Source organism: Equus asinus, chromosome 2 (genome assembly GCF_041296235.1).
Source record: "Equus asinus isolate D_3611 breed Donkey chromosome 2, EquAss-T2T_v2, whole genome shotgun sequence".
In the NCBI taxonomy this organism is placed as follows: Eukaryota; Metazoa; Chordata; class Mammalia; order Perissodactyla; family Equidae; genus Equus; species Equus asinus.
In genome coordinates this window covers 50,007,590-51,161,022 of record NC_091791.1, presented here as the reverse complement: position 1 = coordinate 51,161,022, position 1,153,433 = coordinate 50,007,590, and the positions used below count along the sequence as shown (strand labels likewise).

The 1,153,433-nt window shown below is 39.3% G+C and overlaps 5 protein-coding genes and 2 long non-coding RNA genes across 79 annotated transcripts; 4 read left to right on the top strand and 3 right to left on the bottom strand.

Moving 5' to 3' along the window:
- Window positions 1-39,956: 39,956 nt before the first annotated feature.
- On the top strand, window positions 39,957-157,347 carry RHOBTB1 (Rho related BTB domain containing 1). Of its 41 annotated transcripts, none has more exons than XM_070488306.1 (15): window positions 39,957-40,160; window positions 54,274-54,371; window positions 96,294-96,344; window positions 104,384-104,609; window positions 119,876-120,077; window positions 120,431-120,534; window positions 131,773-131,829; window positions 136,774-136,959; window positions 139,823-140,802; window positions 142,474-142,592; window positions 148,540-148,690; window positions 150,152-150,220; window positions 151,739-151,827; window positions 154,510-154,615; window positions 155,161-157,347. In XM_070488306.1, the coding sequence occupies exons 5-15, from the start codon at window positions 119,886-119,888 to the stop codon at window positions 155,328-155,330; spliced, it is 2,223 nt and encodes a 740-aa protein (XP_070344407.1). In that variant the 5' UTR covers window positions 39,957-40,160; window positions 54,274-54,371; window positions 96,294-96,344; window positions 104,384-104,609; window positions 119,876-119,885; the 3' UTR covers window positions 155,331-157,347. The 41 variants fall into 41 exon arrangements, with proteins under 41 accessions (XP_070344407.1, XP_070344426.1, XP_070344459.1 ...); XM_070488331.1 differs by lacking the exon at window positions 39,957-40,160 and adding an exon at window positions 40,541-40,637; XM_070488314.1 differs by lacking the exon at window positions 39,957-40,160 and adding an exon at window positions 51,216-51,429.
- Window positions 157,348-176,674: 19,327 nt separating this feature from the next.
- LOC123279769 (uncharacterized) lies at window positions 176,675-197,905 on the bottom strand. Of its 3 annotated transcripts, XR_006518029.2 has the most exons (6): window positions 197,794-197,905; window positions 193,276-193,366; window positions 185,802-185,943; window positions 184,830-184,953; window positions 177,105-177,163; window positions 176,675-176,809 (listed from the first exon to the last, which is right to left on the bottom strand). It is a non-coding gene; the product is annotated as an uncharacterized lncRNA (long non-coding RNA). The 3 variants fall into 3 exon arrangements; XR_011495193.1 differs by lacking the exon at window positions 185,802-185,943; XR_011495194.1 differs by lacking the exon at window positions 185,802-185,943 and having other exon boundaries at window positions 197,390-197,851.
- Window positions 197,906-222,606: 24,701 nt separating this feature from the next.
- Window positions 222,607-239,036, bottom strand: CDK1 (cyclin dependent kinase 1). 3 transcript variants are annotated; one of them, XM_044755424.2, is made up of 8 exons: window positions 238,879-239,036; window positions 236,711-236,776; window positions 231,213-231,369; window positions 230,263-230,386; window positions 227,108-227,278; window positions 225,729-225,892; window positions 225,466-225,607; window positions 222,607-222,956 (listed from the first exon to the last, which is right to left on the bottom strand). In XM_044755424.2, the coding sequence occupies exons 2-8, from the start codon at window positions 236,745-236,747 to the stop codon at window positions 222,858-222,860; spliced, it is 894 nt and encodes a 297-aa protein (XP_044611359.1). In that variant the 5' UTR covers window positions 236,748-236,776; window positions 238,879-239,036; the 3' UTR covers window positions 222,607-222,857. The 3 variants fall into 3 exon arrangements, with proteins under 3 accessions (XP_044611359.1, XP_044611366.1, XP_070344378.1); XM_044755431.2 differs by having other exon boundaries at window positions 238,859-238,969; XM_070488277.1 differs by lacking the exon at window positions 238,879-239,036 and adding an exon at window positions 238,166-238,486.
- Window positions 239,037-243,563: 4,527 nt separating this feature from the next.
- On the bottom strand, window positions 243,564-285,405 carry LOC106826164 (uncharacterized). The gene is made up of 4 exons (XR_011495184.1): window positions 285,287-285,405; window positions 283,718-283,805; window positions 249,384-249,485; window positions 243,564-243,639 (listed from the first exon to the last, which is right to left on the bottom strand). It is a non-coding gene; the product is annotated as an uncharacterized lncRNA (long non-coding RNA).
- On the top strand, window positions 284,388-909,289 carry ANK3 (ankyrin 3). Of its 28 annotated transcripts, none has more exons than XM_070488217.1 (46): window positions 575,479-576,471; window positions 682,822-682,923; window positions 683,317-683,415; window positions 683,633-683,731; window positions 697,101-697,199; window positions 702,472-702,657; window positions 704,529-704,627; window positions 730,522-730,620; window positions 747,760-747,858; window positions 753,999-754,196; window positions 756,313-756,411; window positions 758,963-759,061; window positions 760,911-761,009; window positions 764,049-764,246; window positions 766,043-766,141; window positions 766,421-766,519; window positions 771,634-771,831; window positions 777,064-777,162; window positions 784,529-784,627; window positions 784,717-784,815; window positions 785,352-785,447; window positions 790,102-790,174; window positions 790,339-790,401; window positions 801,711-801,764; window positions 808,729-808,852; window positions 813,822-813,924; window positions 830,118-830,224; window positions 835,104-835,328; window positions 838,109-838,263; window positions 855,313-855,524; window positions 856,334-856,541; window positions 857,588-857,684; window positions 858,321-858,549; window positions 859,187-859,312; window positions 860,079-860,201; window positions 861,730-861,811; window positions 865,947-872,432; window positions 874,402-874,476; window positions 877,931-878,062; window positions 878,972-879,115; window positions 881,822-882,130; window positions 882,410-882,500; window positions 884,753-885,131; window positions 886,907-886,957; window positions 897,017-897,094; window positions 907,871-909,289. In XM_070488217.1, the coding sequence occupies exons 1-45, from the start codon at window positions 576,358-576,360 to the stop codon at window positions 897,083-897,085; spliced, it is 12,195 nt and encodes a 4,064-aa protein (XP_070344318.1). In that variant the 5' UTR covers window positions 575,479-576,357; the 3' UTR covers window positions 897,086-897,094; window positions 907,871-909,289. The 28 variants fall into 28 exon arrangements, with proteins under 28 accessions (XP_070344271.1, XP_070344309.1, XP_070344365.1 ...); XM_070488222.1 differs by having other exon boundaries at window positions 897,017-897,104; XM_070488233.1 differs by lacking the exon at window positions 881,822-882,130.
- An 89,776-nt stretch (window positions 909,290-999,065) lies between these two features.
- On the top strand, window positions 999,066-1,107,064 carry CCDC6 (coiled-coil domain containing 6). Its single transcript, XM_014833383.3, has 9 exons — window positions 999,066-1,000,022; window positions 1,055,620-1,055,769; window positions 1,072,139-1,072,267; window positions 1,086,198-1,086,301; window positions 1,088,160-1,088,320; window positions 1,092,946-1,093,102; window positions 1,095,928-1,096,028; window positions 1,101,592-1,101,716; window positions 1,102,765-1,107,064. The coding sequence occupies exons 1-9, from the start codon at window positions 999,714-999,716 to the stop codon at window positions 1,102,957-1,102,959; spliced, it is 1,431 nt and encodes a 476-aa protein (XP_014688869.1). The 5' UTR covers window positions 999,066-999,713; the 3' UTR covers window positions 1,102,960-1,107,064.
- A 23,418-nt stretch (window positions 1,107,065-1,130,482) lies between these two features.
- On the top strand, window positions 1,130,483-1,141,410 carry MRLN (myoregulin). Of its 2 annotated transcripts, XM_070488142.1 has the most exons (5): window positions 1,130,483-1,130,620; window positions 1,131,975-1,132,069; window positions 1,135,582-1,135,635; window positions 1,139,745-1,139,856; window positions 1,141,182-1,141,410. In XM_070488142.1, the coding sequence occupies exon 5, from the start codon at window positions 1,141,202-1,141,204 to the stop codon at window positions 1,141,340-1,141,342; it is 141 nt and encodes a 46-aa protein (XP_070344243.1). In that variant the 5' UTR covers window positions 1,130,483-1,130,620; window positions 1,131,975-1,132,069; window positions 1,135,582-1,135,635; window positions 1,139,745-1,139,856; window positions 1,141,182-1,141,201; the 3' UTR covers window positions 1,141,343-1,141,410. The 2 variants fall into 2 exon arrangements, with proteins under 2 accessions (XP_070344243.1, XP_014688903.1); XM_014833417.3 differs by lacking the exon at window positions 1,135,582-1,135,635.
- The last annotated feature ends 12,023 nt before the right edge of the window (window positions 1,141,411-1,153,433 follow it).

The window sequence follows — 1,153,433 nt, the reverse complement described above, 5'->3', positions numbered from 1 at the left end:
CACAACCACTTAAGATAGGGTCAAGGTGATCCCAATTTTACAAATGAAGGAACTGAACTCAAAGAGAGTAAGTCTCTTGCCGACCATCACACAGCTAGCAAGAGGTGGGGCCCCTGTCCACCAGACTCCACGTCCTACAGCCTTAACTCCACCCTGAGCAGCCTCTGAATGAGCACACTCTCAATTGCCAAGTGTCCAAAGCTGATTCCTCTTCAGTTACATGTCTCAGCCATCTTCAGCCCCTATTGCCAGTCTCACTGAGACCAGAGGGCTCCTTTCAAATAAAGAATCAATGAATGATGAGCAATTAACAATTTTCAAATGTAAAAGCAAACCTTGGAATCTAAAGCAACTAACTGAAATACCCATCTCAAAATCAAGGTATTTTTAGTTAAGTTATAACATCTAAGATTTTAATCCACTTCCACCATTTTTAAGAGATATCTTGTGTTCTGGTTTGCTGGAGCTATTAAAATGAAGGCTGTAAAACGAAAAATAATGATTTTTCTCTAAGCCAAAAAAATCGGGTTCCCAGGATCCACATGCAATCGGATCCTTCCTGTAACACATTTTGGTTGGTGCCTCGGAGATGCGTGCAGCGGCTGTGGAAGTCTCTCTTTAGTCTCATTCCCCACACACTGCGCAGGGAAGATGGCAGCGATGCCATGTTCTCCGGGGCTCTAGAGATGCAAATAGAGACCCAAAGAGAATTAAATCAGCAAGCACACTGCAGCACAGGGACTCCGTATTATTTCCCCCTGGAGGTTCAAAAGTGGAAGATTGACAAAGGATGCACTGTGTCTCAGTTGGCAGAAGCGACAACTCATTATCTTAGAACACAATCTCTAATGTTCATGACTTAAAAATAAAAGGAAAGGGGCAATAATTTTTCATCTATAATGGGTTTGATAGATCACAGCTCTGATTTCCCCTCCCCACTGGATTATTAAGTAGAAAGTCAATATGAATATGCAACAGAGTTGTGTCCTGCTTTCTTTTTTTGGCAAACTGGTCTTTGCTCCTAATTCCCAGCAGTATCAATTAACAATGCATAATTTTAATAGAGTGCTTGAAAGTACAGGACTGGCGCTGTAAAAATTAATTGTCTTGAGCTGATTTCCTGTAGACACCGTTAATCAATATTATGCCATCTCACAAGCAGCTGCTTGCCTTCTTCCTGGTGATTCAAGAGAGGAAGGAATGTGAATAAGGTGGCCACGTGCTCTGCAGGTGTGCGGGTGACATTTGAACTTTTAACATCTTGGAATGTAAAATCCTAGAAAGAAAACGAATAGGTTTGTTTTTTAAGCTAACGCTGAAGTTCTTAAGTAGTTTTCAGGGTGATTTAGATTAAATGATTTAATTAAACAAGGTATGAATGAAAACTTCTCATAACAATGGTACCTAAAATTTGATCACTTTTTGATGCCAAACTCTACAAATTACACCCATTTATGTCAAGGAGTATTGCATACAATCGCTTGGTGTGTTCAGAAATAAAATGATGCAGTTTCTATCACAGAGAGTGTTTTTTAAATCTCTAGATCAGCATGAATATTTAAAAAGAGCATTCGCTTTAGAATAAGAGATCATAAGTTCCAGACCTGGTTCTGCCACCCTCTTGTAAGCATGAGTAAGACAATGTAGAAACTAACATTTCCCTTCCCGGGGTCAAAGTTCCCTCATGTATAATGTGAGGGAGTGGGTAAGTGATCTCTAACGTTCTAGTTTTGAAGTTTCTTGATTTAAAAACAAAGGGCCTGGAGCAAGTCACACAAAGATGGGAAACCACACATGTTCTTCAGTAAATGTTGAAAACCTGGGCAGGGTGGTTCTCTAGGCCTGTCCTATCCAAACCTGCAGCCACGAGGCACAGGGAACTCCTGAGCACTTGAAATGTGCTGTAAGTGTCAAATGCACATGAGATTACAAAGACGTAGGAAGAAAAAGACAATGCAAAATATCTCAATAATTTATATTGATTACGTGTGGCTATGATAATATTTGGAATGTATTGGGTTAAATAAAATACATTATCAAAATCAACTTTACTTGCCTGTTTTTACTGTTTTTAACATGGCTCTGAGAAAACTTTAGGTTGCATATGTGGCTTGCATTCTGTAGTCATTGGACTGGTCTAGGTCCTGGTTGCTTAGCTCTAAGCAAAACAGACAAGTTCCAAGTCTTAAGGAACTTGCACTCTATAGGAGGCAGGAAAGAATAAACAAGCAAGTAAATAATTAATTTTAGATAGCAGTGCTATGAAGAAAACAAAATAGGAAACTGTGCCAGAACAATTTTCTTCGGATACAGCGGTCAGGATCTCTAAACCAAAGTAACATTTCAGCTGAGACCTGATTGATGAGATATGGCAACTTGACGCAGATCTGAGAGAAGAATGGCCCAAGAGGAGGGAAGAGCAAGCCCAAAAAACCTAAAGCCAGAGCAGGCTTAAGATGTTTGTTTTCAGTGGACATTGAAATACTTACATTTATAACAACATTTACCAGAAGTATTATTTAGGCTCCATAATGGATTTATCAGGCACCAACCGTTGTTTTTGGAACTATCACATACATCATCCCATTTAGTCTTCCCAATAACTCACTATAGAAAATGGTGACATAGTGTCCATGATAGAGATGAAGAAACTAAAGCTCAGAGAGTTTGAGGGACCTGCCCAAGGATGTCCAACGTGTAAGAGAGCATGGGGACCGAAGCCCCCATCTTCACACCTCAGATCCAGGGCTCCTTCCCTATGGAGTCCTCTGTCATCCTCACCCAAAGCACGCAAGGTAAGCAAAAAAGATTTCCCAGCAGATGTGTGATGTCTCTGCCACTCTTCTGGGCTGCTCTTTATTGCTCAGTGGCTTACAAAAGGAGGAGTGACTTTGGAGAAATGCAATCACTACCATGATGTATTTGACGCTTTGGGGACAGAAGTTTGCCTTCAGGCAGCACAGTTACTAGACAATTGTTCATTTTTAGAAAGGAAGGAAGAAATTCTTAATCCATTTCCCCTTCCTCTCTTCCTCTTAATTACTCAACATTCGTCTTGTTCACTACATTTGTTAGATGCTTAGCAAGCACTTTTGTTTGCGGTTCAAATGACCTTAGAGAGACAGCTGAACAATGCAGATCTGGGAGGCAAAGAGACCTGGGTTTGAATTCTCTCAGCGTCACCACTTACGGTCCGTATGATCTTGAACTATACAACCTTGATGCTCTCTAAGTCTCAGTTTCTTCATATGAAAAAAGTGCATAAAAGTTCCCGCTCTTATGGTTGTTGTGAGGGTTAAATTAGAGGATCTGGAGCCATACCCATCCCAGAAGCTCATGGCAGCCCCTCAATCGATGAACGCTATACACTTCTGAGTCTGACCACACTTTAGAAGAGGCTACCTTGCACTCTTGTCCTGAAAAAGCTGAGGCATGGGAAGTTTGAGCCTACTAAGATCCTTGGGCATCCATGGGTTAAATGCAAATGATAATTGATCCCTTATTCTGCAGTGTAACTGATATGTTTCTATAAATAGAATCTTCTCACCTTGGGTCCCAACCAAATCTATTACCCACCAGAAATCAGATATCATTGGGGCAATGGCAAAATTGAGAATCATTCTTGAGTCACTGGGCCCTTTTCTTGTGCCTAAAGAATAGCTTTTATGAATTGAAAAATTCCCAAGTATAATCATGAACTGAAGTAGCGTCTGAAGGCAGAACAACTGGTTTATTTGAGATTCCAAAGAGAATGTCCTAATACCTTCAAATAGCAGTGGCTTCAGCCTTTGGACTGCAGCTTTTTTTCCGAAAACAGAGCACACAGCTTGATGGTCTCCAGTGACATCTCCTTCAGGCTGTGATGCAAACTGCTAAGCCCAGCTCCCAGGAAAGGGCTCGCTGCTTTGCAAGAATCTCAACCTGAGCAATTAGAGCAGAGGTTTTTGAACCAGGAAATTATTGGGAGTGTGGGTGGGTAGAGAAGAGCATGAAGATATAACCTCAAATGTTTTATTCCTGTATACTGATGAAACACAAGCAATACTCCTTCCTTAGTACCGATTCTGTTTCTGAGAACGTGGACAGGCTATAACAAGATGCAACAAAATCCGCATGGGTTCAGGGTAAGAGATGGGATGTTTTCTCTCTTATCTACTTGTGTGAGTTGTTCCAATGAGAAGATTTTTCTGTTAGAGAAGTGTGTGAACTTGTTCAGGCCCCAAGACACCCACTCCATCCAAAATGCCTGACACAACCTTCTGTTCATCTACCAAACCACTCTTCTTATTTCTTTTCAATTCTAAATCACAGTCTATCAATCACCCACAGGTGGCTTTCCATGACTATTCCAACTATTTCAAACTTTTCTGCAAGCGCTGAATTGGGGTTGGGGTTTGGGAGAGCGTTAAGAGGTATTTTATGTATTCTCAGTGGATTAGGAGGAGAGGGGTAGCCGAGAAGTCCTTTAAAATGAACATCAAGAGCAATAGTAGCAGGTTCTGTAGAAAGGGGCCCTGCCTTCCCCCCACTCCCATGCCTTTGTCTTGTCATTATGGGGTTGAATTGGGTAGCCTGTATATAAGCCTTTAGGGAGCCCTGGTGCCTCCTCCCCAGAGCTACTGCCCTGTCTCCTTTTATTCATATCTCAGAATGGAGGTGAGAGGGCAAATGTACCAATTCCCCCTTTCTGGAGCTTGGCAAATTTTCCTTTAGAAAACCCTTAAGCATTATCTTAGCTCCTGTGCGTAGATCTAGAAACCATACTTGCCAAGTACATCAAAGATCTAGTACTGCATCCTGTTATGGACCAATATGTCCTTGGTATAAACTCCTCTCATGGAGTGACAGAGGTCACAGGGAGTGTGTTGGAAGACCCAATTGCTTTCCAGTAGAGGTCTGTTTAGCTCTCAGGATCACATACAAACCCCAGTTCCCTTAGTATTTAGATCTTACACTCTAAGTGGAATATCTAACCTGAATTTGCAGTTTTCAACTCATGATATCAAGGGACACGGACCTTCCATCTCTTCTGAAGGCAGTTGCGCTTCTGGTTTTTACGTCCACCTTCTTTGATTCCCTTTCTTTCTAATTCCTTAACACGATTGGCCCCTGAACTAAGGGGTATGATTGAGAAGTCATTTAGCTAAAACCTCCTGTCAGAGTTGTCCCCCAAAAGGTGGAGATCTGAGACTCCTCAGAGGTACCAATAGACTGGCTTAGACCATTAACCCTGCCAGTTTGGCTGCCAGCCAGCTATAGGTTTCCCATCACCCTCCAACTTTATATCTAGGTATATCTTTATACCTTTAAATGATTTTCAAGGAGTTCCAAAAGGGTGCAGGAGGCAGTGAAGAGAGATAGGATGTAATTAAGAACTAGACAGAATCTTAAGAGTTCCTCTAGTCCAACCTCATCATTTTACTGTGAAGGAAATGAGGCACAGGCCAATGACTCCTTGTCCAATGATGCTATGCTTAGAAGGGCAGAGCTTAGGAACACACCCCAAGTCTCATGACTTCCAAGCTAATGTTCTTTTCCACTATCCAATTTACCAACCCCAAGAATAGCTCTGACTCTTATCCTAAGACTATCCTCCAGCTGTCATGATAAAAATTTGGAAGACTCAGCTTTGTGAACTGAAAGGACCACTGCCTTTAATGTCAGACCCGGGGTCAAGTCTAGCTGTGTACAACTTCCCAGGAAGTTACCAGCAACCTCTGTGGGCTCCTGTTTTCTTATTGGTCAAGTGGGGCAGTTCAGACTGCCTTTGGTGCCCTTCTGAATTGTTGTGAAAATCAAAGGATATAGGGAATGTGAAATTGCTGTGAAAAGTGTTAAGTGTAATGATTCTCAAACTCCACTGACCTAACAGGCAGAGCGCTGGATGCCTGCAGGGAAGAGATCCAACACCAGATAAAAATTCCCACGTCCTTACAGATATGGAACTAAGGCAAATGCACTTCCCAGCAGCCCTGGGATGGGAGGAAAACCTGGAGGGTAAAGGAAAAGGGGGGAAAAAATCCTATAAAACCATGGTGTTATTAGGGTGACCAACAGTCCTGATTGTCCCGATTTATAGTACTAAAAGTCCCATATCCTGAGGAACCCTGAGTCCCAGGCAAACAGGAATAGTTGGTCACTCTAAAATACAATACTTTTTAAAAATCTAAAATGTGAATCACTAGGACATTGTATTCACTTACAGGAAATTAAAAATGTTTCAGTTAAGAATTGTTCAGGAGCCAGCTGTGAACTTTACATTACCCCTCTTCTGAGGACAGGAATGTGAGGTAAATCTAGGTAAAGTCTTTTAAGACACATTTTTCTGCCTCTGATGGCCATTAATTTATTTCCCACCTCATAGAACTCAGTACACAGCAGGAGAACAACAGCAGGATAAAATGGGTGAGTAAAGAGGCGGGATAGGAGATGAGAAAACATCAAAGAACACAATTTTATAGCCCTTCTGCTCTACCCAGCCAACTCGTGCCTTGCAGTCTGGCTGTCTGGGTACAAAGGTTAAGAAGCTTGTCAAACCTCAGTATCCAACATGTTATTTAATCTTACATTTTGCTCCCATTTTCCTAAAAACTGCTGAGAAATGCAGTCACTGATTCCTGACAACATGGAATATCTCTAACATCTATTGTTTTCAACGTGCACTTTCAAACTGCGAGATGGTAAAAGGCATTGTTTCAACTCTATTTATTCCACTTGGCTCTTCTGGTCAAGGCCCTTAGAGCATGAGTTCTCTTAGCCAAGACTGGAAAGAGTGTCACATTCAATCTTCTCTCCTATTCATCCCAAGTCCTGATTTAGGACCGGGCAGTCTGCCTGAATATACACCAATTCTGAATTCTACTCAGAAGAGGTAATTTTGCAATAGGAAGACTAACTTCTTTAGGACTGATGCAGAAAGCGTACCAAGAAAAATGAAAGGCTTTGGAAAACTTCTGGTGTGCAACCACATTTGGCAGTTTCACCAAAATATTTATTCTGGTTCCTCCATCTCTCTAGAGCAGATTTGTTAACATATGGCTTGGGGACATTTTCTGTATCTTTCTGTCTCCCTCAACATCTTGTATTCCAGTTTTGTAACTAGAGACATATATGAAAACGATGTGTGGTTTTTTCCTTCAAATACGGGGGAAATTAGAAAGTAAAAATACTAACAATTGGCACTCTTAAAGGACTTGGATAAAACTGTATTGGCATACAAGGCACAGTGAGCCCCTGAGATTTCGTCCAGCATTCTTCTTTCCACGATCGTTTTAGATCACGTACAATGATGCTGACATGGAGCTAAAAATAGTTTTAAATTCTGATGAGGTATAAAAGCAGGGTAAAATGACAGGCATGGTACACTTACTAAAATAATCAATAGTACCTCATACTTCCGTACTTTCAAATTTCCTTGAGAAAAATGATGCATATATACTAGAGTGGATTACTGGCTGAGGGGAGGATAAAAGATGGCCCTATTTGCCCGTGATGAATTCAGAAAACCATAAGAAGACATCATTTATCTTTAAAAATAAGTCCAGGAACTTGTACACTACACATTTCATCATCAGGCATAAATTTATGACGTGCCTTGAAAAAAGTTCTATTCTGTTTTATTTTTTTAAACGTCTTAGTTGTGGCTTATTTCTCTGTATGAAATCCTATGCATGTTCTGGTCCTGTGTGTGTCTCTCTCTCTGCACAAACTCATGCTGCCAGCACTTATGAGAGTACTTACTATGTGCAAAGTCCTAAGGAGTTTACAAATATAAACTTAATAATCTTAATTAATATTAAGAATAGTAGATACTATCCTTATCCTCGTTATAGAGAGAAGGAAACTGAGCACAGAGAAGTTAAGGGACTTTCCCAAGATCACAGAGGGGCCAGAACCAGGATTCAAACTCAGACAGTTTGGCCATGGCCTTGACCACAGCCTATCCAGGCCATACCTTTTGCTGCCTACACTGGAGACACCAGTTGTTTTGCAGTTCCTCAGTCTCTCAAAGGTTCTTGCCAGCCTCAGTGCCTTTGCACATGTTCTCTTTACCTGCAGAACTCTTCCCTGCTGGAACCTTCTCATCATTTCCCTCTGAGCCTAAGTGCCACATCCTCAGGAGGTCTTCCTCACACCTCCTCTAAAGTTGTGTCTCTTCTCTGTCAGTCTCTCTCTCTGTTCCTTGCTTATATCTTTTATAGCATCCATCACAATTTGTAATTATTTGATTTCTTTCTTGTTTCTATCAGACTCTCCCACTGGAACATTCTCTCCATGAAAACATTGCCTGTCTTTATCACTGCAGTATCCCTGGCACTAAGTACGGTATGTGCCTCATAGTAGAAGTCAATAAATATTTGCTGAATAGATAAATGAACGTTAAAGAACTCTCTACACAGTCTGGACAAATCATCTAATTAAGACAACTTTTGGGCTAACCTGAAGCTATGTCCAGGTGTAGTTCAGGAAAAGATTTTCTGGATCAGGATTATTTCGAGAACATGCCTCTAGCATATTCCATGCATGTGAGTCTAATCTCAAGACCTTTTAGACTTCCATCTTTCTGCAAATGGTGAGAGTCATGTTACAGGACTCTGAGTCAACTGCCAAATGTCGCCTGGATACGCACCAAGCAACTGGTAAATTCAAATCTGGAAGAAGCTGTGCTGGAGGAGAGCCAGTCTTGCAGTCCCCTCCCTCCTGTGCTGCCCACAGACGTGTTTCTGCCTTACATTCTAACTTTTACATAAAGACTATATAAAAAATTGGTGCTATAAAGGCAGTTAGGTCCCCAATTATTTCTGTCAATCTCAGAATAATAGTAAGACTAGAAAGTCTTACTTTTCAAAGCATTATCACATAATTATTTTATCTAAACTTCTGAATTCAATAACCATTAGTCAAGAGTTACGCTCCCAATTACCAGTGTTACAGGTCTTGCCTGAGATCAGAGGTCCCTTCACTTGGTTTCCATTCCAGCACTCTGAAGCAGAGAAGTTTTAACTGCAGAATCTGTTTGCTTGCACAGCATCCTGCAAAGCCATGCCATCACTTTGCCTGGGCAAAATCCAGTCTAGCCCCAAAATGGCATTCGTCAACCAGTGACTATCTCAGTCAAGGTCATGGCAGAAAACAGATGGGACACTCAAACTGGGTAATTTGAAGAGAATTTAATATAGGAATTATTTATAAAACTGTAGGCAGCGTCTGAGGAAACAAAAACAGAGACAGTACAGTATTCCAGGACTAGCAATAGTGGAGTGCTGTAACCTCCCTAGACATGAAAGGGCAAGAGGAGCCAGTGGTTCTGGGATCCCAGAACCAGATTCCAGAACAATTAGCTATAAGGAGTAGGTGTATGGAGTAGGCCATCTGACGAGGAGTTGTGGCCTTCAGAGGAGGGACGCAGACAGCCTGTGGCAACCCAGGCAAGGGGGAAGCAGGGGAATAAACGCAATACCCCAAGCTCTTCCTGCTCATACCCCTCATTGATCCAACCCAACTGGGATCCAAAGTTTCTGAGAAGTCATGTGACCCAACGATGTGACCACAAATCTTTTCCCCCGTAAGTTACACCATGACAGCATCACATAGAAGTAGTACTCCACAGAACAGCTTTGCAAAATGCCGGAGAAGATGACTTCTGTTTTCTCTTCAAGCTCTAGCATTCTATGAGTCTGACCAGTAATGAGTGGGAAGGCATAGGACACATGTGGCTAAAAGTCAAGTAATGACATTGTCATCTTGTGTTAACTGACATTACTTACAGAAGTACAGCAAGACCCACGATTCAGGATGGACTCCTTGGCCACTGGAGTAACCATCATGGAGAGCTAAAAAAAAAATTAATTAATTTGGATAAAATAGCTGAAATTCATCCAAATTTCTTTTTTAAATGAGGCTGGAGGTTACTGAGAATTCACAAGAACCTATTAATTGCCTTCCCAGAATCATGATTGTGACAAGGGGTTCATACGAGATGCTCCTACATATAATGAGACTAATTTGTAAATGTTCCCATAATGCACTAATTCTGAAGGAGCTCGCTGTCAGGGGAAAGTTTCTCCTGACCTCAGTTAATGACCTCCTTACATCGTGAAGCATGAAGATTGATAGATCTTGTAATTTTATCCCTGTTAATTTAACTGCATATGCTATTCTTGGGCAACTTGGTGATCACAAGATTTGAAATATTGATAAGAGTCTATAGGACAGCAGTAAAGAAATAGCGGTTTTTAACAGACTGTGAAGGAACTTACAGCTTGTTAAAGAAAACTGGCTGCAACTCAAAAATGCAAGGGAAACTGACAGAGTGGGAAGCATTTAAGATAGAGTCAAGGAAGTAAACCATAAAATTTATATTTATGAAGCTGGTAAAGCCAAATGAGCAACAGGAACCACTGTGGCTGAGCATGGAAGGGAAGACATACACAGCAGCAGGGAAGCAAGGCATATTAGAAAAATAAAAATCCACACGTATACTGCAATATTTCACCACCTCAACGTTTGCAGCTAAAAATTGTTGAGAACATTTCCAACTTGGACGCAGCTCTGCCTGGCAGGGTGATGAACTGCCCAGTACCCAAGCCAGCCCAGCCCCAGGCAGTTCCTCAGTGGATATTTACCGGTGATCCCGTCACATCCACTGGACCCTTCTCCCCTCATTCTGCCACCATGCTGGCCCCTGGACATCTGTATATTGGAACACCCAGTTGTCACATCAGCAAATTCAACTGCACAGCCTACAGAGCTGTGAAAGATAACAGCTTTTGTGAGAAGAAGGCCTCAGAATGTAGGGAAATGCATTTTGTACAGAATACATTTCTTTCAGGCATTGTAGGTGATGTTGTTTTGTTCAAGCTGTAACCCACCCCTAATACACAGGGGAATTATAATGCCCAGCCAAGAAAAAAAAATTGTTGACAATTATCAGTTAAATTCCTTGTCATTCTACTGAGATATCCGGTATTATCTCTATCTCAGAGATGAAGAAATCAAAACAAATAGAGTTTCAGCAAGGAGACCAGCCAGCTGAGTTGTGGAGAGTCACTGTTGTAGCCAAGAGGGAGAGAAACTGTACGTTTTCATTACTTCTGAAATCTTTACCCCTAGAACTTGAGAAGGAGAATAAAGAGACTAAAAATGGTAGCTTGAGGGGCCAGCCCAGAGGCCAACTGGTTAGTGTTCCACACACTCTGCTTCAGCAGCCGGAATTCGCAGCTTCAGATCCCTGGTATGCACATACACCACTCACCAGCCATGCTATGGAGGTATCCCACAAAGTATAGGAAAATTGGCACAGATGTTAGCTCAGGGCGAATCTTCCTCACAAAAAGGGGGGGGAAACATGGTAGCTTTAACCTTTCTTCCATCTCACTTTACTCATTTCTGTTGACTATCCTGGGAAAGAAAGACGAGGAAAGAAAAGAGGAAGTGGAGTTATAAAATAAATATGGAGGAGAGGGAGAAGAGAGAGTTGGCATAAAAGTCAAATGGTCAAACTGGAATTTACAGAGCCCCACATCTGAGCTGTAGAGAATCCTATGGCTGGAGCTCTTTGGGGAAGTGGTTTGGATCTGCGCAGAAGTGAAGAAGTAGAATGACATCTCCTGAAGTTAGGCACCATAACACAAAGGCCACAATATTGGACTGAATGTCCAGTGGACCTGAATTCTAATCCAGTCCTGCTACTCTCAAGGTCTATGTGACCATGAGCAAATTGCTGAAGTGCCTTCTGGATCTGAGGTTGTTTGCCAAAGAATGGAAGTTCCCTCCCACTTCTGTCTCCGACCCCTCAAGCTCTGTTCCTAACCAAAATATATTTAAACCAATGACCAAGCAGAATTGAGCTTTTAGAGAGAGCCTCCCTTCAGACAGCTGACAAACTACCTTCCTAGGGTTTCTGTTAGCCAGAAGCTTTACTCAGCAGTATAAGCCTCCTGGATGGCAACCAATATTTTTCATTTTAGAACTTAGAGTTCTCCAAGATAATTGAGCTCCTGTCTGTCACACCTTTCGGGCCACAAGTTGCCTGAAAAGGGCCAAGGATGAAAGTGCTCACACTTCCTGAAAAATCGAGACCTAGATGCTGTGACATCAAAGAATTCTCTGAAATGCAAAACCCTCCACTGCTATAATGGAGTCCAAATATCTACTCCAAGTACCAGAATTCACAAGAAATACAGTGGAGAGACTATTTTTGTCAATCTGTTTTCTTTAAGTTCTGAATGTCTTGGATTCAATATTAGAGGTTTCCTTTGTTCCCTTTTAGAAGACATTGTCTGACAAGCACAGAGAAAAGTACAGTGACATGTTTTTATAGAACTTATCAGCAAAGCTTATTATGAAGCTTGAAGCATTAGGTTTTTGAATATATATTTTAAATAAATAGAAAACTAATGATGGGCTCCCAACAATTGTAAAATTAGAGGTTCCAACATGATTCTAACAGATGGCATCCTGCTTTGTGTTATCGTGTTCGAGTTAGCAACAGTCTTCATTATACAGAGATATTCTTCATTGTGTGATCTTCATAATAGGGATTAAGGAAAGGATATAAATGCAGCAATTTAGCAGATCTTATTGTTGGAAAGTGCTCATTTACTTCTAACTTGCAGCATGACTCTGTTGCTTAAAAAATGTTTTCCTGCTGTTTGTGAGCAGCAGGGAGAATACAATACATTGTTGTTAAGGTTGTTGATTCTAACTAGCTTTCATTAGGTATAAAAACCCATAAAGAATCAATAAATACTTTGTTTTTCTAAAGAGCGTTCAAAGGCGGGTACTGTTAATGTATTCATTGTGTCCAAATAGTATTAGCCCAAGAGAAATAATAGGAAAAACATGAATAAGAAATGGAAAATACTCTCTGTTAGTAATGCTTTCCATGCAATAAAGCATTTCAAGTCAATAACTTGATTACTACTTAAAGACTGGCACGATGTTAAAAAAAATTCCCGTACATAACTGGCCATCTATGTTTAATGGGATTTTCTGCACAAATATTACATAGTCCCTGATGGAGACATTAGTTGTTCGTGGCAACTGACCATCTTGATCCTATTCCTTTAAGCTAGGCTTATCCATCCCCATATCACAAGGCTAGTAGCCAATTAAAAAAAAAAAATGCTATGGCTTCTTCAGCTCTATCTCGGCATTGCCCATTGACCCTCAAGGCCTATTACAATGCAATAAACATGTTAGGTGTTCAATAAATGCTTCGTGTACAGAAGTGAATGCTCTCTAATAACTGTAGTTTGTTTTCTCAAAATTGCTTGCTTGTAGTAAAGCTAGATTCATAGGAATACTACACATGGAAACTGGACTAAGATAATAAACTCATTGTTTATTATTCTAATCACTTTTAAGATCACAGATCCTTTTGAGAAATTGATGAAAGTAATGAACTCTCTCCTCAGAAAAATTCACATGTGCACATACACATTTGATTTTACATACAATTTTACGTGGTTCCATAAACCTTTTTTTTTTAAAGATTTTATTTTTTACTTTTTCACCCCAAAGCCCTCCGGTACGTAGTTGTATATTCTTTGTTGTGGGTCCTTCTAGTTGTGGCATGTGGGACGCTGCCTCAGCGTGGTTTGATGAGCAGTGCCATGTCCACACCCAGGATTCGAACCAACGAAATACTGGGCCGCCTGCAGTGGAGCGCGTGAACTTAACCACTCGGCCACGGGGCCAGCCCCTCCATAAACCTTTTAAAGCATGATGGATTCCAGGTGAAGAATCCCTGACCTCCCAAGACAACGAAATGGTCATGGAAATGCTGGTGATACACATGACATCAATCTTATTGATATATATTGGACCAGATTTGAGCAAACAATGATAAAATTCTTCATAGTGTTATATAATCAATTTTTAAGAACATCCAAGTATGCATATAACAGGGCATTCACATTCAGGGGCTGATTATTTACTTCTCAAAAGAATTCTTCAATCTACAAAGACAGTAAGCATCTTGAAGCCAGCGGGCCGGTCCATGTCTTTGAATCTATAGTCCCTACTACATAGTTGGCCTTTGTTAAGTGTTTGTGGTGTGTGCTGGATGAATATATGGTTCTCTTGCAGTTTCTGTAAATAGCTATGCTTCATTTAAGTGCTTTCATTTAGGTCATTAAATGCTTGCATGGATGTGCAAAAAGCCTCTGTCAACTGAAGACTACTCAGAAAAGAAGATAAAGCGTATCTCAAATCGTAATGTGAGTCAATGGGAAAAGTGATTTACTTTACAAAAATGAAATTTACACAAAACTAGTGCATAAATCAAGATCTCCTCTCTCTCATGAATAATTTGAGTCACCTAGTATAATTTATAGCCTTTGTCATGAAACCAATTTAAAACCCTATTCCAATTTTAGTATATCTTCTGTTGAAGCTAGCACAAATCCTGATGCAGAAAACTTGTCTGAATTGCATAGATTTTTTTCTAGACTAAGGGATGTGAGCTCTTCAAACACTGGACATTTTTGTTTTGTTTCATTTTGTTTTGCTTTTTAGCTCTTTGCTGAGATAAATTTTGAAGTTTGCTAGATCATTGTCACAAAGAATTCTCTTTATGTGAAGGTTATACATAGCTAGCGGCTCTAAGTAAAGAAGCAAATACCATATTGAGGGGGATTACCTCACTCCTCTTCTGGAAATAGTAGAAATGTCCCACCTCTTGATTGGGGGGAAATATTCATGAGGAAAGTTTTTCTAACTCCAAGCAGGAGCACCTTATGGCTTTACCAATAAGCCCCTCAGTGGAGAGGTGCCAAACTGCTTATCCAGGAATTTAGCTTCTTCCATGGATTAACTAGTTTGCAAAGGCTGCTGTAACGAAATGCCACAAGGTGGCTTACACAACAGAAATTTATTTTTTCATAGTTCTGGAGGCTACAAGTCCAAGATCAAGGTGTTGGCAGATTTGGTTTCTCCTGGGGCCTCTCTCTTTGGCTTGCAGATGGCCACCCTCTTGCTGCCCCTTCACATGGTTGTCCCTGTGCACACACTCCGAGTGCCTCCCCCTCTTCTTAGAAGGACAGCAATCCTATAGGATTAAGGCCTCACCCTACAGGCCTCTTTTTAACTCAGTCACCTCTTCAGAGACCACATCTCCAAATACAGTTACGGTCTGGGGATCTAGGGGTTGGGACTTCAACATAAAAATTTGGGGGGAGACACACTTCATCTCATAACACTCCAGAATCCAGGAATCTGACAGCTTGCCCTCTCACATCCCTGTCCTCATTGACCACCTCCAGATAAGCTTATCCTCCTAGGATCAGGCTTAGAATCCCGTAACTTCTTTCTGATCCCAGGGCCCATGGTGTCTCTGAGGCTATTGCGTAGTTACTCCAGCTTACTTTTCTACTGCTGCCAAAGTAACTAGGGGCCAGGAAGAGAGTTCTATGTAGAATTCTGAGTGACTTGCTCATTCTATTTGATTGTCTGTGTGTGTGTATGTGTACTCTTCTTGATTTGAAAACAAACCTCCAGTCCTCTGTTTGAATTTAAGCAGCAATAAACCAATGACAATAATTCCACTCACATTTGTCTAGAACTCTCCATTAAGAGGAGGACTGTGGAAGAAAGTCCAACAAAAGGGACTGAAAAGGGACAATCAGACTGAAGGTGAGAGAACTGTGCGAGAACAATGTTAAAGGAAGAAAAAAGAAAATTTGGATGCTGCAGAGACACCTGTAGAGAAGTTGACCAACAAAAGATCACAGAGTTTGAAAATTAAGAAATCATCAATAATCTTAAGAATAGTAGAGTTGAGTGGAATTTTGGAAGCCAAATACAATTGGTTGAGAATTTGATAAGAAATAGTTAAAGCAGACCATCAGCATGGCTGAAAGGAAAGCTACGTAGGCCTCTCCTGGGGTTGGTGACACCAGACAATTTCAGTAGTTCCCAGTCAATGCCCATCTGAGATGATACACGACATGTTTCATATGGCAACTGGGAAAAGGAGGCCTTTTGGGAACTGGGTTCATCTTCAAAAATCATTTTGCTGAAAAATCAATTAAGTGAAGAGTGGATTCACCAAATTTATTAGTGTATTGAAAATTTTTTTCTCTTCATTATTTATAAGTTTATAGTAATTAGTGCTAGATGAGATTTAACAGATTTTTGAAGATTTGGGGGAAGTTTTGGTTGACTGATTTTCATTTTGTTCTTTATGCCACCATTTTAAGGAATATTTAATCCCTCAAAAGTAAAGTATCATGGAGTGCTTTAACCTAATTATATATCTGTAATATCCAGAATGTATATTTAAATACTAGTAACCAAAATTTCAGTGTTTTCTATGGGGTTTCAGGTTATACTGATCCTAATATATTGTACTCGTTTTTTGCCTTGCCTGCACTTTGCCCTGGTTAAGACCCTTTTGCCAATATATCAAGTAGAATAGCCCATTTATGTTGTTATTACAGCAATTAATAACCAAAATTTAATATGCTGTATAGTTGTTCTTATTGCTTCATAGTTAATTTCCCCCCAAAATGTGCCATATCCCCAAGATGCAAGGAGTTGATGAACCTGTCAGCAATTGAATAAAACTTATCACAGAGAATCGTCCCTTGTATTGACGCATCCAATTCCATCTCTAAAAGCTCTGCTGTAGCCTACGAAAGCTAGAATTTTTTTAAGTATCTGTCCATCGCTTAGTGCATAGCTGTGGTGCCTGAGCTCTTTATGACTGCTGGATGAGGCCAGTTCAGGATTTGCTGCATGGGTCCTGAGGACGTAGGGCAGCATCAGCCACAGCGTCACTGGCGGACCTGTGATTCCAACGCCAGGCTGTGTCGTCAGCTCCATAGAAAACTGAGATCCTAGCTCCTTGGAGCCCAGAGAAGACCTGAGCAGGAGTGACCACCTGGGGTCACATCTAACTAACCTATTATTTGATCTCTCCACCAAAATTTTGTATTTAGATTTAATGTAGTTCAGGTTTGGAGTCCTAATCACATGGTCCTTCATAATAATCCCATCTAAGCAGCTTCATTTTCTTTCCTGTTTTTGAATGTTCCAACCTTCCCTTTTTCTGCAACTGTCATCAAGTCTATGCCTTTGGATGCTTTACATAGTGGCATAAACATTCATCTCCTAAAAGACTGATATGGACGATACGAGCGCCAAGACAAATTTTATTTGGGCCAAAAATATACTTCTTACTAATGAGAGAATAAAAATTGGATTATATATAAACATATTTACAGAATCCTTCAGGGATAGAAGAGGGTAGCTCTTGACCCATCCATTTTAATCGTTGGCCTCATAAGGAATCTGGTGCATGGCTCAGAGTCAGACTGCTGGGCTCACTCATGAAGTCAGCTGCAAAGTATGTAAAAAGGGCAGCTCTCCATAGCAGTTAAAAACTGGAGTCAGGCTTCCTAAGTTTTAGCTCTGGTCAGTAATAAATTCAGATCACCTATTACTTAATATTTGATAAGTTATTTAATCTCTCTCTGCCTTTGTTTTATCTTTCATGAAATTAGGTGAGAACTGGATGAGTTCGTGTGTGTGTGTGTATTATACATATATATATATATATATACATGTGTGGCACATAATATACACTCACTAAACGTTAGTCATTTTGTACACACTGAAAAAGTCTGTAGGTCACAGCTTAGGAACACACACTTTACTTTGTAAGTTCTTCCCCTCTTGCTTTTCACAAAGCAAGCCTAAAAAGTCGAACTTAAATTAAATGCTATTTTTTCTCTGATATAGAATTTATTGATTTAAGAAATATTTATTGAGTGCATACCATACGTCATGCTTCGTGCTGAACACGTAATAAAAAACAAAACCGGCGCAGTCTCTACCCTCGAGGAGTTTACAGTCTAGCAGAGAGGCCCTCCAACTATACATAAAGCGCAATTAGAATGCATGTGATGAATGACAGGAAGGAAAAGAACAGGTGTAAAATTCAAAGCTTCCATCTGTTTAAACCTGCGCTTATGATAGGTGGAAACCAGAAGTGCTGCCAGGCAAGAAGAGAGGTATTTTACTCTCCTCTGCACTAAAGGATATCCTTGTAGAAATTAATCACGTCCAAGGTGAGTCTCCTTTAATACACTTGTATCTGTCTCTATTGAGACAGTTATAGCAGGATTCGCCTCTCTCCCTGGAGAGTCATCTGTTAACCAGTGAAACTTTCCCTAAAAGAAAAATACAAATGGAGAAAGAAGTGGGTAATATGTCATGAAAGAGGGAGAGAGGAGAATTAGGAGAGGGTAGAAAATACTCCCCTGTCTCCTCAGCATGCTCAGTCTTCTCTGCCCTGAAGCCACGTTTCTGTGCTGTCTACAACCTCTTAGGTAGCTAGGTGGGCTGGAAAGTGCACTCTGAAGAGTCTTGGCCTCCTCCACACTATTGACGCCCTTCAGTACGGGCTTCACAGGACTAACATGTCAGGGAGGCATCGATCCCTTGGACGTAGTTGCGACAGGCCCAAGGAGACACAGATTTGCACTAGCAGTACTGGTGACCCACTGATTTGGCTTGCCTGGGACTGAGGGGTGTCCCAGGTTATGAGACTTTCAGTGCTAAAGCTGGGACATCCCTGAGCTAACCAGGACAGTTGGCCATCCTAACAGCAGGGAAATCTCACAAAGGCAGACACCTGCCTTACCCTCTGGTGTATCTCCAGTGTAGGCCTCTAGTAATGGAGTGTGGTGGTTAAATATGGCCGGCGGTGGGGGGGGCGGGGGGGGGAGGCTCTAGGGTCACACAAGGTGTGTTCAAATCCACCTTCCATTTATAAGCTGTGTAACCTCAAGCATTTACCCTTCCTCTCTGAGTCCCAATTTCCTCACTTGCAAAATGGTGATATACTTCACAGGTTATTGTACAGATTAGATAAAATAATAGATGCAAAGCTTTCCACAAACTGCCTGGCACATTGTCAGCACACTATATGTGTTAGCCATTAATTTTACTATGTTAGCAGACCCTCAACAAATACTTGTTGAAGGACAGATAATTGCATATGCTTTTGACGATTTTATCCTGTTTCCAACAGCTAAAAATGGTTTTTTCTCTGGAATTGGGTAGAGTGGAGTAATGAATGACACTCCCCATTGCCCCCGATCTCTCTCCCAGATCACCCCCACATCAGAGCTCTCCTTACACCTTACACCAGAGTGTACTCTTCTGGATGCAGTCATATTCTTTTACAGTCTCTATATCCCCCCAAGGAATCTCTTGAGCAGAAAGACACTTTTTCGTCCTAGCAATGGACAGAGTTACATTCTCACCATCCCTCCCTCACCCTCAGCCCACCTCCTCAGGATGACTGGGCTACCTTGTAATCATTACTATTATTAGCATGGGAAATATTTGGTTGATTTAGCCAGGATTAAAGGAGTGAGCAGAAAAGGAAGAAGAAAGGAGAGGACCACGTTGTGCTCTTTCAAGGGTATGGGGAAATGTACAGCCAGGGGCCAGGTCGCATCTAATCTGTCAGGAGAGAGAGCTTGGGTTTCATCGGGCAGCAGGTTGTCTTTGAACCAAACCAAAAATGACACATATGGCAAAGGGTTCATTGTACAAATGAAGCAGCCAACATGTATTGTATAAAGAGTAAGTCTAATGAGGAAGCATTTTCGCTTCCAAAGTAAAAGATTTCTGGACTCCTAGGGAAAGATGTAGGAGGTACAGAAGAAAAGATTTAGAAAGGTACAGAAAATACATTAATACTCACCACCATTTTCAAAGAGTTGGAGACTTCTTGGAGCATATTAAAACTATACTCAGGAGCCCCACCAAAATTTGAATACATCTCCTTTGGAATCTCATCACCACACACACACACACACACACACACACAGACATATACACATCCCATGATGTGTCCCATGAAAATCACTGGTGTTGTGATCCATGGTTATCCATAGAAGTGTGTCTCATACATCAGGAGTGATGCCAGTGGGAAAGCAAGACTGAGAATCCATGTCTGGTGGATAGAGCCCTGGGCTAGGAGACCAGAAATCTTCATCTCAACCCAATCCATTTGTGACGTGGCAAATCATCCACTTCTTTGTTCTTTAGCTGCTCCAGCTGCAACAGGACCACAGCCACTTCTGTCCACTTCTCCTGTATAGGGTACTCATCAAGAGGAATAAGATCATATGCATAGAAACACTCTTCAGAAGAGGAGAACGTGTGCATACCTTATATCACAAATAGTGAGAATTGGATTCAAAAATTCTGCCAAGAAACCTTTGTCAAAGGCCAGGAAAGTATAATTCCTCTGTAATGATACCAGTCCTTTGTACTACCAAGGCTTTGGAAATATGAAGATGTTTCTAAGCAACAGGAGGTAAATATATAATTACTCTCTACTAAATATTTTCAAGAGCCTTGTTCAAGCTAGTTTTAACTTTATTTAAATAACAAGTCATAGCTCCAAAATAGATATTAATTAAAGAAATCCCTTTCTATAGTAGATATTATATAAGCTTCTTCTTCCTTTATAAAGCATTTAGTTCACACTGAAGAAACAAGTGGTTCCTGATTACAAAGCATATTGAAAAATACAACCATGATTAGATAACGTGTGTTGGATAAATAACACTCGTTCATGTGAGTCAGCTAACTACGGTGGATATAAATATGTTTTTTGAGTCATGCTGGCTATTAATCAGTGGTAACACCAATGAACAGAATGAAAAATTTTATCTCAAGCTGGCTGTTGAAGTGTTACCCATAATATTGCCCATTCATTCTCCATAAAATTAATCACATTGCTAGCTTTGATAAGATGTCTTGGTTTCCTCTATCTTTGCTGGTTTCTTGCATACTGAACAGTGTTATATGAAGGAAGCAGAACAGCATCTCCTTTCAATTCTGCTTGTGATTTGAAACTTTGCTTACACGAAAGCCACACCTGGAATAATAGGTGGAGCCATCTCTGAGTCTTTCCTGAGCATATCAGGCCAGTTATATCAAGTAAACATTGTCATCAGTAAAAAGTACACACTGTTTTCTGCATCACTCTGCCTGATGGCATTCTTCTAGAAAAGCGTCAGCAGCATGGGGTCAATATCTTGACCTTACAGAACAAGAGCCCAACTTACCATCTCACATTGTGCTCCTTAAACCTACTACCTATTCATGTCCAGGTTCCAGAATGGTTCCCTCCCTTGAGTGTTAGAGCCCCAAAAGAATCAGTAAGCAATCAATAATTATTAACAAATGCCCTTTTCACAAATTGGGCACTGACTTAATCTGTCTATGTGGATTTTTATTTGGCTTCTCTCTAAGACAAAATATTCATTCTACACTTGAGGAGATTACAATCTAGTGCGGAGGTCAAAACATATACTTAGAAAATTAAATAACCATGCAAAATATAATAATGTGGCCGAAGTGTAAGAAAGGTCAAAAAAAAGTAATGGATTGAATGCTAAATGAATGATATTGAGACCAGTGATTCGCAAACTGTGCTCCAGGCAACCCCAGGTGTTCAGGTGCTCACAGGGCGAGTTCTCAAGGCCGCAGCAGAAAAGAAGAGAAACACCAAATAAGTGGAGCTTCAGCCAAGCCCCTATCCTGGCTTCCACCTCCACCAGAGGAACTCTTGGGTTTTTGTTTTCTGTTTTTGTTTTTTACTTTCTATAGCAGATCTTCACATACAATTTCATATCAAGGAAAAGCTTCAAGTTTATTTTTTTAGAAACTAATAATATATTTTTAAATGCTATCAATTTCAAAATCACATGGTGTAATCACTCTTACAGTTGAGGTGTCAGAAAGTTTCTTGGTGGAAGAGGAGTGAAGACTTGCCCCATGTAGGTGATTTGGATAGTTACAAAGCTCCCAGTTTAATGGTTTTTATACATATACGAAGATGCCTGAACAAGAGGCAGTCCAAGGTGCTGGACCGTGGTTAGGGTGTGGTATCCTGTAGTCTAGACTAGGCAAAGGAGATAGTGCCACTGGATGATTTAAGAGGCATCATCTTGCTGAGCAGCCATATCAATATCTACACAGACAGCCATCATTTCCTAGAAAGAATCCACGTATACAGATGCAAGACGGAAAACTCAAGGGAGAAGAAGTTTCCCAGTAAATGCGCAGAGCTTGACTGGCCTGAAATGGAGTCAGTGTGGGTGGGGTTCCTGGCCTAGCTTAGGCAAACATCAGAGCTAGATAGATCAGTTTCAGAATCTAAGAATAAGAGTCCTGGCTTGCTAAGAAACACTGGAATGGCAAAACATGAGGATTGGGTCCTCCTCTCCCAAAGATCCTTTACTCTTGAATTAGGTAGGCACTCTCTATACAAAGAGATGGGCAGAGAAAGCTCTAGAAGATGTCCTGAGGCCATTTCTTTTTTCAGCTGACCTTTGGACCTAGGAACCAGAGGGATATCAATTCTGCTCTTATTGCCTGAAGAGACAGAGTTGTAAGAGGTCAAACACAGCCCTTATAGCATTTGCACTTAATAACAACAGAATTGGTGTGTATTATCTGAGCATAGATGATATTTTTCTAGATTACACAAATAGAGCAAAATAATATACAAACAGATAAACATTCTTGGGCTGCAAGCACAAAAAAATAGATAATTTAAGCATTAAAAAATTATTAGGAGAATGCAAGAGTTTCTTGTAGAATTAAAGATGACAAACAACCAACTCTAGAAAGGACAAGAGCAGGGCTGAGATTTGCGGAATCTCAGCTGCAGAAGCCTGAGGATCCCCTCTCTAGGGCCGCCATTAAGGGTTCAATATGCTTCCATATCTGTATGATTCCAATCACATTTTTTCAAATTCTCAGGAAAGAAAGTACGACTGACTATTACCAAGGAGTTTCAATCCTTGACACAATCATCTATGGCAAGGAGAAAGGATGAGCGGAACAAGGAGAACTCTGTGAGTGGGGAACCTTCCACAGTATGTGACTATTGCGTCTACCATTGTTCACTGCTCTAAGAGTGATGGAAGAGACATCTAAGATGTACTGGAATATGATGAACTAGGTCAGCCAAATATAGTTGTCTTGATGACAGTGCTTTTGAAAAATAGAAACAAAGCAAGTTTCTCTGCTGTAGACTATATCATAGAATGCAATAAAGAGATGAGTGCTCCTCCAAGGTGTTCTTATAACATGACCGTGCTGATCTCATTATTGTACATACTATTATAATTGCCTATTTATCCTTTTTTTTTTTTTTTTTTTTTTGTCCCTAGACTGGAGGCATCTCAAAGAGAGGGACTGTTTCTGGCCTGGCCCGGTGGTGCAGCAGTTAAGTTCGTGTGCTCTGCTTTGGTGTCCCAGGATTCACAGGTTCAGATTCCAGGCACAGACCTACAAACCACTTATCAAGCCATGCTGTAGCGGCATCCCACATATAAAATAGAGGAAGGTGGGCACCGATGTTAGCTCAGGGCCAGTCTTCCTCAGCAAAAAGAGGAAGATTTGTGTCTGATGTTAGCTCAGGGCTAATCTTCTTAAAAAAAAAAAAGATAAGGACTGTTTCTTTTCACTTTTGCATCTTTAATTACTGTACCACAGTTAGATTATCAATAAACATTTCTTAAATGTCAAATGAAAATCATGCCAATCAGACTCAGAATGGATGTAGCTATTGGTCAGACTAAAGAAAGGTATGTGTTCTCCAGGCAAGGGATTTGAGCAAAATAATAGGAGAATACAGGAAGATGGGACCCTTAATCCAGGACTCAGGCTATGAATGTAGTTGGGAGGTAAATTAGAAATCAGTCACACAGTAAGCTCTGGGAAGCAGAGCTCCACAACACAGGCTGAAGCAAATGAGCCCTTGGAGGTTGACCCCGTCTCTGCCCATCTCAGTCCCTAAGGCAAAGCCTGACTGATCTTGTTAAAGATCGGGGCTGTTATCTCGGGATAGGTTCTGCAACACCATTTGCTGGGCCTCCTCCGTGTATACTTCCTCTTCTAAATATGTGTCCTAAAATGGAAGAAGTAAATGGGCATGGGGTGCGGGTGGGGGAATGCAGTGTGGTTCCCTTTGAGCCTCATTCCTCACCCAAAGAGAAATAGTTAACATTTTACTTACTGTATAATGCATCTGTAAACTGCTTACGTAAAATCCAATTTCCAGGCAATTTAATTACATCTTCTACTTCCCAGGAGGGTTTCTTCCACTCTAGAAGTGAGGAGCTTTCCTTTGTTAAATCAGGAGTCAAGTTAATCAGAGCCCTCCCACTCCCCATGGAATTCAATGATAGCAAAACCATCTCTAGTCCAACTACCACTGAGGCGCACTAGAAACCACTGTTTCTTTGAAGAATGTTGCCAATATCCTTGACCCTTCCCCAAATACTAGAAAAAGTTCAGGTCATCAGTGATCATCTTTAGAATTAATTGATGATGTCTTCTCCTGAATCATACTCATCTACTCAGAATTTTTTTAAGGTGAAGGAACACGGGTTACAACAGAATGACTATGAGTTCTTTGTGTAACTTCTTAACAATATCGCTCATGCTAATTAATTGCCAGATCTTTGGAATATGATCAAAGCCAAGTCCCTTAGTGGCCAGGATGAAGGTCCACAGCTGGTGCGGAAAACAGGGACTAGAGCCCAGGAGAAGAAATTTCATCTGTCCTGGTAGGGAAACACAAAGACAGAATCTGGGTCAGGAGGCAGGCAGTTTCTACAGTAACATTAGCATCAAAGAAAAGGATGAGAATATTATTAAATATAGAATAAATACATAAAATGTAACATATTTGAAACCAAATAGCAACTCTGTCCTTTAAAAAAGCATTATATTGCCTTCTTGGGAAGCATAGATCTAAAATTATAATAATTCAGATTGCTTTAGGTTCCACTCAGAAACATTTTGTTAAAAGATTGCCTTACATCATATTTGAGCATATAAGCAGACTTTTACCAAATATAGACACAAGGATCATAAACTGAAAATAGAAACCAGAAGACAGACTCAGGGGAAACCAAGGGAATATTGACATTGTATTACGCTTGGAAGTGAAGAAATAGAAACGTATAGTGATTTACTACCTTTACATAAGAGTAAAGAATTAGGTGAAAAAATATTCAAACTATCAGAAATAGTTAAGACATTTTTTGGTAATAAGTAAGGAAGAAGATTTATTTAACTTTGGAGAGCGCTGGCAGAAAGAGACTAAAATGAGAAACAATAATGTCACGTATTAACTTTGTTCTTAAACATCCACATTTAATGTATCAACTTTGGCTGTTGTTATATGCCCTGGCAATTCAATAAAGTTACTGAAATGGAAAATTGAAAATTTTTATTGTGATATTTCCAATTTCTCCACTAGTAGAATAGTTTAATATTAAGCCATTGCATATGCTTTCAGCATGCTCATTAAAATGAGTGAGCTATCATTTTTCTTTCTATTCCTAGTTATCAGCAACTTTATTTACCAGTGCAGATTAAGCAGAACACAAAGTTCAGCTAACCATTTGTAGGTGTACTTTCTAAACAGGCAAGTATTATCTATTGTAACAGCATCAAGTTTTAAAGCTGGAAAGAATCCTAAGTGGTTTTCATATTCCATATTTCATAGTATCAGTGAGGAAACTGAGGCTCAGAAAGGTTAAGTAACTTTTCCTAAATCAATAGCTAGTCAATGGTAGAGTAGATGTCATGCTTCTAGAATGTTCTATTACAGCAGACTACCCTAGAGTCCAAATGTTATTTCAGTAGTAGCTGTTGAACATTGGCCTATACATTCCTGTTTGGAAAAAAAAAAAAAGGCCATAGAGGAGCCTTAATTTATTGAAACCCTACTTCAGCCTTATCACAAGGAATTCAAGATTGGAACGGATATTTTCCTTTTGACTTTTATAAGCTTTTTCGTGTTTAATGTTCTATAAAATGTCTCTTTGCATTCATATCAGAGTCGTGGAATATCGACAACTCCCTAATTTGTAAGGTGATATCTTCATAAAGCTGCATTAATTTCTTTGTTGGTCCTTGCAGAGTAAATCTACTTCTAATCTGGTACCTGCCATTAAGCTGCCCATATCACTAATTTATTTCCCTTTTAATCAGCAATTTGGGCATGTTTTCTTTGGCTCAGGCACTACACAAAACATTTCTATTAACTATTCACCCTCCTGAGGCAGTGGGCTTGATGGGAAAAGGAACAGAGTAAAGCTGAAAGAACCAGGGGTGGATCAACTCTCAGTTCAGTTGCCAGTAAGCCGTGTGACCTTGAGCAAATCATTTATCTTCTCTGAACCTTTATCCATGTGTAAAATGGAAGAGGTCAATTTCATGATCCTTAAGATCTAAAATTCTGCATTTCTAAATTGGTAATTTTTAAGCCAAACTTAACAATAATTATTAGGCAAATACCCTAAACTTTTATCCCATTGACCTCAATATACCTGGTACGTATTTCAATCCTAGCACTGAGACAAGTAAATAAACTACAGCAAGATAGGGTATCTCCCTTACTAATGTGAACTCCATAAAAGGTTAATTCATTTTTACAGGCTCAGTGCCTGGCAGAGTTGACATTCTATAAGTGTTTGATATATGGATGGGTGGATGGGTGATTGCCACAGCATAACAGTAAGAAGAGCTTAAGTGTGTGAGTTTACATTATCTCTGTAAATAGCCCAGAGATCATTAACCTGAACCTTGTCAGAGGAGCTAGCACTTAGACGTAATTTTGTCTGTTTACAGCATAATGGACTTCACACTACGTCTCTTATAGCCTGATCTCTTCCTGCCTAATCTTAGACTCTTAACCTTCCTTCTTGACCATAAGCTTTTGGAGAGCAAGATCTGTGTTTGATTCATCCCATCATTCGGTACCTATTCATTGCACTTAGGAGGTCTCCCATCAATTTTCACTAATTAATTGAATTTAAAAGGTTAGTTTCAATGTAATAGTGGCCAAACAAAATAAATGACACATTTTGTAACAAAGTAAAATTTTTTCAGGGAAAACGGTTTAGAACAAGTTATTTGTGATGATAAAATTCAGACTTTCTGCCCTTTCAACCTTTATTAAATTCAAAATTTCATCCCTATAAAAGTCACTCATTCCCTGTGACTTTATTTTCCTTCATATATGATCAGTTCATAATTAGTGTAATATAATTAGATATAATCATAATTGTAATGTAATCTAACAGGATCTCACAGAGGAGAGGAAGCATGAAGAGTACTTCAGTCACAGTTCCAAAACAAAGGTCACAGTAGAGTTGTATTTTGTGGTTTCAGTTTATATAAAACCCAGTGGCATAACAACAGTGTTCCCTGTGCCTTGCATGCTAATTATCTCTATGTTGCTTCAATAGATTCTTTGTCAAATGTTAATAGTCCACTACTCTGAGTGATATGGAATACCACCAGACTAATGACTCCTAGTGGGATGTCCTGCCCTCTTTTGACTTATTATCACGTGATTCCAAGGTATTTACTTTAGGAAGACATCGTTTTGTTCTCAGCCATGTCCATTTCTCTGGTCGAGGGATTCTTTCCCTACATGCTGTTCTCTTTTTCAGGCTACATAAGTTTCTTGATTGCTATCTCATAATTTTCACACATTCACAATTCCATATTGGCATAAACAATCTATATTAACACACACATAATGTTATTATTTTCTAACTCACTTTTTAAATAGTCATCACAACTCTAATTATGCTATTAATCCACTACAATTATACTCATTATTACAAATATGATTTGTTCATGGGAATCTTCATTATTATAAGCAGTACTTTACGTTACTGTTATAAAGGCCACCAATAAGCCATAATTGTTAGAAACATCCTGAATGTATTTACTCCTTCTTCATCAGGTTCCACACAATCAACATGGACATATTTATGTCTGTGTAAACTTCAGAGCAACCAGATAATCCCTTACTCCTAAAAAATTACTGTCATGTTGATTAAAAAAATAGCTAAGATTTATTGAGTACTCACCATGTGCCAGTCACTGTGCTAGCACTAAATGCATTAGCATAAATTATCTCATTAATGTGCCCAAGGATCCTATGAGGCGGAAGCTTTAATTAATCCCATTTTACGTAAGAAAACTGAGGCCCAGGGAGGCTGGGTAATTACTCAATTGTTTCCAGCTAATAAATGAAGGTGCTAGGACTGGAACCCAGACGATTTCACTCCATCTTAATCTATTTTGGGGGAGAGAGTGAACCATACTTTTTGTATTTATATAATTATTTCTCCAAACTCAAGTTTGAACATCATTTTAAAATTCTGCCTTAAAACCAAAAGTATATAGATACTGCAAATTGAAATATTTGCAATAGGAATTATAGGCTATCAAAAATATAATGAATCATTATTTCTGCAAAATTAGCAAATAGAGTAAATCAAAGCAGGAACATAATAGAAGTATCATATAATTATCAGCAGAGTTTTCTAAGTGTGAATTTGCTAGTGTTGATTGATTAATTTTATAGTTAATAAGCTTATTAACTCTGTACCTTAGCAGCTTTTTCTTTTTAGTGTGCAAGGTTTAAAGTTTAATTTCTTTTCACGAAGATTAATGGTAGATTTTCCAGCTGCCAAAAGATAATAAAGCAAAAATGATTAAAAGTAAATTTAACCACAAAGGCTTTGATAGTACCACATTACATCCCATCCATTTATGAATTGATTTTTGTAAAAAAGCAAATATGTAAAATCTGATATTCATTGTCTCCTTTATTATTTTCCATTTGCTGTAGTCCAATTACTATCACATTCATAAGGATTATGTGCATAAAATAGGTATGAAATCACTCTCTCTGAAAGTTTAAGGAATCTACGAGCCTTTTCGAAAATATGCTGAACATATTATCTTAACAAAGATAGCTTACAAATCAGAAATATTTCCCGGTTTTATGATCTGAAGCCAAAACTATATGAAACTTAAGAGCCAAACACTGTTTGCTTTTAAATCAGGGAAACCTAAAAAGTTAAATATTTACACTGGGAAGCAAATTATTACTTTGAGACTATGAGAATTCACCCAAACAGCCTTTAGAACAAAACAATGCGTTGTGATCCATTTCATAACCACTGTTCTATTTACACATCAAAAACTTATTGAGGATTTGTCATATTCAAGACCCTGTGAGGCACACTCTCTGGAATATGCCCTCAAAGAGATTATCTTTTGGACTGTTTTATTTTGTTTTTAATTATGAAAATAATAAAACAGTCACTTGTTTCACAACACCTAGCTTTAAGAAAAGTTAAATATTCCTAGTCTATTTTTATTACATGAAAATCCAGGTGGACATATGGAACCAATAACTCAGTTTTTCACTTAGAATTCCTTCTATTTGGATGTTCTGAAGCTTCCAGTACTATTCTGTTTTGGTTTGCAAAACAAGTCTACTAAAATGTCCCTTCAATTGAAATAGAAATGATATTTGGGTACAAGTGATTTGACATGAGTACATTTTTAAGAGCCATATTGCTTTTACAAAGGAGCTGAAGACGGGGCCAGCCCAGTGGCATAAGTTTGTGCACTCTGCTTTGGCAGCGGGGATTCGCTAGTTTGGATCCCGGGCGCAGACCTACATACCACTTATCAGTCCATGCTGTGGCAGGTGTCCCACATATGGGAAGATGGGCACAGAATGTTCACTCAGGGCCAATCTTCTTCAGCAAAAAGAAGAGGGTTGCTGGCAGATGTTAGCTCAGGCCTAATCTTCCTTAAAAAAGAAAGAAACTGAAGGCAAAGAGGAGCAGGGCTAACATGGAAGTGGTATGAACTAGGAGTCTGTAAGATGCACAGCTGGATTCCAATACTGATTTCACTACCCACCAGATACACAGACTTGAGCAAGTTATTTAATTTCATTAAACCTCAGTTTTCCTTATCCATAAAATAGACATAATTATGTTATTTCCCTAATAGAGTAGCTGTGAGGATTAGGTGATATAAGCAAAACACTGAGCATGATGTTGGGAACAATGCTCATATTCAATAAATGGTAGTTATCCCCATAATTAGAAGAGGTAAACTGGGGAGGAAAAGGTTAATACCTCACTTTTCAGGGATGTTGCAACAACAACAACAAAAATAACAAAAAGAATTTAGATGATAGCTTACGCTTCCCTGGTGTATTATTGGAAAACAACTAAGTTTGGACTAAAGAATGAAATGCAAGTACCTTTCATTGCCATAGGCCACGCAGTTAAGGGATGTTCTTGACCTAAGGAAGAGCCACATGCTCTGAGGAAATTGTGGATAATTAACTTGTTAAATAATTCACTAAAATTAACCACATGTCATGTTGTGAACCACTTGGTCATGGTTGAAGAGGTTGTGTAAAACAATGATGCCTACAATTCAAAATTCCAGATACAAAATTGCTTACTTGAAATGAGCTCACAGATCCTATTAAAAGGCCTAAATTAGGGTTACAGCGAGGCAAGTAGGTAAAATAAGGGAAATGTCAACATCCTAGTTATTTTTTATACCTAATATCAACTATAAGGATGAACCATATAAAACAGCTACTTTTGTGTCTTTAAAAAAAAGGTTAAATATCAAGAATTGGCTAAGGTCCAGCCTAAATGTCCGGGGTTTTTCATGACCTGTCCTGAGTTCAGGGTAGCATTACCACAGCAGACTGTGGAACAGCCTAAATCTCTCACTCTCTTCGGGTCATTGCCAAAGTGGGGAGGTCAGACAAAACAGCAAATACAAAACCAATTTCTGAAGGAAGCTAAGAACATAAGTAAAATGACATTATGAAAGTACACTTGGCTATGTCACATCTGCCTTAAAAATGTATTTTCTTAGTGCAATCCTTGAGTAATCCTTAAGCTGCCAATTATGCTTGAGTGGCCAATAGTCCAATTTTACCAGTTATAAATTTACACGAGCGTCAAGGCTCACTTTTGAATAATTTTGAGCTCTGAGCTAAATCCTTCGCATAGAAAAAAAAAATTCAATTTCCAGGAACGATAGACATGGTTAGTCCACGCTAATATCAAGTTCTTCACTCCTTCCAGGGGACATGGAAAACTTCATTTCCACAGGCACTTAGGTGGGACCATGTGAATAGTTCTAGCCAATGAAATGTGAGCAGGAATAATGAGAACGACTTCGCTGCTAAAGAACGAAAAAGGCCATATGGTTTCCCTTTCTGCAACAATTAAGGAGGTCTTGAATTGAGACGGTAGAGCCACAAGATCAAAAGAGCCTGGAGTGCCAAGTCACCTCATGGAGGACAACTCTTGTGAAGTCATCCAAACCCCCGGGTCTTTGCATGAAAAGAAATGAACTTTCTAAACAATTTTTGTTTATTTATTTTGGGGTAGAGGATGAAGACAATTGGCTCTGAGCCAACATCAGTTGCCAATCTTCCTCTTTTTGCTGGAGAAAGATTGTCACTGAGCTAATAAGTGTATAATCTTCCTCTATTTTATGTGGGATGCCACCACAGTGTGGTTTGATGAGCGGTGCTAGGTCCACACCCAGGATCTGAGCCTGTGAACCTCAAGCTGCCAAATGGAGCTAGCGAACTTAACCATTATGCCACCAGGCCGGCCCCAAGAAATAAACTTTTATTCGGTTAAGGCATTGAGAGTTTGGGGTTGTTAGCACAGAATAACATAATCTATCCTAACTACTATTATCTTCAAAAACCAAAACAACTGATTTTCCCTCAGATCCACTGTTTAACAGAGTACTGCTAGGCTTTTAAAAAAAATTCACAGAAAAAAATGTTGAATGAAAATATTCTAAAATGACATCAGGAATTAGAATATGCTTTTTTCCCCCAAATCTCCAAATTTTCTACTTTGGAGATTTTTTACAAAAATTGAAAACTCATAACATTCCCCTCGACACACTCCACCCCCACATTCTTTCCAGAAAAGATTTGGTTATGCATTTTTTTGGTTTGGTTTGGTTTGGTTTCAAGGAAAATTTATTTAGGGTTTGAAGCTGAAAATTTAGAACCGGGACCTGAGATTTGAGATCTAAGATCCTCAATCCTGTTTTCTAAAATGTGTCTAGAGAGGACTGGATTCAAACATTTGGAGGCCCAAGTTTTAGAGATTATTTTGTTTGGCCCTGACCCCCACACCCATATGTAATTCAATATGGCAAGGAAAACTCATAAATATTGTAAGGAATTCTAACAAGGTTTAGATTTTTTTTTCCCCCATAACCACTACACTGTCCCTTCTTTTCCTTCTTCATTTTTTAACCCTCAAAGATTAAATTGTTTTCAACAGGACTTTGTTTGCTCACCATTTGCTAGTTCCCTAAGCACTGTGCCTAAATTAACTTAGAACCAACTACCATCAAATGATCAACTAAAGTTTATCTGGCCTTCAAGTTTCATGATGAAATTGGAAGGATAATACACATAAAAGAGGACACTTTACAGAATAATCAAACTGGGCTCTTCCTAATTATTTAGAACAAGATACATATAATATCCAAAATAGTTTCAAATATTAACCAACATAGTAATATAAGTTTCAGCTACAATGACATCCATTTCCAGCCTTGCTCCTGGGGTGTTAGGCCAAATAGGGTTATCCATGTGCAACCCTGCGAATAAAAACAGGCTCAGGGCACTCAGATCCTGTTGGCAGCAATTGTCTTAAGCTCCTACCTTTGCTTCTTGCTCTCACCTGCTCTACCCAAATTCTGAACTTTGGATGTTTGTGCTTTTGAACTTGAAATATTTGCTTCCCGGCTTCTGACCCCTGGCATACCCCAGGGTTCAGAATGTACTTGGCCTCCAGCCCATCCTGTTCCTTTCCCATCTTGAGGAAAAACTATTATGGCTAGTATTTAGTGAGCAATTGTCACATGTTAGGCACATGCCAGGCACTTTGTATACGTCACCTCAACTGATACCCACATAGACCTCATTGAAAAGTATTTTTATCACCTTATTATGATTGAAGCAATCAAGGAACTTTGAGAAAGGTTATATGGCAGGAGGCCAGGGTTTAATTACAGATCTCAATCCTATGCTTTTAACTACTTCTTATACTATTGCTGTATCCATATTTTCATTGAAAATAAATATTTACTGAGTACCTACCCCCTTTCAGGTTCTGTGCTATATAATGTTTATAGAGGTGTGAACAATGCAGACAGGGGCTTAATTTCACGGCGATTGCATTCTACAGGAGATCATGTCATAAACATGTAAGCAAATAAATAATATCTCTGAAAGTGCTAAGTGCTACGAAGAAAAAATAAGAGTGATGGAGAAGCACTGGAGGGGTGGGTGGCAATGTTAGATGGCTGATGAGGAAAGGAATATTGAGAAGGAGCTAGTTCTTTGAAAATCTGGGCTAGGAACATTCCAGACTGAAGGAATTACAAGTTCACAGGTGCAGGGTCAGCAGCAAGAATGCTGCCTTCAAGAATCAGAAAGTCATCTCATGTCACTGAGTTTAGTGAGCAGGGGAAGGTTTGCAGAAGAGATGAAAGAGGTAGGCAGAGCCATGTCCTACAGGGTCTAGGTGTCTGTGCTAAGAGTTAGAGTTTAATTCTAGGTGCAACGGGAGCCACATTTTGAGGAGGAATGTGACATGATTACAAAATAATTTTTTAAAGCACAGATAATGCATCATTTTTAACAATTAGAGAGAGACTGTAAAGATAGGAATGCATAAGTTACCCCAAAAGACCAAGGCACAACAACTATAAAAGCAAATGGATTTTCTCCATCCTCAGCAATCAATTCCATCCCAGGAAATAATGGAGATCGTGGGAGATGAAGGAACAGATTTTAATTTACTATTATTTAATGATATCTATGGGTGTCATGGCTTGAGGCTGGGGATATCCCCCAAAAGGAAATATCCTCCCTCCTATTGGCATTCTCCAATTATGGTGTCAGAATTCAATAAATTCCTTCTCTACAGTTTCTACTCACAAAGTATGTTATAGGTTGAAAATGAGCACATTACAACCATAAAATAATTTTATTAAGCAGTGCATATTGAGAAAGAGAAACAGACAGAATCCTTATAACCAAGGACTTGTCTTCTTTCATGGAAGGAAAACGTATGGGGCCACTTGTAGAAAATCTATCTGGATAGATGTTATAGAGATGTCATTTTACCATTCAATGTTTTCTTTTGCAAGAAAATCCAAAAGGTACAATACTGTAAAAATATGAACTTTAAAAATTCTGAGACTTTGTTAATAAGAAAATTAAATGGAACCTTTGCACAATCCATGGGGATTTGGCTACAGAATTTACAAGCCACATTTATAGGAACTACAGATACATTTCCAAGTTCCCTTCAGAAGAATTCTATCCTATTGCAGCTTCCAAAGTTTGGGGTAGGGGGCGTATCAAAGGTAGAGAGAGAAGATTATAACCAAACCTTAGCAATTTTTTCCTTTGATCCATGCCATAAAATCTAATATTAACTAGCTTATCAGGAATATCCTGAGAAATACAACTAATAAGTGTAAAATCTGGAGTCTAGAGCCAGAAATTCAAAAGGAAGGGGAAAACACAGGAACTAAGGTGAGTTCCAGAATAAATATGAGTGTCCTAGAAGTAACAAAGAGAAAATATTCAGCATATTTTAACAACTAAACTGCAGGGTAACTTCATGCCAATAAAAAAAGAAAATCTTTATTTTGTCATAAAAGAATAAAGAACACACATTTCGAGAACAATAAATGCTGTAACTAAGGAAAGGCCATCTGGGCAACTAGATTATCTCTACAATACACTCTTCGCTATTTTATTTGGTCCTATTTTATGTACCTCAGGAAATTAGGTTTCCATCACTCTCCTTGAGGAATTTCTCCAAACTATTAGATACTATTGCTAAGTAGTAACTAATAATCCCCACCAACCAGTTGAAAGTACTCTGCCAGCCTGTGTCTTACTGATATCTTTATTACTATTTTTTCAGTAGGACTGTATTACCGAAATAATATTTTTTGTGTGAAGGTTAAAGTTCTAATTGGGAAAACCATAGCCAGCAGTGGCTTAGTGGTGAGTTAAATTCTGAGACCCGAAGAAGAAAAATAAAGTAAGCTATCAAGTCTCTTCTCACCCTTTGTTAACTGCAAAACAAAGAAATCTCTAGGACAGAACCATCCCTTTTCTTCATGGGCACCCTTTAGGGTAGGGAGGTCTTTGGGGAATTCAAACATCGTGGGCTGCCTGACACACATGTGTATGGGTACAGTGAGGCACATTCCAAGGGGTCCTTCTTGCTCTAACTCATACTTAGAAAGAAAAACAATATTCTCACCAGGCTCACTTTGAGGTAGCATGCCACGGTAGAAAGTACTCAGAACGAGAAGTCCACAGGTTTGGAGTCTGGTCTCAGCTCTGCGAGGATCCAGAAGTCTGACAGCAGGAAATCCCTGTAGGATTCTGAACCTCCGCTCTTTCAATCAGACAATGAACCATAGTCACATCTCCCTTCACCCTCCAAATGTTATGACATGATCGTACCTAACAAAACAGAAGTAAACAGACAGTCCTTCTACTCAAGATACACTGATATCAATTGTTACACAATGTTTGTTGTTGAATAATAGAAAATTTATCAATTCATCCTGCAGATAAACATGGTAAGTTTTAGAGTGGGAGGAGGAAGTTTTTTGAGAGCTGGAAAAAAAATAGGGCAAACTTTTCTTATGTGTATGACAAGAGCTTGACCGTGTTTTAATATTACTTCAAATCTTAGGCTCTATGGGTACATTCTATCCTAAGAGAAAAATCAACTAATTTAAAGAAGATGGGTGAATATAAAGTCATACTATTATGATCTGCAGTAATTCAAAACTAGAAGATCAGGGTACCCAACACCCCTAAGGAGACCCCAAACTCCTTTTATTTGGCAAGTTTAACCTCCTTTGCCAACTATCACGGTAAATTAACAAGGTTTCTTCTCCACTTATTTCCCTTGAAATTGTGGAATGGTCAAAAGAACAGAGAAGAAAGACATAAAAAGGTGCTATATAATCCATACCCTGAATAAGTATTCTCTGAAATATCTATTATAAATACCTATTAAAAAGTTGGTTATGTTTGTTCTTTTCTTTCAGGACAAGGATTTTGGGTGGGTTCTAACCCTTGGTTATGTAAATCAGTTCTTCCAAACTTTTCTGATAGGAGACTCCATCAGTTAAAAATGTTCCATATATATTCCCCAATATTTATTCATTTATTCCTTTATTAATCAGATCGCTTAGTTATTATATATAGCATTATACATTATAAAACAAACACAAATAAAATTGTTAAAAATCACTTCATGAAGAACTAGATGATATTCGTGATTTTCTTTCTAGCCACAATGCTTCGTATTATCATTAGCCTTTATCTCAAAGTACAATATATACTTAAGCCAAGGCTCACTATTAATGAAAGCAGATAAAAATCCATATTTCATATGGCTTCTTGATTATTTCAGTGGGAGGGAGAAGTTGACTTCTTGTAAGAGTGAATTAAATGGCTCATCAGCATTGTTAACCTCCCATATGGCTAAGAATTCTAACAGTAGGAAAAGCTTCCATTCCACCCATTTCCTGTTGTTTGCTGATGCTTGTATTATTAGCATTATTTTCTTTGCAGAAATTCTTTTAAGCCACTTTTCCATTTTGTGACTGCTTGTTTGGTTAAAACTGGATAATGGAATCCTTAATTCCTTAAGTGAATACACACAAAATCAATAAGACACAACACAACGGAAATGAAAGAAGTATAGGGACCACACTTAGCCCCTCCACACTGTGGATCCCTCAGTATTTCCTCCAGACACCTCTGTGAGATCTCTGTGGACAGGAAACCAACTGACCTATGGAAAAGTGAGCGTGCCAGTATCAATCTGTATACATGTGCAAGAGCTTAGGTTTTCCTAAAATAAAAAACATAAGTGGAAGTTCTAATATTTATTCCCCACAGCCCACTTTGGAGAGCAAGGGTATAAACAGGTGTGATAGGTAGCCAAAGCTGTTATCTGAAGCATCTGATAATTTTCTGGAATATCAATGGACCTGGTTATGTTCTAGGCAAGAGCAGCACATGAATCCTTCAGTTTGACCAGAAGGGAATTTTCATGGAGTTTTGAGGCCGAGCCCTCTTGAAACAGCACTGTTTGCCACGGTGACTGGATCATTCTTTGTCCTCTGACCTTTAATCATTTGTGACCTCAGAAACAAACAACAAAAAAAAAGTTGTAAAAGACATTTGTTTATCTTGAACACTTATTCTATTCTCAGGTCCAGATAGAGTAATCTTCAAGGCTCAATCATTCTGGGAGGTGCTGGAAAGTTTCTTCTTTGGTTCCAGGTCAGAACATCACACTATTCACGCATTAGTGATCTTGAAATGATTGGCCATACTGTATGAGAACAGATTTTATCTAAACTACTTCTTTTACATTCTTTGTCATTTGTCTTAGATTGCTCAGGCTGCCATGACAAAATACTAGAGATAGGATGGCTTAAACAACAAAAATTTATTTCTCACAGTTCTACAAGTTGGGAAGTCCAAGGTCAAGGTGCCTACAGATTTGGTTCCTGGTGGCAGTTCTCTCCTTGGCCTGCAGACAGCTGCCTTCTCATGGCCTTTCCTCAGAACTGGAATGAATCTCTGGTGTCTCTTATAATGACACTAATCCAATGGGATCAGGGACCTGTGCTTATGATCTGTTTTGGTTTTAATTACTCCCATAAAGACACATCTCCAAACACAGTCACATAGAGGTTAGAGATTCAACATATGAATTTGGAGGAGATGTGAACATTCAGGCCATAGCATAATTTATATGCTTTCTTTCAACAAATATTTATTGAGTGCCTTCTATGTGCCTGGAACTATAACCAAGTTGCTGTTCTTATTCTAGGGGGAAGACAGCAGACAATTAATGTGCGCATGTGTATATGTGTGCACATTCATATTAAAGGGAAAACTTAAGTGGATTAAAGAGAGAGTGAGAGGGTTGAGGGAGGGGGCTATTTTAGAATAGGTGGTCAGGGACTGCCTCTCTGATAAGACGACAAGGGAGTAAATATCTGACTTAACTGAGGAGCAAGCCTCTAAATATTTACAGGAAGAGATTCCAGGCTCAAAGACCAAGAGGCAGCAGCATGAGTGTTAAAAGAAGAGCAGAAAGCCCAGAAACGTGATGACAGGGTGTGGGAGGGGAGAGCGGTGGCGAAGAGGTAAGAGATGTGAGGTGGCAGGCAGGTAAGGCCTTGGTGGCTAGGGTCAAGTTTGTGTTGTCCCAATGGGAAGCCATTCGGTGGTTTCTGAGTGGAGGATTGACACGAGCTAACACATGTACTCTCAAAGGGTCACCCTAAATTCTACAGGGCTAATACACCATAGGGGCAAGATTGAGAGCAGGAAGATAAGTTTAGAGGCTTTTTCACAAATCCCAGTGGGCAATGCTGGTTTAGAAGAGCAGCAGAGAGGGAGGTTAGATCTGGAAGACCTGCTGACGATGGAACTATGAGGGTTTCCGGATGGATTGGAGATGAGATATGAAAGCAAAAAGAAATCTTTGCAGCATTGAAATAATTCTAGGGTTCAAAACAAAAGAGGAATCTAAAAGTCAGACTACTTGGAGGGTGTCTTCTCCTAGCACTCCATACGTTCGCATACAACCATTCACAGGGGCAATTCATTATGTCTGCGCTCTCTATTTAGCAGCTGTCTCTCCTCCATTAGCATGTGAGCCTTGTATCCATCTGTCTAGTTCACCTTCCATCACCTGCACCAAGCTCAATGCCAGGCACTTTTTGAGGCCTCATTAAATACTTTAAAGGATGAGCGATGTCCAAAGCTTTGAGCGATCTTGAAATTATATCTTACTAGAAACGGTTGAAGTAAATAGGGATGCCGAAAAGGAAATATTTTCATTAGATGGCAGATAGGTCTATAAAGATTCTATAATATTTCTAAGCTTATCCTTTCATACTGTTTAAACTCTAAGAAAAAACCCGTTTTACTACTCCAAAAAGATGTTGTGCCTCCTATGTTATTAGCTGATTAACACTTTCTTCTGTAGTAGAGCCTTACCAGGATCTGACACCATAACGATATTATACATTTAATCTATTTAATAATTCTTAGGAAAGTATTACTTCTGCTAAAAATAATAGATACCATGAGGCCTCCATTATTCAAACTCAAGCAAAACCATAAAACTGCAGAGTGAGGTCTACAGATAATTTTCAAATCTTATTTTCAATGATTGCAGACTGCCTCTCCCATAAACTTTTATACCAGCTGTTAAAAGCTCTTCAAATTGATTTTGCTGTGTTTCATTCTCACCGCTCCTTCATATCGTGGGGGAGACGAAAAAGAAGAGCAAAGAGGCCTAAAGGTCTGGACATGTGAAGGTGCAAGGTAGTGACCCCTAGGTAATCCTGGCGCTGGAAAGTCTGAACTATTCAGAGGTGACCATCCTTAGATCCTGGGGCAGAGCTGACATGTAATGCACTGGTTTCTAGCACTAATTTAGTCAAGTTCCTTTCACCTGCTGGGGCTTTGAAAGGCGAACGTGCAGAAGGCTGCAGTAATGATGGAGAGTCTTTGTACAAACTACACAAGATGACACGGAGTGATGTGTGGTTTGTGATGTCAGCAGAACCCGCGGACAAAATCGCTGGAGTTTCCATCTCTTGGCTAGAGAACGTCCCTACAAGAAAAAACTGACCCTTGACACCGCCAGAAACTTTCCCCAGACTTGGCCTTCATTTGTAGGAGTCGCCCCTCTGAGGACGCCCCCCGCGAGTCCCAGAGGTGGGTCGTGGGGACGCCGACACTGGGGCGCGGTCCCTCCGGCCAGGCGCGCAGAAGGGCGGGGTCATAGGCACTGGGGCCACAAAGGCTGGGGAGCCCTGGAGGGAGGCCGACGCGAGTAGGGCGACAGCTCCGCGGGAGGGGCCGGGGGAGGCGGCCCAGGGCTCCGGGGACCGGCTTTGGCTCCAGGGCCCCGCCCAGATGACTCCCGAGCAGGCCGCGAGGCTGGGGAGGGAGGCGGCCGGCCGGGGCGGTGGCGGGCGGTGGGGAACGCCCGGGTGGGAGAGGGCGGGCTCGGCGCGGGGGCTCGGCGGCTCTCCCCCCGCTCCCCAGCCCCCGCCCCCCGGCTGGACAAAACCCGCTCGCCGGCCCGTCGCCCGGCTGGACCAGGAGCCGCTGCCCGTGCCTCCGGCGTCCCCAGGTAGACTCTGCGCGGCGCCGGGCGGGGCGGGACGGGGCGGGCTCGGCCGGGGCAGGGGGAGACGGGGACGCGCCAGGATGGGCGGGACTATGGGGGTTCTCTCTGCGCACCCCCTATATCCGCAGGCTCATGGGACTCTAGGGCTTGGAGCATCCCTTTGAGCCCCTGAAGGGTGGTGACCTGGTTCTCTTACACTGACCTCCTGACAGCTGCCCAGCTGCACTGAGAAAGCACAGGGCCCCAGAGGGGGCTTGCTTCCAAAATACCTTGGGTGTTTTCTGTACCCTCCCACCTACCTGTCCCCCAACACACACACACACACACACACACTTAGCAGGCGGAGGCGGGGCCTGAGGGATTAGAGGGATAGAGTGACTGTCAATAAGAAGAGATTAGAATCCGGGCAGGACGTGTGCACACTGGGGTCTTCAGATAGTACACTCAACATCTGCGGCTCCTCCTCGGTCCGGCCCTCAGGTGACGCGTGATTGATTTTTCTTGGTTTGTTAGTTCTGAAAGCCCCCGGCTGTAAAAAGGTTTGGGTCAAGGATGAGACTTTGATCCACAGAGGCTTTCTTTGCCCTGCTCTCCAACACCTTTCTGAAAGAGGGTTAGATTGCAGGATCCTAAAAAGTTTGGACAGGGTGTTCAAGGGAGCTTAGTTTTTAAAACTTGTGAGTTTTTGGAAAACAAAAACAAATTCTCTTAGTTTGAATTCGGTTTTCTTTTTCAATATACGTGTATGCATGTTAAGAGAATTAGTAACAAGTGATGTCATTAGATAGTGAGTCCAGTGGGTGTGGCATCGTTAGAATTGAAAACTAACTTTACTGTGTAGTTTTTAAAAATTTGCTTCCTTATGTGCCTTTTTATGTGCTATATGATTGGGATGTGTCTTTGTTGGCAATCCTGTCACATCACCTTGGCATCTTCGAGGTTTCTCCTGGTGTTGGCCACTTGATCCGGCACACCGACCAGTAGATGACCTTTTTATTTCTAGTGTTTCAGGTGGGTGCAACCCCACTTCCCAGGCCTCTAGTTTTGGTCTCTGGTGAGAGGAAAAAGGTACCAGAAATGTGCTCTTGGCAAATTTGGGAGCACGGAGGAATGCCGTAGATTTTCCTCCCCATTAAAGTTTTCACGTATTGGCAATTTAAAACCCAAGGCATTGTTTACCACCTGTCAGACTCACTCAGAAGTGTAAGGATTAACTAATAAAAGATTTGTAAAATGCTTCCCAAATATAAAATTCCATAAATATGCTAAACAGTAATAATCCACCCATTGTTAAATTTATGTAGCTGCTTCTGCCATGCATACAAGATGATTTAGAATGCATGTTTCCTGTCAATTAAACAATGAGTTTGGAGTAAAATAATGAGTTCAATTCTCATCCTATGAAACTTTGAAATAAAATTTCTCCCATAAGGCACCACCGGCAGAGAATCATAAAGTAAGCAGCGTTTCAAAAAGCTATATATGGAATGGCATTTACCTTATGGTTGGGGGAAAAGGGACCCAGTGAACTTCTGAAACTAAGAAATATTCAGCCCTGGTTCAAGTGTGCCTGAACCATAACTATTCCCTTACGTTTTGGGTAAGTCTACCGGGAGGGCAAACAGGTTTTGTGGGATGGCCTTATAGCTGTCCGCTTTAATCCATGAAATACACCTCTTGGTATTTTAAGGCTGAAGTTCACTCTGTGGTTTTGTTCACAGACGATGAAGAAAATCTTCATAGTTATTTGGATAAATTATTCATTCTTCCAATATCATGGGCTTGGTTTTTAAGCATCCTTGACACCGGCAATCATGTTAATATCCTGCAGATAATTGAATTAGTTAGTTCTCAGTGGATTGAGTGGCATGTTAACATTTTTCTCTTTGCATGTATTTAATAATAAAATGTATCATTTTTCTGTTTGCTGGTCTTCTAGAGTAAAACCTGTGTCTTGAATGCTAATTTCAAGTATAAATATTGCTATGGATGGTCTTTTCTGTTTTATGAAGACGATTCTAGATTCAGAACTAGCAGATTAAGCAGTAAGCAAAGCCATGACCATGACGTTGGGGATGTTTTCCCTTGACCCCTTCCCACTTTCAAAAGCCGTGTCTTCTCATTTCCTCCACTCACTTCTCTCAGGTGGTAGCTGCTAAATAGGCCCCAGCCCAGTATTCTAGAACCTGTCTCTGCCACCACTCCATTTATCCAAGTAGCTTAACTGCCACCCTACTTCTTTCCCAGCAGCTTGGTATGGGTGAAAGTGCGCCAGGGGAAAAATCAAAAGAGTTTGTATTTATTGGGCAGCTATGATATGCCAGGCACTGTGCCACATTCTCTCGTAAATCCCTGTCACAATCTGATGGGCTGGATGGCATCTGTGTTTCTCAGAAGAGGACTCGGAGTCTCAAAGAAGCCCTGGTGTGCAAGGACGAGGCGTTTATGAGTCAGAGAGCCAGGACTTAAACCAAGGCATTCGGGCACTGCCTGCTGTGTTGTGGTCCCTAAGAAGGGTTCCCATTCTGGGCTGAAGCAGGGGAGAGCTTTCCCATTAACTAACTGGCCAATTGATCTCAGATAAGTCCCTTAAACGTACTGGGCCTCTGATTTCCTTTCTCTGCTGTAGATTAAATTATCTCTCTGAGGTGAAAGAGACTGTTCCAGGATTTGGGTTGCCAAGCATATAAACCGCTCCTCCCATGAGATTCCAGAATGTTCTGTCCCCTGCCCTGCCCTTTCCTCCAACCCCCTCCCTTATCTTTTCTTTTCCTTTAGCTCCAAGTAAATATCACCTCCTCCACAAGGCTTTCCCTGAACATTGTTCACACTGCTATTCTCTGTCTCAGCCCTTAGTGACCCCTCATAACACTGATTACAAACTGCAGTTATGTTATTTCTATGTCAGTTTACGTGTGGTGGTGGTTTTTATCTTCTCCCCCAACACTGCCCCATCAGATTTTAAGCTGCATGACGCCAGAGCTCTTTTTGTCTAACTTTTTCATTATTGTCTCCCCAGGGCCTAGCATGGTGACACAGAGCACATAGTTGGTGATCAATATGTATACGTTGAATGAATAATTCTCTCTTATAAGGACATGTGCTAATGGCCAAGATATCCTCCCTTCCTTGGGATAACCTAAACAAAGTCTCATTATCTTACACTCTTAGAGAGAGTGAGCCTGAATTGTGAATGGGATCCAAGTATAGTAACAGAGACAGTGGGCCTGCCCCAGGACACACAGGACAAATGGAGACACTGTACATAGTCCAACCCCAATATTTTACAGCAGAGAAAATTTATCCTCAGAATGATAATAGAAACTTGGGTTTCGAAGATACTTGAGAGACCAGTTAATGGTCCAAGTCCTCGTTTCATTGATGAGGACACTGAAGCTTGGAAAAAGTTTCAGCTCTAAACCTAAAGTATGGAACCTGTGCCACCTGACTCCTGTACTCTTTTTACCAAGAGGTCAAAAGTCTTGGGGACCAGCTAGTCAACAGGGGTAGGAAGCTTTGGGCAATGATGCTTTTTTTCAGAAATTCCAAAGAGGCTTACGTTTCCCAGACAAATCCTCGGTAGCAGCATTAGTACACAGCAGAACATCCTACTTCAGATAATCTTATTTTGAAATTTTGTATGGCCTCTATAAATTTCAGTGACTCATTTACTATTTTAATGATCCATCAGGCAGCCTTTTAATACCTATCATTAGTTTCCCAATTCTGTTTAAATGCTTGGGAGCTCCAAATGGAAAATCTACAGTGCTGAGCATTTTAACATTAGTGTGATAGATTCAAGATACAATGAAAAGATGATTGGTATTTTGAACTCCAAATGATGATGGCTTGTTTTTAAAGAACTAAAATAACTTTTCTTCTCTAACTTAGAGAGCAATCCTTGCTAGAGTATTACATCCCATAAAAAAGCAGTTCTTAAACTTTAGAGAGCATAAAAATCATCTGGAAGACTTTTTAAAAACTCAAGATTGCTTGGAGCCATTCTGCACAGTTCTGAATTAATAGGGCTGAGATTGGACCCAGACAACTGCATTTTTTAACAAATACCTTCAGTGATTTCTCGATCAAATTATCTGAAGATGTCCCTGTGAAGTTTAAGAATAATTTTGGTATATTTTGAATTTTTCCAGATTCCTTCTAAGAGAATTTTTTTAAACAAAGATATTTGGGGAGTTGCGTTTCGACATGTTTGAATCTAGCAAATAGCAGAGATGATCAAAATTGGTTTACTAGGTATGATGGGCATCTGTTTCCTTCTAGCAAAAGCCACATCTGTATAATCATAATATAGCTACTGAGTTTTATATTGGCCCCAAATCAAGAATGTTCCATAATGTTTCTGTTGGACCACAAAAATAAATCAGTATTTAGCAATAAAAGTTGAGTGCTAAGTTCTGTGGAGAAGTAATGAAGCCCTTTGCCCTCCAGATGATTACATTCAGCGTAGCAGAGAAATAAGATTCATATTCACAAAAAATTCAAGGACAGGGTTGCAGATCAAGTACAGGATGTCCAGTTAAATTTGAATTTCAAAGATACAACAGATCATGCTTTAGTAGGCAGGTCCCATATAATATTTTCATTTGCTAAATCTGGCAGGCTTGCTCCAAGGAACATTAGCATTTAATGTCATTAGTTTCCAGAACTGAAGGCAGGGTGGTGGTTGAGTGGTTTTTAAGCTTGCTCTGGACATGCTCCTGAGAAAAAATGCCCAATGGCACTTTCCAACACAACTCTCATGCCATTCCGTGGATTCCAGGCTGCCAAAGCTCTTGGGGACACCAGGGTCATCTGCAGTGGTAGGAAGCAGAGGCCAGCTCTTCAAGCTACTGACTGTGGGCTGGGGAGGTCTAGACGGTGTCTTGGAAAAGTGGGATTTGACCTGGGCCTTTAAGAGCAGTAGAATTTACCTGGAGTGTGGGTTTAGGGGACTTCTGGGTCTTTGAGAGCTGGCAGGTTCCCTTAGGCTTTGAGGGTGTTTAGGGCAGAGTCCTGAGAAATTAGCTTGGACAGGTTAAAAAAAAATCCAGATTATGGACAGCCTTACCTTCCAAAGGGTTTAGACTGCCTGTGTTGGGAAAGAGTGTCTTCATTGATGTGTCAATTAGGGGAGAGAATGTGATCAAACAAAGGGAGATAGGATGGGGAAATTGTAGGGAGCCTGAGCTCCAAGGTCAACAGGGCTGGTCTAAGCTCCTCCATTGACAAGCTAGGAAGACTTTGCTGTGTGTGCAACTTCTATGAGCCCACATTTCCAGAGCTGGGAATTGGGAATAATCATAGAGGCAACTACTAGGCTTGTTGGAGGATAAAATAAAGTGGCACAGTGCTTGGCACAGTGGGTGATGCTGCGTAAATGTTCCATGCATGGTACCTAGTATTCTGATACACTACTGCTGCTGCCCTTGTGATTATGTAAGGGGCGTTAGGCTCCTAGCAGCCTGCAGGAATGGTTTTGGGGAAGTGAAAGAAGAAAAAAACGATTGTTTGATCTAGATTTGGAGAAAGCTTGAAACTTTCACTTTTCCAAGTTGAAATTTCATTATCAAAAGCAGGGAGGGCAGAAACAAGATACTAAAATAATGCTTGTATTTTTAACTGAGGATTTTAAAATAAATACATTCAACTCTTCATGATTTCTCCTAGGAATATTATGGATAATCCAAATAATTTACTCTGATCTATAGTCAAGTAAACCTTTTTTTTAAATTCTTTGTGTTACTCTTAACTGCAGATTTGCCATCTGACTTGTTTTGTTTGGGCTAGTATTTAAATTAATTTGCACATGATAAGCTCAGACTAATCATTTAGATGTTGTTCCCCAAAGCCTTTTAAACAGCAAGGCAGAGGAGTTTATGAGATAATTCACAAAGCAACTTCCCTTCACTGAGGTGACTGATAACACTGGAGATGGTATCCCGGGGCTCTGGAGTCAAACTGCTGGCTCCTCCAACTAGCTTTGTCACCAGGCGGGTCACTTTGCTTGTCTAAACCTCAGTTTCTCCCTATCTGTAAAACAGAACTAATAATAGCCCTTATGTCCAAGGGCCTGAGCATAATGTTCTCACATGATTCCTGGTACGCAGTAAGCGTTGCATAGAATTCTGTGACCTCAGTGTTGTCTTCATCTTATCAGTATATTATTTCTTTAATATGTTCATAAATAATTCAATTCAGGAAAACATCTAATAATGTAGGAGATCTTTGTGACCTTTAGTCACATCTTAATTTATTGATTTACATGCCAGGGCTGTTTAGAACATTTTCCAAGCCATAGGGTGCAGTCTTCTTATTTCAAAGAATTTTTAATCCCAGTTGTATGTGTTCCTTTCTCTTGCTCATCCATCTTCAACTTTTATAAGGTGATTGGTACCTTGCTAAAGAGCTTTGGGTTTCAAACTGTACAGGAAAGCATCTGGGCCCTGGAATTTACGTGGCTTGTAAATCTACGTTACAGAACAATACAGAATTGCTTTAAGGTACATTATGGTTACATATATGACAGTTATATTTTATTTGGTCTATGCTGAGCCCCTTGAGGGCATCTCCCACAGTGCCTTAAAGATGGTAGATTCAAATACTTATTGAATGAATTTAATGTATAATAAAATACATCACATTCTTTTTCTGAGGACAGCTTTCCCACACATTAGGAAATCTAACTTAAAAAAAAAAAACCAAAGATGAAAACAAGAGAAAGATATGTAAGCTTCATGCAGAAGATCATTAGTCTGATATTTCTAACCTGAAGTATTGAAGATGAATTTGAAAAGTGAATTTGGAGATCTACCATGCTTATTTTCCAGAAGAGCTATGGATAATAACAAGCCTGTATCTCTACTACAGTCTTTGATTAGCTGGCCCCTCTCTCTAGAATGCTCTTCCCTCCAATCTTGCTTGGCCCAGCTAAGATGACACCTCCTCAGAGAGGTCTTCCCTGGCCACCCAATCTTGTTCACTTTCTATTACACTATTTTGTTTTATTTATTATAGTACATTACCATCTACTTATTTCACATTTGTTTTTCATCGTCTGCCCTCGTCCCCACTGGACTAGAAGCACCCTGAGGTCAGAGGTCAAGTCTAAATGTTTACTGCTGTTTTCTGAGTATCTAATACAGTGCCAGGCATTTAGTAGGTAGTCAGTAAATATTTTGTCAACTTTGAATGTCAAAAGACCAAGATCTTGTCTTCTGGGGTTATTCTACTGCAAAGCAGTAATTTTTAATCTTTTGGGTCAAATTCACCTTTCAGAATTGGATTAAAATCATGGAACTCTTCCTTAATAAACTATGCACAAAATTTTGCATAGAATTTGAGAGAGTTCATGGACCTCAAGCTAAGAATTACAGCTCTAAAAGTGTATGTATAAATATAAAAAAAACTAACTGAAATATTGAGCTAAATGTCACCAAAAAATTTAATTACTATGAACATCAGTGTTTTAATGTTCATACATTTATGGTAATAAATTATATGTTGCCTTGGGAAAATTTTGCAACCCTACAAAGGAAAAGAAAGTCTATCTATAAATGTATACTTTATTTATACGCTGGAAAGGATTTAAGGCTTACAGAGAAAGGCTAATAAAAATACATACTGTACAGCAATATAAAATATATTTCAAATAGGTGAGAAAAAAAATGAGTCAAAGGAAAAAAATAAAGCTAAGAATGTAAGATGGGGCCAGGAGAGAGATTCATACTCAAAATTTATGCCATGAAATTCAACACTCTTGCTAGAAGATAGTAACAAATTTTGCTCTCCATTTTTTAGCATCCAAGGCGAAGGGGAAAAAAAATCAGTTATGCCTTGCAGAGGGTCATATTTTATATATACTTATATATGAATATATGTATATGTATTTGATAGCAAACTGCTTCTTAAAAGAAGGAAGCTCGGGTGTATGTAGTAATAAGGAATGGAGATTTTATTTCCAGTGTTTGCTTTTGGTAAGTGCCCTTTTACCTGAGCCTGAAATAACCCATAACAAAATGTTCAAAAATAACTAGCATTTTGGATGTTTATAATTAAGATTTTATGGCGCGCTGTAATTTTTGTTAGCAGTATGCCCTCAGAAAGAGGCCTCGTTAGGTCAGTAAGACCCTCCTAGAACTTCCTAGAACCTCCTAGAACCTCGGGGGAGGAGGGCTGAGGGAAGGACAAGGAAGACAAAGTTTTCCTCTGTTTTCTTACACCCCCTCAGTCCCTGCAGCACCCCACCCTTTCCGCTGTTGCACTCTGTTTAAATAAAACCCTGAAGCTCTCATTCTCCCCTTTAAGGGGTATGCACCTAAGATGTTGACAAACGCAAGTTATTCCAGCTAACCATCGATTCCTTGGATAGCCGTCCATCGGGGACTTCTACGCTTTCTCTCTTCTAGAGAGCAAATACAATAACTAGCTTCTCGGAACGTGATGTGGATTTGTGGCATTCTCTGAGGGGCTATAAATGTATCACATTGACAGCTTTATTTGTCATTCTTAAATGGAATGTGTTTCTCCCCCTTTGTGTTAAATCGAAATCAGATGGCATTTCCTATTTCCGTGTGGAATGTTTTTACTCCCATAATTGCAGAAGTACATTCATAACTGGTACTATTCTAATTTACAAAATTTGTGTTCCATTATTTGGGAGAGGGGTCCGTCTTTGGAACGCAACTGAGGGAAAACAACTTATGCAACATTTTCGTTTTGCCTATTTATTGAGATCCTGATACAGTTGCTAGAATTCTGTCACCATATGGAAGCAGAGACAATTATATTACATGGAACGACATGGATTTTAAAAGCAAGGATATAAAAAGTCACACCCAGCAGAATATCCACAATCCAGAGACTTAAATGTTTTTGAGATCTCTTCTCTCCTTTCCCTCCCCAGCATGCCTCTGATCCTAATCCTCTTTACCTCTCCTTGCAGTGGCTCTTGTTTCAATATATGCTGTGGCAAAATGGCAAGAATAGGGTTGAAAAGTTCACATCTTAGCATATTTCTTATAGGTGAAATTTTTCATTAAAAAATCCCTATCATTACCATCCACCCACTACAGAATCTGGGTAAGAAAGGAAGCCCTCCTACTTTAATTTCTTAAAACCATCAAAAACTCTCAACGCTCTTGTCACTGATCTCAATATTGTGCTTACTTTTACAATTTTTTTTTTAAAGACTTTATTTTTTTCCTTTTTCTCCCCAAAGCCCCCCGGTACATAGTTGTATATTCTTCTTTGTGGGTCCTTCTAGTTGTGGCATGTGGGATGCTGCCTCAGCGTGGCCCGATGAGCACTGTCATGTCCGCGCCCAGGATTCGAACCAACGAAACACTGGGCCGCCTGCAGCAGAGCGCGCGAACTTAACCACTCGGCCACGGGGCCAGCCCCTTACCTTTAGAATTTTTAACCACTAGGCTACGGGTACATTTTTTCTGCCTGAATTTATATCTGTGTTTGTTTTCATACTCATTTCATAACTCATGTTTTCAATAAAGTCGTTTTTGTTGAGTACCTACTATGTGCCAGACACTGGTAGGATGCAATAAATTGCATCATTTGGCCCTCATTTGGCCTGCAGCCTGATGAGGAAGATAGACAGTAAAAGAATGACACAAATAGGTATGAAACTAAAACTGTTGTAAATGCTACAAAGGAGAGAGACAAAATTCTGGAAAATGAGATCTCAAAGATGTGTAGGAGTCAACTAGGCAAGGAGTATAGGCAGAAGGCACAATGTATAGGAAAGCCCTCTAGCAGGAGAGAGCAGAAGTAACGTGAGAGAATGAAGGAAGGCCAAGTGGCTGGAGTACAGAGGGCAGGGCGAACAGCTTGAGTCTAGAGATGTCGTCAGGGGCCATCACCATAAAAGACTTTTTAGCCATATCAAAGAATATGCCTTTATCCTAGGACCAATGAGAAGGTTGAGGCTTTGGGGGAGGGGGGTGGCTAGGATTCTAGTTAATGATATTATCTATTTTATATTTCAATAAATATTTCTGGCTACAGTGCAGAGTATAGGTTGGCAAGGGGAAAGTTATGTAGACCAGTTGAACTTTTTCAGTAGAGAGATACTGATGGCTTGGCCAAGGGAAGGAAGAATGAGATGTTGGTGATTTCTAAAAAGTCAGTGAATTCAAGAGCTATATACAAGATAAAATTGACAGGTTGTCTTCTGTGATATTTTTATGGAGCCCATGAGGAAGTCAGGGAACACTGGAGGAGGAACGAGTTTGCGAAGACAGATGCTAAGTTTAGTGCTCGATATGTTGAGTTTGAGATGTCTTGGACAGGGCAGAGCTAGCTGACGTTGGACTATGGGTGTGGAGCTTGTCAGAGAGGTCTGGGGTTTAGACAGAAACTTGTGACTCATCTTTACACAGGTCTGGAGATGGATATGATTGCCTGGAGAAAGATTATAAAGTGATTGGTAGAAGAGAAGACTAGGACCAAAGTCTTGAGGAATTCAAACCCATAATGGCCAAGTAGTGAGGGATGAGCTTGCAAAGGATGAAAGAAGTACTAAGAGAAATAGAAGAAAATCCAGGAAATTGCTGCATAATGAGAGGCAAGGGAGCAAGGATTTCATTTCAGGATGATGGGAATGGTCAGTTGGCTTGAACGTGGAAGACTGAAAAGTGTTTATTTTATTTAGCAAAAAGTGGAGAACACTGATCAGAAGAGAATTGTTTTGAAATAAAGAAATCACTAAGTGATACATATGGGAAATAAAGCTGTAACTTGTTCTATCTGTGGTCATGCCTGTTTGAGAATATTTCAGATGTTTGTATTTTGCATGTGTCTTAAGAAGATACTTAGGGAGGAGGCATGATGGAGAGGAAAGTCATTTGGCGTGTTGGTGACCACTAGAAAGACTATTCTTGAGCATAGAACAGTCTGAGGTTCTGGGGTCTGAACTGCAGAGAAAAGTTGAACCTGACACCAGGGAACTTTATGAGCACAGCGCTGCCTGTTTCTCCACCCAGTGGTGCTCTTGTGACGTCCATGGAGTGGTGTTGACTTGCCTCACCCATTTCCTGGCATCGCTGTGTGGGAGAAGGCAGCTGTCGGCTGAAAAGTCACAGAGCACATTCTCGGTGACTTCTGTGAGGTGAGCTGCGGCCTCAATTTCCCCCCCTACACCTGCTACAACACAGAAGTTGAGCCCACCCAGAGGGAGCAGAGTAGAAGTCAGCATCTCAGCACAGCGAGCCATGTGATAAGGCAGAAGTCAGACGGAAATGGTGAGAGCTGCCAGTGGGAGGTAAGAAAAGACAGACGAGCATCAGTAATTATTTGCAGTAGTCTAGCTATAAAGGGAGGGAGATAAGTGGATGAGCGAGCACCTATTCATTCAACAAATATTAAACTATATGTGCCAGGCACTAGGATAGATACCACAAAGACATTTTCCACCCCTAATGGAAGATGTGCCGTAAGATATATCATTTGACAATCTCAAATGCATAATGACTCAGTATTTTGTGAACTGATTCATTAAAAAATGTGACATTTGGAGCCAGCCCAGTGGCATAGCAGTTAAGTTCACACACTCTGCTTTGGTGGCCTGGCATTCACCGGTTCAGATCCTGGGCACAGAGCTACGCACCACTTGTCAAGCCATGCTGTGGCAGTTCCCACATGTAAAGTAGAGGAAAATGGGCCGATGTTGGTTCAGGGCCAGGCTTTCTTAAAAAATAAACAACATTTTTCCTCAAATATGAACTTACTTGATTTTTATAAAATGATGAAACAAATTTGTGTTAAAATAAAAAAGAGAAAAATATTTTCTCATCCTCTCTCTTTTCATTCCTTTTGTGTTCCGAATTTGCACAGTCTTACTATTGTCACTTATTCAGAAAATATTTTCTCGAACCCTATGTTCAAAGCCTCTCATAGTGCTATTTAACTTTTAAAAATCATCTAATCGCCTGTAATTTATAGAGCACCCACGTGTTCAAGCATTGAATATTACCCCATAGAAGTTAGAAACGTGAATAAAGCAGAGTTTTCCTAGCTAGATTGTAAGCTTTCTGAGAGCTCTTGGCATTGCTGTATTTAGAGCTATCAAATAAAGCCAGAGTACTATAAATGTGATTTTTGTAGTAAGGATACAGTTCAGGATCATTGGGTTTGTAGAGGAAGGTACAATGAATTCTTACTCAAGAATTCAGGACAATCCCTAAAAGAGGTGTTATTTGAACTGAGTGTTAAAAGATGAGCATTTCAGACAGCAGAAAGCTGGTAATCCAAGTCATGGAGGCAGGAAACAGCTTTTAGGGGGAACGGGGCACAATGAAATGGTTTAGTCTGACCAGAGAGGTTATGTGGAAAGTGGTAAGTGTACGGATCGCAGATCTTGGAAAGCTGGGCTGAGAAGTTTTAGACGTGATCCTATAGGGATTGGAGAGTTGTTAGAAGTTTTCAAACAAGTGGAGAAGCACCAAGTTGAGGAAGAAAACTGGGATCATCAGGAAAGCTGGGAAATGTTGGAGACTGGAAGCAGGGAGTACATGAGATGGGAGGCCATTGCCTGGATGGGAACTGGTGGACACTGGATGAGTTTCTGATATGACAGTGGCCTTGGACATGTCAAAGGGAAGTAGAGCTTTTTCTGTGCAAAGTGGCCATAATCAGTTGGAGTGTGTGTGTTGCAGGGAGGTGCAGTGATGGGGGAGAGCATGAAAATGACGCTGAGTGTTCAAGCCAGAGTGACAATGCCACTGATTTTAGGTAGAGAGAAAAGCAAATTCAGGAGAGCATAGGGATGAGGATCTAGCCAGGAGAAGCATCAAAAAAGACAATTTAAGTCATGGGTGCAAATGAAATTGCTGCCAAGCAGAGAATGTTGAGGAAGGCCCACATTTAAGGGGAGGCAGAAGAAAAAGAACCAGAAGAGGAAAATTGAGAGCAGTTTCCTGCAAGATTGGAAGGGAGGTTTCAAGGAGGATGAGAAAAATATGTGGATTGCAAGGAAGGGGCCTCCTACTATGATTTGTTTCATTTATATAATCATTTGGTTGTATCTTCTCCCTTTCTCTTCCTCTCCCTTTTGCAATGGCCCTGTGAAACGGGCTGTGCAGCTGTCAGTACTGTAGCACATCTGGGCTTACACTTCATCTTTGCAGCTCTATCCCTATTTATTAGTGAGCGGTGACTAAACTCACTGGCAATCATTGGCTTCCTTCAGAAACTCCTCCTCGCTATTGAGAACATGACTCAAGGAAAGAAGCTCCTTGTGTGTTTGTCAGGAAGCTGCAGCAAGGGAGGAGAGCTGGGGGATTTGCTTATTGGGAGTTAGTGGGATTTTCATAGCAACAATAACTACCTCCACACAAAAGTATTGTTTTGCCCTTCAGTGTTCATGGTAGATAGTCCTACTCTTATTAAATAGAATAGTCCACTTTATCTCAATGTCCCTATATCATGTTTTACATGAAAAATTTTTCTATGAATTTCATATCAGGAAGATAAAATACTTGGTTTCTTTAGGGGAAGTGATGTATTTTCTCCTTTCTAATAATAGGAGTTATAGAAGAAATTAGGTTTTCCTTTTACCTAAATTACTAAGAAATTCAAATCCAAATGATAACTTCAGTCATTTCAACTGTTGACCAATATAAGTAGCATAAATACTTCCTCCTTTTCTACTCTCAACACTATTTTCTTATTTTTATTCATATTACATTATTTTTCTTTTTGGAAGCCACCTCAAATTCTTAAGATAAAGAGTCAGGACATAAATTAAATACGTCTACTATTAACTAAATATCTTTCCGCACATCATCTCATTTGACCATCAGAACAGCTGGTATTATTACTCCCACCTGAGAGAGGAGGGCACTGCACCTCCATGAATTAAGGACTTAACGTTCACTCAGACAGATACCGAATAGGATCCGACCCCAGACCTTCTTTCTCTGATGGCTGTAGTCATTTCCGCCTTTCTTGCTCAAACTTTTGTGGACAGCTAGTTGATTTGTAACTGGCATATGGTGGATTGGGATAGCTCTCGTTCAGATGAGAAATAATCACTAACATAAGAAACTAGTATTGTCTGAGCAGTTTTCCTCTTGATGAAATATTCCATGCTGGTATCTCTCCCCAGGTTTTGTAACACTCAAGAAGTACATGAAAGAGGCCTCTTTCATCAAGTATTCTTAAGTTATGAAAATGGAATTGAAGCATATTTTCCCCCTTTGTATGGTAAGTAACTACTAATTCGAGTAATAGAATTCACTTTGCCCTCCTTCTAATTTTCTCATGATATTTACAAAAGAAATGGAAATGCTTCTTGTGTGAATATGGCATGACTTATGAATAATATCTAGGTTTGTCTTCAGAATGTTTCATAAAAAAAGAGAATATTCTGTTTTTTGGTTCACTTGTGGTTTTTATAAATTCTAGTTTAATATCTTTTACCTGGTTTAGAATTTGAGTCATTTTTACCTACATATGAGTTTTGATCATTAAAATAACATAACTCTTCTGACTACTTTATACACACTTTTAAAATGCTTTACTTAGTAGCATCTTGTGCAGAAAATTGACATGTGGACTCTGAAAAGTCATGGCCACATAGAAGAAGATTTAGAAATGCCAGATTGCTGTGCAGTGGCATTTCTCTTCATCCCAGATGCCCTAGTTTGCAGCATCCACCCCTTTTGGCCTGGGCATGGACTGTCTTTAATTGGAAAAACTTATTATCACTTTGCAAGTGATTAGAACTGAGTCCTCCCAGGTGAGTGAAGTCAGCCTTTAAAGAAAGGGCCACATTATTGAGTGCTTTCATCAAGGTATTGTGCCTAAAGGACTTAACATGATTTGCGACAGTTCACTGTCCTTTGTCCACCCACAAAATCATTTGTTATTTTCACTCTTCATTGTATTTTATTTTTCTTTATATGTTCTAATGCATATTTAAAAGAAAAATTCACTCTATATGTGTAGCTATGAATATTATAAGATTTCATTTATTCTCTTTTTAAAGATGGCACCTGAGCTAACATCTGTTGCCAATCTTCTGGGGTTTTTTTTTTTCTTCTTCTTCTTCTTCCCAATGCCCCCCAGTGCATAGTTGTATATTCTAGTTGTAGATCCTTCTAGTTGTGCTATATAGGACACTGCCTCAGCATGACCTGATGAGCGGTGCCATGTCCACAACCAGGATCCAAACCGGTGAAACCCTGGGCTGCCAAAGCGGAGCACGTGAACTTAACCACTCAGCCCTGGGGCCAGCCCCAGATTTCATTTATTCTAATGAATTAAGGAGGTGGACATATCTGAATTTGTAGGAAGGCTGAATTATAGATAACTTTTAAAGAAATGTGGCTTTTATTACTTTAAACTACATATAGTAACTTCAACAAAACATTACAAAGTAGAAATCCTTACGGAGACCTGTTACAATAAATCATATGAACATTTTGTTATTAGCATATAGATTGGATATATGTAGGAGCTTGTAAAGTGCCTGAGGTTCATTGAAAATAGTTTATTCTGTGTCTAAAATGTGTACATAAGATTGAAAATAAATGTTTAAAACATCATACATTATCTACCTATAAATAAAGTGTTTGCCAAGCAAAGGTAAACGTCAGCCAAGCTCATGAACAAATTATCAAAAGATTTTAAATTTATTGAAGCCCTAAATTAATGAGATATTACCATGTGTGCATAATAACTTAAAGAATAAAATTTGCTGATCCTTCTCTCGTATGGGTATTTGTGCTAATGAATCAGGATGCTATTTACACTATTAGTCCCCAAAGTAATTGCTTATTTGAAGAAGTTCTGTCTTAGGGGTTTTCAGTTAATTAAATCCATTTGCATTTTATGCACACATTTTAAATTCTCAAGTCTTATTTTTCATAAGCCAGATTCAAATATGTTCATGCAATAATACCTCTCATTAAGGCATTAGTCTTTCATTTTTAAAGGAACTTTCAGAGTAGCCATATGCATAAAATGCTTATTAATGAAATCCAATCAATATTTTAGAAAAGTCAACCCATTAAATATTTTTTTCATTTAAATTTTCCTATTTGTAATGGTGATTACTATGCTAACATACCTCCAATTTCTAATTTTTCGGTTAGCTTAATTTATTCAATGATTTTTTTTTGCTTTGATTTTGCATGGCAGTTTTTAACTTCTAACATGCCTTTAGAATTACAAGCAACCTTTTCCCAGAGAGTAGCTTTTTCAAGGTATGTGCATATTAACTGATTGATCTTGCCAACTCAATTGGGAGATAACTAAAATATGGAGCAAAACTTTTCCAATTCTAAAACTGGTGAACAGAGTATAATAATTCACAAAGTTAGGGATGTTTTTAAAGGTATGGTTTTCTCATAGTTTTCCAATATTTGAGAAGCTTGGAATTAAAGTACATAAGTGATAAAAATTGTAAATGCCTTGATTAGATCCAAACCATGGAAATCTTTCAGTGCTACCCTAGCTTCGAAGCTTGAAAAAGCTACTGAAGTTAAGACAGCAGAAGAAGCAGAGGGACAGGCGGGATGGAGGCAGGGGCCGGAAGAGCCACAGGAGCCATGCGGTGGGCTCAGGGTCTCAAATCAAAGAGCGTGGCAAAGCCAGAGGCTGGGAAAGACACACAGGGGCACCATCTGCAAAGGAGATCTGCAATCCAGTTTTGAAATCATGCCTAACCGAACTATTCTGGGTGGTTAGTAGATGTTTATCTAGTTTACAATTTATCTAGGTTTATTAGTTCCTCTTTGCAAAGAAAACATAAAATACAGAATCTGGATACATTCGGGTTCAAATTCCAGCCTAAGATGACATCTGAATCAAAAAAAGGTAGAGTGGGGCCAGCCTGGTGGCGTAGTGGTTAAGTTCGTGTGCTCTGCTTCCACAGCTCCGGGTTCATCAAGCCACTCTGTGGCAGCCTCTCACATGAAATAGAGGAAACTTGGCACAGATGTTATCTCAGCAACAATATTCCTCCAGCAAAAACAGAAAGATTGGCAACAGAGCTTAGCTCAGGGCCAGTCTTCCTCACGAAAAAAAAAAAAAAGGTCAAGTATCCAAGTGGAAGAGAGAGAGAAAAAGGAAGAAGTGATATCCTAAAATCATGATAAATATGACAGTTATTTTGTCCTTTTTAGCAGTATTGGACAATAACATACTTTTGTTGTCATCTTAACGTGAGATATAGGTATAAAATGGAAAACAATTTTTGATGTGCTGAAAAACTCATACACTTTATAATAAAATAAAATTTCATTCAATTAACTCATTGATTCATTTAAGCAATGATCTATGTAAAGCGTAATACCAATAGTCTCCTAAGAACATATTTTCTTTGTAGCTGGAATTGCCCTAAGGAAGCATTTCTTCTCATTTAGAGAAAGTAGAATAAAGCACTTGTATTACCATTTGTATAAATTTTTAATACTGAATAAAATATTAGTATTTAGTGTAATATTGATTCTCAACATAATACTCCTCCATAATGGCATGCTAATTGGTTAGAATTAAATCAGACAGATTCAAAAACCATGAGAATAGACCATCTAACATTTGTAATTTTTTTTCATTAGTTTCCAGAATTCCAATTAAAATGGAATTAATCTGTCAAATAAAATAGTATGGTACAATAAAAGTTCTGTGCACTGTGTCACGTGCACTCCTCTTCCTTCCCACTGCTCCACCCCCTGGATGACATACAGGAGTGAAGAGGATGGGAAGGAGGGCAGATCTTCACTTGTGAATGTCAACCATAGAGTAACAGCTTCAAGAGGCAGCAATCTATGAGCATTCCCGCCCTGTTATTTACTAACTGTGAGACCATAGGCATTTTCCTTAAACCTCTTGGAACCACAGTTTCCTCATTAGTAAGATGATTAGCCTAATAGTACCAACCTCCTACAGTTGTCGAGGAAATAGAGGTTCTCAACGGAGGGTGATTTTGCCCACTTGGAGACATTTGGGAATGTCTGGAGATAGTGTGGGCTATCCCAATGATGGGGGTGGGTGAGCTACTGGCATCTGGGGAATAGGGGCCCAGGATGTTGCTAATCTAACATGCGCAGGACAGCCTCCACAACAGATTCATCTGGCCCAAAAGGTCAATAGTACCGAGATTGAGAAACTCTGAAGTGAAGTAATGTATGTCATGAGTAGTGTCTGATACCCAGTAGGTCCTCAAAAAATTAGTATAATTAGGGGCTGGCCCAGTGGCACAGCGATTAAGTTCGCACATTCCCCTTTAGCGGCCCAGGGTTCACCGGTTCGGATCCTGAGTACAGACATGGCACCGCTCATCAAGCCATGCTGTGGCAGGCATCCCACATATAAAGTAGAGGAAGATGGGCACAGATGTTAGCTCAGGGCCAGTCTTCCTCAGCAAAAAGAGGAGGATTAGCAGCAGATGCTAGCTCAGGGCTGATGTTCCTCAAAAAAAAAATTTTTTTTTTAATTAGTATAGTTACACTGTTATTGTTGTCATTATTTATTTGAGACAGAATTCCAAATCACCCACATGGTATCAGGACTGAGTCTTATCAGCAATTCACTAAGTCCATCCCAGCCTAGTCAGTCATGCCTATCTGCTAAGTCATCCACTTGGGATGGGCAATTTTGAAGTGCCTTCAGGAATGGACTGCCCCACTTAATACCTGACTAGTCTAGCAGGCGCATAGATAGATTGGACCAAAGTTCATGGGCTATCGTTTAATTTGTACCCTCTTAGAAATTAGAAGAAAATAAGAAAAGACAAATAAAAAGTAACTTATAGTGCCAGGTGACTATCACTTTTTAACTTCTGCAGTTAATAATGGGTCAAGGGTCTCCTCATGATCATTTCCTTTATAAAATGAACTGCTGTTTAGACAAATGGCTAAGAAATATAGTATGGTTAATATAAGAGTCTGATTAACTGTTTATATGGTACAAGAATATTAGCAATTCACAATCAGTTGAACGCAACAATGTAGTTTTAGCTTAATGTTAAAACATTTTAAGGACAGAAAACTCTTGCTTAATGCAAGATTTTCAAGGCCAAACAGACCTGAATTTGAATTTCAACTTTATAACCTTCAAGCTGTGTGACCTTGAATAATTTGCCTGACTTCTCTGAGCTCAGTTTCCTTATCTGTTTAATAGGCATAAAATTACCTCATAGGGTTGTTGAAAGAATTAAAGGAGACATACAGCATTTGACGTATATTAGCAGTGAATAAATGGTAGCAGTTATTATTTTCATTATTATTATTATTTCTTCTGGGGAACTTGAATTGCCTTGGGATCATTATCATGGCCATGGATTCTCATTGCAAAGAATAACTATGGTGTGTAGGTAATTTTTATTAACAGAGGAAGCTCAAATTACATCCATTACCTCAATAAACAAAAGATCTTAGACTCGCTTCAATAAAATTGACTTAAGAAGAAAAAAGAAAACATACATATTATACATGGAATTTCCCAGTGAGAATTTTTTTTAAGGAAAAGGTGGATTTCCTAAATTAAAGAATGAATGATGTGCACATCTTTCTGGCATATTTAATATAGTTGATAATCCACTTTTTAATTAGCCACCTAATTATAATTCAATAGAAATTTCCCCGGGTGAATACAGTAACCTACTTCAGAGAGAGAAACAGCGCTGTGAGGGGGCGCTCCTACTGTGAATTTTGACACTTTTTCAGGTCCAATTTGTTCTAAACCTAAACGGCCCAGGAGAGATGGGGAGAGCTGTTTCACAGCCTAATAATTCTGACTGCCAGGAAGTTTGACTCTAAGGCTAAATTCACCTTTTATCAGTATTTTTATTTTTCCATTTTCTTTGTTCTCTGGAAAAGACTCAGTTTTTTTTTTTTTTTATCTTCCCATCAATCATATGTTTAAAATTTGAAAATAAAAACTCGATTAATCCAAACTATGGCTCCTTTTATTTTTCTTGACGGTTTGCTTTCTTCTTAACTCTTCAAGTTTCCCCAACTTCTAACTGATGGTTTCCTGGACTTTTTTTGTTTGTTTCTGGGATGGAAAGTTACCTGAGGAGACCATCTCAACATCATCATAGACTCTTGTTCAATTCCACAACCCACACCATGTCAAGGAGGGAGATTTTTCATCTCTTCCTTAGCAAGAGATGTTCAAAGTTCCCAAAGCTTAATAGTTATTTTTTTTGTCATTGGTTGTTCATGGCCTCAGTTTAAAATGTTTTCAGACTTACCATCTGGTGCTGTGGAAATGAAACGGATGGCGATATTAAATTCTCTCTTCCAACCGGTTTTAGTTTTGCGTAGTTACAATTTCACTGTGTTTGCATATAATTTTGAACTATTGTCTCTCATTAATTTCCAGCTCATATGCATTAAATTTATGCAGAGAGGAGAGATGAACTTTTCATTTTAATTAATTTAATTTATCTCCTTGCTTCCACCCTTGCCCGCTGCAGTCTGTTTTCAATAAAGCATAAGTCAGATCATTTTGCTCCTTGACTCAAAACTGCAGTCTTTCCTTGTTTCAATTAGAGGAAAAGCTAGAGCCTAATAGTGGTCCTCAAGGCCATATATGTTTCAGCCCACCTGACCACCATCTCCTTCTGCGCCCCCACCCACATTCACTCCACTCCAGTCACTCTGGCTTCCTGACAGTTCTGCCGGCACACCGGGCATGTTCCTGCCTCTGGGCCTTTGCACTTGCTATTTCCTGTCTGGGACCTTCTTCCCCAGGAATCCACATGACTTGTTTTCTCTTCTCCTTCAAGTCTTTGCTCAAACATCAACTTCTCAATAAGACCTTCACTGACCACCCTTCTAAAAATGTCACCCATTCCCACAACTCCTATTTTCCTTCCCTGATTTATTTCTCTCTGTGATACTTGCCACCTTCTGATAAATTATATAATTTACTCATTTATTTATCGTCTGTCTCCCTCCATGAGAATGTAAGCTCCACGCGGGCAGCAATTTTTGTTAGTTTTGACTGGTGTACACCAAGCACCTACCCCAGTGCCTGGTATCCAGAAGGCACTTGATAGATATTAGCTGAATTGAATTGAAGTAGAATTACACTCTGATTGACCTTATTTCATTTCCCTCTAAGCCTTAATTTGCCTTCCATTAGTTTTATCTTTCAGTGTTCTAATCTTATTATAGTCCTTTAGGGAAACTTTGATCCCCCCACCCTCAGTTGAATTTAGGAGATGGAAGAAACAGGTTCACTGTGTTTCCTTTTGATCTCTGATAAGCTTTAACTGGGATAAATTTGCCTTTTAGTCATATTCCTTTCCCTATTACTTTTCCTATTCCTCAAGGACACTGTTATCACCAAAACGGTGAATTGACTGGGATAAATTAGATTTCCTGATCAGAACACTCCTGGGTGAATCCTGAGGCAAACAGGAGATAGAGATGGAAATGGCTAGCTCTAGAAATAGTTAAATGAAAGAAAATGTGAGGATTATTTTCCTTTGGACCTCGGTACACTTTTTCTGGCACACATGTTCCTAGCATAAACATTAGAGCCTTAAACCTGATTCGAGAAATTACCTACCTCCTGATGACAAGAAAGCCATAAATATAGTTCATGACCAAAGATTAGTCACTGTTTATGATTGCTGGCGACACGTGATACATCAGGGAGATCTGGCGATATTTCAGATATCTCCAGTCAGCCGTTTATCATTTTCATAGTGGAAGATGAGGAGGGATTTCTCTCGTAACAGCCCCTATAAAGGGAAGTGAGTGGGGAAATGTCAGATGTGTTTTATCATTGAGAGTCAAAGGGACGTTGACAATGTTAAAAATGTGCTGAGTGGAGTACAGGTTTTGTACAGGTTGGTCTTCTAAATAATAAGACCCCGTTTAAAAAAGAAGAAGAAGAAAAAGTAGAAAATAAAGGAAATACGTTCTGTGTTGCTTAGTTCTCCCTCGTGCCCTTGAACCATGTTTCTGGACTCCCGCTGAGAAACTGAAGCTTGATTTATCTCTAGAGGCTGTAACATTTTGAGCAGCGCGATGGCCTTGAGACCCTGCCACACTGCCGTCCCAGCACATGACGTTTACGCTGCAGATCAGTTTGATGCAATATGCGGACACCCAATGCATGCGCTACCCCCTCCTCCCGCCCCCCCCCCCCCCGCGAATTTAACATTACTCCCTATTTCAATGCATAATTTAGGATCTGCCAAAGCACAGAGCATGTTAATAACTTCCACCTGATTGAAAACTTCGAACCCATGTTCCCTTTGTGACTACTACATCTATCCAAGTGAAAGACATAAGGCCCTCTGGGAGACGATTTTAAAAACGGGGTTGGGGATGTGAACAGCCAAGAACTTTGTCTTAGAAATGGTGAGAACGAGCCACTGAAAAGTTTTTAACATAACCAATAACTTGTGCGATGCTTTGCAGAATTCCGAAGACGCCATTAAAAATTAAATAAAAAGCCTCAGCTTGGTTTTGTATATGCTTCAATAAGCAAAGAGATATATTTAATGCAGAGGGTGTTGAATCTGAATTAGTACAAATATTATTAATTTAATGTTCATACTGTATTTTATGGTTTATAAACTGCTTAGCAGTAATTTTATATATTTTCCCTCACAGCACCGCTGTAAAAGATGTCAGCGCTTTATTTTTCCCATTTTATAGATGAGGCAACCTTTAATAAGTGATCTATTTCTTTCCTGTGCATATTGGTTAACTGGTAAATGATTAATTTATGTCTACATGAACTTCATCATGCAGAGTATTTATTTTAGTGTGAGTTGGTATTTATTTTACCCGCAAAGCATTACAGTATCCAATTATATATGCATGTTTTAAAGGCAGTAAAGCAGCCATCAGTAGTTAATGCAACATTAAGTCAGAGATTTTTAAATCCACATTAAATTCGGAGTTAGGGTATTTAAATCAACCGTCCCTCTTCCTCCTCTCTCTGGTCCGTGTGGGTGAGAAATGATCCTTTTATAAAGTGACCCCATGGCACCTATCCAATGACACAGAAAAGATGTGTTGAGATTTTCAGAGTTTAAAAATCTGAACTGTAAAATAAAGAACGAAGAGGTCTATAATTATGTTTGGCAAGAGTGGAAGAGTAAACAAATCTGATCATTTGTATCTGCCTGTGGAATACCTCGCCGACTGTGGGGCTTCCATCTTGCTCGCTTCCTTCTTCCTTCTTTTCTGCTTTCATTTCTTCCTTTTATTTTCTTATCAATTTTTGCATCAGTAAGATGGTTGTTGTGGCTACTTGCATGGAGAAGTATAACAAACCACACGTACGTGATATATTAAGGTTTAATAGAAATGGCAGGGTCCCCTGCAACACCATCGTTTGCATTATGTCTCCATGTTGTACTCTGTCGTGCTGTAAGGAAAATCGCTTCTCTCAGGGTGTCGCACTTCAAGTTCAACATTCTCAAAATGCTGCTTAAGCACCAGCTCAGCTAATACCCCTCTAATATCACTTCACTACTTTAATCCTATAATTTAGAGGACAAAGCACCAAAAAGTTCAGTCGTTTTATCCTAAGTCAAATTTTTTAATTAATTAGAAATGTGCTTTCTTTTCATGATAATTTATTAGATATAATTCTCCTTCATTTATTGATCTCAAGACTCTTAAATTAAGCCAGTAAAACTAAGAGTTTTAAAAATTCATTGCAGAGAGTCCCTGCCCTAATTTCACATGCAAAAGTGTCTGATAAAGTCTAAATATTGGCATGTTAACTGTCAAAGGCAGATGATTTAAAACACATTGTGTGTGCTGGGTGTTTAAAGTCTTCCAGAATCCAGAAATTGTCTCTTTCAAAACTAAAATGTATTTTTGAAACCAGGAAAGGATTTAAAGATCCAGGAAGTGCTATGATATGAATTTTATGAAAATAATTTTATTGTTAAAAATTTTTTACCTACTGAAATATACAGTACATTACATCAGACCTACCAATAAGACAATATATAATGAAGTAATATTTTTAATTGGTGTCGTTTGTTACAGGATCTATTGTACAGTATCTACTTAATCAGGGCATAGAAGTTTTAAAGATGAATTTTTTCAAATAAGGAGCATTACTGCAGAGGAATGTCATTGAAGTATTCTCCTCTCTTGTTTAGAGCTCAATTATAAAAGGAATCAGTACTTCAGTGAGCAGTTTTCTAACTTAGAGTTAGATATACTTGACCTTTAAATGGGCGCTGTGGGTTATTTTCATATACTGAAGATTTTGTGTGAAGATATGGAAATTTTAGCCATCTTACTCTTTGTTATAAATGTAAAAAAAAATACACATATAGTCAAAAGAAACATTTCAAATATTAGAGTATAAATTCAATATGTGAAGTATAGAAATTTCATCCTTTTAAAAATCCTTCCAACCAATAAAATACGCAAATGAAATGCTATTATAGCTTTCCTTTTATACTACAGTTCCAGTATCTAATAACCCAGGCTTTTCCCAGTCCAAGACTTTTTCAATGGCATTTATTATTCCCATTTATGTTTATTTGACCCATATTGCGGCTTCTAAATTGGATATATCATTTTCTCCTGAGAACTCCATGTCCTCACATTGCCTTACAGGAGAACTGTGAATTTGTATCACTTTCTGGTGCAACAATGAACTAAATGGGCAGAGACCCAGATAAGACTCCCTTACGCTCTCCCTTACACCTCTCATAGAACACGAGATCCTAGTGAGCATCCATTATTATAAATGTTGAGCTGGGCTTGATTCCCAGGTTCTCACTCTTATAATCCCAGACTCCATTATAATGGTATTTCTGTTTTCATTGATTGCCATCTTTTTATATAATTCTGTTAGCTTTTGCCAAAAAGAAATGTTTTGAGAAGGGATTCTTATATGGGAAAACTGAAAAGTAATGTTCATGCTAAGTAAAAACACTATATTCCTTTTCAGAGAGAGAACTTACGTGAAATCAAGTATTCGCGATTTTTCAGAACTGCATATGGAGAAGTTGCTGAAATTCAATCTTGCTTCCAGATAAAGTCAGCACAGCATTACCCAGTTATTACGTAGCATTTCCATGCAAACTAATAAATAGTATTTCAACTTAAAATTTCGGTTTTTAATCTAGATGTAACTTAAAAACTCTTACAAGTAAAAACTCTTAGAAGTAAGCATTCTTGTCCATCAGAAGTTTGTACAGAAAAAGCAAATTCAAAGGGACAAATATGGGCAGTGCCTTCCAGCACTGACAGGGGGAAAAGATCCTGGCTCAAGAACACAGGTCTCTAGGCAATGAAGCAAGTGTATCCCTCAAGAGAGAAGAATGCATTAAGTTGTCATGGCTTTGAAACATCAGCCATTTACACCTCCCAACTTATTCCCCTGGTTCTGAACCCAGATTCACTTGGTAACCATTCCATTGCTTATAATTCTTCTTTGCATATACTTGTATCTGTATCTACATCTATACCTACAGGGACAAAATACAGCAGTCAATATAACTCATTAGCTTGATGGATGTATTTCTTATTGTAAATTAATATATTGGCATTCTGAGATAAAAAAGCTTTTTTATTTATGTGAATATTGTCAGTGAGATCATTTTAAAGTCACATAACTCTCAGCCACACATACGGAGGTAAAAGTTCCATTTCTGGAACATGAGACTAGAAATTGTCATTTGTCATCCATATTTGCTTATAAAATACAGCCACTCCCATACCTGCTACCACAATGCCTTCCCCACCCCATGGGAAAGGGAAGTAACACTTGTAAGAAATGACAAGAGGTCTAACGTTGTCAGAGAAATAAAGCTACTTGGGAAGGTTCACCCAGCCAGTAAGTAATAGAGGTGAGAGTAACACTCAGGTCTGACAGATGTCCTTTCAACTAAACTTGTGTCTTTACTTAGATTCTACTGCTGGCAACATGGGCCCTGACTAGGGGAAGCGAATAAAAGTTCCCTGGTTGCTAGAGAATACACATGCGTCCTTTTGTCTATTTCTTCTAAGCAAGTCTAAACCTATATGTTGCCCAAGAAATGGGTATTCTGTAACTGGCACTCCTACCTCTGGTGGTCATGTGAAGAAACCTTGTTTGATCATTTAGCTATATGTGTATTTTGGAGTCCGATTTTAAAATGACTAGCAACACAAAGACATCTGTTCATAGTGAACTTAAGAATTCATTGTATGCTCCTTATCAGGCAATTGGAAAAGCAAAGAGAAACGATAGTTATTTTACCAAGCAGATTCATGGTTGTCTTTCATTGTCTATTCAGATCTCTTTATTCAATCCGGCTATATAATGAGTTATGAGCCCAGTTCCCATGACCACGTTTTCTTAACTGAAATATAGTTTTAATTGTTTCCAAGTATACATTTATATTATTTACCTAAAACTACTCTGAAAAAGGCCTTAAATCTATTTAATAGAAGCTGGTAGGGATAGAAATGAGGGTACGCTTCACTAATTATAAGCTTAGTGATGCACAGATGAAAAATATTTTGGATTTTGACCATGCATATTAGGTATTAGGAGTATTATGTTTCATGTTAAGGAGATGGATAGAAAATTCTGGAGATTATTTTTTCATCTTAAAGCATAACAGCTTTCAAATGTCATTTATTAAGTCATTTTGATTTAATTTAATGAGGTCATCCCTCCATCCTCTTGTAAACTATTTTGCCTAAACTAGTTCAAACATTAGAATCTTTTCTTTAAGAAAAGATTATCACTGAAGACTCAACTTGTATAACCTAAATGGGAACTCATGTCAGTCGTTAGCATACCTCCTCATTTTGAATAAATTCTTCCTAATATCTAACTCAAGTCTCTCCCAAAATGTCCCTTATCTTCTCCTCTGTGAGTACTGTAACTAAATCATTTTCCTTATTCTGGATTTTTTATCCTTTTAATGCTTGGTATAAATCGATATTCTTTTCTTATTCTCTCAGGCCTCCAGGTTTCTTCTAGGTCAGTATTTCTATTAAGAAATTAGTGCCCTCTGTGTTATTGACAGCATCATTTCAGTTGTCAGTGTTGTTTCTTTCAGGTAAAAGACTCAAAGGGTGTTGCCCTCCTCATTGTAGCTCCGATATTGCTATGATATAACCCCAAAATAATTTTTTCAAAATTCGATCAAAAATGAAGTATTCATTAAAAAGAAAAAAGAGGACTGTCTTAGATAAGGCTCAAATGTCGTTTATGCTGAAATTTTTCAAAAAGAGGGTGAGGAGTTTTCTCTCTTGGATGCTAGCTTTGAATGGAGACAGGAAGATGAACTAAATGACCTCTTGAGGATCCCCCAGTCGCATGATTTTGTGATAATCTTAGCTTCCAGCATCTCATTTTCTCCAAACACTAAAATCTAATCTGCCCTAAGATATGAGAGTGTTTAACACATGAAAACCTTTTAATGGAGGAAAGATTCTGCTTGTTTTCTTGGAAGTAATTTCCTTAACAATTGCTTACATTTATATTCACGGCAGCCCATATTGAATTATTAAATCCGAAGAAAAAGATAAAAGAAAAATTTGCAGACATACTACATAATGATATCCAATTTATTCTTTGACTTTTGCCTTTGTTACTCTGCATTAGAAACATTTACTCCTATAGGCGTGGTTAAAACATTCATGAACTCTACTTTCTGAAACCTGAAATCTTTCTTGCTCTCTACACCGCGATTGTTCCTATTTCAACAGGAGAACTTTGTTAGCATCAGTGGACATTTTACTTCCAAATGAGGTTACCTTCTGCGCAGGGTTGCCGTAAAGCAAATTACATCTGACAAGGCTGTTTGATGAAGATTAGCAGTCGTTAGATTAAGCGGTCTTTGAGCTTGCCATTTAATCCACCACTGCTGGTTTTGTGTACTAAGCCAATGATCATACTTGGAGGCATGACAACTAGGTTATTAGTTTTCATTACTTTTTAATCAGCTATTTTCGAACCAGTGGAAAGCTTTAGGTATACAGTGAAAAAGAGACTTCTCATTTATCAAATGATGATCTGCTTGACTCTAGATTCAGGTGCTAATATTATTATTGTTAATTACATTTTTACTAATACTAATGATGATTATAAGAGTCTTCCATAAAAACTAGTTACTGTGAGCTAATCTTTGGCCGAGCTTGACATATATTATTTACATTGAATCATCACAACAGTTCTCTGAAGTTTTACCAAAACAAAAAAGGTGAGTTACGCATATATTCTGGCACATTTTTTTCTGACATTGACTTTGAGTGTCCATGAATGTTTTTATAATGTGTTCAGCATTCAGTTGATTATTTTTTGTTGTTGTTTGGTCCAACTGCAGTTTGGATGATATAGAATGAACATAGAAAAACCGTAGCATTAATCTTGGACTGTAAAAGCCCTATTTATATTGAGATGCAAATATAAATGTAAAGCAGGCAGAAAAAAAATGCTACGTAAGCTCTTTTCTGAGCTTAGTATTGTTAGAAAATATTTAACTCTTACGTTGTTTGGTAGCTTTTTTATTGTGTGTACTTAAGTGCAAAAAGAATTATGCTAGAGTCAAAAATGATTCTGAACTTTAATAGTGAACTATTTTTTTTAATGTTATTTTTTTTTAGATTTTAGTTTTTTCCTTTTTCTCCCCAAAGCCCCCTGGTACATAGTTGTATATTCTTCGTTGTGGGTCCTTCTAGTTGTGGCATGTGGGACGCTGCCTCAGTGTGGTCTGATGAGCAGTGCCATGTCCGCGCCCAGGATTCGAACCGTCGAAACACTGGGCCGCCTGCAGCGGAGCACGCGAACTTAACCACTCGGCCACGGGGCCAGCCCCTAATAGTGAACTATTTTTATCAAAAGTTTATTAGTTCCTCACGTAAATGTGCAGCATTGAACTTAATACAATTACCACGAGCCATGAAATATAGAATTAATATTCAATACAGATCTGAATTATATTGATCAGCAACTATTGATATAAGGTGCTAAAATGGAAAAAAAATATGTTATCATTACTATTACTTGACTCTTGAATGTCTTATGGTTGAAATAGTGGATTTATACAAACTAAAGTGGGCAGCGTTCAGTTGTGCCAAATAGAAGCTGTGACTATTACTCATATCACCTAAACCCCACTGTACTCAAAACTAGGAAGCATTTTTTATTCATTGAGCATGATTGGAATAGAACTGTCAACAATAACAACCCATTTTTTTTATTATAGCACTGAGAGAAAAGTTAATATTGACTATTACAGGCAAATGATCACTGATCATAATGACATTCTGCTAAATGACAGATAGCAAGCTTCACCTGTAACACTGAATGATCCCTCTACCAGATAGAATTGGAGACAACACTGGAAACGCAGTTTCTGGATGATGGTTTTACCCACTTGGCCTTGTGTGTATCCATTAAGCAGTTGCCTCGGTTTGCCAATTCTTTCCTTGCTGACCTGAGAACTGAGATGGGTAAATCTGTCTGAAGTGCTGTAGTCTGCTCTCTAGTGCTTTCACTTTGGGATGCGGGGAGGGATTATAAGGTTTCTATTACTCCATTTCCACAACTCCTAAAAGCACAGCCTAAAAGTGACCAAAAATGCTAAGTCAATGTCATTGTACAATAAATGGTTAGTAAAGAACTCTAGAACTAAAGACTCTCAAGGTCGGAAGAGACCTTAAAGGTCATGAATGATGATCCTATACTCTTCTGATGACAGAAGCGATGATGAAAACCCCTAATGAGAGGAATTTCTTGGCCTCTCAATATCAGACTGTTCTAGTTGATACAAAGTCCTTAAATTGAACTATAATGTGTCTTTCTGTAAATTCCACTTATTGGTCCTAGATGTAACCTTTCCGACTAATGAAATGTTTACTTCCTCTTTGATACTAATAAGTTCCTTTCCAATACTTCCTCATTCTCTCTGGTTTCCTGCCTTCAGTGCTCTAGTCTCTTTCCTCTGACCACACTCCAATTTTTTAACATTCTGCAAACTCAGAGTACAACGTGACCTGTACTGGATAAAACACAATTTAGCAATAGCCTTATTCCAAGCACTGACTTTCTCTTAACACTGAATTTGCTTTTGTGGCAACTATATCAAAGGACACTTGAAATTCCTAAGTGCTTCTCAAATATCTAAACCAAGTCACATTCACCCCATCCTCTACCTGTTTGGTTGAGTTTTTATCCTATTGTTTTGGACCCTCCTAGACTTCACATTTATTTCCATTAATGTTAGCTTATCAAATGTTTTCCATTCCACCAATTTCAATTTTTTTTCATTTGGAATGGAAAGTGTATTCTAATTCTGTCATGTCACTCATTCACTAAGTGAAATTTTAACTTGTGTCATCAGTAAATCTGACTAGCATACTTTCTATTTCTTCTAATACCTGATTTTAAAAAACATATTGGCAATAACAGGACAGGGGTATCACCATTAGAAATGTCCTTCCAGACAGCCATTGGTCATTCATTGCTATTCTCTGGATATGACCATTCAACAAGTTGCCAACACCCTTGATTTCTAGCTCATAGTTCTTCATCTCAGCCACTAGGATGCTGTGTGATGCCTTGGCAAATATCCTGTAGAAGTCCAGATATGTTAATTACCCGTTGGTTAGCCCAGTAACCCTTTCAGAGAATGAAGTGATATTCAACTACATGATCTCTTCCTTGGTGAATCATTTGGAGCCTGGTTGTGTGCCTTACAATGGTTGACTTGAGGCTCACTGATATATAGGTTTTGAGAAACCACCTCTATCCCATTTTGAAAGTCAAATCCACATCTTCCAATCCTTTGTCTGTCTACGTCTCTCCTGCTTTCTGCAGTTCCTCCCAGATGTTCAGCATTAGTTCTGCAGGTTTCATTTGCAGTAGGGACCTCAGCTTACCCATTGTCCCTAGAACCTAGCACAGTGTCAAGAGCATAAGAGGTATCTTGCTATTTTTTAAGAATCAAAACACTAAAAATTTGGTGTTTTGGTGCTTATGTTCATGTTTTAAAACTCTATAATAGGAATCATATATGTCTGGAGACAAAATTCACTTATACACCACATTAGAATTTTGAATTGGACAAAGGGACAGTCCCACATGTCACCACGTGCCACACCTATTTAACACCCTTCCGAGTTACCTTCCTGTGGTTGTAAATGACATTCCCCAGGTTTCCAGAAAGATTATTCACATTTCACCTAGAGACAGTTTGGGCACTGGTTTTCCTGCTGAGGCTCAGACGGCGCCATATTTGAGGCGTTTGGTTTAGGCAGGAAGGAGAGAAAAGTGTAGGGGCATTAAAGAACATAAGAGGAATGTCAAGTCGTGGTGTGGAGGAATAGAAAGGGAGAAGGTTTCCAGTTCAGTCCCGAGGCCTCATCCCTCTGTGCCTCTAGCACTGGAGTCCCTCTGCTCCCTCTTCTTTCCTCCAGGACCAAATTCTCTTAGGACCTAGCCTCTCTTCCACTAACTTAGTATAACCTGCACCTTTCTTTCACCAGCCACCTTAGAAAAATTTAAGACAGAAGGACAGGAGAATTTCAGGTGGAATAGCTTTTAAAGACAACAAGTAGAAGATGCTGATGGCCAAATCTCATGTTTCAATAAATCCTGATAATTAATTGAGATTACTCAAAAGAACTAGAAACACACCAACGTTGTCTCTTTGCTCCAGGGTTGCAATCATTTCTAAGAGGTGAAAAAAATGGATACTCAGGGACACAGCTTGCACCAACCAGAATCCTTGAAGGCATTTAAAATGTAGGTATCCTCTTACATTCTCTTTTATTCATCTTCTCTTCCCTCTTAGCAATAATAGTCTGTTGTTTCCATTCAAAAGATCACTCTCCTTGACATAGACAAAGAAAATAGAAATCTTACAATTCTGTCCTCCTTCTCATCCATCAGTGTGACCATCATTTTTAAGCTATAAGTCCATTTTTTATTGGAACATTGTGCTCCTTGAACTTAAAAAGCAGACAAACAAAAACGTGTATCCCGAGATTTTTTTTCAATTGGTCTCGGATCATTTGGGCGTTTTCCTTTGTATTTGCTATTTCCTTGCCCGAACAACTCTTCACCTCAATTCTCCCAAGGCCAATTCATAGCATTCAAGCCTCTGAGCTGCTGCCTTCTCAAAGAGGACTTCTCTGACCGCCTGTCTGAAGCAAGCATGCCGCCATCGCTCCCTCTCCCCTAGACTGCCTTATTTTTCTTAAAAGCACCATTGCTGCCTGGAATAAAAGACACGTTGTGTTTATTTAAAGTCTTTCTCCCCTACTAGACTATAAGCCCTCTGGGAACAAGGACTTTGTCTTGTTCACATTGGTGTCCCCAGTGCCTGGAACCATGCTGCTATGTGGAAGTTTCTCAACAAACATAAGCTCAATGAATGAAGTGATAAATGGAACATTTAAAGCAGAGATGCACAGAAACTGGAAAGAAGGTCACATAAAAACCACCACTGTGATTTCTTCTTTATAGTTTCCAACTTTCTTTCACTTCAGAATTATGTGCAACTAAATTCCACATGGTAGAAACTGCTTGTTTTAAACTAAACTTTGTTTTACTTTTTAAATTATAATTTAATCAGAATTGTTTTGCTCATCGGATAACCACTTTATAGACAGGTTAAAAATATAGAGAAGTAAAATTTAAATTACTCATAATCCTAAAACCAGAGAAAACTGATATTAAGAGTTTTGGGGTATGTTTAGAATTTTTGAAAACTTCTCAGTATTTTCAAGGCATTTTCCTTTTCAAATTCTTATGCTATAGAATTCTTCTAATCTGTTCCCTGAAATTTTAAAAATTTGTTCTCATAAATTTGCCATGTTTGTCTAATATTTTTCAGACCTTCTATCCCCATCACAGTTTTTAAAACTGTATTTTTATTGTTCTGTAAGATTCCTGTTACTTCCACATGGCCAATCACTTCCCCCTAATGAGTTAGAATTTGATTTTGTCTCTTAATTTCAGTTCCTCCATTCATTTCCTCAAATTTTTGGACAATGAAATTGCCAAGAAGGCAGGTCAATGACCTACCAGATGAGTTTAGCTGAAAATGAATTCCAGGATAGTTGGTTAGAGACAACCATCAATACTACACCTCATAAAATACTTGTCTTATTTAGTCTTAAGACTTTATTTTGCCATGATGTATATATTGTAAGAAATAAATTAGTAGAAAAATACTCAAAAGAGACTTCCCAAGAAATCTGCATTCATTCATTCATTCAACAATTAATTATTCATGACCTTTTACGTACCAAATACTGTTTGAGGCACTTGACACACCAAAATGAAAGCAAAGAACACACCACTTAGGAAAAGCATGCCAATTACTTCTGTTATAAATACTGATTGAACACCTACCATGTGCCAGGCACTACGCTAGGCACATCCACAGGGAGAAATCGTAATGTCAAGGATAGAAACACACTGCGTTTAAATCTCTACACATGCTAGCTTAAAAACTGCTGAAAAATTTACTTCCTCTATAAATTGAGAAAAATAACTCACACTTAAAGGACTATTACTAGGCTTGTGAAGTTAAATCATCCAAGATCTGGTGATACAAAGATGAGCAAAATAAATTCCCTATTCTCAAGATACTTGAAGTCTAGGAAATAATGGACATAAAAACTAAGCATTTCAATAATACTTGTTGAATAAAATTAAATATAATACAGAGCAATATGTGATACTATAATATGAATTATCTTTTCTCTTGAATGGTAAGTTTCTTTGTACACTTAGGACCCCTAATATAGCATCTTATGAGTAATGGATACTTAACAAATGTTAAATGGATAGATGTTTTACAAGTAATTCTTCCACAATACCACCCTAAATCAAGGAATTCTCTCTAAAGGCAAAATATTTACTTCCAGAAAATTCATTTTAATATTAATCATTTAAATTCTCCTTTAATATTTTAGAAATGAAAGAGCAAATTAATTTCTGCCTATAAAGTAGGATTACAATAGATATTACCCTTAATTTTTCAACTTTTATATAAAGAAGGTTGAATGACCTGAGGGAATTTTAAATTGGATCTGCCATGTAAAATCACAAGTTGATCTTTGTTCTCCACTTTGAATTAGTGAAGCTTCTTTGTCCAGAAATAAGCAATAATTTGGCAACTTTGGAAATGTTTGCATATTTTTCTCTTTCCAAAGTGACTTTATAAAGAAAGACTGAAGGAGCTGGGGTTTCTGATTTCTGGAGCATTGGAAAGCTAAAAGCTGGAAGTGTAAACAGTGACTAACACGTTAGTCATAGTAAGTAGCTGTTCCTTAACAGGACAAGAAATAACATGTTTTGAAAGCTGCAGAGAAATTAGGATAGACAAAATAAAGAGCTTTCTATCTGCTGAGAGTGACTTTAAATTAGGTGACCCTGGAAAAGAATTCACTGCAAAGACTTTTTAGGATTATATAGCTATCCTTGAAGTAGTTTGACTTAATTTTTAATTAAGGCTTCTTTAATAAAAGTTGGATAGACGAGATGATTTTCCAAGATCTCCAATTTCTAGCAGAAGCCTGAGACTTTGCTTATTTTCCACGTGTCCCCTAGAGGGCAGCGGTGGCCCAAAACACAGGAAAGGATTTTCAGTCATCTCTTATTCTGTCTGGCGTCAACCTTCAGTCCAGTCCCTCTATCATTTCACACAGATCTGTCTTCTGTAAACAAGCTGGCAGTGGTATGTTTATTTCTAAGTACCTAACTAGCAAAATAATTAAATATTAGAAAAGTGCACTGTATGAGGTATATTTTTACAAAGAGTGAAAGAACATTAAGTGAAGATTCTATTTTTATGTTTGTGCATATCATTTAACACACACACACACGCACCCTAGTTGGTCCTTTTCATGCATTTTTCACGCATTTTGGAGCAGAGAATGGTGTGAGACAGTTGGGAAAAAATAATGTGTCAAGGCAAAGAAATCAAAATTTCTTCCTTTAGTTGGGTTGAAACAACCCATAGAATTACTGAATGCCTTTTCATTCATTCATTTATTCACTCGAGAGTTACCTAATGTGTAAGAACCATTATATTAGATGCTACATTTGGTAATGGGCAGAACAAAGAAACTACCGCAGGCAGCTTACAATTTAAGAAGCGATGCTCAGTGTCAGGACACAGGGAAGGATGACACTGGAATGGACCCGATTCGTTGTGAACTTTGGTAACAATGTAACATAAAACTCCTTGCCCCTTTTACAAACATTCTGGGTTTCTTTTGGAGGCCCACAGGTCTGAAATCCTTGTCCTGTTCCAACAAGACACACAACTTTATATTTAAAAGGTGATGACGAACCACAGGAAGCTTCCTAAATAGGAAAGAGGAGCCTGAGTATGGTCTTTTCTAATGCTGAGGTTTTCTTTTTTAATTAATGTTGCTGTTTAAATATTTTATTCTGTTCAGAGACATTTTTATGCAAAGGGTGCAACTTTCAAAAGAGGCTCTTTGCAAAGTTGCCCTAAAAGCCTCTTGTAATACCTGTGAATTTATCTTCTGGGGTCTCTTTTATTGTATTTGGATTATTTGCTGATTAAACTTCTTTATTCACTTTCATCTTGTGAAACTGGGAGCAAGATGCAAACCTCAAGTATGTGAAGGAAAAGATTAATGATGTCAGAATTAGAATTCAGTCAATATTTGCTGAGCCATTTGGGTTTTCTGTATGGAGCAGAAGGTAATGAAAACTGTCTACCTGTGTAGCAATGAGTGGTTCTGAGAACATTCCGGCCATAACTTTTGGTCAAACCAAATGGTGTGGTTTATGTGATTGCTTGTTTATGCAAATCGCTTTAGCTGGAAATATATATAATTTGCAATACTTCCTGGGAGAATTCTGGCATCACATCTTAGCCATGGTCTGCATTACAAACAAGACTTTATTGAGATATCAGAAAATGGACTTTCAGTCCTAACAATCCTGCTGGTAATCATTTATGATGGTCTAACCCCAGATGAGGAGTGACACATCATTCGTTTAAGGATATTGAAACTAGTGAGTAGTTTAAGTGACACTGCTTTGAAAAGTTAAAGTAGCAAAATCATAGTATTGTCAGTGTACAGGTTATGTTTATGAAGCCAGGACTAACCCAGGAAGGGGACAAAATTGTTACAATTGGACCAGGAACTATAGCATTTTTTCAAACTATATCTATTTGCCAAGAATTGACTAAGCCAACTGTTAATTCCAGGACTGCATTAAATCATCTTAAGATTTTATCAAAGGACAGATAAGCATCTAAGCACTTGTCAAGTGGAAAACTTCTTTAGAAGAAAACAGAAAATTATGACTTTGAAAAAGACCTAGACATTTACACTAGACATTTTATAAGGGGGAGAGAAAACACAGTATAATTCACTTCTTCCTGAGGATGTGGAAATGTCCCCTAAAAGGCGAAAAAAAAAAAAATGCTTGTAGAAAAAGTACATACAAGAACCAATTTGGACTCTTGACTTTGTTTTGCATTTGTAGCTTGAGATGAGCCTATAAAATGGCTACTGTTAAACATTAATCATTCTTCTCTCCTCTGCCATTTCTGTGTGCTTATATTCAAAAGGAAAATAATCTTTGTGTATATTTTGATATATTATCTGTTGTAGGAAAGTGTCTCTTTTTCTGCTGGAAGGCTTATATTGGAGGGCAGAGATAACCAGATGCTTTTAATGTTAGTTCCAACAAGAACTACGGACCACTCAGTTCATCTAATTAGCAGACCGTTTCTACCACGTGGCTCATTTTGAAAGTTTCTACTCACGAAAGTCCTACCATGGGATCTCAGGTGCAGAAAAATGGCCAATTCCTTTAAAAAGTTATAAACAATCATTAATAGCATTGCAATAAGATAGTAATAGAGTAATAACCTATCTTGCTTAGACTTTACAGCTTGTAAAAGCACTTCCACACACACTAATGCATTTGAACTATATGCTGATCCTAGGTGGGTGTAGTTAAGTCCATTCCAGACATTTCTAAGAATTAGAGAGCTTGGGGGGAGTTTCCCAAGGTCACATAGCTAGCAAATTGCTGAGCTTTTTCTCAGGCAAGGTCTCCTCACTCTCTGACTCTAGATCAACCGGACATTCCTAGTGAGGCTGTATTGACCACATTGGGGCATTCATTTTATTATATAAGGCAACCTACTTTATATGCTGATATAACATACGCACAATGGTGCTATATTATGTGCAAGGCAACGAACTCAGTGCACAGGTCTCCTTTTCAAAGAGGAGGAAGCAGAGCCCCAGCAAGGCTGAATAGTGCACCCAGAATCACACAGCTAGTGCGTGGTGCAGCCAGGGTTCTGATCCAGGTGCATCCAGCTCCAAAACCACACTGCCTGCCAGGAAGAGCACTTTCTTTCCAGTGACACTGTTATTCTAGGCAGGGCTTTCACTCCCCTAATCTTCTTTAAAACTCTGTCAGGCAGTTCCATGCTGACTTTTGCCTCACTGTTGTATATATTTTTATTGAATATAAGGTTTTCTACATTCTCCAGATGATGTTGGTGTGGGCTCTCCATTTTGAGTGTGATTTGTATGGCATGGCACAGTGCCTCTTGAACATCAACAGAGGACCAACTGAAGTAATTGGGAAGTCTCGGGGCTTTCTGAGAGTGACAGCTGCCCCTAGAAGAAAGCCCCTAGAGAGCCTTCTAGACAGCCTGTAGAAGAAACAGAGGGCCTGAAGAAAGCACGCTTGCCTCTGAGTATAGGACAGAGTCAGTGACTTCCCTATCCACAAACCCAACCCCCAAGCCAATAAAAAGATAAGCAAGACCTATAGACAGAAGTTTGAAAAAGATTCCACAATCCTGCTCTCAGCCCTGTGGACATGATGGTGACAGAGTATCTTCCTGAAGTGGTAATAACGAGTTCGTGGGTATTAGAGGTGGTAAGCAATGGAGTAGCAGCCAAGGGCACTGAAGGGTACAGGCCAGTGAGGGGAGCCAAGCTTCCAGGACTGCTCAAAAGACCACAGAAAATGCAATCCAACTGTAGTCATTACAAGTTCTGCATGACTTGGGCTATGATTGTCTGTAAATAAGAAAGTGTCAGATGTATGGTGGGGGCATGATCCAAAAATAATATTATTTAAACCTCTTTCATGAATATTTCCAGTTTGAATATTGGGTCCAACCAATAGTTCAAACTCTCAGATACATACTATGAATACAACTTTCGGAAAAAGCAGTCATTTATCTGTACAATATTTTTTATGTTGCAAATGCAGACGATTAAATTTCCACTTCTCTCAGGGGGTATTTTGTTCGTGTGAGCAGCTTATTTACTACTGGCAAAAACCACATGTCTGACTGTGGACGTCAGAGGCTGTTTGGATTACTTAGATAAACATGCTATTTGATTAAATTCACCAGAGTAATCAATAGGGGGTTCTGGTTGTCATATTAATTACATTCTATGGAAATTCTATAGACGCATCCTTTAATTAGATTTTTCACTTAGTACTTATCAGAGTATAAGAAATGTCTTCATAGTTTTTTTTGCACATGGTAATGAAATCATTGGTACAGTACCAAGATTAAATCATGAAAGAATATCTACCCTTCTGTTTTCCTTCCTGCTAAAATTATCAGGCTTCTTACAGTACCACCTGTGACGATAGGCAGGTTATACAGAATTTCAAAGCTTTCCACACTACCACCTGTGACGATAGGCAGGTTATACAGAATTTCAAAGCTTTCCACAACACCTATCAATCTCCATGTCAGAACAAATTAGTATTTCCAGTCTACTGTTTATCATTATGGCATTTTAGAGCCTAATAGCTAATTCTTAAAAACATTAATGACATCTACCTTTATTGAGTATTCAACATGTGCAGTGAATATGTTAAATGCTCCATTTACCTGATTTTAGTTAATCTTCAGAGAAACACTTTGAGGTTTCTTTCCATAATACAGATGTAGAAACTGAGGCACAGGACACATTGATGGTAAAGGATAGAGCCAGGATTGAAACCCAGATCCAACTGATTCCAGGGCCTATCTAGTCTAACCCACTTATTTCATAGATGCAAAAACAGGCCAGAGGGGTAACCTGTCTTTCCAAAGGGCACATAGCGGATAATGGCAGAAAAACTAGGACTCAGGTTTCCACCTGTTATGTCTATTGCCATGAACCATCACGATAGGCTTGAGCTATTAAGCTTTTTATTTTGTTTCTTTTCTGTTTCAGCATAGAGCAGCCAGGCTCAGAGACATGTAAGCAATATCCACTAGCACTGCTGCCTGGGATGTGTAGAGCAATCATATTTTTAATGGACTCTGTCTGAGTTCCTGCTCGTCTGCATAGCTCTTAAAGAGGTCTGAAGGAAATCTATTGCTCATTTGGCAGTCAGATCTGGCATAGCTCCTCAAATGGTAGAGTTGGATGTCTGTGGATTTTGCTTTCTCCCATTTCTCTGGAAACTTTTCCCAGAGAATGTCATACTGTAGCTCTCTATTCCAAGACAAACAACTGTGACTGCTTCATAAAGAGCCTTCTACTCTAAGGAGCACTGATGGGGCCATGCCTTTCCTTTGCTTTAAATACTCAAATAAAAGTTTTTGATGGGGCCGGCCCAGTGGTGCGGCAGTTAAGTGTGCACATTCCACATCGGTGGCCCAGGGTTTGCCAGTTCAGATCCCCGGTGCAGACATAGCACCACTTGGCAAGCCATGCTGTGACAGGCGTCCCACATATAAAGTAGAGGAAGATGGGCACGAATGTTAGCTCAGAGCCAGTCTTCCTCAGCAAAAAGAGGAGGATTGGCAGCAGATGTTAGCTCAGGGCTAATCTTTCTCCAAAAAAAGAAGTTTTTGTCATAAATGGGTGTTGGATTTTATCAATTGTTTTATCTATATCTATTGAGATAATCATATGATTTTCTATTCTACTAATGTGGTGATTTACATTATAGATTTCTTTTAATGTTAAACCAACCTTGCATTCCTGACCACTTGGTCTGAACATATTATCTTTTGTTAAATTGCTGGATTTGCTAATATTATGTTCAGGATATATAGGTCTATGCGTATGATGTCCTTGTCAGGTTTTGTCATGGGTGTTATGCTAGCCTCATCTTCATCTGGGTGGTAGTCACACAGGTATTTACATATATTAAAAGACATTGAACTTAGGATGTTAAATATTTTACTGTATGTAAATTACACTTCATTTAAGTACAATTTTTAAAAAATCATTCAAATGGCTTCACCTGGCCCTCAAGCCAAATTCATTAGAATGGCATTCAAGGCTTCCCTCTGCTTGGACAGCTGGGCAATCTTTGTTACTTTGTGTTGCACCACAGCCACACGAGACTACCTTTAGTTACTCAAAACTATCATATTCTTTCATACTGTCAGAACTTTGCTAATGCTCTTCCTTCAGCACAGAATGACCCTCCTCCCTACCTCTCTCTATCTAGGAGAATTCCTTTCATCCTTCAAGGCAAATGATGCTCCTTCTAGGACATTTCCTTGAAGGTTCTGAACCCCTCCCTAGCCACTGGCAGAATGAGTTGATCCTTCTCTGTGCTGCCATTGCACTGAGTGCACAATGCTCTAGCACACAGAACAGATCCCGTGTGTGAGTGTTTGTCTCCTCTCTTAGGCTGAGAGGTCTTCTGAGTCTATTTGGGTCTTTGGGGATCTAGCGCCAAACAGCCCCCAAGAGGGGTACTTGGCAAACATTTACTGAAAGAATGAATGCTTTCTCCAATGCAAAGTTGAGGGAAGGGGAAGATTATAACATGGCAAAGTTGTTACCATTTTATAAAACCAATAAATGAATGAATGAATGCCTCCTCCAAAATAAATTTTGAGGGACGGAAAAATTCTGGTATAATTATGTTTATGTATTGCTACAGAACAAATTAGTTCAAAACTTGGAGACTTGACACAATAATCATTTCATTTATTTGTACCCAGTTCTGCAACTTAGGCTCTGTGAGGACAGCTCATCTGCTCCTCGCAGCATCAACCTGGGGTGGTTCTGTTGGGGCTGGAGAATCTACTTCCAAGATGGCTTCACCCACCTGGCTGGCAAGTTGGTGCTGGCTGTCAGCTGGGAGCTCGGCTGAGGCTGTTTCCTGGGGCTTGGCTTCTTATCCACAGGGCCTCTCCATGCGGCTAGGGTAGGCTTCTTAAGAATGGCAGTCGCAGCGTGGTCCAACTTCTGACAGAGTGGATGGCTTCCTCTGGAGTGCAAACGCAGAAGCTGCCAGGCCTTCTTAAGTCTTGGGCTCAGAACTGGTGCAGCTTCTCTTCAACCACATTCTATTGGCTAAACCAGTGACAGGGCCAGCCTCTCCCAAGAGGGACTCCCCATGGGGCAGGAATACTGGGAGGCGTGGTTCATTGGGGGCCCCCAAAATAACATTCTACCACAGTCAGAATGTTATGTATTCACTGTAAAAATGAAGTCATTTTTATTTTAAACTCCTACTCTTTCCTCTCGTTGATGGTTAATATTTTGTGAGATTTTTTCTGAAACAAAAATATTTGGAAATTCGTATCTACACAATGTTTTAATTCCAAGTTTTGCCTTAGAGATCCAGTTATGCTTACTCATCAAATAAAAAGACAAATTTAGCTCCTCTGACCTGTACAATATCAAGGTCCCAATCCCTTTTAAAACTCAAATCTATTGAGTTTCTTTTGCAGGAGGGCCAGCAGAGAAACTTTGGTTTCTAAAAGAAATGAGAGTTTAATGTTTTTTATACCGGACAAATTTTCAGAAAACTTAGGATGGCCTTAGCATTCTTGATAACACACTGTGATCAAAACTAAATGTTTTCTGGCTTCAACCTTATACATATAAAAATGGAATCAAGTCAAGTTCCCTGTGAATTCTTCCTTTAGAGGTGCTTGACTTTTCCACCTTCTTTAGTTTGGCATTAGCCTGTTTGTTCCTTGTACTGAGTCTTTAATCACGTGCTCTGAGGACCCAATTACTGGCTTTTTAATCCGATTAAAGTGGGGTCTGTGTCTGTTCTGGCAAAGCATAGAAAATACACTCACAAGTGGTGTCTCCTCATAGTAAGTCCTTCCACTTTGCAGCAGTATTGTATAGAGGTTATGAATTTGGGGTTGAATTTAGACTTAGAATTTTAATCCTTGAACTCCTCTTTCTAGGGATGTGATCTTGCACAAATGACTTAACCTCTCTATACCTCAACTTTCCCATCTGTACAATGGAGAGGATAATAGTCCCTCACAGGATTGATGAAGATGACATGAGATAAACTATGCAATCATTGAACAGAGTTGCAACCATGGAGTAAGGATTCTGTAAATATTGTTGTTGTTATTACCATTGGACAAATTATTAAGAATACTCTTTCAGTTCTTTAGAAGTTGATTACTAAATTTGCAATTATCCAAAGACCTTGTTTTTTCCCCCACTACTTACGTACCCACTTACGCCTGCCTTTTATCATTCTTATTATCAATCAGCATTTGATGCAGGTTGGTTTTGAGGATGGGAGAAGGAAGGGATCCGAGTTGACTCCTAAGGCTTAGTGGCAGTTACACTATTTCGTGGCAGCAAATTTGGGGGAACAGTTGAAATCAATCCGAAGAGTTTTACCAGCCTATTAACAAATGAGGCCCAACTGTAAAACTTTTGTAGAATCCAACGTGATAGTAGTTCAATGTGTTCAGTGATAAAATTAGTGGCTAAAAATTGTGATGAATTTAGTAACGTGTTTAAATGAAAAATACCACATCAACTATGATAGCACGTACTTAATTTTTAAAATAGTGACGTTCTTTTTCAAACAACAAATTTAGATTAAGAGAATGCCGTCTAATACTGAGTCAGCTTCTACTCTGCCACCCTAGCTAATTACAGTGCTTTATAATTAGCATTGCTGGTATATACTGCACTGGCAGTTTAAATGAATATATTTGTGCTGTGTAATGATAGCTGACAATTATCTGTGTTTTGGGGTAACCCAGGATGGCTACTCCTTGAATAATTGACCACAGTGACCCACATGTCTGACTAATAAGAAGGAAGCGTCCGTGTTAAGTTCTTTGGGATGATTGATCCATGCAGTACACTGTTTTTTGTATTATTTACACGGGGTCACGAAGTGTGTTCAGTGGAACACTGTGGATCGTTGATAGGTATTCTAAGATCACAAAGTAGGGCTCCCTGGTCAAATAAGTATGGGCAGTTCAACATAGACTATTTCCTCTTATAAATGCATAATTTGCTTTCACATATAAATGCCCTGAGAAGTCTGGCAATAAGAAATATAGCTTTCTCTAAGAAGAGGATAAAATATAAAGTATTTCCCAAACTTACGTTACCATTTATAAATAAATGAAGGACTATTCCCCTTTTATTAACAGAGTTCACTTAGTGCTGGTCCGACAGAATATACTTTGGGAAATGCTACTTGACTAATTTATTTTATCTCCTATTTATTAGTAAATTCACTATTGGATAATTCCAATAATACTTCTGTCTACTTTCCTTCCACTCAATTTTTCTCCCCTCTCCTTGCTCCTTCGGACCCATTAGGTTGCCAGATTTAGCAAATAAAAATACAGGATACTCAGTTACATTAGAATTTCAGACAATTAATCATTTTTTAATATAAGTATGTCCCAAATATTGCATGGGACATTTGAATGTAATTGAGTGTCCTTTAGTTTATGGGCAATGCTAACCCCAAGCCAAATGAGAGCCATCCGTAAGTAATTAATGAAACTGTCGGCTTAATTTGGTAATAAGTACATGGAAGGAATTCATTCAATGCTTGCTGAATATGTTTTTTGAATCTTTAATAATAACAAAAGTGTGAAGCACCTTTTGGGATGACTATATTTTTGGTCTTTTTATAGTAATTTCAACATGAATAGTGTAGTCACTCTGGAACTCTAGACTGCCGTAAACTCTTTTACTCCAGACTGAGCACTTTGATTTTACAGGTGAGGAAACTGAGCCCCGAGAGAAGTAACCTGACTTGCCCAAGGAAATTCTCCCACAAGGTGTTGATAACAGTCTGGAGTTCTTGTGACCTAACTCTCAAGCCAATGGTCTAGACTCACAACCAGGCTATCTATCTTTACTGTTGTTCACTATATTTGGTAGGGCCAAAAAAGTCTGATTCAAAAAAAAAAAAGTAATGAACTGGTTAATCAAATGTTCTGAATAATAGAGTTAGCCAAGTTTACCATTTTAATTGATAAAATCACCATAAAATGGAATACATTAAAATAAACTGAAAGTTTAAATTATACGGGACATGTTTCTTTTATCATTCAGAAGGCACTTAAGTATCTCCCAGATACTCAAGTACAAATTTGCAAGAGTACAAATTTAAAGAGAATTCCAGAGTGTCTTTTGTGTGACTATGTGTTTCTATTTATAAACTATTGTTCAGGATATATATGCTTTTTTCCCATCCGTTAGCCACCTCAAATATGTTACTGAGAAGAAACATCAAGCCCAGCAATAATAAGTACAAATGGTAATACTTATACAAACAACAGTTGTGATGGGTTCCTTTCTTTAGAAAGCGGAAGAACTATTTATATTCACGGTAGATGGTATATCACCTTTTCTATTAAAAAAAGGTATTGTTTGGATTGAGAAATTGAAAACTGCCAAGAAAAAAGTCACTTAGGTACTGCTTTTTGTTTCCTGTGAGTGTCACCTTTAGTCCCCATCCCACACAAATGCCATTGTCCCTTCAGGTGCCATGTAACTTAGAGAAAGGAGTGAGAGACCCAGGGTCTTCAACAAGGATTCCGGATTGGCCAGGAATTAGAAAGAAAGAAGCATCCCTTTCAAACTAATGTGTTCTTATGTGTATAGCTTATTCTCCCACTAGACAGGGGTGGATATTTAAACATCAAGGAATATTCTTTACTGGAATAATTGAGAATGATACACTCACTAGGAGCTTAAGTCCCTGCCTTACCCATATTTCCCATATATTTACATCAAACTTCATAATCACATCGTCTGTTAAAATGGGCTGTGTTTTTTCTGCATGACCTTCTACTCTTATCTCACCAACCTGACATTGCTGGCGCAAGGTGAAACCAATATAGTACCTACTTGTTTCATTAGGAAGTGGAGCAATAATTAAATGTCTTCAGGAAATATCAAGGAATGAACTAGAGATTGCATTATTGCATATTTTTCCACAGATTATGTGTTTTCTGTGACATGTTGGTGGTGAGATCCTATTACTCATAGACACGTGACCCACAGGTGTTGGCCAGCTTGTCAAGAACCCCGTGAGTCCTGAAGTTGTCATCTGATAAAGATGAGCTCTCTTCAGCTCTACTCAATCTTTAACCTACCTGAGGTTCCTAAAATACAAAGTATGAAGGTAGTTTACCTGAGTTTAATATCAGATTTTAAGCGGAGCTGTAGCCCATTAGACTTCCAGTTACACAGTGTGATGTCATGCATTGTAATCAGCATTACTTTGACTGAATGAATAAGGAACGATAAATACGAAGTGCTAATTACATATAAGTAGACTCCTTCTCTATGAGTTCCTATTTAAGATGACTAATACTTAGCTAGGTATTTGACCTCTGATAAGTGACTGGAAGTTTTTGGTCTTCAGTTTCCTCATCTATAAAATGGGGATGATAGTGGTACCTCCCTAATAAAGTCATTGTGAGGAGTTAATGAGAGTGAATGTAAAAGCATTTAGCATCATGCCCAACACATAGTGGGTGCTTACTAAATATTAACTAGTATAATTACAGATTAAAAAGTCAGGTGGTGATCTTGGTGTTTATTACTCTTATGCATGCACACTAGTACCCAACCTGTTTATTACACTTCAATCTTTGCAAAACATTTTCAAGATCTCAAAGTGCGTGCTCATGGATGATCAATGTAATGTTGGCAGTGATTACAATGGAACAAATGAAGCCATCATGAAGGATGGTTTCCCTTAAAATTGCAGCTTTGTCATAAGTCACGTAGATGGCCTGTATATATGAGTAATTAGAAGAAATTATAACTAAGGTATCTTGTAAAAGTTTTATCATTTACCATTATTTAAAAAACCATTTACTATGGGTTTCCTTACCCATACTGCTGTTCGAGGCACCTTGGGGATGGAGACACAGCAACATTTCCATGCTTTTCACCAAAACTTCAGGCTCCTCTAAGACTGATGCTGTGATGGGAAGTGAGATTTTGTCCCTGACTGCAGGAGTCATGGGCTTATGTTTACAAGCTAAGGGACTACGCTCCTTCAGTGTCGATCCTGATGTGTTTAACCACTTATCTCACTCACATGAGACTCAGTTAACTACTTGTCCATAAAGGAGAGTTTACCAAGTGGTAAATTATAGGTCATGTGAAATGTTAAGGTAAACATAAATATTTACAGAGCTAAGGAGATACTCTGTAATTGTGTGCATGGAGATGGATATTCGTGACTCCAGTGCAAGGAGTCCGGGCCTCTGTGCTGTTAGATAAGGAACCATTATGAAAGGAGTGATGCCAGTTAAGGAAAAGCCTCACAATTCAGCTTTTTCTGGGAACTGACTGGTAGGTTTCCTTGCAGGTCGTTGGTGTTTCTAAAAAAAATTATATTCCTTTTAAAGTGGTATCTATACATAAGTTAGCGTACTATGCTCTAAATTACTTCAGAGTATTTATTTTCACAAGTTCAGAGGATCAGGGTTAGAATTCTGGGTTAGATAGAATTCTGATTCTCCCTCTGCTAACAGTGCAAGTCATTTATACTCTAGGAAACTTCTAATTCTCAAGGATTTCATGAAGATTAAGTGCCCTGTATATTAGAGATGCTTAATAAGCAATATAAACATAGGTGGAATTATTTTTCTGAAACGGGCTGTGTGTGTGTGTAGTCCATTTATTCTTCTAGTTTCTGCATATAGTTTAGCTCACTTCCATAGACGGGGCAAAAACACGGCAATTGCAAGTTGCTGGCAGAACAAAAACCTCAAATCTCAAATACTAAACTTTCCACCTTACAGAGAGAAATTGGTGGAGGCTAATATATATAAGGCTTCCAGTCAGCATGTGTGGGGATGAGTTGTGGGAATGATATAGCTCCTATATGATTGATCTTTGGTACTTCTAAATCAAATGAGACCCTGTGCGGTTTTTTTAAATGGCCTCATAATGAGTCCATTTTCACACTCACCAGTGTGTAGAGAGCTTCACATTTTACAAGACATTTTCCACAAACATTATTTCATTTAGTCCTCTTAACAACATTTTGCAAAGTTATTATCCATGTCCTCATTTTATATATGGAATTTTGAGATGCAATGGATTAAAGGACTAGCACAGAATTACATAGTTAGTGGTATGGCCAAAATACAATTCCATTTTCCTACTCTTCCCATTACCCTATGCTCCCTTTAATGTGTTTTGGGTTTTGGGGGGTTTTTTTTCCTTGTTTTAGAAGAGAAATACAGTTTTGTATTTTTTGTATGAAACATTTGGTCAGGCAAGATAGGCTTTAAACATGCTATGACATAAATCTTCTCATTTATTTTCAATTAGGTAAAGTTGAAGTCTAGCATTAACACCTTTTGTAATGTGAGGGACATCATTTATTCCTGAAACAAATGTCCCTTTCACATGCAGACTTTTTTTCCCAGTACAGAATATTTTTACTCTAAAAAACAAAAATCAAAGATACACATTGTACACTAGCCTATTATGTTTGTCTTCTTTCTGGAGGTGTGACATACATGTTTTACGTTTCGTAATGCCAACAAAACAAAGCCAGACAGATGACCATAAAAGCTGTTTGCTACCTCCCCTCCACATGCTGAGCAGGCCAGTCGAACACCATCTTGGTAAGAGATTTTGAGGGGAAGACAAACGTAGTTAGAATTGTAGAGCTTGCAAAATCACATTTCTACCAAACTTGCCCCACCCTAACAGGAAACCTAATGAATGGATTCATACATCAAGAATTTTGGCAAACCTGCACAAATACATTTAACACGCTATGAGAAAAGGATACCTTTTTGTCTACTTCCAGCACATAACCTATATCCATGGGTGCCCAGTAAAAGCATTTTCACCTTCACGGAACTAACAACTGAAAAACACACAGTATTTAATGCTTCTATCTTTAAATAGATAATCATAGAAATTCCAAGATTGGATCTACTGGATTAGCCTGAGTATTCATCTATAAAAATATATTTTAAAAAAATCATGCTTTACAAAAAAAAACCTTCTGGGACTGGCCCAGTGGTGTAGTGGTTAAGCTCGCAGGCTTCACTTCGGCAGCCTGGGTTCACTGGTTCAAATCCTGGGTGTGGACCTGCACACCACTCATCAGGCCATGCTGTGGCAGGCGTCCCACAGGTAAAATGGAGGACTATGGGCACAGATGTTACCTGAGGGCCAATCTTCCTCAGGAAAAAGAGGAGGATTGGCAACAGATGTTAGCTCAGGGGCAATCTTCCCCACAAAAAAAAAAAAGAAAGAAAGAAAACATTAATTTTTTTTTTTAAAGATTTTATTTTTTCCTTTTTCTCCCCAAAGCCCCCCGGTACACAGTTGTATATTCTTCACCGTGGGTCCTTCTAGTTGTGGCATGTGGGGCATGGTTTGATAAGCAGTGCCATGTCCACGCCCAGGATTTGAACCAACGAAACAATGGGCTGCCTGCAGCAGAGCACGCAAACTTAACCACTCGGCCACAGGGCCAGCCCCAGAGAACATTAACTTTTTAGAAAAAGAAAAAAGCTTCTCCTAGAAACTACATCAGGACCAACAGTGATGACTAGACTGCAAACCCAAGACTAGGAGTTCATTTCTACTTGTAGCGTAAAGGTGAAGGATATCTCTTTCAGTTGATTCCCACAGCCAAGACTAGCCTGGATTTCCCCCAGAACACTGGACAGAAAATAGGAGCTTCAGAGACCTTAAGAACTAGTTTGAGTAACACCTAAGATAAATTCCCAAGTAGTCAAAACCCCTCACAGCTGGGCCACTTGAGCTGAAGTGTTGCCACTCTTATCCAGGTGAAAGAGCTATGAACACAGAGATTCATGCAAAGCCTGCCTGTGGTATTTGGGACAGAAAGGGATAATGATAGTAGGTTATTCCATGTTGTTGATATATCAACTACACAAAGCTGGGGAAAGGGCCCACCAGATGGAATACTGGACATCATCTCGCCCCACAGTAGTCTAACATCTGAGAGAAGCATCTACTCTCGCAGAAGTAACTGAATTCCTGAATCCAAGAAAGTGTTTCCAGAGGGTCAGGTCGTTTTCTTTGTGATGCTTCAATACTTAGCATTAATGAAGAGTCCCAGAACAGGGTCAGTCTTTCCTTTCTGTCATCATTAGCTGGAGCGCACCCGGCCTTTTGGGCCCGCGTGGTCCAAACCGACCCCATTGCCTGGAGGTGGGAGCTGGAGCCCCAGTTCTTCTGGGAAGCTGCCACGCAAGATGATTTGTACAAGGAAGTCGCCCCCAAGCCACTGCTTAAGTCCAGTGCCCACTGGCCTTATTCTGTTCTGTGGTCCAGAACTGTTTCTTTAAAAGCCAGAAAACCTGAACATGTGAGCCAGCATGTCGACCATGTCAAGAGCCACCTCATCTTTAGAGTATTGCAAAGTTGTTGGCTGTTATGAAAGCTGCCATGTTAACTCCAGGAATCCGCTCCAACAGCTGTTTTTCAATATCTTTCTACCAAACACATCTATTCTTAAAAATTAGCGCATGGGTCAGCTTATTCTCTTCCATGCCTTCAAATCCTGGTAGTACTTGTCCATGAAACCTGGAACTCGCCACCCAGGATACTATCCTTTAAACAGCCAACGACTGCGTGAAGTTCTGCGTCCCAGTAGGAAGAGAGAGCGCGAAACTGTCGTCCTTTCAGGCGACTTTTGCAGCGGTCGGGGCAGCCCGCCGGCCGCTGGAGGAGGTGTCTGCGCCTGCGCAGAGGCGTGGCCCTGGCTCCTTGGGCCGCAGCCACGTGTCGGCCTGGCTCAGGATGTCCGTTACCGACCGCTCAAATGCAGGCTTATGAAATAATCCTGAAAAAACCCTCTCCATAGGAGTTCTATGTAAGTATTTGGGAATACTTTATATTCTCTCTCAAACTGATGGCAATAGAAATGTTGAACAATAGTGATTGAATTCAAAGTAGAGTTAACTTGAGGTAGTATTTAATTTGCAATTTGAAAATTCTATGATCCCAGAATATATTTTTGAAAACACTGTCAAAACGCAATAGTAAAAAGCCAGACAATCCAATTATAAAATCCAAGAAAAAAATCCAAGTATAAAATCCAATTATAAAGACATGAACAAATATATCAGCAAAGAAGAAATAAGGATGACATGTGAAAAGATGTGCCAACATCATTAGGCATTATACATATGCAAGTTAAAACCACAATGAGTTGTCCCTACAAAACTAGTGAACAACTGAAATTTTTTAAAAAAAAATAGTGATAATACCAAATGCTGGTGAGAATGTGGAGGAACTAGATTTCTCATACATTACTGGGGGACTGTAAAATGATACAGCCACTCTGGAACACAGTTGGACAGTTTCTTAGCATATGACCCAGCAATTGCATTCTTGGGCATTCATCCCAAAGAAATACAAACTTATGTTCACACAAATACCTATGTGCAAATGTTTACAGAAGTGTTATTTGTAATAGCAAAATCCTGGAAACTACTCAGATGCCCTTTAGTGAGTAAATGGAATAACAAACTCTGGTATACCCATACATACTCAGCAATAAAAAAGAAGGAACTGTTGATACGTGCAGCCCCCTTTATGAACCTCAAGGGCGTTACGCTTAGTTAAAAAAAATTCAATCTCAAAACATTACATGCTTTATATTCCCATTAATATAAGTACCGAAATGGCAAAACTCTAGAGATGGAGAACAGATTAATGCTTGGGGGGGGGGGGGGGCGGGGGATGCAAATACAAAGAGGTAGCGTGAGGAAGTTCTTTTGTGATAACAGAACAGTTCTGTATCTTGATTGTGGGAATTTTTTAATCCTATGACTTTGGTTAAATATTTACCATAAAAGCTAGTCAAAAGTTTTTACACCACTTCTGTACAGTACAACCCTGAAAGTCTTTAAATAAATGGTGTTGGTTTATTTAAGCTTAAGTACCAATTTTTATATTTATTAAAAGCGAATCGTATTGATTTTATTTGCAAGCATCAGTTGTAGTATATAAATGCGGATTACTTTGTGGTAGTAACAAGGACAGGAATTGGCGGTGATTCAGAGGATTATTTGCTATTGCTCCTTTTCTCTCCTTCCCTGTTGGCAAAATATAGTCTGTACTCCTTGCTGCATTTTCTCCAACTTTTCCAGAATTGGGTGTTTCATGTGTACAATTTTGGGGCTACATAGCACCTTTGTGGCAACCTCTTCCTCAGGTCCCTGCCCTTGTTTGGAAGGACTTCCTAGAACAGTGACTTTTCCTCTGCCATATCTGAATTACTGTTCACATCAATTTTCCCAAAAGTTCTTCCGGTCAGTTTTCCTCAGATTTAGGCAGCCATGATGACTGTTTGTTCTTTACCCCCTATGGAAGAAGAATCCTTTGGAAGGCCTACCTGAGCCTTGGTACCCTCTGGGGATGGAGGGCAACATCTGAATGGTAGCCTGCCAACTGGGGTCTTTGTATAGGTGTCTTGCTGGTCCTAGCACCTGCCTGCTGCTTAAGCATGCCATTTACCTCTTTATAATTTATAACTGAAGAAATGAAAGAAACTGAGGAAAGGCAGGATGTCAAAAAGCAGCTTGGTGATAAAATAAGACCTTGGCACATGCTGACCCACGTCAAAATGCTACTGTCAAAACCTCAGAAAACTACGTACTTCTGCGTGCCTCAGTTTCCTCATCTATGAAATGGTTATGATAATAATAGCATCTACTTCATCCGTTGTTCTTAGGATTAATTGAGAAAATGTGTTTTAAACCTCCTTGCCTATTGCCTCCCACATATGAAGGCTGCAATACAGGTTGATTCCCATTTCTTCTGAGTTCCTACCCTGTGGCTTAGCCCCCAGGGCAGTTTGAAGAGCAATGGCTTGCAATAAAGACGACTGATGGCTGGGGGTGAGCAGGGTTAATTAACTTTTCCCAAGAAATCTGTTCCTGAAAAGAATGTATATTGATTAAACCTTTCAAAATGGAGTCACTTTTAAATAGACTGAGGGAAGTTGGTGTTGTGCCAAGTAAATGATCACTCCCCCATGTGTCTGTCTTGAAGTTCTTTGAGCAGACCCCTGTATGTGACTTTTCACTATGCTCTTTTCTGGGTATCAAAGATTAGGGACTGCTAACTCCATTTCCAAAGACAGTTCAGTAAGGATGGTTTAAACAAAGCACATTGCCTTGAACACCTTTCCTTGTAAAAACACTGAATTTCACTATGTTTTGGGGTCTCTGGGGGCTTCTGAGAGCACCAGGCAAGCTTTTGTCACCAAGGCAAATAAATACTAGTGGGGAAGATCAGGAATACCCAATGGACTAAAACTCATCGGCGGATCCTGGGAAGGGAGAGTAAGTATTCCATCTGGGAAAATGAAGGTGGCTTCCTGAAAGAAACTGAGGGACAAACGGGTTTGTTTGCATTAGAATTTTTTCTGTTCTGTTTCTTGGGGGATAACACAAAGAAATGGCCCTTGCAATAAAAAATGGCTCCCTTTTCCCCAGCCCTTCAAAACCTCAGGAAGACAGTTACCTGAGAACTCCTTGAGTCCTAAGGACACATTGTTGCCATCTTTGTATCCCCAGTCCTTGGTAGACAGCGTCCTCAATGAAGGTAATTTTAACAGCCTGACCGAAAGCTCCTTGAGGGCCCGGACCAGGTTGGTTGTGCTCATTGTCACCTTTTTAGAGCTTAACAGGGTGCCTAACATACTGTAGGCACTCAATAAGTATTTGTTATGTGAATGAATGAAAACTACCCCTGGTCCGGTCCTAGGAGCTCACGGTCAGCCTGCGCAGGGAGACGCGTTCAGGAGGGATGGACTGTCTTAGGCTTCCAAGAATTCCGACAATCCGTGAGCGACTAGAAGTCAACTTCACTTCCTCACTCAGTCATTTGTAGGAGATTGTAAATCACCTCCTTATCCGGGTCGGGAGCAGGGGTGCGTCCTGATGCCGTCCACACCCCACCCCACCCCACCCCCCCCCCATCACCCCAGGAGCCAAGTCACAGAGGAAGGTAACCCAGGGGGGGAGCCCGCCAGCACGTGCAGCCGCCCAGGGGAGGAGGCTGAGCTAACGCAGCCCTTAGTCAGCAGCTGGGCTTGGTTTGGAAACAAAAGCCAATGTCCTCCCTCGGAGTCCGCGGCCGGTCAGCTCCCAGGGGGAAGAAGGCCATGCTGCCCAGCCGGTTAGTGGCCCAACTTACTTTTCCAGAGCCTGGGACAAAGGGCCAGCAGTTGGACGGGAATGGGTGGGATGTTGGCACAGAGGACGGGAGCACAGATCGCCCCGACCCTCCCCTCCCGGCCGCTTGGGAGAACGGCCGGGGTCTCCCGTGCTCCGCGCATGTTTGTCCCGGGCCATGCGCCTCCCAGCCCGGGCCCCCCGGGTCTGCGTGAAGCGGAGGCACCTTTGCAACCAGCGCCCCGGCGCACAGACACAGCAGGCCCTGGTTTCATGAATGAAATCCAATCGTGTGGATATAAATAGCCGCGAAGGCTGCTAACGTCACAGAGAGAGCGGCGGCCGCCACGGCGGCGGAGCTCGGTGCCTAGCGCTCGGCTCCGCCCGGCCGGCCCGCCTGAGAGGGGGTGGGGGCACGAGAAGGGGAGGGCTGGGGGTGGAAAAGGGCGAGCCCCTCTCGCCCCGGACGGGGCAGAGCGGCGGCGGCGCCGGCGAGCCCGCAGGCGAGGCAGTGCCATGCTGCCTTTGTGCAAAGTTGGGCGGCGGGCGGCACGCCGCGCGCAGGGACCCCGCACACCCGCGACCGCGCGCAGCCGTGGCTGCTGCTGAGTAGCGGGGGCCCCCCCGCTCCCCCCAGCCCTTGAAGGCGGAGAGAGCTCGCGTCTCGCTCGGCTTCAGGGTAGGTTCTGTGTCGTGAGTGCGCTACGGTACGAAACTTCTCGGAGCAGCCGCCCGGGAGCCCCCACCGCCCCGGCCCCAGCGGGTGGCGTGGAGGGGGGAGGCCCGGGCCGCGCCACGCGGCCGGCAGCGTCCCAAGAGAGAGTTACGGGACCGAGCTGTTCTGGGAGCCGCCCTCGCCTCTCTGCGAGGCCGGGCACCCTCACATCAGAGGCGAGCCGAAGAGATTTCTAGGAGCGCCCGCACAGCCGCACCCCTAACTTGGAACTGAGAAAATGTACAACAGGCACCCTTAGCAGGCTGGCCTCGCCTGGGAGGGGTTGGTGCCGCGCCGCAAAGAGGGCTCTTTTTCTTCGAAGGACAGTGGTGGGGAGCCGGAGGACCTGAAAAAGGGGATATGCTGGCCCCTTGGGCGCTTGTCGCCCCAGGAGAGTTGACTGGTCAGCCCACAGTTTGACGCTCCCCGCCCCCAACCCCGTGTCTATGGAGTCTGTTGTGAGTTGCTGTGACAACAGTAGGAGCTGCCCTGAGGGGCTTGCAAAACACCTTACCTTGTCTCTGTGTGCTCAGCTTTCTGGGAGAACAATAGGGTGGGGGGTGGGCGGTGGGCGGTGGGGGGTGGGCGGGAGATGTGCAGACAAGGGAATCCAACCGCCTCCCCGCAAAAAGAAGTGGAAAGAAGGCACAACTATGTCAAAATATATCATTAGATCCTACTGTTAGCTGCGCCCTTTCTATCCTCAGCAGTATCAAACATCTCAACTGCGGAGCAATGTCAATATTTAGACTTGGACAAGCCAGAAAGTTAGAAGGGAACGCCGAGCGCAGGGTTTTGACTTGGCTTTGCACGTCAGCACACAAGCTGTGCCTTTCGAGCTGACTGTACACATTTGCTGGGGGGGAAATGCATGAAGGTTGATATATACACAAAGGCATCCCGACCTAGGAAAGTCTGGGAAGTTAAGACCAGAAGAGTCGCCTTGACTTTGAACTTCCCCCAACCTGGGCTGTTCACGCGACTCTGTTGGACCCCAGCCAGATGCTCAGCTTGAGGTTTCGGCAGTTTGGGGCTCCCCCGCCCCCAACCGGGGCTGTGCTGCGTATTCTTCTCTGTACTGTGTATCCTCTCTAAACTGCAAAAACAGTTAGGTTATCAGTAGTTTTCATCTTTGTATAACAGTCCTCTCACTATCAGCAGATATAAATAGCCAAAAGGCTCTGTTTGTTTGATCTTGGCAAGCTCGCGGCTTTTGTAAACATACACTGTTAAGTTTGTTTACAAACACTCTTTAGAAATTTGGAATTAGAGTTCGTTTCCAATAACTTTGTAGATGCCTGAGAGTCACTGGTTGCTAGAAAATAAACACAAGACTTTTAAGTATAAATAATGTCTGCATACTGCTCCGCAGGTGGAGTGGGCAGTAAATTATTATTAAACAAGGTTTCCTCTCAGATTCCTGGATCCTATTTGGACATATTAGTGGGAAGGGATTTAACTAGTTCATCCCAGTGTGGAAGACTTTGAAAAACCCATTAGGAAGCAATATAATCATGGTCAGTGTTTTTCTAAACTTGCCCATTGATTGTTATTTTCCAAAATTTTGAAGGTAGTGTAAATTTAAATACATATGTGTGATCATAGAGGTGGAAATAGAAACACAGGTACTTCGATGTCGTTGGCTCAACAACATAACATTAACTATATAACTATAATTTAATAGGAAAACCCAGAATCATTTGGACTTTTACTTATGATAATATTGTCTAAAAATGCAATTTTGGAGGAATAGCATGTCCACTTCTATGATGTCTGTATTGTAAAATGCCTATAAGGTTTTCCGTGTTCCCGTTCATGGATTTGTGGCCAAGTGCTTTTTTTGTGTCATCCCCAAATGCTCAGAAATATATTTTCAGAAATGCTACAGAATGTTAGTCTAGCTATTTCAGGATGTATTTGACCCAAAGAAATGCCATTTTAACACTGACACTTAGCAAAAAAATAAAGCAGATTCTGCCCTTTTGGGGGAAAAGAAAGACAACAATGTATGTTGAAAGTTTTAGTGGCTCCCCGTGTGCTCCTGGCAAGCAGTAGCATTTATAAAATATTTCTCTCTTTTGTGTAGGTAAGTCCAGCTGTGAGCAGGGTGTTCTGTTCTTCACTTCCAGCAAGCCAGGTCAGTGTCTGTGCAAACCTATGGCCATAGATTGATGACATCCTGTGTCTATTCTGACTATGCATTTCAGAACAGGTTTCTTAGTCATTTGTCTTAAAGCAGTTTGTCTTTGTCATTTTTTTATGGACTCAATTATGAATTATAGTTATTGTATTGATATTTCAAGTTCAATGATTGTTAAAATTATTCTATTTACTCTGAGTAAACAGAATAGAATAGAATTTACTGAGTAAATGGGCCTTGAATCAGTTTGTCCTTTATAAGACTTTTTCTTTACTTTGGGGATCCAAGTGGTGCCAATCAGATGAGGACTCTGGGGACTTGGGGGCTTGATGATTAAGACTTTACTTCTATCCTAATCTTGGAACTCTAGAGCTGGAAGAAACTTGATATAATCATAGTTGACATTTTTGAGCATGAACCAAAGTTCAGGTAATGTGCTGCATTCTTTACATTTATGTTCTCATCCTGCATCAAAAAATCCCTGTGAGCTGAAACCACTCTCTTGATCCACAAACAAGAGGTGAGGAATTGGAAGTTCAGAGAGGTTAGATAATAGGTTGAACTCCTACTTGTGGTAAATAGAAGAAATAGGAGTATAACCAAAAAGAAAGTTCTGTCTTACTCTAAAGCTTAAACTCTATAGTTGAAAAAATCTTCTCCAGTAGGGAAGCTGGGGCCAAGAAAGGTTAAGTGACTTGCCTAAGATAACTTGGTAATTGCAGCTCATATAATAACATTCAATGGCCCAGCTGTTGCAAAAGAATAAATTCCATTCTCGTAAGTAAAACAGTGAAATAAATATTCACGTGTACTTTTTGGCATGGCACTGTCAAAGATTTAAGAAAATTTTTATCATAGGGTCTCTGGTCTTAAGGATCTTACAAACAGATTTAAAAGGCAAAATATTAAACATTCATGTAGGAAAAATTAGAGAATAAATCAAGATCATGCTGAATTGGGGGTCAATAGTAAATTTATGAGAAGTTCAGCGTTTTCCGTTCTGTGGGATTACTTGGCAATTCCACGTATGCTTGGAAAAAAATTTCCAAACCCATTTTTTATCTGTATAGATGATAAATGGATGATAGTTTGGGGAGAAACAGAATTTGAATTTCAACCCAACAGGGAGAGATTTTGCAATCATCTAGAACAGCTAAATTAAGTCTCTCAAACTCAAAGGCGTTATTGCTTCAAAAGCTTTGTAACAGAATCGTGAGCTTCTTGAATCTGCACAGCGTCTTTGAGAAAGCATTACAATTTGGCACAATGCTTAAAAGCACTGGATTCCTTCTGGAACCTCAGTTTGTCTGAAATGTGCCATGTAGATAGGTTTGGAGACATAATAGATAAATCCCAACCAAAGTCCTGAAAATGGCCAGTATTTCAAAATTAAGCAAGATGTTTTCTGGTTTTGCCTAGGTTGACAGCCTTCTCTTCCCCCTCTCCCGTATTTCCCACCTACTTTTTGTAGAATAATTTGTAACAGTTGTTAATCGTTCCTAGGGAGTATTATATAAAGGGGTAATAAAAAATGAAATGGGGGACAAATTACTAAAGAAAACCTTAATATGTCATCTTTTTTTAATGTACTGATACCCCTGATTCAAGCTAATAACCCTAAAAGCTTAATTAGTTGAGATACTTTTCAGCATTTAAGGGGTTTTTATAAGCTGTCCTATGACAGCTTTTGTCCTATAAAAGTTGTTATATAGTGTGTCATTACATAATCGATCATAAGAGCAACAATACTGGGAAGATCCCATGAGAGGTTAAGACCTCGCCATCAGCTGGTATTTGGTTAGCTGTGACAATGGTATGTCATAAAAATATCAGTATAGCAACTATAAACCTATAATTACTTAAAGGGTAAAATTATACTCTGAATCATATAATTTTAATGCCAAAAGAGACCTTAGAATTAGCGTGGTATCTCTAACAATAATTTAATTAGCAACCATTTGTTTTTTTGAACTTCAGAAGGGTTTGGTTAATATTCTTGACTTGTCTCAAAACATGGCTGGAAACATTTTTAATTTTCCTATGTTTTTTGCTCAGGAAATATACCTGTAGAAAACAGAGGAAGTTTTTATTGAAATCTTTCTCTTGGTCTTCCTTTTAGAGAACAGGCAGTTCAATCGCATTATTTGAAGACCTCGGTCGGCTTCACATAACAGGGTTCAAAGAGTACAGATGATTTGAATCTGCTTCTTGTGTTCATCATCTTTTCTCCACCCAGGCTTCTCACAGCCTCACAACACCAAAACAAAACTTGGAGCAGGAAGGAAAAATGTCACAAAAAGTGGTGTGTGTAGAAAGGGGCAGGCGGTGGGGGGGTGTGGAGGAGGTGTGAGTGGTGGGAAAGAGGAGGGGGAAAGGGAAAGCTTTGGTGGGGAGGGCAAGAGGCACTCACTCAATGGATGGCAGGTGTATAGATTATTTATTTAGGTTATTTATGTGTCAGCATCAGCATTGTTTGGTTTTTTAGTTTACAGACAAAGTGAAGTCACTCCTCCTCTTCCTGGAATCTTTTGTTCCTTGTGCTCATAGGGCAGAAATTAGGAAATGGGCAAATAAAGACACTGAAATGAAATGTAGGTATGACGTTTCTAGACATCTTTCTCGATGTCCCAGGACACTCCTGTCTTCAAAGACTCCCTCTAGCTATCCCATCAAGTACATCAGCATGTCTCTGATATGGTTTTATCCACTAAGAGGTGAATTAGAAAGTTTTACAAAGAAAGCAATGCCAGCAGGTCCAGAAGAAGCAATTACATTTCTCCACTCTGCACCTGAGTTTATTTGTTGCATAGACAGAGATCAATGGCAAGTTCCCAGTGAAGTTACCATCTCAGGCTCCATCCCTCAGTGGAGAAATTCCCTTTGAATTGTTACTCAACCATAGTCCAAACCCCTAATGACCAGTGGAATAACAATAACTGCACTTATTATGCTCCTACTAGATGCCAGACACTTTACTGCGTTACAGTTCATATTCATTATCGATTCCAATTTTACAGAAGCAAAACATGGAACTCAGATATGTTAACTCAAAGAGCCAGGAGGAGGTAGAGCTTGGATTTGCACCAAGATCTGTCTAAGAACTTGAATATATATTCTTTTTAAACGAACTCCTGGGAAAAAACAAAAAACACTTGAAAGCAATTCATTTCGGGTTACTCTTGCAGATGGAGTATAGGAGTTTAATAATTATTCCGGCAGGGCTTTTTCTTTGTTTGTTTGATGTATCTTGAACCACATAGCCGTCTTGCCTGGACACATTTGTTAACTCTCAGGTCATCTCTAATATATTTTGATGGAAGTCACGATCTTAAACAGATGAGTCAGGAAGGGTTGAATCATGGGCCCAGAAAGGCACTTAAGGACACTTAATCCAGCCTCACAGAGGTGGAAAAGCTTGCCCCCCAGAGAAGTGATGTAACTCCCGCTCTCATAGAGACGCAACTGGAACTGAACTCAGGTTTTCAAGTTCCAGCCAGGGCTCAGTTCTATTACATAACGCTGCCTGAAATGTGCTTGTCTTCTAAACCCTCCCACTTAGCAAAATTACCACTGTCAAGTATGAAAAACCTCTGAAGCCTAAGATACATCCAGAAATGAGTGAGCAGAGGGTTCCAGCAGTGTAAAGATATGGTGGGTACTAGGAGAAACCTCACTTCCCTTCCTTGACACCAATACAGAATAGTCCTTTCCTCTTACTCAGAACATAACAGCCTCATACTTTGACCCCTTCCAAGCTGTCCTTGTTGACTGATCTGTTTTAATCAAGTATGGAGCCTTTTAATTTTGTCTGTGCTCTGGCTTTTTTATTACCTATGTGATGTGGGCGAAATACTTCTTTGGACCTCATTTTGCTCATCTATAAAGTGGAGAGAGTATCACTTCCGTCAGAGGATTATGAGGATGTTAGGAAGTCACGCATGTAAAGCACATCACAGTCCACAGTGAGGGCTAGTTCTCTTCTTAGCCTCCCTAGAGTATCTCAAGGGAAGATGTTAAAACACATTAGGACAGTCCTATTATTTTGCCACCAAATGTACTGGAGTCATTTGAGTTCTGATATTGCAAGGGATGGACATAGTAACCCTTTTTCTTGGGTAAAAACAGGCTCAGGGGTCTCTCTGGGTACCAGTGGCTTGGTCACGATTACATTTGTTTTCTTCACACTCTAGTGTTGCCAAGTTTTACTCGAATTATTTTATTGCTTCAGTTTCTGCCGCAAACTAATACCAAGCTCCCCTTGGAGATTTGTGGCTCTCATTTCCTTCCAGACACTGTGTAAGTATCTAACGTGTGTTCCACATAGACCTCTGCATCTCAAAGCAACTACTATATTTTCAGCCAAATAGCTAAGAAATATTTCCAGAGAGTATTATTGCCAGTAGAGTGTTTTTGCTTTCCATTTTGGAACCCGTGAGACTTTCCTACCATCATTTCAATTAACTCTGGTATCGAGTATTTTCTGTGTGCCTCCCTGTCTTCTTTTTGTCCTGTGTGGCTGACTGATATATCGACAGGAAAGGCATAAGCACTACAATTTCCCCTTTCACCCTCAGCACTTGATAGCTACCCTGGCCTAAATTACATCTCCGGGAAGTGTTTCATCACCCTCCTCTCCCCAGCTGCCACACTTCATCATGTGGCACTTGCTGCCCTGCTTTGGATTTTTGAAACCAAGTCTTGGGCAACAGAGCCTATTCATCACATACATGGAGGAAAGGTACTGTTGTGATTTTCTTCTTTCTTGTACCTTTTCCCCCTTTTTAAATTAATAATCCAAGTCGCCTAGAATAGCCTTTATTTTCCTAGTGGCGCAGTTTTGACAAACGTACATTTGTAATTAAGTACTAACGTGTGTTCCACATAGACCTCTGCATCTCAAAGCAACTACTATATTTTCAGCCAAATAACTAATATTTCCAGAGAAGTTTGTACACGTAAGGTACGTTTGTAATATACATTCGTAATGTACATTTGTCCTTTTCTTCAGATTTAAGGGAAGCAATTATGTGTTTCCCCAGTGCTATGAAGTGGCTAAACCAGTGCTAGATGCTTAAAGATCACCAATTGCTAGATTATTCCTAACCTTATTACTAACCTCAAATTGGTTATATAAGTTTCAGTTCATACCAAGAAGTTTATTTTTAAAGCAGTGCTTCTCAAACTTTGATAGGCATACAAATGACCTGGGCATCTTTATAAAATGCAGATTCTGATTCAGGAGTTCTAGGGTGGGAACTGAGATTACATATTTCTCACAAGCTCCCCTGTGATGTTGATGCTGCTGGTCTGAGGACCACATTTTGAGTATGTGAGGCTCTAAGCTATAGTTGTTACTATATTTTCTGCTTAAACTCATGCCTTAGAAGCCATAAGACTCCAGCCTTGTTTTGTTTGCTTGTTTCTTAAATCGTAATAGAAAGTCATATAATCTTAAACATGGAAGGCATGTAGACAGAGGCGTGCTGGTAAATCAACCAGCTCTCTGGGAAAAAAAGAATGCATTTATGTGCATACATAAGCTGATTATAAATTTTACTAACATAAAGAATGTGTATAGCACACAATTTACAAATAATAATAAAATATACAAGACTCCTCATTGTAAATTCCATATAGTCAGTTGGGTTTCACAGAATGCCTGCTTGTTGGTTTTTGCTGAACTCTTCTCTCCATAGTTTACCTAAGGACAGTTGATGAAGGGATGTAGCTAACATATAAATGTTGGCTGATATTTTCCTTTATGTTAATGAGTAGGACAAAAGTGAAACAAAAAAGTCATATGTCAGAACTGTACTCATTCATCAAAGATACGAATGACTCCTTTGCTGAACCAGCTAATAGCTTAACTGTATGTTTCCTTAAATGAACTATTCACAATGTAACAGCTATACATATAACACACTTTTAAGTTTAATCTGCGTTAACATTTTTTAATCATTTTCTTAAGTCAAGACAATCAACAGAGCAATAAAGCAAGCCCTGATGTGTAGTGATTGCCATAAATACTCCCACCCTGCCAGTTTCAAGCTACCGTTGTGACTGAGAATAGAGATGGGAAGAAATGACATCGTAACACGCCATTATATAGTATTTCCACTGTACAGATAAAATTGGCATAAGTAACCTCAAAAATATAGATAATAGTAAAATCAGAAAGTGATGAGTTTTGAGTATTTAGTACCTTTGTTTTTAGTATAATTTATTTAATCAAAACTTTATATAATTTAGTTTTAATACTGACACTATTTTAATAGGCTTGGAAAAATCTTGAAAATTGAACAACTGGTTCTCATGGGCTAATAGGGGCTGGTTCCAGCACACCACTAGATGTAGGTTTTCTGATCCAGCGATTCTCAACCTTGGCCCTGCATTAAAATACCCTGGAGGGGCCGGCCCCGTGGCCAAGTGGTTAGGTTCATGCGCTCCGCTACAGGCGGCCCAGTGTTTCGTCAGTTTGAATCCTGGGCACGGACGTGGCACTGCTCATCAAGCCATGCTGAGGCGGCGTCCCACATGCCACAACTAGAAGGACCCACAACTAAGAATATACAACTGTGTACCGGGGGGCTTTGGGAAGAAAAAGGAAAAATTTTTTAAAAATTAGTTAATTAATTAATTAAATACAAAATAAAAAAATACCCTGGAAAATCTATAACCTACAGTCTTAGTACATCCATGTTAGGGCTCAGGAATCTGAATTTAAAACATTTTTATTGTAGTGTATCTTATTTAAAGAATAATACACAAATCACAGGTATCTAACTTAATTTTCACGAACTGAATACACCCCCATAACCAGCACCTAAATGCAGACAGAGAACATCACGAACGCCCAGAAGCTCTTCTTAAGCCTCTATCCAGTCATTACCCAACCGAGGTAACCACTGCCTTGACTTCTAATATTATAGATTAGTTTTACCTGAGTTTGAACTTCTTTTTTCTTCAAGATTGGCACCTGTGCTAACATCTGTTGCCAGTCTTTTTTTTCCCTTCTTCTTCTCCCCAAAGCCCCCCACTACATTGTTGTATATTCTAGTTGCAGGTCCTTCTAGCTGTGCTATGTGTTATGCGGCCTCAGCATGGCTTGATGAGCAGTGCTAGGTCTGCGCCCAGGATCTGAACCAGCAAAACCCTGGGCTGCCGAGATGGAGTGCACCAACTTAACCACTCGGCCACAGCACCGGCCCCTGAACTTTTATATAAATTGAAATCCCTTTTGTGTCTGGCTTCTTCTCCTCAATATTATGTTTGTAAGATTTATCCATGATGTATGTGGCAGTAGTTCATTACTGCTGTGTAATATTCCATTGTGTGAATAGACCTCAATTTATTATTTATTTATCCATTCCACTGTTGACGCGTTGTTTCCAGTTGTTAGCTATTATGAATAGTGCTGCCAAGAACATTCTTATACAGACAGCAGTATTTCAAACAAATTCCCCCAGTGATTCTAATGAGCAGCCAATCTCTTGACTGCCTTCTCTACAGCTCCCCCTCCTCTCTTTTATTTCTCATATACTATGACGAAGACTATTGATTCTTTTGTGTGAATGTACTTTTAGTACCATAACCCGTGAAGCTGTGTGCTTCCGTCCATTACAGTATGTTCTCCTGGCTCTTTTCAATATAGATTCACCAACTCCCCCTTTTATAAAGACATCTGGTCTTGTGCATTCTAAATAGGGATGAGATTTGGCGTCACATCAATACCATGGAGGAATAATAGGCATGGTGGAGATGGAGCCAAGGCTAAATCTGGCAGCTGATCATTAAGGCTCCTGGAAAGAGGCTTCAAGGAATGAAATTGTTTCCCCTTGTGTGTATCAAACAAAAATCAACAGTGAACCCTTAGAATATTTCAGATTCCAATTTTTTTTCAATCTATTTATTTGAATTAGACCAGGAACTCTCTTCTGAAAGACAACTGAAATCTCTCAAAGTCTGATAACTTGATCTGGAAAGATTAGAGAAGGAGATCTTCCCATTGGCTTATTTCTATACTTGGTCTTCTGCAGGTGGATCCGTGCTGCAGAATCACAGGCTGAGAGGCTGTGTAGTTTTTGCATTTGGGCCTATTGAGACATTAGTTCCTTTGCTATAAGTCAAGGGAGCTGAATGACCGGGAGCTCCAAGATGATATTGTTGATGAGTGGGATGACTGCTCAGAATTGAAAGAAAGGTTCCAGAAACAGCAAGCTGGGTTCCTAACATATGAAAGATACTTCACATAAAGCTCTAAAGGTATGCAAAGAGAAGGTAAAGAGTAGATGTTAATTCCACATAAGGAAATATTCTTACACACGTAAAAATTCTATTCCTTGGTTTTCCTACTTTCCATCCTCACTTTTGTCTAAAATTTCTTTGTAATAACATGCATTCATTATTGAAAAGATAGAATATATAGATAAGAAAAAAAGAAAAATGAAATTGATTATAATCTTACCCCCTAAAAGATATTGGCATTAATATTTTAATACATTTCTATCCCCAATTTTTCTGTGTATATTTAGGTAGGTCATTTTTAAGGAATGGTGTTACTCTGTAAATTTTTTGTAATCTTTTTCATTTAAAGATTTATCATGAACATCTAACTATAACCATAAATGTACTCCCACAACACATTTTTCATGACCACACACACTCCCAGTAGATGGATATAAGACTTCTTTAGCCAATCCCTTGTGGTTGGATTTCTAAAATTATTCCCAATATTTTGTTTCCACAAATAGGGATATAATGAATATTCCTTTAATGTAATCTTTTTGTATACCCTAATTATTTTTGCTAGGAATAGTCTTATACTTGGATGAAAGTTTTGGACATTTTGAAGTCTTTTGAATGCCGAGTGCACTCCAGATGTTATCATTTCCCATTCCCGCAAAGAATGCCTCATCCTGCTGTTTAAAAAATGTAAAATCTTTCATATAATAATTTCCACCTAGAGTTGGAAGGTACAGGAACATGTCCTGAAAATACTAGCTAGGATCTACACATTGCTGTCAGCCAGTAACCTCGAATAAAATAGGAGATTTTAAGGAGTCTGATTTTTGTCTGCCAGCACTTTTCCATTTATGGTCTAACTTTGCTAAGAAATTCGGGGGGGGGAAAGCAGTTTTCTTCATTTTCCTGAATCAAAGCACAGCCTAATCCTAACTGACATATTATAGTCTCATAAATGATTAAATGCAATTGTTTGTCATCATATCGGAAAGTTTCACAGCAAGTGGTCTCCCTGGTGCTACTGAAGCTAGCCCAGTGACATCTTTAAAGAATGCTTTTAATGAACAACTTACGATAGAGTGCTATAGAGACTACTTCATGAGGATGGATTTTTAAGCACATTTAGTCTACAGACTTGATATTAGCTTTCTCAAACAAGCACTTACATCTTCGACATCTCTTTAAAGACTTGACCAATATTTTCGTTATGAATTCCTGACAAAGCTTGAGGTTCCAGCCTTTAGCAAAGGCTCACCCACATGAGGCCCTCCAAAATCAATGTGTTGGGTTTTTTGTTGCTTTATTTTTTTTTAACTTTAAAAAATTTTTTTAACTTTAAAAAATTCATTGAGGTATAACATAGATAGAGAAATGTGTATAGATCACAAGTGGACAACTTGATGACCTTTTGCAAACTGAACACGCCTATGTAACCAGCACCTTAGATCAAGAACCAGACACTACCAGCACCTCACTTCTGGTCACCACCCCACTGCACCCTCAGTGTATTTGAAATGCTCCAAGTTTTACGTCCTGGGCAAGTCATTCGTTTACAGAATTTTGCTTTTCACTGAATCCTTACTTTCTGTGAGCTAGCTGCAATCAGTGTTGATTGAGCTATCTCCCTTGCAACTGACAATGTGTAGAATCTGCCTTTCCAGGGAAAGATTATCACATTAAATTCATGCACTCACTGTGCTTCAATATTTATTTTGCAGGTACGCAAATACACACACAGCATGCATACGGACGAATTTGGAACTTCTTTCTTCTTGATGAATGTAAAGCTGAATTATACTATATTGACCCAAGCTTAAAATATCTTAACTACAGTTGATTACCACAGAATATTTCGTGTGCCATGTTTCCAAACAATTTCTTAAAATTGCTTGCTTCAGTTACTATAAGGATTCTCTTTGAACACTCAAAATTTAAAAGCCAGGAGTTTTTCATCTTCTGTTTGAAATATTATTTTATATATATGAAATATTATGCTATATATATGTGTCCTGGGTGTCCACAGCTCACTCTTTATATGGTTCAGTTTGTGTGTCTGATATTCAGCAAGTATCATTTAAATTCCTATGGTTTTTTTAGTTGAGAGCTTGAGTCAGAAAAAAGCAGGTTTAACAGGCTTGCTAAGCTTTATAAATACATGGTTTTGAAAACAATTTATGCATCATCAAAAATCATTTATTATTGTTGGATTGTATCTGCGTACTCAGTAGAATTCACAATCAAGGATTATACTTATGTACTCATTACATTTTTTAAAAAGCTAAAATATTTTTCCCATTAGAGAATACGTTTAAGAATATTATTCATCCTTAAAAAGTAATGAAGTACTAATACATGGTACAACATGGATGAAGTTGAAAACATTATGCTAAGCAGAAGACAGACAGACACGAAAGGCCACATATTGTATAAGTCCATTTATAAGAAATGTCCAGAATAGGCAAATCCATAGAAAGAGAAAGTAAATTAGTAGTTTCCAGAGCTGGAGGGTTGTCGGGGAGGATGGGGAATGACTGCTAATGGGCACAAGGTTTCTTTTTAGGATGATGAAAACGTTCTAGAACTAAATAGTGGGAATGATTGTACAACTTTGTGAATATAATAAAAACGCTTGAATTGTATACTTTAAAAGGGTGAGTTTCATGGCATGGGAATTTTATCTCAATTTACAAAAAAAAAAGTAATATATTTTCATTGTAGAAAATTTGGAAACTAAAGGAAAGTAGAAAAAATGGCAACAAGTTATAGCCCCCTTATCCAGCAACAATCACTAGTAGCTGTTTAGTGTGCTTCCTGCCAGTTTATTTTCCATGTATTGTTCTTGCAGAAGGAAGAGGTGGATGTTGCTTCTCTTTCAATGACAGAGACGCAATTATTGAATTTAAAATATTCACGTATTAATACCCACCCATACCGGCCCCCCTCAAAAAAGGGGGGCGTCCCAAGGAAGGTTCATTTAATTGGTGGAGGGGAATCATGAATGGAAATGCAAATAGGAGAAGCAGAGAGCAATGGCTAGCTCTGTAAGAGGGGATGAAGAAGCCCCTGAAGGGACAAGATCTGAGGCCCTGAGAGGCAGAAAGAGCTGAGCAGTTGCCATGAGAAGTGGAACTCTAGAGGGAAACATTCCAAAGAACCTTTTTAGGAGCTTTGCTGCAAGATGCCTGAAATATTATGTAAACCACACCTCTCTATTCTCAAATACCCATTTTATTTTCACAGCTTTCTAAAAGTCACATTTGTGTTTCTTTTAGATGTGTCACTGTGCTAACATGGTACTTAAAGTGAGAGAATGAGGAGGCCCAATTTTGTTCGAGTTACACGTTTGTTTATTTTATGTAGTTTTTATTACTACATTTCAGATTTCTATCCTGCACTTTCCCCTTGATAGAGTAATATTAGCGTTTCTCTATATTATTCCAAACTCAACCTAAACATAATTTTCAATAATGACAGTCTTAACGGATAAGACTTATTGAGTGTTCTCCTGATGGCGGGCATAGTGATTAAAATATTTTACCGTTATCTAATTTAATCTTCACAAGAATCCATTGAGGGAGTTAATTGTCCCCAGTTTACAGATAAGGAAATAAAGGTTTAGCGAGATTAAGTAATCTGCCCGAGATCACACAGCAAGTACCTTGATTAATTTTGCCCCCACTTGTCATGGATTTAAGTGGTTTTCATTTTTTTCTTATTCTTAATAAAGATGTGATAAATATATTTGCTTTTAAAACATTTTCCACTTATAAAGTTATTTCCTCAGATGGATATATCAGAAAGAATTTTTAAAATTTCCAAGTGGTTGAGTTTGTTTGCTGCTGTCAACCTTTCCTTTTAATTTTTTCATTTATTTCTTTGTGGCTGGAGAATTTGGTTGCTAACACCTTATGCTTTGGGGGATTTTTGTCCTTATGGTCCATATATGGTCAACTTTTATAAATGTGCCGAGAACACTTGAAAAGAAAGTACTCTGTCTTATTATAGATTTTTTTAAAATGTAGAATATCTGTTCATTTAACCCCACGTTTTATGCTATTCAGGTCCTCCTTGTTTGCTTTTCATTTTTGCTCTCTTAATCTGACATTGATTCTGATTTTTCATCTCATATGTGTCACTTATTTTCATTAATTTCTCCTTATACTCACAGAATTTTTCTTCATTTTTATTATATGCCTTTTGGTCTCTGAAGGTTCACTATGGCTGTTATGCTTTTACTATGATTGCCCTTTTTTGCCTTCTAGATTATTTTTTACAGATATCTATACAATTTTGCAACCAAAATCAAAATAACTAGATAGGCTGGTCTTATATTTTCAGTTGATTTTAGTTTCCATAGTTCTTTAAAACTGAAATGCCCATTTTTGAGTTTTTAATTTGAATTATCTCTGTGTGTTTTGGCAAGTATCTTTGAGCAATTTAATTCCTTAAAGAAATCTGAGCTTTTGCCCCTTGAGTCTTTGATATCTAAAATAGCTTTATGTGACCTTCACATAAATATCAATTTGACCCCATTCAGAAATTTATTTTGTCCTTTTTCTTTAGGGCTCTGCATGTGTTTTTCTGTTGTCTTAAAATAGTATATTGGGGAAGTTATGATCATCCATATTATTATTTCTTTGTAGAAAGAAATGTTTTTGGCCATTAGTTTTAAGAGATGTTTTGCTAAGATACTTAAAGGATTATTATGCAATTATTTTTTGCATTGGCAACAGTTTACTGAAAAATACATTGATGTGGAGTCTTCTTTTCTTTTTCTCCTCCTTCTTTTCCCCACCTCCTCCTCCTTTTTGTCTTGGGGAATTTTTGTTCTAGTCAATCACACTTTACTCCCTTGGTTCAAGAACCCAGTCTCCATGGGATTGCTTTTCATCAGTCGCTTTGTCAATTATCTTACGTTATGTCATTTTCAGATGGCCTTCCTTCTATATTTAGAGAGAGTTTCTCATGTTTGGCCTGTACGTCACTAATCCATTTTACTGCATTTTTGAGGTCACTGTTTACTGCTGCCCGTATGGTTTTTAATTTGTTTACTTTGTATTTCATTTATATATAGCCTTTAATTATCTTGTCCTATTACCTACTTATTACCTCATCTGCTGTTAGTTTATATACCTGAATTATCTTCTTTTACATAATCAAGTACATGGATCAGATATTTTTAAAAAAATTTTTCTTCTGCTGTTTCTTATAGCATATCTACTTCAGTAGAAGACTTTTCCTCTATGTCTTTAGGTAATTGCTTGTCCTTTTCAGTAGTTTTTAATAGACCATATGTTGATTGGTCTCTGTTTACTAAATTCATAAAAAAAAAAGGATTCATGGGGCCTGCCCGGTGGCATGCGGTTAAGTTTGCACGCTCTGCTTCGACGGCCTGGGGTTCACCAGTTCAGATCCCAGGCGGGGACCTGTGCACCACTTACCAAGCCATGCTATGGCAGGTGTCCCACATATAAAATGCAGGAAGATGGGCCCAAATGTTAGCTCAGGGCCAATCATCCCCAGCAAAAAGGAAGATTAGTGGCAAGTGTTAGCTCAAGGCTGATCTTCCTCAAAAGGAAAAAATAAAAAAAGGATTCATGCTGGCCAAGGATTGAAGTATATTCCAAATGCTCAGATAACATTAGGCTCTGTCAGAGAGCAAGGTGGGGCTCCACAGTGACCCAGGAACCCACCCAGTTCCAGAGGGGACAAGCAAAGCTACTCAATATAATATGAGTTGAGAGAACTTCAGAGGGTGAGATAGGACAATGGTGAGGAAAGTCAACGTTGAAAATATACGAATGTTCAGGTCTTAGGGATTGTATCCTCTCACCCCACTCCCTCTTGCATTAACCTCACAAAATCAATCACTTCTGTTGCAGTGTCAAAACTGAAACCATACGGCTGGACTGGAGGAAGCAAAACCAAGGCAAAAAGAGTTTTTTCCATGCTCAGTGGCTGTCTACCTGGTCTGTCCTCAGCAAGGGGCAATCACTGGAACTACTCCTTGCTGATGGCAGCATGCCGGTTTCCTAAGGGCTTTCCAGTGGCTCTACAACCTACTCTTTCCACCCAATTCCAAGTCACTCCAGCTCTCATTACTCCAGATCACAGGCATCTGTGGTGAAGAGCTTTCTGCTTTCCTCCCAGGCCAACTCTTTTCCCTGTGGAAACGGTCAGTCTGCTGGTCTTTGCTGACTTTTTCATTTGACTCCAGGGAGGTGAATTTGGCAGAGATCCTTCCAATTTCTGATATACTGTTAATCCCTGTCCTTAGCTTCTGGGACTGGTGTGGAGTCCACTGTCTGTATAGAGCAAGGTTTTTAGTGAGACTTGGTCAGAGGGAAATCCAAGGCATTGGTTCTTCCATCGCTGTCTTGCCTTGAAGTCCAGCTAATCGCCTTTTGTGACGTGCCTCTTTCAGGCATAGATTGAACTCCTTTATTCAAGACTCACTTTCCTATCAATGATAAAGTGTTCTCCATATGTAGTGGGTCCATGTACCTCCCTTTCCCTCTTCTTTTCCAGCCGAGTAGTGACTCCCCAAAAAGGGTTGGGAATCTCTTGAATTAGGATGTTAAAAGTCTAGATGTGGATTAGAACTTTATGAGACTCTTATATGCAAATATTATTAAGATTCATAAATTGGCTATAGGCACTAGATCACAAATGAGAATGAAAGAGCACATTCCTTTATATTTTGAAATCAAATCTGGCCCTAAGCCACTCCTGCCTGCCTATACTGGGGCTCTTCCTTGGCCCCCGCCTTCCCATTTGGTGGAGGGGCCTGGTCCTTGGTCTCTGATGGTTCCCATGGTTACGGATGCTGTTCCTGCTGGGGAGCCATAGCTGGTGCAATGCCATCTGTCAGATACTGCTCTCATGATGGGCCACACAGATGTCCCTCAAGGTGTTCCTCTCGCCGATTGCAGGCTTAGCCACATGCTGCTGCTTTCGAGGCCACAGGCTTAATGATCAGTCACCAGAGATAGCCGAGTGCACGTTCTCTGCCAGCCCCAGGTGGAACGTTTCCTAAGGAAGGTGGAGTAGCTGTACTTTTATATTCAATTGAACAAATGTTTATTGAAAGCCACATCTGGCCAAGGGACTGTGAAAGGATTTAAGGAGATAAAGATGAATAACATCTCTGTTATCAAAAATGTATAATCTTGGTCGGGTGGAAGCAAGATGCATATAAGCATAATTGTCAATATTACACATCAGAATTTGATAAATACCTAGAAGATAGTATAAAGGAAGAATGATTTAAGTGCATCTTCTTCCAAAATGAACTTGAGTCTGTCTACTTTGCTCCATCTCTGCCAGTTCCACCCTGGTCTAAACCACTCTCCTGTCTCTCCTGGAGAACGTAGGGGCTTCCTAGCTGGGCCTCCTGCCATAGCTCACATTCCCCACCGCATGTTCTGCACGTAGCATCCTCGGTGATGTCAGTGATACTTTTAAAAAGCAAATCAGGACCTGTTACTCCTCTGCCTAAAACACTTCACGGGCTTCTCACTGTGTTGAGAATCAAATCCAAACTCCTGACTGTGGCCTAACAGGCCGTGTGTGATCCGGCCCTGCTGCCCTTCTAACCTTCCTTCTCACCCCTCTCACTCTAGCTTTTCTTGCCTGCTTCCTTTCCCATCTCGTGACTGGGCGCTTCTCATTCTTCAGAGAGCTGGAAAATGGGGCCTCCTCAGAGAGGCCTCCCTGCCTTTCTCGCAGGCCTCCCACCCATTGTTTTCTCTCATCGTTCTCTTCAAGGAACTTATCAAATGTACAATTACGTCTACCTGTGTAGTTGTCTCTCTCCACCCGACTATGAGGCCCATGATAGCGAGAACCACACCTGGCTTGTTTACTCCTATATACCTATAGGCCTGGCCCTCACTCAATGCTCAGCCTATATTTCTTTAGCTAATTCAGACAGCCTGAGTCCTAAAGGTGGAGAACAATTTCAGCGGGTGGATCAGAGGTGTGAGGGCATTTGAGCAGAAGTAACGGCAAAAGCAAAGTCACCAAAGGAGAGATTCTGTGGCATATTTGTAGACGAAAGTAGACCAGTGTGTCTGGAACATACTACACAGTTTACTTATGATGGTTTTGAAATCTACCCTGAAATTTTTATGCATCTTTTAAGCCGTTTTTGATCTGTTCTTCATTTTTCAGTTGGGACAGTGTTTATTAAGGGCAGTAGATTGATGGAAGAGAAAGTTTGTTTCTAATCCTGGCTCACCTTCCCCGTTGACATTGAGTTTTTAAAAACTGCAGAGCATGATCTTGTGTAGGTTTCCATTATCACAGGGCTCTGTGGAGGATAATGAGTGGATGTTTAAAAAAGTGGCTCTGTATTATTTGTATTCCTGGACCTCTATGCAGTGTCCCTTCTGTTATTTAATCTCTCTCTTTTCTGTTTTAATCAAAACTTGCAATTGAGAAAATACTATTGGTTTGAATGATGAAAGGCAATTTTGTCCTGGAGATGTATTTCTGTGAAGTTTTTATTTGAGGAAGCCCAGCCCAGCCTGGCTGTCTCTTTCCCAGCTCTGGACCCATTCTCCGTTCCAGCTGAGATGTTTATATTCTGCAGAAAGCAGCTCCTGCCTGCCTAGGCCTGGTGATTAAGAGCTCAGGATAATGAAATCTGCACAGTTGAAACTTGGCTGTTGGCTATAGTTATTATGCAACTCTTAACATTTCCCTTTTGTTTCTGTCAATAATATAAAATTCTCAGTGTTTCTTTCAGAGCTAACTCTTCAAATACACTAAAATTCATTCCACTAATATTTTTTACTGGCCAAGTTAAATTATTTCTTAAAGTTCAGATTATATGCTCTTCTAAAGGACAAGAATATTTAGTGGTTGTGCAATAGCATTGTTCAAACTGTCTATGAACAGCTGAATGGAGCTAAAAGTACAAAGGCCCCTCTATGGACCTTAGGTTTTTGTCTTTAAGCAGACTGATGATCATGCCTTGATTGAAATAGCAAATAAAACAAGAGACACAGCAAAAGTGATGGTAAAAGGCAGCATATTCCAATGGTGGGATGGTTCAGAGCAGTTAGGAGACGCCTAATGGAGTGTGTCAGACAAATGATAAGCCTTTCCCTGCCCACTCTCCTAATATCTGAATTTCTAATGTTGGAAGACCCTTAGACCCTCACCTGAAGTCAAATAGTGGCCTTATGCTAAAGTGCACCTGTTGGAGCAAGCAGGCATATCTTTAGTTTCATCAACCACAGTGCCCCTGAATTATTGAATTATGGGGATGGGACTCTAATGGTCATCTAGCCATCGTGTGATTGAGAGAGTGCCTGTGCCTGATGCTTCCTGAGAGCCTGTTTCTTAAGAAGAGGGTCAGGACACCATGAAGGCCATCATTTCAGGGACTGAGGTGGGGACAGGGTACCAACACAGGAAGGGAAATGATTTGAACAGAAGACCAGGGCAGCTAAGGTCACATTGGTTATGTCACTGTTTTGCCCATAGTTGATCCTAGGAGAGAGTTGCAATAAATTGGGGGACGTATGGACCACAATGAGTAGTCGGAGGAAGCTTTACAGAAGAGGGGCACTGTATTCCCATACATTCCAAGCACTTCAGCACATAGTAGTACCCCAGAAACACTTGATGACTCATTACGTGCACAAGATGGGCACTTTGAAGGTATAGAGAATTTGAGGATTGTGATTGGTTGGCCCAACCCAAAAGAATATGGTGGAGGTGATGCGAGGTGAGCTCCAGAGTCAAGTTCACAAACCACCGTTCCATAAGTTGCTAATGTAGGGAAAAAATGAGTGTGTTTGTATTTGTGTTTGTGATTGCTTCTCCCAGACCCATTTATTGTACAGAGGAGAAAGGAAATTAGTCTGTGGGTAGAAGGGGAAGTTAAGAAAACTTTTTAGAGGAAGTAATATCTGAATAAGGTTTTAGGAATGAATAGAATTTGCCAGGCAGACAAGGAGTGAAGGGGGCTCGGCAGAGGGAATGGTATGCATAAGGCATTGAGGTAGCAAACAACATTTAGAATTTAGGAAGCCATTTTGTGGAGCAAAAGCATGCTGTGTTAGTTTCCTATTGCTGCTGTAACAAATTACCAAAAATTTAGCGGCTTAAAACAAGACAAATTCATTGTAGTTCTGGAGGTCAAGAGTCAGAAATGGGTCTCCTTGGGCTAAAATCAGTGTGGCAGGCTGCATTCCTTCTGGAGACTCTAGGGGAAAATCTGTTTCCTTACTTTGTCCAGCTGCTAGAAGTCACTTGCATTGCTTGACTTGTGGCCCTCTTCCCTCATCTTCAAATCCAGCAGCGTAGCATCTTCATATTTCTCTCTGACTCTGAACTTCTGCCTCCTTCTTCCACATTTAAAGGACCCTCATGATCACAGATAATCAGGATAGTCTTATAGTAAGGTCAGCTGATTAGCAACCTTAATTCCATCTGCTATCCTTTTTCCCCCCTTGCCATGTAACAAAACAAATTCACAGGTCCCAGAGTTTAGGACATGGACATCTTTGAGGGACCATTATTCTGCCTACCACATATGCAGTATAAGACGTTGAGAGTGATGGTGAAGAGAAAGGTTGGCATGATCCATCAACCCCAGGTGGAGAAGATCATTCACCCAAAAGGAGCCTATAATCTGATATTAAAAAAAAATAGAGGAGTCAAGTTCTGGAGATTTTCCTAAGGTATAATGGGTGTGTTTCAGTTAACTATTGTTGCATAACAAACCACCCCAAAACTTGGTGGCTTAAAACAATGATTTATTATTTCTCATGATTCTGTAGATTGGCTAGGTGATTCCTCACATGGTTTCACCTGGGCTCACTCATCACGTTACATTCAGCTGGAGGGTTGGCTGGGCTAGAAAATACAAGATGGCCTCATGTATGTGGCATTTGGTGAGACCATCGGCAGGGCTGCCTCCGTTATTCTCACTGAATTCTCCTTTTCTGCTAAGCTGGGCCAGCTTTCTTAAATGATGGCCTCAGGACAACATTCCAACAGCATGAAAGTGGAGCTGCAGGGCCTCTGAATGCCTTGACTCTGGAACTCACCCTGCATCCCCTCCATCACATGCTTTTGGGTTGGGCCAAGCAATCATTATCCTCAAATTCAAGAGGAAGGGAAGTAGATGCCTTTTCCTGATGGGAGTTGCTGCAGTGGCCATATTTCATCTAGCACAGGCTGGAAAGATAGGAGTTTTTGCTCTGAGAGTAGGATTTTGAAATTTGAGATTTCAGAGATAAAATGATTCTGGATGACAGCAATATCCAGCACCTGGCCAAAAGTTGTGACCAGCTCAAGCAGGGTGTGGAGAAGATCACTGGCATTGAAGAAGTGAAGAAACTGTGAGGCTAGGGTGTGGGATGCAACATTCTTTGGACACAACAAGAAGGCTGGGGGTTGGTGGTGGTGAATGCAGAGGAGTGACCTAAAGTCGGGTAGATGACAGTAATAATGGTGGAGGCAGATACGGGGTAATCAAGGTGGATGGACTAATTTGGTAGCCAGAAGATGATGGCCACAGTATTCTAAGTCAGCCTTGTGGATGGTGGTCGCTGGCACCCAGAGTGGCATCCACCCTGCACCACTTCACCAAATCCTTCACTTCCCAACCTCCACGTTGTCTTGTTCACTGGCCAATTTTTAGATAAACTTACCGCTTCTGACTTCCAGAGTGTGCAGGTAGATTCTTCAGGTAGCATTTTAACTATCAGGATCCGTGTCCTGATGATTCACTGAAAGTATGAAATGAAGTTCAAGTAGGTTTCGAGTAAGATTACAAAGCTGCCAAAATAACAGGTTACCAGTGTCAGTTCCTTCTGGCTTTCAGTTTTCCTTTGATACCTTCCTTGTCTCCTCAGATAGGTATCAAAGGCAAAAGGGTATCCGCATAGATCAGTAAGATTTATGGTGGTGAAATTTATTAACAGAGTTAATTGAAAAATATTTATTACTCTCATTCTGGGTAAATAAAAATCATAAACCAGGTAGTCATTATCCAGATGGTCCTAAGAGCTCATTCAACCATAAGAGTGCTGGATATGAATAAATTAGAGCCCATAACAAGAAGGATAAAATTGCATATTTTTATAATTACGACCATAATTTAATGTTTATTTGTTTATGTGTAACAGATGAACAATGGGTCTGCAGCAGTACGAGTGTAGCATGACTTTACATCCTTGGCTATGGCTTCATACTCTTAAAATGCTTTTTAGATTACCACAAAATAGATTTCTATCCCAAAGGAAAAATTTTCAGTATTTTGGAAATCCAGCAAACCCTTCCTGGAAATTCCATGTCTAAAGTGGGTGATCTGGGATGTGCGTATTTAATTCGGCTCTGTCTCTTATTTCCCTTACATGTTGTCCCCTTTGCACAAGGTTCAGCACCTCTGGCAGTCACTTCAGCTTTGAGCAGATTACTAGAGATTAGAGGACCCACGGATGTTATTCTCACCTTTGACACAGAAATTCTTTTTAGGACTGTACGTGAGATGCGTCTATAAATAAGTAATGATATTTTTTATAATCATACCCTTAGTATAAAACTCCCCTCACAGTCATCTTCTGTAAAAGCTACACAGCTATTTCACCAATGCTGCCATGAGTCAAACTATTTGGGGGGTTCCTCTTTGGGGGGCTGCTATCAGAGCTAGTTTACAAGCCAACAAGAAAGCCAAATCTATATTTTTTATGTTGTATCTCAATTTTGACTAAATCCAAATATTCCTCCAAATTTTAGAGATTGGCTTTCTCTGATTTTTATCTATCTAAAGAAAATAAAATAAAATTCACTCTCCAAAGAGTAAGGTTTTCCACACTTAGAACATTCAGAATAATATACCTCAGGTGACAGAGTTGTGAGGCTCCAAATGGAGCCTGTTTTTCTAACACAGGCTACCTCACGGTCATATCACCAGAAACTTTCAAAGACTGTTAAGAAGAATTATCGTTTTTATCCTAGAATGTAGAAATGCCCCGTAAAAATATTTTTAACCTATCTTTCCAACTTTAGTTAACTATGACCTCCTCTCCTCCCCCCTCCCCACCCACAACTTGTTTTGCCTTCTTTGCATAACGTCAGCCAGGCTCAATCTTGTGTTTATGTTCTTCATTTTTCAATGAATTACTCGTTAATTGCTCTACTAAAATTTAGCCTTTTTATAGATCTTTGTGATTATTAGGTTTATGATTTTGCATCTAATTCTGGTCTTCCACCTGACTCAATTTTGTTGTCATCTAAAGGTATTTATCTTCAGCATGATGATTATAATTTTGAAGCCAGCAGCGTGTCAGGTACTGCACTGGGGACAGACAACATCAGTCCACCCAGTCCTCGAGACAGCCTTAGGAGATGGGTACTAGCGTTCCCACTTAACGCCTCAGGAAGTGCGGATAACTTGCTAAAAGTCAGAAGACTGACTGAAAAGTGGAGAGATCATGAGTCAAACTCACATCTATCTTAAGGCAGGGTTTCTCAACCTCACACTGTGACATTTGGGGATGGATAATTCTTTGTTGTGGGGGCTGTCCTGTGCATTGTAGGATATTTAGCAGTATCTGTGGCCTCTGCCAACTAGAAGCCAATAGCACTCCCCCTACCCCATTGTGACAACCAAAAATGTCTCCAGACATTGCCAAATATACTCTGGCTGGTATTTAAGAACCACTGATCCAATGCCAAAGTCAGGCTTGAGCCACATTATACCATCAAATAAGGAAGTGATAAAACCATAGAATTTTAAGGCTCAATTTTAAAGAGATTGATTTTAGGAGTCACCACCCTGGCTCATCATCAAAATTGGAGATTTTTGAAGACTCTATTTCCCCGCCCAAGACCTTCGGCATCAGCATTTGCCAGGTGAGGGACAGCTACCCATTTGTTTTAAACCTCTCCACGGTGTGTGAACCACAGATGCGATCCTCACCCCACTACACGTCTGTTCCTTGAATCACTCCACTCCATTCCTGCCAAATAGCTCTCCAGCCTTGGGTTTAACACCTTCCTGTGATGGTGTCACAGGAGACAAGTCCATGGTCAGATGGTCCTAACTGAAAAGGCGTTCTTAGCATTCTTCCTTCCATCTCTCCCTTTATGCCCTTAATCTCATATTATCTGAATTATCATTTTTCTCAAATCAGTTGAATTAAACAGACACTTACTGAGTCCCAATTAGGTATTAGGCCTCCCCCTACCCCCACCCCCCCCCAGCAGTTTTTTTTTTTTTTTTACCATGGCCATTAAGACCATTATTGACTCTCTTTAAAGAGATGACCATCTAAGCAGTTTTCTTAGGTTAACAATAGACTTCCTCAAAGGGCAGCTACAATACATTGAAACCTTAAACTCTTACATGGTTTGTCACCCATCCAGCTGCTACCAGGAAGCAGCCTGCTCTGAAGCTGGTGGAGGTTCCTATCCCCGGGAAGCAGAGCTCTCCCTCTTCCTCTAGACCCTTCACTCAGCAACCCTCTTTTTGATGGTTCCGGAAGATTCTAAAGTAGCTCCCCATCCTGGTAAAATCATTCTTTACCATATGTTTTGGATTTCTTGATGAAAGCACAGAGAAGAAGAGAATTTTTTTTTAAATCTTGCTTTATGGTGCTCCTCTTGAGAATGTCATTTTTTATGAATGTGATAATTATAAATGAATGAATGAATAAATAGAAATCTAAGTTAATTCTATTAACATATCAAAATTCAGACTTATAGTTTACTCTTCTTTAAAATCAGGTAGTCCTTTCTGTTTGCGCTTTCATTCTCCTCTAAGTCACCATGATAGTTTAGAACTTGTAGAAAACTGCTTCTCAGTGAAAGATATTGGATCATTGAAAGATTGTGATGGTGTGGACACTAGTATTGCTGAGGCAGCTTATGCCCCAGTGTCTAAGGTTAAACCTGCAGGTGACCAGTCTCTTTGACGTGTCAACATGAGTAGCTAGTGAGCTATAAATGTGTGCCAGCAGTCCTGGCTCGCCTGGATGGATCTCCAGTAGGCAGGTTGTGTTTAGAGAAAACCAAGGAGAAAATAACATGTTAACCAGAATAAACTGTTTGGGGTCAAAATAACAATCCGGTGTTTTTGTACTTGTGTGAGATATAAAAAGAAAGCTTGAGTTTCACTTGGGCTTAGTACGAACTTGCAAACTTGTTGCTTCTGCTTGGGCACCTCCAAAGAAGTGCCTGGACAAAGGGAACACTGGCTGAACCCCTCACATCTTTGATTGCTCTGGAAAGCCAGGGGTCTTTAACGAGTATCCATTCACTTCCAGAGTTTTATAAATGGACACTGACATGGACTACGAAAGACCCAACGTTGAAACCATCAAGTGTGTGGTCGTGGGAGACAATGCCGTGGGGAAGACACGCTTGATCTGTGCCAGAGCATGTAACACGACGTTAACACAGTATCAGCTGCTGGCCACCCATGTACCAACCGTGTGGGCGATTGACCAGTACCGGGTCTGCCAGGAGGTAAGATGTACGGAGTTTTTTTAGAATCTTAAGGGCATGTCACTGCTATTGCCACTCTGAGTTTTAAAAGTGGGGGAGGGGTTAACTTGTCCATTCAAAACAAAACTAATCTTTTTAGTGCCACGAGAGTAAACAAAAGCAAAATGCAAACTTGGGAGTATGGCTGTGGTATCGTGAATGAGGAGGGTTTGAGTCATGTGAGTCAAGGAAAAGAATTAGGACTTACCTTAAGTCTGTTAGACAGAATGAGAAAACTAAAGGCAAATGGGCCTCGAGGGGCGCTGACCTGGTTATCCTTCTCCCGGGAGCCTCTGACTGATGCTGAGCATGGATGCTCTCTCTCTCTCCTGCAGGTCTTGGAGCGTTCCCGGGATGTTGTTGATGAAGTGAGCGTTTCTCTCAGGCTTTGGGATACTTTTGGCGATCATCACAAAGACAGGCGTTTTGCATATGGCAGGTAAACCAAGACTAGTGCAGTTCAGTTCAGCTTGAGTATAATTTCCTTTCCAAAACCCGCAGCTGCTTCATAAATCAACAAAAACCACATCACATGGCCTTGAAATGTGTTGGGTTCTGCACTGTGTCTAAGAAAAGAAAAGAAAAATAAAACCAGAACAACATTGTTTCCTGATGTCAAGAAAAGCTGTCTGCCTTGCCACTTGGTTCCTCTCAGGAAGTACTTTATTTAAAACAACCGCTGTTGGTTAAACTGGGACGTTGGCTAGAGGAGGATTTGTTGTGCCCTCCTGCCTTGGGCTGCTTTGATTGCTGTTTTCCTGAATGATACTTTACTTGCCTTCTGTTAGAATGTTTTAAGTTATTTTAGCACTTGGCCACCCCACTTCAGGAGGTCTCTTTGGTCTTTTCATGACCATATTAGCAGAGTTTGATGTTATTTGCTTTGGGCCTTTTTATCTGAAAAGTCTATTATTTTTATTTGAAGGTCATTTTCAAAAAGAAAGAAAAATATCTCTGCAGTCCTTCACAAGGCACATTTCCAAAATGAACTGAAGCACAAGTGTCTATTTTTCATTAAAAGAAAAAAAAACTAAGAAGGAAAAATTCAGTAAAGGGACGATTAATCTAGAAGGACATTAATATGAGTAGGAACGTGGTCAAAGTGCCTTAAAATATTTAGCAACTTCTCCTTGTCACCATAACTTAGAAGTCCCTCTCAGTGAATGCGTTACAGCTATCAAAATCCAGATAAGGAGATGTTCTTACCACTTAATTCTAAATTAACACCGTTCATTTGACGTCTAGAATTTAGGTCTCATGAATCCGTCGTCCCTTGCTAACACCAGACATCGCCTTCCCTCACAGATTGGGCTAGAGTCCGAGCACAGGGGTGACTCCTTGGTATTGAGAGAAGCCTTTCTGAAAGTACCTCTGTTTCTTCAAGTCAGTAGTTCTCTTAAGCCTCTGAATAGACTCCTGTTAGGATTGACCCAGGTGGTCTAAAATATTGGATAAACTGCTGAAAGAGTTTGCCCTCTACCTGAGAAGTGGTTCACTCACTGAAAGAATCTGCGATTTAGACCAGTTTGTTCAAGGGGATTCAGAAAGAGACAGATGGAAGTAAGTAAAACTTTGATTTTAATGTCCCCTTGGTAACAAGCACTTGTGAATATCCAACATCGTAGATACTTTTCTTCTCCTTGAATTTCCTTTTTTTTTTTTCTTTCCACAATGTTCTTGATTCTTAGTTGCCATTTTGGTTTTTTCTTTTGTCCAATATTCCACTCATAAAAAATAAGAAGAAACGAACCTGCTTGTAAGTACTATGCAGTCAGATTTGTAATGCTGGTGCTTTTAAGGAAGCATGTTAAAAGGATGACTTTAAGCCAAGTAAGGATAGACACAGCAGATTTCAAAGGGCTGTTTGTACCCTCACTGCTAAAAAGGTATGGAAAGGATGGGCCTAACGAGGAGCTTCCTGAGATGTTTGGGTTTAGTTGTTATAGACTATATCAACAGCTCAGTGGTTTGTTGCCACTTGAAATCCATGCTTTTGAAATAATGAATTTTAACTTGGCCCCACAACGTAAAACTTACATTGTGGTAATTTAAGGGCTGTTTCATTATCACGTGCTTACCATGGACTTAATGGAGCAATGGCCTTCATAGATCTAGTATTGACTGTTATCTACACTGGGCCTCATCCAGCTCCCTGATGTATCTGGAATCATTTTAGGACGTGTCATGCCTGTGCTTGTTCACTCCCAACAAAAATAAGCTGCTCTTTCATGTGATTCCATCAGTTCAAAGTGCATTGTTCTGCTCCCTTGTCTGTAATGTTTGGTTCTGTCAACTGTAACCTGTTCCCCCTTTGATGGAAACAGGATGTGCTTTCCAAGCCAAGTTTGATTCTCCAAGCAACACAGAGGGGTTTCAGGAAGCATCCCGTGTTTCTGGCCGAGTTCTCCGTGGGCCTCACTTTATGTGCATGTTTGTACCTTGTATTTCCTCTGTCTTTTTCTATCCTCCGCAGCCTCCAGGCGTCCTGCCACAGCCCCCACCACTGGTGAGGAACAAAAACCAGAGCTGTTCTGCCTCGGCCTCCAGCATCTTTCTGTAAACACTAGATATGTAATACCACATTGATGCAGCACCAAAAAATTACATTTTGTGGAAAAGTCTGATAGTAGTAGGAGTTTCTTTTATTCAGCATCAGGCTCTGACCACTGCATTTCATTGTTGTGCAAAAGCTGTTTGGTTTCTTTGTGACTTCCATTTTTAGCTTTATATCATTCATAAAGGAGAAAAATCTTAATTACAGTTTCTGACAATCCACTTGGTTTGAAACCCTGTTTTTGACTGATGTTTTTCACTATACTTGGTGTGAATTACAGGTCAGTGGGATGGGATATAGTCCTTACACTTGGAAATGTATTTGGAACCTTTTTAAAATAATTCATTTGATTCTTGTGATGACAGTGAAAGAAACCAGATTCATACCGAGATGCCTTAGACCTCGCCTTCAGTTTCTTCTGCTTCTTAGCGCTAAGGTAGTTAATAAGTTGCCCTCTCAACCATTCTTTGGCATGGACAAGCTCTGGTTTGCAAAGTAAATCCTGTGGGTCAAGGTGGTGTCACTCCACTAACTTGAATTTGCAATTTTCTTATTGTGTTATAACTGTAACCAGAATGTCATTGCTCCCTTCATGATTTAAAGGCAACTATTCAACTCATTTTTTAGCCAACTAGAATAATATCTCCAATTTATCAGAGATCTACAACGTGCCAGTCAAAATATTAGCCGCTTTGCCAACATTAGTTTAGGTTATCCTTTCAAGGACCGTAGAAGGCAGAGATGATCTCCAAGCTACAGTTGAGTAGAGACCTGAGTTCTTTTACTACCATACCTTGTCCAGTAATGAGTTTCAGAGACAGACTCAAACCCAGCTCTGCCTGACTCCTGGCTCCCACTCTTTCCACTGTGCCAAGCCACCTCAACCTGATTTTAAATGAGACACAACTGAAAACCACCCCACATTCATAAGCTGGGTGTCTATTTGCTCTTCCATCTTTGTGCAGAGGGTTAGAACTAGAAGATATCCCAAAAGATCAACTGATTGACCCTATTTCCTCAAGAAGGGAAAGCATCTATCCAAGAAAAATATTGATAGGAGGACTTTGATGAGGATGAAGGTGACAGAGTAGCAGCGTCAAAACACCTTAACACATGTGAAATCTGTCAAACCCTCTCTGGTCTGGAGTGAAGGACTCCAGCTCCCTTGTATGCTTTCTTCCCACCACCGACTTTCTATCCACTTTTGGATGAACTTTTGAAGCTCTTATCTGGATCTTTTAAAATGTCAAGGAGAAAACTGTACATAGTAACCATGACTGTGATCAGCTGCTCTTTTTTGGCAAGAAAAGAGCCTCTTTTTAAAGGGATTTCACTCAACTCAAGAGTTTTTCCCTGTAAGTATTATAAGAATTAAATGTTCACACTTAGGTACCTGGCACTGAAATGTAGACGAATAGGATGGGCTCTGCCTTCCACAGGACATCTGGGCCCCTCTGCCCCTCTGCTATAGTCACACCATTGTTGTTTCCTTTTCTTGAAAACCTCCATCGTTGATGTGTCTCAGGGTTAGATAACCTTCAAACCTTAACAAAGCCTGTGGCGCTGGAGGTGGTGATAACAGAGCTATGGTTTAATCAGGGCTCCCCATGAGCCAGGACTGTGCTAGGTTCTCTGTGTATCTTGTCCCACTTCATTCCTGTGGTGACCCTGCAAAGTAGGCTCATTTCACGGTTGAGCAAACAGGCACAGAAAGGGGCCAAGGTCAGACAGCTAGGAAAGAACTGAACTTTCCCCGTTAGTTCTACCTAACTCCAAAGCTTGTATCTTCCCTTTCCACTATGCTGTTGTAGCTGATGATGATGATGGATGCAAACTTACTTTAAAGTTATTCCTAGTCCAAGTCTAATTACTGAACACCAGCGTTCACTGTGTATCATCGGCTCTAATATTCCAGTGTTCCTCTTATGTGCCTTAGTGCATGGTAATCACTTGATTCTTTATATGCATCCGTGAGTAGTTATGTATGAGTCCTTTCACTTTCAGTAAAAATCGTAGATCCAAGCAAACTTTTTGAGGGTGAGTGGGTATCTTGGGCACTTTTGATGGCATACTTTCTTTCCAAAATTTGACTTAAGCATGCAGAACCACTGTATTTGCCCTTACACCCAACCATTTCTGGTCATGTTTTCAGTCCAGTTGGAACCCATTTACTATATAGATATTCTTACATGGTGATTTTTCGCAAATGTTCTTAGCTCCTATGAGAAGTACAGTACATGTTTTAAATAACATTAATCAGAGCCATGGTTTCCATGTGTCTATATCGATAAGATAGGTCTAGTTTCATAGTGAAGGCAACATGTAATTAGATACAACATGAATACATCCCATTTTGATTGCTCAGTTGAGACCTTTTAAAAAATTCAGGGCTATGGGTGACTGGTGTTTGTGTCTTTGTCTGGAGTTGGCTGGACTTGTGGTTAATGGTAAGGGAAAAAGCAAGAAACAACGAATGCATCTAGATGGAGTGTTTTGAATTAGCTCATATTGTCCGTGGCACATTCGAAATGCTGCCAGAAGTAACATTCTAATGATGCTTTCAGGACGAAACAGCCTGTTGTTGAGTGCAACATATCAGGTGGAGGTGGACCAGGGTGATGTGAGTCAGGCACATACCTTGGGTGTACAAATGTGAATGATAATACTTTTTAGAAGACAGGATCACTATTACTGAAATTTCCTTCTACCTGAGGTTCAGTATGTCACTATTACTGGTCCTGACTTTATTTAAAATTTTGATATTTTGTTCATCATGGAGTTCTTTTGACTTAAGTCGATTTTTAAAAAAAACATTTGTTCATCTGGATGACTGACTTTTTTGGTGCCTCTTTAAATTTGGCTCCTAAGCAAGTGCTTCACTCTTTACCCAAGTCCTGGCCCTGATGGTGGACTTTATAAAGGGAAGAGCAAAATAGCAAAGAGAGGAAAGTGAGCAATGCAGGTAGTTTCTGGAAAAGTAATCCAAACCACACTTCTCAATGTGTGGTACAAAGGGATCCAGGAAAACTATTGCAACTCATGTCCTGAAGGTATTTAGTCCTGTGTACTGCTGTGACATAAAGGACTAAGACTAGCCTGGGTTATAGAAAACAGTAGAAAGACATAAGAAACACAGCTAATTGGACAGGAATAATTCTTCCCTAAATGGTTGGACTAAAACTTCTAGTTCTTTTACTTGAGTATGCCTAAGCATACTGGTTATTCTGATGTCAGCATTGTAGGGAGAGGTGAATTAGCAAATTTTAGCCAGAACCTGGATGGCTGTAAAGCACGTGGGTCTCGGGCCATGCTTTGGTAAACACTACCATGGAATTATCATGATAGTCTTTACCAAACCTCAGCCAAAGGGAGGGATCTCTTGAAGATTAGAGAGAGAGCTTTTGAGTGAAGGAAACCAGGAAAAAGAGAGCACATACTGTGTGATTCCATTTCTGTAAACTTCTAGAAAATGCGGTCTAATCTATAGTGACAGAAAGTAGATCACAGGTTGCCTGGGGAAGAGGATAGGGGGAGGGAGGGATTACACAGGGACACAAGGAAACTTTGGTGGCGATGGAAATGTTTATCTTGATTTGGATGATAGTATCAGGGGTACATATGCATGTCAAAACTAATCAAAGGGGCTGGCCTGGTGGCGCAGCGCTTAAGTGCGCCCCCTCCGCTTCTGCATCTCAGGTTCGTCAGTTGGGAACCCGGGTGCGGACATGGCATCGCTTGGCGAGCCATGCTGTGGTAGGCATCCCATGTATAGAGTAGAGGAAGATGGGCACAGGTGTTAGCTCAGGGCCAGTCTTCCTCAGCAAGAAGGAGGAGGATTGGCAGCAGATGTTAGCTCAGAGCTAATCTTCCTCAAAAAAAAAAAAAACTAATCAAATTGAACACTTTATGCAAAGTTCAGTGTATTTCAATTTTATCTCAATAATTTTTTTTTAAAAAAGTAGAAGTATATTTATGGATAAAGTAGTCTATGATATGTGAGGAAATTTACATAGTAGGCAATATATGTTTTAATTATGTATAGAACTTAAAGTCAGTTCTCATTGGAAGCATAAATCATTTGTGTGAACTTAGGGGGAAAAAATGGGGCCAGATCCTTAATAGCTGGTCATGGGAAATGGAATGGTTCTAGAATCTCAAAGCTAATGATGGGACACTATCAAATTGTCCCCAAATCATGCTGGTTCCCTTTTCCCAGAGATAGAGCCCTCAGCTGTGTGGATCACAGTCAATACCTTGTAGCCTATGTTTTTGGCTGTGGTTATGTTTGTATCTTATTCTAAGAGGATACATTTAACCAGGTGCTCTGTGATAGCCGAATTTTCTGTTTCTCTATCAAGTAGTAACTTTTATCTTTTGTAGTTGGCTTGCTGTGGAACTGGAGAATGCAGTGGTAACTGCAGGGAGTATAAATGACCTTCTCCATTTTGTCCTCAGTCACCCTGGCTGGGAATTGGGTGCTGAGCTGAGCCATCAGGAGTCTCCTCTCACTGCGGTTGGTAGCTATATAGCAAGTGTGAGGCTCCCCTCTTGTTTGTTTCTCTGGATTGAGTCCCAGCCTGCCTTCCCAGCCTCATCTCTTGCTCTAGACATAACAAAATATTTGTAGTTCTGTGTCCTCTGTAGCCTCTAGGCCCACAAACATGCGTTACATCCACATAGAAATTACGCTCCCACCCCACCTATACTTTACCTAGTTAATTACCACTAATATTCTAAGAATTTAGAACAAGGGTCACAAACTCCCAGAAGTCTTCTCTGTACTCTTCACACTCTCCCTGTCACCTTCAGAATCCAGGTGCAGTGTCTCTCCTTTATGGAATACCTTTGCGAATCTCTATTGTAACCGTGATCACATTGTTTGAAAATTACCCCTCCTGTTCCCCTTATCCTATTATTCCTAGCATCTTTAGAACAGGAATTTTGTCTTTCTACTGTAAGTCCCCAATGCCTGGGCCTGGTATATAGTAGGAGCTTAAGAAATCTTAGGTGAATGTGTGCATGGATCTATCAATTGATCTTATCTACTAAGGATCTACTAAGACATTTACAAGGAAATATCATTATAACAAACTCCTAATTATTTCACTAGTTTGAATTTTATATTTGCACTTTTAAAGGAAGAATAACAAATCATGTACCAACCTGAAGGTGATGAAGGTGGAAAATCTTGGCATCTAGTCTCTCTTTATTGAATTTTCAAATGAAATGAGCTATGAGGCCGGAGAAGAAGGAGGGAAACACAGCCACACCCCCAAAAGCACTCTCTCTCTTTTTTTTAATTTTTGGATTTGTAAGTTTTTTTGGAATGCCTTGTTTGAATGCGTTTTCTTAAACAGAGAATTACTTGTATTAATACTAAAGTTTTTCCAACTATAAGTTGTTTCTCCTCTGGCTATCATTTCCAAGATCTTTATAAGAATCATTTAAAAAATAATTACATGTATCTTTTTAGTCTGTTTGCCCAAAGATGAGGGCATTAAGTAGAAAAATTGAAGATGGATTATTACCGCTTTGTGCTCATCTAAAACAAACAAAAACACATTAGACTAAATGCATATAAATAATTCAAAAAATTGTGTGATAGAAATTGATGGATTATATCCTAAAGCATTCAAGCATAGGACTGCAGTGACATCACGTCATCTGGCACACGGAAAATATGTCTGTGCCATGCTCTGTGCCACCCTTGCCACCCCTGGCTTGCTGTTGATACTCTCGTTCCTGCTCTGAACTGGTGCATCTTGTACTGTAACCGGATGATGGCATGTCAGAAGAGCTGGGATTCCTGTGCCCAACTCGGTCCTGTCCCCAGGATGAAATTGTCCTTGGGAAGCAGCAGTGCCAAATGAGATAGCAGCAGGGCTTCATTGATGACTGGGTCACTCGTGTTCCAACCAATGTTGGCTGCTGCCCAAACACTGGTCACATGGTTGAGAAGGATGGTGCTATATGGTTCAACCCAGAAAAGCACTGATGGACCCAAAAGATGCCACAGAAATATGAATAATGAGGCCACTGAGATAGGAAAAGAGAATAAGGATCATGTGCATCGTTCAGCACATTAACATCTTGTGTTCTGCCTTCTTTTTACCTTTTTCCTATTAACACTTAATCATTACAAGTGTGACAAGTTGGGTCAAATATAATTGAATGTGTTGACTTTTCATCTGTTGTGTTGTTTCTATACTGAGGTCTTCAGATGAAGAAATATATTTCAGCCCATATAGTTTTCCCTTTAAATTAGGTGGTAAGAAGAAAGAAACTGTTGAGTAATTCTGCAGTGTCTTCAGAGGATAATTCTATTACTGTCTTTCCACCATTCCGTATCAATAAAGGACACGAGCTGGTAAGCCAAAAGGAAAAGATCTCTTGGTGGGAATGTTCTGCCATTCTTATTAGCTGCAATATACAAGATACATCCTTGATGACTTTTGAACCCATAATCATATTTGTCTGGCAATAACTGGTACTTTACAGTTTAGAGAAAACTTTCGCATATATTTTTCTTAGTGAATTTTAACAATCCTATCAGTAATTTTTAATATCAGCCATTCATTAGGTTTCCAAAATTATTCCACTACTTTATTCTCTCCCCAGAACACCTCTGCCCCCAGTCTAGAGAGTATAGTCAGAAGGAGAACCGTAAAGGAAATTAGCAAACTCTCTTTTAAACTTACCCCTTGGCTATATTTCTATTTTAGTGATTTTGTTTTTTGTTTTTGGTATGTTTTTTAAAAAACAAGATGATCTGTGAAATAGAGGGTGTTCCTTTCCACGTTAATTCTGTGTAACTAACCCTGAATTAATCCTGAAACTCACATGCTCATTTCTTTACATTTCCTTTGATTCTGGAGATAATCTAATTCCCGGAAGAGATCATTAATCCATTATTACTCTGGTGTTATGAAAGTATCCAGTTAGATGGGTAAATGGATTTTTTAAATAAATTCAGATAATTAAAAATATATATTAACTGGTTAATCTCTCCTATGTGCCAGAGATATTATAAGGCTGTCTTTCAGCAATAATTGTCTGAAGAAATATAACAGCTCACATACTATTTTCATTCTTTATTAAAATTGTAACATATTCCCTAACTGATTTATTTTAGGCCTAAATTTATTTCTTTTAGGCTTTGAGTCTGCAGACGTATTTGCATCTACATTTTTTGTCCTGAAATATCTATAAGGCCTTTTTATTTGATAAACAGTAATTGAGGGCCTCTTTTGTTACAAACACTGTTTTGTGCACAATGGGAGAGAAACTAATAGGAACAGAACAAAATTGCTGAAGATGAAATTCACAATATAGTGGGCAAGACAGCAACATAAATAATTTCAACTCAGTGTTAGAAAAACTGAATTCATGATGCCAGTACCAGGAACAGGGAAGAAAGAACTGCTCAGAGCAGAAACTCTAGCATCATTCTTGACTCCTCTTGGTCATATCCCACACCTGGTCCATGAGCAAACACTGTTGGCCCTACCTTCCATGTGTGTGTAGAATGCGGCCACTTCTTACCACTCGCACTGCTCCCAGGCCAAAGCCACCATCGTCTCTCTCTCGATTATCTTTTAACTGGTCCCCTCTCTCTCCCTTATCCCTCCGGACAACTCCTACCACCTCTACTACCACACCACCATGTAGTCAGTTCTCATTATAGCAGTGGGGCGATCCTGTTAAAACATAAATTATATCATGTCTTTCTGGTCAAAAACCCCTAGTGGTCTACCAGTTCACTCTATGTAAGAGCCAGGCACTCGTGAGGCCCTCCCTACCTCAGCCCAGCAGTGCCTCTCTGAGCTCAGCTCCTGCTATTTTTCTCCCTTGCCCTCAGGAAAACACCCCAGGCACGTTCCTCCCTCAGGGCCTTTCCACAAGCTGTTTCGTCTTCCACAGTATTCTCCCCTGAGATGTGAGCATCTTAGCTCCCTCATTTCCTTCAGGTCTTTACGGAAATGTCACCTGCTCAGTGAGGCCCTTCCTGGCCACCTCATTTCAACAGCTCCCCAATATTTCTGTCCCCCTCCCCTGCTTTATTTCCTGTTTAGCACTTCTCATTACCTAGCATACTACCTATTTTTCTTGCTTATTGTCTCTGTTCTCCACTAGAAAGTAAGCATGACGAGGATAAGCATAAGGACAGCAATTTGTGTCTTTAATTGCCATATCCCCAATGTCTAGAAGAGTGCCTGGTACTCAGTTAATATTTCTGGAAGAAATTATTGAATGATTGCTTATTGATATTGGATGAGTAGCTTGACAAGTCCTTGTACCTTTATCGATTCAAAGAGGATTGCTGAGAGGCCTGCGTAAACTCCCTTTCTTATTGCGGTAGAACAATCTTGCCAGTTTACACAGTTTCGTCTCAGAAGAGTCAGGGAGGTTAATCCCAGAGACCTCCCAGCTGACATTGTAGCTGACACGGAGCCTGCCTTATATCTACAGCTAGTCTTGCTCTCAGAAGAAAACATTAACAGTGTAGGAAGGAAGTTCCTCTGTCATTTAGCTTCAGGAAAAGCCAAAGAGAAATGAGAATGGGAGATGGAGTAGGGAGAAAATTTATTACCACAATTTCACCTTCTCCTGTTAAGCAAGCCTTCTTTATGTCAGTGCTTCCTGCTTTCATTGATCAGGAGTTAAATGAGATTGCTCAAGCTAGTTCTTTTAATAAATTACTTGTGTTTCACCCAGTTTCACGTGCATTCAAATTTTTCGGATGGTTGTGTGAGGTGTAAGAATATGCCAAAGGGAACATAGATTGCTAAGTATAGAAAATGGAACATCAAGTGAAAAACAGCCAGTTTCCATTGGATGAAACCCACAACCCTCTATCTATGGTAGGGCCATTGCCCCTGTGATATTTGTACTATGATGGTCAAACCAACCATTTTTAAGACTCAGGTATTATCTTAGGAATTGGTGGCATTGGTGGGATGTTGAAATGGCTTTCCTGCACTTAAGAGCGTACATCGCTTTGGCTCCATTTTTGGAGGGTGGGGAAGACTGGTTTAAAATCTTGCTTCCTACTAAACATGTAGTTATGGACTTGGAAGAAATAGTTGCACCTGCTAATCACTCCCAAATCTGGATATATTTCAGGGTGTTTTCACAGTTTCCCCACATAACATCTGTACTTAAGAAGCCTCACTGCTATTGGTAAAGTATTAACTTGATTTCTCGGTTCACATCCAGGGCGCTGCATGGTACTGCCCTGCTCTCCCCAGATTCCCTGCCAGGCACTCCCCTATAGGCCTCTCCATCTTCCATGAGTATGAGCTTACACAGCCATTCATCTCCAGGTGGTTATGTTCACCATCACTGACAACTCCCTCCACATCTCATATACACCAGGCTGCTCCCCTACTAAAATTTTCCAAAGCCACGTGTTACACATTTCTTTTCTCTGCCATGCTCTCAGCTGTTTTGTGCTGTTTTGATCTCTCTGTTTGCATAGCGCTGTCAGACTATATGCATGAAAGGTGTGTTGTTGACATGAATGGTTTTGAAAATGTTTCTGTAAAGAGCCTACCTCGGTTATCAGGGCAGAGAAGGAAGCTTGAAGCCCTGTAGGTGGGGGTCAGGGACTCCTACTTGAATATTTGCCAGAATGGGACTTGTGCACATTGACAAAGAAAAGAAGCCCATTAAAATGTGATCATGATCTCTACCAATATAAAGGATATGGGAGTCTCTGCTGAAAAAAAGAAATAATAATAGGCAATAGCGACATATAAAGAGGTGAGATCCTACCGTAGAACAAAGGGCTTAAAATTGTATGTTAAAAAAGAGATACTTCCAAGCAACACTCAGATAAATAGAATTATTAGCTTACTCTTGGTCACCAAGTGTTAATCATCAAGAGACCCAACCAGAACTGGCACATTGGAGAAGGGCATTTGGCTGTCCCACTCACAGCTATCTGGAGTGGATGGAATCCACTGTCCTTCACATTGCCCCTCAAGTTGGCCTGATCTTAGGCTCTTAGTTAAAGGATAATTTAGGACTTAAGATAAGAAAACCCAAGGCCCACAGCTCGTTGGCTGAATGGTGGTGAAGTAGATGGGACCAGAAAAGGGAAGACAAACTAAAAAGACAGAAAGCACTTCCATGATAGGAAAGAACTTAGAAAATTCATTCCTACCAACAAATTTTTGATATTGATTATGTACCCTTTTTCAATCACTTCTTCAAAGTATGAACTTGGTATTTCCAATTGGAAAGGCAGTTTAGCTTCTCGCTGCTTCTCTATCTTTTCCCACCAAGTTTGCTATATTTGACGGTAGATATTATAAAGACAGGCCTTGAGAACACATGTGGCATTTGCTCTTTAAAGTCTAGCTTGGGCCAAAATATGTGGGTAAGATGCACTTTTTAGATTCCTTTCTTTATTCCTCCAACAAAGATTGGTCCCCACTTTGCATGCATTCCTTATGTTATCCAAGTATCTTTGCCAATCTTTCACATGCTATCTTTGGCCAGTGTTCTCCTTGAAAAATAGCTGAAAAAATATGCTTTTTTGCTTGTTTAATATCTGAAGAAAAGCTGATACAACTGAAGTTAGCTTTATCAGCTCAAGCATTTTTGGGTGACCACCCCTCCATGAAACTGGAGATTCTCAATTGTTTCAACATAGAGATTTACTTTGGATTGTTTTTTACTTAACTAATCAAAACGTTATTTCATGGGCATTATTTGATGTGTCAGTACCCTAGTGAAACTTTTATACTGATATTTTCCCTTTAGGAACAGGAAATCACATTTTTCTCCAAAAAATAAACATTCGTAGGCAAGCAGCTGAGACCATACACTCACAAGTCCTTTGTAATCCTGGCTTACTTTAAGAAAGCCACTTAGCCCAGTCCAAAAAATCCAAACCTCTTCCTACCCCTTCTCAGTATTCAAGTCCTGGAGTTTAGAGTTTGGCTGCCCTGCGCTTTGCCTCTGCATTCTCAAATTTGTGTGCATTCTACTCCAAATAGCTGTAAGACTCCATTTAAATTCTCGCAGATTCTTTTTACAGCTGAAATAGGAACCCTGAGGTCATTTCTAGGCTAACGCTGCTGCCTAATACGTGAGAATGTCCTCATCACACCTCCCCTTCCCAATTATTTTTAAACTCAACTCTTCAAAGTGAGAAAATGTAACAGAGCCACAGACGTAGAAGTGCTAGAACTTGCCTTTTTCTCTTTATCCTTCATAGGAATGGCATTTTTAAACACGAGCTTGTGTCAGACATTGAACAGTCTCCACTCGGGAATGAATGTTTTGATTAAAAGTTATTTAATATCTCTAGTTCCTTGGAATTCTGCCTAAAGCTGGAGATATTCTTAGCTGCAGGTCTTGTGCCTTCTTTGACTAGACAGAAAAATGGCTCAAAATCTGGAGGATATAAATGGCATTCTCAAAATAGTTACTTGATTGCATAGGTGTTTATATCAGAGGATACTGATGTGTTGAGAATTAGGAATCGGTAAAGAATATTGGCATAAGGAAGAATATGCCAAAGCAGCATCTTTCTATAGCCCTCTCACTATGTCCATTGATTCTCAGCCTTCTGGTTAAAATCAGGTTTAGGGTGCTTCATTCATACAGCAGGCCAAAAGAATAGCGTTCTGTATAATGTACACATGATGTTTTCTTAACTTGCACTTATATTTAGGTCAACAAGGGTTAAAACAGAGACATTTAAGCAAATATATTTTTTAACTGCTTTCAATGTAAAATAATGGGGACAAATTCTCATAGCACTTATATGTGCATTAAAAAAGGAAGCAAAGAATAGCTTATTCCAAGGATACAAATAGAATTTCGACTCAGTAAGTTATTTTAGCTTCAGAGTTAGAGTTGCTCTGACTACAGCCTCCTCTCTTTAACTGTCATCTTTTTGAGGCAAAATATTTACAGAGCATTGAATTATTTTTCTAGCTTCCCAACAACATTTCATGCATTGAGATATTGATGCGACATAGTTAGAAGTTGGGCCCTCCGGATCTGTATTGTGAAATGGCATTGTGCTACTATCATCAGGAGATTCTATTTTTTTCCAACCCCCAAGGTACTGTCTGTACTTGTTTACAGGTCATCTGGATAGTAACTAGTATGTGTTCAGTGGCATGAGTTTTATCACGGTAACCTTGGCAACCAAGCTAGCTCTGATTTCAAAACCTCAATGCTGTATCATAAAATTAGATAACGGTATTGACATTTAGCTACATATCTGTCATATAAATTAAGCTCTGAGAATGATTTCTTTTATAGCGATGGAATATGGAAATAGAAGGCACCAACTAGAACAATTTTATGCATATACATACCATTCCACATTTAGATGATGGATACATTTCCTCAGTTCTTTCTCTACAATATTGAACCTCAAATTATTGCCATATTATTCTCACTGTGCCAAAATTTATGGTGGCTTTATTTTATGATCAGGATGAAGCTTATAGCAGAGCTGCATCAGATATCCTGTATAAATAGGACTATGAATAATAGAAAACTCAGTTTCTAAAAAATGTAAAATTCAAACCATTCTTAGCTTTGTTGGGTATTGTTATTTATGCTGATTAGAAGTAAGCCTGTGCACAGAATATTCCACTAACTAAATCAGGATCCCAAAGATAAGACATGTTTCCCTTTCATTTATATATTTATGCATACTTTTACACATATTATATTTTCCAATGTCCAAGAGTCTTTGATAGTATCTTTATTTCGAGGACATTCTAAACGTGCAGATTAATATATTCATCTACTTTGAGTCCTAGGTCCTCTTTTATAATTTGTAAATATTTTAATCTTAGGATTTTTCCTCTATTTGCTGTGGTCTAGTGCAGTTTTTCTTGGGAATAAATTTAAAGATTCAACTTGTGAATTACATTTAATGTAAGCACCGTGCAGTTTTCTGCATTGCAAATGATTATTTTTAGAAATTTTATGGTTGCCTGGATATATTTGTTTGTCTTCATTGATATGTAGGAGGAAAAGCTCATTAATGATTTAAAAAGAAGGTGTTTTGATTCATTGACTTGATTCTTCTTGTTACATAAACAATAAAGGCAATAAATTAACATCTCATAAAATTGTAGGAGTTTATTTCTGAATTTAGCTGCAAGCTAATCTTGAATCCTTGGCATAACTTTTCCTATTCTTTGTATTTTTCTGCCTCAGTGTTTTCAAAGTCATCATTCAGCGTATTTTAACCTAGAATGATGGTTTATAATTCTTATTAAAGATACCTTTTAGCAGCTATCTGTCAAACACCATAATGAACAAGTGTTTTGTAAAACAGTTCTTTGGCTTCTAGAATTGTAAATTATTATAGAAAAATAGAAGATCCTTATGTCAAAATTAAGTACAAAGCAATTTTTCTTTTCCTCATATAGCTGCTATGTGTCATATATAACATTTGAGACATCTCCTTCCAACATTTTCTCATTTTATTAGCCATCCTTCTATTAGCGTCCTTGCTAGTTTTATGTTAAATACTACCTTCTTGCCTGGTAGAGTCAAAATTCCTGCAAATTCAGGATTTTTTCTTTTCAGAAACAGATCGGTGGTTGTGCTCTCTACATGTGTGCTTAAGTGGGAAGAAGGGCAAAAATCCTTCTGTGTATTTGCCAGCCCTGCACAGCAAATACCTGTCACATTTTCAGTAATGTTAAAACTGGTTGCTTTGTCTCATCGGGTTGAGTCATCATCACCTTTTTGTTTAGACTGGTAAACGGTAGTTTTTATTATTTTCTTTTATCTTGAAACTATTTCTTGTGATGAACAGAAATAGTTCAGCATGCTGTGGTTTCAGGACTGAGTCAAGTTTGGGTAACCATCTCTACTATAAAATAACTTCACTGGAAACTTTTCAACTCGTACGCATTCTGCAGTGTGATATGGAAATGAACTCAGGCTGTGTTGGTGCTGGAATGTAGGGGCTTATCAGGCTGTTTGCATGACTCCAAGATATATTTTAATATCTAGTCTTTTTTTTTTTAATTGTGACATGATAATTGGCATTAAATGGATGGGGGCAGGGAGGAACCCTAATGATAAAAGAAAAAAAATTTGAAAGGTAATATGGCTTGTTTTGTGATTTCCTTTTAGGTCTGATGTTGTGGTCCTCTGTTTTTCCATCGCTAATCCCAATTCCCTAAATCATGTGAAAACCATGTGGTATCAAGAAATCAAGCACTTTTGCCCTCGCACACCTGTTGTCCTAGTTGGCTGCCAGCTAGATCTCCGCTATGCTGATCTTGAAGCTGTTAATCGAGCCAGACGCCCTTTAGCGAGGTAAGCCAAGGGACTCCATGTTTCGCTGTGCTGGCCAAATTATAATTTAGAGGCAGCAAATGACTCTGTAGCCTAGGGTTCTGTTCTTCAGTGGTTCTGGGACCCCACCAATCAGCCACACACTTTAAGTTAGCTTGTTAATCATGGGGGGGGGGGGGGTGTATCCTGACCCTTCTCATGCTCCACGGCTCCCCTTGGGTAGGAACCCAGTGTTGTAAAACCGTTGGCCAGTGCTTGAAGTGAATTCTCTAAGTGTGACATGGTATGTATGAAAGCCCTTCAGAGTTTGTACAGTATTAATCGAAATGTTAGCTACTCATAATAATGTCATTCTTGAAAGTATGATTATTAGAATAAAGTCAGCCAACATTCAGGGTGATCAGCCGCAATTCTTGGCCCCAGGAATATCAATTTCATACAAACATGCATATCTAAGTGTTTTTAATCTTCTCGTTTTCCTCAATTCAACCTCTAAGAGTGTTTCACTCCCAAGATGACAGTGTCTAGCTTTTAAAAATCATATGGACCCATAGTTGCAAAACCACAGCACTGGCTTTTAAATGTCTCTAGTGGTTATATTTTTTAAAGTGTCACAATTTTAAAAATCAGTTTGAAGAAGGATTTATTTCACACTCTATAAAATGTAGATACCAATTTGGGGGGGAAATAAGAGTCTTTAAAAGCCTGTACTCCCTTAATATTCCCTTTATAAAAAATATTTTTATATATGTTTTATGTTTAACTACATTTTTTGCTGGGGAACATCTAGCTTTTCCAAAAATGTTGATATTAATACCTTCTTTTGATATTTACCTAATAGGACTTGATACAAAATTTTATATGGACACAACTTATGCTCTCGCAGTAGAAGCAAATGGTACTTTGCTTAAACAATTTTTGATGTTCTAGGTACAATTTGGATAAATTTTCTGAAAACTCTTCATGTTCAGTTTTCACAATTCTTTTATTCTTAAATACATGGACTGGGAATTGAATATTTGAAGCCATGTAGAAGGAAAGAGGACTTACGGTAAAAGACAGACTACCCCTGACATCTAGAATTTTCTGTATAAAAGAATAGGTTAAGGTAATCGGACCTCAGAATCATGGACATGTGGAGGACTAGAAAAGAGTTCTAGAGCTCTAGAGGACAGTGGAGGGGATGGTCCCTTCTATAGAGCAGTTCTGGTGGTATTTGAGCTAAGCCTTGAGGAGTTTCATCAGTTAATGATTTTCAAGTCAGTCCCAGGAACAAGGAGCATGAATTGCCCACAGGAGCAACCCCTGAAATTAAACTTTCTTCCTCGCACTTCCCTTCCACCTTTGCAACACCCTACAATTTTTCTTCTTTTCAATCCAGGTCCTCAAATCCAAATTCTACCCAGTATTATCTTATTTCTCCTAAGACTGGCACCTGTCACACACATTACCTTTGGTCAGATATTTACTTAGGAGGATCAGTTCCTAAGAGTGGGTCTCAGAATCAAGTATGTGTTTGTGAAGAGTGTAGGCACAAATCATGTCTTGCCTATATTCTGGAAACTGTGTCTCTACCATGGTTATGCAATAATCACAGCATTATTTATTCTTACACTGCTTCCAAAGGTTTGGCCTCCCTGGGTTTTATTAGACTGTAAATGGGCCTTGTGTGTCAGCCTAAACGGTGTAGACTTTATTCCATGGGCTTTGTGAAACCACAGGAAATTTTTTAAAAGAATTACGGCTAAGTCATACTTGTGTTATGTAAGGATTTTTCTTGCAGCAATGAGAACTATGGGCTAAAATGTGGCAGAGTCTGAAGAAAGACTAGTTAAGAGGCTAATGCACCAGTCCAAGCAAAAGATGATGAGGGCCTGACTGAAGAGAGTACAAGAAAAGAGAAGGGGAAAATATGAAAGCAGATTCACAAATCTAATAGCGGGGACTTAACGAGCTGTTGGATGTGGACTGTTTAACTAGGAGTGGGAGGTTCTAGACTAATTACTTAGGAGAGGGCTCTCAGCAACTTACAAATGTGACCTTAGGCAAATCCTTTAAACTCTCTGCCTCAGTTTCTTCAGAATGAACAATGAAAATAATACCCACAGGGTTATTATGAGGTTCAAATGAGAAAATGCATATGGATTCATTTTAAAGTGATAAAGCAAAATTTAAGCATAAGGTGATGATGATGAAGATGAAGATGATGATGGTGGCAATAATGATGATAACAGCTAACATTTATCAAGCACATCCCTTGGACCACATACTATGCTAAGCATATTGTCTCGTTTAAACCTCTTAATAGTCCTTTAAGATGTAGATACTCACTATTATTATTCCTATTTTTTTTTTTAAGATTTTATTATTTGCTTTTTCTCCCCAAAGCACCCTGGTACATAGTTGTATATTCTTCATTGTGGGTTCTTCTAGTTGTGGTATGTGGGACGCTGCCTCAGCGTGGTCCGATGAGCAGTGCCATGTCCGCACCCAGGATTCGAACCAATGAAACACTGGGCCGCCTGCAGCGGAGTGCGCGAACTTAACCACTCGGCCACGGGGCCAGCCCCTATTATTATTCCTATTTTACAGGTGGGAAAACTGAGGCTTATAGAGGTTAGGTAACTTGCCCAGGATCCAATAGCTTGTAAATGGCTAATACTTCAGTTACTGTGGTTACTACTGAAAGCATTTTTTCTTTTGCAGTCATAAGTCCTTTATACTTGAAACACTTGAAGTTGGTAGTAGCTTTTTCAAGAGCCTCATAAAAAGCCTGAATAGGATTTTAAATGTATAATTCAGTGAGATGCTTAGATAGGCCCTGGTTACTATTTTTTTTTCCTAAAATAAGGCTGATTATAATTCTTTAAATATTGTATTTCAGGCCCATAAAGAGAGGGGATATCCTGCCCCCAGAGAAAGGCCGAGAGGTGGCAAAGGAACTTGGTATACCGTACTATGAAACGAGCGTGTTTGACCAGTTTGGGATCAAGGATGTGTTTGACAATGCAATCCGAGCCGCGCTCATTGCCCGCCGGCACCTGCAGTTCTGGAAATCCCACTTAAAGAAAGTTCAGAAACCTTTACTGCAGGCACCATTCCTACCTCCAAAAGCCCCTCCACCGGTCATCAGAGTTCCAGAATGTCCATCCACGGGGACGAACGAAGCTGCCTGTTTACTGGACAGTCCTCTGTGTGCCGACGTCCTGTTCATCCTTCAGGACCAGGAGCACATCTTTGCACACCGAATTTACCTCGCTACCTCCTCTTCCAAGTTTTATGATCTTTTTTTAATGGAATGTGAAGAAACACCAAATGGGAGCAAAGGAGCTTGTGAGAAAGAGAAGCAGAGCAGGGATTTTGAGGGGCAGGCATTGAGTGTTGACCCAGATGAGGAGAAGGAGGAGGGCACCCCAAGGACACCTCAGGCCAATCAGTGGAAGTCCTCGAGCCAGAACCTGTTCCAACAGGAGACTCTGGGGCTGGAAGCCGAGGGCTCGATCCCAGAGACGCAGACTTTGTCAGGCTGGAGTAAAGGGTTTGTTGGAATGCACAAGGAAATGCAAGTCAATCCCATTTCAAAGCGGGTGGGCCCCATGACTGTGGTCAGGATGGACTCGTCAGTTCAGCCAGGCCCTTTCCGGACCCTGCTCCAGTTTCTATATACGGGGCAACTGGATGAAAAGGAAAAGGATTTGGTGGGCCTGGCTCAGATTGCAGAGGTCCTGGAGATGTTTGATTTGAGGATGATGGTGGAAAACATCATGAACAAGGAAGCCTTCATGAACCAGGAGATCACGAAAGCGTTTCACGTCAGGAAGGCCAATCGGATAAAAGAGTGTCTCAGCAAGGGGACATTTTCAGGTGAGCAGGTCCTGTGGCTTTTGTTGCGTTTTATCAAACATTAGCCAAAGATGAGCAGGGGAAAGGATAGCCGTCACTAGCATGGATAAGTGCTGATGTTTTCCCATGTACCTAAGTTACATGTTTTCACTTATTTAATTCCCATCAGACTTAAGGGTTAAATCTTATCATCTCCATTTTGCAGCTGGGGAAACTGAGGGACAGAGAGGTTAGATAACTTGCCCATGGTTACACAGGCAATAAATGGTAGAGCCAGGATTTGAACTCAAGCTGCCCTCTAAACTGCCATGGTATCATGATGCTTCTCAGGGGTGGGTCAAGTTACCCCTGAGTGTGAGCCATGTGGGTTGGTACTTACAATTCCCCAACAGGATCCCTTCCCTGATCAAATCTATTTTCCACTGACACTTTGGCAGTTACCCAAAAATCAGTGACCTCTGGTCCTGAGGCCACTGAAATCCTTGAGACAATTTTGGTGACCTTCTGCATTCCCATCAGGGGTGCTTCTTTCTATCCCTTTGCCTTTTCTGTTCTCACACTCCTTTACCCTGATCTATATTTTTCTGGTTCCTTCTTTGTCTTTAATAACTATGCCATATGCCTCCCACAGCATCCTTACATAATTGCTTAAGCACAATGATGGCCTGTATCCAAGATAGGTTACTGGCCTATGCTTGTACTGTCTTCCACGCTTGTACTGTCTTTGTTCTATAATTGTCCTCTGTGTGTGAGTGTTGTGTACATGAGTTTCATTGTAAAAATTTTACTTCCTGATTTCTATTTATATGGATACTTCTATTTTTGTTTTTCTCTTTCATGATGCCTGTCATGGTAATGTACATTTAATAAGTGGTGACTGAATTGTTCATTAACTTTAAAGCTTATGAGTAATATTTACTCCAGACATTGACCACTGTGGTACAGAAGCGGTCTTGAAAGTTAATGAAAAGAAATGTTATAAACCTGCAGTAAATTAAACAGTGGCCCTTAAGTGAAGTTGATGAACTCGCCCCCTCCTTACTGCAGAGGCATGACGACCAAATACGATGTGGGAGTCTCATTCGAATGCTCTTAAAAAGAAAAAAAGTTACAAAATACAATTTAGGGGTAATTGGAAAAATTTGAATCTGAACCACATAATGAATGGTATTAGGGAATTATTGCTAATTTTCTTAGGAGAAGTAGTGGTATGGTTATCTGGGAGAATGTTCCTGTTTTTAGAAAACTCTTGATAACATAGGAGTGAAGTATCTTGCTAGCTGTTAAAAAAAATTCCTACACACATATAAAAAATATTTGTAAATATACATATAACTAAATCAAACATGACAAAATGTTAACAATGTGATAAATAAGTTGTCACTGTAAAATTCTTTCCACTGTGTTCTGTATGTTTGAAATTTTTCATAATAAGGAGGAAAAAGTTTTCCTCTCCTTTGTGTTACTTTATGGTTCAGAGAATTTGTGTTGTGACCTTATGTGTAATTTTAAATGCTTACTCCTTAATCCCTGGAGAACATCAAGGGAATTGGGTATGTCAAAGGTGGGGGTTGACACAAAATCAGTAAGTACAGATCTGGAAGAGAGAGTACGAGAGACGCAGGTTGGTACATATGGGTGGAACTCTCGGCGAGGCTGGCTCACGCTTGTGCTTCCTCAATGCTTGGACAGATGTGACATTTAAGTTGGATGATGGAGCCATCAGTGCCCACAAACCGCTGCTGATCTGTAGCTGCAAGTGGATGGCTGCCATGTTCGGGGGGTCATTTGTGGAAAGCGCCAACAGCGAGGTATGTCCCTTCTGAAAAGCCTAAGTGGTATCTTTATGAATGTGCATGTGTATTTATATAAAGTGTTTAATTCACCAGCTGCCTTTGCTTCTTTTACTGCTTCCATGGAATAGTTCCTTAGGCCGTGCTTGGGTGTCAGGTCACCCTCTTCTTAATCCTGCAGTTACGAGGAGCGGTTGTCTACTGTTGACTGGCTACACGCGTGAACTCCTAAGTGCTTTACATGTAGTGTATCCTTTCATTCTCACAGCTCTCCTTATCCCTGAAAACACGATCAGCTTTTCTTTTTAACAAATGTCACCAGGCAAGATACCATCAAAGTCACATACGAGAGGGGCAGAGCTTATCCTCTAGAGGTTCAAGACAGTGAAAAGTTTCTTTAGTCGCTTACGTTGTGGGCTCAGCCGAGCCCCTAACCAGATGAGGGATCATAAGAAGCCACCTTCTTGTGCCTCAGTTTCCTCATCTGCAAAATGAAAGATGCACTAGGTTGCCCTTGAGGTGTCCTTGAGCTACAACACTCCCTGAGGCTCTGCGCTGACTTACCTTCGCTGAGAGTTCGTTAATGGTAGGGAAACAGTAATGGAGCACATAAACACACCTCTCTAAGTGCTTAGGTCTGGGGAGGTGGCTGGGTTACTTGTCAGATGCTGGGCCTATCTCCAGGAGAAGGATATTCTTAGAGCAGAGCTAGCACTATCTCGGAGACCCTATATCTTCATCTTTTTACAAACTCTGTTGGAAAAGAAAGAAAAATTTCATTCAATCACTTCTCACTTTAGCCTAGAGGTGTGCAAGTATTTTTGTTGAGTTGTGCAAGTGTTTTTTAACCATTTTTTAAAAAAAACATGGGGACACCCCATCAAGTTTATTGTCCTAAGAGGCTTGTTTTGCTTATGTCAGCATCTCTCCAAACTTTTAAAAGAAATACAGAAAACAATGGCTAACTTTTCGAAAGGGGCACTCACACCAGAAATCTGAGCACTCCCGTTGGACTCAGGAGCCTGTATTTGCATCCCTAAGTAGGGAAACAGAATCCTAGAATCACAAGCCGGGATGGCTGGAGCTGAGGAGGTCACTAGTCCACCCTCCTGCTTCCAGAACAAACTGCAGCTGCTCTTAAACCCACCCCCAGCAAAAGGCCATCTCCTGTTTGGGGAAACGATGTCAGAATTATCCTGATGACCTCTTCTGGAGTCTACCAGCCTTTATAAATCAGGAGGTCCTCACCTATAACTAAATATGTTTCAGAGCATTGTTACTGAGGTATTGAGGCTACTGCAACTAGTGGAGGCCACCCAGTGAAGGGCTGTGGGGCTCTAATCCCAGCCCCTCTGCGTACAAGCCATGTGGCCTTGGGAAAGTGACCACCTTTCTGAGCTCCAGTCTCCCCATCTTGAAAACACCATAGTAACTCATAGTATGGTTGTGAGGTATGAGAATCAATACTTGCAAAGCACCTCCTAAGCATTAAATAAATGGTAGCTGCCATTAGTCTTATTTTGATGTCAGTAGTGTTGGTGATATTCTTTCCCTCTTACTTCCAAGAAAATTTGGGGAAGCCACCTGTTAATAAAACTTCATCCAAATGGCATTTCACCAACTTCACTAATCTCCGGAGATAAAAGAGCCCGCAGGCTTGCTTCCCTTATTTTTCCGGCTCACTGAAGTGTGTGCTCATTGTGCTGCAGGGTGCCTGCTATTAACCCAGCAGAGAGAAGTTGATCAAGTGATCAAGGCCAGGAACCCAGGCACAAAGGGACACTGTCAGAGCTGACCTCACAAATGCTAATCCCCTTTATCCCTTCCCAGAATGGACTGTAATCATCTCCAGATTAAAATGTGCAGGAGAGGTGACCAAAACAAAAACTTGGCAGCAAATGTGAAAGCACACATACATGGTTGTTTTATAGCCTGTCCTGGAGGTGGCTGCCTGGTAGCACTCCCCTCTAGAAAGACAAGGTCACTTGCCATTTAGAACTACAGCTGAGGCTAATAGGTATGTATAGATTCAACCCAGCTCAAACGCCAAAGACCATGGAACCAAGCAACCAAAGGTCTGTGCCAAGATTCCTTTAGCCAATATATGAAGAATGCCATGAGCTGTTGACATTTCTGCCCTTTCCTGCCCCTTCTCTTTATTTCCAGTATATTCCAGTATATTCCAGGCTATAATAGTTATGTAGTCATGATCTCTAGCCTCAGCTTGACCTTGGGCAAGCAGCTGACCCTCTCTAAACCTGTGTCTTCTTCTATAAAATGGGAATAACAAGAGAACTTTCTTCAAAGGACAGGTAAGGCATGAGAGTATATGTGTAAAGCTGTGAATTTGGTACCTGGAGCATACAAATGGTCAAGAATTGTTAGTGACTGTGATCCTGGAGAATTCCTGCTCAGTTCTTTCCGTGAGGAGTTAAAGATCTTTGTTCTCCAAATGCCCTAAGTTGAAAACCCCCAGTTCCCTTCCTAAACTAGCAAAGTGTGGTAGACGTGGTCCTGGGGGAGGGAAGAGCACTCGGTGAGCCTCAACAGATGCTCCATGATTGATTTAGGCCCATATTCACACTTGGGATTTGTCCTTTCAAGGGCACCTTTTAATTCTTTATGGTCTTGTGAAAACCTGACTTCCCCCACAGAATTCAGCTGATTTTTTTTGCATTAATAGAATTCACATGCATGTCCAGAAAGGAATAAAACATGCCCACTGATGTTACTTTAACTTTTTTTGTCATGTAATATTTAAGAAGACACTGTATTTTACTGATATTTTTCTCATTACTTTTAATGTACCAGTAAGCATAATTCTCGCCCCAGAGGTACTCAGCAAGTGGTTCATTAAAAATGCATGCCCGGGTTGTAGTAAGCAATGCTCTAGATCTGGAATACTTTCTCATTCTCTATGAGACCGTCTCTAATTATAAGCCTAATAGTCTGAGCTGATCTTCGCAATTAAAATTTTAAACCAACTAAACTAGAATATGGGACGCTGTTTAGGTGAGCGCTGCATTCTCTGTCATTACCCTTTTTTTTCCCTCAAGCTACATTCGGCAAGTAGGATACAATACTTGTAATTTTATTTCTTATGTAGCTTTATGTATATTATTTTTTTAAAGTTCTATAAAATGGTTTCTCCATTATTATATAGTTAATTATAAATGTTGAAGTCACAGAAATAGGCTTTAGAACAAAATCAACCCTGGGGAAAAAAATGCATATTCTGAAAGCGTTCTTAGTTTATTCTCATTTGCTGCTTACTTCTAAGGGTCTCTAACGTTATTTGCCAGAAAAAGCCATTGCTTCAGAAAAATGTTAGCATCATATCAATGAAGAAGGAAACAGCAGGTCACAGATGACTATGAATGTCAGAACACTCCAAAGATATTGGAAATATCGAGGCAGGGCTACTCACTGGAATCTGTCATCTCCTGCTGCCAGAAATAATTTCTTTTTATTTATGATGTCCGTTTTGCCATGACTTAGAACACATTCTTACCAAAATTGCTAAGGTAATCTGAATATCTTCAAAATCCAGAATCTCAGTGAAGAAGAAAAAGCTTTAGATATCATCTATTCCAAATTCCCCCCACATAACAGGTGAGGAAACCGAGGGCGAGAGAGGGTGAATGATTTGTCAAAGATCACACAGCATTTTAGTGACGTATGCCTGGGCCTGCCCCAGCCTCTTGCTCTGTCCTCCAAGCCATTATTTTCAGAAACAGCCGACGTTCCCATCCCTGAGCGAGCAGCTGTTCACAGGAAGCTCTGGGACTTTTCATACCTCCAATCACTAACACTTTATAGCACTTGGCTCTTTGTAAAATGTATATACTTTCACTATCAAAATGGTGCAAATTTTAAAGTTTCACAACCTAATTAACCTTCAATTATCTAGAAAATTGTGCTAATCCAAACACCATTCTGGAGAAATAAAATTTTGCCATGTGTTCATACACACAGAAACAAGTTTATCTGGTTACCACAAATAAATTGACATCTGCATAGGATAAGTACATGTGTACATAAACACATATAGGTGTAAGCATGCACAAGTATAACTGGTGTTAGACTTACTGGAGTAGCAATTAATTACAACAGCTTCTTTATTTAAAAATAATATAGGTAATCGTTTCTACTTGCCAAGTTCTATCTGTTGTAGAGGTTGAGCTAGAAACTTGAAATGATCGCGCTTGTCAAATCATTGATGTCATAACCCATGCAGCTTGTTTACGGAAGCATAATTGTTTTCATTGACTATGTCTTAAAAGGCAGATAATTTTCTTAATATTTCCAGGAATTTTTCTGGGCCTTCCCTTTGGTACCTTAAGGGAAAGCTCTAACTGTCTGAAAGGATATTCCATCTCTGAGGTGGCTGGTAGCTGTGCAGAAGAATGATATGGAAGGTTGCTATAGTTTCAACAATTCTGGGGCCACACCATTAGAATGCATTGGCCATGAACCCTGTGTAGATTGTGGAGGTAATGTAGAGAGAGAGTGAGAGATTAGATATATAATATAGATGTAATCACATGTAACATATATATATAATATAGATGTAATCATATATAATACAGATGTAATCATACATAATATATAGATGTAATCACATATGGTATATAGATATATATCTTTATATGCTGTATAGAGGTTTATTAAGTACCAGCATTAACAAGTTTATAACTGTTCATCCTTTGAACTTAGAACTCTAATTCTTAAAAACTACAAGTAAAATATGGTGCTTTGTTGTGCTGTAACCCAAACCTTTGTTTCTTTGCCGTGAAGGGTTTCTAGTACTGCACAGCGGTTCTGAACAAAAACTTTAGAATGATACTCCCTCGGTTCAAATCCTGGTCACTACTTCCTAGTTCTGTGACCTTGGACACAGGACTTAACCTCCCTGAACCTTGATTTCCTCATCTGTAAAATGGCAAAAATAATAGTCTCTTCCTCCTAGAGCAGATATAAGGATCAAAACAGATAATGCATGTGGAAATACAGTGCCTTGTGCATAGGAGGCCTTCACTTAAGGTTAATTCTTTTTGTCATCATCATCATTCCAATAATAAGCACCAGTGGCACTGTTCTGTACTACACCAGGCCACATCTCATGGAGTTAGTTAGAGACTTAAAATGAAGAGTAGCTGCTATACCGCGTACATCTCCATTGATCTATGCCCAGCCATCCAGAACTCCACTTCTCAGGCAGTCCCGGGCTCTCTAGCAAACTCTAGCATGTATTTATATGGGCAGCAACTAGACAGGTACTCAGGAGAGAGGTACGGGGAATCCTACAGGGGAGAGTTCACCATAACCAACCAGCTATTCCCCCAGATGTCCCAGGCAAGGATTTCTCTGGATTCTCTGAATCTACTGATACCTGGTAATGTTCCAGTAGTTCTGAATCTATGTGGGTGCCATAGGAAAAATAACAAAGTATGCATATCATGCTAGTATACGTTTATTGATGGGCCATTGGAATCAAGCCAGTCATGGTGGCAACCAGGGTGGTTGCTCATCCTCTGTTTCGCCATCCTAGAAGGCTGGGCTGTGTCGTGTGTCAGCAACAGTGTGGTGTGCAGCTCCCCCCAACACCTGTCATGTTGCTGGGAGATTTCTTTCCCCACAATAGCGTATTATAAGGTACTTGGCAAGGAGGGCCCATAATATCATCATACATTTACAGCCCATTTGTCTGATTTATAAATCCAAATAGCCATTTAAAAATTCCAAATCAGGCTTTGTCAGGCAGCCGGACTCTTTTGTCATCTACAAATCAAACTGTTATGTTTAAAGCCATAAATACCAAATGACTTCTATGCACAGCCTCAAAGCAGGTGTTCCAGGCTCGCCAATATCAAATCACACAGTTGGGATATTTATAAGCAGTATAGGCTGAAAATGTGCCCACTGCTTTCTTCAGCAGAACTTAGCTTTTCAAATAACATTTCAGGTATATCTGCCGAACATAAACAAGATATCAATGCAGGCGGTGTTGGATTATCTCTATACCAAGCAGTTGTCACCTAACTTGGACCTGGACCCACTGGAATTAATTGCCTTGGCAAACAGATTTTGCCTGCCACACTTGGTTGCACTTGCAGGTAAGGCTGATGACTCAAGCCACGCAATGTCTCACTGTCATATTTATCAAAATCACATTTAAACAAAAAAAGAGATTTCCAGGGAATCGAAATTAGTTTTTTATTACCCAAAATAGGACTGTTTGTGCAGGGTGATATGAACTGATCAAATGTATCAGACGCGCCCAATTCAATTTAATAAATATTTCTTAAGCCTCCATTTTGTGGTAGGCCTGTGGGGTGGTACAGATATAAAGATGAGAAATGCCTGGCCCCTGCCCTCAAAGTCCATGCTCTGTGCGCTCTGCCTCATTTATGGACCATGGAATTTGAAAAAAACTATTGTATCTATCTTATCCCCGTAATGTTTACTGAGCCTGTAAGAAAGAGGCAGTAGGAGGCAGTGGTTAAGAACACATAGCCAGATTGCTCGAGTTCAAATCCTGGCTCTGCCATTTACTGGCTGGATGACGTCATAATTGAATTAACTGCTCTGTGTCCCAGCTTCCACTCTATTTTATTTATTTATTTTGAGGAAGATCAGCCCTGAGCTAACATCTGCCGCCAATCCTCCTCTTTTTGCTGAGGAAGACTGGCCTTGAGCTAACATCCGTGCCCATCTTCCTCTACTTTATATGTGGGACGCCTGCCACAGCATGGCTTGACAAGCAGTGCATAGGTCCGCACCTGGGATCTGAACTGGTGAACCTCAGGCCTCCGGGCCAGCCGCCCTCTCTTTAAAATCAGGATAATATTATTCTACCATAGAGACGTTATGAAGATTAAATGAGTTAAGATATATAAAGTCCTTAGAACAGTGTCTGGCACTTAGTAAGCATTATGTAAGTGGTTTTCTTAAAGCTATTTTAGAAAATGTTCTGACACTGTCAAGATCATTTTGAGAGAAAGAAAAAAAAGAGACTTGGCTTAACTTCACAAAATCTTATGTATCATTCTAGATTTGTTCAGTTGGTAGGCCGAAGCAGGTCTAAATAGGATATGCACATTCAGATACCTTTTTCTTAAATTTAAACCTTTAGCTCCATTCTCCAGAGATGTTAGTTAGTAATCTGGGTGTTTCTCCCTATGTTTAGTCAACTCCTATTGACCGTGAAAGTAGAGATAGTGCTGTTTTGTTCACTGGCCGATCCCCTGCATGCAGAAAAGTGCCTGAGCGTGTTAGGTTCTCAGTAAATATTTGTTGAGTCATTAAATGAATGTATGAACAAATCAACCAGTCAAATCCACGCTTGACTTTCTGGCAATGTCTTTAGAAAAAAGATTTATTTCTCTATCCTCCAGGTTTCTGCTGTGCTCACCCACCTGGAGAGCAAAGTGCTCCTCTTGCCTTACTTCTCCCTGAGTTAGATAGAAAGAGATAGTTGAAGCATTGCTATTCAGTTGTTTAAAAAACTACTTTTAACCAATACACCTGAAGTCATAGATCCAAATGAGTGACTGCTTTTTCAATACTAACTCTAGGAGGCTGCAGTAGTTCTCCTTTTCAGAAGTATGAGTTCCAGTCCAATCGACCATCCACACTTATCCCAGGTATTTGTCCTTCAAGGATAAATTTGATTTTTTTGGAAGTAGTCAACAGTAATTTGGAGCCAAACCTGTTGAACAAGGTTTGTGATCAATGTCGAAGTACTACCGTTTTTGCTTAAATATTAAGTATGGTGATGAAAACATGGGACTGATTTCTCCATGAAAGAAACTGACCCAAAGAAAACTTCTTGTGTGAACTATAGATTTCTGTGTGTGTTTACTTTTGTCATTAAATGCTGTTATTACTGTTATGATTATTTAATATACACCTCCCTAAGATGATTCCTTTAATCATTTATAGTGTTTAGAGTATACTATTTAGTGTAAGGATAGAATGTTTAGAACATAGTGTTTAAAAATCAGTTTCTGGAGTGAAAATGCTTTGCAATCCAGACGGTTAAGTAAATATCAAGAAATGTTGCAGTTAAAAACCCCATATGACTTCTCAGGGAAATTTAGTTCCAAATAGTTCTTTGTTTGTCAATCCAGCTGAGGAAGGTTGTGCCAAAGAAACCATTCAAATCTGGATACCATATTAACCAGTTAGGGACATATTGCCTGCCAAGTACGTAGAGCCAGAGCAGAAAGCAGGCAGGATTTGGATGCTCTAATGGATTAGAAGAACAGGCGCACTGCTAGAGATGAAAAAATAATACATCCTTCAAGGAACTAGAAATGCAGGGCCTACACTGTACCCACACATGTCAATTCTAGAGGCAAGTGACAGCCCAGATGCAGGCAAGAGACAGCTCAGTCTAAGAACCACAATTTAAATTCAGCTTAGAAGCCTCGGACACAGCTCCTGCACAGAAATGCCTCTCCCAACTGGATTTTTGTTCCTTCTGGCTGAAGATCTCCTGGTCTGTAAAATCTAAGAAGTTGACTAGTGCGTCACCCTTCTGGAGCTGTTGAGGCAGACATGCGCGTTCACATTTTTAATTCCTCACATGGACACATTCTTCTGTTATTCAGTCTCTCTAGTGTCAGAGATTACTGAGAACTAGAGTGATGTGAGGAGGAAAACTGTCAAACAGGAAGACACTAGGGAGTCTAGAAGATGCTAGGAAAGTGCTAGACTGTCTGGAGTGGCACCGTCCAAGATAACTTTCCGCAGTGATGGGAACATTCTGCATCCGCATTGTCCAGTACGCATGTGATTATTAAGCACTTAAATGTGGCCAGTGTGGCTGAGGACCTGAATTTTTAATTTTAGCTAATTTAAGTTTAAATAGTCTCATGTGGCTGGCAGTTACCATACTGGACAGTGAAGGCCTGGAGAGCTCGGGCTATTTCAGAAGGGCTGACGGGTATCCCCAGAGTCATCGGTGCAATGGCTGAGGCCAGAACTTCGGTACTGAAAGGCCACACGTCAGAATGGGCCCTGGATTTAATTCGGATGGCTGCCCAGAGCGGTGTCCCATACCTCCTCGCCTCTTAGGTGGTCCCAGATCAGACCTTCCAGGCAAGATGTCTGACTTACAGGATACGGTTTAACTTTCTCCTGCTTCCTCTCTTCCTCAGAGCAGCACGCCGTTCAAGAGCTGACCAAGTCCGCAATGAATGGCGTGGGCATTGATGGGGAAGTACTCTCTTATTTGGAATTGGCCCAGGTTTGTAACAATGTGCTTTTCACCTTTTCAGTGTGTTCAACCAGTTTGTTTAATGCTGATAAAACATTCCACTGTTGCATCTGTCTAAATAAAGATGTCACCACTGAGTCACAGAGGCCCCCTGTGTACACTGGGAAGATCTGAGAGTTTGACGTTTCGTGCACCATTCACCCTGCTGGGCTTCATTTGAAAAAACAACAAGGACCCCTCCCCCACGCCAGCCCCATTATCCCCCGAGGCACCAGCTTCCCAAGTGGGAGAACAACTTGGGGCACGATAGGGGAAGGTTCTGTTTCTTCTTTTCTGAATTCTTGGACATGTATTGGCCAAATCAGACAGTTTCTAGAATTCCGTGAAGCCCCGTAACGCCCCAAATCTCACTGCAGCTCCCCAGGAGTTTTCTAAAATCAGTATTTGTTAATGTTGACACTGTGATTCCATAATCCCAGTACACACTCGCGCGCCTCTTCTAGAGAGAGTCCGAGATCTAGCTTCAGCTCTGTCACTGAATAACGTACTCAAGGCACAAAGCTAAATTCTGCCTCAGTTTCCTCATTTGTAAGAAATGGGGATGGTAATTCACACCCTATCAACCTTACAAATTATTTTGAGAATCAAGTGGGAGAGAATGTTCAGGAAAGAACACTGAAGAGTAGAAGCCCTCTCATAAGGCAAGGCTCATGCATGGGCTTATCTAGTCCCTGGCATAGACTTAGTGATAAAGAATTTACACTCTGAAGGAACTGAGAATAAATTCTTCAGTCTTTTCTTCAGCCTAACGGGTTTGGCTTTCTTTGTTCCCTCTCTTGGTTAGGGCGCTGGTTTACTAAGTCTTAGGCCAGGCAGTTTAAATCGATATTTCTCAATCAAGGGAGAGGAGGTGGTTCAGGGAGATGGGAGGCCTATGGCAGGTGTTACTCAGGCTGTTGGAAGCATGGCCAGAGGAAACGGCTCAGATTCAAAAGGAGAAAAGCTGGAGTAGGACTTTACAGCAATCTGTTTGTTCTAACTTAACAGTCAACAAATATGTATTATTTTCTCCCCGCATGCCAGGCATCACCCTAGATAAGAAGACAGGTAGATACAAATGGTAGATTCTCCACCCTTGGGGCAATCAAAGGCCGGTGAGAGATAGAGACACTAGCATGAATTATTAAAATCCGATGTGGAAAACAACCTAACAGGGGTTACAATGAAAACTGAGAACAGGCACCATTTGCTTTCGGATCAGCAAGCCCCCGTCAAAATTGGTGAGATTTTGCAGTCTTTTGAAAGAGGCCTGGGGACAGTTTATGACTTGAGCTCTCTCCAGTAGGTGTTCCTCCTAGAGAAAAATGAAATGAGCCAGAGTTTCATTAGGGGCCAGTTCACTTGAGGTAATGATTTGCAGTTGTGTCTGGTTTGCTGTGTGTCCCTGCCCTGTCCCCTCCCCCGACCCTGCCCACGCATACACCCTGCAAGGAAATAATATGATTACTGCTAAGCCCTGACGAGCCTTGGCAGGAAGAGTGTGGGATGGAGTCTCCCATACCTTAGTTCATTCATTAAACCCTAACCCAGTGCTGTGCTGGTAAGTATGTAACAGTCAGCTTGGGGGCAGGTGGGTCCCTGGTCTGTTGCATTTTCCAGTTTCCATGGTGTAAATACTCCCATCCAGCCAATTTTAACAACTTGATATCACAGAACTCAGAGTAGCGAAGAAATGCTCACAAGTGACCCTCTTGAGCAGGTACAAGCCAACTCTAGTACACGACTGCCCTAATCTTACTGTCAGAAAGAGATCTAATATCAAAAGAAGTTGAAAGCACCAGCTAAAATTGTCCATGATGTTGGGGTTGCGATTTTCAGTGAGTTAATTGAATTAGTTTCTGAGAACTTTGGCTTTTCTATTGGCCTTTGTTCATGGCAGAGATGTGAGCCCTAGAGGAAGCACGCTGTAGGTTCCAGAGTTTCACCTGATCAAAGAAACTTAAAGAGCAACAAACAACAGAATGGATGTCTGAGAAGGGCATGGACAGAGAGAGTGAGGGGTGGGGGAAATACTGCCAAATTTGGGGAGGGAATGGGGAGCTGACTCAATAGTTGAGCATCAGGTCTTTTTCGGTCACAGCTACCTCAGGGGCCACCTCCCTGAGCATCTGCTCAGAAACGAGGTGTGGAGTGTTCGGATCCCTCCCGCCCTGCCCCACCCCGCCTGTTCTTATGTAACCAAAGGACAGGTATAGGACAGTCACACAGTCCGCAGTCTCCTCTTTCAGATCTTTGGCCCCAGCAAGCTGAGCTCTGACATGTGACACGGGATATTCTGTTGCTTAGGCTTCCTTAAACAGAAACAACATCGCTGCTTTCTGCTGTTGGCTGGTGTCTTCCAGAGGCCACGGTCACTAGAGGGCCAGGTGGTGGGGGAGGGTGGGAGGGCAAGACATACTTTAAACTTCTGATCTGATACAGGGAGTATTTTTGGTGCACCTATCACAGAGGGTCAAGGAGGGGTGTGCCACACGCTATACTTGGCTGGCATTGGAACCATGGCCAAAGTCAAAACACTGCCGTCAAAACAAGAGGTTTACTGAATTAGTATATGGGCCCTTTATTTGTTTAACCTCGACAATGGCTTCCTATTTCTTTGTAGCCCCACTTTAGAAAATAAAGTCTAATCCCTTTTTGGTCACTTCCTTGCAGTTTCACAATGCCCACCAGTTGGCCGCCTGGTGTTTGCACCACATCTGCACCAACTACAACAGTGTTTGTTCCAAGTTCCGCAAGGAAATCAAATCAAAATCTGCAGGTGAGACTGCGGGGTCCCCATTTGTCCAGAGCTCATCCCCTCTGACAGAAGTGTTACCCTCCGTGCCCTTGAGAAGGAACATGAGCGCAGGCAGTTCATGGAGAATTCCTTGTGACTTGCCTGGTGGTCGCATGTTCATGTGACATGACCTAAGGAATTGTAGGTGGGGAATTCTCTTTGGAGAACCTCATGCTCGGAGGATTTGGGTGGAGGGGGGTTCAGGCTGCCCTGCTGCAGAGCATGCAAGGTCGTTGGCTCAGCCTTGCCTGGGGAGGCATGCTTAGGAGCAAGCAAGCTTACACTCTGAAATCAAGTGGTCCTGGGTTCAGGTTCTCTGTGTCCAGCTGCATGACTTTAGGCAAGTATTCCATCTCTCAAAACTTTAGTGTCACAATCCGCAGACGGTCCTCATCATAATCCCTGCACATCAGGTTGTTGAGTGGATGTATAAGATAATCATATACGCGAAGCTTTAAGCACAGAACTGAGCACACAGAAGCGATCAGTGACCAGCAAGTGTCATCCTCCACACTTTCCTTCCGCAGACAACCAGGAATACTTTGAGCGGCACCGCTGGCCCCCTGTGTGGTACCTGAAGGAAGAAGACCACTACCAGCGTGTGAAAAGGGAAAGAGAGAAGGAAGATATTGCACTAAATAAACATCACTCAAGAAGAAAGTGGTGCTTCTGGAATTCATCTCCAGCAGTTGCCTGAGGAGGAAAAACATAAAAGATCGATCATGTGACCCACCACTTTTCAAAGCACTACTGTAAAATTAGTCTTCCTGTTAGAGATAAGCTGTAGTTCAGGTTTCAGGCACTGATCTTCCTCCACTGTCGTGCATTTATCTTTGTGGGGATCAAAGCACAAGCTCACCATCAACGAGCCTGGACAAGAAGGGAAGTTGACGCTCACTGCATTCCTTACACTTACGTGTGTATTTTTTGTTAGAAGGCTTAATAAACTCTAGCCTGTTTTTTCGTTTCTTTTTATACAAAGGAAAAAAAAAATTCAGCTTTCATGTTTCAAATTCCAAATTGGAAAATATTTTTATATGGTCTCTTGTATTTTGTTGAAATGAAAATACTATGTATTACTTTATTTTACAGGCCACAAATTAACCATGAAGTCGCCCTGTGCTTCTCTTTGCCCGTGACCACGAAGCATTATGACATAATTAGAGGGTTATCCTGTTGTTGTGAAGTAAAGGGTTGGAAGGAAATTCCCCGAAGTGCAAGCTAGAGAGGGTTTAATCTTTGTTCTGCCAAATAACATCGGTATAATTACCAAGTCAACTCCAAGAATGTGTATTTACGATATTTGCTGTGTAAGTGCTAGTAATTATATGGTTATATGTGCCATGTAAAATATAGTGATATCAAATCTTCTGTTGTTTAGAATATCTAGATTCAAGAGGATAATCTTTATAATCATTAGAAGGGCTTATTAAACCCCAGCATTATCCAGGGCAAACCCACTGGTGGACCTGAATACAAAAAATGCCGTTCAAGCATTAGCGTTTGGATTGCTGTGTTAGAGTTTATGTCTCAGTGTTCCTTGATCTTGCCATGCTTCTGCATGCAGATTCTCCACGGACTTGAATCGAGATGGGCAAGGGAAAGGGTCCCCAGACTCTGTCCCGTTGTCTGCAGGCTTGTCACATCTCACCACCAGAAACAGGCTTCCTCAGGTCTCTCACCTGCGGCCATCTTCACTTTGTAAGACACGTATTTTTAACTCTTCCCAGGGAAAATTCACGTCGCTGCAGAAGTAGGCTAAGGCAGACACCCCCCCTTGCTGAAACTCAGCGGGGCCTGTGAAAGCACAAAGCTGGAGGCTGGGTCGTCTAGGGTCCCTGAATTCTCCAACGCAGACAGGAATCTCATTCCAAGAGTCTAAGAAATGGTGCTATTGTAAGTTACTTCTGACCTTTGTCCTTGAGTTTTCAGTGTTAAAATAGAAAGTACTGAGCAGGGGAGCTTTCAAGCGGCAGTCAATCATTGCTTCTCTGTAAATTAAAATGTTACAGCACTCGTATAGAGCATTTGAAGGCCATAGCTCCTTACCTGCCGTGGAATGTTGTGTGGCGGGCGCTAGGGCTTTTCCTATTGAGAGGTCAACTTGCTGCTGCTAAAGGCTGTTGGGTTTTTTTTCTAGCTTTCAGAAGTTGGAAAAGTGACAGTTGAGTGCAAACCCCAATGTTGACAGCCATATGCATTTGAAAATCTATCCAGATTACAGATGGGCATTTATTACTGACAGTGGATACATACCAGATATGAGTTAGGAGAGGCCCCTATAGGTATCACCCTCTCGTGCAAAGGAAGAGTAGGGATAGATGATTATGAATGCATCTATGTTAATTTTTGGTCAATGAGGTTGTAAATCATTAATGGAAGGAGAAAAGAGATAGAATGAGAGGGTAAATGTCAAGACTCAGGAAGAATCGGCGTATATCCCATCATGAAATGGTAGAAGTTGAGTTTTCAGTGAGTAGTCAGGGTTGAATTTACACAACCAAAGCTCCCATTTGATTGTAATCTTTGCCAAACGTAATGGACATATAAATTAACCTGGGGTATAAGCAATAATATCCACTAGTGTTTGTTATCAGCTACTGTAACCAAGTGGCTGGCTCATTTGGTTGATGCTGATTATGGCCTTTAACCATGGTGGTTTGTTTTGTGTTTTTTATTTCACAGAAAGCCAATAAAATTGTTTAGCTATAAAATGCCTTGAGTTTTTTTTTTAAGGACTACCATCATATCGTGTGTGATTTTAATAGCTTTTTAAAAAACTATCAAAACTTTAAAGATGCCAGGTCATGGGGGCTTGTGTATGCTCCAGTAACAAGGCTGCTTGAATGACTGTCATCTTTGTTTTCAGTATTGCCAGCAGAGATTCCAGCGCCATGATGTAAATGAGGAGTCTGGCTCTCTGCTCTTAGCTAATACGGTTGTGTCACTAGACATGGTACAGCCTTGGAAATAACAGAAATGATCTCTCTATCCTAATGGACCTATTGTAATCTGGGTTTGGGCAATTTTGTGAAATTAAGTGGGAGGTTATATTGGTGGGCTCATGAAGATAAGTCTTTTCTTCAGAAGCAGATCTGAGAAAGTCTTTGGGAAAATCTGTAAACAGTTTCTGGACTTCCAAGCTCAGAGGGACGGAGGCTCTCCAATGAGATCTCACAGGGGGACTTTTCTGAGTGGCAAATTCCCTGTAACTCCATGGATAGAAGTTGACAAATAGAAAAAATAACTACAGAAAGAAGACAGATTTTCAACACATTCCCACACCAGTTAAATGGGTGATCCAGATCATGGCATCTTTTACATGATGCATGCCAGGGGAGTCTTACCTATAGGAAGTCTTGGTCTAAGTTTCTCCTAGGGCAGTGCCTGGCAAATCATCAAGGATTTCAACAACCCAAATTGGCATTGTAGGAACCACAAATCCCACTGGTTTGGAGGTAACTCAAGTATTTTCATTATGGACATTCAAAAGTAAGACTGCAAAGTTCGTAAGATTATTTTTCACACCTGCTCCCATTGTATGGTATACCAGTTGTCAAAATTCAGTTTTGCATCACTGTGGCATTGGCTAAGTAGAATGAATTCTACTAATCAGAGGAAAAAACAAAATGAATCCTGAATTTGGAAACTTATGAGTGCAGCGTTTCTGAAGTGAATGCTCTTCTACAAACTGAAGATTTACCAGGTTTTGTCTTGAATTGGGTATGTGTTTTGTGTGTATATAGTATAATTTGTATTATTTATATATATCATAAATATATAATGACTAACTATATAGTGACTATTGCATAAAAGATGTAGCATTAAAAGTTAGCCAGAGAGAATGTGTTTGTGTTGTGTGTGCATGTGCATGTGTGTCAATAATCAAGAAGCAGCCTATCGAAGCAAAAAAAAAAAAAATGCTAAGGGTAATTAAAAAAGAAAAGAGAAAAAGAAGGAGAAGGGCCACAGCCCAAAGCCAGGGAAGTTGAATTAAGCACTCTGAGCCACAGATGTACTCTTTTTCTCCCAAAATGTGAATTTATGCCATTACTTCATATCTCATGACTTAATTGATTTTCAGATGAAGACTTTGCTCTCTAGAATTTCCAGTTAGGTGGCAGGTGATACATGCAACATGAAAAAACGGCGCTGCTGTGGCAACACTGGTGACCGCCTGTAAAAGCAGTGCTTCTGGAGAAGCAATGCTGTTCCCTTTGCCTTCATTTGAAAATCCCACCCTGTGTTGATGGTGCCTCTAAACTGGGTATTTTTACTTAGGCCATTTAGATGCATGTTTTTCCGCTGGGTTCATGTGCAGGTGCCTCATCAGCTAGATATTTACAGACTATAGTCTACAAAATATGGAAATAATTGAGGAGCAGATAACTCTCGGGTGGAAACCTATCAATCATACAGTTGCACATCCATACACATGGAAGTGCTAGAAACAGCAGTAGGGGACATGAAGTGGCTTGCCAGCAATCACTCCTGTTGCTCATCACTTCTCTAGGAAGAAACTATCTTAGTGACATGGATTTCCAGTAGAATGTAGATGAAATGAGTGATACCCAAATGTGGCCCCATAGAAGGAGTATTTCAATTCTTTGAGTCTGAATACACGCTCAATCACAAAGACAAGAATGGTTAGATTTTGCAGGCAATCAATGAGGAAAGAACTTGATTCATTTCTCTCTGCTTGGATGCCAACCAAAGTTTGGGATTTTTTTAATTCCCTCCCAGTATGATAAAAGAAACATCCTTTTGATTTGATGATTCATGGTAGTCCCAAATGGAGTGATAATACCCACAGAATGTTAAGATTAACTGTTATGTGAAAAGATACACAATCTCTCTAAGCTTTAGTCATCTAAAACGTGTGAGCGGCTTTCACTGAATTTTGGTGCAGATTAAATGAGATGATTTAGGTAAAGCACTTGGCACAGCGCCTGGCATGTAGTAAGCACTCAGTAAATGAACCTGCATACTAAGCATGTTGACTACCAAGATGTGAAATCCAAGAGAGAGGACAACACTGTTTATTACAAGATAGAACATGGTCCTTTCCCGCATTCTCTTAAACCGAGCACCTACCTTGCTACTTAGTGCTTCGCGGCAGTGATTAAAGAATTAGGAAATAGAAGCTGTGGAAAAGTAAAAGAAAAAGAATAGGCTGGAGAGAAAAGGCAGGGGGTGAGACGATGGAAAAGAGTATGGCACTTTCCTAGAGGACTTTCCCCCTCCCTGGGCCTCCATTCTCTGTGGAATGCGCTGGACCACCCCGAGGCCAAGCTTGGCTGAGCTTCTGATTCACTTGAAGCACCTTCTTTTTTATTGCTTCTAGTCATCTTTTTTTCTTATTTTTCTTGAAGATTGGATGCAAAGAGTCTAGTTAACCAGAATCTTCAATGCTCCTCCGTACTTAGCTTTGTCATCTTCAGTCAGTACAATGCTTTCTCTTTTTTCATTTTTTCTTTCTTCCATAATATCCACTCCCATAACATTTTCAATATATGTCTTTAAATGTGTGGATATCCTTATATACAGTGTTGTTTCATGTGTGTGATTGTTACACAAATGATGTTACATCTGCTTTTCGGACTCCATGCTGTTTTGAAAATCTAGCCATGAAACAATAGAGCATCCAGTCCTTTGATTCGTGTGGCTGCACAGTGTTCTGTATATAGCATCCACCACATTTCACTCTCCCATTCCACTGGCACTAGAACCATGAGGCAATTCCCACTCCCAGGCACTACAGTGAAACTCCTTGTACATGCCCTGGGATCAGGATCTAAAAACAGATGCCGGGTCCGGCTCAAGACACAGAATCAAAGCCTCCTGAGCTGAAGGACATGTGTGGGAACACTGGACTCGGTGATGAAAATCCTTCCTTGCTCCCAGCACTAAGTTAACATGATTCTACAGAATTCAAGAGTCACAAAGAATATGAAAGGCTCCAGCCCAGCCCAAAGACTGGCTGTCCCCTGACAGAGAAACGAGGCTTAACTCCCTGCCACCTGAGAAGCTGAAAGAGGCTTTCCTGATGGTGAACATTGTCAGATATTGGAATAAGTTAGTCCATCCCATCTGGCCTTGGCATTTTGCATCATCTGACCCTCATGAAAGGTGAGAGGACAAGATGACCTCTCAAAACCCCCTTAAATATTAAGATTTATGATTTTCTGCCTTCAAAAAATCCCTAGTTGGGCCAGCCCTGTGGCCTAGTGCCTAAGTTTGGCACACTCTGCTTCAGCAGCCTGGGTTCGGTTCCCCGGCATGGACCTACACCACTCATACACGACTTGGGCCACGCTGTGGCAGTGCCCCACATACAAAATAGAGGGAGATTAGCTCAGATGTTAGCTCAAGGAGAATCTTCCTCAGCAAAAAAAGAAAGAAAGAAAAATCCCCAGTGAGCTTGTACACATGCCTTAAAGGTCTCCTTCTAATTTTATTACTTCACATGTGAAGTCTAAAGGAAAAGTAACAAATTCTATAGATTGTTTAAACTGTCTCAGAGCTTTTCAGATTCTTTATGACTCTTGAATTCTGTAGAATCATATCAATGTGAATATAAAACTTCCCTTTCTCCTGGTTTCCCACTCTGGGTGATAAACCTCAGAACAATACCATCTAATTCATTAGATGGAGGGTGCTCAGGTCACTGTGATTTCCCTCCTGGCCCCACCCCACTGAGATGCATTGGATCTCATTGCCACCACCAACAACATAGCCTTTCACTTTACATATAGAGAGATTTCTTTAAAAATAAGTAGTCGCAGTAAATGGCCAAACATCTAAAATTTCCAACTTTTAGAGAAATGGGCTTACCAATCTTTTAAAAATAATATTAATAAGGCATACTCTCTCCCCAGCAAATTCTGTACTGCTGGCTCCCCTTGTTCTCGTTTTGCTTACATTTGCACAGATAACCAGGGTGGTGCGGCCTTGGTATGTAAAGATGCACTGTCACATGCTCTTTCAGTCTTATTCAAGTGTTTCTTCACCAGATTGACATCCAAAGTCTTGGCACTAATCTTCCAGAGTCAAAAAAACTGACGTGAGAACCTTGATAATAATATTTAACATTTTTGAGTATACATTGTGGCCAAACACTATGATAAAAGCTTTATATGCATTTACCTCACTCAGTTCTCATGACCTTACTTTATGGGGAAGGTAATGGGTTGCGCAGAAGCAGACCTGCAGATGAAGACTCACGGCCAGTGATTCATTTAGAAAGTGCCCTTACTTGAGACCACCAGGGGAAGGGGAAGGAAGCAGGAAGGTGAGAAGCCAAGCGGGAGCACGGTCAGACAGTCCCACTCTCAGCCTGGTCCCAGGCAGGCTCCGGAGCATAAGCGACACCTCAGAGCTGGTTTCACATTCCTGCACCAGTGGTCAAAGGCGAAGTGTTCCCGGCAGGGGAGATGGAGGGATAAGTGTACGCTCCGGGCATTTTAGGCTCTCTGGCTTTGGTGAGTTGGCAGAAGTGGCTCCAGTAGCAGGCAGGAAATCCTCCAAGGCGAGTCCCAGGCGTGGGCTGTTAAAGGTAAGTAGAAGAATATAGAAGTAAAGAGGACCCCAAGGCATCCGGGAGGAGCACAGATTGATCTGCCCACTAACCTCTATTTTGAAATTCTGAAAAACAGCCTGGACTATTTGATGGGGCACACTGGCGGAAGTTTTGTGCGCTGATGAGTAAATATGGATGGAAAACGTTGCCTCCTCTTTTGCTTCTAAGTCAAAAAGCTTCTGAAATCAGTTTGAAGAACATCAAAAGATAAGTTCGTCTTGATTGAGTTTCAAAATTACAGGATCTCCAACATAATCATCCTCCCCCAAAATGTACACAAGACCATATTTGAAAGGGCATTACTGAATTTTCCCTAGATGGTCCAAAACAAATTAGAGAATGATTTACTTGAACCTAAACAAATGTCTACCACACAGCATTTTATAGATTCAAGTAATTTCTGAAAAGGGCCCAAGATGACAAGTCTGATTCTCCCTCGATAGCCCTACCATCTTCCTACACGCACACAGAATCAGTCCAGGAGAGATGATCAAACACTAAAGATTAGGCAAACTTCTTAAATTTTTTATTTCAGTACCAACTGCCAACTTCCACAGTGTTCACTGCCTGATTTTTTTGTAAACACTTTATTTTTTTATTTACTCTTTGTTGTTGTTGTTGAGAAAGATTGGCCCTGAGTTAACATTTGTTGCCAATCTTCCTCTTTTTGCTTGAGAAAGATTCACCCTGAGCTAAAATCTGTGCCAATCTTCCTCTATTTTGTATGTGGGTCACCGCCACAGCGTGGCTGATGATTGGTGTAGGTTCACACCCAATCCAACCCATGAACCTGGGCCACCAAAAGTGCCAAACTTAACCACTATGCTACTGGGCTGGCCCACATTGCCTGATGTTTATTGAGCCTGCTACAGGACCTAAAGTCAAATTGTTGCTCAGAGCCTAAGCACTGGAATCTAAGCCTGATTCCTAGCTTTAATAAATTAACAGAGCATTCCTCCAACTGCCCAGATGCTGAGCAACCCTGCCAGCTGCAGCCATAGGGCAGTGTCTCCCCTTGGATCATTGTTCTGGTTTTATTCAGACAATTCCGTGGAGAAGAGAGTGGATTTATTGATAGATATATCCTCTCGTGACTTGCTGAGGGAGGGCGGAGGGAGTAAACATCTGAGCTCATCCCGGTGGGGTATCTTTTTGTTTTCTTTTCATAGTTTGGGTTGTCTCTGAGGGGTGGATATATTGGTAATAGGGGTGAATGATGTCTCTATGTGTGATGGTAATCTTTGTTGAAACTAGCTCTTTCCAAAAATGACATTCGTCACTCAGTTTCAGTGAGATTGCCCTTCTTGACTATCCATATCCTAAAGCAGAAATGATTGCATTCATAAACAATTAGGGTATATCTCTCCCCTCTTAAAAACACTGGTTAGGAGCGAGGGCCTCAGATGACAGACATGAAAACATGCTTCTATCGAGAGTGTCCTGACCCCAAAAGTCAGGGCCTTCCAGGTTAAATTCCAGATCTCATTTCTCCAAAAACAGGCCACCCATTCCCAGCAAAATCTGATAACAGGATCCCTTTGCTCTTCAAATCTGGAGAGATGCATTCCAGCTGTCGCCTTCCTATCCCACCCTCTCCCTCACCCCAAGCTTGACCCTGCTTCTAGGCCTGGCCCTGAAGAAATTCCATTTGACCACCATCATACCATATGCAAGCTGATGATGCAAATCAAGGTCTGCAATACTTTGTGGTAGGAAAGGTGAAAAAGGCCCACTTTTCAAATCGCACAGAGGTTTGAACATATTGAACACCTTGTAACCCCAAATCTCTGGGATCAGAATTGACTTTCTCATCTAGTATTTTTTGCCAGGAAGTAGCTTCATTTCATTTAGTCTTGGGAATTTCTTCTACTAGCGCGATGCAAATTATTCACCTCTTATCTTGGGAAGCCTCATGATCATAGGTTGATCTAGTCCTTCCACCTTGCCAAAGAGTTGATCTGAAGATTTTCACAAATCATTTCAACACAGCTAGGACTTTTTGAACTTCTACTACTTGCCAGTTACAGTGTGAGACTCAGCCTGTAGCCCCAGAGAGCCTCTGGTATCCGGTTGGACACACCCAAATAGTAATCACAACAAGACAATAAATGAACACGCCAAAGTTAATGCTATAGACCAGGTATGGAAAACAGGTTTCATTTCATCTGCTAACTCAGATCAGTAATGCATGATTGTGTTGTGAGTTATTCTGAGGCATAATCCAGGCTCCAGGGCAAAGAGGGCTGGGTTGCTTAATGGTGTCTGACATGACTCTGGGAGAATGAACTAATAGCATAATTGTCAAGTTTTATTCACTCCACAAGTATTTATTGCACAGATACCTGTCTAATATGTGTAGGCACTTTTCTAAGTACCAATGTCCTATCATTATGGAGTTTACATTCCGTTGTGGGAGGCATGCAATGAAAACCAACAAACCAACAAATATTTTTATCAGATAAGTGCTATGAAGGAAAAAAGGGAGAGGATAGAACATAATCAATACCACTTTAGAGCAAAATGAGTGAAGGTGGTCAAAAGGTACAGACCTCCAGTTATACAATAAATAAGTCCTAGGGTGTAATGTACACCATGGTGACCATAGTTAATAATACTGTGTTGTATGTTTGAAGTTGCTCAGAAAGTAGATCTTAAAAGTTCTCACCATAAGAAAAAAAAAATTGTAACTGTGTGTGGTGACAGAAGTTAACTAGACTTAATGTGGTGATCATTTAGCAATATATACAAATACCAAATCATGTTGTACACCTGAAATGAATATAATGTTATATGTCTATTACATCTCAGCAAAAAAATATCATTTTAGACAAAGGTGGTCAGGGAAGTCCTCTCCAAGGAGGTATTATTTGAGTAGCGACCTGAATTAAGTGAGTCAGAAATTTGGAGCAGACAGAGCAAGGCCAGCTTGTCTCTACTTCACAATGTTTGGGGCCTCAAATAAGACTTGGAGGCCAGGAGTGACTAAATGGCTAGCAGCTGGAATCAACTGGATGTGTCTACACTCACATATCCGGTGGTTAATCCTGGCTCTTGGCTGAGACTTCAGCAAGGCTGTTGACTGGAACACCTACATATAGTTTCTCCATGGGATCTCTCTGACTAGGCTTATGTGAGCTTTCTTACAAAACGGCAACTGGGTTCCAAGCATGAGTGTCTCCAAATAAGAAGTTAGAAGCACATGGCATATTTTTGACTTAGCCTCAGAGTCACGTGCTGTCATTTCCATCACACTCAATAGAGTTTGAGGCAGTCAAAAAGGTCCACCCATGTTCAAGAGGAGAGGACACAGTCACCACCACTCAGTGGGGGGAGAGTCGAAGTTAACGTGTAAGAAGAACGTGTGGAATGGGAGATAGTGTTGCTGCCATCTGCCACAACACCTTAGAGTGAAAGAGTTTGATGGTTTCCCCGAGCTAGCTTTTGATTGGAGGAGGGAGAAAAAGGAAATGGAGAGGCAATCAAGGATACTCTATGCCCAAAGGGAAAAAGATGGAGTCAGGACTCAGAGCAAGGAAGAAAAGCTTTGCCACCACTTACTTTATTATTTGACACCTTTTTCATATTCAAAGCTACTGCCAATTTCACACATCTCTGACCTTTCTCGCCTAATCCCTGCATTAGCCCGTGTTCACTTAACAGACAGGAACTCTTTGTGCCTCAGCCAAGATTTTGCTCACGAAGATGGTTTCCCTCTCCAAGATGGGCAGCCGCCATGTTTCAGCAGCTTCAGATGTCTGAAGATTATTGACCCCAAGGAGGCCCAGCTGTTTTCCTATTGGATCTCCCAGGAGAGAACAACCTCTTTAAAGGCCGTATCCTCTCATTATCCCCACACAGACTCTCCAGAGAGGGTCTTAACTTCTTGAGCTAATGGGATTTGGTTGAGCAAAAGTTCAAAAACCAAATATTTCTTCACAACAATAGCAGTAGCAACAATATTATTTTCAGTGAAGCAACCAGAAAGCCTCAAAGTCAATACAAAATACCAAGGGCAGGGGTGCTGGGATGTCTGTGTTTTTAAAACATACTGAATGATTCTAATGAATGGAGGTTGAGAACCACTGCCCTCCCAGGTCTTCTTGACAAGCCTGTAATAAGCTGTGTTCTCTTGTCCTGTGGTCTTTGCACATACTGTTCCCTCAGCCATCAGATGCTCTTTCCCCAGTTTTCTGCTTGACTCACTCCTCAATTAAAGGACCTGCACCAGGACCATAAAGCTTCAAGATGTAACTCTCTTTCTCCTTGGATGTCCCACTTCATAGGCCTCTTTGAGATTATATTCTTTTGTATAACCATCTTCAAGGAGGCCTAAAGTGCTCAGGCAATAACTAGAAGCAGCCATCTCAGCTTAGAGTGGGAAAAGAATTCAAACCTTCAAGTTCTGTAATTACACACATCACTAATCTCTTATCTATTTTACCATCAGGGCAAAGAAGCAGTAACTCAGCCTCCTACACGGCTCCTTTGAAAACAGTCCCTTGATGTTTTCTAGGTAAACTCATTGTTCCATCTTCAAACTGGCCCCCTGGACTGGCTGCAACCCCAGCTATTCGCTGGCTTCTGCTTCTCTCTGATTCTAAGGAGGCCGTGTGCATGTGCAAAAGGAGTGGAGTGGGAAGAAATGGCCAGCAGCAATATCAGTGTGGAAGCCCCCATGCAGTGGTGAGGGCCAGAAGAGGAGAGTGTCGGAGAGGAAAAAAGTCCATCTTCCCCCGGGGATAAGCATTCCAAAAACAGGCATCCTGTTCCTTTTTATCAAAATCACTAACTTATTATGTATTCTTGGGCATCTGGCACTATAAAGTTCCAGATGTTCTGCTCTTGACTTTCACAACCTTCAACAGGAACGGATATTCAGATCATTCGAGGTGAGTGGAAACATGGCAGATTATTTCTGACAGATATCAGAAAGGGCATTCCTCCAATAGGTTTCCTGGAGCCATCCAATCGCCAGACTTGCAAATCAAGCCCAAGCGGTTCACAATAGTATAATTGTCATTTTCATCACCACAGGCACAGCCATTTTAGGAGGGAACCCTCAGCCCCCTGTCCATGTTTCAGCAGTTTTCACACCCCTCTCCACAATGGCAGAGTCTTGGAGCAACATTTCCAGAGCCTCTCTCTATCTCCTATTGGCTCCTCCCCTACAGAGCACTGGCCGACCTGATTGGTGGAGTGGAATTAGGAGATGGGGCATTTGGCAGGCGATTAGATCATGCAGGTAGAGCCTTCGTGAATGGGAGTAGTGCCCTTATAAAAGAGACCCCAGAGAGTTCCCTCGCTCCTTCTGCCATGTAAGGACACAGAGAAAAGACAGCCATCTATGAACCAGGAAGCGCGCCCTCACCAGACGCAGAATCTGGTGTGCCTTGATCGTAGACTTCCCAGCCTACAGAACTGTGAGAAATAAATTTCTGTTGTTTATGTCACCCAGTCTATGGTATTTTTGTTGTAGCAGCCCAAACGGACTAAAACATCATGAAAGTCCTAAAAACAAGAGGCAAAAATAGAAGATGGATAGCCCTCTTGGATATTAAAGCATCTAGGGAAACTTGACAATTAACACAATTAATACCAGCACAAGAATAGACAGAAATATGGAATAGAATAGAAAGTATAAAAAGAAACATATACAGAGAACATTTGTCCTATGATTAAAGTTGTACTTCACATGACTGGGGGAGATACAGAATTTTTAATAAAGGATGTTGGGACAACTGGATAGCCATTTGAAAAGAAAAAATAAAATGCATCCATAATTCCATGTCATTTTTAACTTTATAGATCTCAGTGTAAAATAAAACAAATATAACCACAGAAGTAATACAAATCTGTGGGTGAATTTCTTGAGAGTGGGACATTTATGACTCTGATTTAAATAAAAAATAAAAGAAACTGATAGTCTCAACAATATAAAATCAAAAATTTATTTATGAGGATCCTGAGGTCTGGAGAATGTGACTTATCCCAGGCCACCGAGTTAGTGTAAGCTGCTAACTCTCAGGCCAGTGTCTTTGACCTCACTCTCAGGTGTTTCTGTATTCTGTCCACCATAACTCCCTCTTACTGCTGATAACCCTCCTGTTCTCTACTTGAGTCCCTCTGCAAACTGTCTCTCAGATCTCCCAAGCCCTCTTGACACTATGTGCCCAGAGCCAAGCTGTTAGGTTCCAGGATCCTTTGAATGAAACGTGCATCTCATGTCCACTTTACCAGTTGCTTAAAGTTTAACCTGGGATGGGCTTCTGCAGTCATCCAAAGTTCACCAGTGTAATCTGCAGGGATAGGTAACAGATGAGCCCTGAGGCTGGCAGACGTGGGCTCTGTGTCTGTGTCTTTGTTCTCTGGAGAGGCAGGAGGCCAGCTGGATGCAGTTTTTCTCCAGTAAACCCCGTATTTCTCCAGTAACCCCTGTTGAGAGGACACCTCACTGGGAGAGATAACAATGACATAGAAAACCTATTCCCCCCCACTCCAAGGTCTTGGCAGCAAATTTAGAAATTAGAAGGATGGAAGAGACCTTAGAGGTCATGTAAACCATGCATTAGTCTTTCAGGAGGCATCAGTGTGAACCCAGTAGGAGATCCCAGGTAATCAATGCCAGTGTATACGGCACAGAACATGCTGGAATTCAGAGAAGGGCGGGATCAGAGGCAGAACGACTGAGGCTCCACGTTGCTGAGACAGATGGCTAGTGAGTCTTATCCAGGTTCCATTCATGATTTATCCCCACTCCCAGCCCTAAGCCTTCTTCCTGTAGGCAGTACTTCCTGTGCACAGTAATATACCGTGCTGTTCTAACTCTCCTTGCTCACGGCAGCCCCTGTTGTCACTTTGGGTGAAGTCTCTGAAACAATTCAGACTCCCCCCTCGCCCCAGTCCAGGCAAACATGCCCTCAGGCACTGTGATATTTGGGGAGTCCGAGAGCATCATGTTTGGCATCCTGATTCTTGCATGATGAATTAAAACTGGAAGTGGAGATCCAGTCATTCAGTCAATTTCCTCAGGGCCCAGGGCAGAAATAGAGCCCACAGATCACAGCAATGAGGGTTTTGTTGTGAGTCCTCAGGCTACTACGTCAGAGGGCAATTGGTACAGTTGTCCCAAGTCTCATTTCTCCCGGCTCTGGGGACAAGGAGGGTTCACAGCCACCAGGAAGGAGCACAGAAGCACCTGGGACTCCCCAAGCTGAGAAGCCCACCCTCATTGTCCACTCTACATTTTTACTTCCCAGAGAGAGAAGACAGTGAGGTTGGTTTGATACCACCAGCTACAGAGCACCTCTGTTGAGCAGAACCAAATTCCTTCACCCCAGGCCATCTGCCTTTTAGTTCATGACAGTCCCCAGCTCCAGCTACGATGGCCAGGACAACAACTGATTTCATTTCCATTACAAAGCATCCTATATGAATTATGGTAACCAAGGCAGGAAAACAAACAAAATGAATGTGTCCCCTTTTATCGAAAGTAGACTATATATGTCAGTGATGTTTCATGGACCCTCCTTCTCTCTTCCCACTACAGCCACCTTGGTTCTTTTGCCCTTTCTATCTTCTTTTGCCTGTCTCTGAGTTTGTTCTTTTAGGTCAGGCTGAGCAGAAATTCCCTCTGCCCTCTGGAGAAACCCAGTACACAAGGCCCGACTCTGAGCAGCAAGCTTTGCAGCAGGGATCCAAGGTGTAGAGGAGAATTCAGGAGAAAGCATGAAAGAGAAGGGCAGGCTTAGCAAAACTCCAGAATAGTCCAGCCACAGCCCAATGGCACTGGGTGATTGGGTGATGGTTATAATGAACACATGGTTCAGAGCTACTTAACTTAGGCAGTTGTCACTCTCCTGCTTAGCCGCTTTCTTGGGATTGTGGTATGTGCACCACTGGCTTTCTAAACCCGCTCTGCTGCAGGCAGAAAGAAGGTACAGTCACATCCCTCGGATTCACTGCTTCCCTCCTTAGGACATCACCCCCACCGGGAAGCAAATTTCATGGCTCTGACTCTTCTGGAAGGGTTATTAAAAGTTATGCTCTCTCCCAGGCACCCCTATGTTCATTGCAGCATTATTCACAATAGCAAGACGTGGAAGCAACCTAAGTGCCCATCAATTGATGATTGGATAAAGAAGATATGGTATACATATACAATGGAATACTACTCAGCCATAAAAAAGGATAAAATCGTCCCATTCACAACAACATGGATGGACCTTGAGTGTATTATGTTAAGCAAAATAAGCCAAATAGAGAAAGACAATCTCTGTATGACTCCACTCACACGTGGAAGATAAACACCAGGGGAAAGCTGGGGGGGGGGGCACAAAGGGTGAAGTGGTGCACCTACAAAATGACTGACAAATAATAATGCACAACTGAAATTTCACAAGGTTGTAAGCTATCATAACTTCAATAAAAAATAAAACAAAAAAAAAGTTATGCTCTCTAACTAACCTCCTTCTCAAAGCAGTGAAGCACGGTGACCGTCAAACATGCCTCATTGTTAGAATAACCCAGGGAAATTTTGAAAATTACAGATTTCCAGGCCCGACACCTTATCTACCAAATCAGAATCTCAGGAGGAAGGGGCAGCCTGGGATTCTGTGTATTTTTAAGGCTCTCCATGAAATTCTGATGATCAACCACTTTGAGGAATCAGCTAAACTTAAACTGAAATTGGAGTAGAATCTGGAGATTCTACAAGATACCTATTTGAACAAGTGATGTGCATGTGTGAAGGTTCCTCCTGAAAAGGTGAGTTAGCATTCGGATGCCTAGATTCAGGAAAACATTGTGCTGTGGGGTGAAGGAAGAAGTTAAGAGAGCACACAATCCCCCAGCCTGCCCTAAGAACTTTGGTCTGGTCCCCTATGGATAAGAGTACCACGAGCGGAAGCTAAGTGGCTGCTTTCAGAATGCATTCTGGTCACAAGCAGCAGGGACCCTGAATGACAACTAGAGATGGAAGACTTCTGCCCGTGGTATGCTGGAGCCGATGGGCACCAGTTTAGGAGAATCAATTGTCAAAATTTCAGGAATTTTGCAAATCAGTTGACTATAAGTTGCTGGCTGGCAATCAGGCATGGTGGGAGTATTTACACCAAGGAACTTGGAAAACACTACAAATCAGAGCCTTTCTTTTTATCTGGAGAGCCAGCTATTAACTATTTACCCACACACTACTGCCTTCTTCCCATTCTTTGAGAATACAGTGCGTCTGGTACAGAGACATTTGGCAATCAGCGGTATCATCATGGTGTGCACCAGAGCAGTGATGGGCATGAGGTGCCTTCCTCAAGCCGCTGGTAGGCAGGTGATATCAACAAGCAGAGTGATTCAAAAGAACATGGAAGGGCTGATCTGAGTATGTGTGAAACACCTGGGGACTCCCAGCAATAACTGGGAGACTTCTACGGGTAAAACAAGCCAATCAAATGCGAGCTTAGAGGCTAATGAGGCCTTCCTCGCACCCACAAGTGAGGGACTTCAAGGTTGCAGCAGACGATCCTCTAGGCTTGCTAGCAGCTTTCTATGGGACCTCTCCTTAAATAATTCTGAAGACAGGAAGCTCACTGCTCTTGATGTTGGCCCATTCCATTCTTGGGCAGCTCTAGTTACCGGAAAGCTCTTTCTCAGATTAAAGAGATGTTTGCTTCTCTGTCATTTCTGCCAGCCATTTGCTCACTGGAATCTCCCAGAGCTGCTTCCAGCAGAAGCCATACAGGGATGTTCCACGGTTCCTATGGAGCAAGCACTGCCTCCTGCCAGTACAAGAGCAGCTTCATCACAGTCACCCCTGGAACTTGTCGCCTTGCCCATGACCCCATCCAGGAGGGTCTTTACCCAAGTTTGTTTGTCCTTTTGAATGTTCCACTTCCAAGGGCTGTGATAACAAAAGAGCACTTTCACCAAACCATGTTTCTCTCTCCCTGGCCATTTAGTGTGATCTCCATTATTCATGAACTGTTCCAATACTCTTCATACCAAAAGCTCTCTGGCCAGAGGCATAGAATTGATTTTGTGGAGTGGTTTGCATGCTATAAGATGCTCTCATTTATTTAGCTGAAAGCCTCCTACCCTGGGCTGGGCGTCAAGCTGGGCCAGGCAGTGCAGGCATAGGGTTTCTGGGTCTTGGAAATCATGGAACTCTGAGATGAGGCCAAGGGGGGGCCCAGAGCAAACAGAGGCTTCCTCCCTAAGGGGCTCCTGATGCCCTTTCCTGCACTGGGTAATGAAACTCCAAAGGCTATTGCCAAATTCTCTTCTGGCCAGTTCCCAGCTGTAGAAATATTCAAGCGATATTTGTAGAAATGGATTCCATTGAAGACGTTAAGCCTTCTGAATGGGCACGCCTCACTGGGCTCAATTTACTCTGAATAAAATGCCCGATGTGGTGGGAAAAGGATGGACCTTCCAATCAGACGCATTTGAGTTCAAACACCAGTCCTGCTGCTAAAGAAATGACCCCATCTCTCCCAACTTCTGTTTCCTCACTTATAAAATGGGCTAGTATGCAAATTAAGTGGTAAAAACCATGGGAGCACCCACAGCAGGGCTTGGCACAGATGAATGCCCCCAATAATGGTAGTGCCCTCTGATTACCAAGAGCTTCTTATCAACCCCTTGTGAGCACTAACAAGGGCTTTCTTCATTTACTCAGCAAAGTAAACTGCTGCTGAATCTCTTTGGCCCTTGTGTTAGGCAAAATAATGTCCCTCTGCCAAATATATCCACGTCTTAATTTCCTAAACTTATGAACGTTACTTTACATGGCAAAAGAAATTTTGCAGATATGATTAAGAATTGTAAAATGAGGAACCAGCCCTGGGGCCGAGTGGTTAAGTTCACACACCCCACTTCGGTGGCCCAGGGTTTCGCCGGTTCTAATCCTGGGCACGGACATGGCACCACTCATCAAGCCATGCTGCGGCGGCGTCCCACATGCCACAACTTGAAGGACCCACAACTAAAAATACACAACTATGTACCGGGGGTCTTTGGGAGAAAAAGGAAAAATAAAATCTTAAAAAAAAATTATAAAATGAGGAGGAGGTTAGTTTGGATTATCCAGGTGATCCCACTGTAATAACCAGGGTCTTTATAGGTGAAAGACAGAGGCAGGGAAGTGAGAGTCAGAGAGGAGAGATTATGACTGAAGCAGAGGTCCAAGTGCTGCAAGATAGATGGGCAGATGCTAGGCTGCTGGCCTTGAAGCTTGAGGAAGGGCTCATGAACCGAGGAATACAGGCAGCCTCTACAAAATGGAAAAGACAATGAAATGAATTCTCCCCTAGAGCCTCCAGAAGGAACTCAGCCCTGCTGACACCTCAATTTTAGCCAAATGACGCCCACTGCAGACTTCTGACCTCCAGAATTGTAACGTAGGGAATTCATGTTGTTTGAAACCACAAAACTGTGGTACTTTGTTAGGCAGCAATAGGAAACTAATACAGCCTTTACTCCCTCTCGCCCCTAGAAGACCTGCCAATCCCCTCCTCAAGTTTTGGGCCATTCCTGGAATCCCCCAGCTTGGTTCTGCCCCTATTGAATAGAAGAGCCACCCAGCCCTGTCTGGAAGAAGGAGAAGGGGAAGTTGAGTATGACTTGGGACAGAACCACCACAAAGTGTATTAATTCATTCTATTCTCACCATATATCTGTATATAGGTACTTTATGTCCCCCTTTTACAGATGGGACACCGAGGCACAGAGATGTTAAGCAATTTATCCAAGGTCCATACCACTAGCAATGGGCAGGACACAGCAGACTTGATCCAAGGAAGTCTTTCTCCAGAGTCCAAGCTTTAAACCACCAATCGACACAGCAAAAAGTCCCACACCCTGAGAGTGAGGTGCTGGAAAGGCCCCATCCAGTCCTCCCCTCCGGAGACTCACCCTTTAGGCATGATCTGAGCTTGGAAACAGCAACTTTTTCCCTCCCCGTGGAGGTTGGAGAGAAGATGGAAGCTAATCTATTAACCCCATTTCTGGAATGCAATTAGAGCCCAGAAAGCTTTCCAAAATACTTACAAAGGACTATTCCAGATAGTGTGCTCCCTCGCGTGCAAATCTTTCCCCTCCCACACTAGGCTCTGGTTTTTGCTGAGTCCCAGAAAGAGGCTCCAGTCAACTCCCAACTGGCCAGACCACTGTAGGGACTCCATGTGACAGGGTGCCTGCCACCTTCTTAGACATTGCAGGGTGGCCCTGACACAGGCAACAGGCAAGAGGAGAATGTAATAATGTGATTGACAGGTTATTAGAAGAGTTAATATTGGAAATGTGCTCAGAACGTTGCCCTGCCCATAGGAAGGCTGTGTAAGTATTCATTTAATTCGTTGAGTTCCTTTCCCTGGATTGAAGTGTGCCAGCAGAAGAGTTTTGTATGGCAGTGCTTCTCAAATTTAAGTGTGCACACACATCACTGGTGATCTTGTGAAAATGAGGACTCGGATTCAGGTCTGAGATGGAGTCAAAGATTCTGTGTTTCTAACAAGGTGATGCAGATACCACTGGTCCATGGAGGATGTAAGGCACGGATAACATAGGCCAGGAAGTAGACCTCATTACGGAAGGGGCCCTGAGGGTTGAGTGTGTACCCTGACCACAGCTAGACGTCTGGCCTTTCCAACCCTTCTCTTTCTGGGCAAGTGGTTCTGGGCAGGAGTCATCCCTCAGCCTGGCCAGGATGGTGGCAATGGGCCATTTCCACTGATGGCCTGGCCATATCTCAAGCACGAACGAGGCTCTTAGCCAGGTCAAGGAAGTTGTTGACCAGTAGAAGCTTAAACCCTCCAAAGCCTCCCCATCCCCTACAAGATAAACAGCAAGCTCCTTGGGATTCACACCCATGTTGACAAGACTCAAAATCCTGATCTTCTGTCCACCACACCACATGGCTTCCCACGTACTACTGGCTGTAAGCAGATAGCCTCCCACTTGATCAAACAATTTCTCCCATCACTAGAGAATCCCAGCCGGCCTTGCATGCCCAGGCAATGAGGTAAACCACATTCCTCTCACCCACTCCCAGCTTTTTTGTCTCCTCCATCTCTGAAGCCATCACTTCTCAAGGTGTGGTCTGTGGCCCAGCAGCATCAGTATCACCTGGGAACTTGTTAGCAATGCAGACTCTCAGGACTCCCCCCAGACAGACTGAATCAGAAGCTGTGTTTTAATGAGACCCCCAGCAATTTGTGTGCACGTTAAAATCCGAGAAGCACTGTCCCGAGCCACGTCCAGTTCTGCGTTTGCCTCACCGTCCACACTAAGCCCCTGGCTCCCAGCAAGTCAGCATGACCTAGATACCAGGTATAAATTGAGCCTCCTTTCCCGCTCTCCTTGCCTACCTCTCCTTTCAGATGCCTCTGCCCATTCCTCATCTTCCTCTATCACAGCCAATTCTGCAACCCCACCCCCTCCTAAAGTTAGCCCCAGAATGTGCCAATAGCCTCACTAAGAATCTTTGCAATATTATTTTTCTTTCTAAATAAGAAATCATTTGCCCGAAGGTTTTAGACTGTGACTAGACAAGCTGCTCCACACAGGCACCTGGGTGTGTTATGTTTCCCTCTCTGGCTGCTGCCATTGCCTTTCCACCCAGAGAAGGAGCCTGCCATGGCGAAACAAGGGTGGAGGCCATCACTTGGGGACAGCTCTGTGTAGAGTTCTTGTCCTTGCGGCACCTTGGATTGTAATAGGGGAAACACAGCAAAATTAAAGCATCTGCTATTCCTTAGGAGGCACCAGCCAAGCTGACCCAGGTCATCGCGGGGTGGGTGGGGTTCTTTCAAGGAGCCACTTTTAGAAAGGAGCCTGCAGAGGGTTCCTTTAAGGCCTGAGGTCCTGAGGATAAATTTCTAACTTCACCTTGCAGTAATAAATGATCCCATCCTCCTTTTTACTCCCCACGAGAACAGCGTTTGCAACTCTTGATGAGGACTTCTGAGTTTGTATTTTATTTTTTAATCCACTCTATCACTTTCTCTCAGAACATGAAAATACATGCAGAAAATTTGTAAAATAAATATAGATGTTTCTATAAAAGAAAATAAAAACTAGTTCACCAAGGAGAGATGATCACAGATCATATGTGGGTCTGTTTCCTTCCTGCCTTGGTTCTGTACGTCTAATATATACACGCAATTACATTTTATGCCCTCATGTATATATGCGCTGAGATATAGAACATCCTTTATAAAATAGGGATTACACCATAGAGTTTTAAATACTGCTTTTCAACTTAACATGAGTACTACTTCATATCATTAACAGTCTTTGAAAACATAATTATTTACATCATAAAATTCTGTCATATGGTTCTGGTCATAACTTATTTGGGCACTCCCCTTATTTGACTATTTCTTTAGTTTCCATCTTTCTTATTATTTTTAATGTTTGATACCTTCATCATGTGGTTTAATAAAAAAGTTACTTAAGTCTTTCATTTATTTAGCAAACATTTATTGAGCACCTACTGAATGCCAGGTACTCTGTCAAGTGGTCAGGATGTAAAGACGAATCAGTGAGGGCCTCACAGTCTTGCAAAGAAACAGGCAGATAATCAAATGCATAGAGTGTAGTAAGACCTGCAATAAAGAGATTTACAGGGCATGAATTGAGAATACTCAGTCAAGAACAGCAGGTTTCCCCAGAGAGTCCTAGCGTGGATAACAACTTCAGAAAGTACTGAATAACGTATCCCCTCTAAGATAAAAATTATTGTCACTTACATATATGTCTTGTCTTATGCCACCTCTGTGTTTATGGTGCCAATGTATTTTCATGACATTTCCCATATCTATCACATTTTCAATAGCAAAACACAGCTTCCCAAATCTCTTGAGGCACCAACAATACCCTGCAGTTCCCCACACCACTTACCACATTTTTCCAACAGGTTCGGAACCAGTGCCAGCATGACGAGGATAGGATCTGTCACCCTGGAAAGCAAGATCCATGAGGGCTGGGTGGGTGGCATGAATTACAGCCATGAGGGCAGGGTTCAGGGTAGGACTCCAGATCCAGCTTGAGACTGGAACATAGCTCAAGAACCAGCAGCCCAATGCCATTAACTGGACAAACAGGGGACAAGTAAGAGGGAAGAGGCTACCGCTTGCCCAGGTGTCTCCAGGGTCTCACTGCAGGTCTGCACAGCGAACCAGGACTCCATCACCGGAGCTACGAGGAACCTCCACAACTGTACCTCCTATGCCGATTATAGACTCACGACCTCCTATATTCTGATATGGTTTTCTTGTCACTACTTTAGGGTAATTCCACACATTCCCAGATAGGGAGTATAGAGATGGTTTAACTTGTCCTGTGGCAAGGGCTGGTCTTTGACTCAAATGTGTCATTCCTGTTGTCAGTCTCCCAGAAAGTAGTAGCTCCTCAGACAGGAAACTGGAATTTAGACATTGAATCTTAGAAGGGAAGGAAAATATTCATGATAGTACTAGCAAAACTGATTGAGAGATCGCTATGTACCAAGCACTATCATAAGTACTTTATACATAGGAACTCATTTAAAGTTCACAAATTTATGAGGTAGCTCTCACTACTTTTATAGATGAAGAAACTGAGACCCAGAGAGGATAAGCCCAAGGTCACCCAGCCTAGCCAGTGGCAGAATCCATTGTACAGGATCTAAACTATTACACCACACTGTCACCCTGCGGATTCTCAGCTCTTTCTACAACTTGGAGTCCAGAATCTAGACTTCTAGAAGTCTCAGCATGCATGAACCTACCCCCAAATAGAGTAGGGCAGATGGCTTCTGTTATGGGAAGAACGAAATGGGAAGGAGAAGATAAGCAAGCTGTAACTCCTAAATTACTGGTTTCTGAACCATGTATTTCTAATGCCCAGTCCCAGGCACTCTGAATCAGAATTTCCATGGGTGGAGCCTGGGAATCAGTATTTTCATTCCCTTTGGTGATTCTGTTGCAGCCAACCCAGGCAGCAGCATTTAAGAACCATATTATCAGACTACATGCTATTTTGTGTATATGTTTTCCCTTTTTTTGAGCATGTTGTAAAGTCTCAGAACGTCTGGGGACAACTTAGAGGCCAGGGTAAAGGAAGCAGAAGCAATTAGTCTGCATTCCTCCAAGGGGTAGATAAATCTCAAGGAATAAGATCTAAGGCTATGAGAACTAGTTGTCTGGACCTAGAAAAGGTTGCAGTAGTCTGCACCAACAGCATCAGATGGGAAATGTGCCTCCCCACAATGATCAGACTCCATTCTCCATGAATGTTATTACATAGGAGGCGTGAGCTCAGCCACTGCTCAGCCATTTGTCTTACTACAAGTACCAAACAGATAGAATGCCAACATATTGCGTAATCTTAATTGGAATCACATCAACACCCAATCTTTATCTAAGTAGATTAGAATTATATATTTAACAAAATGATCCCTTTAAAGAAGACAGGTTAATTAAAACTAACATACAAAATATTGTAGTATAAAATCATCATGGTGGCATTTGTCAAGCCATCCTTCCATCTGCCAGGACATTCTAACCATCTGTTATGAGTTGAATTGTGTCCCTCCACAAGATGTTAAAGTCCTAACCCCAGTACCTACAAATGTGATCTTATTGGGAAATAGGGTGTTTGCAGATGATCAAGTTAATGTAAGGTCATTAGGGTAGATCTTAATCCAATATGACTGATGTCCTTATAAAAAGGGGAAATTTTGACACAGAGACAGACATATACAGAGAGAATGCCGTGTGAAGACAAACACGGAGATCGGGATGATGCATCTACAAGCCAAGGAATGACAAAGATTGCCAGCAAACCACCAGAAGCTAGGAGAGCAGGATGGTACAGATCCTTTCTCAGAGCCTTCCAAAGAAACCAAATCTGCCAACACCTTCGCGGACGTCTAGCCTCCAGAACTGGAAGACGATAAATTTCTGTTGTTTAAGCCACTCCAGGTTTGGTACTTGGTTACAGCAGCTCTAGCAAACCAGCACACCATCACATGACCCCAAGTTGATATCAATCAATTGGACAATTCATATAACGATGAACCTCTTAGCTAGACAAATTCTAAAGTACACTGTTTTGAGAATCACAGATATTAGAATCAAGCATATCATGCATCGTATCTTTAATAAGGAAAGATACAGAAAGAAAGAGATGAGCAGGAAATAGTAGTCCCAAATTCTTAACAGGTCATTGGCTGCCACCACAATTTGGAAATGGACATATACAGAGCGGATACTCCAGGTAAAAAGTATGCTCCAAATCTCAATGTTCTTGTCTGATGAGCTATATCCATTACACATAAGGTACCAGAATGTCTTTTGTCCCTCTGGCCTGAGTCCTAAAACCTCCATGAAGGTAGGGACCCTTGTTTATTACAATGTCTTCAGTGCCTAGTAGGTTTGACCTTCTGTATTTGCTCCAGAAGTATTTTTTTGAATGAATGAATGAACACCCTCTTTAACAATTTCCTTATAAGCTCAAAACTTATTCCTAGCCATTTAGATCACTGATACACAAACTTGAGCATGTAGCCCTAACACATGTTCATTTATCACAAACACACACTACTTTATGAAACACATGTAGAAATACAAATATCCAAAAGATGAAAAATAAACATAATTAGAGGTTCTATTATGTTCTTCTAAAGCACCTGTGATGTTCTAATGCACTCTCGAGCATCCTCAACCATTACCAGCACTATAGACAGATACGGCACTTAATAACAAGAAGGGTAAGAATACCTGGACCCAAGGCAATGAAGGTTTCTGCCTAAGACGGAGACAGGCAACCCCTGCTCCCACACCCCCTTTGCTACTCATTTGGCTTTGGTAGAAAGGGGCAGAGTCAAAGGAGGAAAAACGCCTCTTTTCAAAGGGAAGAAGGTCCTAGGTACCTCTCTTGATCACACCATTAAAAATGTAAATAGTATGACCAAGTGACTATTAAACAGATTTCTTTAGCACAGGACCTCACAGGTCTAATGTGAGCTTGTTAATATGCTAATATGCTTTGTGAAGCCCAGGAGGAGGCTGGAGTCAGTTCCCTTGAAACAGAGATTGGGATCCTACCAAGTGGGAATATGGAATTAAACAATTCAATTCATCTAGGCTCTTTTAGCACTGATCATAGGAAGGGTTCTTTTCGCCCATCATCCTGCTGTCTCCCCCAATTTATTTGATCACGGAACTTTTTTCAGTGAATCCTTATTAACATTTTGAGGGAAATTAGTTTGAGATTGAGGTAACCAGAGAAAATAGTTATCTAAAACTATTAAATAACCTTCACTAGAAACATTCCATTTCTAATTTAAATATAACTAAAAGTTTTGTTCACTTAAATTGGGAGTATAATTACTTTCTTCTAACAAATTTTCAGAAACTTTTAATGAATTTGTCATCAATTGAATTTAGTTTCACATGAGAGGAGTTAATCTTTAAGTACTAAATACATAATGGACATAAAAAATACACATTAGCAAAAATATTTAGCTCAGCTCACAATTAAAGAAACCTAAATTAAAAGACAGCTATTATTAAATTAGACAAAAAGAAAAGAGAGAGAAAGACAAATTGCTAGTGAGTACAAAGGATGTGCCAGTCTGAAATATTGTAGCATTTTATTTCATTGGAACAACTCTTTTGTAAAATAATTTAACCATATATATTCAGGGCCAAGAAAATGTCCTATACCCTTTTACCCATTAATCCCACTTCTTGGAAATAATTGGAAGTCTGGAACCAAAACAAGAGATGAAGGAGGGGCACTTTGCACACGGTGCATTGATTGCATTTTTATTTTTAATGGCAAAAATTGGGAAAAAGCTAAACATTTTATCTTACAGACAATAGTTAAGTAAATTTTTGGCACATCTCCTAGAAATAATACGATGCAATCATTAAAATTTTAAATTAAAATGTGGGATAGGTAGCAACATAAGAAAAAACACTTTATAATCCAGGAAAAAAGAGCATGATACAAAATTGCATAACAATATGAAAACCATATGCCACAAAGGTTTATAAAAAGATGAGTTCTTGTACAAAAAAGGAATTCTGGTAAGATGCTAGATAATTTTTTTTCTGTTTTTTGAAAACTCTATAGTTATTATATTACTTTTACCTTTTAAAAATATTTTTAAGAACATAAAAACAGTTTGCTACCAATATACTAGTATACCACTCTAGAAGAATCCGTATACATTTTTAAACCCCAGTGAATTCCTGACAGGTACAGAGCACATTTTTCGAACATCCTCCCACTCATCTGTAGACGTATTAAAATTCTACTAAATTTTCAATGATGCAAATTATCTTTTAACTTGAAAGGTGTGCCAAGGCCCTTAGATAAATATAACCATTTCTGGTGCCCAACATGATTATTTTAAGTAATTTTTACAAAACTCATTCGGCTCTTGCTGCACCTGGTAATTAAGTTCAAACATCCTGAAGAAGGCCGAATCATCTCCCTGAGGCCCAGAAAGCATTTCAATTGCCATTTAAAGCTTCCAATTAGTTCACAACATAAAATTACAATTTACTTTTGATATTTTTTCCTCTGGGCCTAATTTTTTTTTTACCACTCTTCTAACCTACATTGTTATTATGCCTGCTCGATCTGATGCAAAACATCCCCTCTTTTCATGCCAGGCTTACTAAAATACAACTGGCTAGTTAGTCATTGTCCTATTAAACGGCACCTGTTCCTGGAGAGAGACTGTCACCCCGTGCTTCTGGGAAAGTCTCTCTGACTGAAGACCTTGTGATTGTGGCCCACACTCCGACCCCTTGTCATGTGGCCCTCGAAGCTGTATCACTCCCAAGTGGTGAGATTTGTAGGTTTTATCTGTAATATGTTTCCATTTTTCTAACCTGATTTCCAGAATAACCCCCATTGTAATTCAGGGGCTGAAAGCAACAACTGAATTTTACCTTCTCACCACTTGAGAAGCAAGTAGCCATGCCACTGTGGCAGGATAATTTATCAAGATATTAATTCCTGTTTGTTTTTTCTGCAATCTTCTCTCTTCCTATTGCAAACAGATAGCCACACCATTCACAATTCCTTGCCTCAGGGATTGTCTCCTCACCACTCCCAACCCGGAAATCCGAAGCTAGCTGCAGTCAGTCTTTTTAAATACTTAAGTCATTACAGAGATTATACAGATAGTCCTTGAGAGAGATAGAAAATAGCTTTTGAGAGTAGTGAGACTGAGGGCAAAAATCACGTCCTGTCACTCACAGCTCTCTCCACCCCCACTTCTCCAACCCTGGAGAGGAAAAGCATACCCAGGAGACTAAGGTAGCAAGAGTGTACCCAGGAATTCTGGGGAGCAACAGAATGGTCATCCCATAGCGGTTCTTTCTTCCCAGAGACATGAGGCGTCCCTGGCCTGGGCCTCATGGTTTGGAGGATTCCACTTGTCACAAACATACACATAACTCTATCTATAGTCATTTAAAAATATCCCAATGCAGGGGCCAGCCCCGTGGCCGAGTGGTTGAGTTCATGCTTTGCTTTGGCGGCCCAGGGTTTCGCCGGTTCGGATCCTGGGCACGGACATGGCACTGCTCATCAGGCCGTGCTGGGGCGGTGTCCCACATGCCACAGCTAGAAGGACCCACAACTAGAAATGCACAACTATGTACCGGGGGTCTTTGGGGGAAGGAAAAAAAAAATATCCTAATGAAAACTGGTTCAGCCACTATGGAAAATAGTATGAAGATTTCTCAAAAAATTAAAAATAGAAATATCATATGACCCATCTATCCCACTACTGGGTATTTATCCAAAGAACTTGAAATCAACAATTCAAAGAGACTTATACACCCCTATGTTCATTGCAGCATCATTCACAATAGCCAAGACGTGGAAGCAACCCAAGTGCCTACAACTGATGAATGGATAAAGAAGATGTGGTGTGTATATATATATATATATATATATATATATACAATGGAATACCACTCAGCCATAAAAAAAGACAAAATTGTCTCATTTGCAACAACATGGATGGACCTTGGGGGTATTATGTTAAGCGAAATAAGCCAGACAGAGAAAGACAGACACTGTAGGATGTCACTCATACGTAGAAGATAAACAAACACATGGACAAAGAGAACAAATTAGTAGTTACCAGGGGGAAGGGGGTTAGGGGGGTGAGCACAAGGGGTAAAGGGGCACACTTATATGGTGACTGACAAATAGTAATGTACAACTGAAATTTCACAATGTTATAAACTATTCCGACCTCAATAAAAAAAAAAAAATCCTAAACATCCACTTTTGTGCATAACACAAGAGGCTCCAGTAAAATAAACTTCTCCCCACTTCTTGCTCCATTTCCTCAAATTAACCGCACCTGAATGTTATGAAATTTTGTAGTGTCCTACTGACAGTGCTTGGAAGTGTAGGGAGGATTTGAAAGGAGGAAGAGCTTAGGTAAGAGAAAAGACCAATTAATTCATTTGTCAAATCTTTTCTTTCAACCGATATGAATGCAATAAATCTTGCAAATGAAATATTAATTCCCAGCAGTGCCAAGGGTTCTTTTTCTTCCATTTCTTCATGTCCCAGTTTATCGCTACAGAGCAAGCCAATGTTAGAGAGATTTTTGCAATATTTGCACATGGTAGCTGAGAAACATTTTACAATATTAAAGAATTCATATTCAAATTTTTTACACAAGTTTAGATTGTTACATGCACAAATGTGATTCTGATTTAATACAACGGCAACTAGATGAACACTGGACACTAAAATTATGAATAATTTTTTTAATTGAATAAGATTAAATTAAAATTTCAAAAGTAATATAAAATTTAAGCTATATTTCTATATCTTTGATTTATAATCTTTGATATTAATTAACTATAATACGTACTTTTTATTTTAATAAATAATCTTTAAAATCTTAAAAGAAAAATAACTTTTTGAAAACAAACATCATTAATTTTTAAAAATTTACATTTACCTTATTCTACATTTTTTGAGGAAAATATATTCAAATTTTATTTTTCTAATTCATTTGATCATTACTGTCAATAAAATATAAATTATGAGAAAACTTTGATAATAAAATAGTGATTTTTGCTGACATAAATAAAAGGAAAATAATGTTTATGGAATAAATATATAATAACTTATGGTATATATCTCTGTGTTTACTTTATTACTCATCTAATCATCACAAGGACACTAACAGAATGCCCAATGATGCTCAATAAAAATTCAATTCATTTGTCTTCGGGTATTTGACAATTTTCAGTCATATAAAAATCATAGCTTTACACATGTTTTGATTTTGTCCTTATGAAGGTATATTTGTCATGGTAGAAGGACAGAATATATCCTATTAACCAGCTTGGTACCTTGATTTATAACTTCATCATTTTTAGACATATAGTATGACTCCTCCCTCTGTGCCCCTGCCACAGCAGCCCTGCTCATGTTAGGCGAGGACCTGCTTCCCAACGCACCGGCTTCCAGAAACAAGCCTGAGGATGGAATCTCTTTGGCTCTGATTGGGTCATGTGACCCTGAACCCCTGAACCATTCTCTCCCACCAGTTGAATGCAATGCAACATTGGCCAGCCTGGAAAGACTTACCCTTCCGGAGTCTGGGATGCAGTCAGCACCACCTGAATGTCACAAAGTGAGTGTGATGAGAAGGGTTGTTTCCAAAGGCAGATCAAGTTTTGTTGAGTTCTAATACTTTTTCAGTTTGGGGTCCCTGTTTAAGAAAAAGAAGACAAAATTACAAATTCAATTCTAGATATTGAAAGAAAATATTTCAAACAAGAAAAGAAATAACAAATAACAAATCCCAAAAACAAAGAAATATCACAATCACCACAAAACCCTTCCTGGAATGTCTCTTTTATTGGTTTTTTTCCCTACAAGTTTCGGCTGAACACTCCTTAATCACTTCTTCACACGACAATGACTTCAAAATATCATTTTTTAAGGAGAATAGAGAGATAATTCAGTCCTTCTACTATAGTTGATCAATATTTGTTTTTTATACAACTGTCAGCTTTAAAACATTCTTTCAACTTCACAACATGTTGTTAGTAATTTTCTGTATATTTTTATGCCAAGTTATTATTAACATATTATTACTGCCAAATTTGGGACTTCTCTCAAATTTCTTCTGCATATGAGCTAGATGATTTCAAGATATTTCAAGTTTTCTTGTCCAAACTTGACTCATCTTAAATACTCTTCGAATTGATGATGCTCATTAACCAGTTTGCTGTCCGCATCCTCTTGCCATATCAGATCGGTCACCACCGTGGGCAGTAGGAGTGTTCCTGGACGTCAGGAATCACATCGCGAAGCCAGCAAATGCTGAACTATAACCCAGTGACTATGAACCACATAAATATATCCACTGAAACACAAACTAAATGTATTCCCAACTCAACTTTCCCTGGATTGGATTTAAAAATATGCCTACAGCCCTTCTAATACTTGGAACACAAGGGGAGATGTGAATGAGGAACCTCAGAATGGAAAGATACAGCAGTACAAACAAGAGGCTCGGAGGCGGGCGCTTCCATAGCTTCACAGTATACTCACCCGAGGAAAATTCTGATGCTGTTTCCTGAAGAATGGGGGATGGATCCTGGCAGGCCAAAACAGCAACTGTCCACTGCAATCATTTTGGCTTTTATCCTTTCCAACAGTAAGTCCATTTTTTTCCCCATGAATAAATATATTTCTACAAAAGATTTTTGCTGCCCTCAATTATAATGATACTTTGGGGTTTTTTTGCTTTGACTCCTCTCTGCCTAGAATATTCTGTACTCCATCTTTATTTGACTAAGTCACTCCCATCTTACAAGGCTCAGCCTAAATGCTGGCTTTTTAACCTCTGATCTTCCTATCCCAGGGTTATCAAAATCTGTTCCTTAGACCACTAGCTCCTTGAGATGCTCTATTTAAAACAAAGAAACAAAAAGTGCTGTGTGGTCAAACAGGTTTGGGAGAAGTCACGTGATTTCTCTCTCTCTCTCTTTTTGATACAGAACACATGTTAGTACTTTGGGTTCTGAGAAGTCCTGCGCTACCAGAATAATCATTCCTGAGAGCTCACTCTACACCAGGCTGCTCTAAACACTGTACACGTCTTGTCTCATTTAATCCCCACTATCAGTTCTATGGAATACATTGATTTTACAGATGAGGAAACTCTAGGGTTAAATAATTTGACCAAAATCACACAACAGGTAAGTGAAAGCTGCAGGTTTTGGACCCAGACACATCCATTGTACTATAATGCCCATTTAATTTTGTTTAAACTGGTACTTTCTAACATATTCAACCACAGGCCCCTTTCTGCACAACCCTTATTAAATCACCCATAAAAATCAGCTATAGGGGCCGGCCTGGTGGCATAGTGGTTAAGTTCAGCACACTCTGCTTTGGTGGCCCTGGGCAGCCCAGGCAGCCCAGGTTCACAGGTTCAGATCCTGGGCATGGACCTACACCACTCATCAAGCCATGCTGTGGCGAAGACCCACATAGAAAATAGAGGAAGATGGGCACAGATGTTAGCTCAGGGCCACTCTTCCTCACCAAAAAAAAAATCGGCTACACCCCATGCACTTCAGTTGTGCCACTCCTGGGCCCTATCCAGTTCTATCTCCCAGCACAGCCATTTGTGTATGTTTCTCATCTCCTCCAGTAGGTCATAAACACCTCTAAAGGGACCTTTATCTTAGTGATCTTATCCCCCAAACCACCCATAGTGTCTGACATACAGTGGGTATTCAATAAGTATTTGTGGACTGAACATATATTGATAGCATTTTAAACTTTCCCAACCTGTATTTAATTTCAAAAAGGAGAAAACAAATTCAATAAATTAAACACTAGAAAATGGAAACTAGAAGGCTTTATACACCTTTTCCAAACCCTTTCATATTGCTCCACTTCTGCTGTTTACCAAGTAAATACGGAAATTAAAAAGCAGCTACAAGCTGTTTTGATAGTCAGTCTTAAATTCAATTTGGAATTAGCATAGAGAAATATTATTTTTGAAGGCCCTTAAATGAAAACGACTGGAAAACATATTAAATAAAACTCAGAAGAGAATCAATCATAGCCTGATATTTGCAGCTTTGAAAGACGCAATACACAACAGCATTTTTAATAGTGTCTAATAATTCCCATAGCATAAGGGCACAAACATATTCATTCTGAATAACAACATCTCAATTCAGGTTCTTGTCCTTCAACCTGGAATAAACAAGGAGCACCCTCTGAATGTCCCTTTGTTAAGAGCTACCAATGCAGAAGGAATTTTAATTCCAGAAGATTCACATTCAAGTCATGAGTCATCTTCTCCATTTCAATCACAATTCTGGTATACTTTTTATGGGCCAAAATGAATATTTCTTGCTGCAGGGGGAAAAAAAAGAATCTAAGCAAACTGGCACATTCACTTTCAAAAACCTAATCCAAACACATTTTGGCACCAACATAAATAAGCCTTGCCCCATGTTGCAATGTCTTCTAAGACAACAATATCGCTTATCTTAAAACTTCCTTAACTGTATTATAAATATATCACATATCACGGATCCATATTACAGTATTTTGGTTGCGAGAAGCCAGTCCAAATATTTAACGTGGATATCTCTGAAGAGCAAAATTCTCTGCAGGTAGTAAGATGTTGACCAGAGCTGCCTGCCAGGTAGGGTCCCAGCTTTGAAACCAAATCCATCCTCCATGTGGCCTCTGGAGTGATCTTGCTCCTGCCTTGCTTTCAGCCTTTCAGTGGCTCTAGTACCTTCAGAAGAAAGTATAGACCAACAAGCCCACCATGGCCTGACCTCTTCTTCTTTAGCCCTATTTCTCATCCCTTTTTCCATATACAGCCACTTCAAGCTTCCTGCATATGCTTTTTTCTTTTACACCTCCATGGTTTTGCTCAAAATGCAAAATATCCTCCCAATTCTCGCCCATCCTCTCTCTCTCCCCTGATTCGCCCTGCCTCTTCAACCTAAAAGCTCTATTTATCATTCACAGCAATGCTTAGCCGAGCAATTCTGCTTCTAGGTGTAGCCCCAAGAGAAAGGAAAGCACGTCTACACAGAAACTTGTATACGAACGTTCATAACAGCTTTATTCACAATAGCCAAAAATAGAAATAACCCAGTTGTCCAGCAACTGTTAAATAGATAAATTAAATGTGGCAAATCCATGCAGTGGAATATTATTTGGCACTAAAAGAGAATGAAGTACTGATACATGCTACAACATGGATGAATCTTGAAAACATCATGCTAAGTAAAAGAAGCCAGTCACAAAGCACCACGTATCGTAAGATTCCATTTACATTAAATGGCCAGAATAGGCAAACCTATAGAAATAGAAGGTGTACATATTAGTGGTTGCCTAGGGCTGGAAGAGTTGGGGGAAATGGGAAGTTACTGCTAATGGGTACAAAGCTACTTTCTGGGGATAATAAAAATGTTCTAAAATTGAGTATGGTGATGGTTGCACAATTCTATGAATATACTAAAAGCCATTGAATTGTATATTTTACGTGAGTGAATTGTATGGTCTATGAATTATCTCTCAATAAAGCTGTTACAAAAAACAGTGCTCAGGCATCACCACCTCTGGGAAAGTCTCCGGTACCTCTCCCTGCACAGTCTGTGCCATCCTCTCATTACGTCTACCCTTGGCACATGAATTTTATCACCAATTTATGACAACGGCTGTCAATGTGACAAGTACTTTACACCCAATACCACATTAAATATTTTCAATAAACCTGTGAAGTGTTATTATCATATCACTCTGCAATCACAAACATCTGTAAGTGCTTTGCCATTCAACAGGACGGTTCCTCAAAGACAAAAATTGGCCACAGGTCTAATGTGACCCAGTGGAATTTTTTTGTTTCATCCGAAGTCACAGTGTTTTTCAAAACTGTAAATTAGTTGAGAACTTTTTTTAAATCAGGAGATTTTATGAAAAAGTCCATTTTGCTAATCTGTCTCGAAATTCAGAGGGCCAAATGATACGATTAGACCAAAGCCTCTAAATCTGGGAAGCCCTTTCCACCTTGCCACAGTCCCTACTCCTACCTATTGTCTCATATTCAGCTTACTTCCCTAATGGATGCCACCTCCTAAGACAGCATAATGGAGTTTGTAAATAGCCGCTGCCCCGGGCAAGGATCGTGCTGTTCATCTTTGCCGCCCTACAGTAACTGGACAGCACCTGAGAGGTAGCACGAGTACAATAAATAACCCTGAACTGTTACCTCTCTGACGTTATAAGTGAGCTGGGTTCTGAAGCGGGTTCCTGAGCCCCCGCTGTTTTTTTTTTTTTTTCCTCACTTTACCAGCTAATAAATCCCCAGAGTACAGCCTTGCACTGAACCCTTGGTTAAAATCTGTTCAACCAAGATCAAACCTTGACCTTCCAACGAAACAGGGGGAAGTAAGATATCACTCACAAAACCATTAGCAAATGGTCCAAATATGATTAACAAAATGTAAGTGAGGTGTGTAGATCCCAGAGTTGGATGTCTGTCACTACCCCAAGAAAAGATTCAAGTTTAGTAAGCTTTAGACAAAGTACATGTGTAGGAACAATAAAACCTTACCAATTTTGAATATCCAATCTGAGCTGGTCTCGTCCACTCTGAAACTGGCCTATGAGTTTTCTATGAGGGTATATTTTGCCAAGCAAAGTAACAGCATAAATGGAATTTGTAGGAGTTTGTTTAACCTACTTATCAGGAAAGAAAACATTAAGAGTTTTATTGAATCTATTATTGTTTATGTGAAAATTACACTAATTAAAATGAATCTTCAATTATTTAAAATACTTCCAATAAGACCCATTGGAGTATTTTATTGGTACCTGTTACTGATGTCAGTGACCATACACTGAACCCTAAGTCAACCTTTCACGAGTTCACTGGTGGTGCAGGAAAAAAGCCCGGTTTTACACACAGAGTTTTACTAATTACGTACATAGACTGAAATACAATTAATCATGTACATACTGTGTATACATGTAAGTTAAATCCTTAATCTACTAACAATGCTTTTAGGTAAGTATACCTTTTTAATTTTAAAAAATTCATACTCATTATAGAAAAGAAAGAAAAAATATTAAATGTCTCACAATCCCAACCATCCAAAGACTAACATTTAACGTTTTAGTATCTTTCCTTATAGTCTTCTTTCTATGCATATTTTTGCATAATTTTAATCATAAAGTAAATCACTTTTGCACATTGCTTCCCATTTAAAATTATAACTTAAATTTTTTAACGGCTGCAAAATATTGCATTCTGTGTATGTATCCTAATTCATATAACTAGTTCCCTATTATTGGACATTTAAGTTATGTCTTATTTTTCAGATTTATTAATAATGCAGCAATTATCCTTCGGTAAACAACTTTGTTCATATTTCAAGTTATGTCCTCAGGGTAAATTCCCAGGAATAGAATTACATTGTTAGAATCTTCATCTGTAATAACAAACTACCATACAGGCTGGATTGATTTCTACACCCAGCAAGTGGGGGTTCACCAACCCACAGGCAATCAAGATCTTCTCTCTGGATTCTTTTCAATGGTGATGTATAGGGCTGGCTGTAGACACTCTGGAGAAGTCAGAGAAGTACATCCTTTGCTTTTCGCTCCTGTACACACAGCCACTCTAAACACCTCTATCCTGTCTCCCGGTGCCCTCTTCCCGTTCAGGTCTAAGCATCCCTGCCTTCTCCACCCAATCCTGCCTGGACCTGCACACTCCAGAACGAGCGAGGAATAGCTGAAAGGGGAGGGGTGCTCATCTTACAGATGAGTTGCATCTGCAGTATTCCCAGAGCTACAAGGCTGACGGAAGGCCTTGGGGTTAGCCAGGAACTTCCTGGGACCCTTGACTCTCACCACGTAGGAGGCTGCTGGCCTGTTTTGAAAGAATTGTTTTGGAGGAAAAGAAAGAAAGGAAGGAAAGATGGGAGGGAAGGGGGGAGGGAGGAAGGAAGGAAGAAAGAAAAAGAAAGAAAGAATTGTTTTGTTTTAATGAGCTTTATTTATTTTTCTTGATTGTAAAAGTAATATATGCTCCTTATTAAAAATCTGGAAAACATTAGCTCTAAAAGAATTTAGAAAAAACAAAATCGCCCAGGACCGCATGCCGCAGCTCAGTGCATTTACTTGGAAGATCTGAACACCCTGTATGCTCATCTTGAGCTCCTGGGGGTCCGCAGCCCACAACAGAAGCTGGGTTCTGCCTGTTCCTTTTTGATCAGCTCCCAGCAATTTGTACTCAACCAGGTCACCAGAATGAACCAGAAAAGGTGATGTTATCCCACATAAGCTCAGAGGGCTTTTAGTAGCCCAGACCAGCAGTTCTCCCCCTTGTCACTTAGATGATAGCAGACTTCCTGCCAGTGTTCAGAATCCAGCGGCATTTCCTAGAATTCAACTACCTTCCTCTCTCCACAGAGGAAGGGGACCGTTTAGAAACTCAGGCTATCCAGAATGGAAACTCAATTATTGGCATAAATGTCTTTAAACTGTTTCCCTGGAGTATAATTATCAAGTACCTTCCATTTTGCTGCTCATTTGTCAAACTTCTGGCCAGATATTTGACTCAGGTCAAGTTTCTGACCTTTTCTTACGCAGTTTAGTTTTCCCTGGACACTTCCAGCTTTGAAACTAATTTGTCCATAGGAGACATCATGGTGCAGTGGTTAAGGGTGCGGCCTTATAAAAGCATACTGCGTGAGTGCGGCCATGGGGAAACAGGCCCTTTGGTCCATGGCTGGTGGGGATGGTAAAGGGTACACAGTCCCTTGGAAGGCGTTTTGGCACTATCTGTCAAAATCACAAATGCATATGGCCTTCGATTCAGTATTCTCACTTCTGAGAATTTATCCCACAGATAGACCTGCACACGTAGGAAATGAACATGTGCTTGATATTTATTGTAGCATTTATATTATTTTATTGTAATCACATATTAATTATAATTATATATTATATTATAATTGTATATTATATAAGTATAGATTATTATAGTCTATATTTTATTATTATTATAGCAAAAGATGTGGAAATAACCAAAATATCCATTAGTAGGAGACTAGCTAAATAAATTACAGTTATCAGCTTAATGGAATACTATACAGATGTTTAAAAAGTGAGAAAGCCCTCTCTGTACTGAAATAGTAGATATTTAACACTGCATACAGAAAATATAGAATTCATATTATATAAAAGAGAATAGATGTTCTATAATATGTGATCTATATTATATATTCATGGTGTGTCTTCCCCTTTTATAATATGAGAAAGGCAGCTTAGAGCAGAGGTTGCAGCCAGACCACCTAAGTGGGAAGCCTGGCTCCACCTCTTCCTAGCTATGTGATTTGAGCAAGTGACAACCTTTCTGTGTCAATATAATCAACTATAAAATGAAGATAATAATAGCAGATAAGAATACCTAATTATCTAATAATAATAATAATAGATATTACCTCATAGGGTTGATGAGAGCATTAAATGAGTTAATATGCATCAAATGCTTAGAACTGGGTCTGGCACACAGCAGAGAAGTACCACGTATGTGTTAGTTACTTTTACATTCCATTAAATGAGAAGAGTATAGTTTGGGAGTGTATAATATGCCACCTTTTGTGTAAGAAATGGGAGAAAATAAGAACTCGCCTTTGTATTTGCTTTTGTTTGCCTAGAGCTGGACCGGAAAGACATATGAGATTCTGATGAGAGTGGGACATGCAGGAGGAGGGAGTGGTACTGGATGCAGATAGAAGCTAACGTTTTAATTGCCTATCTTTGAAGGTCCTTTTGACTTATTGAACCACATGGATTTAATGCCTATTCAAAAAAAAATTGTTGTTAGTTTTTTTAAAAAGCGGTATGGACCTCAGATTCAGGAGAGTCTGAACTCTGGCTCTGCTACTCACTAACTCCAAGCCCTCTCACCAAATTACAAAGTTGACTTCTCCAAGTCTGAGATTCGTTTCTCCATAAAAATCACTGGGACTACCTGCTTCACTTTCACTTTCTTCCAAGTGCCCCCAACGATACTGATTCTCCTCCTCCAGCTGCTGGTCTTCCAGAATCATAGACCAGATTACCTGTGGATGGAAGAGAAGGTCAGACTCCAGGGTGAAATCAGAGCAGGGTTCAAATCCCAGCTAGGTCCATTATTACTAACAGCGTGGACTTGGGCAAGTGGCCTCAGTTTCCTCATTTGTAAAATGGAGACGATGACAATATTAATAACCATCATCTTGTAGAATTGTTGTAAAGATGTGGAATGACGTTTGTGAAGTGCCCAGCACAGAGGAGGCACTGAGTCATGGAAGTTATTGTGAGGCACAGGACAGGAGGGGCTGGGAGAGATGTGGATCGGCTCTCACGATCAGCTCCTGCTCTTCCAGTGATGCAGATGGCTTAACTACTGAAGGCCAGTTACTAAGCCTTGTCGTCTTAGCCTCCTGGGGGAAAGAGAGCATCTGGGTTAAGTGGACACATTATCATTCTCAACGATGCCCAACAGAACAATTTCTGGGTAGGTGGCCAGTCAAGAAAGACACAGCAGGGTCAGCTAAACAACAAGTACAACAGCAACCCGATTTTTTGAGCACCCCCTGTGTGCCAGATATTGTCCTCGGCTCTAAGGCTACAGGCACACAAAAGGCAGATGAGGCCCCAGTTCTCGCAGCATCTACACTCCAGGGGACCGTAAACAAATAAGTAGAGAATGAGGACCATGTTTGTGGGGTGCTGTCTGAATGAGATGATTATGAAGGTAAATTGGGGAGCTCAGATATTGGTTTAGGATTTGAATATACTATTTGCACACTGAAGACGTGCTAGTCTTCAGTTTTTTGAAAGATTGAAGACTTCAGACACACTTTTCACGTAAGGAAGAGGCGTCCAACCACCAGTTTAAATTGATGCTCTACTATTTACCCGGGCCTGTTCTCTTGGTTGATGTGGTAGCAACTAAGCTGGGAGATGGCTAATAATGAAGGTCCTGACACTCTGGGATCCCACTGCTGGATTCAGCATTAACTCTAATATCGATGTGATGTCATGGCAGAATTAACCATAATATCATTTTTATGTCTTTGCAGACTTTTATTTCTTACTTTCCCTCTTGATGAGAGCCATGTGCAGCTCTGTGCATTATGGAGTCAGGTTTTTACTATCCTGGAGATGAAAGGTCACATTTTTGGCAAGATGTGGATAAGCAAAATGCCATGTGTGTCTATAAAACTAAATAGCATATCTCTTAGTATGAGTCCGGGATGTTTCCCAGATTTTAAAATATATAATTTTAAATTCATGATTCTTTTGAGAAATGTAGGAAAGTAAAATAAATCTTCTCTTTTATATACAAGTGCCTCAGGGAAAACAGAATTTTATGTAAATAGCTGCAGGTGGTGATGTAACAGTATTACAATAGCCCCTATAAATTTTGGAGTTCTCCAAGTGGGCTCTGAGCAAAGCCGCTGAGTCTTTGCAAATTCTGTTCCTTCTCCCTGGTGTATCCTTTTACTTCAGCCCTACTTGCACCTAATTCACCTGAAAAATTTCTCATTTTCCTTTAGTTCCAACCGAGACATGTTTTTCTCTGCGAAGTGATCTTTCTGTGATCTCCCCAAGACTAGGTTAGTTGCCCTCCTCTGTTCTCTCTTAGCAACCTGAGTCTTTATCAAGTGATTTAGATAATCTTTACCATACTGTTTAAATAAAGGGGGTTTTTTTTGCCCTTGACTTGATATGCACAGAATCGTTTGAAAACTAATCCTTGGTTTGTAATGCATTATTATCATTGGTCTATGCTGGTCCTTGTTTTATAATCAGAGTTTTATCTGTGTGTTTACTTATAACAGTAATGCCCAGTAGAAATATAACGGAAGCCACATATGTAGCTTTAAATTTTCTAGGGGCCCTATTTTACAAAGTATAAAGTAACAGATGAAATTAATTTTAATAATATATTTTATTTAACCCAATATATCCAAAAGATTATAATTTCAACATATAATCAATATTAAAATCATTAATGAGATATTTATGTTCAATTTTCTCCATATGAAGCCTTCAAAATCTGGTATGTATTTTACATTTAGAGCATCTCTTAATTAGTTCTAGTCACATTTCAGGCGATCAGTAGTCATACGTGGCCAGTGGCTGCCATATTGGACAGTACAGATTTATAATATAACCAACCTCTATGCACTCATGACCAAAAACAAGAACTAAAATATAACCAGTAACTTCTAAGACTCTTCCCTCATCCTGCCTCTTGTCAGCTGGTCTGCTGGGTCAACTGGCTGTTAAGTTCACGGGGGACAGAATATGCATATTATATAAATGCTTGTGTTTCATTGTCTTCACCTTTGTGAAGGTCCCCAGACCCTGGAAGTCCCTGAGACACTTTCAGGTCAGAGTATTTCTACAATAACATTAAGATGTTATTTGCCTTTTTCACTATGTTGACATTTGCACAAATGACAAAGGCAATGGTGTGTAAAACTGCTAGCACCTTAACACAAATCAAGGTCATAGCCCCACACCATACCAGCAGTCCTTCTCATCTTCAATGCTGTGTGCTTTTGGTTTAAAAAAAAAAAAACCAAAAATGCAAGTTTTACTTTAAAATGTCCTTGAATAAGCAGTAAAATTTATTAATTTTATTAAATCTTGACTCGAATACTCATCTTTTTAATATTCTGTGTGATAAATGGGGAGCATGCTTTCAAGTGAAAACTCAAATTTTGGAAAATTTGCCTCGACTATTGTGAATTTCACAGCTTCTCAATAGCTAAACACTTTTCCGACGAGGTCAGCAGTAACATTAACAAATCTGATTTTTTTTTTTTTTTTGGTTATTATGTAAAGAAATGGCAACACTTGTAAGATATGTATAACTCAGGGAGCCAACATTTTCCAAAGACTAGTGTATGATGTTAACAAAATCATGAACGGGTAAAAGATCCACTCAAAGTGCGCGATAAACCAGTGGATTTTAAGGTAACACAGAACAAAATGTTCACTGATATGGTTTCAGATTTTACATTGCAACTAGCCTCTAAGAAACTATTACTTATTGAGTTTTGGTGTAGTATCAAAGATTATCCACAATCATCTGAAAAGGCTACTAAATAAAATACCCCTTCCTCTTCCAATTACATATGAACTTTTTCCTTCACATATTTCAACTAAAAAATATATTGCAACAGATTGAATCCAGAAGCAGATACGAGAATCCAGCTGCTCTCTATCAAGCCAGACATTAACGAGGTTTGCAAAAATGTAAAACAATGACATTCTATTCACTAATTTTTTTGCTTGGGAAAACACAGTTATTTTTCATAAAACATTCCTGTTACTATGTAACAGGTATACTGTTACTTTTAAATAAATTAATAAGTCAATATTTTTTAATTTGTAATATAGTAAATATTGATAGATATAACTAAAATAAAAAGCTCTTTGAAGCTAGCAATAATTTTTAAGAGTGTAAAGTATTCCCAAGCCCAGAAGTTTAAGAATCACTGGCCTAGTACATTTCTTATTATACATTACATTATATTTAGCTTATATATTATAATGTTAATATATTAATATTATATATTATATTTAAATATACAGTATAGCTTTCATAATATATTTACTACCACCTTAACAAGAGACCAAAGTTAACATCACCAGCGGTGGAGCAATCAACATCACATGCTTCCCCAGGATGTACTGGGAAAGACACATCATTTCTACGGTATTCTTAACAAAACGCACATCCTGCGTCTAATCATGAAGTAACGTCAGACAAACCCAAACACTGTCATTTTACCAAAGATTTTGCTTGTACTTTTAAAAAATGTCAATATCATGAAAGACAAAGTAAAACCAAGAAAAGGTTTTGGTTTAAAGGAAACTAAAGAGACACGACAACTGAATACCACATATCATTCGAGAGCTTCTTTTACTGTAAAAAAAAAAAAATTAATGGTAATTGGAAAAACCTGAATAAAGTCTGTAGCTTAGAAAATGATATTGTCTAAATGTTAAAGGAAAAAGGAAAGTTAAAAGGAAAAAGGTTTACTAAATGAACACATAAGTGAATCTTTTTCTAGATACTCCACCTTCTTCAGCTTCTGGATTTAGACGTTAGAAGGATTAAACGGAGGAAAAAGAAAAGTCTCTTAATGGTTATTATTATATCCTTATATTGCATTAACAACGTATGCAAAAATGCCTCCAAAATGTATCGCCTCTTGTAGTTTTTCATAAAAGGCCCTTTAGACCACTAAAATTGAGGTTTTCATTACATAAACTCCCAATTATTTGGTTTCTACTTTGATGTGGAGGAGAGAGGATCGTTTGCCAGACTCTAACATCGAACGTGAAGTGAAAAGAGTAATTATAAAATTATTCTCGGAAGAATTTAGAAAGGCACTTGCATCAAATCCTGGCTTTAGCCATCAAGAGTTAGGAGAATTTGCAGGGAACGTTATCATTAGCTGCATCTCAGTTCGAGGAGACTCACGCCAGGGGAAGGCGGTGAGACGACGCATCAGTGATTCTTCGTTCCACTTCTCTGGTCTGAAAGCGCATCGCTTGTGGCTGGACTGCTTTGAGGGTGAAAAAGGAGCCTGAGCCATCTAGGATTGGCTGAAATGTGTGTGGTTAAGAGTCTAGCCCTATGTATAATTAGAAGCAGATCACGGGAATGAGCGAAGGAGTTTTTTAAAAACAACACGCCCTCCGTCTTTGCTTAACATTTCAGTTCTGCAAAGGTCGCCTCGCCCGCCTCCCTCTAGTGGTCCCGAGTGGGATCGCCGTGGCCGAGGGGCCGTTGTGTTTCCGACGGTGGCTTCCCCGGGCAGGAAGGGATTGTGAGCGTTGAGTTTTTGTTTTAAGAGCGAGAACCTTATAAATTAATCTAAACTGGGTTAAGGACGTGAAAATCTAGAGAGGTTAAAGAAATCTCCCGAGGGCAGAGCAAATGAAGGGCTAAGCCAGGATAGCGACATCAATCAATGGACCCCAGTCCAGAACCCCTCCTAGGACAAGTTGAAGAGGAACCCACTGGCTTCCGAAACATACTGAAAATTCCCAGAGGCATATTTGGAAGAAAATACAAGGCCCTTACCCCTTTACCGTGTACCTTCTGCAGAGCCATGCATACCCCACCCAACCCATCCCTACCATTCTCCCAGGCTCCATGAGCGGCCACCACCCTGCTTTATTTTTAGTATAGAGAGAGCATGACTATCTGACATTAGGTTGTGCATCTATGTAAGCTGTTCATTGCCTGTCTTCCACGTTAGAATATAAGCTCCACGAAGGCTGTGTTTTCTTCATGGCTATCTGCCCAACATCTATCACATGGTAAGTGTCTTAGATTCCCACAGCCACTCGAAGAAATTCTCACAGATTTGGTGCCTTAAAACAACAGAAATTTATTCTTTTACATTTCTGGAGGTCAGAAGTCTGCAGTCAGTTTCACTGAGCCAAAACCAAGGTGTTGGCAGGGCCGCCCTCCCTCGGTGGCCTCTAGGAGAGAACCAGTTCTTTGCCTCTTGCAGTTTCTGGTGGCCGCCTGCATTCCTTAGCTTGTGGCTGTATCACTCCAGTCTTCAAGGCCAGCATCTTGAAATCTCTCTGTTGTCTTCACATCACCTTCTTCTCTGTGTGTGGGCATCGAATCTCCTTCTGCCTCCCTCTTATGAGGATACTTGTGATGGCATTCAGGGCCACCCAGATCATCCAGGTTAATCTCCTTGCAAATCGGGAAATTGAGGTTTCTAAAGATTACGTGACTGCCCATGGTCAGACAGGTGGGAGACATAGCTGCAGAATTTGAACCCAGGTAGGCTGACTCCAAGGCCCTTCCACCACCCTGTAGAGGAGCTTGATGGGCACTTGTGCTTTTCTGGTTCATCGTACAGATGAGCCCAATTAACCATCCTTTGCTGAGTCCTGCTCTAGGCACTGTAGGAATACAAGGAGATCAAGGACCCATCCTGGCCCTTCAGGATATATCCATTTCCTTTGGAAAGAGAAGGCATACAGTCAGATAGTGGTTACCCTCGTGTGGGGAAGTGACTAGAAGAGACCACAAAGGGGCTTCTGGGAGCTTGTAATGTCGTTTCTTGATCTGGTGCTGATTACAGTAGTGTGTGAAACAGTGTGTAAAGCTTCATTGCTGTACACTTGTGATTTATGCACTCTTCTTTGTGCATGTTACATTTTGAAAAAGGCATAAAATGAAGGCATGAAGTCAGGACTCTAGGAAACATAAGGGCTGCAAGATAGGCCATAAAGCAGTCTCCTCCCGCATCGCTGGATGTCTGGGCCATTCCCTAGCCATCTGACTAATTGCCTGACTAATTAAGTGCTGTGAGGTAGGAGGGTGAGGGATCAAGATTTTTCCAGGGCCTTTCCTGTCCAAATTGCCAAGGTAAGCCCACCTCAAACTCAGTTTGGCTGTAAAGCAGAGTTTAAACAAACATTTTAAGTAACATTCTAAAATGTTGCCAATAAGGATTAACACCCCCTTCAAAAAAAATCTCTTATTACATAAATGTGGGAAATCCTGGGCTAAATAAATTTAGATCCTTTTCTTTACTGCAGGACTTGTCAGAGCCTTTACTGTATTAACACAAACTATAACTCTCCGAGAGAGAGTACTTTGCATTTCTTCACATTATTTTACTATGGAATACTTTGTTTTCTTAACACTTTCAGAATTAACGTTCTAAGAAACATATTTTTGGAAATGCTGCTTACAGATCCTAATTTACAGATCCAGTTCACCCAAAGATCCTGGAGACTGAAAGTCATCTTTCAAAGCACTCCTTGAGGACTTTCTAGGTTACTCCCACTGTCTCTCAAGCCAGGAGAGTTGGTTCAAAAGACCAAGTAAAATGTCTCATAACCTAAATGTCTGGTTAAATGATGGAAGGCAGAGGATGATTGGGGAGCAGAGGAAAGTTAGGATGCAAAGAGGAAAAATTCTAAGGACTTGACTCCAGATTATGCTGAAAGTCATAAATTAAGACTCTTTTGGCTGGAATGAATTGTAACCACCAGGGTGGTTTGGTTGAACAAAATGATTATTTCCTATGAGGATAGAGGGCTTTCTCTCAGAACCAAACAATGCATGACTCCAGGCCTCAAGGACAAGTTGGAACTGGACACCTGGACGCCATCAAGGCTCCCGCTCCATCAGAGTCCTCAGTGCCTTCTTCATTCTTGTCTCTTCCTATAGGTCTATATTTTTGCTTCTTGGTTGGCGAGATGGAAAACATGGTGACCAACAGTTAGAGTTTGCATGTCGCTGTTTGGTCATATGGAGAGAGACTCCACTGACTTAATCCCAAATTCCTGAGGAAGGGAATTTGGTCAGGCTACCATCCACTGTTGAGGACACTGGGTGGGTCACATCGTGTGCCAGTCACAATATGACATGAGGATGGAGGGATGCATTATGGACACTTGCATATGGTGGGGAGCTGGGCAGACCATCCAACAGACTGCTGTTCAAATTCAAGGATTCATTGTGTGTACAGCGGCTTTTTTTTTTTTTTTTTGAGGAAGATTAGCCCTGAGCTAACTATTGCCAATCCTCCTCTTTTTGCTGAGGAAGACTGGCCATGAGCTAACATCCATGCCCATCTTCCTCTACTTTATACATGGGACGCCTGCCACAGCATGGCGTGCCAAGCAGTGCCATGTCCACACCCAGGATCTGAACCGGCGAACCCTGGACTGCCAAGAAGCGGAACGTGCAAACTTAACCGCTGCGCCACTGAGCCGACCCCTACGGCTGCTTTTTTAAAGCACTTTCTTGCCTTCTATGTAAGTTAAAAAATATACTTTTTTGATGACTCAGGAACTTTCATTTCTTTGGAATCATGATCCAGAACACCAGCTGTTCCCTACCAACCGGTAGATGTGTCATACGGAGGGGAGGGGACAATGCAGACTGTGCTAGCCATATCTGAAAGTCATTTTACCCAAGTACCATGAGAGGAGCTTGCATTTTTAAAAATGATTTGTTTCTTTCGCCTAAAATTTGAGTCCAGGAAGGAAATTTGGTTAATTAACAATATTTGTTTTTGGAAACTGGTTATTTGAAGCTTCACTGGGCAGGATTTCAGTTGTTTTCAGCTATTACATCCTCCATATTTAATGCCATCATTTTAAAAATGGATTGACTTCAGAAGTATTTTTCTCTTGCTTTGGAGATTTTGCACATTGGCCCAAATGGGTTTTTATTTTCCATTTTAATTTATACAGTATAAATACAACGTTGGACTTCTTTGGAGTTAACAGTTTCACTGTGCAGATGTTTCTTGAAAGCCTTTTCAATTCATAGTGTTGGTTTTAAAAAAAAAAATTTTTATTAGCCTGGCTGCCTGCCAGGAAAAAAAAAAAAAAACTATTCCGTTTTTGCATGGAACGGTAAGATTTTCTCTTTCCCTGTTCTTTCCCCACCCCCAGCCAGCTACTCGATTATTAGAAATAAAGATGCCATAGTGACATCTTGTGGTCAATCACCAGAGACACAGCAAGAAGTGGTCATTATGGGATGACAGAAGTGATCTAGTTCATTCTCCCACAAGTATTTCTTGATTTACTTTATTTTCTTTTTATTTACCATTTGGCTCAAATTGATCTAAATTTCCAGGTTGTTTTGCTTTATGGAAAATATTCAACTTTACCCCCATAGAAAGGATAAACACTCTGTGCTCTGGAAAGGAAAGGAAGGACATAACTCTTGCTTTTGGCTTTTTGTTGGACCCCTCATAAAAACAGTGTTGCAAAAGTTACTCAGTAATAACTCTGAAAAATATTCAAATCTTTTCCCTAAGAAAGGGACAGGAAACAATGATTCCGAATGGGCTTTCATTTGTTATTCTAATTATAAGCTTTCTGAGTCTGATTGATGATTTGTTTACTTCACTTGTTTAGTATTTAAATGAGAATGTATAAGTAATAATTTCCTCTCCCTAACTAGTGTCAATGGAGATAAATCTGATTGCATCATTCTTGTTTTAAAAGAAAAATGTACCAAATATTATGAAGCAATAAAAAGTTAGGCTTACCAGAAATATTGTGAAACATAGAAGATATGCTGTAATATTAAAAGAGCAAGACATCAAATTATATATAAGGTATGATCCTATATGAATATCAAGTGTGAATATTTATGTGGGTGTAGATGTCTACACAAGTGTGGGTGTAAATATCAATATCAAGGTCCACGTGGAGGAGGGTGTAGACACAGAAACAAGCCCAGAAGGAAATATGTATACTAATTCACATTTTCTGTTTCATGGCATTATAACTAATATTTATTTTCCTATGTTTTTCTCCATTTTCTATTTTTCTTAATGAGCATATATTAAAACCATAATCAGGAAAAATATGCAGTACTTTTTTCTTAAAGATCAAAGTTCTATTTTTTTATATGTAAAATATCTCCATTTTAGGCAGACATGGAAACATGAAAAAATTCCCGCAAAGTGAGATGCCTGGCAATGCATTGAGATGAGGGAACCTGAGTGAATCACAGACCAAGAGCAAAGTCACTCAGGAAGAGCTGAAATGCTTGGCATTCCAGAAACACAAAGGCCCGTCTTGTCTCTTAGGTGCCTTCTCTGTGGAGCCGAGGACATGGGGTCTCTCTGGCGTGAGGGGCCTCTCTCTGCAGGAGAGGCTCGCCAAGGCCTTCGGAGAAGCTTCAAAGTCTTTCAAGTTTGTCCTTGGTGCAAAATGTGCTTCTAAGTATTTGCTCAGTACCTGAGGTCTGCCAGCTGCCACGCTAGCATCTTGACATAGATTAATTCCAATGCTGACACTTCCACAAGGTATTTATAAAGGTGAGAAAAGTGAGAGTTGGAGAAATTAAGTGCCCCAAAGTCACACAGCTGGCAGGGCCGGGATTTCAACTCAGTCCCAGTGGGCTCTAGAGCCCATGCTCTTTACGTGACGCCATCTGTCACTGCCCTTTGCAGCAGATGAGCACTGCACATGCTCCTTTAGCATCCCTGATCTCCAGAACCATAAGACCAAATTCCTTTAAGAACCATTGAAATATATCCTGAGAGGAATCCCTGGCAGGTGCACCGCAAATTCCACTGTTATAGTGAACACCTTTATCCACCTGCTCCTCATGTTTCCCTGGAAGGAGAAGTTTTCTGCTCTACTCCCCAGGAAAGAGTGGTAAATACTTCTCTTGCCTCTCTTCCCCATCACTCACTCGACTTCTTAGGCAGAGCTGTCTGATTCGTGATGTCTGTGAGAGTCTGACATCCATTGGATCACACTAACCAAGGGGCAGGACCACTGTACTGTGAAGGGAACACACAGAGAGCTGTCAGTCCCCTCTACGTTAATCAGTGTGTTATACAAAACCAGTAAAATGTTAACTTTTTTTTTTTTTTGCTGAGGAAAGTCAGCCCTGAGCTAACATCTGTGCCAATCTTCCTCCACTTTATATGTGGGTCGCCGCCAAAGCATGGCTGATGAGTGGTGTGGGGCTGCGCCCAGGATGTGAACCCAGGCCACCAAAGCGGAGCATGCCAAACTTAACCACTACACCTCAGAGCTGGCCCCAAAATATTAACTGTTTAAACTAAATAAGTTGATTCTAAAGTTTAGATGGAAAAATAAACAAGTAAACATGGCCAAAAAAATTCTGAAACAGAATAATTACCAGACTTTGTCCAAACCAGAAATTAAAGCATAGTATAAAGCTACAGTGATTAAAAATATGTAGTGCTGATACATGAATAGACAGAGAGATCAATGAAAGAGAATGCAAAGTCCAGAAATAGACCGAGGGGCATATGGAAATTTAGTATGTGATAAGTTTAATATACTTTAAAGAATCATGCCTCAAATCAGTGGAGAAAGGAGAGAGTGTTCAATTAAAGGCTTTAGGACAACTGGACAGCCATCTTAAAATGAGTAAAATTGATTCCCATACCTCACACCTTACATCAGGAAAAATTCCAAGTGGTACAAAAACTTAAATGTAAAAAAATAATAGTATATTACAAGTGATATAAGGAACCACAGGAGGATTATGTAATAATCTCAGAGTGCAGAATATCTTTGTATTTATGACATGACATAAAACAGAGGTCACAAAAAATCAAAGACAGACGACAGAACTGGAAGGAAAAACATTTGCAATAGACACCATGCTAATTTTCCTAAATATATAAAGAATTCCTAAAAAAAGGAACAAACCAATGACCCAATTGAAAAGTAGGTGAATGATATGAACCAACTCTTCCTAGCAAATAAAACCTACAGAGTCTTAAAACATATGAAAAGGAGTTCAATATCACTCACAATCAGAGAGATGCACTTTGCAACTATCAGGAAGTAGCATTTTGCACCTAACACATTGGCCGAAGTCAAACTCTGGTGGGAGACTGTATTGGTGAGGGTGTGGGAGACAGGCATTTTCCTACATTGCTGGTGGAACTGGGAATTAGAACAACTTTTGTGAAGGGCAATCTGTAAGTGCATCCATCCTTCGACCCAGCTATTCCACTTCTAGGAATTTATAGAACAAAATGTGTTCCCACACGCAAAAGGACTCATGTACATGGTCATTCATTGCAGCAATGTTTAAACAGCAAAAGGCTGAAAACATCAACAGAATACTGGTTAAATAAATTATAACACATCCACATAAAAGAATACTGTGCAGCTATAAAAAAAACAAAAGGATGAAGCTCTTTATGGCTTGCTATAGATAATCTCCAAGATATATTGTTAAGATAAAAATCAGGGCTTAAACCAGTGTGTAGAATGTGCTACCATTTGTGTTACAAATCAAAAAAGGAATATATTGAATATATATGTCTGCTTCTGTGTGCATAGTCTATCACTGGAAAAAGTGCTAACAGTGGTTAAATATCCAGAAAGAATGGCCTCTGCCTTTCCCAGCTCAGAATGGTGAGACCTTCGTGATGCTCAAGGCCTGCTCTGTACCCAAAGGCCAGGGGACCCTAACAGCAGAGATGTGTGAATGGTACCCTCAGGGAGGCCTGAGCACTCCCCTCCCCTCAAAAAGGGTCTTTTCAAAACAGGTAAATTTTCATTTTTACCTTAATTAATTGATACAAATTTGGCATTCTAGTCAACAACATATTTACATTAGTTTTAAGAGAAAAATAAGTATTTCTTTTTCCTGAAGGAAGAAGCATCATATGGAGCCGAGGCCTCAGATACTCACAGATACGTGGTGGCCCTCTCCCAGTTTTGGAAGCAAGAGAGAATCACTGAGAATCCATCCTCACTTGTTTAACTCTCCACCTTTTTATGCTCCATCTTTCCTCCTGAGTTCCCAATAATAACAAAAATCACTGAGATTTGTTGCACACCAGGCACTTGGATTAAATGCTCACAGCACCCCTAGGATGTGAAGATTCTTTTTATCCTCATTTTTAAAATAAGGAAGCAGAGGCTCACAGTGTTTAAATGCTTATCCAGCATCACACAAACTGAAAAGCAGAAAGGCTGAAATTCTACTGCAGATGCCAAAGTTCTTTCTCTCGCTCTGTATCGAGCAACTTCCAGCTCCCTCTGCACTGTTCTTCAGCACCCACGTAGGATTCCCTCTTTATCTGCCTCTCTTTCTAGTCCTCCTCCTTGACATATTAAACCTTATACATTCCTCTGGCCTCAGTGCCTACAAATTCTACTGGTTCTCAATCCCAGTAGCACACTGGACTGTCTTGGGAAGATTTTTAGACATACCTATGACCAGAACTCACCCCGAGATGCTTTATTTTAATTGGTCCAGGATGGGCTCTAGGAATCAGTATTTTTAACCCCTGACCTCCACTCCAGGCATGTTTTACTCAACTTTGTATCCCCAGTGCCTCATAGGCACTCATTAAGTATTTGCTGAATAAACAAAAGAAAGGAAGAGAGAGAGAATGAATGAACAAATCTTAGGGTAAAGTAGAAGCCAAAATTATTTTTGACAATAAAATAAGCGCAGTTTTTTTTTTATTTTTTTTATTGAGTTATTGATAGGTTACAATCTTGTGAAATTTCAATTGTACATTAATGTTTGTCAGTCATGTTGTAGGTGCACCACTTCACCCTTTGTGCCCACCCCCCACCCCACCTTTCCCCTGGTATCCACTAAACTGTTCTTGGTCCATAGTTTTAAATTCCTCATATGAGTGGAGTCATACGCAGATTATCTTTCTCTTGCTGGCTTAAAATAAGCGCAGTTTTGAAAGACCTAGGCTAAGTGGGAGCTCGAGATAAAGGCAGTCATTTTGCTCTCCTCCTGGGACACTGGAGAAGGAGGCTGCATCCCTTAACCCAGTCCAGAGCCCCACACAATGGACAACTATAAATAGCAGCCCTGGATCACATGAGGGTTATGTAATATAAGGTCCACAGAACACGGCTGCCTTTATCACTCAGGCTTAAGTTGCGCTGAAATGGAAACTCAGCTGATGCCCTATGTATTACTTTCCCCAAACAATGAAAGCCTCCGGCATTTGCCCTGACCATCTATGGACCAAGTTTGAGGCAGGTTGCTGGGGCCTTTCTTGCTAAGGAATCCCTGCCATCTTTCCAGATAACAAGTAGGCAATTTCAGCAGAAGAATTATTTTTATTTGCGAAGATAAGACCAGAATTTCCCCTGATCAAGGGAAAAGGCAGCGCATATCAGCTTTTCAGACCCTCGGGAACACTGGATCACAGGCTGCCGGAAGGAGATAGCTGCACTTGTGTGTCCAGTTCCGGAGAGGTTACTCCTGCTTGTTCCTCCAGTAGAGATTTGCTGATCATCTGAAATCCTTTTGCAAAACACCCAAATCCACTCTGTGCCATTTAATTCTACTAGAAGAGGTTCAGCATCCCCTATAAAATGATAGGGTGCGCACCTTACCTGGGAAAGGATCCCAGAGCTACCTCTGAGTACACAGTTGATTCTCACGGGTTGGTAAAGGGGGACTTTGGAATAAATTTTCCATGAGCCAAAGGGTAAGTATGCAGTGGCAGAGACTGGTACTCATATTCTCCTTTTCTTCTTTAATGCACAGCTAGCCCTCATTTTCCAGCCTTGCTTGCAGTTAGGTGTGGCCATAGGACTGTGTTCTAGCCAATGGAAGGTGAGCAAAAGTGATGTGTGCCACCTCCAGATCTGGCCATGCACATTTCTCCAGGTTTTTATCTGCCTTTTGGATGGCTAGAATGGAGATGCCTCCTAGGGCAATTCTGGAAGCCATGGGTTGAAGATGCTAGAGCATCACCGCTCTGGGTCCCTCAATGATTGCTTGCAGGAGAGCCATCCTCCATCCTTTTCATGACCCAGTGCTATCATCAGAGCAAGAAATAAACTATTTTTGAGCCATTACACATTTTAGGGTCTGTCTCTTACAGCAGCTCACCTTCCCTATCTAAGTTATTACACTTTAGCATCAAGGACAGGAATCTCTCCTTTGCTTTGGAAGAAAAGATTCCCCAGAATGGCCTACCCCAACGCTATTTTGCCAGCCTGCCTTTGCCCCTGGAGGCCCTGGAAATTGGTAAGTTCGGAATTCTTATCTGAAGCCAGGTGTGGATGTTCATAAGGACCATCTGGTTTATCACTAAGGTAGATGAGCAATTTTTCCAAATTCCATATCAAAACACAGTCACTCCATGCAAGGACTTTAGTAAAGGCCCGAACTGGAGGAAAGGGAAACTTCAAGTAAAGTTCACCTTACATTACAGGTGGATTTCTGGAGCTGTTGAACTAAACCGAAATTTCTATCACATCGATCATACATCAATAAGACAAAAAAGAATCTGTCTTTAAAGATCTTTTTGCAATTTAAATAATCACAATCTACCTTCTCTACCTAAATACTTTCTAAATTATCAAAGACCAGTAATTCTTTTAGGGAAATACAACCTATATTTTGCAGAAGCTATCAGTGATTTCAATGATATCACTGAGGTGCAAGCAGAGGCGGAACAGAGGAAGAAGAAAACAGAACATTTAGATGAAAGTGAAAAATAATCTTCAGTCCAGAAATCCACTAGGGTATAGCAGAAAGGATTCCTGGGCAAGAAAGTAGGCAAAGAGTGATCGATGCACAGACACTGGGTTAATGAGAAGAACTTACATTTGTGAGTTAAGTTGGTAGGATGCTCTTGAACTGGCAAACAGGGGACCCTGCTGGACATCTATTGACAAATGGAAATGTCTAGCAATAGAAGAGATGGGAACTCAGGACCCCAGCTGATGCTGTTCTGACTCCAGCTAGACAAGGAGCAAGAGTGCAGGAGGTGGATAAAGTAAGGCACTTATTTGGGAAAATAGGTGAAAAGTAACTCTGGAGAAGAGCTCCAACAGCAAATAAACACAGAAAATGGATTCTCCAAGTACGAGGAGGGAAAGTAAGCTCTTAAAACTCAAGATCCTGACGGGAAAGAAGGGCTTATTCAGCTAAGAACTCTATCCTTCCTCTGTCTGTGTTAGATTTGGCACAGTCTGTAAGACCTTACTTGAACTTTACTACTCCAGAGACCTTGGATAATTCTCTCCTCAGCCATCAGGCCAAATCCGAACCCAATGACTTTGGAAGGCTTCCCACATGAGAGTTTTATATGCGTTGAGAAAGGAGAAGCAGTGTAGCTGTGGCTCTAGGGCAGTGAACCCTGAATTCTTGATCACCCACCCCATCAATAAAATACTATTGAGCACATAATATATGTGTATTTGTTGATTCATAAAGTAAATATGTGCACTACTATGTGTAATACTAACATGTTATACGCATATAAAACATATTCCCGAGGCCAGCCCAATGGCATAGCAGTTAAGTTCGCACACTCTGCTTCGGCGGCCTGGGGTTCACAGGTTTGGATCCCAGGTACAGACCTACACACTGTTTATCAAGCCATGCTCTGGTAGGCATCCCACATATAAAATAGAGGAAGACGGGCACAGATGTTAGCTCAGGGCCAATCTTCCTCAGCAAAAAGAGGAGGATTGGCAGTAGATGTTAGCTCTGGGTAACCTTCCTCAAAAAAAAGTTCCCAATAAAAGAAATGCTATAAGGGTATATCAAAACATTTCCTTCCTGCACTCCATATGGGTCATCTTGTACACCCCATGTTGGACACCTCTACCTTCAATCCTGGTCCTAGAACAGAGATCTTATCTTCAGAAGAGTGATTGTACTATGAAAAAAAGAGGAAAAACTCTTAACCTGTGCTTTTGCTACGTGATACCAGTACAGAGCTTTCCCCCAGTTGTGTCTAGGTTGAAAGTGTGTATTGCGTGTTATCTAATAATGCTGCACTGAAGTCTGTTACCCGAGTAACCAGAAGAATCATGTGGAAATGGAGCTCCTTAAGGGGATAACTCGTGGTTTATTTATCTTGTCCTCCTCTAGGGTTAGCAGGGTGCCCTAGGACACTGAAGACATACTGGGTCCTCAGTGACGCCTGTTGAATTCAAACATAAATGAGTAAACGATTGAACAATCAAATGCATATGTGAAAAACATTTTAAAGCCACAGGAAAAATACAATTAAGGTGTGATTTTCACTACTTAGTAAAAAATCTCCATGGCTGGAAGAACGTCCATCTTCTGACTTGCCTACAATCAGGAACTCCCAGGACCAGAACTCGGTTAAAGTTCTTTCTAGTTTCTCATCAGGAGCTCTTTTTCAAAGGCCTTCGAGGTCTAGGCAGGTACCACAGTTGCGTGAAGACCCAGGAAAGCAACGGGGAGAGGCGGTAGAAACTGGCTAAACGGAGCATGCATAGGGTCTGATGCGGGTGACTGTTTTTACCTCTGGTAGGCTAAGTGCTTTCTCATCTGTGTGTCTAATGGTTTTTTGATATGTCTCATCAACTACATTGTAAAGCTAAGGAGGCCTGGGAATGTAGCGTGCTTCTTCTTTCTTCTGTCGCCACCACGGTCCGGTGGAAGGAGAACTAGACTTGGAGTCCAAACCTTCTCCCTAACTAGATAACTGGCCTGACACAAAGCACTTAACCTCTCTGATCTCAGTTTTTGATCCAGCCAATGAGAATAGTACTACTTCCCTCAAAGGGATGCTCAGAAGAGCAAGCAAGACTTTTGCAAACTCCGGTACTGCATACAAATGTAATGAATTATTATGGTAATTCAAGCAGAGAATAAATCATTCTTGACATGTGTTGAACTGAATAGAGAGGTGATGTCATTCTTTACATTAGGCACAGAATCAATATGTGCCTCTATTTAAGACTCTTTAAAAATAACATATATAGAGAGACTACATAGAAAAAATTAAAAATAGGGAGAGAGAGAACAAGTTAAGACATTCATCAACACATCACATTGTCATCACAATGAGCTTGGAAATTTTGAACATTTGTGATTTTTTGGTAAATAAACAAGTACTGATTAATACTTTTCCTCTTTAGAGTTTATATATGAATTGTATCTGTGTTTTATTGGGACATATACTACATTGGATCTTAAACACTACAATGGTTATCACTGGAATATTTCTGGGTAGTAGAATTACTCAAATTTTATTTTCTTCTGTGTGATTTTCTCTATTCTCTAAATTTTCTTCAATAAACACATCATAGAACCTTTTTTCTGATTCTGAAATATTAAAACAGAAAAAAAAATCACCCTGTTTACACCCTTCTGTCTTGGACTAGTGGATGACTTCTGTAAGAAAACTTTTAAATTGTGGTAAGAAATAAGGTAAGGAAAAATTATCAAAATGATGCAATCAATTCATAGGAAATATCTAATTAAATTAAAACCTGATGTAAAAATTATTGATCAAACATCTCCTAGATCTGTAGTTTAAAAAAAAATCTGTATAATATGCTATTTTGTGTGAAAATAGGAAAGAATAACAACATACCTTCATATTTGCCTGAATTTGCATAAAGAAAATGTTAGGGGAGGGGAGTGGAGAGGACAGTGAGGGATAGGAACCCAGATGATGCCAAGAAAGAAGCAAGATTTTGTGTACCTTTTGTTATAGTGTTGCAATTTTTAAAGTATGATATGCAAGTAATAACTATTTAAGATACACGTGTAATCAGAGCTGCCGGCCTTTGTTTTGGGGAGTCAGTCCTCACAGTGGGTTTGTTTTAGAGGCTGCCATTGCCCGCAGAGAGATGAATGTGCAGGCCTGTGCGCCCAGGGAAGTGCCAGGCTGGTCCCCAGCTCATTTTCCTTAGCCTGCTGAGTATCGTGCTTGGATTTATCTGCTTCCTGGGGCAGCACAAGGCCCGGGCGGCACACTGCCTGTGCGTTCTGCTCCAACCCACCAGGGCTCTTCGTTGCCAGTTGGCCACACTGAACATAGTTGGTTACATTTCAGGGACTTGCCCTCTCCAAGAACCTTTCCAACTCAGGCTCAGGATAAACTGAAAGAGCTGCATTCCCCTAATAGGCTTGCGTTTGACTGAGTCTGCGTATAGCTGGGCTGGAAGAGCCTGCGAGGTACCTGCAGTGAAGCCATGCCCCCTCCCTGCTCCCTGCTTGGATCTGCAGCAAAGAGAGCCTCAGAAGTCCTCTCTCGACTCTACCCATCTATCCCAACGGGAAAATGCTGGCACAGGGCTCCTTGACCAGCCAGCTGCGAGCCGCTTCTCTGCATACGCCTGACCAGGGTATCAGGTTGCCGAAGTCTGTCAATACAGGTAGTCTGGTCATACAACTTAGCTCTCTATTGCTGCATCTTGTCTTATCAGCAATGTTCTTTGCAGGTCAGGGAAACATTAAGACTTTGTAAGAACTTTGCAAAACTTTGTAAGAATATTAAAATTAGGAACTTCTGTCCATGAAAAGACACTACTGAAAAAACTGCAAGACAAGACAAAGAATGAGAGAAGATATTTGCCACACATACAACCTAAAAAGGATTACCATGTAGAACATAAGCAACTCCTGTAAATCAATAAGAACCAATCAAAAATTAGGCAAACAAGCAATTCATCCAAAGGAAAACTTGAGTGGTCAATAATATATAGAAAGGATCTCGTCTCAGGAAAAGGAAACTAAAACTTCAGTGAAATATTGTTTCAGACCAATTAGATTAGCAAAATTTAAAAAGCCTGACAATACTTCCTACTGGTTAAGATTATAACAATGGGAACACATACACTGTTGGTAGAAGTATAAACTGGTGCGCCCACCTTGGAGAGCAATTTGGAGTTGAAGATATGCACAATCTATATATTAGGATGTAATAGGAAAACAAAAGTCATTCCAAGTATTGAAACGGAAGGAATTTAATCTAAGGAGTTGGTTACCTGGGGATTGAAAGGGTTGAGAAGTCAAAAAGCAGACAGTGAGGCAACAGGGGGCTAGCCGTTTCAGGAACCCACTCCCATCCAGCCTATAGAGACAAAGAGGAGGGCTACAGAAGACCAGGAGTTAGCTCGGGTCTCTGGGCAGGAGCTAGAACCAGCAAGGACTTATGCAATGGGAACTGGAGGTGCAGAAGTGACACTATCTGAGTGAGAGAGAAAGAAGCACTCTGACTTCTCTCTTCTCTCTCCCTGCTCTCCAGCCAGTGCCTCTCATGGGCTAAGGCTAGAAGCAAGGCACGTCACACAGGAATCTGGGAAATGCAACCTATGTGGGTGGAGTCCCCGAGATACAGAGCAGAGCAGGGGACAGGGAATGGATGAGCCAGAGAAAAAAACAAGAACCTTGAACATGAGCAAATGGAGACATGTAATAAATTATATATGCGTTATAGCAGCATTGTTCACAAAAGCAAAACGTGAGAAACAAGTGTCTATAATAGAAGAGATGAACAAATTGCAGTAGTGTCATACAATGGAAAACTCTACAGCAGTGAAAGCAAATGAAATATAGCTACATTTGTTGACATGGATGAATCTCACAAAGCCAAACAAAATAAATTTCAGAATCTTTGATATTTACATAAAGCATAAAAGCATGCAATATGATGATAAGGATGATGATGATTAAGATAGATATGTCGTGAAAGTATAAAGAAACACATCTTTTGGGGGGAAAACGGAGGTAACAGGAAGAGATACACTGAGGGTTTCAAATGTAATAACAACAACAACAGGGGATGATGGATACATGGGGGCAATGTTTATATAAAAAATATTCCATAATACATTAAACACAGGAGCTTGGAGGAGTATGAGTGATATGGGCCTGACTATTGTAAATGGCAGGAAGAGATTCCATTATCTTTGTTTTGGAGGCAGGGCTTGATGCCATTTGGCAAGTGCAGTCTGGCCCGAGACCCCCTTCCAGCTCTCTCTCCCCCCTGCACCCAATGCAATTAGGCAAACAATCAACCTTTGCCCCAACAAGCTCTAGACGCACGAGTGTCTAGAGGCCCCTCACGGTGGCATTCCCCTGACAGTGATGTAGATTCCGTGGGTAGGAGTGAGGCTCCTGATCACAGTCGGCTTTCGTTCTCTCAGGCCTCGAGCAGGCACTGGTTCCATGTCTCACTATGGCATGAAACTCATTTCAGAGCTCTTCGAGGGGTCCCCTTGAACCACTCCCCCATTAGACTCGGGTTAGATGGTAGGTAGCATTCCCAAGGTGTGGCACAGCTCTCCGATCACCATCCCAAAAACCTCTCCTCTCCACTCTATTACTTTTTTTCCTTTGGCTAAAGGATCTAAGCAGGGCCAGCTTCATGGGCATGTGACCTGTGCAGTCACACAGGACCCTGTACTTCGAAAGGCCCTGTGGCTTGGTTTAATGCTCTGCTATTGCTGTCTGGAATTTCTGAATAATTTGGAACAAGAGGCCCTGCATTTTCATCTTGCACTGGGCCCTGGAAATGTGTAGCTTATCCTGGGCCTAAGAGCAGTGGAACAGTTTCTTAGAGCCCTCTCCTTGTAAATCTGTGTATCAGATATGGCATTCTGGTAACTACTCTGAAAACTGCTAACTGTCTTGTTGGCCTTAGTCAAATCAGGCAGGAAGAGCCCCATTCTAAGATCCCTTTACATTTATTTACCCGCTTATAATCTGCCTTCCCTCCGCCAAGGCACGAACTATTACACTATTTAGTTGAACACTGTCTCCTTGAGTCCTGGCACAAGTGGGCTCACAATGTGTGTTGAATACTCGTTGAATGAACCAACATTTATAAAATCATTAAACGTGTGCTTGTCCCAGAATTGTTTTCTAATAACTGTTTACATGAAACTGTTTACAGATTTATAGAGAGGACATATTCTTGAAGAACTTGCATAACTCAATACAGATTTTTCTACAGGAATAAATGTAAAGAAGGGAGAAGCTTCCTCAAAATCTACAACTCTTGTATATTTTTGCTTTAATGCTGCTTTTTATTTTCTCAAAATTATCACTGACATTTTATGGAGTGCTCACTCTAAAATGTACCATGGGAGTTGTGTGGCCTTCTTCATGACACTGAAATACATCTAAAGTTCATTCTGAAATGCCTAACTTTCAGCACTAGCACTGTCGTGCCCACTTGATGAGCGCTCAGATGAGACGGCTTCAGAATGTAAAAATCTTTCAAATTATAAAAGAGAGAATGTTAGGGGCCGGCCCGTGGCCGAGTGGTTAAGTTCGCGTGCTCTGCTTTGGCGGCCCAGGGTTTCGCCGGTTCGGATCCTGGGCGTGGACATGGCACCTCTCATCAGGCCATGCTAAGGTGGCGTCCCACAAGCCACAACTAGAAGGACCCACAACTAAAAATACACAACTGTGCGCCGGGGGGATTTGGGGAGATAAAAAAAAAGAGAGAGAGAATGTTAAAGTAAGCACAGCGTCATCACCACAGGCACTTGCAGGAGTTTGATTCAGGGAACCCACAGCCTGGCTCACGTAGCGCTGACAAACAGTGCAGGTATTTCTGTTCTACCAGCCAAAGGGCCATGAGGCAATAGCGTGAACCAGTCTGATAGCTCACTCAGCTTGCCAACCTTAAAACGAATTTTCAAAAATTGGGAGTCTTTGCATTATTTCAAATTCTACACGAGACATTACTTAGAAACTTTATATTATTTGACTTTTGCATAATTAAACTCACACAAACGCAACCACACCGCATGTCACCAGGTTACCTGGGTTTAAAAGTGCCCATAGACACACTACTTTAAACTGAATACAATAGGTAGTGGATGATAAATTGCTAAGCAGCAACAGCTTTGGGCGGCACCAGATGACCTGAAGCGGTTTGGGCAGCAAAATCGAACGCAAGGAATAATTCTTTAAATCCATTTGCTCCACATGGCAAACAATGGAGGAAGTGAAATATCTAATACTTAATATTTAAATCCTAGACAAAACATTTCAGTGTTAATAGGGAAGTGCTTTATTTACTCTGATCCAAGTCAAAGGTAGCTGGATAATTAGTTTTCTTTAAACATTCAGCTTTGCTGACATCTCATTTTCCAAAAGCAGCTGTTAGCCAAATATAGTATTGTTTATTCACTCCCCGGAAGGCTGCTTTTAAAAAGCGCTGCTTCTGGTAAAAATGTTGCATCACATAATTGGAGATAACAGGAAAAGTAGGAGTTGCTGTTTGTATTTAAATAAACATCTGCTCAAAAGCCCAGTTTTCTATTTGTGAATAATTCTTTTATTCTTTGCCATTAGGCACACTGAATTATTGTTTATTCCCTGCTTTTTGGTCATACTAGGAAATATTCCAAAGATGGTAACACATGAGATATTTCTCTTGAAAAAGGATAAAAGAGAGGAATTTGAGCTCTTTGCCTTTTTCCTTTTATTATACATGTTAGCTATTCCGGTGCCAGACACCTTATGAATATGTAATGTTAACTATCACTATGTTTACTATCTGATACTTAATTAAATTGCAGGTGGATACAGTTTGTTTCCTGTTTCCTTTAGAGTGTGGCTATTTAAAAATACCTGTAGCATTTGAGTTAAATCCCAGATAACCCTCTGAAGAGAAGTAGATAATGAAAATCGCTGCTGTTCTCATGGATATACTCCATATCTCTCATTTACCATGTGCATGGCTTGCATGTGCTACTTGCATTGTTGGCTATTTCAATTTAATTCCTAGGAACTGAAAATGTATGCAACTTTCTCTGATCTGACTTCTTTTCTCCTCACTGATGCCTTGAGTTCTCGCCTGCCTGAATATTTTATCCTTAAAGTACGTAATTTCTTTCTTGACTACACTATTGATGCTTAACTTCACTATCAGAGCCAATCTGAAACAGAGCAGCAATCTCTTTAACCTGGAAGTCAGAAAACCTAGGTTCTATTTCTCACTCTTGCTGAAATCTGCAGGCTCCTCCTTGGGAAAATAAGGATTGAATTGAATGATGTCTAAGATCCCATTCAATTCTAAAACTTTATAATTTCACTAACTAGGAAATGAGATTTATTGCCAAAGGTGGGTAAGTCACAGAGCGAACGCCGAAATCCAGGGTGGGGGTGCGATGCTTGCTCTTTAGGGTTATTCCAGCTGCTATGACCTGGTAGTGAGGGTAATTAAGAGATCCCGATGTATAAATAACATTCCATTGTTCATCCAGTTCATGGGGCTTCAGACTCATATTAACCAAATATTTTTTGTGCTTACCAGGAAAACTGCAATCTTACGTTCTGAGCCATCTTCCATTAGTGATTGTGCCTGAGAAATATTTCAAACAAGAAGCCAAAGAGCATTTCTAAAACTATGGTCAAATCCTAGCAGGAAGATTTAAGATGCAGCAAATGCTCTGCTTCCCATTTGGATCCTTGAAGCAGTAACACACTTCATGAAGAAGACATTTCTATTTTCTTGCACATAAATATGTGTGTCGTGATATCGGAACCACTGAGACAAATGGCTTTGTTCAGTTGGGAAATGCATCTTTCCTCTCTGTATTATAAAGAATGTGTTATGGTATAATTATTCTTTTGGTTTCATAGTTCAGGGCATTTTTATAGTATAGGAAGCTTCTATCTATTCAAATAGCATGTGCCACTTAATTACTATAAAGCTCTTTACAAGTGTAAAGAACTACTAATACTCGTTAGGAAATAAATTCTCCAAATACATTCTGCTTTTGTTATTGCATTATTTCCTTAACAGAGCAGTATAGCATGGTTTTGAAGTTCTGTCTGACAGGAAGGAATGACTGCCTGTAGAAAAGTATATTTTACAGATTTCTACTCCTGACTGGTAAAGAGTAGGTACCCACATATAAACATTCCTCACAATTCTGTAGGTTCTTTGCAAATCAGTCAACAGGCATACATTTATATCACTACCATTCTACACAACCAACACTAGAAACTGCAGTGAAAACAATGATTATGAGCAATAAAGAGCTTTTAAAGAGGGAAGATGCTTAATTATACAAGAATTTATAACTGCAAGGGTGCTTAAATTGAGTTCCTTTAAAATTATTTATCCAATTGTTATCTTGGTATTGACAGCTCTATTAGTCAGGACTTCAACCCAAACTAGATTAAGCAAAACAACACAGCTCCTACGCTTACAAAGGGTACTGGGGAAGCTCACCAATTTTAAGGCAGCACTGCAGGAACCAGGGCCTCAGGACCGGAAAACCGGAACAAGGGACATCAAGTACCCAGGGATCTTTAGTCATCACTTCCTTAGCTCAGCTAAGAGTGGGAAAGATGCCTCAGGCTTCCAGTCATGTCATCACAGTTTAGCAATATTAGCAGAAAGAAGACTTCATTCTCTCAAGGTTTCCATAGCAAAAAAGATCCTAATGGGTCTCCTTTAGGTCATCTGCATACCCCTTGGACCTCTTATGCTGCTGGGTTGTGGTATATTGTGACTCAACTAATCTGGGTCATCCTTATGAACAAGGAGTGGAGAGCCAGAATTAAGAACCCCAATAGGACCACATGCAGTAGTGGAGTTCCCCAAACAAAAGGGGCTATTGCTAGCTAAAATGGGATAGGAAAATGGACTGGACTGAAAACCGTATGTTACTTTGATGACCTTGGTCCTTTCCACCTCGAGGTAGAGGTTTCCGCCAATGTGTCAGGAGCTTCAGTGCTGAGGGGCCTGCAGGTCTGTGGTGTTGGTTTTGACAAGCCTGAAGCTTGGTGCTCCTTGGCATTGGGCTGTGTCGGCTTCAGCGTCTGCCTGTCTGCTTCAGTTCTTTCCTCTTAAGCTTTTGAAACTAAATCTATGTTTTCTTTATAAATTTCTCTTGAGAACCAACACAATGCCATGGAAAGAGAACAGTTTGAAGTCAAAAAGCTCAGGTCCTTGCTCTGGCAATTATGCTTGCGACCTTCGGCAAGTTACTTAAACTCTCTGAATTTTAGTTTCATCATCTGTAAGACGAAGATGCCCCTTCCCTTACACGGTTACTTAAAACAGAGGAAATGTATGTAAAGCATAGTGGCTGCTCACAGTAGAGTCATGTATTACTGAATTACCTTTGGGCAACCTTAAAGGACTGGAATAGTGTCTTATGCTCAAGGTACCAGACCAAGGGCTGTGAGGAAAGAAGAACAAGACATGGCCCCTGCCCCCATTGGACTTACAATTTAATAAGGGAGAAAATGAAAGTGCGATAAGAGATAAGATCAGGAAAAAGTGCTGAGAGTTCAAAGAACAAAATTACCATGTGTCAGGAACTTGGCCTACATCCTCCATCTAGTGCTGCCATTTACTGGATTTAAACACTAATTACTGTGGCAGGAAAATAGTTCTAACTGCCCAAGTTTTGTAATGTATTGAAAAAAGGACATTTAGGGTATCCTGGCAGATAGGACATGTCCTATATATATGCAGGACGCCTGGCAACCCTATCTCCATCCCTCACAACAATCCTACAATGCTATTTATATATTATTTACATAAATAATAAATCCTATTTATTATCTCCATCATACAACTGAGGAAACAGAGATGCTAAGCGTCTTGTTCAAGGCTATAGACAAAAATGACAGAACTCTAATCTCTCAAACCCTATTCTCTCTGCCTCTAAAGCCTAGAATATCTTCACATTGTACCATGCACTCTTCCCAGCAATGACAATGGCAGACTTAGGTTGGAATTCCAGTTCAACCTCTAACTGTACACCTGACTTTAGGTCAACTTCTCCTTCTGCACCTCTGTGCTTCCTCTGCAAACCCAACAAGTAGACAAAATAACCGAGCTTCTGTTCAGTTCTCTAGAATTCCGACGACTACTAGTGTAGTGATTCTCAGAGGGTGGTCCCTGGACCACCAGCACCATCACCTGGGAACTTGTAAAGAAAGCACATTCATGGCCACACAGAACCTACTGCTGTTGTGATACCTGTTTTCTTCCTCAACAACCAAGTCTGTGACTCTCAATGCAGGTCTTTTGAAGCTTTGAAGGTGTCTCAGAAACTTGATTATTTATACTATGGCATGGCACTGAAAATGTCTACACTTACTTCCAAATACTTCATTAAACTTCACTCCTTCCTCCAAACTGACTAAAGTAACAATCTGTCAATACCATCGCTATCCCACCTTTGCCTTCTCCTAGCTGCCACTTTGAAGTCAGAAATACCTCCCACTCTCCAGGGTCTTTCACGTTCTATCTCTCCATCCTTCACTTTCCCTTTAGTCACTCAATACTCTATCCATCTTGTCCCCCACCTAAACAATGGCCACTACTCTTCACTCCACAGTCCACAACATCACTAATTATCTCTGCTCTGTCCACAACGCAAAGTGATCCTATGGTCCCGAGGAACCTCACTGACTTCCATTTGAATATGACAACTATTTAAACAGGGATGGGACTTAAGTGAACTTATTATGAACTACAGTTTGCTCAAGGCACTAATGGAAAAAAGTTTGTTCCATCCAATACAGCTTTCAACGTTTCTACACTTCAAAAACTATTTTACTAATTAAAAATTACATTAGTCTGTGAATCCAAGTCCCCAAACGACCTTTTATTGGGCTATTTTATTAACTCAACTCTAAAATACTATCATTTTTTAAAACATTTAATTCATATATGCCATATCTACATACAAATTAGTAAGATTGTATTGTACATTACGTATTAACTTCTCTGCATCACTACTTCTTATGTATTTAAACTTGAAAAAATAAAGAAACCCTCCTCTAAAGACTAGGGGCAGTGTTAATAAAAAGCAATTGTCACAGTCCTATGCTCAAGAATAAGAATGCCTTATATTGGTGATGAAATACACAGCCCTCTCCCCTCACTACAGTGCAGATTGGAACAGAAATGGAACAAGTTAAAGGTATTGCATGATGCCATCAAGTTTTAAGACAACTAAAACTAAATATAGGTCCAAAAGTTATTAAACACATCACCAACAGGTGATAAGTGGCTGCATCAGAATCAGCCTGGGAGGGCTGGCCCCGTGGCCGAGTGGTTGAGTTCGCGCGCTCTGCTGCGGGTGGCCCAGTGTTTCGTTGGTTCGAATCCTGGGCACGGACGTGGCACTGCTCGTCGGACCACGCTGAGGCAGCGTCCCACATGCCACAACTAGAAGAACCCACAACGAAGAATACACAACTATGTACCAGGGGGCTTTGGGGAGAAAAAGGAAAAAATAAAATCTTTAAAAAAAAAAAAAAAAAGAATCAGCCTGGGAAACTTGTGAAAAAGTCATTTCCTGGGATACATCTCCCAATTTTCAATTTCAGAATTTTCAGGGTAAGACCAGAGTTAGTCTGAGGTATTTCAAGCACACAGCAGATTTAAGAACTGCTGGCCCAGAGACAAGATCCATTTTAAAGTCAACCAGAAGCACATAGCACAAGCCAATTTAAAAATGTGCCTGAGACGAGGACTCAGTCCGGTAGCTTTCACCCAGTCACTGAAGCTGACATAAACACTTTACATAGGACCACACAAACACGTGGAGCGGGACGAAAAATAGAGCGACTGATGACTGTTCTACCAGCTCGTTTCCCTAGTCCACCAAGTAGGTTCTAAATTGATGAATTATTGATTTTCCAAACAATTAGTCTCCATGGAGCCATAGCAGTGAAGCGGTATACTGCTTCTACCAAGTCCACAATGCCCCAAACATTTGTAACACACAAGTATCTATATATTATCGAAACAAAAGTACCAAGAAGTAATTATACAAGATACACTGAGTTTCCATTCTACATGGGGAAGGGGGTGAGGGGGTTGGTGACTAATGCTGATCCTGAACCACTAAAGGGCTGCAACCCACAATTTGAAAAGGGATCCAATTCAACCCTTCAGAGGTAATAAAACACAAGTCTGTAGACGTGCCATTTCACCATCTCAATTAAATCTTTCATGTGACCTTTCATTTACCAAATTCCCACAATGAAACCTTAATAACTTTCCACAATATGACCCCACATGACTTCCATCTCCAGGCTCTCCATTATCTTGCTGAAGGCAGGCGTCGAACAAAGGACCTAGAAAAAGGCCACCAAATCTCTCATCTTACAAGTCCTATTGCCACAGACAGTGACCTATACTTTCTCCTATAGACTGCAAAAATTCCAAGACAACATAGATTAGGTAGATCACCCATTATATATCCAATCAATTGGGTATAGGGATCAATAACACAGGAATGCCCATTCTAGTCATAGGTAATCAGGAGGAAAAATAGAGGGTCAAACAACGGATAAAGGTACATTAAAAATGATAAAAATATTTTATAGACATTTCTCTTGACCATAACGAATAATTTAAATTAGGCTGCTTATAAGTAAGAATCATAATGAGCAGCATTAATTAAACAATTCCCGAAGCTAGTGATTTTAGCTAAATACTTAGACATTAAAATCGTCTAAGAAGGCTGCTAATAAACACTATGTCAAAATTTGCAAGTAGATTATTTAAGTCAGGCTTGAAAGCCAACATAAGCAACTCCTTTGCCTCTATCCAAGGCATAAGAATTCACTTAGAGAAATAGTTTTTGTAATCTACCTAAAAAATAGGATAGTTCATAAATTTTCTAAACTGTTCTCCCCTGCTGTGGACAGCCCTTGATCTTTGACTGTAAAACTTAGCAAACTTTGGCACACTCTAATGTTAGTTTTATAAGTTACTGAAAATCTCTATAAATTTAGTATCATTTCCCAAATGTAGAGAGTTTCCTCATTCTGAATGCTTAAACATTTAGGTCACAAATTGAAACGCCAATAGAAAAATAATACTTAGGCAGGCTGTATAGTTACCATACGGCAAGAAACTGACAAGAAAATTGAAACATTTAGAGCATAAAAATACTTCAAAGTATGATGAACTATGAACATAGCACAATTTCCCAAATTTTAGTAGTTCCAATACAGGAAAACTGGACTGCAGAAAGGTGTGAGATAACTTAAGCTAACTCAAATTTTTTGCAATTCCTGACATCAATACTAGATTTATAGTTTTATTATAGTAACAAATAGTTGTTACAGTGAGATCTACAAACATATACAGAATTATTATATTTAAATTCATATAGAACAATATTTACATTTTTAAGTTACACTTTTGAAAACAGAAGATGAAGTACAGCTTAAGCTTTACAACAAAGAAAAGAAAAACACAAGACAAAAATGAACAGCGTTAACAGTAAAAATATAACTATCTGTTCTTGATACAACATGTGGAAACTGTTAGAAGCCTACATCTTCTTAATCTGATTGTCCAAATCATTAAAATATGGATGATTCAGTGCCATTTTGCCAGAAATTCGTTTGGCAGGATCATAGACTAACATTTTCTGTAGAGGGAAAAAAGATAGAAAGAAAAGTTTTTACTTATTTAAGAAACGAACCATTAAAAATAATATGCAAAAAGCCTTAAAACTTTTCTACCAATACGCCATAGGTAATTTTTATTTATTTATTTATTGCTGAGGAAGATCCACCCTGAGCTAACATCTGTGCCAATCTTGTATTTTGTATGTAGTCACCGTCACAGCATGGCTGCTGCTGAGTGGTGTGGGCCACACCCACGAATCTAACCCAGACCGCCAAAGTGGGGCACACTGAACTGAACACTAGGCCATGGGGCAGGCCCCCATAAGGTAATAATTTTAATGAAAAACTACTAAATGAACATTTCCATTAGTCCAATACCAAACCACATCAATGTCTCACCTTCCACACTTCACGCTCTAGCTCCAGAATAACCTGTTCCTTCAATCACAGATACCTTGATAACCTCTTTCTGCTATAAATTATGGCTTAAGATACAAGTATTCAGAGATAGCTTTAAAAACCAAGACATAAATTTAAGAAAGATATCTGGTTAACTATATTTACTTCGAAACTTAAATGGCCATCTGAGTTATTTACATTCTTGAAATGGTGGCAATTAACTACGGTGGTTTCTAATGTAGCTTCCAGCAAGTTCCAAATAAAAACAAAACTGGAGCATAACGTGTTATAAACATAGTTAAAATAAGTCACTATATGCACTATGGTCAGACAATCTAGTATTAAAGCTAACTTACACGTCACCAGAAAAAGCTGAATAAAGTTTAACATTGACCTTAATGTTAATTAAAATTAATATTTAATATTAATCTTAAAACCAAATCAATAAGCAGACTAGAGATACTTCATTACCTAGTTACCATCCAAACACTTATCACGTATCCAGCACCATATTCAGTGCTTTGCGTATTATCATGCTACTTCGTCCTCACAACAAAAGGTCGGCATTAGTCCCACTTTACGAAAGAGGATGTTGACCCTCAAAGAGGTTAAGTAACTTGCCCGAGTTCATAGAGCTAAGGAGTGACAAAGCTGAAATTTGAAACCAAGTCTGATTTATGATTTATAGCAGTTGTTCTCAACTGGGTGAGACTTTGCCCCTCAGGGGACATTTGGCAACATCTGGAGACATTTTGGGTTGCCACAACCGGGAGGGTTGTGCTCCTGGCATCTGTAGGGCAGAGCAGTGGGATGCTGTTAAATACCTTACAAGGTACAGGACAGCCCCCAGCAACAAAGAACGATCTAGTCCAGGAAGTATCCAACACTGGCTGGACTAAGGCACCATGATTTACATACAGTATTAGAGATTTTTGTTTTGTTAACTGAAGAGAAATTCTTTGTGTTCAAGAATTACAAGTTAAAAAGACAGACTGGGCTCAGAATACAGAAGGCCTTTCCTTTAAGCCAAATCAACAATATTGATGTATAAAATATCTTAATGGCCGGTAAAGGACTTTGGACTCCCCAGTAAGCAATTGGGAAATCTGAACTGAATTTGGTGGCATGTTTTATAAATTGCGAAAAAGGCCTAAAGATCAATTAGAGATGTATATGATGATATAGCAGATTTTTTTTGTTTAGTTATCTGTAAAAATGTTATTTTTTTCTTAATCACACTACCTGAGATTCATAAAAATTAGTGCCTTCTGAAAGCTCCATATTTAAATACTATTTTAAAGCAAGTTTCCCGAAGCAGGCCTAGAAATTTAATTTTTATCATGACAAATATTTTTGGCTTGTTTTTAAAGAAAACAATTGTTAGCTGGAGATGGCACCGTAATACAGAGGGAAAATGTTTTAAACCTATGTTAGTCCTCCTCCTAACTTCTGACGAGGAAGCAAAGCAGGAAGTGAGAAATGGGAGTTCACACAGTGAAAGGATTTTAACTAACACTATCAAGCAATAAGGAAATCACCTAGGTTTAGGATAAAGTAAGAAGTAGTAAATACCAAGACAAAAAAGCTGGAAAGGAAGGCTACTAGAAATCAGCCAAGTAAAAACAATAAAGGTGGGGTCCGGCCCTCTGGCCAGTGGTTAAGTTCGCGTGCTCTGCTCCGGCGGCCCAGGGTTTCACCAGTTGGGATCCTGGGCGCAGACATGGCACCACTCATCAGGCCATGCTGAGGTGGCGTACCACATGCCACAACTAAAAGGACCCACAACTATATACAACTGTGTAGTGGGGGGGCTTTGGGGAGAAAAAGGAAAAGTCAAATCTTTAAAAAAAAACAAAGCTGTATTAACCCTGGCCTCTCCTTCAGAGTATCTACAGCTACCAATCAGATTGAAAAACAAACAAAAAACCAACTAATGCTAACTCTTCTACTCAAAACCACTAGTGTTTCTTGGTATCTAAAATAGAGCTAGTAACACGATAAACATAGAAGACATGATAATTATGTGCCGAACTCAGTATGCTGGTTTTCTTCCTATTTCCCAGGTAAAAGAAAGGATTGAGTACATTAAGAATTATCAATGTTAAAGTCAATATAAACAGCACTCCTTACCGAGAGCAGATCCAAACCATTTTCATCCAAGTTTTTGACATGGGATGCGAGGCTTCCTGGTTTCCACTTGGGAAACGTATTCTTATAGTCCTGTAAAGATTCCACTTCTGGCCACACTTCATTATTGGGGGTGCCCAAAGCTCTAAAAAGTCACAGCAAAACAAAAATTATTAAAGCATAAATACAATCTTGTTAAATACATGTTGCCTTTATTATTATTTAGCTTAAAAGTTCTTAATAGCTTAAGCATAAAATAAAAATACCTGAAAATTCTGAAGAGTTGATCGATTTCTGAGTCTCCATGGAAAAGTGGTTTCTTAGTTGCTAATTCTGCAAATATGGTACCTATACTCCAAATGTCAACCGGAGTCGAGTAGCGAGCCGACCCCAGCAATACTTCTGGAGATCTATACCAGAGTGTTACTACCTGTTACAAAGCAAATTTTTACACTGAATAAATGTGGTGCATTAAATTACCTAAAAGTAAACATTTATATTTCACTAGGACTGTCTGTTAGAAGGCTGCATGATTGCCTCTGATAATGTTGTTTAAAAGTCAATTAACTATACATGAAATACTATATGGAAGATAAATATTTCACTTCTAAGTTCAATTCATTGGAGTGGGGGACCAGATATGCAAAAGCATACCAAGCCTTTCCTTGCTTTTCAAATAATTAAAGTGCAAGGATCAAAATAGTAAAGATAGTCTTCACTTTTCCAAAAGAAAAAAAAAGCCCATTCATAATGGATTTTGGGGTGACACTGTACAAAGTACACGGACTGCTTCCATGCTAAAAACATGAATGATCAACACTTTATTAGTGGTCAAGAACTAATCTATTTTAATACATATAATTTACCACAATGGCAAAAATATCACCTCTAACTTGTTAATGAGGTCAATAGTGTTTAAGCCAATAGGAACCAAATAATCTTTATTTACACAGCCATGGGGAAAATGATAAAAAGCCAAGACATCTAACCAGATGAGACCTGTTATAAGTTTTGATCTGGAGATGGTCTTTGGGCTCAAGGGTAGACAACTCCACAGAAGACACTGTTTTCCAATAATCCTTTACTATACAATTCAACATTCTCTTTCCCTCTAGAAATAAGAAATGAAATGCCAAGTCATCGATGTAACAGACAAAACTTGATTATATTTAGTAGCTTCTAAATATATCTGAAACAGTCCCCACTAAGAAACAGAACTTGTCTTATAGCCAATTTGATTGTGTATCAGAGAATCCAATCAGGAGACAGAAACCATATAGTGATGTGAAGGGGGAAAGTCTACTATAAAGGATTTTAAACTGTAACAGGAGACTGGAAAAATGAGAGACTGACTAGTAAGAAATAACTAGATACTATACCAAGAAAAATCCCTTCCTCCTGCAATGCCTCCCCAGCACCCTCTACTGACAAAGCTTAACATCACACCAGCTGACAAAGGAAAAATATTTAAAGATTCCAGTTACATTTTCACACAGCATGCAATGAAGGGTGAGTTTGAAGGTGAGAGGCACAAAGTATAGATCTTTTTTATTAAGTATTTGTTTCTAGACTTAAGGAACAAATATAGAAAACAATCCAGCAATCTCACATACTTAAAAGCACCAAAAAACACTATTCTACATACCTCATGTGTATATACTCTAATAGGTATTCCAAAAGCTCTGGCAAGGCCAAAATCAGCCAGTTTAATTGTTCCTTTGTCATCAATCAATAGATTCTGAGGTTTTAAGTCTCTGTGTAGAACTCTTCTAGAGTGACAAAACACAATCCCTTGTAGGATTTGGTACAAATAACTCTGGGAGAAAGAAATATAAGTTAGAAAGTTAACCATACCAAATAATAATTTTTAAGTACTCTTCGTGGGTTTGCTCCAAAGATGTAAGTAATTATAATGCAGGAAAATAATTTAACTACCAAAAAAGCTTTCAGGCTATTTGAGAATAACAAGAAGCATTTGGAGGTAGAAAGCCCATTAATATACAATAACATGTTTGTATACCTAAGACAAAGATCTTATGAACACATCTATATCCATATGAACTCATTTTAGTCTTCTTTTACTTATTTTTGGTCCCTAATTCTTAAGTCATAAGTTAGTTTTCTGTATAGAAACTTTCTTAAACTTTTGTTCAATATACTTATAGCAACTCTAACAGATTTCAAAAGAAATGACAAAGAGGATATTATGATTATATATTTAGATAGATACAATTATCATAAAGTGTTGTTCAGTAGTTCAGAGAAAAGTGTCTCACATTTGTTGCCAAGACATGTAACCGACATTTGAAGCAACATGGATATTACAGAAATATAAAGCATATATAGTAACAGTATTGATTTATAAAGTTCAATATTATAAAATAATACATAAAATCAACTGGTTGGGGGCTGGCTCCATGGCCGAGTGGTTAAGTTCGCGGGCTCCGCTGCGGCGGCCCAGGGTTCGGATCCTGGGCGTGGACATGGCACCGCTCGTCAGGCCACATTGAGGCGGCGTCCCACAACAACCCACAACTAGAAGGACCTGCAACTAAGACATACAACTGTGTACGGGGGGGGGGGGGGGGGGGTGGGTTGGGGAGATAAAGCAGAAAAAAAAAAAAGGAAGATTGGCAACAGTTGTTAGCCCATGTGCCAATCTTTAAAAAAAAAAAAAAAAAATCAACTGGTTGGAAATGACTAGCCATCTGGAAAAAAATTAAGAACCCCAGTTCTTACACCAAAACAAACCTTTGCTCCATGCAGAATTTAAGACAAACAACGCGGGGGGGGGGGGGGGGGGGGCGGAGAGGGCGCCAGCGGACAGTAAACTACTAGAAAAATATTGTCGTGTGTTGTTCTAATATATATATATGATCTTTGAAGACATAAGAAGACACAAATAAGACATAAAAGCTAAAAGTGTAAAAATCATATACAAGATTGTTAAATACATTATAAAAATCATTCATGGTATACACCATCAACAAGTCAAAAGAGAAAGAATAATGAATATTATCAATAAGTTACCAGTAAGAGAATATTAGAAATCAGTGGGAAAAAAGAGAACATTCTAACAGAAATATCAGTGAAGAATATGTTTAGGCTGTTTAGAAATGGCTAAAAATGAAAACATGTTCAATAAAATGCAAAATGATAATAATGCGTCTTTTCCACCTCCATGTTAAATTATGTTAATTAAATCATTATTGTATTAAATTATGTTAATATTAAGGACTGATAAAACCAAGTTTTGGCAGTGATGTACTAAAATTAACTGCTGCATACCACAATGTTTAAGAGTAAATTGCTACAATTTTTCAGAGCGCAACTGGCACTATCTATCAATATTGTAAACGTAAATCAACATCTTTAACCTATCAATTCCAGCTGTAAGAATTTATCCTATAAGGGACCTTGAGGGTATTATGCTAAGCAAAATAAGTTTAGGGAGAAAGTCAAATACCATATGGTCTCACTCACAAATGGGAGATAAAAACAACAAACACATCGAGACAGAGATTGGATTAGTGGTTACCAGAGGGGAAGGGAGAAGGGAGGAGGGTGAAAGGGGTGATTAGGCTCACATGTGTGGTGATGGATGGTAGTCTTTGGGTGGTGAACATAATGTAATCCATACAGAAATCTAAATATAATGATGTATACCCAAAATTTCAATGTTATAAACCAACGTTACCACAATAAAATAAATAAATTGAAATGAAATGAAATAAAAACTTATCCTATAAAGTTGCATATGAAGATAAATACATATAAGGATAGTCACTGCAGCATTGTTCATAAGAGCATGAATCACCAAGCTGAAAAACAACTTCAATGTCCATCAGTATGAAACTGGTTTAAACAATTACATCAAAAATTTAGAGGGGCTGGCCCTGTGGCCTAATGGGTAAGTTTGGTGCACTCTGCCTTGGCGGCCTGGGTTTGGTTCCCAGGTGCAGACCTACACTTGTCCACAGCCATGCTGTGGCAGCAACCCACATACAAAACAGAGGAAGACTGGCACAGATGTTAGGTCAGGGACAATCTTCCTCATTCCTCACAGCAAAAAAGAAGAAAAAAATTTAGAGACAAGCAGACCCATATGTCAAATAATGTTTTACCCAAAAAAGGGAAAAATAACACACATATATATTATATATGTCATATTATGTACATAAATAATCCCATTTTTGTAAAGCAGTCTATGTGTATACACATACAACATTGACATATAAGTATAAGCATCTCTGAGATTACTAATGAAACTAACAACAGCTACCTCTGAGGAGTGGTTTGGTAGAGTTGGTGTAAGGATAAGACACTTTTACTTTATATACTTCAGTACTTTTTAAAAAATTATACATTTATAATTTAACTGAGGTATAACAAACGCCTACAATAAATTAACTAAAATAGATTCAAAACCAGAATAAAATAAAACCACTTGCTACTACCACCCTGCCCCAGGCTTTCGTTACTGTTTCACACATCTGCCTGCCAATAAAGACCAGAATACCCTACTTTCCAACAATATTAATGCATACTAACTACTTTCACGTTATCTCAGGCACAACTCTTCACTTTACAACTAGAAGTGTTATCTAGCCATAAAATGGGTAACTGTTAACAATCTCATCGATAGACTATGTGAGAGGAAAATGAAACATTCTTTTCTTCCTCATTCTACTTTCTAATACTTTTTCCAAGCATATTCCCAGAAAAGAAAGGGACTTCTATAGAGTAGACCCTTTACATTCACAGTGGATAAATACTAATAAAGTTACGTAAGTGTCTTACCTTAACAAGTGAAGAATCCATGAACTGCCCAGGAGGAATAGAATCCAGGTATTTCTTGAGATCCATGGAAAGGAACTCAAAGATGAGATATAACCTGGAATCCTGCATAAGCACATCTTGAAGACTGAAGAATAAAAGAATTATATGAAAAAGGAAAATCTAACAAACGCTTTTGACCTCTCACAAATAAAACTACTCCCATAAATTTCACAGTGGCTATCACAGTGGGGCTGTAAGAAATTTTCTGATAACAAATACATACTGTTTTGGGAAAAAACAGATGATAGCTTCCCTAGTAGTGAAAATCCTAGTACTAAACTAGAATTTGAGAAAGGAATCTCAGGGCAGCAAATGAAAATTAAGTCATATTATACAGAAGGTGCTAACTGTCAAACCACTTGTATTCCAAAAGAGCATTTCTAAATTGACTGCTTGTTGCACAGATCTTGTCTTGCCATGGAGGTAAATTATAGAAATAAATTTTAAAGTAGTATCTGATCTTAACAGTTGCTCACTATCTCCAGCCTCAGAAAAATACAATTAAATCCTAACTTGAAATGTTAGGAAAATAACCCCCCCAAAACATCAGTCCAAACACTTAAAAAGAAAGACAAGACTTTTTCATCTACCCTAGCTACCTGTCTTAGGACTGATTAAGGAGTCTTTAAGGACCAGAGCTCCCAGAGTCGGTGGTGACAAAGCTCTGTGAAAAGGTCCTCCTTTTCTCCCTTGGCCAGTTTGCCTTGATTTTCCAGCCCCTAATCATAATCACCAAGATCCTCTACCTGTTCCTGCTTTAACAGCCTACTTTTCCTATGCCCAGCATTATCAATTAACAAAAACAGTAGAACTGTATTCGGCTCAGGAAAGTTAGACCAGAAATTAACCAAATGTAAAAATTTCCACATTGAAATTCACATGTGAAATAGTATGAGGAAAAATGGTCATACCTGACTATATTTGGATGACGCAGTTCTTTTAATAAAGAAATTTCCCGAATTGCAGTACTAGGAACCCCTTCCTCTTCACTTTCTAGTCTGATTTTCTTCATGGCTACCACTTGACCTGTAGTTTTGTGTCTACCCTTATACACAACTCCATAGGTACCTGAAACAGACAAAGCAAATGTCTGCCATGTGACACCCTCCACAAACTAAAACAAGATTTAAAAAAATGACTGAATCCCATAAAGTGTCACATGATAGAAACGTCTGCTGTGGCTAGATAGGAAGTATCTCACTTGTATTTACTACATCATCACTTCCACAAAGACATTGAGCGTAGCTACAACCTATTGAGTCTGTAGTTTAGAAATAAAATTTATGTAGTCATCACAGGTTTCCCCAACACTTAAATTACCAGTAATTTCCCAGCACATTTTTTAAAGACAATGGATCCTTTGGAAATTGGAATTTATCTCCTCTCAAATATCCTACCCAATAATAAGGCAGGCATAAAATACAGTGAAAAGATTTGGGCTCAGGAAACATTACTAAAAGGTGTCACTGTGACACCTTCAGAAAATTTTTTATAAGAATGTTTTATGGCATTTCAAATACACAGTCAACAATCCTCATCCAGAAAATGGAGATAAAATATTTTATTAGACATATATTAAATCTATTAAAGTTCTGGGCCAGCACCAGTGGCCTAGTGGTTAAGTTCGGCATGCTCCACTTTGGCAGCCAGGGTTCACTTCCAGGGTGTGGACCTACACCGTTCATCAGTGCCCATGCTGTGGTGGCGGCTCACATACAAAGTAGCGGAAGATTAGGCAACAGATGTTAACTCAGGGCAAATCTTCCTCAGCAAAAAAATGAAATCTATTAAAGTTCACATTATCTACTCTATAGTAGGAAAGCCTCACACCTATTCAGAAATTGATGAGAACACTGATTCTGAGATACAGGCTTCAGAGAACAAGCAACAGGGTCAATATAGGAGATCTTGAAGGGGTGGATACAGGGAATGGAAATGACAATAATAAGGGAGATGGCCTAGTTAGCTAAAACAAGTTCATATACATGATACACTCAATCCCCTAGATAAATGCTTTTTAAACTGGGATTAGACAATTTGGGGAGGTCTTGAACTCCTTAACCAAACGTAAAATTTTGCTGAATAGCTTTGATATCTTTCTATGACATCAGTATGACTTCAAAAGTGATGAGTGCGCATTTTTCTAGAGAGAAGTTTCATAGATTTTATCAGTTTCTCTAAAGGTAGCAATACTTCAAAAAAAAGGCTAAGAACCAGTAACAGATCATCTACTGGCTTAATTAGATTAAGGGCGGTTTGGTTAGTGGCAAACTGATGTTATATAAACTTTGTTCTAATTTTTTTTTTAAAGAGAAATTCTATACAACAGTCTATGTCTTCCTAAATACTAGTGTCATTTTAAAGACATAATTTGACATAAAATCCATTTTATATTGATTAAATTTGGATTAGCTGTGACTTTTGGATAACCAAAATTATTCCAGATTAAAGGAGAACCGATTTTATTTAATCTTCACAACCATCCTTAAAAGTAGGTGATCTTCTGTACACCTAAAATCTGTACACTTTTCAGATGTAAACTATACTTGTGTTAAACACAAAATAGGTAAGTCAGTAGCACAGTCATCTGGCACACGATTAAAGCAGACTCAGGAAGATTAGTTATTTGCATGATATAATCAAATAAGCAGTTAATAGTAAATTTAGAATTTGTGTGTTTGTGTGTGAGGAAGATTCACCCTGAGCTAACATCTCTGCCAATCTTCCTCTACTTTGTATGTGGGATGCCTCCACAGCATGGCTGATGAGCCAAGTAGCTCCATGCCCAGGATGTGAACCAGCAAACCCAGGCTGCTGATACAGAGCGCGTGAAACTTTAATCACTGGGTCACAGGGCAGCCTCATTCAGAGCTAATTTTTTTTTTCTGGTATCTTACCTCTCCAAGTGTGCAACCTCATCTGGTCCTAAAATTTGCTCAAACAATTGATTAACACTTAGCCAGCACTCAATATTTATTGAACTGAATTTTAGACATCACAAGTGCTCTATGGCTCTCCTCTCTGACTCTTTGAACCATTACCATTTCTGATTGAACTCCTGGGACAGAGCTCTAGTTAAACAGAGCACAACGATTCCACTGGTTAAGCCTCAAAAATTCTTTATGAGATGCATAGTATTTGCTCTGAAATGGACTAAACATTATAAAATGAAAATGTTAGATATGGTCAGGTTACAGAAATTAAATGGTAAGCAGAAAACCTTTAATCAACAAATGTTTATAGAATGCCTACTAAATGCCAATTCAAGTTCCACATCATGGATATAGCTACTCTCTATGGTCCAAAGACATTTTCTTAAAATAAGAAGGAATTCAAACACTAATGTGACAACACTCAGATTTTTGTAATTCAGGACAAAGCAGAGAACAATTCTGTAATAACTGAAATAAGAAAAGTCTAGATGTATTTAAGAAATGAATTGGGCTGTCCAAAAATTCAATGTCAAGGGGGAAAAAGTCAGGGGGACTATTCTAAACTAGAAAGGATTAAGGAGAAATTAACCATTGAATGAAATGCATGACCTTGGCTAGATCTTCAGAAGACAGTATAGACTGAAGTATTCAGAAGCACATCTCCACAACTTACTTTAAATGGGCGAAAAGAAAAACAAAATGCTAATACACACACACTCAGATAATAAAGTAAGTGTAACAAAACACTAACATCTCGGTAAAGGTATTACAAATTCATTGTATAAATCTTTCGACTTCTTTGAAGCTTTGGAAATGTTCAAATTGAAAGTTGAGGGAGGGGCTGGCCCCGTGGCCGAGTGGTTAAGTTCATGTGCTCCACTTCGGCGGCCCAGGGTTTCACCAGTTCGAATCCTGGGCGCAGACATGGCACTGCTCATCAGGCCCTGCTGAAGCGGCATCCCAAGTACCACAACTAGAAGGACCCACAACTAACATATATACAACTATGTACTGGGGGGCTTTGGGGAGAAAAAGGGAAAAGAAATAAAGAAATAAATAAAGTTGAGGGAATATCTATAACTTTTAAAATCAGTATTTTAATGTTAGAATGTGACCAGGTACCTGGCAGAAGCTAAAGAAAATAGTGTGTAGAAGATATCCTCTAGGCCTTAAATTATTTCTACAAATTATTTTTTTCAAAAACAATGTCCAGCACATAATCCAAAACAGCAAGGCACCAGAATAGACAACACACGGCAGAAAAAGAAGAAACAACAGATTTCATGAAAACACACATAAAACAGATAATGCTGTCATTAAAAATTTGGGTATCTTTTATGTGCTGGACATTATTACCAAACACTGGTCACACAGTTGTGAACAAGACAAAATCCCACCGTCATGGAGCTTACAGTGCAGCAAAGAAAAAGGATATCAAGGATAATGAAAAGGGAACTACAAAATGCCCTTGGACTACAGCAAGGAGATGAGAAGTGGAGCCAATGGAGGGTGGCTTCCAGGGTGAGAGAACAGCCACTGCCAAAGACCCAGAGGTCACAGAACAGGGCATACGCGAGGACATCAAAGAAATCCAAATTAGAGAGTCCAGTGGAATTCGATGAGGCTCGCAAGGGGGCTACAATGTTGATAGTCGTGGAAACAGTGGTCATAGTACTAACAACACATAGTTAACATTTGATGGTTTTCTGAGTTAAAGCACTCAAGGAAACGCTTTCCATACATTATCTCATTGTATAATAAAACCTTTTAGTAAGGACAATTATGCCCGTTTACAGAAACAGAAACTGAGATCCAGGGAAGTTCAAAGATTTATGGCTGTCCCATTGGTAGAAACGGAGAAGAATGGGGATCATCTCACTCCACTCTGTATGTAATACACTACATTTGAAATTATACTTTTAACTGCTTCCATTTGCAGTAGCAGCCAGTCCTAGTGGCCAAGATTCTGCACTGTCACCGAGACAGCCGGGGTTCGTTTTGAAGTCAGGGAACCATACCACTGTCTGTGGATTGTCATACTGTGGTGGCTGCGTGTTGCTGAAAGCTATGCCACCAGTATTTCAAATACCAGTAGGGTCAACCATGGTGGAGAGGGTTCAGCAGAGCTTCCAAACCAAGACCAGACTAGGAAGAAGGACCTGGCCACCTACTTCTGAAAAAAGTGACCAGGAAGACCCTATAAATAGCAGCAGAGCAGTGTCTAATGTAGCACCATAAGGTGAGAAGATGGCGCATAAAGGCGGGCAGGGTTCCGCTCGTTGTACACAGGGTTACTAGGAGTCGGAATCGATTTGATGACACTAACAAATTTATAGTAGCAATTAAAGTACTTTTCTCAAAAGTCCAATCTGTAGCCTCCTGTATACATTTGGAGTTCCAGCGTTTTAAAGAAAAATACATTTACACTTTAAGAATGCCTCTTCTCGTTCCAAACTCAAATCAATACATTAAATTCTCTGAGCATTTAAGAAAAACTTCAAAGCAGAAGACATTAGACATGCAAATCAAATGTATTTTTAAATTAGTAGCAAAATTAGGTTAGTTGACTGGGTGTAATAAAGTAAATTTATTTTTCAAAAAATGAAATATTTGTAAGTCAAAAAAAATATATCCCCACCCAACCACCAGCCAAACTTGTCATTACTATGTTACTAAATTCCTTCCAGAATTCCTCCCCTAGCTTTTTAGTAGTATTTCTTGTTAAGCAGGGTTTTTGGAGTACACTTGGCCTCTAACAGCAAATTATTCTGTATAAGTTGTATCATTTGTTCCTGGAGAATTTAGAATGTTAATATCAAGACTTCTATATAGAAACTTAGATATTCTGTTGGAAAAAAAAAAAACAGGCAAAGGGATATTTTTACCCTTCATTTATGCCATATAAACATTCTTTAAAAACTTAAAGTACTACAGAAAGGGAATGAATGATTATATATAAGAGTTATTGGTTTTAGAATAGCTTAAACTTGTACACAAGACAGGTCATTTAAACACTGGTAACTAAATAAAAAATTTATTTAAATTAGTTTAATAGTCATTGTAACCAATTTAGAAAGTTTAGGTAAAAGTATTTATCATCTTAAAATAATTGTAGGCGACTAAAAGTATATTATGAAACTTAACATAATTCTACCACCCAACCTCTCCCCGACAACACATACACAAGAGATCAATAGTGTTTTCAAAATACAAACATTGTTTTGAGTATTTAGTATTAGAAGAATGTAAGATTATTGGGGGGGAAGTTGTCAGGGAGTCATATCAGAACAATTTCAACTCTCTTGAAATGTGAACATTTTTGTGTTTAAGTTATTATGTAAGAACATATATACAAATGCACATTAGTACTGTAAGATAACTTAAAGGTTGGATTTTAATAAATACATGTTTTCATGTCACAGACATTATAGCATCAAGTCATTCTTTAAAACTTTTATATTATTACAATCACTCACCTTCTCCAATTTTCTCTATTTTGATATAATCTTCCATAGTAATTCGATCAATAGGTATGACAGATCCTAAAATGAGAGGAAAAACTGATTTGACCACAAGTCACTAACTCAAAGGGTAGGTTTAAGTTATTAATGAGATACTATATGGAAAGCATTTCCACAGTGCCGAGGGCAGTATTAATTCTCCCTAAATATTAGTTACTATATTAAAACATTATTTACAAGGGAAAGGACTCCTGCAGTAAGACTTTCTCAGCTTTCTTAGCTCTTAAAACATTGGAAATATCTGTATATTCACCAATGTAAATATTTAGCTTCTTCCAATCAAATTAATCCTCAGATTCAGAGGTCAACTTATCTACTCTTCCGAACAAAACCCAGAAGTATGTTCTCTTTATGTAACACTTCTAAGGAGCACCAGTGTGTGCCAGAGTTATACCCAACTATTTCAACAAACATGTTATTTGACTGAATTTGTAATGCTTTATGATATGTTTATGAAGATAATTCAAAGAAAATTTTTTAAGACATGAGCTAAAATGTGGTCACACAACACATCCATTAGAAAGATTGTTTAAAGCAGCAAGCCTGTGTTTAAACCTGCTCAAGTGACAGTTTTAATCTTTCTCCTGTTTTTAGCAGTCGCATACACTAACATGATCAAGACTATCAAGGTACTTTTTGCAAGAGCAGGATATATCACTAAGCACCCTAGAAGAAAAGGTGCAATTCTACAGACAAAATTCCAATTATACCCTACACAATGTCAAGAATAAGGTAAAAAACCATATACTTGAATCAAAAAGAATGGAAAAAAGAGCTGAAATGCTGACCAGACACTCAAGACTTCCTCAGCCGGATGTTTGCCACTGAAACATTAACTTCAGAAGCCCAGAGCATAATTACCTTGATTTCGTAACTCACCCATCACTGGTAAGATCATATATAAAGGTCACTCTGAGTAATGAACCCTTAAGTTCTATCTCTCACATTCATCTTCAAAATCATTCCAGAAATAAGTAGATAAATCTTCTTAAATGAACAAAATTGCACTACATTGGCCATAAGTGCCAATCTTAAAATTTTTAAATTTTACAAAATGGCAATGACGATTGGGATAATTATTTCTACTTCAATATCCAGATTTAATACGCCTAAAGCACAATAAAATGTTGACCTCATTTTGAACAAAGAGCTAAAAGCTTAGTCAATTTCAAAGAGGAGTTCAATTACCCTCCCTCCATTTTTCTGTCGTAACAATTTTAAATAAAGGATGCAGCTGCAGAATGCCTTTGGAATGCCTCCTAGGGTTCTGTACTACTAGCTTCAGGATATAAAACACCAACGGCTTAATCTCCTGCCCCCAGAGACCTCCAGGTCTTGAGAGGAAGCAAAACGTGCACGTTAGTAACTTTAGTATTAAATAACAATTGATTAAAGGATATTAACACATACATATGCATCTATCACTCGGTGTGTCTTAGCTTTCCACCGTTTGCCAAACCACCAAGCATAAACTAAAAAGGAAAAACTCCTAAGTTCCCCCTGGCTCTAGCCTTGGCTAAGCGTTCTTAAAGGCTCTGAGCGGGCGAGGGCCGTGGGCGCAGAGGCAAGCCCGCAGAGGTCCACGACTTAGTTCTTGGGATCGGTTTTCCGGGACGGGCCGGGTTCGGGACAGGCGTAGGTGCCTGGCCCCGGTGCGCCCTTGCTTCCCACCCCCGGGGGCGAGGGCAGAGCGCACACGGGGCGGGCGGGAGCCGCAGAGCCCAGGACAGAGCGTGGCACCGCGCAGGCGCTCAGCGTCCTAGAACCAAAGGTCGGACTCCGCTTCATGCATGACCCGAACGCCTCCTCGGCCAGGACGGCAGCCTCTTCCTGAGAACACCCACCGCGACCCCAGACTGCAGCTCCGAGACCAGGGCAGCCCCAGCCCTACCCGGAGTAAGCCGGCAGGTCTGGCTCCCATGCCTCCTTCTAGAGCCAGGCCCCGGCGTCGCTCATCCGCCCAGACCCTCCCTGGGCCCCGGGTGCAGGCCCGGCCCGGCCTGGCCCCACGCAGATCCCTGCCGCCTCCTAAATATCCCCGGCTTCCTCAAGACCCCCCCCTCCGAGCCAGCCCCTGCCGAGTGGACGCTCCTTAATCATGACCTCGACACCAGCAACTCTACCGGCTTATTATCCCGCGGCGGCTACCACGGCAGCGTCGCTCCAGCCGGAGCTTCCCAGAGCCAGCTTTCAAGCGAAGGACGAGCAGTTTCAAACTCAGCGCGCTAAAGGGGCCCGAATCCACCAGTCAGGCAGCCCGTAGACTTTCAAAGGAGCCAATGAGAGCCCAGCCCCGCTTGGGCGGGGCTTCCCGGCTGGCTGGAGCGCGAAAGAACGGGGAAACGGCGGCTGCAGAAAAAGCAGGAGGGCGGGCGCCCACTGAGTCTGAGCGCAAGCGCAGTCTTTGATTCTAGGAGAGTGTCGTCCTACTGTTTCTAGTCATCAGGAATCTACTGTCCGCTCTAGGTTGGTTTTTTTTCCTTCCTATTATGGGCGCAATTGAAATTTCTTGTGCTTAAATACTTCATCACAAAGTGATACTACACTCATAACCATATTCCATTACTTTCACTTTTAATACTTAAAGCTATATATATATATATATCTCCATGCTTTATTTTTGCCTCACTTTTTAAATTTTTTATTTATTTAAAATTGTATTTATTTAAAAATTAAAAACAAAATTTTAAATTTTAAAACATTCCTGCACTTGAACATCATTTTACTCCTTTAAGAAAATAATAGAGTAAAATAGAGCTGGGGATAACAACAGTCCCCTAGGAAGGATTTCTCTTTGCACTGGTCCTTAATGGGACGTAGAACAAAGATTGATTGCCATGACCTCTACAAGTATGTATCAGAAGACTCAGACTAGGATAAGGAATGGAACTGGTATATGAGAAGCATTTAAGTATTTAATACCTTTTTACACAGTAAGCAGCATCTGTCATCTGGCCCTATATGGGGCACAAACATTCAGCCTTGACAATTTTCTGTTCCTAGGGAAGAGAAGCAGAGCATTTGGGATTGGTAGTGGAGATAGGAGGTTGCAAAATCTCCCACTAAATCTAATAACTTTTAGAACTTTCTTTTAAAATGCCAAATTCACATTTTAAATGAAAATGGACTACCCCAGAGAAGTGCTCAAGAGAAGAAGACTATTCTGTGCTAATTCACGGTACTGATTTTAATGAAGGGTTATATATATATATACATATATCTTGGAGACCTAAGCAAGGAATTCAATTTATATCATCTAAAAACAGCTCATATTCATTATATCCACTTTACATTCAACATAAAGAAGACCACAAGCTTCCACAGCTGTGATGCTAGATTTTTCGATTTAAAAATACCATAAAAATCACAAAATCCTTAAAAAATTATATTTTTATTAATTGCCTGACATCTTTATAATGTTTTTTGTCCTAAATTTGTTGGGGGCTACAATTTTTGGAATCTATATTTGTCCACCCAGCTGATGAGCTCTTTATCTCTTAATATGACATAATTTTGTAATATTTTCTATCAAGAGAAAAAAGATAATTGTCTTTCCTTTAACTTCTTTTAATTTGATCCAAATTGGCTTTTTATGATGGATCATTTCAGAAAAGTTTTTGTGCCTTTTTACCTCACTTTTTATTATGTCATATATAACAGGATTTCTGTCAAATTTGAGAAAAGATTTATCAAGTTTCTTTCACATCTGAGCTGTTTATACTAGTGTTCTAAATTTATGCCCTATGAACACAGGAATTATGGAAAATTTTAATTTACATGATTCTAGATATTCCACATTCCAAAAATTGTCTGATGCATTTATAGTTGTTCATGGTGTAACAAGTGTATTCCTGACACAACAGAAGTTCAGTAGATGAGGTAATGACATAATTTCGTGCATCTGATAATTGAAAGAATTTTCCAGAGATTAGCCTCTCCTCTATTACCCACTACCCACTTATTTCCATTTCAGATAAGATCTCTAACCCGTTTATTTCCAGAAGCAGGAGAGTCGGCAGAATGTGTAGAGGGAGTATTCTCAAAAGCTATTCCTATATTAGGACAGCTCGCAATAACTTGGAAGTGCTGTGGATAAATAACTAGATACCACTAATCCTGAACTAAATGTACCCTCACCTTAACTTCTCCTGAGCTGAATCCCAACAATGGTTATGGTCCTGCCAATGCCACTGGACAGGTGGGGAAGTGTGGCAGATGGGGAGCTGAAGTCGAAAGAAACAGCAGCCTTAACAAACTGGGGTTAAAATATCTTACTTTATCTATTTTACGAAAACATGACCCTGTGAACTCCCCTCTCAGAGCCCTGGAAGGGTCCTGTGCAAAGGAAGAACTCAGACACTTAAGCTTCATTAGATTCATGGTGAATCTAACTCTGAAATTGCAGGCAATTTTATACATATTTGGAGCCGGGAGAAATGATCAAGGCTGTTGTTTTAGTTGCATCTCTGAGATATTTTTTATGGATTCCTGTTGCCTCTTAAATTTTATCACAATACTGCATATGCCTAAGTTAGGCTATTCTGCCAGAACTCAAAATATATATTGAGAAGTAATTCCTCAAACCTTTATCTTTGTAAAGTCAGCCCAGTGAAGGAGAGCAATGAATTATGAACAGATCTCTAATCAGTAAGTTAAGGAATTAGCATAAAAGTTCATTTTCTAATGGTGTTAAACAGATAAAGTTCTAATTTAACTCAATAAACTGTTCTCTGGAATGATACAGGCCTGGGGTTTCATATTATGAAATATTCTGCTTCATTTTAAGTGTTTACTGTAATTGACAAATTTCAGAGAGCTAAGCTACAATAACATCTTCTTATGGCTAAAATGATACAGAACATTATTTACTGTTTCCTCAAAAATGAGACAGGCACTTCAGAGTCTTGTACCGCCGAAGGGCCTCCTTGTGAACATCAGTTATCTGGCCCTTGGCTGTGCATCATTTTATACCAGTGATATGAAACTGAAGTACCACAGAAAATTACACTCTGTCGGTTCCACTCACCAAATATTTGAGCATCTTCTATTTGCCTGGCATTATTTGGGGGCTACTAAAGATTCAAAGATGAATTAGACTATCTGTCCTCTTTAAGCTTAGGAGTCGGGGGCGGGGCAGAGATAAGAAAAATACAACAAATGATTATATCTTTTATGCTAATTAATTAAATACCTTCCATCAGCTGGTGTTTTGAATCAAGAACTATGGGAATACAAAGTAAAGTGATGTCACATCCAGATAAGACAAAAAGGGAAAGATAGCTGCTATTTCAACAACATTTGATAACTTTATGAAGCTCTTATTACGTCCCAAGCACTAGCTTAAATAATGGGCATACAAACAAGAATCTGAATGCAAGCCTGTCCTCCAAAACTTCAGAGTCCAGGTGGGGAAACATATAAAAAGAAAAAAATTTCAAAGAGGAAAGTAGACCTTTTCATTCAACAAGACAAAACAAAACCTTCTTCCTACTCCAGGAATCATGTTTGATTCTTTCCAAATATGAAATCCCAAACCACAGACTCAAAATGAAAGGAGGAGGAAAGACATCAACTGGTGCTGTCCTGACCAAGAGCCCTTCTGGAAGGAATGTGCCATCAGGGTAGATAAAAGGGTCGGGTCCAAAGATCGCCTGGCCTCAAATCCTTTTAAATCCTGGCTCCTGCCCTTAAATTATCTGTGGCTTTGGGCAAGTCACCTCATTTCTCTGTGCTTCGTTTACTCAAATGACAATGATGATAGTACCCAGTTGTGTCATTTTGAGCATAAAATGAGGTAATCCATGTAACATTTACTTAGATCAATTCCTAGCCCGCTGGAAGCACTTCACACATATGATTTCTTCTTCCTAATCATATTGATCACTATCTATCTCTCACAAAAACACCTCTGATGGTGAGTACTGGAACAGAGACTTAAATGAATTGCTATGGCGTCACAAAAGAGAGGGGAAAAACTCTGGAGGAGGCCGATAAGGCTTCATTAATGATGTGATCCTTGGGCTGGGAAAGAAAGCTGATGTTGTCAGTTTAAAAAGGAATTGAAGGAGAGGAGCAGGGTAGAACACCCAGGCAAAGGGAACAGACATATGGGACAGACAGCACGGTGTCAGAGGTCCTGGCTTGTGAGGGATTGACCAAGGGAGCTTCAAAAGCTAACATAGGGTGCATTTGAAATAATTCTTGAAATACAAGCACAACTTTGGTAAATAGAAATGGAAGAAGGAAGGTGGTGGGGTGGAGATGACTAGGGGGGTGGCATTCTAGGCAGAAAAAGGAAAAACATGGTATAGGTTTGGAGAACATCCAAGTGAGATTCGGCTGGAGGGGAGAGTGCGTGTAGGCAGTAAAGGGAGAGGAGAGTGGAAAGGGGAGTTGGATTCAGATGGTGAAGAGTTTTGGAAGTCACTGTGGGAAGTTTACCAGCAGCACTTCAAATAGCCCAATGGCAACAACTGAAGGTTTTTTCCTCTGATTGAGCAGGGGGGTGCTCAAAAGTGATGGGATCTCATTGTCCTTTTAAACAGATTAATCTGGCAGTACTTTACAGAAACGATTAGTGTGGGAAGAGAGAGAAGCCAGAATGCCAGTTAAAAGGTAATCCCCTCCAGGAGTTCATAATATCTAAGGCTGGGACTAACTCCATACAGCTGAAATTTAGAAATCTCTATATGCGCGCGTGTGTGTATATTTTTAATCTGGAGGAAATGCTGTAAGGATATTGTGACGATGATTCCACTAGAGGGTAGTAGAGACAAATTGGTAAAACAGATGAAGCTGCTCTCATCCTTACCTGCTACAAGCCAAGCGTTTTTCTTCTTCTTCTCTATATTGTGTAATAGTTGCAAGCTTAATTCAGTCCACAGCTAAGAAAAATATGACAAGTACATTTAGTGGGTTGTAGCTCTAGACAAGTTAGTAAATTCAGGGTACCCATTTTTAGAATGTGATAAAGCTGGATTGGTAAAAGCAGAAAAGTAGTTGGCATTTAGCCTTTTCACAATAACCAGTATCTCATTATGGCCTTCAATAGAAATCCTTCTTTTGAGGCTGGCCCCGCGGCTGAGTGGTTAAGTTCGCGTTCCGCTGCAGGCGGCCCAGTGTTTCGTTGGTTCCTAATCCTGGGCGCGGACATGGCACTGCTCCTCAAACCACGTGGCGTCCCACATGCCACAACTGGAAGGACCCACAACGAAGAATATACAACTATGTACCAGGGGGCTTTGGGGAGAAAAAGGAAAAAAAAAAAACTCTCCTTTTAAATTGAACCCTGAACATTACATCCAAGTCTTTTGCTGATTATAGTAAAAAAAAAAAAAAAAGATTAGTAAGAGTTAATTTTGATGTATACTGTTGGTTACATAAGTTTTAAAAAAGCATATCTTTACTCATTTACAGATAACGCCCTAAAATATAGATTGCTATATTATATATAACTATATTTTACACACATACATACATGCACACCTTTTGGAAAGTAATATAGCAATAAAAAGCTATAATGCCCATGTTGGGTTTTTTTAAGCATTATTTTATCATAAGGAAATAATTCTATATGAATAAAAGTCATATACTTGAAAAAGATTATTAGAACACTTTCTATAATAAAAAAAAGCTTAGAGCCAACCTATAAGTCTAATAGAGAAATGGTTAAATAGGTAAATTATGGTACTTCCCTTAATTAAATACCACATGTCCAGACACATACACAGTGATTGCAAGTTTATAAAAGCATGAAATTATACTAGAAATAAATAGACACAGAATTGTTCTCTTAGTGTGATGGGATGTGTGGTTATTTAAAAACATCTCATCCAACTAGTTTTATGTTGCTTTTACGATGACTACACATGGAAAGGGGATATACTGCCGCTAACGTTTTACTTACAATTTCAAGATACCGCCATTTAACTAACACTATTAAAGCTTCACAGTGCAAAGATCACTATATATTAAAACTTTAATCAGAGTAACTCTATTCAATTACCTTATCTTGTTAAAAAAGAAAGAAAGAAACAAGGAAGGAAGGAAGGGACTAAATTGAGACTCCTAGAATGCCTCTGCGATTGTATCTACAAGCAAAATATCTCTGGAGTAAAATATAGTATTTTTAAAGATGTATAAATATCTTCCTCAATAGCTTAAGAAAAGGGTTTGAAAGAGGCCAGCAGAGCAAACAGAAATCTAAAATGGCGGCCGGCTCCGTGGCCCAGTAGTTAAGTTCGCATGCTCCGCTGCGGCGGCCCAGGGTTCGGATCCTGAGCGCGGACATGGCACTGCTCGTCAGCCCATGTTGAGGCGGCGTCCCACATCCCACAACTAGAAAGACATGCAACTAGGATATGCAGATATGCAACTGTGTACAGGGGGGGTTTGGGGAGATAAAGCAGGAAAAAAAAAAAAAAAAAGACAACAGTTGCTAGCCCAGGTGCCAATCCTTAAAAAAAAAAAAAAAAAGAAATCTAAAATGGAATTTGTCCATATTCCAGCAGTACTGTGTGTTACTAAATATCCAATAGGCAGGTCCTCCTTGTTCCATCATGAAAATGTCTAAGTTAAACATCCTCTTCCATCTTTAAAAACATAACAAAACTCCAAAAGTAAAAATAAACTCATCTTCATTTTAATGGCTTCTAAACACTTGCAAAGACAATAATCATAGAATCATAGTATAATAAAATGTTAGAGCCAATAGAACCTTAGAGATCACTTATTGAGAAATGAAGGGAATGTTAAGGAGATTGTGTTTACATTCCCTCATTTTCAGAGCTTTGTGTACTTATTTGTTTTGTCATTTAAGCTCCTGATAATAAACAGTGTAACTTTGTCAGTATGTAGGAAATTATAGGTAGATATAGATAGATCAATTAAATCAGTTTAAATGTTTCACTGTGGTAATAATAGCTACATTTTATAATATTCAGACTTGTACCATTAACTGTGCTAAGCACTTTATTTATTTTTTCTTTTCTGCTTTTTCTTCCCAAATCTCCCCAGTACATGGTTGTATATTATAGTTGTGGATCCTTCTAGTTGTGCTATGTGGGACAACTCAGCATGACCTAATGAGTGGTGCCATATCCGTGCCCAGGATCCGAACCAGCGAAACCCTGGGCCACCGAAGCAGAGCACGAGAACTTAACCATTGGGCCACGGGGCCAGCCCCTGTGTTAAGCACTGTAAATGAACTATCTTTGAAAATGGAAAAATCCTATTGGTAGAGATCCAGCTTCAGATAAGGAAACTGAGATCTAAAGAGATTAAACAATTTGCCCAGTATCAGATAGCTCTTAAGAGGCAGAATGGAGACTTGAATCTAGAGTTTTCTGACTCCAAAGCCCAGCTTCTCTACCACCATGCAATTTGCCACTTATGTGTGATAAAATAAATATGACACTCTAAGATGATAAATTATTGGAAATATTATTAACAGTAATTTTGGTAAATAGGAATTATATATTTAGTCCCCTTATACTGTGTATCTTAATGATAATTTCACTCTCACTAGTGTCTCCTTAAGGAAGAGTAGAAGTGTATCATTTTCTTTAAATAAGAATGTGATTAAACAAGGTTGAATCATTGGTTAATAGTAGAGTATCTAAAATAGTTGTTCATTATTCTTGGAACACCACAATTATTAGCTTTCGATGAAAGGGATGAAAAAATTCAGAGCTCATTCTCAAATAGCTGTAGGTCCAGCTTTTCTCCCATCCCTGGAATTTTCCACTCCAGATATATGCTTATTTTCAGCAGTTTTGTGGTACTTAAGAACATAGAAGTGGATTAAAGTAATCCTTGGTTCATGACACACTCTCATCATTGGTGCATTTATGGCCATCTTTATTCATATAATTATTAATTTATAGTAAAATGTAATAAGCACCCATGAAACCATAACCCAACATTAAAACTAGTACCTTAACAATAGCTTACATGTGTGTGATCTTCTTTGCACCATCCCGTTCCACCACCCCCACAATCCCAGGTAACTGGCATCCTGAATCATCATTCTTTTGCCTACATTTTTATTCAGTTTCATCTTATCTGTACAGTCTTAAAGAGTGTGTGTGTGTGTATGTTTCCTCAACTTTTTATTTGAAAATTTTAAACCTACAAAAATGTTGAGAGTAGTAACAGTAAAACCCATATACACTTCACCTAGATTCACCAATTATTATTACGCCAAATTTGCTTTATCTTATCTTCTCCTTCCCATCATCCCTCCCTCCCTTCCTCCTCATGTCTCTCTCTTCTCCCCTTGAACCACTCTTAAGTACCTTCCCAGACATCATATCTCTACCTCAAATGCTTCACCATACATTTCTTAAGAATGACATTTTCCTACATAACCAAAACACCACTATGACATCTAAGGAAAGTAAAACTAATTCCGTAACACTCTCTGACATCCTATTCACATTCAGACATCCACCATCTCCCCAAACATGTCTTTTCCAGATGTTTAAAAAAATAAAATCTGAGATACAATCAAGATATATGAATTGTATTTGTTATGTCTCTTTAGTCTAACAGTCCTCTGACTTTTATCTTATTTTGTTTTTCATGATATTTTGTGTGTGTGTGTGTATGTGAGGGAGATTGGCCCTGAGCTAACATCTGTGCCAGTCTTCCTCTATTTTATGTGGGATGCCACCACAGCATGGCTTGACAAGCGGTGCTAGGTCCATCCCTGGGATCCAAGCCTGCAAACCCAGCCACCACGAAAGCGCAGCGCGAACTTAACCACTACACCACCAGGCCGGCCCCTCATGATAATATTTTTAAGCCAGTTTTCCTAAGATACTTCCCACATGATACATCTGATTGTTTCTTCATGGTGTGATTTACCTTATTCCAATATCATCTGCATTGTATACACTATCTTCTGTAACTGAAAGTTAGGTCTAGAAATGACTAAATTCAGGTTAAATATTTTTGGCAAGGATACTGCATAGAGAGTTTGTGCATTTCACATTGCATTCTGTCAAGGGGGACATCATGCAGGGTGCCCACTTCATTTAGTTGATAACTTTCAGCTCTTTCCATTTTTTTTTTTTTAAAGATTTTATTTTTTCCTTTTTCTCCCCAAAGCCCCCCCGGTACATAGTTGTGTATTCTTTGTTGTGGGTTCTTCTAGCTGTGGCATGTGGGACGCCGCCTCAGCGTGGTCCGATGAGCAGTGCCATGTCCGCGCCCAGGATTCGAACCAACGAAACACTGGGCCGCCTGCTGCGGAGCGCGCGAACTTAACCACTCGGCCACGGGGCCAGCCCCAGCTCTTTCCATTTTAAAGCTATGTCCTCATATTCTTTGACACTCTTCTACTCATAAGGTGGACCTTAATTCTTCTCCCCCCGCCCCCACGCTATGAGGACACTCAGGCCATGGATAGAAGGGCTCATTGGGTGAGGAATGAAGTCTTCTGCCAAGAGCCAGCAATGAACGAGTTCTGCTAGTGAGTGAGCTTGGAAGTGGATCCTCTGCCAGGATTTCGCTATTATGTTATATTTTTCAAGGAATTTGTCCATTGGGTCCAATTTTCCAATTATTAGGTGATGATAGTGTTACCTTATGATATTTTACATTTCCAGTATTTCTATAGATTGTTTTAATTCATAATACTATTTATTTGTTATTTTTCTCTTTTTTCTGATACGATCTTGTCAGAGGTTTATCTATTTTATTTGTTGGTTTTTGAAGACCTGAAGTTTGGCCTTGTTAATATTCTCTATTATATCTTTGTTTCATATTTCATTGATTTCTCTTCTTATTTGTATTCTCTCTTTCTTACTACTCATTAACTTTTAGCATCTGGTCTTTCCTAATATAAGTATTAGTATCTAAAATGCCCCCCAATATCATTGTTGCTGTGTCCTATAAGCTTTGATATATGGTATTTTAACTTTTTGAACATATGGAATACAGTAAAAATAACTATTTAAATGTCACTGCTAATTCTAACATCTGTGTCAGTTCTACTTTATTTTCAGTTGATTTTTTTCTTCAATGTTGGTTGTATTTTCCTGTTTCTTTGCATGCCTGGTAATCTTTTTCTGTGTCAGACATTGTGAATTTTACCTTGTTGGGGGCTGGATGCTTTTGTGTTCCTATAAATCTTTCTGAGCTTTGTTCTGAGATGCAGATAAGTTTCATGGAAAAAGTTTGATCCTCTCCAGTCCTGCTTTTATGATTTGCTAGGCAGGACCAGAGCTGTGCTTAGTCGAGGACTAATTATTCCCACTACGGAGGCAAGACTCTTCTGAGCACTCTTCCTGTTGCCCCAGACATTAGGAGACTTTCTAATCTGGCAGGTGGATGCAGACACTATTCCTGGCCCTGGGTGAGCACCAGGTACTATGCCCTTTAATTTTTCTAGGTGGCTGTGTTAGTCAGGGTTCTCCACACAGACAGAACCAATAGGATGTACATACACATTATTATATATAATAATAATAAAATACAATAATATAATAAGCAAAATAATCTAATAATAATAGAACCCATAGGATGTATGTATGTAATATTATATATATTATTATAAGGAATTATTATTATATAATTATAATATTTAATCATCTTATTATATTATTGTTATAAGGAATTGGCTCACATGATGATGGAGGCTGAGAAGTCTCAAGATCTGCAGTTGGGAAGCTGGAGACCCAGGAGATCTGATGGTGTAAGTTCCAGTCTGAAAGACGGCAGCCTCAAGCTGTAAGAAGAGCAGGTGTTTCAGTTCGAGTCCAAAGGCAGGAGAAGACCAATGTCCCAGCTCAAAGGCAGTCAGACAAGAGGAATTCCCCCTTGTTCAGGGGAGGGTCAGTCTTTTTTGTTCCATTCAGGCCTTCAACTGATTGTGTGTTGCCCACCCACATGAGGGAGGGCAATCTGCTTTAGTCAGTCTACCAATTCAAATGTTAATCTCACCTAAAAACACCCCCACAGACACACCCAGAATAATGTTTGGCAAAAATCTGTGCACCCTGTGGCCCAGTCAAGTTGACATAAAATTACCATCACAGTGGTTCTTTTCCTGCCCTCCTATAGTTTCTCCACACGCACCCTTGAGGGAGACCCTCTGTAGATTTCAGAGTTCTCTGTACATCCCTCTCCTCCCCAGGACTTGGTCCTGTGAATGCTAGCCACGTTGGTCTGTCCCCTGGAGTCTCAGCTTTGCCCCTTTGACTCAGAGAGTCCAGGCTCCGCTTGGATCTCCCCTCCCTGCACCACAGACTAGAAGCTCTCCCAAGGCAGCCACCTGGGACAATCACTGGCTTGTCCCATTTGATTCCCATCTCTCATGGATCACTGTTGCAAATACCGATATCCAGTGTTTTGAAAACTGTTCTTTCATATATTTTATCTGTTTTATTATTTTCTATGTTGTTTTAGGTGGGAGAATAAGTTTAGTATCTGTTACTCCAAGCTTCCAAGCAGAAGCCCCTGCAGTATTCTAGATTTTATTTATTTATTTATGTATTTATTTATTTATTGCTGAGGAAGATTGTCCCTGAGCTAACATCTGTTGCCAATCTTCGTCTCTTTTGTATGTGGGATGCCTGCACAGCATGGTTTGATGAGTGGTGCATAGATCTGTACCCAGGATCCAAACCTGCTAACCCAGGGCTGCTGAAGTGGAGTGCCTGAACTTAACCACTGGGGCACTGGGCAGGCCCCACATTTATCTTTTTTTTCAGTGATTTTTTTTCTTTTTGGTGAGGAAGTTTGGCTCTGAACTAACAACCATTGCCAATCTTCCTCTTTTATTTTTTTCCTCCCCAAAGCCCCAGTACGTAGTTGTATATCCTAGATGTAAGTCCTTCTAGAGCTTGTATATGGGATGCTGCCACAGCATGGCTTGATGAGTAGTGCATAGGTCCTCACCCAGGATCTGAACCAGGGAACCCCAGGCTGCTGAAGCGAAGTACGTGAACTTAACTATTATGCCACTGAACCGGCCCCTAAAGTAATCTTTTTAACTTAAAAGAGAAAACCTATTTTTTATGATACTTAATCTTTGAAATTTGTTGATGTTTGCTTAATGGCCTGGTACATGATCAATTTTTGTAAATGTTCCATGTGAGTTAGAGGAGACTGGGTATTCGCTAATCTTAGATGTAAAATTATATATACATTCCTTAAATTCAGGCCCATTAATTGTGTTGTTCAGATCTTTTTATCACTGTTGAATTTTGACAGCCTCATCGATCAATAGTTAAGACAACTGTGTTGAAGTCTTTCACTACAATAGGTAGATTTATCAATTTCTACCTGTAATTCTATCAAATGTTTCTTCATCTTTTTTGAGAATAGTTTACTATGTACTTACATATTTATTATACGATATCTTCTTGGTGAATTGCACCTTCAATCATTGTATAGTAACAATACTTTTTTCCTCAGAATGCTTTTGCTCTTAAAGTCTATATCAGAACTGTCTGGTGGAAATATTATGTGAGACACATATGTACTTTCAAATTTTCTAGTAGCCACGTTAAAAAAGTAAAAAGAAACAGGTGAAATCAATTTTAATAATGCATTTATTTAAAACCAAATATATTAAAATATCGATTGAACATGTAATAATATAATAATTCTCATTGAGATATTGTATGTTCTTTATTTTTTGTGCTAATTCTTTGAAATCTGGTATGTATTATTGTATGCTTAACGAAAATCTCAATTCAGACTAGCCACCAAGTGCTCAGTAGCCATATGTGGCTAGTGCCTGCCACATTGGACAACGCAGGTCTATACAGCTGTTCCAGCTTGCATTTGGTTAGAATTTGTCTGTAACTTCTTTTTTCATTCTTTTACTTGGAAACTTTCTGTATTCTTGAGCCCTGTGTCCTTGTAAAAGGCATATGCATTATTTTATGGAGACTAAGATATATATAAAGTTTGGCATTTGGACAACTTTGAAATCAGGACTCACCTTACAATCGATGAAGTATAACAGTCTCTGTCATCCAGGTGGTATTTGCACCATAGTTGACATTACCTGCACATGCACTAACATCAAAAGCACCAGTATCAAAACTCAGAAAATGGATTTCAATGGCTTGGAATTAAATCCCAAGAGAGCACAGTAAGGCTCTCTTTTTAGCCTCTAAGAACCAAAGGGTTGTGGGAAAAGTGTGAATTAAACATTTTTGGCAATATTCACAAAACAAGAGTAAACAAAATAGACTAGTTCTACGTCATTGCAAAGCTGTCTTAAGAGCAGAACAAGTGGCTTTTAGTTCTTTTATGAATTATTTTAGGAAGTACTAAATTACCAATGCTCTTGATGTCACAAATAATAATGTTGTATGCCTGCTGACAAATGAAAAAGTGACTCATAAGAGGTGGATGGATATGATGAAATTTTACAAACACTTTACTCAATTTATTTTGCTTCTATTTTACTTTTTATATGTGTGCATTTGTTATATATGATAAAATATATGTCTAGATAAATCTAAAAGAGTCCTTTAAACTAGCATAAAATAAAATCTAAATGATCCGAAAGCTTTTACCATAAGTCAATTGATGGCATTTCTTCTTTTCTCCTTAAATTTACATAATATATATCTTAAATTTGATAGCATGTTAGATTTGACTAAGTAACATTCCTAGATTTCTGTTTTGTTTTTATACAATATGCTAATCTCTTTTAACTGGTAAGTTTTGTCCATTTACATTTATTGTAATTATTAATATATGGATCTGTTTCTATAATCATAGTTTATTATTTCAATATGTACCACTTTTTCAGTGCTTCTTCTAAACCTCTCTTATATATATCCTGCCATTTTGGCATGTTCTCATACCCTTAATATGTAGAATATTAAATTTAGGGTATTTATGGATATTCTCTCTCTCTCTCCTGTACAGATATTATGGTGGGCAGAATAATGGCTTCCCAAAGATATCCACATCCTAATCCATGTAACCCATGAATATGTTACCTTACATGGCAAAAGGGACTTTGCAAATATGATTAAAGTTAAGATAGTTGAAATTGGGAGATTATCTCAGATTATCAAGTGGGTTCAATCTAATCAACTGTTCTTATTAAGTATCCTTAAGAGCAGAAGAAGGAGTCAGAAAGTCAGAATCTGAGGAAAGTATGACTATCTGGAAGAATAGTTAGAGAGATGCAGGGTTGCTGGCCTTGAAGATGGAAGAAGAGGGCCAAGAAATCCAACAGCAGCTTCTAGAGGCTGCAAAAGGCAAGGGAATGGATTCTCTCCTGGAGCCTCCAGAAGGGGATGCAGCCCTGCAGACACCTTGACTTCATCCCTGTGAGACTTGTGCGGGACCTTTAACCTGAAGAACTGTAAGATAATATTTGTGCTCTTTTAAGCCACTACACTTGTGCTAATTTGTTACAGCAGCAATAGAAAACCAATACAGATCATTTAAAGTAAACACAAACTTTACCAAGTGTTTGAAGATCTTTATATATCCTGTGTACTTTTTAGACTTGTTTCCTTTTATTTGTAATTTATCTAAAATTGTTCTCAGGAAATAGTTGTGTGGTAAATTTTCTGAGGCCTTATATACCTGAGAACATTGTTACCATGCCCTTACATTTCAGCTGTATAAAAGTTCTAGACCTTGAATCTTTCTCTTGTTCTAAAAAAGTCAATATCTATTCTTTCTGCCAAAATTTTAGAATTTCCTTTTGAATTGATTTTTTTTTTTTTAATGATTTTATTTTTTCCTTTTTCTCTCCAAAGCCCCCTGGTACATAGTTGTATATTCTTTGTTGTGGGCCCTCTAGTTGTGGCATGTGGGATGCTGCCTCAGCGTGGTTTGATGAGCAGTGCCATGTCCATGCCCAGGATTCGAACCAACGAAACACTGGGCCGCCCGCAGCGGATCACGCGAACTTAACTACTCGGCCACGGGGCCAGCCCCCTGAATTGATATTTTTAAATATCATGTAATAGGTTTAGAGGAAGTATTTTTTTTTCTTATTTTCTATTTTTGGGGCATTATGGTGGTGGTTTTGTGTGTCTGTGTGTGGGTGTGTTTGTGTCTGTGTGTGTGAGAGAGAGAGAGGAAGATTGGCCCTGAGCTAACATATGTTGCCAGTCTTCCTCTGTTTTAGGTGAGATGCTGCCACAGCCTAGCTTGACAAGTGGTGGTAGGTCCACAACCAGGATTCAAACCTCTGAACTCTAGGCCACCAAAGCAGAGCATGGGAACTTAACCATTTCACCAGCAGGCCAGCCCCACTTTATGTGTTTTTTGATCCTAGGTCTTTCAACTTTCTTTAATTTGAGGAGTTTGTCTCTATCGTTTCTTCAAATGTTTATTCCTCCCTATTTCTATTTTTTTTCTATTTTGATGACTCTTTTTACCCAGATGTAAAATTATACTTGTTTATATCACCTAACTTTGTTTCTACATTTTCTTTTGCTTTTTTTGAGAAAAAAAAACACCTCAATCTGATCTTTCAATATGCTAAATGCCTCAGCTGGATCCTTTTAATATTTATCCCATCTATTGTATGTTATTTATCCTATCTATTGTATTTTCCTTAACAAATTTTCCACTTGTTTTTCTGTTTAAAATAGATTTTTATAAGGTTAATATTTTTTCTTTTTCTCTTTTAGTAGATGTTTTAGGCTTACTGTAAATTTTTTGTTGTTCTAACACTGCTTCTTCTGAGGAAATCTGTAATCACTTGCTATTTTCCTTTCTAAATAGGTATCTTGTTATTTTAGCCTGTGAGCTCCTATTCTCCTGAAAGTACTGCCTGCTTCACAGGCTGGGAAAAGCCCAAGTCCATCCTGACTGGGTGTTGGGGAAGTGACAACTTCCCCTAGGGTAGACAGCCCCAAGCACCAGAAAATCAAGATGAATTATTCCTCCCTCCATTAATGGCGGGATGAAGCTGCTTTCAAGGGAAGTAGTCCTGATACCCTGTAATTGAGCCCACGGAGTGTCAAGGGGGAGGGTTTGGGAAACAACTGCTTAGGACATGTGGGGTCCCCACTTGTTTTCTCTGCTCTTCACCTACACAACTCTCCTGTGCTGCCCTCTGGTCCAGCATTTTCCCCCAGCCTCTTCATGACTTCTAGTTGTTTAGTTTAAGGTGACAAGAATGCAAACTATGTGGGCCTAATACATATCAATTACAAACACATTTGGCTATTTAACAAAGATTAAACATAGAAGGTAAGGCTATACAGGAGATTTGGAAAAAATTCAAGTTCATTAGGTTATTTTATGGAAATAAAAATTATTTGGTTTGTTATTCATATACACAGAAACATCAGACAAGAAGTATTCATTTGCTATACATATACATAATCTTATATGACCTCTATGAGGCATTGATACTGTTGGCAAAACTTTTTCTTTTGACACTGTTTTAAAAGATGCATTCTTCCCCACACCAGCCTCTCTTGTGGTTTTCTTCTTACCATTGGTTTTTGCTTCCCAGTCTCCTTCACTAGCTGATTTCTCTTCTCGCCATCATGGCTCCCAGGGCTTCATCCTGGGCACTCTCATCTCACTCTATTCTCTTTCCTTGCATGGTCTCATTGAACCTCAAGGTTACAGCTGCCGCCTATATAATGGTGATGACTAAATTCATATTTCTAATCCTCACCCCTCTTATGAGCTCCAGGCTTACTACCTCCTAGACATCTCCACCCGGAGTTCCCACTGCTATCTCAACCTCAAATATCTTCCCCAATCATGTATAGTCTTTCCATTTTACCTACTCCAGAAGGTTCAATGTTGATCTTGACTGACCATTTCCTCCCCAGCCACACCTAATTCAACATGTCCATTCTGCCCTTTCCTTTATTTCCATTCTCACTACTACTCTCTTAATTTAGCCTCTCATCAATTTTAAGTCTTTGAGTAACTTCCTAACTGGTTGTCTTCCCCCCCGTCTCTCCTCCATGTTATTATTTTCTTTGAAATTATTCAGTAGCTCTCCATTGCAGAGATAATAAAGTCTAAACCTATCAGCATGTTATTCCTCTTTCTTCATAATACAGTCCTCGTCCATCTGATCTACCACACCTCCTGATATCCCCAGCGCTCCATGCTTTGTTCCAGTAGGCTCAAACATCTGTCATTCTTCAAACACAGCATAGTGTATTCTCTCCCTCTGGAATATCTACCTGCTTTATTTACACTTTATTGAGTGAAAAGGGTCACCAATGTTCTGGCTAAGAGGAGGAGAAAGGCCTCGAGTTTACCTGGCAGAAATGGAAGCAAAAAATCCAGTAATTTCAAGAGAAACTGAAAGTCAGCCAGAACACAAGAGGGAGCAGCCTTACTGAGTGGGAGGCAAAACAAGGAGAGGCAAGAGAACTATTAGTTAAAATTTCATTGTCCATCATCCAGTTCCTGTTGACCTGCAATCGGTTATCATTTTATAGTCCTTATACTGTAATGAGAAAACCTACATGCAAATGAAATAAACAGTAATTAGAGATCTTGGACTAGTTAGCACCTCCTTGGAAGAAAGTCAGGGGATTTGAGGAGTGGTCTGTGCTGTAAACAAAGAATCAAGTCATAGAGGGAAATAAAATGGTTTATGTATACACAGGATTAACTTGATCCTGTGCTTGGAGAGCTTTCTAGAATTATACACCTGTATTTTCCCCAGTGTTTTTGGTTAGAGTCAGCGTAAACTAATAAAGCATGTGGTTATAAATCTCTCTCATAGTCTATTCGCATATTTCTGGTTGGAAGGAAACCCCAGAAATCAAGACCCTAGATATGAGAAATGGTAGACACCCACTATCTACCATGGCTTTGGAACAATCTAGGCAGTTTGCTCATTGACTTGCTCTTTCTGACATTACCAGGTGATCAGGGGATAGAGGGATAAAGAGGGAAAGGGCAGGGTCAAATTTATCCAAACCTATCTTGGGGGTTAGAGCAGGGAACAAAACTATAAGGAACTTGTTAAATAAACAATATCTTCCCAAAATGTAATGCTATGTTGCTATTAAAAAAAGAAGGGTCGGGGCCAGCCCTATGGCCGAGTGCTTAAGTTCACATGCTCTGCTTCGGTGGCCCAGGGTTTTGCTGGTTTGGAGCCTGGGCGCTGACATGGCACCACTCGTCAGGCCATGCTGAGACGGCGTCCCATGTGCCACAACTAGAAGGACCCACAACTAAAATATACAACTATGTACTGGGGGGACTTGGGGAGAAAAAGCAAAAGCAAAAAAAAAGATTGGCAACAGTTGTTAGCTCAGATGCCAATCTTTTAAAAAAAAGAAGGGTGGGAGGTGAGGGGAAAAGAGAAAGAGTTTTCCATGTATCAAAATGGTATCATCTCCAATATATTGCTAAGTGGGAAAAAAGTAAGATGCAAAACATGAGTATGGTATGTTAGCTTTTGTGTAAGAAATAAGAATATATATGGAATATTTGCTAATATTTGCACAACACTAAAAAGTTACATAATAACCTAACTAAAATGGTTTCCTATGATGGGAGAAAATGGGAGACAAGATAAATGGAGACAGGTTGTTAGCCAGATATCTTGATTATGATTTTTTATAGTGTTTTGATATTTGAAATACGCAAATGTTTTATCGACTGAAAAAATAAAATAAAACTAAATTTAAATGTTGCTGTGTATTTGCTACCTTCTAGAAATAAATTAGAAAGAAATTATCAGACGACTGATTATCAGACAATTGGCAGAGAGAGAGAAATGTTCATTACAGTGTTGTTTCTAATAGAACAAAGAAAAATAACTCTAATAGGCAATTAACTAAACAACAGTATGCAACTATACAATGAATACATGGAACTGTTAAGAGTTGTGATATAAACACGTATTTATTGACAGTAATAGTGGGAAATATGATACAAAATAGAATGCATAGTATGATCTCTATGTAGGCAAATAAAAAATTGTGGAATAATATCCATCAAAATGTTTAATGAGAATACAGGTGATTTTTGTTTAACCTTTGTTTTCTAATGTGGTTAAGTAATCAGTTAATTTGTCATGCATTAAATAAACAAAAGTTAAAAAAAATCACCTCTCACTGTCCCTCTCTCTATTCATTAAGTAGGAGGTCCTTCCATATCTTGTACTATGTAGTAGAGGTGGTAGAAGCACTGAAATTTATTGAGTGTTTACCATGTCCCAGGCAATATTGTAAGTACTTTAAAGGGATTATATAAGTTAATAATCAGAACAACAGTATGAGGTAGGAGTTGTTATATTTCTATTCCTCAAGCAAGGATCCTGAAGCTTAGTGAGGGTAGGTACCTAGCCTGGGTCACATCGATAATAATCATTGGTGAGGGTCATAAACCTAGACAGTAGGACTCTAGAGCTTTGACCTCATCACTGTGCTAGCACATTTCATATGCACCTTTGTTGGGCTCTTATCTCACTTTGTTATAACTGTACAATCTTGGCACCCATGATGCTCTCTTTAGTCTCTGGGTCCCTGCAAACTAACGCAGCTCCTGGCTTTTCACACACAACTAGATGTGTGTTGGATGAATGAATGAATTTGTTTTAAGCTGGAGAAGCAGCTCTCTGGATATTATCTAGTGTGGCAGTTCCTAATCATATTGGTTGGTTCCCTTCGATGTAGCCTATCAGAAATATCTATCTATCCAGACACATCACTGTGAATTTCATGTTTTTGATAGTCCTGCTTTCCTGTACTGTGTAGTTGAGGAATAATTTTTCATTCTATATAGTAAGCCTGTCAAGGAAAATTTATAAAACATGTATTGGGTACCTGGCATGTAGCAGGCTCTGTCTGGGACACCAGCTATACAAGGATAATAAAAACTCAGCTGTAAGGAACTCATAGGCAGGGCAGAAGGCAGGGGAGGGGGTTTCCCCAATCACCACACCTTTACTATAGAGATGGAGTAATACACAAGTCACTAGAGAACCCAGGGGAAGAACAGCTCCCTCTAACTGGGAGTGAGCAGCCTGGAAGACTTTTTAGAGGAGGTTACAGTGACTGAGTTGAGTTTTAAAGGATGAGTGAAAATGAGGTTGACAGTAAGGGGTGGACAGAAGAAGGGTAAAGAGGCAATACTTTTACAAACAGGGGTTTGATGTCAAGGCAAGCTCTTTTACAGTTTTGAGAAAAGACTGCTTTGATAAGAAGCCTAATAATTTATATGTGGCTGGGTCAATTAAAGTAGCCAGGAGAATGAAGATTTAGAAATTGTGTGCAAAGGGATGCACATGCACACACACACATCGGTAAGCCTGTGTCTCTGCAAGATCAGAAGATCAGGGAAAAAAAAGGAACAGTTACATTTACTGGAAAACTAAACCTTTTTCATATCACATCTTTGTTTTCTGACATTCCTAACCATAATTGCAGTAATTGTGGCTAGGCCAGTCTCCTCTGCGTCGACTTAGGCACATGAATTTCTTTCACTGACTCCCGTAGCCTTGAGCAGAGTCAGACTAATTTCCTCATTATCACTCATTACTCAGTGACCAGGAAAAAATTAACAAGCTTCAAAATATGTCCATTTTTTACCCGGAGAGAATTTTAGCCCTTGTGATTTTATCAGACCAAATAAATATATGACCAAGTATATTGGTGGCATTTCATCTTTCTAATTCTAAAAACTTCTTCAAAAACAAGGGAAATGGCCAATAAACACATGAAAAGATGTTCAACATCACTAATTATCAGGGAAACGCAAATCAAAACTACACTAAGATACCACCTTACGCCTGTTAAAACAGCTCTAATCACTAAGACTAAAAAAAATGTTGGAGGGGGTGTGGAGAGAAGGGAACCCTCATACATTGCTGGTGGGAATGCAAACTGGTGCAGCCACTATGAAAAACAGCATGGAGATTCCTCAAAAAACTAAAGATAGAACTACCATACGACCCAATTATCCCACTACTGGGTATCTACCCAAACAACATGAAATCAACAATCTAAAGAAATATATGCACCCCTATGTTCATTGCAGCACTATTCACAATAGCCAAGACATGGAAACAATCCAAGTGCCCATCCACCAATGATTGGATAAAGAAGATGTGGTGTACCTATATACAATGGAAGACTACTCAGCCACAAAAAAGACAAATTCATCCCATTTACAATAACATGGAAGGACCTGGAGGGAATTATGCTAAGTGAAATAAGGCAGTCTGAGAAAGACAAACACCAGATGATTTCACTCGTATGTGGAATATAAACAACCACATGGACAAAGAAAACAGTTCAGTGGTTACCAGGGGAAGGGGGGTGGGAGATGGGCATAGAGGGAGAAGGGGAGCGCTTATGTGGTGACAGACAAGAAATAATGTACAACTGAAATCTCACATCAATGTAAACTATTATGAACTCAATAAAAATAAATAAAAATAAAAATAAAAACAAGGGAAGTAGGTGGGCTCATCCTTCATGGTCTCCAGAGGTCCACAGGCCAAAGCAAAATTTCTCCAAGTGCTCCAGGAGTTGACCAGGTGGAGACCCGGGAAAAAAATGTCCTGAAAGAGGACTGAGTTTATCTAATCAAATTACCCAATCTAAAAAAACTTACAACTGCTTTAATTTGAATTTACATATTGAAAACCATACCCCAGATTTCTTTATCTCAAGCACTTTGCTTGTGATGTGTAGGAATAAGTAGAGGAATTAATTAGAAGTTAATTAAATTCCAGCAATTTTAATTAAGGGGTTAAAGAACAATTAAGACAAACCTAGAAATGTTACTCAACTCTAATTAGAAGAGCAGTAAAAATCAACAAAGTAATCCAATAAACTTATACTTCACCTACAAATTTTTATATCATCACTACCTAATTGAGTAGACCAAAAAAACGGGGGGATTATATTTAAGGATGAGCAATTTGGGGAAAAGATACCAGACACGGGCAAAATCAGATTTTTATTTCTTCTGTACCTTTACTGAATTGTATTCAAAACTCTCTTAATTGAACATCTGGTATCCTCAGGCAATTCTGGATAGGAAGTTGATAGATCATTATGTTTAATACACAGTCATTCTTGGCACACATTAACTGCAAAATACTAGCCTCTTGAATCGCTCATCACCCAAGGTCATGAAGAAGTTCATTACAGGGCTTCTGTTATAATGACTAGGTTGTACTTTCACTAGTTAAATGATGAAATGGTACTGGTGATTCAGGATAGGTGTAATCTGTGTTTGATGTTCAGAGTGGTTGGTTAAATAGTACATTTCCCATCCCAAAGCTATGTGTATCCTCTGGTATCGCCCCCTTCTAAGGCTAGAATTGCTGATGTGAAGACAGCCTTTGCCCACACACTGGGAAAGGGCTGGAAGAAGGTGACTGGATTTTAGGACCTCAAAGTTCTCTAGAGGAGAAGATGGAGGGTTGTCAAGCTGACCTGTTTACTTGATTTTCTCTTCTTCGAGTCTAGCCATCAGTCTTTATCTTTGTCTAGGTCACCCACCCCCAGGACTCCCAACCATTCATAATTGGTCTCAGTCACTTTGACCCAGAATGAACACAAAGGTACAACTTTTGCTGCCTGCAAACATGAGCTTCTCACTAGGAAGACTGACACCTAATATGTGGCTGAGATGGGGGCTGCAGGGCACCTGACCCTGGGGCAGGGTTTCCAGCACTATTGACATTCAGAGCTGGATAATTCTTGTGGAGGACTGTCCCGCGCATTTTGTACATTCAGTAGTATCCCTGGCCTCTACTCATGAGATGCCAGTAGCAACCTTGCAGGTTGTGACAATTAAAAATGTCACCAGAGCCAGCCCTGATGACCTAGTGGCTAAAGTTGAGCACCCTCTGCTTCAGGGGCCTGGGTTCAGTTCTGGGTGTGGAACCACACCACTCGTATGTCAGTAGGCATACTGTGGTATGCTACTCACATAGAAGAACTAGAAGGACTTTCAACTAAAATATCTAACTATGTGCTGGGGCTTTGGGGAGGGGAAAAAAAAGAGGAAGATTGGCAACAGATGTTAACACGGGGCGAATCTTTCCCAGGGCGGGAAAAAATGTCTCCAGACATTGTCAAATGTTCCTTGGGGAACAACTAGCCCCCAGTTGAGAACCAGTGCCCCAGATCCATGTTCCATTAGATGTAAGGAGGAATTTCTGCTCCCTGGTAAGTTTGACAAGTATTATATCTCATTTCTTTTCATATTTCACACTTTGACCTAAGAGGAGAAAGGAACCCTTTCCCACTGAACTTCACATCCACCATGATTAAACTGAACTGAAGCCGGTCTCCAGTAGGAGGCTCCTAAATTGTTTCTTTACCAGTTTAGCAAATTTCTGCTGCTGTCACCTGGTAAGTTTTCAGTTTCCCTTGTAATGATTTTGCTTCTTGGAATCCATCTTCCTTTCCTTGCTCTTTGTTTTAACATGGAAATTTTTTTTCAGGTCTCTAGGTTACTGGGAAGCAAGATCTTTTTTCTATGTATTCCTAGTCTCCCTGTCATACTGGTTGAAATTGCTCTCCTTGCTCTCACCCAAAACCACACTTCCGAATTCTCCTGAATCCTTTCCACAGTATTACCCACACTATTTCATTCTTTGTCAATTCCTTTTGTTCTGTCAGTCATAGTATTGGTCAGAGTTCTCCACCCCAACACACCTTAGCAGAAAACATCCTTAACCATAATTATTTCCATGGTCAGTCTCAACTTGGGAAGCAAGCCCTGCTCTCACTCTTTTCTCCTGCCCACTCACCCCCTTCACCCAGAGAAATCTTGGCACTGACTTGAGAAGTGGTTCTCACAGTTTAGCCTACATCAGAACTACACGGAGGGCATGTTGAAACACAGATTGCCAGGCCCTGACCTCAGACTTCTGATCTGGTCTAGGGTAAGGCCTAATAATTTGCATTTCTAATAAGTTCCAGGTCACGCTGACACTCTGCTTCAGACACAGCACCTTGAGAACCACTGTCACAAGGTGTGATGGCAGAGGAAAAAGCCCTCCAGGTGAATCTGATTAGGGTAGGGCATCCACTTAGTATAGAATCATTGGTTTGTTTTCCTTTTTTTCCAAAAGATCAATATTCTTGACAAGTTCCATCCCACCAGCAAAGCCAGCTGAGTTTGTCAAGGGCTATGAGCAAGCTTCCAAACCTCAGGGAACTAAGGAGGTGGGCTCAAACAAAAATACACAGCTTTATAACTCATTTACACTTCAGATGCTCCACCCTCAGACAGGTGAATTTCCAGCTGTGCTGGCTTTGAGCAGAGTGTTCTGCCATACTCCTTCCATGAAAGTGATAACATCTGTTAACTTAGAAACCTATGGATATTTATTAAGTAACTAATTACATTCAAGTTCTCTAAAGAAATAGGGAAGAGAATACAAGGCTTGGAGTGTGAATACCTGGGTTCTAGTCTGGTTAAATAACCTGGGCAAGTTACCTCATGGTATTTTGCAAACATCAGTCTTCTGATCTATAAGATGAAGGAACTAGATCTCTTCTCAGAAAGCCCTTGCAGTGCTGTGATTCTAGAAACACTTCCTTAAGAAGGAACCTGATAGGATCCTAGCCCTAGGCTTGGAACATGCCTAACTTGAAATGCCAAGGGATCTTCCTGGTCTCCTTTGCTAGGCTTAAATGTGTCTGCTGCATCACTCCTAAAAACGAGGCAGTTCATGGCATTTTTTAACATATCAATTGTGGGAGGCTGAATAATGGTCCCCAACGATATCCAGATCCTAATTCCTAGAACCTGTGAAAGTTACCTTATGTAGTAACGTGAACTTTGCAGATGTGATTAAGTTAAAAGATTTTGAGATGGAGGATTATCCTGGATTATCCACATGGGCCCTAAATGTCATTACAAGTGTCCTTACAAGAGGGAGGCAGAGAGAAATTTGATGACAGGAGAGGAGAAGCCCATGTGATGACAGAAGTGAGCAGAGAAAAGACAATGTGATGTGAGGACACGAAGCAAGGAATAAGGACAGCCTCTAGAAGCTGGAAAAGGCAAGAAACCGTTTCTCCCCTAGAACCTCTAGAAGGAACCCACTCTGCTGACAACTTGGTGTTAGCCTCATAAGACTCATTTCAAACATCTACCTGCAGAGAGTGATGTCAGCATCATGGCTGAGTGAGCTGTTCCCTTGGGGCTGTTCCCCTAAGATATAACAAAAAGGACATTTGTTAACCAACAGAGGACATCCACACAGCACAATAGGATGTCTGAGAGATCCACAAAGCCATTTTTCTGAAGGTGGGGGTACTGGATCCGTGGGGAGCAGTGGAAGGAGGTAAGTGGATCTCCTCTCCCTCCCCAGCAGCAGTGATCTAAGTGCACAGGACCTCATGCAGTGCCCAACACACGACACTGAGAGGAGATGGGGGAACAGGAGGCATCAGCAGGTATGCTTTTGGTCTTGGAGTTGCTTCCCAGCCTGTGGGAAATGCTCCACACCGAGGTAGCTCAGCCACCATGAGGGTACCCCCCTACCAAGCTGAGCAGCTGAGGCAGGCTGCCAGTGAGTGCAGAGCGGGATTGCGTGTGATTGTGCATTCAAAATAAAGTGCCCCTTTCCCCCCCTCTCCTGGTTCACCAGCTCAGCCAGTTTGCCAGGGCAACAGATCTGGTCCAGAGCACCTGTGCCTGTGTGTGTGAAGCAGCAGTGGCCAGCGGGCAAACGCAGATGTGCCCTGTCAGCACAGCTTCCAACAGACGTTCACGACTTCCATCAGATGTGGCAGGTTCAGAAAACACAGCTCCCACCCCTCCAGCCCAGTAGTGGCAGGTGGAGTCTGTGACCAGATGCTACCACTATGCACCAGCAAAGGGCCACTCCACCAAACACCATGAAAACATACATTAACACTCCAGAGCAGAAGAAAAATGACAGGTCTCAGGAAACCAATCCTGAAGCCTCAGAAATTTACAATCTAAATGACAGAGAATTCAAAATTGTTATCATAAAAAAACTCAACAAGTTAGAAGAAAATACAGAAAGACATTTCAATAGAATTCAAGAATAAAATTAATGAGCAGAGGGAATTCTTCACAAAAGAGATTGAAACTCTAAAAAAAACCCAAACAGGAGCTACCCAGTGGTGTAGTGGTTAAGTCCGCATGCTCTGCTTCAGCAGCCCAGGGTTTGCAGGTTCAGACACTGGGTGTGGATCTAGCACTGCTTGTCAAGCCATGCTGTGCTGCATCCCACATAAAATAGGGGAAGATTAGCACAAATGTTAGCTCAGCAATAATCTTCCTCAAGTAAAAAGAGGAAGATTGGTAACAGACGTTAGCTCAGGGCCAATATTCCTCACACACACACACACAAAAGCAGAAATGCTGGAGATGAAGAACACAATGAATGAGACAAAATCTAGAATCCTTACAAAGCACTGCTGACATTATTGAGGACAGAATTAGTAATTTAGAGGACAGGAATACAGAAATGCTTCAGGTGGAGGAGGAGAAAGAACTAAGACCAAAAAGAAATTAAGAAATTTTCCAGGGCCAGCCTGGTGGCACAGCAGTCAAGTGTGCATGTTCCGCTTCAGTGGCCTGGGGTTCACAGGTTCAGATCCCGGGTGTGGACATGGCACCATGTGGCAAGCCATGCTGTAGCAGGCATCTCACATGTAAAGTAGAGGAAGATGGGCATGGATGTTAGCTCAGGGCCAGACTTCCTCAGCAAAAAGAGGAGGATTGGCAGCAGATATTAGCTCAGGGCTAATCTTCCTCAAAAAAAAATTTTTCCAAGAAATATACAACTCAATTAGAAAATGCAATATAAGGATTATAGGTGCTCTAGAGGGAGAAGAGAAGGGGAAAGGAGCAGAGATCTTGTGCAAAGAAACAATAGCTGAGAACTTCCCAAACCTGGGGAAGGAGCTGGAAATACAAGTAAATGAAGTAGATAGAACAGCTAATTACCTCAGTGCAAAAAGACCTTCTCCAAGGCATATAGTAGTAAAACTGGTAAAAGTAAATGACAAAGAAAAAATATTAAGGGCAGCAAGGCAAAAGAAAATAACACACAAAGGGAGTCCTATCAGACTTTCAGCAGATTTCTCAGCAGAAGTCTTACAGGCTAGGAGAGAGTGGAATGATATATTCAAAATTCTGAAAGACAAAAACTTTCAGCCAAGAATACTCTATTCCAATGAAACCATCCTTCAGATATGATGGAGAAATAAAAACTTTCCCAGATAAACAAAAGCTGAGAGAGTTTATCACCAGAAGACCTCCTCCCCTACAAGAAATGATCAAGAAGGACCTCATACCTGAAACAAAAAAGAAAAGGTTTACAAAGCCTTGAGAAAGGAGATAAATAGACAGACAAAATCAGAAAATTGCAGCTCTCTATCAGAACAGGTTAGCAAACACTTAATTATAACATTAAAGATAAAGGGAAGGAAAGCATCAAAAATAATTATAAACACCTACTTAATCACAAACTCACAACACAAAACAGAATATACGTGTGGACAACAAAAACTTAGACAGGGAAGAGGAAAGTGATAGAACCTGCTTAGGCTAAGGAGATAAGAGGATATCAGAAAATGGACTATCTCATCTATGAGATCTTTTATACAAACCTCACAGTAACTACTAAACAAAAAATCAGAACAGAGGGGCCAGCCCTGTGGCCGAGTGGGTAAGTTTGCACACTCTGCTTTGGCAGCCCAGGGTTTCACCAGTTTGGATCCTGGATGAAGACATGGCACTGCTCATCAAGCCATGCTGAAGCAGCATCCCACATGCCACAACTAGAAGGGCCAACAACTAAAAATATACAACTATGTACCAGGGGGCTTTGGGGAGAAAAAGGAAAAAACATAAAATCTTTAAAAAAAAATCAGGACAGAGACACAAATGACAAATAAAGAGAAAACTGAGAAAACTATCACCAAATTGAGCCGGCAGTCGGAAATATATGGGACAAGAAACAAGGGAAATAAAGAACAACCAGAAAACACATGATAAAATGGCAGCATTAAGCCCTCATATATCAATAATCACTCTAAATGTAAATGGATTGGATTCTTTAATCAAAAGACACGGAAGGCCGGGATGGATTAAAACATAAGACCCAACAATACTCTGCCTCCAGGAAACACATCTCAGCTCTAAAGAGAAACACATTCTGAGGGAAGGGATGGAAGATGATACTCCAAGCTAATTGCAAACAAAAGAAAGCAGGTGTTGCCATACTATTATCAGACAAAGTAGACTTCTAGATAAAAAAGGTGATAAGAGACAAAGAGGAGCAGTATGTAATGATAAAAGGGACACTCCACCAAGAGGACATAAAACTTATATATATGCACCAAACTACATAAAGCAACTATTAACAGACCTAAAGGGAGAAATAAACAGCAACATGATAATAGGAGGGGACTTCAACACCCCAGTTACATCAATGGCTAGATCATCCAGACAGAACGTCAACAATGAAATAGTGGAATTAAATAAAAAACTAGCCCAGATGGAATTAATAGATATATAGAACATTCCATCCAAAATCAGCAGAATACTCATTCTCTTCAAGTGCACATGGGACAATCTCAAAGATAGAACTTATGTTGGGGAAAAAGGCAGGTCTCATTAAATTTAAGAAGACTGAAAACATGTCAAGAATCTTTTCCAACAATAATGCTATGAAACTGGAAATTGACTACAAGAAAAAAGCTGGGACAGTCACAAATACATGGAGACTAAAAAACATGCTGCTGAACAACCAATGGATCAATGAAGAAATCAAAGGAGAAATCAAAAAATATCTAGAGACAAATCAAAATGAAAATACATCATACCAACTCTTACGGGATGCAGCAAAAGTGGCCCTAAGAGGAAAATTCATAGCAATACAGGCCCACCTCAACAAATAAGAAAAATCTCAAATAAGTAATCTTAAACTACACCTAACAGAACTAGGAAAGAATAACAAACAAAGCCTGAATTCAGCAGAAGGAGGGAAATAGTAAAAATTAGAACAGAAATAAATGAAATAGAAACCAAAAACTGGTACAAAGGATCAATCAAATTAAGAGCTGATTCTTTGAGAAGATAAATAAAATTGACAAACCCTTAGCCAGACTCACTGAGAAAAAAATAAAGAAGGCTCAAATAAATAAAATTAGAAATTAAAGTGGGGAAATTACAATGGATACCACAGAAATACAAAGGATTGTAAGAGAATACTACGAAAAACTATATGCCAACAAATTAGAAAATCTGGAAGAAATGGATAAATTCTTAGACTTACACAACCTCCCAAAACTGAATCAAGAAGAAATAGAGAATCTGAACAGACCAATCACAAGTAAAGAGATTGAAACAGTAATCAAAAACCCCTCAAAAAATAAAAGTCTAGGATCAGATGGCTTCTCCGGAGAATTCTACCAAACATTCAAAGAAGATTTAATACCTATCCTTCTCAAACTATTCTAACAAATTGATGAAGATGGAACATTTCCTAACTCATTCTATGAGGCCAATATCACCCTGATCCCAAAGTCAGACAAGGACAGCACAAAGAGGGAAAAATACAGGCCAATATTGTTGATGAACACAGATGCAAAAATGCTCAACAAAATATTTGCAACCAAATATAGCAAAACATTAAGAGGATCACACACCATGATCAAGTGAGATTCATACCAGGGATGCAGGGATGGTTCAAAATCCGCAAATCAATCAATGTGATACACTACATTAACAAAATAAAGAATAAAAACCACATGATCACCTCAACAGATGAAGATAAAGCATTTGATAAGATCCAAAATACATTGATGATAAAAACTCTCAATAAAATGGGTATAGAAGAAAGTACCTCAACATTTAGGGCTATATATGAAAAACACACACCCAACATCATACTCAATAGGGGAAAACTGAAAGCCATCCCTCCGAGAACAGAAACAAGACAAAGGTGCCATCTTGCCACTCTTTTTCAACATAGTACTGGAGGTTTTGGCCAGAGCAATTAGGCAAGAAAAAGAAATAAAAGGTATCCAAATTGGTAAGGAAGAAGCTAAAGTCTTGCTATTTGCAGATGACATGATTCTATATATATATAGAAAACCCTAAAGAATCCATTGGAAAACTGTTAGAAATAATCAACAACTACAGCAAAGTTGCAGGGTACAAAATGCGCTTACAAAAATCAGATGCATTTCTATACCCTAATAGCGAACTAACAGAAAGAGAACTCAAGAACACAATCCTATTTATAATCACAACAAAAAGAAAAAATATCTAGGAATAAATTTAACCAAGGAAGTGAAAGACCTATACACTCAAAACTATCAGACATTATTGAAAGAAATCAAAGATGACAAAAGAAATGGAAAGATATTCCATGCACATGAATTGGAAGAATAAACAAAGTTAACATGTCCATATTACCTAAAGCAATCTACATATTCAATACAATCCCAATCAGAATCCCAATGATGCTCTTCATGGAAATAGGACAAAGAATCCTAAAATTTATATGGAACAACCAAAGATCCCAAATAGCGAAAGCAATCCTGAGAAAAAACAACAAAGCTGGAGGCATCACAATCCCTGACCTCAAAATATACTAAAAAGCCATAGTAATCAAAACAGCATGGTACTGGTACAAAAACAGACACACTGATCAATGGAACAGAATTGAAAGCCCAGAAATAAAACCACACTTCCATGGACAGCTAATCTTTAACAGAGCAGCTAAGAACACATAATGGAGAAAGGAAAGTCTGTTCAATAATTGGTGTTGGGAAAACTGGACAGCCACATGCAAAAGAATGAAAGTAGACCATTATCTTGCACCATACACAAAAATTAACTCAAAATGCATTAAAGAGTTGAAGGTAAGATGTGAGACCATAAAACTCCTAGAAGAAAATAGAGGCAGTATACTCTCTGACTCCAATTTTGGCAGCATCTTTTCAAATACCGTGTCTACTCAGTCATGGGAAACAAAAGAAAAAATAAACAAATGTGACTTCACCAGACTAAAGAGCTTCTGCAAGGCAAAGGAAACTACGAACAAAATGAAAAGTCAACCCACTGACTGGGAGAAATTATTTGCAAATCATATATTCGACAAGGGGTTGATCTCCAAAATATAAAAAGAACTCATACAACTCAACAACAAAAAAAGCAAACAACCCAATCAAAAAATGGGCAGAGGATATAAACAGACATTTTTCCAAAGAAGATAGACAGATGGCCAAGAGGTACATGAAAAGGTGTTTAACATCACTAATCATTAGGGAAATGCAAATCAAAACTACAATGAGGTATCACCTTACACCTGTTAGAGTGGCTATAATCACCAAGACAAAAAATAACAAATGTTGTAGAGGATGGCGAGAAAAGGGAACCCTCAGACACTGCTGGTGGGAATGCAAACTGGTGCAGCTACTATGGAAAACAGTATGGCGATTTCTCAAAAAATTAAAAATAGAAATACCATATGACCCAGCTATCCCACTACTGGGTTTTTATCCAAAGAACCTAAAATCAACAACTCAAAGAGACTTACTCACCCCTATGTTCATTGCAGGAGTATTAACAGTAGCCAAGACATGGAAGCAACCCAAGTGCCCATCGACTGATGAATGGATAAAGACGATGTGGTACATATATACAGCATGGAATACTACTCAGTCATAAAAAAGACAAGATCATCTCACTTGCAACAACATGGATGGACCTTGAGGGTATGATATTAAGCAAAATAAGCCAGACAGAGAAAGACAAACACTGCATGATTTCACTCATACGTGGAAGATAAAAAAACACATGGATAAAGAGAACAGATTAGTGGTTAACAGAGGGGGGATGGGCAAAAGGGGTAAAGGGGCACGTTTATATAGAGACAGATAAAAGTTAGACTATTAGTGGTGAGCATGATGCAGCTTACACAGAAACTGATAAATAATGATGTACACCTGAAATTTCACAATGTTATAAACCATTATGACCTCAATAAACAAAATAAAAACAAAAAATATCTACCTGCCAGAACCGTAAGAGAAAAAATTTGTGCTGTTTTAAGTTATCGAGTTTGTGGTAAACTGCCACAGCAGCTTAGATCAGCCTGATGAGCAAACTGGAACCTTTCCACAGGCTGGCTGCAAGTGGTAAATTGGATGCATGACTGATGGGGCTCCTTGTTCCAATGAATCATATTGCTTGTCCTTCAACATTAGAGCTGCATTTTTTAGATCTTAGGGTTCCATGACATTTATTCAAACTGCAATGCCTCTGACAGGCACTCTGCCTTAGTAGCTAATAGGTTTAGCTCAAGGCTTGGCATATTGTAGGTACTTCCTAAATGCTATTGGTTTACTGCCAGCTATGCACAAGGTATCATGAGAACAGGACCTAGAGTTGGGGGAAAGTGGGAGGGAGTTGTCTGGGAGGATGCAGAGTGTCTGTCCAACCCTGCTTCCTCCGTTCCCTCCATTCCTGCCAAGTCCATCCTAGGACCAGATACAAATCATCTCATCAAAGGCCTGGAAGAACATTTTTGTTGCTATTGCAGGGGAAGCTCCACAATCATTCATTCCTGACTTCACCTTTACTTCTGTTAGCTACAGTGATCCACCAATACCTCCTGTGAGATAATGGAAAATATATACTGGTCTCTGCCCCCGGTTCCTGGCACAGAGCTACTGAAACCCTTGTAATTTCCTACATGATAAGAGCACTAGGAACATTTTTTATTTTAATATTTGCTCTTTGACCCCGATTCCTAACACCAGGAAGGCTCCTGAAACCCATGTAATTTCCTGGGCGACAGAAGTGCCTTTTGTCCTAATGAGACAACTCTGGGTGGGCTCCTGGATAGCTCCTGGATAAGAGCTGTTCACCAGAAAGGCCAAGCCATGATTAGAAACGGAATTTTCAGCCCTGCCTCCCATTCTCTTGAGAAGGGAGAAGGGCTGAAAATGAAGTTAATGATTGCTCATACCTACATGATGAAGCCTCTATAAAATCCCAAAAGTATGGGGTTTGGAGAGCTTCCAGGTTGCTGAACACATCCACACTGGGAGGGTGATGCTCCTTAATTAATTCCACGGAGACAGAAGCTCCTGTGGTTGGGCCCTTCCTAGAGGTTCTATCTCTTCATCTAGCTGTTCATCTGTATCCTTTATCATATCCTTTAATAAACTGGTAAAGGAAAGTGTTCCCCTGAGTTCTGTGAGGCACTCTAGCACACTAATCTAACCTGAGGAGGGGGTTTGGGAACCTCCAACTTGTAGCCAAATTGCACAGAAGTTGTGGGTAACCTGGGGACCTACTACTTGTGATTGGCATCTGAAGTGGGGAGCAGTCTTGTGGGAGGGAGCCCTTACCCTATGGGATCTGATACTATTTCCAGGCAGATGGTGTTTGAATTGAGAGTTAAGCTGTAGGACACCCAGCTGGTATGGTGGAGAATTGCTTGGTAATGTGGGGAAAACCCACACACACATTGGAAATTGCTCTCAGAACAAATTTCACCTCCATATACAGCCTGTGTCCATAAACTTCTTTGGCCTAATTGTTCCTAGCAGTTGACAACCATTTCCCCCAGGCTCTCACCAGGAGTCCATGGTGATAACAATAATCATGAAAGCACTAATACCTGTTTATGGAGGGCCTAGTATGTGGCAGGTGCTTTATACGCAGTATCTCTAATTACTACAGCAACAACAGAAAGTAGGTATTATTATAATGTCTTCTTATACATACATAAGTTAATTGAGGCTCAGAGAGAGGAATTATTTTAACCAAAATCATATAGGTGATCAATGATAGAACCCAGATTCAAAGCAAGGTTGCCCCAATGCCAAACTCTTTCCATTTTGTTGCATGTTCCTGACCAACAGCAAAATGTGCCTCAAGTACCTAGCACAGAGTTTGACATATAATAAGGTCTTAATTTACGTTGGCCTTTATTTTGTCATTATGTGTCTATGACTATGATAATGGCTGACAGCCAGAATGTACATGAAGTACAGAAAACCCACAGGCATGGTGGCCTAGGGCCCAGCAGATAGAAAGGGCCCCTTTGGCCTTTCTGTAGCCCATGTCCCTGGAGAGTTTCAAAGCCAGAGATGCTCTTCTGCTTCTTCATCTTCCTCCTTCCACATATCCTATTATTTCTAGAAATGAGAAAATAAAGGAACTGCAGCCAAAAGAGGAACGAGAGGAGAAAATGTATACATAGAGAGGCTCTTAGATTGAGCCCCTCTTCACCTGGCATCCTGCCAAATGGATTCTCTCTCTTCCTCCCTTTAAAGGCTCCCCCACAGGCCTCTACGCCTGTATTGACATTATCCCGGAAACCTCTACATGCTCTCCTCCAACCACACACATACTGTTGTCTGAGAAGCAGAGGAGCAGAAGGGCGGTGGGATTTAGGGAGAAAGTGAGAGAACCCTCACCTGAAAACAAATATGTCGTCTTATATTCTTTTCCCATTCTGGCTACTAGAACACCTCAGCATTAGCACAACTTAAGGACAAGTTATTTTCATTTGAAGATACGTAAAATTTGAATTGGGACAAAGCATTTTCCTTATGATGTTGAAAAACAGGTTCCTGAGAGCTTTGAGTAGGTAAGGCAAGCACGTGGCACACAGAGTCCCTTTCTCCAATCTCTGACCTGTGGCAGGCATCACCAGTTGATTGTGGCACTCTTCTCCGCTGAACCCAGACCAATCAATTGGAGATGACACTTTAGAGGACAGTCATTTGGCTTGTCTGAAATACAGCATGGCTTTGCAGACGAGGAGCTCTGTGAACTCTTCCTGAGTTGTGAATTCACTTAGCAATTTTTGAATTCTATTCATCTATTAAAGCAGAGGTCCCATCCTACCCACTCTGGGAAGTCTTCTCTAATCATATTGTTGTTTGTCTTGCCTCCTTTGATACTGACATATCCTGGGAAGAATCCACATTTTGTGGGGACTGAAACTTGGCAACAGCTTTGTAATATTTTCTATAAAGAAAATGGAAAGATAATTCAGTTTTTCTTCTGGGTTGATTTGAATTTGTTCAGAAAAGTTTATTTGGGTTTCATACTAATTATTAATAACATCATGTAAATTTTCAGGATGGTCTCTACTTTGGGGAAACCACTACCAATTTCCTTTCAAATATGAGTTTTAAGATTTCAGAGCATTTCAAGTTTTCTGTGCAGTGTCTAACTGAACATAGTCTTATAACTGATGACACTTATTGACCAGATTGTCCTCACTGTCCTCATATCATTAAATTTTATTTCTAGGAAGGGTGTGTCAAAATATCTAAAAGTGTTGTGGTTGACTCATCACCTCCTGGCAAAGAAAACTGGGCAGATCCCTAGGAGCATCAAGTTAGGAATGTTCCTTCCTGAGTTCTATGGACTAGAATCACGCATGTATACTCCAAGCCTTGTGCTTGCTCTCCCACTTCTTTAGAGAGCTCAGAACACACTGAGTATTTCAAAAAGATCCCTAGGATTCATTCCTCTCACTACATGTAGTAAAATATCTGTGAGAATTCGAAAAAATTTTTGAATGAATGAAAAAGTGAGTGAATGAAGAATACTGGTCCAAGCATCTCCAAATATTCTGGTTGCTCTTTTTTCTATATTTCTTGTACTAATGGTGTCAACGGCAATGTGGCTTATTTAACTGAATTTCAGGCTTATCTTTCCAGCCACTGGGATTGCAGTCATGGTGACATAGAATGTTAACCTTGGAAGAGATCCTAAAGATCACATGGTTCAATCCTTTTTCACTGTTAATAGATAAGGAAACTGAAGCTGAAAAAGTTGAAGTTGTTGTCCAGGGCCTCAGAGAAGCTCTTCTAAACCCTCTCGTGGCCTGTTACCACAACGATACTCTTTAGTACATATTGCAAAATAAATGCTTATTGCTTCCTTTTAACAGACTCGGAATCAGAATCCTTTCGCCTGCCTTGAAATCAATCACTTCTGCAGTTTCCTCCCCTCCCTTATTTTTTATCTAAGACACTGAATGTTTATTAAATGTCTGTGCATTCAGCGTCATGAGAATGCAAAGAAACATGGTCTCGACTTAAAGAGCTCATAATCTACTTAAGAGAAGAAACACCTATATGGCCTTCTTCATGGCAGGGCATAATTATGGGGAAATTCCTGTTCATGGCCCCCGAACTCAGTGTGAAATAAAAGTTGTTTCTCTTTTAGACCATAATCTTTTCATTTTCAATGAAACCTTTGAAGAAAGGCATCCTAAGAGTTAAGCCATTTCAGCAAGGCTGCTTCCTAAACAATAGAATTTTAGCCACATAAAGATGGGGCTGTCACTTTCAAGAGTATTGTTCTTTAAATGGAGCATATCATTGTCTTTGGCCATTGAACTAACTGGCCATACATAGTTGGTGTATTTTGTTTTTGTCTGCATATGACCTGGAGGTCATAAGTTAAGAGATGTGGATGGAACAACACAAACCAAATGCTTCCTCAAGCAACTGCTATGATGTGTCTCATGAGAAATAGCCTTAGCCAGTCCTGGGAAGCAGTAAAATATGATGAAATGCACAGATTTGTGTTAGTAATTCAGGAGATGTTTATAAATATTTCTTGAATCCTTAATATATCCAAGCACTATTGAATCTCTGATGATATAGCAGTGAATAAGAGAGAAAGAGATCCTTGCTTCATTCTAGTGGGGCAGCCAGGCAAGGAACAATAGACTAGAAAATTTGCATAGTAATGAGAACTATGCAGAGAAAAAAATGGTTGATAAAGCATAGACTGGAGGATCAGGGAATGTTTCTGGGGAAAAATGATCTTGAGGCCGAGACCTGAATGACAAGAAGGAAGTAACTGGGAAAGACCCGGAGCAAAGGCGTGGAAGATGCTCCAGGCAGAAGGAGCATCCTGTGCAGAGGAGATAAGGCCAAAAGGGCCTGGGCATGTCTCAGAAACAGAACTTAGGCTGGTGTCGCTGGAGCCTGCAGGAGAAGAGAAATAGGGCAGGAGGTGAGGTCAGACAAGCAAGCAGGGGCCAGAACATGTTAGACTTTGCAGGCAGAATAAGGAGTTTGGTTGTAACTCCAAAGGCAATAGAAGCCAGTGGAGAGTTTTAAGCAGGGAAGTTACATGATCTAACTTACATTTTTAACAGAACAGTTTTCATTCTGTGAGGAGAAGGATTGTAGGAAGGAGGCGAGGAAGCAAGGAGACCAGTTAGGCCGTAATCCAGATTTTCTGGATGAGAGATGGTGGCCTCTTAACAAGGGTGGGGCTATCACACAGACAGACCTGTCTACTACGCTCACAAGCTAGGGGAAGACAGTAAAGTTAGCTTGCTAAACCCTAATTTCCTCACCTATAAAGAGTGGATAATAGTATCCATCTTAGAGATTTGTTTTGTGGATTAAGTGAGATAAAACAGAGTACCCAGCACATACTAAGCGACATTCTACAAAGCCAAAGGACAGCATGCTGACAATCTAGATGAGGAGTCAGCAAACTATGGCTCATTCCACCCACTTCTTGTTTTGTTAATAAGTTTCATTGGAACATAGCCATGCCCATTTGTTAGCTATAGTTGCTTTCATGGTACAACAGCGAAGTTGAGTAGTTGTAGCAGAACTCGTATGGCCTGCAGGACGTAAAATATTTACTCTCTGGTCCTTTACAGAAAGTTTGCTGACCCCGATCTAGACTGTAATCAAGAGCAGGAGGAAGGTAAGAGAGACGTACTCTATCTGTACGCCTAGGGGGCAGTACATTCAGAGAAATAATAGTGGCATGTCATGTACTGTATTTTTCAGGTGCTCTGCAAAACAGAAGGCCTAGGTGTAAAGAGGAGATTAATAAAAGGAAGCATTTGAAATAAACTTCAAATGTCATCGTCACATAAACCAACCAATAATATGATGTAAATTTACACAGTCTCTATATTTTCATTCTATTTATCAATAATTTTATTAAAATAATCCACTACAGATTCATAAATTCAGTGTCAGAGAGAATAAGTAATGGGAAAGATACATATCAATAAATCGGAAGAGCCATAAATAAAATACAGAGTTCAGCCAGGCAGTCAACAAACATTAATTTAGCATTAAGGAAGTGCTGGGTCCAGCCCTAGGACCTGGGATATACAGCGGTAGACACAACAGCCAGCAACCTTGCTTTCACGAGACCTTGAGTTTAATGTTTGCTTTTGGGGAAGGCCTGCAGGACTGCGTGTAAGAATCTTTGTGCAAATAAAGACCCTCTTCTTCTTCTTCAAGACACTTTATCGGTAGGAAACATTTAAAAAATACTGATTTTCTTAGGGCCATCTGCCAAAAAATGAATATAAATATTCGACTTTAACTATGATGTGAATGGTGCTTGGATGTGGCCTCCATCTGCAGGATAGAAACACGCTCAGTCGTAAGTGGAAGCCCCAGAGTACGTGTTCAGAAGAGAACGGAAGCACTCGGCTGAAGACTGTTTTTCTAGTTATCAATTTTTACTAAGTCAGTGAGCCCTAATTATGGTTTATCTGCATCCTAAGTGTCCACAAGAATTTCATACAGCTCTCCAAAACTTTTAATATGGAATTTAAGCAAGCTGTGTACTGTACTTGAAAGAGTGGACAAGGGGAAGAGTGTGGCAAAATAAAATGACCAGCTATAGGATGTCCCAGTGACCAGAAATTTTTGATACTCTCTGAGAATGCAGCTGGTTTGGGAGTAGTGTGGGGAGTTGTGTTGGTGTTTGTATTTTCACTGAATCTAATTTATTTATTTACATTCTGGTTTGAATTTAAAAACTCCGATTTGAAGTTCAAGGTTTTATATCACATAGTGGTATACAATTAGAATTCCTAGGTGCAGGGGCTGGCACAGTGGCCGAGTGGTTAAGTTCATGCACTCCGATGTGGTGGCCCAGGGTTTCCCTGGTTCGGATCCTGGGCGCGGACATGGCACCACTCATCAGGCCATGCTGAGGCAGCATCCCACATGCCACAACTAGAAGAAACCACAACTAAAAAATACAACTATGTACCGGGGGACTTTGGGAGAAAAAGGAAAAACAAAATCTTTAAAAAAAAAAAAAGAATTCCTAGGTGCAGAAGTCCCATATAAAGGCACTAGGAACAGTTTTATAAAGCACAGAGCATTACACAGGCAATTTCTTTGGAGCTGGGAGCAAAGTGTGCATGCAGTAGGTCGAGATCATGATGATTTTTTCATGATCATTTTTTCCGTTTGTTCAGGACAAAGATGAAAACATACAAGAATTAGCAGAGCTTGGCTCTGGCTTAGCAGAAGCAGAATGGAATACAAGAAAGGGTGAAACAAAAGGGAATGAAAAGGAATATGTGGGAAGGAAGACAATACTTTAATTGAAAGTCTCTTCCTCTTTATTCTCCCAAATCTTGTTCTCAAGGTGTCACTTTCTTTTATTTCTTTTCCGGGTGTCCTAGATGCCATGCCAATAAACAAAACAAAGTCTCTCTTGCCTTTTCCGCCCTAAGTGCCCTCAAGCAGAATAAACACAGTTCATTTCACTGGGAATTTGGGCAAGGGTAATTAGGAAAGTTTGCTTTTCCTTATTAATAAAGGTTGAAAGTTACTAGTTTATTTCCAATTGCTAGTTAGATAGTTTTCTTCATGTTAAGTTTTTATATGTATTTTTGAGGATTGATATTACAGTTATTCATATTACCATCAGATTATATGTTATTGAAATCAAAATGTGGAGATAAAGCAGACTCAACCACACTGATCTTTGCTCTTCTGTAACTCTACTATAAAGCTTCTTATTATTATGAAGTTTATTATTACTATCAAATTTATTATCCCATTTCATAAACTACTCTGTGATTGGGTTTCTTTTTTTTTTTTTTTAAAGATTGGCACCTGAGCTAACATCTGTTGCCAATCTTGTTTTTTTTCCTCCTTCTTCTTCTCCCCTAAGCCCCCCAGGACATAGCTGTGTATTTTAGTTGTGGGTCCTTCTAGTTGTGGCATGTGGGATGCCGCCTCAGCATGGCTTGATGAGTGGTGCTAGGTCCTCTCCCAGGATCTGAACCCACGAAACCCTGGGCCGCCAAAGCACAGCAGGCAAACTTAACCAGTCAGCTACTGGGCCGGCCCCATGTGATTGTGTTTTTAAAATCAATAATTAGTTATCTCAAATATGTTGATGTAGGCAGTGTCTCTCATTCCACAGGAGATATCAGAAAAATCTCTATTTCCTTTCAAATGTTTAAGAAATTAAGAAATGGAAGTAGACACTAAAATAAGTTATCTAACCATATTCTAATGGGCCTGCAAAACTTACTCAATAAATAAACATTATACTCTCATTCCAGTTGACCTTGATAAAAACATTGCTAAGCCATGATCTTTATTGTGTATTTAGAAGTATGAGCTTCTACCCAGTTGAGACCATAAACGGGGGGAAAAGCCAAAAGCCACAAGAGAGAAAACATTTTGGTCAACTTTGTGCTTGCTGAGCTGTTTTCCCTCATAAAATTTAAAGATTAAGGGACATATTTCTATACATGATCACAGTCCCCAGGGGTAGCGGTAACCAAATATATATTACTTTTATTTAAGAAATGCTTCTCTATTACTTGCTTATTTTATAAACAAACACACACTCACTAACTATAATCTCCTGAACTTTAAAACATTTTTCTCACAGGCTAAAACTTTCTGTATTAACTCTTATTTCCTTGTTTATTGGAGATTTCATAGACACTACGTGAGAAAATAGTTGTTTTCTCTTGCTAATGACCAAGTGGGAAATTCCTACTGTTTAAACATAATCATGAATTAGAATCTAATTATAGTAGAAACTACTCTGGAAGGAATAGCGTCTATGGAGCTTGTGAAGAACTGTAAGTGTAGACGCAGAGTGAGGGAAAGAGAGAGTACGGTTCATACACTCTGCCTTCCACGGGTGGTTCTTGACATAACATTAGGTGGCTCAAGGACAGGGAATCAAATAATATTGAATCATACACGAAGTTATTAACTGTTTAGTTCTTTCTCACACCTTGTGTTACCATTGAGGAGAAAGTTTGCACCTAAGGACAATTTTCGTGCCCTTTTAACACTTGCTAAGCTTCCTTTTCAACAAAGAGAGAGGGCCTCAGGCAGAATATAGAATAAAACAAGACATGAGCAATATTTTGTTTTCATTGTATCTGTTTAGGGCAAGTGAAAGTGATTTTTCATCAAGATGGTAAGATAAAGTTTCTTTTAAAAATAAATTTGTTTAGGTAGAAAGTAAGCTAATTGAAATAAAAATATTGAATAATAAAGGTGATGCATAAATATGGCAAATATTGTGAAGTGACTGAGTTTGGAATATACTTTTAGAATCCTCTAAATAGAGAGGAGACCATCTTCGCCCAGACTTCCTCTATTCTTCTTTTATCTTCCTTTCCACCCCTCTTTTCTTTTCTACCCTCTATCATTCAACAGGATGTATTGAGCCACTAGGTAAAGTATTTGACACTGTGCTGGGCACTGAGAACCCAGAAATATAAAGATTAATACATCATCGTCATTTTCAACCTGCTCAGTTTCACTGGCGACACAGATATGCAAACAATGATGATATAGTGAGAAATGTCATGTGTGTGCAAGGTATGGTATAACCCAGAGGAGGGATAACCATGTGGGATACAAGGGGAGGTGTCGGGTTTTGACCTTGGGAATCAGTCCCATAAAATATAGTCCAATTTCATAAATATATGTTTAATTTATTCAGCAAACTTCTATTGAGCCAGACATTGTGTTAGATACTGAGGATTTGGACAGGAAAAAATACAGTCAAAGTTTTAATAAGCTTTCAATTACAAAGGGAGACAAGGAATGCAATGGTTATACAGATCTATACGCCTTATCTGAGACTCTTGGAGGCAGATGTGTTTCACAATTCTGAATTTTTAGAATGTTAATGTGATGCACAAACTGTATATTACATAACACTCATTAAAGGGTCTGGGGCAGTACCTCCAAATTAAAACATGAACATTCACTAAGTGGAATGAAGACTATACATAGCCTCATACCAATTCAGTGTAGGTTGTTGGTTTTTTCAACTTTTAGGATTTCCAAATTGTAGAAAAGTGTGAACCTATTCTTCAAAATAACTATATGCTGCAGGGTGTTTTGGAAGAACAAAGGCAGGCCAATGAACCACATTTTAACAGAAAAAGGGGCAGGAAGGTTTCCTTAAAGATATATTTTCTGAATGGAGTCTTGCAGGATGAATAGGAGCTAACCAGACAGAGAAGATGGAAGAGGCAGAGGATTGGAGGATGAGAAGAAGGGTTTCCTAGGCAGTAGGGACAGCCTGTAGAAAGACAATGGCCTTGGCGGTGGTGGGGGAACCACAAGTAATTCAGAATGGCTGTGTGTGCACTGTGCTTGAGACAGAAATGGAGAAGGGCCTGGAGATGGAAATGCTGAGGCAGAATAGCTATGATCAGGTGGAAGCAGTGGCCAGGGCGGGATGCTTGCTAAGCTAAACCTCTATCCTGAAGGATAAAGAGAGTTACTAAAAGATTTTAACAGTGTGTAGCCATGTGAACAGATTTGAAATTAGAGGAGAATCATAATATTGGATGACAGAGCTGATGCGCTATGCAAAATGAAGAGGAAACTGTAGTTGTCTCTGTAGAGATTATGAGAAAATGCAGCTGGCATGGTTTGGCTCATAATAATTGCTCAACAAATTGCAGCAATTAGAAGGTCAAAGGCAGGGATGTGGTAGGGATGGATAAGAGGGGATAATTCATAAATCTCTCAAAGAATTATTCAGGACTCAGAATCTGATTGGACTGAGAGAGACGAGGGTGGAGTCTCCTCCCCTCCAAGGCCTCCAAGCCTCCCCCTGGCTTCGAGGTGCGTTGCTTGGCGGTGCTACTAATAGGCTAGGGAATGCTGGAAGAGGACATGGTTCTGTTGTCCTCCGGGTAGAAAAGGAGAGAGGATGTGTTCCATTTTGGACATGATGAAATATGGGTTAGGGACTCAGGGAGATTGTCTTAGTTGGATTTGGGAGTTGTTATTTGATAGCCCAAGGCTTAATATGGATGAGATCACAGAGAGACAGTGCATGGTATGAGAAGCAAGGAAGACTGAGGTCAGCATCCTAGAAAATACTTTAGAGAAAGGGAAGGGAACTGACCGCCATGTTAAGTGCCCTTGAAAGATCAACTGAGATATGGTCTAGGAAAATCCTTCGTGGACATGGTAAATAGAAAGACAACTGCGATTTGAGAGGAGCAGTTTCAGTCGATGAGGAGGGCAGAGGCCCGATGTCTATGAATAAAGGAATGTGCAAGTGAGAAAGCAGGGGTGCTGCGCCAACAACAATCTTTTAGATACCTGGCTGTGAAGGGATGGACACAGAGAACAAGGACAAAATTAAAGGCAATCATGGACTGAAAGGAAAGATTTTTGGTTAGTTTTAGTCTTCAAAGGCAAGAGAGAAGCTGCCAGACTCCCAGTTACTTCTTATAGTGAGTTTTTTCGGTTGTGGTGCAGGCTGCCCCTGGAGAGGTAGTGTCTTTAGCCTGAACACAAGTATTTCTCAGAAAAAGACAGCCAGATGAGCAGACTGGACTGGGACAGCTCTGCAGGAAAGCACGCTTTTCTGGGCTCATCTCCCAGGTGCTGCTTCTTGGGCTCACTTCCTGTAGAGCTTTTGCAACTTCCTTCCGCTATTGTCGACCTGGTTGGCTGCTTGCCACTGGTTTAAGATAGTTCTTATGGCTGTCTTGTAAAATACCTGCGTGTGCGCAGGATTTACCAAGGTGATGCTCTTCCCAAGCCACCCCACCCCGCTCCTGTAGCCTGTATTGTCTGCTTCACACATTCCATTTAGCTATTTGCGGCTAAATTCCCATCAATTCCTATGAGTGGCCGAGGAGATAAAGCACGAGGCTGGACACATCGGAGACATAAGAGGACACGACATTTGCCTCCATGGGCCATATAATCCAAGGCATGGGAACGTCTTGTAAATAACCATAAGTGGCTCTTAAACTTTTGGAGATATATAGATCTCTTTGAAAAGCTGATGAAAACGATGTACTTCTCCCCATTACACAGCACACAGAATTTAACCTAAAATTTCAGAGGGCTTGTGGACTTGCTAAATTCTAAAGTGGCTTTTCAAACTCAAGTTAAGAATGCCCAAACGATAGAGTCATTGGTGCTCTATTAGTTTGTGACCTCAGGGGCCGGCCCGGTGGCACAGTGGTTAACTGCGCACGTTCTGTTTCAGCAGCCCGGGATTCGCTGGTTCGGATCCCGGGTGTGGACATGGCACCGCTTGGCAAGCCATGCTGTGGTAGGCGTCCCACATACAAAGCAGAGGAAGATGGGCACGGATGTGAGCTCAGGGCCAGTCTTCCTCAGCAAAAAGAGGAGGAATGGCAGCAGTTAGCTCAGGGCTAATCTTCCTCAAAAAAATAAATAAAAAAAAAAACGTTTGTGACCTTAGCTAAAATAACGCTTCTGAGACTCAATTTCCAGATTGCGCCGCCTGTCTTGCAAGGATTTTGTGAGGACTAAATGAGATAATATGAACGAGGAGCTGAGCACAGAGCCCAACACAGAACTGATGCCAATAAAATTTCATCGTTATGTGTGTTAATAGAGGAAGTGAGCTAGGTGTTAATGAAGTGGTATAGTTAACTCACTGCTCTCTGGTTAAGGAGTTATTCTGGCATGTAGTTGTCACAAGCTGATGAAAACGTTGTTGTCAGTTTCCCATATTTCAGTTGTTTCCCACCTACCTCTAGAATTTTTGCTTTACCTCAGTGCCACCTGAACTATTACTTTATTTATGGGGAGGTTTTTTTTTAGCTATTATATACTTGCTTTAAAAGGAAACTTTGGATCCCCACCATAAATAGAAAACTACTTTCACTTGCCATAAATAGAAAGTACCAGTAACAATAAACGATGAAACGAAACAACGAAAACTTAACAACGCTATAAATTCTAGTTAGATATCAGTGCTAACCTAGGGCTTTGAGCTTGAGGTCGACTCTCTGATAAAAAGAGAATTTAGCGAGTGTGTGAGAAAGAATACTTTCTTGGAATCAGAAGACCTGAAAGAGAATTGAAAAGGAGGTAACTTTCTCCCCAGAGTGATTCGCTGTCATTTAATGCACTCTGCTGGGAGCACCAATTAAACGCAGCTCCCCTGACTCCCGTCAGAGGCTCTCCCTTTGGGAGACACTAATGTGAGGGGCAGTTGCCTTGCTCCGCACCCGCACCTGAATAACAAGTTCTGTGCGGGCAGCATCCTGAATCCAACTGTCCTCAGCCTTGTCCAGAACAGGAGCTCCGCGAAGCCTTGCCACTTGAGTTCCTAGAAAGAAGGACACTCAGAGGTCCTGGCCCCTATTTCCTCGCTCAGGGTCCACCTCACATACCAGAGGGCTCCGGAGTTTTATTTTTTCATTGGACAGGGAGCTGAGGCAATCTAGGTGCTGCTGGGACCTCGGTGGGTGGAAGGGACGCTATGGACATTGTTTCGAAGCTGTGTGCCTGGCAAACACTGCTCCTACAGGGATTGTATGCTGTAGATTAATCATAATAAAAAAGCAAAATTGCCTAACGATGATTTTATTTGCTTAGGCTTGAATAAGCATCAATTAATCAGATAATCAGAGATTATTTTGTTATTCTAATGGAGGTGCCTAATGGAACTCTATTCAGCAGCCCACAGGAAACGACTTGTCCTCCCTCCCTTCCGGGAGCTTGCTCCGCTCCCCACTCCCCAGGTAAGGCCAGACGCCCCTCGGCCCCTGCCCCTCCGCCCGGCCGCTGCTCAGCCCCGGGGCGCCGGCCGACTGGGCATGCTCGCCGGGCTGGGTGGGCGGCCGGCGGGGAGCGGGCTCAGCCGGCCGCCGCGCCCCTACCTGAGCCGGGCCCGCCCCCAGCGCACCGGCCCGGGCGGGCACCTGGCGGGCGCTGCGGCCCCAGCAGGCGGAGGGAGGAGACGCCGCGCGGGGCGGACGCCGCGGGACCGCGCTTGGCCTTCCTGAGCCGCGGCCGAACTTTTCCCCAAGAAGTCGCACGTCTCGGGGCAGGAGGAGCGGGGCGGGGAGGGGAAAGCGGAGTTCCTGGAAGAAGCGGCAGTCGCAGCCCCACAACATGGCCTCCGCCACCTCCTCCTCCTCTCCAGCGGGCGCCGAGAGCGCCCCTCCTGCGCAGGTGAGCGCCGCGCCGCCCCCCTACCTGTGGCTTTCTTCCCGGGCATTGGGGCGCGCAGGTGGCCGGGGCAGGGGTCCCAGGAGCCGCGGAGGCGCAGGGGCGCTGCTTGCAGCGCGGCCCTCCTGGGGGTGCCGGGGGGATCTGGGAAGGCGGCCGGAGGGGGACCCGATCCCTGCGAGTCGTGGGGGTCTTGGCTGCGCCCGAGGACGCGGGACTGAAGTTGCGGCGCAGGGCAGAGACCGAGCTCGCAGGCTGCCCCAGCGCCCGCGCATCCCGAGGAAGGAGGGAGAGCCCAAGGATTTGGGGGTTCTGCTTCGAAACATTTGCCTAGAAGAAGAAAAGTGCGGCCCAGGGCTCGGGACGCCCTCACCTCTGTCTCCCGTCTTTGGGCTTCTCTGTTCTTGGCTCGCCCCTCCAACTCCGTGCCAGGCTGAACCCTTCCTAAGGACACGACCGAAGTAGGCTGCGCGTTTGGCGGGGAGGAAAAAGTCACCTGGTTCTGAAAGTTACCTTCAGAGTTAGGCTTGTTTTTTCCCCCTCCTGTTTTGAAGGCGAGTCGAGATACTTCCTTTAAACCCAGTGAGAATACAAAATATACTTTAAAGATTGGGACATAGATAAAGTGCAGATCCGAGCGGAGAGAGTGGCAGTGCCTGGGGTGGCTTGTGATGGGGTTCCTTCTTCTCTGATCTTTTCGAGTCTTCCATAGACACGATAGTAAAACACGCACGAAGTAAAAACCGGCGCTTGATGTGCGAAACCGCAGTTTCAAGGTCAGTCTGCCTCCCACCCCATCCCCTCCAGCAGATCACCACCTTTAAGCCTGGGGGCGTTTAGTAGCAATTTTGCAGCTGCCACTGTGTGTATAATATAGGATAATTGGTTTAAAGCGCTTGGGTATGTTTTCATGTACAGACATTGTCTACGGAAGAGGACTTAAACAATAGTTGTCCTTGGGGAGGGGACCTGGGGACGGGTGGGAGGGAGAGGAGAGAAACTCAATTTTCACATACCTTTTGGGACTTTTTTTTTAACCATGTGCGTACATTATCTATTTTAGAAAAAAGAGAGAAACTACCTTTTTAAAAAGGAGGCACGTTTGAGTAGCCTTGAAAGCAATAGTTTACCTAGTTTCAAATGATGTAGAATTGCCCTTGAAACACACAAATCTCCTTACCCATCTAGTGTTTTTCTTTTAGTTGTCTCTAAAAGTCCTCAGGGAATCAAGAGGAAGTCTTCAAAAGGGAACTCATATCTTGACAGAGTCAGTTGATGGATTTTATTGCTACCTTGATTCTGAGTTTTAATTTTGCTTGTTTGAGAATGTGTGGCTTGTCTAATTTGGGAAGAGGCCACCTTCTCTTAAAAGCACGATCGGGAGTCATCCCAGGGTTGTGCCAGACCTTATTCCAGGAGGGTAGGCCAAGGCAGGTAGGCTGGAGTAGGAAGACTCGGGGGAGACAGTCTCAGAGTGGACAGGACTGCTGTTTTAGCAGTTCAGGCATCCTTGTAATCTGCTGACCTGGGCTCAAACGCATGCATCTTTAAGGAAGCAAATTTTCAATATTGAAAGTGAATGTAAAGTTAAAACCACAGCTGTGAAACAAAAGCTGAAACAAAGCAGTCCACTGAATATCTTCAACCCATCTACTAATATCTAGAGGGCTGATTTCTCTTAGTTCTCAAATCAGTGGAGGATGAATAAATGAGTTGTGAATCTGGACTGTAGTTAGATCGTTATTTATGATGAGCCATGTATAATGGCTCTCAGTGTTGTTTTTGTGAAAGCATAAATAAATATCTGTTTCGTAATCTGCATAGTGATGTGTTAGGCTTCATAGCAGAGAATGTGGCTTGATGTCCTTCAGACAATATAAAGACCAGTGGTGTGTTTTGGAATCCAGGGGAACACTGTGGCTTCTGAATTTGTTTGCATTTTTGTGGTGGTTACATTATGACTGTGGTTTTCCTTTATTCAGTACTTCAGATTTTTTTTTCCTTTTACAGTGTTAATGGGTTTATTGCATGTGAATCTGCCTAATTCTAGAGTAATATTTTGGTAGTTGAAAAGAACATAATTGTTCTGGACTCTCAGTGGTTCTTCTCAGGTTAATTTCTAATTAGTAACTTCTTTATTTAAAAGTTATCTATTTTTTATGCACAAAATGTATATTTTTGTAGTATGTGTTATGTAATTATAGGAAAGCATTATAATCCAAATTGGAGATCCTATGAAATTCTAGCCTATATAAATGGCATTTTTACTTTTTTGGATAACCTAAATACCTGAAATTGATGAGACCAACTACCTGATACTTTTACACAAGAACTATTCTGAGTTAATGAATTTTAATTGGAATATTTAACCTTGCTACAACGTCTCTAAACTTGTTAAAGTCTACCCTTCTGAAAAGATCAAGGTTACTAATGATCTAATCAGATCTGAAGTAACCTTGCACTGTATGTATTGACTGGGCTGTTGTTCACCTAATCCTACCATTGGATCTTGCAAATGTGAATGCCGGTGAGATGCAGCATTAATCCTAAGGTACCTGGAACAATAGGGCCATTTAATTGCGATTTTTCATCTTCTTCCTATGTCAACATGTGAAAACAGCTTAAATTTTAAAATTTGCCTTCCATTCATGATATAATTTTAAAGTTATTTTGATATTATCTACTCTCTATTAGACATGTTTTTTAAGTAAGTAGAAGCCCAGCTGTGGTTATACGTTGAAAGTTCTATCAAAATTAAGTACAGTATCTGTTTGAGTATCTTTTTCCTGATTGAACCTTAAAGGATGTGATAACATCTTCACAATCTATAGTCATGGTTGAAATACACCCTGGACACTTGTCCCAACATGTTTGAAAGTGGGTAAACTGTATCTTCTTAGTCTTTTTTTTAAAGACTGGCACCTGCGCTAACATCTGTTGCCAATGTTTTTTTTTTTCTTCTTCTTCTTCTCCCCAAGTCCCCCAGGACATAGTTGTATATTCTTTTTTTTTTTTTTAAGATTTTATTTTTCCTTTTCCCCCCAAAGCCCTTCGTTACATAGTTGTATATTTATTAGTTGTGGGTCCTTTTAGTTGTGGCACGTGGGACGCCGCTTCAGCATGGCTTGATGAGCGGTGCCATGTCCGTGCCCAGGATCCAAACCGGTGAAACCCTGGGCGGCTGAAGCAGAGCGCTCGAACTTAACCACTCGGCCACGGAGTCGGCCCCTAAACTGTATATTCTAATAGATTTATCTATTCAAAGGGACATCAGTTTTTCCAGGAACCAATCAAGTTCCTGTTTGACCATGGGAGTGAGATCGGGGCACCAAAATAGAACCAATTCTTTGATGTTTTATGGAAGTGACTCCTGAATTTCCATACAGGAAGGTCCTGTATGGATTAATTAGCAAATACCTTCCATTGGTTAAGAAGAAAGCAGTCACATGAAGGTTACATGTTTTCAGATCTGAGTAGATGGTAGTATTTTTTTCAGAATAAACCCTCTTTAGTACTTGGTAGTGTATATTAATGAACAGAGATTAAGTGAACTAGTGTTTGGAGTTAGAGCTTTCAAATATGAAAGAAATTATTTTGGTATTTCTTTCATCAGATGATGCTTAGTTACTGCCATTTTCCGATAATATTAAGGAAAGGGAAATATTGAAAAGTTGGCCCTAACACACATTTTGTTTTCTGGGCAGAGCGTGAATATTTGGACCTGGCCTGGTAGAGGAAAGAGGCAGCGTGGAAGTTAATTTGAATACCACTGTAGAAGGGAGAACTGTGTGTTGCTGAATTGGAAAGGCTGTTTCCAGGGTTTTAAAGATAACTGTGGTGATTCATTGGTAGCTGTTTCACCCCTCCAGCCTGAAACTGCGGTTCTGCACTGTGTAGCTTCTCTGGGTAAGGCCAAGGCTGGATGCCAAGGACCTGCCATCCAAGTATGGGGTTTCTCTTTTTTTCCTTTTTTCATGTCGTGACGTCTTATATGGAACTTGGCAAAAAGCAGCTCTGTGACTGCACTTTGCTCTTTAGCATCAAGCACAGGACTTCACACGCAGTGGGCCTTCCGTTAAATGTTTGTTGAGTGAATGATGAGATGGATCTGCGCATGCAGATTTAGGAGCAGCTTTAACCATTTGCACAATACTTTTGAGTTCCTACCATGTGAAAGGCACTCTCAGGTACGCAGTCAGTCTTGGTTTTTACTCTCAAGAAGTTCATAATCCAAGTGACTTAGGGTTCACATGGTTCAAGACTCACAGAGAGCCAGCACTAAAAGATTTTTCATGCCTGGATTTTTGGTATCGTTTAATCATGTGCCTCAAATTTAGTGGGGGATTTAGTGTATAATCAGGAAGGGAAAATGTAGCCAAGGCACCTAAGAATTTAAGGAGAATTGTGTCGGGAAATAGACATACTTCCTAATTTCTATACTGAAAAATGCCACAGAATGGAAGCATGTGCAAAAAGGCATAGAGAACTGTCTGGAAAAGTGCTCTGATTTATTCTTGTTAATGGCTGCCTAATATTCACAGTGTGGCTAGACCATAATTTATTTTCTTATTTCCCTATTAATAAACAGTTACCTAGTTTCTAGTTTCTAGTTTTTTGGTGCCTACAGACAGTGTGGCAAATAAATATCCTTATACATAAAAGAAAAAGTTCACAATCCAATTGGATAGAGAAGACATAGGCATCTTGAATAATAACAGCCACGATTCCTTGTGCCTCTTGTGGTAGGTGCCGTATACTTCAGAACAAACCGTAGTGTAGGTACCGTTATCCCGCTCCATTTTATGTATCAGGCAACTGAGCTTCAGGAAGGCTTTGCAAGTGGTGGTTTGGTAAGGGCTGCAACTGGATTGGAACCCCCATCTGCTTGAGTAATGCAGAGAGCAGTGATGGTAAAATCAGGAGGCGAGGAATGGAGACCCCATTTTCCAACTAACCAGCGATTTAACCTCAGAATCTCGTCACTTTTTAGGCTTCACTTTCTCCGCTGGAAAATGGAGAGAGTTGGAATAAACTGTTTCTAAGGAGTGGAAAGAGGAAGCCTGGTTGCTCAATAAATGGGAACTGTTATTCTGTGTTATCAGGAGCTAATTACATGTAGGAATAAAATTTATGTACAAAATTCAAGGCATAGATGGAAAATTTGCTCATGTACTGTGTGCATATTTGCTGTACAAATTTTAATATTTTAGTACTAGTAGAGTGTCGGGTGCATAGTCCTTAATAAAATATTTGATTAAATAAATACATGGATGAGTAAATAAAGAAGAAAAAGTATTTCTCTCCTTCTGTTTCAATCTCTCTCAATGTGTAGGTATCCAGGAGAAAGTCTGATTTTCTGTGCTTAAAGTTTATTCACTTCTCTCTTCTCATTTGGCAATTGGGAGAGGTGGTGGAGGATGATTAGAAATTATCATGATTAGAATTATCATTAGAACAAAAATTACAGCAATAATTGTTCACATTTGTAAAAACTATATTTTTAAGTGTACTTTCATGTTATTTCTTTAAATTTGTGTCTCACAACAACTCTATCAGGCAATTGGAGTAAATAATCTCATTTCAGTGAAAAGAAAAACAAGGTTCCGAGGTGAACTTGTTCATGGTCCTTATGGAGCTAATAAGTGGCAAAGCTGAATGAGGGTTCAGGGAATGAACAGGAAACCTGGTGTGTTGCTGGTGGGAGAATAGACCGGGGGAGCTGTTTTGGAAAGTAGTCTGGCATTACTTAAGCAAATTAACTAGTTATTTATTCTATGACCCAACAATTTCATTCCTACAGGTGGACACTGGAATGTGTCCCACAAGTCCCCTCGAGGACGTGAGGAGGTTATTCACTGCTGTGTTATTAGTGGTGGAGGGGGGTGGGAGGTAACTAGGTGACCACTGCTGGGAGGAGGAGAGGTAGAATGGTGGATGCACATCATGGAGTCGTCTCCAGCCATTAGAAGCAACAGGTTAGATAAACAAAAGCAACATGAATGGATCTTAAGGAATATAGTGCTTGGTGAAAAAGGGAAGAGTGTGAGGTATAGTTATCGTTTATGTGAATTAAAAATTCATAAGCATAGTACAGCACACATCTTGCGAAAACGCATAAGATGCTCATTAAGCACATTAGAATGGATGCCTGTGGGGCCCAGTGCATGGCAGTAGTCTATGGAGATAAAAAGGAATAAATAAATAAATAAAATAGTGATAATGTGCCATGAACTTGTAAGTATGGCTGACTCAACGTGCTGAATGGTGAAGGTAAAAACAAAATAAAACAAAACAAAACAACACAGTGTTACTTGATATAGTTTGAATCCCTTTTATGTGATCAACTTTTACCACTAGGCTTAACCAAAGAAACTGATATTATATATGGGACAGATGTTCCGAGTGAGATAAGATTTGGATTGTTTTGTCAAGTTTCAAGTGAAATTTTGCACAGACAGCAACATCTTTTTCTTTTTAAAAGGTTTACAGTGTGGTACACTTGAGTTGGTATAATTTAAAAATTAAGTTGCTTTTTAATTTTGTATTTTGGATAATGAAGACTGATGTGTCACATAGTACTATAAGCTTTTGCAGAATTAGAGTGTAATATACTAAAGAATTAATTCTAAAGTGATATTCAAACTATCCTTATCATTTTTCATGGATTCAGAAGGTACTCAGCATTCTATCAGATTTAGAAATAGTTGTCTGCGTGTAAATTATCCTTAAAGGATCTAAATATGTGATTTTTTTTTTTTGGTAGATATTTCCCCTTCTGTTGTAATATTTGTTTTCCAAGTTAAATTAGAAGTATAATAGGTCACTTCTTTTGGCTTAAAACAATGCAGATTTATTATGTTGTAGTTCTGGAGGTCAGAAGTCCAAAATGAGTTGGCAGGAGTGCATGGCTTCTGGAGGCTCCAAAGGAGAATCCTTTCCTTTGCCTGTTCCAGCTTCTAGAACCCACCGGTGCTTCCTGGCTTCTGGCTCCGTATCACTCTGACCTCTGCTTTGATCATCATTTTGAATAGATTGCTTTTTAATTGACCTTCCCTTTCTACTCACTATTTGTGATCTTTTTGAAATGATAGTTGTATAAAATGGTTATAATTATGTTTTGTGCATATTGTACATTTTTGTAACAACAACTCTCCCGACTGTTAAAAAAGTCATTGTGGTTAAAAATTCAACTCAAAATTATCAGCCTTTGAAAGTGTTCGTCTGTCACTCCTGTGGAGGTGTTGCTGGTATTTAGTAGGCACACTGCTGGGACAAGAAGGTCACCCAGTTATTTTAATGATAGGTGTAGAAGCAGGAGAGAACTTGATGACACCCTCAGTGATCCCAGGGTCCACCTGTTTGTGATTGGCGTGCAGACGAGAGTTTCAGGTTTGCCTATACCATGCAGAGGAAAGCCTAGCTCTTGTGTAAGAGTTTCATCTACAGTACCATGGAATAAAATGTTGGCAACAAAGAATTGCTTTTAATGCTGTGTTTCATCTTTCACAACAATGTAAATGAACTAGTGAGAAAAGGGAAGCATTGCTACCTAGTAGAAGGGATGCAAACTCAGAGTCTGAGGGTATGTGAACAGGAGATTCCTAAGTGTGATTCTGAACTCTTCTCCAATTCAGTTTCCTCATCTACAAAATCAGGATAATGCTAATGCCTGCTTTATCCGTCTCAGAGTTGTAAGGATCAAATTGTATCATTAGGTACTTTCTTTAACTCCAATTGCTTAGTGCTCTGTGAACATATTACTGTGGTTGTCTTACATATTGTTTTTTAAAATGTACTGCTCTTTTCAGTATGATAGCTTTTCCATGGAACTAATTTAGCATCTTGCCAAATATGATGAGTAATAGCAAATAACATCAGTGATGATTGGACCCTTTAAAGTTGATTTATTGAGATTTTGGATTTTTAGCATCTCTTTGAAGTTTTGGCAATTTTTAATCCTATTAAAGCGTTAGATATGCTAGGAAATTGTGCTCTTTTAGTTTGCTGGGTCCAATAGAGCAGGTACATAAGCAATAATTAAAATCTCCTTGTAACTTCATGCTACATTTTGCAAAGTCTGGTTAGATTGCAAAGCTATTGCTGGGTGTGAAGTGACATGGCTTAGGTTGATGTGGATGTTCACTTCAATCTCCATTGAATCTCTCAATGTGTGGAACTGATCAGCCTGAAATTCTCCAGGTGTTTGAAGAATCAGGGTAATGAATTGTCATCTGAGCTAGGAAAATTGGGTGCAGTCTGTTATTCAGAACGTATATGTGTTGGTCAAATCACTTCACTTCTACAGACTATCCTTCTAACTGGTGAGATTTCTACCTGCCTAAAGATTCCCCATGCTCTGAGATCCAAACTATGGTGAGGCTGTCTATCAAAGCTGGTACATGCTGTTTTGCAGAATCTCCCAGTGAGCTAATTCTAAGCTGTAGGCTTGCCCAGAAATTGTTGAAGACCCTGGAGGGATGCACATTTACATGGATTTCTGAAGAAGCCTTTTTGCTCAAGTTAGTAATCTGAGTCATGAATGAGCCCTTTCTCCTCCTCTCACGTAAGGAAGTACAAATACTTTCAGTTCTGCCCCACACATGGCTTTTGAGCCCAATCCTCTCTCTAACTCTGTGCCCCTTCTTTGGGTCTAGCCCTTGTCGTCTTTCACCTGGGCTGTTTGAACAGTTGCCTAAATTGCCTCCTTTCTTCCGCACTGTCTTCCAGTAGACAGCTGGCTTCCCGCTTGTCTTTACAAAACAAAGATGTAATGTCATTCGTGTTTAAAAACCTTTTATGGTTTCCCATTATAAGTAGGGTGAAGTCCAAACATCTTAGGGTTGCACTGAAGATCTTTTACCGTCTTGTCCCAATACAACTTACTATTTTTACCCTTTGTTTTTTCTGAACCATCTGACCTTGTGACCATGCTACACCTGTTTTTCCAACCATTCCCCAAAAGGACCGTGCCTTTGCATTCTTCCACGTCTTCATACAGTTTTCTCTCTGCTAGTTTGAGCCATTCTTATGTTTCTCTTCCTGAAAAATCCCTACGAATCCTTCAGTACCTAGGTTGGATGTTCCTTCTTCTAGGCAAACTTCTAGCCTTCTGCAGATGGTGACAGGCACTCTGTCTTCCATAGTGTTGTTGCACTTCATGTATGTTTGGCTGTCATGGCATTTATCATGTTTTATTGGAATTATTCATTTACTTTGTCTTCCTGACTCACTGGACAGTGGGCTCCTAGAGGGCATGTTTACACCTTTTCTCCATTTTTGTGTCTCCTTCCTCCGTCTAAGATCTGGCACATCTGATGCTCATTTGATGGCTGTTGAAGAAGATGCTTAGCAGTTAGACAGTGTTTGCCAACATGGTCTCCTATAGGATAGTGTTGAGGCTACTTGCACCTTCAAAAACCTTCAAAAAATATTTATATTTAAGTCAGGTGTAGATATATCATGAGAGTTTAGAAATGTGTCAGAAATCTGCCAAGGTATGCATATATGATAATATCTAATAATATTTTTTATCTTTTGGAAGGTTTGACCTTGCAATAATTTTCTGCTAAATAGCACAGTGTAGTGTTTGGATCTTGTAGTAGCTGTGTGCCTTGGGCAAGTGAAATTACTTCTCAGAGATTTATTTCCTCGTCTTTAAATGGGGCTGCAGATCTCATAGGATTGCTGGAACAATTAAATGAGAACCTCCATGGAAAGCACTTAGCACAATGCCCAGCACATAGCTCCTATCTTTTGGGCATCTGCCAATAATACTGAGTTTACTGTGTGTGTAATGTTTATTATCCTAGTAAGAACGGGACTGTTCTCGTAAATTCTCTTTTGCAAAAGAACATTACATTCTTTTGCTTAAACTTCCTCTTCTTCTCCCTTTCTCTTATAAAATGATGGGAATTTGTCTAACTTTTTTCTTTAAAGTGATTTTTAAAAATAGAGATTATTGGGGGCCGGCCAGGTGGTACAGCTGTTAAGTGCGCACGTTTCACTTCGGCAACCCAGGGCTCGCCAGTTCGGATCCCGGGTGTGGACGTGGCACCACTTGGCATGCCATGCTGTGGTAGGCATCCCACATATAAAGTAGAGGAAGATGGGCACAGATGTTAGCTCAGGGCCAGGCTTCCTCAGTGAAAGGAGGAGGATTGGCAGCAGTTAGCTCAGGGCTAATTTTCCTCAAAAAAAATAATAAATAAAATAAAAATAGAGATTATTGCTATAATCAGTTGATGATAAAATAAAGCTAATCCGTGTTCTTCTTGCTTATGGTGGGGAGCAGCTAAAGTCTATGAAGTATACAGAGATCTCGTGTGAAAAGCAAAAAGCCCCATTGTCTGCTTCTTACAGCCCCCAATCCGATGCTATCTTCTTTTGATTGGTTCGTAAAATTTATAACCAAGTGATATAGCAAATGGCATCATAATTAAAGTCAGAAGAAAGGTTAGGAGAAAATATTTATAGTAATGTGACAAGATATTATATCTCTAATATGCAGAGAGTTCTTAGACATTGTGAAGAAAAGGACAAAGTACTAAAAGGAAAAATGGTCAACGGGTATGAGCAGACACCTCATAGAAGAGGAAAAGCGACCAGCCAAAAAACATGGGAAAAGATGTTAAATTCACGTCCTAAGGGATTAAAATGACTGATTTGTATTTGATAGCATTTTATCTATTAGATTGGCCAAAAAAACCACAATCTTCTTTGGGGTGTTGAGGGTATGGCCCTGTCCAAATGTTGCTGACTCGAGTGTCAGTTGTACAGCTGTTTGGGAGCAGGGGGTGGGGGAACTTAAACACGCTATTTATCTGTTAAAGTCAAATAAAAATGTGCTTACCCTTTGCTCCAGCTAGCTAGTCTTGGGAACCTCTGCTATAGAACTTAAAACATCAGTATATAAGGACATATTTACAGGGACATTTATTACAACGATGTTTGTAAAGCAGAAAAACTGGAAACAAACTAAATTTACCTTTAAGGGACTGGTTAAATGTATTATGGTTTCTCTATATTATGGAATATGATTAATAAGATAATTTAACGAGTTGGAGCTACACGTAGTAAACTGGAAGGATGTGCATTATTTACTGTGAGTATAGCATGATCCAATTTTGAAAACAAAAAGAAAAAGGACAGTTAGGTGATTGACTTGTATCTTAGTTTTCTTATCTGGAAAATAGGTACCATAAATAGTACTAACCTACCATAGAGTTGTTGCAAGCACTTAATTGTGAAGCTCAGTGCTTGGTTCATAGTAAGTTCTTTCTATTACTATGTTTAAAGGTTTCATATATATATTTATTACTGTTTTTATTGCATAAGTAATACATGTTCAATATAGCGATATCAGTCATTATGCTTCTGAACCTTTTTTTATACATGGCACCCTGGGGTCAAAGGACCAGGCTGCTCCCAGATGAAGGTGGTGTTATGGGGCTGTGGCTGCACTAGGCTCTTTTTTCACTGCCCTAAAGACTGAGGGATCAGTAACTTCCAGGACCCATACCAGAAGTGGAACATGCGCGAAGGATGTGGCCATTTTTATGTCCCCTTTATTTTTTGAGTACACCCAAATCTTCCTTCAGATCATAGATTATACCAATTTCTATCTCACCAAAGTGAACAAGAGGGCCTACTTCCTGCACTTCCTACAGCACGGTATTATCACCTTTTTCTTTACCTTTGCCACTGTGATTGGTGAAGAGTGACCCCACATTGTTTTACTTTGTGATTATAAATTTTTGATCAATGTAAAAGTGAAATATGGAATACCAGCTTTAAAAAAGGTCCCCAAGGGATAAAGGGCAGAGGCACTAATACCTGACAGCCTTGTACATCCTCGCTGGATAAGAAGGTATTGTTGGTCTCTGGTCTTTTTATTTGTCTTAGAAGCTTAGCTACTCACATTACATCGCTGTACCTTGTGATTCTGGTGACAGTTGTATAACCTGTTATTAAATTGAGATTCAACGTGGAAATCACCATTCTGAAATTTTTTCCTTTAACATTGATGAATGAAATTGCGAGAGAGTATAGAGAGTGCCGCACATGACTTAAGTGAAAGGTTGAGACTTATTTTCCTGGCTAGAGATCAGAAGAATTGTCCTTACCATGTTTGAAATTTTCTTCCTTAGCAATATTTAATTGCATAGTTTACTTTGGCAACACAAAGTTTCTTTCTCCAAATGCTTGCTTTATTTATGAGACGCTATACTTAGATTGCAGCATCATTTTTTTCACACTTTCTTGTTTTCCGTTGATCAGTTTTTCTTAAGAGATGGCAATAAAGTTAGTTAACAAAAGTAAGTTCAATACTTAGAACGATATTTTCTAACTTACTTAGATTTTGGTGTTAAAATGAAATTTTAATGGGATATAGTATTAATGATTCTTGATAGAGATGATCATTTTCGAATCACATTCATGTCTTATAATAGGTGCACAAAACAACTTGAATACATGAGTATGTATCATATGTAGCAATAGTCTATGATCTTTCAGAGGAGGATAGGAAGAAAATTTCCTCATGTTGGAGTTAGATGTGAGTGTGTGTTTTCAGAGCTTGCGTCCCTTTATGCATTATACCTTTACTTCATCTGACACTGACACACCTCTTTGTACCAGGCACTCTGCTGGGTACTGGATTGAAAATGGCCAAAGAAATACCATCTTTGCTCTCAAGTACCAAATTAAAAAAAAGTTAATAGACTTTATTATCTAGAGCAGTTTTAGATTTAAAGAAAAATTGAGTAGAAACTACAAAGACCTCCTATATACCACCCTATCCCCCAACCTCACACACGGTTTCCCCTGTCTTAACATCTTGTATTAGCACGGTACATTTGTCACAATTGATGAGTGAATATTGATACATAATCATTAACTAAAATCCATAGTTTACATTAGTGTTCACTTTTTATGTAGTACACTTTTATGGGTTTTGACAAATCTGTGTCCTTCATTGCAGTATCATACTAAAAATCCCCTGTGCTCCACTTATTTATCCTTCCTGCCTCCCCCAACCTCCTGGCAATCGCTGATCTTTTTACTGTCTATAGTTTTGCCTTTTCTAGAATGTCATATAGTTGAAATCATACAGTACGTAGCCTTTTCAGACTGGCTTCTTTCACTTAACAACACACATTTACAGTTCTTCCATGTCTTTTTGGGGCTTGATAGTTCATTTCTTTTTAGTGCTGAATAATAGTCTGTTGTATGGATGCACAACAGTTTGTTTATCCATTCTCTTACTGAAGAACATCTTGGTTGCTTCCGAGTTTTGACAAGTAGAAATAAAGCTGCTATAAACATTCAGGTGTAGGTTTTTGTGTAGACGTAGTTTTTAACTTATTTAAGAAAATACCAAGGAGCACAATTGCTGGATCATATAGTGAGACTGTATTAGCTTGGTAAGAAACTGCTGTTTTCCAAAGTGGTTGTACCATTTTGCCTTCCCACCAGCCGTGTGTGAGAGTTCCTGTTGTTACACATCTGTGTCTGCACTTGGTGTTGTCAGTGTTTTGGATTTTAGCCATTCTAATCAGAGTGTGGTGGTTTCTCATTGTTGTCTTAATTTGCAATTCCCAAATGGCATATGATGTCGATCATCTTTTCTTATACTTGTTTATCATCTGTATAGCTTCTTTGCTGAAGTGCCTGTTCAGATCATTTGCTCATTTTTTAATTGGGTTGTTTGTTTTTCTTGTTGTTGAGTTTGTTTGTTTTTATTTTATTGAGGTCATAAGAGTTTATAACATTGTGAAATTTCAGTTGTACATTATTATTTGTCAGTCACCATATAAATATGTCCCTTTATCCCTTATGCCCACCCCCAAACCCCTAATCTGTTTTCTTTATCCATGTGTTTGTTTATTTTCCACATGTGAATGAAATCGTACAGTGTTTGTCTTTGTCTGGCTTCTTTCACTGAACATAATACCCTCAAGGTCTATTCATGCTGTTGCAAATGGGACAATTTTGTCTTTTTTTCTGGCTGAGTAGTATTCCATTGTATATATATATATATACACCACATTTTCTTTATCCATTCATCAGTTGGGCACTTGGGTTGCTTCCATGTCTTGGCTATTGTGAATGATACTGCAGTGAACATGGGGGTGCATAAATCTCTTTCAGTTGTTGATTTCAAGTTTTTTGCATGAATACCCAGTAGTGGGATAGCTGAGTCATATGGTATTTCTATTTTTAAATTTTTGAGAAATCTCCATACTGTTTTCCATAGTAACTGTACCAGTTTACATTCCCACCAACAGTGTCTGAGGGTTCCCTTTTCTCCACATCTTCTCCAACATTTGCTGGTTTTTTCCTTGGCAATTATAGTCATTCTAACAGGTGTAAGGTGATAGCTGATTGTAGTTTTGTATTGCATTTCTCTAATGATTAGTAATGTTGAATGTCTTTTGTGTGCCTGTTGGCCACTTGTATATCTTCTTTGGAAAAATATCTGTTCATATTCTCTGCCCAGTTTTTGATTGACTTGTTTGTTTTTTTGTTGTTGAGTTGTGTGAGTTCTTTATATATTTTGGAGATTAATCGCTTGTCGAATATATGATTTGCAAATATTTTCTCCCAGTTGTTGGGTTGTCTTTTCATTTTATTCCTGGTTTCCTTTGCCTTGTAGAAGCTCTTTAGTCTGATGAAGTCCCATTTGTTTATTTTTTCTTTTGTTTCCCTTGCTTGAGTAGACATGGTATTCCAAAAGATCCTTCTAAGACTGATGTCAAAGAATGTACTGCCTATATTTTTTCTGGGAGTTTTATGGTTTCATGTCTTACCTTCAAGTATTTAATCTGTTTTGAGTTACTTTTTGTGTATGGCAAAAGATAATGGTCTACTTTCATTCATTTGCATGCGGCTGTCCACTTTTCCCAATACCGTTTATTGAAGAGACTTTCCTTTCTCCATTGTATGTTCTTATCTCCTTTGTCAAAGATTAGCTGTCCATGGATGTGTGGTTTTGTTTCTGGGCTCTCAGTTCTGTTCTTTTGGTGTGTGTGTCTGTTTTTGTGCCAGTACCATGCTGTTTTGATTATTATAGCTTTGTAGTATATTTTGAAGTCAGGGATGGTGATGTTTCCAGTTTTGTTCTTTTTTCTCAGGATTGCTTTCACTGTTCGGTGTCTTTTGTTGTCCCATATGAATTTTCGGATTCTTTGTTCTATTTGTGTGAAGAATATCGTTGGGATTCTGATTGGGATTGCATTGAATCTGTAGATTGCTTTAGGTAGTATGGACATTTTAACTATGTTTATTCTCCCAATCATGTGCATAGAATATCTTTCCATTTCTTTATGTCATCATCAATTTATTTCAATGTCTTGTCATTTTCATTGCATGGGTCTTTCACCTCCTTGGTTAAATTTATTCTTAGATATTTTATTCTTTTTGTTGCAATTGTAAATAGGAGTGTATTCTTGAGTTCTCTTTCTGTTAGTTCATTATTAGTGTATAGAAATGCAACTGGTTTTTGTAAGTAGATTTTGTACCCTGCAACTTTGCTGTAGTTGTTGATTATTTCTAGCAGTTTTCCAATGGATTCTTTAGGGTTTTCTTTTCTTTTTTTTTTTGAGGAAGATTAGCCCTGAGCTAACATCTGCTGCCAATCCTCCTCTTTTTTATTGAGGAAGACTGGCCCTGAGCTAACATCTGTGCCCATCTTCCTCTACTTTATATGTGGGACGTGTACCACAGCATGGCTTGCCAAGCGGTGCCACGTCTGCACCTGGGATCCAAACCGGTGAACCCTGGGCCGCTGACGCAGAATGTGTGCACTTAACCACTGCACCATGGGGCTGGCCCCTAGGGTTTTCTATATATAAAATCATGTCATCTGCAAACAGTGAGAGTTTCACTTCTTCCTTGTCAATTTGGATACCTTTTATTTCCATTTCTTGCCTAATTGCTCTGGCCAAAATCTCCAGTACTGTGTTGAAAAATAGTGGCGAGAGTGGGCACCCTTATCTTGCTCCTGTTCTCAGAGGGATGGCTCTCAGTTTTTCCCTGCTTAGTATGATGTTGGCTGTGAGTTTGTCATATCTGGCCTTTATTATGTTGAGGTACTTTCCTTCTATACTCATTTTATTGTGAGTTTTTATCATAAATGAATGTTGGATCTTGTCAAATACTTTCTCTGCATCTAGTGAGATGATCATTTGATTTTTTTTCCCCCTCATTTGTTAATGTGGTGTATCTGATTTCTCACCATTAAGAATGACGTCAGCTGTAGATTGTTTAAATCAAGTTTGGGAAATTCTCTATTCTTAGTTTTCTGAGACATTTTATTATGAATGAGTGTTGGCTATTGTCAAATACTTTTTCTTCATGTATTGATAAGGTTATATGATTTTTCTCCTTTACTCTGTTGATGTGATGGATCCCATTAATTGATTTTCAAATGTTGAACCATCCTTGCATACCTGGAATAAATCTCACTTGGTTGAGATGTATAATTATACCTTGTTGGACTTGATTTGCTAATATTTTGTTGAGCGTTTTTGTATCTATGTTCATGAGAGATACTGATTTGTAGTTTTCCTTTCTTGTAATTTGTCTGGCTTTGGTATTGGGGTAATGCTGGCCTCATAGAATGAGTTAAGAAATATTCCCTTTGCTTATTCTTCTGTGGGAGACTGCAGAAAATTTGTATCAATTCTTTCTCAAATATTTTGTAGATGTCACCTGTGAACCATTCTTAAAGGTTAATAATTATTTCTGTTTATGAATGTTATTAATTATTGATTTAATTTCTTTAATAGATATAGGCCTATTCAGATTATTTCTCCTTGTGTGAATTTTGATAGATTTCAAGGTATCTTTCAAGAAATTGATCCATTTCATCTAGGTTCTCAAATTTGTGGGCATAGAACTGTTCATAATATTCTTTTATTATCCTTTTGATATCCATGGGATCAATAGCGATGACTTCTCTTTCTTTTATGATATTAATACTTTGTATCTTTTATTTTTTCTTGGTTAGCCTGGCTAGAGCTTTATCAATTCTATTGATCTTTTCGAAGACCTAGGTTTGGGTTTTGTTGATTTTTCTCTATTGATTTCCTGTTTTCAGCTCTTTAGTATTTCTTTTCTTCTGCTTGCTATAGACTTATTTTGCTCTTATTTCTCTACTTTCCCAAGGTGGAAGTTTAGATGATCGATTTCAGGTCTTTCTTATTTTTTAACGTATGTATTCAATGCTGTAAATTTTCCTAGAAGCAGTGCTTTCACTGCATTACATAAATTTTGATATGTTGCGTTTTCATTTAGTTCAAAATATTTTACATTTCTCTTGAGATTTCTTCTTTGATTTGTGTGTTATTTAGAAGTATGTTGTCTGACCTCTGACAAGATCAATTATTTTGAGATTTTTCAGCTACCTTTTTGTTATGGGTTTCTAGTTCAATTCCGTTGTGATCTGAGAACATACTTTGCGTGATTTCTGTTATCTGTATTTGTTAAGGTATGTTTCATGGCTCGGAATGTGGTCTGTCTTGGTGAATGTTCTATGTGAGCTTGAGAAGAATGTGTATTCTGCTGTTGTTGAATAAAGTATTCTATAAATGGCAATTAGATCCAGTTGTTTAATGGTGCTGTTTAATTCACTTGTTTCCTTACTGATGTTTTTTCTGCTAGATCCATCAATTACTGATAAAAGAGTATTGAAGTGTCCACCATAATAGTGGATTCATCTGTTTCTCTGTGTAGTTCTAGCAGTTTTTGCTTCACATATTTTGGCGTTCTCTTGTTAGACACACACACAGGTCCATGCCCCGGATCTGAACTGATGAACCCCAGGCCACCAAAGTGGAGCACGGAAACTTAACCATTATGCCACAGGGTTGGCCCCTGTTTTCTCTTTTTTGAAGGCAAGGTTAGCACTTGAAATGGTAGAGTCTCCAAAGTAAACTGAGTTTCTCCTTGATGAAATAAGAAGGATTCAGAGATTATTGAAGAAGGAGTCATTGTTTCCCTAAGTGATTCAGGATTTATAAGCCCCTTTCCTTCTATTTCACTGACTTTGCGGAAATTGCTCACCTGTTAAATTCATTCATAAAATGCAGCAGAGTATCAGTCATCACACATAAGAAGCCTCTAGTACAGTGAGTGGCACATATGCACACAAAGATTATTCAGTGAATGGTAGTTACCATTATTGTTAAAATCCAGACATCTTGTTACACGTAGGAACAGAATTTTAAGGATAACTTTGTTAGGATTTGCTTTTAGATTAGCTCACCATAGAGGTCCTCTTTCTTTCTCTCTCTTGGGTGCCACATTCTCTTTCATGTATATAGCACATATTCCTTCCTCTCCAGACAAGAATAAAACAAAAATAGACCCCCCTCTTTTTTTTTTAATTTGCCTGTTCTTAAATTATTTGGGGCTACTTTTCACTGCTGGCACAGTACCACGTAGAATCAGTGGGACAAAGGGGAAAGGAGGTGTGTAGATGTGCAAGTTGTGGACTCTAAGGGAGCCGACCATTTATGCTGTCGATAAGACTTTGTAGTGCTGATGTCTTCTGCCTACACCCTATCACTCTATTTCCTGCCTTTAGTCACAAACATTTTAAAAATACACATTTTGGGGCCGGCCCGGTGGTATAGTGGTTAAGTTCATGCGTTTTGCTTCGGCGGCCCAGGGGTTGTGGGTTTGGATCCTGGGTGCAGACCTACACACTGTTCATCAAGCCGTGCTGTAGTGGCATCCCACGTACAAAATAGAGGAAGATTGGCACAGATGTTAGCTCAGCGACAATCTTCCTCAAGCAAAAAAAGAGGAAGATTGGCCACAGGTGTTAGTTTAGGGCCACTATTCCTCACCAAAAAAAAAAAAGCGCTCTTTTTTTTGGTGATTAAACTAACATATATTCAGTATGGAAAATGTGGAAAGTACAGAGAGTATAGACAAAATAAAAGTAACCCTGTCCCTCGGAAGTGACCATGGCTAAATTGACCACAGACGTTCTCAGAGAAGTAGTGTACACTTGCTCTTTTCACTCTTTCATTATTCACTCACGCATTATTCACGCACTTCGCCCTGAAGGCTCTCTCCCACTGGTGTTATGTCTTAGTAGCCACATGATTGCGAGGAAATTACTAACGACTCTATCCTGCAGCCTCCTCATCTATAAAATTGGGATAATAATTTACCTTATAGTGTCATTGTGAGCATAAATGATCAAATGCATAGAAAGCATTATTGCCCGAGACAGAAAGCTCTAAATCAATGCTGGCTGTCATTATAATTGTGCTCCTGTCAAGAAAGATGGAATGTCTGCCTAGTGATGCTAGCTCATGTCGGTATCTCTAACTGCAATGTCCTGCCCCAACTCTACCCTTCCAAATTCTGCTCATTCTTCAGGGCTTATCTCTAATGCCTTCTCTCCTGGGAGTTTCTGTTTTGATCAGTCCTTCCCATGGATTGTGTTTTTTCCACCATTGGTGTTCTACCTTTGGCATCGTGAAAACATGGAATGCATGAAATTACAGTCCTCTTTTGTGTTTTGACTTACAGAGGGGATTCCTATGTAGGGAGGATGGATTGTCAGGTGTAATAGCAGCAAAGAAACTTGGAGCAAAGAGAAAATTAAACTGTGGTTGGTTATTGGAATTCTAGACATGACCAAGGTGTGAGTATTTGGCAATGTTAGATTTAAATATGATACAACTTTTGGGATGGAGTTTATTACTGGGAAAGGAAACACCAACAGCAGAGTATACAAATTGCCAGCTTTTTTTTTTTAACACAGAAATTCTGTGCTCAACTTGAATTTTTTTAAATTGTCATTTTAAATTCTATAATCCTGTCTAGTCATGTCTAGGTTTGTCAGAATTGTGCTTTGTTAAGTTTTAGAAAAACTTTCTAGACTGGTCCAAGTCAGGGTATCTGCACGTTCTGTCACATTCTAATCACATTCTGTCACATTCTGATAATTACTGTAGCATTTTTGTTCAGTGATTTTAGACTTAAATCACTTTAGCAAGTTTAGAATTGAGGCTTTAATTTTACATCCCTGCCCCATACTTGTGTGTGTATTAACTGAAGGTAAGCAGTCTCTTAAATCATTTGAAATGTGAGAACCTGGGATTTAAGGCGAATGGATAAAACGTGTTCTTTTAAATGTAGGGTTTCGTATTGACTTTTGAGGGTTCAGATTTCAAAAGTGAAATAACTTGTTGTAGCCTGCTAATAATTTCATATTAGAGCCTCTGTAGTCTAAAATTAGATTTTGCATGATCCAAATTTTTCATAAAAGTGATTCTGACCAGAAGGTTAGCAGTGAGGGTGTTTTTTATTTTGGCAAACGTGGCATTCCATTAAATATTAATCGTGAACTCTGAGAACTTATAGTGAAGGAATACTGACATATGTGAACATATTTATATATTTTTATTGGCTGTAAAACATGAGTATGTATCTATGAACACACACATGTAGGTATGTATACGTATGTATGCGTCCATATGCATGTGAGTGTGTGTGTTCATCCTCAAGAATATTTAGTGCTATAAATATTGCCTTAGTTTTTGTCTCCACAGTATCTCAACAGTTTTTGTTTGCTTTGGTTTCAAATATATAGTCAAATTACGTCCCACATATTTCAGTGAGTATCAAGCACAAATTAGTTTACAGACCTGAGTTCATTGTGCTTTAAGTAATATTATGTGTTCTACAGGTGGTTTGAGTTGCTTTTGTTAATTGAGTCTGGTAAACCTGAACAGTTTGTCTGCCAGAAACAATGGCAGTAATTGTGGTAATCTTGAGAACAAACAATCCCATAGAAAAACATGTATTTACCGTCCACGAACACCTAGTTTTATTAGACTAATTATATCCATACTACACTCTAAAACATGAGGGAGAGAAAAGCAGCGTTCACTCCTGCCGAGTCAGGAAGTAAGAACTTCTGGTAGAAAACAAAACTGGGAAGGTTTAATGATCCCCGAGATTCGAGATCATTATGCTCTGTGACAGCTCTGGTGACGGCTTTTCCCTGTCATAGATGTGCTTGTGCAGGTGCTGCTTGCTCTAAGGGAGATGTTGGTGTTCTTGCTATGGCCTTATTTTGTGGGGAAAATGCATGTCTACTCACTAACTCCACACCCCCTAACTACACCCCCACTTCCCCGAATTAAAATCAACTTGAAATCTGAGCGGAACAATCACTGTCCAGTGCGTCTGGATTCCTTCTTTCATTCACCCTCGTTTCCTCGAATGACCTTTGTACTTCCTCTTTGTGGACTTTCTTTGTAGGAAAAGGGCAGGAGGACAACATTATTAAAATTCTTTAGATCTCTCTCACTTCACCACCATAATCTGTTGCTTTTTCTGAGGTTATCTTTGCTTTTGAGTTTCAGGATAAAGGCCTTTTCCTCTAAAAGCTGTTTTTTTGAGACTCGTTTTTTTACTCTAAACGTCTGTCCAAGGTCAGGCCTCTGTTGACTGCTGCTGCTGATGCAGACTAAGCCGTCGTTCAGCCTTGATGAAAATGCGTCTGAGAGCTGAGGTTTTTTATTCCAACTGGAATGAAATTGAGATGGTGTAGAAAGAGAAGCAAAACTAATATTGATGTGAAATGAAATGATAAAAATACAGTACTTGACATTTACCCTGTATAGTGACGGAGATTTCTTGGAGCCTTAACAGCATATTGTTTGATTTTGGTTCCACCTCCGTATTATCAGGCTTATACTATTTATTTGGCAATTCCAAATTAACTTTTGGAGAGGCAGTAAGGTGTAGGGGTTTAGAGCATTGGCCCTGGCATCCCACCGTCTGAGACTGAAGCCAGGCTCTGCCACGTGTCAGGTCTGTGACTTTGGGCAGTTACTTAACTTTGCTAATCCTCAATAAAATGGAGATCATAGGATTCCAGTTTTTGCCGTTGTTGTTAATATTTTAAACTTTTACAGCATCCTTCACTGCCTTGGGATTTACTGGTCTGTAGATCAAATTCCAAAAGCAAAGCTGTTTTGGAGCTTTGCTTGAATCTCGCAAGAGCTGCTATGAGAAATGTCAACCTTTAATAGTGAACAATAATCGGGTATTAACGGTAATGTCTGTCCCGCAATTATATGGAGATAATGGATATAAATGTTTGAAAATTATTGGCATTTAAGAGCTTCTCATTGTTCAGCCCCAGTAGTACCTTATGCATACTGTCATTTTGTTTAGCTTAGAAGGTATGTTTAAATGTCTTTTCCACATATAACGGATTTCCAGCATATCTGCTTTTTTCCCCCCTTACTTCCCCATTTCAATTTGAATTTGTTCTACACCGCGAGGAAGCCCTGCTAACATACTCATTAAGACCCCTTTTAACTATCATCTTCACATGAGTGGGGAGTTCAAGTGATCTTGAAACCGTTTTCTTCTTTTTTCCCATTCTTTCTTTTGATCTGTTGATAAATTTGTTCGGTGGCAGAGTAATTGCTTTTTCTTACCAGACTTTGTCTTAGAAGGTATTTTAAAGGCTAGTCTCCACCATGTTCCTGTGGGTCAATTTCAAGGTCTCCTATGTATTGTTCTTCATCTACTTTAGTGTGTTCCTCTGCTGTGTGAGGCACATTTGGTAAGTCTATGGCAAGGGCCAGCAAACTTTTTCTCCAAAGGGCCAGATAGTAAATATTTAGGCTTTGTGGGCCATGGTGTTTTTGTCACAGCTACTCAACTCTGCCGTTGTATCTTGAAAACAGCCAAATACAATACCCATAGACAATACATAAATGAATGAGTGTGTCTGTGTTTTATTATGGGCACTGAAATTTGAATTTAGAATAATTTTCATGTATCATGAAACAGTCTGCTTTTTGATTTTTTCCCCAACTATTTAAAAATGTGGAACCAGCCTTGGCTCATGGGCTAGGCAAAGCCACCCAAATTTGCCTCATGCATTATTGTTTGCAGACTCCTTGTCTGGTATCTCATCTTTATGACAAGTGCAGTGGTGGAAAGATCCATAAATAGTAGGTATTATTTTACTGTGAGTATTTGCTCCTTTAAAGTACTTTATTTCATTAATAGTAGTAAAAGTATAAGACCTATGGTGTTCCGGTTATGAATTGCTCAGTAAAAAATCATTCTAAAATTTAGTGACTTAAAACATCGACTTTTTCTCACCTCTTATGGTTCTGTTGGTCGACTTGGTTCAGCTCATTTCCGATTTCTTCTGCAGACAGCAGCTGGGGCTAGGCTGGAGTCATCCGAAGGCTCAGCTGCTCTGGATTTCCAAGATAACTGGCCCACAAGTCTGACAGTTGATGTTGACACTGGCTTTCAGCCGAGAGCTCAGCCTACACAAGCCCTCTCCATGAGGTCTGGGCTTCTCACAGTGTAGCAGCTGGCCTCCAAAAAAGGAGTGACCTAAGAGAGAGTCTTCCAAGAGACCCACGTGGAAGTTACAAGGCTTCTTATGACTTGTCACAAGAAGTCACACAGTATCAGTTCCACCACATTCTGTTGATCAAGAGCAAGGGTTAACACTAACTCGAATCCAAGGGCCTATTGAAGGGCGCGAACACGTAGAAGTGTTGTTCACTGGAGAGCTGTCTTTGAGGACTGGCTAGCATATGTGGGACTGTTCATCACTAAATTTAAAATAGTGATTACCTTTGGAGAGGGTAGGAAAAAGTGGACTCGGGGAAATATAGTTGGGGAAACATTATATTTCTAATACTTTATTAGTAGGTGGTAGACACATAGTTGTTGGTTCTATTATTTCTTACATTTTCGGGTGTTTTTGAAATATTTCATTATAAAATCATATACTTCTTTTAAAGATTCTGTAGTGTCTTATTTTGGAAGGGCTCATAATTAGAAAATGTTCATTAAAAATAAATTTGCTAGTTAGAAGTAGAAAGCAAAAGCTTTAGTTAGCTTTTTATTGTGGAAAATTTTAAACACATACAAAATTAGGCAGAATTGTAGAATAAACTCGCATCTACCTGTCACCCAACCTTAATAGTTGCAGACACATGGCTAATCTGGTTTCATCAATACCCCACCTATTTCCCTCTCTCCTGTATTATTTTGAAGCAAATTAAAGGCATCATAACATTTTAACCCTAAATATTTCACTTGTATTTCTGAGAGATAAGAATTAAAAAGAAAAATCCTAACCTAACCACAATATCTAAATCTTAACACCTAAAACTTTAGTCACACTCAAAATTTTGATAATTCCTTAAATATTATCAAATATCCAGTAAGTTCAAATTTCCGGTTGTCTCCTAAATATCATAATTTTTGTGTGTGTGTGTGTGGAAGATTAGCCCTGAGCTAACTGCTGCCAATCCTCCTCTTTTTATTGAGGAAGGCTGGCCCTGAGCTGACGTCTGTGCCCATCCTCCTCTACTTTATATGTGGGACGCCTGCCGCAGCATGGCTTGCCAAATGGTGCCATGTCTGCACCCGGGATCCGAACCCTTGAACCCTCACCCGCTGAAGTGGAACGTGCACACTTAACTGCTGTGCCACCAGGCCAGCCCCTATAATATTTTTTTTTTTTTTAAAGATTTTATTTTTTCCTTTTTCTCCCCAAAGTCCCCCGGTACATAGTTGTGTATTCTTCATTGTGGGTTCTTCTAGTTGTGGCATGTGGGACGCTGCCTCAGCGTGGTCTGATGAGCAGTGCCATGTCCGCGCCCAGGATTCGAACTAACGAAACACTGGGCCGCCTGCTGCGGAGTGCCCGAACTTAACCACTCGGCCACGGGGCCAGCCCCCCCTATAATATTTTTTAATAGTTTGTTTTTTTGGATTAGGGTCCTAAAGAGATCCACACATTGTGATTGGTTGATGTGTCTCCTGCATCTCTGTTAACCTATTGCTTTCTCCTTCTCTGTTTTTTTTAAAAATTTATTTGAATCTAAGTCGTTTGTTTCCTGATTACATCCCTATCGAGTCATTGAATGTGTTCTTTGAGTTTCTGTATTTCTTATAAGTTGGTAGTTGGATTTAGAAGTTCTATTGGTTCAGATCTTTTTTTTATTTTTGGTGTTACTTCATAGGTGGCGGTATGTTCTTCCATGTGGAGGAGAAATAATGAATGGTTCTCTCTTTATTGAGGAAAAATGCACAGATCCACTAAATTTTAGGAAGTACAAAATAGTGATGTTCTGATTCTAGAATTCATTCTTTTCCAAATCTATAATTCGTTTTCTTTTATTAGCTGAAATATTTCCAGAAAGGAAAAAATCCGTTTCATTCACTATTTGCTCATCTTTGGTAAAGTTCATAGAGGAAGTTTTCAAAATAATGAGTTAGTTCACTTGTTTCCTTCTACCTTACATCTGTATCTCTCTTTTTGCTCACCAAGAATCACAGTTTTCTAGGCCCCCAGGAATGATAGGACTGGAATATCAATTACTCTTTCGGTTTATTCCACAACATGCACTCAGCAGTCTCAAGATAACAATGCCAGTACTACCACCAACAATATGATTACTGTCAAGTTAGTTTTTTTCCTCAATTCTTTTTGTCTTTGAATCTCTCACTTGGGATATACAAATTACTTGTTTTAAAATCTTTTGGCGTAGTCTCTTTCTGTACAGTTAGGCCTCCAACTGGCCACATGTTTGAATTTATGTGTTTCATTTTATTTTTTATTTTTAGGAATTTCTGCTTTAAAATTTAATTTATAACTATGTAAGTTATTTATCTTCCCTCTACCCTGTTCTTTCCCTTGCCCTTTAATTAACCATTTTTAAGCTTATGGTTTAACTTTTTCATTGTTTTTAACATAATAGGCCATTTTTGGTATATATTTATATGTATTTGCATTCCCTTCTTTTAGATGTGATAGCATACTGTGCACACTTCTCCCATCTTGCTTTTTTTATTTAACAAGATATCCCTGAGATTACTTCAGAACTGCAGAGAACTCCATCGTGTGAATGTACCATAATTCTACTTAGCTTGCCACCTCTTTATGGACATTTGGGTTAGTCCCACTTTTTGCTCTTATAAATAGTCCTGCCATGTCTTTTCATGTAGTGTTTTTTTTTTTTTTTTTTTTGGCCACTGTATGTTGTTTCATGTTTTTACTAATGTATCTTTGAAATAAATGTCTAAAACAAGATTGATGGGTCAAAGGACAAATAAATAATGTAATTTTGCTGGAGATTGCCAAATTCCCTTTCACAGGAGCTGTGCTACTTTGCATTTCTACTTATGTATGAGAATACTTGTTTTCTTACAGCCTCACCCACAGGGTACATCATCAAACTTTATTTTTACCAGCTTAGTGGGTAAAAAGTCACATAGTTTTGATTTTCATTTCTCTTATAAGGAATGTTGACCTTTTTTTCCCCCATATGATTAAAAGTCATTTTCACTTATTTTTCAGTCATCTGTTTATTTCTCTACCTGTTCTCTATATCATTACTGGTCGTTTTTTCTCTATTTTTAAGAAATTCTTTATATATAACTGATATTCGCTTCATTTGTGATAAGAGTTGTGAATGTTTTTCACATTTTGTTAATTGTCAGTTTACTTTTCTTGTGATTTATTTTGCCCTTTTTTATTCTTAGTAATCAATTTAACTCTTTGTCTTATTCCTTTTAAAGTTTGAGTTATAATTAGAAAAGTTTTCTCCATTCCTTGGTTATAGAGGAATTCACTCAGGTTTTCTTCTAGTATTTATATAGTTTCACTGTTTTACATTTAAATTTGTGATTCATTTGAAGTTTATCTTAGTGTACAGTATGAGGAATGGATTCAATTTTATATTTTTTTCTATCTAGTTATTAAAACATCACCCCTCTCAAGTAAGTCTTTCTTTATCAGATATTACATTTGCATCTGTAATTGGAATTAATTCTGTATTTTATATTTTGCTTGATTGGCCTGCCTATTCATGTGTCCATACCAGACTGTTTTAGTATTAGAGATTTTATAATATGTTTTAATATCTTGTACAAGTAGCCGCCCCAACTCCATCTTCTTTTGCAGGATTTTCCTGGCTTTGTTGTATATTCATTTTTTTCAAATGAACTTCAGAATTGACTTGTCTAACTCTAGGGAAAAAAGATGATATTTTTATTTGGATTGTTTTAAATTAATAAATTAACTTAGAACTCTTATCTTTGTGATGTTGAATATTCCTAATCAAGGCGTGTTTTTCCATTTCCAGTTCAAGTCTGCTTTCATGACTTTCAAGTGTGCTTTATATTTTCTTATATAAGTTTTGGACATTTTGAATTATGTGAACACTTTTGATTCATGAGACATCTCATGAAACTTACTATATTAAGTAGAAAAATTGAGGACTGTTGCTTTAGTGAGCTGCATTTTCTCTATATGGGAATTATGTCATTGATATTATCTACAGTAGATATCACTCATCTACAGTAGATATACTTTTATATTTGTATTTAGTTTCTTTATTTTGAGTCGCTTTTAACTCATCTATCTTTAGGAAGCAGAAAGCTCTAAACCCTGGTCCAGTAAAAGAAGAAGAAAAACAACAGAAAAACCACAGACGAAAAAAGGCTGACTGGGAGAGGGAGGGTATGGGAAAGAGAGAGAACTGAACAGAAACCCAGGCTGTGGATGGTGTCTGCATTTAAGTACAAAATTTATATGAACCTCTAAGCCTGTAGTCTTTGTATCTCCTAAAAGAAGTTGGAAAAACTATTTGCTGCTTCGCACATATTTTAGTTGACATCTAATGTTTTTACCATGAATTTAAACTGTTGCAAATGATGTGATTTCCTGTTTATGGTAAGCCTTGTCACTTAAAAATGATACCATTACATCATTCTTTTAAATGTAGCCAATGAAATTGAAATAACATAGCAATTTTAAGACCTCTGGTCATCCATTAAAAAAATAAGCAAGATCTTTAACAGCCAAATTTTACATTATTCTTTTTTTCTCCTTACATGTGTTTCTTTCCCCTTCCTGCACAGAAGAAATTGCATTGTAATGAGATATACTTTCAGGGCTGGCCCTGTGGCCAAGTGGTTGAGTTTTCGCACTCTGCTTTGGCGGCTCAGGGTTTCATCAGTTCGAATCCTGGGCGTGGACATGGCACCTCTCATCGGGGCGGCATCCTGCATGCCACAATTAGAAGGACCCACAACTAAAAATGCACAACTGTGTACCGGGGGGCTTTGGGAGAAAAAGGAAAAATAAAATCTTTAAAAAAAAAAGCCAGAAATATACTTTCATGCTAAAGTGTTTTTTTAATTGATCACTGTATCATACTTCTTGGCAATAGGAGTGTGTATAAATTTAAAATAATTCTTTAAAAATTTTCTTGGACCATAAGGCTTTAAAGTGCTAAGAAATTCTCTACAGGATTAAGTTACCATTATAATTATCTCCAGTATAAAATTTATCCAGGCAGAACAAATGTATTAAAATATTTGAGAATCATTATATGTTTTTGAAAATTTTATTGGAAATGCATTTCTTAGAGAGATGGGCGAGACTTTTTTTATGTCATCCTCTTTGATTATTACTTATCATCAGAATAAAACAGGGTTCAGCAACATTTCCGTTCCTATTTTTGTTGCTGTGGCTGTAATCTTGAGAAACCTGGTTCACATGAATAATAAATGGTAATAAAAAGGAGTTTTATTATCACAGTGTCATTCAGTTCTTTGACCTGCTTCTGCATCATATGCCAAAACTCACATAGCAATCTATTATCAAATATTACTCCTAAGTGGGGGTGGCCCAGTGGTGTAGTGGTTAAGTTCATGTTCTCTACTTTGGCGGCCCAGGGTTCGATGGTTGGGGTCTTGGGTGCAGACCTACACATCGCTTATCAAGCCATGCTGTGGCAGGCGTCCCACATATAAAATAGACTAAGATGGGCACAGATGTTAGCTCAGGGCTAATCTTCCACACACACACACACACACACACACATACAAATTACTCCTGAGGATCAGCTGGCAACCAGATTATGCCCTTTTTCAGTTTTGTTCAAAGCAGAGAATTGGAAATCACCTGAATTGTGAAAGAATTTGTTAATCAGACAGTAAGGTCATTCACTTTCTCTAATTGACTGAAGTAAAATTTGAGCTGTCTTTATATTTGGAAACCCAATGATTATTGTACCCTGAGGCCACGCACCCTAGAAAGATTCAGAGTGGGAAAGAGGTTTGCCTTTTTTTTTTGTGAAATTGGGTGGGGATGGGTGTTATGAGAAGAGAAGAGGAAGAGAACTGGTACTTTCACATATTCTTAAGTAGATCAATTTTAGGAAGGAGCAGAAATGGAAATTGAGAATATGGAAATTGGTATATAAAAATATCCATGTTTTGGTTTGTCATCCTGAACCTTGTGGAGGACAAGTAGTCCCAGTTTGAAGTCTCCCATTCTAGGCAGCCCACGAGAGAACGGACAGTACCTTGGGCTACATGAGTCTCGTCTAACAAAAAGAAGTGCAGCGGCTGCAGGTCAGCAGAGGTGGTGCTACTATGTGCAGGAAAACTTAGGCCAGTATTGGTTATATAGGGGCACTGCCCAGGGTTCTGATATTGTCTTCACAAGATGTTTTATACCAGGTAATATGTGGTCGGTCAAAACAACAAAACAGAAGCCCTTAACAATAACAGACACCTCACCAGATGGCAAAGAAGCATATGAAAGGATGCACCACATCGTATGTCGTCAGGGAAATGCAAAATAAAACAACAAGATACCCCACTACGCACCTACTAGAATGGTCAAAATCTGGACCACTGACAACATCAAATGCTGGTGAGGCTGTGGAGCAGCAAGAACTCTCATACATTGCTAGGGGAAAGCAAAATGGTACAGCCACTTCGGAAGATGGTTTGTTGGTTCCTATAAGACTAAATGTACTGTTAATGTATGATCCATCAATTGCACTCCTTGGTATTTACCAAAAGGAGGTGAAAACTTATGTGCATGCAAAAACCTGCACAACGATGTTTATAGCAGGTTTTTTCATAATTTCCAAAACTTGGAAGCAACCAAGATGTCCTTCAGTAGGTGAATAATTAGATAAAATGTGGTACATCCAGATGATGGAATATTATTCAGCACTAGAAAGAAATGAGCTTTCAAGCCATCAAAAGACATGGAGGAACTTTAAATGCGTATTACTAAGTGAAATAAGTCAATCTGAAAAGGCTACATACTGTGTGATTCCAACTGTGTGACATTCTGGAAAAGGCAAAACTGGAGACAGTAAAAAGATCAGTAGTTGCCAGGAGCAAAGAATGAATTGGTGTAATACGGTAGTGATGGATATATGTCATTATACATTTGTTCAAACTCACAGAATTTACAACAGCAAGAGGGAACCCTAATGTAAACTATGGACTTGGGGTGATTATGATGCGTCCGTGGAGATTCGTCAATTGTGACAAATGTTAGGGGATGTTGATACTGGGGGGGCCTGTGCATGTGTTGGGGTATGTGGTATATGGACACTCTTTGTACCCTCTTAATTTTGCTGTGAACCTAAAACTGCTCTAAAAATTAGTCTTAAAAAGACAAACATTGAGTTTTAATTCTGTTGAAAAGAGTCTGTAGATCTTAAATAATCCGGTTCATATACTTTGATCAGTCAAATTGAACACTACTTGAATTTAGCTAAGTATGAGGAGTAAGGGGTTCGTGGGCATATTCCTTGGAGCTGAGGCTGTCTGTTCCTGATAACCCATCTTATTGGGCTTGAGAGAGAGGAGTGAGCTCTTTCTTCGGGGGAATGAATTTGTAGTGCAGGTACGTGAGTGCATGCGTGCATGTGTTTTAGCAGAAAACTTTTCAGAACCACTGCCTTAAGTTGTTGATTCTTAAATATATCAAAAACCTCAGCTGAGCACTTGAGGGAAAGAGGATAGCAGATGGCGGCCTGGGGTTAGGGACTGACGGGCAGTGCTAATATTTGGTGCTGGTGTGTTAGCAAAGCCGTCTATGTTAGACGCGCAAGAGACGCGATTGACATTTTATAGGGAAAGGTCAAAGAGCCTGACCTACATTTTGGCTGACAACAATGGTCATCTCACTTCACCTTTTGTGAACAGCAGGGGCAGCCCTCTGTCAGGCGAAATGTTCTTTAAGAATTTGCTTCGGTTTGCTCGTAATTTAAATCAGTGAAAAGTGATATGTTCCCTGTCTGCCAGGTACAATTCTAAGTACTTTACATTGGTCCTTTCATTTAATCCCTATAATAACTCTATGAGTTCAGACTGGTTTTATCCTCTCCATTTTACAGATAGGTAAACTGAGGCATGGTGTGATTAAGTAATTTGCCCAAGGTCACACACTAGTGAGTGGTAGAGCAAAGGATTCAACGTAGATTGTTCAGTTCCCAAGTCTCTGCTCTTAACCATCGTATTGTGATGCCTTGAGGCATTTGAATAAAACCTCACAGAGGGGAGCTTTCCAATCCGTGTGCCACCACCTAGTGAGTGGGGTTCAGGTATATTGATCCCCCGAGTCTCTGAGTTGGCAAGAGCTCCCGGGCCAACTTGCCTGTCGCAATGAGCAGCCTTTTCTTCTTTCCTGGAGTGCCAGTCTAAATATTATTTTCTATATGTGTCAAGAAATGGAAATGATTGGGGAACTGCCACAGGGTGTAGGAGAGCTGAGTCTGAAGGATCTGCGGGCAGATGCTATCAGTTGTCTCGACACACACTGAAAAGAAAGAAAAACACACAAGCAAAGTGACCTGTTGATTGAAGTTATTAGTATAGTTTGGCTGAATGGGAAGCAAATCGGTATGGATTTAATCCAGGAGTGATAAAATGGTGGCCTGTGGGCAGATTTAGCCTGGAAATCTCGATAACAACCTAGTGTTACAGCCCAGCACAATATTTAAACAAAAATAGAATTTGCATGCTTTTTCATGGGCTAGGAGCACTCTCAATAACAGTGTCTACTGCTGCTGTACCCGGAAGCTTCACCTCTTTACATTTTCCTCCCGGCTTCTCGTGCCTTCTGAGTGGAGAGCTCTTGCTTAAATCACTCATAGGAGGTGCTAGCTAGGTCATACAGGGTTGGTAGATCATGCTAATGACCTTTTGGTTGTTGTCACTAAAGGTTTGGTGGGAGCAGGGGTGGCAGCACTGGACTTATCCAGGCAGATTAAAAACGCACCTTGGCACCAGCCAATTAGGAACACTAAAACAATAACAAAATCCTCATTCCTTTCTTCTTTTTTTTTAAAAAATTGTTTGGAAAAATTTTATTTCATATTTCATAAAAAGTGTCAAAATAGTTTTAGAAAACAACATGGCCTGTCATATAAGTGCGTGCTCAATAAGTTGTATTATTTTTTGTAATTATTATTGGTAAAATCAAAACTACTTCGCATTTCCTTCTACTCATAGCTCAGTATTGTTTTTAATTTGAATTGCATATTTTGGGAGGGAGGGAAAAATGTTTTCTTAAGTTTTTCTAATATGTAAAATTATAGTGAATATTATAATGATCATCTTTGAATCCATCAGTCAGCTTTATGAAATCTTACCTTTTTTTTTGCCACATTTGCTCCAGATATTTCTTTAAAAGTAAATTACATAAATTCTGTTTATCCTTGTTTTTAACCCCTTTCTAATCTGATTTCCTTCTCGTTGCATGCCCAGAAGTAACTTTCAAGTTGGTATTTGCTATTGTGAAGTATGTTTTTATACTCCTATAGCATGTTTGCATCTGTAAAGAATGTATAGTATTGTTTGAAACGTCGTATAAATGGTTTCATATTCTACATATAATTCTGCATCCACCTTATTTTTGCTCAATATTTCTGGTTCAAACACTGGTTTCATATCTTAGTAGCTGCACAACCTTGGGCAAGTGACTTCACCTCTCTTGCCTCAGTTTCCCCATCTGTGTTATGCTATGTTCACACGATGGAATGTTATATAGCAGCTGAAACGAATGAAATACAGCAATATGAATCTTAATAAACTATTGAGGGGGAATGAGCTGACACATATATGGTTAGATGTAGGTTGTTGTGAAGATTCTAACATCTTTTGGATACTGAGTTCATGGATTCTTGTCACAGCATTGACATAATTAACTAACTAACAAGTAGAAGTAGGCTATGCATGGATCTATGAGGAGATGGTGTCATGAACTTGAAATTGTGAGGTTTTAAACTTTTTGTTAGTTTTTGGTTGTTAAATGAATCTTCCTGTGGTTTTAGTTTGCTGCATTTTCTTGGTTTCAGATGAGATTGAACTACTTTTATATGTTTAATGGACATTTTAGTTTCCTTTTTAGAAAATTGCCTTATCATATCCTCTATACTCTTTTTTTCCTGAAAGGTTCTTTGTGTTTTTCTTATTGATTTGTTAGCCGTCTCTATATATTCAGGATCTGTGTCCTTTCTCTGTTTGGGTTGCACATAAGCATATAGTTAAAGATTTTTTAATAGTGTCTTTTGATCAGTAGAATTTTTAACATTTAATATGATTGATTTAATTTTTTTTCTGATTGGAATTGTTTTGAATTTATAGATTAATTTTGGGGAGAATTGATAATGCTATTAGATTTTCTTATCCTTGAAAAGATTTTTACTTAGGACATTTATTGCTCTTTTTAATTTGGGTTGGTCTAACATGTTCTTCTGTATTTTGTTTTTTTAATATTGGCACCTGTGCTAACATCTGTTGCCAATCTTCTTCTTTTTTTCTTCTTCTTCTCCCCAAAGCCCCCCAGTACATAGTTGTATATTCTAGTTGTAGGTCCTTCTGGCTGTGCTATGTGGGTTGCTGTCTCAGCATGGCCTGATGAGCGGTGCCATGTCCACGCCTGGGATCCAAACCGGCGAAACCCTGGGCGGCCGAAGCGGAGCTCACAAACTTAGCCACTTGGCCATGGGCCGGCCCTTCTGTCTTCTTAAAAATGTTTATATATTACTTTCCATTTTTTGGAGCAGGTGTGGTTAATTGGTGCGTCCTCTGTTCCTCCTTTACAGTTTCATCTTTGCAGATCTCATTGGCTTTCAGAGTTCCAACTATCACCTCTATGTAAATGAATCCTCAGTCTCTCTTCATAGTTTGTCTAGTCTTGCTCTTCATTCTCTAGGTCATCATTCTAGGCACTTATTTTCTAATCCTACTTTCAATTACAAATAACATTGTCCATTCTAAAATGTATTATCAATGCTTTTTAGATTAGCTGAAGTTTTGCCAAGCTTCCCTTCATTAGTGTGGGTCATTTCTATATAATAAACATGCAGTAGATCTCTAGCAAATGCTAGTAATTTAAGATTGACTATACTTTAAAGCTTCTTAGACTAAAGTTGTTACAGTTACAAGGTCTTTTATCAAGGGAAATAAAAGCAATTCGACAGCCAATCTTGCTGGCGATTTTGCCTTTACTTTGGTTTGTGAAAGGGTATGTGGCTATTATGCATCATAAACAGATTAGACTTTCACCTGAAAAGCTTTCAACTCAGATTTTTCCCTAAAGAAAAGTGCAAACGATATCCTTAAGATTATAATATGTGTGTCCATTCCTCAAGATGACAGAATGTCCTCTGTGCTCTTTTTAAGGCAACTGTGGCGTCTCTAAGTGGATGGAGCAGCTGCATTTTTCCATATGGGCTTTCAGTAATCTTGCCAAGAAAAATCTAAATGATTTAAAACACTCTCTCAGTCCAGAACCTTAACAGGCATTTTCTAATGATTGAAGGAGGGGCATTAAAAACCACGACACATCTTTTAGCTGGAACTTTTTGTTCTGGCAATACCCTGTCCAAGAGAATGACAGTATAATAACGAGGATGAGTATTAAGCAACATTAAAGGTTGTCGTATTTGTCAAACGTCTTCCTCTTCCCTCCCAAGAGAGTGATTGTTAGCTCTCTCTTTATTTCATGTGTTAACACTTTTCTTGCTACGTCATGACTGCACATTTATTTAATCCCACACAATGACTTGATAGATACTTCTATTTATTGGCATTGATGAAACAAGCACACAAACAAAAATTATGGAGGGCACATAACTTAAAAATATTCTTGAGAGTTAGGGTATTTCCATGAATTTTAAAGATTAAATTTATCCAAAGTAAATATATCATGTTTTTGTAGTAGTAAAAGAAAAACCTGTATGTGATTGTAGTGTAGAGAAAGGCACATAGACGAGGAAATTGAAGACCTGGTGTGTAGTTCTGGCTTGGCCACTTAGTTTCATCCTCTGAGCCTCAATGTGTTAATTTGGAGAACGAGGCCCATGCTTATGGGAACTATGTGCAGAAATGACTGAAAAGGAGTTTAAAAAAGTAGAAAAGAAAAACAATGTGGTGGATTTTGCCCTTTATAAATTCAAAAGAGACTTCGCAGAGCTTTCTGGCTTTTAAGATGAAGTTGGGAAAAGGCAAATTTATGTTTCTAGAAGGAAACCCCCCTTACAAAATATCTTCAGAGTGAAATTCAGGAACATGTTTCTTGTTGGTCTTCCCCTTGGGGGATAAAGACAGGGTACTATGCTGTGTCAGATGGTGAGAGGGATATGGCTGCGATTAGCCCCCCATTAATTAGGAAGTTTGATGCTGTTGGATTTGCTTCTCTTAACTACTCTATCCTTGCCAAAAAGGCCTGCGCTTGGCTCTATGAAGTAGGTACTACTATTGATTCCCATTTTATAGATGAGGAAGCTGAGGCATGGAGAGATTAATAATCTGCCCCAGAACACATGGCCAGAAAGTGGTAGAGCCAAAATTTAAACCAGGCAGTCTAGGACCAGCATCCAAGCTCTTAACCACTGTACCTTGCTGTGTCTCATCAGTGAGGAATATGAGTTCAATTTTGGTTATGCTGAGTTTGAGGCACTGTTAAGACATCTAAATGTAGAAACCTGGTGGTTTGGAGTTTAGAACAGAAATTTAGGCCACAGACGTAGATGTGGAAAACATATGCCTGTACGTGATAATTGATCTATGAAAGGAAGAGGAAGTAGAGTGAAAAGAGGAGGACAAGGTCTCTTGGGAACACCAGTGTTGTAGAGCCATTCCCAGAAGACTGAGATTAGGCAAGACTACAGAGTTAGGGAAACCAGGAGTGTATGGCCTAGATATTCAGTGACATCTTCATGGGGGTAACTGGTTTTAAAAGGACTTCAGTTCTCCTTTCCCCACTCCTTCCAGGACTTGGAGCCACTGGGCCATGCCAGCACTCACTGTCTTCTTCCTGGTCCTCAAGGCACCCATGTCTTCTGTGGTGTGTCCCTCCTACTCAGGCCCCAATAATAATTTACTGAATTATTTCATCTCGCAGACTAAGTTCTCATCTGCCCTGTCCCATGCATCATTTTGGGTATTTTAGCATGCATGCAGTCTGTGGCACTTATTCAGTTCATTGCCCTCCCTGGTTGTATAATCAAGCCAATGACCTGTGTTTTAACTCTGTATCAGGCTGGGGACCCTGCGTTTCCCTACCCTGAACACTTTCCTTACCAACCATCTCTCCTGTTCCCCAAAACCCTTTGCTCTGTGATCTCCACTGTTACTTTTCAGTTCAACCTGTTTTTTGTGATCAGCTACCCAATTCTTAAAACTCAATCTTAGGGGCCGGCCCGGTGGCGCTGTGGTTAAGTTCACACGTTCTGCTTCTCGGTGGCCCAGGGTTTGCGGGTTTGGATCCCAGGTGTGGATATGGCACCGCTTGGCAAAAAGCCATGCTGTGGTAGGTGTCCCATGTATAAAGTAGAGGAAGATGGGCACGGATGTTAGCTCAGGGCCAGTCTTCCTCAGCAAAAAGAGGAGGATTGGCACTAGTTAACTCAGGGCTAATCTTCCTCAAAAAAAACAAAAACAAAACCAAAAAACCCAATCTTAGACTCCTCTCATTAACCTACTTCCTACTTCCATGTCCACAACCCAACATTGGATTAAGCTTGTGATTGGCTTGTTCACATATTTTTTTCTTCTGGACCTGAGAACATTATGGAAAAAAATTACAGAACTGCATTGATTCAACCTCTAAAAAACCTTTTTATATTTCTGAAACTTTGACATCCTAATCATGTCTTTAATTTTGTCTTACTATTCACTAATCCATAAGTGAATAATTTACACAAGTATTGAATAAGACAGAATAAGATAATAAATGTTTGCTAGTAGCCTGATAGCATTATCCATAATAGCTTTTGTAGATTTTATTTAGTAATGATATTGAATATATATTCTAGTAAATTAGACATTTTATAAATTAAATATTTTTAAATATATATATTTTTAATTCAAAGGAGGAGAAAGCCATATTTAGTTTTTAAGCTAGATAAGTCTTGTGCTTTGCTTAAATTTATACTTTTAAGTATACTTATGCCTTGTGGTTCTAAGGCTACTCTGGACTTTCTTATTTTTATTCTTCTGACTCAGTGTTTTGAAATTTAGCCCACTAACTTGTTTCTTAAGTAATCATATGTTTTTCCATTTTTCCCAAGTTAAAGCCGACATAACTCACAGCATGAGATATCCTGTTTTACTAAACTGACAATTTTAATTCTCACAAAAGCCCTATCAATTTGTTTTCTTATTGAATTCTGCAATCCTAATATATTTTAAAATACAATTTCTTTAGGGTTTTTGAAATTTTAAAACTAACTCTTAGAGCTCTTATTACTGCCTTCGTGTTCATGGAGAGTAAGAAAATTATTCTAAAGTTACATTGCCTTTTTCTCAGCCGGCGTTTTACATCATTCGTTCTCCATCTCTGAATAAAGCTGCCACCTCACAGATAACTACCTCATTTCCATTTCTTCCGCAATTTAGTGTGACAAAGTCCTGTCTGTAAGTAGGGCAGTCTGAGTGGATTTGGGTAGCTGGGATGGAATTTAGCTTCTGTGACAAAGGACCAGTAGAAGGCTGGCTGAGTCTGGCATTTGGAAGGACTATTGTGCCTATCATGTAAGGAAAAGCCAGTAGTGTTTGGTGTCTTTTCTTTTTTTGTAGCTGGAAAGGATTAGTTTGGGATTCAGTCTCTAGGTGAGGTTGTGAAAAACAGCTTGGAATTCAAGAGTCTAGAGACCAAACTTAACACTCGATTGAAAAGGCTGGAGCTTTTATCCTTCATGAATAATTTTAAATGCTCCATAACTATTTTCAAATTGAAGGCGTTCTGATATTCCAAATACACTTATTTCTTTGAAAACTGAATTGGTTAGATTGCAACTTTGTGAGCTGCTTATTTGAAAAGGAAAACTAAATGAAATATTTAAAATCAGTTTTAAAAAACTGTGTCACTACAGCCTCCAAACCAAAGATTTTCTTTCTTCAGTACATTTTAAACACTTAAATGATGCAATGTATACTGATGCCTTTGGAGAGTAATATATACTGATTTAAATCTAGAAGTAAAGTGATAGGTTTTTGCTGATGTATACCTTCAGATACATGTAGTCCCTTTGCTCTTTTTCTTGTCTGAGCACATCTTCCACTTTAACATCTTCCTGCATGTGTCTCTTATTGTATTGGAGTCAGTCAGTTCTTTGAAGGGTCAAGATAGTTAGAGTATTGCTGCTGCTTTGATCTAATTTGTTTAGGGGGATTGCTGATTCATCTTCTCTGGACTATAATTTTTTTTTTTTTAAGATTTTATTTTTTTTTCCTTTTTCTCCCCAAAGCCCCCCGGTACATAGTTATATATTCTTCGTTGTGGGTCCTTCTAGTTGTGGCATGTGGGACGCTGCCTCAGCGTGGTTTGATGAGCGGTGCCATGTCCGCGCCCAGGATTCGAACCAACGAAACGCTGGGCCGCCTGCAGTGGAGCGAGTGAACTTAACCACTCGGCCACGGGGCCAGCCCCTCTGGACTATAATTTTACTGTCACACTCCAGAGCACCTGGTCTCAGCTAACTTCTGCCCTGGGAGCCTGTCCTCAGCCATGAGCAAGCATCCTGGTGGCACAAGTTAACCCTCAGACACATTTGGATGGATAAGGAGTCACTGTGCTTATATTTTTTATCATTGTTAGCCACCTTTAGTTTTCAACATTTTGAACCCACTGAAGTTATTCCTTTTTCAAAATGACACTGAAGGAATTATGATCGTTAATGACCCTGGAAGTATATTGCCTGAGATTTGGAATTTATTTATGTTAGTATTTTATAACTGATAAGTATTATTTTTACTATAGAAATGCAAAGATAGATTCTTCGACAAATACGATGACTTGCCAGTATGTGTCATAAACGCAGGTTACTGAAAATGTGTATAATAGAAGTTAATTTGTAATTCTATTAGCATATACCTGTAATTATTTAAAGAAAATGTAGACTAATAAGCTTGTTTATAAAAGTTATAATATAATCTATATTTTAAAATCTAATAAACATATGAACACACACATCCTTTTATAAGCTGATTTCTATAAGTTCCATTCCATTTTATTGTTAAAGGTAAAATGTTTTCAAATTACTTACAAGAATTATCTGCTGTTAGTAGAGTAATTTAAATTTTTCGTTTTAAAATTGCAACACCTGGGCTGGCCTAGTGGCATAGTGGTTAAGTTGGTGCCCTCTGTTTCAGTGGCTCAGGGTTTGCTGGTTTGAATCCTGGGTGCAAACCTATGTACTGCTCAGCTCATCAAGCCATACTGTGGCGGCATCCCACATACAAAATAGAGGAAGATTAGCAACAGATGTTAGCTTAGGGCCAATCTTCCTCACCAAAAAAAAAAAAAAAAAAAAGGAACACCAACTATTTTGCTTTGTTATAACTTTTTTACTTATTTTATTGACTATTTTATGATATTATATATCAAAATTAAATAAGCTGTACCTTTTGTGGTAGTCATAATTTTTATAGTTTCCAGTGTACAGAGAGGTGGAAAAAAATGGAATATCCTTATTTTTGAGATGAACCTGTGTTTCAATATATAAATGGTGCAATTTAACTTTTAGGTTACTGTTCATATGTAGATTCTGTCTTTTTTCCCTCCTAAATTATCTTAATATTTCAACTTCTATGTTGGCTATGTTCATGGGGGATGGTGGCCCCAAATGTGTAGAGATATGGGATAGCTAATTGACCTTTGTCCATCTTGCTGATTTCTTACCATCTTTTGGGACTAAAGTTCCACTTGAGATTTGAAAAAAGCTATGGACACTCTCATGATAAAGATAGACATATTTATAAACTCAAAATTTAGTATATATTTCCAGGCATTTTATGAGCTCTGGCTTAAAAACCCCTGTTCTATATATAGGCACTATTTCTGTCTAATTAAGAATTAAAGTACCCAAATTTAGTATACATTATTTATCATATGTTATTGTCCCATTTCTACAGAACTGCTTTGCATTCATTTGAAAAATATTTATTGATTATCAATTTTGTGCTTGTTACAGAATGTAAGTGTTGAGAAGAAGCCAAGAATTTTCAGGGAAACAAAAATTTATACTGTCTGTTGCACAAATTTAGAGAAGGACAAATTGTGTGGGCTGGAATGTTCTTGGCTACGTTGGGTTGAATTAGACTTAGGAAGATTGGGAAGATAGGTGGAAGAAATGGGGTCATGCCAACCTGGCTGCAACGATTTACTGATGACCTCAAACCCTTGAATCCTTGTATCTTCAAAGGGACATAGCTGGATGCTGTCAGAATGGATATGTAGACTAAAGCAGTGTTTTTCAAATTTAAGTAATGTAATGATTCCTTTTAAAAGAAAAAATAATTATCGTGGCCTGTCAGTGTTGACTTAAATTTTTTATATTTAGTGTTACTTAAGTATGTAAAAGCACAAAACTTGGCTTGAGCACTTTATGCGTATAACTCTTGTGCAATTGAAAAACCCAGAATTGTTTTACACGTCCCATACAAACAAAACGATACAGACAATGATAATGATATGTTGCTGCAAATGAATTGCCACTTCCAGCAAAAATGTGGTAATGACCACTAGCCATTATGGCATGAGTTTTTTTGAGTTCAACATGGCCATGCTATTGGGACTCAAATGTATGGTTTATACTTTTGTTCTTTTTTGTTTCATCAGCTCACAAATATCTGTAATGTTATGACCTGATGTCAACTTGATTGTGAACATAAAATGGGCATAGTATTCAGGTACAAGACAATTGTCAGATGATTCAGAAGGTATTTGTCTTAATTTTTTAAAGGCTATAATTGGCATGGTGATACAAATTGAAACAATGGTTGCCTCTAAGGGGGATATTGCTTGGAAAGGGGCACCAGAGAAATTTCTGGAGTGATAGAAACTTTTTCTGTCTTGGTTCAGGTATTATTTTCATGGATGTACACATTTATCAAAACTCAAGTTATATACTTTAATTCACTATTTGTAAATTTTATCTTAATAAGGAAAAAATTTGTAATTGGAATAAAGACAGAAAATTAAAAAAAAATTTTTTTACAAGAATTCTCACATTCGGAGAATAGGTTCATGGATTTCAGTTTGGGATTCACAATTAAGAAGGACACTCCAGGCCACTGAACAATGTTTATGACTATGTATGGCTGTATGTGGTGTCATGGAAACCTGGAAAGGCAGGGCTTCTAGATGGAGTGTTTCATTGGCCCAAGGCTGCAGAAAGGCTAAGATATAACCAGGAAGGCAACTGTCAGTCCTGGGAACCTGATGATCACTGGGCCCTTGATAAGAATATTTCAGTGGGGCGATGGGGATGGAAGCCAGATGGGAATGGGTTCAAATGTGAGTGGGGATCCAAAAGCACCCAACTGCTGTATATAGAGTATAAGTCTCTGAAAAACTGAGTCATCATGATAGGAAAATAAAAGCCCTCAGTAGATAAATTGGAAGAGGCAAGCTGAAGCCTATAAAATGGGTTTAAGCTGCTGCCTCCTAGAATGCAGCTAAAGAATAGCTTTTCGAACAAAAGAACAGTTCGTCAAGTTATTGAACACACTCCCCTTCTGTGCCAACAGTTGTCAGGAGTGAACATGACTGTGAGGAAACTCTTCCAGAAAAGTGCGCTTTTCTGCTTGTAGCTCACAAGTCCAATCGATTTAAACAGGGCCTGAAAGGAGAAAAACCAGTTTGACATGTATGTGGCAATAACACAAGTCAAATCATTTAGACCCCTTCTTGAAACCAGGAGATCATAAGTGAAAAATTGCTGGCCCCTAAAGCTACAGCAACGTCATCTTTTGTGTTTGAGGAGTTTTTTTTTTTTTTTTTTAAAGAATCTTGGACAAAGCTTTCTAGATGGTAACAAACTGAGCCTGGTGGATATGCACCTGCTTGAAAGCATTTTTTGCAGTGAAAGAGAAGGTCCCCAGTGTTCTCTCTGAATTTCTTCTATCCAGCGGGAGTGAGTAATAGCCCTATGATTAAGAAATTCTTGGCACCTGGCAGCAAGAAGTGCCCACCCCCTGTCAGTGATGTGAACACGGTCCACCGATCTTTATATTGTGAAGCTGGTACTTATTTATATCTGTGAGTTGGTCGGCCTCTGTGGATTGCTGTGTCCCTTAAGCACTATAATCAGTGCCACGCTGCAGTGGTCCCCAGTCCTAGGAATAGTTACTTCCTAACTCACATTTCAGGGGCACCTTCTGTACTCAGAATCTTAATTTTGTCGTGAGTAATAGGAGAAAAGGCAGGCTAGAGTTTAAGTTAGACCCTTAATCTGATGAGTTATTTCTGACTCCTCTGGATCGTCCATCCCACTGTGAAGGAGAGTGAGAACTTATGTCCCATGAGCTTTCTTCGCTCCCTTTTGAGGAAGTGAAATGGAGTTATTTGGAATAGGTGAAGGAGCAGGATTGCACTTCTTCCCTAATGCAGTGCTCTTTAAAGTGTGATCTCCAGACCAAGAGCATCAAAGCCACTTGGGAATTTGCTAGAAATGCAGTTCTTTTCACTCTAACCCAGACCTACTGTATCCAAACTGGGAGGTGGTTCCCAGCAATCTGTGTTTTCGCAAGCCTCCACGTGATCTGTTAAAAGCTAAAGATTGAGAAGCACTGCCCTAAGCAAGGAGAGAGACTCAGGACCATTCCAGAATAGGGGAAATGGATAGAAATTACTAGAGATACACTGGACCTGGGTTGGCTATGTTGCACAGCAACACAAATCTGCAGGCTCTGAGGCCCTGGAGACGTCCTCATGTACTCACTGGAAAGTAAAGAAGGGAAGAGGGAGAGAGTCGCGGTGGGAAAGTGAATTGGATGGAAGGACTGGAGACAGCTGAGTAAGACACGTTAGGTTATAAAGGGGAACAGAAAAATGACAGGGTTGTAAAGTAGAAAAATATACATAAGAGATGTTTCCAGAAGATGGTCCACCTTCCTATAAGTAAGACTTTGATATGTGTTTAGAGATTGAGAACTTTAATTTTTATAAAATTTTTTCATTTCACTGCTTTGGTTTCCTTTTTTTAATACTCAAAAAATGCTTAGAATCATTCTATTCAGCAAAAATTGCTCTGAACGTGTTAATGTTTTATTGAATTCAGCAATGTCTGTAACACATTTTTAGGTTTTTTAAATTTGTAGTTAAGAATATTCTTGTTTGACTGTGAGGACTCAGGAGAGGACTTTCCTCTGTCCTCTTAGTAGGAAGTAGAGAATTCCTTTCTCCGACATCTGGCTCATCCTGGAGTGGGCCGGCTCTCCTCTCCTCATCTACAAAGGATGATAACCACATCATGCCCTATTGTCATGGGTGTGACCACATTTGAACCCCACTCCCAATATGCAGGGGCATATAACAAATGGTGCTACAGCTTTTTTTTTTTTTTTAGCAAGGAAGAGGGGAGGGATGCATATCCTAACAGCTGTTTCAAAGTACATGGATTATGAGAGCTTTAAAGATCTTAATAGCTTGTGAAAGGAAAAAGAAATCGGCAAATGTAAATTAAAAAAATTTTTTTAATGAATTTTGATTTTGTACTCAGAAATCCAATCCATAGCTAATAACATAAGTGAAGAATATACATTCTTAAGAAATATGCATAAGGAAGCTTGTTTATTGTTAGAATCACCCAGCATTTTCTCTTGCCACATCTTAGTCTGAGGAGTGTTTGCTGGCTTTGAGTTGCTAGGTGTAACTCATGTGTTAAGAGCACATGAGTCACTTTCCTGTGCAGGATAGATGATTTCATTTCTTCTTGATCTTTTCCTTATTAAAATTTGTATCCCAGGATAAAATTAAAAGGAAATTGAGGTAGGTTTGCCAGATTTAGCAAATAAAAATACAGGGTGTCTATTTAAATTCAGACAAACAACGAATAGGGATTTTTTTAGTGTAAGTAAGTATGTCCCATGCAATATTTAGGCCATATTTATATTAAAATTTATTCAGTGTTTATCTGAGATTTAAGTTGAACACAACGTTCTGTATTTTATCTGACAACTCTAAATTGGTAGTAACTCTAAAATTATAATGTCTAAGTATTAAAGTCATTCATAATTGCCCCAGCTATTAACTGAAAGTTTCTTGAAATAGTCATGGCCTTAGATCAGACTGACAGTGGGCTATGTCCAGTTTTACGCACCCTAGAGGGAATCCTATGCTTCTCACTCCTCAAGAAATCACATTAGAGTGCAGTGAATGCGAGTGGTAGACTTATAGGAGGACATTCAACATTTTTTACAAAATAATTTTTGGATAGATAATACATACACCCCCTTTTTTTCCTCTCTTGGATTTTCGAAGTATATAATAAGTGACCTATTGGCATATTTTTAAAAAGTGTGATGAAATACACATAAAACTTGCCATCTTAACTATTTTTAAGTGTACGGTTCCGTGACATTAAGTAGTTTCACTTTGTTATGCAACTGTCACCACCATCCATCTTCAGAACCCTTTTCATATTACAAAACTGAAACTCTATATCCAGTGAACAATAACTCTCCATTCCCCCATCCATCCAGCCCCTGGCAAACACCATTCTGCTTTCTGACTCTATGAATTTGACTTACAGGTACCTCCTGTAAGTGGAATCATTCAGTATTTGTCCTTCTGTGACTCTTATTTCACTTAGCGTAGTGTCCTCAAGGTTTCTCCATATCCTCAACAACATTTGTCACTTTCTGGATTTTTTTAGTAGTAGCCATCCTAACAGGTGTGAGGTGGATACCTCTTATTTTTACAAAATAAATCACTAAAAAATTTACTGCTTCGTTATTGGTAACAAATTATTTGATCGAAGTGCATTAGTTTGTCATTACCTGGTAGTTGAGAACCGATATTCTTTTCTGTGATTTACTGGATTGGCAGGAGAAATTACACTGGGATGAGGATGGAGGAACTGGATGTCTTTTCTGGAATATCCCTAATAGATACTCCTAATAGATTGGCTTCTTTATTATTAGGAGTAATAGATACTCCTAATAGAATATTAGAACAGAATCTTGCTTCTCATAAATTTCCAGAACTTAATATAAACTATGTTTATATTAAAACAAATACTGAAGACACAATTCACATTCTAGTGCAAATGAGCATCTTGTCTGAAATAACCTTCCCTCCAGCTGTGACGATGTGATGGCCCAAGATTGGGATTCATGTCTCAAAGGATTCACTCAGCTAGTATTTACTGAGCGTCTGCCACCTGCCCGGCACCGTGTTTGGTACTGAGGATGCAAGAAGAATCAACACATTCTGATTTTGTTCAGTGCTCGGCAGGCATGACAGTGAGCATGTCTTAGGTTCTCAGGAAATGCCTCTGGAATAGAATTGCATTTGGTATTTTTGTTGTTTTGTGCTGTCTCCAGTAGTTGAAAACAAAAAGAAAAACCGAGAGAAAACAATACTACCTGATTTTTAGTTTTATTTCTTTAAATAGTAATAAACTTAAAAAAGAAGTCCTGGCTGTGTTTTGTAGCCTCCAGCAGTCCTCAGAGAGCAGCCTGCTTCTCATTTCGTTGATGAGGAGAGAGAGGCCCTGGCTGTTGGGTACCTTGCACGGAGACGTAATCTGAGCACCTATAGGTCAGGGAAAGCAACCAAGTCATCACAGTCAACATTCTCCCTCTTCTCTCCTGGAGAGGAAAAACTTCCCGTGTTCCTATTTTGTAACGTGCTCCCATAATCATTTGTCATCGATTCTGTAGTTGTTGTAAGGCTTATTCTTTTTTAAGTGAATTGCATTTCGTATGTAAAAGTAATTTAAATTCCTCTTATTTTACTCCTCTTGCATTCTGTTAATCAACATTTGGCAGCTCTGGACTTGAAAATATTTCAATTTCATTTCAAAATTAATGATTGTGGTTAAATTGAAGATTCTCATATATATGGCATAGAGCAAATATTTGTGCAACACTTTTTGGAAATATTTTCTAGGTACCTTATTCAGTGGAGGTCATTCTTGGAATTCTGAGTTTTATGCTTTAAAGTGGATCTTGGAGTCAATGACTTTTTACGTTTTAGGTCTGAGTGAATTGATGAGCATTCTCCTAACCATTTTGGCCTGCAGCAGTTTCTTTTAAGCTAATTTATTCTGGTTTTTCTCAGTGCTTTGAGCCTTTAAATGGCTAACTTTGCAGGAAGCAAACTTACACTAGGACCATCTGGTGTATCAAGGTGACCCGTTCTCAGCTCTTTTGATTCAGTGTTTCTTTCTTGAATGTTCTCTGCTATGTACACAAATATATACTTTTATCTGGATCTCTTGGATTGTGTCTTAGATTTAAGAGAAGGTCATTGCTTCTCAGTTTTTGACTCCTTGTTTCACAGAACGTGATGACAACTGTCATTTCAGACACAATTATAAAATCATACCACAATAAAAGCTCTTTTGTACTTTGCACTAACTTACCGTTAGTAGTAGTACAAGAAATTTGACAGTAAATTCTTCTCATTTATTAATCCCAAACGTGGAGGTTAGAAATTCTTGGAAGCACTGGATTGGATTTTAGGTTGAGTTACTGTTGGAGTTTGTGCTGCCTCATGTGTCCTATTTCTGCCTTCCTCCCTGACACGCCCGTGGGAAGCAGCGTGGGCGGGTAACGTTACACTGTGCTTGTGTTCCCAGCATGGCTGTTTGTTTGGCCTTGTGAGCCAGGCAGAGTGCAGTATGGGGAGAGCACTGCATTAAAAGGCAGATGACCTGAGATGCATTTGGTTTTGAGGAAGCCCCTTAATCTCTCTTCATTTCTTTATTTTGAACAGTAGCATCTGCCCTGTTCTAACTAGCTCACTGCTGACTATTGCGAGGATAAAATAAGCTGATTTATGAAGGCTTTGTAAATTCAAACCCCTGTACACAAATAATTTTTAGCTATTAATTTAGAGAAATGGTTCATGTGCCACCTATTTAAGATGAAAGAATTAAAATAATTTACAGTAAATAGTATTTTTATAATTTCGCAGTGGTTTTACATGGAGGTCTCCTTTGAGCATTTTAACACCATTGTGAAGTAGTAAGAAATGCTGATATTATCAGACCTATTCTGGGAATAAGGAAACTGAGAGGTTTGGTGCCCGGACTGAAGTCCCAGGGTCAGGAGACTCTGCTTAAGGTCCTGGGGCTTCTCTCCAGCCCTGACCCACTGTCACACCTGTGCTTTCCCTTCGTGCTCCTGAATAGGTGTAAGAAAGTCATCGCCTGGCAGTTTCACATTCTCTGCTTCCAGCTGAGCCCTGTAACACAGGTAAAGGTAGAGCTGCTTGGGTTGAAGCAAGAGACGAGGGGCTCAGGGACCAATCGCTTCAACCCTGGGGCCATTTCAGAGGACTCTGTCTCTGCCCTCGCCCTATGACAGTTTAGGAAAATTCGGTAGCCCAGTGTCTTTTCCCCATACGGTGCTTGTAGTAGCTTCTTGAATCAGAATTTTAAACTTGTTCATGGCCAAGAATATATACCTGGGGAGGAAGGGCTTACTTAATGGCAGCAATTCTGACTGGGAGGAGGGGAGGATGTATGCCATTTGCCCAGCAGACACATTATTTTTACATGGATTGCTCATTTATTTGGCGGTGACTTTGTGGGAGAAGTTTCTGGAAGGAGAGGAGGAACAGGACGGTGTGGTCTTATCATGGACTCTTATATTATTTGACCTGACTTGTTTCCCCGAGTAGATTGTTCTTCAGAACTTTTCAAGGACCTTATGTAAGGCTTATTTGTATATCCCACGAGGTCCTACACAGGTGTTCTGCAAAGATCCAAGTGACCAAATGAATAAAACATAGAGGAAAGTCCTGGAATAGTTTCCTGGTTTATCTTAAAGGCCAGTTTAGTAGTGGACTGTACTCTAAATATATTCTTCCATTCAGCAAATGTTTTTTGAGCACCAGCTTATGCTAGACACTGTTCTTTAGGTTCAGGATCATGGAGTGAACAAAACAAGTTCCTATCCTCTTAGAGCTTACATTTATGTCTCAGTTTAGAAAACATAGATATGAACATTTAGGAGGAATTAATTGGTAAAGGTGTTTATTCTAATTACAACTTGCTTGAGGAAATTGTCAGTATACTTTATATATTTATCTTAATCAGTGACTTAGAGTACATGTTATGAAGTGATGACAATAATGAATGTGTATATATATATTTGCTAGCAAATTAGATTGTTAGAATTTGGTTCTAGAGATCATATAGCTTTGAATTTTTTAAGCTTTTTTTTTCCCCTGAGGAAGATTAGCCCTGAGCTAATAGCTGTTGCCAATCCTCCTCTTTTTTTCTCTTGAGGAAGACTAGCCCTGAGCTAACATCTGTGCCAGTCTTCTTTTCCTTTTCATTTGGGTCACTGCCACAGCATGGCTGACGAGTGGTGTGGGTCTGTGCCCGGGATCTGAACCCATGAAACTGGGCTGCTGAAGTGGAGTATGCTGAACTTAACCACTACACCATGGGGCTGGCCCCTACTTTTTCAATTTTCTCTAGAATTTTGTGGCAGAAAGATTGATAAAGGATTTGTTGTGTTCTTCTAAGATCTCCATGCTACTGATTTATCTTTTTTTTATCTTCTAATATATAATAAATATATTATTAATTAAGCACACAATAATTTACCTTTATATCTCAGTATATCAGTGGGACAGTTGAAAACATTTTGTATTCCTTCTCATCGCAGGACGATCCCACAATTAAAATTGGCTAGCATGTCATCAGTTTTCTTGATCTTTTATTTTTTTTCTTCATTATTCTCAAAATAAACTCAAAAGACCAACATAAAAGGAGGTGAAAAGTATCTTACAGTTGTCCTGATTTAGTTTATAATTCATATTCTTTTAGAATATGTTCCAGCTGATTTCATCCAAAATTTCACTGGATTGATTTAAGACGGTCTCTTTGGCCTTGCTTCTTTCTCTTGACAGCCTGGAGGGTGTTACAGTAGTGTAGAGCTAGGACTGGGACCAGATGACCTGATTCAAATCCTACTCTGGCTTTGTTTGGGAGATAAAAGTGCTCACTGGTGTTAGAGTCAGCTAAAAAAGTTGAACTTAGACGAAGTAATAATGCTGTTGCAGCTCAGCTGAACCAGATGGAAGGTGAGGGTGCCAAGGTTCTCCCAGCTGGTGGCAGGACATCGTTGGTGTAGACGTTGTTTTGGGATGCCTCTTCTTTCAGCTACACCTGGAAACAGACTGTTTGCCATTCATCTGGGAAATGGCTGCTTGGATCTTTTAATTGTGCAAGGTTGCATACAGTGAGCAGGTCATTAGTGTGCTGGGAGTTCAGAATCCAAAGTTGAGACAATGGGAACAGAGAAAATAGGGTACACATTAGTAGAATCTCCTTGGAATCACTGGTATCCAAAAACAAAGATGTTTTTATAGGCTAAGGAAAAAGAAAGAAACTAGAGGGCCAAATGACTAGGTCCATGCAATCTGTATCTCTGGGCACGGTGCCTTTTATAGACTGGAGAGACTCCCTAAAGAGCATTATCTTGGTGGAAGGAAAAAGTAATGCCTAGAAGTTAGAGTAGTAGTTTTATTTCTGGCTCTTGTTCTTCCACTTTCTAAGAAACTGTTTCTTTAGTTTTATGATCAAGGATGTAGACATTTAGATATACTGTTTCATTAATGTTTGCTTCTATATTTATATGTTATTTTACGGGCAAACATAAAACTGTAACCTAGACACTGGTTACAATTCCCTTGTAGATAGTCTTCTAGATAAAAGCCCCTTCCCTCTCTCTCCCGTATGCCACCCCTATACTTCTTCCTTTGTGGTCCATCTTTCACATTGCCACCGAGTCATCTTTCTGATTATTTTGCTTTTTTGCTCAGAATATTTTTTGGTGATTCCCTATTTTCTACAGAACTAAGCCTGAACTCCTTGGTATACTTTCCAGGTTGGTTGGTTGTTGGGTGTAGGGTGTGTGTGTGTGTGTGTGTAGGGCTTTTAATACTTGAGGTGTTTGTTCCTTTTCTCTCAAGATTTTGAGGCAAGACCAACTCCTGATTCCTGAGATAACCCTTAAACACACTGTTCAGCTCATAGTATTTTCTTGGCCTCTAATGGTCTCCACTTCTCTCTCTAGGAGAATCTTATATCTGCTTTAAGGCCCAAATTAAATGTCACCTCTGCTGTGAAGCCTCCCTGGTTCTACTCTAGCAGGAAAATTAATAAAATGTTCCCTTCTTCACGGCATTTCTGCCATAATCCTCAGAAGAACACAACAGAATCCAGAGATGCTACAGTGTATTATCCCACTAGACGTATAAAGAAACAAGAACATTTGACCTACTCAGGTAGAAGGGAAATGACACCAGAGGCAACTTGGGTCCATAGGAAAGAATAAAGAGCACCAGAAATGGTAAATATAAATATGATTACTGTTACAATAGTAATCATAACCAGACAGGTATTTTAGTTAGTTTTAAGAATGGCTATGTTGCTCACCAGACTGAGGGGAGAGATGTTGCTAGCTGATGCATCTTTGCACCCTAGAACAATGCCTAGAAGAATATCACTCATGTTTGATATACTCATACAGAGTTATGTGTATTCAAGAAGTGTTTTAGTGCCTGTGTGTGGTAGGAGCTTCAGTGGAGAGGAATGTGAATGGAAGAGGGTCCCTGTCCTCAAGCAGCTCAAAGTTTAATATACAAACAACAATCAGCTAATCAGAAAAACATATGCCACAGAGAGGCATAAACCAAGAGTCCAGGAAGTACAGAAGGAGAAATATACCTACCCACCTACGTACTCACCTACTTTTCTATCTATATGACAAAAGTAATCTCCAATATGACTAAGTTTTAAGAACAGGCAGGTAGGCAGATCACTGATTAGATTAACAAAGTAGAAACAAATCCTAAAAGCTTAACAGAAAGAAGATTTGGGAATATTTTCCTCTTGTTTGTTGCAAAGTTTTCTGGAAATAAAAAGTACCCATTATCAGATTCCTTTGTACACTTTGCCCCCTTTATTAGTGTTGTAGCTCTTAATTTGACTTTGTTTACAGTGCATCCAATTGTCTTTCTTGGTCTTAATCTCTGCTTCCCCAATTTTGGGAATTTTTTCTTATGACAGTATATCTTAAAGCAAAGCACTGCCTTTTCCTCATTCACTCTAATAATTATCATATCTTTGTTAAGTTAATGATAAGCTGAGGATATACTCTTTTATTAAGGTATTTAAGCCATTTTACATGTATAGTCATTACGGTGAGTTTTAAAAAGGATAAATAACCATTATGTACTTTTGAGTTGTAAACTTGTACAACTGCCAGCTGCTTCTAACACAGATCGAGGAGTGATGTGGTCACACGAGCTCTCTTTCAGATAACAATGATAAGAACAGAGTGAAATAATAATTAAAAATTAGAAATTACAATTATTTAAAGATGCTGGAAGGTATCACAGAGCAGACAGACACTGGAGGAAAATTTAATCTCAAAAACCTGACTGGAAGAGGTCAGAATTGTGAGTTTTTAGCTTTCTGGCCCAATGCCCTTTTCCCTGCCATAACTGCAGTGGCAAACTGCAGGCTTAGCAAAGGTCAGAGATCAGGGCTGGAAAAGCACCTGGAAATTTAAAAGGGGGAATCCTGGCACCAGTAGAACCATAGAAAATGTATAGCTAAAGACACACGTGTCTGTGGGAGACTGCAGGAAGCCTAGCCAAAAGACCCCTCAAAAATAGATAGAAACTAGAGAGAACATTACCTGTCTCTTGAAAGAGCTATGTGGTGCCACATCTGTGAGCTTCCTGCTTGTTTTAACTGAGAGTATCGCCTAACAGTGTTGAAGCCTATGGGCTTGAAATGTCAGAGGACAGAGAGCAAAGTCAGCAAAGCAGCTGAAAAATTAGAGCAGACTTCCTAAAAGCAAGAAAATCACAGAGGTTGAGCCCCATCTTTGCCCAAATCTTTTCCTTACTGACACATTACCCAGCATAGGTGAGATCCTCAGTGGTTAACCTAAAAAAATCTTCAGCAGGAAGGCACAAGAACAGAGCAAGCTGTTAGTAGCTACATACCACATACTGAGTAGGAGACAGAGTTTGCAGCTGGGTTTCAGGCAAGTTAACTGCCTCCTAGACCAAAAGGCCAATAATCCTCGGAGGAACATAACAGGGTCCAGAGTTGGTACAATATATTATCCCACTAAACATACAAAGAAACAAGAATATTTGACCTATAATCAGTAAAAAAACTTCAGGCAGAAGGGAAATGATCTCAGAAGAAATTGGATCCATAGGAAAGAATGAAGAGCACCAGAAATGGCAAATGTGTGGGCAAATACAAAAGATAATCACTGTTTAAAGCAAAATTATAGGGGCCGGCCTGGTGGCGCAGTGGTTAAGTTCTCACGTTCCGCTTCTCGGTGGCCCGGGGTTCGCTGGTTCGGATCCCGGATGCAGACATGGCACTGCTTGGCAGCCATGCTGTGGCAGGCGTCCCACGTATAAACTAGAGGAAGATGGGCACGGCTGTTAGCTCAGAGCCAGGCTTCCTCAGCAAAAAGAGGAGGACTGGCAGTAGTTAGCTGAGGGCTAATCTTCCTCAAAAAAAAAAAAGCAAAATTATAACTTGGTATTAATTGGTTTATACTGTATGTGAATGTAATATATATGACAGTAATAGCACTAAGGATGGGGGCCAGAGCAGGTAAGTAGAAATATACCATTGCATGATTGCTTTATTTTACCTGAATAAATTCAATATTTACTGTAATTAAAGATAAGTATTTTAAAGATGCATATTCTAATTACTAAAGCAACCACAAAAGTAATGTGAAGATATAGCTAGAAAGCAACAGCAAAACTTGAAGTTTAAAAAGTCATTTGATTAATAGATAAGAAAGCAGGAAAGGAAGAACGGAAGAACAAAAGAAGTAGATGGGACAAATTAACAGATGCTAAAAAGACAGACCTAAATACAATCATATCAATAATTACAGTAAACATTAATGGACCAAACACTACCATCAAAAGGCAGAGATTCTCAGACTAGCTAAAATAAGAAAACAAGGGCTGACTAATGCTGTCTACAAAAAAATGCATTTTTAATAAAAAGACAATTATATTGGCAGTAAAAGTCTGGAAAAAGATATACCATGCAAATAGTCAGCAAAAGTCAGTTGGAGAGGCTGTAGCCTTCAAGACAAGAAGTAATATTAGAGGTAAGGAGGAATATCTCCTAAAGATAAAATGGTCAATACAATAGGAAGATATAGCAATTATACATGTGTATGTACTTATTAATTGAATTTCAAAATATATGAAGCCCAAAGTGACAAAACTGAAGGGAGAAATAGACACAATCATAGTTGGAGACACAACTCTTATAACTGATATAACCAGACCAGAAAAATCAGTAAAGATATAGAAGATCAGAACAACACTCACAATCATCTTAACATAATTGATATTTATAAAACACTATATATAACAACTGTAGAACACTCATTATTTTCAAGTGCATGCAGAATCTTTTCCAAGATAGACCATATACTGGGCCATAAAACATGTAGCAATATATTTTAAAAGATTGAAAGCTTACAGAATATGTTCTCTGACCACAATGGAATTAAATTAAAAATCAACAATAATAAAACATCTAGGAAAGCCCAAAATATCTGGAAATTAAATATCTTCCTGCTGAACATCCATGAGTCAAGATATCAAAAAGAAAATTCAAAATATTTTTAATTGAATGAGAAAACACATTTCAAAATTTCAAGAAGTAAATTATGTAGGATGCAACTATAGTACTTCTTAGAGGGAAATTTATAGCTTTATATGTTTATGTTAGAAAAGAAAAAAATTCTAAAAGCTCACACCTTAAGAAACTATAAAAGGTAGAACAAATTAAACCCAAAGCATCCTGAGGGAAGGAAATAATAATGATAATGTTGGAGATTAGTAAAATAAAAAAAAGACAGATATGAGGAAAATTGTGAAACCAAAGACAAATTCTTAGAAAAGATGATTAACATTGATAAGCCTCTACCTAGACTGATTTAAAAAAAAAAAAAAAGGAATCTGTAAAAAAAGCTACTAGAACTAAGAAATGAATTTAGCAAGCTTAAAAGATACAAGAACAATGTACAAAATCAATAGTATTTCTATATATTATCAATAAGCAATTGGAAAATGAAATAAAAGCACAATTCTGTTAACAGTACTATTCAGAACATGAAATATTAAAATATGTGCAAGATCTGTCTGTACAAAGTACAAAAACATTGCTGAAAGAAGTTAAAGAACACCAAATAAATGTAAAGATATATCATGTCCATGGATTGGAAGACTGTTTTTAAATTGATCTATAGTTTCAATGCAGTCTCCATAAAATTCCGACCTATGATAGCCAAAGCAATTTTTAAATATAAGAAAAAAGTTGGAAGAGTTAACATTACCTGATTAGTATAAGACTGTGGTAATGAAGAAAGTGGTATTTGAGAAAGGATAGGCATATGGATCAGGGGAACAGAAAAGAAAATCCAGAAAGAGACCTACATGTATATTATCAATTTTCAACATAAATGCTAAGGCAATTTAATGGGGAAGGAAAAGTCTTTTCAAATAATACTACTGAAACAACTGGAAATCTGTGTGGCAAAAAATAAACAGTTCTTGCTTCATATCATACTCAAAAAATTAACATAAGTTTATAGCCCTAAATATATAATTTTATATTATAAATTTTTATTTTGTATTGTAAATTTATAGCCCTAAATATAAAACCTAAAGCTATAAAATTTTAGAGTAAAAATAGAAAAATCTTTGTGACCTTAGACTAGGCAAAGATTTCTTAAGATATAAAAATTATGAGCATAACAGCATATAATTTATAAAGTAGCTATTATCAAAATCAAAACTTTTGGGCTGGCCCTGTGGCTGAGTGGTTGAGTCTGCACGCTCTACTTTGGTAGCCCAGGGTTTCGCTGCTTTGGATCCTGGGCATGGGCATGGCACCACTCATCAAGCCATGGTGAGGTGGCGTCCCACATGCCACAGCTAGAAGGACCCACAACTAAAAATATACAACTATGTACCGGGGGGCTTTGGGGAGAAAAAAGAAAAATAAAATCTTTAAAAAAAAAAAATCAAAACTTTTGCTCTTCAAAAGACATCATTAAGGAAACAAAGAACTTACAGAATGGAAGAAAGTATTTTCAATGTATATGTCTGACTAAGGACCTGTATCTAGAATATGTAAAGAACTCTTGGAACTAAATAATAATGAGATAAATAACATAATAAAAGTGGTGAACAATTGGAACAGACATTTCACAATTGAAAATGTATGAATGATCAATAAAGGATAGGAAAAGATGTGCAACATTGGTGATTTAGGGAAATGCAAATGTGTAAAGGTCTGCATTTATAGAATTTACCCAGATCCTTCCTCCTGTCTGTTCTCTAGAAGCCCCTGCCCAGTCTGTCTGTACTACAGTTTTTGGTATCAGTTTGTTTTTTGATCTTGCCTTTGCTTTCACTTCTGGATACTTCCTGGCTCCAAGCCCTCAGACTGAGACCTGTCTGATCCCATTACTTTGCCCAGCTTAGATTTCTTTTCTTTTGGTGAGGAAGATTCACCCTGAGCTAACATCTGTGCCAATCTTCCTCTATTTTGTATGTGGGTCACTGCCACAGCGTGGCTGGACAAGTGTTGTAGATCTGCACCCAGAATCTGAACCTGCAAACCCAGGTCACTGGAGGAGAATGTGCTAGATTTAACCACTATGCCACAGGACTGGCCCCCAGCTTAGATTTTTGTAGATTTTTCCTGGAAGAGAATAAACTCCTCAGACAAAAATATTGAAACGAACTGGTGCCTTCCCTCTCCAATAAAAACCTTCCAAAGAATTTCAGTCCTGAGCTAATACTAATCTTACTTGTGATGCTTGACACCATCCTGCTGCCACTTATGCCTCTGTCTCCATTTTCTTTTCTCCTTGGCTTTTTATAGTATAAAAAGTACAAGTATACTTTACAGTTTGTGAAATGTAAGGCTGAATCTGTTTGTTCTTTCTCTCAATAAGACCTTTTTTTCAAGTTCTTTAATCTTCTCTCTCTCTTTTAATTCTATTAATGTGTTAGTCTTTTACTCAATACCAGTTCTTCCAGAAAATTTTTGTTGTTTTTATTTTTACAGGTGGCAATTAAACAGCTGTCAGTAAATTTAATAATTTTTTCCTTAAAGAGTATTGAATTTTATAAGGTTTTACCATCTAGTTTTTAGACTGGCATCTTTTAACTGAGTTTGGTTTGAGTGTTTGTCTTCTTGTGTGTGAGAGGCCAGAGTGCCTATACCGGAAGGGACTCTGGAGCAGGGGGAGGACGTTTAATTAACAAACACTTACATAGTGCTTATGATATACCAGGCACCATTCCTAGCATTATTACACATATTCTAATTTAGTCTTTACAAAAACCCACTAACATAGATACACTATCATATCCCCATTTTACCAATGAGGAAATTGAGGCATGGAGAAATTAGGAAATGTGCCAAAGTCAGACAGCTAATAAATAGCGGAGCTGGGATTCCAAGCCAGAGTCTGGCTCCAACGTCTATCTAAATTGCTAATCTGTGCTGCATTAAATAGCAGTAAAAGCACATGGTAATTCACAGTGTTATAGCTGAAAAGGGTTACAATAAGAAATTCATTTGCATTTTACTCAAAAATTAAATGTTTCTTGTGTATGTCCTTAATCTGCCAAATTAAATGTCTTTGCGATTTTCTTTAAAGTTTTGGGCCTTCTGTGATAACCAGTTTTTGTGCTGACTGAGGCCCTTGCTGAGGAAGTTTGACTAATTTCTTTCCATAAAGTGTGGTGGGCTCATTTATGTCACACACAGGAGCCACCGCCGATCTTGATGTACTTACCCTTTAAAATGGATAAAGCCTCTGTTTTCTGGCTAAGAACATTTTCTATGGCTTCATTACTTCTGCCATTAGCACTAATAGTTAATTTTATTTTAGGGCTAATTTTATACAGATAAATACTATTTTTGACCTTTCATGAGAGTTAGTTTGAAAACTTCGAAGTTAAATGAAGAACAGGAAAGTTGTGATGAGATAAGATTGTTGAGCAGTGTACCGAGCAGAGCCACTTAATTAGCTTGCTTCCTCTCCCGCACACACAGCCACTTCTCCACTCTATAATCCCAAATCCTAGCTTTATAAACTTCCAGTTCTTCACAATGTCCTTAGCAGATGACAAAGAATAGTGACAATTATGAATATTCAAACTATAGAAGCCAATGGTCTATTAAACTTTGCTTAGGGAACAAATTTTGCCTGAAGTTTGTTTTTGCAGACCTAGCACCTGCTTTTTAAGAGAATAGCTCTCATTCATTTTTTCTTAGCAAGTACCTACTTAGCATGGGGCTTTAGAGCAGGGGTTGGCCAACTGTTTTCTATAAAGGGCCAGATACTAGATATTTTAGGCTTTGTGGGCCATGCAGTCTCTGTTATGGCTACTCAACTCGGCTCTTGTAGCTGACAGTAGCCTTCGACAACATGTAAGCGAATGGGCGGGGCTGTGTTCCAACAACCAATTAGAAACTTTGTTAGAAAAACAGGTAACCAGCTGAATTTGGCCCATGTGCCATCGTTTGCTGATCCCTGCCCTAGAGCCTAGGTTTTGCAGATTATTTAGCAGTTGTCACAGTCAGAAAGATAAGCTGCACTGTGGTAACAAAGTTCTCCGAGATCTCAGTGGCTTTATCCACCAAAGTTTATTTTTTGCTCATATTTACTGTCCACTGGGAATTGGCAGGAGATTTCTGCTCATTCTAGACACCCAAGGACCTAGGCTGATGGGGACTTCATCTGGATATGTGCTTCCGTGCAGCAAAGGAAAGAGAAGGTGACAGATCATGAACTGTCCCTTAAATCTTCCACCTGGAGGTGACACACTTCATTGGCCAAAATGAGTCCTGTGGCCACGCCTAGCTTCAAAGGGAACAGGGAGATACAGTGCCATCATAAACCTAGAAAAAAGAGAAATGGAATGTTTGTGAACAGTTCAAGAGACCTTACATAGAAGATAACAGATGAAACATAGAACAGATGAAACATAGAACAGCGTGAAAATGTATAAGTGGAGAGTTGCTCAGGCAGAAGCTAGGATGGGGTGGCTAGGAGCCCTCCCCTGAGGCTCCCTAGGGGGGGTCTCCTAGAGCTCCGCAGATTATAGTTGGAGAGCCTCTGCTGTAAAGAAAACCACCAGCCTACCAATTTGGAGAAGTAGTTCTGGGTTTCAAAGGTGTGTACCAAAAATGTATTGAGATAAACTGATTTCACATTAGATATTGTCATTTGCAACAGTTCACTGACCTTGTTGAGCTTTTATATTAATTCTTACCCTTGGTATTTCATCTTTGACCTAGGATGTTATGGAAAATACTATTAGTACAAGAATACTGATGTTATCTATGCTTTGATAGGTTAAATGATTAATATGGTGAAATAATTATAGTGTTAAAAGGACTATAGAGGCAGTGCACTTTTAAAATTATTTTATTTTAGGGGCTGGCCCGGTGGCTGAGTGGTTAAGTTTGCGCACTCTGCTTCGGTGGCCCAGGGTTTTGAATGTTCAAATCCTGAGTGTGGACGTGGCACCACTCATCAGGCCGTGGTGAGGTGGCATCCCACATAGCACAGCCAGAGGCACTCACAACTAGAATACGCAACGATGTACTGGGGGCTTTGGGAGAAAAAGAAGAAGAGGAAAAAAAGAAGATTGGCAACAGTTGTTAGTTCAGGTGCCAATCTTTAAAAAAAAAAATTTATTTTAATTTTTTTACAATGCACTTTTTTCCCAGCTTTATTTAGGTATAATAGGTATACAAAATGCACACAGTTAATGTATACACTTGGTGAGTTTGGACGTGTGTATACACTCATGTTACCATCACCACAATCCATGTGATACATATATCCATCACCTCAAAAAATTTCTTTGTGTCTTTGTTGTTTTTTTTGTACATGGTAAGAACACTTAACATGAGATGTAGCCTATTCACAAATTTGTTCCCTATTGGCAGTATGCTGTACAGCAGATCTCTGAAAGTTTCTCCTCTTGTATAACTGTAACTTTGCACTTTTTGATCTATGTATTAGCGGTTGGTGGTGATACGATGGTATTTTGATGGCAGGGCTTACCAATGCCCAAATCCTGGCTTGCTCTGTGCTCTTCTTCCTCATACAAGTTCCTGCTACAGCCAAGGCCAGAAGAAATGGCAATCTGAGAAGCAAAGTGCCATGTCTTAATGACTGGGAGACCGTGTTGGAGTAGCTTGAGTCAGTATCTTGGAACCAGCAGGGTGAGATGGTTCTGCATGGAAAGTTAGCCAGGAGTGTCAGTTCCCAAGAAGAATGCTCAGTCCCATTACACTCCCTGATGCACAGAACGGGGAAAAGAGACATGGGAACATGGCTTTGTACCTTCTTCAGGTCCCCTAACCCTGCCTGGTTGGTTATGAGTGCCCTGGACTCTGGCAAACAACACTGGCGAATTCTTCTGTGTAGTGGGAAGCGGGAGTGGGTGGAGCTTGGAAATAGCTGGCTCAGAGGTGTGTCTGGAGCGGGAAGAGGGGCAGGAGGAGTACTTCCTCCCCACACAATTTTTAAGAAACTTTTTCCCAAAGGCAAACTATTTGTTTCTTTCTTTAAAGTTTCTAAAACCTGCTTTCAATTGAAAGGGGAAAGGTTTTCCTTTATTGTGATATATAATGAGCTTGACGTATTTTTATCCCATAATTTGTTACCTTGTGCAACTGATCATTCTGAGCAGTGGTAAAGATATAATTTTTCTTCCCTTTCCAAAGTCCGCACAGTACGTGCCATAAAACTTTATCATGAGGCAACTTTTTGTTTTTTTAACTGTTTTTAGATGCTGAACTTGGAAATTTATCAAAATTGAGCTTCTTTTATAACATTTAAGTATTTCTATTATGTTTAAGTTTTATGTGGTGTTTATCAGATATTTTACTGTCCCAATTAATAGTCAATGGAATTGTCCAATGATATGACTAAAAAAACTATCAGAGAAAATTTCAGGAACAGCCAGTAGATGGCAGCATGGTGTTGTACTGGAAATAAAGCTCTAAAGACATTGTATTACCGCTACAATTTGAAATTATTAATGCAAAATGACTTCATATTTCATTTTAAAAAACTGCATTTTAATCAACAACCAAATAGCTTTTAAGTGAGTTCTGAGCAAGCAATTTCTTCCTTGCTTGTAATCTGTATTACATCATTTTGGGTATATTAGCTTTGCCTACTAGATAGCAAGCATCCTGAGGTTAGGAGTACCACACTATACCTTTTCACTCTCCTTTCCACAGGGCGCAGCGCAGTGCTAGGCACATAATTTCTCAACTACTTGATCACGAGTGTTTTAGCTCAAAAATGATTCAAATGTTTTACTGTTATTATGCTTTTCTATTCAAAATATTGTTCTGTAAAGGCCTATATAGTCTGTGAAGACACACACAGACGTACAACACACACACATATAGCCCAATGGCCATGCTGCATAATATAACTTTATATTGGAAACTTGGATGTCTGAGCCTTCCGTGTTCTGCCTCTACCCATCTCTCCTCTGCTTTTAGCCAACTTAATAAAAGAGCTGTCTGCCCATCCTTGTCTACACTTCTCTCCAACCATTGACGCAGCTGTCCACTTCAGACTGGCTGTGGCCCTCGTCATGCCACCGAAACTACTCCTGCTGAGTTTCCCATGGATCTCCATGTTGCCCGATCCAAGGGACACACTTCCTTGCTCTCAGCAGCTTCCCCACTGGGGTCCTGGGCTTACAATGTACTATTCCACATTTTCCTACTTGCCCTTCCTTTTCCAGCAGCAACTGCTTAGTATTCATTAAATTCCTCCTCTTCTTAGTCAGTCTGAGCTAAATGTTGGAGTTCCTCAGGTCAAAGTCATCTCTGACCTCTTTCTCTCATGTCCTTCCATCAAACCACCAACTTCTGTCCATCACTATGGCTCCCACCCCAGGCCAAGCCGCAGGGTCTTTGCACCTGGATTGCAGCCCTCGTCTTTTAACTGGTTTTCTTATGTCTGGACTTGCCTTCCACCAACCCCTCTCCACATTTCTCCAGAAAGGGCTTTTCAAAAGCCGTCTCACTTCTCTTAGTGAGAACACTCCGAAAGCTCTTCATTGCTCTTCACCATAAAGTCTTCTGGCCCCACCTACATTTTCAGCTCAATGTGGAGTCAGTGCACTCCAGCCACGGGGCCCTTCTTTTAATTTTCACAGAAGCTCTCGGCTCCGTGCCTGCAGACGGTGGAGCAGGTGGTTCTCTCTGGTTCTCTCTCTCAGGGCCCCCAGCCTAGTGTCTGTTTAAATGTCTCTTCCTCAAGGACTCGTTCCCTGTCCTCAGAGACCATATTAGGTCCTCCTCCTGTGACAAGTTCTTATTTCATGTTGCATTTACTTCAGAGCCTTGATCACAACTCTATAAATGAAATTTTATATAATGATGTGTTCTTTCCTAAACTGTAAGCTGTTACTGCCTGGTTCTCTGTGGTCTCCTGATTCGTAACAAAGTTCCTGGAACAGCCCAGGCTGGTATAAACCTGTTAAACAGCGTTTAATAAATACCTCAGGAACTTCAGAAACATTTCTTTCTCAACTTCTAAAGCTTAACTTTTTATTATCATAGGTTATGTATCAATTTATTAGACCAATAATTTTGCTAAGGATATTGTTACTAGAAGTTTGCTTAAAATTATTTATATGAAACTGAACTGTGTAGAATACTGAGTGTATTTTAAAAAAGGGGCTTAGTGGTATTTTGTTTGGGACTAAATATCATTTTTTTTAGTAGAATACATACCAAAAATTTTTATTTTGCTTTGTGGTTTTTTTAGTATGTGTCTATAACTATGGATGATATAGATTAGATGATAAAAGAGGATTTCAAATTTGGGGCATCAAAAAAAACCTCATTAGGAAAAGTTGTTTTTTTTAATTTAAGATATATGAGGATTATATGTACCCTGGCCCACATGTCCAGATGTGTTCTAAAATTAAATGAAAAAGGCATTAAGATATTTGTATAAAAGCCCCATCGTTTTTAAAGTAAGTAAAATTTTAGTCCTAATCAACCTTGTGGACCACAATTACTTCTAAAAATATACCTAAGTTTTATGTCTCAATTTGAACACCATGGAAGAACAGCGATGACTCATCGTTATATTTTTTTAAACTAAAACCAGCAGTAATTCAGGCCTCAGTTGGAGAGCATTTCTCTTCTAAATCAACTTCCTTGGCTAGCTTTTCTTATTGATTTTAAAATTTTTGGAATAATAAGTATTGAATCCCTCCCCACTGCAGGACTCACAATTACACGTTTTGGAAGATGCATAATCTCTTCTATCATCTAATCTAGGAGTAGAGGAAGAGGATGAGTGAAGAGGATCGGTGTGTGGCTGTAGGAAAATTATTTGCCAAGAATGGTGTAACCAATCCCATAAACCAAGCTGCAAAGTTTAAGAATCCTGTTCTAATGATTAGACTCATAAATCTCTTTGCTGCTTTTTCATTTTTTTGCTACATGTCTTTCCCCAAAGAGAAATGTGGTAATTTTTAAGATAATTATTCCTTCTTTGGGTTCAGAGAATAATTTCAAACCTTCCAGTTTTTATTTGGTGCCTTATTTATTTACATAGAAATCTATATAAGAGGCAGGAAAAATCTTCTTAGCTCCATAGTGGAAATTTTTTAAAAATCTCATTTCATGCTACATGAAGGCATTTTAACAAATGAGTCAAAATTTTTTTTTTTTTTGGAGGAAGATTAGCCCTTAGCTAACATCCACCGCCAATCCTCTTCTTTTTGCTGAGGAAGATTGGCCCTGAGCTCACATCTGTGCCCATCTTCCTCTACTTTATATGTGGGATGCCTGCCACAGCATGGCTTGATAAGCGATGTGTAGGTCTGCACCTGGGATCTGAACCAGTGAACCCCAGGGCCCTGAAGCGGAGTGTGCAAACTTAACTGCTACGCCACTGGGCTGGCCCTGTGTTGAAATTTATTTTAAAAGCTGAAATAACATTTAGAAGAATCTACCTTGAATATTTATTGGTTTTGGTAGATACCATGTTCTCCTTAAGTTTAATGCCATTGTGTACATCCTAAAGGCGGATTATTTTCTCTGGGAACCTCTTTCAAGAGAATGGCCATGCCTGATAATCCATTGCCAACACCATGCCTGATAATCCGTTGCCAACAGGCTGGGCATAGACAAAACCAAGAAAAGGAAAGTCATCTTATAATTCATTATTCTTTTTTCAAAATAAAAATACAGGTAAGAAAAACAGAAGTTAGTTGAAGTAACTCTTTTTACATTATTGTGTGTTAGTCAGGGTTCTTTTGGTTTCCTCTGGCAGAAACCACACTCAAATTCTCTTAACCAAAAAGTGGAAAATAATTGGCTCATGTAACGGAAAGGTCCAGGAGGGCATGTTTTAGCCATAGCTAGATACAGGGACTTAAATAGTACTGTGACATCTCTGTTTCTTTCTCTTTGATACTCAGCACAACTTTCCTCTTGGTAGGCTTTTGTCCCAGGAAGGCTTTCTCCATGAAAGGCGAAGGTGCTCCTGTTGGTCCAGGATTGCTAGGCCCCTAGGTAGATAGAGAGATCTTCCAGCATATATATAAATCCCTGAACAAGGAGCCTGCTTAGCTCTGCTTGGTTCATTTTCCATTTGTGAATTTGTCACTGGGTGTAGGGGGAGAGGGTTACACTGGTCACTCTGGCAGAGTTGTGGCCCTAACGTTGAGAGCTCTGCCATCGGAGAAGGGTTGGTTCCCGGAAGGAAAAATGGGAGTTCTGTTACCAGATCAAGGAAGGATTGAGAGACAAAAGAAGATGGAGCCAGGACAACATTATCATTAACATTTGGTCTGTGCTTATTGAAGAAAATTGTGAGAATACAGAAAATATAAAGAAGAAAAAGAAATTGACCTCTAATCTCACCATCTGGAGAAAATAACACAACATTTTGAAATAGTACATTTGTATGTATTTTCATTATGTCGTTGAATTTTTTATATCTCTTTTCAGTTCTATCAGGTTTTGCATCCTGCATTTTGAAGCTCTGTTATTGGCTGTACTCATTGTGGATTACTATATCTTCTAGATGAATTGACTCCGTATCATTATAAAATGTCTGTCTTTATCCTTGGTAATATTCTCTGTTCTGAAGTCTACTTTTCTGTTATGAATATAGCGCCTCCAGCTTTTTTTTCCACTTGGTTGGTGTTTCTATGATGTATCTTCTCTCATCATTTTACTTTTAACTTGTGTCTATAAATTTCAAATGAATTTCTCATAGTCAGCCTATAGTTGTCTTGTATTTTTATCCAACTTGACAGCCTCTGCTTTTAATTGGGATGTTAAATGATTTATGTTAAATATAATTATTAATATGACTTGGTTTATGTCTATCGTTTGCTGTTTACTATTTGACTCATATTCTCTGGTATTTTCTTTTTCTTTTCTCTTCCATTTTCTGGGGAATAATTGCTTATTTTTTAAGATTCTATTTCATCTCATCTATGAGCTTATTAGAAATACCTCTCTATTTTGTTTTACCTTATTTTATTTTATTGATTATAATCTAAGGATTACAATATACGTATTTAATATTTTATAGTTTGTCTCCAAATAATCTACTACCAGTGTCAGGACCTGGAGCAGTGTATTTCCGTTTATTCCTCCCATGTTTTTTGTGTTTTAGTTGTCACACATTCTCGTTCTACATATATTACAAACTTCCTACTATATCATTATTTTTATGTTAAACACTCACATTTTAAAACAGATTAAAATATTTTAAAAGCTCTCTCTTATATTTCCATGCATATATACCACTTTGGGCCATCTTAATTCCTTTGGTTAGATCTGAATTTCCATCTTTTATCAGAGATCTGGTGGTAATAAATTCTCTATTTTTTTTTTGAGGAAGATTAGTCCTGAGCTAATCCTTTAATTTGGCTGCCGCCAATCCTTCTCCTTTTCTTGAGGAAGACTGGCCCTGAGCTAATATCTGTGCCCATCTTCCTCTACTTTCTATGTGCGATGCCTGCCACAGCATGGCTTGACAAGCAGTGGGTAGGTCCACACCCGGGATCCAAACCTGCAAACCCCAGGCCGCTGACACGGAACGTGTGAACTCAACCACTGTGCCACCAGGCTAACCCCTCTCTCTCTCTCTCTTTTTTTTTGATCTAAAAATATCTTTATTTGGGGCTGACCCAGTGGCGCAGCCATTAAGTGCACACATTCCACTTCAGTGGCCCGGGATTCGCCGGTTTGGATCCTGGGTGGGGACATGGCACTTTTTGGCAAGCCATGTTGTGGCGTGCCACATATAAAATAGAGGAGGACGGGCACAGATGTTAGCTCAGGGCCAGCCTTCCTCAGCAAGAAGAGGAGGATTGGCGGCAGATGTTAGCTCAGGGCTAATCTTCCTCAAAAAAAAACACAAAAAACAAAACATCTTTATTTCATCTTCATTTTTGAAAGATATTTTTACTGGGTATAGACTTCTATGTTCACGATTTCTTTCTTTCAGAACTTTGAAGCTAACATTCCACTGTCTTCTGTTTGCTTAGTTTCTGACAAGAAGTCTACTGCCATTCTTATTTTTGTATCTCTGTACGTAATGTGTCTTTTCACTTCTGCCTGCTTTAGGATTTTCTCTTTATCACTTTATCATTTTTTATCAGCAGTTTGATTATGATGTGTCTTTGTGTAGTTTTCTTTATGTTTATTCTATTTGAGATTCATTGCACTTCTAAGATCTATAGACTTATAGTCTTCATCAAATTTGGAAAATTTTCAGCCATTATTTCTTCAGATATTTTTGTACTTCTCCTCTTTTCCCTGAGACTCCAGTTACATATATGCTAGACTACCTGGTGTGGTTCCACTGGTCACTGATACTCTGTTCATTTATTAATCTTTTTTCTCTCTGTGCTTCATTTTGGATGGTTTCTATTTCTGTCTTCAGGTTCATTGATCTTTTCTTCTGCAATGTCTAATTTGGTATTAATCTCATCTAGCATATTTTTGACTCTAGAAGTCATCCAGCATATTTCATCCATATAAATCCTATCCGTGCCTTTATATATTTTTCCATTTCTCTCTTTATTATGCTTATATTTTCCTATAAGTCCTTGAGAATGTTTATAATATTTATAATAGCCTTAACAGTTTTGCCTGCTATTTCCATAATCTCTGTCATTTCTAGGTCTGTTTCTATTTATTTATTTATTTTTTCCTGGTAATGGGTCATATTTTCCTGCGTCTTTACATGCCTGGTAATGTTTTATTAAATACCAGACCTTAAGAATTTTACATTGTTCGGTGCTGGATTTTGTTGTATTCCTTTAAAAAGGGTGGATTTTTTGCTTCTGTCTTATGGTTAAGTCATTTGCAGATCAGTTTGATCTTTGAGGCTGCTGGTAAGCTTTGTTAGGGTAGGTCCAGAGTAGCCTTTATTCTTGAGCTAATTTAGCCCCACCTACTATGGCATGACCCTCCTGAGGACTCTACCCAAGGCCCCATGTATTACAAGGCCTTTACACGCTGGCTGTAGGAGCGTGAATTGTTTCCAGCCCTGTGTAAGCTCTAGGAATTTTTTAGACTTTTGATTTTCTCCTTCACTTCATGGCATTTCATGCGTGTACAAATCTGTAGTCATTAATGATTCAGTGAACCTCTTTGCAGATCTCTGGAGCCTTCTGTGCAGCTCCCTTCTCTCTTGCACTCAGCCCCACACATTATAGCTGTCTGTTTCCTCCACTTTTTCTGCTTTGGATTCTCTCTTGGCATACTATGGCTTGAGACTACCTCCAGAGAGTGAGGTGGGGCAGTTTTAGGGCTGAACTTACTTTTCCCTCTTCACTCAGTGGTCACTTCTTATTTTCCACCATCTGAAAAACATTACTTCGTAAATTTTGTCTAGTTTACAACAGAAAGGAAATTCCTATAGTAGTTAATACTTTGAGTGGAAGCAGAAATTTAAAAATATTATATAATTGGGTTCATTTTATAAATGCATATTTCATTTAATATTATATCATAAAAATTTCCCCCATGTCATTAGGTATAATGTCTTATGATTCCATCCTGAGAATGATCCATAATTTATTGAATTCTTCCCTTATTTTTAGGATATTACACTTGTTTTCAGTTTTCTACTATTTCATAGAATGTTATGTTAATCAACCTTAGATATGAATCTTTGTTTTGTACATCCAGTTATATCTTTGTGATATGTTTCTTGAAGTGGAATTATTGGGTTGAAGGATTTGAGAATGTTCCCACCCTCCAAATGTGTTGCTAAATACTTTCTGGAAAGGTTGTACCAATTTCCCATTGTATGAGAGTGCTCATTTTGCTACACCCTCAATAACACTATCTACTTTATTCTTTGCGTGAACATATATTGATTGTAACTGCGGTGTGAAGTTCATTGCCAGGCAGAATAGAGCTTCTTTCTGCAAAGGGCTCATAGGTGGGTGATAGAGGTAGTACCACTCACCAGGATATGAAAATTTTGGAAAGGGTGATCAAATTCTGTCTAGGAAGACCCCCAAAAGGTGAAGTTTTCATTAAATATTTGAGGATAAACCATTTGTAATAAGGTCAAAGAAAGAGAAAAATGTTAGAAGGATTAATAGGATATTTAAGGTGACTGAAGTGTGAAACAGCATGGTGTATTCACTGAATGGTTTGGCTGGTACCAAAGGTATGTTTGGAGTGAGAATGAAGTAGGAAATAAAGAGGATTTGAAGGCAGAAAGCAGATAGTGAAGGGCTCTGTATAGTCTTGAGCAAGTGAAACACACACTCCAATCTTCTCCATTTCATGGGTATACTGAAGCCTTATATGTAATAAAATTCAAGTTCTTACCATCGCCTTTTTTTTCTTACTCCTTACAAAGGTTTCCACAATCTTTTTATACCATGGATTTCATCTGAGAGTTAACGCTCAGCATCTACATACTGCAGCAACCCTTTTTTGCTGTTTGTTTTGAGAGCAGGTTGAGGCCTTGTCTCCTCTTGTAAATTCAATGTGTTTGATCTTTTCTTGTCTTCTAAACAGCATACATTGCACTCTGTGCAGGCTCAGCCCTGCCTGGAGCAGTTTTCCTTGAGCTGGGCACAAGATCTGCTCTTTCTCCTGGAAGGGTGTTCTCTCTGGGCCTGCTCTTACTAATTCAGCCTCTCTTAGGGTGAAGGTCTTATCTTGGCTGTGTGCCTCATTAGAAAAAAAAGCAAACCATAGGTATTTTGTACAGAAAAGCCAAATGTGCTTTAATCAAAATTTAACCGTCACACAAAAAGGAGGAAATAGAAAAATGACAAGAACAGAGTTGAACGGGGACATTGGAGATAGGCCTAGTTTCCAGCCTGCTGGGTGATTAGTAGGTTGACTGATCTTGGTCAGGTCACTTAGCTCTTTGGCCCTCTGCTTCTTGATTCATGAAATGATCTTCACATTCTCAACTAGTTCTAAACTTTGAGTGTATAAGCAAGGGTTAAAAAAAAAGTTAAAAAAGAATAAACCAAATTCCTTCATTTTAGATATAAAAATTGTTTGTGTTTCCTATTAAAAGGAACATTTAGCTATATCCTCTAATGATCCAAGCACTCAATTTTAACTATATTCCTAGTAAAACATCTCAATTTTAAATATCTGCTACACATCTAAGATAAATGAAAAGTAACCCAATACATTTTGCTCAGAAATTAAGTTGACATAGTGAGAAGATGATTAGTTAAAAAATTGGAATTTTATTTATTTATACCCATTATATGAGTTTACATGCTTTGAATTTATCTAGTGCTAGTGTTTTCTTTGCATTAATGTTTTTTTATTTTTAATTTATTATATAATGATTTATTGTTTGCCTAAAAAAAACCAAAACAAAACTCCAGCAATCTATCATTAGAAAAGAAATTATTCCTAGCCATAGAGTAGTACTTAAAAATAACCTTAAAGGAGTCTTTGTGACTTACGTTTTCTTCAGCCTGGGAGAGAATATGTTCAGCGTTTGTTTAGTGTGCGGTTCTTGCATGAAAGGAAATAGCTTAAGCTTTGCTGTGTTTTGTTCTTTCACTAGTCATGCTAATGATCATTTTTAAACAGTATTGTGATGACTGCGTTGTTTTGCATACTTGCCAAAATTGAATTTAATCTAGGTGGAAATTCCATTTGATTTGTTGTTGTTGTTGTTAAACCGATGTGAATAATATTAAACTTATAAATATAATTTTTATTTGAATTTATTAAATTTTGGCTTAATGTAGAATCTATATACACTGTTCTATCTGGAAATAACTAAGAGATGATAACCCCAAAATAAACTATTAAAAATTCCCATAGCTTTAATTTTATATGATAAAAATTGACCACCAAAGCAACATCATATAGTCTTAAACTAAAATAAACTGTCTTAAATGTTATACTTTTCTAAGCCGTTTATTATCTTTTCCTTTTGTTAACAGTAGAGGTTTTTAGAAAGCAAAATGTTTTGAACTCTACTGAACTGTGGTATAGAATTTTAAATACTATATGTAAGTGTTGTCTTATAAATAAGTTAGAAGAGATTGAAACCTAATTGAAGGGTCAGTGTCTTGCTGATTGTAGGAACAGTTTGTCTTTCGTCTAAATGAATATGTAGTGTATGAATTACAAAAGAATATCACACTAAGTTTAAATGGTGTTTTAAAAAAGAAAGCTCATCTTATTTGAGCTGAGTGTCTAATTTGGTAGATACAGGATTTGAAGGTGGCCATTGGTGGCCGGGAACTGGTTGTAGGGAAGACCGACATCACAAAAGGTTGGCCCAACGCTCCCCCAGGATCTGTTCCATCCTTATGTCTGGAGTTAGATTCATGGCCAAGACTAGACTCTGAAGCACTTGATAATATCTAGGCATGAGGGTGTATTCCCCTGTTAATTTAAACAGTTTTGAAATGTAAATTTTAATTTCCCATAGCTTTCCCAAAACTAATTAAACACACAAAGATAAAAAAAATTAGACTTACAGTCAGCAAAATTTTAGCAGGATTTATCTCTGGATGATAGGATTAGAGGTAATTATTATTTTCTCTAAACTTTTCCATATTTTCTAAAATTTCTACAATGAATCTGTATTAGTTTTATCATAGAAAAGAGAGTTACTTCAAAATGTATCTATTCAGATATATATTCTTCCCTATGTTCTTTCGTTATCACACAGGTACACTTAGTCTAAATCTGCTTTTACAATTTGGGTATATATGATGATTTTACAATTTTTTGCATACTTTTGATGCATGTTTTGAAAGAAGAGCCTATGTTTTGATTTTTATAAGCTTTATTCATAGGCACCAGTTAATGAAATAGTATTAAGTATTTATAAGGAAATCTATGACTGTGGACTGGGAAAATGTTTAATAGGCAAATCAGTACAAAACAGAGCCCTGATTCCTGTCCATCCCTTCCTGCCATCCCAAACCTGTTCACCCCCTCGCATTTCCCATAGTAGATGATGGTATCATTAGCCACCCGGTGTTTGTGTCAGAAACCTGGGAGTCACAACTGATTCCCTCTCACCCTTAGCTCCTGTGCCCAAATCCATCCGCAAATCCTGTGTTCTCTACCTCCAAAATTTATCTCATACATGCCCATTTGTTGATGTAACCATTGCCACTTCCCTAATACAAGTTGTACCATCCTGTCTCACCTAGACAGTGTTGGCAGCCTCCTGTCTGGTTTCCCTGTCCAATCCATTATCCACACGGTCATAAAAGCATGTCTCTCCGTTGGAAAAACCCATTGTACTAGGAACAACATTTACATTCTTACTAGGGCCTCCCTTTCGTCCTGCCTCCCTTTTGGTTTTCGTATCATTTGTTTTGTCCCCATTCTCTGCTCTTCAGCCCCATTGACCTCTGTGCTGTTTTGTTAGCACATTAACCACTTTCCTACTTTAAGATTTTATGATGACTGTCTCCTCTATTTGACTGCCCTTCTCTTCACAGGGCTGGCTCCTTCTCATCCTGGAAGAGTCACTTCATATTCCCTTCTTCCTTCCCTTCTGGGGACTGACCTACAACCTGACCTAACCTAGCCCATCTCTTCTCACAGATCCTTTGTAATCACTTCACTCTGATTATTTCCTCTGTAGCACTTTCACAACCCTTAGTCATCTTCGTTTACTTATTTTCTGATGTTTTCTGCAAGAACAAAAGCTTTGTGAATGCTTTGTGAACAGACCTACTTATCTGTCTCGTTCTTTGCTCTAACACCAACAACTGGCAGCACAGTAGGTGCTCAATGAATAATTGTCCTTCAAAATAGTTTGTAATGTGCATGGATTTTTATATAGATCTTTATAAATTAACTCCAGTGTTTTAAAAATATATATAAAGAGGAACTTTTTGTTCTTTTTCTTTAGCTGAGACAATAAATTTAATGTTTTTCCCAGAGGGCTCATATATATCTAGCACATTTGGCAGCAAATTGGTAGTGAGGAGGAGGCAGATATCATGCCCTTTGACAGATAAGAAACTGACACTTGGCTTAAATGACTTGTGCACATTCGTATGCTGGTAAACGATAGACTAGGTATCACAGAGGCGTTAGTGTCCTTTAAATATAACATCCATTTGCAAAAGAGAACCCAAGGCTTTTAGAGGGTAAGTGATCAAGATTACACTGCTGGAACTCTTGAAAAAAGAATAAGAACTAGGAAAAGAGTAAGATCTAAGCAAAGTGCCCCTCAGTTGCTTCTAGGGTTCACCCCGCATTTTAGCATGTAAGTCATCTGCAACTGGGAAAATACCTATCTGTTTTTATAAAAAATTATGATTCTGTCTTTTTAAAATCTGAATTACGTATTTTCGCATTTAATAGTGCATGGGTGTGAGTTCTTTAAGTACCATAGGCATTAGGGTTTTTTTTATCAGAAAATATTTCAAATAAGCCTTTTGTATTTTCTAGTTAATATGTCTTTGAACACTGATACTGTTTGTTCAATATACAAAGGCATCCATAGCATTTGTAATAAATGTTACATGAGCTTTTTGGTTTCAAGACATCACCTCTTTAACTCTCTGTTGCTATGGGTTTTCATTAGTATTCCGTGGAGCCTGGTTGCCATAGAAAATGTGTAGTTGTAGAGGAGTTACCATGGCAACAGTCTGCCATTATGTATTTCTCAGTATCTGCTAGCTAGATATGATAGTGAATCTGAATGATATTTGTTTAGGAGTCCAATAATGAAAAATAAGACAAACAGAATATTTTATTATCCTAGTTATCTCCAACAGATATTTTAAATATGATGCCTGTTACCCTTTGTTTAAATAAGTAGAAATGAAAGCTGCTTTAAAAGCTAGGTTTCAGTAGCCATTTAACTTGATCTCTGGAGATACTAAAAATTTAAATTGCCTTAAATGTTTGACATGCACGTAAACTCCCAGTAATAAATCTCCTTGTAGAATAAGCATAAGTTTTTGTTTAATCTGCTCCGTCACGACTCTGAACAGTAGCAGCTCAGGTACATGTAAGAGGACAAAGGAGGAAGAGTAGTTTTTGTCTTTGAAATGGAACTCAGGAATAAAGAAAGGAAATCACCTGGTGACTCATTGTTCAATGTAGCTTTTCAAAAGGAAGAAAAGGCAGGGAAATTATTTTCAGTAAAATGGCAAATCCCTTGGTTGAAGAGAAGTTTTAAACATACTATTCGAAAACATTTTGATATATCCAGCCCCTTGGCAATCATTTTGAAATTGCTAACCTATTAGAAATGTAATGCATATGATGTCAGTTGTCTACAAATAACTTTCCTTATTTTTACCTTGATAGAGCGATACCATTATTTTGTCACAGGAGCAAGTAGATAAAGGGTTATGATAATTCAGCAAATTAGATCTATGTATATTAGAGATTAAAAAAAGATGAGTGAATTTCAAGTTTTATAATTTTAGTTTTGTGATCTGGCTCAATGTTTTTTTCTTAAATTGCCACTATGGACTCAATGTCCGTGCCCCCTCCAAATTCATATGTTGAAACCTAATGCCCAATGTGATGGAAAGAGGAGGTGGGACCTGTAGGAGGTGTTTAGGTCCCTTGTAAAAGAATGAGATTAATGCCCTTATAAAAGAGACCCCAGAGAGCTCCTTTGCCCCTTCTGTCATGTGAGGACACAACGAAAAGACTGCCATCTGTGAGCTAGGAAGTGTTCTCTCACCAGACACCGAATCTGCCAGCAACATGATCTTGACTTCCTAGCCTCCAGAACTGCGAGAGAGAAATGTTTGTGGTTTATAAGCCATCCAGTCTGTGATATTCTCTTATAGCAGCCCAAATGGACTAAGACAATTGCCAAGCCTTCCTCTGAAATTGTGGGAAAATGTGATGTTGGGACTCCTTGCTTTGTTTTCTTGAAGCCTTCTAGTGTGAGAGGAAGCTTTTTCTCATGGGATATGTGGGGATAGCCCCTTCTACAGAAGAATCATGGAGTCATAATTCAGTTCTACAGAGAATCGGCAAACATTTGACTTGCTCTTCGATAACCATGGGACATCTAAGAGAAAAATGTAAAATTAAACAGCGTTTTATTAGGTGTAGCTTGCATAGAGGAAGTATTTAGAGTTTGATAGAAAACATTTAAAAAGCTGATCTTCTAATCCATGATGTTACTGTATCAAGTAACCCTCTTGCAAGAAGTAGCTTCAAGTAAAATTGAGAGTAAAATACTCTGAATTGCCTAGCAATGGAATTCTCGATGATGTTCATCTATAAATGGCATTTGGCACAGAGTCCTTCTAGTTTTATGGATGAGAGAATTAGTAACTTAATGAATATTATCAATCTAGGATGTAAGTATTGAGTTTAGGAAAAGAATAAAATGAAATACTTGGCATTTAGTGAATTAAGAGTTTATTGTTGAGAATATATTCAAAATATTGTTGAGTGCATTCATTTTCTCGGCCACAGGATATCTCAGACCAGTGGGTAACAGAGCGCCATGCTTAAAAGCACGGACTTTGGAGTTAGACTGCCTGACTATGATTCCTGGCTTGATCAGTTACTAGTCCTGGTATGCTGGACAAGTTAATTAACCTCCACTGGCCTCAGTTTCCTCATTCATATAATGAGCATTATAACAGTAACTGTGTTATAGGTTGTTATGATGATAACGTGGGTTTACGTTTTTAAAGTGATCAGAACAGGACCTGGTACACAGAAATTGCTACATAGGTGTATATTAATTAAAGTGGAGCAAAGTGGGCAGTTTAAAAGTCAGAGTCACCCAGCTGATGACAGCTGATCAGAGAACTCAGATTGAATCAAACGTTAATTCATGTCAGAGAAGTCAGATAAACAATACTGTAAATAATGAACTTACTTCATTTCTTTTCAGATTTAAAATTGCATGCAAGACATTGACCTAACTTTGGTGGCCTTTTACACTGGGTACCAAGGTTCCGTTTGCTAGCCAGCCCACTCAAAAAGGATTTACTAACCTTCATCTTTATCATTTTTAGTCCCTGTTTGGAGATTTTTGGCAAGCAGGATACAGGTGCCCTTTTTTTTTTAAGTGGCAGAAGACAATGAGGTCAAATAGAACTTGTTATCCTGATAGATTATCCTTTCTTACCTGCCATTTTTCCCTTTGATGGGTTTTGAGTCAATATTTAAGAGAAAAATTAATCAGAAAATAAATACAGTTCTTTCTAGAAATTGCAGTTTGATTTGATAATTTCTTGCTATAGATAATTTCTTTCATGGTAATGGATCAGGTTTTCTGTTTAAATCAGAAATCATAGCTAATCCACAGCCCTGATTCAGACTCTCGTTTCTTGTCTGGTGTGGCCCTGGACTGAATGAACTGTTCACTCTTTCTCGTCTACTGCTTTCAAACTTTTCTGTCTTCAATCCTTTGCCTTTCCCTCAAATTTGGTAAATTTCAAGTCTCTGATCTCCTCTGTCCTGTCTGTCCTAGGTTTTTAATTTCCCTCATCCAGTCTTATGGCCCCACTTTTCCCTCTATGTGGATATCTTGACAACCGTCCTGTCATCCTCCCGGTCTCTTTCTAGTCAGTTTGACTAGACTGTATGCTATGTTTACACTTGAGTACCCTGCTATAACTTCGCATAGTCATGTTGACCCCAAGCCCTTTGCACTTCTTAACTCTGCCCAACTCTACCTCTTAACTCCATTCCCACTCTCTTTTAAAAACCAGTGACGACTCTTACCTTTGAAATTCAGTCAGGTTACTAGCATCTCCCAGGCACCAAGGCTCAGTGTTTTGGAAGATCTGTGAATCAGTATAACTAACAATAGGCCTGTTCAAGGCTTTACTGCAGGGGGTTTTAGCCAGCTGGCTGTGAGTAGAATTTTCAAGGCCCCTGCATTTGGATGGGAAAGAAATTACTTCATTTCAGTAATCTCTAAGTCAAAATTTAGCTTTTCCCACAATTATGAATATAAGTAAGGAACCACAGTCATATTAGTAGTACCTGTGACTTTGCCACCAGTAGTAGTAATGAATATTTTCATGTTATATTCTGGTTGTCGAGGATATCTTGAAATATCTTTTATGTTCGTAACTTCTTTGAAATTACAATTGTTATTAGATCTGTCACTAGATTGTACAATTTAATGCATTAATAAAGAAACATTATTTTATCATAAATTTGGGTTTTTTTTAAAGATTTTATTTTTTATTTTTCCTTCTGCCCAAAGCCCCCCAGAGCATAGTGTATATTTTAGTTGTGGGTCGTTCTAGTTGTGGCGTGTGGGATGCTGCCTCACCATGGCCTGATGAGGGGTGCTGGGTCCGTGCCCAGGATGCGAACCAGCGAAACCCTGGGCCGCTGAAGGGGAGTGCACAAACCTAACCACTTGGCCATGGAGCCAGCTCCCATAAATTTGTTTTTAAGAACATTTTGATAACTGTATTTCGGTATGTTTGGTTTCCTTTGCAATCTTGTTTTATTTTATGCCCTTGAAAGCATTATTTTGAGAAGGGTTCAAGAGGCTTCATCAGTCTGCCAAAAGGGTCCAAGGTCCAAAAGATGGTTCAGAACCCCTATTTTCCTGTAAAATGTGCTCATACGAAATTTGACAGCCATTATAAGCTTTGAATGGTACTGCTTGTTTATTTATTCATTCAGCATTTAAGAAATCCCTACTTATATCTCAGGCATTATTTTAACCAATACTTTATCTCAGTTTTCAGAACCAAAATGCCATAATTTTACAAGAACCATGGATTCTTTTGAAAGATTTTAAATATAGCAAAATAAAGATTAAGAAAAAGATTAATTTGTGCATGCTCGTGTGTGCGTGCATGTTACCTTCTAGTGTGATTGGAAATAACACCGAACTAAGCAAGCTTGCCAGTAATTTATCAACCAGGATTAGACTGAAGATATTAATAAACTGGAAGAGTAGAGAGAGGAGGTGGGGGGGAGGATGAGCCAGGTGTAATCAAAGACTTGATTGAGCATATTATCCTTAGCGGCTCCTCACATATAAATTAAGGACTTTGGAAAATAAAGTGATTTTAATTACCTATAGCCATATAGCAAAATGTTCTTAAGCTCTTTGGGTCATCTGGGGATTTTAATTAGTTATACTTCTTACTCCTGACCTCCATTATCTTGGAAGATCATATTCTTGCTAAATAAAGAAGTTAGCTAGGGAAAATAATTTAGTTGAATTATATTTACTTGCAATTCAGTTATCTATTACTTCATAACAAACCACCCCTAAGTGTAGAGGCTTAGACGACGTTGTTTTATTGTCTTTCTTGACTACGAGGGGTTCTTGCCTGGGGTCTCTCGTGCAGTTTGCCGTTATCTAAAGGTCCCCCTGCTCTGCATGCTCAAGGTGGCTTCTCCATTCAGTGCTTCACCTTGTGGCCTCTCTCTCAGCAGAGTGGCCGGGATTGTTTTATATGGTAGTTCAGGTGCCGAAAGGCAGGAAGCGGGGCCTGCCTGTCCTCTTAAAAGCCAGGACTACAGTGGACACAGCATCACTTACACCATGTTCTCTTGACCAGACAAGATCCAAGGGGCGAAGGAACAGACTCCACCTCTTGATGGGGGCATTGGCACGTGTGCACAGGGGAGGCCGAAATTGAAAGCACAAACACTTCTCATTTCCCCTACTTCACCTTGCTTTCCTTCTCAAACCAGCTCTTCCTTCTAATTTCTCAATTTTCATTTATTAATAGTTGAATTGAGTACTTTCAGGCTAACTCTTGTTAGTTTCTTATATCTAATCAGGTCTTCATCCATTTTTGTTTCTTTCTCTGTAGAGCTCTAGCATCCCTTCCTTTTCAATTTCAATACTGCTTTTTAGGCCTCTGTGACTTTCCCCTGCACTGTTATGGAGGGTTTTCTTATTTGTTGTTTTAGAGTTTGGAATTTCCCAAGACTACCCTCACTTCTGAAACCAGCTGCAGGTTTGGGTTCCCAAGGTCACCCTCAGGTTTGATAATCCACTAGAAAGACTCCCAGAACTCTGAAAGCTGTTAGATACGCAATTAGCGTTTACTACAGCAGAAGGACACAGATTCAAATCAGCCAAGGGAAGAGGCACATAGATTAGAGTCCAGAAGAGCTCCGAGTGCTGAGCTTCCATTGTCCTCTCCCAGTGGAGTCATGCAGACAGTATTACTTCTCCCAGTAACGATGTATGATAACACACATGGAATACTGCCAACCAGAGAACTCACTCAAGCCTCGATGTCCAGAGTTTTCACTGAGCCTCGGTCACATTGACTTGGTTGGTCACACTGACATTGTTGACTGCTCATGTGGTTAACCTTAGTCTCCAGTCCCTCCTGAGAGTGAGCTGATACCACGTGGCCACAAGCACCTCACCATAAATCACGTTGTTAGTATAGCCCATGTGGTGTGGCCAAAAGCCCCAAGGTAAATACAGCCACTTTCATCAGGCAGGATATTCCATGGGTTTAAAGGTCGCTTCCTAGGAACGGAGGGAACAGTCTAGACCTCTCTTCGGGCGAGGTTAATCCTTTACTGTAGAGTTACTTTCTCTCTTTTCCTCTCCGTTCCATCTGACATGCTCTTGCCAGAGAAATCTTTCTCATAAATAATCTTAGTCATGTCACTTTCCTGCTCAACAACCTATGACGTCTTCTTCATACCCTTTTGTCCCTATGTTCCAGATTTTACAGGTGGTTTTGGTTATAAATATTCTCCTTTCTTGGCCCCATAAACTAGTAAAATATCAGCTTGGTCCCAAATTACTTAATCACCATGTGTTTTCCTAACTGATCTTCATCTTTGCTGTCTTTCAGCCTGCAGTGCCCTTGCCCATTCAAAATCCTTATGGTCTCATCCATGTGCTCCACTATCATAAAGCCTTAACTGCTTAAAATAGATTTATTTGATTCCTCTTTGGATCCCTTTCCTTGTTCATCTCCGTAACACTTGCTATGATCTGCCTTGCATTGAAGTTATTTTTGTTTGTATCTTATTCTCTTTATTAGACAGCAACCAACTTAAGAGTAAGGATTGTGCCTTTTTCCTCTTTGTATTCCCTGTTGAGGCCGGATAATGCCTGCAACCTGGCAGGGACAGAATATGTGCAGAATTTAATTCCTGTCTTTTGGGGAAGATTCAACAAACATTTAACGTCACGAGAACAATCTCCTTAAAATGGTGGCTTCTCTGTTGCGCTTAAGTGCCAAATGAACGTTGTAGATAATAGGCCTTCTTTAGTTTCGTTAACTTCCAACTCAGTTTCCCTTACAGGTCTGTGAAACAGGAGAGCTAAATGGATAATATCCGCAGTAGCCAATCGGTCTTATTGAGCACTTACTATGTGCTAAGCATTCTATATCCATCACCTCATTGATCCTAACAATTCTTTGGGTAGCAGCATAGTCATCATTGCATTATAGATGCAGAAACTGAGGCTACGTTTCAGGTTTGCTTACTCTAGAACTTATAATTTTCACTATTGTGTAATGGATTACTACCAGATTGAGTAAGCTTTGCCTCCTTTTGCTACAGTTGATCTTGATCTTGCCTTTTATTTTTACCTAGTGATCAAACATAGCTCTTGCCTGACTGTGTTAAAATTCACACTTTGAGTTGCTGCCACAGTATCAGCATCAGTGGAATGAATGGATCAAATCTGTTACCTGCCCATAGCAGTAGTACTTATCTTTATTCTTTACAGAGCCTTATTATATTGCTTGAATATCATCTTGGGATAAAAAAAGAACAGATGATATTAGAAACTTTTTTTTAAGTAGCTCCAAGTTGCTAACAATAATTGTGCCACTTGTAATTTTCTAGTAGTTCTTTCTAAGTGTATTAGTTGGTCTGAGTTCAACAAGTAAATTGTGAGTCTTCTCAACAAGTTGGTCTACATTGTGCTTCTGAAACCTGTAACAAATCACGTGACTCCAGGAAGGTCAGGAGTGTTGGTTTGTCAGTGATAGATTGTTTCACTGCTCGCTGATGCAAGAATATTGCCAATGTTGAATGTCTCAGTTTATTTATTCAAGTATATTGGAAACGATAGGACATCTGTCCTTCCTGAGGTTTATAACAGGCTTATTTCCTGAAGGGAAGAGAAATAAAATGTCAAATTCAGGGCAAAACAACCTCGAATTTTAATAATCTAAATGAGTAAGGGAGGTGGTGTTGCTTATTAAAAATGTCTTAACTGTTCTGGCACCCTCTTTTGTAAAGGTCTTTAGAGTGCTTCATTCTGCTGGGTGCTTCTCTTGAACATATTGGTGGGTGCATTTGTGGGTGTGAGTGAGCACATTGCATTGTGTTGCCTTGTGCAGTTGCAGTGGAGAAATGTTTGCTCAAATAGTTTATCTGTAATTTAACCAGTGTCATTTCTGTAGAATAGATTGAGGGCAAGTTAATACAATATCTAAGAGTAGGGATCTGGAGACAGAATTGGGTTTGAATGTTGCCTTTGCTGTAAATAAGCTGTATAACTTTGGGCAATTTAATCTAGGTGTCAGATTCTTCATCCATAACATGGGAATAGCAATAATTCCTACCTCATATTGTTTAAAGGATTAAACATATTTTGTGCTCGGCATGTATTAAATGCCCAGTGGCTCCAAGGGGCTAGTTGTGGTTTTCGTTATTTTTATTGGAGAAGGTATCAGTGTTCTTTCTTTTTATTTATTAAGAAAATCACCACTTTAAAACAATAAGTGGTCTCAGTGATTAGCATTATTGCTAAATACAAAACAGCCTTTACAAGGAGGAACAAAAAGCAACAACACAAATAATGGTCTTTTGACAGGGTTATTTTCAAGATGCCATGCTTGATTCTAGTGGGCAATATATAAGAGTTTTGAATTTGTACCTAATTCTTGGTAGCGAATGAAAATCTTTTGGAAACTACAAGTATTTGAAATTCTTCGGACTAAGGAACCACGCAACCTGGGTTCAAATCTAAGCTATGCTGCTTATTTACTGTGTAACTTTGGGCAAGCTACCTAATCTCTCTGTGCCTCAGTTTCTTTGTATGTAAAATGGAGATAATAAAAGTACGTATCTCATAGGGTAGTTAGGTGAGGATCAAATTAGATAATACTTGTAAAGCCTTCAGAACAGTACCTGGCATGTAGTAAGCACTATACAAAGATTATTATTATTATATTATATTGATGGCACTAACACAGCTAAACTTGATTTTTTACACAACCATAATGATGGATATGCATTTTGAATCATGGATGGAATAATTCTTTATTATCGTAGACATTGACTAGCTAAATATGTACATAAGAAATATCTCAGACATGGAAAAGTCACAGATTCAAGATTTCCTTGGAAATAGAGTCATTATTTAAAAGAAACCATTCATAAAATTGTATATAGTTATTATAAATGATGTTCAACCTATTTTATTTAGCATTTGAGCAACATAATAACCTCCAATTCTGCTTTATAAACTCAGACATGATTTGACCTATATTTCCCTGCTTGTTACCTTAAGAGATTATTCAGTCAAGGAAACACGAGTTATGTAGGACTGTCTTGAAGTAATTATCTTGGACTTTAGAATAGTCTTGGAGAACAGTCTCTGAGAAATGATTGCCTCTGTGGCTCTAATAGAAATTATGAAAGTTTAGTAACAAATGATTCTAGAGACTGTGGGAGCCAATTTCAGGAAACAGCAATTTTGGATTTGACAGCAGAAGTCCTGGGGTTCGAGTCCTGTTGCTGCCACTTATTGAGCATACAATGCCAGGTAATTTGCTTATTTCTTTGCTCGTCAGCTTCCTCTCTTTTAGGTAACAATGATAATGTCTACCCTGCTGTTCTCACAGGATTGTTTGTCGACTTAATAATGTAACATGCAAAATCCCTGGACATGTGATTGTGCTTTCCATTTTTATTAATGTCAAGACAGGGTGCAGAACGAAGCATTTTTGTTTCTCAGTGGAACCATGGATACATGAGTTGGGCTATGCGAAGAGAAAAGCAGAAGGAATGTTTTCTATTTAAATTCTATTCTACTAAATTTAATTATAATTAATTTAATTCTATTTAATTTATTCTAATTCTATTTAAACACATCACTTTTCCTCACAGCATATGATTTTGGCCTCTTTGGCAGAATGAGAACAGGGGAGGAGGAGCTTGGGTTGGGGTCTGGGTTAAAAGGGTCTTGTTATCAGAAAATGAGTTTTGTCAAGCCTTTGTCTTCCAGAGGAGATCTTAGCAAGACTGTCACATCTCCCCTGGAGGGACTTAGGAAAAAAGATGGTAGGACCAGTATATTCTCCAGTACAGAGAGGTTTGGGAGGGGCAACACCATGGGCTCCTGTTAGGGAGAAGGGAGAAACCTGGCTGATAGAAGAACTCTCCCAGAAGAGGGCAGACTGACCTGGAGAAAGAGTGTGGGCTGGATAATGATCTTCTAGGAAACACTAGGGTCAGCTTTGACTGAGGTCACTAGAAACTTCAACTTTCTTCTCTTCTTCAGTTTTTATTTCCTGTCGATCTTTCAACAATTGTTAAAGTTAAATTATTGTAGAGCAGTGCAGAATGACTTGTATTTATTTAGGATCAGGCCAAAAGAAGGAAAGCTTGCCTTTCCAAAATGCAGTGGGTCAGAGAAAGGGAAAACTTCAGATCAGAGCTTGACTGGTGGCCATGAAAAGGAAAGCAGTTGGGTAAATCTTATTTGTATTTGGTATTTCCTCTAACAACCCTAATGGGTCCATGAAGAAGGACGAGGTCAGAAGGTGCCACTTAAACTGTCTACTCTGGCTTTCGCCTTCTACCCTACTTTTTACCACCATCTCCATCTCATCTGCTAACTCTCAATCCTCTTCCTTCAAGGGTTTCCATTTTGCTTCAGAGTCCTACCCTTTTCGACCTTACTCTTTGTGCCCTCAGTGGCCCAAAGCTATGGAAGTTCTTTGCTCTCCCTCCCTAGGGGATGACTAGGTGGAGTCCCAGCAATGTCCCTGGTATCTCCTACCTAATCCTCTTTCCCATACAAACATTGATGAATATTGAAAATTTCTGCAGGTAATAATGGATGATCTATATTTCTTAAGATCACTGAGAAATTAGCCTTCTTTATTACATTACTTTTAGAAGAAGATATCTTAGAAGGTCTCAATGAATTTATATGGCCAAGTTTGGGACAAAACATATTGCTAAGTTGGAGACTGACTTTATTACAGGGTAGTAGCGTAGTTGCAATGGAAAATAAAAATGCATTGAAACCAGACAACTTGGGTGTGCGTTCAAGCTCCACTTTGTACTGGCTTTATGACATAGGCAACTCATGTTACCTCTTTAAAATTCAGTTTCCTCGGGGCTGGCCCCGTGGCCGAGTGGTTAAGTTCACGCGCTCCGCTGCAGGCGGCCCAGTGTTTCATTGGTTCGAATCCTGGGCGCGGACATGGCACTGCTCATCAAACCACGCTGAGGCAGCGTCCCACATGCCACAACTAGAAGGACCCACAACGAAGAATATACAACTATGTACCGGAGGGCTTTGGGGAGAAAAAGGAAAAAAATAAAATCTTTAAAAAAAAAAAAAAAATTCAGTTTCCTCTGTGGGATGGAGAAAAAGATACTTAATCTCAAAAAACTAAGAATATAAGGATGCTTCTTCAGTATTATAAAGACAACTTGCTTTAAATCCAGAGCCAGTATCAAACTCAATGATGAGATCTTAGAATCTTTAATATTTTAATCAGTTAAAAGATAAGGATTACTTTTAAACATTGTTTTGGAAGGTTTGGCCTATGTAATAAGGCAGGCCAGAAAGAGAGAGAGAGAATTATGGGAAGAAAAGAGCATCCTAAGAATAACTGAAATGAAAAGTGAGTTGGGTCTATGTAAATAACAAACAGGTGAGAATAGCCAAGAAAATTCTGAAAAATTGGTTGGAGATATTTCTGCTGCCAAATACTGTATGTTCTATCAAGTTTACACTGTGTGCACAAGAATGGACAGATGGATCAGAGGAAGAGACAGAGAGAGAGCCCTGAATCTGATGTCCAGCCCTTGACTTACTGAGCACGTGTGCTCTGCTAGGCACAGAAGTCGTGCTTACTGTAAATTACCTAGTTTAATTCTTACAACATAACTATAAGGTAGGTACTGTTATCCCCATTTTACACATAGGGAAATTAAGATTTGGAAAGTTAAAAAACTTAGGTGTCAAAACTGACGTTAGAGCTCAGATTGAACCTCAAAGCAACTGCCCTCAAAGACAATCTTACACAAATGAACTGTGAAGGAATGAGTGATCTTACCAGTGTTGTTGGCAAAAAGGCTGAGAGAGGGTTGTCAGAAATCACATTAAGTACTCACTTTACACCATATCTACGTAATTCTATACAGAGTGGAAAAAAAGGGACTGAGGGTAAAAGGTGGTGGCTGGGGTTGTAGGGCAAGTAAAAGAAAATATAAGTAGCTATTTAATTGAAATTGGACTGAGGAAGAACTTTCTAAGCATAGAAATCATGGTAGAAACCACAAAGGAAATGATTGATAGGTTTCCTTACATAAAATTTAAACTTCTGTGCATCGAAAACCATTATAAACCAAACCTAAATGCAAATAACAGACTGGAAGGCAAATGAAAATATTTGTACAGTTACGATACACAAATGACTGATATCTTTATTGTATAAAGAGCTCTTACAAATCAATAAGAAAACCACAGATTTCCTAAGTAAAAATGGTCAAAGGCAATAAACAGGAGAATTACCATAAATTTTTAAAATTGTTCAGATATAACAAGAAAAAAATAACTAAAAAGTAGATACCATTTTCATTATGAAATGAAAAGTACTTTATGAAAATGTTAGGATACATTTGTGAATATCTTGAGAAATAGGAACTGAGCTATACTGCTAGTTGTCCCTTCGGTGAGCAATCTGTAGATTTTTGTCCTTTGGAGTGCCATGGAAAAAGTTTATGCCTTTTCTTCAGAAATTCTCTTTTGGTCAATTTTGCTTAAGGTGATTAGCAGATATAAAGTCAAAATTTTTATGTAAGAATGTTATTGCATTGTTACATGTACTAGACAAAAAGAAAAAACAACTTAATAAATATTAGGAAATGTTTAAACAAATTTTGCCAGTGAATATGAAGATTAGGATGCAACTATTAAGATTGTGTTTTCAAAGACAATTATATGTAAAAATGATTCAATGTTAGGGGAAAAGGGTGAGATATACTGTATATGTGGTATAATCCTAATGTTTTTAAAAATGCCCTGTGTGTGTGACTATGTATATTGAAGAGAACAACAGAAGATAGTAACTGTTTTCTAAGTGGCGAGATCATGATTGGTTTTTATTTTCTGTAGTTTGCATATTTTCTACAATGAATGAATATTGCTTTTCTGATTATAAAGTTATTAAAGTTACTGTTTTAGAAGTTGTTGCAAAGGTGAAATAAGAAAATATGGCTGAGATATCAAGAATAAAGTAAGGTTTTAGAAAAGTGAATGTTCTTCTATTTTCCTTTATTGGAACCTCAGATAGAAACTTCAGATTTCAGATTTAGTTCTTTATGATTTGATAGTGGATTTTTAAAAGCTGATAGGATCAAATAGTTTTTGTGGCATCACTTTGTATAGCTTTTGGTGGAGTTGAATTAACTAATGCAAGTGTAGTTAGAGCTAAAGGTACAAAATATGTCTGTTTCTTCACTTTCTACATATTTCCTTACATTCCAGTTGGAATAATTTGCATCTTGCACGTATTACTATATCCTAATAGGAAATGAGCTAAATCCATTTTTTTTCCTGATGGAATGAAGGTAGCATTTTGTAAAAGCAGAATGTCAGCTCTAACCTTCACCTTGGAATGCCGGTGCTTAGAGTGGGTCCTTAGTTTTCTGTTTTGAGGTTGTAATAATATTATAGACATCACATCATCTCTTGCATAATCAGGCTTTTGGCTTTTACATGCCTTGTTATTCTGGCCCTTGGTAAGCAATATTTGGTGTAATGAAGTTTGAGAGAGAAAATCGTTTCTCATAATAGCTGTGAAGGAAATGTTATGGGAAAATGTTTTATTATCCCAGCATTTTCACACAAGGAAAATTTTTTGCATTGCCTTTAATATAACTGTTAAAGTTGTATCTCATGGGTGTATTCATTTCAAGTTGAAGGTCAAACTTTTGTGTATTTGGTACAACTTCTTTTTTAGAAATTCTATTCAGATTATTGATGCCATTGATTTGGTGTGCATACTTCAGAGCTTTTCTTTATTGCATAGTTAGCTAAGCATTTTCTGCAGACTTCTTTGACTATAACCCATCATTTTTCCTCTGTTTTTCTTTGCATTCTTTTTAAGGCACTTCCTATGTTTTTGAGTCCATTAATAATAAGCATTTGTGAACTATTGTCATGGTAAATAGATGAAATCCTTTCATGTTTGCTAAATGTTTGTGTCTTTGCTTTTAGGGTTACTATGGATCCTACTATTCACAAATCTCTAGAAAGTTAAAGAAAATTAACACCGAACTCAACTAATATAGTACTTTTGCTTTCCCATCTTTGTTGTAATCATAAACATGAACTCAAATGAATTTTTTTGAGATGCTACTTTTTAACCAGTTTGTTATTATTTCTTAAATTAGAGAACAGTTTGAGAACTGTCATAGTTTTGCCTAGTGGGGCTACCTGGTCACCTGGACAGGTGCTCATGGTAGGATGGTACCTTGAGGATGTTCACTGTGTTCCACATCCGGTCCTCAGCTGTGCAGTTTGAGGTTTGGTTTTATAGCATATGAGTGGAGCCGGGTCCCCTGAAGACTGAGAGAGCATCACTTTCTCCATTTATAATGCCATGAAAACCAAATGCTTGGCCTAGCTTGTTAGTACATTCTCTTTCTCCTGTTTGAAAAGCCTACATGGAAGTCCAATTATGATCAGTCATTTGCTTCTAGATCTAGAATCTCAGAACAAGGAGAGCCAGTGTGATGATTTTAATAGTGAAAGACTTTTAGCCATGAGAACCTGATGTGTCTGTCTTAGCTTGAGGGGTATTCTGCTCAGTGGACTGAGCATGTACCTTTCCTCTCTACAGGGATGAGTAAATGCTGCAGCTCTCCCTCTCAGCTGCCCATCTTCCTGGAGTCCCCACCACTCATCTTTCCATATGTTCATAACATCCACTGAGCTTTCAACTTTTAGTCTGAGACATATCCATTCTTTTCAACCGGCAGGCTAAGGTAAAGGTTAGGACAGACTGCATTTGCATGTCAACTCTGCTTAGCACCATGCTTTTGGACAGGTACTGAATTGTTCTATGCTTCATTTTCCTCATTCGAAAATAAGTTAGTAATAGGACCTGCCTCATAGGTTTGTTGTGAGATAACATTTAACTCAGTGGGCATAATAAGCTCAATAAATATTGCATAATATAATGTATGCTCTTATGGCTTAATTTTTTTTCTACAGTGACTTCTGCACTTATAGATTTTATTAGGTTGAATTATATGAAATTGACATTTAGGGATGTCAAAAATAGTCGAACACCCACTATTTTATATGGCTAAACCCAATAACAACTTATAGTTCTACTTCCTATCTCTGGAACCTTTTGTTATTTTGGTTCTTTAACACACATCACTACCCTAATCCTTTGAAATACAGATGTACTTGAATTATTTTCCTTAAATGATGTTATTTTGTTGTTGTTGTTCAGTGAAATGGTGGAATAATACTGATTTTTTGTCAGGAACTACTCATAAAAGTGTCAATACAATCTACTGAGATTTTTACATTGGTTTAGTAGGCATTTCTCATGATATCACCAACAGGGCCCAATTCTGCAGGATGTTGTAATGTTGCTGGTCAGTGTTATTTGTGTCACTAGTGATAAGCTGAAACCAGATTCATCTAAGTCCTACACTTAATTTCGTCTTAGCCATGTGTAATATGTCTGACCTCTTGGAGAACTTTGGCATTTTTAGGGTATTTTATTTTCCAATAATTTTAAGGACAAAAGTATAACTATCTCCATTTTCTAAAGTCAAAAAATTGAATCATATGTTAAATAATTGGACCCAGAGCATGGATCCAGTTATTGGTTATACAGGAGAGTCGAACAAAGAACTTTATAACTTCAAGGCTAAGATGGGCTCTGATAGGTATCATTCAAAATTCTTGTTTTATATAGTTGGATAAATAAAAATCTTAAGAGGTTTATGACAGGATCAAAACAGGAATGGGTGTCTCCCAGCTTCCCCCATTTCTACTCTATTTCTAGGATTCTGTGGTTGCTCAAAAGCGTTCTCTGACCATGTTTTAGAATTTCAAATCTAACATAGTTAATAATACCATTTTTAGAATGAATGAAACATGAATTTCACCACTACTCTGACGAAGAACAAAAATATATGTTGTCACATCTCAAGATTGAAATATTTTTGTTTATCTTAAATCTTATCTGGCAACGAAACAACTATTCATTTATGGATTTAGGACTTTCTTGTTCTGTTCTGCTCATGGACTTGTGTACACACTGACTGCCGTTAGCCGTTCAAACAGCTTCTGGAATGAATGTGTGGTTGTGCTATCTTCTGTGGCTATCTTTTGTACGTGGTTTAAATCCTGTCTTTGCTGAAGTACTGACTTTGTACCCGTGATGTCAGAAGACGTGATGTCCAAAGACATGAGGCAGCGATTGGGAATGCCAGGCTGAAATGATTTCTCTAGGGTCTCCAACACCAGCAGGAATTCAGTTAGGTGAGTGATAAGAACTGACTGGGGCAGAAGGAGGCTGGAGTTGATGCCTTTTATCCCCAAAGAGAAGGGTTTCTTCTATGTTACATTTTTGGTATCTTGAGAGTGTCTCTTCTGGCCTCTATCTGGTTTGGATGTAAGATCAACTTTGGTGCTTTGGACCCCTGACTGGCCTGTCAGCTCAGTTTGCCTTCTTTCTTTCTTGTCACAGTTTCAAGGAAAATACCAGAAGGCAGAGATCTGAACTGTAAAGAGCTCCTTCACTGCTTGGCATCACTTCAGCTTCTCCATCTCCAGTCACTTAATGGTCCCACCCACTTTGCCAGCCAAATGATGTCTGGGGACTCAGGAGGCAACCCAGAATGCTTTTTTAGGATTCTTGTTATTGAGTCCTCTCCCTCAATTAAAATATGGAAGTCCTTCTGGGATTAGAGAATGAGGAGCTATGACTTCATAGTGCACAAATTGAAGGAGTGGCTTGGATGAATTCTGAATTTAATGAGATGAGAAAAGCGTCAATAAAAATTAAAGGAAACCCATTTATTATGTCTGTTATCTGGTTCTTTGTTTTCCCTCGCTGCTTCTATAATGTGTCTTTATAGAATGTGAAACAAATGGCAGCGTTTAAGAAACCGAGGTCACTTTTTAAATCTTGTATGCCGAAGACTTGCCTGGGCAAAACTTTGATTTAGATGTTTGTAAATGTGACTTGACATCTGTAGATAGGTGTGCTATCAGAACATTGGATTTACTTAATAGAAAGGATGAAGGCAAACATGAGCCTCTGTGATAGAATTCTTTTGTCTTTAAACTGAGGAATATGAGTAATCAGGAACAATGCTGCATCATGTCAGGCAGAGTCTGACTCCTGATGACACAATTCTAAGAACTGTCAGAATTGACTCATGCCCAATTTGAGGGAATGTGTTACAATGAGGCTGACTAAAAATACCTGGATGATCGCTGTTGCGTGCAGAAGTTTGTCTTCATTCTACATTCAGAACAAATCAGAGCTGCCACAATGCAGACACGATGCTGCCCCGAAGGTCTTTACGTGGAGAGACTGGCTGATATCAGGTTCAGATGTGAGAGTGTGCTGGCTGCATCCACTGTCATTTCACTTAGCCTCCAGATGATCTGACAGCTCAGATGTGTCTTTCCTTTTTGCTCCTTCAAGTGGGCCCTTCATGGAGGCGTGTGGTCAGTAGAAGAAAAGATTGCTTTTTCTGTTTGGGAATATCAGTCCCTCAACTCTTTTTGGTGACATGGAAGGAAGACATGTTTGCTTTGATTTCTGTTCTAAAGAGAATAATGTTATTGTAGGCCCTTTAAAAAATGTGTTAGGGGGCCAACCCCGTGGCGTCATGGTTAAGTTTGGCATGCTCCACTTCAACAGCCTGGGTTTGCAGGCTGGGATCTGCGCACAGACCTACACCACTTGACACACATGTCAGTCCATGCCGTGGCAGCGACCCATATACAGAGTAGAGGAAGAATGGCACAGATGTTAGCTGACGGCTAATCTTCCTCAAAAAAAAAAAAAAAAAAAGAGGAAGATTGGAAACAGATGTTAGCTCAAAGCGAATCTTCCTCACCAAAAAACCCAAAAACCAAAACAACACAAAAATGTTAGGAATGCAAGTGTATGTGTGTGTGTGTGTGTGTGTGTGTGTGTGTGTGAGAGAGAGAGAGAGAGAGAGATTTGGAAGATTAAATAATATCACTTACTCAGAATAGTTATAAAGTATACAAATTACATATGCTAGAAATCATCTACTAAATAACAAGTCATCAGTTAACTAACATCTGGTTATCACATACGAGTAACTGACACAAGTGTAGAACCCATAAACTTAGAATCCTGGCTCAGCACACCAAAAGATCTATAACCAAAAATTGTTAATCTCATGCTCTCACAAAATGATAGTATCTGGGATCCTTCTGCCCCATGAGAAAACTAATTTTCAATTAACCCTCTGTTTTCCAGTACCACTTCAAAGTTGCTAAAGATTTCAGAAATGAAGTCTGATATCACAGTGTTTTCTCCTAGGCATCTGATGCTTTCTGTTTACTGTGTCCCTAAAGATGGAGGAATAATCTATTTGATTTTTTTCCTGCAGGTTTATTATGCTTTGTTCAAGTCAGTGGTGAGGATGTTATATTTGCCCCACAGAATGACTTAAAAATGTGATGGTGACACTACTAGTTTGGATTGATTACTAGATTCAACATTTTGGCAGTTGATAAAGTTTCATTTCTAAAAATACAGTAGATAGAGACCAACCATGTAAAGTGTGCTCAGTTAAAAGAATCCTTCTATAAAAGGGTCCCATCCTTGCTTTTTCTATCATCACTTATGATATTTAGCCTTTTTTCATGCTTAGTACACATTTAACATCTTTTGTGAATTGTCCATCTATGTCTTTGGGCATTAATTTATTAATGTTTTTCTTGTCAATTTACACGAGCTTTTTATGTATTAATATTATTAGTCCTTTAGCTCCATTTTGGTGGCAAATATTTTTCTATAATTCCTTTGCCTTTTAATTCTCTTCATTATGTTTAACTTGCAAAGTTTAATTTAAAAATTTAGTAAACAAACACTTATTTCCGACTGTGGTGGAACTCTTAACTCTAGAATTGGTTTAAATATGTTAATTTTTAGAAAATATGTTTGGGAACAGTTCACATCATATCTTTGATCCAGAAATAAAAAGGTGGTAAATATGATTGAGAAATATAGTAAATATGGGTGAAAAGGTAGGCTACAGACATGTTGGGGCTTTGACTTCTCAGCTATGGAGATAATTCTGGTATAGATGGGCTTCGTATCAAGTTGGATTCAGTTGTGGGTCATAACGTAGTAAGCTATCAGTAGATATTAATCTCTTTGAAGCATGGAGTAGATTCCAAGCTACCTGGATACTGTCCTAGCATTTCACTATTTTTTTTACTCTTGTGAAAGTCCCCCTTTGTGCCAGACCTTTTTATGGGTTTATCCATATTACATCTAACCCCATGATCGCATCTAAAAGGCTTAATAAGTAACCATGTCTTAGTCTCTAGAACTCAAATTAGTAACGTGGAATTCTTTAGTAGCCTGGAATTCTAAGGTGAATTCTTGCCCTGCAGCTCTCATCTTTATGATGAAAAGTGTGGTCCTTACTTGGGTAATGATATGCTTTCTGATTACAAACCACATCCTTCCAGTAGGCAGTATAGCCTAGTGGTTGGAGTTCCGTAGACTAGTTACTATTTAGGAATTGTGAACAAGTTGCCTGACCACTTTATTCCCCAATTTTCTCATTTTTAAAGGGGGAGCAATAACAGGTAGTTACCTTGTAGAGGTGTTATGAAAGTGAAATGAGAATGCACCATTCTCAGAAAAGTTCCTGCTTTCTTATGTGTTTGGTAAATGTTAAATAGCACCACCATTAACACGCAGATGCCCTTTCCTTTTTCATTTTCCTCAACTGCTGACATTCTAAGCCCATCTTCCATGTAGTAGACTTTAAGAGAATGGTGGTAAAACCGAGAAAATTTTGAGGAGTTAAAAATTTTAATAGCGTAGTAATGAATCAGTAGACAAGAAGTTGGTAATGGATCTAGGAAATGATGCTCTAAAATCCAGTCTCAAAATGGTCATTTTGTTCCCACGGATGCTTCTCTGGCCCACATATCACACGCCTCCATATCCATTTGTGATATTAAAAGTTGGATCAAAATAGATGAACAGGATTTGAGGGTGTTAATCTCATTTTGGTCTTTAATGATTATGTTTATCCATCTATCTATCGATCAATCAATTGATCTATCTACCTACCTACCTGCCTCTCTGTGTGTTATCACTATAGGTATAGATAATATAGATATTACTCTATGTAATATATATGTTTGTATGTAGACACGTGTGCCCACACATACAGTGTGTGTTTTTATGATATATAATAAGTTAGAACTCTAAAAAGTCTCCATAATTCCAGACCCCCGCTGAGCCTCTTGATAGGAGTTACTCTGCTAGTCCATCCCAGGGGGAGGACCTGGGGAGGAGCTTCAGTGTCATAAATCCTGGTTACTCTAAGCTGCAATGATGGGTTTCTTTCTTCACAATAGAGTACAGTGCATATCATCCACTGCTCAGTCTGTAACTCCCAACTTAAGAGGTTATTGGAATAAAAAGTGATTCTGTCTCAGGCCAGAAAGAAAATAGGACATATATGTATTCTTTCTTAGGTTCATGAAAGAGAAAAAGACTTCCTGATGTAGCTGATTGTAGTTTGTTTTTTGAGCCTATAACCAGGCTGCTGATACTTAATTACTTCAGATGGTGCAGTAAAGGGACTAACATTTATTAAGTGGCCATTATGTGCTCCGCAATGTTAGTGCCTTTGATTTGCCATTGACTCCGTGAGGCTGGTTTAATTATCCCCAATCTATAGATGGGGGAACCGAGGCTTGAAGTAGTTGGTAAATAGCAGAGCTCTGATTTGAACCCAGATCTGACTGATCTCCCAAATCACGCTCTTTCCAGGGCTGTGCTGTCTGCTGATATATTAGATTCTGAAAAGGAAGACCAGGAAAATTGTTCAGTTTTCCAGATGTGACATTTGAAGTCCTGGCCCTGGCTGGCCACAGGCAGCGGAGTCAGCTGGTCGCTGCTGCTGACGGTAACTGTGGGAGGCGGGTTTTCCCTCAGCCGTGGGTTCCTTGTCTCTCTGTTCTCTCCAGATGTTCTCTGGTTTTGAGGTACTGCCTCGCTCTTCACCACTCACCTTGCTCTCTGCTTCTAACCTGCCTCCTACGTCCCAGCGAAGTTTTCACCTCCCCTGGATTTGCTTTGTAACTAGTAAAGCCATAGTGGAGACAGTTATTTACTTCACTTATTTATTTCACCTTTGATCCAGTGTTTTGAATATCCAGCTATAATTTGAGGCATGTATAACCTTCTGAGAAAAGAGTCAGCAATTAAGATGTCAGCCTTGTCAGGATTCCTGAGCACTGTGCTGATAGGTACTTGGAAATGATATAGATAGAACATATGCTAAAACCTTCCGGCATGTAAATATGTTGCTCTTTAACAGAAAGTTTCTAGATTCAGTAGGCAGCCTTTTGCAATGATTTTGGTATTCTCGGTTGGATTCAGCCTTTCTTAGTAAGATTTTTTGGGTTTCTTTTGTATTAGAAATGGAGGAAGCGTATGGTGTAATGGAAAGTGGTTGGGCTTGAGAGTCAGATTGATTGCAGGCTCAAATTTGAGTCCCAACCCTCATTGGCTGAGTGCCCCGAGGCAAGTCATTTCACTTCTTGGAGCTCTGGTTACCCATCTGTAAAAGAGATGTGGGGCCTACCTTGTGGGATTTTTTAGAAGACCTGGTTGTATGGTCAAGAGCGGCACTGAGCAGATGTTAGTTCTCTGCGTCTTGACCTGGAAGGTGATGCTTTTTATAAGTTCTCACCTTCAATGAATGCATGTGTTTGGGGGAAGGACTGATTAAATAAGCCCTTCCTCATGTAAAGGCTGTATTTCCTTTACAGTTCTGTATCTGTTCCATTTCAAGTAAAGGTTTAAGCGCTCTCATTTCCCTGAGACTTCTGCGTGAGATAAGACTTGAACTCAATATACAACAGCTTGTTGGGTGTATTTCATACATCTGTTGTGTGCAAGTGTTCTTCCTGCCGGATCTGGGGTACACGAGTTGAGAGTTACATTTTGCTGGTAGACATAGCTATTGATGATTCCAGCACATTTATCATGACGTAGGTGATGCTTTTGAAATTGTGCAGGAAACTGAAATGACTAATGTGGCCAGTCAAGGCTTATAGCCATAGGAGAAAACACTTTTTCGCTGAGTAGGGACTGTGTTCCATCTCAGATTTCTCTTCTCTCCTCTGTCAATTCTGTGCTCCCTGATAAAGACAGGCTTTTCCCACCTGCCTTATGAAGTAAACTCGGCAGTTTCTGTGAATGATGTTAGATGTGCCCAAAGAAAGATTAACAGTTCATGAGTACAAGTTTAGCAAGATTTCCACTTTAAATTAATCAGCTATTAGACATACTCTCCAGTATCTAAAATTAAAATCGACAACTCTTCTTTCCCTTTTAATTCAACAGATATATGAGTGACCTTTTATATACAAGGCATACTTTTTAATGAAAAAATAAATATTTTAATCACCAAATGAGGGAAGACTTCTCTCTCTACAGAAATATATGTTTTAGAAGGAATTATGTGTACTTTTCCTAAATCATCTGATGAGACCAATTAATTTGATTAATCAAAAGCTTTTAAATTACTTTTAGTGTTTTAGTGTACTGTTATTAGTGTTCCAAAAGAAAATGTTCCCCAGCCCAACTTACAATTGTGTTTCTTTTTGTCCTAATTCAACCACTGAAAAATCTAAGAAATGCATTATTTTTTAAAATCAGGAAATATAGGGAAGTGAAGAATGACTACCTTTCATTTTATGTTCCTTTTCTAATTGTCAGTACCGCTGCCCATCAACAGCTAGCACTAAATTTTCTGCTGCTTTACAGTCTAATGACAAAGCTGCATTTTTATTTGCCCAAGCACTTTTTTATAGACAGAAATATGCTGAAATACGTTACTCTCTAGTAATAATTTGGAGTTCTGGAGATCATCAGAACCAGTATGACACCCCACAACATGACTTGAGGAAGCAGAAAGTGTTGTGTAAAGTCAGAAAGTATTTAGAAGTTCCTATATGCTTTCTGTTGCTTTGTTTGACATTGTTTGATTTTTACAGCATCCTTATGAAATGGACAGAGAAGCTCTTCTTAATGTAACTTTACAGACAAGCAGAAGCTCAGCTGACAGGACTTACACAAAATCCCATAAGTGACCTACCTGTGACTAGAGCCCGGACCTTGGTCGAGCGCTTTGTCCCTTGTCCCATTATCAGTGTCACTCATTTCAGAGATCACATTGCCCCGTTCACGTGATTTGCCTGTAAGAAGCAGGCGAGCCCTGTTCCTTGGTGGCCTGGACATTGAACATTAATGGATGGAATCTGTAACTAAGTATGGAGAAACCAACACCAGTGCACCAATGCATAGGAATCATTCTGTGTATGTCTCCGCATTTGCCTTCTATTTTTTTTTTTCTTAAAGATTTTATTTTTCCTTTTTCTCCCCAAAGCCCCCTGGTACATAGTTGTGTATTTTTAGTTGTGGGTCCTTCCAGTTGTGGCATGTGGGATGCTGCCTCAGCATGGCTTGATGAGTGGTGCCATGTCTGCACCCAGGATTCGGACTGGTGAAACCCTGGGCCGCCGAAGCAGAGCACGAGAACTTAACCACTCAGCCACAGGGTCAGCCCCTACATTTCCCTTCTTCAAGAGCATTTGGGTCTGGACTCTTCACACCTGGTAATGTATGTTGTTTTTTTTTTCTCTGCGGAAACTAGACAAAGACAGACTGAAAGCTGGTCCATGCCTATCAGTTGTGCTGATGCCAGTAAGTTTACTGATTATATTTACCAGGCTCAAGCTTTTAAGATGAGTCTCTGTGGAAATGAGTTGCTCATTTTAGGGACTTATCCAGTGCTGTGATCAGCCATATTCAAGGATGGTAGAAGATACAAAAAGAATAAGTTATAATAATGTGTTTTTTGGAAAACGAAGACAGCAACACCTGAAATAAATCTGGTTCTGTATTCAGTAGCAATCTTGGGAACAGCACAGAGAGTGGACTACAAATAGCGGTGCTTATGAAGAAAAGGTCCACTGTCTACCTTCTAACTCTTGAACTCAGTGATTTGGTTTTGTGGAGCTTGGTTATTTTGTTTCAGTGATAAGGCACCCTTCCTATAGGTGTGGGAGCCTTTCTTTCCCATACTGGAGTTGTCTATTTAGAGCATAGGTGGTGAGGAATTATTAGAGGGGCTCAAAGCGTTAGAGAACTTCCTTCCAGGTCTTTGGTTCTAGAAACCCCAAGGTCGTTATTCTATCTTCCTTTTTTTCTTTTGAAAAATATACTGAGTAGTTAGCTTCTATTTCTACAGCTCTGGCATGGAAATTTCTTTCAGACTAGAACTGCTGCTTAGACTGGTTGCTATGCAACCAGGAGAAGAGTTCACAAGCTTTGTCACAAGCCAGCAGTCAAATGAGAGACAATATTTTCCTTTGATTATGTATTTTTTGTTTTTTGTCAACTCTTGTTTTTGGTATTGTGTATTTACATCCCTTGGGGAGTTTTTATTTGTAGAAATGCCTCTTCCAGAGCAACTTTATTTGTTGAAGGCATTTTGGTTTGCTCTTGCTAGAAGATTGAAAAAAAAGGTGAGCCCCATCTCACAGGCAGTAGGTGTTGAAATTAGGCCTTGAAGCAGATAAAATAGTTCTTATAAAAACCTGATGGAGTCAATACTGCTTTAGCCACTCTTTTATTAAGAAAACATACATGTAGCTTTGCCGTCTTCTGCGTTGGGTCTTTATTTATTGTGCACTTCTCTGACATAAATCAGTGGCTTTGAACCTTTAGTACCTTCAGCTCTCTTGTCCTTGAAAGTCATCTCTGAATAGAAGACCATTTCAACCTTTATAATCAGGATTTATTCTGGCGGAATTCTTTGGAGCCATGTTTTCTTGACCTTTACACATTGTGTTTTTCAAATACGAACAAACCAGCTTGAATAAATGCTTGTAACCAACATTTATATTTTGGGTTATCCATTTTTAATTATACATTGATGTTTGCTGAGTGAGGCTGAGGGCTGTGCCTCAGAACTGTTCACAGTACTCTTCCAGGTAGAGAAGAGGAAACGGGAAGATAAAATGATACAGATCTCCTGCCAGTGTCCCAAGGGAGGAGAGGATGAATTGTAAAAACTGCATATCAATGAGCAAGATATTGATAGCTGGCAAAATTGCAGGCTGGGTTACTGAATTGATAGATCATGATGACTAAGAAGAAATAGCGATAATTAGGAGCCAACATGATTTCAGTAGGAAAAACTCCAGTGAAATTAAACCTATTTGGTTTTTTTTCTAGTGATTTTACTATGGTGATGATTCATGCAATTCTGTAGCCACTGGATGTGGATTTTAGTAACACATTTGATGAAATTTCTTATGATAATCAACATTTCGTTACTACAGTCCATAACTTTTATGCTTTAAAATAGCACTTAGCATTTTTTATGCAAATGGCTATATATGTTATTTGAAGAAATGAAACAGAACATTAAAACTGATATGTTTTTGAAATTCAGGGATGTAACATTTGCATATAAACATTGCCATTTGCATTTTCCCCTCATAATTTGGCCTGCTGTGGGAAAAGCATTTTGCATTTTATCTTTTAAAGTCAATATTTAGTGTTGTTTTATTGCATGAGGTCATGCTCATATTTTAAGTCAGGGCGACTCAAAGCATTCAGGATGAGCTTATCTTTATCAGTTGTGCCCTCCCAAAGCAAGTGGGGTTCCTGTTTGGGCCTTTGTTACTGCTGGGGTTTTGTGTATGACGTGTCAATGCATTAGTGACTATTGAAACAAAGCCTGATACCTTGTATTAGTTTCCACACTCTCTTTGAGTTCTTTGTAGAAAAGTAGGAAGTGAACTATTTTAAATCAAACCATAAAACAGTAGTTAGGAATGCTGATTTCTTTTGTTTCTTCAGTCTACAAACATTGGCTGAGTAGGGTCCTTCATTGGTTTGAAAATGAGTGAGGCAGATACATTCGTGTCTCATGCTCATTCTCACACTGACCTTTTTATAGACCCTTTTGGAGAACTCATGAAGCTATGAACCCCTGTTTAGAAGAAAAATTTTAAATACATAAAATAAAATATGAGAAATTAATTATATCAAAATGGTTATTGAAAGATTTAAAAATTGTGACAAAGTGATAGGTAAGTAATAAATACACTTGGTTAAAGCATTAAGTAGTAAAGTCTAGTAGAAGGTTTAATATCAGCTGTATTTTTGAAATCGTGGTGAATTTATGCAATATCACAAGATGTCTGCTGGCGATAGAAAAGTAATTGTTATTTCTGTTGATGACAAGTCACAAGTACTCTAATACTCTGGCCTGTATTGTGCCTATATATATGAGAGAAGAAGATGCTAGATTTTGGTTAGATGTTAGTGAAAATAAAGATGGACTTTCCCCCATCTAAGGTCTATCCACACACACATTAAGGGGATCCATGTATCCCAATTAAAAAAACCCTTTTTTACAGGGCTGGCCCCATGGCCTAGTGGTTAAGTTTGGTGTGTGCCACTTCAGTGGCCTGGGTTAGGTTCCTAGGCATGGACCTACACCACTCGTTGGCAGCCATGCTGAGGTGGTGACCCACATACAAAATAGAAGAAGATAGGCACAGATAATAGCTCAGGACAAATCTTCCTCAAAGCAAAAAGAGGAAGATTGGCAACAGATGTTAGCTCAGGGTGAATCTTCCTTAACAAAAGAAACCCAAAAACCCAAAAAACAAAACAACCCTGTTTATGTGTTCATCATTGTCACAAAAGTCATTGTCTGAACAACAAAAAGTAAAATATAATATTAATAAAGATTGTGATATATCCTTTCCAGATGGTAAACTCTCTGGGATTAGAATCCTTGGGGATATTCTGATTGATATATGTAGTCAAACTATATTAAGCATGTATAATAGCAAAGACAAATGAGTTTCAAACATATATATTGTCCATGTGGCCTACTTATCACAGAACAGAATGGTAAATCTTTACAGAAGATGCCAATGGCCGGGCCCTTTGCCAGTCTTCCATTATATTGTTGAAGAAGCACGAGAAATAAAGCCATAGTTTAAATGGAGAAATTTCATCTAAACAGCCTGTAAGAAGCCAAGGAAAAATGCTCAGCTCATTAGTGAATAATGTCAGTAGTCATACTGAAAATCTTCTGTATAAATAATAGCACTGATTTCATAGGTATTTGTGAGTTAACACATATTTAACACTTAAGAGTCATGCTTGACACATAGTAAGCCCTGGATTAGTGCGATTATTACCATTCCAGCATAAATTATTACTACTAAGTTCCACAAATTTGTTGCGGAGGCCATAAAGCTGCGTTTCTTATTTCCAAGAACCATTTTTACATGTAAAACAGTAATGATTTAGGGCCTTATCAACCCATGATTATGGGATGACATCAGGGTTGTGTTTCACTTTTTTTCCTCGTAGGTAATATGTAAACATTATATAAATTCTTAAAGATATAAAAGTGTATATATAGTGAAAAGTAAATCCTTTTTGCTTCCTTTTACCCCAGTCACCCAGTTCCCCTCCCCCGAGGCAATGTTTTTACACATAAAGCATTAGATTCATCTTTAAAGGGAGATTTTTATGCATATACAGTTTGTGCATACACACGTGTAGTGTTTTTAGTACAGAAATGATTGCATTCTATACATGGTACTTCACCCTGAGTGTATCAATAAATAATATATCTTTTAGATCATTCCATACAGAGTTGCATTGTTTTTTAAATAGACTTTTTATTTTATAATAATTTTAAATTTACTGAAAAGTTGCAAAGAAAGTACGGAGTTCCTGTGTACTCCACTCCCAGCTTCCCCTCCTGTAAGCATCTTCCATTACTGTGGTGCATCTGTCAAAACTAAGGAACCAGCGTCAGTGCATTGCTATTAACTAAACTTCACACTCTATTCGGATTTCACTAGTTTTTCCCTGATGTCCTGTTTTCTGTTCCAGGATCCATATTACATTTAGTCATCTGTACCCTATAGCCTCCTCTATTCTGATAGTCCCTCAGATTTTCCTTGTTTTTCATGACCTTGACCGTTCTGAGGAATGCTGGTTAGATATTTTGTAAAATGTCCCTCCATTTCAACTTGTCTGATGTTTTCCTCCTGGTTAGACTGGGGTTATGGGTTTTGGGGAGCATAACCACAGAGGTGAAATGCCCTCTCGTCGCCAATGTCAAGAGTACATGCTATTAACCTGGTTTATCACCGGTGATGCTAACCTGGATCTCCTGAACGAGGAAGTGCTTGCCAGGTTTTGCACTATAAAGTTACTTTTTCTTCTCTTCCCATACTCTGTTTTTTGGGAAAAAAGTCACCTGGTACAGCCCTCACTTAACGGGTTGGGACTGAAGTTCCACTTCCTTGAGGGGAGGATGCCTTGTGTGTGTGTGTGTGGGGGTTGAAGGACTTTGTAATAGTCCATTGGACTTTACATAACATGTGAAAGTCTGTTTTTGACTTCTGTTAATTCTCCCCACAATAAAAATCAGATCTAGAGTTCTAAAAGATGCCTCCACAAATTTAACCTCTCCCCCCATGTATATTTCTTACTTGGGGAAACCTGTCTTTTGCTGCCCAGAGGTCTCTTTTTGTTTGTTTGTTTATAATTTTCTAATGTTTTAAGTCATGCTTATGCAGAAAGCTGTTTAAAAAAAAATGTGCTGCTTTATTGGCTTTGCTGATATTCGTAGATGATAATTGCTAAGCTACCCAGCTGACAGTAAATTATTTGCTCCAGGTAACCAAATAAGCAGTTCTTCGTAGAGCCATATTTTTTTGAAATTAATATCTAGGGGTGCTGCTGTCTTATCAAATGTTATATATAACTTTATAACATAAAACTGCTGTATATACTCACATATTTGGGGGCTCTTTATTCAGTTTGGTATTTATTGAGCTGCTATGTTCTAGCCGTGGTTTAGTCATGAGTAAGACACACCAGCTATCTGATGTGAAGCGGATCACCTTTCCAGTGGGAGACACAGACAATAAACACATTAAAAATTAATAGAAGTGATCATTTTAGAGAGTGCTTTGAAGAAAATAACCAGGGTGAATTGCTAGTGAATTCCTTGGTCGTGATGGTTATGTAGGGGCTGCTTTTGGTTTTGGGGCCAGTGAAGTTCTCAGGAGATGGTGGTTGAACTGAAATCCGAATATGAAGGAGGACCAGACATCTGAAAATCTGGAAAAAGAGCATTACAGCAAAATCTAGAGTTGGGAGTAGGCTTGGTGAGTTCCAGGAATCAAGAGAAGACCAGAGTGATGTAAGTGAGGACAGAATAGTCGGGAAGGGCTGTGGATGTAGCCAGGGCATGGTCCACGCAGGGCTTCACAGGCAGAGTTACCTTTTATAGGAAATCTCTGCCTGGTTTTAGGCAGGGGAGTGACATGATCTGATATATGTGTTTCTAAAAAGCGTCTGGTTGCTGGGTAGAAGACAGATTGCAGGGAAGAGAAGAGGAAGCAAGAATACCAGTTAGGAGACCGTCCTAAGAGTCCAGTGAGAGGTGGGTGATGGCTTAGACTAGTGGAGTAGCAGTGAGATGGACAAAAGTAGACAGATTGGGATATATTTTGGGGATAGAACTGCCAGAATTTGTAGATTAATTGATTAATTTATTACAGCAGAGGGGAATCAACAAGAAAGATAAGGTGATGATGCCATATAAACTGGTTCAAATATAGATCATATTTCCTGCGAGTCTAATGCTAGAAAAATTTAGCATAAGAAAAGTGTCATCAGCCTTCTGTTTTCAATTAACACTTTAAAAGAAGAGTGGTATTTGATACCCACATTAACACACCAAGGCTCAGTTAGGGAGCCATGTCCACTGTAACTTAGTTCACACATCAGGGATGGAGGAGGAAACTTGATTATCAGATTAATGAGCTCTTAATTTTTATTATCTAATAAGCCTGCCATAACTGCCAAGCCACAAGAGTCAGAATTTGTCTTTAGGGGTTAATAACAAACTGGGGGAGTTAATCATCCCATTTATTTGATCATTACTCCTCAGGAACTTCTCATCTTAGTAGTAATGTTTTTGATGTAATGGTCACTGTGAATTGCTTTTATGTCATAATGATTGTAATATTCGGCAAAGCAGAACAAGTTCAATCATATATTGATATTTAACTTTGAAATCACTGAGAAAACATTTCTTTTTTGTAGCTGTTACTTTCATGCAAAGTGCCTTCTGATAAGGGGTTTTACAAAGCTTTCTTTGGAATGAATAACTAAATGTAGTCAGTTTTGACATTTTGACTTTTATGTAAAATACTGCAATTTATTTTATGAGGACTTGGAATTTAATGCTATAACAATTGGTTTGTTTTAAATTTTCTAAGTAATATTTTCTTAGCTGTGTGAAGAAACATTGTTCATATAACAAAAACCTCATTAGTTGGGCTCAATTTAATATTTTTGGGTAAAGTAGGCAAGATAGAGACAATTTGTTTTTGTAATCTAGAAATAAGGGCTTGCTGAGGAACTGATGAGGTAAAGAGAAAGGAAATAGTTGCCTATTTAGTAAACTTTTTTAAAGTACCACATAAGAAGATGAGTATCACCAAAATTAAAGTTAAACAAATAAGTTTTGTTGATATGTTGACTATCTATGGTTCTGGTCTGTTTATTAGAGCAGGTGTAGCTGTGCCTTAATTTGATAACGTTTAGTTAACTGGGGTAACAGTGGACCAGATGTTTCTGCATCACTGGGTGTTTGGGGGTTTTTTTAGGAATAATATGCTATAAGTTAAAATGGGTTTCCCTATCAGAATGTAACTTAGTTTGAAACAAATAATTCTCCCCACGTGTGTTATTTGAAATATAATGAACTCTTGTATGTTGGACATTCTTTAGTATCATCTCACCCAAAGTTTTGGGAGTGTTTCAGTAGTGAAGTCCAGGGATAGGAACCAAGCTTCGTCAACCACTTCAAAAAATACACTCTAAGAATTATGAAAAAAAAGAAATATTAAAATTGCTTTAGTCCTTCTAAGGAAAAAGTGTATTGATATTTTGTCTTGTCATTCTTAAGAATGAATGGTGGTTCTTACAGCCCAAGGAGATTTTGTTCTCAATGCTGCATAGAGTAAACAGCAACCCAAAAGTTGCCATTATGAATTATGTTGATCCTTTGATTACACTTACTTGAACAAAGAGGAAAGCTCTGTAGAAAGTGACATGATAGATACAAGCATGATAGTGAAGCAATCCTTTCCTAAAGATTTTAAATCTAGTTGTGGACTGAGCGGCCGGCTCATGTTCTGTCTTGAACTGTTCCTGCGCATGCTCAGAAGAGTGAATGCAACATTCTGGGAGAGCGTATAGTAGGACAGACTAAGTCCAGCCATGGGAAATTCCATGGAGTTTGATATTTGAACTGATTCTTAAGGGATGTGTAGAATGTGAACAGATGGAAATGACAGGGAGCACAAGCAATGGAGGTGCGAAATGACAGCACTTATTCTGGCTCTTCTGTTATAGCCAGGGATTGTGCTTGTGTCTTTACTGGTCACTGGGCAGCTCACGGAGTGTCCTGAACAGAGAGGCTGCTGAATAAATGCAATCTCACGGATGGACAATGTATTTGTGCACTGACAGGATAGAGATTACTAATGTGTGTTTAAATCAGTTAAACAAGGTAACATCATCACGTGAACTGCATTCACATCATGGTGTCTTGGCACCCTGTTTTATTCACTTCACATCTCATTTGCACTTCCTGATTTGATTGCTACAAATCAGAAGAAAGAAAATCTTTGATAGGAGAAAGAATTCATCAGCATTTCTAGGGATAAATATTGATAGACAGCTCTGAGATGACTTTTTGGTTTCTAGGCTCATGGTCTAGGAGTCTGTAAAAGGACGGTTAACTTAATGTTTCTATTTTCCTACATTTGGGGGCTCACCTTAATGGAGGAGAATGCTAAGGATTTTAAAAGAATACATTTAAATAGCTGTATTTTTTTAATCATGAAAATTCCATATTCAGAATGAATCCTTTTATGTGATATGGAGTCAATTTTTTTATGTAAATAGTCTTTTGTTTTGTTTTTTTTTTCCCCTACAATTTCCTGGTTTAAAAAAGTCAGTTTCTTATGTATCTGTGTTTTGGGTTTCTAGGCTTCTGGTCTACTAGGAGTCTGTAAATGAACAGTTGACTTAATGATTCTAATTTCTTGTATTTGGGGGTTCACCTTAGTGGTGGGAATCCTAATAAGAGTTTTAAATAATACATTTAAATAGGTTAATTTTTTTAGTCAGAAGAATTCCATATTCAGAGTGAATCCTTTCATATGATATTCTTTTTTTTTTTTTTTGAGGAAGATTAGCCCTGAGCTAACATCTGTCGCCAATCTTCCTCTTTTTTGGCTGATGAATATTGGCCCTGAGCTAACATCTGTGCCCATCTTCCTCTACTTTATATGTGGGATGCCTGCGGCAGCGTGGCTTGATAAGCGGTACACAGGTCTGCACCTGGGATCCGAACTGGCGAACCTCAGGCCGCTGAAGGGGAGCATGTGAACCCAACCACTGCGCCACTGGGCAAGCCCATGGATTCTTTCTTTTAACTTAGTCTTCCTATAAGTTATTGGTTTCAAAAATGTTGTACTTTTGTGTATTGGATTTGCTTAAAGTGAAACATGTTCAATATCCTGTTGACTTTGTATTAAGACCATCAGAGCATCCAATGGAGGAATCTGTGGGTACCACTCATCATTTTGTTCTAAAATCCCATCAGGTTTAGAGGTTAGATAATCTGGAAAATTATTTTTGACACAATATAAAGATAAGGGTTTGTTCAAATGGAGCCCACCTTAAGCTAACAACTGACACGGTATAGGACTGTTTCCACGTTTGATTAGAACAAGCATTTTTGACATTTAAAATATTGCTTTTATTAATAATCATAACAATGGATTTTGGGTGGCAGATTTTAATTTCATTGTTGGCATTTCATTATGCTTGAGTGTTTAGCCATTTCACAGCTTGTTAAAGATCTATTTCAAGCATTTGTTTTTCCTTCTGAGCAGTTTCGCAGTATCTAATTATTAAGAGAATACAGAGTGTGTAGAACAAATTCACATGTGCAAAACTGACTATCCCAGAAGGGTTATATTCTTATTTGCATTATAATCTTATTCACATTGGGTAAAATCCATGTATTTCTCTCAAGTTTCTCTTCTTTTCTTCACTGAGCTTCTCAGCAGAAATGCTGTACATGATATTGCAGGCATGCTGTTAGGAATATTAAAAAGGCTAAGAACTTCACGCTGAAGCATTACATGGAAAGAAAAGATTCAGCATGAACTGTCAATCCGTTCTCTCTCACCTTCTAGGTTCTTTGACTCTCTTGTTGGCAATATCTTGGAGAAAATGTGGAGCTTTTTTACCTGCCATTTTAAAAAAATTGATCTTCCATGGATTTGTTTGAGTTGACAGGCCCTATGCTTAATATCAAGGTCTGAACATTTTCTTTCTTTCTCTAGAATGTTCCAGTTCCTCAGGCACCAGAGATTGCAGTGGGTCCTTACCTTGTTGGAAGTAGTAACAATTTAAAGGATGCCATTAAGGCAGAATCAGCCTGCAATTGCTAATGATCACTGAAAGGAACAATTACCATTCCACACAAGGTGATTGCAGAGAAACCAGAGAGCATGCATTTCCCAGGCAAAATCAAGGATTAACCCTGTAAGCTTCAAAGACCTCATCATTGTGAGGCTATTGCAATGTCATCCTAGTCCAAACAAAAGTACGCTTGGAAGAAAAGTAGCTTGCTATGAATGTAAATTTTCTGCAGGTAAAATGCAGGCCACAAAATGGCAAAGATCTGTAAAAAGTTCTCCATGTTTGCATTTTACTTTTATAGGTATATTTCTGTGTCAGAAGAGGCTTATATCCTTATCCTTATAGGTGAAATGCAGAAAGTATAATAATGAATAAATTAATAACATTGTTTTGCAAAATGCATGATATTGAATGACTTAGTAACATCTTTTTGAAAGAATGAGACTAAAAACCTCAGGTCCATGTTGTGATCTCTTCTCTTAGAAGTAGTTAATAAAGTCTTTAACTGAAAAATGGATTTGTTATTAAAGATAGCACCTGAAGGACCAAGCAGCATGCATTGGATCATTAAATGTTGCCTAGCCTGATAGAAGTGAAAGCTGTACCCAGGGATTAGCTTTAGATTGTATGACTCTGTCCGTGACGATAGCCCCTGCTCTAACTATCCTCAGATAGAAAGATTGAGAGAAAGGTAGGTAGAAAGATTTATATAGGTAGATGGACAGGTTGGGAGGGACAGAGAGAGAGAGGGAGACAACTAGCTGATTATTTTAGGTTATTCTCATTTTCCATTTAAAAATTAAAATAGATAATTCCTTGATAAACTTTAGTTATATAAATCTCCTCTATGGATATTGGTGTTTGACCTAATGCCAGGCTGTAGGGAAGAAAGCCTCAGTGGGACTATATCAACATGTGACTTATGCAAATTTGTATTTTAGGACACATGGAAAATAGATATCGGTTCCAGGTCATCTATCTTTAATGCATAATATAAAGCTCTAAGTAAGTGCTTTCACTGTAATCGCTTTTGAGTCAAAGGTTATAGGCATTTCACTCACGGAAACCTATGCAGATGCCTTCATTTTTTTTTTTTTTCAGTGTCTAGGATTTTTGTCAGCAGAAAAATAAAGGGATTATAACTTGAGTGAGGAAAACCTGCAGTTCGCCACAGTTCCCTTGAACAAGAGTGGTTTTTTTTAGAATACTTTCATCAAAATTACCTTTAGTACACAATTTTCTTTTTTTAGGTTTATTTTTCATTTTTATTCAAGTAATTTTATTGAGATCATAATGGCTTATAACTGTGTGATTTCTGGTGTACATGATTATTTATCAATTTCTGAATATACTTCGTCATGCTCACCCCCAGTAGTCTAATTTTTATCCATCACCATACATATATGCCCCTTTATCCCTTTTGCCCACCACTGTAGTAAACCCAAATTTGGCCAACCAGCCTTAAAGGTCATAAAGGAAATTAATAAACATTGTTCGTACTTGTGAACATATTGAGAATGCCCAGAAAGCAATAGGAACCTAAAAATCATGATTTTTATATCATTTTCCTGTTCTTGAGTATGGATTAAAGAATTTTATTTGCTACATCAAAAAGATTTGGAGCTGTTTGCCCTACAGGTGCGTTTCACATTTCTACTGCCCCCTCAAGTACTTGATTCTCTTTATGTTGAGTTCTTAGAGATCAAGACAAGACATCCTAGGAAAGAAATTAGGAATAACATTTTACATAAGGCAATAATTCATATGTTTTCATTAAAACATGTTTCTTCACTTCCTGCCTGCAGGACAGGCACAAAATGTTTTAAAAGGATAGGAAAAAAAATAGTCATCAATTCCTTAGATTTGAGGGTACCTACAATAGTGAGAGTTAATTAATAGTGCGTAAAAATCCTTAAGATTAATTGTTGTGTTTACTTAAGTATCAGTTATCTCTCTAGGCACTGCTGTAGCCCTTGGCAACTCTAAAGATGTCTATGTGGTATTGATCTTAGCAACAGCATAGGGGTCATTCATTCTACTTGACTAACAAAAATGTTAAGTAGGTTCCAAAGAGAGAGAAGCAAAGGGAAAAGAGTCCCCCATTTTCTTTCTACCCATTCTCTCCACCAGGATCTTTCTTTGGAAAGAAGATTGGAGGGCATTTTCTCTGGGTTAGTTGTGGGACATCTTCAGCTATAGCTTCTTGTAGCATTTAGCCAGTCAGCAGCCCAGAGAGCCTACCAGAAATGTTGGAAGGAGTGTGTGAGGGGAACACTCTCAAACTCTTGTCTGTCTTGGACAAGTTCAGTCCAAATTTTGAGTAACTCGGCTACTCAATTATTCCCTTGGCTGCTCTCCAATCTCTCTGTGCCTTGCTTTGCATGTTGACTGAATACAGTGTGCATCAGGCACCAGAAAGCCTGGTGGTCTTTGTGCTTACCTTCTAGTTCATAGCCCCATAAATTCTATAATCTAAAATCTAGTATTTTAGATTGCAAACAACAAACTGATTCTGGCTAACTTAAGCAGGAAAAGAATCTATCAAAGAATATCAGACAGCTTACAGAAATGAATGGCAGCCTGGAGTTACGGCAGAAACTGAGGAATGTGGGCAAGCTGAGCAATATAGCCGAAGTCATGCCATGGAAAATGTTCTGGTTGGGACTTTACTAAAGGAGCTTGCCATGAGCACTGCTGGACACTAAACCCTATCACCACTTCTGTGAATAACCCTGCTACTGCCCCTATGCTTTGTATCTCTTGCTCCCGCACATATGTGTCCTCTGAGGCATCTGGGGTAACTGCTGGGTCTTCAGGAACTCTCAGTATGATGCCATCAATGTCATTAACTGTTGTGATATCCTCTAGCTTGGCAAGATGGTCAAAGTTCTTGTAGACCATGTGGTGGAACACAGCCAGAGTAGATGTGATCCTAAGGCAAGACGCTGAAGGTGTTAGAACTGTCCTTACTAGTAAAGCCAACTGCCTCTGGTATTCCTGCTTTTTAGATTCAGCATTTGCACAGTCAGTGGTTGCATAGTGGGTTCCAGGGCTTCAATCAACTTGTTCTGGTGAGCAGACCATGTCTGGAATGGCAGGTAGGAGTCCTTTCACCGCCTGATTAAACATATAATCTGCTGCTTTTCTTCAAGATCCATTTGTTCTCTGCACAAATTAGGAATCACCGTCTCTGCGTCTCTCAGGTCTTTCATGCTGTCATTAATCTCTGCTATTCCTTCCCGGGTATTGTATTACTTTGATTACGATTTTGATGACAAGGAGAAGTAGCGCAAAGGGCTTCCAACTGGCTGTTCCTACCAAAATAACCTCTGTCTCATAGTTCACTGGGTTTTCTTCTTAGGACTATATCTATTGACTCTGCACTTGAGAACTGAAGAAATAACCACAGCATGGGTTTGAGGTGCCACTGGGCTTAATGTGAAGTAGATTGGGTCAAAACTTCACTTATAGCTTTACCCCTGGAAACCTCCATCCTGATCATTGGACTGCAGTGTTTTGTTCCCAGAATTAGTTTTGCCTCAGAGCCAGTGCCCCAAAATTCCTAAGAGACCTGGATATTTTCCTAACCCCAATGTTCATGTCTGCTAAATGGCCACAAAGTGTTTTGAGGAAAGTTAGACAGAAGATCCATGAATTGTATTTATGATATTACTGAAGAAATATTAACTTTTGTGAATGTTCATCACTTTAAAGTTGATCTTAAAAACGTGGTGAAATAGAGCCATTAAAAACAAATACAGTTCCCAATTGTTTGTGTGAATTGCCTGGCTTTTCCATTTATCTTGGCCAATCTTCTTTTCAAGTTCTGAACATGGGATCTACTTTCACCGTAGCCTAGAGGAGGTTGGAAATTATATACTTAATTCTTCCTTCCCTTTTTCAAGTAGGTTGGTGGCTGTTATCTTCTAGGGAGGTGGTGCTTTCTGTTCCTGGGAAATAAATAAGAAACCAGGAGTAGAGCAGATGGAAAACTGCCATGCTGTTCTATGGTTCATTTTTTGAGTTGCATCTGCACAATGTTGATTGATTATTTCTTTTGACTGATTTATTATCATCATACGGCAAAGCCTTAGATCTGAGAGGCAGTACTGCATGTGGCTAAGAACCAGGCCGACTGCCTGGCTTTGAACACCACTTTTGCTGCTTACTAGCCATGTGGTCTTAGACAAGTCATTTAATGTCTCTGACCTGCTTCTTCATCTGTAAAATGGAGGAAATAGTGCATGTCTTAGAAGCTTGTTATATAGATATAATCAGGTAGTAATTGTAACACATAGGGAGCATTCAATAATTAGTTAATATATTTTTTAAAACATTGTTTTTCATTATAGAAACAAGGAGTAAGTAATAATAAATGTAAACGCTTTTAACTTCCATTTTGGGTTATCTGTGCTGCTGATTTCCTTAAGAGTTCATTTATCTGGCATGTATTTCTTAAATACCTACTATGAGCAAGACACCATGATTTTTACATGACGTGCTAACCTTGACCTCAGGTTGCTAGTTGGCCATTGTTGGAGGACACAGACTAGTGGTAAGCTTTGTTGGTAAAATGCTGGGCGTATAAAAGTTGTTCCCTTTTCTTTTTTTATAAAAGTGTTCCTTTTTCTGTTTTTATAAAAGTTGTTCCTTTTTCTTTTTTTTTCTTCCTGTCTGAGTTTCCTCCTATCCTGAATTCCTTGAGGCACTGAAATTTAGCCTATGTGGAATCTTCAAACACTAAATCAATATTGTTCGATAGAAATATAATGTAAGCCATAAATGTCACATATATAATTTTAAATTTTCTAGTTGCTTCATAAGGAAGTAAAGTGAATGAGATGGAATTAATTTTAATAATGTATATTATTTACTCTAACATATCCAGAATAATAAGATTTCAACATGTAATAAATACGAATAATTATTGATGAGGTAGTTTACATTCTTTCTTTTATCCTAAGTCTTTGGAGCACAGTGTGTATTGTACATTCACAGCACCTCTCTGTTCACTGTACCACATTGAGTGCTCAGTCACCACATGTGTCCAGTGGCTACTGTAGTGGACGGAGCAGGGCTAACTTATGTTATCAGATTCTAAGAATTAGTCATGAATTCTTCATTAAGCAATTTTGGACTATTCTCAGATCTTTACCTGGAAGGAGAAATAGAGAAAGAATGAACTGACATTATCTAAGGGGCATTTCAGTATGTGCTTTTGATAAAGTTCATCCAGGGTAAACATAAAAAGAGTTTGTGGATCAAAGACACCATGTCGGCCATTTTCAGAAATCCAAGTGGCGGTTAACGATTGTTAGGGAAGAACTAAATTGTGGAAACAAAGAAAAGTTAGATCTTTAGTTCCTACTGGCTGGGAAGAAAATTGACAGCTGTTTAGTGATGCTGAAAGGACTCTGGTTGAAACAGTAAATTTTTTAAAATGAGTGTGATAAATTACCCATAATAGTCAATGAAATCTTTTTCCGTCAGAGACCTTTTAGTCGGAACATGATCTTTGTGAAAAGGGAGAAACTACAGGATTTTTTTCTTTCTGATTGGGAGTACCAATGGCATTTTTCTCTAAACTGGTTATGTGGTCTACGAAGGAATGAAGTCAGTGGTGTGGAGATTAAGGCACTCTTTCTTCATGCCATCTGTTGACAGAGTTTTATCATGCTTCATGCCACAGTCATCTGTGACTTCAGTTGTCGTCCATACAGTTGATGGTCCAAGTCAACCTGCCACCTGAAACTTTAAAAAAAAAGTCTCTCAAAAACTTAATTTATTAGAACAGGCGTATAAACCATGCTTATGTGATGTCATTATATATAGAGGAAGCATAAACATTTATTAGGCATTGAATTTTTAGATCAGAGTCACTAGGGATTCACATGAGATTAATGTCATTTTTTTATTTTGCCTAAACTTTTTATTATAGAAAATTTCATATATATGCAAAATTAGAGAAAACAGGCTGATGAACCTTGGTGTAACATTTAGCCCAGCTTCAACAATAGTTGACTACTGGCTAATTTCTTTTTCATCTTTAGTTCTGTCCCCAATTACCTGGAGACATAATTCTAGAATCATTGACAATCCATCAGTAATTGTAGTATTTTCAGTAAAATACCATGTCACACCTAAAATTTAATAGTTTCAATATCATTAAACACTCATTGTTCATATTTCCAGTCATCTTTTCTTATACTAAGCTTGTTTGAATCAGGATAGTCAAGATGTCCATATTGCATTTGGTTGCTAGGCTTAATCCATAGGCTTCCTCCTCTCCTTTCCCCCACTCCCTTGTAATATGTTCGTAATAAAACTAGGTGATTTGTTCTGCAGAGTTTCTCCCAGTCTGGATTTTGCTGATTGTGTTCATGTGATGTTGGTTATCATGTGCCTCTATCCTCTGCATTTTTTGTAAAATGGTAGTTAGATTGAAAGTTTTGACCAGATTTAGGTTTGACTTTTTTGGGGTAAGAATATTTCGTAAGTGCTGTGGTCTACTTTCATGTGGAAGCACCTAATATCTGTTATCTCTCTTTTTGTGATATTAACATTGATGAATATGTTCATGTGTCATCAGCCTGAACCATCCAGCAATTATAAAGTTCTCCATCCACTTTTCAGCAAATAGTTTTAGCAGCCATTGATGCTCATTGCTTTGATCGATCATTTCATTAGAGACTACAAAATAATGCTATTCTAATTCTGTCATTTCTTCTTAATTTATTAGCTGGAATATTCTACTTAGAAACATGTTCCTTTCTCAATAATTTGGTTAATTTGAGGTGCAGTTTGTACAAGAAAGACAGGTTTAATATTGAATCCTTTTCCTTTAGTAATTTGCAGAATGAGTTGGTTTCCTAAGGTATCCTCCTAAGGTAAATAAGTTTTTTAGTATCGTAATTCATGGATTTAAACAGATTTGATGTATTTCAATCCATTCTATTTATTACTCCTTTTGCTGCCCCACTTCTGGCCACTGGAAGCCTTTTCAAGTTGGCTCTGAGTCCTTTTAAAATGACCCTGGTGGACTTTTATAGCTTCTTTGCTTTCCTGGGATGCCAAGATGTTCCAGGCTCATCTTACATTTCTCTGCCTCAGATCTTGAATCAGCCATTTTTCCAAGGGGTCCTGGTTTTTTTAAGTGAATAAATGGTGTTTAGAGAACACACCTGGGCACCTCAGTTTTAAGCTTAAGGAATTTTCAATTCGGAGTCTGTATTAGTTAGGAAACCTCCAATGAAAGTAGCCCCAATCTCAGTGGCTTAATGCAATCCAAGTTCATCTCTACCTATTACATTGGCAGGCAGTCCTCCATGCAATGATTTAGGGACCCAGAGTCCTTTTATCTTGTAGCTGCAACAACTCATATTGCCTCAGAATCATCCTCTTTCAGCTGATGCGAAAAGGGAAAGTGGAAAATCACCTACTTTTTAACCACTTTGGCCAGAAAGTTATCCACATCGTTTCTGCTCTCATTATATTAGTGAGAAGTAGTCATATGGCCCTGCATCAGAGCAACGTGGTGGTAAATGTAGCCCCTAGCCAGGGAACTCAGCACTGTAGCAGAGCACACATCTTCCTTGAATATCAAGCTGTCTCTGCCAGAGCCTAACTCTTTTGCTGTCTGACATCATGTGTTCTCCCCAACTTCCTCCAAAGAGACAATCTAGTCTCAGCCAGTTACTGCCTCCAGCTCGAAGTATAGCATCTTCCCCCACCCCAAATCAATATAAAGAGGTGGAACATAGACAGAATAACCTCAATAAACACTCCCATTTAGAAAAAAAGAAGAAGGAGTTGGGGCCCAAGTCTGTAGAGATTTTGGAATACTGTTGGGTATACATTATGAGGTCTTTCTGCTCTGGTATTGGATGAAATTCCTTGATTAGACTTGAATTCTGCTCTCAATTGCTGTAAGCTATTCCCTGTCCATTGCTCTCTATGGCTCTTGCCTCCCCTCTCTAGAAGGTTCATCCTTGTCTATTTTCATACCTATGCACATTTGAAGTGGTTATTGAAGACTGTGCCATCCTTGGGAGCTATACATTTTTTCCAGTCTGCTTCCTATTCTTGCAAATTGGAAGGTAACTTTGGAGATTCAAAGGTTTTTTTGCTTTTTCTTTTTAAGGTTCAAACTCTCTAAGTCTTTTTTTAGAAGTGGCTCTGATTTCTTTAGCCATACAATTCTTTCAAAACCTTGGTAGGGTCATATCCTACCATCTATATCCTTGCAGTTAGTTCCATGTGCCAGTAACCTCATCCAAACATCCAACTATGACTGTCAAATGTTATTTTTTTGCTTCCACCTTCCTTTGGCTATAGCTCTCATTTAGGAGTGGCTGTTGAGAGGCCACCTGCAATAGTAAGGAGAAGGCCAAATTCTTAATCTGATCTTTGCCCCCAAGAGGAGTCTCAGTGGGCCTTTGTCTCAAAGGCTTTCTCAGTCTTCTGTCTTACTGTTTGGGGGCTTGAAGCACTTGGCTCTTCCCTCCTTGCAAGTCCCCAAATTTCTGGACATCCTTTATCCTGTTCTTTTTTTCTCATAGTTTTTACCTAAGCTCATCTCTTGTCTTCCAAAGCCTTGCTAAATGCTAGTAATAACAACCAACACGTGCAAAACATACAGGCACAGCCAGCATGAAGTCTGCCTTTCAAGTTACTACAGGCGAGATTTACCAAGCATTTCGCCACTATGTGCACCAAGATCTCCAGGTTTCCAGGCTCCAGCATCAGTTTCCTTGGTGCCTGCTGCCTGACTGCCAGGCCAATTTTAGATATTTGTTATGGCAGCACCTCACTTGAAGGTACTAATTTCTGTATGCGGTAGGGTAATGTTAGCTGCTGTAATAGAGATTGTCACAGAATTGGAGAATTTTAGAACTAAAAAAAGGACTTTAGAGCTCATGTAGTACATCCAACTCCTCTTCATTTTAGGAATCAGGAACCAAGATGAGAAACAGTTGAGGCTCGCCCAGAGCCACTCAGTGACCTTGGAGGCCTCACCATTACCAGCCTGATTGGGCCTTGGTGGTCTTTGCCCCTTCATCTCCTTGGCTCAGCCTGGCATATGCTAGAGACTTAATGAGTATCTTGAACTGAACTGAGAATGTATAAATCTAACTCTGTTAGGGCATCACTGAGGCTCAGACAAAAAGAGAGGAAGCAAGGAAAATTCAGGAAACAATTAGAACTTCAGTAAAAATGCCTCAAGAAAGATATAGAAGACCTGTATGACTTTGTTATGTATCTTTTGTACGTACATTTTCATGCTTTTTGATCATGATTTGCTAAAGACATTTTGATGACATAGTTTTGAGAGAGCTATTTTGATATAGTCTTAATAATAAGCCATTTAATATTTAGCCTAAAAACACTACCAAATAATTGACCCAACATATGTTTGATTAGCCCTGGGCCTCAGTCGTCCTCTCACTGTTTGTGAGCTTCTAGTGAGGACTGAGGGCGTGGGGTGTGCAGGTCGTACTTGGGATGAGATGGGCCAAGGTTAAAGAAAGGGATGGTTTGAGGAAATAAAAACCACCATCTTTATATTTTATGCTGTGTGGGAAGTAGCCTGCTGAGATTTCTGTGTCAACACCCTCTCCTACACCACATCAAAATGTAAAGAGGAGTGCAAATTTTAGACAGCATAACACTTTTAGCATAGGACAGTGTCTGGCATGCCACAGGGCTCCATAGTTCTGTCGTTCGTTAATCCAGGTGGTATTTATGAAGCACCTGTTCTGTATCAGGCCCTGTGCTGTCACTTAGGATATGCACAAAACATGATACAAGCATTGTGTCAGGGGATTACAGGCGGCATAATTTATTAAGTTTTAGAATATTGTACTGGACCATAATGTTGGGCGTAACATTCTTGAAGGTGAGAAAAGTTTGCATGAACATAGATGTAACTTGAACACTCTGTCTTTTCCCACGTAGGTAGAGAAGACAAGCTTGGAGTCTGTTTCTTCAGGAACTTTTTCTACCCTTGAAATCTGAAAAACGCCTGGTTAGATGGAGCAGGCCAGATTCCCTGTTCACTTGTTTGGGGACGTTTTCAGTTTCTGGATGAGTTTATCTTTAGTTTTTAGGTCAAAGTTAGTGTAAAAGTTAAATTTGCTTTTATGAAAATTTTTTTACAGCCTATGTTAGAGGAGTTGAGTAATAAAGAATACCTGCACACTGAGGTTAATTGTTTGGAGCGCTTTCTTAATGACTTTGTAGGATGTTGTAGTGAATAATGCGAGAAAATAAAGAAATTCTTACTCAGAACCATACTATAAAGATTAATTATGTCAAACTAACCTTAATTTATATGGAAAAATTCTTATTTAAAAATCTTTTATAGAGGAGGTTCAGGAGAGGAATTTGGACATGTGTATTATTGCGGTCCTGGGTTTGAGTTAATTAAAGATGGCATGCCAAAAAATAGTGTGTGTATGCTAGCTGTCATCTTAATGGGACTTTTTAGAAACTGATTTAGATATCAGTTGTGGTTCCCTAATCACTTATTCATTTCTCCTTTTGATTTAGAGTTGAGGCTATGTGTTTTTCAGTCCTCTGATTCTTAGGCCTAGAAATAAATTCATGTTCACTGATTATCCTGATAGACTTGAGTATAGTCACAAAAATAAAATTCACAAAATAAGAAATGAAAGTCATTGGTAAGTGTGAAGAGATTCAATTCTTCTATCAATCAAAGAAATGCAAATTAAAACCCAGCATAATAATATTTTTCTCCTGTCAATTTGGCAAATATTACAAAAGACTGATGCTCCCTTATGTTGGTGAAGGAGTAAGTAAACGCACATCTTTATAACTGTTGAAGAATGTTTAGATTGATAATGAATGATAAACTCCGGAGCAATGTCATTCTTTCTGCTTCTCCTGACATGATTTTCTGAATCATCTTACCATATCTTAAATGTATAAACCATTTAAAATTAGAGGCGTATTTTTGTGTCAAAAGCATCAGTATTAAAATTAATTCAGGGATGATTATGAAAGGATTGACATTGCCCTGGGATCTCTCACTTCAAGAGGAATATGTGTTCTCACTTATTTGGTTTGAGGAATATGGGTCAGGCACCATGACAGATCCAGAATATTGTGTGGCAATCAATATAAACTAATTTTAAAATTAAGGATATAGCCTTAACTTTATAATTCTTACTTCCGAGTAATCTGAGGATTAATCATGGCGTGTGAAACATCATTCATTGGCTGGAGCCTAGGCCTGACTTTAATTCCAACATCATTTTTGACCATGGGGCTAAATGAGACAACATCCTCATTGCGCAGGTGTTGGCAGAGGTGAGGCAGGAAGCTCCTAGAGCAGCTGTCATGCTCTTCATTCCACCAACCCTCTGCTTCAATAAGCAATTCCTCTTTCATTGTAGTTTCTCCTTTATTTTTACTGCTAGAAAAACCTCTCAAGCCCATTCCTTCTCCTGTTCCACAAACAAATGATTTCAGGCATTTGTACCAACAATTATTAAGTAAAACTAAGTAACAGGTAGGATGGTTTTAGTCAAGGTAGCATTAATATTAGTATAAAATTTTAAGATACTATGAGATATGCCTTAAGTTAAAGTTTTTAAAAATCTGGGTTTTTTTCTAATCTCTTTTATTTTAGTAGGTGAAAGAATCAGGGTCTCAATATTACTGTGTTGGTTGGAATGTGGAGCGTTGAGAAGCTACTCTTTTGGGTAGACATTTGCTGAGAAAGGACACCGGTAGACTGTATCTATCTGGCCATCTTTTGCATAGCTTTTCCACAATAAGAAAAGAAAAGCCAGTGGAACTACTGACGTCATTTGGCTACGGACCCAAAAGTAAGCATCCATAGTTCTTAATCATTTTAATATTAGCATTGCTGCAAATTGTCTTTTACAAAGCAAGGGAATGTCTTTAGATTCTGTCACCATGGTTCTTTTAAAATCATTTAGGATTTCTATTGTTATTAAGTAAAACACATGGATTTAGGGAAGATCAAAGGAAATGACTCATCAGTCCATCACTTCACAAAAGGATGTATTTCTGGCATGTAAACATCATCAGGCATCTAAAGAGAATTGTTAGCCCCAGTGAAAGAAAATAACCCTGCTCGGAAAATCATACCGATGAAAATGCAAAGGTTCAGGGAAGAAAATAAACGAAAAGCAAGCCACCTGTTTACAGGCTATATCTCTTTGAACATTCTGTCTCTCCCTGTTTTACTAATCCACTTTGATTATATCATTAGATTTTAATGGGGACATGGCTGAATAATCAGGAAAGAAAGAACACCCAGAACAAAACAGGAAACTCCTGCTATGGACCTGCCTGAAGGGTTCTGATGCATTGTCAAACACATCGAAACTCTAATTTCAAAGATAATGTTGCTGAGAGCAAAATAGGTTTAAACAATTTTATTTTAAAAAAGTATTAGTGAGCAGTAAAGACGGCCATTGGATATGGCAAAAATCATCTGAGAATTTAAGAATGGGCTGAAAATTGAGACTCAGTTCATGGTCTCATTATACTTCACCTCAGGCCCACACCTGAATTTTCAGTTGCCCTAAGTGTACAAAGGTCACTGTGTATCGTTTTTCAACGTGAAGACTCAACACCAGGAGCTTGAGTACATAGAGCATGTTTCTTCACATGCTTTGACTCACATTGGAAATATGCAGACATTGTAGAAAACAGAATGGCTTTGATACATAAAACTACACTATGATGCTTTTCATGTTTATGAATCATCACTAGGGGTGATCCAGAAGTTTAGGGGCTCTGGCACATTCCTCGAGGCAGTGGGCAAGCTGGAGGATGAAGCAGGAGTGGTGGTAACAGTAGAAGCAACCCAAGGACTATCCTTAGTTTAAGGCAACCCCAATCTGTAGATTATTACTCACGTATTTCCTGTCATACTCTTTCTCCTGTTTCCTTCTCTCCCAGCATTCACACAAAATAGGGTGAGATAAATACCAAAACCCCACAGTAAACTTTCCATAAATTACACCCCTGAACCCTAGTTATATATTTTTCTAATTTAAAGTAAATGCATAACCATTGGACACGAGTTTGCTTCCCATTGAGTATTATCTCCTACCTCACTGTGGGTTCCCTTGGCCCTCTCTGGGAGATAGTGGTGTAGTAGAAAGAAAGCCGTTCAGAGGAGGAGTCTGTAGAATGCTTCTGGTCCCAGTTCTGCTATTAATTGGCTGGGTGACCTCAGGGCCACAGGTGGATGAAGAGAGAACAACATCTCAATGTTTCACTCAGCTCTAAAGATTCCAGGGTTTCCTGAAAATAGCTCATTTGCCTGTAGTTTTGTCCTTAACTTTACAAGTATTTTAAACATTGAGGACTAATGGATGGTATCAAGGGAACGCCATTAGTAAGATTTAGCAACTACTTTTGCTTGCCAACCAGCAGTGTAACTTACAGTAAGTAAATGACGTCACAGGCTTAAAAATAAAATGAGTCTATTCACGTAGGTATTTCTGCTGAACTTAAATGGAAAGTTTTTTTTTTACCTTTAATTTGATGTACTTTAATTTTAGTAAAGAAATTATATTGCGCTAGTGTTTTCCAGTGAATTTTATGCAGAATATTGCTTAAAAAAATTGCATCCTGATCATCCCAGCCCCGCTATTTCTCTTGTGGTAAGCCACTTTCATTTTAAAAATAGATCTGTTCTACAACACTTAACTTGGCCCCGCATGTTGTCCTCTTATGCGAGTTATTTAATTTAAAAATAGAACTCTCAGTAGATGTGTATCAACTAGTTATGGTCGTCTCTATCTGGAGTAAACTCTAATTAGGCAGTCAGTTCTGTGGAGTCATGTTTGGGAGCGTTATAATCCAGTTATGTTTTCCTCTCCGGTGACCTGACAGAAGAGTTTTGTTTCCAGGTTGACAATTTCAGTGTATTTAGCTTATAAGTTTTTTCTTAGGATAAATTTAAGTTCCTCAGGGGTTGGGGGAATTTTACGATCTGGATGAAAAAGAGATCACCATTGGAAAGTAGTTGTTAACATTTAACGTTTTTGGAACAAGTAATCACTCCTAGACTGTTTCTAGATCAATCAAATTACTCTTTACCTAGTGTAATTTTAATTTAAAATGCGTTGGTGCACCTTGGGCATATTAAAAACAATCAGTGTTTCTGTGAATGTGTATTTCTAGAGTACAAGTATAAGAAACACCAATAAACAATAATAAGGAACAGTTTTTGTATTTATGTCTAAATTGTTTTAATTTTCAACCTTTTAATGAAATTTGTCTGATTTTCAAAAGTAAACATGTTTCATGTTTTTAGAAATTTAATTACTATTGATTCTGTGTTGTTTTAAAGCCTTAATACTACCACAGAAACTTTTTGCTTCCTTTTAGACTTTTAGAGATGTAATTATTTGTTCCTTCTAAAAAGTCTAGAACTTATCACGTTACAGAAAATGAACATAAAATATGTTATACATCATGTACTTTTTATTATTAAATTATGGCTTAATATCTTTTGTTACTTAGGTATACGATTTGACATACTTTAAAATTAATTTTTGAAACTGGGCTCTCTTTCAGACCTGATTATGCAATGTGACATCTTTAAATATTATTCAGTCAGATTTATGAGTTCCTCATCAGTAAGGATAAGTCCTTCCTAAAATGATGTTTTATAGAATTTTGCTGTATAATCGTATCTTTGAAAGTCCTGTTTTTTTCCATCTAGCCAGCAGAGAGCACTTTAGCTTGTAATATGAGCATTGTATATATAAGTGAAAAAAGCCAAGACCATACTTTATCAAAGAAATGGGCAGACAGTTATCTTCAGTCACAACCTCATTTCATTTCCTATCAATTCTAGTTCATTTCATCAGTTTCCTAAGTTTCTCTTCAATTTAAACACAGTTTTATAGTTTTAAAAAGTTGTTATAGTAACATTTTCCCCAAACACATTCTTGTGCTATGTACTTGGCCAGACATTTTCATGTCGTATTTTGTGTATTTTATATTCTGAATTAATTTGTAAATTTTTAAATCAACAGACTAACTTTAGTCTCAATTTCTGTGCAGCTTTGATTTTTTTTTTTTAAAGAGGCTTATACTCTTTGGATACTCAGTAAATAGTTGTTGACAGAGACTTTTCTGGGGAGGCGATTCAACCTAGTAATTCTGTAGACACTAGAAATCAAAATGTCGGGATTCTGCTATAGATAGATGCACTGTCTCTGTTGCTTGACTAGTGAAGAAAGCAAAGATTTAGACAGTTTGACTGCGGTCCACCTGCTTACATGCTTTAGCTTACACAAGATTTGCATAAAGCACCTACCTCGCTCTTGTCCCTCAAGAAATCCACAACTAACACACCCAGGCTTATCCGATTAAAGCAAATGAATGATAGAGGTGGTGAAGGTACTGCCAGTTCCCCGGATTTCCCTGTGTTTTGAAGATGAGCCAGGGTTGAATCATGGAAGAAGTTGAAAGGTTTCTTCTGCCGTATTGTGATTTTCTACCTTTTATTGCATGACAACAGGAATGTGGAGAAATAGTAGCAGAAAGTGGAAACTCTGGGTAGCTAGCAGTTCAAAGTCTAAACAGAAACTTGGAGCATGGGTTTAGATGCCTGACACCATTCAGAATTCTGGCCACACCAGACTAATTGAGGTGTGTATTATTGTCATTAAATAATGTACAAACCTGACAGTGGAAAGTTGCTCCAGTAGCTAACCCACAGTTTGCAAAATCTATGTAACTCTTTGGAGGGTCATTTGCGCCCCTCTCCCTGGCCTGCTCAGCCCTGGGGAAGCCGTCTCAAGCGTCCCTAGTACTCAGGTCTTTCTCTGGGACTGGTGATTCGAGGTGTAGGGGAAGGAATGTTGGTTGTATGTGGACACAACCCCCTTTTGTATGATAGGTAACAAATGGGGAATATTTTAGCATAAACGTCTATCCTTTTGGTTCAGTGTTTTAGCATCATTTCCTCATACCAGTGCTAAATCGTCCCACACACATCACTGACCATTAGCCCTTGGGACGTGTTTTTCCCTGTAAGGATATGCTTTATATTGTTTTAATTCCATTTCTCCTGAATAAAAATGTTAATACTAATTTAAATCCAATTTCTTCTAATAAAAATGTCAGATTGAGGAAGAAATATGATTTATTTCTGGCTTCTGGGCTCCTAAGGTTGGGTCTGACCCTGCTCTCCATTTTCTTACCCCCTTTCCACTTGTTCCCCTCTTCCTGCTCCACACTTGCGTCGGTTAACTGCTCAGAGAGACCTGTTTCCATCTTCGTGTTGCCTGTGGTAGCTCGTAGAGTCTTGTTCCTTCCTGAATCAGAATGTAACTGGCTCTCTTCAAGAGATACTTACATGAAAGCTTCTGATGGTAATTCAGCTATATTTAAATGGATGCAAGAATGGTGAGGGAGTTGCCATCCAGGTGTGAAGTACCCCCCACCCCCAGATACCCAGAAAACATCTGAAGCCTTGGGCTCAGGATGGTGTGCAATGTGGAGTGTGTAACCTGATCTGAGAGCGGCCCTGCCCTAAACACAGTCAAGAAGCACACAGTGTTTCTTCCACGTAGACAGCAGCTTTGCTCTCTGTGTTTCCTGAATATTCTGGAGGGATTCTTGTTGGTTGGTTGGTTGGTTGATATATTCATGGGAGGAAACCAATGATTAAATATGAATGATGGCAAATTGGGTCTGAGGCCTTCTGTAATTAGCCCTTCCTTAGAGATCTTTAGCTGAAGATTGGCAATTTGCCCATCTTTTTGCTTATCACATAAATAAAGTAATCAAGGAGAAAGTGTAACCTTTGATTTCTCAAGTAGTAGTAGGTCTCTTTTATTGTTTGAATCATTGAGGGGTTTTTACAAGCCAGTAACCTGATCTTTTATCACTCTCGGGCTGCCTCCTCTGCTGGTATGCCCTGATGCATTCAACACATGTGTTCGTAAGGGAGGCACACAGCGCTGAGAGCAATTTACATTCGGCTTCCCAGCCTGCGAGAAGCAGCAAATCAGCCTCTGGGAAGGCTTCAGAGACTTGTCAGCAGTCTCGCTTATTTCTGTGTGTGTGAGGGTGTGTGTGTGTGTCTTGCTCTCACCAGTTACAGGCTGGAATCACTGTGGAGGAAGAAGCCACAAAGTCCTGTCAAGATTTTATCTCAGGGTAATGATTAATTAACAATGAAAGGCTCAAATATTGATTTTCTTTAGAAGAATCATTGACTGTCTGATGTAGAGAACACCCAGTTTCTTCCTGAGGAAAGCTGAACAGGGCTCCAGGAGCAGCCCGCGGCTGTCTGACAGCAGCAGGGGCTGGGTTTAAGCGGCGGCTGCCTGCCTGGGGAGCACCCGTAAATGGACTTTGGTCTCAATGATTTGACTCTTTGTCGTGGTTTTGGATGTTGGAATACTGGCGGTGAATTCCTGTCTTTTATTAACTCACCTGATTTAAAAGAAAGATGAGTGAAGAACCAAAGGAGAAAAATGCAAAACCTGCTCATCGGAAAAGGAAAGGAAAAAAGGTAAGATATGAATAAGCAACATGTTCTCTGTATTGTTCTCTGGCTCTGGGTAGGAAGGGATCTTCAAGCTGGTTTTTTAAGAGATTGGATTTTAAGAAGCTGCTAGAATCAGAATGCTTTTGTTTTTCTGGTCTATTAATGGGTGTGTTCTGTGTTAGAGAAAAACATCACAACTCGGATACATTGCTGAAATATTTAAACAGTTAAATATAGTCATTTAGATTTCACTGAAGTGGTGTGTTTTTCATAGTGATATTCAGGATTATTAAGTAAACACATGTCCTAATTATGTGGGTGGGTGTTTTTTTTCCCTTTAAATTTTCCAGAATGCTTGTTAATCACCAGGCTACAATTACTAATGAATATTATTATGGTATAGATGTTTAGCTTTAACACATATTTTAGGCAAACTTTGGGAATCCTATAGTTACACTTTAAAATTACAGCATGGAGGTGAACTCCATTTTAATTATTGATCAGCTCATGGCTGGCAAATCTCAGATTTGCAATCGACTCTGCAGTTGTACAGCCGTATGCCTGAATTGTCCAAGATAATTTATAAAATTAATTTTGTTTTTCATGTAAACTGAAGAATCTTCAAAATATCAATAGGTGGTTATTGTAAACCTGTAGATTCATCTTGGTTTTCTTGAATGTGTATATTTTAAAATGTGCCCCTAACTTTTTAATACATTTTGAAATGGGGGGGTGTAATTCTCTAGATCTAGCATTTGCTTTTGATCCATTGTGGTTTGTAAACTGGCTTCCATAGGGCGTGCCACCAATGGAAAAGACAGTTGTGTATCTGTAACAAAGAGAAACAAATCGCTAAAATAGGATTGCAGCTCATAACTATTTAGAGAAAATGTGTCCTATATATTTCTTATCTACAATCAAAATCTTCAGATATTATATTCTAGTTACTAGGACTGTTATATAGAATTGTGGCTCTTTAAAATGCTTCCTTGACCCCATGTAATATATGCTCACCCAATGGACACAGAGAGAATGGATGGTTATAGCAGGGAAGGTAAAGATTTCAACTACTGATTGACTTGTCAGGCATTTAAAAAATTTTCATAACCTGTTTATTATTTATGAAAAGATTCATTTGAATATGGTGTTCTTAAAGGAGCTACTATGAGCGGATTACTCTGAGGACTCATTTATGAACATGCCAACATTCAGGGCAGTGGTTCAACATCCTATAGATGGTGAAGCTGTGCAGACTGGCTTTAAGTCAGCCTTGACTTCTTGTACATTGTCTCAGCAGGGGTTGGTGATGTTGCAAAGGTGCTATTCTGATTTCCCAAGGGAGCAGGTCGCAGCTGCACAGCACAAATGATTTGTTTAATGCCTGGCATAGTGGTGCTGGTCTCAAGGAAAGCTGTCAGCTTTGCTCATGTTTATGAGATATGGCCTTAAGTGTCTGACAGGCTCCACCATGATTCTGAACACGGAGTGTCACAGGGAGCCCAGACAGACATCATGAGCCACGACAGTGCAATCCAGATTAAAGTGAGCAATGCCTGAGCTGGTTGTAAATCATTGAGCTGTTATGTGGACTCCTTTAACATGAGCATTTTCCTTCTCTCTTCCTTGAAATGCTCCCAGCTATGTTCCATTTCTCCTCATATGAGATTATCCTACTCAGAGCACAGTGTTAGGTCAGTTTCTTTGAGTCCCTCTCTCTTCCATTCTCTACTCTCCCAACTGCTGCCAGGGTACTCTTTATGAAAGCCTTCCTCATCACACTCTACCCCAGTACCTTCCACACTCCCTCCTGCCTGCTCAGCGAAATCCAAATTCCTGACCACGAAGGTTGAGGCCCTCTACAATCTAACCTGCGCTCACATCCCAGGCATTTTTTTTCTTTGCTATTTACTTCATTCATATCTGACTTGATCCAAACTGGAGTCTTACCAGTCAGTGAATTAATCCATTCCTTGGGATACTTGTCCTTTGTCCATGGAGAATTTCTGTGCCAGCCCGCTTGGTGAAATCCCACCCATCTGTGGAGGTCCAACCCAGATCTTGCCCTCTTCTTGAAATCTGTTGATTCATCCTGGTTAGAAGTCAGTCTTCTGGACTGACACAGCACTTTATACTGTCAGGACACTTGACACATTCTGCTTCTTTTTCAAGTTATCATGTACCTGCTCTGTTCCCTTGAGCACATTAAGCCTATTGGTATTCACATCAGGAGGCACTCAGCATGCTCCTTGTATGCAGTTAACACTAAATAAATGTCTCATTGAATTATCTCTACATTTACTGACCAGAGTTCGCCAAGAATTTTCAGTGTTAGAGCAGACATATATCAAGTAGGAGATGTCTTTTAAATGAATAGCTTTTTCCTTCCCATATTTTCTGGATAAAGGGTACAATATATATATTTTTTGATTTTTCAATACACACGCACGTGTGTGTGATTTCCATGTCTTACGAACCAAATATTTCAGGTGCTCGGGTGTTCCAGATGACCTACACTGCAGTATTTGTGGGTGTGGTCAAATGAAGACATTTCAGATGGGAAATAAATACAACTTGCTAAATACTATTGCAACAAGTTCCCCAAAGTATTTTAAATGTTTCCTAGTTATTTATGGAATTATTGTAATATAAAATTTAGTGTCGAATCCTTTTTGTATGGGAATATGTCTCAAAATGACCTTAAAAATTATGAGTTGATGTTGAGTGTTTTCAGCGCAGATCAGAGCAAATGCTTAGGGCACTTGGGTATAAAGTCTGTCATGAGACTATTTAATATGGGAGTCAGTAAGATAAATGTGATGGAATCATTGTATTATTCCTTTGTTAGCACAGGGTATTCTGTATTTTGCTCAAGGATCTAAGGATTCAAATTGGTGTTAGGAAATGTTTTTTTCCCCTAATAATTTCTAAATCTTGTTCTGGAATTTGAAGATGGAGGGTGTGTGTATGTGTGTATCCACATCTCTCCCCATAAGAGAAGGGTTTACTAACACTCAGGAGACCTGAGTTCTAATCTAGTCCTGCTTCTAACTTGATATCTTGTTTTGAAAGAACAAACTCTTTATCTATAAAATGGAGATCATATACCTGGTACAGCTACTAGGGATATTATGAGAGTAAAGAAACAAAATCAATAAGACCATATTTTCGAAAGAGGTTTTAAAACAATAACACCTAAACTAAAAGTATTGTCATTGTGGAATTTCCAACTTGGAGTGGCTGATTCTATAGTAGAAATGACAAATGAGGACATATTACTCACTTGATATTATATTGGCAGCAGTGCTTAGTTTAACCAGCCACCAAAGATTAAGTATCAAAGGTATAGTTAATGATTTTTTTTTAGTTAGCATCTGTATTAGTCGCCTAGGGCTGCCATATCAAAATACCATAGACTAGATGGCTTAAACAACAGAAATGTATTTTCTCATAGTTCTGGAGGCTGGAAGTCTGAGATTAGGGTGCCAGTGTGGTTGGATTCTGGTGAGAGCTCTTCCTGGCTTGTCGATAGCTGCCGTCTTGCTGTGTGCTCACATAGCCTTTCCTTGGTACATGCAAGTGGAAAGAGAGAGATCTCTTTATCATCTTCTTCTTATAAAGTCCGCAATCCTGCTGGATTAGGATCTCAGCCTTGTGACCTCATTTAACCCTAATTACCCTGTCTCCAATTATAGTCATAAGGAGGGTTAGGGCTTCAATATATGAATTTGGAGGGGACACAATTCAATCCTTAGGAGCATCCAAAGAAAAGTGTATTGTCCAGGTTCCCAGCTTATATAGCTTAATGGAACATGTAATGGTGATTTAAGTTCTTTCAATTAATTTAGTTATTTGGCAGATGCTATGTAGTGGAGAGCCTTCAGTTACTGGACCAGAGCCAACTATGCTAAACCAATCCATGTAGAAAGTGCTAAGGGTACCAAATCAAGGTGAATTCAGGTTCCAGCGGTGGCAGAAAGGAGGGAGTGGTAAGTTCCATTTGAGGATGACATTAGGAAAGGATAAATAGAGGAAGGTGTGCTTGAATTGATGTTAAAAAGGTGTGTTTCCCAAGTCTTCCCCAGAGGGTGAGAGCCTTGCAGATAGAGAGTGTGGGATGAAAGAGAGAGAAAGATTTGAAGCATCTAGTCTACTTAGGAATCTAAACATTGCTCTGTGTGGTTGGAGTGTAGAATATAGGGATGTGTCATTGCAAGATATGAGAATGGAGAAAAAGACAAGGACAGTCTCAAAGAGTTTAAGCTAAAGATCTCTTTTTCATCCTGGGTTCACCAAAAGGCTTTGAGCAGATGAGTATCTAAGTCAGATTTGCTTTTTAGAAAAACATCCCTAATATTTGGTAGAAATGCTGGGTCTTTCTTTTACACCATCATTCCGTCTGGTAGGAATATATGTGATATAGTTTCATCGCCAATGATTACTATGGATTTGGTCCCTTGAGTGCTTTATTCAGTGACTTTTTTTTTTTCTTTTTTAGTGGTAGATTGGAGAAAAATACTTAGATATTTAGGCCCTGCCAGATATTGAGTCCCATTGCAATGAGTTTGCTTATTTTCCAAGGAACTTCTTTAAAGAGATTTTCACCATTTCGGTTCAATTGTCTTTTCCATCTTAAGAATCTAAAATAACTTTATTTAAGTTAGTTTTTATAGATTGTGTTTCTTCTAAAGGTGGACTTCACAACTCTCTTTCTTGTTTTTCTCCCATGTGCTTACCTTACATGTGAGAGCTGTACTAGTTTCTTCTCTACTGAAGCTTAAATTTTTCAAATATATATTCATTTTTTGAGACAGAGTCAAGGGAATGTCCATTTCTGATTTCCATTCAATATTCATAATGCTGCTGGAATTTCGTTCTTGGATTCTTCTTTGGTTCTAGGGTCTTTGATTAGGGGGCCTTGAATATACTGTGTCCTCTTACACAGTGATGGTGTGCTGGCATACCTTACGCATACAGCGCTTGTGTTGACTTGTAATTTTCATTTCGTGTTTGGACGTTGTTCATTTTGCTCTACAGGCAAATAACCTCTTGAAGTCTTTTGTTGGCGAGGAGATGAGTTATTTGAGTTATGGTTCACTGAGCAGGATCACGTGTCCAATGCACTGTACCTTCTGAGGGGCTAATGATACATTCCGTGTCAAGTGGCTTTTATATCCTTTTCCATTTCACTGTATGCATCATTGTAAAATGTTTTTTCTCTTAGTCTTATATAGCTAGAGATTTAAAATGTTCTTTATTCTCTTATTATTCTTCCTCTTGGTTGTTAATCTTACTTTTACAAATGCTATCAACTTTACAGTTATTAGGTAGTTAAAACGTTTAAGTGTCTTGTGCATCCATATCCATGAAGCAGAAATTTTTACTGCTCCAATAACTAATTTATAACAGTATTTTCTTCAACTTAGCGCTGGAGTTTGCCATTTTAGTATGCAGATTTCCATATTGTCTTTGCCCAAGGGGTTTGTGCATTTGGAACTTTCTTTTTGTAGGAAAAGATTGAATGGATTAAGAGAACCTGGGAAATTACTTCTTGATTTCAGAATTTGATAAAGTAATAGACTCTCAATATAATACCACCTTTTAAAAAGCGAATTTAGTAAGGCAGATTTACCTGCAGATTTTCTTTATTTTTTATTAAAAAGAGAGCAGAAGAAACTTGATATAAATTTATTTTGTGTATAGGAGCCGTGGGGCACTAGACTCTGAATGTGGTTTTTAAAGTGAGACGCTGATATTCCACAGGTTTACAATCCCTTCTCCACAATTCCAAAATCCAAAGCGAAAAACTGACAATTTTTTCCGAACTTCTTTGGCGGCAAAATCTGACCCGACCTGAACTCATTTGGCAGCAAAACCTGTTCTGACCTTACTTGAAGCTATTTATAGTCTTTATTTATCCTACTTAGTGTGAATATTTGTACGTTTTGCTACAGAAGTAAAAATTCTTTGCTAACGGGGCACTGTCCTAAGATGCTGCTGGGGATGTCCATAATATTGGTATATACCTTTCAAAAATCTGAAAAGTTCTTAATTCTAAAGCTTTTTGGCTGCCAGAATTTCAGATAATGGGTTGTGAATCTGTACTGAGTTCTGAGCTGGGACTGGTGATGGGCCAGTGTGAATAAATGTTAGCTTGGGGTGTGGGGGCTTGTTTTTGTCCTTAATAAATTCCAGATAAAGTGGTGCTCTGTAAGGCCACGCGCTGTATCAAAGATCCCTGCTACAGTTTTCAATCTTGTAGGAGAAAAAATATTTCCAGGCTCATTCTAAGAGATAATGGCTTCCATGGTAATAAATCTGAACATTTAGGCAGGGCAGTTTTGAAGATGATATTTATAAAGCCTGGTTTTCATTTTTTTGGTTTTTCTTTTTAAAGTAGTGAATTGTGGCTTATCAATAAGAAAAAAATCTTAATAGATTGTTTAGGAAATTCTTAATTTTTTGTTGTTCATGACCATTTAATGAGATAATAAAAAATAGGTATATATTTTTGAAACAAAACATACAGACTTTGGGGAAATTATCGTTTGATTGAATCATTGTGCCTACCTGCCAAGAAAATAATGTTAGTTATATGAAGGATAATTAATTTCCCACAATTAGCTCATAAAATGACTTTCTCTGTCATCCATCTTAAATAAAAATTCCCATTTAGGGTATATTTTTATAAAACAATTTTAAAAACTTTTCAATCTATTTTTTCCTCTCTGTTACATATAATTGTAAATATAAAGTAATTTATTACATGGTTGTGTTAACAGCTTAACATCTAGAAGTCTCTCTCAACTCCTTCTTCCTCTGTTTAGTTTATAGCTCTAGTCGCTGACATCCAGTGGTCCTCCCCCCACCAGGGAAGGAATAGGAACAAAGCATCTTTAAATTATGCTGTCATAAGACATCTCTTTAATATTTTTAAAGATACCAGTTGATATACTGGCTTTAACAGTGTCTTTAAGAAAAACAAAACTCTAAATCATTTATGAAGTTTTAATGCTTCAGTAGAGTTTAGATTGTGAAACTCAGAACATAAGCATTTTGCTGAATGCAGGCTTTCTATGTAGACAGCCTCAAAACTTTCATCCTTCACTCCCAACTCACTAGTCTTTTGAATTATGTGTTCCACAGCACATGAAATTTATTTGTCTGGCATTTCTACCATGTGTGTGTGTTTTAAAATAAAGTATAATCATGCAAAGCCATTTAATAGATCTAGTTCATCATTTTGGTTCTGCCTCAATACCATACCGTTTATTCTTTCCACAAATATTTTTTGAGCACCTACTATTCTAGGTGCAAGGGATTCATCAGGGAACAAGACAGACAATGAACATACAAAGTGGATGACTAGCAATAACTTAATATAAAAATTACAGGGGCTGGCCCCGTGGCCGAGTGGTTAAGTTCGCGCGCTCCGCTGCAGGCGGCCCAGTCTTTCGTTGGTTCGAATCCTGGGCGCAGACATGGCACTGCTCGTCAAACCACGCTGAGGCAGCGTCCCACATGCCACAACTAGAAGGACCCACGACGAAGAATATACAACTACATACCGGGGGGCTTTGGGGAGAAAAAGGAAAAAAATAAAATCTTTAAAAAAATAAAAAATAAAAAAAAATAAAAATTACACAAGGGGCCACCTGGTGCCATAGTGGTTAAGTTCTCTTGCTCCACTTTTGGGGTCGGGGTTCGCTGGTTGGATCCAGGCGCGGACCTAGGCACTGCTTATCAAGCCATGCTGTGGCAGGCATCCTATGTATACAGTAGAGGAAGATGGACACAGATGTTAGCTCAGGGCCAATCTTCCTCAGGAAAAATAGGAGGATTGGCAGCGGATGTTAACTCAGGGCTAATCTTCCTCCAAAAAAAAATGATAATTTACGCAGGAGGCTGCTATCATGGAGAAACGCTCAAGCTCAAAGAGGGGGCAATTTCTAGAGCCAGGATGGCAGGGAAGGCCTCACCGAGAAGGTGACCCTTGAGTGGCGAGCTTAGTCAGGAGAGGGACTTGGTCAGCTCTGAGAAGATGACATTTTAGGCAGGAGGAACTGCTTGGAATAAGGCCCTGTGGTGTTTGAGTCCTGAGAAAGGACCATCACCTTAATGGATGCTCCCAGTTGGCCTGATCTTTAAAGATTTCAACAGACAACCATCAAATGTTTTTTTCCTCCTGGAATTCCATCAATGTTTTGTGACTTTTAAGGGTAAGGAACAATAATTTAAGGAGTCAGCTGGGGATACGTGGTACCTGAACAGTGTAGCACTCATTGAATTTGTGAGAATGATGAGCTTTTTTTCTGCTTTTTAATTTCTCTTCAGTGCTACTCATTGCTACCACTGTGACTTAAGTACAGAAAGCAATTTAAAAATCTCTTAAGCCTCCAATTAACACTTGCCTTTCCCCTTGGTACACAGTCTACTTGATAAAATAGAAATACAAATAAAGGCATACATCAAAAACTGAATTTAATAAACCTTGTTATGATGTTCATGCACAATAATTTTTGCAAATGGCATATATGTAGCCAATGAATTATACATTGCCTTAGAATACAGGCTCCACAATTCTAAGTACTTGTGTCATATTTAATGTCAGCATTTTGTGAGTGCTTAATGAAAAATTAAACAATAATTATAGCAAGCGAAGCTAACTCTTTGCCAGAAAGCTTAACCTTTAGATAATTTATTTGGGAACATGTAATTTCCCTTTGTTATTTTCATGATACTGGCTTATTTAGTCTTTATATGCAGTGATTTCATCACTAGATAATTTACCTTGCCATTTTACAAAATTGAAAAATCTCTTTGGAACATTATCATATTATCTTAAGTGATGATTTCACTATTTTTTAATCTAGCTCACTTGAATATAGAAGGAACATCAAAAATACATACAGAAGTTGAAGTCAGTAGTCTGAAAATTAATGAAAAGGATTTTTTGTGTAATTACAAGTAATTAAGTACATCATGTATTCAAGTAAATATTTATGAATAATTTTGAAGTTTCTTTTTAAAAACAAAAGCAAGTGCAGTTCTGATTTTATGGATTCCCAGCCCGCTGCCCCCACAGAGATGTTTATCAGAAATTTAATGGATTGCCTCCTACTATCCATGTGGGGTTATTTCACTCAATCTGTTGTTTGGACAAATAGAGAAGCACAGGAAACAGCTTGGTTTCAGATATTCGAAGTTCCCTGTTCTGACCCATTCTGCAGGGCCGGTCCTCCTCAACTGTTCTTTATGTCTTAAAATGAGAAAAAATGCACAGGGTATTTATGAATTCAGAATAGCAGTAATAGGTTCCAGGATTCCAGCCTTTCTTTTAAAAATTTGCTGGAGTTGGCTTTTGATGAATTCAGTTATGTAAGTGGGCTTGAAATAGGTGCTAGGAACTCACATCAGCACATTAGTGCTTGAGAAGTTTTCACTCTTTCACAGAATTTTGCTATTTTAGGCGATCTCTAGAAAAAGCTCTAAAAATGAAGGAAGATCCTCTATATATCAAAGTGTAAAAACTCCAAAATATTAATTTTAATTGCTTAAATTCATGACAAATTTTCTCTCAGTAGTCCACCTGATGAAAATGCCTTTAACACTAATCCCTTATATTTGTCTCAAAGGTCTTTTGGGGGATAAACTTAAGGCATTGTGTTAGAGTTCTTTGGGTAGATTTTGGTTTTCTCTGCAGAAAATGGATATACTAATTTAGCTGCATTAAACTAATATGTCAACATGTGCCTTTTATCTTCTATTTTTAAAGCTTTTCTGTAATCTTTAGAGTAGGGGTTCTCCTAAAAGTATTGTGATCGTGGGCTTATGGTTAAAGGAAGATATTCTGCATGGTGAACTGGCGAGAGCAGAAAATGGAATCGCACACACCAGCATTTGAATCCTTGTTCCACCATTTAAAAGCTATTCGAAGTTAGTCAAGTCATTTAAATTTTCTAAGCCCTTGCATTCTGGTCTGTAGAATGGGGGCTATTTTGTTTACCTAGAGGTTTAAGGTGAGGATTAGAAACAGTAAATCAAGCGGCCAGCACAGCTCAAGTGGCAATAGTAGGCGTACAGCGTGGAGTAGCCACTGTTGTCATTAGTGTTAAAAGCGTTGCTAGTTTAGGATTAGTTTGGGTACTACTTACTACCTGTGAAGAAAAGCAAAATTTGAGGGATATAATTACAATTCATTGTCTCCCCAAATCAAAATTTTTGTGTATATTTTAATATGACTTTCTCTCTTTTCTTCTTTACAAATCAGAATATCTTGTCCCATCATGGTAAAATTAATTTGTAATGTTGATTTCCTTCTTACTCAATAAGAAAATTAGAAATTTATCTTCCAAATATAACAATCTGTTAAAAAATTATCTTTTGAATTATTTTAGGCTATTACATATCTACTCTATCTCTAGTGAAATTTTCATTTAGCAGCAGATTTATGGAACATACTGCATTATATAATCATTAAAATTGGTGGAGATAGTTCACTATATATTTATGTAATATTAACTTCTGATGGTCCATGTCAGATAGGATGTGGATTGTTAACGTTAGTATATTAGCATAGTAGTGTACAGTCATGTGTCACTTAATGATAGAAATACTTTCTGAGAAATGCATTGTTAAGCGATTTGGTCCTTGTGTGAGCATCGTAGAGTGTACTTACAGAAACCTAGATGGTATAGCCTACTACATACCTAGGCTGTATGGTACTAATCTTATGTGGTCCATCGTTGACCGAAACGTCTTTATGCAGCGCATGACTGTATATTTCAGTCTTATATTTGTGCTCTCAAAATCCTTGTGCTCTGTGTTTTATTTAACCATTTAGGATGAGGGAACAGGGTGGTATATAAGAGAGAACAACCCATTGTGGTTTTCTCCTTGGCTCTGGTGTAACAGCAGCAAGAGGGAGTGTGGCGGAAGGAACATGAGATTCAAAATCAGCTGATATTTACACTGAAGACAATTAAGACAATATATATGGAAATATAAAAATGTTCGTTGAGTTTACCTGTGTGACATTAAACTGAAACCCCCTATATTCTAATCTCTGAAATGTAGTTGAACTAGCTCATACCTATGATAGCTATGGGTTTTAAGAGACTACTTTCTACAAAAATGTTGAATTCATATTTTCAAAGCAATAGTGTAAGAGGTGAGATCTGGGGCAGTGCTGTGTGTTTACTGAAGGCGGGCAAAGGCCTAAGAGAACCTCTTCCTTGTAGTTCTCTTCTAGTCAACATCTCTAACGTTATTGTATCTCTCACAATATGGCTGCCTTATTTACTGCTTGGCATTCTAGTGTTTGTATTTTTATTAATTGAAGTGTAAAGAAAACAAGGAACGTTTCCTAATCTTTTCACCTTTCAAGTAGAATTCCAATTGCCATTCTACTATTATATTTAACAGCATGAAACGTGAACCACATAACCACAAGAAATATTCTGAATTTAAAGCATGGGATCTAAAATAGTTTTAGAAAGAATACCCTAATTTAATGGCAAAATAAGGAGTTGGACTCTTTCATTTCCAGGCCTTTCATAGAAATCCCCTTAGGGAAAATTTGTACATTGTTTACATCTAAATCACAGACAATTTGCCACTCTGACTTTTTTTTTTTATTGCAGTAAAACTCATAAAATTTACCGTTGTAACCATTCTAAAGTATACAATTCAGTGGCATTAACTCCATTCACAATGTTGTGCAATCATCACCACTATCTAGTTCCAGAACTTTTTTATCACCCCAAATGGAAACCCTTCACCCATTAGGTAGTCACTCCATATCCCTTCCCTCCTCTTCCCCTGACAACTAGTAATCTGCTCTCTTTCTCTATGGATTTGCCTATTCTAGATATTTCATAGGAATGGTTTATGGTTTGTAAAATTTGTGTCTGGCTTCCACTTGACATATTTTCAGTGTTTACCCATGTTGTCACATGTGTCAGTACTTCATTCCTTTTTCAGCTGAATAGTATTCCATTGTATGGATATTCCACATTTTGTCTAATCTGTTGATGGACATTTGGGTTGTTTCTACCTTTTTGCTATTGTGAATAGAGCTGTAACGATCATTCACGTACAAATTTTTGTTTGAACACCTGTTTCCAATTCTTTTGGGTGTATACCTAGCTGTGGAATTGCTTGTTCATAAAGTAGTTCCATAAACATTGTAAAACTTATTGAGGAACTGCCAGAAGGTTTTCCTCTGATATGTTTTCATAGTTTGATTTCTGTTGTATTCATATTTGTATATTTTATTACTTCTTCAGTCACATGATATATTATTCTTTTGGAGTTTTTTGGGTAAAATATAGTGAAATTTTGTGTATATTCATCATAGAGAGATGGAAATGGTGGGAAGGAGTTTGTGGAAAAAGTGACACTGATTTAATGCAAAGAGAGAGAGGAGCCACTCACAGGCTTTTAGTGAATGGCAGCAGTTTTATGCTAGATCATCAAAGAAAAGTAAAATCATTTGGTGACATCCCTGATGTGGACTTTTACTTGAAATATGAACTTTGAAGAGTGACAGAACTGAGAAGACTTTGCAATTTGTGTTACATCCCTTAGCACAAGACACTGACTCTCTCAGAACAGACTGCATGAACTGGACTCTGTTCTTTACAGTAGGCCAGAAAAATGGACAGTACATTTAACTGCATCTGGCTTAAGGTTTCTCCCAGAGAGAAGGAATTTAGAGGTTTAAAGTATCAGAGTCCTCTGTGTTGCATATGTTTATGGTTAACTTAATTGTGGAGCATATAGTATATAATTCTCATTTCATACTGTAGCTTCAATCATTCTCAATTGTTTCTCTTTTAATAACTAGAGAGAGGGTATGCCCCTGGGCAATGTTACCAAGAGGTTTCTGAACCAGGTAGGCTGTGACTGACAACTGTAGTCACCCTTTGGCCAACTTTTTTGGGCAAAACCGGGTGTGCTGCACCGCTAAGAGTTTCCTTTAAGAGCTACTGAATATGTGATTGTCATAGGAAGAAGGTTGACAGAAAAATAAACAACTGTTAACTGCTTTGCACTGCAGTAGACACTGCAGGGAAGAGAAAAGTATTTGCTTATGGGCCACATGATCTTTACAGAAGAAGCAGGAAAATTCCTGAGATATTATATTCCTAGAGCTCTTCTAGATGGGGTAGGTTTTTTGTTTTACTTTTCTTTCTTTTTTGGTGCTACCTAACCTGAAAATATGTGGTTAGTCCGGTTATTCCACAGTCCACTGGGCAAAACTGGTGTTACCCGATAGGGTACTTTCTGGCTGTGATGTGTGTTACAGTATTGAAGATTTAGAATTAACTATTCAGGGAAGCTGTTCGAAGTCTGTTTATGGTCTTCAGATAGAAAATACAATGTAGCCTTCCTGCCTGAATGCTTCTAAAGTGTTTCTTGCCTTAAGTTTATTTATAGCTAGAAAATTTTTATAATTTCATTTCTAAGAGGATATATTCCAATAAAAGGTGGCCTCCTTATCTATATATTTTCTTAAAGTTCCTTGCTTTAAATTTATTTGTAGCAGGAAAATTTTATAATTCCTCTTCTTATCATTTTTCTCTTTATTTCCTTCCCTCTTCTATAAGAATTTTGGACTCAGAGCCCTTTAAAAAAACAAAATACAAAACTGAAAAGTTGGGAATATTCCTGCTGAGAGAATCCACTTAGAAGCTGTTTTGTATTTTCATTCCCAGATAAATTTTTCCCTGAATCTCTTTTAGGGTCTTACATGATACAAATATGTTGACTCATGATATTGATATGATATCATAACATATAACTTATAAAAGCATGTAGTAATTATATACACTGTCTTTATCAGGATAGTATAATAAAAATAAATGGTAAAATATAGTTGATTTTATAAGGAAAATAAATTTACTAATAAACAGATGTAGAGGAAAATCCACATTGGAATACACTTTGACACATGTCATTGAAGATGTCAGCGTCTACTGGGTTTTGAATTTTTTAATGAAGTTCACAGTGGTTCTTGACTTGTCACGTACTTTAAAATGTTGTTTACCCCCTTTGAGTGAACTGTAAACCTCATGTCATTGTAGTTTCTGGCTTCACGGTCTTTCAAGTGGTCAGCAGTAAGCAGATATTTGTAGAAAGATGCTCCCAGAAATAAAGGCTTAGGATTTAGAACTTGAGGGCTCTTTCCCTGAGATGCCACCAGTTAGGAGCCTAGCAGAATCCCCTGTGTTACCTGCACTCCTGGTGAAATGCACTATATTGGGCTCTGTGGCGGCTGCCCTGTCCCTGCTCTCAGGAACATTGTAATCTCATGGGACGAGTACTTCAGAATTTTACTTAGAGAAAGAGCTCTAGGTGATGTAGTTTGAAAGGGTAATACATGTAAAAAATAAAAGAATAACCTGAGACCAACAAGGACACAGACTTATGGGTGTATTTTGTGCTGTGGTGTATGACTTAGTGTTTATGTGATAAGGCTTTTCTGGAGAGAGCTCGTTTTGAACCAGGGTGACAAGCTCATATGATTGAAGAACCGGAAAAGCAATATAAATGAATAAATTGAGTCTAGAGTGGCCAGATTGAGTAATTATTTAAGAAAAGCCAGAAGTCCAGCTTTCTATGTGAAATCTCTTGATAGTGAAACTAATTAATATTTTTTTAAAAACGTTGCATGGGCCAAATCAGTCAAGCAAACAACCAACCAACCAGTCCAGTCTCATGGCCTCCAAGTTTGCACCTCTGTTTTCAGCTGTGTTATGAAGAGTTGGCTATTGTCTTCAGTTCTGAGTAGAACCTTAGAACTGAGGTCCTCTGTAGAGAATCTCTGTGATAAATGTTTATCTAATGTAAATCTATCTTCCTTTATTTTATTGGTTTTTAATAAAATTTTTTTACTCTTTGGCTCGTTCAAATACTAATACCAGGTTCTACCCTTCCCCCACCACAGTCAAGACTCATTAGAAAAATAATTTAAATGAGCACTGTAAACATTACGTTCCACAAGGCACTGAATAGATGATTTGAAGTGGTCAGAGTAATAGAGAGGCTGTGGATGGAAAAATCTGGATGATGGTTTGAGGAGCTCAGGAACTTTAAATGGAGGCTGAAATTTCAGATTTCCAAATTAGTATGTGTCAGGCAGGAATTTTTTTATTAAAAATGTATTGTGAGGGGCTGGCCTGGTGGTGCAGCGGTTAAGTTCGCACGTTCTACTTCTGTGGCCTGGGGTTCGCCAGTCGGGATCCCAGGTGCAGACACCGCACTGCTTGTCAAGCCATGCTGTGGCAGGCATCCCACATATAAAGCAGAGGAAGATGGGCATGGATGTTAGCTCAGGGTCAATCTTCCTCAGGAAAAAAAGAGGAGGATTGGCAGCAGATGTTAGCTCAGGGCTAATCTTCCTCAAAAAAAAAAGAGTATTGTGAGCTGGCCCTGATGGCCCAGCAGTTAAAGTTTGGCATGCTCTGTTTTGGTGGCCTGGGCCTGGTTCCCGGGCACAGAACCACACCACTCATCTGTCAGTAGCCATGCTGTGGTGGCAGCTCACATAGAAGAACTAGAAGGACTTACAACTAGAATATACAACTATGTGCTGGGGCTGTGGGGAGGGAAAAAAAAAGAGAAAGATTGGCAACAGATGTGAACTCAGGGCGAAATTTTCCCAGGAAAAAAACCCACGACAATGTATTGCAAATCAACTATTTGAGAAAAATAGAAGACGAAATTAACATTTCCAGAATCCCTGCTATGTACCAGGTATAGTCTATGAGATTTACATAATTTGTCTCATTTTCTTAAGTCCTACAGCGAACCAATGAAGTGTTTTCTTCTATTTCACTAGTGATTAAGCTCAACCTAAGAAAGATGTCTAAACTCATCCAGTGGGTATGTGGCAGACCCAGGTTTCTAGCCTGTCTGAATCTAAAGCCCGATTTCTTCTCTCCTGCCCTTTAGTACTTGGCTTTCAGGAAATTTGCCATTTAGGCAATGTAATTAAATTTCAGGCATTGTAATTTATCAGTTGGTATTAACATGAAGTAAAGGCAACTGAAATACCTGCTTTAGTAGATTTAGCAAAATAATTCAGTTCTTTACACTTTCTTGCTACATGCAGAAAATTTCTAGGATTCTGTGGCAAACTAGATTTATGAAAACAGCTCAAATCTCACATATTTGGAGTTCACGACTGATACATGAACAGTAGTAGCAAGTAAATCTATTTTTGCTAAAGTGCCATACCAAATTCACGAGGTGTCCAAGATTCTTAACAAAAACATATGTTTGTACTATGTCATTATGCATAAAACTTTAAAGCCAGTGATGTTTATATTTATTGTTGTAATAAAAGCATTTTGTTAAAACCTAACATATGTATATTTTAGTTAGTTGGTAAAGCTCAGACATGGATATTTAAAAAGTGTTATATATTCAATCCTATTAAATACCTAGTTTGAGAGCACCAAAATTAGCTTAGATTTTATAATTATAGGATAGGAGATGTATGAAGACTCCTATTTCTAATTGGAAATTAACAAGAAATGAATATTAATATCGTATTTCCTTGGTTCTAAGCAACAGAATATCTTACACATTTTAATGTCTCTGCATTTGGGGTGTATCTTACAATCCATGAAGTCTTATCCTTGCTGTTGTCCAGATAGCAGCCATGATTTGCCTGCATGTGCAAACTTGGCTTTTATTCTGGGTGGTATGACTGCATTGCCTCAAAATTTCAGTCAACAAACTATTTAAGGATCCTTTGAGGGAGGCATTTGCAGAAAGGGTGACAGCAGGTTGAGAAAAAATTCTGGAGACGATGTGGAGCACTTTAAGAAATGCTGCATCAGCTACCATCTTGATGGCACAGAGATCGATCTTGCGTGTGAAAACATATTGCTGAGTCAACCTCAAGGCATTGATGATACAGAAGAGTAAGGCTCTGAATGTGCACAAGTTTTAAGAATACCTTAACCAATTTGTTTCACCTGTATCGTCCCGTTTTAGTGTGTGTGTCACATATGATAAAAGTCTGTGTATAAATGAGTCTAGATACTTTTCAAAAAGGATAAATTTGGAAGTTTATGTGATAATGTTGTGCCATAGTTTAATTGATAGTATTTTTTTATTCCTTTATGTTACATTAAAAATAGCATATCTCGTAATCAGTGGCATCTTAGATTGATGAAATACAATAGTGAATGATTGACTTTTCAAATTAAAATTCAAAGCTTAAAAATAGTTTGTATTTTCATGATTAAAATTAGGAACTTAATGGTGTTAAGTTTCTGGTATAGTATGCTCTAATAATACTGTGTCTCTAAATTATAATTTTAAAAAAGTAATTACTTCTGGAAGATAATATTTTTTTTTAAGATTAAGCCAAAGTCAAAATAAATATATGAATTGTACATATCTTCTTTTCGAGTTCTTTCACTTTACTTTGTAAATGGCAGTCCAGGGGTCTGCTGTGTGCACCACCTTAAACTTGTAAGTAAGACCAAGTCAAACGTAAAAACTTAGTGAATGGCCTGGAAGTTAATTGGCTCCCCCTTTAATTCCTTCTGTAAATATATTGTTATCAATAATAGCTATTTCTTTTTCTTTCAATGTAATTCTTATCTTTTTAAAACATAGTTGTCTTTTAATCTGTTATTGAATGTATTGGCCATGTGTTTTTATTTTCAAAGCACATTTTTAAAATATTACAGTGCTAGATGTCCTTGAACATTATTTCTAAATTCACGTATTAAATATTGAATTGCAAACAAACAAAAAATCCAAAGCAGGCATTTTATTGTGTGATATATTGAAGAGAGAACTAGTATCATGATGTTGGTAAAATATGTAATTGAAGAAATAGGAAATGTTTAACTTAACTTTGTGCATGGAAAATTCTTAATAAGGATACTACTAAACCTTCTCTTAAACTGTAGATATACTGAAGTGATATGACTTCACTTCTGAAGAGACACCAAACAATATTTGCAATGATGGGGTTGGCATATTAGTCAGAAATGCAAGAAGGCATTATATTCAGTATATAAGTAAGACGTAAAAGCACAAATACAAAAACCTTGCCAGTTTGTGAAAATACCGTAGAGTTATAGTCAATTCACTTCAATATAGCAATGATTTCTCCACAGATAGATTAGCTGGCATGACATGCTATGTTCACACCCTTTTCTGCTGAATATAAAAGTCAGACACATAATGCTAGAGTTCAAAATCATTTATTTTCCAATCTTTATATTCTTGTTTTTCAATCTGCCGTTTGGTTTTGCGTTGATCTTTTAGAGAAGGTATTTTATTGTCTTCTAAGAATACAAGTAGTATAATTTGTTGTAGAAATACCAGAAAATACAGAAAAGCAAAAAGTGGAAGGAAAGAAAGCTATATCAACATTTTAAAAATTCTATTTCATGTTTTAGACTTTTTAGAAATTCTCGTCTTTTCTAGACTATTTGGAAAACTCTAAACACATATATTTTCCCTTTCTTTTTATAAAAATGGTACATTAACCTGTAATTTTTAGCATATATTTATACCAAGCAAACATCTCTTATTCTGTTACTTACAGGAAAGGAATCTGTTAATCATGCAATTAAAAGCTGCTTAAAAAAAAAAGCTGCTCATGTATCTTACTTTAATCAAACCTACTTATCCCTAGCATGTAAGAATGTTTTTATAATATAAAATATAAATATGCAATATAGAAATATATTAGGTGTATTTATATAACATAAACGTAAAATTATATATATATACATATAATGTTTTATAACCACATAATTATTAAGAAAATTATTATGGTACGATTCAAACATTTTACTGTCGTGATCTTTAGTTTCAATAATTTGCTTTTTCGTAAGATATGGTAGATTACTGAATAGTTTTGTTTTAGTTTGAATTATTGTAGTTCATGTCAACACACAGAGGTTCTTTATGCAAGCATAGTAAATGCCCTGGCTTATTAATTTGAGGGCATTCACCGCCCTCTGCTACTCTCCTTGATAACAAACTCCTCATAGGTGCCGTGCACACAACCAGAGTAATATGCCACCTAGTGACCCCATTAAGAATTCACAGTTTTCAATCAACAATCCAGCATGCATTACGACCATTTCATAGTATAGGTCTTTATCAAAATGCTTTTGAACGACACCTGTATATGTATTGTTTTAGATCTTCTCTTTCATTTATATTCATTTATATTCTCAAATGTCAACCATGATAATAATATTTGGATTGGATGAAGAAAAAACTTCAACGTATAATTTAGTTCCTCCTGACCTAATAAGAAATGTGAATACCTTCAACAGGATCCAAGTTAAATGGCCAAATTGTTTAGAATTCTGAGCAGATTAATCTACTTTGTGCCTGGAATAAACTTTAAATGAGTTTAAAAGACACTGTAAGTATTCGTTCAACTAATTATGAACCTTAGGGACAAGTATTGGTCTTTTCCCCACTGGAGAAATAAGTCTTAGTCTTTCAACAGCATTTACATTAGTTGTAAGAGAAATGTTGTGTTATTACAGTAATTTTAACTCTCAAAGAGCAAGAATAAAATATTAAACCATAATAAAAATAGTAAGAACAACATTCCAAAATGTGATATATTATTAAATCAGAAGCCATCAGCCAATTATTAATTATTAATGTTTTAAATTATAGTTTTTAAAACCTATTTCAAAGTTGTTAAATATTTTAGACTCATGGTGTGTAGCATCTCTTGGAAAACTGTGGTGTTCCTGTGCGCATGCCAGTCCCCATGCTGGTGTGTGTGCATGTGTCTGTATACTTGTGTGTGTTTGGAACAAGCCCTTCTCTCTCAATCATATATGTGGCAAGGTTCAATTAGCTTGGTTTCCGAGGGAATGATATTATTCAGAAGGGCTGATAATAAAGACTTGGTGTCCTATTTAATTTCTTTTGGAATTAGTATACCCATGAAACTGTCCCTAGTGAGTTTGACAGTTATACTTGCTGTTCTGTGTGTGATTTGACTGTAGGTGTGAAGTTGTGGACTAAGTGAGCAGAAGCTATAAATTGGTTGTAGGATGCCCTGAACTCTCTGAGCTTCAGTTTCCTCATCCATAAAACTAGGAATAAGATAGTATCTTGTCTGCCTCATGAGTTTGTTTTAAGAATTAAATGAGATTTGAATGTGAAAGTGTTCTATGGTTTATAACTGTAGAACAATAGCAAAAAGATAAGTTACCATAATCATCTTATACTATAGTATTTTAAACATTAGCTATAATATATGAGAAATGAGTGATAAAATATTCCAATCAATGGGAACTAGTGCAATATGTTTAACTACTTAAGTAAGTGACAAAAGGTAATAAATCTAGGTCTTAGCCCTCATTTTGAACCATGAGACAGTTATTTGGGAGATATGGAAAAATGGGTTTGAGACTTGGATTTGAGACTCGTTGGTTATATAAAACAGATGGTGTGATGTTTCCTGAAACTATCTCTTGTTTCACATATTGTGACTGTCCTCTGTGAATGTACTTTGGGAAGTTTTCCTCTTTGGGAGAAAATAACAAGAACCTGTCCATAGGGCAAATGGTGCTCCTTATGCCATTCCAAATTTGTGTGTTCTCTTTGCAATGCCTTGTAATTTTAAATAATAATTTCGTTTTCATATACTGTCTTCCTTTTTTTTTTTTAGAAATTAAATAAAACCTAGGGCTGTGATGTCAAGATGTCCCCCCTCCATTGCCTGTGGCTTCTAAAACAGTTTTATAATATTTTTTAAAGTTTAAATAGATGAGAGTCCCCCTTTTGCTCTGTCCTGTTCTTAAACACATTGCTAATCTACTTAATAAGGGCAATTCCCTCTCCTTTTTCCTCGGAATGTATAAATTTTCTGGTTAGCTATAAAGTTGTTTAAAAAACTTTATTAAAGGAACTGATAAAGAAGATGACAAAGAAAAGGGAGCGTGTGGATGAAGGTGGTCAGAAGGTACAGACTTGGAGTTATAAGAGAAATAAGTCCTGAGGATGTGATGTACAGCATGGTGATTACAGTTAATACTGTGTTGTGTATTTGAAAGTTGCTAAGAGAATAAATCTTAAACGTTATCACAAGGAAAAAACTTGTATCTATATATGGGCGTTAACTAAACTTATCCTGGTAATCATTTCACAGTATATGCATATATCAAATCATTCTGCTGCACACCTAAAACTAGTACAATGTTATATGTCAGTTATATCTAATTTTTAAAAACTTGTTTAAAGAAAAGGCAATATATGCATATACAGTGGTTAAGAGTATGCCTGGTTTCAAATCTAAGCTCTGGCATTTACCAGCTGTGTGACCTTGGACAAATTACTTCCCCTCTTTGTGACTCAGTTTTATCTTCTGTAAAATGGGGATCATATTATCTACATTATAGGGTTGTTATGAGGATTACATGAGTTAAAATGTCACCTGGCACTGGAAAGTACTATCTGAGGGTCTGCCAAGTAAAGTGGGCTGACATTGTACCCTTTCTTGATCTTTTCTTTTGATGCGATTATTTACTCTACATGGCTTCAATTTTATAATTACTGTTTTTCCTTTCATGTGCATTCTACCTCTTGCATTGCAGAAATTTAGCTTGATAGCTTGTCATAGGAGGGGTCGTATGCCTGGAGGAAATGAAGACAGTGCAGGAATAAATAGTCAGTTAAATGGAATAGAACGTTAGTTTTTGCTAAGTTACAGTCAATACAGAATCTACTGAAATATGATAGATCAGTCTGAAGTTTCACGAAGTTCCTCCTGTTGCCTTATATTTTTAAGTGGGCAGTCATTTCTGTGGACCCTCTTTCCTTCAGGGAGAAGCTCTAGAGAAATATGATTGCTTTCAGAAGGATAGAAATGGAATTAAGGATTGCAATAATTTTCATGGTAACTAAAATTATGAATGTGGAAATACTTTGTAAATTATAAAAAGACTGTCAAGATGTTATTCTGTCTGTCGTATCTTTTGCCTTCTGCAGGGGAGCCCTGCTTTCTGGAAGACATGGCCAGACTTAGCAGGTTGGTTTGCAGAGCCTGGTGTCTGTCAGTCCCTCTGGGCCGAGGCCTCCTTATGAAAATTCATTATAGCATCATCTTATTTTATGAGTGGATAATGGCACAGACCTAGAATTATGCCAATTATATATTTTAATGCTATGAACAGAGATGATCTTGCTATTGTGCAATGTCCTTAATTGGAGGAAATCCAAGTATCATATACCCACTTCTTAACTTATAGTGCTCTCCCTGTGTCTATCCTGATCTCTGACTTTGTGAGTTCGCTCTGGATACACAATATGCTTTTCTTTGACTGGATAAATGCATTAGGCTAAATCTAGTGGTTCTTTCAATCCCTTGAAAATCTTACACATTCATGAGAATCGTGAGAACATTTCTTGCCATCACGTTTGTAGCCCTCATGGCTTCTTGAATATTTGTTTTTCAGGTTTTGTAACCAAGGTCTGTAACACTTGCACAAAACTGACCAGAAATCCTGGTAACCTAGAAGTGTTTTTTCTTCATTTGACTTAGAACCATAGAACTTCAGTTTGGGAAGTTCCTCAATATTTAGTTCAATAAAAGATGCTGCTACTTTCTCCAGAGACCCATAGCTGGAACACAAGATAAAATTGCTGTCCCTGGACAGATAATTTCTGAGGCTGCTAGTTCTCTAATCTACTTTTCTGTTCTTTTCTGTGACGTTGATCCCTTCCTTGTATCTCTTAGTTCCGGTCTCTTCTCTCCACCTTAGCTCCATCTGACCTTGCCGACCATCTTTCTAGCACCTGTGGCTTTCCTTTACACTCTTGATCGCTCCTCTTCCCACCCTGATACCATCAGTATTCATCGTGATACTGATTTTCCTATTTTATGTATCTTTTATACTTAATGATTATGATTGTTTAACTTTTCTTTAATGCGTAGATCTTTGTAGCTAAATTAAGAGAACCTTCCTGGGAAGAATCAAAAAGGGACAATCTTAGCCAAAATAACATGGTACTTTCTTCCATTTTCAAAAACATTATTAAGTGGATGTATTAAAATATTGTTTGTTGAGACCAAGCAATCTGGAGATTTGTGAACATCTGTAATGAATATTTAGGCTTCTTCAAACGTCCTAGGTTGAGCAGTACCATAGATTGACAGAAGCAAAATGATCAAGACACCATTACGAGTCTGAAAAAAATGGTTAGCACATATTTATTTTACATTATTTTGGTATTTGCATGTGTCATTTTAGATTAAAATCTGTCTGTCATTTTAGAGTCAGTTGTCTAATAATATTTTCATATTTGTAACTGCCATTTAGAGATAACTTGAAGTTCAGTGCAAAGTCATTATTTTTTAAACGAAGAATTTGTTAACCTGTCAGCACTAAAGATTATTAAATGGTGATTAAATATGAGAGAAAAATGGAAAGCAATATTTCAGCTGAAGTCCTGAAGAAGGCAGGAATCTGGCAAGGGTGGCAAATGAAAATGTTTTATTCTTAGTTTATACATTTAGGATTTAGTAATCATCTTTTCATTACTCTTCTTTACCTCTCAGAAACTGTAATGATATCCTAATTTTAAATTTTAATGTAATGGCACCAAAATCAGATTGTCTGTTGAGTTACAGAGTAATATCTCAAAAAGGGTTGAAATATTACCAGACTAATATTCTTTCATGCCAGGTCATAGTGAAAGGGCTCTTAGAATAAAGTATATATATGGATATTTATTGATGGTTCCTCATTCTCTGGATAACCTTTCAGATACTGCCTTTTACCCAATACGGTTTGCTTTCTGTATATTTCTAGAGCTTACTGTATGTTTGGTGTGGTAGCAAGCCTCAGGGAGCGGTATAGACAAAGCCTTCCCTCCCACCCGGTCATCCTTCCCCTCAGAGGTTAATGTCCTTATTGAGAGGATGGGAAGTTAAGCAACAATAACAACAAACCATGTAGCATATAAAGCCAATGGAGGCGTAGACTCTATGCCCTACAGACATTGAGAAGAGATGAGAACTGAGTGTGGGTAGTTCCATGCTGGAGTTGAGATTTGGACTGAACCTTGAAGAATTTGACAGTTTCAATTAAATAGGTGGGAGAAATAGACATCATGATAAAATGGAATTTGTATTATAATCAACAATTAAAAATTGCTGAATTAACACTTGGAAATTTTAGGTAGAATTTTGTGAGATTTTAAAAGAATATTTATTTAAGAATAAGTAACACATGTACATGATATGAAAATCTGAATGTATAAATAAATTAGTGGTACATACACAGTGACAAGGAAATCTCTCTCCCAAGAGACAATCGCTATCGCCAGCTCCCTTCCAGAGACAATGTATGCTCAGATGTGTGTCTATTCATCTATCCATCAATCTGTCTGTATTTTCTGGCACCTGACTTTTTTCACAGAGATACCTTGTTCTTTGCTACAGCTCATCTCATTGTGTGGAAGTGCATACTTTAACCATTCATCTACTGGTGGACATTTGGCTTCATTTTTTTTGTTTTGTTGTTTTCAGGAAGATTGGCCCTGAGCTAACATCTGTTGCCAATCTTCCTCGTTTTTTTTTTCCTCCCCAAGGCCCCAGTACATAGTTGTATATCCTAGTTGTAGGTCATTCTGGCTCCTCTATGTGGGATGCTGCCACAGCATGGCTTGATAAGTGGTATGTAGGTCCGAGCCCAGGATCTGAACTGGTGAACCCCAGACCATGGGAAGTGGAGCATGCAAACTTAACCACTTGGCCACAGGGCCAGCCCCTGTTTGGCTTAGTTTTAATCTTCAGCTTTTAATACTTTAGCTTTTCCTGCTGGATATGCTGCAGTAAATAACTTGTACATTTATCTTTGTGCATATGTGTCAATGTGTCTGTGGAATATATTCCTAGAAATGTAATTCTGGGAGCAAAAGATGTGTGCATTGTCAATTTATAGATATTGCCAGATTTCTCTCCGCAGGGTGTCTCCCATTTTATCCCATATCTTCTTGTCAGTAATCTCTGGGTGTTCCTGTTTCCCCACAGCCTTGCCGTCATGGAGCATTGTCAGACTTTTTGATATTTGTCAATATGAACAGTGAAAAATGTATGTCACTATAGTTAAATTTGCTTTTCTTAGTTTCACAAGATTTTAAGTAATATAAATAGTGTGGTTCCTCATGGACTATTTAAAATAGGACATTTTTTAAAGATTTGCTGTAAATTTTTTACTAGAAGGATTACTCATTGGATAAAGTTTCAGTAATAGCTAAAAAAGCCATACTAGGGCCAAGCCGAATCATGTTGGGTATGTGAGCTACAAATTACCTCAGTGTTTTTCTGGCTTCCACAGTTTTAAACCCCATTAAAATCAGTAAAAGGTAATGTAGTGTTTCAAACCTCAGCTTGGCCCTGAGTGGGCTCTCAACTGCCTAAAGGAATGGCCAGTGAATGAGTGGGAATCTTAACCTTTATAAGGGTGAGATTTCAAAGGTTGAGAAGACAAAGCTCTTGTTCTAGTTTTATTCTCTAGTCATCTAATTCTTCTAATTCTCTCTACCCAAAGACCAGTAAAAGACAGAAAAAAGGCAAATGCGTTATATTACCTTTGGGGTGCTGAAACCATAAATACTGCACTTTACAAATAAAATGGCTCTGGGTTTCTTTGTGTGATTTTTTTCCCCCCGTTTCTTTATATCCACACCTGCTTTGAGGCATTTTGTAGCTTAGTACAGCAGTTGGGTTTATCTTTTTACTAAAATAAAAAATGCTTACAAGGGAGAATACAGCCAATCCAAACATTCTTAGCATTTTTTCATGTTGTGGACGGGCGTATTGAAGAGAATGCTATCCCCAAAGTAAGTGAGGGTTAGGGTGGGATGCTAGGGGAAATTGCTGCTGTTCTAATTGTGATGTGGACCCTAGACACTAAAAGATCCAGATGGTTGCTGCGGTAAGGACTCTTGTATTTTTTCCTAAGCAACATCAAATGAGTCCAAAATTCACAGGAAGGGGAGAAAAGAAGTTTTTAAAAAACTACAGCCAAACAGTTGGTAATTGGTGTGTGGCGTTCACAAGTATGAGGGGAAGTGAGAGGATGTTTCTTGGCACTACTGTCATATTCCTAAATAAACTACAAATGTGTTTACAAATTAAGAGCGTACTCGTCTGTGGCAACTCAGTCCCAAGGAAGTGGGTTCTGTGTTGGGTGCTCACAAATGGAAGGCTCTCACGAAGAGCTTTGCCTGCTGTGCCAGACAAAAGAATCCTCACAAATAAGGGAAAACTCCAGTCACCTGTTTCTGAAGGAAAGTCTCGGCTTTATTTTTAACCTGAGGACGGTGATCTCCCAATTTAACCTTTTGGGGAGAACCTGTCACGGTCCTATGACAACCCAATTTTTCCTTCCCCAAAGGAGCGCCCTCCTTTGCCAAAGCCACATTCTAGCCTAGAAAGTACTGCGACTTCCTCTCTAGCCACTTTTAGGAGTACTCTAGAGAGTATGGGTGTTATTCTTCAGATATTTATAGCAAAGGGAGTTAAATGGAAGCTGGGGGCTGTGGTGGGATGGGGGGTATTTTTAGCACTGTTAGCGCTTTGTGCTTTCTAAACCTGCCAGCTGCCAGGAGCAAGATGTGAAATCACTAGGCTTCTTTCTTTGCAGGACTGCAGTGAAGTCAAAAAAAGAGAAAGAAAGAAAACTTATGTTCCCTCACATTTCTAAATCTGCGAGTGTGCTTACAGTTTTCAGCTGAACAGATCTTTGATTTTCTGCACAGGCAAGGACTGAGTGTAATATCTTTATTGGTTCACTGATAGAAGAGTGATGAGTCCGTGTGAAAAATGTTAACAATGTAGAAAACAACAAATCAGAAAGTGAAAATCCCCTTTAATCCCGATCAGAGGAAATCTCCTCAGGGAAGAGTTTGGAGGAGAGCCTGACAGACTTTTCTTTGCATATTCTGATTACATGTAAGTGTGCACACACATATGCTTATTTTTGAACCCAAGATAACATTATATGTTCTTTCCGGAAGCTTTGCTTTTTTCCATTTGCTAATATATTTTGATCATCATTGCATACCAATACATGTAGGGTTGCTCAAGTACTTTTTAACTGTTTGATGTTCTGTTATGACTGTACCATACTTTAATAAACCAGCGCCTTTTGATGTATATTTATATTATGCCCAAATTTTCACTATTAGACACTGCTGCAGTAAGTATCCTTGGACAGGTAAGAATGCATACTCCTGCAAATATTTCTGTTATGCGTTTGGAGTGAAATTTGAATATGCACATTAAAGAAACTGAAGACATTAAAATGAGCAAATTGGCACTATCATGTCAGGCTTTTCCACCGTAGAGGTATTTTAGGTACCAGATAGAGCCTAAAGCCAGTGGCCACATTAGTGATAGGTCCCGTCAACTCTCCATTCAAGGAGCAATGATGCAGGAGTCTGCCCAGTCTTCTGAGTTTTAGAGACATTCTAAACTGTCCTTTGTGGCGCTCTCCCCATGGTGTTCTTTTGACTCACTGTCATCCCATCTCCATCCCATGTACCTTTCCCACCATACCGTACTTTCTCTTAGCTGACAGTGTTTAGGATTAATTTGGTAAATGGATTCCTAATATGCTTCCAGGTGGAGCTAGGATGGCAGTTAACCCAGTTGTAATAACCATGTTTTGGAAAGATAAACTCACATTTGGGTAACTTCAAATGAAAGAAGGGAATTTATCTAAAAGATCCAAGATGGACCTCATGGACCCCATGGGCTTAAAATACAGCTGTATCTCAAAAGAGACTAGGACCAGCAACTGGAAAGCCATGTAGAACTGAGGTCACTCCATCTCCGCAGGACTGTGTGGTTTCTCATCTCGACTTCTCTGTGCTCGTCTCCTTCATTGTTTGGATGATCAGTGGTCTTGGCCCACCAAGCAGAAACAAGCCACCTCAGGCCATCTTTACATCACTGCCTGGTTCAAGCACTTTAAAAGGTAGCAGCCTCAAGTCTTGATTCTGAATTCCTAGGACAGGATATGTTATTGGTTGGCTTAGTCATGTGTCCACCCCTGGGATAGGGAATTAAGGTGAAGGAGCATCAACATGCCTGAAGATTTCTTCTGTTTTTTTTTTTTTTTTTTTTGAGGAAGAGTGGCCCTGAGCTAACATCTGTTACCAATCTTCCTCTTTTTTTTCTCCCCAAAGCCCCAGTACATAGTTGTATATCATAGTTGTAAGTCTTTCTAGTTCTTCTATGTGGGATGCCACCACAGCATGGCTTGATGAGTGATGTATAGGTCCGTGCCCAGGATCCGAACCAGTGAACCCTGGGCCGCTGAAGCGGAGCACACAAACTTAACCACTATGCCACCAGGCCAGTCCCTGAAGCTTTCTTCTTATCATTCACCTCCTCCTTCTCAGCTGTTACTAACTCAGCACTTTCCCACCCACTCAAAATGTGCCTCTTGCCCATAACTTTCCCTCTCATGATTATGTATTATTATTTCATGACAGTTGGTCTTGAGCTACTTATTTTTTGTCTTTTTCTCCCATCAGAATGTTAGTTTCATGGCATAAGGGAATATATTCATTGTATTCATTGCCATAATCCCTAGGCCTAGAACAGTGCTTCCTTCACAGTAGGCACTCAAAAAACATATGTTGAATGAAGACACAAATGAACAGACCTAGAAGACACATATGTCTTGCTGAGTATCTTCCAGAGGCTGTCCCTTGGGGAGTTTTGTGGGGGTTTTTGGTGAGAAATAGTGACCCTGAGCTAACATCTGTTGCCAGTCTTCCTCTTTTTGCTTGATGAGTGGTGAAGGTCCATGCCTGGGATCTGAACCCACAAACCCAGGCTGCTCAAGTGGAGCATGCTGTACCCAACCTATATACCACTGGGCCAACCCCCTTGGGGATTTTTAATAGCTAGTGAAATTGTACATTTCAGCTTCTATGAGAGCTGTTTTCTCGTATACATGCATTTGCTACTTCTCTTACTTAGAGAACCATATATTTCACTACTTCCTGTTTTAGAAAGGGTTTACTAGCTTCAAATTGCTTATAGTTTTACTAATTTAATTTTCACAGCAACCATACTGGATGAGGAAGTCAGATATCATTTTGTTTGGTAGAAGCATTAACTGAGATGCTAGAGGATTACACACTGTGTTCAAAGCCAAACACCTAGTAGATAATGGATTTCATTCTAAAACTCAGGTTTTCTGATTCCTACGCTAGGGTTAATCTCAATAACCCCTAGCTCCTAGGATTAATTATTTAGCGTTAACAAGGAACTTTTAGATCAGACCCAAAAGTGCTATTTCTTAATAAGATAAAGCAAGAAACTATGTCAAAAAAATCAATGGCATTATAGCATATAATTAAAAAAAAATTCCTGTGGAATCTTTTTATGTACATGAAGTTTCTAATGGTAAGAATTGTATTTTCTTAAATTTATATTTTAGCAGAGTGTCAATATAATTGTGACAGTTCAATTGTAAAGTGTTAGTTTCATATTTGTATTGATGGGCTTTTCTATACTTCCCTTGGTTGTAGATCTCTGAAGATGTATTACCAAAGAATAAATGAGGTGATATTGGTACCCTCCTTCCTTCAGCTTTGCCACTGCTCATTCGCTCACTGTTAACAGAGAGATTACTGTGTGTTCTATATAAGGAACTTTATGGATACAGTTTGGGTCAGTGAAACATAAAAAACCAAGAATAAATACCAAACTGAAATGTATAGGCCAAATATTTCTATTATAAGTTGTTTCAATGACTATAATACAGAGATTATAATTTTAAGCATACTACTTCCTTTGAGAAAGTGTGAAAGTGGTTATAATGGACACTCTTGGTGTGTGTCTCATCCAGCACTAAATGTATATTTACTATTTTCTATATGGAAGGAGATAGTCCCTGCCTTTGGAAGTTTTAAATGCAGAAGGAAAAGTTGCATTCCAAAAATAACTGCAGAACCACATTGTATGTTAAATGTATATGAACATCCTTCTTTGTATCTGGCCCAGTGTCTAGCAGATTTCATGAATATAGAATAGACTATGTAGATATTTATTGAATGACTAAGTAAATGAACAACCAAATAACTGAACAAACTTCCAAGCAGAATATTAAGGCAAAGACTTGATGAAGAGGTGGGCTTTTAAGAGGCAGTGCAGGGGCTAGAAGGTAAGTATTCCAGGCAGAGAGAATTAACATGAATAATGATTTCCCCTTCTAAGGAAACAAAAAATAATGTACTATAGCATAAAACGTCCTGACAAACACATAACTCTGAGGTGCTGGCCATTAAAAGTCTTGTACACTAAACCACAGGACAAGTCTAGAGTACAAGACTTTTCTTAAGTGGTAGACAGTCGGTTGTTTTAATTTCTAATTCTGTAGAGTAAATTTCCCCTTATCTGTTATTCTTGTTCACCACTGGTTCCTTTTCTTTGCCTGATTCAGTTTCAATCATCCTTCTGAAGTACCTACTCCACTTCTAAAAACACCTGTCAAAGGACGTGTGATCCAACCCAAATATGAGACCATGTTTGGTGGCCTCATGGTTCAAGAGTATCACAAAATTTAAGTGTAACTACGTTTGCCCTGCTCGGAGTGAAATGGTGTTTATCTGAAAGTATTGTTGATGTGCTCAGATTCCTTACTGTTATTTTAAAAAAGAGTTTAGAATTTATTCATTATGCTAATACATTTTACATTTTTTCTTATAACAATGACTCATCATGAATCACACATTATAGGAGCATCTTAGTCGTCGTACACAAATGAAATGGTGACACAAAAGAAAATGAAATGTCACCTTGTTTGTTCCATGATGTTAAGTGTGGCTTACAATTCAGATTTTATTTGAGGTTATATATCATATGGCTAATGCAATTACAATTTCTTCATATTTTTGAAAATCTGATATGAAGTCTTTTTATTTCTGTGAAATAAGGCTACTCAATAATGTTTATACCATTTGAGCAATACTTTATTTCCATAGTGTAGAAAGTCATAAGAACACTTTGTTTCCAACACATAAATTAATTTCCATTTTATCCTGTAAATTTTTAAAGCAAACTTCTCATTTAGGCCTGTGACTTGGGATATTGTGAATATAATACAGCAATATATATTAAGCGTGACTGACTAATCTGGTGGTTTAGGTGGTAGAAATTTTACTCAATGCCATCGCTTCCTCTATTTTCTGTGCATGAGATATTCATGTGACAGTTTGAGGTCCTCAGTTGAAGATGATCTCCATTTTTCTCTTTAAAAGTACTTTTATGTCATAATCTTAAAATAATTGGTATGTTCAAGAAATACATGGGAAATCTAAAACTAGATTTGCATCCCATTAAATTGCTGAATTGTTTAACACGTCACTCTTTCATTTTTTCCCGCAAATCTTATATCAACCATAAAAAGCTAAAGAGCTATAACAATGCCATTTCAGAAAATAAGATAGCTGTTTTCATTCTACAAAATGACAGTTCCCTATTGAAAACAAAACTCTTGTTTAGTTGAATGTGGAATTTAAAATCTTTTCCCAGATTTTCATTTCTTACAAGTCCTTCCACCGATATGTGATTTTTTTTTTTTTTGTGCAATATTTTTTTTCCTGTATAATTTTTCTTGAAGCTGCATGTCAACATTAGCATTTTCTGGCTCTTGCTGAAGCAGACATTTAGGTTAATGCTTCTGCTGGCTTTGTTTCAGCCAACTGCAGAACTTTGATTGTAATTATTGGGATTACTTTAATTTAGAAAAGTGCCAGTCCCTTTCTTTGAGCACGATTTATTCTTGCATATATTAAATTAAAAGTCTTTATGGCCAGTAGACCTGTCTTCTTGGCTCTTTAATTCTTGGATGCACTATTTCTTCAAGAAGAAGGAACTGGAAGAAAGATGAGACAGATTCGGTTGTGGAAATCTTTGTCACCCCTTGACCCAAAGTTAACCAATTGGAAGTGTTTTGGTTACCCTTCCTTTCAATGGCACAAGTGGCCATTTTTTATTTTATATAGTCCATCTTTTTTGAAGTGGCACAAGAAGATACAAAAAAAGGGAATTTTGTGAATAAACTTGTTCTGAGTATGTTTCAGGATATTCAGAAAAGAATGTCCCACTACTTGAATGTGAAATGTTTTAGAAACTTACTCTATTATTAATTCTTTTAATGAAAAATATTTTTATGTTTAGCTTGTAGAATTTTATTTGAAAGAATTTTGGGGGGGGGAGCAGATGAGTTCCAGGTGGCATTGGTCTCATTTTTTGCTATTACATCATTGTAACAGTACATGGCTTGTTTGATTTTTCATGCATGCTTTTGAAATTTGCGTGTTATTCTGCAAAACAGGCTTTTTGGAGTTTAACAAAGGATGAAGATTATTAGATCTTTAATATAAGATTTTTAATTTTTCATCAGCAATTATAAAATTATCTGTGATTAGGATTTTGACAGAAGATTATATATATTTTATGATTGGTTTAATAAGAGAGACATAGTTTGTGAATTTCTGAAAAATGATATGATCGACTTGTTAAAAGTAGTTTTTAGTCATTCCTAACAAGATCACAAGCATTTTGTAAAAATGCTTGTAACCATACAGAATTCTTTTCTGCTTTGTTGCGATTTACAGTGGCTATCGTCAAAAAGAAAATAATTTGATTGTTATTGAAAGCTTAAATTTGAACAACAAATTGTTCTTTCCAAAGTAATAATTGTGATTGTTTTGGCTGGAGGTTTCAAACTGTTGCTTTGCCAATGTCTAGAGCAGTGTTTCTCAACCATTATTTCACTGTCTCACCTAAGGAGCCTCTTGGACGATTTTTTTTTCTAATTGCCACCCCCAATGAAATTTTAATATGATAGATATACTGTATCTCTTTATATACTGTATGTATATCTGTGCTTTATATATAAAAATAATGTGTAATATTTAACATTGTTGTACCCCCTGCCCCACCCAAGAACCAGTCTTTTCCCTGTTGGGGATGATGTGGCCCCACTGAGAATGCATGATCTAGAGTAGACTCCATCAGCCCTGAGGGAAGGTCAATATGAAACCAAGAAATTACGGCACCTTCTCTTTATTGCTAAGTAATGTGGAGGATATATAGTTTTTGTACTTGAAACTTTAGGCTTCCTTTGCATGTTATTCCACCACATATAGCTAATCAGTATTTGCAACTTAGGATTCAAAGGGAAAATGATGATCTCCTCAGATAAAGGGGCTTTCAGAGCCTTCTGAAGAGAGCCTGTAGCCACAAAGGACTAATTTGGCCGGACATCACTGAATTAGAAATTTCAGATGACCTTATTTTCTTCTACTGCTGATTTCTACTGAAATGCAAAGTATGGAATTTCCCAGTCTGGACTTGGCTCACATAGTGTTTTAATTTAATATCTGGGTGAAATCTAAAAACCCACTGACCCTGAGTGATTGTGAAACGGCCAACATCAGAGCCCAATAAAGATGTTATTGTTTTTAAAACTTCAAGTGCTGTGATTTAAGGTCACCAGCCTCTAGTGACCTGTGTTCCTAGTGGTAATGCTCAACGGGTTGACAAAAAGAAAACTATGTCTCAAGGTAGCAGCCCTGCAGCCCTGGCCACAGGGAGCACAGCTAGCCTCCAGCAGTTGCGTAGATATTTACCCAGCTGTGATGAAATTGGGTTTGCTTTTGAGGACCTGTGAAGGCTTCACAGTGGAGGCTGATTGACACTGCTTGGTCCTGCTGAGGTTCTTTTCTGGAGTTTGCTCCTTGCTGAAAGCCTGGGAAAGCATGTTTCCATTCTACAGCATCAGGACTTTTGTCACAAGCCAGTAGTTCACCAATTGCAGTAATAAGACACATGCATTTTCCCCATACTTGAAGACAGGAAGTTGTCATTTTAACTGTTATGGCTGGCTTATGGCTGTGATTTCAGACTAATTACAGTTTTCTTGTGTATACTGATAGCTCTAATTTAGAATTTTTTAATAATCACACTCTCAGGTGGAACTGACAAGCTTTAGAGAAGTGGAAACTTTGTATATACCCTGGAGGAAATGTAGGTTGTTGCAAATTTAATGCCCGGACCTACTACAATGAGATGTATTATTTTCCTTGAGTGCTTCTATATTTGATACACAGGACTCTTTGAACCAATTTCAGGTTGTAAAAAATGATTATCTTGAGGACTTCTTTGACTTGTTATTGCAATTTAGAACACTCATTTATCTTTTGTGACCCTTGACCTTCACAAATTTAACAGCATAGTCCTAGCCATTTCCCAAGTGATCCAGAGTAATCTGTAATTTTGTTGAGACATGGATGTGTTTGGAGTTCTAGAAGGCTGCTGCGCAGGTCCAAGTGACTTGGTGAGCAGGTCCATCTGTTCACTCAGGGCCTACTGCCCACCACTCCTTAACTGTCCTGTGTTCTTTGTTGCCTACACGTGTGGAGGAAATTATATGCAGGAGGGATTCATGAATTTGGGGAGCCACAGATGTCCCTCGCTCTTCTAGTTGTACATATCAGCACTCTTGGAATTGTTACTATTTTGAAATATTAGAGTAGTGATGCTTACCACCCACTGGAGATTCTAATATGGCCCTCCCGAGAATCACTTCCATAGTGATAGGGTTGTATCATAACACCTCAGGTGTGTCAGGGCAGGAAAAAGGAGTTGAGGATAGAAACCAACTTGAAAGAGGCTTGAAATGTAACGGTAGAAACAAACTCTTTAATTTCTTATTAAATATTTTCATATATCCAGTGTTACCATATTACAGGAAGAAATCATTTTGGCATTTGAATGGGTGACAGAATGATTTTTTAATTAAGTCTTTCTTGCAAATTTAAATAAAGGTAGAATGGTGTAAAGGGGCTTGAGAACAATCTGTCTCTTCCTCTCCAATTTTCTCCTCCACCAGCTTAACATTTTACATTATAAATTTACCTTTGGAATATAAAACAAGTATTTCCTAAACATAATTCAGCCCAACTCATGACAAAAGTAACACGCATCACAAGAATGCGGTCAGAAACAAATTTAGTTTTACTCTGTGCTTTGTTCCCCCCCCCCACTTGCCATTCCCAGTTGCTTTTTCCAGTGACACAGATACTTCCCCCCTAGAATCCACAGAACTCTCTTTAACTCCACCTCTTTAATGATACTAAGCCATAATGTCCTCTAGCTTTGTCTTTTGTTCCCGAGAAGCACTTACTAACATATGTGAGAGTGTTTTAGTGGATTAAACAAGGAGAGCACCTAGTCTGGGCTGCAGAAGAGCCCGGTGTTGGGAGCCCGGAGCCCCCGCCCTGAAGGAGAAACACCTCTCATTGGCGCTGGCGAGCTGCTCAGCGCCTCGTCTGCTGTGGTTCACAGCTTCCTCAACTATAAAATGGTGTCGTTTTCCTGGATCACACAGGTCCAAGTCAGCTCTCTAGTTGTGAGTCTTAGTAAATTCTATCGATCTTAGTCATGCCTTCATTTACACAGCCAGGGAGCCACTGTGTGACCCAGGACCCTGTGCCATCTCCGTTTGGTCTCATAGTCCAGTCCAGATTGGGCAGCAAGGTCATCGGACAGGACGGTCAGGAGCTGTGCCGATGAGAGCTGTGGCTTTCAACCTTTGGGGTTCAAGGATCAGTTTCACAGAGAAGAAATGTTGATGGAACATCTTAAGGCATTAAATTGCATTCCTACCTGTTACACTATTTATTTATAGGAGAGGAGCTGTTTGCAGCCCTGACCAGGCTTTCTTATATACTCCTGAGTGTATCTGTCAAACATTTAGGTACGCCTTATGTGTGTGTGTGTGTGTGTGTGAGGAAGATTGGCCCTGAGCTAATATCTGTGCCAGTCGTCTTCTATTTTGTATGTGGGATGCTGCCACAGCTTGGCTTGATGAGCAGTGTGTAGGTCCCCACATCAGATCCGAACCCATGAATCTCAGGCCACGAAGCAGAGCAGGTGAACTGAACCACTGTGCCACCAGGCTGGCCCCTAGGTACACCTCTTATTGACTACCCTCATCAGGTGTACCCTACCCAACATTGCACAGCACAACCTGCTCAGCTCAAAGTTCCATCTTGCACCTATACCCATAAAATTTTACATCTTCAGTTAGAGCAAAAATTATATATAGTGACCATATGTGGGACATGCTTGAAAAGGGCATGTAACATCCTCGTTGAGAACCAGTGAACAGAGAGAGAAGTGGTTCTCAAAGTACTCAGACCAATAGCATCAGCAGCGGTATCACCTGGAACTTGTTAGAAATGCAGATTATCAGCCCCTCTCTCCCAGTTCTACTGAATGAGAAACTCTGCAGGTGGGATAACGCAGTTTGTGCTTTAACACGCCCACCAGGTCTTTCTGATGCATGCTGCAGTTTGAGATCCACTGGACAAAGAGAATTATTATCACACATATACTCCACTGAGAGACCTGCCTGTGGGAAGTAGGCATGGAACTGGTCTTTTAAACTGCTATATGCAAGTTAATCAGGACATTGTAAGTCAGTCTAGGATGGGGTCCAGGAACCTGTTTAAATAAACTCTCCAGATGTGTCTACAGCCTGTGTGTGAAGTGTTGTAAGTCACTGAGCTGGACCTGTGCTTCTGAGGGAGCCTTAGAATCACCTGGAGCCTTCTTTAATCAGATACCTGGCCCCACTCCCAGAGACTCCTCTTCAGTAGGTCTGGGATGGGACCAAGAATCTGCTTTTCTAACAGGCTTCCAGGTGATGCTGGTTCTTAGATCTCAGATTGCACTGAGCTAGAACGCTGCCATAATTACTCCTATGCTCCCAAAGGGGTATCGTACATCACTTACATGAGTTCATCATAAATTGTAATAATCCTCTCCAAGTCTTCTATTTATTTTTATTTTCCTTATGTTTTGAAATAGCTAATATATTCAAATAAATGAAAAACATTTAAAAGTATAAAAGGATATATAGTGAAGTGTCCCCTTCTGGCCCACAGCCACTGATTTTTCCTTACCAGGTAACTATCGTTATTAGTAAATTGTTTTTTCAGAGATATTTGTGTTTACACGGGCAAACATATATAATGTACTTATACCGAACCTCCTTTTTAATGAAAATGCTAGGACACAGTGCTCTGTACCTTGCTTTTTCTCCTAATGGATTGTGTGACTCTTTGCATGTCAGTACACGGAGGGCTCCTTGGTTCTTTGTGTGTGGCCATGTAGTCCTCATTGTCAGATTGTCCCATAATCTGTTTAAACAGCCTCTTACTGCTGGACATAATTGAATTTCCAGTCCTGGAGACCACAAATAGAACAAAGAGCAGACACGCAAAGTCCAAAAACCTCAGGTTTGAGCAAGTTGCCTTATACTCTCCATTAGCTCCTGCAAAGATCACTTTCTGGCATCGTCCAATCATTATATTCCCATGGACTCTAAGTAAACAATAACAAAGCTGAGTTTTGTAAACTAAATATGTAAAATATAAATTTTTTTAATTGCCATTAAAATGTTAAATGAAGAATTTAATCTTGTTTTTTCACAGAAGCAGCATCTGGCTTGGAGGAATTAAGGTTTACAGCTGATAAGTAGTGGAGCCGGTATTAACTAACTCCAGCACCCTGTGCTTTCCCTCATGACTGGCCGCAGTTTTGTGCTGTGCTTGAGACCGTGGGCATTGAATTCCCAGACCCAGCGCTCCCAATCCGGGTGGCCTCCGCAGCTTCCCAGCAGGGCTGGTTTCAGGCGGAGGTGAATGAGGCGCCTTGGGCACAAGATTTAAGGAGGAGTTCACTCTCAGGGTCATGTGCTTGCGTCCTAGGCACCCTGTTCGCCTCAAGCCAGTCAGATCTTGTGCCTTAGTTTCTTTATCTATAAAATGGGGATAAAAATTGCACCTACCTCATAGGGTTTTTTTGTGTGTGTGAGGATGAATGATATTGAGGATTAACGGAATTTACACACATAAAGTATTTAAAGCAGTGCCTAGCCTACAGTAAGTCCTAGCTAAAGTTTCTTGATTATTCACGTGTGCAGAACAGTCATCATCCTGCTTAAATAAGTGGGACTCTGGAAGCTAAAAAATATTTTTCAAGAACGAAGGAATATTTTTATGACTTTTCATGAGCTTTCTTTCATGACCTAACTTGGATAGGAAGATCCTCACGACTCCTTGTAAGTCATCATCTTCTAAGATCTACCCAGCAGAAGCCACTGTCTGGGCACCAGGGTTGGCTTCTGTCTCAGCGGTGGGGGCAAGATGGCGGGGCAGTGGCAAAGGCTGGCCTGCCCCAAGCCGTCAGGCCAGGGGCAGGCTTTCTTGTGACTCAAGTTTTGTTTTCTTTCCCTTCAGAGGCAGGAGGTGGGATGGGGGAATCCCAACTCCTATTTAATACCAGCTTTTATTCAGTTCCTTTTGAGAATTCCCTCCTTCCCACACTTCCTCCCACTCAATACCAGAAATATTAATGCCTGAGAAAGAAAGTGAATTCTGAGGCTTTTAAGTAAGTACTTCAAAAATGCCTGTCGCGTGTCTTTATGTATTTGTAAATTGTTTGAAAAATAACAAAGCTGGTGTTTGTGTGTAGATGGTGATGATGTCCAGTTGCTTTATGGTCACATCTTATATATGCCAGTGCTTAATGGGAACAAGACAAACCGATTTGCGATTAAAAGTTGTTTAGCTGGTGTTTTTAAGGCATGTTTTTTCTTCTCTTGAAGAATGTGCCTCAGACCACATGAGTAAATGAACGTGCGTTTGAACTTTGCCATTTTTGCTTTTGACAGGAGATCAAGTGAGCTCAGCTAGCACTGTATGTATACATGTCCCTACGCTGGAGTGTGTACATGAGCCCATATATCATCAATCTTAATTTTCAAAAATGTACTGGGGCTGGCCCCGTGGCCGAGTGGTTAAGTTCGCCCGCTCTGCTGCAGGCGGCCCAGTGTTTCGTTGGTTCGAATCCTGGGTGCGGACATGGCACTGCTCATCAAACCACGCTGAGGCAGCATCCCACATGCCACAACTAGAAGGAACCACAACGAAGAATACAACTATGTACTGGGGGGCTTTGGGGAGAAAAAGGAAAAAAATAAAATCTTTAAAAAAAAAAAAAGAATCAGTCATGGGAAGCAGCACTGTGACCCAATAAATAAACTAGCAACATTTAAAAAAGAAATAAATAAATTGTGCTGATTAACCCTCCATCACTGTGTGGGGGTGGTGCATGGAAGATCAGTTCGTGACTAACAGCCTCTTCCACTGTGTGCATCTGGGAAGACAGTCCTTTGGCTCCTGACTGCAACTCTCGTTGCGTTTATGACTCGGCATTTGAGAACATTGTGTGATACAGTGTTCAGTGCCTTGTGAAAGCCTTTGCTTGGGAAAAGCGTACCCAGGCCTGATGACTGCATGCTAGGCTGGCCAACCTGTGCCTGTTGTTTTGGTGCTTCATGGATATGTTTTCTCTCACTCTTACTGTCCATCCCCAGTTTAGCTTGGGAGAGCAGCTGCTTCTGCCTTCCTTTGTGAATGGGTCTTTGCACATGCCTTCTGTACATGGCATGATGTTGTCCTGAGTGTCTTCAGTGGGGTGGTAGATCACAACATTCGTGGCAATGATGAACCTGTCTTATCTTTAACGGATGGCTCAAATGTGAAACTCATGAACATTTCCATATCGGGTTAGCATCTTGGCATTGTTATAAATGTTCATGGCAACCATCTCTGTTCTCTAGGCCAGTGGTGTCCACACTATTTTGATCATTCACTCCAGTAAAAAATCAGCACATGCACTCAATATCTAGCAATGCTTCTCAACAGAGGATGATTTTGCCTCCCTGGGGAACAACTGACAATGCCTGGAGACATTTTGTTTGTTACAAGTGGGGAAGGGGGTGCATTACTGACATCTAGTGGGTAGAGGCCAGGGATGCTGCTAAACATAGTAAATGCATAGGACATCCCCCTCAAAAGCAAGAATTGTCTGGCTTAAAACGTCAATAGTGCTGGGGTTGAGCACCCTTGATAAAAAGGTTGAACCATATGAAACTGCACACACTTTCTTTTTCCTATTTTTTTTTTTTGAGGAAGATTAGCCCTGAGCTAACTACTGCCAATCCTCCTCTTTTTTGCTGAGGAAGCCTGGCCCTGAGCTAACATCATGCCCATCTTCCTCTACTTTATACGTGGGACGCCTACCACAGCATGGCGTGCCAAGTGGTGCCATGTCCGCATCCGGGATCCGAACCGGCGAACCCCAGGCCACTGAGAAGCGGACCATGCAAACTTAACTGCTGCGCCAGTGGGCCGACCCCCTGCACACAATTTCTATTTCCACCTATTAAGTTGAACCGTATGAAACTGCTGAGAATCTATTGATTTTTATTTATAAAAATGGCAGTTTCGTACATTTCAACATAATATGTGTAATTATAAATTGGATGAATGAACTACTCTACCAATAAATTATTTACATTATAAAATTCACAAAATAGCCTCTTTTAAAAAGGTTATTAAAATAAATATAGAGTTTTATTATTGTCTTCTTGTGTCCCTGTGGATCATTCTGCACAGACCCCACCTGGGAGAGTGCTGTTCTATTTAGACTTTCGTTCAGTCTGGAGTTTGATGTGACTGCCATCCATTTGCTAGGCTGGAGTGTATTATATTGTGTTCTTCCGTCCAGTTAGAGGTTCTTGGGTGGTGTCTGGGGTGACTGGCTGCTGCTTCTAGGGCACCCCTGTAGGAATCTGGGCTCTGATCTTGTTTGCCAGCTCAGTCAGAGCAGCAATCCCCAGCAAAGGCTCAGATATGGAGCTTCCATTTAGATCGCATTTGAAGAAAGGGTTTAGCAGGCAGTTACGCTTTGAAAACCACTGCCCTGGACAGTGACCTTCTGAAGTGCAGGGCCTATCTCCTTTCTCTGCATCCTCAGTATGTGCACATAGTAGCTGCTTGATAAATGCTCTCTTGAATGAATTCCAGAGGACATTCTGCTTGAATCGAGGAGCGCCGTTCCTCTTAATAACATCTTATGTAAAAATCTGCTTTTCCCAAGGTTCTTATTCTTCGGGAAGTTTATATGCTATTTTTGCTTTGTTGGTTTATCAGGTGGTATTTATTAAGAACTCATGTGGGTGTAAGTGTTTCTGAACCCCTCTCTCTCTTTTGTATTCTTAACTTTTCTGTCTTAGTATGGATTACTGAAAACAAAAGACTTCTACTGCATATGATTGCATGGTGTGCGTTGATCCTGTGAAGCATGTTGAAAGGGATTCAGTGCTGATGATCTCATCACTTAAGCAGATGGATAAACGTTAGACTTACCTAGGGAGCTTTTACAAATGCAGATACCTAATCTGGGGTAGGTTTCTAACATCAGTATATTTTAAATGGCACTTAGGTGATTCTGGCTTTCGGTCAGAGCTGAGAGCACTGCTTTAGAAGTTAAATACCACTTCTTTCCCGCAGCTTCTTTTTTAATATAATTGCCTATCTAGCACTTTATGTAAAAGGTGTCCAATATTTATATATGTAAGTGAAAAAACGCAAAGTATGGATATCTATTGTATGTATATGTGTGTGTATACACACACATGTATGTGACATGGACACTCACGTTTACATATATTCAGAAAAGAATTTATGGAGAGAACCAGATTTGTAGTACTGATCCCTGGGGTGAGATTTGGAGTTTGATGTGGAAAGGAGACTCACTAATTGTCCAGTTTGCATTTTTTCCCACAAGCGTATTTTAAGCAAACAAGACCAGAAACAACAAATAACCCCCAGTAACCCCCCCACATTTATTTCTTCATGTTAGTCTTTTTCTAAATATTCCGCTGTCGATCTCTAATTCCTTTTCCACTGTATTGACATAATTTCTTTGGAAATCTGTTGAAAACAATATTACTTTGGCACTGGGAAAAAGCTGGTTATCTGTCTCCTAATAACCTCTTCAGAAAGAGTCTGGTGTATTCTTCTAACAAGGCCTTTTTGTTTCTAATTCTTTATGGATAAGCATATTAAAGAGCTGTTTTGTCACAATGGTCTGGAATAATCACTACTGACATTTTTATGAGTCACCGCAAAATTCAAAGAACGTCTGATGGAATGCACAATAAAAAGGGACTCGGCTGTATAGAATCAGAGTATCAGGGATCATGTTCTTTTCTATAGTTGCCTCAGCTGAGATTGATGCTGTCTTTAAAGTTGCTACTGATTTCACTGTTCAGTAACATAGATAGAGTCATTCCAGGGAACCCACATTACAGTCCCCTGAGAAGAGTCCATTAAATGGGTCTGGAGCGAGGAAACTCAGAGTTTCAAAAGCCCTTCTAATTTTCCTGTCACTCTATGTAGAAGGATGAGTGTGTTTGATTTCCCTGAGAGGACCCCATTAACTAAGGAAAGTTTACGAGTGAAGAACTACCAATGGATGGGAAATTCTTTTTTTTTTAAGTAATTTTATTGGGGTTATAATAGTTTATAACATTGTGTAATTTTGGGTGGACATTATTGTTTATCACTTCCTGAATACAATTCATCAGGAAATTCTTTCGCAGCTGTCTTGTTTCCTATTGTAATGAGGAGTCAGGTTTTCTGACAGATCCCATATAACCCGGGCTAGCTCACATTATGTGTTATCACTTTGCTTTTTGAGATTCAAATATCCTTTCTCTGCAATCTCTCAGATGGCTTGATCAGTTTGGCCTGGTTTTCCTTGACCCAGCGTCACGCAGTCTCCCAGTTCCTCTTTACACAAATAATGTTACAGACTTCACATCTGTGTAGAATAATTGAGCTCACAGTAACTCGTATTTGTGAGGTGCTTGATCATTTACAAAATGCAGCACATTTGTTCACCACCACAACGCTAATGACGTAGGCATTCTGTTCTCTCCACGTTGAAAATGGGGCTCAAGTTAAATGATTGTCCACATTCACAGAGTTTATATAGATAGAACCAAAACGCATGGTAAAGGTGGAAAAAAAATCTCTTTTTCTTGGCCCTGAGAGTTGACAACATCCAATATGTCTCCACCCAAAAAGGATTGCATTTACAAAGGACAGGACCCACATAACTTTCGGGAATCGCTGCAGTTCAGAGCACACAGTAGGCTTTCAGCAAGTACTTAGTATCTTATCTCTTTCCAAAGATGCCTAATGCTGAGTTCTTTTAACATCATGCTCTCTTCCATTAAAAAGGCGCTAATAGTTTTCTTCAACCCTTTTAGCTTTCGTATATTATTGAAACAGTGTATGGTGATTTTGCCTGCTGGGCTTTGCAGTTAATATCAATCAGCAGTATTTGCGTGGATTTTCTGAGTTGCTGAAGGACTGTTGTGGTTATTAATATTGGGAATATGATTTGAAAGTTTTACATGGTTTCTGAGAGTGAAAATGATAAAATCCTGTCTCTTTTTGAGATGGATGTTTTTATTTACAAATAAGTTAAATTAAATTAAAAAGAATCTTTTGAGATTTTTGCTCAAAATGAGAAGGTTCTGTTTACATATGTAAACTGTGCTGTAGTTTTAGACTTAACCAATTCTTCCTACAATTGTCCATTAAACAATTGGTTTTTGGAGTGGGGTTTCTGCAGAGAAATTAATGTCAGATGAAATTATTAGAGGGAAAATAAAATGTTTATATATGTTTTGGTGTTGAATATCACAGTGATTTAAATGAATAAAAACCAACAAAGGACAATGTTTGGTTTATTATAGATTCAGCTTGTAGTCCAGTTACATTGCAAAATAGCTTGCTTTATGGGATCAGTTCATCATGTGAACTGTAGGATCATGGACTCTTCATGCTTTTGGGGTGATTCTCCCTTTCAGCCTTGAGAGTGTACCCTTACAAGGGTTTGAGATGAATAGAATTTTGCTTGACTCCAGTCTCAGTTTTTCTTTTCTTTTTGTTGTCTTTGCTATGATTAAATGTATGGCTTTATTTAGCCAGGAGCTTTTATGATTTATGCTCTTCTATGGACTACCCTCTTCATTGCCAAGCTCTAGGATGCTGCCTAATAACAGTGTTTCTCCAACTTGCCTGATCATTAAAATTACTCTTGATTAAAATTCCCAGGACCTTTCCTTGGAGACAGGATTTTAGTTAGCCTAGGAGATTCTTGTTAGCAGGAGTTTGTCACCCCTTGGTGATACCCCCATGCCTAGGTCAGGCAGAGACAGTGGACCTAGAGATAACGAGAATGGTAGAGGAGGGAGACAGGAAAGGGAGGCCAGAGGAATCAGATTTCTCCCTCCCTTGTGAACATAGCAGTTCCGTAGTATCCCTCTAATTTAATAAAAGGAAAAGACATGGCCAAAGCCTGAGATACGTTTTGAATAGCTCAGTGTGTTAATACATATGTGTGTAGGTGTTCACACTTGTTGTTTTTAAATAGCTGCCATTTTTTAAGCACCTTGTAGGTCCCATGCACTCATTTAATGATACAGTGTTTTTTTTAAATGCTGGTGATAAAGAGAGTACATGACCATATCTTCATTTATCAATAGAAAAATATGACTCTAACAAATTATTTTTGTAAATAAATGTTTTAATTCAGAAAGCTCTTTTGCTACTTATGTGTACATCAAAGTTGTAAAAGACTTTGACATAAACAAAAAAAGATTACTAGGTGTCTTTTCGTGGAATATTAGGTGATATCTATGGTACTCTTCCAAGTTATCTAATTCTCTGGAGGCATGTGTCTTTCATTATCTTTAACATAAGTTGCAGAAACAGTAAGGAAAATAAATTTTGTCTTATTGAGACTCAGTTGACACCATCCATCTTCCTTGTGGAAGAGGCTGGTTTAGTATCAGTTCACTTCAGCATTCCAGATTGCTTATAAATGTGTATGCTCTTGACCTGGTTGTAACATCTTACTGGTTCCCTCATTAATTTAATGACTTCCATAAAATCTTGGAACATGTTCATTTTTATATTTGTATAAGATTCATCATTTTAACCTTCAAAAAATTATCCTTTTACTCATATCATCCTTATAAAACCTTACGAGGATATATAAAATGGGCATTATTATCTCCATTTAACAGAGGAGAAAAATTCAACCAGTGGATGGCATTAGGAACCCCTAATTACCCAGATGATCTGGATGAATACTCAGGAGCTTTTGGGTTATGCTGGACCAGAGGATCTGGAACTCAGCAGTTTAGAGTGGAGTCTCAGATAGGCTAAAGCCAGACAGTGGGCAAAAATCCAAAATATGGGTCAAGGATGGAAAGTCAAGTGTCAAAGATTTAAAAAAACAACAGTTGTGGGACATAGGACCAAACAGTGAAAAATTTTGAATCTAGCAAAGGGGCTAGACAGGAAGGAGCCCATGATCCAAGCAGAAATCTGGCCAAAAGGCATGCATTGCTTATAAAAAGTATGTCTTGCTAGAGAGCCTTAGCAGTGCCTTTGTGTCAGAGCCATTATGTGGTCCTGTGTCAGCAGGAAACAACCCCAGCACGGGCATTTAAACTAAGCATAAAATTGGAAACACCTGGCCAAACGGAGGCAGTTGTGGGTTGAGGCAGACAGTGACTCCTGATCGCTAGATAAGGACAGTGGCCTTCACCTGGGTTCAGCTGCAAGGAATTGCATTGATTTTTAGCCATGTGGTTTATTTCAGAAAACTGCACACATTCCCCAAATCCCCACAGAGCTGACATTTTCTTACCCCTCTGATTAATCAAACTGTGTTCAAAGTGAAAACACTTCTCTGGCCAAGCTTTCCTTTGTTTCTTGATGGCAGCAAGGCTACCTGGTCTTTTTTTTTTTGCCCCAGTTTAAATTATTCCTGAAGTTGTGTTTGCTGCCATTCTAATTTGGAAGCCAGGAAGAGGTTTTGGTAACTTTCACTGTCTGTTACCGAGAATCAGGAAATGGTGATGTTTTGGAAGTGATTTAGGAAATATGGGGATTTTCTAATTACTTTTTGGGATAGGACCATCTTCAGTTCAAGGCAACCCTTCTCACAGCTTTGATCAATTACATTACAAAGGAAAAAGTTCCAGATCAGGCCCCACATTGCTTGTAAAACAAATCATGAATGATGGTTTAAAATGTAAGATGTTGAAGTGACTTGGGTGCTTTATTTCACACCATTATCCAACGATGCAGCCACTGTTTTACATTAATCTCTACTTTTAACTATGAGATCTTGCAAAGGTAACTCATCATGATTACAAATGAACTGTAATCAGACCTGTCATGAATTTGCTTATTATACTTTGCACTCAGATCTTACCCTCTGCTCAGAACTCCAGGCTTTATTTAAATTGTAAGATACTTAATGCAAGTATTTTTTCCTGGTCTACTCTCATCAGGAACCTAAGTAGCTAATGGCTTATTAGTAGAGTCCTTCTTTGCTATAGATACATTAGGTTTTTGCATTATATAATGTAGAATACATTCCTTTGTATGATGGAATTCTCTGTGCTAGATATTTTTAAAAGCTATTTGCAGTAGGATGTAGTTAATTCTTAAAATAATATACTGTGACTGAATTCAGGGCAGATTCATTAGAGCTCAGGAGATGTAAACATACTGGTGGTCTCCTACAAAGAAGAAAAATAACTCTTTTATAGCTGATATACAAAGAAAAGAAAAGAAAATGATAATGTCATGATTATTCACAGACGTGATTTATATTGCCCCTAAAAAAGATGAAACTTGGCTTTATTTGCCAAAGGGCTATAACTAGTTTAATTTTTGAAATAATGGATTTTGTAGAAAATAATGGCTGGTTTGCTGCTGAAACATCGTACTCATGGTACACTGTTGAGCTAGTTTGTGAATCAAATTTTGAAAAATGAAATATTTAAGACAACATTGAAAAATGGAAAAATGATTAGGACTTTTGGGTCAGTTATAAATTCAGAAAATGTGAAACACGTCACTCTACGTGTAATCAGTATATTAATATCTAAAAATTAGTTTTGATTTTTACTTTTGCCAAGGGGTCATGTGGTACAAGTTTCCAGAAGGAGAAGTTTTTCATTTGCCAGTCAGTATGACTTGAGTGACTGCAGTGAGCAGAAACCTCAGAATAAGTACTCGGGGAGTAATAGAAAAAATAAAAAAGCCTGTGCCTTCACTGGAGTAGTTTATGACCTACAGGGCAAGGCAGAATATATGGACAAAAAGTTCACAGAGGAAGAAATATTAAAAGATTGTTAATGTACTGGAAATTGTATACAAATTGGGCAGGCTTCTTAGATGATGTCTTGGTTGAAAAACTTTTTCATCTTCATTTGTTTTACTCCTTTGAAATGCCTGTTAAGTTTGTGATTTCTTTCTGTCCCTGTGCGTGGTTTGTAATGAGAACGGGATTTGAAATCAACAGACCTGAGCGTGTATCTTAGGCCCACCATTTTCTATTGTGTTATATGATTTTGTATGTGTGCATGTATTAACATTGCTTAAATTGACCCACAATCAGAACACAACACCTTAACCACTTCATGACAAAGAAATTTCAGTAATCTCGTAACTAATTGACTCTTTAACCTATCTTCCTGAGCACCCACACATACACTGGGCTTTGATGTCATGCATATTTCCCAGTGCTATCTTTGGGATCGATGCCATTGTTCTTACTGTGGTGAGGCATAATAAAATTAACCCCACAGTATAAGTTCTTTGAAGGCAATGATTCAGTCTTTTTTACCCGTATCCCAGTGCCTAGAATGGTGCCTGGAACATGGTAGGTGTTGCATATACATTTGTTGGCTTTGGTAGACTTAGAAAACGTGGGATAAAAGCCCAGGTTTGTTCTTAGCTAATTGTCAAGTCTCTTATCTTCTCTGAGAATCCACTTAGAAACATCAGAATTGAGAGAGGTCACCTTCCTATTGGTAAAATGAGGAGCTGAAGCAAGATAAATTTCTCCAAGATGCTTTGCAGTTCAATTAGTGGAAAAAATGATTCCTCCCTCCTCCAAACCTCTGTAACATACTTTCATTTACCCTTTCTTTTTATTAATGTTTGCGTGGTTGGACGATAAGGTCCTGCACTGCAGGGACTTAGCACGAAGATGGATTATGTTTCCTGTATAACTCCTGCCTGGAGCCTTAAATATATGACACTCTGGGAGTTTTTTGGTGAGTGTTTGGATAGACGGCAGAGCTTGTCTGTATTGCAAAAGGTGCCTCAAGGCACAGAAGCAACTTTGTCAGCCTCTGTCCTAGAGCTTGTCGTTCTTTAATGTCTCATGCAGGGCATTGGGTCTGGGCCAAGGGCACCTCTCAGCTCCTTGGATATTGCAACTTTGCTTTTTTAAATTTTTTTTATTTTTATTCCCCTTATGCTTTAGCCTACAGCAAGAAAGGAAGCAAGGGTAAGTTGCTCTCACTGTGTTCTGCAGCATGTACAGCAAAGACTTTTATGATGAAAGGGGAATAAACTTACTTTCCCATCCCTGAAGTAGGAGGGAGCCTGGTGGAAAGGAGGCTGGGAAGAGAGCCAAAGGTGGGATGGGGAAGCCATCCAGTGCTTCCCAGAAACACTAGGGCTGGGTCCTTTATCCTTTTGGATCAGCTATGAATTATCAAAATGCCTAGGGCTGGGTCCTTTATCCTTTTGGATCAGCTATGAATTATCAAAATGCCTACAGGCATTGTAAACCAGATTTGCACATTGTCTTGGATAATTAAAAGCTGTTTCCATCAACAAATTTGTATTCAAGCCATTGGCCATTCTCAGGTGAAAACAGCCTTCCTGTCATTCAGGTTAATTAGTGTATGTGTATTTATCTAGGAAGCTGAAGAGAATGGCTTCTCGAGCAAGGAGACTCAGGTTGGAAGGGAGGGGAAAGTGGTAACCAAATAATAATTAGTCTCTGGTAGTCAGCGGGGCCGCTGTGTGCAGTGTATCCCAAACAGGCCGGATTGGAAGACTCATTTGGGGCACACATTCTCAGGGCTCTCCACTGGAGGTTCACATTCAGCGATACTGCAGTAGGGGTGGGAATGTGGGGGGTTAGCAAGTGGCCCAGGTGATTCTTATGATAGGGTAAGTGTGAGAAACCCTGCTGAGGGCCTGCCTCTCCCTACGTGTTTAAAGAACCCAGTCTGTAGTGGTGACGCTAGAGAGCATGTGGCTCTGATGGAGCCCCCAGCAGCAGCAGCAGCACAGGCCTGTTATGTGTTAGGAGTGGCTCAGCTTCTGGGACATAGGAGCTCGCTGTTTTTTCCCCTTTGACATTTGCTGATATGTGCCATGCTATTTGAAGATAGAAAAAGTAAGTGAATTTTACCTGAATTATTTGATGACTACATCAGAAAGTTCTAGCAATGTGGAATAAGTTCTTCATGACTTTTTCTTGCCCCAGGCTTTAGATTTAGATTTGGCTCAGGCGACCTGTAGGGTAGTGTGATGCCAAGGTATTTTGGCTACTCTGATTAATAGCCAACATTTATTAAATTTTGCTGTCTCAGGACTTTGCTAAGCAAATGAATCATGCCATGTAAGCTTCACAAACATCCTGGGACATAGTACTGTTCTTATACTTAGGATGGGTGTGGAAGTACAGAGAGGTTAAGCATCTTGCTTGAAGTTGCACAGCAAGCCAGTGTAGTGTTCTCTGGTTCTAAGCCTTGCTCTGAACCAGTACCCTCTGTTGTATGCTGGGGAAGGAGTCTCCAGTGGTTGGTCCATGTGTACCCCTGGGAGTCATCTTAATTGTTGTCTTATACAGACTGCACCTCTCATTTCTTTTTAAAAACAGTTTCTTACATTGGTCTATATTTTGCAATTTACTAAGTACTTTCAAATGGAAAATTTTGTGTAATTCCCACGATAATCTTGAGAGGCAAGTTTTATAAATGAGAAAACCTAGTCTTAAAAAGATAATGACTTGTCCAGGGTTATGGTTATTTCTTTTTTTATTCTTTATTTTTAATTAAGCTTTTGGCCTAGGTAATAAATACACGTGGCACAAAATTCAATCGGTATGAGGAGTCCGTGTAATAGCCAGCTGCCCTTTTACCCGGATGTACCCCCAATCGCCATGTTTCCTTCCCCAGAGGCAAAACCAGCTCTTCTGACTCGGGTCTTGTGGTTTCCCCACTATCCGGTAACTCCTCCAGCAGAGCTTTCCATCATCACACGTCTGTAGTTTTCACTATGAAGTTCGACTTTGATTAGTCGAGTGCCTAATATTTTGAAAGACTGTAGCAGTTTATTCCTATAGATAAAATAATGTGGTTCCTTTTGCTTTGGCAAATCTTTTCTCACCATCTCTACCCCCCCCCCCCACCCCCAGGTACCAACACGCCAAACATGTAAGTGCAGTTGTCACTAAAGTTGATCACAAGGGAGAATTTTCCTTACCTAAAAAGCTGGAGAGGGAGGCATGATGCCGTTCTTACACCCCTGTGATGATAGCAGACCTTAGGAAAACACAGTCGGTGGAAAGAGCTTTGGAATAGAGCTTCTCCAGGCTTTGAGTCACCAGCTGTGTGTGATCTTGGGCAAGTTATCTGATCCACTCTGATCGTCAGTTTCATCATCTGTGAAACTTACAGGATTGTGAAGATGAAAGGAGATTTACCAGAACAGGTTCTGGCTCTCAATACCTGTCCCCACAGTCATATGAAATTTTGTTAGAAGAGGTTTTTCTTTTTATTTTGGCAAAAAGTGCTTGATATTTTTCCTCTTTTTCAGAGCCACCCTTATGAACATTTGATAATTTAAGATGAAGCGGTGCTCTCTCCATGTGGTTCTTCTTCAGTGTTGTGGAATTGAGTTTTTTAATGACTGGTGGATTGAGGTGACCTAGAACATTGATGTCACCTCCTCCTTGGCCACCCTAAGTAGGTTCCTCGCAAGTTCCCCATTATTCTTGACAATAGTTCGCTATTTATTACATTATCTCTGCCCCTGTGAATTTCGCTCTAAGCATTGACCACAGTTGGTACTGACCAGCACGTTTATTGGCTTCTTTGCTTGATATCGTCTATCTCCCTCATCAGATTGCAGGCTCCCTGAGGCTAGATGACATGTTTACTTTATTCATTGGTGTTTATCCAGCACTAGCAGAGTGCTTGGAACATCCTTGGTCCCAAAGATACCAGTGGAATGGATCGTTTTTACCCATGTAATGACACATTATTAGCTTCCAGTGTTTGACGTTTGGTTTACTTCTAGTTTTCTGTTTAGCTGCTTTCTTTGACTTCTAACCCTCAGTAAGACAGAATATGAGGAAAGAGAAGTTTCTCATGTCCCAGTGCTACAGCCATGAATCCTTTAGCCGTTTCCTTTGAGAATAGAACTTGGTAAGGGACAGTGGTGGTTCTAAAATAAGATGAACTAATTAAGCATAATTCTGGGCCTAGTCTATCACTGATTTATTTTGAAAAAAATTGTTTCCCTTCTGGTGGGCCAGAAAGGTTCTACGTGAGCATGATGATCTGCTTTCTGGATATATCACTTCTGAAATCTTAATTTCACCTCATTCTGAGCCAGACCATACCCTGTTCGATGTGCACAGGCTGGAACCTCTGGGGAGTGTTTATGACCAATGCTTCCTGCAGTCGCACTTTATTCCCTACCTAATAAGAAAACTGGAAAATAGTTTGATAAATTGATTTAATCATTTTTGCCCTTGTTTGGCCTATGATGTCAGCTGCTTTCTGGAAGTGTTCATATCTGCATCACCCCAGAACGTCTGGCATAATACATTACCTATTATAGGCTCCTGGACAGAATGTCTGGAATGAATAAATAGAGTTGGTCTCGTCTTCTTATTTATCATTAAGCCTATTTAGTGTTAAGCTCAACATGTTTGCATTTATCTAATGGCAATAGTCTTTCTGTTAAAAAAATTAGCAGTCTTGTTATTTTAGAGATCTAGTTAGAGTCATCAATCAAGGATATACAACTCTTCACCATAAATTTTGACATTTATATGAAATACCTGAGAAGCAGTTCATTAGATGCACCTTTCATTTGTTTGCTGTGTTTTTATTAAAGAAAATTTTGGTTCAGTTAGGTTGACGTTGTTATAAGAAACTGGGAAACATATCACTAAACTAGTGATATATCTCATCCCCTAGTGATTGACTATTTTCGTCTTTGGAGAGCTTCTTCATGGGTGATCTCAGAGAAGAAAGGACCCTGAAAAGAAAGACAGTCTCAGTGTAAGGTTAATAGACAGCAAGGGAGAGGACAGGGGACCTCACTTTGGTTTGTGTTTTCTCTGTTCATTTTGGACTTAAAGGAGGAGAAACCCACAAAGAAAAGCTCAAATAGGAAAGAACTTAGATTTAAGGCATTAAAGGAATGGATATTGGGGAATCTGACTGCAAGAAGTAGAGTTGTTACTCTAAACAATTGGAAAATCATCAGGCAGCAACACTGTCTCCTTTTTTGTCTGAGTTGCATGGTCTCCATCTCGGCTTCCTTCTGTTCATCTGTTTTGTTGATTTTTTTTTTTCCTTGACAAGACTTTTATGCTCACTCATTCCCTTCCGCATGACCCCAGCTATCCTCCCACGGTGGTCACCTCTGCCTCCAATGGCTAGCTGACTTAGTCTTGGCATTTTTAGTTCAAACTGGGCTAGTGTTGATCAGGAGTCTATCTGTGTTCCAGGCAACTCTGGGTAGAGTTTGGGGCGTCTAGGTCTAACGTGGCTGCCTAGGCCCATTCCTCCAGGAGGGCCTGCCATGGAGGCAGACTCTCTGAAATATATGAGAACAGAGAGGCAAAGCTCCACATAGCTAGTTGTTCTCTCTTTTAAAGTAGATTGTCCTTGATCATTTTAGTAATTTCTGTTGTCTAAAAAATTTATTTTTGAATAAGGTGCTACAGATTACGTGGAATAGTCCCATACAATAGCTAATTTAATCCTTGAAATATTGCTCTGGGGTGCATATCCTTATCCTGGTTTGGTAGGTGAGAAAACAGACTCGGATATATGAGGTGGATCTCTCAGGGCAACACAGCATAGGTGGCAGAGATGAGATTCAAGTTCTCTGACCATTGTACAGCTTCACAGATGTCTCTAATCCAGACTTTTATTCATACACATGCAATCAATCAGACAGATCACTAGATGTTTGTATTTGTTTTTAAAAAATGATGTTTTTTTTCTTTTGAGGAAGATTAGCCCTGAGCTAATATCTGCCACCAATCTTCCTCTTTTTGCTGAGGAAGACTGGCTCTGAGCTAACATCCGTGCCCATTTTCCTCTACTTTATATGTGGGACACCTGCCACAGCATGGCTTGACAAGCAGTGCCTTTTCCGCACCCAGGATCTGAACCAGTGAACTCCGGGCCTCTGAAGTGGAATGTGTGAACTTAACCGCTGTGCCAGTGGGCTGGCCCCAAAATGATGTTGTTTTTTAAATTGATATTGCAGCTAATAGCAGACAATTTTGAGCGAAGAAATGTTAGAACTGGGGCTAATAATAAACCAGGTGAACCCCAGGCCCCATTTTGATGGGCCAGGGGGCTGTTTTGATTGCTTGGTGCCTGAACCTTACATCTTATTAAATTTTGAATATCTTTCCTGATTAGAGTTTTCGTTTTTTCTCTTTTGGAAAATTTCATTTTCTCAACCTGCTGATGGTCCATATATACTTTTTGTGGCTGTTCTAATTCTGTAATAACTACCTGCTTCTTACTACTACTTGAGTTCGTGCTACACATGAGTACTTGTTAAAAAACAGGTATGTTTCCCCTTCCGTGAATGCTATACACTGCTTTAAAAAATGTTATACAGATGGGGTTTCTGAGTTTTCACAGAATGTAGAAGGCACACAGCAAAGTCTATTTAGGGGAGGTTGGTATGTCATCAATTTGAAGCCATGTGACTATCAAATTTGAACCCAGATTTCATTTTCAACATTTTCATGTCCTGCTCAACAGTAGTCCGCATTATAGCCCAACATCCCTTAGCTTCCAAAGACTCACCTCCCTTCAGTTTTCACCTCCTTTGAGTTTCATTTCCTCAAGGAGGCCTCACTGGTTCCCTCTGCCAACCTGTAGTGGTCTCTTCCTGGTCTGAATTCCCATGGATGTTAGCGCTTACCATCAGAACAAATAGTTAACCACTGACAAAGCAGAATCTTGATTGGTAGTTGCTTTTTCTGCTTAAATATCCCCAACTAGTTTTTAAGGTCTTGGAGAGCGATGGCCACATCTTAGCATCTTTGTGCCCACCAGAGCACCTCACACCCAGAATTTATTTATTGAACACGACCTGTGGATCAAGTACTATTTTAGATTCTAGAAATGCAAAGATAAATGAGCTGCTCTAACTACTAACAATTTCATGAGGAAGGCACACACACAGTTTAGTGAAAAAACATTAATAAAAGTATGTACCTCTTGAGACAAATTCAGATTTGTTGATGTTTCATTCCTTATCCGAGGAATTGAGACAAAACTATTGTTTTTAACATTAAAGTTGTCCATGATTAGCAAATTCCTCAGTGCAGGTTTTTAATGAAAATTAGTATGACTCCTTTAAATTATGGAAATAATTGTTCCTCCTTATTGTTTCTATCTTTAGTTTCCCTTAGGTGAATTTCCCAGATCTCCCCCAGTACAGCCTACCATGACTGCTAATTCCCATCTGTTTCTGCAGTACTTAACGCTACTTGGTCATATATATATATATATATACACACACATTCAAAATAGCAAACAGAAATAGGTTTTCTTATGCCTAATATTTCTCTGTTCTGCATCAGAACTGTAGTCAGTCAGTAATATTGTTATATAAAATATTATTGCTTCAAGAACAATTTTTCCAGGCTGTCAGAAATCTTTGAAAGAATCATCTTCCCATTAAATTAAGAAACTGAGAATGTCTAAAGCCAGGAAATTATTGATAGCATCCTAGGCCAGCAGCAAAATAGTTTTCCTTGCATTACAATGAATAATTGATTTTGCTTAAGAATTTTCATTTCTCCTGCAGGAAGATCTTTTTGCCATTTCCTCAGTGTGAAAATAACCCCTGACATATACACCATGACACTCTCCCACTTGGTGGTAACTTTAACATTTAAAATCAGTAGGGTTTTTTCCATTAATTGGATGACTATTTCCTTTCAGAATTCTTTATTCTTTAGTTAAAAAAAGAAAAAATTTCAAGGAATCCTAGCATTCTTGATGCAAGGGACAAAAAGAACTCAGAATATAAGTGAGTATTGGTTTCCGGATACCTACATTAAGACAACTGATGCAAAACGACCCTATTCAATTCTGTTTTTATGTTTTTTTGTTTTTGTTTTATTTACTTCCCTGTCTCTGGGGAGGTGAAGACGACTTTTTCTACGTAGGATAAGACCCAGACTCATGTCTGCATGTTCTACTTTTTTTAATTGCTGGAAAAGGTCATAGTTCTTTGAAACCAGGACATCTGTCTCTGTCCACGAAAGGTGATTTCCCTGAGTGTCATCCGTGGTGAAATTGGACACCCTATGTTCTATGGAGAGCTGCTGATGTTTCCAGAACTTAGGTAATTCCAGGATGACTATTTCAGTCTTGACTCAGTGGGCCTATGCCTGAGATGTGTTGACACTGATGGTTGAGATCTTTAAATGTTTCACAGATTCTGTCACTACCAGGGGCGTTTGAATCCCTCTTTAGAAGGGAAAGTATTTTGTATACTACTCAATTTGCAAAGTCTCCTGCCACTAAAAAAAATGTGCTTCACCACTCTCCTACAGGAGGTTGTGTGAAGGGTCGAGAGAGTGGTCAGTAAAAAGCAGGAGGGCAGTCTCATACTTGGAGGTATTGGGTTTATCATCTCAATATTCTGCTGAGAGTTGAGGTCTGGTCTCTGAATGAATGTGCATATTAAGAGGCTGGAGGCCATGTGCAGTCATCTGAAAATGCTTTGAAAATAATACTCTGAGATACGTGAATAGCCATTTGCATAAAGTAACTCCTGTGGTAAAGATACTCTCTGTAAGATACATTAAGCATGTGTTTTACCTCTAGCTGCTAATAGCTTTTATTATGCAATTCTGAAATGGAACTTGCTTAGTAGGACAAAGCACAGATATATTAGTGCTAGTCTTCTACCGCTACAATTACCTACAATCTTGTAGAATTCACAAAAATACGATGACTTTTGGAGCTGCTCTTCCTATTCTTTAGTCTGATAGCTTTTCTTCTCATAGTCCCTCTGTAATTTCCCAACAACTGAAAGTTATAGCCATAGTAACAAAATGCTCATCCCAGACATAATTTTCAATGACTAGCCTTCTCTTGCTAACAAATTTAGGGCAGAAAAGAGAAGAGACAAGAAAAGGTTTGGACGGTTTTGATCATTTCTCTTTGAGCTAACATTGGCTTTTAAATTAATATACATGCTTAATTTCTCTCCAGAGAGTTCAGGTGTTATCCAGAACAGTCAATATGTGTGGGACAGAAATCTAAAATATAAATCATAAGAAAGAAGGCTACTAGACTTGATGAATGTTACTTTCTCCCGTTTAAAGACAAATGTTCTCATTCAATAGACACATCTCTCACACTATGCTTACAGAGGAGATGGTCAGTCATGCAGTTAGATGGAAGCAGGTGGTCCAAAGAATGGCTTCTGGTCTGGACACCTGGCCTGGAATCCCAGTGAATAGCCATGTTGACTTGGGGCCTCTGATGCTACATTTCTAAGTCTCTGTTTCCTTATCTGTAAAACAGAAATCATGTTATCTTTTTGAGAGGATTTTTACTAAAGTAAATTCAACACGCATATGTGAAAATGCTTACATTGTGCTTGGCACATTAGGTAATCAATGACTATTAATTGAATCAGATGCTTGCTATGATTTGCCTCAATGAGACGGATATTAGTGGAGGAAAAAACCAAACACATGCCAGAACAATCAAAGGAATATTTTGCCTTTCAGAGTTTTCACTCTAGAAAGTACTGTGTGTGTTTAAGAGGTGCTTGCCTAGATATATAGATATGTATGTATAGCTATATCTAATTACCTATCTACCTGCCTGTTTATCCTATGTGATAGCCTTGATGAATGTAAGTATTTTGTAGTGGCGACTTGATTTTTGGAAATGTTATTTGGTGTTAGGCGAAGGACTACTCCTACCAAGTAATATGATTTTTAGTCAAAAATAAAATGCTACCATTAGGTAATGAGACCATTGTTTTATGGAACTCATATATATCTGAACATGCAGTCACCCTAAAAAGGGTTCCAAAAATAGTTAGAAAAATAGCTACTGCAGTGGAGTAAGCATCTATCTTCCACGTAGGGGTGCATTGAAAGGAGGCAAGACACCATTAACTATAAAAGGTTCTGTCATGTACGTTTATTATATTACATTCAATATATCAGGTATCAATCCTATGAGCAATCCTTGAAGGAACTTTTGTGAGGCTAGTTTCATAGTACCAGTCTGAGAACAAATAATGATTTGATACTTGCCAACTTTGATCCATTGAAGCGTTTTATTTCTATCAAGCACTTATTGTTAGTAGTTTATTCTAAGGGTGTTCTCTGTCTTACAGAAATCAGCTGTAAAACCGTATTATTGTCATTCTCATGTTTTTTGAAGTGTATAATTATAGACTCTTCATCAGTCTTTCAGTAACATGTCACAATGAATCCCAAGAGGGAAAGAACTTGATGTCTTGACTTGGAATCTGTGAAATCTGAGTTGATAATAAAAAAATACGTATCTTCGTTCTAGTTTTGTCACCTGTCCATGTGGCTTAGAGCAAGTTTCTTAGTTTCTGTTTCTTAACTTCTCTATATGTAGAAAATGAGAATAATACTAGTTCTTGCCTCAAAGAGTTGTTTGAAAAATGAGTTTGGACAATTAAAATGCTTTGGTACTTGGCACATGAGAAGAGCTCAAAAATATTAGCTATTATTACGGTTGTAGCTAGATATAGATAAAGAGATGGTTCATTTACATTTACTTTTTTTTTTTGCTTGTTATATATCCCTGGTGCATCAATGTTTGGATATTTCCTATGCTTTGAGACAAGAGGAATGTTCATGCTAAAACATACCTGTGAGAATGTATACACGGAAGTGTAAAAGGGCAAAATGCTAAAGGATGGCAAACAGTGATGGTGTTTGCTGCTCTATTTATGGCTCTTGTAGCTGTCAGTTGCCTAGGAGATCACTGGCAAAATCCCAGCAATAACTAACACCATTTTATCTTATAAAGAAAGAGCTGTAACTGATCTAGTGACAATCATTAGATACTTCTTCCTCAAGGTCTTAAAGGTTTCTATTTCCATTGCCTGTTTCACTGTCACATCCATTCTTTAGCACCCTGTAGAAGAATTGTTTAGCAACCCATCATAAAGAAAACATTGACTTCACTTCTGCATCCAGTTAACTTGTACCTGTTAAAAAATTCATAGTTATCGATGAGGAACGGATCTTCTGTTTCCAAGTGGTGTTTGTAAAGGCCACAAGGTTATGTGTCTTTTTCTGTATCCCATAATCTGCTTTAAGTCAAAGCTAATTAGCAGAGATGTGAGGAGATAATTGTGCCTTCATGATTAGAGAGTTTAAACCTTTGCTTTTCCTTTTGCAGGTAAGTGAACATGGCATTGGGCATTGCTCATTATGCTTCGAGTCTGGGTCTTGGTCGTGGTGCCATTTTATGGACTAAAACCCAACAAGGTGGTTAAAAAAAACCTGATATGCAGGTACTATGGATACTATGGGAGTGTGTGTCCTAAGAGAGATGGTAAGTGTTGTCCATTTTAACTATTCCTCATGATGTCGAGCTGGGCAGCCCCTTTGCCCCCTCCTCTCAGCAAAAGTAGCTCTATTGGTTTGTTTAGTGAGCATCTCCAGTTGGCACAGCTAAAAGAATGCAAAATGAGATTCACTTTGCAGACCTGTTGGATGTGCTGTTTTGGAGGACAATTTTTACCAAAATCCTGAAATCATTTGGCATTGTTGCTGTTTTAAGTGAATCTGCCTCATAGCTCGTTGTATTTCGCATCTGGCCAGTTGGGAATGAAATTTAGAATATCGTGATACTATAGTGATGTAACTGTCATGAAATGGTCTTGGTAGCTCTGAGAAAAGAAAAACTCTAGGCTGAAAGAGAAGGCTCTAATGTCCCACCCAAAGTAAAACATCTTAAATTAATAGTTCCCTAGGGACTAGAATATTATTAGATCTTCTTTGAATTCACAGTTCTAAATCAAAGAAGTGTAATTGGAGTTTCCTTTTTAAATATTTGAAGGCTGTATTTACTATGTAGATGTTCAAATATTAGATCTATATTTAGAAGGGAATCTAAAATCATTTTAAGCTAAATAAGAATGTGAATTTCTATTCAATTCTTGCTAAGTCCTAGAAGATGCCCCAACCATGTCTTTCTCTTTAACAGAAGTTCACAAATAGCCAAAGCTGTTAATGTTGGGGAAGCTTTCTAGAGCCACTTGGGAATTTCCTTGATTGATTTTGTTTGCAATGTGTGTCATTTGCACAGACTTTTAAATGGGAGTGATAATGACCAAGCTGCTTTGCTTGTAAAAGCTGAATCATTTTGGTGGCCTTTATATCAGGACAGTGCCTTCCTTTATTATTAAAATAACACCACTAGATGGGAAGGAAATAATTGTATTTGCATATTTTCCTGTGCCAGTGAGCATTCTCATCAGTTTTATTGTTTATATTTGAAAACATGAAATAATCTCCCAGTTCCTTTTCTGCTCTGTTGTGCTCTTCTGCGGAAATGGATTTGGGGGGTTTTCTATGAATATGAATAGTTATTTAATTGGAGGATGAAACTAGATTCAGGTGGCTGTAGAAGCAGGTTGTTTTTGAGAGCTGGCTGGACAAGTTTGAACCCACCCCACACAGTGATAGTCACGTTTTCGCTGTGTGGGGTACGTTTCACCATGATAGATTACTTGATTTGTTTGGGATTATAATACATTTTTTATTGTTAGAAAATACAAAGTTGAACTTTTGTAAAATCAAATGATTTTTTTTTCTAAAACTGCTGACTCATTTCAGAGTTTTCTGATATAGATTCTAGAAATTGGGGGTCTGAAAAAAACTGGAAGATTGTGAATCAGTTGGAGTGGAGAGAAAAATTAGGCCACTAATTTTCCAACTGCACCTCTGGATCCTGCCTTTAATTGATGGATTTTCCATCATAAGTAAATATTGCATATCGAATAGCTACCAGTAAGTTTGGAAATGTTAGTAAATAAGGTTTACCTCATAATCATGACAAGGAAGAACTTTCAGTTGTATTTTCTTTGTAATTTTCCAAGAAGAATAGCTAATGCTTATTTGAACAATAATTAGCCCTCATGAGTTAAATATTAAAGAGAAACTAATGGAAAATATATCTTGGTGGACAAAACAAGAAAAGATTAGTGTTTAACAAACTTAATCACATGATACAAGTTTTTTCAGTGTGCAAGTAAAGTGTCAGCTCTTTCAAAAACATCATTTTGTATATCTACCTTTTATGTTACAATTTTCAAAGATCATGCATTGTAATTCATGCTGATTCAAAACACTATGTACAATAGTTTTATACATTTAGAGTTCTAGATTGTCTCTTTAAATAAAACTTTTTACAAGTTTCATCATGCACAAAAGAGAAAATTATCTAATGAATCCTATCATCCCAGATTCAACAATTATCAACATAATTGCTATCCTTACTTTGGAAAGGGGAATGCTGAGGCATTTTAAAACAAATACTTAAATACTTCAATGTGCATGTTAGGACATTTTCTTCTATAACTACAATAATATTATCACTCCTAGAAAATTCATAATCATCCCTTCATCTCCTCCAATAGCTAGTCTATATTCAAACTTCCCATATTGGCTCAAAAGTGACTTAAAATAGTTAGCTTGTTTGAATTGGGATCCAAACCGGTTTCCACGTGTTGTATTTGATTATGTCACTCAAGGCTTTTAAAATTTAGAACAGTTTCTACTCCTCCCTTTTCCCATTTTTTTTCTTGCCATTGACTTGTTGACAAAACCTGGTTTGGTGTCCTATAGAACCGTTTGCATTCTGCATTTTTCTGATTTCATCTTATTGGTGTCTTTTAATTTGTTCCTCCATCCGCCATACTTCCTGTACACTGGAAGCTGGATCTAAGGGATTAATTATATTCAATTTTATATTTTCATCAAGAATGTTTCATAGATGAGGCTTTGCGAGATCATCTCAGTATCCCAACCACGTTTGTTTAGTAATGAACTTCATTTCATTCTGTTCTTCAAGGTTCTTCTTACTGCAATATTCAAAAGTAATTTCTTTCCAGAAAATGTTTTTCCTGCCCATTAAGTTTTTATTGTAATTAAATCCTTTAGAATGAGTAGTCAACTTCAATTAATTAATGCGTGAAATACCAGAAGCACAGTGGATGCTTTAGTCTCTCTAAATTTGGCCATCCATAAAGAAAACTGCATTCCCCATATCTGTCATAAACTGTACCTGACCAGCCAGCCGGAGCCTGCTGCCCACACACTGCCCTGTGGTGAGCAGATAGCTTCATGCTCTAGAGAGTTCTCAGTGACGGAGATCTCCCATTTGGATCTTTGATGTCTATCAAGGTTTCACTCTCATTACTATATTAAAATGTTTTTAGGTTTTGGATAAACATCTAATACATGTCATTTAGGAATAAAATAGATCACAAGGAAACATGACAATCAATGTTTGGTTTGCTTACAGATCTTGCTAGATCCGTTTTGTTTCCCTTATTTTCATATTTAATTCAATAGCTCATCTACTTCTACTCTGAGAGTATGAAATCCTCACTGTTAGGATCGTTCTTTATGGGCTTTCTGGAAATGAGTATTAGAATGGAATTAATGTAGCACATGACCTGGGAAGAATAACATATAAGACTCACTGTTCTTCAACCAAGATGATGGTCCTAGTGGGCACCATCTGAGGAGTGTGTTTTGGTCTTGGATGGACATCTCATCTGGGAGCTATTGCTTGGGGCTCTGGACACTTGGGGAACAGCTTGTGAAGACCTAGCCCCCTTGTAGAAGTGGGGGAACTTCAAAAGGAGAATATGAGATCTAATGGAATTATTGAGCCTGGTGTCTGATATGCTGAATAATATTGATAATGCCTATCCAAGGCTCCATGGCATGTGGAAGGAAGGGTAGATTAGGAGTAAATAGACATTGAATTCCAGTCCTGGATTTCAGGCGGTACAGCTTGGTGGTCAAAAGCTCAAACTCCAGATTCGCATTGGGTGGACTGAAATCTCTGTTCTTGCACGTGTGACCTTAGAAAATTTACTTGACTTCCTCAGCATCAGTTTCCTGATGTGTAAAATGGTGATAATATATAGACCTTGGCCTTATAGAGTCGTCAGGAGGATTTAGTAAGACAGTCCGCATAAATCCTTACATAGTCCTGGTACTTAGCAAGTGATCCATAGATGTCATCACTGCTGTTTTATTATTGATAGTAACTAATGGTTGTTCCCTTCCTTAAGAACTTCATAGCAAATCCTGGGAAAGATATATTTATAAGTTGCATTCCCTTAGTTTTCAGGGTTTTTTGGTTAATGATGGTTACTTCATTTAAAAGATTGCTCTTTGTATGCAAAGTCCTCTAATGATAAAAACTAAATTCAAAACGTTTAAAGAACAACATGTCAACAGAAGTACATCAACCTGCTCCTGATTTGTTTTCTTACATCAGTAAAAATCGATGTAAATTTTCAAATATATGTATATACAAAGTCACATATATATAAGCGACACACTTAAACATGCATATGTAATTGATTTTTTATTTTTCTAACAAATCCATATGATGAATCATTAAAGTTGTATTTATAAAAGCCAAGCGGAGAGCTTTCAAATATTCTACCAAACGTCTTACATAGATATTTCAATGAATCTTTATAACAGTCTTGTAGTTTGTACCATTATTATCCCATCTTAGAGATGAGGAACCTGAGGCGCAAGGGTTCACTGCTAGAACATGGAAAATCCAGGATATGATTCAGGTCTCTCTGACTGGAGAGCCCTATGTTATCTTCTACATGCGCTCTCTGCGTTTTGGAACCTGTCTTCAGTCGAGGAGCTTCTCATTGGCTTCTGTTGGCAAATGTGATCTATGTTATCACAAGGGGAAGAGTGCATGTTTGCATCTTGTGGTCTGAGAGTCTCAGTAATGGCTGTGACCATCTGAACCATCACTGCAACTCCGGTGCCTTGGTAACTGTCAGCTCATCCTTGAGGCTTCAGACAGCTGTGTCTTTTAGCTAAGACTTTTCTAGCTGGTCAAAACTTCTAGATATATCATCTTATGTTATTTTGGTTGAGTTTAGAATATTCTGTAGTCATTTAGGAGAACATTTGAAATCTATCCTCTATTTTATTTTTTTTTTTTTGAGGAAGATTAACCCTGAGCTAACTACTGCCAATCCTCCTCTTTTTGCTGAGGAAGACTGGCCCTGAGCTAACATCCATGCCCATCTTCCTCTACGTTATACGTGGGATGCCTACCAGAGTATGGCTTTTGCCAAGCAGTTCCGTGTCCGCCCCCAGGCCACTGAGAAGCAGAACGTGCGAACTTAACCGCTGCGCCACCGGGCCAGCCCCCTGAAATCTATTCTCTGTTAAAGGACTACTTTTCATTTCTAAGCGCTGCCCCTTATATGATGAAATACATTCTCCTTTGGCAGCACTGTGGTTTGTAATATGGAAAGGATAATGTACTCCCCTGGAGAAAGTGAGTTCCCTGAAATGTAGTTTGCATTGTACCAGGACGCAGATTAGACCGAGTGTTCAGTGCTGATATCTTTCCTCTGCCCTCTCCATCCACCTCCTGTCTGCTCTCAGCCCTCTGTCCTCCCCACTCTCTTCCTCCTTGGCTTATCTTAAAGTCAAAAGCTCTTAGAAATATATTGACCTGGGCTTGCAGAGAATCTCCTTATTGGTAAAGAATACTTTTTTTTTTAAGGAAGATTAGCCCTGAGCTAACATCTGCTGCCAATCCTCCTCTTTTTGCTGAGGAAGACTGGCCCTGAGCTAACATCTGTGCCCATCTTCCTCCACTTTATATGTGGGACGCCTGCCACAGCATGGCTTGACAAGCATTTTGTGTAGATCCGTGCCTGGGATCCAGACCTGAGAACCCCGGGCTGCTGAAGCGGAGCGTGAATTTAAGCACTATGGCACCAGGCCGGCCCCTGGTAAAGAATACTTTTGAATATAGAAGTTTCTTTGTTTTTTGGTGGTGTCCTTTTTAAAATTTAAAAATTTTTTAATGACCCAATTTAATGATTTCATAGTTAAGTTGAAGCTGTAAAGTCCTGGAAGGCAGAATATTTATATGGTTTATTTGCATCTCTCAAGGTGGATAGTATTTTCAAATAGTAATATTTGTTTAATAAAAGGATAAAATTACCACAATCCATTATGTAATTGAGAAGTGCTATATTACGTATTTGACAGAGAGGTTTCCAGGTGAGAACTTTAGTCTTTCAAGGAAATATGTTAAAACCCTCTAGAGCAATGATTCTCAAACTTGGACGCTGTAGGCGTCACCTGAGGGACTTGTCATAAGTGCGTGTTCCTAGAGCACACAAGCAGAGATTCTGAGTGGAGAGGTATGGGGCAGGGTCCAGGAATCTGTATGTAAAACATTATTCCAGATGCTTCTGTGCTTCTGATCCTCTTGCCACACTAAGAATCACTGCTTTGGGGTTCTTTGTTGTCACAAAACCTCGCTCCATTTTCAAATGTTTCTTCAGAGCATCTGCACTTACTGTTAGGGTAGGGCCTGGAACACTGTAAGCAGTTGAATAGCTTCTGGAACCCTCTCACCATCCCTTTATTTTCCCTCCCCCCACACACACTGTTTTTGTCACAATGTATCTGCTATACTCAGGTTATCTGTGTTTCAGATACATTCCCAATTCCTTTCACAAATCAAAACTCTTGTTTCTTCATCATGCTCAGCTAGCTGTCTCCAATAACAACCAAAAGACTAATTTGAGATTGGATATGCATGAGTGGCCGGTGCTCAATGTGTTACCCTTTGCCAAAGTGCAGTGTACAAAACCCAGATGAATCACTGTTGTTGTGAAACTTTAGTTGAGAAGACAGATTTGGAGGATGGGCACAGGGGCAGAAATCATTGAGGTCAAGGATCGTTCTTCTTGGAACTATCCAATCACACAGCACACATCAACTTTATCTGTAATGCTATATTGTTAGTAAGTAAACCAAACCAAGATTATAGCTTTTTCTGGTCAATACCATGTGCAGGAATATATACAATTGTAGAATCCGTATATTGTACACCTGCAACTAATATAATGTTATGTCAGTTATATCTCAACTAAAAAAAAAATGACAAATGCAGCAGCATTACCTGAGGGTAATTTCGTCAAACTCTCTGGTTTTTGATAAGTGCCACATAGTTGTCTGTTTTATAATAAATGGCATTTAGTTAATCTAGGTGTTTCTGAAATCTGTTTCTGAGTTCTTTAAAATAATTCAAGAGGTCTGTGGGTGGGAGGGATTGCGAGCAGTCTGGCTGAAACAAGATTGTCCTTATATTGATAGTCAGTGAAGCCGGGTAACGGGTATGTGATATTTAATTATACAGCCTCTCTGTGTTGTGTGTGTTTGAGATTTCTTATAAGACGTTAAATTAATATAAGCTTAAAACATTCCACTAAACTTGGCCAAGCTCTCCTTTTTGCTGTCTTTGAACTAGTCCTTCAGACATATAATGTTCTGGTGCTCTCAGCGTCTGGCTCCTCTGCAGGCCATGCTTGCACACTGCAGAGCTGAGCATAGGAGGGGAAGATGGACTGGCATCAGGGCAACATTTGGGTGTAAGTAGCCTTTATTCAGGAGGTGGTTTCCCTCCACGTCTCTCACATTTTAATCTGGACAGAAAAGGTCAGACCAAATTGATGTTCTTGGATGTTTGTTTGACTCCTTGATACTGAGAGATTTCATAATGTTTCATGAATTGTGTATAATTTTTAGAAGAGTTGAGCTTTTTAGTTTTCCTTTTTTACCATTTACAAAGATATGTATTGTATGTATAACCAACACTATAAATCATACACTTTATAGAAGACTGATAACTGCTATTCTCAGGTGCCCAAATGCAGCTGAACATGAGCTATCTAAATTTCTTTTTGCATAGTATATTACAAGGAACATTCTGTGAATTTTCAGAAGTGATTAGAATGGCTTTATACATGACCTTTTTGAGAGACTGCATATTTTTGTCAAGTAACCAGAATGCTGACTAATTACTTTTTATGAACATGTCTAGGCTGTGAGACCCCGTGAGGGCAGGAACATGTCTTAATCTGTCTTTTCTCTCCTGAAACATCCTGGAGGACCATATACCAGGGATTTTGACTGTAACAAATGAGGAGTGGTTAAAAGAACTGCCTCTTTACCATACTGTGATTAAGAAGATAATGTGAATGGATTGTTTGAATTAATCACTTGATGTGACAAGCATATATTCATCGTAATCAGTCATTTTCGTTGGGGTGGTATGAAGTGCTTCTAACATCTTTATCCTTAACATGGCTACATTGATCTTCATACAAATATATTTTATTTGCCACATTAAACTTTGGTATTTTAATGACATACAATAACTAGTTGTTTGAATGGCTGTCTACCTGGCGAAATCAGTCAAGTCAGTTAAAGACAATGGAATGTGGTAGAATGTTGAATAAAAGAGTTAATATTTGCATCGCAAAATGTATTATTGTAAAATTAAATATAAAAATAAGCTATCTTCAAATTTGTAAGTTCATTCCAAAATGTTCCCTTCTAGTCAGTAATATACCCAGATTCAACATATTTAAAGAAATGCACATCATGAAGAAGCACTACTTTGTAAATGGAGTTTATGTTCTTAGGAAATTCTCTTTGAGCTACAAAAGCTCAAGAGTGTGTGAAGAGCAATTGTTCTAATCCCACATGGAAGATGAAATACACCCTACAGCTCAAGGATAAAAGACAGGAGAAAGAGGTCTGAGGGTAGAGATATGGAAATGGGAAAGAGGCTTAGGAAAAATTGCAGGAGAAAAGAGGAGGAGACGTAGGGATTGTGGGTGGATTGTCAGGAGTCTGACGGTGATGATGGATGCTCCCACAGGGGGAAGACACAACTGCAGATAAAACCTCTAAAACTGTTTTCTTCTACGGAGAGATGCTCAAAGTTCTATTGTCTGACATCCAGGGGTGAAATTTTATTGATGATTTGTAGCAAGCATATTTTGTCTTGCTGAGTTTATTGTGCTTTGCATGGTATGTCTTAATCCCTGTGTTATGGTTTAGGGCAGTGCTTTTCCAACTTTGATGTGCATCAGAATCACCTAGGTAGCTTGATAAAGCTGTGAAGGGGACCTGAGCATCTGATTTAAAATAAATACCTGCGGCATTAATCAACTGAACAATTTTTACAGGGGAATATCATTATACCAAATCCCAAGCAAAGGAGCCTTCTCACTGTTCTTTATAAAACCCTCGAGAGCCATGTACAGGAATATCAAAATGAAATAAGAACAAAAGCTTAATAAATCAATGATGCATATGTTGAGTTCCCCACTAGAACTTTACTTTATACAGTTTTATGTGCACTTACATCATAAACTAAAAGAGAGAATCTGCACACATGCCTTCCTGGGACTTCGTTTGTGTGTTATCTATTGTTGGCTTTGGGATTGAGCATTTTTAAATGTACTTAAGTAAGTACCAGGGCAATCACAATCACTCTTTCTGAGTATGCCATTGAGAGGATTGATATCAGGCATACATTTAGGACAAATCACTTGGACCATTATTTTTTGTTTTTTTTCCCCGAAGCCTGTGTTGTATTCAAAAAGAAAAACAAATTCTTCCTGCAACGAGTCTTTTCTCAGGGAGAATTGAACATCCATGGTAGTCCATCGAAATGTTCGTAAATTGTAAGGAGGCCAAGATGTGTTACAAATGGATGAGCAATAGGAGACCCAGGCCCTCTGCCTCCATCAGCCTCTGAGGTACCTTCCAGCCAAGCATTTCAACCTTACCATGCCTTCGTTTCTTTCTCCTTTGTAAATTAGGATGATCTATTTTTTGCGTGTCTCAAAAGATTGTGTGAGGAATACCAAATGGGAGTAAACATGTCCCTTATTTTGGAAGCAAGATTCTCTCACCTTTAAAGTAATTAAAGTGGAATAAATTGAGTCATAATAATAAAAAGGAAACTAATGTTCATATGGAAGATTTCCTTCTTAAAGTCGTTTTGGAGAAATTTAAGCAGATTAGATTTCCCCTGAGATGGAATACTATGCAGGTTTCTAATTATGAAGAAATAATAATTATAAAGTAATAAGAAGCAGAATACATCAATTTCTGCCTCGCTTGTTTTAACAATTTGTTTTGAGGTTGTCTTTAGTTATTTGGTAGAAACCAAATTGCTGAAAACATAGGAGACAGCTTCATTCATGATTCTGCCATTATGAGCATAACAGAATCTGCTGAGAGCACATTGGTTTAATACCTGGAGAGGTGGAAAGAAATGTTTGCTATGTCTCAGTACTTGTTCGAATTGGTGATCACTGCTCAGTATGTAGTTACTTGGGGAAACTCTTGGGCTTAACGGATAACTAGAGAGTATAGCAAGAAGAGTTCTATGTTGAACCTTGGTGTCACTAATGGTCCCTCCCTAAATAATCAGTCATTCATCAGGAGAAGCAAAGAATCATTCTTACTTGCATGCATTCATTCAACATTGAGCTCCTTTATGTGCTAGTCACTTTGCTGACCCTGGGCATGTAAATTAGGAGCAGGCAGTTTTGCTATTCTTGAAATCTGGGGGCGAGATAGGGGGCACAAAGAAAAGAAAAAGGAAAATGAAACATGCGCACACCAGGCATCTGTCCTTAATTTAGATGACATCAGCTATAAGAACACCTATTAAATGCCTTTTGGAATAGGGATTTGCAAAGACAAGTTAATTATTAAAGACAAGCCTCTGGGAGTCTTCTAAAGAATTCATAACTAACGGTTGCCTCTCTGCTTGAGGCATGAGGTCTTTTAACTCTCTTTGCCCCACTTCATGTTATAATTATATAATTGCAACTTTTTTTCTTCTCCTCCTTCTACTCCTTATACTGGAATTTGCAGGAAGATTATAGAAATTTTCTCTTTAAGTATTAAAAATTACATCAGTGCTTTTCACAGTACTTTGTAAAAAGGCAGCTGTCATGTCATTGTTTGGTCTTGAATCAGACTGTTGGTCTTTTGCTTTTTGCTGGAGCCCTGTGTGCACAATGAACAATTGAGCGCTGCACTAGAATTATGAGACTAGCTATGATGAGTCATGGGCTCTTTTTCAATGAGGACTTAAGCAAGAGGTCAAATGGAGAATATTCTAGAAGTGTGCTTCTCAAACTGTAATGTGTCTATCAAGCACCTAAGGAACTTGTCAGAATGCAAATTCTGATTCAGTAGGTCTGGATGGAGCCCACAAATCTGCTATCAACACACCTGAAAGCAATGTCAATGGTGCTGGTCCGTGGACCCTACTTTGAGTAGTAAGGTTCTGTAATACAGCTGTGGCATAAGCCTTAACCTCGGGGGTCTTAGTATAGTAGCTTCACGGAATATTGACCTTGAAGTGTTAGTCTTGCTTTATAAAGCTTTGGATGGAGCTTCTTAAAATTGCCCCATCAGTCTATGCTATGAGACAATTGCCATTTGCTGTTGATGTGAACTCTTTTGCCACTTTATGTACATTTCTTGTAGGAGGTAGTGGTTTCAATCTTTTACAAAAGAATGAGGGATGAGGATTTACATGATTCTTCTTGTTTTCTGCTGTTAACCTGATCGTTTGGTGAAGGCATTGTTAGATTTCTCAGTTCCTTTTAAAGCTAGAGTTGTCCAAGCTTGTAAATGTCTTCACTAATCTCTGTAGAATTTTCCTTATTCTGTGGCAGTGTTGTAGAATGACAGTCACTGTTCTCATTAGGCTGTATCTGTATTTATATTTATGCCATCAAATCTGTTACATCATCCATAATATCAACTTAGTAATACTTAAAAGTATCAAATCATGTTCCCACAAAAGTGTCAAGATTCCTATGTTTTAAAGTGTACGTAATTGAGAGACCATCTTCCATAGTAACTAACTAAAACATTGATCACTCAAATTTTTAAAAACAATTCTAAAATAAAAACACTTGACCTTTTTGGAACCAGTTTTTGTTCATTCTATAATTACTGCAAACTATACGCCAAGCATCAGGTTAGATGTTGGAGAGAGATCAGGTATTTGTTATTTTTATTGTTTTTAATCATGCATTTTTTTAGTTCAGTGATCAAGAAAGAGGGAGAGTGTCTATGTCGAGGTATATAGAAATACATATCAATGTAAGACTGCTTTTATACACATGTACATACACATGATTCATAGATCAGATTATATTTCTCATATGCTTTTCTTTCCATACTGAAGTGTTTTTTTTCTCTTGGTTTCAATGATAGCACTCTTTTCCCTTTTACAGTCTAATGATTTCCTTCCATTTCCAACATGGGTACCTTTTATCAGTCAGGGTGTTTTCTTCTTCAAGTAGTAGAGACCCTGACTCAGTCTGGCTCACACATCAACGACAGTTACTTTTTCACATAACTGAAAGTCCAGAAGTAGGACAGGCCTCAGATCTGGTTGATAGATTAGTTCAGCAATTTCATTTAAGGTCTGTTTCTTTCCTCTCATATAAACAAGGAAAAATTTCCCGGAAGTCTCTCACCATTCTTCTCTTTGTCCTTAATTGGCTCCATGTCTATCCTAGTTACTAGCAAGGGAAATTAAATGATCATGATTGACATATTCTGATCACTTATGTTAAGGTAGAATGGATGTTGGGCCACCAACCAGTGTCCACCATCCTCTTTCTCTGCCAACTTTAAAATGTTATGTTCCCAACAACTGTGTCCGAGAATCTCTTACATTCTCAGTGCATACACTCTCTGTAATTTTATCCACTCCTATGGCTTAACTATCACCTTTATGTGTGATGATAGTTCCCACATCTATAAATTCAACCCAAAATATTCTTAGAATTTCATGTCTATGCATCCAGTTTCTTCTGGGAAAATTCAACTTGAAAACTGTGTACAAAGTCTCAAATTCAATATAGTCCAAGCTTGATCTTACTATCTTTGCCTAAAAATTCCAATTCGTCTGTTTCCAATTTGGCAAGTTATTTAACCTAAAACCCAAGGAGTTGCCTTTAACCACTCAATCAATTAGTAACCAAATTCTGTTGATTCTTCTTCATTATCTTCTCTTGGTCTGTCCTCCTCCTTCTCCTTTCCATGTTGCTACCACCTCACTTTGGGCTCTTGTTATTTCTGGTCATGAGTGTTGTCTTTTAATTGATCTCTCCATCTCCACCCATGCTGCTCCCTCTTGCAATTTCTTCTTCACATTTACTAAGTCAATTTCCCAAAGTTATCTGTTCATGATGTTTCCTACTTACAGTCAGCACTTCCCCTTTGTCAAGTGAAATTCCTTACCATGCCATCCCGGGATCTTCGAAAGCTACCTCTTTAGCCTCATTTCATACCCTGCCTTGCCTGGTACCCTCATCTTTAAAACTTGCATTTCAGTTAGCTTTTCTTATATTCTCCCCCAAACATACAATAGTGGCTGTGTTCATGCTGTTTCATTTACTTATTCTTTATGACTCAGCTCAATCATTATCCCCTTTTAAAGACCTCAAAAGTCTTCTACTCCTTTCACATCCCCAAGAGAATTGAGGAAGAGGATGTAGTGGTGGTGGTGGTGGTGATGATGATGATGATGATAATAATAGCTAATATATAATGTGGGCTTACTATGTACCTGCCAAATACTATTCTAAGTGCTTTATACACATTAAGCTGGACAAAAACACTGTGAGGTGGGCACTATTATATCTCTGTCTTATAGATGAGGAAACCGAGGCACAGAGAGATGAAACAACCTGCCCAGGGACTCAGACAGTAAGCAGTGACACTGGGATTTGACCTTAGAGAGTCTGCCACTTGGATCTGTGCTCTTAGTCACTACACCTCACTGTATCTCAGTCATTTGATCAGTCTTTTCTTGGGCAGCATTGTTCCTTGGACATATTTTTATTCTTGCACTTAAGATAACTCACTCCATTATCTTTCCTGTCTTAATTTCCTCAACTCTACCAAAAGTTCCTTGAAGGCTGGAGCAATTCCTTTTTACATCTAGTCCTAGACACAGTAGGCATAAAGTGTCATTAGGGCAAGGATAGAAAGGAATAGAAAGAATGTTTGGCGTAGTATTTAGATATAAAGAAATGAGTCATACATTTCTCGCAAACATTTTAAAACTCTTACTTAGTTTTGCATTCATAGTGGCAGGGTTTTTGATTGAAAAGTTTAGTGTCTTTAGTAGAGACGTCTTTCTGCATTTTGCTGAGTTTGAAACTTATTAACAGATGATTTATTCAGGACACGCAACCCACGTTCCCTCGCTATATGTGTTTCTTTGTCAAGCACAAATCTGTCTCTAAAAAGACTTATATATGAATGTTTGTTGCAGCTCTAGTCATAATTTTAAAAGACTTGAACCAGTCCAAATGTCCACTGACAGGTGAATGGATAAACAGTATAGTGTATTCATATAATGGAATTCTACTGAGCAATAAAAAATAAAAAGGAATAAACAATGGATACCACGCAACAACATAGGTGAATACCAAATGCATTATACTGAGCACAGGAACCCGGAAACAAAAGAGTACATTCTGTATGATTCCATTTCTGAGAAGTTGTAGAACAGGCAAAATTATTCTTAGTTCTATAAATCAGATCATTGGTGGCCTGAGTGGGTGAAGTGGAATTGATTGAAAAGGGGCAGGAAGGAACTTTCTTGAGTGATGGAGATGCTTTATAATTTGTTTTGGGTGTTGCTTACGTGGGTTTAAATAATTATCAAAATTTATTAACCTGAACACTTAGATTCTATGTATTTTATGTTAATCATATCTCAGTTTTAAAAAATGGTGGCAGTAGGTAATAAGGGAAGTGGAGGTCAAGGGGGATTTTTTTTCAGGATGGGAAAAATAGCAGCAAGTTAGTATGCTAATAATAATGATCCAGTTGAGGAAAACATATTGATGCATAAAAGAGAAGAAAGGATTAGTGAAGTGATGTTCTTGAGTAGGAGAGAGGATAGGACCAGGTGCACAAGGGGAGGAACTAGCTTTGGAAAGGTCATGGATAAGGCAGGGTATGTGGCTGCAAATGTCCGTGGGTGGGTGGTTGTGTGGTTCCAAGTCTACGCAAGTCCTCTTTGCTTGACTTTTCTGAGAGAAGTAGGAAGGCAGGACAACAGTTCATCGTGAGGGTAGAAGAGGAGGTGCAGGAGTTCTGAGGAAGTCTAGAGCAGTGGTTGTTAAACTCGATCGTGCATCAGAAGCATGATGCACATTAAAACAAATTTGCTGGCTTCAACCTGAATTTCTGGTTCAGTAGGACTGGGGAAGACCCTGGGAATGTGCCAAAGAGTTTTTAGATGATGCTTATCTGGACAAGACTCTGAGAAGCACTGGTGTAGAGCTTTCATTTTGATAGCTGAGACAGTTGTGCTTTGAATAATAAAATGAATTCATCTAAAGTGCTGGAACTGTGACTAGTAAGTAGTCCAGGCTGCTGCCTCCAGCCCAGGCTCATCCTATGTACCCTTTCTGATTTCAGTACGGAAGACTAGTAGAAGGCAGTGGGGGCCAGAGGGGAAGGCTGGGGTGGGCACAAGGAGGGAAAGGTCAGAGAAAGGAGGAGCTGGGACTACTAAAGCAAATCTTGCTAAGGTCACCTTGGTTTACTGTGCCCTGGGCCCCGATGAATAAATCTAGGCAAGAATGTTTTTGCCCTGTTTGGTACATATGAGCATAGCTCCAGATTATAGGAGGGTTGTGTTTTGTTTTCTACATATGAAGAAAGTTTGTTCTTAGAAGGTATGATTACATTTTTTTTTTAAAAGCTGGTATTTATTTCATTTGCAAGAAGATGCTTTCCTCTGGACCCAGTGTATATACTCTATATCATACGTATTATAAATAAGATCATGTGAGTATGGTTGCAAAAATATTGTCCGTGAAATTAATAAAGGCCATTTTAATTATATATATAAATTCTATTGAAAAGCAATGGTGAAATGTGCTTGAACTACATGCACAGTACACGGTTAATAGACCTGTTTATTCACAGAAAAGGCTAAAAGGAAATGTGTTAAATATTAGCTGTGGCTTTTCTCTGGGTTGTGTGACCACAGATAATTTTTAATCTGATTTTTCTGTTTTTTAGTACTCCTAAAATTAGTATAATCTCTTTTCATAAGAATGTTATTTTAAAAACTTACATTCATAATAACTAATATAATAACATACAATATATAACATGTAACATAATTACTAATAACAAAAACTAATATTTTATTTGAGTGCATTGGCTTTGAGTCCTGGGTGCTTGAGACATTATCTATGAACAAGTAAAACGTTCCTGTCCTTTCAGAATTTATATCTTGTGATATCAATGATTAAACTCCCTGCATCTCAGTGAAGCTATTGCTCTTAGTGGATAGTCAGCAAGGGGTAACTGCACATTTATATTTAGGTTTGAAGTACTATTATTCACATTTACGTTGTTTGCCCCTTTTAGACTACACGTTTCTTTAGATTGTAGACTATGACCATTGTAGAAATTGTCATTTGTTTCAGAGGTAAACACTTAAAATGAAAGTGCTATAATTTTGCCTAGGATAAATTATTAAATGCATTTTGTCAGTATAACTATACAGTATATAGTATCCATTTCTTGTTGGAGTCTATTCATAGATATGAGCAAAAATTGCCAAGAATATGTTTGGTAATGTCAAATCATATCAGATAGGATCAGCTCTTTGATGTAAACAACTTAGTCTTTAGCATGTGATGTATTAGTCTGATACATGAATAAATAAAGCTTTTATAAGAATTCTTTTTAAACATTTGGTTTAAAAATACATTTTTCAGCAATAAAAAGGAACGAAGTACATGCTATATGCTACAAAGTGGATGAACCTTGAAAACTTATGCTAAGTAAAAGAAGCCAGACACAGAAGGCCAACATATTGTAGTAGTCCATTTGTAGGAAATATCCAGAAGAGAGAAATCTGTAGAGACAGAAAGTAGATTCATGGTTACCTAGGGCTGGGGGTGGGGAGGGAGAGACTGGAGGTGTTTACTAATAGGTGTGGGCTTTCTTTTGGGGTGATAAATGTTCTAAGATTAATTGTGGTGATGTTGCACAATTTTGTGACTATACAAAACTATTGAGTTGTACATTTTAAATGGCTGAATTATATGCCAATAAACTGTTACAAAAAATTGTTAAACGTTTCTCAACATCTTTTGAGTGCATCTTATTCTTACCTGGCTGATGGATTTATGGCACTACAGACTTTCACCGCAGGCTTCTTTGCCCCTCGCCTTCCCACTCGTCTTCTACAACGTGTGTAAACTTGAGCAAGCACTTATTCTTTGACATGCAAAAAAAGCTTGGCCTAAGGGAGTTTCTCAAACTGACTTTTGGCAAACACCTTAATTAGCTGATACACAAAGAAAATCCAGATGGTATCTATCTCATATAATCAAACACTTTAAAACTTGTTTCTAATTCTCTACTCCCTCCTATCCCTCTTTTTTTTTTTTTTTCTTGTACCTTACTTTCTTTTGGTGTAGTAGAAAAAACACTCAACCTGAATTCTGTTCCTAGGTATGATTTTTCTCACTGCATAAGAAGAAATTTTGATTAGATGCCCGAGGTCTCCAAAGGATAACCTACGAACCAACAGCATCAGAATTATCTGGGGAATTTATTCAAAATGCATATCCTAAATCCAATATCCAGAGATTCTTGGGGTTCACCAAATATGCTTTTCAAGTCAGAATTTCTTGGCTGGAGCTATGCATTTTACCAAGTATTCCTCCCTGTGCCCCCCAATGCGTCTTCTGTACACTAAAATTGGAAAATCACAATTAATTTATAAAAGGTCCTGTCATCTATGATGCTCAACTATTGTTCGTGTCTTCTCTGTTTTGTTTGGTTTATTCTTTCTGGGTGTAGGGAAACTCCTTTGCTTTAGTCTTTGATTAATGAAGAGTTGGGCCAAGATGGTTATCTGAGATATTTGATTTACTTTTGAAGACTGCTTCTGAAATGTCTTACTTTTTGCTTTGATTACTTTACCTACTTGTTTCTTTTCTTTCAGTACAACATATTGGGAGATTCTAGGTGATATGCTCAATACTAGGTATTCTTGGTATTCCAGGATGAGTAAAATACACAATGTCTTCAAAAAACTTACAGTATAGATTTCTCATTATATAGTTTAGTTTTTCCCCCCTCTCTAAAGAATTAGGTCTTCTTTTTCCCTCCAACTGCTCATAGCTCTAACTTTTAGGACAAATAATATGTTTGCATTATTAAATTTGGGAAGAAAACCATGGGGCTCGTCAGCTTAAAAATTTAGTATTTAGCATAAATAGCATGAAATGTTAGCAAAAAATGACTTATAAGACTATAAGTAATAATACAGACTAACATTTACCATGTAGCTATTTTGTTCTATTTTGAAAAATATCTTTTAAACATTGTACTACTGTGTGTGCTACCAAAAGTTGGGGAGAGACATTTCTTTCTTTGTGTTTGCATGAATAAATCAATAAGAGAAGTTACTAATTTAGTTTGTTTTAATATATATTGTTAAGGAATTTTGTCTTAACAGTCCGTGGCTTGGAATATTTTAAGAATAAAGCATTGACCACAGATGGATTCCAGAATAAAATCCAAGTTTGAAATTCAAATATGCTTATACAATTTGATCATATTTTTATTACTAATAACCATAAATTTTAATTGAGGCTTTACTCTTTTATTTAAAACTGATAAGCAACTCTTGTTTGCTATTCTTTTTGTTAATTAGAGTGTAAGTGAGGATTAAGTAATTATTCTTCCCATTGCCTGTATTTGCATCACTGCCAGGGAATTCCTGTTCAGAGATACTGCCGCTAGTGTGTGGGCAAAGCTCTTGCCAGTTTGCACACCTGGCACGTGGAGCATCAGCCTACAAGATATGATATTCCATTCTTTTTGAGTTAGGTTTTACTTTTCAATCGCTGACTAGGCTGTCTTTCTTCAAGAGCCCCCTTCCTGCTGCATTGGTTTCTTCTTTTTTCTCCTTCATTTTGCCAACTCGTCGTCATCTTCCTTTATTCTCTCTTAATTATTACTTTCCCAATCCCCTCCCTTTTTCGTATCCAAAAGCAAATTTTTAAATGTACTGCTTAAAATTTGCAGCTGCCTTAGGTGGAATGTTCTCACCGTGCCAGTCATGTTCATATTATCCATGCCTCCTATGTTATCATTACTCTCCCGGCAAATGCAAGTCGAGAATACCAGGCGCTGCTCTGAATGTTGGAGACACACCATGAATCGGAAAGCCACAGGCTCTGCCCCAACAGCTCACACAGCTAATTATAAATCATCACAGATCAAAAAGTGCAGAGATTTGTTCATGGACTGTGGGAGCACTCAGTGGGGACAGCTAATCCACCCAGGAGAGCTGTGCTCTGGGGTGATTTTGCAGCAGTATCTTCCCCACCTGCCTGCCTCTCTCCATCTTCCCCAGAGGTGTTGTGTCCTTTGTTGTCATCCCTAGCACGCTCTTATACAAATCTCAGTCACACAACTGAGCACATCGTTACACTCTTCCCTGAGGATAATCCCTTCCACGTGACTGGGACATAATTCTCAGATTCCCTGCCTGTTTGCATGGCTCCATTCACATCCTACAAGAAAGGCCAGAAATAGACTTCTATTTGCTATTCCATTAGTCAGATTTTTTGAGACCTAGAGGCTTCCTAAAATTGGAAGTGTCATAATCTGTGGTGAGCACTGGGTTCCTGAACAGGTGTAGGGATGGGGAGAAACAGATTTCAGCCTGTGAGATGTTAGAACCAAGGAAATCTTGGGTGGCATGGAATAGAATCCAGTCATAGTACAGATGATGAAACTGGGACTCAAGAGTTGAGTGACTTGCCTGAATTTACATAATAAGAGATTACATAGTAATCCAGCATGATTACTTACGTCTCGTAATTCTTCATTTATTCCAGTGCTCTTTCTGCCATACTACTTTTCTGAAATTAGTGACTTTTTGTTTTTCTCTGGTGATTGTCATGGTGTATAACACCAGATTTAACTATATCAATGATATAGTTAAGTAAGTGTCCTTTTTACAAATGCGAAAACATACACACACGTGTATGTATGTGTATAGTTTCAAAAAACCGTTATTTTCCCTGTATAAAGGGGAAAGTAACATTGGCGTCATCAAAATTAATTGTTAAATATAACCATGCAGTAATTTCTGAAAAGTTTAACTCAGAGTTAGAAATCGAAATTCGAAATTCTGTGGCTCACTGTGTGGGAGTTGGAAGTTGCTTGGATTTTGTGTTTTTATTTGCGTGATGGTAATACTGAGTCTGTCATCGGGGGAAATGAACGTAGTCCTTTCAGCTTGTTTAAACATTCCTGTTGCTCTTTTATGTGTGTTACCTAAGCTTTCTACTTAATTTTCTCTGATAATGAACAACCTAGATTTTTTTTAAAAGAAAATAATGTGATGAACTACTGCTTACCAATCATCCAGGGTATCAATTATCGATTCATTGCCACCTTTGGTTCCTTTGTCTCTCCCATCACACGCTGTCTACTCATTTATTTACTTATTTATTTATTTATTTATTGTTGGAGTACTTTAAAGCAAACCCCAAGCAGCATATTATTTCACCCATAAATACTTTCGTATGTTTCACTAATAGATAAGGATTTAAAACATTTTTTTTAAAACCATCATTTTGTATAAAATAATTCATTGATATCATCTAATACCTATCCATTCAGATTTCCCCAGTTGCATTTGAAGATTTGAATAGTGAATCTCTTAGACTGGCTTTCCTCTTTGATTAATTAACTTGATAAAGCCTCACTCTCATTGTGTCCTTTGCTTCATAATCCCGGCTGTCACAGATGTCACCTGTAGTTGTTTCTCATTATTCTCCATTTGCTCTGACTTTTAGTTCCTTGTGATCTGTTTTCTGAATCTGCCCCTCTTACATCTCTGTTGAATGTCTTATACATCTGTAATACCTCCCTATTTAGCACCATTGGTGATGAATTTTAGCTGTACTTTATTATTGCTTGCTTAGTCTCTTAGTCACTTTGAGTGTCTGTCTGTAAAATGTGGGCCAGTACCTGGACATGGTTTTGTCCTACTATATACATACACATATATACATAGTATATAATATATATATTTTACAAGTCTCTACAGGCCCTTTTGGCCTAAGCCCTGGCATGAATAATTACAAATTCTCTTCTGTCTTTTCCTAAATTCTCTGCCAGGGGTATAGACAAGCATACAGTGTGTGCAGTTGACCTGGGTCCATGGTTAGAAGGTATCCATAATAGTTCCTGGGGGCTGGAGAGAGAAATCAATGGGAAAGCATCTAGACTTGAAAAACTATTATATCATTAAAAACAGAGCCATACAAAATTTATTCTGTGTTATTTTCAAATTGCTATAACACATTGATATAAAAACAAAGAAAAAAGAGAAAAAAACTGCCAGTTATCTCTTGTAAGCATACAACAAGAACTGAACGAAGCCCATTGAATCAAAGCTCTGTTTCATCTTATTTCTCACCATGCAGAAAGTTGTCTTTGAAGGAACGTGAGCATGAAGAAAGGAGAAAATGGGCATGGAGTGGAAAGGGACAGATTGTTGTTGACAAACTTATATGCGGGATGCTGTTGCTATATATTCGGTGAAGATTGTATGGGACCCTACGTGTAAAAATATTTTGGAAATGTTACTTAGGTGTTTTCGTTTTCAGAATTAACTTTTTCAATAGGGAGATTACAGGGAGAAGGCACTTTGCTTACTGTGAATCATGACTTTTCATACTTTTCCCCCAGGAAAAATGGCATTTAGGGTGATTGAAAGACTAGGCCCTGGAGTCAAACAGACCTCATTTCAAATCCCAGCTCGGCCACTTCCTAACATTTCTTGTTTATTCAAGTTTCAGTTTATTCATCGACAAAATAGAGAAAAAAATACTTATTATAAACTATTAGAATGATCAAACAAGATAATGTAACTAACAGCTTAGCCCTGACACATCCATGTCAAGCACTAGAAATACGTGGCTATCGTGCGTCCTTCCTTGATACTAAAATTTAGGATAATCTTGTGATTCATTCTTCAGTTTGTCTCGATGAGCATGGTTCTGTGACATAATCTGTTGTGTTTCTTTTTTCTTTTTCTTGGGATCAGAGTGTCTTGGATAAAATCATGAGTATTTTTTACTTTAGTAGAAGATTTCTTAGATGTTTGGTATAAGGTAGTTGTGGTTATTCTGATTAAGTTTCGGAGAACACTTGCAGATCTGATGAAGATTTTCAGATGGTTGGGAACTAGATGAAGGAAAGACTTGGGTGTACCTATAGCTTGGGAATTAGGAGATCTGGGTTCTGCCAGGAACCAGTTCGTTGACCTCAGACAATTTGCTTAATCTCGCTGGAACCTAATGTTCTCTATTATAAAGGAGAGGTTTGGAAGGGTGATGGTGCAGATGCTTTGGGTTCCAACATCCTGTGATTATCGTTGGGCAGGTAGAGCTTCACCATTTGAATCAGAGGGAGCAACATGAGAGCAAGGCTTACGGGTGGGAGTCGGGAATTAAGGAACAACAGGAGATGACAGAAGGCATTACTTTTCAGAATGAAGGGAGCAATATGGGGAGTAGGAGGAAATAAGAGAATTGAAGAACAGAGAAGGAGAGCGGTACCAGGACTTTAATCTGACTTTTATATTTTGAACAATGCCAAGATTTCATAGCAGTGTCCACTATTGCTTCTAGTACATGCTTTCTTTAGGGAATTTCATTCAATGAGTGTGTACTATAAACCCAAGATCTGGGGAACCCCTAGGTCTTTGCCGCTCATTGGTGATAAAGAGCATAGGTTTTGGTGTCTGTGCTAGGATGCAAACAGAAGTATAGTGTGGTGGGTTTTGCTCTTCGGTTTTTTGGGTTTTTTTGTTTTTCGTGAGGAAGATTTGCCCTGAGCTAACATCCATGCCAGTATTCCTCTATTTTGTACATGGGATGCCTCCACAGCATGGATGATGAGTGGAGTAGGTCTGCGCCCAGGATCTGAACCTGCAAACCTGGGCTGCCAAAGCAGACTGTGCAGAACTATAACCACTTGGCCACAGATCTGGCCCCTGCTCTCAGGTTTAATGTGAGCTTCAAATATGTGGTTTGTGTTTGTAGCCAATAGGAACTATGGAATTTCTCTCAATAGCCAGGCAGCAGAACGTAAGACATGACTTTGACTAGAGGGCTTGATGCTGGTCATGCTAAAAGATATGAGGAAATCACTTTAAAAATGTGCTAATTTGCCTTATACCAGTTTTTATATAGAATTTCCAAAAATCTTCATCATGATAACTTGGGAGTGAACATAGGCAGGTAGAAGGATCAGCATTTAGCAGTGAAGTACTCCTTGCTACTCTTTGGCAAATAATATATTGTTCAGGCTTATTAAGGTCAGTTTGAGCAACCTTTAAATGAAAATTTCATAGTTAAGGATGAATAACCAGGGAGATTGGATGGTTACTCTGGCAAAGCTTCACAAAACAGCAGGATCTAACTGAGATCATTAGCATCTAAAAATCTGTTGCTTAGCTTGGGAGTCCAGAAGCATCATTGTCAGAGAATTCATTGACAGTCCAGTTGAGGAAAACTGCTTCCAACCAACCAAATCTGCACAATATCAATGATGTATAAATCAACACGATAATTTATGAGACATATGAATAGAACCAAAACTTTTGTCAACTGTTTTCTGTTCAAAGGAAAATTTACCTGGAAAGGCCATTATTATCAGAGTTTGCATAGGGTTTTGGGAAATAGTTGATGGCCGTCTTGGCCGATATCATCAGATTGTAGTTATCATCTGTCGTTCAGGGACAGATCACCCAAAAGCACTGACTGCCAACCTGGCTGACCAGGGAGCTCCCTGTGATCACCTTTCTCCTGCCTTATATCCATGTTCATCATCTTATATTAACTCTATTTTATTACTGTATTTCCAATTTCTAGCAATATGCTTATCACATATTTGCTGAATTTTTGAATTAATGGTAGGTGCTCAAGTATATTGATTTGGATTTTGTGGAATGACAATCACTGTTTCAGCTCTCTCCTTGTCCTTGCCTTCATTCTTCTGATTGGAGTTGAATGTTGCCAGATCTCTGGGCAATAAATTGGGTTACTTTGTAATCTTGCCCCTTAGATGTTAATTCTTTTAAGTTTCACTCTCTTCTCTCCCTTCTGAACATTCTCTCTCTGTGAGTTGATATGTTCCTGTGGTTTTAGATGCCCTTTTAAAATGCTGATGATTCCTACTTGTAAACCTAATAGATCCTGAGCGCTCATGGCCGTTTCAAACTGAGCATGAGCGTAAGCTCATCATAGTCCCCCAAATCTGCTCTTCTCTAGAATTCTTCTACTTCAGTAATGACTCGGGTGTTCATGTCGGAACCCTGGGAGTAATCCTTGACCCCTCCTTGTCTCTACTCATCTAACCATTACTGGTGCATCAGTGCTCAAAAGTAGCCACATTTCCTAAGCAATAGTTTTATTTCACCCAGGCTGTGCCTACCATCTTTTCTTATTTACGGCTCACCTCCAAATGTACTAGTTACCATATATAATATAGTGGAAGAAATTAAAGATAAACAAGACCAGGCCCCGCCCCCCCTCAGGAAACTTACAAAGGAAAAAGACTTGTTGTACAAAAGTTGAAAACAAGCCAATGTGTAGTTAAGTAATTAAAAGTGTTAAGAAGTCCTGGAGGTTTATTTTGGCTGTATATTAGAAGGCTTCAGGGAGATAATTGTATGTGAACTGAGCCTCGAAGGGCATGATTTTGATGAACGTAATTGGCAAGGTAACCATATAAGTCACCAATCTATTAAAAAAAGACAGTTAAAGGGGCTGGCCTCATGGCCTAGTGCTTAAGTTTGGTGTGCTCCACTTCAGTGGCCCAGGTTCAGATCATGGGCATGGACCCACACCACTCATCAGCCATGCTGTAGTGACCACCCACATACAAAATAGAGGAAGATTGGCACAGGCGTTAGCTCAGAGCTAATCTTCCTCCGCAAAAAAAAAAAAAAAAAAAAAAATGTTTAAATAGGAGTGTCCCCACCTCTTTGTAGCTGTTCAGTTCCACTGTTGCCTTGTAGTAAGGAAATATATTTCACTTGATGACTTAGAAAAACATTTAGCTGATATATAATTCTGTATTTTGGTCCTATGGTCCTATGGTTTCTAAAACTCTCAAAACACAGAAATGAAGCAGTCATATAGACTTTTATTTTTTAAGAGGAAAAGTTGTTCAGTTGCCATGATTATGTTTTTTTACTTGAATTTCAACCAATTCCTAGTACAACCAATCACAATTTTAGTTCAAATTGTTAAAAATTGGTGAATAAAATAAGTATTGGAAACGGCCTTAGTGCATATATCTAGAGATATTTTGTTAATACAGGTAATTAGGAATAGCTGCCTTTTCTGAAAATCAACAATATTGATAATAATAAAAACAACCACCACCGTTTTCATGTGCCAAGAACAGTTTCCTGTGCTACCCTATTCAGATTTCATAACAACCCTATGAGGCAGGTATGGTAACCCTTATTTTATACATGAGGAAATTGTCAGACAAGTTGTCACCCAGGTCTTCTGACCCTAACGTCTGTGCTCTTAACCACTAACATTTGGGTTTCCGTGACTTGTGTTAATGAAATATATTAAGTTTTGCTTCTTTTAACAAGAGTGCTTCCATCAATGACAATGATTAGCTCAAAAACATCATTTTCTCCTCTCACCTTCTTTACACTTATTAGACTAATGATTATTTGCCAAGGTATTTTAAAGTATCAGAAACTTACATCCTTCTACAATTTTTTACTCTCAGAAATGATTTGCTCATATTAAAAATGATCTATATGCACTTGAAAGAATTGTCATTTATTCTGTCAATTATCTTTAAGTCTTCGTGTCCGATTTGAAACATAGAGCTATAATGATAATTTCACCAAGTCCAATTAGTCACTCTTCATGCCATTCGTTTTTTTTTTAACCACTGTATAAAATCCTCTATCATATAACCTACTAATATAACTACAGAATTTTTTTTGCATTGCTGAAAATGTGACACTGTTATGAAGAGAATCAGAAAATATGAGAAATGGCAACCCTCTAATATTTTGAATTTGAACTTTTAATAGGACCATGAAAGGACCCCATTAGTTCAGACTAATGACCTTTCCAGGTTCATTTGCTAAAAAGGTTGAGTGTTGGCTGTTTGACAGAGGGACTCTTAGGAAGATCTCCTGTCCTAAATGTTATATCATAGGAGAGTAATTTGTCTCTTGGGGAGGAGAATAAATTCATTATTAATTTCAATTTCTTTCCCCAAATGAAGACTTGTATCTTTTTTCTCGTTAAAAGAAAATCTTACTTGGTGGGTAGTGATAGTTGATTTCTTACATAATTATCAAGTATGAATTTTAAACTTTACAACTTTACCTGCCTTCATATTATCCTGGAATGTCCTTCCTGTGGGATAATTACAGATTGCATGAAACTGCTTCAACTCGTCCATTTTCAACCTCTTTCTTAATCTGGTTTTCATACTATGCAAAGAATGGAGACATACACTTAGACTTCCCTAAATGGTTCTCAGAGTGATTCTACCACCATTTTTTTTTTTTAGTTTTTATTTATTTTTTTATTGAGGTTATGATAGTTTACAATATTGTGAAATTTCAGTTGTACATTATTATTTGTCAGTCACAATATAAATGAGCCCCTTCACCCTTTGTACCCACCTCTCTTCCCCCTGGTAACCACTAAAGAGTTCTCTTTGTCCATGTGTTTGTTTACCTTCCACATATGAGTGAAATCATACAGTGTTTGTCTGTCTTATTTCGCTTAACATAATACCCTCAAGGTCCATCCATGTTGTTGTGGATGGGACAATTTTTGTCTTTTTTATGGCTGAGTAGTATTCCATTGTATATATATACCACATCCTCTTTCTCCAGTTATCAGTCGATGGTCACTTAGGTTGCTTCCACATCTTGACTATTGTGAATAATTCTGCAATGAACATAGGGGTACATAAGTCTCTTTTAATGGTTGGTTTCAGGTTCTTTGGACAGATACCGGGTAGTGGGATGGCTGGGTTATATGGTATTTCTATTTTTAGTTTTTTGAGAAACCTCCATACTGTTTTCCATAGTGGCTGCACCAGTTTGCATTCCTATCAGCAGAGTTTGAGGGTTCCCTTTCTCCACAACCTCTCTAACATTTGTTATTTTTTGTCTTGGTTATTATAGCCATTCTAACGGGTGTAAGGTGATAGCTTAGTGTAGTTTTGATTTGCATTTCCCTGATGATCAGTGATGTTGAGCATCTTTTCATGTGCTTATTGGCCATCTGTGTATCTTCTTTGGAGAAATGTCTGTTCATATCCTCTTCCTATTTTTTGATTGGGTTGTTTGATTTTTTTGTTGAGTTGTGTGAGTTCTGTATATATATTATGGAGATTAACCCATTGTTGGATATATGATTTGCAAATTTTTCTCCCAGTTGGTGGGTTTTCTTTTTGTTTCAATCCTGGTTTCCCTTGCCTTGTAGAAGCTCTCTAATCTGATGAAGTCCCACTTGTTTATTTTTTCTTTTGTTTCCTTTGTTCAAGAAAATAGAGTGTTCGAAAAGACCCTTTTAAGGCCAGTGTCAAAGAGCGTACTGCCTATATTTTCTTTTAGAAGTTTTTTGGTTTCAAGTCTTTGATCCATTTTGAGTTTATTTCTGTGAATGGCATAAAATAATGGTATGTTTTCATTCTTTTACATGTGGCTCTCCAGTTTTCCCAACACCATTTCTACCATCATTTTTGCTGACCTCTTTTCTCATTTTGGTAATTTTTATGTGGGGGTTTCCTGGACTTTCTAAGAGCTTTCTACATTCATGCATTTTTTTCTTTCAAAGTGACCAAACTGGAGCCAGCATTCAGTATCTCACTGCTCTTATTGGTTGTAACAGCCCTGTAACACTTCATATTTTCTGCTCGTCTTCATCCTGCCTGGTGTGTGTGTGTGTGTGTGTGTGTGTGCATGCGTGTACTTGAATCATGCTTTGCATTCACCTGTACTTTGTGTCTCAAGATCTTTTTTTCTTTAGAAGTTAGAACGTAATTCAGGACCTAATAGTACAGAAAAGTGGTTTCTGTGATTCTTTTATGTATTTTCCTTGTGGAATTTTGCTGCTCATTCATTTAATTCAGAGATTTGGCCTTGTAAGGTCTTGTTCCAGTTCCAGTTGAGCATTGTGATCTTTCCTTTATTCAGACAGAAATTGGCCATTCCCCTTATGCTTCTCATTTGTTGCCACATTTATTCCTTGCAAATTAAATCCCATAATTATGAAGTCTCCAGGGGGAAAAGTTTATTTTTATCAAAGGTCCTCTGTTACCCACCCACCCCCGCCCCCCCCTTGAAATTAAAATGTGTATTTTAAGTAGTAATTTTCTGTGGCATGCAGAATTGTGGAATTGCATATGCTTTATAAAGGGGCTTCGTTTAAATAGAAGTGACCTTCTTGGTGGGTGTTCTGAAAAATTGTTTGCAGGCCTCATTTCCTTTTGAGCTTTAGCAATCTTGAAGCAGAAAGATGCTCATAAACAACCTTTCATATTAATTTAGAAGAAAAAAATTCCTCTCCATTCATGGTAATATTAAGTTTCCAACTAGAGTTGGAAAAGGTATGATTATTTTTCATTTTGCATCCGTAATCTAATTTAATTTTTAAGTGAGGACCTCATTTTACAGATGAAAGAACTGGATCTCCAGATGTTCATTGACTGGTTCAGGTTGATAGAGCCTGTAAATAACAGAGCCCGGATTCAGATCCAGACTTTTTGAGTATAAATCTAGTATTCTCACCACTGGAGCAGAGCTACAGTTTTGGAAATTGCCCCCTTAAACTTCATCAAAAGCATATGGTGAGTGTCTAGATTTAATTTTTGGCATTGCGTAAGATAGTTTAAAATAGAGAAATGACCCTTAGGAGCCTATAGTTTTATATGAAGTTTTTTGTTAGTTGGGACAAAACAATTTCTGCCCCCTTTTCATTGTTTCTTAAACAAATCAAAATCGTTTAAAGAGGATGTCATAATTAGCAATGCCTGGAGAAATTACATTACTGTTCATCCCCATGTGTACAATTTACATGATCAAATCGTGTGTAGGCTGTCATATATTTTGAATTTTGATGGGTCTTAAGGTTACTCCTGTTGTTCTTTCAACTCTGCTACCTTCTTCTCTCTCCATTATGAAAACTATCTTGGAGAGCAAATCTAGAACTCCATTGTTCTTCTTTTCTCTATTCAAATCCTCTAAAAAATGTTTTATTTATTCTTTTGTTCTGAGGTCCTTGCTACCAAATGCATAACAAATGTCTAAGTATCATGTTATTTCTCTTAGCTTTTGGCCTCACAACTGAGGACAAAATATTATTAACACAACAACAAAAAACCATTCAGATGTGATTTCTGTCCAGTCCTGGTGCTTTGATTTAATGAGAATTTCCTTTAGTTGTTTTCTTTTCTGCACAGTGGTCAGAGATGGGACGTTTGGGATTATAAACGCTTACTTTTAAAGCTGCTGCTTATAGGTTCCGCTGGAGTAGCTGTTGGCATGCTGTGAGTGTCTTCAGTGCTTCCTGAATACCAGGGAACCAGATTTTTAAAAAAGCAATTGCATGCCATGAGACCACAGTAAATATGGTGGTAGGAAGGACAGACGTGCTGGTGGAATATGGCCAGAGTCTTTGAGACGGGCTCTCTGGTTAGAGAAAATGCATCGGTGCATAGTTGGGAGTGACGATCCTTACTAGCATTTTGTCTCCTTTGAGGAGAAAAAAGATTGTTCTAAACTTCATAACTGAGTTTTGTTTACAGAGCTGATAAACTATTTCAAAATTAAACCCTGTGGCTTCCTTTTTAAAAACAGTTTCTCAGATGCATTTGTTTGAGCTAGAAAAAATGTGTATAATACAGAAACGAAGATACTTTCTCACTTAAAATTTGAGTAAAACTTGAGTTCTGTTGTCAGTTCTGAAATAAGACCAAAAATGTGTCCGTGCAGCTGAGGTGACAAACAGAAGCCAAAATTGATGGGCACAGCTAACCCAGTAAACAGGAAATGCAACTATTATCTACAATTGGTAACCATAGTTACAGTGTGATTATTATTTTCAACTTGGATTTATATAAAATGGAGAGGTGGTAAAGCATGTCTTGTCATGGTTTATCCCACGTGTGTTTTTCCGATGAGGATTATAGTCATTAGCTATAGTTATCAGGGGAATCCATTTGCTTTTTTAAAAAAGAGGTTAAGATTTGCCTCCAAGCTTTCATTTTCCTTGAGAGTTAGTATATAGTGGTGTATGCACTTCAGTACTTTCGAATGAGTCAATTCTGCCGCCGTCTCCTGAATTTTTTATTTGGGTTTCTGATTGGATTTGAATGGTAGCTGCTGAATTGCACACAGTAGATAAGACAAGGAAGGTTTGAGGTTATCTGACAAAATAATATTTAGATTATATATATGTATGTGTATATATATCTACATAAACTATATAGATATATGATATATATATATGTGATGGACAATTTCTTTTTTAGATATTTTAGATATAAAAACTTTGTAGAAAAACATTTAAATGCAGAAAAATATAAATAAAAAAATACAAATCTCCCATATTCCCCTATTTAGAAATAACTGCTATAAAAAAGTATATATATTTTTTCTATGAATACACACACAAACATGTTCCTTTCAAAATGAGCACAGAATATTTTAAAACAGTAGTATTCCGTGCATAATAATTAGATTTTAAATTTATGCTGGGGGGGAAAAACCCTAAATCCTACAGAGCCTCTTACGTCATAGTCTGTCTTTTTTTTTTTTTAAGATTGGCACCTGAGCTAACAACTGTTGCGAATCTTTTTCTTCTTCTTCTTTTTTTCCTTTTTTGTTTTCCTTCTTCTTTTCCCCCAAGACCCCCAGTACATAGTTGTAGATTCTAGTTCTGAATGCCTCTGGTTGTGCTATGTGGGACACTGCCTCAGCATGCCCTGATGAGCCGTGCTATGTCTGCGCCCAGATCCAAAGCAGCGAAACCCTGGGCAGCTGAAGCAGAGCACGCAAACTTAGCCACTTAGCCCTGGGGCCAGCCCCAAGTCACAGTCTTTCTTAACCAAAAGAAGCATTTTAAGAAATCAGAAAAAAGGGAATAAGAAAGGAAAAAAGAAAAAGGTCTAAGTCCTTTGAAAGACCATGATTGCTAGTGGCCAAAGTATAAACTCACAGATTCTGAAATAATCCAGTCTTACTATTCTATCGCACATCCCTGAAGTTTTTAATATAAAGCTGGGAAGTGTATGTTTCATTTGATTTCACCTGCTGCTCCTGTCACTGACCTTCCCACTTTCAGAGAGAAGGAAAGCCATCTTTAGGCCGCTCTCTCTTGTTGGCTGCTTTCTCTACAGAGTGATGTAAGCAATCTACAGAAATTTTGGCCCTCCTCTCTTGCAGTAGAGTGCCCGAAACATCTCTACTCTGCTTGTGCTTGTGTGTGTGTTGGGGGAGTGGGGTGCAGGTGCAGGAGGAGCACTGTCTCTGTAAAGAAGTTTCTGTATCACCATCCTCTCTGGGTATGTATGTATCTCCCTTTCCTACACTTTCCACACTTTTTGATAAACTCCTAAAGGGCAGCGAGTTTACCTCTGTCCCCAACTACAGCAAGTGGGAAATTCCTCTGGAAATTTTGGAAATTTTTCTCTTATTTTAGTAGTTCATGTAAACTTGGCAGTCTGTTCTATTGTAAGTCAGCATTTGTTTTGATAGAAGGATAATGTGTCAAGCCGTTACCCCCCACACCCCCCTGGGTAAACAAACACCCCAAGAAGATGTCCACATTTATCCTTGGGTTTTTATACTCCAATCTCCTCTCCTCCCACATGTGTGCTTGAGGTTAAGAAGCCACTGAAGTCATTCATTCAGTGAAGTCCAGCACCTAGTGTCCTACGTGAATATGATGGGAAAATGGTGCCTTTCTTAAGGGGACTTTCATGCTCACATTTTAGGATAAGGGTCACCCCACCCTTTTGTGGGATAGGGTCGCATTTGAGACAAGAGCATTATTGCCTCAATTTTTTTTCTGAGTCATGTTAGTAAACACAAAACCCTGAAGTTACATTTTTGTATTTGAATATAGAATTAAAATGTAGACAAAGAATACTTAGGCATTTGGAAATTTTGAAGCATTGGAAAGTAGATATGTATCCTAGTTTTCTTTATAAAATGAATAAATGTAGGCTTTTAATGTAGTTATTAGTAAAACTGTAGAAAATAAAAACACGAAGAAAATCCTTGGAAATCCCATCCACTCAGATGAAAATCACTTTTTTAGGCATTTCCTTACAGAGATTGTTTTCATTCAAATATGAGTGCAAATGTCTACAGGTGTGTATAGACATGTCTGTGGGTAGTATAAAACTGGAATCATGCTTTATATTCAGTTTTGTGTCCTGTTCTTTTTATTTGATATTATATTGTGAGCGTTCATTGTGAGCATTCTTACATTGTGAAAATTCACATATTCATGTATTGTGAGCATTCGGTGTCGTTAAGTATTCTTCAGTTGTGCTAAAAATATTCTCAATTGTGTACTCTATTACTTACGCATTAAATAATACCTACCTTACAGCTAGCTGTGTGTGTGGAGAGGATGGGGGAGTCATGGAAGGTATGTTGTAGGCTTGGTAACTGGTTATTGTTCCTGTTATCAGGGTTTTCAAGTTGCTTTCCAGAAGCTTTATGTGCACAGTGTGAAAGAGAGAATGCCCTCACCAGCAGTGAATGCTGTGATTTAACAAATGTGGGGTAATTTTAAAATCTCAGCTTTTCCTATTTTATAATGACAAGTTATTCATTCACCAAATATTTAGTGAATTTCTACCATGTGCCAGGGAATATGTGAGCAGTCCCATCCTCAAGGAATGTGTAGTTAATTGGCTGACCCAATTTCTGTTGAAAGTAGCTATGCTGTTCCTTAAGATATGAATGAGTATGTTAGGGGGAGAAATATTCATTGGGCTGATAAGTTTGCAAAACACTGCAACTATATCTCACTCTTGGAGACTCACAGAACTTTTCTCTAAGAAGTCTTGCAGAAGACAAAAACACAAGCGCCTTTGGTTTAGCTTCATTTAATCAAGCATTTCCTGAACTTGTCTACTCACAGAAACCTTTATCCCAACATGCTGGGATTCTCCCGAATTCTAATGAATGCAGTAGATTATTTAGCATCACAATATTTTGTGCTTGTTTCTATGTATTTATGAAATCACTTATTTTAAGTCTAGGTTAAAGGTTGGTTGTTACTGGAAAAATCAATATGGTGGTATAAATTCCCAGTGGACATTCTTCCTTGTCTTGAGTTAGTCTCACATAATAGCATAAGGACTCTCAATACCAAAGTGCTATCCTGAGATTTCAGCATTGCTCCATAATCGCCAGGAGAACGGCAATGCTGCTTAATGGTGTACATCTCCTTGAAGACAGTTCAATTAGTCTCTGCCTTGACCTTCTGAAGACCTCTTTCCAAGTCTGTTATTTGACATCTCTTATAAGCATGACTTGAAATGCTGAATTAGAAGCCATTTGATCTGAGAAGACCTTAAGTCATCTTTTCTAAAACTTTTTAAGTTTCTCTGAAATTCTGAGAGTGCAGGGGCTCTTGTTGGTAATGACTCCTTATCAAATACTAATATTATTCATCTTCTATTGACTACTCTTTGTGACTCTTCTCTCTAGAGCCTTTGTTAGTAGTACAGGTGAGCTCTAGTATGGGTAAGGTGGCACCATTAATGAAAGCAGTATTGACCAGTATTTATAAGTCACATTTCCATCTCAGCTGACTTATTTATTTGGTGTCTATATATATTTTCTTGTACAGTATTTCAAAAATCTTTCCTGTGGTCAGGCCACGGGTAAAAAAGTATATTTTGATATATACATAGTATGGGAAAATTGGTAGTTTCTTATACTATTGATGGGAGTTTTAAGTTATCCCAACATTGTTAGAATACAATTTGTTAGTTTTTTTAATAGTTAAAATGTAGATAGTCTTTGAATAACTAAACTGTTAGAAAGTTATCCAGTGAACATCCTCATAAAAAGAAGCTCCCAAGATAATGTATAAGGATAGTCTTTTACACTTTCTCTTCCTATAAGGTTTTAAGTAAATGTTACGTCAATGCAGTTGATTCCTAGCCAGCCACTGAAAAGTATAAATATATCTTCGTGGGGAGATCTCCAGCATGTAATAGTAAGTGGATACCAGAAAGATGCTAAGCGGCTTATACAGAATGATAGCTTTTATTTAAAATTAATAACACTAACAAAAAGGTTATACATACACATACATACATACATGTGTGTATCTAGGTTTCTTTTTTTCTTTCAAGAACAATACACAAGAACTGTTGGCTGTGTTTCCTTTGGGGATAGGGAATGAGTGGTTTATATTTTGCTTTTTATATTTTTCTGTATTTAAAGTTGTGAATTACATTATTTATTTTGCCAGTGGGAGTTATCTGGTGTGATTTGAGGTCTTTTTTTGTAAGTATTAGATGTGATAACACATGTAAATAAGCATAGAGCATTGTTATATTGTTATTATTTCAGTATGATTTTTTAAAAAATCGGTGTCATTCAGAAATAGGAAGAGCCAGAGGAGATGAAAGAGAATAAGCCACAGAAAGTGAGAGGAGCAGAAATTAGGAAAAAGATATGAAAAGAAAGATTTGTTTGGGAAGTGTGCAGAAGAGTGGCTATTTTTAACTTTCTCACTACATTTTCTTCACTTTTAAGGTTTTTTAAAAACTTTTTAATTTTTAGTTTATTTTTTTTTTTTGAGAAAGATTAGCCCTAAGCTAACATCCACGACCAATCCTCCTCTTTTTGCTGAGGAAGATTGGCCCTGAGCTAACATTTGTGCCCATCTTCCTCCATTTTTTTATATGTGGGATGCCTGCCTCAGCATGGCTTGATAAGTGATGCATAGGTCCACACCCGGGATCCAAACCAGCAAACCCCTGGCCGCCAAAGCGGAGCATGCCAACTTTATTGCTGCTCCACCGGGTCGGCCCCTTACTTTTAAGTTTTATTCTCTCTGCCAATCTTACTCTTTTATAGTTATTATTCTACCTTATTCTTTGACTTCCTTATTATTAAATACATCTCTATTCCGTGTTGTTACATTTTCTCCTGCTCCCAGTTACTGGTCCCTGTGGCTCTTTGTTCTCTTGTCAGGTTAGGATTGCAGAGGGGACGAGGGATGTGGGTGTGGTTCCCGGGTCGACGTCAGTGTTGATCATGTGATTGCCACTGTCCAGCCACTTGATTGATGCCTTCCAGCAGCCCAAATTCTGAACTTCCTAAAGTGTGCTCTTCTCCTTATTAAGTCAACTAATTCTGACGTTATCTGGCCTTGTATTAGGAGACTGTGTGTTGCTGGTTTGTTTTTGTTTTCCTGAAAAATGGTTATGAAATTGCTCAACCATGATACTTCATTGATATAATTGGGAAATGTGAAGTATTGCATGGTAGAAGAAAATATCGACTTGCAAGAAATCATTGTGGTTTATTTATTGTCATGATTATCTAACTTAATTTACCAAACACAGCTTGCCTACTCTGCAATTGTATAATTGAACAGCTGAGGCCCATACACTTACCCAAACTAACTACTCCCTATCCAATTAAACAGCATCGAACTATAAAATGCACATTTTCCCCAGGATGTTGTGTGTTTCTTGAAGCTCAAATGCTTCATATCCCATCATTTCTGTGATTGTTTCTGACTTGACTGATTGGTAAACCAAGGAAAATCCAAAGTACTTTGCATACCAATATGAAGGATTATTATAAATATTTCCTTATCTACACAAGGAAAACTGTATTCAACTCTGATTCTGGTCTCTCTTGGTTTCTGTTGGCTTTTCTCAAGTTAAGAGCTCAAGGAAGAAATTACGCACAGGGGCCGGCCCCATGGCTGAGTGGTTAATTTCACGCACTCTGCTTCGGCCGCCCAGGGTTTCACTGGTTCGAATCCTGGGCATGGACATGGCACCGCTCATCAAGCCATGCTGAGGTGGTGTCCCACATGCCACAACTGGAAGGACCCACAACTAAAAGTATACAACTATGTACCAGGGAGCTTTGGGGAGAAAAGGGAAAAATAAAAAATTTAAAAAAAAAAAGAAATTACGCACAAATAGGTTATCATAGAATTTATCTGTGACTATTCAATCTAGCTTGTAAAGCTCAATGGTGTGATGCCTGAGTTGCATGTATGTGTCACACTTGATTAGGGGAGAGAATTAGTTATATTGGCACAGATTCATTTTCCAATCTTGTAAATGAAAGGATGTGACTCATTGACAATATGTTGATAGCCAGTTTTTAAATATTAGTAAAACTACACAATTGTAAAAGAAATACTATGTTCAGCTCATGTTCAACGTGAGTTAAAAGTAGTATATAAGATGATGACCACATATGAAATATTAAATATTTAAAAGAGTATTGATCAAGTCTAGACTGCCTTAGTATTTCATTTTAGCATTATCTTTTATTTAATTAATATACAGCACATACTAATACTAACCAGTGTTTACTGAGTCATGTAAGGTATCATGTTGAAATAGTTTAGTGGTGGTATTTCATTTATTCTCACCTTAATATTGACCTCATCATTAGCTCCATTTTAAAGAAAAGTAAATCTGCCAAAGTTCAACCAGCTAGTAAGTGGCAGGGCTAGGATTTGAAACCAGGCTAGAATATCCTTGTGGATGAATCGATAACCATGGTAAACAAGAGATTGGTTAGGGGACCAATAGGAATGGAATAGGAAGAGAGATGGTCTGATCTTTATAATGTGGTTTTGCTCTTTTAATTGAAGTGTAGATTTGTAGAGTATCAGATAGCCGTACTTAAATATGTGTGCAGCCAAATTATTGCTGTTTCTTTTTCTTTCAGAAATATGATGTACAAAAATCTCTTTTGCTTAATTCGCAAATGAGAGTTTCCCCACACCCTTATGGACATTATCTATTCTAAGTATGTATGGTGTTAGATCACATAAATATGTAAAATTTTTAATATTTTTCTCTACTTTATCTGTAAATATAATTGTTTTAAGTTTGTCTTAGCTACTAATTTTAACATTGTGTATATGTGAATTCAATTTATTTTTCATTGATTTGTGAGTCTGTAATTATGAGCTTTTCTCAACTTTATGTATTCATAAAGTCCAAAAAAATTCCAAGAAATAAAAGTATTTTTTGTTTTTGCTTTTAAACTGGTTTCCTTTTCTTTTAATTACATGTTCTCCTTGCTATGAGGAAACAGTATGTGTAGATATTTTACGTCTTACTGGAAAATATTTTTGGTTTAAAAAAGTAATACAAGGCATCTATAATGTAACGACTCAGATGAGATGATCTCTAGGGTCACTTCCAGCTCTATTTAGTATTTGCATTCTAATATAGCCAGAAAAGTAGCTTCACTTTACACATATGTTAACTCTTCCCAATGAAATACCCTAACCCTTTCCCTACGTCTTCTTATTTTTATTTTCTGTTGAAAACTGTGTTCCTGTTAGGGGTTCTTCTAGCCGTAGACCAAAATGCTGTAGCGCATTTTGTCAGGTTTTACTATTGAATTCCAGATATTCAGAAATCGTTTGAGAATAGGAGTGTTTGCCTCTGTGGCAGAAGCCACCTGGCTTCTCTCTCTCTCTGATCCCACTCCTGTGCTCATTTGAGTTTGGTTTAATTATGACTCAGAATTCTTCCAGAGGAATGTCTTTCCTTTCTTCTGCGCTCAACAGTTTCCTGCCTTATGGACACGGTAAATGATGACTGATCAGGAACATATTCCTTTTCACTGGACATTGAATGGGTAGATATAGATTTATGTTATTCCAAGTAGCTTGGAAACCATAAATATTGCTCTGCAATTTTGTGCATGGTACATAGGAGTTTTCATGGCCCACATAGAGTCCAGAAATTCTATTTCTTCCTTGTTAGACCCAAAGAGAATATTCCTTCCAACGCTTCTTGGAATTTTGTAATTCACTAGTATAACTCCTACACAGCTCTCAATAGTAAATGAAGAACTTCTCGTGAGAATCTGGTTTACCATAGAAACGTGGTAGGAAAGTAAAATAGAGCTCTGCACCATTTGCTCTGGAGAGCCTAACAGATGTAGGATGTGACTCATTGATTTCTAGATAGAGAATGAGCTGCAGCAGGTGAAGGAAATGTTCTTATAAGCATTTTATTTTGTTAATGTTTAGGGTGTAGATTTGCATTTTTAAGTATCATGGATATAAAATTAATTCTACAAATTGCAACCAAATTATAAGTGACATTTGTATTATAATTTTATTGTTGAATATTTGCCATGAGGCAGTTTGACATTGGGGATACCAAATGGAGTTAAGCATATTATACTAAGTTTTTAAAGACAAGAAATAGAACAAAAATGTTCCATTTTCATGTGCTAAAGAGAGAAACAGTCAAAGACATTCTGGCAAACAGTAGTTCCTCAGTACATTATGTCAGGGTGCTCTGTGCATGTGGATCACTTTTAGTTAGACAACGTTTAGGATGCTTTAGTCAGAGAAGACTCTTGTAAAGACTGCCCTCAGAAAACAAGACTTTATGAATCCTTGAGCAATTGTAGCAGAAGTCTTGGAATAATTAGCAGGTTATTTCTTTGTCCACTATTATTACCTGGTTTCCAGAAAATTACTAAGAAAAAAGTATTTGTTATTTTGAAGCATCACGTTTTAAAGCAAAAATGAACAAAACTGTTTACAGCTAAAAATGTAAAGACAGAAGGAAAAAAAAACCCAGTATTCTCATACGTAGAATTTTTCTTTCCCAAATAAGTGATTCATTTTGTGCTCACCTCTTGATTAGGTCCATGATACAAGTTGTTCTAGTAAATGGTGACAAAAGCACCAATTAGAACACCCAACCTCTAGCATTATCATCACCCAGTAGACGTTTAGCTGTTTCTTCTTCATGTGTGTGCCTAGAGTCCCCACAAGGAAGGTGCAGAGTTTAATACAGCGTGGAGATAAATTCTCCATGTTAAACAACGCTAATCTTTCTTGTGTTTCTGGACCATTTCAAAGTTCAAGTGGAGTGCATTTCTTGGCAAAGAAGAAAGAATTTTGAGTTTCTCAGCAAAGAATTAAAATGCCTTCTTGATGGAAGGAAGCCATCACTCCCTGAGGAGCAGTACAGACGTGTAGAGCTCCTCTCCAAACAAATATAAGATTTTTCTAGAGGAGCAAGAGTCAATTCTATTTTATTATGTTTGTATTAAATTTAAGCTCAGAAAAAAAAATTGAAAATGTGAAATGTTTGCAAAGAATATCAACTGTTTCAAAGAAATCTGGAAAATTCTTGGGTATTTGGTTTTTTTAAAGCAGCATTATTAAACTGTGACAGCTGAGAATGAAATGAAGCAGTTCTATCCTGTGAGATCTTCCTTAGCTTCTCCTTTGACAGGATTGCTAGCCTGATTGATCAGGGAATTTCAGTGTATGTTTGATAAGATCATTCTTTATTTTCTTATGGAAAAGATGGAAAATGCTAGGAAGAGAGAGAATGGTAAATAGTTGAATGATTGTATCTAAAGATGACAGGGAGGTTTATAAAAACATGCCACAAGACTCTGTCTTGGGCCTTTACCTGGCCACCATTTTTGTCAGTGGCCAAGATAAAATGTAGATGAAGTGCTTCTGAATTACACATCCTTCCAAATCTGGGAGACCAGGAAATATATTGACTAACAAAAAATGTTGTAACAAGATATAAGAAAGTGGATTAAGGAGATAAATCTTAATAGGGATAAATGGAAGGTTCCGGAAAACCTATGGAACAAGTCCAGAAGAAGAGAGAAATTTCTTAGCTATTGAACCTAAGGGAAGGAATATAGGGCCCAAGTTCTCAGCTTTGGTTATACATCAGAATCACATGGGTGGATACCTGGGGAGCTTTTAAAAAATGCCAATACCAGGGTCCCAATCTACCAATTATGTCAGAATATTGGGGGGTGAGGCCCAGGTATTGGTATGTTTAAAAATCTTCCCGGGTGATTTTATTGTGTACCTAAGGTAGAAAACCACTGATTTTGTTTAATTTTGTGGATAAATTGTAAACCCGATAAGGAAATAACAAGATGTTACTGTCTACTTCTTTAAAAAGTTACATTTGTCTTGATCGTAAGACCACATTTAGAGTATTCTAAGGAAAAAGGAAAGGTGTACAGGAAGAACAAGCTGAAAATAGTGAGATGATTTACGGTCTTTTTTTTTTTTAAGATTGACACCTGTGCTAAGATCTGTTGCCAATATTTTTCTTTTCTTCTTCTCCCCAAAGCCCCGCAGTACATAGTTATATATTCTAGTTGTGAGTGCCTCTGGTTGTGCCATATGGGACACCCCCTCAACAAGACCTGCTAAGCAGTGCCATGTCGGCACCCAGGATCCAAACCAGTGAAACCCTGGGCCGCCGAAGTGGAGCACGCGAACTTAACCACTTGGTCATGGGGCCGACCCCTAAGGTCTTTTTGAAAAATTGTAAATGCTTAGATGGTTAATGTATGCAGTAAACATTTTTAAAGAAGAGATCTCAGCATGTACATTTTTATACTCAGGTTTATCAAGGAAAAGTCATCTGGATTACTATTCTGAGGATGTTACCAAAAAAATGTTAGGCTTGATCATCTATAGAGAATCAGAATATTACAGACTTTCTTGCAAGAAATAAGGGCATCATTAAAACGAGTCTTCTTATGACAGTTTGGGGTTGTGCGTGTGTATCACCCCGTTTTAGTATTTTTTTTTAACTTTATCAACAGACTAGTGTAGAATGTAGAACCCTGGCTTTTTAATCATGGCAAAGCACTGATTTCTACCACTCCTTCACCAAATCTTCCCATTTTGCCCCTCTTTGTTAAATAATGTAGTAAATCTCTTCTTTCTTCTAGTTTCTTTCTCAGAGCACAATCAAATTGCATATTTCTAAACTTGCCCTTCCATTGTTCTTTCTCTAGTTCCTGTGGGTACCCAGACCACTGAGTACTTCCTTCACACCTGAGCAGTGTTCTAAAGAACCTCCCCTTTCTCCTCCATCTTCAGGTAGATAGGCAGCTGAGTCTGGCTTGGTGATGACAGAATAGGGAATAATGTGAGAAGAGGCTATTTTCATTTCAATCTCTTTACTCGGTCAGAACTGAAATGTGTGAATTGATATTTGATGGCGTGATTCTTGTCCTTGCCCAGTCTGAGCTTGCAAGGCAGTCATTTCAATCACTTGTGTGATATTGAGGCATTTGAATAATAGTTATACTTGCCCTGTTATTTACTGATTCACTGATGGTTTTTTCCTGATGACTGTGTTGCTATTATTTTTGATGGGATATTGGAGTCAGGGCATACACCTAGATTAAGAAGTCTATCCAAGTATGTCTTTTTTTTTTTTTTTTTTTTTTGTGAGGAAGATTAGCCCTGAGCTAATGACTGCCAATCCTCCTCTTTTTGCTGAGGAAAACTGGCCCTGAGCTAACATCCGTGCCCATCTTCCTCTACTTTACATGTGGGACGCCTCCTGCAACATGGCTTGCCAAGCAGTGCCATGTCTGCACCCGGGATCCAAACCGGCAAACCCTGGGCCGCTGAAGCGGAATGTGCACAGCTAACCGCTGTGTCACCAGCCCGGCCCCTCCAAGTATATCTTATGTGTATAGAATTCTCTTGAAACAAATATGTTATTAGACTCATCCTGGCTGACAGTCTTTATTCCCCCTGCTTTGTTGATATATCTGCAACATCAGCAGGTGGAATTCTCCATAATAGATGTTTGGACATGGCTATTCATTAGCAATCAATCTTTGCATTGAGATGATCATTTTGGTCCAGTTATTTTATGGTGACTCTATCTTAGTAACTGTGAAGCATTATTTATTAACATATGTGAGTTATTTTAATTCTAATTAGTGTTTGGCAGTATAATGAAGTAGCATAGGAAGTATAGTATTCAATAATTGTTGTTTAGGTTTGATGAAAGAGTTTCTCCCTTCAGACTTAGTATCAGGAAAAGCATGCTCGCTCCATGAGGGAGTGGGTCAGAAAGCAGAGCCTTCGTTTTAGTGAAATGTTCGCCCATGATAGGATGTGGCAGTATTGAGAGGCCATACAACAAAGTCAGTGAGACCATTCAGGGTAGATTTGTGCAGTTAAAATGGGCGGGTGGTGAGAATTCTGCGGCCTGTGCCCAGATCATGTCCTTGCTTCCAAACAGTCATAGACTAAGAGAAGTCACAACTTTTCTAGGCTTCAGATTCTTTCTGTGTAAAGTGAGAGTATTTGACCTAAATAATTCTAAAATCTCTTCTCACTCAAAAACTATAGTATTATAACTATATAGCCATATCCCACTTATATATAGTATTATGCCATAGACTTGTAATAGGATTTAGAAGTAATTTTAATTTTCATCCATACTTGTAAACTCGCAGGTCTGCTTGCATTGTGTTGTTGATGTTTTTACATAGAAAATATGAGAATAAAAAGAATTCTTAGGATAATGGACAATAAGGACTCTGAGGTACAGTTTTTTGGGGGTAATACTTTCAAAACTAGGAGAATTAAGACCTTTTCCCCCTCAAGTTCTTAGATACTTCAAAGAATTAGTTAGAATATAAATTCAACATAAATACAGATATAAAATGATGCAAAATAGATAACCCAGTGGCTTGACATCTGAATAATGCCCTTTAGAAAGCCCTGGAAACACCAGCCAGTCTAACTTAGATGCCGGAGGAGACAACATGTCAGTTTTTAAGACATATTCAAGAGACAGGAATAGTGAAATGATGTTATCTGTTGAAACTGCATGATTTCTGTTGTGTTTTGAACAATAGACCCCCTAACTCCACCCCCCAGCCCCCCTACGTTGTGGATACCGATTTAAATTCTGTGAAAATTAGTTAAGAATTTGCATTGATTGTTTCCAACTAGGACAATTGCTAAAATAACCCAGATCCCCTTTTGTTGTTGGTGGTGGTTGTTACTGCTGTTGTTTTGGAGTAGTTCTGGAAGACCATACCTTTCTAGCTTGGGTACATTTGTTTCTTTGTTCTAACACAGTACTTTCTGGCAGCTATCTTCTTATGCCTTTAAATTACTTAGGTAAGTACCATGCAAAGTTGTATTTTCTCCACGAGTTTCTAATGATTCTTGCTGTCTTAAATATTGCCTTTCTGGCTTCTTTAGTTTGCTGAATCATTGCCTCTGCCTCTGGGAGACATAGTTATTTCCCAAAGGGTTCGCTCCTGACAAGAAGTGATTAGCTATATTTTAGCAGCTCAGGTGTTTCTGCTGTTCAGCTTCTTCTTAGATAAATCATAGTTTTTGCAGAGCAAGTGTACGGCTAAGCTCAGGAGCAGGAGATTTCAGGGTGGATGTGCTCAAAGGAATTGGTGACACGTTCTGTACTGGCTTTTGTCTTTAGACCTTGTTTCAGATGTCACAGGGCGAGAGTGATGAAACCGTTTTGCCATCTGCTCTTTTGAGCTGAACTGTTGCTTCCATTTCCCTCAGTCTTGTGTCTCATACCCTCAACTCTACTTCTGAAGCTCCTGCCTCCAGAGCTGTTGTGTATTCCACGGATACAAGTGTGGGGGCGTGTGATAAAGACCAATTGGAAACATGTCTGAGAAAGTCTGTGTAGGTTTCTAAAAAGCAGTGAATTACTGGGGAGGTCCTCATCTGCACAGTCCGTTGAAGAAATTCAGGGTGATTGATCTGAGATCACTTTGGTTAATTAAGGTCGTATTCCGTAAAGTGGCTATATTTTACTTTCTGGGTGATGAAGACTGGGGTAGCTTTATGGAAACAGTTTTAAATGCTGTCATGCATCATTAATTAGAGCTGACAAAAGAAGCAATCAGTCAGAAAGAGAAAAGACCTAGAACACTGCTGCAGCGTTAAAAACAGATGATTATGATAAGGTACAGGAGGGTCCCAGGCAAGCGCAAAAACAGCTAAGGTTGCAGGATCTGGAAAAGTCCACTTGCCTTGCTTATCTCACCCAGGTGTGTGATGGTCAGGTTGAAGTTTCTAGTTAGTACAAGAACCTAGTGTTGGTTTCTCAGACCTGCCAGATCTTACGGGGTTTTGAAGAGAGGAAGAAGGCAAAAGACAGGCAGATGTGCTGTTTATTACGAATATAGACAGCTTTAAGATAAAGGAAACACTGAAAATATTGGTGAAAGCTTTTGACTTTCAGACCAAGAGACTTTAAAGTCTGTTGAATGTCACAGGAACAGAATCTCATATTGTTGTTTATATAGCCCATCTATCCTTTGAAAAGTGAGTATTATTTGTTCCTTGTAAACCATCCTCAGGTAACGTTGAGTACTTTTCAGTTTAGGCTCTCTAGGACATATGCACCATCACTCATTTTGATGTATTATGTTTTGTGGTACTTTTTAGTTTGCTTTTTATCTCATATAAAAAAAATCCCACCCATATTTTTAGTAGAATAGGTATGTCATTTAGAATTTTTTGCCAGTAGCATTAAGGCCAATTCAGTTCTCTTTGATAAAGGAGGTGATATCCATATCCATAAACTCCTTGTGTTTTTTGGGTTTGAATAACAGGCTTTTTACTTTCACTACATTATTTATAGACCCTAAAACATTAGCCCAGTTTTCTCATCTTCATGCAGACAAAACTCCAGGGAAATGATTAGGAGCTTCAGGTAACTCCAGCTTAAGTTAATAATTTTCTTCTGCTTCCAGCCCCTTTGACTGCCCATTGGTATGTGGTGGATATTTTTACTTAAGGTTATTTTTTTCTATTTCCCTTTCATCTACTCATTCAAAGTAATACCGCAAGTTCACAAGGAAAAGTAACCTTTCTGCTTTTATCTCCTCTGCTCCCAAAGGGCAGAACCAATCTCCTTCTTCCTTGTGTTCTTGCTGAATTTTCTCAGTAAGGCTGTTGTAATGTACAACCATTGTATGTGATGTCATATAATCAGCTGGTGTTTGTTTCTTTTCCTTGATGGTGAACTCCCTTTTTGAGGCGGCAGGTATCTTATCATTTTTCATCACAGCAGCCTAAGCTATAGCACATAGTAGGATCCTAGGTAATGTTAAATTGTATCTTCCTTTAAGGGGAATTCCATAATTGTGGAATATGGACCATCTAGGCTGCTAGCAAATCTCTTTTTCTCAAGTTACTTTGGCAGTATGAGATAATTGGAAGAAGCTAGTTTCAGATGGAAAAACATGACAGAAGAGAGTACACCTCCATTTTCCAGCAATTTCCTTCCTTAAGCATAGGATGTCAACTCAGAGAAGATGCTTTTTGCACAGAATGGCACAACTTGCCTAAAAGTTTTTATATATGGGAAATAATAGCAACCAACAATTTTTGTTCATGCTCTGTGCTAGATATTTTCATAGATACTTTCCATCCCTTACCTCATTTAATACTTACAATGACCCAATGAAGAAGATTGTATATTCTTCTATATATGAGAACATAGAGAGGTTAAGTAACTCACCCAAGACCACATTAGAACTAGCACAACAGACCCATGACTGAGCCTTTCTGATCCAGACCACATCTTCTCTTAACTGTGTTAACACTGCCTCCCACCACACTTCACCACAGATTTGCTCTCAGACTCAGTTGGTGTCTGACAGGATGCACCAGAGTAGGAACAATGAGGACCCAGAGATTAGGCAGACGTGAAGGGAGAGCTGCTTCCTTTAATAATAAAGCAGAACCCAGAAACTTCTAAGAGATTCTCTTGAAGGAAACCATGAGGCTGTAACTCTTTTTCTCTCAGTTTCACCTTCTCCATGAGGCTGCTTCCCTTCCTGATCTTCAGCCACCACCCTCTCCCAAGGAGACACTAGTGATCTTTTTATTCTGTGACTTAGGGGGTAATATGAGATGATGCCCTCCTTTGATTCCATTAACACAGCAGAGACCACTGGAGCTTGCTAAATGCCAAGGGAGAACAAAACTGATACAAACACAATTTTCAAACATATTAGCAATCCAGTCTACAAATTCCAGGCTTCTGTTGTACCTGACTTCACCTTCTCTCCATTTCCTTTGGAACTGGCAGATCGTTTTCCTTCTGCCTGTTTCCTTCAATATCCATGTATTTGCACAGTGAGTCCCAATGGTTGTTTCTATTATGAAGACAACTTTTATTTAGTGTATAGACAATGTTTGTGCGTGTGAATTTGTAGGCCTTCTGTAATTGTTACACTCATCATTTCCACCCCTTTCTGATATCCACAGTTCAATTCTAACTTTGCACGTGTTTAGCTTCTTTCTCTGCAGAGAGTGTTGTTCTATCACCGACATAGCATGATTAAGCCCAAGGTAGAGAGGCCCTCTTTGTCTCTTATTTAAGGCTGTCTGATAGGTCCAACTTCTTAAGAAATAGCCCCTTCCTCAAATGATTGCCTCCAGGAGTGGAGACCCACCAATGTGTGGCCTGTTGGTTGGAATAGAAAAGTCCCAACTAGAGTTGCTAGTTGAAGACCCAGGCAGGATATTTAGCACAAGGCCCGGGCTCAAGGTAGAGAGGAGCAGGAAGAGGAATCCCATTCAGTGGCAGAGGGTGGTCAGACAATAGGCTAAGGTTGGTTAGCATTAGGAATCAGACACCAGAAAGCAGAGACCTACTTAGGAGATTGGGATTTGGGAGTCAGATGCCAATCCCTAAATTGAATCTCACAAGGCAAGACTTGAGTTTTGGAGTAACTTGGATAGAGGATCAAAGCAAGTCCAGCAGCTAAGACTGAGTTGATGTTGGCTAATGAGGGCCAAGGCTGATGCCAGAGTCTGCTACAGGGTCATCCTGTTGATGAGCACAGTGCCTCAAATGTGGGGAGTCAGAAGGATACATGATAAGGAGACAGACATGTAGTCAAATTACAATGGTCAGTTTCAGTCTCACTCGTTATCATATTATGGTTTGATCGCTCATTAGTTTAGTCAGGGAGAAATGTTAGGAGGCAGCAGGAAGATGGGAAAAGTGCTGGACAGGGTGTATTTTCTCTCTCTGTGGCATCAGTCTAGGAGGTAAGTAGTTTGAAAAAGAAAAATATCAATCAGTGTATAATTTTTTTACTCAGGGGAAAAACAGCCCTATTGTTTTTGTAATATAAAGTCTAGAAACTAAAGGTCCAGTGGATCTTTTTGGCTGGTGATAGGAAATGCGGTGATTCACTCCAAGGAAGTGAATCAGAATCTCCTGAGGAAGCTGGTCTATTTTTGTTTATCCAAAGGGGCACTTGTGGCTTGGCTTCTAAGTGGATTTTTTGCCACCTCTCACAGGCATTGCACTTCCTTGGTGAGACACAGGAAAAAAGAGTGTGCTTTCAGAAGGAATCCCTGGCAGGTATCCTCCACTAATTGGAGGGCAATTGATTCAGGCTTTTTAATTTAGACAGACCTCCAAATTACATGGCATGCATGACATTTTAAAAAGATGACATGCTGAGCCAAACCTGCTGTGAAGACCTGGCATTCCCTGCCTGTGCTGCTCATAAGATAGATTCACCTTTGGCCAAAAAGGACTTGGTTGGATAGCTTGAGGAGGGAACTGCTTGAAAATCTCATTGCTGGGGCTGGCCCCGTGGCTGAGTGGTTAAGTTTGCGCACTCTGCTGCAGGCGGCCCAGTGTTTCGTTGGTTTGAATCCTGGGTGCGGACATGGCACTGCTCATCAAACCACGCTGAGGCGGCATCCTACATGCCACAACTAGAAGGACCCACAACGAAGAATATACAACTATGTACCGGGGGGCTTTGGGGAGAAAAAGGAAAAAATAAAATCTTTAAAAAAAAAAAAGAGAAAATCTCATTGCTGATGCTCTCACCCCTATCATCACCATGTCCCCTAAGAGGAGTGACTCTTAAAGGAAGGCAGAGTGGAGAAAGGATTGACACCATTAAAACCTAGGAGAGATTCATCTTTAGAAGAGCAGCCAAGACTGACTTGACATTTCCTGATGAGGGCCAAGAGAAGTGCCAGAGGCTGTGACAGGGTCCACCTGTTGATGGAATCACCATGCCTCAATTGTAGGGAATTAGAAGGATATATAATGAGACAGGCATGTAATTAAAATCACAGCTCGTTAACTATTTTATTAAAGCAAAAGTAATTTTTGAGTGTGATGTAGACAAATGATTTATATTTATAGGCAAAGTAAAGGAAATAAATTTTAAACTGTCTTTAAATAATAAACATAATAGTTTTAAAGTGACCGATTATAAATTACGTAAAAACTGTAATGAAATAAAAAATGTTAGCACATTGAAGCTGCCTAATGCATTAACTTTTGTTGCCTGGTTGAATTATTTTGTCCCTACTTTGAATAAAGCTTGTATCTTCATCTGTGTTTAGTTGAAGAATATCATGATGCAGCAGAGTGAAAAATTAAAAACTATTATTCTCTGAAATTACTTGTCTGTATTGACTGGGCATTTTTCAGTACTGTGCCACCAAAAAGCAAATACAGAAAAGTTGAGTGCTGTAACAAATACTGTTATCTATAATGCTCAGTTTGAAATTTTGGGGTAAATCAAAGCAACCTCATTATTCTCATTAACACTATAAATGAGTAAATTTGGTAGTAAAATTAGACTTTGTAAAATTTTTAATACTTAAAAACCTCTTATCTGTTATGTGCATTGAGGGTTTCTTATTAAGATTTTGTTGGAAAATGGTTACGTTGCTTTAAAAAATTTTAGTAACAACAACAAAACAAATGTTTGGACATACCACAGCAAAGAATGCTACTTATTGCTACATATTATTATACAGAAATATAGTTTTCACGATAATTTACAACTTTTTGAAAGTTAAGAATGTGATCTCATTTTCCCACTTGTTCAATTTGTTTTGAGTGATTTGAAAAAAATTTATTTGAGAACCTGGGCGCAGTGCTGTATAAGGTTTTACTATCTTAACATTAGATTCTCTTGTGCCTGAATTTTCTTGGTAATAATTCATTCAAAAGCTTATTTGTGAACTTCAGCAACATCCAGTAGAGAGAGAGATTATTTTATCTTTGATTTTCAGGTAGAGTCAAATTGAACAGAGGAACCCTTTTGTGTATGTACTAAAAACATCATCCCAGGATGTCCTACTTTGGGCAGAGCCAAGGGGTGGCCTATTTTCATCCTAGCACATTGAATGGGGCTTCTCTTTGGCAGGGGGCATCCTGTAAGCCAACCTCCCTGGCCTTCTTCCCTCTTAGAAAGGAAGTGCTCTTCCTGTCCTTATCAATGTGGGGGTTACGATTTCACGGGGCTCTGAAGCCATGACACATGAGAGATCCTAGGAGGCTGGGCTGGCATTAATAGAAACTGAAGGAAAAAGCCCGAGGGCAGTGTGTGGATAGGGAAAGAGAAGGAGAAAAGCGTCATTCTAGATTGCACTTTACTTCGACTGACTTGCCATGGATTGTGCTTTTTCTCCCCCTTGCATTTTCCAGCATATATAACTCAGTACCTTTAATGTCAGAGAAGTCCAAGAATAATGTTATCAAAAGATGTGGTCCTTGAGAGGTTCCTGCTCCGAGTCAACATGACAGTTCAGTAGCTATAGTTCCGACTGCTGTTATGATTTTGCAGATGGAACAGAAATACGAAAGAAGCATCCACTTCCCTGTGAATTTAAATCCACATTTTTAAAAAAGAAGGGAAGAGAGTGGTGGATGAAAATGGTTTTAAAAAGACGTAATTTGCACATGAGCAAGAAAACAAGCCAGCTGTTTGATTCATTGTTAGACTTAAATGGTGAGAAACCTATAAACCAGTCATATTGGATCTGGCTGTCAATTTACCTTTCATTTGTTTTCAGTGTTTGGTCACCAAGAGTAACCAGATAACCAGATACTCATAAATCAGTGCTGATGGGAATATCCCAGATGTTTGATAATACTCAGGCATAAAATTTGAAAAATTATGTTAACACTATTTCAGAAACAGTCACAATCTGGGAATTTTCTATTTAACTACATTTTCTTTGGCTATTTCCTGTTGGTTGGGTCTAGTGTCGCAAAAGGTCCATCTTCAGTCCAAGTAAAGGGAAAAACCAGGAAAAATGTAGAGGAGAGTTAACTTTCTAGAGTATTTATTTAGCCATTTGTTCTTGTATGTCTTCTAGATCCTTTCCAAATCCGAAGGTCCTTTACTGTTTAGCTTAGAAGTCTTAAGACACGGAGAATTTGGTAGCAGCACAGAGATGAACCTGAGACATATTTTTATTCCTTTGAGAACAGAACACCATGAGAACAATTTAAGCGGCTGGAAAGTGCATCTAAATTAAACACGGAATTCTTTACTTGAAGGAGTTGGCATATATTATGGAAATAGGTCATAGAATTTTTTCTCCAGAAAGCATCTGCAGCAGAGTAGTGAAAGAAGAAGAGAAGAGCGCCTACTGTGTGCTGGCATGTTGCCATTGTTATGCACAGTCAATCCTCACAACCACATTGTAGGTTGCATATCATTATTGATACTTTATGCGGGAGTAAGTGGACTCAAAGGTTAATCAATTTGCCCAGGTTTTCACAGCTAGTAAATGCTGGAACCAAGATTCAGATTCAAGTCTTCCTGTTTCTAAAAGTCAGGGCTCTTTAACCACTCCACCATGTCACTTCCCCTAGAGATAATTTTCCTAAGTTTAGTTTTCTTTGAAGCAGACAGCAAATTTGACTTGCAGAGTTTCTTTCGGCCTCCTGCTGCTGTGTGAAACACAACAGATATCTCACTGACAAGGTCAGCAGTTCCCTGGGTACCACAGGAGGTGTGTCCAGGATGATTTGTGCCGAGGTATATGTGATGGCACCCTTCCTCTAAAGCTGTAAACACTCGAATTCCTAATTCAGCTTATGTGAAACATAAAACAAACACAAAACAAACAACCCTTCCCCAAAAAACTTGTAAAAGGAGAAATTAAATGAGAAGAGACATCCAAATTCTACAGGTGACCTGTATCCAATTTAGATCATAAGTATAATTTTTGAAAAGCTGTTTAAAACTTATAAAATCTCGTGGTTGAATTGAGCTTTAATTTCTAGGCATCTTTGTAAAGTTCAAAGGAGGAAAGATGATAAGATTCACTTTGTGACCGGCATTGGGCATTCATCACTCTTCAGTGAGGTTAAACAGGCTCATTACAAGGGCTCTCCCTCCTTTTAAAATTTTTAAATTTTAAATTTAAAATATTCCCTGAGGTTCCTCTTCATTTCACTGGGGATCGTATATCAAGAATACTAAAAGAAGGGGTGATTTTTCAGGGGTGTTTCCTTTTGAAAGATCCAGCAGAGAATACTGGCTGGGACTTAGGCCATTGCTTGCTTCTTCTGGAGTGGCTTCGCCGTTCATTGCTGCCTTTCTCTCTCTGAGCTGCGGGCTGCCATTTTTGTTGGCACCTCTACAGAATGGAGATGTCTGTAAGAGGGTCCTGTCCACGATGAGAGGAAACGCTGGGCTGCCTGATGTCATTTCTGGTGCTCACCAGCAGTCTCTCTGGAAGAACAAGATCACCGTTGCTCTTGATGGTGAGCAGCCACTCTTGTACCCTGCCAGACCTTCATCCCAAAGGAACAACACTGGTTGCCAGGAGGAAACCACAATAGAAGAACTGTTGGTTCTGAGGGTGCCTGTAGCTACAGTGGTCACAGTGAGATCAATAAGGGCACATAGCTGGCAACGTGAATGGCAGAGAAACAGTTCCTTGAAGTTCATCCTTGGGAGAAGGGCAGTTAAGAGTGTTCCAGAGCTGATCAATCACTCTGCTGGTTTACACTGTGCTCTCTGCCAGGGGATGGATCTCATCTCTCCTTCTATAAGTTTAAAGATAACATTTTCAATGAATTTGCAGGAATGTGTTATTCTGTTTTTTTCCCCCCTAGAAGGCAAAGTGCTTCAGCAGAGTTTATGGAGCAAGACGTAGAGTGCGCCTGACACCTAAGTGCTGGTGAGACTCCAGTCTGTAGAAGTGACCTTGTCACAGGGCCTCCACTGTATGTTCAGTGTCCTAGAAGATGGTAGAAACCCTTGGGATATACTTGTCAAATCCTTCAGTGATGGCAAAAATCACTCAGCTCCTTAAGTGACTTTTGTCTCTCGAGCAAGGCTGAAGGATGGCTACGTACACACCAGCAGAGTGTGAGTCATGAGAGCAAACAGTCCAGAGACAACTGCGCTTGGATCTGCCCAAAGGCCCAATGTTACCACAAGGCCACTAGTCCCACTTGGGAACTATCAGATTGCCCTGGTCTGGGTGCTCATAAACACATTTTTGGGTACAGGCAATTGGGAGTGTAAGGAAAAGACAGAAGAAAAGGATGGTTCCATATTCTGGGCAGGAGGTAAAGTTTACATTTTGCTTTTCCCCCTCATGAGGCAGCCTTGTGCAGCCTTTCCTGGACTTTCCACTTCCCCTGGGCCCCCAGGCACTCTTTGAAAGGCAAGGCCTTGTGAAATAATAGGCTGAGCACCAGACCAGCTGCCAAGAGACTCAGGTCCTAGTTCCAGCCTCACCAAGTTCTAGATCAATGGTTTTGAACAAATAACTTCACCTCTCTAAAGGCTTAGTTTAGCTCATCTCGTTTTAGAAGTTTTATGAGTTTCCTAAGGCTGCCGCAACAAATTACCACCAACTAGGTGACTTAAACAACAGAAATGTATTCTCTCACACTTCTGGAGGCAAGAAGTTTGAAATAAAGATGTCGGCAAGGTTGGTTCCTTGTGGAGGGTCTGAGGGAGAATCATTCCACACCTCTCTCTCACCTCTTGGTGGTTGTTGGCAAACCTTGGTGTTGGCAATCTCTGCCTCCATCTTCACACCGCCTTTCCCTCTGTGTCTCCTTTTCTGTCCCTCATAAGGACACTATTCGTTGGATTCGGGGCCCACCCTATCTCATCTCAAGATCCTTAATTACATCTGCAAAGACCCTTTTTCCAAAGAAGGTCACATTCTGGTGGTCTGAGTGGACATTTCTTTTCTGCGTTCAGCCCACTCCAGGAATGGTAATATCTGCTCTGCCTACTGCACAGGTCTGTGTTAGGAAAAAGTGAGATAACACACATGTAAGTGTTTTGTGAAAGGTGAAGTGCTACCTCTTATTGTGATTTTCCAACTCAGAGGCCTTTGTAAATGCCCCATTTTATAACAGAAACTTCCCCTCCTGGTCTTGTATTCCATTTCCATTATGATCTGATCCTCTGCTATCTTGCTAGATTCATTTCCTACCATATTCCCTAAAGTATCTTATACCCCAGCCCCAAGAGATTACTTACTGGTTGAATCATTGTGCACTTTCATCCCTCTTAATTTTTCCCACTTATTCTACCTTACTCTGAGCTCTTGCCTCTCCTACTCATCTTTTAAGGCTGGGCTGATATCCAATGTCTTTGGCTAACTGTTCTTCTTTCTCTAAGTTGAAATTCTTCCAGGAGTGTGCTGGAACTAGCTCACACTGACTAGAGAGAACTGAATGCTGATTGTTAAATATTCAGTAATATTCTGGCAGCTTGAAATCAGCCATGGTGGGAGTATTTACATCATGGAAATTGACATGTGCTACAAATGAGAGCCCTTCCTTCCTCCCTCCCTCCCTCCCTACATCCCTCCTTTCCTTTTTCCTTCTTCTTTCTTTTCTCTCTCTATCTCCCCTTCTCTTTCTTTCCTTCCTTCCTTCTTTCTTTCCTTTCATCCTTCCTAGCACACCACTGAGATTTTCCCTCCTCTGCACCCCAAAGTACTTTGTTTTTACCTCTATTTTAGCATTTTACACTATTATACTTACTTATTCAAAAAGCCATCACTTTTGCTAGATTTTGAGTTCCTTGAGGCCAAAAGGAATACTCTATGTTTTGTGGAGTTGTCTTATATCTCATAGCACCTGCTACGGACTGAATGGTGTCCCCCCCAAAATCCATATGTTGAAGCCTTAGCCCCCAATGTGACTGGATTTGGAGATTGGGCCTGTAAGGAGGGAATTAAGGTTAAATGAAGTCATATGGATGCGGCCCTGATCCAGTAGTATTAGTGTCCTTATAAAACAGACACCAGAGAATGAGCTTGTTTTCTCTCTCTTCTACGTGAGAACACAGCCATTTATAAGCCAGGAAGAGAGCTCTTAGCAGAAACCTAATTGGCTGGCACCTTGATCTTGAACTTACCAGCCTCTGGAACTGTGAGAAATAAATGTGTGTTACTTAAGCCACCCAGTCTGTGGTATTTTGTTATAGCAGTCAGAGCAGACTAATACAGTGCCTAATACATGCAAGATGCTCAGTAAATGTTTGTAAAATTGAGTTGGATAAAGGAATGAAGAGTAACGACAACCAACGTTTATCAAGCCCTGTGTGCTAGCGACTTTGTAAAGCAAGTGCTGTTATTAGACCCATTTTATAGATGGTAACTGAGGCTTAGAAAGGTAAGGAGTTTGCCCAAAGTCATACAGCTAGCAGGTGAGCCCAGACTCTGATTTCATAGCCTAAATTCTTAAAAACTATGTTAAGTCTTTCCTGGATAAGATGAAATTTCCTATCCTAAAACTCTGCCCACTGGTAGAGTGCTCACTGGCCACATGTGCCTATGAGCACTAGAAATGTGGCTAGTCGGAATTGAGAAGTACAAAGCAAATACCAGGCTTCAAAGACTTAGTATGCAAAATGAACTAAATATTGAAATAGTAATATTTTAGATATATTGGGCTAAATGAAATATATTAATTTTTACCTTTTTAATGTGAGTACTAGAAAGTTTTAAATTATATGTGTGCCTCCATTATATTTCTATAGAAATGGAGACTACTGTTTCCTAGGACCCAGGAGCTCTACTCCAGCTGCTGTATTGTACCAGCATTCATACATCCAAAGGGACTGACACTGAACTTAGTATAGGGCTAAGATAGGATAATTCAGAGACTATTCCCCGTGTCTCTAACTTCCTCCGAAATTGACCTTTCGGTCATTTCACTGACCCTTTGAGACTAGCTAGGCATTTGTAGTGAATAAAGGGATAAAGGTCGGTGCTTCAGTCAAGTTGGCATCTTTTGAAAAGGTCAGGCATCCAGGGAGTCATGGAACAAGGTTGGAGCCTTTGGCCAGAATATTATCTCTGAATAATCTGTGAATATCAGTTACAATAAATCTTGTGTCTGCTCAGTTGGAGGGGAGCCACAGCTCAAAAGAAGATATTTCAAAGGAATTAGTAATCAATTCCTTTCTTCCTTTAGGGCAGGAAGCTGCTTGCAGTAAACACAAAATAGGCCATGCTGGAATCCCACAGCTCTCCCTGACTAGCAGGTGGGGTCATGGGCATGGGGAGTGAGTTCCAAACAGATGAGGAGAGAAAATGTACAAAGCAGGCAACTAAGACTTAGCCGTTCTGTCCCCACCAGGCTCTCACAGGAGGCAAGTAGCAGGGGATGAAGATGTATGACTTGGGTAAATAGGTCACATCTTTTAGAAAACAAAAAAACACCACCAATAAATGTCAGTAAATGAATCCACTGGTCTCCTTGTTTTTCTGTTTCTGTGTCAGGGGAGTTCTCACACACTCCAGCCTGAGTCAGAAGGAAAGTCAAGATGTGGGAGCCCTAATTTCCTGCCTTTCTAATGAAGAAATAAATTCTGAAAATGTTATGATGACATTTTCTGTTTCTCCAGAGTGCCATAGTTTCATATAATTATTTTAGATTTTCTTCAGTGCTTTAAGTTTTTCTAATTGTCAGTCCCCAAAAACATCATGAATCTCCCCAATTTTGCAGGTGTAGAGCCTAGACGCTTGTGCCCAAGCTGTGGTGGTTACAGCTGTCTCGGATGAGCAGTTGCCACTTCTTTTCCGGATTTCCCGGGTGCTTGGAACTGAGTCCTCTCTAAACTCCTATGTTGTGAATGAACGGGCTCTGACAGGGGGTCCCATCTGCTCCTCCTTCCTTTACAGAGCACAATGTTAATGTCAAGAGTCCCTGTATATAAAAATCATTCCTCTAAAGAGAACGAAACCAGAGAGCTTTAGAGATGATGAAGATTCTTAAAATCATCTAGCGTCACCCGCTAATTTTTCAAGTAAGTGACCCAGCAAAGTTAAGTCACTCAAGCAGTGTCTTATATCTAGGTCTTCCTACTGCTAGCCTCGCCCCCTCCCCACCATACCAGGCCATCACATCTCCCTACTCAACGTCCAATTCCTCATTTCATTCATAGGAATGGCAAAAGCCTAATTTTAAATCAAGGTCAGGAATAAGCGGCTGTCTTTCTTTGGCACTAAACGTGAAAATCCATGCATGACGCGTTTGGCCCAGTGAACACCCAGTTTCACAGTGACTTCGGAATTCCCAGCTGCGCCCTTTTCACGCACAGACATCACTTGTTTCAGTTAATGTAGATGATGAGAACTGAGATGCTGTTACTGGAGTAGCTCAGGTGCTTCTCCTTTTTGTTAAACAGGAAAAAAGGTAAACTTTCCTATCCTTCAAAAAGTATATTTCCTTGGGGAGAGTGACCCTCTCTAGCAGCAGTAGAAATGCTTCTATTTTTGCCTTTCCTGGACCATCACCATTCTTCTCAACACACACAGGGCTGATGCTTCATCTCTACTCTCCCTTTGTCCTGATCCCTCCTGTGTCACGGGCAGTGACATTTTTAGAATGATTTAAAATGTAATGCCTCATTTTCTTAGTGGTTTTTTCCTACCTGGGGGGAGCCCTCTCATCTTTGAGCACACCCGTCTCCCATTCCCCTCAAGTGCAAGTAAGTGTGCACAGACGCCTGTGATGTGGTTGTGTGGCATTTGGCAGAGCGGGTGGCACTGGGAGAGTGCCCAGTCTCACACTCGACTGGTATTTCCTGTCACTTGTGGAGTCTGTTTCCTATTACCTTTGGTAACCCATGAAGGTTTGTATTTTAAGCAGACACTTCCTGCTTCCGCAGCACTTCTCATATACAAGACGCAATAATCTGAAGATCAAATAGAATGACTAAATGGCTAGGTAAATTAATCTTAAGTGGCACTTTACTTCCGATACCTCTTGGGTGCTATATTATGATTTTTTTTCAAAGGGTTTCATTGGTTATGATAGTTTTGTGTGAGCCTTAATTTGTCTTAACAATATGAAACCTTGCTGTGTCCTACTCTCTTACTCATGGATAACACCCCGAATTAACCTTTGAAGTTGGCGCTGCTTTTAAAACAACCTGGATTTTACCATTTGAAAAAAACAGCATCAGGATCAAAGCCTGTCCGTGTTATCCCACCTTGGCTGTGTAGCAAAACTCAAAAGAATATACAAGGAGAGAGATAAAGGGGAATAAAATATTTTGTTTGGATAAACCTGTCACTGAATGTCGTTCTGAACCCAAGAAGTCCCCAGAAAGTCTCCAAACCACTAATTTATTGTAAACTGGGAACTCATATTAATTCATGCTACTAGTAGGAATAAAGAGATGAAGAAGGTGGGGAAGCATGCCGAGAATATCAGACGCTACCCAGAATTAATACTAATTGATCGCAAGTGAAGCTGCTTAAGCCTTGGAGATGAATGAGTTCCCAGGCATAATGGAGCCCTCCCTGAGATGCAGTTTTCTCAGACTCAGTTGGCCCTAGGTGGGTGCATTCCATTCTGATTGCTGAGCCATTTGCTTCCTGGGAGTGTTTTCCTTTACTGCAGGCAAGAAAAATTACTCTTTAAAATATACCTGTTTATGATTGAGAAACCCAAAACCCTCCATGGTTTAAAATTCCAACTGGCCAGCCATTGTCAAAAGTCCCAAGGCATCAGAGTGCCCAGGCACCGGATTTGTGGTGCTTTCAAGATGGGTATTTATAGCAGGCCACAGATAGCCTCTGCTTTCCTTCTTCCTCGTTCCTCTGAACAAATGGGTTGTAATTTTAAGAGCAGTGCTAATGGAGAAAACTGTTGATAATAAATGTCAGTGGTTGCATCAGGCAGGTAGAAAACACATTAACTCTCTGGATTTCCTTCATGTTTCATGATCGTATGAGACAGCCTTCGTCCACTCTCGACATCTATGTTTTTGTCATTGATTAATGTGCTGATGACAGGCCTGGAAAACAAGCTAGAAGTCTGCATCAGCCCTTCAAAAATTTCCGATAACCCCGATGGGCCCAAAAGCTTGAGAACCAAGTTGTGTTGTTTAGGTGACTATTCTGATTGGGAGTTATCCAGAAATTCTTGTTTGAAGCTGTTATGCAGTACTTTGGGAAATTTTGTTTGCTGATGATATATGAAACCTGGTTTTGATAGCGAGACTTGTAAAACCAAGAATAGTGTTTCCACCTGAATTTCGGTTCTCATTTTGCAATAAGGTGGAAGGGACAGCCTAGAAGTAGGCTAATTCTGGACTCCTGAGTTGTTTTTTTTTAAAAATCAGTGTTGTCAGCATAGTAAGTATTTCTTGTGATCCCAGTATGTGCCCACCATCAACTTTTAGCTGTTTCCTAAGCACGGAGTTTCAAAGGCATTTTTTCTTGTAATCTGGAACAGGGCATGGATAGGTAGTTCAGAATTGCTTCAAAACCAAGTTTATTAAAGGATAAAACTAGCTCTCAGAACACTGACTTTTTCTTATATTACTTTCACAGCTATATAATTATGATGCTAGCAGCAGGAATTCATCTTCAAAACAGTGAAAATGAAAAATGTCATTATAGCTTTAATTGATCAGCTTCGGGATTGTAGTGGATTCAACTGGAGCAGCTACAAAATTGTAACCAAAACAACACAGAAAATGAGAGGATCTTCTAGACACCACGTGGCCATTCACGACCCGTATGACTTATTCACATTTCGAAACTTAAATATATGTTAAGCATATTAAAGAAAAAAAGTAGGAATGTTTTTCGAAGCAATTTAAAAACTTGCTTAAGAAAAAACGAACAACCACTCCCTCTAGCGACAAATTATAGATTAGCAACAAAATGAAATTTGGTTACAATTCTGAACACTGTCAGAAGGAAAGCCCTCTCTGGTGAAACATGAGTGATGGCTGAAATCAATACAGACTAAAACATGGAAAAGTGAGTGAGTGGAAAACATTTACTTGGTGTTTTAAAGTGTTAAGAGCCGTGTCTGTCTCTCCTTTCCTTTATTAGTAGTCTTTACCTTCATAATATTAGCTTTTTTTTTAAAGATTGGCACCTGAGCTAACATCTGTTATCAATCTTTTTCTTCTTCTTCTTCTCCCCAAAGCTACCCCCAGTACATAGTTGTATATTCTAGTTGTAGGTCCTTCTGGTTGTGATATGTGGGGCGTCGTCTCAGCATGGCTTGATGAGAAGTGCCATGTCCACACCCAGGATCCAAACCTGTGAAACCGTGGGCTGCTGAAGCAGAGCACGTGAATTTAACCACTTGGCCACAGGGCCAGCCCCAATATTAGCTTTTTCTTAACTTTTTTTTTTTTTTGAGAAACATTATGTCATGTGAATGGGTTCAAATGTAGAAGCTTGGAGATTGCTTTGGAATTATTTCACATTTTTGAACTTCAGTAATATTCAGTTTGCTCTTTAGCTGGGGCTACATACTTTACTTCTGATACTCTGTCACTTGCCAGAGTTTCAGTACTAGTGAGGCACAGTAAGTGGATATAAGGTAGTAGAAAAAATAAACCAAAAGAAGAAAATAAACACGTATAATCTCACTACTCAGAAATATCAGGGTTAACACTTGAGATATATGAGTATATTTTCTCATTTTTTGATGAAAAATTCGTATATTTTCATGCTAAATGTCAATGCATAAGCAGCATTGGCTGGCCCCCTGGTTAGATGAAAGTGAGTTCAAGGACTTATACCACGGGAAAATGTAGGGTTGAGTATATTCTGATATAAGTACATCTGAGATGGATGTGGGCTTCAAAATAAGCGGTAGCTATCATCTTGCCTGACACATGCCAGTGGGTCAGAAAATGTTTGCTGAAAGAATGAATGGGGTAGCCTCCTATTTAAACAGAGCTTTGAAGAGTAGAAAGAATCTCGAGTTGAGCACGGCTTTTGTGATTACCTAAATCAAGACAGACGTCGTTTTCTGATTGCCGCCAAGCATCTTTCGGTATCATAGTGGGGCACTCTGCTTGAAATTTCAAAGGCTTTTATGTTTAATTTACTGTCTAGTGCAGTTTCCCCCAGGGATAATGTTTCAACTTGAAGTAAATTGGGCGCAGGGTACTGGGGATTCTGAAATCAAGTTTAGTTGGGAGTGACCATTGAAAGATGTGATAGGACAATTTTGGAAATTTGTAGTTTGTTAGTTTTGGAAGACTTGTGCAAAATCTTTTTTCACTTTCATTGTTGTCTCAGGCACCTAGTATGGAATCAGACGCAGGGCAGAAACAGCTAAGCATTTCTTTTAGGTCAGCCGACACCAATGATCCATCCTCACCCGCTCTACTCCATCCTCACCCTACTCCAACACACACACACACACACACACACACAGACACACACACACACACACACACTCTCATTCTAATGGGCGTCCTTTGTTTCCCCAGCTCTGTGCCTTTCCTTCAGTTGGACACTAGGGGGAAGTGTTGTGAATAGCAAATGAACACAAATAGGACTTAATAGAGATCTTATAGAACTTACCATAAATATAAAATTATGTGTTATATTTTATTTATGTTGGATATAAACATTTTCTAAACCTAAGTGTTACTGAACACTGAACAGATTTTTACGGGAATCTGTGTATGTGGATAGGATCTGCATATAGCATTTCTGAGAGAAAAATGCTAAATTTAGGAAGTAGAGATTAAGCTACAGAAACTTCGCTTATTAGCAAAATATCCAGAGGACAAAATATAGCTTTTGATAACATGAATTAGAGGTTTCACTATATATGATCTTAATTCGTTATATAGTAGTAAAAGTAATGCTTTTCATTTAGAAGGATTTTCCAAAGTATATTGGGATTGTAATCCTGGATTTTCAATTATCAAGAAATTATTTGTTCTCAGGCTATTTGTAGCAATTTTTCTCATCTGTTACTATCAGTCATGGAATGATATTTTGATTAACGATTATAAAAATAGTAATGTCATTGAAAAGCAAGTCCAAACAACGCACGAGGAATGGTATTATAAAGAAAGTAGAAATCACCCATAATCCATGTTACCACCCAGACGTGACCACTATTAGTTTTGGTGAATATCTTTCTATGCTTTTTCCTACCTTCCGTTTCTCCCCTCATCCCTTTGTTGTCCATCTTCGTACCTGTAGGCAATAACTCTTGAATCGACACTGCCTGCTCTTGAGTGCCACTCGAATGTCCCACAAGCTCCTCAAACTCAATACCATTTTAAAACTGGTTTATGGAGAGCCACCCCTTTTTAGTTTTCTGTATACACTGCCTCTAATATTAGTTCCAATTGTCAAGGCAATCTGCTGACTCATACACTGTACTTCCCACATTAACTTAGGCTGTTGGATGAAATGTATGTACTTTTTGCCACATATGTCTCTCAACATTGGGAACTCTCAAATTGTGCAAAGGGATCACCCGGGGAGCAAATCCCTGTTCCCCACTCCTGGAGATCCTGGGTCAGTGGGTCTTCCTGTGAGCATCTCAGGAATTTGCATTGTTTCCCAGATGGCCCCCCACCCCAGGTAGTTCAGTACAGGTGGTCTCCAGCCCGGAGTTCAAACAGCTCCACATAATGCCAAGGACAAGCAGGTGAACATTATTTAAGTTATTCTCTATCTTCCTCCCACTCTCAGGGTTTTTTTCTTTTTGCATAAATTGTTGGAGCAGCTGAGCTTGTGAATACCCGCTGACAGCTTGCGTGTTCTGTGTAACATGGAAGGTTCCTGGAGGCACTCTGCAGGGAAGGACATATTGAAATATGCCTGGTACAGCTTGAAAAACTCAGTATGTGGAATGTGTTAATTGTTTTTTTTTTCCCGTGAAGTGAAATTTCTACAATTTGTTTAGGTTTTCACACAGGTTATTTAGCTGCTAGAAGGAAGATGTCCAGCTAAGGTGGGAATTGAGGAAAGAAATAAAGTGTAGACATGAATTGTCAGAGCTGCAAGGACTTCAGAGGTTGTTGGAACCAACGTTCTTATTTTATGGAGAAGGGAACTAAAGTCCAGAGAGGTGGAATGTCCTGCCCAAGGTTGCAGAGCAAGTTATGGTCAGAATCAGATCTAGAATCTTCATCCCGAGTACCCCCTCTGTCTCATGTTTGTTCTCACCTAAGATTGAATGGCATTCTCTGCGCCTTCTAGAGGTTAAACATTTAATGACCCCCTGCTTGGCACCTGGTTCCAGTGTTTCACAGCCCCAAATAAAAGTTCTGAAACAAGGTCAGTGATATGTTATTTAAATAATAATTTTTATGCCAGCCTCTACCACAGGACTGTGTATAATGTAGCATTTTTGATAAATAAGATGTCCCTTCCCAGCAGCATGTAGAAGTGGCCACGCTAAGCTGCCACACTGACCATGTATACAGTGGACTCAGATCCTGTTCAGTGGCTATGGTCTCGAAGTCGAGGCATAGCAAAATTAGCCTGGGAAAGCTCGTAGTAATGTATCGTTTCTCAGTAATTTCAACAACACCAGCTTTTCCTCCAACTTTGGGACAGAGCTTTGTTTCTTGGGTTGAATTGGTTGGTTTGTGTTTGAGGATCATGTTAGGAAAAAATAATACTATTTTTAACACTAGAATCACAGAGGCGCCCACATCCTGGAGATCCTGAGACTTTCTGAGGGCATGACAGGCTCTGCTCACTTGATTTGGGGGGGACTTGGGGAACATATGCTCATTCTGTGGAAGGGCCAAAGGAATTTTCTCTGCTTTCACAGTTGTCTCACTCCCTCCCCGTAGCAAAGGATCAACTCATTTGCTCCTGGGGGAATCAGAAGCCCAGTGTTGTCAGGGGCAAGATCCCACAGCTCTGCTGCCCTTCTCCTTATGGTGAATGATAGAGAGCACAGCCCTTACTCTTTACCCGTTCCTTCCATGAGTAATTACTGCTGCTGCTCGGGACGCTCAGGACTAGGCGTCTATTTAGTCTTAGTACTTCTTCCCCACTTAATCTAACAAGTGACCAGACCAATCATTACGGGGTCAGTAATGGCTGAAAATGGCTTATGCATTCACATTTCCCATCTTCTTGCCCCTACTTTGCATTTTAAACTAGGCTTTTTATTGCTTTAACTCAAATAGGGGCCAGTCTGGTGGCACAGCAGTTAAGTTTGCACATTCTGCTTTGGAGGCCCGGGGTTTGCCGGTTTGAATCCCGGGTGGGGACATGGCACCACTTGGCAAGCCATGCTGTTGTAGGCGTCCCACGTATAAAGTAGAGGAAGATGGGCACGATGTTAGCTCAGGGCTAGTCTTCCTCAGCAAAAAGAGGAGGAATGGCAGCAGATGTTAGCTTAGGGCTAATCTTCCTCAAAAAAAAGGATTAAAAAAAAAAAGAAATAGAACACCAGATATTGGAATGTCGCAAACTAGGGTAGGTGCTTAAAGGAAATACAGTAGAGGAGGAGGAAGTTGCGGGAATAAACTTCAGTAGGATCCTCATATCTTGCCCTTTAAACATAGGCCTAATGGCAGGCAGTTGTCTGTTATTTCCGAAAGTAGAGTTCTGGGGTTATGTCTGTCGTCCTGCTCATCCCAGCCTCGCTCCCCAGACCACACAGACAGGCATGTAACTCTGGAGGAGAACAACCTGGTGTATCAACAGTTATTTTTAAGCTAGATGTGTTTGTACAGTACTAACTAATGTAGGAATTAGAGAGTGGGTAGTACACACAATAATCACATCTAGGGGTCTTTGTGAATTTCTGGCCAAGGTAGGTTTCAGTCTTTGGTAGACAATTGAGATTCTCCATTTTGAAAAAGTAGCAAATAGTGCCTTGCTGTTATATGGTAATTGTCAGACATTTGATAGAAGCATAGAATCTTGGTGTTTCTAAGAACTTCAAAGCTAACTCACAACTGTGTGAGGGGATGGAAAGATACACATTCTGGAGGCAAACTTCCAATCAAATCTCACTTTCTGTGTAGTCCCAGATAAGATACATAATCCTTTTAAGTCTGTTTCTTCATCTGCCAGGGCAATTAGGATGAAGAGGTCTAACATGTAAGCTTGTTATGAGTGCTCATTCTAGGTCAAGAGATGAATAAATTCATGTCTCTGCTCCCCCCACCCCCTATGCCTGATCTAGGAATCCTTTCCACCATCTCCTTCTGCTTGAGTATTTCCAGGGACAAGGAACTCATTAATTCTTTGGACAGCCATTTGCATAGTTTGCGAGCTTGAGTGTGTTCATCCATTCTTTTATTCAATAATAGTTATTGAGCCCCTCCTTGGTGCCAGGCATTGTGCTGGAAAGCTTTCCTTTATATCGAATTCAGAGTCAGTATCTCTGTAGCTTCTCTACTTGGCTTATTCTTCTGGTCCCTGCAGCAATACAAGGTTCCCACATGTTAGCCCTTTGGCTAAGTAAGGACAGTCCTCATGTCTTCCATGCCTCTTTTCTTTGAAGAAGCATCTTCTGCTTTGGTCTTCAGCCCCGTCACTATTCTGTCCACTAGCATCTGGGTACATTTCAATTTTTTATTTTCCTTAAAATATGGCACCCAGAAATCCTGCCCCATCTGCTGTTTGGCTAATGCTGAGGCCTCTAGGACTCTCACTTCCTCCGATTAGGACTGTCTGGCATGATGCGTTTGAAGACTGCATTTGCTTTCGGCCACTTTTAGATAGTAATTGTGAATTTTTGATGCCTAAACAAATGTCTAAACACACTCTAGAGTCAGTTGTAGCTCTGTGAACAGCAGCTCTGTAGGAAAGAGCAGTGTTGCAGGTGAAGAGAAGGAGCAGCGTGTGCTAAGGAAGGAACCTCTGAGCATCGGGTGCTGATGAGGAGTGTGCACTCTGACCCCAGTCTGTGCCTGACTGAATAGCTTATGCAGACACTCTGTGCCATACCATGGTTATGTCTGTTGTTGTTTTATGTCCAAGACAATATTTTTGGATTAAGATAGATTGAATTGATATGACAGCAAAAACATAAGCCACCAAAGAAAAAATAAATTAGACTCATCAAAATTCACTTTTGAGCTTCAAGAGACACCATCAAGAAAGTGGAAAGACCATCATTCCCCATTTCTCCCTTCTTCCAGCCCTTGACAACTACTAATCTACTTTCTGTCTCTCTGGATTTGCCTATTCTGGACATTTCATATAAATGGAACCATACAACATTTGTCCCTTTGTGACTGGCTTCTTTCACTTAGCACAGTGTTTCAAGGTTCATCCCTGGTGTAGCAAGTGTCAGCACTCTATTCTTTTTAATGGCCAAATAATATTCCATTATAAAGATATATCACTCTGTTTATCCATTCACTAGTTGATGGATGTTTGGATTATTTCTACTTTTGGCTTTTGTGAACAGTGCCGCTATGAACTTTTGTGTACAAGCTTTTGTGTGGAAATATGTTTTTAATTCTCTTGGGAAAATATCTGGGTGTGGAATTGCAGGGTCATATGGTAACTCCATGTCACATTTTTTGAGAAACTGCCGAAGTGTTTTCCAAAGTGACTGCACCATTTTACATTTCTACAGCAATGTGTGAGGTTCCAGTTTCTCCATATCCTTGTCAATGCTGGTTTTGTGTATCTTTTTGAGGATAGCTATCCTGGTGGGTGGGAAGTGGTATCTCATTCTGGTTTTGATTACATTTCCCTGAGGGCTAATGATGTTGAGCATCTTTCATCTGCTTGTTGGCTGTTTGTGTGTATTCTCTGGATAACTGTCTATTCAGATCCTTTGCTCATTTTTTAATTGGGTTATTTCTTTTTGCTATTGAATTGTAAGAATTTTTTTACTTATTCTAGAATTTTTACCTGAGGAAGATTTTTGAGAAAGCCCTTTATGGTAATTAGAGCTTATCTAGAGAAAAGATTTTATAGGGAAAGTAAGGAGACGGAACTACATTTGTTTCTCAAGGCATCAATTGTGTAATTTTTGAGAGATGTCATTATTTCCAATGCCATTTATATCAAACCAGTAGGAAAATAAAATTTATTTAGAAACTTTTAAAAATAAACACTCCGACAAACAATATACCAACCCATAATCCTATAATGTCTTGTAATAGCAGAAAACAATACATTAAAAAAAAACTTGCACAAAGCCTTATGACTTTCTGTGAAAAGCCCTTTGTTTTCTGTCTATTCCAGTTATCATTATTAAAATAATACAGTTCTCAGGAATGAGGTTGGACCAATGGAATAGGTGCAGGATTCAGGTGCTCAGAAGCCTCTTTTCAGGAAGGTTTAACTATAGCTCATTGCACTCCCTTGGTTTCTTCTGGTGGGCGTTTTCACAGAGCCTTATATAAATCCTATTTGGAAAAGAAGTGAACATGCTTAAAAAGAACCCAAGTTCACATGAAACAAATTTTTACATTAATCAAAAATAGAACAGCAGTGAGTTTTCAGTTATTTGGAGAATACTTAATGAGAAATTCTAAAGTGTAAAGATATGTAAATTCTGAAACCATTTTATCTGAGCTTCTACAAAAATGCATGTACTTTCTGGGGTGGGATGATGGTGGTGGTGTTCCTATCAAGATATGGTTTTTCAAGTCTGACTGCCTTCTCTGAATATTCCACAGGGTGGCAGTGCAGGAAAGCCATAGACTTAAATTCTCCTCAAGGGGAACATTCTGGTACACTTTTTAAATAGGGCCTGCCAAAGAATGTAAGGCTGTCTACCTACAAAAGACTGTTTTTTGAACTAGGAGTCAATGATAAACTGGGTTAGATTTTTTAAATAAAACATAAAATGGAAGATGACTAACATTATAATTTTTTTTGGCTTTATTTTGTTTTTTGGTTTTTTAAAGCCCGTGCATATTCTTTACACAGCGCATTCATGCACATTATTCAACATGTAATTTGACTTATTTGCCACGTTCCAGTAACCCCATAGCACAGTAATTAGATGATATTGCTTCCTAATATTGCAAATGTGGGCTGTGATAGAGTAACACATAAAAATAAATTTTTGAAAACCAAGTTATAAGCTCTTACTCTTATCTATATAGTGTGTTGAAATTAGAATGAATATTCCCAAGTAAAGGTAAAACTATATTATTTAATCAAGAAATACGAGAAAGCCCAGAAGTGTTTTTGGTATTCCATAGAGATTTTGAATTTTTAACCAAGACTTCCCTTATTGGACATAGCTTTAAAGGTATTTTTAGATTACTTTTTCTTGTGCACTCTATTTGCTTCACTTTTATGAAACATTTGACTTTTTTTAAGTTAATGAACAATACATGTATCTGATATTTGCTGTGAATTTCTACAAAACCCGTTTGATACATGTCAAGTCTAGAAAGTTTTACCAGTGGAGACAATGCGTAGTAAGAGATTCAGAATTATTCTGCAGGCTGTGCAAATCCTGCTGGCACACCCAGCAAGGTAGCAGTACTCATCTCAGCTGCATTTGACGTGTGCTCAGGATCTGGAAACCAATCAAGAACCTGGATATATTCTGGGTGATTATTTCAGCGATGTGGTAAGAATGTTTTTCTAAAACAGTCTGGAAGCATCATCGAGTCGTGTCAAGCCTTTCTGCTGTTTCCTGGTCCCATCTCTGACCTCCACCTCCCACCCTCCATTCCCCTCACCAGCCCCAGGTTACTTAAGGATTCATTTCCAATACTAACATTTCCCTTTTCAGTATTCTTCTCCATTTACCTTTTTTCTGTTTCTTTTTTATCTACAATTTCTGGCCATTTAGGCTGTGATTTGTACTTGAAATGGAGCACTTTTTAAGAAGATTTATGATAGGGGCCGACCCCGTGGCTGAGTGGTTAGGTTCTCGTGCTCCACTGCGGCGGTCCAGGGTTTCGCTGGTTCAGATCCTGGGCGCAGACATGGTGCCATTCATCAGGACACGTTGAGGCGGCGTCCCACGTGCCACAACTAGAAGGACCCACAACTAAAATATGCAACTATGTACTGGGGGGATTTGGGGAGGAAAAGCAGAAAAGAAAAAAAATAGATAAAAAGATTTATGATAGACTTAGAGCAGCAAAATTGAATGGAATGTACAAACTGCCCATATACCGTCTGCCTCCACATACAGCCTTCTGAGTGGGGTAATTTTTTAAAGAGCATTGGGATTAGTTTCTTGTCATTATCACACGTCTCAAAGGAAGCTCCATCTTCATGGCCAACCATTGGCTAAAGCTAGAAAGAAGAAGGAATGGTTGATGGCGTAATGGCCTGATGCAGGATGAAAGGCCTGGGGCAAATTTTCAACTTGTTCCTAAGGCTGTAATAGTTCATTCTGGAAATGACTATCTCAGAATGGTGGCGGAGCCACACTGGGATAATTTCACTGGGTGAGAACTTGCCCCATTCTCCTTATTACTGTAAGACCTTAGAAGAATGCCAATAAACATTTTATTCCTGGACCCCTGCAGGGCCTCCTCCCAGGCTTCAACCTTAATGTACAAGAGTTGTAATATTTGGTCTCATGCTTGTTCGGCTTTTTCAGATGCAGCTCAGATGTTTTAAAAGCTGTCCATTTTTATGATTATGTTATCCTTAATTGGGAAGGGAAGTACCATATTCCTCCATGTCTAGTCACTTCCTGGAGTTAATAAGGAATAAAATAGATGCCATTGAATGAAGAGTCCAATGAAGATGGTTAACTCTATAAGTGTTAGCAGGTGTCCTACTATCAGTGCCACCCTGAATCAAAGGAGGGCCCAGGAAGTTTTGGTTACGGTGCAGTGGATCTTGTCAGCCTAATGCCCTTCAGAGAGCTCCTTTGGGTCAACTCTCTGAAAGTTTATTCTCAAGAAAATACAAAATACCTTATAGACCAGGTCTCTCCTGGGCATTTAGGACACTTAACTCTCAAGGCTCTCATAAAATGCAAGAGAAAAGCTGTTCTGAAGAAAAATCAGCATGCATATTTTCACTGCAATTGTTAAGCTATTTCACCGTTTGTGAAGATGGCAGCCCAGAAGCCTTGCACAGAGAAACAGTCGTTCTGCCTCCTATGAACGTTAAGCCTACCTGCTGTGAAACTATCAATATCCACTTTGCAAATAGCCACCAGAACAGTGTTTCTTGATCACCTCTTTAGATATATTTTAGGCTTCTTTGAACATTCTGAATTTTTACTTCAACGTGTGATAGGTAGGGTAGAGTATGGCATGGAGACAGTTTGTGGTCCAGGTGGCTTGGAAACAGGCTAACAGGCAGATGGATAGGAATGAGTCAGAAGGGCAGAGACACTGAAGGATCACTAAGTATATGGTTGGACTTGGGACATTTTTGTGCCAGATATCGTTCTAGAATTTACATTTTAGTAATAATAATAATACTACAATTTAACACTTGTTATATTCTAGGGCCTATGATAAATCCTGTACGTGCATTAACTCATTTAATCCTCAAAACACATCTATAAGGCACACGTTTTTTCCGCTGTGTTTATAGATGAGGAAACTAAGCTCAGAGAGGTTAAATTCCTTTAGCTTGAGATCACACAGTTAGGCTGTCGTAGAGTTAGAATTCAAATCCGAGTCTGATTCCAAACTTAAGATTTTTGAGTTAAAGATGTTTTTGAAACTGATTCTTCCAGGAAATGGGGGAACCAAGAGTTCATTATTTTTCTGTCATTTCCCCCAAATTGGTTGACTACATTCTATTCTAATAAATAAATTCTCTGGGAAAAAAACATGTCTTAGTTTGGGCTGTTGTAATGAAGTACGATAGACTGGGTAACTTATAAAAAACACAAATCTGTTTCTCACACTTCTGGAGGCTGGAAGTCCAAGATCAGGGGGCCAGTATTGTTGCCTTTTGGTGAGGACTGTCTTCCAGGTTTCAGACTGCTGACTTCTCATTGTATCTTCACACAGTAAAATGAGAGCTAGCTAGGTCTCTGGACTCTTATTAGGGCACTAATCTGACTCATGGGGGCTCCACCCTCATGACCTAATTACCTCTCAAAGACTCTACCTCCAATTACCATCACATTGGGGATTGGATTTCAACATATGAATTTTGGGAAGACACAAACATTCAATCCACAACAAAACAATAATAGTATGTGTGACTAGGATGACTATACCCATGAGTTGCCTGGGAAGAACTCTGTTCACATCTGTTGCCCTGGTGGAATTATTGGTAGCACCCCCTTTCACTCTCAGTAGTGATCCAATTTGGATAACAAATTACTTGGTTACCCTACATATAACCTCCTCATTTCTGCCAGAGCAGATCTGAGAAGAGAAAGGACCTTCCAGTTTGGAGTCGGTGAGTAGATGGCTGTCCATCTCTCTTGCTGTCCTGTGAACCACCTATCCCACCCCACTTCAGGCATCTTTAGAGGAATGGCAACTTTCAGTCTTTGGACTGTCATGAGTCTAGATGTTATGCACTGTAGGTCAATAAATTCTGGGCTGATATTCCCTCACACTCCTGTGTCTAAACACCTCAGATCTCCCTCCTTGATTTTCTTGGCAGTCAGCCTTCTAGCAGTGTCAAAACTTTCTGTCCAGACTTCTAAACCCATGAGCCATTGACCGCTCCAGATCCAGTCAAGGGTGCTGGTCAAATGCACAGCTCAGAAAAACTTTTAAGTAGTGGCTCTTCTAATGAACATAGTATCCTTATGGACCAGATAAGACACTCAAGTAAAATTTCCAAAATTACAGCTTTATATGATTCTTTATGACTCACACATAAGCACATCTGGAACCACATAGGATAAACGGATGCTCTTCCCCATCGTCAGTCAAGTAGGATGAGCAGTTTCCAAACTTTAGTTTTGCCTTTGGGAAAAAGAGTATGAGGATCAAAGTAGTGGGGCTTTGTTTTTAGTTTTACTTCATCCCATCTTTTAACTCAAAAGTGATGAAATATTAAATAATGTGTACTATTAATAACATATTTGCATATGGTGCTCTGGTTTTTCAGAGAAATTTTGCCTCTTTTACCTTATTTGATCCTCCAACTCTCCTGTGATTACAGTAGGGCAGGAAATGTTATCAGTTGTCATAGAGGAAGTACCTGAGCTGGGGAGAGACCAGGTGACTTTCTGCCGGTGGAGGTAAAGCCAAGGCCCAAACCAAGAACTGGCTCCTCAGACCAAGGCCCATCCGTCAAACCAAAGAAAGCCTTGACTGTTCATTTCCATTTCATCAGCACATCGACCCACAAGCTGAAAAATTATGCTTACTTTGATTATACTCACTTCTAGGTTTTTTCCTACAAAAATAAAATAGTAATCTATAAAGAATTCTCTAGAGAAAATTATATCCCCTCTGTTTGGAGTGAGGACACCTTTTCTGTTTGGAGTGGTTACTCCTTTTTTTCCTCCTCGTCTTTCCCTCCTATTCAGCATCTCATTACGTAAGTCTCTTTCACCTCTTCTTTTGCTTTCTCCTAACTGTTGAGAGAAGCAGGTAGGAATATAGGCTGCTTGGAAGAAGAACGAGAAAAAAAAGCACCTCCAGTTTTGTTGTTTACGATTGTTAGTTGGATCTGGCAGACCACAGAGATTCTGAATCATAACTTCAAAACCACATAACTTCATATCCGAAGATGGGGGCCCTGGGGCCTGGCAGTGGAATTGCAGCCAGATTTTAATACTGACCTTTTGGGTTGCCAAATGCATTAGTTGTTAATATTATCTAATAAAACATGTCAAAGCCTCAACATAAAGAGCAATGCCTATTCCTGCAGATTGGATGGGAACTGATATTGAGTTGCCTTTCTCATAACACAGAAGGCAAATTCAGACACGGCTTCCTCCTACCACACAGAGAAACCCTTCCTGTTGAAGTTTCTTCCTTGCTTGTGCATATTTAGTACAAGTAGATGTGGTTTCCAAAATGTCACAACCCATTCTGTACCCATGGAAACTAGGTTTGAAACCACCCAGCTCTTTCTGTTGAGCTTACAAGTGAGAGGATAGTATTGATTTATTCAGGGAAACTCAGCATGTCTCATATCCAGGCCTTTCCTAAGTCTTAGGATGTGATTTCAATACCAATGGAGTTTCTGGAAACAAGTGCCACATGACATTGCCAGTAAGTCCATGTTCTCAGGGTTGTGGTGTCATTCTTTCAATTCTGGCACCACTGGGAATGATGTCACGGTATAGTGATGACGCAATCAAGTCACTTAAATGTTAACTGTGAGGAGCAGCGAAACCGTGGGAAGCAGCTTTTTTGGGGAATATTTTAGATAAATAACTTCTTTAGGCTTTTCTGTCTCATATTGAGCCACTAAAGAAAGTCACAGCACCCTGAAAAATGTGAGTTGTGTTTACAGAGGCTCCCCATATTTCAGAGGAATGCTGAGCCTAGAATCTACAAATGGCTTCACATGCTTAGAATTTGATAGAACTGTACTCCTTGTGTTTGGTTGTGTTCCAGACAGCCTCATTGTTTGAACTTCATTTTTCGATATGCCTGTTTAATTCAGTGATGGTCCAAACAGGTTTTTGAGGGACTTTATAAACAGCTATGAGGAGTTCACTGCCTAGACTCATTACATGAATATGAAATTCAATTAGCCACTCAGAATTGCGTATTGGAAGGAACGAAGCAGTTGGAAAAAGAGATGTAGCTGTTTACTCCTGATGTGGGCTCCAGGCAGTGCTGATTGATTGCCTTCTGAACTGAGCGCTGGTTCCCACCTCAAGGAAGGAAAATGGGTGCCTGGAAGAAATGAGGCCTGAGATGCTCGCTAGTGGCATATTGTCCAACTGCTTATGCAAATATGTTCTTCCCAGAAGGAACTTGGGAGGTGTTCACCTATTCCATGCACTTGCATAAAATCTGGGTTGTAGTCTGGCTCTATATCTGAGCCACCAACCCACCTGGTGACCTTGGGAAAGTCACTTTGCTTCTCTGGGCATGAAGATTAGATGCCATCAATATTTTTCCATGCTTTTTCTTTTGTTAACCCATGAACCCTTTTAAAAACATAAGAATTTCATGCCCTTGCTGATTTTTAAAATCACAAAATGCCCATGGTGACTGCAGTCAAAACAATATCATGTTGAATGTTGTTTTTGAAAGATATTTGACAGATTCTGATAGGCCATTTCTTTCACTGCCCAAGCTCACGCTCCAGAGGTTTCTAAGGACTCTGAAACCCTACATTCTCTGTTCTAAGACCTCTTGATACAAAAGTGCTTTTAAAAGAAACTATCTTGTGGTTTTCTCTTGTCTCAGTGGTTCATTAAAAAGACTGTCAGGAAAGCTCAGTTTACTGTTTATTTGGGTGTGAACTGCCCTGGACTTGCCCATCAGATGCCCACATATGTACAGGTCACTGTTAGACTGTGTCTGTCTGCTCTCTCTCTCTCCCTCTTTCTCAATACCTTTCAGTAGTTAATTTGTAGCAGAAAGAAATGTCTACTGCCATCTTCTTTGATAATCTCTGATTACTTACTTGATTTAGATGTCACGTTTTGTTGACTTGGTGACCTGCATTGGAATGTTGGAATGACTCTATGGATTATTCTCAGATGACCTTTCTCAAATGTTCTGTTAGTTTTCCATGTCGTAACACATTCTTTTTCACTTATTTTGCTGGGCTGGTTGCATCGAATGTTAGACCTAGACAGGAACTCAAAGTCAGATTCAACCCTCTCATTTTTAGAGATGGGAAACTGAGGCTCCAAGTTCTCTACAATAGAGCCTCTCTGGGAGTCAGTCATTATGATTTCGCTTAAACTGCGCCCTCTCCCTTGATCTGGTTGTATGATGCCTACAGGTTTTCATAGGCACTATTCCCATCAGCTCTTCTTTACATATTGGCTTCCTTACTTCATAAATGTAGAACTTGGATGATCTTGGATTGAAGACGCTGATTTTTGCTTTGCTAAAAGCTTCTAAAGCTATAAATAAGTAATTGTGGGAAGATGCTCAATGACCTTTCAGCTGAAATAATAACCTCTTGGATTGATAGAGTTTCTTTCTTACAAAAGCTAAAAGCATCTCTCACATATTAGCCCATTTCTCTTCAAAATCCTTATGGAACTACAGGGAAAGATTTGATCATCTGGATGATTCAATGAAAATTTAAACAAGGCTTTGTTGAATGACCTACTATGTATCCTGTCCATAAGCTTAAGTCTAAATTATTGGGGTTAAAGAAATTATAAGGCAAAGACCTGGCTTTTGACTAGTTGGCATAGTGAGATATACTATTGTGGGGGATTGGAATTGGCCACCCCAAGATATATCTCTTTGGCATGAGGATTATTTGGGGCTGGTTACTTTTTAAAACTGCAGACATGAGAGAAACTCTGACAAGTAGGAGTTAGCCTTTGTAAAGATACATTTACATTTGTAAAAGAAATGTCCAACTGTAAAGGTGTCTCCCTCTCTATACCAGGAAGAAGGTGGGATGAACTTATCTCTAAAAACTCTTATCAATACAGAAGGCAAGGACTTAAATCTGTATAATAACCTGACTCGTGTTTACTGTCCTTGTCTGGTAATCTCCCATAACTGACTCCTCCCACCCCCAACATCTTCCTTTGTCTTTAGCTGAAGATGGTATTTAAGGTGAGAGCTTCCGCCGTTTTGGTGAGTTGCTCAGTTTTCCCGAGTCTCTGCCATGTGTGCATGTTATAAAGCTTTGTTGAATTTTCTCCTGTTATTCTGTCTCATGTGAATTTAATTCATTGTCCGGCCAGAAGGACCTAGAGTGGGTAGAGGAAATGTCTTCCTCCCCCAACACCATTGTGAGATATGAAAGAGAACGTTAGGAGGATTTGTATAGGTCACTGAATTATAAAAATTGGAAGGTGGTAATGTCACAACTGGAGGTAGCAGCTAAATATAGGGACATAGCAGCTGCGCCAGCAAGTGGGATGGAATATAGACTTCTGCTAAAGCAAGGAGATAGAGAGGAGAACTAGGTTTATGATAGATAGGAAGGCATTGGTGAAACAAAGAGAGGCTTATTGGCCACACTGAAAGCAAGGGGTAAAGGGAGACCAAGGGAGAAGTTAGAGAATGTGGCAGGCTGCAAAGGTTAAAATACAATCAACAGAAGAGGAAGGAAATTCTTTTAAAATTGATATATATTTGCATACCACTTCAAGCTTTTTGAAAGTATTTTTACCTCCCTGTATAATCTCTAAGGTTTGTTCCTAGTCCAACAAAAGAGTCCATTCTTTTTATTTTCTTCTTCTTTGTAGACATGAAAGATAGATAGGATGATTAGGATTGTACCCATTTTAACAGATGGGAAAACTGAGGCTCAGAGAAGATAAGGGGCTTTCTCAAGGTCACATGGTAAGTTATAAAAACTAAACAAACCAAATATTGCCTGATCCTCTGGTAACTCACACTCATCATTCTATTTCCTCTTCTTCCCCTGTTGTTATCTCTAAGCCTCTTTAAATTGAAGACTGAGACCCAGTCCTTAAAGTGACTCTTGCTGACTTACCTTACTCATGCCCTTGCATGCCAGACAGGCCCACCCTAACTTTCATGATCCACTGGCTGTATATGTTTTAACCAAGGCAACAGCCTGCCTCAGGAACAAAACCTTAAATTCACAGAGTATAACTCTACTGTTAGGGTTGTTTATTTAAGCAAGGGCGTTAGCCAGGATTAAAGGCGTGTGATGAAGAACGCAGTGTTAAATGAGCATGGTTCCCAGAAGTGAAGTGAAAGGCAGAACCTTTTCTATGGTCTTACTAAGGACCATAACTGCTGCCAGGAATCTATTATTTAAATGCATTGGACTTGAAAATAGATGTGGAAGGCGAAACAGAATCACTATGTATTCTGTTACTTCCTAATACTTATTTTACAGTGTTATCAGTGTAGTGGCCTCCAAACTCTTTTACCTGCCTTTCTTATTGTCTTCTGACCTCAAATACATCTTTCCAACACTGCCAGAGGTAATAGTCTAAAACGAGTCTCACTAAGTCCTATACCTACTAAAACCCTTCAGTAGCTTCCTATTTGCCTAAAGGAACAGCCCAGTGTTCTCAGCTGGATATCGAAAGACCCCATCACTTGGCCTCCACCCAGCCCTCCAGCTTCTCTTTTTGTCACTTGCCTACTCTGAAATGTATGACCACATTGCTTGTATTTCCACAGCTCCCTTTGAAACATCACCTTTTCATATCTTTACTTCTCTGTTCTTTCTGCTGGGTATCTTTCATCTTTATTATTAACATGACCAACTGTTACTCATTCTTCAAGAATCAGCTCAGACCCTATCTCATCTAAGAAATCAGCCCTAAACTGTACCTCTTTGTCATCTCCAGCTGGCCTAAGGGTACTCTGTCCTATGGTGTGTACTGTTCTATTATTGAAATGATATACAGAATACATTGAAATAATAGTAAATATCTTTAAACTTTGTTGTTTACCATGCATCATCACTGTGTTAATATCTCTTTAATCCCTGTAACTACCTCATACTTGACATACAGGAAGTAGTCAGGAAAGTCTTGTTGAATAGAATCAATGAACCTATGAGAGAGTGATAATTTAGATTTTTCGTAGGGTAAAACTCAGTTTCAAAATGATTCACTACCTTGCCCAAAGTTCGCAACTGGGAAATGGGGGAGCTAATTGCTATACCCCACTGCATACCAAAATTCTGCTTTAATGTCTGTCTGCTCCACCAGCTTGTAAGGACAGAATTTAAGGTCCCAGGTACAGGAATGATAGCTTTTTTTCTCATTCCTTAAAGGCCAGCATATTAATATAGTAGGTGCTCAAAAATATTTAGTGGAATTGACCTGAATTCTTCTCTTATACCCTTTTAATTATTTTTATTTTAGAGATAGGGTCCATGGCTACCTTTGAAATATACAAGAGATCACTATTTAAACTATTTTACAATCGATAGACATTCAAAGGAGACTTGATTGTTTTTTCCCCTAAAATTAGTTTCCTAGATCCTCTTATTGGTGACCTTGTCGTCTATCTCCCAGTGACTCTGAATGTGATAAGATTGACCATGTAATTGATCCCACTTTTAAGAGTGAAAGGGAGTGCTATTAATAATTACATCAAGAGAACAGATGGGACCAGAACTGTCCTGGGAAAACCAGCATGTGTGGTCACCCTAAGTATAATGAATCAGTTAGGAGAGACTAAATCTAATGCTTTTGACCCAGCCCTTTCATCAGATTTGTGTTGTCTTCTGAGTTTCCCATTTTGTAGAAAAGCTCTGGCTGTCTAGCACACCTTCTCAAAATGTAAAATTCCTAGAAGAAATCTGGCATGGCCAAGGAAGTAATATGTATTTTTTAATACTCTTGCATGAACCTCAAAGATTATTTTTCTTTAAGACCACCATTAGAAGTAATTTTTATGAAAGGGGGGTAGGAGAGGTGTTTGAAACCAGTGCTGTAGAATTCTAGTATACAGTAAGCCTTTCACAGGAATACTGCCAAATTTGGATCATTGTGTAAAATGTATATTCTGAGTCTTCATGCCGTTACTAGGATGCCTGTCTAGTGACTTCCAGAGTTATGTAATGGGTCCTAACATGCAATGGAGAATAGGGACCAACTGTCTTGTAGTTAAGAGAGAAAATGTTTGACGACATGGAGCCACTGGCAAAGAAAAAGCTTTTTTCCTGGAATATACAAGAACTTTGGTTCGTTGCTATGTAAGAAATCAAGGCAGTTGTCCTCAAATAGTCACTCCGGCCTGAAGGGTGTCCTTATGAAGACTGGGATAACCACCGACGCTATTGTAGACACTGTGAAGCAGTGGATCTCTACAGTCTGATTGCTGAAAGTTCCGGTAATAAAATACTAGTGTGTGCCGTGAAAACAAAAAGATTGAGAAGCACCCTTGCAGAGTAGGAATTCCTTACTGCTCCATCCCACCTTATATTAAGGGGTTTTTTTTGACTCGGGCAGCTGTGGATTTTTTCCTTTTTCTTTTTCCCTCCTACTTTGTCACTAATACAGGAAAGGTCATGTGCAGATACTTGAGATGGAAATAGACTGCAAATAAGTTTTTCAGTCTCAATTAAGTTTATCTTCTTTGGTCCTCTTCTTATGATGCAAATGTATTTAGGACGTATACCTGGGAGAATTTCTCTAGATTGATTTTCATCTGGACTAATATGACCTCCCTAACGATCTGGGAATCATTTGGAGGTGTTTTGATTGTCCCGGTGACTGGAGGGGCACCATTGGTGTTAGAGGGTGGAGGCCAGGGATAGTAATAACACTTCACACTTCAATGCACAGAATTGTTCTGCACAATAAAGAGTTGTCCTTTCCCCAAATGTCAAGAGTGCCCCATTGTGCAATGCCTTGGAGAGTGTGTATTCTGATGGAATAGCATGTATTGTGTTTTCTCCACGTGTATGAAAGGAGAAACAAAGTCTTCAGGTTTCAAAGTCACTGAAAATCACTCCTGGGTGAGCTTTTTATTCTGTCAGTCAGTGTGATTATTTGACTAAGAACTTTAAGAAAAAATATTTGGCAGAGCTCTCTTTATTAGCTTGTGCAATCAACCTACTGCCTGTTTGCATTTTTAAAACTTCCCTTATTGCTACAGCTGTACAAAAGCCATTACAGATTAGGAGGAAAAAAAAGAAACAGACCACATTTATGCACAAAATTAGTGAAAGGTAAAAAGAAAGTGTTTTGCTCAACTTTGTGACTTAGAAATGAGTAAATTAATGTGTTGCTGAATCTGAATAGAACTGAAATACAAAAGATAAGAATCTTATAAAAAGACGTTCTACCTCTTGCCCCTAGAAGCTTAGATTTTAGGCAGATATTTATGATTATTTCAACTATCATAGATAACGACATAGGATATGGATCTCTGGGCAAGTCACCCAAAGTTTAGAACAATTTTTTTCAATTAAAACTTACATTGCTAATCACATGTGAAAGCAGAATAATTTTAAAGGTAGAAGATGCTCAACAGATATTTGTTGGCAGTTATGTGAATGAATAAGTAAATGAATGTAAGTATGTATGTATGTATGTTCCTTGTGGTTTTTTAGTAATCAGGATTCTGTGGCCCTAAGCCATAGCTAAGAGTAATTAAAGATAGAATTGTTCTGGAGAAGACTTTGGTGAAAGTTATTCAAAATTAAAAGGCAAGACAAAGTCAACATTTTAAAAATACTGCAAGCATAGATCAGAACCTGAAAATAAATGACTTCTTTATCACCAAATCTCAACCCATTTCCAAAGCCTTGCTACATAACGTCCACATTGAACTTCTGTCTAATCCTTTCTATATTTTTACACTACCTAGTACTAATAATCCACTTTGGGGTCTGGGCCCCCACACAAAGCCACATTTCCACAAATTTTCTCCTTTTGGTCATCAGCATGTTCCCTCAGTTAATTGAAGCCCGTGGTTTTAAAGATAGACCTGATTGATGCAGCTTGATTACGATCACCAAGTTTGAATTAAGGCACAAATGCTATGTTGACAATGCAAATGTATGGTTGGATTTTAACAATATATTTAAAGTCTATTGGAATTACTTGTCCTGGTTAGCACACTCCTTGAGTGCCTGTCTGCTCAACATAAGAGCTAGGGTGTCACTTAGCTCTCCTCTTAGAGTGAGGGTCTGAGGGGAGCTACTCAGGAGAAAGGTGATGTCACAGGACCATGCTGCTGTCGTATCTGCGGAGACCCCCTTGGTAGAAGAGCACCTCCTCTGCTAATTGCCCCTTACTTGATTTCCCCTTGAGAAATGAGGATCTGATTTCTCCATTCCCACAGGCCAGTAGGTGGCACAAATGTCCCCTCCTCACTCTCCATCAGCGTCACTGTAGTTTGCACGGAGTGCTCAGAGGTTGTAACCTCCCACTACCACCCCATCCCCAGGGTCCATATTATTCAGGAAGACTTTTCTTCCCCCCACCCCCACTTTTTTATTGCAGTAAAATATATATAATATAAAATTTGCCAGTGTAACCATTTTAAGTGTACAATTCAATGGCATTAATTATATTCACAATGTTGTATAACTATCTTCACTATCTATTTGCAAAACTCTTGCATCACCACAAACATAAATTCTGTACCCATTAAGTAATAATTCCCCATTTCCTTCTCCCTCCAGCCCCTGGTAACCTCTAATCTACTTTCTGTCTTTATGAATCTGCCTTTTTTTGATATTTCATGAAGTGAAGTCATACCATGTTCCTCTTGTTTGTGTCTGCCTTATTTCAGTGAGCATAATGTTTTCAAGGTTTGTCCATGTTGTAGCATGAATCAGAATTTCTTTCCTTGTTTTGGCAGAATAGTATTCCCCTGCATGTCTATACCACATTTTGTTTATCCATTCATCTGTTGATGGACACTTGGGTTGTTTCCACCTTTTTGCTTTTCTAAATAATGCTGCAATGAACATTTCACATACAAGTATCTGTCTGAATCCCCTTTTTTAGTTCTTTTGGGTATGTACCTAGTAGTGGACTTGATGGGTCGTATGGTAATTCTATGTTTAACTTTTGGGGGAACCACCAAACTATGTTATTCCCTTTTGGGAAAGGGATCTTCTCCTCCTCTCCCCGAGTCTGAGGATGGCCAGATGTATTATGAAAGCTTGCTATAGTTTTATTTATACCTCAGAATCTGACTCAGGTGTAAACACTGCTCATTTATGGGGAAAAGAAAGGCTGTCACTAGATAACAGCTCATTTTGAACCAGACTAATACAAGGCACAATATTGTCCTGGAAACATTTTCTTCACATTTGCTTACTTTATGGATCATCTCCTTTCTCTGTTCTGGCTAGAATCCACTGTATTCATGTCATAAACTGACCAGTAACTGTATCCCTAGCTGTGCCATCTACATTCTGAAGAGGAAAGATGGTAGTAATAAGGCTGGGGTCATTTGCTGTCTTTTGCTGCTTATTCTATAGCTCCTTCTCTCTTCAACTCTCTTCATCCTGAGGGCAGATCTTCCTGTATCCCAGGCGGTAAGCGTGGGTTGTACCTTGAACATGGTATTTGCACAGCATATTAAATTTGCATAGCATTTTGTCCTGTCTTTAAATAGCCTCATGTGGACATTTAATACATTGTGTGATAAAATATGCCTCTGTGGTATTCCGAAAAAGAGGATCAACCCGCTTTGGGGGACTATTCGACGCTACTCTTTATAGTCTTCTCTGTGGCGTGTGAACGGAGCTGCTCTGGTGCACGGAGCCCCCGCCATCAGGAGCACCAGGACAGCATTTGCTTAATGGTGTCAGGGTGAACGTGTTAGTCAGAGGTTGTCCATGTAAGATGTTTCATTTTTGTTAGTGAGAGATCATTGGCCGACTTACTGCATCTGAGACTGAAATCCTAATGGAAAAGCAAAGGTGATGGCTGTTAGAAGATATTTGCTAAGATGTATAGAGGAAAGAAAAACAAGGCTCAGAGGGTAGATGTAACAAGACGACTTCCACAGGTGAATGCTGGCGTTATTACGTTGTGTTCTGATATTGTGGTTTTACTGAAGTCTACGTCCCTGTGGAAGTGTGGTCTTCTCAGAGGGTAGGAGTTCCTTCCAGGAGTCTGTTTTCTTTTAAAAAAAAAAGGTAGGTGCCTGAACCAAAAGCCAGAAATCAGAGGGCAGGCTCTGCGAGGCAGGAGAAGGGACTCTGTTTTCCCCTGCATGGCACAGGCCAAGAAGGCACCCAACATAGCGATGCAGACACCCTGCTTCTGACATTCCCTTGTGTTTAGTGATGTCTTGTTTTAGCCAAAGTGAGATGAGCCCAAGAGGGAATATGAAGCTCAGTGGCATAAGGAGTGAGGTGCATGGAGATATTCTGTCAGCCCCGGAGGGCAGGCGCCCTTTATATATGAAAGCTTCCTAACAGACTTGGGAGAAGGGCCCTGTTGGCTGACTCATAGTCCAAGCTTGTTCCTTTAGACTAGGTCTCATGGCTTTGTCCTCCTACAGTTATAGGCTGTTAGAGTTGGAGAAGGGGGACTTGGAGATCATTTAAAAATCGCTCCTCATTTTATAGATGAGAAAAATGAGTTATGTGCCATGTCCAAGTTCACATTTCCAGCTAATGACCGAGGTGGGGCTGAACTGAGTTTCAAACTCCTGGCCCAGTACTTTTTCTGCTAAATTCATCTCTTTTCAAAGGATGTGTTTTGGAGCTTGTGGGACATATATAAATGTTTCCAAAACTTCATTCGAGAACACAGATGTTTATATCCAGTAGAAGATTGAATTCACACATTAGCCCTCTGAAGTCATCAAATTGAGAATTTTTATTTTAATGTAAAACTTGAACTTTATTTTTTAGATTAAAAACACTTAGGAGAGAATTCTTTTCTCCTGATATAGATTGCAAATGCAACTCTAACATTTTTACCTTTAAAAGATTGAATAAAAATATGGATTTAGAGACTGTGTTTTGATCAGTTTAAGAAAATGGAACTTTATGAAACTCAGGGTACTTCATACCTCTGAAAAGGTCGCCCTAAATAAAGAGGACTAAAATAATTAAGTTCTCTGAAAATTTCTATTTAGAGTTGCCGGGTAAAATACAGAACACCCAGTTAAATTTGAATTTCAGATAAAAAATAATTTTCTCCAGTATAAGTATGTCCATGCAATATTTGGGGCATAGTAATACTAAAAAAACTTATTTGTTGTTTGTCTGATAGTCAAATTTAACTGGACTCCTGTATGTTATTTGCTAAATCTGGCAAGCTTATTTCTTTTATATTTATAATTTTTGACAATATTATATTTTTAGATTTTCTTATTATATTTAGATCATCAATAGTTTACTACTTGGTGTTGCAAAATGAATAAAACATCTTTCCCTAAGAAATTTAGAGCAGACCTGAACAGATAACATTAATATTGCGCTAAGTGCAGCTGTGAGAGCTAAGAGAAAGGATGCGTGGCCAGCCTAGTGGTTCGGGGAAGGCTTCCACAGAAAATGATACCTGGGCTCAGGTTTAACAGATGAAGGAAAGTTAACTATGTGATGAGACATAGAAAGGCTGTTCCAGGCAGAAGCAATGGAAACAGTGAAAGCTAAGAGGCATGAATCAGCACGGTGTGTGTTTGTTGAGGATTTAGTGAGAGTCAAAGAGTGGATAGAGCTTTAAGCGTGGTTAGAATTATGCTTCAGACAGACCATGCTCGTGTGCCCTGGAGGGTGCATTGCAGGAGGACGGGATTGGAGGTAAGGAGGTCAGCTGGGAGGCCACTGCCATAGTCCACCTCAGAAATGATGAGTCAGAACGAGGGCTGTGATAATTGAAGGAGAAGGAACAGACCAGACAAATGTTCTAGAGGTAAAGCCACCAATCCTTGCTTGTAAGTTAGATGTGGGCCTCACAAATACCAGGTGATAAGTAGATAGGTGTTTTCACGTCAGGACAACAGAATTGTATTTGTGGTTAAAGCACATACAATTTTTAAGAGACTCTTTCCATTGTAATTAATAAATAAATGTGTTAGGGTTTTTTTTCGGGTGATTATCTTGATAGTGTGTATATATGAATACCTGTTTCCCAGGCAGGTGAGAACAGTCTAAGGGTATTCAAGAAAAAGACAGTGGTACTCATTTTCTTAATGTTCCTTCTCCAAAGTTCTCTTCAGGGAGTAGGATCTAAGTTATTTCTGTTGGTCTTTGTCATGGCATCATCCACTTGCCATGCTGTCCTCCTCCAATGGTACCGACAAGCTTTCCATGAAAACTACAGAAGTTCATGTGGGTTTTCATCCACGCTTTCTGCAGGATGCTGACCACTTCATGGGTCACTAAGGGCGGCACGTCAACCTTTCACTTAGATCTTTTTCTGGTTTCATTGTTCGGCTACAACCTCCTCCAAACAGTGCCTGCTCAGACATCTGTTTTTGAGTTCAAAACTATTACGTGAAACACCAAGCCTACACAGAATTCCCATGGTCCCAGAAAATGGGCCTGCACTATTAAACTAGCTTGACAAACATATCAGCTTCTATATGTGTTTTTATTTCAGGTGTCAGACCCTGGCCAGGTTTATGACTTTTTCTCTAACCCTTGAGGCACTCACTTTTCTCTGCTAACCCAGGGAAGTTACTCTTTCTCAAACTACCTGAATGTTGGCATAGGGATTCATTTTTCTTCGAGACACCTTCCAGAACCTTCATGTCTAATCTCTCTCTCTAGGACCCACTTTCCCCCTGTATATACATGTTTCTTCAAGATCTCTTGTACGTCTCAACTTTTTTCTTGCCCGCTCACCTCTATTCAATTAATGCAGTGCTTTTCAGTCTGCTGGATGCTGCAAAATGTCCTACATCAAATCTTCCTGCCTTCTCTCGAGATCTGCTGTGCCTTCCCCCTTCTCTCAGACGGCCTATCTTTCCCGCTCTCCACTTCCCTTCATAGTTACTCTGTTATAACAGTCTCAGACAACAGGCTATGGTCAGGGCCATTTTCTCTCAAAAACAATTTTTTAAGCACACTTTAGTATGGTATAATTTATATACATGTTAAAATACCTGGTTTTAAGTGTTTGGTTTGGTGAACTGTGACAAATGAGACCCACATAATCCCCAGGGAAATCAAGATATAACATATTACTGCCCAATAAAACTTTCAGTGACAATAAAAAATGTTCTGTTCTGCGCTGTCCCCTACAGTAGCCACTAGCCACATATTGCTATTGAACATTTGAGACATGGATAGTGTGGTTGAGGAAATGAACTTTTTATTTGTTGAACTTGAAAAATGTTAATGAACTTAAATAGCCCCATGTGGCTACTGTATTGCACCGCCCAGATGTCGAACTTTTCCATCACCCCCAGATTTCCCTAATGCCCCTTCCCAGTCAATCCCCCATCCCAACTCACCAAAAGATACTGAATTTTCTTACTTTAGAACTTCATGTAATTAGTCATATTGCTTGTCTTCTTTTATATCTGGCTTTTTAAAACAATCTTATTGAGATGTAATTCACGTACTACACAGCGCACCCACTGACAATGTACAAGTCAATGGTTTTCAGTATATTCACAGGTATACGTGCATCTGGTTTCTTTCACTCAATGTAATGTTTTCAAGAGTCATCCACGTGGGACCGGCCCCATGGCCGAGTGGTTAAGTTTGCGCGCTCCACTTTGGCAGCCCAGAGTTTCGCTGGTTCGGATCCTGGTCGTGGACATGGCACCACTTATCAGGCCATGCTGAGGCAGCATCCCATATAGGACAACTAGAAGGACCCACAACTAAAAAAAAAGAGTCATCCATGTAATTGCATGTAGCAGTAGTGGTTTATTTTAAACTATTTTCTATCTTAATAGAAACCAAAATATAAATTATGATTACCATAGCCCAAGCCATGTGTGTGTGTCCAGTATTTGAATGAGCAGGATTCATGAGTCAGCTCTTTTCAGATGAAACAACTCTTTTTCAGCCTCTATTGCCCATTGAATTACTTTCTGAGGTGCTATTTTCTTTGCTGCTTGAGTGAAATATTAGGACAAACACCATGACTTTTTTGGTCACTTTCACGTGACAAAAGACCTCTCCAGTCACTCTGTGTCACAAGGATGCTCACATTTAGGAAATTAACAGATGCATTCAAGTATAATAATTTAAAATCTCAGAACTTCATTGGAAGTTAAAGCCTTTTCTCTCCCTCTGGCTGGAGCCTGAATGGAAGCCTGTGGCAGGGAACAGGAGTGTGGAGGGTTCCCCCACTTTCTCACTGTGCATTTGTCCTCTCCCCCACCTAGCTAACACAGCTCATGGCCACTCTGGCGTTGGAGCTGGTGGAGGGAGAAGAGGCAGGGACTACTACTCGTAATTTGTTGGTGGCTCCCTCTGGCTGTTTAGGAGGAGTTTAAAGGTTCTTCTCTTTGTGCTTTGCAGATGGTCAAAGTGGCCTCTGTTTGTAGTTTTTTGGGGGGGGGTCCCCTCTGAAAACATTGAACTGCACTTCCCGTGATGCAGGCTGGTCAGTCATTTTTCTTCTCTCTGCCTCTGGGAATACTGGAGGCAAGCCACTCCTTCCAGAAGTCCTCTTAGGCTGTATTTTCAATACCTCCAGACTGACTGTTTTCACCCCCATGGCCACAGCTGAACACAAGAAACACCTTGGCACTCTGGCCTTGCTGCAGGTGCCACAGGGAATTGTGGACAGCTGCCTGTGCAACCTGGTACATTGTTTCTCCTGTCTGTTGCCTCCTGTCAGGAGTCACAGCCTCTTGCGTGGAAATTCGCTCACTTCCTGAAACTCCAGAAGACTTCCAAGGAAATTCCTTGATTCTGCCCTCCCAGTCATTGTGGGTGGGTGGGGATTACTCAGAGCATACTGACATCTCTAATGATTCTGCTCTGATCTTCCACTGTCTGCTCTCAGCCTCTGTAACCTGTATAGTCTGGAGGTGAGGAGTAAACTAAGGTTGGATAACTGGCTCTCAGACACTTCCTTTGCAGATGCTGCCTAGACATCTCATGCCTCACTCTGAATGGGGCAGGTGGTTGCCACCAACTTTTTTATGCCCTCAGCCAAAAGGGAGATTGAAGCAGTCTCATTTTAACATCCTCTTAAAATATACAATGTTGATGCATATGATTTTTGCCAGCATTGCACTGTAGATCTTTCTCCAGTCGTCCATGGCATATAGGGGAGAAGGCACATTAATATAAACCCTACCCACCCTCCAAAGCCCATTTCTTCACAGTGGCCTCTTTCCCTGATCGCCAAAGGAGATCTCCCCCAGAAATCGTCAGCTCCTTGCTTGTAATACCTTTTATTTTTGTAATTTTTAAGATCTTGTCTTTTTTTTCCCCCAGTGAGGAAGATTGGCCCTGAGCTAACATCTGTGCCAATCATCCTCTATTTTGTGTGTGGGACCCCACCACAGCATGGCTTGATGAGCAGTATGTAGGTCCACACCCCAGATTTGAACCGGTGAACCCTGGGCTACCGAAGTGGAGTGTGTGAACTTAACCACTACACCACCAGGCCAGCCCCTTAAGATCTTGTCTTTTACTGTAGTTATATGTAAATATGCCTTGTGTTGGTTGAATTGCACTGAAGATCGATCTGTATTATATAAATAACCTTGTACATTTCTGAGAAATACTCATGGATTTGTGTATTCCCGTTATCTTTTGGAGTCTGCTCCACATGAGAATGGGGAGTGTGTTCAATAGCTGAACACAAAGAGGCTACAGTTGAGTGCCTCCTTGCCCAGCGGGAAGTAGTTTTGGGGACCTGCTGAGAACAGGGTTGAATCTCTGTAGCAGAGCAGAAGTCTCGTAGGCATGTTTTCATAATAAACATAAATGTTGCTAAATTAAAATGCCATTGGTTTGGTTCTGTGAGAATAATAGAAACCATCTTTATCAAACTGCAAATGTTTTAAAAAATGGGCACAAAGTACTAGTGCCTAGATTATAATGTCAGTATTCCCTTTTGTGTGTGTGTGTGTGTGTGTGTGTGTGTGTGTGTGTGTGTAAGATTAGCCCTGAGCTAACATCTACTGCCAGTTCTCCTCTTTTTGCTGATGAAGACTGGCCCTAAGCTAACATCCATACCCATCTTCCTCTGTTTTATGTGGGATGCCTGCCACAGCATGGTTTTACAAGCAGTGCGTAGGTCTACACCCGGTATCCGAACCAGTGAACCCCAGGCCACCAAAGCAGAGCATGTGAACTTAACTGCTGCACCACCAGGCCGGCCCCATCAGTATTTCCTTTGTCTTCAATTTTCATTATGGATTACATAGCACTAAAGAGTATATTTTATTTATTAAATATTCATTAAGTACTCTGCATCATTCTGAATAAAACATTTCCAACTCCTTTTTTTCTAAAATAAAATTGATTTTCCTCCATACTTTTGCAGGATTACAAACTTATTTCATTCTGTAGAACCTCCCAGATTTCCCAAAAGTTAATGATATTTGATGGTGAATGATGTTGTTTTGGAATTCAAGCGATAGGTCTTACAGATTTTTATATTATCTCCAAGGAGAAATCACTTAGTAACTATCCTGAGAGCTGGAGGAGAAGCTTGTCAGTGTAATACAAATTTTATCTATCATCTTTTCAAAACTTGTTCTGTAGAGCTTAACCTGAGGTACCTGGCATGGAAGTCTTACAGGTACTAACATAAAGCAACAAGGTGGCCATCACTTCCCCATATCGTGAATTCTTCACTTGTGTACTATGTGGCGTAACATCAGAAGAGGAAAGAGACTTCTTTTATGAACTCTATATCCTTTCTAGTAAATCGGCCAAAATAAAGTCTTCATTCAAGGTCATAAAACTTTAGTGGGAAAGAAGTAGCTAGAATTGCCACAAACCCCTTTTATAAAAGGGCTCAAGATTAGTAGCATAGAAAGGTGATTATTTTGTACTTCACAGCTCAGTTTTGTAAACTCAGACTTTACTATTTCACAAATTGGGGAGAAAGATTGTTAATGAGCAGACTTAATGGATGATCTGTCCTTTTATTGATTCATTAATTCTTTCAATTTTTTATTGAGTCTCTTATGTACAAGACATTGTGTTAGGTGGGACTAAAAAGATAAGTGAGGTATGGAATCTGCCCTCAAATGACTGTAGAGAGAGAGAAGATGTGCACATTAAAATAATCATAATCCTAAATAGAAAGTCTTGATTGTCATTAGAGAAGTAAAACCAATCGGTTAACTGTTGCGTATTTTCTGTGTGCTGAGTATAATGATTAGCAGTGGGGATACTATAGTGAAAATGATAGACAGTATCAGCTTTCAGGGAGCTGTTATGGCTCCACCTTCCAGTAGCCGGGTAGTAATTGACAGGGAGATTTTTTTAACATTTGCATAGTTTACCTGGTGGCTACCAACGCCTCCCCAGATCCTTCCTAACTAGCAGCCAGTGAGGAACCTCTTCCTCCCATACCTCTCACCAGTGTCACTTTTGGGGCTCTTTTCTCTCTTGGTTCTTCTATGATGCTCAGAAGCCTTTTAGAGATTCAAAAGTAGTTTCTCTTCAAGAAAAATGGTAGGACCCATGATACGTAGATAGTACACAGCCAAGATGGTGCCCTGGCTCTCTTAGTCTATTTTTTCAGCCGCATACTTATATAGCCCTTACTGGGATAGGCACTTTACAACTATGAACTCACTTTATCTCCATAAAAACACTATGAGTAGTTTCTTCTGTATCCTCATTTCTACGTTTTAGAAGTGTGGAACCTGAGGCACAGAGAGGTTAGGTTGTTTGTTTAAGGTCATTCTTCTAGTAAGTGGCAGCACTGGGATTCAAGTCCAGTTCTGGAGTCTGGGCTCATCTCTAGTGCGCTCTGGCACTTCCTCCCCTCAGCCCACAAGTTTTATTGAGATATAATTGACTGTAACTTTGTATTAGCTTAAGGTGTACAACATAGTGATTTGATATATGTATGTATTGCAAAACGATTGCCACAGTTAGTTTAGTTAATATCCATCACTTCATACATTACCCTTTTTTTTTCTTGTAATGAGAACTTATAATCTATTCTTTTAACAGCTTTTGCTTCTTAATTCATTTGGGTTCACATGTCCCCAGGTTGGTAAGGTTGGCACACAGGCGCCCTACATCTGGCTGGGATCTGCTCTCTTCCAGTGTTCCCCATGCTCACCCTTTCTGAGTGTTAGAAGCAGACCACCTCTAGAATGGTCCCTTCTTCCCAAGACTGCTCTGTTAGAAGTCCTGCTTTTCTGATTGTTGTTGTTCTTGTCTCCTACACACAAAAGAACCAGCAAGAAAACAGAAGGTATTTATGCTTAATAGCACAACAACTTTATCTGGCATAGAGAAGGTTAACATTTCTCTGTTTAAGTTGCCCTGACTGGAAAGTACAGTTATTGCTAACTTGTTGTATATTTCAGATCGAAGCATATTTACCTTCTGAACCCTTAACATAGCTAGCATAACTTTTGTTTCTGTTTTCCAAGTGAAGAAAATAAAATACTTTGTATAAAATAATTCACAAAGGATAACAACCACTTTATCTTATCTCTTCCCAACTCTGTAAGTTGATGTAGGCTAACTGCTAAAATAACAACCCCCAAGTCTGACACAAAGGTTTATTTCTGGTCACATCACAGTCCGGTGTGGCTTGGTGTAGGGGCTGTGCAGTTACTTGGAGTCTAGGCCCCTTCCACGTTGGGGCTCCATATCCACCAGGCCCCTGGGGCCCCTCACTGGATCTTTGGTAGCTGGTTAACAGTCTCCAGAAGAGAGGGAGGGAGGGAAGGAGACAAACATTGTGTGAAAAGCTTTTGAGGGCTAGGCCTGGACGTGCCATGTATCACTCAATCTGCATCCCCTGTCATTCTCAGTCACATGGTCCACCTCGCTGCAAGGAGGCTGGGAAAGGTGGTCAAGATATGTGCCCAGCAGGAAAATGGAAATTGTATGGAGATTATCTAGCCAGTCTCTGCTATGCCAACCAAAATTTGATAAACACAAATATTCTTGGTTGTTTTTTTTTTTTCCCCTTTCTTCCTCCCTTCCTTCGTGCATTCCTCCCAACAAATATTTAATGAGAACCTCCTATTAAGTGTCAAGCACTCTAAGCTCTATGAAATACTATTGTAAACAAAGCAGACATCGCCCCTTCCCCTGTGAAGCTTACAACCTGGTGTAAGGAAGTCAGACAATAACAAATAGTCACACACAGAAAATGGAAAGTTGCAACCCAAACTAGTGCTTTGAAGGGAGATGTGTGGTACTATGAAACCTACAGAGGAAGGGGTTTACTTTGTCAGGATATCAAGGACGTAGTACTTGAGCTGATACCTGAAGGAGGAGGTGAAGAGTGGAGGTAGGAGGGGTGACAGAGGGATGGGCAGAAGACCAGAGTGGCTGGAACATGTGGGATGAGGAGAACATGTGCAAGATGAAACTGAAAGGAGGTGGGGGTCAGACCGCATGGTCTCAGATGTAAGGGAGGTGGCAGAAGTTTCCATCTTGTGGATGATAGTGCCATTCACTGAGCTAAGGAACAGTGGTAGACCTGTGGGAGGCACACGATGGATGTTGTTGAGGTTGATACGTCCAAGAGAAGATGTCAAATAGGCAGTTGAATTTTGGGGTCGGGAGCTCAGAGGAGGGGTCTGGGCTGGGAGTCATCTAGTATAGTTGATAATTAAAGCTGTGAGCATGGATGAGATGGCCCAGGCAGAGGGTACAGTGTGAGAAGAGGAGAAGGCCTATGATGGAGGCTTGAAGGACTCTGATGTTCAATGGGAAAGCAGGCTCATTCTGCAAAGGCACAGAGAAGGAGTCAAACTCCTTTACAAAAGCTACTTCCTAAGCTTCAGTTTCTTTCTTTCTTTCTTTTTTTTTCTGTGAGGAAATTGGGCCTGAGCTAACATCTGTTACCAATCCTCCTCTTTTTGCTTGAGGAAGATTGTTGCTGAGCTAACATCTGTGCCAATCTTCCTCTATTTTATGTGGGATGCTGCCACAGCATGGCTTGACAGGTGGTGCTAGGTCTGTGCCCGGGATCTGAACCTGCGAACCCTGGGCCATCGAAGTGGAGCACGTGCAGTTAACCACTATGGCGCTGGGCCGGCCCCATTCAGTTTCATAAAAAATAATAAACAGCTAACCAATAAAAAGCAAATCAGCCAAACCCTTTACATATTCATCTTTTATCTAATCAGAAAAGAACTCAGTTTTTTTTTTTTTTAACAAGTAGCATCCAAGTAGACTGATATTCTCTACAATGTGATATATGCAGAGATGTTTGCGGTAAGTTCATTTCAGAAAGTATCCACTAATACGCATTGATGAGAAAGGTTAAAATCATAACAATCGTTTGCTCTTAGTCATTCTAGAACTAGAGAAGTTGCTGTTTGGGTTGAGTGAGAAACTTCATGAGCCACACTTTTAAGAAATGCCAAATGAGACTGCATGGCTACAGGAGTGAAGGGAGACTTTTAACAAACTTTTCTTTTTTATTGAGGTATAATTGACATGTAACATTATACTAGTTTCAGGTGTACAGCATAATGATTCAGTATTTGTATACATTGTGAAATAGTCATCACAATAAGTCTAGCTAACATCCAAGACTTCTTTTTTGAAATCAAACTCAAAAAAGGGAGACATGAGCTGTAACCTCACTGAAGCAGTAGGTCTGTCTATAATTTCAGGAAAAAGGAGTTTGAACCCAGCTGGCAACTTGCAGTAAGGATTTTACTTTTCTTTTCTTCCCAGATATATTGACACTGCTGCCTGCTTAATGAGGACAACAGTGTCGGGCAGAAGCCACATAATAATAGCATTGCTGCACGCCTATTTTCTGAACTCCGTACTGTTGTTAATTAGTCGATGCACCCAGTGTTATTAGCTGATGTCAGAAGCACATCTGAGAAGGTGGAGTCTTTACTCAGAAGGATCTGAGTTAGTGTAAAGGCCTGGCTGGGAAAAAAAAGAAAGAGAAGAAAGCCCAGCCATAGGAGGGACGTCAGCATCAGGCCCCAGCAGCTGGTGTGTCTTCTCCATATACACTGGGAGGAAGTATCTTTTCAGATTGCACGTTATTCTCTAAAGGAGTTTATAGACTGGTGCCTTCTCTCCTTTTCAGCCACTCCTCCAGAGCCATTCTTTCCAGTTACAGTGACAGAGAAATCTTGAGCAGCATAGCTGGTTGTTAAAGTATAATGGCAAAGTTCAAAGTTGAAAGAGTGTTTCATGAGAGAGGGAGTGAGTCCCTGACTCTATTACCTTCCACAGATTAGTACTAGAGAAGCTCAGAATAAAATGTGAAAACATCATGTGGGGTGTGCTGGAAAAGGAGCTGTCTGAACAGATGGTGGTGGGGGTTGAGGGTAAGAATCAGCACAAATGATTGATCTTCCACTGCGCACGGTGCAGTGTGGGACGGATGGGGGCCGGTCAGAGGGAATGAGTCCTGGTCCAGTTCTTCACAGAAGGAATAATTGTCTGTTTTATAGGATTGTGAGAAAGTAACCTCTTGCATATGAAAATTGTATGCAAACAAAAGTAGGATACCATGTAGTGTCAGTTTTTCTCCCAATACGCTATTAAGAGAATTTTCAAATATAAAAAGTTAAAAGAATTGCACAGTGAACACCCGTATACTCACCACCTAGATTCTACAATTAACATTTTGCCATATTTGTTTTATTACCTATATATCCATCTACCAATCTCTCTATCCACCCATTGGTCCGTCTTATTTTTTATGCATTTCAAAGTAAGGTATGGACATCAGTACAACTAACTGGAGATCAGTATATGTTTACTTTTTTTAAGATAAAATGAACATACTGTGGAATGCACAAAACTTAAGTGTTACCATTTGATGAATTTTTACAAGTGCGTATACTTGGTAACGCAGAACTTTGTCAAGATATAAAACAGTACTATCACCCCAGAAAATTGCCTCATGCTCCTTCCCAGTCAATTTCTACCTCACTCCACTCCCAGAGGCACCCACTGTTCTGATCTTTTTCACTCATATGGGTATGCACTTGTTCTGCACAATTCATTTGAAAGACTTGCTTTTCCCTGTTGAATTGCTTTGTGCCTTTATTATAAATAAATCAAAGTATAGGTCTGTTTCAGTTCCATTGATCTATTTGTCTGTCTTAATACCAGCACCATACTCTCTTGATTATTGTGCTTTAAATTCAGATAGTGTAAGTCCTCGAACTTTTTTACTTTTTAAGATTGCTTTGGATATTCTAGATCCTTTATATTCTCAAAAATTTTAGAATAAACTTGTCTATTAAAAGAAACTGGTGGAGTTATCATTGGGCTTTCATTGAATTTATAGATCTGAGGAAAGTTGACATTTTAACAATGTTGGGACTTCCAGTGCATGAATGTGGGATATCTCAACGTTTAGTTAATTTCTGTCAGCAATGACTTGTAGCCTGCACTGCGGAGGTCTTGCGTGTCTTTCATTAAATTTATTCCTAAGTATTTTATGGGTTTTGGTGCTTTCAAAAGTGGGATTTTTTTTTTAAAATTTCATTTTGTAATTGTTTGCAGCCAGAATATAAAATACAGTTGATTTTTGTATATAGATCTTGTGTCTTGAAACCAAGCTAAATTCACTTACTGGTTCTAGGAGTTGTTTTGTAGATTCCTTAGGATTTTCTGTGTAAAAACTCATGTCATCTGTGAAAAGAATCAGTTTTATCTTCCTTTCCTGTCTTCATGATTTTCTTTTCTTTTTCCTTATCACTGGCTAAGATCTCCTGAATAATGTTGAATAGAAGTTTTAAGAGTAAACGTACTTACCTTGTTCTTACTCTTAGTAGGACAGTGTTCAATATTTCACCGTTATGTGTAATAGTAGCTTTTGTAGGTCTTATATAGACTTTCTTTTTTTATCAAGATTGAGGAAATTTCCTTCTATTCCTAATTTGGTGAGTTACTTTTTTTTAATTATAAGTAGGTTGAATTTTGTCAAGTGAATTTTCTGCATCTGTTGAAACGAACATATGGAATTTTTTTCGATTATTGGTTATTTTGCTGCGTTGTCTTCATTAATTTTTTTTTTTTTAAAGATTTTATTTTTTCCTTTTTCTCCCCAAAGCCCCCCGGTACATAGTTGTATATTCTTCGTTGTGTGTCCTAGTTGTGGCATGTGAGACGCTGCCTCAGCGTGGTCTGATGAGCAGTGCCATGTCCGCGCCCAGGATTCGAACCAGCGAAACACTGGGCCGCCTGCAGCGGAGCGCGCGAACTTAACCACTCGGCCACGGGGCCAGCTCCTTCATTGATTTTTTTTAACGTTAAACCAAGTTTGCATTCTTGAGATAAACCCCACTCTATTGCTAAATTTGATTTTGCTAATATTTTCTAAAGTATTTTTGTATCTATCTTGATGAGGAAGATCATTCTGCATTATTTTTGTTGTTAATTTCTTTTTTTTTTTAAATTGGCACCTGAGCTAACAACTGTTGCCAATCTTTTTTTTTCTCCTTTACTCCCCAAATTCCCCCAGTACATAGTTGTGTATTTTAGTTGAGCATCCTTCTTAGTTGTGGCATGTGGGATGCCGCCTCAGCATGGCCTGATGAGCGGTGCCATGTTCCACGCCCAGGATCTGAACCAGTGAAACCTGCGCCGCCGAAGTGGAGAGCATGGACTTAACCACTTGGCCACGGGGTGGCCCCTCTTGTTAATGTCTTTGTTAGGTTTCTGTATGAAGGTTATGCTGGCCTCATAAAATGGGTTGAAGTATCTCTACCTCCTCTATTTTCTGAAAGAGTTGGTGTAATATTGATATTTCTTCCCTAAATGTTTGATAGAACTTACCAGTGAAACCATATGGATGTGGAGTCTCTCATGTGGGATGGTTTTATATGATTTCAGTTTCTTCTTTTAAAAATGTAGGCTCTTAAGATTTTCCTTCTCATCTTATGTCAGTTTTGATAAGTTGTGTTTTTTGAGGAGTTTGTCTTTTCATCTAAATTTTCGACTTCTTTCCATAAAGTCATTTGTAATATTCACTTTTTTAAATATCTGTATGCTTTGTAGTGATAGTCCCTCTTTTATTCCTGGTACTTATAATTTGTATTCTCTGACTTTTTTGGTATCAGTTACTTGTGTTGTATAATGAACTACCCCGAACTTAGTGACTTTTAACTGTGGAGGAGGGCCAGCCCAGTGGCGCAGCGGTTAAGTGCGCGCGTTCTGCATCAGCAGCTTGGAGTTCACTGGTTCAGATCCCAGGTACAGACGTGGCACTGCGTGGCATTCCATGCTGTGGTAGGCATCCCACATATAAAGTAGAGGAAGATGGGCACGGATGTTGGCTCAGGGCCAGTCTTCCTCAGAAAAAAGAGGATTGGCAGATGTTAGCTCAGGGCTAATCTTCCTTGAAAAAAGAAAAAAATAATAACTGTGGAGGAGTCTTTGGTCAGCCACCCTGCTATGAGGCTCTGCTTCTGGGGCTTGGGTGGCTGTTGGCTGGGGCAGTGGGGGTGATGGACCGCATGTCTCTCATCATCTACCAGGCTAACTCAGGAATGTTCACATGATGGCTCAGCGGTGTTCCTAGAGAGAATGGAAGTGTGCTAATCCTCTTGAGGCCTAGGCTTGGGACTAGCACAGGATTGCTTTTTTCCCCACATTCTTTTGACCAAAGTAAGTCACAAGAGCAACCCAGATTCACAGGGTGGAAACAGAGACCCCACCACCAGTTCCAAACAAATGTTGAATGTGTAACAGGGGAGAATTAGCACCATTTTTGCGATCTACCGCATATTAAGACCCTGTTATAGATCAATTGTTATAAATTTAACAATGTTGTGTAAATAGTCTGGTCTTATCACCACTGTGTTTATAGCAGTCTTCATGCATCTCTGGACTGTACAGAACATTAAGTTCTTTGGTGTCTCATCAAAAGCAGCATCATTTCTCATATTAGTACTTAGGAAGATTTTGATTATTTATATGTTTTTGTTTTTATAAGTCCTTATATATTTTGGTTATGTATACAACTCTAAACCACTAAAGATTCAAGCTATTTTTTGGTCCATAATGCTTTAAGAATTCAAAATGTGGCCCTGGAAAATATTATGAATATATTGACTTTTGGCTTAAAAAAACAGCTTGGGTTCTATATAATTCTCAGCTGTGGATGAATTATAGGTAAAATAAAGGTAAGCAATTTAACTTAGCAGAGGTAATATATTTCTCTAGTTTTCTTGTCCCCCCGTCAACAGAGCAATTCTTGGACACAGAAAATGCAAGTAGAATTGGGAACGGGATGATAGAAATGCAGTTTATTTCTACCAATCCCTAAGTATATATTTAAGCCTAGCCATTAAGTCAAATTGGTTTCATCTTTCCAGAAATTGACCTCTTGAAATTAACCCTAAGGTACTTATGGGTGTGCAGACTCATCTGGTGATAAGAGTGGTCATTTATAGCATTGTTTCTCTCATGGAAAAATTGGAGACAATTTAAATGTCTAATAGAAGGGGATTGATTTTTTTAATGGCATATTCATCACATGGAATATTATACAACCATTTAAAAGTATAGAAGAGTATTTAGTGACCTTCATGGCTGTTCATTATATATAGTTAATACATACTATATGTATTTAAAGGCAGATTATGAAATTACTTGTATGATTATATTTTTGGCAAAATAGTTAATATAAATATATGTATGCTTGGAAGAATATATAACAAAAATGTTAATGGTGGCTATTTCTGAATGGTGACAATATAATTTTTTCCAGCTTTATTGAGATATAATTGACATGTAACATTGTATTAGTTTTAGGTGTACAACATGATGATTTGATGTGTATATACTGCAAAATGATTACCATAATAAGTTTAGTTAGCATCCATCACCTCACAGAGTTGTAATTTTTCTCTTGTGATGAGAACTTTTAGAATGATGTACTCTCTTAGCAACTTTCAAATACCTGATACAGTATTAACTTTAGTCACCATGCTGTACATTACATCTCCAGAACGTATTTATCTGATAACTGGAAGTCTGTACCTTTTGACTGCCTTCACCCACCCTCACCCCCTGTCTCTAGCAACCACCAGTCTGCTCTTTATATCTATGAGTTTGATTTTTTGTTTATTTTTTAGATTCCACATATTAGTGAGATCATACAGTATTTGTCTCTGTTGGACTTATTTTACTTTGCATCATTCCCTCAAGGTCCATCCATGTTGTTGCAAATGGCAGAATTTCCTTCTTTTTTATGGCTCAATACATTCCATTGTGTATAGATGCCACATTTTCTTTATCCATGTATCTGTTGACGGACACTTAGGTTGTTTGCACGTCTTGGCTATTGTGAATAACACCGCACTGAACATGGGAGTGCACATATCTTTTCGAGATGGTGACTTCGTTTCCTTTGGATATATACCTAGAAGTGGAATTGCTGGATCCTGTGGTAGTTCTATTTTTAATTTTTTGAGGAACCTCCAGGCTGTTTTCCATAGTGGCTGCATCAATTTACATTTCCACCAACAGTGCACAAAGGTTCCCTTTTCTCTGTATTCTCACTGACCCTTGTTGTTTCTTGTCTTTTTGATAGTAGCCATTCTAACAGGTGTAAGTGATAGGATTTTTATTTTCTTGTTTTCAATCCGTGATTTGAAATTTTTGGAATGCATGTATGTTGAAGACATAGGAAAAATAGATAAAAATCATTTTTTAAAAAAGCCCTACACAGCCACAGTTTTCAGAATTCTTTGTATTTTTTATTGCCGCTCTATAGTTACGTAGAGCTGTTGAGCTTTCTATAACCTATGGATTCACCTTAAACTCGAGATGACATGCTTATGCAAAAGGCTGGTTTTATTGCCACCCTAATAGAACATGGCAGCATGAAATGCAGTCATTACTTCAGGATTTTTTTTTCCACTGTTAACATTCATGAGTGCTCATAAAGACTGGGGAAATTCTTTTCTAATACACATGATATTTTTATTTTAAAAATTGTTGTTTTGTGAAAAAGGCATAAAAGTTTTGGTTGGAGCAGAGTTAGCATTCTTATTCCTTTCTTATAGCTTGAATATTCAGAGGGTCCAGAGTCTTTAAAAAAACTTAGTTGGCTGGAAAATTATTGTTAAATATAGACACAAGTATTGCATCTGTGTTAAACTGCTACCCATAAGTCTCTGCTTTTCTTGCCAGCCTAACCGATGAGCTCACTGACAGGGTAGCATACGTTCCATGTCTGTAGTAAAATGGTATTTCTATTTAGCACATCCCACCATTATCACTATTATTCTGGCAGAGTATAGACTTGGGCCAAATTTTACCAGATTTTAGTACCAGGGCTGCAAAATAAAGAAACCTATATTGGAGATTTTGATGTATATTTTGTTCTCATTGAATAGACAGTTTAGGCCAGTTTCCATCTAGGAAAGGGTTAACATAGTGTGCAAGCTGTAACACACAAGCATGTCTACAAGTGGGTAGTGAAACTTTCTGGGGCTCAAATTAAATTTGATTAAAATTCTCTCTGGTGTATGTTTAATTTAAAAGTGGGGCATAGTGTTGTGAAATTACCACCTCTGCAGAACAGACAACAATTTAAAAATTTTTATTGATTGATTTAATTTGGGTTTACTGTAGAAGGGAATAAAACATGGCTGAGTGTGCAGAGTTGGGTGCATGGTTTCTCTGGGTGGGAGGAAGACCTGGGGAAAATTCAGCACAGCGTGGTCACCATGGTGGGTGAGTGCCTGCAGCGCGCGGTACAGGCAGCTTTTTCCATGTCAACACCTGCTCATTAGGAAGCGGACCAAGACTCCCAAAGAGCTCTCAGATGGCCCGAATCTTGTATCCCTGCCAATCCACGCTAGAATTTAATAACAACCTTGAGGTGAAACTTGGGCCTTTGCTCATTGCTAATCCCCAGAACCATCTGGCCTGTCCTTTCTCTGAATAACAGTCTAGTATATGTAGGGGGAGGGGAGAATGGGAGTGGAAGAAGGGGAGCAAACCTTTCTTAAAGGACAATCCAGTCTCCTTCAGAGCAGATAGAGTTTCTTTTAGGTCATAAACCTAAGCTTGTTCTTTCCATAGCTTCCACATCTTTAATTGCCAGATAACTGGTTGAAATATACGCCATTCATTAACTATTGACAAACTTCCAAGTTTAGTTCTTCTAATGAAATAATGCCAAAAAGCATTGTAAGTCTGTAATCCTGATTCTGCTATTTAAAAAAACGTTATGCATTTTCTCTTTAATTTTTCATTAGGTTTAGTACAGTATTAGAAATATGGGAGATAAGCCATAAATATTTGTTTATTCCTGTGCCTTTCTCTACAAAGGAACTGAAGTAATTTAGTAGGAAATAAATAGAATATAATGGTAAATTACAAATAAAATATAAAGCATGAGAACATCCTCTGTTCTGCTCCCACCCCCGCGGAGGAAATAGAACATAGATAGTGAGCCAGATGTCCTATGCAGTGCATGGAGAATATCACATTTATGGTCCCTTTGGAGGTGTGCTTCACGGCAGATGCCCATCAAATGGAATGGCATATAGAAGCAGCTCTACTACTTAAAATTGTTCTCTTACTCTTGCTCCACTGAGCACTTGTCCCATTTGAGTGTCTTAAATACATGTATAGGATTATGCTACTTCAATAAAGGAAGTGCCCAGGAAATATCTGTAAATGAATGAATTAATAAAGAAATTTTATTTCTGTGTACATAGTATAGAAAATGCCCATACAACATGTCTTTCTATCACTTAGATGACAATTATTTTTAAATACAAAGGGTAGATTTTCATACTTACATGTATGCACACCTGTGTGTATATATATATATATATATATATATATATATGTATATGTATATATACATTCATTTATGCACATGTGTGTACACATAAATATCCCAAGCATCAGGTTTTGACCCTACCGTCCACTCACTTTCTCTCTTAGAGACCCTCAGAATGGTACATCACTAACAACCCGATGCCTGAGAGGAGGGGTCAGCAAATTATGGCCCTCAGGCTGAGTCCAGCCTTGTTTTTTCATAGCCTACAAGCTAAGAATGATATTTACATTTTTTAAAATTTTATTTTATTTTTGCTTAGGAAGATTTGCCCTGAGCTAACATCTGCTGCCAATCTTCCTCTTTTTGTATGTGATTTGCTGCCACAGCATGGCCACTGAATAGTGGTGTAGGTCTGCGCCTGGGAACTGAACCCAGGCCACTGAAGTGGAGCATGTCGAACTTAGCCACTAGGCCGCTGGGGCTGGCCCAGTATTTATATTTTTAAATGATTGAAAACAAATCAAAAGAAGAATAGTATTTGATGACATTTGAAAATTATATGAGATTCCAATTTCATATAACTGAATATCCATATCCATAAATACAGTTTCATTGGGTTGTAGCCACATTCATTCGTTTATGTGCTATCTCTGAGCACTTTCGCAGTACAACAGTGAAGTCGAGTAGGTGCGACAGAGACCATCTGGCCTGCAAAGCCGAAATATTTACTATCTGGCCCTTTACAAAAATGTTTGCTGACCCCTGCGTTAGAAGATACAACAAATGAGCAGGAAGAAATCTGCCTGAATCAAGCCACACCCCACAGAATTTGAAAAGGTATTTTCCCCATCCTGCCCATTTTTAAAAGTAATTGGAAAAGAATAAGAAAATTGTTCCTAACTTTTTCTCTTTTTATAAAGGGCCTCATAACTTTTTCCCAAACATGTAACCATATGTCCCAAACAGGATTTATTGAATATTCCAACTTAACTCTTGTGATTATATCCTGACATGATATAATGGAAGGGCAAGTAAAACAGTGTAAAGTTGTAGAACATAGAATAGGAAGCCGAATTAGTCTGATTTACAGTTTGTCTTCTGAAGCGACGTGGAAGAGAAAACCTAACAAGATTTACCAAGTTGTAGGTCAGGTAGGGAGAGGGAGAATCAATCCCAAATGTGCTGATGGACCCTTGGTGACCATCTGGGTGACAGTCAGCCCCAACTCGATGATGCCTTGTGCTTACATGCACCGTTTTTGTCCTCTGTGGTGGTCATGTTGCTTCATAAACATTAGCTGTTGAAACATATTGGTAAGAAGCAGATGTAATTTCCGTTTTATAGAAGGAAGAAGCTATAAACTCTGCATGTAGCTCTTTCTGTGGCAGTCAGTGCCAAACCCAAGACAACAGAATGTTGTTTTCTTTTTGTCAGACATAAATCTCTGCGTGGTTGATATGGTCCACAATATGATAAAGATTTATTACCTGAGTTTTAGTGTGAATATTTGATGGATTTCCTCTATGGCATCTGGCAGAGTGTTTCGTTATTGTTAACGTACTCTTGGCCACTATAAGTGTGACCTCATGAGTCAACTAATTAGATACTTCACTCTTTAAAAATAAGAAGTTTTGCTTCCTTATGTGTGCCACTCTATCCCTCATATACAAGGTCAGCAAATGATTACTGAGCAGGCCAGCAGTTCCCTGGATCTTCAGATCCTATCTCCTTCTTCATAGCTTTGCCCTTTACCTGCCTCTTAAAAGAAATGTTTTGAAAGTGAACTTACTTTCCTGTATCTTCATCAGAACACGCCAGGAGAAGACACACCCATAAATCAGTCATTGCATCCTTACCGTAACTGTATTTCAGAGGCTGTATGCTGGGGGAGAGCTTTTAGAATTCCTTTCCTTTCACAGATGTCGAACAGAGACTCAGGAAGGATGAGGGACTTCCCTAGGGTCTCATAGCTTACTTGTAGCCAAGTTGGGGTGAGAGCTAGTTTGGCTTTCTTGCTTATTTACGTTATCTTTCCTTTGAGCCACCTTGGGTACGATTATTATATAAACATTAAATAGTAGGGTTTAGGGAAGTATCAAAAGAATATCATTTCACAGAATATGTTATGTTTGCGTATGAAACAGACTTATTTCCACAAGATCCATACATTTATTCCATTACTCAGTGGACATACTCCATCAATCTTTTTGGAATAGTTATTAAACTATAAGTTAATAAAAGGTGATAGAAGCTCCAATTATCCAGATAGTTTAGTAGATAAATGATACAAGAATATTATCTCTCATTTATCTTCAATAATAAATATATTTGAGCTGAGCACCTTACTTGAGAAACCATTGACATTCACTATCAGCCCCTGCAATCAGTTTCTTGGTGTAGAGGGCTATTTGGGGGGAATTACTACCCTAATAGAGTGGAAGACCCAACTCAACTGGCTTCTCACTATCTTGATTTATTTTTCCTGGAGAATCTGAAAATGGAAAGAAGCAGAGTCCCTGAACACTGGTTCCCTGTCCAGTCACTTTCAATTGAGTCATACTGCTTTACAGGAGTCCTTCCTTATCCATGGGGGATACGTTCCAAGACCCCAGTGGATGCCTGAAATAGCAGATAGAACTGAACCCTATACACACTATGTTTTATTCCTATACCTGCATACCTCAAGTTTAATTTATAGATTAGGCACAGAAAGAGATTAACAACAATAACTAATAATAAAGTTGACTTTCGGGCCATTATTAAGTAAAATAAAGGTTAAACTCAAGCACTGCAATACCGTAGCAGTGGATCTGATGACCAAGGCAGCTACTTTGTGACGCCGGTAGCGTATACAGCGTGAATACATTAGACAAATGGATGATTCATATCCTAGGAGGGATAGAGTAGGATGGCACAAGATTTTGTCACACTAATTAGAATGGTGCATAATTTAAAACTTATAAATTGTTTTTTTCTGGAATTTTCTGTGTAATATTTTCAGATTGTGGTTGACCATGGGTAACTGAAACCGTGGAAAGTGAAACCATGGATAATGCGGGACTACTATATTTTCTTCAAAACATTTGTAACTCTCTGAAGTTATTTTCTTCATTTATTTATTTACTGGTTTACTCCCTGCTCCCATACTCACAAGAATGGAAGCCGCAGAGAGTGGGGCCTTATGTGTCTTAGTCACTGTTGTATCACCAGCGCCTATCATGGAGCCTGGGCCATGAATGCAATTCCTTTGATCCGTTCAGTGTGTGAGCAGTTGGCCACTTTGACGAGAGTGTGAGGGGTCAAACTGAGAAATTGTAAATGCTGTGGATGGGGAAGAAAGACTTTATACCTGACCTAGAAAGCATTGTTCTGAGTGCTGACCTCTTTGTTCTATTTTATATGCCCCTGCTTCCACAGCACCTGTACGTGTGTTGTCATTGTTTGTTTACTTCTCTCTCTCTCCCATTGATTACTTGAGGGCAGGGACCAAGTTTCGTTCATCTTATGTCCCAGGTGCTGAGAATGGTTACCAGCAGAGTGAGCGAGCGAGTCCATGAGTGTGTGAATGCTTCTTTTCACATAAGTGCCTGGGAACATACTGTATTTTTATGTTTCGCCCCTTCATATAGAGAGCAGAATGACTGATTGCTAAGTGTCTTCTAATGCTTGTTTGGAGAAATATCTGCCTTCAGGAAAATAATTTCTGGCAAATTGGGCTCTCTTTTTGTTAATATAAGCTCTTTATGTAGACTAGCACTGTCTAATGGAAATATAGTGTGAGCCACACATATAATTTTAATAGCCACACTTAAAAAGCTTTTTAAAAAGTGAAATTAATTCTAATATATTTTAACTGAATGTAACCAAAATATTTTCATTTCATCATGAGTCAATATATAAAATTACTACTGAGAAGTTTTACATTGCTTTTTTCATAGTAAGTCTTAGAATTCAGTGTGTATTTTATCTCACTTTGGAGTGCTAAATTATCATCGGAAATAGTTGATCTGTATTTCATTTCATAAAATGTAAAGTTGGAAAAGTAAATTCACATATCCAAATTGTTCCAAGCACACTTAAATGTGTTCTGATACCTGAATTGAGTATGTTTTTAAATTTGAATTTTTTAATTAAATAAAAGTAAAAACTCTGTTCTCCAGCCACACTAGTCACAGTTCAGTGCCCAAAAGCTAAATGCAGCTGGTGGCTACTGTACTGGCCTGCACAGATTATAAAACTCTTGTAAATAAACCTTTCCTGTATATTTTCCTTTATTTCCAAACACCCACACCCTTCCGTCACCTCAAATCACAGCACTTTGGATTTGTGAGAGGGTATCTTCGAAGTCAAGATACTTCGAAGTATCTGGTCCAGCTACCTCCTATAGGAACAGGGGCCTAGAGAGGAAGTGGCTTGTCCAGTACGTTGTGTTTACCTACCCCTCTTGGTTCCAGCTTTGCACTCAGTGCCCTGCCAGGCACTACCAGTCTACTCCTTTGGGTTGGACAGAGACCAGAGGTGTGCCTGTGGGGGTCTTCCATGCATGGTGAGGGATCCCCTCCTCTCTGCCAGCCAACGTGGGTGTGATGGAGAGACCTTGGGGAAGCCGTCCCTGTGTGCCTGTGTTTGGCTGCTCATGAGAGGTGGCAGAAGCAGCTGTCAGCTTGGGGCCAGCTGGCTCTCTAGCACTGAGGTCAAGCCAGTTAGCTGGACGGACAGCCTGCTCCAGGGACGCAGGGCAGACCAAGTGCTAAGACAGATGGAACCAAGGCTAGTGCTCATTTATCCAAAGGTGTCACCTCCTATGAGGAGAGTGGAAAGGACCACAAGTCCCTCAGTGTTATCCAATCACAGGCTTTTTTTTTAAAAAATTTTTTTAGGACTTCTTGTGTCGCATCTGAAAATGAAGAATAATGTGTGACTATGAGTTGAGAATTTCCCAGGGTGCCTTTTTGTCATTTATAACCATTGACAGGTTTTCCTTCTTGTTCCCCACATTGTTCAGAACCTACTCAAGATCTCTTGACATCATCTTTATCTAGGATGCCAAAATTAATGAAATGACGATGGATCCATTTTTCTTTGTGAAGGAAAAATATTTTGACTCTCGTATGGTAAGGCTGCTCTGCTTCTGAGAAAACTGATGTGGGTGCAGCATGAAATAGTTTTCGTTCCATCAAAACACGCACTTTGCTCATTACCAAGAGCTGGGGATAGGGTTGGGGAGGAGCAGCCTCCGTGGCAGACTGGAACCATTTCTGTTTCTCTTCTTTCCTGCTTCCCCTCCTCCCTTCTTATATACTCCCCATCCTCCACTTCTCTACATTACTACATAATACTTTTTCAAAGTGCATAGCTATTGTAACTTCAAAATTACCAGGGGGTAGTACCATTGCTATAGAAATCACATACATTGTGTTTGTTTGTGTGCCAACTCAGCTCAACAATGTGGAGACACGATATAAAATGACAACCGAAGTGGTCAAGTTATGGTCAAAGTTTGTCTTGAAATCCTGGCAAGGTGTATGCCAAAATTGAGGAGAAAAGATTTCCTGGCTGTGAAATCTTTAAAATTAAATCTTAAAGTTTGTGAAACATCCCAATGGATTGATTTAATTTTATTTTCAGTGGAATATTTAGTCACTGGATTAGAGTTTTTTATGATTCCTGGATTAGAAATTATTTGGGATATAAACATTACTCCAGATGCCAAACTGGAAAGTGATTTTTACTTTTCGGTGCTAGTTTTATGCTGTAATAACGCACGGACGGGAAGTACTCTAAATGAAGCTTGTTGCTTCTGGTCAAAAGTCAGGAACTATTTTGGACAGAATCACGAGGAAACTTTTAACAGAAGGAGTCATTTTTTGATATAACTTCTCTTAACAAAGGTACAAGCGAGGAAACCAGGACTCCTTCTTGCTGTGGTGGGCTGGTTTTCAAATTGTGCTCACCCAAGGTGCCTTCTGGAGGAAGGGTTGGGGAGCCAAAAAGATGGGGCTCTAGAACACCCTTCCTTCAATTCAGTCAAGCAGCTCCACCGTTGTATTTTAACTGCCTTTCCTTTAGGGCTTATTCAGAGATTTCCATAGCTAATAAAAGTTTGAAAGATCATTCTTTTACTTTATGTTGAAAGGATGGTTTAGGAATTCTTGTTCCTGAGACTTTCACAAAACCAGAACAGATTTCATTTTTTTCTTCTTAAGAGGTGTGGCTTAAGAATTGTTTTTCCTTAACTTTCAGTAGCTTCGACATTCCGGGCACAGGCCATCTCTATCCTGTGCAAGTTCTGTCCGTTACCCTCATGGCCAATGTCAGGGAGTAGGACTGGAGCAGTTACCCTGTGTAGGGGTGGCCATTGGATTGGCTGACCCTTGCATGATTGTTTCAGATGGGGTGCTTACTCTAATGCTATTTCTGCATCTCCTTCTTGCTGTTGGGACCAGCCGCTCTGTTCAGAGACATACACTTGTACCAGCCACACAATCCATTTTACTTTGAAGATTCATACAAATTCGGTAATCTCCCAGAAGAGAACAAACTCTTGACACTTCAGTGGAAAAGTTTTACAAATCTTCAACCAAAGAATAAAGTTTTTAAAGGTTCTTTTCAGGTTTCAGTTCCAGCTATTATAAGGGCTTTCTTTCTACAATTATTGACAGAACAGTCAGTTCAGTTTGGGAGGAAAAATACTAGTATTTGTAGCTATCTTGGGTAAATGCCTTTGTGTGGAGAATAAGTACAGAGGGAGCTTGAGAGTTACCTGTCAGGGTGTCTGCTGGGTAGGGAGAAAGGGACTAAGACTTTAGCAATATAGCAATCAAAATCTCCGACCCACAGGGCTGCCTTCCTTGGCAGTCGCTCTTAAAAGTTCTTCTAGTGTAGAAATGAAGAACAAAAGCCCACGTTTTCTGTAAGAATGAAAATCTAAGCTATGCCTTAGAATTAATTTTTGATAGGTTAACCACGTACTGACATACTACTTAATCCAACATAACAAAAAATTCATATTATGGCAGTTTAAAAGTTGTGATGAATTCTCAACTCCTGAAAATTTGGGGGAAGCAAAGAATTACACTAGAGAGAAATGTGCTGAAAAATACCTGTGACCTGTTTTCCTAATTTCCGACTATGTTTTTGCTGATAGAGATCAATGGGAAAGTATAGCTTTGCCAGCCTCAGATGGAGAAGTTACCTTGATCAGGGTACTTATAAATATATTTTAAAGTATCATTAGTATCTATAAAGGAAGGGAAAAAAAGAAGGTTCAGGAGCCAGTGGGAAACGAGCCAGTTTTTCAGCTGGCTGTCCTCTTCAACTTGCTGAAAATAAGGAAAGGAAATTACATGAATATTCCTCAAAAGTGCAGGATGATTTCTATAAGGAGAGAGCATACAAAAGTTTTAACTTATCTTCTTTTTTCCACCCCACCTATTAGTATTACAATAAAAAATTCTTCTGGTAGAAAAACATTTATTTTTCTTATGAAGATCCCAATAGGGTATATTGCTTTGGCATCTGAGTCACATTTAATTCCCTGCCTTCATTTTCCCCTCCTTTTTGTCAGACCATGGTTTCGTAGGCAATGGAGAACCTTTCCAGAACTCTTTCTTCATGAGGATACTTTCTGCAGGAAAGCGAGCACGTGAGCGTCAGTGCACACAGTAGGCCCTCGGGCATTGTTTGCCCAGAGTGGTTTTCACGTGGTTCCCAGTGGGGCCCGAGAGGAGTGTGCAATCCACTTGTGGTAGGCGTGGAAAGCCATGGTGTCACATCTTTCCCTTCCCATTGTCTGTCACTGCCTGGCAGATTGTAAAGGAGGAAGAACTTTGATCTCCAAATCAGAAAAATGGTGAGTAGATAGTGTTTGCATGAGTTCACACTTGGGGCACTTTATGAAGCGGATGAACAACAGCTCCAGAGAACCCCTACCAGATCCTCGCACGATGCCCTTGGACTTCTTGCTCCGGCCGTCACACACTTCAGCAGTCAGTCCCGCAAAGCCGAATATGCTGATCTCCAAAGTTAGACTTCTGATGTTGGGAGCACGCATACTAAGTCCCTTCAGCAGAGCATCCTCTTTCTTTTCCTTCTCATTTTCTTGGTGAATTTAGGGTTTCTTACCAGGGCCCAAATGTTTTAGGCCCCGTTTAACATTTCAGCCAATTCTTGCTAAAGCTCTGTGAACACCGTGTGTGTATAAATGACTCCTGACTTATTAAATTTCTTCCAGTGCATGCATCCCAGCAGAAGATACCCCAGCAGGCCTTGAGCACTGCTGCTGCTTCACTTCCCATCATGAATATTCAGAGGCTGCAGTCATTGAGGACTCAGGTGGCAAAAATAGTAAGGTGATTGAAGCAAACCCTAACATGAAAGCCAAATCTACATTTCAGCGACTTAGAAACCCTGATTACAGCCCAGATTCCCCATGCTCTGACCCTCACACCACATGAGAGGAGAGTCCTGGGGAACTCCTCTGAATCAGGCATCTGTTCCATACACCAACATGCTCACGTCTTTCTGTATGATGTGTTGTAATCAGCATGTTGTTTTTAAAAGACAACAGGCCCTTCTGTAGTCCTCTCCCACAAATGCATTTAGGCTGATAGTTCAGTATAAAGGATGCACTGTTGAGACCGGCAATGCATGCATTGTTTTCCCCATAATGCAGTCAGGATCTCCATAGTGAAATTTAGTGTATTTTGTGAAATCTTATTTTATATATTTTGTCCCCATCAGCAGTTAAACTAAAGTAGGAACTGCTCCATTCTATTACGGGTTAAATTATGCTCTGTGCAGATCTAGTGGTGATGTATAAATTGCAGCCCTGTCTTTTTTTCGAAGGATTCTAAAATAGGTTCTCAGAATTAGTGCTGGATTTTTGCTCCTGCATGTGTGGTGACTCTTGATTTTTTCTCTTCGGAGGAGCATCCTTTGCAGCATTCCCCCTTCCGAGGAATCACTTAGACACTTCCAGCTGGTGGCAGGGGATACAGCCATAATACAGCTTCCTCTGTCCCAGCTGTCTTTTTCACTACGGTAAATGCATTATGATGGCTGCACTCTCGGGTAAAGGTTCAGGTAGAGGAAGGTGTAGGATGAAGTCTGGAAACCGTCGTTTGGGTTTTTAAAAGCTTCAGCTTCGACAGCATCTTTGCCTTTTGAATGTCTTGCTGCTTCTCGTCAGAGTTCTCTCCAGTGATTGGAATGCTGCTGTAAGCCTGATCAGAGGTGCCTGAGGATATCACCTTTTACAAGGAAGCCCTGCGTGCTTGAGAGGATCTTTTTAAATGCATTATGGCTCATGCAGCCTCACAATTAAAGAAGACCAGGGATTTAGAAATCAATGCTGAAGAAGAGACTGAGAAAAAAAGGAAGCACCGCAAACGGTCCCGGGATCGGAAGAGAAAGGTAGCTATGATGCCAGAGCAGAGATCTTGCCTGGATTCTTTTTGTTTTAATCTCCTCCTGGCATCTGTTAGAAGCATTAAGGGCTATTTTTACGTGCCGTATAGAGTGTAAATTGGGTGTGTAAATTGGGAACAGATGATCAAACCCTCCGGCAGACCATGGCTGCAGGATGGGCCAGGCGTGGGGAGGTTTTACCCTGTGTGGGGGTGATTGCAGTGCTGATGCGGAAGGTGTGCTTTCACTTTCCGTGGTCTTGGGCATGTTTCCCTGACTCAGAGAGGTGTTGCAGGGAGTTAAAAGTACTTTCTTCCCAGCCCAGTCAAGGTTACCTGGACTGCGGTGACTTATGTCCGAGGGAGAGGCCCGAGAGCCAGGCTTTGTACTTCTTAGAGGTCTGTCTCATGGAAAAGGAGCTTTTGTGCTAGAACTGTGTCACATGTGTGTGTTTCTCCGGCAGATCTGTGACCTTAAAGACGGAGCAGAAAAGTCATTCCCTGCTTTGCTTTTTCTTTCTTTCTTTCCTTTTGCCTCTTATTTCTATAAGGTGCTTTTAACTAGGTTGTCCAGTGGACATAAACTGCTAGAAATCACTTTCTTTTGTTAAATAAAGCTAAAATCATACAGATTTTTTTTTTTCTCCCTGCTGGGTGAGTGATTATCCCGAGTGCAGGCATCTCTGGTGCCATGACGGGGACCTGCAACCTCCAGCACTGACTGCTTCAGATCAGATCATGGGCATTGATCAGCCTCTACTATATTCCAACGCAGGGGGGAAAATAGGAGGAATATTCTAGGTCAGTGGTGTTTTATTACAGCCTGAGAGTACTTACTGAGTGTTTGGTGGCCCTTTTAAATATGACTGTTAGGTGCCGGACAGGAAGTGAGGCCCCAAAGCACTTTTCTTCCATGACCATTAATAAAAATTGACTAAAACTCTGTGATCTGAATACAGAAGTCAGGTCATAAAGCATTTTTATGTTTCTTTGTGAGCATTCCCAAGGGAAAGATAATCTTAATTTGCCCTGAGCAGTGATGCATGTGCTTTCTAAATGACATGCAGATTTCATCCAGCACATGTACCCCTCTTCAGGAGGGATCGTGGCTATTTTTGGTGCCTTTGCCATTTTCTTCAGTTTGGATCTATAGCAGAAGCCTGTCTGCCTTTTGTTACATGGCAGACTTTACGGGGCTGAGTTTGGAGGGTTCTAGTTGTTTTGCTGCAAGATGTTAAATATAGACAGTTCCCACTTCAGTATTCTTGTAAATAAACTTCTTGAAGCTTTTTTCATAAAAGTACAGACTCAGGTTAGGAAATTCTGTGCAGGTGTATTTCAGAGCCTTGCCCAGCAGAGTTGGTGTGAAATTGCCATATTTTGCCAGGTTCTGGTCTGATTTTATTGTATTGGGTTTGTCTATGGGTAGGTCACTATCGATTGTCCCCTCTCCACATATCTCTCCCCACCCATACCATGATAAACTGGCTTCTAAGAAACATGGGGAAGGGGACATTTATTTGTATAAAGCCACGGTGTCATCATTGCTGTTGATACTCTGCATAAGAGTTGTTAGCTGAGCCAGGCTTATGCACAACAGTTTCTTGTGGTAGTGATGGCAGGCCGCTGCCCTTATGCCTGGACCCCAGTTTTCCCTCGTAGCAAAATAGGGAATGGGTGAGGCAAAGGGAGCTTCTGGACTCACTGAGCTGAAGCAAATGCTTTGTGGACCCAAATGCTTTGTTTTGAGTACAACAGAGTCTGTCCAATGTAAATCTCTTAGCAACCAGAAGGGAACATGGAGAAATATCAATATCGCTATTGTCAATGTGCGAGCTGATTTAAATGTTCTCAGGACACTCGGAGAGTAGAGCCAAAAAGTGGCCCATGGATAACACCTTTATGCTATTGTATTTAATTCATAACACAGTATAATAGGTATGTTCCCCATCGAAGATACAGGTATGGCAGAAGATTTAATATTCGTAGTCAAATGATTTCATGGACTACCTTTAATGTACAAAGTTACGGTTACTTTGAAGACACTCCAGTTTTCTTTTAGTGGTATAGAATATATTTCACTTATTCTCTACAAGGTGAACTGTTTCAACTTTGAGTTTCTTTTTCCTGCCTTTTTTCAAGATTCTAGTTAAGGCATGTGGGCTACTTTGCTCCATATTGTAGGCTCTGTGTCAATTGGAAAAGCTGCTTTTAAATATTTTATGGGTTATGATGGGGATTGTTGCTCTTGCTCATATGCAGAAATATCCTCTAGGTTCTTTTAATTACATAAAAGTAGTAGTGAGTACTCGCATAAAATTACAAAACAGAAGAGCTTGAGAAAAACTTAAAGATTGTCTAATTTATAGAATAAGGAATTTGGTTCATGGTACCCCTGCAATTCAGATTTGAGCAAGCCCAACAGGAACCTTTCTTGATTATATCTATATGACACAGCAGCATGCAGTATGGGATATTACTCAGTATTATAATCAAATCATAAGACACATGTAAAATTAACATTGGATTCACATTTCATCAGTTTTGTTTAAAACCCAAGGAGTTACACATTTGGTCTATTATGAATATTGATAACCATGAATAAGTGATTCCCAGTCAAAAAAAAAAGTAGGAAACTTCTAGGAATTTATTATTAGTTGAATTTTAATAATCTGTTTTATTCTTGGCACATCAACTTTAGTGTCAGGAAAAAGGAAATATATTTGTCAAAAGGAGATGCATTTAGGTGGGTGAACTATTAATCTTTTTATCATCAATTTTTCTGGCTTGATGCAAAGAAAAAAGAAGAAAATAGTTTCAATGAATATCTAGTTTAAAAGTTTCTTACCCCTGTCTTCCCATAGTTGTTCCCTGATATGTTTTTCTCCTTCACTCCCCTTCTCTCCTGATGGTCTGCTCAGGTTGGCAGAAAGTGGGAGGCATGCCAAAGGTAGAAAGAGTGCCTTTGAAATGCAGCTTAATATTGGATCCATGTCCTCATTAAGCAACTTACAGAGGGGAGCTCTATATCCCCTGCACCCAGCAGGGTCCCTGCCCACAGGTGGTGGTCAGGAGATGGCCCCAAGCTACCATGAACCCATCAGGGTTAGAAGTCACAAATGCTCTTCAGTCCCACACTTCCCTTGTTGCCACTGGCTTCCGGTGCCATCTTACCTACATGTTTTGCCCTCTCTCAATGTAAACTATAAAATCCATTTCAATAGTGAGGAGTGTTAGGCAAACTGACCTTAATTTATTCAATAAAATTTTTTTTACGTATTCTTGTATATATTTACTACACCATGTCAAAAAAAACTTTGAGATGACCTAAGGAAATTTAAACTAAAAAAGGAAACATTTATGGAGTTCCCCTCTCTCTATATGTGACTGACACAGGGATATACTGGGATAAGGTGCTAATTAATACTATGGTTAATATCCTTTCTGATTATTAATGTCAAACTCATACAGCTGTTCAGTGGTAGAGCAGGAGTGAATATCCATCGCTTCATTTTTGCTCTGAATTCAGCAAACACATTCATTCAGCACATATTTATTAAGTGACTTCTGTGGATCAGGCATTACATTCACTGTTGGAGACAAAGCTAAACAGGGCCTAGTGGCAACAGGACAGTAGCTTCCTGTAGCGGATGGGAAAGATAAGAGCACCATTAATCACCCTATGTAAAGTATGAAAAGGAGCCCACAGAAAGACCCCCCAATTCAACTTGAATGAGTTCAGAAGATTCTCAGTGAAGCTGAGCCTTGGAGGGAGGAGTGAGTGAGAGATAAGCAGACAATGACAGGAATTCCATGTCCAAAGTGATGGAAGTAGGAGGGAAAACTGAGGTGTGTGAGAAACAAACGTTATTTTGGAGCAAGGCAGAAATGGGTGTATGGCAGGAAAAATGGCTGGAAAAGTAGTCAGGGGCCAGGTCATGAAGACCTTTGTATGCCATCTTACGGAGCTGGAAATTATCCTGCTCAAAGGAGAGGGGAACTTGAATGGACTTTAATGGTGGTGATAGGGAGAGGAGATTGAAGAGCTTTATGGTTTAGAACCATCATTCAAGCACCAGTGTTGTAGACAGCAGCTGGGAGAGCAGTCAGAAGGCACTGATGGTGATCTAGGCACAAGAGATGCTGAAGATCTGAACCAGAGTGGAGACTCTGCCAGTGAAGAGGGGGTGTTGCATACAAGAGATATTTAGGGGAAGACTCAATAGAACTTGGCAATGGACTGTATGTAGGATGTGAGAGGGAGAGATCGGATTCCAGGGTAGCTGCCAAGTTCCTGGCTTGAAGCGGAAGATGAAGAATTAAATTTCCTGGATTCATGTCTTTTCTCCTAGGACATTTATTGACCGCTTAAAATGCGCCGGGTAGGGTTTTAGATTGCTTTATAGGCAGAGGCTGATTTAATCTTCACAAAAACCCTACACAGAAAGTATTTTTACAAGTGAGGAAACTGAGGCATGAGCCTTTAAGCTGTCTTCGACGCTCCCACACGAGTTAGTGGTAAAGCTGAGATTCCAGTTTGCATGGTCTAACTGTCTGGCTTGTGCTCTTAACTACTACACTCTACAGTGCATGTACTTATTATTTTCACAGCTCTACGTCAAAGGGGGTTTGATTCAAAGAAGCTTTTAAATGATAAGCTGTTTCCTAGACATCTGGAACCTTAAATAACAGGCTTTCCATCTCTAAGTAACCCACTATTGTAGTGTGTCTGTTTTTCTTACCCTTTGTGATAGACTTTAATGTTTCACCTTAAGAATTTCCTTTTGTTTTTTAATTTTGGAAAATGAAGTGAAAAATTACCAACACCTGGACTTCACATCCTCAAAGACATGTTGCTGTAATAACGACACAATAGTGTCTTAGGTGCTTGCTCTATATCAGGCAATGTACAGAGTGATTCCCATGGAGTGTTCTGGGTTTTTCTCTCACGACTTCTCTATGAGGCAGGTATTATTTTCATCACCATTTTCCATAGCTAAAACTAAGACTTAAAGAGAACAAGTAACTTGCCTGAGGTCATACAGCCAGTAAGTGGTGGACATAGTCTTAAACTTGGGTTATAGGACATCGGAATCTGTAATTAATCTCTGGGTTTATTGTAATGAAACTCAAGCAATCTCTTTTAGGGTTAAAGCAGTTTAAGGATTTGAGAATAGATTTCAGGAGACAAGAACAGTTGTTGAGTGTTATCTCCTGTTGTAGAAACATGGTGCTTCCTGACATTTTACAGGCTTTCCCCATGCCTGGTTACCTACATACCTACCACCCATGATGTCAGATGCCAGGCAGGGTGAGGTTTTGCACTGCAGCAGCTGGACTTTTGGGGGAGAAGATTGTGTGGACCCTTATGAGATAAAGACAACCTACTCTGTTTTCTGCTCTGCTGAGTACAACATAGACTTCAGGTCTCTAGGGAGCCTTGTTTCTCCATCAGCATACTTGGTATTCTGCACTGTAATTATGTGTTTACGTGTTTGTCTCACCCAGGAGATGATGAGCTCCTTGCGGCCAGAGGTGGTATCATAATCACCTACTACCAAATTGGGGCTTGTAGAGTAGGTAGGTGGGTAGGAGGGAGGGTGGGAGGGAAGGAAGGGAGAAATGGAGGGAGGAGGATGGATGGATGGATGGATGAGAGGTAGAATCGTGTAGTGATTAAGAGCATGAACTATAGAGTAAGACTGAGTTCAGATGCTGGCATTATCTCTTAGCTGGTGTGAACTTGTGGAAGTTATTTAACCTCTAGGTGCCTCAGTCTTTTCACCTCCACCATGAATATAATCATAGTATGTACTTAGCCACAGGGTCATAACGAGATTCCAATGAATTTATATTAGAACAGAGCTTGGCACGAAGTAAGCGCCGTATAGTGGTAGTTGTTGCTATCATTTTTGGTGGTGTTAATGATCAGACAAATGAACAGAAGAATGAATGGACTATTTCCAACCTGAGCCTTTAGGAATTGTGCCAACAAGTCAACTCATTAAAGCTGGGCAGGTATGTTCCCTGGAGCATATCCAGCTGCTGCCCCATCTTCCTTCTTCCACCATTTGGAAGAGGATGGATAGAAGAAGGCTTAGCTCACCCATAGGAAAGGTTGTAAACCTTTGTCCTTTGATGTTTCATGGTCTTTAGGAGTAGGGAAGCAATTAAATAAAACGTGTCAGCTGATTGGTTCTCTATGCTCTCTCTCACTGTCATGGTACATTTTCTTCTCAATAAAGTCATCTGTTCGTTTAAAACAAACAGCACTTTCTTGCTCTTAATCGATTACCGTTATAACCAGTACAAGATCATGTTAGGTAGAAATTACACATTTATTAATGGCCCAATATGTTATTTTACAGTTTTTTGTTAGTTTTATCACCAACATACTTTGGCCATTGACCTGTTTCTTCATTGCTCTTCAAGCCCATGATCTTTTCTGTCTCTTAGTTTTCCTTTGGCAGGATGATCTATTGGGGTGTATGTGTTACTGAATCTCAATATGGAAAAATGTTAGCTTTTCATAGCTATGCTTGAGGATTTGGCAGTGCTTTATTTTCTTTCTAGTTATCTTGCTAGAAAAGTTTACATTAATCGTATCACATTTTACCTGCATCTCTTCATTTAATAAAAATGTATTGTTAACCTACATCGTGTCTGTCACTGTGCTGGGACTGGTGATATAAAGGTTGGGACTCGCAGGCCCACCCACGTGCTCCCTTTCAGATTCTGCTTGTGCTACTGTACACAGGTAGGAATGAGGGACTAGAGGAAAAAATGAATATTGTTGGGTGGCCCTCCTATGTGCTGGTGCTTTGTGCATTCCTCATCTTATTTGAATATATGTTGATGCTGCGTCAGAGTGTTATCCAGGTGTACCGAGGCATTAGCCTAAGCTTGAGTTTGTTATGTAATTCATCTCAGTCACTGAAATAGCTGGGCTTGGAACCAAGGTCTGTGCGGTCCTAAAGTCCCTCGCTTGGGCCATGAGAACCCCTACAGGAAAGGTTTCTTAAGGGAAGTTCCTATTAATACAACTCTATGGTGAATTCTTATGTTAAGAGAAGAATTATCACTTTTGTAAGATTAAAATTTAAATTATTTAGTAATTGGGATTTTTACAAATTAATTATTTAAATTTAACTGCAAAATCTAAATATTGTAAATCATTACACAAGTTAGTGTGCTTTTACATTTAAAATAATTTTTTTTTCCTTTTTTTCCCCAAATCCCCCCGGTACATAGTTGTATATTCTTCGTTGTGGGTCCTTCTAGTTGTGGCACGTGGGACGCTGCCTCAGCGTGGTTTGATGAGCAGTGCCATGTCCGCACCCAGGATTCGAACCAATGAAACACTGGGCTGCCTGCAGCGGAGCGCGCGAACTTAACCACTCGGCCACGGGGCCAGCCCCTAAAATAATTTTTAAGAGGATTTCAGTCACTGAAAAGAAAAAGAGAATCATTAGCTTCTATCTGTCGATTGATGCGTACGTTAAATATTGAGGGAGAATGTCTAAATACAGTGTTACACTGTCAGATACATAATCCAAATATTATTGTAAAGAAATATTTGTATAGAAAGGTAACATTTGAAAACAAGCAATCTGCTATAGTTTTACCTAAATTGGTATTTCTATTTTGTATAAATTAAAAGTAGAAGAGTTGAAAGTAAAGCAATGGAAATTAAGCTTGAATCTTTTACACACAATTCAGATTTTTCTGGCATTTATCCCATTCACTCAAGATTATGTTGTCCTGGACTCAAAATGGCATCATGAAATAGAATCTTTGTCAAATATAGGAGCTGCCTAGAAAATGTATAGATTTCAATTGAGATTTAATTGGTTCTAGGGAATTATTTCTCAGTCATATTGACCTACTAATTAGGATCTGTTCTGTTTGAGTTTAGGTGAAGCCCATCAGAAGGGGTAGAACAGAGACTAACACGCATATCTGCCAGGTCTGTAGCTGAACAAAAGCTAATTACTCTATGAGAAGAAGGATATATGGACTGCACGGAAAAGAATGGGAGAGAGAACTTGGCTAGAGAGGGTTGGAAGGAAGGAAGTCCAAGATTTTCTAGTGACTGGGAGCCAGTGACACTGAAACATTTATAATCTATGTGTAGGTACCCTAAAAACCGTGTAACTTCAACAATGTGAACAGCATTATTTTATCCCACTGAGATACAGTTTTCTAAGAAGTCTGTGCAGTTGAAGAGAGTATGGAAGCATGGTAACTTTTGTTTAGTAGAGGAATAAAAACATTAATAAAGCAGGCAAGCAATAAGGAGAAAGCTGTGGGGAGGGGGCTAAGTATTACAATCCATGGTAGTGGAAAAAATGGCTCTCAGCCTAGGTGTGAGGAGGTCATATCACAGCTGCTGCTATGAGCTCTGTGGCCTTGAACTAAATTTCTTTGGGCCACAGTTTCCACATTACTCAAATGGAGATATTAGTCCTTTACTTGCATGCATATTGTAAGGAGCAGAAATGCTATAAAAGCATTTTGCCAGGTTCCTGGCATAGAGTACTTAGCAAGGGCTTCCAGCTTCCCTCCCTTATGGGATGGGCTCTCAGATGTAATCAAGTGACTGTAGTCAAGAAGGAGGTGGAGGAACTGAGAAAATAAGGGAATGCTTTTAAGAAATTTCCCACCTAGTAAGCACTCAAATAATTTGATGAGTGAAATTTACCAGTAGACTGGCATCCTCAAACAGCCATTTGAGTCCTGCAGTCCATCTCTTTGCAAACTTTTCCCCAGCCCTCAGAGAATTAACTCTGTCATTTTGAGAAATACTCCCAAAGACTCATATGTTAAATACATTTTCCATTCATTAACACTACTATTAATTAGCTTCTCTCAGTAGTTGAATGAGTGTCTAGGTAGATATTAAAGAAAGCTTAAGAACCATAGACACAGATAGAAAAGTATCAAACAATTCTTTTAATGAACAAACTTTATTTTGCAGATTTGGGCATAAATGTTGAAATATGTGTAGAGGAAAAGTACTTACTTGGGCTGAATGAAGCAATCTTCACTGAATAGTTTATATATTATAATTATTGAAAAGAAACAAAAGGTTACCTATACAATATGTCTACAAGATATGTATGTTTCATTACCAACCAATTTATCATCCCCTCTAGGTAACATGGCCACTAAAGAGGTGGTGTTACAGTTTCAGGATAGTTGGGGACTGGGGACGAATGAATAACCTCACCAATAATGAGTTATCCTCTTTTATACCTGGTTTCAGAACCCAAAGTGGCCCGTTGACTTCCTTTACCGGCACATTCCCTTCTGCTTTCTCAGACTGCCTCTTGCAAACGCCTCTACAGTTTTCAATCCGGCACAGCAAGTCACCCTGCCTTGACCAAGTCTGCTGACATCAATAACTGCCACTTAGAATTATCAGTGTTTAAACACTGCCATTCACCCTAAACTAAAATGGAAAAACTGAACCAAAACCTGGCCATCTCTCCTAGACGTTTTTATTATATACTCTCTGTGATTTTTCACTTTTTGGAGAAAGGCGGTACCATCAGATGCCCAACAGCAAAAATACATGGAGCAGAGTTTATCCTTTCATTTATTGAGCTGTAATTCTTTGAAGAACTTTTGAGTGCTTTAAGTAGATAACTGTATTGAATCCTCATGCATGGATGGTATTATCCCAGTTCTCTGTATTAGGAAAGCTATACTCTGAAAGTTTCAGCAAGCCCAAGGTTGCACAGTTAGTAAGTGTAAAGCTGGATGCAAACCAGGTTGGTCTGATTCCACCATTCCTCACCCTCATTCCCTAGCAGACCCAGCTCAGTTCTAAGTCACCACTGAGAGCAAAAAGCACCATTTTCACAGGATACTGGCCTCTATGAGATGAACCTTTCCTAGATCATGGAATGCCGCGCTAGTGTTTCTGCCTCTACAAAATTCTCCTAGTAGCATCCTTCTTGTGATTTATGTTTTCCCTCCAAAAGGAAAGCACACAATGGGGCATGGAGGGTAGGAGGGTGATAATGCTGGATGTAATAAATACATTTGCTTAACTTCAAGTCACTTTCACTTCACACATTTACTTGAAATGCATCCTACCTGAAGAGGATCATAATCGTATTAATGGTAAAATAAAGAAATGTGAATGTAATTAATTCCCAAAATGATTGTATTTTTGAAGAGGAGCGGTGAAACCGTCTTGTGTTGGCTGATTTCTTGGTTTCTGAAATGACTATATTCCCACATGTTTGCTGATGCCTTCCGTTTCATACTCATCATTTTTATGAGAAAACTGTGGAAGAAGCTGGTTTTAAATAACTCACTCAGGGCCTCAAAACAGACTAATTTTCAGAGCCTAGATTAGAAATTAAAATACGATTTGTAGAATGGTAAGAAATTAACGCCACTGCCGAAAAGCTACTTCAGCTGATGACATAGACAAAATGTGAGAATTGAGTCACTGCAGGCTGTGCCAGATCCTTTTGTTATCATCAGAATAGAAAAGGTCTCTTAAGCCTTATGAAGTGATACTTTTTTCCCTTGACTATAAGAACAATGAGTTAAATCTTTGGGGAAGGGAGTGGCAAAAATTGGAGTTTCAAAAAAATTTATTATTTGGAACAGATCATTTTAGGCTTTACTAGCAAGCCTCAGTTGGAATCAGTAGGAAAGCTGCTAGCAAAGGTTGGGTTCCCTTTACAATAAAATAATCGGTAGGTGGTGAAGGCTGTTATCTCGGTTGATACTTGCATGAGCCTCTGAGTCAGGTGGCTTTATTCTCAGTTTGTAAATGAGGAGATTGAGGCTTAGAAATTGAATTTATCAGTAACAATGAGCAAAAAGCAGAGGCAGAACTTGAACCTATGGCTGTTAGACTCTAAGGCCCCCCCACCCTATGTCACTATTCAGCTTACAGATTATTCATTAGTCATAGAAGATTCTTGCATTTGGAGAGTGCTTTTATTTTGACTTCCATTATTTTATTTTCTAATCAGTTTTTAAATCGTTTTTATGCCTCTTTCCTCATTACTAATGTTATTCATTTGTTTTATGTGATAAATACTAGATGAGGAGTGCTTTTTAAATAATGATGTATGGCTTAAGCTCTATATTTTTATCTTCAGGTATTACATGGGGATGCTAAGTATTATTGCAAAGCACAGAAATTTTGAATCAGATACAAAAGGATCATAATTGACTTTGGCACTGTGGATTTACAATAGTCTAGGGAAGTAACATTTGTCAAAGTCATAACCTTGAACAATGCATTTTGTTTTCTATTAGTAAATCCCCAAAATATTCAATCTCATCATTTCCAGCCACTTACCTGGCTTGTTAGAGGTGAAGGAAAGAGGACATGCTGAAAGTTTCTGAGGTCACTGAGTCCCCACACTGTCCACTGCTCCCTCCCTTTTCTGTAAGGACCTGCTGTCCCTTTGTGCTTGGCCACTGCAATCTGATTCAGTAACATAATGAGTATATTTATTAGCTGTGTCAACACTCAAAATACATTTGTCTGCCCTTAAGTAACAGAAAGACAATCATATTGATGTTTAAAAACGCTGAATGCAGTTAATTTCTTCCCTTTGAAGAATGGCCATTGTTAACGATGCCTGCTTTACTACACCTCTTCGGCTGCAGTCATTCTTTGCCATCTAAAAATAAATGGTTTCGTTATGCACATTTATTCCAAATATATTCATACTGGTAATTCAGGCATATGAAATTCACACATTCACTTGTCTTCATTAGTGTAGAATTAGTGATCCTGATAATCCTCCTCAATTCCAGTCTGTGATTTGTTTCAAAAGGTTTTGATTGAGCCTCATCTTAGCTGAAATTGGATCTTTGAGGACGACCATGAATACATTTAAAATAAGTTGACTGTGTTATGACCTGGCTAATGTGAGCCCCAGTCTTGATTCTTCCTGGAAGTTCAGCGTGGCTAAGGCAGCCTGGGTTTCTCTTGCTCCACTGTATGTGGGTCCAGATCCTGATCTATCTTCGAGCTCTCCAAGGAAGAGCTTTGTCTTCACTGACCAGTTGTAATTTGATTTTACATGACATGTTTCAGTGGATTTTCTATGGGATAAGATTAAAATAATAGCCATCCATTTGGCATCTGATAAGTGTTATCTTTCTGTTGTCTGGTGGATTAGTTAGGATTTTGTTTGCAGTGTCAGGAAGGGAGAGTGCTCTTCGGTGCTTTTGGCATTCTCGGCTTTGACCTGCTTTCCTAGGGCTTCTTTTCAGCTTTAGAGGAACCTAAATTATTAATATGAGCTGTGCTGTATCTCCACATACAGCTTAATCCAGCCTTTTTTTTCTAAGTGCTGCTGGAGGTCTCTGAAATAATAGAGAAATTGATTTTTAGAGACTCTGTGGAATGAGCAAATGGGCCTGGTCATGAGCTGTGGAGTCACATAGGCTTGGGTTTGAGTCTCATTGCTGTCACTTCTTTGCTGTATAGTTTCAAGTCGCTTACTTAACCTCTCTGAGCCTCTGTGCCCTCATCCCTAATAACAGCTATTGCAAAGAGATGTTATGAAGACAAAATTAAATCGAGCATAAAGTGTCCGGCACAGCGCAGTGATTCAACAAATGTTCATTCCTCACCCTCCTTCACTCCTTTCCTCTTTCCCTTGTTTACTTGGAAGAAATGAGTTTGTTTTATGCTAAACATATTAAAATGGGGAAAGTAAATTGGCTGAAATCAATTATAAGCAGGGGGTTAAAAAATAAATAAAAGTATACATATGCATGTATGTGGAGAAAAAATATGTATAGAATGTAATAATAATTATATATACGTTTGTGTGTATATATATAAATTATATAATATTCCAAATATATATTTAAATATATATTCTAAATATATTCCAAATATATATTTATTTACAAATCCAAATATATATATATATTTATGTTTATACACATATGTATCTTCCCCCTGCCCCCCAGCATAGCACAGTTAAACCCAGAGCCCAATCTCTATTAGGAAGAAATGTGGTCTATGGAGGAGTGTTGAACGTGGTGTGGGTGTAGGGACACTTGGGTCCTGTGGCGGTGTGTGGCTTTCCTAAGATAACTCCGTGCAGCTCTAGCCTGTCCTGCAGCAGTGCCCACCTCCAGTGCAGGTGGCTTGGTCAGCTGGCAGATTTTCTAAGCAGAGTCTAAGCCAATCCTTCTTTCCCTGGGTAGGCCTCAATGGATTTCCCTTTGCATTCCTGTTAAAGGTCTCCCACTGGCAGCTGCTTTTTGACTCCCAGAGTGAAATCCACTTGGAGGAAACTAGTCAGCAAAAGTTCAGGTTTAGTGACACTCCTAAGAGCGCTTCGGAGGCGGCTCTGATCCACATTTCCTGGGGACAATTGAAGAGAAGTGGGTGAACTACGGACAGACAGGTTTTCTTGCTAAATATTACTGTCCAATCAAAGAAGACTTCTGTTGGAGCTTTGACAGCATTTAATACCTGCTGTGCCACTTTTACTCCCTGCTTGATGACTAGTAATATTCGAGGCCTTTCCATGAGCTCTCTTACCTTAGTCTTCTTTACCGTCTAAGTGATTGATGGCCATTGTGGACACAATGTTCAGCACAGGGAGGCTAAGGTCACCCAGAGAAAGGGTTACTGTTACCATTCTGAAATATGTTTTTCCAATAGTTTTCTATGCACATATGTGCTTAATTTCTTCTCTCTTCTTTCTTTCCCTTCTCTTCCTTTCCTTCTTTTCCCTTTTATTTCCTTTTTGCCCCGTGGAGATGAGATAATAGTGGGACCTCCTGTTTAGTAACCTCATTTTTTCCCACTGAACAGTATAATACGAACCTATGTCCATGTCAGTAAATATGTTTCTATAAGTTATTTAATGAATCTACAGTATTCTCCTTTATGGATGTACCAAAATGTGTCCAACTGTTCTCTTATTTTTGTATATTTAGTTCATTTCAATTTTTGTTATTATGAAAAATGGCACAAAGGACAGTATGACTTCATCTTTTTCCAAAACCACAGTATTCTTGTTTTCTGTTCTCCTTATTTCTGGTGATGCCTTAGCATAGCATTCAGGGTCCTCCATCCTCAATCCAGAGCAGCATTTACAACCTCATTGTCCACAAGTCCACCAGTTGACCCTGGTTCTACTTGGGATGTCTCTACCTTTTACCCTTCGCAGAGCGTGCCCCTGCTTGCCCACCGCTGGTCTTTGTGTTGCTCTTCCTGCCATACCTCCTTCCGCCATTCTCCTTCCAACTGTCAGGGCTCATCTCCAATCCCACCTTCTTCCTGAGACACTGCATTACCCAGCTGGAAGCAATTTCTTTCCTCTTAACCACTACAACTATTCTTAGGAAACTTAAGATACTCTACATGGAATTATAGTCCTTTGTATATGAACACCCCTAGATGAAAAAAGTCACAAGTCTTGATTTTGAATCTTGGCAAGTCTCCTAAGTTTGCAACTTCAGCTGCTGTTTCCTTGTGTTGTTTCATATTCAGGACCCTGGCACAGCGGCATGGAGAATCCTTCCCAGCTCCAAGAGTTTCCTCATGCTCCTACTGGACTACAGGTTCCTTGGAGCAGGATCACTACTGATTCCTGATGTCTGCTCTTCCAGGTCCCCTTGGCTCCAGCCTGTTAAATGGCAGTGGCTGCACAGCTCTGTGCCCAGCCTTCTCTTCCAGGCTTCATTAGCTCATCTGAGATTCTTTTAGGCCTGTGGCTCTCAACTGGCAAGAGAAGATGCTGTGTCACGTTCACCTGGGTAATGTGACCAACCAGCTTGCTTTGTCCAGGACTGAGGGGTTTCCTGGGATGTGGGACTTCTAGTGCTAAAATTGGGACAACCCTGCCCCACGCCCCAAGCGCATATTAGAATTGGTGGAATGCGGTGGGGGGGCAAATTGTAGAGCAAGGAGGAGGTCCTCTATGCCACCTGTCTCTACAACTCTCTCAGCTTTGCTTCCTTTGAGGGTCTTGCCTTCCATCTATGATTATGATATTGCTCTTTCTCCTCTATGAGTCTGTCTCCCATTTATTAACTTCCAGTGTCATCAGTGGGCATTATTTCTTCCTAACTTTTCTGCCATCTCTTGATCATTTAAGCACAGCAGACTGTTCCACATGCATACCATAGCACGTATAGGAATGTACATAAAATTTACATTTAGGCAACAAATGCTTTCATTATATAGCGTCTCATCTAGGACCTGATTGCTTTTGCTTTGCTTTGCTCTCTCTGGCTCTTTAACTCCCTGGATAATGTGCTACGCTCACCTTCTTGGTTCGAGTATATCCTGGCTTTGACTTGCCAAAACAGCCTCCTCCTCCCACCCACCCTACCTGAGCCTATGGAAGGATGCTTCAACCTTCCACCAGTCTCACCCCTGGAGAGGCCTCCGGCCTGGTGCAACTTTCCGCCAGGCAATGGGGGATTGGACGCATACAGACCTAAAGAACTGTATTACTTTCCAATTTAATTCTAGTTTAAATTATCATGTCCTAGTCAGAGGGGATCTACCGTTGTTTTATTAGGAAATGTTTTCATGGAGGCCACTACAAATCTCTGTAACTAAAACATTACATGTGCAAGAGATTCACATATTACTCAAATTTGCACCATAACAACAAATATGATTTCAAATTGTTTTACAATAAATACTGGGTTAAAAAATTCATTTATTATGCCTCCATTTTCTTACCAATTACTCAAATCATATTTAATGGATTAGTAATGACTTTTATGGACTTGCAGATTAAAATATATGATTCAATCACTTCATTAGAATGAGTAAATGAATGATTTCATTTAAATAAAAAGAAGAGCTACTGTAGAAATCTGAATTTGAACCTATAGGACTTACATAAAGGACAAATACATCCGTTTTGAAGGGCAGAGTTGTGTGGAAAATTCCCGGAGTGTCTGGAGTCGTGGAATCTTAGAGGTGAAAGGGACCTTCGAGGTCACTGAGCCGGGCCCTCTGCAGACGCTGCCTCTCCTTGGCTATAGCTCTATGAATTGCTTGTCAGTCTCTGCTTATGAATTGCTTGTGACTGGAAGTGTTATACCTCTAAACTTAGCCCACACCATTTCTGGACAGTTCTAATTGTTAGAATATACTCTCATTTTGAGACTAAATCGAGCACCCTGTTATGTCCATCCATATGCCAGCTATTTATATGATGAAGACGGTGATGTGTTGGTACTGCATCTTCTCTCGAAGCTAATTCCTCCTTGTTTCTTCAGCCAGTCCTCATATGATGTAATTGCAAGACCTCTTAATTCCTCCTTTAGCCATCATGTACTACCTGACACTGAAATAGTATTTTGCGTGTGGATTGTCCAGCTCATAAGATATTAATATAGCACAGCCTCAGCTTTTGCCACTATTTATAAAAGGGGCCAAGGTCACAGTCATTTTAGGGAGAAGACAATTGAGAGCCAATTTAATCCCTTTTCATGGGAACTTTGTTTCTGTTTTGCATGTGGATTTTATACTTTAACTTTTAGTTTTGTCTCGTTGTTGGCATTGAAATATACACGTTTGATTGATTTGTGAATACTTTGGAACGTTTGTGAACAGCAGCTAAGTATAGATCAATCAAGATGCAAAAGCTTTGTCCCCTCTAATACTTTGTCTTCTATATATTCCATTATAATATTTCCAATTACTTTATCCCTCATACTTAGAAATTATTTTCTAAGTAATTATTAACTACCAATCGTATGTCCTGCATTGTTCTTTCTCTCTTTTTCTACTTGGCTTCTGCTCTGCATTTGTATTTCTACTTTCTTTTCTTATCTTCTTTACCATAAAAGTATTCACTAGAATTCACTAAAACAGGTGGAAATACTTCAATACCAGTTGGATACCAGAGAGGAACAAATCACGTAGTGTGTTAAACTTTATCGAAGGTTGATTTTTCATATATTTCAGATTAACCAATTTAATAGGTAAACTGTTGGCTTCTTAGAGACTAACTTTCTGGACTGAATCCTTGGAAACTAAAGTATGTGGAACTATTTTAATAGGAAAATTAGCCAATAATAAGGACATAAAAGAACAAAATTCTGAAATATTTAGTGCAGTGAATATGAAACACACATATTGTTTTGATTCAACAACATTTCAGTTCAACAAATATTGATATGCTTTGGGGATACAAAGAGAAATAAGACGTGCTTCTCATCCTTTGGGAACTGGTGGTTTAGTAAGGGAGGCAGAAAAGTTTAAAAGAATTAAAATAGTCTTATACTTGATACAGAAAATATATAAAGTGAAATGGAGGCCAGATGAAGGGGCAGGTATACCAGAGCAGAGGGGAGAGAGATGTGCACGTTGAAGCTGGCCCTGAAGACCAAGAAGTGTAGGCAGATGGTGTAGAGGGCACAGTTAGAAAACCTTTCACAAGTAGGATTGATCAGACATGATGGCTTAATGTGAGGTGGAAGAGAAAAGAAGCCAAGAAGGATGTGTCATAGATGTCAACTGTGAGATCTGAGAGGCTCGTTATACCTTGTATTAAGAAAGGAGTACAGAAGGATTGGTCCACATTTGTGTAAAATGTGCCCCTACCCTTCCTGCTGCTTTCTCTTATTCCTGTCGACTGTTAATAATATTTTTGCAAAGTAAAAAATGGTATCTTATGTCGACTGTTAACTAGGGTTTCCAGTACTAGTTCAGAAATGTCCAAGTTCTGTGCTTGGAGCACCCAAGAGAACAGAAATTCACTTAGGTAATAAATTAGAAACCTGGGGAATAATTACTCAATTATTTTGAGAAGTGTTGAAGCCATTGCTTCTTGCCTCAGCTCTCATTCACTGGGCATGATGAATTTAGAATGTTAGTGAAATGTTCTCAGATTTGGATTCTGATGGTTTTCATGATAAGAATGGTGCTGCTATATTCATGCTCTTCCGTATACTGTAAGTATTTGTAATGCTTACAGTAAAACCTTTAAAATAGTGGCATGTTTTAATGTAGTGTTCATTTTACAAGCAACGTATTTACAGTGATTTGAAAAAAGAAAGAAAAATAGAAGAAAATCATCCACAATAAACTGTATAATCAATTTAATACAATCTGTTTCTTTCACATAACATCTTTAAATGTTTAGTTTTCAGAATTTTAGAGAAATGAAAAAGAAAGAAAATATCTTGAAAAACAATTTAATAGGAGAATAGCTTTTTCTTACAAATATGTTTATTAGCAAAAATGGGCTGGATTGCACTTGAGATATAAGACTGCTCTGAAAGTTTGCCAAACTGATTTTAATAACATGCACTAGATTAACTTTTCTAAAATGTGCTATTTTTGCTGAAAGAATAGTTCAAATTTGAGGCTGCATTTTAAAGACTTCTGCAAAAATATTAAAATGTGCTCAGTTGACCTTTTATAAAACACTTCTGGGAAAGCGTACACAGTATTTTGAGGGAAAATGTTGCTTTAATATTAAAGTCCAAATTGCCAGTAAGGAATGTCATTACCCCCAAAATTCATGCGATTAATTTTTTTTCTAATTCTTCTTGTATGTGTGTTTGTATATCTGTCTGTATTTTTAATTCCATTAGCCTGACAACTATATATCAGTATTTGCAGGTATTACTTCTAGCAGAAATAAACAGACATCTAATCTAAGAGAAGAGTTTAGTTTAGTTGAGAGTCAAAGTAGACAAAATGAGAGAAAACAGTCCACAGTTTGTTGAATTTTTTAAAGATAAAATGGATAGCTACTGCTCAATGCCATAGATAGCTGTGTTACACAGGAACTTCCCTGGACAGAATGATGTAAAATATATGATGGCACTTGACAATTTAAAGGAATCCTTTTGTATTAGAATAATTGTGTCTTGATGTATCTGGCTTTGAGATTCACTATCCAATTATCATAAAACGAGGCACACACATATTGTATGGAGAGAGGCCTTCCTAGACTCTGCATCTTGTGCTGTAGACCATGGCTGGGACATTTACTTCAGATATCACTGGGAAATCCCAAGGTCCCTTGTGTCATCATGGGGAATGTGGCAGGAATGCCTAGCCCAGAATTTTAGCTTGAACTTGCAATTTAATATAGACCTTTTAATTCATTTTCAGCAATATTTACTTTCGTCTCATAATGATGAACTGTTCATGGTAATGTCTTAGTGACGTGTAGGTCTGAAACGGAGACGTGCAGCACCAGGAATCCCTCTGTTTTCATGTAAATGTTCAGTAAAGACATTCTTTTTGGGTTTGTTTTGTTCTTTTTTGGGTTTTTTTGGTTTGGTTTTGTTTTGCTAAGGAAAATTTTCCCTGAGCTGACATCTGTGCCAGTCTTCCTCTGTTTTGTATGTGGGTTGCCACCAAAGCATGGCTGCTAATGAGTGCTGTAGGTCTGCACCCAGGAACCAAACTCAGGCTGCCAAAGTGGAGCACACCAAACTTAACCACTAGGCCACAGTGCCAGCCCTGTTCTTTTTGGGTTTTTTGCCTTACAATTCTATGTCCAGAAAATTCTGAAAGAAACTCTGTGCTTAGAATCTTACTGTTTTTTATGTTTCTAGGGAGATTATTTTTAATTGAGATATAATTTCCTTGAGTCAAATGCAATGATCCTTAGTGTGTACTTAATCAGTTTTGACAGATGCATGGTTGTTTAACCCATTCCTCCAGAAAGATATGTTATATTTCATTGCCCCTGAAGGTTTCTTTGGGCCATTTCCCACGCAGTGTCCCTCCTCCACTTGAAGCCACCAAGGTTAGGATTCCCAGCACCATTGTTGAACCTTTATATGAATTCTTAGAGGCTTCTTTGTCAAAGAAGGATCTTTAATACTATGTTTTCCGTTTAGGCAGTTTTTCCTCCTTAGGGAATCATTCAGAAGTGCATGCACAGGCCAAGAATGAGGATCTCAAAATGGGCCATATAGGATTTTAGTATGTTGCTTCTGAAATACATGAGAGCATCCTGAGTGTCAAGTTGTTACTGAAAGAGGAGCAGGTCCATTTCCAGCCTGTCAAAAAGATTTCAAGTAATTTTATTTCTTCTTGTATTTTAATTTGGCTCTATTTTATTTTCTACTTCTGGTAAAAATTGCCAGCAATGCCTTGTTGGCAATTTTGGCCTTTGTGTGGTGTGTACACCCTTGTGTAGGGTAGAATAAATGATCAATTAAAGGAAATCTAGTAAGAATGATCGATAAATGTTATGGATGAAGCCAAAAAGCTCCATATACCTCCCTAAATGTAGAGAAGCAGTGTTTTCCTTGCCACCCTATTAGCCTCTGTGGCATGGTCGGAGAACAAGTAAAATATTCTTCACATCTATTTCTTCTTCATGACTATGTTCCATTGCCTCAAAGGTGAGGCTCTATCAGTTGGTTCTTAGAGTAACCAGACAAAGACTACTTTGTTCTCTCCTTTGAGAGAGAGAGAGAGAGAGTGTGTGTGTGTGTGTTTGTGTGTGTGTGTGTAGCATTCCATATTGCCGCTGGAGATTTTCACTTCTCTCCTTTTAGCTAATGTGCTCTCCTTGATAAATAAATTTCAGAAGCAGGGTTGGAATAAACTGAACAATGCAGAGAGAGAAAAAATTCCAGAGTAGAGGGCTACTTTTATTTCCATATTGCAATACATGGACTATAGAATGAAATTGCACTGCTCTTGTAATTTATTCTCTTTATTAAGATAGACAAGCATTAGACAAGCCATAAAATTTCTATCTGCATTCACAGCAGGCTCCCACCATCCAAACTACAGATTTTCCCCCCCTTCTCTCTAAAACACCCAGGACTGAAACATTTTCATATTGGAGACTGACAGAATCATAATATTTAATTTCTAAAAGCGATGGATCTCCTAGTCTTTTCTTTGGATTGCTGCATTCATTTTAAAGGGAATGCTCTGCCTTTTGCACTTAAATGTCACTGAGGACACAGGAGTTGGGTCGGAAAGAATCTGCAGTGCAGCAGAGGGAAATGAATGGGCTCCCGGCTTGGTAATTCTGCTGTAGTCCTGCGTTCATCACCTCCCCGGCCTAATCACCTTGAGAAGGAAAGCAAAAGGCATTTCAGACAGAGTGCTGATGATCAGTGCAGAAGTGAGGCACCCATTGTCGTTTTAGCACATTTTTCTCCAGTGCCCGAAGGACAAAGGCTTTTAATAATGGGAAATTGGCATTCCAAGGCGTGTGAAAATGAAAACCCCCTTCTCGAGCTGGAGGAGGTGTTCTTCTTTTCTCTCCCTAATTTCAAAGCCAAATACTTGCTTGACATTTTAGGCATAGAAAGCATAGAGTCCTAAAAAGATGGTTAAAAAGGTAATTGTAAATTCTAATCTTCTTTTTAGCAAACTGTTTCTCCACTTGGAGAATATGATGTTTCAATTTTTTATAAAGGCAGTCTGATGAAAAATTTAAACATACTCTTTTAGGAGCAAGTCTCTGTCAGATGTCACGCCAAGCTCCTCTTGGGTAGGAACGGTTATGTAAGGCAGTCTGTGCCGTCTATCTCAATACTAGACATCCATCGTGAATTCAGGACTCTGATGCTCGCTCGGCTCTACCCGAAGATGCTGTGTTTATGGTAGTTCTACCTCAGTTAACTTAAGTGTAATAGAAAATTTTAATAATGCTACTCTGTTTGGAACAACTTTGACTGGTGGGGGTAGGGTGGAGGTGTCCTTACCTTGGAGGGTAAAATACAATGTCCATACACTGGTATAATTATGTAAATCTAGTAAGAATAAAAATTATGTCAGAGCAGATTTGTCAACTAGATCAAGTGCTAGGATACTACGGTGCTTTGAGAGGGACATCTAAGGACACTGAAGACAGAAACTGAAACAATAAAAGTTTTGAGACCTCAAAAGATGTGTATCGATTTGTTATTTACAAAGGACTTTCATATACTTTATTACATTTGATCCTTACAACTCTGTGAAAAAGATATTCTCATTTTCAAGAGGTTATGTTACTTGCTCAAGGTCAGGTAGCTACCAGCTTGCTTTGAATTCTGAGTGATATTCTCCCTCCATCCCTCCCTCCTTCCTTGCTTCCTTTCTTTCTTTCTTCCTTCAACATGTTAGAGCATAGAATGTCCTCATCTCAACATGGGCGTCCTGGGGCCAGCAAACTGCTGTTCTTAGGTTCCAGTGTTTCTCTAGAAAACAGTTTAAGCCTTGAGTCAAAGGAGTGGTATTTGGGCCCAAATTTAAGATGCAAATATGTTGTGTGTGTGTATTTCCTGTATGGGATGAAAACTGGAGAGTAAAGGAAAGTTTCATGCCTTGATGTTAAAGCATGCTGTCAATATCAGTTGAACCAGTTCACATTTCTGCAGTATGTTGACCTCATGACACCTTCTCCAGCAATGAGTACTAACGTTTTCTTTGCTTTGCCAATTAAATAGTTGAACAATGTTCATGTCATTATTGTTTCAGTTTGCAATACTTTCTTATTATTAGTGCAAATGAGTATTTTTTCATATGTTAGCCATTTGCATTTTTCACTTAGGGATTGCCTGCTCACATAACACATGTCTCCTTCAGTTGTCCTTTTTTATTTTTTAATAATTTCTGTCTTTCAGTTCAGAACTAACTAGGAAGACCAGTTCATTACTGTAACATACCATAAACATGTAGAGATTGATTTGGTACCAACATAAAACGTGAAAGCTAAGATCTGTTTCTAAATAGCCGATTCCCTAATCCATGGACAAGATTTATAAAAACCAGAAGGTACTAATTTTTAATATTTCAAATAGCATTAACAAGACCAAGTTGGCATAATCTGCTGCGGATAACAGTTCCCAGAATTTGTTTAAGCCAAGTGAATGAACACATCTATTTTGTTGTTTCCGTATAATTTACATTAGAAAACCAAGATGATATCTCTTAAGTACACACTCAGAGTGGAGAATAGCTATTCATTTTCTCTCCGGCACCACACAACTGAAAAATCTAATACCTACTCTCTTACTCTGCCAGAGTAACAAATTCAGGCATATGACAATGTTGGGCTTATAACCACAGCGAAAACAGTGCAGAGAGGTCTAACCCCATCTAGAAAGGATCCCAGAGGCCTGGAGGAGATGCTGAAAGTGTTTCCTCTCCTGGCAGGATCGTTAGCAGTAAGGTAAAAATGGAGAGCAAACAGTTGGTTTTTGATAAAGAATTTCCAAGTACAGTGATTTAATACTTTGAGCCTAAAAAGTATGCATTTTGCCCTTGGCAGGAGAGGGACAACTGAGGTTTGGTATAACTTAGAAAGATTAAATACATATGAAGTTGTTCCAGCAATTGTGTGTATGGTAATTACTAGTAGTATTATTTCCAGTTATTATCACTGTCACTACTGCTGACATGGTTATAGTTTATCACAGTGATTAGGAGTCAGCTCTGCAGTCGGATTCCTGGATTCCCTTTGTGTTTGTCTTGCCTCCATTGATCACTAACTGTGTGGCCTTGGGTTCATTATTTAACCTCATGAAGTCTGTTTGCTCATCTATAAATTGGAGACAGCAGTAATTCCTGTCTTGAGATGATTGTTGGGAAAATTTCCCAAAATGGTCAACATAAAGTGTGTCAGAAGTGCTAAATAAATCTCTGATGCTTTCTTGTTGTCCCATTAAAGAACATACTTCAGATTAAATCTTGGTTGAGAGTTTCATGGATACGTTTCTCATTATTAGGCAACAAAAGCTATTTCTTAAACATTAGGCAACCAAGAGAAAAATGCTACCAACAAGTGGTAAACGTTTAGTAACCTCATTCATTATAATATTTAATTTAGTCTTCCCTTCTAAGAGCAGATTGCCCTTTGTTGTTTTAGAGATTTCTTCTACAACAAATATTTGAAAGTCGCCCAATGAAAATGATGATAGATATTATATATCAGGTTTTGATTAGTAGAATCGAGAATGGAACTTGAGAGTGATCTTCAAAACACATTCGTCCATAAACTGCTTCATAAGAATGTATCCTCTGTTGCTTTTGAGTTCTTTAATATAATTTTGTGACTAATGTGTATTTTATGTTGAATGATATCTCTGTGACATGAAAAAGCTAAGTCCTTTATAAAGAAGATCTTGTTCATTGTAGGAAGTTTTCCATTTTCTTCTTTCTTTTCCTTCTATTCTTTCCTTTTTTTTCCACAAATATTTTGGCACCTGTTTGCCAGGCACTTTGCATGATCCTGTGAATTAGTGGTAAATAACCATCAATACCTTGTCCTCTTAGATTTTAAAGTCTATTTTTCATACCTTGAAATGTATTACATATCTTTTGTTTCACACTCAAATGTGTGGTGACTTTTGCTTATTTGCTCTCAGAGACGTAGATCCACAAAATAGCATCTGTTAGGATATTGTCCTTCACGTTTGGGGATATAGACAATGTCTCTATATTTCATTGTTTTTGTTGTTATTGTTATTTTCTTCAAAATGCATGGTTTTTCCCCACTTAGTTATGATTTTATAAATTGTCCATATTAAAAATGACTGCCTTATTTTCTTATTACCTTGGGAAACGGTATAGTAGGCTGTTTGGTTTGTTACGACAACAGTTTACATCGTCATTGTCTTATTTTTCTACCAGATTATTTGCATTTTTATCATTAGTTCTTTCTTCCCGTGAGACCCCTCTTCACCTCCCTTCTAACCCACTTAGCAGCCTTGAATAATCTGACCTTACACTGTGCCATTGGCCGAAATACATGATAGTCCAGTGCTGTTGTTTTCTTTCTCTTAAAATTTAAAAAAAAATCGTCTTCTTTCCTTTTGACTCCAGTGGGCTGGTAGCACTTTGACTGTTGGCTTTTAAAGAAAGGTCTTATATTTTTGTATAAACTTCTAATATTTCTGCAAGAAGAAGGCAGGATATAGGAAGGATGTTATGTGCACGCTTTCCCTTTGCCTGGTCGTACTGCCTTCTTCACTCTCACTTTGATTCCTACATTGTCTTTACTCTTTGGTTCTATGATTCATGTTAGGGTTCATTTGTTTGTTTGTTTTTGGTACTTTTTTTTTTTTTAAAGATTGATACCTGAGCTAGCAACTGTTGCCAATCTTTTTTTTTTTTTTTTTGATTCTTCTCCCCAAAGCCCCCCCAGTGCATAGTTGTATATTCTAGTTGTGAGTGCCTCTGGTTGTGGCATGTGGGACGCCGCCTCAGCATGGCCTGACGAGCGGTGCCATGTCCGCGCCCAGGATCTGAATTGGCAAAACCCTGGGCCGCTGAAGCAGAAGATGCAAACTTAACCACTCGGCCACGGGGCCGACCGCTGTTTTTGGTACTTTTGAAGCTGGTGCTTCTTAAGGAAACCGTAGCATTTCAAATTTATTATCAGATAGTGTCAACATAGTTTTCTAATAAAAACACACTCATATGCCCTTTCAGCCCTTGACACTTAGGAGAAACGTCACCCTGTATCTTTAGCTGTGACTCCTGGCCTTGAAAGGGCCATGTGTTAAGAGCATACGAGAGTTAAGTTGCACAATCTAAAACCTATGGCTGTCCTCCCGATTTTGCCCTATCTGGCCCCTTTATTCTCCTCTAATTTTCTTGCCTCTATCCAGAGACCATCTTGGTTGGAGGAGTGATGTTCTGGTTACAAATACCTTTAGCTTCAAATAGCGGTATATCTGGCTAACAGTAGTGTAAACAAAAAGGTTTCTTTTTCCCACAAAACAAGCATAGCTGCGGGTGCTAGTTCAGAGGTTTAGTGATGCTGGCCTTCACTCCTTGGTTTTCTAGCTCCATGCCTCAAATCTGCATTCAAGACACAAAGAAGTAAAGGACCCAGTTAGCTACTTCAGTGCTTTTATCAGAAAAAGAAGATGCTTTTCCAGAATGCCCTCCCAACTTCTACCTCTCTGGCCAGAACTGCATCTTCCTGCCCCTGCGTTTGCAAGGGAGGCTAAAAAGGGAGTAGTTAGCCTTTCCAATGAGGAGGTGGCAAAACAAGGGTGGCTTGGGTCAACCAATGGGTGACCAGAGAACAAATCTACCTCTGTCCAGGGTACCTCTGTCCAACCTTGTGTGAAGCCTTTCCTGAATTACTCAGGCAGAGTTTTGCCCTATGAACCCTCCTGGTCCTACAGTCCTCATCCACTAGACTGAGCGTGCTCCTTGGGCTAGGTCCGTGTGACCACACACAGTACCTGGGAGATGGTGCTCAGTGAGGTTCTCTGAAAGAATGAGTGAACCTGCAGGGTGTGTGTATCCCCTGGACGTTGTCTGAGCCAGCTTCTGGAAGTAAAGGGAGAGTGCTGAATGAGATCTCGCTTCCACCTGACATTCCATCCTTCTCCGTGGCCATTCTCCTGATGAAATGCAAAACCACAGCCCTGACCACTTGCATTCATTAAGGTACTATGGGGAGCTTGTGGCCAAAGACCCACTGGCTCGTGTATGCTTGAAATATTCTAGTCTGGGACAGTAGCCTTTCTGCCTTCCTAGAATTTTTATACACAAAAATTTATACCCAATTTTTTAGTTATAGTCCTTTAGTCTCTTGATATAAATCTTAGCATATCAATCTGTATAGTTCTCTGACACAAGAAAATGTGCAAAATATGTATTCATAGGAAATATTCTTGGTTGTGCCTGGATGGGCATCTAATTTACAATATAGTTTATACTTTCTCGACTTTATCCTAAGAAGATAATTAAGCAAGTGTGCAAAGATGTATGTGCAAAGTTTTTTCATTTTGTTTTGTTTCATTTTAAAGAATATATAAATTGCCTGGGAAAAGACTCATAAGACATTATTAAGTGAACAAACAATATAATCATAAGTATAATATTCTCATTTTCAAATAGTTTTACATACAAAAAACAAAAGAAACATTTTAGGAGGGTAGTATATTCAATTTGTCCCATTTCTAAAAATTTTGCACACGTGTGACTTACATAATCAGAAGAAAGCAATAAATGTTAATATAAAATAAACAGTTTTCAGAAGACCACACTGTACATTGAGTAACATGAGTAACATTTACCAATATGCTTTTGGAAAAGAATAATTCTTCTTTAACAAATAGACTTAATTGGTATATTCTCAATAAGAGGATGAATAGATGTCTACAGTAGTATTTCTGAATCAAAAAGAATAGTATAATTTCTCCAGGAAATTGCATTTGTATTCTCTCATAAATGTGGCTAGTTATTAGAAGCTAAAATGTCCCAAGAAATTATTTTTTAAAACTTCTATATATGAATTACATGTTGTTAAATGGTTATGCTTAGAGTTAGATTAGAAATTTTGCTCCTTGATATCAAAATGTGTAAAATCTGACTTATAGGTTACCCTAATCTAAAAATTTCATAATTAGACAAAGGCTGTGTAGTTTCAAAACTAGCATTCAGAATAATACAATAAAGCTTACAGAACTTATGCTTTTTGGGGGGCTTATATGTATGAATCTTTAATGCTATATCTTTAGATCAACTAGATTATTTATCATGTCCCCAAAGTACCTTTTCATAGTTGTAATGGTTATTTGATTGAACAGTTCGTATGTGGCGTGGATTACTACAGTGCTAGCCTACAAGAGAGAAGTGACAGGGGGAGGAGCTGTTCCAGGAAACCTGATCTTCATAAAGGACATTCAGAATAGAGTGAATGGGTGATAGAGTATATGTGCTTGGCTCCAAGTGACAGTGTTAGAATATGGCAGCTCTTAAGGCAGCCCTGTGGGTGAAAGATAGATGGAGAAATCCAGGAGAGAGAGAGGCTGGGTAGATAAACCGACAGATATCTAATATAATAGGGAAGAATAGACGATGCCAGAGAAGGGACCTGAGGCTGACGATGGAGACCTGACCTTCACCTATGATTATAGTGCCAAATGTGCACTGCAGGTGGAATTGTTGAATATCCCAAATATTCATTAGTATAAAGACACATTTATTAATCTAGTACTTAATCTTGATGGTGATCTTAATTAATATTATTAAACATTACTCAATGGAAACTTCTCTCATTAGGATTTTTTTTTTTACAGCAGTATTGTGTAATAAAATTTGGAAACACTCTGTTTTATCACTAGGAGTTGGGTTAAATAGATAATGGAACACCATGGAAGCTTTAAAAATGGTCACGTATGACATCCTAATAGCATAGAAATGATGCTGGGTATATCAGGTAGGCTATGTGGGTGTGAGGCATAATCCCCTCTCAGTTTACAAATTGGCTGTTGTGCATGTATAGATGACTACTTTCTCACCAAAATGGTAGACCATGGTTATCTTTAGGTGGTGATTTTTTTTACTTTCCTTAAGTTTTCTGCATTGTTTGGTTTTTTAAACACTATGTATGTATTTGTCTTACAATCAGAAAATATAATTTTCACAAATATAGTTTTCACAAAGATATGACTTAGGTTAATGGAAAAATAGTACAAGGTATCGTACATGAAACCTCTACTAACTAGAACCAGACCAACAGTAAACCTGAATTGACAAACCTTTTTGTCTTTACTTTATGTTCACGAGAATGGGAAACCAGGACAAAATGAAACTATAACCAGCAATATAGTGTATAATAGTTTTCAGAATATGTCTTAGAATATATCTCCTCCATTTCCCCTTGTACCTATTTTCCTTCAATGAATAATATCCATGACTACGAATTCCTACCACTTCCTTTCTTACTGAATAAAGTGGCTGAACTATATGAAACAAAATGGACTAATGCATTTATGAAATCTTTTCAACTTCAAGGGCTAAACAAAAATAATTCTCTGACAAATTTTGAGCTAAACCAAAAATTAAATTCACATTTTCATTCCCTGAACTTTCTAATTAATAAAGCATTCACCATAGAAACTTTGAAGAAGTGATTTAAAAATTCCCCCTTGAAATTCCAAAGTATTAAATTACTATTTAGACCACAGGTACAGGTGAAAACTTCCAAGAGAAGTTCACATATATAATTCTACTGTCCCACTTTTTTCTATGTAGCATAATTGTTAGTAGCAAAATTCTGATTGACTCAAGTGGAAAATGTATTAGAAAAGATGAAGGCATACATCAGTTCTGTGGAACACTGAATAACTTTTTTAGGTAATCGAGAAAGAAAAGAAGGCCCCAGAAGAAAGATTTCAAAAAACAGAATTGATCTAATGTCTTGATTCTAGAATATGTCAAGTATCACTCATCTTCTCATTGATACAAGTCTACGTGTGAACATGGAGTTTTGAGGCTAAAGATTTAAAACTGTATTACTTAATAAAATAGATCTATCTAGACTTTTGTTTTAAATTACTAGTTTAAGCAGATGTGATGTTTTTCATTTTATCAATCTTCCTTAGAAAGAACCACTGAGAAAGAATCCTTCTCTGTAAATGTCAACTTCTTTTTTTATGGATAGATCATAGGTAGAAACCAAGAAAAATAATTCTGAGTTTCTCATTTTAGATAAAGATTTTGCCATACTAGATTTAAAGTTTAAAAGTGATTTTTCATCCAAAAGATTTCTTTTAGTTTCAATAAATCCAGTTCCTTGTCTCCTTGGATCTCCTGTCACCAAAAAGGGAAACATATTTTAGATATTACCTTGATTTGCTCCTTACATAGTGAGAAATATTTCACATCTGCTCTGTGAAAAGCAAAATGAAACAAATATCACAGTCCAAGTGTCTTGACCTTTTAGCTGAGTACTCCTGTTGATTCAGCTCCCCGGAATAAAATGATTGTTTCTGGTAAAATTCAATCTGCACGTATTTCCTTAAGGTCTTGGTCAAACAGGTGACTATAGTAAGCCTCAAACTGCAGTTGTCTCTTGCTCAGCTACACACACACACACACACACACACACACACACACAGAGGCATGCATGCACTCACAGACTGCCAGAAGCAATGAGATTTGAACCTTTGGTTTAAAAACTCTATCAGAAGTATTTCTTGGTTTCTGGAAAATCTGGGTATTTTGGATTCTTCTCAGAGTCAGTTAATTTACTATCTCTTTGTCATAGTTCAGAAACATGGAGAGAAAATAGCAAATAGAAATAGATGATAGCAAATAGAAATTTGATAAATAATAGAGCTGTGTTTAACCTTCTAAATTTGGTCAAATTAGATTTCTTGGCATTGTGGTCAGGAATTTTAAAATTTCAGGTAGCATGGCTGAAATCTTGATTCAAACTGGCATGTGATTTAAATTATCTTTGTTTTTTAAAGGAATCTAACAGAAACCAATTGATAAGGACTTAGATCAGATTACTCTAAGGAAAGCATAAATCACACTGACAAAATAAATTGGGGGCCAGCCTGGTGGCATGGTGGTTGGGTTTGTGTGCTCTGCTTCAGCGGCCTGGGGTTCACTCATTTGGGTTCCGGACGTGGACCTATGCACCGCTCATCAAGCCGTGCTGTGGTGGCATCCCTCATACAAAATAGAGGAAGATGGGCACAGATGTTAGCTCAGTGACAATCTTCCTCAAGTAAAAAGAGGAAGATTGGCAACAGATGTTAGCTCAGGGCCAATCTTCCTTACCAAAAAAGATTTTAAAAAAATAAATAAATAAATTTGGGGGTTAAGAATACATGTGACAAATGCTTTAAAGAATCTCAAATTAACCGATATATGATAGGGTGCTTTAATAAATAGTAGTAGTTCATTTAGGTGTGATTTAAAGAGATGCTATTAGCTCTTCACCACATCAAGCCTTGGTATGTATTTGCAGAGAGAAATGGTTCTTAAAGGGAACTGTTCTGACCAACACTTTCTATCAAGGTGGTACATATGCTCCAGCTAGAGAAGAGTGCCATTGAAGCCATTAATATCACTGGGCCTCAACCAAATTGTGAAAGTGAGGACAGCAGGTGCTTATAAAACAGTAGTCAGAACATTTTACTGACCAATGTTTATCCTCATTACTATTTATATGGACATTGCAAGTAGTCAGATATCAGATATTCCTTGAGCACTTCCTTTGTGCCAGAAACCTTTCTAGATACCAGGGATACAGCAGTGAATGAGACAGCTTGAGACCCTACAAGGGTAGAGCATGTATCTAGTGGGGGGGATCAAATAATAAATGTGATATTGTGACTTATAATAAGAAATATATATATTTGGTCTTCATCCTCATTTCTGGCACAGAACTCCTAAATCCCTTGGAATTTCCTAAGTGATGAGGTGTCTCTTGTTATGTTAATGAGGTGACTTTTGGACTGCACCTAAGGGTGGGGGCTGGTTGCCAGAAGAACCAACTATGTGATTAAAGAGTAAGAACTTTCACTCCCACCCGCTGACCCTGGGGAGGGGAGAGGGGCTGGAAGTTGAATCAGTCACCAATGGCCAATGATTTAGTCAATTGTGCCTGTGTAATGAAGCCTCCATTAAAAACCAAAAGGACAGGGTTTGGAGAGTTTCCAGACTGGTGAACGCACGGAGGTGCTGGGAGGGTGGCACAAATGGAGAGAGAATGGAAGCCCTGTGCCCTTTCCCCATACCTTGCCTTATGCATCTCTTCCATCTTGTTGTTCCATCTGAGTTATATCCATTTATAATAAACTGGTGATCTAGTAAGTAACATGTTTCTGAGTTCCGTGAGCTGCTCTAGCAAATTAATCAAACTCAAGGAGGGGGTTGTTGGAACCCCCAATCTATAGCCAGTCATTCAGTAGCACAGATGACAACCTGGACTTGAGATTGGCATCTGAAGTGGAGAGCAGTTTTGTGGGACTGAACCCTTAGCCTGTGGAATCTGATGCTGTCTCTGGGTAGTTGGTATCAGAATTAAGTTGAATTGTAGGACACCCAGCTGGTGTCTGAAGCATTGCTTGTTGGTGTGGGAAATCCCCTCCCCCATCAGAATTTAGTGATCAGAACCACCTTTTGTAAACATTTGCAAACAAATACAAATGTAAGCCAATAACACAATTTCAGGTCCCAATAAGTGCTATGAAGGAGGTAAATTTGGCTAAGGTGGATAGGTAGTGACTATGGGAGCTGGTTTGTTTAGGGTGGTCAGAGGAGGCCTCTCAGAGGAGATGACATTTGCGTTGTGATCTGAATTATTAAAAAGAGGAAATTTTTTCTAAGAAGAGTTTATCAAGCAGAAGGAACAGCGAGTGCAAAAGTCCTGGGAATGAGTCTAAGATGGTGTGCCCTAAGCTCCACAAAGTGGCAAAAATTCCAAGAGTAAGTGAACAAAAGAAGAGTGGTAGAAGGTGGAGTTAAATTTAACTTTGCTATGCCTGCTCTGTAGCCAGCTGTAGCTATATCAGCAAGACAGACAGACATGCAAGTATGGATGACAGTCAGAGGTCCAAACCTGAGACATAAGACAGTCATCTGTGAGCATATTGAGTGATTTTAAACCAATGGAACTCAATTAGGGGGTAACTAAAGAGCAGAGGATGACTGAGCACAAGAGCTCTGGGGCACCCCACTATTTAGAAAGCTGGAAGAGAAGGAGGAACCAGAAAGGAGACAGATGTAACACACAGTGAGATAGAAAGAAGACCAGGTAGGCCTGCATGATTGTCTAGGGAGGAAAGTGATTTATTAAGGAGGATGTGGCCAACCATGCTGGATGCTCTATAGTGTTAAACAGAAAATTGGCAACTGACTTTGTAAGATGGTTACTGGTGATCTTGCTAAGTGAGTTAAAGAGAGAAGAGAGATAAAGAAGTGAAAGGACAGTATATTGAGGCATATGGTAGTGAAGGGGGTTAGAGAAATTAGGTAGTAGCTGGAGGGGAAGTGGGACCAAGGGAGAGGTTTTGTTTTGTTTTGCTTTGCTTCTTAAGCATGGGAAGGATAGGAAAAGCATCTCATTGATGGGAAGGAAATTATAGAGATGAAGAAACTGACAATGCAAAAGAGAGAGGGGATAATGACAAGAGCTAAGTTCTTGAGAAGTCAAGAGAAGCCCTGAATGATATGAGGGTACCAGTGCCCACATGGAAGGGTTGGCCTTGGATAAAAGTAGGGACACTTCTTCTGTTGCAGAAAGAGAGAAAGCAGAGTACCTGGAACAGATTGAGGAAGGTCGTGGGAATGGTGGTCAGAAGACAATGTTGTGTTCATCCCATTGGGTCTTTCTCCCTGAAGAATGAGCAGCTGAAAGTGAGGGATGAGGGGGGTTTTGGAGAATGAAGAGAGAGGATGAGGAATGAAATCACTGTTTTATTTGGAATGGAAAGCAAATTTGCTAGGGAAGTTTCATGAAACTATCTGGCACTATGGAGTGTCCGCTTAAGATTTAAGGCAACACAGTGAGTGAGTCCAGTCTATGAGATCAAATGATTTTCTCTGGGGTTATTCTACTCGTCAGATCCAGGTGCAACTGGATTTGCTTAACCGTGTTCAGCAAGTTTTACAGGAGGGTAAAATGCCAAGGTTGAAATGCCAAGGGTATAGTATATGAAGGGAGTGGTTGCAATGCTAGGACATAAAATATAAGCTAATAAGGAGGAAATTGAAGACCACATGAGGGTGATGGATAGAGAAAAAGTGGGAGGATCTGTGGATTTTGAGGTCTGTATGGAGTGGAGTACTGGAGCCAAGTGAGACGAGGTGGTGATTGACTATTGAGAAGCTTACCATGTATATTTTGGAGGTGATGCAGCTGTTGGCCATAAGGTATAGCATATGACCACATGAGTGTATGGCGGAAGTGGATTGGAGTGAAGGAGGTCAAGAACTTGAGAGGCTAGCGCCTTGGAAATATCAGCTACATGAGTGTTGAAGCTGCTAAGAAATCTGCCAGGAGCCCTGATGGAGAAAAAGATGTTGGGCCATAGGATGCTGTCATCAGTGATGAAGGTAGTGTAACACGGATGTCAGTGGATGAACGCAACAAGGACAACTAATGGGTGATAGTCTGATGCCTCAGCGGATCTGGATTTTTGAAGGGGGAAGGAGGAGAAGTGGTTTAGAAGCTGCAAAACGAAGCAAGAAAGACACCTAGTCCCCCTCCCACACCCTTAGTTATATGAGATATGGAAGTAAAACAGATTCCATATGAAAGGATTACAAAAGTGTCTAAGGGAGACGGCCCATTTCCGTTAGAATAATAGGGCAATCAGAAAATGCAGTGAATGTTTGGGACACTCAGACTTCAGATAGTGGCCAAGGAGATCGTGAATATTAGATGGGCTGGGACTGCACCTGGAAGGCTCTGAGGATGGTTGGTAATCCGATAGAGTCTGGAGCATTTTGCTGGAGTCGCTGCTCAGATGTTCTGTCCTGCAGCCACTGGACATGGGGGGTGGACAGAGACTTTTTCAGGGGACTGCTGTTTTAGGCAGCTTCCTAAGCCGAGGGTACCCATGAGAAGAACTGGAATGACCATTCTCCTCAAGCCAGCGGATGCCATGCCCGCTGGGAACATACAGCCAGAGGAAATCTCTGGGCATCTGATCTTTCCAGTGGCAGTACCAGTGAATATATGTGTAGACTGGATCCAGCCTATAAATACCTGCTTGGAAGCATATGTACTCAAGTCCCAAATGATTTCAGAGATGTTCAAATTTAAAAAGTAATAAATGTAAGAACTCAGAATGTACTTCCTGTGAAAATTGTATTATAACTGTGGAGGGCATTAAATTCTCAGGGGAGTCCATGAAGACATTTCACACACAAGATAGATAAACCAGAGTTCTAAGGAGACTACGGTGCTCACTATCCTTTAGACCATTTTTGTTGGAAAAGTATATTCTACTCACTGCTACTTCTCTGGGCTCCCACATTAGCAGCCCAGCACGTATTTCATTCTTTCTTGTGACCTTTTTATGTGTATGTTGCTGTTTGTAGATTGTAAGGTCTTTGAAGGCAGGGCTGTGCCTGAGCCATCTCCTCATCTCCACATTACGTTGCCTGACAGGCCCTCTGAACTGTCTCATTTCTGTTCCTCCCTTGTCCTTTCTGGGAAGGTAAGAAAGGCATCGTGAGGAGACTGGAAGGAGAAACCAAAGAAGGAAGAGGACCCTCACTGGTCTCATTTTTCCACTTCTATCTGAAATGTCGAAATTTGTTTAAAGTTATCAGAGGGCAAGATGGTACTGACTAAATTCAGGCATATGAAAAAAAGGAGCCTAGAAGGAGGTGTTGGAAATGGTCTTAAAATGCAGCCATAATCTGTGAAGAAAGAATTACTGTACTATTCCTATGGAGGCAATAAGGTACTTGATGGTCTGTTTTGAGCACGTAGAACATGAGCCTTCGGGGAGTTGCTCAGCCACCTTCTCCTTCCCCTCAATTAGAGAGAGCACTACTTCTGAACTGTCTTTGTCCTCAGACGCTTTACAGAGACTAAAAAGTGATAAGTCTTAAGAAAAGACCTTGCTCAGTACCTCGCTCCATTTGACAATGTCAGATGCCCTGAGAGCCTGGGCAATGATAATCCAGATAAGAACTAGTTATGCCGAGAAAGGCCCCTGAGGGAACAGGCTGTTCAGGACAGCGGCGCAGAAGCCAGACTTGGGTTAAAATAAATTTGATTATTGATTTCCTCCCCTTTATGACTTTGAGGGGAAAACAAAGATGTTGACTTCTTGGCAAGATTTGTTTTCAGTTAAACTTTTTGGGGTAGAGTAGCCTCTTTTGTTTACTGGTAAAATCTTGAAAATTATAATTCTTAAATTATGAAAAATAACAGATTAAAAAAGGAAAAAATCATAAATAGTCTCAACACCCAGGATTAACATTATTAACAATGTAGCATATTTCCTTCTAGTCTTTTTCATATGTCTCAATTTTTTTAAGCAGCTAAATTATATTCTCTAAACAGTCTTGATAAATAAATTTCAAAAGTGTTCTTAGATTAAGCCACAAAATACAAGATCTTATAGTTCTAAAGTTAATTATGAAGATTATCAGATTCAGGGCTATGTCTTTGGTGGAAATATTGAACGTGGAATTCTCTCTTTCGAGAACACAAAACCATCAATGTCTACAATTTAATACAAAAGGAAAGGTATATTTTTAATTTAAAAATCCATAAGCATAAAATAAACTTGTATGACAGTAAAAGTTTCCACTTTTTGTACCACCACATTTTAGGGGGAGAACTCCTTTAAAATAGGATAAAAGCAAAGAATTAACATCAGACACCCAACTTGGATCGCAGTCCTTTCTCTTAATCAGTATGTAAGCAAGAGCCAAGAAGAACTGGGACAAGGAGCTATTTTTATGTTATATGTTCTTTATTTCTGGGATTTGCAGGAGAAATGGTGGCAGTTTCCTGACTGCTGTTCTTAACTCCAGTTTATTTGGAAAGTGTTATTAAAAAATAACATTGGTTCTAGTTATTTTTCACTAAGGATTTACCAAACAACGTCAAATTGAGTTTTCTGTTGAGTTTGAAGATAGCGTCTGCCTTTTTTTGTGGTAATGAAAGCAGTTTACTCCTGAGAACAGTTTTTCAAGCAAGTGAAGACATAGTCCATCTCTCATCATTAAAAACACCTATAATTTCTGAAGAACCACTTAGTTATCTGAAAGTCTTGAAGGCAGTCTCTCTTAGAGTCTCCTCAAATCTTCTCTCCCATTTATTCTAACAAATATGTCATCTTTCTTGGGGAGGGGAGAGGAGAATGGCTTAAATCCTGATGCTTTATTTTCACAATCATTGAACAATTCACAATTCACGAAGTATTCAGTAGTCAATCTAGCTAATTGTAGAAGATGGGATGGAACTGAAAACTGGGCTGTTTATGAGATTTCGATAGATGGTATACAATACTCTGCAGGAGACAACACAGTCTCCATGACATCATGGGCTGCACGTGGGCCTGGAGATGCATTAGCCAAGCACCGCCACTTGGTGCCTGGTCACAGGCCGAGCTGATGATGACAACACTGCGCGTGGCTCTTCTGGCCCTGCCTGCTGACATCTACTGGGAAAAATGAACAGGCTGGGATCTCCCTGGAAAATCCTAAGAGACAACAGTGCAAAGGTTCATGGGGTGAAACAGGTTTCTGAGGCAGTGTTTGTTTTAGAATTGGTCTTCATCCTAAAAATCGGCCCTCTGATCTTTGTATTCTTTCGGTGGTTGTTGAATGTTCCTGCCCTCCCCCTTCCCCAGAACAAACAGGGTCACGTGCAGAGAACAGATTGAGGGTGGTCATATTCTGCTGGGCTCCTCAGCTGGGGCAGCGGGCCAAATAGGATCTTCAAAACAGACAACTCCCTCACACGAGAGGAGTCTCAACAAAATTAACGATCAAAGGAAGATTGTGTCAAGAAATTCTGTAGACAGTAATAGTAGGAGAATCCATAGAGAAATGTCAGGCAAGGGTAATCCAGGAAATTTTTACAAAGGAACTTATATTAAAATAAATTGAAATAAACAAGTAGATGGTGTTCCAATCCTGGCTTATTACAGTGCATATTATACTAGTTATGGGGAACTCATATGGACTGAAGGAATTTAAGATTCAGTACCTATTTTTCATTCATTTATTCATGTTCTCTTTTTCTCTCTCTCTCTCCATTCCTTTCTCCCTTGTTTCCTTCCTCCCTCTACCAAGAGAATCCAGTTCGATTTACTCAAGCTAAATATGAGCCTTATTCAACTGCACTTAAACGTACAACAATAAAGTACTCACCATCCTGGAGTCTTAGAAATTTTAGTTGAATAGAAATGTAGATGGTTCAAATGCTTATATTTTCTACTTACTGATAATCCCACCCTCTCTTCTTTGGGAAAGAGAAGGAAGGGAGAAGGAAGAAAGGAGTGTTGAAAGAGTTGAAGGAGCAGTCCAAAGGGGACATTCCGTAAGACCATCATTGGAAGAAGGCTCACCTTGTGCTCTCCAGGGCCATCATTTTATCAACATGTGTCAGATGCCGCAGTTTCCTGGCATCTGGGGCCATGCTTGCACAGCTGCTCACTAACTTGAACTTCTACGTCCTGCAGTTACTGTGGAATTAGACTACCTGCTTTTGTCTCATGTGAACTCTTCCTTTAGCCAGTTCAGCACCAGCGTGTGGGTGTGTGATTCGAGTCCAGAGGCAAACCTTTAGCGAGGGCTGTGTGATCAGAAGTAGGAGAGTTTTATACTCAGGCTGTTTTCGATTTGCTACTTATTTTAATACATAATTCAAATGGACATGAGAAATAAATTGCCATCGTGCACCTGTACTTTAAATTTAAAGTGGCATAATTTTCTTTTCATTTTAAATGCATTTCTGGATGCCTTCGATGCATTGGCATCACAGCTTTTTATTTTATAATCCTTGTTAGAAAGCAATTTTTCAAGTAATAGGGATGTACCTTTTTGTTCCAGATGCTTCCTAAGCTGTTCTGTGGGACCCTGCTGGCCTGAGCAGCTGTCCCCTGCCATCTAAGACCGCCAGTGACTCGCCTTGATCCTTCCAGAACCTGAACTGTAGTTAGCTCCCTCTTTACCTTGTCCTGCTGTACGGTTTTCCCCTACAGTCTCAAGGCAATAAGACTCAAATAGAAATTAACACCTTGGCCTAGTCTTTAGTGTTGGCATGTTGTAGTAAGAGAACCTGGACAGAAACGTGCAAATGAGTGGTCTTTTCTTCCCCCTCTTCAAATAGAGAACTTCCAAAATGCTCCTGCCCTTGGACGGAGCAGTGCGTGATAGCGCTGAAGTGAATAATTCCATATTTGGCAGTTATATGTCAAAGGAAGTCTCACAAATGCAGCAGATGTATGTCCTGGGTGACTGCCATCAGCGTGCATCTGGGGACTTATTTACTGGTTACTGGCAGATTTAGGGGTGGGGATGGTGAAGGAGGGGGATCGAGGACTTGCCCCCTCGTTGTTTTATTTTCTGAGTGATTGTCCCCAAAGAAAAACCTTCGGAGTCTGAATCCTTAAGTGGATCTTTCATATTTAAATGTCTGTGGTCCTGTTAAATGTGGGAATCTTTTGGATTGGAGATTTTCCGCTAAATTGAGAGAAGGAAGACTGACCTCTTTCGTTGCTTAAATTCTAGTTGTTTCTATAAGAAAAGCATTTGAGGAAATATGTTTGTGCTCTTTGAGTGTCGTTGTCTGGTTTTGTGAAAGTCGACTTAGGGGATTTTCTCTGTGAAACCAATAAAGCGGCTTAAGTAGTTGGAGCTAAATTACTCTCCTTGGAACACAGCCAGGTCAATGGCCCTGGGAAGTATGGAAGGGCACAGGGAACTCAGGGGTGGGGCAGCAGCAGCCTGGCTGTGTCCTCCTCCTGGTGAGTGAGGGGCTGCTGCAACCATAAAGACGTGGTGGAAACGGGCTCAGCTTCTCCAGCACGTCCATTCAGGAGAACCCTTGATCTCGCCCTAAATTGCTCACATTGTAATGTTCCTCCTCTCCCTGTCCTCCAGCCTTCTCTCCCTTTTATCTTGGTAACAGTTACGTTTGTAGCTTTCCACAGCTGCTTATCCTGTAGAGATTTGAGCTGGGGCTTAAAAGACTCTCTCGGTTAGATTTCTAAAGGCTCTTTTCCTGGAGAAGTGGGGTTGAAAGGATTGGCCTGAGCAACCTAAGGGACGTACTTCTTCTACTGGGAGACAAACTTGGAATAGCTCCTACAAATTACTTAATACCTTCCTGTCTCCCCTCATTTGTGGCATGCCAAAAGTTAGAAGACCTCATATTCTTTGCTCAGAGAGTAGTGACGATCTTTTTATCCTCTAAAGTTTTTTGACCGCGTTCATTTAAAGCCATGGCTCACTCTTTGCTTCTGTTCCTTTAGGCTGCTCCCACCCTGATTCATTCCCCCTCCCCTATACACATTCAGTCTCTTCTTAAAGCCAGAACATTTAGCTACTATCTAAGCTCCATAATTAGTTAGCCTACATTTATGGGATGTGTACTATGTAACCTACTATGCATATTATATTATAGATATTTGTGTACATTTCTTCCCTCTCCTGCTAGATTATAAATTACTTAAAATCAAGGACAAGGCATTATCCATCTTTGACTCTCCATAGTATAGCACTTGCACATAGTAAGTGCTGAATAAATGTGGCCAGCACTATGGTTGCCAATCCATTTGAAATATGTAAATAATATGTTAGTCATTGGGCACGTAGTCAGCACCATTGTGTCCTATTCTGTTTCCAAGAAATTGCTTCTTAACTGAGTAGGGTCCTTGTTTTGTTTTGTTTTGTTTTGTTTTTTCTTCTCCTGCTATTTTCCTGTCTTATCACTTGTTCCCACTTACCTCTGGGAGATGTGACTTGTTCAGAGACCCATGTTGCTCAGAAGCTTCTCATTCTTCCATAAATATTTGTGCCTATTAGAAGGGAGAACAGAGAGGGTGAGAATCTCTGCTTCTGCCCTCATTTTAAAGCTGCTACCATTTTTATATTTTCTCCTCTTTTTCTTTGTATTTAGAAAGAATTAGGGTTCCTGTGGTCTCTTAGCAGATAAAGTGAGTTATTTGTATCCAAAGAACCTGAGTTATTTTGAGTCCAACTTTATGTGAAGCACTGATTGTAAGTGAGGAGGAAGGATTAAGATTTTCATATATTTTAGAGGGTTTTTTTTGTGTTAAAAAAAAGTAGGAGGGGGGTGGCTTTTAGATGCACTGAATATTACATGGATTTGTTTATTGAGCAGTTATCTCCCTTAGCATCAAACAATTATCCCTAACCAATCTTTGCTGACTGTTTTCATGAGAACTGAACGATATTCCCTTCAGTTTAGAGTTGCCTGCCAGAGCTATAACACACAAGGCCTTTGTACTTCTTTCTCCAGTGGTTGATAGAATCCAGCATTCAGACTGTCTGCATAGACATCTTGCAGAAAGAGATCTTTTTCTGATTTCTCTGGGTGAATTCATGAGATCACAAGTTAAATGAAAGGTTGAAGTTCAAGTAGCAAATAATAGGTCAAGTGTAACACCAAACAATTTGCACCAAAAATGTTCTGTATCTCTCTCCTTAAAGCAACTGTTGCTCAGCTACGTTTTGTTGATGTTTTCCTCTTTCCCGTGTTTCTCTCAGGAGCCCCTATTGTCACCACTTACTCAGTCTGGAGCAAGCCTTCTTCAGAAACCAGTTCATGCTGGTGGAGACTGAAATGGCAGAGAAAGCGGAAGCATATGTGGGAAATGTGCACATTGCTTCAGCCTTTGGAAGCAGTCTTTAGAAGTTATAGTCTAAGATCTTTTAGCAGATAGTGGAAATGTTCCTTTTCACTCTCCATACAATTACTTAGAACCTATGATGAGCATGTCATGCTGTGCCAGGCATTGTGGGCCTATATAGTCAGTATGAAACTACTATAAGTTAATTTCTTGTGTGGCTTATGAAATAAGCATGTTTTCCTTTAGAGGCACCCCTTCTATAAAATAGAAATATAGTATTTCATGAGTGTTAAAACTACTACTACTAGTAACAACACCTACCAGATACAGGGGCTTTACTATGCCAGGTGCTATTATGAACCCTTGAGGTATAATATCATATTTAAACTTTTCCGCCCTCTGAAATGTGTAATTTACCTCTGTTTATCAACTGGGAAGGCTGAGGCTCGTAGAGGTTGAATTACTTGTCCTGGTTCACAGAGCTAATATGTTTCAGGGCTGAAGTTCAAACCCAAGTGTGTTTTAACCCTAAGTCTGTGTCCTTAGCACTGCCTCCTCCTTTTCCTGGAGATCGTCAAATGCCAATACTTCCTGAAACATCTAGTTACTTTTTTGGCTAATTCTGGGGTTTTCTTTCATACAACAGATAAGACAGGTACATGAATAATTAAAACCTATGGACCCAGGTTTCTGTACCACCTAGACTCAGATTGGGCTAGCTGGGTGCCGAAAACTTAATACTCAACGTGAGTTTGGTTGGGGAATAGCAGCAAGCAGGATGGAGGAGTCTCCTTTTGCCCTTAATAGAATTCTTAATCCTCCATCCTCGTGCTGTTGTGAATGAGACTAGAAGGAATATAGAACCCTAAATCAGTGTAGAAAACCAGGCCTTCCTGGCTGACACCTCCAGTGCAAGGGAAGCAAGCAAAGCACAGCATGGTGGCCGTGAGGGTGTGAGGGAACAGGGCTTACAAGTTCAAGGTCACACCTGAAACCTTGGAACCCATTTTTCACTTAGGCTGAAAAGAAGCTGTATTTCAAAATAGTTGCACGTTCGTGAATGTTTAAGGCATGGTTCTCAAAGCTCATTCCCAGGCCAGCAGGATCAGCATCACCTGAGAACTTGATGAAAAAGCGAATTCTCAGGCCCCACCCCACGTCCACTAAAGCAGAAATTCAGAGGGTGGGTCCCAGCAGTCTGTGTTTTAACAAGGAAATTAATAAGGTATGTGTGACAACCACTGGGTTAAGGTCTGCCTTTTTTCATCATTGCAAACAGGTCTGGTGGAGCAAGCTAAAGGAACTGATTTGTAATAGTATCAACTCACCTATCTGGAGCTTCACCATCCCTTTATTCATTCATCTTTATTATCAAGCACTTTGACAGCTGTCAGTTTATTTCATCCTTGTAATAATCCTGTGGGATGTTCTCATCTCTGTTTTACAGATAAGGGAACAGAGGTTCAGACATGTTAAGTGACTTGTCCAACAGTACAGAGCTGTCTTGGGATTTGACCCAAGTTTCTGGACACGTGCTATGAGAATTAGACAAGATATCCCATGCCAAGGAGCTTGTGGTCAAACAGGAAGACAGATTCACAAGCAAAAATTAGAAAACCCTGCTATCTCCAATATGCGTTCATGGTAGTGAAATTAGCCTTTTCCACATACAGAAAGTTAACCAAGCCAATGTTCTTTTCTTCTCTTAGAAGTATCCACATAACCTTCTCTACAAAGAGGTAAGATAAAGAGATTAAGCATGCAGTCTTTTTGTCTACAATTTATACCATGGAACACAATGTAGTGACATTTTAAATCCACGAGGGTTTGAACACCTACTAGTGTGCAGATTTATTCAGTAAACATGTATCTAGTGTGTACAGTACTGCATTAGGTACTAGGTAGGAACAAATAAAAAAGAATAATAGATGGTCTCAAGTCACTTAAAAGACTCTTTGTACCAAATCATTTGAAAACAATAAAAGATGGAATATCAAGGCCTAAGTGATATGACGTAATAGTGCTTGAGTAAAGGATGAGATCAGTGAGGGTCAGAACATCCATTCTCTCTAACTTATTCAACCCACCAGTGTTTTCCAGGAGAGTAAGTCTACATAATCAGTAAACTGAAGTATGTTGCTCTGAGCCTAGGGCAAAGAGGGATGAGGCATAGCTTACTCTGAGTGTGTGTGTATATTTATAGGTATACATATTGCCATATATATTTCCAATTTGTCAGAGTAGTTATCTCAACATAATTGTGAAATTGCTCCCTAAATAGATATTATCTATTTATACATTCTCTAATAATGACTATCTCTTTCTCCTTATCTTTCTCAACACTGGATGCTTTTATGAATATTTTAATCTCTACCAATTTAGTAGGCAAAATAATATTTTATTATTTTGTTTGTATTTATTTGAAGATTTATAAGTTTGATTCATTTCTCATATGCTTATTTCATCTTTCTGTCCTTTACCTATTGTCTTTCAGTGGAGAGTTTTCTTATTTATAAGAATTCTTTGTGCTATATGGACGGCAGCCCTTTGCTGTATGAGTTGCATATTTTTCTTCCTGTTTGTCCTTTTTTAAACCTTACTTTTTTGGTGTGCCTTACAGAAGTGTCGCATTTTTATGTGCACAAATCTGTAAACTCTATTCTCTATGACTTTTGGATTTTGTTTTCTTCTTAGAATTCCTTGCTTCAAGACTATTAAAATATTCACCCCTGTTTTCAAATGGTTGTTTTATGATTTTATTTTATGCATATGTATTTTTAAGAATTTTATTTTATTTGGTGTAAAGAGTGAGGAAGGGACCTAGATTCATTTTTTTCTCCTAATGGCCATCTAAATACTGTAGGCTTAATCATTATAAATAATCCACTGACTTCAAATGCCGCCTCTATTATATTATTAAACTCCCAGATTTACTTGAGTGATTTCATTATTTTTGAACCAGTTTTTGGACTTCCTGGCATCTTCCCCAGATTAGTCTATGCTCCTAGAATTAATTGCTAGTTAGTGTGGGACCACACTTGTTAAAGCAGCTTCCTGTGATCACTGCTTCCAGTCCACATTACAGAAAAGGAGTGAAATGTATTAAAGGGTATTTTCATCAAGAATATAGAATTCATGATTTGTAATGCTCTAGTCTCGAAGACTGTAAGATCCGTTAGGGTCTAGAGCAATGCCTAGAGAAGAATAGATTCTCAATAAATATCAGTGGAATGAATGAATTGGTGCTTTGAAATTATCATATCTGCTGCTCACTTTCTAAAAGGTTAACATATTCCATCCAGATAAAGAAGTAATACACCTAAATGGATATGGTTCCACTATTTTGGGTTTGGTGCAATGTGTCAAAAGCCATGAAACTTTTCATAGTCTTTATCCCAGTAAAACTTACTTCTAAGCATCTATCCAAAGGAAAGAAATTGAAAAGGAAGGGGAAAATTACATATATAAAAATTCTCATTGTAATATTCCTTATAGTAGAAAAATCTTGATAGCAAGCAACAAAAATGGCCAATAAAATAAATTACTGAAAAATAATTTGAAAGCATAACTCAAGATATGGTATACCAACTATAATATGTATATATATATATATTCACACACTTAGGGTGAAAGCCTAGCATGAGCAACATCAAAAGATTAGTTGTGCTGGAAAGTGACATTTTGGACTCCATTGCCCTATTTTTCAAAATGTTTAGAATGCTAGCTTTTTCTTGTATAGTAATAAAATAAATAACACCATAAATCTAATTTAATGCTTGATTGAGACACAGGCACTTGTACAGCACTCTTAATTGGGCATTGTTTCACAGTATTTGCTGCTAACTCGACATTGTGAGCTTTATGCACAGAGAAATAGGTAAAACAAAATGACATCAACAGGCAGTGTTCTTTGTTAAGACCCACCTATACAAATGTCGAAAGTTCTACTAGATTTTGAGAATCAGGAAGTTTGAGAGTGGGGTCTACTTTGTCTTCTTTGTGTGCTTGCACAAACTATTTATTTAAATCCCTGTCGTCTTTCAGAATTAACCAAACCTTTAATTTGAATTTACAAATCACACAGTAAATTAAATTATTTGCACATATCTGTAGATTGCTTCATGGCTATAAAATAAGAAGGAATGAACTACCTCCCACTTGTTATCCATTTCTTAACTGTTTTCAAAGTTGTATACACTTAGTAAAATCTTATTCTTGGTCAAATATCGTAGCCATATATTTGTGATCTAAATTTTTAAGTCTTAAAATTCTGTAATTAGTATCCATATGAAATGTGAAAGATGTAAGATATTTTCAGGGCTGGTTGGGGGAGTGGTAACATTTTTAAGCATTCTTTGCAATGGGCTGTGTCCCTGAAAACACCCTGGGCATGCAGACCACTTTGATCTATTCCTGTGGGTCTTTGCAGTGGCCCTCAGACTGTACTTGTTGACCTGTTATCTCTATTCCTCACATCTCCCGTCACATGTAGACTCTCACATAGCATCTTTAGCATCAGAACAAGCTGACTTAATAGCTGTATTTGCTGTATTTCAGTTTTATTCTTCAGTTTTCTACTCCCACAGGAAAACCTTTCTGGATGATATTTCCCTTGGCTTCCCTGTGGAATGTGAAGCTGGGAACATGATGTTAGACACCTGAAATCAGTTCACAGATTGCTTTGAATGCTCTCTTTCCATCTGTATAAATAGTCACCTGATGGATTTTGGATGTAGAAAGCTGGTGATTTAGGTGAAAATGGCAGTGAAGGGCAGGTAGGGTCTGCTTTCATCGAGCTGCTTTCAAACGAAGTGGTTACTGAGACCTGCCTCTACCTCTGCCCCTTCACACGTTCAACTGGAGCAAGCACTCCGAAAATTTCAGGCCCAGGCCTTGGATTTGCAGAGCTGGCACTTGCCCTTGGGCAGTGGTTCTCAAAGCGTGGTCCGCGGACCAGCAGCATCAGCGTCACCTGGGGACTTGTTGGAAATACACACTCTCAGGCCCCACATGAGACAGACCGAATCAGGAACTCTGGGGTGGGCTCAGCAGGCTGTTTCCACAAGCCCTGCAGGTGGTTGTGATGCACACTTAAGTTTAACAACCATGACTGTTACCAGAACAGAAACTTAACCTACAAGCACATTCTGACTGTCATCTCCTTTCTTTACTTATGACTGCGTTATACGTACAACCTAACAATTTCAAACCTTAGAGGAATGTACCCATGGATCCACCTTCACTCCCACTTCTCAGAGAAACCATTTTTGATCATTTCTGTTTTTAGATGTATTAATAGTGCTTCCCATTCTCTAAAATATATTCTTCTTTATGTATTATCCATGCAAAGTATTTATTGCTACCTTCTTTGAGAAATAAGGATTTAGTTTACTTATACTCCCTTCCCTTTCTTCTGCCTCCTCTGAATTTTTTATCACCTACATTTTTTTATTTTTGGCTATCCTGGAGCTTACCTCAATAACTTTAAATGATATGTGTCAATTCTTAAGTCTTCACACATTGAACTTAGTACCATGTAAAGTGAAGAAATTGCCATCCGCTTCCCTACCCCCTCCTTTCTCCTTCCCTCTTTCGAATAATTTTAGACTGTCGGTGTTTGTGTTTTACCATGACAAATTATTTGATAGTTTATACATTGCTTCCAAAAATTAGAAATAGTGTTTACTGTAGAATGATTATATAAATGTTATTGACTACAAAATAAGGTGTATGATTGGTCTTTGACTTAATGGTTTGCCCAGTGGTGGGTGTCCTCCTGCCCTTGATTGCTTGCCTGGGTTTGGTCCACAGCCTTACATTAGCCCGTGACAACTTTTCCCGAAGTGTTTTCTGTAGATGTTAAGCAAAAATGTGGCAAAGTGAGCTTGGGAAACACGCAGGTAAACTTCAACACACTGCTATAGGGCTCTTCAAAGCTTTACTTTCTAATGAAAATTCTTAATCTTCAAGAGAAGGATTGGTATATGGCATTCCTCAAGTGGAGCTCCTTTCTCATAAGGCATCTCAAGGAATTGCTCTGATGTAGAACATACTGTGTGAAGTGCTGCCCTATGGGATATGTGGGTGCCTTGATCCAGATGACTTCCTTTCTGCCTAGCTTCTGCATCCAGCCAATTACCTAACTTGTCACTTAACTGGATGGCTCAGACTTAGTGACCCATCATTCACTGAGATCCTAGTCTTGCCTTGTTGGACCCAAGAAAGTACTTTTCCCCTCAGCTACCTCACTAACTTCTAAGAGCCACCTGTGCATGATCTGTGGCGTAGTCAGGTATGCCAGCACCATTTTGCCTCCATCAGAGTGCTCGTTCACTGATTTTCTTGTATCAGATAATACGATTGTGATTTGCATGTTTCCTAAATCCTTGATTTCTCTTTTCTCCAACTTATCTCGGAGGTAGTGATCGTAACCAACCTACTCCTCTAAAGATACTTTCTTTCTGAAAAGCAGAGCCATCTAGTAATAAATTGACTCATTTAATAATGAGAAAATCCCTGAGGTATATTTTCAGTCCTCAAGATTTTATGATTCAATATCTGAATTCTTATCTACTTAAATAAAAAGGTCCTTTATTGTGGAAAAGACTGTTTGGAATATGGCAATGTAGGAGAGCATTTTATTTTAGTCTGATTCATGCTTTAAGGATAAATTATACTATTCTTGAGGACAAAGTCCTTGACATTGTGACATGTTGCAGAATCTATGCAAGCACAGTAAATGGACACAGAGTAGATGTTTAATAAAAATATTTATTAATTTTGACTGAATAAAACCTTCCTTCCTTTGCCTCTACAAATTCAGTTCCTTTCTTTTTTTCCTCTTTTTTCATGAATGTGTGATTTGTCAGTTAGAAGGAAGCAGTTTATATTTGTCTTTCTGGATGATGTCCCTGGCTGAACTACCTTAGAAGACCTTTTGTTTTGTAAAATTGACCACTGTACCCTGGAACCTGACATTCTCAAATGAAGTCTATACCTCATGTGGATTAATCTAGTCATGGGATACTTAAAAACCAATCTAGATAATCTTAACCTAAAATTAGCACTTCCTGTTTCCTTTGACTAAATTGAGTATTTTGCATAACCATTCATTCAGAAACCAGTCACTTGGTGCCTACTCTGTGTAAAGCACTGTGCCAAGCACAGAACAGAACACAAAGATGAGTAAGGCATTACCCTTACCATTCCATGCCCACTCTTTAATTGGGAACATAGTTATAGACATAGGTACATGAAATGCAAAGCAGAGACGTGCCATGTAACCAGACTATGCATACAGCCATTTTGGACTTAGGGAGTTCTCTGAGTAAAAATAATCGTATTTAGTTTATTTTAGTAGAACCTCTGATATTATCCAATCATATCAACTAATGATGCACATTAACTGGTAGATGCTGGGAGCAATATAAAGCAACATAAAACCTGGTTTGTGCCCTTGAAAAACTTGATTGGGGGACAAGCCATGAATGCAAAAATTTAGGTAATAATAGAGAGGTAACTAATGTAAGCCAAAAGATAGATGAGCTGTCCTAAAGCAGAACATGAATGATCATCGGATGAATGGATTTGCTTTTCCAAAACCCTCTCTGCTGGCTTCTATCGGTCTTTTACACTTTCCCAAGAAAGCAGAGTGTCCTAGGTGCTTAGTAATAAACATGTATAGCTGGGCAGCCCATGTCAAGGCTGAGAGAAAGGAAATGGTCTGAATTCTCAGGAGCAGGGTCCCTCCTTAAGGCAGTGGTCAGGATTTAAGTGGTTATAAGCAGACGTTAGAAGGGATGAGAAGCAGGCAGCATAGGATAATGATTTAGAGTTTCTGTTCTAAATAATCTTGGGTTGAGTCCCAGGTCTATTACTTTACTCATTTTGAAGCCTTGGGCAAGTTTCTTAATATTCCTAAGCCTCAGTTTTCCTATCAGTGAAATGAGAATAATAATAGAATTTATTGGATCGTTGTGAGGAGAAAATGAAATACCGGCACATGAAGTGCATAGAACAGGGTTTGCACAGACTGCGTGCGCAGTCGATGCTGGCTGCTTCCCTTTTACATTGCCTCCACCGACTCCTCCCGCTCTGTAGGAAGGTTAGTAATAGTACTTCCGTGTCAATTTTTTGGGGCAAGAATTAAATAAGTGTGCAAAATGCTTAGCTAAGGCTGCAGCTTAGTCTCCTATGACTTACGCGTTGCACGTTTCCAGAGGGAATCAATCCCCTTGTTGTCATCATAGACGTGCAGTTATGAGTACATCTTCTTGAGGAAGGAGCAAATCTTTCCAGTTTGCACAGTCATCATATTTGTTAGCAGTGGGCTGACAAACAGTAAGCGCATAATAAATTCTAGCTAGTACTGCTACCATTACTATATCGCCACCTCTAGAACCCCTCGTATCTTTACCTCAACTACTGCTCCTGTTGTCTGCTCCCAAAACCATCAACCCTGTCCTGGAAGGGGAAAATTGTCTTGACAAGTCAGAAGAGCTCCTCTGGCTTTATTTCATTTGATATTTTTTTAAACAGTGTACAGAAAATAGTGTGTTTTACATTTTATAGAACAGAAAATGTCCTGCTCCTTGAGGAAAGGCCCATGGCCTTTAAGTGATAGGGTGATGAAGCTGGAATGTAAGCCCAGGTCTGTCTGATTTTCTTTCTATTAACACATAACAGGCTGCCCAGGTAAAATGTCCATCCTTGTTTTAAAGGACAGGGAGAACTGACTCAAAGACCACGTGAGAGGATTATGTCAAATAAGTATGCAAATATGAAATGGTGCCATGTTCCTACTCTCAGCGCAGCTGCTGAGGAAGCCCGTTAACATGTGCAGGTAGAGGTCATAAGGGAGAGTCTTTCCTTTCCTCAGAGAGAAGTCGTGGGATTCAGAGAAGCCTCACTGATGTTTTATCTCTCTGCTAATGTTTTCATTTCATTCCACAGCCCAGAAAGATTCTTGGCCTCTGACTAGATTACATTTTCATAGCAGCCGGCGGATTTAACTCCCACAGATGTTAATGGAAGCCATATAGCTATGCGGCACTTTGAAAATGTACCACTTAATGTCTGAACCTTTTAATCATGCTAGAATTTTTTTTCCTAGCAAATAAACACAAATCTATTTTTGTGCTAACAAAGAAAAGAAACAAGCGCACATTCTCTTTCCCTCTGCTTTTGGAGCATATACCGATTCTCTCTTTGGAAAGTCACCAAACATCTGTGAAGCTTTCCCCCGGACTCGACGGCTTCCAGACTCAAATACGACTCCCCTTTATTTAGAGACAAACAACCAAACAAACAAAACCTTCAAATAACTAAAATGTTTTTACATTAAACTTCCACGAGGAAAATTTTTCTAGGAAGAGTCAGAGAGCAAGCCTGATAAATGTATCAGGGATTTATTTAGAAAAGCGACATAAAAATCCTACTAAAAGGGTAGAGAACTTTGAGCCAGTCTCCTCTACCTTATAAATTCACCATAGCAGATGATGAAAATTGGAGTGTCAGTAGGCCCCACAAGGGTTGGGAACACACGATGTTATACATACCACAGTATTCCCATTGCTTGGCACATGTTGACATATCGTGGGCGTTCCCTGAAGCCATTGACATTACAGAACCACAACAACAAGATTCTATATGCTATTCAATTTGAGAAATGAGTTTATTTATTGCATATTTTTCTTTCAATATCAAATCTTTAAATGTGGTTCCTGGAGCAGCAGCATCTGGGAACTTGTTAGAAGTGTACGTTCTTAAGCTCCAATCCCAATTTACTGAATGAGAACCTCTGAGACAGGAACCCAGTAATCTGTTTTCAACAAGCCCTCCAGGTGAGTCTGATGCACACGGACTGCTCCAAGTGTTGAATTAACCTGCATACTGTTTGTGCGCCTCCTAAGTGGGCGGAGGTTTATTACAGCCTGTTGCCCATTCTTTATACTAGTTAACTATGGTTGTACTTAGTGCTCTCTTTCCGCTGTACTGAACCCCAGTGTGGAGGGAAGTGGAACCCAGGACTCAGGAAGAAATCAGAATGGAGAGAGAAACAAGGGAACAGGTCCATGGGTCTTAGGACACAGATGAAAGAGGTCAGGCATCCGTCTTCTTCCTAATAGTTCACAGCAGTATTCGAGTATTTTTGGACTGAGGTTAAGAAATGGGGCTAGACAAAATGTTCTAGGAAAGTCAAATATAAAAGCAGGTAATGAGTTAAATTCAGTGCTACTTTACTGACAGTCATGCACAATCTGCTTTTAGCTTCTACACCACTCCAGGAATATGTATTTCTGCTGTAGCCCTTACCATGATGCATGGGAGTTACTTGTTAAGCTGTGTCCGTAACTCTGTGAAGGCAGGGAATCAGGGAAGACCACGCTTTATTCACGTGTGGTATCCCTTCGTACACGCATAACGAATAGGAGGGGCTCGATGGCCATCTGTTGCACAGAGGCAAGCACTTCTGGTTGCAGGGAGCTGCATGCTTGCCTAGTATGATGCCCCTGAGAATGAAGGGGAAACAGGCAAAAAACACAAACTAGGCAACAGCTTAAGAGATTGTGAGGTCAGAGGAAAGCATGGCACTTGATAGGGAAAGTATCCAGTGGGAGCCTGATGAGAGAAAATGCTGTGCTTGGAAATATGAATCTGGGATTGAAAAAGGAAGGGAAAGGGTGGGGAAATGTGATATTTGGAGGAAAACAGAAAGGGTTGTGTATGAAGAGGAGAACTTAGATGGTAGCATTTGACAAGAATAGAGCGTTCAGAAAACAGAATGGAGCAAGATGGGGGCGGCAGAGACTGGATGGAAGAGATGAAATACCATGAGCTGTAGGAGAGAATATAAAAAGCATGGGGGAGGGGTGGGAATGAGCATTTTATATTTTATTTGATCAGCTAGACTTAAGGACTTTACAGTTCCTTGTTGTCTTATTGTTTCATCATCAAAGGAAAGTCCAACTCACACAATTAAGCCAGCTGTCAGTGTCCCCACAACTGCCTAGCCTTCTGCCCTGAGAGCCCCCACTGTATATTTTGGTCCTTGGCAACACAAGTTGTTTCTCTTCACTTGGTTTTAGAGGCTTTCTCTTGATAAGAAGCCACTGAGCAGCAATCCCTTTCTTCAGCCTTGTTACGTACGAGCCTAAAAACCAGGAGGGAGGGGTCCAGGGGGCTCAAGGGTCAGCACTCCACTCAGCTGCCATGGCCCAGCTGCCTGACCCACTGACGAGACTGTAGGTGCTTAGCAAACTGGTCCAAGGAGGGATTCCTTCTCTTAGCCTCCACATTTGGTACTTTCCTCACTAAATCCATGCTTTGTGCTTTGGGGAGTGCTCTCAGCCAATGCCCTGGGCTGCTGTGGGGTCAAAAGCATCAGCTGGTGTTAATCGATATGCAAACTATTTGTTTACGGTTGTCTTAAGCAAAATGCATTTTTTATTTCTAGTGATTCACTGTTACTTTTTTCCTTAAAATGCATGTTAATTTTAGAAAACTGAGGTAAGCAAGGATAACATAAAAATTTCTCCAAATTGCACCAAACCAGAAGTAACTATCACCATCTCAGCAGCGTGCTTTCTTGTATGCGTATGTGTGTTTACCTGGCAGAAGTAAACACATTCCTCAGGGAAATGCTTTCGGGGGATAAAAGCTTGGTCTTTTAGCTCATGTTCTCTGTTGTGAGCTACCAGCTACTGTGAGTTACGTAATCGAGGGTTACATTGCGAGACACTGCGGTCCCAGGTTTTCATGTTTCCTCTCACTCTTGTATTTTAAACTTTTCTCTTTCGCGAGGTCTTTCACGTCCCCTTGCATATATGCCCAATTCTCCTCCCATCTAAATCAAGCCTGAATTGCCCCAGGCCCCCTGCCCAATGCCTCCCTCTCCATTTTAACCTCATTTTTTTGCAAGAATATTCTAGACACAGCCATCACTTCCAACCTGCCCAATGTGACTTTTTCCTGGCCCCTGCTCCCAGTTCCCTTTCCCCCTAAATTGGTAAAAATATTTTCAGTAATGCACCAGTGATGATCAAACTTCAAAATCCAAAGAATGTTTTCTGGTCCTTTTCTAACTGAGTTTCTCTGCTACAGTTGGCACTTAGAGCTATTGCTCTTTAAAAGTCTAGTCTCTTGGCTTCTGTCACCGAGCCTGAGTTTACATTCCGTCTTTGCCACCTAGGGGTAGCTGTGCAACTTTGGGCAAGTGTCTCAACCTCTCTGTGCTTTGATTGCCTCACTGGTAAATTAGGGCTAATAATAGAACCTACCACATAGGATTTTATAAGGATTAAATGAACTAAAACGTACGAATTACTTAGAATACTACCTCAAGAAATAATGGTAATGATCATGTGGATAAAGTCCTCCCATACTTGGCATTTCATACAGGTTAGTTTTTGAATCAAGACTGATGGGTTCGTTAAAGTTCTGATCACTACATCCAGAATTGCTCAAAATTCTGAGTTCCAAGAACTGTCTTCATTGCCTGTATTTATATAGCCTGGACTCTTTGCCCTTATTTGCTGTTCTAGAGCTGTTCGTAAGGCTGGAATTGAGGGGCACCAACTTCCCCCATTCTCTGCTGCACAGCAGGCATGGCCCAGGTCTGTGTTTTCTCACTTGCAGGGGACAGAATTTTGTAGATTACCTGGACGAGAAAACTTTCAGGTTAAGTGCTACAAAAAAATATTCCCTCCTCTATGCAGAATTGTTTTATATATGTGTGTGTGTATGTGTGTGCATGTATATATGTGTGTGTGTATTGTATGTCCCACACTAGCATTATTCCTTCGAGAAAATAAAAGCTCTTTTTTTTTGAGCTGCTTAAAGGTTGGCTGTGAAGTATCCTCACAGCCTCATGCTTGTCCCTGGCTGCCCAGGGTCCCCTGCTGCCAGCCTGGGGAACTTCCTGTACCCTGGAATGTGCTCCTTTTCCTTAACATCCTCACACACACACATGAATACACACGTTTTCTTAAGTCCCATTTTCTGAAAGGAGCATACGTTTTAATAAATGACCAATCTCCAGGACCTTATCTTTAATAAAAATCCAGTGCCCCCTGGAAAGAGACATTAATAGGAAGTTAAGGCCATATGAGGCCAGTATTTCAAACCTCTGAGAATCTGATGAGAGCGATCGACTCCGTTTTCTGCCCCCAGATGTACATTAATAGGCATGTACGTTTGGGGGGTTCATGCATCTCCTGATGTTGGCCCATGGAGTCCAAGCTAATAAATAGAAACCTCGAGTTTAGGTGATTATTTCTATACTCATAGAATGCTAACTGCTGCTTGTCTTTATCACTAGAAGGGATGGTCCTTGGCCTTGTTCTCCATTTTAGGATAAAGCTGTTCCCATTTTCCCTAGTTAAGTAAGATAAGAAAAATCTTACTGGATCACAAAAGACTCCTGAAACCCACCATCAGACATTAAAAACCTTTATGTGAGGCCATTGCTTTTGTTTGCATCTCCTGGAGCAAGGGGAGTCCCTGGCCTTCCAACTTGTGGACCAGTTAGAGAACTTGCGAAGGAAAGGAATCCAGTCCTGCTGTCCACTCCTGGATTCGCCAAATAGTTTTACTTTAATGAAGCAGGGTGGTGCCAGATTGCTAAGAAGGAAAATTTTAACTACACTAGTAAATATTTTGTGAAGTACAGGGAGAGAGGAAGGTTATAGTGCCTTTCGGATACTATTTAGTATCAACCATTTTATCAGGGGCACTATTTTTCACTGAAGTACACTTTCAGATTTAACAAATTATAAAGATGATTTAATGTGGTCAAACTGTAAGTAGGCAAAGCCATGTTAATTGTGTTAAGTTGGTAGAAATCTTTATTAGGTAACAAAGTACAACATAATTGGTACCCACCATGCCTGAGACTGCAAACATTGTGTGAGAGCTATGAATACTAATAGAAATTAACCTAATTGCTGTCTTTTAACCCTTTTTAACCTTTTTTGGCTTTTTTAACCTTTTATAGGTTAGTGTTAATTTCTGCTCTCTTTTGAAATTCCAGGGAGTACCTAACTAGGAAATGCAACAAAACACAGGTAACTACTATGTATTACACATCATTAGTGGACAATTGATGGAAATAAAGAAAAGCATAATCTAATTAGAAATTAAATAGTATCCAAGATTCAGATAGCAGAATATTACATGTCTTATTTGCCCCTTTCTGTAGGAAAGAAAAGGAAATTTACCTTAAATATGCTACGGAGATCAGGGGACTCCAGGTGTATGTCCACATGACCCATTTTAGAGTTCTTTATCAGAATTAAAAGATTAAAGAGCCTTTAAAAAATCTATAGTTGTGTATTTTTTATACTTCAACTCCTGGAAAGGATAAATGTGTATTTACACACTTTAAATAGACCTTGCCAAATAAGCCTAAAGTTTGCTCAAGGTTATAATGCTAGAAAGGTATGGTTTATTCTTATTTCTATTTGTCCTCCCAACAGATCCACTCTCTTTGTGTTGTAATCACTTTTCACAGTTCAGTGATTTCTCTGATACTGTCTTAAAGCACTGAGCCTCAGATGGGTCGAAATTAAACAGTATCGCAGAGACCCCAGGGGCAACTCACAGCCAACAGCCTCAAACTCATTGCTGCAGAAGGCGGTTATCAAAATAGATCAATGCCTTTATTTAATGTGGTTTAGAATTTCATCTAGGGTGCTTTTATTTATATATTTGCTTTTGGTCTTTCCTGAGTGTCTCTGTCTGTGTTCCTTTTTCTTCCCCTCAGTAGCTCCTGCCAAGCAAATGTGGCAATTCTGACAGTTGCCACTTTAAGCAGCTTTGCCATTCCCTTCTGTTCCCCCTCCATGTGTCCCCTGAGCTAGGCCAACTGTGAGGTGTCTACAAAGAGGTGCAAATGGCAGAAATTAGTAAATATCATTCTAAAAGTTAGAAAAAAATATACACGATATGTACTGGATGCTTACATCAGAGCAGCGAAGCCGGCATTTGCAGACGCAGCCTTTGCAAAATTCATACTTGCATTAGGTGCACATGAACTTGATTTCAGGTAAGCTTCTAAAGGAAAAGTGCTGTGTATCGTTTTTTCTCCACAGTGTATTAAAATATTTTGCATATAATTAAGCTGCATATGTTTCCGACAGAAAATCTCTAGCTGTTCTGAATAAAGCCCTGAGTTGCTTTATAGTTTTCTCAATTTAGGAGCAGAACATTATAGAAACATGCCTATTTGCATACGTTTGTAATGGTGGAGATAGAGGAGAGTCTTAATTAGTTTTAATCATGAGGAGAATGGTAACTAGATGATGTCAATTTATGCTGAGCTTAGCACCCTAGAAAATGGGCTTAGACTGCAACAAAAAGAAATTGAGTCACCTGTGTGGATAAATTTTCTGATGCTGCGTGTTGCTCAAATGAGTTATTAGACTATATCTATAGTTTACAAAAACTGAAGGGAGAGATAAGCCAGTTTCTTTTTTTTTTTTTTTTTGCTTTACTGTCTTTAAACTGGTTTCTTTGCAGAAGTAAGCTGCATTTAATATTTGTATCTGGATGAAGTCAAGTCATTCTTGAGTTGTAATTGATTGCTACTTATGACAAAATAGTTTATTTTAATTTAGAATATGAACCTCTTACTTTTTTAAATTGCCTGGAAAAATAAATTTGGTTTATTTGATAGCTTATGCTCAGTCAAGGACGAGCAATGTGTTTATTGAAAAGAATGACCTATGTGGACTTACAGTAGAAGAGAGATGAGCAGAAAGCAGATTCTCAGTCACAAGCAAGGCTGGTGAATGACCTGTATGGCAGCTGCAGGGACCATCTCTTTTCTTTTCTCTTGAGGAAGATTGGCCCTGACCTAACATCTATGCCCATCTTCTTCTACTTTATATGTGGGATGCCTGCCCAGCATGGTTAGTGGTGCTAGGTCCGCTCAGGATCTGAACCAGTGAACCCCAGGCCTCCGAAGCAGAGCGTGCAAACTTAACTGCTGGGCCACTGGGCCAGCCCCAGAATCATCTCTTTTTTTATGAGACTAGTTTAACTTCATGGTAAGGTTTTCCTCTACTTTATTGACATCTTAACTTTTGTAAAACTTATAAAAGTCGTCATTCTCATTTTTGTAAATATGGATTCAATGCCTGCAACATATTCTACCACAGGGTTATAATCCTTTTATTTAACCGCTCCTCTGTTATTAGACATTGCTTCTAATTATTCCTTATTATAAATAAGATTGCAATGAACATTCACAGGTAAATTTTTGTCTGCATTTAATATTATTTCGTTAGCAATAACGCTCTTACCTTCATCTTTGTCCTATGATCTAAAATTGACACCACCTTATAATTGATTTCCTAGGCCTACATAAGTCTACAGAAGAGAGATATGGTGTTAAAAATGTCATTGGGACTTTTACTTCTTGTCGAATTCACTTACATTGTTTCATCAACTGTTCTCTCTCAAAAGTATCATAGCTGCATAGACTTCAGTTTTTTATTGTGGAAACATCTACTTTAAGTGAATCAAGCCTAAGTTTCAATAGACAAAACACAAATTTGAAGATGAAATCCTTTTAGAAAGGATTTTTTTTTTTTTTTTTTTTTTTTTTTGGCCAAGGAAGATTCATCCTGAGCTAACATTCATTGCATTGCAAATCTCCCTCTATTTTGTATGTGGGCCACCATCACAGCATGGCCACTGACCAGTGGTGTAGGTTGGTGCCCTGGAACCAAACCTGGGCTGCCAAAACAGAGTGCCCCAAACTTAACCACTAGGCCAGTGGAGCTGGCCCATAGAAAGGATTCTTTTTAAAGAAAAGACTCACTAAAAGAGTTCATTTAATTGGTATCAACCCAAGTTGTTTAAAATGTAACCGAATGTGCCAAACTTCAGTGTGCACACACCTTTCTGAAAATAAATCATTTGGACTCTAAAGTGATTGTTTACAAACCTGGCTGAGGACCAGGTTACCTGAAGAATGCTTTAACAATACAATTTACTAAACCCACTAAATCAGAATATCCAAGGGGTGGTCCTGGAGAACTGGTATTTTTAAAATCTGACCAGTTGATTCTGACAGTCAGCCAGGTTGGAGAGCTGTAGAGCCAAGGACATCTTATAGCCTTTATCCTATGATGCTCTTTAGACTTAAAAAGACGTCAAACAAAAGGTAGGAGGCCTGGAAGAGCCAGGAGGCTCTGAGCTAAGGCAACACAGCCTTGACTCTCTTTTACTTCCAAGAAATCCCACAGCACTTTCCCATCTCTTCAACCCTAGTCTTTTCTGGTCCATTAAAAGGGACAGTGAGGGACTCTGGATCTAGAAGACTGTGTAACTCTTATGGGCTGTTTTGTTTCACTATAAAGAGAAAAAACAATTAGTAGAATGTGGGAGTCAGTACCAAAAAAAATTTTTTGTATAAGGCAGTAGTTACCAACCATCCCACTGTTCTAAATTTACACACTAATATATATTGTGTCTATCTGCTTAAAAAGAAAAAACAAAAAACAGAGCTTGCTCTCTTACCTAAGAGAAAATTTTTTGCCCCCTCTATCTCAAAAGGGGGAGGACAATCTCCCTAAATATTTACTTACTAAACCCATTACGGGCACTGAACGTCAGCAGCCCTGGACAGCGATTAAAGATTAGGCATAGAAGTGATAATGGTCATGACTTGACATCTTACGCTCCATTAATCCCACAATTAAATCAATCGATCTGCCTTTTCCCTTTCTCCCTCCCCATCCCCTGAATATTTGTGTGGAAGCTACATGCTCAGGTAGAAATAAATATATCAGTCCCTGCCATGATGAAGCTTACTTTTTAACAGAAGGGAGAAGTCAATCACGTCCACATCTACCTCTTCGTATAAACAACTGAATAGTGTCAGCAAGAGGGTCGGGGGGAGGGGAGGTCCTGTGATTGGGATGATCCTTAGAGGACAGGTGGTGCTGGTAGGAGAACACTTCTGGGGAATCCTGTCTGTGATTGGAAGGAGAAGGGAGTGTGATATTCGAAACCAGAGGGTAAAAATGCATTCTCAAGTCCAAGTACTTAGACTTGGTGGGGGGAAAAAAGCAAGGATAGATACCCCTATCAGGATAGAGAAAGATCTGGAAATAAAAGTAGGTAGGTAAGGCATGGGCTCCTGGTGGAAACTTGTCAAGGCGATAGTCAGAACTTTACCCTTGATCTTGAGTGAAATAACCTGGAAGCTTTTGTGCTGCAAGTAACTGACACTAACTTTGGCTCTCTTAAGCAAAAGGTAATTTGCTGAAAGAGATCGGGAGCTCTCTTCTAGGAGAGGACTGGAGAACCAGGCCTGAAAACAGTGGGGAGTCAATAAAAATTTATTGCTCACGTTACATGTCAGGGGTGGAGAGTGTCAAAATCTGCTCCTCAGAGTTACTCAACTCATCTTACCAATGCTTATGGTTCATTGCAGCAGGGAGAGAAAGCCCTGGAGGGTATTGTACTGGCAGATGCTCCAGCCAGAAAATGAGGTGCATAATTTCCACCCACAATCCATTGGCCAAAATTAGTTGTTTGTCTTCTCCCAACTGCAAGATGATTTCCTCTCCTAAGCACAGAAAGAGAAGAAAACTCGATATAGCTGTAAATTGAAGCCTCTGTGGTGGGCAGGAAGCAGGAACGAGGGAAACCTGTCTAGAATGGTCTTGTCTGGGGACTTCTGCTGGAATGGATGTAGCCAACCGGTACTCAAGACTCTCTGTTGCTGTCTGTAAGATTCAGATGTCAGGGAGCACATGCCTGATTGTCCGGCTTGGTTCAAGTGCTTACCATTTTATTGGGTAAGCAGGACACATTCTGGGCAGTAACAGTGGGTAAAAGTTAAACCAAAAGGGAATCAAGGTGCTATTAGGAAGCAGCCTAGGGTCTGAATATAAGGTTTTTGTTGAACAGTAAAAATAGCCACCTCAGTTTAGAGGCTGCCAGGAAGCTTGTATTTTGTGTTTCACCAAATATTTATGGAGCACCTACTGTGTGCTCTTCTCAGAACTATGAATATAGCAGTGGGCACCAAGGACAAAGTGTTCCCTCTCACTGAGCTTACATTTTTAATGGTTGGCTAATCATGGTTGGTGGACCATTTGGTGGTGTGGAGAATATTCTGGAATTGTGGAGATAGGAAGAAATTATACAGTCTAGGCAGCCAAAGTGAGAGCTCTAAAAAGTTTTTAGAAGGCTTAATGGTCTTTATGTTCCTCATTCCTGGAAGATCTCAAACTAAAGATGACTGGCCATTTGTGACAAACATTATAGAGGGGTTATATAAATTATGTGAGGGAGGGAGACCGAGAACAACCTTGCTTAGGTTCCTCCCAGCTCAAAAGTTCAATAAATTTATGAGAGCCCAAAAAAGGAAAGTTGTCACTAGGAAACAGAGACATGGAATGAGAGAATTTGAGCAACATTATCATCAGGGGGAACATTTCATCTTGGCAACAGAGCACTCCATAGGTTACTGTGAGTAGACTTCTAAACTGGAGAACCAGGTGAGCACTCTGAGTGTGTGAGCGTACTTAAGAGTCCGTACCACCACATCTGCTCACCTACTACTGTACTTTGTCTTCTGTCCCGGCACGACGGTCTTTACTCCTATCTAAGGCTGTCCTCTTGACTTGTACACTAGATCCTTCTGCTCTTGCCAGCTCTACATCATCACTTCAGCATTTCTGCCTCCTCCTTTTGTTATAATTTTTTCCTCCTTTGTGGACAGTTCTAATTAGCATTCTTGTGTGTAATGTCTCCTTTCTTTAAAAAACACTCTTTGTCCTGTCTTCCTCTAGCTACTACCTCATTTCTCTATGCCCCTTTATAGTTAAACTCTTCTAAAGAGTTGTGCAAGCTCATTGTCCCAAAGCCTCTCCTCCTCCCTCATGAGTCCTCTCTAAACAGGCATTCTCCTTACTGCCCCACCAAGACTGCTCATGCAGGGACACACGAGACCTCTGCCTCCCTACATCCTGTAGTCAGTTCTCAGTGCTCGTCTTATTTGACCTGGCATTTGACACATTTGATCAATTCCCTCTCTTTGAAACACTTTCTTCACTTTACTTCTAGGACACCTCTCTCCTGATTTTCTTTTCACCTTGCTAGCTACTTTTTCTCTTTCTGTTGGCTGATTCTTCCCCATCTCTCCAACTTCTAAATGTTGGTGTGCCCCCAAGCTCAGCCCTTAGATGGCATCCCTTTTGTATTTACCGTTCTCCCTTGGTCATCTCATCCAGTCTCATGACTTTAAAAACCTGTCATATTTTGATAACTCCCAATTTTATATTTCCATTCAGACATCGCTTCGAAACTCCAGGTCTGTGTATCCAACAGCCTACTCAAAATCTCCATTTGCATGTTGGGATAGATAATGTTGTTGCTCTATCCATATTCCGTTGGAACTCAGGATTTTCATGTGTTTTGGCCTGACTTCCAATTGCAAACAGCAGCGACTTTGCTAGAAGACTCTCTCTGTCTGCTAGTCTCCTTGGTCTACTTGGCCCATGTATGGGGCTAAGTTAGCTCCTTCTAGGAGCACCCTTCAATCTAGTGACTAATAGAGGTTGATGAACAAATGCTCCAGCCCCCTCACCTTAGGGACCACTATGCTCTTGCTTAGATACATTCCATTTCCCCGAGTTCCCCAGAGAAACTGAGCTCCATTTACCCATGGTGGCAACTTGCTTGGTAATATACTCGATATGGAGTCCTTCCTATACCTGTCTCATTTCTCCAATCCCCAACAGTGTTTCATGGAATTGGCTTCCAAATAAACCACTTGCACTTAGATACTTATCTCAGGGTCTGCTTGTGGGGAAACCCAAACTAAGACAAATGCCAAAGAGGTGCCTCAACTCTGACATGTCCCAAACCAGCCCAAGATCTTCACTCCAAACCTGCTCTTCCTGTGGTCTTGCCTGTCTCAGTAAATGAGTAATTCTTCCAGTTACTGGTCCTAAACCTTGACACTTATCTTTCTCTCACAACTCATACCCAATTAGTCTACAGATCTGTCTTCAAAAATTCAATCATTTGTTTTTCTCCATAGGATTTCCCTTTCTAGCATTGTACAATATTCAATATTTTAAAATTGTTTGTCTCTAGACAATTAAATGTAATTCCATGAGGAAAGAAGTGTTCATTTGTTTTGTTTGCTGTTGTACCCTTAGTGCCTGGATGAAAGTCTGGAACACAGTAAACCCTCAAAAAATATTTGCTTAATGAATTGCATGAATGCTGAAAAAAACCGCTTAATGAGAAAAGGCTTTGGGATGAAAGGGTGAAAGGATACTATATAAAACGCTTGAAGCTGGTGAATGCCGTTTTTTCCCAAACCAAACATCTTTGTTATTAAAATATTTGTACAATTAGAAAAAAATCCAGGCTGGCCCGGTGGCGCAGCAGTAAGGTTCACACGTTCCGCTTCTCGGCGGCCCAGGGTTCACCAGTTCAGATCCCGGGTGTGGACATGGTGCCGCTTGGCAAAAGCCATGCTGTGGTAGGCGTCCCACATATAAAGTAGAGGAAGATGGGCATGGATGTTAGCTCAGGGCCAGTCTTCCTCAGCAAAAAGAGGAAGATTGGCAGTAGTTAGCTCAGGGGCAGTCTTCCTCAAAAAAAAAAAAAAAAAGAAAAAATCCTCAGAGGATTTCAGATACCAGTGGTTTAACTGTAGGACGCCACGGTAAGTTACACTGTGATACAAAGGTGGGGAGATCAACTGGCTAATGGATCACTTTTAGTGATGAAGTCTGCCTCCTCCCACACTCACCACCACAAGTTTTACATGCTCAGCTTTAGAGGAACACACTTATTCATGTGGGTGTTTTGAGAACAATTTTGCAATTTCCAGGATCACTTTTTTTTTTTAATTTTTATTTTTTTCGGATGTACATCATATTTCGAATTCTGTATACATTACATCATGTTCACCACCCGAACACTAATTATAGTGCATCCCCTCACATGTGACCTAATGACCCCTTTTGCCCTCCCCCCACCTCTTCCCCAATGGTAACCACCAGTCCAATCTCCAATGCTATATGTTGTGAGTTTTTTTGTCGTTTTTATCTTCTACTTATGAGTGAGATCATATGGTATTTGACTTTCTCCCTCTGGCTTATTTCACTCAGCATAATACCCTCAAGGTCCATCCATGTTGTCACAAATGGCCGGATTTCGTCGTTTCTTATGGCTGAGTAGTAGTCCATCGTGTATAAATACCACATCTTCGTTATCCATTCGTCCCTTGATGGGCACCTAGGTTGCTTCCACGTCTTGGCTATTGTATATAATGCCGCAATGAACATAGGGGTGCAAGTATCTTTATGCCTTTGTGTTTTCAAGTTCTTTGGATAAATACCCAGCAGTGAAATAGCTGGATCATATGGTAGATCTATCCTTAATTTTCTGAGGATACTCCAAACTGCTTTCCATAGTGGCTGCACCAGTTTGCACTGCCACCAGCAGTGAACAAGGGTTCCCTTCTCTCCACACCCTCTCCAACATTTGTTGTTTCCTGTCTTGTTAATTATAGCCATTCTGACTGGAGTGAGGTGATAACCTCATTGTAGTTTTGATTTGCATTTCCCTGATAGCTAATGATGTTGAGCATCTTTTCATATGCCCGTTGGCCATCTGTATATCTTCTTTGGAGAAATCTCTGTTTAGATCTTTTGCCCATTTTCTAATTGGATTGTTGGTTTTTGTGTTGTTGCGATGTATGAGTTCTTTGTATATTTTGGATATTAACCCCTTATCTGATATATGGTTTGCAAATATCTTCTCCCAATTGTTAGGTTGTCTTTTTGTTTTGTTGATGGTTTACTTTGCTGTGCAGAAGCTTTTTAGTTTGATGTAGTCCCATTTGTTCATTTTTTCTTTTGTTTCCCTTGCCCGGTCAGACATGGGACTTGAAAATATGCTGCTCAGACCAATGTCATAGAGCGTGCTGCCTATATTTTCTTCTAGAAGTCTCATGGTTTCGGGTCTTACATTCAAGTCTTTAATCATTTTGAGATGATTTTTGTGCATGGTGTAAGGGAATGGTCTACTTTCATTCTTTTGCATGTGGCTGTCCAGTTTTCCCTACGCCATTTATTGAAGAGACTCTCCTTTCTCCATCGTATGCTCTTGGCTCCCTTGTCGAATATTAGCTGTCCATAAACGTGTGGGTTTACTTCTGGGCTCTCAATTTTGTTCCATTGATCTATGTGTCTGTTTTTGTGCCAGTACCATGCTGTTTTGGTTACTATGGCTTTGTAGTATAATTTGAAATCAGGGAGTGTGATACCTCCAGCTTTGTTCTTTTTTCTCAGGAATCCTTTGGCTATTCGGGGTCTTTTGTTGGTCCATATAAATTTTAGGATTCTTTGTTCTATTTCTGTAAAAAATGTTGTTGGAACTTTGATAGGGATTGCACTGAATCTATAGATTGCTTTAGGAAGTATGGACATTTTAACGATGTTAATTCTTCCAATCCAAGAGCACGGAATATCTTTCCATTTCTTTGTGTCGTCTTCGATTTCTTTCAACAATGTTTTATAGTTTTCGGTTAAGATCTTTCAGCTCTTTGGTTAAGTTTATTCCTAGGTATTTTATTCTTTTTGTTGCAATTGTAAATGGGATTGTGTTCTTAATTTCTCTTTCTGCTACTTTGTTGTTAGTGTATAGAAACGCAACTGATTTTTGTACATTGATTTTGTATCCCGCAACTTGACTGTATTCCTTTATTATTTCTAAAAGTCTTTTAGTGGACTCTTTAGGGTTTTCTACATATAAAATCATGTCATCTGCAAAGAGTGACAGTTTCACTTCTTCTTTTCCAATGTGGATCCCTTTTATTTCTTTTTCTTGCCTGATTGCTCTGGCTAGGACTTCTAAGACTATGTTACATAAGAGTGGTGACAGCGGGCCTCCTTGTCTGGTTCCTGTTCTTAGAGGGATAGCTTTCAGTTTTTCTCCATTGAGAATGATATTTGCTGTGGGTTTCTCGTATATGGCCTTTATTATGTTGAGGTATTTTCCTTCTATACCCATTTTATTTAGAGTTTTTATCATAAATGGATGTTGTATCTTGTCAAATGCTTTCTCTGCATCTATTGAGATGATCATGTGATTTTTATTATTCATTTTGTTAATGTGGTGTATCACGTTGATAGGTTTGCGGATGTTGAACCATCCCTGCATCCCCAGAATGAAACCCACTTGATCATGATGTATGATCTTTTTAATGTATTGTTGTATTCGATTTGCTAGAATTTTGTTGAGGATTTTTGAATCAATGTTCATCAGTGATATTGGCCTGTAGTTTTCTTTTTTTGTGTTGTCCTTGTCTGGTTTTGGTATCAGGATAATGTTTGCTTCGTAGAAGGAGTTAGAAAGCCTCCCCTCCTCTTCAATTTTTTGGAAGAGTTTGAGAAGGATAGGTATTAAGCCTTCTTTGAATGTTTGGTAGAATTCACCAGGGAAGCCATCTGGTCCTGGACTTTTATTTTTTGGGAGGTTTTTAATTGCTGTTTCGATCTCCTTACTGGTGATTGGTCTGTTCAAATTTTCTATATCTTCTAGGTCCAGTTTTGGAAGGTTGTATGTTTCTAAGAATTTATCCATTTCTTCTAGATTATCCAATTTGTTGGCGTATAGCTTTTCATAGTATTCTCTTATCTTTTGTATTTCTGAGGTGTCCGTTGTAATCTCTCCTCTTTCGTTTATGATTTTATTTATTTGAGCCTTCTCTCTTTTTTTCTTGGTGAGTCTAGCTAAGGGTTTGTCAATTTTGTTTATCTTTTCGAAGAACCAGCTCTTGGTTTCATTAATTTTTTCTATTTTTTTTTAGTCTCTATTTCGTTTATTTCTGCTCTGATTTTTATTATTTCCTTCATTCTGCTGATTTTGGGCTTTGTTTGTTGTTCTTTTTCCAGTACCTTTAGGTGTGCTTTTAGATTGTCTATTTGGGATTTTTCTTCTTTGTTGAGGTAGGCCTGAATTGCTATAAACTTCCCTCGTAGAGCCGCTTTTCCTGTATCCCACAGATTTTGGCATGTCGTGTTTTCATTTTCATTTGTCTCCAGGAATTTTTTATTTCTTCTTTGATTTCTTCATTGACCCAATCATTGTTCAGTAGCATTTTGTTCAATCTCCACATTTTTATGGCTTTTCTGGTTTTCTTTCTGTAGTTGATTTCCAGTTTCATACCTTTGTGGTCAGAAAAGATGCATGGTATTATTTCAATCTTCTTAAATTTATTGAGACTTGTTTTGTGGCCTAATATGTGATCAATCCTGGAGAATGTTCCATGGGCATTTGAAAAGAATGTGTATTCTGTGGTTTTTGGATGGAATGTTCTGTATATATCTACTAAGTGCATCTGGTCTAATGTGTCCTTTAAGGCGAGTGTTTCCTTATTGATCTTCTGTTTGGATGATCTATCCATTGGTGTAAGTGGATCACTTTTAATAAGTAAATTATTCCCAAGGTCAATAAATGAACTATCATCATAACCCTGATTATAAGGGGCAACTAAGGAGGCAGGGTAGCGTAGAGGATAGGGCCATGGACTCAGAAGGCAGCTTGCTGATTTCAGTCCCAGCTTTGTAGCTCACGAGCGACATGACCATGAGCAAGATTATACCACCTCTTTAATTTAGCTTTCTACATTTGCAAAATGGGGCTCATAGCAGTACCTACCTAATGAGGTCATTGTGAGGATTAAGTGAGCTAATACAGCCATCCTTTGGTATCCCCAGGGGATTGGTTCCAGGACCCCTTGCAGGTACCAAAATCTGTGGATGCTCAAGTCCCTTAGCTGGCCCTCCGTATCTGCAAGTTCCACATCTGCAAGCTGAAGCAATCGTGTTCAATAGTACACTGTCTATGCTTGGATGTATCTGTGGATCTGGAACCCGCAGGTACGGAGGGCCAACTGGACCTGCAGAATTCAGAGCAGAGTGCCTGGCACGGAGTAAGCCCTGAGTAAGTGTGAGATATCCTTCTCTGGTTGGTTTATATATTTACCTGTCATATGTCTCAGACTACACTGTAAGTTCCAAGACATAAGCTGTGCTTTTTCATAACATCGTTATTATGTTTGTATACTGCTTTGCACATTTTTTTAGTGTTTTCCACATTTAATGTTCAAAATAGCGTCTCTGTAATTGGAAGAGTACATATGTATTATTCTAATTTTGCTAAGGAAGCACAGAAAGTTTCCCTATAATATTTTCAACAAGGCTGGGGACCTTGCAAAGGAGCTTGCTGGGAGGATTTTGTTACTCTCCACATACCCACTAGAGAATCAGAATCACTCCCATGAGAAGCCACTCTTACAAATGCGGTGGGGAGAGAAGAGGGGACGGATTGTGTCCCACAGATTGAATATACCCTGTTCAGTGGTATTTCACAGTTGTGTGCAACAAGTAAACCTTTTCTCTCAACTCACACTGCTCCTCCAAAGTACACAGGGAATGCCACCTCTACAGGTTTTGCCGCATCCTGTCTGTTCCCTTCAGATCTTTGTTGCCACCGAGACTCTCCAGTGCTCTACACACAGCAGGCTTCAGAGGAGTTGGTGCTTTGAATACCAGCCCAGGGAGGGCTGGAGTGTAAGCTTCTGTTCTTTATCCAGCCTTGTGTTTCTCTGCTTAAAGGTACCCAAAGTGGGCAAAATGTGGGGCAGAGTCGGGATAAAGTCACGCCAATGGTTCTAGGCCACTCCACAGGGAAATTGTAGATGGTAGTTGAGCCATTGCCAGCAAGGTAGGCACAGAGTCCAGCTCCTCTGCTGTTCCAGGAAAGAAAGTGGCTGGCACCAGGGAGAAACTCACTTTAAAGCATTTAAGGAATGAGAGCCTTGCCTAGGTAGGCATAGTCAATATGAAGAGGAAGCATCGAAGGCCCTGGGAAAATGATGTCTATTTTCTCCAGAATTCCTCTAGAGCACCAGTTTGAGAAACACTGGTCTAGAGTTGTGGGGGAAGTTAGAGTGAACAGGAGAAGAGTGTTTAGGTTGCAGGTCATCGTCATCAGTAATGACTAGGCATGATTTATAGACAAGACAGTGGTAGAACTCTCAGACTCCTCAATATACTATAGTTTTCTTTTTCTGAAATCTGAGGATCATGCTTTTTGTAGCCAAGCAGAGAAAGATTTCTTCGTAGCACAGGTATGTCTCCAAAGACTTTGGCAGTTGACTATGGGTTGAATATATCCTCCAAGAGTGTAAGGTCCTGGGAAGCCAGGCTTCCTTCCCTGTATAGCCCAGCATGGAGCCCAGTGCCTGACATCTAGTCAATCGTCACTATTTGCTTGTTGAATCAATAAGTGAAGGTACTTTAGAGCAAGCTAGAGGCTTAAGCAAAATAGATATTAATATGCTAAAATTGAGTCCAGAATAGAAGACATATTTCAGTATAACAAATTCTACAGTGCCATGCAAGTGTTTTTCCCCAATCTGGCATTTGTGGCATTGTTTTGTTTCCATCGTGATGATGGGAGACTGTGTTAATATGCAGATTAGGAACTGAAAGACCCAGTTCTAGTCCACCCAGATCCGGTCCAGCCACTTTATTTGGGGAAAGGTTTCTAATCTCTCTGATCATTGGTTTCCTAGTTTATTAAAGAAAGATAATAGTACCTGCACAGAGTACCTCCTATCTCAGGTACTAGTGATGATCAAATGAAATCATGAAGTTAATAAAACAGCAGAACTATCAACGTTCCTTTGCAAATGTGTAACTATTGTAACAGTCTACATATAAGTGTCTTTTTTCAAAGGCAAGAATTTACTGTACAGTCTGGTAGTATTCTGAAGGAATCAGTAATCATTTGTGTTAAGAACACAGCTCACCAGTCTTCTGTAGTGAAGCAGCAAGAGTGCAGGCCTTGATTACCAAGTACGCCCAAGGCTCGGTGAGGCCATGGTTTGCTGATTAGTGAAGTGTTCTTCAGAGCTTGGCAGCATTAAATGGCTTCATACTTAGGATCACACTGATCTTAAATGCCACGGCGCTTGGGAGTAATTGTCACTGTTTCTCAGGCTGAGGAAAGTTTTCTTCCATAAATTATCACAGTATTTGGTAATTTTCTAAAACAGATATTGAAGTATCAGATCACTATTAGCATGAAGAGACAGTGTTTTAAAAGGTGGCAGGGCCGGAAGTGGGGCGACCTTTTCTTCTTCCTGGTGTGCTGGATTGGTGATTCTTAATTTTTTGAGTTATGAACCCCTCCCAAATGCCCATATGCACAAACACAAAAACAGTTCACATTCTGTTTTCCAGTGTTCAGAGACCCACGAAAGCCTGTGAGGTTAAGACTCCCCAGTCTGATGTATTACCACAGAGTTTCTCTTTGAGCCAATTTGTATATCGTCATAAAGGATGCACAGTAACTCAGAGCTGTGCTGGGTTAGGCTTGTGAGACAAGTGGATCCCATTATCCGTTGTCACTGATTTGAGAGTCTGGGCTTGGAAATTCAAATTTTAAGCTGTTAAATTTTTAAAAGTCTATAACGCAATGTAAATTGTAAAGAAAGGTCCTTCAGAAAAATATTTATAAAATTGGATGTTTAGTAGATAATTTGAAAACTAGGATTTAAATATATGAAATAGCTTGATATAATCCAAGGTAAATTACTTGCATAAACTTCACACTGTAAATGATATTTCTTTGAAGCTTTTGTGAATTGTTTTTATGACCTTATGACTATGTCAAACTTCTTTCATGAGTTGGTGTTTGGGGCCGTAACTGTAGCACATTATGTAGCTGACGTTGCTGATATTTCAGGCAACCTTTCTGATCTCAGTTTACTCATTTATCAGGTGGAGATAATAATAGCTACCTTACAGAAATGCTATATTAAGTCAAACTTTATTCACTGAACAGTTTTTTGAGTAGACATAAAAATCTAAGTCATATAATATGGCAGAAGATGATAAGTGCTGTGGAAAAACATAAGCAGGCTAAGAAGGATAGGGGATGCTGGGGGGTGGGGATGGTTAAAGAAGGGTGTCTAGATAGGACTCTCTGAGTATGCAAAGCACTTGGTGCATATCAGGTGTTCAGTAAATGCTGGTGCACATATGTGGATGAGATTTGCTCCTGTCACATGCCAATCAAGTCCATATAATAAATGGAGAATGGGTGGGTGGATGGATGGATGGATAAGCTACATCTATGATATAGATATATATGAGACTGGATTGTATTGTTTTTAGTAGAATAATTATTAAAGCATTTTCTCATCCCTTTTATGAACAGCAATAATGGTAATTATAGCTAATATTTGTTGAATACCTACTATACATATGTTAACCTCTTTGTATATGTTACATATATTTACATACACTAGCTTATTTATTCCTTGTAAAAGCTCTATGAAGTAAAACTATTATTATCCTCATTTTAAAGACAAGGAAACTGAGAAATGGGAGGCTGACTAACTTGCTCACGGTTAAGAGCTAGGAAGGGAGAGAGCACATTTTAAACCCAGATAGTTGGCCCCTCGAACCTACATACGTTGGACCATGCCTCTTGCTGCCACTACGTTTTTATGAGGACATCTAGTTTGCTAAGGGATCATAAGTTTACCTAGCTTTTCTTGTTCTGTGTCTGCTTCCTCACAGTTAATAGTTTTCACGGGCTCAAGTACCAGGCTGCCCCAGAGCCTGCCTTGACAGCAGCTTAGCAGAATCCAAGGGTTCATAAGTGTGTCCTCATGGGTCACCAAGCTCAGGGAATTCTCGAGTCTTCCCTGCCTCTCCACAGGAGCTGTGGCATGGGGACTTTGGTTTAGCAGTCTTTTGATGCTAAGGGAGCCCTGGATCTCTGAAAATTCTGTCTGCTGTGCTGACTTGAGTAAATTAGAAAATCAAAAGCTTCTCTTCAATGTTTCCATCAGAATTAACCTCTCTCGGCACATAGAGTGAAAGCTGGGGAGATTTCAAACACTTCTGAAATGTAACTGATGGACTATTCTGAATTATCGCCTTCTTGCTCATAATATGCATTGGTGGCATCTCGCCGGAATACCTAAAATAGATCCTTCACAAGCCAGTCAGGGAGAGAATGGTGGTAAATGGGGCCAGCTCCCTCCTAGCTCAGTAAAACCTCCATGGATGACTGGGATTAGAGGCGGTGGAGGGAGAGGCAACAGGAGATTATTTTTATTTTGGAACTTTCCTAAATCCCGTGGAACAAATTTAAACAAGTGAAACTAAAACTTCAAATTGTACCAAACATTCTCTCCCCAGTGACAGGTGGATAGATTAGACAGCTTCCTAGGTCATTTCCGTTTTAATTATAAGTATTTTTAAAATGTCTCATTTCTAACAGTGATTTTGGAACCTGTTTTTATTTTTTAATCAATATGTATTTGAATTATTGCAATCTCAGTGGACTCTAATTGGGGTTCAGTGCCAGAATCCTTGGGTTCTTGAAAGAGTCTTGAATTTACTGGGTCAAAGAAGCCATCTGTTTGTGTATTTCTTTTGCACACGCTAGTGAAATTTTATAGATTTTCAAACACCATGATATACAAATATTTTCACAATGGATTTAAATAAAAACAATGTAATATTCTAGGAAATATTATAAAAACACTGCCAAGTTGTGAGTCCACTCTGTTTATCAGACCAAAGAACTCATAGATGCTACTTAACTTTTTCATGCACCAATGTCTTGTCTCACCTCTTGCTCTGACTCAATGGCTGTGACCGTTTTAAACTCTTCTGCATCCTTTTCCAGCCCCCACCATCTTATATAATGCTTTCATGCAAAGAAACAAGAAAAGGATGGATAATGGGCTTTGTAAACTGGAAAATTCTGCATTATTGTAAGTTACCATTAGTAAGTGAATCAAATGATCATTTCCTCTACGTTTCTAAAATGGTGTGGTTTCAGGAGTCAAAGCTAGCAGAAGAACTTTACCTGTAGACATAAAATCATATAGCTTTTTGACATGGCCCTCACATATGGAACGCAAACGTTTTCCTTTCAGATCCATCCTTCATCGTATACTTCCAATTTTTAAATTAGTTGCCAACATAAAAAAATGAAAAGTTGCACTTAAGAACATCCAGATTCACAGCCTTTCTTGAACTATCAGAAGGCCCACCTACCAGCTTGAGCCAGGTGGGCCCTGCCGCGTCCAAATACGGCCGTGCCTTAGTCAGCACCCCCCGGCGCTTCCTGCGTGCAGTGTTATTCACCCGGGGAAAGTGAGGCCCGTGTTTTCAGTCCTAACTATGCTTTTGCAGTTTTATATTTATGTGATTCTTCCACAGAAATATGCTTCTTCCTTTTCTGGTGAGTCACATATTACTCAGATGACACATATTCCCAGGACTGTGGCCTCATTTACATTTCTTGCCTGGCCCAGACCTGGCTCTATTTACATAACACAATTGAAAAATTGCTGTTTTAAGGGTTAATTTGGTTAACTCCTGTTGGGATTAGTACTCTGCAGATTCTCTCCAGAATGGCACAGTAGTTAAGAGACCTAGCACAATTCACTTAAAGAATGAATAATAGCGACTTCTTACAGTTTTATGAATATTAATTGGGAAAATGAATGCACAATGCTTAGCACAATACCAGGAATGTATTGTAAGTGTTTGATTAATATCACAAGAATTACATATTTCTGCCTATGTTGAACACATTAACTGGATGTCATTTGATGGAAACTATGTATTTTGAAAATTTTGGGTTTTTAACCTGATTTTCTCAACGTATCCATCTAATCAGAATCTCCACTGAAGTAAATTGTTCTTTATTCAACCCTTCAAAAATTGTTTAGTGAATATCAGGCACTGTTCTAGAGATGAGGGACACTGCAGTGACCAGGAGGCAGCGTCTTGTCCTGGAGAAGCTTCCACTCCAACAAGGAGATAGACAATAAACTGATAGAGACACGTATCAATTCACATAGCGATAAGAGCCAGTATGCAAGTAAAACAGAGTCAAGGGCTAGAGCAACGGATGGAGGTGCTGTCATTTAGCTAAAATGTTTAGGATAGACATCTCTGACAAGGTAACATCTGAGATGCTGTGATCAATTAGAGGTGATTTATAAACTTCATTCAATGTCATCTGCTGGACTATTTATTTTTTAATTTATTTGAGACTTTCTTTTTTGCAGAAACTTTTCTATAAATATGGAACATGTTATAATAGCTGAGTTTAATGAGTATGACTTGAAATTAGAGGAGGGACTATTGTATGGAGGTGCTGAGTTGCGGGGAGGAGAACCGAGGTCAAAGAAAGACCAAATGAAGATTCAAGAAAATCCAATGTTGATGGTTAAAGAACTTCAGGAGGAAACGAATGGCCCCAGAGGACAGGTGAAGAGATAAGCATTGGACAGCAGGAGAAACCCTGTCTATCCCAGCTTAGCCTTTCCTGCAGTAAAGATAACTAATGATAAAGTGAAGTCAGCACTTTCCCTATTCTGCACAAAATGTTATCCACCTGAATCAAGTGAGGCTCATTTTTTTCAGTCCTGACTCTGCTCTAGGGTATTATATTCATGTGGTTGTTCCACAGAAATATGCTTATTCCTTTTCCTATGACTCACATATTACTCAAAAGCCACTAGCTTCCTGTAACTCTGAAACTTCAAAATCTCTTGAGGATCTTTCTCCAACAGTAGTGTTGACTCTGACAAAGCCACAGTTCACGTCATCTCCTGGCAGTGAGTGCTGTTTCCAAGCTGGGCACCATTAGTCCTGTTCTGCATCTCGGGTGTTGTGCTAAGTGAAAGAGGTGCAAAGGGGACCAGGACACCTGCCCCTGGAGATGGACCAGAGCCCAGACTGATCGTCCTGGCAAGAGCCCCCGCCGTGTCTGTTCTGCACCCTGGAAAGGACCCAGGTGCTCTCAGGTGGGCCTTGTTGGTGGCTGTCAATCATGGAGCTGCAAAGCCCACTGTCTCCCAGGGCCAGCCTGGGGAACTAGAGCAAACTGCAGAGGAAATGCCCAGCTAAAGGTCACCGCTCTGGCTCCACGACAGCTCGTTGTCGCTAGGTGAAAATGAGGGGCTGGTTTTGCCAAAGCACCTGATTTTTTAAGAAGAAACAAATATTGGCTTTTTATGTGAAATCTCTTTATTTGTGAATGTTGGCAGTAAATTAGAATTTTAAAAAAAATTTTCAAGACTTAATGAGGGTTTGAATGAAGGAAGATGCAGAAGCCTCTAATGAGCAGTGTGACTTTGGACAAGTCCTTTTTCCTGTACGGGTTTGTTATTGGGAAAATTGAGGCCCATTGTCTAGAGGCTCCTTCCAGGCCTAAGATTTAGTGTTTTCCGTTTGGAGACCACGACTGAATTGCCATGATATCACAAGGGCAGTAGGTAATGGGACTGAGCCCACTTTGCCTACACAGGCCCCCTTAGTACAGGAACACAGTATCCAACACTCTTGCCTTTCTGGACCATTAGTAAATATGTCAGTAGGGAGTAGGCGCTTCCACCATTGAACAGATATTTGTTGAAGGCTTGCTCTGTGCCAAGGCCTGTGCCAGGCACCATCCTTCAGGCTCCTTTATGTGGATAAAGAGATTTATTCTTTCCAACTCTGAAATATAGGGCACTCAGCCCAGTGCTAGGCTCTGAATAAGGGCTCAATAATTGTTAACTTCCTCTCCCCCTTCGCTGAGGCAGTCCCTATGGAGGATGCTCCCAGCACTCACTCTGCTTGACTTTCTCCCTCATCCTAGGATATGCTCATCTTCCTTTGGCAATTTTAAGTACCCTCAAAAGCCAGCTCAAGCCTGTCCTCTTTCTTTCCTGCCCACAGTCTCTGAACTCTGGTGGTTCTCATTCATTTAAAAATATTTATTGAACATCTACTATATTCCTGGTCTTGTTCTATCTGTGAACAAGACAGACAACACCCCATTTTCACAAACTGAACTATGGGAGTTGGGAGTGAAGGAGGAAACAAACTGTGAACTAATAAAGATGAAATTTATCAAAAAGTGCTGCATAGAAAGTAATGGTGATGTGGTACTTACTTAGGGCCTGCTTTAGATTGAGTGGCCAGGAAAGGCCCATCTGAGAAGATGCTATTTATTCTTTGGCCTCATTGATAAAAAGGAACAAGCCGTGGAAGACCTAGGGGAAGGGAGCATTCTAGGCAGAGGAAACAGCAAGTGCAAAAGCCCTGGGGCAGAAATAAAGTTAGCATTTGGAAAGATATAAAAGAAGCGTGTGTAGCCAAGCATAAATTGGGAGAAGGAGGGAGAGGTAATAGGGGATATCAGAGAATTTCTTTAGGTATAGAGTTTTTAAAATTATTTTATACAAATAAGTTTTCTTTCCCTTCAATTGGAGTATAACTTCGTTAAAGAAAGGAATAGGATGATCTGTCTTTTTTGTCCTCTGCAGCACCCAATTGCTTAGTTAATATGTAGCTAATGGACTGACTATGAAGAACTCATATATCATTTAGTGTGGCAAAGCAGAGTTCCATTTCAGTGCGGAGTGATTTAGGAATCTTCAGAATGGGCTGCATCTAATAGCTTAGGAGATTGGAAGGGGTGCTTTCTTGTCCGGCTGTTATTTCAGCAGTACCCGTAGGAGGACAAATGCTCTTGCCTTTCTTCCCAGTTCATCCATGTGCTGTTTTGACTGCATGTTGCTTTTGAGCCAGTAGCCAACAGACCTCCATCTGGTTGAGGAGATAAAGAAGCAGGATCGTTTCCACAAGTCTTTGTAATTAAACAGCCACCACCACAAGATGGCCTTTCTCCACCAAGTCTGGCACTTCGATGAGAGGAGTTCTTTTTCCCATTTCTCATAACTGACTGCTGCCACCCAACCCCCCCCCCCGCCCCCCCATGCTGCCTGGGAGAGATTAAAGATGGTTGGAATGCGGGCTGGAGTCATTAAGTGTTCTCACCCCTTAGAACAAAGCACATGACAGACGCCAGTGTTTTCTGCAGAGCAGCAGACCATCATGTGACCGGCTCCGCTTGACCTTTTCAGTTCAAGTCTAGGAAAAGGACGTTGTAGATAGGAATGATGTGTGAAGATATTTAATTCTACCCTTTTTTTGGAATTTCTGAGGGAAAAAATACTTTCAGGAGAAAGGAGAAAGCTTCCATCACTCTATCATTTCTACACGTTTTAGGCATTGCGAGTTACTTGTGTGAGCTTGTGGGGCTCAACGTGAGAGCAGTCAGCTTGCGGATCTGTCTGCAGCAGGCACCCAGGCTCCTGAGTCGAGAGTTGCTTCTTAGTAACTTTTGTCACATTGATTTACTCAATTTTTCTCGTTATCTCCTGAACCTTTGTTGATAAATGCATTTTTAGTTCCTCATATTAAACTATTATTTACTCTTGTCCCTAACGTATCCAAATCGTGCATCATTTATTCCAAAGAATAGTTTTCTGGATTAATAGTGTTTTCCAGTCGTAAGACAACCAGTTTCCTTTTAAAGAATCATCCACATTAAACATATCTCGTATAATATATAAGTGTGTGCGTGTTTATTACAAAAGCAGTGCCTGGAAAAAGAATCTTAATCTTTTCTCTTCACGTGTGGATGAAAATCTGTCACCCATAAATCAGATCCAGAATGAGAGCGTTGCAATTAGAGCTGAATAACCATTAGATGATTCCTGGAAAGCTACACACATTTTAACCCTTTGCCATAAGATTTCTATAGAAATTGGGTACACTGATTTCTGCCTGATAAAACACAGGAAACTGCTAAATGCTGGGTTGTTGGGTGATTGATTTTGCAGACCTGAATCGTATTCCTCTCTTTCTGACCTTTGGTTTCTTCCTCTCTGATGGTTTAAATAGAGAATTTTTAGAGGGTTGGTATATTTCCGCAAGTGTTTTTCCTTTACTCACAAGTGTTAAAGAGAGTATGTTAGTGTTCAAAATGCAGAGAAAGCTACCTGTGCAAGTTATTCCAGCCTTCTAATTCATCGTCAGAAATGTGCACGGGCGTCACATTTTCTGGACACCCACCTGGGGTGATGTGTCCATGTCGAGAATGCACAACTGTAGGCTCGTCATCTTTAAAGATGTTGTTCTCAGTCTGGTCAGACCTCCCAGAGTTCATTACCTTTTCAAAATCTCAAGCCTTGATTATACACCACAGCAGAAACATAGTCAGTTTCATCTAGCTAAGAGCTTTTACCTTCAGTGGAGCCCCTTGGATTCTGGGGGAATCAGTTCTGAATTCTGTATGCTTTATATTCAAGAGCATAGGAAATAATGAAGAAATGGCTAGCCATTCAGTTTCTTCAGGCTATACTGAACACAGCTTTGGTAGTCCAGAAATAGCCTGGCTTTCTTAATGTAATTTGGGCTCATAAAAACCAGCGTGCCTTCATCACTGATCGACAGCACCTTTTATATTCTGTTAGCTGTAAAGTGCGCAGGTGTGTTTAGAATGCATGTATATGAATTGTTGATGACAATACGTTACCACACATCATTTGTTGTCATATCTTTGCTGAGGAGGCCTCTTTCTTTATTCTGACCTCACTTGCATACAGAGCCAGCAAAAGGAAAGAAGGAAGAAGGGTATGTTGAGTCCCTCTATTTCATTTCTCCTGGAATACGTGATTTTGAGGGAATGTGGAAGTGGGGCCTGGGGAGCAGGGGTATGCCTGCATGAGGGTAGGAGGCTGTCCACTCAGTGGGAGGAGCAGCCCCTGAAGGAGGAGGTCTCCCAGGCATCCAGCTCAGGAGGAATTTGTGGCTACTTTCAGTTGGGGAAAAGCCAAGCTCCCTGAGGGTTCAGTGAACTGGTGATTCCCACCATAGCATCAGTTGCTTGAGTAGAAGTAACCCCAGGGAGCTGTCGTGTGTTCTTGCCTGGACAGGACATCACTGGGGTTTGGATGGTGGAGGCTCCAGGCTCTGGGAATAAAGAGAAAAGAGAGTTGGATCACCTCCCTGACCAGTTTGCCTCCTCTCCACCCTCACAACATTGAATCCCTGACTCCATGGTCCCCAGAGGGGCCATCCCAAACCAGGCTCCCTCCAAAGTCAAGGGTCTCTTGTCCAGTTTGAGTCTCTAAACTTTTATCCTTTATCTTCTCTGTTTCTCTGCTGATTAAGTAGGGCACAATATGCCCTCATAAAGCTATGGAAAATATTGAATACAGCCAATCCAGATTACTTCGCTGCTTAAAAGCTCCCTTGTAGATTAGATCATTTGCCCTCTTAAAAGCTCAATGAGCTGTTTTTCCCGTGTGTTCCTGTGAATAATGCCTGTGTCATGGTCTCAGCTCAAGAGAAGGGGGAAAACAAGGAAAAGAGAGAGCACACTTTGTTACTACAAGTTTCAGGAGTCACATCAGGGATGTAAATGCTGTCATCGTTTTTTTTTTTTTTCCTTTTTAAAAACATCTTGTTTTTGCTTAATCTTGAACAGAGAAAATTACACAGAATCTAGATCCTAGCTCTCAATACTTTGTGTGTGACACACAAAGAGAGGATAGAGAATATATTAATACTTTAAATTGTTGCCTGAAAAGACAGTGATATTTTCTGTTATATAAAGCTAATAGATGAATGCATTCTACAGAGGTTTTATGAGGTTTCCGCCATTTTTCAATCTCAAAGATCAGAGGGCATGCTAGGTACACAGGATCCTCCACTGCCTTCCAAAAATGCATCATAGGGACACAACCTTCAAACCCTAGCTCTGCATCAGGGCTTAGCAAACTTTCTCTGAAAAGGGCCAGATTGTAACTATTTTAGGTTTTGTTGGCCATACGATCTCCCACATATTCCAATCAAACTTTGTGAACATTGAAATTTGAATTATATATTATTTCCATGTGTCACAGAATATTGTTATTCTTTTAATTTACTTCAACCATTTAAAAATGTAAAAGCCAGTTTTAGTTCATAGGCTGTACAAAAACAGGGAGTGGATTAGATTTGGCCCTCAGGTTATAGTTCAAAGACTCCTTATCTAGATATTAGCAACATCTCAAGACAAATCGACCTTTACAGTTAAGAAGTTGGTGTATGGGGGGCCCATTTTCAGGATGGACAGGATGGGAGAGGGGCAACTCTCCAGGTATTTGTTTGCTGGGTCTTGAAAGGATTTGTGAAGTGGGATTTCAGGAGCTATTTCAGCATAGACACAAACTCTCTTCTTCTTAGTTGAAACGGTTTCTGACATTGAGGATTATCCCTAAAATCCATTGAATATACAGATGCGGCCAACCTCTTCTTGATTCCTCTCTGCCTTCCCACTTTCCTAAAACATCTGTTGGGCACATGCTGTGTGGAGGCCTTAGTTAGATGTTGGTGACACAAAGACACCGCCAGTACATGAACACCTACAGCCTGCTGACAGAGCAAGAGAAGTGTGTGGAGGATCTCACACACAGGGCAAGCAGTCTGTTGGAAGGGAGACACAGCACGCAGCATCCTCGGTACTAGCCCTCTGCACCATCCAGTCCTCATCTGCTCCGAGAGATAACTTCATGGGCCAATTCCAGCTGGATGACTCATAATTCAGTGTGCCTTGACATAAGTGGACACCAGATCCTTGCTTCCTAGTCAGGAACCTGGATTGATGGGAAAGGCCATAACTTCTAAGATGCTCAGTATTTTAAAGATCCATCCAGAAAAGTATTACCGGGCTTTGTTTTGAGCCCGTGGCTCTTCCTTACACAGCCTGATACAAGTTTCTGTCCTTTAGTCCAGGCCCCCAAGTGATAAACACCTGAAGCTACACTCGTACCATCATTGTTCATGAACATTGCCCTCCATTGAGCAGTATTGGTGCACCTTGAAAACCACAAGTTGAATCTCATTTTGTAAATTAAATCACTGTGTAAATACCCTAAGTCTTTATGCTTGTTAAAGGAATCCCATTACGAATTCCAGGCACAGCAATATCATTGACTCACAGTGCACCGTCATGGAAGCACTCCAGGCTTGCATCTCTTCATCTTTAAAATGATGGGATTTGATTAAACGATCTCTAAGATTACATGATTTACTCTACTGTTTATTTTCTGTGTAAAAATGTATTATTAAATACTGGGTTTCCTTGAGGTAGGGCACACTTGTTCTCATAAAATGGGAGAGAAAATGTTAACATCATATCCACTATGGAAAGTTTAGTTTTTCAGTAGACCCACGAGACTCCGCGTTCAGGCGACAGCAGGCTCCCACGCCAGCCCGTGTTTACCCTTGTGGGGATGTCAGCTTCTGTCCCTGCTGCGGTATCGGCGAGGTGAGCAACGATAGTTTGGGAAACAATATGTCCTGGCCAAGGGGTGGGTTGAAAGACAAAATTATGAGAATTACTACTCTTCTTATTTCGTATAATTACAGGGTGTGTTTCTCCGAAGAGCGCCACCAAAAGGTTGAATCAGTGGGATTATTTATCCTAGGGAAGAGAAGACTGGAGGGGAGGGGGATGAATCAGTAATGGTTTTGAATATTTGGAAGGCATTAACCAACTGTTCTGTCTTCTCACTGAGGACAGGAGATTAAGAAATTGGTAGGAAAGGTCTAAAATAAACGTGAGGAGTGAGGCCTTGCTGGTAAGTGTGACTAAACACTGGTGTGAGTTCTTGAGGGGAGGTCTGGGGGATGGGGGCTTGGATGTCCTGCCTGGAGCTGGACATCTTGCTCTCTGATTTCCATTGTGGACAACAGTGACTGCCCATAGGTTCCAAGGGGCAGATCCACAGGCCTGGACTCCTAGCCCCCAGCATTCTCATAAACTAGGTGTGGTTCACACAGACAGAAAGGACAGCCTTGAGGACAAGAAACACAGTAACGTCATGGAAAGGAAGTCTGTGGCTTCAGAGGAAAGAGCTAGGCTTGAGCATGTAGGCTGGAGTGTGAGGAAAGAAGAGTTTGTCCTCAGTTGGGCAACACACAGCCTGGGGATGGTAAGATTTCTTATGCCAGCCCTCACTTCCAGAGCATCAGCCAATGGGACCTTTCCCCTTTCGGACTCTATCCCCCACCCGTCTTGTGTCTGCAGCAGACAGATCAGACTTGCTATGTTCCAGAGATGACTCTGGCTCCACTTCACTCTGCATCAGCCCAGAAACAGGCACACAGCGGGCAGCTTGATGGTTTTCCAGGTTTTCTCTGCCAAAACATAGTTTCCAGCACATACTAGATGCTCACCCCATGTGTGGTTACTGTATAAATGAATGTGTGCAAGAAGGAGGGAGGAAGGAGATGTTGAGTCAACAGTGACCATGTCTGACCCCTCCCAGAGTGTCGCAGGACCTTGGGAATCGCTAGCACTGTGGTCAGAAGTACAGGCTTCAGGGCAGAGACCCTAATTCAAATGGCTCTCTGAGCACATAATGGCGAGGAGTGAAGCAGCTCAGAGTAAGATGGGAGGGAATGCTGGGGGCTGAGGTGGAAGCCATCGCTCATCCCTGGACACTGTGGCCCAACTGAAACATGGACCCAGAGTTGCCAGATCCTTGCTTTTCTTAAACACACAAACAAAAAAACCCCAGAAACTCTAGATTTTGATATGAAATCTCTCAGTTTTTAAGTGTTGGCAACTAAAAATATTTTTTAAAACACAACGAAGGCCAAGAAAACATGTTTGTCGTTTGCTGCCAGTATGTGACCTTCTCTTTAGAATCATGCAGAATTAGATTCAAATACTGGCTACTTAGTAGTTGGTGACCTTGGCAAGTTACTTAACCTCTCTGAACTCTAGTTTCTCTCTCACAAATACAGAGACAGAGATTGTCTCACAGCCTGGCTATGAGGAGTAAAAGAACATCTGTAAGAAATTACTATAGTGCCTAGCATGCAGAGTGTCGACGAAAATAATCCATAACCAATCTATAAATGAAAATTTGGGTGAGTTTATTCTGAGCTGAAATCTGAGGACCACGGCCCGGGGCCTTTCTTCCCGAAGGAAGAAAGGGCACCAAGGAAGTGAGGTATACAGAGTGGTTATATACCCCCATACAGGACATTTCACATGTGATTGAAATGTCCCTCCCACAATAGTCACAAGATTGCCCTGTGGGCACAGTGCTTGATGGACACAGCAGGTAGTAGGTCTGCTATCTCAGAGGTCGTAGCAAGAGACAAGCCTATTGTCTCGATCTGGGTGGTCACAGGTGAGTGCAGCAATCAGTTCCTAGCCTAAGGAAAGATGCTTAATCCTTAAGGGAATGCGAGGGAAGTTGCACCGTTATCTCAAGGGCCTTTGTTCTTGCCGTAGGGAATATCTAAAGCAGATATACAATGAATGCTCCAAGGCCTCAGTCAGGCCCTTTTGGAAAGACAAGGTCAGGCCGAATTAGGTTTACATAAAATGGCTTCCTCATATACTCCAGTATATCCTATTACTTGCCATTTTTATTTGTCAAGAGTGTTTAATAACTATTAAATAATAATGCTATAATTATGTTATTAAATCAAACCATATGAAATTGCTCATACACACATAGATTTGACTTGTGAAAATGGCAATTACTTGTGGTTCAACATAATATTGTTAATATGAAATCCTACACTGTAACCATTATTACTATTTTACCATTATTATTAATATCAAGGCTTCGCCACCCACTCCCTGAATACACACCTATGGTCCTCCTTTCCTGCTCTCTCTTCCCACAGCACTTAGCCTGTTGATTGTACTTGATAACTTATTTATGATGTTTATGGCTTGTCTGTCTGCCCCTCCCCTACTGGTATAGAAGCTTCATCAAGGCCGGGATGTTCTCTGCTGTGTTCATTGTCCTTCTCCGGCCACTCCACCCTAGCCCCTAGGGGAACAGGCCTTCAGGCTCTCTGGAAAGGTGTGTTGAATGCAGGGACTTACACAGTGGCCTTCCCAAAGCCGAAGGCAGTTAGCCCTGGCCACGTTCCTTCAAACCTTGTGGGCTTGAGGGAGCTACTGATGAAACTGTTCTAAAGAAAGCAGCAAAATGCAATGTTACGATGATGGTTTTGTAGTGCTTTGACTCTTCAGCTCAAGAACAAGATGAGTAAAATGGTGCCAAGTATGATGTACCCCAAAATCTGAAAAACTGCATTCAATTAGTAAAAAAAAAAAAAAAAAAAAAAAAACCTGAATTGAAAAAAGTTGACCAAAAGTCTTCAGTGAGGTGTTTTTTTTTTTTCCTGGCTATACACATGAGCTTTGTATACGGCTGTGTTTTTAAAAAGATTATCGATTTTATTTCCTTTAAATAGAAGGAAATTGGGTTTGTAAGATAACTCTCCTTGTCAGTACATTATACTTTCATTTTATGTGTGTGTGTGTACACATAGGTTCAATAGTAAAGCCAATGTAGCAAAAAAAATTAGAAGTTAAAAAAACCCAATAGGAAATGGCAAGCCTGACTGGATTCCAGAGACAGAGGGAAAATGGTGGTATTGTCTTTAGAAGGAATGTTGGAGTAGCCTGCATGCAGAGGAAAGTGCTGATAAGCAGAATGACAAAAGCTGGTTTCATGAGTGATTCCCAGCAGCCAGAGTCCACTCGCCAGCTGATTGCCCTGCTATTTTCGGTATTCCACATATCATGACTAAATACACAGAGCTTGACCGGAGGCCACAAATATGGTAAGTCAGTGGGGAATTCTGGGAAGTTCTACATTATTTGTAAGGACCGAGGCACCTTCCATGCTCCTGTCTGCCCCCACCTAGTCCCCATTTCAACAGTTAAGAAACTTCTGACCAGCTCCTGCCTCCTTAATAGGAGGTGGGGAAAACCTTTACATTCCCCAAGGCAGATATTTTTAGATGCGATGCTCTGTCCAAAGTGTTAACTAATTGAGTTATCAGGTTTCATACTTGGCCACAGAGAATGGCAGTGGAAGAGGGAGAGAGCTTCTCAGAACAAGTAAGCATTTACAGTTTCCGAATGAAATGTGTTTTCCTTATAGAAGTGCTGTTTTGGCCTGAATACTTGTACCTTTTAAAAAATGTTTGTTGCTGGATAGGAAGGAAGCTAGCCTGTCTGCACCATGGATCACTTGAGTTCAGTGTGTGTAGGACAATGGTCTGTCGTTTCTTTCTGTTTTGCTGGGATCCCAACTCTAGGTACATGTTGCCTGTGATGTAATTTGGCGTGTGCTTAGCTCAGGCCTGTCTTAAGAGGATGCTTATTGAAATACAAACAGATGGTGGGCGATTCGGGGTGCAGGAAGGTCCTAGTGGACCCAAGAATGTGAGAAGGTTGACGTGTTCCCACTTTGCTCAAGAGAAATCTGAGAGCTTTAAAACTCAGCTTTTTCTGATATATTAATTGCAAGGAGGACTGTGGAATTTTATAATTGGGGGAGAAAACATGGTAGAGTTAAAATTTGTTTTTGAAATTCATATAAATGGTAGATGAAGAATGTAGTTGGAGGTTGGAAAATGTAATTTTGTTTGTTTCAATAGAATTGCAGATAGATACAAATATGTCCTCTTGTTTAATAATTTTAAAGAAGTCACACAGGAAGTCATTTTCCCTTAAGGGATATTATATGGGAAAAGGGGTAAATATATGCCTTATGTTTATAAAATTTTGAAGTATTTGATTCTGAGGGATTCATAAAATACGATTTAGATTATGGCATAGTTCGGAATTCCATGAACTCTCTTGTTTCTACCTGTGTCTTTTCAGTTAGCGCTAGTTTCTCTAGCTAAGAGAACACACATGTACTGTGAAAAGAAGGGAGTGGTATTTGCTATTAATACAACATATTAAATCCTGAGCAAAGGATGAACATTTTGTAAGCAAAATTTAGTGAAATGGTCATAATGACTAGAAGAAGACATCATAAAAATGAAGACATTGCTACTGTTCTAATGTCAGGTAGACAGACAGGCTAATGGTTTTAAGAAAAGAACTGTCATTTCACAGTGTTACAAAAAGCAATTCAGAGAACTCTCACAATTTTGAACCTTATTTTGAATGAATTCATTTTAATCTTTATATTCTTAGAGATAGATTAATCTTTTAGCAGAGTATTCTTTCATGACCTTTATGGAATATTGCTGTATTCTAGAGTAGATGTTTATGAGATTTTAATCTGAGTGAGACTTTGTGAACATTCTGTGTGCCTCAGAGAAAGGCCTTTTCAGATTAAACTTTGAGATTCATAATAAAGCAATGAATATTGTTCATGAATTCTATGCACTCATGACAATTGTAATTTACTAGTAATATAAACATATAGGCAGGTAAGTCCTAAAAATCATTTTATGTCACTCTAAAAATAATCGACTCACCCATCAAAAATGATGAGCTCTGTTGAAGGTTGAATTTTGGATGTGCATTCTGTTCCATTGGTTGTGGAACTGAAAACTTTACATATAATCATGACATTTGCTAATTACCTAATGAGACTTGGCTTTGAGAAATACTAATAGCTAGGAAGTTTTGAGCCAAGGGCAAATACAACAAATCTTAAAGAATGTCCCTGAAAAGCTTTGGCCTTTTATGAATAATGAGTTAATTTTTTAAAAAAGAGATCTGAGATCCGAAAGGAAAACCCCAAAACAGACTATGTTGTTTCTGCCTCGTGTCAGAATATATCAACTAAATGGTGAAAGCATTTGATCTCAACCCATATGTGCAGCGTTTTCTGTTTTGGTGGGCATGCTGTTTAAAAAACGTGTAATAAAATGACAGACTGAATTTGGAATTATCCTGCCCTAAGCAGTGACTCTGGAAGGGTACTGACCCGATACAGATGACACAGAAGTCCCGTCACAATAGTGTAGCATGTACTATTGCTGCACTGGGTTTAGTCGGACAATGAATAAGAATTATTCATCTCTTGGTTTCATCTCTGACTTGAATGGAAGATTGAACAGTTTATCTCCCTGAGCTGCACTATGGATAAAACCGTTGCAGAGAGGGTATAGTAGATAATTACATTTTCACAAACGATTGTTAATATCTCCTGCTGCTTCTGTTTGTCTTGTGGTTTCTATAGTCTTGTTTAGAGATTTTCTACAGGACTGTTTAGTCTGTGTGTTGGGAGAAACTTCAGTGATTTTACAACTTGTTATTGTGAAACATTTGCAACCCAAACTGTCTAGAAAGGTAGGTGTGTGTGTACCTTTGCCAATGTTGCTAGTAATCAGGTCTTTATAGAACAAATTTTGCCATAAATGACTGATGAAAAATTAACTCTTAAATAATGCACTTGGAAAAAAAGAAGCTGGACTGTAATATTGAGCAAAGCTCAAATATAATACAATTTTAATGTGCATTTTAAAGGCAGCTAATGACAAGGTCTTTCAATAGCTGTGAATTATTTTTAAATCCTGTAGAGGTACTCTATAATACCAAATAGAAATTATTGATATTATTTCTTATTCTATCTTCTAACTCAGATGTGTTTCTATTTTGTATATCTGATTTTCAATAATTGACCCATTATTAAATACATATTTAACTGTTGGGAGAATCTCTAATTTTATTGTTGATTTTCACTTTAGGAAGTTGGGGGCTAGTTGGATAATTTACATAATCAAACTCAAAAAAGCAGTCACAAAACTGGTCTTTTTGCTGCTGAGACTATCTCTACATTTTCTTGTTTTGACATGGAAACTTTTACTTATGTAGTAAGTAAGGAAAATACTTACTTATCAACTAAATTTATTTTCTTCTATGTGACAATACAAAGATACTCCCTTATCTCAGTTATAAATTTGAGTGATAATCAAGTTTAAGCAATATTAATAAGACAAAAAGAATTTAAAATCTAAGTGTCATGTGTTTTTGAACCACATTCTCTTTATAATGCTAAGGCGTTTTTAGTGACAAAGTAAAAATATATTTGACAACTCTTTATCCTAATGTACATATTTATTCATTATATTTTCTTTTTACCACAGTCCTCAGAATGCATTGCAAAAGCTAGTAATAAAAATTAACCTATATCTTCTAATTAGACTATTGATAAATATATTATTAGATTATATAACACATTTCAGAGTATATCAGGCAGATAACTACAGTTACTAATTAATCACTTATTAAGCATAAAAATCTATAAAGAATTTAATTCTTTTATTTTAGGAGCCCCTTTTTACTCTTATATGAAATAAAGATTCATGTAGACATTTACAATAGATAGTCATTTCCAGAGAATAATGTTGGAAAGTTAATGCCATTTTTGTTTGGTCAAGTAACAAGTGAGTGACGTGACCAATTTAAAAAGCAGAAAAAGTCAATAATGTTAAAAATATTCTTTGCAGAATCTGAGTATGCGTCAGTTTTATTTAGTCTCAAATTCTTGATTATTTTGTATCCTAACTCAGCATCGTTCTGATATATTATTGATTCACGTGTTTCTGTAATTCAATGATTATTCTGTTATATTTTGAAAACATTTATCAATAAGAGAAATTATACTTTGAATACTGTAGCTTTTGGAACACAAACTCTGTCTTACTCATCTTTTGATCCCCAGGGTCTGACACATATTAAGCACTCAATAAATACTTATTAGAATGTTTTAACATATCCTTATCTTGGAAGAGTATAGCCTGTCATAATTTTAAGCATCACATCAAAAGAGCATTTGAATTAAATTAAAAGTAAACTTGGTATTACTTATATAGCTGAAAAGGAGCTAAAAATATTTAATAAATTAGATTTAAAATAATATTTGGCTTTCTAGCCACCATTTAATCTCACAATAAGAGACAATATTTTTAAATATTTTAAAATATTTTAAACAGGAAAATGTACTAGTTAACTTTCCATTTCAGGGACTAAAATGAGACTGTTATTTCCAGTCTAGAAGTTTCCCAGAATGCAGGATTTGTATCTATAGTCGTGTTTACACAACAATGACAAGTTGTCTAAAAAGAATTTTCCTGCTATCTTTCTCATATGGCAGCACCACTTGTAATGGGATGTGTTGTTTATTTCTTACGTGTCATGTCCGAGAACTTGAAGTTGACATTCTGAGAACGGTATTATCCACTGGGAAAGTGTAGTCGTGTCAAAGTATTTGGAGTGTGTGGACATGGCCACTTGGAAAGGCCCTGTCTAGGAAGAGGGCTGAAGCAAGGTAGTGAAAAGGCAATAAACAGATGGAGATTAGAGTGATGTTGGTCTGTACGTTGCAAAAATAGCAGCACTGCATTTATTTAGACTTTATCTTCCTGCTCAGTCAGGGCTCTTGTCTAAATTATTCCATTAGAAGGTTATAGGCCTTGGCACCATGAGGTAAGTCTTTGACAACTTTGCTATAGACAGCGCCACTCAGAGTGCCCTTCCAGAGTACCTGTGAGGTCCCCTTCTTTTCTAACTACGTATTTATTTGAGGCCAGATTTTCTTCACATACTTCAACCAAAATCACACAAGGAAAAAGACCAAATGCAGAAGTGGATATGAGTTAACTGTCTTCTGTTGTCGGACATTAAAGAGATTTGCAAAACTGTAAAGCAACACCAGTCTTTCTACCTTTTTTGTTTGTCTTGGAAAATAGAGTTATTTTTCATAATATATGTATTTTATGGTATCATGTAATTAGTGTGTTATTGTTATTTTAAAATAAATTAATAAGCATTTGTGTAGTTCTCAGCTTTATTTTCTAAGGTGGTAAATCAATAGTTGTAACCCTCATAGTCCCAAGCTCTTTGAGGATGCTCATAATGTTTGAGAGTATAAGGGGATCCTGAGACGAACAAGTTTGAGAACCTCTAATCTAGACAGATTGCAGTGTGAGTGTTCTCTGGCCCTGTTTGTATGCTTAGCTTAGTTGCTGAAAGCATTCAGCAAATAAGGTCAAGTTCATGAGTTCAGTCCCCGTATGACCAGTTATGTTCAATTAACTCTCGTGGTCATAACCATAGCCAAGTAAGTTAAAAAATTAACTTCAAAGAACTTTTAAGTGATAATAATGGATAATCTTAATTGAGGACCAACTCTGTCCCAGGCCATTTCTAACTGCTTTGCATATATTATCTCCCTTAGTCTTATCCACAGCCCTGTAAGTTAAATTTGACTGCTATTCACATTTTATAGATGAGGAAACTGAGCTACAGTGTGTTTAAGTGTCTTGTCCACGCTCCCATAGTTTGCAAATTGCTGAGCCGGGTTTGAACCAAGGCATTCTAGCTCCAGAGTCTGAACACTGGAATCATCAAACTCTGTAGACTTGCTGATAGAAAGTGATGAATTAGTTTAGATCTATCTCCAGACACTTAAAAAGGCTAATGTGACATTTTAGCCTGAATTTCGCCCCTTCATCTCCGTAAATGAAAGTCAATTCCTTAGATATGAGTCTTCACTCCCAGGATCCTTGTACTATGTCTTAGCTGTTAGACTGTAATACAGCTGGACATTTCAGAGTCACCTACCATTGTTGTGACTACCTATAACCACACAGTCCAATGGTTACCTTAACTTTGGGACAAAGATTACTCATATATTTTACTTTATGAAATAAAAAAGGGCATCCTTCTTTATTATCGTTACCACATGTTTTCATTGTATTTTTATAAAGATCTCTTGCAGGTCTGGACACTACTTGCTCTTTCTCTCTTTCTCCCATTTTATTGCATTCAATATAAAGATGTTAGGTCTTCTAATTACAAATCTTGTCCAGAAAAAATGCAAATGACCCTCGAAGATGTTTAAGATTCCCCTATCTGTCTTTACGTCTGTCTATCTATCTGTGAAGTATCTCACACTTCATTAGTAACTTAGGGCTCAAAGAAGCCTTCATTAGTAGCCTTATTTGAAAATATATTTTTTATTCATTCAAATAAGAACTTTTAGCTATGTTTTCACTGATTACTCCTGAGATTCCTTTGTTGATCAGAGATTCAAGTAGAAATGAAAAGTGAAAATGAAAAGAGCAATAGCATTTTGGTATATTGGCTTTAGAAAGAATCCGTTGAAACCATCCTCCTGCAACCCCCGAAAAAGGCAGAGAGTTTCATTTACCAGCAAGGTTCCAGCTGCACCAGCTGGCCCACAACATTTTAGGATGATAAATTCAAGAACCCTTCTTTTCACTAGCTAACGCCTCCTCTCCCCTCTGCTGCTGTGGGCCTCACTGTTGAATTCCCCTGGGCTTTCAAGCCCAGACCCCTACTTATCTGACCAGGAAGCTAAGTCCAGTATATTGTGATTTCCTAGCTGATTCCCACCATATAAAGTATATTTATGCATTGGAAGAAAATAGTTATGTTCGCAATATTAAGTCTATCCACACTAAAAATCAAGCTATTTATTTCCTGAACTTTAACAAAAAAAAAACACTGTTGGGAAAATGTTCATCTACTCAAGTACATACTTTCTCTTTTCTCTTGATACCTAGACCAATTTTAGCTTATCACTGTTTTCAGTTGCTATATTTAAAATGTGAATAGTTCTCTGGATTAAATATTTTAGGATTCATGCCAATGCCTCCTACGTAATAAGGATCCTTAGGCATGATGTCCTGACATCCTTGTTCTGATTCATAACATACCAAATAAATGGAAAAATCCCAAACAGTTGAGGTGTTTTGTATAATCCACCATATATAATGCCAGAAGTAACTGCTATGTGTTTCCTAAGTGGTAAGTAGCAACATCTAAGTATTACAAGGTATGTTTCTGAGAGACTGTGCTCTTTGTTCTTGTTGTTGAGCCAACCTATGCAAAAACCTGGTATTTGTTTTATAAACAAAGGTGCCGAAAGACTCCCAAATTTTGACTGCATAATACTATCCCAGTGGGGGGCTCAGAGCAGCTTCATTTGATGGCTGCAGAGACAAAGCTGTCTGTTGTTTTTAGCCCTCTTCGTGTATGAGGCATGGATCACGATGCTTAGATGCTTTATTGTACCCCACAGGATATGTGGGATAACTGTGTAGGGAGAATTACAACATGGATTGTAGTTTAGGATAAGAGATTAGACCAGTTGACCTTGGAGGTCACATTCAACTTAAGAGTCTAGCAGGAAAATCTTCAACCAAGTTCCTTTACTAGTACAAATCATAAAGTTATGGAGTAATTCATTCTTGTTCTTGTACCATGAAGAAGTGGGAAAAGTATTAAATCCAGGAATCCCCAACTTTATTTCCAGCAATTTCCTAACTAGTTAAGCAAATCATACCTCTCTTTGCTTCAGTTTCCTATTTTTACAACCAAGATAATGTGGTGATCTCTACCTACCTTGAAAAACAAGATGTGTTAAAAAAAAAAAAAAAAGAAAGAAAGAAATAGAAATGTATGGTTTTTGGTCAATACAAAGCAAGCTATGTATTAACACTAAGATTTGATCATTACTTTATTGAACCTCTGCTTACTAGTTTATTAGTTCAGGGCTGTGTATCCTGAGATTATTTAGTAAATATTGTTGAGGTGAGTCGAGGACACATACATGAATGACTCTCATGCTGTAAACACAATTGGAGATGAAGGCATGATGAGGTACATGTCAGCTGATCCTTCCACGGGTAGGAGAGCCTGATCGTTTGGGGCTGCCACTTCCTTGGGTGAACAATGGAATATGGATAATGCATCAAGTATTTATACGCAGCCTTGCTCAGGGGAGAGCAAAAGCAAATTTCTTAAAAGTTGTGTTCATGTGGGAAGTAATTGAGACAGATGAACTAGATGAAGCATAGCAAGAAAAGAGGAAGGGATGGCTGATAATGAGAAAGTGTAAGACCCCAGTGACTCTACCTCTTCTGTTTAGCACTTGCCTTCTGCCTAACAAATGCAAAAGGCTTTCAGTCATATGTTTTGAAGAGCCTGTCATCCACAAAATTGACGCGTTACAAACAAGCATTAACTGCTGTGTTATGCAACCTTCTATTGCATTCTTGTTTTAACTCACTGGGGAAAATGCTTGCTTGAAATAAAGATGATTAAAGTTTCAAAATCATCTAAATTGTCCTTATTGATATTCCATCTTTGTGGATTAAGATAGAAAAAAAAAAGAAAGTTCTCTGGAGCTGTTATGTGTTCTGAATCGCTGAGCACTGTGAGAGCTATGGATAGACTTATTTTTTCCAAAGTAACATGTATCACCATTTCTCTTGTGCTTCTTTGTCCCAAGAGATAACCAGAAACATGTCCAAACACAGCAGAGCTTTCAGTCAAGCTTGGTAATGAAACTAGAAATGGTTTCTCCATCCGTGGCTGTTTTCCAGGCTTACTTATTCATCTCAATCTTTACATTTCAGAACAATCAAAGATAAATATTTTACAAATTTTGAGGTTAGCGTGTCCCTGTTGTATAACTTCACTCTTATGCAAATAAAGACAAACTCACCCTGTCCTAAAATGTCCTTGAATGGAATAAAATTGAGTCATTTTGTTTTCATTTTAAATTTCAAAAATATTTTGGATAAAGTGCTACAGTTTTTTCTACATTTTGTGTTCGGTACTCTGGCCACAATAGAACTTTTATTAATACTGTCCCATTTTTGTTTATTTGAGAAATAAAACGTTTACCATTAGCTGTTAAGAGTACTCTCACATTGCACAATATCATAGAGCTGCTAGGGGAAGAAGGCACTCGCCTGTAGCTTAGTGAAATCATTCCACTCTATCAATTCCTAACATCATTTATAGCATTCTACCTAACACAAAATAGTGTTGGGACATAATCTGTGTCCACAGCACACTAAGATTCCTAGCAACTTCTGTAGTGTGAGGAAAGTTCTTAAAAGGAAAATTTTAAGTCGGATGATTTGGAATCTGCCCTAGGCTAGTACAAATCAGGACAAAAGATTACTATATTGACCTCATATTATTAAGACATATGAAACTCTCCTCCCCTGATACATATGGTTTTATATCCCTTGAGAGACATGTGAAACTGGCTCTTTAAAATCTTTGTGTTCTCAGAAAATTTCAGGCAGACTCAAATAAATCCTGTTTTTGTGACTGGACAGAATCAACTTTACATTGAGGAATAATGAAAATACCCCCCCCCCCACCCCCCACCCCCCACCCCCCACCTCCCACCTCCCACCTCCCACCAACACCCAACATGAGCTTATTTTTTTTCTATGGGAAGCATCTTCACTGTATTTATTTTTACTTCTAATCAGTCTCCAGCAGAATTTGTGGGGTTCTGAATTGTGGCTGAGAAAAGACATTGCAAAGGGCCTGGATTCTGGATCTTTCTTTTGATGTAAACCAGATCATAGTAGACTTGATGAGAATGGGTTTTATCAGCATGGCAAGGTAAATCTCTTAAAAACACTACCTTTATAAAAACAAAAGCCTGCCAGCACTCTATTTATTTTTTTTTAAGTGATTCCCACTCCCCGCTACTCAAAGATAAAGATGGGAATGTTGTTTTGCTTTTTAGTTTCAGAGGAGCCACCGTGCACAGACACCCTTGGCTGGTTGGAAATGTGCGACAGCAGGGGCCTTTCTGGCAAAGATCCCAGTGTAAAGATGCTAACCATGCCTAACATGTGTTAGGGGACAGTGACCTCATTTTCAGGGATGAACTGAGGTTGCTTCCAAACAAAATCCTTACAAACAAAGGGAGCCTTGTTACAATCGGAAAGAATCTGTGGAGGCAGGTCCTTGTACTTCGAGTGGTTTTGATAGTGATGATTACAAATATCAATAGCCTTTAGAAGCATGTGCCTTACTGGTTAAGCCCCCACCCCACTGTGCTCCTCCTCTTACTGCTTTATGGATGGAAAATACTGGTTTATTTCCAATAAGTGGGTAGCAATTAAATAAAAATGAATAAAATCTTAATAACCCAAGGTCTTCCCTAACTAAAAGGATTCAAGTTTTTTCAAACACTTGCCATGCAAAAGACGCACAAAATTTCCCTTTATTTTAAATTTCTGCACCCCATGCCCACACACAAACCTAAAAAGGATTTATTTGCTAACACAGAGACTTAATACCCCTTTGGGGGGTGGGGAAGATAGAGAAAAACCAGTCTCCTAAGATTTGAGGTTTTTATTGACAGGAGGCAGATTGTTCCATGAATGTCACAGTTGTTTTAGGTTGCGCAATTGGTCGCATTCTTTTCAAATTGGTCAGAAATTAGATCACTGTTCAAAATATCTATAAAATATCAGCACATAATATCTTACTCTAAAATATCTGGAAACTTTGAGTGGGCACTCTGAATGGCCACATCCCAGGGTGTAAGCAGCCATTCTGCTCTAGTCTAGTGGGGAAAAAAAAACATCCATTGTTCCTGGTCCCCTCTCATATGCTGGGCAGCACCACAGCCTGGTGTCCACTCTTAAAGCCTTAAACTCAGGAGAATGTGACTCTCAAGTCACTTGACGTTTTTTTGTTGAAAGTTATTTTATCCCAAATAAACCAGACTTGGAGTTTGAGAAGTTCTGTAAAGCAAATTGGCATTGAAATCACTAATTAAAGAGCAACGCCAAAGAGGATTTGGAGTTTTTGATAAGCAGGCCCCCGTACCGTGTAAGTCCTGTTGAGAATAAGTTACAAATCTGTATTACTTCAGCACCAAAAATTACTGCTTGATGCTACTGAGAAAAGCCTCACGTCTTTCATTTCTGGCTGTAAAAGTTTGCTTTAAAAAGTCGACCATAGAAGAGTAAGAGAAACGGGGGAGAAACAAATATGAAAGGCAAAATTTAAAAATCTAGCATTCAGAAGGTAATCATTATCTTACATGAAATTAAAAGCAGACCTTCAGGGGCCAACCCCAGGGGCGTAGTGGTTAAATTGAGTATGCTCCACTTTGGCCGCCTGGGTTCCAGGGTGCAGACCTACACCACTCATTAGTGGCCATGCTGTGGCGGCAGCTCACATACCATCTAGAGGAAGATTGGCAATAGATGTTAGCTCAGGGCGAATCTTCCTCAGGAAAAAAAAAAAAACAGACCTTCAAAATGCCTCTCACAACACTCCTTTCTTTTCCATTCCACCTGCTGTCCCCCCAAATTGTCACATCACATAGAACCTTATTTTTACGATAATCCAATTCAGTGGCCCTCACTTCTGGTTGCACTTTAGAATCACTTGAGTTGCATTTATCAAAATATCCCATCTCAGCCCAGTTGAATCTCTGAGGGTGGAGCCTGAAGGGTTTTCGTTGTTGTTTTTTGAGGTCTTTTTTGAATCTTCTCCTGGAGACGCTTGAGGTACAGTAGCTTGGCAACCATTGACCTACAGATCTTTTGTCCCCATCTTATCCACACTCTAATCTGCCATCAATTAATTGGGCTAAAATATAGATTTAATGATTTCTTTCCACTTCTCAAAACCCTTCGCTCTCTTCTGGTATCTTTATGGTGAAGTTAAGTCAGAATTACCTGCCATCCCAAACCTTCTGTGAAGCTCTCCTTTACCATCCCCCAGGGGACTCTCCTTTCCCGTAGAGATTGTCTATTCACATCCCTCAGACATTTCCATTTCTGTATCTCTGCCCTGTTTTCCTTCCTTCTTCTCTCCACTGACCGAGTCCCCTCTTGAAGTCGTACCTCCTCCTCTTAGCTGTTTTCCCAGCTATGTGCAGGATGCAGAAATGGCTTTTCCCAATGAGCCCCTATGGACTCTCTCAATTTCCATAGGTTCCTCTACTATGAATTCTCATTCCACTTGCTGGCTCCAGTCTGCACAGCTAGATTATAAGATTATTGAAAGTAGTAACGGCATCTTCACAGTAGAGGACAAGTAGACATTACTGCTTAACTGCTAGATATTGAACCCTTTATTGAATATAAACCCTGAATCCTAGTGATAGAATAAACAACATAACACTTACTTTGAAGATTGGTTTTGATTTAATAGTTAGAAAAGATGTATTATTTATTACTTCAAGACTCAGACTTCTTATTTCACTTTCCCTGCAGCCTCACACCAGAGTTAAGAATGTGGATTTAAGAAAACAGGTTTATGTACTTCGGATATGTCTGCATAAATGTACTGGTACTGCCATTCACATTATCTTAGCATGTCCAATGTGAGAAGGTCAGAAAATTGGTGTTCTTCCTGGGCCATAGTTTCTGATGGTTAGAGGTATTCTAGGATCTTCTTGAGAAGTAGAAAGCATAGTTAATAGAAGGACTTTTATACAGCAAAATTTATATCAGTAGTTGTTTGCTTAATTTTTTTTAAATGGTTAGCAGCCAGGAATCATAAAAGATACACATATTCATGAAACATTTGATTTTTACCTTAAGCCACATAAATATACGTCTCTTTGCTAAACGTGGGACGTCAAGCCAAGGCCTTTTCTCTGCGCATGGGTACGCTGGTTGGAGTTTGTGTGGTCTTCCCATAACACCAACACTTTTTCTGAGAGTCCCGGTTTCAGTATCTTTAAAGGAAAGCTAAAACGTAGAGTAATCTGTGAAGCAATCTGAGTAGAGATTCTTTCTGGATTTTTCTGATTTTCCTTTTCATCCCTATGGTCATCTCATCCATGTCTGATACAGCAGCGTTTTTAGTAACTTCTTTCTAATAAGTGTTTATAAAACATTTCATATCATTTTCATAAAAAATCTTTCTCTGTATACTATTTCCTGGTGTAAATAATACCTAGTTGAATTGCATAATTACAACAACCAAAACAACTGGTATAAACAGGTCAGAGAAAAAACACAATTGACTACTAGGAGGAGCGGTGGGGTGGGAGTCCCAGAGAAAGGTCTTTCTTTCTGTGTTTGGGCTTCAGTCCTGTTACACAGAAGGAATGGGGAGGGAGGGAGGTTGGGTAAAAGAACAATTACCGCAATCTAGTGAGACATCCCTGGGATGTGCTCTCACACAGACCTGAGTTCAAATTCTAATTCTAACACAATTTGACTGTGGGAGCTTATGCAGCTTCTTAAGCTGTCATTTTCTCGTTTCAAAGACCTAAGTGTCATTTGTTGAGGACTGTTACGTAAGTTCACATATATAATGTACTTAGCAGAGCGCCTGCCTCCCCAGTGACTCTAAATAAATGTTGCTGTTCCTTTCCTTCTTCTCTCCATGACTGTAAGCTCCTTTTCCTCTTTTATCTCACTCTAGAACATTTAGCCAAGGAAGGCAGTAGATAGTAGGGGTTAAGGGCAGAGCTCTAAACCCAGGTAGACGTGAGTTCTGATCCTGGCCCTGCCAGTTTCTAGAAGAATGCCCTTGTGCAAGTTACCTAACCTGACTTTTCTAATCTGTAAAATGTAGCTGATAATAGCGCAGACTTCATAAAATTGTGAGAATGAATATGTGTCAATCTATGGAAAATGCCTCGCCTATTATAAGTGCCCAATGATTGTTAGTTGTGTTACTATATTATCAGGTGTCGGGACACTTAAATGTCTTATGGTTCATTAGGCACAATACAATGCAGACTTTACCTGCATATTCTTTCTGACAGTTACTGTTGAAGCAAATACATTGCTCAGTAGGTGACCCAAGCACATTAAAAATCAGGCTGTGTGCTCAAAGTAAATTAAGAAGTGAGAATAAACTCAGACCCACTGAGCACCTCCTTTATCTTCTCTTGAGGTTTAGAGAAAGAACTCCTAATTCTGTCAGTAGACTCTGATCTTTCTTTGTCTGGTGAAATGGAGAGACAGCAAGAGACTGGAGAAAATACAAAGCAGGCTTTTTTGTTCCCAGTTAAGCTAGTGTAGGATTTTGCTTCTCAAGGAATAGTTAGAGCACTGGACTATGCATTGTAGATCAACATTTCTTCGTTCAGCACAGTCTGTTGTGTAGAACTTAGCCCTGAACAGGACAAGGACCTACCCGAAAAGAGGTTACAGTCCCTCTTGATGGGGTAGCTGGCACCTAAGCTGAACAGACCAAGTGCTATAGGAGTCCACAGAGAGAGAAAGGGTCATGTCTAGTGTTTATCAGGAAAAATAGCAAAGATGAAGTGACACTTGAGCTGGACCTAGGATTTAGTAGGTAAATCTATTGATGGGGGAGGGAGAGCGAGGGATGGTGATGAGCCATACTGGCAAAGGGATGTCCTGGATGAAGTTATAGTGCCAGGAAATTATGGGGCCCATCGAGAAATAATAAGCCTTCAAGGATTAATAAGCCATCTAGGTTGCCTTCAGGATTGGTATTCATGTTTTCATTTAGGCTGGAAATGTTTATTTGGGATTTTAAAGGGCCTGAGAGGTTATGCCATAGAAATTGAATACTGTGGTTTAAAAGCAGAAACATTTTTACAAATGAGTAGTCATTAAACATCATGTAAAACAGATAAAAGTAGATCTACATGGGGTGAAACTGCAAATAGGTATATGAAACTTGCTTCCACAACTTGGCTCTCGATCTCAGTGTTCTTGAGTCCTAAGGCTCCATAGAACCGCTGGCAATGAGGAAAGAGCCGGGGCTCGTCCCGAGGTTCCATCCTTGCTGGTTACTTATTAGCTGGGTGAACTTGGGCAAACCACTTCACTTTTAGGAAACTCAGTTTTCCACATCTATAGTGAAGGTTCCTATCTTGATTGAATTTTAAAGAAATAAATAACAATAATGTATGTCTAATAATCCATAATAATAACATAAATAGAATACTTAGAGAAATCTCTGACTGATAGTAGGCACTCACCAAATTGCAGCTATCATCCTTGTCATGATGTTCTCAGAACCCTCAGTGGCTTCTTGTGGGCTCCTAAATAGTGTTCATGCTTCTGGAATATAGTAGTATATTAACCTCCTGCAGGTTTTTAGAATGATCTGGACATCACATGGCAAGGGCCCAAAGTGGGCAAGTAGTAGAGTGAGTGGGAAAAAAAAGGTTAAGTATATTTTCAGCTGCTAGTGAAGCTATTAGGATAATGATAAAAGTCTTTTGAAGTGCACTTGTGAACTAGCACAAAAGAAAATGATCTACAGAGGTAAACAGTGATGTGAAAGCAAGAACCAGTTTGACTTGGCTGCATAGACACAGGGAACAAGGAGATAAAGCCTAAAACTTGCCTGAAGTAAGCAGTCTAATAAGAGAACCTCCATTAAGCTGGGCCCCAAAAGAGGGTGGCTCCCAACATAAGGGTAGACGGGAAATAAATCCACCACATGGACCAGTAGAGCAAAAACTTGCCTGTCTCAATTTGTCACCAAATCGAAAGAAAAGAAAAATTTCCCCTGAGAATTTGTAACCTTAAGGAATCCCTCATATCCATACCAATCTCAACTCTAAATTTGTGTAGTCTTTAGAAAAAAAGCAAGGAAGCTTCAAGGCAAGCATTTATTTTAAAAATAATCTTGCATTGATAGTGCCTCCAGGCATCTGGCAGAAGCAATCTTAAATTCCTCTTCGGAATACAGCAACATTAACCCAGGCCCAGAAAAATTTCCAGAGATTAATTTCTATGCAATCTGAGCTCACAGTCAATAATCACAAACCACAGAAAATGTAAATTGGTACAATCACTTTGAAAAACAATTTGTCATTAAATAGTAAAGTTGAATAAGCACATAATCAATGACCCAGCATTTATGATCCAAGGTATACACCTTAAAAAGTCTTGCCTTTGTGCATCAGAACTAGTGCCAGAATGTTCATGGCAGCACCATTCATAGTAGACCCAACCTGGAAACAACACAAACATCCATCAACTCTACAGTGGATATATTGTGTTATAATCACATAATGAAATCTTCTGCAAGCAACAATGATAAATTGACTACAGTTACACATGTCAACGTGAGTGACTCTAAGAAACACGTTAGACAAAAGAAGCATGTCACAGAAGGATCCATAATGTATGATTCCATTTATATAGAGTGCTAAGACAGTCAACTACATAATATTTAGCTTAGGGAGGCATACATCGATGTTAAAACTATAAAGAAAGGCATAAGGATGGTTAACTAGAACAGAGGGTGCCTTTGGAGAACCAGTCAAGGAAGGGCTCATTGGAAAGTTGCAAAGTAATTTTCACTCTTGAGCTGACAGGTGGGTATGTGGCTGTTTCTTTTATGATTTTTCTTTAAACTGTTCATATGTATTTTATGTACTTTTTTGTATGTATGATACACATTATGATAAATACTTTTTTAAAGGAGGATAGAAACTATAAAGGCCCCAGAGACAGAATATTTGATAGGATGCATACATGTAACTTTCTGGAAAAGTTTGAGGGAAAGAATGAAGAAGGAAAAAGTAATCAAAGATTCACAGCAAAGTTGTATGCCTGAGTGGCTAGGAAAATCTTGGGACCTTTAAACTGAAATCAAGGGAATCATTAGTACCTCGTTGCAGTGGCACATACGTTATATGTTCTCAGTACATGTTTGTTGTTGATGTTGACGCGAGTGAACTGTTGGACATGGAGGTGGAAATGTTTTGGGATACAGATGGGTGCAATACAGCCGTAGAGTGTTGGGCTCAGAGAGAATGGTAGAGGCCATGGTATTGATGAGGTCACTTTGGGAACGAGCACAGGAAGGAAGGAAATTGCAAGTTCTGATAATGGAAAAAGCCCATTTTTTTCAGAGATGAGTTGAAGCAGTGAGGAACAAAAAAAAAGTGGACAAAGAGATGAGAAAAGCTAAAGGGAAGACTTTCAAGAAAGAGAAGGTGATCAGTACTGTCAAATGGCTCAATATTCAGAGGACAGAATTAAAATTAAGTAAATGGGATTTGATGATTGCAGGTCATCAGTAATCTTGTACAGAAAGACTTTATTAATTAGCTAGACAAGTCATATTGTCAGGGCTCAAAATATTTGATGTTTACAAGATAACTTTAAAATAATAATTTATTGAGTGCTTGACATGCATTCACACTGTCACTCACCTTACATGAATTATCTAATTGCATTCTAACAGGAGGCTATTTTATCCCCATTTGACAGCTGAGAAAACTGAGGCACATGTATGTTAAGAAACTTGCCAAAGGTAACATATTAGTAAATGGAGGACCTGGGATACAGATCAATTAACCAGTCTACCACAATGAGAGATAGAGGAGATCATCGTTTGCAAGGGTTGCTAGGTGGAAAAGTGGAAGGAAAGGTTGATTCTTTTAGGTTTAAGAAACACCTGAGCACGTTGCTAGGCAGAGGATAGGGCAGTAGAGAAAAGGAACCTGAAGCTTGCAGGAAGGATGTTACCCTTCACATGCTTCCCAGACAGCTGGGAAGATGAGACAAAGGAGAAAGATTAGATAATTGGTAGATCAGATATTAATGGGCCCTAGAGATTGCCCCCTGAGGTTTAGAAGGAATGGAGCAGAGCTCTATTATATACTCACTGAGTCTCTGATCTGCGTTTCTTCTGGCAATCCACTGTTAGCCTCATCTTGAGCCTTGAAATGAACTATTGAAGGAATTATGGTCTAGAAGGATGTACCTGAAAGTACCTACATAGTTAATTTGATGGTTAGATGGATTGACAGATGGACAGAAGATGAATGAATGAATGAACCATGAGTTGCTGAGCATAAACTAGAGTCCAAACATTTACTAAATCCCTTCTTAGAGTAGTGATGAATAGCCTAGGCTCTGGAGTCACATTGTCTGGGTTAATATCCCTGCAACGCACAAGCTGTGCGTCCTTGGGAAAGTCATTCGTCCTTTCTAAAGCTCAGTTTCCTCATCTTTAAAATGGAGCTTGTAATAGTCTCTCCTTGTATTATTTTCCTAGGGCTCCATCACAAACCACCCCAAACTAGGCAGCTTAGAACATCAGAAATGTATTCTCTTGCAGTTCTGGAGGCCAGAAATCCAAAATCTAGGCGTCAGCAGCGCCACACTCCCTCGAAAGGCTCTAGGGGAAAATTCTTCTGTGCCTCTTCCAGCTGCTGGTGGCTCCTGGTGTTACTTTTCTTGCAGGAGTGTAACTCCAATTTCTGCCTCCAACGTGACATGGCCTTCTTCTCTCTTATGTGTCTACGTATCTTCTCTTCTTATGAGGACCTCAGTCATTGAATTTAGGGATCATTCTAGTCCAGTATGACCTCATCTTAACTAATTGTATCTACAAAAATACTATTTCCAAATAAGGTCACGTTCTGAGGTTCCAAGTGGACATGAATTTTGGGGGGACACTATTCAATCCACTAAACTACTTCATAGAAATAAGACAAGGGCAAAGTAAGTTAATATTAGGACTTAGACAGTTAATGCACATTGTCTTAAGTGGCCAATAATATAAAGCTAACATAGGCACTTGTAATACCATCTAGCATATAGTCAGAGGTCTGAAGTATTAGTTACTACTGAGGTTGGCGCTCAGGAAATGCTTCTTTTTCCAATCACTGCTTTTTCTGAATAATATCAATATTCCAGTACAGGTGGAGATGCTGAGATATTGGATTAATTCATAATAATGTTTAACTCTATCCTTGAAGCTAGTTGCTTGAAAAACACACATGGCTCATATTTCTTTCCTGTAGTAGTAAAATGACTAAGTGGACAAGACATTACATGGTAATGAAAGACATTTTCATTTTCCAAATTCTTCCTTTTTGATCATCCAGGGGGAAAAAGGGCTAACCAGCTTGGTTATACTCCTTTTGTACCAAGTCCTTAGGCAATGACTCCTCTGTATGACTTTCCATGTAGCTGAGCTCAACTTCTCATGGGACCTAATTTCCTTCCATAGTAATTTATCTACAACTGGCTTTAAAGAGGCATTGCGTTTTGTTTTTGTTTTTTTAAGATTTTATTTTTTCTTTTCCTCCCCAAAACCCTCCAGTACATAGTTGTGTATTTTTAGCTGTGGGGCCTTCTAGTTGTGGCATGTGGGATACTGCGTCAGCATGGCTTGATGAGCGGTGCTATGTCCACGCCCAGGATTCAAACTGGGCAAAACCCTGGGCCGCCATAGTGGAGCGCGCGAACTTAACCACTCGGCTGTGGAGCCGGCACCAAAGAGGCATTGTTTTGATAGAATCCTCAAGATTGAAAAACAGGCTACAGGGTGTAGCCTGTTTTAAGAGTAACCCCTAGTTATTTGATGAAATGACAGCTAAGAGAGGCAAGACATTGCTGTTGAGCCTAATACAAAATATTACCTTTTTTTAGCACTAAGGAAATAAACAGTATATATAGGTACTATAGGCAGAATTTGAAAAAAATAAATAGCTAAGAATCCATTATTTGCCCTGCCACTTAAGCAACATGATTTAGAAAAGTAAACGAGGCATTAAGATGAAGGCAAGTAAATCTTAATTTGTACCACATCTGTTTTGTTCACCGCCATACAGCCAGATGTTGGCATGGCTAGTGCATCATTGATACTCAACAAATATTTGTGGCAGGGAGATGTGGCTGCATTGCTTACAGGTGGTTGGGAGTGAAAGGAGGAGCTTCTTTTCTGTGGGCGTTAATAACTTCATTTCCTAAGTTGCTGATTTTCTTCAAGGCAGTCTTCATTTTCCTCTTTTTGCTTTTGCTTTATCTTTTTCTCCCTCTTTCTCCTTCTATACTTTTTCTTTGAAATATAAAGTGGCTGATTGTTATGAATTCTTGTGTTGAGCCTGTCAGTATGTAATAGAGAATTGAGAAAAGTGAAAGTGAAGAAAATAAATTTTTGTCCCTTCTCTTTCTTCTCAAGTTTTCAGGTGATAAATTGGCTACCTCTGGGAATTATTTGATACCAGGTTCATTGGGTGAAATAGATAGAGTGACGGCACCCAGTAGAGAACTCTTTATCATTAGAACAGGTGTTCTTACACATGCACTCATGAACAGACTTAGCAATGCTGAGCCACGTGAAGTAGTGTGCCAATTGTATATGCATATGCATATTCGATGTGTGTATGCAGATTTGGTATGTGTTTGCATATATGTGCAATTGGTGAAGGAAAATAATTTATTCATAACTTTTGTTAATCTCAAAAGAATTCAAGCTCCAATGGGTAGAGAACCACTGAATTAGAAGATTTGGTTTATATCCTTTGTATTTTGTTTTGCTTTAGAGTTTTGGGTGGGAAATTCTGAGAAAATATGAGACGAAAAGGAAGAGTGTATAGAATTGCCAAACCTTTTCAGATGGGGAATCAGGTCCAAGGCTTTCCTTGAATTATGACTCCTCTTTTTGAAGTTCTTTAACTGCTGCTTTTGTGTACGCAGAGTTTGGGATGCTTAACTCAGTTGTTATCTCTGGCAGTTGAAATATCCAGGAGGACTGATGTCATTTGTTCCCAGAACAGCTTCAGAGCCCTTCTGGGCAAATTCACTGATAAGTCATTGAGCAGGCACAAAGAAGATGATATTTTATGGTACAATGAGCCATTTTGCATAGCTAATTTATTTCTAACTGAACTTACAAACCAAACATAAAAACTAACCTTTTCAAAGCAGCAAAACTTTTTACACTGCATTTTATTTTTCTTTAAATTCCTAGAAACTTTGGTTTGTCCTTTCTCTGATTTAAACCTATGTCTCTTGTCTTCCTCTTACTTAGCCCTCTGCTCTGATTAAATGACTTGCATGCTTGACTCAAATCCCAATTTTATTTTTGCAATACCTACACGTGTTCCCAGATACCCGCCTCAGTGGCTTAGTTTGTGATCTCTGGTATTCAACTTTGTATCCTAGCAGATTCTCAACTTAAATAGCTGTTGTTGTTGTTAATAAAGCCTCCTGTCTTGTTCCAGGCAATATTTTAATTAATACAGTCATTTCCACACAATTTACTTATTTATTGATTCATTCATTCACAACACATTTATAGTAGGCACCTGCTATGTGACAGGAATCCTTCTAGTTGCAGAGGAAACAGAAAGATGAATATTACACATATAGTCCTGCCTTCTGCTAGGTCAAGGCTTGTGGCAGTCCAGGCAGGCCAAAGCTGTAAGCCTATTGACACCTAAAATCTTTAAATAAATTGGTTTACTATTTATTTAGAGCAGTGGTTCTCAATGGGGGAGATTTTGCCCCACCCCCTCCAAGGAAATTGGCCAATTCTGGAGACACTTTTGATTGTCGCAAATAGAGGATAATACTGGTGCTTGGTTGGGAGAGGCCAAGGATGCTAGTAAATGTTGGCGCTGAACGGGACTGTTCCCCACGTCAAAGAAATATCTAGATCAAAACACCAGTAGTGCTGAGGTCCAGAAGCCCTGATTTAGAGGAAGCAATATTCCTTCAGAGGGAGGCATACTGCTATAAATTGGAAGGGAGGAGACCCTGGAGGCAGTGCCCTCTCCTTTGAGGTCCTGAGCAAGCCTGCTCTTAACTGAATTGACAGACACCAGAAGCAAAGACTCTTCTGAGGGGTGGAATTTCCTTCATCTCGGTTCCATTTCCAGAGATGAATTAGCATTCCTCAAAGACTGGCATCTTGGCAGCTTTCCAGCTGCCTCTCCCTTAATCTGCCTCTGCTTGTTCTTATGGGGCTTACAATTTAGGGAGGAAGACAGACAGGTATACCAAAAACTATGATGCTGTGTGATAAATACCAAGAGAATTCAATGAAATTAATGCTTTGGGAGCACCCAGCAATTAAACTCTGCCTGGGAGGTCTGGGAAGGCTTTACAGACAAGGTGGCAAGTGAACATGGGCTTTGGAGGAAGTATTTGCCAAACTGCTGAAAGAAGCAGCTTTCTTCTTTAAAGCCATACCCTGCATGATCGCATTTACAACCAGTGACGAGATGTTTTTGGCTGCCCTTTCAAGGGAGCCTGCTTCTGTATTGTTCTACACTGAGCAAGACTCCTTTACAAATTCCAACTTTGCAGCCCTTCCTCTCGTGGTCTTCTTTCTATTAAGGATTTCAATAGTAGGTGGTTTCAACTGTACAGTTGTAGGTATTAGAGTTCAGCAGTAGTTCAGAGTTGTAAGCTTTCAAGGAATGAATTACAGATTTGGTTTTTTCGTTTTTAAAATTTACATGTATTTATGTGCTCCTGCTAATATTCCTAATAGAGTTTTCTCCAGGTAGAGGCCTTAGTTGGCTTGAAAATATAGGGAAAGTATGCTTCACAATCTGTGTAAACATTTATAAATGCGTTTCAAATATAACCGATGTTCTAACACAGCTGTATCCTGGAGGAAAATCCAAGAGAGCATCATTACCCACAAATTCCTGGTAAACTGGTAAAACAACATTAAATGTATTTTCGAAGCTATTAATTGAAAAATTGGTTGTGATAGTTAGATACAAATGAGTAGAATAGATGTTAAATTTCTGATCAAATAGAATAGTGGGGTTTTCCTAATGTAATCACCAGGAAGTTATAGGATTTCTCTTTACTCTCCTGAAATTGTACGTTGATTTAAGATGCCTGAAGATTATGGGAAACTTTCTCTTTTAAGTTCAGACTCAGTTATGACATCGCACAAGGGGTAACTGTATACGTGAAACTAACTTTTAAAGAATTTATCCTTTCCCTGGTGACTTTACAAAGACTTTTTATTAGTAGTTCCATGTTCAATTTAAAAATCTCTGTTTTACTGTCTTTTTAGTTTGAACTATAAGCTGAGTAGTTAGAAACATGCATATGAGTTTTATTTTTCACCGAAATGTTTTTCTTTTTCCTTTTAGTCTGATGCCAATGCAAGTTACTTAAGAGCAGCTCGAGCTGGCCACTTAGAGAAGGCCCTTGACTACATAAAAAATGGAGTGGACATCAACATTTGCAATCAGGTTAGTTGTGGTTATTGTTGTTGTATTTAGTTTTTCGGTTAAAATTTTTTAAATCTAGACTTTAAACTCCTTAAATCTTTCATTAGACATTACTAAGACCTTCTCTTTGTTGCTGGTTTTTCCTGTTAAATTTTACCAGCTTGAATTATCAAATTATTCTCTGCTTTGTTAAAGGAGCATTCAGAAATGTAGGTATGCTTTTAATAATTAATTTCTAAAATGTAGTAAATAATGATACCAGAATAACCCACCTAATTTTCAAGTACTTTTATCCCTAATTGTAAATGATTGTAAATGATTGTTGGTGGGATGTTATCTACAGAGTTCTCGGTAGACTATTTATTGCTCTATTTTCAACCTGCTGAGTGAAGCTTTCCCTTCACTTTTAATCAGAATGGGTTGAACGCTCTCCATCTTGCTTCCAAAGAAGGCCATGTAGAAGTTGTTTCTGAACTGCTACAGAGAGAAGCCAATGTGGATGCAGCTACAAAGGTCAGTATCACACATTTAATGCTTTTCATATCACTTGCCTTATTCAATGAGGAGTCAGCCCTTGATAAGAATCAGGGCACGCGTCTCATGAGATACTTGTCAACTTCGTTCTCTTTGGGGAGCTTATATAAATGTAAAGGGATTTGATATTTTGTAAAATGTCAAAACAGAGAGAGAAGGATGGAAGAGTTGATAAATCTTGCTTTTCATTTTACAGAAAGGAAACACAGCATTGCATATAGCATCTTTAGCTGGGCAAGCAGAGGTGGTAAAGGTCTTGGTTACAAATGGAGCCAATGTCAATGCACAATCTCAGGTAAACCTACTCTATTGCAAAGAAATTTTGTCATTATAATTTACAAATAATGTTCTTTGGATCAGGTGCTTGCTTGGTTCATATAACCTCTAAGAATATAATACTTAAGAGCTATATTCAGTGAATAGTTATATTATTGCAGATAATTTAAATTCATATATGTCTTCATTTGCAACACTCGTGTGTGAGAGGTAGAAATTTTTAAAACTCATTCATGTATGAAACTGTATGACTGGTAGTCATAGACACAAATGTTCAGGTGATATCTGTAATGTAGAGTCTTATACTGTTTTATGATGCTAGCTCAGGGCCAGTCTCAGTATTTATTAACCCACAAAGGAAATGGAGATGCCTGTAAATGAGGAAATGCTCTTATAAGTTCAGAATGTATCGATGCATTCTCTAATTGAAAAAAGGAAGACACTACTTAATTCCTGTTTACTAACTAAGGCATCATTGTTCTAACCTGAAACACGTTAAAAAGGAAAAAACCAAGCAGAACGAACTTTTAAAAGCCTCCAAACTTTAAAATGTCCAAGTTCTTTGTAATGAATATACACTAATAATTCATTCAGTAGGTCCTCCTATAAGCTCAGAATCTTTCATGAAGTTCTAAGAAGAATACCAATAGATTATCGTTTGGTAGACTTCGAGTCTGAAAGAATTAACTTTACTTTATTGGTTTAAAAATGTAAATCCTCATTATCCAAAGTGTTTGTTACTTGAGTCCCCAGAGACATGAGTTTGTGTAGGAAAGCAGACTTCATCATAACACAAACATCCACTAAGGACCTGATGATTTTTAAAACTGGTCCCTACTCAAACCTTCCTTCCAGTTGAATGCTTTCGTCTACCCCTGTTTGTCAGTGTCTACTCCAAGGTGTTGGATATTGAACAAAATGATTATAGAACAAAACAGCAAGTTTTGCAAAAGACACAGGATTTCATGAAGTCAGGGAAAGTGATGTTGGAGCACTGCTGGGTACACAGCTAAGCTGAGGGTTTGTGGCTTTCGGGCAGCATTAGACCAGACAGTGTCTTACAATTTCTAGTTTTATCTTTCAAGATGAAGTCTCAGTGTAACTTTTTTCATTGTTTACTAGGCCTTTTGATCTCCACTTTAAGTGCACTTGACTTCCTCAGCGTTTTTCAGTATTGATTATCTTTGGATAACAAGAGCCTCCTATATTTTATAGGTGCACAGAATTCTGGAACTTCTTCCTTCATTCCTAGAGCTATTAGCCTGTAGCGATGATAGCCCTGATGCCATTAAATACCAGTGTCATGGAAAAGAAACTGCACAGTGCTTCCAACCACATGATTTCTTTTATATTTGGTTTCTGGTTCCCTGTGGTTGGACCTTAGTTACATAGTCTATGCCACTATTCTGATTCCTTATGAGAGTTCAATTGAATTAATGATGCTTTTCCAGAAAGAAGTGTTATAAAGTAGAATATTGATAAGTATAGTACTTTGAGAGAGATGCAGACCAGTTGACTACAGAAATGCTTTTAAACCATTTTTTTTTAAATGCCCCTGTAACTTTTTACTAGAAAATAATGAGTGTTAAGCTCTGAGATAGTGGGAAAATTCTTTAATCCATTTTCATTTCCTTTTTCTTCCCCCAAGGGAGGAAAACTAAACTTCCTTCTTTTAAATATTGCACACATTCTTGACTAATGTTTAGAGCAGCCATAGTTTTAAACGTCTGCAGTGTCTGGGCGAAGCTGCAGTTGAAATAAAATCCTAACCAGGTTCGATTTCAATTTATACACATTCCCTACTGATGATAAAGTGAGGGAAAAGAACATAGGCTGTGAAATTCCCTGCTCCTTGCAGCTGTGCTTAGTGTACCCTGCCACACAGTTCACAGTAAAGAGTGTCCGCCTTCATCCGGACACCTGCCCCATCTGCCGTCTGAACTGCGTCGTTCCAGGGACGGGATAAGTAATGACATGACCGTGCGGCAGAATGCAATTTCCATGGCAATTCCTGGTAGCAACTTTTCAATAGGAACTCTTATAAAGAGCAGCATGCAAGACAGCCATGAAATGGGATTAAATTCCATGTACGTGTCAGCACATAAAGCATCACAGGAATTTTAATATTCAAGAAAGCATCCTAAGTGAAATTTTAACCTATAGGCAATATTTGATAGCCAATAGGAAATAGTGTAAAGAGAGTCCCTCATCTTTCTTAAATATAAAAATTCTCCTTATCATGAAATAAAAGTAACATCTGGCAATATCAAGTTCTGAATTTATAAACTGAGGCTCTATAAGCTAAGAACTTGCAGATAGTGTTTGAAACTAATTTTTGTCATTGCCTTGATCTTAGATCTTAAGTTAGTTAACTCCTTATATTTCTTAACATTCCAGGAATCATTTAGGCCTACCCTGAGAAAGAATTGGGTTGAATAATTAAATTGTGATTATGAAGAACTCTACTATGATTAAGTCCTTAATACTTTGTACTAGATACAGCAACATTGATTTACAGTGTTTGCTATTGAAAAATCACAAGCTGCCACATCAGATGATATCCCTTACTATTTTCTTCCTCTCTGTCTATAGTCTGTAATATAGGGCACCAACTGTGTTTATAAAGAAGCAAAGTCTGTTTCAGTAATGTTTTATTGTAACTATTAAAGTATTCTAAATGGACAAGTTTCCATAGCAGTATGAAGAAAGGCAAGACCTTTTCATTAAACCAGTGCCTCCTTGATCTTTCTGTATTTTTTAATGTTTCCTGTGATGAGGAGGTCATGTCCTGATAAAGTCAGACAATGGGTGTGGTCCAGCTAGAGCCTCTCTGACTTTTGACTTTATAGCACACCTCTAATCTGATTGACCTTCACAAAAATTATCATATAACTCAGTGCAAATCTATCACCATGCCCTTAACATTTTAATTAAAAGGAGCCCTTTATTATGTACAAAGGCTGGCCATAGGAAACTAGGATGGATAAGAAAATTTCATGGATGAGATTTAAGCCCTTACTTAAATGAATAACAGGAGGACTTGTGTTTTTTTATTTTGGTGGGTATTAGGCAGCATACCTCAGTACCATCTATGAAACTATAAGTCCGCAGATTTGCATGCACATAATAACACAGTAAACATTTAGAGCATAATGTGTTGAACATGTTGGATAAAATGAGACATCAGAGAGCGTGCGCGCTCAATCTTGAGCCTCTGCCTTTGAGAATTAAGTCTCTTATTGCTACAAAAAAGAAAATGTCAATGGGGCACTCACGCGTTCCTTTTTAGCCAGCTCTTTGTTTTGGAAACTTCCTGAAGTAGGAAAGTAATATAAAAACAATAGCATACTTTTTTCACTTAAGAGAAAAATAGCATTTTTTCTGAATTCTGACCATTCTCCCAATCCAGCTGCTATTTCATGGAAAATCATTTCAGCCGTAGGTTGTCCGATGACAGCATGTTGAATTACTTACGCTTTAAATCTCTTTGCACTAGAGAGTAATGGTAATATTTTTACTCTCTTTTTCCAAAGGATACTTAGAATTCTCTCCTTTGAACCATAACTAAATAGTATGTATGTGTTATCACATCTTATTGATCCTGTCTTGAAAGATGAAATTTGTGCTAATTGGTGTTTTTGGATTAAAGCAACAGAAGGTAACTTGAGCAAAGTAGGGAATTTATTGGGATTACATGGGGAACACACAGAATAGAAGGCTCAAGAAGCTTTTGGAAAGCTCTGGAAACCAGGTAGTTGGGGTGGGGAGTGGGAGAACCTAACCGGAAGCTAAAGGGTAAGGTTGCCCTTTGATGTGGTCCCTCAGGTCATTTGAGGGTGAGGAGGGGGGATTTGGCAGAAAACAGAATTGAGGAGGATAGAGAGTAGACCTGGAAGAACAAACAGAAGATATCCTGCACATGTGCCTACCCCATGGTTGAAAAGGGCAGGCCAATTTGTCTCAAAGTCCAGCTGAGACAAGTCCTACCTATTTCCTCTAAAGAATATAGGGGTGATATTGCCAAATAAAAAGGCAACAGGTGCTGGTTGACCAAAACTAAAGCAAAACACAATAAACACATACACACCCAAATGCCCACTATAAAATTCAAATTTCCATTATGGAGGCCTCTCCAGAAACATTTTATCAATATGGACAGCAGAAGTAGAGTGAGACCATTCAACCCCATGTATTGTATGATTCTATTTATATGAAATGTCCAGAACAGGCAAATGTATAGAGACAGAAGGCAGATGACTTGTTGCCAGAGGGCATGAGGAGGGGTGAATGGGGAGTGAATACTAACAGTATAGAGTTCCTTTTGGGGATAATGAAAATGTTCTGGAATTATGTGGTAGGGCTGGTTACCCAAATTTGTGAATATATCAAAAAACCACTGAATTGTACACTTCCAAAGGGTGAGTTTTATGGGTGTATGAATTACAGATCAATAAAAAATAGATAAAAATGAAAAAATATGAAATAATGTGACCCTTCAGAAAATAACCAGCTTTCAGGTAATGGTCATAGGATGGCAAGCACTCAAAAAAGAAGAGGAAGAGCTATTGTGGAAAGCAGTTGATTACAGGGCTCCATCTTGCAGTGTCTCTTGTCTATATATCATTTTTGAGTAATTCCAGTTCTACACATTTCACTCCCTGTCATTGTGAAAAGAGCATGCAAAATTATTTCAAAGCTAGACTTCTTAAGACTCACTCTTTGGAAGCTCCAGGCCTGTAAGAACAGCATCCTCTAAACCTCAGTGCCTGACTGTGGATTTTCTCCATGGGTCATGAAATGTTTGGCTCTGGAAGATAACCTCAAGATCAGTGGGCGTACATTGGGTTAGAAGCCAGACATTTGTAGACGGACCAGTGTTTCTTAGGTAGTATTGAACTACAACATATCTCTGCTCTGAAGTTGAGTAGCCACTGATATAAATTTTCTGGTTGACACTTATCTCTAAGGGAATAACATCCATTTTAGAATTTTTCCTTAAGAACTTTACTCTTAAAATCTGAACGTTCCAGTTTTCCTCTTGTTATTGGTTTTTAGTTTCATGCCATTTTGGTCAGAGAAGATACTTGGTATGATTTTAACCTTTTTGAATTTGCTAAGATTTGTTTGGTGGCCTAACATATGGTCTGTCCTGGAAAATGTTCCATATGTGCTTGAGAAGAATGTGTATTCTGCTATCATTGGATAGAATGTTCAGATTATGTCTGTTAGGACCATTTGATCTATAGTATTCTTCAAATCCACTGTTCCTTATTGATTTCTCTGCCTGGATGATCTGTCTCTTGTTGACAGTAGCATATTAAAGTCCCCAACTATTATTTTATTGCTGTTTATTTCTCCTTCTAGCTAAGTGAGTTTTTGCTTTATATATTTAGGTACTCCAATGTTGGACATGTAAATATTTACAATTGTTATATCTTCTTGATGTATTGACTCCTTTATCATTATATAATGACCTTCTTTGTTTACAATTTTTAGTTTAAGGTTTATTTTGTCTAATATAAGTATAGCCACTGCTGCTTTATTTTTTTTTTGGTTACCGTTTGCTTGAAATATCTTTTTCCATGCCTTCACTTTCAGTCTATGTGTGTCTTTAAGGCTAAAGTGAGTCTCTTGTAGGCAGCATATTGTTGGATCTTGAGTTTTTTTATATCCATTCAGCCATTCTGTGTGTTTTAATTGGATAATTAAATCCATTTACATTTAAAGTAATTATTGACAGGTAAGGATTTACTATTGCCATTTTGTTAATTATTTTCTGATTGTTTTGTAAATCTATTCTTCCTTGTTTCTTATCCTGCTGTCTTTTTTTGTGTTTTGATGTCTTGTGGTATGAGCGTGCTTTGACTTCTTTATCATGTTCTTTTGTGAAATTACTATGAACACTTGGAAATTAAACAACACTCTCCTGAACAACAAATAGATCAAAGAAGAAATTAAAGGGGAAATAAAATAGTTTCTTGAGAAAAATGACAATGGAAATACAACATACCAGAACTTGTCAGATGCTGCAAAAGCAGTTCTAACAGGAATGTTCATAACAGTAAACACCTACATTAAGAAGCAAGAAAGATCCCAATAAACAGTTAGATCTCTAACTCTACACCTTAACAAACTAGAAAAAGAAGAACAAACTGAGCCCAAATTTAGCAGAAGAGAAGAAATAATAAATATTAGCAGAAATAAATGAAATAGAGAACAGAAAAAAATACACAAGATTTGCCAAACTGAGAGCTAGTTCTTTGAAAAGATAAACAAAATTGGCAAACCCTTAGCTAGGCTAACCAAGGAAAAAAGAGAAAGGACTCAAATCAACAAAATTCTGAGTGAAAAAGGAGACATTACAACTGATACCACAGAAATTCAAAGGATCATAATAGGCCACTACTAACAACTATATGCCAGCAAACTGGACAACCCAGAAGAAATGTAAAAATTCTTAGAAACATACAACTTACCAAGACTGAATCAGGAAGAAATAGAAAATCTTAATAGACCAATTACTAGTAAGGAGATTGAATCAGTAATCAAAAATGTCCCGACAAAGAAAAGCCCAGGACTAGATGGCTTCCCTGGTGAATTTTACCAAACATTCAAAGAAGAATTAACACCAGTCCTTCTCAAACTCTTCCAAAAAATTGAAGAGGAGGGAACACTTGCAAACTTATTTTATGAGGCTAGCATTAGCCTGATACGAAAAGTAGAAAAGGACACTACAAACCAATATCCCTGATGAATATGCAAAAATTCTCAATAAAATACGAGCAGACTAAATTGAACAACACATTAAAAGGATTGTATACCATGATCAAATGGGATTTATCCCTGGGATGCAAGAAGGGTGTGACACACACAAATCAATCAATGTGATACATCATATTAATAGAGTGAAACAAAAGAATCATGTGATCATCTCAGTAGGCATAGAAAAAGCATTTTACAAAATTCAACGTCTATTCGTAATAAAAACTCTTTAACAAATTAGACATAGAAGGAACATATCTCAACATGATAAAGGCCATGTGTGATGCCCACAACTAACATCATACTCAATAGTGAAAGGTTGAAATCTTTTCCTCTAAGATCAGGAACAAGGCAAGGGTGCCCACTCACACTACTCTTATTAGACCTAGTACTGGAAATCCTAGCTAGAGCAATCGGGCAAGAAAAAGAAATAAAAGGCATGAGAACTGGAAAGAAAGGAGTAAAATTATCTCTATTTGCAGATGACATATATATAGAAAATCCTAAAGACTCAACCAAAAAACTGTTAGATCTAATCAATGAATTCAGTAAAGTTGCAGGATACAAAATTAACGTTCAAAAATCAGTAGCATTTCTAAATGCTAACAACAAATTTCCTGAAAAAAGAAATTGATCCCATTTACAATATTATCGAAAACAATAAAGTCCTTGGAAGTAAATTTAATCAATGAGGTGAAAGATCTCTACTCTGAAAACTACAGGACATTGATGAAAGAAATCAAAAACACAAATAAATGTAAAGGTATGCCATATTCATGGACTGGAAGAAGTAATATTGCTAAAATGTCCATACTACTAAAAGCCATCTATAGACTCGATGCAATTCCTATCAGAATTCCAGTGAATCTCTTTTATTTCTTTTTCTATGTTAAGCATAGAATATCAAGTAAGAGTGGTGAAAGTGGGCATTCAGGCAAGAAAAAAAATAAAAGGGGTCAAATTGGAAAGAAAGAAGTAAAACTGTCACTATCTGCAGATGACATGATTATATATAGAGAAAACCCTAAAGAATCCACCAAAAAACTTTTGGAAATAACAAATGAATACAGTAAAGTTGGAGGATACAAAATCACACAAAAATCAGTTGCGTTTCTATACACTAACAACAAAGTAGCAGAAAGAGAAATTAAGAATACACTCCCATTTCCAATTACAGCAAAAAGAATAAAATACCTAGGAATAAACTTAACCAAAGAGGTGAAAGACCTGTACACTGAAAAGTATAAAACATTGTTGAAAGAAATTGAAGAAGACACAAAGAAATGGAAAGATAGTCCAGGCTCTTGGATTGGGAGAATTAACATAATTAAAGTGTCCATACTTCCTAAAGCAATCTACAGATTCAATGCAATCCCTTTCAGAGTTCCAACAACATTTTTCACAGAAATAGAACAAAGGATCTTAAAATTTATATGGAACAACAAAAGACCTCAAATAGTCAATGGAATCCTGAGAAAAAAGAACAAAGCTGGAGGTATCACACTCCCTGATTTCAAAATATGCTACAAAGCTATATAACCCAAACAGCATGGTACTGGCGCGAAAAATAGACACATAGATCAATGGAACAGAAATGAGAACCCAGAAATAAACCCACACATCTATTGACAGCTAATTTTGGACAAAGGAGCCAAGACCATACAATGGAGAAAGGAAATTCTCTTTGATAAATGGAGTTGGGAAAACTGGACAGCCACATGCCAAAGAATGAAAGTAGATCATTATCTTACGGTATACACAAAACTTAACTCAAAATGGATTAAAATCTTGAATGTAAGACCCGAAACCATGAAAACTTCTAGAAGAAAACAAAGGCAGTACACTCTTCAACATTGGTCTTAGCAGCATATTTTCAAGTACCATGTCTGACCAGGCAAGAGAAATAATAAAAAGAAATAAACATGTGGACTACATCAAACTAAAAAGCTTCTGCACAGCAAAGGAAGCCATCCACAAAACGAAAAGACGAACTAACAATTGGGAGAAGATATTTGCAAATCATTTATCAGATAAGGGGTTAATATCCAAAATATATAAAGAACTCATATATCTCAACAACAAAAAAGTAACAACCCAATTAAAAAATGGGGAAAAGATCTGGACAGACGTTGCTCCAAAGATATACAGATGGCCAACATGCACGTGAAAAGATGTTCAGCATCATCTACTATCAGGGAAATGCAAATCGAAACTACAATGAGATATCACCTCATGCCTGTCAGAATGGCTATAATTAACAACATAGGAAATGAGTGTTGGGGAAGATGTGTAGAAAAGGGAACTCTTATACACTGCCAATGGGAGTGCAAACTGGTGCAGCTACTATGGAAAACAGTTACGGAGATTCTTCAAAAAATTAAGAATAGAACTACCATACAATCCAGCTATCCCACTGCTGGGTATTTAGCCAAAGAACATGAAAACATGAATGTGTAAAGATACATGCACCATATGTTCATTGCAGCATTATTCACAATAGCCAAGACTTGGAAGCAACCTAGGTGCCCATCAAGGGACGAATGGATAAAGAAGATGTGGTGTATATACGCAATGGAATACTACTCATCCATAAAAAATGATGAAATCCAGCCATTTGTGACAACATGGATGGACCTTGAGGGTATTATGCTAAGCGAAATAAGTCAGAGAGAGAAAGTCAAATACCATATGATCTCAGTCATAAATAGAAAATTTAAAAAAACAACGAATAATCACATAGAGACAGAGATTGGACTGGTGATTATCAGAAGGGAAGTGGGGAGGGAGGAGGGCAAAAAGGGTAATTAGGCACCTGTGTTTGTTGATGGATTGTAATTAGTCTTTGGGTAGTAAACATGATGTAATCTACACAGAAATCGAAATGCAATGATGCACACCTGAAATTTATATAGTGTTATAAACCAGTGTTACCGCAATTAAAAAAAAAAAAAGAATTCCAATGGTATTTTTACAGAAGTAGAAAAAACACTACTGAAGTTTATATGGAATCACAAAAGACCTTGAATAGCAAAAGAAATCCTGAGAAACAACAAAGCAGGAGGCATCACACTTCCTGATTTCAAACCATATTATACAGATATAGTAATCAATGTGGTACTGGCATAAAAACAGACAAATAGACCAATGGAACAGAATGAAGAGCCCAGAAATAAACCCAAGCATATACAGGCAACTAATGTTTACAAGGGAGCCTGAAACCATGATACTCCTAGAAGAAAACATAGGAAATAAAGCTCCTTGACATGGGTCTTGGTAATGAATTTGAATATGACACCTAAAGCACAAGCAACAAAATCATGAATAAAGAAGTTGGACTGCATCAAACTAAAAAACTTCCACTCAATGAAAGAAACCATCCACAAAATGAAAAAACAACCCCTGGAATAGGAAAAAATATTTACAAACCATATATCTTATAAGCTGTTAATATACAAAATATATAAAGAACTCATATAACTTAATAGCAAAAATCAAAGAACTCATTTAAAAAATGGGCATAGGACCTGACTAGCCAGTTCTCCAAAAAAGATATCTGAAAGGCCAACAAGTACTTGAAAAGATACTCAGCATCACTAATCATTAGGGAAATGCAAATTAAAACCACAATGAGTTATCTCCTCACGCCTGTTAGAGTGGCCATCATCAAAAAGAGAAGAGTAACAGACACTGACATGGATGTGGAGAAAAGGGAAGCTTGTATGCTGTTGGTGGGATTGCAAATTGGTACCGCCATTATGAACAACAGTATGGAGGATCCTCAGAAAATTAAAAAGAGAACTATCATATGATTGAGCAATTCCACTTCTGGGAGTCCATTCAAAAGTAACAAAAACACTAACTCGAAAAGATATATGCACCCCTATGTTCATAGCAACATTATTTAGAACAGCCAAGACATAGAAACAACCTAAATGTCCATTGATAGATGAATGGATAAAGAAATTGTGCTATATATACACAATGGAATATTATTCACCTGTTAAAAAACAAGGGAATCCTACCATTTGCGACAACATGGACGGACCTTGACGGCGTTATGCTAAGTGAAATAAGTCAGAGAAAGACAAATATGTGTGATCTCACTTATACGTAAAATCCAAAAAACAGAAAACCAAACTCATAGAAAAAGAGATTAGACCTGTGGTTATCAGAGGCAGAGTGTGAGGGGAGGGGAATTTGGAATAAGGTGGTCGAAAGGCACCTACATCCAGCTATAACATAAATAAGTACGAGAGATGTAATGTAAGACATCATGACTGTGGCTAACGTTGCTCCATAATAAATAGGAAAGTTGTTAAGAGAGTAAATCCTATGAGTTCTCATCACAAGGAAAAATTCTTTCCTTTTTCTTTCTTTTCTTTTTATTGGATCAATACGAGAAGATGGCTGATAGCTGACCCTATTGTGATGCTTACTTCGCAGTATATGTAAATGAGACCATCGTGCTGTGCACCTTAAACTCACACAGTGATGCTTGTCAATGACTTCTCAATAAAACTGGAAAAACAAATAAATAAAGTAAAAGGAAAAAAAACTGAACCTGGAAATTTCTGCTGATGAGGAAAGACAGATGCTCAGTCATTCACTGAATTATAAGAAAAATCCACATTGTTTTTCACCCTTTCTTTCTTAATATTTTTGATTGTCAGGGTTTTTTTCTTTTGTTTTGTTTTTTATTTGTTCGGGTTTGATTTAAATCAACCAAAGATTAAATGATCCTTCAGTTTGGTCAAATAAGAAAATGAGAAAATAGGGGCCGGCCCGGTGGGGCAGCAGTTAAGTTTACACGTTCTGCTTCTCGGCGGCCCGGCGTTCGCTGGTTCGGATCCCAAGTGCGGACATGGCACCGCCTGGCACGCCATGCTGTGGTAGGCGTCCCACATATAAAGTAGAGGAAGATGGGCACAGATGTTAGCTCAGGGTCAGGCTTCCTCAGCAAAAAAAGGAGGATTGGCAGTAGTTAGCTCAGGGCTAATCTTCCTCAAAAAAAAAAAGAAAATGAGAAGATAGCAATATGATAAGGATAATCCTAAACTACCTTTCAGTTTTCCCCATAGCTCTGGGAAGAGTGACAAAGATGAAACACACAAGCACGTGCACACACACACACATACATGCACACATTGTGTTGCAGTAATTCCATGTTTCGTGTTTAATATTGATAAAATCTTTCATGATAGAACAGAGTAACAATGAAATTCAGTGCTGTTACTAGGTAGATAATTTAAAAGGAAGAAGCTTGACTGCTGTGTCATATTCTGCTGCCTCTAATTTTGTGACTCTCATCTTGACTTTGGCAATCAAATAACCTAGCTGTTATAATTATGTGTAAAATAGAGTAAGTAGAAGAACTCCCTGGTGAATAAAATATATATGCTATGGTAGATTTGTTATATGACAACACTGTTACCTGCTCGAGGATCTTTTTAACTTACTTCCTAATTCTCAACTCTTAGCCAAAAAGTGAGGTCACCAGAGGCTGAATTATGGATAAGTAAGGTAATCATGTAGTAATTGACATTTACAATCAGGAACCTAAGCCTTTTGTATCACAAAAGTTTGAGTAATAGTTGGTAACATTTTATTTAGGATATATTTACTTTCAGTCTTTGAAATTGTATAGTGTGTACAATAAAATTTATGAAACATTCAGTTAAATAGAACTGCCTTCTGAAAGAGAATTTATTACAGTTTGAAAAATATCTGTTTAGATGTATATATCTTGCAATAAGATTTTTAAATATTACAGTATTTTTGTAGGTGTGAAATGCTTTGTTCTAGAGAACAAACATATATGCAACATATTTTTAATAAGCTTAAGATGTAATGTACACCGTCATTTACTTGAATCCAAGTTCTTTGGCAATTGGGCACATTTCACACATACGGAGTGTGTATGTATGTATGCATGTATATGTATGTATGAATATATATATCTATATATATACTCTGAACATAAAAAATAGCGTTTTACAAAAAATGCAGGGAAAGAAGCTTACGAAAAATAGACTACTAATTGAATTCTAGTTTGAAATTAAAATATACCCTTTTGCAAATTGGTGTTCTTTCCTTTGCTCTAAGTCGCCCCATCTGTGCAAAGTTTGAAGCTCTTTGAAATTAATATAAATTACTCCCAAAGCAGGAACTATTTCAGATGCTTAATTTTATGTGAAAGTATTACATCTTTTATTTAAAATAGATAATTACCGCTTGGAATAAAAAACTCATTGGGACAATGACTAAAAGTATTTTTCTTCGTATCCTGATATCATCTAGTAAAATCCTTTACTCATGGTAGGCACTCAATAAGTGGTTGATAAGTAAATGAATGTACTTATTTATCTAAAGTGGATATACTGGTATGAATTAGACTGTAAACTATGAATTATACTCAAAACTATGAATTATGAAGTATAATCATGAATTACACTTATATTATAAATTCTACTTAAACTGTCCTGCTTAGTTTTCTAGTAAATATGAATGTCTACCTTAAAGTATTAAAATTATTATACGTTAACATTTCCTGTAATGTCATCAGTACAGTGGAAAAATGGATTGGCTCTAGAAAGCCACAGACAAACATGATATCTCTTATTTTGCAGAATGGTTTCACACCATTGTATATGGCAGCCCAGGAAAACCACCTGGAAGTTGTCAAGTTTCTTCTTGACAATGGTGCAAGCCAGAGCCTAGCCACAGAGGTAAGACACTTTGGTTCTTTCTATGGGTAAGTTCACGTTTGTAAGGCATTTTGTAAACCTGGAGTGGTAACTTTGAGAATTTGTCCCACTAGTATTTCAAATGCAGTTGTATATTAATGTGTGGGTTTATGTTTTTATGAAATAAATTAGAAAGTCTATTTTTAATCTTTAAAGACTCTTCCATTACATAGATATCCTTTCTGCTCTTAAATGCCTGGCTCTACCCAATAATGGAGCTATTTATTTAATACTTAAATATTTGCTTGAGAACACTTTTCTGTTTCTTATAATTTTGCCTCAAAGGCAACCACTGTTTTGAAACATTTTTGTGATAAAACATGTTTTAATTCTGTATTTTTCAAATTTAAGTTATTGTAATTATAACAATTAAATTTGTATGTTTCTAAAGTTAATTAAATTTAATTCACACTTCTAAACAAAACTAGTATACATTTTTAAGTATTCCATAAGAGTGGTATTTGAAAAAAACCTTTGCAGTCTTAAACAGAAGAGTTATTTAAAAATAAAAAGTTATTGGAGCCTGCCCAGTGGCATTGTGGTTAAGTTGGCACGCTCCCCTTCCATGGGCCAGGGTTCACAGGTTCAGATCCTGGGTGCGGACCTAGCACCACTCATCAAGCCAGCTGTGGCAACATCCCACATAAAATAGAGGAAGATTGGCATAGATGTTAGCGCAGGCCCAATCTTTCTCATAAAAAAATAAATAATAAAATTTTAAAAATTTAATTAAGTCATCGGTACTATCTTAGGTAATACAGTTTCTTTTTTAAACTAATCTGGATAGAAGATTGTGATCCTTTGTGAAGTATATCGCTAGAAACCTATTGCTAATGATAAAGGACCAATGTTTGACTAGTCTTTATTTTTAAGAAAATAGTGAATTAGAACAAATGCAGGGTTATCCCTGTCATATTACCACTCCTCTTACTTGCATTCTGATGTGTTTCCTGAACGGCACAGGAAGGATGGCAAAAGAGGAATCGTGGATAACCTCACTCAGCTTTCGAGATCATGCCTTCCAGGGTACCCACTAGATGCATGAAGAGGCAGTTTGCACCAGAAGAAATACAAATGACTATAAATGTGTGAAAATTCTCACCCTCACTCATAGTCAAAGAAATAGTAATTTATTAATCAGATAAAGAATGAGATCCAGTCTTTTGTCCAGGAAAGAGGAGAAAATTTGAGGGAAAATCAAGAAATCAGAACTTTCCTACAATATTGGTGAAGTTAATAATTGGTTGCAACACTTTTGCAGAACATCTAACAGTAGCTATCAAAAATTAATATTTATACACCTTTTTACTTAGCAATTCTAATTCTAAGAATTTATATTACAGATATTTTAGAGGAGAATGCCGAAACAGCATATATGAAGTTCATCAACATGATTAGCAATAATTTTTTTAAAACTGGAAGGAACCTAAATATGCACCACTAGGGAACCTGTTTAGTAAATATTGCTATACTTATACAATAAAATGATCTTCTGCATTATTAAAAATGAGGCAAGACTATGTGTACTGATGCAGGAAAATGTCCATAGTGTATTATTATCAGTGGTTTATTCTGAAAATTAGGAGACTTACTTTTTGCTTTACCCTCTTGTGCTGTTAGGGATTTTTATCATGAGAATGTATTATTTTTATAATAATATTCTTAAAGCTAGTTAAGAAATAACTCCTGATTGATAACAAAAGAACAAACCTCTGGTAGGTGTCCAGCAGAACCTGTCTTCCCACCTGAGGAATAGCTGGCCCGAGCGCAGTGCCTCAGACGCAACGTGCAGGTTCATCACGGGGGGCGGGGAGAATGGGGACGGGAGGGGGCATTGCTGGATAAGAGAAAATCCTTCCCCATTTTGGATGGGAATACTAAATAATAGAAATATCCTAATGAAAGTCATCCCATGGTACTTTGTTCCTCTGTGAAGGATAGGTAATGTTGGTTTTTAGACTGTGAGGTGCAGATCACTAAGCATCTCTCCTTTAAAAGCAGACATGAGCCCGACTGACTGCTAATGGATCGGAATTTCCCCGTAAACTAATCATCGGTAACTGAGTTCTCCGGTGTTTTTTTAAGCTTTCAAGGTCCAAAAAGAGGCACTACAACTAACTTAAGGAAAAATAGTACGTGAAAGCCTCAAAGCACTAATTCAGTCTCGTTTGGCAAAGGATATATAAAATAATATTTATACTCCTTTATATTAATTTAATTTCTCTTTTTTTGTAACTTTAAGGAAAGAAACAATAAATGTTCTAGGAACAAGCGCCATCCATGTTTTCATGAGGGTGGCCGGTGCATCACTGTTTAAACAGCAGCTGTGACTGTCTAGAGACGTTTGAACCTTTGCCTGAATTTTTCCCTCTTCTTTTGGATCATGGGTAACGGAGAGTAAAAGAACAGCAAGAAATAAGACATTTGATTCACACGATGTTCTAATTATGATGTTGCTCTCTTTTTAGCAATGATAGTGGTGTCATTTATACAGAAGTCTGTATTTAGAGAACAAACAGTAGGGAGCAATTAAAGGATCATTTAGATGGCAAATTTGTAATAGAGTTTTTAATTTATTAAATGACGTGATACTGCCAAGTTCCTTCAAGACAGATTTTTTTCATATGTACCTTGTATATAGGCATCAAGTCTTTGGAATGACTGTGGCCTTTAAATCTTTTTATACCTTTTTGATATTGCTGTGTACTCCATATCATATCTTTTCCATATATCTCTTCCTCCTTTGATAATTTACTTTTTTTTAAATTTTTTTTTGAGGAAGATTAGCCCTAGCTAACTACTGCCAATCTTCCTCTTTTTTTTTTTTTTATATGCTGAGGAAGACTGGCCCTGAGCTAACATCCATGCCCATCTTCCTCTATTTTATACGTTGGACACCTACCACAGCATGGCTTTGGCCAAGCAGTACCATGTCCGCACCCGGGATCCGAACCGGTGAACTCTGGGCCGCCAAGAAGCAGAACATGTGCACTTAACCCCTGCGCTACTGGGCTGGCCCCTCCTTTTGCTAATTTAGATTTGCGTGAGGTTCATTTCTTCTAAGGGTAATTATTAAGCACCCATTGTGTGCCACATTCTCCACAAGAGAGTCAAGGTTTTCATGGAGCTTCTAGCACATTTCCCTTTGGCTTGTATTTTTCTCTTAAGAATAACTGCATAGAACAAACGAAACTATTTAAACTTGGCTTGAAACGAAATCTGGAGCTGCTCATTTTAGCTGTTAACACCTTAGAGCTGGTATCTTTGTGTCTTTAATTGGCTTATGCAGGAAGCACATTCTTATGGGTGCTAATCATCTCCATTGCAGTTTATTTTCTGGTGCAAAGTAGTTTCCTTTATGTATAGGCCCTGTGGGTTTAAAAATTCTTATCAGCCAAAATGTAGCTGTTTAGTGTGGATTCAGAACAGAAGTGGGCTGTCATTTTTACCCCTTAGATTTTGTTCAGGTTTTGACAGTGAGAGGCAACATTACCTCTTACTACACAATTTTTCCTTTTACCACTCTATGTAAAAGTGTATTTTTCTTTTTTTTTGTAAAAGTGATACATTACATAAATGAGAAAGTACAATAAAAAGCAAAAAGAAGAAAAAGCCACTTAGTTTCGCCTAGAAATAACATTTTGTTTATTCATCCAGATTTTTTTGTATATGTGCACAATACACACGTATTTATCTTTATGAAAATGAGATCATATATTTACACAGTGATATAGATTACTTTTCTCATAACATTGAATTACATTCTAAACCTTATGTCCTTAAGTGTAAGCCTGTGATACCCTTTTGGTGATGTCTTGGTGGTATCCAGCCTTTCTCTATCTTATGGCTGCAGGGAATGTCCTTCTGGTTATGTTAATGCTCATCCCTTCTCTCTTTTGAGTCTTCTTGGAAAACTTGAAGGGAGCAGGTGGAACTTCAGCTGGATCTTGAAGCAAGGAGAGTAGATAGAATTTGTGTATGTAGAGCGAGGAGGAGGACGTTTCAGGTTAGGGGGAATAGCATGAGTTTAGAGACTGGGGTAGGAATAGTCTGCGTGTGCACAATTAGCAAGGAGACTGGAGAAAAGGATTTATATGAGAAGAGCCTGAGGAGTATTGTCCCTTAGGTGCTTTGGTCCAATATTTTGCACATCCTTGGATATAAATGTGCTGATTTGCATTCAGTCAAATAAGTGGGAGGAGCTCTTATCTGTTTTCCAGCAAGGAAAAAAATGATGAAAGTGGTCTTTTAGGAAGACCAGCAAGACATTAGTATACAAGTATCTAGGTTTTCTCTTTCTCCCTTACAAACATTCTTCTATTGGAGTAGTCCTCTGTGCGTACCACAAGGACTACAGGTGTAAAATATCATGACCCAGATAAAATAAGTAACTTACTTGCCAGTTCTCTAGTAAAAATAATTTTTGAATGTTCTTTTGAGTGTAGGATATGAAAGCATTGCTGAATTAAAATTTATGGAGCCAGTCTTAGGATTTTTCTACTCTGTGCTATTTATCCTACAGTTCACAACACTAAATCATCCACAAATTAATTAGCCATGGTGAAATCTGTGGCTGTCTTCTCTTTGTCAAGTCCTAGGGCAATACGATGGGAAGACTCAAAATGTACAGATATGTGCGTATGTCTGAATTTATTCTAGTCACATTTTGCATGATCCCTGTGGCTCCTTCTCTCATTGGTCAGAGAAGCCAAGAGTCTTTCATATAGACCCTTCTTAAAACAGCAGTGCCTATGGTTCATTAATTCACATGCACTGATTAAGCACCCAATATATGGTAGGCAACAAGGTACAGTGATGAAATACATAGGCATATTCCCCAGTTTTAAAATATCAGTGCAAATTTTTACATCTTATTTAATGAGCTCCTTTGAAACATATGCCTGGATTTAACCTGAAATGTTATTTTCACTGAGATTCTTTATGGATATTGAAACTATGGCATTTTCCCCTTTATGGTGTACTTTTACGTATTTTCAAAATTTACACAATTAAAGTATATTACTTTTTAGCAGAAAAAAAAATCCCATAAACTTATTACAAAGTTACTATTATTTTCTACTTTGGTGTGTGTGTGTATTTTTATGGAAATGTCTTTTCACGTGTATGTCTACTTATCTTAGCTTTGATAACCCTAAACAAAAATTGACACCTGGTCACTTGATCACTGTCTTATTTGTTAATTAAAAAGAGAATGTCCATTGGGGCCGATCTTGACCCATTCATTTATTTGCAGGATGGCTTCACACCACTGGCAGTGGCTTTGCAACAAGGTCACGATCAAGTAGTTTCACTCCTGCTAGAAAATGACACTAAAGGCAAAGTGCGTCTTCCAGCTCTTCATATCGCTGCCCGAAAAGATGACACGAAAGCTGCCGCCCTATTGCTGCAGAATGACAACAATGCAGATGTGGAATCAAAGGTGAGGCGCGAGGGAAACGAGCCTGTCATGCAGCCCTCCTGTGATAGGCAGCCAAATTTGGAGAATGACTGGTCTCCCTTTTGGCAAGCTTATGCCAAACACTTACCTTAGGAATAAAAATACAGGTCCATGCCAGCCAATTGAAGGCACATCCCTCTTAGCATATCAAGCTAGGAGGTCACTGTGGATGCTGCCCTGTGCATGCTAAAAGGGAGGCCACCCGGAAAGAAATCTTTCTATATGCACTAGATAGTTTCTTTCCTTTTAACATACATTTTCAATATATTTAATACTTCAGCTCAAAGATCAGGGTGAAAAAATTACAAAATGCTAACAACAATGTGCACAAATAAGCCTTTGGTTGATATCTAAGATGATAGGCAATGCACTGAATATTGATCCGCTGTGGAAAGCATGCCAGCAGCCAAAGAGTCCTATCCGAAAACCCCATTGTCTTGACGTGTATTATGTGAAAGTCTTTGTGAACGAAACATGGCATTTGGAACAGGCCATTGTGCAGCCCTTCATTCAGTCTAGCTTTCTTTCTGTGCCTATCATGCTTCCATCATAGCTTCCATCCTCATTACTTAGCTGTCATGAGCTTTCTGCAATCCATATCACCGATAGCGAACTAACCGTTCATTTTTTCCTCCTCTTTGCTTCCAAATGTGTTAACCTAGATGGTGGTGAATAGAACAACAGAGGTATATATATATATACATATACATGTAATCGATATCTGCATCATCATTTTCCCATTACTTAGTGCTGCTGCCTCATTTCTTTCCCTTCTTCTTTGCATTGCCTTCTGTAGGCTAGATACCTGCTTTATACCCCTATCCCCGAAGTAGCATGTGCCAGAGAAGATAGTAGTTTGATTACCAGGGCTTTCTGCAGCTGAACCTGGTGTTTGAAAGGAAGAAAGAGGAATCCTTGAAACTTAAGGGTATTGTGATAGAGTTGTGTGAGATGAAGAGTTTTGACGCTTTAGATACTTATCAGCTCTACCTACAGCTGCAGACAACCCTGTCATTCTACTCATCTAGGACTGATTCTTTAGAGTTCTGCATGACACTTACCCTCAGTGGTGTCAGCAAAACGAAAGTTCCTTCGGAACGGTACCAATATGACCCATCCTTCCACAAGAGTCAGTAAGATGTCTAGCATGGCTAAGAAGCTTGCTAACAATGTAGAAATGCATCTAGTTCCTATAAGGTTTTAATCTTTGGGGACTAAGTGAATCGCTGCATGTTTTAGCATTTTTTTAAGGATGTAAAATGACCTTGATGTGAGTATTCAGAAAAATGTGTTATTGAAGAGGCATTTGCTAATCAAGAGATCAACTTGTGGATTCTTTATGGAATGTACTCAACCATTACACAAGACCAATTGTAGTAGTACCTCTTCCCCGAAAATTGCTTTTGCCCTTAAAATTGGCATTTATTATTAGTTAATTTGCCTCCATATTGAATATATAGAACTAATTGAATTTTGACAAAGAGTTTCAATGGACAATTCTATCATCAATAACAAAACAGTGGTACTAATCAAGCTTTCTATGAGCTGTAAAGATCTTTCTTGTCATCCTTTTTTTAAATGTTGGCTTCTGTATCGTTCTGCTACTGGTTTACTAAAATTGCTCAATCTCCACCCTTGGTTCCCTCCCTGACTATTTCTCTGCCTATAAGTTTGGCCTTTGTTTGAAACCCTCTGAGCAATTGGCACTAATCGAAAGAAACCTAGAACAGAATGGAATGTGGACCTTAGCATATTTTGCTTCCTCATTTTTATTTGGGCAGGGTTAAGGTATTAGTGTGTCAGACAAGGGGCCAGCAGGAATCAATTGAACGTCTGCTGTATTTTCTTTACAGAGTGGCTTCACTCCGCTCCACATAGCTGCTCACTATGGAAATATCAATGTGGCCACATTGCTGTTAAACCGAGCGGCTGCTGTGGACTTCACGGCAAGGGTAAGAATGCTGCAGTATGACGTGCCCTTAAAGCATCTGACACGACACTTAGCTCTCCTTTCCCAGCATGAGTGGGAGGTTAGGACAGCTGACCTCCAAGGCTCCTTCCGGTCAGAGAAAGCTGTGATTTTCTGCTTATCCTGGTGCTTGGTCTTGCTTTCACACTGAGTGCCTGTTTCCTAGCAGGAGAAGTAAGTCAAAATCAGAGATGGGGGGGGTGGAGGAGAAATAAATATATAAGTGAACAGAAGATGTGATGCAGATAATCATGATTAAAAATGACAAACTATTCCCCGAGTAGAAATTTCTGAGACTGTTAGCATTGGTCAGCTGGCACTAATAGTGCTCTAGATATCAGGGTCTTGACCTTACAGATGGGAAGGTGCTAGAGTATCTGGATGAGGCCTGAACTTCAGAACCCAAATAACAGAGATCATCTTTTGCTTTTGTCTTCTGTCCGCTACAAACTTTCATAATGATGAACAAGGATGTGTAAACTGAGTAAGTTTATATTCACAGAGAAAGGAGTTACGGTGTCATGTGTACCACTGGACAGCAACTCAGACATCCAAACAGAGTAATACTGCTCTGTAAAAACTGGTCTGGTGCTCGGCTTAATCATCAGAAGTAGAGATGAAATAGGAAGCACGCTGGAGTAGTGGCTGACAGTGCGGACTCAGGATTCAGACTTCCTGGGTTCAAATTTTGGCTTTAACTTCTCTCTCTGGGTCTATCAGTTTCCTCATTTACAAGATGAAATCATATGAGTTATGAATTTAAAAAATAATAATAATAAAATATCTCCACTCCCTCATTCGGTCACTGTGAGAATTAAAAGAGACTGAATATAAAGTGCTTAGCCTAGTATCTGACATGTCAGCATCGTGAACATATATCATCATAGCAGCAGCAATATGATTTCGAACGTTTTTGCTAAAACCTCACTTGTCAGAGGAGAAATGGGACTGGATCAGAGAGGGCGATAGGGCGTAGAACCAGGACTAGCAGAAACAGTAGTAGTTGCAGCAGTAAAAGTAATAGCATCTTTGAAGTAGTGCCTGAGTGGCAGATGCCAGGCTAAGCATTTTTATCTCGTTTATTCTTATATCAAGAAAAGTGTTATTTATCCCTGTTTTAGAGAAGAGGAAGCCAAGGCTTAGAGATGAGAAGTAGCTGGTCCAGGATCACAGAGCAAGCAAATTAGAAAAGGCAGGAATTCAGCCCCAAAGCTCCTCACCACTCCGGTATTCTGTCTCCCGTAGGTAACTTTAGGGGTTCATTTTTCTTTTCCTCTTTATAATGCATTAGCTCTATAAAAATTAATGAGCTCAGATTGTACTAATATAAAGGCTATTTCCTACCCTATTGTCATCAGCTTGCTAAAAGCTTTGTCAGGCAGCTCATGTCACTCCAGAGCTTTGTTCTTACTGCATTCACTGCCTCCTTAGGATCTGGCGACATGGCAGACCCAGGCCTCGTTTGACATTTTGAAGGACAAAGTTAAGCACTTCTTTAAGTAAAGTATAAACAGGGCATGTCAATGTTAAAACTGAAGTTCCAGTCTTTGAGATGAATTCTTCTGGTTTTATTTCTGTAATTCACAGTATAATGAAAACCTCATTAAGTTACATCTTCTAATTAGGACACTAGGAAAATTCATGTCAGGGTAGTGTTTGAAGTTTGTGCCATTGTTCAGAAATTTCCTGATGCTGCTGAAAATAAGAAGATTGGGGCAATGTTTAAGCAATTTAAGAAGACAAATTACAGTATTTTCAGACTCCTTCAGGCAATTCCAAAGCATCCATTTACTTTAAAACAATGACTGTGGTAATTACAAATGATGCTATTTTATTGATTAAGGATTAACAGAGACCTCAGACCTATGCTGTAAACCTTGCCTGAGTTGCCATATGTAATTGAAAATAATCACATTGTGGGGCCGGCCCAGTGGTATTGTGGTTAAGATTGCACGCTCCATTTCAGCGGCCTGGGGTTCGTGGGTTCATATCCCGGGTGCTGACCTACACACTTCTCATCAAGCCATGCTGGGGCGGTATCCCACATACAAAATGGAGGAAGACTGGCACAGATGTTAGCTCAGCAACAGTCTTCCTCAAGCAAAAAGAGGAAGATTGTCAACAGATGTTAGCTCAGGGTCTATCTTCCTCACCAAAACACACACACACACACACACACATTGTGCTTTTATTTAAAATATGTTAAAATGCAGACTTTTTACTGACTTGGAAAGCATTTTCTCCAGTCATTCCTACTTAATGAGGCCTCATAGCATTCTGAGCCGAAGGCTGTGGTGGATTTGATTGTACTATATGAAACCCACACCCAAATAACCTACGCTTCCCTCTGCAGTTGGCGATTGATAACTTGCTTTAGGGTGCCTCAGAAGAACTGGTCTTCATAAAAAGCTTAAACTGAGATTGCCTCAAGAAACCCATCTTATGTTCCAAATCTCTAGTAATTCTATTACATAATAATCCAGCATCTATCGTTTGTACTACAGAGGCTCTCCCTTCCAAACTTCAGAGGGGTCTTTCTAGGTCACAGTTCTCTCAGGAACGTAGCAGAAATAGCAGGTGAAAGTAAGATGCCCTGGAACACAAATGGGATCAGATTTGACCTGATCAGAATAAGAAAGGGAGGATCATTAAGCCACATTTGCTAAGAACTAGTTGCAAATCATAACCATAGATCATATGCTTCAGGAATCAGGTTTCGAAAGAAGCATTGATTAGATGGTTACAGGTAAATTAAACAACAGGGACCTTTATCTTAGGGCGCCGTGACTTCTGTTTCCTGCCTGTGGCAGACCATTGAAGAAAGACAGACGCAGTCTTGTAGGTCTTTGGAGGATGAATGCATGACCTAGAGAATGGCTACCTGCCGGCAAGGAGAGCTGGGGAACAGGAACAAGGGCAACATTTCCGGAAACATTTCTTGCATGCAATAGACGTTCATTTCCAAAGCAGATGCTAGGCAGAAACAAATGCCGTGTGACTAACGGGAGTCCACAATAGAACGGATTGCTTTCTATGCTTCTTTGTACTGCTAGCGAATTTATGCAGCAATAAAGCAGATCCTAACCAGTGGCGAATGTATACCTCCAAGCAGCAATTCTGGTAACCAATTTATAGCGTACTCACCTGTTTTATTAGCACCTTTCCTTAGATGTTTATTACAATGTGAATTTTGATTTTCGCATTGTAATTTTGCTAAGTATCTGGAAGATATCCTGTGTGACATCTTAAATATTTCATTTCGGATTATCCACGAAGACCTGTTCAGCCTCGCGGGTCCGCTGCGGGGAGTTAATGGAATAGCTGCTGAATGGTGCAGTGCAGCATCAGCATTCTTCGCTCTTTGAGCTGAGTCTGCTGAGATGGCATTGACACTGTCTGAATTTATGTGTGACCTTTGCTCTCTTAGCAAATCATTCTAGCTCTCTCAGGGAAGAGAATGTAACTAAGACACCCCAGAGCTGCTACTGATTGTCATTCCAGTAAGGAGCATTTATGCACTGGAGTAACTGAAGGCCCAATTATATTATGTGGATGACTGCAAAATCCCTTTTATTGATTGAAGAAGATAGATTATTACTTTGCTGGCTAAGAGTTTTTTCATTGAATAAAATAGACCACCTAACTTAATCTTCACTCTTGTCATCGACCTTTCTCTTGTAAATTATCATTCAATTTCCCATTTGGGGAAGATAATTGAATAAAATATCCTTCTATTGGTCTTGTTATTTAGTACTTTTTGGTTTTGATCTCTGAAAGGATTAGGGATTTATGTGTTTGAGTGCTATACCTCATTTGTTTCCAAAAGGATTTCAAGTGGTTTACAGATTAGAATATGCAAAGGAGGACATGTAAGGATGAAAAAGAAAAAGTAAACATTAGCAAGCAGCTGGGATGACCCAGTGAATGCAACTAGAGAATAAATTTAGGCCTTAAGGGCTTTGATATATGTAGTGGAAAGGGAAGCCTGGGTTATATAGTTTACATTTTTTGACAAAGGAAATCTTACCGTTATCTATAGAAACAATTTTGTATGTGTGTGAAATACTCAAATATGACTTTTATCATGTGAATCCTTCTAAGAACAGAGAATTTCATAGTTGACAATATCTTTAATTGCTGCACTTCAAAAGCCTCAGTCCCTACTGCCCCACACTGCCTATTGATGCTAAATCTCCATCTCTGCAGGCGCCTGGCCCAGGGAGGCTGGGAAACTGTGGCCCAGATACTTAGCTTTATGATGTTGTAATTGTGTGTGATAGGACTTGGCATGTGTGTCACAGAGCAATGACTAGTTAACATGTCCATTGGACTGTCTTTCTCAAATAGCAGATGTTTTGAACAAGGTTTTGGCAGTACCGGGCCACATTTGGAACTCAATAAAGTCATATGAGGGGTTACTTTATTTAAGATATTGTAATTTTTGGTTAAAGTGAGAGCAGTGTTTTTACATAGTTGAATTACTGAACTTGTTGGTGGAGATATATAAGTGTCAGACTTACATTCTGCCCAAATAAGAGGCCAACATGGTTCAACACGTGCATGAGCAAAACGGTGTCTGTGGATAAGCATTATCAGGAGATTCCCATTCTAAGTTAAATTCAGTCTAACGAATGTTAGAGAGCTTCTGTGGGCTACACCCCGAGGTTCTGACTTGAGTAGCCTACTGTCCTTACTCTACTAATTTGTTTAGGCCCCAAAGTGCTAAACCATACAATGCAGTCTCTCCTTTAATTCCCCAAGACACAACTGAGTGTAGGCTGTAATGCCAAACAGGACTTTTCTAAAAACTTAAGGATTGAGGAAGGGAGTTCAAAGCAGAAAGGCCAAGCTGAAAGACTGGTTCTGGACAACGCTGTCCTCAAAGTCCATAGGCTGTGACCCCTTCCTCAGGGTACCTCTGGGTACCACCCTCCTGAGCCCCCAGAGGCCACTGTGTTGCAGTCGTACTTCCCACCAGTGGGAACCCCTTTTACCATGTCTTTCCCAGCCAGAGTGTAAGCCCCTTAGCCTAGTCTCTGGCCCAGTGAGAGGGGAAAACCCTGCTTCCTCTACACCTGGGCTCTCAATTCAGTGGCCACTAACTAGTGCATACTAACATTAAATTAAATTAAATATTAAATTCTGTTTCTCGTTCTCAAGAACCACATTTCAGGTGCTCAATAGCCACATGTGACTAGTGGCTACTGTGATAACCCAGTGTGCGTAACATTTCCATCATCACAGAAAGTTCTTTTGAACAAAGCTGAAAGACTGTCTGTCTCAGGCCTTCCTTCCCAGAAATGTCATAATTATCTCTAAATGTAACTTTCCCTCCAAGGAAAGGGATTCTTTAAATAGTTATTCAAAGCAATTTTATTCCTAATAGACTTGCCCCTTTGGTCTCCAAAAGAAGATTTTGCCTTTCCCATTGTGTAACCAGAAACCACGACCACTATCACCACCACAAAACAGTAGAACTGAAATCTTCTTCCAAAGAGGAATAAAAAAATGACTGGAAACTTTAAAGTAGAAATTTTTCTCCAATTCATGCTATGGAGAGTTCAGAAGTATTGGAAATGGGGATGAATCTCAAGAGAAGTACCCGGTTGTCAGAGATTATGCCACATGATTACTTTCTTGAGCCTCAGTTTTTTAATCTGTGTAAAGAGTGCTTGTATCCTATTCCTCAAAGACACTTTCTCTGACCCTGCAAAATCGATTGCTGCCCACCTCGCCCCACCATATGTGTTCATTGCACGTAGTACTTCCTCTCTCACAGTAGGCATTGCACATTGTTTTAGTGATGTGGTATTGTTTGTCCTGCACGCTCTATCAGAGCCCCTAGAAGGTGAAGGTGTCTCATTCACCATCTCCAGCTCCTCACCTGAAACATATTCTTCTCACTTGGTAAATATCCTCTTCCCAAGTGCTCACCATGTGCCTGGCTCCATGATAATGACTTTAACATGAACTTAATCCTTTCAATCTTCCAGTGAAAGACTCAGCAACAGAGCACATGTTTCTTGCCATTTAGATGTTTTAGGAGAGGTAGGCATTTTATTTCAGAGAACTAGTTCTTACTGTGCTATAAGAAGCCTGGACCTTTGTTTTTGCTGCCTGACAGCCATTTATCTGCCTTTCATGAAATGGTACCTTTAACATACTAATGGAGCCACTGGAATGTTCAGCGGCACTCCATTCAGCCAGACAGCTACGATGTGAAAACTTCAAGGACCCTGCCTGTTAGAGAATAAGCGCTCAGCAGATGTTCATTTCCTGCGTTTCTTTTGCAGGTGAAATTTATAGTAATAGTTATTTTTTAAATAGTTATAATTTATTGACTATTTACTAAGTTCCAGCTTCTTTGTTTAGCATTTGGCATGTATTATCTCAACAGTCCTGTGGGGGCTGAAGTAGGGGTGTAATCAAGGACATCTCCCCCATCCTGTTCTTCACCTCGCTTGAAAGACTTTGACTTCCTCAAGGACAGGCCTGTGTATTGGTACACATTTTGGAATCCCTAGAGTATAACCTAGCACCTAGCACTGGGAAGGACTCAATATACATTTATTGAATTCAAGAATGAATGAACAAATAACTTCCAGGCCTCCTTTATCCACTGCTCCTGGGCACCCAGAACCTATTTAATCCCGCCTTCCTCAAGGCCCAGTCCTCTTCCTACTCTATCGGAATTTCAGGCTGGACCTCACCTGGTGTTAGGGAACTGGTTTCCAAACTGACATCAGCTGCATTAAGGGAGATGGGCAATCCATAGGATTCTAATAGTGGGGTTTTAGGCAAGTGCCCCAAAGCAAAGTATTCAATGTCAGATGCCCCTCACCGAGGGGCAAGTTTATTTGAGCAGAGGGGAGACTTGTTATTCAGCATTGTAGATGACCTTGGAAGACAAGCCTAGAACAAAGGGCACACCAAGGGCTGCTACCAAGCTTTGTTCAATTAAGGATGTCTTAAGCAGGGCCTCAGGCTCTGGGCTATCAAGGCCACCACCAGAAGATGCTAAAAAGGACATCAGCTACTCAAACATGGAGAAGAAGTGAGCATCACTTTAGGAAGAGTCTGACTTTTGTAATGGTTTATAGGGGTGCAGGGCTTCTGGAGACTGCACTTTGGTTTGTGTGGTGATGCCACTGCAAATATATTTTTCCTGAATTATACAATTTACTTTTTTTTTCTTTTAAGATTTTATTTTTCCTTTTTCTCCCCAAAGCCCCCCAGTACGTAGTTGTATATTTTTAGTTGTGGGTCCTTCTAGTTGTGGCATGTGGGACACCACCTCAGCATGGCTTGACGAGCGGTACCCAGGATCCAAACCAGTGAAACCCTGTGCCGCCGAAGCAGAGCGCATGAACTTAACCGCTCGGCCACGGGCCGGCCCCTACAATTCACTTTTCAAATAAAATACAATAAAGCAAAAGAAAGAAAAAACCTACCCATAACAGTCATGTGTTTGATAACATTTAGATATCTATCCTTACAAAGACCAAACACACACATAAACATTCATTTTTATTGATAAATATATTTTAAATATATAGGTTTTTTAAATATACAATAAAGTAAGTTTATCTCCTAGTATCTAGTATAGGCCTAACAGCATTAAAGACAAAGACATTTTTTGAATGGTTTACATAAACCTTTGGAATGCAAACAAGGATTTGGAGGCATTAGCAAAGGAATGTGAGTTATGGGGAAGTAGCCATGTGGCTACTGCATTAACCACGTTCTTGTTGCCATGGTGATATTAGCATCTCAGGAGGAGCAAAACCAGTAAGGGGGCAGAGTGGTGGGGGGTATACTTTTGTAGAGAATTGCTCTGAGCATGGAATGCAATCTCCTTCCTGCCTTTTCCATTTAATTCCCTGAATGCCTCATCAAAAGAGAATCTCCTATATAATTTTTTAAAAGAATATATTTATCTCAAATCCATTAGTTCATTTGAACTTACTGACATCTGACTGTGTGGTGTGGAATCTGTGTTGTCCGTCTGCAGGGGCGAGGGTTCTAAGTTGTAGCAGCATGGAGTGAGGAGACGGTCCTCAGATACATGCTGGACCCTCGCTCTCGTCCTGGCTGTATCATCAGTTGCTGGTGGGGTCCGGGGTGAGGCTCTTCCTCGAGTGGCCTGCAGTTTTCTCAACAGCCAGATGAGAGAGAGATCAGTCACCACAAGCCCTTCACCTCTGCCCGACCACCTGTCTGACAGTGATAGAGGAGGCCTTTGGCTCCCTTCCCCTTTCACAGGAGAGAGTAGGTACAGTACAGTGTCCAAGTCAACAGCATCACAGTCAGATGGCTGGAGTCCCACATTGGCCCTGTGGCTTCTTTTGTGTGTCCTTGGGCAAGTTATTTATACTTCAGCTTTGTCATCCATAAAATGACAATAGTACCTGATAGGATCTGATAATAGTACCTAAAGCATAATCATTGTGATGACTGAATGAAATAATTCATATAAATTGCTTAGCACAGTGCTTGACACACAGCACATGAGCAGGAGCCCTAGCCACATTTGTGGGTGGTTATTGTTGCTGTTGGCTTTCATCTGGGTGGAGACCCATCATTGTAAGATACATCCGCCTGTAAAGCAAGACACATCGAGCAGGTGGCATCCTGGCAGCTCTCTAGAGCATTCTGGAGGTAGTCAGAAATGTTGCTTCCCAGAATGTTGGAGTTACGTGTTTGCAGTGCTGTTTGTCAGCATGAGAAGGTCAACCTTTAAGAAACTATAAACATGTCATTGTTTGAGACTGAACTCAAATAAAAAAAAATCATAGAAGTTGGAAGTACACATTTCTCTTTGTTTCACTTTCCCTCTTTGAATACATTCGCTGCTTCCTGCAGTGATGCTCTAGAATTGTTGCTCTGAGAACATTGTTAAATGACCCGAATAAATCCTATTTTGAACTTCTGTGAAATAAAGTTCTGTTAAGGTAGGAGTTGACAGGGCTCACTTTATTCATTTGTACTTGAAAAGAGAATTATTCATTAGCTGTAGAATTTCATTTCCTCCAGTGAGTGCAAATAGCAGGAAAGGGCTACTCTGCCCCTCTGCTGAACATTCTGGAACATTGTCCATGCTCACTGTCAGCAGACAGTACATTTGGATCAGTTCAGATACACCCTGGTCCCTGCCTGAGCACTGCAGCTTCTTCTGTGAAAAAATCTTGCTCTTCTTCCTCTGGTGGTTTGAAGAATATACAGGAAGGGCAAAGGGGCACCTGGAGGGAAGAGGGTAGGACTTGGCAGAACCAAGATTCCAAGAGTGAACTTGGGACACATGCGCGAGCATTTACTGTCTCTCTCCCAGATCAAAGCAGGAGGTTCCAAAAAACAAGTTCAGGTAGGAGATCAGCATCGACTAGCATAGTTAAAAAAAATTGAAAAGCTGAGCTGTAATGGAAATATAGGGATTAGTATCAGCTCTAAGAAATGGAGGCAGAAGCCTGCTTGCACATGTGAAATGAGACTGGAGATGAATGGTGAGTCGAACCCAGGGGGAAGGGACTCCCTGAATCCTAGGCTGGGCTGAGGGCACTGGCCTTGATTCTGCAGGTGGAAAGGAGTCATTCAGTTATTTTGCCTTTTTTTTTTTTTTTTTTTGAGGTATAATTGACATATAACATTGTTGGAGAGGTACAACGTGCTGGTTTGATACATTTATTTGTTGCAATATTATTCTCCAATAGTGTTAGCTAACACCTCTATCACGTCACATAATTACCATTTTTTTGTGTTGAGAACAGTTAACATCTAGTCTCTTAGCAACTTTGAAGTTTATAATACAGTATTGTTGACTATAATCACTATGCTGTGCATTAGATCTCTAGAACCTATTTATCTACTAGTTGCAAGTTTGTACCCTTAAACAACATCTTCCCAATTCCCCCACCCTCCAACCCCTGGTAACTACCATTCTACTCTTTGTTTTTACAAATCATCGGAGGTCTTTAAATAGAAAAGTGGGATGGTGGCAGTAGTACTTAAGATGCATTACGACATGCGTATGAAGGGGAAATGAAGAGACATAGCTATGAGCTGTGGCAGACTCCAGTCACATAGGGGAAAGAACTGTGGACAAGGAGAAGCATGTCTGACACCTGGTGTGATGGTGTGATGATTTCCTCAGAGAGGACTTGTCTAGAGTCCTACTAGATCCACTAGATATCGATAGGAAAAGGGGGGGCATCGGTCTCCTTAGATCATTTGGAAATTTGTAAAGACATTTTTGGTTGTCATGGTGGCGGGCGTGTAATGGGAGAGGTCCAGGATAGCTAAACTTCCTTCAGTGTGTGGGACAGTCCCATGAAAATAACAATGTCCCAGCCAAAATGCCACCAATAACCCCACTGAGACATGCTGGATTGCACATCCCTTGACAGATGGAGAGGTGAGACATCCCGAGATGAGGAAGAAGGGCCTGGAAATTCATGCTCTGTCTGGGATTGCCCCTCAGGGGACAGGGATCTTCCCCCGTGATGTACCCCTAGGAGTGGTTGGTCTAGAAGACCCAGAGGTTCCTTTCAGCTCATTACTGAGAGTTTGAAATATGAGGTGGAAAAAACGTACACAAAATTCAATCCTGTGAGGTGTGGGTATGATTTCCATATTCTAGGAAGCAAGAAGTTAAATAGCTTGTGCAAAGCCACACAGCTTTAAGTGGTGGAGCTTGAGCTAAGAAACAATAAATAAAGTAAAATAAGACAATAAAAAACAATAAAGCAAAATCAACTATCCTCAGACTGTGTAGTTGATTCTATTCTAACATCAGAGGCAATATGTCCTGAGCTTTGGACTTAATCCAGGGGCATCACATGAAAACCCGAACCGACAGCAGCCTCTCTTATACCAGGTGGCGATTCGTTCTCTGCCTGCACCAGAGCTGTAGAATGAATTAAAGTCATTTTTTAAAAAATATTTTTACAGTTTTTTTATTGACTAAGAAATCCTGTTACACATTTAAAAACATTTTAATTGAAACATGAGCAAACCTAAAAGCTGACCAATCAAATTCTTTCTAAAGTACAATGGATTCGCATTTCTACTACATTTTCTTTATCAGTTCTGCATCTTTGAACCCCTAATGATCATGTTTTGAAATGGACTCTTGATACTTAGAAACTTAATGGCCTTATGACAAGAAGGCATAACACACATTTTCTGGTAAGAAGTGCAAAGCAGGCTCATCTTTATAAGGAGTGAATCCGTCTGAGTTTGAAAATTTAAAAACGTGTTTTCATAGCCTGCAAGTCAGAGCTTTGCAGCCAGTTTTCCAGCTGGCCCGCAGCCTCCCGCTCCCCTAGATTTGGACTCAGCACATCTCGGGTGGGACCTTGCCATTTGTGTTTTTAACAAGCTCCTCAGGTGATGCTTCTCATCAGGCATGATTAGAAAATGTTGACTGAGGCCATGCTATGAAAATCCTTTCCTATATAAATTGTCCAAAGTTGAACCCTAGAAAAACTCAGTAACTCATTTGCTTGTAACAATTATCTGTGTTTGTAACCCTTTAATAACATAGCCTTGAATTTACATCATATTTACAGCTTACAGAATTCTTTGAGGTACATCATTTGAGACCCACAAGAATAGACATTGTTGTGGATGAGCAAACTGAGATCCCAAGAAGCTATTTGTCCCAAATCCTATTGAGAGTAAAATGGAGGAAAAGGGATTTGAATCCAGACTTTCTAACTCATTTTTTTTCTGCCTCTGTACATGACCATCAGCCCATGGCAGCAGCTCCTGGATGGAAGCTGAGGGTGGGGTACTGGCTTCTGGGCAGCTGGGGGCTTCATGATTCCCGGAAGAGCAGTTCCATCTCCTGGACAAGTGCACTGCACACAGAGAAGGCAATTAGCACCAGACTGGCTTTGTTTTGTAACCAACTATCTTTCTTTAGAAACTTCAAAGACATCGTTTTCACTTCTTGACATGTTTGAAACTTCAGCAAGAATCTAATTTATCCGAAGACCAAATGAGGGCAGGACACCTGAGAAACTACCAGTTTCAAGTTAACCGACATCTCAAAAGGCAGCAAGAGCGATTTACTTTCTGGAGGGGAAGAAACAGATTCAACACAGAAATTAATTTAGTTCCAGATTTATCAGAAATGATAGAGGATGTAGAAAATTAATAATTGTAAAGCCCCTGAAGATTTCTGTTTTTAAGAATTTTTGGTGATGGAGTGTTAGTAAAAGGGGTGGGCTTTTTTATTAAAGTTATAGCGTTCATTAGGAACGTTATAAGAAATCTAATATCATTAGTTTAACTCATTTTAAATAAATATTTTTAAAACAAGTTTCTTCAATGCGTAGAAAGCAACTGATTAAAATAGAATTTTTAATGCCCCTTTTAGTTTAATTACTTTATGTCTCTACTCATAGATATTGCCAGCTGGGAGGGGCTTTCTTTACTGTAACAGAGAAAGCAGGCTTCTTTTGAATCAGCATTAAGAGTGACACCTTTAAAAAATTATGAAAGCCATGAATTCTTATTTAAAATGACAAGTTGAACTAACCACTCTTTTAGATATTGAATGTTTTTATTAGTTTTGAGATGTGCTGTTTCCTTTTGGTTAAAAATTGTATGTCCCCAGCATTCTCGGGATAGAACTTATGCTACTTGGATTCAGAACTATAGCTAATGTTTGCCCAAGTTAGAAAGAGACTCACTGTCTGGATATATTTTCTGCTGTATGACCCACTGGAAAGAACCAGCACAGCTTTGGGAATCAGACAGCTTAGGTTCAAATCCCAGCTCAGGCATTTTCTGGCCATGTGACCTGTAGTCCCTTCCAGTGTTGCTTGGCTCACCTGTAAATTGGAGTTAGTAGCATCTATTTCATGGGTTCTTGTGGAGACTGAATGAGCTGATGTGTGTCTCACAGGGTTTGCACAAAGTAAGAGCCTAATAATTGGAAGGTTTTTTTCATTTTTACTACTTCTGTTCTCATGTAAAATGAAGAATTTCTTGGTCTAAATCAGTAAGTATCAGGGATTTTTTTTTTAGCAGAACTTTTCTTTTATTCTAACATATTCTTACAGGATAAAAAGGTATTTACTATTTCAATCTTTCATTTTTTTATGATTGACACCTGAGCCAGCATCTGTTGCCAATCTTCTTTTCTTCTTCCTCTTCTTCTCCCCGAAGCCCCCCAGTACATAGTTGTATGTACTCTAGTTGTAGGTCCCTCTGGTTGTGCTATGTGGGATGCTGCCTCAGCATGGCTTGATGAGCGGTGCCATGTCCACACCCAGGATCCGAAGCAGTGAAACCCTGGGCCACTACAGCAGAACGTGTGAACTTAACCACTCAACCATTGGGCTGGTCCCTATTTCAATCTTGAATGGCCCAAAATTTCTCATTGTTTATGGAATTATGGAAACCCTGAAATGTATATTGAAAAACATATATATTTTAAAGGCATATATTGAACTCCAATTAGGATGGCCACTATCGGAAAAAGAGAAAAGAGCAAGTGTAGGTGAGGATTTGGAGAATCTGGAACCCTTGTGCCCTCTTTGTGGGATGTAAAATGGTATAGCCACTGAGGAAAAAAGTGCAGTGCTTACAACTCTAAAGGTTAAATATAGAGTTACCATATGATCCAGCAGTTCCACTTCTGGGTGTATACACAAAAGAATTGAAAGCAGGGTCTGGAAGAGATATTTGTATGGCAGCATTATGTATAAAAGCCAAAAGGTGGAAGCAACCTAGGTGTCCATTCACAGATGGATGAATAAACAAATTGTTGCGTATACATACAACGGATATTCAGGCTTAAAAAGGTAGGAGATTCTGACGCATGCTACAACATGTAGGAACCTTGAGGACGTTATGCTAAGTGAAATAAGCCAGTTACAAAAAATAAATGTGAGGCCGGCCCCGTGGCCGAGTGGTTGGGTTTGTATACTCCACTTGGGCGGCCCAGGGTTTCGTCAGTTCGGATCCTGGACTAGGACATGGCACCGCTCATCAAGCCATGCTGAGGTGGCATCCTGCATAGCACAACCAGAGGGATCCATAACTAGAATATATGACTAGGTACTAGGGGGCTTTGGGGAAAAGGAGAAGAAGGAAATAAATAAATAAATACTGTGCAATTCCATTTATGTGAGGTACCTAGAGTAGTCAAAGTCAAGGACAGAAAGTGAAATGGTGGTTGCTGTGGCCTGGGGAAGAGGGGAATGGGGAGTTGTTTAACGAGCATAGTTTCAGTGTTGCAAGATGAAAAGAATTCTGGAGCTTGGTTACACAACAATATGAATATACTTAACACTACCGAGCTATACACTTAAAAATGGTTAAGACAGAAAGTTTATGTTGTACGTATTTTACCACAATTAAAATTTTTAATTTAAACCATACATTGAAAACCACTGGACAAGATATCTCCAAAAACCCAGGGAGCCAGAACATCCAATGATTCAAAGGTAGAAGAGGAGTTTGCAATCGAGGGGAGAGGTCCAAGACCAGCTTCAGTCCCAGTTTTCCTTCCCCTCTAGCTACAGCTGGGATTGTCTGTACAGCTGAGGGCGTGTGTGGGGAGAAGGAGGTGTGGGATATTTACTCTAAAGATGGTCTGTGCGCCCCCACTGTGCTCCCTGTGCGAAAGCAGAGGGAGACCCGCAGCGCTTTATCTGCATTGTGGGTGAGCCATCCTCTGTTAATCCAAGTGACGCCTCTGACAGTGTTAATGATAAGCAGCCTCATGTTATTCTTAGCAGAAAACAAATAAATTACTTGCGGTTGTTAGAGCAGAACAGATCCAAACCCTCAGAGTCTGATTTCACAAGAAACATCAAATATCCAAGAGTTCGCTGCTACTTCTTGGGGAGCCCAGCACTGTCGGGTGTCTCGTCCATGGGATTTGGTTGGTCTCTGTGGAAAGGGAGTGAGCTCAAGGAAGTGTCAGTGACGTCAGTATCAGCGTCAATCTCGCAAGACCTGTGCGGACTTAATCTCCTTATCTCCGTATCTCCTTATCCAGAAAGCACAGTGAGAGAAAAAGTTGGTGTAGACTAAGCCAGCAGTTTATAAAACTGGAGAAGAGAAAAAGACTTTATCTATAAAGACCTATTTCATTTAATTAAAGCCTTATGAAGTAAGAGGAAAATGGACTTTTACAAACAATAATAGTCATCTTAATAATGATTGCTGTAGTATAAGGGAAGTTTCTGAGTTTATTTTATGCTTGTATTATTCATAATAGGCCATCTAAGGTTGAAGTTTTTTGTTTGTTTGTTTTAGAAAAGTCCTACTGGTGTGTCAGACTGTGAAGGCTGGGGTGTTTTCTCATGTCCTATTGTTTGAAATTTTCCTAGGTATGTTCTTGAAATTTCAAATCCTCATTATGGAAAGCATCATTTATTTGCATATATTTTATGTATTTCTTAAAGCATTAAAAAATTAAGCATTCTCATAAACAGAAATGAGGTATTGATTAATACTACAGTATGGATGAACCTTGAAAACATGATGCTAAGTGAAAGAAGCCAGACACAAAAGGCTACATATTGCATGACTCCATTTACATGAAATGTCCAGAATAGGCAAATCCATAGAGCCAGAAAGTAGATGAGTGATTGCCAGGGGCTGAGGGGGACGGAAGAATGGGAATTGACTGCTTAATGGTATGGAGTTTCTTTGGGGGATGATGAAAATGTTCTAAATAGATACTCATGATGGTTGCACAACTTCGTGAATATACTAAAGAACACTGAATTGGACACTAATGGTCAATTTTATGGTGTGTGAATTATCTCTCAATAAACCTATTATAAAAATAATCTATCAAAGACTTGCAGTGGAAAACAATAAAAATGTACAGAAAAAGTGCTTTTATACTCTCAAGGAAATTAAAGGGAACTAGAATTCAGTTCTATATTTTTTCCACATTGTATCAAAATCTATATGACACAAATATTATTTATCAAACATTTATCGAGTAACTGCTCTGTGCTTGGAGATTAGCAGATATGACCTTGTAGGGGGAAGAAAAATCTTTTCTCCTCTACTCTCATAGGTTTAGTTCCTGGGGTCCTGCAAATTAAACTGACAAAAGACAGATTAACAGGAGAAAGGCTTATATATGCATATGGAGGCCTTCATAGAAAAGAAGTGAAGACCCATGTTCACAGCTCCGCCTCAGCTGCCTGGGCTTTTGCTGATTCGGATCCTGAGTGCAGACCTAGCACTACTCATTAAGCCACGCTGAGGCAGTGTCCCACATAGCAAGAACTAGAAGGACCTACAACTAGGATATACAACTATGTACTAGGGGGTTTGTGGAGAAGAAGAAGAAAAAAAAAAAGATTGGCAACAGATCTTAGCTCAGGTGCCAATCTTTAAAAAAAAAAAAGTGAAGACCCAAAGAGGCAGTTAGACCCCAGGGGCTTATATACCATTTTAACAATGGGCAATAAATTTGTGGAGAAGTGACAAGGCAAAGGAGAGGGGGTTTGGGCTTCTAGGTGTGGTGATAGTAGGAAGGTAAATATGTGGGGGGACTAATGGGAGATAAGGGTTGATTAAGCAAGGTTTGTGGTGCAGATTCAAGTCTGGGCCTTTTCCGTTGATCAGTGATTAAGAGACATACTCCTCTTCCTGGCAGGGGAGTGGGAGACATTTTACAAAGGGAAATTCATGCCCTGCTTTAGACAGGAAGGGGGAGGACAAAACAAGGGGAGAGAGCTCAAAACAATCCTTATGCTGCAGCGGCATATTTGGGGGTGGTGTACTCTGATCTCCTTCAACCGCTTCTCTCAGAAGCTAAAAGACTTTTCAAAAGACAAATATCTATGGGATGAATGAGGATGCTGGTAAGCCTTGCTTACATGTCTTTCCTGTGCTTTCTCTGTGAACTATTTACTAGTCATTTTTCTGTTTCTATTTACACTAGGGATAACGATAAAGTATAAGAGAAGAGAATGAGAAAACATACAAATCGTAAAATGGGTGTGTTTAAATGCAAATCATTAACACACTGAAATCTTCATCTTCAGACATCTTCCTGTGCCACTTTGACTCACTTTTTTTAAAAATTATAGTAGTAACTTAGAGGCAGAAATTATTACAAGTGTTAAGAATTAGCAGAAGATACCAGATTTCCTCTCAACATTAATTATTTTAGAATTTGTATTCAGTTGAGGCTATATCAAGGAACTAAGCTAAAATAGTCATAGTGTTTCATTATCTAGAAGATTTTGAGTGATATCATCTTTCTCTTAGTGATTACCTCCCCAGACATTTTTCAAGAAAAGGAGATGAGGAGGTGGAAGAGATCAGTAGTCAACTGCCCTTTATATATTTAAATGGAATAAAAAGTCTGCAATTTATCACAGTAAGGTAGAAAATGGCCCTGGTATCACTTTGGGGAGTTGCAGAAATGATCTTGCTTTGGTGATTATTTCATAAAGGAACTTGGCTGCTCCCTCAGCTAGGTTTTTCAGAAAGAGCTAAGAGGGAAGAAATAGGCAAGCAATTCCACCATTTCCCGGCAAAGGTCCTTACTTTTCAAAGTAAGGCACTCACATGTTTCTGTCATGTTCTCTCACACGTGTTATTTTATACACCGCAAGTATGTGGCACTGCACAAAATTGGAGTTCTCTTGGCCGATGTGCATAAACAATTCATTATGGCATCAGTTTTTGGGGGAGAAATCAGCTTTATTCTGTGAAATCAATCTGCAGGGAAACGGGTCCTGTGCCCTCAGATCTGTCTCCCCAGTTCAGGATTTGGGGCAAAATTTAAGAGGTTGGGGAGAACAGGCTGGCATGTGGAAAGGCTGGCGAGACAGGTTTTGATTGGTGGGCTTCAAGCATTTATGGTAAGGTTTTGAACATTTATGACAGGGTTCTAAACTTTTATGATGGGGTTCTAAATTTTTATGATAGGGTTCAAAACATTTATGATGAGGTGGGCATGGAATTTTAACAAGTGAATCTTCCTGAATGAGGGACCCCCATCGCTTCTAATAAGAGTCCAGACTTTCAAGTTCCAGTTGTGTCCTCATCCTTTGGTTTCGTGGGAAGGAGGATCTTTGGTTCTGCAGCCGTTTCCAGGTCAAGATTTCTTCTGCGCATGCTCTGACTGTGTGACTTTGTACATTTTCTGAGAGGCAATTCTTAATCACTCTGTTGATGAGAGATGGGGTCTGTTGAACTGGTCCTGGAGGGTCCACGGTTACATATGTATCATGTCTTATCAGCCACAGCTCCGCCTCCCTTCTCTTGCTCTCTGCTACTGCTCACCCCAGCCAGCGGCCTGACGCAGGTTCCACAGACTTGGCTGTGCTGAGTGAACTCTTTTCTAACACCTTTTGCGTCCATCCCAGGAGCTACCCACTTGAGCACCTTTTTAGAGTTCACTAATTACTTCAGATGTGCGTCTCTTCTACCCAAACTATTTCATAATGTCTTTGTGAGCTGGAGTCATTTCATACATTTTTAAATGTCCATATAAGTAATAAAAAGAATAGTGTTAGCTAACGCTTTTATAGTGTTTACTAAACTCCAAGCACCATTCTTAAGACTCTATGTTTATTGACTCATTTAATCCTCATAACAGTTCTATAATATATAGAATGTTATTAGCCTAATTTTACAGATAAGAAATCCGTGATACAGAGAAGTTACATAAACTTGTCTGAGGATGTGCCGCTAATGTGGGGCAGACCTGGGACTTGAACCTAAGCCATCTGTCTCAGAATGGGAGCTCTTACCGCTGCACTCCCTGACCGCAGTGCTCTCTTCATCTCTTAGCACGCAGTTTGCCGCTCCCAAACTGCTGCATTATGAAGAACTGGTTATGTTTATACTGCTTAGAAGTGCAGGGATAGATGGTCTAGTCTAGTGAAAGAAGCATGAACTTTAGGGTCTGACAAATTGTGGCCCCTTTGTAACCTTTGACAAGTGATTTTGGTTTTTGAGTTTTAGTTTCCTTATCTGTAATATGAAGAAAAAAATTACATAGTACCTCTTTCTAGGGTTCTTCTGTGGCTTAAATGAGGTAAGATATGGAATACCCATGAGTTTCATTCCTCCTTTGACGTGAATTATCTCCTGTCTCCTCTTGGCAGTCCTGTGATGGAGGCACCAGAGGTATTATGTCCATTGTGCAGGTGGAAATATAAGTTTGTAGAGGGTAAGGCACATTCCCAGGGTCATCTATCAGGAAAGTGGGTGTAGAAGAGTGAGAATTAGGGCCTGGGCTTCTCATTCCCTATGAAATGGGCTTTCTACTAGACATGCTTTCTTACTTACGCTAAGAAATGGAATTGAAATAAAGTTAGAACCAGGAGAGAATTCCCCACTTCCTAAACTCATTATTTAAAATCTCCTCTGCATTTCTAAGGCAGTTCTATGGTTTAGGAAGCACAGCAAAAATTAATCTTTATTTTTGAAGGATTTTACTAGAAAGAGTGATCATTGTATAATATAACATAATGTAATATAACATAATGCAATATATATCACCGTAGAAGAGTATAATGGAATATACTGAATTTGTAGAAATCCTGAGAGAGCCTCTCCTGTTCTGGGTGATTTACTTCTTTCTTTCCTGTAAGTGGAAGGCAAAACCTATTCTTCTGAATCAAGATTTTTACTCCCTCAATTCAGTGTTTGGTACCTTCAAGAAATGCAGCTTATAGATGAAAAGTCTTACTGAAAAATCAAGATAGAAGGAGATTAGCATAGAAGAACATGAATAAACTGAAAAATTAAAAAGGGCCAGAAGTCACAATTCAATGAGAACACAAATCCACACATTAGGGGTTACAGCACGATCCATGTTGTTTTGTGAAATACTTGATTAGGTTATTGGCCCAGGAATTTGAGAAAATTAAACCCGCTGAGTACTATAATTTTGCTCAGTCAAAATTCTGAATATCTATGCAAATCCTGTTAGTGTTTCATATAAATATTTTTACAGCCAATTTCCTTCATTGTTCTTTTTAAATGTATGTGAGTATATGTATGATTGCTATTTGGTCTTTATCCACCATCTCCTAAAAAGGATTGAGCAGAAGTAAATGCTAGAGAAAGGAAGGCATGGGTTAATCAGATTTACACATCAGGTTTTTTAGAGTGAATAATGATCACATCAAATAGTTTAAGAAAAAGTTAAATAAGATGCCATTGTGCTAGAGATGAAAATAATGATTTTTAAGTAAGCCCAAAGAGCTTAGTGAAATGGAAGGGGGCAATGCCCAGAAATTGGAAAACCTTGAGTCTTGGCCAAGCCTCAAGCTCTGTGACTCCAGGCAAATCACTAACCTCCCTGGTCTCTTCCTTGTCCATAAAATAGGTGATTAGACTGAATGAGCTCAGAGGTCCTCCTCAGTTAAAAAACAACAGCTTCTGAACTGCTAATGTGTTCCATTACATCGAATGTCACATCTTTGGTACCAGAAACGATATTCTATTAATAAGCTAATTTATACAAAATTAGAGTGGTATTTACTTTTGTTTGCACTAAATGTAGGTCAGCTTCAAAACTCTAGGTTGAATTGTTTTATCCAAGTTTCAACTTAGGTTTCTTCTTAGAAAGAACATATAGATCTTTAACTCTAGCCATACTTCATTTTCTACATTAATGGGAAAAAATTAGTAATATATATTTACTTTCAGAATATCTCCAGACTTAAAAGTTTCCTTCAAAGTTCAAATATCAGGAAAGTTAATGAGTAGGTGAAGCCCCTCCATGGCTGTCAGAGTGAAGAATGCAAATGGGGGAGCCGAGACAGAGATGGTGGTGATGGGCTGTAAATTAGATGATGATAAAAAAGAAATACAGCCATTTTTCACTGTACATTGTACAAACGTATACAGTAGAAGTTTTTTAGAAAAGGATGAAGATAGATAAAGAGAACTGATGAGGGGTTCCAGGGGGGAAGGGAGTGAGGGGAGGGCGAAAGGGGTAGAGGGGCACATGTGCACGGTGACAGATAAAGCTAGGCTATTGGTGGTGAGTGCGATGCAGTCTATACAGAAACTGATATATAATAATGTACACCTGAAATTACACAATGTTATAAACCAATAAAATAGTTCTTTTTAAAAAGCATGAAGAAGCAAAAAGTCATCTTTAATCTCCACCAAGAGATAAATTGTTAACATTTGGGTCAGTATCTCTACAGCCTTTTTAGAATGTATGTATACATACACTTACATATAAAAATAAGAGCATATTTTATATTTAATAATATATCATATGTCTTATGTGACTAATAAATCATGGTCTACCTTCAAATGTAACATCACTTTCCGTATAGTGCAAGACCCTGATAATGGGATGGTTCCAGTTCTTCGCTCCCATCTGTGTGTGGTTGGCGTCTTGCATTTTACTTTTGCATATATTGTAAACCCCACAATTCATTGTGACTGTTTTTGCTTTGGATAATCATTATCTCTTATATGTACCTTCATTTTTGCCATTTCTATATTTCTTTGTGTAAGTCTGTTTCTGTCTGGTATCATATTCCTACTGCTGCCTGAAGAATTCCTTTAATATTTTTTTGCATTCCAGGTCTGCTAGTAATGAATTCTCTCAGCTTCTGTTTATCTTTAAAAGTCTTTATTTCTCCTTTATTTTTTAAAGATATTTTCACTGGGTATAGAATTCTCATTTGACAAGTGTTTATTTTCAGTGTTTAAAGTTGCCACTTTGTTTTCTGCCTTGCATCATTTCTGAAGCCATAATCATTGTCTTTGTTCCTCCGCCCTTCAAGATTTTCCCTTTATCTTTCATTTTTAGCATTTGGACTGATGTTTCTAATTGTGGCGTTTGCTTGTTTGTCATTTATCTTTCTCGGTATCCTCCAAGCTTCTTGGACATGTGACTTAATATATTTCATTATTTTGAGATGATTCTTGACCCTGATCTCCTCATATATTTCTTCTGCCCCATTTTCTCTCTTCTTATGCAGCTCCATCCAGCTGTTTTATATTTTCCCACAACTCTTGGATGCTCTCTTCTTTCTTTTCCACTCTTTTTCTCTTGTGTTTAGGTTTGGATCATTTATATTGATGTATCTTTTTTTTTTTTTTTGAGGAAGATTAGCCGTGAGCTAACTACTGCCAATCCTCCTCTTTTTGCTGAGGAAGACTGGCCCTGAGCTAACATCCATGCCCATCTTCTTTATACTTCTATAGCACTTAAAAAGTGTTGTAAAGGGCTCACACTTATGTAATTTCATTTTATTTTCGCAAGACTCTATGGAATAAGATAAGTATCATAAACTCCATTTGACAGATAAATAAACTAAGGAACTGAACTGACCAGCAATTTGTCTATTAAGAGACAGCTAATCAGAAGCAGAATCAGGATCAGAACTCAGTTTTCTAGACCCTCGGGTGGCACTATTTTCAGTCAGGGATCATAATGCCTCGGTCTAAAGACCGAGGGACGCCTACCACAGCATGGCTTTTGCCAAGCAGTGCCATGTCCACACCCGGGATCTGAACCGGCGAACCCTGGGCCACTGAGAAGCAGAATGTGCGAACTTAACCACTGCACTACCCAGCCGGCTCCTATTGACATCTCTTTAAGTTCACTGGCTGTTTCCTCAGCTGTGTGAAGTCTGCTGATGAGCCCATTAAAGGAATTCTTCATTTCTGATACTGTGGTTTTTCTTATCAAGTATTTCCATTTGATTGAAATCCCATCTCTGCTGAAATTCTCTAACTTTTGATGTGTGTTTCACCTGTTCCACTAGACAGAATGCTGAACATTGTGTGTAGAACAAGAGAGACTGAGGTAGATAGTATCTTTGTCTGGAAGTGGGCATACCTCTTCTTCTGTCAGGCTGTAAATGTGGAAGATTGAGGCAGTTTAGTCCAGAGTTGAGCTGAGTTTACGTTTTGGTTGAGTGCACCACAGGCTTCATATTCCTCTAGAGGAGGGCTGCGTTGCTTTATGCTTAGGATGGAGGCTGGGGGTTCAGAGACTTTCACTTGGTGTTAGTGCTCCATCCTCGGCTCTGCCTGCACACTGCACACTTGTAGCACAGAGGGTGTCCCTTGCCCACCTCCTGCCTGACCGCAGCATTGACTATTGTTGCTTGTTACTTTATGCTGGGCTGGCACTGGGCCTGAGGGGTCTTTCATTCTCGCTCAGCTTCGTTCTTAGAGAGTGTGCCTAGGCCTCAGGGCTGGGTCTTTCTTAGCACTCCTGCCCTTTCTACCATGGCCGACAATCTCTGCCTTATATCTACCTTATATCTAAGATATCTATATCTTAGAATTTCAAGGCACCCTTTTGACATCTACACATCACTATGAGAGAGTACATGAATATGGAAGAGAACAAAATTAGAAATAGAGTTCTTCCTCTCACTAAAATTAGTCTACTTGTAATAAAGGTTAATTAAGTCCTTCCCAACCAGGCAAGGGCACATTTTTAAAGGGAAATCGCATATAAGCCCTGACTCGTGCTGGGAAGTGACGAGGCCTTTGTGTCATATCCCACTCTGCGCTCAGTAAGCTCTCCTGTTAGACTGAGTTTCCTATACACCTACCCTGACATTCCACCCGCTGTCTTCAACCTCGAATTCATCCACTGTGCTGCTTGGGTCATTAGAGTGACATGCATTTTTACTCAGACAACAGGGACAAGCAAGACAATTAAAAAGTCATCAAAAAGTTTATTTCCTTCTGCCACCTTCCATTCACACAAAAATATAGTCCACACCAAACAGGACCAAAGCATATACAATGCACAGCATATTGTTTTACTTCTTCTTTTGTAACTTGTTACATGCAGTTGAAACCTTCAGCCGTAGCTAGTAGGTCTAAAGCAGGGGTCAGCAAACTACTGCCCACAGGCCAAATCTGGCCCACCATCTGTTTTGATAAATAAAACTTTATTGGAACACAACCATCCTCAATTCTTTATGTATTATGTATGGCTGCTTTAGTGCTATGGGGCAGAGTCGAGAAGTTGCAATAGAGACTGTATGACCTACAAAACCAAAAATGTTTACTATCTGGCCCTTTGCATAAAAAGTTTGCCTAGGTCTAGAGCAATGATATTAGTCCTGTCCACTCCCCACCAGCATTACTGAAATAAAATTTTTTACTCAGGTCTCTTTCTTCTTCCTTCATTTAATGAATTAATCACTGATTTATACTTTAGCATCTAGGAATACTGAGATATAAAGAGTTCTTCAGATGGAGAATGTATAGTGGCTAAAAGCATTTAACTAGAAAGGTTTATAGAAAATACAGGGTAAAAAGAACAAGCTAAATAACATTCCATGAGGCTGTAATCAGCCAAGACCAGAATGTAGGAAATTCTACATAATAAATTACCCAATTTTTTCCGTGACTATATGGACATGGGGAAAAGACGATGGAGTGGGGTACTATGGCGATTAAAAGAGACTTAAAGGACATCTCAACCTAATGCAAGATGTGTCTTCTAATTTGAACAACCCAACTGTGATATATTTGGAGATGATGGGAGAATTTGAACACTGACAGGGTCTTGTGTAATGAAGGAATTATTTTTACTTAGTTGTGGTAACGGTATTGTGATTATTTGTTTAAAACATCCTTATCTGTTAGAGATTATTAAATTGCAGTATTTATGGGTGAAATAATGTGATACCTAGCATTTTCTTTTTCCTCTTCTTTAACTCCTTCAGCAAGAAAAAAATAGTAGGGAGTACAGAAGAAAAAATACTGGCAAAGGTTGATAATCATTGGACCAGGGTGATGAGTACATGAAGCTCATTATGCTTTTCTCTCAAATTTTGTCTTTGTTTGAAAATTCTCATTATAAAATGTTTTTTAAAAACATGAGTTTTAAGAGTCAGGTTTTAATTTGAATCCTGGCTTTGCCAGCTGTTTCTACATGCGTAAAGTAGGCATTGTAATTCCGATTGTATATGACGTTGTAAGGATTATGAGAATTAAATGAGATAGTAAAGAGTGTAGCACAATGCCTAACACAGAAAATTGTCAATACCTGGTAGCCGTTATATTACATCTGCCACCAATGACAAAATATAACCCCTTATGAGTCTAGTTTGTTTATCCTATAATTGATTTTTGTGAACAACAACCCTTAAACCCATGTTACTGCTACACAGGAATAAGGAACGAAAATAGAGAGTTTTTCACTGTATACATGTATTTCCCTGGCCGTCTAGAAGCAATCACAGCACCTGTAAAGATGCATGGAGGAAGAATTGGGCTATCGAGGGAATGGCGATTGGGATTTCAGATTGTGCTAACATTATGGCTGTTCCTTGACAGCAGCCTAAAAAAAACCAGTCAGTTTTCTGTGAGATTGCTACTAAATGCCTGTGAACACATTTTAGCCCAGCGTACATGGGAAGTCCTGTGACTGTGCATAGTACTGACAGATTTCCCGGTTTAAGTCACTACTGTCTCTCTTTGACGTCTTGTGCTCAAATGAACCCAAGGAATGCTCTGAGTAACAAGATACTGCTTTAACTCAGTCTGGGCTGACTTAATCAGCTACTTCTTAATCCACCACTCATTAGCCAATGTGTATCACATGAATTTGTAGGAAAACACATTGACTTAAAGGTGCAGGATTTTAGAGCAAAAAAATCATCATCTCATCCATCAATTACCTCAAGCAAATGAAATAAACAAACTTGGACTCCACCCCACAAAGTGTCTCCCTTAAAATTCATCCCTTTTTTGGATCTCGTTCTGTAGAAAATTATGGTCGGAGAGAAATGTTAGTAAGCATACTGTTCACAATAGATGTTTGAAAAAAAAGGAAGAGAAAAAATGAGAACAAGTTGGGAGAGGTTCAGGAAGCAATGTTTTGGTTGAACTGAGGATATCAAAACTGTACTTTGTTTTTTGTTCTTCCACAGAATGACATCACTCCTTTACATGTTGCGTCAAAAAGAGGAAATGCCAATATGGTAAAGCTATTGCTTGATCGAGGAGCTAAAATCGATGCCAAAACAAGGGTAAGAGTGCAATTTATGTGCATGCCTATGCTTATTTTCAGGCAGTAGGAATACGTCTTCTAATACCTTCACACTGGTTTAACATTGGCCTTATTTTTATTTCATTTGCGTAGTCTCTTAGAAAATGACTGCTAAGTTTGTGCTTCTTAAACTGGGATGACGATCCATATTTATAAATCTTTAATGTATGTTTAAATAGTGCATGGCTTTAATTATAGAAACTAAAGCTTACGGTGTAGAGTTTTTATTGAGTTAAATTTTTAAGAATTTAATCACTACTTGACACTCCAGGCTGAGCTATTTGGTTAGTTTGATACTAAAACTGACAGTTGTTCTATTTAAAAACAATCTGTCTACATTCGCACGCTGCTGGTGGAAATGTAAAATGGAGCAGCTGCTGTGGAAAACAGTATAGAAGTTCCTCAAGAAACTAAAAATAAAACTACCATATGACCTACCAATTCCACTTCTGGGTATATATACCCAAAAGGCTTGAAAGCAGTATCTCAAAGTGATATTTACACACCCATGTTCATTGCAGCATTAGTCACAATAGCCAAGAGGTGGAAGCAGCCCAAATATCCATCAACACATGAATGGATAAAGAAAACATGGTATATATGTGCAATGGAATATTATTCAGCCTTAAAAAAGAAGGAAATCCTGTCATCTTCTACACCGTGAATGAATCTTGAGGACATTACGCTGAGTGAAAGAAGCCAGTCACAAAAGTACAAACACTATATGATTCCACTTATATGAGTTATCTAGAGTAGTCAAAATTATAGAAACAGAAGTCGAATGGTGGCTGCTTCGGGCTTGGGAGATAGGGAAATGGGAAGTTGTAGTTCAATAAATATACAGTTTCAATTTTGCAAGATGAAAAAGTTCTAGAGATGTCACACAGCAATGTGAATATAGTTAATAGTACTGAACAGTATACTTAAAAATGGATAAAAGAGTAAATGTTATAGTATGTGTTTTTTACCACAATTAGAAAATTATTTTAAAAACACAGATCTGTCTAACTAGGTGTTTGGCATGTTGCTTATTTTGTGTGACGCATTGTGAGTAGGGGAAAGAACTGAGACTTAGAATCAAGTTTGAATCCCAGATGCTGAGCTTAGCTAGTTGACTTGGGTAGGCCGTTAATCCTTCTGCATGTAATTTCTGTATCTGAACATAAAACGTATGGCCACCTTGAAGGGTTGTTGGAATTATCAAGCTAACGTTTGTAAACTGTGTTGGCATAACACAGGCCAGAAGTAAACCCCAGCCATTACTAGTATAACTCAGAGCTTCAATTAGCATTAAACTTCTAACCAAGGGATTTTCTTCTTCAACATCTCGTGTGTTTGTTGTGAAGTGTAAGCAAGAGGGAGGTTAAAAAAAAGGTGGTCTCACCATAAACATCCACCCATCTAAGGATTTTGGATCGGTTTCCCTGTCTTGTAATTGTACCTCCCACAATCCTGTGTTTCCTCCTTCCAAGAATCTTGATCTCCGTCTTTCTAAAACTGGCCTAGTAACCTGAACTTCATTCCTGTAGCTCTTTGATTTACTACTTCATTTATTATTCCCTGCATTTATGCACTCAACCAACAAATGATTATTGAGTGCCTACCGCAGGCCAGATGCATCTGGCTGACAGAGCAAGACTACAAGACACTTGCCCTGCCCTCATGAAGCTGATGGGTAGTTTGTCCCCTGTACTCTGACCCAAAGACAACTCAGCCCCAGGTATTTGGCAGGAGACCCAGACTTCTTTTTCCTGATAACTATTGAACCTGAAAACCTTGTATATACCTTAAAACAAACAAGCTTTCTAGAGAGGAGTGAAGGAAGATGAAGGTTGACCCCTGAAGGACTGTCTGACTGAGAAAGTAAATTGAATAGTGGTATCATTGAGTTAACTTTGCATTATTTAATAAGAAACCATTACCAGTATGCTTGAACTGTTGCCTTAAATGGGAGGGTCTTCTGCTAAGAATAGGCTATTTAAAGAGATTGTAAGGAGTAAAAGATAGAGAATCGTTTAAGCCATTTGGCTACCATGTAGAGCTAAATGATTATCTGTGAATAAGGAAAATTTTTATGAAGAGAAATGAGGGATACTGGAGCCAAGCAGAAAAGAGAAGCTGGAAGAGATATGCCTGGATATCCAGCTGGGGATTTTACTGGGTGTGTGGATTAGAAATTACCTTATTTCTCCCTCTCTTGATACAATCATCAATCAACAGATCAGCAAAATTAAATCTTGGTCATTTTGTATCATTTGTCAAACACTTGCTTGCTTTATTTGGTACAATGGGAGGTGGAGCTGGTACATAGGAACTTCAGGCCCCATCTTTATGTCACAGGGGAGAGCCAGGATAAAAACATAGAAACTCCTCTGGATAAAAGTATCAGAGATGTGGAATAATGCACATAGGCATATTCAGTATGCACCTTGGTTTCTATGCCACTTTGCTGCCCTGTTCTGAAAGACTGTCTTACTTTAAACAAGATGTAGACTCCTTTTTAAGCATCCGTTCAGTTTAACTTGAATTTATTTTTCTCCCCTGTTGTGTGAATGATGTGTGAATGTGAACGGGACTTGAAACAACAGAGAACAGCAAAGGCTGTCATTCTTCTGTTGTTGTCCTGCAGGGAGTGGGGTGGGGGCGGGATGTCAATCAGGAACAGACTGAATTCCTGGCAGACTTTATGGAGGAAAGTGTAGTACATCCCCAAAATATGTAAACTATTTTGTGTTCTCCTCCTCAAAGCTTCCCTTCTCTCTTGCTGAAGTGACTGAGTAGTGACTGGGTGTGTGGGTGAAAGGGAGGGAGCCAGTGAAAATGTCACAAAACCTGGGGACAAGCCTAACGAACGGAAAGCAAAATTTTTCATAAATACAAGTTTTAATGACCTAATCCGTAGCTCTTGAGAAAATAGGTAATGTCATCTACTCATCCTCCTCCCACCAGGGACTTAGTAATCTTGTAGCTACCTTGTCACATCCACAGTCTGACCGAGCGCACACCAATCGCCCACGTTTAGAGACAAGAAAACAACTCTGTTCTTCGTCTCAGGGGCCAGCACTCTGAGGGACCTCGTTCGCTTGCTCTGTTCCCTGCAAGGGTTGCTGACCTAATCAAGTATTCAGTTTAAAAGCAGACTCTTAAACCCTTTATTCAAGGAAGTAAACTTGAATTGTGGTCAGAGTAATTTAGGTAGGATCTGAGCAAGGTCTTACCAGCTGGAAACGCAGGATGAGAGTGAATTTTATTTTACCCTAGTGAATTTTATTTTGCCTGATCTCTAGTCTTAAGTGTGACTAGCAAGCGGTGAAATTGTGACCTTAGGAAAGTTCACCCTCCTCAGTCTTAATTTCCATTCCAGTAAGGATCAGAGGATAGGGTGTCGTTCCTGATGACTTCACAAGCTCTCCCAGCTGGTAGGGCACTGGATATTGTAACTGTAAGAATCAAGAGTTACTGTAAAATTCAAGATGGTTATACATTTTGGGATGGCATCACCAAGATAGAACAGTAGGAGACCCCAGCCTCTGTCTTCCCACAAAGATCAACAATTAGACAGCTATTCACAAACAAAAACAGCTCTGAGAGCTGTTAAGAAAGCACTTGAGAAACTTCAGTGACACAGTGGAACAAAAAAATCTGAGAATGACTGCACAAAAAGGGAAGGAAGAACAGCTTCATTTTGCCTGCATCCTCCCAACCCCTGGGCCAGCACTGCTCAGCGCCAAGACAGAGCTCCCCAACTAGAAAGAGTTCCCCTCACCTGGAAAGAGAGCGGGTGAGCGGCCAGCTTCCCCAGCCTTTCGGGGCACTGCATGAAGGACCTACTTCCTTTTCACTCTACCCAGAGACAGGGAAAGCTGAGATGAATAGAAATGGGAAGGAACAAGGAAGAAAGGCAGGGGCTACCAGTACCAGCCGTGCAGCAGGAATGACTGGTTCCCAGGGACTGCTCTGCAGAAGACCTCAGCAGCTTTCACCACTGAAGTAACCAATGGCCGGCACACCGCTGTGGACCTCCTGCAGATTTTACTGGTTTTTGTCCCACAGATACTCAATTCACAGACACTAGCCACCTGAATCCTTCCCTACTCCCTACCCACTCCCCACCCCACCACTGGAGCCCAGGATCTGCACCAGCAGCCAGCCCGCCAGGCCACTGCACAAGTGCAAAACACCAGCCTAGAGCCCCTGTGGCTGACCCCACCACTGTGCGTACAGTTAGGGCTAGCCCCTCTAGCTGTGCACTTAGACACCGCAGACCTGACCCTTATCACCAGCTTCTGCTATACACACACCTGTGGCAAGATCCTGTAGCCACGGAAGTACACGCCTACTGCCAAGGCCCTCAAAGCTGCTTGTGGGCCTGAATTCAGCTCTGTCTCCAGTCACAAGCCTCCACCACTCAACACACATGTGGCTAACCCCTAGCTGTGCACCTACATGCCCTTGACCAGACCCACATGACCAGCCTCCACTGCCAAGCACACACCCATGGCAGGACCCTGCAGCACGGGAGGACACACCAATAGCCAGGGCCTTCACATCTACTTATGGGCCCCAGTCTGTCCATCTCCTGTGACTGGCCTACATTGCTGGGCTCACTTGGCAGCTAGACCCTCCGGCTGTGTCCCTGCATGCCTCCAGCCTGACTTCCGACACCAGCCTCCACTGTGGTGCACCCATGGTGACACCCTGCGGCCATGGTAGTGTACACTGATAGCCAAGGCCCCCACAGCTGCCAGTGCACCCACAGCTTGCCCTGGCCCCCACCACTATATGAATGTCTTAAACCAGCCCCTGCCACTACACAGGCACCTGCAACTGGCCCCTGGAGCTGAGTGTGTGCGCACCACCACTGCCTGCCCAAGTCCCTCTCCTCTGGACCCAGAGGTGCCACTGAGGACTCCAGCAGCCCTTGCAGCCACTGTGGACCCCCACAGTGCTCGCCAAGGACCATACAGTTGTCAACGCCAGTGGCCTGGTAGGTAATATCAAACCCCCACCCGCAATCCACAACCACCACATGCCCCCGCATTTGGCATCCTGCACACTACAGCATGCTCCAATGTGCTCCCACCTGCAGGTGAAGGTGTTTTCCATATCGAAGTCAACCTACAAAGTCTGGAAGAAGTGGCTGCTTCTTTAAATGCACAGATGTCTATGCAAGACTACAGGGATCATGAAGAATCAGGGAAACATGACACTACCAAAGAAACACAGGAAACTTCTAATAACTGACCCCAAAGAAATGGAAGTAAAGGAATTGCCCAACAAAAGATTAGAAATAATTGTCCTAAAGATGCTCAGCTAAAAGAAAACATAGAGAAACAATTTAGCAAAACGGGGGGAAAAATACAAGAACAAAATGAGAAATTCAACAAGGAGAACCAAAAAAATTTTGGAACTGAAGAATACAATAACTGAACTGAAGAATTCAGTAGAGAACTTCAACAGCAGACTGGACCAAGCAGAAGAAAGAGCATTTGAAATTATCCAGTCAGAGGAGCAAAAGAAAAAAGAGTGAAAGGGAATGAAGAAAACCTAGAGGACTCTGGGATACCGTTAAGTGAAAATAATCTACCCATCTTGGGAGTCCCAGAAGAAGAGAGACTCACTGATGATCTAATCAATCAGTTGGATTGGTGGCCCCACCCCCAAATCTGAAGAGCTGTAGGGGTTAGCAGGGGGAGGAGATTGGACAAAGAAGCAGATGCCCTTGGGAACAGGAATTGGAGTTTTTAAGAAAAATTATCAAAGAAAAAGCACCCAGTGGTTTGATGCAACAAAAAAAAAGGTCACTAGAGCTTTATTGATTAATTGACAAAAGTTTAATACAACATTTAAACTGCATTTCCAAAAGATGTTTTGGGATGTTTTGATAGAGGCCAGCAATCTCACTTCTGGGTATATATCCAAAGAAAATTAAACCATTATGTCGAAGAGTTATCTTCATACCCATGTTCATTGCGGCAGTATTCAGAATAGCCAAGACATAGAAGCAACCTAAGTGTCCATCAGTGAATGAATGGATAAAGAAAATGTGACGTATGTATAGATATATGTATCTGTATATATATATAGATATATTATTCAGGCATAAAAATAAAATGAAATCCTGCCATTTGTGACAACATAGATGAACCTTGAGGGCATTATGCTAAGTGAAATAAGCCAGACAGAGAAAGACAAATACTGTATGATCTCACTTATAGGTGGAATCTAAAAACATCGAATTCATAGAAACAGAGAGTAGAATGGTGCTGGCCAGGGGCTGAGAAGTGGGAGAAACTGGGAGATGTTGGTCACAGGGTACAGACTGTCAGTTATAAGGTGAATAAGTTGAAGGATCTAGGGTACGTCATGGTGACTGTAGTTAACAGTACTGTAGGGGATACTCGAAAGTTTCTGTGAGAGTAGAGCTTTAACATTCTCACCATAACAACAACAAATAATTTATGTGAGATGAAGAATGTGTTAACTAATATTATAGTAAACATTTCACAGTATGTAGGCGTATCAGATCATCACGTTGCACATCTTAAACTTCTACGATGTTATATGTCAATTATATCTCAATAAAACGGGAGGGAAAAAAGGATGATTATATGTTAATCTTCCTAAAGGAGTTTAGCTAGGATCTGATGAACCACAGAGCCTTGTGGTTCTGTTTCAATTTAGCTCATTTCAAGAAAGCTTTTCCTATTTTCCCAGCCCCATAATGCTGACTAATATCAACTGGCTTGTTACCTTATTCTTCTGCAGAATAGACAAGAGTGAGGATGTAGAGTGTCTCCATATAATGGCAAATGCACTGAGATAGAAACACATATCAAGGCAGATTTTTCAATCTGGTCTATATTCAGCATCCTAATTTTAAAATGGTTTATGAAATTTGTTTATTTTTTCACTAAGATCTTAACGGCTTTATTTGTTTCCTTATAAACTAAAATGCTTTGCTAAGAATGGCTACTTACGGTAGCCTACTATTTCTTTCCATTTAACTCTTGCTCTCTGCAAAGCTAACATGTGTATTTGTATACTCATTGAAGGAAGATACTTTGCAAGGATGGTCTCTTGTCATTTTCATTTTCCTTTACATCAGTTCAGATTCCCTTTGCAGCCAAATCAGAGGCTCAATATGGACCCTAAATCAGAACCATTTTAAGACTTTGTGGCATCTTCTGAATTCTCCATCTCTTTTCGTTGGCTCTCTCCATCCAATAATAAAGGCAGCTGTGCTTGCATTTTGTGCTTCAGAGAAGATGCAGTAGTTCCAAGTAGAGTCGAATCAGTAATAACAATACTCTGATTCCCGGAATGCTGCTCTCCCCATGCTTCTTCCCACTTCCAGCCTCCTAGAAAGGTGCCACTGCCCACATCCTCATATAATCCCATTGCTGCAACATTACATTCAAAGCTACACCTTGACACTCAGATGCATACATTCATCTTAGTATCTGTAGCACTTAGCATACTTCCTGGCACATACTGGATGTTTTAATAAGTGTTCGCTGAATATAGTGAAATAAGATACACTCCTTGATGTTACATTTCTCAAAAGGTCTTAATTTACCTGACTTTATATGGTTCTGTGGTAATGTAGTTTTTCTCCCTGAAGTTAATGGCATCGAACTCATTTATAAGAATGAAAAGAGATTTGTGCATAGATGGATAAAGGGTTTTCAGAGTACCTCAAATCTATCAGTTGTTAAATTCTTACTATTCTGGGAAGGTGTCAGGGGACACTTGGATGTCCTGTAATTTTAGCCTATCCTTTCCCAGAAATGGAACTGGTTATATTTCTCAGATTAAATATGAAGGAAAAGGAAGTATTGGTATTGACTTTTGCTTCCTATGATACTTCCAGAAATGTGATTGCCTTGGTTAAAAATAGATCCTTGAAGAAAATATTAAATATTTCATAGTCATAAAATAGTCTCAAATCTATATAATGTTATAATAGAATGGTACCTCAGTTAAAAAAAATTGTCTCTATCAAAGAGAAAATTCTAATATAATATTCTTCCTTAGAGTTCTAATGGAGACATGTTGACAAGTCCATTTAAAATAGTTTAAAAGACTCTGAGTTTCTACATTAATCAAGACTGATTTGAAAATATTTCTTTATGTCATTCAAAGAGATATTCATTCTAGGGCCGGCCCCGTGGCCAGGTGGTTAAGATTGCGTGCTCTGCTTCAGCAGCCCAGGATTTCAGTGGTTCACATGCTGAGTACAGACCTAGCACCGCTCATCAAGCCATGCTGAGGCGGCATCCCACATAGCAGAGCCAGAAGGACCTACAACTAGAATATACAACTATGCACTGGGGGGCTTTGTAGAGAAGAAAAGAAGATTGGCGACAGATGTTAGCTCAGATGCCAATCTTTAAAAAAAAATTCACTTTTTATTTTTATATCACAAATATTAAAAGTTAATTGAAAGTATTTATTTGGATTCAAAGAAGGACAAGTGTACCTATCCCTCAGTTTTGCTGTGAACGTTAAACTGTGCTATAAAAATAGTCCTAATTTTTAAAAAATAGGGCATCATGAAATGCTCTTAGCTTTCCAAACATAAAAATCTCTTTGAAGAAAAAAATAGGGGTTTCTCTGGGATCTTTTGGTTTTTTGCTGAGGAAGGTTAGCCCTGAGCTAATAACTGTGCTACTCTTCCTCTGCTTTATATGTGGGTTGCCACCACAGCATGGCTGACAAGGGGTGTAGGTCTGTGCCCAGGATCCGAACCCATGAACCTGGGCCACCGAAGGCAGGCATAAACCGGAGTGAATTCAACTTTTGAAAGAACTGAATAACGCAGCGTGAGATCTATATTTTTACGACAGGCACTCCCCTGTCAGCACAGCATACTGTGATAAAACTTATGTAGACAGTCACAGTTTTATTGGCTTGAGGACAGAGAATCAAGTTTATGCCTGCTTTTGATTGCTTTTCAGTGATTCCAAATAAGGTTTAAAAAATATTTTTCCAGAGTTTGTGATTTTTATCAGCAGGAGGCTTGGTTCAATACAAGCTACTCCATCATTACTTGAAGCCAGAACTCTCATATATTTGAGTAAAAACATGAATATGCGGCCTCCACACACCTCACCATCATAGTTTGTGTTTGTTCTTATCATACAGTACTTTAGAAATATTCAAGCCTGAGTGTCGATTCTAATCCCGAGCATTTGCTTGCACGTGACCCTGGGTAGGTACATTAATCCTGAGCACTTTCTCCTCTATAAATGGCACTTCTGATGCCTTTCGCATGAGTTATTGTAAAAATTCAGTAAGGTCACAAATATAAAGTGCCTGTGACAATAGAAGGGTTTCAGAAATGTTATTTTACTTCCTCTCAGGCCGAATCTACAACTGCCTAACACATACAAAACGAAGATACAGTCAGAATTTTTAGTGAAAAATACAGATATGAGAATAGCTTTATTAGACTGTAATTGATGCCCTTTAATTTATCCCTGGCTATCTTTATAACTCTTCTCTCCTGAGCACTACCTACCTTTTCTTTCATTATTTTCAGTTTTCAATTAAATATCACATCCTGTTTTACGTCTATGTTATAGAAAAAAGTATATATACACAGAGTTCTCTCTGCTTGATTTCCTTTTTCTTCTCTAGAGTAAGGTTTTGCTTAGGAGGAAGAAAAGAAAGGTATCTAGAGGATACAAATCAAAATAAATATGTCTATTTGAAAGTATTTCCTGAGTCATGAATGTGTGTCATTTCAGCGTTGGCTCTGAGCACATTCAACCTGTTAAGGCCGTGTACTGGATTCAGTGGTCCTAGGTGTGATGTCTTAATTTCTTGCTTCATGTTTTTCAGAAAAACCAGACCTGAAGGAAAGTCTTTTCGACCATCGAGTGTGCAGGCTTTTGCTTTTAGGCTAACACAAGAGAGCATTTTGTCCAGCCAGTAAAGTGCAGTTCCCCGCCTCACTAATAAGATTACTGTCACTGAAATGAAATATGAGATCTGGACTAGCCAGTTTCCGTTGCTTCAGAATTCTGCCCAAGGGAATACTTGTTCATTATGTTAGTGCTTTAAAAATCAGGGGAATTGGAAAAAAATTACTAACCCCATGCAATTTCATTTTCCTCCCATAATGTTACTATGGCAACTCAGCATCCCGCTCTCCTTCTCTCCTGTCCAACTGCATATGCTGCCTTTCTTGAGGCAGCCTCCCTTAAGCCCCAGGAATTGCCTTTGTCAAGCAGCTTTCAACGGGAGGTCGCCACTGTTGTGTGCAGATGAAGAAGACAATGGGTCCCAGACCCACTCTAAGTGACACTGTATATCAATTGCAAATTTCTAGGGGTTCGGAGCAGTCCAGAATCCTTATTTTGTATTGGAAAAAGCACTGCTCTCATTAAAAAGAGCACGCCAGTTCACTGCTATGTTGTAAGGCGCAATAGCCACAATAGCTCTTTTTAAAGCTTATAGTATTTTGAATTAGAAAAAGGAAAAGAAATCTTATTTAGAGCAAATACTCTGATATTTCTCTTATTCTCTCATTCTGAGAGCTAAAGATACTGAGTCATATTCTTCAGTCCAATTCTGATTTACAAGTTACTATCTTTGGAGAATTTTATTTTTTCTGGAAGGAAAGATAAGATATTTTAATAGCGCTTCTGAAGTACAAAATGAGTCTACTCTTAAACAAAAAGGATAACAAGGAATGAATTTTTAACCGACTAACTAGAAGACATTTTTTAAAAACTAGCCCCCAAATTCACTCCTTCACTCACTCCATTCATTTACTCAGTCATTTTTATTAAGCAACTTTCATGGACATGGTACCGAGTTACGTTGTCTCTGAGATTCAAATATCCCTTAAACTAGCAACCTTGTCCTCAGAAGCAGACTAGTTGAAATGATAATGGGTACCACAAATAACTAAAATACCGAGTAAAAAGTTATAGGTTCCCCAAAAGACATACAGATAAAATAAGACAGGAGTCCTGAAGGTAGAATGGGTACATCTAGTGCTGGAAAAGCCTTCGAAGAAACGCTGTGCTTTAAAACAGTACGTGAACTTGCAGAAAGTGGAAAGAGAACGTCCAGGCACGCGAAGTAGTGTGAACAAAGCAGAGAAACAAGAAAATGAGCGGCTTTTGCCAGGAGCTGCAAAGAGTTTGTTAATTGGAGTAGAATGGAAAGGAATAGGGGGAGGCCAAGTTGAACCAAGCATAGCATCCACTAATGTTAGCAGACTTTCAGTGCTAACCTGAGGAATTTAGACTTGGCTGAGGCATGAATGACGGTTATTGATCTTTTTGAACACAAGGGTATCCTAATCGGAACAGTGCTTCAGAAAAGTGAGGGATACGCCACACCTATTTCAAACCCAAAGAAATTAGTTGAAAAACATTTTTTTAATTTAAAATTTTTAAATGTTTTTTTGCCCCAAAAAGAGATGTTAAGTAAAGTGAATACCTGCTAATTTTCCTCTTTTTTTTTTAACTGCACTAAGTGTCAATCACTAAATGGCAGATATTTTTCAGTCTGACTGTGATCAGCTGGTCTTGTCTCAGCTGTGAATGTAAAAACTGTGATGCTAATTAAAGATCTTACGTTAACTCTGGACACTAGTTTTCTACTCACCTGTGAATGTCCCAACAGCCAGGTCGGCACTGCTCGTGCAGCCAGGCAGTCATGACATCTCGTAAGCTTCCTGATGAGGCATCTCTCCTGCTGGGCTTCTGACTATTTCAAGAGCCATGTACCTTTGGAAAGTGCCAGAGCACATTTGCAGAAGATCCAGAGGAGTCAGCCACTTGCAATCAATGTTAAAAATACTGCAAGTCAAACTACAGTTGAAAGAGCTGTGCTTCCGGTAGCCCTGTGCAGTTCACTGAGGAGCTGATGAGTCTCACCCTGGGGAACTAGCCGACTTCATCATTGAAACAAGGTGATACAAGGAACAGTGGCTCAACAATAGCACTTCACAGCTCTTAGGCTGATAAAAAAAAGGCACCTGTTCTGAGTCTCCAGATTCTGTACATTTTTAATAAATGAACTCCAGAGATCAAAGGTAGCAGCTCCAAAATGTAGATAAAGGAAGGCTAAGAGTGGCTGAAACTTTGAGCAGAGGGGCTTTGTCTTAATAACTCTTCCTAAGACATCCTGAGATTGTCTTAAACGGTCAGCACTGGCCTAAGTTCTGAAGTCAGCCTGTGGGGCCTTAGATGAATAATTTAACCTCTTTGAACCTTAAGTCTTCATTTATAAAATGAAGGTTATATCTTCCCAATAGAGGTAATTGTGAAGACAAAATGATACAGTGTCTTCAATTTTCTTCAAGACAATACAAGAAAGAAGAAAAGGTCCAGATATCGACGAATCAAGATTAACCACGAGGCATCAATTGTTGACGCTGAGCGCCAGATACCTAGAGGCTCATTACACTATTCCGTCTACTTTAGTCTGAAATTTTCCACAATTAAAACTTTTTTGAAAGGATTAAATCAGCAAAAATGTATGTCTGTAAGGACAGTATACTTCAAAGGATTAAGGAGTTGAGAGAGATTTTGCTCTTAGATACCCAGACACCTTGTAATTCAGTAGGTAACATTTTGCTTTGGGGAAGATCATTTTCAAGGATAAATGAGTTGGACTAAAATAATTGTTTTTGTGTATGTGACCATAGTTTGAAAATGTCTACACATATCCTGTGACCTCTGAAGTCTTAGAGTCTACTTACAAGAAAATGAAATAAAATTGACCTTTGAGTTCATAAAAGACAATCACTATAGGAAATGTTTTTTTGTGTTGGAAGTGATGTGACCATTATAGTATTTCTCCTTCAGATATTTTTAGGTTTTACGTTACTGGGAAGACATTTGGATTTCATAGTGTTTCTTTATTCTCCAATTTTATTTTTATTTATTTGGAAAATGCTGTTTCCAACTTGAAAGACTGTTATATTACTTTACTTTGGTTTGTAAGAGCAAATGTTTTAAATCAGCCTAAAAGGCAGAATACTTAAACATCCTCAAAGAATGTTCTGATCAGCTCATGTAATGTTTGTGATTCAAATTTCACTTTTTAAGGAATTTTAATTTTGAGATTTAGCTAGTAATTTAGAAATAAGGTTATCCATTGTTGATTATATGTTAGGATAATTAGGCTTACTTTCAAGATCTGCTCACACAATCTAGAAAGTGACTTGAATACACTGAGTCACATTTCAATGTATCTTAATATGTGACTGTCCTTAGGGTAGACATTAAGTGCTAATGCAGAAGTCATCACATAAGCTGGGGTGCGTGAAAACTTAATAGGGTTTGGGGCCACTTAGATAGTTTTAAGTGAATAACTTTCTACTTCCTTAAGTCCTTGCTAATTCTCATTTCCCATCTATCCTTTTTTTTTTTTTTTTGAGGTAATGTTAGTTTATAACATTATATAAATTTCAGCTGTAGGTATTTCAATTTCTGTGAAGACTACATCATGTTCATCACCCAAATTGTGATTGCCAAATTGCCATCCATCCCCGTACACATGTGCCCTTTTACCCCTTTTGCCCTCCCTGCTCCCCTCTTCCCCTCTGGTAACCACCAATGTATTCTCTGTGTCTATATGTTTGTTTGTTGTTGTTTTATCTTCCACATATGAGTGAAATCATACAGCATTTGGATTTCTTTGACTTAATTTGCTTAGCATAGTACCCTCCAGGTCCATCCGGGTTGTCAGCCCGCCTATATTTTAATGCAATAGTCCATCTTCTCTAGTACTAAAGGAGGGCCTAACTCTCTAACTCTCACCCATCTGGCTCCAGGATGCAAACACCTCTGAGGGGAAGGAGGGATGGAGAGGAAGCAAAGGAAAAAGTTCAAAATAATGGTTTCATGTTAAGAACTGCATGACTCTAATGGTTGGATAATAAATTCTTCTGCATATTGGATGCTTAGAAATCCTATTGCTGCCAACAAAAATGAAAGATCTAATGGAGTTGTCTTATGATGGATCATTAAAAAAAAAATCTTTGGTGAGAGAATCTTAAGTGATTTTTGGTGTGTAATTCAGAAGGAGTTCAGAGAATTAGTGACATTGCTATAACACAAGTCCAGTTGCTTATTTATGCAGACAAGATGTCTCAGCACTAACATTTATAGAAACAAAAATTAGGAGAGTATTGATGCTGAACCCTGTCTTATTCTAGCAATAAGTCGTATTCATCAGCAGATAGTAGTGAACCAGTTGTAAAAAAATATATCTTATTAAGAGAGGAATTTTTAATAAATTGTTCTTGTTCAATCATAAAATTTGAATATATTTTTGCTGTTTTGATCACTTGTGTTTGAATTATTATACTGATAATTCCAATCAGGAGATTTATTTTTGACACTTAAAAGCTTACGTTCTAAGGAAATCTTTAACCCTTCTCAAATTTAAATTTATATATTTTCATGGCAGAGAAATATATGGTAATCAATAAAAATCACTCAAGCATGAAATTATGTTACATGAAGATAGAATTATGTGGGGGAAGTGGAATGGAAACAGAAATGCAAGAGGAAGAAGGACCGATGTAAAATTCTTGTTACAAATTCCTATTTTAAAAGTTTATTTGTGTTTTTTTTTTCTTCTTCTTCTCCCCAAAGCCCCCAGTACATAGTTGTATATTTTTAGTTGTGGATCCTTCCAGTTGTGGCATGTGGGACGCTGCCTCAGCATGGCCTGATGAGTGGTGCTAGGTCCACGCCCAGGATCCAAACCAGTGAAACCCTGGGCCGCAGAAGCAGAGCGCGTGAACTTAACCCCTTGGCCACGGGGCAGGCCCCTATTTGTGTAATTGTTTTAAATGATGGATATCAATTTGCTTATAGTATTTAGATTCAATTGGATGTTCAAAAGAGTGGTGGAACAGTTATGTTTTTCATTCATTTTTACTGAGATATAAGTGACATAAGGCTCTGTATAATTTTAAGGTGTACAGATGATGATTTGACTTACATATATTGTGACATGATTACCTCAGCAAGTTTAGTTAACATCTATTATCTCATGTAGACACAAAAAAAAGGGAAAGGAAAAAAATTATTTTTTCCTTGTGATGAGAACTTTTAGGATTTACTCTCTAAGCAACTTTCAACTACACTACACAGCAGTGTTAACTATAATCATCGTGTTGTGCCTTACATGCCCAGGACTTATTTATGCTATAATTCGAAGTTTGTACCTTTTGACCACCTTTGTCCAATTCCTCCACCCCCAGCTTCTGGTAACCACAAATCTAAGCTCTTTTCCTATGAATTTGGGGTTTTTTTTTGTTTGCGTTTTTTTTTTTAGTTTCCATATATAAGTGATATTATACCATATTTGTCTTTCTCTGTCTGAGTTATTTCACTTAGCATAATGCCCTCAAGGTGTATGTTGTTGCAAATGGCAGGATTGCCTTCTTTTTGTGGCTGAATAATATTCCATTGTGTGTATGTGTATATATATACCACATTTTCTTTATCCATTCATCTGATGATAGACACTTAGGATGTTCATCCACTATTGTGAATAAAGCTGCTATGAACACAAGGGAGCAGATACGTCTTCAACACAGCGTTTTTGTTTTCTTTGGATGTATACCCAGCAGTGGAACTGCTGGATCTTATGGTGGTTCTATTTTTAATTTTGGGGGGACCCTCCATACTGTTTTCCATAGCGGGTGTACCAATGTGCAATCCCATCAATAGTGCACAGGGGTTTCTTTTTCTCCACCTCTTCGCCAGCATTTCTCTCTTGTCTTTTTGATGATATCCATTCTAACAGTTGATAGGTGATATCTTATGGTGGTTTTGATTTGCATTTTCCTAATAATTAGCAGTGTTAAGCACCTTTTCATGTACTTGTTGGCTATTTGTGTGTCTTTGGGAAAATGTCTATTCAGTTCTTCTCCCCATTTTTCAATTGGATTATTTGATTTGTTTTTTCTATTGAATTGTATGAGCTCTTTATATATTTTGGATATTAACCCCTTATTAGATATATGATTTGCAAATATTTTCTCCCATTCCATAGGTTGCCTCTTCATTTTGTTTGTTGTTTCTTTTGCTGTGCTGAAGCTTTTTAGTTTGACGTAGTTCCACTTGTTTATTCTTGATTTTGTTGCTTGTGCTTTAGTTGTCATATCCAAAAATTCATTGCCAAGACCCATGTCAAGGAGATTTTTTCCTATGTTTTCTTCTAGGAGTTTTATGATTTCTGGCCTTACACTTAAGTCTTTAACCCATTTTGAGTTAATTTTTATGAGTGGTATAAGATACAGTCTAGTTTCATTCTTTCACTTGTGAAATCTAATTTTCTCAACACCATTTATTGAAGAGACTGTCTTTTCTCCATTGAGTATTCTTGGCAACGTTGTCAAATATTAGTTCACCATGTATGCATGGATTTATTTCTGGGCTCTCAATTCTGTTCCATTGGTCTCTGTGTGTGTTTTTATGCCAGTACCGTACTGTTTTGGTTACTATTGCTTGAAATCAGGAATCGTGACGCCTCCCACTTTGTTCTTTCTTCAGGATGGCTTTGGCCATTCAGAGTCTTTTGTGGTTCCATATAATTTTAGAATTTTTTTTTTCACTTCTGTAAAAGATGCCATTGGACTCTTGATAGGGATTGCATTGGATGTATAGATGGCTTTGGGTAGTATGGATTTTTTTTCCTTTTTTTTTTTTTTTTTGAGGAAAATTAGCCCTTAGCTAACATCTACCACCAATCCTTCTCTTTTTTGCTGAGGAAGCCTGGCCCTGAGCTAACATTGTGGACCATGGATATTTTAACAATATTCTTTCAATCCATGATCATGGGATACATTTCCATTTATTTCTCTTCTTCAGTTTCTTTCATCATTGTTTTGAGCAGTTATATTTTTAAGTGTCGATGTTCTAATATGTGGGAAATTATACACTTTGCAACTTCTTAAACCTATAAAAAATTTAGTTGTCATAAAAAATATGAAATTTTATGAACTATGTGAGTAAGTGTTTGAAGCTCATTGGTCCACAGCATGTTGGATGCCAAAGTGAATCTTGAAGAAATACACTGTGTGTACAGAATTTCCCAACAAACCTAATTGAAGATGTTGCCCTTTCTTTAATAGGACGGTCTGACGCCGCTGCACTGTGGAGCAAGGAGTGGCCATGAGCAGGTGGTGGAAATGCTGCTTGATCGAGCTGCCCCCATTCTTTCAAAAACCAAGGTAATTTCTTCCCAAATTTTTGGGCATTAGACTGTATTTAGCTTTGAATCCCTTAACTTTATTTAACCCAGCCTTTTGAGTCACATAGAAAATGCCATAGTTTCAATTTAGCAATTAGAAAGGCTATATTTACTAAATCTTTGGAGAACCTCAAAATAAGTTTGGATTTATGAAGCCTTTAGATGGAATGCATTCTATCACAAAGTCATTTTTGTGTGTGTTGCTTTTGTTTTTGTTTTATTTCAGGAAAACTTACTGCTTGATTTTATTCTATGAAATTTTCATAGCTCAGAAATAAGTGCTTGTTGGGGAAAGAAAGACTACAAGATCTATAGTGCCTGAAGTCCGGGTGCTGGCTCTCTTTCTCCAGCCCCTTGGTTTATTTCTTGAGAGGTTACAGACCACTGAAGAGGCCACAGATGTCATTTAACTGATAGAGATTGGAAACTTTAGAAAGATTGCACTATGCTTGGGTCTTTGGGGAAGTTGACGTATCTGAAAAAAAAAAAAAACATGGTGATTGCCTGAAAAAAATTAATATTTTACAAAGTGTCTTTTGGAATTTTTCAAAGTAAAACTTGACATTATTTGAAAAAGATAATATTTGTAAATAAATTTGGGGACATACGAACTACCTCAGAGTCACTACTATTTTTATCAATTAAACCAGTGATTTTTGAAGCCATATTAAGCTTTCTAAAGAGCCTTAATTTCTAAACATTATCAAAAAAACAAAAGCATGTCTTACTCCTGTTTGCACTCTGGTCAGTGTTTCCTCAACAACTCTAGGGAAGATGGACAGGGTCACGGTGGTCTGAACAGTTCCGTCACTCATTTGAAGTAGAGTTTACATTAGCGAGCTGTGAGAGTTATTATCTAACAGAATTAAACAGCAACAATTTTTCATTGTATGTGATGACATCTTGGCCTTTTGAGTACTTCTCATCTAAACCATTCTATTTGTTCTTTTTCCTCTCACATAGTCCGTACTAATCTTCTTTCCACCCCACTGCTGTCTTCTGAGCCGCATCATCTCTCGTTGAACCATTGTAATAGCTTCCTTACTGGTCCTTCATTTCCTCCCTTGCTCCTTTACCATCCAGTTCCCATTTTGCAGTCAGAGTGGCCACGTGAACTGTCAACCAAATCATGCCAGCCTCCTGCCTAAAAACTCTCCAATTAATTCCCATTGTTCTCTTTAAAATTAATTTTCATTTTATCAAAGCAATACAGGCACAGTTAAAAATCAAATTGTCTCATCTTTTTTCTCCTGTTGTTCATCTCGTTATCTATTTGGTTTTTTCCTGAGAAATCTTGATTTTTTCTTCTGTGCCTTTAATATTCAGGAACATTTTCTTGTTCTCTGATAGCTTCTTTTCTTAAAGCATCCAATTCTTGAATACAATATTTTCTATTACCTTTCTGAGAACATTCAAGATAATTTTTCTTTAATTTAATTTTCTCTGCCTCTCATCTGTCCCTAATTCCTCAGATTTCCTTTTTTCTCTTTGTTAGCTTTGGCTCTCACTTCTGTGTTGGAGCTTTCCCATAAACGTCTATACCTGACCATAAGTCTCAGGCACTAACATTTGAGTGGAAGCTCCGAGAGTGTAGACAGGGCTCTACTCAGGTGTATCTAGCAGTGGTGGGTCATCTAATATCAGGATTAGTTGCCCTTTTCTCTGAGAAGTTCAGTGTTTGGGGAGACAAATCCTCCAACCTTTTGTAGTGTGCGCCGTGTGAATCCATTCAGAGTACGAAAAAGGAAAAGGGGCTGTCAGTCTCCCTGTCCTCTATGCATACTTTAATCATAATAACAACTAATATTTACATAGTGATTACTACATACCAGGCTGTAAGCATGTTACCCGTTTAATCTTCACAGTAACTCTGTGAAGGTACTAGAATCGCTATTAACTGTTTTTATAGATGAGGAAACAGAGACCCAAAGAGATAAAGTACATTCTCAAGATCTCTCAGCTTAGTGGCAGAAGCAAGGATTTGAACCCAGGCAGCCTAACTCTAGAGACCACACCCCTAACATCTATACTGTCCTTCCTTTTTCTGTGGGCACCTCAGCATTGCCTTCTGCTCTGCTTTGGGCCCCCGCTTCCAGAGTCTCTCTGGTTCACTTTTTCCAGAGCCTAAACTCCTGGTTTCCCACAGGGTATAAAGGGGCAGTCATCTGGCCTTGCTGGGTTGGGAACGGCCTGGAGACCTGACAGCTCCATATGCAGGCAAAACAATCCTGCTTTCAGTCCCAAGCCTCATCATTATCTTCTGAGGTACTTAGTTTCCATATCTCCGGCCTTTGGGGACCCAAGAGGTAGATCAGCTTGTCTTTGTTATAGTCAGTGATGTCCTGGAACCACATCTTTGAGCCTCTCTCAAGGTGTGCACATTTCTTCCCAATTGCATGATGTCATAGTAATGTCATGGTCAGGGTCTTTATACCATGGAAATTGGCAGATGCTACATATCTGGGCTTTTCTTTTTCAAAGAGCTGTTGTTAAACGTTTATCAGTACACCACTGATTATACTCCTCCACAGACACTTAGGTTTCAGCCTTCTCTTCTCTACTGGATGTTACCACAGTTAAATTCTTTTCGTATCCCCAAAGTGTGGACGTCACGCATCTGTTTTTGTTTCCTTTCCCACGTGTGTATGTGGATATGTGGTTCTGCACATTGCACACACTTATGTGCCCTTGTGGATTTTACCTTTTAAATTTCTTTAGTGCTTTTTAGTGCTGTTTTGGGAAAGGATGGGTAAACACAGATGTTACATCTACCATGTTTATCTGGAATTTTCCCCCTGCTTTGAGAATAAACTCCTTAACAGAATCTGACCACCTCTCTGCCTCACCTCCTTCCGTTCTGCTCCTTACTCACCACCTTCCAGCCAACCAGGCTTCCTTCACTTCCTAGAATACACTAAGAAGTTTATTCTCATTTCCTGTTCCCTCGGATTGAGTTCCCTCAGCTTGTCCCAGATCTCCGTAGTCTCCACACATTTCTCAACTCAAACGTCTTTTTCTCAGAGAGGCCTTCTTCTTAGTTTGTTTACTTGTTTGCTTTCTGGCTGTCTTGAGTAAAATGAGAGCGAGAGCTTTGCCTTATTTGGTGCAGTACCCCAAGAACATTAGTGCCTGGCACATAGGAAACCTTCAATAAATATTTGTTGAATGAATGTTAAAGGAATGAATGCATTCCTAACTTTAAGACCATCTGTCCAATTCTTCAAGACTTTAATCTTTCTGAGCTAACAAAATCCATCACATTGGATCCATATTTTCAGCTTGATGAGGGTACTATATGTAATAAGACCCCTCTTTATAGGGCAGATGATCTTTCTTCTTCTCCTTCTCCAATGACCTATAAGTTTCCTACTCATATATCATTGTTTTGTGTATCGTTAGAGAATTTCCTTCGTTTTTCTTTTATTGAGGTACAATGACATACAGTATTATGTAAGTTTCAGGTGTACAACATAGTGATTCGACATTTGTATACATTTCAAAATGGTCACCACAATGTCTAGTTACCTTCTGTCACCTTACATAGTAATACGATATCATTGACTATATTCCCCATGCTGTACATTACATCTCAATGACTTAGTTATTTTATAACTGGAAGTTTGTACTTCTTAATTCTCCTCTTTTATTGACACTGCCTCCTATTTCTACTTTCCCTTCCACTAAGTCATTTGTTCTCTCAGATTTTGTTTCTTTGTTTACTTCATGTTTTCTTCTGAGACTGTATCAAAACATAAAGCAAAGGAATGTTTTGGCAGGAACTACTCCAGCGCATATGCTCGTGGGTGGCATTATCTCAAATGAGAAACAGTGCCATCCTTTGTGGCACCTTAGTTTCTACTTTGGCACAAAATGTTTGAGTGGAATTTTTTAGGCAGAAATATTCTGATTGACTGATAGTGTATGACGTCTCTAAATTTATATAAATATTTCTTGAGTCCTTTCTACATATGCAAGGCTCTCTGCTGGGCAATATGGGGAGATTCTAACTATGAACCTCTTGCTTTCAAGGAACACAAATAGTTGAATTATATGGCAGTGAATGATGCTAGGAGACCGCCTAAAGGAAGGCTTAGATATTATTTTCTTGTCTTGAACTCTTCTTGTATGTTGTTCATAGATAAATGAGGGGAAGTAACTTGGCCCGGAGGATCCAGGAATGCCTGGCTCATCAGTGCATATTTAATACATCATTATTTTCAAAGTTCACCGATGACAACTTTTATGGAAACCGAATTTGCTGTCACCTCCTCCCCCAAAATATGTTAAACTATGTTGCAGTAATTAATAGAGCTTCTCTTGTTTTTCACTTGCAGTAACATTGGATTATAACATCATATAGCTTTCAGATGTACATCGTAATATATTTCGAATTCTGTGTAGATTACATCATGTTCACTACCCAAAGACTAATTATAGTCCATCACCACACGTGAGCCTAATCCCCCCTTTTGCCCTCCCCCCACCCCCTTCCCTTATGGTAACCACCAATCCAATCTCTTGCTATGTGTTTGCCTGTCATTGTTTTTATCTTCTACTTATGAGTGAGATCATACGGTATTTGACTTTCTCCCTCTGACTTATTTCACTCAGCATAATGCCCTCACGGTCCATCCATGTTATCACAAATGGCCGGATTTTGTCATTTCTTATGGCTGAGTAGTAGTCCATTGTGTATATATACCACATCTTCTTTATCCATTCATCCCTTGATGGGCACCTACATTGCTTCCAAGTCTTAGCTATTGTGAATAATGCTGCAGTGAACATAGGGGTGCAAGTATCTTTATGCATTTGTGTATTCAAGTTCTTTGGATAAATACCCAACAGTAGAAGAGCTGGATCATATGGTAGATCTATTCTTAATCTTCTGAGGATACTCCATACTGCTTTCCATAGTGGCTGTACCAGTTTGCACTCCCACCAGCAGTGTGCGAGGGTTCCCTTCTCTCCACATCCTCTCCAACATTTGTTATTTCCTGTCTTGCTAATTATAGCCATTCTGACCGGAGTGAAGTGATACCTCATTGTAGTTTTGATTTGCATTTCCCTGATAGCTAATGATGTTGAACATCTTTTCATATGCCTACTCGCCATCTGTATATCTTCTTTGGAGATATCTGTTCAGATCTTTTGCCCATTTTTTAATTGGGTTGTTGGTTTTTTTGTTGTTGAGCTGTATGAGTTCTTTGTCTATTTTGGATATTAACCCCTTATCTGATATGTGGTTTGCAAATATCTTCTCCCAATTGTTAGGTTGTCTTTTCATTTTGTTGATTGTTTAGCTTCTCTTGATAATTGGGTTCTCTAGGAATTTCGCAGGCTCCTCCACTTTGCCTCCATATTTAAAGGAACATGCTTTAAAAGTCTGACATCTTAATACCGTGTTTTTACCTCCATTAGGAAACATGTACTGAGTGCTAAATTTTGAAGGTTTTATTTACCTTTGACCCTATTCCTTTCTTCTCTCAGCTCTTTAAATGAATTTTTGACTCATTCCTATGGCACGTGATTAACTGTCATTGAACCCAGTTGATTTAAACTAACCGAGGCAAGCACTAGTTCATGAGTTGGTCAGGGCCTTGCCTTTCCTCCTCATAGACACATGAGGGCACCAGACTGATGGAAAAAGAAGAAGTTTCCCTTCTACATTGACGTGAGAAGATGAAATGTGTTGTTGTAGTCAGAACTTTTTTATTAATCGAATCAATATAGTATTCAGTACCAAGTTTTGGTGACCGATAAGGACAAAATAAGAAGCAGTCTAGTGAATCCCAATCTATTCCTGCTTCTCTTTTGTCCTTATCAGTCTTCCAATTCATTGGAAATGCAATAAATAAGGTACCTTCGTGCAAATCACACTATTTTAAATCAGAAAAAGAAATTATCCTTGAAAATGTGTTTTTGATATAAGAAGTGGGAAGACTAGTTTTAAAAGTAGCTGCAGTTCAAAACAGTTGTCAAAACCTTTTAAAAATAGAAAGTATTTCCGGGTGAAAAAACTAGGGTTTTCATCTGTCCATATTTGTACTGTATTTTGTGTTTGGCACATTTGCGTTTAAGAGGTAAAACAATAAGCCCTGCTTATCTTATATGTTCCAGAATGGACTGTCTCCATTGCACATGGCCACTCAAGGAGATCACTTAAACTGCGTCCAACTTCTCCTCCAGCATAACGTGCCCGTGGACGACGTCACAAATGACTACCTGACCGCCCTGCACGTGGCTGCCCACTGTGGCCATTACAAAGTCGCCAAGGTTCTCTTGGACAAGAAAGCTAACCCCAATGCCAAAGCCCTGGTGAGTGGCTCAGCTCGAAGGCCCAGCCCATGTTGTCTTGCTGACAACACGCTACCTCTGCCTATGAAGGGACTATTTTTGAGGAGGTAAAAATGGAAGGTCTGGTTAAATACTTCTTGTCAACTTTTTCAAATTTCCTTCTGGGAAATCTGTAAAACCTATTTCTGACATGAACAAGAATGATGGGGCTAAATCATTAACCTCTTCATGGTCACACTGGTGATTCTCTTCTATAAATGAAACCCAAAGACTACACAAGTATAAAAACTGAGGTGGTCAACCTTAGGTTATTGTAGGTAAAGTTATAGTTCTATGAATTAAAAGTGTTGTCTGAAATCTAAAAGCATGAGGCAAAATAATAAAAAAAACTTTACCTTAAACTTGAGAGGCCTAGGAATTTGTGAACTGAAATTTTATGTTGTGTTAACCATGTAATTTAATGAAATATTGCCTGTCATCTACTTTTCCTACTGATACAATCAAAATTTTGCTGTAGTTTATAGTCTTAGCTCTTAAAATAATTTGCTGTTTTAACCCTTAGCTCTGTACTATAGTTTGGTTTTCTCAGCAAGATGGTGTTTGTTGTCTTGGAAGAATAAATGGTCCCAGTTTAGTAAGCTGTTTAAATTTAGTTCAAAATAAGCACCTATGTTTAGGAAAAAATAAGTCATCAAATGTTAGGGAGAACAAATGAGTTTACCGGTAATTTTGAGTTAAAGGCTGTCATCTGATCAACTGATTTAGGAAGGGTCTCTGCTCATTTCCAACTGGTGCAATCACCCTGACTGAATGGATCCACAGTGTCTCTGGTCCTCTGCAGGCTCTGAGATTTGAAGTGAACAGGAAAGAATGAGGAGAGAGGCCCTCTCCAGATAGCAGGCAGCTGCATTGCCATTGTAATTCTAAAAGCTGTTACCAGAGAAGCATTTCAAGAGCTGTTGGCCTGCCCAGTATATCAAACATATCTTTGAATTCTGAGAAGGGAAAAGAAATTAGCAATCATGACTCATTTTTCCATACAATAAAACAAAGCCTTAAAATAGGGTGTAGGCTCTCATTCTCGTTTTTCCTCTGACTCTGAAGATTTCACATGTGAAAGTTGTAGCCGGTCATGCTGGAGGGACTTTGGCCAGGTAAATGGTCTCCGAAGGTCCATGAAAGCACCTACAGTGACTTTGACCTAAGCTTTTATGGTGGACCTTGGTATTTTATAGTTCTCCATGGTGGCTGAAATATGTTCCACAGTCTCAGTTATCAGGCAGTACAATTTGGTAGGTAATTTGTTAAAAAGTAAGTTCCTTTATAAGATTAAATATTAAACCAAATGATCCAGCCTGGTGGCGCAGCAGTTAAGTTCGCACGTTCCACTTCTCGGCAGCCCGGGGTTCACTGGTTCAGATCCCGGGTATGGGCATGGCACCGCTTGGCAAAAGCCATGCTTGTGGTAGGTGTCTCACATATAAAGTAGAGGAAGATGGGCATGGATGTTAGCTCACGGCCAGTCTTCATCAGCCAAAAGAGGAGGATTGGCAGCAGTTAGCTCAGGGCTAATCTTCCTCAAAAACAAAACAAAAAAAACCCAAATGATCCAAATAATGTTGGGTTGTTTAACTTTCTGCTTCCTTAGAGTAAGCACCTACTTGAATCTTAAACTGGAAGGAATGAAAAAATTCTAGAACTGGTTTTCTAGTCAACCTAAAATGCAGCAGAGCAGTCGGAACAGGCATTGGTGAAAGTTTGGCTGTGAGGACATATGTTTGGGCCCACTTGCTTTTCATCTGTGCTTGAAATGAGGTAGAAAAGAAACGTTATTTGGAAGAGTGCATTTCGAAATGAAATAACCTAAGGAAATGCATGACCTTTTTACCTTAGCTGCGAGGAGATTATGACAAAAATTCCTTCCTGTTCATGATTCCCAGGGTACCTTGGGTTCCTAGGAACAGCTAGACTACCTGTGCTTCCCGAAAAGAATCTTCATTCTGTTTTACCCCTTGTTGTTTCTGCCGATTTCCAAATCTTTACAGAACATCACTTAGCAAAGATATTTTACCACACACAGTGGAAGTGGATTTCAGTGGAATGGAGTCAAGTAGATATATGTCTTTGTGCCTTGCAGAATGGCTTTACCCCTCTTCATATTGCCTGTAAGAAGAATCGAATTAAAGTAATGGAACTCCTTCTGAAACACGGTGCATCCATCCAAGCCGTAACCGAGGTGAGGGGAGTCGGATTTCTGGGGTTCCCCAGATGCTGAGAGAAAAGCCTCAGCAGTGCCATCCCCGAGGACCAGCTAGTGTGACTGCCACAGATTACTTTCTAAATACTTCACCCAGGAGGCTGCCACTCCTGAGGAGAGGAGATGAGAGTGTGGGTGGGTTGTGTAAATACATCACCACGACTGGAAGCATAGCCCAAAACACATGCATCGTGCTCAAGGGTGCATGGCACCATCACTAACAGGATAATCTATATGAAATCCTATAATGCAGTGCTTCTCAACTGGAGGCGGGTTTGCCCCCCAGTGGCCATTTGGCTGTATCTGGAGGTATTTTTAGTTGTCGCAATTGGATGGTACAACTGGCGTCTAGTGGATAGAGGCCAAAGATGCTGCCAAACATTGACAGTGTACAGGCCAGCCTCCCACAACAAAGAATTACCTGGCTCAAAATGTCAAATGTGCCAAGATTGAGAAACCCTGCATAACACAACCTCTGTGAGTTTGTAACCTGAGGATTGCTCTCTGAAAAACTCAGAATTAACGACACACAGAGTCGTTGAAGTTAGTAAAGGAGTAGCTCTAGGTGTCTTTTGTACAAACCAGCACAGAACTCAGAGAAGCCATCCATCAGGATCAGAGCTGACGGAACCTTCAACACAGCCAACCCCTCCAGATTCGTCCCAACCCCACCCCACCCCACCCCTCTCATCTCCATGGATTCTAGCCCATCAGCACTTCCCTGGACTGGACACCCTTTCGTTCACCTCCATATCTCTGCACCCTCCATGTGTCACACCTTCTTTGCCAGGCTAATCCTGCACACCCTTCAGGACCAGATCTGGGGCCACCTTCTCCAGGAAACCTCCCTGCATCCCCTGGCCTGGACTAGGTGCTCCTCCTCAGGACTGTCACATCTTCCTGTGCATATTTCCATCAAAGCACTTATCCAGCTGGCTTATTTGTGACCCAGCTGCTCCCCCAGCTCGCCAGAAACTGCAGGCTCCATCATGGCAGGCATGAGTCTTACTGGTCTTTATATACCACAACATAATATATCCTTCAGTAAACGTTAGTTGAAGGTATCAGTAAAGACGATGGGATTTGAAACAAACATAAAAACTGAGATTTAGTCTGGTGATTATTGCTTTGCCTCAGTTTCTTATCTGCAAATGAAATGTTTGTCTTGATTTATAACACTTGTAATTTTAAAATATCAAATGGTTAACAATATTAATACTGATTTGCTCTTTTATGAGTCTATAGCTTCATGGTAGGCACCTTGTTATTTTGATTATAAAATAACATCTTTATTCTCAGAGCATGGCAACCCTTTTTAAAGATCAGTATGGGCTCTGAAATAAAAGCAGATTTTTGACTGATGTTGAATAAGTGTCCAGAGATGCCAGCCGGTGATGAGAAGTTTCCACTGCCAGCTCTGTGGTCCCTTAGAGCTTTAAAAGGCAGTGCAGACCAAGATGAGGGCTTTGCCTTGCACACGTTCTGACAACTCCCCCTGCTGATGGAAAAAGGTGCCAAATTATAACAAAATTCCCCTTTTCCTTATTTTCCACAGTTCCCACTATTTGAAGTCTGGGCAACCAGAATTCTTCCTCTTCTGTCTTTTACCTCACTTTTATTGTATAGAGTTCCTTTCGCGTATTTTTTGACATTTCTCAAATTTCTCTTGAGATTCGTCATCGCCTTCTCTTTCTCTTTTTAAAAAACAGTAGCTTTTTCTGACCATATTAAATGTTTTCCAAATTATGATGTTCAATATGTAAGGAGAATTAAATTCTGAAAAATTAAAAATGAGGTCACTTCATATAAAAAGCACAAGTATTTGGGGGGGATGTGAGTAGAAGTTGAAGCAAACTTAAAATTAAGGTCTAGTTTAGTGACTATTGTAGTATTTGACTTAATTATGTCGCCTTAATTTATAATACTCAAAGTTAAAAAATTAAATGATTGAACCTATCAATGCTGATTTGCTCATTTATTAAAGGGATGGCTTTGTGTTTGGTACCCCGCTCTTTTACGTGTAATAGAATCAGTTATTCTGAGTGCATGGGAATCCTTTCTAAAGACCAAAATAGGATCTGAAATAAAAGTTGACTTTTTGCTATTGCACATGTAATCACACATTCCCCCCCTCAACCATACACACACACGTAGTCATATGGATAAGGAAGGTTTAGTAGCAATGAGAAAAAAATCTTCAAGGTATTTCTCTCTAAATCCTCTTCATAGGTCTATATAAAATATATGAAACAAATCTTCTTTCTTCTTTAATGGCTATGACATAGGCCTTTCATAATCACAGAACTTGCTTTAGGGAGATGATGATTATGTATTGATGTATTTCCTTGTAGAATCTGTGACTTGGGGTCAATGTCCTGATATTTTCTGATCTGCTCACTCAACTGTTTATGTTAAAATAGGTGGATGGATGGATGGATGCCAGACAGGCAGGCAGATAGGCAGGTAGGGAGACAGACAAACCCTTTGTATGATAAGCCAACAAACCAACATTTCCCTCTTTTCCCCGCAGTCGGGCCTTACCCCAATCCATGTTGCTGCCTTCATGGGGCATGTAAATATCGTATCACAACTAATGCATCATGGAGCCTCACCAAACACCACCAATGTGGTAAGTATCCTTTTAATAAAGAAAGTCCAATTATGAGTATTTAAGAAACTGGCAACAGTAGCTTTTATTTACTTATTTTTTTATTAAATTAAATTAATTACTATTTAATTTGACTGCTTAAAAAAACAGAATTTACGAATACCTCTGGTTTCCTTTACTTCAAAAGCAAGATCCGTTCAATTGCCAGCTGGTCATAAATTGTTAGGACTTATAGACTGTGTCCATTAACTTTGCAGATACATTACTACTGGACATTATGCTTTAAAAAAGAAAGTTTTTGTGGGGGAGGATGTATTTTTATAATAGAATCATTAAGAAGTGTTGCATATTGAGAAAGTGGTTCAAACACTATCATTATTGTGGTTTTAAGTAACTTCAGAGTAATTTCTTTTTAGTGTGTTTGACCATGTCATAGCAAACCTATGGAACTCAGTTCATAAATTGTGGGATGATGTTGTTTTCCTACACTAAGCATCACCCTGTAGAACCGTGAAACTCACTTCAGAGTAAGTATCAGAGGAGTAACTTATCACCCAGATCTGCATGTGGCATTTGACATTGTTCTACAGGATTTTAAGTTTGACATCGTAATAATATTAGCACACCGGACCACAAGCATAACAACACTAGACTCATGAGCATCAAAGAAGTAAAAATAAAACAAGCAACATTCTGGCACAGAAAGGGGAGGCCATATGGTCCTGCACACTCATCCTGAGGGTGGGCCTCCAATAAGGCTCTCTGTCCTCTAGCAGCCCAAACCAACACATCACAAGATTGAAACAGACCAGCTTCTCAACTAAAATACGCTCTTTCCTGGAACTAACGCCAGGAGAAGAACCTTTTCCTTCATAACGAGAACACTGGGTAATATGGGAAACTCTACCCTGAACGCCTTTCCAGTAAACCCAGTAACAAGTTTTGTGTGAAGTTCTTCTTTGTATATCCTTCTGTGGAGATGGATATCCTATAAAGCAAAGCTCAATTTATAAAAGCAATTTAAAGATGGCCATCCGTGGTGTGAGAGAGCATATTTGATTTTTATTACTTTTTCCATTTCAATCTATCCATATTTTCTATATTGTTTCCATTTTTTTAATTAAATACATGAATAATCTGAATTAAAGTCTCTTTGGTGAAAAGGGGGTGGAAGAAACTGGGGCAGTTCAGTGGCAAAGAAAATGACCCCTTGAGATAATGCCCAAAGCCTTGGGTACTGACCTGTTGAGATAAAGCTGGGCAGGAATGCAGACCAACAGCCATGGAGCCACATCTGGCCCTTGGGTGTGCTTATGTTGTCCATGCAGCATTTTGGCTTTTGCTTTGTTTTGTTTTTAATTCTGATTTTGTGGTCAGCACTGAAATGTACACCAATATCCAGCCCGCCACTGCTTTTGAACAATAGGAAGGTGTAGCCTGATACGGCCGGCATCTTGCACGGTTCCCGCAGCAGTCTGCAGCTGCAGGGGAGCGCTGTCTCCCTGGGGCAGGGCGTGGGCTCTCCTCTTGGCACTCCCTGCCTGCCCGCCTTCCCTCATTTACCCTCCTGCTTGGCCCCTGTGAGCATTCCCCTTTCAACTCCCGAGGAGGCCACGGTAGATTACTGAGCAATGCTTCTAATACTGCTGGGGACTAGGCTCCCATGGTTACACCAGTCCTTCCATCACTGACCAGGTTCCTGTGAAATTCTTGTGCGTTTAATTTCCTATCTTTCCTAGTTTTCAGTAAGGAAGTGCTTGGGACCATTTTTAAGTAAGAAAAAAAACACTACGTCATAAGCTTTAGGCAAATAAAACATGCCACTCTTCTTCAGAGCTGCAGTTAATTTACTTTGGCTCCTGTTCCCCAGAGAGGAGAGACAGCGCTGCACATGGCAGCTCGGTCTGGCCAGGCAGAAGTCGTGCGGTATCTGGTGCAAGACGGCGCTCAGGTAGAAGCTAAAGCTAAGGTATGTGCAATACGTAGAAGTGTTTGCTATTGAGGAAAAAAACCTTGATTTTAATAAAACCTTCAATTGTATGCATGTTCTCTTCCAAGAACACTTTTTTGAAGTAAGTGAACAACTTCCAATGACAAAAGTCTCTACCAAGTGATATAAAAAAACCCCTTTGCTGCACATTTGTCCATTCTATTATTTAACAAAATATTTAAATAGAATCAGAACTTTGTGCCAGAAAGAATTTTGTGTCCTTGGCACATTGTTAGTCCCGAACAGATTAGGAGCTGAACCTAGACTGGTGTCCAGAGCTGTTCACACTCTCTGAAGAAGGGCTTATGCACAAAGCTTCTAGAATAAGCACAGCTTGGGAACATAATTGAGCTCTTTTGGTCAACTTATATGTCAGCTGTCACAGCCACAAAGGAAAAGCTTTTTTTTTTCACAAGCTGTGAAAGCATAAACCCTGAGACTCGATCCAAGTTGCTTCACGGATCTGCCTTTGCAGAGGAGGAGGAGGTCAGGGTTGAGTTCAAATGCTTCATTCTCTGCCTGGGGTTCAGCTTCAGCAGAAACCCGCTTATCTATCACGGTCAGGATGGGCAGTTGGTCTTGTTATCAAAATGGCAGTTCAGGTCAGGAGTCATAAATAAATGCATAAATGCCTTAACCACTTAATTTTAACATATAATATATAAATAGGCATTTATTTGTCATTTATTTACACGGTCTGTAGTTTCTAGTTTCGGGTCAAGGGGAGAGAAAACTGAGACATTTGTGAAGCAATTTGAGTACAGAATATTTTTAGACTTTTATAATTTTCCCCCAATATATTCAGCTGTCTCCCCTATGTCTAATTTAACCATAATTGTTTTTTTATCAACTTCTATCAAGGCTTTCCAAAGCTTTCAACTTAGTATTCTTAGGGAAAAATAAAGCTTTTCCTTTCATACTCGTAGTTTACCTCTTAACATAATTATTTGTTTAATTAAAGTAATTAGTACAAATATAGCACAAACTAGTGAAGTACGTAGTGCAAACATATTAGTGTGGGAACATCACAGCTAGGTCTTTGTAAATATAGAATCCACAAGTGGGTACGAGGATTGTGACATTCTAGGCCGCAGACCATAAGCCTCAAGTGTCCAGTGCACTGTGTGCCCAGTTGGTTGATTTTACAGAGGAGCTAGAAACAGAGGTCAGCAAACATTTTCTGTAAAGGGCCTGAGAGTAAATATTTTGGATTCTGTGGCATGCACGGTCCTTGTCACAGCTGCTCAACTCTGAGGTTGCAGAGTGAAAGCCGAGATACACAATGCATAAGCCAATGGGCATGACTGTGTTCCAATAAAACTTTATTTACAAACACAGATGGCAGCTGGATTTGGCCCCTGGATTGTAGTTTTCTCACCCCTGATCTAGAGGATGTTGGTTAATGTGCTGAATCAGTGAAGTGGAATAGTTAAGAGAGGGTGTACTCTACCACGGATTACAAGAAACCTCACATTTCAGAATGTTGTTAGTTATATATCAAGCCTTGGGTCTAGGGAGTGGTTTCACCCACAAGTTGAAACTGAGCATAAGATTTGCAGTTATCATTTTGTTAAGGACACAGCGTGTATCATGGTTAAGAACCTGACTTCTTGGCCAGACTGCCTAGGTTTGAACCTTCGTCCACCATTCACTAGCTACATGACATTGGGCTAGTTAATTAACATCTCTGTGCCACATTTCCTTTTCTAATTTCCTCATATAGAAAATGGGGATGGGGGCTGGCCCCGTGGCCGAGTGGTTAAGTTCGCGCGCTCCGCTGCAGGCGGCCCAGTGTTTCGTTGGTTCGAATCCTGGGCGCGGACATGGCACTGCTCATCAGACCACGCTGAGGCAGCGTCTCACATGCCGCAACTAAAAGGACCCACAACGAAGAATATACAACTATGTACCGGGGGGCTTTGGGGAGAAAAAGGAAAAAATAAAATCTTAAAAAAAAAAAAAAAGAGAAAATGGGGATAATGACAGTTGTAATTCAGAGGATTGTTGTGATGATTAATGAATTGATATAGGTGGAGTACTTAGAGCAGAGCCTGGGACATATAGGAGCTCAGCAAATCGTGGCAGTGGTGGTGGCAGTAGTAGAGTTACATGAGATTTTTCTTTAGCAACTATTTTTTTCTGTTTTCGATATTTCTTCTTCTTCTTGTGGCGTCTCCCCTAATTCCTCGTATGCTTCCCTCTACATAGACCGTCTTCCTTTGACCTTGACCCTTATCCTACTTAGCTTTCCAAAGCAATGCCCTGTGTTCTAGCCTCTTCTCTCTACCTTCCCTACATAAAGTATTTACCTGAAGTTTTCACATTCCAGTAGGGGATTGATATCTTTCTAGAAGACTGCTATAGTGCATCTTTGGGCAAATTAGGGAAAGATGCCCCTCCCACTTAGAGATAAGGCCCTAAGGGTGGAGGACTTAGTTAGTGCCACACACCTTTGGGTGGATTATAATAAGGTGTCCTCTACTCTAGGTAGATGGGTAGGCTGGCTTTTGGCCCCCATGAGTCCTCTTGGCTGGGAGCCTTTATACAGGTCTATCTACACAACCCTATACTGGCCCCCTCTCCCTCTGCCTTTGACTACGGGGGGGCAGCATCACTAAAATAATTCATTCCATATAAGTGTATAGTAAGTGGTGGAAGTATAATATCCCTCCCAGGTGTTTGACTTTTGCCAGGATACATTCCCTTATCTCCCCAAAAAAGAGTCATTAGAGGTTAAAAATTGATAAAGTATGGCAGGAGGTGGTGGGGATAATTTATAGATAGAACTGCCTTTCACACTTTTCATGCTAATAAGTTACTAGAAGGGTATTTAAGGAGCTTAGATCTAACATCTCCAACTTTTTGAACCTTAAAGAAAAAGATAAATGAGATTCTTTTTAGCATTGAATTGAAGAGTTGAACATAGCCTCTCATACCAAGGAAAGTTTGTGGAATGTTTCACAATGGCACCTTTGTTTTCTCAGCTCATCAGCCTTGCATTTCTGCCTTGTCATTTAGGATGACCAAACCCCACTCCATATTTCTGCCCGATTGGGAAAGGCAGATATAGTTCAACAGCTCTTGCAGCAAGGAGCATCTCCAAATGCAGCCACGACTTCTGGGTACACCCCACTCCACCTTTCAGCCCGAGAAGGGCATGAGGATGTAGCCGCATTCCTTTTGGATCATGGAGCATCTTTATCTATAACAACAAAGGTATGAAAGCAAGTCAACACAGTAATAGGTACAAAAGCTGTGTAACAGCATCTATACTTGGGATCCCAGGGTAGTCATTAACATGGCCAGCAAAACCCTAATGTGGGGCAGGGTAGTTTAGTGTGTGTGTCTCTTAACTTTCTCAGTACTTTATCTTCTAATGAAACCTTATTGTTATCAAGTATTTCTTATATCAGTATTTCTTGCAAGTTATTTGATAGATTTAAAAGGTTGTTTAAAAACACAGCCACAGAGGTCAGCGCAGTGGCATAGTGGTTAAGTTTGCGTGCTCCACTTCAGTGGCCAGGGTTCACACGTTCGGATTCCAGGCGCGGACCTAGCACTGCTCATTAAGCCACACTGTGGCAGCATCCCACATAAAATAGAAGAAGATCAGCACAGATGTTAGCTCAGCAACAATCTTCCTCAAGCAAAAAGAGGAAGATTGGCAATAGATGTTAGCTCAGCACCAATCTTCCTCACACACACACACACAAAATACACAGCCACAGATTTCCCTTGCTGAGGCCAAGTATACATTATCAAAGTTCAGTTGGTTAATGCTTTTATAATACTTTCAAATCAGGAGGTAAATTTTTCTTGGGTTATTTTCATTTGCTGTTGTTGTCTTTTCTGATTTATGGTTTGACTTTTTTTTTAATCTCAACTCTGATGCCATAGAATAATAACCTACCACACAATTGCTCTGCTGGTGCAGAATTCAAAATTTAGAGCTCATTTTTCTTGTGATACTGTATAAACCTAGCAAGTGTGATAGCAAGACAAATTGGCCTATGGGATGTCTTAGAAAGCTGGAAATTGGTGTTACACTCTCTCATTTGGATGCGGAGAAGAAGCATTAATGTGTAATCAAGGCACAAGATAATTACAATAATTACAAATACTTGGGAAACTATCTGAATAGATGATGACTACCTCAAACTTCACCCCTGTGATTCTTCAGGCTCTTCAGTAGAGTTGAGATGCAAGTCTTTCAGTTAATATGCAAAACAGAATAATGGGTGATGGAGTTTTGAGTGCCCAGTCCTTCCATCATGCCAGCTGCCCATTGGCTCTATTTGGCTATAGTCTCATGAGCTCAAATGTATCCATCACCCTCTAGTTCCTGACTTGTGTTTGGGACCCTCCCTAACGGTGCTTGCTGACTGACTGGTTGATAACTAGATCCTTGTAGGAGCTGAAGCAAGGGAGAGCTTCTACTCAGCTCTCAGCATTCCACCCTCTCATACTTATTGGGCTAGAGCCATGTGTTATTATTCAGTTCACCTCTGGTGGCTAAGGTGCAAGAGTCTCTGACTCCTACTCCTGAAGACTGGAGCATCCTAAGGATATATGTATACAAGGGGGAACAGGGAAAGGGGAAGAGAAAGGATCCAGTTTGTGATGTGAGATTACCTGAGGTCCAGACTTGCCCTGAATTTTCCTAAGCTCTCCAAATCCAAATTAAGCCTCAGACCCTATAACCTCTTCTCACAATGTGCAATCCCAAAATGGCCCTGGAATAAGCCCCAGGTCTAGCGCTCCAGCTTCATCCTGGTCAGGTGCCCTGAGTCCCAGAAATAGTGGCATGTTGAGGTTCAGTTAACAGAGGGAGAAAGATCAGGTATTCTGCTCATCCTCGGGGATAAAGAGACTCTTTAACTATTATTTACCAGTCTTGGTCCTCAATGCCGGCTTAACTGCTCTTCATCATTAGAATAATCCATCAGTTCCAGAAAAGCAAGGCCTTTGTGTCATCTTCTATTGCTCATTATTTTTATGTTTCTGTTTTTCAGAAAGGATTTACTCCCCTTCATGTGGCAGCAAAATATGGGAAGCTTGAAGTAGCCAATCTCCTGTTGCAGAAAAGTGCGTCTCCAGATGCTGCTGGGAAGGTATGAGATCATCCGCCACCCTGTGACAGGCCACTTCTGTGATGATAAAACAAGCACTTGCTAATATTCACCAACAGCCACCTAAATTATAACTAATTTAAGTCTCATAGGATGAAGAACACTTCGGAAGTAGGAGGTGAATGCTGGGGTCCAAGTATTGTGGAAACTGCAATGTAAATTACACTCTCTGTTGTATCCAATCTAATCCATCTCCTAAATCTAGGGCTCTGATATTGAGACACTTTTGACGCTGGTTGTTGTTTCTGCACGTGTTTTCAGAGCGGGCTAACTCCACTGCATGTAGCTGCACATTATGATAATCAGAAAGTGGCCCTTCTGCTTTTGGACCAAGGAGCCTCACCTCATGCGGCCGCAAAGGTACCTGTAATTCATTAGTATGAAGAGACTGATGGGCAGTGTCCATCAGTCTCTATATGTACATCCACTTTTGCTTCATGTGTCTCCTAGTTTAGGCGCCACTTAAAAATCACAGAAATATAAGCTCCTTAGGAAAACAAAGCCCTCAGTGATTTAGTCAACTAATGTGGTAGATGCTCAATAAATATTTGCTTCTCAGTTGATTTTCCTTGAAAATGCAGGACATCTTGGAGCCTGGGGAGGAAATGAAGTTGAAGTACTCTTTAGCCAGATTAAACACATAAGCACAGCCTGAGGGAGTAAGAAAGTTCTGATTTGTCAAAGTTATAAAATATGTGTTACTTTTTCTGGTCTTAAAACATGGCCTTCCAGTTGTTTATTTGTGTTTAATAAAAGAAATTGGGAGGTTTTGCTTGTGTGTTTTTATTATTGCTATGGAGAATCTTTATTCCTATTGTTAGGGTATTTTTGACCCGTAGACAACCTAGATTTCTCAGAAAAGAGAGGCTTGGAGTGTATAGCTTTCTGATTATTCTGATATTCGGATTTGAGAGGCAAATCACAAAGAGAAGTTTCTTTAAAGATAGGTTAATAGACCTGGTTTAATAAGTTCTCTATTGTTGAGCAGGTGGCTATGATCAGACAACATTGGAATGATACAAACCACAATTTAAATGCTATCGAATTCTTTTACTAAATACTATCAGTTCAAGGAAATTTTAGCATCTCTAGTGCTTCTTATATCTTTGTTTTACTATTCCATGTTGGGGCAGCTACAGTGTTCTCCTTTAAACTTAGTGTTAAGATCCAATCTCTTATTCACAGAGATCAATGAAGTTGGGCTATTCTAAATTACTTTGGATACTTTAAGAGAGAAAGTTTCCATGTCTTTTTTCCATTTAGAGAGTATGTGATCTTTGATTTCTCCTCTGAACCTCTTTTCCTGTATTTCTCAATCATCTCCTGCCTCATTCTCTGCAGAATTGTACCCAATAAAATCTACAATTCAACATCAAGCCCTTAAACTTACTTTGCAGCTTCTCCCCCATAATTTCTGACCCTGATAAACATTCTTTCTACTATAAAGACATGCCTTGACTTCTGATAAAACTTTATCTAAAAAGCAAAAAGAATAGCATTATTCACAATAGCCAAAAGGTAGAAGCAATCCAAGTGTCCATTGAAGGATGAATGGATAAACCAAATGTAGACTAATGCATTCAAAAGAATATTATCCAGCCTTAAGAAGGAAGGAAATTCTGACACATGCGACAATATGGATGAACCTCGCAGACATTATGCCAAGGGAAATAAGCCAGTCACACAAAAGTACAAATATTGTATGAAATCACTTCCACAGAGACAGAAAGTAGAATGCTAGTTGCCAAGGGCTGAGGGAGGAGGAAATGAAGAGTTAGTGTTTAATGCATAGAGTTTGGAGATGGATGGAGGTAATGGTTGGCGAATAATGAGAATGTACTTAATGCCATTGACTGTACATTTAAAAATAGTTAAAATGGTAAGTTTTATATTATGTATATTTTACCACAATTTTAAAAATGAGAAAAATTTGTAATGTAATTGAATGTTTGTCCATTTCATTTCACTTTATTTTAATATCCCTTAGAGCCTGGCCACTTTTCTTGTAAATAACCCCTGGTTCTTTGTAGGCAACCAGTAAATAATTAAGTGAACTATTTATTCCTCACATGAGAGTAATAATTTTCACACAACTAGTGCCAAGCAGTTTAGAATTAACAAGAGTTGTAAAATAATAAATACAACAAAATGAGTCCAATCCACCTTTCCATCCACAAATAACTCTTAAACAAGTCAACGGGTGATATATTTGTAGTTCATTTCCAGCTTTATATTTGTCAAACAAGACTTCATGGTTCCATATCTGCAAAACATCTTTGACAAAAAGTTGAAAAGCAATTCTTTGATTCGTTGTCACAGCCCTTTAGCCTTGGGCATATGTTTTACAGTCAGGCAAACACCGGCTTTTTGAATGGGACCTTGATTCTCATTCTCAGAGCACAGCTGCCTCCATAAGAGCCTCTGTAATGCCATCTCTGCCACACATCCAACCATTCCCACTTTCTGAGGCAGTGATCCTGGTCAGGAGCTTTTTCTAGACTTTGAGCTTGAGCAAAGCCAGTTCTGTCAGTTAGGGATTAGCTTCATCTGCTAGAAAAAAGAACTAGCTACAGTGGTTTAACCTGATAAGGCTCTATTTTTCTCATGTCATAAACAGTCAGGAGGTAAGCAGTTGTTGATGTTGGTTCAGTGTTTCCAGAGTGTTGCGGAAAATTCCCTGTGATTTTTTTGGTCTTTCCTTCCAGAGATTGTTGTTTCTCAGACTGCCAGGTCGCTTTTCAGGTAACAGGGAGGAAAGGAAGTCAGACAATAGGGCATTCCCAGAAGCTCCACTCACCTATTTCTCCTTACATCTCATTGGCCACTCTTATCTGCAAGGGAAGCTGGGAAATTTAGTTTGAAAAAAATGAAAGCTGGGCACAATGCCAAAGGTTCTGTTATAAGGAAGAAGGGAGAATAGACAAATAGCCTCCTTCACTCCAGGGAAGCTCAGGCATTTCTGAATGCTGGCAGTGGTGAGAAACGAGGGACAAAGTCTCAACAGGGCATGATTAGCATACGGATATGACAGCAGTGACTTCAGTTCTTCCTCAGTTCACATCCTTGGTTCTCACAGTATGTGATGCCTTCTTCTTGCCCTGTCTTCTGTTGTAGAATTTCTAACATATTTTCTTACTCATAAGTGTCCTAGAAATACGGTGTGATTTGGGCAGGAGCGGAGCTACACTGAAAAAGTAGATGGGCTTCTATAATCCATTTTAGCCAGATCTCTTTCCTAAGCAGACACTGCGCTGGAAAGAGTATTGGCTTGAGTTCAGACATAACCTGGACACTAACTGTGGAAGGGATAGTGAGCCTTATTATTTGTTAGATTTCTCTTCCATAAAATGTGCAGTATACCTCCTGATATGGATCAGTAGAGACTGTGAAAGTTCTTAGAAAAAATATATAATATGATTTAAACATATTGCTTTTGAAAAGTTAACATTAGATTTGCTTTTGTTTTTAGTACAGAGATGCCAGAGCTTCTCTTGATTAGTGTTTTTTAGGACCTAGGATTTTTTGGTGGAATTAGAAGTAATTGAGAGGATTGTCACATCTCAGAGGATACTGATCTGCATTTAGAGGATAACTTGAAGGTTATGTCAGTATCAAAAGCAAAATAAGATCAGATGCATGATAAGAAGCTAAACTCTGACTTTATCTTGCCATTACCACTCTAGTTAACTAGTGTTAGGCATATTAACTAACCAGATTTCCTATTTGAGCACTACTTTGTGAATTTTCTCTTTTATGCAGGGGTGGGGGTGGTAGTGAAACAGCTCACCCCTCCTGTCACTGTAGATTTGGGCTCAGTCTAAAGTTCTGCATTTGGCTCTGAAGGTGATCTCTTTTGGGTGTGTCTGAGCAGAGGGCCAAATGCTTCCCAGGTCAGCTGGGGTTTCCAGATGGCAATAGGTCAAAACTAAAAATAGGGATATAAAATCTTCTTCTTTGGCCCATCCTGTTTGACAGAACCTGGTTTCAGAAGAGTCTGGAAGTGGCATTTCAGCTTTCATGGGTTGATATCCAACAGCCCAAATCCTCTACTATTGATTACAGAAAGAGGGTTTAAGTGAGAAATGCTGTCATACTAGGACATACCAGGGACTTAAATCTGAAGGTTAATTACAGTAGGCTGGTGATCACGGTGCAGTGGTACACTGTCCTCCATGTTGTTTCTGACCCATCCATATGGCTTGGAAAGATTATGACTGATCTACTGTCTAGATTTTGGTTGTAATCCCAATATAAATCCTCAGATTCTAATTTCTTTCTCTAAATCCTCTTGTCTATAAAAAAAAGATCATGCCAGTTTTTCACTGGCATATTTTATATAGTCAGATTCATGCCCATGTCAAAATGTAATCTTACGTTTCTCTTAAATGACTGTGAGCCAGGACAAGGTCCCCAAAGGCAGGGGACCTTTCTTTCTTAGGACTGAGGACTCTGAAGGCTCCTGAGGCATAGCTAATCATAATTTGCCAAAGGGATTTTTATTGCCTCTACCTCTAAGCATCAAGGGTCAGCCAAGGGAAGGATCCCAGAATGTTCTGAAAGCTCCTGTAAGCTTGACTTGAATTCTGCAGATTTGTCAGTCATTGTGGGGTGCTGGAGATATAAACACAAATATGCCACAATCCCTGCCCTCAATATGTTTGTATTTTACTAGGAAGAGACAGATGTATAAAGAAAAAAGTGCCACTAAATATCTCTAGGACTTTGGTTGGAGTCAGTCACGGAGGGGATGGATTGGGGGTGGGGATAAAAAACTTCAGGGGGCTTGACCCTTGAGCTGAATCTTCAGCTGAAAGATGCTGGCCCCAAGGGCATGTGGGGGAAAGCTTTCTTGGTAGAGTAAGGCAAGGTAGAAACAGGAGCTGTATGTTGTTTTGGGGACCACTTCAGCTGAAGCATAGCACAGAACCTGAAGTTTCATAAAAGAGGCAATCAGAGGGGCAAATGGGAATAGATTATAGCATCTCAACTACCATGAAAATTACAATTTCAACTTGTAAACAATAGATGGCAATTAAAGGGATTTTAAAGCTGAAATAATGGTTCTGAATGGCCATTATTGAATGAAAGGTGGAATAATGGCTCTGAACATATTGTTTGTTGTTTCTAGTTGGGTTTCCTCTCCTCCTCAATCTAGATAAGTCAAGTAATTATTGAGTGTCTACTAACATAACTCCCCGTGAGAGGGAGCTCTGTACGCCTTTTATAAAACCAGTGGTACTCTGAGTCTCTTGCATTGAACTGGCTGTAGTCTGTTTTCCCTATTTAGGAATGTGGGAGACATGAGGGCACTACGTTCATGGCACTGCTTGATTTATCAGTGTTGGCTTACTTAATCAGGATTTTTTAAACCAGCAAAGAAAAATCACTAGAAAGGGAAGCATACTATTTGCAAATGCACTGCACACATTTTTATCTTCTTGCTGGGCATGTGACCAAGTGATTTGTGTTGACAGAATGGCTATACACCACTGCACATCGCTGCCAAAAAGAACCAGATGGACATAGCGACAACTCTGCTGGAATATGGTGCTGATGCAAATGCAGTTACCCGGCAAGGAATTGCTTCTGTCCATCTTGCAGCTCAGGAAGGACATGTGGACATGGTGTCACTGCTCCTCAGCAGAAATGCTAACGTGAACCTGAGCAATAAGGTAACCTTTTTCTTTCTCTACAAAGCATCCAGCACAACACAACCTCACCCTTCAGAAAGGTCATTAAGAAGTCATGAAAAATCCAGGTCAAATAGAATGTGTCAAGTGTAATATTGCACGAAGATGTTTACCAAAATGTTATCATAGCAAAAACTTGGAAAAAATTAGTTTAAGCAGAAAGAGAATGGTAGGTCAATAATTGCAAAGTCATACAATTGAATAAAATACAGCCATAAAAATGAAGTCCACAAAGTTTTTCTAATAACATGAGGTTTTGTTATAATATTAATTCAAAGAGCAACGTGGTTCCCTCACCAGAACACAGCAAATAAGTTGTAAATTATAGCCTGTTGATTCATTCCACAAACATTTTTTTGGGCACCTGCTCCTTGCCTGTCCCAGTTTGAAGTCCTAGGTTACAAAGAGAAATTGGAAATAGTGCTGCCTTCAGAGAGTTCATTTTAATAACAGAAATGTGGAGCAGCTATTTTATTCAATAGATTGGCAAGGTTGTTAGTCTTTGTTGTAAATTGGCAGTTCCAAGGAACTTGGAAAATCTCTGTTCCTAAAATTCTTCAGACTCCCCTGCGTTCCTGTTTGACATCCTCATTATTATAGTGAAGAGTTTTGTGAAGCAAAATGAAAGTCCAGCCCACATTTGACCAGAGATATGTTAATGAAGTGTCTGCCTCTCATTGCATATGTCAGAGAATTTGGGTTTGCTGAATTGTTTATTAATACCCAAGTCTGAGATCTGCCCAAAACACAGAACAGGTGTTTCTAAGACTTCAGATAACACAAAAGCCTGCAAGAGTGCCCTCAAATTCTTGATAATCCAAACTCCCCAGCATTTAGCTTCTCCTCTACCAGTTGGTGATGGCACAGCTGTGGCATGTCTCAGCCATAGCTCAGCTATGGGAGTAGAGTTTCAAGATAGCAATAGTTTTATGGTGACAAATAACTAATTTAATATTTTTGACGTATATGGCCTGTTTTGGAATCACAGATGCCTTGAATCTCCTGGATGTGAATCTTAAGTCTGACTCTTACTTGATGTGTAACTTGATTGGGCGAGTTATGGGACCTCTCTGAGCCTCAGTTTCATCCTTTCGTAAATGACGACAACAATATTTACTTCACAGAGATGTCATCAAGATTAACTGAGATAATATTCGGCACCTTCTTCTAAGTAGAAAAAACATAGTTCTCCTAATTTTGGACTTTTCATAATTTTGGGAAAAGTTTACTCTGCACAAATCTGAATTCCCAAGGTTATAAGTGAACAAATTCTGTAGACCAAAAGACATGCATAAGAGACCAGAGAAACTTTTTTTCACTTTTAGTATCTTGAAAATCCTTTGTGATCATTACAGAGCAAGCACATTTTTCATTTTTTCTTGGTGTACCAATTTGATTTTCTCCCATTTTTCTTTTGAAACATTTCTTTTAGGAATGCATGTCTCCACATTAATGAGCATCACAAAGCAATTTCAAATAGTCATTATAATCAGAATTTGTTTGAGCTTTTGAATTTCTAAGGTTTATATATTAGTATGTAGACCAACCTTTGCTGCAAAATTCAACTTGTCTTAATGAGGTGGAGGACTTGGCCTTCTTCTCAAATTGAAGCATATTCTGGCATCCATTAGAGTATATTTTCTCTTATGAGACTGGAATATTGTATTTCATTAACTCTTCCTTGGACGAAATAGATCTTAACAATCGGTTAACAGGTGAACATTTGCAGTAGGTTTGATACCAAAGTACAGTATGACTGACTTTTTTTTTCCTTAAAATACTCCAGTCAACTGATGGCAATATATATATATCCAGCCTTGAATTCACCTTAGAATCATAGAATTTTATTAGATTGAAAATAGTTTAGAAAGAATTTCTCAGTGTTTGCTTGTTCGACTGGACATTAGCAAAGGACTTCTGTAGGCTGAAAGACATACGTAGCAAACGTGGACATTTCCAGGCACCTTCTGAATCAACTGTGTATAAGCAGAGCCACCACCAAGGAAGTTTTTAAAAGCACAGCAGCTGCTTCCATGGCACATGGCACCAAAGGAACTGCCAAGGACTTTGCAGTACCTAGAAACTGTCTGATACAAAGGCACTCGTCAATCTTTGCTTCCTGTCTCAGTTGTCATTTTCCGTATGAAGTATTAAATAAGCCCTGATGTGAAAACAGAAAGTCAGCAGAACTTTCTTATTTGATAAGGAACTCTGGCAGTTTTTCCCGAGCTGCCGGAGTTGGAAACCTCAGTTACTGTCCCTCTCTCCCACCTCCCCATTTAACCCTAGACTCTATTTCCTCACTAAAAAATCAATATTAAAAGAAAGATTTAGCTTTCGTGAAACTTTCTGTTGAACTGAACACTTTGTTGCTTTCATTTCTTTCTTTCCTTCTAGTCACCAGCAATTCCCAGTAGTTTTAAGGAAAAGAGACCATGAGTTACTGCTGAAATGCTTCTGTTGGATTTGATTTGATTTTGCTTGTGGTGTTCCTGTTTCCCCATCTGGATTTTGCAGACCACAAGTATATTTCTTTATCCAGATAGAATATTAGACAGAGCTATTGCTATTGTGTTGGTGGTATTCTCTCTGTTCCAAAGAAATGCCATTTTTGAAATGAGCAAGTGTTGAAAGCCCGTAAAAGATGAACTGATAGCTTCTGAAGTCAAGCAGTGCTGTTTTAACCATCATGTTATTTTTTTTAACCTTTTTAATCAAAATCATGAATATAAAAATAAATTTTTCTTTATTTATCCTACTTTACCTAAAGATGTTTGCTTTTTCCTCTGATTTAATCAATCAGTTGATGGATTAAATGCTAGGTGATAGACACTGGTTATATCAAGATTAAAGAGAAAATATTTGCCTCAACAAGCTCACAGCGGTTTGAGGAAGACAGACAAGAAAACTGAGTTTAAATGCAGGATTTTGATGCTCTTAATAGAGGTGAGCACATAGAAGATGTGCCCGTGAATGTAACAATGAGGCCCTCTGTGAGACGAGGAGAGAGAGAGAAGCCCAGGAAAGGTAGAAGTGACTCCGTGCCAAAAATCGAGTGGCTAACTCACGGGGCAGCGTGAGCAGAGACGGGGTACCTGAGAGAGTAGGGCATGTGCCAGAAGGCATTTCCCAAACTTTGCTGAGAACTGCTCAGTAAAGTATCTTTAAAAGTTTTGAAAACTCTCAAACTTAGAATAGGTGACCGTGACACTTTTACAGAATGTTATGGCTGAAAATATTTGTTTCTTCCAAAGTAGAGCGTGGAACATTGTGCTATGATTATGTCAGTGTTTGGGTGGTGCCAATTTTGGCCCTGGCTTATTTTTCTTGGATTTCAAGTGAATACATCAGTCCTCTTTTTCAAATTTCCTCTTTATTCAGTTTGAGTGAGCTTCCTCCAAAATTCTGTAAACATTATTAAAAAGTCAAGAGTGAATGACTCTTCTGGAGTCCTATAATTTGTTTGACGGAATAGCAACTCCTAAATAAGTGATGTTCAGCATCTAGAAGGCTCTGTATCCTTTCTGATGCTCTTTTGATTTACTCCTTTCCTCTGACAGATAGGACAGGCTGGGGTTCTCATTGCACAGGTGGTAGAGGAGGAGAAAGAAAGCCCCCAGGACTCAAGATACTAATGTCTATGCTCATAATGGGTGAAACAAAAGAATCTGGAAGCACTTACACCAACTTATTTTCTCTTAAATATTATTTATGAAAAAATACTTTAGCAACTACAGAGGATTTTTAAACCAGAGTACAGTCTCAGTGAGTTTTTCTTGGCCATTAACACAACCATGTGTGGGGCTGGCCCCGTGGCCAAGTGGTTAAGTTCGCGCACGCTCTGCTGTAGGCGGCCCACTGTTTTGTTGTTTCGAATCCTGGGCGCGGACATGGCACTGCTCACACTGCTCATCAAACCACGCTGAGGCAGCATCCCACATGCCACAACTAGAAGGACCCACAACGAAAAATATACAACTATGTACCGGGGGGCTTTAGGGAGAAAAAGGAAAAAATAAAATCTTTAAAAAAAACCAAAAAAAACCAACCATGTAGTCTGCATGTTCTGTGGTAGAGTCAGTTTCAAATATTCAGTCTCATTAAACCCATACACCATCGAAATGACCTGGAAATTCTCATTATATAGCACTCATATTATATTTCACAGGCCATCTTTCCTACCCAGAAACAACATACAGAAAATATTTGTCAGCCTTGGGTATTAGTATTTAATGGGGAATTTTTTTTTTTTTTTTTTTTTTTTTTTTGCTGAGGAAGATTAGCCCTGAGCCAACATCTGTGCCAGTCTTTGTCTATGTTATATGTGCATCACCACCACAGCATGGCTGATGAGTGGTGTAGGTCCACACCCAACATCTGTACCCACGAACCCGGGCCACCAAAGTAGAGCACACCAAACTTAACCACTAGGCCACAGGGCTGGCCCCTTAATGGAGAAAATATTATCATTATATGTCAATATTAAATTTCTAAACGATTTTTATTCTAATAATTTTTGCTAAAGCCAGTGCCGTTAATGATGTATTAAAACTCCTGAATAATCTTGTTTTAAAAAAAGTCTATTTTTTAAAAATGAACACTGAGGGGCCAGCCCCATGGCCAAGTGGTTAATTTCACGCGCTCTGCTTCAGCGGCCCAGGGTTTTGCCAGTTCAGATCCTGGGCGTGGACCTAGCAACACTCATCAAGCCATGCTGAGGCAGCATCCCACATACCACAACTAGAAGGACCCACAACTAAAAATATACAACTATGTACCGGGGGGCTTTGGGAAGAAGAAGGAAAAATTTTTTTAAAAAGAAAGAGCTAGTTTAAAAAAAAAATGAACACTGAAGTATGTAAGGGAAAAATGGTATAATATCTGAGATTTGCTTTAAAATGCTTTCACAAAGAAAAGAACGAACTGGAAGCAGGGCTGGATGCAGCAAATGTAGGAAAACCTTGATAATTGTGAGTCTGTGATGAATACACAAGGTGAAGTCTATTCCCTCCACTTTTGAGTATGTTTTAAGTTTTTCATTAAGCCTACAGATAGCAATGTTGCTACAGTGTTAATACATAAACTTATTTTATAGATTTTTTTAACATAGAAATTCTAGGCTTACTCTCCTAGAATTCGTAAATTATTTCGCAAACATGCCTGTGTGTATTACATTCCTTCCTCGAAGATGACTGTACTTTGTCTCTTTTGCAGAGTGGCCTGACCCCACTCCATTTGGCTGCTCAAGAAGACAGAGTGAATGTGGCCGAAGTCCTTGTAAACCAAGGGGCTCATGTGGACGCCCAGACAAAGGTATACAAAAAGAATGTGCCCACACCAACTGTCATTTTTTGACTTCTGTGTGGAAGCAAGTATAATTTTATAGGGAAAAGAACAAATCTTCCATCATATCTTTTATACACAGTATTTCAAATGTGTATCTAGGCAAGGGACACCAAAGTCTCTGGTTGTGGTGCCCCAGATGCTTTTATCTTTGATGACCTGGGTACTTTATCCTAGCTGCGCATCACTATTCTCCTGTGTTCACACTCTTGATCTTGTTACAACGGATCCGTCCTTCAGGGGCAGAGTGTGAAGCTGATACCTTTCTTAGTTTTTGTGACTGACTAAAAATATGCATATAGAAAAATTTATCAGTAATTTGTGACCTCTAACTTTGTTCAGGCATGGTCTATGAAAAAGGATTAAATTATGTTTTATTTAATTATTATCCACTTGCTAAATTCCTTATGGTGTGTGTGGTTATTAGGATCTCTCTCTCTCTCTCTCTCTCTCTCTCTCTCTCTCTCTCTCTCCCCCCTTCTCTCTCTCTGTCTGAGCCAAAATATAGCTGTCTTTTCAAAAAGAAAAAAAATTGCTGATTAATCTCATGTAATGCCACAATTATAAACTCAGATAAGAAAAATGGATGTTTTGTGTCATCATCAAAGATATGACTTCATATTCTCATTTCTCTGAACATTTTCTTTTGATGCTCAGTTTTCTTACCTCTTCATATCAAACTTGTTTTCTCTACTCTAAAATATGACTTTTCTTTCTTTCTACGTGTCACATTTTTGACACAAAAATGAATGTTTATTAAGTATTGTGAATACAAACATTTTTGTGTATAATATAGATAGATTCTGAGGCGTATGGACCGATCTTGAAGATATTAATAATATAGAAGATTGCCCTGGAATTAGCCAGGTGAAAAGGGACTGCAGACCTCAAAATCAGACTGGATTTACCTGACAAGCACAGAGGGAGCAGCCCTGTGTAGACCTCACCCTTTGGACATTGTTCTGCTCTCTATGGCTGTGGCTGCCCCACCTATACTGTGCTCTATTAGAAAGAGGCTGCCCAAAAGACACCTCACCAGGCAAGATCCTTGATGCTTTTTAAACTCTGTTAAAATAGTAAAGCAGATATGATGCTCCCTGGCTGGGATGGCCCTAGGTAGAACTGTAGCAAAGACTAACTCTCCTCCACTCCCCTTTCTGAAATGCCTTATGCCCTGGAAGTCTTTGTGGCTTCATTTGATGGCCTGGTTACCCAGCTCTCCTTTCACTCAGTTTCCCTCCAAAACTTTTCGTTCTAAAAAATCTCATTGTCCTTAGCCTTGAATGCCTTCCTAGGTAGCTGAGTATGTAACAGAGAAACCAATAAAGGCAACAGTAGTGGCTGAAGGGTTTCTTGTTACTTTTTATTTTGAATATCAAAGCATTTTTAATTCTGAAAAAAAAATCAGACTGTATTTAGCTTATATTCTTTATTTCGCTTGAATATTTTCATCAACGAAGAAATCTCTACTTTAGAAATTTGCAACTTCATGGTAAATATATTCACCCCATGTCAATTTCATTTACACACACACACACATACACACACACACAGAGTTAAACACTTTTTTTGGTTACCTCTTTCTTTATAGATTAAAAATTTTAGAAGGCATGGACAGGGTTAAGTTTCTCAAAATTTTTTGCCCCAGCATGTCCAAGGCACACAGCGGCATTCAGTCAGGAAGTATGGCAGTGATTCCCAAGGGCAGGTTGGGAGGAGAGGAAATGGTGCTATAAACCTTCTGCTCCCAATTTGCACACATGGCCCCTCAGTTTAAGAGTCTCAGGTCTCTACCAGGGTTTCCTCCTAACCCAGCCCAACTCAGGTCACAGTCAGTAATCATTTTTGTACTTGGTATTATATTTTTGAAGCATGTACCTTTTCCTGCTCTTTTCAAGTGGTGCACTTTGGAAAGCATCTCTCTGTCTCTTAAAAAATTTTTTCCCTTCCCTTTTCTTCTCAGCAAAGATCACAGCACCAAAAGTAAGTGAGGCTGTGATCATCCCATACTTGAATAGAGCAGAGAGAGATGAGATGGGTTGCTTGGACTTGCTCCTTAACCTTGTGAACAAGAGTTTGTTATATCCCATGAACCTCCAAATTCTTACTAGTAAAGAGGACATCCCCAGGCAGCCCACTGGTGGAATGTATGGTACCATTCGACTCATTAGCTTAAGTTAAAAAATTGTAGTAATGACAACATCAAGAGCTCTTTTCTCCTGTAGGGAAAACACTAGAAAATCCTGAAATGGCTTTTGCAGGCTTCCCACTGGCTTTCCACCCCTCTGCACCTCCTCCTCACTTTGTATTTGAAGTTCACCAGATCAGTTCAGACTAAATTGTGCTGCTGGCCACAGGATCTAATAGCCCATGTTGTTCAGCTGAAATGAAGCCGTGCCTTTTGCATTTTAAAAGGATAATCTCTGGGAGCATTTTATTTAGACCATCCTGAAACATACTGAAGAACTGATTCTCAGCAGTACTGATTAGTGGGTTAATCGTTAAATTAGATTTATTTAAATGTGTGTAAAATCATGAAAAGTTTTTATTTGATACTTACTCATTTCCTGTTCATTTCTAGAGCTCCTGTGAGTTGCCAAATTCTTACCTGGGTGATATATTCTTTGTCCTCTTTCTAAATAAAGAGACACAGATGATAATAACAATGACAATAAAAATAGCAAAATTTATTACCTTTTCTCTATATCTGATATTGTTCTAAGCACTTTACCGTTACTAATTTGCTTAATCCTTGCAAATACCCTATGAGGTTGGTAAAATTAGTATCTTTATTTTACAGATGAGGAAACTGAGTCACAGATAAGCAGTTACTTGTGTAAGGTCACATAGCTAATTAGTACAAAGTCTGATTTTGACCCCATATATAATTAAATAATTTTAGAGCTACTGGTATTAACTGAATTTTTTACAAAGTTGGGGAGTGTAGAAGGAAACTATCACTCGTTCATTATCATAGGAACATTAGAAAAAATTGGGGGCGTATCCCAAAATACTGCTGGAAATTAAGATCTCAGAGGGCCTTAATGTGCCAGGCTAAGCAAGTTTAGCTTTTTATCCTATTTGCACTGGGAAGCCTTGGAAAGTTTTAAACAGAAGAGTGATAAGATCAGACATCTGGTTTAGAAAGATCCTGGGAGAGAATGCAAAGAATGCATTGGTAAATGAGTTGGTAAAAGAGCATGGAGCAGGGGCAGTTCGAAGGCTGTTGCTGAGGTCTAGATGAAGAATAAAGAACAGACTGACAGATGGAAAGCTGACAAACAAGAGAGAAATTTAAGCAATACTTAAAGAAGTACAAACAATAAGACTTGAAGACCCTGTGTATACAGGGACTGAGGGAAAGTGAGAAATTCAGGATGAATCTAAGGAAGTGATTTCTGTAACTGGGTGATCATAAGTACCGTTCAATGAGACAGGACATAAAGGAGAAGCAGCTGGCTGGGGAAAGGGGACAATGAGTGCTGTGCATTAGGTGTTGAAGTTTAGATTACCTAGAGGCCTCCCAGATAGAAAAATCCAGCAAATGACTAAAGTTTTGTTCTGGGTTATAGGAGGGAAGTCTGGACTAAAGATCCAGATTTGGGTGGTCAGAATAAATGTATTAGTTGAAGTTGTGAATGTGGATGTGATAAATTGAAGAACAGTGTAGAGGAAATCACAGACAAAGCCCCTGGGATTAATGATAGTTTAAGGTAGTTGGAGGAGGTGGAAGAAGGCCTGACAGAGGAAAGGAGGGAAATCAGGAAAGAATATGACATGGACTCCAAGTTACGGAAGACTGTCAAGGAAGGTGTGTCAGGTAAAGACACACTCAGACACATGCACTGGATCGGCAGTTGGGTTCTTAGAAAGCAGTTTCTCTGGAGTAATGGAGATGGTGAGATGTGGGGAGAATGGGAGGAAACGGTGAGTGAAGAGGACTTTTTTTCAAGAAGCTCTAGGAGCATATGGACCTAGAAGGGAGAGAAATATTTGAAAGGGGTGCTTTTTGTTTCCAAGAATGGAAACGTGAATGTTTGTAGGCTGAGAGGAAGATGCCAATAGAAAGAGAAAAGGTTAAAGATGCTACAAGGGGTATCAGAAGTGGGATAGGCTGGGCTGGGGATAGAGATGGCAGTTTTTGCCATTCTTATGAAAAGACTCTTTCATAATCTTTGACTTTTCTCTAATACCTGAGAGATTTTTTGTTTGTTTGTTTATTCCCACACTCATTTTTGAGGTGAACAATAAAGTAGAAAACCATAGGATAAAATTTTCGACTTTTTTCTCCTTTTTAGTGTGTTGAGACTTTCAACTGTACTACCTTCAAGAAATGATACTGAGAGTTTATCTTCAGAGAGTTTGCTTTCTAAAGGAAAAATTCCTGCACTTTTTCAATCTCAGTTCATTATACTGAACTAAAATTATGAAAAAGCTATTTATAAAAATATCTTACAGCCTTCCATGGATCTTTACCTGCCATATTATCAAGTAATATTTAATGTAACATGTGACAATGGAGAGATGTTCCTTAAAACAATAGCATCAACACATAAAAATTGAAAAAAAAGATGTTTTAACTGAAATAAACAAAATCAGGGAGTAATTGTAGTTGAGTGGGTGTGTTCACTGAAGAAGACGATGCCAAGTGCAGGGATGGCCAAGGACAGACTCCTAGAGAGCCGCAGATTTTAGGGGGCAGGGTGGGGGGAACTAAGTGTGGATTTCTTACTCCCTCCCTCTCAAACCATGTTATGTGGGGAGGCACCCAACTAATGCTCAATAAGATATCATGCTCGGGCGCCACAGATCAGAAACACCAGCCAGAATATTCCATCTGCGCCTGTTTGCTCTTCCTATGCAAATACAACCTTTCAGTGTGGCCTGAGGGAGGAGAAGACTGAACTTCAGCTTTTAATGATGGTATATAGACAACAGTGAAAAAAGAGGCAAAGACTGCTCAGTGATCTGAACTATGACTGTTTCTTAGATATTCAAGAAGGAATAGTTGGTCTTCCCCAAATTTATTGCTGCCAGTTGGAAGGAATTTCTCAAATCACATCTCTCAACTCACTTGCCCAAGTTGCCATTTTTTGTGACCCTCAATGAATTTTGTGACCCTCAATGAATGGAGCAGTCCCAATTTGGTTTTCCTGAATGCAAATTGAAGCTTCTTGGTCATGCACATGTATTTTTAATCAAAAAAAAAGAACTTTAGTATTTTTGGAACTGTAAGAAGACCAGTGTCCTACAGCACAGCAAACAAGGGAGAGACTAGTAAGAGATGAGCTCAGAGACTTAATGGGTGGGAGCTGGGGGTAGGTGGGAGCAGGGGCACCAGATCGTATTGGTCCTAATAGTCCATTATAATGACTTAGGGTTTTACTAGGAGTGAGATGGGAAACTGTGAGGATGAGTAGAATCTATACATTGAATACTTTAAATGATTTAATACCTAAGAAAATCTAATTAATACATTTAGCACAACAGCCATTGGAAACTATCACAACATTGCTTAGGCAAGTTCACTAAAAACTTCAAGGGTTCCTTAACATTTAGATTTTTAAAATATTTTCTATATTTTTTTATTTGAGATCAATCCTCTACCACTAATTTGGAGAATAATGTTATTTCAATCAGTTAAGCTAATTGTACTGAGAACTGATTGGCGAAAACTATTTCCATGCCTCCCTCACTAAGCAGCCTTCTGATCCCTAATGCAGTATCCTGAGTTCCTCAGCACCAAGAAAGAACCTGCAAAGCAGGCAAGTAGATTCTGGTCATATAAAGGCATATCCTTCACTGTGCATGAAGTGGCTTTAGGGGTTGTGAGTCAGGCTCATATACATGTGGTTATGATGAGCTTCTCAGCAGGAGTCTGCTCAGCATGGGGGCACTGACAATTCAGTCTGTGGAACAGATCTTGACCAGAGTCAGCTCTTTAGGGCAGCACATCTTTGGTGAAGTGTCTTCACCTTGCACAATCGGCTGTGGTCTAGGCATCCCCTTTTCAAATTCCAAAAAACCCATTTACAGGAGTATATATTTTGGGGAAGGCTGCTGTAACAAGAATACCATAGACTAGACACACCTTTATTTCTCACAGTTCTTGAGGTTGAGAAGTCCAAGATCAAGGTGCTCGCAGGTCTGCTGTCTGGTGAGGGCCCTCTTCCCTGTTTGCAGATGGCCGTCTTCTCTTTGTATCCTCACATGGCAGAGAACAGAGAGAAGAGGCAAGCTCTCTCCTGTCTCTTCTCATAAGGGCACTGGTCCCATTCATCATGGCGCCACCCTCATGACCTAATTACCTCCCAAAGGCCCCATCTACAAACTTTGGAGAAACAGGGACATTCAGTCTATAGCACAGAGTCACCATACAGACACATTAGTGCCATGAGATATGAGATACAGACCCTTGAAAACATGGACACCGGCACCCCCATGCCCATTTAGAAATGTTCTAAAAAGTCAGTGCTCTCCCTTTCTGTGATCTGGTGCTGCCAGTGTCATCATAAATAGAGATTGAACAGGGACCTGAAGTATCTAGAATATCCTTATTTTTAAAAATACTTATCTGAAATACACACACACACACGATATATATGCTTTATAATAGATAGAACTTATAGCCCCTCAGGGATCAGTGGATATTAATTTGAAGACCAATCCATTGCTTTGTCTCAATCAGTGGTATGCAGACTGTGGGACTCTAGTTACATAGGAAGGAGTCTAACTATAGCATGTGTACCTAGATGAGGTTCATACTGCTCAGACCTCCTGAACTCACACCAGCCTCTTCTGCTTTAGTGTTTCTGTGCTTCCGATCTCTGTCATGCAATCTGATAATCATCGACTGCCTTGCGTTATCATTTAGCCACTTCATGTTTTTTAACCTCTATTTTAAAGAGTTTTTGGAGAGTGAGGTGTTCAGTAAGTTCCAGGACAAGTCTATCCACAGAACACTCCTCTAATCCTGAACAAGAAGCCACTGAATCAGTCTGTCTAGGCTGTCGATTGCTCCATCTTTCCTTCCTATCTTTAAAAGTTGTTATGAGAATAAAAGGAGCTGATGCAAAGCTGTTATGAAAATAAAATGAGGTGATGCAAGAGAGAGCGCTTTGGGAAGTTAAATAACTGTTTACATGTGATATGGTGTTGTTATATATACCTACGACTAGCCTGAGGATTATCAGGGCTTGTTTTTTTGATACAGGGAAAAAAGCTATTTTTGCCAAGCTCAAAAAGAAAGGTTAAATAACAATTTTGCTTCTATTCAGGATAGCTCTTACTAAAAGTATACTCATGATGTTTCCTTTTTAAAAAAATATAATTACAGATGGGATACACACCACTACATGTGGGCTGCCACTATGGAAACATCAAGATTGTTAATTTCCTGCTCCAGCATTCTGCAAAAGTTAACGCCAAAACAAAGGTAAACTCCTTTCTCCTTTGTATCCACCAAAATCGTTGATGTTGTGTCCAAGGAAGGCAAGAGTCATTTCTTCCATCTTCCTTCTACAGAATGGGTATACACCGTTACATCAAGCAGCCCAGCAGGGACATACGCATATAATCAATGTCTTGCTTCAGAACAATGCCTCCCCCAATGAGCTCACTGTGGTAAGGGCGAAGGGCCAGCTAAGGGAAGAGGGAGGGGATGGGCCTGGGTGCTGGTGTCTTCTTACATTTTTTGTTGTGCATCAGTGTTCCTCTTTTACTTTCATTAGTAGGCATAAGCAGAGCATTCCATACAATGAAGGAAAAGGACAATAACTATATTGTTGTGAGCTGTCCAGAGAGGGAGAAATGTGATTAGTGTTTCACACTTAAAAGTTACTAATCCTTTGCCACCGGGTAGGAAGTATCTATATATATAACTAGAACTACAAGTTTGTTTCCTTGATTGCTTAGAACATTAAAAAGCCTCTTGGATTCCGTGTGTAGCAGTGCAGACTCTGTGGGCTGAGTGCGAACAGGTTAGGTGGGTTTTGTGTAAGGCATGACTCTCATGAAACAGCATATCATGTATGACAATGGGATGGGACTGATGAGACACAGGCCTTACCTTTTGTATAGACGAAATGTGTGGAAACACACAGGCTCGGAGACATGTGGAATGACTTCTTAATTCTTTGTTCACGTTTCCCTTCTGCCAGAATGGGAACACTGCCCTGGCCATTGCCCGGCGGCTTGGCTACATCTCAGTGGTCGACACCCTGAAGGTGGTGACTGAAGAGACAGTGACCACGACTGTAAGTAATGGATGCTGGACCCCACTGCCCTAAGCGCCAGTTCACAGACAGTAGAATTTTCTAGAGTTTTTCAGAGATGAACCTTCTTTCCTCCATTCATAGACTAAGTGCCATGTTTCCAAATGCTGTCACTTCATTGTTGGCAGTCAGCATATCAAACTCATTTCTGATTTTAAGAAAAATTCAAAACATGAAAAATTCCTTTAGTTCTATGTAAAGCTAACTGTATTTATTTATTTGTTTTAATATAAATTATTTTTAATGAAATGAAGGCAGAAATGTTTTAACATCCTTCTTTGGCAATGTAAGAAAGTTGAAAAGTCTCAGTTAGTTCTTTAAAATGTTTTAACTCACAAATGATGATGGATACATTGGTATTATTATAAAAAACAACTTACATTGTTATAAAAATAAAACATTAGAGATAGGATCAAAATTGATTTTACCACCACTCTCAGTCCTCTTCCATTCACCAATTGGAGTTTTCATAGGAAAAACAATAGGATGTTTTATTAAAATTTAAAGTAAATCTTTACCAGGAGGTCTTATTGCATCGGATACGTTTTTACAAGCTGCAGCCTCTAGGACACATCATTTCATTTCAACCCAATCTGGCGCCGTTGAACCACTTCAGGATTTGGTAATTTTGGAATCAAGAGCAGCTATTGCACCATATCACAGGCTTATTTGAGTTATTCCTGACTCCATGATTCAACACACAGGCCTAAGATTGACTCGGTACAATGTAAATTTAGGGCTCTAGAACATTTGGAATTATCAGCTCTGCCTCTTTTTGTTACCCACCACCTTCCAACATGAAGGAAGCCGTAGTTAGCATCTGCAAACAGTTTGTATACACAGTGCTTCATATAAAGAACATGGGTTGAGGGGCTCTGTAGCTACCTGCAGGCTTTCAAACAAAGCCTGCGGATCACAAGAGAAAAGTTTCGTAATGCATAAAAGAGACAACATTAGCTTTAATGGACTGTGCAGTGGCTATCAACCTGAGCACATTTCTAACCTCAAAGTATAGTTTGTGTAAGAGACAAATCCCCACATAGTGCTTTCATATACCTTGAGTATTTCATTATCTTAAACTTTATTATTAAATTCTCAAGAAAAGAGTTTGAACAAATAATGTTTATTAATGTTAATTTTATAGATATTCCATGTAGCTCTCTCTGGAGTGGGGAAGGAGGGGGGGAGGACAAGATGTTAAACAATGGCCAAGCGTCACAATGCTAGAAAAGATTTGAAGCCACTGCAGTAAAGATATACACTGCTGTTTCAGTGTTAGAGAATTGAAACTTGTATAATGATTCAAAATACAAATCTTATTTGATTGAATGTAAATGAATTTCTCACCCATTAGGAAAGTTCAAAATGTTTATTCATATCAAAAAAGCTTTAGGAGAAAATAAAAGTACAGACAGAGAAAGTAAAGTTACAGCCTCAGGAAATTAACTCAAAGTGAAGGTTTTCGAGGCCCCAGTTCCTAGTGAAAGACAGAACATAAATGCGAGCCACGCCATTTCACTCTCAATGTCATCAGCCGACTTGGTTGGTGACTTTTGGCAAGAGAGAGAAGACAGGACCCAGGCTAACAGGAAAGGTCCAGTTTGCCTAATGAAGTAAATGAGGCTTCCACAGAGCGAGATGCTCACATTGACTAGAAACACATCCATCATAGTCTTTAAGACTTACTCCAGCATTGTGGTATTTGAGACTTAATTTCAAGCTGAGACACCACCTTGTCAGCCCTGCTTCCGACATTCCATGTAGTCTAGCTTAGACCAGGACTGATACAATTCAGGGTGCAGTCTATGATCTTAAGCTCACTGAACACAGTGCAGCCTTCACCACAAGTGGATCTTTGCACAGCCAGTTACTGGAGCCCCAGCAGCCATTGTCTCCATAATCAGACTTCAGTTTTTCAAAAACCTTAAAAAGAAGACTGCATCTTCCATATGAGTACAATGTATGATGTGGCAATTCTGAGAAAGATGCTTTAGTTAGTGACATTACAATCACGGCAACATAGGAAACGGAGTGGCTAGAAGCTGATATTCAAAAGATATGAATTAAGCTGTTTAAATTTTACTGATTAAAATATTCAGTTCCCCTAATAGCAGTGAGCAGAGCACATCTAGCACTCAGTTATTGGTTTCCAATACCATTCTCTAGTAAAGGTCAGAGCTCCTTGAAGAAATGGCTGAATCTAGAACTGAGGCAGGAAATATACAAGATCAGCCTGGAACATCTTGTAATGCCAAAAAGTAAGCAATCCTCCCCCCAGAAATAAGTAAATAAACAAACACATGCACAAAATGATGGGGATATGTCAAAGGGACACAGGAATCAACTGAAAGAGTTCCCGCTGGCCAAAACTGGAACAATTTGAGCAAAAATAAATAAAATAGTATTGGAGTATAGCGCAAAGTAGAAGATATCCATGAGTCTATACTGATACAAATAAATGATTAAATAAGAAGAGACAAATTTCTCAGGCAAAATCATTCCAAATAATTTATGAAAATACTTCACCTTTAAGGAGGTGGGATATACTTCCCCTTTGCTGAAATGTGGGTTGAGCATAGTGACTTCCTTCCAAAGAAAACAGTGTGGAAAGAGGTGGAATAGAGTAACTTTACAGTGGAGAAACCTGACAAACACTGTGTCAGACAGGTGACCAAGGTCAACATCAACAGTGGCAAATCATGTTGATGGTATGTACCCTTGATATGATGGGATGAAAAATAGCACTTTACCTCTGCAGTCTTCCTCCCCAAAGCATATAACCACAATCTAATCAGGAAAAAAACAGGAGACAAATCCCAGTTGAGGAACAGTCTACAAAATAACTGACCAGTTCACCTCAAAACTGTCAAGGACGTTAAAAACAAGGAAGGCCTGAGAAACTGTCACAGCCAGAGGAGCCTAAGGAGGCATGACAGCTAAAGATAATATGATATCCTAGATGGGATCCTGGAACAGAAAATGGACATTTCGTAAAAACTAAGGAACTCAGAATAAAATACAGACTTTAATTAATAATAATATATCAATATTGGTTCACTAATTGTGACAAATGTACCATACTAACATAAGACGTTAAAAATAGGGGAAATGCTTGCTACAACACAGATGGACCTTGAAGGCATTCTGCTAAGTGAAATAAGCCAAAGGAAGACAAATACCGCATCATCTCACTGACATGTGGAATTTAAAAAACAGAACAAAACAAAAAAACCCACAAAAAACTCTGAACTCATAGATATGGAGAACAGATTAGTGGTCGCCGGAGGTGGGGGGTGAGGGGTGGACAAAATGGGTGAAGGTGGTCAAAAGGTACAAACTTCCACTTATAAAATAAATACTGTAATGGACAGTATAGTGACTATATTGTATATGTGAAAGTTGCCAAGAGAATAGATCTTAAAAGTTGTCATCACAAGAAAAAAAAATTTGTAACTGTGTGGTGATGGATGGTCACCAGACTTATTGTGGTGATCATTTTGCAATATATAAAAATATTGAATCATTATGTTGTACACCTGAAGCTAATGTTATATTTCAACTATATCCCAATTTAAAAAAAGAAAATATAGTAAAAAAAAAAAAATAGGGGAAACAGTGAACTCTGTACTATCTTCACAATTTTTGTATAAATCTAAAACTGTTCTAAAATTAAAAAGTTTATTTTTAAAAACTGTTCACTTGCAGTATTACATACCGGAAGAGGCGCCAAACAATGCTTTATTTTAACATGATAACTGAGGACAGGGAGGGTAAATCACGTTTACTAAGTATTGTCCCTAAGAAACAATGAATTTGTACACTTTCTTAGTTTTAAGCCTAGCTTTTTTTCAGTTGCCTTATTTAAATGTGTATCCTCTCTTGTACCGTTAGTCTTTCATATGCTCAGAATTAAAAGACTCATTTTGAAACTAAAACATTGTCATTAAGATTTTCTAGCAAGTATGCTGTCAGTGTCTTTTGGATCAATATAATCTATAGAGGTAAAAAGTTATCAGAGCAAGTAAAAGATTCAGTAAGCTCTTTATAATATACTATTCGTTAAGATTTTGTGGAGATTAAAATGATCTTGTGAATGTAATACCTCTAAAACATGTTTTCATACACAGAATTGTAAAATTTATATAATTTAGGCAATTTTAATATTTTGATTTATTCTAGAAATTCAAATGTACACATAGGAGGAGAAGTGGCTGGCTTGGCGCAAGTAATAAAGACCTATGGCTTGCCATTCTTTTGGCTTATCTTCAGCTAAGGCCCTTAGTGGAATGAGGAGGCAGGTTCATCAGACCATGAAAAAGTATCGCAATGGAGTAGGACAGGCAATATCTCTCTTCTCTTTCCCTTTGAAAAGCCTTATTAGGGACCTAAATGTTTTAAGCTAGTGTGCTTTGCCACTAGAGTTGTTTCACCTTGTAGTCTTTCTCTGCTGTGTCTATGGTGAGGACCTTAACACTACTAACGGACAATTTTGATGTCGTTTTATACGTGGGGGTATCAAGATATTCAATGCATAAGTCCCACAATAAACCAAATGGTTAATTTAGGAAGAAATGAATAGTCTCATTAAAATGTGCAGTCTGCTCACACTAAAGTGACTGCTTTTTTTTGTTATTAGACTATCACAGAGAAGCACAAAATGAATGTTCCAGAAACGATGAATGAAGTTCTTGACATGTCCGATGACGAAGGTATGAAAATGTCCTTTGAGTTCATAATTAGTAAGAAGGACTGTGGAATTGTTTCCTGAAGAAAGTTCATTGTAAAAATATTTTTAAAAACATTAAAATGTTTTGTTGTAGTATCAAGAGTATGCATTTTTCACCCACTTATACTGTTCACTTAAATCATGCAGTTCGTAAAGCCAACGCCCCTGAAATGCTCAGTGATGGTGAATATATCTCAGATGTTGAAGAAGGTATTTGCAAATATTTATTGTGATGAAACTTAACTACCAGCTTTATCTTCCATTTCTTATCTTTGAAATGTAACACTTCCTTGAGTTACTAACTTTTCATTTTATCTTGAGATTACTAATTTATGTACCATTGAAACAGCGCGTATGTGGTATTACTGATTGTCTTCTTTTAGTCTCTTTGAATCACCTCTCCTTGAACCCATTTTCCCCATTTGAAAATACAAGTGTCACTAATTATCTGGATTACTTTCTATTTGTTTCTATTAAGCAGAAAATTGATGTTTTTATTGTTTACATCTGAAAATCTAGAAAGGGAAAACTGATTAAGGTATATAGCTAAAATATTTTTTATGTAAGAGAAGGTATCCTTATCCTTATAGGTAGGGGATTAAATGTCCATTCTAAGATTTACTCTAAGCTTTGCAGCAAAAGCAGCTTTTGATCTTGAACTAATAAGAAAACTCAGCCTGAACAAAACTCTTTCAAAATATAAATTTTTAATATTGATTTCATGAAAGAGATCAAAATATAAATGATTGTAGCTATACTTCATGTTCTTAAAAGAAACTTCGTTTTCTGCCTTACTTAAAATCAAGACATGTGACCAGGTCTTGATATAAAGAGATATTAATCAGTGACATCTTTAAAAGTTTCATTGGACAACTAGCATTTTTACAATGAATGAATATTATGAAGATGGCAATTTTTGGAGATTTGTTCAAATAATGAAATGTTTACTCACAGAATTTATATTTATTTTTCTTTGTTGCATTATTTGACTCTCCAAAACTACTCTATCGTATTGCTCCCTCTGTTTGCCATCTCTCATGCAGTATTTTTCTCTTGGGTCAGTCTTACTGTTGCTAGTCTTTCTCTGCCTTTAGGTAATCTTCCCTATTTTAATTACCAGTTCCTTCTTTGATTTGCAAAAATTTTATTGAAAACCTAAATAGTGGAAAAACTTACCTGGTCCAAAGTCACTTTAGCTTTCTCGATGTCCAATGACTGCCTACTGTAAGTGCATTGTGGCTGGGGACTGCATCTAAAAAAGCTAATGCCCTGATGTCTTTTGGGGACCTGGGAGGGCCTGTTTCATTGTTTGTAAATTTTCTTTTGATAAATGTTACAGGCTTTTACTCATCATTTTTCTTTCTTTTTCTCTAAAACATCAACTATATGTTTACCTCTGTTTATCCCCAAACGGATAATATTTGTATCATCTTTAGAACTTTGAGTAGTATGTCTTACTGTCATATTATATTTCAGTGTCTTCTAATGCAACATTTTCAGAGTAATTTCTTATGTGCAAAAGGTAAAAGAAAAATGATGTTCTCACATAGATGTGTATACACACAAAACAATGTCAAAAGTACATTTTTCAAATGAAATTATTATGAAATATAATACGAAAATCACAGACCTAAAAACTTGCTAGTTTTTAGAATATCCCAAAATAGCCACACCGATGAGAGGCTAAGTTTGAATGGACTATATAACAGCCTTTACATGTGGATAACTAACTAAATAACTTCAAAAAAGGAGAAATTTTGAATCTCTTAATTGGAAGATAATTCATTTAGCTGTTTAACTAGAAATGACAGTCATTTCCTTTAGGTTTATCTCAGTTTGGGAATTTGAAATTAATAAGCAAATTTTAATTCTCGTTTTATCCATCTTTCTTTAAACTTGGCCATTTGCTTTACGGATGTGTACACGGGCTGTTGGAATCAAATGGCTTTTGATTTCATAATGTTGTAGAATTTAATGTTGAAAGGGGTTGCTTAAAGGTCATTCAATCTGAGCAACAACCATCCAGTGCTGAAATTACCTCTGTAGAATCTTCTGCTTAGGAGACCCTTTGCCCAAATGCCTCAATGATGGGAATCCTCTCATTCTCAGACTGCCTATTCCATTTTGAACAACTATGACTTCAAAAATTCTTCATTTTATTGAGCATCCTTCTCATTGATTCAGGCTTCTACTCATTGATTCAGGCTCTGATATATTTGGAACTATTTAAAACAAAATCTGCCTCTTCTCTGTAACAATCTTTCCAATATTTAAAAACACTTCCATATTTTTTCTTAGTTTTTTTTCCTCCAGGCATATTATCACCACTTCCTTCCACTGCTCCCTCACCATCATGGTCAGTCTCCTATGTACATTTCAATAAATCTATATCCATCTCAAATTGAGGTGGCCAGAACTGAACACTATATTCTAGGTGTAGTCTGATTAAAGCAGAGTGTAGCAGGGTTATTGCTTTGTCCATGGAATATATTAAAAATGTATTAATGAAGACTAAGATATTTTGAGGTTATAGCGTACACTTAATTTGACATATTAATATTCCTATCAGCTAAAGTCCCTAAATTTTGCTTGCATGTGCTCCGGTAAGCCAGATTTGCCCTATCATGTATTTACATCATTCTCTGCTGCATAACCTAGCATTTTTATATTCCTCCAAATCCCAAAACAAATCATTTTGAAATTTTAATTCTAAAAGGACCCCTGCAACTTTAATGATAGTTTTTACATCTGACTCACTTGCCTGATAGTCTTGCTGGAGCTTTGCCACTGTAATTGGATTTGGTGCTGCTTGTTTCAGTAAGCCCTTATGGATAGGAGCAAATGTTTATTTCAATGAAACCACAAGCGTGTTGTAGATATCTCTCTCTATAAGAACTAGTAGGACATCATCACACTGGCATCCTTTGGTGCTGAGGCTATCAATGGCTTTTACAAGCAAATCGAAATAATATGCAACGTATACTGCCAATTTTTCTCAAGAAAGAAAAGAAGAATGAGTTTGTAATATGGGAAAATATAATTTTAATCCTAAATTATAAAAATTGAATAAATACTAAGGAAACAGTGTCTTTTCCTTCTCCTTCTTTCTCTTTTCCTGTTTCTTTGTTTTCTCCTTTCTTTGGTCCACTGTGAGAAATTAGTAAAGGTGAAAGAGTGTTTGGATTAATTTCACACACAAAAAAAAAAAATTCAGAAAAACAAGGTTAGACTATGTTATCAATTAATGACCTAGGGGAACAATGGAACCAAGTTACAGAGTTGACAAAGGTCGAAGTACTAGCAACGCAGAGCAGTGGAAGAAAAGGAGATAAAGCAGTCTTCTCTAAGGCAGGGGGGTAAGCCCACACGTTACGCAGGTGGGGGGTAAGCAGAGCTCCTCAGGGGGGCAGACCGATGCACAAAGATCTTAATGCTCTACTGTCTTCTTTCCCAGATAATATGTTACATACATATAAAGTTAATCTACATACAAACTAATATCTTGATTCTAGTGCTGGTTATATTCTTATGTTTTGCGAGTCTGTTTATAATTAAAAAGAAAGAAAAGAAAAGATGAAAGAGAGAGGAGAGATAGGAAGAAGGAAAGAAAGGAGAGTGGATGGGAGGGAGGGAGGGACGGAGGAAGGAGAGAAGAAAATTGAAATTAAGGTTCAAGTTGTATTCTAGTTTGGGTACCCCTCCCAGGAGATTTCACAGGTGGCTTTGGTTCAATGCTGATTTTAAATTGTAAATTCCTATAAAATATATTTTGGAAATTTTTTTTACATGCATAAAATGTTATTTTAGCTTGCAGAATTCTAATGAGTTGGGTTATAGTAACAGATTTAAAGACTATAGATGGGACATAATGAGAAATGGAATTAAGCCATGGAAAGTAAAAACCAAAAAGGCAGCTTTATGAAAAAGGATTTTGAGACAACTGGTTGAGACAAATGCTTCCTGGGAAGAATTATTTAATTCTTAGCTACTCACAATTTTGATAAGGCTGCAAAATCTCTCTCAGGATCAAATGCAGACACATTTGATCCTGAAAAGAAATATTAAAAGAAAAAAGTAAGAGGCTAAGTACATGTGCAGTAGAAATAATTATTGATAAGTATAGGTTTGAGATATAATAAAGCAATAAAATTTCATCAGATGTTAGAGTGACATCAAGGGTGAGGAGAGTCATGCCCAGCTCACCTTTGTGCCAAATCCAGTGCCCAGTGGAAGCCACAGGAAATTAAATCCACAGATTTCAAAGAACTGAAGGGTGGCTCAGTATCATGTAGCACATGCTCACCATTATACTGATGAGGAAGCAAAATCCAAATAAACGTCGAGTGGCTTGCCCAACCAGCTGAGTAGCAGAGGTGAACAAGAAGACAGATCTGACAATCTGTGGTTTTAGATCATCTCTTCCATAGCTACTCTAACATGATTTGTTTTCTTATATACAGAACCCAAGAATGTATTTTTGAAGTGTCTAAAAAAATGTGCTTAGGAAAAGGAACAAATGCTTTTGGAAATTATCACACAGTAATAGTAATTATTTGTTAAAGACCTTGATGAGACTACAGTGGAAGTGGTATACCTTCCTCTGACCATCTTAGCAAAAGAATATGCAGACCAAGATGCAAATTCAAGTAAAATAAATACAAACACAATTTAGAATAGATTAAGAATTCAAAGCAAGTAGTTTTCATAAACATATCCAAGTATTCTCAATCAGGAGAGAATAAGTAGAATTTGACTTGGCACAATCTGAAACTCAAAGAAAGAGGGGAAATTACTTTGGGAAACGTGAAGCCGGATATCAAGAAAACAACCAGGAAAACCCCCTGTAGGACCCCCTCCTCACTGAATGCCTCAGACTATCTTGTTATCCTAATCAGACTCATAAATAAATCCGACCATTATGTTTTTAGCTCTCTAGATCTGGGAAGAAGCCTTGGAGATTAGTTTGCTCCCAGGTGGTCCAATTCGGTGGTGGTTGTTAGGCAGAAATTGTTCTTCACCTGAAATTTTAACATTTTACAATACCTATTAAATCATAACATCTAGCATTTTGCCTGATATTTCTTTGCTTGCAATTGACCTTTCAAATAGACACTACCTAATTGCTTGCTACTCTCAGCAATGAAGTCAAAATGAAATACCAGAAGCAGAGACTAAATTATTCTCTGTTGTATCCCCAGAAGCTAGTGTAGTGCCTGGCACACAGCACATCTTCAGTATGTGTTTAGACAGTTGCATCAAAGTGGAGGGAGACTCAAGGAAAGGATGAGAACTCAAGGAAAGGTTTCTGAGAACAGGCAGGATGGAGAAAATTTGCCTGCCATGCTCCCTTTTCCTTCCATTAAACCCCTGCTCACTGAGACAGTCCTAGGCTATGTATGGAATCGATAAATAACTTTATGAGGACTTGCCCAAGGTACATCTGCATCCCAAAGAATAGTTACTGAATGTAAAAGAATTTCCAGCTAAAGAAAAAGATCTGTGAACTGGGACAGAGGCCTTTATTCTAAAACAGACTCCATCCTATCTTTGCTGTCCTATCTTTGAAACTGGAATTCTTTGGTGATTTTCATCCATACATATCCACTTACCCAGCCATGTACTTGATGTGTCCATTTAGATTCTCAGATAATCTTAACTCATCTTGCCCGTAATATACCCCTCCCAAGAGGGTCTCTTCCCACCCTTCTCCATCTCCATAAATGGCTCCACCACCCAAGCCCAAACCCATGGTTCCGTGTAATCTCCCTTTTCCTACCACTCATATCCAGGCCATCAGCGAGTCATATCAGTTCTACATCCCGAATACATCTCACATCCCTCTTCTCCACATTGCCACTGGCACCACCCAATCCCACCCACCACTTCTCCCATGGAATACTACAGGAGCCTCTTTACACATCCTCACTTCTACTCTTTCGCCATAGGCCCAGCTTTCTGCAATCTTTTAAAAATATAAATTGGATCATGTTATTCCATTCCCCAGCTTAAAACCCTCCCAAGCTTAGACTCATGTTTTTAAGATTCATTCATGTTGTTGCATATAATTGTAGTTTGTTCATTTTCATTTCTATATAATATTCCATTGTATGCCTGTACATAATGAAGTTCTCCATTCTACTTTTGATGGAGGTGTGGGTTGTTTCCAGTATGGGGCTGTTGCAAACAAAGTTCCTATGTACCTTCTTAGATGTGTCTCCTGGTGCACATATGCATACATTCTGTAGGGCATAGACCTAGCATTGTAATTGCTGGGTTGCAGGTTATGCAAAGACAATAGAATTCACCAAAACCAGGTAATGATAAACTAGGATTGTAAAATTAGATAGTGAGGCTATTAAAAAAACAAGGAAAAGAATATCATAAAGTGATTGCCATGAGGAGGGGGGAGGACGCCTTGTTGGGAACGGGGCTGTAGGAGGCTTCTGAGGTGCTGACGTCCTGTTTGTTAACCTGGATAGTGTTTATTCTGTAACAATTTGTTAAAATGTCTGTTTCCGTTTTATGTACTCATCTGCGTGGTTGCTATATTTCATGATAAAGTAGCCTCTCCTCTATATAATACAAATTCCCCCCAAAATAAATACAAAATATTTACAAAAATAAATACAAAATATTTGTATAAACACAAAACTAAAATAAAAACCTCCCAACGCTTTACATTGCACTTGGAATAAAACTCAGGCCCATTCCGTGTTTGCTAAGTCCTGTGTGATATGGCCCCTGGCTACCTCTTTTCATTCTCCTCTCAATCACGCGTTTTGATTTCTTCCTAATATTCATCTCAATTTACTAGTCATTAATTTCAGAGGGCAGCAGACTTTTTCTGTAAAAGGCCAATGGTAAATATTTTCAAATTTTCAGACCATATGGTCTCTGTCCCAACTACTCTACTCTGCCTTTGTACTAGAGACAACACAAAAGCAGTCAGAGACACACCTAAACAAAGGGGCATGGTTGTGTGACAATAAAACTTGATTTACAGAAATAGGCAGGAGGCTGGATTTGGCCCACAGACTGTAGTTTGCCAACTTGTAATTAATTTTATTTTCTTTCAAAGTAGACTGTTAGCTCCATGGAAGAAGAGCTGTCTTGCACACTGTCATGGTACCTAGGACATATACATACAATCCCTCACTCATGGATGGCCGTGTCCACTTGGTTCACTCCACACCGTTACTTGTGTCTCCATCCCCCGACAGGATTCCATATAAATGAACACGCTCAACATCACAAAGAAGGTGTTTACGATTTATTGAGCCCTTTCTATGTACTAAACATTAAGCTTTATACATTTCATGCGTTATGTCATTTAATCCTCACAGTGATCGTTAGAGCCATTGGTATTGCCATTTTCTAGATATGGAAAATCAGCTCCAGCAAGCTTAAGGATCTTGATCAAGATCACACAAGTCAGTGCAGGGGCTTACTCAAATCCCTATCCTAACCTCAAACATCTGACATCTACTCTCACATCAATGGTGCCTGATAACTTAGATAAGAATCCCACAACTGTTGGATTATTGTGAGTTTTAAATGAGATAATGTATAAAGGGTTTAGCCCAGAGATCCCAGTAAATGTTAGTTATAAGGTACCTTATCTTGCTTAATTTTCTCAAAGTAGTTGAGAGCATATTGGTGCTATTATTACTCCTAATTTACATTTAGTCCTAATTTAAGGCCCTAATTTAAAGTTTTATTAGTCCTAATTTACATTAAGGAATGTGAGGCTCAAAGAATTTAAGACATTTGTTCAGGTTCACATAGCCAAGCATACTGGAATTTGAATTTAGATTTTTTGCTTCGACTTCCTACTCAATGAGATGCTGTAAGAGAACAGATAAAGCAACAAGGAAATTCAAAAGAAGGGGAGATTACTGAAGGCCTCAAGAAGGAAGCATTTTAAGGAACAGATAGAATGTGGACAAGCAGAAATTTGGGGCAGTGGGGAGGGCTAGAAGGGTGGAGATCAGAAAGAAGTGTTCCAAGTTCAGAAAACTTTGGTCAAAGTGTCAGACAGGAAAGCAGAGGACCCCACAGAAGAGCCCAGCATACAGGGGTGGGAAAGCCGGACACCAGCCTGGATGAGGACCCCAGGAAAGGGCATAAGGAAGAAGGGAAATGGTTCTAGAAAACTCCAGGCACACTGACATTTAAGAGGAAGAGGAATGCCAAAGTTTGTGGAGAGGAAGTGGTGAGCAATGGAGGGAGAAAACCAGAAGCATGGGTTCTAGTGAAAGCCCGGGAGAAACTTCCCTGGGAAGGTCCAATCAGATGAGCACAGGCAACATAGGAGTCCCTGGTGACCTCAGCAGCTGCTACATCCATAATATCAAAGATATAGACACAGAATAGAGTAATTCTACTGTAGTGTGAGTAGTTTTTTTTCCAAGAAGCTGCGACTGAATGAGTAGCTGGAGTAGCCTGTGGAATGAATGGGTACAGGGATTGTTGTAGGAGACGGCAGAGCATTAAGGATGCTTATTGACTAAGGACAATAGGTTTTTTCACTTGCCCAAAACACGTTGTAATAATTTGAATATGATCCCTCCCCAAATCATTTTTATTTTAGTCCCTGCCCATCTACCTAGAAAGTCTAACCTGCTTCATGTGGAAGTGGGTCCTAATCTGGCACTTCTAGCCCCCTCCCCCTCACATTGGGATCCTTACTTCAGAGAGAAGAAAGTGGGACATCAGCATTGAGAACAAATGGGCAAGGGGGAGGCAGAGTGGTGGGCAGAGAACCGGGAACAGGAAGGGCTGGAGAAACAAGGAAAGATGTTACAAATGAGAAGGGGTGGTCTGACCGACCACCTGGGCCAGAACTGCAATGAGGATGAGAACTGACAACAGGTGCCACCTATCTCTACCTTGCATGTACTCACCTTTTAGGCAGAGGTAGGAAATAGAAAACGAACCAATGAACAGGTGTTTGTTGCCCTGCACCATGAAAAGCTGTTGGCATAAGAGAAGGAAGAGGTCAAATCCTTGCCCACAGAGAGTATACGATCCTGATACTCCTTTATACCCGGGGACAGTGGACATGTTCCTGCTTTGTGCACGTGGTCCTTATACACCTAAGTAATGAAGAGCCAAGACTAATAAGGTCTGGATTTGGAGTTGAGGCTAGATGAAAATCCTAAGGAAAAATGAACAGAAGAAAGAACCACTTGGCACGGCACTGCCACCTTGAATTTAGCTACCTAATTTCTCTGTAATTCAGAACCAACATTTTAGTGCCTGATTTAACAGGGCTAGTTTATAGCTAGTAATTTATTCATTGTCTGGTCTTCTTGAAAAGTGGCATAGGTTTGAGATAATGAGAACAGCATACGTCACCTTGTGCTCTTTCTACCTGTGTTCTATCTTTAGTCTCAGGTGTTCATTTGACCGAGTCAGTGTAATGTCTAATTTTACTTAGATGACTGAGGGTAATTTCTGGATTAGGGTTAAGGAGTACAGATAAGAGTATGAAAAAATTATAGTGTCTATCCCAACATTGTCTTTTTCTACCTCTTCCCACGAAAGACACTGAATTCTTTTTTCTTTCTGGGATGGGTTTGTTTATTCACCCAACCAAGATCACAGGGGACGTTTTTCATTGCTACATCTGGAAAAGTGCCAACACTGAGTCATGCATGCTTACTTTAGAAATGATATCTAGCCTGGATTAAGAAGCAGTAAACTTCTATACAATTTTTAAAATGAAGCACATCTAGCTACGAAAAAACAGAATAATGTAAAGAATCAAATTGAATTTGTACTTTAAAAAAAATCAGCCTCAACAGAGAGTCATTTGTTCTGTAGGATAACAGCAACTTGTTCTTGTTGGTTAAGAGATGTACAAACTTTGCCATTTAAGCATGATTCCTTTTGGCCACCTATGAAGCCAGGATCTTATACGTACCTGGAGCTAGGGAAGGGAAAGAAAGAATCCAGCCAAGGGCCCTCCCATGAGAGGTACATGAATCCCTTAAAATAACACACACTTCTTTAGCCTTCTTAAGACCGCCTGTTTCACCCATTGCTCAACTAACCATTTTCTCAACTTTACCCCATTGTTGTCACATATATTGAGAAGAAAAGCAAGAAACTATTATATTCTAGCACTTAATGTTTATCTTTTGAAACAAGACCCACTGTCACCGGGAGATGCTGGAAAACAAAGAGTTAACGTGAAAGCCCGCACTTGCTCATTCCTGACTGAGGGGGCAGGGGGAGAGTGAAGGGGGCCAGGAGAGAGGGCTCACTCCCTTCTTTACCTTGGGTTTGAGGCTGTCAGCATCTCTCTGAGCCTTCAACCATCCCAGAAGATAATGGAGTCATGAGCCCTGGTCCTCCAGCCTGACGTAGAAGTACAGTCAAGTGTCGCTCTACCCATCTTTACTCACACACCCTCCATTCAACATCTACCAGATCTACTCAACCCAGTGTGATACCCTCTTGCTTTGAGCTCTTGTAATACCTTGTAATTTCTTTTGTGCATTTTCTGTCATTGTGGTCTGGTGGTTAAGAGCTTGAGTTCTGCAAGCTGACTCCATAGGTTCTAATCCAGACTCAACCACTAACTAGACACGTGAATTCTGAAAAATAACTGAACTTCTCTGAATCTGTTTCTTAATCTACAAAAGGGAAATAATAGTACCTGCTGCATAGGGTTGAGGATTAAATGAGATGTATGTATAAAGTGCTCAGCACAGTGTCTAGCACATACAAAACACTAACTAAATTGCAGCCAGCAGGAGGAGGAGTACAGGATTTGTATTGTTGCTTGTGTCCCGGTCTTAATTTCTTTACTAGGGAGTAAATGCCTCGAAAGCAATAGTTGGCTTTGCTCATAACATACATCCTAGCCCAGTGCTCTACTGTCTCGCTACTCCAAGTGTGGTCTGCAGTCACCTGGGAGCTTGTCTACATGCTGAATCTCACAGCCTACCCTGGACCTGTGGAATCAGTATCTGCAGTTTAACAAGGTCCGCAGGTGACACAAACATACACATCAACATTTGAGAAACACTGCACTGGGTTCATTGAATTCAGTTGATGAAGCTGATATTTTAATTCCGGTGTTTCCCACTAGGATAACAGAGGCTTAATTCTGTCGAATCAATACTGCCATTTGATAACTGTCATTTATTTGTAAGGATCCTTTATACCAGTGGTTATCAAAGTGGGGTCCCTGGACCAGCAGCATCAGATTCAATTCGGAACTTGTTAGAAATGCAAATTGTCAGGTGATTCTAATGCATCCTACAGCTTGAGAACCACAGCTTTAGAACATTGGGAAGCTACCAGAAGTACCACATTAATAATGTGCATCTCCTTCCTGCCTTATTTCATTTCTTCTGTTCCATCTCTTAAAGAGACAAGTGTAAAGTACTGAGTTTCCTCTCCATGTTTGCCTGCTATTTTCTGATGTATGGAAAACACAGCCTATTTGACTTATCTGTAGTACTTGTGTTTTGTTTTGTTTTTGTTAATTTTATTCGTTTTTTGAATAGGTGATAGATGCACATGGTATAAAATTCCCAAGGTACAAGTGTTTACGGTGAAAAGTAAGTCTCCCTCCTTGTCCTCACTCCAGTAATATAGCTGCCATCTCCAAAGGCAATCACTGAACTTTCATTGCACACATTTATTGAGCACCTACTATGTGCCAGGCACTGTTCTTGGCACTGGATATTGCACAAACAGACAAACCTCTGCCTTCATGCAGCTTACATTTTGGTTGCCAATTTCTTGTAGTATTTTTTCAATTGCATAGCATATTGCAGTGGTTAAAAGTAGGGCCCTGCAGTCAAACCAACTGATTTTGAATGCAATTTTCCCCATATTCTAAATGATCTTGGGTTATTTGCTCCACCACTGTGAACTGGGTTTTCTTTATCTTGAAATGGAGATAACAAATCTATTTTATAAGGTTGTAAGAATAACATGAGACAATACTTATAAAGTACCAAACAGTGCCGAGAACAGAGTAAATGCTCAATAAATTCTGATGTTGATTATAATGATGTGATCTCATTCTACTATTCTATAATGTAGACTAGAAATGGTTAAAGGATTTATTTTCTCAATAGTTTTCATTTCCTCTCTTTGCTATGCAATGATCAAAAAAATCACTTTTTTCAGAACAAGGACAGTGAATTTAAGTCTTCAAAATTCTGATCATTAACTGCTTGTCTGTAACACTATTTGCTGAGTTCTATTCAGAAATCAACTCTTAATAAATCAGTAGAGTATAGAGACTATGTTCCTTTTTATTCTTTATAATCTAGCATTTTTTTAAATCCCATGTAATTTGAAGGTTTTTCTACCATTAATTCATTTTTTTACTATTGTTCATAGTTTTGTGCTATTAACGTCATACTTTATAATGTTACAAAATACATTCCTTGGGGAGATTATTTCATAGCAGAGGAAGTAAGCACTTTGAGCAGCGTTTTTGACAATGTAATTTGGTATAGTTACTTTAAGGAACTTTCTTCATGATTCCAGTCTCCAGCCATATGGGAAAACAACTTTCAACCCCTGGAAAAGCAACAAAAATATTCTTTGGTGATGATCTTAAGGTGGAAAACGTTAGGAAAAAATTACATACAAAAATGAAAAAAAGAGAGAGAAGAAAAGAACTCCCAGGGCATGAAAACACTTTTAAATGTTAGGCCAAGAACTGTTTCCTTTATTCAGCATAAAAAGGATCGTTAGAGGGCAAAGATTGCAAGGAAGGTGGATTACGGATATTCCACCAGGTACTGACGCCGGACCATTGACTTGGAATCTAATAAGGAATGAGGGCACACCTATTTGACCAACCACAGTCCTGAGAATCATTTAATATAGTCTCTTTCTTTGTCTTCTTTGTTCCTGATTCTATTTTGTATTCTTTCCTGGTAGACAAAGTGTATGGATCTTTGAAAGGTTGATTGCGGTGCAGAAAACCTCTTCTCTTAACCTAGTCATGTTAGGAGGACTAGAAAGAGGGATAAGCTGGGAAATTGAAGTGAAATGCTTCTGAATGGCTTTTATTATTTGTTTAATGGTGAGATCAAGGTAGATTTGCGGTGTTTTGTGTCCTTTTTTAAGCATTTTCCAGCCTCTGGTATTTTTATTGTCAGAAATGGAATAACAATAAGTGCTCATAATTTTGACAGGCATAAAGTCAATACTAAATTGATGAGGCTCCTCTAGTAGCAGTTACTCCTACACTTCTCCTGGACTTTGTCTACGCTAATCATATAACACACTACAGAGCTAGCTCTAATTTATTAGGGATGCATTAGGCAACCAGTGTGTGACCTCTTTGGCTTACCTTTGGACCTTGTCATTTCTCATTCTTCTCTGTTTCTACTACTTATTACAGTGTATCAACCCATATCTTAAACTCAGTGGTTTAATTTATCATTATCTCCCATGGTTGTGTGAATTAACTGGGCTCAGCTGGGTTCTTGCGATCTTTCATGAGCTTGCAGTCAGATAGCAGCTAAGGCAGGAGTAACACGGTGGGATGTTCAACATGGTGTCTTCATTCAAAGGTCTGTGGCCTCAGCTAGGATGGCTGGAACAGCTGAGGGCTGACTAGGCATCTCTCTCTCTCCATGCTGCCTCTCCATATGGCTACTTGAGCTTCTTTACAGCATGGCGGTCTCATCATAGTCAGATTTCTTACATTGGGATTGGCTTCCCCCAACAAGTTTTCCAAGAGACTCACGTAGAAACTGCAGTTTCTTTGAATTCAAACTCAGAAGTCATGCAAAATCACTTCCCCTGCATTTTGTTGTTCAAAAATCAAGCCAGCCCAGATTCAAGGAAGGGTACTACACAAGGACACCAATAGAAGGAGACATGGTTCATTGGAGAGGGCATCTTTAAGCACTCACTGCCACTTCCTCTTTGCCAGAAAATAGTCAAATTTATGTATAACACCACTGTTATACTCCTGTGCCAAACACTTCTAGGAAACATAAATCCACACAAGTACTTCTTAGAAAGTGAAAATTTGTGGTTCTTATATATATATATACACACACACTAAATATATCTGATATCGTGTGAGTGTTGTCCACTAATAGAATTAACTTTGTTGGCTTATACACACTTGTATCTGTTGATCAGAAGCTGCCATTAATCAAAATATTATTGGATTATATAATGAATTAGAAGCAGTTAATAAGTCACTCAATACAATTCATCTCCTTCCTTTCTAATCTTTGGTACAGTAGTGTGTTGTACTATCCAATAATTATAGAATATTTTGTTTATTGAAAGCAGAGTGAGTTATATTTTGTGTATTGAAAGGAGAGTGAGTTTTGTTGTTATTATTCATTTCATTCATTCAATCAACAAATATTTGTTGAGTACCCATTATGAGCCAGGCCCAGTGTTAGGCAATGGAGAGCAGGGACAATTTGCTGCTATGGTTGGATTTTGCCCTTACCAGTATCAGTAGTAGCAATTTAAATGCTAACTGTATAAGTTCATGCATTCAGATGCCTGGGCACTAGAGAAAGCTGTGTTACAGAACATTACTAACAGTTAGTGCTGATTAGGTCCTTATTTTATGCATTATTTTATTTAACGCCCCCAGGAGGTCTTAGGATAGAGGCAGAGTTATTATCCCAATTTTGTAGAGGTTGAAACTGTGACCACAGTGACTCAGAGTAAACAGCATTCCAAAGGTCACCTAATTAGTCAATGGTGGAGCTTGGGCTGGAATCCAGAGCACCTATGATGCAAACTGCATTCAAATAATACACTGGCCTCTATTTCTAAATTCCATGCCTTTTAAGAAATGATTTCACCATTCTAAAATGTAAATGCATAATTACTTAATATCATAGAGCTATTTTAATTAATCTTTGGCCAAATGTGTTGACAGCTCCCACCCCGACCCCAGTTCCGGGCTTCTTTTGGTTTCACGGTGACCATTTCTGAAGTCTAAGAAGGATGGGTAAAGAATAGAAGCTTAATTTTATTGAAATTTTACTGTCTAACAGTTATCAAGCTTGATGAGACAAAAGGGTGCTAAGTTGCTGTGGCACGTAGATGGAAAAAAAGCAAAACCACCAACCTCTTTAATAAAAGTAATCATGAATTCCAAAAGTATTTATGGAGCACTTAGAACATGCCAGGCCCAGGAGAATTTGGTTCCTATTCGAGAAGATCTCACCATCCAGTGGGAGAGACTAAGTAGATGTTTTTACTGGCAGTACACTCTGAGAAGGGAAGCCCACCGGAAGGACGCCTAACTTAAGATGGTGGGTAGAAGGGGGGGAGGAGTTCTAGAAAGAGTCAAAGATTTGAGAAATTACTCAGGTGAAGAAGAGGGGGAAAGGTCCATTGAGAGAGTGCACCTTTAGGTTCAAGTCTAAAGAGTGTCAGGACTTGTAGTGACTGAACTAATTCTGTACAGCAGAAGGGTAGGATGCATGTGGAGGAGTGGCCAGAGAGAGGCTGGACAAGAAGTCAAGGGGCAGGAACATCTCATTGCAGTCCTTGTTAGGAAGTTTGAATGAGTGACAGTCACTGAATAAGACTTTGCTAGGTATTTTGGATTTTAAGTGCCGACATGGAAAACAGATTAACATTCAGACATTTTCTCCATTTTAACAATGACTTCCCCTCTTTACAGAGTTGGAAATCATTCTTTCACTATTTTGCAATATGTACCAGACATTCTAAATGGCTTCCCTTCCATGTCTGCCTATTTACAATGTTGATTACAGCCAGGCTGATCAAATTAAAGCACCGCGTGTCATATCATCTTAATATTAGATGAGTCACTTATTTATTCATTTATTTATGCATTTATCCAAGAAAAATCTGTCCCCCACTTCATCAGTTCTACAGATTCAGATTTCTGTATGTTTAGGTGACAGAGAGATGCACTCTCATGAAAACAGTGCTGCAACCACTGACTTCAGCCAGCCAGTTTCAAAACGCTTTACTTACTTTCTAGCTTAATTCTCTAGCTATTCTGAGAAAAAGCAATTAAAATTGCCTCTCCAGTGTACCCAGATGGAGGATGCTAAAGTCCCACTAGTTTTTTCCTCCACTGCCAACATCAACAGGGTGGAGCAGCTGAGAAGGGAGAACTGGAGTCCCAGGGAAGGGAAACAATGTCACAGCAAAGTGACAGAAGCGCCTCCTCACTGCGCTGCCTCCTTCCCGTGGCAGCACAGACCTCTCCAGCCACCCCCAGCTCCCCGTGGGCTTCACTCTCTCCAGGGACCTCTCAAGGAGGGAGAACCAGTTAGTTCCTTTGAGTGTGTTAAAGAGTTGAAAGAACTTGTGCCAAAAAATAAAGCGGAGCATCCATTGCTTTTTCCAGCTTGTCTCACTTCCGCTCCTTTACTCAAACTCTTGATAAAAAGCCGCGGTGACTAGTGTATTCTCATGTGCTTCTTGGAGAGTTAGGCGGATCACGGCTGCTTCCCTCTGCCCTACAGTTTCACAACCTCAACTCAAGGGCAGGCCCTCCCTCTTTTTTTTTTTTTTTTTTTCTTTCCCCTCCTTCCACCTGACAGAGACCATAAATAACCGAGGCTCCTGGTGTTCCCAGCTGAGAACAAAGTTAAAGTTTGCCCGGAGCTCCCTGCCACTCCCTGCCGAGGCCACTTCTTTGTTTTCTTCTCCTGTTTTCTCTCTACCTGGGTTGGCCGTTTCTTCATTCATGTCGGAGAGGGGTCGTCCCCTAATTAAATGCAGCGCCTCGCTCGCTCGCTTGCCCTGCGTTTAAACAGGCTGGCTCGGTTACCCGGTTAGGCACCGAGCGCGCTGGTATCAAATTACCGAAAGTCTACACCGGAGCAGTCCTCATATTTACATACAAATAACTCAAGGGCTTGCATTTCTGTCACCATTGGGTCCTGCTAGAGGCTTGCCAGAGGAGTTTGTAATCCAATCAGAAGGAGCTTTCAAAGCATGTCTGCGGAGTGATCAAAAGAATCTTAATCTCAATTTAAATGTAGTAAGGTTTTGTTCTTTTTTGGGGTCTGAAATATTTGAAGATCTTTGAACTCCGATGAGTAGGAAAAGATGTGTAATCCCTCACTTGCCTGCGAGGAGACGAAGATGCTAAGCGGAGCTCGGCTGCAGTGGTGGTGAAGACGGTGGATACGAGCCAGGAGTGGTTTGTTTGAGCGGATTTGGAGGTAGATTCGAAATCACTGCTTAAGGAATTCCTGGAAACATCAGGAACACATTTGATCAGCCCAGCCTGGTGGAAATGGCTTTACCACAGAGTAAGATCTTTCTTTAAGCTGTGCTCGGTGTGTGCTGTTTTTGTCTCATATGCAATGAATGTGCAAATAGCCCAGATGTGAATAGTTACTTAAAATAATTTCTTGGTACTGGGTAGCAGTAGAAAGTTGATCTGTTTGGTTTTTACGTTTGCAAAAACAGTCGTTGACAGTGTATTTTTAGACTTGATTGGTAGTTTAAAAGCTGAGCTCTTGTGGTTTCCTGAGTTTAAATGAATGGAAATTATAAACGGTGCTGAATGAAGGATTGGAAAATATAGCTGGAGCAGCTGAATCACTTACCTTTGAGAAAACATAACATACACGCTTTTGAAATCTCTCAGCCAGCCAAGCTCTTGTCCAGAAAGAGAATGAGAGTCATAAAAAGGAGACAGTGTTTGCCTGTTTGTGGAAGGAACTTTTCCACAGCCTGTACTACATTTTGAGAAGGATGAGAAACGTCCCAGAGGGCAAAAGGCATCTGAAAAACCTGCCCTGTCAGTCTCGGAATGTGGTTTTTCCGTGTGAGGTCACATTGTACACACATAGCTAGTAAAAGCATTTTACGTAATTAACTCTTTGTATTGATGGTCAAAGAGCAATTTATGTAGTCCTCCCTTCCAACTTCTGAGGCCCACGTTTGATCTCTGTAGAAGGAACAGCTGTTTTCCACGCAGGGTTCAAGCCCTGGGGCCGCTGGACTGAGTTGTGAATTTCATTATGTGGAGAAACAGTTCAAAATTGATGTGTTTCAAGGTTCCCCAATTGAGCAGAGTTGAGATGAAATAATTTGCTAGCTTCTTACATAAGCCCCAAACTGAAATCCTGTGTGCAAGAAGACCATTTAAAAGGTCTCTTCCCTTCCTACGTATAATTTCCAGAACCATAAGGAAGAGGTGGCTCTTATCTTGCCATCCATGTCCATTCAAACCAGCTGCCTCATCGTGGTGAGGCAAGGAAAACTGTAACTGACATCAAAGATCCACCTTACCAGTCAGCGGGACTTGACGAGGATGAAGGAGATAGGGGAAATGTTTTAAAATCGGTACTTAACACCAGGAGCTCTTTCTGCTACTTCAATTCACTCTTGAAATTATGAACTAACCTCTGCCTATACTCTTTCCTTCTAAACGGCACTTACAAATATTATCCAGGGGATCGGGGAAGATGAATATGAGAAATTGGGTGATTTGCTGATGACCCAAGGAGCGGTTTTCTCCACAGTAGACACATTTTCAAAGGAAATCTTCTGATTTTGGCTTGCTTTGTACATCCGCAGGTGAAGATGCAATGACAGGGGACACTGACAAATATCTTGGGCCACAGGACCTTAAGGAGCTGGGCGATGATTCTCTGCCCGCAGAGGGCTACATGGGCTTCAGTCTTGGGGCCCGTTCTGCCAGGTATTTTATTGTTGCTGTTTTATCATAGTTAATTTAAAACAACCATGATTTGTCATAAACCCAAATCATTTTCATTTTTCACGTTACCCCAGAATGTGCTCTTTGGGTGAGGAAGTGAATTTGGTGAAATGTTCTTAACTCCAGGGTACACGCTCTGCTTTTTGCTGTCGTGGTTCTCAGTCCTTAATTTTATGTGATTGAACATGTCAATCATTTGTCATTTTTTTTTCCCACCTTGCAGTCATGCTTCAAGCGTAGTAACAAAAGAGCTCACTGACAGAACTGGGAGAACAGTCTGGGTTACGCGTTTCAAAATTAGATTTTGTTCTATATTGAAAGAAAAATCTTATTTTCCAATAAGTGAGAAACACTTGTGTTGATGGTTCACTCTTCTCTCTTTGTTACTGAAAGAGTAATTCATGATTGAGACTTAAAGCAAGCATTCTTGGGAAAAAATTACAGAATGTTTATTAGAATTGTCTACCACGTGTTTGAGCTTCTAAAACTATGCTGTAGTGGACAGGAGACATATTAGGGGTGTAACAGCGACTTAGCAAAAGTCACAGACAGGTATGGTGGCAAATTCAGTCCTTAGAGCTGAAGCGTAAAACTTGTGTACGTGGAAAACCTTAGCTCAAACTTACCTCACAGTGGTTGAAAGGAACAGGACCTTGTCCAGAATTTGGGGACCTCTTTTCCCTAGTTAGATTAACAGCATGTTTACTGACAGTCAAGTTATTTTAAAGCTAATAATTAAACCTTCTCAGCCAGAACCCTGGGGACATTTTCCTATAGTTTAAAGATCTGTTGTAAAAAGTTTCATTGTCTAATAGTAAATGGCACTTCCCACAAAGTAAACCTCAGAGTTTATTCCCAGTGTCGGTGGTGTGGCCAGGTTAGATACTGAATTGATTTTTCTTCAAGTTAGTCTTTTTTTAACAGAATTTGGAACCTCATGTAACTTAGTAGAATTTTTGCTTTATAAATATCTTTATAAAAGGTGTTAAAATCTGATTGTAGCGGGTGTCATTAATAAGAACGGGGAAAAATAACTAAAAATATGCAATATTTCAGGTACTCACAGATAGTAAGTTACAACTGAAAATATGCAGAATCTTAAAAGATGTCAAGGGAAAATTCTATTTAGAGATTTAATAGCTTTTGTAATCCAATAACTAGCAGCCTTCTCTTCCTTGGATAATATATAAAAGATACATTTTGTAAATCAATCATTTGTATATAGAAAATTGTAGCAGCTGACATCCAGTGAAATATGAAGCCAGAATATTGCCTCTAAATTTTTTCTCAAGACAATTCTAAGCTTCCACACTTCTAATTTTGATTGCACTGTTATCATTTGTTGCTATATATGTAACTCATTTTTTTTACATTGGCAATGCATGTTATGCTCAGAGGCAAATATAAAAGAAAATCTATAAAGTGAATATATTTTTAAAATATTGTAAGAGTATCACAAAGTATAATATTCTGAGTGTAACATTTAAAAAGGAATACATTAAATGTGTAACTCATTCAACCATAACATTTTTTTCTTTTTTCCCTGTCTGATTCTTTTGCTTTCTACTTCTCCTGTTTTTTTCTAAAAATACTTTAAAATAGTCCCAAGATCAGGTAAGAAGATATGGCACTTTTATGGTGTTTCTCTGCCCTTCCCTGAGTCATTGTCTCATTTTTATTTTCTTCAGCATTGTGCTGTGCTGTGCTGTGCTGTGCTGCAATGTGCTTTTTTTTTTCCTGCTCAGCTTTAGAATATCAGTTTTGTGATTCAGAGAGAATTAGCAAGTAACTAAATGTATGATAAGAAATGTTACTTATGCAAAATTGACTGAATACTTAAGGAATTTCTTTTCCTTAATTTGTAAGGTGCATGACGTGAAGTAACTGAGGAAATTTCACTGGTTTCAAGAAAAAGTCTCGATTTGAAGGGCTTCTTGTTTGCTGGTTGCTGTTTTGAGTTGTGCTAGGGACGTTACTATACTTCTAGAATTCTGAGGCATGTGTTTTTCTAACACTTCCTGTGTTTAACACTTAGGGTATACTGATGGCTACAAATAATATAGTTGACCTTAGTTAAAAATAATTTAATGCTTTCCAGACCCCTAAACAAATAATCTCCAATTTTAGTAGCTGAAAGGACTTCGATGTATTAAGAATTCAGAGTGAAGCCTGATGGACTTAATGGGCTCCATCTGTCTAATGGAAGTTGGTCAGGAACAATCAGAAGTAGGAACTTCAGACATTATGTAAAATGAAGACATCTTTAGGTTTTTCCATTGATAGCTCCCAATTCTAGGCTCTGTTCTTTAGTTGGCACTCATATATAAGTTAAAAGAAAGAGAAGATATTTAAAAAATATCAACAAATCTTAGATATATTTAAAAACTGAATATGACTGTAATTTTTTTTAAACTTTTAAGTGTTTGCTAACATATACAATAAAATTGTTCTCACGTACCACCAATATTAACATGTGCCATGGGAACCATAATTTGAAGAAATGACAGTCTGATGCAGAGAGTGGAGCTTCCCAGTGCCTCTCAAACCACGTCACTGGGGCAAAATGGAACCTTGCACTGAGTACTTAGAAGTTGCACTGTCTAATAGTATAGCCCCTAGCCACATAAGACTATTTAAGTTAAAATTAAGTAAAATTCAGTTCTTCATCACACTAGCCACACTTCAGGTGCTCAGTCGCCACATGTGGCCAGTGGCCACTGTGTTGGATGGTACAGATTTAGAACATGTCCGCTGTTACAGAAAGGTCTGTTGGAAAGTAGCAGGAGAATTTCTGCTTTTAGGAAGCTTATGATGGAGAGAAGGTAAGGAGCTAGAAACAGGAGGAACAAAAAAAGTGTTTGCAGCTGAAACAGGGGAAAAAAAAAAAAAAGGAAGAGTTATGGGTCCTATGATTGGGCACGGAAGGCCCGACTGTGCAAGTGGTCAGAATCATGGCTTACTAGGGATCCTCCTCTATGCACGGATAATGCTTACTTTTCTTTTTGCTTGTATACCCAGTTTCTAATATTGTGCCTTGCTCATAATAGTCACTTAGTAAATATTTGCTGGATACGCTAAATGGTGACTCTGTAGAATGATGGTTATTTTGGGGTCAGAGATCCCTCTGAGATTCTGATGAAAGCTGAGGCTCTAATCCTAGAAGGATGGACCTACCCATTTGTGTAGACACTTAGAATAATGCCTGTAATTCAGAGGCCTTTGTAACTTGATATAAAAATACCTGCTTTTGGGTAATCTTTAATATAGTAGGCAGTGGGGAAAAGAAATCTTTTTGTGCAAAGCAAGGAATCATTCCTTATTTACCTCTTCTTTGCTCTTTTCCCTGTCAAGCGCACACAAGGCAAGGCCAAAGTCTGACTGATTCTACTGGTAAAGATTCAAACAGCCATGTTTAAGTTCAGACAGTTATTACCTACATAGGCAGGACAGATGCCAACTTTCCACGGTCCTTGTCCCCCACACCAAAAAGGATGACACCAAAACAAGAGGGGCTGTATGTCTACCATGCTAGTTATGGGACCCACCATTGCTGAGGAGCCTCTTCTAGAGTGCAGCTAAGTGGTTTCATATTCTGCAGCTCTCGGAGGCTGAGGCAGGAAGCCTCAGACCTCATTTGAAACAGAAGGTAATGAAAAGCTGCCTGGTGACAGCCTACCGTGACAGGTGAGATAGGGAGGCAAGTTGGGAGATGGCCTCAAAGCAGCTCCTCACAATCCTCCATCCTCTGTGTTCCTGGAGGATCACAAGCTGTTCTGCCAAGGCTCCGACGGGCTGCAGTCCCAGTCTGCCTGCGTGTCTCTGGATATGAGCAGGGTTACCAGGGTTCCTTACTCTATTGAGTGTTTTTGGTAGTTGAGATATAATGGACATATAACATTTTATTAGTTTCAGGTATACAACGTAATGATTTGATATTTGTATATTTGGCAAATGATCACCACCGTAAGTCTAGTTAACATCCATCACCACAGTTACAAATTTTCTTTCTTGTGATGAGAACTTTTAAGATCCACTCTCTTAGCAACTTTGAAGTATGCAATACAGTATGATTAACTATAGTCACCATGCTGTACATTACATCCCAGGACTTATTTATTTTATAACTGGAAGTTTGCAGCTTTTGACCCCCTTCACCCGTTTCACCCACCCCGTACCCCCATTGGTCTTTAATTTAGAGGTCTGTGTGGCGAGTGGCCCTTCAGGACATCAGGGGACTTGCACTATGGGAAGTTTAGGAGCTGTGCAGAGGAGTTAGAGAGGCTAGAAAGGAGAACAGTAGAAGGAGCACGGAAGAAAAGAGTAGAGCAAGGAAAGACAAAATAACCAGACCTAGAATTTGAATTTTTCAAGGTTAGAAAGATGGCAAAAGTGATCATGTAAGGCATATTCATAACACTACTTCCTTCTTGATGTTTTCCATGAGTAGCAACTATAAACCAGAGCTCTCAACGTGTTAAACTCATATCTAGTTCCCGAAGACTTATAAACAGACCCAATTACAGCAGACATAATTCAATTCAGTAGTGCAAGCTAGATAGATATGGACCAGAAAGAGAGGAGACTCTACCATAAGGTCTTATGGTAGAAAAATCTCTCCAATTATCAAATTATCCACAGTCATCCAGTTCTTCTCAATTGTCATGTTGGTTCGACTGTCGTAGTGAAACATCCAGAGTTTTCATGCATTTCATCTTCTCACAGATTTAACACCAACTGGCCTAATTTTAAACAAATCTGATCATGAGATTGTCTAAGTTTGAGAGTTTTCCTCAAATATAAGGGATTTTATTTTTGACGATGTCTTTTGAAGAACAACTTTTGTTGATATTTTTAGCCATCTTGCCTGTTCTTAAAGCTGCATGCATTAATTTTCTTTTATTCATCTCATCGTCATCTACCACTCTTGAATGGTTAACTGTAAATACAACAGCCTCCGCTCCTTCAGTTCGGATAGGTCTTACACCTTGAACAGAAGCTCCTATGCCCGGGACAGCATGATGATTGAAGAACTTCTTGTGCCATCCAAAGAACAGGTATGCATTTTTTTAAAAATTTTCTTTGATTGTTAAACTTTCATTTGTATGGTTGAATCAAGCTCTTTGTCCCATGACAAAACTATATCTCTGCATATTTGACTTTGCATTTATAAATCTTCTTATACTACCAGTTAAAGAAAAAATCAGTTGTACCGTAAACAGAAATATTCCTCTCTTCGGCAGGTGAGTCCCTGAAATCCCACAGAGAGGAACTCAGAAAGTCCTAGGAAAGGCATGGTTCTAGGTCAAATCTATTTCAATTTTTTAAAAAGAGAGTTAATAATAATTGGTAGCTAAGGTTGCTGACATTGTCCACTTGAATCTTTGATTTTGCTAAACAAACTATGTATGCCTATTGGAATTTGCTAGAATTGTTTTTAGCAAGTAGTTAAAGATTAGATTGGTCATGTTTTTGATCCCTTATCTTCAAAGCTGCCTGTGATGGGCCTTCTCAAGATGTGATAGTATTCTGCTTGTTACCAGAATCTCTGCTAGGTTCATCTGATGTTTGTGCAATTTCTTCTTTCCAGTAATCGTGGTTAAATAGATACTAGTTTAATACAAGAAGTCCTGACAACACAGTTCTGCCTATGGGCTTGGGATGGTTCCTTGTTCTACAAATACACAGTACCTGGTTGTAAATGTGCACAGTCATGAGTTCAGGATGGATAAAACTGTTTGGACCATAATACTAATTTTGAAGTCAGCTAATAATATTTAAACAACATAAATAATTGGTGAAATCATGATGGACTTATTTATTCACTGCACAATGAAGGTAAATTGGAGCAGATGAATAAGTGATAGTCACGTTAGAGGGTAAGCAGCGGGCAGTCAGACCTTTGGGACTTCCACATCTGGAGATGCTGACTTCCAGACATACAGATGTACGTTGTACTTTAGAAGGACCTACAATAAATATTTTATCACTTTACATTCTAGAACATTCTTAGCAAGCAGGCCTTACAGAGGTGAATACAGTGGCTGTTCAGTGTTTGGTCAGACAAACACACTCTTTGTAGAATGATCCTAGGTGTGACAGCATGTCATGGTTTAAGTGGGTGTGAGCACTAGAGAAAGCACTTGTCTTAAATAATGAAGCTAAGCTCTTGGATGTGAGGTGTTGCCCAGGTGTTGGTTGAGATTTTTGAAGAACTCTCTGCTTGGATGCCTGTGGTCCTTTTCCTAATAGGTTAATCTTGATCTCTTCATGTTCCCGATTGAAATGAGATGTTGGAGGACTTATTGAGAACACTTACAAGTGTAGAAATGCCTGTTATACTCTCTGCCCTTAAGGAAACCCCACAAAACTTACAAAATTGCAGGTGCAAGGAGATCCATTAGGTATTAGTGACACTTTGCTTTTGTATAAAACATGTGCCTACTTCTATAATGGAATAACAAATCCTTTATTGAACCTAGTTTTGAGTTATATTTCCGAATATATACTTGTTTTGGGGCAAGGCCTGAAATTGAGACCACTAACACCACCCACCACCACTATCATAACCATGACCTCACCATCACCTCCACTACCACCACCATGACCCCATCACTGCCACCATCCCCTCCACCACCCTCACCACTACTATTACCGCCATAGTTACACTACCTCTCAATTTCTGCACGTCAGCTTTAAAGTAAAATATAAATGTTTGTGATGCTATGAGGCTACAACCAGGCTCCTGAGGGTTCTCACACTATTACCTGTTAGCTACTTCAAAGACCTGCTTACTCAGGTAGAATGGAGGGACAGCATTTACCCAGAACGAAGGATTTGTGAAAAGAAATAAAGGGTAAAGAGAACTTTTGAGGTAAAACTGAAGTGCTTTTGGTTCAGTTTGTTGCTGCTTCAATTTCAGAAGCACCTCTGGATGTCACAAAGACTTCTGCAGACCACTCAGGAAAGGAGAGCTTAGGACATTCTCGAACCCTTTACAAATAAATCTCACGTTACTCACTGCAGAAGCAAGAAGACGCTTTCTTTAATGACCGCAGACAATCCCATGGTCTGACAGGCATTCTTTATTGAACTAGCAGGTTTAATGAGCACATAACATTACTGAAGGCCACATAACTGCCTGATAAATTCACCAGAGATTTGGAAAAAATATGAAAGGCATAAAGACATTTTAGGGACAATTGGGGGCATTTGAAACTATACTGGCTATACTGTTAGGAAATTATTATTAATATTCTTAGCAGTGATAACAGTATTGAAGCTATACAGGGAATCTCTCTCCTCTGGGGGTGCGCATGCTGACGTTTTCAGGAATGAAGTAGTCATTGTCAGCTATTTATTTTCAAATGGTTCAGCCCCAAAAAGTGTCTATTGTGGAGAAAGGGTGAGAGAAAGCAAACATGGTAAAATGATCATTGTTGAATCTAGCTAGAGTGTATATGGGTATTCCTCATAGAGTTTTTTCAACTTTTTTTATTTGTATGAACACCTTCAAAATAAAAACTTGGAGAAAGTGGGAAAACAAATTCTGAAAGAAGTGTATTAACTTTTTTAGTCCCTAGTGTTTTGTTTATTACAAAAGAGAGAAAAAAGGCTAATTCCTCAGAAGGCAAGATTTAAAAGAAAGAGTCTAGTTACACTGCACAAGACTAGTGAGCAGCATTTACTTCAGAATACATAGAAATATTTTGTATTAGAATGAAGTGACAAAAAGTTATTAGTTTATTTCTATCATGCCTCTACATCTCTAAATCTAAAACTCAAAACAGAATTTTTCCACAGTATTGATTTTGTCTGAAAGCGTGCAAGAAGTCTTAAATATTTAGAATTCCTAAAGCAATGATACATGACTCACCGTCAGATTTGAAACTGCCGTCATTGCCCAGTTCAAGTTGCTTTGACAAGTAAAGGTGGAAAATGAATAAAACTTAACTCTCCGTGCGCTTCTGTTTTTTAACAAGAGTAGACCTCGCCCATACAAAGCATAGTTGCCTCCTTATTAGCCTAATGCTAATTAATCCGTTTGCACATTAACCACAAAGTATAGTTGAGACCCAGGATAATTAGCACAGGCCGGCCACCCCCATGTCCCTAAGAACCTGTGCTGGGTGAAGGCAGGTGTGGAGGCCAGAGCTGGGAAAGGGGGTTGGAGAAGTCAGCCCGTCCCCATTCCTGCTGTGCCTTAATCATTAGTCTATAAACCACTTAGTTCACCCCTGGGCAATCAAGAGTGGACTCTTTTTACTGTGATATTGGGTTATCCATGAACACCCTATTCTTTTACCTTCCCTTTACCTTGTAATGCAGACACCTGTAGATAGGCTTCTGGAAATGGACATGTAAATAAATCACGTCTTGCATGTCGTGAGGTCTTGTTATTTAAAGCAGTGACTCTCAACCCTGACTGCCCATGAGAATCACCTGGAGAACATTTAAAACACGATTGCTCAGTTCCTGATTCAGTGGCCTGGGTAGAGCCTGGATTTTTAAATGCACCCAGTTGAAAACCACTGATTCCTGCTAGTCAGAGTTCTTAATTGGGAGCACACGTTGGAATCACCAGTGGCTCTTTGGAAGACAAGATGCCCACAGAATCAGAATCTCCTTGGCTGGGTTCCTGAGCTGCTGTGTTTCTAAAGCTCTGCAGGTGATTCTGGGATGCACCCCTATTTAGGAAACCACCGACTTAAAGCAACTCTGACTGGGATCTTTTTTGTATAATGGCCAGTCAACATCTAATGTATTTGTTTTATAAGCTCAGATTTGTGTGTGTCAGGTTGTCTTAGAGCAACATCTGTGCTTGGAAATAGTCCTTTTTACAAATAGGAGATAATAAATATACAAACAAGATGACTCTAAACTGAGGCCCAGTTGTCCAGGAAGAATACAATAGACTGGTCTTTCGTTTCTTCTGACATAATTATTGAAAGCAAGCGTCTGGTTTGGCTTGTAATTGCTGTATATGGTCCCGACCGGCCAGTCCCCGTTACGTAATGGAATACTGTTCATTAGATGCCGTAGGCCTCCGGAGATAGAATGGTGGTGATGCTTATGGTGGTGCTGGTGGTGAAAACAGCTAATTTTGAGCTCCTACTACATGCTCATCACTATTCTAAGTGTTTTTCCAGTATTAGCTCATTTGCATTTCACAACAACCCATGAGATAATTTCTTAGCTCCCTGAAAAAGATGAAGAAACTGCAGCACAGACAGCTTAAGTAACTCACCCCAGGGGACACAGCTGGTAAATGGCAGTCACTGATCATCTGGCTCCAGGTTGCCTCCTTTTAACACGACTGCTCTATACATGCATTGCTCACTGGGAGAAAGCAGCCAGCAAAGAGCCCTAGGACTTTACACTCTGTCCTCCAGGATCCCATACTTGTTTGTATTCTTAATATGGGTACTATGGTACTATCATCTTGATCCATTTTTTAGCATGAAAGATGATGTTTAGACATGTGTTCTTCATTATGCTTATTTCTAATTCTAATAAGTTCTATTTAATGTGCTTTAAAAGGAACTGACAGCTTATATTCAGCAACAAGTTATTAAAATTATGGATAAAATTATGCTAAAAATTGTGGCATATAAGGCATCATTAAAGGAATAGAAATATTTGATTATTTGATCTTTACATAGATATGAGGTCAAAGGCATGATAGTGGTCTAAAAATATTTTGCAGGCTAACCAATTAATTGCACTTCCTTTGAATGACCCTAGAAGTAGTTGTAAGACCAAGGAATGTCTACTGCAGGCAGAAACATTTAATTCAGTATGATTTCTGATAGTTATTCAGAGACAGGAGAAGAACAGAAATCACTAAGAGATATGGATTGGTTTTGCCTGCACACACCCATTCCACTGTCGTTACATGGCAGTGACAGGATCTGATGGCCAAATTCTACCCGCATCCATTTTTCAGTCTCTGTAGTTTAGAAGGGGCTGAAATCCCTCCCTCTCCCCCAGGGATGGACCCCAGAGGATGGCCATTCGGAGCGTTCCTTTTCCTGGACTACGTGATTACTTTAGGTGAAACGTAAAATCTACATCTGAAATGTAAAATGGAAGTCGAGTGAGACTCAAATTTGAGACTTTGTCTAGCTTTGGGGGCTTGCTAAGCTATAAAGATGATATAAACCCAAAACTGCAGGACGTGGAGCATGAAGACAAACGGTTCCTGCATCTTTTCAGCCATGCCTGAAGTTAGTACCACCCAGACCTTAAATAAACCTATATAAACCAGTAAATTAATCTCAGTCTCCCCCTACCCCAGGGGAGGGGGTGTCTTAAGCCAGATTAATTTGGACCTGTTGTGAACAACCACAGATCAAGGGCAACAAAGAAAGTCTTCTAGCCTTTTCAAGTGCCATTCAACCTTGGGAGTCTATTATTCTATACTTTCTCTCTAGAAATAAATAAATCTAATTTTAACAAAAAAAGAGAGCTATGATTTAAGAGACTAGCTATAAACTTGGGTGTTTCAAGCAAAAACTTTTAGAAAGGCATTCCTTGCCAGTTGATTACTAAGGAATGAGCACCTTCCATTTCCTTTCAGTTCTGTTGATCCAGGGGCAGGGCATCTATGAAAAGAGAGAAATGGGGCAGCTGCGTGGCCCTGTCCCTCTGATTAGATCGCTTTCATTTTGCAGACTTCCCCTTTCAGACCACGTTTGCTCACATGGTTTATGCCTAAAGGGACGAGTGGTAGGGGCTCGAATAGCGACCAGTTGGAAAGGTTTAACTAAAGTGGTGTGTGATCAGTTGCACTGGCTGTTTGAATGGTAACTGTGGAGATAATTCTGTAGTCAGTACTGATGGCCTCATTATAGACTCCGTGTACCTGGAGGCAGCTGTCACATCTGCCAGCCTGTAACTCTTCTCATTTATCTCACAGCCTAGGATTCCTGATACTTTGGGTTAGCCTTGGCTTTTTTTGAGGCTAAGGATGATCTCATGTGTATTTAGTCATATATTGTGCTATGTACCACTGGATATACTAGCAAGTAATGTACAAATTGGAGGATTCTTCAGCAGAAATTGCACATTTATTTTTCCAAGATCTGGGCAATCTTCAACTGTCTCACTAATGGAAAAGGAAAAGAATGTCTATTGTAAAAGGCTGGTTATGCTAATAGCTTTTCCTCCTCTACCGCTCAACTCTGTTCCACCCCCTCCCCCACACCAGCCGATTAACCTTCCTGTTTCTTTCATTTAAGCTGATTTCTAAGGGACTCTCAGAAATGTGCATGGTGGCAGAGGGGAGCCAGTCTGGGATTAAAGATTTCCTAGAGATAGTCCCCTGGAAGATAAGCACCTTTGACTGGTGTCATTTAATATGCTGCTTTTTTCTCTCCAGAGTGCTGTGCCAGCATTACTCTGATCCATTCAACACCTCTCGCAGATCGGGCCGCAAGATTACAGGTTTTGTTTAAGGCAGAGACGTTGGTGGTGTGACTTAAGGTGGCACAGTTAGACCACTTGAGCCCCGTGTTGATGTGTTAACACTCTCAGCTTCCACGCTGACCTTGATTCACCTTCCTCTGTTGAAGTTGGTAGCTAATTATCTTGAAATCAGTAAGATTTGGAAATCTCAAAGAACCCAGCTTCATTATGGTTTATATTCCAGTCTCAAGCCTTAGGGGCAATAATAGTTGACCTCAAGGAAAGAAATACTTTAGGGGAAAGAAAAGACCTGCTTTAGTACACCTTTAACTTTTATTTTATGTTGCCGTGTGAATCGGATTTTCTTATATAGAATCATTTTTTCAGGTATACAACATGATGTTTTGACATAAGTATACGTTGTGAAATGATTTCCACAATCAAGCTAAGTAACGTATCCATCACTTCGTATAGTTCACTTTTTGTGCGCATGTGGTGAGAACACTTGAGATCTACTCTCTCAGCAAATTTCAAGTATGCAGTAATTATTATTAACTATAGTCACCATGCTGCACATTAGGTTTCCAGAATTTATTCATTTTATAACTGAAAGTTTGACCCTGTGATCAACATCTCCCCTTTTCTTCCATCCCCCAGCCTCTGGTAACCACCATTCTATTCTCTGTTACTATGAATTAGACTTTTTTTTTAAAGATGGAATCCATTTCTTAAAAGAATATTTCCAAATAGTTATGTGGGATGTCCAAACACACCTATACACCTACTATTTTTGGGAGCAGTTTGCCATTTCATTCAATATCCACTAAAGATCACAATAATTGTTTCTTTTTTCTTTTCTTTTTTTTTTTTAAGATTGGCACCTAAGCTAACATCTGTTGCCAATGTTTTTTTCTTCTTCTTCTCCCCAAAGTCCCCCAGTACACAGTTGTATATTCTTGGTTGTAGGTCCCTCTGATTGTGCTATGTGGGACGCCGCCTCAGCGTGGCCTGGCGAGTGGTGCCATGTCTGCGCCCAGGATCCAAACCAGCAAAGCCCTGGGCCACCAAAGTGGAGGGCACGAACTTAACCACTCGGCCACAGGCCGGCCCCCAAGATTACAGTAATTATAAGACTTAGTGCAATACCTGCCACAACATTTTATTAAATGGATCATCTCATTTCATGCTTTCAACCACTTTCTGGACTAGGTATTATCATTACCACTTTACAGACAAAGAGACGGGGGCTGAGAGTAGTATTTCACTTACCCAAGGTCACATTGCATGACATTAAGTGGTAGAGCTGAGGACAGAACTTAGCTGTGATGGTTGCTTGACCATTAGGCCACAGCATGGCTCTGATAAGCCAAGTATGGCAGACCTGAGATAGCATGTTCACCATGGGAAGAGTCGATGTTTAGACAAGTATTTATCACAGATAAAAACACTGCTATTGTCTGTTAATCCAGCAGGCTGCTCCCTGTATTCTGGTAAGACATATGCTGTGCTAAAAAGGTACATGGAAGGCTGCAATGTTACATACATTTAAGAAATAAATTGTCTTCAATTATAAAAAGTCTGGGAGTATTAGGATTTTTATTAACTCTGTTTTGGATGGCATAGCAATTTAGAATTTTCAAATCACTTTCACGTTCCGTTTCATTCCATTCTCACAGTGCATTGGGGCAGTTAATATTATCTACCCAAGGCCCTACCCCATGGGCCAGTGGTTAAGTTCGCAGACTCAGCTTCAGTGGCCCGGGGTTTGCTGGGTTGGATCCTGGGTGCAGACCTATGCACAGCCTATCAAGCCATGCTGTGGTGGCGTCCCACATAGAAGAACTGGAATGATTTACAACTAATATATACATACAACTATGCTCTGGGGCTTTGGGGAGAGAAAAAGAAAGAGGAAGATTGGCAACAGATGTTAGCTCAGGGCCAATCTTCCTCATAAAAAAATACACATATATATGTATATATATATTATCTACCCATTACCCTAATGCAGAAATGGTGGTTTGGTGAGGTTTTTGCCTTGCCATTCACTGGGCTGTGAAGTGTTGTAGCCCACGTCAAACTGAAGTCATCTATTCTTTGTCTAAGGGAGCTGACACCCACATGGGTTCCCCCTGCCCTGTCCGATTTGTGGCCACAGGGTGAAGTTATCCTTTACAAGCCTTTTCTTTCCTGGGCTCCTAGTCTGGTGATGTCATCCAGCTGTTTCTCAACTAAATCATGTTTATAGTTTTTCAGATTAGATGCACTGGGTTTTGCATGTGGCCTGTTACTGTGAGGTCTACCTGGTGCTGTTAACCTTAGCATGTGAAGGCCACCAGTTAATCTGCAGGACCACCTTCTGCTGGCTCCCAGGGGCAGCAGAGCTGACAGATAAGGACCTTAACTGGTGTCATCCAACACTGGGCATTGACAGTCGGCAGCCTAGAGAATTATCTAATATTGGAGTTAATTGGATTTTCCTTTCTTTTCCTTGCAAATACTTTCCTGCCTCCTGCCTCTTCCATGCCTGGATGTTTATTTCCAGACCTGGGCATTTGGGTGTGTCCTCATTTGTGAGGCCAGTATGTACTTGCTATCCTCTTTCCTCTGATGAATAGGGCCAGTGAGAAGCTATTTTTGGAAAGTATTAAGCTCTTGGAGACAGTGATATCATCATTAGTCAGGCTTTGGACTCTATTGAATAATGTGCATTTTGATTTTAATAGTATCCTTGACATCACTTCCAAGATGAAAAATGATGTGCTAATTCATATCACTTTTGACATGGGGGTAAAAGGTCTTATTAAGTCAGTGTGAATTTTTCTGTAACATAGTGTTCTACTAAAGCCACCCAGTGCTAAGTATTGGCTTTGTGTTGTCAAATTTTTGCAGTCTCTGAATTTCAGTTTCCTCATCTGTAAAATGGGTATAATACCTCCGAGGGCTAGTAGGTTCTAAAGAGTCAAAGAACAAATGAATGTAAAGGCGTAGGACAGTCCTTGAGATTGAACTGATACACAGAAAGTTGTGGTACTGTTGTTAGCACAGAAATTTAAATGTTTTTGAGTCAGTAAATAACCCCTAGGCGTTTATAAGATGTATTCTTCTAACTGAATGGGCTCTGTCGATTTGATAGAAGCATCCTGTGCATATAACTGAAGGACCAGTGCTGGCACTGGAATATTTTTGGTTTTGCTAGTTTTTTCCCCCACAATTTATCAGATTTTAACAAATGAGCTACTATAAATGAAAGTCCTTTGAAAAGTAGAAAGACTTTCACATATAAAGAGACATTATTCTAATTCCACACCAACACTGGCCTAGGTGCCAGATTTTTTTTTTCAATTCTTTTTTTTTATTATTAAGGTTATGATAGTTAACAACCTTGTGAAATTACAGTTGTACATCATTATTAGTCATGTTGTAGGTACACCACTTCACCCCTAGTGCCCTCCCCCCACCCCCCATTCCCCTGGTAACCACCGATCAGTTCTCTTTGTCCATATGTTAACTACCACCTATGAGTGGAGTCATACAGAGTTCATCTTTCTCTGTCTGGCTTATTTCCCTCAACATAATACCCTCAAGGTCTATCCATGTTGTTGTGAATGGGATGACTTTGTCCTTTTTTATGGCTGAGTAGTATTCCATTGTATACATATACCATATCTTCTTTATCCAATCATCAGTTGCTGGGCACTTAGGTTGGTTCCATGACTTGCTAGGTGCCAGATTTTTGACGTACATTTTCATTTAGTCTCCATCTCAACCCATCCTCAACTTTAAAATGAGGAAACTGAGACTGAGAAAGGTTAAGAAAGATGCTAAATATCGTAAAACCAGCAAGTGATGTTGGGGCATCTCTGAAGGGGCTTTCAGTAAATAAAGGTAAGGAAAGGTCAGAGGCAAATATCTCTTTTATTTCTGATGGAGGCCAGGTTTCAAGGGCTGGCTTAGTGTCTGAGCCACGTGGGCCTGCTGACTGAACCCCTGAAATAGGCAAAACACCTACCCAGTGGCCAGCATTGCCAGCCCAGGATGGGCATCCCCCTCAAGGAGGTAGGCGTATGGGGAGCAGAGGAAGACGTCTGCTCTCCGTGACCAAGCTCAGGCCTAAGAGAGTGAACATGGGATCTGAGCAGAGCCCTCCCGGTTATCTTTCCCACATCTACCACTCAGATAAATCACTCTGCATTTTTAGGACCAAAGTGAATATAAAGGGACAGGGAGAGGCCCTCAGTTACACAACGGAGTTGCCTTTCCAAAATGGAAAACTTAGGAGTGGGAAAGAAGTGTTCTTCAGTAATGAGTGGCAAAAGCAATTTCCAAATGCAAGTCTGACTCAACTTCAAAGCCAAGCTTTTCCATTAAACCCTGGGAGCACCCCTACTTGCTGTGGGAAACTGAAGAGACAGCTCCAGTTCATCTTTTTTCACCATCATCATATGTGGTGTCCTATTTATCATCTTAAATGTCTATTTGTTCAGTAACCAAATGGAAGAAAAGCTTTTTGTGGGTACCATGGTGCCATACACAATAAGATGTCAGAACATTTTGAAATTCATCTTGTTTATTAAAACAAGTCAACAGTTCAAATTTCACATTTCAGTTTTAAGTAAACACTAGTCTGTAGAAATAAGCATTCAGAGACAGGTAGCTTAGAAAAGAAGCTGCCAATTCAGTCTCTTTCTATAAAAACCATAGCTTCAGTTGAATTGCCTTATTTTGTATTTAGATGGATTCACTGTAGGAAAAGCGTGTGTGTCTGTGTTAGGTTATTAACGTTGTTAGGTCTGCCCATAAACCTATGCAAACCTCGATGGAAAAAATGGGACAAATATTGGGACTTATAGCTCATTGTTTTGACAAGTATCTTTGTTCATTATACATTTGTTCATTTGTGTTAATGACAAAGTTTCGATGAGTGGCAAGGTGTTGCAAGAGTAAAGGGTTAGGAAGGCCTCCAAGTGAAGTGGAGTCCCCGGGGGGCTGGCACACTCCAGCCTCCATAAATATTACATGATGGTGCTGATACCTTTTTGCATGATATAATTCATGGTCTCAATAATTAATGTTGCCAGTGCACGTTTCTAAGAGTACCAAAGGGTAAATAATTTACTGTAATTACCAAAGAGGAATGATATTATTTATTTATTAGAACTTTTAAGAAATGGGTTCTTTGTGAAAAGTAACCTCAGGGCTCCAAATGTAGGACCTGTAGTTTACTAAAAAGTAAAGTGAGCAGCACCGCCCACTTTATATTAAACATTTTGCCCTACTCCAATGGTTGGTTGGTTGGGGTCTCCAAAAGTCAGTAAAGTTGGTAAATAAAGCCAGACTCAAACCAGCATCTAATCTTCGGTTAACCCATATAGAATTTGGGAACTTTCTGAAGTGACGTATTGTTCTTTTGGGGTTCTGTGGCCTCTTAATAACACCACTGATCACACCACCATCCACTGAAGGTGTCCTCTGTTGAATGCAGAGAAATCTGTTCCTCATTCATTTTTGCATTTTCCTAGCATCTAGGCAGGATAGTGACTTGCACATAACTATCAATTACTTTTCAATTTGCTTTCAGGGCTATTTTTTAAGCTTCGTAATTCATGGTAATTTTTTAAATTTAAGATGTGTTATTATCAAAATTATACAAACAAAAAGTCACATCATTTTACAAGACATACTAATTAGGAAAAGACACGTCCTCATATACACCTTCAGCCCGCAATTTCTCCTCTCCAGAGACAACTGCTTAGAATACCTTTTGATGACTCTTATTATGTGCTTTCATGTCTCTAAATGGTTTCATGTCTCTATATGTTGTTTCTTGTTGGCTTTTCTCCATTTCAGTTATTATTTATTGACTTTCCAAAATAGAAGAGGAAGCTTTAATTTATTTCTATTTATTTATTTATTTTTTTGCGTAGGAAAGGTTAGCCCTGAGCTAACATCTGTGCCAATCTTCCTCTATGTTTTTGTATGTGGGATGCCTCCACAGCGTGGCTGGTGACTGGAGTAGGTCCACACCCAGGATCCAAACCCACGAACCCCAGCTGCCAAAGCAGAATGCGTCAAACTTTAACTGCTCAGCCACAGGGCAGGGCCCAAAACTTTATTTATTTAAATACCTCTTGTCTCCCACCATGCATGCTTCCCATCCCCCCATTTTCACAAAATACTTGTATTTTATCCTGGTTATACCATGTTTAGTGCTTCTATTATGCCTATGTAAATGTTATTCACAGATGAAAAGTGTATTATGATTGCATTTTCTTTTTGGCACAATATTTTGCTTTCCCTAGAGTTTTTTCATTTGCTTGATGTACATATCACTAGTTCAACCCACAAACTCCTCCCTAATTGTGCAAATCTCTTCTCAATATATTCACAGTCATTAGGTGTTCTATAAATTTCATCTACTTAATCACTTAGAGTTTTTTCTTTTTTTGTGAGGAAGATTGGCCCTGAGCTAACATCTGTTGCCATTCTTCCTCTTTTTCCTTGAGGAAGAGTGGCCCTGAGCTAACATCTGTGCCAGTCCTCCTCTATTTTGTGTGTGGGATGCCACCACAACATGGTTTGATGAGCAGTGTGTAGGTCTGCACCTGGGATCCAAACCTGCGAACCCCGGACCACTGAAACAGAGTGCACAAACTTATCCACTATATCACCAGGCTGGCCCCCAGAATTTTTTTATTTTTATTTTTATTTTTTTGGTGAGGAAGATTGGCTCTGAGCTAACATCCGTTGCCAATCTTCCCTCATTTTTGTATGTTAGATGCTGCCACAGCATGGCTTGATGAGTGGTGCGTAGGTCTGAGCCTAGGATCTGAACAAGTGAAGCCCAGACTGCCAAAGCAGAGCTCATGAACTTAACCACTATGCCACCAGGCCGGCCTCTCTTAGAGCTTTCTTCCTTGTAGGCCCACTGTTCAGATGTCCTCCTGGGTCTTACTTCATCATTACCATGAAAAATTCCCCATGTTGCTTCATTAGACCTTGTGTCTTCCTCTTTCCTGGTTTAGAGTTTCATTTTGGTGGACTTCCAATAGTTTCCTTACAGAGTGCATGAGAAATATATTTTTTGAGGTTTTATATGTTTGAAAATATCTTAAGTCTATTTTCTCATCTTTTTTGATTTGGTGGGTTATTGAACATTGAAAGAATTGCTCCATTGCCTTTAACTTCAGTTTTGCAGTTAAAAGTCTGCCGTCTGTGACCATTTTTCCTCTCTAAATCTATAGGATCTTTCTTTGTCTCCGAGTTCTGAAATTTCACGATGATGTGCTGTAGTGGGGTTTATATTCACCTATAGTGGATATTTTTACTCTGATAACTCAGATGTTCAGCTCTGGGAAAGTTTCTTGAAATGTTTCTTTGTTTTTCTTCTTCTCTGTTTCACTATTTTCTCTTTCTAGAACTTCCCTTTTTTTGGAGAGGGGAAGAGGATTTGAAATTCCTGAGCTGATCTTCTGCTTTCTTGTATATTCTCTCCTATTTTCTATTTTTAAAAATCTCCCCCTAATTTATAGGCTTTTTTTTTTCAACTCTGATGCTATCATACTCATTGCTTTTTATGTTTTTTTCTTTTTTTTTAGCATTTTATTGTTTCATAGGTATAAAAATATCTCATCTCTCTCTGAATATTAATGAAAAATTCTAAACTTTCTTCTCCCTGGAAAGCCTGTTCTTCTAGTTTGCTTTTGTTCTGTTTATTTATTTTATCTTCATATTAGATACTTTTCTCAACTGTCTAGTGACTCTGGGCTGTCTGCCCAGTACTAAGCTATTGGAAGCCCTCTGCATGGTAGAGGGCTTGCCATCGCGATTTCCACTGAAGTAATAAGCCTGGGACATTTCACTGGGAAATCTCAGAGATTTCCCCTTCTCTGCCTGGAGGCTCCCCCTCTGTCTAGTAAGGGAAGGACGCTAGGAGTCTGAACACTGTATATAAACTTTCAATTAATCTCCGTTTTCATTATGGCACCTCTAACATCTTCTGCCTCTGGTCTCTATGCTTCCAGTCTTCTGACAAAGTTGATGGTGTAGGGGTGGAGGGCATTATTTGGCAATTGATAAATCAGTGAGGGGATTGTGGGGATCAGATCACCTTTTAAAGAGACTTTCAGCCAATCCTTGTTTTTCTGCTGATGTTGTCTCTTTTTCTCTTTGGCTGTGTGTGTGTTTAAATACTTGATTGTCATTTTACTGGGGTTTCAGTAGGCAGCAGATCTTTAGCAGGGCAAAAACTGAGATTTATTTTATTTTTAGTCTGTGGGATATCTATCATCAGATTTAGAACATTCTTAGCCATCCTCCTTTCAAATACAGCTTCTGCCTTATTCCTCTCTTCTACTTCTGAAAGTGAGTCCAATTACACATATGTTAAAACCTTTCACTGTGTCATACTATTTTCTGTATTTTCCATTCTTTTCTAAATCTATCCTTCATTTTATGTATTTTTCCCTTTACACTTCTAATTTACTAACCCTGTTTTCTATTGTGTCTAGTCAACAACTGACAGTGTATTTAGAACTGGACAAACGTCCCTTTGATTCTTTCTTACATATATTCCAGTGCTCTGTTGAATTATCCACGTTTTAATTTCTTTTTCTCCATCTTTCCCCCATTTTCTTAAATATACTAATCATGGTTATTGTAAAGTTCTTATTAGCATACTTGAAAATGTAGGGAGACCGGTGAGTCTGTTTATAGTATCTGGATTTTTTTTCTGGTTTTGTTCATGTGCTCTGGCCATGCTTGGTACTTTTTCATTGCATGCTGGACATCATGTATAAGAAAGTTGTAGACAGGACACACCCAATGATGATACATTCCTCCATAGAGGATTTACCCTCCCTCTGCTAGGCAAATGGCGTGGTGGCTGACTATTTTAATCCAATCAAGATTTTGCTGAAGTAGGCTGGTTTGCCACCCTGGTAAAGCTGAGACCACCTCTGGTTTGTCCCTGGCCCTTTGGGATCCTTAGTTGAAATTCTGGTGTGATCTCTGAGTCTTCTCCCCTTCCAAGTCCCAAACTCTAAATCTTTTTTCTCAGGAAACTACCGACAATCTCTGTTGTCCCTTTCAGAGCTTCTCTAGTTAGGTGTTTAACTTCCTGTTCTGCACAGCTCCAGGGTTCAGCAAGTGCTCTTAACGGAAATCTGGAGCTTGCTTGAGGTACCCAACTGTCCGCCAGAACTCCCTTGGTTTTCCTCTTCTTCAGCAGTGGCCCCTGTAGGTGCAAAGCCCAAATTCTGTCTGCACTGGTAAATGACAAATGCCCCCAAGTTTAAAATGGCAACAAAGCGTCAGCTCAGCTCTTCAAAATCTTCACCTCTGCAGAGTACAGCTCCTCTAGTTGGGGCCTCAGCTGTTCCCTACCTGAGTCAGCAATGATTTCCATGCTTCTCTGGTGTACTTGGCGGCAGCGCTAAGCTGCTGCTAGCTACTCTGCCCCAAATGGAAACACAAGTCATCAAGATTGAATTTTTTATTTTTATTTTGAGATTTGGGAAAGAATTTTACAGTTGTCGTAGGATCAATTTAGAGATGTGTTCAAGTGCTTAAAATCATGGTTAGAATTGCTTCTGTGATATTCCTTTTGCCTTGCCAATTATTCAAGATGCTTTTTTAAAAGATTGAAATAATACAGCACATCAATAAGCTTTATTTTCTAATTCTTGAAACTTCAATGTAGACCTATAGAGGAGTAGATAAAAAGTGTTTATTTTGAATGTTAGACTAATCTGGACTCACAGAGAGATACAGGTAGATTTTGTAGGTGCAGAAAAACCAGTGTCTTGTGTTGCTTGCTGATGCCATATATCATTTTATTTTTCAGCATCTAACATTCACGAGAGAATTTGATTCAGATTCTCTTAGACATTATAGCTGGGCTGCAGACACATTGGACAATGTCAATCTTGTCTCAAGTCCTGTTCATTCTGGGTAAGCAACCTAAAAGTCGATTGTCTTTATCCTATTAAATTACCATTGCATTTATTACTTGCAGTAATAAATTCATGTTGACAAGCTTCATATGTATGAAATACTGATCTTCTAAAGGATTTCATTAGTAAGTATATGTGACATATGTTTGTAAATCATTAGTAAATATTTTTTCTAAGCAAACTTGTGTATCTCTTTTTACTGATAAAAACACAGTGTTGGAAAGGAAATTAAAGTATTGGTCCATAAAAATTTCCTAACTATTCTAGTACTACTTTTAGGTCTTTAATTTTCTTTTTCAATTAAAAAAAATTTAATCATTTCTCTTAATTTTACTTTATTCAAATGAAGTTTTTTTCAGAGTATCTGATTTTCCTTTCAAATAAAACAATTAAATATGTAGGTATTTCTGTTCATTTACCTCACTGTTTGACTGCTTTTGTGCTTTGCTTTGAGTGATAGAAAATTTTCATTTAACTATTTAGTTTTTAAATAAGCAGTAAGCTCTGGTGTTATTTTTTTTCTCATATGATATAGGCCTTTGATTTGACAGATGATTTGTTTTGTGTGATTGCCCTTTAAAAAGAAAATATAAATTTGAAACCTCCAGATCAAGTTTGGTACCTTCTGCATTCCTGGAAAAAATTATGATTAACTTGTATTAGATTACAATTAGAAAAAAAGAAAGGAACTTAAAAAAGAAAATAAATTCACTTTTAGAAAGTGAGGGTACCAGTGTATGTGCACCAGAAGTGGTATGGGCAAGACCACGTCAAGCGGGTCCCTCACTGCTGCCCCCACGGGCCGGCACAGTCTGAGGCAGGCGGCTAAACGGTGGCCTGCTTTAATCCATGTACGTTTAGCTATTGGATTCTTCACCTGTAGGTAATTAAAAGTGGAATAGCAGACATCCCTACAAATGGAATAGAAATAATTCATTAAGATGATGAAAATTGCAAGGTATTTTCACTCTGAAATTGGCATTTAGGCCATAAATTAGTTGTGATCCAGGACAAGGGCAGATTAATTTGGAATTAAATTAACAGTAATTAACATTTGCAAAGTACCTTATGTAGTACATGAAGGATTTTCTGCTGCTTTTAATTGAAATAAATTGTGATAGCTAACATTTACCTAGTGCTTTTCATGTACCTGGCATTGTGCTAAATCTTTTACATGTATTGTCTTACTTAATATTTATTTGAACCTTACAAGGACATCGTGAGAGAGGTTTTACTCATTATCCCCATTTTACAGATGAAACGTCTGCTACTCAGAATAATCCTGCAGGTTATTTCAAGTATTTTTAAAGAACTGTGGTTTGTAACAATACAATTCTGAAAAATAAATCGCTGCAATGTCATTCAAATGGAAATAATTACTTGAAACTGCTTTATAAACTATAAACTACATGGTGGTCTTTGAGTCATTAACATTGCATTTAATTCAATTAGAAAAACTTTTAATTATAGTAATATTAATTTTTTAAACTGCTTAAAATATGTACACAATTATTTTAGAAGTATACGGGTCTAAAATTGCAAAAGTAAAAAAAAATTAGAGTTGAGATGGAAAATATAAAATACTTGATACACTCAGTGGGCAGACATGTTGAAGAGTTCTTTGACTCAAGCTTGAATTGCCACCATGTTAGAAAGGTCTAGAACCAGCACCTTGTACTCTCTACATAGGAAAGAAAAGTACGAAGGTTTAATTTAGTAAACTGAGAAGTTGAGAGAGTCTAGGATAATAAAATCAGAAATGAACTTCCCCATACACTGGAAACAATGAAGTATTTGAACATGCAAATTATCTCTCCTTCCCCTTGAACTTATTGAAGACAATAGATGTGTGCAGGAAAGCAAAAGTAATGGCAGCTAGCGTGGGTTTATTTGAAAAGGAAAATACAGACTTGGTATACACTTGGAAATAGTTCACTAATGCCAGGTCTGTGGAGTCGCTTACATAGCCATTTAAGGCAAATATTTTTCCAGGTTGTCCCACAAATACCAAATGCCTTGGTTTCATTTTCTGATGGTTTTTATTTTTCCTTTGCTTGTCATTGACATTTTCTGTTGCTTGCTTCTAATTATCTTATATTAATTTTTCCCATTTGCTTTCTAAATTATTTTGCAGCTATTCTTCTCCACTTCCTCAGTATGATTCAAGGTGATAACTGTGTCCTTTATGTGAACCATCCTTTTTTGTATTTTTAATTTATGTGAATTTTCCCCACAGTTAGATTGTGTCAATGTCTGTAGTGTATCAGCATTTGTCATCCCGCTGTTGCTAAACTAGAAACATTCATGTGTTAGCTTTAGGATCATTTGTAGAATTCCTGCTGTAGTTAAAATATTAGTAAGATACAAATATGGTTAAACATCACCTTTTAATTTGTTTCTATAAGTTATGTTGCATGATATTTTATTTTGCACAGAATATGTAAGGAATGAGTTTGGAAAACAATCACTGTGTGTCATAATGTTAGTGAATATTAGGACCCATATCCTGCTTAACATATACTCACACCTTTCCTCAGTCTGTTGACTCTGTAAAGTTGAAAACCTTAGAACAATAAATGATCATTATTGAGCACCAGCTATGCACTGGGTGTTAATGCACAACACAGAGAAAGAGCTTCTTCCAATTGTCATTAAAATCATCTAAGTCATTTTTTCCCATTTGGTTCTAATATTCTTTGTAGCTGGAATATTTTTCTATTGACATTGATAACCTCCTTACACTACTTTGACCTGCTGAGCTACAAGTTTTATTCATATATTTTTTCCTACGTATGTATACATATTTTAAGATTAGTAACCAAGTCTGACCTAGGCAGTTTCTGAACACGCTTAACAACATAGTTTTGTTCGTTAGTTTGTTCAGTAAACATTACTTATGTGCGGGAACTGTGCTCGGCCCTGCAGGTCAGCGGTGAACAGGACAGACCTGATCTGCATTGCTGTCTATATCATTGAGACTCAGCTGTTTGTTGCCAGGGCAAACACTGCCCTCTCAGTGTAAACACTCCAGTGTTTATCTGTACTAATACAACTGAATTTTCAAAATCAGAGTTTATCTGGAGTCATTTTTAATCCATTCTGTAACTATTATTTCCAATCATGAGTTGATTTTAAATACTAAATGCTGGAAATGATCAGATTTTGTCTTAGGCTTCTTTTATAATATTGCCATGTTGCCTTTGCTACTGAGTAAAAGTAGTTGTTAAACATGTGTATGTCTGAGAAACTGCAGGCTCCCCAGAGCAGTCTGAAGTGAGCTCTGAATCATTTAGCACTGGAGACGATTCATGCGGACACTTGTACAAGTGAACCAGTATCTTTGTCTGACAATGAGGAGTGTTTTTTGTTGTTTTCTTTTTGTTTTTGAGGGGGTCAGTCTTTTCCCCTCTTACTTTGAATATCATGGTGGTCCCAGTCTCTCAAGGTAGGTAGAATATTAGCAAAAACAAATTAATCCAGAGGAAAATGGCCAAATCCAAAATGAGCAAAAAGGTGTGAAGTTGATTCCACCCCACTGATGACTGGAGTTGGTTCTGAAAATCTGATTGGCTGAAAAGTCATCCCCATGCTTTTGCCTCTCTTTGTGGGGATGGCAGGTCCATTTGCTTTGTTGAAGAGGTTACTCTTCCGAGGTCAAGAGGCATCACCCTTTAGGAAAGGGTCCCCAGCTTGGGCCTCCATGCAAAGTCCTAAAATCTATATATAGGATGTTAGAACTGTTTTTAGATGAATAAATAGTAGAGGGTTTTGATGGATGGGATTATTTCCCCCAAAAAATACTGTAGGTATTCAAACAATTTTCTAATTATCAACATTTGGTGCTGTTCCAGTAAGAACCCTTTTTTCACATGTGAAAATTAGAATGTGAAGATACAGGTTTCTGTTCCCCTGTCTGACTTGCACTCTTCCATCTGTCAGACCCATTGGTTCATGCTCACCAGAGCGCTTTACAACGACACCGTGACGATGGTGGGAGGACTTGCGGAGGGCTTTTCCCACGAGGACATGATAAGAATCAAGAATTCCAATATGCATTTACCCAGATATGACACAATTTGTTTACATTTTCATATCTACATGCAGACAAATGTTTTTTCCTCATTAGTTTGAATATAAAGGCCAATGACAGAATTATATAATTGAGACATTTTCTGAAAAGTCTAAGTCCTAAGTTATCACTTTTGTATTGCTGTACAGATATTCAAATGTAGGTTATTTTAAAGCCAAATTTATACTGAAAAAATTAAACCCCTTCCTTCAACTCTGCCTTAGCAAAACTAGTCTTCTACTTTTATTCTCATATTCTGCTTTATGATAGTAAAAATTAGAGTGTTGGTGTGATTAAATATACATTGTTTTTATGAGTTGTACATGTTAAGACATACTGTGGAGTTTCATCTTACTTGTCAGAGGAGAGAGATTCCATAGTCAGCATTTGGCTAAAACCATTTATAGTTAAAATGACCCTTGAATATAGCTTAAACCACCAAGAGAAACCACCTAACAGTGGTTCTGTTTTTTGTTTTAAATGTATGATAGTCCTGTAAAAGCCAGTTTTTATTCCAACTTTGAATCATCCACTGTTCCTTCAATTTGAGCATCTGACAAAGTGGTTGGCTTCCGTTAGGGGGCCACGTTCCACCAAAAATAAGTTGTCATGTTTCACTTTTTGCCAAGTTCACAAGTTAAATGCATGTTTGATGTGACTCCACCGTATTGACTTCCAATTTATTTGTAAAGACAGGAAATGATAGCTACATTGTCTGTCAGTTTAAACTTGAACATTTCATTTCCAAACCTCCTGTGAATATGGTTTATTTCTGTCCTTGATGTGGCCTTTGATCTTCTCCCTGCAGGTTTCTGGTCAGCTTTATGGTCGACGCGAGAGGCGGCTCCATGAGAGGAAGCCGTCACCACGGGATGAGAATCATAATTCCTCCCCGCAAGTGTACAGCCCCCACCCGAATCACCTGCCGTTTGGTAAAGAGGCATAAACTGGCCAACCCACCCCCCATGGTGGAAGGAGAGGGATTAGCCAGTAGGCTGGTAGAAATGGGTCCTGCAGGGGCACAATTTTTAGGGTAAGTCATTCTGTCAGTTTTAATTTTGGCCCTCACACCACGTCTTTGATTTTCTTTACCCTTGTTAACTCAAGTAGTTAACTATTAAAATGACTGAGTTGAACCATTTTGATTAAGTAAACTTTTCATATAGTGTCAAGGGTCACAAAGCTCTGTGGAAAGCTACTAGGCTGATACTTCCTTAACTCAGTTTGCTGGTTAAAGCTTTTACTAACCAAGAAGCATGTTCTCTGCTCAGTGAGTGCACGGAACCCAGCAGCCCCCGGGGAAGTCAAGGCACCATTCTTAGGAAAAAATAGAGATGCTGGAATTATATCACCATGTTGAATAAATGGCTACTTTGGGTGCACGTCTTTTTAAAGATAATTTTTAGGGAAACAATCCATTGTGATACGGTATTTTACAAACAGGAAAAATAAACTTAATTCGTTTTCCGAGGTGGCACTTGGGTGCAAATCAGGCAGGCTCTGTCGTGACTGACAGTTTATTCACAATTTCCCCTTCTCGTTTCTCTTCCTGCTGCATGGATGTTATTCAGTAAACTGCATCTTCCTACCAATCCTCCCCCTGTAAATGAGGGTGAGAGCTTGGTTAGCCGAATCCTGCAGCTTGGGCCTCAAGGAACAAAATTTATTGGGTAGGATCTTTATAGACAAGATACAGAATGTCTACAATTCTTTTTCCATTTCCAATTTTTTTCTGTCACACCATAGTCTTATTCTTGTCTTAATTTTATTTTAATTTTCTCAGTTTTTAATGCTTTCAGTTGATGTGTGTCACTGAAAGAAAAAAAAAATCATAGTGGCTTGACTTAATGTCGCACCGCTACCTATCTTGTGCTTTTCAAGCATGTGAAATTCACTGCAAGCGTTATGCTTTCATAAATTTGTGCTTTTGTAAACCTTTCTTTAATTTGAAATGTTTCAACTGAATATGATAGTTTTTAAGACAGACTGACAGCCTAATTTTAACCCAGTGTAAGAAACGGTAATTTGCAGGCTTTGAATCAACATTTGCTATAAATGATATATATGTGTGTGTATATATATATATATATGTGTGTGTATATATATATATGTATGTGTGTGGAGTTACATTTTTTTAAAGTACTTATCTATACTAAGTAATCTTTATGGGCTTTGAGAAGGAGAAGTCATCAGTAAGTAAACTGATTTTGAAAAATGGTGGGAATACAAGATATTTAAAGAAAACCAAATAGGCAGAAGGTAGAATATTCTACTGAAGTTATTGAATTATTTTGTTTTGCTTTGTTGGAGCTGAAATGTGTTGGTATTGTTGGTCGCTGCTTGTCCGTTGATCGGTATGTCTGCCTTGGCTGTCTGCATGAAGAGACCTGTTATGAACAGTTATGCCTGGCTCCCACCTTGGTCAGAGAGCTTGTCCATACCTTCTCTCCAGTACCGCTGAATGTCATACACCAAGCCACTTTCCTTAAATATGTACAGAGACAGTATCTGATCCATTAACCTGCAAAGATTGTATCTAGTTCTCAAAAAAAAATAAAGAAAGCAATATCTAATCATCAGATGTGGTTAAAAACTAGGGTAACTATCTTAAAAACTCTTGAATTTATTAACACTATTAGGAATAGTTGATTTTGTTTCTACCTGTCAAAAAATAAAGACATTATAAAAAATGTTTAAATCCTTAATTTGAATAATGATAATTATTTTGCCAAAACTAAGATTATATTTATCATCCCATTTTAAGTGAATACTTTTGTAATAAATCAAATATTCACGATTTTTAATTTGACCTTTACACCTATTATCCGTCATGATGATCCTACCTATTTAAGCTTTTATCTTCTGTTATCACATGTACATAAACACATAGGTTAAGAGGTGAGGTTACATACAACCTCTGTAGGAGAATAATGATACTGTCTACTTAAATGTCATAAATAAAGCTGCACAATCCAACTATGTAAACTGTGTGTGATTGTGGTCTGCTTACTTCCATTCATCTTTTTTAGTATTTATCCTATTTTTAAAATTTGACGAAATTATTCCCGTGGCTTGACTGGCTGTCTTCAATTTGCAGCCGTTCTTTTACATTCTTTTGCAAAAGGACACTGTCAAAAATTAGTATATCATTATATGACAATTTCAAATCAACAAGTGCTTTTTCAGAAAGTTGAAATATTCCACTGCAGGTTATCCTAGAGCTAGGAAATTAAGCTGCCCACTACCATTTTATAAATTGAAAATCAGAGAAATCGTCTTAACTATACAGGCCATGAAAGTCATGGAAACTACTGGAGGTAGTGGATTGTTATATTGTTTTCTTGCTAAGGGAAAGAGAAAAATCAGTAATCTTTCAAAATAGGAAATTTATAGAATTTCTTTTTTAAGGAAATGACTGTGTCCTTTTAACTCATTAGCATTTTGTATAATATACCTATTGTGTTTTTAAAAATGGACCAACTTTCTTTCTTATGGTCTATTTTAATAATTTTTAATTCTTTGATTCAAAATTCTTGTTTATATGTGCCGAATATTTCCCCCCCCCACCATTAAATCCAATGCCTAACATATGGTAGGCCCTCAACAATTGTTTGTGAATGAATGAATGATGGCATGTTTTCAGGCTTCTAATATATTATTTAATTAGCAAATGATTCTGCAGCTTTGAAATCATTCCCAACCTTAGTGGCACCTCTGATTTTCAAATGAATACTGTTAATGAAACATTTTTAAAAATATAATACTATAAATATATTTAATTTGATACCAAAATAATGTGGATTTTTTTTCCAGCCCTGTCATAGTGGAAATCCCTCACTTTGGGTCTATGAGAGGCAAAGAGAGAGAACTCATTGTTCTTCGAAGTGAAAATGGTGAAACATGGAAGGAGCATCAATTTGACAGCAAAAATGAAGATTTAACTGAATTACTTAATGGCATGGATGAAGGTAATTATGACAGCTGCTTGTTTTGTAAATGTCTGCAGGCAGAACTCAAAGGAATGACTAAAGGAAGCAGTACTTCAGTTTCACACGTTTGTACTTTAAGCTGGGAATCAGGTTCCTCAGCCTTTATTGCTGTTTTCTTTCTCTAAGGCATGAAGTTCCACATAATCTAACAAACTTTTTCCCCCACAATACTAATGCACAAATATTCTGGTGATTCTTTCAGTCTTTGATCAATATATCAATCTCTCCAAAACCCAAGAAAGTTTTCTAAGTCAAAAATGTGTAAGGAGAGGGTGGAATAATAGTGGAAGGTATGCAAAGCATGCAGAGTATTTGAAGAAAATACATTCGCATTTTATTTTTGGAATTATTATTTCTGGACCCCTTCTTTTATCTCAGTTTTCTCCCAGATTATTTTATTATTCTTCAGGAATTTATATTTTCTCTTGGGCTATAATCAGTTTTTAAGAAAAATAAGTTTCAGGCTAGTTATTAGAGCCTGTGATGCTTCGGCGTCTTATTCTCTGACCTGGTGAGACTGATGCATAGCTGGACACGTCGCTTTCTCAACCACACCTTCCTAGGCTGTCTGATGCTTAGAATCAAGCAGTTTTTCTTAGCAGGTATCGGGAATAGACTTGTTTTGAGAATAGGTACTTGATGCAGAGTTTTCCTTAAAAAAAGTGAAAATCAATTAGAGACCAAGCTGACGACAAAATAAAGCCAGTGTTTATTTTATACTGACTTCTAATCACTACAAATTTAGCAATTGTTCTAAATAACAGCTTTTTTGGAGATATAATTCACATACCATAAAGTTCACTCTCTTAGCATTTAATTCACTGATTTTTGGAGTGCATCCAGCATAGTCCCTCCTGGTTTCAAAGTGTGGACAAAGGAGCTAGACAGACTCCAGGGTTTTGAGGGATGACTGTGGGCAAATTCTTTGATCCCTGAGAGCCTGTTACTGCTGTAAAATAGAGATTACCTTCCTACTTCATAGGGCTGTTGTTGAGAAGAAATAATTATATGAAGCACTTATGAAATACAGCCCTTGTCACATAGTAAGCTCTTGATAAATATCAGCTATTGTCACTACTATATTCATTCTATTAAAAAAATTGTCATGCTAAAGGTTTTGCATAGGACATAGTTAATCACAGCCAACCAAGAATTTAAGATGTCTTTAGAGCAAAGTAGGGGGAAGCTGACAATGGCCGAGTGTCTGGCATTCATGAGGCACTGATAAATGCCTGTATATATGAAACTTTTAAATGAAAGCATAGCACTTCACTGGAGGTAGTTTTAATCTTACTTATGGATAAGGAAACTGAAGTTCAGACAAGTCAAATAATTTATCTAAGGTTACCCCAACCAAGTAGCAGCACTGGGATTGAAATCTAGTTCTACTTATTTTCAAAGACTTTGAACTATATCCCACTTATTTTAGAAATGGGTGTCCTGTGGAGAAGAAAATAAATCTAAAGAGGAAAATTCCTACAAACCTCTAGATTTAAAGGTCTAGAATACTGGTCATTTTAAATGTTATACATTTAATGAGTAGACATTAAATATTTATGCCTGATATTGATATTTATATCACATACCATCTACAATTTCGAATGATTTCTGACAGATAGGAACATGCAGTGGTAATTAAGAGTTCTAATTTTTATTACCTTATTTTAAAGCATGAAATATAATCATTCTCTTATAAGGAAATTTACAAGAAAACACAATCGAAAGTGTTAAAAAGAATAAATCCTAAGAGACTGAACTGAATTTGCATTTTGAAAATAGTAAAAGAATACAGATGATTTAGGCTAAAAAATGGACAGAATAAGAGAAATGGGTTTTCTATAAGGGATAGTTTTTTTTGTTTTAGGGAAAATAAAGTATAAAAATATTTTCATGTATCCAGTATTTCTTTTTTATTTTTTTGAGATGAAGATTCACCCCGAACTAGCATCTGTTGCCAATCTTCCTCTTATTTTTGCTTGAGGAAGATTAGCCCTGAGCTAACGTCTGTGCCAATCCTCCTCTGCTTTGTATGTGGGATGCCTCCACAACATGGCTGATGAGTGGAGCAGGTCTGCACCCAGGATCTGAACCCATGAACCCTGGCCACTGAAGTAGAGCATGCAGAACTCCAACCACTTGGCCACGGGGCTGACCCCATCCAGTATTTCTTAAATGCAAACATAGATTGCTACTTTTTAAAATGCAGCATCTACAACAGAAGGATTTTCTTTTTTTTTTAAGGGATAGCTACCTTGATACTGTAAGCTCCTGAGGGCAGGTATGCGTTTGAGTCACCTGTGAATCACCAGTGTGAGGCTCAGTGCTGACTGAGGGCTCACCCAATCCTGGTGAGCGGGCAGAAGGAGGAACCTCACTATAATATGTAGCTATTTGGAGCAAAGTGCTCAGTAGTCTATTTCCTCTACCCCAAAGTTTATTACTGTTAACCTCCAGGAGAGAAACATTAAAGAGGATCATTTACTTTGAGGAAAGTTCTGAGAAAGTAACAATCATCTAGGACAAATATTGAATATTCTGAGACCGTGCTGTCCAATAAAACTTTCTGCTATGGCGGGAGTAGTCTATAGCTGTGCTGCCCAACAGTAATCACTAGTCACATGTGACTCTTGAGTACTTGGAATGTGACGAATGCAACTGAGGAAGGTAATTTTTAATTTTGCTTAATTTTAATTGATTTCAAATAGTCACATGTGGCCAGTGGCTACCTCAGTAGACACTGCAGTTCTAGCAAAAACACTGACTACTCTAATAATATATTCTCCTTCGTTTTTGAGTATATAGTATGTCCTATGAGGCAGAAGTATAATTTTGAAAAGATTTTTTAAGGTTTATTTATGGAATGGACTTCCATGATTTCATGCTGACATGTCTTCACTTTCTTTTTAACAAAGCAATTTTCAAATAGGAATTAGTCATATCTTTGGTTAGATAAATGATGCCCCAAACACTGCCATACTAAGGGCATCTGTTAGATCTTTTAAAGAAACAGTGATATAGCCCTTGGTCCTGGATTCTGTGTGTTACCTTGGAAATAGTTTCTTTGCTACATTTTTAAAGACCAGATAAACTTTGGTTCCATTTTCGACAATTAAAAAGAAACATAAAAACTTCCAGATTTAAAGACTCAAGCACCGAAGGCCACTGCAGCAAAAATAATAACTGAATTTTCAAGGCACCATGGTTTTCTTCATGTGTTAAATTTTAAAATAACAATAATGAAGGAACCACTGTACATACTTTTTTTTAACTGAAGCTCAATTAATCAGATTTCACACCAAGATCAAGCCCCACTTACCACCACCCTGCTCCTGTTCCCAAAGACACTTCATTCTCACTGGAATATCCCCCCTCCAAAAACAGACAAGCTAAAAAAAATATCACTCCATCTCTAAAAAAACCAACCCTTCTTTCTCTTCAAGGTCCAAATAGTCAAAGCTCTCGTGCGAAACGAAATATAAGCACAGGTTAGCAGGTTTCGTGTTATGTTCTACACTCCCCACTTGGTTCCCATCTGCCTTTTTTTGTTCCTGGATAGTTGTTAATTAACAAGATAAAAATAATACATAAAATAAACTAGTGACAGATCACTCAAGACTTCCTTAAAGAAAAAGAGAAATCATTCTACTGCTATTTAACCTATTAATTTCCCCACTTCATGACAGTTAAGCCTTATCTGTCATCTATGGCAAGTGAATTTTGATAATACCTATCTTATTGTAAATGCCTCCTTTTTAACCTTCTTTTCCATAAATGAATTCTATGTGCTACTTTATAGTAATTATATGCTCCTTTTATAACCAGACCTGTTGCATCTTCTTCTCTGAAAATCTTAAAACTCAAGTATTTAAAAATCATCTTGGCTGATATTTTGATCACTGATTTTTACTAAACAACACAATTGTAAAGATTAGATTATGATTCTATATAGTATAGAAAATATAGTATTTTAAAACTTGCAAAGCCTTTCCATGTGCCTAATCAAATTTAGTGCTTAGACTAACTCCAGGGAAAGACAAGTTCAAGGAGGAGGGTGACTTGCCCAGTGTAATGTGGTGGCTGGGATCATGATCTATGGACGTCACATGGACTGGAATTCCCATCCTGGCCCCACCATTTACTAGCTGTGTGACCCTAACCAAGTACTCAATCTTTGTGAACTTGAGGTTAAATCTGTAAAGTGAGGACACCTTATAGGGAACTAATGGGGAACAGATGAGCTAATATGTAAAGATCTTAGCACGGTGTCTGACATGTGAGAAGCACTCAATCAATGCTAGTCATAGTCATGGCTGCCATGTATACTAGTGTAGGAGAGCAAGTAGCGGCTGAAATCTTGCCTCTTCTGCTTGCCAAGCCATCTGCTCTGACACTGGCCTGAGGACAAGGGGCACTCTTATCTAATTTTCTCAAAGCTACTGTTTAGTTGTGAAGCCATATATCAGCAGGGCCGTGTCCACCCCAAGTGGACCCCTTTTCCAAATCACACAAAAACACCACCAGGGCTAGTGGAAGCCCTGGTCACCGTTGATGATGGTGACACTCACTCCATCACCACCACCCAATCAGGAAATAGTAAATAGATCTAGACTTCCCAAATATGGACTTCTGACTCCAAATCTAGGTGTTTTTCTACAATACTTTTTTGCCTCTGTATATACTCAAATGAAGGAGTGAAAGTGCTGTGTGGAATAAAAATGTTACATAAATGTCAGCTGCGATTTAAATTTTTTGTAGCTAATCAAGGTACCTTCTTCTTATATGACTCAAAAAGAGGTGGTGTGTATTTGGGAACAATTGTTGTTGTAAAATAAGGTGGAGTTAAGAGTTATTTCTGTCACTGGCAAGCCCAGAGACAAAAGTATCAGTGGTTATGCTAATGAAGCAGGTGTGTTAGCAAAGCTCTATGGGAGTAAGAGTCTAAAGTGACAGAGAGGACAGTTGGCCTGGGTGTGAAGAACCTGCTGTTACCACTAAGGTGTCAGGTGGCAGGAGCAACTTTTCTGTTTGGCGGCAGACGTAGATCTTTTTCTAGCACTTGTCAATTCATGTTTTCTCAGCAGAGAAAAAGATACAGCAAAACAGAAAATAATCTTCCTGTTCCTCCCAAAAACATCACCTTTAAAGTGCATCAAATTGAATCCACTTGTAAGTTTAATTAAAACCTTTCTTTAATTGAACGCACAAAGTTCAATTAAACATGTTTAAAAATTGTGCCTCCAAAGTCAGACCCCAAGGGGTGTTTTGTATTTTGCGGTTATGCCGGACCTGGGAGTATTTACTAGTAGAAGAATCCCTCCTCCTTAGAAGTCTTGACTTAAAAATTGAAGAGCTTGAGAAAGGCTCTAGTCCTGCACTGTCCGATACAGTAGCCACTAGCTACATGTGGCTACAGAGCACTTGAAATGGGGCAGTGCAAGTTGAGAAGTGCTGCAAACGTAAAATACACCAGATATATGAAGACTCAGTACCCCCAATATATGTCTTAGTAATCATTTTTACATTGGTTACATCTTGAAATGATAATATTTTGGATAAACTCGGCTAAATAAAACATCGTTAAAATTAATTTCACCTGTTCCTTTTTATTTTTTAGTGTGGCTGTAAGAAAATTTAAAATTACAGATGTGGCTTACATCATACTTAGATAATGCTGCTCTCGACAGTGTTTTACATATCTGTGAAGCAGGCCTGAGAGATTGGGTGGAAGTCTCCATTGCCTTTGTTTTACATATCTATTAGGTTTTAAAAGAAGTATCACATGATTGCTTTGAGGATATATGGATTATGCTATTATTTTTAAATCTCAATCACTATATTAGAAGAAAATGTTGCTGAATTTCTCCAAACAGTGTTATAATGCTAGGAAAATATTCTCTCCCTTGTCATTGCTTAACTTTCAGATGAGAGCAAATGAGACTTTAAGATGATATATGTTAAATTAAATAATTATACTGTTTTATTATAAACTGAAGCAAGAAAGGAAAAGTGATATTTATAATGCTATGTAACAGAAAATAAAGTTTCCATAATTTATTATCTAACTATATCAACAATATTTTAGAAACAGACTTCTCAGTTAAAAATTGCTACTCTGGTTCATTTCAATTGAACTGACTTGTTTGTAATTTATCAGCCATGAGACAAATAGTCTTAAAGTGTCAAGTTAGACTGTAGCAGCAGTTGAGCACTGACAAGTGAAATATGGAGCTTTAGGTTGTACACAGCACCATCTGTTGGAGAAATCTATTAACAATTTTGAAAAATTTTGGAGGAAAAAGAAAAATTGAACTTAACAAATCAGGAATGTGGTTGGGATGCCAAAAAAAAAAAAAAAGCATACCAAAAACGGTTAAACTGTGACAAAATACTAACTTGCTTTCAGTCCGTTACCATAAAACTGTCATTTTAAGTCAGTTGAACGATGCCCACCCCAATGCAAAAGGAAAGGAGACTGTACCAGAACAGTTCCCCACACCTACTAGTCGGGAAATGAAAACAGGACCAAAGGAAATAAGCATTAGTTAATAATGCCAAGTTTTATATATGTCTGTGTATATGGATTTGCCAGAATTACATGTCTTTATGAAATATTAGTCAAAATAATGACATCAGTCACCCTGCCCCACGTGTCAGAGTGGGACTCTTAGCCCTCTGAGGACAGTGAAGCAGGCCTGAGAGATTGGGTGGAAGTTTCCATTGCCTTTGGGATCAACGTGAGTAGAGGCCAGTGTGCCAGACACAGCAGGCCTAGGCCCCTCGTAGCTCAGAGCACTTCCATATCTGCTGCACATTCTGGGTCACTGATTTATGGTGTTTAGCTTTAAGGCATTATGTATGATCCTGATTTTGAAGATAGGACCGTATTAGTTGTTTTTTGCCTGGGGTAATGGTTTAAACAAAGGATTGAAGAAAGTGACATAATGCGGCTAATTGCCTGAAAGCCATGCCTTTTTATTTGCACAAGAGGAAAAGTAAGCAAATGTGGAGGAAGATTTTTCTGGAAAAAACATGGAGAAGCAGATCCTTCTGCAATCATGGAGAACCTTAGAATGATTATTCCAAGATGGCCAAACATCCCCTCCCTCACTCTCTTCTTCCAGGAAGCCTGCCCTAAACCCGAGACTGAGTTAGAGCCACCTGGGAAACATGTCCACAATGCTTGGCTTGTCTTCTTTCATAACAAGCAACTTTAACCTTTGCTTCTTCCTTGATGGACTGTAAAGTCGGTGAGGCGGGGCCTGGCTCAGACTTGCTGACAGCCATTATGCCCAGTGTACATAACAGCTCTTGGCACAGTGTTGTCACCTCATCATAATTTGTTGAATAAATGCAGAAATGAATGATTTGTATCCAGGCAAATGCCCCCACTTTTGGTGATACATTTCCTCAGTAATTCAGGGACCCATGCCCAAGAGAGAAAGCAACTTTCTCAAGAGATGCCACAACCAAATAGGGAAGCCGGGAGAGGCAGAGAAAGGGCAGTAATCATTACAAATTAGTTCTCTAAAAATAACTTTAAGATATCTGATTGTCAGAAATTATATGGATTGCTAAACCTGGTGGGGAAAAACAAAGGAATATCATTGTTTCCAGACACTCTGCAGCATTAGCACTCAATCCATTGTGCAGATGTCAATAACAAAGTCCCACCTTGAGTAAAGATGTAAAATAATGCTAATCCAGACAGACATAAAGCAGATACCAGAACTGAAGAAGAAAGTTAAATTACTAAAATTTTAGAGGTGCCTGGACCTCTCTGTGTCTTTTCAACTTCTCATGAATATAATTATTTCAAAATAAAAGTGGGAAAAAAATTGAAAGTTTCCTATTATGTTTATATTGAGGAAGATGGGTCAAGTTATGTTATTTGAGGGGTTTTTTCCTATGACATCTTGAGTGGGCTTACTCAGATGGAGTTGAACTTTAATTCCAAAGAGATGAATGTCTATAATTTCCTGAAATATTTCAGTGAATACATTACAAGTGCTCTATTGTCCCACATATTCTACAGAGTTGAATATTATAGATTTATTTCCTTCATTTTTTATTTCCTTTTATTTATTCCCTTTGTTTCCTCCAATTTATCTGATAATTAATTTTCTGTAATTGGTGAACTTTTGTTTTAAAAAACAATGAAATCGAAATGATATCAATTCAGATTTATACACTGTAGAGATACACAACAGAGATAGTGTGATGTTTAAAAATATCCAACCTGGGGCCGGCCCCGTGGCATAGTGGTTAAGTTCGGCACACTCTGCTTCAGCAGCCCGGGTTTGTGGGTTCAGATCCCGGGCACAGACCTACACTACTCATCAGCCATGCTGTGGCAGCGACCCATATGTAAAGTGGAGGAAGACTGGCACAGATGTTAGCTCAGCGCTAATCTTCCTCAAGCGCAAAAAAAAAATCCAACTTTAGATCTGCCACACACTGGCTCTCTGACTCTCCTCTACTCCCAAACTGTGCCACCTTGGAAAGAATATGTAACCTAAGTTGTTACATGAATACAACTGTGCTGGTGGTTTTCTATCATTTGTTTGTCACATCTACCCCAGAGGAAACTTTTCTTATCCTCATCTTACAGATGAGGAATGTAGGGTGGCTCAGAGTTCAGGAACTTGTCCAAAGTCCAAGGTCACTGGTTGGAGAGCTGGATTTGAACCCAAACTCCTATTTCCAGTGACTTTCCACAGACTCATACTAGCTGGCTTGCCCTTTTGAATTCTAACATCCTAAGACTCCATTTTTTCCCACCCCTCAATATCAGATACTCCATTCTTGGAGAAGCAAGCTGAGTATAATATTCACCTGGCCGGAAGTTAAATCTTAGATATAGAAATGGTCCTTTGTGAAACCTTGAGGTTGTATTCCTTTTATAGATGTTCACACTCAAAAGTGACCAGGTCACAAACAGGCTTCAGAAAACAAATTTGATATAGGAAAGAGCGTCCTGGCCCTATTTGACCAAGTTATCGAGACATTTAATCATGTGCACATAAAAGAGACAAGACTAATCAGGAGGATCATTTGAAAGCTTTAGAGTAACTCATTTAGTGGGAACATGATTTCAACCCTGTTATTTATGCTTCATCGTATTATGACCTCCATAACCACTGTATTTGCAAAGCATTTTATGATCCTTAATTGCTCTGTTGCAAAATCTCAGTTACAGACAATCCTGTCCCACCTTTTACAAATAAAGAAACTAAATGAGTTACAAACTACTTAAGAAATTTATCATTAATCAACGAGGCAAGAAAGCTGTAGAACATTAGTTTCCATTTCTGGTGCCGCAGAACGTGCCACTGTAATCAGGACTTTCAGCTTATAGAGTGGGCCAATAAGAAGTCATGTCAACCTTTTGGACCAGGGTATTTGCAAATCTATCTGTTATTCACACACTTAACCACCCCCTATGTGCCAGGTAGTCTGCAAAGACACTGTGTTACACAGTGGTGGAAGTCCACGTCTGTGTGACTTCATCCCTTCTCCTCCTAGACCTACGTTCTAATCTCAGCTCTCAAGCAGACCAGCTGAGTGAGTATGGGCAAGTCACTTAACCTCTCTGAACTTCAGACACCTACTTCACCAAAATGCTATGTGGGCTAAATAGTAATTGACCGGCCACAAAGTAGACATTCAGTAAGTGTAAATTTTAATCTCCCTTCTGGCCAAAACTATCTACTTCAGAACTCACTTTTCTCTTTTCCCTTTAATCTTTTTGTGTGTGTGAAAACTTTGCTAGTAACAGATTAAAAAGAGAGAAAGAGAGAGGGATTCCAGGGGCTTTTCATAGACTATGGTATTATGAATCACCCCGAAAGGTAAGAACTTCTTAATTTTTATGCCCTTTTCTCCTTTAATTCTATAGCGACGGAGTACATATCCTTTTAAAAAACAAAATCATTTAAAAGTAATAGATATTTTTTATTGCCCCTTAAGTTCCTCTTCTCATACTGGACCATCCTTGTATTGTTTCGCATAGAATCCTGTTGTCACTTTTTAATAATTTAAGTTCTGAATTTTTAAGGACAGGTATAGGGTGGGAGTCTTCTAAGACCCCACTTCCCAAACATGTCAAGACCTGAATTGAGTGTGAAAAGCAGATTTTCAGGTTCCACCCCTGGCCTACCACATCAGAATCTCTATGAGAGAAGCCCAGGAATGTGTGCTTTTAATAAGCAGCACTGGTGCTGCCTGTGATCTGGCCAGTCTGGGACACAGTGCACTGGGAGCTTGGTTTTCTGCAGGTACGACTGTGATACAGGCATCACATTTCTGCTGCAGACTGTTTTCTTGGGTTTATCTCTGTATGTAAAGGGTGGGAGCAAAGTACAGATTGTTGGTAATATACTCCTGCTTCTCTGGCCTAAGTAAGAGACCATTTTAAAATCTGAATACATATAAATTCAATCCTGGAAAGAACACTGGCATTGTTCATTTTTACATTATCAGACTTGCTATTTGCCTGGAAATCTGATCTTTCTGAAGTACCTTTTTAGTTTGCCACACAGCACTTTCAGAAGTGTTTTATAGTCTCATGAGTTTTTAGTTCAGTTTGGGTAAACATGCATTAAGTAAACAGTAAGTTCTGAGTTAGAAACACATGGACATAATAGACTTTACTGTGGATTAAAAAGTAGGAAGACTAGAGCCTCTTTTTCACACACAATTTTTTAATTAAAAAAACTATTAAAAGAAGAAACAATAACAGTCTCTACTACTACATATATTTTAGAGCAAGATTTAAAGACTCACGCAGTTACTTGGTATGAAATGTGTGAGTCTCATTAATTCCCAATTGGTTTCTTTGTTCATGGATCCCAGTTGAACATCTACAGTGTACCAGGCCACGATATCAAACAGCATTTAAGTTAATATAATTTAACTGTGGGTACTTCACATTTCCTGAAAAGAAAGTCTAATTTTAATACACAATAATTTATCAAAATTATAAACAGAATAAAAAGCCTTGCAGTCAGGTGCTCATGATGCCACGTAATGTCAGGGCTTCACAGCAGCTGAGTGCCAAGAGCCCTTTCCTCTCCCTCCCACAGCTTCTCTTCCACTGGGCATTTAGTTACCAGCTTTCAAACATTCAGTTAAGCTCATTTTATTATTGTATTTCAGTTTCCTTTTTTTAAAGCAAGAAATAGAGAAAAAAATATACTTGAGTTGAATCTACATTAAACACTAATAGTCTATTGTATTATATTTATGTATATTATTTATTATTTAATACTGGTATTTGTAGTAGTATTAACCCATATAATAATACATGAGTAGACATTCATTATAATATGTATTATGCTTTTCCTATCTCACCCCTTCCCTTAATTTTTCTGTAAATTATATGAATTTACACATAGACATGTAAAGATGTGATTAGTCAATTGTTATTTTTTTGTGACTTTTTCATTTAATATGCCTTGGACTTCTACCCCATTCTTCTTAATACTGCACAGTATTCCATAGTATGAATATATCATAATTTATGTAACCTCTGTCCTGTTGATGGCCAGTAAGATCTTGTGATAGATTTTCAGGTCATAGGAATTCTGTAGTGACTTTACCAACTGGTTTTCACCTCCTCCTCTTGACAGCTCACATTCACCCACTATCTACGACATTTATTTTCTTACTTATGCAGATATCCTAGGGTGTAATAGCCTAGCCTTCAACTGTAGCTTTTGAAGAGATTGTTTCTTTTTATAAACCAATCTTTAAATAATATTTTTTTATTTTTATATTTCTATTGACTTTTATTCTCAGAAAACAAGTTAAAAATATTTTAAGTACACATAAATAATAACCTGGTTAAGGGGAGATCTCTCTTCTCCATTTCTGCATGCAGAGGCCTGGGAATCTGAGTAATTCAAAAAAGCAATGTGTATGTATATTATTCTATTTAAAGAATGGTGCATGGGGGGCTGGCCCGGTGGCATAGTGGTTAAGTTCGCACACTCTGCTTCGGCAGCCCAAGGTTCGTGGGTTTGGATCCCAGGCGTGGACCGACACACTGCTCATCAAGCCATGCTGTGGTGGCGTCCCACATACAAAATAGGAATATTGGCACAGATGTTAGCTCAGGGACAATCTTCCTCAAGCAAAAAGAGGAAGATTGGCAACAGATGTTCGCTCAGGGCCACTCTGCCTCATCAAAAAACAAAAAAGACTGGTGCATGAGAACTCTAATGCCTAAAATTCCCACATTACTTCTTCCTTTGGATTGAGGCTTATGTTTAAAATACCTGTTAAAATAAACACTGAAAGTCAATAACTATGCAAGTTTTAAGTGACAGAAGAATTGCTAAAAGCTTTAAAATAGAGTGGGTACAACACAGAGGATCCCTGAACCACTGGCAAATCCTAAAAGATATCAGAAGTTGAATGTGGGCTTAGAAACCTGATCTTCTCCATTTACCACTCATCCGCAGCTTCTGCGATGTACACGCTCATTTTCTGTTTGGAGTGGCTTTACTGCTTTATCAAAGCTGATATAGCCTATGTGCGGCCAGGCTGCCTGTGCTGCACAAAGGGGCAGTTCTTCTCAGTCTGTTGCTATTACAGTTTCCTGGGGTGATACAGCTGTCTCTACCTTAACTCCTCACAAATGGATGTGCACGTACCCACAACACACACACACAGACACACAAACACCTAAGAAGTGCATGTTACAAGTCCCCTGAAAGATGCCTCACTCCCTCTGGTAGGTCCAGACTGATCTTGAGTAAACTTCACACTCATAGGATACCCGGCTCATTACATGTAAAGTTAGGAAATCTGTCTTGTTTGAAGGATGTAATTTCATGGCAGAGTCTTCTTAAATTGCTTCCACTATATGGAGGCCGGAGCCGTTTCTAAAGGAGAACATAATCACAAGTTTGAGGCTGAAGTAAAAAAATATTTGCTTAACTGATGATGACGTGATGCACAGCAATTTAAACAAATGAGCAGAACTTTCTCAGTTGCAGCATGAGTTATGAATTCTAGGAATTCAGCCTTTTTAAAATGAGCCAAGTTGGGCCAGCCCTGGTGGCTTAGTGGTTAAGTTCGATGCACTCCACTTCGGCAACCGGGGTTGGTTCCCAGACGCAGACCTACAGCTCATCTGTCAGTGGCCACGCTGTGGCGGCAGCTCACGTACAAAAATAAAAGAGAAAGACTGGCAACAAACGTTAGCTCAGGGTGAATGTTCCTCAGCAAAAACAAATAAATAAATAAGCCAAATCATGGGAAGGGAAATATATCTGCTTATATTTAATGTTTAATAAAATAAACTTTTATTTTCTCTCAATTGCTGAATAGGTGAAAACTTCTCCAGACTATTTCCCTAAGCAAACTCTTTGATTCCTTCCTGTTTTTCTATACTAGCCTTCTTTTTTCAGTCTTTATCTTTGTTTTCTTTCATTTTCCTTCTCTGGGGACTCAGCATTTAGGTTTGGACAGAGCAGAGGGGAAGGAGATATGGTTAGGAACCAAAAAGGACCAAAGTTCCAGTTCCATCTTTCATCTGGGTTGAACCCTATTTCTCTCCTAGTTGGCAATGAATTTGGCGCTCCCATCTCAGAGTTCAGTGGCTAATCTGTAAAATAAGAAGACGTCATTGATCCAATTGCCTAACCATCCATTTTAGCATTCTACAAATTTCTGTTCGGAATAAGCCGTGATCTCAGCCCTGCGTATCTAATAGAGGAGGCAGGCATGTTCATAGTTATGGGATGTACCGTATGTATCAGAGGTATGAAGAGATGCTTATGTGAGTAGCAAAAAGAAAACCAACACCCCTCCCTGAAGTGTGGGAATTTTCTCTTTATTTTGTACCAAAACCACTCGAGGTATATAAACCCAAAGGCAATACTGCCTTATTCCCCACCCTCTTCTCACCTCCTCAGCTCCAGCTCCATTTCCCATCCCTCTGAAGTAACCAGTACTAAGTTTCTTCTACAGATTTCTCTTATAAACGTACACAAATGTGCAGATTATATTTTTCCCCTAAAAAGGATCATACTATGCATATTGCTCTGCATCTTGCTTCTTTCCTCGCTTTATACACTTTATACTGGTCAGTTGCCACCTGCCTGGCTCCCACTTTCCCTCAGATCTCTCCTCTAATCTCACCTCCTCAGAGAGGTGTTTCCTGATCATCCTGTTTAAATAAGAACCTCTCCTCCCCATCCCCCCTCCCCTTGTCACATTCTATTTCCTCCCATCAACTTATTTTTTTCTTCATATTTGTTTAGTGGTGTGTGCCCCCGCCATTAGAATGTAATCTCCATGTGAGCAGTGACTTAGTTTACTCTTTACTGCATCCCCAGTGACTAGACTAGAGCCTGCACATAGTGGGGTCCTCAGTATTTACTTGGTAAATGAATGAATTTGCATCACCCTATTTACTAGCTGCAGAAGTCTCTAGAGTGGATGAAACTTGACTTATCTAATCCTTCCCTTGTGATGGGCGTGTAGGCTCTGTCAAGCTTTAGTCATTACAGGCAATGCTGCTTTGCATATACTTGTAAGAAAGATGTCAGAAAACGGGACTGCTGGGACAAGGATAGGTGCATTTTAATTTTGAATAGATGATGCCCAATTACATTGTCAAAAGATTACTGCTATTCACACCCCACCTGCAAGAATGAAAGCACTTGTTTTTCCAAAATTTTCTCTGGACAGATGTTATCAGTCTTTAATGTTACTAAGAGGTGTGGAGAGAGATCATATCTTGTTTTAATTGGTATTTCCATTTAAATTATTAAGTTTGAACATTTTAGTATATGTTTATTGACTGTTTTTCAGCCTCTGTGAATTGTGACTCTTGTTTATATAACATTTTGCCATTTTCTGTTGGCTTGTCTGTCATCTTATGAACTTGTAGCTGCCATGGGTATTGAGCATATTAATCCGTTGTCATGCATGGCTATTATCTTTCCCAGTCTACGTTTTGTCTTTCAGGTTTACTATTTTTGTCATAGAAAGCTTTATATTTTTTATAAGAATTTATTTATTTATTTATTTATTGAGGAAGATTACTCCTGAGCTAACATCTGTGCCAATCCTCCTCTTTTTGCTGAGGAAGACTGACCCTGAGCCCATATCCATGCCCATCTTCCTCTACTTTATATGTGGGACACCTACCACAGCATGGCTTGCCAAGCGGTGCCATGTCTGCACCCAGCATCCGAACCAGCAAACCCTGGGCCACCGAAGCGGAGTGTGCACACTTAACCGCTGCGCCACTGGGCGAGCCCCAAGAATTTATTTTTTATTTATTTATTTTTGGTGGGGAAGACTCACCCTGAACTAACATCCTTTGCCAGTCTTCCTCTTTTTTCCCTTAAGGAAGATTAGCCCTGAGCTAACATTTGTGCCAGTCTTCCTCTACTTTGTATGTGGGATGCCTCCACAGCACGGCCGATGAGTGGAGTAGGTCCACACCTGGGATCCGAACCCGAACCTGGGCCACTGAAGTGGAGCGTACAGAACTTTAACCACTTGGCCATGGGGCCAGCCCAGCTTTACATTTTTATATACTCAGAACTGCCTTTTCAGATTCTAGGTTTTTAGTTTTGAGTAGGAACATTTCTCCTAACCAAGGCAAAGCCATATTCTCGATTATTTTTTTTTTTTTTTGGTAATAATTTTTTTAAGTAAAGTCTCTTGTCCAGCTGGAATTTCTATTTCTATTTGATAAAATGCAGTGATTTAGCTTTGTTCTTCCAAATAGATTTTCACTTATATCAACACCATCTTTTATATAAATCATCTTTACCCTACTGATTTGAAGTGCAAATATATGCCTTTGATTTAAATATACTGATCTATATATATAATACATATATAAAAGTAGATATATATGGATTTAGATATATATGTGTGTATATTATATATGTATGCGTATACATATATAAATTTGAATCTATTTCTTGATTCTCTATTCTTGTCCTCCTGACCTGTTTGTCTATTATTATACATATTTCTTATATTCTTATATGTCTCTCTATATAACTGTTTTATTATGATACTTCTAGGTCAGTTTTAAAATCTTGTAAGATAAATTCTCCCTCACAAATCTACTCTTCCAAACTATTCTCGGTTAGTCTCAAATATTTATTATTTCATATGATTTGTAAAATCATTTATTTCGATTAAACCTACCAGAATTCTGCATAAAATCTGGCTTTTGAAAGAAGACCCATCTGGCTGCACTACAGCAGATGGAGTGGCACAAGGGGAGGCTAGTGGCGGGGAGATGGTTAGGAGGTAGTCTCAGTGATCCACGCAAAGCATAATGGCCTGAATAAGGGGGTGGCAGGAAAGGAAGCCATTTCCAAAGTTGAATCAATGGGACTTTGACCTTTAGAGGTGAAGTACAAAGGAAAGCGAATCAAAGCTGTTAGACTGGAGGCCTGGGCAAACTGGAAACCCTTTACCAAAGTTGGGACTACAAGGGAAGAAGTAGGTTTGGAGGTGGACAGAAAGGAAGAAGGTGTGTCCATTTGTAGATAGGTTGAGTTTGATGTGTAAGGGCCATCGGTTGGCAGATGGAAATTGGTGGTGATGATACTAATCATTTGGGTAACTTAAAAATATTTTAAAGTGGTTTTCAAATAAAGTTATAGAGCCTTTCAGACATACCTACGTCCTTATTCACTTTCTTGTGAGGCCCTACTCTTTTCTGACACATTCCTACTTTTGGCAGTTTGAGGGCAGATTATGATAAATAAGCACAGAATGAGGTATCCCTTCTTGAAGAGTAGAAATTTGTCCATATGTGCTAAAGTGCCAGTTTTGAAGATGTTTGTTCCTCTTTAGTAGAAATATTTTTCTATAAATACCATAGATGAATAACTTTATAATAAGGTCATTGTAGTTTTTATCATAAAAACTCTGTTTAGACTACTGAATATAAATAATTTTAACGATCAAAATGACACAACAGTTTGTCTCAAAGTATTACGTAGACAAGCTTATTCTCAAAGCTTTTTCATTCATTTGTCTTTTCAGAACTTGACAGCCCAGAAGAGTTGGGGAAGAAGCGTATCTGCAGGATTATCACTAAGGATTTCCCCCAGTATTTTGCGGTGGTTTCGCGGATTAAGCAGGAGAGCAACCAGATTGGTCCTGAAGGTGGAATTCTAAGCAGCACCACTGTGCCCCTTGTCCAGGCTTCTTTCCCAGAGGGTGCTTTAACCAAAAGGATTCGAGTGGGCCTCCAGGTAATGTTCACAAAAAGTTGTTCTCCTTGGTACACATAGAGAGCATGTGAGAATGTTCTGCTCTGGAAACAGTTGTCATAACTCATCCTAATGATATTGCTAATCAAAGCATTAGGCCATTCTGGGAATCATTAACCTATTTCAAATGAAAAGCATTAAGTAAAAAGCGTAGTGGCTTGTTAAATAAGGTACATATTTTAGGGTTCTTCTGTTTCAAAGTATCACTTGGTTTCTGATGAAAGATGTTTCTTTTAACCATAGGTTATTGGTATATGGAGCAACAAAAGCAGCAAACAACAAATATACCATTAAGGAAACAAACCATATTTGATTTGGTTTAGAATATGCCACATCATAAAAGCAGTAATAGTGAAATCTGCAAGCTTTCAAATTTTGGTTGGATTTAAATAACTCATAAATGCTGGATTTTACCCAAACCAGTTGGAACTTGTTTTAGTTTGGAAATTTGACTGAAAATCTTGGCAAGAATGTTCTTTCTTGCATTTATTCATTTCAGTTAGACCTTAACCAGTACTTTTTTTCTTACTAAGGAAAATAACCTGAAATAATTTGTGTTGTTAATCAATACACTGACTAAGAGTTTAACTGAAAGTTCATGTTCTTTTTGTGAGGCTGACCTTTCATGCCCAAAGAGTTGGGTTTTTTAGAGCTTAGTGCTCTAAGTCTTGAGCAGGCTATCAGTAAACAATTGGTTATCTGTTTTTTGTTTATTCCTCCTCACTTAAAAAATCAATTTTCCGATGAGAGAAAAATGTCCACTTCGTTTAAGATTCTTTCTCTGTCTCTAGGCCCAGCCTGTTCCAGATGAAATTGTGAAAAAGATCCTTGGAAACAAAGCAACATTTAGCCCAATTGTCACTGTGGAACCAAGAAGAAGGAAATTCCATAAACCTATCACAATGACCATTCCGGTGCCCCCACCCTCAGGAGAAGGTGTATCCAACGGGTACAAAGGGGATACCACACCCAATCTGCGCCTTCTCTGTAGCATTACAGGTTTGGTTAAGTTGTTGCTATACTTGCTATTAATGCTAGCATTTGCAATGATTCTGTACAAAGATATAAAGCCCTTGAAACATCCATGCCAACATTATAAGAGTAGGTGAAAAAAAAATTTCATTTGTCCATTATCTCGTCTGTATTATCCCTGTAATTATTTCTTTAAGATGCTGATATCATGACTCATTTAAAATTCAGTGATATCATTTTTCCTGCTATTAAGTTTAGTATTAATAATAGCATCCTTTTATTGAGGTTTTTATTAAATCTACTGGAACATCTAGGTAATCTCTCAGTGACCAAGACAGAGGTGGTGGGCCTAGCAACACCCTTTAGACTGCAGAAAATTAGCTGGACTTTGGGAAAATGGAGCTCCCACAGAGTACCAGGAGGAGGGAAGAGCAGAGTACATGATTCTTCTCACCTACTCTACTCAAAGTATGATCCAACACACTAAATATGCAGAGCCTAGGAGAATAAGCACCTGGAATACAGAGTTTAACTCATCCTTTGATTAACCTAATATGATTTTTAACTGAAAGTCTAAGATTAAGACAGGTTGGGGGTTTTCTTGAAGAGCAATTTTAATGGCTAATTCTCCCTTTTACCCTGGAAAATTAAACAATTCAAGCAGTACAAAATGAGCTGCTTCTTAACTTTCTTGATAGTTCTTTCTTTTTTAAAAAATAAAAAAATACAAGAATTATATTGTCTATCTGAAACAGCAAATCTTTGCACTTATAATATATGTTTATAAATTGTGGTTGCCCCAAGTTTAAGCACTCATTAGTACCCAAACAGAAAAGCAATTTTAAAATAAATCTAATTATATATATAGTTATATATCTTACCAGGAGATCACTATAAGCTAGTAAAAGTATAAAAGGAGAGTAGAGAGGAAAACTACTGTTAGTACATGTTATTAATTGAAACTGTTGGAGTTTTGCAAGTTGCTAGCTATTCAGGAAGAACAGGATGGTGATGAAATTTTAAAAGGAACATCTCCTATAATAAAGTCAACATATCTGTTCTTGTTATCTCAGGGGGAACCTCGCCTGCTCAGTGGGAAGATATCACAGGAACTACTCCTTTGACATTTATAAAGGATTGTGTCTCTTTTACAACCAATGTTTCAGCCAGGTATGGAAATGAAGGACTCTAAAAAGCACTAAGGAATTAGTTTTATTTCCTTTTGGAAAGTAAAAATTGTTGTGTTTAATATCAATGTGGTTCTTTTTTTAAATTTTGATGGTGAAGTTGGGCCTAACTCAGAAATTTAAAATTCAGTGGAATAAGTCATTTTATCCAGTTCTTACAGGAAGCTATAGATGCTAGACTAGCTTCCTCTAGTAGAAGTTCTTAGCAATTCATAAAAACCAATAGGACTTTCCCTTCTCTCCTGTTTTCTTCCATACAATTCTTGCTCCTTCCAATGGTAAAGTAATAGATTAAACTCTTAAGCAGCAGTAGAAACGAAGGCTTATCATGGGTATGTGTAAGAGGGGACCAAGAATTTTACGGGAAAGAAAAGAGAGAAAAAAATCCTTAGCATTTTCCTAGCAAAATTATAAGAAATAATAAATGTAGGGTTTTTGTGTTTGATAGAGAGTAAACACCTTTGCTTTTTGTTTAAATGAATAAGTTAATGTTTTGGGTTAGCTCCCTTATATAGTCTCATTTTTTTAGTGGTGAATTTTTTTAAGATTTGTCTTTTAAATCACCTCATTTTCATACCTTCTGTTTTGTTTTTGTTTTGTTTTATTTTGTTTTTCTCAGATTTTGGCTTGCAGACTGCCATCAAGTTTTAGAAACTGTGGGGTTAGCTACACAACTGTACAGAGAATTAATATGTGTTCCATATATGGCCAAGTTTGTTGTTTTTGCCAAAATGAATGATCCTGTAGAGTCCTCCCTGCGGTGCTTCTGCATGACAGATGACAAAGTGGACAAAACTTTAGAGCAGCAGGAGAATTTTGAGGAAGTTGCAAGAAGCAAAGATATTGAGGTACCTTGTTCACAACAAGTTCATTCAATTACATTCCCCAGAAATCGGGTTTTATTTTAAGGCCATAATAGCAGTCACTATAAATATCAACTACATTATTGATTTTAGTTTTTGTTTAAAAAATTTGATATAGATTCATTCTCAAATTAAGTGTCTTTGAGGTTATCTTAGTTGATTAAAATGTAGTACTGATGAATCTAAGTCATGGTCTCCATTTTCCTGTGGCTACTTGAGTTATCTTATTTTCATGGTCACTGTCTATTTGCATTACCATGATTTTCCTTTTTCAAATCTAGTGATCAGATAAGTATCTAAGGGTCAAAAAAACCTTTCAAAGTCTATATGAATAAGTGATTGATGTCAGGCAGTTTCTCAAACATGTTTCAAGTTGCTAGAATAGAAATAAATATATAATTCTGTCTTGTACATGTCCATGATATAGTTTCCAATCACAATTATTGAATTGTGGGACAATAGAGTTATTTTTGTGGGAAACAGCACCATAGGAGTAATTTCATATTAAGGAGACAAATATGACACAGAAATATGTCAGTCTTTTATTGTTATGTGACTTAAAATCTCAAAATTCTTTCAACTTAAATTAACATTAAATTATGTATTTCTTTCACTCTAAAAGGTTCTAGAAGGAAAACCTATTTATGTTGATTGTTATGGAAATCTGGCCCCACTTACCAAAGGAGGACAGCAACTTGTTTTTAACTTTTATGCTTTCAAAGAAAATAGACTGCCATTTTCCATCAAGGTAAATCATCTTCAACAGAGACTCTGTGAATTTAAAAGAAAAAAAAAAAATGCTCTTAATAAAAAGAAAAGATTCTAACAATTTATTCAGTTTGAAATATCCCACCAACCTTGAATTCGTAGGAACAAGGTCAGATTTTGTCCTAGTTCTTCCCGAGTGTACTTTCTAGCCAGGAAGGCTTTGTAGTTAGTAAAAAGGGTCTTTACCTTTTAGACAGCTAAATAGTCATTTATGTTAAGCAAATGTTGATAAAACCAAACAGTCTAGAATAATAAAATCTGGTTAATGCTCAGTAATCAAATAATGGGTAAAATCCAAATTCAGTATTCAAGTTTCATCTTCATTTCTGGTGGAGCCCAGGGACATTCTGGAGAGACCATCTTCCTCCTCAGAGAACAAAAGGACATAGGACAGTTGTTTTATTGTTATTATTATTTGCCGTTATTATTGTTGTTAAACCTGAGACTTTGAGAAAAATAAATGATTAGACAGGAAGAAAATGCATATAACCCAGACTATACAATAGATTTTCAGGATAAGACAAGCAGATACAACAATCCTGTGTTTACACTAGGAGTTGGGCATCCTAAATCTTGCCTAGTTTAAATGTGACCACCTTGGTTGACATGTAATTGTTATCATCTTTTCCCTTTGCTTTTTCTGCCTCTTGAAGGGCTCCATAAAACAAACATGCTTAACTCTTGTACAGACAGGAATCCTCAGAAAAGTCTCTTTCTGTAACTGTCAACTACCTAAATTCTTCTAGATTAGAGACACTAGCCAAGAGCCCTGTGGTCGTCTGTCTTTTCTGAAAGAACCAAAGACAACAAAAGGACTGCCTCAAACAGCTGTTTGCAACTTAAATATCACTCTGCCAGCACATAAAAAGGTATCTTTTATTACTGGTTTATTTTAACTTTCTCCCCCTGGTCTTGAAGAAGTGGGCCCTTGGTATGCAATTAAGGAATGCTTTGTAACATGATTAAAGCTCTTGAAACTCAAGTTTTATTAGTCTCTTTGTGTAGATTGACTAAAGTCTTGTTACTGTGGTGTCAAATTCTTATGGTTTGTATGATGGAGTCTTGTTTATTGGTTCTGCTGGTAGTTCATAGATTTTTATGCTTTCAAATAACGTCACATTAATTTGCCATGGATGTACAGTTCTTGATATTTTTTGTTGGCGTCTTTTGATTTGCTTTGCTTTCTAAATCAGCTTGCATTTTGTGCTCCCTACTCAGTCCTTTTCATATCCTGATACTCTTTTCCCTGCTGTCCATTATAATATTCCTTGTCTCTGCAATGCATCTTGGAACCAAAAGGAGACAGAGTCAGATCAAGATGAAGAGGTAATATGAACACTTCTGCTTTTATTCTGTCAGAGATAGAATAGAAATTGAATTTGTGTAAAAGAAGTTTCGGAGGGCTAAAGTGTGGGAAACATATTTTTGCAGGTATTAGTTCAAATGAGGTAAAAGAGCGTATATTTTTCTTAAAAAATGGTTCACTCTTCCTCCACGTAAGAGTACTTCAGTACATTCAGTAAAATTATAATCCAGCTAATGATTTAAAAAGGAACCAAACTTCTTTATAAACATTTTTAAATGTGATAGATTGGCATGTATAAATATACATTGTGCATATTTTCACCTAGTATCCACTGTGAAACTTTTAAATCAAGATCATGAGTAACATATGAAATTTTATTGTACAAATCAACTTGTTTTATATAATATAAAAGATATGCTGAATGGCTATTAATAAATATCTGATATTCTATTTAAAGAAATTTATCTTGGCCATTTTTTTAACGCTATAGTTGTTCAGTTAAATTTTGAATGAATTTTTCCTTATAAATTATCTCTTAATATTTTTCCAAGCTATCTGATAATTGGATGTTCTAAACTCACACCTCAGTAATAACAGAATCAGCAGCTTTAAGACTCAGTAACATTATTTCTAATAAAACCATTCACCTATTTTTAATCTCCTCATCTACACTTTATGCCTATTAACATACAGAAACAACAGTGCTAATCAGAATAATAAACTTTGTGTGCCTTTTTTCCTTGAATGTACTCACATAGGGTGAGTGTACTTTGTGATATATGTGCTTTCAATATGAATGAATTTGGGAAAATGTACTGCTCAGCAGCAGAAGTCTCTGTAACGCTTGTCTTTTATTTGTAGTTCCCTGTAGTCTGCTATGTTGGTGCTCTTACATTTGCTAAATGATGGTTATTTGTTGAGACATTGGCTGGGATTGTAGAATCTCAGTAGAAAATTAACATTTTCATGAGGAAATTCCATAAGAAGAAAAATAAAGATAAGATATCAACATGTCATCCTACAAAATGTTTCGAAACTGTGAAAATGTCACAAGGAAGTTAGAGACAGTCTTCGGTTTTTTTCTTTTTCAGACCGAGAAAACAGATAGACGACAGAGCTTTGCGTCTTTAGCTTTACGTAAGCGCTACAGCTACTTGACTGAGCCTGGAATGAGTGAGTTTTCTAACACATTTACTAATCTATGTGGACTTTTATAAGAAGAGACATTTTTTCTATGCAATTGAATTTGGGGGGTCATTTGAAAGCCCAATGGCAAAAGAAAAATTGCCTGCAAGAAAACTTTATCATGAAATCTAAGTAATATATTGTATATAGTTGAAGATATGAGGTACAAACACCCTTAGATCATAGCTTCAAAACAGTTTTTTAAAAAGCCATTAACTATTTTTAAATTAGAAACATCTTTTACTTTAAAAAATTTGATTTCACTTTGTTAACTCTTCTAGGAGAAAATAGTGTATCAATGTTACTTTAAATCTGTGCTCAAAAGAGAAAATATTTACTTTTATATATTTGGGATGGCAGAAAGGATGATAAAGTAACTTTGGTTGTCATCTCATTTTTTTAATATAGCTAGGTCATTATATCTTAGTCCTGATTCTTTTTCTTCCACTTTTGCAAGAAGTATATTTTCCTACCTTCTTGAGGTAGCACTGGTTTACTGACTTATTATTTCTTCCTTCCCTCTGTCTCTCCCTCCCTCTGCCCACTCCCCTTGGCTTTTCTTAAATATCAGTTCTAAGGCTGGTCTTCACTAGACTGGCTAAACCCTTTTCTCCTCTCAATGATTGTTTTGGTTTGCTGTTAACTGGCTTGCAAGTATCCAGGTATAGATTTATTCAGTCATATTCATTCATTTTCTCTGTGTGTCTCCCTTGCTCCTCCCTCTCCTCCCTCTTATTATCTCTGGTGATCACTACAGCCCTCAAGATAAGCCCCTCCACCAGCAGGAACTAAGAGTACTGACAGCAGCATTGTCTTTGATTGATGCAGAGTGGTGCCACTTTAACTGTCAGAGGATTTATACAAAAATTATTTTCAAATTAGTGAATCATTTCTAGCTGTTTCCCATTACTCACAGTTACTTGAGTTCAGGGAGGATTGGAAATTTACCAGTAAGAACCACAACTTTGGTTTTTCCCACCTTTCCTGAATTCCTGTTTCTGTCAGCCAACATAGCATATTAAATGTGCAGCCAGACACTGCTCCACTACTTAGCTCAGATGATCTTAGCATAAGCTCCTGGAGTCTTGCTTCTTGACTACTAGGGAAGCTTTTATATTCAGACATAAAATGAGGAGCATAAGAGAAATGAAAGCCTACCACACCCAGGAATCTTCTTCCAGATCTCAGTTTTTTCCTCTAACATAAATGTCTGAATCCTTCCAAAACAATAAGAGCTGAAATTAACTCCCAGTATGCTACAAAGCAGGGAGGGTATGTCTGCATATAACTAGATGGTTTTTCAATACAACTAAATCTTCTGATAGAAGTTTTCTTTAGAATACTGTTTTGCCCCAGGGCTAAGGCTCTCATAGGGTAGCTGGTTGGGACTCCCAAGCAACATCCTTAACCTTTGGATAGACTCCATGGACCAGCTACTTTAGGTCAAAGGCACTTTTGGGCAGGCAAGCTCCCATCTAATTCTAGTCCCTAAGGCATGTGTTTGAGGGACATATGCATCCCTCAAACCTTACAACAAGGTCAGGTGTGTGCTAAGTCAACTGAATTCCTCCCACTTACGAAAGTGTTGCTACTTTTTGGTTTGCTTCAGTTATGGTATATATAGCTTGTCCTCCTTGACTTTTGATAGAAGGAAGAGGGTACTTTTCTCTGTTTTATAAAAGGGAGAGTAACGGTGGTGAACAGAGGAAAAGAAAGGACTAAGAAGGCATGAAGGAAAATTAAGGAAATATCATGGCCAGTGAATTAGTGTTAGAACTCCAAGTGAATACAACTTTTCCCTCACTACCCTGCCCTTTCCAAACCCCTCTACCACTCCACCACCACCCTGAAAAAAAGATTTTGGTGTAATTCAGTACCTGAACTGAGATCCAGAAATTCCCTTTGTTATAAAGGGCATCACAAAATATGCGTCATTAAAGCATAAAATGTGTAACTGATCAGTAAATTGGCTGCTTCATGTGAAGTATAAAACCATAGACATGGTTCAGAAGACTTCTTTGCTTGATGGAGCCAGCCTTCAGTGGTAAAGGAGAGATGCTTTGCCAGTTTCTGGTAGTTATAAAAATAAATTCTCTTGAGATGTTGGACTGAGCCCAAATCACTGAATTGAAGGAATCCCCAAACCTTCCATTTGCAGTGTGGTGTTTCCAAAAGAATTAAGCAATATAATACTGAGAATTATGGCTAGGAGGGGTAATGAATGGGTGAGTTTTTCCTAAGTTCTTCCACTTTTCTTTAGAATAATATGTAAGCCTAGAAAAGGATATGTTCTGAATGTTTGAATTTAAATGTACACTAGGAATGAAAATCTTCACCCTTGTGGGAGTAGCTGCTAATCCAAGGACTGGATTGTAGCAATGGCACCAGCACAGCATGAAGAGGAGCATAAAAGATGAAGCAGATTCTCATTTCCTCTTCGCGTTTCACTATTATTCTGAACCAGTGCTTTCTGGGAGCGAGACTGTACTCAACTTTGATATAGAACATTAACCCTTGCCAGGCATTCCAAACCTCTGTGAACAGCTTGATTGGTTTGTTCGAGTTGTAGAAGTAGAGAGGACTAAGTGTGTGTTTGCTCTCCCCAGCGAGTGTGCTTACCTCATTTGTGTGTTTCTTGTCCCATTGCGAGAAGAATGCTGGTATTAAATCCATCTTTCCTAGTGGTAGGTCTACCTACCAGACACTGGAGCAGCCATGAGGCCCATGAATATTCTGGGAAGGCACCAGAATTGGTACCTTTGCCATTGATAAATCTAAATACAGATATATACTGTATCCCACTGTAGATATTTAAATATGAGGTGTTAAAACTATGATTGTGCTTTTTAGATCTTCCCCATAATACCTTTTGAGAATTAAAAGTATAATAGATTATGAAAAAAATACCTGAGATGAACTATGTGCTTTTATCCATAATAAAGACAGCTACAGACATGGATATGTTTAGTTGCAGATGTATTTTTAATACGCAGAATTAAATATTTTCCTAAAATCTCAAAAGGTACCAAGACTTCACATTTGATGGGAAAAGTGTACTCTTCTTTCTAAATGCTATTGTGAAAGTATTTTTAAAGTTTATATATTGTGCACAATATGGCATAAAAACTGTATTACTTCATTGGCTTGTTTGCCATGATATATTGCGCATGATAAAATGTTTTCAGTTGCTTTGCTTGCTTATGGTAACCATGAACCATATTTTCTGTTTTTTTCCCTTTTGTGTGTGTGTTCATATGCATTTTTAAATCATTTCATATTACATTTTCTTTTTTCCTCATCAAAAGGAATATACTGCATGGAAAAGATCAATGCAAACATTCCTTTTCTTTGTTTTTTTTTTTTTAAATTCTGACTCAGAAAATTTCTTGCTCTTATTGGCTTTTTATGGGTGTGAAGCATAACCGAATTGTGCATGGAAGATACAGATTTAAAACCCAGTGGCTTCACAGTTTGCACATCAGTTGCCTGTCACTTAAAAGTTATTTTGGATTCTGCATGAAATAGGCTTGAGTGGCTTTCTAAAAAAGAGTTTTAGATATTTAATGTTTAGCTACACACACTGATATGGTTATGAGTAGGTGCAATCTGTGTCACCAAAAGGTTCGAGGAGAGAGAACATTAGAAATTACTAAAATGAGAGTTATATGGTTGCACAAAATAAACATGTACCTATACAGGCAAAACAGAATGGCTACTGATATTTCAAAACCAGCACATAAGAAAGTCAATAGGAAGTAAGGGAACAGTTTTCCATTGTGGTTATTTTTCTCATCATTAATTCTTTCCTCATGTTTTCTATTTTTCATTGTTGGCTTATTTGGTTGCGACGTGCTTTTTCTGTCTTTCATTTCACATTGCTCTGTTTTTTATTTATTTAGTTTTTTTTTTTAACTTTGGATTAGTTATGTCTATGTCTTACTTAGAACTTTTTTTTCCTCTTTTACTTAATTGTTCCTTTTGCCTCTTCCATTCTAAATCATGCAAACAATTGTACTTGCTTTTGTAATATTTCAAAGTTTACTGACCAATTTTTTTCTCTGGTCTCTCTGTTTCTCAACCATTTTTGTTGATTTTTGTGTTTGATTTCATTTTAAAATTTAAGAAACAGTTGAACGGAGTGCAGGAGCAACAAGATCCCTCCCTACCACTTACTCATACAAGCCATTCTTTTCTGCAAGACCATACCAGTCCTGGACAACAGCTCCGATTACGGTGCCCGGGCCAGCCAAGTCAGGCTTCACTTCCTTATCAAGTTCTTCCTCTAATACGCCATCAGCTTCTCCGTTAAAATCAATATGGTCTGTTTCGACTCCTTCTCCAATCAAATCCACATTAGGCGCATCAACTACATCTTCAGTTAAATCCATTAGTGACGTGGCATCTCCAATTAGATCCTTTCGGACAATTTCTTCGCCAATAAAAACAGTGGTGTCACAATCTCCATACAATGTCCAAGTTTCCTCTGGTACCCTGGTTAGAGCTCCCACAGTCACAGAGGCCTCGCCTTTAAAAGGGCTGGCATCCAACTCCACGTTTTCCTCTCGAACCTCTCCAGTGACTACAGCAGGGTCTCTTTTGGAGAGGTCATCGATTACCATGACACCCCCTGCCTCCCCCAAATCAAACATTAATATGTATTCCTCAAGTTTGCCATTTAAGTCAATTATTACATCAGCAGCACCGCTAATATCTTCGCCTTTAAAGTCAGTAGTGTCTCCAGCTAAATCAGCAGTTGATGTCATTTCATCGGCTAAAGTTACGATGGCCTCTTCTCTCTCATCACCTGTGAAACAGATGCCTGGACATGCAGAGGTAGCATTAGTCAACGGTTCTATTTCCCCTCTGAAATATCCATCATCTTCAACTTTAATTAATGGATGCAAAGCCACTGCCACGTTACAGGAAAAAATTTCTACAGCTACAAACTCTGTGAGCTCTGTGGTTAATGCAGCCACTGACACAGTTGAAAAAGTGTTTTCTACCACGACAGCAATGCCATTTTCCCCACTCAGGTCATATGTTTCTTCAGCACCGTCGGCTTTTCAGTCTCTAAGAACTCCTTCCGCAAGTGCACTCTATACATCCCTTGGGTCGTCAATATCTGCAACTACCTCATCTGTAACTTCATCAATAATAACAGTGCCAGTATACTCTGTGGTCAATGTTTTGCCAGAACCAGCATTAAAGAAACTTCCAGACTCTAATTCACTTACAAAATCAGCAGCAGCCTTGCTGTCACCCATAAAAACACTGACTACGGAGACACGTCCTCAGCCCCATTTCAATCGAACTTCATCTCCAGTTAAGTCGTCTTTGTTCCTTGCACCTTCTGCCCTTAAGCTGTCTACACCATCTTCTTTATCTTCCAGTCAGGAGATATTAAAAGACGTGGCTGAAATGAAAGAGGACCTAATGCGGATGACTGCAATACTACAAACAGATGTGCCTGAGGAGAAACCATTCCAACCTGAGCTCCCAAAAGAAGGGAGAATTGACGATGAAGAACCTTTCAAAATTGTTGAGAAAGTAAAGGAAGACTTAGTGAAAGTTAGTGAAATTCTTAAAAAAGACGTGTGTGTAGATAATAAAGGACCACCCAAATCACCAAAGAGTGACAATGGACACTCTCCTGAAGACGACTGGATAGAATTTAGTTCAGAAGAAATAAGAGAAGCAAGACAATATGCTGCTGCGAGCCTTTCTCCGTCTCTGCCAGAGAGAGTGCAAGTAAAAGCAAAAGCCGCCTCTGAAAAGGATTATAATTTGACCAAAGTTATTGATTACCTAACAAATGATATTGGGAGTAGTTCATTGACAAACTTAAAGTACAAGTTTGAGGATGCAAAGAAGGATGGTGAAGAGAAACAGAAAAGAATTTTAAAACCAGCAATTGCTTTGCAGGAACACAAACTCAAAATGCCGCCAGCCTCCATGAGGCCTTCCACCTCTGAGAAGGAGTTATGTAAAATGGCCGATTCCTTTTTTGGAACAGATACCATTTTAGAGTCTCCAGATGACTTTTCTCAACATGACCAAGATAAAAGTCCCTTGTCTGACAGTGGCTTTGAAACAAGAAGTGAAAAAACACCTTCGGCCCCACAAAGTGCTGAAAGCACTGGTCCTAAACCACTTTTTCATGAAGTCCCCATCCCTCCTGTCATTACAGAAACAAGAACTGAAGTGGTTCATGTTATCAGGAGCTATGAGCCTTCGGCTGGAGATGCTCCCCAATCCCAACCAGAGGAGCCTGTGTCACCCAAACCTTCCCCTACATTTATGGAATTGGAACCAAAGCCCACCACTTCTAGTATTAAAGAAAAAGTTAAAGCATTTCAAATGAAAGCCAGTAGTGAAGAAGATGACCACAATCGAGTTTTGAGCAAAGGCATGCGTGTTAAAGAAGAGACTCACATAACCACGACCACCAGAATGGTTTATCATTCTCCACCAGGCGGTGAAGGTGCGTCTGAAAGGATTGAAGAAACCATGTCAGTCCATGACATCATGAAGGCCTTTCAGTCCGGGCGGGACCCTTCCAAAGAACTGGCAGGTCTGTTTGAACATAAGTCGGCAGTGTCTCCAGAGGTTCTCAAGTCTGCTGCTGAAACCTCAGCCCAGCATGCAGAGAAGGACAACCAAATGAAACCCAAACTGGAGCGTATAATAGAAGTCCACATCGAAAAAGGTAACCAAGCTGAACCCACTGAAGTCATTATTAGAGAAACCAAAAAGCATCCAGAAAAGGAAATGTATGTATATCAGAAAGACTTATCCCGGGGAGATATTAACCTAAAAGAGTTTCTGCCAGAAAAACACGATGGTTTTCCTTGTTCAGAGGAACAGGGTCAGCAAGAAGAAGAAGAACTTACTGCTGAAGAGTCACTGCCTTCTTATCTGGAGTCTTCCAGAGTAAACACTCCTGTGTCCCAAGAAGAAGATAGTCGCCCTAGTTCTGCTCAACTCATATCTGATGACTCTTATAAAACATTGAAGCTTTTGAGTCAACACTCCATAGAATACCATGACGATGAGTTGTCAGAACTAAGAGGGGAGTCTTACAGGTTTGCTGAGAAAATGCTTCTGTCAGAAAAGCTAGATGTGTCTCATTCTGATACCGAGGAATCGGTTACAGACCATACAGGACCCCCTAGCTCAGAGTTACAGGGGTCTGATAAGCGGTCCAGAGAAAAAGTAGTCACTGCCCCCAAAAAAGAAATTCTCTCCAAAATCTATAAAGATGTGTCTGAAAATGGTGTAGGTAAAGTGTCTAAAGATGAGCATTTTGATAAAGTGACAGTGTTGCACTATTCTGGCGATGTTAGTAGTCCAAAACATGCCATGTGGATGCGCTTTACTGAGGACAGATTAGACAGAGGTAGAGAGAAGTTGATATATGAAGATAGGGTGGACAGGACTGTGAAGGAAGCTGAAGAAAAACTGACTGAAGTGTCACAGTTTTTTCGTGACAAAACTGAAAAGCTAAATGATGAACTGCAGTCCCCAGAGAAAAAGCCTCGCCCTAGAAATGGCAAAGAATATTCTTCTCAAAGCTCTACCAGTAGCAGCCCTGAGAAAGTACTGCTAACAGAACTGTTGGCATCCAATGATGAGTGGGTTAAGGCAAGGCAGCCTGGCCGTGACGGACAAGGCTTCCCCCAAGCCGAAGAGAGGAAAGTATCCAGTGTGCCCAGCAGCCCGGAGAAGAGGGTTCTTTCCCAACAGACTGAGGAGAGCAAGTCCACAGAGGAAGACAAAGGAAGTATTTCACAGAGCAAAGCACCAGACGGGCCCCAGTCTGGGTTTCAGCTCAAACAATCCAAACTCAGTTCCATTAGATTAAAATTTGAACAAGGCACACAGGCAAAAAGTAAGGACATGTCTCAAGAAGACAAAAAGCCAGACGGCCAATCCAGAATCCCAGTTAAAAAAATCCAGGAGAGCAAGCTTCCTGTCTACCAAGTTTTCGCTAGAGAAAAACAGCAGAAGGCCATAGACCTCTCAGATGAAGGTGTCTCTGTGCAAAAAGATTTTATGGTATTAAGAGCTAAAGATGAGCATGCCCAAAGCAACGAAATTGTTGTAAATGATTCTGGTTCTGATGATGGGAGTAAAGAGAGAACTGAAAGGTCAAGTAGTAGAGCAATGCCTGACTATTTTTCTGAGCAACAGGCTAAAGACTTGACATGTCACGTAACAGATTTAGCAACTAAGGGACCATGGGACAAAAAGGTCTTTAGAACATGGGAAAGTTCTGGAGCCACTAACAATAAGTCTCAGAAAGAAAAACTTTCGCATGTACTTGTTCATGATGTAAGAGAGAATCACATTGGTCACTCTGAAAGTAAAATTGTTGATGAAAGGAATGAATTTATGTCTGTGACTGAGAGAGAACACAAATTGTTAACAAATGGCTCTCTCTCAGAAATTAAGGAAATGACTGTAAAATCTCCCTCCAAAAAAGTCTTATATAGGGAATATGTTGTTAAAGAAGGGGAACATCCAGGTGGATCTGTCGATCAACCTTCCAGGAGAAGCGAGAGCGCAGCGGTGTCGCACATCCCAGTCAGAGTTGCGGAGGAAAGAAGAATGCTGTCTTCTGATATTCCCGATGGTTTTTGTGAGCAGTCGACATTCCCAAAACATGAACTATCACAAAAGTTACCCCAGTCAAGGATGAGTAAAGAGACAGTTGAGACACAGCACTTTAACTCTATAGAAGATGAAAAAGTTACCTATTCAGAAATCAGCAAAGTTTCCAAACATCAGAGTTATATAGGCTTATGCCCGCCTCTCGATGAAACCGAAACCTCTCCCACCAAATCTCCTGATTCTTTAGACTTTAGCCCAGGAAAGGAATCTCCCTCTAGTGATGTATTCGACCACAGTCCCATTGATGGATTGGAAAAAGTTGCACCACTAGCCCAGACAGAGGGAGGGAAAGAGATAAAAACTTTACCTGTTTATGTCAGTTTTGTACAGGTTGGGAAGCAATATGAAAAGGAGATACAACAAGGAAGTGTAAAAAAAATCATAAGTCAGGAATGTAAGACAGTACAAGAGACCAGGGGGACCTTTTATACAACTAGACAGCAAAAGCAGCCTCCTTCTCCCCAGGGTAGTCCAGAAGATGATACTCTAGAGCAAGTATCCTTTCTAGACAGCTCTGGGAAAAGCCCTTTAACCCCTGAAACACCCAGTTCAGAGGAAGTGAGTTATGAATTTACGTCTAAGACACCAGACTCGCTCATAGCTTATATACCAGGCAAACCCAGCCCAATTCCGGAGGTTTCTGAGGAATCTGAGGAGGAGGAGCCAGCCAAGTCAGCCTCCTTAAAGCAGACTACAGTGGAGGAAACGACAGTCGATCGGGAAATGCCTAACAACATGAGCAAAGACTCTACCCAAAGACCTAAAAGTAACAGAGTTGCCTATATTGAATTTCCCCCTCCTCCACCGCTGGATGCAGACCAGATGGAGTCAGATAAGAAACATCATTATCTCCCTGAAAGAGAGGTGGACATGATTGAAGTCAATCTGCAAGACGAACATGACAAGTACCAGCTGGCTGAACCGGTCATCAGAGTGCAGCCACCTTCGCCAGTCCCTCCTGGGGCAGACATCAGTGATTCGAGCGATGACGAATCTATTTATCAACCTGTCCCAGTTAAAAAATATACCTTCAAGTTAAAGGAAGTGGATGATGAACAGAAAGGAATGACAAAATCCAAAGCTTCTGCTGAAAAGCCTTCCAACCAGAAAGAACTGGAAACTAATGGATCTGGAAAAGATAATGAATTTGGCCTTGTCCTTGATTCGCCTCAGAATGAAACGGTCCAGAATGGGAACAATGACCAGTCCATCACAGAGTGTTCCATTGCCACCACGGCAGAGTTTTCTCATGATACAGATGCCACAGAGATTGACTCCCTGGATGGCTACGACCTGCAGGATGAAGATGACGGCTTGACAGAGAGTGATTCCAAATTCCCAAGTCAAACCATGGAAATTAAGAAAGATATCTGGAACACGGAGGGCATTCTGAAGCCAGCTGATCGCTCCTTTAGCCAAAGTAAACTTGAAGTTATCGAGGAGGAGGGAAGGGTGGGACCAGATGAAGATAAGCCACCTTCTAAAAGTTCTTCATCTGAAAAGACTCCTGATAAGACTGATCAGAAGTCAGGGGCTCAGTTTTTCACACTAGAAGGCAGACATCCTGACAGATCAGTGTTTCCTGATACTTATTTCAGTTACAAAGTAGATGAAGAATTTGCCACTCCTTTTAAAACAGTAGCTACCAAAGGTCTAGATTTTGACCCTTGGTCTAATAACCGAGGGGATGATGAAGTTTTTGACAGTAAATCACGGGAAGATGAAACTAAGCCATTTGGTCTGGCTGTGGAAGACCGCTCTCCAGCAACAACCCCTGATACAACGCCAGCCAGAACGCCAACTGATGAAAGTACCCCAACTAGTGAGCCTAACCCCTTCCCATTTCATGAAGGAAAAATGTTTGAGATGACTCGCAGTGGTGCAATTGACATGAGCAAGAGGGATTTTGTTGAAGAGAGGCTCCAATTTTTCCAGATTGGTGAGCATACTTCTGAAGGGAAGTCAGGGGACCAGGGGGAAGGGGATAAAAGTATGGTCACTGCCACACCACAGCCACAGTCAGGGGACACCACTGTAGAAACCAATCTAGAGAGAAATGTAGAGGCACCTACAGTCGAACCTAACCCCAGCATCCCGACCAGCGGAGAGTGTCAGGAAGGCACATCCAGTAGTGGCTCCCTGGAGAAAGCAGCAGCAGCCACTAACACCTCTAAAGTTGACCCCAAGTTGCGTACGCCTATAAAAATGGGAATCTCTGCATCTACCATGACCATGAAGAAAGAAGGCCCTGGAGAAGTAACAGATAAGATAGAAGCTGTGATGACCAATTGTCAGGGATTAGAGAATGAAACTATAACAATGATTTCAAATACAGCCAATAGTCACATGGGCATTAGGCCCCAAGAAAAACATGATTTTCAAAAAGATAACTTTAATAACAACAACAATTTGGATTCTTCCACTATACAGACAGATAACATTACAAATAATGTAGTTCTGACAGAACATTCTGCACCCACTTGTACCACAGAGAAAGCTAATCCAGTGAAAAGCTCATCAGGAAAAAAGGCAGGGGTACTGCAAGGACACTGTGTAAGAGATAAGCAGAAAGTTCTTGGAGAGCAGCAAAAGACAAAGGAATCAATAGGGACTAGGCGAAAATCCAAACTCCCCATAAAGGCCACTTCACCCAAAGATATCTTCCCACCAAATCACATGCCAAACATTAAAGTGAGTAAAATGAAGCAGGTTAGTCAATCTGAGAAAACCAAAACGCTGGCTGCTTCTTCATGTGTAGATATAAAGTCCAGAATTCCAGTAAAAAACACACACAGGGATAACATAGCTTCAGTTAGAAAAGCATGTGCCACACAAAAGCAAGGGCAGCCAGAGAAAGGCAAGGCCAAACAACTTCCATCCAAGTTGCCAGTAAAGGTAAGATCCACCTGTGTTACCACCACCACTACCACCACTACCACCACCACCACCACCACCACTACCACCACCACCACCACCACCACAGTTAAAGTTAGGAAAAGTCAGCTTAAGGAAGTATGTAAACATTCCATTGAATATTTTAAGGGAATTAGTGGTGAGACCTTAAAGCTTGTGGACCGCCTCTCTGAAGAAGACAGAAAGATGCAGTCCGAGGTGTCCGATGAGGAAGACAGTACCTCAAGAAACACGTCGTTGTCCGAGACTTCCCGGGGTGGCCAGCCTTCAATTACAACGAAGTCTGCTAGAGATAAGAAAACAGAGGCAGCACCTTTAAAATCAAAGAGTGAAAAGGCCGGCAGTGAGAAAAGGAGCAGTAGGAGGACTGGTGAGAATGAAGGCAGTCAGGTTTCTCGAGCACTCTTTGCTCACATCTTGGAGAACGAGCATAGTTTGTAAACACTTTCCAACTCGTAGACCCTAGTGCATGAACCGTTGTGATTGCCTGTGGAGTGACTTAACCGTAGTTTCTCATTCTGTCATTGTCATCTGTATGTGCTGTCTATATACTCTTCTTTCTTCCTTTTAACCAAACTACACTGTAGATAGCTAAGGAAGCATGCTGAAGATATTGGTGTCATTCAAGATGAGCAACTTTTCTTTCTTTGAATGTGCTAATGGATATGATTCTGTCAAAGTAAAAGCACAGATGTTGAAATCCCATCATGGTGTTTGACCAACACAACAACCCTGTAACTGTTGTAAAGTAGCGAGCTCGTCAGCATGTTCAGTTCCATTACATTGAGCATCCGTGTAGTCTGACATCTGGCCTGATGCAGGTGAAATCAAGTGAGCCGTGTGAAAAGAGCAGTGTTCATGTAGGTGATTAGGACACATTTAAGTGTACAGTGTTAGCATTAGTCTCTCTGTAAAATCTGAGTACTGCTAAAAGCAATTTTCCAGTATCGTCTCTTTCTTGATGATTATTTTAATTAAGAAATTGTAAATCGTAGGTCCACAGAGTCCATGTGAACGGACAGATATCAGGATGGCAATAGTAGCCGATCACCTGGGACTTAGTTGGACAGGTAAGTGTGTACACTCCTGAGTGAAACAAATACACTTTCTTAATTTCTCTGTCTTACTCCCAAGCGGTTCATCACCAGAGAAACAGAAATGTTTTTTTACTCATTATTTGTTTCTATTACCCATAATTCTATCTACCTAGAGATAATTACTGATAAAACCTTGGATACTGTGTTTTTCAAAGCTTTTTCGATGCATATACACTAAAGAATAGGAATTTAAATCTTAATTTCACCTTAAATTGAAACATTTTCTTCACAATGCCATTTCTAATAACATAGGATTTTTACCTAATAGCAAATTTGTTTTGTGGCATAAAGGAAAACATGGCTAAGGCCTATGATTTTTAAATAATCCACTATTTTAAATATGGTTTATGCCCTTAGAACACCTCTCTTAGGCAACAGTTCAATTAATCCATGCCTAAGTTTCACACATTTTGATCATTCATGAGTCATTGTCACAATTTTTGATATACACATATTATCTGTATATTTATTTACCTGATACTTTTCTTTAAGTGAAGTCACTTTTATGCTTAAAGATTTATTTAAAAGGAAATCTTTATCACTTTGATAATAGAAAACAAGGATCATTTTCACTATCTATCTAACAAGATAGATCATTTCACTAACTATATAACAAGATACATCATAACAACATCATTTTCACTATGTAACAGGAAAACAAAGGGTGACAGTAAGTTTAAATTTTGAATTAAAATTTTTAAAAATAGGATACACATAAATAAATCTATTCAATTTACGAAAGTAGTTGAGTTCTGTGAAATGAATCAAACTTTATGATCAGTGTGTAGAAAAGGAATATTTGGCTTGATTTAGCTTCATTAAAGATGAAGATAAGGTTCTGTGTCAATTGGACAATTCTGCTTTGTGGTTTTGATGTTAACTTGGCCCCTGAAATCCTACCTTCCATGAATCAGAGAAATTTTCTTTTATAGGTTGAATGTATTTTATCTAATGCACAGCCAAAAAACATAATAGTTAAAAAAAATAAATGTTAATTATTGTCACATTGAAAGTCATCTTGCATACCATCAGTGACATACCTTCTGTACTCAGAGAAACAATGATCTATGCTATTAAAAGGGAGAATATGAAACTAGATAATGGCCAACAGGTCATCTGCATTTTCTTCCTCTGAATGCCCTAAGTCTCCCCCACATGTTCAACCCTCTCTCTCCTTCCACCCAGTACCTGCTCTCAGGCATACTGCTGATGACCAGAAGCCTAGTGGAGCTCTGAAAAGACAGGTGGTCTGAGTAATCCTTTGCAGGTTGTTGAGAGTTAATAGCAATTCCTTATGTATAAATATTTGCTAACATAAAATTAATAGTAATATTTTAACATTGGACCTGGTAATCTGAAAATATACTGGAGCAAATATTGATTTTGTGGTATTACATGCCCATAAGTATTAGATTATTTTCCTGAAGCAAATCCAGTCCTTACTTTATCAGAGTAAATTTTTGAAGAAGATGTGACATAAAAATAGCCAGACAGGGGCCGGCCCAGTGGTGCAGCGGTTAAGTTTGCGTGCTCCACTTTGGCAGCCCAGAGTTCGCTGGTTCGGATCCTGGGTGCAGATTTATGCACTGCCTATCGGGCCATGCTGTGGCGGGCATCCCATATATAAAGTAGAGGAAGACGGGCACTGATGTTGGCTCAGGGCCAATCTTCCTCAGCAAAAAGAGGAGGGGACTGGCAGTAGATGTTAGCTCTGGGCTAATCTTCCTAAAAAGAAAAAAAAGAATAGCAAGACAAAGTCATAAAACTAAAATTATTAGTGACAGTGTATCTTTGCTCCCCATTGAGTCTCCAGACAAAGGATAGAGGTTGGTTATGACGGTTTGTTGGGCAGTAAGGAGTAGTCTCTTAAAACACAAAGAGATAAAGAACTCTAAAAAATTTAAAAATGAACTTTTCTAATTTGTATTACAAATGCTCAGTGAAGATTATTAGGAAAATTAGCATGTAGAACAAAATTTAAATCTGACCCTCAGAACCACTGTTAACATCTTCATGTACTTTGGTTTTTTGATATAAAGCTTTTAAAATGTTATATACACAATGTAATTTTCTGCTTTTTTATTTGTAATTACATAGTTTATACAAAATTTACCATTCTCTGATGTTGGTTTTAATGGATCAATCACATCTAATAGACATCCTCTACAGTGGTGATTTTCTGACTGTGGTCACAGTGCACTAGTGAGTCAGGAAACCAATCCATGCTTTGTGTTTGTTTTTAAATGGAATAGAATGGAAAAGAAAATGCCTGTGTATTACATGTATTAAGGCTAAATTTTGCTCCGTGAAGATCTGGTTTCATTTATATAAACACCATGATCTACGATGTATTTCTAACTGTAGGCCTGATCAAAGCAGTTTGCAAGCCAGTGCATTACATTAATTAACTGCTTTCCTTTTGTTCAACACATGGAGTCTTTTCAATTTTTCAGCAGTACAAGCCTACAGTGAACATTCATGTTTGTAAATCATTGTGTACAACCCTGTGTATCCTCACGATAGATTTCCACAAGTGAAATCACTTGGTCAAAGGATATGGACTTTTTTGAGCTTGCTGGAAATATTTCTTAAGCTGGAGAGAATCTTGACCAATTGCTTTTCCATGGGAAAATTTTTTCCTATTTCTTACTTTTTATAATCATTTACAGTAATACACACCTGATAAATATTTTTAATTGTACAAAAAATATACAGTGAAAAGTAAGTCTCCTTCTCATCTTCGACTCCTAAGTTTCCCTATCCACAGGCAGCCACTAATACTCACATTATATGTGTCTTTCTAAAGACACTCTCTGCATTTACAGGATCGAGTGTATAGGTATACACATTTAGCAGGACAGAAACCTATCTCCCTTTTATTTTTCACACAAGTGGCAGCATATGAGACAATGATCTAGCCTGGAGTCATCATTTAACCTCCTAAGTGGAGTTCATGAAACTTGGAGGCATATAGAGTAGAATATTATGTGCATAAATGATGTACTTCGTGAAGATTGCTTAGGGAAAATCCTACCAGCATCTCTTGTGCCATATTTATGAATTGTATATCCCTACTATCTTGTATGAAGTTTGCTCAACTGCAGAGAATAATTTGGCTGCATTAAAAGAATCCAGCAACATCCTCTTTGTACAGATCAAGAATCTTTATGAAATAATCTCTAAAGGGAATCTGATTGTAACTAAGTAATAACCTCAGGAGAATTATATCACAGCCTGTGTATGATCACCACATTCCTGTGAAATCAAGAGATCAAGTATATAAAGATTAATGCCCACGGCTGTACTTGGGTTTTACTATAAAATTCCTTTCCTTTTTATTTTTTGTGGCAGTTCAGCATTACTTTTATGAAATATATGTGATAAAAGTAAAATATGAAATCTTAGTAACTCTTTTTCTTTTCTACAGAACTGGCAAGGGAACTGAATTTTTCAGTGGATGAAATCAATCAAATACGTGTGGAAAATCCAAATTCTTTAATTTCTCAAAGCTTCATGTTATTAAAAAAATGGGTTACCAGAGACGGAAAAAATGCTACAAGTATGCTGAAATTATATTACTTTAACTTTCAAAACTGCATATATCCAATATTTTAAATAAGCCTACTGTTAACAAAATCAGAGTGATCATAAAGTAATAGCAAGTCTTTTGAAATTATACTTGTTTAATTTATGCTAACATCCTAAACTGTCTTTAGGAACTAGCTTTTTAGAAGGCAAGTAGTAGAGAATTTTTTTCATTTTATCGGTAGTTCTCTCTGTGACCATCAAAAATAAAAATACAGTTTTAGCTGTTAAATCATGGGGGTGATAGTCAGAAAGACTGTGACGTTACTGCTATAGCCTGAGATGGATGTGCAGGTAGGTAGAGAGAGAAGGACAAAATCAAATTCTGGGATCAAATCGTTTTATTCAGCTTGGTCTGTAGTGGCAGAGAATTCCCTAATATTGTTGGGTTTTGTTTAGTTTTCTTGGGGTGGTGGGAGGGGAGTGGTGCTATACGGTGACAAGTGCCAACCCATGACAATGTGGACTAAGTTATTGTGGGTTTGCCTGTGTCAGCCTGACCTTAGTAAGTCATTAAAATGCTAAGCATCAAATATGAGGGTGACCCAGTTTGACAGTCTAAAAGGAGAGGAACATTTTAAAATTTTATTAGATCCTCTTATAACTAAAAAGAGTCTAGCTATTTTGAAGCCCATCTGGTCTGCCTTTTACGGTGGAGTGAATGTTGCTGTCATCACACACAGCTTCACAAAGTGATTCTTAAGCCCGTAACCGGTCGTCCCTGAAGCAGCGAGCTTTCTGAGCCCTCTGGAGAGGGATATTGCAGATTTGGAGGAGTGAAAATGACAAGAGGGGCAAGAAAGCCATGCCTTTGTGTGGATATTGTGATGACTGGAAGAAAATAATTTAATTGGAGTTTCAACCTTTTTTTCTCCTTTTTCAGCTGATGCCTTAACTTCGGTCTTGACAAAAATTAATCGAATAGATATAGTGACTCTGCTAGAAGGACCAATATTTGATTATGGAAATATTTCAGGCACCAGAAGTTTTGCAGATGAGAACAATGTTTTCCATGACCCTGTTGATGGTAATTGAATTTAGTGTTCATATTTATTTAATCATTTGATAAAATTCAAAAGTGCAGTAGAACAAAGCAGTCACTTAAAACCAACTGAATTGTGATTTGCTTGACTTAATTTCTCACTTTCACAACATTTTCTCTGCCAGAGTCTGCAAATAAACACTCTGATAGAACAACCTTGATAAACTCTAGACAAACTTATATAAAATAGTTATAAAAAATGAGGTACAAAAGCATGAGTTAACTAAAAGAGTTGGTATTTCAAATATTTAATATGACCAAATAGAAGAAAACTTAATATCTAGAGATGCATTGCTTTTGTCATTTTCATATTAACCTAAAAAACTAGTGAACTTTATTCATATATGAGTAAAACCAAAGTGTAAGCTCTTTTTGCCAATAAGCAAGTATTAGGTCAAGTTTAAGCATATAGTATACAAATTGTTAAGTAAAATGGTGAATTACTCTTTGGGGATCAACTATTAAAGTGTGTACTGAAAAAGTCTAATGTATACTCAAAAAGTGTATTAGTTATTTAGCATTATTTTAAGTTCATATGCTACTATTGTTTAGAAAAACCCTACTTTGTCTATCGTATATAAAAGGCAACATAATCTAATTCAATGAGCATAGATGTCACTAATAACATAATAATTCCTCTTTCACATTAGTTTAATTTATATAATGTCATCTTCATTATGTAAATTGGGGCTTTTTCATCAAAGTATTAAGAAAAGTATAACAAATATCTTACTATGTTTTTCAAGATGCTCGTCTTCCTTCACAAATGGAAATTTATTCCTATAATGAATTTTGAGCAAAAAATGTCGATGATGGTATGGAGGCAGGAAGAGGAGCTAGGGATATTTTTCTACTATTTCAAGTTTTGAAAAATATGGCAATTTTTTCCATTGTTAAACTGGCAAAGTTAGACTAACAAGAATCAATAACTCCTAATTGTGCATATGTTATATGACAAAAGATCTCAAATTCTTAAACAGTTTCTGCTTACTAAAGTTAAAATCAACAGAAAATTTAAAGCATACCTTGTTATCCACATAACATATATATGATGGGTAATAATGTCAAAAGTGTTTTCTTTTTAAGTTTATAAATACCATAGAACCTTGGAAAAAAGCTCTCTTCAAGGCCTGGCTTATATGTGAGACCATATATTGGTAACCAAACTCTTTTTGCACTAGATAAAGATAGACCAGTGTTAATATCATATTATGTATTATTGCCAAGTTATACTTTATAGAATCTTTTAATATTTTTTATTGGGAAAAATTTTTTAAGAAAAGTAGCTCTAATAAACAAGATCACTAGAAAAAATGGAAGTATTCAATGGAATTGAAAACTTCATTTAATTTTAACATTTACAAATCAAAATATCATTAAATAAATTCACAAGAGTTTTTTGTTACTACATCTTAATATTTTATATTCCTCATTTTAAAAATTCTGAGGCAAATTTAGGGATGTGCGTATGAAGTAAAGTTCACTTGTGCAGATTACGAACCCCAGCTAATCTTAGCCAAGTTTTCAGCAAGATTCTGGTTTAGAGGTGACCATAACAGAAAAATGTTCACTTACCTATAGCAATTTGAATTTACAACAATTCCGAAGTTGATATTTACCTTGGACTGATGGAAAAATTAGGCTTTAGCTTTATAGACCAATAATTCAGAAAATGTGCTTAGTTGCCTTTCTTTTCCTGTCTCTCCTCTTCGTTGAACTTTTGTGAAACTTCCTTTCCTCACCATGACCAGACCTTTGTTGACTTTTCTCTCTGCTGATGAAGAAAAATACTCCCTTAGTCCATGCAGCAAAGTTTCAAACAAGAGAATTGCTCCTTCCTTCCCCTTTGTGTAGGCTGGTTAATAAACCTCCATGTTTCATAGCATTGTCGTGAATATTCAGAGAGCTCTTTGCAAACGGTTTTCTTCCTGTCTCTGTTGTGTATCATTTCTTTTTTCTCTTTATTTGATTCGTGGTTCTGAGTGGACCCCTATCACTAAGTTTACTAAGACCTCCATATATACCACAACCCTTTCATCTCTGTCACATTATGACACCTGAAAACTTTACATGGAGTCTTTTCTACTTTATCTGCTTTTTAAATCCTTTTCCTAACACCTTTTCAGATTTTTTTCCCCAGTGCTACTGCTCCAAAATCTAATAATAATTTCTTTCCAAAGATGAAATTCATTTTTTTGCTGTAAATTTCATGTGAAATAAGTAAGAACTAGAGTTGGATAGTATTGCTTATATGTACAGTTCTTAAAATAAGTTATGTTATTAATTATAAAAATTGGTTTCTTGTGGCTTGCTCTATTCAGTCCACCACAGTATGGATTTTGCATGCTAAAAGTAGAAAGATAATAAATTTGGCCATGGAATAAATGTATCTTACATAATGACAACTAACTTTATATCAGATTAAATTAGTCTGTGTATTTAAGTTACTGTATTAAAATTACCAAAATTGATGGAAACAATCTATATCTTAATTAGTATTCTATTTTATTATAGTTTGCACTAGTCTTTTATTTCATTGTATTACATTTAATTGAACTAAACCAATAAATTTATCATTATTCTGTAATTCATCATTACATTTTCATACCTGATATAATTTGTCATTCCATGTGTTTTTGTTTGATGTACTCTAATTCATTCCAGTCAGTCCAAATGTACTGTCTTCCATAGGTTATCCTTCCCTTCAAGTGGAACTGGAAACTCCCACAGGGTTGCACTACACACCACCCACCCCTTTCCAGCAAGATGATTATTTTAGTGATATCTCTAGCATAGAATCTCCCCTTAGAACCCCCAGTAGACTGAGTGATGGGCTAGTGCCTTCCCAGGGAAACATAGAACATTCAGCAGATGGACCTCCAGTTGTAACTGCAGAAGACACTTCCTTAGAAGACAGCAAACTTGAAGACTCAATGCCTTTAACAGAAATGCCTGAAGCAGTGGATGTAGATGAGAGCCAGTTGGAGAATGTATATCTGAGTGAGTATCCTCAATACCTCGGAAGTATGGCTGGGGTCCCAAAAGATGTTAAACCAGCAGAATCATTGAAACAGACTAGAAAAGTAGGAGTAAGCTCTGAGCAGCAAGAGAAAGGAAAATCTGGTCCTGATGAGGAGATGACGGAGGAAAAACTCAAATCTCTGTTTGAGGACATTCAACTTGAAGAAGGAGTAGAGTCTGAGGAGATGACAGAAGAAAAAGTACAGGCTATTCTTAAACATGTTCAGCAAGCAGAACTGGAAATGTCTTCAATTACAGGTTGGCAGAACGAGACATCAAGTGGAAACGTAGAGTCCCCGGCTCAAGCTCGAAGAATAATTGGTGGGTTACTAGATCGAATGGATGACAGGTATGGCTCTGCTTCAGAAAAAGGAAAGTGAGACACAAGTTACATGTGTTTACATGTAAATAGTTTGTTTTAAATATATGCTTCTTAGCAATTACTCTTTTTCTAAATTACAATTCTAGTTTTGGGATAATACCTGCTTTAAAGGTTGGTTCATTCTACTAATCTGGAGAGGGAAAGTTACCCTAAACTCAAATATAATTCTTAGAACTATTGATAGCCTGAAGTAAAATGCAAAAAGTTTTACATACCAGCCAAAGATTTATACGTTCATTTATATGTTCTCTTTACTTTAGAAAACTACTCTTTTTTTTTTTTTTTAAAGATTGGTATCTGAGCTAACAACTGTTGCCAATCTCTTTTTTTTTCTTCTTCTTCTTCTTCTTATTCTTCTCCCCAAATCCCACCAGTACATAGTTGTATATTTTAGTTGTGGGTCCTTCTAGTTGTGGCATGTGGGATGCTGCCTCAGCATGGCCTAATGAGTGGTGCCATGTCCATGCCCAGGATCCGAACTGGCGAAACCCTGGGCCACCGAAGCAGAGCACGTGAACTTAACCACTTGGCCACAAGGTTGGCCCCCTTTTTGTTTTTTTTTTTAAAGATTGGCACCTGAGCTAACATCTGTTGCCAATCTTTTTTTTTCTCTTCTCCCCAAAGCCCCCCGGTACACAGTTATATATTCTAGTTGTGAGTGCATCTGGTTGTGCTATGTGGGGAATCTGAACTAGCGAAACCCTGGGCCACTGAAGCAGAGCGTGCAAACTTTACCTGGCCATGGGGCCAGCCCCTACTCTTTTCCAGTTTATTAGAAAACCCCTGTGGCCTAGTGGTTAAGTTCAGTACACTCCACTTCAGTAGCCAGGTTCAGTTCCTGGGTGTGGACCTATACCACTCATTGGCAGCCATGCTGTGGCAGTGACCCACATACAAAAAAGAGGAAGACTGGCACAGATGTTAGCTCAGGGCAAATCTTCCTCAAGCAAAAAGAGGAAGATTAGCAACAGAGGCTAGCTCAGGACAAACCTTCCTCAGCCAAAACAGAACAAAACCAAAAAAACTGAGGTTATTTCATAACCATACTTAATATTTTCATATTGCTGATAAGCTTCTTGCTCGATAAAAATTCCCAAAGAGGAGTTTACAAAACTCCTTTTGAAGAATGGTAGCATTAAAGTATTCTATGTTCAACCTACCAAAGAGAATTGCAAAGACAACAAGTAGTACTAATTTTGATGTCTATGTTCAGATATAGTCACAATTTTTGTTGCACAGCAGGAAATATGTTATAGGATTTTCACAGTATGCTGGGACTATTTATTCTTACACATACAGAATAGGGTGCTATTGATTTTTTTTTATAAATATGTTTAGATAATCAGAATTTGATTTATAAGAATACATACATACACACTTACATATGTATACATAGTATATATATTATACATGTAAAACATTATTCTAGTTACTGCCTTCAGAAGTCTACAGGTAATAAGCCAAGACACTAAAAACAATACACAAGCTACAAAATAAAATAGAAGCCTATCCTGAAACTAGTAAAAATTAGAAATAAGTTTAAAAGAAAGTGTTGGAAGAGAAGGATTTTTAATAGTTGAAAGGAACACAGTTCTCAGAGGAAGCAGAAACAACAGGTGAGCACCAACCCCCTGATCACCAGTGAGAGTCAGCAGAGGTCAGGACTGGAGAAAGATAAGAACCAAGTAAGGGGATTACGGTTGGAAAAGCATGACTGCAGGATTCACAACTGGAAACATATACAAAGACTGGAATTTGGAGTTCTTGGGGATGCCAGAGCTCTCATCACGGGAATTCATTTTGTTCTTTGTCAGCAGTTTTTTCACTGGCAATATAAAAGCATTTTGAGATAGCCTCCTCTTTTAGATTGGTGGGTCTAGAACTCTGGGTATGTCCATGAACCTCTCAGGATTACTTTTGAAGATGGAGAATCCAAGTAGCTGTATAAGTGCAGTTAAACAAAACACAGTGACAGCATAGCTCTCCAGGTTGGGAGTTGGAGTGCTGGGGATGCCTGGAGCCTGTATCACCTCCTCACCCCCATATCCACATCCATGAGCGCTCCTCAGAGTTTGAAATCCAGTGACCAGATTTTTCATGCCTTTCTACTTTACGCCTTCAAAACTAGTTAAACACATGGTTGTTAAAAATTTAGAGCTTGTGAAGCCCATTTTCAGCCATATGTTACCATTGTAATTTCTGCATTTTATCTTCTGCAGCCCTGACCAGTGTAGAGATTCCATTACCTCATATCTCAAAGGAGAATCTGGAAAATTTGAAGCAAATGGAAGCCATGTGGAGCTCACTCCAGAAGCAAAGACAAAATCTTACTTTCCAGAATCTCAAAATGATGTAGGGAAACAGAGTGCTAAGGAAACTCTGAAACCCAAAATACACGGATCTGGTCGTGTTGAGGAGCCAGCATCATCACTAGCAGCATATCAGAAATCTCTAGAAGAAACCAGCAAGTTTGTAATAGAAGAGCCTAAACCCTGTGTGCCTGTCAGTGTGAAAAAGATGAGTAGGACTTCTCCCGCAGACGGCAAGCCAAGGCTTAACCTACACGAAGAAGAGGGCTCCAGCGGGTCTGAGCAAAAGGTACGTCATCTGATTATCCAGTATGCTGTCACTTAAACTGAAAGTACTGATGCTTTGCTTCTTTTGATTAATATTGCAGCACGGGTCCAGGGTTCTTGACTATTTCCAAATTATAAATGCATAATCAAAAACTGTAACGCTAATGTTGAGGGTAAAGAAAGTATGAGTAAAACATGCTGTCTGACCTTCATTCATTGGGTAGGAAAAAGGAATAAGCATCTCTTTAGCCATTTTTCAGGAGAGAAAAGAATTACAGAGATGTTAAGTAACTAGTTTTTAAGGTCCAGTATTAATTTTATCTGGGATTCAGGTTTCGTAACTCCCAACCCAGTCTTCTTTCTTATGGAAAGAGGATAATTATTCTGACCCTTTCTGGTTCTTTTGCATAATTTAAAGAGTTTATAGCATGTGACTCTTAAGAGGGTTCTACTCTATAAGGTCTCTTGCCTGAAAGTGTGTCTTAGAAAGTGAAGAAACACAGTTCCCAAGCCTAAAATGAGGTGGGTATACACAAGTGTTTTTTGACAGCATTGAGAAAGGTCAATTTTAATAATTTTTATATCTAAGTTGATAATTATCTTGATATTTGTTTTTAATAATTTTAAAGCCTTACTGTCATGGAATTATTTGCTTCCTCTTTGTACTTATATCTTTTTTTGGTATCAGCTAACAGATTTTTTTAATTCTCTGAGGTTTACCATTTTTAGATATAAAAAAATTTTTAACTGAAATTATGACTTACAGATTGATATAAGAAAATAAAAATCAATTCTGTTTCCTACATTTTGACTGCTTTTTGCTCTGCCAATTTTTGTGTCTTTTCATGAACTATGCAATAGACATAGATTGAGAGTTATACATCTTTGGAATAGTGGCACTTGCAGTTTTCCCTAAAACATCTAGTTTACTTACGATACCGCAGTGTTTTTAGTAGAAAAAACAAGTCTGTTGTAAAATAATGAGTCTGTGATTCATTTGAGGTTTAGGAAAACTTACAGTAAACTCCCAATCACTCAGGAGCTAGTTGTCAGCTTATCAACTAATCATATCCTTTCCTTCTCCTTTTGCAGGCTTGTCTTTTGACCATTTCCCTGCTTGTTAGGAGGGCAAGTGAGAGGAAGTAAAATTCTGGGGCCTTTCTTTCACTTCCTTCCTGACAAATGTGGTTTCAAATATTGATTTCTGTCTTTTAGTTAACTCTTAGTATATTTAAGCAGTATAACTTCGGATGGAACATTCCATTTTAAAAAGAGCCCATGAAATATAAGGAGAAGCAATAACATAGTGATGTTTTAACTATGAAAATTTATTCTGAAGAAGCCTATTAAAAATCAATAGAGAAGTTCTGAAGTCAAATTATAATATAAACATAAGTAAGCACTCTGTGTGTGTACATGGGCATACATTTTGGCCATTGGGGAACCAGGGAGAGGGCATAAAGAGGGTTTGAAAATGAAAGTCTTAACCCTGAATAGACAATCAGTTGAGTTCATCAGTAATGGAAAATAATTACGATTAGAAAATGTTTTTGAGATGTCCTATAAATGAGTTTGTGCCTTTTGTATTTGTCACTGGTCTTATTCCAATGCATAAAGGCATAATGAATGAAAATTCATAATAGAGTTAAAGCATCTGGGAGATATGAGCCTGACCTCACAAGAAAGCCAAAGATGGTCAGGATGTTTCTTTTGCGGCCATAGTACAATAGCAACCAACTAGGTCGTCTGATATACAATCTCAGAAAACAGCCCCCTTTTTGTCCCCTAAAAAATCAGGTCAAAAGTCCGGGTGCGGCTCTTACACGGATGACTGCCTGCTGCTACAAGGTAAAGTTCTGCTATTTTCCACCTCTTTCCATGCAGCAAGCCATGACAAGGAGTACTGAGAAAATTCCATTTGGTCTCCTAGTTACCCTCTTTGCCATTTCCTAGAGAATTCTCTATAAGAAACCCTGAACAAGATTCTACCACCATGTTCTCTCTACCCTTCACCTTAAGATTAGTAGAGACTCCAGGGAGAAAATGGAAACTGAAACACTGGTCAAATGGCCACTTTTTCTTTCTGTAAGGGGCTGGTCTCAGATGATTCTTGATAGGATTATGATGTAACTGACATCTAGGTTTGCTGTTAGTGTTAGCATTAACATATGTTCTGCTGCTTTTAAATTTACCCAGGTGAAAACTTTGCCCCAGTTTAAGAGTCCATGTATGGATAATTCAGATGAATTTTCCCTTCTGCCTCATCTAATCTATTAATCCCTGAGTGCTGATCAGTAGTTCTTTTCTTTCACAATATGAGCTCCTCTTACCTTTTTCTGCCTTTTTGAGCCATTGCAGGACTTCCTTTCACAATACTTAGATCATTCTAAGCGTCTTGATTTACAATCCTTTTCTAAAAAAATTTTAAAAGTAATAGGGAATTTAGCAGCCAAAATCTTTGCAAAGGGTAAGAAACTTGGAAACTATTTCCTTTTGACACCATATTATTCAGTAGGGTATTTTGTTCAGATGAAATTTCCTACAAAGTTAAGGGTGATGTTACTACAACATTTAAAAATATTTGTTACATTTACCTTTGGTGAAAAATCGCCTACTTTATTTGACTAACATTTCATAAATCATCTTAGCTAACACACCTCCCATAACAATTTTACTTGTTTTTTTCCTATTTTTACCAATACTGCCATTGATTTTTCCAATAGATAGTAACTACAACTTATGTCTCTGAGACTAGCAAATTTGGGATAATTAGTAAACTTAGAAAATAAAATACCAGAACTCTTTTCAGAATCCCACTATAAAATTTAGAAAGGAAATCATTCAGTAAATACTCTTCACTATATTTAAGCAAAAGCTAAAGATACGTTTCCCTTAGAGTTATAAATTGTTTGCCAGTTGGTAGTTTTTCCTTATTCCTCTCCTTATTGCTTAAAAATTAATATTTTGTGCAATTACTGTATTCTTGTCTGTACCATAATCTTGTCTCTGAAATTTTTTCTAATTCTAATTTTATAACAGATCTTTAAAATAAAACCTCAAACTTTAACATATTTTACATTATTCTTTCACTCATTTGAACAACTCAGTACCAATCATGTGTTAGGTACCAACTATGCTGATAAAAATCTTCTGATATAAATATATATGGCAAATTATGCAGATAAAAATTCTTTACTTTTTATAAAGTTTAAGATAGCTTTTGATAAAATTGTCAAATATGACCAAAATTTCATACAAATCAGAAATACTATGCCTCTTTCTGTAAATCAAGTGAAACATGGCCTGAACTATAAGGTTATACATTTAAGTCAAATATATATACATTTAAAACTAGTTTAAAAATGAATATTAATGTTTCTTCAAACTAATAATTAATAGCATGTAGTTTCACATGCCACAAAGCCTCCATAATTATTTTTAATAATTTATAATTTACTGTGATCTTTACCTGCATATGGTTACTTTATATATGATTACTATATATACACACATATACATACAAAGAGTAATTTCATTTAGAATCCTGCTCAAAATTTTCTTCCACTTAAATTTAAGATTTTCACAAATATACATCATGATTTTCCTCAGGGAGGCAAACCAGTAAAAGTAACTTTCTTGATTTCCCTTCTCAGAATGTCTTTTATTTTAAATGTGATGGTAAAATTATACTAAAAATGCATTTATCAGGACTTGAAAGACAGTGAGAGTGATTCAAACTCAGAAGAAGAACGGAGAGTCACTACTCGAGTTATTCGCCGGCGTTTGATTATAAAGGTATCCTATAGCCGGATCATTATAGGGAATTGCTGTATTATTAGAAAGTCCTTTCTTGTAGTTTTGAAAATTCAGCATGCTTGATAACTAAGCAGCTCTGTATATGTTTCTTTGCACATTTGAAAGCTTATAAAAACCACCACCAAAAGGAAGAAGTGATGTTGCATGGTAGTGAGCATTCTGTCTAGGCCTGTGTTTGACATGTGGCACTTGTAATTTTATCTGAGAATTCTTGGCATTTGTATCCAGCTTTCCCTGGAGAAGTCTTATATGTTGAACAAAGAGTCTATCTTGGTGAGGGAATAGTTCATATCAAATGAAACGTTCAGTTGAAACCTCAGAGGCCGTAATGAGGTGTGAGGTAAGATAAAGGAGAAAGAGAATGAAGGAAATAAAAGGCTCCCTCCTCAGTCTCAAATTCCTACTAGCTTAACAGTTTTTAAGTGAAAACTGGTTCTTCATTATCAATCAGTGACTGAGAATTTGGAGTTATAGCCTGGTTTGGATGTATGTGACATAATGCAAATCAGGCAAAAACTTCTGAAATAGATTTTTAACTTGACTAACATACAAAAAAATCAGGCTGTATTTTTAAGTATAGGAAGCAGTTTTTACTGGAAGTGAAAAATATAATTCCACCCTGTTACAGCACAGTTGAACACTATAAATAAAACTCGATTTCCCCCACAAAGGCCTTTTGAAACACTGACCTTACACACGGTAAGGTCCAGCAGACTGCTTCTCGCAGTCTGCTGCTTGTCTTCATTACCCTGTCTTTAGAGAATCTTTCTTGATGCTAGAATAATTGAGTGCAGAAAACTAGGAAGCCATTTTCAATACGCAGGGCTTTGAATGTGCTCCAAATAACTTGAGGCTCCTTGGTTGGCAGCTCTGGAGAGAAGGAAAGGAAGGGAAATATCTATTGAAAACCATTTATCAAACTTATCATCCGTTTCCAAAGTGTCAGGAGACCCAACAGAGAGCAGAGAAGTATCCAAAACTTCTTAATCCTGCTGCCTGTACGTTGCATGTAGCTCAGAGGAAAGAAGAGAAGAAAATCTGCCAAATCTGCTCTAGTAAAGTTTTTCTAATACTCTGGAAACATTAGAGAAGAAAATAAGTGCTTGCCTAAATCTTAAATTATCCCCACATCAACTCTGAGCTCAATAGGCAGCTGTCAAAAAAAAGCATGAATCGCTTCTTTGAAAATTCTCTGTGGGCAAGCCAAATTACTTACTGGTGTCTAGCATATTTGCCAGTACTCAAGCTGCTATCTATAAAATCCTCATATTCAGTCACCTCCCACATGTTCCTGGGATTAGGGGCAAGAATACGTAATTTGGTTTTTCTGAAGGTGTCAAAGCCATACTCTTTGCCCAGGCTTTGCTATTCCCATAATCAATGTCTTTAAGAAATGATTTTAAAGTGACACATCTAGAAAAAGCACACTACCGTACTGTCTTGTAACTTGATTTTTATGCTAAACATATGACATACTCATGTTGCATCCAAATCTGCCTCCATTCCTTCATAGTATCTGCCCATTAGAGAAGGTGACTCTCCTCTACACAGGACAGAAGAAAATAAACATAATTCTGCAAAAAAAAAGTGGGAGGCATACAGTAAAGAAGTTTTACTCTGGAGAACACAAAACCAAAACAATAAAAACATCAATCAAAGCCCCCAAGTCAATGAGGATTATTCCTGTTTGGTCTCCTAGAATTCTAGACATGCATTAGCAAGTTAGCTTTCAAGTAATTTTGTTAGAGTGAGCGAGTTATATATTTGAGCTTAATATATTATTAATTATACATAACATTAAGAGCTTAAGTTTAAACGACCAAAATACACTAGGCTTCATAAAACAGAGGAGTCTGTGTTCTCCCCAAGTCTCCAATTCTTGAAGTCAGGGTAATTTTAGGGAGGTTGAGTGGAATCATCAGAGAATGGGTTTTGTAACTGAGGAGGGTATTGTATAAACAATAGAATCACTCAAACAACCTTTGAGAAATGTCTTTTATATGTGACGGAGAAACCAAAAGCTAAAGAATAGCTATAATTATCATTGGAAGCTATGGACATAAAAAAATCCTTATAAATTACATATATAGGAATCCTTCTATTTCTGTTTTTTTGTTTTTTGTTCAGATTTTTGGGGCAGTTGAAAAGGATCACACTTGAGTTGCTTTTCTCTTTACTCCCTATGTTGGTATCTTTCTGATGTAACAAAGCTTGAGACTGCAGTAGTTTTCAGTAAATGTGACATGGGAACCATCTCTGTCAAAAATATAAATGAGAATGTTAGGACCTAGAGGGATCATCGAGACTACAATCACTTCTTTTCCTAGATGACAAAACCAAGATCGGAGATGAGTCAATTTACCCAAAATCACACAGAAGGGCAGTAGCCGTTCCGAGACCAGAGCCTAATCCCTAGCCCTCTAGTGAAGTGCCTTCTACCTGCTTTTCCACAATACTATATTCTTTCTCTTCCAAAACAAATTAAAAATGAATAAATTTTCCTAGATTAAATTAGGCACCTGGCCATTTAGACCTTTCCAGTGGCACAGAAGAGGGCAGCACTGGCTTTCTTTCCTGGAAACTATTTAATGGGGGTGGAATGCTGGGAATTTGACCTACTTCCTGGAGGCTGTCCAACCTTGGACATATTTATACTGTTTGCCATAGTAATCCCCCTAGCACTTAGAATCTGAAGAGCTGAAAACTATTTTGGGGTTGTTCCATCCCTCCCAGAACTAGCTTTGGCTGCGAAGTGTCAACAGAAGCAGTAGGTGTGCTCAGGATTCCATTACCACAAGTCTAGGCAGATCCGTCTCCTTAGCCATTTGTGAAAGTATGATTTTTCTCTTTAATTTCATATGTGGATTCATTCATTTTTTACATTTAATATTTCCCAGTCCCTAAGGAATGAGTCAAGTTAACAAACTCTCACATTTGTTTTGGGATTTTTAAATTTTATAAGCATATCCATTTATTTCTATATAATTTGATAATATCACAGTGGTTTCACACGCTTGGAAGCAGTTTAAGTAAATTAACCAGTCCTGTGAGCTTGTTTACATTATTTGCTTAGCAAATTCAGTAATTACAAAGGTAGAAACTTTAATGCACCGCCAAACAACTGTGAAGTTTGGTAAGATGCCAATAACTATTTTTATTTCTACTTCTAAACTTCTGACTTTCCAAATAAAAGTTTACATATATGTTTCCGTCTGCTTCAGATTGTTTTTATATACACATATCAACATGTGTATGTATGTAAAATGTACATGTACACACATCCCCAGCAAGTGGGTTTGCCAGAATACAAAAATGAGTTATACTATACATATTGCTTAGTAACTTGCTAACTTATGTCACATATATATATATGATATCCATCTCATTTTTAGAAAGTTCAAGTTTTAATGTGTACATCAAAGCAAACTGAGACATTTCATATTGTTATTCTTTCATTTTATTCAAAAATTCAAGAAAACAGGAATAAAAATTTTAAAATGCAATGCTTCAGCAGGGATCCAAAGGGAAGTACAGTTAGTCTTCATTAAGGTGGCCACCAGGGGTGATACTGTGACACCATATGTGCTGTAATTTTCCTTTGAAATAGGGAAGAAAAAAGTTGGGAGGAGGGATTGCCAAAAATAATGCTATCAACAAGACCGGGGAGAAATTTTAACTTAAACGTACAAACTGTTTTCAATAAATTTAGAAACTAATTAGAAATTATTTTCTGTCATTAAAGAGAGGCCCCAAAGACCTCTCCTGGGTATTACTTGGTCTCTAATATATTTGACAGAATTAAAGATGGATGAATTTTTTTTTTTTTTTTTTTAAGATTTTATTTTTTCCTTTTTCTCCCCAAAGCCCCCCGGTACATAGTGGTGTATTCTTCGAAGCCCCCCCGGTACATAGTGGTGTATTCTTCGTTGTGGGTTCTTCTAGTTGTGGCATGTGGGACGCTGCCTCAGCGTGGTCTGATGAGCAGTGCCATGTCCGCGCCCAGGATTCGAACCAACGAAACACTGGGCCGCCTGCAGCGGAGCGCGCGAACTTAACCACTCGGCCACAGGGCCAGCCCCAAGATGGATGAATTTTTAAAAACTTATTTCGTGACTCCTTACTGTCTTTCCTAGCTACTCTCCACAATTTAGTGAGCTTCTACATAATCAGGCAACTGATTCTGGCCTTATTAAAAGCACTAATTGAATATATTTAATGGCCATTTAAGATTAAGAGATGTATCTTTACCTTTAATTATACATAAACACTATGAATTTTCAGCAGGAACAATAAAAATGCCTATATACCAGAGTAGATCTCAACAACCTATACGGCTTGTTATTTATAAGAAGGGCTTTGCTTTTTTCTAAGGCTATTAATACATATCAATATACTTCTGTGTATTCGCTAAGCTTATAAATATACCTACTTCATATTCCTTTCAGAGACTGTCCAAACAATTTAAAGATTAACTGGCATCTTTCCCCACAAAAGGGTCCATTCATAACCTATCCAATAGGATTCAATTTTACTAGGTTTCCCTGGGATCCATGAATTGTCTAACACTCAAAGAGCTGGACATTTCCAAGAGTTAGCTCAAAAACATTTCAATTATTATTCATGTTTAAACTATAGCAAAGACTTTCATGACCTTTTATTGGCTTTTCTGCTATCTTTATGCCTTTTAAAATAAAATGAAATTTTTTTCCCAAATGTATATCAACCATATAAATAACACTCCCATAAAAACTTGTTGCAGATTTTAATGCATTTTAGGCATCAGACTTCTTTGTTTCCCCAATTTCCTTCCCTAAGTGTGCTAACTGAAACTAATTATAAGCAAGAGTCGAGGTGAAATAAACATAAGCAGCAAGAAACATCTTTTTCTATTTTCATCCCACTTGTATACCACAGTGAGTTAAAATGAGTCATACATCCTACTTGTCACAACCTATTAGCCCACAGTGTCTAAGAAGACAAAGTCACTTTGTAAAAAGAAAAAAGAATGAAAACAGAATTTTGTTAGCAAAATAACGTAGTGTTACAGTCTTTACTGTGTCATTTTAAACCAGAACTGCTTTTCTAGTGGTTGTGACGTAAAGCAATCATAAACTGTTCTCACCATTGGCTGGCACTGACAAAAGTATCAGAGCTACTTCCTCTTCCATGACGTAACACTGAAAGAGTTGGACTCCTGACACTCCCAGAAATGCACCTATCTTCTTTGTGATTTGCCATTTTTCCTAAAAAAAAAAAAAAAAAAAATCCCACCAGTGTACACTGCACTGTAACATTATCCAGGTTACCTTTTCAACAAGAAGTTTGACTGACAGGTCAATAGGTCCCTAGAATACGTCTGCACTTAAGATGTTTGTTCTTGTTCCCCAAAACTGTAAGCAGCACTAACCTAAAGTTGAAGACCAGTGAGGAAGGTGATGTAATGCAAATACAGTCCTATTTTTGCTCTCTGAGTGGTTTTTCTTATTATACAATCATACAGCTAATTAGAGAGATATTAAGGAGCCATGTAGATCTACCAAGCTGCCTATGAGGAGAAAAATATGAGCCCACCTTGGAGAGTTAAGAATTTATTCCATTTTTCAAAACTCATCAGAGGAAGATCTTTGACAGTTTCCCCTTCTAAATCAGATAGTCACAAAAGAAAAGATACTATTAAATTGCTTTAGTACTGGTTTTTGAGTGTGTGCGCGTGCGTGTGTGTTTTGTCTGTGGCAGTGGAGATTAATCAGTTATCACATAAGACTTCTTCACTTGAAGATAGTATTCTGAAACTATGTTCTTCATCAAACATATTCTTATTTAAGACCTATGAAAGGCTCAGTCTAAAAAGAAAAGGTAAGATTTTCTCTGTACCCTGAATTTTTCTCATAGTGCTTCAAAAAATGTATATATTACCCTTAGTAAATGATTTTTTAAATGAAACAAAGGGTGATAAATTTAATGCCCCAACTAAGGTACTGTCTTAATTCAAATTAGACAAAATGTAATTCAAAAATGATTGAGCGATTTGGTAGGACTAATGAAGAAATACTGCACTCAAAGTGAGATGATCTAAGTAGAGCTCTAGTCGTTGGCTAAATTTTTTTTCAGCAAATGAAAGCTTGTGGTTTGTCTATCAATGTGTAACTGCATTCTGTAATTACGTGTTTTCAAATTCTTCCTTCTTGGAGTTTGTTGCTAACCATCGTTCCTGTACAGACTGGAGATCTAATGCTTTGAATGTTATTGACTGCTAAATAACCACCAGTGGAGTCAGCGTTTTCCTCTTGCACTGGAGTGGCAAGCAGAATTTATACCTTCTTTTTCTAACATTCCACAGAGCATGTGTGTGGTGTATAGAGTTGGTGTGGAGATTTGCCCATCTAGTATGTTGCTAATCTCTATGCCACATCCTTTAGGGAGAGGAAGCAAAAAACATTCCTGGTGAATCTGTCACAGAAGAACAATTTACTGATGAAGAAGGCAACCTCATCACCAGAAAAGTAATCATCATTGGGATTTCATGCTTCTCTTGGAATTTAGATTTTCTACCATTTGTTTATCTGTAGTGTCACCTCTTGACGCAGAAAACAGAAAAATCTCTACCTTTCATTATTGCTTCCTACAGATCACTCGGAAAGTAGTAAGACGAATTGTTATCCCACAAGAGAGAAAACATGATGACGTGGTAATGGAAAGGGAATGCCAAAGAGAAGTAGAGGATAAAAGCTTTGTGAACTCTCTAGAAAACGCTGCTAACAGGCTGGCATCTGCGGTGTGGCAGCTTGAAACATTTGCTGCTTTTGACATCGTGTGCATTTGATCAGGGTCAAAGAAAAGACTTTTCTTTCTAACATTCTTTAACATTATGTATTTTTACTGTCTTCAGAGTTTTCACAGAATGTGCCAGTTCAAGTGTGCAAGAGAAAATAAATAAACCCTCCACCGCCACCAAACCCCTGGGCAGTGCCCCCACCTCCCACCTAGTGCCTTACCTTCAGCCAAGTCCTGCCTGAGACACAGATGGAGTGCACTGGTTTCCAGGAAATGCATGGGGTTTAAACGTTAGAATGGCAAAAAGCTCAGTTCAAGGTCCTTCCATCAAAGCTATACATTTTCCCTTTCCAGTATATTTGACAAGGAAACCTGAATTCCCCCATATTAACCTGAGAAGGGTTCTCCTCTTTGGGTTTATAACAGCCTGTTTCCAACGCGCCATTTAAAGAACCAAACTCATCACTCAGTGTAGCTCAGCAAGTGGATCTCCGTCTCCCCAAGACAACATCTCTGGTTATTTTTCATTTCTTCCCTTTTGTCAGATCTTTTACCCTCTTCAATTTAAAAATAGAAACTTCAATAGCCTGTGTTTACATGAGGAAAAAAATACACTGCAAATTTCTCGGAAGGACTAAATCAGAAAATTGGAAGGGATACTGTGTTTTCCATTATAAATAGGGCAAAAGCTGAGTATTTCTGCAACAACTTTGCTCTCAGAGAAGTGTGATCTGGTGCGTAGTGAAGAGAGGTCTTGTTTTATGGAAAACGGATGCCTGCCTGGTCTGGAGTAAGAGGAGGGTGTTAGTAACTCTACAAGTTAAAAAAAATTAAGAAGTCCCTCAGATCAACAGCATTTCCATGGTGTTTAGTTTGTGATTAGTGCTTTACTGAGAAATTTCAGTCATCTTATAACAGATCACTTAAAATTCTGCTGGCTTAAAAAGGCATAATTTATAACTTACTAATACTTTTTATAATTGGGGTTTGAGTGCCTTGAGAGCTTTAGTGATGATTTCTTCTAGCTTACTGCAGAAAATGGACAGGCTGCTCATTTTTTTGATTTATCACTAACCTACTGAATTATTGTGAAGTACAGTTGTGTTGTATTTATTCTGATGGTGCTCTCTAGCTTGCCTTGATGACACTAAGCTGTATGGTTACGCTAAATAGATTGTGTGTTTTTGGACGTGAAGTGACAAAGTGCTTTAAACTGTTTCACTTATCCTAATCCAGCCTCAAGGGACCAGAATGGGAACTGCTTTATAACTAAAACTCTTTAGCCATGAAATGTTAATGTGTACATTCCTTTTAAAGCAGGGAGAAGGTTATAAGGTGAAGACGAAGAAAGAAATCCGGCAGGTGGAAAAGAAGAGCCACTCATAACAGTAAACGGTCAGTCAAGGTGATAAGTGTGCTCATATCAACAACAGTAGGACTTAACTTGCTGTGAAACTTCCATTGTCACCAAATAAGTGATTCAGATCTTCCCCCTTCCTCTCTTTTTCACTGAATTCCAGCTTTGAATATCCAATATGAAGTTGTTGGAGTATTTTTGTGTTTATGTATGCATACATATACACACTAAAACTAGTTCACAGTCCATAAACTTTCTCTTCACAAATTAGTTAGAATTTAAATGTAAATGACATTTGCAGAAGTAAATGTAAATAGTGACTTTTGAGTCTCCTCTAAGAGTAAAGGTTCCGTATAAAATGCAGTAGCATTATATAATCTAACAGGAAGACTAGATGGCAACAAATAATTCTTATAAATGTACTCTTGAGGTTTCTGTTGATCCATCCTTTCACCGTTTTAGCAGAACAGCCTCTGAGATTATAATTTCAGTTGAAATATAGTGGTTGCCAAGTTTAAATTAAATGACTGAAATCCCTATATACTACTACATTTTATATAAATCAAAGCAAAATAAGAGGTTAATGGTTAACTTTGCAGTTAATGGTACTCCTGTTTGTTTTTTAAGTTAAATGTTTAGTGAGCTCTGTTTAAATTTGTCTGAACTTTTCTTCATAGATATTTTCCTTTAACGTTGTTTTCTAAATTTTACTTTGTCCTATTGCTTTCTACATAGCTACAATTAGAAAGGCTATTTGGGGGACCGGCCTCATAGCACAGTAGTTAAGTGCACACGTTCTGCTTAGGTGGCCCAGGGTTCGTCGGTTCGGATCCCGGGTGCAGACCTATGCACTGCTTATCAAGCCATGCTGTGGCAAGTGTCCCACATATAAAATAGAGGAAGATAGGCATGGATGTTAGCTCAAGGCGAGTCTTCCTCAGCAAAAAAGAGGAGGATTGCTGGCAGATGTTAGCTCAGGGCTAATCTTCCTCAAAAAAATATAAATAAATTAATAAAATTTTTAAAAGAAAAAAAAAGGGAAGGCCATTGGGGTAAAAAAGCAGTTAGAGCTTTGAGAAGTTCTCCATAACTCTGTAAGGTGAAGCAGGATGATTTCTTTAGGGCTGTTCATCAACAGTTCTCTTAGCCCTGTTGGTCAAAGTAACAAAGAGTGAACAGAGTCCAGTTTTCACTTTCTTCCATCTGTTGTTCCCCAGTTACCAAAATTCTGGTATTTGGAGTGCTGAGGTAAGGAACTAAACAATCATCTAGTCTCATTGCCTCTAATTTTGTATGTGAGGTAATTGTGGGCCAGTAAGTTCTGAATCAGTCTCCCCTAGTGCCCCCCGCCCAAAAAAAACCTCTTATTATTTGTTTTATTCACTCAAAGATTTATTTCACTTCTCCTCTGAGGCTTTCTGCATAAGCACTGAGAAATGATTGGTAAACAACACAAGCATGGTACTTGCCCTCGCTGAGTTTACGTTTTGGAGATTGAATGGTAACCAATCATAACTAACTGATCACATCAGTATTTAATAGCATTGAGAAAACTAAGAACTGCAGAGCACTCTGGAAGTGATAATATCTAATATACATACTCTCCCAAGTGTATCACTCTTCACTTAATCCTCACAGCCAACTCTCTTGGATAGGTGTCCTTATCATCCCCACTTAACAGGCCCACAATTGCCCAACATCACCTAAATAAAAAGTGGCGGGAATAGGATACAAACCCAAACAGGCTGCCTCCAGAGCCCACACACTCAACCATGTTAGTTGGAGACTTGGCCTGAGTCTGAAGTGACAGGGAAGGTTTCCTTGAGAAAGTGATGCTTGAGCTGAGTTTTAAAGGCTGAACAGGACCCAGCTGCAGGAATGGTGGGAGATGTGACAGTGTTTGGAGTAGCCTTCTAGGCACGGGGAATAGCATTCTGCAAAGGCCAGAAGTGGAAGAAACAAGACAGTGGGAGCTGTGAGAGCAGGTTACTGTAGCTGGCAGAAGAGTTTTGCCATTGTGTCTGGAGATAGGAAAGATCAGAATATTCATGCCTCATGAGCCGCTCTATAAGGATTCTGGTCTTTACACTAAAAGCAGTGGGTAACCACTGTAAGTTTTTAGCGAGGATGAGACATGATTCAATTTATGTTCTGCATCACTCACTCCAGCTGCAGGGCAGAGAATGAATTGGAGGTGACAATAATGGATGAGCAAAAATACCTGTTAAACTATTGCAGATGCTGGCTTAGGCAGTGAGGATGGTAAGAGGTAGGCTGAATCAAGAGACATCAACATGACTTGCTTTTATTGGATGACAAGGGTAGGGATAAGAAAATTAAGGATGACATCAGTGTAGCAGTATCTAGAATGTATTCCACCTATTATGCATGTCTTAGAGCTGAAGCTGGTGAAAGACATATATATATATATATATATAGCAGATAATAAAACACTAAGCATGAGTTTGCTGCCTTGAATTGGTCTCTTCAAGCAATTCTAAGTGATAAATGAAATGAAACTAGAAGAGAATTCAGTCAGCTTTAGTATGCCCCTTGAAGTTAACAACTTGTTCAGTCAGACTCAGACTCCGGGTGGGAAAGAACCAAAAAGGTCACCCACATCAGCTGAACCATTTTTCTAGAGTAACATATACCTGATATCTATGAATAAATGACACCAAAAAATATATGACAGTGCTATGCTTCCAGGGTCCTTTAGCATGAATTAATATAGAAATGACTTGGTCACTAAATATACAAGAGGCTTTAAAATAATAAATAATCCACCCTGTAAAGAAGTTGTCAGAGCCTTGGCTCACTTGCTACACCACTCAAAGGAGAGAGAAACCTGGGTAGTAATTCACGTGAATGTGAAAATAACTTCAGCATAAAGCAAACTTAATGTGTCAGATGGAAAGAACAGTGATTTGATGGCAAGCTTCATTTTCCTCTCCAGGGTGGTATTTACCTTCCATAAGTGAACTCAGGAAATGAGTCCAAGAATACTGCCTGGAATTCCAGGACATTGAATGTGTGCTCTGGAAAAATCAATTTGCAAATATATTGAGAGTTTTTATAGCCCTGCTGGCTGCGTTTTGTTTTTTTAATAACAGAACAATTAAGCAAGTGGAATGCTGCCAAAATTCACTGAGTCTTAGATGGTGACATCAAAATTTTTATTTCCCATTTTAGAAGCAGCTGAATTTTGAGCTATCTGAACCCTGCACCTGCTTTTCTTTAATATTGAGTCACAGCGATCCTATTTTTAATGTAAAGGAAAAGTCAATGGCTTTATAAAGCTTTGCACATAGTATATAGTGATTTATAGTATATAAAGTGCTTTTACATTTTTGTCTTATTTAATCCTTCAAATAAGCCTCCGTGTAGGTCAGGCCACTTTTCTTTGCCACTTTTTACAGATGAGGATACTAAGACTTGGGGAGGTCACATGACATTTCTACTGTCACACAGCTGTGATTGGTAGAATGAGGACTTGAACTCAAGATTATTGATACTCTCCTTAGTGCCCTTTCTATTACACTAAGCTGTCTTTCTACAATTATTTATGAATAATACTCATATTCTATCAAATCATTACTATATGCATGGTACTAGGTAACATCGTTACATACACGACCTCATATAATCCCACAACAATGCTGTCAAGTAAGTGCTACTATCCCTTTTTTATAAATGAGGCAGCTGAAGTTTAGAAACGTCAAATGACTCATCCAAGATCCTACAGCTGATGAACAAAAGAATGAAATTTGAACTTATCCAGAACCTAGCTCTTAACTATTACTCATATTAATAGTTCAATAGTATTTGATGATTCTTAGAGATGTAAAAGCAAATTTTGAATCAAATACATGTACAAAGGCAAACTGTAATAAATTTCGTCATACAATACACACTAAAAATACTCATCGTCTTTTGGGTGTTTTTAAAAATAAAGCAAAACTTCATTTTTAAGGTAGCCATAATCTCCAGATGTTTCCTTCAGAAACACCACTAGAGGGCTGATTGGTGAGGCTGTGGTAAGGGAAGGTACTGAGGGTGGAACAGCTGTATTTCAAACCTCTTTTGGGGAAATGCTCAGGATCTCACAGCCACAGGGAAGCCAAGTGTGACAACAGTACCCATGCTTGCCAGGGGCAACAATTCATCTAAGGCCAAAAAGCTGACTCATTTCATTCATTCCTTCAAAAAATATTTGATGTTCCACTTGGCTTGGAGTGAAAAGCCTGGATATACCATGGTGAACAAAACCTCCGTGGTCCCTTCCTTTCTGGATCTCTCAGCCTGCAAGGAGGAAAGAGATGATGGGACAAATGTTATTTAAGCGCTAAAAATACAAAGTCCAAGATCCGGTGAAAGAATAATGTGGGCACAGATTTGGACTTGGAGACTGGGGAAGTCTCTCTGAAGTCATGACATTTAAGCTAAGAACTCATGGGTGGCACCAATCATAAAAAGAATGGAGAAGAGAAGAAGAGGACTCCAAGCAAAGGGTACAGCATATGCAAGGGCCTTGAGGTGGGAAAAGACCTAACCTATTAGAGGAAATGAAAGAAGATCAGTGCACCAGATCCCAGTGAGCTGGTCGTGGGTGAGGCAGGCACATGATGAAAAGAGAGATGCATCATCATAGGCCAGAGGATTATGGATTGAGATTTTATCCTAAAAGAATTTGAAGCCTTTGAGGGATTTTAAACTGGAGCCTGACTTGGTCTTTTTTTTTTTTTAAGCACACTGGCTATGTAGACAATGGACTGGAGGGGAAACAAGAATAAACTGAAGGTCCCCAGTTAGGCGGTTATTGCTGTAGTCCAACTAAGCCATAATGATGGCTGGGCTAGGATGTAGGCAGTAGTTTTAGGAAAATCCACAGTATGTGATGGATTAGCTACGGGGTGGGATAGAGAAAAAGGGTTCACTTAAGAATGACTCCAAGCTTTCTGGCTTAAGCAGTTGGATGGTAGAGAAAGGCCTAGAGGTGGAATGAGTTCTAAGAAGAATATTGGGCATTCAGGCTTGCACTTGTTGAGTGTGAGGTGCTTATGAGACATCTAAGTATTATCTTGAATACATGAGTCTGAAGACCTGAGGAAAGGGTGGGGCTGGACATATAAAAATATGAGAGTTATCACTAAATAGATGACTACTGAATACCAGAGAAAGGCAAGACCAGAGAATAGATGTGATTACCTAGAGAGAAAGTTACAGTGAGCAAAGAAGGGGCTCAGGATTGAGCCCCAAGGAACAACATTTTGAAGAAAAATAGAGCTTAAAAGGTTGCCTCTGACCTCTTCCTTCCGAGGGATCTCCAAGCTGTTCTACATCCTCTTATCTAAAATTGCCTACATATTCAATCTCAACCCTCTAACATATTTGTTTCGTTTTACCTCAAAATATTTTAGTCCATGCAGTTTAATATCAGTGGATGAGAGAAACTTTCCTATAATATAGTGTAGATTGGCATATAAGCTTTTGTAAATAAATGACTGTGCCCATTTAGAGCCCCTTTGCTTCTTAGCTACTATGTGCAAAGGTTTGTGACATGCACTGTGTAGATGGTAGGGGGAGTACAATGTTTTAAGACATTATCCTAAGTGTCTGCTACTCATTTGAGGGAACTCCTGCCCACCATAACTTTACCTGTCCAAGAAGCAAACAGAATCATAAGAAACACAAATCAATATATGTAACTGTAATAAAAATACAAAGAAAATGCTAGGAGAATCCACTGGAAGAGGTAATAATAAACTCCAACAGAGGAGATCTTACAAAGCTTCTTGGAAGTGCATATTTGAACTGGCTTTTGAAGAAAGACTAGGATTTGAGACAGGGCAGTATAGAGGGTCATATGTGCTGTGCTCAGGACTTCGGCCTTTATCCTGGAGACAGTGGGGTACCACTGGAAGTTTTGTGGCAGGAGAATAACATGATCAGATGTGATTTAGGTAACCCTAGTAGTAGTAGAGGAAGTTAGTGGAGAAGAGTTTGAACACAAGGACCTTAGAGATTGAGGTAGCCTGGGTGATGAAGCAGGCTTTGTAGATGGTAATTTGCATTGCCCTCAATATTTGTTGATGATTAGGAAAAGAAGCTTGGGCTAGAGATCTTAGTGTGCTCCTTTTTGGTATATGCGTGAGAAGTGAAGTGGCCTGAAGGGATGGAATAGCCAGGGAGTTTACTACCTGTGCGAGCTTAAGCAAGTTCTGTGCCTTAACTTCTTTGCCTCTATTGGGATAAGAGTAACATATCTCATAGAGCTGGTGTTAGAATTAAATGAGTTAATGAATGTAAATCGCTTTAAATAGTGGCTGGCAAGCGGACAGGAAGCACTCAGTAAGTTCAGATATTACTACTAATATTAAGAGAGGCAGGAAGAGAGCCAAGAATAATACCTTGAAGATCCTGGATTAAAGAGACCAGTGGACGAGCAGAAGCAGCCACCAGGGATGCTAGAATGCAACAGTGGGAGAAGTTAGAACAGCAATGTCACTAAATCCTCTGCATGTGATGTTTTACGCTTTAGGTTTACACTTTAGAACACTTTCAATTATTTCATATTACTTGTTTCATAGTAGCCCTGGAAATTAGTAAAATAGGTATTCTCATTCCTCTTTACTAAGGAATGAACGGAGACAGAGAGAGAGCAAAACCCCTGAGGCTGTGGTTAGTGACAGGTCTGGATTTAACCTAGATCTCCTGATCTGCTCCCAGGAAGTCAGAGCTATGGCCTGATTTGCTTCACTTCAAATTCAGGACCCTGCCCTCCAGAATATTTTCCAGAATTCATTTGGAGGAGATATGTTTTTATGTAGTATTTTTGTGTTTATTTTTCTGATCCTTTAAAAAAATCCCTCATTAACCAAAAGCCTTAGCTTCAAGGTACAGAACAAGGGTTCTAGAGTCAGGTGGCCTGACTTCTAATTCTGGCTCTACTATGTAATAAGTGTGCAACCCCGAGCTTGTTTTATAGGTCTATGGCTCTATTTCCTTATCTATAAAATGGAAGAAATAAAAGTACCTCATTTTTATTAGGATTAAATGAGCTAATCCACGTAAGAACAGTGCCTGGCACGTAAGAAACATTAAATAATAATAGCTATAAAGTTTTATTATTTTAGTGGGTTATATTTTTCTTTCACTGCCAAAATATAAATCAGTATTTTCTTTTTTTGTTTTTTAAAGTGGCCCTGAGAACTCAGATATTTTTTAAATCACAACTCACAAGAACTGAATAAACTAAAAAAAGCCTCACTCATTGGTATTAGTTAAGAACAAATCTACATGAACTGGGAATTGTTTTTAAATTGCACTGTAGTTTATTATGATTACATAAAGTAATTAGAATTAACGGGCAGGAAAAACTCTTCTTAGCCCCAAGACTTCTGTGACTGGAGAGGGGAAAGGACGGGAAGGGAAGAGAGAGATGGTTAGGAAGAGAAGAAAAGAACTAGAGTAATGAATTCTCTGTGTTCTCAGTGAGCTACAGAGAAGGCATCTCAGAAAAGGCTTACAAAGTCAAGAGCAAAGCAAAGGAAGTTGGCAATCAGTGTGCTGATGACTGGCAGGTGGTCTAGATCCTCCAGCCCCGTCACATGTGGTCTGCGGACCAGCAGTATCAGTATCACCTGGGAGTCTTGTTAGAGAAGGCAGGATTTCTGGGCTTACCCCATCTACTGAATCACAATCCACATTTGAAGATCCCTAGGTGACAGATATGCACATTAAACTTTGAGAAGCGCTGTTGCAGAACATATCACTGGCTCTTAAACTTGGTTGAATGTTGGAATCATCTTGGGAGTGTTTTGGGTTTTTTTTAAAGATTTTATTTTTTCCTTTTTCTCCCGAAAGCCCCCCAGTACATAGTTGTATATTCTTCGTTGTGGGTCCTTCTAGTTGTGGCATGTGGGACGCTGCCTCAGCATAGTTTGATGAGCAGTGCCATGTCCGCGCCCAGGATTCGAACCAACAAAACACTGGGCCGCCTGCTGCAGAGCGCGCAAATCTAACCACTCGGCCACGGGGCCACCCCCTCATCTTGGGAGTTTTTAAAAAGTTTTTGACGGTAGCCTCCACCCCTAAGAATTCTAAATAAACTGGTATGGGATGTGGCCTGGACATTGGGATTTTTTAAGTCCCCCAAATAATTCTAACATACACCCAAGTTTGAGAACCACTGGAGATTGTGAAACGTAGCTTTCAGTAGGGAGAAGTGGACATTAAGCCTGAAAATGTTCGTTGGACTGAACTGCAGAGAGCTTCAGATACGAAGCTAAAGTTGTGTGGTTTTCTTGTTTAGCTAGGCACTAGGGGCTAAATATCACTGATATGAAGACCTAGAAAGGAAAGATTGGTTCTAACTCAAGCACACTCCTGACTTGAAAATGTGGTGTGGAAAGTATAACATTTATCTATGAAATATAAACCGCTTTTGAAAATCCATTGAATAGCTGTTTTTCTATATTTTAAAATGTTTCTTAAAATTAAAAAAAAATTATAGTGAGATGACTAAAAGGAATGATTGGTTTTCTGAGTTGGTTTCTACTACCTTTGGGTTTGAAAGGCATGCAACACCCAAAGATAGATTCCTAAAATGCAGATACTTCTATCTCAGATCCATTATCTAAACTCAGAAAGGGAAGACAACTCAACTTCTATTTCTGAAATGTCATCTTGATGGCTCCTACCCTCACACCTTTCCATCAGATGGCGCTCTCATCACAGTTTACAGAAAGTGTCAATATTTTATAACAGGCATTCAGTCACTCAGCCAAGGCTCTCATGCTTTTCATAGAACACTGTACTTAGTATAAAGTCTTCTGTCCAATGAATGACCTTCCTGCACCCCGTGTGGCTGGGGCCAGCACATTCTGATTGCATGACAGAGAACAAGAAAGATTTATGAGGGGAACTAACTCCCAACTTTTTTTTAAACTGTCACCCAAAATCATACCTGAATGTAAATGCACATAATTAGTAGCATTTAAAAAAATTACAGAAACACTATTTCTAGAACAATAACGTTCACTTGCATTGAGATGATAAAAGAAAGACCTTGCTTCTTATTGTAAGATTAATCTAAGAAATTGAATTGGTTTTTGGAAGATATGACACAAAACCAAAAAAGTTCAACTTGGTTGTAGTGATGATTGCACATCTTATATAAATTTACTAAAAATTATCAAACAGATGAATTGTGTGGTATGTAAATTATCTATCAGTTAAGCTGTACAAAGGGGGAGGGTTCAACTAGAGAAAATTGCTAAGGATTCTCCCTAAGAAAACAGAGGGAAAGCTGTGGTAACATTATCATAGGGCCATCTCGGAAGCCCAGTGCCTGGAAGATTAAGAGTAAATGGTAAAAACAGAGGTGAGAAAATCCTGATCTTCTTACTCTGATTTGCCCACCTGCCCGGCCATGGCCTGCCCAGATGGGTCACTTTCCTTCTTTGGAATCTCTGCAGAGGCATGGGAGGAGGGTCAGGTGTTGAAATCACCCCAGAAGGAATTGATACTTCGATGTTTCTGGAGGTCAGTAGCACTCAATACAGCAAAGGAAGCCAGAACCATAGTGGGTCAGACAGAGGAAGTGCTGTACTAACGTGTTTACATAAGCCAAGATACCCTGGGTGATCCACGTAAAGGGAAAGAAACTTGTCGGGGGTAAGCAAACAACCTCGAGGTCACTAGGACCATGCTTGGGCCCCAACAAAAGCAGAATTCTAAAGGTTCTCCTAGGCCTGCAAAATCAGTCTGTTGCTTAAGTGTGAGTGAACAGGATTTTTCCTAAAATTGTTCTCACCTTACTCTACTCAGGTTTTTTGTAGGGGCTGTGTCCTACAGAAATGCCTTGGGTAGGCATTCAAGTTTCTCACCTTTTCACATTGAACAAGGAGGAAGGAATATATATAGGAAGAACTTTGTTTTATGGAGGAGTTTATACCAAGAACAATACTGGGCACAAAAGTATGAAAACCTTTGCTATAGAATGTTGATTTATTTGGGCTAAGACTGGCTATAAAACACTGATACTTTATGCAGGTATTACCTCGCAAGACAAGATGCTCTTAGTGGAGCCTCCAGAAAAAAGCTCAAATAAAATTAATTTATCCTGTTATGACTGATGTAGGGCCGGAGAAGGGAAAATATTCTTTGCAATAATAGAACATGCTCTTTAATTTTAATTTGCATATGGAAAAGCAGTTTCATAGTAATGAAGTAATGACCCTGTTCTCCCTTTTTGAAAGATTAGTTGCATTTCGGAAGGTGAGAGACATTCTAAAACATACAGATATGACTGAGATGCTCTATCCTGACTTGCTACCCCTGGCCTTTTGTGCCCATGAAAACCTCAGACCCCTGATATTCCGATGTTGATGGAAATCTCAGAGAGCACCTCTGTCAGCCTCCTCATTTTACAGATAAGACTGAAGCCCAAAGAGCTGTAAATGGCTTTCCCAAGTGCCTGAGTGACCCGAACATCAGAGACAGACCTAGAAGAGCGTCTTTCTGACTCAATCTCTAAAACCAAAATACAGTAAGCAATGTTCTGTGGAGGGCACAGGGTCCCCTAGAGAGGGTCACAGCCTTCAAAGTGCTTGCAGGTACACCGCAGGGCCTGTCTGAGGCACCTGGCAGATAGCCTCCATCAAAACCACCCTATTAAGGAAGTAGAGGGCCCCCATTCTCTGAGGCTTTTCTGTTGAATGGCAAGGAAGGCTTCGGCAAGTTCTCTTTAAAAAAAGAAAAAAAGGAAAGAAAGCACCTAAACTCACTACCTACTGTCTCTCTTTCCACAGGATCATGTGTTTTTACTGCCAGTATTGAGAAATTCACGGAAGATATGTCAGCAGGAAGTAAAAATTCACGGAGAAGGGTGTGTGTGTTTGCTGCTTCCACACATTAATGGCATGATTTTTTTACGCAAAAAGAAAAAAAAAGGAAAAGAAAACCACCCACATTTTAATTTAGCATGAGCCAATTTACAGAGCATGGAAATTCACTTTCATTCCCAGGATTGGCGCGTGTGCAATTAGCAATGCAGTGTATATACAAGAAGCCATGCTGTTAACAGTTTATCTCAAGTAATTTGGTGTCATTTACAAAAGGAAGAAATTCCTGCCTCCAGAAGGGACAGAAGGAGATGGAATGATCAAATCACGGAGAAACACTAAAATTACTAAATCCACAACAGCTCGCCTTATTTTTCTTGGACCCAAACTGTCAGGGTATAAACACTATTTGTTTCTTTTTTAAAACATCTATAGTTTTGCTGTAAATAATAACACTGTATAAATTCTAACAGAAAAATAGAATAAATGTTGATAAGGCACTGCCTCTTAGAACACAAACAGAATATTGCAAATGCATTTAACATAATAGGAGTCTCAAGTGACTTCAACCCTAGAAGAGGAGGGAGGGATTCTGGGGGGGGGTCTTCACTGATCTTGTATATTAGCAATTAAAATGTTTGTATATGCAAAACTGCTAGCTTGATTTTAAAAAAAAAAAAAATCTTTAAAATCTGCTGCAAATTTAAATAATTCCCAAAATGAGGAATTCTGTAGTTCTGTGAAAAAAACTTTTCTTCAGAATACTAATATTTTGATGCATGTGTATCCTTATTTTGATTAAATCTTTTCCAATTTTGCAAACACTACAGTATATTGCAACACAGAAGATTTTATCTGTAAACACAAAGCCCTTCATCTAATATTTGTTGCTATTGCCAATTTTTCAATGAAATGACCTAAAAATGAAAAAAATTAACCTATACAGTAGTTGCTTTAGGGGGCGGGGGGGTGCTATCTGTTAGTGCTTAAAAGGGGGTAATGCTTGCGCTTTAGAGGTGGATGGTGCTCATAAGAGGCCCCCATTTGGGGCATTTAAAATGGACTGAACCGAAATCCTTAGCTAGTAGAATGGCAGCACGCTGTAAAATTATTACCGTATCGTGTACTGGCTATAAGATGTAGACACCTTTCAGTAAGCCAATCATTTGTAACCATTCTAGCAGTGTCATATTAGGTTAATAAGGCTGCTGTGTTTTAAAGGGCATTTTTATTTGGGTTTTGGTGAAATTCTTTAATTTGTTGATTATATTCATATAAAATCAGCATTCATTGACACATAGCTCTAATGACATATGTATGAAAAACCATACACTGGATGACCTAGTCGATTATTTAAGCATAAAATAAATTGTGTTAAACTCTTCACCTATATGTGCTGTACAGTGTCTTTGTGTTCTCTGGCAAAAGGTCATTGTCTAACCCCTCGTCAGGGGAGCCCCAGTGGCATCAGCCCTCCTCCCCACACCTATTTGTGCCCCTGCCTCTCGGGGCGCTAAAGAGAGTCCTTAACATTCGGTTCTTCTCTGCAAACTCCCAACTTAAATAAGTTCTGTGCATTTTGTGGAGGAGCCAAGAATTAAAGAATAACTGACAAGTGATTGATTGATCTGTGCCCATATCTGGCTTTGGCTGCCCCCAGAAAGTGGGGAATTGGGGCTGTTTGTTATAACCGGCATGTCCAGAAGTTATAAACTGGCACCTCCAGGAGCCATCCAGCCTGCAGTTGCTTTTAGCTCATAAAGCAGTTGTTTCTTAATTGAAGTTTATTGTCTGTCAGTGTTTAGAAGTTGGGAGATTTCACATCATAACCCAAATTTCGAACTTCTCTTGAAAAGCAAGATTTGGTAACAACCTGCTGGGGCCGTGTTGTCCCTGCCCTCGGCAGCCAGGTGTGTGGGCTCCTGGCAGCACAGTCCCAGCCCCACTTCTTACATTTGTGTGCATGACTGTCTTGGTAGGCACTAGAGTTTGCAATCTGGACACTACATGTTAAGTTCAGCAGGGGCAGAGACCATGGCTGTTTTAATAATTTTTATTCTAGCTCAGAGCCTTGCATAGAGTACTAGTGATAGTAGCAATTATCATCATCACTAAAATTAGAATGCTCACTATATGCCAGACTAAGTACATTACATTTATTAACTCAGTCCTCATAACCACTTTAGGGGTAGGTACTGCCTTTGGTAGTAACAGTCTCCATATAAATATTAAATGGGTGCTTAGAGCCATTCAGCAACGTCATGTATTGCCTGTACATTAAAGATAATTGCCAAATGGGATGACTTGTTCCCAGTAAGGATTCAATATCAATGCAGAACACATGCATAGAGAAGCTACTCTGCATAAAGAATGGGGCTAGATGCAATTGTATGGTATCCCAAATAAATGAAACTTACCCCTACCCCTGCGCCAAAATCATCTTGGGATGAGCAAACTGAAAGGTTTAAAAATAACTTGCTCAAAAAGCCTCTCTTTGTAAAACCAGAATCAGAATCCAGGTATCCTAACTTCCCACCTAAGAGTTATGAATTTCTAACTCAGTCCGTGACAGAAAGGTGTTTATCCTGAACTAGAAACTCAATGAAGTGCACCTGTCTGGGTAATAGATGCTTGTTATATTATGTTGATATACCTGAAAATTTGATTTTAGGGATACATGATGGGTTAAACTTCAGGTCAAGCAAAAGTTGATAAATTTACTCAGAGAAGTATCCCAAATAGGATAATCAACATCTTATTTGCATATATATACGTATACAGTTATATATGGATGCATGGACTGAACGGAGGCATACACTATATACTCCTAATACAGTCTTCGGCCTGCTGGCTTATAAAATGTATTTAAGCTTTTCCTTGATTGACATTGCTGTAAAAAAAAAAAAGAAAAAGAAAAACAAAACTGTAATTGATAGATTCTTGATATTTGCTCTGTTTTTCCATTTTATATTCCTACCAAATTCCTGAATGTGTTAAATTAAAATGTATTATTATTGTATTGCCAAGTTATGGCAATATATTGTGCGGGGTTATTTCACCATTTCTAAAAGGGATCTACTTCATTAAATGCATAAGCCTTCTTTCCTCTATTAATTCTGCCTTGGCATCCTGATGTTCCACCAATGTTCCTTTTGGAATCATCCTGGAGTTCTATAAGACTGAGGTTTTTCTCGGCTGCAAATAAACAAAAAAAGTTGTTTGCTTGCCTTTATTATTATGAGCATCAGGTCACATTTGGCTGTACGACAGGGATATGTGAGAAGCCTAGAAATATAAATCTCAGGAATGGTAACTCATCCCTTGAGTCTCTGAAGAAGCCAGTGGTCCAAAAGCTAACTTCCTATGTGAGTGAGTCTTGGTATTCTTGATTTGTTAAAGAGGCCCTGGCATATTAAAAGGTGTGTCATTTCCTAGTCATATGGCAGTGCTTCTCTTTCATGAATTGATGATCAAATAGTCCAGAAGTAAACATTTCTAACATTGAGATTTGAGCCAAACTTTACAAGAATGCTTTTTAATAATAGAGACAAAGGCAGTGGTGTAATTTATTTACATGCTTACCTGGCTAACCATGTATCAATACAAAATAAATAAATAACACAGTGGACTCTGATGAGCATCCTTACTAATAATAGCTTGCAATTCTTTAATAGAATTAAATGCAGACAGTTCAAAATAGAGCAAAATAAAATTTACCATTATATCTGCTACACTCAATGTCTGATAGCTGTGAATAATTTGTACAACTAGGTGAACTTGCAGTGAAGAAATTTTATTCTTTATCCCTCGGTGCTTCCAGAGTTAAGGAATAAACACCCTGAGGGTTGCATTTGCAACAGGACACCCTAGGACTCCTCAGCAATTCCAAAGAAGTTCCAAAGCAGAGTAGAGATGAATATGCTCAGGGGATTCTAAAGGCCGTGAGAAGAACCACTAGGCCATGGGAAGTACCCCAGAAGCAACAACTGGCCCGACTGTTCCTCAGGGCCACCTTGGAACATCCTGTTGATATCCCAGAAAAATACATGATCTCCCCTCCTAATTTCCCCTAACATCCTCAACCGCCATTTTTCTTTTCTGACTTCTTTTCTAACTGCCACATCCAACTCAAGCAATGGCATAATTCTGAAAGCTAAGAAGGAATGATTTGCCAGCTTTTCAAAAAAGTTCCAACATGTGAGGCACACCACCAGGTCCTCACACTCGACTGCACACCCTGAGGGCAGGGACTTTATTTTGTTCTCTGCCATATCCACAGTACTTAAAAGACTGCCTGAGACCTCGTATATAGGTGCTCAATAAATATTTGTTGGGTACATGAATCAATCAATCAAACATCAGAGGGCGAGAATCACTAAATGGGAAATGTTACTCTGTGCACCATTTCTCTTTACAGGCTCAACCAAGTTGGAAATCAAAGGAAAGCACAACTTTTGATTCTAATGACTTCATTCACCAAAGACTGATTTGTGTCACCATCTTCCACTAGCCCTTTCCAGTTGCACTATCCCCTTGTTAGCCACCAAGTCTTAAATAATTGGGTTTGGGTATACCAATACCTGAAGAGCAAACAGCACATCAATCACACTGCCGAATTAGGCATCTTTCCCATGGACATGGGCTATAGCTCTCACCCTCATCTCTGACAGACCACTGAGAAAACATGCAAAAGTGTGGAGAATCCATCATGAACCCTCTCTATGAAAAAAGTCAGCTTCATCTCCTCTCTTTCAAACATGATATCCAAACTTTTAAAAAGTGTGGCTACCTCAAGATTTCTACTTCAGTGTTGCTAATTGTTTGTTGGGTTGGTAAAGGACCAGAAGGTCCAGAAATTATACCCTAGAAGTCGTTGGGCCACATCCAGCCTGCAGAGATGTTTTGTTTGGACCACCTAGAGTTTGAAAAAAGATGGCCCACATTTTTTTTTTCTCCCCAAATCCCCCCAGTACATAGTTGTGTATTTTTAGTTGTGGGTCCTCCTAGTTGTGGCATGTGGGACGCCGCCTCAACGTGGCCTGACAAGTGGTGCCATGTCTGCACCCAGGATCCGAACTGGCAAAACCCTGGGCCATCAAAGCGGAGTGCACGAACTTAACCACTTGGCCACGGAGCTGGCCCCGCAACATTTTTTAAAAATCAGATTTTAGATGAAAAATGGATTTTGAGTTCTCTTTAAAATCTGAAAAGGTAACAGTGCTATGTCTGAAATTCCCCATGACAACATCCACCTAGAGCAAAACTGCACCTCCCACCTTTGGAGGAGCATGTGTTGTACTCTTCACCATGATCCCTCCTTTTCCTATTCTCTCTAAAACTCCATCTACTTTTTTCATTTTCTAGTCCCAGTCTCTGTCTGATCTAATTGGAGGAAGGAGAAGAAGGCAAATTGATGAGATCCAGCTTAAATTCTTCCTTCTTTATGGCAAACCAAACATCTACCTCATTTTCATCCTATCTCTTTCAGTGGCAATAGGAAGATGGAATAAAAGTATGAGTAACTGAGAAGAGAAAGATGGATCACACAGTTCTCCAAATTCATCATCCACCCATCTCATTCAACAACATTTTATTCAGTGCCTGCCACTTTTCAGGTGCTCTCCTAGGTACAGGATACATCAGTTTCCTGCCCACTGCCTTCAAAACAACGAGAACATAAACAGCCTCTGTGTGAAATCTAAATCTAGGGCTCCTCAGGAAAGGAAACCCTAGAATGACTTGTGGAAACAAAACTACTACAGTTCATCTAAGTAGTGCATGCTGGAGAACAAGGGGAGACCATATAGGATAGAGGGGAACAGCTCTGTGGCTGCTGAGTGTAGCCAATGCAGTTTCATATCACACTTCCTATTCACAACTAAATGAGACTCAAGGCCTGATAAAAATATCAATTTCAATAGAAAACTTTAAAAACATTTCAAACGTATTTAAACAACTCTATAAGAGAATACAAGCCCATCTCACTTCCAAAGATTCTAGATTTAGGTGAAACTAGTTGAAACTTTGAACTCATGCTCAGTGTTCTTCAGCTTCCATATGTCAAGTCCCTCACAATTCTGACCTCTTCATAAAGCCTCTCCTGCTGATGCCAGTCTACACTGGCAACTCAGGTAAACTAAATGAGTACCCCACAATTCAGCACTCAAGTCTACATCCTTGATGGCTTCTCTGGACATCTTGCTCAAGAATAAGGACTATGTTTTCTACAGTCCCAAGAACAGAGCTCGGTGCATAGAGGGTGTAAGAAATACTCAGCTTCACATGCCTAATCATCTACTTGTTCTCTATGGTTAAGTCTCACCAGACTCACGCTATGCTGCAATACACACTGATGGCTCAGTCTGGGTGCACACCCCACTCCCTGGAAATCAGTGGTTGGGTGCCATAAAGAGGAGAGCCAGAGCTGCCTCATATCCTGGCTTGCTAACACTGCTTGGGGTAGAGCCTTGCCTACCTTGCCTGCGTAAAGCCTAAAGCAAGTAAAAAAAAGGGTATCTAAGGAAAAGCCAGTGAAACCTTAACCCATTCAAGGCCGGATGGATGGATGGATGGATGGATGATGGACGGACGGACGGACGGATAGATGGATGGACAGATGGATGGACAGATAGATAGTAGATAGACGTATGTATGTATATAGTGGTGACAGCTGTAACATGGTAAGCTTTAGAGTAACTCTCATACTTCTGGCTATGATTAAACTCTGAATTCTCAAGTTCCATAGGCCAAAGTGGTCATACTCTCAAATGCCTGTGGGGACTAGGTAGGTCATCTATATTAGGCAAAAAGGTTGTGGTAAACTGTATTGTATGTAAATTATTGGCTGCCTCTCCCTGGGGGTGGATTACACTTTCTAGCCCCATTGCCATCACCTTAGCTATGCGATTTGCTTTGGCCAATGAAAGAAGAGCAGATGCTCTAAGAGCTAGTGCATTTTTCTTCATGCTCCCTTTGTACTTCAACACCAGTGATATTCCAGAGAGACTGACTTGTAAGTCACTTTTTTACTTACATTTTATTACATTTTAATGAAGAGTTGATTTTCACCTATGCATTTGGGCTAGATACGGCTTCTGCCTACTTCTAGAACCACATCATGCCAGCTTATCTTTTTCTTTCACTACACTCGAGACCAGTGATAAAGTATAGTCCATGGACTGGTCTTAGTCTGAGAATTTTGTATTGCCTGTCAGCAATGAGATTAAAAAAAAAACCTGATCCAGAATGCAAATTAACTATGTTACTATGCATATTCTCTAGTTCAGTTGACTTTTTTTTTTTAATATAGTAAGGGTTTCTTGAGAAAGAAATGATGCACATATTTAGAATCTGGTTCAAGTTCCTCATCTTGTCACAGATTGGTGCTCTGCATAGCACAGTTCTAGCCACACTAGCTTCCTTTCTGTTTCTCAAAAATGCCAAGTTCCTCCTCATCTCATTCCCATCCCACTTGTACTTACCCTCTGCCAGGGAAAATTTCATTTCAATCGCCAAATGTCACGCCTCAGGCCTTCCCTGCATACCCTTTCTAAAGTAGCCTGACGCCCCACCCCCCAGTGATTCTCTGTCACACCATCATATTTATACCCTTCATAGCATTTATCACTATAATCATCCTTTCTGCTTATTTGTACACTTGTTTACCGTCCTCCTTATTCATTGCTGTATCTGAAGCATCTAGCACAAGGCCAGGTACTAGTAGACACTCAAACGTTTGTTGAATAAATATATGAGGGATGGAGGGAAACACAAACAAGTATGGCTTAGGATACATATCTGTGAATGCTGTGAATGTCAAGGAAAAACAGCAACATATTCAGTGACTCATTGTGAAGAATCAAAAAGATTCCAGTTCACCTTTGAGGGTTACTGTGCTTCCACCCCGAGTGAAGACTTGTTGAGAAGAGCTGTATAACTCAACTCTCCCTCCACAGCATTTTATGAGACCTTTGTTACTGACTGTCTGGCATCATCATGGTGTTTTTCCATCTTGTGCTGAGGACATGTGAGGGGAAGGTTGTTGAAGTCATCTGGTATGTGTCACGGCATCAGATCTTCAAATGACTCGTTGAATCACCCAAACACAGCACAGCCCCTGCTAAACTGGTGCTAGAAAAAATAAGCCTCCTTTCTGGCTGAAACAAAAATTTTGCTTGTGGAACAGTAACAGAAAAGAGCTGCTCAGACAACCTGAGTGACTACATTGTATAATTGCTGCAACTCTTCCTACCCTGGCGAGCCCAACCTGTAGCTGGAATATAAATTCTCCTCTGGCTTCACAAGAGTCAAAAATCAGATGCTACAGGGCCTGGTGCAAAGCATTACAGAGTAGTAGGGACTGTGGAAAACTTGAGCGCACATGCCCCAACTAAAACCACAGTGGTTAGTTAGCTCTAACACAATATTATGATGTAAGAATGCAGGCCCAGAATTGGCAGCTCTTCTACTTTTCAAGAAACATGGGAAATCTGTATGAGGGGATGTAAGTGGGGTATGGATGTATATGAGTAAGAGTATACATCAAGTTCAACTCAAATGCTATTTATTTAGTCCATACTATGTCCAAGTCACTGGCCTAGATATCTATTTATGTCCTAGATAAAGCTATTTATCAAAAATAAAAAGGAACAAGAGCTGGGACCCATGGACTCCAAAAGCTTTAATCTCATCAGAAAACCAAGATAAGTTCTTAAATAAACAGAACATAATATGGGGAGTGCTATGTATTAAATATATAAGCGTGTATAAAGCACAAAACGTTCCTGACACATAGTAAATGCCAGGTGTTGGCTTCTGTTGTTGTGATTGTTAACAGGATTATTACATTATCATTACAACCATAATCTCAGGACTACCCTTGACAATGTGAACTGGAGAAGGCCTAGCAGAGAGTCTTGCACATATTAGGTACTCAGTAACCACTAACTGAATGAATGAATGCTTGGTGAAAGAGCCTGGGACCTGAGAAATGATTAGGACTTTAACATGTGAAGAAAGGAGGCCTAGGGAAAAGGAACAAAGAAGCTAGAAAGGTAAAGGCATCCCAGAAGCATGAACAAAGTTTGTTTTGGTCAGAACTTGAGGAGAAAGAGGTAAGGATGGAAAAGAGAAACTCACCAAGGAAAGCCCTGAATGCCACTCAAGACTCCACATGGATCACAACCGGCCTTTGAACTCAATGTACAGCCTGCTCTGCACAGCCTGCTAGAGTGCGTAAATGATGAGTCAGCCAAAAGGGAGACTAGTTTTCAAAAGCAGTCCCAAATTTCAGATATTAGGACATGGAGAACAGAGTTTCACGGGTATACATGCTTTTATGTAGTTTACATCATGCTGTACTAGTTATATGACCTCGAGTGATATACTTAACCTTGATATTTCTTCATCTGGTAAATGGGGGTGTTTTATCAACCACAAGTAGTGGAAATGAGATCATCCACATAAAGCACTTCAAAAAGTATCTAGCACAAAGTAGATACTTCATAAATGTTACCTGCTTTTTATTATTTGTGGTGATGTATTATGGTGAGATGTAAAACAGGAAAATGCCTTACTTGGGCCCCTGTGGTTGGTGAGTAGTGGTGGAGGTGGGAGGCCTGTGACACAATCTTTCATGCTCTAGGACAGTACAGGTTGCTCCAGAGGCCAGGGGACATCCACTCTGGGACTCTCTAGTCCAGTCCTGCCCCCATCGCCCTCTAAGAAAGAGCTCAGGGCTTGAGCAGCCCCCTCTCCCACCCTCGCCTCTGGATAAAAGGGCCTTCATTCCCAGCCCAGAGACAAAAAGTCAGCATCCTGCTGGAAAACCCTGCTCTGTCTCTACCACACAGCCCCACCCTCTCTAAAGTTAGTCACTAACTCTTTCTCTGAAGAAGGAAAGTCTCCTCTTGACACAATAGTCTCCAATCTCATTCTTGCTTCTCCAAACCCACTTCCTCTGCTCCACAAGAAAAGTGTTCTTTTCTTGTTCACAGAGGCATAAAATGTGTGTGTGTGTCTGAAGTGAGGACTGGAGGTTGAATCATGGGAAATTTGTATCCAGAACCTATTTTTTTTAATAAGTCGGGCCCACAATTATACTAACAGATTAAAAATAAAAATATTTCGATTCTTGGATGATTTACCTACCTCTTTGTCATCCAAATAATATTAAATATATTAAAATAAATTAAATTAAAATAAATCCAAAATAATATTAAAGTTCAAAGCTTACCAAGCCATAAATGAGCGTGAATTCCCTGCAAAAATCAAAGAGGATATCAGAATGGAGAGCTGCCTCTTCTGTGTACAGGGTGGGCAGGGGTCCAAACCAGGAGCATGCTGAGTGACAGGTACATATGACAGACCATGACACACTACAGATCCATGAGCACAGACAGCAAAGTCAGGGCCACAGTCAGGATGGGCAATGTGTGTTCTCATGAAGACACTGGGAGGCTTTTGAAAGCAATAACCTAGAGGCAAAGCTGAGTTTGGCAACCGAGCAGTTGGGATAGGACATGAGTCAGGAAACTGGATTCAGGATTGTTGTCAAACACTTTCCCTGTTGCTTGAGCCTATTTCTATTACATCGTCTTCAAATATGGCAGCTTTCACTCCAGGGGCAACTTAAAGGCACCACTTGCCTCAGACACAAGTCCTTTGCAAAGAATAAAGTACCTCAACAACATCCGTTGTTCTTAATGGCATTGCTATCAACAGTGAATCATGGCTCTGATTCATCAGAAATCATTGAAAGCCTATTTGCTTTTCACAAGTGTCTACTCTAACATCTTGGCCAAGGGACTAGGCATTCTTAATTTCAAGGCTTTGTTACTTTTATTTCTTTGCTACTGTGTAACCAATAGGAACAAGAAGGGAGATTAGGCTCTAAAGACTTATTTTCTTCTGATTTCTCTAGTTTTCCAGGTGTGGCAAATTTTCCTTGTTTTTGTGTTTTAAGTCTGTTTAAGAACAACAGAGTGATACAATGTAAATACTGGTTAAAGGGAACTTGTCCTGTTGTAATAAAATTCTCTTGCACAGCAAAGGAAACCATCAACAAAATGAAAAGGCAACCTAAGGAATGGGAGAAAATATTTGCAAATCATATATCTGATAAGGGGTTAATATCCAAACTATATATAACTCATACAACTCAACAGCAAAAGAATCAAACAACCCAACTAAAAAATGGGCAGAAGATCTGAATAGACATTTTTCCAAAAAAGACATACAGATGGCCAATGGGTACGTGAAAATGTTCTCAACATCACTAATGCCCAGGGAAATGCAAATCAAAACCACAATGAGGTAGTACCTCACACCTGTTAGAATAGCTACTATCAAAAAGACAGGAGATAACAAAGGTTGGCAAGGATGTGGAGAAAAGGGAATCCTTTTGCCCTGTTGGTAGGAATATAAACTGGTGCAACCACTATGGAAAACAGTATGGAGATTCCTCAAAAAATTAAAAATAGAACTACCATGTAATCCAGCAACTCCACTTCTGGGTATTTATCTGAAGGAAATGGAAACACTAACTTTAAAAGACATCTGCACTCCCATGTTCATTGCAGCATTATTTACAACAGCCAAGACACAGAAGCAATGTAAGTGTCCATCAATGGATGAACAGATAAAGAAAATGTGATGTGTGTGTGTATACATATAAATATATACAGAATACTGGAATATTATTCAGCCATAAAAAAAGAAATCCTTCATTTGTGACATGGATGAACTTTGAGGGCATTATGCCAAGTGAAATAAGTCAGACAGAGAAGGACAAATACCATATGATCTCACTTATATGTGGAATCTAAAAAACAAACAAACTCATAGATACAGAGAAGAGACTGCAGATTAGTGGTTGCCAGAGGCAGAAAGTGGAGGAAATGGGTGAAGGTGGTCAAAAAGTACAAACTTCCAGTTATAAAACAAGTAAGTCCTGGGGATGTAATGTATAGCATGGAAACTATAGTTAATAATACCGTACTGTATATTTGAAAGTTGCTAAGAGAATAGATCTTAAAAGTTCTCATTACAAGAAAAAAAATTGTTGTAACTATGTGTGTGACAGATGTTAACTAGACTTATTGTGGTGGTCATTTTGCAATAATATACAAATATTGAATCATTATGTTGTACACTTGAAATTAATATATGTCATTATAACTCAAAAAAAAAATTCTCCTGAAGACATCAAGCAAGTAGAGGCAGTATAGAGAAGCAGAATAGGCACAGGCGCCTCAGTGTGACAGACCTGGGTTCAAATACTGACTCTGTGATCTTGGACAAATTATCTTTCTTCATGTAGATGGAATACTAACCCCATCTTGCAAGAGTGTTTGAGGATTCAAGATAAGGTATGTAAAAGTCCTTGTCCAGTCATGGTAGCTATTATTATTTTAATCACAGACCGAATTTTGAGTAGGAATTAAATTATCATAGCTCTAACAGAATCAATTTGAACACTGTGCAGACATAGCAAATGAGTCATTTTGAAGGTCCCCTGCGCTGTGGCAGGACCGCAGCATGGTTGGGTGGGAACAAAAAGAAGGGATATGTGAGGGCAGGGAGCAAATGGATTGTGAGTCAAAAACATGCTTTATCTTTAATTGTATCCCATTGTAATTATTCTGAAAACTATTTGTACTAAAGACATATGTTTCACATTGTTTATGGAGAAATTAAATTGTTAAAAAAAAAAAGAGGTCTTTCCATTCTTGACAGATGGAACTGAAAATGTCTATCTTTACCTCCTCCCCCAAAGAGGGGGAGAAAAATTTGCTCGTCTTAGAAAATGTACAGTGCTTAAATTATCTTGTTATTAAGTACATTTTCTTGACTTCTAAAAACAAGCTCTGTGGGCCGGTATTAAATTAGAGGTATGCTTATCGCCTGTACTGTAGAAAAAAAAATGGTTTTAAGTACAACTTGTACCCCTTTATTTGTCTAAAATCCTGAACGTCCTGTTGTCATGGAAATACATTCCTTAAGCATAATATATTATGTGTATTTGTATTCTGCTTAAAGAGATTTCCAGTATTTGTCACACCTGCCAATTCCATAGAGAAGAAAGCTGATTATTCAGGATTCAGATATAATACAAGCATCTGACATAATTAATCCACTAGCGTGAAATGAAATGGAGTTGAAAGGAGGTATTGATAGCTACAGAACGACGAGGAGGAGGAGGAGGAGAAAAAAGATAAGAATAAAATCAAAGAGTGAGGGAGACTTAGGTAAGAAATGCCACAAGATAAGACTGCATATTTCTTCTCTGTACTTTTCTAATAGCGATAAGGAAGGGTTACCTACCAGTCAGGTTCTTGGTTGAAAACAAAGGAAATCCACCTGGCTAACTTGAGCAAAAAGGAGTTTACTGAAAGAATGTCAAATAGCTCACAGAATCATGGGAAAGCCTGGAGCTTTGGAAAGACTGGGAGGCTGGAATTGGAGCTAGGGTCCGGTCACAAGAGAAGCCTGGTTAGGGAGACCCCGCGAATGCCAGGGACACTCAATGCCACCACTGCCAACAGTGGTGTGAACCCGAAACTGTCCCTGCTTCTTTGTGACACTCACTCTAGACACTAAGCTCTGCATGGGATGTCTGACAGGCTGAGCTCAGGTTGTATCCTAGAGGCTGGGGGTGGAGTCCAAAGGATTTGGCCTTTTCAATTTCCACAGCTGGAGGAGGAACCCCCACCTCCTACCAGACTCATCAGACAGAAGGAGGCTTAGATGTTGTGCAGCGCCCCCAGATATAACGGTTCCCCCACAGAAGATGTTCTTTGGTGTTTATCATTTAGATACTCTTTTCTACCTTCAGAGAACACTTAAAAGAGGCTAATAATAAAAGGCACAGAGTCAATGGATGTAATTAAAAAAAAGGAAAGGAATTTAGAAGCCAAAGAATAAGGTCAGAAAGGCCTTAGGAGATTGAGGTAGAAGGGTACTAGGAGAAAGAAAAAAATGTTTCCTACGATTTCTGCTACTCTTTTCCTTCACATTCTTCTTCCAATGTTTTTCTCTCGCCCTCTTCCTACATATTTTCTTTCATTCTCAGTAGTCTGAAAAGGGATAAAAAGGCTCTTCAGCCCATAGGGTCTCTAGAACTTGCTCTTCAGTCTTCCTGGATCAGCTTTCTTGAGGTTTATATGTAAAGGACTACTCTGTTCAAATCCTGACACGTTACTGACCAAGGTCCTAAAAGAAAAATGCTTCAAATCTCTCCAAGAAATAATGACTGATTGAGTTCAAGTGTTGTGATGAGATGAGGCTTAGCCTGAGTCATCAAAAAACCCATATTCTAGTCCAAGGTTTTGCCTGTTAGCCATGAAATGACCACAAGAAACCCACCATATCTCAGTGCTCAAAGTGACTGGAGTGAAAAAAGACCATATATGAAAGTTGAGGTGCTTCTGGACAACCCTATGAATTCCTTCATCCATGCATTCATCTATTTATTCATTGAGAACTTACTATGTGACAAGTACAGTGAATAAGACACAAAGGTTACTACCCTGAAGTGTATATACTAATAGTTTACTTAAGGTTTGCACAGAAACTCAAACGCCTCAGTGGCCAGGAAGGTAACAGAAACTGTGAAGCAGCTATTTTTGTATCAGTAGTGAGTGGTGGAGACTGGCTCAGTGCAAGTCCTACCCAAGGGCATTCAGTCCGGTTTTAAAAAAAGGCATGTATGTAAACAAACAATTAAAATACAAGACACTGAATGCAATAAAGTATGTACAAATTAATACAGAACAGAAAGTGACTTGCTCTGCCAAGAGTGGGGTGGTAAGGGTATTAGAGAAAGTTTCCAGGAGAGTATGATGCCTGAAGAGGGTTTCCAAAGACCAAGAGGAGACTCCTAGGTAGATAAGTGGGAGAAGAGCATTTCAGGCAAAGTTAATATCATGTGCAAAGGTATGTAGGATTGAAACATTCAATGTATGATGGGATCTGCAAGATGTCTGAAGGGATGGAAATCCAGAGGGAAGCAAGGAAGAAAGGAGACTAGAGAGAGGGACTAGGGACAATTAATGGAGGGCCTATTCATTGATAGGCAAGTGGAGAACAACAGAGGGGATTCAAACAGGGAAGTGAGAGGATCTGGCAGTTGGGTGGATAGATTTGAGAAGCATAAAACTGCAAGCAAAGAGAGCTATTAGACGGGAGGGCCACATCATAGATGAGAGATGATGAGGGGCTATGTAAGTAGAGGGGCTATGGAGATAGAGAAATGCTAGATCTAAGGACGACCCAGGAAGTAAGGCTGAGAAAATTTAGTGGTTTAATATGTCTGTGAGTTAACCTAATGTGCTATCACTGAAAGAGATCTATGAGGAAGAGGGAGGTAGAAAAAGAACAAGGAGACTACAGTGTCATAGAAGTCAACAGAGGAGACAATTTTAAATAGCAGTGGAGGTCAACAGTATGAAATGTTATGGAAAGGTCAAGTAAGTTAGGGACAGAAATATGTTTATTTAGGTCTGATATTTGTAAGGCTTTAGACATTTTGGTAAAAGCAGTGTAAGCAGTTTTAATGAATGGTAGAGGTTACCCCAAAACAGGGAAATAAATCTCAGAAAAGGCACAGGTAAGTAGAGGCCACAGTGAAGAGCCCAGCCCACTGGCCCTTTATGGTAGATGCAGGAAGGGAGAGACAAAAAGGGCTGATCTGCTGATTCTTGTTTTGCCACCCAGACATATATTCCTCCTTCTTCTACTGACAGCATCTTGATTTTTCTTTACAGAACTAATCCTCCATCCCTCAGAATCTACTTGGGTGGGGATGGACATTCCTAACCACCATATGGGCGCATGACCCAGAACTGGTCAATCAGAGGATTCCATTCCTTTGGCTACAGCAAAGATTCAATGATGAGCCCATAACCCAAACCAGACCATGGAGACACAATCCTTTGTGAGTTTTTTTACATTTTGGTTTGGCTTGGTTTGGTGTGAGTTGGGGACTGTTTTGAGGTTTTTTGTTTGTTTGTTTAGAGTTTTTGAGTTCCTTTCCTCTGGAATTACTGAGCTTGTAGGATACACACCTGGAGATGCTGGAGACCACCATATGCAGAACACCTGCCTGGAAATAAGGCTAACACAGAGGAAAGCAGAACTGAGAGATGGAGAGGAGAGAAGAGAAGAGAAGAGGAGACTAGGTTCTAATGACATCATTCAAACACCTGAAGCCAGCCATACTCACATACTTTTCAGTAAAATGAACCAATTGATCCTCTTTATTTTTACTTAATCCATATGAAATGGTTTTCTGCTTCTTCTAACCTAAAGAGCCCTGTTTAATACAGCAGGTAAAGTGGTGTTGGAAGCAAACGAGTTCCAGCGCAGCCTTGCCTAGGGCCCGTTCTGATCACAGATTGCCAAGTTTGCCTCATCCCCCACTCCCATTCAGTCAACTAGCAGTTTTGAGTCCTTATCATCCAACTCCCTCAGGGGACTGATTCATTAAGAAGTTGTAAGGAACCTCAGAGAATCTCAGCAGCTTGGCCCCCGGACGAGAACCATACTATTGTGGCTGATGGATCAAGGTTTCTGGGAACCAGCGGTGAAGAACAGAGATACAGTACAATTCCTAGAATGTTTATAGCAAGGACCCCTGACTGCTGCTGTTCTGCAGGAACTCAAGGACAAGACCACCCTTTTCTGCCAAAATAAACTAACATCTGAAGTGCAATTAGAGATATTAGAGCTTCTATGCACAGTTCTGCAAGCCACTCAGTGCTCAGTTCCAGGGGCACCAAACACATTGCAGTTATGTGAACACCACCCCCTGGAGTTGTGCCCTGCTCCATCTGCACAGCCATATGCAAAGATCCTGGCGGACACTCACTAATTAGTTAATTAACATTAGCATCCCTGGACTCTACAGTACAGAAAGACTTTGCATCTGTGTAAACTACAGAGCAGAGTAAGATGAATGAAAAGAAGCCATTTGCATCAGCTCAGACAGCAAGAATCTTTAGCATTTCAGTTCTTCAGAAATGAGCCAGCTGAGTTGCCTGTGTAAACTACCTTGTCCCAGTCCTCTGAGCAGAGTGTGGGGCAGGGTTCACAGCCAACGTTAACTCAACATTCCATCTTGGTCTGAGTCCCTGTACATTCTCTTTCCCACAGGGACTAACGCAAACACCAAATAAAACAACTGTTCCTCAAGAAGGCACCTCAATTTTTGGCAATAGTGTTATTGAGCCCATTTATACTAAATAAAAACCAGGTAGACCTAATTTAAATATAGGCAGAGTCAGAGTTTTAGGCCTTATTTAAACTCTGAGGATTCCATGGTACCCTTTTCTCTTCCAGATATGGGACACAGTGAAAACACATTCACACAGTCACATATGCAAGTTTAGATAAGAACCGCCCAATATCTTCCCAAGGCCTGCTACTGAATTCACCTTTCAGGATGTGAACAGTGTGTCCAATGAAGCCTAGATATAGGTCTTTGCTCTTCGTCAATTCCATGTGAGAAATACAGAGAGTGTCGCTAGCTCCCCAAAGCAGAGTAGGTTCTCAAAGACCAAGTAATGAACCCTGAACCTCAATTAAAGCAGCAATCTGATACAAGTGCTATGCTTTTTTTTCCACTCAGAAAAACTAAAAATCCATTTTTCTATGTCTTCTGTGAAGCTGCAAAATATTAAGAAATTATTTTCTCCCTAACTGTAACCACGATAAGCAGTCTATTTGCACTCATGGGTACAATCCGATTGGAGTTCGTTGTGCTCTGTTTTGTTTTGTTTACCAGTGAGAACTTCTCCTTGTAGCTAATGATCTTCTCACCTCACTTGCATTTTTCCAACGTAACAGAAACTTTCACCTTGGATGCTCTAGCTCTTAAAGTCTTTACTGTGTGTTTCAAGGAGGCACTGTTCCAAAGTGCGAACTGCATTTACAGTTGGCAGAGGCCCTTGTCTTCTTTCTGTCTCATTGAGGCCTAATCTTAGCTCATGGAAAACTGGAATTTTAGCAACTTGACATCACACAAAGCAAAATTCCTATGGTGGCTGGTTTGGAGATCCTGCTTGTGCCAAAGGAATGGTGACCATTAGATGCATGATGATTATGCACTAAAGATGAGGCTTCAATGGCTTGGTCAGTAAAGCCCTGATGACACCGTTCTTAGCAAGGACAGAGAAGGCGGTGATGGCCTAAAACAGATTAACACAGCAACAGGAAAAAGCAGATGCCAATCTTCATGATGGAATCCAGAGTCTGAAACCAGCCAAGTACATAATACTCAGATATGAAACATTAAGTTGAAGAATGAAGCACCTAAGTGGAACATTTATGATGCTAAATATTTCCTCCCTGGTAATGAGAAGCAAGATTTAGATAGCCATAACCCACCTGCCAATGACAAAGCAACTTCTAGAAACCATACTGATGATTCTATCAATGTCACCATAAGTAAGTAGAAGATAATGGGTAGTAAGAAATCCTTCACACCTCCAGTTCAAACAGGTTAGCAGCAGTTCACCAAAAATATCTGAACAGTTATGGTTCCCATAAAACTTTTAAAAGGTAATTGGGACACACACATCTAGGGCAGGAGCGAGCACACAACAGAGGAGCGACGGTGGAAACAGGTGACCAGAACCCTACCTAAACCCCCCGCAATTACTCCTAAACGCAGAGGGAAACTTTGGAGTTGCACACCTGAGCCCGCAGGGAGTGTCTCTCCCCGGCATTGGCGGGGAGACCCCGCCTGGTGTTCGCGGCACCCGGAGGGTCCCAGAGAGAGTCGCTGAGGGTACGGAGGTCTCCCAGCTGCCGTTGCCCGCCCCGTGGGAGTAGGGATTGCCGGAGATCTCGGAGAGGACCGGGGCTGGGGGAACTTTCAAAGGCCGGCTCTGCGACCCGGAGGGGAAGCACCGGAGTTCCGCCCAGGCAGCAGACAAAACTCTCTGTCTGCCATTAGCAGAGGGGCCATGCCGAGCATTCACGGCTCCAGGAGAGGCCCAGAGAGAATCCCAGAGGGCGGGGCGACCCCAGCTGCCGTTGCCCGCCCCGTGGGACTAGGGATTGCCGGAGATCTCGGAGAGGACCAGGGCTGGGGGAACTTTCAAAGGCCGGCTCTGCGACCCGGAGGGGAAGCGCCGGAGTTCCGCCCGGGCAGCAGACAAAACTCTCTGTCTGCCATTAGCAGAGGGGCCATGCCGAGCATTCACGGCTCCGGGAGAGGCCCGGAGAGAATCCCAGAGGGAAGGGCGACCCCCAGCTGCCGTTGCCCGCCCCGTGGGACTAGGGATAGCCGGAGATCTTGGAGAGGACTGGGGCTGGGGGGAGTTCCAGAGACCCAGCTTCGTAGCCTAGGGGGAAACCCTACAGGCTCACAGCAGCCTTAGGGAAAGCCTCTGCACAGCACCAGTAGAAGGCACCCAGCCGCCAGCCACAAGGCTGGAAGACCCCAGGGCAAAAGCAGCATAGCTAGGTGAACTAACCACAGACTGTAGAAGATGCCAATAGCTCTCCAGCGACCCATAGAGGACAAGTGAGATTTTGTGGGTGCCGACAGCAACGGAGTGACAAATATAAGTGATCCCACCCCTGGCCGCTGGAAAAGCCCATAACACCGTTGCAGACCCCAAGGAGAGAGCATATCTAGGTGGGCTGCAACAGTAGGCACCAGCAGCCTGAAGCCCCCCTGTGACGGCCCCCACGGCAGAGGAGGGAATCCAAAGGGCCACTGTGGCTACGAGGAGGGGCCCAGGCCCAGTTAGCAACTGCGGACAGGGTTCCTGGTTGGTGCAGTATAAACAGCTGCTCCCCCACCGCAGCAGCTGAAACAAGTGAAAGGAGCAACGAAACTCTATCTCCATGCGGAGGCACAAATCAACAACATCAAGCAATATGAAAAAATACATTAAATCTCCAGAACAGAAAGAAAGTAACAAATACACAGAAAACAATCCCAAAGAAAATGAGATATATAACCTAAATGATGATGACTTCAAAACAGCCATCATTAAAATTCTCAATGAGTTAAGAGAGAATTCTGACCAACAACTCAACGAGTTCAGGAGCTATGTCACAAAAGAGTTTGATACGATAAAGAAGAACCAAACAGAAATATTGGAAATGAAGAACACAATAGAGGAGATTAAGAAAAATCTAGATGCTCTGAACAGTAGGGCCGATAATATGGAGGAAAGAATTAGCAATTTGGAAGATGGCAATATAGAATTGCTGCAGGCAGAGGAGGAGAGAGAAGCAAGACTAAAAAGAAATGAAGAAACTCTCCGAGAATTATCAGACACAATTAGGAGATGCAACGTAAGGATTATAGGTATACCAGAGGGAGAAGAGAAGGAGAAAGGGGCAGAAAGCCTATTCAAAGAAATAATGGCTGAGAACTTCCCAAATCTGGTGAGGGAGATGGATCTTCAGGTGACAGAAGCCAACAGATCTCCAAACTTTATCAATGCAAGAAGACCAACTCCACGCCATATAGTAGTGAACCTAGCAAAAGTCAACGACAAGGAGAAAATACTAAGGACAGCCAGGCAAAAGAAACTAACCTACAAAGGAACCCCCATCAGGCTATCAGCAGATTTCTCAGCAGAAACTTTACAGGCTAGAAGAGAGTGGAATGATATATTCAAAAATCTGAAGGACAAAAATCTACAGCCAAGAATTCTCTACCCAGCGAAAATATCCTTCAAATACAATGGAGAAATAAAACCTTTCGCAGATAGACAAAAATTAAGGGAGTTCATTGCCACAAAACCTCCTCTTCAGGAAATCCTCAGGAAAACCCTCATTCCTGAAAAATCCAAAAAAGGAAAGGGGCTACAAAACCAAGAGCAGAGGAGATAAGTAGAAGGACAACAACAGAGAGTAGCAGCTCTACATCAGAACAGATTAAACCATGGGACGAGAAACAAAGGAAACTGAAGAAAACCGGAAAACAAGACACAAAATGGTAGTGGTAGGCCCCCACATCTCAATAATCACTCTAAATGTAAATGGATTGAACTCCCCAATCAAAAGACACAGAGTGGCAGGATGGATCAAAGAACAAGATCCAACAATATGCTGCCTCCAGGAAACACACCTCAGCCCCAAAGACAAACACAGACTCAGAGTGAAGGGATGGAGAACAATACTCCAAGCTAATAATGAACAAAAGAAAGCAGGTGTCACTATACTAATATCAGACAAGGTAGATTTCAAAGCAAAACAGATAAAGAAAGATAAAGAGGGACAGTATATAATGATAAAAGGGACTCTCCACCAAGAAGACATAACACTTATAAATATATACGCACCCAACACAGGAGCACCAAAATTTGTAAAGCAACTCTTAATAGAACTAAAAGAAGACATCAACAACAATACAATAATAGTAGGGGACCTCAACACACCATTAACACCAATGGACAGAACATCCAGACAGAAAATCAACAAGGAAATAATAGAATTAAATGAAAAATTAGACCAGATGGACTTAATAGATATATATAGAACACTTCATCCAAAAACAGCAGGTTACACATTCTTCTCAAGTGCACATGGAACATTCTCAAGGATTGACCATATTTTGGGAAACAAAGCAAACATCAATAAATACAAGAGAGTTGAAATAATATCAAGCATCTTTTCTGATCATAATGCTATTAAACTAGAAATCAACTACAAGAAAAAAGCAGAGAAAGGTGCAAAAATGTGGAGACTAAACAACACGCTTCTCAACAAACAATGGATCATTGAAGAAATTAAAGAAGAAATCAAATTTTATCTGGAGACTAATGAAAATGAGAACACGACATACCAAATCATTTGGGATGCAGCAAAAGCAGTCCTATGAGGGAAATTCATCGCAATACAGGCTCACCTCACTAAACAAGAAAAAGCTCACATAAGCAACCTCAAACGACACCTAACAGAACTAGAAAAAGAAGAACAAACAAAGCCCAGAGTCAGTAGAAGGAGGGAAATAATAAAAATAAGAGCAGAAATAAATGATATTGAAACAAAAAAGACAACAGAAAGGATCAATGAAACAAAGAGTTGGTTCTTCGAAAGAATTAACAAAATTGACAAACCCCTAGCCAGACTCACCAAGAAAAGAAGAGAGAAATCGCAAATTAATAAAATTAGGAATGATAGAGGAGAAATCACAACAGAAACCAATGAAATACAAGAGATCATAAGAGAATACTATGAAAAACTATATGCCAACAAATTGAACAACTTGGAAGAAATGGACAAATTCCTAGACTCCTACAATCTCCCCAAACTGAATCAGGAAGAAATGGAGAATCTGAATAGGCCAATCACAAGTAAGGAAATAGAAACGGTAATCAAAAACCTCCCCAAAAATAAGAGTCCAGGACCAGACGGCTTCTCTGGAGAATTCTACCAAACATTCAAAGAAGACTTAATACCTATTCTCCTCAAACTGTTCCAGAAAATCGAGAAAGATGGAGAACTCCCTAACACATTCTATGAAGCCAACATCACTCTGATCCCCAAATCTGACAAGGACAACACAAAGAAGGAGAACTACAGGCCGATATCACTGATGAACATAGATGCAAAAATCCTCAACAAAATTTTGGCAAACCGATTACAGCAATACATCAAAAAGATTATACACCATGATCAAGTGGGATTTATACCAGGGACACAGGGATGGTTCAACATCCGCAAGCCAATCAACGTGATACACTACATCAACAAAATGAAAAACAAAAACCACATGATCATCTCAATAGATGCAGAGAAAGCATTCGACAAGATCCAACACCCATTTATGATAAAAACCCTCAGTAAAATGGGTATAGAAGGAAAGTACCTCAACATAATAAAGGCCATATATGATAGACCCACAGCCAACATCATACTCAATGGACAAAAACTGAAAGCCATCCCTCTGAGGACAGGAACAAGACAAGGGTGCCCACTTTCACCACTCCTATTCAACATAGTACTGGAGGTGCTGGCCAGAGCAATTCGGCAGGAAAAAGAAATAAAAGGAATCCAAATAGGTAACGAAGAAGTAAAACTCTCGCTGTTTGCAGACGACATGATCTTATGTATAGAAAACCCCAAAGAATCCACAGAAAAACTATTAGAAATAATCAACAACTACAGCAAAGTAGCAGGGTATAAAATTAACGTGCATAAATCAGTAGCATTTCTATACACTAGCAATGAACTAACAGAAAAAGAACTCAAGAACTCAATCCCATTCACAATCACAACGAAAAGAATAAAATACCTTGGGATAAACTTAACCAAGGAAGTGAAGGATCTATACAATGAAAACTACAAGACTTTCTTGAAAGAAATTGACGATGACATAAAGAGATGGAAAGACATTCCAGGCACATGGATTGGAAGAATAAACATAGTTAAAATGTCCATACTACCTAAAGCAATATACAGATTCAATGCTATCCCAATCAGAATTCCAAGAACATTCTTCACAGCTATTGAACAAACAATCCTAAAATTCATATGGGGCAACAAAAGACTGCGAATTGCTAAAGCAATCCTGAGCAAGAAAAACAAAGCCGGCGGAATCACAATCCCTGATTTCAAAACATACTACAAAGCTACAGTGATCAAAACAGCATGGTACTGGTACAAAAACAGGTCCACAGATCAATGGAACAGAATTGAAAGCCCAGAGATAAAACCACACATCTATGGACAGCTAATCTTCGACAAAGGAGCAGAGGGCCTACAATGGAGAAAAGAAAGTCTGTTCAACAAATGGTGCTGGGAAAACTGGACAGCCACATGCAAAAGATTGAAAATTGACCAGTCTTTTTCACCACACACCAAAATAAACTCAAAATGGATCAAAGACCTAAAGATTAGGCCTGAGACAATAAGTCTTTTGGAAGAGAATATAGGCAGTACACTCTTTGACATCAGTTTCAAAAGAATCTTTTCGGACACTGTAACTCCTCAGTTGAGGGAAACAATAGAAAGAATAAACAAATGGGACTTCATCAGACTAAAGAACTTCTTCAAGGCAAGGGAAAACAGGATTGAAACAAAAAAACAGCTCACTAATTGGGAAAAAATATTTACAAGCCACTTATCTGACAAAGGGTTAATCTCCATAATATACAAAGAACTCACACTGCTTAACAACAAAAAAACAAACAACCTGATCAAAAAATGGGCAGAGGAGATGAACAGACATTTCTCAAAAGAAGATATGAATATGGCCAATAGACACATGAAAAGATGTTCATCATCACTAATCATCAGGGAAATGCAAATCAAAACTACACTAAGATATCACCTTACACCCATTAGATTGGCAAAAACATCCAAAACCAAGAGTGACAAATGTTGGAGAGGTTGTGGAGAAAAAGGAACCCTCATACACTGTTGGTGGGAATGCAAACTGGTACAGCCACTATGGAAAACAGTATGGAGATTTCTCAAAAAGTTAAAAATAGAAATACCCTATGACCCAGCCATCCCATTACTGGGTATCTATCCTAAGAACCTGATATCAGAAATCTCAAGAGTTCGTTGCACCCCTATGTTCATCGCAGCATTATTTACAATAGCCAAGACATGGAACCAGCCTACATGCCCAAAAACTGATGATTGGATAAAGAAGATGTGGTATATATACACAATGGAATACTACTCAGCCATAAAAAAAGACAAAATTGGCCCATTCACAACAACGTGGATGGACCTCGAGGGTATTATGTTAAGCGAAATAAGCCAGTCAGAGAAAGAAAAACTCTATATGACTCCACTCATAGGTGGAAATTAGTATATTGATAAGGAGATCTGATCGGTGGTTACCAGGGAAAAGGGGGGGTGGGGGGAGGGCACAGAGGGGGAAGTGGTGTACCCACAACATGACTAACAAAAATGTACAACTGAAATCTCACAAGATTGTAATCTATCATAACATTAATTAAAAAAAAAAAGGTAATTGGGTAGACAGAATAATTGACATTATATCATACTGCAGGCAGATTAGTTCACCTTTATTCAAACTTAAGTTAGAGAAAAACTAATCTTGGGGAATTTCCTGGATGTTACTAAGAAAAAAATCATAGATTTTTGGAATATGAAACACCTGTATCTGATTCTGAGTTTTAAAATATTGAGAATCAAAAAAAACAGCTGTCGTAAAATAAAATTAAACCTTTTTTTAAAACCTCAGCTGATTTTACCATTACAGAAAGAGACGAGGTCACGGTGAAATAATGAGTCTTCTATTTTTGAAAAAGGGAGAAATAAATTATAACATTATCAAACACATGCTTTTAAAAACCACAGAGAAAATATAATCTAATAAGAGAGATTCATAGACCTGTGGAGAGTTGAGGAGTTGGGTGGTCAGGGGGCTCATAAACACTCTGAAGTGTTTTGTGGGTTTGTGCCTAAGTGCAGCTGGTGAGAGGAGAGGGAAGGGAGTTCATAACATCAGATTCTCAAAGGGGTATGGCACCCAAAAAAGGGTTAGGATTGACTGTAGTAAAGTATGAGAAAAATCTAAAACCTTGTCAATTATTGGAAGTTCTGACTATCTCTGACTGGAGTCAAAACAAGACTAGCTAAAATACAGATACAAAATCTCTAAACTCCAACACTCAGAACAAAGGACCCTTCTAGGGCAATAAAAGAGCTGACTCTGTCTGTAGCCCTCAGTAGCATCCAAAGAGCCAATAGTCCATTAGGTCATTGTTCCCTCTATCCCGCTACAAAGGACCAACCCCAAAATGTGGAAGGGATTTGCTTTGTTGTTCCGACTGCAGGGCCCTAGCCATTCACAGCAGCTGGAACCAGTCCAAGCAGCATGCTGGAAGGGGATGGGCTGTGTATTTTTTTATAGACCAAATGGCTTCTCAATAATTTATCATCTGTGTGATGGAGAAAAGTACCAATAAAACGTGACTGTAAATCTCCACCTTCTTCCAAGATCAAGGAAAGTGCCAAAGAAAGCTAAAAGGGAAATGACAGCACAGTTCTGTGAGCTAAAAATGTACGTTTTCCAAAATCAAATGCTGCCCCTGTTTCTTGAGCTAACTGTCCTTGAAGATGCTGAATTTGAAAAGTAGGGAAAACTGGGGGAGTAGGATGTAGAAGAATTGAGCATATCTGGGCAGCCTATTGAGTGAAATCTTCCTGAGATAGAGTCTTTTTGATAAGAGTCCCCTGTGAAAATGTCTTTCAGGTTTATTAATAGAAGTTATAGTAGTAGTATATATTTTGAAAAATGATGAAGTAGAAGTTGTCATTTTATCTGCTATTTCCTGTTAACATGCAGAGGAACATCAACGTAACATCATGTTTGAGCCTTTCATCCCAGGAAGGGTTCTTCACAGATGAAGGAAAATAAATCATGCACATGAGAAGGAGGATGGGCCCACACTACTAAGGGCTATAAGAAATAAAACTAAAAAAAAAAAAAAAACCAAAGTAATTAAGAGTGTAAAAAGAGAAATAAAACTCATCACTGTATGGACTTTATCAGACTCTATTTCTGAGATTCCTCCCATTTACACATTTGTGGCATTTTGCCCCTAAGAAGGTATTTTCATTATAAGATTTATTTTCCTTTTTCATGAAAACTTTGTGGCATTATGTTCTCTCAGATGCACCCTCAGCAGTTCCCTTAAAAGGTTAGTGTAGCTCCGGCCTCTGAGCAGCCTCCATACTGCTCCTTAGAAATGTGGGAGCCCCTACGAACTCCAGTCCGCACTGAACAACCAGGCCAGAGACTGGCGCCCTTTACTATCTTGTCAATAGCCCGACCAAGCCCAATGCACACAGGTGGCTACTACATATTCATAGCGCAGCAACAACAGCTAACAGTTACATAGAGCTTACTGTGGCCAGGCACTGCTCCAAGCACTTCACCTCTCAAAAACCCTGTATAGTAGGTACTATTACTACCCCAGCCAGCCCTGGTGGTCTAGTGGTTAAGATTCAGCACTCTCACCGCCACAGCCAGGGTTCGTTTCCAGTCAGGGAACCAGACCACCTGCGTCAGTTGTTATACTGTGGCAGCTGCAAGTTGCTGTGATGCTGAAAGCTATGCCACCAATGTTTCAAACACCAGCAGGGTCACCCATGGTGGACAGGTTTCAGCGGAGCTTTCAGACCAAGACAGACTAGGAAGAAGGACTTGGCCACCCACTTCCAGAAACACTGGCCATGAAAACCCTGTGAACAGCTTCTGACATAGTGCCGGAAGATGAGAGGATGGGGCAAAAAGACCAGGCAGGGTTCCCCTCTGCTGTACACAGGGTTGCCAGGAGTCAAAATTGACTCAATGGCACTAGCAACAAATTATTACTTCATTTTACAGACGAGGAAATTGAGGCATGAGAAGCTTTAGTAACTTGACTGAGGCCACACAGTTAGTAAGCAATGTAACTGTGATTTAATTCTGGTAACAATCCAATGGGGTATGGATAATTTTTCTACTTTTTGGACAAGGAATATGAGCCTCAAAGAGGTCAAGTAACTAACCCAATTCACACAATTAGTAAGCAGCAAAGTCAGAATCAACCCAGGCCAGTCAGCACTCTTTCCCCACGCCTTTTTGCAGGCCAACAACACAGCTTCAGTAGCCATTTAAGTCCTTTACAAAAGTTATTTTAGTGCTTTTTGACTTAGAGGAAATCGAAGACCATGCTTTTAGACAGAAAATAAGGAATGTAGAAATAAAGCTCCCAGGAAATAAAAATGTTCTCTCGATTTCCAGTTCTCCCCATATGTGAAAGATGAATACAGAAGACTTCAAGCTTCGCTGCAAGAGCAGACAAGTTGGAAGAGTCACACATGCTCCAAATACCCAGAGCACAGAAAAGGGGTTGAAAATACCTCTCAGTGTCCTGGTAAGAACAAAGGGATTTCAGCTTACTTCACTTAAATTCAGTTATGAGTGAGCTATACTGGCTCTTTATTTCTAATAAGTGAATTATTTACCTTGGCAAACAATAGAGTAAAGGAGCTTGCTTTCCGAAGCCAACGTCATTTGTAAAAAATGCACTCATCCCTGCATAACAAGGACATTTGCACTGACTTCAAGTGTTTATAATCTTAGAAAACAAAATGCTTTTTGGCAGAATGGTTTTAAGACTTGAAGTTAGAATTACACCAGGGCTTAGACAAAGAACTTACTCTTGGCAGTTCTTTGAGAAGCAGCCAAATTTTACTGTCAGCACCTCTCCAGCTTACCAACCTCCCCTGTCTCCAGGTGTGTCCCTAGGACTTACGTACTGTTCCAAAGATGTTCACCGTCAGACTTGCCCCACAACTAGTAACACTGCCTCCCTGCAAAGTTCCATGTGGCTCTCTCTTTTTGTACAGTAAGGATCACTTTTCTCCCTTAAGTGGAGAAAATGCTATGGCATGTTTCTGAGAGGGGGGAGGTGTGAATTGGAAGAGTGGGAGATATTACTAAGTATCTCCCCAATATCTATCCACTCTTCCTAGCTTCTTGCCAGCTAGAGATTACACAGCACAGCATTCCTTCCCTCTAGCCATGGCCATGTGACTGATCTAAACACTGGCTGACAAGATATGAGGAGTAATGCATGCAACTTCTTAAAACTTCTTCACTTCTTAAAAGTGAGCCACTTGGCCTCCACTCCCTTTTTCCCCTTCCATGGATACTCATAAGCCAGCTTCAAATATGTGGATGAGGATAAAACCCCAGGGAATGGTGGAACAACAAAATAGTAGGAACCTGAGTCCCTGGATATCCTCAAGGAACAAAACTGTCTTACAAACCCAGGACCATCAGCCTACCACTGTATCATTCTGAACAACAAAGAAACTTTAATTCTGATTGAGCCTTTGTTATTTTGACTCTGTTAAGTAGTCAAACCAATATCCTAAGTAGTACGGGCAAGAAGGGAAAGAAAAGCACAAGAAGTCCTCCCTAGAAGTCTCACACACTCTCTCTCTCTCACTCTCACAGACAGACAGACAGACACACACACACACACAGCTCCTCCGTACCTCAATTTCTTCATCTATAAAAGGGAATAATACTACTTCTCTTTCAATGCTATCGTGAGGATTAAATTAAATAATGTATATAATGCATTAAGTAGACATCATAAGGTTTCAAGCAATGAAAGCTTAAAAATAATATTAGCGGGGAGCTGGCCCCGTGGCCGAGTGGTTAGGTTCGTGCGCTCCGCTTTGGCGGCCCAGGGTTTCGCCCGTTCGGATCCTGGGCACGGACATGGCACCGCTCGTAGGGCCATGCTGGGGTGGCGTCCCATGTGCCACGGCTAGAAGGGCCCACAACTAAAAATATATATATAACTATGTACCGGGGGGCTTTGGGGAGAAAAAGGAAAAATAAAATCTTTTCAAAAAACAGTATTAGAATCTTCTCACTTGAAACATCAGAAGCTTTTTCCTTCCCACACATCCAAGTGTAAAATATCTTTATCAGAGGATTCTGGGAAGCTGGCAGAGTAGGAAGCACCAGGAATCTGTTTCCTCACCTAGACAACAATTGCACTGACAGACTTTGTCTGATGTAACAATTTTGGAACTCTGGAGTCTATTGAAGGCTTGCAACTTCCAGGGGAAAGGTTGATCTATGAATTGTGGTTAATTTGGGTCCATTTCAGCTGTTAGCACAGTAGCAGCTTGCACACATCTTGCAGGACCCAGGGTGGGGAAAAAGGAACCCTGTTCTCCAAATGTCAGGGATTTGTGCTCTGATCACCGATTGCTGTTTCTGGTACAGAGGAGCAAAGAGGCAGGCAACCATTGTTGCTACATGTCCTTCCATTGCGCAAGCTTCTCCCCCTCTGCTGAAGTGACTACCATAGGATTTAAAGGGCTAGCACATGTCCCCCTCCTCCTTTATTTTTTTCTTTTTCCTCTTTTGGGAGGCAAACATTAAAGATGAGGACATTCAAAAGCAACTGCATATACAGGGAAAATTAGAAAGTGACTGCACATGCCCAGTGAAAGGCACAGGCTCAGAAAAGACCTGAGAAGACCCTAAGTTTGCATCTCAGTCTGATCCTTGGCAAAGAGACAGCTGACAACAATGAAAACAAAACAGAAACAAAAAAACCATCAAGCCCTGGGGAAGAGGGAGAATCCGATTTCCAGAGCTACCACATTATTACAATCAAATGGCCACTTTTCAACAAAAACTCACAAGGCATACAAAAAAAACAGGGAAGTATGACCCATTCAAAATAAAACTATAAATCAACAGAAACTCTCCTTGAAAAAGAGCTCATGGCTGATTGACCAGACGAAGACTTTAAAACAACTGTCTCACAAGATGCTCAAACAACTAAAGGAAGACATGAAGAAAGTGAAAGAAAACAATGTATGAACAAAATGGAAATATCAATAAGAGAAAACCTAAAAAGAAACAAAAAAGAAATTCTGGAGCTGAAAAGTATAATAACTGAATTTTTTTTTAAAAATCACTAGAGGGATTCAAAGGCAGACTTAAGCAGGCAGAAGAAAGAATCAGTGACTTTGAAGACAGAACAACGGAAATTATCAAATCTGAGGAAGAGAAAGAAAATAGCTTGTAGAAAAGTGAACAGAGACTAAGAGACCATTCAGACACCACCAATAGAGCAACATATGCATTGTGGGAGCACCAGAAGGATAAAAGAGAGAGAAAGGGACAAAGAGAATATTTGACAAAATAATGGCCGAAAACTTCCCAAATCTGATAGAAAGACATGAATGTAAACATCCAAGAAGCTCTAAAGTAAGACAAACTCAGGCTCACAGCAAGACATATTATAATCAAACTTTCAAAAGACAAAGACAGAGAACTGTGAAATCAGGAAGAGAGAAGCTACTTGTCACATAACAAGGGATCCTCCATAAAATTATCAGCAGATTTCTCATCACAAACTTTGGAGGCCAGAAAGCAGCAGGCCAATATATTCAAAATGCTAAAAGAAAAAAAACTGTCAACCAAGAATCCTGTATCTGGCAAAACTGTACTTCACAAGTGAAGGAAAAATTAAGACATTCCCAGATAAATAAAAGCTGAGGGTGTTTGTTACCACTAGACCTGCCCTGCAAGAAATACTCAATGGAGTCCTAAAAGGCAAAATGAAAGGACACCAGACAGTAACCAGAAGCTGTATGAAGAAATAAAGATCTCAGTAAAGGTAATACATGGGCAATTATAAAAGCTGGCATTATTGTAACTTTGGTTTGTAACTCCACATTCTGTTTTCTATATAATTTAAGAGAGTAATGCATTTAAAAAATTATCAGTTTATGTTTTGGGGCACACATGTATAGAGATGTAATTTTGTGACATCAACAACCAAACAAGGGGAAGGGAGCTGTAAAAGGGCAGAGATTTTGTATGTTATTGAAGTCAAGCTGGTATAAATTCAAATTAGAGTTTATAACTTTAGGAAGTTAAATAGAATCTCCATGGTAACCACAAAGAAAATAGCTATAGAAATGGGAAAGGAATTTAAACATTTCACTACAAAAAGTCAACTAAACACCAAAGAACGCAGTAATGCAGGAAACAAGGGACAAAAAAAAGCTATAAGGCATATAGAAAACAACAAAATAATGGAAGTAAGTCCTTCCTTACTGGTAATTGCTTCAAATGTAAATGGATTAAACTCTTCAATCAAAAGACAGAGATGAGATTGTCAGAATAGATAAACATGATCCATCTATATTCTGTCTACAAAAGACTCACTTTAGATCTAAAGACACAAATATATTGAAAGTGAAAGGATAGAGAAAGATATTCCATGCAAATAGTAAAGACAGCAAGAGTGGCTACACTAATATTAGACAAAAGAGACTTTAAATCAAAAAAGGTTATAAGAGAGGGACCAGCCCAGTGGTGCAGTGGTTAAGTTTGCACATTCCATGTCAGTGGCCCGGGGTTTGCTGGTTCACATCCTGGGTGTGGACCTACGCAACGCTTGTCAAGCCATGCTGTGGCAGGCGTCTCATATATAAAGTAGAAGAAGATGGGCACGGATGTTAGCTCAGGGCAGTCGTCTTCAGCAAAAAAAGGAGGATTGGCAGCAGATGTTAGCTCAGGGTTAATCTTCCTCAAAAAAAAAATAAAAGGTTATAAGAGACACAGAAGGACAGTATATATTACTAAAAGGTTAAATACAACAAGAAGATATAACAATTATAAACATTTACACACCTAATAACAAATGTTAGCAAGGATGTGGAGAAACTAGAACCTTTCTGCATTCTTCGTGAGAACATAAAATGGTACAGCCACTGTGGAAAACAGTATGGAGGTTCCTCAAAAAATTAAAAATAGAACTACCATATGATCCAGCAATTCCACATCTGGGTATACACCAAAAATAGTTGAAAGCAAGGTCTTGAAGAGATATTGGTACACTCATTTTCATAACAGCATTATCCACAATAGCTAAAACGTGGAAACAACCCACATGTCCATTGAAGGATGGATGGATAAGCAAAGTGTGATATAATATATACACATTATTTGGCCTTAAAAAGGAAGGAAATTGGGGCTGGCCCCGTGGCCGAGTGGTTAAGTTCATGTGCTCCGCTGCCGGCGGCCCAGTGTTTTGTTGGTTCGAATCCTGGGCGCGGACATAGCACCGCTCATCAAACCACGCTGAGGCAGCGTCCCACAGGCCACAACTGGAAGGACCCACAACTAAGAATATACAACTATGTACCAGGGGGCTTTGGGCAGAAAAAGGAAAAAATAAAATCTTTAAAAAAAAAAAAAAGAAGGAAATTATGACATATGCTACAACATGGATGAAACTTGAGAATATTATGCTAAATGAAACAAACCAGTCACAAAAAGACAAATACTGCATGATTCCACTTATATGAGGTACTTAGATTAATCAAAATTATAGAGGCAGACAGTAGAATAACGGTTGTCAGGGTCTAGTGGAATGGGGAGAGTGTGGAGTTACTGTTTAATGGGTATAGAGTTTCAGTTTTACAAAATGACAGTCATAGAGATGCATGGTGGCAATGGTTGCACAACATTATGATTTTTTTTTTTTGAGGAAGATTAGCCCTGAGCTAACTGCCGCCAATCCTCCTCCTTTTGCTGAGGAAAGCTGTCCCTGAGCTAACATCCGTGCCCATCTTCCTCTACTTTATATGTGGGACGCCTACCACAGCATGGTGTGCCAAGCGGTGACATGTCCGCACTCGGGATCCGAACCGGCAAACCCGGGGCCGCTGAAGCGGAACGTGCGCACTTAACCGCTGCACCACTGGGCCAGCCCTATGAATGTATTTAATACCAGTGAATTGTAGACTTAAGAATAGCTGATGGTAAAATTTTATGGTAAGTGTATTTTACCACAATAATATTTTTTTTTTCTGGCAGTAGTGCTCTTTTATTCAGAGAATACTATGGAGTAGCATGGGGACAGGACCCATGGGCAGTCAGAGCTGCAATGTGTTGAGGGTTAGAGCTAAATTTATAAGGCATAGGTATGTGAGTTATTTCTGTACAAGACAAAGGAAAGATGATGTAAAAAGTCATTAAATGGTATCAGTGCAGGTGGGGTCTGTTTATTGTGTGGTCCTATAACTTTAGATAAGAATCAGATCAGATTAAGTCAGGACATCCTATGGATGGATATGTATAGAAAAAAATCTTTATCATCCATCCTTTTTTCTTAATTTTCACTGCTATTGCCTAAGTCTCACCAGAGGTCACCAACAGACTACCTACAGGCTGAATCCAGGTGGGTGATATGTTTTGGGTTTTTTCCTTCATCTAGTTACTGATATAAAAATAAGACATCATTTTCCACTTAGGAGAAACAACATTCCTTGGAGAAAAAGACAATTCCAAGTTGGGGCAAGAAATTATAAAAGATGAGCTAGGAAACCTTGTCACACAAGATAGTGAAGAAGTTATCAAAGACTACTTAGGGTTATGTCAAATGACTCAGGAGCAAACTTAAAGAGGCTCAGACAGATCAAAAGTGAGATGATTTTATCATCAAGAAGAACTGCAATGAATTAAAAATCATCAAATAGGGGCCTGCCCGTGGTGCAGGGTTAAGTGCGCACGTTCCACTTCAGTGGCCCGGGGTTCGCCGGTTCAGATCCCAGGTGCAGACATGGCACTGCTTGGCACACCATGCTGTGGTAGGCGTCACACATATAAAGTAGAGGAAGATGGGCATGGATGTTAGCTCAGGGCCAGTCTTCCTCAGCAAAAAGAGGAAGATTGGCAGATGTTAGCTCAGGGCTAATCTTCCTCAAAAAAACAAAAACAAACCATCAAATATTTTTATATCTATGAGTTCATAATCACAATAAAAACAATTAATTGATAACCATGGAAGATGCTTGGGAACCAACTCATTATTTTGAAAGTGTCTGTTTAAGTAAAAGGAAAGAATCAAGCATTTAGGGCTGGCCCAGTGGTGCAGCAGTTAAGTTCACACATTCTGATTCGGTGGCCTGAGGTTCTCCAGTTCGGATCCCGGGTGCAGACACGGCACTGCTTGGCAAGCCATGCTGTGGTAGGCGTCCCACATATAAAATAGAGGAAGATGGGCAGGGATGTTAGCTCAGGGCCAGTCTTCCTCAACAAAAAGAAAAGGATTGGCGGCAGATGTTAGCTCAGGGCTAATCTTCCCCCAAAATAAATAAATAAGTAAATAAATAAAAATTAAACCCACCTCCCAAAAAGAATCAAGCATTTATCCTGCCTTTCCTAAACAAAGTAACCAAATAATGGATGAAGGTAAGTGTCTCTTTATAGAAGTATTCTAGCTAATAAGTAAAGAGTTTACACACACACACACACACTACATATATACATATATATAATATGTATCACTATTCTGCAACCTCTAAAAAACTAATTGAACCAGATATTCAATATGAATAGTTGCTATTATAGAAAAGAGAGACAATCATATTATACATCTCCTGGCATGTGGAAAAACACAATACTACTTATTTAGTAGTTTGCCAAAAAAACAGAGCTGAAATATGATCAAGCTTTTATATCTAACTTCTACCAATTTACAGAAAATACTAAGGTGAAAATAAGAAATGCTACTTCAGGGGTGCAACCAGAAAAATCCAGACTCTGGGAATTTTATAGGACAAACATCCCAGTTTCTTTAACAAATAAACTACAAGAAAAAATGCAAGATAACAATGGAGAATTATCTCCTAACACTCAACAGCACTGGGATTTCATTAAAGTATAGACTTTAAGCATGAGAGAGACTTATCATCAAGTTCTGCCTCTATCATTTATCAGACATTTGAATGGAGAAATTAATTTAACCTCTTTGAGCTTAGCTTTCTTCATCAGCAAAATGGTAACATCAACAGTACCTATCTCATAGGTTTGCTGTGAGGACTGAGATATTGCACATAAAATACTTAGCTCCTTTCCTAACTTATGGTACAATCAAAGGTATTTTCGTTATTTTTATCATTAGAAAATATATGCTGAATGAATTACAATTACTCTTGCTAAAAATATTGAATGTGACCTATTCTTAGCTCATAATGTTGGCCATGTCATTTACTAAATATTTATTGAGCACTGGAGCTGGTACAGGAGGTAAAAAAACAAATGAATAAGATGTGAGCTCCACCCTTGTATTTTTGCCTTTTCAAAAAGGAATTGCCCTTGTCTTAACCCCAAGGAATACCAGCTAAGGAGGGTGTCAAGACCCACTAACAGTCTGCTGGGAAGAACTTAGTGAGGAGGGCCACCAAATGTTTGTTCTTTCACACAGAACCTGATTCAGGGTGGATAATGCTCATTGTCATGACGGTTTACTCTGCATTATTGAATCATTTCAGAATTACTTATATTCTGACAGACATATGCTACTCTTGCCTGGCTCTCTTCTACTCTTGTTACTCCCGCCTGTTCCTCTTTTCCACCCACAACGTTTCCTTTTGCTCCATACACCTCCTGAGGATTAAAAGCCTAGGACATATTCATCTAATGGCTAGATGAGGAAGAGGATAAACAAGCTTGCCAGAATGTTAAGAGAATAAATACTTCCCCATTAGAGAAGAGACAACTGACCTACTTAAAACCTGAGATACAAATGACTAATGCAGTACAGACAGTTCCCACCTCATAAACACAACTTACAAATAACCCAGATGCACACTACTTGCCCTACCTCAGCTCTGAGGCAGCAAGCTGCTGTTGCTATGGGAACCACTAGGGGAAGGAAGGGAGGGGAAAAAACCTTAAGGTTTTAGAGAATCCAAGTGTTCAAAACAAAAGGGAAGAAATTGTGACAAGAACAGCTTGTCTTCCCAAACATATCTCAAGTTTGTTCACTGAACCGTTTTACTGCCTGAAATTCCATAATTGTAGGGGGCCATGGTTAAAAAACCAGAAATTTTTTAAAAGACAACTACTGTAACAGGAGTTTTGCAATAATACTCTATGACTTTCAGGCTAACTTTTCACTAATCATATGAAAGACTCTTTTTTTCCTTTAAGGTTTTTTTTTTCTTTGTCAGGAAAATTGGCCCTGAGCTAACATCCATTAACAATCTTCATCTTTTTGCTTGAGGAAGATTGTCCCTGGGCTAACATCTGTGGCCAATCTTCCTCTATTTTGTATGTGGGACACCACCACAGCATGGCTTGATGAGTGCCCTGGATCCGAACCTGCAAATCCCAGGCTGCTGAAGCAGGGGACACAAACTTAACCTCTATGCAACCAGGCCAGCCCCTGAAAGATTCTTAATATCAGTACTTTTATCAGGGACAGAAAGGTTGTCCTGACTTCATCAGTCATTTGGGTAGTCAGCATCCTAGGCACAGCATCCTCAGCAAGGGACTTGTAAATCCCTCGTAAGTACAATTCATAGCCACCATTAGCACCTGTAATACAACAGGAAAGGCTCCTTCTGGAGCTCTTATTCTTTGGGGTCTCTAAGATGGATGACATAAACCTGGGACAATCCATAGCAAAGCCTATTCCCTGGAGGAAGGCCAACTGACGTAGGAAAGATGGAGGCCAACACACAAGGAGAAGATGATCTGAAAGATGGATAAATAAACAGAGACAGAAAGAAAGAGAGGAAAAAAATCCTGATGAAATCATTTAACCTCCTAGAAGTTGTGTACTTCCTAGTTACATAAGTCAATACAGTCTCTTTGTGCTTAATATACTCTGAATTATATTTTTGTTCATTACAAACAAGACCCCCAACTGATATAGCTTTAATCTCAGACCCACTGGTTTCCTTCCTGGCTTGTCTCCTCCCTGATCACTGAGCATGGCTCGACCTGGTTTCCCAGAGTTTTGACCTCTCTGCCTCAGGGCCTTGTCTCCCAAGGGTAGCTCCCATAGCAATACTGGCCAGTGTTCCTCACATCAGTTCTCTCCCTGGAGTTGACCTCTGAGAGGTAAATGTTACACTTCTAGGTGCCGCACCTGTGGGGGATCAGAATTGGCCACCCCAAAATGTGTCTCTTTGGCTTCATTAATTTTAAGAACCAAAGACTCTGAAAAAAACTTTAACCTCCCCACAAAAAGTGCCTAAAAGAATTTAAAATAGAAGGCCTGTTCCAGGAAGGAGCTAATACCATAAGATAACTGTACTGTAATGTAAAGCGTGCTCTCAAGTCACCTTGTCAGTAGTTGGCCTATTTACATTTCCATCTCCATGTAAATTGTCTTCCTCCCCTCTGAAATCCCAAACCACTACCCCCAACATCCTCCTTTGTCTTTAGCTGAAGATGGTATTTAAGAAGAGAGCCTCCACCATTTTGGTGAGTTGTTCAGTTTTCCTGAGTGTCTACTTATTCCTTCCAATAGATAGATAATTTACATGATTACATAATTTATATCCTCCAGTTGTCGGACATTTTGATTTTTTCCCCAAATATTATGAATAGTGCTACAATGAAAAGTGGGGTTACTGGGTCAAAAATCTGTGAACAGCTCTTGTTGTATATTATGTAAAATTTGTTCTCAAAAGAACTTTCCTGAGTCACCCCACCACCAGCCAAGTGTGAGTGTATGTGTATGGATGTTTCACTCATAGTTCAGCATATCTTATCTTCGGTATTATCTTATTTTTCTTTTTCTAATATAATAGGTATAACATGTTACCTCTTAGCAGACACCATATAAATTAAAACCTGAATTTCAGAAAGAGAATAATTAAGACCTAAGAAAAGAAACAAAAATGAAAGTTTGCAAGTACGTAAATTTTCTATTTCTCAATCTCTTGAAAATGAACATTATTAATGTACACTACTTATACTTTCTTTCCCTCTTTTACATACCATAACTTACAGAAGAGAATGACATCTTGCATGGACATGTTATCCTACCAATAAGGACTTTGGTTTCACAGAGTATTAAAACAAGGATGCAAATTTACATTCCTCCAAAAAAAGGGTATACTCATAAAAGACAAAACTGTAAGTAAAGGGGATAAAAGTCAAACAGGATAAAACCTCGAGATTTCCTTTGAGAGGTTTTACAGAGTCACAACGAAGAGGGATTAAAATTTACGAACAAGTATCATCCAAAGATATCCCATATTTTTCTGACGCTTGATGCATTTACCTCCCCTTCCAAGGTTTGAACTTTTCTTTAAGACAAGTATCCAATATCCAGCTGTAAAGCTCAAGGATGCTATATTTAGGAAGCAGTAAAAGGCTAAGGTGGGCTATGTGTCCCTTAATGTGGGCTCTGGAACAATCTTTAACTTTGAAATTCAGCCAAGAGTGAGGAGCAGTCCTGGGCTAGACTGAGGACAATGAAGACTGAAATGACAGACACATTCAAACAGTTGTGGTCAGACTTCAGAGACTAGCAGCCCTAAAATAGATTGGATGCAAACTTGATAGACTGTTTTCAACGGCTTGCTCATGTAGAGGAGGAAGAAATTTTCCTCTACCTTTCCAAGTTCTTCTGGCTGCTCTAAGAATTAAATTGACATGAGACAGATTAATAGGAGAAAATCAAACAAAGTTTAATAACATGTATACCTCCTGTATACATGGGAGAGATCCAGGAAAACTGAGTAACTCGATAAAATAGCTGAAGCCACCACTTTAAATACCATCTTCAGCTAAAGACAAAAGATGTTGGGGTTGGAGAAAGCCAGGGACTTCAAACGGAAGGAAAGCAATTCACAGATAGATGAAAAAGAGCAAACATATAGAAAACAAGTGTTTGGCCACACAGAAACAGAACAACACAGAAGAGAGCCCAACAAATGGGCTTTTCTAGTTTCCTCCCCATCTACACCCAGCTCATGTTATGCTAAGATAATAGATCACTTCCTGAGACAGGTTTTATCTGCTTTTTTTTTTTTTTTTTGAGGAAGATTAGCCCTGAGCTAACTACTGCTAGTCCTCTTTTTTGCTGAGGAAGCCTGGCCCTGAGCTAACATCCGTGCCCATCTTCCTCTATTTTATACGTGGGATGCCTACCACAACATGGCGTGCCAAGGGACGCCATGTCCGCACCCAGGATCCAAACTGGCGAACCACGGGCCACCAAAAAGTGGAACATGCAAACTTGACCACTGCGCCACCGGACCGGCCCCTATCTGAATTCTTTTAGGCAATTAAAGGGCAGGTAACAAAAAGAACTTTCTGAGTCTTTTGTTCCTTAAAAATAATCAGCCTAAAATAACCCTCATGTTAAAGAGACATATTTTGGAGTGGCAAATTTTGTTCCCCTTCATTTGTTTATCAGAGAAATGTATGTAGTCTTCATAAAAGTAATGGAATAGTGCCACATATCTAGTGATATGATGATCATATTCCAAATGTCATACCCTAAAATCTTGGGTTTAAAGTATTCACCCATAGGTTTTTGTTGTTAAGTATATATAACAGCAAAAAAAAAACGCAGGTTAAAAGAAAACTATTTCTAGTCCAAATTCTTCTAGAATATAGATTTTTGAGAGATAATGTACGTGAAGTACTCAGTGCATTAAACCCATTTAGTCAACAAATTTTTATTGAGCACCTATTAGGCGTCAGAAATTCAGTGGTAAATAAAGACAAGTAAGGTCCTTGCCCTCTGGGAACATACATTTTCAGAGGTGGAACAAGCGGGGCAGACTAACAAATAGAATAAATATAATGAATATAATAAAGCTATAAATATAATTAATGTAAAAATATATACATAAGTTAATGTAATAACAGAAGATTGTGTTAAGTCCCCGAAGGAATACACAAGGAACCAAGATGGAGAATGACGAAGTTGAGGATGGGGGGAGATCCTAAACAAGAGAGAGCTCTTTGTACTTTACAGCATCTATCATTTTAAAGACCCATGCCAGTCCCTCCCTTCTTCCTCTGGCCTCTACCAGCCAGGAGCTACTGCAATGTCCCCATCCTGCAGGCACATACATAGTCACACATATGCACTGCTCTTTTGTGATGACCCCAAGACTCGGCTTAACATTATGAGATTAGAAACTCCTACTTTAAAGAAACTGAATGCCATAGGTATTCCTAGCAGCCCAAAAAGCTTGACACTTTTTTTCCAATCACCATTTTAATCTCTCATATCACAGTAAACAAAAAACTACGGAGCAAATAGCATTTGAAAGAAAGAATAGCCAACGTTAACCACAGAGAGAGAAAAACGTACAGGTAAGAAAGGAGCATCAGTACTCACATGTTTTTGAACTGAAACACTTTTTTACAGCACTCCTATTTGCATTCATTTTCCTCCATTGAAAGTAAATATCAATGTTCTCCATCAACTCAGACAGTGTAGAATTGACTCTCCTGAGATTAGAAATAGCTTAACTCTAGTTCTCAATACAGTCCTCACCAATTCAAAAGAAATTAGATAAATCCTGTCTAGCTGCTTTCTGCAACTCTCTCAGGAAACGTTCAGGCATCCCAGCCATGGGGTGAGTAGGGGGGACCAGCAAAACACATCTCACCTGGGATAGACGGGCAAGGAGGCGGGGCACGTTCCAGGCTTTGACTCCCTCACATTCCTACCTGTGAGCTTAATTAATAAGTGAGGGCAGCATATATTGATTTCCAGAATGATCTCCTTGTCTTAAATGAAAGGCAAGAGTCATGCTGTAGTTCTGTAGCTCTGCCCCAAGGCACAGGTCTTAATTTTTGATTTTGACAAAACTTCAGGTACAACGAAGTCAGGGAAAAGAGTTCAAAAATGCCATAGAACCTCGTTGGATCTTTATGGCCACAGCTTAAAAAGACACACATGAGGTCTCCTTAATTGGAATCACTTGGGATAATTTAACCTTAAAGAGGAAGCAAATGAATAACAGGTTTGTTTTTGTTTTTAAATAATGTGCAGTCACCAAGAAAGAATTGTAGTTGAAGTTGATCATATTAATTACCTGGAGTGCTTATTAAAAGTAAGATTCAGGGCTGGCCTGGTGGTGTAGTGGTTAAGTTCGTGCACTCTGCTTTGTTGGCCTGGGGTTCACAGGTTGGGATCCCAGGCATGGACCCATGCACTGCTCATCAAGCCATGCTGTGGCAGGCATCCGACATACAACAGGGAGGAAGACGGACACAGCTGTTAGCTCAGGGCCAATCTTCCTCAACAAAAAAAGGAGGGTTGGTGGGGGATGTTAGCTCAGCGCTAATCTTCCTCAAAAAAAAAAAAAGTAAGATTCATCCAGACTCCTTGAGTTCTTATATGGTCTGGTAAACCCATTTATATACAGGTACAAATACCATGTCTTGATCCAAAGAAATAAATACCAAAATGTGATATTTGGGGTTTTAGCACATAGTTAAGAGAGGTCTTAGTGGCAGCCCCTGACCCCACACTTAGACAGGTTTTTTATTCAATCTATGTAAGGTTAGCATTGCTGGTTGAGAGTCTTAATTATGCAGCTGCCACTGATATAAACATTTATTGTTCATTTGAGGGCTATGTATAGTATGGACAATCAGAGAGAGATCCTGGGTCAGTTTATAGACAATAGAAAGACCAAAAATTAATTTTGTATCAGTGGGATAAAAGTATAATTATGAAGACTTTTTAAATGTGTTATTCCCCATCCAAGCCGCCACCCCAGTGGTGCCTGGCCCACAGTTGCCAGAGGATCTGCTGCTTCCGCCTCAGGCCACGTGGGTGTGTGTTAAAAAGCCCATATGGTATGATGCTCATTTCCTGCATTCTAGGCAAACGGCAGGTGGATTGCCTTCCGACTGTCTTTTAACAGGCAAAGCTGATACAAATTCCAGAATTTGGTGGGAAATGTAAGTCCAAGAGAAAGGTGGAAGGGCATGGAGGAAGAAAGAAGTACTTCCTACATAATGATAATGATGATGACATTATAATGCGGCAATATTTGAGAATTTAAATAAATTTATTTGTATTCATAATTAACTCTGGTTCCTAACTGACTTGTAGCTCTCATATCAAGAGCCATATAGTTTCTTTATCATGTAGAGATTTTATCTCCCTGTCATTAAATTTGAGTGATGAGGCTTAGTAGTATAAGCAAAGTCTCCTGTAGACAAGAAGATGAAGGAGAAAGCCTGCCCCAATCAGCACTGGGAAATCATGGACAAGGGGTGGGGATAGTAAGCTGTCTGACACATCAACTGACTTTGGCCTGGAGGGCAGGGGATTATTACATAGGTTTGAATAAAAAGCCAAAATCAAAGGAGTTTTTGACCCACTCCCCATTTGGAATTCTGGAATGAGGTCTCCATGCAAGGGACTCTGCCACCCTCTGGCAAGGAGTTAAGGTGGATGGGTTGAGCAAAAGTAGAAGGAGATGCAGTGCCCTTTGCTCCCTTTGGTCTATGCATGGTATGCAAAAAATCTATAAATTTCCTGTGTGCCCTGGTAAGGGTCTAGGGAGAGGCTGGAAGGACAAGTGAACTTGCAGAGGTCCGGAGTTGGGAAAAGTTGGCCTACAAGGTCAAGACCTTCAATGACTGCAGGCAATGTCAAGTCACCACCAGACAGCAGTAGATACCACTGTTCACCAAAAGATCAAATGAAACTAGTTCTCCTACAGTGGACGCCAAAGCAAAGTAAATCATCCATCCCATGGCAAGACAAGTTAAGAGAGATATCATGTAACTTCCCCTGTTACCAGGAGCCCTCATAAGCTTTTTGCCTGCACAGAGAAACCATCTGTGAGATAACAGAAAAGATATATATTAGTCTCTGCCCCTGGTTCCTGGCAGAGAGCTCCTGAAACCCTTGTAATTTCCTAAGTGAAAGTGCACTAGGAGCATCTTTTGTTCTAATATTTGGTTTTTGGCTCCAGTTCCTGACACAGCGCTCCTAAATCCCTTGAAATTTCCTTGGAAGTCTTTTAAAACCAGAAGGTAACATGGTTTCTTCCACTCCCAAGAGCAGCCTTCTCATTTCTAGCAGGGGGTTATAAGAAAGATCTCTTATAGGAAGTAAAAAAGCCATATTTTCTTTGCACATCTAGGTGGAATGTATAAATTTGTTACCTTGCTATTATATCTAACATTTATTGAGTGTTTACTCTCTGCTAGGTACCATGCAAAGTGTTTCACAAATCTTATTTTATTTTTTTGCTTTTTCTCCCCAAATCCCCCCAGTACATAGTTGTGTATTTTAGTTGTGGGTACCTTCTAGTTGTGGCATGTGGAATGCCGCCTCAACATGGCCTGATGAGCGGTGCCATGACCTGAACCAGTGAAACCCTGGGCCGCCGAAGCAGAGCGTGCGAACTTGACCACTCAGCCATGGGGCCCCCCCATATGTTACTTAATTCTCACTGTGAAGTGAGTACTATTATTATCCCACTTTCACAGTTGAAGAAATTGAGCCATAGAAAGATTAAGTAACTTTCTCAAAGTCAGTGATGGGGTGAGGATTTGAACTCAAGCATTCAGATGTAGAACCTATATTCTTAACCCCTATACTATGTGTTCTCAAAAACCCTCCTTTTGCATATTATATATTTGAAAGAGCTTCCTACATAGGTCTCTATTACTTAACCAAGAACTATTTTGAAACTATATTGTTTGATAACAAAAAGAGGTTTCCAGGAAATTTGGAGAATGTGAACCTATTTATATAAATTGGGTGGGTATTATTTTTTACTCTTTTTTTTTTTTTGAGGAAGATTAGCCCTGAACTAACTACTGCCAATCCTCCTCTTTTTGCTGATGAAGATTGGCCCTGAGCTAACATCCATGCCCATCTTCCTCTACTTTATACGTGGGATGCCTACCACAGCATGGCTTTTGCCAAGCAGTGCCATGTCCGCACCCGGGATCCGAACCGGCAAACCCCAGGCTGCCGAGAAGCAGAACATGCACACTTAAGCGCTGCGCCACCGGGCCAGCCCCTGGGTATGTATTTTTATACAAAAAGAATTATCTGGAGTGAATTTCACCAAAAGATTAAGAATTGTTGACCCTGAGTAGTAGGACTTGGAGTGATTTTTAAATTTTTCTTTCCTGTTTAATTAAAGTTTTTATCAGATTATAGATTTGCTTTACAAGTAGAGAAATATAGTGAGGTTTGTATTAGTCAAGAGCGAATTGGCTTCACCGAAATAACAAATCCCAAAATCTCAGTGGCTTAACACATCCAATTTTATTTCTTTTCTGCTGTAGGTCTAGCAGCTCTACAGGGCAGCTTCCTTTTGAATGGTAACGCAGCACTTGAGTCTACTTCTATCGTATAGTTCCACCATTTCAACCCTTGGTTTCTAGTGTCACAGAGGTAGGGGATGAGAGATGAAGAATTTATACTTGCTGTTAAATGCCTCCACTGGCCCAGAACAAGTTACATGGCCCCACTTAAATCACAAGGGATGGGAAGTATAGTCTATCACTACACTTCATAGTGCCCCAGAAGGTGGGAACTGGACATAGGCAAATGTAAGTAATCTCTATCATAATGTGATTTCTATTTTGAAGATCATTAAAAAAAAGAGCACGACCTCTGGCTCTGAGCAAGTTACTCAACCTTGTTGTACCTCAGGTTCCGCATCTGTCTGGTGAGGATAACAAGGTTGCAGTGCAGCTAAGATGAGATTATATATTGACAAGCATGATAGATTGTTCACAAAGATAACTATGATAACTCCTCCTAACTTTGTATGGCTGCCCATTTGCAATGTGATTTTTCCACTTATCCTATAAAAAAGGTAGCGTTTATCTCCCTACCCTTGGATCTGGATTGTGCCTATGATTTGCTTTGACCAATAGAATGTGGAGGAAGTAATACGTGGGACTTCAAAGCATAGAACTCAATCAGCCTTGCAGCTTCTTCTCTCATCTCTTGGAATTCTGACCTGAAACTTCCATGTAAGTAGTCTAGACCATGGAAGTAGACCAGTAGGCCTGGTCTAGCCTACTGGAAGATGAGATATCAATGGAGGAGAGACAAGCTGTTCCAGTTGAGGTCCCTTAGACCAATCAGCTAACAGCTACTACCCACTGCCAGGCATCTGAGAGCGCACAAGTTAAGCCATCAGAGCTGCTAGATAATTTACAGCCACATGCATGACCACAGGCAAGAAAAGCAGAAAAACCATCTGGAGGAATCCAGCCCAAACTGCTGACTCACAGAATCCTAAGTAAATAAAACTGTTGTTGTTTTAAGCCACTAAGTTTAGCACAGTGTCTATCTTAGCTTCATCACACTGCTTAGAACAGTGCCTGGCACATAATAAATATTTAATAAATGTCAAGTAGTGTTATCATGATTATCTCCACCTAATTTAAAGCTCATAATATTTATATAAAGCAGATAGAACAGGGAATTCTAATCTCATTTTACAGGTGAGAAAATGAAGGCCCAAAGATGGTAAATGGTTTGTCTATCACAGATTCCTTATGGAGTCAACTGAACATCACAAGACTTGACCTTGTGAATCCTTCTCCAGTGCAGACTTATTCTCTACAAATAAATCCCTTCATGAACAGGAACAAGGAACCACACTAGAATATTTGCTCCTACAGTTCGCATATTACTAATTTCCCATCAAAGTGCATAATCAGCCCCCCAGTGCCCAAGTCTTTCCTGTCAATGACCTTCAGTACCTGCAGTGTCAGGCTGAACTTGTCAACTTGAGAAAAAGTAAACAAAATAATTTTTTTAATAGCAAAGAAAAGTTTCCTTGGGCAAGACTTGAAAAAGATGATCTTCTCTTTGAAATCAGAAATGAGACTTGCAGGATACCCATGTGCCTGACACAGCAGTGACCAAAATTCCTTGAGAATGATTTCCACCACTTTAGTCAATCACAGGCATTTACAAGTTCCCAAATCCACCAGTTCCCCCACCAACTCCTGCAGCCTTTTTTTTTTTTTATGGTCATGTATCTATCTTCCTCTACTTTATATGTGGGATGACTGCCGCAGCATGGCTTGATAAGTGGTGTGTAGGTTCATGCCTGAGATTTGAACCAGAGAGCTCCAGACTACTGAAGCAGAGCAGCGAACTTAACCACCACGCCGTCCCTATCTCAGTGACTTTTAAAAGCTCTTGCTCTTACAGGTGAAGGATGAGTTCTATCCTGTTGAGCCAACAGAGATGTATTTCTTCCGCATGTAAACATTTCTAATCCTTCTACCACCTCCCCCACAGTAGACCTGCAAACATAACTAATTCATCTCTTTCTTTCATTCCCTCATAAACAATTCATCAGCAAATCCTGTTTGATTTCATCTTCAAACTCTACCCTAAGCACAACCACTTTTCACCATCTCTACTGTTACAGCCCCTAATCTAAGCCATCAGTGTCTCTCCTTGAACTATAACAGCAGCCTCCTAACTGGTCTCCTGCTTCCCCTCTCTCTAGAACAACACTGCCCAGCAGAACTTTCTGCAATGATGGAAGTGTTCTTTATCTACACTGTCCAATATGGTTGCCACTAGTCACATGTATAGCTATTTGAAATGTGTCTGGTACAACTAAAGAACTAAATTTTACTTAATTTTAATTAATTTAAATTTGAATAGCCACATGAGGCTAGTGGCTACCATAGTGGACAGCACAGATAAAGAACATGAGCCTAACTGCACAACTGACCTGTTTAAAATCCTTCACTGCAATTAAAATAAAATACAAAGTCTCTGACTGGCCCACAAGGCCCCTCATGGTCTGGCCCCTGCCTACCTTCTCCCCCTAGCTTCAGTCTACTCCAGCCCTAAGGACCTTCTTCACGTCTCTTGAACATATCAAGTTGACTCTCTCTGGCATTTGGTGTTCCTTCTTCCATGGACCCTCACATAATCAACTCATCATTCAGGTTTCTGCTCAAATGTTACCTCTTCAGAAGGTCTTCTCCGGCCATCATCCCTAAAGTTTGCCCTAAATCTTATCATATTTAACACATTATAAATCACATTTATAGCATTTATCATAAACTGAAACTATCTCATGTGTGTATTTATTTCCAAGTATTTGTTTACAAGGTTGGTTGTGTCTTCCATCAGAAAAAAAAAAAGGCACTAAATGCAGGGATTTGGTTTATTTATCACCATCCTAGTGCCTTGAATGAATCAGGGATCCCTTGGGGTGAGAGCCCAGCGGTAATGCCAGTGGTACAGCATTTCTCTGAATAGGAGGGTATTACATGTTGTTTTGTCTATGACTTAGTATTTACCGAGCACAGGCAACATGTCCTAAAAGAAAATGAATCAGGCCCTGGCTGATGGGCTCAGAATTACTCTGGGAAGATATAAAGCTTCAGAAATCATTTAGCCTTTCTTTCTCTTTTTCCATAAGATTCTGACTGTTTCTTCTTACTAGTGACAAAAGAAATAACCTCTGGTGAGAATGAAATCTGGATGGGTCTTTGAAATTCTCCCATCTCTCTGAACACAGTGAGTGTGAATGAAAGATCTCAGGAATAATCTTCAGAAAGCTTTTTCTCAATCACCAGCCTTTGGGAGGAGTTGTGGATTGACTGCTGCCTTTGATAAGGTTTGCAGAAACTGCCATAGCTTTCAAGGCAAGCACATGCTGCTGGTAATAATGAGCTGCTGGGACTCAAAGCTGCATTTCAGTCTCAACCCCAACACTGACTCACCTTGAAGCTTTTCGATTGCCTGAGGGATCTTTCACAAAGACACATCACACTTAGTAAACCTTTCTTGACCTAGTAAACACAGACAGAAGATGGACTCAAAGCCTAGGGATTTAGTATTTTAATCACGTTCTTTCATGTGTCAGTATCTTTAAGGCAGGCTCACACAGAGTGGCCATGAAGTGGTTAAATAGCAAAATCTCTGACTTCTATAGTCATTGAGAAAAGTCTGAGGGGCTGGCGCCATGGCGCAGTGGTTAAGTTCGGTGTGCTCTGCTTCAGCAGCCCAAGTTCACAGGTTTGCATCAGAGACACAGACCTACACCACTCATCAGCCATGCTGTGGCAGCGACCCACATACAAAAGTAGAGGAAGACCGGCACAGATGTTAGCTCAGGGCGAATTTTCCTCAACAATAAAAAAAAGAGAGACCTCTGAGAGACAGTGTCATAGAGTCAGAGAGGGAGACACTTCAAGTCGAGGATTCATTCATTTCTTTCAATAAACATTTAGGAAACTCCTCCTATGTGCCAATAAGTCCACAGAGAACTGGGAAACAGAGACAAATGCAATGTACACTATGGTTTTTGACCTGGGACAATTCTCCACCACCTTTCTGATAACAGACAAGCCTTTCTGCAACACCACAGAGTTGGCCAACCACAGTCCTCCATCTCCCTGGCCTCAATCAGAGCACTTCCTCCCAGGAATTTTCATCTAGAACTAACAGGAAAGACTGCCATTTGCCTCTGGGGGCACCATTCTGGAAACCTAGTACCATCATGACCAAACCATCTATCACATGAGGAACAACGTCTGCAGTAGAAATAAAGGCAGCCACCACACAGATTGAAGCACAGGGAGAAATGAAGAGAAAGGAGAGGAAAGAGGAGGAGGGAGAGGAAAGACAGAAGAGGGAGTGGAAAGGGAATGTAAGGAGGGTAAGAATGAGACTCCTTGGCATTGTTTGCTGCATGGATCCTGTCATGCCAGATACCACTATCACCACCCCGCTTTTTAAAATCAATTTCATGATCCTGAAGCAAAAAATCTTGCCCTCCTCCCATACATTCCTTTTTTTGCTTACACTGATTTAGGCTACCTGAAACTGAGAAAATGTGGATTAAATCAGAGAATTTGAGGAGGTCAATCCAGTAGCAGAGCAATCAGATACATAAATAATTGCCAAAAAATGTGATGTAGGCATAAATATAATATACAGTCACGGCACAAAAGAGAGAAGGATCAACTCTGCTTGGAGGATTCCTAGCCCATCAGCTAGAGCTTGGTTTATTTCTTTTTAATTAATTAATTTACTTACTTATTTTTTACTTTTCCTTTTTCTCCTCAAAGCCCTCCAGTATACAGTTATGTATTTTAGCTGTATGTTCCTCTAGTTGTGCTATGGGGCCACCGCCTCAGCATGGCCTGAGGAGTGGTGCCATGTCTGTGCCCAGGATCCAAACGAGCGAAACCCTGGGCTGCCAAAGCGGAGTGCATGAACTTAACCACTCGGCCATGGGGACAGCCCCTTTGTTTATTCTTATTGAGGGCATACTGCCTTGTACTCAATGAATGCTAAGTCATAGAAAAAACAACATGAAGGTAACCTCTTATTCAAGAAAGGCTTTGTGACACCAGAATTAAGTGTGAAAGAGCATGAATCTGCCAAGTTGAGGAACTGGGAAAGGTGCAAATGGAATGGTATCAGAGAAAAATAGACCTATGGTTCAACACACATGGTATACCTGGTATGATAGATTAGAGACATTACAAATTCTTTGCTACTATTCCTAGTGATAGGTGGGGTCTAATTTCCCTCCCCTGAACTGGTCTTAGTGACTTGCCTGATCAATAAAATGCAGGAGAAATGATGTTTTGGGACTCCTAGGTCATAAATGGTTGTTGTCTTATGCCACTAAGTTTTGGATTGATTTGTTATGTAGCAATAGATAACCAAAACACTTGGCCTAGGGGGATGGTGGGTTTCATGTTGGAGATAAGGCTAGAAAAATCGGCAGATCCTAGAAGGCCATGTGAAAGAGCTTGGATTTTTGGGGGGGCGGGGGGATGGGAAGAAGATTGGCACTGAGCTAACATCTGTGCCAATCTTTCTCCACCTCATGTGGGATACTGCCACAGCATGACTTGACGAGTGATGCTAGGTCTGCACCTGGGATCCGAACCTGTGGTGAACCCCAGGCTGCCAAAGCAGAGTACACAAACTTAACCACTATACCACTGGGCTGGCCCCTAAAGAGCTTGGATTTTATCTTATAAGTAATGAGGGGCCATTAAATACTTGCATTCCAGAACAATCATTCTGATGGTATTAAGAAGACTGGATTGGACGAGAACCAATCCGAAAGTAGGGGTACCAGTTACAGATAACTGCAGTAATCTAGGCAAAAGATGATGAGGACCTGCCCTAAGGCAACAGCGATGGGGGTTGAGAGGAAAGAGCAGTTACAGGATATGATGTGTAGGCAGAAATGGCACACCTAGTTACTGATCATCCGATCAGTAACATAGCAGAGGGGCAAATATCAAGGCTTAGTCACTGAAATGGCCATTAATCAGGTTAGAAACTACAGGAGGATGAAATGATTTAGGAGTGATTAAGAGTTCAGTTTTTGACACAACGAACTTGAGGAAATCTGAATGGAGCTATCTATGAGACACAAAGCTCACAGCTGCAATTAAATGATTTATTCATATAATATTTTGTTTAACATCTGTCTTTCCCAGCTACATTTTGAGCGGAGACTATTTCTGTCTTATTGACCGCTAAATACTCAGCACCTAACACTTTCTCTAGAACATAGCTGACTTTCAATAAATATTTGTTGAATTAATGAAGAAACAAAGTCCAGGAGGGGACTCTACCATCACAATTCTCAATTTCAGCTAAATACTGGAATTATCTGTAAAGCTTTCAAAGCAACTGATGCCTGGGTCCTTCCCTCCCCCAGAGATCCTAATTAAATTGGTCTTGGCTGCAGCCTGGGCATTAGGACTTTTAGAATCCCCAGCTGATTTTGATGACCAGTAAATATTGGACGTGTAGATCTGGCCATGATCGGCATATAAACAGCTATGACCTCAAAGTTATTCCTGTCCCAGCAAAAAGCTAAGGTGGACTATAAAAGTCTTCCCAACATAAAATTACTTCCCACAGGCTCTGTTCACAAAACATACAGCAGAGCAACAAGAAGAAGAGCCCTTACCAGGGATCCAGGAGGCAGCTGCAGGCATATCGCCACGCCCATTAAAGGAACTAAACCTCCTTAAGTTTCAGAACTACACAGAATTATGCAGTGATAATAAAAACAGCATTAGCCAAAACCACAGAAATATGGTTTTGGACTTAACAACACCATCAAGAAAGTAAAAGACAGCAAACACACAGACTGGGAGAAAATATTTGCAAAACTATATCTGGTAAGGGGCTTGTATCCAGAATATATAACGAAATCTTACAACTCAATATTAAGGACACAAATAACCTAATTTAAAAATAGTCAAAGTTTTAACTATCATCTGTACGGTGATGCATCCTTCATCTTTATCGCCAGCCCAGACCTCTCTCTTGAACTCTAACCTCCTATGTCCAACCCTTGCAGGACATCTCCAGTAGGATGGCCTGTGGGACAACAAACCCTACAGAACCAAAACTGAATTCATTATGGATTCCCACTAAATTGTCCAACCCATAATCTACAGAGTTATCTTCTGTGCCTTTTCTTCTCTCATCTCCTATATCCAATCACTGAGTTCTACTCAATTACTCTTAAAATAATCCAATTCTATCAAATGCCGCTGCCTCTATCTGCCTCTATGCAAAAGTGCATCTTTTGTTCTCCCTTTTCACCTAATTAAATTTTAATGCTTGATCTTTAAGGTTCAGCTCAGCCATTATGTCTTCATGAAAACCCTCCTGACATCCCCACTCCTACCCTACAAGGCTGAGGAAGTGTCCCTTCTCTGTTTCTAGATAGTATATGTTATCCTTTATAGCACTCTTTGTACCCTCATAATAGCTTGTTGGGTTGTGTTTTTATCAGTCTCCTTCACTAGACTAAAAACTCCCTGAAGACAGACAATTTATTTTATTCATTGGGAGCCTCCATTGCACACAGTACCACAGCCCTAGCACATAGTCCTTGTTGAAATCAATTTCAAGGAAGACTAGAGGGGGCCGGCCTGGTGGTGCAGTGGTTAAGTGCTCATGTTCGGCTTCAGCGGCCCGAGTTCGCCAGTTTGGATCCTGGGTGTGGACATGGCACTGCTTGTCCATGCTGTGGCAGGCGTCCCACATATAAAGTAGAGGAAGATGGGCATGGATGTTAGCTCAGGGCCAGTCTTCCTCAGCAAAACGAGGAGGATTGGTAGCAGATGTTAGCTCAGGGCTGATCTTCCTCAAAAAAAAAAAAAAAAAGACTAGAAATAAAGCCCACGTTAGTAAATGTGATAGCTTATGTTTCCCAAAGTGCAGTCCGTAAAATACTAATTCCTTGGAGGGGAGGAGGGATAAGGTTTTATGGGCAAACACGTTTGGGAAATAGAACATACTAAATCTTCCTCTTGAAGATTCTTGAAGGGGCCGGCCAGTGGCGCAGCAGCTAAGTACGCACGTTCCACTTCGGGGGCCCCGAGTTTGCCGGTTCGGATCCCAGGTGCGGAAATGCCACCGCTTGGCACGCCATGCTGTGGTAGGCATCTCACACATAAAGTAGAGGAAGATGGGCATGGATGTTAGCTCAGGGCCAGGCTTCCTCAGCAAAAAGAGGAGGATTGGCAGCAGTTAGCTCAGGGCTAATCTTCCTCAAAAAAAAAAAAAAAGAATAAGATTCATAATGTTTTCTAGCATATACTAAGAAAAGTCTTGTGTAGAATAAGCAAAGGCTTATTCTAGCGTACACTAAAAGAAGTCTTGTAGTACAGAAGTCTTTTAAAATTTTTCTCTCTGGTTTCCCAAGTATGCTGAACATGGGATCATTTGTTAATATCCTATGGTCTACAGACTTCTATTAGGGTAGCAAACAACTTCATCTCACCCTTCTTCTGGAGAAACTGCTCCCCTCCCCCTAGATTGGGATCAGCAAACCTTTTCTGTAAAGGGTCAGATAATAAATATTTTAGACTTTTCTAGCCACATATACCCTTGTCACATATTCTTCTTTGTTTGCTAGCTTTTTTTACAACTTCTTCTTCCCCTCCCCCTCCTCCTTCTTCTTCTTCTTCTTCTCCTCCCCCCTTCTTGTCCCTTCTTCTCCTCCTTCTCCTTCTCCTCCTTCTTCTCCCCAAAGCCTCCCCAGTACATTAGTGTATATCCTAATTGTAGGACCTCCTGGCTGCGCCATGCAGGACACCACCCCAGCATGGCCCGATGAGCGTCACCATGTCTGCACCCAAACCTGAACTGGCGAAACCCTGGGCCACCAAAGCAGAGCATGCGACCCTAACCACTTAGGCACGGGGCTAGCCTCTACAATTCTTTAAAAATGCAAAAACCATTCTTTGCTCACTGGCTGTACAAAAACAGGTCATGGGTCAGAGGCCATAGCTGCCAACCTCTGCCTGGATCCACATGGTTATCTATGGGTAACCACCCTCTTGGCCATAGTTGTTTGGTCTAGGGGTGGGTACATAACCATGTTGGGACAATTAGAATCTTTTCTTTGGGAAATTAGAGTATGACTAAGAGATATCTGTGTGACTGCTCTTTTAAAATGAAGAGAGGGAAACCTAAAAATAATTAGCAATATTGGCTTTCTGCCACATGGCCTGAAAACGGAAAGCCAGAACTTAAGGAGAGAGAAGAATGAAGCAACCGAGAAGGAGAGATAAACAGTGGATAGAGGATTCCCTGGGTATTCTCCAGTACCCAGTATTTGTGTCCAGTCTTTCCTGTGTTTCTATTGTATTGCTGCCCTTGGATACCATGAATCTCTCTCCTCCACACCATCCTCAAAATAAATTCTGTTCTTTCATTTAAGAGGTAGAGGTGGCTTCTGTCACATGCACCCAAAAGAGATCCAATAAATATACTTTGAGAAGTTAACAAGAGAAAATAGGCAACCAATTTCAATAGACATTTCTCCAAAGAAAACATGCAAATAGTCAATAAACACAAAAAGATGCTCAACATCATTAGTCTTTAGGCAAATGCAAATCAAAACCTCAATGAGATACCACATCAAAACATTAGGATGGTTATAATAAAAAAAAAAAACAGAAAATAACAAGTGCAGGCAAAAATGCTGAGAAAATAGAACCCTTACATATTGCTAGGGGCAATGTAAAATGGTGCAAGTCACTTCTGAAAATAGTTTCACAAAATGTTAAACATAGTTTCCATATGACTCAATGATTCCATTCCTAGGTATCCACACAGGAGAAATGAATGTCCATACAAAGACTTGTACTTAAATTTATTCATAGCAGCATTATCCATAATAGCCAAAAAGTGGCAACAACCCAAATGTCCAACAACTGATGAATGGATAAAAAAAATGTACTATAGGGACCAGCCCAGTGCGCTGAGGTTAAGTTTGCACGTTCCGCTTCTTGGCGGCCTGGGGTTCGCCGGTTCAGATCCCGGGTGCGGACATGGCACTGCTTGGCAAAAGCCATGCTGTGGTAGGCGTCCCACATATAAAGTAGAGGAAGATGGGCACGGATGTTAGCTCAGGGCCAGGCTTCCTCAGCAAAAAGAGGAGGATTGGCAGTAGTTAGCTCAGGGCTAATCCTTCTCAAAAAAAAAAAAAAAAAAAAAATGTAGCATAGGGGCCAGCCTGGTGGCACAGCAGTTAAGTTTGCACATTTTGCTTCAGTGGCCCAGGGTTCGCTAGTTCGGATCCCGGGTGCGGACGTGGCACCACTTTGCAAGCCATGCTGTGGCAGGTGTCCCACATAGAAAGTAGAGGAAGACGGGCATGGATGTTAGCTCAGGGCCAGTCTTCCTCAGCAAAAAAGAGGAGGATTGGCAGCAGATGTTAGCTCAGGGCTAATCTTTCTCAATAAATAAATAAATAAAAATTTTAAATGTAGTATATATCTATACAATGGAATAACAATCAGCAATAAAAAAGAACAAAGTATATTTTTACGGCAGTGAAAATATTCTATATGATATTATAATGATAGATATATGTCATCATACATTTGTAGAAACCCATGGAATACACAACATGAAAAGTGTACCTATATAATGCATAGTAATATGTATTGGTAATAGTAAATTACTAATAGTAAACTATGCATTTTGGGCGCTTATGTGTCAACACAGTTTCATGCTTAGTAACAAGTGTATCCTTCTATTGAGTGATGTTGATAACGGGGGAGGCTACGCATATGTAGGGGCAGGAGCTACATGGGAAATTTCTGTAGCTTCCTCTCAATTATGCTGTGAACCTAAAATTGCTCTAAAAAAAATACTGTTGATTAAGAACAGATACAGAATAATGCATTCTACATGATTCCATTTTTACTAAGTTTAGCAACTGGCTAAACTAATCTATGGTATTACAGCTAAGGATGTTGGCTTTTTGTAAGGAAGGGGTAAAGCTGGGAGTGAGACATGAGAGAGCTTCTGTGGTCCTAGTAATATTCTATTTCTTGATATGTCTGGTGGTTTCACAGAAGCGTTTACTTTAGAAATTTTTATTGTGCTTCAAATACGTGCACTTTTCTCTATATAGTTTACACTCATCAACAAAAATTTATTTTAAAAAGAAAAAAAGGAACAAAGTACTGATACATGCTACAATATGGATGAACCTTAAAAACATTATAGTAAGTGGAAGAAGCTAGAACCACATATTATATGATTCCATTTATATGAAATGTCTTGAAAAGCCAAATCTATGGAGACAGAAAGTGGCTGCCTAGGCCTCAGAATAGAAATGGGAATGACTGCAAATGGGCATGAAGTTTCTGTTTGGAGCAACAGAAATGTTCTAAAATTAAGTTGTGGGGATAGTTGCACAACTTTGAGAATATTCTAAAAAAAAAACTGAATTGTACACTTTAAATGGAAGAGTTTTATGGAATGTAAATTATATCTCAATAAAACTGTTAAAAATGTAGATGAAATGGACAAATTTCTTTTCTTTTTTTTTTCTTTTTGAGGAAGATTAGCCCTGAGCTAACATCTGCTGCCAATCCTCCTCTTTTTGCTGAGGAAGACTGGCCCTGAGCTAACATCCCTGCCCATCTTCCTCTACTTTATATATGGGACGCCTACCACAGCATGGCTTGCCAAGTGGTGCCATGTCCGCACCCGGGATCCAACCAGCGAACCCCAGGCTGCCAAAGCAGAATGAGTGAACTGAACCGCTGCGCCACCGGGCCAGCCCAGGACAAATTTCTTGAAAAACACAATTTACCAAAGCTAATACAAGAAGAAATAGAAAATCTGAATGAAATTAAATATCAATGAAATTCTATCCTTAATTAAAAACCTTCCCACAAAGAAAACTTCCAGTCAAAATAGTTTCAGCGGTGAATTCTTTTGAACACTTAAGGAAAAAAACAATACCAATCTTAAAAAAACTTCTCCCAGAGACTAGAAAAGAGGAGGAAAGAGTTTCCAACTCATTTTATAACATCAGCATAACCTTGAAGTTTCCTTCTATTCCTAGACTACTGAAAGTTGATGAAAAATTGTTAAATTTTACCAGAAATTTTTGCATCTGTTGGGAAGACTATATATGGGTTTTCTCCTTGATACAAGAAGTATAATATATTATGACCAAGTGGGATTTACGTCAGGATTGTAATCTTGGACTAAGCACAGAAAGCACAAATAGCACAAATTATAAAAAAATTTCTAAATTAGACTTCATTAAAATTAAGATTTTTTTGTTCATAAAAGACACCACTAAGAGAATGAAAAGACAAACTACTGACTGGGAGAAAATATTTGTAATAAGTACATATAATGAAGAACTCAATTCTAGAAAAATATACACATATATAAAACATCCAACAGTATACCTTGGGCAGAGCAGTGGGAAAGTCTGCCCTGGCAGCAGACAATAAAAGGGTATATTTTCTGTGAAGAATGTAAAAGCAATAATAAAACTGACTAAAAGTCAGTCTGTACTTTATTACCATGTGCTGGAAATTCTAAACAATGTCATAATAAAATACTCACCTAGAAAATACATCTTTTGTTGGTGTAAGTTCTAAACTTCAAGCATAATCCACAGATCTGGAGTAACCTGAGACCCTTTCAGGGAGTCTATGGGATAAAAAAGTATCTTCATAATAATACAAAATATTATTTGCTTTCACACTGTGTTGACTACGTACACTGATGGTCCAGAAACAATCGTGAGTAAAGCTGCTTACTTGTCTGCACAAGTCAAGGCAGTGGCACAAACTATACTAGTACACACTGTATTCCTCACGACTACACACTCATAGTTAACAACAATAACAAAAACCGAGTTTTACGTAAGAAGATCCCTAACGAAACAATAAACATTTTATTAAATCTCGACCCTTGAGCACTTATCTTTTTTGTGTGATGAAAAGAAAAATAAAGCGTTCCTGCTGTCTCAAGGAAAAGCACTTTAGTGATTATTTGCATTGTGAGCTGATCTAGCCACTTTTTTTGTGGAACACCAGATTGACTTGAAAAAAACAACTGATAGACTAGTTATTCAGACTTGGTGCCTTAGCAGGCATGTTCTTGAAAACGAACAAAGTGAGCCTGGCTCTTCAAGGAAAACAATTTAAATATCTGCTACCTAAAATTTGAGCTTCTAAACCAAAACTGAATGTTGGAAATATAGTATGTCTGCTCTGTGAATTTGAAAGCTTCTGTGGGCTTACAGACTATTCTGATGAGATCGGTGGTAATATTAACAAATGTGATGTTTTTGCTATTATAAAATGAAATGTGTCAACATTTAGAAAAGCTGCATTAACTCAAGGAAGTAATATTTTCCAAACCACCAACACATAATGCTACAAAGTCATGTATGAGTAAAAAGATTCATTTAGACTGTAAGATCTGCCAAGAGAGTTTAACGTAACAGAGTAGGAAATGTCCACTTATGTGGTTTCAAAACGCATTATAACTAACCTGTAAGAAACTACTTCTTGTCAAGTTGTGGTATAGTATCAAAGAAGAATATCTACAATTATTTAAAGAGGCTATTAAAATACCCTCTCTTCTCCAACTACATATTTGTATGAGAGTAGATTTTGTTTCACATACTTGAACTAGAACAACGTACTGCAACAGATTGGATGCAGAAACACCTCTGAGACTCCAGCCGCATAAATGTAAAATGTCACTCATCATTGACTTTTCTTTTTTTCTTTTTTTTCATCATTAACTTTTCTTTTGGAAAGTTAATTATTTTTTATACATGTCTATTATGTATGTTAACATGCAAAGGATTTATGATGTATTTTCAAGATGGAAATTTAATTTTAAAACAAATATTTAAATTATTCCTCAGTTTTAATTTCTAACAAGATAAATATCAATAGATATAACTCACATAAACAAAAGCAAAGAGCTCAATGATTTGTAAGAGTGCAATGAAGTCCTGAAACTAAAATGTTTGAGCACTGCCGTTCTAAGCAACTGCTGCAATTATTGCTGTTTTAGTAATACATGTAAGTATCAAATTAGCACATTTTTATTACTTTTTCTTCATAAACATTTTATTCTATGTGGAAGTTAATTCAATGAACTTTACTTGTATAGTTAGCCCACTACACACAGACTCAGTTACATGCATTCATTTCAGAGAGCAAGTTCTTAGCAATTCAGAATCATTCAAGCTTGCTTCACGAATAGTTCTTGTCTCCACCTCTGTGGTACTAAATATTCGATATTTAAACAGTGGATTCAAAGTAAAACAACGATAGAATAGTGACTGTAAAGACAAACAGAACTCATTACTTCAATTCTGTAACTCTATGTGACCATTTGGAGATTTTACTTGCATTTAACATGTAAAATAATGAAACAGGGTGAACTGTAATTTTTTTGGTAAGGGCAAATGTTCATACGTGAAATATTTTGCTAAATTTTAATAATATCTATAAAACTGAAATGTATTCTTTTTAAATTGTTTATTGTTTTTAAACCAAAGAATAAATCAAGAAAATAATTATTTTTACTACTATAGTTGAAAAATGATTTTGTCACATAGAGGAGGGGGATGTTGACAACTGATCCTCTTGAGGTGTCATATACACTAGGTAATCACTGGTAACATCACAGTGAATGATGAGATATTGGATACTTTCCTTTCAAGTTCAACATAAAGGGCTTGTTTTTTAAGGATGTCCATAGCCTCTTTATTCATGTCCTCTTTTGTGTCTGATTTTTATTCCACTCAAAATTATGACTATGAGATTCAACCATGTTGTCGGATGTATCAGTAGTTCAATTTCTTCAATCTTCTCAAGCTGGTGTCATTTTTTACAACCCTGCTCATGTCAACTCTTAAGTGAAGCCCTCTCAACTCCATACGCAATTACGTACTCCTTCCTTGGTCTCACAGCATTTTGTAGGTATGTAACTCTACTAGAACAATTACCACGTTAAAGTTAGCCTATCATCTCTTTTAGGCTAGAGAGCTAGGAAACCCAGCTCCTAGCCGAGGGCCTGACATATAATAGGATCTTGTTTATCGTATTTGTCAGAGTTCTCCAGAGAAAAAGAACCAACAGGATAATATATATAGCTGAAGACACAGGAGAGCTGATGCTGTAGTTCCAGTCTGAACCTCAAAGCCTAAGAAGCAGGAGAGCCAATGGTGTAGTTCTGGTCTGAATGCCAGCAGGTTTAAAACCCAGGAAGAGCTGATGTTTCAATTTAAGTCCAAAGGCAGCAAAGAACTGATGTCCCAGGTTGAAAGCAGTCAGGCAGGAGGAGTTCCCTCCAACTCAGCCTTTTTGTTCTATTCAGACCTTCAACCGACTGGATGCGGTTCACCCACATCGGGGAGAGTAATCAGCTTTACTCAGTCTACAGATTCAAATGGTAAAGTCATTCAAAAACATCCTCACAGAAACACCCAGAATAATGTTTAACCAAATATCTGGGCACCTTATACCCCAGTTTAGGTGACACATAAAATTAACCGTCACATTAATTAATATTTATTGAATGCATTGGTCTTTGCCATCAATATCTCGGGAGAAGAATAGACGTGTAAAGATCACATTCATAAAGCAGAATGACATAGGGCTAATGAAGGGGTATATACGATTCAAGTTTCTCTTCATCTCAGAGTTAACTTCTTATCTGAGGAAGGAAGGATGGGTTAGATTCTGATAGAAGGAGACTTGTATAGTGGGGGCAGGTTCTTACAGAGAGGAAGCAGCTTCAACACAGAAGGCTCTTCTCCAATTGGGATTCAGATCACATTTGGAAAGCAAAGTCTTTGGCTAAAGAAGGTTCCTGAGACTGGTACTCAGATAACTAAACACACAGGGTGCTCCCCAACCTGGGAGAAATCCAAAAAATTTTCCAGTGCTGGAATATCCACTGTTGTTAACCTCAAGGATCAGTCTTGGCTTTAAGTCAGTAACCATGAAGACCCTCTAAATGTTATGCTTTTCCTGAGTGGTGTCCAAGAAAACCCAGAGAGATACCTATTCAGAAAATATTCTACTATATGGCTTTCTACCAACATAGATGACTAGGTTCTTTGTAGAAAACAAAAGCAACGGTGTTTATGCAGGAACGTGGAGGCCAGGGTAAATCTTGATAAGTAACTATAATCACTGTTTACATTTTATTTCACTTTCCCAATTTCTAAGTAAAACATGTTTATTCTAGAAAATTTGGAAAATACATAAAAACACAAAAAGGAAACAAAATCACCCATAATCATTTTTCTCCTCTTATGGTGGGAAAGAACATATAGTAAAATGCACAAGCCTCTTCTTCCTCCCCTCCAATGTCACTAACCCCATCTCTGAGATAACTACTTTTATGAATTTGGTCCTTACTGGCCCTGCCAGTTTCTCTCTTGCTTATTCGTTTATTGATTCAGCAAACATTTATTAAGTGGGCACCTTGAGCCAAGCACTATTCTAAACATAGCTGTTTCATTGGTAGATGAATCTGATAAGATCCCTGTTCCCATGGGTTACACCGTAGTGAGAAGACTCACAATAAACCAGTAAACAAATGAATAAACAGAAGAACACTAGCTAGTACTAAATGTTATACAGAAAATAAGATGGCAACATTATACCTGAGACTAAACTATGCAGATAAAATCGGCCCCACGAAGACTGAGGGAAGATGTTGCAAGCACAGAGAACAGTACAAAAAAAGGCCCTAAGGTAAACACAGAAAGGTCAGTGTGGCTCTATGGCACGGTGGGAGTGGAGGAAGAGAGCAATGAGATGAGGGTAGAGAGGCAAGCCTGGGTCACATCACGGAGGGCTTTTGGGAAGGCAAGTGTCAAAAGAGTCTAGTCTTTAAGCGCAAGAGGAAGCCACTGAAGAGTTTTAACAAAGGAGTGATATGCTCTGATCTATATTTGTTAAATTTTCACTCTGGAGAACAGATTTAGAGCAGAGATTCCCAACATGAGGTCTACAGACACTTCCAAGAAGTCCATAGATGGAATTCAGGGACTTCATTACCTCGAATGGGAGAAAATGACCTGGCCCAGCCCCTTAAAGAAATAAAAACCTCAAAATTGTTCTATTTTTGTCTATCCTCCAATTCCTTTTCCCGAAATATCAAAATGATCCTGTCTGGTTTCCAGAGTGCCATAGCGGCAGGATTCACAGCTTGACGGGAAGGCTCTTCCTTTTTCTGTTTTTTCTCTTAAGATAGCGTTTAAATCTAAACCCTATTGGAAGCCTACTAACTTAAAAGGCTTAGACCTAAAGACAAACCTAGCCTCATGTAAAGTGACCAGATTAGGGGCTGGCCCCGTGGCCGAGTGGTTAAGTTCGCGTGCTCCGCTGTAGGCTGCCCAGTGTTTCGTTGGTTCGAATCCTGGGCGCGGACATGGCACTGCTTATCAAACCACGCTGAGGCAGCGTCCCACATGCCACAACTAGAAGGATCCACAACGAAGAATATACAACTATGTACTGGGGGGCTTTGGGGAGAAAAAGGAAAAAATAAATAAATAAAAAGATAAATAAAAAGATAAATAAATAAAAAAATAAATAAAGTGACCAGATTAAGAGTGACTCTGGGGTCAGGGTAGAAGAATTCCCACAACTGGAACACAGTACTTCCGTACCCAACCCAACTCATCTCAGATTCTGGTTCCCTGCTGCCAACTGCAAAAGGGAAACAGATGTAAAAAATACCCCGTAATAGGGCAGAAAAAGAGGGCCTGGGAAGCAGACCTGCAGAGAAAGAAGAAATCAAATGCTTCTTGAAGCTGTTTGCTTATCAGTATTTCCCAAATATGGGCACTAATTAAAAATACAAATTCCTGTGCTCCACCCCAGACATACTGACTCAGTGTTTCTCAAGGTGGGGCCCAAAAATCACCTGTAGCAATTGTAATGATCAGCCAGTTTGGAAAACACTATAAATATGTGCGGGGAAAAATCTAGAATACTCCATGGAGCACAATGCTTGGCAGCCCAGACCGAAGAAGCACAATCTTACTGCTTTAGCCCTCACATGTGGTTTTGGACTTAAATAATTGTGAGCATTCTCATTGGCAGATTATTAGAAGGGTGACTAGCATATTAATAAACTAAACAATTTATATTCAACAAAACCACTGAGATCACTGACATTGAAAAAGAGAATGACAATTTGTCTTCCACTGTACCCTTCAAAATGTAAAATTATTTCCTTCCAAGCTGCCAGAAAAAGTGGACTCCATTTAGTGCGGACGAGGACCATACAATTTATTAAATGACACTTGGAAGCACTCATAAAAGTGATTAATATGTTTGCACTCAGAGCTCTGAGTACAGTCATTTTTCAGATAGTCTATTGTTTCTACAATCAGAGAACCAACTTGTGTGTGTGTATGAGCTTTGTAGGAGGAAAGTCTGGTTTTGAAAACAATCATGGAATATCAGAGAATTAGAGTTGGTGACTTCATCCAGTTTCATGGCTGTAAATGCCATCTATACCCTGCTAACCAAATTCATGTCTCTAGCCCTGACCTCTCCCCTGAGCCTCAGATTCTTATATCCAACTGTTTACTGGACATCTACACTTTAACGTGCAACAAAAACTTTACAAGACTAAAACTGAACTTTTGATCTTCCCCTGCATCCCTCATTTTTTCCCATCTCAGCTAATACAACTCCCTTCTTCCTGTTGCTCAGTCATCCTTGATTCTTGCCAAGGTCCCACCCGCACCTCAGGGATCCAGGTGTGGGCAGTCAGCGGCCTGAGGCCAGCCAGGTCCCTCTCCGCAGCGGTGCTTCAGCGGATGGGCCTGACCTTTGAGTATCAGCCCTGCATGTTTATTCACTTGTAAGTACATTCATTCATGTTTTGACTCACCACTGTTTGACCCCAGCACCCGGGGGAAAGCAGTTGCTAGCTGGTTATAAGACGGCTGAATCAGCAGAAGGAGCGAAGGCGCCTTTCCCAGCGTCCTCAAGAGCCCGGTGCCTTCTGGGAGTGGGCTCCCGGCTTGGCACTGCGCCTGCGCGGCTCTCTGTGCTGCCTTGCTCTCTGGCTCTCTTGCACTGCTGCCTCACGTGCGGGGAAAGCGGGACGCCAAGACTCAGCTCTGCCTGTGACGCCTCTCCTAATCTCGCCCTTGCGAGACTCCTTTCTTATATTGTGCAGGCCTTCCTTAGGCCCTAGGGCATTGAGGCCAGCCGCATGTCTTGACAATGACCCTTCCCCTCATATCCCCTCAGCCCCTCCTTGGACTCCCTGGCTGTTTTCCTAAAAAATTCTTAACCCAAGCAATTCCTTCCACTAGTAAACTCAGGCTGGCATTTTAACCACCTCCTCCAAAAAGGGGTCTTGGTATCCTTTACATCTGTGAGAAATCATGACGACCAAATGTGATCTTTAAAAAATAAGCTATGGGGGCCTGCCTGGTGGTGTAGTGGTAAAGTTCCTGCCCTCTGCTTCAGCGGCCTGTGGTTTGCAGGTTTGGACTCTAGGCACAGACCTACACACCGCTTGTCAAGCCATGCTGTGGCAGGTGTCCCACGTATAAAGTAGAGGAAGATGGGCACAGATTTTAGCTCAGGGCCACTGTTCCTCAGCAGAAAGAGGAGGATTGGCAGCAGATGTTAGCTCAGAGTTAATGCTGCTCAAAAAAAAGAAACCAAAACTGTGAATTATGTTTTTAATTACAATGAGTTATTTTTGAAAGCCTTGGATGTGGCAAGCATGGTGATAAGTGATTTACATGCATTCTCTCATTAAATTTTTAACACAATTTTAATTAATAAATTAGAAGGCATCTACGGGCATTTCAAAGGGAGCATTTAAAGTAGTCAGGGCTCAGATTTCTGGAGTATCAACGGTGATCTTAGCACAAAAAAGAAAGAAAGAATGTCATTAGAGTTAATATTTTTAATAAAATATGTATGATGAGAGGATTTCAACAGAGCATATGACAAGTAGTATCATAAAATTATTTTGGCAAAATGATGAAATGTGGTTTGGATTGGGGTACAGAGCAGAGAATACGTAACTTCTTGAATAAGTATGCCTAAAGAATACTCACTCGGTGGTGATTGGTTGGCACTGGACACTTCCTATTGATGAGGATTTTTAGGCTGCTTAATTTTAAAATGGTTTATGATGAGGATTTTTAGGCTGCTTAATTTTAAAACTACAGATGAGAAGCAGGCTCCAAGGAGTGGAATTTGCTTGCCCCTTTGTTGGGAAACATTTACATTTCTAAGGGAAACCTCTATCTGTAAAGATGCCTCCCTCTCTGTGCCAGGAAGAAGGGGGATGGCCTTATCCCTAGAAAGTCTTAATGGGGAAGGCAAGAACTTAAGTTGGTTGCTGTCTGGCAATCTCATGTAACTGATTTAGGGTAGTGGCTTCTGACCTTTACTTAATCCGATTTGATTCTTGTCTAAAAATCATGGGATCACCCAATGACCAGACCCCACCTGCACTGATACCATTTTAACTTTTTTTTCATGTTCTTTCCTTTGTCTCGTAAAGAGATGACTCACATACCCATGCCTTATAAAATTAGCCCTAACCCTCAACTTGGGGCAGCAGTAGGAGCTCTGACTGCCCGTGGGTCCTGTCCCCATGCACCAGCTCTGCCTGCCCATGGGTCCTGTCCCCATGCCAGTGGGGGCAGCAGAAGCGGCGGCAGCAGAAGCTCTGACTGCCCATGGGTCCTGTCCCCGTGCTATTCTATTCTCTAAATAAAAGAGCACTACTGCCAGATCTTGAGAGTCCAAGAAATCTTTCTTTTGACTCCTCGGCTCACCGAACCTGCATCACTATGGGCTAGTCACCAAACTAAATGCTTTGCCTGCTTTATTCCTATTTAATCCTCAGTGCAACTCTATGGGAATATAATTATTCTTTCTCTGTTTTACAAATGAGGAAACTGAAGCACGTATTAATTAAATAACTTCCACAGTCACACAGCTAATAATTCATAGAGATAGGACCTCAGCTCTAGCAAATTCATATCAATGCACTTAGCTTAACCACTGTGCATACTGCCTCAAGAGTAACCTGACTGCAGTACTCCATCCTTATAAACTATCAATTTTTGTTAATAATTTGGATGAAGATGTAGATGGCGTGCTGATCAAATTTAAGCATAATCTAAAGCAGGGAGCAAGAGCTAAAGTCAAAGGTCAGAGTAGAGGTCAGAGTCAGAATTCAAAATTATTTCAACAGACTTGTTTGGTACTAGAATACATCAACGCAAAATAACCAATAACCATTCCATAGGTAAGAGAGAGAAGATGAGTTTCACTTGAGCCAGGGTGAGGATTATAACCCAGAAAGGCATTTTCCAGAAAGGAAGAAAGCATTCTGGGGCAGTATGGTTTTCAGTACAGTCTTGTACCTTTGTAGAACAAAAAACATACATTAAACACGCCCAGGATACATATTTATCAAAGTTCAAAGAGATATTCACTTGCAAGTTAGAAGGTCAACATGACCCTGATGTGAGGAAAGGAACTAATCCAGGCATTACGAATAGGGTGTAGAAGAGGAAGCACACGTTCTTATCTTAAGAGAGTGCATTCTTTACTTTAATGGTTAAAGCAGATGTGCAACGTATGTTTGAAGCCTACAAGTCAGGCTTCTTTAGTTCAAGCCAAATCAGTTTTGAACCCAAATAGTTACCCCATATACCTCAATATGTGCAAATCTCTTGTCAAACAGATAACTGATATTTGCAATTTGAATGCAGGGTTTCAACCTCAGTGCTAGTAACATTTTGCCTGGTAATTCCTTGCTGTGAGGAGCTGGCCTGTGCTTTGTAAGATGTTTAGCAGCATCCCTAGCCTCTCCACACTAGATGCTAATAACAGCTTCCAGTTGGGACAACCAAAAATATCTCCAAACATTGCCAAATGTCACCTAGGAAGCAATATCACCCCTGGTTGAGAAACACTGATTTAGTCTTTTGTCATATATTGTTTTTATTTAATTCTCATAATTCTGGTAAGAGGTAGGTAGAGTTGAAATGGAAACTAAAAGTATCTGATTCTGGGTTCCATGCTCTCATCAAGATAAAATTAAGGGGGCCAGCCTGGTGGTGTAGTGGTTAAGTTCATGCACTACACTTTGGAGGCCTGGGGCTCACAGGTTCGGATCCTGGGCGAGGACCTAGCACCACTCGTCAGGCTATGCTGTGGCAGCATCTCATATAAAATAGAGGAAGATTGGCACAGATGTTGGCTCAGCAACAATCTTCCTCAAGCAAAAAGAGGAAGATTGGCAACAGATGTTAGCTCAGGGCCAATCTTCCTCACAAACACACACAAAAAAGATGAAATTAGGGGCGGGGCCTGTGGCTGAGTGGTTAAGTTCACGCACTCCGCTTCAGCGGCCCAGGGTTTTGTCGGTTCGAATCCACGTTTTTAGATGAGTAAGGACTGAATAATTATAGTATTGGGGTGGGGGAAAATCCCCTTTCATCCCTTCTTGTGTTCTTATGGCTGAACTAATAATAAAATTGACACAAGACCAGATTAACAGGAGAAAAACCCAGTTTAATACAGATGTGTTACAGCTCATGGAGAATCGATGCCCAGAGAGTGAACAAAGCAGGCCATATAACTTTTAAACAAAGAAACAATAAACTTTTGAGGAATTGACAGGACAAAGAAACTTAGACTTGAAGTACGTAATTAGTGAGGATTTTAAACAGAGTTCAAGTTTGAGGTGTGTTTCTGCAGGCCTCTCCGCCCAGAATTCCCTGGCTCTGGTGATAAGGATGCAGGGAGAGTACCTTTCAAAAGGGAGATTTATTTTCTTCTTTCAGAGGGAACTGAGACAGGAGGGTCAGAATACTCTTTTTGCTTCTCAAGTAACTCTAATTCAAAATAATCAATACGCCATTGTGGGCTATTTTGGGGTGGCCTATCCTGCACCACCAAAATAAAAAACATTTGTTGAAGACTTACACTTTTTCACATTCTGCTATGTGCTATGTACACAAATTCATTTAATCCTCACAGGTAGCTCCATGAGATAGATATATTATTATCTCTATTTTAGAATATGAGGACATTGAAGTTCCAAGAAGTAAAATAGCATATCATGGTGGCAGACCCTAAGTGACAATGCCATGATTCGAATGCAAGCAGTCTAACTCTAGAGTCAGTGCTTTTAACTATTAAATAGACTTCACACAGACACACACACAGAAAGGACTCATCACTGTAAAGTGGCTGGGAAGAAAATTCTAGAGTGTATTGATAGATGTCCGAAAGACATCACAGTGCTCTCCTGTTCTGATGATTAGGATGTGCATAATACACAGATGTCAGCTGGGATTGCACAGGCTTTTAAGAACCTGATCAGATTGGTGTGAATCTACAGTTCACATCTCAAGGAAGGTCAAAGCCCTCCAGAGAGTTCTGTAAATTCCACTGTCTCTGGGATCCTATTGTGCACAAGCTGTTTGTATTTTGCACCACATCGACCCAGATGAGGAACTGAGTCCCTTTTTTAAGTTCACAAATCATACAACCTGACCCAAAGCTTTTCAGGATAAAATAAACTTCACCCAAGTCTGTTACAGAGTAAACATGGCAGCAGATTCTAAAATCACATATTGGACATTCCTGTGTTGAAATTTCTTCTGGCAGGAAAACATCAGCACTTTGCGGGGGCGGGGGCGGGGGTGGCAGGTATGCTTCCTCTCCCTGCTCTCATCCTCATCCTCTTCCTTCAGAACTACAAATGATCCTTCCTTTATTGTGGGAAGCAATCAGCTCTTCCCAAAGTGCAGGTGTCTTTTGTTTTGCAAATGGAAAGTTTAAGTCTTTGTTACATTTGGAATTTCTTCTTTGTTTTTCTTTGGTGGCTAGAACAGAAGTTTTCAACCAAAGGCAATTTAGCCCCCAGGGACATTTGTTGACAATTTTGTTTGTCACTACTGGGTGGTGGGAGTGGGGTTGTGTTACTAGCATCTAGTTCATAAAGGCCAGGAATGCTGGGAAACTACCTACAATGCACAGCACAGTCCCCCACAACAAAGAATTATCTGATGCAAAATGTCAATAATTCCGAGACTGAGGAACTCTGGGCCATTGAAGAACAAAAGCTTCTCCAAAAGAAATGAAACAACTTGAAATTGTACCAAATGAGGAATGGCTAAAGGAGCCATTACTGTTTATCGTGGAGAAGGGGAAACTTGGGAGAACATGAGATCTGCTTTTGAAAATTTGAAGAGAGTCAAGGGCCAAGCCAGACCATGGAGAGAAGGTGGTACTTACAGAGTGGCAAATTTCATCCGGAGAAAAGGAAGAGTATTGAAAAGTCAACACAAATGATCCATAATCAACCTATAAATCAAAATTTGGAGTGTGTTTATTGTGAGCCAGATCTGAGGACTGTAGCCCAGGGCCTTCCTTCCCTAAGGAAGGAAGCACACCAAAGAAGTGGAGTGTACAGAGTGGTTATATACCATCTAGAACAAAGCGCATACATCACATATGACAGGAATATCTCTTCTACTACTGTCATGAGATGCTTCGCTAGCACAGCAGATCAATGGTCACATGGTGAGCACAGCAGGTCAGTAATTAATCCTTAGTTTCCAGGAAGAGATGCTTATTCTTAAGGAAATGCCAATATGGGGGATGCTACATCCCTACATTTAAGGGCATCATTCTTGTCTTTAGGACATTGTAAATTTCTAAAGCAGATGTACAATGCATGCTCATCAAGTCATGTCAGGCCTTTTAGGAAAAACAAGGTCAGGCCAAATTAGTTTTAAACCAAATAGCTACCTCATATACTCCAGTATATCTTATTGCTTGTCATTTATTCATCACTAAACAGGCTGTCTGAAAATGCAAGGGGCTTCCCTAATCTTTCCATTGTGTATGAAGAGACTGGGTCACCCTTTTTCAAGTAATAAGTTGAACCATATCAAATTTCTATTTTTGTTGGTCGAAATGGTCACATATCAGCATTTTCACAGGACTCACCCTAATGTTGTTTAAGACCTCTTCACTCTGGGATTCAATAAACTGCAATGATATCTATAGGTTCTCTCAACTCAAAACTGGCCAGGATTCTTGGGATTTATCAAGCTGAGCAAGGGTCCATGCCGATAGGATCATTTGAGGGTGGCACCTCAGAGTCTTTACCCTATCTTTTCTTCTTGTCTATTTATCTTTTTGGATAATTTCAGCATCTTGGAGAATTATTTTCCTCCCATGGGCACTTGCTCTGGGATAGCACTCCAGAAACTACCTCAGTTCAGATAAGGCTTCTGATTCTATGCAGGGAGCTTGGTCCAAAGTGTGTGAGAAGCTAAGAGACTAAATCTTTTACTGCCCTTCCACTTTGTCTCTGGACTGCTGAGATCCTACGTATTGTTAAATCTCTGATATGGTTACATAAGCTGTAAAAAATAACGTCTAGCTACCTAAAATAAAACTTGAAGCTTTCCCCACCTCACCCATGTTTTCATTATGAAAATTTTTAAATACATAGGGAGGTTGGAAGAATAGTACAATACTGACCCATATACCTTCCATTTATATTCAGCAATTTTTTTACACTTTGCCCTTTAAAAATATTTTTGTATGTATATTTGCATATAGAACTATACATTTTATTTTGCTAAATATTTTGCTAAACCATTTGAGCAGACATTGCAGACAACATATCAGTTTACATCTAAATACTTCAGTGGGGCCAGCCTGGTGGCTAAGTGGTTAAGTTCGTGCGCTCTGCTTTGGCGGCCCAGGGTTTTGCCAGTCCGAATCTTGGGCGTGGACATGGCACCACTCATAAAGACATGCTAAGGCAGAGTCCCACACAGCACAACCAGGGGAACTCACAACTAGAATGTACAACTATGTACTGAGGGGCTTTGGGGAGAAGAAGAAAGAAAGAAAGGAAGAAAGAAGATCGGCAACAGACGTTAGTGCAGATGCCAATCTTTAAATAAATAAGTAAATAAATAAATAAATACTGTAGCATGCATCTCCTAAAAATAAGAAAATGATCCTACATAATCACAATGCCATTATCATATATAAAAAATTAACATCAATTCTCTAATATCATCCAATACTCATTCAAAATTCAATTTATCTAACATCCTAAAACATCTTCCATAGGTTCAAAAGATCTTTCGAACTAAGATCTAATCAGGTTTATCCATTACATTTGGCTGTTATGTCTCTTACATATCTTTTAATCTAGAATATTGTTCCAACTCTTCTTTGATGATATTGAGTATTTTATGAGATCAGGCAGTTGTGTTGTAGAATGTTCTACCTTCTTGATTTGATTTAGTTTCCTTACAGTGTGTTCAACTTGATCCTCTATCACCTGTATTTATTATAAACTGGAAATTAGATCTAAAGACCTAATTCACTTTGGGTTAAACATTTGTGGCATATATAGTGCTGTATATATCCTATTGCATCCTATTAATAGACACACCATGTCTGCCTATGCCACTATTTGTATTTCTAAAGTTAATGACTTGGTTAAGGTGGTAACTGTCAGGTCACTTTATTTATTTATTTATTTATTTATTTATTTTTAAGCTGTTACGTGGTTATGGAAGGAATACTCTTTTTATTAGAAAATACACATTGAAATACAAATAGGTAAGGGGTCATGATACTTAATTTTTTTTTTCTTTGAGGAAGATTAGCCCTGAGCTAACAGCTGCCACCAATCCTCATCTTTTTTGCTGAGGAAGACTGGCCCTGAGCTAACATCCATGCCCATCTTCCTGTACGTTATATGTGGGATGCCTGTTTTAGCATGGCTTGAAAAGTGGTGCATAGGTCCACACCCGGGATCTGAACTGGTGAACCCTGGGTCACCAAAGTGCAGCATGCAAACTTAACCACTGCACCACCGGGCTGGCCCCTGTGCAGTTGCTTTATAAGGATACTTTTTCCCTTTATCTGGAGGAAATGCTTTGGCATCATTAGAGTATCCTCTTTTTCAACAATCTTCTACCCAATTATTTAGCACCTATTGATGGCCTTTGCCTGTGTCAATTATTTCATCGGGGAGGAGGATGCAGAATTCTGATTTTCTAATTATATCATTTCTTCTACATTTATTAGCTGATATTCCTTTGTAATGGAGCATTTATAGTTTTTATTAAAAAGACAGTTTCTACTCTTTGAGATAGAGCAAAAATTCCCGAAACCAAAAGCAAGAAACTGTTTCTAATCTTCCCAGTAGAAGAAGAGGAAAATAGAATTTTAATTACCATCTACAGAATGAAATTTATTTCTATAGTTACTATGTCTTTATATAAGAATTAAGCTGAAAAATCAATATCTTCAACAACAGAGTTTTAAAAAGCAGTAATTAAGTGGCTAATAATTCATTATCATATATTACCACTGCAAACATTACTTTAAGAATCAGATTAGAATATCCTTCATAAAAAGAACAAATAACCAATTGAGACAAGTGGAGATTTATCTGCAAAAATGTGAAATTATTATCCACAAAATTATATTATATTTATTGTCTTTTTAAAGGCCAATAAAGTCACCTTACTTAAAAAGTCAAATTGCAAAGAGTTGTGGGGGAAAATAATATACATATATGAAAGTTAAAAAGTGAACTAGTATTCCTTTAATAATTGATTGATGACTTCACAAAGTTAAAAAAATCAAAATTTCAGTAGAGAAGAATATGTAGTCTCTAACATTTATTTTGGAGTAGGCTCCAATAAATATTCATTCTAGGGAATGTTATGTGACCTAAAATTAAAAATATCTCACAATAAAATAAAAATGAAACCTACATACCCAAACTCCTATGTCCACTTGGTGCGTTTTCTGGTACTGCTCCATTCCTTCCCAAATTATAGAAGTATGAAGAAATTTTCTTCATAAATTTGCTACTCCAAGGAAATACTGTACTGATATTGCCAACATTATATATATTTTATTATTTCTTTTTTCCTGTGGGGAATAGAGAACTCAAGGCCTTTAACATTTTTGACTAGTAGTTTCCTGGACAAAAGAAATGTATTCCTAAATGGTGAGCCATTCCTGAAAAGCTTAGTAAAATTTCTTTTAAAATTGATGACCTTTAGGAAAAAGAGAAAGAAGAGAAAAAATAAAGTGCTCACAGTGAACAACCTAAAAAATCAAAAAATAAAGGCAATTCTCCAGATGATATAAAATTCTCTAGAGAATTCCCTTTCAGTTTTGACCACACAAGGTTAATCGCAAAGGCATGTTTGATTCTACCTCATTCTTTCCGACAAACGTGTAGAAACTGAACAATGCATGCACATCAAGGAAATGAGATTGAACCCCAGCCCCAGAACATCCATGGCACATAATATTCCCTGGCGTAGGGGCTGAATTAAATGACCCACCAGGCCCCCATCGTTTTCCAATGTGTCTTTCCAGTGCTACTTGAAGGCGACGTGGAGTTAGCCTTTGCTATTCTCTCTTCTGTCAGTTCTGCTATAACACTTGTTTTGAAAATGAGAATTTATTCCAATGCAATTGATTTATCAGGGAATGGTTTGAGCATAATGCAAATTTTGTGTTTGCTTATGTGCAGTGTTGTCTGTGAAAACACTAGGTGAGTGTAGAAAACTGCACCCAGCTGAACTGAGCTCTGAAATCGATTCACCACCAGTTTACACCAAGGCCATGCTTCCCGTGGACTATTCCCAGCCAATGACTGAGTGTAGCAGAGACGAAAGGTAGGTCCATTCCTAGGAAATAGGGAACTCATCTGACATGTCACCTTGGCTCAAGAATTCCCCATCGGCTTTCCTGAAAGTTTCTTAAAACTGCACTGAGGTCTAAGACTTTTCCTACTCAACTGTCCTTCCTTCCTTCTCTTCTCCACAGGGGTTAGACCTTTTGTCGAGGTCTGACAGCTCTCCTAGCCTCCTCTGGCTCCCTTCCTCTTTTCTCTCAGATGTATTTTCCCCAATAAATTTCATGTTCATCGTATCCTGTCTTCACATTTACTTCTCTGAGTACCGAACCCAACACAGAGATCAACGGAGCTATAGATAAAAAAAACTGGCCATGTATTGATGATAATTGTTGAAGGTAGATGGTGAGTATGTCAGACCATCCACTGTACTCTCAAAATAAATAGGAAGTCCATTACGCAGTCTATTTTGAATCTCTTTTAAAATTTCCTAGTGAAAAGTTCAAAACAAAAGGAAAGAAGGAAGGAAGGAAGGAAGGAAAATGGAGAGTAACAAACCTGGACAAGATGGTCACTCAGGCTCAACAGACTCCACTTTGTGATCACTGGTACATCATATGAGAACATGCATTTAAAAAACAAACTGTGAGGACTTCCTTTTTGTATATGTGGCTTTGAACAATACCCATTAGCAGTCAGCCCTCATTTCTCACTCTCTTGAGTCCTTGAAATCGCCAGTCAACTTTCTGTCTCTATGGATCCCCCTATACTGGACATTTCATAGAAATGGAATCAAATAATGTGTGCCTTTATATCTGGCTTCTTTCAATTAGCATGATGTTTTCAAGATTCATCCATGTTGCAGCATGTTTCAGTACTTCATTCCTTTTGGTAGCTGAATAATATTCATTATATGGATATACCACATTTATTCATCAATCAGTTCATTGACATTTGGGTTGTTTCGACTTTTTTGGCATTACGAATAACGCTACTATGAACATTTGCATACAGGTTTCTATATGGACATATGCTTTCAATTCTCTTGGGTATATACCTAGGAATGGAATTGCTGAGTAATATAGTAACTCTAACATTTTGAGAAACTTCCAACCTGTTTTCCAAAGTGGCTGCCAGTTTTACAATCCAACCAGCAATATATGGAGGTTCCAATTTCTCCATCCCTCACCAACACTTGATAATATCTGTTTTTGTTTGTTTCTTTCTTAGTGGTATGAAGTAGTATCTCATGATTTTCATTTGCCATTCCCTAATGGCTAATGATATTGAGCATCTTTTCATCTGCTGTTAGTCATTTGTATATCTTCTTTGGAGAAATGTCTGTTAAAATCCTTTGCTCATTTTTTAATTGGGTAATTTCCTTTTTATTGTTGAGTAGTAAGAGTTCTTTATATATTCTTGACACATTCCATTATCAGATGTATGATTTGAAAATATTTTCTCTCTTGGGAAATCTTTCATTTTCTTGATGGTGTCCTTTCAAGCATGAAAGTTTTTAATTTTAATGAATTCCAATTTTTCTATTTTTTCTCATGTCATTTGTGTTTTTGTTGTCATGTTTAAGAAACCAATGCCTAAGCCAAATTCATGAATTTGTTCTCTTCAAGGAGTGTTGTAGTTTTAGCCCTTTCATTTAGGTCTATGATGCATTCTGAGTCAGTTTTTCTATATGGTGTGAAATAGGAGTCCAACTTCATTCTTTTATATGTGGATATCTAGTTGTCTCAGCACCAGTTGTAGACAAGACAATTCTTTCCATATTGAATTGTCTTGGCACTCTTGTTGAAAACCAACTGACAATAAATGTAAGGGTTTATTTCTTAATTCTATTCCATTGAGCTATATAGGTCTATCTTTCTGCCAACCCCACATTGTCTTGATTACTGTAGTTTTGTAGTAAGTTTGGAAATTGGGAAGTGTGAAGCCTCCAAATTTGTTCTTCTTTTCAAGACTGCGTAGGTATTCTGGATCCCTTGCATTTCCATGTTAATTTTATGATCACCTTGACAATTTCTGTGACAGCTGGGATTTTGCTAGGGGTTGTACTGAACATGTAGGTCAATTTGGGAAGTATTGCCATCTTAATATTGTCTTCCAATCAGATGGATCCCTTTACATTTATTTAGGTATTCTTTAAGTTTTTTCAGTAATGTTTTATAGTTAAAAAACTATAAAGTGTTTAAAAACTGTAAAGCGTGCAAGTGTTGCGCTTCTTTTGCTGAATTTATTTCTAAGTATGTGTTCTTTTTGATGCTATTGTAAATGCAGTTATTTTATTAGTTTCGTTTTTGATTGTTCATTACTAGTGTATAGAAATATGACTGATTTTTATATATTGATTTAGAATTCTGCAAACTTACTGAAATTTTTTTTTTTAAAAGATTTTTTATTTTCTTCCTTTTTCTCCCCAAAGTCCCCTGGTACATGGTTGTATATTCTTCGTTGTGGGTCCTTCTAGTTGTGGCATGTGGGATGCTGCCTCAGAGTGGTTTGATGAGCAGTGCCATGTCCGCGCCCAGGATTCGAACCAATGAAACACTGGGCTGTCTGCAGCGGAGCGCGCGAACTTAACCACTCGGCCATGGGGCCAGCCCCTTACTGAACTTTTTAGTTCAGTAATTTGTTAGTGAATATCTTAAAGTTTTTTCTCCAAAAGACCATGTCATTTGTGAACGGACATGTGTTCATTTCTTCCTTTCCAAGTCAGATGCCTTTTATTGCTTGTTCTTGCCTAATTGCTCTGGCTAGAATCTCCAGTACAATGCTTCTGAGTCAATGTGGGTGAGCCTGTGATTTGGCTGTAAGGCTCTGCTTCAGGCTTTAGTTTGGCTGTGCTTGTCTGGGTTCAGCTGGATTCAGCTGGGCTTAGCTATCTCCCAGCTCTGGATAGAGGCTCCAGACTGTAGGATGCAAGTTGGGTTTAGGTCCACCAAACATGTCCCCACATTCTGTTTGAAGCTGTAGCTACCAATGATTAGTGGATCACAGGAATGCAAGAGACTATGCCCAAGCCATGAAAATACCCTTAAAGCCTCTGCTCATGTCAACAGGACAGGAAGTACACTCTGCTCACAGAGAGAGGACATTGCAAAGGTAAGTAGAAAAGGTGTGAATGTATATTTTTGTTAGAGGGGAATGAGTGACTGGGACCAATAGGCCCAATTTTTTTAAAAAATGCCAGCATAAAGATGGCGTTGAGGACAGGTTAGAAAAAGTGCATTACATCCATAGAGCTCTTTTTTTTCTGCCGCTGTATTTTGCATGGGCAGTTTTTTTTCAGATCTGCTATTTAATCAAATTAGTTCATTCATTTGTTCATTCATTCAGTCAATAAATATTTACTGTTTTTGTGATGCAGCTGCCTTCCCATGGCTCTCTCCTTGCAGGTTCCAGGAATGACTCCCTTGCCCCTTCAGGTCCAGGGGCGATAGGTTCCTGCTCTCCTCTTTGTGTGCTTCCTTATACTCTGCCCACACTTCTCAATGCCAAAGAAATTAGTAAAAATAAAACGACTTAGTATGAAGTTTCACATTTATCATACTTCTTTTTGTCCTAACAATATATCCCTCCAGGAATATGCAGCCAAAATATTGTGCTTTATAGTGCATTGCTTTTCTATTGCTGCATAACATATTACCACAAATTTTGCAGCTTAAAACAACACAGATTTATCACCTCACAGTTCTGTAGGCCAGAAGTGCAGGCTGGCTTGGCTGGTTTCTCTGCTCCAGGTTTCACAAGGCCAAAATCAAGATGTGGGCCTCCCTGAACTCTTATGTGGAAGCTCTGGGGAAGAATCCACTTCCAATCTCTTTCAGGTTGTTGCACAAATCAGTTCCTTACACATGTAGGATTAAGGTCCCCATTTCTTTGCTGGCAGTGAGTGAGGCCACTGTTAGCTTCTAGGAGCATCTCTCCAGTCCTTGCATGTGCACCTCCTATCTTCACGCCAGCAACAATACGTTGAATCCTTGTCATGCTTGGAATCTCTCTGACGTCCCTTTCTGCCACAACTCTGTTTCCAGTCAGAGTAAATTCTCTGCTTTTAAGGGTTCGTGTGATTAGATGGGACCCACCTAGATAATCCAGGATAATTTCCCTATTATAAGGTCCATAATCTTCATTACATCTGCAAAATCCCTTTTGCCATTTTATTTTTAAATTTGTTTCCACTCTTTTTTTTGTAATAAATTATTTTTAAGAGCAATTTTAGGTTCACAGCAAAATTGAGCAAAAGGTACAGAGAGTTCATGTATATTCCCTTCCCCTGCACATGCACAGACTCCCCCACTATCAGCATCCCCACCAGAGTGGTACATTTGCAACGACTGATGAACCTACATTGACACATCACTTTCATCCAAAGTACATAGCTTACGTTAGCATTCACTTTTCGTTCTACAGGTCTGGAAAAATATATCCACCATTATGGTATCATACAGAATACCCTTTTGCCATTTTAATGAAAAGTATTCATGAGTTCTAGGGTTAGAGTGAGGGCATCTTTGAGGAGCTGTTGTTCTGCCTAACACATGCAGACATTTAAAAATTTCTTCTCTCTCTGGTTGTGCCACCAACTTGATATATAATTAAGATTATTTATTTCAGTTAGTTTTTTTTTTAACTTTTTGTTTCAAAATAATTTTAGATTTACAGAACAGTTGCAAAGACAGTACAGAAGATTCCTATATTCCTTTGTTGTAGTTAGTTTTTGATTTTAAGGAATTCGTATTTTTTAATTAAAACGTTTTGTTTTGTTTTTTAATTATGCAAAACATTTACATGGTTCCAAAATCAAAAATCCTATAACCAGGTACCTTCTGAGATTTATCTGTCATACCCTCACCTTCCTGTTCTTCTCCTTCAGAAACTACTCTCCTCCTCCCTCCAATCTGCTAATATTCCCCGTTGCTGATACAGCCCTCAGCCTTTCTTTCCTGAGACAATTATTCTTCACATTTGTTCCCTCTCTCCTCCTATATCTTCTATCAGGAAAGGGGGAAAATACCATGATGAGTCTTAATGATACTTACTGCCCAAGTAGGGCAGAGGCTGGCAGATGCTTCAGATGGAACATTCAGACTGCATCCCGAATCACCCATCACACACGAACCTCTCCTTGAAATCGCTGGATATCAATCAACCTTCTCAGAATTACTTACACTGACCGTATTTTCTATACTCTAAAACACCATGAAGAGTACATCAGTTTATAACATTTTGAGGGGAATAAAAGGACACTTCCACATTAAACAAACACGGAGATTATAGGGTACATCTGAGTATCAAAAGTGTAAAAAGTGCAATATGAAAATACATTTTAGAACAAGGAAAAATGGTCCAAATCATTCTATAGTTAGATTAGGCCTACCCTGATGACTGCCTTCTTTCTTGTATTTACATTCTTCTCATTTTTTTCAAATTCATCAGGGATATACCACAGCCTGCACCTTTCTTGGAAGTACATGTTATAATATTTTTAATTAATACAGTTGATTCTTGTTATTCACAGTAGTTATGGTCTATACCATGTGTGCAAACACTGAATTAGTGAATTAGCAAATAGTGAATTAGGAGCCACTGCTCCTAGGGGAAATACAGATTTAGGTTCCTACAAGCCTCTGGTCATAGTGTTTTCATCGACCCATCAATATACAACCCTGTTTTATACAACCCTGTTTTATGTGTGTTTTTCTTTAAAGACACTCCATATAATGTGTATTGTTCATTCATTAACACTGAACTCATGGACAACAGCATTATAGCTCATGTCTGAAGGCAGCTTATCTAACACACGTTATTTTCTCCCTCAGGCACATCACAGCCTTCTTGCACTTAGGAACAGTAGACAGCACTTCAGCACTATGCTTGAGGGCCATCTTAAACAGTGAACCCATCAACAAAAAGCACAAAAATGGGAAACATGAAGCACTAAACAGCCCATAAAAAAGACACTTTTTACAGTCTAAGAGCTGAAACAAAAAGGGAGACTGTTCTATCTCAGCTAGGAACACGCATGTCAGGTAACTCAAGTTTTTCAACATTGTACATGTCTGTGAATGACCACAAAAGCACCACATGAATTGATTTGGGAGTAACAAATAAATTTTAGGAAGTAGGCAAATTCACAAACAATGGAATCCACAAATAATCAGGATCAATTGCATTTCAAATATACAGAAAAGTATTGAACAGTCTGGCATGCACAGTCCAGCTTTGTCAAATCTTAACATTTTGTTACTATGTCCAATCCTTTATATACTTTTTTTTTTTTGGTGAGGAAGAGTGGCCCTGAGCTAACATCGGTTGGCAATCTTCCTCTATTTTGTATGTAGGATGCTGCCACAGCACAGCTTGATGAGCAGTGCGTAGGTCTACACCCAGGATCTGAATCCGAGAACCCAGGGCCACAGAAGCAGAGTGCATGAACTTAACCACTATGCCACTGGGCCGGCCCCTATATACTTGCTTTTTAAAGAAACAAAACAGTAGAGACACAGCTGAAGCCTTTTGTTATCTTCTCTCCTTTCCAAGAGACAAACATTATCTGAATTTGGTGTTTATCATTAAATATGCCTTTATATATTTACTACATATATAAGTATTCACAATTGATCATTGTTTTGCCTACTTTTGAACTTTATGTAAATTGTATCATATGCCCTATGTTTCTGCTACTTATTTTGTCTCCCCTTAACATATTTTTGAGAATTATCCGTGTTGATACATATGCTCTACAGAATTTGTTTTTCTTGCTTTATAGAATAAGTTTATCCACTCTCTTGGGGATGAACATTGATTTGTTCCTGTTTTGCTCTTCACACAATTCTGCATATTCTTGTTAATGTCTCCTTGTGTACATGTGTAATTGTTTTCTAGAATGTATACTAAGGAATGGAATTGATGGATTATAAGAAAAGTGCATTTTTAACTTTATTAGATGTTACTAAATTGTTCTCTAGTTTACATTTCCATCAGCAATGAATGGGAAAAGAGAGTTCTCATTGCTTCATGATCTCACCCACACTTGAATTAAATTTGGTGGCCAATTTGAAGACTTTGCAAGGATATCTCACTGTGGCATTATTTTGGATTTCGCTTACTACTAGTGAGATTATTTTGTCATTTGTTATGGCCGTTTGGTTTTTAGCTTCTGCTGAATTGTCTGATCAATATCCTTTGCTTTTTTTCCTTAGTAGATTGTTCATCTTTTTTCTTATTCACTTGTCGGAGTTGTTTGTATATTCTGGATCGTAATCCTTTGTCAGTTATATGAGGTGCAAGTATCTTATCTGCTACAGGTAGTCTTTCAGAGATCCAGGCTTACCGAGGCTCTGCAATCTTGACTTTGTGTCTTCTATCGTGGCCTTGGAGGTCAGTGGGTTATAAAGGAAAAGAACATGGAAGACTGTGGGTGAAATTTTTTATTCTCCACGTGTGGCAGTGGCGTACATCACTTCCATTTATATTCCATTCTGGGGAACGCTGTCATATGCCCGTACCTAACTGCAAGGGAGGACAGGTTAAACAACTATATTGGTCCTGTGCCTAAAAAATGAGAGAATGATTTTGGTGAATATTTAGCAGTCTAACAGTTCTTAACTTTTTTTTTTCTTCTTCCACTGCCCTTGTCTGGTTTTAGTATCGGATTTATATAACCCTCATAAAACAGTGTGGGTAATTTCTTTGTTTTCCATTTTCTGGAACAGTTTGTATAAGGCAGGGATTACTTGTTCTTTGACTGTTTGTTAGCACTTTCCTATAAATCTTTCAGACCTCAGGGGAGAGTTCCTTTTTGAGAGGAACATTTTAAACTTCTGATTCAATTTGTTCAATAGTTATGTTCAGGTTTTCTTTCTGTTCTTGTCAAACTAATTTTTTCTACAAACATTGTACATTGTGTCTATATTTTTTATTTCTTGCCATAAAATTGCTTAAGGTATTTGCCCCCTTCTTTTTTCCTTGCTGAATCTTACTACCTGTTTGTCTAGCATTTTGCTACTTTAGCAGCATCTCACGTTTAATAAGTAGATTGTAAATTATCGTTGTTATAAATTTCTATTTTCATATTTAACTCACTTCTGATCCACAACTTATTTAGAAACTTTTAAAAACTTCTAAATATATATGTTATTTTAGTTATTGCTTATTAATAATTTCTCATTTAATTCCATTATAATCAGACAGCTTGATACTGAGTCTTTGGAGAGGCAAGAGATCATGATTGTTAACAGTATATGCCCTATAATTAAACATTTATCCTGCCTTTCTGATAGAAATTGTATATCAGGATAAATAATCTCAGCTACTGAGAAAAGCTCTTCTTTACAAAAGAATGATAGCTAATAGATGTAGAAGAAATGACAGAACTAGATAATTACCATTTTGAACCCTAAAAGAAATTACTGATTGAAACTAAGATCATCCATGGATGCTGAAACCATTAGGTTAAGTGATGATGGGAGACAGGATGACAATGTATCCCATGCCAAGATATTACCCCACCAATTATTTGCTGGGAGAAAAAGGTAAACCATAGCATTACAGTGGAGAAACCTGGATGCCACCACTTTAACTCAGTGATTAATCTTTTTATTTTTTTTGAGGAAGATTAGCCCTGAGCTAACATCCACTGCCAATCCTCCTCTTTTTTTTTTTTTTTTTTTGCTGAGGAAGATCAGCCCTGAGCTAATATCTGCACCCATCCTCTTCTATTTTATATGTGGGACACCTGCCACAGCATGGCTTGATAAGTGGTCCATAGGTTCGCACCCAGGATCCAGATCAGTGAACCCTGGGCAACTGAAGTGGAGACTGCAAACTTAACAACCGTGCCACCATGCCAGGCCCTCAGGGTTTAATCTTAGCATCCATTTTTAGTCAACAACCAGACATTATGTGCTTCCTGATGCATTGCAATGTGAAGTACACAGCATCAACCATGAAGCATTCCTGTTAAAAATGCTTAACCTGAATCTAAACAAGATTTAGACATAAATTCTGGTTTCCAGGACATAGAAAGGGCAGAGAAAAAAGCTAAAAAAATATCAATAGGAAAAATTGAGCAAATCTAGAAGTGGGATATCCTACAAGTGTCTTCAGTGTTTTAATGACATGAAAAAAGTTATAGGAGGGATTAATTAAAATTAAAGGGACTGAAGAGACAAAAGAACCAAATGAAATGCAATGTGTGGTCTTTGATTAGATCTTGGTTTGAACAAGACGGCTGTAAAAGACATGCTGGAGACAAGTGGGAAAATTTTAATATTAAAAAGATATTATATGGCATTAAGGGAGTTGCTGTTAATTTTATTAAGGATAATAATTGCATTGTAATTATATAGGAAAATTATTTGGGGTGAAACATTATGATGTTTCCATTTTACTTTAAAATACCTGTACATCCCACTCTCCTCCTTGGAAAGAAAAAAAATTGTTCAGATTTATTTCCTACAGGATAAAATCCAAACTCCTTCCTGTGGCATAAAAAAATGCTTCAAACCTGGTCTAATTTACATCTCTAGTCACCTGCTCTCCTATAGCTTATGCTCTGGCCTCACTAAATTTCTCACTGGTTTTTGGCCTATACCATAAACTATGTTTTTTCCTACTCAAAATGCCCTTTTCTACCTGATCCATATAACTGTTAAAATTGACGCCCATGTATATGCACACACTTGCTCATGCATACTCACCCAAACCAATATTACACATATTTTTGTCCCTTTTTCTGGCTGAGGAAGATTTCCCTGAGCTAACACCTGCTGCCAATCTTCCTCTTTTTGTATGTAAGCCTCCGCCACACCATGGCCACTAACAGACTAGTAGTAGATGTCCGCAATGAGGAACTGAACCTGGGCTTCTGAAGCGGAGTGCACCGAACTTAACCACTAGGCCATTAGGGCTGGCCCCAATATTATCCATTTTAACGGTGGCAAGTATAGCCATTATAAATGTATAAAATATACACTGGAAGGATACATATCTATCATGGAGAGAAGGTGTTGGAATCAAACTGTGAGTGATTGATAAAGAGGATGTAACTCTAAGTTTTCAATTTCTTTCAGACATAAGGAAAAGACTAGAAGAAATATGACCAAATAGCAAAACTGATTAATTCAGGGTGTTGAGAATGTGTGCCTGTGTGTATCTTTTAAATTTTTCTCTCTAAGAAAAGAAAAGTGCGTGTCTGTAGACTGCAATCGTTTGAACCCCTGGTTTCGAAGCCTGGGGAATTTTCTTAATTTCTTTTAGCCTGAGCTTCCTCATCTTTAAGACAGGGATAATAATAGTAACTGCTTGAGTAGGGTTGTTGTGAGGATTCAACAGGTTGATACATGTGAAGCGTGAAAGCATTTAGTCAGAGCTTGGCACAAAGTAAGCACCTAATAAATATGAGCTATTACATGTTTAGACCTGCCTTGTGGCCTAGTTCATTGTCAGTTTTGATAAACTGTGTGCCCCAAAAGAATGATTCTTCCATAATTATTGGGTGCAAGGTTCTTTCTCTTTCTGTGTATACATACATTTAATCAAGCTTGTTAACTGTGTTCAAATCTTCCACATTCTTAGTAATTTTTCATTTGCTTAATCTCTCAACAGAAAGATGTGCTACGACCTAAGCAATTGTGGATTTGTCAATGTATCCTTATAATTCTGTTAATTTTTGATATATATATTTTAGGCTATATTACTAGGTGCATAAATTTTTTTTTTTTTGAGGAAGATTAACCCTGAGCTAACATCTGCTGCCAATCCTCCTCTAACATCTGTGCCCATCTTCCTGTACTCTATACGTGAGATGCCTACTACAGCATGGCTTGACAAGCAGGGCCATGTCCGCACCCAGGATCCGAACTGGCGAACCTCGGGCCGCTGAAGTGGAACATGTGAACTTAACCACTGCGCCACCTGGCCGGCCCTAAAAATTTTAATTATTATATTTTCCTGGTTATTTGTTCCCTTAATTACTGGGTAGCTACTTTCTTTTAAATTTTATAGCATTCTTTTAGGGACTTATTTTAATATGGCTTCTCCAGTTTTCTTTTGGTAGATATTTGCATAATATATCTTTTTTTCATTCTTTTACTTTCAAATTTTTTAAGTCCTTAGTTTTAATGTCTTATAGTCTGGTAAAAAATATGGCTGGATTTTTTTTCTTTTTGTCCGATCTGATTCTTTCTGTATTTTAATAAGTAGGTTCAGTTACAGTTACTATGCTTTCTGGTATATTTGCATAAATTTCTATAATCTTTGTGTGTGTGTGTATGATTTCTATTTATTCTGATTTTCTCTGGTTCTCTTTTCTCCTTTTATTTTTTTAAACTTCCTAGTGCCTTTAGCAAGTATTTGCTCTTCTATTTTATTTCCCTTGACTGATTTGGATGGTAAAAATTCCATTTCTATTGCTTTAGAGGTTTACTTTAAAATTTTGATGTGCGTTACTCAAATTAACAAAAACTGAAGTGAGTCATAATCTCTACTCTCCTTTTGAAAATAACAAAGTCTTTAGTATGCCTTAACTCCAGTTCTTCTCTACCAATTTGTTGTTATTTTCCAGTATTTTACTTCTCCTTAATTAGTAATTATTATTATTGTTGGTTTTTAAACTCCCGTTTCTCATCATTATTATTATTTTATATTTATGTAGTCAGTACTTTTTAAAGTATATCCACTTCCTTCCAAATTTCTTTGCTCACTGTTCTTTCTTGTATCTTTCTCCTTCTAGAAGATCATCTAGAAATTCTTTCAGCTGGACTCTGTTAGTGGTAACATATTCGTCTTAAAATGTCTTTATTTTAGTCTTATTCTTGAATAGTAGCATAGTGGTACATAGAATCCCAGTAAGTTATTTTCTCTTAGGAGTTTGATGTTATTATTGTCTTATCTTCTGGATTTTATTGTTGCTATTAAGAAATCTGTTAACACTTTAAGTGTAGGTAATTGTCCTTTGTAGGTAACCCCTATTTTCTCTTTTCTATCTGGTTTTATATAAGATTATTTATATTTTTTTGCACTTCTTCTTCAGAATGCTTACCAGTATGTGTTTGAATTTCTCTCGGTACAGCTTTATTTTTATTTGTCCTATACCATTCTCATTTTACCTCCTGAATATGACCATTCATATCTTCTATCAATTCTAGAAAGTTTTCAGCCATTATCACTTCGAATATTGCCTCTCCATTCTTCTCTTTGTCCTGAAATTCCTGAATAACTATTAGCTGTATGTTGGACCTTATTATTCTATTCTCTAAGTCTCTTATTTGCTCCTATATCTCTGTATGTCTTTGTATTGCATTCTAATTTCCTCAGATCTATCTTTTACTTTGCTAATTCTCTCTGCAGCTGTGTCCAATTTGCTAATGAATCTACTCCTTGTGGGTTTTAAAACGGAATCACTTAATAAAATGAAAAACTGCTCAGGTGGCAGTTCACTTGTTCCTAACTGAAAGAAGACAATGCTAACAGAATAAGAACAATGATCAGATAAGTCTCTCCCATGTTAGTGGTTAGAACAAGACAGAAAGAAGGACACTCTGCAGCCACAAAGATGACTAAACATTAGTGACTAACATGAGTGACTACTGCTTCTCTGTCAGTGATAAAGTCTAGCCCTACTTTAACATTCCTGCTTCTTAGATAAAAATTATCACGATACTCAATCCCAAATTTCTCCACTTCTTGACAACTTCTAATCCAGAACTGACCCCTGCTTTCTTAAACTGTGCTTAGATTCAAGCACAAAACTTAGGATAAATCCCTCCCACAACTCCTCTGGGGTGCATTCTCCTTTGTTGCAGCAAGCTAAATAAAACTAGCTTTTTTGACTTTAGTGTGTTCCTGGTCTTTGGTTAATAGGCTTCAGCCTACTATATTTTTAAGCTCTAGATGTTCTATTTGTGTTTTGGTTTGTTTTTTTTTGTAATTCTGTCTTCAATTCTGACTGTGTTTTTCTCTCTTGTGCTTTCTAGTCCTACTTTTATGGCTCTAGCTATTTCAAACATACTTCATTTTATCCAATCCAACTCTATCCAACACTTGTCCTAACTGAAGTTGTAGGGTTACCATCCTGCTCTAAATTGTCTTCTAATTTTCATTCGAAACGGATTATTTCTTTGTGTGTTTTATAAATTTCAATTGTTACCTCATCTTCATTTTGAGACTGCTTCCAGAGTGAATTTGTGCTTGCTTCTACCAGGGGCACTAGGGATATTTCCATGCCCGCATCCACTATTTTGTGTTAGTTTATTGTTTTGGTTGGATTTTACATAGAGTACAATGACCCTTTTTAAGTATGTTTGATGAGATTTGACAAATGTATACATGTGTATAACCATATCTACAGTCAAGATATAGAACATTTCTATCGCCCAAAGAGTTCCCATGCCAGCCCAAGTTTGTTTTTTTTTTTTCTTCTTCTCCCCAAAGCCCCCCAGTACATAGTTGTTATTCTAGTTGCTGGTCCTTCTGGTTATGCTATGTGGGACGTGGCCCCAGCATGGCCTGACGAGCAGTGCCATGTCCGCGCCCAGGATCTGAACCAGCAAAACCCCAGGCCACTGCAGTGGAGCACACAAACTTAACCATTTGGCTATGGGGCTGGCCCCCAGCCCAAGTTTTAAGATATGATGTCATATCTTTGGGGTTTCTGGATCCTATAGGTAGTATGACGTATATATGTGAAGCTCTTAGCTCCATGAAGCTTAGGTCTAGGTTACAACTTTTCCAAAGAAACTGTTTAAAAAAAAATTTGGAATAAAGTTTAAGGCAAACAAGCTTCCCTGTTGTTTTTCTGTTTGCTGGTAGAGAGACTTTTCCCACTAGTCCAGCCTTTCAGTGTGCATGTAACTCTTTGATGGTTTGTAGGTGTCTTAGTCACACATTCCTGCCTTGTATGGCCCCTAGGCCTCAAGTCTTGTCCCTGATGGGTGTTAAACTCAAACGTCATGGTTAACAAGACCCATAGTGCTACTGCCCCAGTTTCAGCTGCCAGATTACTACTTTGGTTTACAGTGCCCCACCCCTCCTATTTTTTGATTCATACCTTTTATTGAAGCATAATATACATATAGAAAAGCACAGTGATCATAAACATATAGGTCAATACCTTTTCACAAGTGAACATACCTATGTAACAAGTACCCAGATAAAGAGAAAGAACACTGCTAGAAATCTCCTAGAGTCCTTTCCAAACACTATCTCCTCCCAAGCAGAATCATTCTGACTTTTAACATAATAGATTAATTTTGCCTATTTTTAAACTTTATAGAAATACAATCATGCAACATATAGTCTTTTGTATCTGGCTTCCTTTGTTTATCACTATGTTTGTGAGGCTCACTCCTTTTGCTTTCTGTAGTTGTGGTTTGTTCATTCTCATTCCTGTGTAGTATTCCATTGCATGAATATGACAGGATTATATTGTAGGTGGATATTTAGGTTGTTTCTAGTTTTCCTCTTAGCTTTTGGAGCCTGGGATTTCCTTTTACTCTTTCAAGCTCTGCTGTGTATTTAGTAGGATTTAAAAAAGCACTTCCTGGCCAGCAATTCTGTATGATCTGTGTCAAGACAAGTTTTAGGTTTTGTAGGCTGCCAAATTTCCAGACCTATAAGTCACATGTTTCATTTTTTCTTGAAATTCTGACTTGATTCTCATCTGATTTACTTTAGCTGGTGACTTGTTTCTTTAGACTGCCATTTGTGAAAATGGTTTTGATTCTGGTGAACCAATAATGAGTGAACGCAAACAGGAGGGTAGAGATGAGACACATAATCCATCTTGTAATCATGGTCTCTTGCTTGGGTGGGACATTGCATATGCAAGGCTAGTTTGATGTTAAGTATACAATATTGAAAAAGCATGTTAAAGAAATGGAGTCATTGAAGAAAAGCAATAGTAGGAAGTGTGGATATGGTTGTTTGGGTTCAGGATCTCCTGGCTAGTTGACACGTGGAATGTGAAATGAGAAGGAGACTCTCTTGATGGTTTAGGGGTATGTATGTAATTAATGTGTTGCCAGAAAAGCCACTCCAAAGTACACCTGCTTTCGCCCTGCAAAAGTAATTGTTCTAGGAGACCAGTAGCTCTCAACTGGGGGTAATTTTGCCCTAAGGGAATATTTTGGCAATATCTGGAGACATTTTTAGTTGGCATGCTCTTGGCATTTCGAGGGAGAGGCTAGAGATGCTGCCTAATATCTCACCAAGCGCAGGACAGTCCCCTCCCCACCAGGCCAATGAGGAATTTTCCAGCTCCAAGTGTCAATAATGTCAAAGTTGAGAAACCCTGTACTTCCTAGGACTAGTCATAGCTTCTAAATCAAAAGTGTATTTAAGTAAACACCATCAAGTACCTTTCAAGAAATGATAGCACCATCGTGCACATTCTTCTATGATTCTATCCAAATGCTGACATTTTATGATAGCCAGCTCATACTTGGCTCACTCCAATCTTTTTCAAAACTGTAATGATAGCTCCTGTAACCACCAAATCCACTCAGAGTTTGAATAACATCACTCATATCTGACATTAAAGTAACTAGATATGTACAGCAATTTATTTATAGCCATTAAAAATTAAACAACAAATTTTCTCTATGATTTATGCTATTATTTTAATTTTACTATTGAAAGTTCTAAGGCCATAGAGTAAATCAGCTGCACAAAGGGCATTAGACAAAGATTTTGGTGCTGTGCCTTGCAATTAGACTGAAGATATGTTTTTCCTTTACTGTTACGTTTTCGAATCTGGAATAGGGCAAGGGTAAATTTCATTATTTCTCCAATGGAAGTGATTATCTAAATTTGTCTCTTCTTCCTCCAGGCAGCACACACTGCCATTTATTCTTCTGATTCATTTCCCCTAGAAAGCTGAGAAGGAGTTTTATAATGATATTATTGGTTTTGTAACTAGTGTTTCCATTGTAATGCTATTACTGAACCAATGTTGTGATAAATGGTCTGTTTACAAGGGGAATCACTTTTACAAGAAGTAGAAAATTAGACACGCTTCTGCTTTGCAATAACAATAAAAACCACAGCGAACAAATATTCTCCAGTTTATTCCCATCTGTATCAGCAGGGAAGCTTTAGAAGATGGCTTTCCCCCTAAAGTCTCCTAAACACGATTACTGCCTACAAGTGCCATGGCAAAATGCACTTTCCCTTCAAATCCTATTCAAGACCAATACATTCTTAAGCTTGCCACAACATGGGTCCTTTAAGAAAGCCAGGCGCTGTAAACCCCACCCCTCTGCTAACTTGAAGCAGAAAGTCGGCCTTTCTGAGGCAGGCAGTTGGTGATAAAGCTGAGAGTGAGCCAGCTTGCCCCCTGCTTTGCCTGGAAGGAATGTTTCTGTTGCAATAAGCTCTAAAAGTGGAATCTTTAAGATACTATGGCATAGGGAACAATAGAAACTTGTGAAGTATGGAAGCCAGACTCTCTTAAGATTTTATCACGGTGCTGAATAAAGTGGAAAGAATGCTGTTAAATGTGAGTTTCCTCCTGTGGTGCTACTCCCTGCTAACGTTCCTCTTCCATTTCACCCAGCAAGTGAGTTTTCCAGAAGCCGTTTCCAATTAAATGAGCTGCTTGTCTCATGTACCCGATCCCCGAAAGGAAAAGTCAGGGAGAGACATAAATTTTAGTGAAAATTAAACTGGATCACTTATAATAGAGCTATTTACATTGGCTATATGTTTCTGAAGAGCAAAGCCAATTCTTTCTTTGTTTTTTCCTGCCACACCAACAATGACTAAGTTCAGAATTCCTCTAGCGCTAAACTAAAAAATAACCAAGAGAAATTAGTTTAGCTGCAGCTGGCATTTCTGAGCTGTCTGCTAAAAGCAGCCATCTTGGTAAAAGATGATGTCATTTGGAACACTTGGAGTTTTAGTTTATTCTGTTACCAGTTTCCATTAGCCATTGAATAACAGTTTAATCATTAGATCAAATTTAGCTTTAAAGACAATGGAGGAGCGGGAATAAAAATTGTTCCTTTCCCCACCTCTTTATCCTGCCTAACATCTTATAAAATTTTCTAAAAGTTCAAAGCGATCGAAACATTTTTACACTTATTTTTTCCAATTTCTGTTTCCATATGTTTGCTCTTCCCTTAATTAACCCTGGATAATAAAACTAGTCTGGTCACTTTCACTTTCCAATTTTTATACGTAAGTGAAAGCTGTTTTGTGTCAACAGTGTAAAGTGTTTAGAATCATCTCACCTGCTGGGCCAATTTCCTGCAAGCCTTTCTTTTGGAGGGGAGAGGGGTATACAAGTTTTGATTTTGAATTTCTTGTTTCAAAACTAGAACCCTGCATTAGACTACATTAGAGTAATTAATTTGTTTTATTTTTGACCCGTTAAAGTTTTCTAGGAGCGGGCAAGACGACAGTAAGGAAAGACGATGGTTATGTTGCAGTCTCACTTATTTGTATAGCGTAATACTATGTCTGCAGATACTTTGGAAAATTGGCGCTTAAAGAGATGTTTCAATCCACAAAAAGTGTTTATCATTTTTTCTTTTTGGATTAGATAAATGTTAGTGTCTTAATCCTACTGCGTGACATGTCCCGGCACTGTTTGCAAGATGCAAAGAGAAAAAGGAAAAAAAAGTTGCACCTTGTTTAAACAATTGAACGCTGTGTGCTTTGTGAGATTATGAGCAGTACAGAGGGCGGTGTGTCTCTGCAAATTCTTTCTTAACGAGGTTAACCTGTGGCTGTTGTTTCAGGCCCCCCCCTCCCCCACCCCCCCTTCCTTGCAGGGGAACTTTCTGTTCTCTTAGCCCTATCCAAAGCTTCCCAGTCAAACTCACTGAGAAGATAAAACTGAAAGGGCTGCGTGTATGTTTGAAACAGACAGAGGGAGACACGAGCACACACAGTCTGCGGAAGATGGGGCCACGACTCGGCCGGGGCTAGATGCCGGAGCCGGGCTGACCTTTCCACGTGTGCCCAGCACCTGCGAGGCCAGGGGGCCCATTGGGTTTCCTTTTTCCAAGAGCGGGCGCGAGCCCGGAAGAGGCTGGGCGGCCGTGGGTTTAGGACAGGGGGCTCGGAGGCCCTCCCTCGGAACACGTGCGGCCGGAGAGCGGCGGGTGCTGAGACTGGCCTGGTTCTCCCGCACCGGCAGTGCCCGGGCCTCCCTGGCCCGCCGGCCGACGCCGGGAGGCGGGCCGCGGCGGCAGCGGGCGGGTCCCGGAGCTTTCGGCAAGCTTTGCAGGATGGCCTAGTGAGCGCGCCAGGCCCGGCTGGAGCTAGCCCCAGTGCAATACTGCCCGAGCCCGGGCGGGGTCTCTGTTCTCTGGCAGAGGAGGTCCCTTGGCAGCGGGAAGCTCCCTCTCTTTCTCTCGCCGCCGCTTCGAGTCTGCGCCCTGGTGCCAGGCGCCCAGCTCGGCGCTCCCCTGTGCTCGGCCGGCGCCCACTCATTCGCAGCCCAGCCTTCGCCGCCGCCGCCTCCCTGCTCCTCCTCCTCCTCCTTTCCCTAGCCCGCCGCGGCCATGGCGGACAGCGCCAGCGAGAGCGACACGGACGGGGCGGGGGGCAACAGCAGCAGCTCGGCCGCCATGCAGTCGTCCTGCTCGTCGACCTCGGGCGGCGGCGGCGGCGGTGGCGGCGGGGGAAGCGGCGGCGGTGGGAAGTCGGGGGGCATTGTCATCTCGCCGTTCCGCCTGGAGGAGCTCACCAACCGCCTGGCCTCGCTGCAGCAGGAGAACAAGGTGCTGAAGATCGAGCTGGAGACCTACAAACTCAAGTGCAAGGCGCTGCAGGAGGAGAACCGCGACCTGCGCAAAGCCAGCGTGACCATCGTGAGTGCCCCCGGGGGGCGCGCCGCAGCGCCGACCTCCGCCCGCCCCCGGGAGAGGCTGCACCCCGACCCGGGCAGCCCCCGGGCTCCCCGAGGCTCCCGAGGAGCCGCAGCGAGCACAATCCCAGTCGAGACCTGCGGGCTCCCGGAGGGTGGGGGAGAGGGAGGCGCCCCTTCGGGACCATGCGGGTCTGTCCTCCCCGGGGGTCTCGGCCCCTCATGGGGTGCGGGAGAAGGCTGCTGGGACAACCAGGCACGGAACGCCTCTGGGGAGGAGGCCGCTCCCGGGCAGAACTAGAGGCTGGCGGTGTGACTGGGGGGCGGGGTGGGACTTTTTTCAGCCCTAGTACGCCTGAGGGGTGCGCCCAGAATCTGGGGAGCCGTAGGCTCAGGGAGAGTGAGGAAGCTGGGGCCAGTTCCGGGGGCACGGCTTGGGTGCGGGGGGTGCGCAGCTGGGCTGGGCACTTCGCTGGCATCAGGACAGCGCTAGCTGGATCACTCGGGGAGGGGGCGGGAGAGAGTGGCCGGGAATCCGGGAAGTGGAGTTTTCTGGCCAGGATCGAGAGGGAAGGGCGGGTACCGTAGCTGATGCTCCCACCTCCGTTGGAAGTCCTTTCCTTGGTTGGGGATGGGGGGTGTTGGCGGCGACGGCGACGGTGTACAGCCAGGAGAATGCAGCATCCTATACTGGCCTGGACAGAGTGAAGGGTGTGCTGAAACCAGGGTGAAGGGTAGCGACTGACTCCCTTGCTAAGCCAGATGTACGTGTGTTTGCTTCATTGGTGGTGGAATGTCTAGGGGTATTTTGCCTCTGAGCCCAGAGACTTGACGCGAGAGGAGGCTGGCTGTTCTGTTTCCACCTGGCCCCTGGAGGCTTCCCCGAAGCGGGTAAGATTAGATGCATAGGTCTCCTTCCTAGTGTAGCAGGCATTTAGAAAGGCCACTATAGCCGTGATGAGGCTAAACTAACTGGAAAAAGTACACTGTGTGCTCTCACCTAACTTCCCTGCCAGCTAGCCACATCATTAACATGCAGAATCCCCATACAGACACCTCTATTCAGATCAAAACGGTTTCCGAGCCAGGAGCAGAGAAGAAAATGTCCAGAAATCAAGGGGATAAATTCCCATAGCTGCCGCACAATAACTGATTAGACTGAACCTTCAGATGGAGAAAAAGACATAAATTTGGGGACGGATCAAAGATCCCACTCTGGAAGTGGAATGGGGCAGGTTTAGGATGCACCTGTCCCAAGAAAAAATCTTTAGTGGAGGAGTGAGTGTGTAGGTGTGAGTTGATGTGGATGCTCCCTCAGTGCTAGCGCATACGTGGGAACTGGATGACATTGTGAATTTGCTTAAAAAGCAGGTTTCTGCCCAAGTGTCAGTGTGATTGCCACCCTAAACAAATTGATTATAGACAGACAGTTTGCTCGAATTTAGTCCTGGTGAATCGAATTGGAGCAACATTCACATATGTCCAGACTGTAAAGTTCTTGAAATGTCCTTTTGGTAGGAAGGGGGAGGAATTTGCAGAGGCAGTCACTTCCAAGCCTCCTCTATTGCTTTCTTGGCTGAGAGAGATCTCTCTGCTGAGTCCGGGTTTGAGAAGAGGGGGAAGCTGGTGGAAGCAGTTTATTTAAGGTTTGAGTTAGTAAATGAGAGGGTTAGTTTCTTGGAGAATGTGAACCATGGAAAGCAGTAAAACTTAGATGAAACAATCTCTAGCCTCTTGGGTACAGCGAGCACTTCAGGCTGTTTTTGTTTGTTTGGGAGGGAGGATAAGGGGGTGGAGATACTAAGAAAGGGTTATCTGTTTGACACTTTAACCATAATAAAAGTAGGTCTGTAAATTGTGCACAAACATATTGGCTTTGCACAGACACATTCATTCCTGGTGTAGAAGATCAGAGGCCTTCTGAATACTTGGTTTGAAGAGTGTGTAAAGTGGTGGCTTTATTTCTTAGCACTTAACTCTCACCTGAAACTGACATCCAATCAAATATACTTTGTAAATATTCTGTCGCCCTCCTGAGTAGTTTTAAAATTGTTTTGGATGACAGTTTACAAGTACTAGGAACTTGTCAGTTCGGCTTTAATCTCTGATTAATATATGCAAGGAGCCAAATAAAAGTGCTTGTGGTTTACCTGGTTCCTTAGTACTTGGCAGGTGTTATTAAGGAGCCGTATGACAAATGCAGAGAAGAGATGCCTTTAAGGTTTTGAGAGTTTTAACTGACCAAGGACCCAGATTGTGTTGGGGTGGGTTCGACTTTAGGTATGTAATTTGGGAGGAGAAATGTGTATGACTCCATGAAATGGGTCTGTGAATGTAAGGAGTCCATTGAATAACACTGTGTGGTAGTTTATGTTAAGGTTAAGCTGCACAGCCCCTGACAACTCTAACTTAAACATAGCCCTTGCTGGTAGCTGCCTAGGAAGTTTGTGACAAGTCCTAGATACTCAGTTAAGTGAAGGCCTTCCTAGATTTTTCACTATTTTAGTTAATTTGAAGGGAAGATGGTACCATAATCCTATTACTTGCCTTCCTGGCTCTTATTAGTTCCTCTATTACAATGTTAACTTTGATGTTCTTGACCACTAAAGGTGATTATGGCTGTCTTTTGTTTTCTCTGAACATATTCAGGAAGGTATACTGCTAATCAGCCACACTCTGGAGAAGAGAGAGGTGCCAGTGTTGTTTGCTTTTGTTTAAACAGACTTTATTTTTTAGAGCAGTTTTAGGTTTGCAGCGAAATTGATCAGAAGGTACAGAGATTTCCTATACTCCCCGCCCTCCCCCATAACAACCTCCCCCACCAGAGAGGTACGTTTGTTACAACTGGTGAACTGACACTGACACATCATGATCACGCAAGGTCCATAGTTTACATTAGGGTTCACTCTTGGTTTTGTACAATCTATGGGTCTGGATAAATGTATAATGACACGTATCCACCATTATAGTATCATACGGAATAGATCCAGTGCCCTAAAAATCCTCTGTGCTCTGCCTTTTCATCCCTCCCTAACCCTTGGCTCTTTTTACTGTCTCTATAGTTTCGCTTTTTGCAGAATGTCATGTAGTTGGAATCATACAGTATGTAGCCTTTTCAGATTGTCTTCTTTCACTCAGTAATATGCATTTAAGGCTCCTCCATGTCTTTACATGGCTTCATAGATCATTTCTTTTTAGGGCTGAATAATATTCCATTGTCTGGGTGTTTATCTGTTTACCTGCTGAACGACTCGGTTGCTTCCAAGTTTTGGCAATTATGAATAAAGCTGCAATAAACATCCATGTGCAGGTTTTTGTGTGTACAGAAGATTGAGCTCATTTGGGTAAATACCAAGGAGCGCAATTGCTGGGTTCTATGGTAAGAATATTTTTAGTTTTGTTGAGAAACTGCCAAGCTGTCTTCCAGAGTGGCTGTGCCATTTTGCATTCCCACCAGCAGTGAATGAGAGTTCCCGTTGCTCCACATACTTATCAGCATTTGGTGTTGTCAGTATTCTGGATGTTGGCCATTCTAATAGGTGTGTAGTGGGATCTCATTGTTGTGCCCTCTTTTTTTAAGCCGAGTCCAAAAGCCGATAGAAGCTCTTAACCAGTGATCATTTTGCTCTCTTTTGGTTTATAAGTGTTTTTTCATGGTCTGTGTTCTCAGCATCTGCATGGTAGAGGTAAACATCATCGATGGGGAAGCATCAACTGGACAAGGCCCTTCATCCATGTCTGCAGGTGTCCAGAGCATCTGGGGGTCATGGCTTGTCCCTAGTGTATTTTACTTGGGGCTTAGAGGTAGAATGGAATGTTTTGAGCGATTATCCAGTTTCTCCCAGTAAATCAGCAGTTGATCCAGGCTGATGATTACAGATCATAATTTCTACTTTGGAGTGGAGAAAAACAAAAAACAAATGTTCACTCACCCTATTTGAGTAGCTTTTAGGTGTTAGCCTAGATTTTAGCTTAGATCTATCTGGCTTGCACTATCTCTCTGGCTTTTGGGTGAAAATGTAATTGGAGATTATCTGATTCAGTGTAGTGAGAGGTGTCCAGAGCTGCTGGTCTCTGAGAAGGTGAGGAAATGCAATTGTGGGCAGTAACTGGATGGCTTCAACGTTCTGCACTAGTTTCTGGTGTTCTCAGAGCGTAAGCAGGGCTTCACCCCGGTGTGGCTACTTCTCTAAGGTGGATGCCTTTTCTAGACCAGTTCAGACCTTCAGCATGTATTTAGTTTGAAAATAAAGGCCTGTAATAAACTACTAGTATTTAAGTGTCTTTTTCTAACTACAAAATTAGTCCTTCATTATAGAAGTTTAGGGAAGTAAAGAAGTACCAAGGCATTTTGAAGTTCTAGTAGAAAAACATGTTGCTATAGCATGATCAGAAAACCTGGCTATTTTAAACATCAACAGGGTAATGGTTTCATTAACCGATAAAAGCCACTATATAGTTAATGTTGTGGATTTTGGATTATTTACTCTGGAAGCGTAATACACTATTTTCCATTTTTAAGACTTCGTTTTGGCAGACTCTCTGAAGCTATCAGATCAACATTGCCCTTGTAAAGAGGTACAGTGTGTCTTTTTTTTTTCCTGGTTAAAAAAAAAAAAATCCTAGATTCTTATGGAAACACCCAGCTGTAGACACAACTTTGAGAAAAGTATGACCTCACTGTTAGGACTAACTGTACATAGGTCCAGTCTTAAAGACGCTATTCTTAGATTTCTTTTGCAGCTCAAATCTTCACATTTGTTCCTTCTGTGTGTTTCATATAATTTATTTGTATTGGTTAAAAAAACACAAAACCATACAGAAGGTTGTGAGAGGCTTTTACAGTGTTCTCCTTATTTATTTTGCTGGGTTTGGGGAAGAGTTCAGAGAATGACCAGTATCTGGTTTGTGGTGACTCTTGTTCAAGGCCAGAGAGACTGGTCTAAAGCAAAAAGCTAAAGTAGTCATTGCTTGCTTAAAAACTTTCAGTGGCTCCCCATTGCCCTCTGGGTCCAGGTAAACTTTCTAGTGGTTTACCAGGCTTTGCATGATTTGGCTCCTGCTTGCTTCAGAGACACAACCCTTACATTCTCGAAGCTCTCTGCTGAATTGCTAGTTCTTGGAATTTCGGTAGGTTTCTCTGGCTCCTTTAGCATGTACCTCCTGCCCTTAAATGTTTTTCCCTACTCCTCCTCTCCCTTTTGCCTTGTAAATCCAAGTAGACTGTACTGCCTCCACCACCCCCACCCCAGTGTGCACTGGCACGGCCTCATTGCCAGCCACATACTGGGTTATGTGCCCGTTCATGTCCCACAGGACCCATCTATCACTCTCCTGCCCCCTTCATATAGGTCTCCCCCAGTAGATGTGTAAATTCCTTTGGGGACAGAATTTGCCTTGTTCATTCCCATTCGTCAGTGCTGGCATGCGGTAGACTCTCAGGGGAATGTTGGGTTGACTCCAGAGGCATTGGATGATGAAGTATTTTTGGTTTTTTACTGGGTTGAGGGTGCTCATCCTGTCTCCTGACCTTGTGCTCATAGAGCCACTCTCCTGCCTGTGTCCTGAACCACAGCAAACACCATCTTTGCCAGAGTTGGTTAAACAGGCTGGATGGATGAATGGATACACTGTATATTTGGGGGTCCACTGCACTCAGGGTGTGCCCCAAGCCCTTGCCTTCTAACCATGGGTGATGTTGTAGGCTACCTTGTAGCATATACCTAGACCATTGTGATACATTTCACCTCTGGAAGGGGATGAAGTGTCCTCAGGTTCACCTTTTTGAGAGTTTTTGTGCAAGGCTTAGGGGAAAAAGTGACTGTGTTGGAAGTTTTCTGATTGCCACTTCGGGTTTGGTGATGGTGACAGATCACTTCAGGCATTGCCTCTGACTTTCTTTATTGTTAAAATGCCCCACAGCCACCTCTGGGAAACAGCAAGTACCAGAGGCCTGAAGTTCTGACTAGGGAAATACCTGCAGAAAGACTCATGACACTCACTGAATCCTCGTACATGTCCACGTGTGGCCTGCAGAGTGGAGTGTGGGGGGTTGATACAGTGTCACACATGGTGTACTTGTGTTGTTTTTTTTTCTTCCTTAAATCACGCCTTGCAGAGATAATTGTGTTGACACACAAAAATGCTAATCTGAGCTTTTAAACTACAGCCAGGCTGAGCAAGGGTAACAGTTTTCTTCCTTGTTCCCTCTGCATACTTTTCCCCTCTGTGGGTAGGTGTTGCTTTTTGTTTTCAATCACAATGCAGTTGCTTTTAGATAGGTTGAATTATTGTCAAAGCTGGTGAAGTAAATGTTCACAGGTTCAGTGTGTTCCCGCTTGGTGGTGGTTGAAATTTTCTTGACAGGGAAACTAATGCTCTGGAAAACATTTCTAATCGTCAGGATCTTGGAGTGGTGTTATCTTGCAGACTCTTCCTACTTCTCTAAGACTGTCAGATTTTCTTGTCTTTTATGGCTGTCAAGCCCACAGCTGTGAATTTTATCCCACTGTTCAAACCAGTAAATGGTAAACGTCACTGTTTTGTAGGCATTCTCTTTTAGGGAGAAGAATGTTAAAGGAAGAGTTAATAGTTGGATTGATGGTTGTTTAGGATTAACTCACCCCCTTACTTATTATTAGTTTCGAGATCTGATGTATGAGGTGCAGTTCAGTGATTAAAATTCATCGTAATACTCATTTGTTTAATGCTGGGAAATTTTCTGTGATTCCCCCCGCCCCCTTTGCTTCCTCAGTAAAGCACGAAATGGCATGTGATAAATACAGCCTGAAATGGGCAGGATTCATCCTACAAGTGCTTATGAACAGCCTACTGTGTGCCAGATAGTCTGAAATATCTGGAAGGAATGTAAGGGCTTCTCCAGCAGCCTACCAGGGGTTGCACTTGACTTTCATTCAGCTTAGCCCTGGCTGCGTGCTGGAGGGAATTCAGAGCAGAGGGACGGGCTTTCCCTCTCCAGTACTTTCCAGCCCAGAGAGTTGTGAAGCCCAGAAATAACCAACGTGCAAGTGGAAGCAAGAAAGGCAGTTCAGGCCAGCTCCTGTAGGGGTTCCCAGGGAGGGCCACATTACCTTTCAGGATCTGAAATGAAGTCCATCTATCTCAGAGAATACCTCGAGGGGAAACAGTGTGTCATATTCGCTCAGTTTAATTAGCCTGTAGTTGATTTTGTAAGGCAGAGATGGGGAGAGCTGTTGTTCAATTTGTCTATGTCAAGGTGGCACAGGGAGGCCTTTGTTTGTTTTTCATTTTCTTGTTTATGTGGTGATGATTGAAAAGAAATGTCATTGATGTTTTAATTTCATAATTTGCGTCTGTCAGTAGATGGAAATCATCTAGGTGGTTTTTCCTCTATTCCTGTTACACTCTGGGGCCCACCCACATTCCCTTCATGGAATATTGTTGGGTCGACCAAATTTCCTAAGTTTTTCATCCCAAATTGTGTGAAAGCAAAGAGTTCTTGCTTTAAAATTCGTTAGAGATACTATTTTACGGGCAATTTCAAATTCCAGTTTGTTTAAAAAACAGCGTTGATTGACGGGATAATCTTGCCCGCATCTGTTCCAGATCAGCCCAGCCTCTGTGGGTGCCAGGTGTGTGTCCAAAGTGATCTGGTTAATACCCTCCGGGGCATCTCAGGGCGCTGAGGATCAAGTGAGGCCGCCCGTCGCTCAGGAGCAGCGTTGGGGCTACTCAGCCAGACGTAGGCCATAATTCAAACGAGTTTTCCATAGAAGGAAAGAAGAAAGTGAAAGAATGAAAACAACATGGAGTATGGGTGGGCTAAAGAAAGTTCTTAGAAATCTAGTACCTACGTGAAACCCTTTGTGTGTTACTTTCATGAGTGAATAGTTTGAGTCTTTTGTGCTGTCAGCTTTTTGAAATTGAATTAGACAGACTGATGTAGACCTGAGAGAAAAATAATTATATTTAGTGTTTAATTATAGAAAGAGTTTCTCAACGGATGAAATTATTTGCATGTAAGCGGTGATTTTTTTTCCCCACTTAGCCTAATACACCAACTCAAATAATAACTTTTATTCTATTTAGATTTTGGTGGGTTTTTTTGGTTCTTCACTAGACAAGCCTTAATTTATCTAAACAAACACATTTGCTAAGAGTCAAAACGTTGTGTCTCTGCTTCATTTAGTAGCTCCTGATTATAGGAACACTAAAATTTGAGGAAAAAAATCTACTAGATGATTTTAATGTCTTTGTTAACCAAAGAGTACAATTTTAAGTATATACACCATCAAGTAGAGGTTTAGACTTCCTCAGGTCCAGATCACTGGCTGATCCGTGTCTTTTGGAAAGTGTGTTAACTATTGCACGTCATTTTGAACCTTGAATGCATGTAGTTTATTACTGAGAAATAGCTTAGGTGGCCAGAGAAGAGGGCCAGTGACTTTTTTGATTTTCTTTTTATTGTGGTAAAATATACACAACATGAAAGTAACCATTTTAACCATTTTTAAGTGTACAATTCAGTGGCATTAAGTGCATTCACAATGTTATGCAACCGTCACCACTATCCGTTTCCAGAAGTTTTTAGTCATCTCAAACCAAAACTCTGTCTCCACTAAACAATAACGCTCCGTTTCCCCCCTACCACCAGCCCCTGGTAACTTCTATTCTTAGTGACTTAAAATTTTTATTTTTAAAAGAAATATTTAGCTCTGTAATAGCAGATAGCTGCTTTTTATTGTCCTGGCATTGAAGTTCTGAATTTGGACCTAAAACATTTTAATTAAAATGCTGTGGATGTTTTTCTCCAACTTAAATTTTTATTGCCTATTGGCTAATCCACATCTGGTTCTTTTCTGTCATTCAACAGCCACGTAGGGCACCCCAGCGCTATGCCCTGCCCTGTGCTTGGCACCATTTGTCCTAATTTGTGCTTAGAGTAAACATTCGGATGTGGAGAACCTTGGGAGGGAATGACCCACAGTGAGGGCTTGTCCTCCAGGAAAGAGAAACGACTTTGCTCTAACACCTCATAAATGATGATGATGATGGCTTTTTTTCTTTTTTGTGAGGAAGACTGGCCCTGAGCTAACATCTGTTGCTAATCTTCCTCTTTTTTGCTTGAGGGAGATTGTCACTGAGCTAACGTCTGTCTCAATCTTCCTCTATTTTATGTGGGATGCTGCCACAGGGTGGCTTGACAAGCAGTGCTATGTCTGTGCCTGGGATCCGAACCTGTGAACCCCAGGCTGCCAAAGCAGTGTTCGAACTTAACTGCTACACCCACCGGGATGGCCCCAATTGCTTTTTTTTTCAGTCAAATCTCTTGTAAGCATTCAATTTTCTTGACAACATTTTGAAGAAACCATAGTTTAAGAAAGTTTGAAGAAAAAAAAGCTTGAAGAAATGAATAACAATTCTTATTTGCCAGCATTGCCCCACTTCCAAATCATTTGTGTTTCTGTGGTAACAACTAACATTCACCCAGTGATTACTATGGGATAGGTACTATGGGTGGATTTGCATATATCCTCTTCTTTAATGCTCACCCCCACCCTGTGTGATCGATACTACTGTTATCCATAGATACAGACTTGCAAATTTAGGCCCAGAGAGGTTATGTAACTTGTCTGAGGTCCCGTGGCTGTCAGGTGGGGCCGGAATTTGAACCCAGGTCTGGCCTCCCAGCTTAAGCAGAAGGCTACACAGCCTGTGGGAGGATGGAATATAAATTAATTCATGAACAGTTTCATCGTTATCCTGTTGTGGGCATTTTCCGCTGGGTTGTTCCTGCGTTGTTCTATTCGTTCAGTTAGAGCAGTGAGGGCTGCCCCATTACCACAGCAAATTCCCAGGATGCCAGGCCGCAGGGAGTGTTTCCAGGGTAGCAAACTCCCTACCTTGGAAGAGAAACAACGATGGAGAGGGGGCCTTTGGTGCATGGGGGGCATTCTGTGCATCCCTTTCTGGCTCTGTCGCCCTCCGGCCATAGTCTATTCCACCCTGGTACCCTGTCCCAGATACCTGAGTAAGTGGCCACCTGTGCTTACATCACAGCCATCTGGGCTCCCTGCCGCTGCCCCTCGCCCCATCCCAGTCTGGAATCAGTCTCTTTGTACTTATGTTATAACCTTGACTTAAAAATAGTCTGACTAGCACAGTCATGATGGAGTTTTTTCAACAAATGCATTGATCGCCTGCTGTATGCCAGGCAGTGTGCCGTGCATAAGGACCGGGATGAGACTGCACGTGGGGTGTTGGTGGAGGGCCCCCCATGCCATCTGGGAGTGGGGACCGGAGTCAAGGAGGGCTCTCCCTCTCTGGAGGTTATCTTTAAGCTAAGACCTGAAGGATAAGGTGAAGTTAATCTAGAGAAAGGTGGGGGTGGGGTGGTGGCAGGAGGCAGCATTCCTCACAACCAGGACAGAACCTGAATGTCAAGAAGGAACGAAAACTGAGGCGGAGAGCTGAGCCCAGGTGAGCAAGTCTGGTGGGCTCTCTTCCTGGTTCCATCCGGGGGGGCTACTGCAGAAGCGGGGAGGGAGGGGCGGGAGACAACAGGAGCCTTTCTGCCTGTTAATAATCTGCTCTGGCTGCCTAAGCACTAATGCAGGCATTTATTTGTGTTTTCCTTCTGTACTATTTGAGGACAGGTACTTTGTCACTTATCACCTGTAAGATGATCTGTCTTATTCCATGGTAATAGTAAATACATATCACAGTCTTACTGTGTGCCTGGGACAGTTCTGTTTCATTCTCACAGCAGCCGTTTGCTTTCTCCACGTCACGGATGCAGAAATGAGGCAGGGGAGTCTCAGCAGCCTCTCCAAGGTCACAGTAATGGGTAGAACAGGGATTGAACCAGGCAGTGGCATGGGACCTTGCATGGTGACTGGCACCTAAAAGCCCTGCCATTTGAAGGCTCACTTGCATTTTCCCACAGACTTCACCCAGTAGCTGCTCAATAGAGTCTGTGGCATTTATTTTGGGAGGTGCCCAGGTTTACTTTTTATAAACTCTCTAATGGAGTACAGTGTACAGTAAAATGTACAAGCTTTGAGTGCACAAATTTATTGAAAAGTGCTTAGTGAATTTACAAATGAATTCACCAGTGTAATCATTGTCCCTCTCAAGGTCCATGCTACTATCAGCACACCCCTCCCCCGCCCCACCTCAAGCTCCCTTGCACTCTGTTCCAGTCATTCCCCCCCCCAAATAGCTTTGTTGTGACTTCTATCACTATAGATTTGGTTATTTTTTAACTTCATATAAGGGGCTTTATACAGAATGTACTTTTTGTGTCTAGATTCTTTGACTTATTGTCTTAGTTTATACCTTTACTAGTGTGTAGTAAACAGCATCCATGCTGTTGCTGGGTAGCCCCACCCCTTCCCTCAGTGTTGAACACTGGGCATTGGGACAGTGTGAAAGGAATGTGGCACAGCAGAGGACACAAGGCCCTGTAGAATGTGGGCTCCAGTTAATTGAGGTTCTAGCTACCTCACTAGCTAGTCACATTGCATTCAGAGCCTTTGAGCCTGGGTGGACTTGCCCATTGAACACTGCAGTCTAAAGGGTTAATACCGGTGTTGCTTCCATCCCACTGTTCTTATGAGGATTAAATGAGACAATACAGATCAAAGTGTTTGGGTAATTTGTAAATTATTATTCCTCTAGAAAATGATGTTAAAGATTATTAGCAAGCCACCCCTCCCCCACTTTCTATTCTCCAAACTGTATTTCAAAATCAGAACTGTTCTTAATAGTCCTCTGAGATGATGTTAGCAAAATAGTGTCTGGAAACCTGAGAGGGGCAGCTGAGGCAGCAAGCACCAGACTCTGTGGAGACCTCAGGCTGGGGAGCTCTGCAGCCCGGCTTCTCAGAGCCTGTGTTTCTTTGGCATTTGGGGATGCCTGGGAGCTTGGCCAATTTCCTAGGGTTTGGTGAGTCAGGATTAAACCAGCCTGGGTGGCCATGTAAAAGTAACAGGACAGCAGAAGGCAAACACATTTCCTAAAAGATCCGTTTTTCCCTTGTAGGGCTCTTTCCATTATTTCTTGAAAACAGCCAGCGAGAGTCTTTTCCCAGTTTTCTGTCTTTAGTACTGTGGACAGCAGACAGTTAAAGCCGTGTGACTTTTGACCCTGTTTCGTGGGGGTATGGATTCCAGAGGGTGGACTTTGATGGCCCGAATGTGAGCGCCACTCTTACTGAGCTGCTGGTCTAAAGAACAGAAACCAAAACATGGATATCTTTCAAATTGACCGACTTTGCAGGCTCGCAGTACCCAAAGGATGGAAGGACAGCCCTGCTCGTGAGCCAGGGGCAGGTCGGTGGGAGGCCAGGAGTGTTCTCTTTTTGCAGGGGACTCCGCAAGTGACCTGTTTTCTCTGTGTTGCCTCTGGATCTTCTCTGGCGATAGAAATGGTAGCCTGGGGACTTTTTGAAGGTTGAAGGAACATGCTTTTCACTAGGGCACTGTCATGGTTTTATTGTCCTGGTGTGAAGGCTTTTGGTGTGAAGAGGGGGCAAGGAAGACAGTTTGTGTAATTCAGTGACTCAGTTGGCATTGTAAATAAACAAGTTAAGGTAAGCTATCTTGAACTCTCTCTTTTTTTTTTTTAAAGATTGGCACCTGAGCTAACATCTGTTGCCAGTCTTTTAATTTTTTTAAAATTTCTTCTTCTCCTCAAAGCCCCCCAGGACACAGCTGTATATTGTAGCTGTGAGTGCCTCTGGTTGTGCTATGTCATGTGGGACGCTGCCTCAGCATGGCCTGATGAGTGGTGCCATGTCCGCACCCAGGATCCAAACCGGCGAAACCCTGGGCCTCCGAAGCAGAGTGCGCGAACCCAACCGCTCAGCCACAGGGCCGGCCCCTTGAACTTTTACCTCTTTTGCTGTCATCTGTCCACCGGGAGGTGGGGCTCTAGCCACGACTATTGGAATCTTTTAGGTTTTTCTCTGCCTCCCTCCCATGCCTCTTTAATGCCTTCCCATTGAACTCTGTCAGGTAAGGGAGATTAGCACTAACGACTTTAATCCCTTATTTGATTGGTTTTTATTTGGCCCAGAGCCTTGCAGCTGTGGGTCACTGGTACCTCATGGATGGTGTCAAAAGGCAGTGGGAGTTCACTTTTAGCCCCCAAATGGAAACCAGTAGGCTCTGCTGCTTTTCTTAAGCACAGTGTATTCTTCTCTAGTTCTCAAGTTCCTGTGGGTTCCACTGCTCACCTTTTTTTGTTTTTATCCTTTGAATGTATGTGTTGCTGATTAGCATTCTCCGTTAGGCCATCTGTGTGAATTATCCCTCCTTCCAGTTTTATTCATTAACTCCTTTCTGTTTTCCACCCCAGGGTTCTTGAGAGAAGGTGGTATAATGGAGAGAGACCTGGAAATCAGATAGGGTTGCCAGATTTAGCAAATAAAAACACAGAATGAGGAGCGTATTTGAATTTCAGATAAACAATGAATAATTTTTGAGTATACGAATGTCCCCATTGTTGCATGGAACATACGTCTACTAAAAAATTATTCGCTGTTTATTGCAAGTGCAGATTTAACTGTGCATTCTGTATTTTATCTGGCAATCCTAAAACCCATAGGACTTTTTACAAAAATCTCAGTTCTGCTGCTTCCTAGCTCTGTGATCATATGACAACTCACCTTGACCCCTAAGCCACCGTGCCTTCTTCTCTAAAAGGAAATCAATGATATCTTAGCTCTCAGGTTTGGGGGATAAAAGATGTGACTTATGAAAGCCCTCTGGACTCATTCAGTACACATTTTCTTTTTCTCCGTTTATCCAAAGATTAAGGATTTACTTCTTGTATATCTTCCTTTTCCTTTTCTCCTTTGTGAAGCCAACCCACTGTCCTCTATTTACTGCGGCTCTTTGGGGTCTTCTCAGGACGTCACCTCCTCTCCTTGCTCAAGCTGCTCTCAGTTTGCTTTCCCTTTTTCTGTCCTTCCACCACCAACTTCCTTATTTCTTCCTCTCTGGAGGCCATCTTGTCTGTATGTCTCAGGTGTCTCCCTTTATTTGGCCACACGTTACCAACCCTTTTGTTTCGTTTCTCCTTTCCTTGAGCCTGAAATGGCACAGGGAGAACAAGGCCTCTTGGCCTCTCACTGTTTGTAGGGCCAGGCAACCATCACACAGCCTTTCGGGGCCTCCATTTTCTCCTCAGTTCACTGAGGAAGCTTGTTTAGAATTGAGGGATAGCAAACTGGCAGCCTGCGTTTGGCCTACGGGCGAGTGATTGGGCTTCAGAGTTTTGAAAGACCTTTGAAAGAGAATGTCTCAGGAAAGGCACGGTCGCTCCTGTCTGTCTGGGGCATTGCCTCTCTGTTGCTTCTCACCCCCGCAGCTTCCTGTGCTTATTACTTCCCGCTCTAATGGCAGTTGATTTGAGACCCCTGGAGCTAGGCTGCAGATAATGACTAATGCAGCCAATGTGCACTGTTTGGTTTAGCTCTTGAAACAAAACCGCAGGGCACCATTATTGCAACTTTACAGATTGAGAGAGCCGAGGTATAGAGAAGTGAACTGGCCAGGGTCATTCAGCTGCGAGGTGGTGGGGCCAGGATTTGGGAGCCTGGCTCTGTAGGCCCTGTTCTTAACCCGTGTTGTATTTCTGTGACAATTTGCAGCTGTGAGGTTCTATGAAATCCCTTGTAGGAATTCAGAATATAGCATAGTTTTGTTTTTTAAATTCATAATCTAAGTCCTTGCCCTGTCTTCTGAGCACTTGCTCTAATTCTTGAGTAGTGAATCCTTATAATCAGTTTCCCCTGGAAAGGATCTGTCTTCTGTCCCTTAAAGGTGTTCCCGAGAGTTTTTTCTCCTTTGGCCTTTCTCTAACTTTTATAGGTTATGAGGTATCCTTGGCGTTCATTTAACTCAACAGTTTGGACAACTACTAAGTGCCAGCTGTATGCTTGAGCTGTCCTTTCAGGAGCAAGGTGGGGTATAAATAACAGCCGAGTGCCCTGCCCTGGGCTAAAGCCATCTGAAGCCCAAGAAGACCCTGGGCCTGCCGTGAAGGAGCTCAGAGGCTGGTAGGAGAGGCAGGTGAGAAAGCAGTGACCACACTGTGGTTGAAGGAAGATGGTAAGTTGACCATTCAGGGTTCACACAGGAAAACAGAACCATGAGGAGTGACAGGAAGAAAATTTAACCCAGGAAATTGGTTATCCCTGTGGTAGAGTTGCCAAGAATACAACTCATTGGGAGGTGCAGTGAGACAGCCCAGGAGTGTGAAACAGCAGGATGTCACTCCCACACCTCCTCTGGAGGACAGAGGGAGGAGGTGGTCTTATCAGAGCCCAGGGGCAGGGGGACCCAGAGAAAGCTGGAACCACATGGGCCTTGAGACATGAATGCTGCCCCAAGGTGGGGAAGAAAGAGGAGAAACACCCTGATTCTCCCTTCTTCCCACCCTCCAGTCTCTTGCCAGTGCCTCTCATTGGCTGAATCCAGTTGAAAGTTAGTTGACAGGGACCTGGGAGATGCAGGCTGCAGAGGTCACCCCTACCTTTGCAGAGCAAGAGAAGGGCAAAGGAGGGCTCTTGGGCCAGAAAGACCCAGGACTGGCGCAGGAGGAAATGAAGATGAAATGACTCTCATGGCCTGGTCAGTCGTTGAACACTTCACAAATGACAGACAGAATGTTGGAGGACTTTAGGTTTTTGTTCCCCCAAAAGGATGTGAGTGAAGGGCGTTCCAGGAAGAAGGAAGTGCATGGACAAAGGCATGGCAGCTTGAAACAGCAGGCTCCACTTCTGGCATCACATGCAGCTCCGAATGGCTGAATGGACGCTTGAGCTCTTTCCCGTCCCTCTTTCTTCTGCCTCAGAAGCCCCTTTGATAGAATGTGTCCATGTTGTCATTTTATGGTTGATAGGAATTTTCTCACAGGGGAAAGCCAGGTGGGGAGCTCTGTACCCCGAATAGCCGCAAGACCAGCTGCTTCTCACACAGAGCGTGTGTCAGTTAACAGTGGTGAACAGCTTGGGAAGCCTCGCCAGCACCAGAAAGGAGTTCATGGCCAGTGCCAGTTACAGTTGGGGCCTGCGTCCCATCATGCCCCAGGGCTCTGCTGAGGATGCTGATGCCTTGAGAGGAGAAATAGCTGCTCAAGTTAGTGACTTACTGGCCCTGTCTGCTAGCCCCGAACGTCTGGCTCTCGATCATGCTATTAGAATACATTTCTCACATTCCCCTGCTGTGAAATTTGTTTTTATGATGATGGAGGATTTTGTTTAAACTTTTTTTTTATTACGGAAATTTTCGAGCATACACAAAAGTACCGTGAATGTACAAACCACCCAGCTTCACCAACACTCAACACACGGTCAGTCTTGAAATGGTTTTACCCATAAATAGTTCAGTTTGCATCTCTAAGGAGTTTATAACCACCATGCCATTCTCTCATCTAAAGAAAATAGTAATATTACCCCTAGTAAATTCATATTTGAAAGGTGAACAGCAGAGGCGTTTCTGGAGTCAAATGTGTTATCCTTGCTTCCCCACTGCTGTAAGCCTGTGCCCTGAGGCTGCTGGCCCCGGATCTAAATCGCCTCTTTGCCCCTAGTGTGCTGACAGCAGGCTGGGCGACCTTTTACCCGCTGCCCTGTTTCTTGGTCCTAGTCCCCCAAGCATCCCAGTCATGCTGGTTCTGCCCTTAGGAAGGTATGCAGACTGGCTTCCCAGCCCCCGTGGCACACAGCCGGATGACTCTCAGGTCACCACCCCGTGCACGTGGGGCAAGAACCTTGGCTTGTGCAGGCTCCGCTGCAAGGAACTCTGAAGTTCCTTTGCAGTCTTCCCCGGAAGCTTTTAGCTGCGAAATGTCTGATGAACTTCCTGGAGGAATCATGCCATAGGAAGATGGGCTGGCATCTGGGGCTTCTAGAAAGTCTGGTACGGTGTTGTGTGTGAAGCCACACAGGCCTGGAGAGCACCAGACAGGAAGCTGTGGGCAGGGTGTGCAGACAGATGTCTTCTGGACAGGTAGAAAAATGAGCCTTTTTGCCCAGAATCTTCAGCTCTGAAATCTGCAGCTTGTGCAGCATCTATAGAATGGTTTCAACTCAGTTATTTTATTTGAGTCGTGCAGCAAGTGTATGGGGTAGGTAGTGGGAGCCTCACCTTGAAAACAAAGGATCTGGGGCACAGGTGAAATGTTAGTAAGTTATTGGCCAGGGAACAGTGCTGGTAAATGGGATAGGTGGGATTGCAAGGCAGATGACCTGACTCCCAGGTGGGGATTCTTTCCTCTCTGTCAGCTCCTTGGCAGAGGAAAAAAAGGGATCTGGTAGTTCAACACTTAGAAACAAAGGGGACTGAACGGAGCTTTAATGTTAATGCATGAACGAGAATGAAGTGAAGGGTAGCGAGTCTCCTTTTACCAGAAGTTATCCAAATACTTGCTGAACCTCTGTGAAATGGGGCCAGTACACGTGGGTAATGAGGCCTCAGTGGGGGCTGGGGCAGGAAGGCCAAGCCCTTCACTTACGTGAGTCTAGGAAAAGAAACGTGGACAGTCCTAGCTGTTGGAATTACCTCCTACGGACAGTCCAGATTATTTTACTTTGCTCTCATTTGCCTGTGTCAACTGGTGTTTAAAGTGGGCCACTGACATGGGGGTTTGGGACTTGGGTTATTTTCAGAGCCGTTGTTCTTTGTAGGAATAATTTGACCTCTGTAGCCAATAGCCTTTCACCTTTCAGCATATGGTTCCCAGGCTTTGCTGTCCCTCAGAATAACCTGGAGAACTTAAAAAGTCGTGATACCTGGGGTCACATCCTTCAGTGTCTGGGGATAGGAGCCAGGCATTAGTATTTTTTAAAGATTCCCAGGTAATTCCAAAATTGCGTTTGACCCAGCAACAAACTTTGGGAATCACTGGTCTATACATTTGTGAGTATGTATTAATTTCACCTGAAGCTTGAAAAAAATGCTGCTCTTTTAAAATATTTTTTCCCCACTAATTTTTCCAGCTTTCTTGAGATATTTGTCTAAGTTTAAGGTGTACAGTGTGTTGATTTGATGGATGTGTATTTCAAAATGATTACCATCATAGCTTTAGCTAACACCTGCATCACGTCACATAATTACTTAAAATGTTCTTTTATTTTTTAATTGCATTTCTTGAATAGGAAAGTCATCTCATGACATGCTATTCCCTTCCTTTTTACACAAAAGGTGGTGTAGATGATTCTTTGTTCTGTGCCCTTTTTCTCTCCTACTTAATTATACTTTGGAGATTTTTCCATAATAGTATATTGATTACTTCCTCATTGTTTTTTACAGTTGTGTAGTAATCCATTGTGTGGCTGTCTCTTACCCTTGGGCATCTGATTTGTTTTCAGTCTTTGGTCTCACAAACAATGTAACAGTAACCTTGAACAGGGATCATTTTGTTGTGGACGAGTATATCTAAGGGGATGTAATATCCGCTAATGCGAGTATATCTAAGGGGATGTAATATCCGCTAATGCTTACCTAGTGCATATTATGTACCGGCCACTCTCTTTAATTTTTTTTATTGAGCTCATAGTAGTTTACATCAATGTGAGATTTCAGTTGTACATTGTTTCTGGACTGTCACCACATAAGTGCTCCCCTTCACCCCTGTGCCCACTCCCCACCCCCCTTCCCCTGGTAACCATTGAACTGTTTTCTTTGTCCGTGTGTTTGTTTATATTCCACGTATGAGTGAAATCATCTGGTGTTTGTCTTTCTCAGACTGCCTTATTTCTCTTAGCATAATTCCCTCCAGGTCCTTCCATGTTATTGCAAATGGGATGAATTTGTCTTTTTTTCTGGCTGAGTAGTATTCCATGGTGTGTGTGTGTGTGTGTGTCTGTGTATATATATATATATATATATATATATATATATATATACACACACACACACCACATCTTCTTTATCCAATTTTCAGTCCATGGGCACTTGGATTGTTTCTATGTCTTGGCTACCGTGAATAGTGCTGCAGTGAACATAGGGGTGCATACGTTACTTTGGATTGTTGATTTCAAATTGTTTGGGTAGATACCCAGTAGTGGGGTAGCTGGGTCATATGGTAGGTCTATTTTTAGGTTTTTTTTTTTTTTTTAAAGATTTTATTTTTTCCTTTTTCTCCCCAAAGCCCCCCAGTACATAGTTGTATATTCTTCATGGTGGGTCCTTCTAGTTGTGGCATGTGGGATGCCGCCTCAGCATGGTTTCGATGAGCAGTGCCATGTCCGCGCCCAGGATTCGAACCAACGAAACACTGGGCCAGCTGCAGCGGAGCACGCGAACTTAACCACTTGGCCACGGGGCCAGCCCCTATTTTTAGTTTTTTGAGGACTCTCCATGCTGTTTTTCTTATTGGCTGCACCAGTTTGCATTCCCACCAGCACTGTATGAGGGTTCCCTTCTTTCCACAACCTCTCCAACATTTGTTATTTTTAGTCTTAGTGATTATAGCCATTATAACAGGCGTAAGGTGGTATCTTAGTGTAGTTTTGATTTGCATTTCCCTGATGATTAGTGATGTTGAACAACTTTTCATGTGTTTATTGGCCATCTGTATATCTTCTTTGGAAAAATGTCTGTTCATCTCCTCTGCCTCTTTTTTGATCGAATTGTTTGCTTTTTTTATTGTTCAGTTCTGTGAGTTCCCTATAAATTCTGGAGATTAATCCCTTGTCAGGTATATGATTTGCAAATATTTTCTCCCAATTGGTGGATTGTCTCTTTGTTTGATTCTAGTTTCTTTTGCTTTGCAGAAGCTCTTTAGTCTGATGAATTCCCATTTGTTTGTTTTTTCTTTTGTTTTGGACATGTGTACTGGCCTCTCTCTTAAACCATTTCCTTATATTGGCTCAATCCTCACATCAGTCCTGTGAGGTAGACAATATTATCATCTCCATTTTACACATGGGGAAAGTGAGGCTCAGAGAGGATTGGGTGATTTGCCCAAAGTCTCACCTCAGAGAGTGGCAGAGCCAGAATTCACACCCAGGCAAGTTGACTCCAGAGGAATTCCTTCACTTGGAGATATTGCCTTTCTGGGTAAATTCCCAGAAGTGACATTGCTGGGTGGGATGCAGTACATATGTGTAATTTGAATAGATATTGCCAAATTTCTCTCAACAGGACTTGTTCTAATTTGCACTTCCATTAGCAGGGTATGAGAGAGAGTACGTGTGGCCCCATACCACACTTTTATCCAACTTGCATTTTGCCAGTCTGGTAGGTGAAAAATGGCATCTTAGTGTAGACTGCATTTCTCTCAAGGGGATGGGTAGGCATCTCTTCATATGTCTGTGAGAGCGTTTGTATTTCCTTTTCTGTACATGGCTAATTCATAGTCTTTGTCGTTTGTCTGTTGGGACATTGGTCCTAATCTTAGCCATTTTTCTCAGTAATTTTATATATTACAGAGACTTGCCCTTTTTTCTAATTTTGAGTTGCAAAAAAATTTCCCGCTTGTCATTTATCTTTTGACTTGGCTTTTGGAGTTTTTTTTTTTAGCCACACGAAATTTCTTTATGCTTTCTTAATGTCATTTATGATCTACAGGAAATATTGTTACCATGTTATGGTAAAACCTTACTGTGTATATACTCTTTTGAAAAAAATATATGACAGAAGAGAGATTCAGAAGAAATAATAAAAGTAATGATGCTAGATATCCTTTTAAATTGCCTTAAACTACTTGAATTCATAGCTGCATGTTAGAAGCACATCTCCTGGTGTCTTTTTCCCCCTCATCTCTCTCTGCAGTATCACTGTATATTTCATATAAGATCCTGAATTAGGATAAATCTCCTGTGATGAATTGATCAGTTACAGAATTGTTTGCATTTTGGGTACTATGATGGTAGCCTTTTCCTCTCTCTAGAACCTTCTTAAATGGACTTAAGTTTAATTGGCATTATTTCTCTCTCTGTTCAGTTTCAGACTCTGTTTATCTGGTGGTTTTATTTTACTCTGCAGTATTTTCCATTTCCCCTGCTTAAAGATAAGTTTAAAGCTCTGGACCTTAAATTTAATCTTTTTTCCGTACTGACCAATTAGCCAGTCATCTTTGTTCATCTCACAAATATTTCTGAGGGTATTCTGTGTGCCAGGGACTGTGCTAGGGTCTGGGGGACAGTGTCTGCCTCTTGGAGCTTATATTCTAGTGGGGGGAAGTAGACATCAGACAACTAATTTCAAGTTACAGAATTAAAATTCTGGTAGATGCTTCAGAAGATATGCATATGGTTCTCAGAGGATGTGATAAAAGGGGAACTGAACTAGTTTGGGGCAGCCAAGGAGAACTTCCCTGAGGTGACGTGTAGGCTGCTCTTGTCTGAATGATGAATAAAAGTTAACCATGCAGAAGACTGGTAAAAGCGTGTTCTGGGCCAAGGGAACAGGCCATGCAAAAACCCTGAAAGCAGCAGAAGCACAGCAGGTTTGAGGAACTGAAAGACAGTGTGGTCAGAGTAGATCTGGATGTGGCCTGAGGAAGGATCTGGAAGTAGGTGGGGTCTGTTTATAGTCTATCCTCTGATGCTACTGAGTTTAACTGTGAATAGACCTTGAACCATTAGTAAAATATATGACATCCATTTGAAGGGAAGAGAACTACTCTTTAGCTTTCTCCCTTGCTGTCTTCATATTTCTGAGCTGAGAATACCTTAACTGTCACTTATTGCTAGTCTAATGCTCGTTTTCACAAATGACAGACCAGGGAAATCAAATGACTTACCGAACTCCGTGATAGTAGTCAGTAATAGTGTCAGAACTTGAACCCAGGTCTCCTGGCTTGTAGACTATATTCTTTGTACTCTGCACGTGCTCTTCCCTCAGAAAACATGTGTTCTGACTAAAAATTGAAATGTGTTGTGATGCGTGTTTTGTCCTGATTTACGTGAGAAATCTTACGAAAGTATTAAAGTTAAAATTTTTAAGAATTCTGTTGAGTAACATTTATTAAAAAAATCACACTAAAGTGGAGACTGTCTTCTCGAATGTGGGGTCTGCTGAGACCACCGTCCATGCTGCTAATCCTGCAGCTTCTGCACACCCTTTAGTATCTAGGGCAAGGAGCGGTGCTGGCAAATGTGCCTTTTAAATTAGGAATAGGTTTTTATTCTAGTGACTATGCCAATCTAGAACTTTCTTCAGATGAATAAATTTGGCCTGCAAAAATGGCATTTTAATCCTTTCTTTTTTAGTTTTTCACTAGGATGTGTTTTTGCCAATAGTCTTCATGTTTTAAAATCCAAATGTGACAAAAAGATTTACCACTTGTTAAGCAAACTTCCTGACTTGGCTCGGGAATTGAAGGAGTGAAGATAGAAGGACTGTAGATATATAGTAAATGTATCCGAAATAGCTTTCTCCCTTCCTTCCCTGGGTTGCATTTTATTCTGTGCCCATTCTAAGTTGAAAGGTAAGCGGCCCATTCTGTGCTTTCTTTGTACAAGGGAATTAAAAAGGGGGAGATGGTAAAGGGTATGTTCTTCTCACATCTGTTGGAGTCTTAGTACCTTAGCTGGTAGACTGTTACTGTCCTCACTGGGATTTCTTGGCCTCTTACTAATGTGTCGAGGAGTCCTTTAACCTGTACCTTGAGTGAGTCAGAGACTCCAGACCTTTCCTTACTGGAGCCTGTGCGTTTTTCTGTCGTAGTTGTCTCTGACATGTCTTACGTGCACATTTCAGATCTTAGCTACTTCTATCAGGGATGGAAAAGGAGCCTGGAAGAAAAGGTGGATTCACTGGTACTGCCAGTAAGGTGGGCCAGAGGGGAGGTTAAGATGAGCGGGGAGGAAAAATTAATTAGTGTCTTACAGGGGGCAGCCCCGTGGCTGAGTGGTTAAGTCCACGCGTTCCACTTTGGCCGCCCGGGCTTCTTTGGTTTGGATCCTGGGCGCGGACATGGCACTGCTCATCAAGCCATGCTGAGGCAGCATCCCACATAGCACAACCAGAGGGACTCACAACTAGAATATACAACTATGTACTGGGAGGGCTTTGGAGAGAAGTAGAAGGAAAAAAAAAGAAGATTGGCCACAGATGTTAGTTCAGGTGCCAATCTTTAAAAAAAAAATTAGAGTCTTATAGGCAGGGGTCAGATGTAGGAAAGCTCCCTCATGCATAGATCAACTACCTGGAGAGGTGAATGGGGAAAGATCAGGTTGTCCAGGGTGTGGTCTTGATCTGCAGAGGGCAGCAGGAGCCCCAAGTAGGGCTTGCTTACTTAGCAAGTTTGTAAAGTAGAGCGCTCTTCTGTGTTTCCTGCCCAAGGCTCTTACATCTTTTTGAACGTTGGTGGATTTAAGTCTGTAGTTGAAGACCAGGAGGAATATCCAACTGACATTTCCCCCAAAATGTATCCTGTGTTCTTTCTTTATCCCATTCCATCATTTTTTTTTTTTTTTGAGGAAGATTAGCCCTGAGCTAACTACTGCCAATCCTCCTCTTTTTTGCTGAGGAAGACTGGCCCTGAGCTAACATCCATGCCTATCTTCCTCTACTTTAAACGTGGGACGCTTACCACAGCATGGCTTTTCAAGCGGTGCCATAGTCCGCACCCGGGATCTGAACTGGTGAACCCTGGGCCGCTGAGAAGCAGAACGTGTGAACTTAACCGCTGCGCCGCTGGGCTGGCCCCTGTCGTTATGTATTATTAACTGCACATCTCTTGTCCCCAGCACTGGGGCCCCTACTGTTATCCTCTTTGCGAAGACTTATATTTCGTGAATACAAAATGCATAGTTAAAACTGAGAAACATAAATAGTTTTATATTTTTAGGAAATGTAGGTTTTAAAAATTATGTAATTGGTGCATTTGGAGTTCAAGCCATATACAGGTGAAGTTAAGTCTCCCTTATCCTTGACCCCGGCTTGTCTTCGTAGACATTAACTGCTCTTACTAGTTTCTCAGACATTTTCATAAACGTTTTTCTGAGTACATTTTATGCAGATACAAATGTGGGCTATATTGTCCTCCTTAAAAATACACAGAAATGGGAGCACATTGTACATGCTGTTCTGTATGTTGCTTTTTTCACTTAACAACATATCTCATAAATTTGTCCCTATCAATGGGTATAGAACTGCCTCATTCTTTTTGAAGGGCTCCCTATAAAGTATCCCATGAAATGGGAGCACTCTCTTTATTTAACTCTTCCCCTTTGATTGTTTCCAGTATTTTTCTTACTACAAATAAAGTCACAGTAAACATTCTTTAAAAAATTTCTTTTTTTCCTGAGAAAGATTAGCCTTGAGCTAACATCTATTGCCAATCTTCCTCTTTTTTTTTTTTTGCTTGCAGAAGATTTGCCCTGAGCTAGCATCTGTGCCAGTCTTCCTCCACTTTATATGTGGGTCCCTGCCACAGCATGGCTGATGAGTGGTGTAAGTCCATGCCTGGGATCTGAACCCACGAACCTGGGCCGCCAAAGCGGAGTATGCCAAACTTAACTAGCATGCCACAGGGCTGGTCCCTAAAATTTCTTTTTAACATATATCTTAGCAATAGTTTGAGTATTTTCTGTAGGATAAGTATCCAGGAGTGGAATTACTGGTTCAAAGAGTATATATTTTAAAATGTTCTTGTTTATATTCATTTGGACAGTATTAAATCATTTTTTGCTTGTTGTCATCTCTTTCTTCACTTGTAATCCTTTGTTCTTTTTACCCTCTTGTCTGTTTTGGCCTTTTCTTTGTGCTTTAGGTGGAGACATCTTTTATTCTTTATTGAGCTTTGAAGGGATTGGTTATCCTTAGAAATAACTGCCATGTTGCTTCCTTTTTTTTTTTCCTGGAACTTAGTCAACTTTCTCAGCATTGAAAACTCTTCTTTTGCCTAAATAACTTACCAGTCAGTGAGAGAACAAAGATATATGGCTTTTGCCAAATTCTCCTTTTAGTAAGAATCTACAAATTGGTAGATATTAGGGATTCAAGACTATTTTTGGAGGACCGCGAAAGCCGTCTTTCGCTGGCATGGATCACCCCCTCGAGTCATATAAGAAAGTGATAGTCTTTGTAAAATGCTAGGAAATGTTAGGAAACTTGTTCAAAGTTGGGGGCTCTCTCTTGAGGGTTTTGAACTCTGACGACAACACATTAAACTTTATCTGGTGTTTACTGTGTACAAAGTCTATAGATTGAGTTTCTTTTTTTTTTTTTTAAGATTTTTTATTTTTCCTTTTTCTCCCAAAGCCCCCCGGGTACATAGTTGTGTATTTTTAGTTGTGGGTCCTAGTTGAGGCATGTGGGACACTGCCTTAGCATGGCTTATTGAGCGGTGCCATGTCTGTGCCCAGGATTCGAACTGGTGAAACCCTGGGTCGCTGAAGCAGAGCCTGCGAACTTAACCACTTGGCCACGGGGCCGGCCCCTAGATTGAGTTTCTTAAAACTGGCTCTACCCCGATCACCATCAGTTCACGTGATAGGAATTTTAGCCCCATGTTCTCAAATATATTTTAGGGAGTTTTAGAGTAGAGTGGGGGCCGTCCCCATAGCCAAGTGGTTAAGCTTGGGTGCTCTGCTCCGGTGGCCCGGGGTTTTGCCAGTTAGGATTGTGGGCTTGGACTTGGCACTGCTCATCAGGCCATGCTGAGGCAGCGTTCCATGTGCTACAACTAGAAGGACCTACAACTAGAATATACAACTGTGTCTTGGGGAGCTTTGGGGAGAAGAAGAATGGGGGGAAAAAAAGATTGGCAGCAGATGTTATCTCAGGTGCCAATCGTAAAAAAAAAAGAGTAAAGTGGATTTCCTCATTAAGTATATCATCAATTGAATTCACTCCAATTTATGTAAGTTGAACCAGTAAAGGGAATGCAAGCTTTTAATATTATGGTCCAGTTGGACAGGATTTGTAATTTGAGCGAACCTGCAATAAAACGTACTAATTTGTTAGGTTTTTTTCCTATCATTAACCCTTGCTTACATAGGTTCAGTTGATGGAATAGGAAAGAGCAAAGAGAAGTAAGCAAGCCTGGATTTCTAAATGCAGAGCCTCAGGAGGAAGGTGATGGCTCCCACGAAAAATTCGAGCACTGCTTCCAGTATCATTTGTGCTGATTTGGTTTCTGCTACATCCGAGTCCATTTTAGTATTTGACCCTGTCATCCTTTGCGAGGTCTTGATGCCGTCATCTCACTTGGAAGTCACAAAAGGGAGAGTTTATTTCCCTTCCTGGTTTCCTGCTCCCATCTTCCGATATCACGTTTCATTCATCGCTCTACTTTAGTCTTTTGCAGAACTGATATGTTGTATGGTTGTTACAAAGACACATGGTGTTTAACTCGACTGGGATTCTGGGGGCCATTGCTAGTACAGAGAAATGGAGACGAGAGATCACAGTGGGCAGTGGACCCAGCTGATTACTTAACTTGATAGGACCCTTCAGAATCCCTCTTACTCACTGTGCTTTGGGGGTTACATATGTCTTTTTAAAAATTTTTGCTACTGAATTAAAATGTACACAGATCAGTACCCTTATACTCTTCAGCTAAATTTACCAATTTTATTTTTTGAGGAAGATTAGCCTTGAGCTAATATCTGCTGCCAATCCTCCTCTTTTTGCTGAGGAAGACTGGCCCTGAGCTAACATCTGTGCCCATCTTCCTCTATTTTATGTGTGGGACGCCTACCACAGCATGGCTTGACAAGCGATACATAGGTCTGTACCTGGGAGCTGAACTGGTGAGCCCCAGGCCACTGAAGTCGAACATGTGAACCCAACCACTGCGCCACTGGGCTGGCCCCTAATAATTTACCAATTTTTAACATTACAGCACTCCCACATCACACACACCTCTCCCTCCCTCTCTTCCTTTCTCTCTCTGTCTCTCTCTGTTCCCTTTTGCCCAGCCATCTGAAAGCGGATTTTAGATATCAGATCACTTCATCCTAAGTGTTCAGTGTGCCTCTCCCAGGGCAGGGACGTGGGAGTGAGAAGAGTTTTGAGGCTGCCATCCACCCTGTCATCCACTGTACCCTTTATGGGGACCCATAGAGGAAACTGTTTTCTTAGGTCTTAATACCAGGTAAAGCTCCTCAGTTTTGGGGCAACAAAAACTGCTAGGCTGTTAGGACACTCAGAACTAAATTTTCAAAATGCGTAGGACCTAGTCATTAGCATCTGTGTATTTTAGCTTTATTTGGCTATTAGACTTTTTTTCCTTCTCACCGTTTATGCCTCCTCCCCTTTAAAAATCTTACAGATTTCTGCAAAGAACCCCAATGAATTTTAGAATGAATTGGTCTATAAAATTTAGCTCAAAGTGAATCTGAAATTTGCAGTTGGCCCTCAGCTGGCCCCTAGGAAAGGAGTGGGTCATAATTGTCTCACCTCATTATGCCCCTTCTGGGTCACCAACACAAAGCAAGTGGAATTTCCCGCACCTCAAGCCCCAATACTTTCTTTTTTCTTTTGAATATGCTGCCTTGATATGCATCTTAAATGCGTTTTCATCTGACGTCTTACAGGACGTGTCACACTCCAGCTCACACCCACTTCTCAGGGAGTGCCCTGCGCCTCACATTCTCTTAGGGATAGCTCTGCCTACTCTGACCTGGTGTGACTTTCAGTGCCAGGGGCCCGTGACATTGGTGGAAAGTGAGCACCCCTTAAATGGTTACGTCTGTGAGAACAAAGGGAAGACAGTAGAAAGCGTATTGATTGAGCAGTACAGACAGCGCTGTTGGAGTTTAGAGAATGGAAATGGGTGTTATCTGAAGTAGTAGATGTTACGAAGATGGTCAGAAGGCATGTGAGGCTGGAGGAGCCCGGTGAGACCTGCTGAACAGGACTTACAGGGCCCAGGTTGCGGAAGGAGGAGAAAAAGGGAGCGTGGAAGCAGTCAGATGTTGGCCTGCTCTTCGCCATCTTGGGTTGTGTCAGAGATGACCACCCCTCCCTGAGCTATGTAGAGGAGACGCTGGGCTGGTTGAATTACCGTGTTCTGGGCACCAGGCTAGGTACAGACATTGTCTCATGTAACTCTCAAAAGAACTGCATGAAGTATAAAAGCAGTTATCCTCATTTACAGATGGAAATGCGGCTCAAAGAGGTTAAGAAACTGGCCTCAATTGGGGACACATGCTACCTCCAGAGTCTCAGTTAAGTGGATGCTGCTCTGTGACATGCTACTACCTCATCCTTCCCTTTCTTTTTTTAAACTTTTTTTGAAGTATATAACATATGCGTATGCTAAGTGTACGGCTCAATGAATTTTAGCAGCCTGAAGGCACTTTACACCCGGCACCCAGATCAGGAAACAGAGCCTTACTACCACGCTGCACGCTGCCTTGCCCCCTTCCCATCGTCATCCCTCCAAGAGGGATCCTGGGTTTGAACTCTATTTAACTGGAATCCTACAGTATGTACTCTTTAGTGTTTAGCTTCTTTCTCCCAACATTATGACTGTGAGATTCATCTGTGTTGTTCTCTTCCTTTTTGAGATTGGGTTTCAGGCCCTAGAGTGTCTAAAATAACTCATTTATACTCTTGGACTATAAAATCCCCTTAAGGTACAGTTGATATTTTCAAAACTTGTAAATTTGGAAAATGTAGTCTATTAGGTGTCATCACAGTTTGCCATGCTTTGAACTTTCAAAGAGAAAAAAGCTGTCTGGATTTTCAAAGTCCTTAATATAAAGGATTCTTTTCTTTTTCTGGGAAAGATTCGCTCTGAGCTCACATCTGTTGCCAATCTTCCTCTTTCTTTTTTCCCCCCTCCCCAAAGCCGCAGTACAAAGTTGTATATTCTAGTTGTAAGTCCTTCTAATTCTGCTCTATGAGCTGCCACCACAGCATGGCAGCTGACAGAAGAGTGCTGTGGTGCCATGCCTGGGAATCGAACCCAGGCCGCTGAAGGGGCGTGTGCCGAACTTTGACTGTTAGGCCATCAAAGCTGGCTCAAAAGGATTCTTTATGTTAATGAGAAAGGCCTTTTGGTATTTTTAAAAGAAGGGAATAAAAACCTTGATCCACTCAGTCTCTGCCAGAGGCGTTTTGTCTTATAGGTGTAACGTGCTTTTATGCAATAGCTAGGATCCTGAAAAGTTTGTTTGCATATAAAGTTAGATTTGGTTTTATCAAAATGCAAACATAGGGGCTCGCCGCATGGCTGAGTGGTTAAGTTCATGGTGCTGTGTGCTGGCAGCCCCGGGTTTTGCTGGTTCACATCCTGGGCACCACTCATCAGGCCATGCTGAGACGGTGTCCCACATAGCACAACCAGAAGGACCTACAGCTAGGATATACAGCTATGTACTGGGGGGCGCTTTGGGGAGAAGAAGAAGGAAAAAAAGATTGGCCCTGAGCTAACATCTGTTGCCAATCTTTAAAAAAAAAAAGAAGGAAGCGTATGTGGAATCTTTGTGGGAAGAAATTGGAAATTTGCAAAGTGAAATTTGTGCCTTTTAGCCAAAGGCCAACCAGGAACACACCTATCATTGAACAGGTTGAGTATTATTACTCATGGCAGCAAGGGAGAATACTCCCTGGAGAGTAAAGTGGGTGTTAGACAGAACCTAGTATAGGGTTTGGGTTTTGGTTGGGTGATCTTGGGAGGGTCTAGAAAAGCACATGTTCTCTCTAGATTGGGTGTTTTCCAAAAAGGAGAGGCAGTTCTCTGATTGGGTTATCTCAATAAATCTTAGCTATAGAGAGAGCAGATTAGAGTCAGATGAAAGCTGTAATTGTTCAAGAAGCAGCAGTCACTCATTTTAGCCAAGAGAGGGAGAGAGGGGGATGTTTGGTATTTTGTGGGTTTCACAGTGATCTTGTTTTGTCTCACTTTGTCGTGGTCTTAGAGTGACCTTGTTTGATGTGGATGTTCTGTGATGTTGTTTATGTCCTGCAGGAGAACGACATGACCTAGCTGTAAGTATCAGATCAGTTTGTAATAATATTGAGGTTTAGCTGTAAGCATCAGATCAGCTCCTGAATATCAAGGGGTGCTGCTGCTATTTTGTTTTTTTTCCCTTTCTCAAGGAAAATTTCTAGGCTTTTGTTTTTCATAAATCTATACTTTGTAATATGGGTGTTCTTAAAATAGGATTGACCTTTAGTTGATTCTTATTCCTTGAGATACTAAATAAGAATTCTGAACAGAAAGTATATTTAGAACATTACCCTTTAGATCCTTGTGTTGAGGCTTAAATGACTGGGGTTGCCCTGTGTGGACTGGTTTTTAGAGGTTGTAGGTAATCCTTGTGAAGTCACCTGGCCCTTTGGCAATTGCTTAATCACACTCGACCCTTCTCTCCTTACCTGTTGAGTGAAGATAATTATAACAATGACCCAAATTTCTTAAGGGCCCCTTGTGATGTAATGGTTTGATCTCACAATGAGATGATATCTACTAATTTATACCGCACCTGCTTCCTAAAAGGATTCGAGGTGGCCAAGATAATGTCTTCTCTCTGAGCACTCCAACCACGTCTTTTCCTTCCCTCTCCCTCAGGGCTTGGCCTAAATGAGCAGACACGGTTGTGAAACAACTCCTTGCCCACAAAGAAAAACATTTTCTGAAAGCGGGGGGGGGGGGGTCTTCTTCTAAGAAAATTTCTTCTAGGGTTACCCCATCAAGATACTGAAATATCTCATTGTGATTGCTTTTTAAAGCAGGGTTTCAGGAGAAGAGCTTTGCTTTGGCAGGCCCAGTGTTCTGGTTGGGTGTAAAGAGTTAGGGGCTTGTGTGTCACGTTCTGAGTTACCTTAGACTTCTGGCCCTTTCACATGGACTAGGAATGGGACTGGAGCAGCTCACGCTTTTCTCATTTTCTTGTCTGACAGAGCATTTAACCTTCTGATTTCTGGCACCTCCTTTTTGCTACTTGAATGCTTGTAAATGTAGCCTTATCTGTGAGCTGCAGCTGTGTATGAATTCTTATCCGGTTTCATGGAACAGAATGTGAAACTGGCTAATGAGAACGGGGAGTTTTACCTTGCAACATCCAGCCTGACGATATGCAAGAAAAGGAAGGGAAAAAGATGAAGTGGAGTGTTTAAATCAATTGAATAAGAACTTCAAACCAGTGCAAGTGGGTGAAAAAAAACGAGAGGATTGGGAAGTAGATAGTTTTGCCTTCAGTTGTGGCACTTCTTGTACATGTTTTGAGGTACTGTCTGATTTTATTTTTGTCTAAATACATAGCCATTTATCCCATGAAATGCTTTGGAATGGCATCTGAATTTCGTAAATACCCAGATTTGGTTATCTGCACTCTTTTCGGATTCCTTAATCTCTGTATTCCTGTGTTAACAACTCTATTTTGATTATTATAACTGTGTCATAGGCTTTACTATGCCAAATGGCAAGTGCTGACACATCATTTTCAATATTGTCATGGCTGTTCTAACCCCCATGCCCCATGTCACGTCCCTTAAATCCTGTGGGGATTTTAGTTTGGGGAAAATTTATGTCTTAAAAATCTCCTGTTTATGCATTTGTTAAGGTTCATATTTCTTTATTTTAACCCTCTAATGAGACTTCTAAAAATGCTTTCCTTCTTATAGGATTTGCAGGCTCTCATTTTTTTTTCCTTAGGTACCTTCTTCTTGCCATTGTAAGTAGGATTTTTTTATCTTACTTTCTCATATTTAGGAGTTTTGTTTTGTGTTTTTAATATGTTGCTTGACTTCTGGTTATCTTGCTGAACAATTATTGGTTAGTTCTCTTGCACTTTCTAGGTGGATGACATCTAGAAGGACAGATTTGTGTCGCTTCCTTTCTAGCATCTTCCAATCTCTTGCCATAGAATCAGCTCATACTCACATTTAACTTAACATGTTCAGCTATTTATACCTAGTAAACAGAAGGGAGTACTAATTTAAACAGTGTTGGCTCCTCCACTCTCTTACTCCACGAGCGTTTGCAGGCTCTGGGTCTGTCTCTCCTTCCCTCAGTTGGCTACAGACCTTTCTGTGTACCTTTCCACTGGTGCATGTTTTTTTGATAGAACAGGATTGCCTGGCTCTACCCCAACCATATCATAATCAAAGGGAAACTGACTTTATGCCATTGCCCGCTTATGTGCTCACCTTGGAAGCTAACCCCAACGTAAGCAGCACCTCCACTGTATTTCCTTTCTGTTTATTGCATTAGCTAGGACGTTCTGTACAGTGTTGAATAATATTGATTATAGCAGGTGTTCTTCTCTCGTTCCCCACTTTAATGGGAGTGCTTCTAGTGCTTTTATTCTTAAACATGTCTCCTGGCGAAGGCTTTTGGTAGAAGCTTGGACATAGGACGTTTGCTTGGTTTTGTTTGTTGTCACGACTGAGCAGAGTTTTGTCAAATGTTTTGCATCTGTTGAGGTGATGTTTAAAAAATCTTTTTTTTTTTAAAAGATTTTATTTTTCCTTTTTCTCCCCAAAGTGCCCTTGGTACATAGTTGTGTATTTTTAGTTGTGGGTCCTTCTAGTTGTGGCATGTGGGATGCTGCCTCAGCATGGCCTGACAAGCGGTGCCATGTCTACTCCCAGGATCCGAACCTGTGAAACCCTGGGCTGTGGAAGCAGAGCCTGCGAACTTAACCACTCGGCCATGGGGCTGGCCCTTAAAAAATCTTAATGTAAGGAAATACAATAAAACATCATCTAGTGTTGAACTGTCCACTTATTCCTGAGATAAACTCTACTAAGTAATATTTTTATTTTACTTTAATACATTGCTGTATTCATATTCATTCTGCTAATATTTTATTCAAGGTTTCTATACATCTATTACGTAAAATGGGTCTTTGGCTTTTTTGTTATACAGTTTTAGAAGCAGGGTCACTTTTGGGTAGCTTTCCTTGATTTTGTTTTTTAAATTAACAGGTATAGTTTATATAACATGGCAGTTATCTTTCCCCCAAATATTTGGTGGAACTTGCCTGTAAAAAAATCATCTGGGGCTGGTATCGTTTCTAGGTAGAGCAGGCTTTTAAAGAATGTCAGAAGCATTCATGATGGGAGAACAGTGTTGGCAAGTAACCTGTTTAATGAGGCAGCTGGGCATGTCACACCTCAGTGTTGATGCTTCAAAAAAAAAATGAAAGATGTGTACACGCATTTGTGTCTGTGTGTGCATGTTGCTCACACACATGCTTGGGATTGTGAAATTGCTCCGTAAGATTTTTTAGCAACTATTATTTTTCCCGGATTGCTTAATTTAGTGTTTTAGTGGGAGTAGATAGTACCAAATTATGTCCAGCTATCAGTGTTCTTTGCATGATATTAGCAAACGCATTCAGAATGCCATGTGGCAGGCTTGGACCATTTCAGCCAGTTTGGTGCCCATGTAGGTCTTAAAACATCAAACTGAGTTACAGGGGTTTCTGCCCTAACACAATAGATGTATTCCTGAGAAACCACGTTCTGCAAAATCACACATAAAATATTAGGGCTTGAAGGGATCAAGAGTGTCAGGGCAGACCACTCACTCAAACTACGTGATGTTGTAACTAGAGAACTAACGAAACTGTTTTTGGTACCTTGGGAGATGCAGCTTGGACGAGTAGAGTAGTTTTCAACAGATCAGCAGCCTTCAAATGAACTGCCGATGCTTAAAGAGCTCGCTGTGTCCCCAGGACTCGGCCTTTGGAGACAGAAAGATGAAAAAAGATCTTTGTCCTTGAAGTTCACCTGGGGGTGAATCTTTGAACTGCAATGCTCTTCTAACGTCTTTTTTCCTCTGCATCTTCCTCCTCATCCCTCAGAAGGAGTATGTTCATTCTGGGCCTTACCTGGCTCAGTCACTGAGGAACCTGTCACAGCCACCCTACATGAGCAGATCTCTGCCAGACTTTAAATATTTTTTTTTTTCTGATGATAAACAACTGTTTATTTTAGAAACTTTGAAAAAACAGATTCACTATACAAAGACTCTCATCGGTGCCATTCCCCAGAATCACCTCTGTTGCTCTGGTTTATGTGCTTCTAGTTATTTCTAAGGCATCTGAGAGTTGGTGTAAATCTTTTAAGCAAGCAAAATTGGGGTCATATTCTGGCTTCCAGCCTGTTCCTTCCTTTTGAACATGTATCATGACAATTGTCACTTGTTCTGAATTATAGCCACGTAATTATTTCATTGTTAGGATAAACTAACCTTTATCAGTGCCTGTATTTTCTGTTTTTGCTGTAACAAATTACTACACATACAGTGGCTTGAAATGACACAAATTTATTATCTTTTAGTTCTGTAGGTTAGAATGTCCAACACAAGTCTCATTGGGCTAAAATCAAGGTGTGGCAGGGCTCTGGAGGAGAATCCATTTCCTTGCCTTGTCCACCTTCTAGAGGCCACCTGTGTTCCTTGGCTGGTGGTCCCTTCCTCCATCTTCAAAGCCTTCTCATATGGCATCACTCTGAGCTCCTCTCAGCCTCCATTTTCCATTTTAAAGCACCTCTGGTGCTTACATTGAGCCCACCCAGACACCCCAGGATAATCTCCTTATTTGAAGGTCCCTTGATTAACAATCTGAATTCCATCTCTTCCCTTAATTCCCCTTTGCCCTGTAAGTAATATATTCACAGGTTCTTCGATTTAGGGCGTGGATGTCTTTTGGAAGGGCGCTGTTATCCTGTCCACACTAGCCTCTTATTGTTGATGAATTGGTTGTTTGCACTTGTATGGAAGACAATTCAGTGAACACCTTCATACATGGATCTCTGTGTGTCTTTGGTTAATCCATGCACCACCTTTCTGTAATGGAACATTTCAAAGTGGTAATTTTTGTCAAACATTTCATTAAAATTGTAAGATCACTGAAACTCCAGTCTTGGTTGGGTAGGATAACAGAAGGCAAGTTTACTGCCAAAGAGAAACTTCCTGAACTGAGAAGAGACCAGTTTGTTGCTTTGTTGCGTTCCTGTTGGGGTGTGAGGTTCTGTCTCTCCTTATTCCTTATTATATTCCTGTGCCTTCTGACAGATGTTAGACAGGTTCCTTGGTATATATTTGCTGGGTAAATGCATAAGGAAATGAGGGTATATGCTTATTACGCACAGACGCTTCACCACTAAACGCCTTCTTTCACTTTGCTTCCTTTCCAATATTAAGCATCAAGAGCTATTCTGTCTGAATTACTAACCATGGTTAATTTTGCAGCATGTTGGATGTTGACAGCTGTTTTATGTTTAAATGTAATAAACTGCCTCAACATCATTGACATGGAGGACGTTTATTCTTGTATAAAGCCTTTAAGACGGACTTGGATGGTTTTAACTATTCTGTCTTGCTACTCTTAAGGGCTACATGTGTGTCCTGTGTTCTCTCTTTTTCTCCCTCCTTCCCTTTTTTTAAATACAAAAACAGTTTATTACAAAATCTTCACAAATTTATATAAACACCAGTTGCCAGAAACAGCGAATGAAACTTAGAGCTGCTTTGAAATAGGCAGAGTAAAATGATGCATTAAAATACAGTTCACAGTCCCTTGTCCGTGGGGCCAGATGTGTTTTAGAATTAAGGTTTTTGGCGGTGAGGATGGGGGCGTGTTGGTTTCCTAGGGCTGTAACAAAGTGACTGAAATTTAGTGACTGAAAACAACAGAAATTTATTCTCTCACGGTCCTGGAGGCTAGAGTCTGAAATGAAGGTGTCTGCGGAGCTGTGCTCCCTCAGAAGCCTTTGGGGGAGGATCTTTCTGTGCCTCTGCCAGCTTCTGGGAGTCCCTGGCGTCCCCTGGCTTGCAGGCGCAGCACTGCAGCCTCTGCCTCCGCAGTCACATGGCGTTCTCCCTGTGTGTCTCTGTTTTCCCTTCGTAGAAGGGCACCAGTCATTGGATTAGTGATGACCTAATGTCCTCATGTTAATTTGGTTACATCTCCAAAGATGCTGTTTCCTAATAAGGTCACATTCACAGGTGCTTGGGGTTAGGACTTCCATATCTTTGGGGGATACACAATTCAATCCATAACGAGGTGGGGTATGGAGAGGTAATACCGAGCACATGCCCCACATAACATAACACCTCCAGTGGGTTGGGACAGCAGTCCATCATCAAACACATCAGCAAAACATGTGAACAGTCACACTGAGTGTGGTAATAAGGCTGCAAACAGCCACATGTCATTTCAGATCAGACTTTGCTACCAAATGAATGCAGATCAAGCTGCTTGGCTTCCTGCCAAGTGGTTGCAGCTTTTGATTTTCACAAACTTTTGGATGTGGAGTTGTGTCTAAAGGATTGCGGATCTGTGCTAGGTTTTCACCTTAATTCCTAACAGTGGATTAGTGAGCTTTCTTGGAAGTTCTATCAGGAGCGTTACTACTCATGCACTATCTAATGTTGTTATATCTTCTTTTTGTTTTTTCCCCTCTCTGGGAAGTTATCCTCTTTGACTAGATGCACAGACTCAGCCCGAGGTATCAAGGACGTGATGTAGTTTGACCAGTGTATCCTCATGTCCAATCAGAAGAGAAACTTTATGCTGAAAGTTAAACCCTTGCTAGAAGTTAAACCTCTCCTTCCTCCTCACAGAAAAATGGAGAATCTCCATACATCACCAACCCCCAAATCACAAAGCCAATCTTCCAGTTTAAACAAAGCATTGTGCCTTTTCCCTCTTCAGAGGAGTTGGCTTCCTAAGAAAGTCAGTGTAGAAGCCAAACCCCTGGGCACCTTTCAATGAGCAAGCAGCCGATGAACAGGAAGTAAATTGGCTACCACTTTCTCACCTGCAGCGGCCCAGGAAACAGACCCAGCTGTCTAGCTGCGAATGTAGGAAGCGGTTTGCTTAAATCCCCATATCTTAACTGCATACCAAAACCCAAGGTTGAGGAATCTGCTGGAAGGAGCATCCAACTAGTACAGTGTCAGACATTGTTCAAACATGTTCATTGTAACAGTTCTTATGGCAGAAGTATTGGAAACATGTGGAATGTCAGGGAGATGGTTTGGGCACATCAGTGAGATAGGATATTTGCGACATCAAAAATCGGAGGAACATTTAATGGCAGAGAATACTTACCATATAATAAGTAGAGTGAAGGGATACAGTGTGCCTGTATGTGAACAAGTTTGTCAAATAGAAGTTTGCATAGAATCTAGAAGGGATGGATAACAATGTTAGCAGTGCATTTCATAATAGACTACTTAACTTTCCTTGTAATTGGGAGTTTTCTCTTTTCTGCATTCCCTCCCCACCCCCACACCCACCCTAGTCCCTTGATCCAGAGGCCTTATGCTTTTCAGGGAAGAATTGTGTTCCCTTCTGTTTAATCAGAGCACTGTCCTCTTTTGCTGCCAGTTATCAGCTGAGTTTGGGGGACACTTCACAGGAGTTGCTGTTCAAAGCAGAGTAAGATCCCTTGTGCCTCCCAGGGCAAGAAGATGATGTGGAAAGAGCACTGAATGGGGATACATGAGTTCTAGTTCCACTTTCTGCTCAACAGACATCTTCCTTGGCCTCAGTGTCCTTTGATGATAACAGGTTTTCCCTAGAGTTCCTCTTGAGTATGTGACTGATTTTTCTCAGCTGCTGTGTCGTGAAGGACTTCAGATTATGTCACATTTTACAGATGGGGAAATGCAGATTTAGGGAAGAAGGAAGCTTGCCGAGGTTAATTAGGGGTTAACAGCAAAGCCAGGACCAGAGCCAAGGTTCCCAATCGCGAGTGCCGTGGCCTTTCATCTGCTTCTGGTTTGCCAGCCGAACTGCTCATCAGAACCGCTGGGCCCTATCCGTCAGAGCTGGCCCAAAATGAATATCCAGTGATGCTAATGCAATCTTGATGCTGGGCTTTGGGAATCTTTGCATACAAGGCAGTCCCTCCCAGATGTGTGTGTGTGTGTGTGTGTGTGTGAACACACATATAAATGCAAGGTGAATATTCATTTTTACAGTACTTGAGTGCTTAGTATGTACAAAGCAATGTTCTCAGTCCTGAGGATGTTGTATGACAAATTATTTGCTTAACAGAGTCACTGTTAACTTTTCTTGGGTACAGTTCTATTAGTTTTTAATGTATTACAATGATTTATATACATGATGTTTATATACATTTCTATAGTGTAATAAACTTTTATAATTTATTATTAAATGAATGCATTTTATATATCCTTGTTAAATAAAACTGTACTCATGAAATCTTACTACACATACTCCAGCGTTTTGCCTTTTTGATTTACTGTATCTTGCGGGAGCTTTTAATTTCTAAACTTAGATCTGCCTCTCCTCTCATACTCATGAGTTTTCATTTTAGAAATTGTGTTAGTTAGGGTAGAAGGTAAACTGCTGAAAGGGAGACCCCAAAATACAGTGGTTCCGAGTTTCCTTTGCTCTCCCTTAGCAGCTCCATGAGGTTGTTGACTGGCCTGGGGTCTTCCTATCCTATAGCTCTGCCATCTCCTGGGGGGTTCACCTTGCCTGTGTGGTAGGAGCTGGCTCATAACTGCCGGGTCTGATTCCAGCCTGTGGGAAAGAGGAACAAGCATGGATGACAGCTGCTTCTTTTTAAAGATGTGACCCCAAAGTTACATGCCACTTCCACGCACCTCCTGTTGACCAGAAATTAGTCTCATGGTCTTGCCTAGTGGACAGGCAGGCTAGGGAATGTAGTCCAGCTGGTCATTTGTCCAACTAGAACATGAGAGGGTCCCGTTATTAAAAGGAGGAGGAAGAAAGTTAGTGCCAGGGGTCGATCACTTACCATCTGCTACAGCTCGAACATTATCCAGCGGTGGCGATCGGATGGAAGAATGGAAGTTAGAGCTGCTGAGCACAGGGCTACTATGGTTTGGTATTGACAGCATCTGGGAAGTGTTGTGGGGGTGTGAAAGTCTGAAGGATCTGGAATGAGTAGACTGAGTTCCTCCAAGAGCAGTCATAGACCTTAATCATTTTTCTGTCACAAGAACCTGACCCAGCGCTTTGACCATTAGCGAACCAGCGGAGGAGGAGACGGAGAAAAGGTTCAGAGATTGAGAAGGCTTTGCCTGCATCTTAGTGAGTGCCTGTTTATCCAGTATTTGAGTGCTTGCCATGCACTAGGTGCACTTCTAAGCTCTGAAGCTTCACTAGTCACCAGGAGACCCAGCTCTGCCTCATAAACCCACATTTTGGTGAAGAGTGACAGGGAGACTGAGAAGTAAAATATAAATTAATAAGATCAATTGCAGTGCCAGTGGATACTTTGACGGAAAGAAAGTGATGTAATGGGATGGCAAGTGACTGAAGGCTCGCTTTAGGATTGGTGGCAGGGATATGAAATGACAGGTAGCCAGCCTGCCATGTGGCAGAGGGTCTGGCCAGTGCCCAAGTCCTATGGCAGGAATCATGAGTTCGCACGTGTGGGAATAGATATGCTGGGGTGGCTGGAGTGTATGAGCGTGGATGGGAGAGGCAGGCAAGGGCTCGGGCATGTGAGGGGCTGGTGGATTATGGGAGGGAGTTGCTGTTTCTGAATGGGATGGGAAGCCGTTGGAGGGCTTGACGCAGGGCAGTGAAGTGATCAGTGTTCTGCCTCTGAAATGCTTTGGATGCAGAATGGAGTATAGACTGTATGAGAGCGAGAGTGGAAGTATCAGCAGGGCCAGTTACGTGGCTGTTGTAAAGCCTGAGGAGGGATGATGGTGGCTGGAACAGAGGCAGTGAGAGGAACAGAAAGAACCATTCTGGATCTTTTTCAGTTAGAAATGGGTTTTTTTTTTGGTGGATTGAAGGAGCATGAGGCAGAGAGGGAAAGGAAAACCAAGTTTCACTCAAGGGATGTGTTTGGGATTGGTTATGTGTGAGGTGCCTTTATATCTCCAGTTGGAACTGGTAAGTAGGCAGTTGGTTAAGAGTCTGGAGATCTGGGAGATTTTCCTGGTTAAGTGGTCTCATGTCTCTCTCAGTGAGGTTGCACTTAAATTCAGGACTTTGGGTTACAGCTTATACTGCTCCACCGAGATCATTAGGGCATAATAGATGCGAAGTGTGCTCTTTTCTGTGACTTTCTGGGTTTAGGATTGAATTGTAGCCCTGATAACTTAGTAGCTTGGGTCCTCGGGCAAGTTGCTTGACCTGTCTCAGCCCGTTTCCCCGTGTAGGATGTGGGGCTGAAATGTGTGGAGCCAATGTGTGGGTTAAATGAGATAATGTATGGAAGAACATACTACAGTGCCAGAAGTACAATCAGTACTTAAACATTGACTGCCATTATCATTTATTACAGGAATGGAGTCCGTAGAGTTAAATATTCATCTATAGATATATATATACACACAAACACATCACAGATACATGTATATACATATATGTATATATACACACATACATGTATATACGGGTGTATGTATATATATATATATACACACACACATAAATGCATGTAATATACAGTTTGTATATTTGTGTACATTTGTGCTCCTCATTATTCAGCAGGTGTTTGAGTGCTTATGTGCTGGACCATTTCTGTTACTGTAATGGATAAAATACTTAGCTTTTTCTTCTGTGCAGCTTAATCTCATTTTAGATCCCTTGATTCTTCAGGCTATTTCATGCAGCCAAGATCATTTCAAGGCCAATTGCTAAATGTATGGGTTAATGATGTTACTTTCCTTTAATTGCTAGGAGGATTATATACCCCTTCAGGGCAGGGACAATGTCTGTGGTATTCACTGCCATATCCACACAGTGCTTGCTGTGTCGGAGATGCTCCGTGATGTGTGTGGAATTAAATTTTAAAAATCTAATGACTGTAGGGGCTGGCCCCGTGGCTGATCGGTTAGGTTCGCGCGCTCCGCTGCAGGCGGCCCAGTGTTTCGTTGGTTCGAATCCTGGGCGCGGACATGGCACTGCTCGTCGGACCACGCTGAGGCGGCGTCCCACATGCCACGGCTGGAAGGACCCACAACGAAGAATGTACAGCTATGTACCGGGGGGCTTTGGGGAGAAAACGGAAATAATAAAATCTTAAAAAAAAAAAAAATCTAATGACTGTAGTTGCTGCTTCTACTCGTCAGCTGTTCTGGTTGGGAACTTACTGAGGGGGAAGCAGATGGGGGATACCTCCTGGAGTAGTGTTGAGGCTCACCCCTGCCCGTGTCAGAAATAGTGGGGACATGTTTAGAAGTGCAGGGTTCCTGGTATAGGGGAGCTTCAAGTTAGGCACATGTGAATGGTGGATGGCCAGTGTTCAATCTGGAATCCTAGTCATTTGCAGTCAGCTTTACCTCCAGTGTGAAATTGACTGCCAATGAGCTTATTCTTTGCTCAAATTTTTGTTTTGTCATTTTTAATTTCCTAACGATTTCTCCATCTTTGGGAGGGTACCTTGTCAGGGAAAGAACGGGAGGAGAGGAAGATTCCTCAGTCTTTTTGCCTGTAATTGGCCTGCCTTCCTGTTCCCAAGAGGTCACTTTACCACAGCTCCCCCTGTTGATTCTTTGGAGTAGAGTGGCTCGCCTGACTCCTTTTCTCTGCCCTGGTGGCGACTGAGTAGAACACTTGGTTTCTATGCATGTAGAGCTGTAGACATTTCACTTCCCTACTCTCCAGGCCTCAGTCACTGCCCTAGCACCAAATTTGGGAACCTCTGGGTTTTTAGGGATAGGTAGAGGTATGGAGGGTGTGGCATTGGTGGTTTTCTTGTGAAAAAAGGATAGAGACCTCAGTTTTAAGAACACGTGTTCCAAGAGCCATGGATAACTTCCCCCAAGGCTTCTGAGCCAAGACCCTGGAGGTAGCAATTTCATCAATGCAGAGATCGTAGATTTAAGTTAATCAGGGATGTGAATCACCAACACAGAGCACTGATGTGGTCATTTCCCCCTTGGTGTTTCTATCTGTGTATCTCCATGTCTGTCTGTCTAGTTTGTGGCACTCATTCTTACAAACGTGTCTGGTTTGAGACTCTGTTAGCCCTGAGCTAACATCCGCTGCCAGTCCTCCTCTTTTTGCGGAGGAAGACTGGCCCTGAGCTAACATCGTGCCCATCTTCCTATCCTTTATCTGTGGGATGCCTGCCACAGCATGGTGTGATAAGCGGTGTATAGATCCATGCCTGGGATCTGAACTAGCCAACCCCAGGTTGCTGAAGCAGAGCATACGAACTTAACCGCTGCGCCATCAGGCCAGCCCCCTGTCTGATCTTTTTATATGTTGCTTATAGATCTGAGATCACCCATCATGACGCTGCATGACCAGTTCCTGTGTTTATAACTGGGGGGATGGGTTGTTACTCCACTGTGAGACTACATTCTCTAGTGCTGTCAACAAGGGAGGAAATAAGTTTAGCAGTGCGAATATATCATGTAAGATTAAAAAGAGAAAAGCTTCTGACTTTGCTTAATATTTGGTCATTTACCCTGCAGGTGGTCCTGCTGCTTACACCTGACCTAAAGCACTAACCAAATTCTAGAGTTGTTCCTCGCCCATGCTGATCAGTTACGGAAAAAGTTTCCGAGATTTTAGGAAATCTGTGCCCTTAAGAAGAGAAGAAGCTTTGAAAAAGGGAAGTGTCCTGGTTGAGTGTGGTCAATTAAAAGTCACAGGCACAGTATTTTGCTGCCTCTTCCATTAAGAGATGGAGTCTATTTGAATCTTACCCTCTTGATCTTGGATCATCCAGCTCAGATGAACCTCCAGCTGAATGCAGCTGCATGAGTGAGCTCAGTGAAACCAGCCAAGGAGCCACCCATTGACCCATAGAATGATGACAAATAGTATATTTTTATTGTTCATAAGCCTTACGTTTTGGGATGGTTTGTTACATAGCAATAGATAACTGATAGAATGAACTTCTTCTGGATGAAAATACTCAGACAGGGATCCTGTTATGTCCTCTTAGCCTGTCCAAAAAAAGTCATTAGAATTAGGAAAAAAGTCTTTCACATTTTAGTATAATTTAGATCAATCTGGTTGCTTTCTTCTCAGTTGCTAGCTGAAAGGGCTGTTAGTTGCTCACAACTTTGTTTTGGTAAGGGAGGAAAAGTAGCTGATTTGGAGGCATGACTGATTTTGGGGAAAGGAGTGTTTGGGGAGTTATGCTGTACTGGGCTAGGGACTTAGAGCAGTTTGAGTGTGTTATCTGTCTAGTGAGTGTAGCAATAGGAGATAAAGAATTCTGAGAGGAAAAATGAAAATATACTAGAGAAACTTTTGAAAACTGTGCCTTGAATTGGCTCCATACTTAAAGAGGGGAGAAAATACCTTCCTTTATCCTACTTGTGTTGTATCGGATCTCTTTGCTTTTAGAATCCAGATTCAGGCTACTTCTTTTCAGTTGCATGATGGCATGAATGAGTTTTTGAAAGCTGGCTTTGGGAATTTAACCACAATTTATGTTGTTGCAACAGAAAATGTTATTCTAACAACCAACTTGTAAGTTAGAACATTTATGGCTTTAGAGCATTGGTAAGTTGGGGCCTGCCTAGAACCATAGTAAAGCTGATATTTGAAGAATGGGCTGCTATTTTTCTAAATTTATCAAAATGATAAATATTGGATATGCCTAATAATTATTTTTCAAGTCAGTGAATTGTTATAGTGCTGTAAAGTTAGAGCTTTTTCATATTTAATTATATAGTTATATATGATATATATTAGTTATAGCTTTGTTTCCAAGTCTGCTTCTCTTTTGTTTCTATCCTTCTAAGGTCATTTAGCATTCTTATATTTCATTGATATTTCTGCTATAAATGAAAAACGTGCTTGTTAGAATGCTTTTTTTAAAAACAGCTTTTTTGATATATAATTTATATACCATAAAGTTCATCCACCTAAAGTGTACAATTCATTGGTTTTAGTATATTTTCAGAGTTGTACAATCTTTAGTATAATCTCATTGTAGAACATTTTCACTACCCCAAAAAGAAACTGTACCCATTGTCGTCACTCCTCGTTCTTCTCTCCCCTTACCTGCTGCCTCCCGCCACCCCCCACCCCCGGCCTTATGCAACCACAAATCTTTCTGTCTCTATAAATTTGCCTACTCTGGACATTTCATATAAATGAGATCATATAATATGTGATCTTTTGCATGGGGCTTCTATCACTTAGCAGAATGTTTTGGAAGTTTATTATCCGTGTTGTAGCATGTATCAGTACTAAGAAGGAAGATGATTTATCCACCATGGATCTATAACCATTGTTTAATGTTTTTATTGCATAATATTTTATTCAAACAAAAATAGTAAACGGACCACGTGACACATGTAAGTTATAAAACGTGACAAAATGAACACCTGGATTCTCACCACTCGACTTAAGAACAAGAATGGTCCTGGTACTATGGCTTCTCCCAGGAATTTCATTCCTATCCTGTTCCCTCACCTCTTATCTTGCAAGTGTATCCCTATCCAATATATCATTTATTCTGCTTGTTTTTTTAGTTTAATAAAAATATGTGTATTTTTCTGCTGCTTTTTCCCCCACAGAATGTTATGTTTCTCAGATTCCTTCCTGTTGTGTTTAGCTTGTACTTCTTTTGATTTCACTGCTTTTTAGTTTTCCGTGTGAATGTATTTCTCTTCTGAATAGATATTTGGGGTGTTTCCAGTATTTTACTTATTAAGAATAAGAATGCAATGAATATTTTTGAACTGCCTCCTGCACATGTGGAAGGGTTTCTCTAGGGCCTATACCCTAGTGGTAGAATTGCTACATAGGAAAGTATAAGAATATTTAATCTTTCAAAATACGTTACCAGTTCACACTTCCATCTGCATTATATGAGAATTCTCACTGATCCACATCCTGAACACTTGATATTATCAGACTTCTTAATTATTGCCAATCTAGGGTGTAGAAATGATGATCTTAATTTGCACCTTCTTGATTACTTATGAGGTTGGTTATGAAATTTTTTTAATTGCCATTCAAATCTTGATTTTTCTACAATTCCTACTTAGGTCATTTTTCTATTGGAGGTTATATTTCTTTATAATAGTTTATTCTGGTACTATTTATTTGTTACATGTGTTGCAAGTATCCTTAGGTTTGAGGGCTGTCTTTTCATTCTTTTTCTGGAGTCCTTTTTTCTGGCTGCCTTTAAGATTTTCTTTTTCTCTTTGATTTTTCAGCAGTTTGATTATGATTATTAGAGGTATGTGTTTGTTTTCTGTTTGTTGTTTTGTATTTATCCTAATTGGGGTTCGTTCTCTGAGCTTCTTGGATTTATGGTTTGTTGTCTGGTTAATTTTGGAAAATTCTTTGCCATTATCTTTTCAAATAATTCTTCTGCCTTGTTCTCTTTCTCTTCTTCTGGGACTCCAATTACACAATGAGATCATGTGATATTATTCCATGGATGATCTCTCTGTCTGTCTCTTCCTCTCCCTCTTTTCTTTTTTTTCAATTTTTGTTTCAGGTTGGATAATTTCTGTTGATTTATCTTTCAGTTAATGAGTCTTTCCTAAGCCACACCAAGTCTACTGATTATCTCATTGAAGGGGTTCTTCATTTCTGTTAACACATTTCTTTTATTCCCAACATTTCCATTTAACTCATCTAGTTTCCGTCTCCAGTGAAATTCCCAAAATATTCATGCATGTTGTCCATCTTTTCCATGAAATCCTTTGACATTTTAATCATAGTTATTTTAAAATAATTGTATGGTAATTCCCACATCTAGGTCAACTCTGAATCAATTCTGTTGATTACTTTGTCTATTGAATAACAGATTTTTCTGTTCATGCATTTTTATGATTTTTGTAATTTTTGATTGACTGCAGACATTGTATGTGGAAGACTGAGATAAATAGTATTTATGCCCAGAAATGAGCATGTGTCTTTTTCCGTTAGGCCATTAGTGTGGATTGAGTCAATTTAGTCAGTAATTGAGCTGAGTTTGTGTTTTGTTGTTGGTGTTATTTCTCTCATTGTACCACAAACTTTAAAGTCCTCCCATGGTGGGCTGCTACTACCGTATTCTTAGCGTGGGGCCTGTGGTACCCCACTTTCCTCAGTGTTCTGGCTCTACTTTCTCAGCTTTTAGCAGTGCCTGAATGCTTGGGCCATGGTATCATCTTCATGCTCCTGCCCCTTCGTCAGCAACAGACCACTGTTGGCTGTTGCTCATTGCTGCCGTAATATTCACCCTTTTAAGATGTACGTGTTAGTAGTTTTTAATAAAGTTATGCAGCTGTCACCACTATTTAACTGCAGAACATTTTCATCACCCCTGAAGGAAACCCTATATCCTATATCCTTTAGTGATCACTTCTCATTTCCCCCTACCTACAGCCCTAGTCAACCAGTAATCCACTTTCTGTCCCTTTGGATTTGCCTCTTCTAGACAGTTCATATAAATGGAATCATAGAATATGTGACCTTTTTGGTCTGGTTTCTTTTCCTTAGCATAAAGTTTTCAAGCTTCTCCCGTGTTGTCGTATCAGTACTTCATTCATTTTTATGGCCGTAACACATTTTCCCTATCCGTTCATCAATTGATGGACATTTGGGTTCTTTCCATTTTTTCACTATTATGAATAATGCTCTCTAAATACTTGTAAATAAGTTTTTGCATGAAAATAGGTTTTCAGTGTTCTTGGATATATACCTAGGAGTGGAATTGAGTCATAAGGTAACTTTGGGTTTAACTTTGAGAAACTGCCAGACTGTTTTCAGAGTGGTTGCAGCATTTTACATTCTTACCAGCAGTGTCTGAAGTGATGGCTATAGTTGTATAATGAGTCTTAATCTGTGCTACGGCAAGTTTCTTCCTGATACCCATTCTTGGGAGTTTTGCCTCTCTTTGGTCCTTGCGCTTTAACATGAATTTTAGAACCAGCTTGTCAGGTTTCTCCAAAAAACATGTTGATATTTTGATTAAATTACATTGAATTCATAGACTGTTTGGGGAAGAATTGACATCATTACAGTAGTAAGTTTTTTATATCTGTTCATGTTTATATATTTTTGTTTATTAAGTATATTTCAGTCAAGACTTATTTTCTTCATATAGATCTTTGACATCTTTTGATTAATTTATTCTTAGGTGCCTTAAAGTTTTTGTGGCTGTTATGTACAAAATGCTACAGTCTTTGTTTTTTTCCTAATTATTTAAATTTTCGATAGAGCTTTACGTAAGTTTTCAAATAATGCTGCCAATAATGATAGTTTCTTCCCTGCCAAGTTTTACACTCCTTATTTTGTTTTCTTTCTGTGCTGGCTAGAACTTCCTTAAAATGTGTTATATTAATATAACTACCCCCTTTTGCAGTGTGTGAAGTTGTTTGCATGGTGTATCTGTTTTTTTTTTACTTTCAACTCTTATATCCATATGTTTTAGTTGTTGCTTTTTTTTCCTTCAATCTCACAATCTGGCTAGCTTAGTCTACTTGTGTTTATTGTGATTACAGATACGTTTTTCTTGTTTCTGTCATCTTTTTTCTTTCTTTTTGTACCTTTTTAAGTTAAGTTTCTTTACTGGATTAGAAGTTCTCCATTTATGTTCTTTTACTAGTAGTTCTTGAAATTTTACCATGCATATTTAAAAGTAATATGTTAGATCTTTTCTTTAGACAATATAAGGACCTTAAAATATTTTAATTCTCATTATTTCCTTTGACTTACACTATTATTATTCAGTATTTCAGTTCTAACCTCCCAAATTAGATGTTATCTTTGTTAGATTTTCCTACATTTTTACCATTTTATTTGCTCACTATTTCTTGTGCATTGTAGATATATCTTCGGGGATAAGCCCATCCTGTAGAAGCTCTCTTAGTCTGTAGGTCTGTTGGTGACACACTCTCAATTTTGGTTTATACTGACAATGTGGGTTTTGCCTCTTTCCTTTTTTTTTCTTTTTTGGTGAGGAAGATTGTTGCTGAGCTAACATCTCTGTCACTCTTCCTCTATTTTGTATGTGGGATGCCACCACAGCATGGCTTGATGAGCAGTATGTATGTCTCTGCCCAGGATCTGAACCCGTGAACCCTGGGCCACCGAAGAGAAGCGTGCGAACTTAACCACTACACCACCGGGCTGGCCCCACATCTTTCTCAAAAGACAATTTTTCCTGATATCTTAGTATAGTTTGCCTGTTGTTTTCTCTCAGCATTTTGAGAATATTCTACCATCTCCTTTCCCTGTTGATGTTGTGGAGTGATTGTCAGTCTGCTTGTTTCTTTGTGGATCATCTGTCTTTTCTTTTAGGATGTTTTTAAGATTTTGTCTTAATGTTGTGCAGTTTGATTAAAATATATCAAGGCGTGGTCCCCCCCTCCCCCCATACCTCCCCCATTCTTTGTACTTCCTGTATCTGTAGACTCATGTCTTTCATTAGTTCGGGGGTATTCTCAGACTGTGTATGTTTGTAGAGATGAAGGTTGGATATGTTCAGCCATCATCTCCTCACATGCTCTCCCCCTCTTATTCTCTTTACTGTCCTTCTTAGTCTTTAGTTAGATGTGTGTTAAATCTTTTTGTTTTCCTTCCTGTATCTATTGATATCTTTCACATTTTCCATCTTACTGTTTCTTGGTGCTACACTTTGGATTAATTCTTAGGTCTTCTTTCAGTCTTTACCTTGCTATTCAGCTGTGTCAGATTTGCTGTTGAAATACAAAATGCAAGATGAATTTAAACATTTATTTCAAGAAGTTCTGTTGTCTTTTTTAAACCTGCCTGATCTGTTAGTCCCTTGCCACTCATTTCCCATATTTTATTTCTTTCTAATGTTTTAGATAAAATTATTTTATAATTTGTGAGAATTTGAGTATCTGAAGCCTTTGTGGATCGTGAGGGTAGGGTGTAGTTAGTACATGTGTGTGGAATCCTAAATAGATTGTTTCTGCTAACCTCCTTTCAGAGTGGTTTTGTGTCCTTGATGGGTTTTTGTTTGGGAGCTCAACATGGGATCCTTCCACCTTCTATATATATGTACATTCAACTTCAGTATTTCACTTAACCATTTGTTGGTGGACATCTTTTCATGGCAGTACATACAAACTGTATATTTTCTTTCAAGATTTATTTTTTTGAGGAAGGTTAGCCCTGAGCTAACGACTGCCAATCCTCCTCTTTTTGCTGAGGAAGACTGGCCCTGAGCTCATCTTCCTCTACTTTATATGTGGGTTGCCTACCACAGCATGGCATGCCAAGTGGTGCCATGTCTGTACCTGGGATCCAAACTGGCGAACCCCGGACTGTTGAAGTGGAATGTGTGAACTTAACCACTGCACCACCAGGCCGGCCCCACAAACCATATATTTTTTAATGGCCCTACTATATCTTTTTCTATGGATTCACCATAATTCTGTCCATTTTCCCTCCAGAAGTGTTGACTGTTTTCTCAATATTCCTCCTCAATATGCTCCCTCCCCAAGCCTTTCTGTAAGTATCTTTTGAGTGTTTACTGATGCAAGGTACTCTGATAAACTCTTTATGTGAATTATTTGAGTTTATTTTCACAACCAACCCAGAGGGAGATACCATTCTTGTCACTCTACAGAGGAGAAAGCAGTGGCCCGGAGAGGGCACATGGCTCACCTGGAGTCACACAGCTGGAGGAGGGTACAGCCACCTGTAAACTAGGCAGTCTGTCTCTAGAGTCTGATGGTGTATAAGAACTTCTCCCAAAACCCATGCTACTCGAAGCTTGGTCTATGGACCAGTTCTCTCTCTGTCACTGGCCCATGAGGAGATAAGTTCGTAATCTAGTGTAAACATTTAGCAACTTCTCTAGCAATTCCTCATTGCTCTTCATCCAAGCAAATGACCAGTGAACTCATCTCCTTGAACTGCGTATGGGCCAGTTTGGGTGGTGTTGAATGTAGTGAGGCGTTTATGTGGAGCTGTGTTCTGGACATGGGTAATAAGGACATGTGCAGAGGAATATGTGTTGGTCTACTGTAGATTGGTGGTGAGGGCCACTAAAGCTGGTTTGAGAGGCACTATTAGGATCCTTGTTAACATCAGGATTCTCTTAAGTTCTTACCCTGAAAGTCACCCTTTGGTGCTGTTTTCTCTCTTGCCCTGCATTCCTGTAACAATGACCTAGGTATAGTATCTGGGGCAGAATAGCACAGTAGCAAAGCCTAATAATGACCAGATCCCTGTGTGCTTAGTGATTTGCAGGCAATACTGGAATGGAATAAATAATATAAGTGCTTTCATTTATTGACTATTAATTGCTCTTACTATAAGCTAGTGTGCAATATGTGGAGGAAGCACAGTATAACTTAGTGCTTCCACAGACTAAACAGAGAATTGTAATGCTTAGGCAAGTAATTGAAATCATCTCCCTACTTCTTCTAACAGAAGAAATGAAGGCTTGGACTTTGGGCTCTTGCATGCATCACCAGCCGCCCACCCGTGCGTTGCTAGCACTTAAATGTTAGACAGTGCAGGACCACTGCAGGATAGTGGTTGGTGTTGATAAAGCCATTGCTATGACCGATATTTGAGCTAATCCTATAAGAGGTGCCAGCCATCAGTCATGAGTTCTGTTGAACTCTGAACCTCCCTCAGAACAATAGATATGTTCGGTGGTGCACCTAGTAAATGACAATGGAGAAAGAGCAAGGTTTGTTCAGTTTGCCTGGCTTTGTGTTGGGTGGTTCCTGCTATAACAATTGGTTTCAGATGCTGTTTCAAACTTAGATGTTAAGATCATTAAAATCTGAATTTTAATTGACTAGGCAACCGAATAATGAATTTAAATAATTAGAATAATACATTTACATAGATTCCTAGTTTAAATAATTTAAATAATAAATAGAGCCTGCTTGGATTCTTAAGCGTTAGAGCTTCAAAGTATTTTAGTTTTATGATTTTTTGTTATTAAAACAAGTCAGCAATCAACTTAAAAAGTAATTTTTTAAAACAAATGCAAGTGTGTTGTCTTGGTGTCACTTGAAGTTTCTCTTAATTATATCCTTTACCTACAGCTGCTATCAAATAGATATTGCCTGAATTTCTTGCTTTGGAAAGCTGTCCTTTTTCTTATGCTTGTCAGATGGTGAATTGCAGCATCCTGCATGATTTTGGTTTTAGCACTTGGATTTTTCTCGTTGGCAGTGAGTGCTACTGTTGAGAGTTTTTGCACTCTCCTTTCTGTACTGTCCCTTGATCTCCGAAATGCCACTAAAAGAGCGAAAACACTAAACAGTCACATTGGAATCTCCTATTCATATTTGTGCCCTGGTCATGATAGCAGTGGGTCAGAACGAACTTGTTTTCCTTATCTGCAAAGAATTGCTCTCACTTAGAGTATGGTTGCCTAAATATGTGGTGACTCAGGAGAAAAGGATTTTTTCTAAGAATTTTTTTGGTGTTTATTTTTCCCAGAGGAATTGGCAAATTTCTCCTGTCCCTTGACCCCGCCCCATTTCTTTTTTGTTTCCCTTTTTATTCTGTTGGACTTTGGTAGGATGGGGAAAGAATCGATGGAGAGAGGCTTTATATTCTAGTCCTCACGTTAGCGGACATTGAGCGATGGCTGCTGGGTGAGGGGCAAAATAGCAGACATGAATAAGAGAATATGGTTGTACTAAATTCATTCTGTTTCTTTTTTTTTTTTAAATAGTGAGACATTTTATTTATTTGTTGATTTATATTATTATTATTTTAAAAAAAACCTTTTTCTTTCTTCTCCCCCAAAGCCACGCCCACCCCTCTACTTAGTTGTGTATTCTAGTTGCAGGTAGTTGCAGGTCCCTTTGGTTGTGCTATGTGGGGCCCCCCTCAGCGTGGCCTGATGAGCGGTGCCATGTCCGTGCCCAGGATCTGAACCGGTGAAACCCTGGGTCGCCAAAGTGGAACGCTCAAACTTAACCACTCAACCATGAGGTGGGCCCCTCGTTCTATTTCTAAGCATAGCAACTAGAACCATATTGAAGAGGAAAATAGAATCACAGATTTTTTTGATTTTCCCAATCTTCAACTCTACAAACATATGCAAAACGCTAAGAAAGGTTTCCTCCTTCAAAGAGTTTCTAATTTTTCTGTTAACATTTTCTTTTGAGAGTTTATGGAGTTATAGGTAAACCTTGATTGATTTATTTAGCTTTTGAAATACAATTTTATTTTGAATTCGAATGTGTTTAGGTTCTGCTGAGATTTTTTAAGCATTTCATATAAAAAAGGGAAATGTATTGATAAAACTGATGAGATTTCATAAGGTACCCTGTCCTATCTTTAATCTCTGCTCTGTGCATCTTTGTCCATCTGGCCCCCAGTGCCTTCCAAGTGGTGCCTGGGGCTTACTTCTTTGCTCCTAGGCCACTGTCTACCTGGCTCCTGGCTTTGGGGGGAGTAAATTGCAAAGGTAATTTGTTTTATAGCTTAAACAAAAGGCCTGTTTTTGAGTTAGGGGAAGAAAAAGCCAGGACTAAGACTAAGCCTGAGACGATAATGCACATAGAATGGGGAGAAAGCTGTAGGGAGAAATCAAAATGGATCCTTATTGCTCTTCTGTGATGCATGGCTCATGTCTGATAATCCAGTTTACTCGTGGTTGTTAGTACTGCTATATCTGATCTTTTTACACAATTTTCTCTGAGGCAATATTGGATACAGCATCTTGTCTTTTCTCCTCATTTATGGCTTAATTCCTGAAATGATCTGTGACCAAGTGGAAAAAGGGTGACCTAGGGTTTTCCATTTTGGGGACCTGGAGTCTTGTCCTCCCAAGATGCATGGTTTTTCTCTGCGTGTTCAGGTGCTGTGGGAGGCAGAATAACAGCCCCCAGTTAGAATTGAGAAGTGGCAAAAACTTAGCTAAAGGAGGCCTTTAATGAAATGTGTGTTGGGTCCTGTTAGCCCCTTGTTAAGTCAGATAGGCTCTGACAAGCTTCCACAGAATGTTTCCGCAGGGATTCTGAGAGTGGTATTTTCTATTAATGGACTTTGCCTAGAAATAAATGGCTATTCTAAAATAGTAAATAATTTTGTTTGCTAAAGCCTCAGCCTCTCTCAACCCGGACATGTCGGTTATTTGGAAGGCACTTTTAGAGCAAGTCTAGAGACGTCAACATCTCCCTCCCCCATCCTTTTAAAATTTTGCTACATTCTCTGGGAAGAATTTGCAAAGGAAACCAGGTGCTCTGTGAAATACAGGCACTGCTAATTATCGGAGTTCTTTTTCTTAATTGCGATATAATTCACATACTATAAAATTCAGCCTTGAAAAGTGTACAGTTCAGTGGTTTTTAGTATATTCATGTGGTTGTGTAAACTGTTAGCACTAATTCCAGAACATTTTCGTCACCCCAAAAAGAAACCCTGTTCTTATTAGCAGTCATTCCCCATTCCCCCCTCCCTACCAGCCCCTGGCAACCACTAATCTACTTTCTATCTCAAAATTCTGTTTTATATTATACTGAAGCCTATTGTCCCTATAACTTACTGGTTTGATGGAATGGGGTTGGGGAGGGGAATGGGGGCAGAAGCTACATGAATAAACTTTTACGGCCTAGCCTCTTTTTCCAACGTCTCTCTTCTAGGCCCCTGTGCAAAGGGGAGGATGGTCTGCTGAGCCCCTGAGTCTGGTCCTCTTTAACTGTTTGTGATTAAATTTACCAGTTATCTAAAATATTGAATGTCTGATAACATGTGAGAAGTTGAGGCTGACCTGCTGATGAAATTAGTTTATGGCCAACACCCTTTTGAATCCTGAGTGCAGAATAACCAGCAGAAGCATTGTAGTTCCTCTCTGCCTTTTTGTTCTGTACCTTTTAAAATAATCAGAATTTAAATCATATAGGACTTTGTCAGTCAAAACCAGAAAAACAGGTAGCTTAAACAGATGGCGGGCTTGGGATATATGTGTAAAATATGCCTTCAATAAATACTTTGGATTTCTGCCCACTGCGCTCGTATGAGATCTTGAAGTAGGTGAGTTTTGGAGATGAGTGGGGATTGCTTTGAAGATGGAGGGGATGTACCAATCCTCGGCAGTTTTCCTTGACCATAGCGCGAAGAGTAAGGCATTGAGAAGTGCTAACAAGGACGAAGTGCTTAAGGAAACCACTGGAGACCTGGCGCTGCTCACTGGGTGCTCTTGGCTGGTAATAAAAATTTATTAGCTGAGCTATCTGTTCTCTGTTGCTCAACTCTCCTGGCCAATCCCAAATGGTGTCTTAAAGAACTTGAGTGCTGGACCTTCTCCCTAAGTTTCCGCTTTTTGTGTAGCCCTGTTTTTCTGTCTGAGTCCTCCACGTGGCTCTCTTTTGTAGAATTACTTGGCAAAGGGTTCCCAGGGCTGGTACTTCCTCTGGGCCACTGTGATGGAGAGCAGGGAAGATGGACTCTGTAGAAACCGTGGCTATCAGGGTGTGGGTGTCGGGGACGCTAGTGAATATGTACAGTATTCTAAACAACCGGTCAGGAGTGGTTGTTGGACCTTTCACAATAAAAGGTGATAATTGTTTAGTGCCGGTGCCCTTTGTCTCCTGCCCTCTGGCTCTCTTGTAGTATTGTAAGTGACAGGTGCTGAAGGCGTGGACTTGATGCAGCTCTTCCTCCTCCTGACTTGGCAGATGAAACAGGAATGCATTATTGGGATTAACGCATCAAAATGTTGCGGTTTAAAAACTGCTTTGAATAGAGTTGAGTCCATTCGAAACACTTACCCTCTTTCTGACAAGATTCATTTCTTTCAAGGAGGGTTAGGTTTTTCCGTTTATTCTGTTAAAACATAGGTGGGGGGAGGGATCTACAGAAGAGTATTTTCATCTCCATTGAATTATGCCTGGGCTCCTTTTCTTCTGTTTTTAAAATTCAGTAATGCCTGCCCTTGCCTTCACCGCCAAAAATTTCCCAGTATGGAAATAAAGTAAAAAATGAAACTTCTTTCATTGACCCTTTACCTCCTGGGTTCCCTCTACTCTGTAATAACTACTTTTTAGCCGTTTGGTGTGTATTCTTCCACTAAATATTCAATGAACATGTAAATGAATCCATGTGTATCTGTATTGCTTTTTATTTTTTTATTTTTAATTTTTTCTTTTGCTTTTTCTCTCCAAAGCCGCCCAATACATAGTTGTATGTTTTAGTTGTGGGTCCTTCTAGTTGTGGCGTGTGGGACACCGCCTCAACGTGGCCCGATGAACGGTGCTGTGTCCACCCCAGGATCCATACAGGCGAAACCCTGTGCCACCCAAGTGGAGCAGGTGCACTTAACTGCCGGGCCGTGGGGCTGGCCCCATGTATCGCCTTTTAAATTGCCAGCCAAAGCCTTTCAGTAACATCCTGAAGAGGTGACATAATTTTACTTTTAAGTGAGTTGAACTTCTCTGCTCCAGAAAAAAATGTTGCCTAGATATTTTAACTATAAACCATTGAGATGTAGCGACCTGCAGAGAGTTATCATGAATTGATGCACATATGCCAGAATTGGACCCGTCTGCCGTAGGAGAAGGAGTTTTCTGTGTTCTGGTGATTGACATTGGATTGGGAAACAGTCTTTGTTAATTTCTTTGAACTATCACTTTAAGAAGAAGGGCCATGTATATAGTACAGGGAGGCCCTTTGCAGTAATAGTCAGACTTTTATGGTGGCTACTGAGTTCCTCTGTTTTGTGCTTCTTGGGCTGTGTTGGAATTCTAATTATAAGTTCTAAGAATTCTAATTAAAATGGGCACCCTCTCTGGAAATAAGAACTATATTTCAATTAGTAAATTTCCTTAACATGTGTTTTTTTTTCTTTTTTAATTTTTTTTTTTTTTAACAGCAAGCCAGGGCTGAGCAGGAAGAAGAATTCATCAGTAACACCTTATTCAAGAAAATTCAGGCTTTGCAGAAGGAGAAAGAAACCCTTGCTGTAAACTATGAGAAAGAAGAAGAGTTCCTCACTAATGAGCTCTCCAGAAAGTTGATGCAGGTAAATGATCTTTTCTGTCCTCTCATCTTCCCTGCGTGTTTTCCTCTCTAGGAAAAAACGACTTTGATAGAGCACTTTGCTGGAAACATTTGCTGATGAGGTTGTAGCTAAAGTTCTTCGGAGATAAAAAATGCCAGGTAAAGATGGCAGCAGTGTGATACTCAAGACTGGTTTGTAGCTCATCTGCTTAGGTGAGATAAGACATTTTATACCCCGAGCATTTCAAAGAATTGCTGGTGAGCCTGAGGCCTTAGCATGAGAGTAAATGCTGGATGTAGTATTTTGGAAATATGAGGATTAACACCAAATGTAAGATTTCATTCTCCTTTTATGTCGAATCTGTAATGAATACATAAACATTTTTGGCAGCTGGAAGCGGCTCTTTTGCACTAAAATATGAAGTGTCAATTCGGGGGGGAAAATAAAAGGTATCCGTGACAGTTAAAATTACACACATCAACTGTGTTCAGATTAGTGAGTAATAGTTACTGAACAAATATCAGACTATTCAAACTTAACATTAATCACTGATAAGTTTTAGAAGGCACCGCACAAAACCTATAGGAAGGTTTGATCTCCTAGTTCAGAGGCTCTCCCCCCTCCCTCCTCCTTTTTTTCTTTTTTCTCAAAGCTTACTAGTAAAGTACAAAAGTAAAATTTGTTTAGGGCAAATATTTTGTGGGTTACTTAATGTAAACTTAAGAATAAGTAGGGTAATACATTTTCATTATTTAACACAGTATTTGTCCAAAATACTGAGCAGGTATAAAATTCTCCCAGGAGGACCATTATTGCTGTTTTATCAGATGGCTGTGAAAGGTGGAAACACTCCTTTGTATTTTCTTTTCCCTGGCATCGCTAACGATTTCATTTGTTAATTTGGTTAAAGTATGCATTTTTATGAGGTTATAATAAAAGGATATTTGAGACTTTTAATAAACTTCCTAAATTCTTTTCTTATCGTCCAACATAGATAATACTGTAAGAAAAGACCAGAAGCTTTGGTGTAGAAACTTGAATGTTAAGACCATAGAATGGTCCAGGCAACTTGTGCTCCATCTTTCTTTTATTCTCATTTTTATATCTAATTACTAAATAAAGATACTGTTTACAGTCTTGCACAAAATTTGATTTATATTAGCTGTTGAGAGGTGAAGAATACAGGTACCCAGGCATTATTGTCTAGCAGAGATTTATGGCAGAATTTCTGCACTGGAACTTTTTGTTTATTTGTGCATTCTGATTTGAGAAAGAACCAGGGAGGTTAGTTTGACCTTTGACTATATCCACCTTGGCAGCATTAGATGGCTGATTCTGCATGTAGTTTCTAAAATTATAGGGATGCAATTATGGCTTGTTTTTCTGTTTAGTGTATAATCAGGTGCCCTAATTTTTAACGCTGCAAGAAGCATTTTTTGTTTTCAACTTAAACATGGTTGTTAGTATTTGGAGTCTTTGACCAAAGTACATTATGTGGCAATGAAAACCGAGCCAGATCACGTTCCTTTTCTCCGTAAAGACTCATCTTCTTTGTGAGTGGCTCTGTAGTGTATAATTTATCAACAGCCTCTCATCCACTTATCATCAAACCCACCTACTTTCCAGGGACACTGGTGTCCCTTAAAATAAGGTTCTGAATAAGAGTGAAAACGTAAGAGCCACATGCGACAGAAAAGGAAGTTATAGTAATACATGTGGCATAAGAAGGTTTGAACTTCAAATTTAAGCTCTGAACATCCTATAAATAAAGCTATAACCTGGAGAAGTATAGTGATTCTTGTTTTCATAATTCTTTATTTAAAAAAAAAAGTTTTACTTGGTCAGGAGAAAAAAATTTTCGTATATTAAAAACTTGTTTTTTTGAGGGGCATGTCTCTTTCTAAAGAGACTGAATGATACACAAACTGAACAACACAATAAACTGTTTTCGCCAAAAGTAGTATATGATGTGTAGCACTAGTCTTCATGTGGCCAAGTCTTACGTTTACCCTCAGTCAAAGTAAAGCATATAGGGCGAAGGTGTCATCCCATTGCTTGGGGAGCTCTGGGTGGGTCTGTGGCTTGTTAGGGATGTAACTTGTAGAATCTGGACAAACGGATGGTCAGCTTGTCTCTGAGATAATCTCACATGAATCCCAGCTGGGTTCTTAGGCTTTTTATATATATTTTGTAGTAAAATTTAAGACATAAGATAAAATTTGCCATTTTACCTGTTTTTGGGTGTATAATTCAGTGGCATTAAGGACATGCACGTTGTTGTGCAGTCACCACTGTCCATCCCCAGAATTTTTTCAAACTGGAATTCTGTACTCATTAAACAATAACTCCTCATTCCCCTCATCCCAGTTCTTAGATTTTTGAGAGGAGTCGGACGGTAGGTAGTTTGAGGTTGAGGTCTCTGGCAAGTTCTAGCTATGTCTACTCTGTGGCAGGATAGGTGATCTCTCACTTTAGACACTTGGCAAATACCCAAGAAGTCCTCTGTTGTTAGCCAGTTGGAGGGATCTGGATACAGGTACAGGGAACAAGGGTTGTAGGCCCATGTTACCCATCCGCCAGGCTTTCCTTAAGGATTTAAACCAGTCCTTTCTTGAAGGCTCACATTTTCTGCCACCCAGTGTGGAGAACTGATCTCCATCTGGAACATTTTTCGAGTAATTGGTACCAATAGACTTTCCCAACTGTGTAATTACTTTAACATGACTCTGTAGGATGTTTGCTTCTGGATAGGACCTTGTTATGAAAAGCCTGCTCAGAGAAACTGAACTGCAGACGTCACTGATAGATGAGTGAATTGACCTGTTCACCCTGAAAGCCTTTAGCATTTTTCACCCAAAGGCCACCGAGAGGCTATTTATAGAACAGTTTTGGTTTTGTCACTGTGCTTTGGCTGTCGTCTCTGGTATAGTGATTGAACAATGCTTTTATGTGCATTTCAAGGGAATTCTTTGGTCCTCAGAACAAAATGAGATTATTGCTGTGGAGGAGACACCTCCCTTCCCATCCGCTCTGACAGAGGTGGTATTTTGGATCTTTAAAAACGGAACCAAGTTTATTTAAGTACAGATGAGAAGGAATCCCTTGCCCTTTCAGAAGATCGAGTTCTGGAGATAGCTTAAACACTTCCAAATATGTTAATCCTCACTGTGAAACAAGCAAAAACACACCCCAAAAAGAGCATGCAGCTTTTCTCCCTTGTTTTTGTATATATCCACTGGATTGACAGAAAATTATGTCTTCCTTTTGTGAAAACTCTTGTCTGAAAAATCTGCATCCTTCTGAGCCTAGACCATGGGATTCATTACCTGACTGGTGAGAATTGTCCTAAAAAGAACCCTCTAGTACTTTCACTAAGTCCAACACAGGCCTGCATCAGAACCACATTCAGCTCTGGAATGCCTTGAAGACAGTTTGTAGTTTAATCATAATTGTAATTAAAATTTATAAGAAGTGTTTTGTGAGCCGACTCTTCATCAGGATTTGATATATAACGTGCACGTTAGAAAAACAATCTGAAAGACTATTCTCCAAAACGTTAGCTTGGCTGCTGAGCTTACAGGTATGTTAATTTTCTTGTGTCCCTTACCTTCTCATTTTGTAAAAGCAACGTGCATTGCTTTTGTAATTAGAGAAGATCTTATTTCCTAAAAAGGAAATTTAAACTTTCTGATGCCTGTTTGGCTCTTACCTTTTGAAACCTCCTTCTCTGTCACTGAGTTTGAGAGCTCAGGGTCCTACTGTCATAGTTGCATCTGTTTGTCATGGACAGCAATGCCCCCACTGAAGTCCGATGCAGAGTCGGGCTTATTTGCAGGTGATAGAAGATTCTGGACTGCCCAAATCATTAAGAGCTAGTATAATCAGAATTCTCTCATGATTAGCTTAACTGTCTTGTCAGTCTCCATATGATTCATTCCACTGGCCCTCAGTCTTAACACTTTTTTAAAAAAAATTCCTACTTCCCCTGGCTAACTCTTACCCACCAATCACCAGTGCCAACTGGAAGACCTGTCCTTGCTGAGACTGATAATAGTTTTAGCAATTGTGGATTTTTTTTCTTGCTTTTATGAAGCATCCTGCTCTTTGAGAAGCCCTGTTCAGTTGTTGCCTGTATGCTTCTTAACCAATGCCACTGCCAAAACTTAATTAATACTTCTTGTGTTTTTTTTAAACCCTGGAAGAGGACTAAGGTAAGAAGAGTACCAGGTATTACATATGTCACTCAATCTTTTCAAGCTAATCCAACTTCCAAATTTTAGACCTAAAATAACAAATAGGTTTATAGTTTTGTACTTTTGATTCACATTTGAAATTGGATCTGGTCCTTAGAAAATAATGCCACTATAGCTATCATAGAAATTATTATACTTGTGTCCTTATGAGAGGGGGCACATCCTTATTGATGATTGAAAGTGCTTAAGAGCAGAAGTTTTCTGGATCTCTTGTTAAGTGGCATGGTTTATTTTTATAATTATTGACTTGGTCCCTGAGATTAGAATGCCTCCTAGAATTAAAATAGTTGAAGTTTCCTAGTATCTCTGGAAAGATGATATATGGAGGAAAGGAAGGAAGTTGTGGGCAAAAACCACAGCTGAGGCTGCCACTACCAAATGATTTATAGCTGAGCAGTTCAGAGGGTATCACGCAACAGAGTTATTCTTCCATCTCGTTGGCACAGGAATAAAACCGAGAGGAACAGTTTCAATAAGCCCCTGAATCTGCCTATTCATCTAGACGAAGGCTTATCACTTCATTTACCTTCTCCCTCTGCTCCCCTCAATTCTGAAGGAGTTTCTTCTTCCAATACTATCTTGATGGATTCAGTGTTTTAGAGTGTACGCTTCCCTAACCACAGAAAGGCTATGTCTCTGGGTAGCAGGCGTTTCTGCGGGTGTTAGAAGTGAGTATAGACTCCCAGTTCCCTTCTCCTCAAGCGTGTACACCAGAATCTGAGGCTGCCTTTTTTACCCAAAGTTTTCCATGTTGCTGGGATGGCCATGAAGTCGTTTCATCTGTGCAGGCAGCAAAATCACGTGCCAGGGTGATAAATATGTATGAAGCTCTGTTTGGTTAATTTTAAAGGCAACTAGGCTAAGACTGCCACTACATCCATTCAGATGAAAACCTGTTTCTCCCCACGGCAGGGGAGAAGAGACCTTGCAATATGTTCTGTATGAAAGTGGCTAGACCAGTAGCCCTCTTGCCTCTTAGTTTGTCAGGGCTCTTAATGCTGGCCAGAAAAATTTGCTATCCCCTAATAGTTTACAAAACAGTTGGAGCAGGGATTTTTTTTTTTTTTAATGTTGTTTTTCATTCCAAGTTATCTAAACCTCAGCTTTGTCTGTTCTTTGTTTCTTTTTATGGAGCAAGAGGCTTACACATTGTGTTCACGATACATCTGCAAACGGCTCCTGGGATGTTTTTAATGCATTTTAGATGCTGCAACCACCAGGGACCAAATTATAAGCCAGAATTTTCCTGTTAGTAGAATGCCAAAAACCTCTCATTCCAACAGAATTTGCATTATGATTAGAAAATACAATAAACTTGACGCAGTTCCTTAGTCTTAAGAAGTCTCTGAGTTTCTTTCAAAGTGTGTGTATGTGTGTTGATTATGGCTAGATTTGATGTACCAGCATAGACTGCCAAAAACGTAAGGGCCTAGAACCTTCCCATTCTGACTTCTTTGACAAAATGTGGGAAAATGCAGGTAGAGAGAAAAGAAAAGTAGAAGGAACATGAAATGAAAAATAATTAGATGAGGCTGGAGTGAGAGGTTGCTTATTCACCAGAGTAGGGGTACGCGTTGTTATTTCTAGTTGAAAAGGTGAATCTTGGTTATCGAAGGATACTTGGCTCCACCGTAGATGGACTTTAGCCATCCCTGGAAATGCTTTTCAAAAGATTTTAAAACTTTGCAGTTAAAAATGTTGCAACATTTGCGTTTCTCGGGTGGGTTCTTTTTCATTTTCCAAACGGGGCACAGTCAGCCCAGTCTGTAGTTCCCTTGACACGCAGAGGTGTGTCCTGCTGCTGACTTCACCTCCCTATGACCTCTTCTTCATAAACCAGATGAGAAAGATGAGGCTTTTCATTTTAATTTGCGATCATGACTCAGCTTAGAATGAATTCTTGGGTGAAACACTCTATTCTTCAGAAGAAACTGCTGGCTTTTGCACGATGGATGTTCAACAGGGAAGGCTGACTCCAGAGCCTAAAGGACTTTTTAATTTTATTTTTGGAGCATCTTTCTTTAACCTTTCTCGTAACCAGATTTCTTTTTTTTTTTTTTTTTAATTTTATTTTTCCTTTTTCTCCCCAAAGCCCCCTGGTCCATAGTTGTATATTTTACTCGTGGGTCCCTCTAGTTGTGGCATGTGAGATGCCGCCTCAGCATGGCTTGACGAGTGGTGCCATGTCTGCGCCCAGGATCTGAACTGGTGAACCCTGGGCTGCCGCAGCGGAGTGCGCAAACTTAACAACGGGGATTTCTTTAAAGGTGGTGATGCTTTCAGCAGCATCATGCGATTGAAATTAGCAAACTCAAACTTAGCCCTTTAGATGTTCTCAGTGGAGGGATGCCTGATGTTGTTCTAGAGCCGTCTGCTCAGAAGTGGCTGCTCGACTCTAGTCCTTGGTGTTGAGAATGTTGACAAGGAAATAAAATCTTAAAAATAATTAATTTTCTAGAAGGATTTACCTATTTTTTTCCTTTGTAAAAGTTGTATGTGCCTTCTACTCTAGAAAGTGATAGAGTCAATGTAGACAAGCTTCACTGAGGATAAGTAAAAGCTAGACAAAATCCTTTTAAATTTTTGTTAAAAGCATTAAAGAACAAAGAAGACAGTGAAGAACTGTTGGGCTGAGATCGGGGGGAAGATGGGAATCGAGAGAAGACCCCAGCACCCAAGGCCGCTTTTGTCCTGAGAGCATTTGCTCTTCATTTTGAGAAACAGCTGAGAAACTGACTTGTGTTTTTGGTAGCTGTGTGGAGCTGGGGTTCCAGAAGTCAAAGCTCAGGGCTGGCCAAAGGTGAGGACAATGATAAATCACCCCCACTTTAAGTTGGAATCATGAAGAGCTACACCCTCAGGATAAGAATGAACCAGTTTTGGGGCCGGCCCCATGGCCGAGTGGTTAAGTTCGCGCACTCCGCTGCAGGCGGCCCAGTGTTTCGTTGGTTCGAATCCTGGGCGCGGACATGGCACTGCTCATCAGACCACGCTGAGGCAGCATCCCACATGCCACAACTAGAAGGACCCACAACGAAATATACAACTATGCACCGGGGAGCTTTGGGGAGAAAAATAAAATCTTTAAAAAAAAAAAGAATGAACCAGTTTTGCATCATCTGGGAGAACCAGAGAACATAAAGCTTTGGTTTTGGATTAAGGTGGATCCAGACTTATGGTGCCTAGAAGAAGAAAATGGAATTTTCTGGAGGAAGATACCATCACTCACCTAGGCCGCAAGTTTCTCCTACAAATAAAATTTCGAGTACGTTGTCCATCATATGAGGAGAACCAGGGACATGGAGATAGGAGATTTCATGAATGTAAACCAGCAGAAAGAACAGAATAGAAAGGGACTTCACAGATATTTTAGATATTGGAATTATCAGGCATAGACTACAAAGCAACCATATTTACTACAGTCAAAGAAATAAATGACAAGTTTGAAATATTTGTTAGGAAATTGAAGCATATCCCAGCTTTTTTTGCAGACATGCAAAGGATAAATGAGTAACTACATGGCAATGCATTTGAAATTTTAGATGAAGTAGACAAATTCTAACTTTCTACCACCGAATGAGGAAGAAATAGAAAACCTGTGCTTTCTAACCATTAGAGAAATTGAATCAGTGATCAACAGCCTTCCTAGAAAAAGAATTCCAGGTCAAGTGGTTTCGCCAAGAGTTGTAGCAAACATTTAAGGATGAAATAATTCTAATCTTCTATTAACTCTAAAGTTTAAAAAGAAACAAAAGACGCTTCCCAGCTTATTTTAAGGCTAATATAACCTTAATGCTCAAACTTAAGTACTAGAAAGGTAAATTATAGTGAAATATCAATTGTGAACAAAAATTTTATAAGGAAAATGAAGCCAAAAATATATTAAAAGGATAATGCTTCATGACCATGTTGGATTTACGCAAGGTTAATTTAACAATGGAAAATCAGTATGTGTAATTTGCCACATTCACAGAATAAAAAGAAAAAACCGTGATCATATTAATAGATGGAGAAAAATGACTTGTTAAAATGTAACAATTCATTACTAAATCATAGTGAACCAAGAATAGAACTTAAGGGGCTGGCCCTGTGGCTGAGAGGTTAAAGTTCTACATGCTCCGCTTTGGTTGTCCGGGTTGACATTCTAGGTGGGAACTTGCTCCACTCATCACTCATGCTGTGGAGGCATGCCACATAGAAAATAGAGGAAGATAGGCACGGACGTTAGCTCAGGGCTAATCTTCCTCAAGCAAAAAAAGAGCAAGATTGGTGATGGATGTTAGCTCAGGGCAAATCTTCCTCACCAAAAAAAAAGAAGAAGAAAAAAAAAGAGAGAAAGCTGACAAAAAGTGTCTACCAAAAGCCTACCCAAACATGACGTTATTAGACAAGTTAACAACTTTCCCTTTAAAATCAATAACAAGAAAAGGATGTCTGCTGTATTTTCTTCTGTTCAGCATTGTTGTAGATTCCTAGCCAGTAGAGAAAGGCAAAAAAAAAAATATACGAGGATTAGAAAGGGGAACTAAGATTGCCACTTATTTATGGTCTTATAATTGGAAAATCTTAAAAAACTTACAGTAAATAACTAGAATTGCGTTTTTTCACATAAAAAATGTATTTCTGCATACCAGCAACAACCAGTTAAGTATGAAAATGTAGAAGATAGCTTCATAAACCGTGAGAAGGTATTAAGTGCTACAGAACAAAAGAGATCTATGTAAAGGTTACAGGGGCTGTTGAAATATTAAATGAGTTAATCACTGAGATGATAGTAGAACACATCTTGGAGAAAAGAAAGCTAGCCATGTGGATCTCTGAGAGAAGAGCACTGATGCCAGAGAGAAAAGGGAAGTACTAAGGCGTGAGGTGGACTTGTACCTGCCATGTTGGAGGAGCAGCAGAGAGGCCAGTGTGGTTGCAGTGGAGCCTTATAGGGAGAGGAGGAAGAGATGAGATTGGGAAGGCAGTGGGTCTGGGGTTTGATGGCCAGCATGCAGATCATGTGGAGCCTTTCGAGCCACAATCAGGACTTAGGCTTTCACTCTGAGATGGGAGCCACTGGGGGTTTTGAGCAAGGTAATGAAATGATCTTGTTTTGATTGCTTTGATTGCTGTGTTGAGAAGAGATTATGGAGTGGGGGCCAAGGTGAGAGCAAGAAGATCTATTAGAAGGATGTTCTATAATCCACGCCAAGAGATGAGGTGGACTGTTCTAGGATAGTAGCAGTGAAGATGGTGACCACTGGGTTCTGGATGAATTTTGAAGGAATATCTTATAGGATTTGAGGATGGATTAGAAGTGGACGTGAACAAAAGACGGAGTCAAGGAAGACTTAGAGGTTTTGGCTTAAATGGTGGAAGAATGGAGTTACCATCGTTTAAGTTGGAAAAGACAGCAAGTGGAGCAGACTTGGAGTGAGACGGTCAAAATTCAGTTAAAATGTCTAGACGTCCAAATGGAGATAACAGATAAGCAGCTGGACAGAGGTTCTCTCAACAGAGAAGTCTGGGCTAGAATATAAATTTGGGAGTGTTGTCATTAATTAATGCCTAGAGAATAGAACCAAAGACATATCGTAGGACATCATGGAAAGAGGATGCAAGGACAGACCACAGAGTGAGAGAAGACATGTGTGACATATATAACCAACATAAAGCTGCAAATTTGTAGGAAAAACAGACAACCCAGAAGGAAAATGCCAAGAGACTTTCATAGACTCTTCACATAAGCAGCTAGCCAGATGGCCAGTAAGCAAATGAAAAAGTATGCAACCCCGGTAGTAATCAGGAAAGGTGAAATAAACCACAAGATGATACTAGAGAATTCTCCTGCACTGCTCTCAGAGAATGGAAAGGGTTTCAACCATTTTGAAAACAATTTGACATTACCTAACGAAGTTGGGAATATTCATTATCTATAACCCAGCAGTTCCACTCCTGACTATATTTCATAATGGGTGCACATATGTGCTAGATGTGTAGAAGAATATTCTTTATGGCAAGTGGAAAACTAGAAATGACCCAAATACCCATCATCCCTGGAGTGGATAAATGGTGATATACTCATCCAATGGGATATCATAAGGTAATAAAAATACAAACCACAATTAGACTCAATAACAGAAGTGAATGAGATCACAAGGTCATTTAGCAGAGGAAACTAGACAAAAAAGAATACGAAACCAAGCAAAACTAATGTTTAGAAATAAATGCATAGATTAAATTTTTTTTTAAGGAAAAAGATGCAAGGAAGTGAATACCATAAGAATCAGGAGAGCGATTACCTCTAGCAGATGGGGGGGCTATGATTATGAAGGGGCTTTGGGGGAGCTGGTGATGTTAATATTTCTTAATTGGGTGAGGTCACCTGAGAGCACTATATATATGTGTGTACACACATACGCTAATGGTATCCTTTATATTTGCCCAGTTGTTTTGCTCATCCTGAGGCTTCGTCTAGGAGGGAAACAGTTCTTAGGAAGTGAGGATATTATCATTTGTCCAATCAGTCTTTGCTTAGATAAGGCTTTTCTAGATGCTCTGGAGTAGAACTGCGTAAGTCCTGCTCACTGTTCTTTGTGGAGCTTGCAGTCCTGTAAGGGTGATTGAGAATATATCCGGGTGCTTGAGGGTGGCAGCACCATCAGGGATAAGGGCAAAGGCTTAGAGGCCAGAGACCTAGGTTTTAACCCTGGTCTACCCCTCGCCAGCTTTGTGACTTTGGGCAGGTTACCTTACCTCTCTCAGCTGTGGCTAAATCCATTGTAAAATGCACATAATAGTATCTACCATAGAGTTATGGCGATTGAGTGCATTGATGCCCATAAAGTGCTCGGTACATACTAAGTGCCTTGAAGTGTTAGCTGCTTTTAAAAGTATCTAATAGTAGAAAGGAAATGAAAAACACCATGAACTAGACATTAAAGTGCGCATGAAGCACAGTGTGCTCATCACAGCTTCGAGGAGGGGGAGTATACATCATACTGAGGCTGTGTGGGAAGGCACTGCGGAAGATGTCTTCTCAGCCCTACCCCAGTTTCACTAAGTTGGAGGGAGGGATTCAGGCGCTCTAGGCAGGGGGCGCAGTGTGACTAGGGGTAGGGGGCAGGAAGTGTGCAGCAGCTTGTGTTAGAGTGGTCCAGTGTGACCAGCAGGGCTTGCAGTCTGTAAGACCCTGATCAGAGTTGCCTCCAGAAGTGTTTACTCAGCATGTTGAGTTTGATTTTTTAAAATTTAATTTTTTTGGAAAAGATACCAACTTTCCCTTTAACTGCAATTGCTACCATTCTCTGTGCTTAGACTCATCCTTTCTTTGTTTGCTAGAAGCCTGAACCCTGAAGGCATTTATGTTTGCAAAACTTAGACTGTTACTTGAGCTAAGTGTGAAAATAGCATAAGGAAAGCATGGGAAGCTTGCATAAGGACTGGATTGTGGATTTGCACCAACATCATGCAGCTGAGTTTGGACTTAATCTGCAGGTAGTACGGAGCCCTTGAAGAGTTTTGAGCAGGGTGTTGAAATAATAGGGTTTGTCTGCTAGGATGGCGTACGGTGGATCCAGGGAGATCCATTAGGAGCTTTGGCAGTGTCCCAGTGAAGAGAAATAAAAGACCTGCACTAGACTGGGGCCATGAGCATAGAAGGAGGGTATGTTTGACAGCTGATATGGAGGCTGACTTATGCCATTTGGTAACTGACGAGATATGAGGTGTTGGCTGAGAATAATGGTACCAGTAACAGAAGAGGGGAAGGAGGTGGGAATAAGTGTGGGCCCAAGAGGCGTTTAGTCGTGATGTTCTAAGTTTGAGGTGGGAAGGCTGACTTTGTGCTCAGGCTGCTCAGTCGAGCAGTCTTGGGAAACTCAATGTTCTGAGTGATAGTTTTGAACTTTTTTTTCAAAGTTCATGTTAATAACATGATAATTGCTTTTGACAGTCCAATGACTTAATGAAGTTATTGTCCTCCGGTAGCCTTTACTTGGTCCAATACAGATAGCTCTAGTCCTTGGTAGTTGTCAATAGACCAGGGATGTTGGGTTGCGAGACTGTATGTAGTACAGAGAGAAATATTAGTGTTGACTAGTGAAAACAGAGGTGGGGGCATCTTGGGTTTATTCTCAAGTTGCGTTGAGAAAGCTGGGTCCTGGGGCTGGTGGCCAGAAGGCTTGCCTCCCTTGGCATGGGCTGGATTGACAACAAGCCCAGACTTGTAAACACACTTCACCCAGCCTGGGATTTGGCAAACCAGCTGCATGCTTGGTGAGCGAACTGGCTCAACAGCCAACCTACATGTGCACCTATGGTGGTTCTCTCAGGTGAACGATTTCCAATGCCTCTACCTGCTAGAGAGAATTCTGCCCAGCATGAAAAGTTATTCAATGAAGAGTTCTTGAATCTCTTGTCTAAGAGGCCTGGTTCACTGAAGTGATTCCAGAAAGCCTTTGTGAATTATAAGACAATAATTATTGGTAATTGAACGATGCTTAAGGCTAGCCTGTTTTCGATGAAATTAATGCTGCACTTGTATTTTTTAATGGGCTGGAATTTTGCTTTGGGCCTCCATATATAATGAGTGGGTACAATAAGAAAATGCTCAAGTTTTAGTACTTAGAATTTTATAAGTTTATAATTGTATCATTGCTTATGGCTTTTTCAGTTATGTTAATATATTTTTCATGCTAAATCCTAAGAGAACAAACCTTTATTTGTATAACCCTAATTCCATTGAAAATGTGCTGCTGGTGAATCATCTGTTACATAATGTGATTTTAGCTCTACAGGGTTTTTTTTTTTTTATGTTAACAATATATTGCACAAATAACAGTTATAAAACTATTCTATAACCTTTGAGATTGACTTTATAAAAAGTATATTTACAGAAAATTCTAATTTTGAAAAAAACTTAATCGATGTAGGTATTTTGCTTTAGGTATATTTAAGATGCACATGAGTTTATTTCAAACACATTAATAGAATTTGCTTGACTGTTCACTTCTTAGTTTGAATTTTTTTTGTTCTTGTTCAGGATCTCTGACCTTATTGGAAGATTTAAAATTGCTTGTACAGCATTAAGACCTGTGATTAGAAATTTAAAACCATGCCTTGAATTTTATGCCCATGTTGAAGATGTTACTCAGACGGAGATGCAACTGGAGTTTATGTCTGGTAGCTAGTCTTGGGTCAGCCTGCCCCAGGCTTCCTTTTAGGCTTTTTGTTTGTGGTGTCTTGAGCTACAGCTTTAAAATAGGCAGGTAGATTCAGGGTGTTAGTTCAAGCCCTTTTGGGGCCACATGGCTTGAATTTACATGGTATCTGTTTAAAACAGAAACATTTCTGAATTTTTCTCAGGCAAACTGTTATGAGGCCAACTCTATGGTTGGTTGTTTCTCGAGATCCCTTCCCCTGTCCTGCCTCCTCCTCTTGGTCATCTTAACTCTCGTCTCGTGATTTTTTTGGGAGATTTCTGAATTTCTCTTGTGTTTCTCTTTTTATGCTGGTTTCTTTGTTCCAAGGAAGAACCATATTTTCTATTTCTAGTGTTTTGTTCAGAAACTCCGTTCCCAGCTCCTAAATTGTGTCGCCTGAGAGATGCCTGAACAAAGCAGGCAGCAGCTCTGTCTTTGGGGGATGATGAAAACTGTGAATCTTTGGCAAACAGAGTTACATCTCAGAATGGCTTGATATTTTCCAGTGGGTTAGTGTAACCCAGGGACCTTCCTTGAGTTCTGGTAATGACAACTTTACCATCACATTTTCCTCAGGGCATAGCTCTTGAAAGGAAAAAGCCTCTTAAAATTGAGAGCTTTTATAGATTTCATTACTAGTTTAATCTGTATTCTTAAAGGAAGTAACCTCATCAGATATCGACAGTGTTAACCCATCAGATATTGACAATGTTAACCCATCTGTCTAAATAGGAATATTTTCCTGTAAGCCAACGAGACCTTACCTTTTCTCAGATTAGCAGTCTGTGACAAACGTTCCTTGATGGGCAAGAGATTTTTCGTTGTTAGATTGCATCCTTTATTGTTTTAATTTACCTCAAGGCAGAAGCATAATGCTAAAAAAAGGAGGGGGAGGGTCTTTCAAATAAAAATGGCAGTAATTGAAAACATATTGCCGGAAGACACAGCTACCGAAAAAAAAACTTTATGCAAATAGCTTACAAGTTTTAAGACTAAAGTTTATTTTTCTAAAACCAATAGATATCATTTAAGTCTAGTGTTCATTAACTATTTTAGGGCAAAGATAATAACTATAGATTTCACCCACCATTAACACAGTACCTGCAAATGGAAGATATACAGCAAATGTTTATAGAATAAAAGTGTTAGATAAATATGTCCATAGTTTGCTGTTTTTTCCTCATAAGTAATATTTGTCCCATTGGGGTCTTTTGTGTCTGAAATGCCAGGAACTCTTCTTGTTCTCTGTCCATTTCTCTTAGTTCTTTTAATTACTGCTTGGTCTTGCAGAACCTGAGTTTTAAAGAGCTAGCTAAAAATAGATTTGTCAGTGTAAGCACCTCCTTACATCTGCTTTTTTTCTGGGTCCCTGCAAGGTTGATCAACTTTTTTTTGGAGTTGCACATCAAAAACAGTTGGAGGAAAAACAGCATCTGTGCAGTCAACATTTCCAGTATTAGAAGACTGTATCAGATTTTAAACTTTTTTTTTTTTTTTTTACTAAGTATGTGCTTTGAGAGTGGTGGAAATTGTATCAAACGTGGAGTGGGTTAGGTGTAGCCATTTTGAGGTTCATCAGGCCCAGCTGAGCCTTCTCCATTGTCCATTACATCCTATGCAGGGTTTTCAGAGAGACGGAGCATCCCTGGGTGAGTGTGCATGGCTTATTGTTTTCTGTGTTTAATCATTTCACTTTCCAAATGTCAAGGCTGCATTAGGCACTATGGGTGGAGCAATTTGAAGTTGCCCCCTCCTAGGTTTGATCAGGATCCAGCTGGAGAACACTGGTTTGTGATTCAGAGCAGGGCATGAGTCCCAAGCCCTGCCACTTTCCAGCTCAGTTACGTTGGTCCAGTAACCTATTTTGTCACATATAAAAGGGGAGTTATCATGCCTGCCTAACACATGAAGAACCTGGTATACAGTGTCTACCCAAAGAAATGGTTTTGAGGGTAAAATTAGGGAGTAGTATCATCTTAGACCCCAAAATAAAACCATGTGCTTCATTGTTTTTAATAGCTTTTACTTAATCTTTCCTTGGTTCTGAAAATATCAGGCCGGGTGGCTGTCATTCCCTCCAACCTCTACTATGGAACAACAAAACCCCCCAATTGAGAATGTTGGAAATAATGCATAGTTATTAATGGGAACCCTGGTTGTTGTGTATCCACTGGATTTCTTTTATTCTCTTATGGTTTTGAAGATTGGAGTAAATTTTTAAGAAGTTTTCTCTTGCAATGGCAACATAACTTTATCTTTTAATTGTATAAATCAGAGCCTTTCCTCCTTGGTTTTTAGGAAGGAGATGAGATGTATGATCTCATTATAGAAAGATAATTAATTGTGCTGATTTTTGCCAAAGCATGCTTACTAGTACATTGGAAAATAGCATTTGGAATAATTTACCAAGTATGTTTTGTGACTGTAACATCTTACCCCTCTCTACGTACATTAATGTAAACCTGAGTAAACGAATTCATTTAGTAAAAAGTCAGTACGAAATTTCTTTTCTAATTTATTATTTTTTATGCCCATGGTATAAAACTTAAAAAGTACCGAAGGGTATATTTATGTTAAAAAGTAAGTTTCCTTCCTTTCCTCATTCCTTAGTCTCCCACTTCCTCCCTACAGAGGCAACCACATATATGTTTTTTAAAGTTGAAATCTGTGTTTAATCGTAGTTTGATGCTCATGTGTGTTTGCCCTGTCAGTTCTCGGCCTCCTGGCTAAGATCCAGTGCCTAGGTATTTGCGCTATAATTTCAGGTTATAAGTTAGAGGAACCACTGAGGAACTGGTTACTAGGCATACATTTGGGTATAGGAGCAGAAATGAGTAGTGTAACTTTTGTGATGCTGTCTCTTACTCAGTGTAACCAGCTTTTGGAGCCCTTGTTGCTATGGCTTTTGAGTGTCTTCTTCTCCACATCTGTGGTTGTTTTGTTTTCCAGTTGCAGCATGAGAAAGCCGAACTAGAACAACATCTCGAACAGGAGCAGGAATTCCAGGTGAACAAACTGATGAAGAAAATTAAAAAACTGGAGAACGATACGATTTCTAAGCAGCTTACATTAGAGCAGGTAAGAATTTATAGCGCTCTCTCTGCATTTTTTTTCCCTCATGTCATCAACTGTTCTTTCAGGCTTTAGGATGCCAGAGGAATAGAAGTGAAAAATATTTTTCAGCTTTTTTTTTCCCACAGTGGAGACTTCATTTCTGAAGTAAGCATTGACAAGTGTGCATAGCACCTGCTTGCTCTCTCACACGCTTTCTCTTTTTTTAACCACAATTAATAAAGTTTCAGGAGATATGTTGTAATGTACTGATTTATAGGCAGGAAATGTTAGGTTCCTTTTGCAAAGGGGGAAGAATATGTTTTTAACCACAGGATAGTTTCTGTGAAAGTTCCTGAGATGGTGTTGCTGTGGAACTAAAACTTTTCTTTCAAGGTTCTTCAGAACAAACAATTCGCACTTTTTTTCTTTGAATTATTAGCAGCCTTATATGTACCTTATCTTCTCCCAACTAAATTCGTTGACACAGATATGGAGTCTTGACGTGGTTGTGCATTCTGTTTCATCCACTGACTGGTTGTATCACCTTGAATTAACTTCATTAACTTTTCTGGGCCTAATTTTGCATTTGTAGAAAGTGAAGGACAAACTAAAATCAAGAATGGCAATCTTAACAAGGTACAAAAGGTGGAAAGTAATAGGGCACAATCCCCTTGTCCCTTGCCCTTGGCAGACATTGGTATTTGATCAAAGTCCTTGCTTTGGGAGTGCAGACTGGTCCTTATACTCCTCTGACACAGAGGACTGTGAACAGCTATTATCAGTCCATCCAAGTTGGTGTGTCAAGAGAAAAGTACCTGTTATCCCTGGCCTAGATACTTCCAGATGCTTTTTTCTCATTCTAGTGTCCTGAAATTTTATTATCCCTAAGATAAGTTAAGAGGCTGAGCTGATCGTAGTGCACTTTTATCTGGTTTCCATGTAAAATTCAATACATTGATTAATATCTTCCAACTCTTTGTACTTTGGATCTTGATTGCTATTTTGATGATTTGGCTAAGCTTTTCGTGCAAAGTTGTTTGATTTATGCCAACTTTAGGATCTTTCTTTGTGCCCTAGTCCATAGTGACGGGTTCCTAACTCACCCTCCGGACTGCTCTAGTTTCATCATTGTACCTGAGAAGGAAACAGTGATGGGAATGTGAGGTTTGAGAGGAAATCAGGGTTTGTTTTAAGCTAATCTAACTGATTTGTTTTTTGTGTTATTCTTGTATCTACATATATCAAAGGGAAGAATGTCACTGGATTTGCCAAGACTATGAATAATGGCCCTACAAAATTTTCTCTATCTCTTCCAAGTGAAAGAAAAAGAAGATTCTATTTCCAAGGGTTGGCTCTTTTATAAGTATCTGAGTAATCTCTTCTTACCCTTCATCTTCAGAGTTCAGGTGCCTCATCTAAATTTAGAAGAATCCCCTACCCTCCCCCCACAGTTTAAAAACATTTTGTTCTGAAGTTCACCTGTTTAATTCCCAGGATAGGCAATAGCCAGTTCTGTTCAAGTTAAAGCTTTGAAGATTCTTGCTTAAGTCCTGACACACCAAGTACTTGCTGTTGGTACTTGTTAATCAAGAGTTAACCCAAGTGACCAAGTGAAATTCTCACAGTGGTTGGTATTGTGAGAACTTCACTTGCCTTCGCGATGATGGCAGTCAATAATTTAGCAGTCTCTGTCTTGTATTTGTTCACCGGCTCCTAAGGAGGCTTTGTGACTGGGGCTGACCCCCAGGGTTTAGCTATAGCCACAAGGTGGTGGTAGTGGCCTAGCGTCAGAAAGAGAAGGGCAGTCTGATAGTACTGTCCCTGGAGAGAGGATGGATTGCTGCACTGTCTGAATTTAAGACTCTGGAGACATTAATAACTGAACCCTTTAAAGTGAGGTCCAAGACATACATTTTCTCCAACTTAATGGCTTATTGCACTTCTAGGCTTATTTCAGACCTCAACAGGAAAGAAATGGATTCCCGCAGTGGAATATGTCCATTGCAAAGCCCTATACTAGAAATAAACCTCAGATCCAATATCAAGTCCCTATTTTAATTACGGTGGAGAAACTTAACATCATCATAAACCCCCCCCCCCACCACCACCTTTGTTTTGGGTATGTCCAGGATGATTAAATGCTGGTGGTTTTACTCTCTATTTTGTTTAGCTACAAATAATTTTAGTCAGTGTTTAGGGGGAATGTTTGTTTTCTTCCTCCATAGATAGAAATCTCTTCCGTGTTTTCGTGGGTGTGATCTGATTGTCTCTTGTGGTCATCTCTTGGGATTATCATCTGTGTTGTATACTGTATGTCATCATCTATATGATGTATCCTGTACTGTAGCTTATTATGAGGAGAGTAAAGGCAGGTACTATAGTCTGCACTATGATGATATAGATGTAGTACCTCCCTTTACTCTCCTGTCTGGCAGTAAACATATTTTTTAAACTATAAGCTATTTGAAGGCAGCTATCTTTGTGTTTTGTGCGCTACTACTGCTTTGTTGGAAGAGTTTGTGCGGATTTGGACAAGTGACTGGAGAGTGATCGTATCTCGGAAGACAGAATACGAGTGAAGTGTTCGGGCCTGGGCACAGGACTTGGAAGGAAGCAGATGTGAACCTGTTTCCTCTGCTTAATATCTTAGTTCACTTTTTTTTTGGTAGCAGCTTTATTGAAATATAATTCACATACCATATAAATGACCCATTTAAAACGTACATTTCAGCGGTTTTTAGTATATTCAGAGTTGTGTAACTATGACCACAATCAACTTTAGAACATTTTCGTCACCTCAAAAAGAAACTGTACCCTTCAGCTAGCACTCAATCCCCTGGTCCCTTAAAGCAACTGCTACTCTACTTTCTGTGTCTGTATTTATGCCCACTCTGGACACTTCATATAAACAGAATCACATAGTATATGGTCTGTTGTGACTGGCTTCTTTCACTTAGCATAATCTTTTTATCCATGTTGTAGCATGTATCAGTACCTCGTTCCTTTTCCTGGCCAAATAATAATTTGTTGTCTGGATATGCCATTTTGTTTATCCACTCCTCATTTGTTGGACATTTTGGTTGTTTCAGCCTTTTGCTTATTATGAATAATGCTGCTATGAACATTTATGTACGGTTTTTTTGTGCAGACATGTGTTTTAATTTTCCTTGGGCATACACCTAGGAGTGGCATTGCTGAGTCACATGCTAACTCTGTTTACGTTTTGGAGGAAATGCCACACTGTTTTCCAAAGTGGCTGCACCATATTGATCATAGCCATCCTGGTGGATGTGAAGTCGTGTGTCATTGTCGCTCATATTTCCTTGATGGCTAAAGATGTCAAGCATCTTTCAGGTGCTTATTGGCCACTTATATATCTTCTTTGGAGAATGTCTGTTCAAGGTCTTTTTTATTGAATTGTAAGAGTTCCTTATATAGTCTAGATACAAGTACTTTATTAGATATATCCTTTGCGAATATTTTCTCCTATTCTGTGGGTGTTCTTTTCACTTTCTTGATAGTGTCCTTTGAAGCATAGATGTTTTTAATTCTGGTGAAGACCAATTTATTTTTTTCTTTTGTTGCTTATACTTTGGTGTCATATCTTAGAATTCATTGCCAAATCTAAGGTCATGAAAATTTACACGTTTTCATCTAAGAGTTTTATGCTTTGGCTCTTACATTTAGGTCTTTGATCCATTTTGAGCCAATTTTGTGTATCTAGTGTGAGATAGAGGTCTAAATTCATTCTTTCGCATGTGGCTATCCAGTTGTCCCAACCAGTTCACTTTTGAGCCTCAGTTGCCTTATCTGTAAAATGATAATAATAGCAAACTTACATGAGGTACAGCGAATGGGAGAGAGTATAAGGTGACTCACACAATGCTTCCTACATAAGTACTCAACATGAGGTAGCTGCTGCTATTAAGTTAAAAATAGTCCATATTTTGAACCTAACAGATTGAACCTGCAGAAGAGATGTTGGAAGGCCTTCTGCCAGGGATTTGTATTGGCCCTAACATGTTTGTTTTGAAGGTGTAGCTTGGGATATAAAGGTTTTTAAGAAGGCATCTGCCTATTCTCTGTAAAGTAGAACTTACCTGGGTTTGACACTGAAGCTCCTTTGACAGTGGGCCCCAATTAACTCACGTGCCCGAGGTCCTCACTCTAAGATTACGTCACCAAGGGTCAGGACTTCAGCATGGACACTTTAATTTGTCACATAACATTCATTCTTCTCTTAGACCCAGAATCTGGGATCCTTTCATTCTTTAAATAGGAAATGTTAACAGCTTGATCATCAAGGTCTCTGCGCTATAAATGGGTCTGTTGGTGTTTTACAGTATGTGAATTCGTGGCATTTTAGAGCTAAAAGGCTGTTTTAGGGAAGACTACCTTTGTCCCCAGACCCTAGTGGGAACGTGAGGCAGTGGGGAAACCATGAGGAAATCCAGGGGCAGAGGCATGACATCTAGCTCCTGGGATTTCGGACAACAGCCCCTTCTTCTCATTTCCTCTCCTTCCAGAACTTGCTGTAGAGGGTAGGGCTTGGTGCGACTTGCTGCTTGATGATAGACCAGTTTGGCCTGTAGGTGGCCCAACCTGCTCACACTGCTTCTTCACAAATAGAAACCCAGAGAGAGATCAAGAGGATTTTCTCAAGTCATGAGAAAATTTCTCAAGTCAGCTAATGAGTTCTTAATCATTTATTTTAGTTACCCTTTTGGCATTTATTTAGCATTTCTAATGCTTAACTCCAAAAGACACTTTGTTGCTATCCAGGGTGGGGTCGTCTGCCCACGGCAAAACATGCCAGTCGTCAAGGGGCAAAGTGGTAGGAGAGAAAGCCCATTTTGTTATAGCTTACTAGCACGGGGGAAGATGGCTGACTAATGTCTGAAAGAACCATCTTACAGAACAAAAACTACAGGACAGTTATATAGGGGCTGGTCTCTGGGTGGGGACAGACATCTGGTCCCAGTTCCTGATAGTCTTTTGTTTTATTGGATATGCATCAGCAACCGGAGCAACGCCCTATATCCTGATCTTTCAGTTGTCATTGATGATGGCTGCCAGCATAGGCTCTCTGTCTGGGCTCATCACATTCCTAGGGAACTCAAAAGAACAAAGCTATCAACTTACAGTAGCTAGGAGTGGCCCTAAAATCTACAGAGCATGTCTGGGTTACTTAATCAGAGGTCATTCAAAGTTACAATGTGGTTTCTTTTCTACAATATGGCGTACCTTATGTCAACCTTGTGTTGAGCTGATATCAACTTTATAAGCGGCTGTAAAAAAGCACGTTCAGAATAATGTAAAATTGTGAGGTCTTTGCAGCACTAGTAATTAGTATTAGTCTAATAAACTGAATTAGTCTAGTCAACGTGGCTTTAGTGCTCTTAGGGGCTCTTGTTAACAAACAGCGGTTGGTGCTGCCTATAAACCCTTACTTGAAGATTTTTGTTCAAATGTAGTCACTGTTAGTCTCTTATTTGTTATTCACATTTCTTAGGTGATGGTAAAAACATACAGAATTTGGAATATTCTCTGAGTGTCAAGATCTCTTGATCTGAATGTTTTCTGCCAACGAGGACTGATTTTCCTTACTTCTTTGGAGAAGGAAAACTAGCATTAAAAGGGACACATTAACTTCTTTATTAAGTGAAGTTCAATTCAGCAGATATGAGAACCTCCTGTGCACTTGGCTCAGAAGATTATCTCTATGGGAAGGAAGAAAACAGCAGCCATAAGCAGGTGGACTAAATGCTTAACCATAACAACTACTATTCATATTTTTTCTTCATCTTACCCTTCCTTCCTCTTTTTTTTGAGGAAGATTAGCCCTGAGCTAACATCTGCTGCCAGTCCTCCTCTTTTTGCTGAGGAGACTGGCCCTGAGCTAACATCCGTGCCCATCTTCCTCTATTTTATATGTGGGATGCCTACCACAGCATGGCTTGATATGAGGTGTGTGGGTCCGCACCCAGGATCCGAACTGGCGAACCCCAGGCCGCCGAAGTAGAACATGTGAACTTAACTGCCGCAGCACTGGACTGGCCCTTCTTTTGTTTTTTAACAATAGTATATTATAATTTGCTGCCTTGCTTTAAAATTTTTTTTGTAAAACATCATAACTTACATCTTCACATTTAGACAAGCTGCTTGGGGCACAGCCAGACATAATCATAGTAAACCGTGAAGTCGGCTTGAGTAGGAATTTGATTGTAGCAAATCCTTGTGGATGTTTGGGTCCCTTGAGAAGCTTGGGGACAAGCATCCTACCTACTGCTTATTGGGGAAAGGTGAGTAAAGGTCTCAGAGCCTAACTAAAAAATAAATGGGATTTTGTGCCTTGGAAGTAGTCACACTAGGGGCCATATGCGTTACCCCAAAGAAGCCTCAGCAGGCTCTTTTTTCAGTTGATCTGTTTTGTAATTCAGGAGCTGTCAGGATGTCATGAAGCCAACGGAGAGGTCCCAACTCCGACCTGTGAAAGTAACTGAGCTCTGTCAGGGACACACATAAGTCTGCAGGATATGAAAAAGAAAAAAAGAAATCCCCCAGAACTCCTTCCCTAGACCCCATTTCAATTAAGTACAAAAACTCACTGTGTTCCGTCTTGTCAGACTTTATTTTGAAGCATCAGATAACACATGTGGATCAGTTTGTACAGATGATGTTACATGATAGCAGGGAAAAAATTCAAAATGTGTTTCCTATGTAAAGAAGGAGATACCTCATCATGATCCAACAGTGCACGTTTCTGATCATGCACTGGGGGGTAAGGAGTTTGCCTGTTAAATTGAAGGATATTGGTGTACAGTAAAGGCAATAAAATCCAGAGATACTGTACCGAGACTTTCCAGTTTCTTGTAATTTTGAAATGCACAGAGTCTGTTTGTTTATCACCAGAACGAGAATTTGGTTGATGACTTAGAAAAGGTGTTCTCCTGGAATGTACATGGCAAATGAATGAATGGCTCAGTAAATCCAAAATCTCTATGTAAGGAAGTGGATGGATGTGGTAATGACTAGAAAGAAATGATTTCTTTTATTAAGGAAACTTCCGTTTTGGTTAAAGTACATCAAGAGAAGTATCCGTAATGTTATTTTCTTAAAGAAGCTTATTTTAGGTTATAGACTGGGATAGCATATTTGCAACATACACTATGATATGAGTTCTTTCCCAAGGACTTCTTCCATGTACTCTTCATGGAGCAAAAGAATACACACTCAGTACCTCGAAACCTGCTTTCCATTAATGGTAATTATTTGATAAATGAGTCTCCTAGAATTATGAACCCAGTACGCAAATTTGTATAATACTGTGCTGATGTCAAAGTGATGGAAACTTAAGTACAGAAACTGTATAAATCTGAGTAATTATATGTGTGTCTATTTCATGAAAGGCCTTCATTTCTCAACATCATTGAACAAAAGAAAATTTATTGAGCTGGTAAACTATGAAATAGTGTCATTTTCACATATTAATATTAATGGGATATTAATATTTGTCCTGAAGTCATGTCCATTTCAAAGAACAAATAGGAACCCGATTTTTGAGATGAAAAAAGTCGTAAGCATTGGTAAAGAAGGTTAACCCTGGGCTATCTGGAAAATTCTGAATCTTCCGGATAGCTAAGCCTTGACTGTCATTTATCCTCTGAGAGTTTATTGGCTCATTCTGTATTTTATATTCATAAATTAACACCATAAATTAATGGATGAACCATTAAGTTATATTAGAAAATTGTCAATTTTTAGCATTAGGTGTCTTTAAATTTTTTCTGTTATAAAAATAGTAAATGTTATGCCACAACTAGAAGGACCCACAACTGAAATATACAACTGTGTACTGGAGGGTTTTGGGGAGAAGAAGCAGGAAAAAAAAAGATTGGCAACAGTTGTTAGCTCAGGTGCCAATCTTTAAAAAAAAGAAAAAAGGAAAATGTTTATTAAAAAATTGGATAGGGGCAGGAAAAGTAAGGAAGATAAATTTTCACCAGTATTACTTTCACCCAAAGGACAGCCCTGTATATTATTTATTTTATTTTTTTTTGGAGGAAGATTAGCCCTGAGCTAACATCTGCTGCCAATCCTCCTCTTTTTGCTGAGGAAGACTGGCCCTGAGCGAACATCTGTGCCCATCTTCCTCCATTTTGTATGTGGGAAGCCTGCCACAGCATGGCTTGATAAGCTGGGATCCGAACTGGTGAACTCCAGGCCGCTGAAGCGGACTGCGCGAACTTAACTGCTGCACTGCCGGGTCTTGCTCTTCCCTGATGTACTTCCGTTGGCTCTTTCTGTGTTCAGCATTGCACGAGCCAGGGTGATGACCTAGAACTTGTTTTTAATTCTGAAACCAGCTGCAGCTTGATTAATCAAATGAGTACCTTGGGGGCTCTGTGGTCTATGAACACCTGTCTTAACTCATTTGTAACACAAATTGGCTGCTTGATTTCTTTAAAATTTTTTTCTTCCAGAAGGCAAGGGTCGGATGTCTTCCAGTCTAGGAGGAGAATTGCCAGGGCTGAGCAAAATTCCAATTTTCTGAACAGACACCAAGAGAGTCAGTGTTTAAGTTTTACTTTACTTGTCTCTGCTGCTTTGATTTGTGAAGGCTTTGCCATGGAACAAGGAGTATTGTGCATTTTTCTCAGCTCTTTTCATGTCACTTGCACGTGATATATTTTAATAGCCCCCTCATGAATCTTATTAGTCACTTCTTTCTATGTATATGTGAAACCTGGATTAGCTCAGATGTATGGGCAAAGTAGGATGGAATGAGGTAAGATCTTTTATTGTCTCTACTCTTGCGGTGGAAACAAAACTGTCTAGGCACATTTGGGCTACTATAAATAGCATATTGCAAATAGCATAGACTGGCTTATAAACAGCAGAAATTTGTTTCTCATAATTCTGGAGGCTGGAAGTCCAAGATCAGGCTGCCAGCCTGAGGAAGTTCTAAGTGAGTGCCCTCCTGTGAGTTGCAGACTGTTGACTTCTTGGTCTCCTCATATGGCGGAGAGCAGAGAGCAGCAAGCTGCAAGGTCCCTCATGACTCTTAGAAAGGACACGAATCCCATCATAGGGGTCCCGCCCTCATGACATCCATTGGATCTAATTACTTCCCAAAGGCGCCCCCTCCAAATACCATCACACTGGGGATTTAGGCTTCAGCCAAGATGAACTTTGGAAGGGAGACGAACATTCAGTCCATTGCAAAAACTGTGTTCATTTTTCTGACTTTGATTGTCATTTTTCTGAATATTATACTTTTTATTTTCCCAGGTGATTCTGATGTACCTCCAGGGTCACCAGTTTGAACATCTATAGGATTATGTAATAAATTGATAGGAAATTGGGCTGAACTGTTAATGGCCTTCAGATACTACCTAACTTGGAAGGTTTTGGGAGATTGTTATATTAATCCCTAGCACCCCCTTTTTTTTTAGGATTTGCCTGTTTCTCTTTAGAAAAAAAAATCTAGCCACTAGGAGTTTGGTTAATGTAGATCTTAGAGTACTCTGCTATTTCTTTTTTTAAACATCAGGTACACCCCTTATATCATCATCATTCTAAGTGCTTTTTACTATATGTCGTAACAAACTTTGTGTCTGTGGACAGGCTTTATTTCATGGGCGTTTCTCTCTTTATTATCTTGGATTAGTTGAAATGGGCTGCCTTCCAAAACTTATTTCTTTCTTTTTGGTGAGGAAGATTGGCCCTAAGCTAACATCTGTTGCCAGTCTTCCTCTTTTTAGCTGGAGGACGATTGTCACTGAGCTAACATCTGTGCCCATCTTCCTCTATTTTGTATGTGGGAAGCCACTACAGCGTGGCTTGATGAGCGGTGTGTGTAGGTCTGCACCTGGGATCTGAACCCTTGAGGCCCAGGCAGACAAAGCGAAGCACACGAACTTCACCACTACGCCACCCAGCTGGCTCCCCAAAATTTACTTTTTAAAGTCAGATGTTTGAGGTTCAAAATATATTTTCCCATATGATAATATGATGCTTAGACTAAAGCTTTTCAAAGTAGATTGAAAAGATCCACTAAAACCTTTCAGAATTCTCCAGTTGAGCACAATGGTTAGGCTAAAGTTCTCATCAGGCTTTTTTGCCGAGCATTCCTTTCTCCCACCTCTACCTCCACCCCAGCATCACAGTTCTCCTTAAAAGGGAAAATGCTACAGTGAGAAAGAAATGTGGTAGTGGTGGGAGCCATTTCTCTGCTTCCTCCTACCTTCTCTGCTTTTTTGGTGGTGGTCAGTACCTGCCGACTGTGAAACACAGCTAGGACGGGTTGTGAATTCAAATGAGCCAGTTATATTTTTATACACTAAGTTTATCCATTGAGGAAGTTCTTTATTTTGGGAACATAATAAGCACTCTTGGTCTGATGTTAATTAACCTGCAATGAGAAGGAGAGCTACTGAAGAGAAGTAAAGAATTTGGTAGTCCATTGAACTGACTTGATTACAGAGCAGCCTTTCACGTGAATTCTACAAATTGGCTGTATCCGTTGGTGCTGGGTGCTTGCAGGATAAGCAGTCGGGAGCTTGCGTTAGCCTGAGAATTTGATGTTCAGCAATAGATGAGTGGGTGCCTCTTGCATGAACACTGAGTAAAAAAAGGGATCAGATACTATTAAGAGGGAGGTAGGGGGAGAGTATTACAGATAGAGACCAGCATAATGAGAGCCATGCATTACTGGGCTGTTTCCATTCAAGCAAGAATTTCTGACTTACTACCCTGTAAACTTAACATACTGTCAGATTTGAGGATTGTTTGATATCAGGATGGTGCAAGCACTGAAAATCTACTTCTGTCTGAATTGGAAGAACTCGTACCTACGCTTTGGCTCTAAATATACAGGTTGTAGAATTAGGTGGGCAGGAGGTGGAGGGGCAACTCTGATAAAGAACTTAAGGGAGAATTCATCATAATTAATCGTAATCATAATCATAATAAGATTTCCTCCAACTTCTCTGCCCTTTAACGTTAGTGAGAGCTCCCCAGTGATGCTGAAAAGTTGAGATTTTTACAACTGAAGAAACCAGACAGGAAACCCTGCTCTTTCTAAGGCTGAAGATACATGGACTCCTCTAGCACTGCCAGCCTATGTAATGAAACATCCAAATCTAAGCTGCTGAGCTGGGTCTCTTGTGTTGTCTGCTTCTTAGAAATAAATTAGTAGAGCAGGTTGGTACAGCAAACCCCAGTTTCACCCCGGGAAGCCTTGGTTCACTGAAGTGGGCAGTAAATTGATAGCTGGTAGCTCTACCAGCAGGTGCCAAGAAGGAGCTGAGATTCATGGAAGTTTTCAACCCCTGTGTTTCCTGTTCTCTTGTCTGGATCCGCATACTCTCAGACTCACTAAGCTACCCTCTACTCTGCTACTCCCAAGAGTTCTTGGCAAAGGGACAGGCTCACAAACACAGCGTCATTTACCCCAATCCTACTTTCTCCTCAAGATCCTCTGTCCTTGCCGGTTGGACAGGACCCAGCTCTTTTGGCCACCATGGCGACGGATATCCATTCCTCTCCTGGCCTTGCTGCTTGGCCTGGGTCACAGCATCTCCCAGGGTAAGGGTTTGCTCAGCTGTAAAATGAAAGGATGGATTTAGATAATTTCTCTTGCTCTAAACTAGCTCAGCCTGAAGACTGCTGACATCTTGAGACTGAAAGAGAATGATAGAATGGGTGGCCTGGGAAGGGATCTCAGAAGTCGTCAAGGCCAGCCTTCTCATCTCACAGATGAGGGCGTTGCAGCTCAGGGCAGGTGAGTACCTGCTCAAAGCCACACGCCCAGCAACTTAAACCTGGGTAAGGACGGCTTTGTCTTGATTTTGCTTTTCAGAGTCACTGATTAGCATTATGCATAATTACTCTAAAATTAAATGTAACTGGGCATAAGTTTCTCTACTAGGCATCTCTATTAGAAAATGATGCCTCACTTTAATTTTTTCTTGGCTGACAAGTACTCCCTATTAGTTAACCCTCTTTTAGTTAAACATGGGAACAGGGTCCTGAAAGGGTAAATGCCTTGGAAGTTTGTTTCTTAAAAAAATGGCTGTGAATGGTACTTCAAAGCTTGGCCAAAAACGTGGTCAGCACAGAGAATCAGAAAATAGTAGGAGTTCTAAGGGGTATTCTGGCATTTCTCCTCATTGCTGCAGGTAGCAGCTGTTTAGCATTCTGCTAAACATTAGCCTGCTCCCAACTTCATAGCACAAAAGGCTTCTGACTCATTCTGATTCTCCTCCCCATGGCACCTGCCCATAGCCCCTCCCCGCCGAAAATATTTTGAAGCTGTATTTTGAGTTGACTGTGATTTTGGCTCATTCACTTGTTGACTAAGGTCTGCTTTGGTTGCTTTATAAGACTGCGTTTCATACATGATGTTGGGCTCACTTTACTGTATGCACAAGGATCTTTGATCAACGAGGAACATGCCTCTGACCTGCTAAGGAAAGTAATATATGCCGCTTTGATGTCTTTGCAGTTGTGCAAATCAAAAATAATTTGTTGACTCAATGATTTTTTAAAAGGTGAATTGATATCAGTTGAAGAAATAGCATAGGGGCAGTAACAGCCCCTCTCTCTTTTAAAAATAAAATCCTGATAAAATTATTTCATACCTCAAGCGTGTAGGCAAGTAGAAGGAGTAATATAACACATTCCCTCTGCACATTGCTATGAAATCTGATTATCAGTGCACTTTATGTCCTTCTTGCCAGCCCTTTTTCTTCATGTCTCTTTCACCTTCTACCAAAGCATATAATTTACTTATTTCATTTACTCTCTTGACCCCACTAAAATGTAAGTTCCACGAGGGCAGAAATTTCTGATTCCTTGGTTCCCTGCTACATCCCTATTATCTAGTATCTGCCATTGTTCTTAGCGTTTATTGCAAATTGCTCAATATTGATTGATTAAATGAATTTTTGCTTTTTATGAAATAGAATGCAATTTGGGATTCCCTCTGCAACTGCATACCTTCCCCGAAATCAAATTTCCCTTCTTCCCTACCTCCCCAGAGGCAACCAGTATGGTGAATTGGGTATTATCATTTTCATGCATGTTTTTATATTTTAGGACATATTTGTGTGCATCCATTAACTGGTATGTGGAATTGTCTTCAGGTGTTTGAGTTATTTATATAAGTGGTAACATAAGCTTTCTGGTTTAATGTTGAACTACTGGGGACTAGTGGGGCACAAACCCAGATAAGTCCTGGTACGACTAGTAAACAGAACTCCCCCAAACCCTCTTTAAGGAAGACTTTCCATGTGCCTTGAATAAACGCCGAAACAATGTGATTCACGTACAGACAACAATTAAGCTTTAACATCAAAGAATGAACCTGTCTCAGTTTTCTCTATTATAAAGTTTAAGAACTAGGGGCTGGGGGCTGGCCAGGGGGTGCAGCGGTTAAGTTGGCACATTCTGCTTCTCGGTGGCCCAGGGTTCGCCGGTTCAAATCCCAGGTGCAGACATGGCACCACTTGGCAAAAGCCGTGCTGTGGTAGGTGTCCCATGTAGAAAGTAGAGGAAGATGGGCATGGATGTTAGCTCAGGGCCAGTCTTCCTCAGCAAAAAGAGGAGGATTGGCAGTAGTTAGCACAGGGCTAATCGTCCTCAAAAAAAAAAAAAAAAAGGAGAGAACTAGGAGCTGGCCCGGTGGTGTAGTCAAGCCATGCTATAGCGGCATCCCACATACAAAATAGAGGAAAGTTGGCACAGATGTTAGCTCAGGGCCAATCTTCTTCACCAAAAAAATAAATAAAATTTAAGAACTAGATGCACTTAATGTGTCTCTGTCAGAAAATTGGCCATTTCTTTGCAGCTTTCTCCAAGTAATGGGATCCTAATGGTCCAATCAAAAAAACCTAATTAACAAACTTTAAGTGGCCTGCTATTCTCAGTAAAACTTTTTTCCTTCCTTTAGCTGAGACGAGAGAAGATCGACCTTGAAAATACTTTGGAACAAGAACAAGAAGCACTAGTTAATCGTCTCTGGAAAAGGATGGATAAACTTGAAGCTGAAAAGCGGTTTGTTTAATCTTGCTGTTCAGTATGGGGGAGCGGGTGTATGTGTCAGGGTGCCGTTCTGGAGGTGGCTGAGGAATAGCAATGGGACAATTTAATTCCTTGATTGATGCAGGTCATTTTGAGTTGCCAAAGGAAAAATTTGTTGAAAGCCTTCTGAACTAGTCTCATATTGGTCTCTCTCGATTCTTCTCTATCTTCCTGTCCCCGTAGAATTTCTTTTCATTTGGCATTACAAGGCTATGATGAAATCAGTCAAGATGCTATTGTTCATCTTTAAATTGTTCTGAAGGATGGTTGCAATTTGGACTTTTTACCTTATTGATCCGGCTTCCCCAGTTGTCTTCTAAAGTGCTTAGGATATGTACTGTGTACTGTTATTATTACACGTCTCCGGAATGTATTTCATTAGGAGAGCTGAGATTTTAATAGAAAAATTATTATTTGCTTTAAAACGCTGTAAAGAAATACTTAGATATATTTAAGGTTAGGATTCTTTGTGTTAAATACATGTACATGGATGTGAAATGTCATTCATCAGCAAACATTTCTTGAACCCCTCTGCAAGATACTGTCAGGCCCTTGTTTTTCAGTCCTGTGTACATCGGGGTGGGTGGAGCAGGGCTTTAAGAGTGGGAGGGAGTGCTGTGTTCGGGGTGTGTGTATGGATGTAGAAAGGGAGTTTCTTGAAAGTGCTCATTAACGACTTCACCAGGATGTTTTGTTGGCTAACCACTCCGTTTGCCATAAGTATTTGGTTTGGATGAACATCTATAAATTACTTTGAGTTCATCTCAGGATTTGCAAAATATAGTCATACCACAGGCTTTAAGAAAAGTGAAAATTCGAGGTTTATCTATGGGGAAATATTCAAGCTGTATGTGAAATCAGCTATATTTTGCATTTATGGTAATGGTCCTAATAAATTGAATTATGACAAGTTATTTAATATAGTAAATGTAGGGCCCATTACAATACTTAACATACTAGTTTTCTCCACAAGGGCAGGCTTGAAGGTAATTCACGGTTTGCACTTGAGTAAACTCAATGGTAAAAAAGTGAAAAACAAAACCAAACTAAAAACTCCAGCAACTTATGAACGGGGACGTAGACATCTGTTGCCAGTCTGTCTTCCTGTGCAGAATGCAATCGGAGGTTTTATTTATATGAGTACTGAATTACTGCATTGGACAGTATGAAATTGTCATTTTGCAGGTCAGAAGCTGTTGAAGATTAGCATTTTGTGTGGTTTGAACTACTGATAATCGGTAGAGAAGGTGACACCACCAGTTATTAACCCAATAATTTTTTTAAAAAAATCTTTTTACGTTTGCTATGGCCAGAAGTAAAGGGCCTTCAGTCCGGTTTGCCACACCCTCGGGATTGGTGTCTCAGGAAGGAATTTTATAAGCTGAGTCTCTTTATGTGATGCTCCCCTCCACGTTCATAGTTCATAAATTTCAACTGATGGCATTGAGAGAGGCAAATTCCTTTAGTTACCTCCATGCCCTCAAACCAACATGCTGGACATTTAGTCAGCAGATAGTTCTGAGTGCCTGCTATAAGGCAGGTACAATAAACAGAAGCAAATATTAGAAATATTTTTTCAGTAATGCTTAATTGCTAGGGTCATTTAAAAGAAAAAACAGTGATTGGCTCCTTCAGCTCTGCCCTTTGACCCTGCATACCAGGGATGGACGACCAGAAGTTGATGTAAAACGAACCGCAGAGGAGTTAAGTCACCCTGTGAATTCTGGCGATTAATAGGAGCTTACTAGTAAAACGACCCTCAGCTAGAATGTTGTTTTGTCTTTTAAAGGCAAACTGTTTCTCATTGTTGGAATTTTTCTTTTTAATGAAGAATCCTGCAGGAGAAATTAGACCAGCCGGTCTCCGCTCCCCCATCACCTAGAGACATCTCCATGGAGATCGACTCTCCAGAAAACATGATGCGCCACATCAGGTTTTTAAAGAACGAGGTGGAGAGGCTGAAGAAGCAACTGAGAGCTGCTCAGTTACAGCGTATGTAGCCTCCGGTTTCACTGGTCTTCTGTCTGTAGAATTAATACGTTTACCAAATACAGGGTTTTACCGGTATTTACCACTGAGTTTCCGTAAATCAAATCCTATTGTAATTCAATGACAATACATGAGTCTGTCCTCCTGGAATAGATAATTCTTAAAAAAATATTATGGTAGGGCAGGGCAAATAGTTCAGAATACGTCTAGAAAATAATTCAAATAATTTCAGAAGGGTCCAGAATCACAGGTAATATTTTAAATCTTCTCCATGTGTTCATCTCTAGGATTGTGCAGGAGACCTCAACATACTTTTGGGGCATGAAGACAGAGAATAGAGTGTTCAACTTCCCTACTACTAAATTTTAGCTTCAGCTAACATTTGTCCATGGTACTTGAAGACTAGATGCTTTTGGAATTTATACTTATTATTTTGGAAAAGGTCAAGATGTTGAGTTGGAGATCAAAGGGACTAGATTTCTGAACAGTTGATTAGGTCACCGTGCCTTTGCTCAGGTCTCTGATCAATTTACTTGAATAGATAATATAGTGAAAGATGTGTAGGGAAAAAATAAGTCTCCCTCTCTCTCCTGACCCCCAGGCTCCCAGGTCTCACGATTATATTTCTTATATATTCCTCCAGGTATATGTGTCTGTGTGTATAAACTTCTTTTATACAAGTAGTGGCAAAATGAATATATACTCTTTTGCGTTTTTATGCTTTCACTTAGTGTATGTTGTAATTTTTTGCCTTGCCAGTACGTGTAGAGCTGCCTTACTCTCTTTATTAAAGACTGTGTAGTATTCGATTATATGGATATGCCATAATTTATTTAATTTATTTAATGGACCCTTTTTGTTTGTGATGCTGCAACCACAGTGAACATCTCTGTACACACGTTTGATACCTGTGCAAAAACACCTTCAGGATAAATTCCAGGAGGTGGATTTGCTGAGTCGAATGGAATGTGTGTTTAAAATTTCAGTGATTCTTATCTTTATGTTTTCTTCTCTAAAGTTCATTGCAAGTTCTAGTCCGGTGGTGCATCTGGGATGGTGCATCAAGATCATTCTTGGAACCTTTAAAAAATACAGTGGGTTAGCTTCCTGTGGCTGCTGTAACAAATGACCACAAACTTAGTAGCTTAAAACAATGCAAATTTATTTATTTATTTTTAACACAAATTTATTATATTATAGTCCTGGAGGTCTGAATTCCAAAACAGGTCTCAGTTGGCTAAAATCAAGGTGTCCGCAGGGCCGGTTACCTTTACAAGGCTCTAAGGGAGAATCTGTTTCCTGGCTTTTTCCAGCACCTGGAGGCCGCCTGCATTCTTTGGCTCATGGCCCCTTCTTTGCATTGGCATTACTGCCACCCCTGCTTCCATTGTCACATCTCCTTTTTACTCTGACTCTCCTGTCTCTCCCTTATAAGGATCCTGTGATTACAATGAGTCCAGCCAGATAGTCCAAGATAAATCCCCTTCTCAGGGCCCTTAACTTAATCACATCTGCAAAGTCCCTTCTGCCATTTAAGGTCCCATCTTTACAGGCTTCAGGGATTAGGATGTGAACCTATTTGGGAGGCCATTATTCTCACACAGGTTTCTGGGCTTACTCTAGGGGTGGAACCTGGTCTTCTGTTTTTTGTTTTTTGTTTTTTTTATATAGTTAATTCTGATGTGTCTCCCAGGTTGGGAATCACTACATATATTCCATGAAAACAAATCAAGGAGTTCTCAAGTATTGTTTTTTTAGGATGTTTTTTGAGTTTTTGCTGTGTTGGGCAGACAAGTGTCTTTTACATCTTTCTGTGCTCTTTCCAGTACTGTTAGTTTGCAGTTTTCTTTCTCATGTATACTTGCCTTCTGCCCCAGACAAAATTTTTAGAAGAAATTTGGAAAGAATTTTCCATTCTCACTAGCTCCTTCCTACTGCACTGTTTGGTCTTTGAAGAGCCAACAGATATTTGCAGATACCAACAGAGGCATCCATAATTGTCGTTTTGATTTTATGAGGACAGAGAAATCTGAACTAAAGAAGCAGCAACTGGCACTTAGCTGTTCACAGTGGGCTTGGGTCCGGTTTAGAGGCTGTTCTTCATCCATATGCCTCATCCTCACCCTCACAGTCCAACTGTTTCTGGACTTGAACCTCTCTTTGAATAGTTCTTAACTCTGGTTGAACATTGGAACCCCCTGGGGAGTTTTTAATATGGATAGCCCTTATCCTCTGGGATTCCGATTTCATTAGGTAGGAATGGAGTCCAGGCATTAGTGTTTTCTAACCATAAACTTGAAAGGGAGCACAAAATGTACGGGCCACCTTTGGATCATTTGGGACTCACCTCTTTGGAGTCTGTCTGGAAGTTACCCTCAGTTGATGGTGTCTTTGACTAAATATTGCGAGATAGCCGAAGATAGGGGTGACATAAGCTGTAGCCCCTAAATCCTAGAGAGCTCTGTGTGAGAAAAGGTAAGAGAATGATTCATGGGAATAATCCAGTCTCTTGAAATCAGTGTGGCAGTGTGCCAGCAGAGGGCACCCAAGGAATGTCATGGTGTCGGCTGTCTGTACCTGGGTCTGGAACACCAGAGGTGCTGGGCCTGGTGCCTTCTCTATGCCTCTGGCTTTCTGGGCTAATTTAATTGCTGAACTGCCAGGAAGTCTTCCAGCCATCACCCGTGTCTATAGATTATTGTTTAAGGATCCCCCTGCTGGTTTCCCCAAATGCTAAAGGATTGCCATTTTCTTTGAAAGACGATGTTTCTTTTTAAATGATTATTCTTGAAGCCTCATGAGTCCTCAATTCTGTGAAGCTTTCCTATTTATGGAAAAGAATGGCAACTTGCTCTGACAGCCGCCCTTCTAGTTCTAGAAACAGTAAGTACTCCAATGGGCCAATCTAGTGTAACCTGTAGAGCTAGTGAAAAATTCTGCACGCTTGCACATTTGAGATGAAATAATTTAAATCATTTCTATTAAAAGTGTCTTTGTAAATATTTTCCCAGCATGCCTTCAATTAAAGAGATTTTTGCATCTGGATTAGACAGCAGGGTTTCTGGTTATGTGGAAAACAACCAAGGGGATTTAGTGTTTAGTGCATGTAATATTGTTTAATAATTTGGCTATTTTTATTTGAATTTCTAAAATAAGGATATTCAAGAGCTTTTTTATATTCTGTGATTATGCTGTCTAGGAAATCATTGAGGACTTATCATCAAAAGTCATTATTTGCTAAAATGTCAGATCTTCATAGAATTGCTTAAAACTGAAACTGATTTGATGAATTTGGGAGTTGAAATAGGGTCAGTTTGTGGGAGAGAAATGGTCAATGTGGCATTCAGCTCTTTCCTTCTTTCTTAAATTTGGACGGACCTAATAATATGGAGCAGTAAGCTGTGGGACTCTCTCTTAGATGTGATCTTAGCCACTCTGAATTTGTAGCTGTTTTTTAGAAAAAAGAAGTAGATAGAGATTTTACTTTTCCCAAATTCCTTGGCTGAGATAGGGAAAAAGAAGGAAGTAAGAAGATGGATAGACACTGAGTTTTGTATTAAGGTTGTTTTGGTTACTTAGTAACAACAGATTCTGTCTAAGGTAAACCAGAAAAGGAGGAGGGGGTGTCATGTTTTGCCAGTTATTGGAATAGTGCTTGAGTCTGCCACAGAATAACCTCAGAAGGGCGGGAGTTATGATAGGGAACTCAGCAGAAGGAGATTCTAGAGCCCCATGAGGATGTCAGTTCCACATTTCAGATTCCTGGGAGAGAGAATCTGACTGGCTCAGCCTGGGTCCAGCATCTAGCCGTGGGCTAGTCAGTTCTGGCCTGGGAGACCCGTGCTGTGGCAGGGACGGCTCCTGAGGAAGGGGTGTTTGTCATAAGCAAGATGCTATCCCAAGAGCCTAGTTGCATATAGGTTTTTACCTGCTGTCTGACTCAGAAAGGCTGTGCATGAGTCAGAGAAACAGTCACACACGCACACACGCATGCACCCACCCACCCACCCACGCCCACGCACCAAAAATGAGACTTATTTGAGATATTCATCTAAAGTTGTTTACTGTGTTAATTTCTATTTCTATGAAAAGAATTATAACTCTTACTGAGCGTGTTCTAGTTCACTGGTTCTCAGTGTGCCTTCACCACAGTGCACCGTGAGTGTGTTAATAAGTGTGACAGGCTCCTGTAGGTGACTTGCCATGTGGTGTCTGGAGTTGAGGGGCAGCAGAATTGGTGTCTAGAGAGGAGCCCATGGTTGAATCTGTTTCTCCGCTGGGCCCCCTCCCCTCTCGGCTCCAGCAATATAGAGAGAGCTCTCGTACCTGCTAAGTGCAGACTTAGCTACAACTCCACCATTTCCTCCTCCTCATAAAGCACTCTGGAAGGAAGGAAGTGGGAGTGAAGATGCCTAACTTCTCAGCATGGCTTTTTTTTTTTCCTTAAGTGCAAATCGTTGGTAAACTTTGGTAATTGGGGTAAACTTTAAACTCAGATCTCATCGTGTATGGAAGAGTGACAATTCCTGTCTTGCAAGAGTTCCCATTGTGGTATAGGAGCTGGACTGTAGTCTGTTTTTAAAATTTGAATATGAAACTTGGTTTAATTGAGAACTCTGGTTTTTCAGATTCAGAGAAAATGGCCCAGTATCTGGAGGAGGAACGTCACATGAGGGAAGAGAACTTGAGGCTGCAGAGAAAGCTGCAGAGGGAGATGGAGAGAAGAGAAGCCCTCTGTCGACAGCTCTCTGAGAGCGAGTCCAGCTTGGAAATGGATGATGAAAGGTGTGTGCAGTCTTACAAGCCTCAGAACAACAACCACCACCACAACAGGTTCTCTAAGAGGCCTCTCTTCACATTCTGTTAGATATGGAAGGTGATGCTTAAACAGTTATTTATCGTGATGATAAATACCACTGCATCAAAGTAGATGCTGAGAATGGGATAAATGAAGAAGTTGATTGTTTTCTTTCAACACAAAAAAGGTGAAAAAGTTGCCTATCCAAAATTATTTGGTGGGGAGAGAGATGGACGTGGGGCCACGTGTAAAGAGGCAGAGTTTGCATTTGTTGTTGTATTAGTCTAATCTTGTGTTAGGTCTGTTTAAAGGATGGCAGCATCTTAATTCATAGATACAAATAAGCAAGCCATAGTACAGCCTAAGGGAACAAATGCGTGTAGAGGTTGAAAGAATCAGCAGGAGACACTTGGAGGGTGTTGAAAGCCAGAAGCCTGGCCTTAACATGCTTGGTAACTTGTGAGCCTTTCTACAGCCACTTTTTAAAAAACAAAATGAATGCAGGGCATTTATCTGCTCAAGCCTCCACACCAAACCCCCTCGTTGTCACGTTGAGCAGTGGGCTGGAAAAGGACAGTTATCTTTTGGTTAACTAGAGGAAACGGTCTCAGTATTTCTCTCATCCAAATTTTCCTCCCTCTCCTCCTCTTCCTCCTCCTTCCTCTCCCCCATTCCCCCATACTTGGGAGTAAGGTAGTTAAGATATGCAACAAATCCAAATTGAAAAGATTGTTCCATTAGTAGAGAAACCCAGCAGTTAGGGAATTAGCCTTCTCTGAACCATATCATTTCTGCTGGGAAATTCCCTGTTCTGGATCAAGGTTGCCCTGGCCTTACACGTTCAGTATCTCAGCGTGAGGTGAGACAGAGCTTCCTCGGGAGCCCCGCCGAGAGGACCAGGCAGCCACTGTCTGAGACCGGGGTCTCCTAGGGGCTGTGACGAGTAGTACTGGCTATTGATGCCAAAACATGCATTTTAGAAACATGTGGGCAATATTAGCAGATCAGCACTTTGTTTCTGTTGCTGAATAGATCCAGTGGGCTAACAAGGCTTTTGATCGATTTGCTCTGGAAAGTGGTATTATCGTTTCAAGAAAAGTGAGATTTTCTATAATGAAGGTCTTTTTATAATTTGAAAGACTTTATAAAATAGGAAAATGGGTCATCCTATTTAAAATATCTGTATATGTGTGTCCTCATTTGAAAAGAATAACTATTATGCTTTCTCAAAAGTTTGTACTATAAAATTGTCATCCTTAACTCTGAATTTCACTTATATCTTTCTGACAGTGTCCCACTCTCTTTGAAATCCTTAACCTCTGAAAACCGTTTGACTAAAAACGTCAGCTAGAATACTAAATAACTTATTAACTACTCTATTAACTACCTAAGACGTGGAGCAGATGGTGTATTAACACACACAGCACCCTGTACTTGATTTTGGGTAAGACACGCTCTGAGGGACAATTTCTTCTGACCGTGGTGACAATACCGAAACTACTTCAGGCTTCTAGACTTCTATTTTTTAACAGAACTCGTAGTTACTTGAGAAGGTTTGCCTTACCTTTCATAGGTCAGATTATCCCAGTAGGGTACAGCCACCCAATAAAGACTTTTCTCCCTCCTGGGAATGATGTCACATTTGAAAGAAAGAAAATAGTCAGACACTTGAGATGTCTGTAAGTGTGTTTATTCCTTAAAGACCAAGAGGTGGTCTTAGCTGCCTACCTGGATGTGGAACACAAGGAGAGGTCCCACCTGGTACCACCATGGTGGGCTGCTCTAAAGACAGGAGGAAGAATCAGTGGTGGGGTATCTAGATGAGAGATGCACGTCAAATTTGGGAGCCTGGTTTCCTTCGAGTCGAATAAACCAGCGTCGAAATGGCTGTGTTGTGTAAACTGACTGGCTGTCAGGGCCAAGGGCTTCGCTGGGACAAACGTGTCTGCGTGTGTGGACGTTCTTCCTTTGGTCATAAGGCCTGCGAAGGACAGCTTTTATTAGGAAGTCTTTCAAGGCGATTTTTCTCCTCGTCAGCGCTGTGTGCTTGTTCCCAAGGTGAGAGTTGGCGTTCCTGATGATCACACTTGAGCATTCTCAGGTGTGATGTGACTTCCGAAGTCAGGACCCAGCATGGTGTGGCTAAGTGTGACCTGCAGTAGATGCTCAGTGCTCCTGTCTTTTATGATTTTCCAACGTGTGACTATTTATTAAGCAAGGCTTGTCTTGTAAACCAGTGACATCCAGTGTACAGCAATACCTATTTTTAAGCTTTAATGTGATGACATAAATCTCACAGGGCTTGTTTGGGTTTGAGTTTCAAATAACAATTGAAATGTAGCCATTAAAATGTGGCTGTGTCTGTAGTTCTTGGGACAGTGGAGGTGAATTTCTGCACAGCTGTTGCATGATGGAGGAAAGCTCAGTCCTCTCTATTGTGTGGCACAGCTCTGTCACTAGGCCTCCATCCTGAGCTAGAACATCCCATATTCCCTGATCTATACCCTCTGGGGAGAGGAGTTTGCCGAGCACTGGAGCAGGGTAACTCCAGAGTCCATTTTGTATGTGTCTCCTAGCAACCGCATCACGCTCTAAACATTCGGGAGTTTGACCTTAAGGGGTGACCCCAAACATTTTCTCAAAGGAGCTCTCTTAAGAATTGTTGACAGTCTTCCTCAGCAAAAAGAGGAGGATTGGCAGCAGATGTTAGCTCAGGGCTAATCTTCCTCAAAAAAATAAATAATTAAAAAAAAAAAAAAAAAAGAACTGTTGATGTGCAGGCGGTTCTGATCCTTTCCCCTGTCTCTCTTAGGTATTTTAACGAGATGTCTGCACAAGGATTAAGACCTCGCACTGTGTCTAGCCCGATCCCTTACACGCCTTCTCCGAGTTCAAGCAGGCCTATATCACCCGGTGAGTACATGCTTTCTGCTACTTCTGCGACGCGTTTCTGATGCATTTAGTAGGCATCCACAAATGTGTTCCCTGCTAGCATGTAAGAATCTTGTAAACAGAGAGAAGGCAGTCATGTGTTTTTCAGAAACATCAAAAACACAAAAACAAATCACTACGAAGACTGTCTGAGCTTGAAAATTTTAAGCATAAATGTTATAGTTCCAGCTGGTGTTTTTCGTTAAATGTTTTTTAACCTGAAAGAAATTTAACTCTGAAAAACCTTTTTAAAAAGACTGTCTTTGGGGCTGCTCCAGTGGCCTAGTGGTTAAGTTCAGCATGCTCCACTTGGCGGCTCAGGTTCAGTTCTGGGACACGGACCTGCACCACTCATTGGCGGCCATGATGTGGTGGTGACCCACATACAAAATATAGGAAGACTGGCACAGTTGTTAGCTCAGGGCGAATCTTCCTCAACCAAGAAAAAGAGAGAAAGACTGTCTTTGCCAATGATTTTAAGTGCCAATTGATTGACAACAACCTTGGGTAGATTGGTTATTTAAGATGCATCACAGCACATCTCTTATGCTTCTTTTATTATGTTGTATGTACATTATCTCATTTTTATCCTCAGAATAATTAATGTATTATTACGTTATGATATGTATATAAATATAATAATTAATAATTTTCCCATGTTAAAATTGAGGAAGCAGTGATTCAGAGGTTCAGTAGCTACTGGTCACATGGCCAGGAAGTGGCAAGGCAGGGCGTGTCTTGTTTCTAAAACTTGTGTTCTTTCGAGCACCAGCTGCCTCCTCATCCTTCCAGTGATTGGTGAGTGGCACTCGGCCCCGCTAGGCAGTCCGGGCAAGAAGGAACTGGCTTTGCTTCTGCTCCTGGCTTCGCTCCTTAGAAACCTTTCCCTCAAAGGCATGCTTGTCTTCATCTGACCCCGAAAACTCTCTCCCTGGGGTCTCTGGCTCAGCAGCAGCACAGCGTGGGGCTCCCAGGCCAGGAGGGCAAGTAAATGATCCAGCGAGGAATAAGGAGGAAGCCGGGGGCAGGGGCTTGGCAAGTGGAGTGGAGGGAGGAAAGAAAAGGTAGCAGGCCAAGGATTGCGTCTTGTGACCGAAGGGATGAGACTGATGTTCTTGTGCTCGCTGGTAAACAGATTTGAAACAGAGTTGGGAAAAAAGTGTGTGGGGGAGGGGGTGGAGGAGCGTTTCACAGCACAATGAAGTGAAGGGACTGCTTGGAAGGGTGGCAGCAATAAAGGCTTTGTGGTTTTGGAAAGTAAAATAGCTTCATGTTAGGGACATCTCATTTTGTCTGTTACAATAATTAAAAACGAGGGGTGCCCTTCAGGTTGACTAAGAAAAATGCTGCAGTAATGCAGGTTGCCATAGAGTAAGTGTGAGGTAGAAGTGACTTGAGTTTGTGAGGTCAGGATCCACCCCAGGACTACGCTGCTGTGACTATTTTTTTGTTTTTTGTTTTTTGGTTTTTTTTATGAGGAGAAATCAAAAGAAAGTCCAACACAAAGTGTGGCAGCTTTTGTGTGCTTTGGGCCAACTTAAGGAAAAACAACAATTAGTCAGACGGTCTCTGGCCTCTAATTGCTTATCAACAATAGGACCTGGGGAAGTGGGGAAAAAAGTACAAGAATCAAGAAACTCTTAATACAGGGCCAAATATAATGAATTTTATGTATGTTAAATCCCTTGCAAAGTTAAGTAGTTAAACCACAGTGCATCCACTCATCTACTGCTGGAATACTACTCAGCAATAAAAAGGAGTTAACGTGATACATGCAACACCTTGGATGGATTGCAGGAGCATTATGATGAATTTAAAAGCTGATTTCGATGTGTTATATTCTGTATGATTTCGTTTCTAGAACGTTCTCAAAGTGACAAAATTAGAGTGATGGAGTGCAGGTCAGTCATTGCCAGGGGTTAAGATTAGAGGGAAAGTGTGACTGTTCAAGGGACTAACGTGAGGGAGTCTCTTTGTGGCGCTGGAACAGTTCTGTATCCTGATTGTGGTGACAGTTTCTTGAATCTTCAGATGTGATAAAATTGCATTGAGCTGTATGCAGTGATACACACATAAAGAGTACAGGAAAAACTGATGAAGTCTGTACCTCAGGCCCTGGTATTGGACTGCTGTCAGCTTCCTCGTTTTGACAAGGTGCCATGGTTATTTAAGATATCATTGGGGGAATTTGCGTGAAGGGTACATACATGGAAACACTATAGTATTTTTGTAACTTCTTGTGAATCATAAACTATTTCAAAATAAAAAGTTGTAATTTTTAAATTATTATAATTTAAAGAACTATTTAAAAAATGGTTTAACTTGAGATTCAAAGGAGAGCTGGCAGCCTAGAGAGTTTTGAGATGGGCCTTGAAGGAGGAGTTAATGAACTGAAACTTTGTGAGCCCTTACTTGTGCCAGGCACTCTCGGAGCACTTTGTGATATGAACTCATTTCATTCTCGCAACAGTCTTGTGACGTCGCTATGGTAATCCCGTTTACACTTGGGATCTAAAGTCCACTGTCACTCAGTGCCAAGTGGCAGAACTGAGTCCGAGATAAGATGGCAGTCGGCTCTAGAGTCTGGGCTGTTTGCCGCCTCAAAGGCTGAGTGAGGTCCTGACTGACACGCGGGTGGGGGAAGGAAGAAGCAAGCCCTGTGGTAAAGAGACGGCATCCCAGGCAAAGGGCACGGCATGAACTAGGACTTGGAGGTCAGAGGCAAGAGTGATAAGGTCACTGTGGTTCTTACCACCGGCTGCCCTGGGGCCCTGCTCCCCATAGATTCTGATTCATTTGATTTGGGGTTGGGTGAGGGCTTTAACACTGAGTGTTGAGAACCACTGACTTGGAACATCAGCAGGCAGTTTGGAGCCAAATGCAGAAGGCCTTTATAATAGCCAGGGAAGGGATTTTTTTTTTCTATTAGGTAGGCAGTAAGGAGCCTGAAGATTCTTGATCAGCAGTTTAACATACTAATAATTAACCTTGTAATATTAGAAAGTAGGCTAGATCTTATTATTTCTTTATTATGAATTGAACTCCCTGAGGTTCTCTATCTGGGGATAAGGATCCACTTTCATAGCCTTTCTGTTAAGTTTCATCACTTTCATAAGAAATAGGATTAGGGTTGTATTCCCCAAAGCTGTTTAAAGAAAACCCTTTCTTGCTTCCCCAGGTGAACGAAGTCCTTGTGAGATAAACATCAAGTAAATAACCGCTTAGCTCTCAAAGCTAAGACCTCCATTTTGTAAATGTGCACCAAAAATCCACAATTGGAAATGGAAATATGTCAAATCGAAAAGCAGCCCTAACAGCTGATCTTAGATACAAAGTGATTGACAAGAGAGAGTTCTATCCAAACTCTCCAAGTTGCTCGTTTGTTTCCATTTTCACTCCGTTCATTCAAGTGGAATTTAGTGCCTGCTAGATACCCTGGTAGAACCCAGGAACTCAAAGATGGTAAGATAGCCACATTTACGCAGTGATAAATAAGCAATGCCCCAGACCGCTGGACCATCAGCACTGAACTGGCAGAGACCAAGGCTGCTTAGGCTACGCATGGGTGATGTCCGCTTTTGGAATGTTTGAAAAATATGGCTGTTTGGACCCCAACCCAGACCTCTCTAATAGTCGGGAGAGGCTAGGCATGTATACTTTTAAAATTCTTTGGAGGTGATCCTAGGGTCTTAGAACTTTTTAGTGGGCTGGGGCTTGTTTCTTAACTATCAGTTTCTTTTGGGGAACATCGGCATACATAGGGATTTTATTTTCTTCATTGAATATCCTGAAGTTGCAGAGTTTTCCCTTGTGGTTTTTGTTTGTCTTTATGGCTCCTACACACACACACAGTAGTTTTGTCTCGTGATTGTTGGTGTATCTTTTGACACTTCTTTTCTTGGATCTGATTTTTACCCCTTTGCTCTGTTTTTTTCATTTATTCTCATTTCTTCTCATATCTTCCTGCTGCTTTCCTACATCTCAGTTGGACTCCTGGCAGGGCTTGACTTTGTTTTTTAAATTGGGATAAGAACGCTTAATAGGAGATCTACCCTCTTAACAAATTTTTCACTGTTCAGTACAGTGTTGTTAACTGTAGGCACAATGTTGTATAGCAGAGCTCTAAAACTTATTCTTCTTGTATAGTTGATCCTTTATGCCTATTGAACAACAATTCCCCATTTCTTCCTACCCCCAACTCCTGGCAGCCACCATTCTACTCTCTGCTTCTATGAGCTTGACTTAGACATTCATATAAATGGTATCATGCAGTATTTGTCATTCTGTGACTGGTTTATATTAGTTAGGATAATGTCCTCCAGGTTCATCCATGTTCTCTTTAAAAAGAATTTCCGTCTTTTTAAAGGCTAAAGAATATTCCATTGGATGTATATACCATCTTTTCTTTATCTTCTCATCTTGTGATGGACATTTAGGTTGTTTCTACATGTTGGCTATTGTGAATAATGTTGCAGTAAATATGGGAGTGCAAATTTTCAAGATCCTGCTTTCAATTCTTTTGGATAAATACTCAGCAGTGGGATTGATGGATCGCATGGTAGTTCTATTTTTAATTTTTTGAGGAACATCCATACTGTTTTCCATAGTGGCTGTACCAATTTACATTCCTACCAACAGTGCACAAAGGTTCCAATTTCTCCACATCTTGCCAATGCTTATCTTTTTTTTTCCTTAATAATAGCCATCCTAACAGGTGCAAGGTGATATCTCATCATGGTTTTGAATTGCGTTTCCCTGATGATTAGTGATATTGAGTATCTTTACATGTACCTATTGGCCATTTGTATGTCTTCTTTGGAGAAATGTCTTTTCAAGTCCTTTGCCCATTTTTTAATCTGGTTATTTGTTTATTTGCTATCAAGTTGTAGGAGTTCCTTATATATTTTGGATGCTAATCCCTTATCTGATATACAGTTTGTAAATAATTTTTCCCATTCCATAGGTTACTTTTCTGTTGATTGTTTCCTTTGTTGAGCAGAAGCTTTTTAGTTTGATATCATCATCCCTCTTGTCTATTTTTGCTTTTGTGGCTGTGCTTTTGGTGTCATATCTGAGAAATCATTGCAAGACCAGTATTCTGAAGCTTTTCCCCTGTGTTTTCTTCAACAATTTCTTTTACGGTTTCAGGTCTCATGTGCAAGTCTTTGATCCATTTCAAGTTGATTTTTGCGTATGGTGTGAGAAAGAGGTCCAGTTTCATTCTTTTACATGTGGATATCCGGTTGTCCCAACACTGTTTGTTGAAGAGACTATCCTTTCCCGATTGTGTATTCTTGGCACCTTTGTTGAAGATCATTTGACCATTTATGCGTGGATGTATTTCTGGGCTCTCTTTTCTGTTCCAGGGTTTGACATTTTTATCCCGTGTTATCCAGCAGGTCATTTGGTGAGCCCGCTACTCTTCTCATCTGTTTTCATTTTTGTGGGTAACTGAGAACTTCTGCATTTTAAAGCCGCCTAGATGGTTGAAGACACCAGATAAATGAATTTGGAATAATACTTACAAGTTGCTGTTCTATTTCAGGTCTATCGTATGCAAGTCACACAGTTGGTTTCACACCACCAACTTCACTGACTAGAGCCGGAATGTCTTATTACAATTCCCCAGGTCTTCATGTGCAGCATATGGGAGCATCCCATGGTATCACAGTAAGTATCCATGGTGCGGGAAGCAGCACTTGACTCCTGATGATGGCAGCAACTGGTCCTTGGGAGACTAAGATTGATGCCCTTAGACATCAACCTGTCTTCTTCCCTCCCTCCATCAGTTCACCTTAAAACTACAGACTTCCCAAGAGTTTGCTATTGAATTCTGCTGTTGAAACTAAAATCCTTCCCAGGAGGCGAAACTTCAACTTCAGTTTCTGAGAAAAATTGCCCTTTGTGAAATGTAATTTGAACCCTGGCCAATGCCTCTCTTGAACTCTGGCCAGCTCTTTGCCATAACAAATTATTGTTGGTTGCCATAATGTCTAAAGTATTTATTGTCTGCACCTTCACAGTTCACTGGCCCTTGATATTCTTCCTGAAATTAGCCTTGTTGTTAGTTCTACTCAGGACTTTCTCTCCTGGAATTAGAAGGAAGCTTAAGTGCATCTGGTTCAAACTCCACTCAGTGGGAGGTTTTTCTTTAGAGCTGGTTATTTAGTTGGCTAATAGAGCAATTGGAAATGTAGCTAAAAGAGTTTTGAGAATAGGTGAGAATTGAGGGTATTCCCAATAAGGGAATCTTTAAAAGAGAAGATGTAAGATGTTTCTGAAGCTGTTTTGCTGGTTTAATGGGCTTAGTGTAAAAGCAGGAGTGTTTTCAGGTGAGCTGTAGCTTTCAGAATATTGAAAACTTGTTTGAGTGATAGAAGTAACGGGGGAACATACAATGGATGGAAAAGATTTCAGGGGAGGATGTGACAGCTGTTTTTAAATTTTAGTGCTGTCTCATTGAAGGGCCCAAGTCCAGCAGTTTGGTCAATGCAAGTTTCACAGTAATGTTGCCTGGCTTTTGCGTCGGTGCGGGTGTAAACTCCACCTTGTCTAAGCTTTCATGACTAGTTCAGAATCTTGTAGGAATGGACAAGGAAATCACTTGCTTCTTGTCTTTGTTGGTCAGCTTCCCACTAGCCTCAGCTCCAGGTCAGGGCTGTGTTAGAAAGGCGCTATCTGTACCTAGACTGACCTGCTGTTTCTGTCCTCTCTCCAGAGGCCTTCACCACGGAGAAGCAACAGTCCTGACAAATTCAAGCGGCCCACGCCGCCTCCATCTCCCAACACACAGACCCCAGTCCAGCCGCCTCCGCCTCCGCCTCCGCCACCCATGCAGCCTGCGGTCCCCTCAGCAGCCATTTCGCAGCCCGCCCCCTCGCAACATTCGGTGCACCCCTCCTCCCAGCCTTAATGCATGTGCTTAGTCTGAATCTCACGTTGGGACTCGTACAGTGGAGCCGTCTACTCAATGCCAAAGGCTTCCTTCCCTGGCATATTTGGATCTGACTTATTTGCACTGAGGTTATCTAAGCTTCACTATTAATTGTGCTGTAAATGTTTGTCGGAAACGCAGCCAGTGTTGTGGGTCAGCAACACTAAACAGACGACTTTTTCCATCAGTGTTTTACTTGAATCTACACGTACGTCCATTCCCTGGCTGGAACATTCGCTATTCAATATTTGGTAATTCAGCAGCAGTGTGCAATTTTTGCTTGGCCCCAGAGCTTCATTTTCCTGGCTTTTAGGTTTGTAAAATAAAAAGGGATATCTTTTTTATATTTTTTTCCATGAATTTGCAGAAAATTACTGAGCTGTTATTGCCCCTCCCCCCATTATAATGGTGTTTAGCAAACATACCAATAATTTAGCACTACAATTCAGACCTTTGAAAATCTAGCTTTCAGTGTAGAATGGAAAGTTAGATGGATCAGTGCCCAACACAATATACTATTTAATAGAGCTTTCTACAGATACACTTTTTATAGGTTATTTTCAGTATATATCAACATCCATGTCTCTTGTAAAACAGCCTAAAGTAACGGATCATATGGCTGTCTCTATTCCGCATACGTAGGATGGATAATTATTGTATATTGAAGTGTGATTCTTTCTTTATCCTTAATGTTAATCTTCCCAAACTGACCCCTTCTAACATGAGTCGATAAATGTTGTCCTACCCACCAGTGGTTGCGATGGCTGATTAGAACGTGCTATTTGATTTCTGCTGCAGAAGGCAATGTGATTGTAACAAAAACAGCTATTTTCCCTTTGCATTCTTTATTTGTGTTCCCCTCGAATAGAGTTCGAACAAATATTTTAAAGGTGCAAAATACTATTAGCAAATACTATTTGAAATGAGCATTATAGGAATATCTTGGCATAATGACCACAAAATACTTTATTGCTTGGCAGAAAAGAAAAGAGGCGTAGAGGAAAGTAGCACATTAGGTTGATGACTGCTTATTTCGCCCAGTATAAGCAATTGCAGTGTACAAAGAAGTATATTCTGAATACGTTATTTCCATTCATTTAGCACAAATAAATCGTTTGGTTTCACTTTGAAGTGGAACACTGTGAGTCACTCTTTTCTTAATACTTGCAACACCTTTATTTTTGCTTTTTAGCAGTTCCTGCTTTGTACTTTGGTAGTAAAGTGATTTTTACCACCTGTGTTTGCATATTTATATATGCTGTGGACGAAAATAACTTCCTAGAGAATGTATATTTTATGATGAGAATGTGTATCTGTTGGATATAATCAGAGAACTGAAAATTAATTTATCGGTAATTTTTAAGAGACCATGTTTTGTGACAACCATCTCTACTAGCTAGCTCTTTATTGAACACACTCCTAAAAATAAGGAACCACAACATTGTAGATATTTAATATTGTACAGTCTAGAAACCTCCATTTTTGCCTTCGAATGCATATTTAAGAGTTACAGAGTGAAAAAAAAGTCTTGTTGGATAATAGTGTTTGACTAGCATTTTAAGAACTTGAGAGTAAAAGCAACAATAGGGTTTTTCACCTCTTCCTGCTTCCAGCCCCAAACTGAGAACGTCACTCCTCCATTGTTTGGAAGAAATCATGTCTATATAAATCTTATTTATAATGTGTGTATAATATACATAATCATAGTACAGTTCTCAACTATGAGGAAGAAGTTTGGCACGTAATTATTGAGGCTTTAGGTTTTCAATTCGACCAGATGGGGTCGTATCAAACCCGGGGATTTCACCCACAGCTCACTGTCCCTCCTGGTCCATTGCCCTTCCAAGTAATGCTGAGAGTAGGCAAACGCATTCTGCCTTCATGGTACAGTTCTTGGTTTTTCTAATAGGAGAAATATGGTATATGTTTACAAGACTCTCTTACGAGATTATAGATTTCAGTGCTGTTGGACAGTGTCTTGCATTCAAACAAGGAAGTCTGTAATGTAATGATCTTCCCTCCGCTTCCTGTCAATTTAGTTACCTCCTGAAAGCACAAAAGTTGAAACATCACCATTTGGTGAATCCAAAAGCACTTGCAGTGAGCAAACAGTCCCTGGTAAAAGCCTTTTAGAGACAGGTTCTTGACATCCAGACTTCTGCAGAATGTAGTGCTCATTCCCCTAGACTCGTCATTTCATTTCAAAATAAAACCCAGCTCCTCCAAACAGCACTTTTTCAACATAGATCTACTCGCTCCCTGCGGACATTCAGAATCGATAGATCAAACACTACTATTTTGAAATTATGCTGTTTCATGTCCTTTTCAAGTGTTTTATAACCCCGTCCCACTTGGGCTGTACCTGCTAGGGCAATTCTTCGGCCACCAGGGACCCGTAAGATTCAGACCCTGAGCCCATAGAGGCAAAAGCCCCCTCACCTAGGGGAAGCTGACTTACCTCTGGCACGTCTCATGGGGACTGAATGCGGTTACTGCTGTTCCTGTTGCCCACTCGCCCAGGGTAACCCTGGACTGACTCCCAGAAGGCCTTTGTAAAGTCAGTAGCCATCCCGAAGGCAGGCGGGAGCAACAGTACCTTCAGTAGCTTCATTTTCCTGTCTTGCTGACAGAGACCCTTGGGTACCACTGTGCTGCTAATAGGATAAGTACTCCATTGCCAGATGACCATGCCTTTTGTACAGAACCAAATTAACTCACCTAATACCTGACACCTCTCTGGGCTCTGAACTGCTTTCTCTCATCAAGCATGCTGGCATTCTAGACAGAATTGTAGAGATTTGGCAGATGATGGAAGTATTTAAGATTGAATTTATTTCACTCATTGTGGGTTGAAAGGAGTTTTCCATTCTGAACTCCTGAGGTACTGACCACAACCATGGAATGAATGTGTGACCAGAATGTGGCTTTGACACCAAGTGCTGCTGTTGGTTATAATTGGCTTCTAACTGATTTGACCAGAAATAATTAATAATGTGAATTTTTGTTAACCGTTCAATTGTAGGAAAATAGAATATGTACCACCTTATGTTAGATAGACATGAACTTTTCCTGCACAAAGCCTTGCTTGTAGAGGATGCCCAATAAGGCAAGAAAAAGCATACTAACTTGTGCTTTGAGAGCTCAATATTTTTATCTTATCAGCACAGAAGAAATATTTCCATGTAACTTGATCTTCTGTCTAGTACTTGTCTTACAGGTAACCAACACTGAAAACTCTGTAGTGATGACTACCAAAGAAATACATAGTAAAACAACCTTTTATTTCCAAATTATTAAAGAGCCAGCCATTGACGCTGCTACATGAGTTCCATGCTCAAGAGCCATTGTAAGAGATTAAGGGGTTTTTAGGTTTTTGTTTTGTTTTTTTTTCTTTTTTCCTCTTTAATTTTTTTTGATAAAACATACACACACAGCTGTTAGTGTTAGATTATAGGGAGCATTTTCCAGAATGCTCCGGGGTTGTGGTAACTGCCAAGCCCTGGTTGCCTTTTGTTAGGCAATGGAAGGAATCCTATGTTCATGATAGCGTGGGTACTGTGTGTGTGCATTTGTGTGTGTGCATTCATGCCTTAACTCGGGTTACTACTCAACTTTAGTTCTTGACTTAGTCTGCACCGTCATCTAGATTGTATTGTACATCTCGATCTAAACTTCATCCTGGCAAAAACAAAGTTGCAGGCATAACAGTCTAAGAATGCATTCCTCCGGAAGAGTCTATGATCAGGTTGACCTTGAGCCTTCTTTGGACTTTATTTGGAACTTAGCATGGAAAGCAAAAGTGGACTGTCAAACAGAAAGACATCAACAAGGAAGAGAGGAGAGCCAAGGGCGAGCATGTCTTTTGCCTCTGCATATCCGTGCACACTGTATGTTGTTCATGGTAGCTTGTCTACAACTTGACTAGGTTGGAGTTCTGGTAATAGTGGCAATCTTGACATTCTTGGTCAGAGTTTAGAGAGATGTAAGACTTCCAGTTAATGTCTTATTTACTTCTTTATGTTGATTAGTCTTTGATACATGTGCTGAATCAGAAACCTAAATAAAGATAATTTTTTAAAATGTACCTCTTGAGTCTTAAACCCCATCTCTTTCTTTCTGGTCTTTGAGTTGGACAATGAATGTTGTTTCCCTGTTGCTTCTGATAGACATCTGACTTAGACTCTGATTACTAAAGACTGCCTTAGAAGAAAAACTTAAGAAAAGGACACAAAAGGAGCTGGTACTGTTCTCTTTCTTAGAATGCGGGTTATCTGGATGTATTCAGTTTTTGAAAATTCATTGAGCTGTATGCTTATGATTTGTGCACTGTTTCATATCTGTATTGTATTTCAATTTAAAATCATAAACCTAGGAGATTATCAGAAGGAAAGGAAAGCCACACTCATTCCCACAATGTTACATAAAAGCAAATATGTATAGACACGCATCTATATATATATTCAGGTTTTGGATATTACATTTCGAAACATTTTTTATTTTTATTTTTGAGGAAGATTAGCCCTGAGCTAACATCTGCCCCCAATCCTTCTCTTTTTGCTGAGGAAGACTGCCTCTGAGCCAACATCCACGCCCATCTTCCTCTATGTTATATATCGGACGCCTGCCACAGCATGGCTTGACAAGAGGTATGTAGGTCTGCACCCGGGACCCAAACTGGCGAACCCCCAGTCACCAAAGCAGAAGGTGCAAACTTACCCACTGCTTCACCGGGCCAGCCCCCCTGGATATTACATTTGTTGTATTAGTGAGCTTACTCTTCAATTTTTAAATTCATCTGTATGGTTTTCTCTTCCTACCTTGTACGAAGCAAGGCTTTAGAATCAGTTCTAGGTTCGAGTACCAGTTTTTTCACTGGGCCAGTTACTTAATCTCTCTGCAACCCAAGTTCCTTACCTGTAAAATAGCAGTATTATATGCCTTGCTAAAGTGAGAAAGTTGAGATGAAAGCCTCTAGGACAGTCCTTCACACACACAGTAGGACACAGACTAGTGCCTTCCACATCCATTTATTTAGGAAGAAAGTTAGAATGAATGTTTGGAGTGATGTTTTTTACTTTTTGGGGAGGTATATGCTTCGTCGCTTGCATTATAGTAAGACCCTAGCAATTAAGAGTCCACATTCTGAGAGGAAAGAGCACAGTACTTACAGGATCCTGTCTTAGGAGTTAGTCTTCGAGAACCCAGTTGTGACACTGTCTTAAGAGTGCAAACTCAATCTGGACCCTTTTCTCTATAAAAGGGCTAAATAAACCTGGAATGAGTCTAGACTCGTCTGACTTAAGCAAGATTCCATGTTAACTATTAGTTGAAGAGTTTTTGATTTGATTAATCATTTGGTGAAAGGACCAAATTGGAAAATGCTTCTCTCCTCATGGCAGGTAGGTTTCAGTTGTAACTTGGTGAAAATCTTGACTAAGAAATTACCCAGGCCCTCTGAGTTCAAGTCTTGGCTTCATCTGTCAGCTTCCATTTTCTAATGTGTGTAATGGGGATAGCCATTTTTATTTCAGGTAGAGTTGAAAGAAAACAGTTTAAACAAAGTACTTTAACAAGAAGTAAAGTTTAAGCTGCATATGTGTTTCTTTTTTTTTCTTTTAATACCTTTTAGAGGCTCTGTGTGTCCCCATGGTGCTTCTAAAATTGAAACAGTTGGTTTAGAAAATTTTTTGTGTTTAGGTAAAATTCTACGTGTAAGTCTGGGTCCTTGTTTTAATGTATAGGCTGTTTAAATTTAAAACATACTTGTGAAAATGCAGTAGTATTCAATCACTAATGTCTAATCCAAGCCCAAACTTTTTGACATCCTCTGAAGGAGAGGAAGAAGTCAGTGCGTGGTAAATTATAGTTTGTGTGTGATGTTTATGTGGACACAAGAGATTGAGTTCCTGTCCCTTCAGGTTTTCTGTTCTGTCTGGCATACCATGCCTAATTTCATAATACACTGAATGCTATTGAACTAAGTATATTTAGATCTTGCCTAAAGATCTTATTTTCTGTACCCTACTAATGATTTAGTGCAAGTTTCAAGGTTACTAAATTATCCCAAAAAGAGATCTTAGTAATTCATCTTAAAATTTTTCATCTTAAAAAAGGAAAAGCCAGACTCAGAAATGAAATAGATGATAGAAGTAATAGATGAGGATGTGAAAACAGCTGTTATAAACATTCTCTGTGTGTTCAAGAAGTCAGAAGGAAGCGTGAGAAAAATGGCAACTATGACCCAAATTGAACTTCCAGAGGTAAATAATACCATTTCTGAAATTTAAAACAACAAAAAGCTGGCTTTAAGTCTTTTGTGGATTTATATCTGTGCTCTTTAATTGTGCCTTTAAAAGCCAGCTCCTGAGATTCGAGTTAAACCTAGCTGAGGTACTTCTCGCCCTCCCCTGCCCCCCTGGGGACAGCTTTGCCTGGGTTCTGCTGAACCACTGTTGGGAAATTATTAACCCTGGGAACTGAGGGACTACTCCTATTAGTCTCTTTAATGTTGGGCATGAAGCCTCAGGTTTAAGGCAGCCAGGTACAGTAGGAAGTCGTGTGAGTTAGACTCTGGTCTAAGGCCAGTTTTCTGAGCTTTTATTTCCTCACCTATAAAATAGGAATGAGACTAGGGTCATTAGGATCCAATGAACATAATGTAAAAACTTCAGGGAGTATAAGTTCTTTGTATTGTAACTTAACTATTTCTAATATCATTTCATTGATTCTACAAATATTTATATATTTTTTTCCTTCTCCCCAAAGCCCCCCATACATAGCTGTATATTCTAATTGTGGATCCCTCTGGTTGTGCTATGTGGGATGCCGCGTCAGCATGGTCTGATGAGCGGTGCCATGTCTGCGCCCAGGATCCCAACCGGCGAAACCCTGGGCAGAGCGTGAAAACTTAACCACTCGGCCACAGGCTGGCCCCTACAAATATTTTTAAAATACAAATTATGCCAGCCACTGTGTACGGTACTGAGAATGCTGTCGGGGCAAGAATACGGCAGTTCCTTCTCTTTGGGTGCTGACAGTTTACAAGGGTGGTTACGTGTTGTGATGGGGGAAAGCTGCACAGGGGACCCCACAGCGTTAGAAGAGAGGAAGGGGCAGAGAAGACTTCCAGAGGAACTGCCCTTTAAGCAGATTCTTGAAGAACAGGTGAGAATTAGGTGAAGAGTGTTTGGAACAGAGGGAACAGCACAGGAGAAAACCTGGAGGTAAGTAAGAGCATCGATCCAGGAGGTGACTGTTTGGGTTCCCTGAAGGCAAACAGACAAGGACTTGGGTACAGGAAGTTTACTTGGGAGGTGACTCCAGGAGTAGAAGGAGGACGTGGAGAAAGTGAGACCAGGGAAGGGTGTGTTGATGAGCCTGTTAGCATTGAGGGCAATTGAAGCTCAATCCCATGGGGTCTCCCCAAGGAATAATCTAGAACGTGCCTCAGAATTGTCCCAGCAGAGGACAGGAATGCGAGGACTTGGATTCACCAGCTCCATTCACCTGTTGGTTGAAGGTGCCCCTGGGGAGAAGGACTCCCACATTCAGATCTTCTGGGCTGTGTGTGAGGCTTCCTCGAAGACCTGAGGCAGCAAAGCCAAGAGTGGCCACCCCATGTTTGATGAGGGATGCTGGCAAGGTGTGTGAGTGTTCATAGTGAAATCAGGTGGGCCAGAGGGGTGGGATGCATTGCATCAGGGCTGCTACAAGTGACCTGGGGGCTAAATCACCATCATTTGGTTTCACCTGAAGTATTCATGAAAAATTTTTTTTTTCCCAAGGGTGGAAAAATATAATGTTTTATTTTTTCCTTTTTTCTTTTTCTCCTGGCTTTATTGAGAAATAATTGATGTATAACATTTGTAAGTTTAAGGTGTGCAACTTAATGATTTGATATATGTATATAGTGAGATGATTACCACGCTAAAGTTAGTTAACACATCCATCACCTCGCATAGTTAGAATTTATGAAAATCTGAAATACTTTTTAATTTAAAATGGAGATTTTTATTTTAAAAGATCCGGATTCCTAATTTCTCTTGAAAAAGAAGGTCACAGCAGGGCCTCCTGCCTCCATTGCAGCATCAGCTGGGGCTGAACAGGAGCTGTGCTGGGAGAGCAGAAAACACCTGCCCCTCTGAGAGCCTGCTGCTCACTCTGCCCACCACTCAGGCTTTTGCAGTGTGATCCCTGCAGCCTTTTGAGTTTGTCAACCCCTGCCATAGGGTATTTGAGGAGTGGAGGAGGTTTGATCTAAGCTAATGTGTATGTGTGAAAAAGAGAGGGGGGAAAGAGTAGAGGAGCCAGAGGTGAAAATCGAAGCCCCGTTTGGAGAGAGGCCTACAGTAGAAGTTCCTAGCACAAGTCCAGCTAAGAAGAAGAAAGTGGTATGTCAACATGCAAGGGACTGTGGTAAATCTGTCTTTCTTATGAGCCTCATATGGAAAATTGGCCAAGATTTGAGATAGGATTAAAGTGCCCCTGGATTCCCCTAGCTCTGTTACTGTCTGATTTGCCCCTGGCTCTCCCCAAATTCAACATACAGCATGGTTTCAGCAGGCTGAGAGGAGGATGTGTCCCTGGGTCTAGAATTATAGAGGAGATGAGTCAGACAGGGGTGTGTTGCTTAGTGTTTATCCATCTCCTCTGTGGGAGAATAAGCCCTGATTTGTATTGTTTGCCAGTTTTCGTGGTATAAGTACGCCCCACCATGATTGATTTCAAGCCACCAAGATGAAGTCCCTTGGAGAGAGATGGGCAGTAGCACATCGTTATATAGGATTTCTACCACACAGATACATTCCATGTAAATAACCTTGAAAGCATAATCATAGTAAAATAGGAAGTGCGGTGGTTTCAGTATTTGTTACCTTTGTTTTTAATAGAATCTTTTAAATTACAAGTTTATGTCATTTAGTTTTTAGTAGTGTCCGTGTTTAACAACCAGCTCACAAAATTCCTGGAAATTGAAAAATCAGCTCTCGTGAGCCTTTTGACCCAGTTCAAGGATGCTTCTGCGCCGGGGGTCAGCGGAGGCTCCTATATCAGAGGCCTCTGGTGTTTATATCTCCCATTGCAAGGGCAGTGGTGACAGTGAGGAAAGTGATTTATTTCTGGGCCCTCAGACCCCAAGCACAGCTGCAGGCTCAGAGCAAGGTTGGATCTGGACTTGGCAGAGGGCAAGAGGTCAGGTGAGACTCCCTTAGGAATCTCAAGGCAGCCGTTCTCGTGGGAAGGATTGCGTGAGTCAAGTGCAAGACTGCTGTTTGGAGCTGGGCCTGCTCCCCTCCGGAGCTCGAGCATGCAGTCTCTCAGGCACGCTCAGGCGGCACAGTTTTTGCAACCACAGTTTTTCCACCCACTCTGCCTTTACTTTCCTTCTCCATCAGCCTGGTTTTCAGCCGGGACAAGAGGCCAGAACTTCATTCCGCAGAAGTATCAGCATTGCAAGGGGGGGCTGAGGAGCTCTCCCGGGTGATTGTTTTTCCCTTGACTGTACTTGCTGGGAAGGAGTCTAGACTAGACTGGCTGCCCGTCATCCTGTTCCTCTTTGTCTTGGTTGGACTATAAACTGAGTTAGGCTCATAAAGTTTAACTAACTTGTCCAGAATCACGTCGTAAGTGGCATGGCCAGATCATCTGGCTCCAGAACATGTGATCTTAACCCCTTTGTGGGAAAGAAGTGTGGTAACAAGGCAGGCCTCATAGACTTCAGGAACTCCAGACCAGTGGTCATTGGCACTGCCACAAAATCCTTGGGAAGTGGTTGGGGATATAGGAGCAAAGAAGTGCAGGCAGGTTGGTTCAGATGGGAGGGAAAGGAAGCCTGTGAATTTTGTTTGGAGAGCCACCCAACTTGCTCGTGTGTATATGTTGTGTTGGTGTGTGGTGCCCTCAAAGGAGAGGTCTGCCTCTCTCCACGCTCAGCCCATCACCTGAGAGAGCCAGGACACCTAGATCAAAGGCGAAGTGGATTGAACGCTCCCTGGATAGTTGGTATTAGAGAATTATTGTTAATTTTTTTTTTTAAGTGTTTTATCCTAGTCAATGGCTGTTTCCCTGAGAACCCGGGCCCCAGATCTATGAGAAATGTCAGGACCCTGGAATGAAGGCACTGGGGAAGGCCACAAAGACAGAAATCCACGTTTACCATGAAACCTTTCTCCAGGGTTTTAGGCAGACTATCTATCTGGGGGAGCTTTGTCCTTAAACGTGAGTTCAAAGTCTTACTTAGCAGAGCCATCAGGGAGATGACAGGGTTGCCTGAGGGGTCACAGAGTATGGCTGGAAAAGGCAGAACTCCAAGCATCAGCAGACGAGGGTTTGAGGTGGATTAACTCTTGCCCGACTCATGGCTTTATGGGAGTTCCTAAATCTCTCTAACCCTCTTTAACTAATTTTTTCTACTTTTCATTGATATATAAGGTGCATTCAGCCTACTTCTTATCTGTAAATAAAAATGATACTTCTAAAAGATCTGGGCTTTTTAGAATTTTACAAATAAATTATTTACAGGTGCAATGATATGATATTTTGGGTTTGCTTTGAAATAATTCATGAGGGGATGGGGAGGTAGATGTGGGTATAGAGATAACAAAACGGGCAGTATGTCAATTGCCTAAATTAGGTGATGGATACCTGAGAGTTTGTTATACTGTTTTCTGCTTTTGTATATTGAAGATTTTCACAGTAAAATTTTCAGAAATGGAGGGGAGGGGATGAACAGATTTTAAGGAAAAAAGGAGTCATGGGAAAGATAGTGTTAGAGATGCCACCGTAGAAAATTCTAATTTTTGCAAGGAGGCAGGAGTATTTTATACATCACCCTCCAAAATGAGAAGCATGATGCGAATTTGCTCTGAACTGAGCATACGTTTATGGGTTTGTGAGTTGTGGACCCTGGGCATCTGGATTGGAGTGATTGATATCCTGGTAAAGTTAAACAGAAGAGAATGTTCTCTCTTTTTTGTTCCCATACACAGATTTTAACAGACAACAGGGCTGGCATGGTGGGGGCTTCCCTTTTGCTTGGGAAAGGCTGCTCTTTGCATTTGTCCCATGGGGTTCTAATTTTTTTGTCGAGATGTGACGTTGCTGGCATTACAATTTGGAATGACTTTATGGAACTTTGGGACCATAAAAGGCTTGAGAGTCCTGAAGAAGGTCCATCAGTAATGAGGCTTCTAAAGAAATAGTCTATCCTTAACCAAGTATTGAGTGAGACCGCCATCGGTATGCCTGAGTTTAAGAATGAGACGAGGGAGAAGAGGTCACTGGGCTTTATTTTGCTTTACCTGTTCAATCTCTTTGTGCAAATATACGGTTCAACTTTTGGGTGCTTTTAAATTGCTGGCCTTTCTCTGTGGTAGAGGTTCATGGCTCATTGTATAAGCCTTTCAGGTGATACAATGTATAACCCCAGGGTGGGAAGCACAACTGGGCATAAATCAAGGTGAAATGCAGAATAAGGGGGTCAGTCCTCTGAGGTGTGCTTAATGTCCTGTTGACCAATTTCAGACCTTTGAAGCTGCTTCTAACTTGCTTCTCTCACTAGCACTAGGTCAGTACTTAGGAATAGTAATTAATTGTTTTTTGAATGGCCACATGGGTATGGGCAGCACATTTCAGATACTCTGAGCTCCCTCTCCAAGGGGATCTCATATCTTTAGTCTCGGCTGTTAAACCAAATGGTTTTACAGAACTAAATGTAAAGAAATGTAGGGTGGAGGAAGACTCCAACTTCTCTATTTTCCTCCTAACTTCCCCACAAAGGTAGAATTTGTTAATCTGATTGGGTTAGAGTCCAGGATGGTGACAACTGAGCTATGGAACCACCAAAGGTTCGGTTAGATTCAACTGGTACCCAGATTTCCAGCCACTTTCCTAATCGGAGGAACCCAGTCTTGCAGTTTCAACCCCTCGTCAGAAAAGAGGTCCTTGGTTTCCTTGGCCCTAAAGAAAATATTCTTCAGAGACCCGTTCAGCTCAGCGATCTTGGAGGGAGAAAGGAGTGATTTTGTTTGTAAAGCAATTAGAATCCAAGTGTTTTTCAATGTTACGTGCTCTCTGCGTGCTTCAGGAAAACAAACGCCTTAAACTGGCCTTAAGATCCTCAGTTGTTAAATCAGCTTTATCACCATTCAGACCAAGTGCAGATTATTCATGTTCTTGGCCTTTTTTCTTCACTGAGTCCCTCCAAAGGTGAGGGGGAAATACGCACATTTCAAACTCCGAAGTATCTATGAACCCATACCCTGAGCTGCATTTTTGTTTGTTTTTGCATGATAAGTGGAATTGTCTGTAAGCTTGGATCAGCCCTGTGTCTCTGAAAGAAAGTTAGCCTATATATAAAGAGGGCGCTAGCACTTATCCATCTAGAATTCTCCAAGTTAATCAGTTTCTGAGAATTTTACTTCACCAAGATTTACTCTCTTGTCAAATCTGGCTACAGAGAGACCAGAGTAAATGGTTCAGTTGATATCGGGTGTAGCTCCCCTTTTTTTTTCCACATCAAAACATGCTTTTGAGGGCCGGCCCTGTGGCCGAGTGGTTAAGTTCGCGTGCTCCTCTTGGGCAGCCCAGGGTTTCGCCAGTTCAGATCCTGGGCGCTGACATGGCACCGCTTGTGAGGCCACGCTGAGGCGGTGTCCCACATGCCACAACTAGGAGGACCCACAACTAAAAATACACAACTATGTGCTGGGGGGATTTGGGGAGGAAAAAAAAGCAGAAAAAAAAAGGAAGATTGGCAACAGTTGTTAGCTCAGGTGCCAATCTTAAAAAAAAACAAAAAACTCTCACGCTTTTGTTGTAGCTACTTGTGTATGTTTTGAGAGCATGGGTGAGAGGATGGGCACTGGGACCTGAGCGCCTGACTTCAGGTACTGGCTCTGACACTTAGATCCCGGGAGAAATTGCATAACCAGTCGGAGTCCGTTTTCTCATCTTCCTCACAGAGTTGTGTGGAGTAAATGTGTTACTATATGTAAATCTCTTAGAACAGGGACTTAGAATTTAGGACAAGTTAAGCTCTCAATACATGAGAGCTATTATTATATATTCCTGTGTTTGTTGGCTTTACCGCACCAGGAGTGTTATAATATTGAGCTTGATGATGATAGACATCACCTTAGCTTGTCATATCTCTAAGTTTTTCTTTTCCAATATTCACTTTCTGAAAATTCAATTAAAAAAGGAAGAAAATTGCATTCTTCAAAACCGAGTTATTTTACTTTTCTTGGCATGGTGCGTGAATGCCACATCTAAAATATACAAGGTTACCTTTCAGAATTTTTCTGAGTTTTGTATAATCTCCTTCAGAACGCTGTGATTTCCTAAGAATTACTTACGTCCTTGATTCTTATCAAGTTCCCACCTTGAAAATGTGATGACATATCTGTCAGGCTGGAAAACTGAGCGGAACTCTCCACCTCTTGCCTGCATCAGCTACACAGCTTTCCCCAACTTGCCCAGAAATGGAAACTGGGCCAAAATTGAGCCGGACGGGGCAGAGACACTGGGCAACAGCTTTTGATTCCTGCTCTTTGTCACTTCCACCCTACTGTCCCCCTCCATGCCCAAATCATTCTCATCCCTTAAAAAAATACTGGGCTGATTAGGACAGGAAGTTAATTTCCTGATAAATATCATCAGGGACTGAAGGGCAGGGCTTTACGTGCGTGTGGCCGGTTACCTCCACTTTGGATGACCCTTTCTGCAAGAAGCCAGTCTCTCTTCCTCAAACCAAGCTGCACTGACATGGGACCCTGTGCATTCCGCTAAGTAAAAACACCAACAGGCTCTCTCGGACTTTGACAGTATGTCAAGGGATGTTCAGAGCCGGAGTTCAGTAAACACTTCCGCTGCTCTGAGGGCGATTGGAGGGGCCGTGGGTTTGTGAGAAAGGAATGTGCTGGTTCTTGAATTTTACTGTTTGAGGATTTGCTTAGTTTACTTACTAGCTTTGCTGACTCCTTCATTCAACACACATTTATTAAGCCAGGTTCTACTTAATAACAAAACCCCAAACCAGTGTCTTGAAATGAAATTGGGGAAAAAACATTTGAAAACCAGTTTGAATACATAACTCCATAGGATTTATTTTTTGGAAGACTAGCCCTGAGCTAACATCTGCTGCCAATCCTCCTCTTTTTTTTTTTTTTTTTTTGCTGAGGAAGACTGGCCCTGAGCTAACATCCATGCCCATCTTCCTCTACTTCATTTGTGGGATGCCTGCCATAGCATGGCTTGACAAACCATGTGTAGATCCATACCCAAGATCCGAACTGGCAAACCCTGGGCCACCGAAGTAGAACATGTGAACTTAACTGCTGTGCCACCAGACTGGTCCCCATAAGATGTTTTTTCATTTCTTATACTCAGTGACACTTTTTACCTACAACCCTTTTTGAAATTTAAGAAATAAACATGAGAGATCCGCCTCCAGCAATAAAAATGGATGTTAGAAGCAAAGTATTTAAGTTTGTATAACACAGATTACATCAAAATGAATGGAATAAGAGGAATTTGCCATGGGAGGTGGCTTGAGGTAAAACACTTTTATTTGATTATTTTTGGTGTGGAACGCCAATGCCCCAGCAGCTCAAAAGTCCCAGCTCCCACCTCCCTTGGTGCCTGCATTTTCCTTGTTGGTCCTCTTTAAAGGTTAAGAGCTGTGATGTGAGAGGCAGAAAGCCTCTCCCTGGGAAGGACCCAATTCTCGGATTGCAGTGGGGTGTGTTGGAAAGGGCATCAACTGGGCATTGGGAGACAGAGTTTCACGTCTCCTTGGGCCACTCACTTGCGACCAGTTGCTCAGCATTTCTTGGCATCAGTTGTCTAGCTCTGTGCCTGGCACATAGGAAGCGCTCACAAACCCCTTGTGTTTCTCTATCTTACCCACCCAAATTGCCTAAACCAGGAATCTGGGTGGTGTCCTGGACTTCTTGCAGTCTCTCCTCATCCAGTTCTAGCCAGGCACTAAATCTTGCCAATTTTACCTGCTAAGTGCTGCTTACTCCTGCTCGTCCTCTCTATTCCTGCTTCAGGTCAGTTCAGTCCTTACGGCACATTGGACTGTTGTAGGAAATGGTTTCCTAGTTGCTTTCGTGGCCTCAGGGCCTTTTCCACCAACACCTCTTACACAAATCTTTCTAAACCAAAGCTGACCATATCTGGGCCCTACTTAGAACAGAATCATTAGCCACCTCTTGCCTTTAGGATGAAGTCTATAAAAATTACAAGCACTCTCATAGTTCTTACTCTGTGCTCTTCTAAATGTTCCACGCATGTTAACTCACTTAATCCTTGAAACAAGTATCCATGAGGATCATTATTATGCTTTTCAGTTTACAGGTGAGGAAACTGAGGCATAGAGAAGTTAAATAACTTGCTTGGAGTTAAACTGCTAGTAAGTGATCAAGCAGAATATTAAAGTTTTTCTGTATCCCTGCTTAGTCTCAGTCTTATCTCTGGCCACTTCTATCTCGTTCTTTATCCTCCAGCAAGGCCAGCTACATGCTGTTCTCTCCCCACCCCTATCCATTCCCCTGCCTCCCTGTGCTTTGGCTCCTGTTAATATCTCTATGGAATGCCTTTCCCTGTTGACTTCTTGGCAAATTCCTACTTGTCCTTTCAGACTTGGCTCTGGCGTCAGCTCCTCCCTCAGTCAGTCTTCCTATGCACCCTTGCAAACATCTGAGGAGCTGCTTTGTGGTAGGAATGAGACAGACAATGACAATGGAAACCAAGAACTAGAGATGGTACTAAGCATCTTATGGTCATTTGAGGAAAAGAGGCAAAAAATCCTGGAGTAGAAGAACATGAGTAGTCCAGGAAAATAAACGCAGGGCACTCTGGGAGGACATCCTCGGGTGGAGGAATCCAGGCCTGAGGGTGGGGAAAGCCTTCCCAGAGGAGGTGATGTAAAACCAGGAACTCATGGAAGGAAGAAAGTCACAGTGAGGAACTAGGGAGAGGAAAGGTTTTCTAGAGAGGAGGAATGGCATTTGCAAGCTCAGAGCGAAGACAACCCATGTTAGATTTGGGGAAATTGTCGAGTGTGTTCATCTATTTACGACGGCCCCTGACTTATGATAGTTCAACTTAAGATTTTTCAACTTTAAGATGGTGCGAAAGGGATACACATTCAGTAAGAACTGCACTTTGAATTTTGAATTTTGATCTTTTCCAAGACTAGTGATATGCAGTATGATACTGTCCCGTGATGCTGGGCAGTGGCAGCCACAGCTCCCAAGGAGCCGTAAGATCACGAGGGTAAACGACTGACACACTTCCAGCCATTCTGTACTTATCCAACCATTCTGTTTTTCACTTTCAGTACAGTTCAATAAATTACATGAGATAGTCAAAACTTTAGTATAAAATGGGCTTTGTGTTAGATTTTGCCCAACTGTAGGCTAATGTAAGTGTTCTGAGCACATATAAGGTAGGCTGCACTAAGTCATAATGTCTGGTGTATAGATTTGGTGTATTAAATACATTTTTGACACGATATTTTCAATTTATGATGGGTTTATTGGGACATAATCCCATCGTAAGTCCAGGAAGATCTGTACTTGCTTCTCCTACTTGGCAGAGCTCCTTACGGATGTCAATCCACTCTGCCTGGCTCAAGGAGGTCTCAGTGGACATTAGACTAGAACCCAAACAGTGGACTCTCTGGGTCCCTGTCTCCTCATCTGTTAATGTAAGGGCCACGTGAGGATACTACTAAAGTCCTTTGGATTTTCTGAGATTCTATGAACCACACAAGGAAAAGAAGGCAGACAAGAGGCCTCAGTCTCAGAATTTCCTGAATCCTGGGAAGCTGGAAAGGATGCTGAGGCCCTGATTTTTAACTATTGGGGAATAAAAGAGGGTGATGGGAGGATGGTAGTTGAGATAAACTTAGCCACTACATACTTTCTCTCCTACAGAGGGGAAGTGGAATGGGAATGCCTCTTGCCGTCATCCCTGGCCTGAGTGTGGAATCATTTGAGGGCTGATCAGATGTCTGAAGCCTCTTCTAGAGGCAAGGTCCCTATTAGAGACCTGAAAGACTGAATATACAATGGCCAGACCATACATGAAAACACAACCCTGACCCACAACCTGGGGCAACCAGCCCAGGAAGCCAAGCTATTGGCAACTCTAATCAGCCCAGGAAGCCAAATCATAACCCCTGTGACAATCTGCCCAAAACAGCCAGGACTTGATTAGTAAATGACAGCTTCCCTAATTTTTGCATCCATTTCTAATTTAGGACCAACAGGAGAAAGCCAACATCCACCCCTAACAAATCACATAGGATGCCCCACTTCTAGTTAGCCCACCTACAGCTTCCCCATGCCAACAGCCTCCAATCAGGGCATGCCTGAAGCCTTCCCTTTTTTCTGCTGAAAAGCTTTCCCAGTCTTCTCCCTGCCTTTGAGTCTCTGCCAAATGTATGTGATGGTGGCAGATTCCCTTGCTAGAGCAAGCTCGGAATAAATAGCCTTTGCTTGTTCTCATTTGGGTGTTCTCTATTCTTTCCCACAGATTACGAGAGGTTCCCTGAACCTCTGGGTATTCCATCTATTTTTTTAACTCTTGGATCCAATTTCCTTTTCTTAGAACATTGGAGAAGTTTTTAAAGAATTTCCTCAAACCTACCCCAAAGAATGACCAGGATTGGGCATGTTTGTGCTGGAAAGAGCACTGTCATCTATGAGATCAGAGATAGCACCTGGCTTCCCCACTCTGCCATTGGTGCTGTGACAGTCAGCAAGTCCTTTAGCCTTCTTATATCTTCCACCTCCTTGCCTGTAAAATGGGACTAAGAAATTATTGTCTGCTAAGTGCTGGGACCACACCCCAACGTCCTCAAGATTTGCAAAGAGTGAGGCACCTCTCAGCACTTTCTCACTAACCCCAAATCTAGACTAAGGTATGGAGAGACTTTCTTTGAAAAGACTATTGCAATGGGGGGAGGGGGACTATTGCAATACGGAGAACACTCTGAACACAAGAACTGCAGGAGTCTCGAAACCTTTTTGCAGACAGGTGTAGTCAGGAAAGGCTGTTCTGTATTCTGATGTTGGCTCAGGGTGAAGGTGACAAAATTCAGCGGCCTGTGGGGAGTGGGGAAGTCAGACTAAAGTGTAGTCAAGTCACGTTAGCAGGTATTTTGTCCAGATTGGTCACTGGGGACAAACAATTCAGTTCATCATTTACAAGACAAAGAAGAGGAAGTTGGAGAGTCTGTGTCTGGTCATGTCCTACGTAAACAAAAGAGCAACCACAAGTGTTAGCTGAGTCACACGAAGGGTGGTTCTTAGCAGTAAGCCATTTTGAAAGGATAGAGGGGTTTCTTGTTTGCTGTTTTCTAGGAATGTAGTTCTCAGGTAGAGTTCAACATTGTCCTCCATCAATGGATGAATGGATAAACGTGGTATATACATTCAATAGAATATCATTCAACCTTAAAAAGGAAGGAAATTCCGACACATGCTACAACATCGATGAATCTTGGGCACAATATGCTAAGTGAAATAAGCCAGTCACAAAAAGACAAATACTGTGTGATTCCACTTATATGAGCTATCTAAAGTAGTCATATTCATAGAAACAGAAAGTAGAATGGTGCTTACCAAGGGTTGTGAGGAGAGGAGAGTGGGGAGTTATTCTTCAATGGGTATAGAGTTCAATTTTGCAAGATGAAAAGAATTCTGGAGATTGGTTGCATAATGTAAATGTACTTGACACTACTGAACTGTACACTTAAAAATGATTACGATAGTAAATGCAACATTATGTGTATTTTACCACAATTAAAAATCTTTAAAAATTCAGCATTGTCAGTCCCCGCTTTGTTCAGTGATGAATTCATCACTGAACAACTCAGAAGTGATCATAAATCTCCTGAGTGTGAAGAAGCTTCTAAGAAATAGTATCCTGAGGACTCTTATTGGTATTGTTCCTGCAAAGTCAGCTGAACCATCTTTTGAGAGGTGGTAGCTAAGATCAGTTGTTTTAGAGTCCTATGGATTAGGCGCCTTATGTGAGGGATGACAAGAATAAATGATTATATTAAAGTAAAGAGCCAGGAGTTGGACCCTGGGGGTATCCAGTCTAGCAGATTTCAAGAAGTAGGGGGATGAAAACCTTTTCGTAATGCAGCACCGTGCATTGAATTTGTTGGACTTAAGATGTCAGCGCTCTTGGTAATGCTGTCCATGGTCTTGGTTACCTCTCACGTGGCAGCCCAGACAGTGCCTTTTCCAGGGCAAGATCTGGCCCCTGCTTGGGCTGCTGTGAGGCTGAGTCCTTTGAGGCATATATCAAGTCAACAGGGCTTTAGATTGCAGTACTTCCTCAGATGCTAGGGGAAAAAGCCAGCTACAAGGCAACCTAGAGTCCCGATAAGGATCTGGCAGTCATGTTTTAGTTCTTGGTGAACCCAACGCAAGAGGGAGAGAGAAAAATTGGAAATGTTAGTTTGGATGCTTGTAGGAAGATACTGAAGGAAAATAGAAAGAATTGAAAATGTAATAAGGTTTGACAATGTGTGCAAGATGACAGGATCTTGTCCAGTTTATAGGTGTTCATATCCATCAGTTACCTGCAATTTACAAAGAGGCTCAAGCTAGCTCAAAAATGATGAACAGGGCTAGAATCTGATAGCTCACAAGGGTGTGCTATAGTTTTCCAGTGGAACACAAAAATTCTCTCTACAGTTACCCCTCTTTTGACCAAAGATAATCACAAAGAAAGATTATTCTTGCTCATAAAATGAAGCTGGTCTCATTAGATACGGCCTGATTATTTACACAGGTACAGCAAGAATGGTGATTTAACATACAGGCCTTTTAAAGTTTGTTTTGCTGTAAGTTTTCATAAGGAATCTCAGAATGGATCTATAAAAGCCTCTTGAGGCTGGGAAGCCAAGCCAAGAACTCACCATCAGGTTTCACCTGTATTACCCAAAGATTTGGGTGATTTCCTCTCTTCTTGAGGTCCCTCACGTAGCCCAAGTTTCTTTGGCCTGCCAGGAAGAGAACATCTTACTCCCCTGTAAGGCTGGGAAACCTTAAGCCAGGTACCACACTGGTTTTCCCAAGGGGGCTTTGTAAGCATTGGCTCCATAAAATCAACCTTATTTCCTTAAAACTGACTGGTCATATCTAATCCATTCTCAAATATTACATCCTGGACAAAGTCTTTGTTGTATAAACGATATTTTCTATTATATCCTGTTAATAAGGAGGTCAGAATCTCATTGAATCTATGCAAATAATTATACTCCCATGAAAATAAGAATGCTCCATAAGAGTTTCCAAATTCTGGAGGAATCAGACAGGGAGAAAATGATAAATGTTTCATTTCTAATTTTTGAAAGCTTAGTCATCAACATTGTTATAGATAGCTTAAGAGAAAAGAGAAAGGAGTTTCTTATATTCAGAAATAGAATAGTTAAGTATCAGCAACATTCCAAAGAAAACCCAAATCACCCCTCGTCAGTTAATTCGGTTCTATGTAGTTCTTGTTCTGCTCCACCTGGGTTAGCTGTCTCATGAATCCATGAGCTGCTTCATTGGACTGCTGGCAATCCTGGCTCAGTCTAGTGGTGTGGTCTCAAAGTTGTTTAGGCAATGCCATCAGAAGCCCATGCTCAGGAGTACCTGACGGCTCTTTCCTTTGGGGCTCTGAGACCATCTTTTGTTAAAGTCAAAGCACTCTGCCCGGTCGCAGATTTACAAATGTGTTCAGGGAGGGGCTGGCCCCGTGGCCGAGTGGTTGAGTTCGCGTGCTCTGCTGCAGGCGGCCCAGTGTTTCGTTGGTTCGAATCCTGGGTGCGGACATGGCACTGCTCATCAAACCACGCTGAGGCAGCATCCCACATGCCACAACTAGAAGGACCCACAACGAAGAATATGCAACTATGTACCGTAGGGCTTTGGGGAGAAAAAGGAAAAAATAAAATTAAAAAAACCCCCAAAAAACAAAAAAGCAAATGTGTTCAGGGAAGCATCAGAGTGAAAAAAAAACGTCTATAGATGACGAAAGACTTACAATGACTGTGGTTAGCTTATTAGTGATTTTCAAAAGGGAAAGATCTGATAAGAGTTCATTACAAAAATAATGCAGTTGACAAGGAAATATGGTCTTTTCCGTGGCATGGAAAACAAAATAAAATCAATCTAAAATCAAAGTGACAAAAAAAGATTTAAAAAAAATGGGAGATAACATGATTGTAAAGAACCTTAGTTCTTCCAAAAGTAAGAAGTTTGTTCCTTTAAGCAATCAATGACATGATAAAGTCAACAGAAAGCACAGGAAAGTATCCTGATAAAACACACAATCTTTCCTTTTTAAGCAGATTTCTCAGAAGGTAAAGAAAAACCGTTTACAACCTCTTAAGAAGCAGATCAATAATCTAAAAATATTTTGTCATTTAGCAAAGAGAAAATAAAATTTTACTTTTGTGTCAGTAGAATATTTGCATCAGTATAATAGTTTAAAGAAAACCTTATAAGAATCCCATTAAACCTTAGCCAACATTGACCACGACAAATAAAATTCCCTTTCTCTGAACCTTCTATGACTTTCTATATCCATTCAGATTTTATCCTACGCATTCCTCTTCCTCATTCTGGAACATCCAGTCACTTTACTTTAGGACAAAGCTACTCTTCCTTCCGTTAACAAAAGCACATCCTGAACACCTTGCGTGCACTTATTTTTCTCTGCAATTATTTTTCCCAGAGACTCTCATTCACATATATTGATCACAACTCTTAACCACAGTAACTTGTAGCTTGCAGAGATAATTATGAAGTGGATAATTGTGAACTGTGTGTAATACACCAACGTTTTGTAGCAGCACCTATGAAACTACATCTCACAACTTTTTATAGCCATATATATCCTTACAGTACAACTTCTCAATGTGGCAAAAATTAACACATTCATTAACAGACCAAAATATGTACAGCCTTAAAATTACGCTTAACAATTAATATTTCAGCATTTTGTCCTATTAAAAAAGATCTAGGTCACTAGCATAAGTTTCATTACCAAAAGATCTTGGAGACTATCTTCAAGCTGACACATATTAGAAAACATAATTACTGTTGAAACAAAGTTTGTCTGAATAATGATTTAATTTGGTTAAACAAAAATTTACAGTTTTCATAATCGTTTTTTTTTTTTTGGAAGATTAGCCCTGAGCTAACATCTGCTGCCAATCCTCCTCTTTTTGTTGAGGAAGACTGGCCCTGAGCTGACATCTGTGCCCGTCTTCCTCCATTTTATGTGTGGGACGCCTGCCACAGCATGACTTGACAAGTGGTGTGTAGTCTGTGCCTGGGATCCGAACCGGTGAACTCTGGGCCACCGAAGCAGAGCACATGAATTCAACCATCATGCTACCTGGCTGGCCCCCAGTTTTCATAATCTTAAACATTTGGTAGACATAATGCTAATTTATTTAATTAATAAACCTGTATAAGTTTAGGAAGAATATGCCCAAATAGAATTAAAATGTATGCTTGTATCATACTTTAACTCAGAAGACGACTGTTTTTATTAAGCCAACAATATTAAACTAGTCTTATTTGCCAAAGATTTATCTAAATTTTGTGAACTTAAATTCTTAATACATTTAGGTTAGTTTTTATACGAATACTTTTGAAAGCATTAGAATTTCAATTTTCTTAGTTTCTGGAAATTTTAGGAATATTTAATTTATATAAGGGCTTATTTAACTTCAAACCAATCAAAATAAAGCTTCTTTAGAGGATTTTATAATGTAATTTGGTAATATTATCTGGAAATAGAAAAATACTACACACACATAACATACACACATATATACAGACACAGATAGAGGGCTTATAGCTTCAATTCAACTCATCATATAAATGAGTGCACTCCTATCTTTGTCCCACCGTTATATTTTTACCAGGATTGTGTTCCTGGCAGATGGGGCAAGCTGAAGTTATCTGCTCGACATGAGAGGTGCAGTGTCCCCACCAGTATTTGTAGAGGAGCTCCTTTAAGATTTCCTTTGCCCTGATGTGTGCTCTGATGGAAGCTGTGAACTGAATTTTGGGTAAGGAGCTGAGGAGGACCAAGTGGCCATCCAGGTGTCTCCAAAGCGCATCTAAGTGGATAAAATATCCAACTGTTTCCAATTAGTTTTTCCAGCCTCAGATGATTGCTCTTGAGGTCCTTGAGAATCTTGAGAACCCCTGACAAGGGGAGGACCACCTAGAGCCCAAGTGACTCTAGGGAGTTGAGGGGCCAGAGTGGGAAGGGGAAAGTATGGCAGGGGTGGATAGACGGGTGGAAGGAAGGGGAGCAGATCAAACAGTTCAAGGGAGTTTAGGGGAAGGGGAGATTCAGTAAGAAGGAGGGAGAAGGAGCAGCGAGGGGCAGGGTGTGATGGGAAGGGAGGGATTCTAGGTGAGACCCAGATTGGGGAGTTTCCTAGTTTCTCAAAGAGGCCGCTGAAGTTTCAAGTGGTCTTTAGTAAACTTTGGCCTTTACTGAACATACTGAACTGAATTGTGCCATAATAGCGAAGTATGGGAGAAGAGGAGGGAGAGTGCCAGACAGAGAAAGAGTTACTGTGACAGATTGAATTGTGTCCCTCCCAAAAGCTATGTTGATGTCCTAGCTCTGGTACCTGTGAATGTGGCCTTATTGGGGAATAGAGTCTGCCGGTCTAATCAAGTTAAGATGAGGCCATTAGGATGGGTCCTAATCCAATACGACTGGTATCCTTCTAAGAAGAGAAGATAGAGACACACAGGGAGAAGATGGCCGTGTGAAGACAGAGGCAGAGATTGAAGTGGTGTAGCTGCAAGCTGGGGAATGCCAAGAATTGCCAGCAAACACCAAATGTCAGGATGAGGCAAGGAGGGGTCTTCCCTAGAGTCTTCAGAGGAAAGTCACCCTGCTATCGCCTTGATTTCAGACTTCCGGCCTCCAGAACTGTGAATCAACAAATCACTATTGTTTTAAGCCACCCAGTTTGTAGTATTTTGTTGTGACTGCCCTAGGAAACTAATACAGTTAGTAACCCGTGGGATTAGATAATGAAATCAGACATAAAACCTTCAAGAAGACAGAAAGACAACACTCCTTGCATTACTGCTTTAATGCTCCTTGCCTAATCCCAATCGAAAGAATCCTCCCTCATTCAATCCTTAACTGAGGAGCCAAGGGAACACCACTAGAGGAACCCTTGCAGGAGAGCCAGAGAAATGCCTGCCTGAAAGAATCAATGTAACTTCTTAGTGTGTTACAACAGACAAATGTCCAGAGCGCTGGATTCAGGAGCTGTGACTCACCATCGTGGATCCCATATCCCCAGGACACAAAGGGCACAAATACCTGGGGGAAGACAGCAGGGTCCAGGGGACAGTCAGCACTCCACGTGAGCCATGGCACCAGAAAATTGTCAAAGAAAAACAAATCCAGATTTTGGTAAGGGGAGACTATCTGAAAAGACTATGGTAGGTGGTTGCCAAGAAATGGGGGAGAGGGGGGACGTGGGAATTGCTGTTTAATGGGTACAGAGTTTCAGTTTTGCAAGCTGAAAAAGTTTTGGAGATCTGTTGCACAACAATGTGAATATACCTAGCACTACTGAACTGCACACTTAAAAATGGTTAAGATGGTCAAGTTTATGATATATGTTTTTTACCACAATTAAAAAAATTATTACAAAAAAAGAGAAAAGACTTATAAGATGAGGAGGGGGCCTATTGCAATACAGAGAACACTCTGACCACAAGATCTGCAAGCATCTCAAAAATCAGGCACAAAATGGCTTTTTCTTTTATAAAAACGAGTAAATAAGGCTAGAAGGAACTGAATTTTGGGAGTGGAGTGAGTGAGTGTGTGACTGGACAACTGATCAGGGAAAGTCTTTGTGGTCAGCTTATTTTCGGGAGGGGTCGTTAAGGAAGGGCTGCTCTGTGTTCCGATGCTGGCTCAGGTTGAAGGTGGGTCAAAGTTCAGGGGCCTGTCTGGAGAGGAGAAGCCTGAGTAGAGTTTGGTCAAGACACGTTAGTGGGTATTTTGTCCACATCGACCAGTGAGGACAAACAGTTCAGCTGCTCGTTTATGAGACAAAGAAAGAGAACTTAGAGGGTCTGTGTCTGGCCTCGTCCTAGGTAATCCAGGGAAGCATGGTTTTGAGGAAGCGTGGTCCTTTTCTGTAAGCCTGTTCCTGGAACACAATGGGTAGGAGATTTCTTGTACAGTGCTGTTTTCTGGGAGAACAGGATTCAGGTAAGTTCAACATTGTCACCCCCACTGCAACTGCTCTCCCTCCCTGGCCCAAATCTCACTCTGACAGCAAGTTCCTCAGCTGTGAGTCTTTGAAGGAGTGCTCCACCAAAGTTGGTTAGCCTCAGCCTACTCATAAGGGCTTAATAAATGTGTTATTGTTTCTGTGTTCCTGACACCATGCTGAGGATGCGGTGTGCCTTCTGTCACTTATTGCTTGAAATAACCCAATTAAGTGGGTAGAGGTTTTAATTGCCATTTTACAGGTGAAGAAACTGAGGCACAAGAAGAGCAAACAACATGACTAATGTCACATTGCTAACATCACATAGCTAATATATTTGTTTCCTAGGGCTGCCGTACCAATGACCGCAAACTTGCTGGTTTAAAACAACAGAAATTTATTGTCTCATTTCTGGAGACCAGAAATCCAAAATCCAGGTGTCAACAGGCCGTCCCTCTTTGAGATCTGTAGGGCAGGAGCCTTCCTTGCCTTTTCCTAGCTTCTAGTGGTTGTTAGCAATCCTTGAGATTCCTTGGCTTGTAGACACATCACTCCAGTGTCTGTTTCCTTCGTCACATGGCGTTTCCATATCAGGCCACATTCACAGGTTAGGACGGAGGGTTAAGACTTGAACATATCTTTCTGAGGGACACAATTCAGCCCACAACAGATCATAAGTGGTGGAGCTACGGTTCTGGAACACCCCCTAGTCATCTGCAGAGCGGGGTGTTCATGCCCCAGGAACCAGTAAAAATGACCCACTGGGAGTATTAAGAGAATATTAGAATGTCTATTTTTAAATTATATCTTTTAAAAATTTCTACTTATGTTTTACAATGCCCATAATATATTTACAATAGTACATGAATATGTTCTATCCAGATACATATATATTCAGGGGATACTCAAAAATTTTAAACTGATCAGAGTATGAAAAAAACAATTAAGGCTCTGTACCTACTCTTCTCCCTCTCACCCATCTAGTAGACTGGTGTATTACTTTCTCTCTTAATCAACTCAGCAGGATAACACTCCACTGTGTGACGTTTGTAGTAAGGTGTGCTGGCTTCCCCACTTCTAGTATTTAAACACTTGAAAAAGGGTTTAGTTTGAAAAAAGAACAGTTACCAGGCCTGAACCAGGGAGATAGGCAGCTGGAACTTTAAGAACGAGGGAATTTGACAAGCATTTGTTCCCTTCAATTTGTATCTTTATATATTTTGTATCTTTATATATTGTATCTTTATATATTTCAATAGCTTTTGTCTAATCACCAATTTTCTTTCTTTTCTTTCTTTTTCTTTGGTGAGGAAGATTGACCCTGAGCTAACATCTGTGCCACTCTTCCTCTATTTTATGTGGGATGCTGCCACAGCATGGCTTGACAAGAGGCACTAGGTCCATGCCTGGGATCCAAACCTGTGAACCCCGGGATCTCCAAGCAGAGCACGCAAACTCAACCACTATGCCACCGGCTGGCCCCTATCAGTTTTCTTTTGATACTTCAAACAGAGCTAGTGTTTAATATAATTTAGGTCTGAAGACATGCTGTTAATGGTCTGAACAATTTGATGTCAACTGTTGGGGGAGAGCAGGCATAGACATGGACTTTTTTGAAATAGAGATTTTCAAAAGAGGAGAGCCACCACACACCAGGAGCCAGGTCATCATCACGCTTCTGTTCTTCAGATTTCGATTCTACAGGTTCCCTTTTATGTTCGCTACAATCCCAAGACCCACACCCCTCCCCCCAACACATACAGGTACTTCCAGGAATTGTTTTGCGATCTTAAGGGAGAGAGATCAATAATGCTCACAGGTAAACAAATCTCAAAAAGTTGATAATGTACATTTGAAAATCCATTTGTTTATATGTTTTAAAAACGGGGAAGTCAAAGCAAAGAAGACAAAAGTGTATAAATTTGAGAGATATTCAGATATCCATGGAAGAGAATTGCTCAGAAGAACAAAGCAGAGTATAACATTACATGAGTCATGGCCTTTCTCAAGAGAGTAAAAGTAAGCGTATTTTTATGAGTTGATTGTTTAACTCTTAGAACATTTGACATGGGGTCTATTGATTGTGGAGGGGCTGATCTCCTCCTCGTGGGTTATTTGAGCTCCTCTGTGGGCCTAGGTATATTTTTGTCATAATTTATCCCACCTGTGTCTGTCAATTCCTTTCCACTTGCCTCCTCCCGTGACAGTCTGGCTCATGTTTCTTCAAAAAGCTCTAAGCCAGTTATTAATAACAGCCCAGTGAGTCTCCTGATCCATCTAGGAGCATATGGTGTTTTCACGAAAGAGAGAGATCATCTCCTTGACTTTGAACTTCGCTTTTTGAACGCCTGAACAGTAAGTTTTTTTTAAAAAATGTGGCATTTTAAAATGTTGATGTAGGAGGGAAGTTTAGTGTGACTCTTGTTTGCTTCTGGTAGAGGGAGAATATAGTAAGACAACACTTAGACTCCTAAAGCTTATTTCCCCTCCCTGCATTTCAACATCTCTCCAATTTTTATAAGGCTGATTATACGATAGATTAATGAATTAGAATTTTATTCCTTCCATTTCCTTCTGGCTAAAAAAAAGCAGGAGGAGAAGCAAGGGGTTAATAATATCTAAAGTACTTGACCAAACCTTGTGGCTGTGCTCAATATTCCTGTCTCCTGGTGTTTCCTCTCCAAAGAGAGGATTTCAGTGATTTCAGAGAAATTTCACATACGGAAAGTATCTGCAGGGGAGTGTTCAACAGGAGACGCGGGCTGTGTCATTTTTCTGTCATTTTCTTGAGATTTGGAAGACGGTGCCTGTCCTGCTCCACGGATTCATTGCCTTCTGTTTTGTTTGTTTGTTTGTTTAGCCAAAGGCTTTGTCTTTGCAGCCTTTTAAAAAATAATGGTTGCTTCTGAGAGTCCTGCAAAGTAGGTCACTGTGTTTTCTGTCTGGAAAAGGAGGACCCTGAAGCTCAGAAAGACTGATGCCCTGCTTGGTCCTTGTGGGCAGAGATGAAACCTGATGCTTTGGTCCTTCTTCAGGACAATGGGCTCATATAGTTTTCTGCTGTGGTTACGTACATTCAACTCTCTTGAACATGCGCATTAGGCTTCTGTTGAAATGTGTGAGGGAGGCATCACAGTGAATGGGAAGGAGGCAGATGCTGGCCTGGTATTGAGCCCTGGCTTGGACCACTAACAAGCTGTATGCCCTTAAATAAGTACTCAATCTCTCTGAGCCTCAGTTTCCTTGTTTGTGAAATGAGAGTCATAAACTGTTTTACAGCATGGTGGGGTTTAATCTTACCGTATATAAGTGGTCAAGTATGGTAACATTAATTATGAAATCCTTCATTTGAATTTTTCCTAAATCTTCTTAATCATCGCTCATTTGTTTCAAATTCAAATCTAGAGCCCCCAATGTGGTCTTTGATGGGGAACATTGATCTAAATTGTAGAGACAATGATTGGCTTTTACTACTTTTAATAAGTTCATCTTCAGGATGGTGGAAGCTGTGTGAGTGCTGAGGGTGGGAGCCTTGGAGGATAGTGTGTGGTTAGCAGTTCAGGATATTAGGCTACAGCTAAGATCCAAGATGATGGGGAATTTCCCAAAACAATTTCAAAGCATAAGCTAGTCTTAATAAACTTATCTTCTTGACTATGATCAGCATTCTAAAATTTTTCTTTTCCTGTGTGTTTCTATGGTTCCAAAGGACTGGTAGATTCGATTCTCTATCTGGATGAAACAGAAAGGAAGGTTGTCTCAGAGAAGATCTGCTTCCCAAAGTGCTACCCTATAACTCAGGAGGTACGATGAGATTTTTGTTGTCCTTTATGAGCTTTCGTTCTGCAAATGTTTATTTAATATCTACTGTGTGCAAGTCACAGTGCTAGGTTAACAAAGAGACAATAAACTCTAAATGTAGTAGGAGAAAGAAGTCATTTCATGGGTAAGTCTGATTGGGAGTCAGAGTGGGCTTGTTCCATGGTCTATGAGAAGAATAGACAGGATACTGTAGGTATTCCACAGGGCCTTCACACCCAAAACTTACTCACTGAAAATGGGCATTATAGGTCAGACTTCCCCTTGGAAGCGTGTACTTTCTTGGAAAATGATTCAGTGATCTTCAGGGCTCCTCCTTGGGTTCACCTTCTAAGTCATGAGCCTGTGAGGCATAGAACAGCACCTTAAAGTCACATCTCATCCTTCCCACCAACCCCCATGTTTTTTATTGAGCACCTATTTTGTTCCAAGTTCTATGCTAAATGCTGGAAATATAATTCTGCCTCAAAAGAGGTCAAAATCTTTTATTTAACTTGAAATTCTGTTCTCCAATCTAGCCTCCAATCCACCTTAGCTAAACAACTCCAAATAACATTGAGCTGGTTTCAAAAATCAAATCTTCACTTTAATATTTTAAAAAATCATCGCTGATGAATTTATGGAGAGAAGTGTGTGTTACAGAATAAGAGGACAGTTTAAAAGGTTTTGCCAGTTGCTTTCCAGAACTCAAGCAGGTCCGGAGATTCTCCATGCTCCTCTACTCACCAAGCCCAAACCTGGGATGACACTTGTCTGGACGTATGAGTTCTGCAGATAAAAAGCAAAAACCTAACAAACAAACACCCTCAGTGCCACTCCTGCTTCCTCACATCATGAAACGACCAGTGTTGGATGACCCTGCTGTGTTAGGGCTTCTGGTTGAAGCCTTTCAGGGTTGGTCCCCAGCCAGGGCTCTGGGCAGTTCCAGAGCTTCTGGGCCTTTCCGGTTTGGTCTTGTAAGAGTGCATTACAGCTGTGATTCATGGAGAGGGTTGGGGAACTTGGCAGGGAGAAGGTTGAAAACATTTTAAATATTTGGTTCCAGAATATTTTTTAATGTTAAGTGCCGGTAATTGAGTGATGTCTTCTTAGGGGTGACACATAGTCTCCTATTTGGGGCAGGTATGTGGTTGGTGGGAAATCTCAGCCTTTAGGCATCTTGGTAGCAGATGATTAAAAGGAAATGTTTGTTCATGTGTAGAAAAATAGTCCATTGTAGGGCCAAAATCTTTACTTAAAGCATTTGAGCTATGGTCATAGATGGCTTAGGAAGGCCCAAACTGGACAGGTGTTGACACAGAAAGGACGCATGAGAGGGACAGTTGAAGATAAGAGAAGAAGAGTGGTTCCACATGGGGTGATCAGTGGACCCTCATGAGTGCTGCCAGATGAGCCAGCGCCCTGCTGTCCCCATGTCTGTGTGGCTGCCTCAGCTTCTCAGGGCTTTCCATCTCTTAAGTCCATTTGTTTCCTCTCATCCGTCTGAGTCACTCTTCTCTCTTTGGGATAGTTGGGCTGCAGAGAAGTGGCATCTTTCTGATTCTGCTGCTTCATCATACCAACCACTATTTTGTCCAGTACCAGGCAGCACGCTGGGCTCTTGGCTTACCTTTTTGTCAATCCTGAGATACTGCAGTGACTAAGACTTTGGAGCCAAACAGACCTCCACTTAAATCCCTGGTTATTCTGGGTCTGTGATCTTGAAGAGCTCACTTAACCCCTCTGGTCTTGTCTCTCCATCTAAGGAAATAGGAGTGTTAATAACTCACCTCATAAGGTTTTATGAGATTAAAATCAAAGCATCTGTAGGCCCGTCTTAACTGTAGTTACAAATAAAATCCTTTCAAACTCCTGCAAAACAGATATTATCTCTGTTCTCCAGATGAGGTAGTAGGTGAGGTTGAGTGCAGGGTACAAGGCTACAGAGTGAAGATCAGCCAGAATCAGGACCTAAAACCAGTTCCATCTGGCTCCAAAACCTACTCTCTCCCCACTCCACCTTGCTGACTGACCATCTGTGACAAAGCATATGTTTTTGTTTTCAGTCAAAGTTCACTTTGTCCAGTTCTGTGCCTCATGAGCCTGACCTGCCAAGTTTCTCAGTTTTCACTTGTGCTTTCCTTTATTCTGGACTCTCTGGGCTTACCTTGGCCTGAATCAAAGAAATTGGGAGGTGATGAAGGTAGAATATCTGCAAACAGCCAAGTCTGGTGAAATGCAGAATCCAGTTTATCATAAATGGCAGAAAATTGCTGAGGCAATTATGACAGTAGCTCTGAAGAAAAGTAACTGTGTGACATCAGACAAGTCACTGTACTTCTCTGGGCCTCGTTTGTCAAATGAGAAGTTTACAAAATCTCAAGTCTCTTTTCCAGTGACGACATTTCCATAATATTTCAGACCTTTCACTGCTGTTGGTTTTCTTAGCTAGAAAGAGAAACATCTTCTCGAAATCATATCTTAATCAGGAAACAAGGTACAACAATGATGCTTGCAATCATTTAAGTGTAAAGCCCTATGCCATTTAATATGATTCTCACTGAAGCTTTCTCTCATATAAGGCTCATAGCATTGATGAGTTAATTTCTCAGATGCATGTTGAATTTCCTTTATCATATAATCCAGCTTTGGGCAGAATCAAATGGATGCAACTTGAACTCAAAATAGTCAAGAAAGTGTAACTTTAACTCAAATTCTAGAAACTTACAGAACACACAAAATCCATGTACCATTGAATGTGCCTGAGTTTATAGTTAACTTCTAAATGACTCAAATTTGAGGTGTTTACATCTCCTGCCCTGCCACACCACCATCCATTTCTGGAGTTTTAAGGGCACACATCTCAATAGGCTGTAGAAACGGTAGCCATCCCAACAAGACACTTCTATCTTAAAATCCTGTAGGGCCGGTGCCAAATTTTTGTTGTCTTCCAACAGCTTGACTTGGTTCCTTAATTACAAGCAAAAAACAAAAACAAAAGCAAAAACATCAACAAGACATAATTCCCATATGATTTCCCAAATTTCTAAAAGATAATTTTATTTAATATAACTTTTACGAGAAAGAGACATACTCCATTTGGAGACAAATTGAAAGCACCCAACTTTGGGATTTTATTTTTAAAATATTTGCTGGGAAAAGTAGTCTTACTATATGTGTTTTTCTTGTTGTGATTGACATTTGAACTTTCAGTCTTCCAAGAAAATTTCTACTTCATGTGCAATGATTAAATCAATATTTGTTGAAAACTAATTAGCTTCAGATAGCATGAGGCACTGGGATCCAGGATGGGTAAGGCCATACCCACTTTCTAGAAAGACAGCAACTGCTTCTGGGGTGGTGAACGCAAACAAATAACCATAACACAGTGTAGTGAGTTGCGATGCATTATAGACAAGTGGGCAATAAATTCTGCCTGAGGAAGTCAGGATGGATCACAGAGGAGGTAACAAGGGTTTCAAAGGATGAGTAGGCATGTGACAGTTTTATGTGTTTAGGTGCTTAAAGAGAACCTGAGAGGAGTGATTCATTCAAGAGGTACTATCTAAGAGGTAATATGCTAGACTATAATTAATAATAATAGTCACCACTGCTTATTAAATGTTTGTTGCTGGGCACAAGTATTAACTCTTTTAATTCTCACACTGCCTAAGAAGTAGGTACTATTATTATCGTCCCCATTTTATAGAAGTGCTAACTGAGGTACAGAGAGTTCATGTAACTTGTCCAAGATCTCACGGTAAGTGGCGGATCTGAGTTGAACTCCATCAGTCTGATTCCAGACCATCTCTCAACCACCACGTCCTAGAAGCATTTTTATTGTTTCTCTGTCCAGTTAATGTTAAGGATGTCAAGGGGAGAAATTTGTCAGTCATAAGTTGATCAGTGGATAGATAACAAACTAATAATAAACAAGAATAAAATTGCATATAGTAAAAGCTAATAAAAAACGGTACTTTCAGCTAACCTGATTGCTTGACAGTAAGCTCGTAGTGCTGTTCTGTGACTATTCCATTTACAAAGAGTAGACTGTTTAGATGTGAATAAATTAACAACTGGCTGTCGAAAAGATATTCTGGCAAATTCAGGGTTATGGGGGCCCAGAGGGGTAACTGCAAGACTGTCCATCCCAATCTTCAACATATTCAGTTCACATATACAGAAAGGAGCCAGAACTGAAGAGGAAGAGTGGCCATTAACAATTACATGTGGATATTTCCATTTCAGTATAGTCACTTTCCATTGTAATATAGATGTTTTCAAAAGTAATTTTTCATTTAAAAACATTAATAAATCCATGTAGTTGAAAGAGGTGACACCTGGGGACTGGAGTCCTGGGTTAGTAGTATTTAGGTTCCAGCATAGAATACTGAATAGTCTTGGGCCATTGCTCCATCTCCCAATAGTGCATAATCACAGCCTGACACATATTACACCCTCAATAATCGTAATTATTATACTTTACTTAAGTTTCCTATTCAGCAAAAATGAACAGATTTCAATTATGTCTCATTTTTCAACTTGTGTCTCTAGGGAACTTCCATTAACATTATTTTGACCATTAGATATTGATGGAAGCAAAGAGTAGGATTCGCAAATTCTTGTCAAAAAAGAAAATATTTTTTGAAATGTGACTCATGCATCTAAGACTATAAACTTGAATCCAATGAAAAGTGTTTTTCTTTTGATTGAAAAAGAGACTTTGCAAAGTATGTTCTGTTCTTTGTCTTGACCAAGAATCCATGCTTAATAAAGGGAAATAGTAGAGGTTGAGAGAAATCAAGAAAAGGGTGAAGTCTTAGTACTAGTAATAAGTTTATATAATAGAGGATTTTTTGTTTGTTTGTTTTGCATTGTTTTGTTTTTGCCAAGGGACCAAGAGAGTTAGAAAATGCACTCTTCTTATAGTCCCAGGAGTCAGAGTTGATTTGAGAATACTCATTTTACATAAACACAAAATTGTAAAGGTTTTAAAGGCAAGAGCCTATATGCTGATGCCAGAGTGAAGAAAGAGAATACAATGATGTTCAACCCCAGAGAGCAAAGATTATTGCTACTCTCCATTTGTCTAAGTTACTTTGTGGGATGCCACCATTCAACTCTTCAATAAACAATCAACAAGTCAATTGGAATTAGATTATTTGGACTCATGATTGAGGTAAAAGAAAAAATAAAGACAAATTTTAAAAACTAGACGAGAGAATATTCATTCTATTTTCAGTACAACGTTCCATAAAATAAATTGATCCCCAGTGCCTTCTGGAAATAGGGAAAAGAAAGGTAGGTAGAGGCATTAAGATGGAAGGGGAAATTATTTGCCGTCCTCTGAAGTTTCAGTGTGAAATACATTTGGCCCAAAATAACCTAGGATATCTCATATCAGAAATTGGAGGTGATGTTATTTTAGCTATGATTTTTAAATACTACCTTCAAAATAAGAACACAGTCTTGAGATAGTCACACTCAATATATTCTGGCTTACTTTTAGAAGTGTCCTAACTTGTTTGACATTTGTTTATATTTTTAGTGCACAAAAAACACTAGGAATCATTTTTTTCCCTGAAAATTGCTGCTGTTAAATAATTTTCCCCCCAAAGAATGTCCCTGCAATCCCGAAGAAAAAACGCTTGATTACCAAACTTCTACCTAAGTAAGAACTAATTAGGTCAAATGTAAACCAAAGTACTGTGACACGCATAACTTTAATCCACAGTAATATGTGAGTGTGTTAGCAAGCTTATGATGATACAAATTTGTGTCCTTCCAATGACTGAGCTCTAGAAACAGATCTAACATCAAGGAGAAGAAACAAACAGGAACTACCCACATTCCTCTTTCTAATGAGCATTTTGAATGAGACAAGAACATGTTCGTTAGCAAAAGAGACTTAATATGAACTCAAGGAAAATTAAATTTATCAGTGAAGCATTTTAATGAAAATATTTGTTAACATGATTGGTTTGACAAAATTAAAATGAGTGTATGTTACTTTTCAATACACAGAGAAGAAAGAGGACTAGCAATTACGGGACTACTTTCTTTAGTTCTCTGAAGTTACATAAGCAACATCCTTTTAAATGAAAATGTGAGAAATGGAAAAAGCAAGGGAAAAAATATCACGCATAGTCCTTCTACCCAAACTTGGCTACTCTGACCACTATTGACATTTGTAGGTATTTCTCTGTTTTCCTTTTTTAATATTTCAATCGTAAAGTCTAACATACATACAGAAAAGCACGTAAAACTTCTATGTACAGTTTCACAAGTAGTTAAAAAGTGATTCCTAATGTAACTGCCACCCAGGACAAGAAATAAAGCATTGCTGGAACTCCCCACCTCTCCCTTCCCTTCGCTCGCTAAAGTCACCACTCCCCTGATTTTATAGTAGCCAGTCCCTCGTTTTTCTTGATAAATTTACCACCCACACCATTGCCACCCATACATACACCCCTGAACCATGAGCTTTTAACTGTTTTTCTACTTACATAAATATTATTACATGATATGTTTTCTTTTGTGTCTTGCGTTTTAAAAATTAAACACTATGTTTGTAAAACTGACCTCTGTTTTCATATTTATCTGTAGCTTAATTTCATTATAGTATAATATTCCATTATATGAATTTATCTACCTACTAATGGGCATTTGGGTTGTTTCTAAGTTGAGGATATTATGAGTAATGTTTGGATAGGTGTCCGGGTGTGGATATCCATGCATTTCTTTAGGATATACACCTAAGAGCGTAATGAGTGGTCAAAGGTATGGATTTTAATCATATTTAAATATTTTAACGTAATTTTCTAAGTAGTGTTCTATTCATAATTGTAATAACTATCATTTTATTGGATAAATAATCTTCCATTTGTGGCTGGATTTTAAAGCCTGATCTTTTGTAATAAATTCTCTCCTCCATTTTCTAATTTTTTTGTAAAAGTGATGCAAAATCTTAAAACTGATAGAATTTACAGCAGACATGCAATCACATGAGTTATGTTCTCCTCTGCAGACAGAGAAATTTTGTTTGTTTGTTGTCATGGAAGATAATGAAGCCAATATATTTAAAATAATTTTTAGGGAATTGTTTTGTGTTGAGTTATATTTGACGTACAACATTGTGTAAGTTTAAGGTGTACAACATATTGATTTGACACATTTATATTGCAATATAACTGACATAGTAGTGTTAGCTCACACCTCTATTGCCTCACATAATTATCATTTCTTCTAATGTTGGAAGAATTAAAATCTAGTCTCTTAGCAGTTCAATGTTAACAACAGTTTTATGGTCTGTATTCACTGTACCGTGTATTAGGTCTTCAGAACTTATTTATCTACTAGTTGCAAGTAAGAACTCTTAAACAATATCTCTACCCACCCCCCTTCCCCCAAGAATTGTTTTTTAAAAGCATGGTGATTGTTTGCCCTGCCAGGAAAATCCTAGAATTCAGCTTAACCTTTCTGTTAAAGGTTTAGTTTTTAGCTATACAATTCTGTAATAAGTTGAAATTAAAGCGTCATATTTTTCAAAGTGCACTCTTTGACATCTCCTTCCTGACTTCTTCGAGAGTAGTTTTAGAGTTTCTCCATGCAGGCTTTCTGCCCCTCCACTTCATACACTACCTCACTATCCAATAAAACCTTTTGATATGCTTTGACACAGGAACCAAGGTTGCTAAGAGACCACCTGTGCTGAATCCACTTTGTTCTAGCAAGAGCAGACGGAAAGAACACCAAGGAGCAGTGTTAGCTGTCACTACCTGGGATTAAGGCAGGTGAGAAATGGGGTTCTGCTCACTCTTCCATCCCCACCAGTTGTCTGGTCTTTCCCTCACTTGCTATTTCATTCTCTCCCTTACTGTTACTGTCTTACTGTGGAGAAAATTGAAGGTACCCCTCAGAGCACAGACTGAAGAGACACAAGCTGGAGGCTGAGGCTGTAGGAGGGAAGGAAACTCAGTTTGCAAACCCATGTATTATTCTTACCCCTTGTTTCTGAAACATAAGCAAAGGGAATTGTTGAATGTGAGGGAGATTCTAGAAGTTTACTTTGCCAGTGATGGCTGCATGATTTGCCGCACATCGCTCTCTCCTCTAGGAACGAGGCTGGTTATTACAGAAATTAATTAAGATTGCTAAAAGTGGGAGAAGACAGCACCTGTATAAATCTCATATATCTCTTCCTCTCTCTTTCTCCTTCTCTCTTAAAACTCAACCTGCCTTTTTGGTTTTTGAGTGAAATTAGCAGAAAATATTTCCCTACCTCAATCTTGCCACTTTCCAAAGGTATTGATGTTCATCTTAAATTGGGTGTTAGGGACTTTGATGTAAGGCTTTGAAAATTACTTGACTTATTTGACTTTGCATTCCTGAAAAGGGCATTAAGAATGGTTCTAAACTCCCTATCTGACAGGCCTTTGGTAAAATGTTCCAACAGTGTGCTAAACAAGTCACAAATTAATACCTTTTACAATTCCATAATACTTTTTAAAATTCCAGCTATTTTTTAAACTGTTTGATTAACATAGAAATGTGGAGGAAATAAAACGTTTAATGTCTTATTAAGTGACCAAAATATTAGAGAGATGATCTTGAGGAAAGATCAAGGAAATGAAAAAGAACTTTTATTGTTTAATTTTTAAAAATTTTATCACCTGCCTTTTTCCATGTCTTCAAATTCTCATTTCCTGGTAATAATGACAGCACAGGTTGGAAGAATGGCAATTTTACTGATGCCAGTAAAAAGGATTATAAACACTTTCCAGATAAGACTTCATAAATAATCTTACTACTGATAACATGAAAAGAGATGGGTCATTCTGATAGTGCCTTGAGCTGTTTCCTTTAGAAAGAAAAGCAAGTTTGGCATATAGAAAAACCTATGAGTATGGCAAAAAGTGGTCAAAATTAGCAAGTGAACAATATTTTAATTAGGCAGAAAAATATTTTAGTTTGTTGGTTGATTACAAATACGTACAGAGCACTGCCTGAAAGACATTTCTCCATCATTGTTTTACGGTGCAAATATTAGGTTGAATTTAAAGAATCAGGATTATAAATGTGTTCATTTGAGGATACTTTTCTCTTTTTTTTCCCCTAGGGAGCAGGAGCTTTCTGGATATGACGTGTAAAAACTGGATATTAATTTCTACTACTACCCCCACAAGTCTGGAAGAGGAAATTGTGGGAAGACTTCTAAAAATTTTGTTTGTTATCCTTGTTGACTTAATGTCTATTATATATGTTGTTATTAGTTCTTAGCTCTGACTTCCCTTACTTTACATGTAAATTCCATATTGAATTCCAGTGAATAAAAATTTGTAGTCTAATATGTTGAGTAAATTTAATTTGATGACATCTCCAATTATTCTCAAAGCCAACAGAACATTACAATAAAAACAATATTGTGTTTAGTACTTTATGGTTTATAAAACATTCATAAATTGAAGTGGAATTCTTTCCCCCCAAAATCTACACTATTGAGTCATAAAATTTCTTGACTTTTAGCACAACTGTTATTTGGTAGATTGACTAAACTTTGTCGGTAGAATATGAGTGAAGTTGATTTTTTAAGGATGCACACCTATGTGAAATTTTATATGGTTCTATTTTTAACACAACAAGCTTAACATAGGATAATTTTTCCACCCGATATACCAATAGTTTGTATTCATTTTCTTGTACGCATACTTCATCTGTGTGGTGGTAGCTTGTTTTTCTTAACCCCGGACAATTTTTTTTCTACCAGCAAACACTAAGAGGAATAGAAATACTAAAAAGAGATTCTTTTAGGAAAATAGAACTTAGAGAAAACAGGGAGCAACCTGTGTTGATTTTCCATTTTGGACTAAATACTCACAGTATGTGATTTAACATAAGGCTCATGATAATCCTTGGAGGCAAGTGTTTGTTGTCCCTATTTGACAGACACAGAAACTGAATTTTGGAAGAATTATTCTAGCTTGAGACCACCACCAGGAAGTGGTAGAACCAGGTCTCAGGCCTTTACAGTCCGTGATATCGTGTTGCCTCCAAAGATAGACAATAAATAAAAAGACAAGTGTGGGCTCTGTAGAGCTCAACTTCTTTTCGTAGTAATGTTTTATTCAAGATCCTATGGTTGTATTTTAGTGTACCCCTACTTATTCTTATTCCATATTTAAAAATCTTTTATGAAGAAGAAAGATTGTTTACTCTTTTCTTATATCTAAATTGATAATGTATTTTCTTGATTCCCTCATTTTCTGACAGTGTTAAAATATAACTGTTGAACTTCTGCTTTTTTTCCCTAATTAGTGAGGTAACATTGGTTTATAATATTATATAGATTTCAGGTGTACATCACCACAATTTTAAGCTTTTGAAAAACAAAAGTCTCTGTGTCTTTTAGACTTTTTGACATTTTACATGGGACACACATGCTTCACAAAATTCTGATATCTTCCACGTGCTGACCATCTTCTCAGGCTTGGCCCAATCATTAATGCAAGGTTTCATAAGAGACCTAATGAAGTGTGAAAAGGATCTGAGACCTTTGAGACTTAATACTTAACTGACCCTTACTTAACCTTTCAGTGGTGTTGTATATTTAACCGTAAGCCAAATAGAGTCAAACTATTTGAGCATTTGCTATAACAGAAAGTCCTGTTTCTTTTTCTACACTATATTCTTGGACCCTTCCTTTTTGATATATGGGCCACCTCCTTTTGATGTGATGTGTTTCTCTCCAATTTCTTCTAATTGGGATTTGTTGGAGCCAATTATCAGGTGACAAGGGAGTAAAGTCACTCCCATCTTCAGGCAACCGTTTCTTTTCTCTATGTGCTTCCAGGCACTAGACAACATGGTGGAGAGTATTGACTCTGAAGTGAGACTGCCTGAATCCAAATCTTTACCTCTTACAGTTTAATAACTGTATGTCTCTACTTCCTTACCTATAAAATAAGTGCCTGTGTCTAGGTTTGTAGAGAGGATGAAATGAGATGACTTGTCCAAGTGCTTAGCACAGTGCTTGGCATATGGAAAACTCACCATCCATGGTGGATTGGTGTTATCAGCATCCTCAGGTGGGAACAGAGGTGATGTGGCTCCCTTCAAGCTGAGTGTTAGCAAGCCTCAATCACCCTGCCTGTTCTCCACTTCCCCCTTGCCCTTAGAATGACCTCGCATTAACTCATCCCATTGGCCCAGGGATGTGATTGTGTTCCACTGGACCCTGGCATAGTTCTGATGGATGTATAGGTCTAAACTGGTTGACCCTGCAAGGCTTCTTGTGGTTATCTTATTTTGGGACCTGGCAATTACAAACAGACATCACAATGTAGATATTTTATAAATATCCTTTTTCAATAAGTAATCAGAGACTTAATATGCAAGTGTTGCTGCTTTGTGATGGGAAATAGGTCACTTTTCCAAAATGCTTGTTCAGTTCCTTTTTGCCAGTCATGGTGCTGGGCAGTGAGGTCAAAGCAGAGAACAAAGCATAGTTCCTGCTCTGCTGGAGTTCATAAGAATGACTACCCAAATGGTGCAATTGCAACTGGGAGAAGTATGAGGAAGGACATGCCCAGGATGTTATGAAGGGTATGGCGAAGGATGTTCTAAGGACTACAGTAGTAGCAACGCTTGGGACTTTGTTAAACATGCAGAATCATAGTTCCCCCCAGACCTACTGCAGAATCTGCATTGTAATCAGATTCCCAGGGATTCATATGCATGCTACAGTTTGAGACACACTGATGTGGAGGGAAGCTCACTGGATTAAGTGTTCCTACTGTATGGCTACTGAACAGCTACGTGACTTCTAGGCAAGTGGATTAGCCTCTCTGGGTCTCATACTCTTCCTATGTTAAAACAAAACAGAACCAAGAAAAAACCAAAAACAGCATTAATACTACTGGCTTTGCATATCACATAGAAATACTGTGAATATTAAATGAAATGGACTGAAACTTACATGAAAATGTATAAGAAAAAGGAGTTACATAAATCGAAGACATTGTTATAAAAATCATGAAGACTAGAGTAGCTCTGTGAGGTAAGAGACCTGTGACGACCTCCAGGAGAATTGGAAAAGGATTGTTTCCATAAATGGCAACAATATCCTCAAGATGTCTGTAAGGATGCAGCCTGGGTTGGGTACATTCTTCCTTGGTTGGATTTCTGTGGAGTTTCATAGAACTTAGTGTTCACGTGCACTGTTATAATCAACCCTCCAACTGAACTGGATGGTGTTTCTTGACTTGCCACTAAAAGATATGAATTGTCTGGCCATGCCTGAGCTCAGATATCTACATTCTGTTAATTTCATAATCTCTCTTGGTATCAAGTGGCCTTGCATCCTTCCCAGTTTTGTGGTCCCTTGAAGAAGTTATTCTGAATTTGAGAAGAGAGGTCAGAAAATGTCTACTAGAATTCTTATTTATAAATGGCAATACCTGGAATTGAAGTGCACTGTGCTAATTGCTTTGCATACATTGCATAATTTAATCTGCACTAACAAGTCTATGAAATGTCTCCATTTTGCAGACGAGGAGCTGCAGGCTCAGAGGAACTAAATAAAATGCCCAGGTTCACATAGGACATCCTGACTGTGGTGACACAGCAAGGAAATGAGAGAAGCAAGACCTTCAGCTCAAAACCATCTGCCTCTAGAACTCTGTTCTTGAGCATTCGGTTATTTTGCCTCATACCAAGCAGAAGTTAATTACCTCACTGGCTCCTCATTTGGAAGGCGATAAATTTTCTCTGCAATGAATCATCCCAATCCTACCCTCAGGGATTCAACGAGTAAAACGCAACCTGTTGCATTTACCCTAAATGTGTTATGAAAGCTTGCGATGTGTTGACTACCCACCTTCCAGGTAACACTTTCTCTTTTCCAAAGCTTCAGTCTGTGACAAAATGGCTTATGTATTCTCCAGTCATTGAGCTCCATTGTTTCAGGTTATCAAATATGAAGTGAGGTTTTATAAAAGGGAGTCTTGGATCATTGTTCTGCATTCAATATACAAATAAGTTTAAATTGCATCTATAAAATCATTTAAAGTAAATTTTTAATAATTAAAAAAATCTCAAATACCATTTTGAGTAAATTGTTTCCAAAGAACTCACAAGTAACATCCTGGTAAATGTGCCAATTGCTTGGGCTTAATAATAACACCTTTTGAGTGACAAGCACTCTACAGTTTATGAAGCATTTAGTGATTCTTTAAGTGCTCAAGTGAATGAAATGACTTTCAAGAAAAATAAGCCGGATAGCCATTCTGAGTTAGGATGGACAGTTCCTAACTCTGGGGCATGATTAGGATGAACTGCTTCTGTAGAGACTGAGGTTAGGGTTTGAGAGAGGATCTTAAATGTGTGGTGTTTGTGTGGCCATGCAGACCAGGTTTTTGTTCTGTGTTGCTCTCTGCATGACTGTTATTTGCTGACCTTACTGGGAGCAGTCCTACTAACTGAGCAAGCTGAGGGCGAGTTGCCATGTAGGCCAGTCTGGGATCAGCAATAAGCCCAGACTTATTTATAAACCCACAGGATAGGTCCCTGAGTGTGCTCTGCCATCTCACCTGGGACCATGGTGAGGGAAGATTAGCACGAGAGCACAGAAAGTCCTCGGTGGCCACTGGGGTTTCCAGTTTGAGTCATTTGCCCTTTCGTCTGGGAGTTGGCTAAGGACTGTTCTCTGGATGATTAGTGTCCCTGGACTTCTGTACAAGGTGTGATCTCAAGGTACAGAGACTGACCTTTTGGGTGTTGCTTACGAAGTTGATTACGACTTGGATCATGGAGATCGTTTACTCAATAAATATTCATCAAGCAGTCACTGTCTCTCTGGTAACATTCTGGGCACAGGGAAATACTGTGGTTCCCGTCCTCATGGAGCTTGCCTTCTGGTGGGCGAGGCAGACAACAAACTGATAAACACAAGAGAATGTCAGATGGTACTAAGTGCTGTGGAGAAAACAAAACAGAGCAATGAGAAAGAGAGTTTATGTGGGGGAAGAATATTTTAGCTAGGAGGAGGATCTAATAAACCTTTCCCGAGAAGGGGACATTGGGACAGAGGCTTGATTGGCGAGGAGCCAGCTAGTGGAGACCTGGGGGAGGAGTGAAGACTTCAGCTGCAGGTACGAAGGCTGTGAGGTACGTAGAGCTCAGCAAAACATTAGGAAAGCCAGTGTGATGACCATAAACTCTCTCTAGGGATTGCAATTTCTCCAGGATTGTTCCAGGCTGATCATGTCTGGCCCCTAATTGTGACAATGTTAGGAACCTCCATCGCTCTATTAGTCGAATTAAAAATCTGTATTTTTAAGACCATACAACTCATCTGTTTGAGGTGTTCAATTCAATGATTTTTAGTATATTTACGGAGTTGTGCAACCATTACCACAATCAATTTTAGGACATTTTCATCACCCTAAAAAGAAGCCCCATACCCATTAGTACCCATTAGCAGTTACTCCTCATTTGCCACCAACCTACTCTCCTCCTAACCCTTGAAGACTACAAGCCCTGGCAACTACTAATCTACTTTCTGTCTCTATAGATTTTCCTATTCTGGGCATTTCACATAAATAGAATCAGACAATATATAGCCTTTTGTATTTGGCTTCTTTATGGCCAAATAATATTCCATTGTATGGATATACCACATTTTATTTATCCACTCACCAGTTGTTGGACATTTGGATTGTTTCCACTTTTTGGCTATTATGAATAATGCTGCTATGAACACTCACGTACACATTTTTTGGGAGGGCATGTTTTTCATTTATCTTGGATATATACCTGTTAGTGGAATTATTGGGTCACATGCCTCTCTACATTTAACCTTTCGAGGAACTGCTAAACTATTTTACAAAGCATTTGCCCCAAATCTATAGTTTTTGGAAAAGTTTTCACGTGACCTTTAGGGGAAAAAGAACTTTTTTGTCACTCTGATAATCTTCAGAATTTCAAATGTTAAATAGGTAGATTATGAAATAAAGGCTAAAGATGAAAGCATTTGCCCTTTTCCTCTTAATTTGATCTGAGTTTTAAAACCTCCATCTATTTTCTTTAGATCTCTATTTTATGTCTATCTAGCAATCACAGCTTATTATTTAGGTCATCACCCATTTCATGTCAAAAGTTAATTATATAAGAAATTCTTCACATTTCCATCAAGTACCTTAGGTCAGATAATAAAGGTCCAGGTTAACATGAGATTCTTTTTCATTGATGGAGATTAGATTTATTCAATTAATATTCATTGGGTACCTACTCTAAGCTAGGCATGTTCGAGGTTCTCAATATTTTCCTGGCTGTTTTCTACTTTAGGAGGTTCACTTTATTAGTTATGGGTTGAGGAATACTGTGCAGTACAAATGATTCTTACAGCTCATTTTCTATAAGAAGTCCCTTTGCAGGTTGAGTTTTTGGCTTTTGACATTCATTAGCTGCATACTTCTCCTTATAAAACATACTATTTGGGCCGCACTTAGTGAGTCAAACTTATTGTAGATTATAGTTGTCAGTGTGACAGGAGTTCCATTATCTATTTCTTTTCCCACCCCACAGCAATGTTCATTTTTTGATTTATTTGGTGGTGTATTGTAACACTATTGGCTAAGGAACCTGTTGAAAAATAATCTTGACCAGCCAAAGAAAAGTTGAGCTAACAGCCTTTCCAAGAATTACATCTAAATCAGAATCCAACCTTTTAGTTCATTAAGACCGTAGTTTACAGAAGGTGGACCCAAGTTGACACCTGAGGAACGACTCAAGTCTTCTTGGTCAAAAGGCTAATTTTCAGACTGTGTTAGTCACTGGACTCTGTTGATCTCCTGGGCTGGTTATCATACCTGCCTGTCACCACAGAAACTCTTCTTGAATGAATTTCAAAAATTCAAATGCAGGTTTTGATGAGACATCTTTAAAAGATATTATATATGACAACCATTCATAATTATTGCAAATTTGTCAATGGATAGAATTTTCATCTTCTAACTATATATAGGAGAGGTAGGATCAGAACCCTAGTTGGGGTTCACTGTTATACTCATGAAAATAAGCACTTACTATGTGTTAGGCTATTCTAAGCATTTTATCTGGTTTAATTCACTCAATCTTCAGAACTACCATATAAGATGGGTATTATTCTCCTCATTTTACAGATGAGGAAACAGGCAGAGAGGACAAGGAACCTCATCAAGGTTACAAAGTTAATAGGTACTCTTGGCTTCAGGGTGTGTGCTCTTATCCTCTATTCCATCTGCCTCTCATCATTTAACCTCTTGGAGTTTGTTTCTTCATCTGAAAAATTAGAAGATCAAATGCCACATTGAGTGTGAGGTTATACCTGCTAATCTCCAAGGCCTACTCCAGTTCTAAGACTCTGCTTCAAATTTAGCTGTCTCAAAAGAAGCATTCATGACTATGTGTGGTTAAGAGAAACAATCAAAGCACAAAGTATCCTGGGAATGTTAAAATACCCAGAAACAGCCTCTTTGAGTCTCCAAGGATGTCTGGAGGACCAGATTCCATGGAAGGAAATGCCCATAACCGTTATTGTGCATGACATTGAGAGTTAATTCAGCTTTCCCTTGGCAGGTGCCAGAGTCTGTGTGATCAATCCAAGTATTTGTACTGTGGGTCATACCACTCTAGATTTAGCAATGTAATGGTTTTTCTCTAAGTGCCGAGTGATGGATTTGGTTATGGATAATAAGGCTATTGGCATGCCTCTGTCTGAGCCAGCTGTACTTCTGGGGTTTGATCGATGTTTGCTTGTTGCTGCCAAAAGATCTGGCCCCTTCCTTCTAAGGTCTCTTTAGCTTAATAATTAACCCTGATTCTTCTTGGTTAAGACAGGCCTATTTCCAGGGAACCTTTTGCATTTACTTTGCAGGCACCACTACTCACCATACTAGTATTGAACAGGTTTTCCACTTTTTGTTTCTGCTGCATATGTTCACCATCCATGATCATATTATCCAAACCACAAACCAGGAAACTTGAGTCTGACAAAAGAATTTTGTACCATTTCCAACTGCAAACGAAAGCTTGGAGATATATTTTAGATTTGGAGTTTCTTGGAAATTTTTATACTTTACTGGAACAATGAGATACAATGTTTGAAATTTGGACTATTCTAGAGGATCCTGTAATTTTCCAGCAATTTTTTATAAACTCTTATGGGAAACCTGGAAGTCATCCCAAACCTTTCTTTTTACTAATCCTCATATCCATCAGTTGCATGGTACTTCCTAATCTCTCAAATTGGTCCCCCTATCTTTTCATAATTTTATAGGTTTTACATTTTTATAGGTTTTGGCTCAACTATTAAATCAGCCTTCTAACTAATCTCTCTCCCAGTCTATAGTCCAACATGATTTCTAAGAGTGATCATTTTGAAACACCAACTGTGTCCATCTGTGTCATCCCACTGTTTAGAATCCTTCAGCGGTTCCTCTTTGCTTCCTGGATAAATCCTTTATATGGAGACAAGAACTCACATGGCCTAACCCGTTGTAGAGGACATTTATTGTGTTTGACTAGTCAGCATGCCAATTTGCTTTGGGAGAATTCTCTCTCCCTGAGTGAGTACTCTCAAAGTGCCCCATCTTCCCCTGAGACGTGATTATATTGCCCAAGCCAGGTCAGTCACACTCTTTCTTCTGGGACTTTGAATCTTGAACAAAAGCCTGCAAAGATGGAGAAAATAGTCAGAGCCCATTGATTTCCTGAGGAGGCTCTGTAGTCCTTGCCAACTAGATCTCCAAGCGGACCTGCGTCCTCCCCAGTTCTCCATTTACTCTATCTTGCCAAGAGATGAGAACTGTTGCTTGCAATCAAAAAGCTCTATTTTTGTTTACCTTCCACTTCCCACAAATACTCTTCCCATTAATCATTTCTACTTATCCATTGTAGTTCCCTAGCATACTATGGGAGTCTTTCATGCCATTAAGACTTTGCTAATGCTCTTCCCTCTGTCTTGGAATACCTCCCTCTCAACCCAAGCAATGTTTCCTTCTCTGGGTTCCCTTAATGCCGCATAGGTATCTTGACTAAGGTATTTAGTGCATTCTAGTAATTATTTACCTGTTACTCTTCTTTCCTAGATTGCAAGACCCTTTGTTTTCACATAATGGCTGGCACAAAATAAGTGATTAAGAATTATTTGATGAATGAATAAATAAGAATTGACAATATGTTTTGTAGTTCATGCATGGGGATTTATGTTATAGACAAGTGGGGATCATTTCCAGAATTCAAGAAACAGGCTGCAAGTTGTAGTTCATAGAATCATTATAAAATGCATGAGACTTGCCGTAAGGTAAATTGCTGTTGAGATTAAAGCAAATTTATTTAAAGTAGGGATGGTGATGATCACAAAGTCATGTGACAAACACAGAGCACTTATTCTACTAGCGAAGTTTTTTTTAACTAAGTAATTTTAAAATATTATTTTTAATACAACTTGGTTAAATAGTATAGTGGTTAGGAACACAGGATCAGAGTCAGACGGCCTGGGTTTAAATTCCATACCTCTGTGTTTTTTTCTTTTGAGGAAGATCAGCTCTGAGCTAACATCTGCTGCCAATCCTCCTCTTTTTGCTGAGGAAGACTGGCCCTGAGCTAACATCCGTGCCCATCTTCCTCTACTTTATATGTGGGACACCTGCCACAGCATGGCTTGCCAAGCGGTGCCATGTCTGCACCTGGGATCCGAACCTGCGAACCCCGGGCCACCGAAGTGGAACGTGCAAACTTAACCGCTGCGCCACTGGGCCGGACCCCCATACCTCTGTCTTTTCATCTGTAAAATGGAGGAAATTGTATGTGCCTCATACCTGCTGGTTATGGTCATTCTCTGTTTGCCACTCTCCCCAACACAATCCAATTTCTGCCCTTCTTTGCTTTGCTCTGTGCCTAGGAGGTTGACCCCTCATGGGCAACATTTCCCAGGCTCCCTCAGTGCCCGGCTTCTGCTTGGCTTTGGTCAATGGTAGGCACCACCAAGAGATCTGAGAGCAGGGAGAGAGGTGGGGGTATTCTTTCCACATTCATTTGGCACTTTGGCAATAAAACTCATCTCTTCCCAATTCCAGCTCCCTTCAGGGGGGATCCCTCCTTTGCAGGTTTGTTCTCCCAGGAGCTGGTGACACTAGGTCTCCCTTTGTTACTCCCCAGGACCAGTAGTTGCTTCCCACTGTCCTTCGTCTTTGAGTGTCTCTTGTTGATTCCTTTAACCCTGCCCATTTCGCTATAAACATATTTTCCCTTGAGATTCCTTCACTTGACTACCTGGGACAAATTCTGTTTCCTTCCTGGACCTTGACTAATACACTGCATATATTAATTACTTAAAAATGTGAACTATTATTATATTAAGTTATTAATATTAAATATTTAAATAATTAAATTAAATAGATAATTATTAATGTTAAATATTATCATGGTATTAAAACACACATGGCAATTGAGTAGAAGGCAGGATTCACATGCATCTTTAAAATAAAACAGACGACCTCAAACATTTCACTTCTACAGCTGGTTGTTTTGCCTATGGTTTGGAATAACTCCCAAGTACTTTGATAGAAAAGCTTAAGAAGCTCTACAATGTGGTGGGTGGGGGGATAGAGATGAGCATACCCATACAAAGTGATGGGGTGGATGGAGGAAAATGCATTTACTCTGTTAGATTCATTCTATCTCTATTGATTTCTGTCTACGTTCAAAATCTTACGGAAATACTTGACTTTACATTTTTTTCCCTCAAGGGTATATCTTTCTTTATAATTTTTAGTTTCATGGGTTAGCTACCATCTACTAAATCATACGCAATAAACCAAAGTTGCAGCATGCCGAATAGATCTAAGGTGACCATATTTTCCAAATAAAAAACGTTTACTTGCTGAAATCATGGGGCAAAGTTTTGGACTGCCCACAAATTTTGGACAGTGTAGACCCTTTACATAGAGGAGAGGTGCTTTTTCTCCTACATCATGTAATAAAGAAGAGAAGAAGGCTAACACAACATTTTGACTGAAATATTGTTTGGAGCTGTCTGAAACTTTGTTATGTAATACACAGAAGTCAGACACATAGGCACATTAAAAAAATTGGCACTGTTTCATGAAGAGATTCGATTCAATGGTCTTTGTTTATTTTAAAATAATATTCATCATTTCCACCTGTATTTTCACAAAAAGAAATTGGATCCATCGGTACATTTGAACTTGACAGCCTACCTTTGGGAATAAACCCTTCTCAGATAATTTATTATCTAATAGGATTACATCAGAGATCTTGCAAGCTGAATTTGTAACACACGATTCCATGAGTGAATTAAAATGTGGGAAATGACCTTAGATTATCCTGAACACATGAGGTAATTTTATCCCTCTCTCTTTCAATACACTTGTGCAGACGTTACTGTGGGCCAAGTGCTGTGCTGAATCCTGGGAACAAGCACAGTGAGAGGCCAGATAGCCTAATCTTACAAGTGTGGACCGTGGACTCACGCTGCCTGTGTTTGCCTTCTGTCTTTGGTGCCCTCTAATTTGGGACAGCTCACTTAACCTCGTGCAGCCTTAGCTTCCCATCTGTAAAATGGGTAAAACGTAGCACTTGCCCTATGGGATTAAATGAGATAATTCTTACGATTACTTGGAATAGAATAGAACTTGGCAGAGTAGGGCAACTGAAGAATTTCAATGATCCCTTGCAGCAAAACAATCACTGACCGTTGAGCATGCATTCATTCATTTGCTCATTTGTTCATTCATTCATTCAACAAATGTTCACTGAGCCAAGTTTTAATTTGCTGCTGCTACTGTGTTCTAGGGAACACTGACGAACAGGGCAGAACTGGTACCTGTTCTCTGGAGTTTATAGTTTTGCTATGTAAACAGACAATGAGCACATTAAAGATGTCATAATTCCTATATATAGAGATATACTGGGTGCTTTGGAAACTGATGTACATGGAGGTGTAGCTCGTTTTTGGTTATGGCCTTGAAACCGTGTGATGCAAGTCAAAAGGATGTCAAGTGGAAAGTGCATATATGTGTACATACACACACACACAGGAGGACATGCACATTCTATGTAATTTTACATTTCCGATCTACTTTTATGAGAAAATAGAGTGATGGTTCAGAGCAAGGTTCTCTGTAGCCTGGAGGCCTGGATTCAAACCCAGCCCACCCCTCATTAACTGTAGGCAAATTCTTTAACTTCTCTCTACTGTCTTTTTATCACCAGCAAAATACAGATGATAATAATTCCACCTACTTCTTAGGTTTATTGTGAGCCTTAGATGAGTTAATACATGTGAGATGTCAGTCCTCAGTGTTAGCTC

What these genes read in the sequence shown, in the direction of transcription:
- RHOBTB1 (XM_070488358.1), top strand. Translation starts at nt 119,886, where the DNA reads ATGGACACTGACATGGACTACGAAAGACCCAACGTTGAAACCATCAAG. An exon ending in TGGAAAGCGCCAACAGCGAG is followed by an intron (nt 142,593 to 148,539) that starts GTATGTCCCTTC and finishes ATAACATTTCAG; the next exon opens with GTATATCTGCCGAACATAAA. An exon ending in ACCATCCACACTTATCCCAG is followed by an intron (nt 150,221 to 151,738) that starts GTATTTGTCCTT and finishes TCTCTTCCTCAG; the next exon opens with AGCAGCACGCCGTTCAAGAG.
- CDK1 (XM_044755424.2), bottom strand. Translation starts at nt 236,747, where the DNA reads ATGGAAGATTATATCAAAATAGAGAAAATTGGAGAAG. An exon ending in AATAGAGAAAATTGGAGAAG is followed by an intron (nt 231,370 to 236,710) that starts GTGAGTGATTGT and finishes TGTCTGTTTCAG; the next exon opens with GTACCTATGGAGTTGTGTAT. An exon ending in TGGATTCTTCACTTGTTAAG is followed by an intron (nt 227,279 to 230,262) that starts GTAAGACACTTA and finishes TCTTTCTCCCAG; the next exon opens with AGTTATTTGTACCAAATCCT.
- ANK3 (XM_070488152.1), top strand. Translation starts at nt 576,358, where the DNA reads ATGGCTCATGCAGCCTCACAATTAAAGAAGACCAGGGATTTAGAAATC. An exon ending in CTTTATCTATAACAACAAAG is followed by an intron (nt 764,247 to 766,042) that starts GTATGAAAGCAA and finishes TCTGTTTTTCAG; the next exon opens with AAAGGATTTACTCCCCTTCA. An exon ending in GACTGCCATTTTCCATCAAG is followed by an intron (nt 859,313 to 860,078) that starts GTAAATCATCTT and finishes AAATTCTTCTAG; the next exon opens with ATTAGAGACACTAGCCAAGA.
- CCDC6 (XM_014833383.3), top strand. Translation starts at nt 999,714, where the DNA reads ATGGCGGACAGCGCCAGCGAGAGCGACACGGACGGGGCGGGGGGCAAC. An exon ending in GAGAGCTGCTCAGTTACAGC is followed by an intron (nt 1,088,321 to 1,092,945) that starts GTATGTAGCCTC and finishes CTGGTTTTTCAG; the next exon opens with ATTCAGAGAAAATGGCCCAG. An exon ending in GAGCATCCCATGGTATCACA is followed by an intron (nt 1,101,717 to 1,102,764) that starts GTAAGTATCCAT and finishes TCCTCTCTCCAG; the next exon opens with AGGCCTTCACCACGGAGAAG.
- MRLN (XM_014833417.3), top strand. Translation starts at nt 1,141,202, where the DNA reads ATGACGTGTAAAAACTGGATATTAATTTCTACTACTACCCCCACAAGT.